General features: G+C 42.5%; 20 protein-coding genes, 2 long non-coding RNA genes and 1 other non-coding gene across 82 annotated transcripts in view; 12 read left to right on the plus strand and 11 right to left on the minus strand.

Annotated features, from left to right (window-relative positions):
- Window positions 1-2,580: 2,580 nt before the first annotated feature.
- CLDN5 (claudin 5) lies at window positions 2,581-3,257 on the minus strand. Its single transcript, XM_075167111.1, has one exon. It carries the CDS (start codon window positions 3,255-3,257, stop codon window positions 2,607-2,609), a length of 651 nt encoding a protein of 216 aa, XP_075023212.1. The 3' UTR covers window positions 2,581-2,606.
- A 10,147-nt stretch (window positions 3,258-13,404) lies between these two features.
- On the plus strand, window positions 13,405-54,362 carry LOC142090321 (septin-2). Of its 7 annotated transcripts, none has more exons than XM_075167994.1 (13): window positions 13,405-13,513; window positions 19,103-19,154; window positions 20,223-20,322; window positions 21,837-21,923; window positions 22,549-22,672; window positions 27,490-27,624; window positions 28,139-28,256; window positions 34,370-34,471; window positions 35,287-35,432; window positions 36,486-36,569; window positions 37,558-37,615; window positions 44,724-44,817; window positions 53,572-54,362. In XM_075167994.1, exons 2-12 carry the CDS (start codon window positions 19,128-19,130, stop codon window positions 44,790-44,792), a joined length of 1,050 nt encoding a protein of 349 aa, XP_075024095.1. In that variant the 5' UTR covers window positions 13,405-13,513; window positions 19,103-19,127; the 3' UTR covers window positions 44,793-44,817; window positions 53,572-54,362. The 7 variants fall into 7 exon arrangements, 6 of the variants coding, with proteins under 6 accessions (XP_075024095.1, XP_075024094.1, XP_075024097.1 ...); XM_075167993.1 differs by having other exon boundaries at window positions 13,500-13,626; XR_012676497.1 differs by lacking the exon at window positions 13,405-13,513 and adding an exon at window positions 13,522-13,626 and having other exon boundaries at window positions 36,449-36,569.
- Window positions 54,363-57,207: 2,845 nt separating this feature from the next.
- SEPTIN5 (septin 5) lies at window positions 57,208-104,785 on the plus strand. 4 transcript variants are annotated; one of them, XM_075167991.1, is made up of 12 exons: window positions 57,486-57,496; window positions 60,683-60,981; window positions 93,474-93,570; window positions 94,099-94,185; window positions 94,760-94,883; window positions 95,056-95,190; window positions 95,844-95,961; window positions 96,300-96,401; window positions 97,314-97,410; window positions 98,720-98,855; window positions 100,777-100,879; window positions 101,205-104,785. In XM_075167991.1, exons 3-12 carry the CDS (start codon window positions 93,561-93,563, stop codon window positions 101,259-101,261), a joined length of 969 nt encoding a protein of 322 aa, XP_075024092.1. In that variant the 5' UTR covers window positions 57,486-57,496; window positions 60,683-60,981; window positions 93,474-93,560; the 3' UTR covers window positions 101,262-104,785. The 4 variants fall into 4 exon arrangements, with proteins under 4 accessions (XP_075024091.1, XP_075024092.1, XP_075024089.1 ...); XM_075167989.1 differs by lacking the exons at window positions 57,486-57,496; window positions 60,683-60,981 and adding an exon at window positions 88,541-88,637 and having other exon boundaries at window positions 101,205-101,268; window positions 102,040-104,785; XM_075167990.1 differs by lacking the exons at window positions 57,486-57,496; window positions 60,683-60,981 and adding an exon at window positions 57,208-57,366.
- A 1,254-nt stretch (window positions 104,786-106,039) lies between these two features.
- GP1BB (glycoprotein Ib platelet subunit beta) lies at window positions 106,040-108,935 on the plus strand. The gene is made up of 2 exons (XM_075167999.1): window positions 106,040-106,534; window positions 107,254-108,935. The coding sequence occupies exon 2, from the start codon at window positions 107,424-107,426 to the stop codon at window positions 108,036-108,038; it is 615 nt and encodes a 204-aa protein (XP_075024100.1). The 5' UTR covers window positions 106,040-106,534; window positions 107,254-107,423; the 3' UTR covers window positions 108,039-108,935.
- Window positions 108,936-274,317: 165,382 nt separating this feature from the next.
- TBX1 (T-box transcription factor 1) lies at window positions 274,318-284,437 on the plus strand. 2 transcript variants are annotated; one of them, XM_075168001.1, is made up of 9 exons: window positions 274,318-274,351; window positions 275,577-275,746; window positions 275,795-275,982; window positions 279,377-279,478; window positions 280,886-281,057; window positions 281,297-281,452; window positions 282,829-282,896; window positions 283,096-283,196; window positions 283,989-284,437. In XM_075168001.1, the coding sequence occupies exons 1-9, from the start codon at window positions 274,318-274,320 to the stop codon at window positions 284,435-284,437; spliced, it is 1,440 nt and encodes a 479-aa protein (XP_075024102.1). The 2 variants fall into 2 exon arrangements, with proteins under 2 accessions (XP_075024102.1, XP_075024101.1); XM_075168000.1 differs by lacking the exon at window positions 274,318-274,351 and having other exon boundaries at window positions 274,943-275,746.
- Window positions 284,438-292,426: 7,989 nt separating this feature from the next.
- On the minus strand, window positions 292,427-341,332 carry GNB1L (G protein subunit beta 1 like). 5 transcript variants are annotated; one of them, XM_075168028.1, is made up of 7 exons: window positions 341,194-341,332; window positions 314,821-314,947; window positions 314,447-314,572; window positions 312,270-312,432; window positions 308,452-308,550; window positions 303,443-303,658; window positions 292,427-298,500 (listed from the first exon to the last, which is right to left on the minus strand). In XM_075168028.1, exons 2-7 carry the CDS (start codon window positions 314,934-314,936, stop codon window positions 298,234-298,236), a joined length of 987 nt encoding a protein of 328 aa, XP_075024129.1. In that variant the 5' UTR covers window positions 314,937-314,947; window positions 341,194-341,332; the 3' UTR covers window positions 292,427-298,233. The 5 variants fall into 5 exon arrangements, with proteins under 5 accessions (XP_075024129.1, XP_075024128.1, XP_075024130.1 ...); XM_075168027.1 differs by lacking the exon at window positions 341,194-341,332 and adding an exon at window positions 340,336-340,407; XM_075168029.1 differs by lacking the exon at window positions 341,194-341,332 and adding an exon at window positions 326,999-330,656.
- A 5,256-nt stretch (window positions 341,333-346,588) lies between these two features.
- LOC142090336 (uncharacterized) lies at window positions 346,589-356,889 on the minus strand. Its single transcript, XR_012676501.1, has 5 exons — window positions 356,473-356,889; window positions 355,978-356,182; window positions 353,981-354,182; window positions 351,882-353,872; window positions 346,589-349,995 (listed from the first exon to the last, which is right to left on the minus strand). It is a non-coding gene; the product is annotated as an uncharacterized LOC142090336 (long non-coding RNA).
- A 6,443-nt stretch (window positions 356,890-363,332) lies between these two features.
- On the minus strand, window positions 363,333-400,654 carry TXNRD2 (thioredoxin reductase 2). Of its 6 annotated transcripts, none has more exons than XM_075168021.1 (17): window positions 400,324-400,654; window positions 399,127-399,192; window positions 398,356-398,412; window positions 397,640-397,784; window positions 397,249-397,323; window positions 396,290-396,368; window positions 395,199-395,261; window positions 394,614-394,684; window positions 389,909-389,928; window positions 389,436-389,527; window positions 386,716-386,890; window positions 377,873-378,009; window positions 372,430-372,525; window positions 372,104-372,196; window positions 370,701-370,772; window positions 368,767-368,864; window positions 363,333-366,496 (listed from the first exon to the last, which is right to left on the minus strand). In XM_075168021.1, the coding sequence occupies exons 1-17, from the start codon at window positions 400,394-400,396 to the stop codon at window positions 366,373-366,375; spliced, it is 1,536 nt and encodes a 511-aa protein (XP_075024122.1). In that variant the 5' UTR covers window positions 400,397-400,654; the 3' UTR covers window positions 363,333-366,372. The 6 variants fall into 6 exon arrangements, 4 of the variants coding, with proteins under 4 accessions (XP_075024122.1, XP_075024121.1, XP_075024125.1 ...); XM_075168020.1 differs by having other exon boundaries at window positions 372,104-372,199; XM_075168024.1 differs by lacking the exon at window positions 400,324-400,654 and adding an exon at window positions 399,585-399,606 and having other exon boundaries at window positions 372,104-372,199.
- COMT (catechol-O-methyltransferase) lies at window positions 399,823-432,085 on the plus strand. Of its 9 annotated transcripts, none has more exons than XM_075168033.1 (6): window positions 406,637-406,828; window positions 416,119-416,427; window positions 418,556-418,838; window positions 420,604-420,797; window positions 422,781-422,912; window positions 425,470-426,765. In XM_075168033.1, the coding sequence occupies exons 2-6, from the start codon at window positions 416,365-416,367 to the stop codon at window positions 425,647-425,649; spliced, it is 852 nt and encodes a 283-aa protein (XP_075024134.1). In that variant the 5' UTR covers window positions 406,637-406,828; window positions 416,119-416,364; the 3' UTR covers window positions 425,650-426,765. The 9 variants fall into 9 exon arrangements, with proteins under 9 accessions (XP_075024139.1, XP_075024137.1, XP_075024136.1 ...); XM_075168031.1 differs by lacking the exon at window positions 406,637-406,828 and adding an exon at window positions 407,507-408,208; XM_075168038.1 differs by lacking the exons at window positions 406,637-406,828; window positions 416,119-416,427 and adding an exon at window positions 399,823-400,193.
- Window positions 432,086-433,333: 1,248 nt separating this feature from the next.
- Window positions 433,334-727,328, minus strand: ARVCF (ARVCF delta catenin family member). Of its 5 annotated transcripts, none has more exons than XM_075168019.1 (18): window positions 726,801-727,328; window positions 726,269-726,327; window positions 616,617-616,682; window positions 529,148-529,306; window positions 519,657-520,264; window positions 510,342-510,841; window positions 501,395-501,578; window positions 486,634-486,751; window positions 485,191-485,362; window positions 478,388-478,459; window positions 450,709-450,836; window positions 449,606-449,756; window positions 448,069-448,261; window positions 446,765-446,876; window positions 446,085-446,175; window positions 444,756-444,809; window positions 439,444-439,535; window positions 433,334-435,830 (listed from the first exon to the last, which is right to left on the minus strand). In XM_075168019.1, exons 4-18 carry the CDS (start codon window positions 529,271-529,273, stop codon window positions 435,825-435,827), a joined length of 2,607 nt encoding a protein of 868 aa, XP_075024120.1. In that variant the 5' UTR covers window positions 529,274-529,306; window positions 616,617-616,682; window positions 726,269-726,327; window positions 726,801-727,328; the 3' UTR covers window positions 433,334-435,824. The 5 variants fall into 5 exon arrangements, with proteins under 5 accessions (XP_075024120.1, XP_075024119.1, XP_075024116.1 ...); XM_075168018.1 differs by lacking the exon at window positions 726,801-727,328 and adding an exon at window positions 705,947-706,015 and having other exon boundaries at window positions 726,269-726,713; XM_075168015.1 differs by lacking the exons at window positions 616,617-616,682; window positions 726,269-726,327; window positions 726,801-727,328 and adding exons at window positions 482,889-482,906; window positions 603,280-603,524; window positions 608,061-608,119.
- A 2,909-nt stretch (window positions 727,329-730,237) lies between these two features.
- Window positions 730,238-768,906, plus strand: TANGO2 (transport and golgi organization 2 homolog). Of its 3 annotated transcripts, none has more exons than XM_075168003.1 (9): window positions 730,238-730,347; window positions 740,054-740,175; window positions 746,352-746,440; window positions 748,392-748,511; window positions 749,524-749,638; window positions 759,647-759,717; window positions 763,317-763,470; window positions 766,102-766,206; window positions 768,022-768,906. In XM_075168003.1, exons 2-9 carry the CDS (start codon window positions 740,120-740,122, stop codon window positions 768,140-768,142), a joined length of 831 nt encoding a protein of 276 aa, XP_075024104.1. In that variant the 5' UTR covers window positions 730,238-730,347; window positions 740,054-740,119; the 3' UTR covers window positions 768,143-768,906. The 3 variants fall into 3 exon arrangements, with proteins under 3 accessions (XP_075024104.1, XP_075024103.1, XP_075024105.1); XM_075168002.1 differs by lacking the exon at window positions 730,238-730,347 and adding an exon at window positions 730,859-730,936; XM_075168004.1 differs by lacking the exons at window positions 730,238-730,347; window positions 748,392-748,511 and adding an exon at window positions 730,859-730,936.
- Window positions 768,907-781,464: 12,558 nt separating this feature from the next.
- Window positions 781,465-802,305, plus strand: DGCR8 (DGCR8 microprocessor complex subunit). 4 transcript variants are annotated; one of them, XM_075168006.1, is made up of 16 exons: window positions 781,472-781,624; window positions 782,256-782,353; window positions 783,665-783,779; window positions 787,272-788,271; window positions 788,711-788,873; window positions 790,306-790,448; window positions 791,177-791,459; window positions 793,137-793,334; window positions 794,749-794,850; window positions 796,669-796,767; window positions 798,006-798,088; window positions 799,285-799,385; window positions 799,849-799,955; window positions 800,168-800,295; window positions 800,727-800,840; window positions 801,173-802,305. In XM_075168006.1, the coding sequence occupies exons 4-16, from the start codon at window positions 787,549-787,551 to the stop codon at window positions 801,254-801,256; spliced, it is 2,328 nt and encodes a 775-aa protein (XP_075024107.1). In that variant the 5' UTR covers window positions 781,472-781,624; window positions 782,256-782,353; window positions 783,665-783,779; window positions 787,272-787,548; the 3' UTR covers window positions 801,257-802,305. The 4 variants fall into 4 exon arrangements, with proteins under 4 accessions (XP_075024106.1, XP_075024107.1, XP_075024109.1 ...); XM_075168008.1 differs by lacking the exon at window positions 783,665-783,779 and having other exon boundaries at window positions 781,484-781,624; XM_075168007.1 differs by lacking the exon at window positions 782,256-782,353 and having other exon boundaries at window positions 781,484-781,624.
- Window positions 802,306-806,816: 4,511 nt separating this feature from the next.
- On the minus strand, window positions 806,817-814,932 carry TRMT2A (tRNA methyltransferase 2A). 3 transcript variants are annotated; one of them, XM_075168010.1, is made up of 11 exons: window positions 814,009-814,932; window positions 813,176-813,284; window positions 812,499-812,680; window positions 811,501-811,615; window positions 811,125-811,240; window positions 810,379-810,490; window positions 809,187-809,309; window positions 808,491-808,566; window positions 807,858-807,974; window positions 807,532-807,628; window positions 806,817-807,202 (listed from the first exon to the last, which is right to left on the minus strand). In XM_075168010.1, the coding sequence occupies exons 1-11, from the start codon at window positions 814,617-814,619 to the stop codon at window positions 806,914-806,916; spliced, it is 1,947 nt and encodes a 648-aa protein (XP_075024111.1). In that variant the 5' UTR covers window positions 814,620-814,932; the 3' UTR covers window positions 806,817-806,913. The 3 variants fall into 3 exon arrangements, with proteins under 3 accessions (XP_075024111.1, XP_075024112.1, XP_075024113.1); XM_075168011.1 differs by having other exon boundaries at window positions 806,817-807,236; XM_075168012.1 differs by having other exon boundaries at window positions 807,121-807,202; window positions 807,494-807,628.
- Window positions 814,933-815,157: 225 nt separating this feature from the next.
- Window positions 815,158-825,032, plus strand: RANBP1 (RAN binding protein 1). The gene is made up of 6 exons (XM_075168013.1): window positions 815,158-815,286; window positions 817,309-817,445; window positions 819,302-819,459; window positions 821,450-821,578; window positions 823,562-823,627; window positions 824,614-825,032. Exons 1-6 carry the CDS (start codon window positions 815,272-815,274, stop codon window positions 824,736-824,738), a joined length of 630 nt encoding a protein of 209 aa, XP_075024114.1. The 5' UTR covers window positions 815,158-815,271; the 3' UTR covers window positions 824,739-825,032.
- LOC142090391 (small nucleolar RNA SNORA77) lies at window positions 823,715-823,846 on the plus strand. The gene has a single exon (XR_012676516.1). It is a non-coding gene; the product is annotated as a small nucleolar RNA SNORA77 (small nucleolar RNA).
- Window positions 825,033-835,777: 10,745 nt separating the features above from the next.
- ZDHHC8 (zDHHC palmitoyltransferase 8) lies at window positions 835,778-956,203 on the plus strand. The gene is made up of 11 exons (XM_075168014.1): window positions 835,778-835,881; window positions 931,663-931,784; window positions 936,030-936,187; window positions 939,338-939,510; window positions 940,201-940,303; window positions 943,650-943,741; window positions 945,440-945,572; window positions 946,487-946,604; window positions 947,338-947,447; window positions 950,415-951,451; window positions 954,417-956,203. The coding sequence occupies exons 1-11, from the start codon at window positions 835,778-835,780 to the stop codon at window positions 954,586-954,588; spliced, it is 2,322 nt and encodes a 773-aa protein (XP_075024115.1). The 3' UTR covers window positions 954,589-956,203.
- Window positions 956,204-974,985: 18,782 nt separating this feature from the next.
- On the plus strand, window positions 974,986-986,628 carry PGAM5 (PGAM family member 5, mitochondrial serine/threonine protein phosphatase). 2 transcript variants are annotated; one of them, XM_075168043.1, is made up of 6 exons: window positions 974,986-975,298; window positions 979,484-979,662; window positions 981,063-981,188; window positions 982,404-982,492; window positions 982,818-982,951; window positions 984,846-986,628. In XM_075168043.1, exons 1-6 carry the CDS (start codon window positions 975,021-975,023, stop codon window positions 984,994-984,996), a joined length of 957 nt encoding a protein of 318 aa, XP_075024144.1. In that variant the 5' UTR covers window positions 974,986-975,020; the 3' UTR covers window positions 984,997-986,628. The 2 variants fall into 2 exon arrangements, with proteins under 2 accessions (XP_075024144.1, XP_075024145.1); XM_075168044.1 differs by having other exon boundaries at window positions 982,821-982,951; window positions 984,846-985,614.
- Window positions 986,629-989,103: 2,475 nt separating this feature from the next.
- Window positions 989,104-1,008,771, minus strand: ANKLE2 (ankyrin repeat and LEM domain containing 2). Of its 2 annotated transcripts, none has more exons than XM_075168041.1 (13): window positions 1,008,731-1,008,771; window positions 1,003,768-1,004,256; window positions 1,002,492-1,002,683; window positions 1,001,039-1,001,232; window positions 999,975-1,000,163; window positions 999,555-999,677; window positions 999,096-999,162; window positions 998,239-998,420; window positions 996,621-996,727; window positions 995,539-995,732; window positions 993,884-994,610; window positions 993,175-993,306; window positions 989,104-990,574 (listed from the first exon to the last, which is right to left on the minus strand). In XM_075168041.1, exons 2-13 carry the CDS (start codon window positions 1,004,243-1,004,245, stop codon window positions 990,337-990,339), a joined length of 2,823 nt encoding a protein of 940 aa, XP_075024142.1. In that variant the 5' UTR covers window positions 1,004,246-1,004,256; window positions 1,008,731-1,008,771; the 3' UTR covers window positions 989,104-990,336. The 2 variants fall into 2 exon arrangements, with proteins under 2 accessions (XP_075024142.1, XP_075024141.1); XM_075168040.1 differs by lacking the exon at window positions 1,008,731-1,008,771 and adding an exon at window positions 1,008,424-1,008,711.
- Window positions 1,008,772-1,010,157: 1,386 nt separating this feature from the next.
- On the minus strand, window positions 1,010,158-1,040,818 carry GOLGA3 (golgin A3). 3 transcript variants are annotated; one of them, XM_075168046.1, is made up of 25 exons: window positions 1,040,729-1,040,818; window positions 1,038,429-1,038,786; window positions 1,034,722-1,035,003; window positions 1,033,760-1,033,872; window positions 1,032,577-1,033,268; window positions 1,031,244-1,031,355; window positions 1,029,181-1,029,487; window positions 1,028,353-1,028,555; window positions 1,027,848-1,027,985; window positions 1,026,701-1,026,862; window positions 1,025,519-1,025,887; window positions 1,024,245-1,024,322; window positions 1,023,009-1,023,272; window positions 1,022,415-1,022,509; window positions 1,021,493-1,021,709; window positions 1,020,614-1,020,757; window positions 1,019,787-1,019,984; window positions 1,019,113-1,019,229; window positions 1,018,476-1,018,615; window positions 1,017,531-1,017,663; window positions 1,017,198-1,017,320; window positions 1,016,618-1,016,782; window positions 1,015,478-1,015,641; window positions 1,014,242-1,014,485; window positions 1,013,446-1,013,534 (listed from the first exon to the last, which is right to left on the minus strand). In XM_075168046.1, exons 2-24 carry the CDS (start codon window positions 1,038,559-1,038,561, stop codon window positions 1,014,278-1,014,280), a joined length of 4,557 nt encoding a protein of 1,518 aa, XP_075024147.1. In that variant the 5' UTR covers window positions 1,038,562-1,038,786; window positions 1,040,729-1,040,818; the 3' UTR covers window positions 1,013,446-1,013,534; window positions 1,014,242-1,014,277. The 3 variants fall into 3 exon arrangements, with proteins under 3 accessions (XP_075024148.1, XP_075024146.1, XP_075024147.1); XM_075168047.1 differs by having other exon boundaries at window positions 1,010,158-1,014,485; window positions 1,034,845-1,035,003; XM_075168045.1 differs by having other exon boundaries at window positions 1,010,158-1,014,485.
- Window positions 1,040,819-1,059,897: 19,079 nt separating this feature from the next.
- Window positions 1,059,898-1,067,772, minus strand: LOC142090340 (uncharacterized). 2 transcript variants are annotated; one of them, XR_012676502.1, is made up of 3 exons: window positions 1,067,277-1,067,772; window positions 1,064,346-1,064,472; window positions 1,059,898-1,059,970 (listed from the first exon to the last, which is right to left on the minus strand). It is a non-coding gene; the product is annotated as an uncharacterized LOC142090340 (long non-coding RNA). The 2 variants fall into 2 exon arrangements; XR_012676503.1 differs by lacking the exon at window positions 1,067,277-1,067,772 and adding an exon at window positions 1,065,894-1,065,967.
- A 5,879-nt stretch (window positions 1,067,773-1,073,651) lies between these two features.
- On the plus strand, window positions 1,073,652-1,085,469 carry LOC142090385 (uncharacterized). The gene is made up of 5 exons (XM_075168167.1): window positions 1,073,652-1,073,735; window positions 1,074,186-1,074,288; window positions 1,075,507-1,075,670; window positions 1,079,513-1,079,758; window positions 1,080,387-1,085,469. The coding sequence occupies exons 1-5, from the start codon at window positions 1,073,652-1,073,654 to the stop codon at window positions 1,081,122-1,081,124; spliced, it is 1,335 nt and encodes a 444-aa protein (XP_075024268.1). The 3' UTR covers window positions 1,081,125-1,085,469.
- Window positions 1,085,470-1,086,913: 1,444 nt separating this feature from the next.
- On the minus strand, window positions 1,086,914-1,113,650 carry CHFR (checkpoint with forkhead and ring finger domains). Of its 2 annotated transcripts, none has more exons than XM_075168067.1 (18): window positions 1,113,555-1,113,650; window positions 1,112,795-1,112,942; window positions 1,110,606-1,110,705; window positions 1,103,330-1,103,439; window positions 1,100,847-1,100,906; window positions 1,100,479-1,100,691; window positions 1,099,278-1,099,493; window positions 1,098,518-1,098,674; window positions 1,098,115-1,098,269; window positions 1,097,364-1,097,526; window positions 1,096,310-1,096,452; window positions 1,095,784-1,095,903; window positions 1,095,375-1,095,458; window positions 1,094,575-1,094,645; window positions 1,093,502-1,093,589; window positions 1,093,220-1,093,327; window positions 1,092,033-1,092,105; window positions 1,086,914-1,089,736 (listed from the first exon to the last, which is right to left on the minus strand). In XM_075168067.1, the coding sequence occupies exons 2-18, from the start codon at window positions 1,112,928-1,112,930 to the stop codon at window positions 1,089,694-1,089,696; spliced, it is 2,040 nt and encodes a 679-aa protein (XP_075024168.1). In that variant the 5' UTR covers window positions 1,112,931-1,112,942; window positions 1,113,555-1,113,650; the 3' UTR covers window positions 1,086,914-1,089,693. The 2 variants fall into 2 exon arrangements, with proteins under 2 accessions (XP_075024168.1, XP_075024167.1); XM_075168066.1 differs by lacking the exon at window positions 1,113,555-1,113,650 and adding an exon at window positions 1,113,436-1,113,542.
- A 39,083-nt stretch (window positions 1,113,651-1,152,733) lies between these two features.
- The window catches only part of FBRSL1 (fibrosin like 1), a 552,901-nt gene continuing 552,201 nt past the window's right edge, over window positions 1,152,734-1,153,433 (minus strand). For all 16 annotated transcript variants that reach the window (XM_075168048.1, XM_075168057.1, XM_075168060.1 and 13 more), the window contains one exon: window positions 1,152,734-1,153,433. This exon is cut by the window's right edge and continues 1,490 nt beyond it. The gene's annotated coding sequence lies outside the window, so the exon portion shown is untranslated.

Consider the following 1,153,433-nt stretch of genomic DNA (forward strand, 5'->3'; position numbering starts at 1 on the left):
GAGTGGATCCAGCCCTGCCGTGACACAAAGCTATCTATCGAGAAGTTTGGCTTGTTAAAAAAATTTCCCTTCTAAGGCGTGGGTTTCCCTCCCTCTCCCCCAGACACCAGTTTTGATTTGATTTTAAACACTAGCGATGAACTGCCCCGTCAGAGCCCAAATCCTGCAGCCCTTCTGAAGGCTCTGCAGTACAGATACGTGCAGGCATGTCTGCCGGTGGGGGTTGTTTTTTAGTTCTTCAGTTTGAGACAAAAGAGAGTGAGGTCCAGGATTTGGGCTAATACCTGTTGACTCGTTTGCTAGACACAAGAGGGCTGAGTGAGGGTGTAGCATGTCTATGGGCTGGGTGACAAATACAATTGGACATTATCATTTAAAATAAAAATAAAGTAACCATGAAACAAATAAAGGCACCAAACCACATAACAAGCCAACTTTGGTAGATTTCTTGCAAAATATATGCATTTAAATACATTTACAGTTTACAAGGTTACACTGTTTAAAAAAAGTTGCAATGATGAAATACGGAATATTTCATTCTTGTACCAAAACTACATATCACATCATAACAACAATATTATAGCTTTTATTTAAATGGAGATGGTATAAGAGCTGCACCTCTTTATAGAACAAAACTAGTTCTAGACATACTGCTCTGCTTTTGTATTGTCTGATGGGCTCAGACCCTGCAACATATGTGTTTAAAAAATCAAAGCAGTTATATTTAAAAGGGTAAATCATGTGCTCAATATTCAACATCAGTATTTGCAGGGGCAAGGCTTTAGTCTCTCGTTCAGATCTGTGTACGCATTGATACCGCCGGGGTTTTAAATTTGCTAAGCAAAGAACACAGTCGATGTACATCTGTCACAAACCCACAGTTACGGTTAGTCCATAAGTCTCGGCGTTATCAGAAACTTTTAAGGGTTAATGCTCAGGTTAGGTGTACACACAGTTGTGAGGGACCCACGAGGTCATAGCGTTGGACTCCGAGGAATACAAACACCATGTTTCCTCACTAACTCTTGGCAGAAATCTCCTTATGGCGATACAGATGCTGCCACAGACTGTAGCAGAATTCTGTGTTGATTTAAAAGTACAAGTAATTTGCATGGAAGAGTATCGCACCACCCCTTAACCCCTCCTTTTAAAAAAGTTTGTCTCTGCAGTGTAAAATGGAAAGCTAATATTCCAGGCTGTGGCGAAGTTTAACAGGTGTTGAGCTCAGAAAATGAGAGTTATGTTGCCCAGAGCATCTTCCTTCCAGTCTGCACATTGTTACCAGGGCAATAAGGAGGAGCCATGACTTCACATCTCTTGATTAGCCCACATAAAGTCTCAGTCAAGATATTTGGTAAAATTCTTCTTGCAATTTCTTTGCCTGATTTGGTAAATGACGGAAAGCACGTGTTAACAAAATTATGGTGGGGAGCCAACCAAGTGCAACGTCCAACTGAACACACAATTCAAAATCGGCAGCAAGCGGGGCTTGGCAAGGCGGCCATGAAAGCCGTCCATACCCCAGCCACCAACACCCGGGGCAATTCTTATGTTTCCAGTGTCCTGTAGTGCAGATGAGAGGATGCAGAGGGATGCTGCGCTGGAGCCAGGACATACAAAGATCTCCTGGGTCTCTAAATCTAGTTCTCCAATAATTCTGGCAATGAGTTCATATTCAAGTAAAACAGAACAGAAGCTGGTGAAGGAGAAGGGATGAAGAACCTCAAGGGACAACCTCGTATAATCTGGTTTGTACTCCGCTAAACGACAGCAACTACCTGAAATCTCTTTTAAAGGTCTCAAAGACACACAGACCAATGCACTTCTCTGAGGGACTGAAACAGCTGAAGAAAATCAAATACCCTTCTCCAGTTATTTGCCTGCGGGATTAAGGACCAAGGTTAGTGTCACACTTTAGACAGAATCCCTAGTTTAGTTGCCCAAATAGAAGAAGAACAAAACCCCCTAACCAGTGAAAGTCCCAGCGGGAACAGCCAGATGCAGGTTTTCAGGAGACACAACGAAGAAGGGAAGCTTGTCCTCGGCGACAGGGCACCCCCGACGGCCCGGTCCCACCGGCCAGGCGCTGCCCCAGAGGCACCCGCAGCAAGGGCGGGCGGTGAAGCACTCACAACCCTCTCACGGTAACGCCGGGGAAGGGCCGGGAGCTGCGGCGGGAGCCGGGCGGGCGGGCGGCGGCGGAGCCCGGGCGGGGCGTCCCGGCAGACGCCGCCGCGGCTCCTCCGGGCTCCTCGGTGCCCCCAGCCGCCCCGGGCGGGGAGACGCTGGCTCGGCTGCGCTGTGCGGCCGGGGAGGGCTTTGCTCGCCCCGGCACCGCGGGCGGGCGGTCAGTACCGGGTCCCCGGCGGCGCCCAGCGCGGCGCTGCCCGCAGCGGAGCGGCCAGACCCGCCGGGGAGCCGGGCTGGCGGGCAGCGGGGCGCTGCCCTGCCTAGGGCTGCCGCTTTACGGGGGTCCCCGTTAAGAAGAGACTCTAGGCAGGGGAGCGCTGGAGCTCACCGCAGAGGCTCCGGCGCGGTCCCCGTGCCGGCCGGCTCGCAGCCGTCTGCCCGCGTCCCCGCAGGGCCGGGGGAGCGGGGCACCCCGCTCAGACGTAGTTCTTCTTGTCGTACTCGCCGTTGGAGGTGGGCCGCCGCGGCGCCGAGTACTTGACGGGGAAGGAGGTCTCGTCGCGCTGGGAGCAGGAGCAGCAGCAGATGAGGCAGCCCCCGAAGAGCAGCAGGGCCGTGGCCGCCCAGCCGATGTAGAGCGCGGACCCCATCTCCCGCTTCTGGGAGGGCGGCACGGTGGGGTCGTAGAAGTCGCTGATGACGATGTTGGCGAACCAGCAGAGCGGGACGAGGACCAGGACCCCGCAGAGGATGTAGATGGCCCCGCCGGCGATCACGATGCGGGACTTCATCTTGCCGGGCCGGATGCAGTTGGTGCACTGCGCGCCCACCACGGTCACCATCAGCGCCACCAGCCCCAGCAGCGCCACGATGACGGTGAGCGCCCGGCCCGCCTGCACCTCGGGCGGCAGCGCCAGGATGGAGTCGTACACCTTGCACTGCATCTGCCCCGTGCTCTGCACCACGCAGTTCATCCACAGCCCTTCCCAGATGGTCTGCGCCACCACGATGTTCACGTCGATGAAGGCCGACACCTGCCACATGGGCAGCCCGCAGGCCAGGATCACCCCCACCCAGCCCAGGATGCCCAGCCCCAGCCCCAAAATCTCCAGCGCCGCCGAAGTCATCCTGCCGCCGCTGCCCAACAAAGCCTCCGGAGAAAGCACGGCGCGGCGGGTCTGCACCTCTCGCCCCCGGGCGGCTGCCGAGCCGGCTCTGAGGGCCGCGGCCGCCGGGCAGCGCTATATGAGGAGCCGCAGGGCGCCCTCCCACCGCCCTCCCTGACGCCTGGCCCGGCCCTTTCCCGCGGAGGGGGGCTCGCACGGCCGCTGGTGGGCGGCAGCACCGCCCGCGCCCCGGGGAGTGCCGCGGGGCCGGGGCCGGGGGCTCGGCGCTCCCCCGCTGCTCGCCGCCGGCTGCCGGGGGGGCTCCCGCCGCAGCCGGGGAAATGTCCCGCTGCTCGCCCCGGCACCCTGCTCCGGGAGGAGCTCGCAGGGACGCTGCCCGCTCCCGGGAAAGCGTGGGGCCGAGGAGTCTCCTAGCGGAGTCCAGACACCCAGACTTCGTCCTTTTAGTGCCGTTATCTCTGTATTTCCAATTTACTGATAAAGTCCACAGCCAGACACCCAGCAGCAAGGACGTCCTGATTACCAGAGCCTAATTGATCATTTCCCGAAAGGCTGAGCATACTGACTGACCTGCGCATCTCTCTCTTGCACATTGTGACAGGCAAAAGTTTAAGCAAGCACCACCAAACGCCTTGGGAACCACCCTGAAAATGGAAGAGCTTTGAATATGGGATCTGCACATCATCTGTCAGTACCAATAGACAGATTCTTAATTCGGTCCAGGAAGAATAATTTTTATTAGCTTACACCAGGCATGAAACTCTTTTTGTTTTGATACTGGAGCCAAGAGCGAGACATTCTATTTAAATATGTTGCCACAAAGATTTCAAACTTCACTTTATTGTTTTAATTGCTCAAGTACATTTTGAATCTTTATGGTGTGTCAATGAGTTAAGTGCCTGTATCCCGAAGAGTGTATTTGCAAGAGTTTTCATCATCAGGCTGTGCAGACATTGTAATTGCTACAGTCTCTTCATGGACCACTGGCGTCTTGGATTGTTCTTGCAAAGAAACCTTGGTTCAACCCCTGCACGCCAACAGCAGCTCACAGCCCCTCCAGACTGGCAGATGCAGGGAGTGTTGGTGGGCGAATGCTGCAGCAGAAAGAGAACAGACCTCACCAGCTGCCTCACGGCACTCACGAGGAGCTGCGGTCCAGCAGCATTCCACTGGGTGCCCTGAGAAAGGCTTGTTTTGATTTAAACCGGGATTGGTTTGGTTTATCTTAAATAAGTTTAAATGTTTTAGACGAAATTGAAAGTTATGTTCACACTGATTTTTGACCTGGCTTGGCTAGGTTTGGTTTCAGTTAGCCCAAAGTATCCTTCTAGTGTAGTGGAGATCACAGAGTTGAAAATAACACATTTCCTGCCCCTATGGAAGTGGTTTTCTCTGTTGTACAGAAATTGCAGCATGTGTTACAGCATACAGAGATTTGTGATGGAAATATTAAGACTGATGTGGATGCAGCATGAATGGAAGAGTCCATGTGTGAAGCAGAAGCAGCAGAAGAAATGATAAGCAAGGGTTAAAGGAATCACATGCATCGACAGCTGAGGATGTGACTGATGGGTTAACACTGAGCAATGCCCTGCTTACATCCTGACAGCAGCGGCACTGATGACTCTTCTGCAACAAGGTCACAGTACACTGGATGTGGCCTTTCACTTCTTTTTTTCCAACTAGAAGATAAACTTTAGCCACAAGACACACAAAAAAGAAACAGAAGAACATAAGCAGTTGGTGGACCATCATGGTGTGGACATGCTGACACATGATGACCGCAGCCTCCCATTGATTATCTCTGCTTGAGGAGCTGTAAACATTTCTAGCATGGAAAATGTCTTCCTAACAGGGGCTGCCTGGTAAACGGAGTTAAGAGGAGTTATCTCCTCTTCCAGCTGTATATGAAATACATACAGTTTACTTCAATTATTTAAAACTGTAAATTCCAGTGTGCAAGTCCAGGAGGAATGTGTGACTGGGGCTGTGCAGCCTGTCAAACTGAGGCTGCTTACAATCACGCAGAAAAGTCCCTGGTGTCAGGGAGAGGAGAATGTGCAAAAGAACCAGCCACAGAGACAGAGATATCTCAGAGGTGAACAGGAAGAAACCCAGAACACAGGCTGAAACTGAATAACATCTGTATTTATGATGATAATAATGATTATATAGAAAACAGCACAGAAGAACAATTAAAAAAGGGGGGAGAAATGCCAGTTATCTTAGCCCGTAAGCACAGGAAAGCCCCACCCTTGCCACTTGCCCGGGAGCACGGAACTCTGAATTTCCTCCGCTAAATGGCCTGTGTGTGCTCCTGTGCCGACCGGGAGGCACTCATGGGGCTGGGAAGGAAAACCAGTGCATGGCTTGTGTTACCTCTGCAGCCCTCACCCCACCTTCCCTTGCTACCTGTTACCGAGCAACTGATTCCTACAAATCACTTAATCCAAGACAATTATTTCTCTGGGGAAATATATGCTTAATAATCACAGGGTAAACCAACCTTTCTGCTCAGAGGCATTTCCATTCCTGGTATTTCACCTTTGTCTGTTTGTTTCTTTTCCTTTCCCCAGATACTAGCTTTTATCCTGGCTACTGGCAACAACCTCCATTTTTAATTACTCTATTCCCTGATCCTGAAAGTGACACTCGTTGCACAGGCTACCCTTAATGAGCCCATCGGTGCAAGGTGCTCACTGGTCTGCTTACTTGACTTACTGGTAACTTGACTGACACAGCTGCTGGGGGCCTGAGGACCCTGTCAGCTTCAGCGCATTGTGGCTTCTGATGGTGTTCATGTCACAACACCGGGAATTAATTTAAACTCCCAGAAATGGAAAGGTTCTAATTTCTTAAAAGGAAAAACAAATCAGCATGATGTTTTTCTTGGGATGTTAAGCAAAGAAATCACTACTTAATAAATTAAATCCTTGCTGGTAAAGTCTGGATTCCTTTCAATTCAAAGGCATGATGTTCTTGCAGCAAAGTAACTCATTAACAAATGGCCATTAATGTCATTGCATCTCTTACTGCTCCAGCTATGTATTTATTAAATTATTCTAGGGGGGATACATAGGGGGGCTTTGCAGCCTGTAAAAATGGGCGGAAGTGGTATTCAAGCTGAGAACAATTGCACAGAAACCATACTATAGCAAGAGGGGCTTTGGGATTAGAGGTGATTGTGTTTTCACTCTTTTCCTGACATAATCAGGACAAATACCAGGCGCAGAGTTACTGGGAGGGCTGCTAAGGGGGGTCCAGGCTCGCACCAGCATTGCTTGTCCTGGAGTATGAGCCCTGTACCACGGCAGAGAAGAACGGCTGTGCCCAGCCCTCCGGTCTTGCTAGGGCTTTGCTCAGCCCAGAAGCATCCCACCAGCAATGTTTAGATAGATTTGCCTTTTGGGACCTGAAATGCAGTCTGCAGAGCACGCTTGGCTTATACCTTGTGGAGCGTCCCTTACCTACATGCTTCTGCTCCTTCTCATCCCTAAAACGTTAAGCATCTGGAAGACAGAGAAGAAAATGACATTTGGTATCAAGCTTATGCACAAACCTAGTATTGTTTGTGTGAATAAGACAGAGTACGAGTCAAAAGATGAATTAAAAGCCCAGTGATCTTAAGACAGCTTACCATAACTTTTGGATCAGACATAAGCAAAGGTGAAGAATCAGGAATCCTATTAGAATTAGATTTTGTGCCATATTTTGTCTTCTAATTAGTGCTGACATAAAGGCAAGGATGTTTACAAATACAGAGGTGTTAGGCAGGGGCTGTTCTTTATTTAGAAAGCTTGAGTTTTCTCCATGAAGATTACTCCTTTCTGAATTATCCTTTAAAACGCAACTGTTTTTCCCAAGAGAAGAGATTTAGTTGGAGCTTGAGTGCGCATACCATCTTCCACGGTAAGATAGGCCTCCATGAAGTTCCTGCATGTCAGCAGTGCCAACACGTCTTCAGACCAGTGTGACACATCAGAAGACTGGCATGTAGGAATGAGTCCTTGTCAAATGAGCAGGTGATTACAAAATGAAAGTGCACAATTTCACCATCGGATTTATCTCAAGATCATTTATTTTGGAAACAAGCTGAAGCGGTTAACATGACGTTGTGACTTCCTCTCTTAGTTCATCTTTTGAACAAAGAGAAGCGATGATTTAAAAGCCACGCCAGGATTTTGCAAGAGTAATGCTCTATGACTGGTGCTAATGATGTAGGATCCAACACCTTTTTTAGTACAAGTGTGGCTGCTGCTCTTCAGGATTGAGAAATGGATACCCACGCTACTCTTCCCCCTCCGTGGTGATGTGACAAGACTCGTGTAAAACAGATTTATGTAGTTGGAAAAAACAGTGAAAGAGGTTACAAACCTGCTTCCAACCTTCATGTATTTGCTGCTGTATATCCCCTTCCAAACAAAGCTGCCCTAGCCCTGCATCAGTCTCTGCACTTCACACACACCCTCTGCCTGGGCTTTTTTTTGTGAACTGCCCACTGGCACTGCCAGGGAGCCGGGAGCGGGGGGCTCTGGCTGGCCTACACACGCTGGGAATACTGAGACAGTGTTATGAGCCGTTCCTCACATAATGAGGAAAATAATTGCGCTAACCCATCATTAGAACTGAGTTCCACGCCTCCCTGCTCGAATTCCTCTACACACAAACCTCTGGTTTGAAACTTCCCCTTGGTTGGAATTGATCTTCATGTCTTTACGTCTTATTAAAGCACCCCCTGACGGGAATATTTCCAGTCACTGCTGTCAGGACCAGCTGGGCTGCACTGGTGAGCTGCTGTGCACCTGACTCTTCAGCACCTTGTTTTCTGAATTTGGCTTTCGAGAGGATACTGCGGTGTCGCTGGACAGCCATAACCCTGTGTTAATGGCATTTCAGGGCAGTTAGTATGGTGAATGATGGCCCTTTCCCAAAGCTTAGAACCTCCCGTCTGTAGATGAGCAGCTAAACAGCCTGATCACCCCACTCGCCAAGAGAGCACGCTGAATATACACTTAGGTCATGTCACTTCAAATACTTCCCTTTAATGCTATGGACAGCTCTTGAGAACGTGTTAAAGCTTGGACAGGCAGAGGGGGGAAGGCTATAGGAAATATACATTGTTTCTTGCCTCAGGGTCCATTCTATGTCATGTTTCCGATCAGGAGAAGTGTAGTTTAATTTTGTCTTTTTCCAAAGTCAGCCTCCTTCCACAGATTGTGGTGTACCAGGACCCTGGTAGATCTCTTTCCCATGTAATTGTTGGGAAATTACAGAGCAGCGTCAGCAAGGACAAATGCCATTGTTTTAAATATACATTGCAGATGTTGAAAGTAATTAATAAAGACATGACTATGAAGTTACTGAAAACTGTTCAGGGCTAGTGATGGGAAACATACTGTGTTTCTCTAGTGTCCCAGGAAATCTGTGTTCCTGAGAACATGTGAGAGGTTTGGGACATCTCCTCTGATTATGAAAGTGATGAATTCTCAGCAGTGCTGTCCCTGTTCTTAATGAGATACATCTGAGGCGAGCCCTGTCTTTGGGAATAGCATGCATCTGTTTTGTCAATCCTGATTCCCTTCTTAAAAGTGAAGCTGGTTTCCAGTAAGAGGAAAGGATGGCTGTTATTGGTGAAAAGATGCAAAATCTCTCTTATTCCAGAGAAAATTTTTAAGTTCTTCTTATTGCTTCTTCATTACCATAATTAGCATCTTGAAAAGGTGGGCTTGTGTGTGCTTGTAAATGCAAAAGAAACACTTCTGTTCCTCCGAGACTGCTGTAATTCAAACACAACCTTAATTTCCTGTAGTGCGTCACTAAAAATGCGTTTATCTTTTTTGCAGCAAGGGAAAATACTTATCTGTGGCAGATTTTCTTATGGATTACTAAATAACTTGTAAAGTAGCTTGTGTCAATAAATCCTGGTGCATCCACAGATGCTGGCTTACTGTTTGTGTCCTACCAGAGCTCCAGCTCTGAGCCGCACACTTTAAAAGGGCTCAGCGGTGAGTCCAGCTTTCAGTGGACCTGACATTTCCGATTCCCGACGCAGCATGTCTGCAAAAACACAGCAGATTTGAGATGTTAGAATGGTTCACCCCATTAGTGATTCCATGGATAAAGCAATACAGAAGGGTATTTTGATCAAGTCACCAGTTTACCAAATACTAACAGAGAATGGGAAGTTCGCCCTTAAATTTCTATCACCACACCCAAATACTAAAAATTAGCCCAGGGAATATCTAAATTATGATATCCAACATTCACACTAGTTATGTTCAAAGTAGTTTTTTCTCTAGTAATCCTTTAAAAGAGGATGTCACCCACAGTGTGCAGCTCTTACGTATTTATTTCTAAAAGGTTTGGTCCTGGAGCCATGTACTGTTATTTAGCAAAGCATATTCCGAATCAAACACAAACTTAAATCTTATAGAAATGAAAATGATTTATGCATATGCTTAAGAATAAATTGTTTAATCAGGACTTGAGTAATTTTATTTCCAGGGAAGATTGGGAGAGTTCAAGATGCTCAGTGTCTTACAGTGGTGGGCCAATATCTCCATGAATTGCTCTTATGGCACAGCCATTACAGCAATCACACATGATTTTAGGCTCAAATTCCAAATAGTCAGCTATGTGAGGAACAGACTCAATTGAAAGAAAATCAAGTTAAAAGGGATCTCATGACTGAAAAGAGACAGTTTTATTTTGTCTAAGCAGCATATCTTCTTTTTTTTTTTTTTAATTTAATAGCAGTAATGCCAAGGAACATGGGGTTGTTTTATCTATCAAAGCTCAATTTAGTTTTCAGTTATATAGTGGTATTTATTTTATTATAAACAGTATCATATCATTTTCTCTGTTAAGGAGCAGAATAAAAGATATATAATGTCTTTTGCTGAATGGATGAAGTATTTCTAACTTGCTAAGGTGTGACTCCACACAAAGTTAAGATTTTAATTCAAGGAAGGATTCTAATTTTGCTTTTGATAATGTAAACATAGATGTATCAGGAAGTTTTATTAAAGGCATTTGAGCTTCCAAGGGAGGAATAAAACAAAATTCTTTCAGATGTAATAAATATAGGAACGAGTGATTCACAGTCAGACTGCCATTCACTGCATTAACATTTCTAGACTATTTAACCGTTTAGGAGGAAGAGCGTTCTTCAACACAACGATTTCTTCTGTTTGCACCTTTGCTAATACCAGTGTGAGAATAACAAATACGCAGTACTGCAGTCTCTTGTGGGCGTGCATTCTCTGTAGGTTTCCGAGTGCAGCATTTCTCAGTTACATGCAGCAAATTGTTCCAGTTCTGCTGCTCGGTGATCCTGATACTGTGGTTTCATAACAAGTCTCATAACAGGTTTCAAAAGTAACAAAAGTACATTTTCACCAAGTGCGTAATGCACTGTAAAACTCATTGTCACAGGATGCTCTTTAATGCCAAAAGTTGAGATGGGTTCAAAAAGCAACAAGAAAAATTCATGGAAGAGAAAACTATCAAGATAAAGCTTCTGGCTCAGGAAGCTGCTGAGCTCCAGACTGGCGGAAGCTGGGAGGATACACAGACACGGTGCTGCTTTTATCTTTTGCTAAGCATCTGCTGCTGGGCGCTGCAGAGGTAGGGCACTGGCTAGATCTGGCCTTTGCTCTTACCCGAAGTGCCCTTCCGTATCTTACTTTCTGGCATAATGGGACTGTTTTGGGAGGATTGTGACTTCCCTGAACATCTTGTGTGACAGTTGGTCAGCCGTCTGATTCAGCCATGTCTTGGGAAAATTATTTGTATGCCTCAGTAATGAAACATTTGGAATTTCTGGAGAACGTTTCACCCATTGCACTAAATCCTGCCAAAGGAAAGGAGTGACAATCATGGGGAAGCACTAACTTCCACTGGACTCGGTGTTGATGCAAGTCCATAGTCTGGCATTGTCCATGCTAATCTCTTGTAATTTCTTCAAGTGCTAAATAGTTTTTTGTAATATCAGTTTATGTGTGTAAAACACTGTGTGCATCACAATGTTCTTATTTAGGGAAAGAAAGAAAAATTGCCACTGTTGTTCCTTTGGTGACGGTGCAAAACACCTATATGGAGATCCACGGAATAATTTAAAATAAGACAATTTCTAAAGAAGATTGAAATGCCATCTTTTGACTCCTCCAAGAAGGCGGCGTATAACGGTACTTTGTGTTATAACATTACACTTTGTCCTAGGAAACGGAACTTGGTTGCGCTTTCATTGGCTTTTCTCTTGTTCTTACTCAGATCACATCAATGCTTGGTTGATAATACGAGCACAATGTGAGTTAGCAAATAATGCCAGTCTGCCTTCAGCAGCATTTGTTTCACTTCCACATTTTCCTGTTGTGAGCTGCAACCTTGTTTCCTTAATGGATGGAAATACAGACAAAACAGAAATGTGCTTCTTGGTATTCAAAACAGCAAGTCAAAAGATTTGCTGCTAGGTCGCACATACAAACTGCCCTCTGCAAAATGTTGGGATGGTTTTTCCTGAACCCAGTCCTTGCAGCTGGAATGTTGGAAGAGCACTTCCCTGAACTTCTGCTGACACTGTTTTAATCTTGTCAGCGTTGTATTGAGCACTTGAGCTATGTGACACTGTTTCACCACGAGATAGTGATCGGGTTCTGTAATCTGACTGCAGGTATCATTTGTGCTCTGTGTCTGCTGGAGTCCCTGGTGCCTCAGAGAACTTGCGGGCGAGAATCCCACTCACCCCTTCAGCGATGGCACTGACCAAGGCGGAATGGCTCTTGCTTAACCAGAGGGAATGCCATAATGAAAGAGAAGATAGCAAGTGTAGGTAAAACGAGTACATTGGTTTTTTTGCACAACATTTGAGAGAGAAATTTGCTTCATGTGTGGATGAGCAGCTGAAAACCAAACTTATATTACGTACTCCGTTACAGTTAAAGAGCACAATGTTTAAGCTAGATTTCCCTCTGGCTGCCACACCTACTGTACCAAAAGCTTTTCCACTGTGAGGACTATGGCTAAAGCCTGCTGTAGTGGAGGCAATCTGAAAGCTCAACAGTATTTGGGTAGGAAATAGGAATCAAACAATTTGAGACGGGGATATTTTAAGCAGAATGGGCTCCGATCGTGTTTCATTCTTGAAGGTTAACTCGTGTGCGTCGCTCTGGACCGAGACTGTTTGTATAAGACAGATGCCCGAGCGCGCTGCTGGTGGGGCGTGAAGCTGGGGGATCGGACAGCTTGGGTCATTTCGAAGTCGTTACATGTAGTGTAGTCGGAGCGCGGTGACCTCCGCAAGGGGTGGCTCTGTCAGACGAGCCTTTTTCCCACGTGTTTTTCCTTCGGGAAGTCAGCAGAATCAGGAGATGCTCCGTACTTAGAGATGTGCTCTACAACTACCTGAAAGGAGGTTGTAGCGAGGTGGGTGTTGGTCTCTTCTCCCAAGTAACCAGCAATAGGACGAGAGGAAATGGCCTCAAGTTGCGCCAAGGGAGGTTTAGATTGGACATTGGGAGAAATTTCTTTACTGAAAGAGTGGTCAGGCCTTGGAACAGGCTGCCCAGGGAAGTGGTGGAGTCCCCATCCCTGGAGGTATTTAAAAGACGTGTAGATGAGGCGCTTAGGGACATGGTTTAGAGGCCATGGTGGTGTTGGGTTGGCGGTTGGACTTGATGATCTTAGAGGTCTTTTCCAACCTTAACGATTCTATGATTTTGGCGCTCGGGCCAAGGCAGGAGGAGACCGGCTCCGGGTGCGGGTGCAGAACTCCCGGGGACAGCAGCAGGGGGACGGAGGGGCCGGCGAGCGTGAAGCGTTTTAGGAAACCGCGGGGCGGCTGCTGGGGACCCGGGATCCCGGCGGGGGGAGCCGCTCGCCCGTCCCCGCAGGGCGGGTTTCAAACCCGTCCCACCGGGACCCGGCTGGCGGGCAGTGACGCGGCTACGGGACGGCCCGGGAGAAAAGCACCGCCGCTGAGCCGTCCCCGCGCCCGACGGCGCTGTGCCGGACCCCCGCGGGCGGTCACGGCTCCGCACCGCGCCACCCCGCCCGGCACGGCGGCCCCTGCGGGGGGGGGGGAGGTCGCCATGGCAACGCCCCGCCGCCCGCCCGCGCGGCACGGGCCGGCTCCCCGCGCTGCCACTCAGGCAAGAGGGCGGGGTCGGGGTGAGACGCTCTATCCCGTCTCGCTCGTCCCGCAGCCGCGCCTCGTTGCTATCCTGGGAAGCGGCCTAGACCATAGAGTCGTGCGGAAGGTAGATAAGCGCTCGGCCGCGGTGGCGTGTGGGATGCGGGAGGGCTCTGCGGCGGGAGGTGGCGGATCGAGGCCTGGCAGCCTGGGCACCGGCGGAAGCGGCCGCAGGCTCAGGTAAGCGCCGGGCCGCGTCCTCCGGCGGGCGGGTGGACGCCTCCGCCCCGCACACTGCTCCGCCTGGCCAGTGCCCGCGTCCCGCGGCTGGGCCTGCAGCCGCCAGCGGGGCGGCGGTACGGGCTCGGCCCTGGCCCGGCCCCTGGAGCTCGCCCGCGGCGGCGTGCGCCCCATGCACGGGCCCAGGGCCCTGCCTCCGGCCTGCCTGCTCTGCCCGGGGCGAGGTTTGCGAAGCTGAGGACGAGGAGGGGAGAAGCGTGTGCGGGCAGAACCCACGCAGCCCCGCGGCCGGGTCGTGGGCCGTTTTCCGCACGGGTTTATTTGTTTTTAAAGCGAGGCGTGCGTTACTTCTGAGATGTGGAGGGGGCCTGGGGTCTGCCCGGCATAAGGCAGCCGGAGATGCGGGGCGAGGACGGAAGGGGAAGTTCCGTCTCCATCGGGCATTCCTCAGATGTCTCCAAAATCGCACCGCTGAGCCTGGCCCGCTGCCGGGAGCCGGGGGTGCTGCGGGGGAAGGCAGAGCCCGCCGCACACGGGACGCCGCGCGCCTGATTTGGCAACAGGCGGAACAAATGCTTTACACGTCTTTTTGTCTTTTTTTTAGGTCTTAAATTATTGTTCCCATGCGGGTTAGAGAGTGCATGGTATCATGGGACTTAAGCATGATTTGGTGGTGATTTAGAATACTAACTTACCACTGTTTGCTATGCGTTGCCAGTATGTGCACAATTATAGTTAAGCTTTGTGGGTGTGAGGCAGAGCTGCCTATTTCCTGATAAGTGATCATGGCTAATATGTTTAGCTTTTTAATTTAAAAAAAGTGCCTGCTTTTCACGTTTATAGGTTTGTTTTGCAGTATTTTTCTCTGATACAGTAACTTTGGGAAAATACTGTCAAAAGCTGCTTGCATAGGAAGCACATAATCACTAAAATTGATCATTAATGTGAACGGTGTCATTGCCTCCTTTGTGCTTTTTAAGTGACTGTATTCATTGAAATAACAGTAAGAAAGGAAGTTGTCTAGAGTAATATGTTAACACTGAAATGGAACTTCAAATAAAATAGTTAGGATTAGGGTTCTAGATTCATGCATTACTTTTTCTAGACCTTTTCCTTTTAAGAACGGTGCTCATACATGGTTCTTCTCTCTCACTTGCTTACTCCTTGCCTCCCTTTGCTGTGCATGTGTGCTGTTAAGTCACACAATTGTTACAAGTTTTGATGAACAGCAATGCATTCCCAGCAATAATCTATATGGTGTGTCATTGGTTCAAATACATTATCAAAATGAAGTCTGTAAGACTTACGAACACCGAATACTAATTCAAAGACAAAGCAGTGGCGTACACTTATCTTGGTCTACCTGCAACCATAGCTGGGTTTTTTGTTGTTGTTGCATTTGCTGTTAAATTCTGTATTTGGTGAAGGTGATACATTAAGAGTAATGAATAAAAGTAATGAAGAAATGTATGCAATTGTTAATGTGTAAGAGAGGATTCCTTCAGTTGGTAACATCTGTTTCTAATGAGGAAAATGGAATTGCCTGGGATTGTTGATACAGAGGGAGTGGTGCTTCTCCCTGGGAGCTTCTGGGAGGGGGTTTCCAACTAGAGATGAGGACGTGCTACGAACAAAGCATGACACAGAGAACAGGCTCTGCTGGACCTGCTGTTGTTTGATAGAATTGGGTGATTCATACAACTTTAATAGCGTAAGCTAACAAAAAAACCTGCTTTGTGTTTGAATACCCCTATATCCAGTTTGGAATACAGTGAGGAAATTTTTAATTTTCACATAACTTCCTTGTTTCTCTGTATGCAAGACACTCGGAGAAGTTATAAATTTTTTTTAATTATTTATTTTTTATTATTTATTTATGTGCTTGACTCTGACATTTCTTTGTGGGTTTTTGTAGTTCTTTTTGTAAGAAACCACAAATACTGGTATTTTACTGAGATATTCTTGGTGTTTCTCTGTCTGTTTTAAGCCTGAAAATGTGACTTCAGAATGCTAATGTTGTTGAGCCCATTTCCAGCATTTCCTAGTCTTTACTGCTTTCTGTGGTTCCTTATTAGGTTATTAAATACTTTTTTAGAAGTATCAGAGTTATATAATCTCAGATAGAAAGGAAGAGGCCTCATTTGATAAATCAGGAGGGCTGTTCTGCTTGTAGAGATGGTTGTTAAGGTCACTCTAAAGTGATTATTTTAAAATGTTGTTTAATATCCTTATATGGAAACACTCCCTGTACATTTTTCATAGCATTTTCTTTGTGCTAGTTTCTATTAAGAAGCTCCCAGTCTGCCTGTTCCTAACAGTTTACTTCTTGCATCCTGGCAGGAACAAAGGAAATGACCCATTTTCCTTCCCCTCTCTTTCTCTCTCACTGGAATACTTTTCTTAGCAGAAGGCGTTAGGATGGCACGTTCCAAGCCTCTGTATTTGTAGAGGAGGCAACGGTAACCAAACTTAGTGGTAATCTGCTCCCTTCAATTGCCTAACAGCACATTCTTTAGGTTAAGAATTTGTTGGGATCTGAAATAATACTTTGTTACGTTATCCACTGCTCAAAAACCGATCTGAACATTCCTAGACTGTAGCATAGTGTCCCTTTTCTCTGCTAGACTTGATAAATGGGGCCCACAATTATTTACAAACAAGGTTTCACTGCTTTTTGCAAGTTAATGCAGTTGTATATTTCTTTTGAAGTATTTTGCATGTGCTGCTTTGCTCATCTCATAATGATTGAAATAGTCCTTTGAAAATCTAAAGAAAACAGAACAACTATGGCTTGCTTTGTTTTGCCTTAGGTTTGTTTTTTTTTTTTTAATTTTATTATGGAAAATTGATGAAAAATGAAACATTACAATTTCCAGATGTGGAACTATCCAGGGTGTTGTCAGATACTCAATTTCACATTATTTTAATGTTTGATTAGGTTGTATGCAGACAAACTTCAGGATTTCAGCAGTTATTGATGCATAGTGTAGCCTGGTCCATTGACAAGTTATCACTTGTAAGCAATACTGTAAGCTCTGTGGTTATTTGGTGCTGTAAGAAGATGTAACATACGGTATTTTGCTAATTCCAAGGTTTTGATTTGTAGTGATATGGTAAAGCTTCAGGAAGACAGCTCACGGTTGTCTGGGGAAGTCGGTTGCTTGAATAATTTTCCAGGCAACCTCATGAGGGCAGTATTATGAGTTGCAAAATGTGTTGAGGCTGAATAACGGAGGATTCATTTGAACCTCCGTGCCTTATTTAGGTGTTGTGGAACAGCAGTTTTATCTTTTTTCTTTTTTCAGTTAACTTTTAGTTAGAATATTTCTATTCTAACAGTGGGGAAATAACTAACTGGATGCGCTGCAGTCATGATGTGATCAGAGCAGCTGTCCTGCAGCTTTGGCTACAGCAACTTTTTGGTCGGAGTAAGATACAAGGTGAATGTGGTTTGCCCAGTAGGAAACAGGCGTTGTAAGTTATATTTGTAGAATGATTTATTGTAAATTTAGCTTTTTATGAGATGACAGACTAATTTTTGAAGTCAGATGTGTCATAATCACTTGACAACAATTTTGACTCTTCTGCTTGTTAATCAAGAAGCTTGGGTAACGCTACAATGGATGCGACTATACTGTCAGTTTAAAGCAGAAGTAATTAGAGAATTTGCCATACATATTTAAATCTGAATTGTTCCCCCTTCTCACCTTTAATTATAGGCAGCTGCTCTGGGTGGCTTCTCATCTGGCATTACTGTGAGAAATGGGCCAGAAGATTTATCTGTGTTAGCACTCAGACAGTGACTATTTATGAACTTTTCTCAACTCTTGAATTACATCACTGATTTTATAGACAAGGTGACAATAGAGGTTTCCAAACATAGAAACAAGGTGTGGACAGAGCAACGAGTTACATCTGTCAGTCAGGCTGTGACTGACTTTAAGGATCTGTAACACTGGTTGGCTGGAGGCTGGAATGAGCCCTTGCATATTGGTCAAAGAAGAATAAGCTCTGTTTTTTCAAAACCGTTCTTAAGGGATGTTTCCCAGGCTGTTTTGAGGAATACCTGATTAGAGGCTGTCAGAAGATGATTAGGATCAGGACCTCCCTATTTTCCAGGCAATGGATGTATTAGGCTTTCATTAGCAAGCAAACGAACTGAGCATGGGGGAAAAGTAGTTGGAGGAGAAGAAAAAACTTTGCTTGCTTACAGGGTGGCTGGTGTCTGCACAACTGCTAGGAACTGAAATGCCCCGCTTCAGGACAAACAAAATGCCATGTGAGCTGAAGACATGTTTTCTTTGAAACTCCAAGTTGCAATTATGCTAACTTCGACTTTTCCTTTAGTCCAAAGCTTAGTATGTCCCTGCTAGGGTTTGACTGTCGAACTGCGGGTGTCAGAAGCTGGACTGTATCCTGCTAGAACGACTCCCGCTGCCCGGCAGGAAAGGATTCTGTCTGAACACACAGGTGCCTGCACAGGGGTCACTTCCCGCTTTCCCAGGCCAAGAGCCGCGTTGTCAACAAACCAAGCTGTGAAGTGCTCCTGCCACTTCGGCGTTTCCTGTCAGTGCTCTGTGGCCGCCCTAAATAAAAGGGCCTCGCTATTGCCGTGATAACTAATCTATAGCACAACTAACGTCCTTGAGTAAAAAGATAAGGGCTTGCCAAAACCCAGCTGTTCTGGGCGTCTGAAGCTGAAGAACAAATCTTTTTGATAGTCCCTCAGATCAGGGTTGAATTTTCATGTCCAGCATGGGTTAGCAAGTGCCAAGGTTCTGCAATGTTTGGTGTAGTGTTCACACTCAGCGATAGTACTTTGAAGTGACTGAAAATAATGTTATAACCTTTACCTGGAAATCCCATAGGTGTCCTGTTCTCGGGAGAATTGTTGTATGCGGTCATATTTCTCAAATACAATTTTTTGGACAACAGTTTGATTACATTCACCTATTTGTAAACCATCTTTAAAAACCGTATAATTCATAAGTGTAAAGGGTAAAAATGGAAGGAAAAAGGACCTCCTTATGCTGTATAGGGTGTGGGGAACAGAAAATATTTGAATTTTAGGTTTTATTAGCTAATTACAGAATCAGAGAACTTAAAAGAAAAATTACATCAGGAGTACCATGCATACTCAGCATTAGCTTTCAGTAGATATTTTTCCTTCTTTAAAGACAGGATGGATGAAAGATCTTTAAGGATACTGAATTTTAGTATTTTGAGTTTTAAAGGCATCTTTCTATTTTAAGTATTCAAATGAAGTATTCTGGTTTTAATAATCCTGTGTAATTTCTTTCCTGTGGATAGCTTCACAGAAGCAGCTATTTTGATTATGGCTTGTTTATTCTGGTAATCTTTGAGTATGTGACATTTCATTCTATTAGAATATTATTATATGCAATTGTTCAGTTCAAAATTAAAATGAATGTAATCTTCAAGTCAGCTAACATGCACTATGGATTTTATTTTCCAGTGTCTGGAACTTGGAGTGACGAAACATGTCTCAGTCAGGTGAAAAAGTAAAGGTAAAGAGATGGCTGCATAGCAAAAATTTTGTTTAGAATCTGTTCAACTGCTGAAAATACTTGTAGTCTTACTGAAGTGGTAAAATAGTGAATAAATGATACCTCATTTCTTCAGATGCGTTTCTTAAAAGGAACTGTTTAGTAGAAACAGAGCATGCATGTGATTCTAGTAATAGGCTTTCGGATGTTTGCCAGACGTTCAGGTTTGCTTACACATTTACCTAAGGAAATTTAATTTGACAAATCTTCATTTCTAATGTTTTGCCTGTCTGGGTGGGTTTTAAAAAGATTGTTAGCAAATAACTAATTGCCTTTTAAGTGATTTCCCCTGTATCACCCCCTGCCCCACTGAAAGCATGGCATTGTATAAAAAGTGTTCTGATCATAAACTCATCTGTGAAGAAAATATTTGGTTCCAGCTAGTTCATAGGTCCCTAAATCAAGTGGCTGCCGTTCTTGTTTAGGCTCCTATTCGGTTTTCAGTCAATTGATAACAGATGGTGAAGCAGACTGCCCTTTTTATAGCCCAAATCTCTTTGATAAGTTTTTCAGGCACATTTCTTCTTCCTGCCTTTGTGTTAGAAGCTAAACATAGTGAAGATAGGTGAACAGCTTAACAAGCAGAAGGTAGATCTCTGTGTGATTGTATCTTGGTAATCTCTGCATTGCTATACAAGGTTCTTGTTTTTATACATGTGAGTGTATGCATTATTTATTTTTATAGAAGACAGTAGCAGCGGATACCAAATTTGAACAGATATTTTTGACCTCTACAGCTTAAGACTAATAAAAGTGTGTTCTTGCAAGTTTGCAGATTTTTTTTTTCCAAGGAGAGACTTTATGTGTAGGCCAAGGTACTTATCAGATTTCTATTTATATCAGACTGCGTGGTAAATGGGCCTGTTTCAAGGTCTACCTTGCTATAGCAGCAAAAAATTGTTTCATTCTCTATTTTTCCATGTGCTTTATATACCTCTGCACTTTATTGTATAGAGTCAGCTGAACTCTGTTTCAACTTTTTAGGGGGAAGGGGATCTCATTTATACTCAACTTTTGTTTTCTTGTCAGTTTTCCGACTCAGCAGGCTATGTGGGATTCGCTAATCTGCCCAACCAGGTTCACAGGAAATCTGTGAAGAAGGGATTTGAATTCACACTGATGGTGGTTGGTAAGTGACTTGTTTAAGTATTTTTGACTGCTATACAACAACAAAAAAATTTCTTTCACATAGACATATGTTTCCTACTTAGCAATACAGAAGAAAAAGCTTTGAACCTCTATACACTCTTCAATTAAATCTCTTACTATTTTGTCATGTTTGGTAGGAGGGAGTATTTGTAGTGATTAAAGATGATGACTTTGAGCCAACAGGACATTCTTGTATTCCTGACTCATCATCAGATGGTAGGGATAGTTGCTTAATCTTTTTTTGACTCCCGTTTCCCCAACTGAAGGCATGAATGCGCATGGTGAATAACTTTCTGTTGAAATGGTGATGCTATTCTTGTGTTTTCTGCTGTTCTATACTGACTCACTCCAGTTTTATAACTAAACTTTTAATTTGCCTGTTCTGTGAATGAGCACCTGTAGGAGTCTTTGACAGAAAGTCCTTTAGGCACAAAGCTGTTCTAAGGGACATGTTGGATTATACTTGCATTGAATCAGTTTAATGTTATACAAGTGCCAAGGGAGCCCACAGTACTATCACCTTTTTGTAGTAGTTTCCTTGGAATTACATGTTATTGAAAAATGAAAATGAGAAGAGATGCATAACACTTCCTTCTTATTCTCTGTGCTCTGTAGTACCATTTGGGATTATTTGGTGACGGAGCATTCAGCAATGTCTGTAAAATAAATAGGTAATTTGTGATAAGTGTAGAGTTTTTATTTCCTGTAGTTTGTGATGATAAATACAGGTAGCTTCTCCATCTCTAAGATTAGGTTAGTGACATCTAAAATAACACGGCCAATTGTTCTAAATGCTGACTCCTTTTATTTCTTGGGTTAGGAAAAAAAATGACTTTTTGAAATTCAGGTTTAGTAAATGCATTTACAGGTTTAACTTTGTTACTTTGAAGTAGGACAAAATTTGTATGACCTGAAGTTCTAGAATTATAGAACTTCTCAGGTGAATTTTGCATAATTTTCTTACGATTTTCTGTTTCACGTTTCATAGGACGTATGTAGCCTAACTATAAGGGTGCAAAGCTCAACTGTTAAGTTTGGGATTGCTTTATTCATTCTCTCTCCCTAACAGTGTTCCAGGTTCAATTTCTAGCTTAGGAAATACCTTAAAGCTCTCAGAAGTTTTCAACAAGAGAGTTACAGCTCCTGATTTTGTAAGTTTAAATGGAAAAAAAGCTTCTATTTCCCTGAAGTAACCTAACTATCTCTAGATCTATAGTCAAAGTGCTGTATGACCTTTGAGCTTTTATTATGAAATCTATTACAGTAAACTTAGCATTTTCATGTAACATTTATAAAAACACTGGAGGCTTGTTTTTCCTGTGTTTTTTTAAAGTGCTTAGCTGAACCTTTGATGTTTTTTATCTCAAAAACGAGGGTGGATCCTATGAACAAACTATTTTTCCTCCATAATGTGGGCTTGGGGAAAGAGGAGGTGCTTTAAAAAGCCGGGAATAAAAGGTGTATATGCTTAATAACCTGAATTATTTTTTGTAGGTGAGTCTGGCTTGGGAAAATCCACTTTAATTAACAGTCTGTTCCTGACTGATCTTTATCCAGAACGTTATATTCCTGGAGCTGCAGGTAAATGTGGTTTTGCAATTCCTGCAACACATACCCTGTGTAATTTCATGTTCTTTCAGTTAGCATTGCTTCATTCTGATGATAACTTCACCCACAAGATCCTTTCTTCATGCTGTCTAGGTGTATTTTAATTCTCCAAATTATATTTTTTTGAGCTGTCACTTTCTTATTTATATTTCCTTTCAAAGACTCAGCTTTTGTTGTTTTGTCATCATTATTAAAAAAAAACAACCCCCAAACCTTTTAGGTCTCAATATACCTAAATGTGGTTTTGCTCTAATCCCCATTTTCTCTAATGTTTTTTGCCTGTAATGCCTTAAATCCTGGTTAAAGGTGTAAATACCATTTAACAAAGAATCTAATATGCTTCTGAGTATTATAATTTTATTTTTGCATATTCTCATGACTAAATCCTCTTTTTTTTTTAGTTCATTGTTTCTTGCCTATTTACAAAAATGAGGTGTTAAGTTTTGACTAGCTAGCGTGGTTTTTTCTTTTAAATATTTTATGTCGTGTAGGCTACAATACACTTCAGATTGCATTTCCTCCTCTGTTGTTCTCTCCTGCAGGGGTTTCTGCAGCAATTGATAGGCATAATAACAATCAAAATGTTCCTTTATTTTAGAGAAAATAGAGAGAACAGTTCAAATCGAAGCTTCTACAGTAGAGATAGAGGAACGAGGGGTGAAACTGCGTTTAACAGTAGTTGACACACCAGGATATGGAGATGCCATTAACAGCCAGGACTGGTATGTGTGTAAATACTGTTTTGCTTGGTAGAGTTTGTATCTTACACAAACACTCCTCTAGTGTGTCTGTCTCTCTGAACTTAAGTGATTCAGCTGGTGATCTTTGGATAACTTTGATTAAAAGGAAGCAACAGGTTCATTATTCTTAACATTAATGGAGTGTTATCTTGAATTCATGATAGAGGGTCGTTTCTGAGTCCTTGCAGTTAAGCACAATTTTCTAAGCACTTCTGTGTTCTGGGTGCTCGTCTTCATATCATCAGTGACATGATCATTTAGTTTGTGTGAGCTTTCTCTTACAAGTTGCTCTTATAATTTTTGTTGCCTAAAATACAGATCTCTAGTAAAACTGTATTACTTTGTACAACTTTCTGTTTCAATTTTCTAACCACTTTTTAATGTTTTTAAAAGGTTTGGTTAGTGTTCACTAGGCTGTCTGTGATTCTCCCTCAAAATTAATGGCCTTTCCTCCAGTAAGGTTCTCTGTGACAACTTCAGTCAACTTTTTGTCTCCATAGCTGCTCTGATAGGGCAGAATTCTGGTGAAGGGAAACTTTGCTTGTCTTTCTGTGTCTCTGGCCCATTGAGTTTCCATGTTTTTAAGACAGTACTTTTCATTCCCTGTCCTTTACATGTACTATTTGGATAGAACTGCATTTTTTTTACGATGGAATTACTACTTAGCTCTCTCTGGCCTAGATATCGCCGATAATCTTTAACGGAAATAATTGTATCTGCAGATATGCTGGACAACAAACGTAATTGCTTTAACATAAAGATCATGAAGAAAGTAAAGGGTAAAACAGCTATGAAGGAACTGGGCAGTTTGTAAACAATAAGTTTGTTCATAAATGTAACTTCAAATCATCATCATCGTGTATTTTTCTTTAACTGTGGACTGATCTGCTGATAACATTTTTCAAATAAAGATGAGATGTATTAATGTGATTACTAGGATGCCTGAATTATTCCAGTGCAACTAGAAGCTAAACTTTGAATTTCCACATGGTTGTCTTTTAAGAAGTGCTAACAGTATTTATTTTGCTTAGCCATTAATTTTTGTTGACACTTTTTTGTGTTGGTGGTGATAATCCTAAGGCAAACCAAGTGTCACTGTGCAGAGAAAGGGAGCATAAAAATAATACTGGTTGATTTGCATTCTTCAGTATAAGTTAAAGATCAGGAAGGAGGCAAATAGCTGATAAAATAAACATCTCTAATGCTAATAGACTGTTTTGTAATCTTTTCTTGACAGAATGCTGTGTTATCTGGAGCATTCTGAAGAACATTGTTATCAGATGTAGTTTTAATTTTCTTTCTATGGTGTACTGTAGAAACACAGCAAAACTGAAGGCAGTGAAGTTACACACTAAATGAAAGTTTGAAAGTGAAGCTGTAGCGGGATTTTTATTTTTATTTTCCTCCCACTTTTCCTACTTTATTAAGCTGAAAAAAATTGAACTTTTAGAATAACACTAAGGCATCTTTCTGGATTGCGGCATGGTCTTGCTTATTTTTTGCACTGTTGACTAGAGCTTCCTTCCGCTGGAGCTAAGAGCTCTGCAGCCTGTGTATTGTGTTACATAGAGCTCTTCCTGTTGATTGTGTTCTAATGCCCTTTGTTTATTCTGCTAAGATGTTTCTTAAAGACCTACGTGTTCAGATTTTTCCCCTTTCTTTTTGGAGGCTTGCTAAATAGAGTCATTCCATGATGATTCAGACCAGTAGAACAATTTACTGGTTTATACCTAGTTTTCTGTGACAAATCTTAAACATCAAAATACATTACGGGAGTAAATAGTGCTTACATACTACAAAATAAAAAGATGCAATTAATTTTAATTGTCTCTCTCTAGTCCCATTTTCTTATGTCACATGAGAAGACTTTGAGCCATGACGAGTGTCATTTTGACAAAGCCTGATGGTCTTTACAGGATGTCATAGGGAGTTGGATGGATAGACTCTTTGTTTCAAACTATAGTCGAGACTAACCCAGCGCAACTACCTTCCTTCCTTGTTAGTTCAGAGGAAGCGGCCAGTTCGTGTTCTTGAACTTATGTTTGTGTTTAGGAGCATTTACTCAATTATGGTTAACCGGTAGATGGTGCTGATCTCGATCCAAGTTTTATAAAGCATTTATTTTGGGAAAGCTGCAATTTGTGCAGACTACCTGTTTTTCAGGGTGTGGATTTTACTAAGGTTATTTTTGAACAGAGGTAAATCAAACTGGCTCGATGTCCCTAGGAGGCAGCGATCGCTGATCCTTTTTCAAATATCTTTCTCCTGAGTAGGTTTCCTAATGACTTTTGGTTTCTGTCTGTGCATTGATGAAAGGGCTTAATTTTAGAGTTTGACTTTCAAGGATGGGAGCTGGGGTCAATTTTTATGTATTTTTCCATCACAGAAGAAGCGCTAGTAAGGATTATGTGTTATCAGGAGTTTGTCCAGGGGGTCTCCGGGATTGGAGGAATAATAATGTTGGATTGGGAAATGAGTTACTATAGATTTAATACAACACATTCCCTAAAGTAGACTATTTTTTGTTTTCCAAATGCTATGGTACTTAAAACATCCTGTAAGAAAAGGGGGATGCTAACCACAGTTAACCAGAGTGATAATTTTTTAGATTCTGTGTGAAGCTTTAGTGCTAGCTGGAGTTCTGTATTCAAAAATCAGACTACACCTAAGAATGCTCTTGGCATCAGTTTAGGCGTGTGTTTGGAGAATAGCAAAATTCTTTATGGCGGGAGGTTTGAAGCATAGGACGGCTCTTCCATGCATAAGGACATTGGGATCGTGAGGGAAGCGTGTCCTTAAAGTAACATCTTTCATTGGGCCGAAGAGAAAGGGTCTAAGGAGAGGAGGAAAAAAAAATTGCACCGTGCACAGATTTGGGATCAAATCTGGTCTCAAAAGGATGGTTGACAAAAAACAGTTTACAGATTAACTTGTTAGATGTTGCTGATCGTACACCTCGTTTCATCTTGGTTGCAGTGTCGCAGGTCATTCTTTGATAACTGCCTTCTGGCTGCTGCTAACTTTCTTTTTTTACTGGCTTATGTTAAGTTGTATTTTGTGTTTTTTGGCAGCTTGGTAATATTGTTCATTTTCCCCCAATGGGCTTAAATGCAACGGTTGTGTTGTTTGCTGTTAAAATACAGGATGTGCTATCTCCTAAGTAATGATAGCACAACAGTATAAGCCAGGTGTTTCCCGGAAGTCAGGAGGTACAGGACACTAACGCCATATTTATAGGGAAAATTATAGCTGTTAGAGCTAGAAAACTGCACGTAAACTAATTACGTTGCCAGAGAAATGTGTGATAGTTGCTTTCCCATTGTTTGTGCTTGGTTTCTGTCCTAATAGTTGTACGTCTTCAGTCTCGTTACCTTTCACCAACTAAGAGGAGAGTATCTAAGATCAACAGGAACATAAACCATGTTGTCCTTTTTCAACACGTTTAGGTATTAAGGTGCTAGTTCTTAAAGACTTGAGCAGCACTAAGGTCAAAACCCAATAAATTCCATGTTTTGCTGTGTCGTCTTCATATGTATGTCATAGTGTGACTTAGAATGGTGCAAATCTTGCAAAGATATAAACGTGTGTATATATTATTCTACTGTGGATTTATTTCTCCTAGATCCAAAAGCTTACTCAACTTTGGAAAATCAAATTCCTTCTAGGATCTCTTCCATCATTCTTGTTACTTTCTTTCACTGTCTTCATTATGGTCGCGCAGCCCAGGGTTGAACTTCCCTGCCTGTCACAGTATTTGCCATCATTCTCTGTGTTCATTTTCCAGATTATTAATTCTTTTTTTGTGTTCTCTTGTCTGTTTCCTCCTTAAATTTCTCTAGTCAAATTTGCACTTTCTCAACAGCAGAAATACTATTTTTCAAGTTAAGCTTTCTGCTGAGTTTTTCCCCAAGTAGTTTAAGGTATGTTCATGACACACAATCATCTGCCTAATCTCACCTTCATCAGCGTGTTCATTTCCTGTCCCCTGTGGTACTTAATATAAAGTGTCCTTTTATATTAATATTGTTTGCAGGTGTCTACGTGCTCTAGAATATCTTGAGACAATCTTCTTCCTAATGCGTTGTATTTTCTTTTCTCTCTCTTGTCACTGCTCTTTGTATCTGATTAATCTACATGATCAAATTTTGTGTTCCTTTACTTATTTGCAGGGCATATTTTAAATTGCCTTGAACTAAGTAGGAATTATTTTCTTTGCCAATAGAAAAGGATCCTGTAAGGTAACAAAAATAGCTTAATAAATCATGTGATGCTTTAGTGCATGACTTGCAAATGTATTTGTACTTAATTGAAACAGACCAGAATACCAGAATTTTCATAGGTAACTATAGAAACCTAGCTCTAGAGTCAGGGTTGTAAATCAAGAGGATATCCAGGATATGTCATTTGTCAGCTGGTTTAAAAACAAGTCCTCATGCCCTACCCTCAGAAAAAAAAGCAGAAAAATCCTCAATCGTCTGTTCCTGTTTGTGTTGTCTCAGCACTGAGTGCTTTTTTCCTGAGCTTGCACTTGAACTTTTTATCCAGTGGACAGAGTAACACTTGAAAGTAGCTCTAGGCATAAATAGATGCTTGGGGGTTGCTATGAAAATATCTTTTTGCATTATCAAAATATTTCTCCTCATTAGTACATACAATGCTAGGAAGTTGACTTTTTGTAACAGAAATGTTCTTAATGAAATTGTGATTCTCCTCCTTCTCTTCTTGTCTTTTCATAAGTCTTTTCTTCATTATTTTAAAGCTGATCTAAGATGCCTCTCTTTCTTCCCCCCATACCACAGCTTCAAAACAATTATCCAGTACATTGACAACCAGTTTGAAAGATACCTTCATGATGAGAGTGGTCTAAACAGGCGCCACATTATAGACAACAGAGTCCATTGCTGTTTTTACTTCATCTCTCCCTTTGGGCACGGGTAAGGAAAAGCTCTTGAGCTCTTGTATTTTAGGGTGTTACATTGTGTTCATAAGTCTGTTCATTACTTGAACTGGAAACTTAACTTTAATGTTAATTGAGTTACTTCCTACACTGTCAGTTAGCCAGTGCAATTAAAATGGCCTTTGGGGATTAATGCTGTCCTCTGCTTTGTCCCCTTTTTGGCATTTAATATTGTTTTGAAGCAGTCAGTATTATGTTGTTTATCACCAAGAAACATAAGAGCTTATAATATCTGATTTATCTTGTAGTGACAATTTTAATTGCAATTCAACCTTCACACAACCAAGCTGATAAGCAAGTACTCTGACTTAATTTATTCTGGAAATACTATTTATGTAGATACTTGAAATAAATAATTTTTAATACATTTGGTCTGTTAAAAAAACAAAACAAAACACCCCCCCAAAAAACCAAAACCAAACAAAAACCAAAAAAAGCAAACCAAAAAACCACCCCTTTTTTTTCTTCTTTTATTTTCCCCTTGTTGGCAGGCTGAAACCATTAGATGTAGAATTCATGAAGGCTCTTCATGGTAAAGTCAACATTGTCCCTGTGATTGCCAAGGCTGACACACTGACGCTGAAGGAGAGAGAGAGGCTGAAGAGAAGAGTAGGTCTAACACTTGATCATGAGAACAATTCAACCCATACAATGTTAAAGCCAAATATAAAGTAAATTCAAACTGAAGAGGGGTGAATGATATTGGCCAAGGACCTAATCTTCAGGAAGTGTGAGGTGGGAAATCTTCACTGAAGTCTGATGCGCTTTACGAGTTACACTTGCTGAGAATGTGGCCGTTCTTGGCTTCATCTGTCTTAGCAAGCAGTGCACCCCAATAGTGCACCCCAATAGGTTTTGAGCAAAACGGTTTGTAACGAGGGCTCAAATCATCCTGAAATGGATGTAGTATAGATGTTTCAGACTAGCTCTCATTTAGTCCAGTGGACTGAATGCCCATTAGTGGTGGGAGCACATTAGGTATGTTCTGAGAGTGTATCTTCAGGTTTAGTTTTATCCAAAAGAAACTTGGTTTGTGTACTTTTAACTGTGCTGAGTGGTTTGTAGCAAAATGTGGTTAAGTCGGGGTGATTGGAAAGTTGCTTAATAAGTGCACCCATGATACAAACTAAAACACTAATATAGAGGCAGGACAGTTGGGCTGATTTATTAGCAGGATGCTCTTCGTAGCTCCGTTGTTATGGAAAAATGTATGTCGTCTTGTATACATGTTTTCCTACTAGGTTATCTGTTCATGTGAAATACCAGGACATACTCAGGACGGCACTGGAGAAAGGCTTTCCAGACAGTGGTACTAAAATAAATCTTTTTGCCTTGGGAGATTTACTTGCTGTCTTGAACTTTCTTTTTTTTTGCCAAACCTTTCCAAGACAGGCCAGCCTCTGCCAAATACGGCATTGTACAGAATTCTACATATTTGTGGCTGTACAAGTCTTTCACTTTAAATCTAATTTCCATTTAATCTCATCATGGAATAATCTGGCCAATGAATGTAAATATTTAATCTTTCCTGGTTTATTCGCTTTGATTCAGAATGACTTCATGCACCTCTTTAAAGAAAGAAATGGGTAGGTGGTGAGATTGTATTATGCTGAGAGGTGGCTCAGTAAAATTTATTGAGATCACAAGTTTTTTTCGGGTTCTATTGACTCAAAACCAGTACGTTCAGTTGTAAAGTCTAACAGATCCGAACCCTACAAAGCCTGTGAATTTTTACAAGTTTAATAACTTATGCCTCGAGTCGTATAGAGATAATTAGTACTTCTAAAATGCAGTCTATACTTTGCACCAGAGTATGCAAACTTTTTTCATGGTAAGATTATATCTTAATCTTTTATATCATAATATAATTTTATACTATCCCTTTTTGATTTTCATGGAGGGCATGACAGTTGTTTTGATTGTGATCCTTTGGCTTCCAGTAGTCCTTTAGAATGGTTATTGGATCTTTATTCCAAGGGCTTTTGTGTGAGGGTATTTTTCTTTTTCTTGAAGAGGGAGTACAGCTTTATTTAACTGGGAAAATAGTATAGTTAAAATCATGCTTACAAAACAGCACATTAGCTGAACTCAACCTAAATTCAGAGGATTTGTTTGGGGTTTTTTTGGGTGGACCACTGCCACAATCAAAGGTGTGCCCGTGGTTTGTGTAGGCATGTAAGCAACTACAATTTGGCAAGGTGAGGTACTGCTGGCATTGCTGTTGTGTTTGTGTAAAGCTCAGTGGCGTAAGAAAACTTGCCCAAGAAATGGAATAAGTCCTCTGTATCTGAGGAAGTTTAAAGAGGGGACAGCGACGGTTGCGACTCTATGAACCTTGTCTGCAATGTAGACAAACATTCACTGAAGGCAGGGGGAGGTATTTATACAAGTGATCAGTTTTATGATGAACTAGGTGAAAGGGGGAAGGAAATTAAAAAAAAAAAAGGTCATTCATTGAGTTAAAAAGGACTTATGGATCTTGCTGGGAGAAATTCTGTGCAGACTCTTGAGCTTTTGTTTTGTTCCTCCACAAATGCTATGAGGAGATGACGGGTACTGTGGGCAAACTGAAGGAACTCACAGGGAAATAACAAAGCAGAGATGTGGCTGCTTATGCTGGTCTTACCGCTTCTCTTTTTCTGTGGCTGCACTGACTTGGTGGAAGGTTTTTGTCTGATAGTAATATTGTTTGTGGAGCTGCTACATTTTATAAAGAAACTGTATTTGATCTTTTAGCAGTGTACTTCAGGCTCAGTTTTCATAGGTACTTATTTTTGGTTCAGCATTTGGTAGCAGAATGGTGTCGAAAGATTTGAAGCAGGCATTTAAATGGAACCTTAATTATTTGACAATATAATTCACTCGAAATCTGAATGTTCTGCTTTGTCAGTTCAAATACATAAAATAAACTGATATAAAATAGGTTCTAGCTACAGTCATCTTTCACAAAAGCAGTTCTTAGGTGAAATGAGGAGGAACATACTCTTACCGGGTTTCAATACTTGCTGTAATTGTTTTGGGACTCTTTCTACTATGCTCCCTTTATCTGCTGCTTAGCGGCCTCTCTTAGGGTCAAGCGTAGCATAGTGCACATGCTGTTTGACATTTGCCTCTGTGTATCGTTAACACCAGATTTTAGCTGAAACATGGCAGTAGTGCACGCAAACGTGTTTCCTAATGTGAATTTGGAATTGCTTATTTTTCAGTACAATTCTATAAGTGATGTTAGATTGAGGGTTTATGATGTACGTTTATTGTGGAAGATGGAGGTGAATCCCAGTTTACATATCCTGTGATGAACAGATTAATTTAAAGGCAACCTCTCTTGACCATATTCAATGCTAATTCATGTCTAGTTCTTTCTAGTTTGAGTGAAGTTACTTTAAACTAACTAGTCTTTAAAACAGTCTTGACTTACGTATATGGACACCACATTTATGCATTGGCTAAATATAACGAGATGAATGGCACTTATGCTGGAGGCTGAGGGAGTGGTTAGGAAACAGGTAAACAAGTCTTCATTATTTTTGTACTGCTGGCAAAGGTCATTCTACAAACGGAGTTTATACTAAGTCAACTGTATAATGTGGTTCCAAAGCTTTGAAAGTCTAGCTACTGTATATTGTTCTAACTCAAAGCATCGTGGCTAACAGAATCTCTAATCAAGACTAAGAATCAAAATCCTGCTTTGCTGACGCAGCTTGAAGTCTTATTTTTTTTAGATGTTTCTGCCATTTGGCCGTCAATCTAAAGTAAAATGTCTTTGTTTTGCCGCTTTGGACTAAGCAGCAAGATCAGTTTGTGGCGCTTGCAAAGGAAACCCAGCTTGGAGTAATTCCTGTTTGGTCTTTCTGGAATTCAAAGTTATTTTTTAAAACTCTTGAGTGGGAAGAAATGCAAGGCAGTTTCACAAGCTGTGCCATGCAAGGCTGCTAAGGAAACTTGCTCAAAAGAATGACTTCATGAGAGGAGAACTAATATTTTGACTTTTTTTTTAATTTCCCATGGGAAGGCTAATCTTTAGGAACACAGAATCCTCTGAGGCCAATAAAATTCAGATTTGAAGAAGCAAAATGCTGTTTCATTGTTAGGACCATAAAATACAGCTTGTTTTTATTGCAATTCTTTTTCCTTTCAGGAAAGCACTAGGTTTAACAGCTGTAATATATTATTCTAGCACCCCTTGTTGTTGGCTTTCCCGTTATTGTTTCACTTGCGTTTTATCTTTAAGATCTCAGCCAGGTTAAATGTGCTTTCTTGGTTTATGCAGCTACTTAAAGGCATCGCGCAGCAGCACTGCCCCACCTATCCCAGCTGTGCATCTTTTATTACCATTTGGTGATAATTTAGTTATCTTCCATTTTGCAAACCAGTAACAACATGCATTGATTTAAATGTAACTGTGCAAATGTAACTGTTAATTGCCTGTTGGCAACACTTACTCCCAAACTTCTTTTTCCTTTTAAAAATACTTCTCTCTGTGTTGGTCGGGGCTCATAATATTTTATTCAGTGTACGCGTGTGTGGGTGCGGGGGATGTTTATATACCTGGCAGGAAAACATTGTCTTGGGAATAACTGTGGTTCATACATGGTCATTCCTCTTCTAATGGTGTGAGGGATTGTTTTATTTTAAACAGCTGTTTAATAAACAAGCTCTAGTTGGACAAGTTTTATTTATACCGTAGCTATCGGTTGCCATCACCACAGAGGATCAAGGAACCCAACAATACTATGGGAAGGTTCATTAAGACCTCTTGTCCATTTAAAGTCTGGTTGTGTTTGTGTTGTCAAGCTAATGTCCAGTTATATATGTAGTAATGACAGCACAAGTCCTTCCATAGGCTCTTCTGAATGTTTTTATGATTAACCCCCCCTGATTTTACCCAAACTTTGTCTACTGTAAGAGTTCATTACTGCAGTAGTGCTGCTGCTTGGTTCAGCTGCTGGTTGTGGGGTTACAGTTGCGACTCGTTAGGGAATACTGATCTAGACAGTTTGCACGGTTAACCTTCTTCTGCTGAGACATCCAAGATCCCTTTGAAGAGAGTTATTGTGGAATCTCAGCATTCTTCATGCTCTCCTCATACGACCACACTTTCTTTAGTGAAAGAAAATCTTGTCAGTGCATTTGATGGGATTTCTGACTTACATATTTTTAATAGTACGGCAGTAGAAGCATTCTCTTCAGGTTAGAAGAAAGGATTGACTTGTACCACCTTTTGAAACTGCCAAAGGCCTGGAATTATGCTGGCTGCTTACCCCTGCAGTGATTTCGTTAGGAAAAGAATGTATACAGGAATACAGATAGTGTATTTTTTTATGTTAATCTCAGACATTAGTGACAATAAAGAAAACTGGTTTTGGATGGTTTTTCTCGTAGTGGATTTTGAATAACTCTCCAGCTTAAGTGGATAATAAGCTTTTGTCTTTGATTCAGGAAACAATAGGCACTGTCCTCTAAATTTTTGTACATATCAAATACACGAAAATATACTTTGACATGAGCTGCATGGTTTTGATGCTGTAACTAATAAATCCCTTCTACAAATTCATTGCTTTTACTTATTTTTTCATATTAACTTCACTTTGGTTTTATCTGCTTCTGTATTATGCTCCATGTAAATCTTCTGTTTTTTTTAATGATTTACTTGCTATGTTTTCTAAAAATGCATTTATCTTTTGTGCCTTTTTACATCTTTAAGCCTGTGTAATTTGGCACTTTGGACATTGAGTCAAGTGCATATTTGTTAGTCTTCAAAAAGTGCTGTGCAAGAGTGCATTGTATTACAAATATTTTATTAGTTATGCAGCTAACATTCATAGCAAATAGTGTTCTAATTCTGATCTTTGTTTCCTGAGTACAGCTACAGATTGTTGTCTGAGGGCCTTGATTGCATCTTGTCATGTTTATTTTAAATCTTTATTTCTGTATCACTGCACAAAAATATGCTAGTTAAGCTCATATGCAAAGAAACATAATTAGGAATGTCACAAAATGCATTTAGTCAGTGAGTCTGTTTCTCTTTGAGTGGGCAGACAGGTGAGCTGCTGTTCGTGTTTAGCCATATCTGATTTTGCAGATTGTATGACAGGTAGATTACCTCTGAACTAAACTGTTTGTAATGTCGGCAAATGTTTTGGCTTTTTAAAATGCCTGTTAGCAAGCTCTTTTGAAAGAGAACCTCTGTAGTTAGCAAATCTCAGCAATGTTTTTAAGATGCTTTTTTTGCAATAGTAAAGTAAAATCTTTAAAATCCAACCAGGTCTAGCGTAGGCTTCCTTTCTTCATTTTAAGGAGGTGGTTGATTTCCCACTTAGTATTCCTTTCTTACATCTCAAACATGTAGGTTGCTTTCTGAGTGCTCTTATACCTTGAGCTGTTCTTTCCAGGATATTTATGGACTTGAGGTTCAAGTCTCTGTTGAATGAAGAAAAAAAGAAAAATGCTGTTGTTTTTTTTTCTTCATAGTACAATGAAATTAATGCCGTGTAAGATAGTCTTGTAGGACATAAACTAATTTGGTAGTACATAAACTCAAAGCATAAGTAATGGCAATTTCTGCTAATGATTTTTTCTAAGCATTGTCAAATACTTAAAGCAGAAAAACATGCGGAGTTTTCTAGGTGTGTCAGACTAGTAAATCAATTGTATATATTTTTAACTTAATACCTCTTCAATGAAATAAGAATTTATTATACTTCCTTTATCGTAAACTTCAGGTTCTGGATGAGATTTCTGAACATGGTATTAGGATTTATCAGCTCCCTGATGCAGATTCTGATGAAGATGAGGAGTTTAAAGAACAAACCAGAGTTTTAAAGGCAAGTTTCACTCCTAATTTATTATTTTGCTGCAGTAGTTCTTCAAGCCTACAGTATGCTTAAAGGTACTTCATTCCTTTATAATGTGTTGAAAATTCAAGTTTTCTTTGGATGTTGATTCTGAATTATAATCCTCTTTATTCCAGTCTGTGCTTCATCAGAATTCCAAATGTACTGTGTCGTGAATTTCTTTTCTTTTAAATGTAGGCAACTCTTCACCAAGAATTGTGATGTGCAGTCTGTTTTCTCATTCAAACGTTTAACGTGCAAGCAAAAAGAGAGAATGTGTGCGTGTTACTGTACTAATTAACAACTTTCCTCTCGTTAGAGCTGATAATAAAGGTTTTACTGAAATCACTTCCTCTTTGTGCTGTGATACTTACAAAGGTGCTTGAAGAATGTATCTGAAATTCTTCTCTAGCTACTTTAATCTGTTTCTGAAGTATGTTTCTGTTGGCCATTTTCCATGCATGATGTTATGTCAGATGACACATTATGCCCAAACTCTACTTCAACAACAGTCAAGTGTTCCTAAAGCAAAGCGTCATTTCCTTTTCTGCCCCTGTTAAGACAAACGGGTCCTAACAAAACTGCAGCTGTTAATAACGAGAGGTTGCATTGCCTAGAATAAGATTTGTTGGTTTTCTGATGTGGAAGGATTTCAGCAGAATGTATTTGTCAACATTTCTTTTCCCTCTCTCCTGTCTGTTGCTTAAAAGTCTTTGTGCTTTCTTTAAAAGAAAAACAAAACAAACCACAAAAAAGTAACCAGTCAAAAATCAAAACAGTAACTTGTTTTGCTCTGTCTCAACTAGGCTAGCATTCCCTTTGCTGTTATCGGGTCCAATCAACTTATTGAGGTGAAAGGGAAAAAAATCAGAGGCCGTCTGTATCCCTGGGGAGTTGTTGAAGTTGAAAATCCAGAGCACAATGATTTCCTTAAACTGCGCACAATGCTGGTGTGAGTAATGGTAAAATTATCCCATCTCCTGTGGTGACGTAACTGATACAATGACTAGAGAGTTATAAGAACATGAACTCCTTAATTCAAAACTAGCTGTGATGGCAGTGTAGAGTGATTTTTTTTTTTTATTGTGTGTCCACCCCCGGAGCTTGTTTTGCTGCTGTAATCCTCTGATCTCTATTTTTCTATGTTTTCTATATTTTATCTTGTTGGATATATGTGACAGTTTTTATGCCGTATGTGAACTGATTTGATGGCTTTGCATATAAATAGAAGTTTTCTTATAGTGCAGTGGGTGGGGCAGAGAGGCTTTTAAAATATTACTCAAAGTGATTGATTAAACTATGGAGAGTGTTCTAAAGGCAAAGCTCAGTTTTCTTGGCAGTATAGGAAATCCTATGTTAAATATGATGCCCTACACCTTTATGATTTTAGCCAATACGGATATTCTGCTTGTGTAGTTAGTTTTAAGTGACCTTTTTTTTTTTAATGACATCTCACTATGGTTGGAAATGGAATTCCGTTGTGTATTTCTGATTTCAGTCTCTACCGGGCAGGGATTGCCCTCTGCTGGTCATCGGTAGCAAACATTATTTTCCTTTTTTTTTAACAATTGAAAATTATTAGGCAATGTCAGCTGTTATGTGAGCCAAGGAGCTCCACCTAGTTCTCAGTTTCAAATTATACTTAATAGCACTTAAGAGTCAAAAAATAGTTTAGGAATTAAAGTACCTTTCTGAATAACTGACTTCGCAAGGTTCTTAACACTGCAAATACTGGTATAAACAACTCCTATAAAGTAATTAGTGAACAGGAGGACAGCATACTTTGGGTCTTTGAAGAATATTGGTGGGAGGGCATTTAACTATGAATTGAAGACCAGTAAACATGAAAGCAGTATTTGGATAGCTTTATGGCAGGCTTGGTCTGTAAGGCTTATTTTTCCAGTAAATACATCCATTATATAAAACAAAAATAGAAGATAAAAGACTGTTTTTCTTCCCTTTGACAAGAAGAACAAAGTGTTCAATAGCCCTTTGCATGTTCTAGAACGCACATGCAGGACCTGCAGGAGGTGACCCAAGATTTGCACTACGAGAACTTCCGTTCGGAGAGGCTAAAACGAACTGGCAAGTAAGTATGTGCGTTCCTTTGGGCTCTGCTGCTTGTGAGTCTCTTCTTTTGCCACTGTGACATTGAACTTGCTCTTCCTCCTAACTAATCCCACCTGTAACTAGTTATTTCTCATGAGATTTCAACCTATGGAGTTACTGAAATTTGTGTGAAACTCTGTCCTTGAAGAGGAGTAGTATCTAGCGAAGTGCTGTGCTTCCAAACAGTTGGTTTTTTGTATCCATTCCTTCTTCTCTATGCTTCTAATAGGAATGTGCATAAAAAAGTAGTAGACTATAAGCAAGATAGGCTTTTGTTTAATGATGTCTACCTGGCAAAAATAAACTCCAGTGGGCACATTTAAATAGGCCCCAGCCTATCCGATTAAGTAGGATGTTGCTTCTCCAGTTACTGCAGGACTGCCATGGTGGCTGTTCTCTTGCTTCTTCATATATAGCTAGAGAGAGAAGTTTAGACCAAACAATCTTTTTTTGGTAATGTGTGTATTTTTTGTGGCGGTTTTTTTTTTCCTTGGTAAGGTTTCAGTCCTTGGCAACTTAATGCAAAAAATCCGCACCTACGTGTGCTGCATCTTTTTTGACAGCAACTTATTCTTGTCCCCACTTTACTTGTTCTTTAAGTATTCAGCCAAGCATTTTGATCTTAAAGAAGAAAGGAAATAGCCCACACAGCTTTTTAATGGTTGATTTTTGTACCATGTATAGTTAGTGGAGGGAATCTCTTGATTAAAGTAAATGGCAAAAAATCCCTGTAGCAGTGAAGAAATTGAATTTTTAAGAAATGGAGAGAGAATAACAGGAGTCTATGAGATAAAGATGGCGTTTTACAAAAGGGAAGCATGGGTTTAAGAATGTCCAAATTTCCCCTGTGTGGAAGCATGTAGACTTTTTTGTTATTGTTATATTAGCTGAAATATGAGCCTTGAATCTGTTCTTGGAGATTTTTACTTCTGTATCTTATACCATCAATGCATTCTTTTGTTCAATAGGCCTGTTGAAGAGGAAGTGGTGGACAAGGATAGAATCCTCCAGCAGAAAGAGGCTGAGGTAAGAGGGAACTTCTAAAACTCTTGCTCTTTAACATAACATGCTATGTTCCAATTTCAGTATTCTGCATCAACTACCGCCTACGGAGTGTAAGATTGGAGTTGTGAAAAATGACAGACCTAATCTGAACATACAAGTTGCCCATACAAAGTGTTTTGTTCATAGTCACTTGCATACTGTGGATGGTAGGTAGCATGTGGACTCTTAGTTGTAGGCAGGGTATTTGTCACTTCCAGTTTGTATGCTAATTTTCAAGTATTGAAATCAATGTCAGCTACATATGCTGCTTTAAATATAGTATGTTGGGGTAGACTGATAGTCTAATGTCATTTCAGATGTGCATGGCTTGCTTACAAGCATGTTACCAGTAAATTTCTTCTTACGTCCTGCGGCTATGGAGTAGAAAAAGGTTCCTGAGTCTTAAAAATCCCATGATATAATTAATGTGTATGTTTTTTCATCTTAATCTTGACTTGCAGCAAAATTCATAGTATTTCTGTTGTACCAGTCAACCTATGGATTTGGTGTTTTCAACCTCTGATTTCTTACTCTGGTTTCAAGTTATTACTAGGCCTTTCAACTTAACATTTTTATGCTAAAGTTCTAAAGATTCAGGGATTTTTAGCCTAGTATTTAAATTCAAGTAGTACACTGCCAATGCTTATGACTGCTTGCATTGTGAAAACTTAAGACTTGCTGCCAGTCAGAAGATAGTGTTTTTTCTGTTTATCCTTCTTTTATCCAATTCAGCTTGGATCCAAGTCCATAAATGCAGGAATGCATGATTTAAAAGATCCATGCATATCTGCAGTGATTTGGAGTAAGAAATAGAAAACTACAAGCAATTTTATGCATTTCTGAGGTGAAAGATTCAGACTCCCATACATGGAAACTTTTGAAATATAGTTACTTCGGTCTGTGCATTTTCTTTTTCCTTTATAGCATCTGTATTTAAAAATAGCTAACCCTGGTTAGCTATTGGCTGACCCTGGCATGTTGACATAAATAGCAAAAAACTTTCCTAAAAGGAAATGCAGAAGCAGCTGATTATCACCATAACTAGTAGTTAGTAATATGAATTACTGGAGATTAAATGAGCTGCATCTTTATCGCTGTATAACTTCATTTCAGCAACATAAGCACACCTGATGGCCATGCGCTTATGAGAGTGGAACTTCTGCAAGTGTTCTGTACAGAAATTGACTGCCTCCCATTTACTGATGTGTGTGCGAAACAACAGCAGACCATCAGCTGATGGCCAGGAATACTAGATGCTTTGAGAATGTCAAGAGCACTGTTTGGAAATGTTTTGTGTTTTTTTTCTTCTTTTTTTTTCTTAATGCTTCCAAGATTCAGGCAATACACTTAGAGAATTTAAGTCATAACCGTTTCTCCTGTTATTTGAACTATATAAATTGTACAGGTCTAGTAGTTAAGTAGAAACTTGGGTATCCTTGTAGAATTATTTGTCTTAAGGCTTACGTCTGAAAAAATTCTCCTAGAACTGTTTCCCCTGGAAACTGTTGATATGGCAGGCATGTTGTTATATGCTGGTCTATTCTGACCAGTATATACACACTATTCTGTGTGAATGTATAGATAGTATTTTTTAATATATACGTATGTAATGTATTTTTTTTATATAATATGGCTAAAGGGATGAAGTCTCGAATTTCTTGGAGGACAGTCTCTGAAAGTTTCCTCTGGGACTAATCAGCTATGAATAACTGCTGCTGAAGTTGCAGAGGATTAGGTTAGAACTTGAAAAAACAAAGAGATTTTTAACTTCTGCGTTCTATTGTCCTAAAGAGATCAAGAGGCTTTGCTGAATCTTCTGTAGATAAGCCGGTATGAAATCCCTTCATCTCCGCATCATTCCTAAGGTTCATACTGGGAAAAGTCTGGGGAGGAAAGAGGCACAGAGGAAATGGGCTTGCATTCTATGGCCTTCGCAGAGAAAACAAATACCCATTTCCCCTCCTGTTTTGCATTCCCATCAGTAACGGTGCTTGAAGTTCTATTTACAGTTTTGTGAGGTTTATATAACCTTGGAAGGAATGAATGCTTGGGCTAGTGCCGGGATCGTCTTTATCAAGACATCACTTTTGCTAAATGATCTTTTATTGTGCCAAAGGATGTGGTCCCCAGTTCAGCAATTTGGAATTGCTAATCTGTCATTTTGGATTTATTGCTCAGTCTGGTTGCGCTTTTTGCTCATTTGCAAGTGATGACCCGTTTTTCTGAGCTGGGAAGTGAAAATAAGAATAAAGGTATCCATGTTCTTTACTATAAATATGCTGCAGTTCAGATTGTTTTGATGTTGTAGTGTAAATGGGCACAAACTTCAGGAAGTTAATAGTGTTGTGCCATATTCTTCCTACTCTGAAAATATCTTGTAATAAAAACCTTTCAAATTTCGAGAGGCAATATTTCCAGAAAAACGTTAAGGCCACGATTACATGAAAACAGCAAGGAACAAGCTTCCTCCGATTTTTCCAGTGAGCTACCCTGAGGCTTTGGGCAAATCCCTTTGCTCCGCTGTCTTCAGCGGAGTTGGTCAGCAGTAGGCTGAACATAGTAGCATTACCCGCAGTGTTGAAATGGCTTTTTCTCTGTCCTTCCACTTTCTGAATGCGTTTAACCCTTTGGCAGGTTTAGTATGGGGGTCAGCAGGGGGACAGCCCGCCGCGGCGGGGCTGCCAGCGGGGTCTAGCAGCAGCCCTGCCGGTAGGTGAGGTGTGATGGATGTGTGCGGGTAACTGCCTGGTATTGCAGGTATTTGCGTAAGTCTTTTCTTGAAAGATAAGAAGAAAACTTTTATGTGGAGCGACAGAATGACTGCTGATGAAGGCCTGCAGACCTGAAGGAAATAAAAACAGCTCTAAGGTTTAATTTGTGTTGTGGAATGCTATTGCCTAGTGCGGGGGGAGGGAGGCATGCTTTATGCAGAATGCTTCAGCCTTCCTCTGTGAAGTGATGTAGACTCAATCCTGGGAGAACATCATGAGAAGAAAACCCATAGTAAGCAATTAGCAATGGGAATCCCTTGGGAGCTGGAATGAAGAACAGCTTTTTTTTTTTTTGGAGTACTTGCTTTTTTTTATCCTTTTGAGTTGTTCTTTGAAGGAACAATGCTTGCTGCCCATGTAGTGCGATGGCTGTGGCCATAGTGACTTCTGCTATTTATAATATCAATGTGTCCTATGAAGGACATTTATCTCGATGGTAGCCCCTTTTCCAATATAGTAACTTTGTCAGGAGTATTTTTCTTGTCTTCAGTTAACAAGATTAGTTGTACTCTTTGGTATATTGGAAGTATTTTTAACCAACAGCAGCTGTCATGGGAATATCCTGGTGTACTAGAAAATCCACTGTCTACAATTTTCCATCTTGCCCTATTCTTGCAGCCTCTTTCCTTATGAACTTTCTTATGTAAAGGCAAGGACAGAAATAATCATATTTGGTGCGGGGAGGGGAAGCGTGTCAGTGGGAAGTAGATATTGTTCGGTTTTGGACATTGCTTTTCCTGTGATATCTGTAGGGTTGTCACTAAAAAGCCACTCACCTTGTTAGACAGGAGGAGTAGTTGTTGGTATTCTGGGCAAAACATACTGCAGGTGAAATCTTGTAGGCGAAACAAAACTGCGTATATGTGGTTTCTGTTAATGGTGTGGAAGCCATTAGGAAGCTGCATGGTTCACTTTTAACTCTGTAACCTCAACTCTCACTTTAAATGTTTGTTTCCTTTCTATGTTGCTCCAGTAGTTATGTGTAGTCACTACCCAGTAGTTACATGATAGCTTGAAGTAAATTTTAGTCCTGACATGATAAGTAAACTAAGTGGAGTTTAGACCAAGGTTAAGTTTACTTTTTTATTTTTGTTAACTGGGAATTTGCAGGAGGAGTTTGTTTTAATAGATTTCCAAATATTGTTACGTTGTTTCCTAGCTTCCTTTTCATCATGTGCATTGACCCTGTGCTATCATGCTGTAGTATCCTTTCTTTAGGGGATGAATGCAAGTTCCCTGCAGAATACATTAATGCTGCTCTTACAAGTGAGGGTTTACTGCTGAGGAAGATCAGAGTCACGCTGTGCCCTTGATGCTTGCAATCCCCAACAGGGAGGGGAACACAGATGTTGATATGACATCAATTTCAGTCTTTTGTGTCACCTTTTACATTCACCTTTATTAAGAAGAAAGATTGTTTCTGTCTATGCAGTGGGTCTAGTAAGGTGAAGACACACGAGTTGTTTTTAGCTTGTATTGTAATGTGTAGGAATGGTTCTTATGTCCTGTCTACTTGAAGAGGAATCGTGGAAGAGACGGACATGGTTACGGCGTTGAGTACAATACAGCTTGATCCTTCTTTTTTTAGTTTTAATTTTAATTTTACACTTGAGCTGACAGGATTCTTACTGTGCAAATGATTTTCTCTCAAAGATATTTGTGTGCATTCTCCCTAAGTTCCGTTATTACCTCTAACTATAGCCCTGTAGTTAGTTATGCAGCCAGGTTTTAATGTGTGATATTTATCATTACTTATAGGTTGTCTGCTAAGAATACTGTTACGAAACTGATAGTTGTGAGTTTGCTTAGAGCTCTTGAGAAGCCACAGTTTTACAGCAGAAAGCTACCATTCGGGATTGTTTGCATATCAAATGCTCAACAAAAACAAAATGCTGATGCAGCCCAGGATGCAGTGAAAAAGATATGTGTGCTTGCTACCTTTTTATTTTTATTTTCTTTACTCTTTTTTTTTTGTCAACCTTGCTTATGCAAAGGAAACTTCAATGGCGACTTACCTACTAATGGCCATAGGAGACGACGTGCCTAGTTTTTTTTAACAGGCTTTGTGCCTGAAAGTTTTTCTACTGAATTATGCGAAAATAGCTTCAGAAACTTGCTGTTATTTAGCTAATGGATGAGACTAACAGTCCACCAGTTAGATCTCAAAAACACCGCATGAAAATGGAAAAGGAAGATCTTACAATCTTAATGTTAGAGCAGAGTAGGTCTCCTAGTGCTTTTGTCCTACCTTACATTTGAGTCATATGCAGCATCTGATTTCTTTCATGGTGTGAGCATATTTTTATCAATTAAGGTTAAGAAAATGTGAGACTCGATGCTGTATTTAAGTTTTGAAATATGATGTTGGCTATTAGCAGAATGCTGCATTTGAGCAATCACCATAATACATGTGCAGCAGTATCTTCCCCTGTGATTACTGAATGGTTTCTATTTTGGGAATGTTTCATGGCTCAGCTTGGAGTGCTCTTGGGAAAGCTCAAGTAGGCGAGCTTCCAAAAAGCTAGTTTTATTCTGATGGTAAATCTGCAGAGAGGCAGTTCAAAAGACCAGGTGTCTTATATTTTTACAAGTTGATCTTTGAAGCTTTTCTCTCTTCTTGGACCGTGGAATCAATGCAACACTCATTTCTGAGACTTTCTGCCTTTTTTTCTTTCTTCCTGCAGCATTATGTTGTCTTTTTGATCAGAAGCTTTTTGGTTTAGGTGTTTAGCAGAAAGATGTAAATGGGTATATAATAATCATTACAGACTTAGCTGTATCTCACACTGTTCCTGTGTGAATCTCCTTTTGTCAGAGTGTATCTATGCTGCAGTCAGAGGAACCTGAATTAGCCTCTGCTGAACCCTGTGGTGCTGCAGTAAGAGGGTAGGTACCAGTATATAAGCCAGCTAGTTTTAGGCAAGCTCTGTTATCTCTGGCTGTGCTGGAAGCTCTGCATTTCGTTTCTTACTCTTCCCCAAACCTGTATCTGAAGCCAGGCGAGAAAAAGTGATACAGCCATCTGCAGTTAATTTTCCTCTGTTCTGTGATGTTTATTTCAGCTTTTTTTTTGAAAAAAAAAAACCCAACAAACACCTAAACAGCTCAACACCACATACATGTAGTCAAACATTTATCACAGATTCTTTTGTATTTCATCTGATGGAGTAACCAGTATCGCAATAGCTAATGTGGTTGACTGGATGAAAATACAGTATACTTGTTTAAACATAGCAGTGCTTCTTGAGTTGAAAAGTTTCTCTCCCCAGGCACCTCCCCACCCCCCCCCAAAAAAAAAAAAAGAAAGCAATTCTCTAACTACTTTTTCCTAAAGCGGGAAAAAAGCTGGATATGTTAAAAACTACACAATTATTCTTAGAATAATGAAAACTTGCTGTACAAGCCTCAGATTATTACATGATCTCCAGTTTGAGATGGACTCGTGTTTTATACAATGTGCATGGAAATTGCAACCTATTTCTTTTCCAGTTTGTAAATGGGGCACTTGCAATTATGTATGTGGAGCTTCCCCACCTGCATCTGGAATGAAATAACTAGTCATGTGTAAACCAAATCAGAGATATTTGCATACACATTTTGAAAGTCTGTATTAGTGTTTCTTATTCTTTCTTAGGAATGTTTATTTAAATTAATGTGGGGTTTTTTTGGAAAAAAACCCCATTATATATAACTGGCCTTTTATGAGATGGAAATTAACTTAAAGGCATTTTCTTGTGACACTTATAAGAAAACAGTTATTGCCAGGAAAGATCATTGTTTAAATGTAAAAATATTGGTGCTTAATATGTTTAGTCTGTTTTTCCAAATTTGTAAACATCTTTCTATTTTGCTTTTGAAGTGTTTGGCTGTTAACTCTGCAAATTTTCAGCAACAGTATCTGGCTAGCCACAAGATGAGTATTCATACATGATGTTATGCTTTGAGCACTTATATCAGCACAAAGCTGCTTCAGCTCACTCAAGCAGTGTATCTCTGTACACACATAAAGGGCCTGTTTTCTTTATTGTAGATTAAATGTTAATTCTCAGATCTGCAAGCTTCAAAAGATTTGGATTTTATTGCTTAATTTTCATTGTAAGTATTCTTACAAATCTTTTGTGAAAGTTAAATCTACTGCATTAAAGAATCTGAGATGGGAAAAACAAAGTATTCAATCATGTGAATTAATCTAACATTTCCAATTTATAAAGAGGCAAATCAGGTCTGTGTTCTACCATAGAAGAAAAAGATTTAAAGTTTCCTGGATTTTGGATTCCTCATGAAGTTGTTTTAAACATGTGGGTGTCTTTCTCTTACAGCTGCGCCGCATGCAGGAGATGATTGCACAGATGCAAGCCCAAATGAGGATGAAGCCTGGTGATGATTAAGATGCTTAACATCTGGATGCATCAGGTATGACTTTTTTTTCTGACTTGTTTACTCCTCTTACATAAGATTTTCACGATGATTATTGTTATTTTTGCACTTTGGACTTGCTTTTACAGTACTTACAGAAAAAATTGAGTGATGTTCTGGGTAGACTAGAGAAAAAGATCTATTTAAGACCTGTAAATGCTTATCTTCAGTCCCTTATTTTTGGATCATCTGGCTTTGTTTCTGTTAGCAAAAGCTGCTCAGAAAATTAATTTGACTATATATAAACAAAAGTTAGGGTGTTTTGGGGTATGTAGGCTGCTGAATTTATAGCCGTTTTTTCAAAGAACCAAACAAAATTTTAGACAAACTAGTTACGTGTACTGAAAACAGACTCCCTCGATGTCATATATGATATATTAGGTGGGATCAGAGTGAGCGAAGAAAAAAAATTCTTGTAGCAATTATTCATGCTTTCTTCAGAATGCAGCTCTTCTGGATAATTTTTCTTTTAAATGCAAGGATTAAAAAAAAGAAGGATATGAGGAGTCTTGTTGCTTAATACTTCAGTTTAATACTCTAGTTGTGATTGCTAGTCTTCTGGAATGTAAAGCTTGAATAAAATGGATTATATTATCCCTTATGACCTTGTGGCAGCTGCCAACATTCCAAGCCTAAAATAAGGAGATTTTTTGTTGCCTTTATTTGAACCTTCAGTCTTCCTGTTTATATTTTTAAAAAAAGGTCTCCTAAGGAATAAACTTATTCACTGGATTTGTATTTAAGCAGATGTTGGTGATTTTAATGTTATGTGCACTGTGATCTTTGAGTGAAGTAGTTAAGGGGAAAAGAGTAATTCAAACTCAGGTTTCTTACTGTCACAATTCCAAGTCTTGCAGATAGAGGAGTCTTAATACCATGTCTTCCAACTCCCATGCTAAGATACATTTTCCCAGAGCTGGAAATCTAAACACTGAGGATAATTTTGTGGCTGACTATGTGGCTATCGCAGTGTATGCGGTAGCAGTGTCTGACATAAAGCTCTCACTTCCCCAGACAGGAGCTGGTAATTAGGCAGCCTGTTAAATATTTTAGTCTGACCTGAAGATCCCAAGTTTTCATGGTGACTTTGTTATCATATGGCCAAACTCTGACCGCTTGTGAAAATGGCTATTTGATGCAGGAAACCTTATGTAGTGTGAATTATTATTACTGTTTTTTGTAAAGGAGCTCAATTCTTTCTGGAACTTACAAATCACATTTAATCACATGGCATCCTTTAAACTAATACTCAGTAAGAAAAAAACCACCCTAAATCTAACAGGCTTGTCTGTAGTTGGTGCTTGCAGAGCACAGGGTGGCAAATGATACAAATATATTCAAAGCTCTTTCTTCAGTTCCTACATACTGGATTTGCTGTAAAATCAGTATCTGAGGGCTAATAGGATGCAGTATTCCCACTAACGGTTAGCCAGTGATGGCACCAGCATTCCCTGTGTTTCACAGCTCTTGGCAATACTGGATATGGTATTTATAAAAACAAATAGGAGCATGGTTTGTCCCAGGCTGAATTTGCAGCCATGGATACATAAATAAACAGAGTTCTGAGCATGCTCATGTGTGTCAAGGAAAATGTTATTTTGTAGATACTTTACATTGTAATACATTTTGGACCACTAAATGTGTTAAGCAGGACGGCTTTGCAGACTTAACTAAGCGTCCATGGGATCTTGTTGTGATTTGTTTTGAACTAAATCTTAAGAAAGTTAGTTGGTCTGAAATATTGAATTGAACAAGTTTGAGAAGGATTTGAACGAGATCTTCATATGTGGAGGTCCTGCTGTTTCTTTGGAATCTGCTAAACTACGTTTCTGCAGCTGCTATGGAAATCATAGTGGGAGTGTTGATCTGCTGGAGGGTAGGAAGGCTCTGCAGGGGGACCTGGACAGGCTGGATCGATGGGCCGAGGCCAACTGCATGAGGTTCAACAAGGCCAAGTGCCGGGTCCTGCACTTCGGCCACAACAACCCCAGGCAACGCTACAGGCTCGGGGAAGAGTGGCTGGGAAGCTGCCCAGAGGAAAAGGACCTGGGGGTGCTGGTTGGCAGCCAGCTGAACATGAGCCGGCAGTGTGCCCAGGTGGCCAAGAAGGCCAACGGCATCCTGGCCTGTATCAGAAATAGTGTGGCCAGCAGGAGCAGAGAGGTGATCGTGCCCCTGTACTCGGCACTGGTGAGGCCGCACCTCGAATCCTGTGTTCAGTTTTGGGCCCCTCACTACAAGAAGGACATGGAGGTGCTGGAGCGTGTCCAGAGGAGGGCAACGAAGCTGGTGCAGGGCCTGGAGCACAAGTCTGATGGGGAGCGGCTGAGGGAACTGGGACTGTTTAGTCTGGAGAAGAGGAGGCTGAGTGGAGACCTCATCGCGCTCTACAACTACCTGAAAGGAGGTTGTAGTGAGGTGGGTGTTGGTCTCTTCTCCCAAGTAACAAGCGATAGGACGAGAGGAAATGGCTTAAAGTTGCACCAGGGGAGGTTTAGACATCAGGAGAAATTTCTTTACTGAAAGAGTGGTCAGGCCTTGGAACAGGCTGCCCAGGGAAGTGGTGGAGTCACCATCCCTGGAGGTATTTAAAAGACGTGTAGATGAGGCGCTTAGGGACATGGTGTAGTGGGCATGGTGGTGTTGGGTTGGCGGTTGGACTTGATGATCTTAGAGGTCTTTTCCAACCTTAACGATTCTATGATTCTATTCTATGATTCTACATTGTTTTACAGATTGCTTTCAGGAAAGAATTTTGAACTTCTTTTTTGTTACCCTTAAGATGTTGATTGATAGACTTCTGGCGTAATTTGTTGGCTAATATGCACAGTCAGAACTGCAATTGCAGTCCTGCTAAACCAGAGTGTTGCTGTATGATCCTGTCGACAGGTTGAAGTGAATCCTCACCTAGAACTTAGCCTTAGGGAAGTTTCTCTCATGCATGTTAACTGACTTCGCAGTTTAGGAGGAATGATGATTTCAACCTCCAGCATTCCCATCAGATGTATTTGCTGTATTTTATTGAACTCACTATTTCCAGAGAGTCCAGGAAACTTGTAATTAACACAGCAGTTAGCAGAACCAAACTGCCAACCAATTTAAATATACTTGATTTCAATCTTTATGTTCTGTCACAGCTTATCTTGAGCATCTCTCAGGTTCTAGTTTTACAAGAACTTTAAAGGATCAGCTCTGCTACTGAAAGCACAGTCTCTCCTCCAATTGCTCTTTTGCACCCTTATCTTTGTGCTGAGAAAAATATGTAACTTTATAGATAATTTCTGTAAAAAGTAACATTTTCACTCTTTTTACTTTGGAAAAGTACGTGTTTATTAATTTTCTTCAAAAGTCCCTTAAAAATATTTTCCCCTTCATAAAGCACAGACATAAAGAAGTTTCCAGATATTTTGGGAAAAGAGAAGTATGGTGTAAATACCTTCATAGATAAGAGCTGGAAAGTAAACAGTAGGATAATGAAATGTGGTAATATCCAAATATGTGAAATACCCACTTCTGATTTCAGATGTATTTCAGGGTGGGGAGAAGATTGCTGAACGCTTTGGGGTTTTCTGGAAAGAGTCTGGCATTGCATAATGATTAAGAAGTGCGAGACTCAAATCCTTGCCAAAAAGACGGACGAGTCTGTATTATCATAAAGTGCTGCACAGATGGGATGACTGGAAGGTCTGGTTTGCCTGATCCCTTTTGAATGGGGGCATCTTTATGGAAATGATTTTATGGAAAGAGCAAAGGGAGAATTTACTTCAAGCAGTTTCCTTTACTTCCAAGGCTAGAGTAAGAGAAGCATAAGGGGAGTGACAAAGGCAAAGATCATACGCAGGGAATATGTTCAAAGTTTCCAAAGAGGACAGACGGATTTCTTGCTGTGGAGAAGTAGAAACCTGAAGGGGAATGAAGGACACTGGTGGAGGCTGGGTTAGAAGTAGGAAAGGAAGATGATTTTGGAAACGGTAGTGACCAGTGGGCCAACTGCAGTTTTTGACAAAACAGTACAGACTTGCTCTACATGGTGGTGGTGATTAAGAGCTTTTGAGAGCAGCCCTACCAAAGGTGTGTTGATCTACACTTCTGTCTGTTTCCTCTAAACATTTCATAGCTTCTATGTACAAACAGTGCATGTGGAGGTGTTTGTAGAAGTCCATTTGAAGTGTGTTAAAGACTTCAAGACAAGCTTGGTTTTTCAGAGTTTACTTTTAAAATGCAAGACAGTGCTGTGAAGTGTAGGAGCTTATTGCTTCTTATATTTGACAGTTCAAATGAAGGATTGGGGAAGAAGGAGATAGAGGGGTAGAATAAGTAAAAAGTAAAAAAGATGTATTTTTATTTGGATACTCCAATAGAAATGCTTTTGAAATAAGCCTGCAGTAATTCCAATAGCATATTTACTAGGCTCTCAACTTGTCCATCTCAGATGAGCAACTGTTATGAAAAGCTGGAATTATTTTTTCAAATGAAATGGTTACTGATGGGCGTTTCTTCCCTTTCCTTCTCTATTTCTGAAAGCGTAACTCTTTGCAATCTGTCTTCCTCTTGTTATTCTTACAAATCTGGATTGTCTGTCTTCCACTCAGCTTCAAGATCATACTGGGACAAACCAGTAACAGAAGCCAGGCTATGGAAAACAAATATAGCCAGCTGGAAACGTAGTTATGGTTAGGGAAATGTGTTCAGAAAAAAAATGCAAGCATCTTGCACTTAAAATGTCTGAAGGATTGAAAATTCTTTTAGTATAGCTCATGATTTCCACAAGTATTTTAAAGCCTCCTGAGTTCACTAACACTGTTCTGATTCTTGATAAGAACAGTACTAAAGGAACCAAACAGCTAGTTCTTTCTAGCAGTGAATTGACACCATTTAGCAGAACACCACAAAGCATTGTCATAGCAACCAACCTTCTGAAACGATGCTGCTGAATACTGAATTGATCTGATGAGAAATGTCATTTGAGGAAGTAAAGATCTTGTTGTAGTTTTTGGCAGCTGAAATTGAGAGCCTGGAGAATGTGAAGCTTGGGCAAATTTCTAGCATTTGGAACAACTGCCTGGCACTGCCAGTAGATGTTTCTCTGGCTAGAAACTAGACTGGAAGGGCGCTATCGTTCTCCAGCTCTTCTCAGCTCTTCTAACTGTGGAGTTGTTCAGCAAACCCTGCACTCATGGGCTAGCACAAGTTTTTGTTTCCCTTAGAGAGTAGGCTTCTGATAGAAATTGTCATTTTTTCCTCTGCTACTGTACAACTGAAGTGCTGAACTTGTGTGGCTCCATAGGACCTTGAAGTTAACTTGTACAGAAAGATCTTAGCAGGGTCCTCAAAGCCCCCTTGTAGCTGGTGCACACCTGCCCTTGTGTATAATGTGCAGAGAGCTAGATGATAGAGTTGTGGTATGGCTTTTAATCTTTGATGTATAGAACAAAAACGCTTTCATTTGAGTTTGTTCATCTAAAAATAATATCTTACATCTCCCTGTTAGTCTATACTGCTCTCAGTTGGTGAAACAGTCATGTTCCTGGATTGTAAGTAGAACATAATAAAAGATGATGTTGTACTTGGATTGTGACCTTGGCTGTTCCACAGCATCTCTGTCTGTAGCCTTTGACAGAAAGTTGTGCGACTCTTCCCAATAGGAAAAAGGTAGCACTTTGTTAAAATTGTCATCTTCGAAGTGTTGTACAGAAAAAAAATCTATCATTAATATGATACTTAAGTCTGAAATATTAGTCAAATCTGTAAACCTCCTGTACCTAAATATTGTCTGTCTTCAGGCTTTTAAAGATTCTGGCCTGGATTTTTATTTGCCTGCCTGTATCATTTCTACACTGTAGAATTTATGCTTCTTGAAAAGCACATTCCCATTGAAACCAATTTCCAGAACTGCTATGCTTATAGAGGAGAGGAGCAAGAAATGATCCCCCACCTCCCAAAAACTAAAACACTCTCTACTTTGTAGACTTAAAAGCTTTCCAAGGAATGACACAATGTTTGCAAAACATAAAATGGAAAAGATTGAAACACCCAATAGCAGGTTTTTCTGATATTTTTCACATAATTGCCCAAACTGTATCTCAATAAATGTTGTCAGTAAATGGATTAATGCAAATTGGTTCAATTTTTGCCAAGTGATCCCAGAGAATATAAAATAGAGAGAATATAAAATTCCTAATGGGTCACCGCAGAAATCTTGTTTTGTGGGGAAATGTCAGGGGTGAGTGGAAATATATTTATTTGCTTTTCAGTAATGTGTCGATGCCTTGGGAAAGATGAAGTCCACCATGCCGTGGCTACAGTGACATTCTCAATTCTTGTGAACACATGCAGTGGCACCTCGCACTCTGCCTCTGAGAGGCTTGATTACCCAGGAATGACACAACTGACATATTTCACCTCTTCCAGTACCTCAGTGACACACTGCTGCAGCCAACACAGCTGTCACGGGGAACTAAATGCTTCAGGCCACCTTTTGCTAATTAAATGTTTTCAGAGGAACATTTCTTGTAGTTCTAGACCTTGGAGCCTGGTATGTATATGTGACTCAGTGGATATTAATCCTATTAGCATATTAAAATAACTGATAAACATTGGAAAGCAGTTCAAAGGCCAGTTTTGTAACTTAGTATATAGTTGGCTGATGACGTTTGCTATGGGGAAGTATAAGGTGTTGCTACAGACCAGCAAACGGAAAGGGAACAAACTCGAAGCAGTGAAGTCAACAGAGGATGACTGAAATATCAGAAACCCAAAATATTAGGGGCGTGATTGACAAAATGAGTCAAAACTAGCTAACAACAGGGGACACAACAGGTGTGTCACCCAGTACTCATTCTTTTCGGAAAGATGCCATTTCTCAAAGTTCTTGCTGATGATTGGACACTCAAAGGGCTGTAGCTACAACATAAAATGGGTGCTATTTGAAGAAAAAGAATTTAGGTCAGTGACAAAATGTAACTGCTTGTAAAACAAATTTCTCTTATTAGGAATTCAGAAGTGCGCATGGAGAGATGTCAAGTTGCCCTGCATTGTGGTGGTGGTCTTGGAAGCAGCTGAGGGGGAGGCAAACCCATTCCTTCCCAAGGCTCTTGAAACCTTTACAAGTACAGCACTCCGAGCTGTCTGACCATATGCATCAGGGTGCAGGTGTAGGTAGTGCTAGTTATGCCACTTACTGAGCAAGTTTTGTTTTAATGGCATACCGGAGAAATGTATAGTCTTAAATAATGGTGTGACTTCACATTGCAGATGGGGAGGCATTTATTAAAGCTATGTTGGTGAAAGGAGTATGGGGGACTGTAGGGTTATAGTCTAATAAAACTGGAGATCAGGTTTGTAAAGAGTGATATCAATCTAATGTGTCATAAAATATTGTCTCATGAGGAGATTAGGAAGAAAGAGCAGTGAAATGAATCCACACTAAAAATGTACAAACATACTTTGCCCAAGTATGTTCTACGAGCATATAAAATGTGGATATCGTGTTGCTAATGCTGGTAACATCAGTGCACAGCTGTGCTCATAACTCGAGCCTTCATGTTTATTGGAAATTCCAGTCTTTTTGTGAGTCTGAAACATCACTTACGGTTTCTTCTTGAGGTATCTTCTGGAACAGATTAGAGTTAGGCAGGCAATGGCAGAAATTTAGTTTCTCTTTCATACTTGAAGTAGCAGTGTAGCACAACAGGGTTAATTTTGAATTTGAGTATTGAGTTTGGTTAGCAATATATGGACTCTTTAAGGCTTTAAAGCCTTAATGCTGGCTCGCTTGTTCTGGTTGTTATGGGAAGTGGTGGCCTCCTTAAAATGTTAAGTAATTGTGTATTGAACAGAATTCCCACTGTGAGAATGGCAAAGAGCAAAGGACCCTGTTGTCAGCTTTCCTTATCCTCACTGTAGTCAGGAAGTGTAGTCTGGATGAGTGTTGCACTGTACTTTAAAAGTAAGTTGACACAACAATGTTTTCTAGGATATTTCTTTTTTCCATCCAGATGAATGTTTGGATTAAGCTATTTTTTCCTGTTGGGAATGAGTATTTTTGGAACTGGAGAATTTGAGGTGTCTCCCAAGTTCCAAATCTGACACAGCGTCTTAAGCAGGGCCCAATTTTCAGTGAAAGCTGGAATTCTGCTTTCTTTGTAGCAGCCTTTTCGATTGGCAAGTAGCTATAGAGACATCCAAAACTGGTAGTTGTTTTTGAAATTACAAACCGGTATCCCTTCTTTCAGCCATATGAATACTGCTGTATGAATGCTTGAAAAAAATCTGTTTGCTTTCCTGTTTTACCTAAGCAGCGTCATAAGAGTTGTTTGTGCGTGACATCAAACTTGCTGCTTACTTTTAGCGCTGTTTAGATAAGGGGTTTTCGTTTTCCTCACCAGAAGTAACACTTCATGTGACAGGCTGACTGAGGTTGGTTTCTTGGGTGCATTACTGCTGAGATAAGCTGTAACGCAGTTCTTGTATTCTTGCAGACAGAGGGGGGTGTGGGTGCTTAAAGTATGTAACTAAAAATATTCTCATTTATGTGCTCTTACTAGCCATTTGTGATAAATATTTGGGGCCAAACTGCATCTGACTCAGCTGATCTAGTTCTAATGCAGGTCCCTGTGATGCAGTAACTGAAACGCCCTGCTCCCCGGCTTACGCTGCTTTGCTCAGAGGGGCTCAGGCTGCCCCAAACACCCTGACGGTGCTGAGAGTTTGTCCTTTCTAATGCTCTTTGTTTTCCACTTTTGTTCACAGCAGTATACAGTTCTCTCAGTGGATGGGTGCTCTGTTTTCTTTGACCGCATGGTAACGTTCAAATGCAAAAGCTGGATGCCGCAGATCAAGACCTGCGTTAAAACAAACACAAAGTCTGAAGATCGTGTTGTAAAACGGCTTGTTTTATATATTCAATGTTAATCATGTCACATGTATCTTTTTTGATTCTTTTGGTAACACTGTCTTCATACTTACAAATGTGGTTTTATTATCCTTCCTATACACTTTCATACCGAAACTGATAGAGTACACTGTTTGGACTAGTCATTGTGATGGGTTTAAGGAGTTAATCGTGTATCTGCTAGGTTATTCTGAACAGTTTCGTGACTAATACTAAAAGACTTTGTGGCCTGTTTACAGTAAACGTATGTGTGTTTGCACAGTATCATAACTTTCACTTGCCATTTTAAGTCATTGTGTATCGTATCAGTTTTTCATAACTTTGTGCTTTGGTTACTTTTGAAGCTTCATCTCTGGTGATTTATATTTGTGTGATGTATGAGAAAATGTACAAAACACTGATGATTCACCAGTGATGCAAAGAAGCTGATTTTTCTAAATCATCGTGCCTTAACATACCATAAACACGACGCATGCCAACAACTTCTGGATTGCCTCTGAAGATTCGTCTTCAGGTCTCAAGTATTGATTGCAAGAATTTCTGTCACAGGCATTTTTGTCAGCTGAGTAATGGCATGTACTGAACTTTTTATATACCATAACACTAATTTTCATTGAAGTTTTGTAATAAATTGTACGAATGTGGAAAATGTTGAAATTCAGGGTGTTGTTTGTTCTTTGGATTTTGGCTTTTTTAAGCTAATCTGTGAAATGTTGTAATGGTGTCATGCACAGTGCATATTCAAAGGAATCATGATATTTACCCTGGGGAATGAAGGCGTTTTCTAGAATTTGTGTACATACAAACTTCTTTGATTTCATTTCAAAACAACTTTAAAAGTGTTTTAACTGGAAATTAGGTGGCAAGACTTTGCATCCACTTTTTTTTTTCTCCAAAGTTCATTAGGGACATTCTGACATCTTTTAAGTATGTAAATACCTTGGAAAATGTGATCGCACACCTTGGTTTATAAATTCATGAATGTTGCTGTTTCCTTTATGTCATTACTGAGTGTATAGCTCTCTTCTGCATGCTTTTGTAGTCTTGTGTGTATTATATATGCAGAAGCGTAAGTTATTTTGCAAATATGGGATTGAGACACTTTGTCTTCTGTGCTAAATTGGGGCATCTTTCATGTAATGATTAGCCCTAATTTTGCTGTCTAGCAATGAGCGTTTAATCAGGGTAGGATTAACAAATGATTTGCATCACAGGGATGCATGTTTGGCTTGTGTTTGGAGTTGAACTGCATACAATGGCGTATCTCAGTGGCTGCTATAATGAATTTGAAAGAAGAAATGGACTGACAGATTTGTGTTCATACAAAGTCTCCTCAGGTTTTATGAAGATTTGAATTGTAAGCATGTCTGTCAAGAGGGCCAAGGTGAGAGATTTAATGGTAAACTCTTGCTCATGAATTGTGTGCCATTATTGCACCTTTCTTCTTGTTTTTCTTCCAGAATTTTGCATCATACTTTGCAACCTTCTTAAAATGATATGCTGTCCATTTGTGCTTGTGAAAGTCAGGACAGCCACACCCCTCCTGAGAAACCAAGACTGTAGTTACATACAGTAGTTACATACTGGATTAACTCTCTGAACAAAGGTAACATGAAAGGTTCATCTTTCAAAGCAAACTAGGACAATGGGGAAGCAGGCTTTCAAAAGCATCTAGTCTTTAATTTTATTAAAAACGGAGCCTTCTTCCCCCCTCTTTTCAAAGCAAGGCACCTAAAGTCACTGTCTCAATTCTTGTGTGTGAAGCCTCAGTGAGCAGACTTTCACTAGTGGATACCGATTATTGATCGATAGACTCTGCCTCCTTCTGGCTTGTGAACTCCAGCTGGAGTGTTTTGGGTCAAAACCTAAGATCTATTTGAATAATTGTCCAGGAAGGGCTCGCAGTACTGCTGATACCATACCTGAGTGCTTTCCTTTCAATGTAGGCTTAATTTTTATGCCTTCTACCACTTTGATGTTGTCTGATGTTAATCTTCAGCTACTTTTGAACTTGGTTTTGTTAAAATATTTCACAGCTTAATGGGGGAAACATGTATTTGTTAAGCCAAATCTTTGCTACTGTGAAGATCTCTGGAGGGAAGACTCTGGCTAGAGCCTAAATTCTGACCTTGCATTTCCACTCCCGTCTGTGTCAGCAGTGCCAGGGCCATGGAAGACAAGTCCCTTTATCTGAATTCCACCCCGGCCTTCTCTGGGCTGACACTTTCCAGTGCTGGGACAATGTGCCCACATGTAACTATTTTAATGACTGTTCAGCAGGATCAAGGAGCAGGTGGCTGCAGTCCCTTCGCTCTTCACTAGATTTAAAACACTGTGGCAGATGATAAAACAACTCATGAAAGGTTGATTGGCTTGTTGGTGCCTTAATTGTGGTGTAGAGTCTGTAATGGTCTGTGGTGCTCTAGCATTTAAAAACAAGCAAATATGCTGACAATTACCTGATTTTTTTTTTTTCTGATGCTTTGAATCAATGGCTAAAAGTGAACTCAGGATGAGTTAATGGGTTTTTAAAACATGCATGCCTGGGATTGCCAACCTCTGGTCTTGGAAGGGTCTCCTTGTTTTGATATGAGGGATGTTTTGAATGAGAAGGTGGAAGAAATGGCAAGATGCTGTGATGACTACAAGGATTTGAAAAGTTAGTGCTATGGCAGCAGTGTCAGTTTTTTTGTTCCCAAGTAGGGGAGTGTCCTTGCACTTGTGCAGCCATCACCATGCCAAGCTTATCCTGTCCTGTGTTCAGGAGAGTTTCAAGTCTGATTATTTACATGTCCTTGAAATGTGGAAGACATGACCCCTCCCTGCAGCTGTGGAAGTCGAGGGAAGGACCTGGGTGTCCTGAGGCTTCCCGTCCTCCTCTCCTTGCCCCTTTACTGGTGAGTTGAGGTTCCTATGAGCTGTTCTTAAATTGCGAGCTACTACTGCCTTTGGAGTGTTTAAAATTCATTTGAGTTCTTTCCTGCCTTTCCTTAAAAAGTTATACTGTCAGCTTTTACCTAAAATAACTTTCCATATCACCTCTTTAAAATGTTTTAATGGAAACAGAGCACACATTCCTACTTTGCACAGTACGGTTGCAGTATGATTCAGGACTTCCCACTGTATTTTGAGATGCTAAATCTGGAAACACACTTCCTATTTATTCCGTTTGTGTTTGTTTTTTTTAAATGGTGTATTCCGTCTTTCTCTTCGAGAGTCGGGAGCGCTTCCTCTCACAGCGTTTAAGCCTTCAGAGGGGTGTACACAGGCGCGGGTCTGGGTGGTCTCCGGGAGTCACTCGTGTACGCGTTTGCCAGCCCTGACAGCGGCGGGCGGGCGACGCTGCCGAGGTGCCTCAGCCGGGGGCGATGCGCTGGCGCGGGGTCGCCCTTTCGGCCCCGGGCCCGCCTGTCACAGGGAGGGCGGCGGGGCCGGGGCCGGGGCGGGCGCGGGGCGGGGCGGGCTCCCGGGATTGGCGGCCCCGGCCCGGCCCCGGCCCCTCCGCGGCGGCGCTGGGGCGGCCCCCGCCGCGCACACACACTCACACACACGCTCCCGGCGCTGTCGTCGGCTCCCGGGAAGGCAGGGCCGCCGGCGGCACCATGAGCACCGGCATGCGGTACAAGAGCAAGCTGGTCAACCCAGGTGAGGCGGCGGGGACGCGCGGCCGCTCCGCCCCGCGGCCCGGCGCATCCCTCACGCCTCACTCTCTCTTCTTTTCTCTCCCCGCCGCCGGCTCCCGCCGCGGGCATCCCGCCGATCTGCCCCGCAGAGGAGAAGCAGGTAGGTGGGCTCCCCCGCCGCCCTCGGTTCGGTATGGCCGGCTGCAGTCCCGGCCCTGCTCGGTCGGAGCTCTCCCGCGCTGATGCGGCAGCGGGGTGGTGTCCTGCTACCTGGGCACAGCGGCGTTTCAGGCCGGGGCTTGGCAGGCTGGCCCTTTTTTAGCCGGATTCATCCGGGAAATAGGCGTTTTGCCTGCTTCGTCTCCCCGGGTTTTGGGTTGGGTTTCTTTTTCTTCGGTGCCTTTGGGTGTGTCGAGTAGGTTCGGATGGAGAAAGGCAGCGCAGGGGCTGGCAAAGGCATTTCAGTATTAGGAGCACGTCTCCCCATCGTGCTCTCTTCCCTCCGCAGCACAGATGCGCAGGCACAGACCCAGTCCTGCCACTCGCCGCTCCTTGTTGGTGTAGCAGATCACCACCTCGCAGGCGGCCAGGGTTTGGGCGTTAGGGAACATCTGTTTTGCTTTGCAAAGCAAATAGCTATTTGGAGACATGCCTTTGAGTCCTGGAGAGAGAGGGGGGTGATGCAATCAGATGACATGGACAGGGTTTTTTTGTTCACTGTTTGGTATTTGAAGGGGTTTAGGGTGTTTCACAGGAAGAGGAATCCTTCTTTGCCAAGCTTGAATGTCTAGGTAAAGGGATATCAGCAGAGTCCCATGTGTTCCTTAGCACCCATCATCATGATGTAGGCAATGTCTGCAGTATATGGAAGAGCTTTTCTGTCTCACAAAGGTAGGGATGGAGGCGATGGTTAACACAGCAGGGCAGTGCAATAAGTCCCTGCAGCAGGAAGAAGTCCACCCATTCCCAGCTTGGCTTGCACTTGCCTTTGGGTCCAGTCTTCCTTTGTTTGGGGCTCTAATTCCTTATGCAGCAAACACCTTCCCTGCCGAGACAGTGGTACTGCACAGCCTTTCTGGACCACAGAAAACCAAACTAGTTTTGTCACAGCTTGGGCATTCACCTGGCCGCTGCAGGAGATGGTCATGCATAATGCGGAGTTGGGCACTGTGAAAAGACACCTGTGCATTTTTGTGAGCTGCTGATGGCAGTGATGAGAGGAACAAAGTAAATCCAGGGGTAATAGGATAATGGGGTCATCAGGTGCATTCTTCCCAAGCTACTTAGAGTTTTGCTAGCATTTTGTAGTTATTTGTGAGTATTGCTGTTAATTCTTGTTTTATTTCTGGAGGCAAACAATCCAGAACGTATTCTGAACTTGTAAAAAAAGCAGTGTAAGCTGTGAACTGGAGAGGAGCTTCATGCCCCCCGCAAAAACGTGCTGTTCATTTGTTTTTAAATAAAGAGGAAAGCAGATTATGTATAAGGCTCCTTTCTGCTCATTCCCCAGGGGAAGAAGCAAGGTAGAAATCAGGGTACTCTGTTGTAGATATTATCATAATTCCTGAAGGCCCTTGTCACACTGCATAGGCAAGAGTGGGCTGGAGCCCGTACCCCAAAGAGTTCTGCAGGAGAGCGCAGTGTTCTGCTGGGGCAAAGGAGGTCTCTCCTCACATGCGTAGGTGTGTGCGTGTGTATCCGCGTATCTTATGCCGAGGGTGTAGAGTGGGTCTTGCATGACAGAGCACAGTTCATTATGAATTTGTGCCAGCCATGTTACTTGTGGATGGTGGAGGGAAACCAAGCTGTGAATACAAAGCAATCTGTTAAAATTAAAGTGAACGTACAGAAACACAAATGATCTTTATTTAGCATCCTTTAAGAGCAGGAATTTTCTTCCTGTGCTGCCTTGTTCCAATCCAATCACATCTGGCAGCAGGTAACAATGTAAAAGGTTTACTAAGGCTGTGATTCTTGCCTGAACCAATTTTTCCAAATTTATTATATAAAAGCTATTTTTTATAAATAGTTGGGAAATGAAGTGAGCTTCTGGGAGGGCAGTACAGTAGATTGTGTGTAAGTAGGGTAGCCTTCAGTAAAATCTTAATAATATTGATGACTTACTGAGTCCAAAAAATGGAACAATGTGGCATCAAAGAATACGTGTTCATCTTCCCTCATAGCGTAGTCAGGGCTGATGCATTGTCTGGGCCCAGAGGACTCTGATTTGCAGGTTGGACTCCTAACTGCTACCATTTATGAAGAAAAAATAACGGTAGATTCTCCACCTCTCTGATTTCCAAGGAATGACCTCTTAATTGGTGTATTTGGCACTGAATTCACGTGCCACTGAAGTCAGTGGAGGTTTGATACTGGTCTCAGTGTGCAGAGCATCCAGCTGTCCAAGGGGAAGGGTTGTGGTTTCAGGCCCTGGACTGGGGGGAACCAGTTTCTGCCCTGAAGCTCTACGGCAGGTTGCCTGATGAGACCAAGCTCCTCAGCCTCATTATACCTTGGTTCAGCACTTCTCAAAGAGGGGTGGTGTCTCTCCTAGCAATTTATATACCGCTGGAGCGCTAAGAGGGATTCTCGTGGTGAAGCTGGGTAGGCAAATGAAGCAAGGGCTAATGTCCCATGTGCAGAAGAGTAGGCCCTGTGTAAGGGAAACCTAGCAATTTGTCGAAAGAGTATTGACTTGAGAACCAAACAGGGCAAGTGCAGCGGTTGGACGCTCTGCCAAAGCCCGAGGTGTTGCTGTGGGAGGAGTACAGGTGAAACCTCCCAAATACCTAGTTAAACTGGAGTCTCCTGGCACACTCCTGCAGAACATGCCTCCTAGCTCGTGTTGTTGGCGTGTGTTTGTTTGGGGTGTTACCTTGCTGTGTCTCTGAAGCTGGCTCCTGCTCATTCAAGCCCATGTCTCTAATGTTCTTTGAAGTCATTGTTTCTTTTTAAATCAGGAGGATGGGAACCTCTCCTTCCCAAGTTGATCTCTCCCCGCCCCATCAACTTGCAAAGCTGTTTGGGTGTGGGAGCAGAGACTATCTGGTGGATCCAGTTCTTTCAGTGGGTTTGAAATTACAGGGCTGTGCGTTTTGCATTCAGCTTGGTCCTTTTTTCTACTTCAGCATATTTTGAAGTGGTCTGCTTGTCAGTAAAAATATATACGGGGGGTACTGTGTATAGAGAAGATGCTGTGCAAAAGGTAGTTTGGCTGGAGGAATGGTTTCAGTGCCATTCTAGGCATTGAGAACTCCTGCATTCATTGCATTTGTGTCTCGGTTTTAAAGAATCTGGATTTTGTATCTTAAAAATTTATATTCAAACTCCTTTGCTTTCTTCTTAGAAAAAAAAGAAAGAAGCAGAGATTTCCATCGTTCCTGGAACAGTAGATATTACAAGAGCAGAGATGTCTTCCATCTAAAATGGCAACCGTGCCAACATAGAGCATCATTTTAAGGTCAACCTTCAACCCTAGCCTCGCCTACCAGAGGACATTGGCTGATGGAAATCCCCCAGTTCCTTGTTAATGTGTGCTGAACCGCCTTCTCCTTTTCTCTACTGTGCATATGGAGAGATAAGCCCAGATGGACTTACAAGGAACGCGTAACCCCCTGAAAAGGCTGTGCTCTGCATAGTGCAGAGGTACCCGAGGTATTTCTAGATGCTGCCCTTGACACACTGATGACCACTCCAGTGCAGGCAGCTGCTGATGACAAAGAGCAGATTAAGAGGAGGAAGGAGTGGAGATTCCTGTGTCTCCAGCTGGTTGAGGATGACCTTAATGTGACTCTTGATTTCTGTGTAGATACCTATGTGGTGAAAATTGATTAGCTGAGTTTTGTGAAATATGTGATGAAAAGTGTCATGTGAGTGACAGGTTCCCTTGTACAATTGTACAATGAAGACCAGGTCTTTACAGAATCCCCTCAAAGTCTGTGCTGGAGCAGCTTGGAGGATTTGTACCTGCATTATATGTTTACAGCATTGCCATCTTTCATCTAACCGTTTTCCTTAAATTAACTGTTCTTCTAATCTTGTGACTAGGGGAGAGTTCTTTCTTGTGCCTATGCTTGTGCAGAAAAGCATGGAACCTGGAAGGCAAACAGCATACCACTTTCTTTTTTAATTTTCTCAGACCTAAACCAGTTATTTTATAGTCGTGATTCTTTGAGTCATTGGGAGTGGCAATATGGATCTGTGTTCCTGTGCTGTCTGTCATGCTCTGTATCAATTCAGACAGGGTGGTTGTCGTGAGGGTTTTTTCGCTAGGAGAAAGCATAATTACGTTTGCAGCTGGCGAATGGGATATTTCACCACAGCTGGATAGTCTCTCACTGTGACATAGATCACCCTGGGTGAGGCTGTTTCTCTTTGACTCCCCATGTTAATGTTTCTTCCAACCTCTGTGTTTTCCAACCCTGGTCTTGCATCCTGGCTACCAAGATGCGCCTGCCAGAAAGGGAGTAGCAAATTAGTCACAGAATCTGGAGGTAAATACTGGAAACACTCTTAAAGCAGCACATCTCTGCTTGTTTTTCTGATGTCCCAGTGTATCTTGGCCAGACGTAGCATAGGAGTGGAAGCTTTTACTTCTCTCTAAAAAGCCTTGTGTTGTTCGTTAATTTTTTTTGGCTCATTTCAAAAGACAATGTTGGTCCCTTGCCCTCCAAACTGGGCAAGGGCTCAGTGCTCAGAACTGTGTGTCAGGAGCTGGGTGGGACTGCAGCAGGTCAAGAGGCTCAGCCCTGCCTGTCCTTCTGCTGTGCATCTGTCTAAACAGTTTTACTGCAGGAGGCCCCTGTGTCGCACAGATGGGCTATTCTGGGCTGGGGAGGGAAGTCCATCCTGGGCACTTTGACTTTTGGGATTGGGTTTTTTTTTTTTCCTTCTTTGTCTGCTTGGCTTCTTGGAAAAGGGCTGTAAAAGGAGGTCAGCACATGGACTGCATGGTGAAACAGAACTGCTGGAGAGCTGGGCACAGAATCTGCCTCCTGCTGCTGCTGCTGTCTCTCTTTAATTATTTATGCTCCAAATGGATAAAATGGTCATTAGGGGGAGAGGTTCAGCCCCCTCTCTGTAGCAATCTGCAGTTTATGAAAAGGAGAAGTAACCGTTTCCTGCACAGGGATTTTTGTCCCTTGAATTTCCACGAACTCCTCAGCTACTTGTGTGCAAGTCCAAAATTCTGCTGCTCTCGTGTGAATTGTGCAGGGCTGTCTCGGGCACGTTAGCCAAATGTGTAAGTGTGACAGCTGTTGTGGCCCGATCCTGGCTGATGTTAACGAAGTAGGAGCAACCTTCATTTAACCCCGAGAGATGCTTGTGACACTTGCTCAGCTGCTGGGTTGCAGCCTGCTGGGGCATTATAAAAGGCAGCTCACAATTGCAGAGGTGAAAATGTTGCTGTCATCGGAATGAAGGAGAAACCCAGTCCCTGGATACTTTTAGTCTCCAAAGTCAAGGAGTCTCTTACAACTTCTTAACACTCTCAGAAATGATACCGGCTTCACACTGATGCCATTCTTCATTTGATTGTTCTAGAAATAAATGTAAGAGGGTTGTGCCAGTACTTGCAAAAGTTGAGGAAAGGCAAGTCTAGAGAGAGAAACAGCTGGTGGAGTTCAGTGTCTTCTAGAGCCCATATTGCCCACCCTCACTTTCAGACTAAGTTGCTCTTCATTAAATACCCAATACAATGGACACCTTGGAAATCCAGGGGAGATTCCACGTTCAGCCAGCTGGTTGCTCGCCGTGCCAGGCCAGGCTGGGTCCCTGCTGTGTATCTTCAGAGCTTTGCCAAATTAGTTTTGAATGTTCAGTCCAAGGGGTTTCCCTAGCAGTTTTGGGACACTCCGCTGCCCACAGTGGTGGCTCCTATAACCATGCTGCAGGTAGTGCCCACGTGTGCTGAAACCATGCCTGGAGAGCTCTGCTCCATCTTTAGTACTTCAAGCACTTCTTTATCTCTTGGCTAAGCCAAGAGGGTTTCTCTCCTGTTGTTTCTCTTTCAGTTCAAGTGGCTTCTGTGTTACTTTTTTCCCGGATAGGGGAGCATGAACTGGAGGGCACCTTCGTTGCTTACCTGCCCAGCTTTCTTGCCTGACCAATACTAAGACTTTGTCCCCTTCTTGCCCAAGGCAGAGATTTCCCTGAGACAGTGAAATCACACAGAATAATCCTCTAATACTCATGAAAAAAACATGTGGCATCTCTAATACATTGTGTGACTTCAGATTTTTGTGAAGCGTATGCAAGTTGTTTCATAGCATACTGGAATAATTCCCATACGGGCTGGATTTTGTCTGTGTGTGCGTGTGTATGTCTGCAGTGTGGTTAGCCTCGAAGTGCAGGAAAAAATGTTTGTCTGCTGTTACACATTCCTTTTCTCCCAGAGAATTGTCCCTGGAGCTGTGAAGAGGTTTGCAGTCATCTTGTTCCCACAAGAGTGTTCAGGAGCTGGATTTGTGTGTGGTGCATCAGAAAAGCTGGGATCAGATCCCAGAACATGTGCTCCTCATCAGCCTGCGTGCTGCTGTTCATCCGCAACTTGGAATCCCAGAAACGTTTACAATGAATAGCGGAAGGTGGCACTGAGTGTGCGGAGAGGAAGCGTTTGTATGTGCGGTGCTGCCTGTAGGCGCTGGGCTGCAGAAAGTGAGACTTTCTGTCCCTCCTGACTCCAGTAAGAGTCCTTTCTGTTCTGAGGGCTGAATGGGTTAATATTCTTAATTCCTTCTCTCTTGGGTGAGTGTATTTCCCGTGCATTAATTGAGATCTATTATGGGCTGCTAACATTCAGCTCTAGACTGTGGTGCCATGGGCTGGTACACCCAGCAGCGTCACAGTAGCCACGTGCTGGAAGGAGAAGAGCACACTGGAGGCTGCAGGGACTGGTTTGCTGAGGAGCAAAGCTTGGCGAAGTGTTGGCCAAGAGCTGAAGAGGAAGCGAAACCTTGCACAAGCATCTGCAAGGGTGTAATGCCAAGAGGGAGAGAAGAATTTAGTTTCAGGCTTTAGTACAACTGTCCACTCCTGAAGTCAAAAGGAAAAAAAAAAAAAAAGAGAAGTTGAGGCTGAAGTTCAGCTCTAGAAGAGGGATGTAGCCGTGCTGTGCAGGGCAGCACAGTGCAGGGATGCTTGAGACGGCAGAAACCTCTCTGGATGCAGCTGTGCAGCCTTCGGGTTGCATCAGCCTGGTGCCGTGCCACGGGAGGCTCCGGGCTAACGCTCCGAAGTGCAGCGTGCTGGAGGATCTTGGGCTGTGGTTCACCTGTGGGATGTGAGCCAATGGAGCTGTAAGTCAGGCGGAGGTGACTTAGCAGAAGCTAACTCCGGTTCTTCTCTCACCTCTTAAATTTGGGCTGGTTTTCTGCACAGTGGCACTAGCTGACAGCAGTAACAGCCGGTGCCAAGACCGAAGTGCTCACCCTGAAGTGAGCTGATGGGGAGGGGGGAGCAGCGCGGTGGCTGGCCCGTCCCTGTGTGCCACCGCGTTGGCTGTACTGCGACTGCTCGAGCCAAGGAGCAGGAGGGCTGAGGTCCTTCGCTCGCCAGCTTTCTTCAGCTCAGCTCTTTGCTCTTCCTGGGAACTTTGGGAGTGCCCTGTTTGTTTTGAAGCTTGTTATCAAGTGTGTCAGGGTGTGTGTATGGAGCTGGGATGGCCTGTCTCTGCCTGACCCCGCCCGGGGCAGCCGGTGCCGTTCTCCCAGAATGACTCCTGGCAGGGGGAACCGGGAGCTGGGAGCGCAGGCTGAGCAAATAAACCGCAGGATCATGAGCGCTAGCTCCTGGAGACGGGCCATGGGGAGCGAGCCCGTCCCACTGACCTCTGGACATTCTCCGTGCAGAAGCAAGGGAGGGGAAAAAAAGATCCACTCAGTTAGCTTGTGGGAAAAGAGACTCCAAGGGCTTAACGTCTTCCTTCTGCTTTCTGTGAGGCAGAGGCCAGGGTGGTACAGATGTGGTCTGGGCTCCAGTGACTGTGTTTCATTTTTCCTTGCAGACCCCTGGTGCTCGGAGCTGTGTGAACACACATGAGAGCGCAGGCCAGGCCTTTTACTACTTCAGTTTGTATTGCACTTATTTTTAAGACCACTTCCCAGGCAAGTCACTTTGCTTTCAGCCTTTTGTAATGTCTCCTGGCTATTTCCTCAGTGTGGGAACTATTCTAATCCTGCCTGCTGCACTGAGCTCATTCTTGCCATGATAGGTACACACATGAAGTCTCTTTAGATCCTGCAGTCTTACATCCACTTTTATCTTCAAATAAATTACATACTACATTAATTATATATTCAGGTGAAATATGAGTCACAAAGACATCTGCTATCTGCCTGTCCTGCCTACATTGTCCCCTTGGCTGTGCTTTCTTTTTAGTTTAAAGCTCTCCCGAGTCTCTGCATTGGGTATTAAGTGATGTGAAGTCCTGGAAATGTAGATAAGCAGTATTGGAAATGCCCATCTGGGCCAATCTCCCTCTGCCCGAGGCCTGCCTAAAAAATGTCAGGGAGATTTATGGTTTTTAGGATCCTATGGATTCTCAGAGGTTCCTGCTGCTCGGAGGAGCTGCCAATAGCTGGGATCAGACAGTAACGGAAGAATCATCACAGCCTTCAGGAGCTGGTATTTGCCCTGTTTTGTAGGCAGTGGGCTGGATCAAGGCAGCGGGGGTTAAACTCCCAGTGATGCAGCTGGCCTGCAGCAAGGCCTTGCTGCTGTGATTGCACGGTGCTGCGATGAGCAGGAGTGTGTCGTCACGACAGCAAGAGGGATGCTGTCTGAGATGATCTCTCGTCTCCCGGCAGCTGCGCTTACAGTCCCGACTCTGCGTGGATGGTTTCTGCGACGCAGCCAGAGCAGTGCTCGGGAGCCCTTAGCTGGAGCGTGCAGAAGGGAGGCTGCTCGTGTCTCGCTCCCGAGATTAAAACCTTTGCTGTTCGTCTGCTTACTTTAAAGAGCTCTCCTCCCATTGCAAGGAGCCCTTGGCAGAGCCTGTATTTATGAGGGAAGTGGGTATCAGAGAGGACGGTTATTTAACAAGACTTGGTGCGTTTTCTGGGCGGTTAATCCAGGCGCATGCTTGGGAAGGACTCCAGGTCCGCTGAACGCTCCGGATCTGCTCTAGTCTGCCGGCGGCCCTGGGGCTGACACTTCAGAAGCTCAGACCAGGCCCACAGAGGCGAGCACCCCAGTACTGTTGCATTGATCTGTTTGGGATCCTGCTAACCATCACTGTGCAGCAGGAGCGTGTCCTCTTGTCACTTGGATAAGCCTCATCTGCCCTGCCCCACCACACTCGGCTCACACCAGGTTCACAGCGTTTGACTTCACAGCGATTTAAATAAACCAGAAGTGACTGGATGGAGCCCAGTGTTCCTCTTCCTCAGTGCCTGCTCTGTTCAGCCTGCTGCTCCTCAAACAGAAAGGCTGCATGCCATCTCATAGCTGTGCGGTGGCATTATTTTCAGCAGCTCTCATTAATGTCAGTGAAAGCCTTTCTGTTTGAGGTGGTAGTGCCGATCCTCAGCAGCTGCTTGGAGGCTCTGGCCAGTGCCAGGCGTTTTGCTGCCTAGTTTGAATGGCCAGTGTCATCTGAACATTTCCCTGCTCCTCCCGTGGTCACACTGTCATGGGCAGGTGTCAGTCAATAGCAGAATTGTTCTCTGGGTAAACAAGTGATGGTGCTATTGGAGCTGCCCTTCGTGTAGCAGCGGTGCAGTGTGCGCATGGGGTTGCTAACGAGGGCTATCATGGGGCTTGTTAGTCTGAAAGCTTAATGAACCATCTTATGTTTCTTTGCAAAGGGTGTGGATGCTGCTTCACGTGTGCTGTTCCTGTGCTGCGTCTTGCACTCGGGCGCGTTTGATACTGAAATGTGTCCCTGCGAGGTAGAGCTCACAGCACAGATGTGGGCGTTTTGAAGGACTCAGATCCCGTCTATCGTGACATTAATGACAGTGGACGTCCAGGAAATGTCTGGGTGAGACCCCTGCTCTTGCTTCCTCAGGCACGTTGCGTACGCCCAAGGGCTGAGCTAATTTGTAGCTCCAGTGAATCCGTGTGTATTGGGCACCCAGAGCATGTCCCTTAGGCATTTAGGGCTTTCCCTTAATGACAAATAACTATTTTTCTTTCTTATTTTTAAAAAAATAAAATAATTAGGGCATCCACCCACCTCTTGGCTGGCATCCTGCAGTAATAGGCCAGCATGTGTTTTCTCCAGTGGAGGAAAGCAGGTCTTGTTTCGTATTCGTAAGGCAATGGTTTATAAATGAGCCTGAAAAGAAAACTGATTTCCCCGCTTACGGCAAAATTACATCAGGAAAGAGTCACATCAGAATTTCTTAAAGCTGGGCCATGAATTTGGCCTATGCTGTTGATTTGATCATGTACAGTGGGAATAGTCTATCCCAGAGGTGTGCAGGTGAGGGAACATGTTCCCTTTGTGCACATAAAACCAGACCCTCCTCCATCCTCGCCCTGAGCCTCGGCTCTGGGGGTTAGAAATCCTCATGTGACAGAGGTTTTTTTTTCCCTTCTTATCCCCCTGAGGCTGGAGATAAGAAGGGAAAGAACTTGACTTTGGGTAGTCTGAGGCCACGTGAGGCTACTGGAGCCATGGGGACAGCCACGTTGGGGGCAGAACTGTGTCTCTGGGTTAAGCTGGTTTTGTTTGGGCTGGGGACTTGGGGGAGAGCTGCCCAGTCTGGCCAGTACAGTGTGACATTTAACATGGCTGTGAGGGGATGGCACGTTTCTGACAGGCCTGTGAGGGGCAGTGGGTGAGATCCCACAGCAAAACATGACTAGAGAATAAATCCCGGAAAATAAATCCCAGGAGATCGCTGTTTGGCCTGGCGAGTCAGGCTGGGAGCCCAAAAAAATCCCTCCCCGTTCTGCATGTGACATTGGGATTTGCTTGGAGATGGTTAGCCGTGGATTCTTAAAAAATATAAAGGTTTGACTTTGTGCCGTGCTGCAGGTCCCAAGAGCTATTCATGGGTATCTAATCTGGTTTTGCACCCCTTTTTGGTAAAGGGCTGTGACAAGTTACTCTTGGCCTGCTGTGGCTGTCACTTGAGCTGACACTGCATAGGGACGCTGGCTCTCCGCTAACCTACCGACTGAGCTGAGTGCTCCTCGTCCTGCCCCGCTCTTCCGTCTTACCTCTGTGGCTGTTTCCGTTTCCTTTGGGTTGCCTGGTAGGAAAGCACAATCTAGCAAATGCAATTTTTCCACTCCATTGCTTCCAAGTTCTTTCTAACATTGGGTATTGCTGCGCCTTGCGTGTCCAACAACCACAGCGTTTACAGTCAAATGACTTTGTCTTGTCTAATATCTTCTTCAGTCCAGTTTCATTTCTCTTACCTCCAGAAATCCATTAGAATCGTTTCAAAGGTGACACTTCCATGAACTCTGTTCTTCCAGCACCTGCTGTGTTAACATTTCCCATCTTATATCTCGTGCACTTTACCATTCTTGTTATTTCAGGTGGAGCCCAGAAAGAAATCGATGAAATCAGCAATACCACTAAAAAATCCACAAGAGCGAGTAGTTTACAATTAGCTGTTCCTTCAGATCAGGACTCTATTAATGACTCACCGTTAACAGTTTTGCTACAGGGCAAGTCGAGATGGTATTGATAACTCTGGATAAACTTTGTAGTGGAAATCAAGACTGAAATAGCAGCAGGACCAGTGTCACAGCAATGTTATCTGCAAAGAACAGATGTTATCGAGAGCCCAGTTTGTTCAGTGTGATTGGGCTGTGTCCCTGCTGCAGTGACATTAGTTATTCAGCTTGGGGCACTAACCTTTTGTCATTGCTTTCTCACTCAATTTTGGAGGGGAGAGAAATAGTTACCTTAAGGTGGAAAGGTTTTTAGGAGGAGTGGGGCAATATGATTCAGAGTGTGTGTCCTTTAATGACCCTCTGCAAGATTTAGGGCTTCGCTCATTGTCTCCTGCAATCCAGTTGTGTGCTAAAGTTTGTTCCTAAGGCCTTGATTTTTGCTGAGGAGAGCTGAAAAATGCCTCTCAAACCTGATAGAGAATACCCTCCCTGAGACTTTGTCAGGACAATACCAGTATTCCAGCTCTGTCCTGGTCAAACTGGGTTGCCTAGTCTGGCCGCAGTACTTTATACTGAATTATCACTGGTGAAATTTGCCAAAATGGCAGAGTTGGGTTGTAAAGCCCATGCCTTTTTAGGTAGATCATAACAGCAGCTCTGATATTCTTGTTCCTATTGCTAAGCTCAATGGGGCCTTGTGGCACGACAGCAGGGTTATTGCGTGTTTGCATGGTGATGGTATCTGTGAAACCCCCTCCTGAGCCACAGCCCTGCAGTTTCACGTTGTGCCAGCCCAGAACTGTGGGCTGTCCCTGCCCCACATTGAGCGATCCTGCTTGCAGGAGATTGTCGGCATATTCTGGATTAACCAAGGAGCTGTCACGTTCCTCTGGTCTGGGCTGGTGCTGTAGAGATGAAAGACAACAGGATGAAACATCAGCTTTTCCACAAAATCCGTTGTGCAATATAGTTACTTTAAAGGCAAATCTTTTAGGCAGTTTGCAATAATACAAACCAAGGGCCAACTTTCTTTAAATAGGGATAAAAGTGCCCAAGTCCTGTGAAACTGAGAGGAGCTAGGCACCTCCAATGTTTTTGTAAATTTGGCCTGCCTTGCTCTCCCCCCAGCACTGCTGTAGCTGATTTTGGTTGCTGCGTAGCAAGAGCTCTCGCCATCTCCCATGAGCAGGCTGCTGCTGCGGAATTTACACACCTGGTGCCAGGCTTACAGCTGCCTTTCATGTGCTGTGGTCCACGGATTAGCTCCAGGAAAGGGGCTGGCGAAGGAAAATAACTGGGAAAATACTGCAGGAGGTAGGTTCCAGGCTGCTCTGAATGGCCCTTTCATCTTTGTCTCAAAAAATCAGTAAGAGGTGCAGCTCTGTGAAAATGGCTTTGAAAGGATCACGGCCGTGCTCGGGAATGATAGAGCCATCTAACATTTTGGTTTCTTTATTGGAACGGAAACTTTTACAACCCTGTTTCTTTTTTAGGGACTTTGTTTGGCCGAGATGCTCCCTTGTGGGTTAGTGTTTTTAACATCTCATCTCACCTTGTTTCTTTTGGAAATTGTCCTCTTTATCCTCCTCCAAACTCTTCCTTAAACCCCTCCTGTGTGTACTGGGCAGCAGCTAGCTCGTGGGTAGTCACTGTTTATCACACCGGCTGTGCTGCTTTCTGACTGATCCGTGCGCCTGTTAGTTTTCGGGTGTGCTTTTGATTGCAAGCCCTTCGGGGCTGGGATTGCCTTTGTGCTGCGATTCAGCACCTTGCACGCGGGGATGCGCTCTCTGGGAGCGGGTAGCTGATTGCAATCCGCTCCCTGGCTGACAAATCTGGGGCTGAAGAGCTAGGCAGTGCTCTGCCCTGAGGCTGGATGCTTCTGCGTCCCATGTGCCTGTCTCCGCTTCATCTGGACTCGGCACAGCATGAAAAACTCATGCGGGCTTTGCTGTTGCAGATCTCTTCTTACCTTTTGCAGTGTTGATAATTGAGGCCATTCTTGCCTGGTTGAACAACTCCTGTGCCCTGCTCTTTCTGGATGTGCCAATGACAGCAAGGGTGGCTGGGCAAAGAATTTGAGAACTGCAATGAAGCAGCTGTTTGCTGTGGCAAGAATATTTGTATCGTCTGGGCTCCCTGCAGTTTGGGGGTGGGTGCTTTCACCTTTTAAAATCTTCACCTTAAGGCTTTTGCGTAAACAGTGAAATAGGATCTGCTCCCAGGGGAACAGTTTATATAGTTAAATCTAAGTATTACTGGAAAAGGAAAAGGAAAATACAACCTCCGCCAGGGCACCGATGTCCTTACGTCTGTGGAATTCCTTTGCATAGAGGAAGCCTGGTTTGCCTGGGAAGAGAGTTTTTTCTTGAATTAGGTTACTTTCTGTTGCTCTTAATATACTAATGATTTCACATGATCCCTTCCATATCCTCAGATCTTACTGTCCAGAATATTCAACAGTCCCTCAGCAGATCTTTCCAGCCTATGGTTCTGGAAAATATAGGGTGTGGTTTTGTATGTTTACCTGTATCTTATCTGTGAGTTCCTCAAATACAGTACAGTCTGATTCTTATTAAGCTGCCCTGAATGAAGCCTTTGCTTTCAGTCTGAATGGCTTTTACCTGTATATTGAGCAATTTAAAAATAAAAAAAAAAAACAGAAAAACAACAACATATATGAAAACTCTGTGGGAGCGTTAGTGCACGCCTGCTCTCACTTGCAGGATTATTCATGTACAGTTGTTTGCGGACAAAATGCCTGTCCATTCCTGCACACAAGGAGCAGCTGAGTACTGGAAAAGTGTGAAGCTTAGAGCCAGCAGGAGTCTCCTACAAACGGTGTTTGTGGTTTTTTTTTTCTGGGGACAGAGAAGGTGGCTCAGAGCTCTCCAGGGTGTCTGGGTGCAGGGTGAAGAGCACAACCCTTCCTGGATGCCTTCCAGCCCAGGATCCTCAAGGGCTCGGCAGGCATCGCTGGCCCAGCCAGGGCAGGTGTGGGTGCTGTTTTAGAGGTGGCAGAACTGAAGCCCGGGACATAACACCTCTGTCTGGAGGCACTTCTGTCTGGAGGCCATGATTTTTAGGGATAGCAGCTACTTTGATGAAGGAGTGGCTCTGCTCCTCTGTGAGTCAATCACACCACAACTGAAGCTTCCCAGAGGCGTTTGAGCCTCAGGAATTCCCTTAGCCCAAACGTTCAACTTCAGAGCTGTTCCTTCCAGGTAGCGGTTGGTGTTTCTCAGGGCGGTGGGGGGCGAAGCACACCCTGCTCCGCTCACTGCTGTTGGAGCTCTCCTCTTGGGAGCCAGCAGGCGCTGCCCTGTCAGAGGGCTGTGGCTTCTCTTCTCAACAAGACAACCTGTCTGTGGGACATTTGCTTCCCCACCGGGTCCTCGCTATGTTAATGACTTCTGCTGGCATCTTACCAAGTTACAGGTGTGAAGCCAGAACTGGCAGAAAGAAGCTGGTGGGAACGCAGCCAGGTGGGAACAGCCAGCTGCTTCCTCTTACTGAAACGCGTCCCTCCCGCAGGATATTTATTCCTAGTCTGTGCTGAAGGGGAACCACCTGCACAGCCCAGGTCTGTGCCTGGTGCCAGGACTGAAGAGAGATTCCTTTCTCTGGCGCCCACTGCTTCTAGAAGGGCTGAAGCCCACAAGGGAAGAAGCTCTTGCTTTCATTGTGTTTTTGGCTGGTTGGTGTCCAGGGCTGGCCTCTGGAAAGAGGCCGGGCAGCGAAGTGCTCGCTGGGAGAAGCAGTCATGCCGTACTTCTGAAGTGTCGTGTGATCCAGAGAAACTAGCCTGGGTTTGGCAGCGCACATGGTCCTGAGTTCCAGTCCTCCATCTGCTTGAAGGAAGTCCTAGGAATATGCGGCACGTGATCCACAGCTGTGCATACAAGCCTGCTCTGCCCCTTGCTCCTCTATCTACCTGTTGCATTTGCAATAGCTCCCGTTCCCCCGTGGTAATGGAGTAAGAAGGTATCACACCCAGCGTTGCTTTGGCCAGTTGCTGCTGTGGCACACGTGAGGCCAAGGCCGTGTGCATGGGCTGCAGTTGGATTGGGTCCAAACAGCGTATGGATCGCAGCAGCTGTATTTCCTGACAAAATGGCCCCATCCAATGGCTGCCGTTGCAATGAGACTGGGAATTCTGGAAGAGACACACAAAATCTCAGTGCCTTCCTGTGTAGAGCAAAATCGGGGGTGCGGGGAAAAAACCATGACCGTGTAGGAGGGAGCTGTGTGACAGTGATGTGTGTTGGCTGTTACTGCTTGCGGCACTGTTGGATGCTGCGGTCAGTTTAGTGCTTCCAAGAATGAGACACTGATTCATCTGTGGTCAATGAATTTTTAAAATGATGCCACTAAACTGTCAGTCTGGTTTCTCTTGGCCAAGTGCGGCCATTGCAAGGCTCTTTTCCTTAGGACTCCGCTCTGCTGGTGACCTGAATTTCCGTCCTCCTTGCTCAGCCTGGTTCCTCGGGTGTTGGGTTAAGTACCGCCTGATCCAGGTGGGAGAATCCTGCTGCCACCTTGGCCAGTGTGGCCACCTGGACAGTGGAGAATGGGGCTGTGCTGGAGAGGCCACAGGGTTGTGGTGTTGGTGCTCAGCGCTGTCTGGATAGGATCAGTCGCCAGTAGAAACCATTTCCAACACTGTGTGCATGGGGAGAAAGGGTTGGGCTGCTGCAGTGCAGGCTTTTGAAGGCCAGCAGTTGGAGCTGGGCACAAGGTGGAGCAGCGTGGCTGAGCTAGTCTGACAGCACCAAGCTGTGATTTCTCCCCACTGCTCAGGTTGGGTTGGATTTGGGGAGCTGGGGGTCAAGCGTAGTCCTGTGCAGCTTGTGCCATACCCTGCTGTTAACTCCAAGCAGTTTCTGCCAGGTTTGTTCTTGCAGGGGAAGGAGGGAGGGTGGAGGGTTCAGCTGGCAGCTGACGGGGAGGCAGAGATTAATGAAGTGTTGAGCTCTTAATGGGGAACATGCTCTGTTGATTTGGGTTTCCCTCCCCACCCATCCCGCTCTTTTTAATCTGTGGCACAGTCTTGAGAGCAGCTTGAGAACGGAAGTGATTTCAGACTGGAGGTGACCTCATCCGTCTCCAGCTCCGAGGTGGAGCAGCGTTTGGAGCCGCAGCCGCAGCTTACGCTGCTCTTTGAACAAGGCAGGCACGAGGGGCTGAGGCTCCGGGGAGAGCCCTGTGCTTCCTACCCAGCGGAGTGCTCTTGGCATGTGTGGGGTAGGGTCTTGCCTCGAGGCCTCCTGCAGTCTGCCAGCCCCCTGAGTGCGGGCGTTGGTAGGACGCAGCTCCAGCCCTGCGAGGTCCTGGCATCTCACCCCGATTGCCGGCATTTAGGGCTGCTTGGTGATGCCCGAGCTGTTGTGCTGCTCTCTCCGATGGTTGCGACCTCTGTGGGGAGGGGACAGGGGGTGCAATGTGGCCCCTTTTGTGCTGGTGGAGGGAACGGCCCCGTGGAGGAGCAGCACCAGTGTTGGGAACCGGCCCCGTGGGTCTGCTGGAGGAAGGGGGTGTGCTGGGGGCTGGGCTGTGGCACGGTGCTCCCCAGCCCCACGCCTGAGGGGCAGCGCCCCGCTGCCAGGTGGTATGGCTGTGCAAGTGGGGGTGGCCGTGGGGTTTTTTATCTTTCTGTTCTCATCTTTCTACATGCTAGAGCCGGGGAGGAAGTAGGAAGGAGAAGAAGACAGAGCAGAGTCCAAAAAACACAGCTGGACAAGAGGCCTTTCTGGAAATGGCACATCTGAAAGGAGGTTGTAGCGAGGTGGGTGTTGGTCTCTTCTCCCAAGTAACAGCGATAGGACGAGAGGAAATGGCCTCAAGTTGCGCCGAGGGAGGTTTAGATTGGACATTGGGAGAAATTTCTTTACTGAAAGAGTGGTCAGGCCTTGGAACAGGCTGCCCAGGGAAGTGGTGGAGTCACCATCCCTGGAGGTATTTAAAAGACGTGTAGATGAGGCGCTTAGGGACATGGTGTAGTGGGCATGGTGGTGTTGGGTTGACGGTTGGACTCGATGATCTTGGAGGTCTTTTCCAACCTTAATGATTCTATGATTCTGTATCAGAGCAGTTGCCTGATGAAAAGTTCAGGCCTGTCCTGCAGGGTGCTGAGCCATGCCCAGCTGGAAGACATGCTCAGTGCCATCGTGTGTTGGTGCAGGAAGGTGCTGAAGGTACGTGCATGGATGGAAGAGTCCATGCTGGGATCTTTGTATCTGAGGGGCCTGTGGATCAGTGGAAAAAGGGGATCGGAGCCCTCTCGGAGGCTTTGCTTTCTAGGAGCGGAGATGTCAGTGGGAGCACTGAGCATCTGGAACGTGGGGTGGGAGCCAGCTGGGGTGTCAGCTCCAGGTCCCAGGCAGTGGCGGGGAGCTCAGGAGACCACAAGCAGACGCTGCTTGCAGAAACTACCAGAGAATTCTCCTTCCTGAGATGGCAAAGGGCCCTTCTTCCTCCTGCCTTGATGTCTGCTACTCTGAGATGGCCAAGATTTTCTCTTGCACAGTTGGAGTCTGGAGTCCTTGGACTCTGCCAGTATCCAACAGGTCCAGCTCTACCCTGGCTGCTGGAGCTGCTCTGCTTGCGCAGCTTTGGACTTCAGTAAATGACCGTGTGCTCCAGTAAGGACAGCTTCCAAGCGCTGTCTCGCAAGCTGTGTGGGGGAGTCCAGCCACTTCCCCTTAAGCCTAGTTGTCTTCTGGCTCGAGCTCAAGCTGAAGAGATGCTGGGCTGTGGCGGGCTATGGGTGGGAAAATAAAAGCAGTCTTTTCTCATGTCCCTGTGGCTGTGTGGCTGCAGAGGAAACTCCCTGTAGCTGGGTAGGCAGTATTGGAGGGGGATAAGTTCACTGGAGGAATTTGCTTTTCTCTTGGCCTCATCCCAGGTAGTATCAAGACTCTTGCTTGGAGATAAATCCCCTCCCACCACTGCTAAACAGGGAGAGTTTAACCATTTGTGGGATCTAGCAAGAGGCTTCCCCCAGCCCTCCTGCCCCTCTTCCCTGTTGCACTAGGAGCAGGGACTCAAACAGATCCCGTCATGACTGTGTCACGGTGAGGACGAGGGTTCACAGTCCCGTTTTCCTCCTTCCTGCCTCAGAGTTGTCTCCGTGCCTGTATGTGATGGAACAATCTGAAAGTGCATGGAGAAGCAGGGATTTTGCACAAAAATGTCCCGTTTGTCCCCTCTGCTCAGCATCCCACAGCTGGGCCCACGACACTGGAGTGCAGGTGACTGTGCCCGGCTGGGTGACAGAGGAGCTCTGCCACGTCTGTGAGAGGGGGTTTGGGTCAGCGGAGCCCCAAGGGAGGCTTGTGCTGCTGTCAGTGGTGAAGGACACGCGGTGCCAGCGCTCGCCGCTTGGCAGGGCTCAGGACCTTGGCAGTCCCCTGCCATCTGCAGCCTCCTGTGTGTGAGCCCCAGCAGCATCCCAGAAAGGGGCCATTGAGCCCCGAGCCCTGCCTGCTGCCGGAGTCAGGAGGGCACAATAAAGAAGATGTGTCCACGCAGCAGCCTGGAATGGGCTCGTGTATCGGGAACAAACGAGCCTTTGTACCGGGCGCTGCCTTCAGCGGGAGGTTTGTCAGCTCTGGAGCTGGGATGCTAATGCGGGGCGCTCTGCCCAGCCCCGCTGCGCTGCTCGGGCTTCCCCCTGGTTCGGGGGGGGTGGCAGGGTCACCGGTTTTTCCTTCGCTGTGGGAGGTCTTTGGAGCGGGTCCTGCTTGCCCGAGCACGGCTTTACCCGGTGGGCTGAGTAGCTGCAGGAGACAGGACTCTCCTGGCCTCTCAAGTCCCGGTGTTCAGCAACCTGGCTGCTGTGCCACGTGTGTGGCCCGAAGCTGTGCGTGTACGGGCTGTGTGTCTTCCCTGCAATGCATAAAGTCCCCAGGAGCGGCCTTAGGGTGACTGGGACAGGGCTGTCATGGATCGGGAATGTCACCTGGGGCTTTGAGGGGAAGTGTGTCTTGGGAGGAGTTGAGCAGAGCAGGCTGAGTGGGACTGCTTGACAATATGTGACAGCAAAGCAAAGTCAGATTGGAGAAGTAGTGAGGGAAGCTCCTACGCTTGGGCTCTTGCACTAGACACACTCATTACAGGAGGATGCTTGAGAGAAAGCTGGCTTTTCTGGCTTTTCTCTCATATATTGAGAATGGGCTTGAGGTCTGTCCCCTGGGGTTCCTCTCCCCTGGCTGCTCTCCCATTTCTGGTTGCAGCATCGGTGCCGCAGTGGTGCTGAGCGTGGCTGTGCCTGCAGGAGGTGCCTGCTGGGTGGTTCAGAGGTGCCCTCTCCAGAGCGGTGTGGTTGGTGGTGGGGTATGCGAAACCACAGATGGGCTGAGAAGCTGGTGATGGGATTGGGGCAGTGGGACAAGATCATGTTGGGCAGGATCCCCTCCGTGAAGCTGTGGAGGATGCTCTAGGCTTTTGATTTTGTGGCAGTTTTGTCCAGCTGGTTGCTGCTACTGCAGTATTGCAGTGTGCTACTATTGCTGCATTTTGTTCATGGTATGTCCTGATATTTCACCCTTTCTCACCTAAGAGCACTGTTCTCCAGGAGAACTCAGTTCAGCTCTCTCCAAGCAAGACTATGGAAGATTTTGTTGGGAAGGAAAGGAGAACTTCGTGCATGTTCTGCCGCTCTCTGCCATGGTTGCGAATCCACCACAGGCACCAGTTCTTCCAAAGTGAGGAATCGCTGAGGGGAATTGCAGAGCCCGAGGGCAGGCTGAGAGGAGCGTAATGCCTCTTCTGGCTCTGAAAAACACTGTGTGCGCTCAGAGAGGAAGCAGCAACCACAGGAAGAGGGTAGCTGCCGAACTCAAATTGCCAAGAATTAAGCAATCTGTTTCAAAGCATGAAACCTCCTGTTGAGCAAGAGGACTGTTTTCCCTCCCAAGGCAGGTGTGACTGGTAAAACGAGGCAGCAGAGTCCTCCTGCAGTTCAGCTGCCAGACAGGGCCGATACTTCCTTAGCCCTCCCCACGCAGGGTGTCCCCTGTTTTTATCCCTTTCTTCCTCCTGATACTGTTTTCAGAAGCTGCCTGGACACTCCCATGCTACACACTGCCGTTTTTCTCCACCGTCTGCTCTGTGCTTTTGTGCTGGCTAGGACTGTGCAGGCACCGCTGGGACGTCTTGCCCCTTTTTGGGGCAGGTGGGTACGTGGTTGCCCCAAGCAGCACGTACATAAAGACGAATACATGAAAAAGGTGTCTAGGTAAAGATTCCTCTGCGCTGTGTGATCCCTGCAGGACCCCCATATAGAAAGAAAGAGGGCCTGGTAGCTGTTAATTTTGGGATCCTGGCTTATCAGTGGCAGATCCTTTTTGGCTTTGTAGAGGGCAGACCAAGAGATGTGGGAACAGCTTCGTCAACCCCTCCTCTGCTGCGGTGCCATGCAGAGCAGTGTGTAAGGCAGTGCAGTTGTGCTGTCTGCCGGGAGTAAGTTCTCTGTGCCCGCAGGGAAGTGGCCTGTGGGTGGGTGTATGACGGAGCTTGATAGCAAAACCAAAGTGAGAGGGCTGCCCTGCCTCCCAGGTGTGTATTTTGCACAGAAGGGAGGTACTAGGTTGCTCTGGGGAGGGCGAATTCAGACTGTGTCTGTCCCAGCTGGCTGGCTGTTCGGTCCCTGTGTGCTCAGGAGAGCAAAGTCTCTCCGGAGTCCTGTCCTCTGTAGCCGCTCCTGTGAGCCAGCACCTAAGCGGAAGCAGATGGTGTCATCTCGGCGGTTAGTAGGAGTCTCTCACTGCTGCAAAACTGCTGATGACGTTTGGGGTTGGACCGAAGCAGAGAGGGGCTGCTGCGCTGATGGGGCGTGCTTGCTCACGGCTCTGTGCTGGGGTGCCTGTTATCGCCTCTCTGTTGCAAGAGCACTGCGATTGCTGAGCTGACCTCCCAGCCCGGCGAGCTGCGGTGCTTCCTGTAGCAGCCTCAGACCGGGTGTTCATCTGGGTACCACAGAGCCATCAGGACCTGTCAGTGTCCATCAATTTTGGTAAATAATCCGTATGATCGTCCTTAGGGTGAATTCCAGACCTTGCATATCACACCGGCATTATGGAAGGGCATGGGTAGCTCTCTGGTATCCAGCACAACCTCTGTTAAGATTCTGAGCCAGATACTTCTCCATCCAAGAAGATCTTTTGCTCTGTTTCACTACAAACTCAGACTAACTACTCTCATTTTTTCCCTACTGGTCAGCATCTCTGATAAGGAGAAGCAACACTCAGCAGTGACTGACTATTACTCTTAAGCGTGGAAGAAACTTTGTTTAAATTCCCTTTGACAGCACAATTTGATTTAGATATTCAGTGACTTGAAGTTTCCTCCCATCATCACAGCATTTAACAAAATGTGAATCTCTAGTCACGCCGCAGGGCCCAGAGAAGCAGTAAGTTGTGCAGGAGAGGTGTAACCAGGCTTGGTGTTTGCTGGAGCAAATAGATGGGGGAGAAGGGGAGAGAAAGGTGTTGGAGAGCATCTCTTGATTCCCTTTTTGATTATTCTGATGGCATCCTCCCCAGCCACGGCCTCGGTGTCTGCGCTGGCAGGGTACGCGGAGCCAGCGACGGCCGCACAGCCGCAGGGAACTGGGGAACAATCCTCGTCCCCAGCCTCTCTCATTGGCCTGAGCTGCACAAGCCTTGGGCTGTAGAAAATTTTGACAGTCTTTGAAGTGTGGGATGAGCACAGCCGTTTGCTGCCTTGCAGGCCTTACCTTTTCTTCTTCTTTCATGCAGCAAACTGCCAGGCTTTGTATCTGCCTGGTTGGTCCCACAGCTGTGTCGGTGGCCCACAACACAGCTGTGCTGGGGACATCTTCGGGTCAGCCGGGGCTGTGATGCCCTTCGGGAACACCACGCCACGCTGCCGCCATGCAGTGGCAGCGCTGATCCGGTGCGGTCACTGGTGTGCGCGGTGTGCCAAGCCCCGGGAAGCTCGGCCAGGCCGCAAATGGTGGAAGAAGCACCGACTGCTCAATGGCTGCAGTGTCTCGGGCCTCGTGGCCTGCGAGCCTGCCAGCGGTGCAGCTGGGTAACGCTCCATCCAGCACTTGGTGGGCAGCCAGCAACGGGCTGGCACGGATATGGGGGGAGGGAGTCAGCAGCAAGCTCCTGAAATCTTCCAAAAGTCTTTTCAAAGCCCCCTCCGTGGGGCAGGCAGCAGTTTGGTTTTTGCAGCCAGGTGGAGAGTAGAAACTACCCAGCCCAGGCAGCGATGCGGAGCTGCTGGAGGCCTCGATGGTTTGCACTGGAGGGCTGTGAGACCCGCGGTGCTCTGCACGGGCTCAGGACATTGCCCGTGGAGAACACAGTATGTTACAGGGTACGAGAAGTCAGGACTGACAGATCATCTCTGAAAACGTCAGTCTGTACATCTCCTGCAAGGGGGGATCCGCAAATCCCAGCAGCATAAACTCCTCCTCTGCTGACCTCTGTCAGGTGGAGATGATGTGGCTGGGCATCTCTGCAGGTCCTGGGGACGCTTTTGCAACAATCAGGCCTTCAGGTACCAGTACTGCTTCCCAGAAAGCCTCTGCTTAGTGGCAGGGGACTTGTACACTCAGTGAGGATCTCTGTGGATACTTCATCTGGGCACACACTCCTTCCCTTCTCTGGGAGCTCTGAGAGACAGCTCTGTGTTGATTTACCCCAATTCCGTCCAACTCCATCTCTTCCTCAGGTTTCCTGCAGGAGACTGTTACGATCTTTTCCTGAGAGCATCTCACACCACTGCTGATAATCAGGTGTGCTTTTTTAGGCCCTACCTGAAAGGAGTGTTTTGCACCACTGCTCGTAAATTGAGGTGTGCTGCAACCCCAGTGCAGCTGATTGCTTATTCCTGCTGATTAGCTAATTGCTTCCAATTGCCAACAACATCACACTCATTTTAATCACATGCATTTTCTGGGTCACTTGGGGAGAAGGGGCAGGGTGCAGGTGTGGGAGGGAAAGCCGTGTTTGCTGGACTGAAAAGGACAAATGCTTCTGCAACGAAGTACTCAGATTGTTGCGCAGTTCGCTCTGCTGTTTGTACTGAACCAAGAGCAACATCAAGGGGAGGAAGGGAGCAGAAATTCCCTCTGACTAATGCTGCTGGATTGTGCAGGGCTGCGGGGGAACTGCCAGCCAGAGAAACCATCAGGAGGAAAAAGGAAATGGAAGGGGAATCTAATTATCCATCTGCAAAGACAGACACTAGTCCTGACGCGGGGCCCAGCCCTGGGCAGGCTGATGTGGGCAGTGAGGTTTGCACAGCCTGGTCGTATGGCAGGGCTGGGAAATGGGCTGGGAAATGGGCTCCCGAGGGTCCCCTCTGGGGTGGCAGATGGTTGAGCGCACATCATGGGGAGCTGGGTGAGACCGGAATCCACACAGCTGCGTTCGCCGGGGACACTGCCCCATGCTAAGCTCCAAGGGGTGACACTTCGCAGTCGTGTCTCGGTGGAGGCGGAGCGTGGGCAGAGCTGTGCAGGTGGAAAAGGAGGAAGGAAAATGCTTGGCACCCTCTCAGCAGGCTCATCTCAGTCAAGTGGGCTGGTGGTGCAAGCCCAAGGGTGAGGGAAGGAAGGTGGAGGTCCCCGAGCGCCTCTGCCATCTCAGCGAGCGTGCGCAAGGACCGTGCTTCGCGTTACTGCAGTGTGACTGCGCGGGGGCAGCTGAAGGCGGGGAGGGAGGGTGGGAGACTGGAGCCTGGGGGTCTGAGCACTGGATGGAGACCTGCGGGAGACCCCCTAGGAAGGAGGAGGTGCCTCTGCCTCCTTGTCATGGAAAGCAGCAGTCTGTCTGGCCTTGAAGGGTGCAGTCTGCAGAGCTTTTCAGGCTGGCTGAGGCTGGCTTTGCTCTCCTTGGGTGCCTCCCAGGACTGAAGGTTGCTTTAGAGAGCTGCCTTTTTCCCCTTAACTAATGGAATTAAAAATCATCTGGTGAGCTAAGAGTGGGCTTATTCTCCTCTCTTGTGGGCATCAGTTACTCCTAAAGTTATGTTAATTGTAGCTGGGAGACCCAGACAGAGGTTGGGAGCTGTCCCAAGACAGTTGGCTTTCGTTCTCTCAATATTGTTTTCAGGAGCCTGCTGGGAGGACAGCAGGGTTAAGAAAGACCTCCTTGCAGGGCTGGGAGTATCTATGAGACGGGTGTACTGGAGATGAACCAGGAGCATCCCTGCTTGGGTGGAGCATCCCTTTTCCAGCCTTGTTTGTCCGCTGCCTTGCTCTCCATGGTCCGTGCTCGGTGTGCTGTTTGCAGGTGTGGTGCCCCAGCCTGGACTGTCTTCCCCGGCGATGCCCTTGGACTAGCGCCCGCTGGACCAGGCGTGAGTGTCTCACGATGCTCAGAGGCCGTGATGTCCTCTCCAGTTCAGGATTCAGCCTCTTTGGTAGACAGGCCTGATCCTGCATCCCTTACTCACGTGAGCAGTCGTCTCTATTTCAAAGGGACTACTCGGTGAGTAAGGATCGCAGGATTGGGACCACTACCTATAACTTTAAAGTGGACCTTCTGTAGGATCCTGTCCCCAACCTTTTTCTGTTCATGTATGTTAATATGCATCAAGAGCTTCCAAAACTGCTGATGCTCTTGTCATTTGGATGGAGAACCTGAAAGCTGGAGAAGCAGTGCCCTTCCATTTTGAAGGATAAATCACCATTATTTTCCACCCTCTTCCACCAAACGGCTCCCAGCCCAGCCAGCGCCTGTGCCATGGAACAGTGTGTACGTTTGTCTCCCAAGTGTTCCTGTTCCCGGCTTCCCGGGCTTGGCAGGGCTCTGCTCTGCCTCTCTCTGGTTTTCCCAACTGTGGCTTTGAGATGAGGGGCAGGGAATCTATTTAAGCCTGATTTGTGCTGCAGAGCTGGAGGATGAAGCAGAGGGAAAGATGAGCAGCGGTAGCGCTGAGAGACTGCTGCAGACCTTCCTGCGCCGCCTGGTTTCTCCTCCTGTCTGAACAGGCTAAATTTGGAAACCTCTGTCCTTTGCTAAGGTTTTGAATGTGCTCGCAATCGGAGGTGCCAGTGCCTGCGAGCCTGCGTGAGGCGGAAGCAACGAGGGTTGCAGGTTTGATCTGCAAATTGATTTCTGTCTGGCCCCGGTCGGGGGAAGCCGCCGTGGGAGCTCCCTGTTCGGACACCGAGCGCAGCCCTGTCCCCCCGCGGGACCCGCTCTTCCGCGGGCCGGCTTCTCCCTCGCGTGGAACGTGTCGGTACCGCACCAGGGAAGGTCTGGCTGGAAGTGGCTCCTCCTGTGCTTCTGCGGAGAGGAGAGCAACCGAGCGTTTTGTGGAAGAGTTCCAGCCAGCTCCACATCTGCCCAGTTTGTTACGTTTTGCAGATTATCCTAAATGATGAGCGGAGGAGCCGGGTGTGACGAGAGCTGTGAACTTGCTCCGGGAGAGAGTCACGAGTTTATGCAAGCGGGAGGCAATTTACAGTCGTTGGTCCTTTTTCGGAGCTGAATGTGGAGGCATTGCGTGAGTCACACAGTGCCTCTTGGGAAGGGTAAGGTACTTCAACTGGAAGCAGGGAGCACAAATACCTTTAAAATGGAATTTGACAGATTTCTGGAGGGATTATGTGACAAAGCAGCAGTGATCCTTGAGCGGAAATTAAAGCTTGACCTGTGGGGTAGGTAAAAGAAAAGACAGGAGATCTGTGTTGATGGTGCTTGTGGCACTGTATGTACAGGAGATTAATCCAGTGCTTTGGGATTTCTGCAGTGCTGATCTGGTTTCTTGCTTTTCCCTGAGCATCAAAGGATGAAGCCTTTGTGTCAGGGCTAAAAGTGTCAGGGCTCTGATGCTCCCAGTAACCACTTACATAGAGCCTTGCTTGCAAATTCAAGGTTAAATTAATCATCAGAGTTTGGATCAGCAAGGCATCTTCTCTTGGGTCAGGTCAGCAGGAACATCAAGGTAGAGTGTGCAGCTCTGCTGGTGACGGAGGAGCGGAGTCCAAACCTTGTGACACCCGTGAGATTCACAAGTCTGGAGGCAGCACCGACGTTCCACGCGGTGGGAGAGGAGGCAGCAGGAGGAGAAGGTGGGAACCGAGCCGTGGAGGTTCCCAGCTGTGCACCCACAGGGAAGGCATCTGCAGCTCCTCAGCCTCCATTGCCCTGCTCCAAGCTGGGAATGGGTTTACTGCCTGCTGCTGCTCTCGTTCGACTTGAACAAACAGCTCCTCTGGAAGCGCCCTTCCCGTCCTGGTAGAAGGTAGCCAGGAACCGAATTTCCCTTCTGTGGGGAATTCTGAAAATAGCTTTGTCTGCTTCAGAGGAAAAAACATAAATGCTGTCATGACGTGCTGCTCAAGAGTGTCCGTCTGGACCATGCTGAAGATTTTCCTTCCATGACACGCTGCTGGTTGTTCACCAAGGATGGAGCCTGGGCACTGCAGTCCTTAGGCCATAGCATCTCTGCCAGAAACCAGCTCTCCTGCGGGTGGGGGACCTCTCTTCGAGCTGGCTGGGGCCCTGTCTCCCTGCACCATGCTGCTTCCCCTCCCTCCCCTTCCCCTGGGTGCTCTGGTTGATGTCAGGGCAGAGCCCTTCACACCTGGACCTCTGGATCTAGCTCCCGTTTGTATTATCTTTGCTGCTCCGAGCTGAGCCTCTTGGCTAAGCCCATGCAAAAGGCCGAGCCTGGAGGCTGCCGAGGAGGAAACCTCGCTTTGATGGGAGCCGGGGGCTGCCGGGAGGAAGGTGTGTGGGGCTGTGGTTGTGGTGGCTGGAACCTGGCCAGGATGGTGTAAATTTAACCGGGGATGGAATTTCCTCTCCCTGTCCCCATCCCTGTCTCTGATCTGTGCTGGTCTCTCCTCGCTCATCCTCCCGTCGTTTCTGCTCCTTGCTTTGTCGTGTTCGCAGCCGCCTCTGCCCACCGCACTGAGCTCCGTGTGGCTGATCTCTGCCTGTCACCGCTGCCGGGTCCTGAGCGCTGAGTGTTGTTCTTAAATGGGTGTATCGCTTCCAGCTCCGACGACTGTGTGATAGCACAGCCCTGCGCCTGCCTTCAATTAGGGCCGTTGGTGAAGCCTGGCTCCTTGTCCTTTGTTCCCCGGGCTGGCGCTGTGGAGTGCAGCCTGGGGGTTCGCCCCCCCTGCCCTCGCAAGGCTGATAGGCTGCTCTTGGCGAGCGTTTCTACGCTCCAGCCAGCTGCCCAGGGGTGAATTTCACCTTCTGTGAGTTCACATCTAAATACATGAAATAATGTGTTTTCCCTCCTCTCCTTAAAGCCCATCTTCAGCACTGCAGGCTAGAAATCCCCTCTAACAAAGGGAGAAGTAGGACACTGCTCCATCGACATTCCCACACGTGCTGTGTCCCCTGCCCAGAGCAGCCCTCGAGGCTGTGCTTGCCCCGAGCCGGCTTTTACAAGCCAAAGGAGAGGGATGTTGCAGAAGGATGGGCGCGCGGTTTGGCTCTGCCCTGGCTCCATTCTTAGTAAGCAAGTGCTCAACGCAGCAGCAACGTGGAGGGGCTGGGCTGTGCCAGGCAGCGCTCACTGATTATTTTTTTGTCTTTCTCTTTTGCTTGTCACAGTTTGACAAAGAAGGGCTGGTCCGTGAGGTGGGGTCAGCTTGGTGCACCCCAAGCCTGCCTTTCCCTTGCTGAGTGATTGGCGGGTTGGGGCCGAGCTGAGCTCTGCTCTGACAGTCGGAGACCTGGATTCTGCTGCCAGCTTCACCCCTGAGCTGCTGCTGCTGCTACCACGTGCCTGGAGGGGAGGTTAGAGGGACCTGTGGCCCACAAGCCAGCGGAAGAAAACACTTTGGTTTTGCTCTAGATCTTGAAAGGGCCAAGGTGTGCATTTCCCTGCTGAGCTCTGCTGCACACCGCCTGTGAGATGTCCTGTGTGCTATTTTTCCTCTTTTAAGGGTGCTGTACATGAGATTTCATGTTGGAGGAGCAGGACAGGGTTTACGCTGGGCATTTCCAGGGCCTGCGTGGAAAGGGAGGGGGCAATTAGGAAGGACAGGGGCAAAATAAGGTTGGCTTGGCTGTCTTTGGGAAGTTTGGACACGGACCAACCTGAGCCAATGGCTCCGGGTGTGTCACATGGCACATCTGAGGGACACAAATGTGTCCTCTCCGTGGCCGTCGTTTCTGGTTTGGTGACTCTGGGTAGGAGAGGAGCCAAGATGAGTGTCTGTAGGAGAGGCAGAGGAGGCTCAGTATAGGACCAGTTGACCCTCCTTCAGCATTTTGAAAGTCATAGCGCTGGCCACGCAGTCTTAAGATGCTCTCTGTAGCCAAGACCTGCCCTTCTGGGTTTCTTTTCCTAATCTGCTCTCTGCGTTCCCAGGCGTGGCCTCCTGGCTGGAGTTCCTCCCTGGCTGCCGGTCCTGAGAGCGAGTGTGATGTGTGAGAGCTCAAGGAGCTCGGGAGACAGTAGCTCCTTGTTCCTCTCTGCGCTGTCAGCACGGCTCCTGGGGCCATGAACAACACTGTGGTTTTGTTGCAAGCAAATCATTGTTGACTTCGTCTGTGATCCCAGCTGAGAAGAATGCTCTGATTTGGTGCAGTGGGCTTGTGGGGACACAGCATGTCTCCATGTACCCGTGGAAGATCCTTGTGGTTGGTGGCCATGTGGCCTGTGGTCCCCAGACAAGGGTTTACCAAGCCATGAGAATTCATGGGGGTTGGAGAGGGTTTGCTTGCAGCTATTGTGGTTTATGGTATGGAAGGACTGGTGAAACCTCTGTGTTCTCAAGAAAGTTTGGATGCATCTTTGGTCTGCCCAGTGCAGACAGTATGGTACCTTCGTTGCTCCTCAGTCATGCGCAACCTGCAGACCTTGGTGGTGGAGTCCTCCAGTCAGGAAAGCAGGGATTAGGTATTGTGAATCTGGGAGGAAAAAAACCAGTGTCATGAGCGTGGCCTGACCTACCACTGGGCTGGGAGGACGTTGTAGGATTATCGTCTACTTGAGGAGTGGAGCAACGTTCAGAGCCGCTGAATGGGGACGTGTTCTGAGAGGTGGCAATTCTTGTCACACCTGGATCTCAGTCCAGGCCTTCTGCTTGACTGTTACATGCAGAAACAATTGGGAACAAAACCCAGTGGGTGTAATTTAAGGATGCTGCTGGCAGAGCAGGGTCGTTTGGAGAAGGGCTTCATGCAAGCGATATGACAGCTGCCGTCTGGCAGGAGTTTTTCTGCTCTGGGAGTGTTTCCCAGTTCTCCTCCATTTATTTTTCTCAGCGTTTGAGACCTCGTGCCTGCACCTTCTGAGGTCGCCTTTCCCTCAGCTTGCAGGATGGCAGCATAGGTAAAACACTGTTCTTCTTTTTCCTTCTTTCCTTTTTTTTTCCAGCATGTGGTGTGTTTCTAAGACCTTTCCGCTCCCACAACTGCCCCCAGACTTCAGGCCACTGGAGACCTTGCAGTAACTTGGTACCTTATAGCAGAACCTGGTGTCAGCCACGCTTGGGGTGCACAGTAGAGGCCCCGGGTTGTGGCCTGAGGTGACCAGGGCAGACCCCACTGATCAGGTGCTCTCTGGAGCTGCTGCCAGAGACCTGCGGTTCCCAGAGAAGCAGCGGGAGCTCTGGCTGGGAGCGAGGCAGGAGCGTGGCAGCAGCCTGCGTCCTTCCCCGTTTGCGAGCAGAAAGCTGCTCAGGAACCCGTGTGGCAAGTGGCAGGTTCCTCCAGCACCACCAGTGTTGCCATCTCCTGTGACTTTATTATACGTGCTGTGATATTAAACCCCAGTTTCTGGAATTGTGATTATATGAGATTATCAGCTTTTCTCTGTTTCAAATAAATTCCTGTTCAGTTTCTATGGCTGCGTAGAAAAGCTGGAAAGCAGGTCTTATACGCAGGTTCAGAATCCAAACGAGGTTTGAATGATTTTTCTGTGTGTGGTAGGCAGTTGCTGGGCTGGGTACTTGTGCTTAACAAATACACGGATACTTCTTTATTTTGAAATGTCTTCAAAGCTTAAATGGTTGCTGTAAGGTCCAGAATACATCAGCTGCTATTCCAATTGGATTCAGAGATGACGCTGCAATATAGCCTGGACTAGACAACAGATGGACCTGCACCACGTCAACCAGGACTAGGATCTGGGGGTTAAGTTTGGACCCAGCTTTTTCGGGGCTTTCCGGACCTTTTAGACCTTCGCACACACAACCAGAAGCAGCACGTTTTCACCAAGAGCAGGTTTCCTTGCAGCAAACCTTTGTCTCGGCTGCATCAGTCAGGATATCTAAGAAATCCTCCAGCTGAATAAGCCCATCTGACAAAAGGAGTCAGACTCATGGCTGGGACAGCATCCGGTACGTGCACAACCGCTCCGCGGGACGCTGGCAGAGCGAGAGACGTTGCCTCTGGCCTGCGGCCGTGGTGGCTTTTGTCCTGTCCTTGCTGGCAGGCTCCTCCCGCAGCACAGGCGGAGGGAGGAAATCCCGGGCAGCTGCCGTGGGAGCCCGCTCGCCTCTTCTCTCCTCGCCTCGCCTCGCCGGGCCGCCGCGCCGAGGCGAGCTGAGCCAGCCCTGCGTGTGTGTGCATGCGTGGGCGGGGGGGCTGCCGCATGGATTTAGCGAAGGCTGGGAGGGAACACATGGGTTGGGTTTTTTTTTTCTTGGCCCGCGGTGGCTGTCCGTCCTGCCGGCCGCGGTTATGGATTCGATCATTATTCAGGAGCGGTTAGTGGAGCGGCTGCTTTCTCCCCGGACGCAGGCACAGCGAAGCCACCCGGCCAAGCTGAAGGTACGGGGATGTATTTATAGCACCGTGCGAGCCGGGGAGCAGCAGGGACAGGAGGGGGGAGGATGGTGCCCGAGCAGACGTGTGCAGCACGAGATGAGACCTCTGAGGAGCAGAGGAGCGGAAAGACGCTGGTAAGGGAGAGATGGCGGGGACAGAAGGGAGGGGAGCAGCCCCCGCAGGAGCGGGGCTGAGGGACGCGCTGGACAGCTGGGAGATACGCGACATATTTTTGTGTGGTTGGTTGGTGCAGTGATTCCCTCTCTGAATGGCGTGTGTGTGCTCGGGGGTGCTCGGGGCAGGAGTTGGCGCTGTGCGTGTGCCCAAACGCAGTCTGGTTTGTGTTACCGTGTTATCGCTGTGCTTTGCTAGCCGGTTTTCTTTCTGCTGCAGCAAATGCTGGTGGGCGAGTGGTTTTGCTGGTACTCCCATGCTCAGCCCCAGGCCCGAGGCAGCAGATGTACACGGGAGGTGCCCCGGGGGCTGTTTGCGCTACGAATTTACGCAGTTTTCTGGCAATGAAAGGAAGCGAAGGGTCTGCTTCTCCTCTGGGGCTGGGCTGTGCTGGTTCGTGCAGACGCGGATGTGGCGGCCGTGCCTGGCCAGAGGGGAACGGCTGGAGGAAGGGCTGCCTGGGAGGGAGCTGGACGGCTTGCACTGGAGGCTGTAACACCGAGAGGACCCCCCCTGAAGAAGTGGAGGCAGGGGCACCAGGATCCCAGCACAAGCTCCATCATTTCTGGGATTTGCTCCAGACCTGGGGTAGGGGCTGTTCTTCAAATTTTCTGTGGTTCCATGGTGTTTAATTTTAGCCCTTTTGAATATACCCAGCAAGGCTTCGTTTATCACCAGGCTGAATGGTGAAGTCACACGAGATCTGGATTGGTTTAAACAGCACGTCCACCAGGGAGGTGGGGAGGGGATCGGGAATGGCAGGAGCGATGGAGACCATGCTGCGTACCCTGTCTTGGAGGTACAGACAGCCCTGTGGACACCTTGGTACCGGGGATGGCTTTTCCTCTTATGCAACAGATCCCAAATGTCTCTACCCCCGACAGGAACAGGTCTTGAAGGCACCAGTGCTTTGTTCCTTGGCTTGAACTCCCAGGGAGAGCACTGTCTGCCAGGGAGCCTTGGCCACCTCGGCCAGGTGGTGGAGGATGTGAGGATGCAGCTTGTTGCTGTGATGTCTGGTGAACCAGCCAGCATGTGCTAAGGGAGAGTACAGACATGTTTTGCTTGGCTTGGGGAGCTTTGGTTTGTAACAGGGCCCCAAAGGTCAGCCACATCTCTCGGTGGCCTCCGCTGCGGTGTGTGGGGCACGTTCCCAGCCGCGTGGGAGCAGGATGCCAGTGGGAACAAAGGCAGCACGTGGAGGAGGCGGTGGGGAGAGGGGCTCCTCGTGCCAGAGTGCCGCTGGCTCCGCTGGCCGGGGCCCTCTCCCGACAGCTGGGGCTGGCGAGGGAAGCGCGGCGCAGTGACCGGCTGTCCCAGCCTGCGTCAGCTTGACAGGAGTTGGCTCGCGAGGGTCAGGAGCATGTGGAGGGGCCTGTGATGCCTCCAGGAACTCCCTCAGTCCAAGTCGCTCTCCATCTAATTAATGGATTTCAGCTTTTCACATCCCAGAAAGCCGCCTGCCTCCTTCAGTAGCCCTCCCAGCCCTCTACACCCGCTTCAGCGCCCTCCATCCCGAGCGTGGTTGCTCTGCAGATAGAGTCCGTGTTGGGTCCTAACGAAGATGGTGAGTGGTGTAGGGCTTTGAGTGAGGCAGACACCAGGCTCAGGAGGCTACTTGGGCTCCTTAAATGCGGTGTTGATCTTGGCACACTAGCAGAGATGGTGGCACGTGCCTGTCGCAGTGTCCCAACGCGGCTGGGATGGGAACACACATTGGTTGTCTTAAAGCTGAGATGAGGAACTGTGGGTCTAGGCTGGCCGTGGTGCAGGGACCATGCTGTTGTCCTGAGAGAAAGCTGTTAGAAGAAGGGGATCCTTTTCCACAATTTCCCCTACGTCTCCTGGCTTCCCCTTTACAGATGCATTGGCTCTGGCTCCCGGCAGGGCTCTGCATTGCGTCCGTGGCTGGTCAGAGGGGGGCATGACGGGGGACAGGGCTTTTCTCCTTCTGACTCTGGCTGCCTCCCGCTGCGAGGGAAGCTCTTCTCTTGGCCTTGTGCTTAGCCCTGACCTTCCTTAATGCGAGGGAAATGACCACCTGAGTCAAGGACAGTGTCCTGCGCCAGCTGGGGTTTGCTCATTTCAAGTGTCCTGATTCCACCGAGCTGTGGGGAGGTAACCAGAGGTACAGTAAATCCACGCTTTCCTGGTTGGGCTGAACAGAAACAAGAGATCAGGTTCAGCCAGTTACACTTGGCTGAAGTAAGCGGAGTTGCACCAGAGCTCAGCTCCCCGGTATCTCTATTGTCAGCCCTTAGTCATCTAGGTTAAAAAACAAAGGAAATAAGAGAAGCACACCCCAAACTTCAGCTATGATTTTATTAGTGCGTTACTAGTGCTATTTCACGTGGCGAGTCACTGGAGAGAGCAGGTGATTGTTTTCTTTCCAAAGATCTTGCCATTATCGCATTTCTCACCCTGCTTTGCACACCTCGTGTTTACCCTTTACTGAGCCTTTTGGGTGGCCGTTCGCAGTCTCCCCCAGGCAGGCGTTGCTTTGCCGCATACAGCTCGTCAGAGCCGCCACCGTTTTTCACCCTGGGGTCTCGCCGCTGCTTTGGGATGCCAACGCCTTTTAGCTCAGCCATTAGAGTTGCCAGTGCAGCGCTTCAGGCACTCTCTAATTCTCACCACTTCTCTCTAATTTCATTTGCTCTGTCCCTTCCTGCCTTTCTGGACTGTGGGGTGGTGGAGCAGCATTACTTCAGCTACGTTAGTAAGGGGGTGAGGTGAGGGAGTCCGGAGCCCATAGTCACTCTGTCAGGGCTAAAGTGACAAAGTCACCAAACCAAACCTAAATTTCTAGAAGGCAGTGACCGTGCTAAAGAACAGAGTCCTTGGGCCACAATGTCCTGTCTGAGTGGGCAGCTCCAGAGCAGCCATAAATTGGGAGGAGGAGACTCCATGTCCTCCCTGCTGTCTGTCCTCACCACGACTTCCCAGTCTGCCCAGCTGAGGACGCCTGAGGATGCTCACACGCATGGACGGGCGGCCAGGGGCTGTAGGGGACTTGCATTGCCCACTTGCAGTATGGAAATAGGTGTGAGTCAGCATTGCCCTAAGCTCGACACACCAGACCGTAATTTGTGTTTCTTTGAGTGTGTGTCCCAGGAATGGAGATAGTTAAACTTAAGAACAGAGGTCTTCCCTGCTGTGCCTGGAGAACCAGTGCCAGAGAGCTGCGGGGTGAGGAGAGCCGTATGCTTGAAGGCATCCATGGCCGGGTGGGAGCTGGAGCTGGTTTTGAGGAACTCTGGCTCTGTGGATTTGCCTGTGGTGTGAATCCCAGGGGTATGTTTATTTTAAGTGATGTTGAAATGCAGAGTCTATGATGTCTCTAGCTCAGGCATTTGTGAACGGCTGCTTCCCCTTGGGTCTAGCTTGGAAAGTATGTGAGAAGGAAGGTGTTTGCCAGGGTCTGTGCCCACTCTCCCTCCGCAATGAGGCCTGGGGAGGGGGACGCACCGCTGTGGGGTGCGGGCTGTGAAGGCCCAGGGGTGCTCAGGAGGCTGGGTGGATGGAGCGGCCGGGCTGCCTGGCCCACAGTTACCTGCAGCCGCCTGAGCTGCGAGCGCCAGACCGTGTGCTGAGCCCAGCCTGAGGGCAGTAGCTGGAGCAGGTCTGTGAAACCCGTAGATGAGCCGTGTTCGCCTTTCAGGACATACCCTGCATGAGCAGGATGTGTGCCCCTGGGATGCAGCGCAGGCTGCGTGTTTGCTCCTGGCTGCGGGATGCGTGCTGTGCGTGTGAAACACAGCATTGGTCACGTCACTCCTTGCGTGTACTTGGTGCTCTGGTACAGAGCGTGTGCCACGCTTGTGGGGTGGCTGCGGCTTTTACGTGGTAAGAGAGCACTCAGTGATGGGGGTCTGCATCTGGGGGGTGGTTAGGCAGTAGGTAACGCTCCAGTAATACCCTCACCAAAAGCATCCCACCCGTGTTCTCAATGCTTTTGCATCTTCCCACTTCCCGTGCTCCTTGAACTTCTGTCTCTTCAGAAATAACACTAGAGATTATTCAGGATTTCCTCTTACTGAGCCAGGAGTAGCTGTGACACAGCAAGAAATAATCCCCTCTCAGGTCAAGCAGAAGCCAAGCCACCGCACCTTCCTCTAGACGTGGCTCAGGACACCACAAGCCCTGGGGTGCTAATTACAGAGAGCTCTCCATCGTGTACCCCACATGCCTCTGGGGGGAGAGATGCAGAAATGGCTCTGAAAGACCTGGGGAGAGGTGACACTTGGTGACCCTGCTGTGAAGGGAGCCTGTGACTGTGTAGGAGAAGCAAAGAGTTAGGCACATTGTGTGTCAGTAGCAGCCCCAGATGTGCTTTCTGGTGGGAACGGCGGGATGTGCCTTTTCCCTTGTGCTCTCCGTGCTGGAGGCTGCTGTGACCTGCCATGTCTGCTGGTGAGAGCAGCTGAGCAGGGCTGCAGTGAGGGGAGGTGGCCCTCTGTGCCCACCTGCAGGAGGGCAGAAGTCCCTGAGCCCAGGGGAGGTGCGTACCCTGCCCGACACCACTGCCAGGGCAGGGACCGACCTCTCCTCAACCCCCTGGATCTGCCCCAGGGGCTTTTTGGGTCCAACTCCCTGTTGCTGTGCGAGGCTCGAGCAGGAGGGGTGGCACACCCTGACCCGCTCCCATCCTCCTCTGCCCTGCAGGACCACGAGAAGCAGTACGTGGGCTTTGCCACTCTGCCGAACCAGGTCCACCGGAAATCCGTGAAGAAGGGTTTCGACTTCACCCTGATGGTTGCAGGTGAGACTACCCATGGATGGAAGGTGGCTGGGCCACATGGTGGGTGCGTGGAGGGGACCAGCTCTCTTCACTTCCCTTAGGTGCTCCTTTAGCGTCTGGATCCTTCCGTCGCTCTGTTCTGGTCCTTGTCTCAGACCTTGCTTTGCTCCCTGGCTTTGTTCCCCGAGGAGGAACGGGCCCCTCCTGACCACCCGTAGCCCGCTCGAGCGAGCACTGAGCGTAGCTTCTCCTCCAACAGAGTGGCTGGTCTGGGTGGTGAAGGCAGGGCCAGCCAGGGACCGAGGGAAGGGAAGGGGAGGGAGGACGGAGGAGCTGGGAGATTACATTTGAACAAAGATCGAGACGTCTTGCAGCAAAAGTCCTCCCACTGCTGGAAAAATGTAATGGCCATAAACAGCTTCTGACAGCTCATCTCTCTCACTTCCTCTGGCTCAGGATTCAAAGCCTTGTTCAGAGTTTCATTTGTAAGTCAATTAGTGGGTCATATTACTTGCTTTTCCCTCCTCCCCTTTGCACTCTGTCAATTAGGAGAGTCGGGTCTGGGCAAATCCACGCTGGTGAATAGCCTGTTCCTGACAGACCTCTACAAAGACAGAAAGCTCCTCAACGCAGAGGGTAAGTTGGGGACAAAGGGGGCAAATAGTTCTCGTGCCCACAGATCTAGACTGTCCTAAGGACCAGCACTTTGGTTCCTTGCTTCAGCAGCAGCTACAGGCTTGGCTGGAGCCCAGCCCTGTTGTTTGTTGCCCTGCTCTCCTTTGCTGGCTGCAGAGGCACTGCAGTATTCAAGCAAGAAGGGTTTGGCCGTGGGGCTCTTCTGTCCTGTGAAGAGAAGACGAGGCTGCAGAGCAGCGCTGGCCCTTTGGGTTGAGATGTTGAGATTTGTCTTTTGTTCTTGGGTGCTGGAGTGTGGTAGGGATTCTGCTTACCGAATGAGTGGACAAAATGTTCAGAACAGCTGGGCTACAAGCACTTCGGAGGTTTGTGTGTCTTCTCAGAGTCCGTCTGCCTGCTGCTGGCCTCCCACAGTAGCACTCCCTTGAGGCTCCTTAGAGGATGATCAGGGTTTTTTGAAACCCTCCCTGGTTACTCCCTGTGCTCAGTGATAAGGAGGGAGCCGGCTTGTCGTGGGTGTGCGCGGGGATCCCCAGTTACTGCCTGGCTTTAACTCACATATTCCTGTTCAAAGAGAGAATCAACCAGACAGTGGAGATCGTCAAGCACACGGTGGACATTGAGGAGAAGGGTGTCAAGCTGAAGCTGACCATAGTGGACACACCAGGCTTTGGAGATGCTGTTAACAACACTGAGTGGTGAGCAGGCCACTGCTGCCTTCCTCCTAGCCCTTGGCCACGTCTGTTTTCTGTGGGTGCTTCACAGGAAGGGGGTCTGGCAGCGGGAAGGGGGTGATACCGCCTCACGGTCCCTAGGAGACAGTGTCCTGTTAAACACACGACTTTGTTTTGATTAAATTGCCCTTCCCAGCTGGAAGCCCATCACTGACTACATCGACCAGCAGTTTGAGCAGTATTTCCGCGATGAGAGCGGCCTGAACCGGAAGAACATCCAGGACAACCGAGTGCACTGCTGCCTCTACTTCATCTCGCCCTTCGGGCACGGGTGAGAGCCCCACCGCGGGCCGGGCTGTGACTCAGTCCAGGGGGAAGACCCTTGTGCCCCAGGATTGCCCTGCAGCGGCTTGTACGTTGGCACGGGAGAAGAGCTGTCCGGGTGCTCTCCCTCGGCTGAGCATGACGCCCCCTCCCTCCCCCTCGCTGGCGTGACAGGCTGCCTGTCATCAGGCAGAGCCGCTCTCCCTCGGCCTGCAGCCCTTTTGGAAGTCAGGAGAAATAGTGCCATGCAGACTTGTATCTTCCTATCTAGCTAAGCCTGACCGATGGGTAGGAAAGGGAGTTTTAAGCTGCCTTCAGTCCCTGCCCCTTGCTGGCTCCTGTGCCAGCCAAGCCTGGAGCAGCCGGAGGGGCCGTGTTGGCTGCCTGCGGCACAGGGCAGCTGGAGGGAAGCCCCAGGCTGTGACCTGGGCGGTATTTGGCCTTAAAGGGAGCAAATGTGTCTGTGTGAGACATTCAGCAGCTAAAATCCGAGACAGCTTTCCGGAAGATACAGCCCCAGCTGAGGGCTGTCCCGGTGCTGCCCCAGGCTCTCGTGACAGTGCTGTCCTTCTCCCTTTGTGCTGGGCGGGCGGCAGAGGCTGGAGGGGGAGCTGCCCAGTGTGTCGTTGCTAACTGCGTCCCTCTGCGTCCCTGCTGCAGGCTGAGGCCTGTGGATGTTGAGTTCATGAAGGCTCTGCATGAGAAGGTCAACATTGTGCCCCTGATTGCCAAAGCCGACTGCCTGATCCCCTCCGAGATCCGAAAGCTGAAAGAGAGGGTGAGATGCTCTTTCTCTACAGAGGTATACCTGATGTGGGGGCAGGGATGGGCGGGGGGAGGACGGGGCGGGGAGGGAAAGAGAAAGAGGGATGTATATAGCGTGCACGTGTGTGTGTTTTTCTGCATATATATATAAACACACACACACAGAGTACCTGCAAATCTAATTGCAGCAGTGCTCTGGTGTGAGAAGGGAAGTGGTGTCTGCAGAGAGACCAGCTCTAGAAGAAACATCCAATCTTTTCGCCATCCATGGTAGCACAAACAGGGAATAAACCCAGCATTTCTGTATTGTTCAGTGTTGCGTCCTTTTGTTTTTGTCTTGCATGGACACAGATCCGGGAAGAGATTGACAAATTTGGCATTAAAGTGTACCAGTTTCCTGAGTGTGACTCTGATGAAGATGAGGAGTTCAAGCAGCAAGACAGAGAGCTGAAGGTAAGGAGCCTGCTCAGCAGGGGACTGGGAAGTCTGGCTCATGGGTATGTCGGTTGCTCCAGAAGGAGCCAGGGCTGCCCTGTGTGTGCCAAAGGCCTCTGCTACTGATACCCAGGGGACAGCCTACGTTGGCTCACATGGTAGATGGCCTGGAGAAGGCGCTAATGTCCTTGCCGGTGCCATGAAGTCAAGTGTGGCATGAAGACATGGCACTTCTGCTCTGCCACCAGGCAGTGTCAGTCTTTCCTCAGTCTACCCCAGCCTGGATGTTTAAGATGGAGATTGTGTTATACAGCATTTGTAAGCACCTATTTCTGAGCGATGCCATCGGCAAGGAGGAGAATTTATGAGTGATGAGGCACCACTGTGACACATTAGTTGTATGGGGGGAGACAACATGATCGTACAGGCCTGTCTGGAGGCCCCAGCAGCCCAGGCCTGACCCTCTCCCAAGCTGAGCTGTGTGTGCATGCAGTATGGCCTTGTTTCTCCTGAGGTGCAATGGGCTTTGACTCCCTTCTGAGCAGAGAGGAGCACAGCCTGTACCTCCATGCCTGGACAAGCTCTTGGCCTACATTGTCCCACTTGCTTGGTGTCCAAGCCTCTCTGCTCTAGCTTCCTTGTAGAGTTTTCCCTCAAAGAAGGGGTGCAGGCACCTGCAGAGACACAACTTCCCTCAGGACAGCTGAGAAGGTCAGGCTGGGAATCAGGCTACCTGCAGATCCCAGTGCCTTAGGCTTTTCTCTGCAACTGGGTTGCGGTGTCCTGTCCTGTGGCACGTGTGGATATCCCTGTGCCTTTCCTACCAGCACTTCCCTCCTCCTCTTCATCTTCGCTTGAGCTTGGCCCTTGGAGGAGGGATCCGCGGGCAGCCCCGGGCTGAGCTGGGCTCAGCGACGCCTCTCATTCCAGGAGAGTGCTCCCTTTGCCGTCATCGGCAGTAACACAGTGGTGGAGGCGAAAGGCCAGCGAGTCCGTGGTCGGCTCTACCCCTGGGGCATCGTGGAAGGTAAGCGCGGTGCCTGGGAGCTGGCACTGTGAGCGGGCGGTGGGCAGGGGTGGGGGGAAGCACAGGTGGGCGCATGCAACAGGGACGGGAGCTCACCTCTGCGCAGCCCGGACTGGCTGTGCCACCTTTGGCACGTGGCAGGGGACAAGGTAGGGTAGAGACAGAGGCACTGGGACCTGCTTGGGAAGTCTGTTACTGGGAGTGTGGTAATCACCCTGCCTCTGAAGCCAGGACAGAGCGAAGAAGAGAGGCTCCAGTGTGAATGGAAGAACGCCTGGGCTTTAATGCACTAGGATGCGGCTTCTTATTAAGGGGGGAGGCTGGGCATTGCCGGTTTAGTTTCTGGGAGGAAGCCATTGCCCTCAGCCAAAATGAATTGTAAACCCTCCTGCACTCCCTCCTCTGCTGCCGCTCCTGTATGTGCTGGAGTTGCCGGGCTGAGGTGTGCTGATGCACAATGTGTTTGTCTCTAACTTTCTTCCTTTTTAAAGGGAGAAAATTCATAAAGCCCATAAGCAGAATAACCCTGGAATGGCTTTTGCTGCTGTTGCTGATTCCCCCGTGCTGGTGCATTGCTTTAAGGTCTTGCGGCTTTCCGTCCCAAAAGCTTGTGTGCGCGCTCGTGGGCTGGTGCAGGCTGCTTGGGCTGCCCAGCTGCTGGCTCTGCTCTCTCGCTGGCTCTGGAGGGGGCTCTGCCTGTCGGGGTGCTGGCATTCGGCAGTGGGATCAACTTTGTGAAACCCTGGGCCTGACACAGCCAGCTTCCCCCAGCCCTGCAGAGAGGTAAATGGAGATCGCCATGGCAAGCACACTGCTACTGAGCACAAGGCTTCCCTGCAGAGTCTTTCAGCTCTCCAGACCACTGCCTGCTCGTGGCTTTGCCCCTCAGGGGCTGATTTTGCCTACAGGGGCCTTTCAATAAGTCCTAAATTCTGAGGAGGAGCAGTTTGCCTCCAGCACTGGCTGTGCTCACTGTGGTTATAACAATGACATCCCATGTACCTGGGAGCAGCGTCCTCTTGCAGGGCTCTGCTGTACATGCCTAATTAATCCTCTTACCCAGTCCTGGGAACACAGTGACATCAGCAGCCTGGACTCGGCATCAAGAAGCGCAGAAGAGCATCATCGAGGCCTGCGCCATGGCCAGGGGAGGAGCCCCAGGCAGTGGCGTGGGAGAGTGGGGGGAGGATGAGAAAGGGGCCCTGGGGGAGTTTTAGTCCAACCTGGGTGCCAGGAGGTGAGAAGGGGCTCCCTGGAGAGGGCTGGTGAGGTGTGACATCCAAGCACTCTCCTGTTGTTGCTTCTGCAGTGGAAAACCAGGCACACTGCGACTTTGTGAAGCTGCGGAACATGCTGATCCGGACACACATGCATGACCTGAAGGATGTCACTTGCGATGTCCACTATGAGAACTACCGAGCTCAGTGCATCCAGCAAATGACCAGGTGGGTCCCCACCGCTTCCACCGGAGGTGGCAGGGGTGTCTTACTCTCTGCGGAGCTGGGGTTGCTCTCAGAATGGCTCGTTGATCAGGAGGCTGTGGGTCTGCTGGGGACATGCTGGGCTGCAGCCTAGGGAATGGCACTGGGAAGTTAAATAGCAAATCCAAGCCTGTCTCCCACAGCCTGAACCCATGGTGGGGATGCTTCTGAGAATCCATGTTCCTGTCCGAGGATTCCCCATGCAGATCTTGGGAAATAGGCCTGGAGATTCTTTTGAAGAGCTGTTCCTAGCACTGGGTGAAATACATCCAGCCTAAAGAAATGGGATAAACCATCTCTCTGGTGGGTGATAGCTGTGCGCATTGCCAAAGAGGAAGGCATTCTGCAGTCTGCAGTTCTGCCCAAATGACAGCATGACCCTTGGGATGCTGCTGTTTCTCAGACAACAGAGCCCAGGCAATTAGCAAGACTCTTAACACATCTCCAAAGATTTCTCTGCATTGTCTTCCCGTTGCATTTGATTCTCTGTGGTTTTAGTCACAATGATCAGAAAATAGAAGAGGGAACATTCATGGGCTTCTCATCTGAAACCTCTTTTTTTCCTTCTCCCTTCCATGACTGAAATGCTGGTGACAAATTTTAGGTTTAAGTAGGTCTTGGCTCATCTGTCGTAAACCATCCCCTTCACTTCCTGCCTGAACTGGCCGGGTAGCTCTGCGCTGCCACGTTGCAGAGCAGAAATGGCTGTGCTTCACCGAGGAACGGTCCTGCATGTGTGCAAATGTAGAGATTGGCACGTTCTGTTCGCACACAGTTTATCTCAGTACTTTTGCATAGCAGACGAGCCTGTTTTTCAACAGTGAGAATACGGAGTCCCAAAATAACTGTGTTGAACGCTAGAAATCTGTGAGAAGTGTCACAGCTGCTATTTAGGTAGGCTATGTATCTATTAAAAGAAGAGCACGATGAAAAAGCAATTGCTCATCTTAAGAAAAGCTTAAGTTTGGTACCGTTTCTCACGCCATGGCTAGTTCCTTGCCAGTGAACAAGTCTCGTAAAACTGGAGCGTGGCCATTTCTAGCAGTGGGATAAGGGTCCTTCTCTAGAGAGACGTTTTGGGAGGAGATCCCAAGCTCCAGGGCTGGAATTGCCTCAATAATGAGCCAGCGGTGACTCCAAGTGGTGAACGCCTGCAAGTGGCATCTTGAATTCCCAGTTTCAGCCCAGGCGTTTTTGGCCACTACCACCCCCTCCTCACCTACAGAGAGCTCCTCTGACTTTTGGAAGAAAGTCGCCTCCTTCCTCTGTCCCCTGCCTGCACTCGTGTGCCCCCCCAGCCCTCATCGCACTGCTGCGGTGCCATGCCTGCGGTGTCTCATGTCTCCCACCTCCGGAATGTGAGGGCAGGCTTTGTTATCAGACTTGCAGCGATTAAACTGCTCCTCTGGTTTTATCTTCCTGGAATAAAAAGGACCATGGTGAGCATGTGGTGCCTTAGGGATGCTGATAGTTTGTGTTGATGCTGTGTATATGTGTAGGCACATGCACAGAAGAGCCAAAGGAGACCAGAAAAATCGGCTGTAAATCTCTGCTTAAATTGCCAGTGCAGTCACAAAAGGTGGTCAGAAACATCAGCCCTTTCTGTGTGTTTGCTCTCAATGTAAGCCTGGTTTGGATTTTCTCTGTTAGCTACTCACAAGCTTCTATTTTGAAAACTTTTATTGATTTTGGTCTCATTCTGCATCCAAGTGCATCCCACATCTCTGGGCTAGATTGCCCCACAGCCCCTCCACCTGCCTGGGTGCATGCTGCCGCATTGCTGGCAGGTCTGCCATCGCGAGTGACCACCGTCATGTGGTGACACCAAAGCCAGCCAGCCTGAACCACGACTGACTGCGTTTCTTCCCTCTCTCCATCTCTCTAGCAAGCTGACTCAGGACAACAGGATAGAAAGCCCGATTCCTATCCTGCCTCTCCCAACACCGGACACTGAGACAGAGAAGCTGATCAAAATGAAGGATGAGGAGGTAAGACCCATTTCTGCCTGGGCCTCCTTGGTGTTGGAGCTGGAATCTGAGGAGTTTCTCCAGGATTGCCCCATAGAGGCTGTCCTGGGGCTTCCCACTCCTGCCTTCCACCATCATGGGCTTCTGGTGTGGAGGACAGGGTGTGAAAGCTGTCAGGGAAATGTGGCTCCCTTCCACCCCAGACACAGATGCCTCTTGCTCAGGCAGGAGATAATATTCTCCGAGGAATCCCTTTGTCAGCTCCAAGGAACTGCCCCCAGTGCAGATCACCAGCTCTCGGCCACAACAGATCCCTTTTTGACTATCTCTTCTCTGTCTCATGCAGTTACGGCGGATGCAAGAGATGCTGCAGAAGATGCAGCAGCAGATGCAGGATCAGTGAGAGGCAGGTACTCGGAGGGCAGGGGGAATCCCCCAGTGACCATCTGAGGCCTGGCAAGAGCTGTGGACGTTTAGAAAAGGTTTCCTGTTGTATAGAGACTTGTGGGCAAGAGCTGCACCCGCACCCTCTAATTTATTAGCAGCAGTGCTGGCTTTGCGGTCAGCTGAATTGTGGAGGAGGCTGTTCACTTAACAGTTTACTGATGTGTATTTCTTTTTTAATAATTATTCTTTCTTTTCTTTTTTCTTTTTGTTTTTTTTTTTAAAGAAAATAGCCTGGGAAGTCTCTAAGGCATCCTAAAAAAGAAAAAGAAAAGAAAAAGATCTCCCTTTCCCATGTACTAATCTCTTGTTTGGGAATGCTCTGGTATTTAAAGTCCTGGTTTCTCTGGTGTACGAACTTGAAGACTATCTGTGTCAATGCACGTAAATGTTTACTCCCAACTGAGGTGCTGTGCCCCCCTCCCCGTTGCCGTTGTCTGGGGCCAGCACAAGCATTGTAAAGGCAGCCGTACCCTCCTGTGAGTTTGACCTGCGGTACTCAGGCCCAGAGAGCTGGGGCTGGGGGTTTCTCTGTGCACTGACCTGCTCAGGGATCCTGATGGTTGCCTGATTTCCTGCCCGGGTTTTTCTGGTTTTTTTGTTTAGTCGTTTGGTTTTGTTTTTCCTATCAAGAAACTCCAGGATCTTTGCACTGAGCAGCAAGGGACGGAGTCTCTGGAGGTCAGTTAGAAGAAAATGGCTTCTACTACTCTGAGTTATGTCTTTTTGGCAGAGAGGATGAGTTCTTGACTATTGCCTGCAAGGAGGAGATGATGGGAGTGAGCACCTTCCACGGCAGGCCGGAGGTGTTGGTAGAGGAACCCCAGGACGCTGCAGTAGCTGGGTGAGGGTGTCTCATGGTTTAGCGCTGGTCATCCAGCTGCGCTGTGTCTCCAGCGTCTGCTCTGAAAAGCACCATGGCAGCAGACTGCTTGGCCGGGACTGCTTTGGAGGGGGTAGAAACCCCAGGGCTGAAATCCAACCCCAAATGCAGAGCTGTGCCCTACCCCCAGGCTTTGCGGTCCCACAAGCGCGTTGCTGGCTGTGAGCTTCTCCTGGGGAAAGGGGCAGTTTTTGTAGGCTGGTACCAGAGATCTGCAAGCCGCCTGTCCAGGCAGGCGTTGGGTCACCGTGGCGGGTGCGGGAGTGTCACTGCGTGGGGCTGAGCACCGCCCGGCAGACTTGGCACTTGCTCCCCTGCCTTTCCCCTGGGACTTGGCCCTTGTCCCCCTCCCCGGTCCGAGGCTTTTCCTGTCTCAGGGCTGGGAAGGCTGGTGGATCTGCTGGGCAGAGATAAGAGCATCTTCGGGCAGCAGCTTCTGGCCTGTTCTTGCTTCCTGCAGTATTTTTAACTTTAGTCCCGCCAGAGCAGAGCCCCGGAGTGTGATGTGCCTGACAGGGCGGGCCGCACCAGCAACACTGCCGCGCTCGCAGGGAATCAGGGCTGTTGGAGGGAGAGACACTTGGCTCTTCCCTCTGGCTCCAGGGAGTGCTGCCATGGGCTGGGCCCTTCTGCTCCTCTGGCTCCCGGACCGATTCCTCTGTCCCCTTTCCCCCTTTGTATCTGCTCCATCTCCGCCTCTCCCCAGTAGATCTCCCTGGGTAGGAAGCACAGTGTTGGCCAGGAATAGCCGGGCCCTAAATTCTGTTATTAGGTGCTGCGTTTGTCTGATTCCCCCTGTGGGGCTTTAGAGTCCCGACCAGGGCTTGTCCAGGTGGTGAGTAGGTTGGCTGGTTCCAGTTATTCACTGTACAGAGCCTCTGCTTAGCCAGAGCATGGGCTGTAGGGGCAGGGGAGAGACCCTGGCACAGTGTGGAAGGACAAAGCGAGGGTGGAAGCCCCTTGGCAGGAATGTGCAAGCTGGGCAAGAGCAGTGTCCAACAATGTTGTTGTTTTTTTTTCTTTCATTCTCCCCTGTATTGGGCTCATAAGTGACAGTGCCAGCTTAGGAGAGGGGAAGGGTTCAGCTTGTCTTCAGTAACGTGCGGGACCAAGGTGCTCAAGGAGGAAATACAACTTTTCTTGGTGCGATGTGCTTACTTGAGCAGTGGAGTAGCCTGAAACGGGAGCTTCCTCCAGGTTTTCTGGAGCTGGTTTGCTGCTGTCCAAAGCAGGAGGACTGCTGAGTTCTCAGCTTTGTCTGTGCTAGCATAACGGGAGACACCTTGCATTACCTGTCCCCTCTTCTCTTACACTAGTCTTGTCTGTGAGGAGGGTGTTCTGTTGCAAATGAGCCCTGTCCAGCTGGAGATGTTCCTCTTTCAAACAGATTCATTCCAAGAAGGTAAAGGAGACCTTTACCCCTTAGCACGGACATAGGGGAGCTGACAGCTTTTATCCTGGGCTGTGTGCGGAAGTCCTGTGTGCTGGTGAGAGCACAGGGTGCACTGGTCACAGGCAGGCAGGATTGCTGAGGGTGAATCTGCCCCTGTCCCTCTGGGTGAGGAAGTCTCCATCAGCGCATGGCTCCTACGTCAAGTCGATAGCCACAAGTCTGTCCTCTACAGAGAGCTGAAGCCTTCGGCTACCAGCTGGTGAAGATGGTTCAGGTTGCACCTAGAAAAAAATGCACAGGAGTGAGGCACCAGAGGTGGCTTCTACCGAGGGGCAGTGGTACTGCTGAAATCGTGTCTCCGTGTGGGAGGTTCCCTGCCCAGAGTTTGGGGGCTGCCTGGAAAGGGATTAGAGGCTGACTTTTGGGGGGCACCAGGGATTCAGACTCTGGCCTGGAAGGTGGCATCTGTTTATTAAAGGAGGAGCGTTTTGTAGTGCTGCATTAAGCTGCACAGTAAGGAGAGAAGAGACTCCTGAACAAATGTAGCTTGGCCATTTGGCTCTGGCAGTGAGAAGTACGGATAGGAAAGTAATTTAACACCTCCCTCACGCAACCCTCCACAGCCTAATATGCGACCCCTGCGCCCCCAGGCACATTCCTGTGCCCCTGCCAAGCTTTGCCCTGCTGAGTGAGTCGCTGCAGGGGTGGTGGCCCCCTCCGCAGAGCTGTCCCAGGCTGCAGCTGGGGCTGTCGGTACATCTTGGACCTTGTGCCTGACTGGGGAGGGAGCCGTGGCGTGAACCCCTTATCTGCCGCTGCTGTGCTGGTCCTGCCCATGCAGTCCTTGCTGCCTCCCTGCATGCATCCCCCCCCCAGAGAAGGAGGGGGTCCCACTCTTCGTGCTCTGCGATAGCATTCCCTGCTCCTCCTCACAAACCCCGCTGTGCTTTAGTGCTGGCTTGCTCCTGCCATGTGACTCCCTCACCCCCTGCTCCATTCCTAGGCTCTTTGTTTCCTGTCCATCTGTTGGGTTATTATAATATATATTTTTTTGTAAATTTCTGTTTGAACATTTTGTCATTGTGAACAAAGAAAAATGAAACCTTTTAAAACATATCCATTTTATTAAATGATTATTGTTATTATTATTATTAATAATGTTTACTACCTGAATTGATCAGTGAAATAAATACATTCAAAAAACCAACCTCTTTCTGTTTGATTTTCGGTCCCCTTGGGCAGCACTGGTGATACATTATAGGCAGGAGAGAGCAAAACTGCCGCTGTTTCTCCTTTTATCCAATTCTGTTGGAGCAGGCTCCAGGCAGGGCTTTCTGCATGGGATTTCTGGCCTGTTTTTATGTCAGAAGCTAGACAAGATGATCCTGAAGTTCTTCTATCGTTAAGCTTCCCCTAGGAGCGGTGTCTAAATTAGCCATGGGCAGCTGGGCAGGATCCAGTCCCAGGAAATCCATATTGTAAGTAGCCAAAAGAGCATTGCTGAGCGAGCCAGGATGGGTCCGGCTCTGGATCAGCTCCGTGCCACACCTGGCCTGAGCACCTGCCTGTGAATAAACGTGGCACCAAATGCACGAGATGAGGCCATTGCTGAGCAAACCTACCCTGTGGCAGTCAAGCTGCTCCCGAGTGGAAAGCAGGCCCTGCAGGAAAAACTGGCTTCGTTTGTTAGCCTAAGATTTCTTTCCCACTCTGCCTGCCTGCCACAGTGAAACAATTGGAATGATCTGCTCCAACTTACTAGAAATCTAAAGCTTAATTGTTTTGTTTGGAGCATCAGAGATTTTCCCTTGGCTAGGGCCAAATTCTGCTGTTGTTTACACCCTAAATTCTCTTTAACATCAGCACATTCAGGGCGTTCATCATTTCTGCTCTGTACAATGTGCACGGTACAAGGTAATGGAGAGTTGGGCCCAATGGGGCAACACTTCCGCAGTGTAATTCTGGTGGCCTTGTCCTAAGGAGCATAGCCAATGCCTAGAGTCAGGCTGATGGCAGACACATGTCTGTGAAGGTGCGATGGCCTTGAGAAGACAAGGTTCTACCTAAATGTAGTTTTGACCCTTGGACTTATCTGTTCAAGCAACTTCTGAACAAAGGATGTGGTCAGTCTTTCTCGGTAACTGCAAGCTGCAGTTGTGGAGAGCTGCTGACTCACTTGGCTATCAAAGGAGCAGTTCCTCGGAGCATTATCTTTCCCAGTCTGTCGTCCTTCCTCCGAATCTAACTATTTTGATGTAGACAGTGGAATGCCAAGAGTTGTATTTTACCCCTATTACAATCATGAGGGGGTGCAAGTGCCTGGAGGATCTTTCTCCTTGGCTCAACTATGGACACCAGTGTGGTCACTGGAAGTCCCTTTCTTTCAGCAGATCTTCCACTGCTAATTAGGAGTAGATTTGTGTCACTGCTTCGAGGGAAACCTCAGGGTCAGCACACGGCAAAGTGCTAGGTCTCACCGCTCTGCCAAATACAGGCTTCCTGATGAGGTGGGAAACCAAAGGCCACGGTGCTCGGGGAGCGCAGTACAAACCAGTAACGTCACCTTCCGGATTGAAATGCATTTTGAGTTACTCCTTTGCAATTGAGGCTTTGCGATGTTTCTGTTGGACTGAGAGCGGGCCCAGAATCACGGTTATCAGTACTGTCACCATCTCTCCCAGCAAACATGTTCTTGCGAGCAGTGTCAGCTCCCGTTTCTTGGAAGGCTTGCTCAATGAAGCCTCAGCTTCTGGAGACATGCAGCAAATTTGCAGGAAGGCCTCATGTGGGAGGTGTCCCTGGGATGAGCCCGACCCTTATCTTGCCAGCCAGCTGCAAGGGGATTATCCGGGAGCTCAGCTATGCAGCTGCAAACACTTTTGCACTGGCTGGACTGCCTTAAAACCTTCCTCTTGTGTTGTAAAGCCAGCAAGAAAGCAAGGATTGAACTACGCTGGTAAGTCAACAAAGCTACCTTCTGTTCTTTTTTTTTTTTTCTTTTTATTTGGTTGACGGATCGCACAGAAAAGCACTGCCTTGTTGCAGGTATGTGTAGTTGTTGTAAAGAATTTATAGCAGCTCATGTGTTCAGCAGTGGCATGAGACTGCAATACAAAGACAGCTCATTGACCCATGTCTCCCAGCACGGTCACAGCTCCAGAAGGAGATTATTCACCTGCTGATTATTCACCTTCTGGAGCAACGTCTAGCGTGGAAAACTCCACTGACCTCCGCCCTTGGTTGTCAGTACCCTCTCTGCTGGCCAAGGACTGTTACCCCTTCTTTTCAAAACTGGAAAAGCTATTTTTTGCTTGTGGTAACAGTAAATTTATTTCTGAATCTCCTCTTGCAGTTTGCATGAACAAAGCTTTGCTTACAGACGTAATTCAGAGCTACGATAAGGCATGAGCAGTTTCATATTCTAATTTTTGATTCCCTGACATAAATTTTCTTGGCTACCCTAGTGATGCGCCTCCAGTAATGCTGAAAATACAAGCAGCTGTTGTACACTTCTGAGAACTAGTGAAAATGAATTTGGTGGCTGCAGCTAAGCTTCCCAGTAGTCATCTGTTCATATCCCTCCTCAAATCCAGGGTTGGAAGACCAGGAATATTCCCTCTCCTGTAATGAGAGACCAAAAATTTGCATACCTCTTTTTAACTCTGTTCTTTTCAGAGCTCTCGCATCTCCTGTGAAGGACACCAAATTCACGCAACTTTAGAAACTCATCCTCAGAACAAACGAACAAAAGACCTGGGCTGTGGTGTCAGTCCTAGAGTGAGTGGTGTCTACTTGCCTGGTCTCCACCTCACCCAGTCTCACCAGGGGAGTGTTTGCAGGTGAAGATGAACAGTGGAATTCTCTTCTTGGCCCTCCTTGGCTTCCTCCCACTCGTGATACCCATATGCCCTGTGCCATGCAAGTGTGCCACCAACATTATCGACTGCACGTCAAAAGGCCTGACTGTAGCCAAACTACCGGTTGCTTTCCGCCCTTCGGCTGAAATTATCCACCTTGGTTACAACAGGCTCACCTCTATTCCCAATGGGCTCTTTGACAACCTAAAGAGCCTCCAGGTAGCCTACCTGCAGGGCAACCCTTGGGAATGCAACTGTGACATCCTCTACTTGCGCTCCTGGCTCCAGTGGCAGCAGAACCGGACCTTATACAGGGATGTAAGATGCACCTCCCCAGCTCACCTGCGGGACCGAATCATTGCCTATCTGACAGAAGACGAGGTCATCTCCACATGCCAGTACTGGTACTGCAGCCTGGCTCTCCTCTCTCAGATCTGTCTCTTCCTCCTTCTTTTCCTCCAGGGTATCTTGGTTATCTTCATCGTTGTCTACCTGCAGAAATTTCGGAGAATGACTGCTGAAGCCCGGAGCACCACCCAAGATCTACACCAGCATGTAGACACCTGGGTATCTTCTTCAAGAAGCCCCTACAACAGTGATTAACATCACAGGACTGAAGACCCTCCTCCCCCCTGAGTGATGCTGAGCCAAGGCCATGTGGTTTGTGATATCCAGAGGGGACAATTCCGTGCAGCATCTGATCCTGACTGCAGTCTGAAGCAGAACTTGAACTATCAGACACTTGCTATATTTCCAAAGACCTGATCTTGTGGTTTTTAATGCTTTGAACTCTTTAGCGTGATCTTGATTGCTTTGCTGAGCTGGGAGTGGTTCTGGTTTGGTAGACTAAGGAAATCATAAACTACAGCAAGCAGAACTGGCTCAAACTGCTCATAAGCTCGTAGGGGCTACGGTGCTCGATCCCTCCTATGCTAGAGTATTTCAGCCATACTTTCCACGATGCTTCTGGTTGCATTGGGTCAGGTGAGGACAGAGGCGGACAGTTAAGGTACTGGACTAGGACAATGGAGAAATACAGTTTCCTTGGTGCTACCACAGGTTGCCTTAGTAAGTTTGGACAAGTGACTTGGTCTTCTCCTGCCTCAGTTTCCCATCAGTAAAAGGGAAAGGATGTTTCTTCTTGCTTGATGCATCTTTTCCAATGTTCTTCTGGGGGAGGGCGGGAGGGAATGTTTAGAAGCCCACCCATTTAGCCTATCTTCATTCCTTTTAATCTACTTATAGTTTTAATACTGACTTCAACATGTACTGAGTCAGACTGGGGCCCTGAATGTTTATGAGAAATTCACCCTGAAGCCAAGAGTTGCCGAGACCAGAAGCTCTTTCTGACTGTGCTTGTACAGCACCTGGCACAAGAGATCTGGTCCTCTTTAGAGACTCAAACTGCAAAACCCACTGATGTGCCTACTGCTGGTTATGATGTCCCTTAATTATTTTTGGAATGAAGCAAAACTGAAATAAAATAATGATGCATGATGATGTAAATGGCTTTTTTTTTCCATTCTACACTAGGTATCTTGCACTCTCGTGCTCCCTGGCAGTTTCTGACGCTCCCTTACGCTCAAACTTTGTGCCAAGCAGAACGCATACCGAAGGCAGGTGGAGATGTTACCAGAAGTGCACCATAGGGTTAGACTTTGACAGCTACTGGCTTCCACCATGGGCCAGTCTAAATGTGGAGTTCCTTCTCGTTCCCTTAAGTTGCTGCTTATTTTCATATGATGTGGGCTGGAAGGGGGAGGGTGTTTCTTGGTGCAAACACACCTGTGGGGCGTGGGTGAATGGTCCCTGTGCCCTCAGTCCCCAACCCCAGTTCAAGCGCGTTCAAGTTCTCCTCCAGGGCCCTCACATCACATAAAAACGGAGCTCAACCACGAGAAGAACCCTTCGCCTGGTGACAGCCGGCGGTGGCGACTGGCAGGGGGACGGTGGCAGGTGATGGGACAGCCGGGAGGTGGCGGTGCCTTGCACTGGCTCTAATGGTTGCTAATGGCTGCCAAATGGTCCTGATTGTCCCTGACCACTCTCACCTGGAGCCTGCCCACACCTTCAGGGTGCTGAGGGACACCTGTGAGGAGGAGGAGGAAGGAGTTGATTTAGGTGCTCTGGGGGCTGCCTGAGGAGAAGAGGAGGGTCCTGGGGCTTCTCTGCCTCAGGTTGCTTTACCTCAGCTCAGCTCAGCTCATCTCGGGGGTCCGCGCTAGCCCAAAAAGTATCAAGTATTGCAGTGGAATAAGCCCCCGGTGCTTGGGTGGAGGCTGTGCAGATGGAGGCTGAGGCGGGAAGATGGGGTCCTCTGTGCAATATGGATCCCCCTTGCCGTGCCGAGGGAGGGCTGGCTGCAGCGTGGCAGAGGGCCTTGAAGGCTGAGGAGGATGTTGACCGTGCTGGCTGGGCCAGCCTGACCTGAGGTAAGTGGCACACGGCTCTGCCTCGGGGGGCCTCTTTCCTCGCTCTGCCCCACGTCCCTCCAGCACTAAGCCTCTGCGGCGTCAGGCTGACTGGGTGTTGCAGTGTAGCACCCAAGGAGATGGAGTTCCAGCTCAGATTTGGTTTTTTTCTTCTGGGGATTGGACCTTGTTGGACTTTGTAGCCAATGCACCTCTTGCTGGGGGCTGCAATATCCCCTGCAGTATCACCGGCCGCCAAGGGGGACCCAGCTCCGCCGAGGAGCCTGCTCTGTGGAGGTGCCCAAATTGATGCTCCGTGAGGCCCCCGACACTTTCAAATCTCTGATTTTTAAGTACTGTTGTATTATTACTTCCCCTCCCGCCCCGAGGAGCAAACCTTCCACAGGAGTAGAACGCCTGTTTCCCGCTTGTTCTTCCCAGTGTCCTTCTCCCAGAACCAAGACGCAGATGTGTAAGGCGGTAGCTCAACCCACCGTCTTCCCTTCACCCCTTCCTTCTCCTTCCTTCAGGTCAATTTTACTGTTATTTTAGCTGGTTTATGCCTGTTGTTGAAGTCCTTTTCCTTACTGATACCTGCAAGGGATGTAAAAGGCATCGTTCCCAATACTATTGCGAGGTGCGCTGGTGTGGCAGAACGAATCCCTGGTTTTGCCTGCAGATTTTCAGGTGAATTTACCTGGGTTAGAGGATGTTGATGGTGCACGTGGGCAGGTACTGACAGCGCTCCAGGCACGGGCTCAGTTGCTGGGAGAAGCTGGACTGGGAGCAGGCACGATCCCAGCCCTGTGACTGCTTAGCTGCCTGCCCGCCAGCGCTGCCGTGGGGTGCTGGAAAACCTTCGGGACTGCCCGCAGAGACAGAACAACCGCTGACTTCGGTTTCACTTCCCCGGGGAGGCAGGAGGGGTGCTGGCTTTGCATCATTAAGTCTTGGCACATGAAAGGTAAAAAGCCTTTTTGGCATTATTTGCACCTGTGAAGAATGTGACCAGCCATAGCAACGTGATAATGAATTGCACTGGGCGCGGAGTGATTTGTATGCCGTGGCAGCATGTCTAATCCATAAATCTAGAGCCTGCATGTCTTGGCTTCTCCTGGCTCGGAAAGCTGCACGTCACAGATGCTTTCTTGCTCCGCTGGCCTGTGGAGGATCTGCGCTGCTGCTGAAGGGAGAAGTGGCTTTCCACTGTCCAAGGCTGCACAGTGGCTTCAAAGGGGAAGCAGTGGTGAAATACGGTGAAGATAAATGCAAGCTATTAAGCTGCTTTGCAAATCGCTTCCTAGTATCAAGGCCGATCCAACACCTGGGCGTGCAGGATTGGGCTGCCAGGCCTGCTGGACAGGCTGTTGCGTTGCCGAAGGTCCAGGGTGCTTCCAAGCAGCTCCTTTCTCTGAAAGATACCAGTTTAAAAAAACCCTGGGAAACCAAACCAAAGTGTGTTTGCAGCCTCCGTGATGCCAAGCTGCAAACCTGAGGTGCCTAAAAAGCAGGTCAGCACTTCCGAAGTGAAGACCTAAATGGTTGGTAGATGGCACTGGGGAAGGCGCGCTGGTTCTTCCTTCTTTCAAATGCCCTGTTTTTCAGCTATCTGCATGGTGACTCTTGCGTGCTTTGCAGAGTAAAAGAAGTCTTGAAAGCAAAGCAAGCAGAATAGAGAATTTTAGCCCAAAATCCCACAGAGAACCATTTTTTCAGTCCCTGTACCTTATGGTGATAGTGGTTATGTTTTGCTTCGAGATCGCTGCAGGTGCTTGTTTGCAGATTGTCTGGGTTCATGTGGCACCTGGGAACCTCGCCCTGTTGTTCTAAATAGACTTTCATAGTTTCTGCACCGTTGTATGTGGGATGAAAATCTCACAACTCTATACATAAAGAACAACTTGTTATCACTCACGGCAGGGCCTGGGCACTGAGACAGGCCAATTCTGTGCATCAGCTGGAGATTAAGCAGTGACTGGAGATGGTACTGAGGAAGGTCCTGCAGAAGATGGCATATCCCAGTCTCAGGTAGTCACAGCTGTATGCTGTGTGTGTGCCCACGGGAGAACGTTCAATGAATGCCTTGGTGGCAGCCTGAGCTGGGATTTGTGGCATTGCTTGCAAATTGAAAAAGACATTTTTCATGGTCATTAATATAAGGCTTCCTGGTTGTCTTCAAACCCTTCATTTCCCTTCAGGATTGAAGTATGCAGGGCATCCCAGAGCGAGTGCCAAGAAAAGCAGTGTTGATTCCACATCGTGGGGCATCCTGTCTGTCTTAGGGTACATGGGAGAAGGACTATTTTAGAAATGTTCAGAAATGGCTTTTACTTTATTTGTGCATTTGCATATGAAAACTGAGGATCCCTCAGCCTCAGAAGCCTGATTTTAGAAGGCTTTAATGGAGAGCACGCGGTCTAATTTAACAGGTTTCCGTGAATGATTAGTTATCTTGGATAAATGCCTTGAAAGCAGCAGGTTGCGGTGTTAAGGTTTGTTCTGAAGATAGTATGTGCGTACATGCTGTATGTCTAGATAAAGATATATGTTCCCTGGGAGGACAGGCTAGAGCACTGCTGGAGGACATAAAAGATTTAAGTGGTTTTAGTAAAAAAACAAACAAACAAAAAAACCCAGCCTCTTAAATCTACAGGTGATTTTTTTCCTATTTCTTTACATGTCTCATGGTCTGCTTCTGCTCCGAAATGTTTGTGACTATTGAGAACAGAATATGCTGGGAGGTATTTCTTTATATTTCCACACAGGAGGATTAATCTGAGGGTTATGAAACCAAAATGCCAGGAATGCCCTCTATGGATACCGAATGGTTTAGGCTGCATAGCACTGATCTGCCGTCCCGGTCTGTGATAGCTGATGATGACGTCTAACCTGCCCTGTCACAGCTGTTTGATGCCATACCATTCATTTTGCATGGAAATAGAGCTCTGCTCATTGAATGACAGACTCTCTCCAGAGCCGTTACCCACACTGACATGTAATTTGGGTTTGCTCGGAAGAGGGCAGCAAATGGCTTTTAATCTCCTGGTCGCTTTTACCAGTAAAATCAGTGTGAGATGTGGGCCTTGGGAGAGGGCGAAGGCGAGCGTGATGTGCGTCTGCCCACGGAGACTGACAATGATGCTCCAAACTTAGTTGCCCAAGCAGCAGACATTGCTTTTTGAACCCGTAACTACTAGTTTAAACAGTCTTTTTCTTGTTGGCGTTCCAAAACATCAGACTGAAATGGGGGAGGGGGGGGGGGGGGGGGGGAAGGTGGGCATCGTGTTGCAATGGCCATGATGGAATAGTGTTGGCTCTCTGTGGGGTGTTTGATGAGCTTTGGAGGGCTGAAATCCACCCCTTGGTAGATGGGGGGGGAAAAACTTGCCCATCATCACTGAGTGGTGAGAGTATTGGGTTTCTGCTGGTGTGTCTGTTGGAGATGGGAAGGTGCCTGAGGGTGGGAGGTAGGTGCCCTGAGAATACCCCAGGGCCAGCTATGACGGAGGTGCAGAACAGCTCAAAGTTATTGGGGGTGGTTCTGTGCATCCGTGGGACAGAAAATGCAGAGGCTGAACAGGCAAACGTGTCAGCACCCAGGGAATTCAAATGCCCCTGCACTGGGCAGGAGCTGTGGGGAGCTGAAGTCAGGATTGAAGAACTGTGCAACACCGACATCTCCTGTTACGAATCATAGCCCTTAACTTGTCTGTCTCTCATGGGGTACGACAAGGGCTGTGCCCGTGTTTGGGGAGCTTTTTCCACCCGGGGCTTTTACCTCCGGCATTCTCAAGCTCGCCAAGAGATGGTGCGGGTGCCCACACTTGCTCTGCATCTCCATTACCTGATCTTTCAACACAGTGTTAGCAAGCTCATTTTTTTCCCAGGATGAGACTTTAATTCCCTCCCATTGATCATGGCCAAAGAAGAGAGCTCAAACGGAGATTTTATTCCAGAAACAATGGCCCCCTTATGTGCTGTGTTGTGCTCTCTGTGAATGAACCTGCTGGTGAAACGAAGGCTTTTCCCCAGGCTGTTTTGTACCTTTCTCAGGTGAATCTTCATATTAGATCAGCTGCCTGGATTCCTGCAGGGAGAGAGAAGGGAGGTAAAGCACGAAATCTTTGTGCCACGGGGACGTGAGACAAAATGACAGTCAGTGGGACTTGGGCTTCACATTTCGTTTCCATAAATCCCCATGCGCTGCAGCGAGATTGTCCACATTAAAACCCACAAAGCGGAGGGCAGTTTCCCTGTGCAGCTGTACGTGTTTTTCTTCCTCGTAACGCTTCTCCCCGGGTCCAGTCCAAAGCCTCCGCCCTGGGCTGGCTGTTCACTTCAAACCAAAGCTGGCGTCACCCTTCTTGCCTCATCCGCGGCTCTGCTGTGAGCTGCTGCCTATTCTGTTGGTACCTGCTCTTCCCCACCCTTCCCAGTGCTGTCAGCATTTCTCAAGCTGTACATAAAATATAGCTTGCTACTTTCCCATGTTTGGTCCTTTGCTGGCTGAGCTGCACCAAAACCATCAAACTGATTAATCTGGTGATCTAGTGCAGAAGGCTTTGAAAGCAAGACGTTGGTGTTCTTCATCACTTCCTCTCCTCTCGGCCCCTCTGCCGCTATCTGTCAAGAATGGCGTTTTAATGATCCTTTTGCTGCTTTTCCTCTTTGCCTGACACTTGCAAAAGCGCAAGAAGCAACGTTGTCATCTCTGTGCTGCCTACCCCTAAATGAAGGGAAACTCCCTCCCAGTGCTGTGCCTGAATTTCAGTGGGCAAATTCCCCTGCAGTTTCCTACAGGGCTTCAGGCAGGGTGGTTTATATCTACCCGGCTTCTTGGCCTGAGCAAAAAAAGGACTGTAATGTTTTCTATTTCTGTGTTGAGTGAGTGAGGCACACGGAGAGGAGGAAAAGAGATATGCTTACATAGGGTAGGGGTGGAGAGAGAGGGAATTGCATCGCCTGTAATTTGAAAAATCTATCCTGAGATATATTTTCATGTGCGGATCTGAGAGAAGGCTCCGCATTAAGTGCAGTGCGGTTTGAACTACGTGGTGGTGTTCACGCTCCGGGAGAAGTCACGCTTTGGGGAGGTCGCTGCGCGTCGCAATAAACCAGCGCCCCGGTTGCTGTTCTAGACGTGGGGGGGGGGGAAACGATGTGGAGATGCAACTGCTGAAAGCGTGCGTAACTTGAAGGCAGTGAAATCCTAGCCCTGCGCTGTTCTGCCGTTGACTTCGGTAAAGCCAGGGGTCACTGAAGGAGCCTTTGGAGTGCGTGCTAGGCCGTGCGCACAAACTGCCAAGATGAATCTCTCATTTAATGAGATCCAGCGCAGGAAGGCACGGCTGTGGGGCAAGGGCCCTTGGTTCTGCGTGTCTCGGTACTGGAACATGAGTTACGTACAGTAAGGCAAGGATTTCTAAAAGCACCGAAAGCATCTGAGTCCTGTCAAAATGAGAGGAAATTGGGATGAAAGTCGGGCACTGTATCCCCTAAACTTGTTTCAGTGGTTAATTAGCTGTGGAAAAATTAGCAGGTAATTTCAATCCCTGTTTGTCTGTGAGTTTCCAGCATTCCTACCTTGCCTTGCCTTTATCTGTAGATGTCTGCGGGGCCCCGTGCGCTAGGCACTCTGTGTTCCCAGGGATGGGAAGTTGTGAAATCCATGTGGGATGGGAAATTATCTCAGACGTTTCCCACCTTAGATAGGGGAAAAAGAGTCTTTCTTGGAAATGATTCAGCTGAAATCCAGGGCATACAACTGGTGCATTCATCTTCATGTTCACCCTCTTGCCTACTAGCAATCCACTTGACTTTCTAAATGAAAAATTACTCTAATCCAAAAATTGGAGCTTCAGTATTTGTGAACTGGAAAACAGACATCTAAACAAGTCCACTGATTTTTTTTTTTTTTTAATCCATGTTTTAAAAATAGATACTTATACCAACTGTTCCTTGGTCTTACCAAGTTGGGGATTTCATATTAAAATAATAATTCACTGAATGGTTTCCACCAGCTTTGTTTCTTGCACAGTGAAAAGGATCTGTTTGCTGAAGTGTCTTTTGTTGCATGTGGTGAGACAGCAGAGGAACAGAAAGAGGAGGATGGGGTGAATGATCTTTGTTAGTAGGACTATCACTGACCTCATGGCCTAGTGGGCTGCCGCTGTTGAAGAGACTCGGCTTAAGGTCCCATCTGGAGCCAAGCTTCTGTGGCATAAATCTTCCTGCGAGAGGCTGGATCCCACCTAAGTTACAGCTTTATTTTTGCTTTGCTGTGCAAGTGGACCCACCTGATGGAAGCGGTGCAGGACTGACAGCATTTGGGGTTTCTCCCCGGGAAAGCAGAAGACTTTTGTTGCTCAGAGGCTGAGCGTTTATTACCCGCAGCACTTGGAAGGACTCCCAGGACCCCTGGAGGTGCTGAGCTGCACGTGTTGACACACTGGGAGTCCAGCGCCTGCTGTGTTGCTCTTATTTCAAAGGAAATGTCAGTCAGAGAGGGAACCTCTCCTCTACCGGGAAGCAGCTGGAGTGCATATCAAACGGGGGCTTTTGCTGGGGTAGGAGGGCAGGGCAGGAGGCAGCCTCCTGCGTGGAAGGGAAGGGAGCAGGCGGGGATCCCGATGGCTGATCCAGCATGGGTTTGTCCTGGCATTGGTGCAGTCAAGGGCCCTGGGCTCCCCACTGTGGGCAGGCTGCAGCCCCAGAGGTGCTGGGGCGACGTCTCCCTGGGCTCTGCTGTGGCGGCTGGCGGGGGAAGCGGGTGGGATGCGATGCTGAGCTCAGGTGCTGCACAGTTAACAGCTGCACCCCCCTGCATTGACACCAGCAGCGCTGAAGCAGGCTGGTACGGAGATGGACAAGGACAAGAAGCAAAGCTGAGAGGTTGTGTGGAACTGCTCTCCTTCCCGCTGTTAGAGCCAGCAGGAGCCTTGTGTAAACTCTGCCATGGCTTTAATGACCACCCGTTAGAAGAGAGAACTTACTACGTTATGGGGCACTATCTTGTACCCTTCTCTGGAGCACTTCTGAATCCTTGGGCCATGAGTGGATTCACTAGTGTTCCCCGCACGGAATGAGACAGGCTGTTCTCCACCTGGCAGTTGCCGGGTTGGAGTGGGGCCACAAGGAGTTCACCAGGCGTTGCTGGAGGGCGTCGTGGCTGGGGTGTCCTCACTAGCTGCCCGGGGTGGCCAACGCTAACCCATCCTTACAGGGGTTTCCCCTTGGCTTCCCTGAGCCGGGAAGGTCTGAGCTGAGCGGCACAAAGATGAAGAGGTCCCCGGCAGGCAGGTGGGAGCATTCACTGCTGGCTGTTCGTTTGCTGTTGTGAGCTGCCTGGAAAAGGTTTCTGCGCTCAGCTAGGGAGGAAGAACCTGCCTGCAGACTTTAGCATCAGCGCTGCTGATGCTCCAAGCAAGCTGACAGCAAAGAGCCCTGAGGATGAAGTCTGCGCAGATGGCCAGGAAAATGACCCAGAGTGAGCAGAAAAAAGGGCCGGACCTGATGGGCACTTTCCTGGCAACAAGGAGCTTGAGCTGGGCCGATTACCGAGTGTTTGCAAATGCTGAAGCAGTCGTTGCCTACCGAGCTGGCCTGGTTGCATCCTCAGCAATTCCTACAGCTGGAGAATGAGTGGCAAGAATAACAGAGCGGGGAGGATCTGGTTACAGGCTCAGAGAGGAATGCCAGGATTTCCTTGCCTGTCTTGACGCTGGCTTTCTGCTCCTCCTGCCCTGCCCTCCTACCTTAGGGGCTAATCCAGCCCTGGTTCGGGGTCCAGCACGGCAGGAAAGGGAGGCTCTTCTGTTGGAGTTGCTGCACCCAAGTCAGTGCATGCCAAGCTGTAGATAAAATGAAACACACTGGAACTGCTGCATCTAAGCTTGCAATGGAGAGGAAAGCGGTAGAACTTGTGGGTTGCCATGAGGCACCCTGTAGCTTCACAGCAAAGCAGCTTTTGCAGGGACTTTGTGAGCAGAAGGAAAAAGCTGAAGTCTGTTTTATTGAGTAGAGTTATCAAGAAACTTAATCGAGAAAGTTAATCTCGGAAGTATGCTAAGTTTGAACATCTGTAAGTGCTTTGAGATTGGTGAGTGAAAAATGCCGGGCAGGAGGAGAGGGTGTATCTGTGGTTCAAAGCAGGGGCAAGGATATACCTCTTGGCTAACTTCTGAAAATAACTTCTGAATAACTTCTGAAAAACTATTTCTTTGCTTTTGAAATACATTTGACTGCACTAAGTGGCATGGCGTTCTCAAAATGTTTTCCTTGGCTTCTCCAATGCCTCCTGGCCTCTATTCCTTCTCTTTTCCTTCCCTGTTCTTTGCAAACAATTCAGTTTGAACCTTACTTTACTTAGTTTAGGTTTAGTATTTTCCTCAAATATTTAACGCCATGATGCTTATCTTGAGCAGCAAGCCAAGGAATCACAGAAATTCTGTGTTAATGTCTCACCCTTCTTTTGCTACACAGAGGCTTCCCTGAGCAGATTTGTCAGCTCCCCAGCTGCTGCTTATTCCACCCTACCAGAGCATAGGGGATTTGGTCTGTTCCCTTTCGGATGGTGGGACACTTTAAAATAGCGGCAGTCACCGTTCATCCTTTTACCTACCTTGTGATGAACCTGCTGTTTTAGGAAGTGTGGGGAACATAGTAAAATAAAAACATCTGCCTCATAGATACTTCTCATCAGATCTCAGAGGGCTTTGCCAAGCTGGACACCAGTTGTTACACCTATTGCAAAGATGGAGGAACTGAAGCAGGGAAAGTTTTGGCATGTGCCTGCTCTCACAGGGACTGAACACCCCTGCATCTCGCGCCAGCTTCCCGGGAAGTGGGAGGGAAGGACGCGCCTCCCAGGGTGGCTATCCGGCACGCAGCTCTTCCTCGCTTTCCCCTCGATAATTTGCACACTGCAGAAGAGGGACTGTGTTCCCCTGCTCTTCATGGTGAAGTTAATCGTCAGGTTCCCTCTAGGTTTCAGTAACTCTGAGGCTGGAAGAGTGTTGCTGACACCAGGGTCTTGGGGCCATGCTGTCTCCAGGCCCTGTGCTTAGATGGGCAGCTGCTGCCACCTCACAGAACTCTCCTAAAATGCTGCCATGAGTCTTCTCAAAATACTCAAATCCTGGGTGTCCCAGGAATGACAGGGAGCAAGGGCATTTTTTCATGTGTGGAGCAGTTGGGAGTTGCTGCATGGGAAGAGATCTCTCTAACTTTGGTCTTGTTGAGCATAAAAGGTACCCTGCAGCCTGGCAAGGTGCAGACCTAGCGGTGGGAACAGAGGTCTCCAGTCCCAAACACACCTCATTCAGGTGTGCACAGAGGTACGGGACAGTGTCCTCTTTCAGCGTGCAAGGGAAGCCAAATCCTGCTTTCATCAGGTCTGCGCGGCCCCGGTGTGACTTCATTTCTCTCTCTAGGCCGCAGTGACGCTCTCGGCTCCCCTACTTGTGAACCAGAACCACAACACCCACCGAGATGTGTCTTCAAGCCCCCAGCCGTTTTTCCTGGAGGCTGAGGTACAGAGGCACTTGTGATGCTCAGAGAAGGGAGGGCAGAGTGCATGCCTGCCCCGTAAGATAACGCGTCTCCACCTACGCCTGGCATGGCTGTGTTTTTCTAGCTCTTTTGTGGTTTTGTTGTTCTCCCCTTGCACCCGCAAGGCCCTGCTCTGGCTATAGCAATTGGCTAAATCTTTCTTGTGTTCCTCCCGCAGGACCCAGGCACGAGCCCAGCCAAGCTTTTCATACATATCTGCTGATGGACCTTTGCCCCTATGGTTTGCCTGGCCCCCTCTTCACCCGTGGACAGGCACTCCAGTGCATGAAGTGGACATTTTCCAGCCCTGAGCTGCCAGAGTTAATTAACCTTCTGCTAAGGCCAGGCCAGTCTTTCTGGGAAACTAGATCCATTGGGCTGTGCATTCCACAAGCCTCTTCTTGCCTGGCGTCTCGTGTATCTGTACAGGAAAAATCCGTTTCTTCCTCCATATATTTGTGTTTTGGGGGTAGAGGGGGCAGAAGCCTGGGGAAGAGAGAAGGGATCGAGTTCCCCAAGTCTCCTCACTGTCAGCAGCTGCCAGGAACTCGCCATGGGAGAAGACCAACCCAACGCTGCTGGAGATGCCTTGGCTCTTCCTGGGCAGAGGATGCACGCATGCAGTTTTCCCCATCTCCTCTGAGAAAAAGCCAAGTCTCTCCTTCCCTGCAGCAGAGCTGTCTTTGTAGAAGGCAGCTGCCAAGTTTCCTAGGAACTGCTTGGCATGACTGGTCGTAACGTTGTCCTCTCTCTTCCAGCAGGCTTGCGCCACTTTCGGAGGAAAGCACGAGGTTTTCCTCTGGGCTCTGTTTAATTTATGTGGTACTACTGGTCAAACCTCTGCAGAATAACGTTCTCAACGCCATTACCCTTTCGGGCCACGGGGCCCAATTCCCTTCTGTGCCTTGAGGTTTCAGAGGTCCTTGAGATACTGTTCTCCAAACAGCCTGTGGAGACAGAGGTCAGGGACTGACTGGACTCTCACTGGAACATGCTGGACTCCAGTGGCTGAGTTCTTGGGGCAATCTGTAGAGATGAGTGTTGAATTCTTCCCTGGCTGATCTTTATCTTAAAACAAAATACCCCTTTTGCACTGGGCCCAGTGCATCTGTGTGTTTTCAGGCTCGTAGCACCTGCGTCACTGCGCGTCGTCTCGTGATGGGTTAGTGCTGGTGCCAGCGGGAACAAACGCTGGGTTGTTCGGTCTCCCGACACGTACGTGCCCGACTCCAGTCGGTATCGGGCTGTATAAGGCCATTTATCTCCTCCTCTGTGGGGCAAACTGCTCCCTTCCAAAAGGCCCTAATCAAGCAGAACGCTGGCCAGACCTATTCCCGTTAACTGAGCCTGTCTTTCCTTGTAAGAGAAAGAAGTCTAATCGTGCTGTCTTCCAAAAATAATAATTAAAAAGTATAAGCTTGCATGAAAGCGCGTTATGCTCCGGAGAAAGAAAGATAGGGACCTTTTTGACTGGTGCTGGGGGCAGGATACAGAGAGTTGTTTGCTTAATGTGAAAAAAGCCAGAATTTACCTGTATGGTCCACTCCTGTTTGGATAGAGGCTGCAAATCCCCCCTCTCCCATCTAGGACTGTGAGTGAGTTGCAATAAATCAGGACAAGCCGAGAGGCTTTTTTTTTTTTTTTAAAGGGCCTTGATTGTCCAGCTATTTTTCTCCCTTGGTGCCGCTTCACGCCACTTCTGACTTTGATTAATAGGTCTCTGAATAAAATGTTAATCTAACTAGGGGTCCTTGGCCCAGCCCCCCCGCCCTCCATGCCGTGCTCCAGAAATATCAGAGAAAACACACAGAGGTTTTGTCTCCCTGCAGAGCACTTGTAGCTTTTGATTAATGGGTGGAAGGGCCCAGCTCCAGGTTTGTGGCATCTCTCCCGACTGCAGAAAAATAAGCAAAAAGTCACCAAACATGACACAGAGAAGGAAAGTCCCAGGAGCTGCAATGAGAAGAAAGAAAGGAGAGAGCGAGCAGCTTAGGATTCAAGACGTACCCCACTGTAAGCCTTGGTGTTTGTGAGGCTGAGTTCAGACCCTCATCTCCAGTTTAACCTTTCTTCATAATGAGCTCAGACCACATTGCTGGATTGAGCAGTTTCCAAGCTCTGGGATGTCTTAACTTCTAATATCTGCACCATGAGCTACTCTGCACGTTGCCCTGGGCTGACGCTTCACGTGCATGTGTGAAGAGTGGCTAAGATGGCTTGATAAAAAAATGAGACCTTACACTTCAAACAGGACACGTGTTTCCCCTCTTCCCCTTCGAACTCTTGCCCATTCTCTGAATCAAACTTCTTTTGGAGCTTCCGAAATGATCAGAAACATGTGTTTCATTCCTGTTTTCTGGCCAGCACTGAACTCAGAAAGGCTATTCTTGTATACTTTCATGTGGAAGCCAAACCTGCTGGAAATTTGCTTGTTCCCTCAAGGTGGATGGTTTGATGGAACTACATATGTAAGAAGCTACTCATGCGAGGGCTTGTCTACACGGCGCAATTAGGCTGCAGTGGGTCGGGAAGTCAAACCGAGCTACTACGTTAGTCTGAAATAAGAGTATCCGCCCAAGGGGCTCATCAGAAAAACTATTCCTGAGGCAAGCCTTAAGTAACGGCGAGGGATGCGCATAAAGTGTGAAGGAGAGGGAAGACTGACACGTGTACCACCTCACAGCTCCCTTCCCTTGCAACCCTTCTGTCACACAGCCAGTGCCCCGCTATCTTCTTCCGTTTTGTAACGGAGTAGCTGGAGCAGAGCCGGTATCGCTTAGCAGCCGGTCACGGAGCTGGAAGAGGCAGGCTGGGCTGTAAGGCAGGAGGTGTTTCTTCTGCGTGTGCTCGGTGTTACAACACTCTAACTAGGGAAAGGCTCAGATCATTGAGAAAAGAGAAAGAAAAAAATCCCTGAATGTTTTGAGCCTGGATTTTTTGATCAGAATATGTAAAGAGCTTTAATTTGTGCTGTTGCAATACTCCCTCGTGCCAAGGAAAAGTCCTGCATCCTCAGCCACTGGAGAAAAACTTCAATTAAGAAAGATCAACCCTGATACCAGGAGAGATTTTTGCTTTCTTCACCTGGAAGGAATCTGCGTGGCCTTTCCTGGCACCGGTGTGGAATCACGACAGCCGCTGTATGGCCTTTCTTCTCCTCTTGGCATCTCCCTGGAGGCCTCCTCAGTCCTTGAGGACCTGTCATCCAACTCACTGACAACTGACATGCCTGGAGGATGCGGCCGTCCCTGCTGACAACAGCTTTGTCTCCCGGGTGATGGATGGCTTTGTGGCCCAAGCCTCGCCATTGTCCCCTCGCCTGTGGCCTTGCTTCAGTGATTCCTATCTCTGCCCGGGCACCCCCCCTTGCAGCCAAGGCGAGCCATTGCCAGTGCTGCGCCTGCTCCCTGGGTGCCTCTCCGGGACCGGGTGGGGGGAAGGACAACGGGCATCCCCCCCCCCAGCTTGAGTGAAGCCAAGCTGCGCTGTTTACCCCCGCCTGTGTGGCATTCTGCTCTTATCGGCCGGGGGAAGGCGGATAGGAGGGGTTCTTTTCCATAGTCAAACAGCCAGTTGTATAGGCCGTGTGGAAGCGCTGGTGTAATGGCCATTCTCTGGCTCTCACACTCCTATCTTGTAAATCTCCAATCCATCACAGCCCTCCTCCTCGCATTGTTCTGTAATTAACTGGACAAACCACAGGAGCATTGTCGTAGCTCCCCATTTACAGAGGAGAGACAAAGACTCGAAGGAAGATTTCGGTCCCCTTCAGTTTTTTTCTTCCTCTCTTGAACTCTTTTTTTCCCTGTATCTTCTGATCCATCTCATGACTCTAAAGATGTCTCACCTGCTTCTCTGAATGAGCACTTATTTGCAAACCTACAATCAACACAGAAGGAGTGGCCACAAAAGGACAGACCCAAGTGTTTTAACCCTTCTTGTTCCACTACAGATGTGTGTACGCTCCTCCCTAGGGCGAGGAGCAGCTCGGTTCTTCTGAACAAGCTTTGGACCCTCTGCTAATGAAAACGGGCCTCATCCATTCCTTCATGATAATATGCTGAGGATTTAGCTCCTAGCGAACAGTCTGCTTACGAGTTAGACACTCCCTGGGGCGGGATTATGAGCTACAAGGGAGATGGAAGATTTCCAAAGGGTGTGGTAGTGCAAAGATTTGGGGAGTTACTGATACTTTGGTGTTACTGACCCAGGAAGGTCGATAATATATTTCAAGGTTCCATATGGCTCTGAAGGCTATAAAAAAGTTTGATGTGGGCTCTGGAGCGTGGAGGGAACTGGCAGTGATTTGTGGTAGTAAAGCTGGTTTCTTTTCTGTAGACGAGATGAGTGAGGCTGCTGGGCAGCGTGGAGAGTTGGTTGAACTTTCCCTGAGTTGGGTCATCTTACTTTGAAGGACTGTTCCCGACCGCCTTTGGAGGGGCTATCCTGCTCCATCGACCAGTGAGAGAATACAGGGCCCCGGGTGGATCAGGAGAACTGGGCTAAAGCTCTGCTCTTCTTGCTCTATCTTCTTTGCCCCCTCTTGCCTACAGGGGTTTCTCTACTTCAGAGCAGGGTGTTTCTCTCACTTTGGCTTACAGCACCTGGCATGCTGTGGCCCTGTTTTCAGCTGGAAGCTTTAGACAGCACTACAAATAACAATGGTTTATAAACCCTTTGTTCTCTTCCTCTGTAAATTTTTAGAAAAGGTCACAGTTCTCACGGCTGCTGCTTTGACAGCAGAATTTAGTCCTTTGTGTTGATAGTGTCACGCAGCCAACTTTGCTGACCCCGTGGGCATCCCTGGGAGCAGATTTTGGCTCAGAGGCTGAAGACCTACTTTTCTTCCTTATTCGAGGTGTCAGGTAGGTCTGTTGGATGAAATTTATGCCTTTATATTCTGGTAGGCCAGACCTTATAATAAAAAACAACAACACTGCTTATTTAACCTCCATCTCTCAAATCTTCATTTCCAGCTCTTGTGAGCTGTAAATTAGACCTGTCCACCCCATGGAAACTCTGGAGAAGTGACCTGAGGCTGACCTCCAAGCCATGGGGCATTTCTTAGTGCTACCTGCATCCCAGTGACCAGGTCACCTGTATTAATATCTGAGCACTTTGATTCCCTCTTGTGAGGCCGGTGAAGCACAGGGTGTCTAAGCTCTGCTTGGAAAAAGGCTTTGCCACTTCAGTACGTTTGAATGGAAAGGGGAAGACCTGCTCCTGTTTATTTTACAGCCCCTTTTATTGACTTGATTTATAGCCTGAGGCTGTGAGTTAATTGAGGTCTAGTCCAGGAGAGGGCACCTGGGAAGGGGAGGTGCTGCAGTGCTACCAAAGGGAAAACACGCGGGAAAGTGCTTTTATAAAGCACAATTTGTTGCAAGCTCTGGCCCTTGCTCTGTGACAGCAAGCCAAGCTCTTGCCACCAGAACTGGTTGTTCTGGCTCAGGGAACATCCTTAGCTCACCGTGGGTGGCAAGGACCAGGGGGGCAGAGGTTAACCAAGAAAAGGTGCTTTTTCTTGGTGCGCCCTTCATTAAAGCATCCTCCTGCCTGTCTCTTATGGATGAAACCTAGTCACCTGTATAAGTGCGACTGTCATCGCCTTCTCTAATGGAGACCTGATAGGGCTGTTCCCATCGCCTGAAAGCAGTTGCCTTTCAGTGCGCACCTCCTGGGCCTGCAGAGCAGGTGCCAAGGCCAGCTCTCTTCTTTGGCACCTGAAGTGTGGGATGCAGTGAGTGATACACCTTTACATACAGAGTGTGTACACCGAGGCAGGCAAGAAAGCAGGGCTCTTACCCAGGTCAGCTGGCTCCAAGACAGGTCTGGGAATGGACTTCTTCAGCCCAGCGCCACCCTAACAAACAAAGAGGGAATAATATTGCTGTGGGTGGCCAAGGGCTAAGCCTGTCATAAGCGGAAGGGTGGCAGATAGACCTGGAGGGGCTGGTTCACCCTTTTTTGTGTGGGAAACGGTATTTTGTGGCTGTGGGGTTTTGCACAAGCCCCTAGTGCAGGTGCTCTGAGCCTGCTCTGGCTGCTCCTGAGCTGTTGGGTGCGGGGACAGGCTGGAGCTGAAGGGATGCCAGCATCTCGGATTGTTCTTCTGAGCTGGTGGGGCATGAAATCCGTGTGCTGTCCCTGCTGAAGCTGTGGTAAGAAAGCAGTGTTTCTATCCTATAAAAACCCCTGATAGGCCAGGGGCAAAGTTACAGCGACTTCTCTTGCTAGGCTGGCTCTGCCACATATACATATGCCACTCTTTCTTTTCAGCTATTACAGCATGCGTGTATCATAAATAGTACCCTCAGCCACTATGGCCTTCACAGGGAGACCCTTCCTTGCTCTGGGAAGTCCTTTTCAGCCTGGTTTGTGCCAGGCAAAGGGAGTAACGATGCTGTCAGATGAACCGCAAGGTTTCCTTCCCTTCCCAGGCTTGCGTGGAGCAGGTACGATGTCTTCATTCCTAGCACCCGGTCACTCCTTGGATGGCTGGTTCAGTAAGTTCCAGCTGCACGGGATGGAGCAGCCATGTGCTGCAGGTATGGAAATCAAAAGGTGAGCTTATTGTATGACGAATATCCCCATGTCCTTGCATCTCAATGTTACTAAAAGGGATTACCTAGCCCGCCTCTCTCCTTCCACATAATGCTATCCTAAAGCTTGGCAAGGAAGGCTGGGTTTCTAGGGAAAGGCAATATCCGTTTTCAGATAAACTGATACAGCCAGGAGAAGCAGAAAAGCTTTGGATGCATGAACCCTTCTTAAAATCTGAGTACAATCTCGGTAAGCTTTTCCGTCTGTACAAGTGTGATCTCATTTCTGGGCCTCAGAGGAATAGTTTGGGGATTACTCTCTTTGTCTTGCACAAGCTTGGTACTAAGCACTGTAGATCAAACCTCCTTCGCTTCAGGAAGCCCTGTCCTGAAGGAAGGCACATTTGCAAGTGCCCCACATCTTCTGGGCCCTAGTTGTATTTGCAACAGCCCTGTGATAAAGTTATGCCTTGGTTGTTTGTTTGTTTGTTTGTTTTAAACTACTTTACATTGTTTTTCTGAGGAGCCCCTTTAGAAAAAGGCCTTGCTGGAAACGAGAACCAATTTCGTAACTTAGATTTTGTCTGAATGGTGGAAAGAAATGTTGAGCTCAGCCAGGCCAGAGCGAGCAGAGCATATTGATCTTGGTGTATTGCTGCACCGGCCCTTTCCCTACCCCAGAGGAAAGGTCCAGGGTTCAAAGGCTGGCACACCTTTAGCGAAGAGCCCCTCTTCTTCTCTCCTCATCCCCTTCATCAGCCTCCTGGGGGAAGCTGCCCTGCCGGTCCTAGCAGCAGTTCCCAGGCAGCTCCTGCTTCTTCACCCGACCTGCAGTGCAATCCCGAGCTGCAGGCAGCGGCAGCAGGGTGCTGCTGGGCAAGGCAGCCCCGCAGAGCTGGACCTCCCAAATTCTCAGCCTGCCAGTCGGCTCACTGGAGCTCTTCGGCAGGGATCCGTGTTCCTAATTCATCACCAGCTGACATGAGCAGGAAATAAAAAGAGCAATTTACCCTTCATTTCTCCTGGGCATGAGCCCTTTTCTTTAAGCCATCAGCCCCTTTATCTTATGCCATCAGAGTGGCCGCAGCATAGCTTGTTTTCATCTGTCTCTGGACTTATTTAGCCCCAGTCAGATAATCCCCTCTTTCACAAATAGAGTGCTCCTGGGCTGCGTTGCTCTTCCCCTGCCCCACTGTAGAGCAGCAAGAGAGGGGCTGATGCACGTCAGAATGTGCTGAGGGGGCTGTTCATTGAAGATGAACCCACAGATGCTGGTGATTTTTTAAATACCTTCGGCTCAGCCCTGCCCTTGCTGACTGGAGCGGGGCTGGGAGGGACAGGGATGCTGAGGTTCAGAATGGCGCTCGCAGTCATCCCGCGTCATGATTTTACAGCGACCACGTCGTCCCTTTGCAGATGTGTGGCCGCATGGGGTACCCGGTCCGACTGGGGAGAGGGAAGGAATTTCCTACTCCCACGGGTGGGCTGTACATCGTGTTTGAGGCCTCGCAACACAGGCTGGCAGAGGCCTGGGGTCTGTCTTCCCCTCGCTGCTCCCACCAGGCTCGTCCTCCTGCCGCTGGTCGGCAGAGGGCACCAGTAACCTGGAGAGAGTCCTCGGGACCCACTTGCCTGCTGCTCCCACTGGCGAGCAGGCGAGGAAAAAGGGACCTGCTGCTTGCTCTGCCTTTGGGACAGAAAGCGCTCCCAGCTGGATCTTCCCTCCGGTTGCTCACTCCAGCCATCCGGGCTGGGGGAATGGCTCCAGGAGCTGTTCCCGCAAAAGCAGTCCCTGAATCCCATCGCTTGCCCACCGGGCTCGTACACAGGGAGACGACTGTCCCCCGCTCATCTCTGCTGCTGGCGGCCGAAGCAAATGTTGTTGACAGGGTCAGTGGCTGGATCAGATCCTTCTGCTTTTCCTTTGCTTCATCCTTCGGGTGGGCTGGAGATGCTTTTCAGGGAGCACATCCCCAGATCAGGGTGCAGCTCTTCTGCATTTCCCTGTGTGAATTCCCATTAGATCAAGAGACAGGCAATTTAAGAGTTAGCACTGGCTGTATGAGCGCTTCCTACTTAACCTTCACTTGGCTTTTTCAAACTCCACCCCAAATCTGCCCATCACAGCTCTGCTAGAACTGTTTACTGCTCTTTTCTACAGGCACAGATGAAAAAAACCACATGGAGTGCTGCAAGGGCAGCTTCGAAGCCAGACGTGCTGCACTGACTGGCACTAATGGCATTCCTTATAGCCTTCTTGCCCTGGTTTTAAAAGCATGTGGTATCTAAAAAGACATTCCTTTTTCCTCGTTTTTGTTACCTCTCAAACTCTTACTTTCCTCATGGCCTGCTAAACTCCTTGTTGTATGATCTTTTTAATGTAGGAGCTGGCTCCACGTTACACATAATTAAGCTGCTTCTGCAAAGACAACCTTATTTCCCTTTTCCCTGGTCCCTCCTTTGCTCTAGATCTAAACCACGTGTAATTGCAGGGGAAGTTGATAGAAAGCTAAAAAGAAATATGTTTTCTTTTTTTTCCTGCCAATTATTTTCCCAGCCGATGAACAGTGGAGAGTGAAGCCAGATTCCCTTTTCATTTCAAACTGCTCGGCAGGCCTTGTGTAGACAACCTTGCCAGCGTGTGATCCAAATGAAGCAGTCCAACCTTCGGAGTCCAAACCAGTTCTGACTGTCAGGCTTCAGTTGTTTATAGCCTCTCCCTGTCGGAGAGGCATGTGTTTCAGTACACCAGCTGCAGTGAAACTAGTGATGATATCGCACGCCTTCTGATTTATTGTCAGAACTACCTTCTAATCTCTGTTTCATGTATGTAAGTCTGGAAGAATGGCACTGATTTTAGCAGGCTTGTTCCAGGTTCACGAGCAGTAACTGAGGTTGGGGTCAGGCTGACTGATGTCTCAGCTTTTGTTCCTTCGGGGTTTTCTGTCCCATTTTAATTCTATCTGTTGCTTTCCTCATTGTAGTTGATCAAGGATGAGCAATGAGTCATACAGGAAAGTCTCATGCATCTGCTCATACACGTCGCCTAAATCCCAAACCAAATCTGTCGGGTGCTTGATTTTTTTTTCATTCATTTCTATGGACTGTGGCATTTTCTAGCTTGAACTAGAAAAGCAACAGAGGCTGGAGGGCTGCAATAGGGCCATTCCTTGGAGGTTTCATTTTCCACATGGAAATGTGGGAAAGGATGTCTATTAGAGGCTATTTCTTTCTAGTCTTCTGGAGTGTTCTTCCTCAAACAGTGCAAGCATAATGTAACAGACTGTGAGTTATGTTGGCTGACTAAAACAAGGAAGATTTGGCTCAGTGTTGGAAATGAAGATGAATTTGTAACTGTATTTAATGGCTATTGATATTGGCACGCTATTTAATTTGTGTAAGTAAGGAATCTTTGTATCAGCCAGTACAGAAGTGTTTATCTCAAATTTGTTGGTTGGATATAAATGCTGGGCATCTCTAGATGTGCTTTTTCAGAATTGAATTAAAGATGCTTCTCTAAACTCCAGAGGACAACGGTGCTTCTGGAAATATATAGAGCCGGTGGGTTGGGAGCAGTGAGCTTTGTCGTGTGGTCTGCATAGATCTACTGGATATGGATCAAACCAGGAAGGTGTTTGTGGATGGAGGGATGCGGCACAGAGAACCAATTGCAGGTGATTTAGGTTAAGGTAAGTTTCTCTGGCCATGATTTAATTTCATATAAGTTCCTCAGAAGAGCCTTGTTTGATAAGGAGAGCAGGTCTTACTTATTCATCTCTTCAATACATCACCAGCAAAGTCTGTCTATACATCTCTTCAACTCTTCGCTCTCTGGTTTTGTTTCTGGAGCCGATTGTCCCAGAATAGTGTAGTTCTTCATTACCGCTCTGATTTCTTTCATCTCCACACGGTTGTCACTGACTTGATCGCCTGTACTGTGGAAAGTTAAATAATAACCTAGCTTCATGCTTTGGATTTGGCCGGTGAAGAACATGTGAGCTCAGAGCTGATGTTTTCTGTTGGCACCTGCTGTTCGTCCACATCTGGCTATTGCTAAAACTCTGACACAGGAAAATGGTTTCAGTCTTCTGGGCTGGAGTCAATGTTTAGATTGTACTGTTTCTTCTTCATGGAAAATCTTGGTGCAGGAAAATATTTCCAGGAAACTGTATTACTTCTAGTGCAACCTGGAAAGAAACACTAGCATATTACCTTTGTGAAAATTGTGTTTCGCTCCTACGTGAGAGTGGGATTCTGCTAGAGAAAGTCCCTTTTACAAGGTAAATACTTCCCAGGACACGATGCTGTTAAGGCAGATTGTCCTTTGGACAATTGCTGTGGAAGAGACTTCATGGATTCACTAATACATGGTTTAACGCTCTACGTCGGGATCCTGTGAGTGAATTTTTTTAATCACAGTTTAAAGCAAGAGCATATAGAAAAGTCAGAGGATGCTTTTGTTTAACCATCATCATTTTAAATGCTGAAGGTTGTCTTGATTTTATTACAGTTGCAAAAGCTTTTTGGTTTAGGTGTTTTAATTTGGCCGGCTCAAGTGCCAAGGGGAGGTACTGAAAATGCTCTTTTGATGTTGTCATGCCATCCTGTTTGCACAAGTGGCTGTGCTAGGGGTTGGATTTGTTACACAGGAATGAGAGCAAGAGCTAAGATATTACATGTTCTGCAGAAAGAAGAAACCAACAAGGATGAATTCTCATCTCCTTCACACTTGGTAGTGTTTCTTAGCAGTAATCCCAGTTGGTGTGTGTCGTCCAGTGTTAGAGTGGTTATTGCAAAATCGGAGTCAAAGCCATGTAAGGATTATGCTTTTTCTCCTGGTTCTGTGACTCCCTGGAGCTGTGGTCTGCCAGGTACCACAGACCCTGGGTTTCAGAGAGATTTTGAATCACATGCTGTGAACCCTGTGGCTTTCTTGGGAGAAATGTCTTCTCTGGTGGCCCAGGGTTGATGGGTGTTGGGGTGGTTTTATCCCTAAGAGTTCCACGCGCAGCTTTGCCCAGTTTAAAATAAGCCACATTTGTTTAAAGTGGTGCTGCTGATAAAAAAGAGGGTAAGGGACACAGAACGCTGGTACAAAGAGAAACCTGCCACGAGGGCACTGCCCCAGAGGGACTGTGGGGAGCGAGGGCAGAGAGGGAACCAGCCCACACAGCTAATTGAAAGCGCATCTTCCCGTCAGTCACGGGGCTTGCCCATCAATCATTCTGGCACCAACAGGATCTGACATCAGTAGGGAATTAAATAAACTCCTCTCTCTTTAGGGACCTGCTGATGGAAACCCGTAGGGGGGAAGTGAGCAGAGAAGAGCAGGAAGCGTGTGCGTGGGGGGAGGAACAGGCTCAGTGGTCCCCTGGGATGGTGCAAGTCTGTGTCCTTCCTCTTTCTCACACCGGCATGTGCAGCTGACGGGATTTTTCAATGAGTCCCCAAAAAGGTGAATTTGAAGCTGGTAACAGGCCAAGCTCACCTCAGTTTAAATAAACAAACTGCAATAACAGTATCCGACGGGGAGCGCCCTGAAAGCTGAGTGATGCTCTGTGCAGCTGAAAAGTAGTTTTCACCCTTGGGTGTTATCGGACTGAGAGGTGAATCTGGACCAAAGTGTCAGAGCAGAACACTGGGAAGAGAAAGTGGACTAGAGCAGAGGGTTGGAAGCCGAGACCCTGTGTCCTGTCCTGCTGTGAGTCTGTCTCTGCGGTGAATCAGGGCGCGAGGTGAATTAGGGTGTTACAGATTGGGCCTCGCTGCAATCCAGGGTTCAGCGCAGATGAAGTGACTCGGACCCCCGTCGCAGGGCTGTCACCAGTCCGTCGGCTGAAGCGGGCCGGTGTCCGCGTGCGTGCACGTCTGCTTGTGCGGAGGGCCACGGAGCAGCTGGAAACCATTCGGGCAGTGACAAGTCCCCTGATGGACCTCGACTGACATGGAGCGGCTTTGGTTTCAGGAAAGCCAAAGGGAACCTGTCACTAATTAGACACACAGCTAATTAACGAGAAGCAAACAAAGAGCAGCAGCTTGTGTTTTGGGAAAGCTCAGCTTTAGTAGCCAAGGACGTCTGCTCCTCCCTTTCAAACCATTTCAAAAACAAACAAAGCAGGGGAGACTTGCATTTCAAAGCAATGCAAACACTGCCAACCTCAGAAAGCCTTCCAGAAGGGACGCCCGAGAGTGGGATTTAGCAGTGAAAGGAAAAAGGGCTCTCCAGGTGTAATGAGACCCTCCCTGTCCCTAGACCGGGGCCCTCTGGATCCCCAGTGTGCACCTCTTATCCATTAGCTTTTAATTTTTCTTTCTCCAAATAAACACTCCTGTTAAAATTTTGGGTGGGTGGATGGGGAAGAAAGGCAGGTGTGGAAACAGGAGCTGCCATTTTGTGCTTTGCGACGTCCCATGTCTTACAGAGGTGTGTGGCATTTCAATTTAAAAACCTTTTTTGGGCGTTGTTTTTATTGATGTTGTATGCTGCTTTATTATTGCAGGGCTGGCTAGAAGGGTAGGTCAGAAACATAAATAAGTAAAAATTACCTAGGCTGTGTAAACAGATGCTCTCAAGTGAATGAGGCTCTGTTTGAGTGCTAATATCTTTACTAAGAGAAGTGTGCTTTCAGGACAGGAGGAATCCAAAGCTGTAATCCCCGTTATGAGTCCTCCAATGACCCTGAGACAGCTTGCTTAGGGCCTGATCCTCCAACGAGCCTTGTCAGGGTCCCAAGTCCTGCGCAGAGCAATGATTTTTGACTGCTTCCAAATACACCAGTGCTTGCAGGATTCATTAACTGAGGTTTGCAAAGTGCTTTGAACATGAAACACGGTAAGAATGCCAAGTTATGTGATATTTGGTGTATTTCCTAGAGCCATGCATGTAATTAAGGGAGAATATCAGCTTTCAAAAACCAAGGCAGTTTCTAGCCCTCCTTGTCATAGGAAAAAAAACAACCTGGAAAACAGGACTCAAGGCCCAGAAATTAAGAGGCAAATTTAAAAGAAAACGACAACCCACAAAGTTATGCTATCTTAATACTAATCTCATGGGTTTGGGGACTAAATCATAAAATTAAGTGCTTGGGTTTGACACTACATGACTATGCTTTAAATATTTATTAAAAGAAAATGCATTATTCATCTTCTTGTGCATTCAGCATAGAAATTGTTAAGTCTTTATCACCACTGTCTAATGTGGAAATCCAGCACAGCATTTGTTGTCGGATTAGCATATCTTTGTCTATTTTCTTCCTTCATCTTGGGGGAAGGACTGTGTTCCTGGTTAGGGAAAAGGCTGGGAGCTGCGGGCTGAGTCCCAGTGCTGTCAATGGCTTCCTGGATGAGCGCCCTGTGGTCCTGCTGGGATCAGAGTCCCCAGCCCCGCAGGGGTGGGAGCCGGCATCGGCTCTCTACCAGACTGCAGAGCGGAGTGAAGGATACCTCCCTGCTTCCATGGGATGCTGCAGTGTTTAGCTCATGAGTGTTTTTAAAGCACTCTAACTTTGACCAGGAGGAGTTCTCGGAGCCCCTGGTGTTACACTGCTGTAGTAGATCACCGCATGCACTTACATTAGGTATTTTTTTCAGCACTCGTCTGGTTTTGCTGCTTTATGGCCTGATTTGAAATTGCCTTATACTCTGCTATCAGCACGGGTGTTCATTGCTGTCAAAGGACCCGTTCAAAGAATCAGCAAAGCCACAGCAGGATTCCTTCTAATATCGTTTTGGCTCAGGTCTCAAATATGTACCAGTAATTAAAAAAAAAAAAAAAAAAAAAAAAAGGAAAAGAAATGGGAGAAAAAAGAAGGCAATGGCTTCAGGTTACAACAAGTAAGGAGCATATCAACTTTTCCAGACAGATTGATTTCACTGTGCCTCTCCCCGTGAATATCCTTAGCTTCTGTGAAAAAGCTATTGGAGGCTCATACATGAAGCATTTCATAAAGAAAACATCGTGTGGCACTTCAGTTTCTCTTTCTGGGATGCTACTTAGCTTTTTTATTATTGAGACACTGCAAAAACCCAGCAAGGTACAAAGCAGGATAAGAAGATAATGACAATTTTCTAAGCAGCCAGCACACAGAGGGCTGTTTCAGATGGCATCAGGTTTCTTTAGCCTACTCAGAGATCGAAAATGTGCCCTTGATTTCAGCCCACAGGAACGTGGGCTTGTGCTGCTTTATTGTCTAATGGATCTTTCACTTGATCTCCTCGTACAAACACGTTGAGCATGTGCTTGGGTCACTTAGAGAAAACTGAACCCCACTCATGTTCTTAGAGTGTAATCCCTTAATATTGATTACTGTGTTGCACAGGGGCAACAGGTAACAAAATCCATGTGGATTCGGACCGGCAGCTGATCGTCCCACACACGCACAGTTCAGCTGGTGAAGCTCTTCGCAGCGTTGGGGCTGCTTTGCCTAATCGCTAACCACTGATGTATGAAACGCATAAATATGTTGGAACAGAAATACCAGATTGCAGCAGTTGTTCATATGAAGGGAACAGATGCGATGGAGGATTGTACTATGGAGTGTGTTCCTCTCCGGTTTTATCTCGTAGGCAGCTCATGTTTATCTTTTGCCAGCTCACGTTGGACCAGAGCAGGGTAACCTTTAAGCCAGTGCGTGAGAAAAGTATTTTGTGAAATAAAGGCAAGCAACTAATTATAAAATGTAGAGAGGGCAATCTAATTATTTGTAGAAACAGCTTTCCACTGGCCAGAACGACTCTTTGATTGGATTTTACATGCAGTTAGGGCCATGTCTTCCATTTCCTGACTTTTTTTTTGGCTCAGTGGAAGCCCCATTCTTCTCTGTGGCTTTTGGCGACTATGCAATATTAATCTGTAATTGAAGTGATTTGTGGGGGATACATTATATACTTGGGTCTGAAGGGAGCTAGGAATCTCAAGAACTGTTGTAGCCTGAGGCTGATTTCTAAATATAAAGTATCCTGAGATGATCTGTAACGTTTGAATGTCTCCTTGGTTCAGTTTAATGGGAGCTCAAATGCTGGAGGTGTGAAACACAGGAAAATGGACTAACGGGAACCCTTACAAACACTTGAGTCAAGATGAGTGACTGGTTAAAGGTATGGTCTAATACTTGGTGACTGCTGGGCTATAAAGGGGCATCTTGTGGGGAGAAGGAGGGGAGATGCCAACTGGCTTTCTACTCTGCCTCCAAATATAGCAAGTGCAGATTTTGCACCCGGATGGGTAGAGCTGCACATACAATACTGCTCATGCAATAACCATGCACTAGAGTATGAAGGTGCAATCCAGGATACTTACGGGAAATGTGTCCCTTAAGACCACTGTATCATGTTACTCCCAACAAAAAAAAATTGGAGATGCACTCTCAGGTTCATCTTACATGAAGCATTTGCCAGTTCTGTTTGATAATTAAGAGTGTTTCTGTTAAGAGTCCCACATGCACCCCTTAAATGAGCCTGCAAGTTCTAAAAGCTGTGTTCCCAGCAGAATAACTCAAATGATTTTGGCACTCTCGTTTCCCAACTAGACACCCTGCGACTGGATTTTTTCACGGCATTTTTATTTGGGGTTGTTTTGGCATGAATTTCAAACCTGAATGCATCAGTATCCCCAGGCTATCTTGAGGATCTGATCTAAGAGGCATCTTCACACTTACCCTAAAAGGTTGGAGACGATATGTGCTGTTAGCTCATTTAAGACCTACAGGTTTGTAATAGGCTTGCACTTACAGGTCACTAAGGATCCCTTACTAGCTAGTGAAAAAATGACCTTGGCTGTAATGCCAGATGCTGCTGAGAATCGTTATATCCATCAGGATATTCATGACTTGCAATTTAAAATTGTGGTTTCCTTTGGGACAAGATAGTCTCAGGGACAACTGTGTTTGAACGTGACGGTAAGTGAAGAAATCAAAATCTAACACGCTGAAGGGGTTTGTATATAGGGCATTTAAGACTGACGTTGCTGGCAGATGACATGTTGTTGCTTAGGGTATGACAGATTTGTTATTAATTATTAGTTCTTTATTAGCTTTATCTAGTTCTTTGCTCAGTTCTGTTGTATTACACTCAGTATGTAATACTTGGATCTTCATCCAGAGTTAAACTTTCCCTCTCTTCTCACTCCCCTCCGATTCGGAGAGATTATGAATTGAGACAAGGTTCATCAACTTATTAACCTAGAGCTGTGTAAAAGCCCGTTTGTCGAGATGCCTAGGGAGGGGAGCGGGAAGCCACCAGCCAGCTGCCCGTCTTGGCTGCCCCCAACATATAAAAGGGCACCAGATTTCATCAAATGATTCTTGCATCAGCCCCCCATCTTCTAGCTGACCAATTACTATTAGAAACCAGCATTTACAGAGCAGGGAAACCTCCATTTTCCTGGGGCAAAAGCCTTGTTAGCCTGGATTTATAGAGAGAAATTGTGCCACTTTTTACCATTTCCTGAGCAGAGCAGACACAGGAGGGCATTCCATGAGATTTTCTCCCGCTTGAGACATATTCAAGATGAATGTACACTGGCAGTGTTGCAAATGGAGGCTTTGCATAGCTCTCCATGTTCCCCTTCTCCCCACCCCTTTCAAGCTTCAACAGATGTGATCAGATCAGGAGATTTGGTGTCTAAGTGACCTGGTTTATATGAGAGCAGCCCAATCTCTGGACATTTGCAAACTCTCATTTCTGAAGCTGCAGTCATATTTAAAGGCTGTTTTTTCAAAGTTTGGCTCCCCTGTCCCCAAATATTGTTTTTCACACTGTATTCTAATAGCCATAGTTGGGGCCACGGATTACAGGGATTTAAGCTGCCACCTTATAAAATGTTAGAAGAATCCAGTGGGACATTCAGAACGTGAGTGAATTGGAGCCAGCTGGAAACAGAATACAGGAGGTGGATTTTCTCCTGGAGGGGTGCTAATAATTCCTGGTAAATATCAAAATGAAGGACAGTTGGGTTGGTTTTGGATGGCACATGGCTTCGCGCAAAGAGAATCTCTCTTCGGTCACAGCTTGCCATCAGGAGATTTTTTTGCTTCCTCGTGGAGGTCCATTTTCCTGTTCTGTTTGCCGCCTGGGGAGTGGATTTGCAGGTGCGTGCTCTCCCTGGGCATGCCACCCGCACACAGAGAGACCTGCACGTGATGCCCAGAGACATCAGTTCAAATCCCAGACTTGCTTAGGCTCACAGGGCAAGCAGAGCTCTGGAGGGGTCCCAGGGGTGGTTGGTGCATGAGTGACCCTCTTCTGTGCTGGGGTAACCACCCCCCCAGGAGTCCAACACTGCCTCCAAACTGCACTCCACTGCGCCTTTGTGCTAAGTCAGCTTGCCTGCGTGGCAGCAGGACAACCTGGACATGAGGGTTAGAAGAGCCCTGGACCAGTTGTTCCCTGCTGGCACCACTTCCAGTCTTGCTTCCGAGCTCAGGGATCGCAGCCCTGCTCCCAGGCCATCAGCACTTTCTTTCCTCACTTTCTTGATATTTAGGAGCTTTTTAAACATTTCAAGTTAGCTCTGATATCTCTTGCTACCTACATCTTCTCCTACGACTTGAATCTCGCTGAGTTTTGTCCCTAAATACTCTTTTCTGCTCATCACCACTGCTCTGTGGTGCCTACGTCCTGTGTCCTGCCCCTGCCTCCCGGCAGGGATGCGCCAGCCCGCGGGGTTACCAAGAGATGAAAGCTGCAGCAGTCACCAAACTCCGAGGCAGATTTTGCCCATCGGTGCGGGAGGTCAAGATCCTCATTCAAAGCCTGACAGCTAAAAAGTCTTGATTCGCCGGTGCAGCCAGCTCAGCAGTGTGCTCGGGCATGTGCTTGGCTTTGGCATTGTCCTCAGAGGGCCTTAATCGCACGCTGAAACGCTTTTCTGAACGGATGCCGAAGGACAGCAGAAATGGTTGTACCCCTCACACCAGTGCATTAGACAAATGGTTTTACTAGATGGGGAAGGATGGGAAGTCTGTGAAGCTTGTCATAACCTTTAATCAGTAGCAGGGTGGGGAAAGGAAGAACTTTTATTAGCTTAAATAAAAATATGTGAATTGATTAGAGCCCTTCTAACAGAATGGTAGCTGGGTTTGCTGCTGGATCTCTCATGTTTGCCAAGCAACCTCTATGGCAGCAAATACAGCAGAACTGCTGTCAGGTGTGAGCATGCACACAGCCTGGGTAAGAACAGTTCAGGTATGCAGGATTTGCTACGCAAATATTCACCGTGAACAATGTCAAGGAGATCAGAACGCTGAGGATTCTTCTGCTTTCCTTGAAATGTTGTAGAAACCCATTTCTTACAGAAATGAGAATGACCAAGCACTTAGGGGTCTACTGCTGCTCACTTAGGTGCTTTAAACATGAAAAACACCCCCAGTTGTAGCTCGTTTAATCTTCCTGGCCCAGGTTGTGCCTTTTCTGATGAATAAATAACCGAAGCTCTCTGGGTTACTTATGAGTAAGGGAGGAAGAGACTCTTTTTATCCTCACACGGGGTGCAAAGACGAGGAAGCTATTCTCCAGCGACTGCATCGCTTTGGGTTCAATCATTTTTCTTCCCTATTCCCCCGATTGCTGGTGCACGTCTACGGGACAGAAGAACCACCTCTTCCTTGCGTGCGGGGTGCCTCCAGGAGGCTGCAGACCACGCAGGTGCTTTTCCTGTGTTTTATGTGCAGGGCTTGAGTACACGGTGCAGGAAGAGTCATTTCTCTCTGTTTCTTTTTCTTTTCCTGCAGCGAGCCCACTCTGTACCCGTGACGCCTCAGGAGGGTAATAACTTTAGGGTTTTTGTTTGATACGCTGAAATTCGCTTTCCTCCTCCTCTCGCTGCCGGTTGGCTCTGAGCTGGCTGCGGCAGACACTAGCCAAAGAGCTCCAGGTAACATTGCAAGTCCTTTTATCCTGTGCTGTTCCATAACGTCCCTGTATATTGTTAAACAGCTGCTATGGTCTTCTCCGCAGCAAAACAGTAATTTAAAAAAGAGCTTGCTGGAACTCACGTTTTTCGTTCTGAAGTCTGATGAATGTCAGGCTACCACCTAGTGTTTCCATCCAGAACGTCAGGGCACGCGGGATGCTAGGGACGTGTTTCTTCTCCCTCAGTATCTTCTGCGTAGCAGATACTGCTTCAAAGAGCTTCACAGAAGAAGTAAACCTCCTTTCTTACACTTCAGCCACTTTCCTTCAAAGAATTTAAAGCTGCAGCCAGACATGATTCAAAGTAGCTCCTCATTTTGATCAGCCCACCTGAGCTTCATGTGCATTCAGGTATATTTAGATGACTGGTTAGGTTGGTTAATGTAAGGTAAATGCCAAACATTTGTGTGTTTATTGTGATGTCCTGGTTATTTCTAAACCTTCAAAATATCTGATGATCCTTTGGGTTGCATTAGCACCTAGAAGCCCCAGAATCTCATTGTCCTGCAGCTAAACAAACATATCACAACCTACCTGCCAAGTTCAGCACATGCTTCATCGCTGTATAGTGTCTAAGTACTTACAGAAATCATCTGTTTGCTCTTTACTCTGAGAAGATACTCTGAGAAGTTTTGCTCGGTGTTGTCCCATTCTAAAGCTAAAGGGAGAGTGGTCACTTGCCTTTACCAGAAAAGAATCTCATTTTAAGCACGTAAGTTTTTCTGAGTTACCAATATCTGTATGAACTTTTTGAGGCAGTGTGATGATATGCGACAAGGAGGATTTCCATATTTGTTGCAGAAGGCTTTTTGCCAATTTTTTAAAGCCTTAAGAGAAAATTTTTTGCAGGGGCTTGGTGAGAAAATGTTCTTTATTGTTTCAACATGTCTTGGGACAAATAGAAACTGATCCTGAGGCAAGACAGTATTCAGAATTAAATTAATTCTCTTAAATATGTTATTCCAAGATACTGTTGATATTGATGTGTTTCCCAAAGCGTGCATGGTACTGTTGGCTGTGTGTCCCCTCCTTTAATTGATATTGCCTTATTCAGTTGATTGGAAATGAGAGTAGATTAATTTCTCCTTAATTTTATTCCCTTCAGACAGTAACCTGGAGATAATATATCCTACAGACTTGATACTTATTCTGCTGAGTATGTTTTGCAAGCTTGGATTCACCCTGACCCATACACCAATACATTATTATTTATTGAGTGCAGCGCGTTACTGTAAGGTGACAGGGCACGGTGGGTGCTTGGTTTTAGCAGCATGTGGGAAGAGACAGACCCTGCCCTCTGTAGCTTCTACGCTGGGAACGGGCATCTTTGCAGAAACTTTGGGGCTGCCTCCCCCTGCTCCCACTGTGGTGTCACGACACCGCGTGCTCTTCCATGCAGAAGGTGGAATTGCCACCTCCAGGTTGGGACACAAGTTCACAAAGGCTGTGACTTGGCCATAATCTCAAAGGAAATCTGAAAAGCAGAGCTGAGACATAAGCTTGGAGCTTGAGCCTTAACCGTGCTGTTTCAGACAGTTCGATAGCCAAGGTGCAGGACAGGATCCTGAGAGATGAGTGACTTGCCAAAAGCCCAGAGGTCAGGGGCAGGAGGAGATTACAAGGCTCCCCTTGGTTCGGAGTGCCCTGTTCTCCGTGCTACGTCCTCCTGGGAAGCAGCGCCTGTGGTACGGAAAAGCACCTGGGGCTTAGCACCACTTGCCGGTTAATCTCTGCCCTGTGTGTGCAGCTGGGATTCCTCAAAAGCACAAAGCACGGAGGAACCCAGGGCTCTGCCAGCGTACGGGAGAGAAAAACACAGAGGTACCTGGGAAGGGAGAAAAGGTGTCTGTCTGGAGAAGCAAGAAGAGAGGCTGGGAAGTTTCCAGGAGGCAGCTCCAGGCTTGCTAACGTGTATTCTCCAGTGTGCCAAATAGCTCTGTAGAAGTCTATGGTTGCAGCAAGGGCTGCTAACAGATATGGCTTATGGCTCTATTCACCTGCGATGCACAAATGCGGTACGAGGTGCTGCTTTGTAAATTGGATTACAGGATTGGGAAGATTTGTTTGTTGTGGGTTGCCAAGTCCCAGCTGTTCCCTCTCATTGCCTACAGCAGGGAAACTGCTCTGTGGGGACAGTGCAAGTCAACTACGGGGGTGCTCGCCACCATAAAGCGCCGAATGCCGACCCAGCTGCGGGTGCCAGTCTGGCAGGATGAAGCGATGGGCAGGAGGGGGTTAGCTGCGTGAGCCTGGCACACTGTCCAGGGGGACGCAGCTCTCTGGATGGGCATTTGCAGATTTATGGAGCTAGATAAGCATCAGTGAAGATGAGTAACGATGCCACACAAGGTGAAGGAAAACTGCTTCCAGGAGTATGAGTTGTAAGGAAAACACTGAAAATAATGTCAGAAATAGTGTCTCTTCCAGCCCTGTAGGTATCTGGCAATAAAAATGTATTGATTAGCTGACATTCTTGCTAACAGATGCTAACAAAGAGAGCCTGTACTAGGCTGATTTTTATAGTGAATCATGGCTTGTGTGTTGGAAACTACTGGAAAGAAATTCCTAAAGTCCTATATTCATGTGGGCCCTGCTCCCGTTTTTGCAGCTGAGCCTCCCTTACCTGGAAGGGACATGGGGGTGGTACTTCCCTCTTCTGCCACTCGGAAATAGTGATCTACTTTCTTCTCGGCAAATCTCTGGCTCTGCACTTCCCATTCTTGCTCTTCTATCTTTTGTAACCTTTGTGGGTTATATATGCCTTGCCTCCTAAAGCTTGTGTGTTAGAGGAGCGTCTTTTCCTGGCTCTTCCTCTGTTTGACCTGTTCACGCTCACTTGCACCCAGGGATAATAAAGCAGAGTGACCTGATGCCTGGTTGCATCACGCAGCAGAACGGAGAGCAAACAGCAGTGAAGGCTGGAGTGAGCACATAACTTCAGGGGCTGGTGGAGCAACTGTAAGAGCTGTGCCATCACGGTGGGCGAGAGGTATGCCAGAGTGCTGCAGCTTTTTGTTATCTGTACCCAGTAGCTTAAGTATGAGGTTTTGGTTCCTGACTTCTTATCAAAGTGTACGCATATCTCAGAACACCCAAGTTATCAGCCCAGAGAGACAGCACAGCAATTGCAGCGATTGCATGTTGTGCTTTGGCTTAAGCTCCCTGCAGACAAGAACCGTGTCGCTGCTCGTTGCTGTGCGCCTCGCTCACCTCCAGCATCAGGAGCTGCAGGCCTACTTCTCCGGGCACAGCTGGGGCTTTAGGGAGGGATCGGAGGGGAAAAGTGAAGACAAGAGGATTGCAGCTTCCCTCCTGCCCCGTGGCTCGCTGCAGCATGGTAGCTCTGTCATGCAGGAGTGACCATGCAGCTCCTTTTATTCAGATTTTGGCTGTATTCATTTCTAGGTGAGATAAAAAGCTCCAGTACAGATGTTCTGTCTTTAGAGGTTCGGGGACTTCTTTCATAGAAAATGAGGAACTTGCTATTGAGACATCCCTGTCCAAATTCTGAATTTTGCAGCCAAATTCTGCAGCGGTTCTTCAAACTAAATCCCCACTGCAGTAAATTTTTATTCAAACAAGGGGTGGAGAAATGGTTCACTCTGATTCATGGCAGCAGAACTCCTTAATCCTGGCTGCTCAGCTGATATTAATGCCAGTCTTTCAGTTGCATTCAATAACATTTTGACTTTAATTCCTCTGAGGGATCTGTCTCTTAGACGCCTGGAGTACAAGCCTGATCCCTGTGTCAGGTGGGCTTCTGCTGTTTTGTGGGCTTGCTGAGAAAAGCAGTTCTTTATGGGGAGACAAATCAAAGCTGCTTTCTTGCCAGGTGTAGATGAATTGGATGGGTAGAGAAAAGTGGCTTTTTAATGCAGGGGCGTGTGTTAGCTTAAACAAACAAACAAGAAAAAGAACAACTAAATCTGGGCATGAATTATAGCCTGCTTCAGATTTCAGTGTGTCACGTTTTGAATTGAGCCGGAGTACCTATGGCTTTTTTTAAATTGCATTTGAACAAAAGTCAATACAAAGAGAAAGAAACCAGGACAGCACAAGCCTGCAGGAAATTCCTCTACTGTAAACAAAGTCACCTTATGATTGATGTGAATGTACAGCCCCTTGTAAACATGTCTGTTTACTTGCAGGAAACCAGAAAGAACCCGCATTGGGCGCTGCTGATTTTATCTAGCTTTGCTTAAATGCTTTTGGCTTCCAGTAGTCACTCCAGAGGGAGCACAGGAGCGATGGCTGCTCCCTGGAAAACTCGAGTTTACTGTACTTTAAAATCTGTGCCAAATGCTGCAGATGGGCAGAGCTGCACAGGAAAGATGGATAATAGCATACCGCGGCTATCCTGAACCTCAGCAGTGAAAGCTTATTAATAGTGGATGTGAAGCATTAATCCTTTGCGAAGGAGCTCTAGTTTTCAGCGCACCTAATGAGGGAATTTTGTACCTCTAAAAAGGTAGTAATAACCCGGATCCTCCACCCTGAGGTTCCTGTAGGCTCCCACTGAAAAGTCATTGTTCTAACAAAGGTTGTCAGTGCTGCTGAGGTTGATGAATTTTGTGTTGATGTAAAATGCTCTAATTGTTTGTGGGACACGTTGTTTTTATTTAAAGGTTTAGTCATATCTGAGAGTGAAATCCTGGCCGTGCTGAAGTCCATGGGAAACTGGTCATAGCCTTCAGGGGGCTGCAAGTCACGGCAAGCAAATCTGCATTTTTTGTAATGGATATATCAGAAATGATGGGGAGCTATGAATTGTCTCCTGCTGAAGATGTGACATGTGGCTACTACAGAGAAGCCTTGCATTATAGACACAAAGCTAATTACTTGGGTGATGGTTTGGTTTTGATCTGCGTTATCGTTTTCTGAGCTGAGTAAAACTCAAAAGATGAAGGTGGGAAAGGAGGATTGAGATAACAACAGGCAGAGCTTGAGCCTTGCTTGAGCCACATACTTAAGCACACGTTTAATTTAAGCTTGAGAATGGTCCCCCAACTTCGCCTGGTCAACTAGTAAATCACATTTGCCAATTCATGACAGACCTCTACTATATCCCCCCGTACTTGTCTCCTTTCCAGCTGAAAAGTCCTATCTCTTTAGTCTTGCCTTACACGGAAGCTATTTTCTGTTCATCCTTATTGCCATTTGCTGCATGTTTCCTGGGTCTCTTGTACCCTTTTAGAGGGAACGAACAGCACAGCGGGCGGTGGTCAAGGCCACATCCAGGCATAAGGAAGTTTTCTGTTCTGTTCTCTGTTCGTTTCCTAACAATTTTTAACATTATAGGGTTTTTGTGGCCAAGGACAAGTCCTGAGTTGAGGTCTTCAGGGCACTATACCCGGGGATTTCTAAATCTCTTTTTGTCCGTGGTAATACCTAACCCCGACATGTCAAAGGGTTTATGGAGTTTGGGTTTCTCCACATGTGCATTACTTCGTAGTTATTGAAATGTAATTCAATCTGGCGCTTCCAAACCCTGTCAGTCAGTTTGTTGAGATCTCGCTACACCTCATCACCCTCAGTTTCAGGTTTGACAATCTTGAATGATTTGGGAATCAATTGCAAATGTCATTTTCCTAATCACCCCTTTCCCTGTTGTTATGGATGAGTTGCACAGGAGAGATGCCAGGACAGGCCTTTGGAACAGTGTCTTAGCAACCCTGTTCTGCTGTAAAAAATGGGTTTCCTTTCTTTTAACCAGTTACTAAACTACAAGAGGTTGTTCCTTCTCGCACCATGACATTAGGAATCTTTGGTAAGGGACCTTCTTAAAGTTTTTCTTTAAAAAAAAAAAAAACATTTAAACAATATCAGCTAGATCACCCTTACCCACACAGACAGTGAATCCTTCAGAGAGCTCTAAGGGATCAGTGGTACCATTCTCACATATTTAGCCATGCAATTAAGTCTGTTCCTTAGCATAGTTTCCACTAATTTCCTCAGTACAAAGACCAAGTCTAAGTACTCAAATTCCAGGATCATCCATAACTATGTGTTTCAGTAAGCAGACATTTATGATGCCCCAAAATTTAGTTCTACATCTTGATTAAATATGACATTTACCCACTCTTCGTGAAGACGATGAGTCTCCCCCTACAATTATGCTTTCTATTTTTGCACTTTGTGAAAGTCTCTGAACATGTTATAATCAGAGTCGTCATCTTGATGGGACAGTTGAGATAACAATCCTAGTGGTTCCTGTGTAGAAGTAGTAACGTTTATAGGCTGAGTTTAGAGAAGAACAAAATTGGCTTCGAAGTTGCAGCTGTATAAGGAAAGTCCAAAGCCTGAATATTGGCTCTGAGACATCTGCCGGGCACAGGAGCCAAAACAGCCATCTCTGGTTCCCTCCGGGGTAATGCCAGGCGTGAAATCCTTGCACTGCTGAAGTCAGAGATGTCAGTGAGAGTAATGAGCTGGAAGTAAAAGGGGAATTTGGGCTAAATACAGGGAAAATGATGCATGTCACAATTAATATAGACAGATAGACATATTAGCTGAATAAATAGTTGTCTAGAGGCTGATAGAGATTTCCCTACTTAGAAGGGAACTGAAGTCAAGGTCCGCAGGCGCAGGGTAAGTTTGCTTTCTGCGCCGAGGCAGAACCGGGTCCTCCGAGCAGCAGCACTTCGGTTCTGCCGCGATGCTCTTTCAGAGGCAGCGTTCTCGCTTAGTCACAAGTATGCCGTTTTCTGACTACCAGCGCTGCTGACCAACCTTTTGCATCTTTAATCATGTGGTCTTTTGGTTTGTTAAGATGGAGAGGACAGAACAAGAGGAGAATTTATGCCAGACTGAGAACAAACATTGCCTCATGTGGGTGGTTTTATACCTTGGAGGCCAATCCCTCAACTTTCTGACTTGTTTGCCCCCTTCTTTATTTCTGATGGGAAAACAACCCAGAAGGATGTAAATCACGATGCAAGTCTCCCCACCCCATGCAAAAGTGAGAAACTGGAGGAAAAAGGGCTGCCACATACATGCAAAAAGAGAGAAAGGGACAGACGGCAGAATGAATTTCTTCTTAATAAATTTGACACAGAGACTGGGAGCGTGTTTATAAAACCCCAGCTGAAAGTAGAGGAGGGTTTGTATCTTTGTTTTTTTAAAGTGCAAAATCAGGGCTGGTTTATTGGACCCATGGGATTGGACAGTGTGTAGAAGGCCACCCATCTGGAAACCAGCTGATTGCTGCTGAAACTTTCTTCCCAGGCTCCGTCCCTTCTCTGACAGGGTGCTGGGGTTTTATGAGAGGCCGACAGCAAGCCTTTTACAGACCGTAACTCCTTGTCTCAACAAAAATTGCTATAAATTAGCTGGAGAAAGGACCCGAGGGGATTGTCCCAATCTGGCTTGGGGTCCGAAGACCAAAGTCAGCAATTTTAACAGAATAATCTGAGTTTTCAAATCAATTGTGTCTGGAAACAACCTTTATGGGAAATGGGTGAGTGGGAGGTAGAAGGAGGCAGCGAAAGGGAGGCAGGGAGCGAGAGGAGGTTATTTCTAGACAGTGAAAGTGTAGACCATGTAAGTCTCTTTTCCCCAAAGACTTTTCAGGGTTTATAAAGGAAATCAGCTAGTCTTTGGTTCCCCAGGAGTCCTTATTTCCTTCAGACGGAAGGCAGCTTCTCTATAGAACTTGGACTTGTGCTCTGAGCCTGAGTATTCAAAATTTTATAAGCATTCAGAAACTAAGCTTGTATATGACCTTCACAGTGGATCCCATTTTCACAATAACCTAAATCTAATACATCTTGGAACACTCCATTCCCATCTGAAAGATGTGGCAAAAAAAACCCTTTCTTATTCAAATAACCAATCCGATGCTAGACTTGTATCCCAGAGCGGTTCCACAGTAAACAGATAGTTTCAGAATGGAAAGAGATTATCTTGAATTATACACTGAATTCAGCTGAGCATTGTGTCTGGTCCTGTCAGCTCTGCACGGAGTGTGGAATCAGTGGGGTGATGCTACAGGAGGGAAAGCAAGGGAGGTTCTGCTTTTCAAAACGAGGAAGTTAAGTACAAGCTAAAACTTTAATAAGTACTAAAAATCTTTGTTCAGGAAATTAAGTATTTTGATACACCGTAGAGAAGTAGTTACCCTATTAAATACCCAAGCAGTGTTTCCAGGTAAGTAGACTGGATACTTTCTAATGAAAATTCTTTATGCCTAGGTTTGTTTTGGAACTTCTGAAAATATCAAATAAATAAAAGAAAAAAATTTGCCATCAAAAAGGATCAGAAGGCAATTTGCTTGGGTTGAACATAAAAATTGCCATAGCAAACTTTTGCAGTGTACTTTCACGTGTTATGGTAAACTGGTTGGCTGTTCTGTTGCACAGAAGTCTCATGGTCTTGATTTTTGCTTTCCAGAGTGGCTGAGTGACTGAGCCAAGTGGTTGAGGAAGAGGATGGAAGCCACATGGACTTCTCGTCTTGGAGGGAGGAGGACATCTCTGAGCAAATCGGGAGAATACTACTTGTAACCAGGGATAGCTGCAAGAAGCACTTCTAAGACGGAGGACAGAAGGAGAGGACACCTAGCATCTTGCCTGGATGTTAACAGCACTTAATGGCCATGTCCTGCCTGGAAGAGAGAGCAGATCAGCCAAATGCAATGAGCAAGAAAGCCCTTTCGGATCCCTCTCTACCTGAAGACGGCACCAGGTAGGCTGGAGAGGGCTTTGGCTGGGGGCACCGACAGCATGTGACTGCAAAGATGCTCTGTGAGCTGTGGGGTTTTCTCAGTCGTTTCACATTGTCTGAACTTAGTCTGGTTTGTGGAGTGGTGAGGTCAGTCTGTTGTAAGCTGCGGCATTTGGATGTGCTGATGCTGGGCTTTGCCATGGTGCGAACCAGTAGTAACTAGGACCTGTTGTGGTTTTAAGATGCTTCTTTCCCCAGTCATAGCAGTATTGTCCGTTCTGCTTTTAGCTGGAACGTGTTTCACTTGTGGATCCAAACACTGCTTGAACTGCAATAACTAATTATTACCGAGTTTAAAATCAAGCCTGGCTTACATGGGGATGTTGACAAAGACCCGTGCCCCAGCTAGAGCATAAACCAGAAGGGCAATATCTCCAGTTGGTACTAACCTCCTATGACCTTGTGGGTGTTAGTAGGTGTATGTGCTTTTGTGTGTGTTACTGCACAGGACTGCGTGACTGTGCTCTCTCTTCCACAAGATACAGCTGGGGAAAAGGCACGGAGAGCAACTCGGTGCAGAATTTTGGATATGCAGAAATTGCGGCAATTTGAGTTTGGAATAAATTTGTTAAACTATTTGCAGGAACACTTGGAGGCTCTCAAAATGTCAGAAAAAATACACACTTCCAGTGTGTGAAATGTCCTGGCAGAAAGCTTAGCACAAAATTCCAGAAAACAAAACAAAACTTTCACCAACTTCCACCAGCTGGAGCTGTTACCGTAGCTGCCAGTCTGCCTTGGTTCAGAAATTGCCTACTGCTGGTTGATCGGCAGCGCTGCTGTGGTTGAAAGATACAGTGAAAGGGAGCTCTTTAAGTTCTCAAAATGTATTATGTGTGAAAACATTCAAAATATACACCTAATTTAAAACAAAACTGTTGAGAATCAGGTTTTTTGCTGTTTGCAGGCATGCCAAGAACTCTGCTTTCTCCTGCAATTGCTAATTCTATAACTTAGTCTGGCTGGGGCTGGTCCAACTCCTATTAAAAGCAGTGGAAAACTGCTGGTGGAAGCTGGATTGAGCTCATCTGGTGCCCTGTTGAAATTTGTGGTGATATACCAAAGCAGAACAAAGATAACAGCCTCAGACTGTAAATTCGTTGGGGCAGGGACTCTCTGTTTGTATGCGTTGTACAGTGTTGAAGACATTTGTCGACACTTCAGAAGTAATGAATAATGCCAGGGTGAGGAGGAAATCTCTCCACTCAACCCTAGGTGTTTCTGCTGCTAAGTGTTGAAAGAGAAACACAGAGCCCTGAACTTTGAAGACTTGGCAGGTGAGGAGAAGGAAAAATCTTTTCACTTCCCGTTTAAATTTAAGCTTAATCTGCGTTTGTTGGGTCTGGTTGAAATATTTGAGCTTTTAATTTAATGTTGTTGTTTTTGGGAAAACTTCTTGGGATGCATGGCATGAAAACACCTTAGATACGTGGCAAGGTTTTGATTTAATTTCTACTTTCATCTGTTTTCCATTACAAACCAGACTAATTGCAGTAAGATTCTCTGTGGCAAAAAATACCAGGGGAAGTGTGAATTTGGAAGTTTTCTCACTTTACAGTAACTGTAAAAATAGTCAGCAAACAGGTTTTAAAATGATTTAGTATGGGAGGGAGCAAAGCCTGGTTGTCTTCATAGTAGCAGGATTTCACTGGCACTATCAAGTTTTCAAAGCTCTCAAATTCAACCTATTCATATTTATAGAAAAGCTACTTTGCACACTTGAATTGCAGTTACTCCTATTTTAGAGACTTAAAATTCTAGCACGAGCTGACATGCCCGTGGTGTTTGAAGTGCCCACCTTAACTGTCCACGTTTTGCTGTTAAACAGCTGATGGATGGGTATGCTTATGAAAGAAAACTGCTGGTTTAAAAAAAGATAAAAAAGGAAGGAGGGGAGGCTTTAAGCAGTGCTTATGGGGGAGGACTGTAGAGTCCCTGGGCATGGTTTTTTCCACACATTGTGTCCGATAGGGATTTCCCCAGGGTGGTGTTGGCTGGATTCCCTTGCCCGGGCACTGGCGTGGTGGCTTGGTGTTAGGCAAGGTGCGTATTCCCCTCTCCCAAAGTGCTGGTGCTATAAACCTGGTCATTGAATGATCCTGATTTTAAAACAACACTCCTATAACAGCGCTCCGGGAACAGGATGAAGCAGGGAAAGGCAAGGATATCTCCACTGCCAAAGACAGCGTGCCATGAGTTTATTGCCTTGGTGATACTTTTCTTTGGGTACAGACTTGTCGCAATTTTTATTTTATTTCAGATAGCATCTTAATGGGCAGTCCCAGGATTTTGAGCTGCCGTAATATGAAACCGGCATTAAATGTCTCCACTACAAAAAATAACATTGGGTTTGTCTTTGTGCTTTATTTTGCTATTCGTTTTTTTTGTTAGAGAAATGTTTGAATCCACTTTTGCACTGAGGAAGATAAAGAAACTGAAAACCAAGAAATCTCTTAAGAACATGATATTTTGCTGTGATTTATCCTACGATAGATTTGTGGGGAAAGTCTTATAGGACTGAGATAAGCTATCATTACGCACAGAATTGGAAGTGTATGCGCATATGAAATTCAGGCTTGGAGTGTAAATGTCGCGTAATGTGTGTGTGTATTTGGTGTGGTGAGCTGGGCTGCGGTCCTGCTCCTTCTTCAGGCGTAGCAGAAGGTAAAACCCCTGGTGACGGTGACAACTGAGACACAGCCGTGGGACGGCTCAATTTTCTCTTTTAGAAAGCTCGGGTCTACCTAGCTTAGCTTTCTGTTTTGCAAGATACATCTGCATCATTTCTAACCACTGATCCCAGCAACATCCAGGATCTACAACACAAAAGAACAGAGCAATAAATTCTGGCTCCCTTATTTCTGTGAGAATTATTGATTCTACACATTTTTTAATGCATGCAAGTCTCTTTTTGGGAATCACCCCGCGGACATAGGCTCCTGTGCGTTTTGTGCTTATCAACTCAGATACGCTATTGTTCCGTACGTGTTGACATCATTTGTGTAGCTGTGGAGAGAAGCAGGAAGGAAGCTGAAATGCCAAGTGAATTTCAAAGTCGTTGTCACCACGTGGAAGAGGGACAGCTGTCAAGTGAAAAGTGACAGAATTGGCCGGACTGGATCTTGTGACTTGGTACTTCTGAAACGCCAAGTAAACAGCAAACAAGCAGTTAAACAGAGATGCGGAGAAATGGGGTGTCACACTTGCTGTGTTCAGGCTGACTTGGGAATCCAAGCTCCCAGGCTCGCAATGGATGCTGCTGATTCTTTTAAAAAATCTTTTCGGTATTGCACGTAGAGAAGCGTGCTGCTCTTTCTGCAGTCTCTGCGTTTGTGTGGTTGGTTGAGCTTAATGTTTGCATGTTAAAAAAACAATTACTGATCCTTATGTAGTGGAAAATTGGGTCTGAACTGTGAAGTGTGAATACATCTGTGAACATTTCCAAGATTTGGGATTCTGTAATTTTGAGGTTTTGGTCTGGGCCTGTCTCTAACTGTAGCTGAACAAAAACCTCTCTACTGTAAACTTCCTTTCACAATAGAATACAAAACCCCCAAAGCGCATAAGCCACAAAAAACCTCTCCGGGTGACCTAGCGAGTTGTCACCAGGAGGTGATTCTGCACCCTTGGCCCTGGTTCTTGTATGGCTTGGACTTAAGCTCCAGTAGAAAAAAGTATTCTTTCTGGTAGTATTTCCTGTATCTGAAGGACAGAGCCTCTCCTTTTGCTGGATGTTACACCCCTTCTTTCCCCAAAGAGTTAGTCCTCATACAATAGAGAATAATGCTAGTTTGGCAGTGAACTAGATCAGCTGATCGAGAAGGTCCTTCCTGTAGTGAATCTGTGATGCTGCCGTACTGGAATGTGTAGAAGCAGCCAAGAAACAGTTATGGGAGAGTAAAATTGCACTGTTTGTTCTGGAGACGGGCAGAAGTAAAAAACACATACAAAGTAATCTATGTATACGTGTATATGATCAAGCAGAATACTTTCTAGGCACACGATGCATTTGATTACATTAAAAATCCTTGTGTTGCCTTTTCTTCCCTTGCTTCTTGTGTTGGGTGGTTGTTGTGGTTTAACCCGGCAGGCAGCCAAACACCACACAGCCGCTCGCTCACTCCCCGCCCCCCTCCCCCCCCCAGTGGGATGGGGGAGAGAATCGAAAAAAAAGTAAAATTTGTGGATTGAGATAAAGACAGTTAGAATAGAATAATAGAATAATAGAATAATAGAATAATAGAATAATAGAACAGAAAAGGAAGGGAAAATAATAATAATGATAGAATACACAAAATAAGTGATGCACAATACAATTGCTCACCACCTGCTGACCGATGCCCAGCCAGTTCCCGAGCAGCGATCGCTGCCCCCAGGCCAACTCCCCCAGTTTATATGCTGAGCATGACGTCATATGGTATGGAATACCCCATTGGCCAGTTGGGTCAGCTGTCCTGGCTGTGCCCCCTCCCAGCTTCTTGTGCACCTGGCAGAGCGTGGGAAGCTGAAAAGTCCTTGACTAGAGTAAATACTACTGAGCAACAACTAAACCGTCAGTGTGTTATCAACATTATTCTCCACTAAATCCAAACCACAGCACTATACCAGCTAGGAAGAAAATTAACTCTATCCCAGCCGAAGCCACGACAGTGGTGTTCTTGCTCCTGGGATGAGGGATGTAGATGGGATGTTGGATCTTCAAGCCTTCTCCAGAGCTGAGCAGGCTGATTAGCTTCTTTTTCATTTGCTTCTAGGACAGCAGAAATTCTTTTTCTTTTTTTTTTTTCCTCTGTATGAGATGTAAGATTATCGTTGGGATAGGGAGCCCCTGTGACCTGACTGAGCCAGGCTTTCTGAGAAAGAGATGAAGACTAGAACTGTGTAGGAGATAAATGGGGAAGGAAAGGATATTGCCACCTTTGCTTTTTTGTTCTTCGGGGTCCTCTTGCCCTGATGGTAAGGGGTGAGTTTTGCGTCCCAAGTTCTCATTGGCAGATCTTCATCCTCTCCCCTTCTTTGCTTGTCCAGAGCAGGGAAGTACCTGGTCCCATCCCAATGCTCTTTGGGCATCCCCAAGAGCTGCTTATTACTGGTCTTGAAATCCCCTGCTGATTGCAGGACCTGCAGAGACGGGAGCTCTGCTCGGTCACACGCTGTCCCCGCTCTGTGCCCTCTTCTGGGGCTCCACTTGTCGGCACAGAGGATGTGGCAAATTTTCTTGTTTCCACCCTCATGGGGAGAACTGCTTGTGGTTAAGATGATTTGCAAGTGTGGTGTTTTGTGGTTATGTTATTGCTTCCTCCTATAATCCCACACGCTGTGGCGCACAGGGTGTTTAATAGCATCCTCAGGTTGACTCCACGATGACTAATTTGCTCAGACCGCACAGACTGTTCATATCCTCTGGTAAGAAGCTGAGTGGTAAGGCTTGATTATTGACCTTAGTGCCGGCTCCTGAAATACAGCCTTCACGTTATGATAGAGCTGCTGTGCGAGACCAGATATCCTTCAGATGAAAGCAGTAAAAGTTTGTGTGTGCTGAGCAGTGGCCTGCGTATACATCTCCAGGGTGGGCTAGCGGCTGACCCAAGCTGGCTTACGAGACGTGCAGATTGTCTCCACTCCTTGATTCTCCAAATGGACCTTCTGTCTAGGAGAGTCATCACATTGGCCGTTCTCACCACCACAGACTGCTTCTCAGGTGGCATCCTGAAAACCACTTGTAACTGCAGCCTGAACAAGCCCTCAGCCCTCGTCATCCATGCTGTGAGTCCAGCAGCTTCTGTAGCTCTCTTCAGACTGGTGCAGTGGGGCCGGCACTGGTGAAATGTAAATCAAAAGCAGAGGAACACGTGCTGGTGCCAGCTGAGCTGCGTTTGATGTAGCCCGTGTTTGCACTGGTTGACTACAGAAGTCAACCTGTGCGCGCAGGACCCGCCTTGTGAAGTGCGCGGTTGTGACTTCTCCTGCCGGCCAAGGCTGAACGAGAAACGCAGCCAGGCTTGCCGCCCTCCGGCTTCGCCCTAACTGCCCTTGGTGGCAAAGCGCAGATACAAAGGCCGCTGCTGTCTGCAGAGTTTTCCGAGCAGCCGAGAGCGCCTTACCCTTCCAGAGTCCTTCCTCTCCCGCTGGCAGATGGATGAGGAGGGACTTTCTTCCTCCAGAACTAAGTGCTGCTCTGATTTACTGCAGCTCTTCCTTAAGCGCTTCCGGAGGTCAGAGGGCTGCAGACATTAGCCCATAATGGAAGACCCGAGGTCATTTGTAACCAACACCAATGAACCTGGGTGCCGTGCAGCGCAGCTGGGCGTAAATAAACCTTTCCCCTGACTTGCTTTGTAAAACCTCTCACTAATGTGACACGGAGAGGAGGATGGAAGAGTAATGGATGGTTCTCGTCAGAAGAAATATAGTGCCCGGTGGCTTGTGAAGCGTGCGTGTTTATCTGTTATTCTTGCGGGACGCTACCCTGCCATGCAGCCGTGCTCCCTGAGGAGGCTCTGGTGGCCACAGTGGAGGCTGAGGGCTGCATTGCTCGTGCCCAGGCAGCCTTTCCTCAGCCTACCTTGCTTCAGCCTTGTTATTTACCATTTATAACGGAAACTTAGAACGTTTCTAATGAAAATAGCACTTTTTAGTTCAAAGAGCATTAAAAAAAATCCTGTACTGCAGTTACACAAGTCTCTATCGGAAGACCTGGGATCATTCATAATCAGTAGAAAGTAACCCAAGTTGGGTTAGCTGTGATAAAATTGCTGATGGTCTTTGCTCCAGTAGCGGTTGGAAACTGCCCAGCTGCAGTGACTGCAGATAGAAGGAATTAAAATTGCGGGTGTCCTGCAGGCAGAAGTCCTGGTGGAGGTAACTGAAGGACTGAGCACCACGCGCAGGGCAGCAGACCCAGACAGCGTGCACTGCTGTATGTGCAAATGAAGGGACTAATCCTAAAGGCAACGAAATGTTCTGCATTTCAGTGCAGTAAATCCCACTAAAACCCATGGCAGGGCTCTCAGAGGCTGGCTCTGGGGGTCGGCAGCTGCACGCCGCTCTCCCTGAGCGGCATGGCTGAGCAGCTGTGGTCTAGGCTGGCCGCAGGGCCTGAGGACCAGCCGCTCCTGTGCTGCATCCAAGAGCAGAAAGGGGAAAGTGCCTAAGGCAGAGGGGAGAAGAGCTCGAATGGTGATGGAGGTACCGTTAAGGATAGGAGCGCTGGAAGCCGGTACTTGGTGGTGCAGCTGTCTCTGTTGATTATGAGATGACCTCTCCTGGGATGACCCACCCTGTCCATGATACGGTCTCTTGAGCTGAGCTGCTGCAGCGGTCACAAAGCCGGGAGCAGTCTGAGTCACTCATGGTGTGAAAACCACCAGTGCAAGTGTCACCATGAGATGGGCAATTGTTATTCCTGGGTGCATCTGGGAAGCAATTCCCAGCGGAGCTAGGGAAGTGTCAACGCCATCTAGAAGCCCTGGGAAATCCCATCTTTAATACTGTGCTCAATATTGGTTGACCCACACCCAGAAGAGGTAGATTCAGGGTGGAGGAGGTACGGAGGAGGCCTTCTAAAACGATCGGGAAAATGTACTCTTTGTCTTATATACAAAATTTGGCTTATTTTGTCTAGCAGAATAAATAAGAGGCTGTGGCTGTGCGCTGCCAGTACACTGGGAGTAAATACCAGGGAAGCAGATGATATCTTCACACTAAAAGATGATGCTTTGTATTCTTGTTAAAGCCTTCTTAAGGACACATAAGCGAGTGGTACAGTCCCTTGGATGTTTTGTTTTCACCTTCCTGGGCACTTCTGTGAAAATCTGGCACATCCACACACCCCATTCTGCAGAAAATTTACAAACCGGAGTTAGGCAGCATGCCTTCCCCTGTCCATCGGCCTCTGTGCTGTGTATGTAATAGGGACAGCGGTCCAAAAATCCCATGAAAATGTATTTGGCTCAGCTGGGCAGGATTTTTACATCTGAAAATGAGAGCTCAAAAGATGGAAACAGTCTTTTTGAAACTTACGCTTGAAAACAATGGCCATGCTTAACACCTCCGTTCATCCAATAATCCCACAACAGGACCTGTCATCAAGTGGTACTCAGACCTGCTCGTGTCTACTCCAGCTTCATTACTGGAAATTAGGTCTATTTATACTGCTTTGACGGCTCCACGCAATTCAAGTCCCGAGCAGAAAGACAAGCTCAATAGCTCGAGCCGTGTTTGTTTGCCTGGCTTTATCCCTATCAGCAAAGGAAGCAATTTTCATAAACAGCGGGGAGCAGGGGTGGCTGTTGATCGCTGCGGTGGCTGTACCTTCAGCGCCCCGTGGACCGCTCCGCACCTGAAGCCTGCCCTGACGGCACGGAGGTGATGACAATAGGCCTCTAAGATAAACAAAATAACCGAATAAAAAGTGCTGAAAGCCAGCAGCAGGTGAACTGCTAAGAACAAACCCCGCACGCCCATCACCCCGCCTGCCAGGCCGGCTGAGCTGTGGCTGGACAAAGCTTATCACGTAGGTTAACACGCGGTCCTTTCCCCCCCTCCTGCCCCCACGCCTCCCTTCCCAACTTTCCACAATTGTTTGATTACTTGTGTGATACAGCTCGAGAAAGAAAATTATTAGCTGGCCCCCTTCCTCTTCCACAACAAAACGGAGAGGAAGCAGCTCCACCGGGGCTTTGTACGGCAGCCAGGTGCTGCTGGGTGGCTGGTCCCTGCTCTCTTCAGGAAGGTAAATATTGGGCTAGAGACGATTACAGCTGTGTTCAGAGGAGCACCGCATGGGCGGCAACCTTCACGCCGTCACGGGAACCCCGTGCTTCAGCATGCATTTGCATGTCTCCCGCTGAACCAGCTCTCGTTGGTGCATCTTCAGCAGTAATTGGCTCCAGCCTCGAGTAAACATTTGGCTCTGTTAGTTGGAGGGGTGGTGCGCATATGGAGGTACTCTTTGCGGGGGTTGAAGTGGTGTTTGTCTTTTGCTCCAGCCTGGTGAAAGGCAGCTGTGTTAGGAAGCGAATAGACAACCCAGCTGAGGTGGCCCAAAGGCCACTGGTGTCCCCAGGACTCTGTGCACTCCAGCAGTCTCTGGAGCGTATCCCTCTCCTGCCACGCGCTGCCAATTGCTTGCTTTACTTCACTTACAATTTCTAGGAAGAGAAACAGAATGAGAGAAACTCTGGAAGTTTTCCCTGTGCCAATACACTTCCTAAAGCACCTCTCGTCCAAGAGGCCAACAGCAGCCGGCTGCAGAGCAGAAGACCTTCCCTGAGGTGGAAGCAGTGACTCTTAGAGATAAGACGACAGCAGTTGGCAGGATTTGTGTGCCGTGCAGTCTGGGGGCACGGGTGGTGGCAGCGTCTGTACTTGCTCTTACCACTGTCTGCTCTGGAAAGACAATCCCTCGCTCCATTGTGAAGAGTTGTGCAAAAACTGGCTAGCAAATGTGAATATTATGACGAGAGGTATCAGCCCCTGCCGGCGTCATCTGTGCTAGGCTCTAGCAGACATACCCGGCACAAGGAGCTGACAGGGTAAAGAGGGAGGCCAGATAAAGTAGTGCGAAGGGAGCAAAGGCACAAAGAGGTGAAGTAACGTGGTCAGGGTCACGCGGCAGGTCAGAGTTGGGCCAGCGTCGGGGTCTCGCGAGTCCCAGGCCAAGGCACTGCCCAGTGCAGCAGGCAGCCTCGCACGCTCTCTTCTGCACCAGATACAGGCACCCTCTGCGAAATAGTTTGCTGTTTTAACAGCTGCAAACTTTGCGCAGCGTAGATTCAGATTATGTGACGCTTTCTTCCAGCTTCTTACGAGGAAAATTAAGGTACCACAATGGAAACTCGGGATCTTTTTGGAACAGCTTAGCATGGTGTTAAATCAGCTTTCTACTTGAGCAGCAGTGTTCACGCAATCTAGAATTTCATGAAAGCCCAGCGGGGCCACTTCATTGCAACCCCCATAGCTGCAGGAAGGGGAGAGTAAATCCGGGATACGCAGAGATTTTTAGGGCTTCTGTCAATCCAAATGGAGCTCGGGGCAAGGCAGGGAAATCTTTTTATATTTTGTCCCTGCCAGATACCTGGGTGGTATTGCCAAAGATGAAGGGAATAGAAGGGGACCCATTTATCACCTCTTCTATTTTCTCTTTGTATTTATTTTTCTTTTAACAACAAGTTAAAAAAATTAATTTAGTGCTGAGGAAAGGTGACAGATTAACAACCCCAGAGATTTCAGCCCTATGTTTATCCTCTGAACAGAGAGCTGTAAGCACATTCCGGGTGCTGCTCCGGCACTGTGCCCCAGCCCTGACCTCAGGGACCAGCTCCCGAGAGAGCAGCTACCCCATCCCTTCAGCCCCTCCGACCCGCTGGAGCTGCATCCCCTCGGACGGAGCAAGGAGCGCTGCTCGGGGTGTGAGTCTGTGCCAGGGACTCCTGCAAGTGAGGAAATGGATGATGATCCACCCCATGACTCTGCATCGTGTTGCACGGTCTCACAGCCGTGGTGAGACTGCTCAGCAGCAAGCCGCGTCTGTGCAGGGCAGATGTTGCTCCAAGTCCTCCGGGCCAGGCAACTCCCTCTGAGGTCTCGCTCCACTTTTCTTTCCAATCTTCAGTCCTCTCCCTGAAAAAAGCCAATCCTGTGAGAGCACAATAGAAAAGGGCTTTGGGATGCCCAGGTGTCTGTGGATGGTGCTTTCCACCTCACTGAAGTGCAGAGTAGACGATGTTTTCATACCAGCATGTGGAGTAAGACAACCACGTAGCTATGGTGTGATTCTGGCAGAGTCTGTGCATTTGCAGCTCCTGCCAGCTTCTGGAGAATTTTTAGATGCTCTATAATCATATGGCTTTATTTAGGGAATAAACATGCTACATGGATCCTAGCACTAGGTCGCCAACTTTGAAAAGGTAAAATTCATCCCCCGTCCCTCCAGCCTTTCTCACTGACATACTTGGTTGGATTTTGTTTGATAATTCTCACTATGGGTCATTGCAGATTCCCACCATAAAGGCCTTCTGGAGTTACCTTTTCATCAGCTCTGGTGTTTGGAATAACTCTTTGCAAACTAGGTATTTCCCTCTGCCATAAAGCTGGAGTGTTTGGGAGAAGAGAGGAGAGCATCCTTCACAAAGTAGTCGGCGCGGGTCGGGATGGGGGTGGCACTGTGGGGGGTAGGGCTTCCCGACGCACGCGAGCGATACCTCCTTGCAATTAGTAATGCCGCCACTGCCCCCTCCCCTCACTCAAGAAGTGACATTCCAAGACGCGTCTTTTGGCGTTTGAACTACCCTGTCTCCCGGACCTAAGGGACAGGGGCTGGGACAGCTCTGTGGGAGGCCCCAGTGTTGAATCCATTTGGCTGGTGTGCCCAAGGGGCCTTCCATCATCACCTGCCTCTGTCGGAGCGAAGGCGGCCGCTGCACCAGGTGGTACTCAGGAATTTTACCCAGTGTGAGTTACTCAGGAAAAAAACCCTCCTTTGCTGTTTCTGCCTGTGGTATTGGAGGGTTGACCCCATCCCCCCTCTTTGCTGAAGGGGCAGAAATTTGATAATGGCCATAATTACGTCTGAACATTAAACGAATGCTCTGGATCATCACTGCTGTATCCACTTGTCCATAATTACCAGCAATGGACATGGTGGCTTCAAAGGCCACCCAGTTATCATTTATGTTTACTATAAACACAGCAGCTGTTTTGGGTTACGAGGGTGGCCATTTTGCTGGAATTTGATGAGGCAGACCCTGGAATCCTCACCTGACACCAGCTCCCTCCCTCCTTCGGGAAGAAAATTCAGTATAGGGGTGCTCTATGCCCCCTAAAGAGGGAGGATGGACGGGCTGTGCCTCGTACACCCCTGGGATTTGCAGTTTCCCCCAGCCCCCTCTGAATCCCAGGGGGCTGGTCTGTGTTGATGGGGCTGTTCCATGTTTGCCAATGCTGTCTCCCCAAAACACCACTACCGTCAGCGCCAGGACTCCAGGAGTGCAAAATGGTGATGCCAGGGACAGCAAGAAAGCTCAACGTGTTAACCAGGGCCTCTGCCTGGGCGAGCTGCAAGCAGGGGTAGCTCCGATGGGGAGGGTGTAACAAGCTACGCAGAGTTTTAACTTTACAGGCTGCATCGCAGAATGGAGAGGTATCTGGGGGTAAAGGGGTGAGGTGAGCGCTGGTTTGGGGTACAGCTCTCTGCTCCTGTAGGGCCGGGCAACACCCCCCTGCGGGGAGGGACAGCAGGCGCAGGGTGGAGGTGGGGGGTTCCGGACCCTCAGCAGTCGTAACCAAAGGCTAAGCCCAGCAGCTGTTGCACTGTCTGGCAGGAGAGGATTCATTTCTCCTTCCATGGGCTCCACAGACCCTCTCAGCGCAGAGCCTATTTATCACGCTGTGCACTGGGCCAGGGTTCGGGCCTCTGCCAAAGTCATCAAAAAGCAGATCCCTCCCTTACAGACCCCTATGGCCACGTAGGAGCGTGACACCGCAGGGCCGAGAAGGCTGTAGTCTCCGAGATGGAGTGCGACCTTGTGAAACCTTGGCTACCCGATTCAGGGGGACCATGGACGCTTGTTTCTGTAGAAGCAGGGATCTCCGCCTTCCAGTGGAAGCTGGATCCCTTGGGAGGGATCCAGACAAGACCAGGCTGTGTGTAGAAAAGCCAGAAAAGGGAAAATGCAGAGGCAAATCATATGGGGGCAGGCAACCGGGAAGCGCTGGAAGAAGATCTTTTAATTGCATTAAAGTCAAATCATTGCATCAGTTGGTGAACATTTGCATAAACTATATTTGCCTGTCAAAGCAGGTTGGAGCAGAACAGTTGCCTAAATTCCTACATCGAGGACTAGGTCTTTAATCAAGTGACTAGTCACCAAATACTCAAAAAAAGAAGGTTTTGGATTTGGTGAATCTTTACTAAAGTGTTAAAAACTTCTGCTAGCTTTTTTGATTCACTTTGCAAAATAGGTGAAAATCCACCTTGCAATGATAAGAACTGATCTTACAATGTGTAGCTCACACACCTCACGCTGCTGTGTGAAAAGCGGAGCTCTGGAATTCGGAGTGTGGCTGGTGTTGCTCTGGGCTACGCGTCCTCAAAAGGGGACCTGCATTACAGCTTTCCTGTGCCACTAGGAATGACACTGTCCTGTCATAACTCAATGCAAAGGGCATTCAAAAAAATGTTCTGTGCGCTGTTAGCGCAATCTGAAGCAAAAGGCAAAGCCTGCTGCAAGGTGAGGAAGACAGAAGAAAGCTCAGACATATAAAGCTTTGAGATTTTGAGGGCTCAGGACAGGGTGATGTTGCCCATGGCTTTGGCGTAATCTTTACAAAATTACAAGTTGGTAACTCATGCCTGATGGCAGCAGAGTGTAATTTATGAACTGCATCTTACTGCCTTTCATCTTGGTGGGATGGAACTTAGTCACTCACAGTCATTCGGCCAAAAGAGATGGGAGTTTTCCAAGTTTTTCTCTTAGTTGAAAGTCTTCCATCTGGCAGAGCGTTTAAGAAATACCATCAGAGTGGGTTTCTAAACTAGTTTTCTGCTGGTGTGTAATCCTTCCTGATTTTTGTTCTTACTGCTTTTTTACCGGAGGAAACTAAAGTTCAGTGATTATAGCATGGACTGTAAACTCTGATGGACTGAAAGGGAATGAGATGAAGGCAACATATTTTGTTGCTATGATAGCACCACTTTATGAGAACTGAGTTACAACATGGGGAAATATCACACCACTGCTGGGGAATGAAACTGTGCCCACGCATCGGCTTTGAGGCCAAACACAGACTCCTCCTTCGGGAAGAGAAGGCACAAAGGAGTCACCGCGGTGCAAGGCTGGTGCTTTCAAGGAGGGGAAATACTGCCTTCAGCCTCACCCACAGCTTCCTTGGAAGTGCCTGGGAGCAGTTCAGCAGAAAGGCTACCCGCAGCGGCAGGGGGACGCGGGCTAGAGATGTGCGGCAGGTAGGCACCCGCAGCCCGACTCCGGGTAACGTGGTCTGGCTCGGTTATTCATCTTCACTGAAAAAAAGGTGCTTCATCTTATCTCTACAGGAAAGAGCAAATTGGCTGGTGTTTGCAGCAGATAACACGCATCGGGGGTGATGTATTTATAAGGGGAGGAAAGAACAACACAGTCAGTGCCTGTTTATTTATTGTTTCATGAATTACAAAGGCTAAATAGTCTAAACGCTCCTTCAGTCTGGAAAGGAAAGCAGTGCCAGCACGTGTGATTGCGAAATTAGCCCTCCAATGAGGTTCAGACTGTTATCATGTTCTCCTCCCAGTCAATAACTGAGATATATCATAGCCTCAAACTATAATATTCACGGAAAAGCCCTGGAGACAGAGTGCTACAAAGCCGGCCTTGTGATAGAAAACCCTTCTCTAAGACTTACTTAATAGATACATCAGCTGACATTGTCACGCTATGGCACGTGTATATGTTCTGTAATGCGTGGCATGTAGATTGTCAGCAGTTTGTGGGTTGTCAATATTCGCAAGTGAACGTTTCATGTAAATTGAGAAAGATGGGTTACACATCCGGAACGCTGCACGAGGTCTCCTGCACCCTCGAAGGCTTTTTGGCTGTGCGCTAGAGCCAGTGACAGTAAATATTTTCATGTTCTCAAGGTGAAAATTTCAGCAGAGTCCCCAGAGGACTAGAGAGGGCTAAACAATGCAGTGCTCTCCTGCGCAGATACAAGTTCAAGGAGTATAAGGAATAGGGAGCTGAAAGTATTGATTTGTAAGATAAAATGTTAAAAAAAGGCAAAAGAAAAAAGTGTCTAACAGTACTGTACTGAGAAATGAACTTACAGTAGGAGGGAAACCTCAGAGGAGAATAGGTTGCATAGCACGACACAGGAGGAGTCATGGGGGGAATTCTCAAGGAGGAAATTTTAGCCTGCACAGCAGGACGTGATCAATAAAGCAAGGTACATGAGACTGGAAATGGGGAAAGCAAAAACTAGCTTGGGTGATGTGCTAGAAAATGTATCAGAGGCGTATTCTGCCTTGGCAGCAGGAGAGAATGGTGGCCCAAATATTCGGGTTTTTTTCATTTTCAGCTTTCGCAACAGCAAAGAGCCAGATCAGACACATGAAATGTTAGGCTTGTTCTCAGGACCTGGCCCACCTCCTCTTTAGCCGTCAGCCCTCCAGCCCTGTCAAATTGGGAAGGACCAGCTGGAGCAGGTGTCAGCAGAGATGTATCAGCGCCCAGTTTTGCTGGGGTTTCTCAGAGCAAGTGGCAGGATCTCTTTTATCACGCTGAGCCTCCTCCTGTCAGCAAAGCAGCCGGATGAAATTTCCTTCTCTGGAGACCCCCTCTCTGTTGCTGTGTAGCCAAAGGATTTTGTAGGCTCCTTTACTGTCTTAATTCTCATCAGATTTGCATCATTATTCAGGCCTGGAAAAAAAACCATAAAGCCAACTTTAAACCAAAAATCTCTCCACAAAGGCCTCACCGAGGACTTCTGACTTTGACGTGTTCGAAAATATTTTGGGATGTTTTGCTTCTGAGCATGTGGAAAGTCTGGACTGAGCTGTTCTGTACTAACTTTTACAAATGTTAAACATCTGGCTCTGCTGACATTACTTCAGGTATTAATTCTGAGTCATTTAGTGTAGAGTGTGTCTGAACTCATAAAGAGCGAAGGTGTTTTCTGTATTTCAGCAGACGTGCTTAAAATGCAGAACGGTGCCGTGGGTCCAGATTTGGGATGCACCAGGGAAAAGCTGGAACTAGAATTTCATTTCAGCTCTCTATAAAAAGCAGACTGTTCGGCAGTTCTGAACCATGTTTGAGTTTGACTTTTTGAGTGGTTTAATTTGGGGGCTTTTTAGTCTGGATTGCCTTCTTTTCCTACCCTTTGAGACTAGGTGAAAGATTGCCCAAGCGTCAAAATGCATTGAACACTAGATTTAAATCCTCGCCCATGATCTTTGTTCTTTCTCTCAGGTGATTTGCAGTTTCAGAATTTACATGACAACAAAAGTCAAGAAATGGGAGGAATAAGGAATTCCAAAAAAGATTTGGCAGAGAGCTTTAGAGGGGGAATGAAGAAGACACAGAAGATGCAGCAATGGTACTTCTCAGGTGCTGCTTTTTCCTAGGGGTGCTTTTCTGTAGTTGTCGTCATCAAAAAGCAAAGTAGACGGTTTTGGTTTATACTTCTTTATAGACATAGTTACACACTAATGAAAGGCAAGAAAAAGATCACGTCAATCAGAAAGCGAAGCACCCTTGATGCCCTGCGGTGCTTAGCTAGCAGGACCGCTCTGTTTCAAGGCTGTAACAATAATTATAAGAGCAGGAGGACTGAGCTACTGTTTCATGGATTCAGCCCTGCCATACTTTTTTTGGGATGCTGAATTGCACGCTCGTGTTGCAATCATTGCTAAAACTTGCAACAAAGCATATCAGCTACTTGACAGGACATTAGGCCTGGACGAAAAGAGTCTTGAAATGAGGAGCTCCCCTTACGAGACTTGGTAGGCCTGGCATACGTGGAGGAACATATACAATGCAAGTCCAGCTATACATTGCTGGTTGCTGCCCACACAGTCGTGCTCTAGCACCACCAACACAGGGTGTTTGTCTTGCTTGTAGAGCCGTTGCAGGGCAGGAACCCCAGAGCTGTTGTATCTGGAACCCATCTGGGCTGCAGCCTCTCAACAACCTTTGGTTCACGGAGGCCCAATGGATCCTGCAAGGAGAGGAGAACTAGGAGGAAGGCTGGGAGCTCCAGCTGACAGCTCCTACCAGGAGGCAGGAGTTGGCTTGCATTCATTTGATTTATTGTCTTCTCTTCCATGAATGTAAGTTAGGAAATTCTTGCATTGATTTAAAACAAATAAACTTTCCCTACTGAGTGGGAAATTCAGACTAGCCGAATCTCTGTCCAGAGCTGTTATTCCAGGCAAAGGAATTGGTATTTGCTATACAGAGGTGTTTATTAAACACTTCTGATTGTAAGAAGGAAATTATCAACAATCGCTGTCTGTAAAAAAGAGATGTTCCACCATGGAAGTGGTGAAACGTCACGTAAAGGAACAGTCCCACAGCCCAGCTACAAGTACCTTCACAACCAAATGCCAGTGCAGACCTTTGAAATGCCAGGGTTAATAATACATGGATTTAATTTTTAAATTTTTATTTATAACTTTAAAAAAAAAATCTCAGGTTACAGTAGAGACAATAAGGGTGGAGGAAAGAAAGCGGTTAAAAAGAAAAAAAAAAAAAGGTTTAACTGAAGCATAGGATTGAGGTATGTTTATTGGGCTGTATGAGACCTGTCCAGCTGGAATCGGCATCAGCAGTCACATTGACGGGTGCTATTCAAGTGATGTCTCTATTCATACGGGATTAGACGGCTGTCTGGCTGCTGGCTGAAAAATCATTATTTTTAGTGCCGTGTCCCTCTAGTCGGTTTTCGTTCTCCGCCTGACAACGTGCAGTTGGGATACATTTTATCTTCCCCCTCCCCTTGTACCAGGTTTTGAACAAATAGAATTCTCTCTGGTTGTTAAGCAGTTTTCTCTGGCCCTTTTTTCTCTTTTCCTTCCAGAGAATGATGGATTTGGTCATTTCTAAAGACCTTCCCAGCTGTTTTGGACACGGAGACAAAAACAAGCTTGGAGAGATTCATCGATATCATGGAAGATTAACCTGGGGGTTTAAGGATTTCTTTCAAAAAGAAAACTTTTTTTCCCAGTTTGACTCTTCCCTGGTGTGCATGACTAAAACACCCGTGATACAGAATCAGTGCAAAGGCTGAGGGATCTAATCCTCAGCTGCTGTAAACCAGCATTGCCCGGTAACGTTCAGCGCACACTACCCAGGTTTGCACCTGCTGGCAAACCACCCGAGAGGGAGCCTGGGAGCTGGGGGTCCATTTGGGGCGAGGTGATGCACAACATGGCATTCCCTCTCTTGATTTTACATCAAGAGCCAGCAGCCGGCACGAAGGCAATGTATTTTCTTCGAGCCGGGGGTCTGCCTGTGGCAGCTAATTGGCGGCATTTGTGTTTTCCTCTGTCCCCCCCCTCCCCTGCTCCTCGCAGAGCCGGGCAAACTCTCCCAGCAGCGCTCGGTCTATGGTTGGAGGGCATAGCTGTCATTCCATTAGGCTTGGCTAGGCCTGCGTTAAAGCGTGTCATACAAATTGAGGGGATCCAGCATATTGACAGACAGATATTTAGCATGTAATTGCACTGAAAGTGCAGCACAAAAGCTCTGGGAGGTAGGAGGGTGGAGGGTTTGGTTTGCATGAGATCTAGTTGGAGTGAGGTTTGGACTTTTTTTCCCAAAGCGGATTTGAGCTCCATAACAACAGGTGGGACGGTGAGGCACAAATACATCATCCCGCAGCCACTGGGGCACGGTGTTAGTCCTCCTCCAGCCTGCCTCGTCCCCCTGAAGAAATCCTGTTTGAGGCAGTATCTGTTACAGAGCAAGCAAAACCATCCCATGGGCTGGTGTGCAGCTCCCGCACGCTCATACACGGATTCGTTTCTCAAAGCGAGCCGAGCTACACGTCTCTGGCTCTGTCAAAACGTGGCCTCCTGCCCCACCCATGCAGCAATGAATCCCGAACACCTCGTGCACCACAGGTTTTATATCGTAAAGATGGAACATAAATGTAATATATATTTGGCGGTATAGGAAAAGGATCATTTTAGTTGCTGGGCTTTAGCATTGGTCATTAAGGACCAGTTCCATTTCTGCTGAAACTCCAGCTCCTGCCTCCAAATGCAATAGGGTTGTTTGTGGCTTCATGCTCCTGGGGTCAGTCTGCACCCATCTGCTCTAGTACGGCTTTTAGGAGCCAAGGCTTCAGGGAAAGTCCAAAATTCGTCAGTGACTTTTGTAAAGACAGCTCATGCTCCCAAGTCACGTTATCTTTAAAGACTTTGCACTGAGTGGCTTCTTACCATAACGCTGTCAGCCAGGGGTAGAGCTGGGACATGGGTCCCGGGTCTTCTGCTGGCCCAGGTGCTGCTTTCCCCTCCTACAGGTGTTCTGAAGGATTGAGCACCGGTGTCTGCAGACATTATGCATTATCTCAGGCTATAGTAGAGCCACTAAAGTAATAGTCACAGTGTGACTTCAGAAAAAGCGTCTGAACTGGAACAAACCCAAGTAATCCCTCAAACACCCAGTGGTCTGAGAGGGGGAGAGCTGTTCAGACGTATTTGTTGGGCATGGTCATGTGAAGTGATTGAAAAGAGAAGGAATCACTGGCTGTTAAGTCTTTGTAATAGGACATAGAATCATAGAATCATACAAGTTGGAAAAGACCTCTAAGATCATCGTGTCCAACCGTCAACCCAACACACCATGTCCACTAAACCATGTCCCTAAGTGCCTCATCTACACGTCTTTTAAATACCTCCAGGGATGGTGACTCCACCACTTCCCTGGGCAGCCTGTTGCAGATTAAACTGCTTATGTCAACTAATGGGGAAATAGGTGTAAACCAGTCGCTGGTTCTGCGCTGGACCAGCAGTGGGAAAACTTCCAGTGCTTTTGGGCTGCTGCTTTGCACCATATCTCTGCTTAGATGCTGTCGCGAGTGAGTGGTTTAGAGGCCACTTAAAGATCAACAAGTGGCCCAGGGAAGAAGGGCGGTATGAATGCACCACCACAGATGCTTAAGTGAACTTTATCCAACCATCCCTCAGCTGGAGTTTGGTAAAGGTAAACTTACAAGAGGAAGCTTTTAAAACAGGCTACTGGATCTGATTCTGAGTTTATTTTGAGCATTCCTGATGTTTAGAAGTTTAAAATCTATGGTTTTGAACCCAGTCAGAAAGCAGCAGGAGAGAGGTGTAACAGTGGTGGAAGGACTTTAGTTAACATTTAAATTAGCCATTAGTAAATTAACACTGTAAATGAACATTTAACAGAGCCCTCAGTGACACTCAGGAGATCCAAGTTCTGCAGTTTCCAAGTTCTGCTAAAGACCTTGTGGGGTGTTTGGCCACCCTTCTTGCCTTTGTCTTTTGCTGAAGACAAAGTATTCCTAACTTCAGGGACATGGTGTTCACTAAGGCTTTGGAGACTTTGGGGACAATGACCAGGCCATGGAAATCCTAACTGAATTTATTAACTTGCATGAAGAGGTTCCTTTCCTTAGCTCCTACAAGCAGCTGAGCAGAGGCAGCATTCCCCAGTGGTCAGACCCCAGGACTGGGTCTGGAGGTGTGCGTTAGGTGTTGTACACACATGTAAGAGGGGAATGTTCCTGTCACTGCGCAGCCTACGTGGATGATATAATATTGTAAGGAGCTGGGTGGAATGTAGCAACAAGCAGTGTGATTGATCATTGATGATAAGCTCTTGTCATGTTCACTTGATTTAGATTGTTTTAAGTGTATCATTTACCGATGTACCATTTACTGTCTCTGAGAGAGAGACAGTAGATTCCACAACCAAGGTTTTGTATAAAAAATGGTGTTGTTTAGTGCCTCCATTTTTGAATGCCCAAACAGAGAAAGTTTAAAGGGATCTAATTTCTACAGGTACGAAGTTGTCCAAAATAGGAAGACATATTTGAGGATCTAGGTCCGCAGATCTCTTCCTTGTTAAAGCATAGCTTTTCTAAAAACTGTGGAAGAACTGTAAGTGAAATAAGAAGTGCAGATAGCGCGTGTCCATATGGGACAGGGACAGGTCCCAGGGAATAGGGAAAGTGTAAGCAATGATGGGACACACCTCGGTCCCGGCTTATGCCAGGTGAGTTTGCAGCAACTCCATTGACTGGGATGGCAGGACTCGTTTTATTCTGGTTTAATTGAGGTCAGAGGGGAACTCAAGGATTTCTGTGGTGTTTTGAGATCATCCAGAAGGAAAAGTGCCTAGCAAGTGTAACACGCACATTACTGATCGGGGGCTGTTGCTCTGCTGTTCACAGCCACACCTTCTGTATGCTTCCTCTTTGTACAGCCCAGGTCCAGGTCGCTGTCAGGGAACATGATAAAGGAATAAAGCTGCAAGTGGGATCATGTTTCCCTTCGCTCCTTGTGTGTATGTGTGTGTGTCTTTGTTTTTTCTGTGCTGTAGCTCAGGGGGGCTCGTAAATCTTGGAGACGACTGTGGTTTTTTTCCTCTCCCCCTGTATGACTGATGGTGCGAATTTATGTGTGGTATTTCTCTCCCCCAACCTTGTTCTGTTAAAACGAGACAGGAGGCCAGTAAATTTGCAGTGGGAGCTGTGCAGGGTTGTGGGTCCCTCACCCCCTCCTCTTTGCAGCCCGAGGGCCGGCTGTTCCTAAGAGATAATGATTTTGGGTTTTCAGCTGGGGGTGTGATGCTGTTTGCGTCGTTTCATTTTGCTGGATGAGCATGCTTTGACCCTCTGCTTCAGCACCAGGTGGTGTTGAAGGGAAAAGATATAATTCCAGCGTGGGGAAGGGGAAAATCTTGAGGTGTGAGTTAGAACAAGGTATCCCAGAGCAGAGACCCTGCTGGAGCGCTCTTCCTGCTGCATTTCACCTTCACTCTAGCGATGCGCTGAGATGTGTCCGAGGACACAGCCCATCACCTCTTGCCTCTTCTAACTGCGGCGACCGAGCTAAGAAAAAGAGTTTCAGCGTTTCAAAAGTCTGCTGCGGTACAGGAGGGAGCAGGAGGTTTAAAAACTCTTCTAAAATGATGTCATTAAAATATTTGTGTCTGCTTCTAATTCCTGAAATATTGCAGAAAGGGGCCCTGCCTGTGCCCCGTTCCCTGAGGTGCAGGGATGCCCTGCACCCCGGCAGTGTTCCCTGCCTTTCCTCCGGCTGACTTCAGCTCTCTTAATCCCACGTCGCTCAAGCTGTGACTGGGAAATCCAGCCCGACGTCTGAATGCCACCTTGAACTCCAGCAGGAGTATTTCTCTTGAAAAATAAGTTGTTCTTTTCAACACCCATTCCAGGTTTATTTCAGTGATATTGCTTTAGCAGCAGCAGCAAGACCTGGAAGTTTTGATTCCTGGACAGATTTGGTCAGGAATTTTAAACAAAGATGAGATTTTTTTAGAAAAATATCTGGTTTTTTCCCGAAACAGAGGGATGCCCAGGTTCAGAGTGGAGTTTGCAGTCAAGACAAGCAGGTCCGAGCTGCACTGAGCAGCTCAGCAGTTACAGACCTTGAACAGAAAGGGGAGGAAGAGATTGAAATCTCTGCTCTCCATCAGGGACTTGAACCTCGGCTCCCCTCACCTCCACGAAGTGCCCAGGTCACTGGTCTGTGGCAGTTTTGCCGTCTGTCTTTTCGTAAGCTCCCAGCGTGACTGCTGGATCTCAGGACATGGAAGGACCTGGCTATTCCCAACCTGCGGTTTCCTCTATACTTTACCTACCTATGAAACATTTCCGCCTACTTCTTCCCAGGGGATACTTGCTGTCGTTTGTAAGTGCTCCAAGGTTCCCTGACAAAAGCCGTAATGTGAAATGAAGAGTTTTCTAGGGGGGGGTTGCTGCATGGCCCAAACCCTGGGAGCGTCGCAGCTCACACAGGTGGTGGAATTTGCATCTCCTGCTGCTAAAGCAAAGGCCCCGCTCCTGCCGCGGGGGGGGAGCTGGAGGGGTCAGTCCCGCGGGGGCACATCCAGCAAAGGGAGAGGGGAATATAGCTGACACGCAGCAAATGGAGGTATGGGCAAAGTTCTGGAGACCTGTCAGACCATCACTTGCGAAACAGCGTTTCACTTACTCTGAGTTTTAACTGAAAGGGTATTAAAGGTTCCCCTTACAGTGGCGGCTGGAGCTCGGTGTACTCTCTGTTGTAGTGTCTGAGCAAGTAATCTCAGATACTTATTCCTTCCATGAACCATTTAGTGCCAGTAATGCAATACTTTTTTCCACACATGGCCTGGCTGTTTTATGCCTCTTCAGCTGCCTGGCATTAGTCTCCTCCCATGCAAAGAGGGTCGCCTGCACCCTCCCCCATACAGAGGTTCGAACCTCAGCTTTAGGGAACCATCAGTATTAAGATTCACAGACATGCCTCTAATTTGTATTTAATTACAAGAAAATGAAATACATTCCATTAGACTATTTAGACAGTGCTTAGATTAAAAGATTTGGATGATTATGGGAATTATTTATAATTCTCATACATCTGCACCTATCTGTGACCTAGCCATTAAACTTGGAAATATGTTTTTAACAATCAATTTGTCTTTTGTTAATATGCAATAAATATTTTCTTAAAACTAAGAACGCTGTAGAGCCTTAGCTTACAGGTTTCTCAGTTTCATGCTTAGTGCTTTCCCATGTATAAAGACGGATTATTAAAGACAAAAGAATTCAGGGACCTGACTCACAGAGGAACTTCAATTTTTATTGTGTAGTTTTCCCCACAGAGCATGATTTTTTACATCTTTATCAGCTTGAGTTGACTTTCCCCTGCTCTCTGAGTATAAGCAGCAATACAAAATGAGCAGGGTTAGACATGTTTGCTATAAGGCTGCTGGCACTATAGAGATATAGTGACAGAATGGCCTAACGCACCACCTCCCAGAAGCTCTTCCACTGATGTAGGAGGATGATCCCTCAGAGACCAGAGCTTTGTGTCTCCATCGCTGCAAAGTGCCACCTAATCCCTGGGGTGGTTGTTGCTGGGATTACAGCAGCAGGGGCTGGCGGCAGAGACCCCAGAGGTTGTGCTGTGGTCCCAGCCAGGGTTCATCAAGCCAGGAGGTCTCAGCCTGCCTTTTGCACAGGCTCGTGTGTCTGCTGTCATTAAAAGCTCTTCAGGCCCCCTTCACAGTCTTGTTCCTCACTTTCCGTTAACTGAGGAAGCTATATATGTTTATAAACCCCGCACATCCCAGCTCCTACATTGAACCCGAGAAAAATGTCATAGAATCAGAGTCGGCCTGTGGCGTGTGCCTGCTTCTGCGCACCAGAGGTGCTGGGGTTCAGGTACTTGACTCTGTCCTGCTGACGGACTGCCTGACGCCGACTTCCCTGGCATCCCGAAAGCCTGGCATCAGAGCCGGCTGGTTTCCCAGAGCACCATAGAGTTGCTGAAAAGCAATGGTGCCACCAGGTTCTGCACTGGCCCCCCTCCACGGCCCTGCTCTCTGAAGGGACCTGCCTGGCCAGGTTCTTCTCGGGGGGATCAGCCTCCTGCCTCTCCTCTGCCCCAGGTGCCCCAGACGGTGTACCCAGGCCCGGAGTCAGCTGAACCCGTGTTCAGCACCGTCCTCCGGCCCTCGGTAGCGCGTAAGGCCTTTTCACATCGGTGCTTTCTAGGTTCCCGGAGGAGTTTGGCCACCACAGCTTGGGGACTTAGCCTTTCCCACCTAAGTTGAGAGGAAAAATAGTCATTTAAGGTCTCCTGTCCACCTGAAGGCATAACCGTGTCACATGGCCCAGTTTAATCAGTTTAAAGTGTCTTAAAACCAATCTGGTTTTAGCTAAGCTCATTAAATGCGCTCGATGAACTTCATCTGCGGCGCAGCAGAGTTGTTCTGAGTTCTGCGGAGTTGAGGTGAGCACCTACAGCGTTCCCTCGGGTGACAGCGCACCTCTGGCAGGCAGGCTTGAGCTGTTTGTATCATCTGAGCCGGTGCCAAGCCTGTGCGGGAGCAAAACCAAACTCCTCTGCTGCTGCCCAAAGCTCCAGGTAGAGCGTCCGGGCTGGGGTCCCCCTGGGCAGCGAGGAGCTGGGTGTGCAGGGGAGACAGGCGAGTGCCGGCGAGGGTGGGCTGGGGCACCGGTAGCTGCCAGGATTTATAAGGAGGTCAAATAAGGCTGCGCTGGTTTTGTCTTTGGAAATAACAGGGGTTCAGGGCCAAAATCCAGGACTTCTATCCTGCCTTGTTCCTTCCATCAGGACACGCATCAAAACTGATTAAACAATCGTTATGTTTTATATCAAAACACCAGCGCGGATCAGAAATGTGGACGATAGCCTTTCACAGCCGTGTCTCTGCGTGGGCCCGGCGTGTTGTGTCTGTAACGTCCGCAGGTCAGATTCTTGTCTTGGCTCTGCCCGGGGCCTGTTATCAGGCTGTGGGCTGTCCCTTAACCCTCTGGCTGACATTTTAAAAGGTACTTAATGGCCAACTGCACCTAAACATCCAGGGAGAAGTGGCTCCCCAGGGCAGCTTTCAGCTCCAGGGCCTTAGCTGCCGCCTTGAAAGTATGCGGATAGCACTGCTCTCCGGCCAGGCCAGGCTGAGTGAACGCGTCTGAGCTCTGTTATCCTTCCGAGCGTGAGGCTCACCTACCCTGAGCAGTATTTGGTTGCTGGAAGGACCATCCCAGACACCCATAAATCTTTGGCGTAACTCTGAAGCGGCTTTGCTGACAAATTGGCACCCACCTCCCCCCGCCGCCGCCCTCGCAACGTGACTCTCGCACTCGGGGCTGCTAAGAGCTATTTCAGGCCCCGGAACAAATGAAATATTCGTCTCCCCTTTGCCCTGGCAGTTGCCTCCACACCACCCTTTCCCCTTCCCCCCGAGCCGAGTGCTTTAGCGCAGAAACCCTAAGCCGGCAGTGGCAGCTGCGAAGGACGGGAGCAGGATGACGAGTGCCCCTCTCCAGCCCCTCAACGTCGCTGAGCCCTGGCCGGGCACCCTTCTTCTCCACGGCCCCTCCGCTGCTCCGCAGCCCACCTACTGCTGCTTCAACCCTGGCTAAGAAGTTGGCCCCAGCTTTCCTCTCTCCTTGCCATCGTTCCCCATTAACAAACCATTCCTTTTGTACGGCACATGATCCAGAAATGTCTTGACTGCTCTTTGGGTCTCTTCCCATCCGCGTTCCCCAAGAGCTGGGGCACCAGGGACTCTCCTGTGACAGGGAGGGTGTATGTTGGTAAAGGGGACCTCAGAGCTGCTGAGTGTAAGGTGTGAGGGGGGGCTGCATGTAATAGATGCACGGAAAAAGAAGCGATTATATGCGGTCGTTGTGCTCCATGCCATTGCGAAACACCCACTGCTGTATAGCATGCAGAATAAAGCCAGCAGAGACTGACTTTCTTTGAAGCCTTTGCTTTGGCTATATTTTTTTTTTTCCTTTTACTGTGCCAAAATGCTCTTAGACACACATCTGCCTTAAAAACAACAATCTCCCCTTCCATTAGCTCAGCTATAGCTTTTCTGCAAGCTTTTCATTTTGAAAAGACAAGGAAAACCAGAGAAAGAGAATGAGCCCAGGACAATCAGACATGTGGTTCTTGTGACAAAAAAGTAAATTGAATTTTAGTCAAGAAATGTGAGAGATTTAGAACAATACAGTCAGTACTTAGTGGAATAGCTGCCTGACAAGCAGGTAAGACCAGGGTAATCCTCCATCAGTACGTAAAGCAGACACAGAACAAGAGGAAAGAAAATACAGAGCAGACTCTTTGCTTGACAGTTTAAATCCTAAGGCTACAATAGCTGTATAGACCAGAACCAAACACACGGCCGTAGCCATGAGTGACTGTAAATACCTTTTGCCGTGGGATGTGGACATAACCTATCTAACGCTGGCCGGTGCCAATGTGGATGTGGCCATAAAATAGACGTCTCTTGCCAGTGCACCTGTGCACGTCTCGTTGCTGTGTGGCATCAGCTAAAGCTTTGGCAGACCTGGGACAAATGAAGCTTTGCAGAGAAGCGCAGGGGCAGGCAGCCTTGCAAGAAGCTAGGAGTGTTAGTTACGGTATTCACAATTTCTTCCTTTCCTCCAGAAGCAAGTGATGGTTTGGAAAAACTAAAGAGGCTGCAGCCCTCCATACAGCTCCATGTGCTGGAAACCTCTGGTGCAAAACTCCTCTGAAGTTTTGTTTTCAGAAGTCACCTGGGAAGAACATATTTGTTCTCACAAGAAACTGTGTGTCAGGTAGACGGCAGTATTACTACAGCCCTATGCAAAAAACCTAGCTCCTTTAAAGCCAAAAGTATTAAAGAATTTCAAGCTCAAAGAATTCATGATACAGCCAGGCCGGCAGAGGTATATTTAGCAAAATGTTTGGGTTTTTTTTTTGCAAAAGAAGCACTGCATGTCTGCAATGCTTCTGAAGGCCAGGTTCTCAAAAGGGGAACCCCAAGCTAACTCACAGACTAGCACATAATTGTCTCAGGCTGGATGATTTTCTGCACTTGCCAGTCAGTTTAAACCTCACATAGGGCTGGCTGCCTCTGTCTTCCAAGTGCCTGCTTGTACAATGAGAATTACCTGTTGTGTTATGACAGAAAAGTGATTAACATGAGAAAGACAGGTTGGATCTGGTGCTGAGCTTCCTGCGTACCTCCCTTGCGTGCCCTCACAGACGTTTCCTCAGAAGCAAAAGGAACTGTCTGTGCTCCTGGTTGCTCAGAGAAAAACATTTGTGATGGACTTTGACTCTTCCTGTGTTGCTACAACTCTCTTGCCGAAGGATGGAGATTTCCATGAGGGCCACTGCAATACAAACAGTGACAGTGCATTGATCAGCCGCTGCCTCCACTCTGTGGCGCGTTTACAACTAGAAAAAAGAGCCTGGATTTGTGCACAGTGTGAATTATGTGCTTTGGTCCTGTACCTTCTTCCACAGAGCTCCTGTTCCTGAAGACCTTGCGTTATCCCATCTGGCAACGGTTCTCAGTTCAGGCCCAAACGAATATCCAGGATGGCTACAACCCGATGAGCGAAGGAGCTCATCTGTCTCCAGCACTGTAGTGAACTGTAACTGATAATACTTTTTTCCTATGAGTGAAACGTAATTAACGAGTCAGAAGATTGTTTAAGTATACGCTTAGCTTTTTTATACAAGCATTTAGGCTTCTTTATTGGGTAAGCATGCTTCGCTGAATTGGGCATTAAATTGGACTTCTCCATGATTTTCCTATTCAGATTATTTCTACAAAGACACGTGCTTTGATGAGTCCTCCAATTTTCAAATTCTTCATCTAGATCCATTGGTACATTCCATCTTTATGACTTGCTCAAACTTTTTTCTTTTTGTAATCATGGTACTTTACACCTTTTATCCAAGAATGTCCAGTGACATTCACTTAACTATTGAATAAGCCAGAAATCAGCCCTGATGTACACAACACCTTGTGTCATCTCTTTTTTAAGAGGCTAGGAAGCAAAGGAAAATAAATTAATAAATCAGGTACCGAGCAAAACAGTCTTGGGGTAAGACCAGAGGGCTGACGTCCCATCCCTGCAGGCACGCGCTGCCCATCGCAGCGTTGCCCGAACCCCTGCAGAGCGGCAGCTGTGGTGGCACCTGCGCCGCTCGCCAGCCCGCGGTCCCGGCGCAGCCCACGTCTCTGCTCCCTGGGACCTGTTGATGAAGTGATGGAGTTGCCATTTACCATTAAAAACAAACAACAGGCTGTGGGAATAGGAGCAGCTTCCTTTTCCCTCCAGCCTTGTCAGGCCATTTTGGTGCCGGCTGCGCTGAGCGGTTGCGCTGCGAGGAAGCCCGGAGCGGCCCAGGGCTCCCAGGCGCAGCGCTGGCAGCCGGGGAGGATCAGGAAGTCGGGCAGGGGCAAGGTCACCTCTTGACCTCCCATTCGGCAAAGAATGCAAGTTGCTGTCAGGCACTAGGGAAGGCTTTTTTTTCTTTCTGCAGCTTAAGATCCCCGTGGTTTCTGATGGGAAGAAGCTTACAGCACGATTTTTATTTTATTTTCTCAAGTGTTTTTTGAAAGGGTAGATGCCAATGAAATGGTGTAATCACCAGAGAGCTTTGGAGGGCGGCTGTTCACTCAATGGGTATGCAAGGACAAAGTGCTATGATTAGAATTTCATTATGCCATATGAAGCGCTGAAGTTCGTTACTGATCTCGGCATAATGTGACCATAAGCTTTCAAAATAAAATGTTGTAACAAAGAGGGAAATCTCTAAAACACTTTTAAGTACCATTAATCTCTCAAAAAATAAAAATTGTGCTCCACTTCTTCCTTAAAATGATGTGATTCCATTGCCACGTGGGTTTTGTACCCATATGAGCGAGAGCAAAATCAGGTCCCGGTGGGTGAGTCTTGGTTCAGCTCCGGCGGTTGGTTTGTGCCACCTTGTCTCTTGCCCTCTGGGTTGTCAAACCTGGCTGGTTTAAGGGGAAAGGAGGGAGCAGCTCAGCTCTCTCTGATCATATTTTTAATATTATTGCAAATCTGTCCATTGCAAATCTATCTTAATAGACATGCCAAACTATCCCCACGCCTTTTTCAGAGATGGGGAAACTGAGGCTGAGATGTTTGTCATGACCTGTCTGGGATCACAGAACTGCTCAGCCAGGGATACAGTCCTGGTCCCCATCATTCTCCTCCCGTCTCCCCAGCTGGAGACAGTTTTGCTGCCATTGTAGGACGAAAACAGGGCTGTGTGCTTTGGAAACTGCTGTTTGCTTTTCCTTAGTGAACCCACTGCCAGTCTCAGCTGGAGGAAAGCTCTGTGGTGAAGCCATTCTTCCCCAGTGTCCCTCTATATCCCACTTCTTCACCTTTTACTGTCAAGAAGCCGTGACATCAGTAAAAGGATCTATTTCTAACTCCTTTTTCAGCAGAAAAACCTTCCCTCTGGGTCAGTATCTGATACTGTGTCACGGCTACAGAACAGCATGGTCAGACTTGTCCCTCTAAGCACTTTGGAAATGTCAGCCCATCTGAAAGTTGTTCTTTCCAGAAATATCTATGGCCAAGAGGCAAACAACCTGATTTGAATGGAAACCTGCTGAAGAGCAAAGAGACAGACAGAGCAGGAGTCCCGTTTGTGAGCTGGATGCATAGCAGAGATAAACTGGAAAGTTTCTTACTAATAGTCATCAGCTCCCTGAAAAGAAAGCTGTCTGACCATTTTTGGTATTGGCTGTTTTCCTGTGGAAAGTCAAGATCTAAATAAAAGGGCTCAGAAGTATATTCTTCCTTATGCTGGTGTAAACCTAGAGCGTATCTAACAGGTTCATGGATTTGCTCTGGATTAAATCCAGTGTAACTCTGAAGAAGCTTTGGCCCCGGTCTAATTTAATTAGAGAGATTTTAGGGACAGAAGAGACCTGCTTTGTAACTGGAGACCAAAGGACTTCAGCTCTGGCAAGAACTCCAACAATATCTATGGACCTGTAACAGATGCTCTGCTCTAGTGCAGAAAGATCTCCACTTACAATTTAACAGTGCGAGGGATGGAGAAGCCACCTCTGGTCCAGTTGTGAATACCACTCACGGTTAGAAATGAATGACTTATTTCTCGTATTAATCGATCTACTTTGAATTTAAATATCCTGAATTTCAGGATGCTTTCTCCTGCAAGAGTGAAAACTAATCCAACTCGCTGCCAGTGTTTTCTGAAATTTTTTCCAATGCCAGTATTATATTTTCTCCCAGACTGTTGAAAAAGAGTAGTAAAAAGCTTGTTGAACCAAAACCACAAGAATACATCTTTCCAGGATACTTTCAAAACCACCCCAAATCCCTCCCTCTTAAAAATTCTTTTTGTATTCAGTTTTTGAAGTGGTTTCAGGCTATTTAATGCATCCAGCACAGATTTTTGTTAGCGTTATTGTAGCTCACAACATCATGAAGAACTGACTGTAATCCTTCACAGAAATAGAGATGCCGATAAGGGCTACATTGCTAGAGCTGTCTGTTGCCCCGCTGTTGTCTGCTCCATGCCCGAAAGTGGTGTGTGACGTCTGCTAAGGGGTCCGAGTCTCCCTTTGCCCAGCGCTGCCCGATACCAGTGCTCACGCCATTCCTACCTCAGCTGCAGAAGCTTAAAGGGGCACGTCAGCAATTCTGATTTATTTAGGTTTGCTACCTCCAGGAACGTGGAGTGGTTCCACATTAAACATTGAGCTAGCCTAAAATTAGAATATATTTAATTTGCATCAAAAAGAGTTCAGCGCTTGATTACAAAGTTGGAAGCACAGTTACAAAAGAAAAGCTTAACTAAGAAAACTCATTCTTAAAACATACCTGAATCCTAACAGTGGCACAGTGAGGCCTCATGTACCCATCACAGGTGAAGCCAACATCAGTGGAGCTCCACCTCCAGGGTACTGCACCCTAGAGCAGGCGGAGGTTTCGGACTCTCCCATGCTCTTCTCATACCAAGGGATTACCAGTAGTCTTGTGTCTCAACGACCCTTCATAGCAGCCCACAGCCATTCATTTTTACTGGTCAATTTAATGACAAATTGCTAAACTAGCAGTTTGGTGAGTGCTGCTTGTTTGTGAGGATGTACAGGAAACTTTGCTCACGTCTGCTTGGCATTCAGAAATAACTTTGCCCACCCTAAGCTTGTCCTTGTTTCATTTAATCTCCTTTAGAGATTAATTCTGTGTTCTCCCCAGACAGCATGACGGAATATGAACCATCTCACAATATTTTTCACTTTAGTTTTATTGAAGCTTTAAAGTAATAGGAGCAGCTGCAGACATCTCTTTGCTAAAGTTTTGGGAGACGGCTGAGAACTGGTTTTCCAGGGTGACCAAGGCTGGTGGGAGACCTGCTGGCTGTAAGGATGTCTGTAATGCTGTGGGGGTTGTGTTGTGCAAGTTAAAGATAATTTAGGAGACTTAGGCCCAAATCTTCAAACACATGTGGGAATGCACATCTCCACTCAGCTGGCATGTGAACATCTACAGCTACATCTGCTCTGAAACAATATATTGTACAAAGCAGAGCAGCTCCCGCAAGAGATATGACATCCCCATGTCTGGTGAGAATCATGGGTCTTTTAAGAGGTGGGATGGGGAGGGAAAGAGGTCTCACACTCACAGGAGGCATTTGCCATCTGCACTGCTTCCTGCTGGGGAGAGGGTCCCAAGCAGGAGGAGGGACCTGCATCTTTCTCTTTGATGACTAAGCCCTTTGATGACTAAGGGCTATTGCCTCTTCATTTCATGAGTGCTCACCCGGGCTGTAAGTGCACTGGGGCTTTACGGCTGGTGGAAGTTGTTGGGGACCAGTTCAATGTCCCAGCGCTGCTGTAGCACATCCCTTCTGGCTTCTCACGTGTCCGGGCTCTCTTCTCCCTTCTGCCTGCAGCAGCCATGACTATATTTTTTGTGCTATTTTGTGATATTCAAAATGTCAAATTGCTTTTAACAAAGATAGCTCTGAAACCAAACAGCCTCCCAGTGCCCCTCACCTTGCTCTGGGCAGTCACTAAGAACAGGACAGTCCTTGTCCCCAGGGAGGTAGGCCCAGAAGATCTGCCCCATCTTTAAACATACAACAGAGATGGCTGAGTCAGGAACTCTGTCCCTCATGGAAAGGGAGAGCTTCTTCAGATGCAGCCTCTTGAAGTCCTCAGTTACCCTTTGAATGTCTCAATTTCCCTCTCTGGACTAGTAAGGATGATGGGAATGGTTGGGCTGGGTGGGTCTGCAGCTTTGATCCTCCGCTGGAGATTAGGAAGCATTGTCCCTCCGCCGGGCTGGGTGAGACGCACAGGTAGGCACAGCCCTGAACTTTGGGAAAGTTCATACCTGAACTTCGCATCCATAGCCAACCTGTCCTGTCCAGACGTGCTCCGGGAGAGAGTTTGGTCAGCGCCTGTAGGGCTTGGGTGGGGGTGGGGGTGAGGAGCTCTTGAATAAAATGATGATGATTAATTGTTATTTCATAATGAGGGATTATCACAGGCTTTGCAGCTAAATAGCACAGTACTTAGCATTTCTGTGCTGTGGCACTGTGCACGTTCAAAGTGCTGTGCAAACAGCAACTAAATTACTAAAATGAAGAGATTATTTAATAGCCCGTGTCTTTGCATTTCTCAGGGAAGGGTGGGAAGTGTTCAGAAACTTGCTCTCAACATTACCATGCAGTCACATTCCAAGATTGTGGCTCATGTTGCCAGGCCTGTGATGTGCTTGTTTGGCTTTTATATTTGGGAGACTAGTTATGAAAATAAAACTAAGAGGCTTACCACGTACAAGTGCTTCGCAGTCTTCCCCCTAACGCCCTGCCATGGACGACTGGGTGCAGATCTCACAGGGCGAGCTCTTTGGCCCCAGCGACACAAGATGTCAGCCTGGCCTTAAAGTCTGTGACCCTCCAAACGTATTTTGACCCAGCACACCCAGCTCACTCTGTCCTGCAGAAACACACCGTGCTGCCACGTGGTATCGGATTATCTCCAGTGATAACGTTTGGATCCCAACTCAGTGTCCCATTGCCTCTTCTGCAGCAGAGTTCTCCACAACTCGCAGGGTGTTCGTTTTCACAGACTACGCTATTTATTATTCCTGGTTTTGTCCTATGTTGTATTTCTGGTCTTCTTAGAGGGAAGAGTACTATGGCTTTTTTTTTTTCCTTAACCACAACCCTGCTTGTTATAGCAGCATCATCTTCCCTTTTTAAATATGAAAACCTTAGTGGAGAAGAAGAGGTTTAGGGTATTCCATGAAATAGCTATTTGGCCCATCGGTGGGTACATATGTGGTACATATGACCACAATGTACATTTGTGCACCCTTTTTCTCAGCCATGCTGGTCTACAGAACTATTAATGGAAAAGAGACTTCCAAATCTGCAGCTCATTTGTTTCTAAGTCTATGAGCCACCAGGAAAGTTTATTCCACCTCAGTGTTTGTTTTTCCTATCTTTGAAGTGTTTGGGACAACTCATACAATCAGTATTTAACCCCAAGTTATGTGGATAACTTATGGAGTCCGAGCATATTGGAATTTCGTTTATGACGTTTCTTCCACATCAGCTGACTGGGGATGAGTTACTGCCAGCAGAGAGAGCGGGAAGGCAGAGAACAAGCTCTCCAGAGACCTTTGGTCAGGAGGAGACAAGGCATGAGTGTCCTGGGCTTACTCAGAACAGACTTCCGTAAGAGGAAGCTATTCATGGATTCATTGCTAACATGTCACCCCTTTGCTCCTCTCCTCCCAAACGTCGCGTCATCAAAAATCTAGCAGACGCTAAAACCTTCAGGCCATCACAGAGCACATTACCTTCTTCAGCGCCTTCTCATGTAGCAACTCACCCTCTTACATGATTAGCCATGGATACTTTCAGAGGGCTTGGTTTTCTCCTCAGTACTTCTCTTGGATAGACACTGAGTATAAATAAGATTTTAGGGTCTGCCAGAGGGACCAAACTGTGATAGCTGCAGACCAGATGAGTAGGAGAGCATACTGCAGGGAAACCTCAAGTGGTTGAATGTAAACCAGCTTGGATTTGGATGCGATAAATCTCAGGATTTACTAGCTTGTATGCAGTGCTTAGCTCACCCAAACAGCAGATCATGGCATTGGAGGTGCTGGTCTGTGCTGAACCTGAACTTACAGCTTTGTCTCTGTGGTCTCCAGCATTTGTACCATGCTCCATCTCACAGGGCAAACACGCCAGAGGATCCCAACCACAGCTTCGATGTGTGCTCTTTCTCTCTGTAACAATTTTAACTCTCTGGAAATAGCATAGAGAAGTCTCTTGTGGACAAGGTGAGCTTCAGTTTCAAGTTGGAGATCACCGGTGTATCAATATCTTTAGAAAAATCTGGTTCTTGCTCTTGTGTAGACTGGATAATCTACGAAAAGTAAGAAGAAAATATGAGAAACATAAATGTGGTCCTGTGGCTGGTGATAAATCCCCGATGCCTTGAATTATCTTTTGTTAACTGGATTGCCACACATTAATTACTTTGGCTGGTGTGGGGAGTGAGGTTCATCCTTACGCAGCGCCTGCGGTAACTGCTCATGCCATGGTGCGTCTGGCTGGGCTTGTACCTTTTTCCTATTGCATCAGTTTGTAATGAGGATTTTGTTTGACACTAGCATAGCTAATGTATTGACACAAAAGTTGAGGTATTAACATAAAAGCATTGCCATCATTTCCTACTTAATCCTGACAGTAAGAGCTCATCAAAAAATGATTGTTTCAATGCCCCTTTTCAGGGGATTTGGTTAGCAATTACAAGTGTTTCTTTCTTTTTTTTTTTTTTAATACAGCAAAAGATGCAGTTAAGTTCCAGAAATGCTGCAATCCAGCAGAAGTGTAGGATCATGGTATTTTTTCCTATGGGGGAACGTATTTGCAAACTAATTTGAAAAAATCTTCTGAACTTGGCTGATGAGTAAAAATATTAATTGCTCTCTAATGCGCCTAATTGCTGTTGTAAGAGCACACCAAGGCACAACTCCTGTTGCCTGTTGGAGTGGGAATAAGCTGATAGGTGCTGGTGCAAAGGCTGGATGGTTGCTTGAGCTCCTGTGTTAGGAAAAGTCCCATATCCGCTTGTTTTGGTGGGGTTTCATACATGAATTCCATCTGCTCTTGGGCTTTTCGGAGGATTTGGCTCTGTTCAAGCTCCAAGGCTGCTGGGGAGAGAAAGGTGAGGTTACACCTTAACTCTGGGTGCTGATTGCCACAGCTCCAAATTGTTTCAGCTACTGTGAGCCATTAGTACTCTGCAAAGCTGGAAAAAACAGTAGAGTATTGCTTTTCCTTCTCTTTCCTAGACTGAACCATGCTGATTCCTTCAACATTTCCTTAGTGAACGTTTCCTTCTAAACCTCTCCACTCTGTCCAGTTGGTCCATGTCGCGCTGAAGCCCAGCATCGAAAACTGGGCAGCGCCTGGCAAGCGAGGAGGAAAGGTGGTCTCGCTGGCCCTTCTCCTCTTCATACAGCCCAACCCGCTCTGCAGGAGCAGGAAACCCCTCTCTCAGACCCACTCGTGTTCCCCAACTCCAGCATGGCTGGAGAACACCTCTGTGCCGGGCACTGTTCCTGCGGGGGTGGAGGCTCAGTGGTCCCAGGGGAAAATGTCCCTGAGCCTGGTCTGGATTTGCTGTGCCAGCGCTGCTCCGTGGAGGACCATACATCTGCTGGGGGAGATCAGGCATCTGGGAGGGTGATGCCTCCGCCCAGCCATACTGTGAATTTGGGCAAGTCCCTTGTGCCTCAGTTCCCCAACCAAAAAGTATGTGCCTAGGTGTCAATGCCTTTGAGAGTCTAAGGAGAAAAATCACTTTATAAGTACTCATTATTTATTAAATGCAAGTTAGAAGGTAGCACAGGGACTGTGGAAGATTTATGTAGCCATAGGAAAAAACAAGGCATCTTGTTTCCAGGACAGAAATGTACCATTTCTAATTCTAGAGAAAAATTTTAACTCTCTGTAAATAGCGTAGGGAAGTCTCTTGTGGACAAAGTGAGCTTCAGTTTCAAGTTGGAGATCACCGGTGTATCAATATCTTTAGGAAAATCTGGTTCTTGCTCTTGTGTAGACTTGATAATCTACGAAAAGTAAGAGGAAAATATGAGAAACATAAATGTGGTCCTGTGGCTGGTGATAATTATTATTTTGTTTTGATTTATCGTTCACAGGAATTTTTTTATGAGAGCCTCACAGGCATAATTCTTTCTCGTGCATAGTTTATTTTTTGCCAAAACGACAAGAGGACAGGATATTTAGCAGAATATGTCTGATGGGTGGGTGGAGAACAGAGAGGATTTGGACTTGTGCCAAACATCGGGAAAGCGAAAGAATGAAAAGAACCCAGCTCATTGCAATAGTGTATTGCTCTTTATCTTGGAAAGGGGGTGTTTGCTTGAAGTGGCACTCCTAATTCATCACGGGATTTTATTACAGATACCGGTCTGTGCTCCAGCTCAGCCGCAGCTTCAGAGGGCTCTTCAGCCATTTGTGTAATTGCAAAACCCCCAGTGATCAAAATGTATTCAGCAGGCCAAAAAAATCAAGAGTTGAAAAATATAATCTTCCTTTTGGCGTCTGAGCCTTTAGGATACCTTTGTTTTGCATTTTTAGGTATTTCCCAGTAACCATGGAAGGCAGCAAGGAGCTCTGCTGTTCGGGGTCTTCGATCCGGCAGCTGAACCTTGGGATAGAAACGAGCAAATACCGCGATAGCTGCAAAAAAGTCCCAAGGGTTGTTACCCGGCAGCTGGGCATGACAGAAAGTTGCCAGACGTTATAAAAAAAGCACAGAAGTGACTATGGAGGTTTTCAAAGGGGCACTGCTAGGCGCCAAGTGTTTTGGAAGGGCTGTTTCTTATTTTGGATATTAAAATAGAAGCTTTAACTTTGGGGAGTGCTTTTGAAAATATTCCACTTGCATTTTAGCGGAGCGCAGTGCCAGCTGTCAAGAGCAGGAACTCGTGAATAAGTTGTCCCAATGCCAGGTGAAGACTCAGCTTTCCAACCACAGCGTTCTGGCTACAACTTCTCACCTTGAACAGGTTTTAATCCCGCGTATGAGGTGCATAGGCAGTTATGGGATTTATGTATGCAAGAGAATTGTGAGGCCTGCCCTTACTTGCAAAATGAGAAGAAAAACCGTATGTTCAGCTCACCTGCTCCCTGATACCACTGTGACCTCAAATCACTGGAAAATGAACATGTTCATTAGAAACTACTGAGCCATCCTTTCCCCTAAAGTGAAATCACTTTGTGAGTGGGTTTAGGGAAAAATCAAGTAAATTAGAACAAGATAAGGAAACAAAGCATTGACTAAGTGGTTTTATTCCATTTCTGGTTATGTTATTATCCTTAAAGTTTTAGTATAAAGAATTTTTGCACTTGATTTCTATATGTAGTCCTGAAAACGAAGCTGAAAAGGGCGCAAAGAAAGCATAGCTCATATTTTCTGAAGTTTTAGCAGCAATCACCATAGGAACCTCCTGTCATCGGTATGCCAGCAAATCCTTCCCAGGGTTTCCATCTCCAAGCCCGAAGTTAGTGCATTTAGGGAGGCTGCAAGAAGGGTTTCCCTCCCAGAGAGCCAACAGGAGCTTCGCGGAGAGCGTGCATTGCCCAGACACATTAGAAGTGGGATCAGCTTGCTGCCAGGAGCAGGCGCGCTGAACACATCACCTCCGCACGCACATGCCGCCTCCGGGCACGGCCCGTCGCACGTTTAGCTTCAGGAGGGATTTTCGCTCTGACTGACAGCTAAGGGCCACAGCCTCGGAGGTGCTGAGCACCTCAGCGCCCGGTGCCTCAAGGAGACGTGAAGGCGTTCAGCACCCTCCAGACTGAGCCCTGGGGCCAGGTTTTCAGGGGTTTGCACCTGGGGGAACTGCACCTTTCTGAGAATGTGGCGGTTCAAGGGATAATAATAAAATACTCTGCAGGAAATGAATTACATTTTGAGGCTGTTATAGCTGCTGTAGAATTTCCTCTATTGCTCCCATCGGAGACCAAGGCCAGAGTCTCCAGAGCTCTTGTATACGTGACCCCAAAGCGAGTTTTTGCCTTCACAAGAACAGTTTTGGAGAGGAACTGTGTCCGGGGATGGCCTTAGGGCTCCCCTCGGGCTCGGAAAAGGGATGGAACAGTAAGAAGGGGATTCTGGCACTGGTAGGACTGATGCTAGGACCTGCTAGGCCCATCGTTGGGGTTAGCTCCATGCTTTTAACGATGGAGGTAGGGGGAAGGGCAGGGTACAAGGAAGATTACAAAAATTTTTCCAAGCCGAACAGCGTGAAATATTTAAACAGCTCAGTCCATCTGGTTTACCAAAACGACGTCTGAGAGGTGGCTTGGTTACAGTAGATGAGCACCTTTTCAGAAGGAAAATACCAGGTACTAAAGGCTGTTTAATCTAGAGTGGAAAGGCAGAACAAGAATTAACGGCTGAAAGCTGAAGCCAAATAAATATAAAATTAGGCACCTTTTTTTTTTCTTTTCACCAGTGAGAATAATTAATCATCAGAACAAGGTTATGTGTACACTTTTGCATTTCTTGCTTCTTCAAATCAAGAGGAGGTGCTTTTCTGGAAGACAAGCAGCGAGTGGCCAACTGAACACTGCAGAAACACCTAGGTGAAATGCTGGGGTGGGGAAGGGTTCCGACTGGAGCCTCTGAGTCTCTCAACTCATTCTCTCTGACTCCATAAAATTGCCTCTTCTGAAACATCTCAGTGCTCCACAGCTATATTTCAAAGCCAGTGCATGGATTTAAGGTGGAGAGAAATGCTGCTCAGCACCACGTGAGAGCTTGGAGCACCGAAATGAAAGCGGGCACGGCTCTGCCTCGCAGAGATGGGAAGGCACTTGCACAGCTGTACGGCCTCAGAAATTCCTGGTGATTCTGCAGAGGTCAGTCCTTCACTCAAAAATGTGTTTCTGATTACATTCTGCCCCCTTGCAGATAACAATGCAGTCAGTGACAAATCTAGGGGAAGAGAGGCTTTCGGAGCAGCTACCATGCCTTTGCCTTCCACTGGGCTGACACAGCTCATCTGGTTTAACTTCTGCATGGCAGCCGGGTGCCAATCAAGCCTGTCGCGGCTTTCCTTGGAGAGTGGAGTTTTCCCCAAAACCAGTATGGCTGCTCCGCCGGTGAAAGGATCCGCTCTTCTCTCAGTAACACGACAATTACTTATAGTGACTGATGTCTAGGTCAGACAGATAGGAGAACTCTCTTGCAAATAAGCAATGCTTTTCCTCTGCAGCCAAAGCACGTACTGTACTGAGTAGTACAAAACGAAATGGCTTTATCTCAAAGATCTCCATCTGATATTTTATAAAGCATGCCTGGGCCCTCTTAAATGGGGCAGAAAAGCTTGGCAAAGACACTTATGAAATGCAGCTGGGCGCAGTGAGTCTTTTACCCTCTTTTCTGGGAGAAAACTCCTGTCCTGGACAGCTGTGGATGGAGGAATGGATGATCCAGCAATTAAGACCCTGGTTGAGGAACTGCGTGACCTGGATTCAATAGGTCAGATCTTCTGTCTGGCCCTGGGCCGGCTGCTGTGATTTGTTATGCCCCTGTTTTCCTGTTGAAAAATGGGGACGGCAGGATTAATTTGTCTGGCAGAGGTACGGGGCGATAGGTGACCAAGGGTACTGGCTTATAAAATAGAAAAACCGAAGAGTTCTCAGAAAAGCAAAGCTGCAGCCTCTGCTCCAGAAGGCTTTTGAGAGTCCAAAATCCAGCTGACACAGGGAACCACCCCGTGACGAGGGAGCCTGGAAGGTCCCGGGTGGGGATCTCCGCAGAGCCCTGCCAGCGAGCCCCTTGCTCCTTGCCGGCGCGCTTGGGTGACGATACCAAGCTGAGAAGGTGGGCTCAGGTGCCAGGTTTGTACCTGAGCCGCCGGCCTCGCAGAGTCAGTAGGTCCAGGACGGGCGCAGTGCCCTAGGGTTTCTCCACGGCTTGTGGCTGCGGCACAGTTCGGCAAGCAGACTGGCTGCCAAGATCCAGAGCCGCACTCCCTTCCTGCCTATGTTTCAAAATGTTTTGGGTTTGCACTCAATCCAAAACATAATATCCAAATCCTCCACGGAGGAGCATTAGCATTCCCGTGCCGCTCTTCTAGATCCTGATCAGCTCTCAGATATATCATTTCCACTTTATAGCACTCGCTCTCTTTTATTTTTTCATTCACAACCAATTTTATCTGGAGTTTAGCCTCAGAAAGTTGCCAGTTTTCTTCTAATTACGGGTGACTCTGAGCCAAAACCTCAGATATTATCGTGCGTGAGCGGGTGGGAAAGGCAGCAGGGAGAGCGGCACGCAGGCTCCCTGGCCGCAGCCGCTCACCCCGGGGCTGGCAGTCGGGGGCTGGGCTCTAACCCGTCCCCTGCCCTCAGCACGGTGCTGCAGAGCCAGGCTCCCCGCTGGGTTTTGGGCCATGGTACCACTGTATTTTCATGCCTGTCGCTTGCACCCCAGGAAGAAAGTTCTTTGAAAGGAAGCCCGTAGACAACCCAGTATCAGGTGCAGAGAGAAATTAAAGGCAGGGAGGTACGGTGCTGAGGAAGAGAGGGAGAGGGTCTCTTACAGAAAGAGTAAACTGGGACCTGCAGGCCACGTGGGATCAGGTCTCCCAAGCTTTCCGTGTCGATCAGCCTGGACTCCCTATGGGTATTCTCTGTCCATTCCCAGCTGCCTCATTTCCTGGTGGATCTTAGTTGGAGTTTTTAAATCTTTTTTTATCTGCTGTACTCCTCTGCTTGAAGTTCCTTCCCCGCCTTTGGTCAGGGATGCTGACAAAGCTCCCTGAGCCATCAGTTCCCCAGCCTCTTCCCTGCAAGATGACAAAAGGTGGTTGAAAGCACCAGGGTGGTTGATGCTGTTTTAATTTCAGCCTTCATCAGGGAAAAAAAAGAGCATGAAGAAGTGCATGGAGCGTGTCTGCGGTGGTGACTAATGACTATTAGACCCTTATTGCTGTCAGGTGAACTAGTAGCCGAGCCTCAGACATGTGGTCATTGTCAAGAGGAATTTTTGACTCCCCTCTTAGGAGCACCTCCGCCTCCCCTTCCCAGCCATTAATTACTTCCACCATCCTTCCAAACTGCCAAGGAGTGAGGAGCAGCAGAGCTGGAGATGAAAGGAAGCAGCGGCTGCCCCGGTTTCCAGGTCTTTCAAATAACCAGTCTGTAATAACTTCCACAGCCGAGGGAAATGGGCGAGCTGTGGGAGGAAGGTCAGCGCTGAGGGGAGGAAGGCTCTCGCATAGCAATGATGTAGTGGCTCCTAATGGAAGAAACCTGTGGAATTAATCAAGCGCTGTGCCTCATTTGTTAATGACAGCATGCCTGAAACGTGCACCAGCCTCTCGTGTTGGTGGGTAGCTGGGACCCTGGAAGCCCGGCCGGGGACTGGGGTCTCAGCGCGATGGACAAGCCCGGTGGCAGTGGATGCTGAGAGTGACGGGGTGCTGGGGTGGGACACGGCTGTCCGTGTGCCTCGTCTCTCCAAGCTGGCTGCGAGGGAGCTCGGAGCGAGGCTGGTGCTGACCTCCCATGCTTGGCTTCCAGGCTGTCATGCGTGAAGTCGGTCACGCTCAGTTTCCCCCAGATTAGCGCGGGGTATTGAGATGACATTGTTCTGGCTTGCTCGCTGCAGAAAGCAGCAGCTCTGTGGAACCAGTTAAGGCAGTTTCGGCCCAGCTCCCATCTCCTCACCCCCCCACACACACGCTCCAGAGTTTGGCCTTGATTTCATGGGCCAGAGATGAGCAAGAATCAAAGTGGAATAATTACTGCTAGCGCACGGGGCAAGTCCCTCACCCCCAGGCTGCCTCCACGCAGACTCAGCAAGCGAGGTGTGCTAGGAGAGCGGTTCTCCTCACATCCCGGCAAGGGGTGCTGGCAGGCAGAACCCACCACAGCTTCTTGATTTATGGGAGAAATTTATAACATGGTTTTGGGAAACATTTGGTGTTTGCACCCCGCAAACACTGCCTCTACTTTGCACATGGGTACGCACATCCTGGGGGTAGCAAAGTCACCCAGAACTCCTGAAGGTTCCTGGGCGTTGGTGTCCCTGTAGGAAACCAGCCCAGGGGATGTGTCTGGGCTACCTGAACCCTCGCGCCCTGCCCCGCTGCTCCCAGCCGCGCTCTCACCTCTGGCAGTGAGTAATTGCCGAAAGCGTTGCCGAGGTTGCTGGGGGACTTGCTCTGCTCCTGAGGAAGGCGGGCAGAGAAACAGAGACCGGTCTCGGCATCCTGACCTGCCGGTCCTGCCGCGCTGCGCTGGCTCTCTGACGGACAGAGATGAAGCTTTGGCCCTCCGTGTGTCTGATGTAGTTAACGTATTAGGTCTATGCGACTCCATAGAGAATTGCAGATATGAATGGATAGCAAGTAATGAGTCTTCTCAGATATTATAGTCTTCCTATGTATATAAAAAATAATGTACAGTCTCGTTATAGGAAACATATGTGTCCTTTCTCCATAGGCTGGGCAGATTTCTGTTTGAAGAAATGACAGTCTGACCAAAATGCCAAGCCCCGAACAGTATCACGTTACACCCAGGAGAGGGGCTGCGTTTTCTGAACCTAAGGCTCTTTTTAAGCTCCAATCCCCTTCAAAGGAGTGCAGCTGCACGCTGCCTGGTGGGGAAGGGTCTTCAAAATATCTGTGAGGTCACTGTCTGATCTTGGATTAGGCATTTACTGCCCCATCCATACCTCAACTTCTCCACTGGTAAAATTGCAATAATACCTATTGACCTTTCATAAGATTTTCAAGATCGATTGCCGAAAATACTACAGGGCAAAACCACAATGTGAAGAAATGTAAAAGGGTAGATTTTCTTGTGCTTGTCAATAGTCCTGATTCCTTTTTAGGTAACTATATTAATTGATGCAGTGGATTACGAGCTTTGAAAAGTCACATGATTGGAAATGATTCCTCTGGAAGATCGGTGCACGTGGGGACTCTTGCAGAAGCTGTAGTCAGAAGCGCCTTAAAGCTCACTTATTTGTGGCACAAACATCACTGTGCAATGCTAGCACACATGAAAAGCTGAAAGTGGGATTCAGTGGCTTGGGTTCGTATTTCCCAGCCACAAGAAATACCAAGAAGTAGACAAACATCCCGTCTGAGGAAGATGGGAGGTGCTGAGCTCTGAGCCCCGTGAAAACTTGGCCTATAAAAGCCAGCCAAATGCCTTGCAGCGTTCCTGTCGCCGCAATAACGCTGGGCAGGGCTGGCCGGTCCTCTGGGAGCTGTGGGCCACCTGCCAGCGATGGGGCATCTTCAGTCACACACCGCCCCGAAACGGCAGCTCGCGGGCTCAGAGCCTGGGCGTTTGTAGGTGCACCAGGACATCTCCAGACCCATCCCGGGGCTGACGCTACAGCGTGAGTTGGACAGCCCAGAAACAGGGCTTCATCCACTCCGAAAAACCTCCTCGGAAAGAGGCGAAGGTACCACGTACCTTTTAATGCGATGATCTCAAGCTGTGCTTACGCTTTAGGCAGGTAACACGGAAATGTGAACAACCGCAGGTTCCCCCTTGTGCGCAGCGCGCTTTGACTGACAAACCTGACACCCCGGGATTCTTTCATAATTGGCTGGTGTGCCTATGTGTGTCTCAGAGTGAGCCCTCCTGCTTTTTTCTTTTTCAGCCCAGTGATAAATTAAAGTCTTTAGTCTCATTAAAGTATTAAATTTTAGCTAAGTCCTTAATTAAGCCCTCCTTGCTTTAATTAAGGCATTAAGATTTAATTAAAAGTTAACACATTGGCAAAATCTCCTTTCTCTGCTGCCTTAACTCCACTGGAGCAGGTTGTGGCCCCAGATGTCAGCTGATGCTATAAAAATCAGGAGAACCTTTCTGAACGTTTTCCCCCGTGTGCGTGAGCAGGCTGAAGTGCACGCCAGCGCTCGTCAGCAGAGCCCCGCGACCGACTGGCGCATCCAGCGTAGCTTTTCACGGCGCATCGGGGACGGGCGCAGTGCACCGGCCTCTCCTCCCCGCTCCTTTCCTCTGGTCCATGGGGCAGAGCCCATCGGAGCCCCCGCTCTGGGCAGCGTTCCCCAAGACACCGCAGGGAAAATCTCCGTGTGCAGCTTTCCCCGCAGCTCGTCCAGGGCAGTCATTAAACGCACGTTCACATTGCTGGGTCTTGTCTTTAGGTGTAGATTCTGGTCCCTAGACTGGCCAGGCAGAGAAGTTTCCAAGAAAAAGATTTTCAAACCAAAAACCTTGTCCCCTTCAAAAACAGGTTGTTGCTATTTACCTGGGCACATCTTGGGCAAGATCTTACCTGGCAAGATCTTGGTTTTGCTTCAAGCCCCAGAATTATTGGACACAATTTTTTATTTTAAATGGCGTATTGTAAACCAGGTTTTTGGCTGTGACAAAGACCTACATTTGGAGCAGGGAAGGATCATCTTTCAGCTGGCCTTGGTGGCTTTGTGCAGCTCCCACAGAGGTGTGTGAGGGGGAATCAAAGTTGCAGGAAAATCCCACCCTCGGTGTAAAATTAAAATAAAAGCAGCAGAATTTTCAGCAGCAAAAAAAATAATTCTGGAAAGTTGGCAAGTAGGTGTGAGAATCTGCCTTGTAATACGTCTACTACCTGAAAACTACAGCGAGTTACAAGAGCTGAGGATATCAGCCAGGACATGGTTGGCTCAGATCCAGGCTGGTCCAGCAAGAAGCTGGATTATTTATCTGAGCAAACATATTCCACGTGCTCTCCTGGACTTGCTGGTGCCTTGCTGAAGTCCAGCATGGGTTTCTTGACACTTCAGTGCACCCTGCCTCGGTTGTTCCAAAGGGAGGTGAAGCACCTGGGCATGGAAGGCAAAAGAACTGTACTCCATCTTAGTCTTTTTGTCATGTTTCACTTAAATCTTCCATCAAAATCTGCATACTCTGACTTGTCAAAACCAGCTCATCCCAGCTGTCATGGCAAAAGCCCCTTTCCTTGAAGCAGAATAGAATTGGCAAGCAGAAAACTGCATTTTTAATAGGTTGCATTTCTCCAGCAGTTCTCTTCCAGGGACCTCAAAGATCTCTGCAATGCTAATGACACCCTTGCAGGTCATATATTACTACCTTGCTTTCAAGTCAAGGAAACGAAGGTGCTCGCGTAGAGCAAGCTCTTAACAGCTCCTCAGCATCAGAAGTCTCGGCTCCCAGCATCTTGTTTTCACGGGGACCCTGGCTGCTCCGCTGCAGGGGTGTACATACAGCCGGCAAGCACGCTCTCTCCCCGGCCACACAGTGGGTGTTCACCTCGCCCCGTTTGGGAAAGAAATTGCACGTCCCGGGGCGTCCTGGCCAGATGCATGCTGATGAAGTACAAACCTGCGTGGCCTCTTCGCCACACGAAAACTCCTCAGCTCTGATGCAGTGTCCGGCATCACCCCTTTTCTCAAACATTAAGAAGGAGAACAACTTTTACACCCTTTCTGCGTAGAACAGAAGGCTGTCCCAGGGTCATCTCTGTTTTGGGCTCCTACAGCAATGACAGCTTCTTGAACACCGACTCTACAGCATCTGCTTTGGCCAGCAGACTTGTGCATCTTCCTGCCCTTGGCCTTCTGCCTGGCTTGCTGTGCTGCGGCTGGGCTTCGGGTGCTCCTGCGGGCGACGCGCACGCTCGCATACCCGCTGCATTGCTCAGGTTAACAGCTTTGGCCTTTTGAACTTTAAGATGCTGGGTCCAGCACTGCTGGCATTTGTGCTTGGACAGTGGCTCTTGGGGCCAGTGGGGCTGGATGGGGAGAGGGGATCTGGCACTCTCTGTGGTCACAGCTGCCAAGTTCTTCCTCAGCAGAGATACTGTGAAAATTGTAATGCTTTTTACATTATTTTCCTATATAATTGCTTTAAAACTCTGACAGAAGTAATTAAAGGTTGTGTTTGAACCAGTACAAGACGGCAAGGGACCTGAAACCAGATCTGCAACGGAGATTTTTCAGTGAAAATGGGAAAAACCCCATTATTGGCAGCAGCTCCGCAAAAACAACCCTCCTGGCCTCCCAGCGCCCAGAAGGACGGAGGCAGAGACCAGCCCGTGCGTCCCGTGAGCCGGACAGCGCGCTGTTACCCGGGCTGTGTGTGCCCACGGTAGAGCCCTGGGCACGGGGGGACGCGAGGGGGCCCCGCGGGGCGCTGCGCTGCGGGGTTTCCCCACTAGATGTCTCCGCGCGCTGCGCAACGCGGGTCAACGGTGGGGACAAGGCTGGAGCTGGAGCGGTGCCGGGGGCTGCTGCTGGGACCTGCGGCACCCCTGGGTTTAACACGCGGGGTGACTTCGTGTAAAACAGGGGGTGCAAGGCGGTGCCGTCTGACATGCTCCCTGTCGATTTAGGTTGGTAGGATAGGAGTTAAGCAGAGCCCACCTTCCCTCTTAACACCAGGCCTCTCGGCAATGGGAAGTGAGTTTATTTCCTAAATAAACTGGAATTCATATAGACATCTGTGTAAGTGCTGGCAGCAGCCTTGGGAGCCCAGTGATGGAAAGCAAATGAGAAAACAAGTAGCTAATAGCATTTGGAGACAGAAATTAAACCACACAGCCAATTAAACCTGATGACCTGTAATAAAGAGTTTGCGTTTAGCTTGTATCCTCCTCTGTGCATCCCGCGTTGGTAAAAATGCCTGAAAAAACTCCTGTTCTTTGCAGGCTGTTTCTGGCTTATAAAAAGAGTGGTGGCTAGAGGCACAACAGGAGGGGATTTCACAGGTCTCAGCTCCCTGGGGAGAGGAGAGGGGCTGCGTGAGTGGGAAGGCTGGCAGCCTGATCCTGGGCGGTGGGGGAGAGCCGGTCAGTCTGTGTTGGAGGCTCCGCACTGGTTCCTGCTGTGAGATCCCAGGAGGACTGGAGGAGATGATGAAGTGCAAAGTGCTGCTGTTCTGGACGGTGCGTATATGCACCGAGGTAGAAGGCAACACAACACGCAGGGTGGTGAATTCAGCCCAGATACGTCTTGGCAGCTGTTCCTGGAGAAAAGCTTAATGGTCAGACGCTCTCACCTGAGCTTGGTCTAGAAAGGCACTTAGAGACTGTGACATCCTTGTGTAGCAGCAGAGCTCATGCGTGTGAGGCTGCCTTACACTTCACCAGCTTTCTCAGCACTGGTAACTGCTGGGGATCTGGTCCCTGCCATAAACCTGGGAGCACCTCTCAGGAATCCGTTGAGTTTAATGTGTCACTTCTGAAAGGCTCTTCCCTGTGTTTTGTCATGCCTTGGGCAGAATTTGCCCCAAGGCCCCTAGGCACCCTCCAGCAGTGTCCCAGGTCGGAGCAGGGGACCGCACACTCTGGAAGCACCTGCTCGTCATCCTGAGGTGCCTGGGCACTCACAACAACCAAGAAGAAACCCACGCTTCTCTGCTCCCTCTTTGCACGGGATCCGTGTGATGATAGGAAGTGGGAAGCTTGCCAGGGTATGAAAACATCTCATCCTTAAGGAAATAAGTCCCTGCGGGGAGCCATTCCTGAGGAGTGGGCAAGACAGCTTGGGAAGTGAGTCCAGGAATGTGGGACGCCTGCTTGCCAAGGAAGCGCCGCGTCTGCCGGCTCAAAAGGGAGGAATTACTGGAATGTTTGGGGGATCCAAGCTATGTCATTGTGAGATAGGAACCGACAGGATTAGGAATAAACCCTTAATGGAGAAAGGTTACAAACTACCCCCCGTTCAGTGATCATGGGAACTTGGCAGGCTCTGGAGGAGAAGAGCCAAGATTTACAAGTGATCTGGGGTGGTTCAGTAAGTTGGGCACTCAGCAGCCAGGCTGTTTTAAAGGCCTGGGTTGTGTGATGGCACTCAGGAAATCACACATTTTTATAGCGTCTGATGTTAACCTCTCTGCCCTGGCTCTGGAGCAGCTCTCCCGGGTAGAGGGGCTGTCATGCCTAGGCGGAGGTGCTGGATGATGGGCAGCACAGAGGCGAAAGAGCCTTTTTCTGATTTAAATTAAGTCTACATTTAAATTAAGTCTTTTGCCAGCATGTGACCTGAATTTTTTTTCCACATCCAAAACCAGTTTCTTGGTGCCAGGGCGATGTCCCAGGGTAGGCAAAGTCTGGGACACCACATCACAGCAGCTTTGGGAAACATTTCCAGCTCCATAGCCAGAAGACCTCAGTGTCTGTGTTAACATCCCCGCTGCCTGCCCCACTCTTTCAGCACTGGCTGTTCAGCAGTTCCTGGCCTTGAGACAATACCGGTGCCAATGGATTCAGAAAAGAATCAGAGATATGTGTGACTCCCCCAAATACCCAGAACCCCAGTATTAACTTAAAAAAAAAAAAGTTTTAAAGCCCTTCTGCTCCAGATCATACGTGCAGCTTTCAGGGAACAGGGAAGGAGACTTGTGTGCATTTCAGCCCCCAGCTGTCTGCTGCAGAGCGTGTGGGTAGGTTGTTGGGCTGTAACAGCTGAATTTCCACGTGCCATTTCTTGATTCCGGTTATCCAGAACTTCAAACCCTGTAAGATGTGCTGGAGCTGGACACTGAACAGAGCAAGCTGAGACCCCCTCGGCTTTGCAGCCTTGTCCTAACAGCCCCTAAGACCAGCAGGAAGATATGATGCAAAAGCACATTTGCAGCATCATGCCACTTCTGGGAAGATCTGACTCCTAAAGATTCCCATGAGCTCTGCAAGTGGGAGAGGCACAAACACGACTATGCTGCTGGGAGCACCGGACTGTGCTCTCATGGAGCAGTTGTGTAGCAAGACTGGTATTTTGCTTTGAAAGTACACCTTGAACCTTGGTTCAAAGAGTGCGAAAAGGAAGGAAAAGGATTAACAGGAGGAGGAGGAAGAGCTTTTCAATTAGTAGGAGTGGGAGTTTGCTGGGTCAGAGCGTTGGATGTCAGTTCTGAGACAGAAGCAGAGAGCAGGTCCCACCTAGTTGCTAGATAGGAGTGTGTTTAGCAAAGGTGATTTTGTGCCTTTATTCCTGTAGAATTAGGTGGGTTTTCTAAGGAGGTTGAGCTCGGATTTCCCACCAGGGTAAGATCTGTTTCAGGTAATACTCTTGAGTATATCCCAAGAGAGAGCCAGCAGCATGATGGTGGGGGTGGCTAAGAGGCTCTGTTGCTTGTATTAGGAGTTTGAGGATACCTTCATAAATGGTAGTTCAGCTGCAGAACGGTGGGGATTTCCTTTGTTATGAATTAATATATCTGTCCTGGCTTCTCCCACCTAGACACTTTGGATGTAGTCATTGACTCACAGAAGAAATTCCAAAGGTCTATGGGGATTAGCATGATGCTAACAACCTAAAACCGATATTGAGGTGAAGGGTTGGTTTCAAAGAACCAAAAAACCAAATGTTTTGATGTGTTTAATATTGACCAAATACTAGGACAGCTGGATGGTGAATTTCTTGGATTTGGGGTTCAGTTCCTAGAACCTGTTTTTCGTGGAGTTGTGGTGTCTGCCTAATAAGCAACCTGTTGCACAGGTGGAATTTGAGCCAGAAGGCTTCACAAGACTTCGGATTACAGGGCACCAGATGTTAGGGAACCACAGATACCAGCTTATAACACGCTCGCGTGTCCATAGAAATTCTTGCTCTTTGGCTTTTGAACTTATTTCTACTCCGTTCAAAGACTGCGCATGGAAATTGAGAGGGACAGTACCCTGGGAGCAGAGAGGGAGAGAGGGGTTAAGAAGGATGGGCTCTGGGAGCAGAGAAGAGAGACAGAGACTCTCTTCTGCCCCGAGAGCTAGGAGCAGGAGAGAGTCTGGGAGGCATTTGGAGCACGAGGAGGCAGTCGTGTTCCTGGAGTGCAGGATGATGCTGGGTGGAGGCAAAGGGAAAGCTGGGCATGGAAGAGTTGGAGGGGAAAATGGATGGGTTTCAGTGGGCTGTGAGTGCCAGGCTGCAAATATCTGGGGGAAAACAATCGTAGGAAATTAACTTTCAATGGCCAGCTTAATACTGTAAATTCTTTGCTACAAGGTCTGTAATTGCCTTGGTTTTCATAACACACCTAACTTCTCCACTACTTGACGTCATCCTAGAGCACTTTACCAAGGAGACAGCAAAATTCCCAGACCTAAAGCAAACAGAGAAATAAAGTGACTCATTTATGTTTCATCAGTGATTCTCCAGCAGGTGATGTGGGATGTGAATTCAGATTCACAAATACAGAGATTTTATTACATGTATTAATTCTGTGTATTAGCATAATTCTACATAGTGATTCTATGCACTGATGACTGTAAAGATATACCCAAAATTATTTATTTTCTTGAGTTTTTCAAAGACGACTGTCTAGCAAAACTAAAGTTTAGGCAGAAGGATGTGACCTCTACTTAGGAAAGGTTCACCCAATGACTAAAATTCTTCAAGTCATGGCCATCTTGAAGCTTGTAGGGAAGGGATAAGAGAATGGAGTTTGAAAGAAAAAAAAGCCCCTGTTTGTTAGTTTTATTAGGAAGGCATTTTAATGATAATTTTCCCCTCTGTTCTTTCACAGAGTGATAAGAATCTCTTTTCTTCTTGTTTCTTGGAGGGCACTGGAAGGCATCATGGGTCAGCTAGACTGCCCTTTATCCTCTCCCATCCATCACGGTTCTGGCTGGTGATGGGTTCAAGGTGTTGCAGGTTTGAGATCCTAAGCAGTTCCTAATGCCTCCTCCACACTCTGAAGCCTGCCTTGTTTTTTCAGTAATCCAACCTTTCCCCTTCACCCACGAGACAGTTTAAAGCATCTGCTACCACAGCTTTCTGAAGAGAACGGGGAGACTGATAAAGAGTTTTCGTTGCGCTTTGATTTCCAGGAGAAAATTTCATCCAAGTAATAGTGGCACACTGATACATTTTTCTTAAAGGCTAAAAAGGAAGCATGAAAAATCCCAGGAAAATTACTTATAGCTGGCTTCAGTGCTATTATACTGTTATAAAGGACAAATAGGACAAATACTGTTATAAAGGACAATCATAAATGTGCCCAAAGGTTTTATTTTTCAGGGTCATGGATGAGACGTGGAAGCTAAATTCTACCTTGTGCAGCCCAACAACTTCAATGACTTCTGAGTTGTCATGTCTTGATATAAACCAGGACTGCCTGTATATTTAGCTCAAGGTGCTTAGCTCAGTCCAAAGGGCCTGAGAAGCAACTGAGAATGACATTGTCAGCACGTTAGCACCAAAGTTGTGAAGCAAACCCCAAGGCTTCCAAATGCTACGTCAAGACAATTTTTTACTTCCCAACCATGCGTTGCTGTAACAGCACACACAGACTGATGTAGTAATAGTACAAGGTGAGGGAGAGCTACCACAGGGGCACCTGGGAACGTTAGGGAGAGAATATCATCCCTAATTTGTTCAGTGTTCAGCATCACACCCTTGCCATTATTTAACTTTACCTGATCTTCAACGGGATAATTGGTGTTTAACATCTGTATTATACATCCTTGTTGAGAATGGTGTTGACAGTGCAGCCTCTGACACAGCCTGAATGGTAAATACGCTGTGGGGTGCCCTGCCCAAGATAGAAATCTCTGATCTTTCCTCCAGCCAGACTTGCCTGTTTCCTCTGCGACTGAGATGTAACTTCTGAGTGAGCTGTGAAACTATGGGGTTGCTGCCGTAAATGTGAACAGACAGAAACACGTGTAGATGTTAAGCAGGGAGAGCTTGCCAAATAGATCTTTATGCCACTGCCTTGAACTTAATGACAGTGAGATTACAAACCTAAGCACCCCAGACTGCACCGTAATTCTTTTGGGACCAAGCGTGCTACGTCTGGATCAACGTGGTCCCAGGTCTCAGTGGATTTTTGTGGCAGTATGGTTGAAGATTTTAAATGCAAACCATCGTAGGTACAATGATGTCAAAACTCCTCCCTGTTCCTTGAAACAATCCCTAGACACGAGGTTGCCGACGGCCGGATCTGGCAGGGTCTGAGCCATGTGCTTGGAAAGGCTCCATAAATCTCGCTCGCACCTTTGGAGCGCTCCTCCCGGTCTCGGCTGCAAAGGGAGCTTTCTGCAGGATCCCTTTGTACAGAGTGCGCAGACAATGACATTTTTGTCTTGGTTTGCATTTCATATTATTGCACCAGTTGTCCTGGATAAGATCATAAACTTGTCCTCACTGGTAATGTGCTTTCGCAATGTCTGGAGGAGGCGGGAGGAGTTTAAAATTAATGCACCTCCTAGCATGAAATTATTCATGGCTCAACACTTGTAATTACCAGGGCCACTTTTAGGAAGCCCATAGTTATGAGGAATTTGATATTTTAAGACTTAAACCAAATGTTTTACAAGCTTTATCCTTTGCCCACTGCAGAATACATTATGGTCTGGTAAAATTGCAGTGCCTGGGTACCATCCCCAGCCATTCCCATCAGCTGATCACACCTGTCAGTCATTCATCACCGAACCATTGCCCGTTAGATAGTAAAATCCAGTGGGGCAGGGGGGAGGTCAGCCCAGCCATTGTGCTAATTCCCCACCAGAGCAGCGGCTCCTGCAGGCCCAAGGCATCCTGTGCAAAGTTCAAAGCTTTTGGAAAAAGTAATCAGCTCAGACCAATTAGGGCCTGTCTGCCTACACTGACAACTGTGGCAGGAGACCCATTCACCCCATTCCCTCCTGGGCATGCCCTGACCGCATTGCTGCCCTGGCTTCAGGCTCCTCTCGCCATCCCAGGCTTCTTCTGACATAACTCCGTGGCAATTTCTCCTCATTCCCATTAATGCAGGAGCAGAATTTGGCCCCCGCTGCCATTTTATAGCAAAGAAGGGACTGGCCGTAGGCTGAATGGGGAGTAGGGCTTAATTCAATATTTAATCCACGTTCTTAAATCGTGTATCGTATTACCACCTTTTAATTCCCTTTGTTACTCCATGATTTGTTACGTGTGCTGGGGGACTCCCACACAACTCCTAAGTGCTTCTGCAGCTGAGTCAAAGCGATTCTGCTTTCACCGGAGACCGAAATACCACGGACCCGCAGGGTTTGTGTGGGCGCGTTTTCACACCGAGACTTGCAGCTTCTTTGCCCCGTAGAGCAGGCAGCTGGCCTGGCTGGTGCCCGAGCACCCATTCCTGCTGCGTTCTTCTTCCACCAAGCAGTGCCGCTCTGCTTCCCTCTCCCACCGTTTTGTTCGGTGGAAAGGGATTTGGAGTTCAGTTTGTATTAAGAAATTGTGATGTTGCATCGCTATCGGGTAAATAAATACTTTTGACGTTATTTAACAGCTCAAGGACTTGCATTTCACTTCAGATGTCCCCTTCACATCCTTCTTATGCTTTCAAACCAGGAAACGTATGAATGTCTCAGAGCTGTCTGTAAATGTTAGTAAGTCAATTTTGAACTACGTGTTCCAGGTTACCTGGACTTTTGGCAGTGGCTGAAAAAGGCTCCCAAACTGCTTGGTGCATTGGAGTTCATTTGCTTCATGGTTGTGATTTGGACTGTGAAAGGGAAACGGATCAGAGCTGCTGTTCCTACTTATGTGTCTTGGGGTCTTTGAGGGGAGCACGTTAGAATAGAGGATTCCTCAGACTGCAATGTTATCACCGTGTTGTGGTTTAACCCAGCCGGAACCAGGACACACCAAAAAGAAAATCTGGTTGTATTTTGTATTTGCCACTTATACGTACAGTGTAAGTTGCTACTAAATGACAAATAGGGCAGCTGATCGTTAGTGATTGCTATAGCGTCCAAGAGGTCCTCCAAAATATTCTGTGACATCTTCTCATCTGGTCGTAACCATTCATAATATACCATATTTATATGTATAATAAAATACCTTGCTCTGCATTTTTCAGTTAATGCTCGGTTTGCCACAAGTATAGGACTCACACATGCTATCTGATGTATCTGGATATCGCAGAAAAAAATCATTAAAGCATATAGTGATGAAAATTCAGGAAAATACAACAACGTACCAAGCCGCTAGTTCCCTAACGAGCACAATAACGCAGCCTCTTGCCAGGCTGTAGGCCAGAGGCCAGTCTGCCAGAGCAGCGTACACAAGGCATTATACACCACGGAAGGGAAGGAATTAAAAATGATTTAAGACAACATGTCCTACTCGGGCTGAGGTACTCTGAGGGCAGCCAAACAGCATCACTCAGAGATTTATGTTATTCTAGGAAGGACAACTCCTGGAAACAGTGCATATGAGAACCACGCCGGCAGACAAACACAGTCCCATCCAGACATTTTGAATTAATGCCATGGCCAAGTGTTTGGATTTTAAAATGCCTGTCCCAGTTTCAGGCTACCAGATGCCAACTCCCATCTTTCCAGGAGCAGGACTTGACCCTTCGTAGGAGGACCTGTCAAGATCTCTGCTTTAATCATCCCAAATGGCCAAAAGAAAAATCAATCTATCATACTGAGAAAAAACTTTTGAGATCACCCCTCGAGGAGGATTGCAAGTAATCCCTGTGCAAAGGCCCTGTAAAGTGATCTCTTTCAAAATCATATGTATGAAATTAGTTATAATCTGCATGGTAACGACCCAAATTTTCAGCTTGACGTGCATGGCACGATAAGGAGAATACAGATGGTTCTAAAAGGGGGGTTTCTACATACCGTTTAATTTGGCCATATCGAGACCTTTGCTGCATCTCAAAGGCTGTCCCATGAAAACGTGCACAATAAATCGAGGGTGACTGTGTTTTTCTGGTAGAGCCTGACCCTATGCCCTTTGGAACTAGTGAATAATCTCTCACTAATTTTAGTGGTACAGGATCAGCACTTCATAATTTAGGGCCTAATTTTTGTTTGCATGAAGGTGCTTCTACGTTCTCAGTGTCATGAACCCTAATGCCAAAAAAAAAAGAGCCTGCGGCAGGGACTGTTCAAGGAGCTTGCCTTTGCAAGCAGGTCACCAGGGAGCTCTTTGATGCTTGCTGATTCTTTTAATTTTATGTAATTTAATAAAAGCAAACTTTTAATTAACATTCAGAGTACTGCAGAGGGACGAAGTGCAGTGTGATGGGGGGGTCTGGCTTAAATAGGGGACCTTGCGTGGAGGAATCATATGGCACAGGCAGCACAGCTCTGAGCTGGGACCGGGGACGTTCGCAGAAGAAAACATGAGGGCGTTCAAGAACAGAGATCCTAATGAAAAAGAAGGAATTTGGGGGACTATTGCACATGCACAAGGCATGTGGATCTCTGGACACGGAAGAGATGGTGGTCAGGCTGCCTAGCAGCTGGGTTTGCACCGTCCTCGCCTCCAGGCCCAGCTCTCTGCCAGCTCCCGTCGCATCGCAGGCAGAAATGTCGCGGAAGGGAGAGCTCTGTCTAAGGGGGTACCTGCAGAGCGGGAGCAATCATCCGGTGGAAATGCACAGAAGCTATATCATGAAGTTGCTCTTTCCCAAGTACACAAAAGGACTATATGACCCGTGTTAAATAAATGCTTATCAGATAAAGAATGGAGTTTTGGATGAAGTGCAAATTGTCCCATTTGCTGCTGTCGCTGTCAAAAACCTATCCCCTAGACCAGCACCTCTGTTGAAAGAGAGACAACAGAAGGTAAAGGACTGTAAAAAAAAAATGCAATCAAACCAACCTGAAACTGGGATGAAGTGGATCTAAAAGAGAGAAAAACAGAGCAGACAAGCTGAGGACTTCAGAGGGGAAAAACCACTTACTGCAAGAGGAAAAAAGACAATCTGTTAAGAAAAGGACAAGTGAAAAGAACCTGTCCAGTAAAAATAAAATGCTATCAATTCGGTATATAATATTATCAGAAAGTTATAGTAACAGTGAGGGACCCTTCATAAAAGAGCTGATAAGATAAGAGGTCTATCTTCTCCGCTATCTGACTGGAGCACCAGCGTTATGTTTTTGCTAATAACCTTATCTCTTGTGGTCTAACGTCTCTGATAAGAGACAAAGCAAACGCCGTGTTTTCTCCTGTTATGTTTGCAGTAGGCAAGCAGCTTGCTAAGCTTGTTCCCTGTTCTTCCACAGATCTCAAAAGTGGGCATCTCCCCAAGAGGAATGGGGAGAGGTGGACGGCCAGCTGAGGATGGTTAGGTCATGTGAGTAGGTCTTGGGGCATCTGAGGTCCTGTCCCTGGTTCTGTCCCAGACCTGCTGGGTGACTTCAGCCAAGTCTGCCCATCTCCTTGCATCTGTATTTCCCTTCCATAGCAGAGGCAGTTTCTGCGGTACCTGACAGAGCAGGACTGGGGTCTTGCAAATAATACATCAGAGGAACACTTGGATGTCAGAGGAGATCTTGTCCCACCAACTTGAGGGCCATGGGATAGTCAGGCAAGACTACTACAGTCTCTACCATGACCTGTTCAGCAACTGGAAAGAGAACCCAGGAGCGCTGCTCCCAAGTTCCTCACTCTTACAACACTGGAAATATTTTGCGTACAACCCCGTTAATTAAAACTTTGCTAGTAGACACTTGAAGTAATGAAAACTAATACACACCTGCCAGGTCTAAAGACATTTTCTTCAGAGAAACTATTAGATCAACATACACTAAAACCTGGCCTGTAAATGTTTTGGCCCCAGGGCTTTTCTCATAGTACATTAAAAAAAATGTCAACCCAAGTTAATCCTCCTTCTAACAGTTGGTAGATATGGTTTATCTGATCGAAACGACAGGACAAAGGGATTTTACTGACTTTATTTTCATTATCATTAAAGTAAATGTTTTCGCATCTCTGAAAAAAAAAGTTATTGGAAAGTTATCTTGTGCTGCGGAATAGAAATTGTCCCATGCAAATCTTGATTCAATATTATTATACACTACTGTAAATAGCATGGTGTTGATTCAGAGAGATCGGGGGAAGGTATATTTCAGTTAGTCTGTTCATTTGTTTCCAGTTCCTGCTGGGGCAGCTGAATTCCAGCTGCTGGTTCTGCTGGTTACGCTCCCCTTTCCCTAAGCCTGAGCCTCTAAGGTCAAGCAGCACTGCTAAGGACATTCCATGTTCCATGGCTGTTTTCCTCTGCCCCATGGTTTGTAATCCCACCTTGTCCCACAGGAAAATACAGATAATGAGACAGTGAAACTCATCTACCTTATTTGCAGTGGACTGATCATTGAGTTGGTACTAAGCAGAAATTTAAATAGGTACATTCAACCCTGTGCAGGAGGGAAAATATTGCAGGTAGATGAAGTAAATCACTCAAATAAACCTGTTCTCAAGGGCTCTAGTAGGTAAGGAAAGTCCTGCACAGCACTGACCTTGCTAAACAGTTAAGCCTCCACACTTTGCCCTCATTAGCATAAAAGTATGTCACTAATGAATGAGGCAAAATCCCATTCATTCCCAAAATGGGAAAACAGGGCAATGGGCAGCTCTCTCAGGAGCAGCCTGTTCAAACTAGCCTTGTATTTGATTCCACCTTGATCTTCCACCAATGCCTTGTCTTTGCTAGGACGTCACTGCTGGCACAGCTACACCCAGGGATGAAGATGTTCGTCCTCTCTTCCCATTAGCGCTGGCCAGCGTTGAACGTACCTTCCAAGACCTGACACATGGCTGTGCGGTACATCCCAGAGCAAGAGCCTAGCTTGCTTTCCTAGTGGACACAGCACAGCTAGGTAAAACATGAAAAATGTTTGCATAAATCTCTGCAAAGCACAGGCACGGAGGGGAGAAATGGCCCCAGACCTCCTTTTCATAGCACTGCTTCTTGGCCCCATAAAAAGAGATCATTAACTAAAATCCCTTGGCCTCCCAGGCTTATCTCTCTCTATAGGGCTGTATTTAGGAATAGAAATGGGATCTGGCAATTTTTAAAGATTCAGATTCCTTAATCATTCATGGTGGGAGAATGTCACTGAATGGGGATCCGCACATAAGCCCCCAAGATGGGAAAATACAGGGAGCTTTCGGTTGCTAAGGAATAAATGAGGTTAAATAGTGCACATATCCTTTCCTCATGCAGTGCCTGTCTGGTGGGAATGAGAAGCCCTGGGTTTGGTATGCACTGGTTTGGTGTCTCTAGAAACATCTGGATGGCAAGACAGGACTGTGACTTTGAATATTGTTCTGCACATTTCTTGCTGCAAAGCCCTGTTTCCTCCCATCCTCTCATTCCTCTCCCCGTGAAAATACCTCTCCCCGTGACATGATGGGGGAATCCACCTTCCAGTGGGTTAAGAGATTTATTTCACAGCAGCTGTGACAGGGGTGTAGGTAGAACGTACACGTGCCATTACGGGGCAACAGAGCCCAAAGAGCAGCTGCTCTGTACACACCTGCCATGGGGACATGAGGGAGGGCAGTGATTTATCTGCCATCATCAGTGGAAAAAAAACACGTACCAACCAGGCACAGCCTGCCTCTCTTATTTTCCAGCTCTTCTATGAAGGCTAGTCCCTTCTCCCAGTCTCCCCCTTGCTTTTAGCCCATTGTAGTTGGGTTGCGCAGGATGTGAAGCCACGGGCAGGTCTCCATGACAAAGGCCGAGATGTTTAAATCCACTAGAGGTATTCAGATCCCCTGCTGTGGAGGGCAGCTTCCTTCCCATGCAGATCTGGATACCGAACACATGCAGTGCTCTAGCAGGAACTTGGCCTGTTTTGAACCCAAATGTGCAGATCAGATTTCTGCTTAGAAATAATTAGACGCAGAGGAGCAAGCCAAAAATGGTGGTGTGGAAACAGGAGAAGCAATACTACAGCACAGCCATCCTTGGGGCCTTCTCTTCAGTTTTCTCTAGTAGGTTTGTCTCTCTTGTTGTTCTCTGTGTAATCTACAGCTGTCTGAGTCTAATGAGCTAAATGAGTGTACGAGCCTCAGTTGGGTGCCCGTTGGCTTAGCAGCTACAGCTGCACACAGGGGAGCAGCAACGCATCCCGGGATGGCTGGGCTCTGTGTAAAGGGTGGCACCAGCTGCAGCTCTTTAACTGTGGGAAAGATGTGAGGGGAGGGTGAGGCTGTTCAGGCTTGTGGCAGCGCGGAGAGGGACTCTTAGGACTAGCAGCTATGTATTGTTAGTCTTCTTGAGAGCCTTCATATCCCCCCATGCACAGCTAAATGAGGTTTAGACTTCTTTGATATAACATTAATTGATATCAAGCTGTTGAGTGAATTTTAGCTGTTTGCCAGGCTGCGGAAGAAGCTGGGTGAAGTGAATGTGGAATCCAAATGCAGAGTGAAATGAAAGGCAGTTTCTGGGAAATCGCTTGAGGCTACGGCAAATACTCATCCAGGCTTTCACAGATTGGGATTTACTCTTCAGCAGGGAAATGTTTTGCAGCATTGCATGCATCTCTCTGAATACAGAATGTTCTGTACGCAGACTGAGGATGAAGAAGTAGCTTTAGTCAACACAACCTAGTACACACAGGGGGCTTACGCAGTAGAAGGAGTCAGATGGGAAAATGGAAGGTAAGTTTTATTATAGACCGAATGAAATGAGGTAGAACTAAGCTTTCCAGGGAGAGCAGGATCTGGTCTCCTCTCTTACAAGGCACGGGTGCACCCAAGAACAAGATGAAAAAACAGATCGGCACGTGCTTGTAGGTGGATAGCAACATTAGACAAAAAATACATCAGCAATGCTCAAAATATATGAAACAAAAAAAAAAATCAAATAACAATAGTCTTTTAGTGATTGTAGAAGGGCTACATCAGGAACCCTGTCATTTAAAATGCTACAAAAAGTAATCAGACGGGGGCAAAAAGGCTCGTTAAAAAACTGATTCTGTTTCCACATGCTTTAAAGGTCTGTTGTCATTTGTAAAACTCAGATAATAGCATTTTCAAATGTTTATGAGAATGGGATTTATATCAAGAGCAAAGGGATTTTTCCATGTGCCCACCATTTACAGGATCTTGAAAATAACCAGAACCGAAGAGATCCTAATATTCCAGATAAGTTTTCGTATCAATGATCACTTTGCCTTAGTGAGGCCACATTTATAAGAACATGTAGGATTATCTTGTAACCTAAGAATATAGTGTATATGGAAAGGTTACGGTTGGAGTTTTTTAGTCCCGCCTCCCCGCTGCTGCAGTTCAGCTGACAGACACTCAGGCAGCTAAGAGAGGAGAGCGGTGCGTTCAGGAATATGAATTGCAACAAAAGACAAAAGGCTGGATGTTGAAGTATTTATTTTAGTGACTTTAAGGCTTTAGACATTATGTATAACCATTGGTACATGTAATGGTGCATATGGATGAGGTTCTACATCCTCTGATAAAGTTTTCTCCCAGATTATAATTTTCAGCCTGGGGTCTTCCCCAGGACACAGGAAAGGTAGCTAGGAAAATCCGACGACAAGCTCGCTGGCTTCAGTTCACTGTGCTGTCGGGTGTACAGTCCCACAGAGAGAACTGCGGGGGCTGCCAGGCAAAAATGGATGAAAAGCACTAGGTGGGATTGATAAATACCCTGCATCGGCTGCATCATCGAAACTTGACCCTCTTGGGGTAGCGTGTGTTCAGCAGTGTGTGCGCATCAATAAGAGCAATTCAAGAATAGATATAGGGAAACAAATTAGCCACTGTAAACTCCAGTGGGAGGCAGAGTTACACTAGGTTTGAGCAGATGGGTGAAACTGGTGTTTCACCGGGAAGGAAGGAACCACGGTAAATGACCCAAATGGCAGTGCTAGTTTAAGGTTAAGCGGGTGGATGTCTATCCTAAGAAAAGTTATAAGGAGCATGAAAGTCAGCTAATCGTCACAAAATCTTTACTATTTAACTGTAACTCAGTTTAAAATTAGCTACCTGCCAAATGAGAACTAGAGATTGCTCACTATGCTTAGTAAAGAGAAGTTAAGATGGGAGGGTGGCAGAAAGTCGCCCCATCTGTCCTTGAAAACAGGCTAAAGCCAATTCAGAAGTCCGCCCAGAGATGGCTCTTCCACAAGCACCATTACCCGAGCTCCAGAGAGGCTGGCGCCGGAGTGATTTCATGGGAAGTGTTTTGGATGCTGAGTCAGCACTGCCACTTCTGGTAGCCCTGGGTTTTCCGTGGATGGTTCCTGTGGGCTGAACAGGACTTGTTTATCTGCTACAGCCCAGCCCAGTACGGCAGGATCGCAGGCAACGTGAAAAATAAACAGGGGATTCTCGCAGCATGATGTCACGCAGGCCAGCCCAAACGCTGTGGAGTCGCTGCCAAGTTGGGTCGCTTAAGCGAATACTTTGAATGGGTTTAAGAGACAGCTAGACATTTTTATGAGGAGAAAGGAGATTTGCAGATGCAAAGACAAAGCAAGGAGGTGCGTTTGAGATAAACTTAAAGGACCAGGCTCATTGGGCCAAGTGGCCGTTTCCTGCCTTGCAATTCTTTGCTTCCTCACATCTATTTACAGACGAGAGCGTGCCGTGGTCCAGCGCACAGGCAGTGCTCTGACATACACCTCTTGCAGAGCACAGAGGGATTATTATCAAGAAACACACTTTTCATGGAAGAGATGGCTGCAAATGGTCGGTAGGACAGTCCAGATTCAGTCAAGGTTGCTCCTCAGATTAGATTTGACTATCTCGTAAGTCATTTAAAAATTCCTCACTCTCTGCACTAGAGTAAATAAGGACAAGACGGTGGGTAGGAACAAGTCGCCGAACTAGTGAGCCCCTGAAGGAATCGTTCCTCCTGGGACGAACCCAAATGGCACTAGAGTGACAGCGTTTCCTGGCACGCTGGAGGAAGAAATGATGGCACTAGCTGTCTGGGACCGTGTAGCTCCATCAGGACCACCACAGAGTATCTGGTAATGGTGTTTTCTTTACTTCATGAAGTATTCTTAACTTTATGAAATTAAATGTGTAATCAACCATCAAGTGCGGAAGCTTCCGAAGACCTTCTCTATGAAATCTGGTAGAAAACCAGGTCCCGGCAGGAAGGAAGGAACATTCTTGCTATATACATTTGATGAAAGGAAGGAAATTACTTGCAGAACTCAATTTCTTGGAACAGATTCTGGACCTCCACTGCGTCTAGCCTTGCATATATCACTAGAAGTCTGAAATAGAAGATTGTCAGCCCTCTGAGACCTGTCTCCTTCTCATTCCTCTTCACTTTCTGGATCCTCTCAGAAACATCTACTGCGCTGAGGCAATGAACTCTTACAAATCATACCTTTTTTGTAAGATTCACAGCCTGCTTTCTAGACAAATGTGGTTCTTCTCCAAACATAATTTCTTAAATAAGCCATAATAATAATCAGAGCACTTTACATCAAAGAAATTCAAATCGCTTACAATATCAGTTGAGCCTTACACCCCCCTGCCATGACTGCTCACGTAATTACATCAGTGTCATTTTTAAAGCTAGCAGTGGAAAGAAGGCATACCATGGGGATGTCTCAATTTGTTTTTCATTGCTGCTGCCCTTTATGTCTGGCAGAGCCATCCAGGCCCAGCCCAGAGTGAAGCCTCCCAGGCCTTCAGCTTCTTCCTCTTTTTGTCTGCTAGGAGCGATTTTGTTCCTGTTCCTGACCAACAGGTCTTCCACAGTGAAAAGTGAGGAGAAAGAAATGATGCAGTATGATGGCACAGAAAATAAGGGATACACTAATTTTTTAATTTCTGTCCCATGTTCATGTCATTGTCTACTGACTTTATAACATACGACTCCGTGGCTTTGGAACAAGGAGCTATGACCTTGTATTTTGATAGAGAACCATCTGTACATTGGTGACATTCTTAAATAATAATTTTCTTTTAGTAAAGCCAGAGCTTTTCCTCTTCACTTGAGCTACAGGGACATAACAACATCAGTCGTGTTGCTAATACTCTCCCTTGGCAAGGACACATCCAATAGCTTCTGCAGGAACAACCATGATGGGCCAGGGATTTGTGTCAGCCTCCCTGCTGGCCCAAACCAAAGGAGAAGGAACCAAACCTGCCTTTGAGTTTGAAAAAAAAAAAAAAGTTTTCTGCCCATCTTCTTCCAACTCTTGTTCACTGTGGTAGGACTTGAAGCAGAAGTCTCAAGAGGTTCTTTCATGGTCCCTCTGTCCTGAACAGAGGAACAGCATGAAAATACTGGAGACTCCTGGCAGAATCTGTTTCCAAAGGAATTTCTGGCCCAGCCTTGCAGGCATAGGCAGCTCAGTGTTTCAGAGTTTTATGTCTCCTGTTCTCCAAATCTCTTGTGGATTGTCCCATCAGTAGTTTGCTGTGTGGGAAAAATTCAAAGCCATTTTCCCCCGTGAGCTGACCCAGCTAGGTGGTCGGTCTGTACTGACACCGTTACAGGTTCTGTTGTCCATTTTTAAGAAAAATTGTTTCTTTTGCTCTTTGAAAATAATGAAAAATTTGTCTCGTGTCAGAGTGGAGGTCACGTCTTGGAGCAGTTCCTCCAGCTCCAACAGAAAAGGACACGCGTACACACACAGGCACAAGACTCAGATGAAAACAATTCATTATACAGCTTCCATGAACTTTCTAACTTTAAGCTCCTTTATCTTCTGAGCATGTGTCTCCAAGGCAACCACTTAACTACCACAGCTTTTCCAACATGCTACATTTCACATAATCTATCTCTTTTTCCAAAGTTTGAGTTTAGATCCTTGCCTAAATACCTCAGAACTATTTAAAGAAAAGAGAGTAAAGAAAAAGAAAATAACTGTGCTATATTTTTAGCAAACAAGCAGTACTGACTTAGATGTCTACTGAGATATGCTAGAATTCTCTAACTGTAATCACTTGGGTAGAGGTAAATTATTATTGATACAGAGCAAAAGCCTGGAAATAATTGAAATAAATGCTAAACTTATCTGGCCCACCCCCTTTCTCTGTGTCTCCTGGGTCTTCAAACTGGGTTAGAAGTTCCAGGAGGACTGTAGATTTCTGTTACCCCTCGCTTCTGATTGAGCTACAAATTCCTCAAGATGAAGTGTGTTGCTCTGTTCATTTTTGTTCGTGTTCTGTTGAAAAACAGAAATGTGCTTAGAAATAAAAAGGGGAAGGAGAGAGCTGCCTGGCCTTTTCTGGGTTAACAGCAGAGTTTAGTTCATGTTGATCGGAGCTCAGAGCATGGGAGGGTTTGACTGCAATCATTATTATGTTAGAAATATTTATAGAACGAATATTGCAGAAGTTAGAAAGTATGGAGCCCTGCTACCCTGTCCTGTTGTCAGCTAGCAGGTCTATTAGCTTTCTCTCAACCCAGAGCTGATCTTTATCCCCTCTTCCTAATTGAGGCTGTAGATAAAGCATCATATATTTACTCTTGTGCTCAGTCAGTTCCTTTAAGGCAAAGGTTCAGAGATCTGGTAGCTTAAAGAGGGAGTTCAATGCTGAAGGGTGCTCGGGAGATCTATGTGCTTCCTTGGCTAATGAAGGTCATGACGACATATTCAGTCCTCTGTTGAGAACAATAGAGCAAGTAGAGTTTTCTAGGATGAAAGTTCTTTGCGCTACTTCTGGTCTGTTGTCCAGCTTTGTACCAATCCGCGAGATGAACCTAATGCACCTTGCAGCATTGCACCTTGCAACAGAAAATCCTGGGATACCTGACCTTAGATTTTGAGAGTGACACATTAATTATTCCAAATTTGAGGTTCAACAAGGCCAAGTGCTGGGTCCTGCACTTCGGCCACAACAACCCCAGGCAACGCTACAGGCTTGGGGAAGAGTGGCTGGAAAGCTGCCTGTCAGAAAAGGACCTGGGGGTGCTGGTTGACAGCCGGCTGAACATGAGCCGGCAGTGTGCTCAGGTGGCCAAGAAGGCCAACGGCATCCTGGCCTGTATCAGAAATAGTGTGGCCAGCAGGAGCAGGGAGGTGATCGTGCCCCTGTACTCGGCACTGGTGAGGCCGCACCTCGAATACTGTGTTCAGTTTTGGGCCCCTCACTACAAGAAGGACGCTGAGGTGCTGGAGCGTGTCCAGAAGAGGGCAACGAAGCTGGTGAAGGGCCTGGAGCACAAGTCTTATGAGGAGCGGCTGAGGGAACTGGGGTTGTTTAGTCTGGAGAAGAGGAGGCTGAGGGGAGACCTCATCGCTCTCTACAACTACCTGAAAGGAGGTTGTAGTGAGGTGGGTGTTGGTCTCTTCTCCCAAGTAACAAGCGATAGGACGAGAGGAAATGGCCTCAAGTTGCGCCAAGGGAGGTTTAGATTGGACATTAGGAGAAATTTCTTTACTGAAAGAGTGGTCAGGCCTTGGAACAGGCTGCCCAAGGAAGTGGTGGAGTCCCCATCCCTGGAAGTATTTAAAAGACGTATGGATGAGGTGCTTAGGGACATGGTGTAGTGGGCATGGTGGTGTTGGGTTGATGGTTGGACTCAATGATCTTAGAGGTCTTTTCCAACCTTAATGATTCTATGATTCTATAATTCTATAAATGTACAAAGACAAGGTCCGTTTTGAAACGCGGTTCACTTTGTAATGAACGTTCACTCCTTTTGAAGTTATAGTTCTACAGGTTGATTCCATTAGGGATAAAATATGAAAAAAAATGCAGTGAGGAATTTTCAAACAGTGAATATAGGGAAGAAAATTGTGATCTAGTTCTGATATTCATAACAACAACAAAAAAACCCACTAGCAAATTATTCTGTGAGTAGCAGAACTAAGGAACCAGACTTGCTTCAGATTTGTCGTTTTGTCCTCTAACTCTCGCACAAATACTCTGCAATAACTGCAGCTCTCCCCGTGTCCTCCATGAGCCTCGGTGGGACAAGCAGCGGCACGCGCTGCGGCCAGCCTGGGAGACCGTGGACGTGGCTGCCGGGCGCTGCACAACAGGCGGGTACTGCCTGCCCTTCCCTTGCGGGGCAGTGGTTGAGCCTCTTACCCCAAATCCCTACTTTCACAGAAGTCGTGGAAGCTCTGTTACCTTTGCGTCGTTCACCGTGTTTTTAGAATTTTGCATCTGATGAACCAGAAAATAAAATCATGTTCTAATGCCAGCTAATAATCATTTTAATCAAGTGTTCAAATTCCGTAATGTAATGAATATTATCAATTAGGGAAGCTGCGTTTAAGAAAACCCTAATTTGGAATCAGTCTATAAGGAAAGCAGTTAGGGCAGTGGCAGCGTGTTTGACCAAACAGATAGCCGAGACACAGGCGCCGAGTCTCCCTTGCGTGCTGAGCAGCATCTCTCACTGCTACAGAAGTGAAGTGCAGGTGTTTGCCTGTAAAGTAGGAAGGATTTTGCATGTTATTACCATTAAACTAGGATTGTATTGTAAAGGCGGGATGTGACTGCAGTCATCTTTCTCTTCTTTGTAAAGAGAAAAAAAGGCACTTAAAACAAGGGAAAAGCTTCATCTAGGCAGAGTGGATGTAAACTTTATGTACTGTAACTAGCTATTTAACCTCTGCAACCTTATCTATCTGGAGACCCGTTCACACAGCATCCGTGAAATGAAGGCCTCAGGCGAATGGTTTGTTGAGTGTCTGTGCAGACTCTCAGATGTACACAAAACATCATGAGACACACAAAGGCATAGAAAGCAGAAATGGGTTTGTAGAGAAAGGGACAGATCTGCCAAGCCCCCGTCCTGGGACGATAGGACCTCTTGTAAGCATAATTTCCTTTTGTAAGAATAGAGACCTTTTTTACTACACTTACCCACAAATGTTCCATAATGACTGCGTCCAGAGGGGTCTGATAGGGAGGTGAAGGCAGACGTTTGAATTTTCACCGTTTTTCATTCTCCCATATGTTCTTACTTGGGCTTTTTCAACCGTCACAAATCCTTCTTTGCAGATCTGATGAAGCCGGGGCACCCATTAGCCGAAATCCAAAGAGGATTTTTGATCACAGAGACTGGTTTTTGTTCCTTGCAGAAGAAAAGTGATGGCTGATTGTCTGCATCTCTTGTTCACATTTCAGTAATGTGAACAACTGAAACAAAATCCCCTCTTTCACCTGACTTTGCAAGCCACCGTGTGCTGGTGGTGGTGGTTTCACAGGGTAACAACTCCCAGGGAAGGAAGAAGTTACTGGTGTTATTGGGAAAGACGTCAAAAGGGAAATCTACTGCAAACTGGGATCAGGTTTAATGGTGGTGTACAATGCTTCTGCTGCCAAGCTGGGTGCGGAGGCACCCTTACAGAAAGGGACGGCAGCAAGAGAGCCCTTTGCTGCCGTTTGAAGCCACGTAGTCTCCACTGTTGGTCGCGCCTGTAAAGGAGAAGCTGTAGCCAGGTGTAGCTGGGGGAAGCGCATCCCTCAGTAGTCGCTGTTTGTGCTCTCAGGGAGACTGTTTGGGGCTCAGCCTTTGGGGTTTTATCTTAGAGCCGTGAGCAGAGCTGCTGGCCTGGCCAGCCTGGCTGCCCTCTGGGTTGCAGAAGGGCATTTGCTCGGAGACGTCTCTTCAACTCTCCCGGACTCCACTGCCGGGGACACTGCAGTGGGTGGCAGGTCATACGCCAACAGGCTGGCGGGATTTTTGGCACATGCTGGCAGCGTGCTCATCTCTGCTCTTTGCTTTCATTCAGACTGATTTTTGCTACGTGTGGGGCAGGTGTTTTTGAAAAGGTCTGTATTTGGCCCAGATTTGTCCTACAGACACCGAGTTAGCTGGAATGCAGGAGGCAGATTCCTTCCAGTTGCCAGCAAGCCTCTCTCAGGGAATAACATTTAATGGGCTGCCATTATTGGTGGCCACTTCCCCGATCAGTGACTGGGAGCCACCAGCAGCAGCTTTTGCAGCAGTGAGAACGTCAGCGCTGTGTGCGGAGAAGCATGGCAGAAACCCCAGCAAGCTGAGCCTGACGAGCATTTAAACCAGATCCCTTTACAAATGGGAAGAAGTCATAAAACCTGCTGTGAAACCTTAGTCCTAGCTTCAGCTGTTAGTGACTTTAATGGCAAAAGTGCCATGTCTTCGTTATAGGAGCCCTTTACTCCATTGTCTAATTCCGAAGGGGACTGGGAGCAGATTGATCCCACAGTAGCACTTCAACTAGTAGCAGAGCAATAAAAAAGGGGGAAGGAATAAGAAAAAAAAGCCCATGTGCTAAACAGCAGCCATTCTGCTTCTGCCTTTCAGCACAGGCAGGTGCTTATGGGGTTTTCAAATCCCCTTTACGGGAGCACCGCAGTAATGCTCCTCTCGGGATGTGCAGAGCCCTCAGCCAAAGGAGGACCTGCCTCTACCTGTAGAGAGGAAAATAATTCCTACTCCTCAGTGACAAGCCAAAATTCTTCACAAGTATGCGCTAGGAATTAAAGGCCCAGCCCTATTAAGAGCAATAAATTTGTACCAGGGATGTTCTTTGGCCCAATAGTGAGAGTAAATTGACACTTTCTGGCACTGCAGCCTCCTGCCAAAGGGTGGGAAGAAGTAACCCAGGTAATAGTAAAGTGATCTCAAAGGGGTTTTTTCTGCAGGCTGGCTTTCGGAATGAAAGCCAAATTCTAGCTTTGCGTGAGTCTCTCCAAAGTTTCTTGGAGCTAAAATACTGTGCTTCATTTATTACAAGCTGATCAGAAGCGTTTCTTGATCCAACGTCAACACCCTCAGAAGGGAAAAGACAGAAGCGGGGAGCAAAGAGCTGGAAGGGAGACAGAGCGGCCACAGACGGGCGCGCAGCCCACAGCGCTCTGCACGGGCCGCCGTGGGGATTGCACGGAGCGGCCGGGCGGGGAGAGCCCTTCCCTCACCTACTGGGGTCGGATCCCGCCTGAACCTATAAAGACAGTGTCAAGCTCACAGGCTGGGGACAGGTCCAACCCAGCTGATATAATTGTGCAACGTTAAGATCTCCTGAGTGGCAGCTGGGAGATATGCCCTGGCCATAGCTGCTTGGAAAAATAAAGAGGTATCTACTGGTAGTGTGGGACTTGCTGCACCTTCCTCATCTCCTTGTGCTAGGAGAGATGTCTCCGCAGTGCTGCACGTGCCTCATATTAATCTCCTGGTGTTTTGAGAAGGAGCTGTTCAAATATTTTGCTAGGAGCAGTTTTGGGGTGTGAAAACACACAGCTTGAGGAAGGTGGCAGGGCGCTGAAGGCTGAGTGATGGACCAACCTGCTGACAAGGGGCTGGAGGAGGACCGGCACGTCCTGCACGGGGCTGGCAGACAGCGCAAGGGAGCAAGCATCGGCATCCTCCTTTTGAGTAGGGGCTGGGGAAGAGGTGCTCCTCCAGCCTGTGCCTTCTCCAAATGGGCAGTATTTAGACTCCTTTTTCCAGAGGGGTGAAGACTCCTGGAGCCCCAGCAGCTGAAAAGCAGACCCTGGCTCTGCCGTGAGAGCTTTGCAGCTCCAGGGTACTGCAAAGGGGCCTTTGGCTCTGCAAAGGAGACAGCTGGAAGGGATGGAGAGAAGCTTTGAGCCTGGGCCAGCTCCCTCTGCCCCAGGTTGTGTCCCACACTGCCAGTCCCCAGCCAAAGGGGACATGCAGGGGGCTCGGAGCCCGGTGCCAGGTGCACCCCAAGGAGGAGACGGGCTCTCACCCTGCGGCTGGGTGTGCTCCCTCCTCGGGGGGCTCACCCAAAAGTGCTGGTGAAGGGAAGGTAAGTGAGGGGCTCCTGTTGGGGGAAACAAACTGCTGCTCTCAGGAGCTGCTGCTCCTCGGACTCAGTGTCAGCCAGAGCTGGGAACCATAAGTGATGGTGACCCCGAATCCTGCCATTGAGGTTGGTGTTTCTAGCATCTCCCTTGAGGGTACCACGGAGCTGGTGGCTTTGTTCTTGCTCCCTTTTTTCTGTCTGGAGCCAGGTGTAGTGTCAACTTTGCTCAGCCATCCTCAGTGGGTTCCTTTGCTCAGAGCTGAGAGCACTACGAACCCTTTCCATGTACGGAAAATCATTTCATGGCTCATGAAAAAACAGAATTTTAATGAGATAAGAGTGCTCTGTGAAAATCCCATGGACAGGAGCCAGCAGTTCCCGAGGGATAGAGATGCCTTTTCTACTTCTCTGCCTGCCCATATGCTTGCTTTTAAAATTATTTATAAACAAGTTCCTGAACTGATGGAACCACTTCTCGTGTGTAGCACACAATATTATGGATAGTTACCGAGACCTTAATAGGATCAAGCTATCTCCTGTGCAGGTGGAGATGGAAGGCGAGGTTCATTTCAAAGGGAGCTGTTTATGTAGGCTTGAGCAGTTCAGACCTCATGCACAGAGCCGGGACAAACAGAGCACGGGGAATTTGGTGCTCTGGGCAAAGGAGGATGGTTAAAGCACGGCAGCCTTTCTGTGCTCGAGCAGGGCCCACTCTGTGCCTGAAATCGGTGCCGTGTGTCTTGCGATGACGTTGCCTGACCCAAATGCATCAGATTTGAGACCCATATTTAGTTTTTCCCCACTCCCAGTGACATGGGCACTGCTGCACAAGCTTCAAAGTGGTATAAATGAGGAAAGTTCCCTGCCCAGCTTTCATATACATCTGTGTCATCTTCATGCTGAATTCCGTTCAGTGGCTTTCCTTTTGCCCTGGGAGAAGGAGAACAGGCTCGTTAGGACCTGCCCAGTAGCCTGCTGCACACTGGAGTCTGTGAAACAAGTCAGTTTGATAGCCGAGGGTCTGGCTCTTCACCTATGGATCTCAGAGCAAACCTACCTGGGAAACACGGTGATATTCCAAGTTCGGGGGCTGATTCCCTCAGTCTCCCCACACCTCGACCCACGTCCCTTTGTGTAGAAGGCAAAGCCGTGGTATCAGTTACACCCTGGGATGAGTTAGTCAGGAAACAGCTGCTCTGAGGGTATCTCGCTGGGGTTTGGCATTCAGTGGGGGTGCGAAGCTCTCCCACACCCGTGGAGATGCCGCGTACTACAGGAAGAGCACTAACCAAGAGTATATAAAGTGTGGCATCACCCCCCCAGCCCTCCACCTCCACCTGCAGCCATCTCTGCGCCCTCCCGGGGCTCCGGCGGAATCCCGGCTGGGGTCAGTTACACACTGCGTGTCTGCCACTCGCCAAATCACAGCGCTTTGCCACTTACACCTGTTCTCTGACCAACATGCACCCAACGTGTAACTCACACCGGGGTTTACGTCACCTCTGAGTTTTCTCTATGGTGTCAAATGTATTCAATTTATCACCTACTGTCTGTGGAGCAGACAGGAGCGAAGCGGGGAATCCACAACTCGCTTCCCAGTGGCAGAAGAGTCTCCGTCACAGGAGCAGCAGGAATGAAAAGCATTCCTGATCCTGCCGAAGTGCTCTGCAGAGCCCCGCCAGCCTTTGGTCAGCTCCCCCTTGCAGGCGCAGAAGCTCCCACCTTTCCCAGGAGGTCAGCACCATCCATCTCCCTCCGAAGGGAGGGACTCCCGGCTCTGGTGTGCTGTGCATAGGTTTGCACGCCTCTTCCAGGGTGGACAAGAACGTCCTGTCCTCCTGGCTCCACAAGAGGAACCTATATGACCAAGAGATCACGTCTTACACTGTGGGCTGAGACCAGGCTTCCCTGGGAGGCTCTCTTTGTTAAAATGGTCGCTTTCCTCAGCCCCGCGTAACTTGATGTATGGGAGAGAGGGAGAGAGGTGGCGTGACCGTATCCGACAGCCTCCATTCTCCTGTGCTGACTGGGACCTTAATCTTCACTGCTTTGTGTGACTCCCTTCTCCTTTCTTGTTTGCTTCGCTGGTGTGACTTTACCTCTGTCTGAGCAAATATCACCGAGAAATCTCTTGTAAACAGGGAGACATGACATTTTTACAAGCTGAGTTGAAGATGCATGCTTAGTTATTTGCTTTGGAGTCCATAGACAAACTAGACAAGCTAGACAAACAGCGTATTACCCCAGCCTTTGCCCCTGGAGGGAGCCGTGCTCTGTAGAGCCTGACCCCGGGTGTCCAGGTTCAGCACTGGTGTTACATTGGCCCAGACCTTTCAGCTTCCCAGTAAGGGCGATGCAGAAGAAATCACCCTGAGCTCTCCACGCTTTGTTTCTAGAAGCTACACAGCTCTTCATCTGTGTGCAGGCAAACCAGCCCGTCTGCCTTCGCTCCCTGCTGCAGTTTTTCCACCCAGATGGATTCCTCATTCTGGTTGCAGACCCCTTGTGCGGATGCGTCTCTGATGCCACGCAGCACTGCGTGGGCATCTTGTTACTTGATTGAGGTAGGAGGCTAATTTATCAAGTAGCAATTATGCCTGGCAACCTGTTCCTTTCCCTGGCCAGTCAACGGGTGACAAGTTATTGCTGTCTCAACGCTTTCCTCTTGGAAGTACTGTGGGGCTGCCGTGAAAAATTATGCTTGTTAGGTGTCGTTGCTGAAAGTGTACTCGGAGCTCAGGTAACGTTGTCCAGCCAAGCACCAGCCTCGCAGCTCCTCCGTTAACTCATTTGCAAGAGGGGCTGTTTCTACCAGCCATAGATTTTCAGGACACTGGTCCTGGCTTCCCCGTGTCTCACTCTTCCTGTCTCTGCTCCATCATGGGATTTAATGATCAAATAATATTTAAGAGGCTTCAAAACCAGATACTTCCATAGTGTCAATAATGATAGAGGGGTTAGTGAGGAGCAGTGAGTAACACACTGAACCAGGACTGCTGAACCAACAAGCTGCTGTGTGACCTTGAACAGCTTTCCACTGCTCTCTGCCCTGCCTCCCTTACTCTCCATCCATCTTCCCGGTGTAGGAGCGAACCAGTTCCTATTAGGAGGCTGTATAACCCTAGGGTAGTGACGTACAGACTGCCAGTGGGGCCTCCAAGTGTTACCAAAGTAATGAATTTTTCAGTGTTGTTGATGCTCTTTATTAGGCTTGTATGTAAACCATCGGCAGCAGCACTGGTTGTTTCTAGAGTGCAAATAGGACAAATAAACACCCTTTGCTCCGCTGCGGGGCCCGCCAGCCCAGCCCCTACAGTGCCTTCAAAGACCAAGCACCTTCCAGGGCTTGCTGGAGGAGAAACCATTCCTTTGTCACCAATGTCATAACTCAGCACGGTTGATTTATTGCTTCCTGAGTCCCTCTCTCCAGTTCCACAGTGTTATCGTCGGCTGGTTGTAGTGTGCGCGCTCCGGCAGGGTGACTTAAACCAGGACCGGTTCTTGTCGTCTGTGTCAGAAGGAACGAGATCAGGTTTTATTAGAAACAGCATGTGGACAGTCTGAGCGAAACCAGCATTATGAGCATGCCGCTGCCGGCCGGGAGGACGAGGCGTGCAGCCGTGCCTGGCACACTCTCACAGGCTCGGCTGAGCCGGGCAGGACACGGCTTCAGAGCCAGGCCAGTTCAGGGCACAGAGTGGGATTACAAGATGCTCAGCATCGTGAGTGAGTGGAGAGGGAGAGACAACCAAACACGGAATGGATCAAACATTTTACCTTCCTGTTCTTTTAGTGGAAAATAGACTTTTCTCCCTCTACCTGGAAATCCCCAGAGCCAACGTCTTTTTTTTTTTACCATTACAATTTCCCTTAAAAAGCGTCTGCCCCTCTCCCATCACTAAAAAGAAATTAATTTTTTTTAAAAAATCAAAGAAAGATTTTAAAGAAAACAGAAAAGTATTTTTTCGTGGTATATTCTCTGCTTCAGAAGAAGAATAAAAGTATATTCTCTTCTTCAGAATACATAACACACACTTGTGCAAGAGCACCAGTGTCTTTTTATGTGTGGGGGTGACATTCAGTGCAAACGCAAGTAGAAGGCTCATCTCCAGCAGAAGAGCTGACAGCTTACTGATACGTATTGATCTCATTCTCACTAGGGTTTGTCTTTATATTTCTTTTCTCGGAGCAGACGGGTTTTGCTGATTGGGTGTGGAATGTGTATTTATTGGTCCCACTGCCCTAGGGACTTTCATTTTGGCAAGGAAAGCAAAGGAGACGCCAGCAGACAAGAGAGGGTCTAAAAACACTCCTGGTAGGTTTGAAGGGATGAGCAGCATAGTTAGCAAAGTTAAATGGTTTTATATGACACGGTTGTCTGCGATTGCAGAGGACTAGACTCAACATGCAGACGATCTTTCCAGGCCTGGTTGCCAACTTGGGCATGCCATTTGGGTTCGGTTGTAAACGCAGCCTGGAGAGCCCCTCTCCACGCTAGTGTCTGCCACCAGCCTGCTTGGGCAAGTCACTGCCCTGCTCAGAGATGCTCGAAGAGGAAGTTGTATTGGCTTCGGTTGAACTTTCTTTTTATAAACTAGCCGTGTTGACAGCTCTGTTTCAGCGTGTTTCAGTGTGACCTGTCTCCCAGGGACATCCACACGAGGGACTGAGCCACTTTGATCTCAAGTGTAGAGTGGTACCTTAGGTTAAAGTGGTGATGGTGGAGACAAACGCTTCCAAGCCAAATCTTCTCCACCTAGATGCCGTCCGCTGAGCTGAGCCGTTGTGTGTGGGGCAACTCCCAGTGAGGCTTTGCCAGGCTTAGGCTTTCTCTAAACAGCTATTTTTAGGGTTGATACTATAAATCCCAGTCTCTCCCTCTTGCTGCTGCATCTTATCTCCTTAAATCATGCATAGTAGCAGCTGCTTGGCTCTACCTCTGACTTCTCCCTTCAAAGGGAAGGGAAACTATTTTGAAATGTAATCCTTTTCCTCTTTTTTTGGCTGGGAAAGACCTGACCTGCAAAATGTGGGCCACTGAGTAACAGCACCTTTCTGGTACCTCAAAACTCCAGCCTTGCCGTGGGGTCAGGGGGAGGATGGGGAGTTGTGCCGCTCCCGGTAGGTCCCCGCAGAGTGCAGCCGAGGCAGCGCTCGTCTGGGCGCTCAGCGCCTGTGCTGCCTGCCCTGCACGGCCCCGAGCACACGGTGCCAGGAGCAGTGGCAGGAGGCAGCTAGTCACCAGCTCTTCGCATTTGCTGAATGCAAGCAGGTTCCTTAGCCGGGACGTGCTGTCCCAACACCGTGCAGGTAGCTAGTCGGCTGCACCACAAGCATGCACAGAGGATCCTCACTGTGCTGTCCAGCCTTGAGCTCCTCACCTCTGCCCCGGTCTGTCCCAGAGGCCCAAGGGCAGTGCAAGCTCTCAGGCCAGGCTGGGAAGGTCTGGTTTGGATTGTTGAGATTTGGAGGAGTTCTGGGGTTTTGGAGGATTCACAACACACGTCAGAGCTTGGCCTGCTGCGTCAAGCCCACTGCGTCACTCCGGATGTCGACATGGGTGCTCAGGTGTTGGGCCACCGTGGCTTGTTCCTTTTGGTGTCAAATTATTTACGATTCATGTGTTGCTATGACATCACTTCCCACTGGGCTGGTGACCCAGCTTGTCTTCCGCCAAAGCACCTGGCAAAACGCCCGGCCGCCTGTCTCCCTTTCGCCAGCAACCTGCGTGCTGACAGTGCAACTTGCCATCAGCCCCTTCCTCTCCGTCCGGGGCTCCGACTCAGGGGCTAGTGGCTTGTGAGGGTGGCTCGCGTGGCTTACAGTGCCTGGTAGACTGGGAGAAGAGACCACGGCGGGGCGGCTCTCACAGCATGCTTGGGAAGAGGTTTTTGTTCCTCATGAACGCGAGTACAGGGGTGGCGTACGGACTCGCCAGGGTACGGCTGTGGGTGGAACTATAGGTGCATTTTTGCAGCTCCCTCTGCTACTGTTTGTTCAGCTTTCATTCAAGAGCTAAATCACAAGGGGATAATTTGCAAATAGCAACTGTATGTTAAATACTAATTTGTATGTACATGTTTGGGTTGCTTTCCAAAGTCCATTTATCATCTCAGTCCCCTGCATCTGTTGCTACGAGGCTTTCTGCCAACTCAGCAGAATGGGAACTCCAGCTAACCCTGCTCGCACTTGTCTTGCTCCCAGCACCTCCGGATGAGAACTGAACGTGGCTGGGTCTGCCATGTGATGAGCCATACCAGTGCTCGGAGCATGTTAGGGTTTCTATCCAACAGAAAATGCTAAACATGTCAAGTTTATCTGGGCTTGCTGGAGTCTGTACCCATCTCCTGTTGTCACTTTTCTAAACTTGGAAAAACAGCCCAGAAAGTTTAGCCGGTAGAAACCATGAATTTCTCAGGACCCCTAAACTTGGTACAAATTCTGGATGTAGAGGGAAGGCTGGTGTGAGACCCTCAGCCTGTGCCAGTGCGTCAGCTTGGGGATTTGCAGTTCTGCTTCTTTCCACTGGAGCTCCCATGCACGACTCCATGTCTCGCGCAGCACAAGCCCAGAGCCAGCCACTTGCCCGGAGAGCTTAGGTGCTAAGTTATATCTAGACCAATATCTAATCTGGGCAGGTCTAAAACTAACCATGAGAAACAACAGCCCTGCTATAAAACAGACGGAGGCGAATTTACTACTATTTCCTACAAACCCTTTAGGATGAAATCAAAACAGTCCCTGCTGCCTGTGGGCGTGCAGGTGGTGAAATCGCCGGCACCACCAGTTGCACAAAGCAGATCGACACAGCTGAGCCCAGAGCCCGTTTTCTGGGGAGACTGGCATTGTATGTGAACTGGAATTTCCTGTAAACCAAGTGCCCCTCCAATAGAAAGAAATGTCCAGGAAACAGCTGCGCACATGCAAAGCACTTTTACTACTTGCCTGATGTTTTCCTCAGCATCACGTTTTCGTAAATTTTTTTTTAAATGCTTAAATCCTGTGCAAACAACCTTTTTCTCACCAGCTTCCTGTATGACAGTAGCCAAGAGAAACAGCTTCATTTGGGGTGATCCGTTTAAGCCACACACCGTATTGTCTGGGAATATGGGGACCAAGGATTATTCAGTGGAGGTTGAAAAATGTTAATATTTTATCAGCCACAGAGTAAACAGATAAAGCGGAAACCACTTTATATTTTTCTGAAATGTTAATAATGGGCTGATAATCTCCAAAGCCTACATGCTTCCTGTGATTCAAAAGGGACTGCATGTACTCAACATTCACAGTGCAGACCTGGTACAAGTTACACACCCTCTCCAAGAAAGGATATCGTTGGTCTGGATGGGAACATGGCACAGAAATCAAAAAGCCGCTTTCTACAGTTTCTTAATGGAAATTGGAGAGCCACAGGGAAGAGCAGACAAGGTGACTGGCAACCTTAGATACCTGCCTGGAGCTTGACCCACACATCTCCTTAGACCTGGGACCCAGCAGCGCTACTCTGAATCTCAGAAAGACCTGGAAGTGGCTTGGCACCTGTGTAAAGGTTATCTTTAATTATCGTTAATTATTGAATTTTGGAAGGACTTGAAGATTTGGGTCAACCCTGAGTTATTAGAATGAGATTCACAATGAGGCCCATGTAAAGGGCGTCCCACCACACATCTGCTGCAGGACAGTTTTGTGTCTTCCTCCTTGGCGCTAGGCCACTCCAGGACCTTGCATCAAAGGCCCCGTGCGCCGCTGGGCGGGAGCCAACAGGCCAGCTTTGATGATGACTGGGGTTTGCATCCCACACTTAGCCCAAACAGGGAGGCTAGTCCCTGCCCACGTGAGAAGGCAGAAAATGCACAACTACCATCCCATGCACCTGGAGAGCACTTGCACGGGGAGGACAAAACTGCAGGTCACCTTTGCCTTGTGCTTAATGACGCTTGGTCTCCAGTTCCAACATTCTAGCTCCTGAGAGATCAAATTAGACTTTTCCCAAACATCAGTGATTATAAGTCAATGTAGCTTTTAGATATAGCTCCTAAAGAGGCTTATGTTGGTGCTTATACTCTACAGCCTGATCTGAGTACAGAAATGTAAGATGTGACTCTCCATACCAAGAATTATTTCCATTTTAGATTATATCAAGTCTCTGCAAACTTGTTCAGCTCTTATATCCAGAGTGACTGTATTGAAATCAAACTCAAATTCTTGTATTTGGTCTAGATATATCATTTCTCTGGCTTTGTATCTGGGAACCCTGATGCTTTTCTGGCAGAAGTTGAAAGTTTCTGCCATTTACAGACCCGTGCAAAAACTGACAGGTATAAAATTCCTTTCTTGTGCCAACTTAATGCCATTTTTCTTTTGCAATCAAGGATCTAAACACACACACACACACTTTCTATAACTATTGCCAAAGCCTGGGGGGGTGTTGCAGTCTCCCCTTTCTCCAGGGTTTCACTGAGACTCGGCATTTTTTGACAAAGGGTAATGTCATACCGAAAGACTAGAGCCTGAGCAGAACAAACCCTGCAGCCCTAACTGGCAGCACAAGCTGACCTTTCTTTCAGGTTAGACACTTTTCCTCAGGTCTCTGCATGCACATCCTTGTATCTTTATTCAGGATGTACCCTTTGCCAAGTGCAACAGATAATAACTACTCTTCGCTGTATTGATGGCTCTTCCTCCAACTCACAGCTAGATATCCCTCTTCCACTTTCAACAACAGAAACAAAGGAGACTTCTCCTAATTTGTTGGTATATATGAAGCAAATAACATTCCCTGGAGATCACAGTCACCCCGTTTTCTTTTTTTTTTTTCAAACTGAATATAACTCAACTATAAAACTTACGGAGTTTTCCTATGTCCTTTCTTGTAATTAAAATCCAGTATTTTCCCAACGTCATTTAGGTTTTATTACGCAGCAGGTACATATTAACAGCAGCAATTTAAATGAAGTTTAAAAAATGCTGGGCAATTTTTTATATCACTCACTGAAACTTCATTTGTAACCAGTGTCTCGTGGGCCTTATCAGCAGAAGTCTTTTGAGTATTATCTTTTTGTTGTCGCTGCTTTTTCAATGCAAGTTGCATATGAACGGGAAGGTCAGGAGCCCCAGAGCTCCATTGCATCTTTACTGCTGATGGATGGAGAGATCCCTCCAGCACCACTCAGAGTTAATAGCTTTGATCGGAAACACTCTCAGGAGACGCACAGCCCGCAAGCATCATGTAGATTGAAGCAGGGCAGGGCAGATACATAAGCTGATGTTAATGGTCACAGCTCCTCTGTATTGGCCTCCAGCATCTAATGTAGGAAGCCTTTGCATTACACCAGCTATCACCCACCCGAAAGCAGAGGATAGGAGAGGAGCTGTATCTATGAGTGAGAGGTGCTATATTCCTCCACGTCCAACCCAGTGAGCCCCAGATTCCTACACGTGTCTCTGGTCCTCGCTGCCCACCCTCAGCTCCGATCCAGCCTGCCCAAGGCCCTAGCGTCAGGAAGGGAACTCCTCCGAGAGGAGGTCAGGCTACCCCATAAGCTCTGGAGAGAAGGGGAGGTGGTTGAAAACACAACAGCTCTGTTGCAGCGTCGGCCCCAGGCAGCTCTTCCAGGGAGCTGTGCACGCACAGAGGATGCCTGATGGGATTCCCAGACGTTCTGGCTCCCACTCTTGCCCACAGTTTCAAGTAAACAGTTTGGTACCACTTCCCCTTTCAATTCCTGTTTCCCTTTGCAGGCACACGGGCAAAACGAACTCACATTCCTGAGTCAAATGGGCAAACACAGCCAGATTGGTTGTGCCTTAAAATACTGTTTTCTGTTCTTTCCCTCCTCTTTTTTTTTTCCTTTCCCTTCGCATGTGTGTTGCTGTTTCCACAGCAATGACTAAATATTGACATGCAACATTCACCAAACAAGAAAAACGAGCGCATGAATAAATATGAACTGAAACAGAGGGCTCTCCAGTGGCAGGGCTCGCTGCTCTGCTCCAAACCAGATGATAGCAAGAGAGCACCCACCACCCGCCACCCCTACCTGGGGCAGTGGGACTGCCCAGGCTGTCAATCCACAAAATTCAAGTCTGGCTGCTGGCAGCACTGTGTGTGCTGTCACTGTGAATGTGGTGCTCGGGATGCTACCGAGATAAACTGATCATCAGGGGAAAACCTCTCCTCCTTTATCCCTAAGAATCCATGTGGATAGTGTGAATTTACAGTATTTGCAACAGGCTCCATCCATCCACTTGCCTGCATTCCCCAGCAGGTGTTTTCACTGAGTTACTTTTTAGAAATGTAAAGCTCAGCTGAGATGCAACATCTGTTTTTCAGCGAGATCTTGATTTTTGCAGAGTTCTACAGCTGGACTGGAGGCTGAGGGGGTTAAATGACTTGCTCAGGTTCAAAATGTTGGGCAGGGGCTTAGGTGGGATTAGAGCCCAGGATGCTCACAGCTTAGTCCTCGCCTTCTCTAACCACTTCTCAGCCACATGGCCTCTTTGGGTGCAAGGAGAAATTGCTCATGACATCAGGGTGTGTAATTCTGTAGCTGCACGCACCAGCAAATGATTTGCCTGGAAAGAAATGTAATCAATCTCCAGTTAAAATTCAGCTTCATGTTACCCTTGGCATAGGATTCATTAGAGTTTAGGATCACTGTGATGAGAACAGCTCAGAGAGCAGGAGATCCATTTCATGAAAGATGTCAGGTTTTAAAATTTGGTTTCACTCCAAGCGAAAATGAACACAGAAAATGTTGCAGCTTTCCTCAAAGTCTGTTCTCAGCCTCTTCTCAATGAACTACAGAGATTACGTTCCATAAGCCTTTTATTATCTGGCGTAGTTTCCAAACCTTGTCTCATTTAGATATACATTTTTGAGTGCATCCCAATTTTTTTCACATCCTTTTGAAGGGTAGGTCCAAGAGCAGGACAGAATATTCTTGCAGTGGTCTCACTAATTCCTCAGGCAAAGATAACATCATTTTCATCTCCCCCTGATAGTCTCTTCTTTTTGAGTTCAAATGCTCTTAGCCATGGTTTTGTGCTGATGTTTTTGTGCTCCCCAGGTCCCTTCTAATGTTTTTAGGGCTTCAGATCTTAGAAATGGGACCTCCAGTTTCCACGCTGGCTGTTTGTTTTTTTCCATTTGGTCAAATTCAAGCGCATATTGATCAAACTGCTCTTCATCCTTGTTACCAACTTCCACATTCACTTGTTGGGCCAGTTCTAGGTGTTATCGTTACTTAAATTTGCGTTTGGTTCAATATCCATAAGAAAGAAACCGGCTAGTATTTGGTCAAGAGCAGTGCCTGCTACGATGCCACCAGAAACAGCCCCATTTCATCACAGTTCCTCGTTTATATCTACTTTGTGTTCTCTCAGTTCCCTAATTGTAATCAACTTAAGAAGTGCTACGCTGCTTTGTAGAGTGCTTGCTATTTTTATCAGTAGGTCTTGCAGACAAACCTTACGCCTTACAGGAAACTCTCTGTATTATATCAACACAAGCATTTTTATTAATGAAGCTTGTAATTCCATCAAAAAACAATATAGCGTTAGTTTGGCAAAACCTATTTTCCACAAAACTATGCTGACTGGCATGAAATATGCTACCTTTAAATTCCTCAATGCTTGTATCCTGTATCAGTCTTTCCACAACTGAACCCGGAATCAATATCAATTAACTGACTTAATACCACCTGGGGCTTCCCATCTACCCCTGTTCAAATCTTGGCACAATTTGCAATTCTCTTCAGTCTTGTGGAATTTCCCTCACATTCCAAAATTCCCTTAAAACCAACAGTAGCAGGTCATACAGCTCCCACTTCTGCTGATCTTAAAGCACTTGACTGCTTCCTGTTGAAAGTTCTCCCTTGGTTTCTGATGGACCAGAGAGGATGTCATTATCACTGAAAGATATAAATATGCCACTTTTCTTTCTTTTCAAATTCAGAAATAGGTATTTATGAGTGCTTCCTGACTGAGGGACTGGTCATACTTGGATATAATGGGATTCATTACTTCTGGATGTGTTTCTTAGTTTTCCACTGCTATTTTTACTTTGAAAGGCAGTTTGTAGTTTCCCTTTCACCCAGGGTAAGAGTGGTTATGTTAATAACCCCAGTTAACTGCACTCTTAAGCACCATTAAACTGGAGGGGCTTAGTTTCCATTGCAGTTTGTCCTTGAATAGTTTTGATTAAACATATGTTTAAGTACTTAATTAAGATCTGAATGATCTCTTAACTCCAAAGCGGGACACCAGCAAATGTTGAACTCTCATGCAGAATGAGTTGGTCCTTTCTGCAGAACTTAATATTCAGTGTCTGTTCACAGCGTGACGTTGTATTATCTGATCTCCACTGTGCAAACTCCAGCCATGGGCTTCGGGAGGGCCAGGACTCCATGCTTCAATTGTCTTTAATGAAATAGATCTTACTTTATATAGTAAATACTTACTTTATAGATGCCACTTTGAGCTCTTCATTTCAGGTACAGATGCTTGTGAGTAAACATTTTGTCTCACTGCCAGATCTGTGGGTTTAGACAAGTATGGAGGGCTGTAAGTAGGATCTGGCTGACTCACAGAAACATTTATTTTCATCCGATAACCAACATGGAAGCCCAGTATTCAAAATTGGGTCCTGTTGAGTACAGAGGGTAGTTTTCTGTAACAGGAAGTTTTAGGTTTGCCAAGCCAAGGAAGCTATCTCAAGCTTATCTCATCTGTCTGATCATGAAAAAGGCGTGATTCTCCTTCGTCAGCTCATGCCATGGCATAGACATCCACAGAGACTCTGAACGGTGCTCATCAAAGCGAATGGAGAGAGTTATGGCTCGATGCAGCTTTGCGTTTGTGTTGAACACTGCTATAGTGGTGCCTGTTGAGAACTTACCCAGCCTTTGCAGAAGTGTAAGCCCTTTTCTTAATCTGTTCCTAAGCAGAACCTTTGCTCCTCGCTGATGTTACCCAGACAAACCTCTGACTATGGGTTATTTGCAAATGATAGCGTGTGATTTGCCACCTTAGGCCCACATAGATGTTTTGCTCTGCTTGGCCAGTGGCATTGTTTCAAAAGGGAGGATATCCAGAATTGTTTGCTAATAAAAGTCGTCGATAATCACATGTGTAAAGTTCATGAATTTCCTGACACTTGCCAGTGTTTTCACATTAAGCCAGGGGCTGTCCAAATTCTTGTAAGTAATAAATCACATGCCTCACCCTCCACACAACAGCAGAGCCAAGTTTATTGAATAAAATATTCACACGGTGCCTATTCATCTCCCTGTGGTTAGGGCCCATTCAGGTGAGCACAGGCATCCAGTTAGTAGCTGGTGTGCTCTTTGCTGGCTCAGGTGAAGGCAGCCTGGGGTTCCCACTTTCCATACCCTCCGGTGCCCAAGTGGCGATGGTTTCCTTGATGCCTTTGAGCATGGGTTATGCACAGGGCAGAAAGAAGCCAACAACCAACCTAAAGCTGCTTTCTGCACCTGACAGAGGTGGATTTAGGCCATTCCTCCGCTTGCAAAGCTGCTGTCACCAGACCGTTCATCTCGGGCTGGAAGTCCTCTAGTCCTTTGTGCGACTCTGTATGCAAACAAAGCAAACTGCCTGCTGCATCCCATAAAGCAGACTGTCACAATAAAGATTTAACAAGAATATTAATGTCATTGGCTAGAAAGAAAGATGCTGTCTAAATGATTATTTTCCTTGAGTATTTTAACAGAAGTTTTAGTTCAGCGTGAAGAGCAGCTTTGCCTCCTTTTATAAGAATTGGCAGGAAGAGGTAATATTTTAGCTGACGCGTAATCTATCTTGACTCTATTGCTTTTTTATTGTTTGTCAGAAAGGCCCTGGGGGTAAACATTATTTCTTTGTCTGTTTGGGCCCTGGCTTTGTGCCAAGGACACATTTCTCACACCAAGCATGTTTCTGCATACCGGTGGGGGATAGACTGGGTGAGGACAAATTACCAGCTCTGCACACAGGCCTCTCAGGTGCCATTTACACATCTGTGGAGAAGTCATGGGAGTCAGAGAGTGTGAGAGGGAACAGGCTGCAGGGAGCTTCCCAAGCTCCCCTGGAAGTTGTCAGCTGGCGATTTCAGTACAGCACCTCGCACCTTGCTCCCCACACTTGTGGCTGAAGAGCTGCAAACCCCTCAGTCAGCACTTAGGGAGCCCAGCGAGCCAGACAGATACTCTTGCTGCATGTATAGATGAGCCCAGGCAATGACTTAGCAATGATTTGCTGATTCAGGTGAAACAAATTCTCTCACTTGATCTCCTGCAGCATTCGATGAAGAGCTGACTTACATTCTCAGCAAAGCTCTTGAGCTTTGCAGTTTGGAGAGCTCATTTCCCTAGGTGCCAGCTCTGGAGTCAGTTTTCCTGGGACGCCAAACGCACAATTGCCTAGCGCGTTTGTTATCATCCACACCTAATAAAAGCTTATAATTTTATGCCCTCCTCCGTCCCGCCATCTCTCTATCACCTCCTCTGTGAGTTGTTGAGATGTTAAGTCTGTGCTTTTCTGGTCTCTTCAGTGCTTGGGGCTTGTATGGGCAATCCTCTCTCTTAAACTGAATGCGAACATCCCCAAGGCACAAGGTTTCCCGCTCAGGAGATTACCATAGCTCTACTGCTGAAATCCAGCCCAGTTCTCATCTTTCCCTGCTCCTACCGCTGAGGTAGGGATTGTTTGGCCTGATTTGACCAATGTAAATACTTCTCCTCTATGTGGCAAAAACAGTTGTTCTCACTCTTGCCTTCAAGACGGTTTCTAGACCGGGTTTGGTTTATACCTGTTGCCAAAATCAGGTTAGTTCCTGATATCATCCACTGGACTCATTGGTATTAAAGCTTTTATGCTTGGTCTCAGCATCTGCTGTGCACAGCACAGTATCGTGCAGGTGTGGGCAGAAATCCCAGAGAACAAGTCCCCAAGAAGGTGTCAACTGCCCAACCTTCTCTGTAGACACTGGATCTCTGTATAGCAGAAGACCTAGAGCAGAGGTCTGATCTTACCGAACTGTGGGATATTAACTGTTGATAGTTGTAGCCCTGGGCTCTGCTTTTCAAGAGAACTGAGCATGAAGGAAGCAATGAACAGCCCGGGGTTGTCAGTGAAATCCTGGGCTTTCAGCAGGGTCAAAGTCTTTCAACCCGATGAGAGGCCCCAGGTATCCACAGCCTTTCTAGGTTTCTTCGCCAAGCAGTGAGAGCCTTTTTGTTCAATGAGCTCAACAGAATTTGAAGCAGAGCCAGCCAAGCTATAGGAAAACCTAGCTAGCAACACACTCTTGAAAAGGAAAGGAAAAGGAAAAGGAGGATTAAGGAGAAGGAAAGGAACACAGGAGAAAATGGAAACACTTCCAGGTGCTGAGATGCTCACCCAGCAGGGAGTTGTCAGGATCTGAACCGCCTGTCTCCATGGGATGTTTTTTTGGATGGTTTCATCTCCCATCACCTAGAGCGCAGCAGCCCAGCCAGCTGCCCCCTCGTCTCTGCTGCTTTAGAAAGGCTTTCTCTCTTGTCTGGCACCTTTCTGTCTTTCCTCTCACCAACAGGACTGGAGGTCTCATCTGGCTATATCCAACTTTCCAATTTGGCTCTCAAAGTTCATCTAGGCTGACAATATGGAGACATCCTAGAATGCTCCTTCTGCTCAGCAAAGGGATCATCGGATCCTGGGTCCTGCTGGGTGGGTAGGCAAGAGAAGGATGCTGTCTACCCCTGCTGGCCTTCTTCTGAGATGAGCAAGCTCTGTGTGTTCAAACAGCTGAAAGAGTATTCCCTAAGAAAACCAGAGGAGAAAAGAGCCCATCTGTCTGTGTACGATTGGTATCTCTTCACCAAACAAACCGCTGTTTCAAAACTGACTGCTGACTGTGGATTGCTAGAAGCACCGGACACCTAACCTGGGATACTCTGCCAGCAGCTACTATGAACTTCTTGGTCCTAAGGGGGGGATAGTGTTAGCTGGCTTGCTTGGATGTAGAATTAAATTGCTTTTTCATATCAAATCCCACTACTTAAGATTGCTGAGGGGCAAAGTGTAGAAGAGAACACCAAGCTCCTTTGGAAATGACTCAATCTTGTTTTCAGCATAAGAGTTGATGGCTCCTGTGGATGGCATATAAGTTGAACCTTCTCTCCAAACATGAGGAGAGAAGGCTCTGGGATATATTCCATAAAACGTCATCACCTGAAAACCCTACATAAACTCACAAGAGTCTCAGTCAAATAAGACATTTCCAGCATCCTTCTGAGTATCTATTTAGTACCAAGAAGTGTTAGGGGATAAAGAAATTCTTCAGTTATTATGAAGCTCACTCCCTAGCCATGAATATTCTTCATGATTTCTGTTCACTCAGATTTTTTTCAAGGTCATTTAGGGAAGTCCCTCTCTTTTCACAATAGAGATGGCAACAGGCATTTTATTAGACTGAAGGTGAAGAAACAGGCATGTCTACTGTGCAGAACAGTCACCCTTCAGACCTGGGTTCAGTTCCTGGCTGTGCCACAGACCTCCTGGGTGAGTCACAAACTAACCCTGCCCTGTCCTTGTGTGTGTGTGTGTGGTGGCTATTGAGTCCAGCAGGTCATTAAGGAAGCCACACAGCCAGCGTATATGTAATATCTGCTTAGATCCAGCTGTAATCTGGTGAGGTCTCTATCTCAGGGGCACCCTGTGCCTACACCTTGTAGCAGTAAGCTAGCCTCAGAGCAGTCCCACTTCACAAGCTAGCAGTCGAACAAGAGATTTCGCATTCCTCACTGAAAGCAGGCAGTGATGAGAGTCAGCAGGAAATGGCCCTTTAGATCAGGGGGTTTCCTTACATTTCTTTTACTACATCCATTAAGCTTGCTTCCCCCACATCTGGCATGTTGGGGCCTTCTAATCCTTAAATCAGCTATAATAGAAAGAATGGAAAAGGAATTGAAATTACAAAGGAGAATATGCTCAGAGCTCCTCCTTTTGTAGGGGTAAAAGGAAGGAGAGTGAAGCGGGAACAGACTTTAATATATTTGCTCTTTTAGGGATGGGTGCAAGTACTGGGCTGTTGTTTTTGTTGAAAGCTCTGGGGGCAAAGGGGTTTTTGTCAATGTTTTACAAGTCTTCGGATGACGGTTTGAAACTGCAACAAGAAATGTGATTCCTGGCTTAGCAGACAGGTTCTGCAAGTCAAGCTTTCTGTTTATTTTAATATTTCAGGGATCCTTCAGTGTGTGTCACACGGACAAAAAGTAAGGGGGAAACTCCTCCTCCTGCCTGAACACAGCCACAGAATTGTCTTAAAGGTGCTGAGTTCCTGCGAGCCGCATGCCAACATACACTGTCCACTCCCCAGTCAGACCATCTCAGCAGGGAATTCCTTCTGGGCCAGCTCAGATCCATGTATACACCTGGCTGTGGACTTGTACTAACACCAAGAGTACGCTCAAGCTAAATAATAAGCTAAAACTAAAGGACATCCAGCTGATGGGTTCTAATCATTTTCCAAGAGAAGTGAGGGAAACCCCTTGTCCAAGACATTTAAAACTCTGCTGGCGCCAATGGCACTGTACTGGGGGACTTGGGGGGACACACAGGGAGTCTTCTCCATCTCTAATGTAGGTGATCTCCTGAATCAACTACATAAAGGCCCCAGAGCCAACTGTAAGAATGTAAAAATATATAACTTCTAGCTCTAAATGCTTCTATCTGTTTCTAATGGCTATAACTTGTAATTGCTGCAAGGACCACAGAGGGTTTGCTCCGGTGACGGAGGCTGCAGTATAGAAGAGTGTGTTATCCTAGGGATGTGGTACATATCTGTCGTCAGCCCATCTTCGCAGTTAATGTTCTCACATGCATGTTCTAGAGATGCTCATGAAGGCTGTGATCAGACAGCTGCTACCTGGTGGGCCGCATAAGCTAAATTGGCCAAGCTTTTGCTGTCCAGATCCTTGAACTGTTTTGACAACTGGGAAGGCTTTTGCTAGGTATGCCACCATTTTGGTTGTGATTTCTCCATATTTATGGCTGGGTGATTAAATTAATCGACTGATGAGCTGCTTCTGAAATTCCTCTGACTTTAAAATGGCTTTCAGAATTATAAGTGACAACTGGGCAGTCAGCTGTTGAGTCTGTATTGCTACCAGAAACAGGAGAGTATTTTCTGAGGAACTAGTTGATTTTTTTCCCCAGCACTAAACTAAAGTGGCTTCTTGGGTTTATGCATTTTCCTGCAGAGCTCCGTGTCTCTTTTGCATCCCTTCTTTCCTTCCATGTCATGATATCCAGTACGCTTTATGCTTTACCACTGAATTTTGAGCATATTCCTGCCAAAGTGGAGCTGTCTGCTGGGATAGGCTATGGACTCTTTCCAAACAAAAGGAAAGGATGTGGTGGCAGCCCACGTGCTATAGCTGATGCTGTCTGAAATACAAAGATAAAGGAAGGATAGGAAAGTCATGCATCATTCTCAGAGAAGAAGGGCAAAAATGAGGCACAGACCTCTTAGAGAGGAAAGATGAGCCAGTGAAATTATAATCTAGATTCCTTCACCTTGCCAAGTACATTTGTCAACTCTGACCATCTCATTGCATCCCTGTGGAGGAGGTTTTACCTTTGGGCTCTGAGCAATGGAAGGTGCTACAGTGACTTTAAAGGGAAGGAAGGTAGATCTGAGTCAAAGGAACATGAGCATTGTCCCTGTCCCCCAGCCAAGCCCATTCCGCTATGGCAGTGAGTGATTGAACACCACTGTGATAAGGACAAAGAGGAGTTGCGATATTTTGAATAGCAAGCGGAAATGCCTTTAGCCTTGATTAATCTGACTGAGTTCCCAGTTTCGAAGGGAACTGGAGGGCAGACCTGGGAATTCTAGTCAAACGAGGGAAAAAGGAATCCTTGTTCCCAACAGGTAATTAATTTAATTTTACAGGAATGTTGATACTTCGCACCTATAAGTGCTCCTTCATAGCCCATAAAATCTTCCCCAGTGCACAGATGGTTTGCTCTCAGATAGACAAGTAAAAACATGGTCCATTTGGTTAAAATAAGCCTCCCTACTGAGGGGAATTATAGGACAATAGAGTGGAAATCTGCTAAGCACGTAATCCGTAATCACTGAAGAGCAAGAAGCTAACAGAGCTCTTTGTCCAGTAATCTCGTTTTCATTGTGTGTCACACCTTCATGTCTGAACATCCTTCCTAGAGGGAGCCCACTGCCTTCCCTGGGTTTCCAGGTTTGGGGACAGTTTTGACATGAAGTCAATAGACATATCAGTGTTTCCTGGGCTTCGCAGGGAATTTGGGTGGATTGACGCAATACTGAACAGGTGGGATTCAGCCCTAATTTTTGAACATAAGACACGTCTGGGTGGGTCCTGGGTTCCCCCCGACTGAGGAGTGTGCCGCTCATCTAAAGCCTGGTGCAAACAGTGAAAGACTGTTCTTTACTGACTATGCCTCCTGGCTGATTTATGGAAGGACAAAGAGAATTTAACAAAATTACTGCTGCAAGCTCCCCTCCAGAGATAAAATGGTACAGTGGCAGCCGGGAAGATCACTAGGAGAGCTGGCACAAAGCAGTCACCCCATGCCCAGACCATTAAGACCACGACAGATACAAATGAAGTCCTGAGAGAGGCTTGAGGTGTTTTCTAGATTAAAACACAGTCTTCTCAGTCATAAATGGACTGAAAACTTGAGAAAAGTCCCAGCAGACACAGCACTTTTTGAAAATGAAAATACGAGCCTCCCACGTGGGAGGGATGTATTTGGGATGTGGCCGGAGTGCCCAGAGCATCGGGGTGTGAGCCAGACAGAGATAGGCCTGGTAGAACCAACACCTGACAGATCCCAGAAAACAGCCGGGTTGAAAAAGGACAAATGAGATGATCCCCTCTCACACCAACGTGGCAACAACTCAAGTTCCCCAGCACGACCCCAACCCAAGCACCCGCCAGAGCAGAGTCTGGCGCGAGCCTCCAGCCATAGCCAGTCTGCAGCATCCCCTCTCCTCTACACGTGAAAACAAGCCTGATCAGCAGCCCGTGCTCATGGGGTCTCTGGCTCTGGAAATTTAAAGGTCTTTTCAAGGTAAGGAGCAAATCCTCAAATAGTCAATGATGTCACCTCAGGACGTGGACGCTCAGCCAACAAAAACCCAGGCACCTGCAGATGGGTCACAAATCAGGGAATGTTTTTTTGAGAAAAATAGGGTCCGGGCTGGAAACAAGAAGGTGTTTTAAGCACTGGAGCAAATGCCAAGTAGCTGTTCAAACGGCTCTTCAGCCCTTCCTACCTGCAGTAAGGAGCACCCGCTCCCCCTCCTCTTTTCTGCGTCAGAAAAATACCCAGCAGCGCCGAGTCAGGAGCTAGGAAATTGCAAGAATAATTCCCAAACCAATGGGAAATACGTGAGACCTTTTAAGGATGTGAGAGGTTAGTTATTTCCATTGGCAAAAGGAAGGAGGACATGATAAGAAGAAATCTTTTTCTGTTGTGGCAATTAGATCACAGAAATAATTCCTGAAAGATCCACTGGAGACCAGAGTGCTACAGGATGGCATTTTATATCAAGATGGCCATTTATATCAAAATGGCCATTTATATCAAGATGGCCATTTATATCAAAATGGCCATTTTATATCAAGAACATGAACATTTTCATGTATGAGAAAGATAGTTACATTTATTGAGTTAGGGCAGAGAGAAGTAGACAGGATGGATGGATGGATGCTAGAAACACTTACGCCTCAAAGCATAAAATCTAACTGCTAATTGCCAGTGTTAGGAAAAACATCTTCCTTTCTATATGAACTATTCAGTTCTTTATTTTTTAATCCTAGAAAAGGATTCTTGCTTCTTCCTTGATGTACAGGTCCTAGTCTGCATCAGAAATAAAATACTTGATTAGAGAATAAATGGTCTAATTCATACTGTCTAAATAAGTGCTGACTTGGTTGAAATATCCAGGTTTGGGGTTTTTTTCTTGCTAATGCTTTGGGCATTAGTAACCTAAATGTAAATTATTTCTGTGTTTGCAAGCTTTCAGTTAAAAGGGAAAAGCAGAGGAAAATCCAAATGTACTGAGGAGTCTAGAGCTTAAGACCATATTCTCTTCCCTCAAAGCTATATATCCCTTCTCTCACCTTGCTTGTGTAAGCAAGTGCAATCAGAAGACAAATGCAACACAAAATGAGGGAATAATAGAAAAATCATGGTGAAAACTCCTCAAAAGAGGAAGACAATGAAGTCACTGGAGTCTTATCTGCAGCTGTTTCGGGAACATCGGGGCAACTGGGGCAAGCCAGAAAACCTCATTCATCTGGAACAAGCAAGGAGAAAGATCTGACAGCTCCCCAAAACAAGGGGCAGGTTAGTCCGGTGTTGCCCACCTCTCTCACACTGAGTCCCCACAAGTTCATATGGAGGGTGCTGAGATCCAGCAAATTGTTTGCAGACTTCAAAGAAAATAGTTTTGCACATCAACCCGTGGAAGAGGCTGCCAAGAACAACACTCTAGCTCTGGGATTTACATACGTATCAAACCATTTATAACACACCCCTGCACAGATTAATGGTCTGTGTATGAGTGAATGGGTGACAGGAGAGCAGGTACCACATCTGGTTCTCATGCCGAGGTTCTTCTGATGGGACTATGAAGAATGGGAGGTGTTTGGAGCAAAACTTGGATATCCAAATAAGATCAAGAGAGGATATTTAATGTCAGGAGAGAGCATGGGCCCACCTATGATACTAGATCAAGCTCAGGGGCTTGGGTTAGATCAGCCCAAAGGTGGCTCCAGTCTGTGTCAGAATCTGAGCAGTCTTTGCATCCTTCGAGGGCCAGGAGTACACAAAAACGACCCAGCCGCTTTGTGCTCCAGCTGCCCCGGCTTTGCCGAGCCAGGGGCTCTGAGCTGCAGGACCGAGACACAGGCTGTCTAGACTGCACGTGCAGGATCACAGGCTCTGATCTGGGAGTTGGATGACAACATTTCATAGAGGCAATATTATATTTTCTCTGTTGCCCAATAGCAACTGCTCCATGTCGGGAGGACCCTTGTGGGGGCAGCTGAATTCCTGCGGGGAAAGCTGCCGAGCTGCTTCGGGGGATTTCCCGCGGCGTGTGGGAGCTCAGCAGGCTGCCCAGAGCCCGGGATTCTGCAACCACAGCCCATCCGTCAGCACATCGCCCCATGTGTGATTACAATGGTTTTCACCACCCTCACCCCTCTCCGTCATGTGTTTATAATCACCGCCGTTATTCTAGAGTTACAGAGCAGAAGCATCCTATGCAAATCAGGGATGCCGGGGGTCAGCTAATGAATTGGTTACACCCTTTCCTTCCAAAAAAACCCGAGCCTTTGGAGGGATACTCACCGTGTGCCATAGGAAACGCAAATGCAGTGGAACCCGTAAAGAGCTGAGTCACTATTTTTTTCATAGCACAGCTTTGCCATAAACAGCTGAGCTTCAGGAACATGCAGGAGCATGCTGGGTTGCAGTGAAATAATTTCAGGAAGTTTTCCTTGGTCTCACAGTTATGTCCCTCAAGTCTCACCCAAGAGATACAGGCTGGGCTCCTGCTTCTGCACACGCTGGCAGCACACCCACTGTATCATCTCACTTTGCCTTAGTTTTCCCCATCTATAATCCCGAGTAACAGTAAAAAATCCTTTTCTCAGGGATAGGCAGGCCATCCTAAACGCAGATATAACATCTAGTGCCAGAACAGTCCCAGCAATGCTATTGCAATTAAAATGGAGGAAATTTTTGTTTCTTGAAGTTTTAGGAAAGTCAGTGCTTAAGAAACAAAATAGCAGGACACCATTCCCATCTCCCTTCCCTCTTACTTGTATAGGAGAAGGGTAATTAAACATGACGTGGCCCCTGGGATGGCATCGAGACATATTACCCATGTCAACCTCATCACATGTGTCACCACACAGTCCCCAGCTGAGAAGAAGAGGGTGCTGAGCCTCAGCAGTTTCCTGGCTTCCCCTTAGGGCTGGGCTTTGTAAGCTTGTCCCCATTAGCAGAACTTGCTGCTAAAGTTGTGCGTGTTCTTTCTGTTGAGCTTTGCCATCACCCTCTTGTTCCTGCAGCCCTGGGTGAGTGAGCTCCTGTCCCAGCTAGTGTGGTGAGGACTGGCTCATCCTCTTGGAGGCTGGTGAGAGCTGGGAGGAAGGGGAGCCCTCCGGCAAACAGGGCCTGGCTACCAATAGTGACACGCAAGCCACTTGCTAAAGTGGCACACAAATACCACCTGGGCATCTGAAGCCTTTCTGTGGCATCTGCCCCTTGCCATGGACCTCAAACACATTGCTCTGGGGTCCCAGCAGTGACGGGGCCCTGGACCCACCAGTGCATGTCCCAGCGTGGACAGTCACTCAGCAGTGCCCTTCCCCGTGCCTTGGTCGTGTCCCTCAGCACCTGGACATCTCCGTGGTTAGGGTGCCCAGCCAAACCCCAGTGTGACAGCGGAGGCAAAAGTCACCCCCAGGGTAGCACGAGAGAGTCTGTGGTCCTGCTGCTGATGCAGATAAAGCAAGTTCCTGTACGACATATTGTCTTACCAGAAAAGGTAGGAGACACTGCTCAGGACACGTTAAACACATGCTTCAGTTAATTTATGTGACCTGGCACTCTGAAAACTAATAAAACCAGTTTATACTTTCACTTGCACATGATTAATGGCAAAGCTCTCCATCATATATCACAGACCATGCCCTAGCTGGGACAAAAATATACAGATTATGGAGAAATTAGGAATTAACAAAACAGCTGTTAACTGAGCTAGAAATACTCTACCACAGTCCCGTTGTAAATCAGAAAATCGCCCTGTGACAGTTTTCCCTGGCTCTTTATGCTCTGGGCTGTTTGGAGCAGGACAAGCAGACAAGAGCACGAGGGTTCCTCTCTCCTAGGTCTCAGGCTGGTGCCTGCTCAGTGCAAGATGCTGGTTGGCCCCATGGTATCCATATTGCTGTCCTCAAAGAGCTTGTGACCACAGCAGGGAAAGACAACGGCACCCTGTATTCACTGGGCAGGCTGGTTCTCCCCTGGCTAGCAGTTTGGTGTATAACTCCCAGAGGGCAATTAACTTGCAGTAATATTTAATATATTTCCAAAGATGCAAAGAAAGGGAGCTTCCCCGCTCAGGATAGGCAGGATGCAAAGTGCAAAAGTTAAATGAAAAATGTTGCGGTAAAAGTCACTCCAGGCAGATGCGGGTTTCCAAGAGGGAAGGGGTCAGCTGCTAGGAGTCAGCGACCTGGCGTCACTCTGGATCACAACAGCCAGACTTGTGTGAACTCATATTCTCACAGCGCTTGTCCTGGCTGACGCGCGGTGCCCATCTTGCTGTGGACATTCAACACAGGCAGCTTAATAAAAACCTGCCTTCCTGCCACTTTCCAAAAAGGTTTATTTCCTGACCCAGGCAACATCACAGCAAGAAAAAACACTGGCAAACAGGCACATCCTTTGCCTGATTCTCAGAGGGACAGAAGCAGACCTTGCCCAGCAGGATGTGGGGAGCCAGGGCACTGCGATTGGTCACCTGCCGCCAGCAGAAACAAAAACAAAAAAGATGCTTCACAATGGTGAAAAATAAAATAGAGAGAAACGAGGGTATTTGTGTCATTTCCTGATGGGCCATCATAGAGCATGATAACAGGATGGGGTCCCACTGTCAGTTCCTGGATAGCTCAGGCTATTTCCCAGAACCCCCGTGACTAAATAGTGCTGCGAGGGGAGCTTGGAGCCGTGATGCATCCTGCTTCCCCATACAGATTTCCCCAGGCACCGCAGCCGACACCTGGCTCATGCAGGAAGCGAGGAACCATCCCAGAGGGGTCGGATGCGCCCTGGGAACCACAAAGAGACTCTCTTTGAAAGAGAGTCAAGAGCAAGTAAAAACATCCAGCTTTGGGAGTATTTGCCCTGCAAAGCGGCCTGGAGACCCTGGTTCCCACCCGCTGCCCTTGCTAAGCAGGGAGATGGCACTGGGTCCAACCACAGCTCCACCAAAGCCCATCTCTTGCCTCCAATGGTGGCCAATGCCTGGGGAAGAACAGGGCAAGCTTGCACCAGGAACACCCCTATCGCTCAGCAATCTGTGGCTCAGATCACCCTAAATTCCCGACCCAGAGGTTATCTTTGCGTAAACTGCAGGTTTTCCACTTGAATTATCTGAAGGGCTGCTTAGGCTTTTGGGGATTGCTGTGCCCTGGGTAAGGCTTGCAGAAGGGAGCCCCACTTGCTGATCATGGGCAAAGGCAATTTTTTTTGCCTGTGGACAATGAAGATGGCCACAGAGAAAGCTGGTCCTTCACGTCCACATCATTTTAGGAGCAAATGACAAGATTGTTGCCGCAGTCCTGGCCAGAGATGGTCCAAGCACCATCATTCAGGTGACAGGCAAGGCTTCAAATACCTGCCCATACCCAGCAGGGAATTTACAAGCTCTTATTTTCCAGTCCTATTACCCTTGGTTTTTTCCTGTAGTTTGATGGCAGGGAATTGCAGGTCCGTTCTCTTCAGCCACACTCAGCTGTCTGACAGCAGCAGGAGCCCTGCGCAGGGCAAGAACACGTGGAGCAGTTGAAGGGCTGCACTGGGACCAGCTGCCTGTGGCAGAGTCCTTGCTCTCGCAGCAGGGTTGCTTGATGGATCATCTAGAAAGACAAATCCCCTTAAAGCTTTCTAAGGTTTCAGATAAACCTCTTATGGCCCATAAGGACATCTCCGCTTGACATGTTCCTCTTGGATCATATGTTTAAGTCATTTTCTATCCCCACTTTCCAATTCTGTGACTTCCTGCTGGTGCACCATCCATCCTTAGACAAACCTGCCTGTTTGCTCCACTGAGACCCCTCAGTTTCCTTTCCCAAGTGCCCATGATGAGCCCTTCCCCTGCTCCTGGAGAGCCTTAGCCTGCTTAGAGGGCTTTTGCTAAAGTTGTCCTGGAACCCGGTCACTGCCCAAGACAAGCTTGTTGCCAGTTCCCAGCAGAGTTATTAAAAAAAAAAAAAATCTAATTTCAGGTGAAGGTAGCAGACCTTGACAGCATTTTTGCAGGGACTTTATGGTGTCCAAAATGGGAATTTCCTTTTGTTAAGACATGCCAGTCAAGGTTTTAAAAGGTCTGAAGTTATAATCTGGCACTTTAACCATATGATAATGCTTTTCTTCAGTTTTGACATGGATTTTTTTTTTTTTGTGGTATTAAGGGGAATTAGGTGCTATTTCAGTCACACAAAAATGATCTGCTTCAGAAATGTGTACATATCCCTTTTGCTCCCAAATCACATAGTTCAATATACTCATAAAAATTCACAACCAGCTGTACAGCCTCTTACCAGTAACAGAAGCCCTTTACTAGCGACTTTGACATTTTAATAGGTGCAGAGATACTAGTAAAAAAGTTAGAGAGAATTTTTTTAAAGTTGGATTTTGTTATTCTCTTAAACACTGTTCTCCTGAGGCGCAAGTACTAGAGGACCAATGAGGTGGTACTAGTTATGCCATTAATGTTATGCAGCACTGTAAGATTGATCTCTTTATGGATTAACACCTATGTCTGCACGGCACAAGGAATTGCTGACTCCAGACCAAACCTCCCCGCTCGTGGAGGAGTGACAGAAAGGACCCTGGGCTGCGCTGCACTGGAGATCCCACCACTTCGGCCTCCCCTCTGCTCTGAGGCCATTTCTTTCCAAACCTGCTTAAAGCAGAGACCCTTGGTACAGACAGGCAGGTCCTGCCAGCATTGTCATTAGAGCCCCGTCCTAGACGTGCAGCAAAGACAACGCGATCATCCCTGATGGGAATGATGTCCCTTGTTGGTGATGATGAAGAGAGAGGAGATGAGTCCTTCCTTCCTCCCTTGTCCCCTACTTTTGCCACTACAGACAAAAACAGCTGGACCAAAGCAGCCTGGTTCTTGGTCAAAAAGAGGCAAGAAATTTGAGAGAGAAGAGAAGAGAAGAGAAGAGAAGAGAAGAGAAGAGAAGAGAAGAGAAGAGAAGAGAAGAGAAGAGAAGAGAAGAGAAGAGAAGAGAAGAGAAGAGAAGAGAAGAGAAGAGTTTATTTCTCCCTCAAACTAAAGCCAGACTATCGGATACAGATTTTTTCTGTGCCATACGCTGCAGACCAGCCACTGTGCAGAGAAGATGCTCCATTAGCCTGACCCCACCAGCAGCCCTGAGCTTGGCTCCGTTGGCAGCTCTGGCCCTGCAAAAGGATTTCCATCCCTTTGAGAGACAGACATTTTTTGCCTCGTATATGATGTAAAATCAGTTTCATAATACAAGCAAAATCTATCATAATCTCTTCATGCTCGGTGCTTATTTCAGAGCCAGCTGCAGCTGTCACAGCCTAATACTCTCTGCTTAGGGTCCGTGTGTGCACAGCTGGCTCCGGCCCCAGCACCTGCCCTCGGCCCTCAGAAGCGAGCCGGGATCCCCCCGTTGGGTCTGGGCTCTGGTACTTGACTGCTGGTTTTATTTTGAAACCCCCCATTAAAAACGTGCCGAGGGGAGGGTGCCCTATTCAGAGACGGCCTGGTTGGATTATTTGGGCTTAGAGAGCAAAGTGTCAGGTTTGTGTTTAATGAATATCTCCATCAATCATCCCGGCTGCCTGTGGAATAATTACCTTGCAGAACCCACAGTGGCAGGTAGAGCACTTGGCTCAGGACACAGAGCAGGCTTTATTAGAAGCCCCGCTGTAATACTCGCTGTTATTATCATTTGCCTTCAATTACGTTCATGGTTGGTGCTTTGCAATAGATGGCTATTGATTCCTTCTGGGGGGCTGCTTCAGCAGACACCTTACATTCCTGCGGTGTCGCAGTCCGGGGGTGCTCACCCCAACCTTTGAGGCATATAAACCACACTTGCCAGAGGTATAAGTTGTCTCCCCATATATATCTCACCATATTTGGTGAAGCACAAACCAAAAGCACTTCATTTGGGTCCTTTCAGTGTCTCAGCTGCGCTGACTTGGAGTCTTTCGTGCTCATGTATCCACGCGAGGATATAACTAGCTCTGAGAGACTCAAGAGCTGCAAGGGAGACAATGTAGGCTAATTTTGTAAAGCTAATGGTTAAGCAAAAACAAATTCCTTCCCTGTGTAAGCTCCAGTGCCTGCAGTCATCTCAGCAATGAATTTGGCCCTTTTCACCTCTGCCCTTGCTGGCCTTTATCCCTAAGCATCAGTAGGATGAAATGCCCAAGCTATGGGCTTTAAAGGACTTTACAAGTTCAGTTTACAAGCTCCATAAAATTACAAATTCTCCCTCCCCACTGCAGAAGTACCTTGTAAAACATGTCCTGTATTGTTTCAGTCTGACGGGTCAGGCAGCAAAAGCAAGGCAGCATCTGAGTGGCAGCAAGCAGTGGAGGGAGTGCATCTGGTACCGAGCGGGGTCTCTGGCTGGGAGAGGAGAAAGCGGGAGGTGGACAGCAAGTAAAAATAATTCTCTGCCCCTGCCTCATGCTATAAGAAAGCCCAAGGGCTAGTTCCATCTTCTGTTTCTCCTCTCTTCTTGTACAATTATTTGCAACATACATTTTGGTCGGTTTGCTTCAGGGTATGACATCTGTATCAGAACTAGTGTGGCCAGCAGGAGCAGAGAGGTGATCGTGCCCCTGTACTCGGCACTGGTGAGGCCGCACCTCGAATACTGTGTTCAGTTTTGGGCCCCTCACTACAAGAAGGACATGGAGGTGCTGGAGCATGTCCAGAGAAGGGCAACGAAGCTGGTGCAGGGCCTGGAGCACAAGTCTGATGAGGAGCAGCTGAGGGAACTGGGGTTCTTTAGTCTGGAGAAGAGGAGGCTGAGGGGAGACCTCATCGCGCTCTACAACTACCTGAAAGGAGGTTGTAGCGAGGTGGGTGTTGGTCTCTTCTCCCAAGTAACCAGCAATAGGACTAGAGGAAATGGCCTCAAGTTGCACCAAGGGAGGTTTAGATTGGACATTAGGAGAAATTTCTTTACTGAAAGAGTGGTCAGGCCTTGGAACAGGCTGCCCAGGGAAGTGGTGGAGTCACCATCCCTGGAGGTATTTAAAAGACGTGTAGATGAGGCGCTTTGGGACATGGTGTAGTGGGCATGGTGGTGTTGGGTTGGCGGTTGGACTTGATGATCTTATAGGTCTTTTCCAACCTTAATGATTCTATGATTCTATGATTCTATGATCCATAAGCATCTCTGCACGTGCTTACGTCCTAACCTAGCCTCAGCATCCAGGGCTGTACCAGGGCTGTACCAGGGCTGTACCAGGGCTGTTCCTGGGACCATGCGGCTCGTTCGTTAGTTAAGCACCTGGAACTCTGGAGAAAACTGCAGTGACCCTCCACGGCAAATGCCTGGCGCTAACCTGGCACCAGGGCAGTAATCCACAAAGCCCCTTGCCTCCTCTCAGGTAGTTCCTGCTGCCGGTTGTATGCCAGAGGTCTGCAGAGGTCATGTACTTCATCTTTCTGTGTTTCGGTTTGGGCTGCCTTGAACAGCATCAGAAAACGAGCAGCAGCCCCAGCAGATGCACGCAAAACACTTTCACATCTTACACACGTCTACACCCAGAATTATTTGGTGTCAGGCTGAACACAATGAATCATAACTCACCTTTTCACTGGAGCTGGAAAAAATACTCTGGACTTGTTGCCAGTGTCAGCACCATTGCCGATATTTTTAACGCCAAGGGAAAGTGTTAGTTGAAGAAGAAAGCAAATAATGTTCTCCCAACATCAGCTGAAAGACTGCCAGCAAAGGATGGAAAGAAAAATTCTGGGTTGTGCTGATGGCCTGTGCCAATCCATCACGTCCAGAAAAACACTCAAGGACCTGTCAGGATGGCTGGGCTGTGCCAGCACACAGTGCCGGTCAGTCAGGGCCGGCAGGGAGGAGGTGGAGGCATTGTGCCGCCTGCGACAGCGGGAGAAGTCGGGCAGCTGAGGCATCTCCAGCGGGAAAAGCCTGAGGGAGCAAACACTGCTCCTGGAAAAAGCTGCGGTTCGATTTACTCAAATGCACTCCGGGCAATGTACGAACGGGAGCCTGTCGCTGGACGCAGTTTTAAAGATGTCTCTTAAAATACACTTGTTCCCAGAAATGATGACGGGTAACACAAGCTCAGGGGCACCCTGAGAAGAAAAAGAGATAGGAAAAGCTGTGCCAACACCGATGGCCTGCAGATGCCCCCCAGCCCTGTTGTGCCTGGTGCTGTGGCCCCTGCGGCTCTTCCTAAGGGTGACAAGCTCTGGCTGTCCTAGATTTGAGGTCTCGTGTCAGGGCCACACAGTCTCGCAGAGCCCCCCTTTTACACCAGCTCAGGTGTCTCCAGGGATGACCGTTGCAACAGCTTCACGCAACAGGATTGAGCTCTCACAGGGGCCAGACCGTTTCAGGCTATATAGGAAAGCAAAAACCTTTACGCGGTAATGACAAGATTTTATCCTTCCCCCCATCATGGTGCAGGATGTTTATGGCATTTTTTTTGCAAGTTTTCTCTTTTCAGCACAAAACTTAGATGGCTCTGAGCCATGGTGGAAAGGAGGACAGCGAGGGACCCAGGCTCTGTATCTTATTTTCAAGGCGGGATACTGCGAGGGGCTCAGGAGCGTGGGGAGGGGGGGTCAGGATTTGGGTTCAAGCCCAGCTTTATGCCACCCCGCAGCCATCCAAGCCTTTCGCAAGGGGCCACCAGGTTTTCCAAAGTGCTGGTCACTCTCAGCCTCCTCAGCACTCCTGCAGCTTCTTGGCTCCGACCGCTCCTATCAGCCTCTGCCTCCTTCCTTCCCCAGAAAACCTCCTTCTGCTGGTCTCTGCCTGGCCGCAGGCTCTGAGATGAACGTCCACCCGAGCAGGCAGGCACCCTGCAGGGCTGCATCCCCCCGTCCCGCTCCAGCCTGGTTGTGTGTCCGCAGGCAGAGGCAGGCATGGGTGGCTGCCTGATGGCTAGCGGCCTTTTCGGCTGACTTCTTAAATCTGCAATGGCAGTGCCAATGTAGCTGCAACATTTTTTAGATGTTCAAGAGGACAAAGTTGATACGTGATTCCCCTGCTCACCCCTCTGCTAACTTTGGATGCAAACTGTTTACAAACAGCTGTTGTAACATCCCTGAGGTCCAAAGGAAAATACTCTGCTAGAGAGAAAAAGATCTTAGCATGGACTATGTCCAGGAATTTCACGAACAGAGCCAGGAGCTTGTTCAGATGTTTCCCTTCTAGCCTCTGGGTTAACAGGGTCTGTGGAGATGAGAGGGTTTATCATTCGTAACAGCTGTGACTGGAGCGGGGCTGCGTTATGGCCTGGCGTGGAGGACAGCCTTGAGGGAGGGTGGCCATCAGGGACGACAGCCATCGGAGGTCCAGCCCGGCTGCAGGGACTCCCATGGCAGCAGCAGCCACCACTGTCCAGCTGATTGCTGCTTGGCCAAGACCCCGCGGGCTGCAGTGGCATCTCTGCTCCCACCATCAAACCCCGGGGCAGGGGCGAGCGTGGCCCACGGTCCCCAGGGTGCCACCAGGAGTTCTACGACCAGCTCTGCTGGCAGCAAAATCTGGCTGGCCATGCTGTGCTGCACCAAGCTGCGGCTCCTTGGCCATCAACGGTGCTGCGCAGCCATTGACCATGCCGGTGCCAGCCCTGCCAAGGGGAAGGGTGTTGTCCCCATGCTCCCAACACCCAGACCCCTGGGGAAGGGAAAAGACAGGTTTTCTCTCCCCGTGGAGGACAGAGCAGTGCAAAGACAATGTGATCTGCGACCATCAGCACTACCTCTGCCCAGCTGAGCCCCCGCTGCCTCCACTGCCAGGGCTGGAGGGGCCATGCACCGATCCCGCTCACGGCTGGTGGCTGGGGTGCTGGGCGCGGGGTCGGTGTGGGTGCTGGGACCCAGCCTGCTGCCTCCCTCCTCACACATTTGCTCCTCAGGCTGCCACACCGTAAGGGTGTCATTTCCACTGTATTTAAGAGAAACCCTCTTGGCTTCTGTCCCTTCATTCCATGAATCTCCCCTCTCCTTGCTCCGCTGCGTTCGCTTTCCGTCAGCAGGATCGGCGCAAGGAGCCGCTTTCTCGCCCTGGAGAAAACCGGTGCTCAGCCACACAACAGGGGGAAAAAACAGCTTGTGAAAAAGAGGCAATCGGATCCCTTGAGCTAAAGTTAAATTTTCTTTTAAAGAGTCTCCCTTTCTGGAAGCAGTTTCCTACTTTTCTAATTGGTGTTTCTGACGGGAGAGAAAGAGGTCCCTGTTCCAGGGGTTTTAAGCCCTTTAAAGATGCTTTAACTAACAAAGCAAAGATTAGAGAACACGGATCAGATGTTTTTCCTATCAAAGCCTTTTCTTTTCTTTCTTTCCTTTTTTTTTTCCCCACTGTGGATGTTTTGAGTCTCCTCTGGGCCGGGCTTCATTAAGGCTGTTAACTTCGTAGCGCTGATGTCTCTTTGCCCAGCTCACAGTTTGGGTGGCCTGAACTAAAATCTCCCAAAGGGCTCATTACAGGTGGTAGGCAGACAGGGCTGGAGCCTGGGCCACACCACATATCCCTGAGAGAAATGTGTTTCCCTGACCAAAAAAGCACAATATTATATTCTTAAAACATTCCAGCCCCGTCTGGGTGTTCTCTGCATGCATTCCTGTACGTGGGATTATTATTGTAGAGAATTTATAAAGTCATTCATTTCTCTGGAAGTGTATGACATGGGTTTTGGTTGAATGGGCCCAGTGCAAACTTCGAGCCATGTGGTGCTATAAAAACACAACAGTAAATAAATCAGCAGGGAGAATTTACACTTCAGCCTTCTGATTGTTTTTACATTCGGAGGCTCAGACTCAGAGCCAGAGTGTAAAATAAATACCTGTAGCACCGAAAATGCAGCGTCACACTCTCGCCTGCTAGCAATCAAACCGGCGAAGCCGAGGTACGTGCAAAGCAAGGGTGTTTACAGCGAGCTTGCGGTGACCTTTTTTTGCTTTGGCTGCTTCCTATTTTTCTTGGTGATACTTCAGATCTTTATTATGGTATTGTCGGTCCTAGTGCTCCTGTGAGTGAAGGTTGCGTCAGGCCTTCGAGGGTTTGAGTGCTTGATTTTTTTTTCCCGGGGGTTATTTTTATCATAGCTCTTTAGAGAAAAAAAAAAAAAAAAGAAATCACTCCAGGCTGAAACTTGCCAGCTCCTGGGTGTTACCAGGAGGAAACCACGCTTTTCATCTGTGAAAAACAGGAATGAAAGGAGCCGGGAGATGGACATCCGGGCTCTGGGCTTTCATGGTCCTGCCATTGCGCGGGAGCTCAGGGTGGGAGAGCCGAGTCCCGGGGAGGAGCTGCATGGGTCGAGACCCCTCTCAAACCTGCCCGCGGTGGGAGCCAAACGGGGATCTCCTCGCCACGCTGACAAGGTGACCCTGCAATTTTATGCTCCTCAATCGGAGGAATTTCTGTTGCGCTTGTCCCTGCATAACGTGAGAATGTCACTCAGCTGCAATTTCACCCGCGAAGAGGCAAAGGGTGAAATCATCTTTGATGACATCAAATTGTTTTCGGAAAACCAAAGCTATTCTGAGACGGGTGGAACTTTCCTATACTGAAGTAAACCTTTTCCGGGCACAAAAACAGATCAAAAATCCTGCGAGGCAGTAAAACAACCCCTGGATTAACCTTCTCCCTGGGAGCCCCCTTGCATGCTCCAGGTTGCTCCGGTTGAGTTCTCCTCTGCTGACCATTGCACAAAAACAGATTTTTGCTTTACTGCCAAAAAAGCACTAGGGTTATTTAGCACCTCAGAGCTGGGGCCATTGCCAGTTCCGATGGACCATTTCTCATTAGCAATTAGCATCTATCTCGCCACCGATGTCTCCTCCAGGACCGATCTGTAAGAACGCCTGATTTTACCTGTCAGGCTGAAATCACCTCTTCCCACACAAAACGGATGCGGGGGATGTGTGCCCGCGTTGAGGTGACTCTAGGTGACCTGTGGCAGCGCAGATGCTTTTGTAACCCTCTGGCTGCCTCTGTCCCACAGCGGGGGACTCCGGGGCAGCCCCCCTCGGGGACGGTAGCAGTGGCTCTGCCGAGCTTTCTTGCTCTAAGAGCCTGCTGTGCTTTTCGCACACTAGGCAAAATAATGCTGCTGGTGAAGGTATCTGAGAGCGTAAGGGAATGTGGAATTTGGCTCAGTTAAAGGAACATATTACTGGCATTTGCATTTTCCATATTTTCTTAGTAAAACAAATCTCTGGTCTAATAAAAGGATGAGAATTAAGATAGCGTGGCTCCGTGCCTTCGGTAAGAGTTTGTTACACACACGCACCCCTCGACTCCCGGTGCGTGCAAGGCTGAATGGGCCACCTCTTCAGGCAGGTTAAGACCTTGACAACTCTATTTTGGTGGCTGAGATCCGATTTGAGTCTGCAATTCAAATGCACACGCAAAAACGTCAACCCAAACTCTGTCTGCAAAAGAGCTTGTCCCCACCATCATGCCGATATTGTGGCTTTTAGTCTCCCTGAAGGTACAGAAACTCTGAAAACTGGAAGCACATCAATCTCTATGAATGCATTATACAAGCCAGATTCCTGTTATCTTTAATAAGGGATTATTTTTGTTAGCCAGGCAGTAGAGTTATCGGATAGAAAAATGGAAGTATTTTCCTCTGGTGGGTCCCAGAACGCCGCCCTCCAGGAACAGCCCCCCCTCCTCCAAGCCCCATCCCCAAGGTCGTCCTCCGCTGTGCATACACTTTTCATGGGTGAGGAAGATTTTGTTGAGTTTTTGGGTAATGGATCCTCTATGCTCACTTGCTCTCTGTTTGGATTGTGAAGGAGCCTTTCTAGCAAAGCAGTATTCAGTGGTGGTCTCCAGGAAAAGGCATTTCTTGCATTAAAAACAATAAAAGGCCCAATGTTTTACAGACAGATGTCCATCAACAGCTGGCGCTGGAGTGAGAAGAGAACACCGGATCTTCTCCATCGTCACAGTGCTGGGGCTCTGCGTAGCCACTTGTTTATTTAACAAGCTACATTATTAAACTGGGCCTTGGGTTGTGAGTGGAAGCGCAACCCCCTGAAAAGCCACACAGATGCTTTGATCGTTTATAAAGACCTACTTGAGAGTCCGTGCGCTTCACCAGGGCTGCGGGGAAGGAAAAGGGCAGAGTCTGTATTTCACCAGCTTTCACTAAGTCGGGCCATTGACTCAGCTTGTCTTTGACTCAGATGTCTTCGGACTCGGTCTCATTCGCAAACTTAGCCGTATCAAAATCCTGCAGTCGGGGCAGCGTGCTCAGCGAGGGGCACAGCACCCCGATGCGCCGAGGCCTCTGTCCCTGTCCCAAACCAAGCCCCCCGCTGCAGGCAGTGCTTCGGGCAACGATGGCCCCGTACCCAGCCTGGCAAATCCCACTCACCCTTGGCTTTGAGCCCTTCTCTCTCCCGCCGCTCCCTCCCCAGCCGGGCACTGGTTCAAGCTATACCAAAGCCCAGAACGGCTCTCGGGGCTCCCAGGGCGCTCCGGGCCCTCGGCAGCGCTGCCTCCTGCCGCCGGGTACCTGGGCGCGGGCGGCCGCCTGCCACGAATACGTCAGTCCTCTCCACGCGGCAGCTGCCCCCTAACTTTGTCACAGCAGCTGTTTGCCAGGACACGGCGACACTTCCAGCAAGGAAGGGAACATTTTATCCAGCTGAGACTGGCCGGCAGTTTAAATGGGGAAATGTAATTACCCACACTTAAATTTGGCCTTGAGATGGCATCTGATGTCTCTGTTTGCGGTGAGCACCGGTCGTGCTCCGCGGCAGCCCTCCCTCGCCGGGACACCTCGTTGGAGGCAGCGCAAGCACTTGAGATGAAGAGTCCCGTGTCCAAAGATGCCCTGATAATTCAAGGCAGAAGAAGTTAAACGAAGGCTTTCAGAAATACACTGAAAATCTGTCATTGCCCCAGGTTGTACCTATTCTCCCATCCTCTGCAGGGAGGGACTCGTGGGGGAAGCACCAGGGGGGCTGCGGTGGGATCTGTCCTGGAGCGGTACCGCTCCCCACAAAACCACCACGAGGCCCCTCAGTTTGGGCCCCAAATTACTCCCAAAAAGTCTTGTTCTCTTCAGTCCCAGCCACCATTGCCTTTGCTTGGGCATTTGTCCCCTGGATTTCCCTTGATTAAAAAGGTCTCTAGGTAAAGCTGAGCAGCTCCTTGCCGTCCCCTCCCTGCCAGACCCCTGCTTGCAGGGGCACAGCGCATTGCTCCGGGGGCTTCCCAGAACTACTAAGCTTTTCCTACTGGATATGGCAGTAAAAGCAAGGCGCTTCCCTGATGCTTTCTACATGCTGGAGGTCAAATTTATCTGGATTAGCCCCCCCACAGACACGGCAAATACCTGCCGGATGCCTGCCAAAGTCACTAAGCCAAAAACCCGTCTCAGCCACAGCAGCACCCGGCCCAGCCTGCCCCCCTCGCCAGGCCGGGCTGTTCCCCCCCCGGAATTTGACGCTTGGACTTGATAGCATCAGTTTGGCCACCTGCTAAACCCCACCTCGCTCCACAAATTGGGCAAGGCAGGCTGATGCGATGGCTGCTGCGGGGACCCGGAGGCGCTTTGTGGCGACCATGTGCCTCGGACAAAAGATTTTGCAAGAAGGCAGATTTTCAGTAAAGGAGCCCAAAGCTGCTTCAGTTGCCAGGCCAAAGGGGAGGTGCGTGCAAGCCTTTGGGCACGGAATAACCGTACAGAAAAGCTGTCCTGCGCCGCGATCTCCCTCTGCGCGCGCTGAGAGCGAGCGCTGCACTTAACGCTGAGCGTGTTTTCCTGCCTCCGCTCGCCCTCGGAGCTGCTCGCCTCTGCTGGCACAGCACAGCGCTTCGCCTCGGACCCGGCAAAACCCTCGTAGGTTTGTTCAGAGCATGAAATAAGGTGGAAATCGCTAAAACCTGGCGTTGAAATGGAAGTGCTCTCAGCACAGCAACACCAAGAAAAGCACAGTTTCTGCGGATTATTTTGCAACGGCTGCATACTTTGATTGTTTCAAAGAGATTTTACGTTTAATTTTTTTCTACTTAGCCGATTTGTTCTTTGTCCTTGTTTTCAAGAAATCTAAAATCACTACAGCACAACCCAGCCACTGGGCTGAAAATGTGATATTCCCAAAGCTGTTATGTAGTCCTAGGTATTTTGGACTCTACTCCTGACACAAGTAACAAAAACAAACACTTGGAAGAGATATGTAGTTTTAACTAGAAGCCAATCTAAGTTTTAGGATCATAAACAGCATAATCATTATTTATACTTGACTAACTTGTGTTTCAGTGAAACCTAAAAGTTTCTGTTGTGTGTTCACGAAGGTTGTCATTTCAGGTTGGGCACAATATGTTTCTGCTAAAGAAAGCAAATGGAAAATAAGAAATTCAGACTCTGATAGTGCACCGAGGCAGAATAATTCAGCATTGGATACAAAGGTTGTGTTTACTCGCTCTGAGCCCGAAGTTAATCCTATTCCATATATTGGCTGCGGTACTGGAAAGGTTGCACTGGACAATTCACTTTATTGGATTAACTTCATGCGTGAAGAGCCACCAGCGAGCCCCATTCTTGGGAATTTCCATTATTCAGCGCTAGATCTGTGCTGCAATTTTTTACAGTCCCATATTTCTCTTTCTGTAGTTTCATTCTTGATGAACAACCCTCAGAATACATTTGGTCTGTCGAGCAGCAGGCGCTCGGTGCTGTTTCACTCCCCCATAGGTTCCTTCTGCCGGCGGCAGGGACTTGGAGAGCTGCTCGGAAGCGATGGGACCGTTAACAAGACGAGCTGCAGCACCAAGCAGGACAACCTCGCGGGGAAAGGAGCTTCCCAGTAGCAAAAAGGCTAAGAATAGACATGGGATCTGGTACCATCAACACACAAATTACCTCCCATCAGCTGAGCTGCAGGAGCTGCTTTTCACACTTCTACCGGCACCTGGAGGTAATGCACTTCAGCCGGACCCTGAAGAAATGCACGCTTCTTGGCTGGTGTTTCCAGAACTGACTTAACAGTATAAATCCCACCGAGAGTCAGTGAGACTCAGGATGGTATTTTCAAGAGAGGGCAAGCACTTTGGCAGCCTGCATCACATCTGCAGAAGTGTATAAGGGTTCCTATTTAATGTAGATAGTGCCCAGTGAAACTAATAAACCACTCAAGAGGTCAGGACCAGTGTTGCTCTGATTTGTTCATCTTTACTGGTCTTTGTTCTTTCTCTCCATCACTGACTAGTGTCTGGATACCTTCAGATGGCAAACCTGTGGGTACTCAGCAAACATGCACTTAAGTACTTTCTCACCTTTGAAAATGGGGCTCCACCTCCTAAATCACCTCGGTCCTCTTGGGAAGCAACCCATCGTGTATAACAAGCGGAGCCCCTGCGTCTGCGTGGAAATCAAGGCAGCCTCACTGACTCTTGACAGCTTCAGCAACCTCCATGGGCTGTCCCACATCATAAGCGATTTAATTATCGTCATTTCTGCTGTAAAGCATTTAATGTCACAGCCAGACACATGGATCTATGTGAGTTTATCACTGCATGCTCTCTACACAGTTTTCTCTCCTGTTTCAAGAGACCTTGCTGTACCTCTAAGAAACTCCACCCCAGGGAGCCCTGCGGTGTCCGTCCCCACCGTGAGGTGGGTTTGCGGCTTTCCCCGGAGGCTGAGCTGTTAACAGGGAAATCGCTTGGGCTCGGCCTCCCGGCAGACTCACGTTTCCATCAGCAGACACAGGCTGCTGCGGACTCCCCGAAGCTTCAGGCAGATTTTCCGTGCGCTGCTCAGCTCTCACATAGCAGAGTGATGCCACACAGGGGTGCTAAAACTTCTTCTATAAAACATCTTCTTGCAAACCCCATTGTTCGGCTGTGGGAACCTGCCCCTCTCTCTGGAGGGCAGATCCAGCAAAGCCAGTCCGGGGAGACTGCCCCTGACCACCCAGGGGCTTGCCTTAGCCCCCGCTCTGCAAAATGATCTGATACCTCTTAGACCACAAAAGTAGAAATAAGATGATTAGAGGGGAGGAGTGGGGTGAAGCAGGCTTAAAAGGAATGAAAGGGAATTTTCTGTTTATAGAGAAATACAATATTTTTTTTAAAGAAATGCACGCTGTCTCCGACTTGCTTTTCTCATGAATCCGCAGTTACCTGATGGGTAAGAGATCTCTTTGAATAAAAGAAAACTTAAAGTCAGTCAATCTACTTGCTGAATAAATGCAGATCTTCTGCAGCTATTTCAGAGGACAAACTCAAGCCAGACAGAGGATTTTCCTGTCTTAGAGCATTAATAATCCAACAGCAAGTGCTGTCTGGTTGTGAATAAGCCAGTATACAATACCGCATATACAATACGTAGAATTAATTTCACTATAATATGTCTGAGGCATATTTTATCCGGATCCCTTACTGTGTAGGGCTGTATACTTCATTATCTTAAAGAGTGAATTCATCTCCTCGCAGCCGTCACCAGGTTGGGGACCATGTCACCCAGAGTGATGCTTGCTGCCAGGAAAGGACCAATGTGTTTTCCCAGCAGCAAGGAGCGACGCCGCGGCCACCCCAGCCCCAGGATCCCAGCGTCCGGCCTTGCTGGGAGACGGACTGGCCCTGGAGGCTACTCGGCAGCTGACCACCGCCCGAGCAGTAACGCGAGCCCTGGTGATGGCTACAATCGTAGACAAATAGTAATAAATAAGCAGCAAAGCACTGTGACTTGACAAGCCTTGGGCATCTCCGGGGATTTGTAATGGGATATGGAGGTTTTCACCTCCTGGTCTCTGGTTCACATTTCAAATCCAGCCCCGCTCCGAAGTGACCAAAGGTCATTGCCAGGCTCAGTCGCCCATGTGAAGACATAAATGGCCTCATTTCTCTAATTCCTCAAGCGAGGCTGGGGGGAGGACTGGATTTGTTTGGTTTTTATGATGCTGGTGGAACAGCCCGACAGCAAGGCTATCTGTCCGCCTCTCCGTGCAGTCCCCGTCCTGGTTCTCTGGTGCCCGGACACCTGCCTGGCAGCCCCCGGGCACTGCGCCTGGCCCCAGCCCGTAGAGCACAGAGGGACTGGCTTTGCTCTAACTGAATCCTGCACCTCACTTTGCTTTTTCCATCTATAAAGCTAAGCAAGGGTGTGCATTTTTGGTGCGTCTTCTGTACAGGGCCTGGGAGATTTGCAGAGCTTGCTGCAAGTGTGAAACTCTGCTATTTAATCGCAGATCCTCAGCCTGTCCCCAGAGCTTGGTCCTGGTCCCTGTGGCCCAGATGTCACGGGAGGGCAGCAAATGGGTCCTTCTAACCAAACTCTGCATGAAAGGCGATGGCACCAGCGCAGCCTCCCTCACCAGCTGCACCCTGGCCCCGTGGGCAGTCCTGGGGAGCCTGGGCATGGTTGGGCTGCCATGGACCATGCCAGCTTTGATTTCTTTAGTGGCATTTCTCTTTCCCCCAAGCACCAGGCTGCAGCTGGGACCAGGGGTAGAGCATTTATGACCCCCACTCTTCCCCTGTTCTGCTCTGCTCCGGCAGGGAGGTGGCCGGGGCTGGGGTGTCCCTGCCCCTGCGCCCTTGCAGGACCACATCTTGCACGCAGCGGCCCCTCCAGCCTCTGCATTTCTCATACCGTTCATTGGGGTATAGGGTTCATCTTCCCTTCGTGGCGATCACCAGAGCGGCTCGGGGCTGACAGACGGACCTGCATAGGTTTGCAGATTGCTCTGGATTCCCAGGCATGGAGGTGTTTTATAAATATCCCCTATTATTACGGTGCTCTATTAATAACTGCCTTGGGGAACAATGGGAGCACGCAACAGCTTTGGTCATCCGATGCCAACCAGCCGAGCCTCCGCGGGGCCATGGGACATTCCCAGAAAAGCATCTATTTGGGGAAGCATAGCATTTACACACAAGCCCAGGGGATGCACGAGGCCCTGGAGGAGGCTGGGCAGTGGTGCCTGCTCCTGGGCCATGCTGCCTGGGAGCACGGATGCTCCTCACCATCACCATGCCCTCCTGGCACCCAACACGAGGATGTGGTGGGGCTCGGCTTGTCCGCAGACCTCCCCTCACCCCACTGTCAGGGATGCACCAGGGCTGTGACCCCGGGAATCAGGTCCTGCCTTTCCTCTTCCCCCAGCTGTGCCGGATGGGCTGGGCAGGCAGGGAAGGAACGTGGCTTGTGGTAAATTCGGTTCTGCCCAGGCACTTTTGTGGTTGCAGCTCTTGCAAAATTTGATGAACGCTCCCGGGGACATGTCCTGCACATTGTCACAGCCATAATGTCTGCATCGACATGAGCGGTTCAGGATGAGACAGCTTCTGGGCAGCCTTGATGCTCAATCAAAAGGCATTTTGGGGGTGAGACTGGAAGTTAAAGAGGCTGATGGAGTGATCTAGCGTGTGTCCTTCTGCAAGCCGCTGCTTCCCGCTTGGGTCAGAGACAGGGAGCTCATTGGGGACCCCCTGCCTGCACGTGTCCCCAGCGTGCCCAGGCAGGGTGAGACATCCCTCCTCGTCGTGCTGGGGACATGGCAGCAGGGCTCAGCAAAGGAAGAGGAGGAAAATGAAAGGAGGGAGCCCAGCCCTCGTTTCCCCATGAGGGGCACGAGGGAGCCCAGCTCCTGCCGGGCATAACGGTCCCTGCTTGGGATCCCGCCAGGTTCACCAGGGAAAATGGTACCGGGTTTTTTTCACATTGTTCCTGATGGCTGGGCACTTCCTGAGCCTTTCCAGCATCGTGGGGAAGGGGAGCGAGAGGAAAACGGAACCTTTTTTTATTTTCCTTCCTTTCGCAATTTCTCTGCGATCACAAAAAGCCATATTGCAGCTAATTTTCCTGCCTCCATTCACACGGGCATTTTGCAAGGGCACAGGAATTCCTCTATGAGGGACGTGGGCTCTTCTGATGCCCCGTGGCCAGCACCGTGCCTCCCCGTGCTCCCCGAGCTGCCAACTTATCAGCTTCCTGCACTCAAGAGCTTGGGGTGCAGCGTCGGGCCCCGCATCCCACCCGCTGCCCCGGCCGGTGGTGGCAGAGGCGGGCAGCGGAAGCAGAGGCGAGCGCAGAGCCTGCAGCCCCGGGACCTTTGCAGGGGCAGAGGTGGGAGTGCAGAGAGGCAGCGGAGAGGCTACATCGTAGGGCCGTGACTCGCCAGCCCCAGAGCATCAGGAAGGGCTGCCGACCCTGCAGGCTCAGGGAACGGGAGAGCGCTGAGAACTAACATAACTCACCAGACGCCACTTGCAGATCTGCTATAACTGCAGATCTACTGATCTCACTGCCCCTGCACTGATTTACCCGGCTAAGGAGAGAGGTCTAAAAATGTGAAAGGAAATAAAGGTTCTGCCGAGTTTTGTGCTCTCTATTCATGACCGGGTCACTCAGCAGCCATATAAAGAAGTTGCAGAGCTCAGCGGGTACCCAAGGGGACTTTCTGTGTGATACGAAGATGAAAAATCTTTCAGTTCGTCACTTCTGGAAAAACAGAGCTTTTGCTTAACCTGAATGTTTCCAGGGCCCCAGCGGGAGTGCAGCCCTACCCTCGCTGCAGGCAGGATGCAGCACGGATGCTCTTGCTCACAGGAGAGTGTGTGTGGCCACGTTGGTTCCCTCTCGCCGTGTTGCAGTTTGCCAGCGAGGGGAAGCCAGTGCCCCCAGGGTGTCTCAGCAGGGTCTGGGCTGGGAACCCCAGCCCCAAATGTGATCAGAGCCCTGAGCCAAGCAACGGGACCCTGCTTCGAGCATCCACCACCCCCTAATTCCTCCCCGGTTCAGCTTTCACTTGCTTTCCCTTAGTAAGGACATTCTTTTTCTCTTTACCAACTGCAAAGCTGGGGAAACCTAATGCCAGTATTAAGAAAAATACTTTTCAAATTATCCTTTAGTTCCAACAGCTTAATGTCCTTACACATGCTTAGTGTGGAGTTTCAGCCTCATCTGTCTGCAGCGGGACAGCCCGCCTCGATTGGGAGCAGCAGGACCCCTTTCATGTCGATGTGCTGGTCCCCCGGCCAGCTGCGGGGAGGAGAGGCCACGTGGAGCATCGGGCCCTCCCAGGAGGAGACCCCCGAGAAGGGTTGAGCATGCGTAGCTGGTTACGTTTTAAGGTTGTATCCACCCGTGCTGGAAAAGATGCAACGGGTGGAGTGGTCCTTCTTTCACCGTGGGTGGTGCTGAGGGTTTCTGCAGCCCCTGTGCTCTCATGTTGGCTCTGAGAGCGGGACCTGGTGCCCGTGACTTCAGCGTGGGCACGGCCGTGCTTCGTGCTCTGTGTGTGCAGAGCACCGAGCGCAGGGAAGGACTAACCCATGGCACGAGCCTGGGGATTTCATCTTTGCCTGGCTGGAGGCTCTGCCATCGTCCCCTCGAGGGGGGAATGTGAGTTATGTGCCAGATGAGCCCGTGGAGTGCGGAGCAGTCGAGGCGATGACATCCGGGGGGTCTGTGCGGGCACAGATGGTCCTTTCGGAGAGTAACAGGACAGGCAGGAGCAAGGCTGCAAAGTGGTCTGCTGCTGAGCCCTTCCTACCTCCCCGCGCCACTGGAGTCCAGACGAAAGCAGCCGTAAGCTGGTGGGGGTGGCTGGCAGCTTGTCAGGTGCTTTTCCAGTTGCAGTGGTTGGAGCCTGCACCCTTGCGCCCGCGCCGCCCCGCCTGTGCTGCTCCTCCGCATCGCACGGCCGTCCCGCCTGCCTTACCCGGCGTTTTCTGGGTGAGGGAACACGTCACCCCAAAGCGGGGCTGCCCTCCGCCCCCTCTCTGCTCCCCCTCCTGCCCCTTCCTGCTCCACAAATAAACAGGGAGGTGCTGACAGCTGCCAGGTTTGGCCAGAAGACTTTTGACAGAAAATTGAAGCCCCCGCTGCGAGGAGGGCGAGCTGGGGGGGCTGCATGCTTGCAGAGCAGCCGGGAGCGCGGCCGGGCTGAGGAGGCTGCATTTTTAAAGCAAATTCAAATAGCAGCCTGATGCTCACCTGAGCAGAGCGAGCTGTGAAAGCCCAGCCCAACATTTAATTTCCTTTCCTCTCCTTTTTTTTTTTCCTGAAGTAACTCATACGTAACATCTGGCATTCATCTTTTTTTTTCCTTCACATGCACGGCAGAAACCCTGGTGTGAGTCATGTCCATTTAAATATGGAAGCACATCATAAAACCTAATGGAGAGTCCAAGAGGTGAGCTTTTATGTGGTTAAAACTCATAGAGAGGTCAAGATTGTTTGGTTTAAACATGGGGGGTCATTCTGCGCATGAAGGTGGTCCTCTAAACCTTTAGAAAGGCTTGTTTGCTCAGCGCGAGAGCTCAGCTCAGCGCCCCGCGGTTTTACTGTCTGGCTCCCGACGGCGCTGTGACTGCTGCAGGGAAAGGCTGCGTCACCGCAGCGCTCCCCGTCGCCAGCGGAGGGGAAACACGGGGCATGGGCCACATCCCGCAGCCATGGGGAGCCCACGGCCTCGTGGAGGGGTCCCCAGCCAGCAGCAGAAGTGGGAATTGGGGCTGTGCTGTCGATGGGGTTTTGGGGTTGTCACCTGCCTGTCCTGCAAGGCCAGGGGAGTTTTGCATTTGCCTGTCACCTGTAAAACCCGACATGTTTTATAGGACAGGGAAGAGGAGGAGTGTTAACAATTCATTTCTCCTTGTTAAACTCCAGTTTTGTTTTATTGACTCTGAAATAATTTTTGGTGACCATTTATTACTACTTTATTGGCTAGTTTATTGTGACTTAAGCGCACGATAAAGCAAACCTTCTGGTCGGGGCTGGCGTAAAGATGCTGTTTGATCTCCGAATTCTTTTGCCTGATGTACATTAGCTTGAGCCAAAACCAGGCATCTGCAGCCCGTCTGGGATCAGACGGTCCCTGCCTGTCCCTGGGACAGAGTCTCGTCCCAGTGACTATCCCAGCCATGGGCATGAGTGAGTCCCAGCCTGGGGAAGCAAGGGCAGGATCTGCTCCTCTGCTCCTGGAATAGACCAGCTCAAAGCTTCAGGCTCCTCCTTGCTGATCCCCAGGACAGGGATGATTTTTGACCGTAAGCAAACAAGTCAGTCGGGGTTATTAACCCTGGATTATATCAGTGTGGATGATCGGTGTAGCCAAGATCACGTCCGACTCTCGCTTCAGTGCAGTCTTGGCTGTGGCAGGCACCAGACCCGACCCATCCCATGTCCTCAGACACCTGCTCTGACCAGAGGCTGCAGATTTAGGATGCAATTAAAATAATGACAGCCAGGGGCAAAGTCCCAGCACTTAGGGTCTGCTCTGTGGTCCTCCCTCCCTCTGGCCTTGTTTCCATTACCATAACAACATCTCTATTTACTGCTGGTGTCCCTGGTCACCTAACGCTAGCGTGCCGAGTGTCTTGACTAATATAAGCCCCTTCCTCAGCTGTCTTTTGGATTTTCCACTATTTAATCCCCAGTTGTCAAGTTGGCCCTGGATTGGATGATGGTAGCCTGCACAGTCACCTCTGAGAGTGAAGGAGGAGGTGACGGTCCCTGCTCGAGACTCTCCTCTGCCCCTGGGCTCTGTCCCAGTATCATAGGGCTGCGGGGATCGGTGCAGTCGGGTTTTGCTGTGGGACCAGCCTTTGAACAGAATCAAGGGGCAATGGCTGGTCCCCGTGGTGGTGAGGAACCTCCCAGGTAACCGATCGGCACATCCTGCTCCTGACCCCAAAGTTTGGGGTCTGCTCGGCAGAGATTGGACACCTCCCCTTGCCCCAGGGATCCTGGGGATGCTCTTCATGCCTCCTGCTCCCTTCCTGCAAATCCAAGGGACAAACGATACCCTCATCTCGCGCCGACCTGCTCTGTATCCGCTGCGCTCGTGTTTATCCATCACTCGCCAGGCTGCTCGTGAAGAGAGCAAAACCAAGCTGGGTTTGTGCACTCTGGCTAATCTGTGGTTTCTCCTCTGCTGAAGACATTTAAGTGCTTGGGAGAAGGTGCAATTTCATTTAACGTCGCTCTGTCCTGTCTCTCGCTGCTTCCTGCCAAGAAACTGTCAGTTCCAGCCGAGCTTCCCGTTTGCTTGTTCTTTGCCATACCATGAAGTCTGGGCTCAGTTTGTGGCTCCTATAACTGCAGAAAAACAAATCCATCCTGCCCTTGCAGCCCAGGGCCGTGCCTGAACTTCCCTGGGCCCTGAGTTTGCTCCTCCACTATTCCTTCTCTGCCAGCCTTGCCCCTGCTTGCTGCCAAAAGGCAGAGAAAATGGAATCTCATGCTAATAAGCAATCCAGGTCGAGGTCTTGTTTGAACACAGTCAAAAATGGCCCCTGTCCAGCCTGACTTGCAGCCTTTTGCCTTGCCAAAGCTGAGAGAAGTGGGGAAGAGGCTGTCAAACCAGGCTGCTTTTAGACCCAGACTTGTGCAGAAGAGAGACAGGCAGGAGGACGCTGACACCGAACCCCCGTTGCTCTAGCTTCTCAGCAGGGCACGATGACGGGATTTATCTTGTTCCCTCAGCCCCGTTCCCCTGTCACCATCTCCCCTATTCTTTTTTCATTTTCAGGTACAAGGTTTGCTAGTCCTTCCAAGGGATTTCCATGCAGGTCTGGCAGAGACGCTGCCATATGTTTTTCATTTTGATAACTCCCCTATGGTGTCTGTTATCACCCAAGTCTCTATTAAGATTTATTCCTGTTATTGTAGCAGTCATTTTCCCCAGTACATGTGCATTGTATTTGGAGAGAGTCATAACCACTCTCCACATCCAACAGATGCTGTAGTCAGAGCGACTCCTGCTTCCATTTACCAAACCTTTCTGCTAATATGGGATTTCACCAATAACCACAAGTGCTGTTCGCTCCCCAAGATTTCTACATTGTCATTGCTTGAGTGTGTTAGCGGCAAAACACCGATCAGAGCTCCAGTCCCTCGCGAAGGGAAAGTTTTGCTTGGCTTTGCTTTTCAGCCACTTTCCCTTTCAAAGCAGTGAGAGATTCCTGCTCCCGATGGCTGGAGCCAGGAGCCCGATGCCTGGAGCAAGGACAGGGGCACACAGCCGATGTGAGATGGGCAAAAGGCTGGTTCCCCTCGCGCGTAGGATTTGATGAGGGTGGGTTGGGGAGGGGGATGGGACCTGCTGGACCTGGTATATGGATTTAAGAAGAGCCCAAGATGCCTTGCATGGAGCTGGATGGGTCAGGCTTTGATGGCGTCTGTTTGGTGGTGCCCCCCCAACAGCTCTGCCTCTTGGCAGGAGGGTATGAAAGAGATGTCCCTCATCCCCAGGGGCTGGCAGTGACCCTGGCCCCGTGGCTGCTTTGCTCTGGTCCCTATCGCAGGCAGCAGCGCAACTTGGGCTCCCTAAGGGAGGCAGCCTGCCCGCAGCATCCACAGACCCTTCCAATTTGCCCCTCTTTCATCCCGAAGCTGTTTGGTCAGCTCATACGGAAGAAAGGAGCTCCAAATGCTTTCCGGGCCTAATAATATCCATCAAAGCATTTCCAGGGCTGAGGCGAGGATATACACTGCAGCACGCAGAGCAGGAAATGGGCTCGGGTTTTCCAAAGCTGTCTCTTCCAGCCAGAGCAAACCACAAGATCACGGGAGGACAAGAGCGCTGCGCTCGTGGTTTTGTTTGCCCCAGAAGGAATTGATTTGATGAGAAAGGAAATTGGCTTTCTTTAATCTGTCCTTGTGCTAATTCCGCAGAGGAAGGCGTGAGCACCAGCAGTTCCCGAAACTGAACCACCCCTCAGTGCCAGTCGGTCCGTGCTATTTGCGGGGATGGCGGTGTTTCCCAGGCCACGGCCCACGGGAAGCACCCGCGGACCGCGCTGAGCCGTGCGTGGCGGAGGCGGAGAGCCCTCGCCTCCAGGGCCAGCGGCAGCCGGGGTCCCCACAGAGCCAGTGGCCAGCACAGCTCGGGCGCCGGGTGTGTTACGGGTCCCCTGACACATGTGCCTTCCTCAGATGACGGGGGTCTCGCCACTGGCTTCGGCAGGGACAGGTTTTCTCCAGCAAAAGCCATGAGGAAGGAAACAGCTGTGCTGCTTCTCATCTCTGGGGAGTCTGACGGTGCACCTTCACATCTCTTTTCCAAATCCTGTCTCTGAGCCCAGTAGGACAAGAAGGAGGATGTTCCTCATGCATCAGCCACGTGTGTGAGAACAGGTTAGATTCCAACACACTTTTCCATTAAAAATATTCATTGAGAGAATCACAAGAAATGTAAAAAATCCATGGGAACGTGGATTCCTGACTGGTTCCAGGCTGGCATTTCAATGAAAAGGGGGAAATGGTATTAATGAGTAGGAAGAACAAGAGCTAAGTAAGATGTCGTCAGAGAAGAGCTAGAAATGGTGCAGTGTTATTTTATACAACAAAACCTAAAAATACAATAAATAAATTATACAGAAACCTAAGCCAAAATTATCCTGGATCCCTTTCAATGCCAAACAGCTTTCCCAAGGTGACTAAACATCATCACTGCTGCTTGCACAGAAGGACATTGAGATGCAACTAGCAAAGGGATTTAAATGTGCCGAGCAACCCTGGACACCCCGTGTTGAACTTGTTTGAGGCATCGCAGAGGCAGGAGTGGGAGCACCGAGCCTTGCTCCGCTCCGCTCTGCTTCATTATGCTTAGTTAGTTCAGTAACACACCATTGCTCTTAGCAGGGCTTGTGCAGGGATTACAAAGCCTATTGTAAGGGCTTCCTGGCGTTTGGTGAAGTCCCTGCCCCTTCCTTTCCGTGAGATGCCTGTTAAGGGGTGCCAGGTCTCTGGCCAGGACTCTGCAGGCAGGAGCACGCAGGGTGCAGGGCACATCGTGCCTGTGGGCAGGGCTGGCAACCTGGCCAGCTGGTCTCAGTGCCTGGCAGGCCCTGACCGCAGTGGCTACCCGCTCCAGCAGCCTGGAGTTCCAGCAGAGACAATCTGCCTGTCCCCAGCACGCGCAGCAAGATATCTGCCTGGGTTGGTGGGGTGGTGGAAGCAGGATCCAGAGCAATGGCCTGAAATCCTCAAATTCCGCGTGCCCAGGGAGAGGCATGTGCTGTCAGTAATATTGGTGCGGGTCTGCAGGCAGGCAGAAGGGATCACCACCACTCCTGCCTCACCTGCTCCACCGCAACGCTCCGAAAAGGGGCGAGGTGTCCCCCAGGGTACAGGGAAATAGCAAATGGAGCTGAGAACAGCCCACAGGTCACAAAATCCCCTGAGAACAGGCACATCCACAAGTGGGTAAAGTGAGAAGGAGAAGGAGAAGGAGAAAGAAGGAGAAGGAGAAGGGAGAAGGGAGAAGAGAAAGGGGTGGAGCAGGCTGGCAGAAGCAGCACTGCTTTTTTTGCAGACAAACATGGGCTCCAGGAAGGGTCCTGGGCTCGTCTTCAGCTCTGGTCTCTGCTCCCAGCAACTGCGCTCTCCCATATGACTTTAACATGTGTGAGCTGCCCTCGGTGACGGTGCAGAGCCCGCTGCTCTCAGCTGGACATGTTCCAGAGGGTACAGCTCCAGCACTGACACAAAAAGAAAAATCTCTGGGATGGAGTTAGTCAGTTTTTATGCTGGATTGGATTTGAAGAAGCAGCTGATATTGGCTGAAGCATCCGATCCTTATGGTGCTTGGGTTAAGTTTGCAACGTGTCCGATGAAATACCTGGCAATGCAGGGAGAGGATTTATCCCAGTGGGAGCCCTGTAGATTGTGCAGCCTCCTGTTAGCATGCTGAGCCCTGCGGTTTATTGTTGTGTTAATTTGTTTGTGCTAACATACTGTGTTGTGTTAGTGATTAATATATAACATCATCTGTCACACCAAAACCCCATGAAAACATATGAGCTCCAGAACAAGTGATGTTGATCTGTTCTTTGCTGTGACAGGGGACAAGGTGGAATAACAAGGAACCTCAGGGGTATTTTACCAGTCTAACAGAAAAGGGAAAAAGTCCTCTCAAGGAAAAAATCCTTACAGGACAGTCTACAGCAACTGCAGGCAGGACACCTCATCTCCTGACAGTGACTGAGCTGCGTAATGCCCCTCCATGCGAGGACTGCGCCCGTCTAACTGCAGCCCCACGCGGGGTGGCACCATCTGGGCTCCCCTGCGTGGAAGCGAACTCCCCCCCAGCCAACCTGCATGGCCGCAGCGGCTCCACCGGTGCACGGCGCCTGTGTGGGTCAGGCGTCAGTGACTGCATCCGAACGAGAACCAGGCTGCCTTTAGCCAAAATAAATGTCTGCAGAGGATTCTACATATAAACCTTCAGTGCCACAACCACAACCGAGTCATGGAGAAATGCCTCCCCTTCCCTCTAGCGACTCGGTTGCAAGTGGGTGGCTTGAAAACGACTCTCGCTCCTCAGAAAGGATCTAGCAAGAAGCGGCGAGGCGGCTGCTTTCCCTTCGGGTGCAGTGCAGCGGCAGTGTCCTCCTGCGCTCTGCAGGGCTCCTCACCGCTCTTCCCCAAACTTGTGCTGCGATAAGGAAACACGCTTCAACTGGGCCATTTTTGGCACCTCAGTGCTGAGTGGGGGACATCCTTCCTTCAAACTAAAAGCACTTCATTCCCCCAGAGCTGCAGCCCCGTTTCCCTGCGCGCTCAGGGAGCGCAGGCAGCTGGGCAAGAGCTTCCCCCTCCTCGCCGGAGCTGGGGTGCGAGTGAGGAAAGGGCCAGGCTAGAGGGGACGGGCACAAATTCCCCCACACATATTAAGTGGCAGCCGTGTGTGTCAGCCCCAGGCAGCAGAGCAGCACCCCTGTACAGACCTTTTTGACAGCATTAATGAACATTAATGAGGACAGGAGTGACAGAGAGTGACTGGTGCACTCAAAACCAGATGAGCTGGGGTGGAGTCCTGGGGGAGCCCCAAGGCAATGACCCCAACTGCCATGTCCCCTTGCCCAGGCCACCCTGGAGCTCCCAAGGGAGCTCTGAGCTCCGGGACTAGGCAGGGGTCCCAAAAACTTCACAGTCACAAACCAGGGGCCACACAGGGCAGCTGCACTGCAGGAGAGCATGGATAACTCACTGGAGAAGCACGAGCAGTTGTCGGGGGGTTGGGGGGGAAGGAAAAGGAAAAGGAAAAAAGGGGGGGAAAGGAAGAAACCCCGCCGGCTGTGTGCTGGGGGAGAGTGGCTGACAGTTTTATTTCTGAGAATTTCCCCGTGCGTGATTTCTACATTGGGATCTGCAGGCAAGTGACCCCATAAAACCAGCCCAAAATCCCCATGGCAAATAACGTGGAGCCAAGGCTGGCAAGCAGGAGCCAGTGGGGAGTGGGGGGGGTGCGGGAGCCCAGCCCCACTCCCCTGGGCCCTATGGAGCCCCACGTACAGCCACGGGCTCCCTGCCGTGCCCATCTCTGGGGTCAGGCAGCCCAGGGAGCCCCACGAGCCCCAGTTTTCCCAGGCACGTCACTGCCTATTAGCAAGAAAACAACTGTTGTTCATGAGGATTGTGCTGGTTATAACAATAATTGTTTAGTATTGGATGCTTTCTTCCTCAGGGTGTTTATCACTCTTCTTTTTCTTTCATTCGTTCATTCTTTCTTTCTCTGTCTTTTGTTCTTTTTCTCCCTCTCTCTTTTGCTCTTTCTTTCTTTCTTTCCCTCTGTTTTCCTTTCCTTTCCTTTCCTTTCCTTTCCTTTCCTTTCCTTTCCTTTCCTTTCCTTTCCTTTCCTTTCCTTTCCTTTCCTTTCCTTTCCTTTCCTTTCATCTTTCCTTTCCTTTCCTTTCCTTTCCTTTCCTTTCCTTTCATCTTTCCTTTCCTTTCCTTTCCTTTCCTTTCTCTCTTCTCTTCTCTTCTCTTCTCTTCTCTTCTCTTCTCTTCTCTTCTCTTCTCTTCTCTTCCCTTCCCTTCCCTTCCCTTCCCTTCCCTTCGCTTCCCTCTCTCATTTCTCTCTCTTCCCTCTCCTTTCATTCCCTCCTTCCCCAGCCCCGAGTCCCAAACGCGCCCACCGGAGGAGCACAGCGCGGCTGCCGTGCGGAGCCGCGGACCCCGGTGGCGGCGGCCCGGGCAGGAGCCGCTCCCGGCGCGGCCTCAGGTGCCCGGTCCCCGCCGCCCCCGCCGCCGGCGGGGGACGAGCCGCGCTCCGCGGGGCCGCGCACCTGCCGCGCTGCGGCCGGACGGGACGGGACGGGACGGGGCGGCTCAAACCCCCGCTCAGCTCCAGCTGCGGGGCCGGGCCGGGCCGGGGCAGTGCCGCCCGCTGCCGCCGCTCGGGCGTCCCGGCGGCCGGCGGGGAGTAGCTCGGGCCGGCCGCGGGGGCCGCGCAACGGGGGCGAGCAGGATCGGGACGCCCCGGGAAAGCAGGACCTGCAGCGGGGGAGTGAGCCCCGGGACGGCACAGTTATAACCCCCAGCCCAAACCACTCCGGGTGCGGGAAAGCGGGTGGGCAAAGCGGCTCCGGCGGAGCGCGGCCGCCCCCCGCGCTGGCTCGCCTTGCCCTGCTTTTCGTTCGTCTGTCCTTGTCGCTCTGGCCGTCTCTCCGATGTCTTTTTCTGTCTCTCTTTTTCTTTTTGCTTTCTCTTTCTGCCTTTGTCTTCCTTCTTTCTTTCTTCTTTCTTTCTTTCTTTGTCTTTCCATCCTTTTCTTTCTTTTTCTTTCTATTTTTTCTAATCTTTCTTCTCTTTTCCTTCTTTCTTCCTTTCTTTCTTTTTCTGTCTTTCTGTCTGTTTCTTTCTTTTTTCTTTCTTTCATTCTTCTTTCTTTCTGTCTGTCTTGCCCTATTTTCTGTCTTTCTGTCTGTCTTTCTCGGTGAGACCTGGTTAACACATTTGATTTTTGGATTTGTTAGATACATTCGTTAATTTCGGTTCCTATAGTTCAAACGTCAGTTGCAAAATAATACTAATAGTCGCCGTAGTCGGAGTAATAACGAGGATGACTGTAATTATAACAAGAGTACTCATCGATAACGGTCTCAGATTAAACGCCAGAAAATCCCCGTTTTTCCCGGGACCCGCGGGAACTGCAGGCTTTTTTCACCTGCCGAGATCTCCCCGGTCTCCTCTTTATCTCCCCCCTTGAAACGAATCCGTAAATGTCCGCGGCTCCCGTTAGCCGAACCTCTACGAATTATTATTGTTTCGCCGGCAGCACCGTTACCGGCAGCCGTAGCCTTTCCCGTGCTGTTCTTTTCCATCGCTCGCAGCGCTCGGGTGCTGCTGCCACGGCGGGCGGGGAAGCGCGGGGGCCGCGGGCTTCACCCTCCCCGGGCCCGGCCGTGGGGCGGCCCGCTGCAGGGCTGTTCCTCTGCGATATGTGCGGAGAAATAAGCATGTGCGGACGTGTGCGCGGAGTGCGGTGCCGCGCCCCGCAGCCCTGCGTGACCGCAGCCCCGGCTCGCTGCCGCTGTGCCCCCCGCTAGTTATTTGCTGCCCCACGGCTCCGCGGGGAGTGGGGCTGCCGTGCCAAGCCCGAGCCGGGCCGTGCGGGGCCGCCCCCAGCTGCCCTGCAGAGCCCGCGCCCCCCCCCCGCAGCCTGGGCTCGTCGGGGGCCCGTCGGGGCGCAGGGGTTGGGGGGCGGGAGGGACGGCGGGGCCGGGCAAGGGCCGGGGGAGCGGGCAGAAAGGAGGGATCGCGGGAGGGACGAGAGGAGAGATGCGGGTGGAGGGGTGAGTGCGAAGGGCGGACGGAGGAAAGGCGGTGGGGCTGTGTCCCAGCCGGGCCCCGGGGGCGCGGGGAGAGACCGTCGGGGCCGCGGCGCACCTGCAGCACAGCCTGGGCTCAGGGTGCGCGGCGGGACCCGGTCTGGGGGACCCGGGCACCTCCGCAGCAAAAGGGCCGTGGCTCCGTGTGAGCACGGCCCCGGCGCTGGAGCGGAGCGGGGGTGTCCGCGCCCGGGGGCATCTGGCCCGGCCCGTGGGGAGCGGTGCCGGGGGGGAAACCCCTGCGAGGGAGGACGAAGGCAGCAGCCCGCGGTGTCCGCCCCCGCCTCGCCTGAAAGGTCTGGGGGATTGCGGGGTCCAAATGCGGGGGGCGAGGGGGGCGGCAGCGGATACCTGCTGCGGGGAGAAGCCTCGCCGGGGCCGGGGAAGGTGGTGGGGCAGCGGGGAGGCGGCGATGCTTGGGGTCCGAAGGCCGCCCGGGGCTGGCGACTGCCGTCGGGGGGACGCGGGTATCGTTGCAAGGCATTGCTTTCCTCGGTGCCGCCACGGGCTTTTGCACCGCCGCGGCCCGAGCGTTTCGGGGAGAAGTGTGTCCGCGGCGGGCGGGGGGGGTAGGGAGGTTGGGGGTCCTGCCCTCCTTCCCCGTCGACCCCTCGGCGTTTCCGCAGCGCGGAGCCGTTCCCGGCGGAGAGGCACCGGGACAACCCCGACCTCCCCTCCCACCTGCACGGGCGAGGTGTGAGCTGGGGGCAGCAGAGAAACCCCCCTCGCCCTCCCCCCGACGCAGGGACGACTGCGGAGCCGGGGGTAGAGCAGTATCGCTATCGGCGGGGTTAACAACCCCTCGTCGAGGCTGGATGCGCTTTCCAGCGCTCCGGCGATGCGGAGCGGCCGGGGAGCGGGACAACGCCCGCGGGGCTAGGCGGGATGCCTGGCAAACGCGGCCTCTGGGTTTAGGCCTTTTGGGGGTGCAGGAGAGGGGACGACCCCGTTTGCAGCACAGCGCCGTGCCACCCGCTCCCTCGGGTTCGCTCTGCCGCTGCGGGTTTCCCCGCAGGGTTCCGGGGCTGGTTTCACCCTCTCGTCGTCTCAGCTCCGCCCGATGCCGCTCACGCGTGTGGCAGCCCCGGGCGGCCTGCGAGACCGGGCACGGGGTGTGGGGGCGGCAGGGTCTCCTCTCAGGGATTTGGAGTTTCTGGGCTGCAGCCCCGCGGCTCGGCGAGGACCAACTCCGCTGCCGCCCGGGGGCCGGCTGGCAACTATTCCCGGCGGGTCCCGTACGCCCGGCAGAGACCGCGCAGCCTCGACCCCGCCGAGCGGGTGGACAGGCCGAGGGGCCCGTCCGCGCCCGGGCCGTCCCCGACCTGGCGCTGCTTCCAGCTACGGCTTTACCTAAGGAGCGGGGAGGGAGGAAGGGATAAACCTAGGAAACGGTGCGGGCAAGCAAGGCTCGGGCAGCAACCCCGAGCTCCCCGACTCTGCTGGGGCGCTGGATTCGGGGCTTTTCTTAATTTCCAGGGGGGAATATTTTCTTCTGCCCAGAGGCTGGCACACCTTGGGGAAGGGGCCGGCGCCCCGCGTCCCGCTCGCATCAGCCCTCGAGCAGCTCCCACCCGCGGCTCCCCGCTTTCCCCCGGCACCCCGGCGATATTGCTCCGAGGTGCCCTAACGAAATCCCCTCCCCTCCTCCCTGCATTGCCGCCAGATAAGCAGCGCGGGTCAGCACCGGGACACTCTTCTCCGTGGCGTGTCCCTGAGCTCGGGGTAGGAACTGCCCCGGCCGGGAACCGTGCTGCCAGCAGCAGCAAAGAAACGAAACACCGATCGTGTCACGCTCTGCCCGTATGCCGTTAGCTGCAGGAACATATGCTCAAATATGTACGAGTAGTCTAGATTTTTCTCTGCAAATATTTTTACCACATCCAAAGATAATATTTCAACAGAAGAATCAAGCCCCGCAGGCTACAGACGGGGCAGCTATATATAACCCGCTTGCTCACTCCGGCTCTCCGCGCATCGCTCGGGTTATGCAACCCCCATCGCGGCGGTAGCCACCGGCGCGCCCCACGGCTCCGCCCGCCCCGTCGGGGCATTTCCCCCGGGACCTCGGTGCGGCCGCCCGCCCGGAGGGACTGGCACCGGGGCTGGGACCGGGACTGGGACCGGGGCTGGGCCGGGCCCGGCGGGGCGGGCGCGCCGCCTCGCCCCGCGCCGATGCGGAGGAAGGGCCCGGGGGACTCCGCGGCGCTCCGAGGGGCCGGTGCCGGGCGGTGAGTAGCGCCTCACCCTTGCCGGGGCAGAGAAGGGAACCGGGCGGCCCTCCCCGGCGGCCGGGGCAGAGCGGCCCCCGGCCCAGGCGGGCCGTGCAGGTGCTGCCGACGGAGCGGGCTCTCACGCCGGCCCGGGCAAAGGCTCGCTGGCCGCCGCGCCGGTGGCTTTCCGTTTCCTCCGCTTTTTTCGGCGAAGGAAATGCTCGAACGCCGGCGGGAGCTTTGGGGGTTTGGTGGCCCGGGGTTGGGGGGGTCCCATCCCGCTCCGGCGAGGCGGCCGGCGGTACCTGCGCCCGCAGCGCACCCCGACGTGCTCGGCCCCCGCCTGCTGCTGCGGCTCGGGCTGCGAGTCCCCGCGGCCGCCGAGCCCTCGCGGCCGGGCCGGGCCAGCCCGCAGCCCCGCGGTGGATGCGGGCTGGAGGAAGGTAACAATCCCCCCTCGCGGTGCCGGACATCCGCAGCGTGACGCCGGGCTCGGCTCGGCTGGGCTCGGCTCGGCTCTTCCCTTCCCGTCGGCCGGCTCCCGGGGCCGTGATTGACACCGCCGGCCCCTCCGCCCGCCCCGCAGCACATCCCATCCCTCCCCGCCGGCCGCTCGCCGTGCCCGGGAGGCGGGGAAGGGCCTCCCCAGCCCTTTGACACCGTCTCGGCAGGAGTTTCACTTCGCTTTCGCCGCCGCCGCCGCCGCTTCTGCAGGCAAACACCCCCGGCTTCCATGTGACGCCTCCCAGCCACTGAATGGGGGAAAGCGCCTATAAGGGAGCCACTTTCCCTACGTGCAGGAGAAAAGGAGGGGACGGGGGGGCAGAAGCAGGAGGTGGTGGTTGGGGGGAAGGGAAGAGAGAAAATAAATTAATAAATCGTAGGGAACGAAGTTGGGGGGAGAGAAACTGAGACCCCAGGGAAGAAATTCTGGGGTTATTTATTTATTCCCCCTCCCCCCCTCGGCCCCTCTCGCTGACAGGGCTCGATCCGGCCGTTGCGGTGCTCGGCGCTGCCTGCAAAGGGCCCCGGGGAAGTTTCTTGCTCCCCAACGCCCTTCCCGGGGGGGCGGGGGGGACGGCGGGTTTGGGTTGTTTTCTGTTGTGGTTTTTTTTTTAAGCTTCCCTCCCCCCCGTCTGGAAGGAGGGGGGTCTCGCTCGCACCTCCCTGGATGGTGCGGTAGAAAGGAGGGGAGTGAGGGGGTGGGAGGGGGGGCTCGTGGTGGGAGGCTGCCGCGGCTGCTGCTCCTGCATTGGTGTCTCCCCTATGGACGAAAACAGCCCTCTGTCTCCCAAGGCAAATGCTTTCAGTATCGCCTCTCTGATTTCAGTCGCCGCCGCCGCCGAGCAAGCAGGGAAGGGAGCGCTGGAGGAGCGCCGCAGCGCGCCCGCCCGCCCCGGCTGCCGCCCGCAGAAGATGCACTTCAGCACCGTCACCAGGGACATGGAAGGTGAGCGCCGCGCTCGGCCCCGCAGGGCTGCGGGGACGGGACCCCCCGGCCACCGCGTCTCCGAGTGTTTTCACGCGTCCCGGCCCGGCGGCAGGGCCGGGGGGAGCGCACGGAGCGGGGCCTGCCCGCGGGGCCGCTCGGAGGGGGCTTTGCGCTGCCCCCCGGCACGCCCGGGCCCCCGCAGCCCTCCCTTGGAGAACAAGGCTCTGCCCGTGCCCCGGTGGCGGCTTCCGAAGGCTCCGCCGCTTGGACCCGCGTCTCCTCGGACGTGCTGGAGCATCCTCCGGCAGCGCCGGCCGTGCCCAGGGCAGCGGCGGGCCGGGGTTCGGTTCCCGCCGGCTCTGCAGCCCCTCTCCGGCCTGGGGGCCGTGGCGGAATTAACTCAAGAGGCCCCCAGGACCTCGAGGAGCCTTTCAGCACCGGAGGAGATCCGAAGGAGCCGTCTGTTCCCCGGGGCGGCCTGTCATGCGCCGCAGGGCCCGCTCGGGCCGGCGGCCGAGGGCTGCGCGGCCGGGGCCGTCCCGGCGCTCCTCGGCGCGGACCCGGAGCTTTGCTCTGGTCCCCCTCTGTTCCCCCTCTCTCGCCGGAGATGGAAAGAAGGGGGGATTGCCAAACCAGATCCGTCTTCCCCTGTCAGGCACGGCCCCGCGGCCCCAGAGCGAGGGACGTTACCTGCAGCACCGTAGCTACACGGAAATAAGAACCGGTTTCTTTCTCTGAGTTCCCCCCTCCTCCTCCTCTTTTTTTTTTTTTTGGGGGGGGGAGTGGGGGGAGAGTTTGCTTTGTCCCAAATCGTGTGCGGCGAGGAAGGCCTTCTGCAGAGATATCACGGGCTCTGCACCGCCGCGGCTCTTGGCAGATATCTCGGGTTTGCAAAGGAAAAAAAAAAAAAGAAAGAAGGAGAAAAAAAAGGAAAAAAAAAAAGAGCCGAGGCAGGCAGGCAGCGGGAGCAGCGAGCTCCCCGCCTGCCCCGGGGGGAGCGGGGCTGGGGCCAAGCAAAGCGGAAAGGGGGAGGCGCCCCGCTGGGCTGGGCGCGGGGCAGGAGAGAAGGCGGAGGGCACCCCGCGGAGCCGGCGCGGCGCGGAGGCGGGGGCCGCGCGGAGCGGCGCGGAGCTGGGGGGGAAAGCGGGAGCCGGAGCGGAGCCCTGACCGCCTGTTTTTGGAATGATTTCAGCTATCTCCAGCCCCTGGCTCACCCAGCTGTCCCATTTTTGCGATGTTGCAGCTTTCACGGCCAACAGCCTGAGCAGCCTGAACGCCTCCGGGGGGTACCACCTCTCCCCCTCCCCGGGGGACCCGTACGGACAGCATGAGCCGCCGCACTACGAGCCCTGCACGGCTCAGCAGCACCCGCACCCGCCTCCCCAGCCCCAGCACGGCTACCCCTTCGGCGGGGCTGCGGCCGGGGCCAACCCGCCGCCCCCAGGCCCCGAACCGCCCGAGGGCGCCGGGGGAGCCGCCGCGGGGCCGGCCGCCGTCTCGGGCTGCTCCGCGGGGGCGGCCGCCGCGGCAAAAGCGCCGGTGAAGAAGAACCCGAAGGTGGCCAACGTGAGCGTCCAGCTGGAGATGAAGGCGCTGTGGGACGAGTTCAACCAGCTGGGCACCGAGATGATCGTCACCAAGGCCGGCAGGTCAGTGCGGAACCCCCGGGCGGCCCCGGCTCTCCAGCCGCTCCCCCCGGCCGCGGGCACCCCAGCCAGCCGGGGCGGGAGAGCCCGGCCGCGGGCCCGGCCGGCGGCGGTTGATTCGCGGTTTGGGGGAAACACCGAGGCTGACTAAGGGCGAGCTGCGGGGCAGCCCGGCCCGGCCCGGCCCAGCGGCTGCCGTCATTTGATCCTGGCGCTTCTCCCGGGGCGAAATCTGCGAGCTCCTGCGGCCTCGGGTGCTGCGGGGAAGAACGCGCGGCTCCTGCGGGCTGGAGGCAAAGGCGTGCGGGGGGCGGCGGGCAGGGCGGCCTGGCCCGGCCCGGGGGAGCCGCGCCGTGCGCTCCGCCGGCGGGTTTCGCTCCCACTGGAAAGGGCATTGCGCTCCGCCGGGCGCCTTCGGCTTTCGGTTACCCCGCACGGGAATTAAATCCGTGTTTGAGGAGGACAGTGTGCTCCCGGGGCGGACAGCAGCGGCACAGGGAGAAAGAAAAAGCTAATAAACAAACCCGTGCAATACCTGTAACTAAATAAATTTTTAGCACAGGCAGATCTTTTCCTTCCGGCGGGGACGCAAACAGACCCTAGTTCTGCACCTTGAAACGTCCTCCAGGACTGTTGCATTTCCCGACTATCGAGTAACGAGCCCGGCTGAGCCCGGCTCCCTTCGGCCCTGCTCCGGCCGCCGCGGCGAGGTTCCGCCGGCGGCTCGGCGGGCCGGGGCCCGGACCCTGCTCCCGTCCAGGGAACAAAGGAAGCGGCTGATGCGACCGCGTTAGAAACGAGCAAAACATGGGGGGGGGGGGGGGGGGAAGAGGAGCCCCAATTACGGTTGTTAATTACTGCATTTAATTGCGATCGCCGGGAAGCGCCGTGGCCGCGGCGGCTCGGGCAGAGCTGCGGAGCTTTCCCCGCGCAGGCTCCGGGCAAACGCTGCCTTCGCGGGGGGGCGAGCGCATTGCTCGGGCTCTGGGCTCTTCCCTTGATTTAAAGCGATCCGGTGGGGGGGGGGAGAAAAACAAACAAATTAACACATCCCCCGGTGCTTGCTCTCAGTTAGCCCCGGGGAAGGCTGCAGCGGCGGCAGCTGGAGCCCCGGGCAGTGCAGCAGCCCCCGTCGCCGGGGGAGAAGAGCTCTGCTCCGAAAGGGCCCAGCACGAGTGGTGACCGCGGCCGTGCGCTGCCGCTCTCCCTCCAGCGCTTTTGAGGGTCCCAAAGGTGCAAAAAAAATGAAATATATTTATATATACGCATTTGCATGTTGTTTTAAATTAGCAATTTACTAAAATTAAAAAATCACGGCCGTGCCCGATGGAAGAGCAGCCGGCGGAGGGGCTGCTGCGGGACCCCGGGCGTGATTTCCCGCAGACGGTGCCTGCCCCGGCGCCGGGTCGCGCAGCCCGCTGTCTCCGGCCGTGGCTCCCGAGCCCGGCGCCGGGCTCGGCGCTGCTTTCCTTAGCGGAAAAGGTCGTTCAGGCTCCAGGCGGAGGCTCTCTGCAAACAGGAGCTCTTCGATCTGGCTTTCTTTGCTCTCCCAGGACAGCGAAAGGATTGCAAATACCCCACTCCAAAAAGGCTCGAAAATGAACAAACTCCATTTGAATCAGGGGCTTTTTCCCCCTCCTCTGCGTTTATTTTACGACACCGACAAATGTCCAGGGCGGGTAAAAACAGGAGAAAACGGGGTAAAACTAGCAGGAAAAGGCTGAGGGAAGGCGCTGCGAAGCCTGTTCTCTCCCAGCGCCTCTGGGCTGGCCCTGCTGTTTGTCTAGGTGGGTCTTATCATCTCGGGTTGTTTGTTTTAAAACTAAGTTTTTAAAACAAGAAACACCGGAACTGGAGCTAATGGGGGCTTTTACACCTTTAAAAATAATAATAACAGAGGGAGCGATTGGAAACGTCCTCCAGAGTTTGCTAAAGCGTTACAGAGAGGGAGACGCAGCCACCCGATCCTGATGCTGCCCGGCAGTGCCGGGCCCGGACTGGAAGGAGCTGCGGGGCCAGAGCCCCGCTGCCCCATCGCCCTGGCCGCGGTGAAGGCAGGCAGCCTCTCCTCGGCGGAAACACAACCAAAAAAGCCCCGGGAAGACGCACGGCAGGTCCGGCCGTGCGCCCCGAGAATGAGCCGGGGGGGCTCTCGCTGTCCGGGTTTGATCGGATTGGTTTTTTCAGGGTGTGTTGGGAGTTTGGTTTTTCAACGGCTGCAAAGCCCCTTCCCGAAATGCGGCCCGCTGTCTCTCGCTTGGTTTCCTACTCGGGAAAAAAAATGTATCAAATAAAACCGAAGCCGTAACGCGAGGGCGCATCTTCGGCGTGTCCCGCCGGGGAGCCGCGGGCCGGGCCCTGTCCCCGGTGTGTGCAGAGGGAGGGAGGAACGAGGGGGCCGCCCCGACTCCTTCCCTTAGCCCCCCCCATCGCATTTGCCCCGCAGCCCCTCGAAGGAATCGTGCTCTCCCTGAGGTGGGACCCGCGCCCCCGGCTTAGCCTGGGGTCCCCGGGGGTCTGCGCGGAGCAGAGCAGTAGGGACAGCCCCGGGGGCCGACCTGCCCTGCCCGGGAGCCCCGGCTCCTTCCCGCTCTCCTTTCGCCTCGCAAAGGTGCGGGAACCGGGAGCCCGACCGGGCTCCGGCAACGAAGCGGATCCGGGAAGGGGCTCGCTGGGAGATCCCCGTTGCCCTCTAGCCCTTGCCCGCCGCGGGGGTGCATTTGCCCCCCCGAGCTGCGGGAGGTCTCCCGCTGGCCCCAGGGACCACACGGCTGCTGTAACCGCTGTTTTAAAACGGGTGCAAATTTGGGGGGGCGCAGAAGCTGCAGAAATGGGACCTCGGTTCCCTTGGGTCGCCCTCAGGAGGGCCCAGGTGTGCCCCCCCGGACTGCCCAAGCCTGCCGGGGCTCTGCCCCCGGCTCGGGTGTGGGTCTAGGGAGGGGGTAACGCCTCGCATCTGCCTCAAATGAGATCAGCTGAAAAGATGGGGAAACCGCGGGGAGGAAATCCTTTCCGCTTGTGTCTCCCCATGGCAAGGGGAGAGGTGGCGGCGCTTGTTCCCCCCCAGTCTCTGCGTCCCGCCGCGGCGGGGCATTTCGGGTGTCCGACACAGACGGTCCCGAGCCGGCAGGAGAGGCAGGGCCGCCCAGCGCTGCCCCGGCTCGTCCTTCGGGATGCTGCCGGGGGACGCGGCAGCTCCTGTCCGTCCCTCTCCCCACGCTGCCCAGCCGCGTTTTCCTCCCGTTTCGGCCGGCGGTTCCTGCGAGGGGACCTGACACCGCAGGTCGGGCGGGCACCGGGGCGGCTGGAGGGCAAGGGCCGCGGGTACCCGCGCCGGCCCCTCGGGGCTCCCCGCTGCCCCCCAACTCAGCTCTCCTCTCTCTCCTCTCTGTGCCAGGCGCATGTTCCCCACCTTCCAGGTGAAGATATTCGGGATGGATCCCATGGCTGACTACATGCTCCTCATGGATTTCGTCCCCGTGGACGACAAGCGATACCGGCAAGTAACACCCTGCCCGCCCCGCGGTGCTCGGCACTGTAGGGACTGGCAGGTCGCTGCCCGCGCCCTGCCCCTGCCCTCCCGGGGCTCGGGGATGCGCCCCTGGGCCCGACAGGTGTCGGTGCGAGACGAGGAGGAGATGTGGGATGCGGCTGCCCCGGGGCCCGTTTCACACCATTGCAACGAGTTTGTGGCCGGGAGTGACGTGGCTGCACAGGGACCCCCTCGGCTTTCGCACAACGCCCGCAGCGGCTGGGGCCAGGCCAGCGCGGGGCGGGTAGAAGCACAGGTTTCCAAGGGATGGCAGGGCGGGAGCCACCTTCTCCTGCCCAGGAAAGCTCTCCCCGTCCCACTGCTCCCCGTCTCCACCCGCCAAACGCCCGTTCCCCCCTAACAATAATGCCCCCGGTGCTCTTCTAGTGCCGTAGCCCCTCGGCTGGGGCAGGTGGCCCGGCGGTGCCGGCCCCGCGGGCGTCCCGGGGCTGCGCCGTGCCCGCCGGCGAACCCGCTGGGTGCTTGGGTGAAGAGAGCGGGTTTTGTGCTCTGGAAAGGCACCGGCCGTCCGAGCCACAAAACCCTGCCCTTGTTCCCAGCGGCACTGTAGGAAGGCCTTGGAAACCGGCGACTCGCAAGGCAGCGATGCGGTCTGGTTTGCAACCCCTTTAATTTAAAGACAGTGAAAGGCGCATTATGTATTTAGCTTCAGATCAGGACGCCGAGCAGGCAGCCCGCGTAGGAATCGCAGGGTCCGATATATAAATATTTAGACAGATATCCAAATTCTCAGGGCGTCCTAGAAATGTTTGCTTGTCAAGGGAAGTGGGATATATAACATCCAATTGAGTATATCTTTAAAAAGTAATGTTTCTGCTCGAGTCCAATGGTGTCTAATTCCCCCTGTGCAAACACTGGCTTTTAAAGTAAACACGTGTGTAGAAGATTGGTTTCTCTGTTTTAAATGTTACTGTTGAATATGTACTTTGAAAGAATGAAACAAGGCTGCTAAACTCTGGACCTGCTATTAATCCACACATAAATTTCCACTCTTCACTTAAAGCCAGAACGTTACTGTATAGAGGGCTCCCTTTCACCTTTTTCTTTTTTTAGAGGAAGGGAGAGCTTTTATGGCTTCTCTCCCAAATCTGCGCAGGTAGCTATAAATTTCCTCCGTCCTGCAGATTTCTCTCCCGCCAGTTCCATCAGCGACCTAATAAAATATTATTTCCCCCTCCGCAACGAGCCTGGCTGCGGAGAAGAGCCCGTTCCTCTCTGTGCCGTAGGAAGCGGGAGTGATGGGGGAGGCGGCGCTTCCCCCTCGCCGCGCCGGGGGGACCCTCCCGGGCCGGATCGTGCGGGGACACAGGAGCCCCCCGGGCTGCGGCTGAGGGTGCCTTCCCCTCCCGGCAGGTACGCCTTCCACAGCTCCTCCTGGCTGGTGGCCGGCAAAGCCGACCCCGCCACTCCCGGGAGGGTGCATTACCACCCGGACTCCCCGGCGAAAGGGGCGCAGTGGATGAAGCAGATCGTTTCCTTCGATAAGCTCAAACTGACCAACAATTTGCTGGATGACAACGGGCATGTAAGTGTTCCCGGGGGAAGGTGTCAAACGCGGGGCTGCACCTGGGGGAACTCCCCGCGCCGTGATTCCCGTGGGGTACCCCCTGCCCGCGCCCCTCCCCAGGGGCTCCGCGCCCCCGTCCTGCCCCAGCCCCGCGGCTGCCCCCCGGCAGGGAGGCTGGCAGGGCCGGGGGCTGCGCTCTCCTCTCTCGATGCTCCGCCTGGATCAGTTATTGTCTCCTTGCTCGTTTTATCATTCAGATCATTTTGAACTCCATGCACAGATACCAGCCGCGTTTTCACGTGGTCTACGTGGACCCCCGGAAAGACAGCGAGAAATACGCGGAGGAGAACTTCAAAACCTTCGTCTTCGAGGAGACGCGCTTCACGGCCGTGACCGCCTACCAGAACCACAGGGTGAGGCGGCAGCGGGGCCCGGGGAGACGAAGAAGGGGGGTTGGGGTCGCCGGGGAGGTACCACGGGAGCGGGCGCGCCCGGCGCTGGCTCAGCCCCTCCGCCCGGCTCCCGGGCTGACGGCCGGCCTGCGGGTGTCCGGCGGCGGCGGGGGTGCCTGGGGGTATTCCCGCCTCCTCCTCCCCATCTGCTAAACCCATTCCGGGGCAGCGCAAGGAACCCGATAGCTGGGGAGCTGCGCAGAGCTGCATCGTTGCACGCCGGGGAAGCGACGTGAGCTCCAGCCCCATGGCCAGCTTCCCAAGGCGCGGGGGGACTTCATTACCTACGTAAACCCGAGACTGGGGCTAGTTGGGAAACTACAGGCTTCCCGCTGCGAAATGTCACTCACAATTTGTTTGGATAAATCTGCGATTTTACTTCTCTAAGCTCGCGGCCGTCTGTTCCTTCCCAGAATACAATTATATGTTAGAAAAAGAAACAAAACGAAACGAAACAACCCACCCCCCCTAATCTGATGCGGATTTCTGGGCAGCAGTTAATCCAATTGCTTCTTTAAATCGCATCAGTGTAATGTAAAGAACAGGCATCCCAGCCGCGAGTGCAAATACGATTTCATAACGGGGGCTTTTCAGCGCTGCTCCAGACCGCCTCGCTCCGCGCTGGCGCCGCAGCCCTCGCCGGGGCTGGGTCGCGGGGCTGTCCCCGAGCAGCCGGCGGCGGTGCCACCCGCTGCCGTGGCTCCGAGCGAATCGTCCCAGGGTCCCCCCGGGATGCTGCGGCCGGGCCGGAGCAAGGCTGCGCCTTTAAGGGGCTGCGGAGTCCCTCCCCGGCTGGCATTTGCCTGATGGCTCCGGACAGCTGCTCTTTCTCTCCTGCTTTCTATCAGTTTGACCTCTAAGGCTGGAACTGTCACTGAGGGGCTTAAAGTTTGTTTTTCAACCCATTCCGGAAACTCACAATCACATACTTTATCCGTGGATTTGCTTAAATATAGAAAATGTCCTGCCTTCTCCCCGGCGAATTAAATAAATACATAAGAATGATTTATCCAGTGATTTGTCTTAGCTGCTCCGGTGGTGACCCATATAATGTGGCATTTTCTTGCAAGTGCATTTACACAGTGTTTGCAGCCGACTTGGGCTGCCTCTCCCTTCGCCTTGAACTCGTATTAGATAGCGTACTAGCCCGCATTTTCTAACAGAAGGAAAGCACATGTTTGTGCTCTGTGGCAGAGCGCGCCCCGGCTCCCCCAGCCGCCTGGGCCCTCTCCGTTACACCAGGCTGGCTCCCAAAGCCTGCTCAGGGACACGCTTGCTGTCTGACCGGGGAGCCCCGTGTGTGCCGCTTTGAGACATTTCTCCGCTTCTCCTTACAGATCACGCAGCTGAAGATCGCCAGCAACCCTTTTGCCAAGGGATTCAGAGACTGCGACCCTGAGGACTGGTAAGGCGGCATCTTTATTGACTACCACGACACCCACTCTCGCCCCGTTTAGCATGCACCTGCCCAGCTTACATTTGCACAAGGCTTGCACGGAGTTCAGGGTACACTGGGTCGGGCCCAATTTGCCAGCTGCAGCTCACAGCAGCAATGCTCCAAGTGCTCATTTTGTTGAACATCACTTCTCCCCTTCTTCTTCCAGGCCCAGGAATCACAGGCCAGGGGCCCTTCCTCTAATGAGCGCTTTTGCCAGATCCCGGAATCCGGTCTCTTCCCCGGCCCACCAGAACGGGACAGAGAAAGGTGAGAGTCCCCAACGGCCGGGCCAGCCTGTCTCCCTGGACCTGCTGGCCTGCACGGCCAGCCTCAGCGCATGCATGCTTGGGCCAGCCTTGCTCAGCATGCTGGTGCACAGCCGCCTGCAGCAGGCACGGCTCCACTGCTAATGAGCTTTGCACTACTACCTATTTTTAAACAAAAATAGCCACCTTCATAGCCTAATTAATTTTTCTTGGGTCTAAACCACTCACTGTTGTTGTACTTAAGCAACTTTGCTGCTTTAAAAACACCACCCTTTTCCTTTAGTGTCCCATTTTCGACTTTTCGGCAGCAAGTTGAGCTTTTCAGGCAGGGATGCAGCGAGGGCCGCTGGCTCCTCCTCGCATTGCCCTTTTAACGCACCTCGGCAGCGCCTTCAGCGCCGACCCACTCCCATTCAGGAGCCGCAGTCAGGTCGAACAGCACCTCTGCCCATTGACTCCTTTCCCATTACGCAGAGCAAACAACTGCAAAGACAACCGAGGGCCTTTCTTCCAACACACTCCGGGCCTGCAAAATAAAGGGAAGTCTCTATTTGTTTAGTGTTACACAATTGCAAAAATTTCAGGCGTGTACCAGCTTGTCAGTCAATTCAGCTCCATTTATCACAGTCGGAAGGCCCTGTCCCACAAGCCCCGGTTCCTGCTGCATGCTGCTGCGCACTTCGTTTGCAAGCCTCGCTTTTCCCTTCGCGCACCGCTTTTTTAGTTATTTAAATTTATTACTTAAAGCCTGGCCCGGCGGGGGCGGCGGTGCTGACGCTGTGTGCCCCCGCAGATGCTGCCGAGAGCCGGCGGGAGTACGAGCGGGAGGCGGCCGGCGGGACGCCGCTGCACGCCGAGGCCGCGCACCAGCAGCTCATGTCCCGCGTGCTCAGCCCCGCGCTGCCGGGCGGCGGCGGCGGCGGCGGGCTGGTGCCGTTGGGCGGCGCGGGCGGCGGGCGGCCCAGCCCGCCCCACCACGAACTGCGCCTGGAGCCCGCCGCCTCGGAGCCCCTCCACCACCACCCCTACAAGTATCCGCCGGCGGCGGCCGCCGCCTACGACCACTACCTGGGGGCGAAGAGCCGGCCCGCCCCGTACCCCCTCCCCAGCATCCGCGGGCACAGCTACCACCACCACCACCATCACCACCACATGAACGCGGCGGCCGCGGCGGCGGCGGCGGCCGCCAACATGTACTCGTCGGCCGGCGCGCCCGGCAGCTACGACTACGGGCCCAGATAACAGCGCCGCCCGCGCCCCACCGAGCCGCCGCCCGCGCGAGAGACTGGCGGCGACCGCGCGTGCCGCGACCGTTACCGTCCTCCCCCCTTCCCGCCTTTCCCTCTCTTCCCGCCTTACGAGTGAGCTGATAGGCCAGCTTGACCTGATTGACAATCGGAGAGCCCAATCGCAGGAGGCCTGCCCCCCCCGTTCCGCTCCCCACCCGTCGGCGGGCCGTGAGGGCGGGCGGCGGCGGCGTGCGGCGAGGGAGCGGGGGTGCCGGAGGCTGGCCGGGGCGCGCCGGGTGCTCCCCATCGCGGTGTGACCCGCAGCTGCACTTTGATAAATGAAGCCATATGTCGTTATCTCCCTACCCCCGCGCCTCCGTTCTTGCGGATGCCCCACGAGTGCGCCGGGCACTGAGGACCGTAGGGCCGCTGGGAAGCGGTGGGAGGACGGGGAAGCGGCAGCGGTGAAGGTGACTTGCCCCCTTCTCACTCGCCCGCCGGGTCTTCTGATGGGGATTTGGTGTTGCCATCAGTTTTGGCGGTGCCACGGGTGTTTCCCAGCCCAGCGGGACGTGTAACGGTAGCACCGAGCAGGGAGAGCTGCGGGGCTGGCCATGAGCACGCCAGCCCAGGCAGCGGTGGGCCCCGGGGATGGAGTGTAATTCTGCACATGTCGATGTAAGTCTCTGAGCTCGGGGACGCTTGGCCTCGTTCATAGTTGGCTCAGGTGGTTCTTCGAGGAGACTGCCAAAGGAAGCAGAGTTTAGCTTAAGGGAACACTTTGAATCTTCACTGTCAGAACTAATTGTCCACTTCTCCCCCAGTCCTGACCTGGTTGTGAGTTTTGGGGTTCATTGGGGCAGCTTAACCACAACAGCGTTTTCTGGAGCTGTTGAGAGGAGCCCGTGGCCAAGAGCACAGCCATGTACAGCTTCTTGTTTTCACAACAATGGATGCTAAGGTTTAAAAACCAGCCTAGGGCTGGGAGGAATATTCAGAGTTTAGGCTGTGTATTCTCAGCAATAGTTTGTAGACTGGCTGCTTCCCAGGCAGCCTCAAAGTACTGCCTTCCTACATCCTTTCCCGAGCTCTTGATGCTCTCCCGTTGAGAGGTGCCTTTTAGAGGAACTTCAGGGTTTTTTCCCCAGAATGCCTCACCCCTTATATTTGGCTGACCCAAACTGCAGTAGTCCCAAAGCACCTATTCTGCACCTACCTGCTTGCTGCATCTTCCCTCTTAAAGCTGGTAAGTACTTTTTTCTTTTTTCCTTTAATATCTTCCTTCAGTAGTCTTTCCTTCTTGTTGAAAAGATGGGCCTGTTCATCACAGTTTCTCCAGTGATGTGTTTTGAATAGTTGACTTGTGGTTTTTGTCAGATGCTCACCGAATGGCAGTCCCTTTGTGTTCAGAGAAGGTATTGAACAGCTCCTCAGCTGTGTTGGTATACAGTATTATGAACACTTCTCTGATTTTTCTATGTGAGTCTATGAAAAGAAGGGTTTTGTTTCTTTTTTTTTTAAGTCCTCTATTCATCCATGTTTGTGCATTTTCACTACAAACCTTTTAAAACATAATCTTTCCCTTGTGCAGGCGGCAGTGTTAATAGCAATGTTTATTCTCTCTCTAGCAGTGGGCTTTGGGCTTCCAAAACTTTTTGGAAGGTTTTAAGAAGGGATACAGGCTAACATGAATATTTTATGTAATTTTTTTTTCTGTTATAAAAAAAATATATCTGGATCCATGAAAAAGACTTGTGCAAGAAATATGTATTTTATTTGACATTTGCAGTGAATTGTGAGATTCTTAGTGTCTGACTAAACCATAATTAATGTTCTCAGAAAGGTTGATGTAAAATAGCCTTGTGCTTATTATTAGCCAGTGGGAAATGGCTCTCGGATGTGCTCTGTTGCTTTGCCGCTGTTATTTCAGAGTTTTCAGTATGATTTCCTATCTGTAAACTGATTAGTGCCAAAGCTTTGGTCAAACGTTTAATGAAGTTGTTATATTTATTATTTCTTTCAAAGATTATACAAACACTTTTTTTTTCTTAATAGTTGCAGTGTAGGAAAAAAGTGAAGACAACCAAAGAATCATATCTGCAAACAGTGTAGATACATGTAGATATTTGTAGATATATGTAGATAATCTTATTTCATTTAAATTGAAAAGACATTGGACAGTGACATTTATAAATGTTTTTCCTCTTCTTTCTTTCTTTCATTTCTTGTTTGATTACTTGTGTGTATTTGTCAGTTTGTCTGCTCTGAAGTCTAAATCTCCCCTACAAAATGAGGTCACTTAAATAAGGAGGGATACTAAACTGGAGTTGTTTAGTCTGAGCAAATAGTGAATCTCCATAGGCGATTGCTCCCTCCCTTCTCGCTCCCTGGTTGCCGGAGCTGCCCATGGTTGTAGTGATCTATTGTTATGCAGCAACATACACAGAGTGCTGCAAGAAGTGCCACCGGCTCCCAGTGCAGACTGGCCACACACCTTTTCAAACATACTTTACTGCACAAGAGCTGAGAGGACTGCATGACCCAAGACACTGGGACTATACTGTGCTCTTACAGAAAGTGGCTCAAGGTCCTGGCCTTGACTGTAGGAATTTTAGTTTATCTCCATTAGAAGAAGAGAAAATCACAGAACTTCAACCTACGGCTGTGGGCAGCAGGCCCCCAGGATCATTAGTCTATCTCCTGTGCTAGAAGAACCACTACAGGTGTCTGAATGGGAAGGAGAGACCATGCAGCTGTACCAAGACTACAGTTTTAACTATGAAAATTGGTATTTATGAAAAAAGGTATTTCTTACCTTGCTTTTAGGCCCTCAACATGAAAGGTGCTTATATATGTTAGTATTAAGCATGTTAGCAGTCCATTTCATGTTATGTTTTAGTCCTTAAATCAAGCTTCCTTGGGGCTTTGACTAGTGTTTCCTCCTTGTATAGCTATGGCTATCTCACTGGATGGGAGTGTTCAGATATGGAAAGCAAGCACAGTTATTCTTCTATCATAACAAAAAATCTGCTTCAAACAAACAAAAAAACCCATAACACTGCACATAAGTAGTGCCTTTTGAAAATCACAGAAAAGCTGTAACACTTTAACTTCATGTTACCTGTCAGCCAGTTAGTCAAAGTATATCATGTACAGGCCATGCCTTATCTATTTGTATTGCAGTTTTATTTGAAAAATGACTTTGAATGATTTGATTACATGTATGTTTAAACTTCACTCAGTACATGCCCTCACCAAGGTCCATGGCACATACTCGGAAAGAAGGCTGCAGCATTTCCAGACAATACTTCCACTTACTGTTGCCTCAAGTCACACATAACACTGTGTATTTAAAAGCTGCTGGTAAAACAGGCCCAAGCACAGAGGTTACAAGCACCCTTTGTCTCTTCCAAACAGGGCTAGAGAATAAATTAGCCATGTGGCTCCATTTTCCAGAGGTACAGGCTGAATTTACTGATTGCTCCAAAGGTCTGAAAACCGCATCACTTACCCCAGTGGATAAATATGGGATTAGGCACCCATAGGTGAAACAAGGGAGGTCTTTGCTTGCTCACTTACCCAAACACTGGGGATAGCTTAGATTTTTAGGAATGTTTTTTTGTTTTATTTTTTTCCTTGCTGATGGCTCTGACTAAATTCAGTGTAAGATAGGAGCATGGGGATGAGACTTCTGTGTGCTTGCAGTGTTCATGCACACGATTTACACACTTCACGGATGTTCTTTTTAATCTCTCCTCCTCTTTAGCGAGACCCTAGAACTGCTTTGGGTGGAACTGTGAAGGTGGTCCCCAGTAGATGCCTTTCAGCATCCTGGGACCTTGGCATCTCTTCAGTCAATCTCAAGCATGCATATGCATAGCCATTGCCAGGGCAGCAAGTACTCTGGTTTCCTTCATGCTGCGGTTTGTGTAGCAGTAGGTTGCGGTGCGGAGAATGACCAAGGGCTGCAGTAAGCATAAAAAGGCATTTTGCAGCCACCAGGCCACTGGGGGACAGTGTGGGTCTCCCATGAGCTAGGGGCTTCCTAGTGCATCCCTACAAGGAGCCATGGCCAGTGAGGCTGCATGGCTCAGGGCTGCCTCAGCTGGCATGTTGTCCTCCGTCCCAAAGAGACCTTGCCCTCTCCAGCAAGTGGATTTCAGCTTGTGATCCCTGGATCCCTGACCAAGGGGCAGCCACACCTTGATCTGGTCCGAAAGGAATAAGCAAGGCAGGTTCACTTGTGCTGTGCAACGTTCAGCCTACGTAAAAGGATCCCTATAGCCGTTGGAAACAAGTTAGGCACCCACAGGTTAGGTTTGGGGGGTGGCAGCTGAGCCCTGCTGCCCGGAGGAGTGCTGGAAGAGCTAACGCCGCCGTACTTGCAAAGCAAGTTTTAGCACCCTCATCCAAGGAGCTCAAAAAGTTGCTGTGAGCCTGTTGAACACGGCTGGGGTGGAGGAAGAGTGTGTGGTGTGCACGCACATACGTGTTCTGGTTCTTGTCGCTTCTCCTTCTGTTGCTCAGTTTCATGATGGGTTGAAAACAAACGTGTTTTTGCTGGCAGAGCGTTGAGACAGTGGGTGCAATGGTCTGACCCGCCGTTTATGTTAAACTGCCTGTGTAGCCAGGAGGTGCTGTGCCGCCCCGGGGGTGAGCTTTGGGCTTTGGGGGGTACCTGTGGGAACCGCTGCGCCGGTGGAGGAGGACGCTGCAGACGCGCAACCCCGCCCGGCCGTGCCTGAAGAGCAGGCTCCCTCCAGAGGGAAGAGCTGGGCATCACACACACGGAACAGGAACCCTTAGAGTACTTTTACCCAAGCTTGCAAACATGCAATCGGAGAGAAAAATACAGATTTGTTTTATAAAGCAAAGATTTGATCTTTGAAGGACACAGACATAAATAAGGAAGGGCAGTAATCTGTAAGTTAGAATTTGAGGATAATCAGCCAGCAATAATTCAGCCATTGCTATAAACTGGTATTATGAAGAGTCCAGTCTACTAGTGTAGAGGCTAGTATGTGTGTATGTATGTAACTTTTTTCTAAATGTATGCAGTTTTTAATTTCATTTAATTATTCTAATTCAATTGATCAGTAAGATACTTAATTTACATGAGTGTTTGACACAACTAGATGAAAGCGACCGTACCCAAAGACTTCTGTTACTGGCCATTATCATGAGCACAGTGTGTGCTTATAAAATGTGCTCTCTATTAAAGCAAGAGATACCCATTGTCTGTGGGAATCTGGTTAGTGTATCAGAGATTTGCTAATCTCCAAGAATAGTATTTAATACTTTTTTTCTGCCCAGTATGTTGTACACACAATCAATGCAAAAAGCAAGAGCTGGTTTTGAAGATAGACATTAATTTTGAAAAATATTGACATGTCCCAATTAGACTATGTATGTGCATGTACAAGTCTGCTTTTCAAAGATCCACCTCCCTTCAGGAAGTCTATGTAAAGTACTGTATGTGTTGCATATGCCAGAAAAATGCACTCATTCCTCCCCATTAATAGAAATGACCTATTATAAATTTACCAAAGATACCATAGTTTTATAAATTGGCCACATATGTCTGTGTAATATATTTATTATATCACATTTCATAGCATTTCTGTTTTATGAAATTCAGCCTTGAATATGTCACATATGTTTTGCATATATGTGCAATAGTCAGCCAAGTATATCCGAGTAAAGTATGATAAATGTGTTCTTTCCATATGGGAAATTAAATGTTTTTCCAGATTTTTTAAAAAAGTTTATGAAGAGCAGCCTATATAAAATAATTACAATAAATCACTCTTATTTAGGTTAAAATTATAAAATTGAACTAGTAACAAAGTGATTAAGAAGAAAAGCAAGAAAAGTCACATCTAGGACCTAATTCTATAAGGAGATGGAGCAGCATAAAGGGAAAGAGAGCATATGCATTTTCAAGGCTAGCTGCTACGTGGTGTAAAATCATGCAAACTTGTATAGCAACTTCCATTTTATGCTCCCAGAGTGATTCTGTAGCTGATAAAGGATAGCCCCTCATCACCTCCGTGAGAGGACGAACATTTCATACAGCGTGCCTCATTGAGAAAGCAAGTGCCCTTCTATGTCTGTTCTAGCCTGAGTTCTAGTTACAGAATTTTGTAGTTCCTGTATGAACAGCTCTTAGTGGTCATTGGTAGCTGGAGAAGGAAAGGATATGTTTTCCTGCAGCCAAATACGCTCTCACTGAAGCTAGTTCTGGTAACTAACCTACCGGTTGTTTCAGCGGGCCGGGCAGGACACTTCTGGTGCTATTGCTGTGTTCTGTACCTGCCTGTAATAAGGGTAATCGCGCAAGTGCCCAGTTACTCAGACTGAAGTCCTTCGGCTGCATCTGTAAATTGCAAAAGGAAATTAAAACCAGAATAAACAACATGTAAAACTTATTGAAGCACCTTCGTGTGAGGTGTTTGCACTATTAGTCTTTCAGTGGCTATAGCTTGGCTGATGGACAAGGGCTCTGCGTTTCTGTTTGCTTTTTTACTCTGCTTGCTTAGCGCTTCCATTGTCCCTCGCTCCGGGGGGCAGACGGTTCTCCTTCTCCCCCGGTACTCCAGCCTGCTTCACCTGCCTTTTGGCTGGGCTGTGAGCTCCAACAGTGGGCAGCCAGAGCTAGCACTGAGAGTGGAGGGGTTGCAGGCAAAGCCGTCCTGTCCCAATCATCTTAAAAGGGCAGAGGAGGGGTGGTGAGAGGGGAGAGCAGTGGCCCTCCTTCCAGGCAGATTTTATTTGAGCACCGCCTTACACATTTCTTTTATTTCAGCAAACATGAAGTGAGTCTTTCATTCTATTCCCTTTCCTGCTTGTTGTCAACTACTTCAAACCAGATGGGCTCAAGAGATAAAACTATAAAGACTCAATGTCTCTATTTAGCGTGATGCCAAGTCTGCATGCCATCAAAATATCTGAGGCAAAAAAATCTGAGAAGACAGTACTTACCATAAGTATTATGTTAAAAGCAGCCTAGATGCTTTTTTGTGAACACAGACAATGTATCCATGAATCACTGAGATTTCGTATCAGCAATTTTTTTAATTACCATCAAGACAAATGCCATGTCCACATTCTGTGCCATGTTTAAAGTTATTATGTAGGCCCAATGCACCAACCTTCCTCCTACCTATGTCAGAACATGTTTGTAGCAAGCAGTGTCATGGGTGCCTGGAAAATGTACCTTTGCATGCATGAGATGCCAGAGCTATGGAGCAGAATAATGGCTCAGCATTTTAACATCCTCCCTAGATTCCCTGATCTAGACATGATCAGGTTTAATCAACCCTGCAGCTGGTAGGAAAGGGAGATCATTGCTGTCCAGAAAGTGCCAAAGGATTTCTAAATTTTTTTCTGCTCTTAATTTACATATACTGTGAATAAAAACTAGGAGGAAACAGCATCCAGCTGTAATCTCAATCTAATGTTAACAGCTTTTTTTTTTTTTAATTAGAATTTAAAATTGTAATAGACAATTGTTAGAATTGTTTTTCACTGCCCTGTCACTCTCCTGTATGGAGATAGTCAGTACTGCTCTGGAATGGTTCTTCTGCAGTACATGTGGCTGCTTCAAGACCTCAGTCCCTCCCACTGCTATCTCCAGTGGCACTGTAACATTTGGCATTATGACTGTCCATAGTAGAGAAATAAATATATGCTCCTCTGGGTGAGCACAGGCTTATTTAGAGGTGTAGGCTGCGGTTTACAGGATTTCCTAGTGTTTCAACACCTTTAAAAAAGGATGGTGGGGAGGTAAAAGCAAGTACTTCTGAAACTGAAAAGCGCTGGCGTACAAGTTTAAAAAGACAGACCTATCTTGCTTGCTTTAGGTACTTTTCCTCCCTGCCATCCTTGTCCTTTTCCCACAAGGAATCTGGCACCTTGCTGGAGGTGGTTTGCTTCAAGGGCTACTGAACTGCAAATCAAATGCCTCTGAGATAAGTCAGAATAAAGCAGTACACAGTAACGCTGCTAGAACATACAGATATATTTCATATCATTAATCAGATGAGCAAAACATTCACAACTGAGAGATTATGTTGCTATGGTCCCAACTATGTGTTTTAATAATACATTATAGTGTCAAATTTTTTGTGATGGATTGTATTGAAGGGGAATAAACCACTAATAGTTAAAATTTACCTCCTCAGACATGAGCATTAAATGTTTTTGGGGGTGTGTATCACTACTAAATGTATTCGGGAGGGGGTGTCCCTACTCTGGAACAAAATTCTTAATAGGGTGAGTAAATGAGCTGATAGCTTTAAAAATGCATAGGGGAGCAGATGGCTGAAGCCAAACAGACCTGATATTTCATGGTGTTTGATAAGGGATGGTGGTAGATAAAACCATACACAAGGAAGGCTGTGTGACTAACCAGCCCAAATGCTGGCTGCTGGTCTTGCCTTGACCAAAAGGGACGAGAGTATGTGGTAAGCTCAGGGGACAAAGAATTTGATATCCAGAATATGGCTCCTTGCCCCACGCTTACTTTGATGTTGTTGGCAAATTTCACGACTGGTATGCTTCAGTTTAAGTCAAAAGTTACATTTTCATCTGCTGTATCTGATAGTGCAGCCATGAGGTTTTTTGCGTTTAATTTCATGTTGTGAGATCCTGAAATGAATTGCCAAAAAAACCCCAGTATGAGCTTAATTCTGGATAGTTTCCTCCACGTTATAGAGGAAACCTCCAGCCTGTCCCAGAAGAGTAGGGTATGGATTAAACACAGCCAGGTTTACTTGGAAAAATTACTGTAGTAGGGGGACCTAGGCTGGAATTTCAGAATACTATGAACAACAGAAAAACCATGCCTTCTTCCTTAGTCATTGCCATCACTTTCTTGGTAGCACACTGGTTGTGCTTAAACATCAAACTTTGTGTCTCAGCATTGCTGTAACATTGTCTAGTATTAATCCAGGCAGTCATGTGCCATGTTTTATGTAATGATCCATACTTTCACACCACAGACACACAGCCAGAAAAGGAAACACATTGATTTAGCACTCGGTAATCCTTGTTTAATCCCCAGTCCTTTGGTTTACATCACTAACATGGCTCCTGCAGTAGTCAGTGTTCTATCTTTGTTCTTGGCAGACTGAATTAAAGGAAAGATTTATTAATTTGTAAGTTGGCTTTGTAGATGCATCTTAAATGTACTAAAACCTGAAACAGTCCAGAAGCCAGTATTGACTTAAGTATAAAAATCTGCTCTTTAAAACTCAAACCTTTGCAACAGTCCAAATCAAGCTGCAGAGAGTAATTTATTGTCTTACTAATGCAATTGCATTGTATAGGGCTAAATTTAACAACTGTCTCATTGCAGGCCCTCAGCCTTACTTCCCTTTTCACTCATTACTACAAATACAATTAATCTCCTCTTTCCTTGCTCATCTAGACCTAGGACTGCAATGCTCTATGGTTCATGTACTGATAAGAGAAAAGGGTTGGAACTAATGGATTCATTTGCAAAAAATGTTAGAGGGTCAGAGATCACCATTCATTCTAGTGGTGATAAATATTCCGTGTAATTGCTGCACAAATGCTAGTGTTTGGGATTTATTTCTATTAGTTTACGAATGCTTGTTGCTTTCTTCCCTCTCACAGTGCCAAAGACAACGATTCTTGGGAGGAAGCCTTTTGTAATAATTTAGCTGTCATCACCTTCACTCCTGAATCCTTTAGGCCAGGTACAGGCTAGCCCTGTTCCTTTCTGGCAGGTGAGATTCCACAGCTAACTCCAGCAGCTTAAGGTGGCTCTTTACTCACAGCCTTCCTGCTAGCTGAAATCTCGAGTGATAGCCATGCTCATGTTACAACTATAAAGAGCTTTAAATTTTTTTCAGGAAAAATAATTGTTAATTTCCTAGATGCAATCAGACAACTGTATTTTACATTCCATAGCAATATAGACTGTCCTTCCTGCTGGAAATCATTCTACTTTGCGGAAGTCCAGGTCAGTTCCTTAAGCAAATAAACTTTTAGAAGACTGTAATTCACTTTCTAACTATGGCATTTAGGCTCAACTCTAAATCAAACTAATATAGTCTGGTTGCTTATTTCAAGGAAACTATAATGTGAAGGAAAAAAAAAATTCCCTTTACTGAGTGTTTAAATAAAATCAGTAGTGATGTAAAGTGTTAATGAATTAATTGTTGTAACGTGCAAAAGTATCACATGGCTAGTGCTTTGGCAATGGGAAATAAATAAGTATAAGATGGATCTGTTCTTGCAAGCAGATCTGCAACATGTGTCCTTCCTCTTGAAGCTGATGAAACTATTTACCTTTCTGTCTGTCTGCTATTAAGATTACAGATGCAGTTCATGCCCTTGTTTTCAATTTGTGCTTGCATGACTGAGTTTATTTTTAAATCTACCTAGTCAGACAAACATAAATATTTAACCCCCAGCAAAGGGTGGTAAGTTAGATGTGAAGGCACATAGTAGTCTTTAGAGTATCTTCCAAAAGACCTATTAGTAAATCTAAACATCCCTTGTGAGTCTCCATAATTACTTTAGACACCAATGTTGATAGTAAATGGCATTTTTCAGAGAAAAGAATATACTCAAAGGTTCCTAACTTTCAGGCTCTGATCTAATAGCGCTTATTAAGGCATGGGGTATTAATCCATGCTTCCTAGGGGGCTACCACTGTGCCAGTATCATAGTACTTGCATCAAAAGTTTTTCCTACAGCGGATGTAAGCTGCACAGGCCTTCATTAAAGATGCATTTTGCATACGGCTTTGGGACCTGAGGTCTAGAACACGGGAGGGAAATGCTGCGGGGGGGGGGAGGGGGGGGGCCCACCAGCCAGCTGTGCCAGGAGCAGAAGCCAGGCTGCATCAATGCCTTGGAGCCTCACAACGGCCCTGGAGCATCAGGTGCTCATAACTGGCATTCTGAACAAAGGGTGTGCTGAGCATGGAGCTGCCCTGAAATGCTGGAGAGGTTTGCGTCTTAGACCCCGCTCCAGTCTTGAAACTGGCTTCTCACCACCTACAATACTCTCGGGTGGCACAACTGCCTTTTCCCATCAAAAGGATGAGAGGAGAGAGTGATTACTTCTTCTCTACCGGGACCAGGCTTGGCCCTGCTCATTTCCTACAGTAACCATTCACCCGAGATGGGCAAGCCCTGGATTTCCTTTCCTTTTCTGCTGGATTTCAGGGACTGACTATGTGTCTTGAGGTTTGGGGTTGGGGCTTTTTTGTTTTGTTTTTTTGTTGTTGTTGTTTTTTGAGTGATAAGCTGTGGAAACTTGAATTTTGGTCAGAAGCTTTTTCAGATACTCTAAAAGCATGTTGGGTTCCAGCACTGAGCCTGTTGTACCAGGAGTCCCAAGAAGGTATTCCCGGCCTTGATCCATGCAAAATGATGGTAGCAGTTGTGCCTCTAACCCTGCACCTTGGGGTTGGGGGGGATAAAGTGCTAATTTTTGACACAGGACACCTAGAACCATGCTTGGGGAGATGCAGAGCTGTTTTTTCACCTTCCAGGACAGTGCCCAAACACCAGCTTGACAGTGTTTTGTCAGGGCATGCGCCTTCATCAGCTCTCACTTCAAGGTTGTTGATTAAAAAGGTGCAGTGATTACACAGGTTAAAGCACAGGGCAGGGCATTCTCCTGAGCAGATGGAGACTTATTTAATTTAATATTAAACTTACTTGTTTATAAGCTAAGTGGAGAGGAGGCTAAAACCCAAGCGTGTATCCGCTGGGTTATGTCCTTTAAAAAATTAAGCGATTGTGAAATTGTTCTTGTACAGCAGAATTTCGCTAAGTTCTGTTTGCAGAGCACCACTCAAATGGGAGACCCCAATCTCAAGGCTGCCTGGCAGGCTTCATGTGTGGTGTAGTATGAGACAGGAGAGCCAAAAGGAAATCTCTTCGCAAACTCCCTATGACGGGTCCCTGGACCATGTATTCTGTATTTATTTGTTTGTTTGTTTGTTTATCTATGTCAATTCTGATCTACTTTAAGAAAGCGGAAAAAGAAGAAAAGGTTTCTTCCAGCAGCAGGTTTGTGGAGAAAGGCCCTGTCTCATTCCATAAGGCTGCTGGCTGGAGCCTCTTGTACAGTGTAGGTAGCTCCTCCTCTGTGTGGGAGGTGGATGATGGGTGGAGATGGAGCACTTACCATCTACGCAACTCTGTCTGGTAGATGTAATGAACACCAGCACCTCCCCTTGACTCAGGATCACTCAAAATTAGGCTTTAACTGTCAACTGCAATGTGATCCTCCATGCAGCTACCGCATAGTAAAGAAATAATCAAAGAAATGCATTATTTAAAGTGTCATCACACTCCAAAATGTGTAAGGCCAAGTTTTATTTAGAAAAGCCTGGCAACATTATCCTGTTTCTGTGTTTTAATGGAAAGAACATCGGGCTTAGTGCTTAAGGCTTTTAGTCCAACAGTATTCTCTGCCTGTAAAGCACAGCTAGATAGCAGACCTAGACCTTAATTTGTTTGTGTCTTTTCCCTGAAATAACTTCTAAAGTCTTTTGATGTTGCTGTTCACTACAGTTCTGGTGACTTTTTCTTTGATGTCCAGCTCTGTACAGAGGCAGAAACAAGTATTTCCAATGAAGTATCAACAGTGCATAGCCTGGACACAAAACACTTCAGTTTGTAAAGCTGAGTTCTAGTTTCCAGGCCACCTCCTTTTTAACAAACTGGCCTTTGCTAATTGCTTCAGTGGGACAGTTGTAACTGCAACTTAGTGACTGAATACAACAGTAAGATGTCTATGAACAGACTGTTGTATGTCTAATATGCTTTAAAAGAATGCAAATGCTGCTTCACGGTTCAAACAAAAAGCCTTCATGAATGAATTTCAGCTTCCATGACCGTAGAGATGACAAGTTAATGGAGCCATTCGCACTGTGTGGATAAGGATTTATCCATGCAATGCCCCTAAATGTTAATGGGAGTTAGTTGTGTAGCTGAATCCCAGACTTGCCATGCTGAAACTTACCCCTAACTCTCCAAGGAGAAGGGCGCTAATTGGATTGCTGAGTTTAAATCCTTCAGCTAGTCAGTCTATGGAAAGGATTTAGCACTGGCTCTGTAAAAGGCTTTACATAGCTTTGCAGTGCAGTGCAGGGGAAGGTTTTTTCCCTTTCTTTCTTGTGATTAATTGTGAGGCTTGAGGTGACAGGAGACATAATGAAATTCATAAATGCCAAAGGCCGTCCCTAGTCACATTCCTGGCTGTTGGTTTAAGTTAGAAACTGACAGAAGTGTGAACAAATCAAGGTTGTTCTGATAGCCTTTCAGTTAGGGGGAAGAAAAAGTAACTGACAATGAGAAACCACTGGAGGTGGTTTAATGGGTATAAATTTTCAAGGAAGAGTGATATTTTACACTAATTCAGATTCTTGGATACATAAATGACTTACAAACAGACGTATTCTGCCCCCACTGCAGTCTGAGGGATTCTAGTCCTTTTTCACAAAAGAAGATATTGGCACAAGTTATTTAGGCAACCTGCCAAAGAAAAGCTGTTGCAAAACCTGTAGCAGAACTCAAAGTGACTTGTTCTGTGTCTTCGTTCGTGACTGCCCTTGCTCTGCTTGTTATGAATTTTAAAAATCCACTTCCCTCTCTGGAAAACAAAACTCGCAGCTTGAACAAGGAGCATAAAAATTAACCTAGGACTCTCGCTTCAGCCTGGAAATACATTCTGCTACTTCCCCACATCCAGGTTTGAATTACAGTGGAAAGAATTGCTTCACCAATCCTGTTTTCCTAGTCTATGACAGTGCAGAACATGTCATGTCTGAGTATATATTGACCAGATACTGATGCGGTGATCTTTTGAGCCAGCTGCCAGCAGTCTCTCACTGGGGTTTTTGTGATCTGAGAAGGACACACAATGGACAGTTGCTGTGTGGTAGTCCAGCACTGCTAAGGGTTTCAGTTTTTTCCAGCCAAAGATCCTGATGCGATGATCCCACCCTGCTGTTGCTAAAATCTTCTTGTCTGGACGGATGGTGATATCAGATATGCCAGCGTTGACAAGTTTGTGTGTTTTGTAAACCTGTGTGAGAAAGTTATAGATGAGCTCTAATTGTTTAAAACAAACAGAAGAAAAAGGAACCTTTTGGGATTTTAGAAGGTATGGTGCCCACCCGTATACACTGGTATCACGCAGGTAGCATGGAGCTTTCACCACATGGTGGATGATGCCTTAGAGAGAACAATTACAGAGAGAGATGGAAAAGACCTTAACTTGAGCCTGTCTACCTCTAGCGCCATTCTCTAAAAACAAAAGCAGCCCTTGTATGTTTTTAGTTTATATTGTATTTAGAGCTATTTATATTCTGTCACAAGTGAAGCTCTGAGTCAACGTTTTGAGAAACAGACTACAGAGCTTTGCTCTTTTCTTCCAGCTATTCTTGCATGAGCGGCAATGTTCAGAGCTATGGCCGTATATTATTTTCCCTGCTTCTGCAATATTCCCATGCTGAGATTCTGAGCTGATTGTTTAAACTACCTGCTACTTATTTCTACTACTGTGGCCCCTCACAAAAACCCCAATAAGCTGTGGTAGCATTTACCACAGTCTTGAGAAAGGAATGCTTCCAGGAATTATGTTACGCTGTCAGGAAATCTGTATTTCTAGTACTCCTTCTCAAGAGACTTTTATTTACACCAAATTCCAAGAAGGGGATTATGAAGAAGTTATTGATTTCAATCTTGGAAGCCTTTCGTTACTGTTTGGAGACTACTGGGGCACACGTTTCTGAGGGGCACAATTAAATTGGAAGGCATTTAGCTTCCTTCAGGAGGCACTCGGGCTGCGCAGGACTTAGCCCTTGGAAAGAAAAGTTTTCACTTCACTGACATGAGCTTCCCCTGAAGCACAGAGGAAAAGCTCAATACAATACACTTTTGCTGTTCTCACCTCAGGTAACTTGTATTAGTCAGCAGTCTACCTCTGAAACACATGCAGTATACGCACCAGAGTGTGTGTGTGTGTGTGTGCACGCGCGTGTACGTGTATGTTGAAATAGCCTATCTTTTGTCACAATGTGGAAAACACCTTTTGAGTGTATGCTGACCTTGAAGTGCTGTTATTTATAAGCACAATTGGAAGTAACGTGTTAATGCCACCATCTACTTAAGCCTGAACGTGTAACTATCTTGTACCAAAGCTTAATATAATTCAGTGTATGTATGTTTTAATATGCTGTATGTTGTTTGCTGTTTTTCTGAGGTGGGAAGGGACTGAAAAGCATATTACATCTAAGTAGCTTTCCTCCTCAAAGGACATTCCCTGATGCATAGTTAGTACAAGATTATAAAGAATATATTAATTGCAGATAATTTTATCTATAATACTGGATGTAGAAAACTAAAACTCCAGAAATGCTGGTCAAAATTTGTTTCAGAGGCAGTTTAACACATCTTGGAATCTTAGAGGCACAAAGCTATAAGCAATTATTTTTCAACTATATAACAACTGCTTAGCTACTTACTCAAACAGCAAGAGATGTGCAACTTGATGAGAAAAAAGGCTAAATGAAACTTGACATGCTTCTTGCATGCTCCCTGTATTCCTCTTTTAAACAGGACCTGATGCATGTGTCTACAACCAATTCAGAACAGAGGACAGCAAGTTTTGCTCAAGCCTGATGAACAGTAGGAGGCTGTATGTGGGCCTCTTTGTGGGGCTGCTACTGTAAAACCTGTGCTTTTTGCTAATATGTATGTTCTTCCAAACTCCCCAGTTACGCTAATATAGCATGGCTTCAGTGGGATTTTTGTTGGCGTATGTGTACTGGCAAGGAAGGGATTTATTACTTACATCACCAGCCTGGCAAATGTAAGATGGGCCTTTCTCTGTAACTGAGATTATTAGCTAATGGCTATAACCAATCCCGGGCGTGGTGCTTCCCATCATTACTGTCAATTATGTGGGCAAGATCCATACAGCAAAATCAGGATGACTGGGAGAAATTGCGTGTCATCAGCAAGCTACAACTTGAAAATGAAGCCTATAATGGTGATGCCTTTTGGCTATGGAACATGAGGGAACAGTGGGCATTTGTGCATGATCTGCAAATACAAGAGGTGAGAGAGAAAAACAAAACAAAGTAGAACAACTTGCTCAAGGTATATGCAGCCAGGTGAAATCCTAGTGCCAGGATTTGTGCCATCCAGTCACTTACGGGTGACTACTGTAGTCAAATGCATACCAACATCGTTTCCTAACCAGAAAACCAGCTTGTAATTAAGAAAACAAAGAGGTAAAAACAGGTGAGCTGCTTTCAGCCTGTCATGACCAAGGACACTTGTATCTACTAGCAGATGCATTAAGAAATTTTGACATGCTGAGGCCAACAGATAGGCACCTCTCCTTCCCTCCTTAACACATGCTATCTATGATTTTTTTTTTTTAATCTCCCTCTCCTACACCCAAATCATGTCTTTAAGCTCTATTCTTAGTAGAAAAATAGCCAAGATAGCGGCAGCCTTAGCTTCAGCATTTGAGGGAAAAGCCTCAGCAACCCAACCAAGAAAACTTGTGCGCTTACTTACATTACAGCTTCTAGAATTTTTTTCTTGTCATATATAAAGGAGCTTCTGTGATTATCAGATTTCTTAGTTCTGCTTTGTTTATTCACCTGCAGAAGCTGTTTACCTCCTACATTCTACCACAAACATCATCACATAATTACACTATATCTCGTCCAAATCAGAAGGCTTATAACCAATCCACTCATTTGCTGACAGTGATGATTTCAGCAACTTTCTTGTAGAAGACAATACACCAAACTTTCCCCATAGCAATAAACTATGAAGTTACCTTCATCATCTATTCATTGACACACTGGAACATTGCCACTTAAAACAGAGCTGAAGTACCATCATTGCGTCATTATTTCTCCAACGGCAGATAGCTATGCACCACGTTTACTTATTAAAACCTTTTAGAATAAAAATAATGTGCCACTGAGTGGCTTTCCAACATCTACCATTACCTCAGGTACCTGGAATGTTAGGAAAAAAAAAAACCCATCTGGTTTATATTATTAATGCAATAGTGGAAAAAAACTTAATCTATGCCTTTGACAATCTCTAGTGCTCATATGAAAGATGCATTTTATTAGGGCATTCACACTATGCATGAAGCACAGAAACATTACTTACAGTTTATAAGACTTGGCATTTAAATTTCTTCTGAGAAAAGCTACTATCTCTCAGTGTGATGTGCTGAAGATGTAACTGATCCTACACCTCCTGGGAATGTGAATACCCTGTGGAAAACAATACCTGGAATATTTCAGGTGAACAACTGTTTATTTTTTCCATGAGTCATATCTGTACCCCTGCATTACGGTTAACTCATAACTGAAATGTGCTGTGGAGAACAATATTTTCTTTGAATTTAGGAAAAAGCTATGCTATAATTAATATGAAGGAACAGCTTCCTCTCCAACACCAGAGTATTTGAAGCTTTAAGAAGCCTGTCACGATGTCAGATTTCTGACACCTTAGCCTTAGAAAACTAGTCTCAATACCAAGTTTCTTAATGGGACTTACCTGCTCACCTTCCTTCTGCTTCCCTGAGCTAAAGACACCAGGTGCAGATGTGTGCCAATAATGATAGAAAGGCCGGGGCAGGGGGAGGGCAAACATGACAAAAAAAACCAAACCATGACAATTGTGTATATCAGCCTTGTTAAAACTCTTCTTTATCACATTGGCTTAGAACACCTTTGCTACTTATTCAAAGTCTAGAGTGCCTCTTTTACTTCATGTCATATTGCTTATTAAAGTTCAGACGTTCTCGTCGGTAAGCACTGTGTCCTCCAAACTTCATCTCAGTTGGATGCATTTACACTACATGCGCTGGGGTCTTAGTGCCCTACCACTCCATAAATGGTAGCTCTGTGGTGATGCCTAACAGATTATATACCTTCACATGTCCCCTGGGTGGACCGTTGGACGTCCAAGCACTTGCTTTTCTTCCTGTAGCACCATTCAGAAAACAGCATTAACTTTCCACACCACCTAAAAAATCTCCGCAAAAGCTGCAGGCTGGAAGAGTGGTTATTGTTCTTCCATGAATTGGTGTATCCAGCAGCTCTCTTCTCAAGGATGATATGGAGACACACAGGGGCTGGTTCAGGTCCTCTTCATTGTGTGTTCAGGGGACAACTGCCAGTTTAGAAAAAGTTAAAGCACTCGGCAGTGGAGAGGCTATGCATGAGCCATTTTAATTTTCATGAGCCTTTATTTATGCACTTCATTTCCACACCTAGTTAAAACCTACTTAACCCCTTGGCACTGTTGGAACACTTGCTAAAGTTGTCTAGATAAAGCAATATTTATTGCCATTCACTAGCATCGCTTGAACTGGTGATTATGAGACCTCCTTCTAACCCAGCCATTCCAGATACGCGTAGCTCAGACACAAACTGATATATCCGATTAACTTATTTCCTCTGTCTCCGGCTAGGGCTCTAAAGGTGCCAAAGGAAGCTGGTTGCCTAAACCTCATGTCCTCTTGGTGTTAGCTAGGCTACTCTCTTTGTGAAGTATTTAATGGAATATTTCTGTCTTTCCCACAGTGGAAAGAAAGCTCTATCCATTCAAGCAGAACCTTTGGAAAAGCAATCCTTTGTTTCTCATTTTTATAACTCATTTATAATGTTTAGGACATTCCGAGAGCTGGATACTACTAACGTGATAAATGAAGATACAGAGGCAATGGCTTGAGTAATGCTAGGCTTGTGTGCCTGTTGCAACTTTGGTAAAACCAGAAACATGTGAGAGAGGGTTTTTTCCTTTTTTTTTTAAATCCTCACCATCTTTTGCTAAGTCTAGTCACATAGCACAGACATTCTAACCAGTCTGTGATTAATTAGCTAGAGATCTGCAACAACTCCTCTTCATGACTAAATATTTTTTTAGTCTATCAAACTGTTAGTGCAAAGTGGGATAAATGACACTAGAGGGCCAGTGATCCTGACCTGGAGGTTCTGTTGCTCATTGAGGCTCCAGATGCTAAGCACCTTTTCAGATGAGCCCGAGATCCCCTTGGCCTTCTCCGAGTCAAAGTCAAGGCTCATCACTGGCTCCTGGTGGCAAACAAGTTGGCTCAACGCTTTTCCCATTGACAAATTCCAAAGGACCACTGATCCATCTTCATAGCCAGCCAGAAGCAAAGGTTGTGAACCACAGTTGAGCTGATCAAGGGAAAAGTAAAATTGTTTGAGAAGTAAATAGTCTGTTCGGAAAATTATCATCCCCAGGTTGGTTTCAGTCCAAGCACCGAGAAAATAAGTGATAATGCTGACTGGCATAGCAGTGAAAAGTTCAGAAGTCTGAATGTCAAATCTTGATAGTCCATCCACTTACAAAAAGCGTTACTAGGTAATGCTGACATGCATTTCGGTTTTTATATCTACACATAAGAGTCTATGATATATATATATGTAACATGTACCTAACATATACATATATACAGGCACATATAGCAAATTTCTCTCTGAAAATGCAAATTATTGCCCTCTACAACACCTGAAAAAAGGCTGCCTCAAGTTTTCAGAATTTTTACTTCATGGCCTGAACTTTGCTTGCGCTCCTTAAAAAAAATTACTCAGAGCAGCTGAGTTATTATCAAGCTATACAAACCCATATAGACATTGAAAGAAGTGCCATGCTTAAAGATTTCAGTTTCACATTGCCAAGTATAAGGTTACACATATGGATCGTTTACCCAAGTGCACCACAGTGCTTAAAGGTAAACACTGAACCTCTCGTCAGGAATCTCTGGGTGAGTCACCAAGGGGTTAACGGGCGCCTGAGTCCCACTGTAACCAATTGAAAGCTATTTTGATTGATTAATGATGTCACAGGCCAAAGGGCATGGCACCCTGGGCAGACACCTAATTTATTTAAGCCTCTGAAATAACTCAAAGAAGGGAACATTACTGGATTACATGTCACACTTAAGGAAAATATTCATCATTGCTTCAGCAAAAAGACTAATGACCCCGTGAGCAGTAACTGGTTATGTGAGTGAAGATGCAAATCCCTAATGGAAAGCAACTAAAAAACAGGCATCTGTTAATGCCAGTTATTTCTTTAACAGGAGAAGAAACACCAAAATAGACATTGGGATTATGACCACCTCATGGAGGGACACCTTACCCTAAGAAATGTATCCAATAGCTTATTCAGCTCTTTCCAAATACCGTCTGATCCTACAGGATTTTTTTGCTTGGTATTCAGTTCAAAATAAAGGTCAAGGACATTTATAAAGAATTAATTTTTACTGGCATCACATTGTTGAATGAGGTTCTTCAAACTTGCTGGCTGTCAGTGTCATGATACAAACTGCAGTGGCCCAAGGCTCACTGCCTCTATTAATGGTCCAGACTATTCTCCCACTGGTTATTATTTGTTCTACAGAGAGTTAAACTAACAAGAGATGGGTGGTCTAGGTAATAAGACTGCTGAGCAAAAGCCTCATGTTCTTTCTCATATTTATTCAGCCTGAAGAAGTGTTTCAGTGAGGAACGGATCTCACAGAGCAGGGAAGAAAATTGCCCCTTAAAAGAAGGAAACCAAGGGGAAATCCCCTACATCATCTTTCTGAACAAGTCTGCCCACACCTGGGATCCTGCTGGAGCCTCATTCCTTGCTTTAAGATCCCTTTTCTTTTGAAGGGGTAGGGAGCACGCTCTGGCTAAAAAGGCCCACAAAGAAGGTGTCCTATAATGCCCAGAACTGTGCACGATTTTTCTGTTAAATTTTTGATTTGCTTAAAGAATGTAACATCAGCACAATGAATATGTGTCAAATATACGTGAATTAATGTTAACTCATCAGGTATTTTGGATGAAGAGTACCTGGCTTTTAATACCAGGGGAAAACTTAAAAAAAAAAATCTGAAAGAAATGAACATTGCATATTCTATTTATATTTAATAAAGGGTAAAACCTTCAAAGCAAAACAAAGTATTTCATCAGTACTTCAGTTAAGTTTTTAAGAAGCCCCCCGTTTGGGCATCAAAACCCTCCCACAATTATTTGTACTGCTCTTCTATGAGCACATGACTCCTCCGGAGCCCTGGGGCTCTACAGAAGGTATAGCTTTCATTAGCCAATGAAACAAGATTTGGATGGGCAGGGTCGGCTCCTCTGCCTTACTCAAAACAGGATGGCTCATAACCCTCATTAAGATAAGAGAGACAGGTGAGTGCTCAGCATTATGGGAAACGCCAAGCAAAACCTTTTTTTTTTTTTTTTTAAATGCTGTGGGTATCTTAGCTTAGATTTGAAAATCAGTAATTTGCAGGTGAGATCTAAGACTGGTCTATTTTAAAAACAAAGTATTGTTTTCTATGAAATGAAGTCTCCCACGCTACTTCTTCCTGACTTTCCCTAACCATATGAAGCGTAATATTTCAATGAGTATGTATACTTGAACTTAAACAATAAAAGCTATTGAAGGATCAGGGGAGCTCTTAGCCTGATGCCTGGACTCACCAAGCAGTGGTTCACAACAGCCTATTTATTTCAGTTCCTAATAATGGACACTTCTGGTGAAAAGTCTTCACCATTCATGTTCTGTTTAATTTTTCTGGAGAAATTAAATTAGAAATCATTGTTCTTCCTAAGCAGAACATTTTGTTGTTGCATTTGGATAACTGTCAAGGAAGGAAGAAAAGGTGATGTGCTGTCAACTCAACAGGAATAATTGCTATAGTTTATATAAAGTAATAACTCTGCGTTTCCAGTTTCTACATGTATTGTTCCTGTTGAATTATTTTGTTTGCACCATTACGCAACATGATGCCTTCCCCAAGAAGTGCAAAAAATTTAAGGGAAGACTATCCTTACGCCTGCAAATCCTACCCCACCCAATTAGTAATAGCAGGAAGGTGTGAAGCTGAAGGGACAATGTATTTACGAATATGAACCTTCACAAGGAAAAAAACCATTAAATGAACTAACACATTTAAGGACAGACCTAGTGAAATGAGGGGGGGAAAAGTTTCAAACTAACAAAATAAACAGCTGCCAGCTTTTTAACTGCTTAGGAGAAGCCCGTGAGGCTTAATCTACAAGCCTAACCTAAGCCTCAATTTCCTTCTGCTCTATAGTGAAGTTTCTAATTCATGCTGCTGCTGGTAAGGTGCGTTGTTTCCCTGACACATGGATCTTTTTTTATTGGCATGCAGAAAAATACGAAGATATGTGGCTGCAGCCCCTAAACTCTTGTTGGACAACAATGCCGAGCATACTTCCTTCAGACCATTATGTGGCTCTCTCCATGTCAGCTTCTGTTTCAACTTGTTAATTTACTGTGCCATAAGCAACATCAAATAGTCTCTTAGGCAACACGTTGCCCATAAGCGATGGGTTGGGGAGTGCTCATCTCCTGGGTATGTCTATATTGCCCAATGCAGTAACGTACAAAGAAATCCTGGACGGCCTCTATTCAGGAAGGGGTGCAGCTGGGTTAGCTCCTGTTCTTCTGCTTTTATGGTTACAGGGTTACTCAGCAAGCCACTTCCAGCGAAACCACAAAACAGAACGCAGAGCATCACTTTGGTACACCACATATAATTATTTGCCCTTAAGAGTATCCTCCTCCCCCATGCTTTTAAACCCAGTTGCACACATTTGTAAAAGAGCAAATACAGCTGTGAGACTGTAAGGGATTATCTATCCTTGCCTGTTGCAGTCTAGGAAGTTATGGTGGCTTCCCAAAGCCAGAATTTGCGTGGAATAATTTACCTCTCCCAGTTCCCAGTCCTCCGCTTTATCCCCACTGGCAGCAAAATTAAAAACTACATAAAATTAAGACTCTGCACCTGCTCTGCTTCCTAGAGGAATAGCAATATTAATGCATGTAGAAAATATGGCAAGACAGAGGACTTTTTATACAGGCAACAAAATTTTCAACACTGAACATTTCCTCAGTTATCTTCAACTTATTAAAATATGTCCAGGAGACAGAGAGCCCCATTCATTTCATTGAGTACTGAACACTGATTGGATTCTTAGGAGAAGCTTTCTGTTTAATAAAAGCCTAATCAGTCTATTTAATTTTCCTTCTATTTTTTTTTTCTAGTTTTTAATTACACCATGGAACTTGAACTGTGGCCTCTCCTACTTTTGTCTGAAGTCAGCAACTGAATTCCTCTAGACTTCCGTCGGTTCAGGACCTTGAGTGAAGACACTAAGGCTATCAATCACTGATTGATAATTTTTTCAACAGAAACCAATACAAATGTTCAGATGAACCTGCAGGAATAACATACTTTAAATCAGCTCGGATGGTACTGCAGAGCTACAACCGTACGTGGTCAGGGGGTTAAACTGGGAATCTGCTTTGCCATCAATTCTTTGGAGATTTAGAGCCAATCACCTAAATTCCTTCCTCCCTCTACTGCCACCTTTTTGTATTACTTGTCTTTCACTGGTGGCACCCCATAAACATTATTTGCTGAATGCTCTGCAAATGTGGGTTTTTTCATTAACTGCTTTTATTTACCTTTTTGTCCAAAGTCAATACAACCATAAATATTTTGTTCCTATTGTATGTCTGGAATAGAAATGTTCATAGAGTGCTTCCTTGTCCTGAGGGCATTGAAGTGAATGTAACCTGCCATTAAAATCACTGTTTTTAAGTAACCCAATCGTTTCTCATCATTCTTAATGCAGCGAGAAACCATATCAAACAACTGGCTTTGGTAAGTCACTCATTTTCCTCTTGATTGATGCAAAAACCGTATCTATCCTAAGGATACAAAGCTTTCCCTGAGCGTTTGCAAATCTTCCATTAAAGCTTGGAAAGCTCTGAAAGTTACATTAAGGATGTTCACAAATCTTTCCCCCCTTTAATAGTATAATTACTTGATTGGTTTGATAATAAATCAAAATCCAAGTGAAGAAAGATTCATGTGCTTCATATAAAATGAATCACAGGGAAAACATTTCACAATTAGCAGGCGCTCTTGCCTTACCTGCCATAACTTCAGACACATGGGCATGCCCAGCTTGGCACCCACCTCTGGCTTCAAGGTACAGACTGACGTCTTGGATGGCAGCTCCAAAACCTGAACCTGACATCAGGAAAACAAGAGTATTTGGTCAGGCTCCAAGTCAAAATTCTGCTATTAAAAACACAAGTCTTTTAAGGTGATTAAGGCTAGTATAAGCTCTTCCAGTAAAAACTGTCTGGAGGAAACTGAGGAATGCATGTTAAGTTGGAGCTGTAGGAGAATCTACAGCTATCTAAATAAATGCATTGTTTTAGGAAAGACCAGACAAAACTGCTAGAATGAACACATCCTCTTCTTCCACTCTTCTATTTAATCTGCATTATAGTCTTCTTTCCACATAGCAGATGATACTGTGCATACACCAGATAATATTGCAGACTGCTTAATTTGAAAACACTTCCCTGCTTCCTCTCCCTTTGGCCCTTTTCCACCTCTGTTGCTAATTTTTTGGTTATATTCACTTGTGGACACTTGCATTGTCTTCCCTGTTCTGTCATGGTAACACAGAGCTTGCGTGGAAATACAGGCAATATATATATCTAAGGTGGATTTTTTATTTACTGGCTGACTGCACTAACAAAATGTAAACCCAGAATTACCTGCTAATGCAGGCAGGAGCAGTGATGGCATACAGGTATTTTTAACACAACATTGTCTGACCCTATTCAAAGCAGGGTCAGACTATATTGTGTTAAACACCTGCTCTCTGTCTACATAGCAGCTTCCACTGTTGCTTGCACTGATGGTAATGAATTATGGATCTGATTTTTTTTTTTTTCTTTTAGCATTGGGCAAGTCTTTCCTCTGCCAAGGAAGCAGCTCATTTCCACCTCAGGATGATGGCAGGCAAGATCAGGAGAGCCTGCCTTTGCGATTTGGCACTGGAAGGTTTTGATTGACATGGAAGCGCCTCACTCTGGGCTGATCCTCAAGCCTGGAACTATGGAGAAATAGAAGTTCTTAGGTATCGAAAACTCGCTGCCAGGAACATCACTGTTTCTCAGATGCATACTTAATCCCTAAGGTGATCTTTTATTTTAAATAAATAAACAATGGTCTGCATTATCTCGTAAAATTAAAGGACTTCATTTTGATAAATCCAGCGTCACCAGCCATTCTAGGCTCTTTCAGAATGTGCAAAAGCCCAGCAGTGCTGTTGGACAGCCCCCGTCATGTGAATTTCCTTAAGCATCTGAGATGAGGTATTACACAAATATGGCTCCTCTGGGAGCCATCAATCAAGGCCACGGCAGCTGCGATGGCTTTCCAATCCCATACCTTTAGTTCAAAGCTTGCCAGAACATCTTCCTATTTCTAGAGGTTGTCAGCTAGCCTGCCAAAAGCCAGCTGCACTCTAGGACCGCAAGTCGACAATGTACTAAACACAATATACAGAACACTTTCTAAAGCCACTTAGCAATGGAACAGGAAAATGGAGACTACAGCAAAGAGCCATCCAGTACGTAGACCAAACCTATGAACAGACCAAAGTTTGATCATCTGGGAATTCTGGTTCTTTGGAGCGACACTCTTAACAAAAGATGTTTTTCTCTTGGCAACTTTCTTGCTATCAGCATAATGACCAAGTTAGCTATTGCAGGAAACGGGCTATAACTATGAAGATGACCTGCTCTCATCTTGTGTCTTTCATCACTGGCTCTCCAAAGGGCACTGCCTCCTAGACAAGACTGAAACTGCAACTTTTACGTAATAAGGAAGGATAAGTGCGCTGTGATAAAGACACTTTTGCAGGTTAAAAGAAAAAAACCAACTCCGCTTTACCTTGATTAAAAACGGATGAACTGGTACAAGGGTTACAGTTGGGCTGGCAAAGGACAAAGAAAAACACAAAGATGAGAAAAGCTTTTTGCAGAAGGCAGGCAGGCATGAGCTGCCTGTGCTAGATTGACAGTTCCAGAGACTGTCTGCATTAGAGGCAACTGAGCCTTAGAAATAAATACTATTTCATATATTTTGACAACTGTAACCTAAAACTTGAAGTTCTGTGTTTATATTGGTTTTGCTTAATAGGAGAAAGATTTGCCTTTGCCTGAGGTTAATAGTGTTCCTGGGTGGCTAAAACTGGCCACAAGGAAACACACCCTTTTTCTTTTTCACATTAATAAAGCTTTTAACATGTTTCTGGCAAATTGGCAAGAAAAGTACGTGTAACTCATAATTGGTGATTTAAATGCAATCATGAACAAATAAATGCCTGTTCAGATCTCATTATTTATGGACTGAACCTGCTTTAAGACAAAATTACTCTTTTTCTGGGCACCAGCCAAGCATAAACACTTATTAAGTCTTAATTTTAATCATAAGCTGCAAATGTACTGTGTCTCACACAGTGCTGCCTATTTGGAAGCATATATATTATGGGAGCTTATGTGAATTTATTGAAACCTGACGCAGTTCTAATGTAAAGGTTCATACACAGAGTGGAACTCTTTTACCTCAGGAGACAGCAAATCATTATCAGTTCGCAGGGCCCAAGCAAACAAATGAAAACAAACCAGAGAAGAGTTGTTAAGAGACATTGGGGTAAACGTCTTCCTTTGGATCAGACAATTATTTAGTTCTTCATTACCAAAATGTGTGTGTACTCTTTGCCTGACACAAAAACTCTTCTCCGGCTGACACAAGAATGCACTTGTCAATTTTGTTTAACTTAAATATTATTGAGCACTGCTGTAAAATGGAGAGAGTTCTTTGTTTGATCAGAACAACGTATGGGACTTAGAGTGGTTGTATTTACTGGTACAGTGGTTGTGTCTACAGGCTTACTCAGTTCTGTAAAAGGCTGAACATTCTGGTTGTGAGCCAACAAAGTACTGAAATATGTCCTTAACTTCTGAATAATAAAAAGTTCACATTTTCTTGCAATACAGGCACCATTCCCACTTATTACTTTGTATACAAAATATCCAACTTTCAGTTTCAAGATACACATCCTATAGTCCAGAAAAGCATGTGACCTTTTACGCTCATGAACGATTTGCAATTAGCTACAATATTTCTTTTCATATTTATGCCACTTTTTTCATATTTTTGGTATTTTGGTGTCAAGTATTTGAAATAATTTATTTCTGTGTGATGTCCTCAAATAGTCCTTCAAAGAAAACAAAAATACAATTTCTACAAAGCAGAAGTGGAAACTGCCAACACAGCTGTCAGTCAGTGATTGCTGTGATAATGGGTATTAGATGTGGACTTACCCAGTAGGAACTGAAACGGACCCTACAATTATTTCACACTGAGCAAACCTCTGGCCGCTAACAGCAATTCAACTATTTCCAGCCAAAGTACCAGTTAAAGAATTAGCCCGGGGTGGGAGACCACATATCGCATTACAAATCACCTGCACCTCCCCTTCTCTCACCAAACACGACTTTCAGCTTCAGATGGAAGATGAGTACCTCCGTCTGATGACAGACTTTCTGACCATTAGCTCCCCAGAAGGACTCCTGTTGCCCTTCAACAGTATTCAGCAGCACCAGAGGAGTTTTCCAAACTCCTGCACATGAAAGACCAGCAGCAGCTGCAAATACTTAAATGTCAGACAAATCTTGGGGTGGTATCCTTGTTATTAGAGCATGAGTTATATAATTCAGTCATCTTTCTGGCAGGTAAAATTAGCGATTAGGACCCCCAAAGGCTTCTTGTGCTGCCCTCTCTTGAGCAGAGAATTTGAGAGCAATGATGTTTCCCCTTCTGAACTATCTCATTTCAAAACCAAAAGCAATCTCCCGAGCACCAGAAAAAGAGAGACTTCCTACCTCCTCCAGGGCTTTGGCTGCCATGGCCATTAGCCAGCGTCCCTCTGCCAGCTTTAACAGAGAGCATCTGCAGAATCCCACATTCTCCGTGACGACAGAATCGGTCACTGCAGTCCGTCCCTCCGCTAAATCCCACAAGCAGATCCTCTGGTCACGACCCTGACTGGTACAGGAAAACAAGTTGCCCGTGAGCAGCAGGTCTGAGGGAGCTGGCTTCCTGCAGGTTCGTGTCTCGAAGTTGGGTCTTTAACGTGCAGTAAAGGAATGAGCTTAGTACAGCTTCCGAGGGGGTGTTAATTGGCTTTTTCATGAAACGTGTGGGAACTCAGTATCACCGAGACCACCACCCTTCTGCTGACTGCAACACTGGCCAATGGGTTCAAAAGCTACCGGGAGGAGGGAGGACCTGAGCGTCGGTCAGACACGCTGCAGTCACAGTTAGCCATGTTTCCTTGTGAAGAGAGACTCGATCACACACAGTTATGCTATTTGTGTGTGCGTATATATTTATGAAGTCTCATGAGTATTTGAACATTTTCATAATAAAAATACTTACATTTTACCATTGTTTAGATTTAATTTAAAAGGAAACAAAAGTATCCAGAGAGTAACACATGTAATGCTCTTTCACCCTAGCAATGAAATAGAAATGTCAGGCGTGTTGACAGCTGAAAGACAAATAGCAAGACCAAAGACCACATCGAAGATAAATAGAAAGCTACAGTTATTCAGTGGTCAGCTTCCCACAGCCGTAGGGAGGGCACGGAAGACTGTTATGACTGTGTACATGGAGACTCAACAGGAGAGGGACTGGCAGTGCAGTGAGTAGCAGGAATTAAACAATGAAACGCTGTGGTTAAAACATCCAAAACCAGAGAACCAGCGGCTGCATCGCCGATGTACTAGCGCGGCTCACGCATGGACTCCTCTGCACACCTCTCCGTCCCACAGAAAAGTCTGTGTGTTGGTCCCAACAGCAAGACCAAGGAGGCCAGACAAAGGGCACGGCTACGTATTTACGTGATCCCACTGGCTCTGGAACAAAGTACCACTGTGGAGAAGCTTCCAATCCACAAACTACAGTAGCACAGGATATGTGTCCTCATGTTATCACCTGGGACATCATCAAAAATCCCTTATCCGTTTCTTATTTTAATTAGCAGTATCACCTGATGGAAGTATGAAACCAAAACAGAGGCAGATGCAAATCTACAGACTTGGGACTTCTTCAACATCAATACAGAAACTCCCATCTGCTGTTCAGCTGAGTGACAAACTGTCAAAACGTTTATAGCACTGGGCATACAAACAATGTGGCACTGCAAGAAATGGTTGTGATTTACCTTTAGAACAGAGAAACACAAAATACACATAACTGCTGTCCTAAAATTGCACTGCTATGTGAACTGTTATAAATATACAGCAAAAATAGAGGTATGGAAAAACTCTATAATTATACAAACAATGCTCATTCAATATGATTTTATGGGGGAGAGTGTTGATAATTGTACTTAAGCAGATAACAAATATAAATGCTAATGAGTTCCACTGTATATTATGAGAGATGTCTTCTCTAGATAAACATGTCAGAACACCTCCTAGTCATACAGACACTTTGGCATCTACTCTAGATCACCTGTCTAATCCAAAGTACACAAATCTTCCCAACCTTCCCTTGCTAAACGAGAACAGAAGATATTTTGCAACAAAGCAAAGGTGTGCAACTCAGCCTTCTTGCTCATTTTCAGCCTTCCGTTCTCCATCTCTGATTCGTCTCTTCTTTCCTTACCTTTTCTCCCTCTCCCCTCTATTTATAAACTTCATATCAATTTTGATCTTCCCTGAGAACCAGTTGTGAAGCATTTCTCAACTTCAAATCCAAGTGTATTTCCTTTACCCAAAGACCTCACCTGATCTCAGTGCAATAATAGATGCTATGGACCCCAAGTTGTTGTGATGTCGTCACATATATATCATAAAGAAATTAATCATGTAATTTTTTCTACTTTTTGTTCTACAGTTTTTCTGTATTTTTGTACTTCTGTACATTTCCATATGTGTTGGAGAGACTTTCAGTGACTCCAGAAATAAGAGATTCCTTTTTTTTTCCTTCTTCTTCAATCCTGTACATCACAGAAACAAGAATAATTTCACTGTTTTTTGCTTGCTTTGCTAACCTGAGGAGCCTGTCTTTACCGCCCATTGTCTCCAAACAGTAGACAGATTTTCTTCCATGGCCATCCAGTGCTGTGTCCACTCTGTGTGTTTTCAGGTTCCAGACATGGATAAACCCATTCTCAGACCTGGCAGTAAGAACAGATGCTTTCAATGTGACCACTGATAAGACAATCTGATAAGACAGTCTGATACTTTTCCTTTTTTTTTTTCCTCCCAAACCTGAAGCTGTATGTACAAAGATAACACACCCATCATTCACCAACCATGCATTTTGTTGTTTTCTCCAGATACAATTTATCTAAATAATACACTTTGTTTTAAAAGGAAATGTCCATCTGATGCTCAACTCAGCCAGAAATCCTGGTTGACTTACCCAGAAAAAAGAATGGGGACATCAGGTTCTTGGCTGCCACAGGAAAAACGCAGAGCGTGGACCGCAGCACTGGTACCTCTGAGAACAAACTGTGGATCCGGAGGCGGCAGAGCCATCGAGCAATGAGCTGGGGCAGTGAGAAGAAGACACAGATATCATAGAGTGTAAGGCAGCCCAAACTGAAACGACAACTTTAAATATATTCTGATCAGGACATTTGCTTTTCTTAGCCACTTTTCTCTTTGAATTCTCGTTACTGGATGTTATTTCTATTTGCCGTACAGTTCAGTGTAAAGTATTTCCTCTTAACACCGACTGATCAAGCAGCTGTCAAATCTGCTTTTTGCTCCATTTCTTTTCAAGCAAGGTAAGTGCTGAGCTGGCCATGTGTATGCACCTCTTGCGCACTTGTAAATACAAAATTGTTCAGCTGTTCTCCCTGCTGCAAAAAGGAAGAGCTACAAAATGCAAGAAACTGGATACCCATCATTTCAGTGGGCAAGCAATTTATCATTCCACTTAGCCCCTTGGCAAGTCTTTCCCCTTCCTCCCCATAAAAATACTATTTCTGTGCTTTCCACTCACCACCATTTACAGAAAAGCATTGCAGTGAACATGTCAACTGAAAAGAATTTCAGATGAGATTAGAGTTATGATCATTTTTACACAAGAATCCCATTCCTTCCAAGTGTTTGAATTTTTGGTTCCAAGCACAGTTACTTGAAAAAAGAAATGCAGTATTTCACACTAACTTAGTGACTCCTGTGTTAAACACTCTGTTCCAAGGGGGTTGTATTCCCCAAAGGATCAACAGAGAGAGACGGATGCTTTCAGCTTTATGTCATTGGTTCCAACGTGGTCCCAGTCAGCAAAGAACAGGACAAGCATATGGGGAAGCATGTTGCCCTGTCTAACATGGGAAACGTGAAGGACAATTTATCATGAACTCACAGGGACAGTTTGTGTGATCTGATTAGGCACACTTTTACTGACCTGGCACCTTCACCAAGTATTTCCATTCACATTAACCCCTTTGCAGGCAGTGGTGCACAACCACCAAAGAAGGACAAGGATGACTTTTCTGTGTTCTGACTTGCTGCAAATGACCCTCCAGACCTGGGCTGGGACAAGGTAACCAGCAGCTGCTTTGACTGTAGGTACAATTGGCAATTCATTGGAAAATGCTTACAACATGCATTACAAGAAACGTTTTCACCACGGAAAGTTTTTACTACTTTATCTGTGACATTACTAGCCATGCTTGTACTCCTGCTTCTTCCTTTTTGACCTGACCTCATACAGACAAGGACAGCTTTTGTCAACTCTCTTTCCCATTCATGCATATATTAGACCGGATTAAACAAGAAGTTTTCTAAATTCAGTACGGGAAGATCAGCAGGTGTTTTTCTGCCTGCTGGTTCACAGCAGAGGAATTGCAGAGAGTCAGAACAGAGCGCTACAGCTACAAGTTACATGGTAAATTAAAACAGCTCAACTTTTAATTGTCATCTCACCTCAGTATCAGCTTTTGAATTGTGTTTAATGAATGCACTTGCTATTGCACCTCATTTGCAGGTCTACCTTGAGTATTTATAGATCAGTAATCACCATGGTATCTATAAGTCCTAATTAAACAAAATTATCTTTTAGGACTAGTAATGAAACAGGATTCTTCAGCATAATGTGCAGTTCTCCCTCAATAGCACTGTGTAATTAGTATGAAAATAATGAGCTCAGTGGATAACCTCCATGTTTTAGTGCCCTGACTCATCTGTTTTATGATGTTGTCTGATGATCTAGACTCATGACAGGCTGGAGTAAATTTTCAGATGATTACATGATGTACAGGTTCGCCCCCATGGTGAGATCCAGCTCCCAAGTGCCCGTCTGTAACGTGCTTCACCTGTGTTATAAACCTGTTAGACTAAGGGTTTTGTCACCTCTTTGGGACACTACAGCTGTATGCTGTTGCTCTCAAAATGACACTTTGTAGAACCACATAAATAAAATGCTAGCTAGGCGGCTTGTCAGAGGAGCGGGGTCCCTCTTCACGGTGGAACGATCCTGGGTTACTGCACTGAGCAAGGAAGACGAAATAGAACTGAGTCAACCCAGAGGCTATCTGGGATTACAAGGCAGGTTTTTAATAGCATTTTTCTAATTACTGACACAGAAGTTTTTGCTGACAGACAGTGAGTGGCTGTGGGAAGGGTTTTACCTGGCATGAAACAGACGCTACTAATGCATGTCTTTACAAGGACAATATTCCAGAAAAACCCTCAGACTGGCTACAGGAAAAAAAAGACCAACAACTGAAAACATACTTTCAAGCTGTAAGCAAATGAAGTGACTTTTTGCTCCTTGGAGCCTGGTTCGCTTGCTTTTTTTGCTTTGCTTTGCTTGTTGGAAATTTGGCTTAATATTAAACCTATGTCATTTTTTATTGGGCATATGAGACGACTCCTTATTACTTCCTTTCATGACTCAGCAGACGAATGGCAGTGTGACAGTATTAAGCATCTCATTTTACTTCCAGCAAGTGCTGAACTATAAAATTGCATCTGTGCTGTCTTCTTCATCCATAAGCTTGGACAAGTCACTTAAGACCAAGATTTAATTAAAAGTTCTTAGGTACCTAAATAAACAGAAAGTCCCATGAGGTCGCAAATAGATGGAAATTTGGTGTACCGATGCCTTAAACTCCAAGAAGCATCCATCTGTTCCTGTTGACACATAAGCATCCTCAAAAAAATGACATTTAGCCTACCTTCAACTCACCAGGTAGCTCAATATCTCTACTTTACTTACAGGGATAATGAAATACATTGTGGTATACTAATAGATAATGGTTATACCCTGCTTTGCTAAGCAGACAGCTACAAATATGCTAAATACGATGATTGTGCTATGGTTAAAGCCCCTGGGTAAATTTTTCAAAAGTGCCTAAGTGATTTAGAAGCCTAAGACTCATTTTCAAATGAATTTTCAATCCTAAGTCTCTAGGACTTTTTAAAGTTTCACCCCAGGTGTCTGAAAATGAGTTCTCTAATTAGCACAACATTTATTTTCTTGTTAACTCCATCTAGCCTCAGGGAGACCAATCTGTTCTTGTTAACTGGGGATATCTGCAGCAAATTTAATTAAATGAATTTGCTTAGTATTTAGGCTGGTCTGAGAGCAAAATCTGGCTCAAGGGCTTGAAGAAGCAAAGTGCAACGTACAGAAGAAAGTTCATTTAAAAAAGGGCTAGACTATATGTTTGTCCCTGAGATATCCTCATGCTATGAGAAAGGACGTTAAAAGATATGAATCATCTTGCTTATGGCATTATTTGTTTGCAAGAGGGTATCACCAGTAAGAGATGCAACACCTCATCATCACGCTCGTGTTTTTTAAAAGATGTTCCACTTTTTATTTCTTCCAGCCTTCCCTGTGCTGGTACCAGCATCCTCCCTCAGGGGCTGAGCTACACTCCGACAACCAGAAGTATTCTTCACAAGGTGCACTGCGAACTCTTGGGCTCCTGCATAGATTATATTTGCTACGCAAGTGAGGAATGGAAACCCCAACTGTTCAAATTAGGGTTTCAATTAGCAAACAGCTATGTGCGCCACACATTGGGTACTAAAAAGGGTTTTGTCTAAAAAAATGCTTCTACTAAATGCCAGAACAATTGAATTTCCTTCAAAATTACGTTATTTTAAAGAACAATTCACTATTAATATCCCTCACAAAATTTACTTTGTTTACAAAGTTACAATTAGAATAATCTTCAAACTGTTTGAATGTCTACGCAGTGGTATTCCAGTATCATCACTTCAGCATTTGATATAAAAAAGTTAAGCTTTTATTTAATAAGAGTCATTTAAAATATGTAAATGTCAAAAGGATTACCTTAGAAAAATCTCTCAGAGAATTAAAAACATTAACAGATTCCCACAGGAAAAATTCCAGCAGAATTCAGCAACTCTCCTGTTCCCACTCCTGTCACTTGTATTTCTATCACACATTGAAGCAAAAACAAATTGCTATTAAAATATCATCCAAACACCCTCCTCCCCCTACAAACTCCACAGTTCAGTTTGAGATACCAATGGCTCAAGCAAAGACAAGAAAAAATCCTCTTCTTTTTTTCTTTAGGCTTATTTAGAGTAGTAAAAACTCAGTGGTAAAAGAGTTTTTTCAGGTATAGGAGAAATAAATCTCTCTAGGCATGTCTGGCAAACTGATTTGGGACTGAAACCAGCAGGTGTGCAGACATAATTACTACTGCAAAATATTCAACACATCCAGGTGTGCTCACAAACAGATACATGAAATCCTGTTATTTTTTGAAAATTCCTAGTCTACCAGGTGCCACCCTCCCAAAGGAAAAATCAGAGCAAAGAATGACTTGAGAAAGATGTGAATAAATTGTTCTTCCCCCTTTCCAGGCTGTTTCTTTTTCACTCATACAAAAGCCCTTTTTTGGCCCGCACTTCTGTGCCTACCTGCGCTCGCTCAAAAGTTTTGTGACACTCTGCCACGCTGCATAGCGGAGCGCTAGTGCATGAGCGTGTTTTCCAAGTGGGTCACTAGCTGTAACTGCAGAGGAAGTCGGTGGAAATGAGAGACTCCCTCAAATTAATAGTGCAATGCAAACAATTTTGCTTATTCCATCACATTTACAATCTCCAACGTTAAAATACAGCAGGCAGCCCTTGCAGTATGAGCTTTCCAAACACGATACTCCCATGTTTCCAGCCTGTAACCCGCTGGGTTTCATGGTGGTGAAACTATGAACTACCCCCTACCCAAGAAACACCCTTATAACACGGCTGCCTGTGAATACCGTGGCCCTTCCTCGTGCAGCCAGCTACCGCCTTGCTGCTGTGTGCGGTACCTGAGTAGCAAAGACAGATCAGGAGAGTCCCAACAGCACCTGATTCACCTCGCTGAATTATGCCAGACCACAGCGGGACTGGGAAAGAGCTTAGATATCCCTGGTTGACGCAAAACGCTGCCTGGTTATATGGCACTTCTAGGAAGCAGAGAACAAGAGTTTAGGGCTTCAAGAACCCGCTTAAGGAGTAGCATTTCCATACATAATTAAAAGAGATGCCAGACAAATCTGCACAAGTTGAATGAGTTCAACTCATCTGACTGCAAAAGTGAATTTTTAGAGGTTATTGACTACAAAAGGTCTGAAAGCAGGTATATGGTGTGGTAAACAAATAATTCTTCAGAGGTGTTGTGACAGATTTTTAAGCCCAGCTTTTCATTTTGCAGGTACAAATCAAAAAATGACAGAACACACTGAAACAGGGAAGTCAGCAACAGAAAGGGATGTTGCAAGACAATCATCTGAAGAAATCTCTTTGCACCTGAGGTGAAAAGTATCTGACTGTACAAAGAAATACCTTTTTGTGTCCTCTAACAAGCTAACACATACAAAACACTTAGGGAAGAATGAAACAGCCACTTAGGTTAAAATCCAAAATTAAAAGGCAGGCAGCCTGCTTTTCACATTCTTGCCCCAGTCCCCTGAAACACATGATATGTCTGTTGTGTGCGAAGACAGAAACATGCACTAGTAAAAGTAAAATCAGTAGAAGCTTGTATAGGAACTGCCCGCACAGATCAAGAGACGTGGGAGTGCTACAGAAATAGTTGCAAAGGTCAGAGCCCCAGAATATATGAAAATTCACTCATCAGTCAACGAACACCACAGCTTTCAGTTTAAAGCTCCCTTTGCTATCTTTGGTGCTAAATTAAGATATAAACTGTATTATACTTCTAGGATTTCTTTAAAGCTAATTTTAAAAATAATTTATTTCAAGCGGAAATTAGAAATCAGTAGAAATCTTTAAATCAATAAATTGATTTCAAGCAGAAATTAGAATTAGTAGAAATTTCTGATTTAACCAGTAAAATGTACTAATAAAACACTCTTAATTTGCAGAAGTAAGGATAACCAAATTATTTCTCTTAAATTGGTTACTTTTCATATTACTACCTACCTATGACTACCAAAGTAGAGACAAACACAGTGATGTACATTTGTATTTCGTATGTGACTTCAAAACCTAAAAAAAAAATTTAAAAAAATAGAAAAAATCACAACGGTGGACTGGAAGCATTCATTAGTGTGCTTGTACTGGAAAATACAGTATCATTTCTAGATAGAATTCTCTCGCCTGCAAAACTTGCTAGTTAGAGACACATCAGTGTCAAAGAGAATGCAATGATTTATATGACCTAGCTACACAATCCTTTATTAACTGGTATCATAAACCTGTTGCCACACAGCCAACATTACCGCTGACAAGAGCCCTTCCTTTTACAGGTTGGGAACACTAAATGCTGCCAGAGCTTTCATTCTAAATAGTCACCAAATCATTTCTAATGACTAACAATGACTGCCTGCTCAGAAAAACACTTCAAAAGTCTCATTTTGAGAAGTGCTGAGAACCTCCATTTCCCGTTGACTTTAAGGGAAGTTAGGAGTTCATCCTCTCCCAGGAGCTCCCCAAAATTACCTTCTCTCCTGACATTTAGACAATGAATGATGCAGTTTCCACATTTTAATTGTAATAGTCAATGGACAGATAGCAAACAAAACTGCTTATCAGCAATTGGTGATATGCCAAGAAATCTTATGGGAGCAGAAAAGAAAATGACTAATAACCATCATGCAATGCAACAGGTTTTTAATGATTTCCACTCAGATAATGGCTCCTCACAGTATTAGCACCTTTTTTGTCTCTAGGCATCCCCTAACTGAATGAGGCTAAACCACAATATATTACGATTTTAAGTAATGAAGTTTGCAAGAAAAATGTATATAAAAGTCAAGTGTGTAACCTTCAGGAATACTGAAACCCAGGCTTGTGTCTTGAGGTTCACTTTCAAATACTTCCATCTGCAATTTTTAAAAAAGTCACTGTACAATAATTATTTTCCATATGAAAACATAGATTCAGCATGGGAACAAACTAAGAATGATTGTAATTATTTGAAAGACACTGAGTTAGCATATGGATCTCATTGCCACTTACACATTTTGGTCACTGAAACAAAAAGCCATTAATCAATATGTAAAAGCCATAAATTAACATAAACATTAATCATTGTAATACTCCCACTGTGTTGGACTGATAATTTTTTTTCAGTCTTTCATTCTGACATATTCGCCTTCAGCTATCAGCTGGTTGACCTTTTTTTACACAGTTAAACATTTTGGGCATTGCAAATCTTACTGAAGTAAACATTTTGGAGACAGCCAAATATCATGGATATGTTTATGCCAAAAATATGGGGTCTGAAAACATAAGAGTCCCTGCCTCACATATCACTGCAATAGCTTTTAATAAGGGAATCTAAAATATGGTATGAAATACAGCTGAAACAGATGAAATTCTAGTGTTTCATAAACAGGTTCATTTTGCAGATGAGGGAAAAGACACCCATCCGTTTTACTTTCTGAAACCCATTAATTGCTTGGTAAAGTGCGATAATCTAACTACAGACAGCCTTGTTTGGAGAAATAAAACAGGCATAAAAGCCCATAGTAGTTCAGCTCTGCAACACACTCCCCATAACATTAATTAAAAAAAAAAAAAGACAACAAATGCCTAATCATTTTGAAAAATTGAATATGAAAATGCACAATATAAGTGAAAAGAAGTATTAATACAACTGTCTCTCTATACCATACCATCAGACCTAAAGTGAATTTAAGTTTGTACACTTGATAAATCATTGTAATCTAGCAGAAAATTGATAAACCAAGGACCATCAAAAGATTGTTTTGAGTAGCCTCTAGTTCAGCCACGCATAGCAATCTGTCAGCCACAGGGCTCTGTCTACCCATCCTCCTTAATTAGGGGTGCTGCATAGTGCAGCATCAGCTACAAATCTTTTGGTTCCAAGAGCTAATAATGTCCTCAGATAGCATGGGCTTAATTAAACATCTTCCAGACATTTTAGCAGACATTTCCTGCAATAATCTTGTTTAGTAACAAACTATTAAAAAGAATTGACAGAGAAGAATTATATCAAGTTGTTACAGCAACTGAAGTTATTTGGGCCAGAATTATATGTCTGCAATTAAGGATTCTGTAACTCTGAGCAATTAAAATATCACTTTATTTGAAAACTAATTAATTCTAAACACATATTTTTCCCATGACAAACTTTTATGATTATTTAATTTATTCCATTCTAATTACACTTTAATTAATCTACTCTTGTATGATATTATACTGTTATTCTGGCATTTGACCAATGAAGACAATAAATTGATTGCAGTTCCGTTGCGCAAGAGCAGAAACTGTCATGCCAGTTTCAACACCACGTTTATTTATTTGTCTGTTCTATTACTTTTCTTTTCCTCCCACAGGGCATAGGAACATGAAACACAGCACAAATCGGATGACATTTTGTCTCCTATACTTTTTGTTTTCCAAAGTGTAAAATAGAACTTGAGAGTTTTTAGTATTAAGGAAATGTATATGTAACATATATTACATAATAAAAATATAACCTATAGGAAATTAACTTAGACTTCTAAAATACATCACACAATGACTTATCAATTGATTCCTGATGTACAGGACCGTGTCCAGAGCTGCTAGAAACAGATTTGTTTCCATTGACATTGAGCTCTGCTGGCCTGGTACAGTCAACAATAAGGGATAAAGAGGCCAAAAACCATTTTTATACTTACCTTAAAATTACATTCATTTTAGTACCTCAGTAAGTTTTACAAGACACTGCATTTTAATTTTGCATCAACTTACCTTAGATTCAATTAAAACAAAAATATATACATTCTTTTCTTACTCTATAATATTATATTTTGATTAAACTCTGATAAAAGAAATACGTACAAATATTTTATTACACACAGAATTAGTAGTGTTGTATTTATTTTGCTTTGGCCATACTTGAAGTAAAAATGACTGTCATTTACAGTCAGAAGTCCTCAAGTTTATTTGAATATGAACGTCCCTGAAATTCACATTTGGTGGGAGGAGATACTGAGTAGTGACTCTTATGAAGACACAATGAAGCAATCTACTTTTCATGTACTTTTAAAACTTCTGCTCGTGTTCCTGGCTATACGCTTTCTTCTGCTTATGAAATAAGCCCTTATTGTATACACCTTACCAAAAGTGAGACGCCTTGCAGAGGTAAGCAATTAAATTAAAACGCACTGCAAGTTGAGCTCTGACAGTGCTTTCCAAAATATTTCCTTTTACTTTAATCACACAGTTTATATTTCACAGAATTAAAAAGAAAAGTACAAAATACATTCACAAAATACATATACGTTAAGAGAGGAAAAAAAGATTCTGCACTTAATTGAACAGGTTAAGTACTTTACCGGTATTGCCATAATGGAAGATCCATTTACAGCAGAATATTGTACCTGTTTCCTATCCCCCATGATTATATTATCAACAGTTAAAAAATATACTTTGAAATTGCAGATAGCAAATGGGATAAACTGATGTAAACACAGAAGGAATATTAAATAACCAAGGTAATTCCTATTTGTGTCCAGCTCACGTTTCGAATTCCAAATTTTGGATCTGATCTACATCCATCCAAAGTGCTAGATGATATTGGTGAGACTGCTCAAACGAGGAAGGGTTTGCCGGATTCATTCATTACAGCAGTATTTCATAAAGCATTTTCTTTTTAGAAGGTTTGTGCTTCTGTGTAAACTACAGCACGTCTCCGAGACCAGCATTATTATGGGTCATTCTTTGTAGATGGAGAAACTGAGGCAGGGACAGTAAGTGACCTCCCAAGGTGGCACAGCCACTACAACTGGGGTTAGGACTCCGCTCGCTGACTCCTGGCAGTCCCTTCCCACGGCCAGTGAGATTCACACACCACATGGTATTTTAAGAAACAAAGCAATGTGGACATTAATTTAATCTACATCAATTCATTAGGCTAAAACTTTAAATCCTTATTCAGGTGAACGCTTAAGGTCAGAAGCAACTGCGTTTCAGTAAAGACCATACCATTTGGTACATACATTTTACTTTCTCCAAGAACCCCTTCAGTATTTAAAAAAAGTGAAGACTTAGTGTTATCTATATCACTTTTAAATATACGAGTCAGTTACAGATTACAAAGTATTTTTATGCTATGAATTCAAGCTTAATTACTAATAGTATGTCTCATTTGTCTGTTAGGATTCCCATCCAATACAGCATAAGTACTTGGATAAGCCAGTTATTGGAGAGCAAATTAGTCCAAGAAATCTAATAAGGATCACTATAATTCCAGTGCAAACAGGAATGACATCTACAAGGCAAATATTATCTGAATATCAAATTTTTAAAAAAAATGTTTATTTTAACAGTTTAGGCTAAGCTTATACTTTAGATACAAACCCACAATTGTTCTTTCATGCCAGTTTGATCACATAAGTCTATATCCATTTTGCAGAAGCACATAGGATGCATTTGTTAAATATGCTAATCTCCAAGGCTCCGAGACAAGAGTAATCACATGTTAAACAGTTAAATTGTTAAAATGTGAGGGATGTTAATAAAAAAGCTGGTCCTGCATTTAACAGCGGTTGAATACTGATGACGCTTAATTCCCAGTTTCTAGTACTGACTGTTTCCTATGTCTACATGATCAGTTAGTTTCTCTAGGTTTTAAGGAGCAACGCTAACTGTTTAGCAAATGGAGAGAAATAAAACCAAAGTTACAGAATAGAGTTACATAGTTTACACATGTAACTTCAAGCTTCACTCCTCTCATCCACGATAAACTACTCCTGACCAAAAGTGTAGTGAAAAATGCAAAACTGTTTCACCGCCTTAATTTGAAACTTTGAACAATTCTGCAGTACCTGAACTTGAACTCGCAGCCTTTGAATGTGTGCTGAACAGCCCCCTATTGTACTGCACTTTTATGCTGGCAGGAACTGAAGTGTCAATCTTTCATCAGATAATCAGATTATGTCATGTTCTGACCAAATTCATTAGGAAAACTTTTACCAACCCTATTATCTCAAACCAGAAAATCTAGATCAAAGTATAACCGATTTTACAGCACAATAAAACTGTTATAAATATTTAAACACTAATTAAAAGGCCTCTTTTGTTAAAAGTAAATAAATAATTGAAAGCTACCTCTTCTTATAAATGCTATTCAATGCAACCATATTTATCTCATGCTTCTCAGAAAAACAGGACCTATATATGGTGGAGAGTGGGAAGAAATGCACTTAAAAGCAGTCATTTGAGAAGATGGAGGGTTGCTACACTTTTAAATCATTTGCCTAAAGTAAGTCACACTGACTGCTCATTCTAGTCACAAAGCATTAACCCCTGAATGTCTTTGCTAACTCCATTCATACTGGACAATCGTATCTGCTTACTTCATGCACATATATTGGATGGACACTACATCCAAAAGGAGAGAAGAAATACTTTTTAAGGAAGTCCTACAACAATGAGTAATTTCTCAGTAAATGCAATTATATTGTAATTTGTTTTCTTCCTAAAGTATGCATGATCTTGTCTCCTAAAAAGGTAAATAACTGTAATTAAGTTTGGCAGATGTACTTTCTGCTTTTTGAGCGGGTATGACATCTGCATAAAACAAACAGTGAATGTGAGAGTGGTAAATATTTCCCCTTGTCTCCATTTCAGGTGGATAGCAAGCATGGCATAAGAAGGAATCAAAGCATTCATATTAATATAATTAACTGAAAGAAACTGAGTTTAGACTAATCCATGAGCAGGAGCAGCGACAACAAATAACAACAGGACAGTCATCAATATTGATTTCACGTATTTTTCAGTACTACAATCAGATTCTCCATCTGTAATTCAAACTTTAAAAGTATGATAATTTACGGAAAGGAGATTAATTTAGCCATTTTGAGTCAAAGACGTATTTCATAGCTTCATCCCAAATCCTGTATATTGTTAGGCTCCCTTTCCCCTTTGAAGACTTAGTGAATGATTGAAGCTTCTACTTTCTGAGAAACAGATAACGCAAGACTAGTAATCTGACTCTAAGCCACTGGATAAAGGCAGTTTGTTTCCTCTTAGCCTATCTGTCAACACCTCTTCAGTAATTAGTCCTAATTATTACAAAGGGCTAGCCTCCCATTCGCATTATTAAATCAGAAATAGTATCATAGCCAGGTATCTTTCAACGCCTACCAGACTGGCGACCTTCGATTTCATTGAATCTTCTATCAGTATCCGCCTTTGGAAGAGCCTCGGCAGTAATTTTAGCATCAGCTTCAAAGATGCAGATCCCACAGTGGAATTCCAGGGATGCATTCATATACACACCCACATCATGTGACAGGAGAGCAAGCAACACAATTGACCTTTGCATTGTTCTCTAAACTCCCGTGATATAAAACACACATCTCTGTTTTATACAATAGAACTGTTTTTCTGTCTGCGTGCTTAGAAGTGCTCCTTTGAACTAAATGCTGATAGGAAAAATAGTGATACTGTGTCTATAAAGATGAGAGTCAAATCTTTGTTAAGAAAACGATACATCTGAAGATTTTTTCAGATCAAGATTGATTTGCAAGTAGTAAATAGTAACTAAAATATGCATAAATGTATTTAAGTGGGAAGAAGATTTAAAAGGTTTCTTCTGTTTATTTTTGCCCTATAGCTGAAGTACTTCCCCAGGAAACTGGAAAACAAAAAGGACGATGACATCAAAACTCTCACAGAACCAAAGCTCAATTAGCTGAGGCTTTAGTCAGACGGTTTTAAGCTCTTCATTTGTGTTAACATTTATTTAACTGAAACAAGAGAAAAAAAGATACTCTGAAGAACCAAACACTCCATTTCTTTTGATTAAAAGCCAAACATGTTTCCCAATAGCACATCTGGGACCACTAGTGAGGATTTGTTTACACTGGATTTCTCATCAACAGCAGAGCACTACCAGTTTCCTCAGACACAATGAACCAGCCTGAGCTGCACCGGTACCGTTTATGGCTTGCGTAAGTATCTCTAGTAAAACCTTGTGCCCAGAGCAGAGGAGCTACACAAATATTCAAAAGTCTCCATGTGAACAAAGCCCACATCCTTGAATGAAAACAGAAAATGTTTTTGTTGATATGCTTAGTGTTTCAAAAAATAAAGCATACAAAAGACTCTTTTTTTTTACAAAAAAACATTTTAAAGAACTTTTCTGTGTCCTATATTAAAGTGAATTATTTCCTCTTTGCGGGTCTCCTCTAAATGCTACAGTTGTTGATAATAAACAATACTAAATAAATTAAAGAAAAATATATAAATAATAAAAGAGCTAGCCACTATATAAGAAGTAGTAGCCTAAATATTTAGGGTTTGACTGAGCGATCAGGAGTTGGGCAGGCACTAAACAGGGTGCACGGGGAGGATGCCCCAACCTGCAGGGATGTCACTGCAGCTCTGTGGTGTCACTAAAGCCCAGTGCCTGGAACAGGGACCACGTCCCAAGTTCTGGGCCCCTGATCCGTAGATGTGGTCAGCCCGAAGTCCCTCTTCTGTCTCATTCTCTCAACTTGGCCTACTTGGAACTAGCACAAAGACATCTCAGTAGCACCCAATATTGGCGCATGAAGAAACTACTCTGATTCAGCTTCCTGCATATTTGTCCTGCATACCTTCCTGCTGGAGTACTCATGGCACCATACAGCTTCACTGCACCTGGATGGCTTTTCACTTCAGAGATAACTAAAACTTACTGCCAAGAAAAACAAACACACAAACTTAAAATTCATTTTCCAAGTTGTACATTTTCCAAATAAATGCCATGTTAGTAACATTGCACAGTAACAGGCAGGCATTTGACTATCAATGGATCAGACTTTAAAACACACTAATATTTCAGGTATCAACAATGCAGTATTAACACACTTGCTACCAATTTTTTCTTGATTATCCTTATGAGAATTCAGCGTACTAACAATAAGAACCTTTCAAAGGAAAACATCGTATGATTGTAGTACTGCAGAAAAAAATGCCCTGCAGGGCCAGACGACTGGTCCATCCAGCCTAGTATCCTGTTTCCAACAGTGGCATGCTATTTAGAGATGCTATTTAGGGAAAAGACAGAAGCCTGACTGCTTTTGCAATCCATTCCCCCCCATACTCCTCCGTGCACAATCGCTGTATTAATGATGTTACAGGGCATGTAATTTCACTGTCCATTTGTGGTCCTGCTGTCTATGAAATTGTCTAATCCCTTTTGAACCTGCTGATACCATTGCCTTTACTACCTCCTGTGGCAAAAAAATTCACTATCTGAAGTTTCAGAAAATGAAAGAGTATTTTCTTTTATTTGTTTTAAACCTAATCTCCTATTAGCTTCACTGAGTGCCCTCTAGTTCTTGCATTGCAGGATTTGGAGGGCAACGGTTTCACATTCAGCTTGTTCATCACTTTCATGATTTTGTAAATCTCAGTGATAAATATCTTTCTCTAAACTAGGAGTACCAGCCTGTTCAATCTCTCATACGACAGTTGTTCCGTTTCTCCCGATTGTTTCAGTTGCCATTTTCTGCACCATCTCTAACTCCACTAAATCCACCTGGAAAAGCAGAACTGAACATGGTTCTTCAGATATGAGCCCAGTGAGGTTTTCCGTAGTACCAAAATGACATCCCTGACAAGCTAAATCTTCACTGACCTCAAAAATCACGTTACTTTCGAGAGAGAAGTTACTTCTTTCTGCAACAGATTTAATTCAGCCAATACACCTGGCAAAGGAAGTTATTTCTGCTCTCAATAGCTTAGGATTTCTGCTGCAGGGCACGCCAACAGAGAAAAGGCTAAGTGTAAGTGTAAGTGTAAGTGTACTGCCCAAGGATCTACATCCGGAAGAAATAGCATAGTATTTTAAGAGCACTTCCTGAAACACCTAGACTTCCTGGAATTACTAGTTAAAATCCCAGAGGAACTGATAACGTTCTCTGTCCATCCAAGCCTAGCAGACTGCTTCCCTACACCACTGTGTATCTTCGGGGAAGAATTTTAAAGGTCCTATCCACTCTACACCAATGCTTGAGAGCTTTGGCCCATTTTTATAGCAATAAGCCTCGTAGCTTCTCTTGCTGACTTGGGCCAAAATCCCGCTAACACATCAAGCTAGCAGCTGTTTCTCTCCATTTCCAGCTACGTTCATTTAAGTGGCATATTTTACAGCAAACCAGATTCTTCCCTATTTTAAGGTTACTTTGTACTACACGAAAATGTTGGAGTGGCAAAGGGTTGCTTTTTTCCCTTGATTTTCATTTCATGTCATTAACTTTCATGGAAGTAAAAGTGTTTGGGTCAAAAAGAGGCAACAATTATAAAAGCATATGTGCACAATGTAATCTCAAAAGAAAAAAGCAATCAGACCCCAGCCGGACGAACAAAAGGAAATATATCTTTGTTCCAGCTGCGTGAGCCGCCCAAGCACCAAGAAGACAGCGCTGAAATCTCCCCAAGGCTGCGGACAGCATCGTTGCAATGTAACCACAGCCCTGCCTTGGCCTCGCTTCTGCCACCACATGCCCAATCTCCCAGCAAGAATCTACCAGGACAGAGGAGCCACATCTCCCTGTGGTCACCCAGAAATGCCCGTGTCTCAAAATGGCAATGAGATGGATGGATCCCATGGCCTTTATCTGGCAGTTTTGCCCAAGTGCAGAGAGGAAGGTGAGGCCCCATGCTCCCAGTGCAGTCCTTGCAGGAGGAAATGAGATCTGGATTTCATGACATTGCTAGCAAACTACCTCTACAAAGCAGAATATTCATTTTTGGATACTACACATTAGAATGTTTTATATGAATGTACTTCTGCAATTTCCTCAGTTCCCACTAAGGTCCAAAATACTTAGATACATCAATAATTACACAAAGGTAGCACCACTAAACTAATACTGATTTTAAAGAGACTACTCACATAGTGAAGATGTTCACACACATCTGCAACAACCATGGAACATTAACTTAGCAACTGGCTTTAGCTCTCTCAAAACCAAGTCTTCATAATAATGTGTTTTGTATAAAACCAGATTACAGTTTAACCTGCAAGGTCTTTGGTATGTTCCTTTTTCAAGACTGTAAGTACTAGTTTCAGGGAAGAAGTCTGTGCCAAAGTATATTATACCTACTGTGGCAATAAATTCTTCATGGATGAGGTTTTATACATAAATTACCTTCATTTGCAGTCTCTGAATGCTCTTCTAAATTTTATGGGATAATATGAATTATGAGCACCCATGTATTTCTTGTAGGTATAATGGGAGACAGATTTTTTTCTACTATATGCAAAAGATTATGCAAGTGAGTTGTACTCTACACCTCCCTCCCCGCACCCGTGTTGAACAAATGCGATAACACAGACCAGTCAACTGCTTATGAGAAGTGTACAGCCTGCTATAAAGATATGTATGTATGAATTAGGTCTAACTAGGATTAAATATGAATCACATATTTAAACAAAAGCATTAAAAATATCTGAAAGGTTTTTTCTAAACCTTATAAACTTAGATTTCTTAATCTGTTATTTCTTGGTTTAGTTATTGATACATTTATGGTTTGGCAAAATAACTCCTTTTAAATAAATTGTACATTTAAAGTGCACAATTTATATTTAATTGAAGCTACCATTGTAATCTTTACAAAACTTGGCTGGATTTCAGTGGCTGGGCTTTAGGTATTTTGCTGGTTCTGCTGGATTTTTAAAACCCTAGAGATCTGGGAATGGAATGAGTGTGTTCACTGTTATTATTAGTCTCTAGTAAATACTGCCGGTGACCCACTGGAACCTAAATCCTAGCCATTCTTCATATATCGTTGAACACTGGGTGCTTTGGACTCGGTTCATACACAACATTTGCCTCAGATGCAAAGTTCCAGGTTTCCACAGGAGCTCTAATTGCAGGAATCACTAGGAATGTGAACTGGCAAACAGTACCTGGACCCCAATTCTGCAAACTGCTCTACTCCCACTATCTGAATCAGCTTAGTAGTTTCAAAGGCTTCACAAGAACAGGTCCACGATCAGCCATTTTTCTGCAAGGACACACTCTTGGTCCGCTGTATTAAACAGCAACAATGCTTCAAAATGCACCTACTCACAGCCACTGAAATCAAGAGGTGAAACACCGCAGGAATGGTACAGATGGTGTGGGAATGCTTGCCCTGCTCCCACGACAGCGGGGGAAGGATCAGGCATGAAGGCTCATCAACAAGATCAGACAAAAGAGAAAACACTGAATCATATTAAAGTAATTACCAGAAAATAAGACTTCTGTAAAATATTTGCAATCAGCTAGTTCAAGCCTTCAGGCTCAGTCTTGTGTTGGGCTGCATGTAGCGGCACCACCCCAGGAGGCGCTCCAGGAAGAACGGGTGACTCAGAGTCACAGTTCCTCCCTGGCTCCTTTCCTCTCCCATGGGAGAACAAATAATTTCCACCACCACCACCCCCCCGTCCTGAGTGCAATGTACTCCCACGTTACTCCTAACTAGCTTGATAGCACAAAAAGCGTGGCCCTGCTCCCCCTCTGCTTGCCCTACTTATATGGCAGTGAGGGAAGGATCAGGCACGAAGACCCCATTGTCTCTCTGTCCCATTGTCTCTCCTTTCCCATCTCCTCACACCCAAAACTGCTGTCTAAAGTGGCCATATGGGACATATTTACTTCCCAGTCCTGCCCCGAGGTGCTACTAGGGACAGGAATAATCTAGCATGGAGATAGTATCAGCATGAAAGGGAAGAGAATCCTAGTTAGGAAGAACACACGTCGTCACTAGATAATGATAACCACATTTAATGGGCACAAGCATGAAGGCACGAATTTCAGAGATTTTGCCCTTATTTTAAAAAATAGGGGGTTATTATAAAAATGCCCAATTACATCATCAGGCACTATACAATATTTATGGTATAAAATCACTATAATTAAATGCTAAGTGCTGATTCCAATTATTTAGCAGTGGAGCAATAAAATAAGCAAGTGCCTTTAAAATGTTATTTTCACAGAGTAATCACAGAACACAAAAGGAGCTAAAAACCGACCTGTCAGGACCTTAGGCGTCCCATGGTGAGACATGAGATTTAAGGTGCAAGGATTCTCAGGCCGAGTGTCGCAGTTAAGCTCTGTGTCCCTCAGATCCACTTTTTTGCTGCAAGATTACAGTGGAGCTAGCATATGGGAAAAGAGAAGAGTAAATTCCGTCCCTGACTGGGTTAGAGTTACCATGTCACCTTAAAACTAGTCACTTGGGAAAAACAAAGGCTTATATAGAGACTAAAAATATTAAAGATCTGAAGCAGGGAGGTAGTTCAGTCCACAGTGGCCATGTCTGCACATGCCTCTCCACTGAAGGACCGGGGCTGTGTTCATTAGTGTTGGAAAATCTTGCAAGATTATATTAAAAAAATCATTTAAATTGGAAAATTAGTTCCAAAACATAACCATTATTGAGAAATATCATACAAAACATAGGAAATAAAGGATATTCCCAGCAGATACTCTCAATAAGCTATCTGTCATAGAGGGAGCAAAAAGACTGCAATATTAAATATTACTAATTCTATTTTGGGGCTACATAACATTCCTGGACAAATGGTGATAAAAACATCCAGCAAGCAGGAGTAAAGCCAAGTAAACCAGATGCTGTACCGTCCTTAAGCAGGACGCAGTGCATGCTGTCCTGAACAGGGATACCTCTGTCATCCAATGAAGGGGAAGTGGCCATGCCACCTTCCTTCCTTCTTGGTGTAACTGATGTTGCTTAAAGGAAAGGCCTCCAGCACAGCTCCAAATTTGCAAGGTTCAAGTGCTGTCAGCGTGCCGGACTCATCCATACAGGGCAAAATAACGTGTGGATGTGGAGCTTCTAGACTGCCTTCACCTCAGCTGTGATCCTTGCAGAAGTTGGGATGGATGACACCAAAAAATTCTTCACATTTAGCATTACATTAAGAATTTTTTTGTCGAAAAATAGAATGCAGCCCACTTCCAGTCATGTTTCTGACAACTTTTGTTCTTCTAGGTAGATTTTCAGCCAAACAAAAACTGAGCTGGAAATGTCCAGTTCAAACTAAATGTCCTGTCAACTAAATGCGGCTGATTATTCTTTGCTTCCTTACATGCTTCTCCTTTACCAAGAACAAAACACAACTTGTCGAAGAACACATTTCAAAGCAGGAATAATTCCCAACACCACAGCTCCATTTTTATTATAAATAAAAAACCCCAAAGGTCTTCCATTAGCTTCAGTGATTGGGAGGGGGGAGAATGATGTGTTAAGCTGCAATGGAGGAAGTACATACGCCAACTGGAAAAATGGACTATAAAAAGCTTTTCTTACACAAACACAGGAGGAAGTAACCAACACCCTCAATTGTTGAAGTGAAAGGAAAAAAAACCCCAAAAAAGTAAAAATTTAAAAAGTCCTGAATGTTTCACATGTTCCCAATTACTCTCAAATTTGAGAGCCTTGTTCGATAAGATCAAACTGTTACCAACAGCAGACCTGGCAAATCTTATGCAAAGAACATAAACGCTGTATAACAGTACCAGGCGAGAGACCTTTCTGCAGTTAAGGCTGTGTATCACCTGTTTATGCGGCACAGCGCTACGGACTCGCCCTCTCTGCAGCCTGCTGCACGTTGGGTGGAGAGCCCTCTGCACCTGAAACAAGGGACCGGAGTGCAAAAGAAAGGCCACGGTGCTGCGCTGCAGGAAAAGTGTGTGCCACCACAGCAAGCCACTTCTGCCCCAAGGACCTCTACTAACCAGCAGCGTCCCCAGCCGCACGCCAGGAACGCATCCCCTCCAGTCACACAGTAACTTGTTCGCCCAGCTGGGAACCAACGTGGCATCATCTCATATGTCAGAGGACAAAAGAATGAAAGGGTCTAACACAGGTGCAAGAATTCAAAGTACAGCTTCAGAAGGTCAAACAGGCCCATCACAGGAGACAGAATTTATTAAAGCAAATAGCTAAATATTGGCAGGCCAGAGATGCAAATTCTAACAAGGCAAATTGAGGAAAAAGGAGGCAGACAGTGAAGTTGGCTGCACTGGTTACACCTCCTCTGGAGAGACTGCTACATGGGCCTTTGCACTGGGCAACACCCCATCGGAACCAGCCGTCACTGATACAGGCTCATACACTTCCATGTCCCAAGCAACAGCCCCATACACCAAGTATTCTGGTCCCTAGCAGACATGAAGTCTCTAAGAGAGATACAACCAAAAGCGAGCTCCCACGATGATCTACTGCCACTTCAGTAGTCTCATATTTTTCCATTAAGGTAATTTTCCTTATCTGTGAAAATATATTGGCTCACGGCATTTAGCAAAGTTATAACCTTCTAGTTACAGAGCTTGAACTTGTCAACAATTATTTAGTGAGTGCAATGGAGCTAGGTCAGGACATAGGTACATAGTACATAGATTCTACTAATTTTTACAAGATCATTCCTTCCCCAGCCAGCCACTGCATAAAAGGACATAAAAGTGACCTTAAATTAGGTAGAGGTTTGGCTTTGTAATGAACCTGTAGCTTCAAGGTCATTTCACTTAAAAATTTCTTACATGGTTTTGAACATCTACCATTTATAAATGACTACAAATTAAAAGCAGAGAAGACAACACACAATATTCAAGTGGAAGCAGTTAGCCCACATACTCTCCTGCCTGCAGAACATGTCAAGTTGTTTTGGAATTTTTGAAAATAACAATTAGAAACACACAAAACACTTGGACAACACAGTCCTACCAATCTGGGATAAAACTGCATTCTTCTTCCTCTGCTGCTTACTTAGCGAAGGTGTTAGCATTGCTTTGCCCAGGACAACAAAGATAGCAAGCTTTGGCATGGCTTAGCACTTTAAACATCAGGAGAGTCAATACAGAAGAAACCAATTTGCTTTGTCCCTGGTATTAATGGTCAATGCAAAACAGACCAGGATACTGGGTTCTTGAATATGTTTTCTTTATTCGGCAGAAGGCACAACAAGAAGTTTTGTGATAGGCGATTCTCCCTCCTGATTTCAAATTGAGAATCCGTGGCTTTATAGAGGTCTGCACAGACATGGCTGTGAGCAACCTCAGTCCTAGATCACTCCTATTCTCCCACATTTATGTCTGTGCTCACTTTATCATTTTGTCTGATTGTTTTGGGTGGGTTTGTGTTTGGTTTTTTTTTCACATTAAGTGTGTCCATGGGTCTTCTCCACAGCTTACCCTGTGTACACTTAAAATCCTTGATATATTTTGTTTGCCTCTCCCACCTCCTGACACTAACTAGGACCTTTTTCCCTCTCATGGCAAAATTGGCACTATAGACTGCCAACTGATTCCTGACAATTTATTTATATGCGTAGAGCATCATGCAATTCTACAACGTGAATTAAAAAAAAAAAAATCCTCAAATGCTCACACAATTCTCCTGCTTCTACTTCTCAAGAAGTTACTTTCTTGATACTCAAACTCAAATCCTGATGATAGAAACTTGCATTTTAAGGAGAGGCAAGTAGAAATTTCTCGTCAACTGAACAAGTTGAACTATGCTTCTGGGTATGTATTACAATATCTTTTCCGCATCACACCTACTCTACTAAATATACAAAACACTGAGCAAGTGATAGTTTTGTCAGCCACCAGCTAATCAAATGAAAAATTATTAGGCTTAGAAAAATAATAAAAGCAGAAGCCAGCTGTGCATTTGTTGGATGAAAATCCCAGTGTCTCCCATGTTAGCTCATGTGCATTTCAATTTCTGGGAAGAAAATAAGGGGAGTTTCTCCACCCTTTCTCATGTGAGCCATAAAACAGATTTATTACGTAGGATATATTCTGTGTTTTCTCCTGAGGAAAAAAGAAAGTGGTGGAACAAGTTCATTTTTTTCCCTTCTACAACTAGGATTTTCTTTATAATAAACACAGAGCTTAATTTTGGTATCATGTGGCCCTTCTATTTAATGCTCTGGTCACACTTTTTACCTTTCTAAATCTTGAATTGTAGCATTTTCATTTCAGTGGGGAATCTACAGCTGCTCCAGCTGTCTGAGTGTGAAAAGTCTGTCCTAAGATTCCTATCTGGTATGTTTTAAGGCAGAATGCTTCCCTCCTCTAAACCAAAGAAATTTAGCTTCTACTGAAAAATTATGGAATAACTAAAAAAAAAAGCAAAACATTAGTCTATGTTTCTTTCCAAATACTTCTTTCTCAGCTTTACCTTACGCCCAACAGTCACCCAGGAGCTCTGGGAAACTTAGGCTGCAAACTCAGAGGTTTAGGACAGGGTTGCCTCTCATCTGGGAAGGTTTTCCTGTACAAATTACTATTTTTTGACTGTAACAGTCACCTTCTGACCTTTAAAAATAAATCATGAAAGAGACAATTTGCTGACTAAATGATTTTTTTTGCTCCTAAGACTCCTAATTTGCTTACAGTATGATGTTACAATTCTAAAGACCTGTGCTGGTAAATCCATTTATAGAAAAGGTGGTTTCCCCTATAACTTTCACTTTTGAGACGCAGAAGAGACTGATTCATATTTTAAATGCTTCTGAATCATGACATAGCCTGGATTCTCCAGTTTAGTGGTCTGGAAACTTTCAAAGCTAATATATGCCTTTTTAAATGACATCCAGTAATACCTCTTTTTTTAAGTAAATCTGTTGACTCTAGTATTTGTAGCCTAAATGTGCTCTACAATCTACTCCTGATAACTAGCACCTATCGTTTAATGAGTCACTTTTCTCAACACGGCAAACCTGACATCTCTCAAAGTTCCAGTTCTTTCAAATAATCCTATGACATATGAGCGTTTACACCAAGTCATAAATGCCATTGAAACGATTTTTGAAATGACGAGCTATGCTATTATTAACTAAATATCATTAAAATGTACCATAGGAGATGCATTCATTACAGTTGTGAAATTTTTATTGCTTATGAACAGCAAAAAATCCACTTTTTATCATATAACTGTGCCAGCACAGAGCTCAAAAGGAAGCTGATTTGCTTGGGCAAAAATTGTGCAGGTTTCTTTGTAGATTTATTTCTTTCTCATTGCTTTGTGATCACTTTTACTGCTCCACAGAGACCAGTAATTTGGAAAAAAAAAAAAACAAACAGTAGCTAAAGTAGTTTTCAAGCTATTACTAATTTGAAACCCTTCATTTGTACTACCAAGTATATTCTAGTGCAGTCAAACTGCATTCTTACAAAGAAAGCATAAATCTACTCACACAGATTTTTTTGGAATCAAAACACTATTACTGCTACTAAACTTACCTTTTTTCTTTATAAAGACATACACACAAACATGTAACATTGTGCTGAGGTTTCAAGTCTGTACAAAAGTAATATATCAGCATTACAACTCAGAAGACGTGTCCAAAAAGGAAAGTTCAACCTTTTTTTTTTTATCATTACTAAGTTTGTCTTCACAATCCCAGAAATCTCACTGACATACCTCTATAACCCAACATAGCTACAACAAAACAATTTATGACAGAAAAGTAGTCATAGTAGCTATTTTCCCCAGTGAAGACAGTGCTTCATAGAACATCATTTTGGAAAACCAGAATCTTCGGCATTAAATCTCCCATACTAGCTAATTAGCGACAACTGACTGGTTTACAGTTCTTACCGTTCCAATGAAACATTATGTCGTTATGGCTGAACTTGCAGAGAATCAGTACTCAAATTAAAAAATAAAAGGTATGCAAACACAAAACAATATAGCCCAATGTACTACGTGATAGAGAGCCAAAAAAAAGGTCTCTTTTAGAATGTAAGAACATATACGGGCCAGTAGTTAAGTGGTTTTTTGCAAAAAGAAATTCACAGTATTCAAAAATGGTCAACAGGGTCAGAAAAGGCGTAACGTACTTAGTCAACAGATCTGCTCCTTAATATGTTGTGATTCTACTATTGTAATCCTAATGCTTAAAAATAAGTCTTTACACCAATTAACCAAAACCAGACTATTTATCTGATATTAGAAACTGGCGTCTATTCTAGTGCATGCACCAACATAATTTCCATCTGCAGAATCTTTATAACTGATAATGACACATTCGAGCCAGAACAAACAGAGTTAGATTTCCTGATCACAGGATATTTTTACAACAAGAAAAAATTAGTTTACCTGTAAATCAATAGAAATGTTAACAGGAATCATTAAAAAACAAGAAGTTACTCCAGTAGTTTCTTTAAAATGTAGTAATTTAGTTAAAAATAAATAAAATGTCCTCCATACTCCATATAACTTATACAGACAGGACAAATTATTAATGAAACGCTTCCCAGTCATGGAGCCCTCTCTAAAAGCCTCACAGAAATGCTACTAAATTGGGGGTTGATGGAATGAGTTTTGGAAGAATGACAGGTCACAAAGAGACTCTGCTAAAAAGCGTGGAGAAGTGCTCTTCAAAACGATTCCCAGTGAAAGAGTAAAAGTTACACACAGATTTCTATCTCCCATGTCCTCTAATTTTTCCAGAGCACACACCATGCCTGCTTTTTACCTTGTTCATTTCAAAATGAAGCTATTTAATCTGGACATTAGATTATTTTCTACTGTAAAGTGGCATATAAAGGAGTTGTACAGGCATTTTCTTCATTTCAAACAACCAGTACTATTGAGAAGAAAAATACACAATAAAAGAATCCAAATGTCAGATATCAGTATGCAGATGTCAGCCAAACACGGCAAGATCACATTCAGAATCCCAGCTAGGTCCGTAAAATGCTACATAGCAAACAAAGTGCCCATGCTGAAAATATCTGTAACACACTGATGTCTCGCACACTTGCTAACCGTGCAATGCTTCTCTGCAGAATCAGACTGCCAGTAGAGGGAGCAAAAGCCAGTAAACCCCGCTACCGAAAACACCAGTGCTGCCGCTGCGGGAACGAGCACACCCCAGTTATGCACTACGTGAGGACAAATGAGCGGTGTGGATCTTTTTCTTTCCCCTTCAATGAAACAATCTGTGAAAAATCCATTAAGGCAAGATTTTGTCCATTTTCTGATAGTAATCAAAGTAAAAACCTAGGGACTCTAGTCAATCTGTTGAAATGAGGCTAGCTTTGTAGAGTTCCGTAGGCTATATCTGAATAGAAGTTTGCCTTATGAAATTACGGTGTATTAATTATACAGTCACAGAATCACTCTGGATGGAAGGGACCTCAGGAGGTCTGCAGTCTGATCTCCAGCTCAAAGCAGGGTCAGCTATGAGACCAGACCAGGTCGGTCAGAGCTCTATCCAGCTGATAAATACGATTTTTTCTTTTCGTATTACTATATTAGAGGTATTGTTAAGAATACTATGTTTGTAAATGCAACTGAAGGGTATCAAAGCGTTTAAAATATTACTCATCAATAAGTCTTCCCAAGGAGTGCCATTACAATTTTGCAGATGGCGGGGGAGAGGCACAGCGCGAGCACCGACCCCCCCAGGCTGTGCTTTTCACAGACAGAACCGAAATTCAGTAGACGCATTTCCCAGCCTCACCTTGATCTGCAGTGTTTACGTAAGCTTGTTCACTATCGCTTACTTTTAAATACCTTAAAAACACTCATTTCTGTTGGTCCTAAAAGAAAAACACTGGCATTATTAGGGAAGAGTTGTAAAATTCGATACATTAGAATTGTAAGCTCCATTACAACTAGGTTTGGTTCTTATGGCTCACTGATATTAAATATTGGAACGAGTGGATTCTGAACGCAAAGCAGAAGGCATCAGCGTTACAGAAGAGACCTTGCACAGACTCTCCCAGAGCAGCTGAAGCTGATGATGAAGCAGATGCGGACTCTAACCAAAATACTACCGCTGCCTAGCAGGGGCCGCCCGCCAGCCACAGACGCTACATCTCGCCCAAGCATTCGTCCCGCCTTGGCCGTCCTCCCAACCCCACTCGCTCCTCTGGCCGGGACACACTCCGCGTACCCCCTCCAGTGCCGGTAACCGGCACGGGGACCGGGACAAGCCAAGCGCACCGCCCGCACCGCGCGGCCCCGCCCGCCGCTGCCCGTGAGGGGAGGCGCCAGGCGGGCGGGGGATAACGGTCCCCGCGGCGCGCGCCCCGCGCGGGCTCTGCCGCCGGCCCCGCACGCGGCGGCTCGAGGCGCACCGCCGCTCCGCCGTTGCCGTGGCGACGCCCCCGCGCAGGCGCGCACACCCCCCCCCCTCGCCCCCGCAGCGCCGCGCGGCCTCGGGGGCGGCGCAGCGCCAGTGGCAGGCGCGTGCTCCCCGCTCCGCCGCCGCCTCCAGGCGTTGTTCGCGCCGCCCCAGCGGCCCAGCCGGGAGCCCCCCGCGGCGGCGGGGGAGCAGGGCCGTCCCCCTACCCCCCTCCTCCCCGCCGTCTCTCACCGAGCGCCGCTCCGCCTGGCGGGGGAGGAAGCGTGGCAGCGATGATTCGGTGATCCTCCGCTGTTCCTAGGGCTGCCTCCCGGGGACCAGGCAGGCACAGAGGAGCGCCGAGCGCCAGAGGACCGTGCGTGACGTCTCGGGGGAAGCAGGGAGGCGCGCATGCGCTGTCCGCGCCCGCCGGGCCCGCGGTGCCTCACGGTGCGTTGCGGCCCGCCCGGCCCGGCCGCCCGTGGGCCCTCGCCGGCCGCCGCGTAGGCACGGGGGCACCTGGCCGGTAAGGGAGGCCCGTGGTGCCGGCAGCGGCACCCCAGGGCGGCGGAGCCCGCGCGGCCGCCGGGAGGCAGCCCCGCTCTGCGGGCCCCACGGCGGCGAGGGGCTTTGCGCCCGTCCGCTCTCGCCCCCACCCGCTCCCGTAAGGCGGGAGGAGCTTGCCTTCACCGGGAAGCAGGGCCAGGCTGAGCTTGAAACGTGTCACCGCTTTGTAGAGCCAGACACGAGCACCAGGACGTGCGAAGGACAGCACCTGACGGAGCAGAGCGGCGGCACTGGCGAGGAGTGCTGGGACCAGCGGGGAAGGCCGCGGCTGGGGCGCTGGTGTCAGGCTGTTACTGCCATCGAGCATACATCGAGTCAGTTTGTGACTTGGGTGATTCACCGTAGTTCTCGTTAGGAAGTTTGATCGGTGGGGTGCGCGCTAGGCAATGTTGTAGGCTCTCCACTCTCTGCTTGCACAGCATTCGTTTGCCAGAAGCTCTGCTGAGCGTGGGGTTATCGTGTTCCTGAATTCATTTGCCTCTTCTGGCAACTGCTGTCAATCTGGGTTTGTTCTGGGACAAACAGACCCAAGTCTTCCAGTGCAACATAGCCACACTTAGTTTTCCAGATGCTGTCTTGCAGGAGAGCCTCTTTAGAGAAGAAAGTTGCCTGCTGAAATGGTTCCAAATGGAAGTTAAGGGTTAGGTGTCATAATTGGACTAAATCAGACAACGGTGAAATAACTCATGTATTGTTACTACTAGAACAAAAACGCTGCTATGTGGGATTGGAACATACCCTGCCAACGTGCCCATCCACCCTCCTCAGACAGGTGATGGCAAGCTCAGTGCAGGCATGTACACATGACAGGACTGCAGAAAGGCATAGTCTTCCCCCTTAAGTGTCCCCTGCGCTTTCCAGCTACACCAAGGAAAGCAAATCATCATTTGCTTGTGTCACCTGGCTAGGAGATAAAAGCTTTGTCATTTATGTAGCATCTCACAAGGCTATACTGCTATAATTCCAGCTAGAAAGATTGGTACCTCATAAAACTAATGCTTTTCAGTTCTCCTGCCATTTTTGCCTATGGAGCCAGAGTCTTTCAAAGCTAAATTACACCTAGAGTACCACAGTGCTGTTAAGTAAGTGCTATTCTGTTCCACTTCTATTGATGCAAACAAAGGCATGGAGATTTTTTGTGAGTTTGTGAAGGTGAATCTGGGGCCTGCTTTTCTACTCAAATTATATCAAACCTCTCATCAGAAGGATTCCTAAATCCTTGCTCTAAAGGGCTCTTAAACGGCATTCAGTGGTTATGAAAACAGTACGCTGAGGAGGCTATGCCTCTCATTATTAGGAATGTCCTAAGCACAGATAAATACCTTCAGTATTGTATAATGCACAAATATAGCCCTGTATTTCCCTACATGTTTTGCTGAAATGATTTGAATTAGGAGATTGAGAGCAGCAGATCATTGCTATAAAATGCTATGCATAATGAAACCACATGTGCAGTATACTTTCAGGTCTTTAATTTGTTAGGAGCTAAATGTTTATTAGAATATGGTACAGTTAATATTCCTTACAGTTGCCTTGAAAATGAAATACCCCTTTCACAACACAAAGATAATGAGTTATATGTCAAGATAAGGTGGTTACTAGAATTCAGGAATGACAGAATCCAATTAATTTAACATGAATTAATGCAAGATCAAATTTATTACAGCTGGATGCAATTTGTAATTGAAAGTTCCATCACAGTGCACGTTTTTACATGTTATCTCCCATCAGTAAGATCTCAAAAGAGCAGATTCTCCATTTTGAACAGCAGCGATGTATTTATTGTATCACCGATAACTCTTTCCTTACGTGTTTGCTGCGAGGAACTTCAGGGACCAGCAGTCCGGCTGTGCACCAGGGGCTGTGCTCTTGCTCTTTCTCACAGAGAGCCATGACTGAGGCTTAAACAGAAACCTGGGCTTCATTTTCTTTGGCTGCTTTGTTGGGCTGCCCCTGCCTTGTTACTTGTTCATCCCTTTTCCCATTTTCCACTCTTCTAGGGGATCACCCCTCTTCTTTTTTTGGGTGGGAGGGGTGAAATCAGCCCTCTAGTCAAATAAACCTTTCAACCTCCTATCTTCAAAATAAACACTTTCATTGTGGACAGTCCAAGCTCCTTAGGAAAAGCTTTGGGTCTCAAATCCAAAAGATACACTGTGTCCTTTTAATAATTTCATAGTGGAAACCCTTTATTTGCCCATTCCTTTGGTGTTATGGAGGTTTTCAGTGATTCTGGTTTAGGTTTCGGGATTAGGTGAAACCAGAGTGCCTTAAACCTCTTTAGAGGTTTGGGATTAGGTCTGCATCAGGCCTAATATAGCCTTTCTGTGCAAGGCTAAATTAAATGGCAGGAGTATTTGTTGTGCACTGATTCACAGGTGTTTGGCAAAATACCAGAAAACATAAAGGAACCACTGGAAGAATCATGAAGGCAAAGCCATCGAAACATGAGTATTAGCTAAGTACTGCAGTATCACTTGCAACTGTGGGGTCTTTCAGACTGCTGCTAAGTGATTTTAAGCATGGATATCATTTTTATGTGTCTCTTTCACATGAATGTGAGTAAATTGAAGATCTGTCGTGCAAATGGATCGTGGATTTTTATTTGGGTATCACATTCTGGTAATTGCTGCCTGTTTTATAGCAAATGTATATTAAAGTTTGTCAAACAGCTGATATCACTGAAGCTCTATTGTTTTATTGTGCACATAAATTCTACTCCTTCTCTGGGGTATGCATTGTCCTGACAGAATGTGCTAGGTCACGAGGAGAAAAGCACAATAGATTTATGCCTATTATTAAAACACCACCCTGTCTGGCTCAGGAGGCAGAGACATTTACCTCACTGATGACCATGGGCTAATTGGAGGGGATAGTTTCGTTGTGTAGGCTGTCTACTGTGAGGCTTTTCAGCACTTTTCACTAGCTTTGTCTCTAGTAGGGATATTTTTCCTCCATGTGCTCAGCCCCACAGTTGGTAATGCTGGCAAGGCCTGACTAACGGGCCATACCCCTGGGGTACTGTCTGAGGAGAGCAGATTTCATCAAGCAGAATGAAGAGCAGCTCAGCGCTATAGTCTCAGGATCTCTGCAAACTGCGGCAGCTGGTTTCGCTGCATTTGTAGGGAAAAGCTGAGCTTCAGGTGCCCGGCTCTGTGGTGCCTGGCCCTGGTATCAAAAGGAGCTGGATACGTAGCTATGGGGAGGCGATGCACAGAGCCCAATGGGTTAGTTCCTGCGGCTGCCCAAAATCAGTTACTACCTGAGCATAACTATCTCCTCACACCAAAGCATTCCCTTCACTGATGATGTACCTGTCAGCCCTCTCCAAAAGTGTATTTTGAATGCATTTCTCTCCCCAGATAGACAGATTTCAATTAAATTGTAGACTTGGCTGTATTTAGAAAGTCGACTACATGTCGGAATTACAGGGCTTCTCTGGAGGTTTTTTCCATGCCAACAAGCAGTTCTCTTGCAGGCAAGCTTTTCTGCATTCTTACGGCAAGTTTTCCGATCAGCAATGCGTACAGCCAGATCCTATCTTCTCAGGTCTGCTTGCAAAAGCGAAACAGAAATAGTTAAGACAAGTTCCAAAAGGATCTGTCCCCTCTAATCAGATGAGCTGTAAAAGTAGGAGGGAGGCTAGAAGGATTTAATAATCTTAGAAATCTGTATGAAACATTATTTATGGCTTAAGAGCCACACAAGGCTTGAGCTTTAAATGTAAGTTCTTTCCCTCTGTAATAGCGCATGTAAGGAAGAACAAGAGAGAAATGTTCCAGTCAAGGACAAAACCATAAAATAATGAGCAGAAGAAGAATGAAATGAAAGTATTAGGGCCGAGGGAGGCTGAGTGGGAGTTTGTCTTCATACATGATTGATCTAAACTTGAAAAGATAAAAAAAAGACTCCTCATCCTTAAATGAGATGGTTATTTGAGCATAAATAACAGTCTCATGTCAAATATGCTGGTATTTCCAATGGAGTCTTTTCACTGCAAAACCACAGCATTCTCAGCCCTAATCTCCTCCGATAAAACAATACGGCTGGTGGCTGTGAATCAGCGCTTTGAAACCGACCTTTGAAAATAGCAACACGTCCAGGGCGAAGAGGAACGGAGGAGACAAAGAGCTCCTGTTTATAGAGCTTTGCACAGGGAGGCCCCACCTTGCTGGCTTGGAAACACGCTCTAACACCCGAGAATTGTTCTTCTCTCTGGGTGGGAAGTCCGGCTCCACGCAGCCCCCTCGAGGGACTGGGGCTACTGATGTGTCTGTGTGTTCAGTCCCACACCAGGCCTCGCTGTCACTGACATCAGGAGCAGTGAAACACCAAAATCCTCCTGGATGCTTGAGCCTTGGGTTATTTTACCTTTCAAAACAACAAAGGGCTCTGACCAGAAATCTGAAGGGTTCTTGCATTTTCGGAGCTCATGGAAGGTGGTGGGTGATCCCCAAGCAGAGAGAGGGGGAAAAGGGCCATGACAACATCCAAGGGGGACTTGCTCAGCTCCAGCCTGGGGAGGAAGGCTGCGGTGAGAAGGAACGGCTGGGCTCTCCGTGCCAAAATGAGCGCTCCTCCTTTCCCCACCCATTCACAGCCACGTGGCCGTGTCCCCTCCCTTGTGCTGACCCTAGCGCTCATCTGAGGAGCGTCAGGACTGGTGCAAGGCAGGAGCATGGCGCCAGGAAAGGAGAGGGCCTGGGAGGGAGAGCGACCGCATTGGAAGAGACCTGCCCTGAGCGGTGGCACCCAAAGGAGCAGGCCAGCCGGGACACAAAGGTTTCCATCCAGCAAATGACACCTCACCTTAAGCAGGAAGCTCATTTCCCTCCACAGCCAGCGAGGAAAAACAGGCTCTTAACTACATGGGAACATCCCCTCCACCTTTTTTTTCCGATTCCACCGTTTCCTAGCGTAACACACTTACAACAACAAGCTTTGAAATCCAGAGATGCCATCCCATGGGCAGAGGAAGACGACTTTGGTCTCAGCACAGACCGCAGTACTGCTGTGCTCTGACTAGGAGGACCTTGCACTGGTGGTGCGGGGCGTCCCACGGCAGCGAGACCTGGAGCAGGACCAAATGGAGAAACACTGGGGCATTCGCATTTTCATGTGGGTTTTAGGGGCACTGTCTATAACTCAGGGAAATCCCTGATGGTCTGTTTGAGCCCTTCTCAAAAAAAGAGAAATGAACTGGGCATTGCCCTTCTCAAAGGGATCGTTGGGAAATGGCCTTCGGACATGGTCTGGAGGCATCAGCTGCACAACCACCCCACCAGTACTACCCTTGCAGCAAAGCTCCTGAGGCAGAGCCCAGATGAGAGATGCTGACAGGATGCCAAATCCAACCCCCCTGGAACTAGGCAGAAAAGAGGGCCAAGGGGCAAACCTGTATCTGAGTCTAGCCGCAAAAGCCCACGCTTTTTTTTAAGTCTGAACGAAAACCTTTGATCCAAACATCCCCACTTTTTAGGGATTCCAAACTCCAGGCAAAACCACAGCGGTTTCACCCTAGGTTGAAACACAGCCTCGCACCTTTGATTTCTGAGGACAGATCGTTTTTCTTGGGGTGGGGCACAGGGACAGCAACAGATACCTCATGTCTGGTTCGGACAGACCAACCGAAAGGTTTAAGTGGACACACACACTACCAGCAGCATGTGATAGGATTTAGTGCGAGGAAATCAAACTCTCTGCCCCACCTCCTGAGCTTATCCTTTAAAGACCAGTCCTGCGCTCACAGCTGGAGTTTACGTGAGTCCTGCCTTATTAATTATGTGTAGCCAGTGCCTTTTTCCCCTGAATTCCAACAGAAGCAATTAGAAAGCAGATACTTCACACATAACAGCTGGTTCATTTAATGCCCTCCCCATGCTATTTGCTCCCCTCCCCCAGCCAACTCATGTCCCCCTTTTCCATCCTTTCATGTAATGGAGAAGGAGAGTAAAATCAAGGTGGCAAACCCGGGGGCAGCAGATAACCATATTCTTATTAAAAATCATCTAGTGTAACGCTGGGAGTGGAAGAGTGTTGTTGAGAGCATGCTTCTGGGCTGGGAATCGTAACATTCACCTAACAGATGGGAAAAAGAGCCTTGGCTGTCTACTGTGTCCTCCTTAAAAGGGGATCTGTATCAAAGTAGCAGCATATTTTCTTCACCGCAGGCTGTTGATGTCATTAGAGCAAGTCTCGTTTTTATTTAACGCCAGAGTTAAGAGTCACATAAAATTGGCACAGGTGAAGGCACCAGGCCCATTAAGTTGTGCAACGTGACTCTCTGGGAATTTTTTAAATGTTTGTGCACCTCCAATTTATTTATGCTTGGGCAAGCCAGTCCCAGAGCCTCTCCTCTTCCCAGTACGAATACAGCCTCAATCCTGCCATTAGACCTGTAAAAAACCCACTCAACCCACGAAATTTCCCCCACTCCCAGGGAAGATCCAGTTACAGGAAGGGCAGCCTGCCCCTCTGTTACATGCATCACTGGGAGATGCTATGGACGTCAAATTAAACCTATAGCCAAAAACACCCACCATAACACTGAAAGTGAAATCTGCCCTTGCCAAACAACGTTAAGTGCACGTTCTGCTCCCAAACAGGCACGCTAGAGGCCAGCTCTTCATGTAAGGCAGGTAGAGCTTTTCAGAGTTAAGAGGAATGGAGATTAATTTGCCTCTGCAAAACACTTCTGAAGCAGGGAAGTAATTCCAGTGTATTTGAGGCAAAGGGGTGCTCAAGAGTCACAACATTTCTTTTCCTAGCATGGTTGGCATTTTTTTAATGTAGAATTTATAGGTAAAGTAGAGATCTGGTCCCACACAGGGCATCTGCTCATGATATCAACAGGAATAATAATGAAAGAGTAGACAGCCAAAGTACCCCAGTGCTGTGAGATTTTTCTGCTAGATGGTTCATCACTGATCCTGAAATCAGGCAGCATCGTGAGGACAATTTCTGTTATAATACGGGCAAGATTTAGGTCCAGCCATAAACTTCCCATTTGCTTCCTCAAAGAGCTAGCAGAGAGGCTGCTATTGCAGCTATCCATCCAGATGTTTGCCATCTTTATATCAAATTTTCAGGAATCTTACAACACTTACATACTCTGCAGCCGCCTGATGAGGCAGCTACCTAATACCTATGTTACAGACAGGGAGAACAAGTTAGGAGGGATTAAATGATTTGCCCAGCTTCCCACAAGACAATGCAGGTGTAGCTAGAAATCAAAACTCCCAACTTTCAATCTTTGCTGCGTTATACTAATCTGCTTATATGCTTTGCTGTAAAAAAAAAAAAATCATTTTAGTAACACATTTGTTGGTAACTAGTATGGGTGCTCCTAATCAAACAGAAAGATCAGCATAATCTAGAAACTGTTACAGCTGATTAGTCAGCTGAACCCTCCTTTTTTTTCCCCTGGATCTTTCTAGAAGAAGAAAAATAAAAGAGAAGGGCATCCTTTATCACTGCAAAGACTTCAGCTAATGAGAGCAGAAATCACATTTTATATTTTGGCAGTTAGTAGTAAACACTATTATTAAAGCTATAATAAGATCAGCTAATGTTGTATGAAATATTAGTGATGTCTGAGCACAAAGTAGAGCCCCCATCTCTTTAGTTAAAATTACAAAATGATTAACAGCCCAATTAAAAACATTTTTGTTTTTGACATGATAAATTATACTTTATCTACCTATCTGTAGATATAATTGATTATTTTATCCGTTTGCTGTTGGCTGTCATTAAAAAAGACAGATACCATGGCTTTCTGGCCTCTCTCCCGCTGAGAGAAAGAACAAATCCTGCTATTAACGACAGACAGCATCATTATGAAAAAATTCCATTTGCCACTAGGCAACATAGCCGAGTTCCAGTAATTATTGTATTAGTCAAGCTGTTGAGAAGTTCCATAAAATTGAGAGAGTTTTTAAGGAACATTCAACACTATTTGGCAACTTTTGTGATGTAACAATTAAAACCATGCTCCAGGCCCCAAAATGTGCAGGAGATTGCCAAAATCAGATAAAACCCTGAAGGGCCCCTGACTCGCAAAGGAAAAAAAAAAAAATCAAACTGTTTACTTTTAAGATCAGACATTCATCAACATTTGGCTTTTGTTTCAGCCAGTGTCAGATAATAACAGCACCACGTTTTCAGTCGGCTTCTAACAAAACCCTACACAGTTTGATGTCCGGGCTCTAGAGTTAGCTGGGGCTGACAGCAGCCTCTCCTCAGGAGAGGGAAATCTTATGGGAGCTGATGCTACCAACCTTGCTTGGCAGATCAGACACCTGGGAGCACTCAGCGGTACCTTCTGGCGTGAATCATGTCTGTTTTCCACCAGTTAGCATCAGGAAATCACCGGGGAGAAGTGCAAGTTATTCCTTCCTCTCACATCTAGGAGCTGAGCCAGGCAACACCTCAAATTGTCAGGGCTCCAGGGGATAAAGCAGAAGTCTCCTGTCCATGTACCCCATTAACCTGTCAAGGAAGTGTTAAAAAAAAAAAAAAATTTAAAAAATCACACTTTAAAACTGCTAAGGGAAATTGCTACTGAACCAACTTATGGCCAAGTTTGTCATCCACCTACTTCTCTACTGAGTGGTGTTAAGGAATTACGATTTACAGTCCCAGAAATGAAGGCACAGTATCAAGCTTCTGCAGTGGAAGGTGAAGTTGGTTACAAAACGCAGACCTGGTTTAGCCTAATACAGACTACAGGAACCACTTCGAGAGCACATCTCTTTGTAAAGGGGATTGATCTCCCTTCCCAGAATAACGTGCCCAAGTCAGGAAGTCTCCGCGTAGCAGAGAACCGCGATGGGAGCGGTAGTTTCCCGGGCAGGCAAAGGGAGCTGAGATCTGAACACGGGATGAGGAGCCAGGATACTGCTGCTGTCACTAGGGAACGGCAGTCGGGCAGGGTTTAGCCCCAGCATCCTGCCAGTCTCCACCTGGAACATGCCGTACCAAGTAGGGCAGATAAAAAGATACACTGGAGCCTGCCATAATACGGCCTTTCATCACGCAGCTCCCGGATTGGAGATGGCTGCCAGCTGTTAGGGCCCGCTGACCTATTTAATAAAAAACCCCAAACCCACCACCCTTAGCAATCGTGGCTTCTGTCTCAGTTAAACGGGAACAGGGGCACAGCGCTACAGCCAAGGGCCAGCCACCTGTGGCGCACGGGCAGCTCTTGAACCATGCGTTGCATTGCCAAGGCAAAGGCAGGAGCTCAGACTTGTGAAAGAGAGGGTGTGTGAAAGAAAAACTGCTCCTTTCTCCCAGTCCTGAGACTTTATCTTGCCGCTGTGCAAGGCAGGCACGCCTGAGTCCCGCTAAGCTCGGGAATCAGCAAATGCTGGAAGCCACTGCCGTATTTTCCAGCACATTTAACCTCTCGTTTGGGTCTGGCAATTGCTAGGGTGTGGTGAGATGCGTTGCTATAGAAGTATAAAACCCTCAATAACTAACTAGCTGTTTTTTGGGAAACAGCATCGCCTTGCAGTTTTCTTCAGCAGAGCTAAAGTATATATTGTGGTAGTAGTCAATTTTTTTGCATTTGGAGCTGTCATCTAAAGTGAAGCATCCTAGGTCAGCTCAAGAACTTAGGTCAATGTCTGTCAGTGTGGAGAATGAATAATTTCAGCTCTTATTCTTGAATTATATGAGTAAATTGTGCCAAATCTTCCACATATTAGACTAGTGCCAGATGAAGGCTTAGGAAGTTTTTTTAATATATGTTCTTTATTAGCATTAAAACTTTTATTATTAAAAGAATTATGTTACAACATACATGCGCAAGATCCATCTAAACTTAAAAAAAATCATCTCAAAAAACTACATTCCTAATATTTTTTTGTTAGTCCCTTTGGCTTACAGCTCATCTGAGCCATGAGTGAGGAAAATGCAAACCCCAGCGCACAGCAAAGGGAACTCAGTGACGAAAGAGAGAGTGTGGAGCGGATTGACAGTGCCTGGTTTGTGGGTATTGCTGAGAACAAGATGAACTCATTGGAAAAAATGATAACTTTGTAGTGAAATTGTGGGGACTTTGGATCAAGGGCTACAAAGAAGGCTAAACTTCTTTGATCAGCCAACTCCCCTCAGACCACTCCTATAGTTTCCCTGTGGACTGCAGGAAGAAGCCTGCACAATTCAACCAATTTCCACCCCAGCCTGGCTGTTCAGGCTCCAGTTTGTAGGTGCTTGCATCTCCCCCCAGTTGTGTCAGCTGGCTGGTGTTGCTGTTCAGAAGGATGCCAGATGGCTAGTACTTTAGCCAACCTGATTTCCAGATGACTGATTTTTGTGGCTGCCACTTTAATTAAAATAAAAAATATATGTAAAAGACACGAGTTTATCACCTGCTAACACATGCCACGGTCGTCTCTCGGTCAATTGGCATGCAGCAGACAGAGCCGCAGACTTCTCTTCCACACCACCAGTATCCAGAGGAAAAAAAGGTTTGTCCATCTGCTAAAGCTATCAGGCCCTTTGTGCTCCGCTGTATCAATTCCTATTTATAGGATCCAGTGCCCTCTACTGAGCAGAACCAAAAAAAGCATTAACGTGTCCCGGGCCCCGCAAAGTTACTGTTAAGGTACAGCAATATTAGAGCTGAACAGTTGGAAGCCTACCTCTCCCCTTCATGCCCACACATGCACCCGTTGCTCCATCTGCAACCGGTGTTTCCAGGTTATTGTAAAGCAACACATGGAAAGTATCGAGGAACTTGCAATGGCTGCAGAGCTGTCAGAAGAGTAACATGTCACTTTCTGGAAGGGGAAATCCATGTGGACATATGGTAGTCGTGAAAGGAGCTGGACTAGCAACCTTGGCAGGCTTGAGCTGAACAGAAATGTTGCTGCTTTGCCTTGATCTTTATTTACAATAAACGCCTCGGCTCCAGCTCAGCGTTTTATCTGGGAACAGCCGCCGGCGTTTCTGCGACCGTGTTCCGTCTCATTGGAGCACTGACATATTTACACGCGGGCCGGGGCCCGGGCAGCTGTGAATAAGGGGCCATATATCAAGAGAGGAAAAAGGGATGCAAAGATGAATTTTATGAAATATTTTCCATTTTTCTTTGACTTGGTTGTGCATTTTGCTACGGCCCATTGGGCACTCACTCAGCACTTGGACACTTTGCTCCATGCAGTCTCGCCTATATTTCTAATTGTGTCTACATGCCAAGCCTAGCCCAGTACCTGAGGCAGCCCACAGGGAAACGGAGATTCAAAAAAAGAAAAAGGTGAGTGGGAGGGAAATTTCCTGCCATTCAGAGGCATGTACCATGGGAAAGAGAATGATGTCTTGTAAGTCACCAGTCTTTTCTGATTCCTGCAAGACACAGGCTGTTGCATTTTACATCTGAGTGCCAAAGTGAGAGGAATTATTTCCACTACTTTGTGAGAGAAAACAATCAAGTCCCTTTTGCAATTTAAGAAGGTCATATCATCTTTAATTTCTTCTCTGGGCAATGGAAAGGGTTAATTCCTTACAATGTTGACTTAATCCTTTCCTTTTTCCCTGTGGCTGACTAATAGGTTAGACGTGTTGACTCTGTTTAAAAAGACAAGCTCTGGACATAATATTAATGATATTGTATGTGCAATAACATTAGAAAACAAACACAGAGGCACCTGGGGAGTCTGAAGGCATCTTCTGGCCTTTCTGGGTTGACAGCACAGAGTGGCCCTCCAACATTTCCATGTGGAAAAACACTATCTAGCACGAGAGAGTTTACTTTGAATGACCCTCTTGCCTTTCAAACAATGAGAAGTCAGGACCATTGTGAAGCTGAAAACTTGTTTCATAAGAACAGGCCGTCGCTCAACCAGCTGAAGAGGGGGAAAAAATAAAAAAGGAGCCCAGAGAAACAATCGGAAAGAAAAACTGGACGTTTGTATGGAATAACTGCTGGTGTCGTTCCTCTGGCATTGACATCCTAACAAAGGGTGTGAGAGTTTTTTCCCTTATGTTTTTGCAAGGCGAAGATGAGAAGAGAGCACTGTTTATTTATTCATTTGTCTTAGAGCCCCACTAGCACAAAAAAGTCACTGCAAATACTTATCCAAGGTTCAGGTTCATCCCGCTGGGATGCAAGAACTGCGTGCTCCCTTGATAGCCTATGTGAGATCCAAACCAGCATGTGGAAGTGCTTATTTCCCTCTATTGTCTATTTAGGAGGTCTAGGGGTGAGAAGCACAATTCCAGTTGCGTCACCTTGGTATGGTCTGAAAGCTAGGTAGGACGAACGGATCGTTATAGATACTACTTACCACAGATGTGTACAAGGCCTTGGTACAACAAGTCCCACTTCAAAGACTGCTCAGGCTTGCGCAGGTGTCCCATCCTAAGTGTCATAGCACAGGCAAAATAAACTAGATGCCCTACTGCTGCTGAACTATAGATTTTTCTGGTACAGCTGTGCTTAAATGGAGCTGAATCAAGGCAATCTCACCTTGGGTAAAGGGCCAGCTGTTCCCAGGAAGAGATCTTCTCCACTGAGTAAAACATCTGTCAGCACTGTTGGAAGAATCTTCTCAGATGGTTCTTTGGAACTCTCTTCTCTGGACGGTTTCATTACCTGCACTGGAGCAGTTGAAATGGCACTGGAAAGGAGCACTGGAGGTCCTCAAGCATGCCCAGAGCTCAGCAGGAGACTGGCAGGGGAAAAAAGACAGTCACCACTTTAAGCTAAGACATGGGCATCATTTAGTGACGCACCCAAGATCACACAGATGGTGCCTACATCAGGAATTGGACCCACCAAGCCATCCAACACCTCTGGATCGTTCATTGGGGATTAGAGTGCATTTAGGAGTCCATTTTAATATATAAATGTAGGGTTTGGAGCTATGATGGAATGGTAAATTAAATACTGAGCAGTTTGTCACATCTCTGTTCAAAGCAGGCTAACATTTCATGTAAGGAATTACATGCTTCAGACAGTTGCAATCATCTTCTGCACAAATAATTTAAGCTTACTTCGTCTGTTGTATTCCGATTTAAATTTTTATTGGAAATATAAATACCTATGTCGGTCACCAAACCAAATAAAACAAACATATTGAGTAGGGTCTATTATAGACTAATATGGAAACAAATAATCTGCAAGTCTGGTTTTATTTATAAGCTTATTTGAGTTTTTACTCTAGGCTCATATTAATCGGGTTTGTGGTTTCCACATCTGTACTGCTGATGCCCAGTGCAGACAGCATGCCAAGTCAGACCTGGGCATCCTCCAAGCTCTAAATGGAAAACATATGCTTCAACTCTAGCTACCTCAAGACGAGCAGGGCAAGTAACCTACCAAGTAACCACAGCGGGTGCAGCAGGCAGAGCAAAACTCTGGGGAGCTTTCTGAGGTGCCTGCTTGCAAGCTTCTTGCTTCTGACTTGCTCCAGGGGCAGCCAGGCTGCCGCCTGTATTATATTTGCTCTCTCTGATGATCAAGAGATACCAATTCCCTTCGCAGCCTCCCTTTTCCTCTAGCTGTAGCTAGAAATTCCCAGACTGGACCAGTTAGTTCACAGTGTCAGCTAGAAATACATATTCTAGAGAAAGATGGAAGAACTCCTGCAGATGATGGCAGTACCGTATGAATTCTTTCCAGAACCCTTGATTATTTCTAATATTTATAAAAAGCATTCTGAATGTTCACGAGAGCCATAAATATATATAAAAAAATGCCCATGCCCCTTGTCAAGCCAAAATGGATCCAGCTGTTCTGCGGTGCTGGTCTCTGATTGCGGAGAATCCCTGTATTAATGAAAGATGTATAAAGGGAATCCCAAACTAGAAATATGATCTCCGCTAAAGACTGTTCAAATCAACTATTAGAGAATATTTCAGGGAAGTACGTGAATACAAAGCTGATTCTCAATACAGCTGAGATCCAGTCCTGAGAACTCATCTCCGTGAGGACACCTGTACTGCTTGCAGACACTTTTCAGAGCAAGCTGCTTCCAGACAAACTTTGCTTTGTGCTGGTACAACATCTCCAGAGTTTTGTGCCAATATAACTGCATCACTGCAAACCCATCCCCTAGAGCCCAACAGAACCTCGGCACGGTATGAGTGCCAGACCTGCTTCTTCCTTGAGCACAGGAGGGAGGCCAGTACGCAAGCTGTAGCAAAGTTACATATATGACAGTAGTGAGAGAAGAGGAAGCAGTATCGCTGGCATAAACATTAGAGATTTGGCAGAGGCAGTCGAATTTATTCCCTATGTACCTTCTGATGGTCATCCGGCAGCCTCTGCCACCTGTAGCAATTATCTCTTTCCTGACAATTTTGACAAAAGTGACGCATAGCAGTGCCATAAAAATATGGGTTTTTTCAAGTTACTATAGCATCATCTGTGTGTGTTGTTCATACAGCAATGCCACGATTCATTTTAAGAATTCAGAGCAGGGAAAGGGGGAATATGGGGGGGGGATAAAAAATGAACACAACCTCGGTGCCCCAGCCACGTCGACGGGAATCACCCCGTCATCCATCATTCTCCTCCTCAGAGAAATGCTTTGCCCAACACGGCTGCTCCACTGGCTCCCAGGCAGAGGCAACTGTTACGAAACTGAGATGGCAAAAGAGCAGTGTCTGATAACAGAGGGGCAGATCTGTCATCAGCACAGAAGGCAGTCATTCCTTGGGGCAGTGGCTAGAGAAAAGAAGATGCAATTAACAATTAGCTTTGGTAAAAGAAGACAAAACCCTTAAAACAGAGTTTCTACTGCAGCAAATCAAGCCACAGACTTAGGAATTAATGGTTCAAAGTCTTGGGTCTTGCCTTCCTAGATACACTGTAAGATGAAAGAGAGAGTGAAATTCTCCTGCCACTTCATTCTGGCTAGCTAAGAACTGGGGCTTAGCCATGGAAAAAGGCCAACCTCGCAATAGTTACAGGAAATGAGAATAGCTTTGCAGCATTTCCAAGCAAATCCAGCACACCTTCAGCTTTGTATTTTAGGCACAAAATTCAGGCTTCTCACTTCAGAAACAAAATGGAAGCTTTTCAGTGGGTGTTGCACTATCTTCCCTTCCCATCCTGCCCTCGCAGCTCCCCAGTTTCTGAAGGTAGAACCAAATTCACACAGAGCTCTTGGTGTGTCAGGCAGGCTTTGCTTTCATAGGTTTGGCCTCTGAGTTGCATCTTCCTTCTCCCAAACTTGGTTAATGGTTCTGGAAAAACACGGTCATGCCAGTTACACTGTTTATACACATAAACTGAAGGTTTATCTACATTGCTTTCTTCTAATCACTCTCTTAAATACTGCTGTGAGTGCAGCCCTGGCAACAACTGACCCAAGCAGCTGTGTCCTCAAGCAGCGAGGAATGCTTAGGAAACCATGGAAGCTTTTCCGAGCTAGGAAAAGGCGTGATTCAGAGGACATCATTCCTAGACATAGGTCATACGTGTATTGTCAAGTGCTGCCTCAGAAGAATGGACTGGATTTTTAGCTTAGAAATTCCAGCTATAATTTAGATCTTCATTTCCAGCAGAGACTAGATCCATGTAATTCAGATTAGCAATTCAGATTATATCTTCCACAAGCCAGTACTTGGAAAAAAGAAACAAAATTGCTCCCAGTTTTTTACTAAACTTACAAAAAATAAGTGTTTGTATTTTTTTATATATATATAATTTTTATAGATAGAAGTATATCTAACTACACTATCAGTGTTGCCCACTTGACAGATGCAGTTTAGGCACAGCTTGGTCTGCACCAATGGCCATAGCTGCAGACTTTCCTAGAGCAACTAGCTACTACAAGCCCCATGAGCGTGCTTCTGGTGGGGCCACATTCTAGAGACGTGCAAGGAATATCATCAGCTAACCATTGTATAAAAGCACTATTTCTGGTGCAAAGTCAGGTATCTTCCTCTCCCTAAGACACCTTGGGTGTGGATTAATTAGGACTCTCAAATGACGTTAAAGAACTACCTTGTTCTATGATTTCAGAGTCCACAGGTGCAGGAGACCAAATCCAGCACAGCCTACAGGCTTAGCTCAACATCCTGCACAGCACTGCCAGCCATTCCCTCCTTCCCGATCACTTTAGTTCTTTGTGCCCTACAACAATTTCCCTTTCTATTCTCCAGCCTCTTTTTTTCCTTTGTCCATAGCACACTACAAATTATTTGTGGTTGCAATGATTAATTTCACAACTCACATCTAATTTGACCCTAATAACTTTGGCTGCAAAGTGGCAAAAGGGACAATTCCTTGTTGATCCAGACAACTTATCACCCCGTGAACACAATAAAAAGGCAGAGCTGGTTATCAACAGGGAGATGCCCATTAGTATTTTTACAGGCAGAATGTCGGGAGGTCCCTTATCGAGCGGGGAGAGAGTTGGCATGTACTCCAGGCACGCAGGGGGAGGCAGACTGCTTTCAGCCTGCAAGGCCACACAATATGGGAAGTGGTCGCTTGAAAGAGGAGTGGGAAGAATGACAGATGGTTTGTGCCTGTGCGTTTTTTTAGAGGACACCGGGTTCCTGCCATGGGAACAGGGTGGACAGTAAAGGCAGCGACTAGACGTGAAGAGTGACAAAGCAAGTCAGCCACGGACGGCCCGTGGGAGGCCAGAGGAAATGCACCATTAGTCAAAGTTGGAGGAAAAATAAAATGCGATGACAACTGGGCCATTCATGTGCTTCCCCTTCAAGGACTGGCCAGACCCTTCGCAACTCAAAAGACTCAAGTATCAGCTTCTTTTTCTCTTCAGCCAGGCTAATGTGCACCAGCACAGTCTGAGAAACTCCCTTGTCACTTATATTAATTCTTATCTTGTTGTTCTTGGCTACACTTCACTGAAGTACAGTGAGGGAGAGTGCTTCAATCAATAATGTAGATCCAAGTGAGCACCCCCCTCTGCTGTTCTTAGGATCAACTCAATAGCTTAAAGCAAATGTTCAGCCAACTTGTGAACTCGGGAAATATTAGGACTTCCAGAACTAGAGCGTAAGACAATGAGGTGGCCTCACAAGGATGTTTAAGCCCCACACATGGACAATCTCATCACTCCAGGGTAGCTTTCTGCACTTTGAGAATTTGCTACTCCATACAAAAAATGCAAGACCTTAGAGCTCTCAGTAACCACAGTGACAGAGAAGCCGGCCTTGCATTTCACAAGCAGATTTCATCAGATGTTCCACTTTGCCACTGTCATGGAATCCTGAGGCGCTGTTGTCACAGCTTGTGAATCTGATGCATTTTGTCATTAAGGAAAGACGATGCCCTTCAGAAGGTCCAACTGTAAACACTCACAAATGGTTGGTTTCTTATTCTTCAACGGGGACTATACCACAGCTAAGGTCTTATTTAGAACAGGACTTATTTAGAACTGCCTCCTCTGGAGCTGTGGCATTTCCAGATTTTGAAAGTGCAAGGGAGATAAAGGAAGATGCAAGCAGAAAATCCTGAAATGCTCTCTTATGATTACATTGGACTCTTACCCCATCAAAAGGGAATTAACTTATTAACACTTAAATAGGGCTAAAAGTAACTAAGTAAAATAGAATGAACACCTCGCAAAAAAGCGGAACAAGAAAAATTTGAGGAGCAAGGAAGAATATAATTAAATCCCTAATTAAGGACAAGAACCAAAGTCCTGACCTGAAACTTCAAGGTATCCTGGATATATGTAGAATGAACAAGGCCAGAAATCAATGCAAGCAAAGTCTGAAGTGTCAAGAGAATTCTCCTTATTTTGCCTGTGTTTGAAATACGTCTAAGAAATAAACTCAATGAGAATTAAAGAGGCAAAAACCAAAAGCGCTCTCATGATTTAATTAGATCCCAGTCTGGTGTAAATTAAACGAGTCAAAAAAAAAAAAAAAAAGAAGAAATCCTTTGACAATCTGAGAGCCATTTCTTAAGTCTTCAAAGCAGCCTGTATGCTTTAAATTGCTTCCTGTTATATGGTTAATAATCTCTGCTTTCTACATTACGGGAATCATTCATCCAAGCTAGCCAAACTGAACAGTGCTATCAGAGTCTGAACACTCTGCTGCCCAAACTACTGTGCCTAACAACATCTTCCCAATTATTCAGGAGTCTCTTGCCAGCAGAACATTAATTAACTCCATTTCTCTAAGGAAAATGCCTGGGTTTCCTGATGTTTTCAGCTGTGTTTGTACAACTTGCCTTCGTGTGAAGTTGAAAATTAATGCACTTCCTCTTGATCCTTTGAGAGAGAGACAAAAAGGAAGATTATCAAGATTAAATACAAATGCCAAAACTCAATCCTTTGTCCCTGTTGAACAAAGGTGTTTAAATAAAGATTGCTGTGCATCTCTAATTGCGTTACAAACTAAGGCCTCATGTACGACAGCTCAACCTCCTACGTAAAGCTAAAGGCTGCTACGTAACCTGTTGCTCTGACACAGTGTGAATAGAATATTGGTTGGCTGCATTATGGTTCATTCACACATTAGTGAGAGATAAAAATAAAACAAGCTTTCAATTCTGACTGTTTTCTTAGGAGTCCGCAATGGAATAATATATTTGGGCCTTGTCTCACAGGGAGCCTGCAAAGAAGGGAACATTTATTTATTTTCTTGAATTTTTGTTTGAAGCCTAAAAGCTGTCTTTTTTCACTGTTTTCTTTCCCTTGGCATTTTATTTTACTGGAGTTACATAATATTCTAATAGACAAAGACTGAACAGGTATCTATAGTCCTTTTGTTTTAGATTTGTTTATGTTACCACCTAGCTAATTCTAACTCCTCACACAGCGTTGGGAAAAAGAAGTCTCCTCGTGAAAGATTTAAGAAGAGGGATCTTGCTGTTCGGTTTTATGCCAAAACGAGGAAGAACAAGCCTGATTCCCATGTTGCTTTAAGGTAAAAGAAAGAAGGATGGAAAAAACCCAGCAGTCCTTCTGGTCTTCATATGGCCTGAAGGAAAACGGGGGAGGAGGCACAGAAAGGGAGAGTATCTTTACAGTTCATCTTTCATGGAGTATAAAGGGTTTCCTTAAATTATTGTATTAGTATATTGGACATACTCTACCACAAACTGCTGAGACTTTTACCTGGAAAAATTTTCCCCCACCCCCTCCTTGAAGATGCTGGTTCTGACAGGCTGCAACTCCCAATACCTCTACCTAGCTAACAATGCAAAGCACCTTGTTCAAACAAGACTGGTCTCCATTTCACACTACCCCCCGGGGAATATCCACTTTTCTCTTCATACTATATCTTTCTGACTGATGCAATCAGATTCTGGAAACCTGCCTTATTAGTTTATATTCCAGCTTCTTAGGGATGATGTTAATTTTCCATTGTAGGACCAGGAGATTTAAGATGTGCTAGATCTTGTCTATAAGAAACAACAAAAAAATGGCACGCAGAGTACCATGCTTAGAAATGGACTTCAGTGCAAAGAAAGTCTAGGGGTTACAAAAAAAGACTTCTAACTCCCAACAGTGCTTGAAACGAGGTCTTTTACAATTACATGATGAATAAATAAATATGCATTTCCTTACTTACTCACATGAGATATTCTGCTTCATTTCTGCACCAGTTCACCATTCTAATTGTTTTCTTCCTAGATCAGTGGTTTAGTACTAAGCCTTTATACTGCAATGGCCAAAGCGTTCCATTATATCTATTAAAGATTAGATCATTTTCTTTGTTTCCCACAGCAAATAGGATCCCATTCATGTCCCAAACAGAACGTCAGTAGTTGGAATGGTGTTTTCTTAAGGTGCATATAAGATTAAAGACTGAAATCAGATGCAGTGTTGCCAAAGCCTTTGTAATACGCATGTTTTTCATGGCAAGATGATTGACAAGAATTGCAGTAAGGTGCTGAAGGGGATATTTCACCTGTCCCGTCAAAACTCAATGTAGAGGATTAGAACTAAGAAGAGCTGACAATATTGACTTTGAGTGCCACAACGGAAACATAATTAGCTCTTTGACATGTAGTGGACAGAAATACTCCGTTTTTAAAAAATCAGTTAGAGTAATTACACCATATCTGTTGCATGCTGCCCTGGGAAAAAAAAAAGTCTGCTCTGTTGTTTCCTCTTTTCCCAGTAAAATTCAAGTTTGGCACTAGAATAAATGCATGCAAACCAGCCTTTTTGCTGGAAGAACATCAGGAAAACTTTGTGCATAAAACTAAAAAACCTCTCTTAAAAGAGAGCACACAGATCTGAAAGAATGAAAAAGTCAATGAATTTTATACAAGTTTACTTATTGCAAAACAAACTGTCTGCACTATGCTTATTAAAGGCATATTTCATTGCCTAATCATAGATGTCTATTGTACCTTTTATGTTTTGAATCATAATTGCAGTCTGTTCCCCAACTGTAATAATGAAAGACATTTTGGCATATGCTTATATTGATTCCCCTTTAACAAAGCACTTAAGACACATACTTGCATCCCACTGAAATTAATGGCCAACATTGATTTTGAGCACATTGATTTCACTGGGATTTAGACAAATGGCAATTTATATGGGCACAAAATTGCCTACTTTGTTGGATAGGCATGAGCCTCTGAAGAGAAGCCTTCAAACTCAAAAGTCTGTACAATGTGCAACTGTTTTGATTAGAAACATTGCACTATGGCATCTATGTTTTTATTATAGAAAAAAAAAAAAAGTGTATCTGCTGTACTGAAATATCTATCCAGCTCCTGGCCTGGAATAATCTAAACTGTAGAAACATTTTCCAGTAGGTATAACGACATACAGTGCATGCATAAATGGGAAAAGGCAAAACTTAATTGTACACAATACCTTTAGCGTTGAGAACAAGCTATCATTAGGTATAATATAAATAATGCAGTATATTCAATTCCTAATTTATAAAGATTATTGTCTATATGCTTGTCCATTATTCTAGTTTGCTTCAGGATTAAGTGGTATATGAAAATAAGGAGAAAAAAAACATCAAGAATTATGCTTACCTTATTCCCTTTTTTAGCCACTGTTCCTAGCTATCTAATTAGTTAGGACCTGCAATGAAATATTCCAGGAAATTAAAACAAATTAAAAATGCAGAAGTAAAAACGCCTTTAAATACAATAAAGTCAATATTCCTTCTCAGCATCAGACCCAGGGCATATACTGAGGTAATATTAAACTAGCCTGTTTCAGAAGCTCAGCATCACCTGACTTAATGGGAACTTCTCATCAAAATAAGTTGATTTAAAGAAGTAAAAGAAAATTGAGATAAATTCAAACAATGTAGTCCCTTTCTTTTCTGACAGAAAAGTTTCTCAGAGTTTTTAAATATATTTTGCTAGTCATTTCCCAATTCATCTTCCAACATTTTTACCTAGGAGTACCCATAGCTACTAATTGGCTTTGCTGCAATGCATTTTTTCCACTACATGTTCTAGTTTAAAAGCCAACGTGAATAGCTAATGCAGAATAGTTTAGCCCTGTATAATACTCTGACTGTATTTCAAGGGAGTTTCCTCTTTACGAGTCTTCAGGAAGCATGTCAACACACATGGACTGTGAAAATACCTGTTAGACCTCATTAGCTGGAATAAACAGGAGATTATTTGAAACCATACTTACCAAGTCTAGAGATTCTCTTAATTTAAATTTAAAATAAGAAGGTCATCCAGCCTGGAATAATCTCCATGGCTATTCAGTTTACACATCAGAGACAGAGAGGTATCAACATTTCCTTACTAAAAGGTCTGAATCCGCCTACTTCTTCATTTCCTTAACACATTCCTCAACTACGAGAAACAGCATTAAGATCAAAAAAGAAATCTTTTGTAAGCAGAAGTCATATGTAGAAAATTAAACAAATACAATCAAACATTTACTAGAAAAAAAAAATCTTTATTAATTCATTAATTCACAACACAGTAAATATTGGGATCATACATATGAGGGACCCAGCAATGCTCAGACGTGTCTGCACCACGGTGTGGTTTTACAAACAAGCCCTCATCAGCTGGCATCCTGAGAAGAAGCCTGACTAAATTTTTTTTTTTTTTTTTTTACATTTTCACATATAATCAGTAATTTGCAGTGTACATCAGTCATTTCAATTGACATTAGTCAGGCTTTTAAAAACAATTCTTAAGGACCATCCCTGGTGAATCCTTCAGGAAAAAAGCACAATCACAGTAATTGTCATTATTCTGTCTTGCTGTTGATTCTGACATTAGGGTTATGTAGATGTGAATGTATGTTTAGTTTTACTTCAGGGGGGCAACAACATTTTCGACTAAATGAGGAACAGAACTAGACTGCTGTTCAAGATACAGGATCAATTTTCATGCAGTCCATTCAGCAATTCTAAAACCAAGAGAGTTCTATTACTTCTGAGAACAATGACATGCCTTAGTTTCACACCCCATCTACACTGAGGACACGTTTCCTTGAGATCTCTTTACTTGTTGTCCCAATCATTATTTTGAACTTTATGATGAATGAAATTAACTCATTTTTCCATTGATTTGTCTGTAGGGGCAGACAACTCCGTCTGCTGGATGCATTGGTAGGACAGAGAAGAGAAGCAACTTTCACATGGCTAACCACCAATGTTTTCATTTATGGGTACAAAAGGAACTATAATAGGTAATCACTAGGAAAAAAGAAATCTTGCATGCATACTCATTACAGTTTAGTCAGAGGTGGGATGTTTCTCACAGCAAAATCTCTGTAGACTGAGATGCTCAGTATCTCAATGTTTTGAAATATTAAATAAAACATTTTAAAAACCCCTAATTTACTATGAACTTTTTTTTTGTAAACAGCTGGGAAAATCTAGTAGGGTTTTTGACTGTATCATACTCATAAGACCTTTATTAAAGGAAACAGGAACTTCTGAAAGTGCAGGTATGCACACATTTATATACAGATATAAAGTTTTCATCATTTCTTCTAAAGGCAGTGGCAATATTCAGGCAGTGTTTCAACTACACTTCAACTCAAAGTATTTCTTTTCAACTACAACCTTATGGATGACTTCATAGATGAAAAATGGCATCAGCAGATCTGATAGGGAATGCCATTTGCAGTCAAACTGTATCACTCCTTCCTCTTTTACAGATCAGAAATACGGACCAAAAATCAGGAAACTTTGTAAAGAAAGCATTTAAGATTTCTTTTGTTGTTGTTTAAGTCAGAACAAATCTTTGAAAATGGAGTATTCTAGTATCAATGAGAGTGCGATAAATACTATTACATCATATTTTAGAAGGAAGGTCTGATCACTTGTTGTCTAATAGTTTCTCTGACACGTACGATTCTCATGGTAAAAAACATTTCACACTTGAAATAAATCAACCCTTCGTCTGTGTTGCATACTGCAGCAGCGAAATAGCAGTCAAAGAAAAAATAGCAAAGATATGCACAATCATCAGACTATTCTTCCAAACTGTGCAACAAGCAGAAGGACAGCTATGAAAATATCAAATTCCACACACAAAAACACTGATACATTTTGTTTCACCTCAAGTTGATCTCTTCCTACATGCACTATTCTCCTGTAAAGGGTGCAAGAAACTATATGACTATGCATATCAAAATGTTGGCAACTGCAACTTGTATTGAAAATCAGTGCTGTTTGTTTTGTGTTTGCCTTTGTCAGGCTACCTATTTAACAGGGTTCTGCAAAAGAAGCTTCACGATCAGATTTGTTTCTTTATTGCCACAAATTAGCTAGCATCTCCCCCTTCTGGAGAGCAGGAAAATAAGCAGAAAGTTGCAACAGATTAATGCTTTCTTACTCTGGCCAATACTCAAAAAAAAAAAAGTTTGCAGATAATTATTTTCTATCTTTGTTCTGAGCAGGACCATTTCTTTTCTAGATCACTGTTTAAGATAGTTCCCTTCAGTAACATGTTTTATTAAAGCCAGACCTAAATCCATTCAGATGTAGTATCCAGCTCATCAGTGAGAAAATCTTAAAAACAAACCAACAAAATATATCACTGTGTCAGCCAGATTTCCGCATTCTATAAAACAGAAAATGCTGCATGAGTTGGATTATTAGTGGTTTTGATCCTACTTGTCAGCGTTGCTTAATATATGGTGTTCAAGCAGTAATTTGTGAGATGTGTCAATTTAATTTGAACTGCACTGAATTAGAAATTTCAAGAGTAGGCAGAGAAGTCACCATAAAATTCAACTCTTTCTTTGGCACCTCTGAGCTCATTCATTCTCAACCATCACCATAATGTTATGACCAGGCTGCCACTGATTTATCCATTGGGATTCATCCAGTAGCAGCACAGCTTCAGTGATAAGTGATTTTCTATTAAATTCCTGTACATAGTACATTTTAAAGAAAAAACCCAAAGATGACTGCTTACCCATTGTTACACACTCTGGGAACTTGTTTCTACTAGTGAGTACAGAGTCTCAGTGTTCAAGATTAGGATCAGTAACGAGCTATCCAAGTACTTAGGAGAAAGTTTCACCACCAAAATTCCAAGGAAGGCCCTGTCCAATTCCTAGCATCTGTATGAACATTATGTGACAGACTGTTGTTGGCAGTCAGTCATGCCAACAGAGAAACTCAAATGGCAACTGTTTAATTTGTAGATGGCCTCAGATGTCACTGGCTTCAATTATATTACATATACAAAAATGTGATTATTCCCTAGCTCCCAGCAAAAGAAGAGTTACAGGCACTTTGAAAGAGAGAGATTTGTTACAGCAGGACTGCATTGGTTTTAGAATTGTGATGGTGCGAGGACAATTTCTTTGTCTGGCTGTGAGAAAAAGCTGTCTACAGGGAGAATGAGAAAGATTCCTGGGACTCGAACCATTAAAGCTGTTTCAACTCTAAATGCCCCTTTTCTTTACAAATATATTTTGTGCTTTTTTTCCTTCTTTCCAGGGATGGTATTTAACCTCAGCAGCCTGTGACTGTTGCATCCAAGCCAGAACGCTTTGTAATGTGCAACTTGGTAATTTCTTCAGCACAGGTAGGGTGAATGCCAATTGTCTTCATTAGTTGAGGATACGTAGCACCACATCTACAAAAAAAAAAAAAAAAAAAGACAACCCACAAAGTCAAACACTATTCACCTGAAGCAGAATGTCCTAAAATATCAAAGTCATTTTGTTCTTGTCCATTTTATCAGGTAGAGGAGTTGCATTTATTCTTCAAACAATGCCGTCTATTATTTCTCAGGCACTTACACAACAAGATTTAAATGCCCAGCTTCACAACACTGTTAGGTAGAGAAGAATTGTCATAAGAGTTGAGACAGAGAGAATTAAGCAATTTACCCCAAGTCACAACTGAGCCTATGGCAAAAACATATGACAAAACTGCAGCCTTCAGCTTTTCTTGTACATACATGCGTGTTTCACTAACTCTGACTCCAGATGGAAAAACACACACACACACACACACACACACAGAGGAAGAAAATCTTAATTAGAACTGCTGGCAAGAATCTGCTGAAGGAAGTCGTACCAGAATATTCTTCCATGATCTTAGAGAAAGTCTGGTGCTTACACTGAAATTATCAATGTTATAAGCAGGAGAAAAAAGTCTCTCATTTGAAAAAACAAAACAAAACAAAAACCACCAAAAAACCCTTGAGCTAAAATCCCACTTGCTTAATTCCTTTACTTGTCCAATAACATTCTTAGACTTGATGACTTTGATTTGAGCTGCTATTCCTGGCAGGTCATGCTGTAAGAATAGCTGAAATGGCCCTAAATTTAAGAATTGTTTCAAGCTCTCTATGGAATAATGTTCTCTCCCTCTACAAAATACAGGGAAGAGAGCCATAGATGTCTTCTGGTGTCTCCACCTACACCCAAAAAAGCACCAACAAGCAAAAACTCATTGCTGAGCACAGACGGAGTGCTAAGTGGGGAGGGAAGATAGAAAATCATCCTTTGGAGAGACTGAAGTAAGACCTAATATTTGACAAAGGAGAACAGCAGCTCTTACAGCGGGTGTTCCACATTGAAAGCTCTGGATTTGTGAAATACAATAGAAACCAATACAAGAATCTGACCTGCTGAAAACCTCTTACTGTGGCTAAAGTTTTAATTTCCCTCAGGCAAGGCAGAAAAGCACTCCAGTTTCATGTGCTTCCTTTTCACTGGTTATTTTGGATAAAACTTCAAAACAATGACATCCTAAAAAATGTAGTTCTAGAATCTATACCACTGGCAATTAATGGACTACAAACACATGTTGAAAATGTGTACTGAGGGTACACTGCAATCAGCGATTTCCAAGATATTCCTCACATGATACTTGCGGTCCTGCCTTCTTAATCCTTTCTGCTTTTCATTTATGCTAGTCACTCACAACTATAAGACTAAAACTGCAATAAAATGGTGTTGATATTTAGGAAAATTAACTAACACCACAATTGGGGGTGATTTCTTGTGTCCCAGCCTACTTTCTTCAAAGAGGAGTTAAAACTGATAATTTAGTAATGTAAATATACGAATCAACATTTCTGAAGATGTGAATCAGCAATAAGAAGGGAAATGAAAAAAACAAATAATTGTAGCATACAAGAGGCATAGCAGGAATTCTCCATTTAACCAGAGAGGACCCAGAATAACTTCTTATTCCTTCAAAGGGAGGACTCCTATATTAATACTTGAGCAAAATCTTAAACAAGATCAGATCACAAAGGTTCACCTACTTGGGTAAGTTTGTTATTGCGATTATCAGATAGCTCCAGACAAAAGTACCTCTCCTCTTCTATCATCCTACAGAGGTTTCTTTCTTACCTTATTGTATTATGGTTAGCTTATATCCCAGAAATATAAAAATTCATGCAAGTCCTTGCTGAGCTTTTGAGGAGCAATGGCTGTGCACATTTAAAGATAAGATTAGGAAAGAAAATGCTTGGCAGGTGTAAAGAAAGGTTTTTATGAAAAGCACAAATAATACCCTTTTAAAAAAGTGACTTGCAAAACTATATGGTGATTTCCTGTCCTGCGCATAGAATGCAAAAGAAGCTACACTCTGAGGAAACTAACATTAGTAAGTTAACGCACAATTTTATTTTTTGCTTTAACTATATCAAGCCAACAATATATTTTCCTCAGTTGTTCTTTAACTATATCCAGTATTACAGTAACTAAGCCCAGTACATCTTAATGAAGAACTGCAGTATTTTTAGTGAAAATATGTGCAATACTACATAAAAGTAACAAAAAGCATGGATTCTTTATAGTGTTGCCAAAACTAGGCAGCTATCTTTTATAATCTTACAATAACTTAAAAAGCAGGCTTTAGAAGCTAGAGACATTCTTTTGTACTTACTTGATTCCAAGAGCAAATCCTTGAGTAACTTCGCCTGCATTTGGTCCAATGAAATGAAGGCCAAGTATTCGTTGCTCTCTCTCTCGTAAGCACACCATCTGAAAACAATACATTACATAGAGATCTTTTCTTAGAACTATTAAAGATAAGGCATGAAGTTGAATTAAATGAAACTGAAGTGCCCTGAGATCCTAGTTCAGCTGTTTATTCCCAGTGTGCCAGGAACTTATGCACTTGCTTAAGTCTTACTGACTTCAATAGGTCTTACGCTTGTCCTTAAGCACTTTCCTGAATCAAAGCTTTATTAGCGTATTTCTTTCAGACTTCAGGGAGCCACTGACAATGATAATTTGTGGTAAATTGAATACTTTGTTGTTTGTCATTTGTATGAAATCCTCAAAATACCTTCTGTAGTCTAGTAACCAGACTAGTGTTATTTTGACACCGAATGGCCGCCTTAGCAATTCTCCAAGCCTGTGCAGTTATCCTCAGCAGCTAATCAGCTGTATTTCCAAAGATGACCACTACCAATTATGGGATATTTTATGCCTTTGTGATTCAGTCAGTAAACACGGCAGCATGTTTGGTGAGATACATTTACCACATCAGCCACATAATCTAAAAAGGAGTCAAGCCTTGGAAGCAGCCAAAGATGAAGGTGAGTTAATAAGTATCTGGGAGAGCCTGAGTCACTGCACACTTAACTTTTATTAGAGAACTTAATGAAAACTTTTTAGTTCCTTTAAGGACACCATCTTTATAACTATGAAAAGAAAGTCAGTCTCTCCCTGTGTCCTCCCATCAAGCATTAAATCATCACTAATCTAATAAGTTCTGCTACGCAGTAAAGGCTTGGATTCTTTCATTAGGAATCCCAGGAACAGCAGCAATCCTGATGTGTTACTTTAAATATTGAGGAGTTTTAAAGAAAAAACCCTCTCGCAATAGAGTTTGAAACTCCCAAGTTTAATGTTTGTTCATGTGTTTTGGGAGTTTAGTAAGGACTATATTCAAATCATCCAACAACTATTATGCTATTACTACTTCACCCTCAAATATTTACTCTCATTGACGTAATTTAAAGGCAATAGCTAAAAAGAAGTAGCATCACCTTAGTTGCACTGATATGTGGGACAGTTAAGGCAAGCTACTAAGGCACTTACACAAATCAGATGTGACAAAATATAGTTAGAAAAACTGGTTGCAACTATTGACAATGGATATTCCTTACATAACACAACAATAACAACATAATAATTTGTGATGGACCTACAGAAGTTACTACATTTATTCAAAAAAGGATGTTCCCTGATATTGAGGAGAAGAGAAAGAAAAGGAAAACTATGATATATTCTACCATCACTACACTTCATCTTATCTAAGATTCTCTACTATGGGCAAGTGCATCAAAAACCTGTTCAACACTGAAGCAACTGGATTGCTCTGGGAGAAGACACATTTCAAGTCCAACACTTTGGTCTAAACCAGGAGGTTTTTGTTTTCATGACTAAAACTGAACAGTTAGTCTAGTTTTGTAAGCCTTATGCTTAATTTTTTTGAAGGTAGCATACTTTCCCCAAGAGATGGCAACTCAAATATTACATATAACTAGTTAAGAACTTTGTGGAAGGAAGCAGAGATTAATCTCTATAGAATTTGGAATATTTCTTAGGACCTTAAGAGCAGTTCAAAGATGGTACCAATCAGCAGAACGTCAGCTCTGAAAAATGCTAATATCTGTAAAGCAATTTCAGGATGCAGTGGGACATGTAATGAATATTAAACATTTGAAGTTACACTAGAGAAACGGGCTGCCACCAAGAAAATATCTCATCCATCTCGAGAGTTTTTTTGCCAAACAGTCCTCCTTAAAGCTGGCTGTACCATTTCTCTTGTTTTAAGTTAAAAGCAAGTTAAAAGCTCACAACACTCACTTTCATGTAGCATTGAGTTGCGTCCCTTTCAGCCACTGTAAACTCTAAAGGTTTATAATATGCATGGTATACCTGGTAGGGAAAACAATAACATTTTGTGTTAGAGAGTACTATTGTGTCAAAAACTGCTATTTAGTATTATAATGACTACTATTACTACATATTTATAATGTTGCAGAAAAAATTGACTTATTTATAACCTGTTCATTATTTTAAAGAAAAATATGGAAAGCACAGTAAGAGTTTAACACAAGCCTTTCCTAGAGAACCATTAAAAACAAAACTGAAAAAAACATCACAAATAATCATGTTACTCAAACAAGTGCCCCAAATTAAAAATGTTAGTTTTGTTCCTTTAAGCTTCTCCCAGAAGTTTAATGCCTTGGTTACTGAAAATAGTGAAATCCAAGAAGCTTTCCATATCTATAATAATGTATACCACAAGACAACCCAAACTGTAATTTTTGCATTCTTAATAGTGGATGCTTATCTTTTCATTAATGATTTTTCCTGGGGCTCCAAGCTAAATCCATCAGCTGAACTTGCTCTCCAATACGTACATAACATCAGCATCTTATGACACACACACACACACATCAATTGCCTGCCTTAAACAGATCAGAGCAATTGTTTTACAGTAATATATATCATTCTAGATGGCACTAGCATCCAGAAACCCAGGTAAGTGTTCTGGGACAGATTTCTGAAGTATAAACTATATTTCAGAATCATAAAAGACAAAACGAATAACTGACTGGACATGAAGTAAAAAGTATTGCATTTTGTATTTCCATAGCTTACCGAGTCATATGCTGACAGTCTTTCTGATGAGTGAATAAAGGTAACACATCTTTTCAAGGGTAACTTGTTTGACTTTTGTCTTATTATATAGTGATTGTGAATTTCTTCATCATGAGTACCTTAATCTCATTCCTCATATCACAGGGCTGGGTGTGAATATATGCCATAACAGATTTCTTCCTCAATATGCAATGCTCAGGCATATTATATCAAGACATTTTAGCCACAAAGACACTTAGCAGCTTGTATGAATATTTCTGGGGACATCCCAAAAATTTAAACTGCAGAACTTGACCAGCAATTCTGACAGTTAAAAGGAACATAACCGTTATTTAATGATGCTGCACAATATAACTTACTAAAATGGCAGCTAGTTTAAAGCTGTCACACCCTATCAATAATTTTAAGCCCACTAGGTAACAGTTTCCATTGTGATCTGCTGCAATACTTTTAAAGTCCTGAGCTTTTCTGAAGACACCAACTCCCTAACTGCAAACATAGTATTTCGGTGACCAAAATTTTTGCCTGATACAACAGTGAAACTTTTGTCTTTTCATAGTGCAACTCTGACACCAACTATAAAACTAAAAATGTTTCCATACCTCAATATTATCTGATCCATAACATTGCACAGCCGCTTCTTCCGACAGTCCAACACAACCATATTCCAAGGGAGTGAAAACTGTAGTAGGTACCTGCTTGCGAGGAATCAGAAAGTGTTACTGTTGAACCATATAAAGCAGCTGCATGGCAGATACAGGGGAGACTTCTGCATGACTGAGAAGTGTAGCTCTGTCACACACACCTACTTTGGCTACTGTCAAAGCTGAATTCCAGATGACAAAATGCAATTCCTTTAGAAATTCTTAAGAAAACAAAAAAGCGTAAGATTTGGGTTTTATTATTGAAAAAAGAAATTTCAACTCACATTGTCATAGTCCATCAATTCTAAAGACTGGCCAAAAAGACGCTGAGCCAGCAGTTTTCCTGCAGCTATCGCTGTGGGTGTTAATTCAGGACGGCCCTAAGAAGAGAGCACAAAGCTTTGTTTTAACTAAGAGAGAAGTAGCATCCAAGAATTTCTCCTGGGACAATGGTCAGAGGAAGGCCAAATCTTTGGAATTCCAGCCTAGTAGCCGGGGCTCCAAACAGAGAAGGCAGTAATAATTTCTGTTCAAACATGCTTTTAAGTCTCCGAGTTTAGTATCTGTCTTAATAGAGGGGAACAAATGCCATGAATGTGTCAAAACCTTATATCTTATCATGTCACCTCTTGAAAAGCAGAGGAGATTCACATGCTAACCATTCACCTCCCCCTTTCTTTCCATAGTAAGTCATCAAGAAATTTTTCAGATGGTCTTTTTAAAGCAGGAAAAGCCTAATATAAAGCAACAGTGTTTTTATAACATCAGACCTTTTAAAAAAAGTTGTCTGTCACATTTTTACAGAACACAGGCACAAAACTTAGCTATTTGTAGGCACTATTACTGACTTCTTATGTTGGTCCTGGATCGGAGAAGCGGAACACTATTTTGCTAGCACTGCAATCTATCGGTTGAGTTGGTCTAGTCTCAGGCTCTGGTATTAGAGAGGGGCTTGAAAAGGTTTGCTATTGGCAAATGCTAACTTCCTGCAAGTGAGAAATGGAATGACAGCAGGATATGACCAAGACATGCTCCAGGTCAAGCCATGAGTCCTGGCTACTTTTGATATCCATACAGGACTATGCAGTGTGCCAGAACCCTGATTTTGAGTGCTGGCACAATACCACTGGAGCATCAGACCTCCAGTGCTAGTTTTAAGGAAGCTGGAAGTTTCTGCAAATTGAAGTAAGGCATTTTCAAAGGAATTTTTTGAAGTCCGAGGAAGAACAGTCCATGTAAGTTAATAAGATCTAACAAACTTCATAAATCTAGTAAAAACGTTATTTAAGAGTTCATCCAAGACATATCATCAAGATGCTTGTCTGAGATGAGGAAAGAGGTCACAAATCTAGAAGGAATGATGTGGAGACATATGAAAGCCATAACTGAAAAACACGTTTGTGGGACAACATGGAATGCTTTACAAAAATTGTGAAGTTTTGATTCATACAGGTCCTATCTAGATACAACACTTGTCACACTTCTGCAAAGCCCCACTTGGAGGTAGTCATCCAATAAGCCCTCAAAAACAGTCTTCAGCAGAAAATAAAATAAGGATTCCCCACCATACACACTCAAGTTTTTCAAACTTTTTTTTCATTATCCTAAGGTTTTTTAGCATTTACTGGAATCCATTCCTCTTTCCCAGCTTCTTTTCTGTATGTTGCTAGGTAGATTCTTTACATCGTATTAGCTACCATTTACTTTAGTACACAGACCATATCAATTATCTGCATATTAATATGCATTTATGCTTTTATCTGTACTAATAACCACTTAAGTTAAAACTTCCATTGCAAAAAACCAAACTGAAACATTATGTCTAACTACATAATTCTAATTGTTAATGAAGACTAACCTATTTTTCCCCACAGCTCATGACAAATCACAAAACTATCTATCCCTTTTTCCCCCCCTAAGATCCATCAAGTCATGGTTTTTCAAATCCAGCATTTTGACTTTCAAGTCTGTAAATGTCATTTACCAGATGAAAATTGCCATTTGTTTTTTCTTATACACATTTGCCTGAAACATGGCTGCCAATCATTTCTGTAGCAGGAAATACAGATGTTGTTTCGGCATTCCAGAAATGAATAGAAGATTGGAACGAGAGATAAAATTGTGAAAGCAGTGCCATGCATTCCATAAAACCCAACTAATTACTAAAACATCCATGCAGATAAAGCCCAATTTCTCATAAACAATGACTTAAAGACCTTCCTTGGTAAATATTTGAAATGAACATTCACTTTGCAGTCATGTGTAGAACTACTCTGCTGATTATTATGGATACGAATTGTTCATAAGAATCCTCCAATGTATTATACATTTAAACGAGATGGCTCCTAAGAGAGTTTAAAAAGCTTTGAAGTAATGTGTATTTGTTCTAACACAACTCTTTTGGTCTTATTTCTATTCAAAGCAGCATACTGTACATTCCACCTTCTCTACACATCTTTGTTATAACACCCTTTGAAATATGACAGATGTATAGCGGCATGACCATATGATAAACCTCCATCTGAGAGAACTTCTTTATAGTGTGTGCCATGCTTTTCAACAAGAATACTACTGGAGGAAGAATTTTAACACAGAGAGTTTATATCAACACTGAAAAAAAATTCAAACTAAAATTCCAGCTTGATCTTCCTCGTCCTGATTACAGAAGATGAAAATGCCTAAATGCAATTTCACCTGTCAGTTGAAAATAATATTTTGCCAAACCTTGAAAAACTTTTTTTGAGGGTAGACAAACTGACTAACCTCTGGAAGGGTTTTTTCCCCCTTTTTTTTCAAATGAACAGCTTGGGTAACATTAGGATTCCATTTGCCATACAAGGATGCAACAAGACACCCATGCATACATACTTTCCCATTTGTGCTGGCTGGGTACGACTCCCAAATGAAAACAGTCATTCTGAGCATAGCAGGAAACTCGCCTTTCCCCTCTCTCACTCCCCTTCCAGCCAGGGCACTGAATTAAAATAAAAAAGTAGTTCTTGCTATTTAATAGCAATTTAGTGTCTATTCAGTGTGAGGTAAAGGAGGGAGGAGGACTTGAGAACTGCTTGCAAAGGTAAGAGCAATAGCACCTTATGGTAGCAAAGAAACTCTGACAGAGAGAGAGCAGAGCAAAGAGAAATCCTGAGCATGAACACTGGAGAAAAAAAATCTTATTCTTATAAGCAATATTAGGGATCATTGATGCTTATTCACAGGAAACAAGATTCCCCTTCCTGTGCTCTTTTGGTAGGTCTCACCCAGAAAGTATCACGCACCAAGCTCTACAGCTTTGTGGTTCTTAGCAGGATGCACTTGATTCTTCTGTGTGTATTCTTTGAGATGTGCACCAACACAGAACTTTCTTTCACTGCTGGTTCCCATGCCAATGAAATTTATTATTTAAATTAATTCTGTTTTAAAAGAGACAAAATGAATTTAAGTATTCAAATAAAATAAACTTTATTGCTTAGCAAGTGGAATTACATGGCTCACATTGTACTGGAGTCAGATAAGATAATGGCAATAATTCCTTTTATCTTTAAACTCTATAAATTCACGAGTACTATACTGTGATTTCTTTAATTCCCTATATTGAGCCCATATGCAGATAAAAGCTTAAGAGAATATTTCTACAGAGCACTGATGTAACTCTTTAGTTTTTCCCCAATTGTACACTGGACACAGTATAAAACTGTGTTGCTGTTTTTAACACTAACATTTAGAAGTCCTATTGAACAACTCAAGTTCAAAAACCTGCACTAATAAGGACAAAAGCAGGAAAAGGAAATCCAACTTTTAACAACAAAATTAAAATGACAAATAAATGCAGATCTGATTTTTTAGATCCAGAGTAGGAAAGAGAGCATCCTGCCTCCAACTTTATATTTCTTACTTAACTAAATCCTCAAAGGGCAGAAGACAAAAAGCACCCAAAAGGAAATGACTTGCCCAAAATAACACTGCAGATTGGCAGCAAAACGAGCAACAGAATCTGAGGCCCTCCCAGCATTACCTCTAACAACTGCTTCTTGGATGAAATTAAAAAGAAAAGTTTGGAAAGCAGGAGGCCCAACCAAGGCATATATCAGGGACAAGCAGGTGTAGGAGGTCACTGTGAGCAGAAAGAGGAATTCAGGAAAAATCCTAGAGCAAGAAGAAGCGATAAGTACAGAGGGAACCTGTATGTGAAGTGCGAAGAAAGGAGAGGAACTGTACATAATCCCAAAGCTCTGAGTGACTGGAGAAGACAGAGAAGCTGTGGAGAGTAAGGAAAAAAAGGAGAAATAGCTGAGCGGGAAAGAGTTTTAACACAGTTTAAAAGGAAATGGCAAGTCATTTGCATGAAGATGGAGACAGACAGGAAGAAACACATATCTACATAGAGGGGAAGAGGTCAGGAATGGTCAGCAGATTTATGAGACTTAAGTGTCTCTGGCAGTTCCAGAGTCCAGTCAGAAATTTGCAGAACTATTCCCAAGACATTATGTAACCTGTTACATCTCTTCAAAAACTCAGAGCACCTGTAGGGTTTATAAATTTGAGAGATCTTTAAAAGATTTTAAACATAGCAGAATGAGAAATCTTTTAAAGGTCTCTCAAATTATACTATATATGGTGTTTGGATATTGCTACAGTATTTAGATTTATCAGACTTTTAAAACCGATGCCTTCAGGGTATCAAAAACAATCTGGATAGGAAGGCATGTGCTCAATTCCGTTAAGTTCAACAACAGGTGAGAGAATTTGGTATCTTGCAATGCCCAGCCTCTATATTCTACACATTGCCCAAATTTTTCAGGAACAGCAGGCAGCTGATGAAAACATCCTCCTGTAACTGTACAGTTCAGAATCCAGACAAACATTATTTTTTATGAAGTCAACATATTTGAAGATGCCCAACTTATAGCAGATATTCTGAGTTCTTCTGTAAACTGAAAATTGCGGGATTGAAAGTATTTGAGTGCACTTTGATCAGGACAAGACATTCTTGTCATAGACAACTGTAGATTATCAATAGCACTAGATTAAGGCCACAGAATTCTGTTTTTGCATCTATAATAAGTAAATTATTTTGCTTAAGTTATAATGTCCCCTCCTTTAAAAAAAAAAACAACCACCCCACAAAAAACACACACCTCACGTTTACTTGGCATAATCATTCACAAATCATGAACAGAAGTCAAATGCATTTAGTATTTGCAGCAATTACTTTTTCTTATTCTAGAGGAAGATACTTTTGTCAGAAGCATTTTGTGTCAGGGAGCAGAAATGATGTCTTGTGACTAGTCTCAATTAAGCCCCAAAATACTAAAAATGGAATTACAGAACTTGTCACGGTCATTCCCAGTAAGCATATTCAACTCCAAAAGGTAAGAACTGCTTTCACTCAGCGTTCACAGGCACTATGAAGTCATATGTCTGAAGTGATAAAAACATTATTAGAAAGATAATTTAAGTGATAAAGACATTATTATTAGCCTCTGACCAATGATGCATTCCCTGATAAACATCAGTAATAATCTCTAATGCTGAGATACTTCACAAGATCCATGTGAAGGAAATTACTGACCCAGGTGGCTGGCATAAACACTACAGCTCTGCAAAATGAAAAAGAACAAAACACTAAGATATATGCTAGAGCATGACGACATCTGGGGACTAGTTATTAGTCAGGAACCAAGTTGGCTTCCTGTTATTGTAAAATAGTTTATGTAGACTCAGTACCTCTGTTATGTCTCCAACTGCATAAATGTGAGGAACAGAAGTAGCTTCACTGGCATCAACAATGATCTTTCCAGTTTCAGAATTAGTTTTCACTCCAACTGTCTCCAAATTGAGAGTTTCGGTGTCAGGGGCTCGGCCTTAAGGAAAAAAAAGAAATTAAAGTAATAACTATTGGAAAACTTCAGCAGTGTTAATCTAAAAAGCTGGCATCCTCCACTGTAGGTTTCAAAGAAAACCTAGGTTTGTGCTATTTGATAGTCCAAGCAGAAACATGAAAAAACTTATCTCATACTGAAAAAGTTGTAAGGGTGGAAAGTATGGATATGAATTTCTTTGTGAAAGGAGCTCTATTACTATTGCCTTTGCTCAGACTATTTCAGAGAAACTTATCCTTTAAAGATGTGCAGAACAACATCCTCTGCAAAAAGTGCAAAACCCACATGGTTTAGTATTTATTGCACATTCTAAATTCAGTTTCCTAATGTAGCATGAATATACATATAATAACTTCTACACTGAAAATTTCCAGTAAACATTAACCGAATGGCACTCAATACTAACAGCCTGTTGTGCACACTTGTGGATAAAAATTATTAATAATGCTGTTCAACATTAAACACTCCTGAAGTCCTCTTTTCTTGTTATCTGATACACTTATCTTAAAGTTTTTGTAGTTCCCTCAGCTTGGATGAAAAAGTTTACCAACTTTGTTCTCAAGTCCTTAATGCTGAGTTATTTAGCTCAAACTCTGTATTTGAGCTATTTCTGTAGAGTTTAGAAACACTATTTTAAATGAATTTAAAAACAAATAAGGCAAAATCTACCAAGCCTAGATTTTATTACCGCTTCCTCTTCCAACGATTTTAAATTATCTCATTTTAAAAAAATATTTTTGTAGTGTTTTTTGCATAGAGTTACCACTTAGACCATCGAAGTCTTGATAACATTACACTGAGCTTTCTATAGATTATCTAACAAAGCAATTCCTGACCCAGAAATTGGAATCTTAAATCCTATCCAATTTTTCAAATTTATTTGAAGGTTAATAAGCATAGTGAAATTATCAGGTACTCCCAAAATTTGTAAGGACACACAGGATCACATAGAAAAGATTACCTGAATATATCCAAATGAAGGAAATTTTACAACATTGCATCCGTTTTTAGAGGCTATCAATGAATATGGATATATCTACATCTACATATAAGTGAGTCACGATTTTGTGTTTGATCTTAATACAGCGCTACTGCAAAGCAAAACAAAAAGGGAAATGTGTTTTCATTATAAAAACAAGCTCTTTGATGTTAATGTAGGAAATTATTAAACAAAAGGAAAACCTGGCTTGTCAATACAGACCTAATTATATGTAAACATATGATTCACTGCTTTATACATCTGCCATATAGCCAGGCCCCCCAAACAATGTCACATCTGAATGCCTCTGTAAAGACTTCTGTGTATTAATTTCATCTGGTGAAACCAACACTTCCTCTGGGAGTACTGACTGAAGCTGTCGGCACTTGGCTATCTGTCTGTCTTCCCTTCTGTTGTCCCCATGGGACGTTGATCTGCTGTTCCTTCTCTGCCCCCTGCTCCCCAGTCCTGATGCTATCAGGCAACAAAAATAATAAACCTCCAGGACCTTATCTTGGCTCGGATGTGAAACAACTTCCTACCGTTGTATTTCTTTGTGTATTGAGAGTAAAGCCTGGATATTCTGCAAATGGACAACTAATGGGGTTTTCTAGTTTCCCCTTTTTCCTGCCAGGCAGAGCCAAGAGAAAGCTTAGCACGCAATGGCAGGCACTGAAAGAGGAAAAAAAGAATAACTGTCAATAGAGTCATTTAAAGACCTGTGACAACAACAGCTGAGTTTATCAAATCTGCAGGATAACACTTAACCTTTCGATTCCAGTCTATTTTAACATGTGTACAGCTTGGTATTAATAGCTAAGAGTTACAAAAAATGTGTGGCTACTCATAGTGAAATTTCTCTCAACTTTACTGCCTAAATATTATCTCTGAAAGCAAAAACAAAACTTAAAAAAAAATGAACAGAAGCTTTATTGGCCTTTAGCCCCATGCTGGCTCACCTCCATAAGCCAGAATTACACTTACTGATCTTGCTTCACCTCAAATTCAGTAGCTTAGGTTCATGATTACCCAATGTGTCTTTTAATGTCAAATTATCCATGATTATACAATGTATCTTTTAATGTCAAATTCAGGAAATTCTGATATTTCCTAACATTCACTTACTTGTATCATAGAATCAGTTCTCACCATTTCTCAGTAGTATTGGATCAGAAGGACATTTGTTTCATACCCGTAACTCCTAAGTTTTTTACATTTACAGCTTCAAGAAAGCATGAGTTTACAGCTTATTTCTAAGATCCACAGGGCAATACAAAACTATACCAAATCCTACCAGGCACACAACACAAAGATGCCCCCCCGCCCCCCTCCTCCTAAAGCCAGCACATGTGCTTTTAGTTTGAAGATGTCCACTGCCCTGAAACTGCCACAGAACAAGGAGTGTATGATTGTAGAAGACACAAGACTAGATTAGCTTTTATTTAAAACAGCAAAAATAATAATATTATAATAATGCCAGCATCTAGAAGAAAGGTGCCAATTCAAATCTGACCCTTAAAAAGGTTACCTGCCTCCTGCACTTTTAATACCACATCATAATCTCATCTTTATAGACCCATACAATAACCACACAGCTGTGAAAACCACACAGATCCCTGCTTTCAGGGCCTGCCCCCATTCGCTTTTAACTTTAAAAGAAAAAACAGCTTTTTGATCTGTTTTTGTAAAATTTAAAAACATGGCTTCCTAAGGGAGCTGCCAGCCAGCTTAGCTACTGAGAGTGACAAGAGACTGGTTAAAGCACCCAGCTTGGATACGTGCTAGGCTGGTTATATGGTGATGTGGCACTTCTGTCCCATCATCTGCTGAGGGGCTCTGGTAATCACACTTGCACACAGAGTAAGGTGAAGGCAATATCAGGCTGCTGTGACCTTTAGGTGCAGGACCTTCAACAGTGGAGACTGAAGCAGCTAAACTGAGAAGAAACCACAGGAATAGGCATAGTCAAGTAAGCAGCAGCAGTAAACGAGCGATAGCATACTCTTGCATACAGTAAGATTTCCCAGGGTGATAAAGGTGCAGCTGACAGCAGAATTTTATAATGGGTCTTCTCCAGTTTCTTAATCACGGAAGCTAGAATGTCTGTTTGCCTCCCAGCATTTGAAAAATTCAAACTAGAGCCAACCAAGCATTTTAATATCAGGCACAATACTGCAGATGGCCACTGTGAGGATACTGCAGGGTGACAGGGTGGTGCTTCTGGCATAAAACTTAAGCCCCATAGTCTTCTCCACTTCTTCCCTATACTTTGGCATTTTGACACATCACTTCATAACTTTACCCAATCCAACCTCAGGTTGACCTTAATCAAAATCTCATCTGTGTTCCCAGTCTTGGTACTTTCTGTCATCTTGTTCTGGGTGCCTGACATACTCCCCAAATTAGTTTCAAGACCACTACCCTTTACTCCTTCAAATCCCTCCTCAAAACCCACAAGGTGTTCACTAAAACATAGCCAGCTGATAATGACTAATAAAGACCAATTCAGTGCAACTAATGTTCAGATTAAAAGAAAATATTGACTACAGTAAGATTAACTAAGGTAAAAAAAAGTTCAGAACCCTTACCACATTGATAGCAGCATGCACCAATTTTACAAGGATGCTTTTGAACATTTCATTCATTACTGATAAACTTTTAGCATGCCTGCCACAATTTGAAAAAAATCTTACCCTTAGTCAGTGCTAGGGCAGTAACTGGTTCTTTGCCAAGCCTGCTAAGCTGTACTGTCTCTTGTAGCATTGACTAGTAATACTTATTACACAGAGGAGACATCTCAGCAGGAAGCTTGTGGCAGCCATGGTGCAATCAGTAAACACCTGGCTATCACCATCCACTGTATATCTGAAGTTACTTGTGTCTGGAGACTTGTTGCTTTGGTCCTACCCAAACAACAACAACAACAAAAAGCAACTGCAAGTGACATGCAACCAAATGAAAATGTTACTGCATGGGACAGGCTTCTAACAATTCTATTTGTTTTGTTCTCAAGGTCCTATACACGGTAAACTGGGCTGGAAACATTTTCTAAGAAAGCTACAGTTCACCTTTACATTAATTCTCCCACACTAAGTTTGCTTTAACCAAAGGTTTTGTACACCCTTAAAGGATGGCTCTGCAGTCTCAAAAACCAGTACCCAACCACCATTCCCAAGTGAGGCCATTGGCTTCAATCTCCTGTTCACCCATAAGTCTAGAACCTGTGTTCTGTAGAAAATGTCATAGTAATTATACTGGTTTCATGAAATTACTTTGCAGCATTTTCCACCATTTTTGTGTTTATTTATACCACCATTCAGGTAAAGGCTAGCCATCACCTATCAACTCAAATAGCACCTTATAGTTCTGAATCCAAAACGTTCTCTCACACACAGATTAGAGGCATAGCCTAGCATCTAACTTTTCCTCAACATGAAGAAGTGATTTTTGTAGTTACAAGTTGGTAAAATAAGTAGCATAAAATAAGACTTACACTCAAATTTTATGGGTGGGTTAAACAAAAGAAAGAAGAAGTACCATCCAGGCCTCTTTCAATGCAAAGAAGTTACTAGCACATTAAAAATAGCCCTGTTGAATAAAGTCTGACTGAATGTCATTAAAACTAGATATTGGGAAAAAACCTAAAAGCACTGGCTGACGTAATGGGAATGACAATTTTCATTAGGACTGCAGAAACCACATCTTACCAAGACAGTAATGAATTAAAATTAATGAGAAAGAGACATGGAACGTTCAGAACAAAGAACCAGAGCCTCAGCAAACCACATCACATTAGCGCTAACAGTTGCCTGAGATCAGCCAAGGTGCATTATTTTTCACTGAATCGTTCAAAGGTTAAAAATGGGATGGCAAGATTTTATTTGCAAAGATGAATCTAAAGCCCATCCCCTTTTCTATAGGGGCCGGCAGAAATATGCTCACAGGACATCACAGCAATATTTTACCAAATGGGACTTTTCAAAGAAAATCTCCAAACAAAATTTCTGTTTTCTTGATTAATCCAAACTGATTTGGTTGTAAGACTTGAACAAACTACTATTAAAAAAAAAAATGTTATGTACCTTACCCTTTCTTGATATTGAACAGCGAGGCTCTTACTTTACTGCACTACAAAATAAATCTGCCAAGCATCCAGTCTGACAAAAAGGACAATATGCTTGATAGTACATGATATGCAACACCTGATACCTGTTCAGCTTTATATTGAACTAAAGTTATAATTCCTTTTCATAGCAAAGATGATATTATTTCAAAGACACAGTGGCTTTCCTCTAAGCTTATGAATGCAAAGGAACTTGAGAGTGGTTGTTCCACTGCTCTCATCAGGGAGAAAACCCTTTTTGTAAAGCTAAACTTAAAATCTGCTGCTGGTCGTTGCTCTTTCTGTTAACAATTTACTAGCACACTACCTCACTTTCTCTGTCAAACTAATTCTGGGATATTTTGCAAACACCTGCTTAGTTTAATCAATTCAGCGTTGCTCCTCTACACAGTAAGACCCTATTAGATATGTGATAACTCAGTATTTTTTCTAAGGACTTTGTGAATAATCAAATTCCAGTTACAGCAGTGATCTTTTGCCATCTATTGCAAATTCAAATGAAAACACTACTCGCCAATTCCTTTTACATATTAGTTGCATTGCAACTGCAGCATTCAATCCACAGGTTTCAGTCCTCCAATAGCTGAAGCAAAACCACTCTACAAAGCTTGATCTCCCACAACTTTGTCCTGCAGCTCAGCAGTTGCATCTGTTTATAAAGGTGTCAGTCTCTACCCTTTTCTTTGGATGAAGGCCCTATGTTCAATCTGTACATGCACGCACTTACCATTGCTTTGTAGCTCAGGTGTATTAGGCACCTAACATACAAATTTTTTTTGTGTCCGTAAGCGCAGGGAGAATACTATATAAGATTAAAAGTTTATTGGTTTCATATTGAATGAAAAAAAAATCTCAAAAGCTTGTCATTTCAGGAGAATTCTCACAAAAGCAGAAAACAGAGCACTAGTAAAAGAAGGACATTATAGGATTAGACAGGCAGAATCAAAAAAAGGTCAAGAAAGAGCTGTTTCACTGATCTGGAATATAACAGTATAGTCACTCAGCAAGGTAACACAGGTCCATAACAGTTACCTACAAAAGCTTTGGATTGAAACCTTTAAATTACATTAAAGGGTATCAAAAGGAGATTTTTTTTTTTGCCTCAAATATTTTGACTGGTTAAAAAACGCTGCTAGAAAAGCAAAGAGAGCATTGTGCCTGCTTTTATTGGCTTATCCATACAAGCAGAAAATTACACATTCCAAAAGATAAACAAAACTCTTCATAGAAAAACAAAGTAATTTTTTTACAAAGGGCCTACCTTAAGAGATAATACTGTAGCTTACCAAACTCAAACTGTGTCCCACTGCCAGTAAGTATTTTTAACATTATTCATAAAATCCAACTAAAATTTCATTATGCGCTTACAAAAATGAAGGAAATATCTACTATAATTCAGGCTGCAATTAGTTAACAATAGCAGCTGCTTTTCAACTAACTCTACAAGCTGACTTTCTTCAATCAGTATTGTAACTGGCACATCTGCAGACAGGAAATCCTCAACACTACCAAGTTTCCCAGCCTATTATCTGAGACACCTGGTGTGGGTGTGTTGATACAGAGCAAAACAATGAATCATACCGACTGCACATCAATTAACCAGCTTTAACTGTTAATGTGTTTAATCCTTAAGGGTGGAGTGCCAATTTGAACACTGAAGGGGGGAAAAAAAAAGTCAACACAAAAAACCCAAACCCTCAAACTGTTCATTTTGCAGTTTCTAAACATGGATTGTAACTCAAATCTATGACAAAAATTATAATACATGCAGTTCCTTTGTATCAAAATAGTGAGTGCAGTCACATTACAACTGAGCTGCAATATCATATCATGCAACCTTATTCCGTTACAACTCACACTAAACCAAGATTTTTTTTCTCATTATTTCAATTTAATAGCTCTTTTTTCTATCTTTGACAAAAGTAAACAAATTGACTTGACATTTCACAGGTGTGACTCCACCTCAGTGTACTTTTAACAGAAAGCTTGAGAAAAATCAAATACAGCATTCAGAAACTTGCTTTTTGGAAACATTTTCATCTCACCTCATGAATATTACTCTACAGTTTTCAGGATTGTCACATCTCCAGATAGCATAACCTTTTTTGCTCTTGGCAAGCACTAGTGTCTTTGACTGGTTCTGGTGAGCATAATCCATTATTATAGGCTGTTTCCACAATTTATAGAAGCCCATTGCACTTCTAAGAGAACAGTAATCACAGTAAGCGAAAGAAAAAGTTTGTCACAACACACAACCTGCTCTCTGGGGTATTAGGAAGGTATAAAGCTGACTTAACCAGGGGAAAGGAACAACAGAACAACAGATTTAGTCCACTGGGCAAAATACAAAATGCTGTAAATGATCTGTTCCTGTTTCCTGTAATGGATCTATTCTATGACCACAAGAATTTAACTTTATCTGTTATCAACAAATGAAAGAATAACGTTTCCCCACTACCCTAAAACAGTAGTGTCAGATAAAAAGAATAGCATAAAAATGAAGTAGTTAAAGGAATTGCTAAAGCTGCTAGTAAAACCGACCGTTCCTCTGCGTCAAAACATATTTCTTGGGCAGTAAGTTTAAGCGTATTTACTTTGTTTGCCAGATATCATCTGCTTGCGAAATATCACTACTACCTTTAGCCATCCATTATTTATCTACAATTCCAGATATTCACAAAGCTTTATAAACACAGAAGACAAGAGGTCTCCTATTCTGGTGGGCATGCAGTCCTCCTGAACCAATATAGCAACTGAGGGCCAACTCATTAACAGCAACAAATGAGCAGCTTGGGGAGGCAATGCAGAAAGAGTATTTTCATTCCTGGGGGCTGGAGCCTTGTACCATACATCAATTAGTGTGTTAATCCTTACAAAAAGTAGCATTTGACTCAAAGGAGGCAAAAAACAGATTTAATTCCCATTTCTGGTGATTATGCTCATAGCCATTTGTCACAAAATTCTTTTAAACTGATTTACTCTGACTTAGGCATCATACGTCAGTTCCGAGGGGTCTGAGATATGTGAAAGTTCCTCAACAGATTTCAAAAGGTCTGAAGTTCCAAGGTTCCCTGTAATAAGCCTGGATTTTTAGGGACAATTACTTCTCTTTCTCCAAATTGGATGATGGCTGCAGTAACAAACTTAAGAGCACAGTTTAGAAAAATTCATAGAAAAAATGGTAGCCTCTTGAACAGGATAAATAGGAACTTGTAGTGAATAGCTTTATGAATAAGTCAAGAGTAAGGACTTGGAGAACACTACCTGCACCACAGAGATTGCTGGAATTCATGCCCTCATCCTCTAGTAAATGTGAGGAAGACTAAATGGTCTCCCATTTATTGCAGCTCATGCAAAAGCAGTTACCATGGATTTCTTCCATTCACTGTAACTTTCATGTGTTTTTAGACTGTAAGTGAACAAGTCAGAATTTAAAAACTATCAATACTTAGGTTACTAAATATTTAATATTAAAAAAAAAAAAAAAAAAAAGGAGGCGGCTATTTGGCCCCTTACAACATGACAAGGGGACTTCATTTTCAGAATGGAAAGCATTGCAAATAAATGTTAAGATAATCAAGTTTACCTACTGCCCACATCACTGTGTCAAAGGAATCGGTTTCTTCTGTGCCCAGGTCAGTATTTTTCCAGGTGACTTGCAATCTGTTGCTCTCCAATTTTTCAACTTTGGTTGGGAAACACCTCTTTAAAAATTTTGTGCCGTAAGATTCCATGTGCTCAGTTACTAAAGATGCCATTTGCTGTTGAGTAGGCGAAAAAAATTGTTTATTCTTAGATGTATGGCCTTTTTAATGTAAAACCCTCCTTCAGCTGTCTCCATGAAAATTCAGTAAATACACTGTGCATTTCAAACATTCTTTATCACTTAGTTACTATGCATTGTCAACACGATAATTTATTGAGCCACTATGACCTGCAACTCCATTCCAAGAGGCATCTACATCTGAACATTCAAATTATTTTCAAAAAAGTAAAATAGTATATGAATAAAGTGGTTGCTTTTAAATCATTTGATGCTTATACAAAAATAGCATCTAGAGCATATTCAATTTAACATTACCATAATTACCATTTTCTGGCAGCATGATGAGAATTAAATACTTTCACAAAGCTAAGGAAGAAAAATATTTCCCTTTGCCATGACACCTGTCATTTGTCTGCAATGACTATGAGTCACTAAGGTTTCCTGGAAAGTTCTACTACAAAAAGGAAATAATGCTTTTGTCCTAAGAGCCTGTTTGAAACAATGCCACACCACAGTCAAGTAGTGAAGTGTCGCATTGACAGGTTTATCCAAAGATGTCATTGCTCTTGACTGCGGTAATTCTGGTTGCACTTTGTCAAAGAATGTATTTATTACTTAAAGGATATTATCACAAAACCACTTACACAGAACAACTACATGCAAGGTCTTGGCTTACAAAACTTTATTTTCGAAGCTGATATTAACTAATATGAAGGCAACAGCAGGGTTATATCTCTTCAGAAACAGGATAGCTCACTAACCAATTTCCATCAGACTCAGTGTGGCTACAGAGTGAACATAATTATTTTATCTCTATTAATACCTTCTTAACTTTGAAATGTCCATTGTGCTCTTCCTGCCTACAAAGGATCAAGTTCTCAGCAAAAGCCCTACTGTAAGTGTTTTATGAAGTGCCACACACACACTCTTGCTCAGATCTCATGCTGTTACAGGTGTAGATTTCTTCAATGATGAGTGCAAATCCCAAGACACATTCTTATACAATGTTTTGCAAACTCTGGTACACATACCACTAGTTTTAAGAAAGCCACTTCAAAGTGGGAGTGGCTGGCATGCAACCAGCAGCTGTCACTACCTGCAGTGGTACTTGTCACTGCTGCTTCTAACAGCAATACTCCCTCCTCAGAAACTGTGCTGTTAGACATGAAAATAATTTTCCTACACACTGTGTATGCAAAGAAGTTCTTATAAACAAGTCCATAGTTCTACCACTCTTTCATCAACTTTGGCCTGTAAATGTTTTGCACTATTGCAATTAAGCATTAAAAAAAATCCCAATTCATGATACTAGGAATAATTAAGTTAACATGCATTCATTCCCATTCTGAAAACACTATTTTCAAGTGATTAACACAACAGTCTTCATTCTTAAGGCTGACATTTTCCAAAGTTATTTGCCTGAGAAAAAATTTGTTGGAAATGTCAAAGAAAAAGTTCACTGCACATGTGAGTGAAAACCCAGAACTCTCTCACTGCTTTAAGAACGCTACAGAAACCTTTCCTTCAAAGTAGTGTTAGCATCAAATCTTGCAGGGACAGAAGATTCACAATCACCTTTAACATACTCTGCCTACAGATCTAGGGACCAAAAAGACTATCAGCCCATCAAAGAGATCATCTAACCTGTAGAACAGAGGCTACAAATTCACATCCAAGTAACACCTTTACAAGATCCAGTAACTTGTCTTTAACCTAAACCTGCTATACTACCTTCTATTGCTTCTTTAAGCAGTTATACTTTTTACACAAATCCTATTTTAAACCTTTTTTCGTTGTTGTTGTTGTCTTTTCTCGTTGTTATTTCTAATTGCTTTTATTGTCTTTACACAGGAACAGGTTTTTGGCCAAAACTGTTTTCTGTTTTGTCAGCACAATCATGACCACTTATACTTTTAAATAAAACTCTCCAAAATCTTCCCCAATTTTGAAACACAGATTCTTCTCTTTACATTTCCCTGCCTGAAAGTTTTTGCTTTTAATTTTCTCCAGCTTAGGGTTGATAGTTCCACTGAAATCACTATATTTTTTTTTACCTAGTTATAACGGCCACTGTTTTGAAAGTGGTAAGGTCAAGATTTCCAATTCCTATGTAATTACAAACTTTCAGCTTAGTGATATATTTATATTCATCATAATAAGCTCCTCATTGAACTACTTCACGTTAAGTCCAATAATTTATTTTAAAAATCATTATCTGTAACTCCTAGAAATTCAGGATTATTTTAAAGAGATTGTCCAAAGTTTTTAGCAGTGGCATAAATCCCTCCCCTGCCCCCCAACCTTTTCAATCTTGTTTTCAATTAAGCAAGAGGAAAAAAAAGATTTACTTTTCTGAGTACAGTATCGAGCGATATGATAGGAAAACAAGAGCTAATATTTATTTAGTTTCTCTTCAGAAAGCATGTACTAGGAAATGTCTGGAGAAGCCAACGACACATTTTCTTTAGGAGACAAACATAATTAAATATACTTTTTAATATATTTGATATATAAGGAGATGTAAGATATTCTGTACTCACCTGATCAAACCCACGAAGTGGGATACTTCTCATCATGACTGTAGTGTCCAATCCAATGCCTGTTAGAAAACCAGCACACTCAAGTGAAACATCTGGTGAAGCATCAGTTAAGGAAATATAAACAATAATTTCCTATAAATGCAATATAAAAGGGTAGTTACAAGTGGGCTTTTTACCTAGAGATATCAAGTTCTCCTCACACAGACAACATCTTTAGCTTGCTTTTTTTTTGCATAGAATAAAACTCCAAAGCCTTTTAATATTTTCCTCATAGATTTTTGTTTTTAAGATCCTGAGAATTTATCCTCAGCTGACCTTAATTCCCATGATGCTACTGCATAGAAAACTATTACTATTCTATTACCAATTCAATTACAGAGCATGAGCAAACGAATTCTGAAAATTGAGCTTTCATAGGAAAGACAGCTTTGCTGCTTATAATCATAAATCATCGCAGCTTTTTCAAAGGATACAGCTGGCTCCAACAACCAACCTGTTACATAAAAAGAAAAGAAGAATAAAGCAGTGGAATGAGCTTGTGCATATTTCTGCACAACCAAAAAATTATTTTCTGAAATATGTATAGCTACAAAATTACAGGTTTGAGGAGTGGGTCTGATGTTGTTAGATAGGAGGAAAGAGTGTGGCTTGTCAACTCCAACAAAGACAACGCTATAACATGTGGGCTTATTTTATTAACAGAATAAAAAAAGAACAGGCTTATAAGACATAAGGAATTGTTTTTATATTGTAAAGAGACATTTAAAAACATATTCTGAAAGACAAAGTGAAGAAAGCCATGAAAAACTCAGAGAAACTAGCAAGGTTAAGAGGTATCACAAATATTTCTATTGTGTTCTATGATGTACCTCCGTTGGAAACATCTGGAGTGGACACTGACAGGTTTTTCCCCCAGTGCGTATTGCTACTGATGCCTCATCTTTACAGGGCCTCTCAGCACCATTGCTTCCGAGACAGCAGGTAACACATAAACATACAGACATGCAGCAGTCTTTTGGGAACTCAAGTACATCTCAAAATTTCTATCTTAATTACTAAATATATATCTTTAATTATTTTTAAGTAAACTTAACACAATCAGAAGTTAAGCCCATTTGAAATTCATCATCTTCCTATCAAGTAGATTACAGTTCCCAGTATAAGATTTTATTCATTGCTAAATTTCATTTTGTTTTATAACTATCTGCTTTTTCATCATCTTATTTATCCAAATGCCAAATATTTGCCCCTCCTGTCTTTAAGTTTGTATACAGTTATAGAAAATCCGTTTAATAGATTTACATTTACCTAGACTAGTATTTACCAAACACATCCATTTTAGATCTTAAATAAAACTCCAGCTCCCATCTCTCCCCATATTTCACATCCTTTCAACCAAGAATATCACTGAAGTTGTCCATCAACGCTTTTAATTTATGAGGTGTATCAGCTCTCCAGCACAGCAGTTTCCATGCCTGTCCCCAGATGCCCTATACACTGCAGCAGTCCTCTCTCTTCTGACCATATCCTCAGTCCCCTACGTCTGCTGGGTACACAAGAGGCAGAATGCTCAGTCTCTGTCCGGAGGCAAAAGTGGGTCCAGCCAGCCAGTCACTGATACTCAGCTGCTGGACAGGCTGCACTCACATTCCTTTGCTGTTCATGCGTTACGCAGACTTGTTAAAATCTCACAGTTTGGAGATGCATTCCACATAATATTTCCACTTACAACAAAGTCTTTTTTAAGTTTTTGAATTAGGGAAAAAAAGCGTCATTAGGGATCAAAATTTCTAGTTACTATGAGAACAGTGTAGAATGTTAGGCTCTATCTGACTATGATTTTCATCTACGGAAATACATGCTTTATAAAGAACTTTCATCCCCATGCTTTGTAAAGAACTTTTCATCAAAAAACAAGACACAAAACCACAACACTGAGAATCCACCTGAATATTTAGCACATTTTTTCTGTTTCTTTTGGGCATTTTTTTAAAGCAGATCTCTCTCATACTGTCATATTCAAAAGTTAAAAAAGTAACTTTGGATTTTTGGTATGGAAGAAGTAGTTTGCTAATTGCATTTTGGAAAGCTAGAAATTTACTTTAAAAACTCAAAATACAAACTCACATAATCACAGAGTTTAAATAGGTTATTTAAAGTTAGGAGGATAAGCAAGGAAGCATAAGCATTATAAGTCACAGGACCTTACCATATTCTTTTACCGATATCCAACCTTGTTTGACTGTTTTGAGGAAGATAAGTTTTAGCAACACAAATGACAATGCCAGCAGAGAGAACAGTTGCATGGAAATAATCCGTTAAGTAAAGACCTTTTCCCTCAGCAGCTGTGCCTCCATTAATTCAAAAACTCTAAGCAGCAAAGCAAAACTATTTTGACAAAACATGCTCCAAACAGGTAAAAATTCAAAGTAGTCAGATCACAGAAAGGAACACATTTGAAATATCAACTCATGGCCTACGCATCCCACGCTGTTTTGTATTCTACATTTTGCTTGATTCCTGGCCGAAGTAGTATACACTAGTATGGTACTTCAAAAAATAAATATAAACCCTTAAATCCATGGAAAAAACCACACACGAACTGAAGGCTAACACAAAGTGCTGCACGCATTGCAGTCTCTTTGTAAGGACGTATCATTCATCAATTCTAACTAAAATTTACAAAGCAATGATCCTCCCTCCACCCTGTTACCAGGAAAACTACCGGCATACACGGTTACAAAGAGAGAAACATGTTTCATAGAAGGACATCAAGAACCTTAGAAAATTAAAATATTTTACATGTGAACATGTATGGCAACTAAAAACAAATGTTAGAGGCACGATGGAGCTCTGCAGACAGCAAATTTGGCTTCTCTTTTTGGCCCTGCCACTGACTAGCCACATATCTCTAGGAAAGTTATTCTTCCACCATATTACAAGACAAAAACAAGTCCAATACTTGGAACGCTCTTCATACAGTCTATCCTATGCTAAGAGAGCAGACCAAAACAGGAGGTGAAACACTAGCTTGTGGCCTATACCTTACCCTAAACCAAACAGAGATACTTTTAAACTTCCAAAAAGTGCAGACACAGGGGCTGCTGCTCGGTGAGCTCCAGAGATTGCAGAGTCAGTACAACACATGTTTTCTCACAGAAGACCCTAGATACCATCTATCTATCCTATAATAAAAACACAACTTCCGAAGGTGTACAGAGAACAGGTTGAGGTAAAGAGATTAAAATCTGCCAGTCTGGGTTTTATGTTTGACAAACAATTTAACACAGTGGGAAATAATTTTTTCCAGCATTAGGGCATCTGATTCATCTGTGAATGGATGATCAGCCCCTCTTTTAGCATGCAGCTCCCAGGAAGTCCTGCAAAAAGCCATATGCTGCCCATAAAGAAATATTTACTGGAGATTCACAAGGAACAGAATGAGAATATCTGTAATTTGGGCATATGTTTGCTCTTCTTTTTCATTAGATGAAAAATAGATGCCAGCTGGCACTAATTCATAGTATCAGCAGCACATTATCCACAATTTCTTCTACAAAGTAGAGGGTTCCTGGGCATTGTCAGTGTCTAATAGAAAAGGTAAGAAAGCAGAACCTAACCTTCACACCTGCTCAATCTCTCACTCATTTTGAACATATTTCAAGGCATCTTTTCTAATTCGCTCTGCCAAAACCCTTCAAACTCAGTAGCGAGAATTTCTTCACATGTTTGTATATCTAAGGGACTTTTAAGTTGGTTAACGGTTTGCTTTTTTTTTTTTTTTTTTTTTTAATATGAACAACTGCAGGACTGACAGTTCTATAACCCCCAGGCATGTAATTTGTAGCTGAGATATGTACATTTGGAGAGGGAGGAAAGAAAGAATAAGTACAACGCAGCTCAGACTAAAAACAAAAGGTGTTAAACTGAACCTTGGGAATATTTATAATAGAAACAAATCCGACAGAAACAAACCTTTAACAACTCCCTCCTTCATTTGCTAGGACACAGCCTGATAAAGCACAGAAATGCTACTGTAGCCCCTGCAGGCTTATTTTGACTAAATCTCAGGAATGCAACATATAAACATTAGACTCCCACATTACACTGTTACAACTTGCATTAGCAGCAACTGGACAAAAGCCACATTTCCACAGAAAAATCTTACAGGGATAAATCTTATGTTTAGTTTTTGTGGGGGGTTTTGGTGTTTTGGTTTTTTTTTTAGAAAACAATTCCTTCGCATAAATCATGCTCTCAAAATTCAAGAGGTGACTGATATATTACAAACAACAGCAAATTTACTTTTCTTTTTAAAGTGTACCACGGAGCCTTATTTATCTATTTGATGTTTAGCTTAACATAGCGTATTTTATGTTAGAAAGTCACAGCCATGAATGGCAGCTCTGTTTTTTTTCAAAACACAAGTATTATAGTTTCAAGTTTCTTCTTCTTATATATACTTTGCTTTTTCTAGAATTGCTCAATAGAGAAAAGAAAAAAATAGTATTATTTGACTTTCATGCTAGCAGATGTGCATTGCAAATCACAATTATTTGCATCAGGAAATTGTTCTGTAGTGCAGCATTGACTCAGAATCTTACTGTGCTATATGTGCTGTAAAAAAAAAAGGCTATTTTAGGCATTTTAGTATTTCCATTAAAAACAACTTTTTAGTATTTCAGTTAAACAATAGTTCCCAAAGCATAAGAAAAGGCAAAAGTAACCCAATGGCCTCATCATATTTTCTTTTGTTATCAGAACTGCCACCACTTAACAGAACACAAAATTACGCTGGAGTTTCTGTCCTAATTGAAAAGCAATTTCACATATACCCGTAGCAAAGAATAGGGACAATACAGCCTTTGTTTAAGTTTATGCTGCCCTCTTGTGACTTCTATGTGTAATTGCTACAGCAAACACGTCACCTTAACCTAAGATGGTGAAAATTCATATTTAATTTTATTTTAGAAGGGAATTTCATAAAGGGGGAAAATCTGTTAGTTATTAATGAAAGTTGGTAGTGTGATATTGACGCATAGCAAAACAAATTCTCAGAAGGAAAACAGAAGGACAGAAAAATTGGTATATAAAGGGCAATTTTGAACATTTTTCACCTTGCCATAAAGAAAAAGTACAAATGCCAGCATCTGGTAAAGCCATGGTGAGGTAACTTACGTTTTTCCAGGAGATTCTTTTAACCAGAATAGATCATCACTTGTAATTCCATACTCCAGTGCACCTGCAATCTATGAACACACAGGTAAGATCTTGAATCTACAATGCAAGTCGTGTCAGCAAAGAAAGCTAACAGCAACTTGAGCTGTATTAGGTGAAGTATAGCCATTAGACCAAGGGGAATATATCTGGGGTTGCCCAGATATGTTATCCAGACTCTACCTTTGGAGATTTTCAAAACCTGACTGCAAAAAGCCCTGAGCAACATGATCTGACCTCACAGCTGACTCAATAGCTGACCCCAATCTCCTTGAGCAGGATGACCTCTAGAGATCTCTTCCAACCTGAAGTATCCTACAGCTTTAAGCAACATCAACATACTAAATTGATGCAAATTGCTTTGTATGGAAATGTTTTTCTGAAAAGCCTGTGCTTTATATAAAAGATAATTTTTCACACGACACAAGTACAAAGATCTTTTATGTGTTACTTTATATTTACATTGTTTATCCTCCAAACATTCATTATATCCTGCAACAAAACTAGTAAAGCCATTGGAGTTGTCAGATGGCAAGTGTAACTTACGTGCGTAGGATATTTTGGTCTGCCTCCAGTAGCAATGACAATATTTTCTGCAGTAACAACAGTCTACAAACAAAAATACAAAATCAAAATCAAGCATTTGAAATCCTTTTATCTGTCTTTAGATTTTATCTATGTACAAATGAGTGATAAATGAGAAAGCTGGCACTACGATCTGCTATTTATATGACATAATAATCATCAATGCATTAAAAAAAGGATGGAGATAAAATAAACTAATACATGCAGGAGTTTCTCCTACACATTCTCTATCAGTTTTTATTTTAATACTAAGCTTACAATTGTTCCTATACTGGACAAGATTCTGATGACTACTTGGAAGCAACAGTTGTGCACAAATGGCAGCTTTTTAAAATCCATTTTTGCTTAGGACAAAACACACACAGATCACAGCAAATGAATTCTGTCTCTAAGGCCTGGAGTTAAGCTATCTCAAAAGTGGCATGTTTTTAGAAAATGCTAGGCATCTATCCCCAAAAACTTTTGCTCTCTCAAGCTGATATTAACCAGTAACATTATATAATTATCCTCAAAAAGGTGTTAAAAATGCACGTTCAGTCTCTTGTTAAATATGCAGAAATGGCCACCATTCTATTACGTGACCCAGTTGCTTGAAGCTGTGCATTCAGTATAATTGCCTCCCACACACAATTTTGCATTAGAAAGCTAAGCACCCTTGCAATTCATCTGAAGGAGGAAAACATCTCAGACTGATCTAACGCCCGGAGCAATAAGGAGATGTTGGTCCTCTTTACATCTCTGTAAGCATCTATCAAAGCAGTATGACTCTGACCAAAAACAACAACAAAAAAATCTCAGCATTATCCATCTGCAAAGAAAAAGTAATGGCATCTGACTAACAGGTTAGGGGCTAGGGACTCAGTAGGCAACAATCAAGTTCATCAACATCTTCCCTAGGTGGAAAATGCAAATCTCCCTCACCAAAACAATACTGAATACCTAAAGCAATTTGCAAAAATACAGGCTAGCTCCCAGTTGACCTGACAACCAACACATGAAGACCTGAAATGTTTGAAGTGAATGATACTGCAGAAATCAGCACAGCAGCTCACCTCTTTACCTGCTTTTGTTAAACCACGGATTGTATGTGGATCAGAAAAACTCCCTTTCATGTTGAAATATTTCACCTTCCTGTTTGGAAGGAAACAGCAACACAAATGCACACTTAATGAAGAATAAGAATGAAATATGATCAGCTACTTTTTCTGTACCTGAAGTGCTAAAAAGGATAGCAAACAGACATAGAAATGCAAAAGGAAGAAAGTATCTCATTTCATAGGATTGTTTGCAGCTCTGTCACATAATTTAAGTCACTTAATTCTTGTGTCACAGTTAACTCCTCTATAGCTATATAGGTATACCTATATAGGTACAGCAGAGTACCTTGTAACATGCTTTGGGATCAGGTTATTGATCTCTTCAAATGATACATTTTCCACGAGCCATAGCATTACTATCACTATCTATAACATTACTAATACTACACTCATTTGAGAGCATACAAAAATGACTCAACAGGAGTCACAAGACTAGTACCTGTTAAATTATCTATTAATATAATTTCTCTATAAAAGGAACTGCATGCTGAAAAACTTGGAACCATTTCTTCACTGAAAGCAAAAAAATTAGCTGCTCTAGTACAGTGTTATCTGTGGGCTCGTATGGCATACAAATTTTGGTGGACAAGCTTGAAATTTTCTTGAGAAACCCTAACTACTTCATATTAATGCAAAATCTCTCCAGATTAATGAGAGCATTCCTGATCACTACACCGTTAGAAAGCTTTCACGTATGGTCATTTTCAAACACTATTTCCCAGAAAAGAAAAGGAAGGGGGGGGGGGGGAAATCACTTACATTGGCATGGGCACATAAGGCCCTGAGCAGAAAGGACTTACAAACTCAAAATACTAGCTCAAATGAGAAACTCCAAAGTCAATTCAGCAATTCTACAAGGAGAAGAGCAGCTCCTTGACTACGGGAAGAAAGATGAACTTCAAAGTCTTATTTACTTGTCTTGTAGTTGCACTCTGTGTCCCCAGTTCAAGGATTTCACATAATTCTGAACAGCTTGTGCCATCACAGACCTATCGCAAAACAAGAAACTGAACATGAAGTCATCACATTACAAATTCAGATTATGCAACTCAAAGATACAAGCAATTGCTAGAAATTAGGAATGTTCTACAGTACTTTTTATTATAAAAGGAAATCATCAAGTCCAAATCAAAATAATATATGCCCTGATAAACCAGTAAATACAGTTTTGTGTTTTAAACAAGGAACAGTCTAAAAGGCTTCATGCAAAATTAACTTCCCTAACTGTCCCTAAATAAACACCAACTGGGAAAAGTTGTTACGCATTTGCAACACAAATGAGTGCATATGGGCAATAATCTTTACCAGGTATGATGAACAGGTTGGGCTATATTCCAGCCATAGTGTTGGGCATCTTTAAGGGCACTCCCTAAAAGAGCTGCTTGATGCATAAGCTTTTTAGGAATGCAGCCAACATTCACACAAGTTCCACCAAGTCCCCATTTGGTTCCTTGGGAGAAGAAAAAAAAAAGAAAGAAAGAAAAAGTAAATTCATCAGGTTAGTGTAACTTCATGCAATTGGGTTACTTAAATTAGGTTGCTCATGCAATTAGTTAAAAATTTCTGAAACAACACACAATTTACTGTCTCCTACAGATCAGTTTCTAACTCTGCTTATGTTCATTTGTTTTGATAAAAACCATCTCTATATATTTTTTCTTCTAAAATTCAAACCATCTCAAGATGTTTCTCAGAGCTCTGAAGATCCAGTTACTACACATAGTACGCATAATACTATCTTATTTACTTATTGTACATGAAGAGCCTCAACATGATGCAATTCATAATTTTTAGAAATTGTAAATGACATTTTGACAGAGACAATATTCTCACATATTTAAGTCAAAAGTCTACTACAAATGGTAGCATCGAACACCACTAACAAATTTAATGTGCAGGGGAAGCAGGTAGAACTGGGACAGAGTGGGCTTTGGCCACTTTGCTGCCTGGAGCAATCTGCTCACATAGGCAACCGTTTTATACACATGTCCAAATATTACCCTAGTATTTCTCTTCCATACCTTGTGGAGAAGGTTCCACATAATCCAAAACGGCCACTTTCTTTCCAAACTGAGCAGCTTTAAACAAAAAGCAAGACAAGGTATTTAGAGGTGGGAGAAACACACAAACTTAAATATTTTTAGTAGCACAGGTACAGATTAAGAGTACAAGAGATGACGGCTGGTGGTTTATACTGTCTAACTCAAGAGGCCAGACTGGGGACCCAGGCTGCCTATGTAGTCAGCAGATTCTCCAGAAGGCACTTAATAACCCAGACTAGAGCCTCCAGCTTCCACCAACCCTAAAAAGGCAACTTGACCCCAAATGAGATGTTTAAGAACCTGATGCGTTGTTGAGCACGTTACACTGAGTTACAAAGGGGCAAGGTTCTCTACAGCAGTTAAACAGTTCTTGGAAACAGTCTGAAGACACTGTTGTTTTAACACATAAATAAGAAACAGTATAATTAAAAAACTACAGTATCTATGGAGGCACTGAGAGTATTTTACAATAACAGTGAAATAAAAGCTTATTAGATTTTCCCATGACAAAAGAAGAAATATTTTTTAAAAAGTTAATAGGAAAGCCAAACAAGATTGCCTCACCTGAGGGTGTGAATTAATTTGCAGATTAACTATATGGAGCCGAGTTAATGATTAATGTGCAGGGACTGTGATTAATGTGCAAAGTTTCTTAAAAAGCTTTAGCATTATCAGTAACACTTCTCTTATTTTCCATAAACACCACTCAAGCTAGAACAAAACTTTTGTTAGATATTTATACATACAAACCTTCTTTTGCACAAGCAAGGCCTCCAGACCCTCCACCAATTATCAGAAGATCATACTCATTCTTTCCTGTGAAGAGGATGTGAAAAAAGAAGGAAAAGAAACAGGCAAGGAAGACGGAAGAGGTATGCAAGAAGGTAAATATCAAAGAGTACTCTATTTTTTACAATTTATTATTGCTGATTTGGGTTTTCTTTACTTTACTAGAGCACTGTGTTTTTTCAATGTCCCAAAGCATTCTACAAAAATTGTTAAACTATCTAGTCTGGTTTCATGAACGAAATACAGAAGATAAAGCAATCCAAAAGAAGTGAGGAAATAGATTAGATTTTTACACACTATGTCCCAAGAAGCTCTTTCTGCATGATTAAGCAGTTGCAACTGGGATCCAGTACAGGACTTCTGTCTCTGCATTACAGCAGCAAGTTCCACACACAGATTTTTCAGCAGGGTCACCTTATCGGACTCGCAAAGCTTCAGCTGCAAAGTAGGCCTTCCAGGGGTGTGGTGGGGTGGTTAGAGGGAAGCTGGCCCCTTCTGCCACCCCAGCCTCTCCACAGATCGGCCCAGAGCAGCTTTGAAGCGGCAGAAGCCCACAGGTGAGCAGTAACTCGTTTCTTAGCAAGGGCATCAGGGCAACCCCTGCTTTCAGAGAGCTGCCGGCGGTTTGGGGAGGACAGCCGAGGCCTGCAGCATCCGCACACCAGCTGTGCCACCACAGGATGGGGGGCTTTTCTCGGGAGTTCAGGGTGGGCAGTCAGACTGGAAATACCCCACGGTCGTTGGGGTTAAGCCTAGAGGAAAGGTTTGGCTGCCTCTCGGGCTGAGCCGGTACCTCTCCCTGCACCGCAGGGGTGCAGGAGGCCTTGCCCACTTCACAGCCACCTGCGGCCCGGGCACTCCCTCAGCAACTCAGGGGCCGAGGGACGGGCTCCGAGAGAGGCACCGGGACGGGGGTGGCTCCGAAAGCCGTCACGGATGGAGGCAGCCCGCCACCCCGGTCGCTGAGGGAGGAGAGTGGCGCCTCCGGGTTGGGGGCGGCGGTCTCCGGTCCCCACAGGGTCGCTTAGGTAAGGCGCCCGCGGGCGCGGGGGGTGGGAAGGGCGCTCTCGGCGTCAGGAGGAGAGGGCAGCCCGCTTCCCTCGGAGAGAGGCGGAGGTGCGGCCTCTGCCAGCCCTGAGCCCAGCGGGCACCCCGTACCTGAGAGGGCTCGTACCGTACGGCACAGCCCCGACACTCCCAGGAGACGCCGCCTCCGCCACAGCGCCGCCATGCTGTACGGCAAAGGGCCTCCGCGCCGAGCCAGGACCCCTGCGAGGTGGCCGGGCAGCGCCTGAGCGGAGGGCGGAGGCGCCGGGCCGGTGAGGGCGGCGGAGCCCCGTGCGGGCGGTGGGGTGGAGGGGCGCGAGGATCGCCGCGCAGGCCGCCGCGTCGCGGGTGCGAGCACAACGCCTGCCCTGAGGGGAGGCGGCCGCTTCCCTCCCGGAGAGGGCGGTCGCCCTGCGTCCGGAGCTCCGGCTTCTGGAGCCGCTGCGAGAGGCCTTTTTAGAAGGCGGGCACAGACTCTGGCGTTAGCGAAGCGCGTTTGCGTTAGAATCGGACGCATTGGAAGGGAAAAAAAAACTCCACTTGATTGACTGGCTTCTCCCCGAGATCCTGCTGCAAAGGGGTTCAGGGAAGGCGTTTTGGGAAAGAAGAGGAACACGACGGCTGCCCAGAACCTTCACCGATATTCAGAGCTCTGTTTTATCCCCTCTGAAACCGCACATCCCTTTGTAACAGACGCGGCGAGAGGTGGGCTGTCGCAGCCCCTTCCTCAGCGCGCAGACTGGGAGTTAAAAACCTCTGAGAAGGTGGTTTGAATACCTCTCCCTCCCACAGGTATTACAGGCAACACGTCACGTTGTGTCGGATTCCTGTGGCTAAGCTATGGTCAGCGTGGAGAGCAGGCGCTAGGGGCTCGGGTCCGAGAGGAGGGGGCTTCCTCAACCGAAATGGCGGGGCGGGCCCGTGCTACACAGCTCAGTGAACTAGACCAGCACAGACAGCTTTAGGACGTGGTTTAACTGTGGTGGTACAGCTGCCTGCCCAGGACAACCTGTTGGAGCCCTTCCGATGCTTCACAGCCTTCGGCAGTGTTTTCTGTCCCTGTGCCCCATGCCAGCTGTTGGTTAAACCAGGGCGATGCTGCTGACCTGCTTCGGATGGGAGTTGTGAGAGTTATTAATGCTTGTAATGTATTCTGGCAGCCTAAGGTAAAAGGCCTCAGAGTAGGGATTGATCAAAACAGTAGCACAGGGAACAAGGTCTTGGCCTTTACTGAAGCACAGTAGTGACCCTGCCTGCTGCTGTACGTAGTGAGCCGTATGTGATAAACACCACCACAGCCGAATCAGTTTGGGCCAAAGAATCAGCCGCTTTTTCTTGGAGAGAAGGAGCTGGCGACAGAAAACAGTTTTAGGCAGTCATGGTTCAGCTGTCTCCGGAGCAAGGGTCTGGCTCACAAGGGGGCAGCATCCGACCATTTTGTTTCGAAACCATCAATCATCTGGTCCACAGTTGAGGAGAAACGGCAGGAAATTAAAATACTCAGAAGAAAGTTTTGTAGAACTAACGTCACCTCCAGTGTAGGTCTGATTAATTTTTTTCACTCTGTTAATGTTTGAAAATACCCGAAACAGGAATTACTATCACTTTAGTAAATGGATTGACGACTTGTCCAGAATCAGTGCTGTTTTAAAAAAACAAAAAAGGCAAAACCCTTCTCTGTTGCCTCCTGCAGCAATAATCAATAAATCACTAGAAACACTCTTACCCACTGCAGCAGCAGTAGAAAGACATGATTAGAGCGTACTGAGAGGCCTTTGAATTAAAGAAACCTCAAGCATATTCAGATACTAACTTTCATGCTCTTCAGGTATATGCATGCAAAGTTGTTTTAGCTGTTCGTTTTAGCCACTATTCTGAATTGAATCAGGCAGTGTTGAGCATATGCTCTTCACACAGCATTTAGTTCAGATGCGTAGGATCAAGGGTAGGATTAAATCTCCCCAAACACAAAACAAGTTTATGTGAATAAATATTCCAGCAGCATTATGGTATTTTGCTAATAAGGAAAGGCCTTAAATGTAGCAAAAATGTTGATAGAAAACATTACCTTTAAACAGCACCTACAGTGGCAATTTAGGAAAGAACTGATGATAAATTTGGAGTAATGCTTCTAATCTCTTTTAAGGATAGGATCTTGGCCGAGTGCCCATTGTTACAGCCATGTAGTACACTAGCATTACTGGTTGCTTTCATTATTTTAGAGCTCAGAGTCTAAGTGAACCACAGCCTACGCAGCAGTGGTGAGATTGTAGCTTCTTTTAGATGTTTGTGTGTTCCTAACACATCAGCACACACCCTCTCTTTTCTAGCTTGGAAGCAAGTCAGTTGCTTTCACTTGGCATCCTCCTTAAGTCATCTGGGAACCAGAACAATCCCTAGCTGCTGCTGTGCCACTGGCAGGCCGTGTGAAGCTGGGGTGTCACCAGCCCTCTGGCTGTGTCTCACAGCTAACGATAAAGCCCTGTGCAGTTCCACAGGCTAAGGCTTTCCCATCAGGACCACCATCTTCAGAAGAAAATACAAAGTCTGTGTAATGCCACTCTGCTCGTTCTTGCACATTCTCACAAGCTTGATCATTGAGACCGATAGAGGCAAATATCATCAATGAGGACTAGGTTTTGCCCATGGTCACGGTATCAGTAAGAGGAGTAGCCACTGATACTTGCTGCAGTCAGCACTGAGCAGATGTGACTGCGCTACACTTCAAAAATCTTTCTCAGGGACCAGAGACAAATTCTGGTTATCAGGTGTGGTTTCTAATGTGTGTTTTGGCTCATCTCCTATAGCTTTCTACTCGCTTATTTTATTCTTTTGTGGTTAGCATTAAGCTGATCAGACTAATTAGTGATACATTTTTTTTACATATATATAATATATATATTAATTTCTTTTAAGAAAGCAAGCATTAAGTCCTTTAATGGCAAATACATTCTAGTATCAGGACTTACGTGAAGTACTGTGTTTCTGCAGTGAAAGCATATTTTTTCAAAACTTGGGATTGAAAAAAAACTTCTTACAAGATAGTTATCAGACTTATCATCATATTTCCACAGAATTTTGTCAGTTGTAGCTAGTCATATTTAAAGTCATAAATTAACTTAATACATTAGATGTGGTTTGGTTTATTTCCAGGGGGAGATGTTTATTCAATGTACTGTAAACAGAGTGGTATTAAAAGGGCAAAGGAAACACCACTGTAATATGTTTCAGAAATGTATATACATCCATTCAACAAAAATACGGGTTTTGTAAGGCATTAATTGGTTCTGTTAATGGGCAGACTTTCTCCTTTTGAATTTATTATAGGGACAGCTTGGAATGCTGTACTGTTTTCCTTCATATGCAATATCTTTTGTCACATGTATCAGTGGCTTATTTAAATTCTTCCTCGTGAAGACAACCAGGACCAAATACCTCTTCTACCTAACATCTTAGAAATTTTGATTTTTCAAACACATCTTCGTGTCTTTCCTGTTTTTCTGGCATGGTTTGCTTTATGTCTTATGTTCCCAGGTTAGCGACCTGGCAGGGTGGGAGAAAGAAGAGAGGTGTCAGGTAGATACCATCTTTGGAAGTCATCACATTGTTTCTTTTTTAGTGGGTGGGGCGGGAAGTGGATTATATCAGAGGTTGCATTTTGTGGCATGACCTAATTAATAATTTACAGGGGTGTCAGTGAACTGTACTGGATCAGTAGTTAAACTAAGAAGTCTCTCCATGAGGTAGGACTTTTTGGGTTCTTACCATCTCTCTTGTGATTGATTGTACTCTTATTTTTTTTCTTGTTGTTCCTCTGCTAGTGTGTAGCATGGTGTCCTTTAGCATTGAGGAGGAAGGAGGTGGGAAAGAAAAACCGTGTGGAAGAAAGGCATGTCAAATGGTGAATACAAAAGTGGAAATAGTGACATAGTCCCTAGCAATTGAGAGAACCGTATCCCAGAGCTACAAAAAGGACAGAATAAATGGTAGCATGGTAGGGGTGGTTACCAGTCCTTAGACTTTTTTCAAAGCAAGCTAAAACCTTCTCATGATTCAAATTGCTAACTATATGGATAGTATTCTAACATGGGGGTTATGCTGACAAGTGAGGACCCTTGTTTGAAGACACAGGTCCTGGGTAAACCAAAGAAGTATTTTTACCACTTTTATTTGAGGCTTCTTAACTGACTTATGTAGTAGGAATTTTCCAATATTACTTTTTGTTGGGTATTGCTTTACATTGGTGTGAAGGAATCTGTGGCTGTTCGCTTACAATCCAACTCTGCTGTATTTTTCTGCATTTTTGATATCTGCTTTTAAGAGCTTTGACAAATCAATCTTTAGAAGAGTCAAAAGTCAAACTGATAAGGGAAGAAAATGACTAATTTTGATTTATGAGATCGAGGTGGTGATCAGATTTCCGTGTGAAGTCTACAAAGTTTACAACATTTTGTTAAGATGGGACAAATATATCCCATTAGCTGATAATTTTTTATGTAGGGTCTGTAAATGTATCTCAACCAACTACATTGAGAAAGCTAAGAATTACTCTAAATCAGGTCATAATTTAAATGCCATTTAAAAATGTAATTCTAAAAGAAAACCAACCACTCTAATATTTGCTAAGTGCCCCAAAAGGACATCTTGTTACAAAGAATACATCCTTCAGCTAACAGTGTTTTCTCTGCTGGAAACATTTGTGCATAGGTTCATAAACCAACAAAAATGGTTTAACATTTCATCTTTGTTGCTATTTCTTCCTTTGTTTGCTTTTTTTTTTATTTTCACAAATTTATCTGAGAGTAGGACTCGTTGTTGTTCAGAATTTAATCTATGCCATTTTATTCCTTCTTTCCTTACCATAGAATCTTCTGTTCATAGCTTGTCCTACACAAATAATTAATTGCAAGTGAGGGAAAAAACCCAACAAAAACAGATGAAGCTTCAAGCGGCATAGGTTCTTGACTTTAGTTCCAATGCTTCAACATATATTACCAAAAAAGGGAGGGAGAAAAGACAGAAATATGGTAGATTTAACTAAGCTTCAAAGTTTTCATGAGGAGGTATAAAGTCTTTGAAAGCAGGAAGTTTTTTTCAGTCTACATGATAACCTTCTAAGATGCATAGTAAACACAAAATAGTCTAACTGCTTGTATAATCTGTTAAATTTTAGAGTACAACTTTGCTGGCCATCTTTTTTCTCTTTTAGCTGTTTCCTATTTTAGATATCTCCAAGCAGTTTCCTGATTCATACATGAGTGGTGCTTCCTTTCTCAAAATTCCTCTTTTGCGTGTTTCTCAGCAAGAGAAACTAATTTGACTGTTGAAAACAGCAAACTCGCATAAAAGAAAATCCCTCCTGCTATTCTGACAATGCAAGCTCAAAAGAATTTTCTTCTACTCAGTGTTTCACATGATCTGTGGGGTTTATGATAATGTGCTAGCTCTCCTGTCTCCCTTTGTTTAGGCTTTTAAAAACTAGTCTTTGGCCAGGATTATTAGAAGAAGGGAATGTCATTTGTTGTTATGCCAGACATGGATTTACTGGGAAAGCTTTGGCTCTGTGCTATGCACAGCAAGTGGGGATAGCACTGCCACATTGCATCATATGATTGCAGCTGTATAGCCTCCATTTGAGACGGGGAGCTCCGTATGTGAGCAAGTCTACTCAAGTTTGTGCAGACAGAGCTGAGCTTAACTCTGTCAACTGCCAGAGTGAGTCAGTCTGAACTAGCCAGTTATTCTGACCTGTTGCCGTTCATGTGGTGTTGCTCCGAAGCTAAGATATCCTGGGTCTACATTTTCCCATGGATGTGCCCTGTGAATGCAGTATCCTCATGTTCTGCAATAGCAACGCCATCTTTTAAGATCTTGTCCCTACATAAAAATTGTATTACACCAATACATTTATTGCTCTCCACAGTTCTCTAACCTGGATGTATTAATATCAGGGTAAATTTTTAGTATCTAGGCAAGGATAAGTTGTAAATAGTACATAAATGTATGCACTCCGGAGTTTGTAGCATTGTTATTATGTTAGTAAAAACTTACAAAAATATCCATACCTATATAGACCCTGTCTTGGGCAAAAAGGTAAATTAAAGAAAGGCATAAGCCAATGTCTAACAGCCTACCAAAGAAACTTCTCTTGGAGAAAAAATTATCCCATAATAATGTATTACAAGAGTTCAACTTTCTAATAACTTGGAAGCAACTTATGGACATTGTCACACAGTTTGGGTGGTTTAACTAACTGAACCTCTGGCTTTATCTAGTTTGCAGTTATTGCCATTTACCATTTTTACTTATGTAATGAAATATCGAGACAACAGAAAGGGTTACTTTGCAGGCATAGCCTTTATCATACAAGTAAACAGTTGTGGGCAGGCAGAAGCAAGTTTGCTCCTCCCATGGTTCTAGCCTGAAGAATATGATTCAGCTCAAAGTTACAAGTCCTTTAGAAGTGTTGTCATGGGACACTTCTCAATCTGGTAGGTCTAGGCACTAATTTATACTGCTAAGCAGAAGCTGAGCTGATACCACCCACCAGTTCACAACTAGCTATAGTTAACTGCAAGGACGTCTCCAAAGAATAGCTGTATGCTTACAGAACCAGGTCAGTGCATAGAGTAAGTTTTACTGTTTTAAGCTTTTTTCTCCACAGCCCAGCAGTAAAAGAAATTATCAGTTAATTTTAACTGTGGGTGGCATCAGGGATTGTGCAGACACAGCCTGTCATGGTTTCACAACTAGCTTTCGCCCAGTCAGGAAATTACAGTCAGTAAAGCTGGAGTGCGGCATTGCTTATATCGTTCTTTGTTCTGCTTGATGTCTGGATTATAAGAAAATATTTTTTGAGCTAAAGCTCTGTTATACATGGAAGGGATACTTCAAAGTTATTCTGTATTGACATTGGGCACTGCTATATTGCAGGGTCTTAGTTATGTTTTGTTTAGAATTACTAAAAACACTTTGATCTTCACCTACCTCTTTTTCCCACAATTCTTTATTCAATTCATCCACTTAACATTTTTTATTTTTCTCTTGTCATGCTCTCAGGTAGTCCCTAATTCTTTCAAGGACCTCCTCCCTCATGTGACAAAGCCTGTTTTCAGTCCTTCAGCTCCTGTTTCTGCCACATTTGATACAAACCCTTTGAATCTTTGAAAAGTTTCTAGGCTAGAACTTCAAACACTCGCTGACTAGGTCTGAGTTTTGTAGTGAGAATACAGCAGAGAACTACTACCACATTGTGTGTGGTTTTTGTTTTTTCTTATTATTTTCAATTTAATTGCAGCTTGATTATCTTGTTTCCACCTCGAAACAATATAGACAGTCAAGCCAAAACCAAGGTTGATTAGAATAAGCCTCTTCTTTATCTTAGAGCTGTTTGTAGAAGAATATTTTTCCAACTAGAAGCTATAGAAATTTATTTATTTATAATGTATTGATTGCACCTCCTTCTGTAGTTGCTGTTGAGCAGTTCGCTATACTTACCTCTCCTCCCTCCAGCAGCACTCTATATTTAACTCACATGCCTAGGTCTTGTTTCTACGACTTCTGCACTGGCTGTAGCATGCCACGTCTGAGCTGAAAAAAGAACTAAATCCCTTGGGCCAAATTCATTCCTGAAGTTGCTTGATTGAACACAGTGCATTTACACTGAGCACAGAGTTGGCTCATACCTGACTCTGTCAGCATTCACTGTGCTGTAACTAAGTAACAAGAACACTGTCATTAGGGGACAGATGAACAGCTTTCTGTAAGGTTATTAGAGCACTGAGCACCTTTAAGGAGTGAAGAAATCTGTGAAAGGAGGAGTTGGAGAAAAGGACACCGCTCCTTTTAGAGTCTGTAACAGAACTGATAAGCTATTCCTGTGATGTGATCGAATGTGACTGAATACTGCAGGGTCTTGGACTCTTATTCTATAAAATCCACATCAGAGCAGCACAGGAAAAGATCGGAGGGAACAGCTTCTGCTGTACTGAGAAAGGTACATATTTATATTTTCTTATTTCTCAGACTTGACATGATTTGTTAGCTTAGATAATGCCACTATTTTAAACAGTGGTGAAAATGAAAGAAGCAGTGTTTTCCACATTCTGACTGGTACTCATTGTCAGGAAGTCAGTCCGTGGGCAGCAACAGCTTTCACAGAGAAAGAGTAGGACATATTTGTGTGTAATGCCTTTGTACTGTATTGTAAACCTTGACAGTTGAAAGAAGTGAGATGAGAGAACCCCGACTAAATTGGAAATGTAATTTATGGCTATAAGTATGCTGGAATTTGGTACTCATTTGTATTCAAGAAAAAGCTGAATGCAAGGCAAGTTTCAGTCATATTTGAATAGCTGCTTTTATAAATGTGTTGCTGCAGCTGTATTTTATGGGGGTTTTCATTCTCACAAGGGAGTTCGGCTACAGCAAAATGTCTGTGAAGAACAGACAAAAAGCTAGTACTTTTGCTTGCTAGCCCTGTTGCTGCTTACAGAGTATCTATCTTTCTGACGCCCTTTACGACATTCTTTACCTTCTGTCCTTTAAAAACAAACTTATGTTTACCAATACTCTCAACCACGTGTCATACTGGTGATCTCCATAAACAACCTTTACTTCATCTCTGCACTTAAGCTTACTTTTTTCTGTTTTCTCAGCCACGGACTCCTCTAACAAAGCCCTCAGGTTCAGAATCTCATGCATTTGCACAGCACTGCAGTATTTAAATGCAAAAGAAAAATTCCTGATTTACAGCTTTAGTTTGCATCAGTGGAAAAAGAGTTTAACCACATTAACACTGCACATAATTTACTTGTCACTCAAGTTTAGCAATATCTCTTAACAGCCTGCAATTGGTATCAGGTTTATCTCTGCCAGTCCCACACTGTTGTCTTTCAGCATTCCTTCAGGATCACTGGAAATAGAACTGACTGGGAATTTTCTGAAAAAACATAATTTTGGCAGCAGTTGTTGAAACCAGATCTTAATGTGTGAGGCCATCCATACCAGTTTTGCTAAAACTCTCTCAGGAGAGATTTCTCAGAAAGCAATTTCTAGCTAGAGACTCTCTATGCCCACTCCAACTACTTTTCTGGGGAGGGCATTCACTTAGGATTTAAGACCAAGGTCTCATGCCCTGCTTGGCCTCAGTTAGGCTGCCTCTTCCCATGCAGTGCTTTGGTTACCTGCTGTGCTGTGGTGATCCCACCTTGCCTGGCCTGTTAGAGCTGTTCATTTCCATAGAAATAAGCCATCATTTCAGCAGCGATTTCCCTCCTACTCTTTCAGATCCCTCAGTGGGTGTCCTCACTACCAAGTTTCAGTCGTGCACTTGCCCGGCCTGAAGAGCAGCTTGTGGAGAGCAGAAAGCTGTGCTGGGAGAGAGACAGATTTACACTAGATTAGCTGGTAGCCTTGGAAGCAGGGCAGGAGCACACAGCAGGGATTTGGGACACTGAGGATTCAGCCCTTGATCTTTGTGTTACAAAGAGAGAATGTGAAATAGGTCTGTCACAGGTGATTATGCTGAGGACAACTAGCCATTTTGGTCTTTCCTCTTCCAGCCCTCTTTTACCTCCATTTGGGGCAAAATCATTCAATAGGAGCTTGTTTTGCCACCCTGGGGAACATGAAAATCTCAGCTGAGAAAACTTTACAGACCAGCTCCTAGTGTGCTGACAAGGCGGAACACTTTCTACTTTTAGCAGTCCACTGTCTCCCAGGTGGGATTTGTACAATTCAGCTGAGCTACACCGACCACTGGCCTCAAACACTAGTACAAATAGTACTAACGCATCTGGAGTTCTGGAATGGGAATAAGGACTATGAGAAACAAATGCTTCCTAGGGGTACCTGAAAGAATCTTATTCCTGAAAAGCTGTCTTTGCTCAAGGCCTGGTAAAGTGCATTTCTTATCCTTGAAGAATTCTCTCAGCCCAAACTCTGGCTTTAATCATGCAGTGTCTTCACTAGGCCGATCTGGATCGGAACGCTAATGGAGATGAGGCCTGTCTGTGTGGCCAGTTTATTCTAAACCCCGTTCATCTTTATGGGGCACATAGCCATTATATAAACCTTTTCCTTTGGGTGATAGCATCGAATACCACTTAGACAATGGCTACTGTGAAGGGAGTTTTAAGTAGGTACAATTATCCTAATTGAAATCTATATGGGGAGAATGGATTTGTTTAAATCAGGGTGTTTACCCTTATGAAGCTTAGTTGATGGGGCTCCCTAGTATGCAAAGGCACTTTTCTGTTCTTTTCCTTTCGTTCAGTAAGAATAAACCTGTATTTGTTTCCTTTCAACCTGAGAAGAGGGAAAAAGAAAAGACAAAAGGCCGGGGCGGGGGGGGGGGGGGGGAGTCATCAGAATTTTGCATGTATAGAAGTCTGAATTTTTGTAGTCATGGTAGTGAAGCTAAAGTGTAGCAATTTGAAAAAAACTAGGAAGAGGGAAATTTAGATTTCATGCAAGAAATACTTAGTGAAAAATTATATAAAGTCTGTTCAGCTTGTTTTCATTATGTCAGTGGAAAATCTGAATGTCAAACTCCCAGATTAAGATTCCATTGAAATACAAGCTATTCACATTTGGCAATATGCTGATTATTCTTCACAGTGTTGCACTCATTTGAAAACACATAAACAATAACAAGAGAATAGGCGGTAAAAAGTTTTTTTTTTAATCTTTAAAAGTACTAAAATATGAAGCTGTTGAATTGTGTTGCCTACAGCAACAGGATACGATATGTTTGGCAGAAGTTAGTTTAGACTTTCTGACCAAAATACTCTGCCTTTCTTGCTCTGATCAAGAAAAGCAAAATGCCACAAAACAGAGATTGCCTCATTCAAGACAGCATAGGACAAATAGTCAGGAACTCCAGTCCCAGTCATGGCACAGCACAGATCTCCTCTGGCCTAATGCAGAGCAACAGACATTGTTAAAATATGTGTAGAAATGTGCTGACTCTTCTGCGTTGTTGTCACAATGCTTCTTAAACAGCTAATATATCCTTACTAATATGCAAATCCTCTGCATATGTTAGTGCAGGAGATACTTAAAGGCATAATTTCAGCAGAAGCTTTTGAAGAGTTTGAACTTAAACCTTTTTAACCCTTTTCTAAAAATAGGGGGTACACTTACTTCCTTCACACAGGTACGTGTACAGGAGGGTTTAATCTGTTAATTTGTATGGCCTCTGTAAAAAACCTCTAGAAAATTGTTTGCATTATAACATTCTTCTCTCTGCAAACTTAGCAGCGGTGTCTCTGCAATGAGTTAGGCCCCGTTGTCTCCAGGCACTCTACTGTAGACCATTTCTATTATCCTCAATACCATCAGGCCGATGGAGAGATTCTTTTGTGAAAAAAGGTTGAATGGTATAAATTTATGAAGCACTCCCCATTCACCAGGTTATGTGAGCTAATAAAGTCTAAATTAGATTCTAAACCCTTTAGGATCAGAATGCTAAAGTACTGTCTGGATGCTTGGAGACTTGTAATAAACTCTTAAACAACCAACCAGTACTTGGCAGTTAGATTAAATGCATGAAAAATTATAGCACAATTGGATGTAACATCATCTTTCCTCAAAGGCCTGATTTGTCAGCAGGCTGAAATCACTTAAGGAAAGTGTTTGAAGCACTGTTTGTCTCCACATTTTCCTGGTTGTTCAGAAACTCAAGAATAATAGTGTCACATAGGCGTTTGCTGTCTTGGTATCCCAAAATGGATCTCTTTAGTTAATGCAGATAAAATCACTTGCCTTTCCTCAGGTGTTACCCATATATCCATAGCAGCGACTTTTCTGACAAAGATTAATTCAGCTTTACAATACCTTGAAAGTTACAGAAGTAGTAGTAACTTTAACTTATTCTTGTGGCAACAAAGATGTACGTAAGACAGCTCACTCCAGATCAGAAAAATATTGCCAAAATGAGACTCAAACCCAAGTCCCCTGACTCAGGATCACAAAGTTTACTCTCATTCCAGTCCTGGAGAATAGCATTCTAATGTACATGGTGTCTTTGTAGAAGAGATTTTTTGTGATTATGTTTAGGACTTCATTTTCAATACAAGGAAAGCAATATCTGTTTATTCAAGCTAAAATTGTAATGAGATGTTCTGTAATTAGGCTTATACGGATTCACCTTTTTTAGAAAAATGTTCTATCCAACAGTTGTCAACCTCCCGAGTATTTTAATACCTGTCAGCTCTTATTTTTGCATCTGTAGGAAATGAGGTCTTGTTAATTACTAAGCTTCAGAACAGTTAAATAATCAAATTTGATACTTTTTTAACCCACTGAGTGTGAAGCTCACTAAGGCATATGTCCTTATTAAAACTCAGAGCATTTAAAGGTGCTTTCTTTCAACGTGTTTATTTTTCTTCTCAGTAAATATCAGTTTTTAGCAGAGGGAGATTGTTTTCTACTCTGAGAGAGAAACAGCAGCAATCAGGATTTTAGATCAAATCTCCGTACACCTTCCTTTGACAGTGTTATGAAAACTTCATACAGTTTTTATGAAATACGGAGAAAAAAATCTCAATTTGAATTCATCTGGTTACTCGGAGTCACCTTAAAAATTGATGTTACCAATTGTTCTAATCCTTATTTTTTCACTTCAGGGAATTCTAAGACCAATTATTTTTTAACAGTTCTTGGAAAAATTTACCAGAAGGACTGATAAATAGCGTTACTGAAAGATCATTATTGTAACCTTTGGTGAAATGGCTGGGGTCATCTGTATAAGAATAAAGAACAGGATGTGTTGTTTTGTGCTCCATCACATGGACATTTTTATGTTTTTAGAAAAATTGGAGATCATGTAATAGTAAGGGGGTAGTGAATCCCCTAACTTAACAACTACTGCCATAATAATAGATCCCTAAGTCTGAGCCAGTCTCTTGAGGCTTCTGTTACAACCATTGGAATGACTTAGGTATTTTATCTTCAAGGGCAGGTAAGTTGGGGCAGCAGATTCCCACAATTTGTGTTTGCTTCTCTCTTTAAAAGTGTCTTTTTAAATCTCTCTAAGCTGAATCAGAGGTACTCCCATTTGAATGCTGATTGTTTGATTATGGTTTGCATCAGGGGAAAACTGCTGAACTGCATTAGCAAGTTATGATTTGGTCTTATGAAACCTGCCAAAATGAGTAAGATTAGACACTTAAGAAAATAACCCAGTGGTTTAGGAAGGCTCATCAGTAGTTTGACAGGTTTGGGCATGAAATTTTAATATGTTTTCTTTTAAACTCTGTCTTCTCAAAAACAGATTTAGTGATGTGTTACTCATTCCTTTCCATAATGTTATCCCTCCAGTTTTCTGTTTATTCCCTTGCTCAATTTTTCATTTTGCCTACTATTTTCCACTTCAAATTTTAGCTTTCAAAGAGAAGGCTTACTTTATCATGGTGTTTCTAACGCACAGAAAGGTTGCAGTGCTAACCTGTGTATTTGGAACCTCTGTACAAGCATTAAATAATAAGAGCGACTGCCTTGTAATGAGTGGTTATGGGAGACTTGACTATGTGCAAGTTCAGTTTTATTACATATTTAATGAATCTCATGAATCCACATTAAAGCTAAAATTACAGTTGCATTTTCTAAAGTTGTCATAACATGACTGTCTCTTAGGTAGCAGTAGTTTTAAATTGGCTGAATTACGCACTTAATTTTCATATCAAATATTTTCCACCTAAGAATATGAAAGCAATTACCTATTTTGGTACACATTTTTTTTCCCCTCTGGGTGCATGACCATGCATCTTGCTCTTGGCAGGCTGCTTGTACAGTCTACTGCTATCCCTAAATTTATTTTCACATCTAAGAAGACAGAAATTAAAAGGGAGACAAACTTTGAAAAAGAAACTGTGTTTAAAAAAAAGGAAAAGAAAAGAAACAAGATATGTCTGACTTGCTCCTTTTAAAAGTTACCTTCTCTGGAAAGTGTTTTTTCAGGATAATTGCCTCCTAAAGGAGCTCTGCTATGAACAACCCATACTGCCAGTTTATGAAGGTGCTGTGGTGTTATACAGCAATAATAATAATTAAAAAAAAAAAACCAATAGTTGAAAAACATTCCTTGATACAGCAAAAACAAGTGAACTTGTCTAGGAATGGAAAAAAGCAGCATGTACTATATACGTTGTTGCTACCTGTAAGCAACCTCTGTGGAGGCAGGTGGGCTTTGCTCTTACGTATGGTAGCATTTATGTGGGACTCAGAAATGCAAAGATCTAACTGAGGCACTGTAAGAAATGGATCCCTCTGAGCACTTGATCACAGGAATGGCCAAGCTGAATGGCTTCCTTGCTTAAGTTTTAGATCTAAGACCATCCCCAAATCACACACATTTGAGTTTAAATTTATAGGGTTTTTTGCCTTCTTGACAAACATGTTACACAAAATGTGTAAACAAACCAGTGCTAACAGCCACTCACCAGTCTAGATCCAAAGAGACACGAAGAGAAATGCAGGTCAGTGTTTTGCCTTCAGAGGGGATTCTTGGGTAAACGTGAAGCGGTAAGATTTCATAGCTGAAGATCGAAGATTTGTTTCCCAGGTGGTCCAGCAGAACCATCAGTTGTTGCCCTTCCAGACAAGCTGAAGGGCTGTCAGCCTGCTCATGCTTTTGCATAAGGAATGGCTAGAAAAGATAGAAGGCTATGGCTACCTGCGGGGTTCAGAAGCATACCCCACTTTACACCTTTTTGTCAAGTTAGTTGCAAGTATCAGGATGTCACACTGCAGTACCTGCTGTGGGTGGCAGCAGCCTAAATGCAATCTATGCCTTTGACAAGATAGGGCATGTATATCTCAAACAAGGAGTCTTTCTCTGCACAAAGTGCACTTTTTTAAAACAAGAAAATCTTTAAAAGGACACTGCTGTCCAAGTAAGGATGAGGGTGAAGTATTTGTTTGTTCGAGATCAGCTGAAGTTACTAAAAATCAGCAGGTCTAATCCGAGTTGAGTACTTTGCTCTGCTCTGGCTAACAGAGACATGTTAAGAAACAGCATTTCACAGGCTGCAGACAATGAAGAAGCTGTCCTCCTTTAACACATGGACTTTTGAGCATGTAATGTCTTGTAATTTTGATGTATAAAGCCTGTAGCAGCGTGAGAAAATAAGACAATGGAAATCTGGTTTGCTGACTTACCCTTCCATGCCTGGGAAGCAATGTGAAAACGGAGGGGCTGGATTTTACTGTCAAGCAGGTCCTTTTTGTTACGGTATAAAAAGAAGTCTTCACAGTCTGTTCCCTGTCCGAAAAAAGAAGTCTCAGCATTCCTGCAGGACAGGGAGTAGGGCTGAGTTAGCCTACAAACGCTCTCTCTCCCTATTTTGAGAAATCTCTCCAAATGGCCTCATATCTATAGTAAGCAATAAAGGAGGAAAGCTGTTCCTGAAAAAATACACCCCCTAGTTTATCCTGCAGCTATCATCCATTCTTGCTGTCCGACAAATCTTTGAAGGGCAGCCCCAAACATGCTGGCAGAATCTCGTAGTGCCAAAGCAATAGCCTGTAGGCAAGTTGTACTCAGAGGTTACCAAAGTATCCATTTTAACCAGAGGATTACGTCTGGCAGTAGTCTGAGATAATTCTGAATGCCAACAGTCTTCAGTTCTAGAGGGACCTGAATACGGTTGGACTGCCACCAGGTGAGTCACTGGTATGCAGGGCTCACGCGGTTTCCCTTGTCCAGAGGCAGGAAGGTTAGATACCTGCTGGCATCAGTAAATGGTTTCTGGGCTCCATCCATTCATTGCAGTTCAGAATAATTATTTCTCAACTATGTCAGTAATCCAAATCCATCAACAATGACCATACAATCAACTAAGCCATGAAAGCCAAGTGAAGCTAGAGACATATTTTTCTGTTAAACCAATGACATTTTCATAGCTCAATCCAAGTTCTTAGTGGACAAATAATGTGGAACATCTTCATGTAGAACAACTAGAAAGAGCAGAAGTCCCATCTGGAAGGTGCAGGACAATTGGGACTGATCAGTAGAACTACTAGTGCATAGAAGGGAAGAAGAAAAATTGACATCCAGGCCTTCATGATCCTGTGGAGGTAAAGAAGCAGGTTCTTATTAACTAGGAAACAAAATTCAGAAAGCTCAAGAAGCAAGCTTCTCATGTGCTAATGATGCTGGCAAGTCCTGAAAGGAAATGTCTCAGGTCAGACTTTGCAAGAAAAGCACTAAAGGTAAGTATTATCATTGGTGACTACTTAAGAGAAATAGACTTTTAACTGCTCCAAACAAATCATACTTATTGTGCAACTAAGATAAGTGGATGGGTGAACAAACATCGGCTGTACTGTAGGTTGAGCATATCTCCATGGAAACTCAGTCATCTTCTGAACTCAAATTGTGTTCTGCATGATGATTCAAAATTCAAAGCAGTAGGATAGATTTTTCCCATATGTAATGTGTATGTGCCAAGTCCCACTACAGAATGGAGGTCTGATCACCCATAAAATTTAGGATTTCCCTGGGACGATTTTGGGGGAAACAAACAAAAAAGGGAAGCAAGAACCGGTAGGAAGGGATCTGGGGGAATATTTGGCTAATCATATAGCCCCTTTACCTCTGGTCTTGGACAACTTAGGCAAAATTTTTGAGGATGTTGTAGCTCCTGTTGGAGCAATGGTTTTGCTGAACTCGAGGTAGGTGGAATATTAATACAAGTGCAAGTGGAATATATTCACCATTTTTAGCAAGCTGGAAGAGAAAGAGGCTTAATAGAAAGAATCAGAGACTAGAACAAGTTGAGTGTCATGTTTTTTAAAAATAACAGTTTAAAAAACAGTGCAACCCAAGCCAGCCTGCTGAGGTTAAGAAATTAGTTCTGAATCCTTTAGGCCTGTGTTCAAATGCCTAATTAGACTTGAAGAACAAATGAACTTGGCATTCATTCATCCCAATACTAACTGGCATACATTCCGACCTGTGCTCTCCTCCCAGTGTGCAGCTGCCAGCCCCCACTTGTGAGAAGCAGAGGTAGAAAAGTGGAGGTGTTATAAGCTACATCATCAGAATGATGCGTGTTTTGGGTTGTATGAGAGGAACTTCACATGCAGAGAATCCTCAGGCAAATCACAACCCTTAGCTTGGCACCCTCTCAAAGGCTAAATCAATTCCTTAATTTTAAGAACCCTTTCTTTATCAGATCTTTTGTGCCGTGACTCCTGCATGGAAGTAAATGCACTTTCCTGTATACTGGCTTGTCTGAAATCCATCAGAGTAAATGGCTTTGATGGGATTTATTGCTCGAGCTGTACAGGGTGACATGCATCTCATCTGCTAAGCTTTATGTTCAGATGCCCTAAACTCTAAAACAGAAATACACACCACCCATGCTGCACACACATAGGCACCTGCAGCTATGACGCTGAATTTCAGGGGAAGAACAGGCACAATCCCATCAGATAATTTGAGTTGGCCCATCAGAGAAGTACAATGTGCCCTTTTGTTACATCTCTTCAATTTCATGAGCCTGAGCTCCTCTCTGATTCAAGGATTCAGTTTTATGTTTTTATAACCAGTGAGAAAACATCCCTACTTTATAAAAGGAAATGTATCTCTTGTTCTCAAAAGTATCAGATTGATGGCTCATGTCAAAGGTTTTATAAGCAGGAAAAAGGCTACCATCTTCTGTAAACCATTCCACCTGGGTACCTCTGCTGCAGGCTCTGAAAGGAAGCAGGTAGGTCGAGTCCTACTGAAACATCAAGCTCAGCTTCTCTGCAGAGCATGCAAGAAGGGCAGGTGCTAGCAAAGAGGTCTGCGTGCAAGGTAGTAACTTAGGACCTGCAGACTGATTTGAAACAGAATGTTACCTACCAGTGCCCAGTTTCTGCTGATACTGTGCTCAAAATCAAAGGGTGAGACCTTCCATATTTTCTTACCAAGGCCAGCTTAGAAATTTCTGCGTGCTCAAAAATTAGGAGAGTGGGATCACATGCAGGCTGTAATTAAAGATTTTAATTCCTTTGAAAAATGGTTAGAACAGCTTTGATGCTGAGAGGCTCCTTGTGCAGTGGCATGCTTGGAGCCCGGACTGAGCAGCTGTGTGGGGGAAGGGACCAGAGCATTAAATAAAGCTACTTGTTGACTGCCTGTAAAATTGGCCTCTAAAGGGAGTGCCACAGAGCACCATCCATTACCAAGTGACAGAGAGTCATTTCAGCTACTCTGGACAATACTATAATTAAACTCTGTGTGTTCCTGTTCAATATGGTTCGTTGTGGGTTATTCAGCTTAATATTTACAAAAAGGATAGCTCGCTCCCGTGCCACCTTAACCCTGGGCTGTTTTTCTCTTTCCTTCCAGATGCTGGAGAGCTCTTCACTCCTTTTGTTCATTGTCTTCGTCCTGCTTTTCATTTTACTGCTCTTTGTGGTGCTCATCAGGAAAAACGGCACTGCTGCCCTTATCTGGAATGAAATAATCCGGGAGAAAATAACCAATTTCATCATGAACCAGAGCAAAGAACAGAGGATTTTAAATTTCGTGCTGCAGAATGCAGTCCGAGGAGACCCCTGTAGTGTGCTGGACACCATAGATAAGTACTGCTCCCAGAAAGAGTGGGCCATGAATGTGGGCGATGAGAAAGGTAATTGCAGCAGGGATCAGCACTTGAAAAGTCCTTCAAGACTAGTACAGGACATCTTATTGTATTCGCATGGTAACTTCCATCTGCTGCAAAAATAAAAAAATCCACAACAGCCTTGTGGTCAGCAGAGTAGTTCTGTAAACAGTAATGCATGCTTGTGCAGATGTCTTTGAGAAGGGGTATCCAGTGAGTAACCCAGGAAGTCATAGGACCAAATCTGCGTTTGTGTGTTGTGTACGATGCAAGCGTGTAAGCAGAGGGTGACAATTGATGGGAAAAATGTAGGGTTGCATTATACCTCAGTTCCTATACAGGGTGGCCTTAAGGCATAATTCATTAAGTACTTTCAGATTCTTAACCGAAAGATAGTAAATTGAAAACAGAGGTATTTTGAACTATATGAATTTTGTATATGCAAGCATAAGTTAAAAGTTACTGTTGAGGGGAGAAATCCTACCCATGTAATACACAAAAGCAGCTATCAGAAATTGTTGCTACTTAGCAAGTAAATCATCTTGTTCTTGCCTCCTAAAGGAAAATATGTGGACAAAACATTTTTTTTTTAGCTGCAGGAAAGTGACAGTCTTTTCAAAAAACTGTAATGGCAAAATGTTAACATGTTCCCTTATGAATTAGACACAAAAGTACCTCTTGCTGGGAAATTGCAGGGGAAATTTGCTTAGTCTGGGATTAATATAGATAATGAAATACAAATGTAAGCATTGCAATAAAAATGCTTCTCTGTCATGGGTACATTTTTGAAACTAGCTCCTCTGCATGCCATTCTTAGGGCAACAGAACAGTAGGTGGTGGCTGAGTAGGAATTCTTAAAGCTCTAAACTTTGATCATTTGGGATTATATTTTTAAAAATTTCACTCTAGTTTTGCTCTGACAAGATGACCGTTCCTCAGATAAAAGCCATCAAAGTTAATGCATCTTTAATTTAGAGAGTGACCACGTGATCTCAAGATGCAAGCATCTTCATCACACTATTCATAAACAAATGACACCCAGGAAAATATCACGTAATGAAATGTATATGTGCATTGAAAAATTCCAAGGCTCAGAGTAAAATTCCTTCAAATACTTTTTGAGATGAGTTATCTAGTTTCTAGCCATACAAGAGGAGACAGTTTTCTCACAAATAAATCCTTTTCTTCGGAAGGACTGAGTACAGTACACTCTCACTTCTTTTTGGGAATATTTTTTTGTTGTTAACAATTGACTAACGTTTTCCATCCCACAAATTCATCTAGTGAATAAAAAAATTTTGGAATTTTATAACTAGACTTTTCTTTTTCCCTTTAAAAACAAGTATTTAGCATGAGAAATCTTATATCAGACTACTGCATGTAACATTTGCAACGAATCTGAGCACTCAAAATTCAGGAGATATATTCACAAATATGGCCAGTTTCCGCAATAAGTTCTTGGAAAAAAACACTGCATTTTCCCCTTGTAACGCTATAAATATTTTAGTTAATTCAGGCATTTCCTTACTCAGAAATGTTTATATTGTGAAACTAAGTAAGATTTTTTTTAGTTGAAAGTTTGCATTTTGAAACTTAGAATGTCCATGATCAACTTGATTGCAGATAAGCCAATTTGCAAAGGAAATACTATATAATTTGACACCAACCCTTAATTTTTGAATGTCTTGAGCAACTGAGTACAGACTTTGTAAGTTTCTTGTCACTAACTTGCTCTTCTGTATGTGGACCAGTTTGATTTTGTCAAAAGTTAACCTATTTCCATTTTATTCAGGTTTAATTCTAGACAAGACAGTGGAAGAGGTCAATCCATCAGTTGCACTGGAGCTGGGAACATACTGCGGCTACTCGGCAGTTAGAATTGCTCGGCTACTGAAGGCAGGAGCTCACCTTCTCTCTGTGGAGTTCAACCCAGAATTTGCTGCTATAGCTAAACAGATGATTGAGTTTGCTGGAGTACAAGATAAGGTAAATATCATTTTTCTCTGGTTGGTATGAGGAAGCAATACATGGAGAGTGGGACTTTATCCATAGAAACAACAATAATAGGTTTAAATTTGTTTTTTACTTGTCAAGAAAATACGACACCCTAAGGGGGAACATGCAGAGTTTAACCATCAGGCCTGATAGCAGGGAAAAGCTACCAGTATCCATGCAGAGGACCCTGGTCGTCTGCTTTTTGTATATACTGCGCAAGTGAGCTAAATTTGTTAGCATCAGTCAGGGGTCCAAGTACAATGCAGACCCAGCTGAGAGTCAGCGTAGAGTTTGAGGCTTGTCAATATGTGTGTCTGTGTATGACCAAAACAATCAGGGCTGTTCTCCAAAGTTCTTTGCTATGTGAGTCAGGATGAAAATTCGAAGGGGCAAGACCAGAAACAATCATATACATCCGTATCTCCTTAACATTTTGAAAGCATTTAGATTTCATCTTCCAGTTTGGCCTCTTCACTATTCACTGGTTAGTACAGCAGACAGGCCATTTGCTGAGAGCTGTTTTCAAAACCCATAGTGACTGCAAGAATAATACAGGCCCGGAGGGAGGCTCCAGAGTCAGTTTTTTCACTTACTACAGTCACAGGACAGCACACACAGTCCTTTTCATAAAATTAGTAACGACTATTGCAAAACTGGTTAGATTTACTGCCATTATTGAACTGCAAGACTGCCCCACAGATTCCTCCTCCTGATAATCAAGAAGCCTTTCTATGATTTCCATCTGACATTTATTCATAGACATTTTGTATTCTTTTTTTTCTTGCACCCACAGTCCTTATTAATTTAACTAGCTCCATGCCTAGTTACAGTCCCTGACTTCTCACAGCAGTACAGCTGAGGATTTCACTATGTTACCTCCCAAAAGCTAGACTAGAATATTGGTTTTCTCTATATAAACTAAAAGGTTCAAATTAGTGTCAAGACTGAGTGCAACAGAAAGCTGAACCATAGTCTAATTTGTTACAAAAGCTCACAAGAAGCAGTTGCATTATGTGCAATGGACTTCAGAGAGGTACTTACCCAAATCTAGTTGGTCACAAAAGATATATACCTAAATTTTGTGCAATCTGAGGCGTCTTGACTCTCTGTACAGTTGGTTGAGATGTAGGTATTTCCAGTCTATAATCCATCTCAGCCCAAGGCAGACATCTACAGCAGGTCAGGGGATTCATGCCTGAGAAGTGCCTGTCTATTCAACTAGACAACTCACTTCAAAGTAGATGATAAAACTAGAGGAAATAAATCCCACCATGAGATCTTCTAATGCGTTTCTTAACTTCTTGAAGAGAACCTGAAGTACTAGTGACATCTGAAATTGCATTTTCCCCATCTGATTTAATTTCCTGATCAGCTATGAGTCATAAACCAGACAGATTTCCTTACCACTTTTTTCCTCCACTCACGGTATATGGTGCTTGCTTAACAAACCAATGTGCAGCAGCTTCTTTCAGTTTAACAGTACTTATGCCAATAAACCTGTGAGGAAGATGTAATAGCCTCCGTCTTGCCTCCTCCCTCTACTGGCCATATCGATTTTACATACGTAGCCTCCAGCTTTATTCTAAACTAACCTGTTCTCTGTATTTTTTGCTTCCCTTGGACTAAAAGATTCAACTAAGATGTAACTAAAAAAATAATTAAAAGTACTGTTTTCAACAGGAGATTCCCATGTTTCCAGTAAAGAATCACATTATCCAACAGAAACAACAGGTCACTTTTTCTGCTATTATTAAAAAAAAAACCCAAACCACCCAAACCCGTATTTTGGAACATAACTGAGTTGATTTGTCAAAAAGAAAAAAGTACACTTGATCTAACTCTATGAAATAATTCAACTGAGGCAATATTGAGCTATAAACTGGATTGCTGATGTCTGGCCACAATTTAAAATGAGCTAGAGGCATGTGCTTTTTCTTAATGGTTCACAATTCATCCGATGGATTTGCATTTCAGGTAAAACTCCTAGAAGGCCCTTCAGAGGAAATTATCCCCCAGCTGAAGAAAAAATATGAAGTGGATACTCTGGATTTTGTCTTCCTGGATCACTGGAAAGACAGATACACACCAGACACCATCCTGCTTCAGGTCAGTTTGCACAATTCCAGTCTTACAAGTAAAGTAGCAAATGCCTTGATGTCTGTGAGGCCTATATTCTTTATGAAGGACCTCATCCTCTGTAAAATGAAGAATGGCAGCCAAAATAGCAACCTTACAAGAAAAGAGGATTTGGGGGACAGGATCCAAAACTTTTATCAGGGATAACTGTTGACACTACATAGCTCAAGACTTGGCAAATACTGTTGAACCATTTTGTTTCCTGAACAAACGGGTCTGCAGTAGAAATCCCAGGAGGGATCCCTGGAGGAGTGCATGGTCTGGGTCTTACGCTCCCTAGAAGGAGTGTCTGCATGGTCACTAACCGGAACACTTGACCCAAAAACATCCTGATCCTGGGAGCAGGTGAGACTTAGGACCTGCATATCCCAACTCCACCTCTCTAATTTCCTCAGTACCCCTTTTTTTGCCTGGGTCTGCGGTGCCAGCAGAGCCTTTTGATGAAATACTATTTTGGTAGCACAGCTGGGTATCATCTTTCTGGGAGTCTTTATGCCACCTAATTAACTGGCTGCAAAGCAACCTTTGGAGCGCAGACTGCCCCTGTCAGACACTTGCTAGGGAAGTGCTGTCCGACTCCATCTCCAGCCCCGAATGTGGAAAAACTATGCTCGTTTCTTCCTGACCCGCCTTACCCATTACTGTTAGCATTACAAAACAAGTTGGCTGTTACAGCAGTAGGCAATGATAGGTGAGGTAACTACTAGAGGACTTCTGGATACGAAAGTATTTCCAAGTGTTAAATAACAGATTCACAACATCTCTATCTATCAACACAGCACATACAGATACTCTCCTAGCTTTGGAGCCGCAGGCTGATAAAATTTTCTACAACTGCCTAACTATTTGTATGGAAGTATCATTTTTCAATTATTTTCTTCACAAATAAATCCACTTTTTTTGAGGCTGCCTCTTACATTGAAAACCTGCCAACTACTTCCTGACCCCTGCTTAAGGACTACAACATTATTTTCTCATCCAGGCTCTCCTGTTTTTTAATTTCAGCCCTGTCCTCCAGATAGCCGTTTGAAAAGGAAATTTGTTTGGGGTTATGAACAGCCGGTATTGAATTTACACAGCAGTAGCTGAAGAAAACGTTCCCTCCCTACAGTTATTTTGTACCCAGAGAATGTTTTCTTTTAAACTGGCTGTGTAAGGATGACTGAGCTCTTTCCACTGCAAAGAGCTAGCGCATCCTTATCAGAGCTTAACCTTCACAACACAGACAAAACAGGTAGTTCATTCGTAGTGGTCAATTTGATGCTACTGTCACACCAAGCTGCTTTGCTTAAAAAAAAAAAAAGTATGAAATTAAGAGAAGAAAGATGTTACAAACCTTCTAAAATGCAATTTTGGCATGTAATATGAATATGCAAATTGCAATATGAATAGTGAATATGAAATATGAATAGAAAATACTCAGATGAAATATATATTTGAAAGTGGCCCAGACAGCATTCCTTTTCATGTACTTCTAGAAAAGCCTGACACAAAGAGCATCTGAAATCCTGATGACCAGTGGAAAATACAGCATGTTGTCACTTTGTAGGCTTCTATAAGCTGCGCAACAGACCAGACAGTATTTGCCATGTCTCTAAAATTGCTTCTACTGTGCTGACTGGTGTTCAGTCACCAGAGGCAAGAGCAGTAAGCTGAACAGCCTCCGCAGCACACTCATCCACAGGACTTCTCCAATATGCTGGGAGTGACAAAAACCACCCCATGTTTTGGCTACAGCTGCTGCCTGTAAACACAGGATAACAACCAGCCTGATTAACTACAGACTCTTTTAAAACAGCTGGTAAGCTCAGATAAGCAACTTCTACTAGACAAAAATACCAGTAGAAATTAGGTTTGTAGGTTTACTGAGGATAAACATTGCACTTGAAGTGAATATTGCAAGTTAATTATGCCTTGTGGAAATTTGTCAGTGATCTTCATTGTGCACAAACACTGTTTCATGCCCAGCTCCTGAACAAAGTGGCAGAAAATTGTACAAGATGAAAGGAAAACAAGCACAGAAAAATCTCTTTTATTCATTTAGTGGTTTTGGAGTTTGACTGAGACTGGCCAAAGCAGACTGGTACATGCCAGTCTCTCAGGTGACCTTAAGAGCTACTGCATTTTAATGCAGTATTAAAAACATTAGGCATGAGAGCCAAAACAAAACCATTTTACTGATCATGTAGACATAGTTGGAAACAATCTGAGCAGTAAACCGAGCGGCAAACTGCATGCCTCCACTGCACCTGATTTGCTGTTTCAGAACCTGAATGACCCAACATGTTATCAGCATCTCTAATGTTCTACCGATTGTGTTAACAGAAAAAATCAGCATATTAAACATGACCACAAAGGACCAGAGAGATACTCAGCTTCTCGCACGTCTTTTCTTCCCTTCAAACCCGTAGTACAATGGGTTTTTGGATGCAGGCCCTTGAGTATGACATGGTTAACACGAAAGCACATTATATTCAAGCCAATGTCTGCTTAACAGCCACCATGAAGCAATTTCTCTTCTTTCCAGGAATGCAACTTGCTGAGGAAGGGCTCAGTTCTTCTGGCTGACAATATCATCGTCCCAGGAGCTCCAGAATTCCTTAACTATATCCGCAACAACCCCCGTTTCCAATGCACTAACTACCCATCTCATCTGGAATATATGAAAGTGGAGGATGCTATGGAAAAGGCTGTGTTTTTGGGATAAAGGGAACCATTAATACTCAACCTTTGTTTCAAATGACGTAAATGCAGCTGCACAGGTTAACTTGTCTATGCTTTAAATTTTGGGTTTTTTTTTGTATTTTAGAGCCTGTAATTAAAGCAAGCGCTAGTGGAGATCATTTTAGACCAGGTGGAAACCAAGATCGGGAGTAAGTAGGGTAACTGCTCAAAGGTCTGTTCCGTTGTTTCACATAATCCAGCCATCCCGAAGTGATGCACATTGCCTTGACCAACACAGTCTCTTATTTTGAGCTCAAACCCGAGCCACCACAGTTTAGGCTTGGGGAGAGTGGAGAAAGTCAGTGCAACTTCTGAAGACTTTTGTCCCCAAGCTAAACTGATTAATCGTTATCAAGAGTGGGAAAAAAGCATGCATGTTGCAGGAAAAGACCATTTCAGGAGCCCCGATTTTGCTAAATTACTAGCATGCCACTTAATGCAGCGAAGGCTCCTATCATGATATCAGATACATTTTTGCATAGTTACTGCAAAAGTTAATCATGTCTATGCTAGAGAAAAGGGCATGCACTCAAAGAAGACGGACCCAAGCAGTGATGAGAAAATGAAACAGAATTTTGCAGAAGACAAACAAATAAAATTATTAATCTGCCCATGCAGAGGTAGGGAAAACTGAAGTAGTAAATAGATTAAAATAAACACAGTAACAGATAGGTAACAAAAGGAGCAGGCTTTTTCCAAAAGAACACCAAAACTGCGTAATATCAGAGACCTTGAGAAAATGCTGTTTATCCCCTCATATTTACTTATCCCCTTATTATATTGTAGATACATAGCATGTGCTTTTTAGGGGCAGGGCAAGCTGCTTACTCTGAAGTGCTGTGTAAGTTTAAGATGCTGTCTGAAAATAAAGACCAGAGAGAATGGGTTTTACCAGGTGAGTCCTGCACACCCTGGTTAACCTCAGTGTTGTTAACACTACGTGAATAGCGAGGGTCGTCACTGAGAAGATACAAAGCCAAATTTGAAGTCTCTAACTCACCTGAACAATGCAAAAATCCACTGGCATTTCCTGGCATGTCCTGCTGTGATTATATAATGAGGCAATGGTCGCATTTATAAATAAAAACCTAAAAAACAATAGCAGGCACGTGACTTCCTTTGTTTCCCATGAATTCTGCACTGCACTTGGGATTTCCAGTCTTCGAACAGCCACAGAAAGATCCAACAGCTGAAAATCAGAGTGAAAATCAGGGATCTCATCTTTCCCATTATGGATTCTTTCAGACCTGTTACCAGCTTCTTCCTTTTACAGCCCACCTCTCTGAAGTGGTATCTACCCTGGCCTGTGTGCCACAGAAAATCCACCTCCAGGACACCAATAATGAGCACAGCAGAGAACTGCCCCACAGTATAAAAGAAAACTAGAACAGGCTGAGGTGACAGAGTCAGTTTAGAAATGGACCAAGCAAACCATGGTGACCCAGCCAGCTTGTAATGTGTGCATGTCGCAGGGATATGAGAAGGCAACGTTATCAGTTTCTTTAACAATTTGAACTGTCACACTGAGAAAGACGCAAGATTTACCATACTGGATTAAGATTGTGCAGAAGCAGCCCCTTGTGACTCTGTTGTGCTGTCCTGTGTAGTAGCAGACCCCGAATTCTAACACCTCCATCTCACACTGTGAATAAGCCAATGATTTATTCTGTAAGCTTGCTTAGCAGCCCGTCCTCTTGGTATTCAGGCTCAACTCAAAGTCACTGGGCCAGAGCCCCTCAGGTGATTCCGAGCAACTTTTGCAAAATTTGCAGAAGAAAATAATCTTCGAGCCCATTTACTGGCATACAGAAGTTTCTAGAGCACATCTGGATACATACAGTTGACGCGAAATTTCTTCTGTACGCCTAGGGTCATGACTCCAAAGAATCCTCTTTTGTTGCTGGCCTTGAACACCTCTGCACCTAAACAGACGCTCCTGCCATAGCAGGCACTTAATGCATAGTGATAAACAAACCAAAGTCTCAGATACATTCCTACTGCTAGTTAATGGCCAAAATTACCGTCTGAGAGACACTCAAGAAAATTAGGCAAGGAGGGAACCTGTAGAGTTAGCATGGGTATTTCAAAAGATGCATTAGTGAATAATGCATGTGTAATATATGTGCAAATATGACAGCCACCTTTTAATATAAAAAAGGTATTTTAATTCATTAGAAAGGATCTCCCACATGGCAAATTGTAAAAACAAACACAGTGTATGTATCATCAGATTATTTACAGAATTCCATACGCAAGAAAATTTTTTCCACTTGACCACACTTCTGAAATGCTCTTAATTATTGGTGGCAAGGGATGAAAAGGAAAAAGCCTGACTCAGTTTGCATGACTGATAATTGGAAAAAAGGCTTTTGGTCAGTTGAGCAAATATGATCTGGAGTCACTGACGCATAAATGTGAAATCTCCCAGGGAGAAGAGTTACTTTTAAAAATAAAGTTATGCTTTGAATTCTGGGAGAAGCAAGAGGTAGACAATGGATCTTCTAATTCAAATATATTCTAAAAACCTCCTCAGTGTTACTGCAACACCAGCCTATTGCAATTAGAAGACATAACCTATTCTCGCACAAAACAGGTATGGAACTGTGCATCTGGAAACGTGTTTAAAGACTGCCCACGGAGAGTGTACCACTGATAGAAAGCTCCCAACGGAAAGAACTCCCCTAAAACAACACACAGCTCTCAGCAAATTCTCACAACTCACGTCACAAACGGTTCATCCCACCAAATACTGTTAATTGAGATCTGTTCTCCAAATGACTGCTACTCTCCAGGTTGTCTTGGTGATTCAGGCAACACGTGAAAGTGAGGTCTGGTTTCTGCCAGAGCCTCTCTGTTACCCCAAAGGGACATGATGTTGCCTTTCAAAATATTGAACTGATTCTTTAAATCAGTGTACAAGAGAGGAGGAGGATTTATGAGGAAGTCAAACCCAGCACTAGTCCCTTTAGCTTCCTAATTTAATACCAAATTGAGCATAACAGCACCCATGTAGCAATCCTTACAGCAGAAATTACTTCATCAGAGCAAACAGCAGTCATCGTACTAATGCTTCCTCCCACTGGTATGAGGAAGCGAAAAGCACCCCACTAAAGAATTTTGAGCAATGAGTCAAACATCAGATGCAGTGAAGAGAACACACAAAAATCCCTACACGAGCAGCAAGAGAGAGACCACTGAGATCCCAACTCTCCCACCAAACGTGACACCACCAGGGCAGTGATACATGCTTATTTGCTTGAGTAGTCAATCAATTAGGAATCCATTGTAAGGTATCTAGCTAGCTATGTTTGCTGTGCATGCACACTAAACGTGGTAAAAGAGTTTTAGTCTTTGTCTCTACAGCTCAGTTAATGGTCCCATTATAAAATAACCTCCCATTGTAAAAAATCCCCTCTGTCAGTTCGTACCAGAATGAGATTCTGCCGTTGCTGAGCTTCAGCTGCAGAGACCTTCACAGTGAGACACTGGGGAAGAGACCCGTGAGGACAGAATCCTCCCCCAAGACGCTGCTGAAACCTGAAACAGATGAGGGCTGTGACATTCCTTGCCCGTTGTTACCAGGTTAACCTTTCCCCTGCAGGACTCAGTCTTCCTTTTGCCCAACCTGTGATAAGCTGGAAATGAAATCGCTTTGACAGCTATAAAAGGTCAGTTGTAGAAACAACGTATTTGTTTTAGCTCAGTACCTTACCTACAGCATCTGCTATTCATTGCCGTATTAGTGCATCCACAAAGGAAAATCAGATTCCTCATTGCAGTGGAATGCCGACGATACCTAGCCCAGGAGCCCGCATCTTACCACGGCATTTGTGAAACTACATCCTCCAGCTGCAAGAACAGAATCTGGAGATGATTTTACAAAACTCCTGGGGATGCATTCAGGACATCTGAAGTAAGGAGGGGAGGCAAGCTGAAGACGACCTTCCAAGTGCCATACGCAAGCACGCGCAAGTAAACGGAACCTTACAGGGCTGTGAATGGTGCAATCAGGCATTCAGACATGGCGAACTGTTACTGGCAATGATCCATCAGCCTTTCACTCACAGAAAACCTGACCTCCGCTCTATCTGTGAGACGTTGCAGAACACTCATGTCAAGATTTACTGGGTTTTGTCATGCTTCATGAAGGCACGGCGGCAAGTATGGTGTGTTCAGGTGCATCAGTCCCTACCGATCTTATCAACACAGATGAACGTGCCAGGGAGAGGCAGTCCTCAAGAGAATTAAGATCTGTCGGTAACTGGCTGTTACTTGAAATACACGGCTGACTTTTCAGTATTGGGATTTTTCTCCCCCACACAGCAACAAATGTAAATTATGTGGCACATCACCAAAAAAACCATTTCTCATCTCAACCAAACCTGATATATCGCTATGATAAACTTAAAGATTTTCTGTTATTCTTACACACTTATATTTACGAGAATACTTGCACACATTTCAGAAAAGAGAAATCTTTGTAAAGTTATATGGATTTTATGACTAAATTGGGAAAGGTTAATAATTTCCCAAATGGAAAAGCCATCAGCAAGTTAGGCTCTTGGTCCCAAAAGTGCAGGCCTTTGAGCAGTGACGCAGATGTCTTTCCCACAGAAATATGCTTGTATATTAAAAAGGAAAAAAAAAAACTGATCTACAGTCCGGGGTCCTTACAGGACTTTGTGCTACACCACCAGCATACGGCAATGAATCACAAATTTTCAGCTATACTAGTTTAAAGGATATTCCAATTGCTCTCATTACCACTGACCTTTTACTAACACGCAGAGCGCTGACCTGAGCTAGGGTTGAGTAATCCCCTGCCACAGAAAACTGCTGTCGCAAAGCCAAAGAATATTTGAGATACCTGACGTAACAAAAAGATAACCAATGGCACATGTATTCTTTCCAGGCATGGTTTATTGAAAACACACCAAATTGTTATCCTACATACCTGGTTTCTAACAAGCATTCTACTTGTCTGCATTATGGAAAGATCCTATAATAATAATACATTCTGTCACGGTAACATTTGTTCTATGAAAAGCATAATCCACCTTTTTTTTCCTCTCCATACTTGTAAAATCAAACCATTCTAAGTGTTTCAGTTTATAGTACAGTGTAAATACAATGCAAAATCCCACCAGTCTAAACTACAGAGAGAATGTCGAGCAGTATTACAGAAAACACATTGTTGATTTTTTTTTATTCTCCTACCATGAAAATTTTAAGGCACATGATAGTTACAAACACATTAGCTACTAATTACCAGTAAGCTTCTTAGTCTAGTTATTTTGTTTTTCTGAACAGTAAGAACCAGATTGGCAGGCCTCGTAGTATCTGCGCTATTTTCCTCCTCACCTTGGACTTCAGAACATCCTACCCTGATGTAAAACTTAAGACAGAAAAAAAAGGTTCATAATACCTTCCCCTTAAATGCACTAGATTAGTTACTGTACCAATAAATCAGAGAATTTCTCTGTCAAAAGATAAGGAAATGCCAGATTTTAGGGGCGTCAAAACAAAGAAATTTTGCAAGAAACTATGCCTATATAAACACCTTGAAAAAGTGTGAGAGCACGACTCCACCCCAACAGCACAGAAGTGCTGGCTGAAGTCGTTGGCACGCCGTGGCTTGCACTGAGCGGGCAGTCGGACAGCAGAAGAGGCAATAACCACTCCAATGTGCCCGTTTGGCTTCTGAAGCTTTGCTTAGTCGAGGGGTTTAACATGTGCGCCTCTCCCACAGGTAGCTGAGCCTATACGCTCAACTTTAAGGCAAGTAACAGAAGGAAACTCACCACCTTCAATCTCATGGAACTGCCTTAGGAGTGAAAACTGCTTTGCCTAGCACAAGCCTTGCATGCTAGAAAGCGTTACTGAGAACTGCTCCTCAGAGCTGGCAAGAACTTACTAATCTGCTGTAACGAACAGGCCACCCCCTGCCTTCTTGATGTGCCAGTTCCTAGTCCCCAGGTCAGTCCCTTTTGTGACGTCTTGGCAACAGAGACAAGATTTGCTTTCCTGATACAGACGCATTCAGAATCGGCATCTCTGAGCGCACAAGAGCAGAACTAGGATAGGCCGGTGTTTTCCCAGGAGACGCTGAAGATCGGGACCTGTGGCTGCCCAAGCTGTTCTCTGGGGAGCGCTTCAAGCTGGCAACACATCTTGAGTTGTCGTTACACTTATGGCTAAATTGCTACTTAACTCCAAGACAGAAACAAAATGTCCTAAAGCCTTGCCTTCCACTCTCCTCCTCGGGTTCTGCAGACAGACAGACCAGCCTGGGAAGCCGTAAGCACAAGTACAATTGCTCACACACTCAACAACCAAACTGATGCTTCTCCAGGGGAGTCTTGACACACAATGGTTTTTGGTTTTGTTTTGTTTTTTTTTTGTTTTGTTTTTTAAATCTCCACAGCTTAGAGAAGATGCCTGGGAGATGTGCAAGCCACCTCCCTGGGAAGAAAGTTCTGCAGTAATGACATGCCACCTCCCTCTCCCCTATGTTATCTCAGCCCTCGCTGGGCCATCAAATTTCCTCCTCCTCTGTAGCAGGAGTCTTGCAACACCATCGCTTCCTTCCACAGCCATCCCTCCCACTAGAATTTCTGCAGGTAGAAATCTCTTCTACCCCAGCCCTCTGCAGGCAGATTCCCTCCAGTTTTCACAGCGGAGCCAACAGGAAAAGAGGAGGCCACGTACCCGAGCCCTAAAAAGCACTGCCTGCCTTTTAGCAGGAGACTCTACTGCAGCTCTAGTCACACACACTGCCGCTTTCCCTTCTTTACATACAGTCCCTGCTGCCAAAATACAACAATTACGGGTTCATCCACCCACATCCCAGAACAGCTCAAACAGCCAGTCACACTTGCGCCAACAAGAGGAGAGGTAAGGGCAGGCGTGGGCATACATCCCACCAGCGAGCTTGTGGCCATAGATAAAAAGGACGTTAAATCACCAGACCTGGTTCAAAGTATCTTGCTTTGGACTTCAGCCGGTGGGCTGATAATACAAGGCGACAGTCTCACATGCAAGTCACCCCCCAGTCCATCTTCCTTCCTCAATATCCAAACGTTTGGCGAGAAGAAAAAAAATCACAGTAATGTAAACGATGGGTTATTGCTACATACTTGGGAATTCATCGTTGGGAAGGGCAGGGGTAAGCATGCGATTCCCAGGGGAAGTCTTGGCCCATGGACTTGGTATTTGACTTCTTGATACACCATCCTTTGCTTTTCTGCAGCAATAAACCGCGTGGTCAGCTCACAACTACGCTGGCTGCCATGAACACTTACCCCCAGGAAAGCAAAGAACAGTTTGCTACCATGGCCCTGGGCAGCCAATGCCACCCGACCTGCCAGGGATATCACGGGATGCAGTGTAAATACAAAAAGGATTTTTGGGGGAAAGTGGGATAGGGTCTGAATTTGCTCCTCGGTGTGTTTAGCCCACTAATGACAGAGACCAAAGTAGATTCCAATGCAGATTCTGAGTGTCCCTGTAGTGCCCCACTGCGAGCCATGGGATATCTGGGATAGGAGGTCATGGGCATAATTGGCCCCTCGTCACTTCACTTCCCCCTTCCTGCAGTTTTCTCTGTTAACCTCTTGCTGGCTTTGAAGTATCTGTACAATAACTAAATCACAAAGTCTTCGCAGAGACTCCTTTCAACAGTCAGGTCTTTATTTTAAGTGAACTTTTGCTCAGACTCCTTTGGTAAATATATGGTTTGAAGTAGATCAGGGACAGACTGACAGCACGGCCCTTTTCTTACACTGTTCTAATCAGCTACAAAGCAGGTTCCATTGCTAATTACTGAACGTTTTTAAAAAAATCCTTTCATATACAAAAAGAATACACCAAGTACATAACCAAAAGTGATATAAAACTCTTCTGTGTAGCTTGGTTAAAAGGGTCTCCGCGTATTGGCAGAACAAGTATGAAAAGAGCACCATTGATATAATATACAGTCAGACTATGTATCTGGTTTCGTTGCCACACTTTATGTCTACACACAGAGAGACACTGCCCCCACACAATGCAGATAACCACAGATGTATCTCTCTGCTTCCCTCCATCCACTGAGCATCTTTGGCCCAACAGGACTCTCATGCAGGTGAAAACACAAATCTTTGCTATCTTAATTTGCTCCAAGCAACTTCACCTTCCCCAGGATCCAGAAGTGACCGCTGCAACATATGTGGAAGATGATGGTCAAAAAGGGAGGGTGTGAAGGAGCACATGTATCATCCAAATCACTGACAGCTTCTGGCACCGGTCTTTTTCCCTGAATCAACAAATGCTTCCCTCTCCTGCAAACTACTTTACATGGTTTTGTTAACCTATCCTCTGCACAACAATATATATATATATAGATATATAGATTTTTTTATTTATATATATGTATTCATGTCAAATTTTTAATATACTCAAGAAGATACAAAGCTCTTGGTACTTGCTTTTTTTTTTAAAGTTTTTAAATTTTTTTTACAAAAATTTTAGATGTTTACTATTACAGTAATATTTTGGGGGAGGTGAGGTTGTTGGATATTTCCCCTTTTTAATTACAAAGGAAACGGCAGGCACTGAAAACCGCAAATGATGTTTGCTAGATTCAAAAATGTGCTTTCCAGTCACACCGTTTTTAGGAGCTTGTTTAAAACTAAATGTGGCAATCAAAGAACAGTGGCAACCAAATAAAATCAGCAAAAGCCCTCCGATGCTACTAGTGTGACATTTGCTTCCTATTCTCACCTGCTGCCCTCCCTTGACCAATGCCTGGAGGAAATCATGATCTGAAGTCATTGAGTTCACGGCATTGCCAGACACCATACATGCAGGGTACGTTCTTGTACTTACACAAAGCAGGCCTTGGCATCTTAGAGGAGAACATGGGTGATTCTCACACCAAATGAAATATGTAATCTCAAAACAAAACCAAAGGAACGCAGAAATCATGATGATGATTTAAAAAATGCCAAACCAGTTCCCTTTGTGGCATTTTTCATCAGGATCTATAGCCCAAAGCAAACATGGATCCAACAGTGATACATTTACCATCAAATATAAGTGACAGACCCATCTAGAATTTATAGCGTGTTCAAAATAAGACATCCTATAAAAAAGCTCTTGTTTTCTTCCAATGTGTTATAACAGCTATGGCAAAAGAAATTGTTAAATCATCACCAATGCAACACTGGTACATTTAAAATGTAAAAGCTCCTTATTGCAATCTTTGAGAACAAGAAAATAAAAAGCCAGCCAACTCCATTTCTCAGCATAGATTTCTGAACCAGGGACACTGAAACCTTCAATAAACTGCTCTTCAGTGTGTGGAAATAAAAACGGCCATTACAGAATTCAAAAGGCAGAAGTATTGTACACCAGATTATAATGATAACATAGCACTGTGATTGATATAGCTTACTCTAAAAGCAGATTATACAGCTTGCATCAACTCTGTCATCCACTCTCCAGTTCATTTGACCAGCGTTTAATAGTTTTTGTTCTGCATTTTCTCCCTTCATGGAAATCCAGTAAACCCACTCAAAATTCCTGCACTTTCTGTGGAAATAATAAAGAAACCTAAACATTTTTCAACAAGCCTTTAAAAATGTTAGATTCACAGTTCAAAAGAAATCCCCCAAAACAAAAAACAAAACAATGAGCCCCAAACCAGAAAAGTGCTATTATCTTCACGGCTACACCTACGATATTATTTCAAATATTCTGCAGTTTCTCTTTCACTGTGAAGCTGTCGTCTTCGCTGCCGCGTGACCTTCGCTTCTCATACTTGGCACCATCCACACGTGAGAGTCGCCTCTGAACGCAGCCAGCTAAGACAGAAGCTTGGATTCTCTTTTCTTGTTTTCTTTCTTTCTTCTTGCAGGAGTGGGAGGGAGGGGGAGGGGGTGGCTATTTCTGGTGGGAATGTAACTGAGTTAAAAAGCAAATTGTCTCGCTGTAAGGCATGGTGCTCCGGGGTTGGCGATGGCAGTCAGTTGTGTTTTCTCCCCACATCCTCCTAGAACCTGCAGCCTGGTCAGTGATGCAGCGCCCTCCAAATCTGAATGGCAGTGGTGACTGATGAGATCCTCTGTGTCGATTCAATGTTTGTTTCTCCCCCTCAATTAAAAAAAATGTGGTTGGACTCTAGCCCTGCAAAATAAAGTCAAAACTGATTAACACCAGTGAGTAACATGACCTTGGTGGTCTCCATCACCCAGTGGTAGGACAGTGACTGGAAATGCCAACTCTCCCCAACATATGGGTTCCTGGAAGGGTATGACTGGGAGAAAACAAGCACAGACTTCGTTTTTCAAAATCCATACCCCACCTGCAAGCCTTCACTGCTCAGAGGAAGGGTGCAGGAGTGAAGCGTACAGGCACTACGCACACATTTATCTCTGCCCTTTGGCTAAGCCAACAAGGCTGACCATGCAGTCCTGACCAGCTGTGGGAAGCCAACGGTGCCAGGGTCTGCTCCGTGGCTACATGAGAGTACCTGGCAATGTTGAAAGGCTGCTCTGGGCGTGTGCTTCCAGCCCAGGAACAGGAACAATCTGTAAACACTTAGCACTTATACTAGACTCTTAAAAGAAGAAGGCGAGGGGAAGAAAAAAAAAAAAATCCAACACCACCACCCAAAAACATACAGGAGTTTTCTCTCCCACTAATGCCAGTGATTTCCATGTAGAAATATGAGGGTGGATGATGATGCTCCATGCTTTGGAATTTGGGCCTTTACAGGCCTATTGTCCACTCTGATGGGAAAGTTGCCCAGAGCCTTCACAAGAATCACTAAGATTTTCCTTTAGTCATAGCCAGGGGCACAAAACCTGCTGTTCCAAACATAGCATCACACCCGATGGAGTGCCAGAAGGTGCAACTGGGACAGAGGGCTGTCTAGCAAGACAGCAGGAGACAGATCAGCAGTGGCAGGAGTGAAGAAAGGCCAGCGACATTACTGAGGAACTTGGCACGTGGCAAAGGCAGAGAACTAGAAAGTGACAAAAAAGCACCTGTCTTCAGCAACAGGAAAAAAAAAAAGGAATTGAGAAGAGGGAGTTGTGGGTCAATGTTTATTGTGTAACCAAAATCATCTCTCCTTGCAAAGTAACTTGTGTACAGCCAGCAGCTTTCCTGCAGATGGGCAGGGCTGTGTAATTCACGGGAACCTCGGGGGACATCCATAAATAGTCAAGGATATGCTTTTCCTTAAGTCCCAGGCTAATCCTTATAATGAGCAGGGAAAAAAATGGTTGGAAGCAGGAACACGCTATTCAAATTCATTCCCATGGCCTAACAGCAGAAATCTTTCACATTTCAGCTGACAACCAATCATTCATGATATTAATTTTCTGCCTGGTTATTTGACAGGTTATTTTTTAATCAAACAGTGGTGTTTGATTGCGTTTCATTAAAGATACACTGATTAATATAAACACCACTTTTTTTTCAAACGCATTTTCATTTGTCTGAAAGGACCCAGTTAGCAGTTAGCCTTGAAGAGATTCCACAGCGATACAGATCATGCACGAGACAAGTTAATCACTAGCACCAATTACCATTAAAAGGACCTACCATGCATGCAAATTAGACCCAGGAGTCAACAGGCTGGGGTTTAATGTCACGGGCATCCACGAGATTCACCGAAGCCCTGTTACTCCTGTTAATGTTTTTCCTATTTGTGTCATTCTGCAGCACAGGGTGAGGAGTTAAAGGCAAAACAGAGCAGATTAATCAAACAAAACCACCGAACAAGTCAGCTTAAAGGAGCACAAGGGAAAATTAGTGGTAGAGAAAGAAAAAAGATCAGCAAAGCCACAATACTGACAAAAGCATCTGCAACAGCCAAAAGGCTGCACTTCCCTGCCATCGTTATTCACAGTTCTCGGCCACTCTTGAGCCTCAGAGCCATGGTTATCAAAGAGTTCACAAGCCAGAAGACCCCACAGATACATTTCTGTTTCACAGCACAGGGAGAAGGACGAGCAGCAGCTACTCAGCTCTGCCCAACTGAGGGCACGGCAGTGCGTCCCTTTAACGTGTACAACAGGCTACATTCAGGTTACCCTCTGTCCTTAAACCAAGAGGCAGCCCAGACTATGGGAGACACATTGTCGAGGTGAAATGTTTTTTCTCCTTTTCTCATGAAAGCAAAGCAGCTACTCACTGACCTCTGGGTTGTGCTTCACTTCAGACATACACTGGAGTTTGGGCTGCTTGGTGTGATTTTGAGGGTTGTATCAGCCCACTTTAATGAATTTTGAGTGGCAAAAATAACAAGTATTTGTTAATTTCCCTGCCTTAGCCTATTTTCCTTAGACATTTTCTGTCAAGCTCCTATTGATCAACATTCTTATGTCACTTAGCGCATCCATTCCCAGTGCATCCTTGCAAAACGTATTAGAACAGCGATGAGGGAACTAGGAGGTTTATTTCCTTGGCACTGGTTCAGGCAGGGCCGTCTCTTGCCACATGGGAGCAGGGGAGCACACTGCACGACTTGAGTAATCAGCTCAGTTTTATCAGTTCCAAAAGCAAATGAAGGAGCACAACTACCTCTACCAAAAAGTCCACCTGGGCAGCCTTCAACAGGGTGCAGCTACACCCAGAACTGGCAGATTGAAGAGAGTGATCTGTCCAGCTGGACTGAAGCCGTTCTCCGGGGCACACCTTCACGGGAAGGCAGGAGGCAGCAGGAAATGCATGACCAGGCAAGTTAATATGGGCAGACTGATGCAGCAGGACATCTTCCTAATTCGTGATCTATGGGAATATTTTTCTCCAAATCACATTTTTATTTCCCTTGTTCAATAATAGTGGGTTTTCCTTTCAGTTGACTGAAGTTTAATTGTTTCCACTGAACATGAATCACCTGGATTTTCTGATATTATCAGCAACGTGCTGAAGGTTATTAAGGACAGCCTTCTGCAGACTAACAATAGTGTTTCCTACCATGACTCTTGTTTCACTAAATCCTCCTCTTCCTCCCCTTCCTCCTCAAAATTTCTTCCCCAGGGGAAAACACAAGTTTTTTTTGAGGCCAGGGAGAACTGACGGCCACTGCATTAAGCGACTTTTAAAAAGTTGTCTGCTGAAAAGGCGTAGCAATGCAACAGAACAGAGCCTACTAAGCCACATTTGCACACAACCCACAATACAAACAGCTTTGTGAAGTAAGATTTTTTTTTTTTTAAATTATAAAGTTGTCTAAATGTGTTTTTAGAAGGCACACACATAACTATGCATGTCTCTCCCTCCCTCTCCATCTCCTTGGCCCATGCCCATAGTCAGGACTGTGAACGAGTGTCGGGGAAACGAATACTGCTCACCACACTGCTGTACACAGACACACAAGCTGACACCTACTGCTCATGCTGGGAACAATAAAGCAGTGTGACAGTCACAGTCTGAAGTGACTATTCTCGTAAGAAAGTCTGAGCACACTTACACACTTTAGGGCTAGGGAATGCTGCCTGGACGAGGGTGACAGAACAAACACTTCCTATTTTTACAACCTCATCCATTTACAAGAACGCAGTGATTACTTGCATTTGCTCCTGCACTGGAAAGCAGCATTTTGTTTTTATTTCTAGTTAGCCTAGTGCCAAGTTACAAAATGGTGCCTTTATCTAAAAAAAAAAAAAAAAAAAAAAGCCCTTTACAGCCCCCTGGTGAGTAACTACCCTATATTTCTTGCTGAGGACACCAGGCTTCCTTTCCTTTAAAGGCACTAACGAGCATTCAGCAGTAAGAGGAAGCTCACTTTTAAAGGTTCTTTCTCCGAGGCATCCCCTGTGTTATCACTGGTCTTGTATTTGCGCTCCTTGTCCCGGTGATCGATGGTGGAGTACCCATCTGAGGAGAAATGACATGACAGTCAGGCATGAAGCACAAATAAGAGCAAAACCAGAGCTGATGCTAGCAGAATTCTCCAGCAAAGAAACAGGAAAATAAACCGTCACAACCCAAAGATGCTGGCAGCCTGCTCTTCACATGTGCTCCAGCTCTGAAATTTCATTTTTACCAGCTTAAAACAAAACAGAAAAGCCCTCTTTTTATATCACTGCCAGATGCTGGCGCTCATTAGCAAGCAGCACTGTTTTCATCCCAGCCTGCTGCAGTTCTTAGTGTGCCCAAGGAAAGCAGCAAGTTGTCATCTCGCGCCCTGTGGCTAATGAGCTCCAAATTCAGCCCAAATCTTGTGTTCCTTGCTTAGCAGCCTGATTAATTGGCTGTGTTCATTCTCTGAAAGCTCTGCAGCATGTTCCCACTCTTCCTGAGCCTGACTACTAGCAGGACATGACAATAATTTGGAAGAGTCCCTTTCAGAGCACTGAGAAAAAGGACCTGTCGAGTTGGAAGAAATCTTGATGCAAACCCTGCTGTGCTTGGACTGTCTTTCATTACAAAGTAGCACCTGTTGGTGCTTTTTCTCCTGACAACGAAGAAACAATATGAAAGCGTGGTGAACACAAGGAAGAAAAGTGTGAGAGGGTTTATAAAGAAATGGCTCTAATTATTTCAGAACCTTTGCTTTGAATCATTGTCAGCCAATGCAAATCTTAATTTATTTTCCTGATGCAGCAGATTTCCCTCATTATCAGTGACAGATAGATCCTCTCCTGCTCTGCTTTGTAATCTGGAGTAAATGACACTCAAATTTATAGCTCCCTCTAGGCTTTTGTCTTCCCCTATGTAATTGAGGGATCATTAATGTTTTCGTGTTCTTAGAACCACAAAAAGGTTTTACATAAACTACCAAAATGCTCCTCTCTCGGTTTATTACTTGCCCACAACAGGTCATTAAGAAAAAGTAAGTCATGTTTTTGGTGGGGTTCCCATGGCATCAAGAGGCACTATTTGCCCACACGACAAAAGCACACGCAGCTGGAGTGACTTGTACCCAGCAGTCACAGGGCAGGGCCCTAAACGATGTTTGTGCTGGCCACAGCCAGGTTGAGTTTTAAAAGAGCTGTAGTTTTCCTACGCATCTTATGAATCAAAGTGCACACAGACCTGCAACAAGCACCTGAAGTACCATATATTTGTGACATCGTGGATAGTAACAGATTATTTAACCACGCCACTTAAAAATAACTAGAGAATTTTGGAGTTATACATGTAGTACACAGACCTTAAAGCATGCAAATAATTCCTACACAGAGCTTAACTTACAATTATTTGTTGATAATGAAGACGCGTAACATTCTTGGCTATTTCTTTCGAACAAAAAAGAAAAAACCTAAAGCCTACCAGTTGCATCCAGCTACCCAGCCAGCATTTGTGGACCAATAATTCTCTTTCAAATGACAGGCATGAATACTGCTAGTAAGTCCTAAAGATTCATCATTTATTTAGGAGTAAATAGTTCACACAGGTATGTATTTAAATGATGGAAACATGCTGACTCCCAAAAAAATCAAACTCACAACAACTGAGCGGTAGCTTTTTACAATCTGATATTAACGATACTCACAATGATGTAACGGATCACTCTGCATTTTTGTAGTGCCATCATCATGGGTGATCCACACACATTTTTTAAATGGATTGCCAAAGATAAAAAGGAAACCTTTAACCTCCCCCCAGAAAGCAACAGCTACTAACTGAAGTATGGCAGCTGTGAGCAAGGTCGGAAGTAAGGACTGTAATCACAAAAAATTAAAAGCACAACAGATCTTTAATACTACTAAAAAATTAAAAAACACGCTTAGCCAGGACAGCAGCAACAGGAAGATCAAGCTTTTGCACAGTGGCAGTAATCTAACAACAAAGAACAGCCAAGAACTTTGTTCTTCCTATCTAAGTTCCAACATACTTTGCAATTCATACTGTCAGCCCACTGTTGTGTGGTCTGCATGCTAATGGTGCCACACACATCAGCGCTAATGGATTATGTGTTTCTAAAAACCACAGAGTGTGCTATGACTCTGTCAAGATAAGCAGCAGCAGAGATAGGAAGTTCATGATTTGAGCTAATAAAATGAGAAATATCTTGAAGGAGGCTGCATCAGAGAAGTAATACTTCAGTGCCCATGTTTCAGATCCGTTCTAAAAAGTGACCAGAATTAACTGTTTCTATGGCATAAAGGAGACCTATACAGATCTTACTGCTCCAAGGTTTAAGTGCATTATTCTGAGTTAATACAATCGAATGTACAGGCAAAAGTTATATTCAATAGAAGCATTAAGAATCCCATTCTTAGCTTGTTTATTCCTCTCTCTCAACTTTCTGCTTGTTGTCTTCTGTGTTGCTTCACTATCTCCCATTGACGCTGCAGCAACATCTTAATGTCATCACACATTACAGGACCAAATGCCTGCTGAGTGTCAGTCCATCCGTGCCCTCACACAGCTCTCAACTTACTAAGATCAAACCTCTGGACCCATCAAAAAGGAGGAGGAGGAGAAAGGAAAAGTTACGGGTATGTAGGACAGGGGCATCTGAACTGTGTGTCTCTGGTCGGAACAATTCCCAGATGCTCTTGTCTGACTGACTGTAGGTTAATTGAGGCACAGATACGGTTTTAGAGAACTCACAAATTCGGCATACAGCCCTGAGATCACAGTTCTGCTGCTTCTCCAGACAGCTCAGGGTCACAGCCACCCTCAGGCAGCACTGTGACAATAAGCATTGATGATCTTCAGATTGCTCGGTGCAGAGCCACTTGTCTGGAGCTGATGAAGCCTGACAGACCTGAGCTATCTCTGCACTGGGCTGCCTAGTGCATCCCACGGTAACTCATAATACGTGTTTTCTTCCATCTCTCAGGACATCCACGCTCTGCACAGGCCCTCCCATTGCTCCAGACAGCAGGAATCTGACTGGTCTAGTTCTGCCAGCTGATGGGGAACATCTCTTTCTACCTCCCTAGCCACAGTGATAGCCAATTAATTTCCTTTATAGAGAAGAATGACCCCCATAGCATTAGCAAACAAGCTGAGATACCCATAGCAATTTTCTTTTTGCAATCTTGAAAAAGAGTCAACATGGGTTAACAGTAAAGGCCCAGGCACCAAGACAGCTGAACCCTGATGAAAAGGGGCAGCAGAGGAGCGGCAGACAGGCGGTGGTGTTCCAGAACAAGCAGTCTCGTACACCGCAGGGAACAGGATGAACGCTCTGGGCTGGAAGGACCTGGCTAAACGGATGGGTACCTCTAACATATGTGTGGCATGGAAATCCACTGAATTCTGCACTGACACACTGTGATGTGTTGGAGGCAATTACGGTTCAGTACCAAAGTGGTACACCAGATAATTATGCAACATAGAAGCATCTGAATTAAATGAAATGAACAACAAAAAGCTGGAGGCAGATGAGAATTCTCTAAAACGGTGAATATAAAGTAGAAAGATCTTAGGGCAAGTGAAGTCAGAAAGAGAGGAAGGCAAGGGAAAAACACACGACTGAAACCAGGGCACAGGACTTTCTGCAATAAAAAGAAACAAAAAGATAAGCTGGGATGCCAAACTACTTTCTCTGGTACTCTGTCATGCATTTTCTTTGCAAACATAAGTGAGAGCAGTCTCTCCTGGAGGCTCAACGTAGACTGGTGTGGAGTATGTGGGGATACAACCAAACTGTGCTTACTGGAGGTACAAACCCAGAGGACTGCATGTTGAAGTTCTGCTCCTTATATCTGCCAGTTCACTCCAGAGTGGAAAAAGAACAAAACCTCCAGAATACAACAGTCCGCAATGAAGTTAAAATCATAAAATAAAGTCTAGAGCAGCTCCTCATGTAAGTACGCCCATAAGACAAAAAACATATGGCATTTGGAAGAGCCTGAAGGAAAGAGGTGAAGTACTAAGTTGTTATTCCAGTTCCTTGGAATTAAGGATAGTAAACTGGATAAATTAATTTAGTCCCTTCTCAGCTGACCTCTGAAACAGCACGAAGTTATAGTCATATTGGAGTTAAAAAGCACTCAAGAGTTGGGGTCAGGAAAACTTGACAGCTTTTATCTTCTAATAATGATGAACAGCCCAGAGAATGTGCCTGATGTTGTACATACGCTGTTAATTTGCATTTCATTTTGTACTCAGAGCTGTACCCGTAACTCCTGAAAGCATAAGGTGACAATTAATATTGAGACTATAAAAAATCAGCACTGCCCATACTGCAGCACCTGCTAGCACACAGCTATCCCGCCAGGCAGTCTTCTCTGAAGTTATTTTCTTCCGTTGTGAGAACAAATGTTTCAGTGTTCCCTTAGGCAAAATACATATGGACAGTTGATTAATGGCAGGTGGCATCTCATTTTTCTAAGAATACGAAAGGTAATATACACCTGTTATTTTAACTTCTGAACATGCTTGGCTTTCAGCTTGGTTCTAACTTGCTATTTTTTCAGCTACAATCACAAATAGCAGTATATCAAACTGTTTGATTTGGAGGCATTAATATAGATATTTAAATAAAAATAACGTCAACTGGAAGAAATAAAGCAAATTCCTGAGAGACCACACAGCACCTTTATCTTCCTCAGTAAAGAAAAAAACCCTCTACAAGTCTTAAACTACAAGCTGATCAATCTCAAAGCACTGCACTGACAGTAGGTGGCCGTTCTCAGTCTATAGGAAGCGCCAGGCCTGGCTAGATGCAGGTAAATGAAAGGTGGAGCCAGGAATATCATCTATACTAACTTTTTTTTGGTGTTACCTACAGAAAACAAACACAGAACGGATTTAAACACAAGCGTTACACTGAAGTAAATTTTCAACTCTTTCTTTCCTTCTGAATCCTCAGACTTCCAGATCTGTAATAGGGAATGCAGCTGCCTCAGGGGCCAGAGCCTAAATTGAAAGCTAGGTCAGTATATCTCCAATATATGCTTCAAGTAGTGGAGATATTGGTGTGTACACTCTACATGTGTTTAAAAGAAAAAAAAGATAGGGAAAAAGAGATAGGAAAAAAAGGACGACCAGTCTTTTGTAAGGTAATGTTCTGTTTTTAAATGTCAGCTTTATCCGTCTGAAAGAGTATCACCTAGAGAAATAGCTGAACTTTCCCGTGAGTGACACTGTGCTCTATTGAAACAGACAGAGGGTTTGATCTGTGACGGAATTTACCTGGGCCAAGTTCATCCATAGGTATCATATCACGACTCCCGGTCTTCTCATTATCTATAAAACAGAACCATTGAAACGACTTGAGTTACATTTGCTTTCCTCAACACCTGCTATTTTTAAATTAGTCACAGGACCAGAGAGGTCCATAAAGTACTGAACGCAGACACTATTGTTAAAAAAAAAAAAAAAAAAACCAAACAAACAAAAAACCACAAAAAACCAAAACAACAACAGAAACCCCAAATACTTCACTGTTATCCTTTCAGAAAGGGAAGTTTGGTTTAAGCTCTCCAGAGAGCACATGTAATCCTTACACTTTTTGCTTTGGCACTGTAATATAGAAGTCCTCCTCTCCAAGTGATAACAGAAACCGCAGTTCTGCTTTGGACTACCTACTGCTATTAACAAGCGTCTCTCTGGTCTCTCCGGAATAGAAGAGAAAGAAAATAAGTAAGGGTGCAGCTTCACATGGCACACAATCCAATCTAGCAGCCTGCTGAGCCAACAGAAAGCTAACCCACAAAGAAAACAAGAAGTTTATTGTCAGCTCAGCAAACTGACCCAAGTCATCCTCTGTCGGCATCATCTGCCAGACTGGATCACAGACAGGGAAGGTGGGAACAGGCAGGGCAGCGTGGGGCTGTCTTGTCTGCAGTAATCTGCAGTTAGACCTGGTAAAGAGCAACATGGCAAACTCTGCCGTAGGAGACTAAAGATCTCTGAAAAGAAATTTTGACATCTGAGCGTTAGAAACTAGAACCAGATTCAGAGACAAAGCAATCATAATGAAATTAAAGCTGGAGCTACACCAGTGTCGGTACGGCTGCATCGGGCCTCCTGAAAAAGCACAGACGGGTTTAGCTAGTGTTTGGATAAACCATCTCCAATGAAAAAACTGCACAGCAGAGAAAGCAGCACTGCCCAAACAGGCACATTTATTTAGAAAGAAAAAGACTCCAGTATTGAGGAGGGGTAAGGCCAAGCCCCCTGCCTGGCTGAAGGCTGGATTTATTAATACATAACACTGTCGAACAAGGCTGTCCTCCTCTTTCGAAGTTCCAACTCACGTCTATCCCAAATTCTCCCAGGAAGATTTAACTGATTATGTTGCATGCAAGTTAAGAAAACATCATCGCTGGCATACATTTCACAAGGGAAGGAATATCATCCGTATCCAACTAACAGGACTGATCATTTTGGGACTGTGGGGTAAAAAATCACCGCACAAATAATACATTTTTACCCCCTCACGCCATAACGCAGATGTGGCAAATCCAGAAAATAAGCAAGTAAAGCACAATAGAAAAAGTGATAAAGAGCAGAACTGACCTTGACTTTTGTCCACCAGAGGCAAAGTGCTGTCGTCATAGCCCGACCTGCCAGCAGTACCTTTGGAACCCTTCGGAGCTGCAGAAACAGACTACGAGACAAAAATCACATAAATACGAAATTGCTGCTCAGGGAAATTGAACAAGAAAAATAAACAAACCAACAGTATGGAGAGAGATTATGGAATGCTGCTAAGCCCCCCTTCTGTTGATAATTTGGCACTGGAGTATTTTTTTTTTTCATATAGATTTGCTGGTGAATTTTTTTTCCTGTTCTCTAAATGGCAGCATTGTTGGTCAGTAAAAGGAGCAAAACCTTTTCGCAAGGAAAGATGAGGAGGCTGCATGTCAAGAACAGGCGGCTGCCCTACGCTGCTAGATGGAATGTTTCAAATGAGGGACAACTAAGAAGAGACATGCTAATTCTTCCTCCAGTAACGCATGAGCATTTGGCCTATACCAGGTGGCATACTTCCAAAACCTAAAAAGATGCATTTCACAGACCACTGAAAAACATTCCCAGCAAGTATATGCGTGACGCTGTGACTGAATAGATTACAATACGTTGTTCTATCACCTAGAAGAACAGAACCAAAACCCACAGACAGTAATATTAGACGAAGTTAGGACATCTTTCACTTAGGCATTTCCATAACTACATCTAAGACCCAGCATCTTTACCTGGAAGTGTGATTTGTTCCACCCATCCTTCTGCAGGGCATTTCGTAGTTCTTTATAGCTCCAGATCATCTGAAGAACGTGAGATGCTGCTTTTGTTTCTCTGGGAGACTGGCTGATTTGCAAGATAAAATTAGAGCTTAAGTATCAAGCAATGTAAGACTATTCGTATGCTGACCTCTTTGCACCAAAACAATATATCCAGGAGATCACCTAGTACTTCATACAGCTATTCTTTGAACCTATAAGCTATAGGATATATGTGAAATCATTTAATGACTTCTTCATACCTATAGGTATTTGCTGACAAAAAAAAATCCAAACAAAAGTTGTAAATTGTGCAGATTTCTGGGTTTTCACGTGTATTGCTCGGCAAGCACTGAGGCCAGGGTGACCCTTTTGTCTTGTAGCTGTCATTAACAAAAGCCAGATGGATTCCATCCTGCCTGGATTTATTCAGGAAAAAACCCAACAAAACACGTTCTAAACCACTTGTCAAACCTTCACCCCAACTTACAAATATTCCTCACAATTCAATGAAGTTGCTTCATGGTTTAAATACCTTAACAAAGTAATTTGGGTCAGCAAAAAATAAGCTATTTTTAAACAGAAAATGAAATTTTATCCATTACTTACTAAGTCGGTACACAAGCACCCTCTATAAAATAACACAGGGCTAGATTCTTGGTTGTCTCTCATATTTCATAACAATGCAACCCAACCAAGTCTTCAGCTATTCTCCCAAAAGTTTGCTGAAAACACACCTATTATGTCTACCTGGCTGAACTATATGAAACAAACTTTTCTCTAAAGCAGTCAGAACACAGTTTTCAACAGAACTGCAGAGTGAAAATTTGTCTCTTCAAATTACCACCACCAGCCCTTCGGCCAGAATGATTACTGCACATCATTAACCATTTTACTTAAAAGGAACAGATTTCATCACTGGCATTCCAGGAATGGAACGCTGCCACAGGAAAAAGGCCTCCCACACTAAAAATAAAGATCATGGTTTCGCTGCAAATGATGTCTGCTAAATGCATACATGGTGCTAAAATGTATCTGACAAGGAGAGAGCATGTCTTAACATGACTGAAGTGACTACTCAATTAACTTTTTTTTTTAATCAAGGAAACCTATTAAAGGTGCTGACTGTTTTTACTGCGCATATATTAATTGCTCTGAAATTAAAGGCTCTGAAAGATTAGGATGCTTGAATACTCTCACAAAGCAAAAGCTGCTGTTCACAGTGACATTTTCATGTTTGTGGCGAGTTCTTATGCATTTTGCTTTCAGCTGTCACTTACCTTGACTTGCTGATAGCTACCAGCTTCTGAATGCCCTGTGTCTGGATCAGAGACCTTGCATTTTCTGAGCTGTCAGTAATGATTTCATGGATAGTATTCAACACCGCAACCACTGTATCCTCTTCCAGGTTCTTTGCAGATCTCTGTTGCCTGCTGGGCAAATTTCTTACCAGCTCACCCATGGCATAACTACCTAGATAAGGGGAAGAGATATCATTAGTCAGCGCTAATAAGCATTTCAGCTTCCCATCCTGATTGATGAAACTCAAGGGTGTTTGCGAGGTCAAAAAACTTTATAATGCACATGTTTTGAACCTCAAGACTGTAACCTAACAGTGTATTTATCATTCATCATTTCAAGGTGATTGAGAGTTGATACCCAAGACAAACTCCTTCATCATGAACGCTAAAATGTATTGAGGGGGGAAAAAAAAAAGCCATCTTTATTGAGAATTTTACAGCCAGCATCTATCATACTTTGCAATGCCTGAGGCAAAAAGCATCCAGTAGCGGCTGCTAATGCCACATATTCATGCTAATACACGCACATGGCTTACTCAACTTAGCCTGTAATAGGCCTTCTGGGGCAAGGTGTGCAGCCATGCATTTATTAACCTTCCCCCAGCAAAGGTAAGAGTATTTCCTCCTGGGTGCAGTTAGCCTTCTCAGTATATAGTACTGGAGAAAAAACAAGGAGTCGGAGTTTATCACTCCCAGGTGTCCGTCTGTACCATTTGCCTAGCTACACCTCTGAACTATTAAAAAAAGAACCTGATGTATTAAGGCAGAATCCCACCTTGCTATTTGTTAGTATCAACTTGGATGATGGCCCTAAACGTGTGACCAATATTTCCTGGCCTGACAAGGTTATAGTTTAAACAAATGCATCAGTTAAATACAGAGGCATCCAGAGAAAAACTCAACTCACAGCTGAACCTTTCAGATTCCTGCTTATGGGCAGGTGAATTCTTATTTATCCCCTTGGAGAGGAGCTAGCGAGCACTGCTGAAGAACTAACTTGAAGAAGAGTAAGTTGTTTGGTGTCCAGCTTCTACAAGCAACTACCACGCAAAAGAACGAGAAGGGAAGAAGGAAGTGAGAGAAAAGGGACAACTTTAGAGCCCACAGCATGCCAAGGGCAAGATTCCCACTCTAATCTAAATAGCAGCCCTGAGGAGCAACGTCTCTGTAACCACCATGTGCGATTAGGAGCACAAGTGCCATGTCAGCCAGAGCTAAGGAAGAGACAAGAAACCTCTTAACCCACCCACTCCTCTGCACACACTCCCCTCTCCTGCAAAAATCTACATCTGTTTTTACTCCCAAGTTAGAGATTTCCCCTCAAACCATGGCTTGTTAGAATGGGCTGGAAATACACTCTGAGATGACAGCCCTCCACTCGGCGGCTACAGAGCGATCTTAGATAGCGCGGATGGAAACTGCATACAAAATGAATCCTCAGCACAAATGACAGAAAATGTGAGGTCTCTCAAGGGTATCCAAGATCCCAGTCTGGTTAGAAAAGTTCAGAAGATACCTATAAGGTCTTTATTGCGACGATCCATGGAAAGGTTTCTCAGGGCAATTGACACAGCCCTCACAACCTTGTCGGAGTCGGACTGGAGCAGCTCCACAAGGACTGGTAAGCCTCTCTCCTTCCGCACTGTTGCACGGATGTACGTGGACCACTGATCAGAACACACAAGGGAAAAGAAACAACACAAAGTACTGTGAGTTCATATACCTGCCCTTTCCTTGCCCCTGGCATTTCTTTCAGTGCTGTAATTCATTTTTTTCCCTGCAAAGACTAGTTAGGTTGTGTGTGCTGATGCATCTATAACTTAACCCAACATTAAAGTTCATCAAGCACCAAGAAAGAAAGGGTGTAGAAGTTCATCCTACAGCTTAGCAAGCTGCTGGGGAAAGAGGACAGAAACAGAAGGAAGGAGCATCATCTGCCAGCATCTGTTCTGTACACACCTCAGTGTGGAAACACATCCCTCTGGATTAGGAAAAAAGAGGTCATTTGGAGGGAACAGCAAAGCATCCAAAGCATCTGTTATCTTCCCTCACCTCCAATTTCATGCTTTTATTCTGTTTCATGATTGATTTTAAAATAAACTATATTCAAGACAGCTGTGAAACACCACCCTGCTGATCCTCAGGCTGCTGCTCAGTCCCACTTTGCCATGTGGTTCTAGAAGTGATCAGGCATACCTTTGAGAGAACTGCCTGATTAGTGCTGGGGATGCTTTGATATCAGAGGACACTTTGGAGTGCAGTTTCCTGAGCAATCTGACAATCCAATGAATTAAGTATTCGGGACACTTAATTATCTAACAACAGGCTTTTCTGAATGGATGAAGCAATGGTTAAGTGGTTTAAGTAGTAAAACCTGCTCATGGTTAAATAGTCACGAGCTCAGGGACACTTCCACTACATAAACACCATCTGTCTAGAAGATGCAAAACATCTTAAGTGGGCAAATAAGATGGAAATAATTTATTTGGAGTTCCCACCTCCTTCCTTTTTAAAGGAAATGTAAATGCACAAAGTAACAGCGAACTTATAATGGGACATAGCTTTGTTCTTTACTTGCACAAAGGAAACAAAAGAGACTAAAGAGAAGACCGCACTCACCGTCCAGTTGCCAGCACTGAGATTCTGCAAAGCCCCTGCTGCAGCTTCCAGAGTGTTGAAGTTCTGACTTTCAGTGAGGATGGAGAGGTACAGTCGGACCACATCTGGCTGGTACAGTAATTCAAAGCCTGCAGGCGAGGGAAGAGGAGAACAAAAGCCAGAGAAGTAGAGAAGACAACGTATGAATAAACACATAACATACCTTCATTTAATCACATATGAGAACAGCCAAGAGAAAGCGACACCACAGAAGGAAGGGCTTCTACCATGTCCAGAACATTTTATCCACAGCTGTTGAAAATGGTGCACACGGGAACTTGTGCACAGGACATTCACCTGGGCTGAAGGTTCCTTTGCTTGTCTTAATGTTGACAATTCTTTCTGAAATCTGTGCTATGCTATATACTGCCTAGTAGGCTGAGTATATGCGTGTAATAACAAGGTGACGAGAGACATTTTTTTGTCTGCAACAATTCTTAGTTTGCATCTCTAGATTGGGTTGCAAATCCACCTTGCACTCCTGTTTTCATTCAAATCTATCTCAGAACCTTCACAGACACAAACAACGGGGCCAAAGAGAGCAAGCTGCACAATCGTATCAGCCACCCCCTTCTCACACCTAGGTGACAAAAGAAAGATGCAAGATGTCAAAGTGACTAGAATCCGCAATTGGTAGGGGCAGGAAGAAATGCTGTCTCCAGTTCAAATATTAGGTAGAGAAATACACCAGCACCGTACCACACTGGGAGACTGCGACAGACACACACGTTAACTAAACATCCCCAGAGTCACTGGATCAGCTTTGCCGTTCAAGCACGACAGGAATGAGAACTATGCCCAGCTCTGCCACAGATTTCCTTTTGTGATGCTGAGTAACTGACAGTAGCATCCGTGTCTTGACTTCTTCATCCAAAGGATTAGGATTTATCCATCCACCCATTTTAAAAAGGGGATCTTAGGCAAGAACTTCATCATTCCAAGTTGTTGCATATTTTACCTATCTCTCTTCACTATGGCATGACACATTGCATCGATGAGGGAAGACTACGCAAGCATCCAGTTAAAGGACTTGCCAGACAAACACCATCTCAAAGATCATGGTGCTGTTCAGATTATGTGAACAGAAAACTAAATCCCCTGAAGTGTTTTGGTGAGTGCAGGAAGACACAAGCAACCTATGGTCAACACAGACTCATCTGCAGTCACTGTAGCTGGAAGATATTTCTGGATTGGTGGCTTTTGGGGTGTTTGCAATAAATAAAGTTCAGCAGGCATTACCTAGGTAAGGATTTTTGGAAAAAACATGACATGAAAGAAAGCATAAAGGTGTGAATAAGCTTGGGCAAAGAGGAAATTTGAGGCTTGTTTTGAGGAGAAGAAATTTTTTTTATTTGTACACGTGAAAAGAATGTTTTTCAGATAACAAGAAGCTGTCCTAGAAGTGTAGCATAATTCAAAGCAGGTTTTCCACTAGCAAGACAGGAAACCTACAAACACAAATCACTCCCTCTCTCCAGTACTTTCTCTTCAAAATCACCCATCTCTCATATACATATTTTTCAGCACATATCACAGATTATCTTATTTCAGACATCTCAGATCAAACCTAGAAGCAAGAAACCTAAACAATGCTATCCTATCAAGGGGATATCCTATTAATTTTTTTATTTTTAAAATTCTCTGTTGCTAAAGGCTTTCTGAAATTAAAGCCTTATATTTCAAATCTAACTTTTTCTCCATATTTTTCATACTAGTTATTGCTGTGGGACTATGTGAGTCAGTATCTCAGCACTCAATACTTTAAACCTTGTATAACACTACCCATAAACACAGGCCATGCTAACCCCCTGGATACACAGGGCTTACTTATCCTATTGAAAGCAAGAAAACACGCTTCATCAGCCAAGGGTTTCTTTGCTCCATACCAAAAAACTGACGGATGCACGAGGATCCATGAGCTCCCATGTGCCGGCTCATGCTTTCCCTGCTCAGCTTCTCACATGCATCCCAGCACGCCTGCATTCTTCTCAAACGACTGGGTAGTTAACCTGCTCCATGTCTGTGACTGGTTTTAATGCCACCACTTGCTTGCTACATGACACCCTACAGGTATGTGCAAGCCGCAACAGATGGCAATCCCCAAAGGCATCCTGCCAATCCATACCACTTACTTTCCTCTTCTCCGATGTCCTCTCCTTGCGTTGGGATCACTGCCCTCTATATTGAATGCTGAGAAAAACCATAGTTACTTAATACATGAAGCATGAACAGTTGTATAGCTTTTCTCCATTCCTCGAATAAGTTTGTGATTATCTGACTCCAATATGACCTTCACATCACCTTTTCCCTCTGCCACTTCACAAGGTGAATTGGCAATCTAAGAACTCCTCAAAAAAACCCACCGCTGCCTGATAAGTGTGCAGTATTCCTTTCCTGAACACTAAATACTTTAAAAATCTCTTGGGATAGCTTACTGGAATTTTGACGCTTATCTTCTATGGAAGCTTTGCCGAAATGTAAATCAGATCAGCAAAAGAGGTGAAGGCAGGTTCATTAACAGATAATATTCATATAGAACATTTACCGCTTCTGTATGAGAGCTCAGACTTGCCTGTGGTTGATAGTATGCAATTGTTCAGCCACTCTCCTCTGACGGCTTTGTTTTAAAGTGGCTAGTTATAATTTCGGCATACTTGGAAACAGCCCCCCACACATTCACCCTCTCCTGTTATGTAAGTGCAGTCTATAACGTGCCCTTTCTGTCAGTCTGCACGTTCCTTTTTGGCTGGACACCCTTCCTCCTTTGCAGCACCTCGCTGTGTATGAACACTAAGATGCAACAACCCTCTCACCTCTGCTCACCTCCTGCGGACAGAGCCGCATTCCAGTCACACACCTCCCACCCCCCTTCTGTCATTACTTCTCTTCATGCATGAAAGCCTCTCCTTCTTCCTACTTACTAATGTAAAAGCATCTCAGAAATGTCTTCACCTTCTCTGTTCAGTAATTCACAGCATTTCCTCTACCAATTACCAGTACATTTCTGCTTCGGGGCATAACCCCTTCACCAGTTTGGTGGATGATTCTCACCTCGCTCCACACATCCCCACTTTCCAACTACATTTTTGCCTCTGCCCCACTAGCAACTGTTTTAAACAGAGTTAGCAAGTGCTACGCACCGTACATGAAACTCTGTCCTCCCCCATGTCTTCCCCCCGTTCCCCTCAACTGCTGCAGCACTTCTGTGTCAGCCTGGCTATGCCAGAAAAAGGCAGGCAGGAGTTGCTAAAACAAAGTATTACGAATGCCCCTCATGGATGGCTGCTCATTAGCAGAGACAAGAACCTAATAGTGAGAAAGTTACTGCTGCACCGGAGGGTTTTTCCCTCGTTGACAGCAAGCTGACACTTTTCATAAGCATTATAGTCCCTTAAAAAGAAACAAACAAGTTTTATATTTTCTCCATCTGCCTCCTGTCCTAATGAATCCAGCTCTGCTATTTATAGGATGCAGTTTGTCTGAATTATTATGAATTTCCTTCCAGTGTTGTGTGGAGGCCTTGCACATTTTTCCATGAAGCACTTCAAGCACGTTCCTGGGAAGCACAGCTGGTCTCACCTCCATTAAGCACCTGCTTCTCTTCAAAACTGATTTCCTTAATTTCAAGATCATCTTAATTATTTTTTCAGGTAATGCTACTTTTGTGCAATATACAGCTAATTACTTATATCCATTTTTTAAATGGAAATGAGAAAAGAGGGTCATTAGTGATAGGTAATACATCAAGCGAGAAAAACATCCACTGTTTTTCTTTTTCTTTAAGAAGCTGTTTTAATTATAGCCCAGATTCAGCACTGCCCTTAAAAAGATAATTTCTCCCAGAACAAATGAGACTTTTCCATCGGTTACGGATTTGTGCTGAGTTGCAATCTACACTGTTTCCTCCTGGAAAAGCATGAGGGTAAGTCATTTATTGCTTTTTTTCATTGCAGAAAGCAAAGTAAACAAGTTCACTATATTAGCTTTTGCCTTGTAGAGAAATGGAAAATGCCTTGGACACTGATGTCATTGTGAGTGTCAGACATTTTAAAGCATCTAACCATTCCCCCCAGCTAATGGCATGGATGTGTATACAAAGGAAGATCTTCCACATCATCTTCACCAACATGCTGTAGTCTCATCTTTCTGCAAAGAGGAAGATGAGCGTCCTTGCAGCAGAGTTGCTGAGAATTGGCAAATGGATTCGTTCTGTGTGAAGTTCACGCTACCAGGAGGTGCCAAGTGGATTATCCTCCATTTGCCCACAGAACAGTGATAGCACAGACAGCAGTTTCAATCCTGAACAGAACAACACCTGAGGAATTAACTAGGGGTGATTAGCCATCTCAATCCATTCAACCCTCAATCCCTGTGCTGAGAATGATGCAGCAGTTCCTGGATTATCTCCTCCACAAACCTATTTGCTTTCATTTTGGCAATGCTGATCCTGTGCCTATACTTAGCTACATTCTGGCAATAACATAAAATACTGCACCAGGTGCCTATCTCTGATACGCCAGCTTAATCCCAAATTCGAACAACTCTTTGGAGCAAGGTTGCCAAAGCTATTTCCCTTCACCACCTATCCCATTTAGGATTTATTCTCCCCCTACAGGCACGGGAAATTATACACATGTGGATACTGGTCAGATGAGAGTTCTCCTACTGCTGTAGCAGAAACGTGCTGCTTCATTTTCTACAAAAAACTCTGGGTTGCCGTTTAAAGAGAGAGGCAATTTCATACAAAGCTGGAAGGATACTGGCAACACTGCAGGAAAAATGAAAAAAACCCTAGCCCTAGGGGAAAAAAAAAAGATCACTAAAACGAACTCTCATAGCTACTCATTCTTGCAGTGTCCATAGGCATGGTTTGGACCAGTTTTGAGGCGAATTTCCCACTTACTGCGCTTTGGTTCCCAACACAGAGAAGCGGCAGCACCACCTGGACTCCTTTTGGAATGAAACTAAACCAAGAGAAGCACTCCAGGACCAACCGAGGGTGTGCTGACCGGGAATGGAAGTTCAAGGGCTGATCTGCCCGTACTGAGCCACTCCGCCGTGCCGGCCAACGCCGCGCGCAAGATGTGACAGCTACCGGCAGATGGAGCGAGAGGAGCCCAGACCGCAACTTCTCCGCAAGGTCATATACTAACAGACTGTAGAGTAAGAAAGCAGCTCCCTAAGCAACTAGGAAGCTATGAGCCAGAAGAAAGGAAAAAAAAAAAAGAAAAAAGAAAAAAAGTAGAGAGTCATGTCAGTAAAAGAAAGGAACAATGTGATTCTGCAAGAAAGAAAAGCTCCACAGATCTTGGACTCCTGCCCTCTGCCGACAACAGGCTGGTAACTTCATTAGGGCCCGTGTAGTTCATTGTTTGCAAGTTAAACAGTTGTAAACCAGAGTTCAGAATTATTTGCTACAGAAGTGTTTTCAGAACATGTAAGCAGCGAATCAGTCCAGCAGTTCAGCCCTCCCCTTCCAGGAATGCCTCACCCTGCAGTATGGTTTTATAATAGATGACATGAAAAACCCCATAGAAGGCGGGGGGAGGCAGCTGGTTACTTTTATAAAAACAGTAATCAGATCCTTAAAAAAACCCATCCATCAGCTCGATTCCATCTGTATGCTGTGCTTCAGCACCCGGTGCACAAAGCAGCTTGAATGCCAACATAAACTTGCAAGATTCTTCTAATTGAAAGGCTTAACAGTAGCAAAAACGCAGCCAGCTCCAGCAGAGCCAAACGCTTGGCATAATCGATGGAGAATACAGCTCGATGGAGATACACGTAGAATATTGAGTCATACAACAGAGGCATAGCAAACTTCTGCAATGAATGAAGAAGAAATAATAGGTGGAAAGTTCTGAATAGTCCCTATAGCTTTCACTTCAAGGTACAGTACAAGTCAGGACAGGTATTATGCTTACTGCAGAGATTCAATCAAGAATGCAGCATCCACCACTGAGCAGGACCTCTGAACAGACAAACAGAACAGCCTTGGAATAGTACTGAAAAGAACAACCAGAATAGTACGGGACACACGAGACTCAAATCAGGCTTGTGGGAATATTTAAGAGGAGTTTTTCTATTTACAAAATGAACATCATAGTGTGTGACCTTTCCAACTAATCTACAAAGTCACACACAAGTTCTAAAATTACGTAAACTCTTCCCAGATTACCACGTACTCCCACAATGAAAGAAGCAACGGCACGCTAGTTAAAAAGGGAAGCAAGCAATCCCCCACCCCAAAGGATGTAACAGGAACGTTACCAGCACGACCAAGTGTGGAGGTATGCAAAAAAACAACACAAGGAGCTAGGCTGATGGCAGGGAAGACCGAAAGGCAGCAAGGAAAGGAAACGGGAGGGCAAGGCAGTGCAGGAGAAATAAGGATGCCTGGGAAAGCAAACCGTCTTTTACTATTTCTATTATTCTTTACATTTCCCAAGCTCCACAAGCCGTCATCAAAGTAACTTCTCTTAGGGAGTGTGCTTTCTAAGAGGTTGGTTATATTCCACTTCATATCCAAAGAATATGCAACTCAACAAAGAGATGGCTCAATTAAACACAACCCATTCTGACCTTGTGTGAGTTCCAGCACTTCTGTTTTCTGTGAGCAGACATTTTAAAGCTAATACAGTTTTCCCTTTCCAAAGGCCCTGCAAGCAGCGTTTCTCCCAACAGCGTTCCACACGTTGTCCAATAACAAAGGCTTTTTTCAAGCATACGCAGATAAGTCTCTTGGCAACTGGAGATGTTCCGTTAACAACCTTCCCTCCTCTGTTCACTAATCAGTAGCGAAGGCTCTGGAGGACCGATACTTAATAAGGATCTGAACGTTGCTGCAGATAACTAGAGCACTACCCAAGCTACTAGTTCAAAAGGGGAACGTGCTGTCCCCGCAGGCTGCTGCTGAAGGGCAGGAAATACCGGGCAGCCAGGCTGAGGCGGAGGAGGGAGAGCTGCTAAAGGTCCCACTGAAAGGGAGAGGAGGCGTGCGGGTGGATTGCAGCACGCTTAAGCATTTGTAGGTCACCTTTGGCAGTGGTTTTTGTTTGTTTTTGAGAAACACCATTGTTACAAGCAACAATGCTTTAGACCCAAAGTTAACATTAAGCCCTTTGGCTGAATGATTAAAATGGATGGTTCATGTAAATAGCTTCCTTTACCCCAGTCCCAGAAGACTCGCATCTGACCTTGGAGACTTTAAGTACAGCACATGAAATGTTAACACTTGCTCTCTTGCCAGTTTCTCTGATCCAAAGTTATTTTTATTTACTTCACAGTGATAACTGAATGCATTTTCTTTTAAAGGATAATCATGTTATTCCTAAAGCAAATCTGTTTTGAAATGCAATTTGTATCTAAAAATCAAACATTAAATAACGTTCTCTCCCTCTCTCCCAGACACAGGACTCATTGGAGTCTCTGCTTTGAGAGCTACATATCAAACACAATCTGTTTGGAAGTACAGGTTCCCCTTTTCCCATAACAGCTTACCATGGTGTTTGCAAGCCCCCAGAACGCGCTCCAGGCCCTGCATCACCACTGCAAAAGCTCAAAACGGGACCGGGTTCAAAATCCTGGCTCATATACACAAGCGAATAGGAAACTAATTGGCAGCAAAGGTCTGCCAGCTCTGCAGAGTTTCACAGCGTGACATTGCTAGCTGTGCAAGGGTACTGTATCCTGGTAGCTCACGAGCTAGGGGTGAACACTCTCTTGCCTAGAGAAATTCTGTGTCTGTGGTAGTCTTACCGGTTGTCACTCACTCTTGTCTCAACCACTCCAGTATTTTAAGACAAAGGACAGATTAGGCTTATCAGGCTGGTGATCTCACTGACAGTGGATCAATATGCCGGGAGAGCAGCAAGGCAAATGCTCCTAGGTGTGGGCAATCTTGCCTGCTGCCTCCAGGGAAGCTGCTTCCCGAAGCTTTCAGGTTGGACGCACGCTTCTACAGCTGATACCAAAAGGACACTGGGCACAGGGATGATGTGCGTTGCACTGGGGACTTCTTAAACAGACAGCAATTTGGCCCGTGCATACAAGATCAATACCAAGCGTGTCATCGATCATGTTATGTTTCCCTGGGAGGGAAAACTTGAATTTCCAGATGCTGTCTGCTACATAACAAGAATATTAGAACAACAGTGGACAAGGTCAAATGTCCATGCTTATTCTTTTAGACCGCAGTGGTGCCGCTACTATTGACCACGGGTGCTTCTGACACGTCTGTTCCTGTCTCTGCGAGGGTCCAGAATTACACGACTTGTTTTCTTTCCCTCTCTGAAGGGACCCAGATGGTAGTAGATGAAAGGACCCTTGGTGATCGCTCACACGCCCTGAGGGGTCTCTCCATTTTGTCACCCCTCCTTTGCAGCCACAGATAGCAATTGCAAGGACTGCACAATCCACGCTAGAAATAAGAACATTGCCCAGACCGTCTGGCTTGCCTGGCTTCCAGCGTTTGGGCCAGTTACACCAGTGGAAAATGCAGAAGCTCAGAGAGGTGTCAACTCACTGTCCTCAGAGCTGCAAGCACAAGCCAAGAACATGTGGGGACACCACAATAATCCAAATCCATAGCACTGCCAAAGATCATTCCCATTTGCAACTCTGGAAAGACACAGTGACGAGATGACACTACTGAAAGCCTCATTTGATACAAGCAGGTGCGAAAATGGACCCCTCTTCTTCATGGGGAAAGCTTTTAAATGGAGGGATCTCTATGTTGGAACTTGCTTACTCTCTGCCTTGGTAGGGCTTGAATTCACTGCTTTTTGGAGCATATTGCAAGTCTTTTCCAGTTAGCTAAGCCTTCCCAAAGGAACAAAAGGAACAGAGAGATGGTCTGGCAAAGCTAATGAGGACTGGGAACTTGAGGAAAATTATTACTTTTCACATTATATAAACAAATGTGGTTTTACAACTGTACATTCATGTATACATGCCAGAACATGTGTGTTTTCCTTAAACTGAAAAAACCAAAGCCAGTTAAAAGCGTTTTCCTTACAAAACCCACATCCAGCTCAGTAAGGCATGCTACTGCTTTCCTGATCATCGCTGCCACATGATGCAGCTGAACAGAGCTGAGATCTAAGACACTCTTTTCACTGCCATTACTAGTGCAGATGCCTAATTGTCCAGCCTTCTGTCCATCAGAAGGTTTGAGCTTACTGTATAAAAATGTGTTTATTAAAGGGAGAGATAGTCAGTGATTCCCTGAAGGAAAGCCCATTTTAAAAAAAAAAAAATCAAATCACACTGCAGCTATGTCCAGTAATAAAATACAATGTATTGCTGTTAGTATCTTATCAACAAGTCCAAGAGCCTCATAACACAAAAATGTCTCAGAACTAGAGTCATCACTGAAAATCAACAGCATCGTTAAGGGACTCCTTCCTTCCACTCCTGGCTGCCTGGACCTAAGCATTTTCTCTCCTCTCATCTTTTGTGTGTGTTTAACTAAGGATCATGTGTTCCAAATTGCCCTTTTTTGGCCTCAAGCCCCTGTAAAACTCAGCTTTGCAGTTCCAGATGCCAATCAGCTGCTTTGACTCCAGGAAGCTAACGAGCTTTTAGCTTCCTCCCAGCTCAGTAGTAGAAACCTGTCTGCAGAGAAAAGCTTACTGCAAAAGGAATCACGCATTAGTCCTTGGCTCCAAATGCCACTTAAGTAAATTTATTTTATTAAAAAGATTCTGACATTACTCAGAACTGTTGAGATGCTGAACAGCTTTATAAACTTACTGTCAGAAAACCCCAGCAGGTAGGGAAGCACAGAAAAGGGGAAGAAACACTACAGAAGACAGCTGCAAGGCAAAATAAAAAAACCTACGTGGTAATACTTATTTAGTTAAAATATCCACACACCCTCAGACGTTAAGTACTGAGTTACGCAAGCAAGCTGGAAAGAGCATAGAAAACTCTTCCTCACCTCTGCAGACCTCTTAAGCATCTTCTTTCCTATCTCCAAGAGAGACTGTAGGAAATGCACGGATCATGAGGCTGGGTATGGTCCCACTGAGTGCCCTCCCCTGCTATATGACTTACACAGGGCACAGCAGGCCAGTAAACGAAGGCTCACATGGGGCTGTGGAGTGGCAGAGAGGCCGCGGTGCTATGCAGTGCAGAGCTGTAAGATCCACCCTCAGGTGGGAACCAGCTGTCAGGCTGGAGAGCTCTGCGCTTACCCACCGCGAGGTGGGACTGCAGAGCTGGCAGCTAAGGAAAGGCAGCAGCCAGCCATTTTGGCAGCCTGGCTGGCGTCGGGGCCGGGGGGAGGATCGCAGCGAGTGGCCACTTCTTTGCCTGGACGCAGCGGCCACACTCCTCCAGACCTCCATGGATGCTGTTTCTCCCCACCAGGCCTGTGGTGAGTCAAGGTGTGGGGGGACCCATCAGCCCTTCTCTGTTCCGGGTGCTGGCACTGAATCTTAACCAGCAAGGCAAAACCAAAACCTCCATCACTCGGGAATTTACAGAAACGGGATTGCTTTGTCAGGTATGGGACTATGGGGGTTTCCACTGACTGCGCTTCAAAACACCGTCCTGCTGCTGAGGGACTTTCTGCGCTGGTTTGAAAGCCCGCACACTCCTGACAAGCGTCTGGATGTATCAGCAATGGGCGCTGCTTAGAGCTGCGACAGACAAGGATCGACAGACTGTATTTCCACTTGGGCTGGCACCTGTCAGGTTCTCCCCTTTGCAGCCTGTCTGAGTTTCATCTTCAGTGCCAAGGGAGAAACAACTTCCAGAAAAAACCCCAAATCTTTCAGAGCTCACACACACTGAACTACGCTTGGAAGCCAATTTGAAAGCTTCTTTCTGGGTTACTCATGCTTCACCGAGTCTACTTATACTTCCACTTCTCGTCGTGATTTTTATAAAGTCTCACAAATGGTCATAAGCCATTACACAAGTATTTGGTTATTCATATCAATTCAGTTGCTTGTTAGAGGCCAGTCTGCTTAAGGCAGTGAAGGGCAGCAGAACTCCACAGCTTGAATTCCTCAAATAGGAAGGAAGAATAAAGCTGTCTATTCTCCAGTGGATCTACCCTCATGGAAACATCAAACACTTCAAAATACTTCCCAGTAGGAAGGAAATATTTGGATATAAACAACTAACCTGTTTTGGGGAAAGGTTATCAGAATCCAAGCTGAGAAGAAGCTAACGGGCCCAGTCTCAGCCTAGAGAAACGAAAGGTCAGCAATTCCTAATCACCAGGACTGATATCGGAAGCCTGTTTGGTTCATGGCAGGCAGAGTCCTGCAATCTCGCCTTTATAAGCATTTTATAAGCAAGTGCCATATGGAAAGATTCCCTCACGTTATTAAATAATTTATTATACGCCAACCCAAACACTTCCTCCAATCCTGTTTGTGTCCTGAAATTGCTAATTAGTTCCTGCTACAGCTTCCAAAGTCAAAAGCGTGTTTCAATTCCTCTCTCCATTTCATGAAAGCTGCCACACGCACCCAAAGGCAGCCCAGTGCCTCTAATCTGTCTCAATTACAGTCACTATGCTGCTGTCAGGCAATTCAAGTATCTCCCAAGCATCCAAGAAAAAGAATTTGATGTTTTCAATGTCAAATAAATGTCAAGCCAGAGTGGAAGCAGCATGAACTGAAGGTTTTCTTCAACTTCTCTAACAAAAAATGGGCCTTGCAGCCCAGGTTTTCAAGGTACATTATTTGGGTACTTAATTCTCATGGATTTCAGTATAAGCTAGAACAGAGATTTTCCAACCCATCCTCAAAGCACCGTATCCAGGCAGGGGCTACAGATGGTGAGAGGCAAGAGAAGATGCTGCTGCTCCTCCCTCATTTGAATTGGGATGCACTGGGACATATCCCATTGAAGGCGTGGAGTGAAGGGGTACTCTCCTCCTTTCTGCCAACCATTCTCTGCAGCTTTTTAGAAAAACAGGAGAGTTCCTATTAAATGTAAATGTCTGCTGCTCGATGCACTGAGTGAATATCTGATAATTACAGGCAGAACTAACGCAAAACCAGCTTTGCCCATAGAATTATAGGTTTCCTGGAAACATGGATCTTGCTATAAAACTTAAATTTGGACCAAAATGTGAGATAAGACAACATGATCTAGAAAGAAATAGCTCTCTAAAGTCTTAGCTGTCTAAACACACACACATATTTTACAACCACAAATAAATCTATTTGCAAGTTCAAAAAAAAAGAAAAGAAGAAGTAAAAAGATTGGGGCCCCAGCTTGTAGCAATGAATGAGATGCTTAGTTGAAATTAATAGAGGAAGCACATAGACATTTTTCAAGAGGCAACAGGGGAACATTACACAACATCCAACTGCAGCCTGGCCCCATCTTAACCATCCTACAGGCATGGCCCGCATTCACAAGCCACCAGAAAGTCATATGAGAAATTTTACAACAAAGCCACAGCAGACACTACCTCAAAGCAACTCTGACAGCTTCTTTGAAACCACTTCATCGCCGTTAAAATAATGAAAAGATCCCTAACCCAACAGCCACTTTGTTTAGGACAGTTTTCAATTTCAATGCAGCTTTCTTATGGTAATATTGCGCAATTAAAAGTGGAGCTTAAAACTACCCATGTAAAAGATTCTAAGCAGAAGCTGACATTTACTGTGGAGGTTGTTCATGCCTATAGAAAACTCTGAAAAGGTCAGTATAAGTGTAAATAAGGAGAGATACTTCCTCAAGAGTATCGAAATTTCCATCATGTTACAACCTATACCCATTTCTAATCGTTCACATATGCAAGGCAGTGTTATGAATGCCCTGATGGCTTCTCATGGGCCATCCGAGTCTGTACCTGGATCTAGAAATAGGCCTCCAGACTGCAGTGAGGGGAGTGGCACCAAATTTTAAGTGTTTCAGGAAAGCTGGGATCCAGCCACACAGAAAACTGCCAATACAGTTGAATTTCAATGGGTTTAATCTCAGCACTGCTTTCAGCAAGCAGGTATGTAGGATTTGGAGAGGACTTGCTTTTTAGGATTTAACTATTAAGCCAAACCTTGTAGAACTGCCCAACTCTAAGTCACGCATGCCTTTACCAAGTCTTAAGTTTCAGACGCTAGCACTAACCCGAAGGGAAGTACTCCCCTGGAAGCAGCGCTCATGTAATGGAATAAATGGGATTAGGTCTCATGCTCCTAACACCCACACTTTCTCATTCCTTGAGAAATCCCAAACGCACTGCAATGCAACCAACACCTCAGTCATCCTTGACACTTCTCATCTCTCCTCTTACACATCTGCAAGTTGTCTTTTGTGCTCTGCAGTGATCACTAGCACGTTTTATGATTCAATGTGCAAAGTATCCCCAAAAAGGGGAGTGGGAAACCTGCATTTGCAAGGAATGCAGACTTCCAGTTTCCTAAGTGTTTAAAGGTCATTGGGGACACTCCAGTCAAGGCAGATCCTTTCTCTAGATCTTATTCTTGTCCCCTCACATCTTGAATGAGTCTTTGGAGATGCTTTTCTTGCTCATTCTTTTTAAGCTCTCAGCAGGACAAGATGCAATTACATGTTCAATCATGATTATAGATTTGCTGGTTGTGATTTTAGAGTTTCAAAAAAAAACTCATTAGATTAAATATTCTTCCTGGCTTTGTATGAGAGGGACAAGAAGAGCTGATGTTTCCAAATGGAGTGGGCTTGCTACCTGGCTTGTTAGCATGAGCCAGCAAGAAAGATATCGCTTTAGGAATCAGGAAACCTCGTCTTATTCCCAGCTCTGCCACTGAACTGCCATGTAACTGCACAACTCACTTCAGCAGTCCGTGTCCCCCTTTCCCCTTCCACTCCGTTTCTGACTTGCCTATCTAGACTTGGCCTGTTCAAGTAGGCTGTCACAGCCTACACTTTACTGAGGCTACTGGTAAAAAAGAATACGAAGTTGCTCTAAATGTCTCCTACAAAAGCAACAATATATTTAGTAAAGCAAGGAGAACTGGACATGAGGTGGAAGGATTGCTCTTCACATATCCTCCTTCCAGATAAGCCTGAATTGTGGTTTATTCCTAAACAGACAAATAACGTTTCATGCTATTACAGACTTCCAATTTTCCCTATGACCAAGACACAGAAAATTCCGGGCTGAAACTAATGGTCTGAGAGGCAGAAATAAAAATGCTCTCCTTTCTACCGCATACTGACCAACGCTCACACTGATCACCTGGAAATGCCTGGGTCAGCAATCAAGCTCTCAGTGGGTTCAGAGCAATGAACAGTTGGATTGACGTTGCTTTATAAACCATGCAGAGGTAAGATTCCCTCCCCTCCAGCTGACAGGTAAATTTAAGTGTCTGCTTTACTATGTAAAATGCCTGCCTCTCAGTTCAAGGTCATTTTTCTTCAATCGACAGTTAGAGGTATAAGGCATATTAAGTCATATCATTCCCCTGTCATGTTGGAGAAGGGGGGAGCTTTTAACCCTGTGCACAGCACTCAGGGTTATAGAAACAAATACAGCTTTATATTGCAGCTTTCACATTCAAGATGTTTCCAAGTGGTTTACAAAGTAATGAGTCAGATAATAGAACCGCAGCAGCTGTGCAGATAAATGCACTAGCAATTAATGCTGAGAAAACAGAAGTCTTAATTTTTTGATTCTCTTTATTTGCCTTTCTGCAACAACTGCAGCTTCAGTCTGACTAATGAGCATCAGTGACTTCTGCAATTTAGAATGCACAGGTTATTTGACATTCTAGTTTATTTTAATTTTCAGATTAACTCCATGATTAAAGCTCTCCATTAACTCCAATAAATACTGTTCAACCAAAAGCAGAAAAAATGCTAGACACCTTACTGCACATACCTCCTCTGTCTTGGCTGCATTATAAGGAAGGCCTCCTTGCCTGATCTCTAGTACCTCAATTTGCAATTAGTTCAGAAACACAGAATTATTTCATTTTTATTCCTCTTTCTCGCCCCCATCATTTGTGGTTACAAGCACACCCTCAAAGATTGATTAACATAGTGTTGTGAGGACTCCACGGTTTACTGTGCTGACACCAGAGAAAGTACGTATTATAAGTAAAAATATATTTGTCTTTTAAAAAAGTCATACCTTGGGGAAGGGGGCGGGGAATAAACAAATTAAAAAAATAAATAAATCAATCAACCTGAGATCCAACAATTAAGATGCATTTTGCATACATTCTCCTTTCCCATGTTCCATGGGCAAATGGGCTCTCTCGTTCTTCTTCCCATCTGAGTCACCTAGCTAGGTGTCATGGATTAAGATGTGTTTGAAAAACCTTGTCCCTAAAAAAAAATGTGCTGGTTTTCTGCAGACAGACTGTTTTTGGCTGACTTTGTGATCAGTTAACGAGAGACTCACACAGAACAATTAGGTTGAAAAAGAGTGTGGGAGGTCACTTGGGCCAGATTCCTGCTCAAAGCAGGCTCAATGCTGAATTTAGACCAAGTTGCTTAAGGTTTTGTCCCATCAGGTCTTGAAACCCTTCAATGATAGACAACCCTTCAAAACATCTCTGGGGAACCTGTTCCAATGCTTAATTACGAGGCATTAGCCTGCATTTTTGTGAGCAAAAGAATACCAGGCAGGACAGCCAGAGTATCCCAGACAGATGCTTTAAATAAGACTCAAGAGATGTCTGTCTAGCGTTGAGTTTTGAAAGCATCTGAGTCACGTAGGCCTCCGAGAAAGCTATCCACATTCCTATTACTCCTAAAGGCACAGTCTTCCTAACGCTCACCCACAGCTATAACTACTTCCTTTACTTATGCACACACTATTTCTGGAAATCTGGCAAGGGACTTAAATCAACATTACATCATTCTTCTGCCTCAGCTGCTCTGAAACTTTCTGCTGTTCTCTTAACTTGTCAAGTAGCTTTGTCAGCAGAATTTTGCTGTGGTACTTTTGATGGACAGTAGAGACAACCGTAACTTTGTGCAACAAGGTTTTTGTAATTGATTTTGACATGAAATTTCATCTCTAAATTCCGACAGAAGCCAAATTCCCCTTTCTTGCACTTCACGACAATACTGACTAGTCAATCAGGACAACTTTCCAATTCACACCCCTCTTCAAAGTATCATCTTATTTTATCCTAAAAGGGGGGGAAAACGCTCTGAGCTTTCATTGTTGTTGTTTCTTAACCAAAACTGAGTAAGTGGCATGGCAGAAATCTGACATAATATAATGCAACAGTGATGGATGGATGGATGGATGGAGTTTTTCACTGCAGTGACTAAGTCCCAAGACTGAGGCAGTTACAGTTATGTGGGATAAGCACCCCCCCACCAACTCCTGCTTTTATTCCTGGCAGACTTTCGTGGCACATTCTCATTTTATATACAGTCCTTGAGCAGCATCTGTAAAACGAGCTATGCTCTGTAATAACAGGCATTCTATTTTAAAGTAACAATTAGAATTGCTTGTAGAATAGAAATGCTAAATGAGACATGCAAAAACATGTACACAAACCAAAGGGTGAAGAAAAAGGAGCATTAACCATTCTTATCTGGGGCAAACAGTATAGGGAAGGCTGTGACAAGAAAAAAAATTACTGACAACTATCACTTTCATCAGAAATGGTAGCCAAGTATAAAGGTTATGAAAATCCAATCAGTGGTTGAAGGGTTAAGGTCCTGCGTTGCCAGAGAGCACGCACTGCTATAACTAAAGTAAATGTTGTAGCTGGGCTGTAAAACTTGCCAAGGTCTTGAGTTATGTATTGGTTTCTGCATATACCTATCTATACAGAGCATCATAAATAATACAGTTGAACTTCTCTATGAAAATACACAGGAAGTGTAGCAGAACTCTTGCATAGCAAGACTACAAAGCAATTCATAGTATCACATATTCTTAAAATACTCTCTGCAACATGAACTCCTCAGTCCATTCACACAATATCCCACTGGGGCAAGCCACTACTATCCACCTTTAACAGAAACTACGTTTTTATTTAATTTTTCTATCACTGTGGTGCTAGCAGCAGTTGTGATACACAATAATTTGGCAGAATTTTGCTGTTTTTACAAACATATCAAGTACACTCCGTCTGCACTGGTTATCACAGCAGCAATGAAAATACCAGTGATGCTCCAGTGAAGGCAGTGGAAGTAGCAGACACTTCATGAGTTCACTATAGCCCTGGCATCTGAATGCAATTAACTTGCCTAAGGCCACTCAGCAAGTCAGTAGCAAAGCTGGAATGTGAAAATGAGACTTCCTTACTTCCAGCTCTGTCTTTTCCTGAAGCTCCAGATCACTCCATCTCTTTAGTAGCTGCTGTAATTACCATGTGCTTGAGTGGAGTTCCTGCTGTTTAGTTTTTCATAGGCTACTTTATTATGCAAGTATATATAGGCTGTTCTAGTTTAAGATGTTATAACCACATGCATAAGTCTCATTTTCTGTGCATTTATAACTCGGCCACAAATTCACATCAAGATGGAAAGGGAATTTACCACCTGGGATTCTTGTCTTTTGAAGATACTGCTAGTTACTATAATAGATCTATATGCTTGGGTGTCAGCCCCAGGCAAGGAGCTGGGAGCTGACTACTGCAGTTATTTTGTAGTGCCATGAGAGTCACAGGTGAAAGGACCTAAAGGTGGAGAGGGAGAATCTTGCCTCCAACTGCCAGCTTTTCCCTTCCATGCGCTGGGGAAGACTAAACATCCAAGAACACAAGAGAAGGGTAAAGAGGAGGAATAGTTGTGGATGTTCATTCACTATTTCCAGGATAACCAAAGTACCTTAGAGGTGAGTCAGATTTTTCTCATTCAGAAGGAAGAGTTTGAAACAATTCAGAAAGCAAGCTGTCTTCCTAACTCATCTTGCATGTGACCTCTAGCTGTTAAGACAGAGGTAGAAAACAAAGGGAAAAGGAGGAGCTCTACAGGCAAACAAATTATAGCAAGCCAAGAAGTTATGGACAAGGAGAACAACCTTATGACTTCACGAAGGCTTCACAGTCTCAACCCTGTATAAATATAGAGCTGAATGAAATTCTCGTATCGCTACAATCGCTCCTCCTCCCTCCCTGTCCCAGCAGTTGTTTTCCACTGCTCCCTCAGCTTAAACTTCAAAGCTACATAACCTAAAACTGAAAAAGACATTCACACTATGAGGTGTCCCATATTGGGGGTGGGAGGCGTTAGAGGCATATAACTATCCCAGTTAAAATTTCTTCAGTTCACATTGGTTATATATCCCCTCCATGTAGCAGAACTCTTCAAGTTCCCAACTCAAATTTTCCTGACACAAAAGTAAATCTCCCTTAAACTGGGCAATTTATAGGATAGTCTAGTCACACAAACACTGTACTTCCCCTTATTGCAGCTGCAAGGGCTTTTCTGTTCCACAGATGCCATTTCACCTCTGGCAGGAATCTAGCCTGTCTCATCTGGAAATACAGTTCCTGCCTGGATGTCCCCACGGACGAAGCAAGGGACCGGAAAGCGCGGCTCAGAGCTGCAATGTCGAGGCATTCTCAGAAGCGAGAAAGCAACAATTTGACAAACATGGTAGCAACTAACAGAACGTAAAGCCAAAACTATTCTTCACATTCCTGAGCAGACAGATAACACCAGAGTAAGAGCTGGTCTTGTAACAGTCTCAAATTCCTCTCACACGATTTGGTGGCATAACTAAACCCCACACAGCAGAACCGCGAGAGTCTCAGCAGCATTACTGTACACAGTTATTGTGTGGGGTTTCAGTCATATCATTAGTATTTTTCCCAGAAAAATATTTGTTTCCTCACGGTCTCCAAAGTGAGAATGTTGTAGGATAGAATCGTATTAACCAGTGAAAAAAATCAGCAGCAGAATTCAGAAAGGTCATACACACTTGAGAAAAGCAAGATTGAACTGCGAGTCCTTACCGATATTTGAATATTCCTGCAAAAATAACTACTACAAATATACAATATTAAATGCCTACCTGAATGCAGGTGATCACACCCACCAATGATGACAGTAAAACTACAGGTAAGGCAGACATGCACCTTCCACCTCAAGGTGGATCCTAAGACAACGCATGCATATGTCAGCAGATTTAAAAAAAAAAAATCTAATGGTTGACAACACTGCCATAACTAGCTAACTACTGAACTACAAACATCACTTAAGTCACTTGTATATCAGGAGAGAGTTAAAAGGATATAGCACTTGAAAATCACATTTGGTTTACAAATCATAGAACCATAGAATCATTTAGGTTGCAAAAGACCCTTAAGATCATGGAGTACAACCATAAACCTAGCACTGCCAAGTCCACCACTAAACCATGTCCCTAAGGGCCTCATCTACACGTCTTTTAAATACCTCCAGGGATGGTGACTCAACCACTTCCCTGGGCAGCCTGTTCCAATGCTTGATAACCCTTTCCGTGAAGAAATTTTCCCTAATATCCAACCTAACCCTCCCCTGGCGCAACTTGAGGCCATTTGCTCTCGTCCTATCAAATGAATAGTAACATAAAAACCAAGCAGACCATAAGAGAACCTTGGACACTCAGTGATGTTCAGTGATATAGCTTACCTCCCTCTACAAAGGTTTGCTGACTCCAACACAACAGAGCACTTTGGTTTTATTAAATCCACATTCTAGCGATATAATGCAATACAAAAGCATAACTGTGCCCTTTATGTGTTTGCCAAAGTCCTGTTGCAGCTGCATGCACCAGGATAAAAGCCCAAAAGATTTTGTCTAGTTGCTGGTGTTTAATGCATTCCATGACAATTTCTCACCACGGGTACCTGTGGGTAAAACACGCTACCTGGGGAAAATCTGCTGCTTTAACTGCTCAGCTAGTTCAATACCTGTTAAAAATAGGCAGAGGTTGTTTTGGTTTTTTAAACCATATGCCACTGAGTGATGTAGAAGGAAACAGAGGTCGTTCCATGGACAACATCCTTCAAAGACCAAGCTGTTCAAGGCTTACTACCTGCACAAAAGCAACAAGGAAGGAACAATCCTTAAGAATTGCGCTAATGATTTATTTTATGCAACATCTGTGCAGCAAGGTGATCTTATCACAAGACAAGACTGTGAATCACTAACTATTAGGATTGCTTTAGCAATGAAGTCCAGCAGCTCTGCGTGAGTATGACACAAACCTACCATAAAGAACTGACGGATCCTGGCAACAGGCAGCAAGAACTGAGAACAGCTAGTGACAGGGAACATCACGACAATGAAGCAGCGTTTATTCAACACGTTTCAAAGTAAGCTGTCCCTGAAAAGTGAGACAGACCCTTCTACTTGCTCCTTCTCCTGTCTTGTTGGCCTACATAAAACTTCTCAAGCCAGATCTGCAGAACATTTCTAATCATGCACAATCCTATAGCAAGTTTCCTTTTAGGTACCCTGGAGTATGTATGGGGACTAGGACTGAGACAGAAATCAAGGAAAAACACCTTCTCATCTCTGCAGATGAGTCACCACCACCCATCGCTGCTCACCTCATCTAGAGTTTACAGAGAACTTGTGTTGTCTGTAAACTCTGTTAAAAAAAACTCTGTAAAAAGAACAACACTCCTACTGGAACGATTTTCTGTTTTAAGGAAGTTTTATCAAGTTAACTATTGCTGATAGAATTTTGCACTCCATTTAAAATCCATGCTAAGTGAGTAACCGTTAAACCCTCTCCGTATCTGACTCACGCAAGAAATGCACACGTCATTAAAACACAGAAGGTGTCAAAGTGTGTCAATACAGGCTACAACTCTTAAAGGCTTAGGCTAGTCTACTTGAAATGAAAATAATCATTGTTCTATAATATACTTGGTATTAGTTCAAATTGCTTGATTTGTCATGTTAAGAACAACAAGAACCTATTTCAGACTCGTTCTTTTCATTGGAAGAAGATACGTTAGGGCAGAAACAAGACCAAAGACATAATAGTACTCCCAGACCTCCAATTCACATTCCAGCTGCGTCTCCCCGTATGATTTTTCAAACCCTTCAAGTTTCAGCCCTAAACTTACAATTTATGTTCTACATAATGAAATTTAACAGATCCATAAAGATCACAAATAAGAGTTTCCACCTGCAGAGCACAGCTCAGCAGGCCAGGAAGCAACCCAGTGCCATGTTTCAACCCAGCTTTGAACAAACGCATGGCTCAACACAAGAATTGAAGAAGATTATGACAATGAAAGCAGAGTATTCCAGAACAAGTAGCAGTCAGCTACGGAAAGTGTGTGTACGCAAGAAAGCTAAAATCCACAGGTGCCTCTTCCGAACTACTCGCAGATGTTAAGAAAAAGAATGAGAATTTACAGGTACCGGGCTGGAGGAAGTTTGGCAAGGGCAGGCTCCATATGGGAATTTCCCTATTCATGGTAATAAATTTTCTCTGACTCAAAGCTTTGGAAGACAGATGAGAAATCTTTCACTGCTTTGTAAGTTATGAAAAACACACGGGACCAAAATGAACATTCTACTTAGTAAAGTAAGAGAAATATGAGACACTTAATAATTCTGATAGGAATTGCACATGAAATACTTCGAAGATGTTAATACAAGAACATGTTACTTGCTCTCACAGAGGAGATCTTCCCAGTCCTTCAATCTCCACTAGCAGGCACAGGAGGGGTGTGGATGGTACCATTAATCAATCAGTTCCACTCACTTATTCACAATACGACAATCAAAATTAATGATTGAAGGGCGCTGGAAGGGGCAGGTGAGTGCTTGAGTCAACTTGTAAAGATTTAAAGAAAGCAAATTAAAACGGCAGTGAAATGAGAACAGCAGCTAATCGTAATTACAAACCTAGTCAGAGTAAAGCTTCAGTGAAGTTTCTCTCTCCCCCCACTACATGTTGCCTTTAGCTGAAGACAAATTGCTGGCATTTTTGTAATCTAAGTTAAAGTCATTACCCTGACAGTGCCAGGAAGTCTAATTTCCTGGAGCAGTAACACAAAGATTTATAAGTGAATTTAAACACTCACCTTCTGGAATAGAAAATCTATCATCAGCATCAGGCTACATGGAAAGCGAGTGAGGATTTCAGATAATGGAGACAGAAGAAATTCACCTATTGACACGTTCACCCAAAATCTCATTCCCTACCTACACAGGCTGCTGACCAGGTTAAGTGTACACACAAAGCTGAGCTTTCAAATAAATTCAGCTTTTCTATGAGGTCCCTGCTGCAACAAAATAGACTTGTTCAACTATAAGCAGCTTTAGCACTAGTTCAATATTTCTGCTCGACTCTCTCCTAAACTTATGGTCCCATTAAAATGGAAGTAAGCTTAAATAATCAAAATGGAGAAGATAAATTAATAACCACTTTAATAACGGATTTAAAGGAGGGAATGAGTTAGCTCATCCACCAGGCTGAAAGGTACCTGCACGTCTCCTTATGGCTGAAAACTTTCAACTCCCTAATGAGATAAACTGAAACCATAGCTGAACTTCAACACCCAAAGCACCTTAGAGCATCTACTTTTATGCCATTGGATGTATGTGCAAATAAACAAGAAGCCATGAGATTTGCTTAAACCAAATCAGCGTAGAGGTCTGGATTTAATTAGGAATAACCTGCTGATTCCATATAAAAAGCTGTTTTGCTCTTCTGGACTTACTCCTCCCATGTCCCAGGACTGATGAACAGGGGCGGACAATCCAACACCTTCACATCAGGAGGATTAAATGTTACAACCTTTATAACATCTTCGGAGCGCTGACACATATCAATGCTAATTCTTTTCAGAAAACCTTATCACACAGTCTGCCATCTGAGACACTGCCTTCCTCTGCACAGATATGATTAATCCTGATCTTCCCCCCCAATGCGTGAGCCTCCTGTCGCTATTCCTGCTCAGAAATAAGGACTCTGTGAACAAAGCAAAGGAATTTGTACTATGCTACGTGTTTAATGTGCACACAGGAGAAATCAGCATTTGCGCTGTGATAGTGCAGAAGAGAACACGCTGCAGAGGAGACAGCCAACACCACTATCAGTGACCTACTTTATATCGGGGAAGGGATTTCAGCAAGACTTTTTTTTTTCCTCCCCTCACAGAAGCAGGAATTTTTGAAAGTACTAAATTTAGCAAGGTCCCGAGGACAGCATTCTTAATTTCTTGTCAGTGCTGTCCCCTTCTCATATGGCTCTACGCAAGCTCTTATCGCTACCCAAGAAAAGTATCCTCTCTCTCTCCCACTGTCAGAAAAAAATTTTCTCCTTTCAACAAAGAGGAAACAAGAAGCTTCTCTTCCACAACCTTTCCTCCTGGGGACTGCACTACTCTGGACACTGCCAGAGCATATATATTTATTTTTTAATATCAGATGAGACAGCTTCTGAAAGCACTGCAAGTTCTCCCATCTGACGTTATCCAGTTTACCACAGATAAAACCCTGAACTGGAAGCTTTCCCCTGCCAGAATGCCTAGCACATAAAATTATTAAAGGCTTAGAAATGGTTTCAGGGCTGCTCAAATGCTGTGCTGCAGCAAAATCTGATTTCCATTAAAAAACCAAGAGCAATCAGAAGAAAAGGAGACTCTAGTTCATCATTTTGAAAAAAAGAATTGCCTTCATTCATTCATTCATTCCTCTCCAGAGCAAACAAATTCCAGGAAAAAAAAAATTACTAGCATTTAAACTAGGTAATAACTCACAAGACCCTTTGGACTGTTCAGGATATGAACGTGTTCCTAAGCTGCGAAACTACGAAAGTTTCTGGTTTTATGATGTTTGGCTACAGGATAGGCAGAGATTCCTGCAGTTAAAGTAATCTGGAGACCAAATGAAGTTTCCAGAACGATAGAAAATAGGTCTGAACTAATTCACTGCTTCGAGTTCGCGTTTTTTCGAGCGATCATAAGCATACTATCAATTAAGCTCAGTGATCATACTTAAGAACATTTTATAGGGAAATCATGATGTCAAGTTCATGAAACCTCATCTTTGGATCCACCAGATAAGCACTATGGATGTTGACTATAAGATTACAGGAAACTTAACAACACCGCATCCCAATATTTGTTAACTACCCACAACGTTAATTTGCTGCATTGCATGAACAAATCTTACTACTGCAGTTTCATTTGCCCACAAAGATTCCAGCTGAAAACTCACTTTAATATGGCTTTAATATTACATGAAAGAGATTAATCTATAATTGTTGATTTTTGAAATAGCACTTCATTGTGTCACTCAAACTGAGTGCTTTTGATCATTAAAACTTGCATGATTTTTCAATCTCGGTAACAAGATTCTGCTTCAGCTGAGAGCTGATCTCATCAGAGCCAATTATACTCCACGGTATAGATCTGACCGGAGCTTTTAAGGGTTTTAAAACTGCAATTTTATTTGTCTTATCTTACCGAACAATTCAAAGTCCTAGCAATCTTGTTAGAACCTTTAATATCCAGGAACTCTCATGTAAACTAGATGCTTAGCAGGAAACTTCCAGTAAAAAAGTGAACAAAAATGTATCACTGAATTTATTTTTTACTCTTAGCACACAAATGAATAGTTCGTCATGCCTTTTTCCATGCCAAAGGGCTTCTTTCAAAATGCTGTGGGATTAATCTCCTGACCTAATCTAGCATGAGATATGTAGTCAGATGTGGTGGGTTGACCTTGGCTGGACACCAGGTGCCCACCAAGCCACTCTATCACTCCCCTCAGCAGGACACGGGGGGAGAAAATAAGATGGAAAAAACCCTAGTGGGTCAAGATAAAGGCAGTTTAATAAAGCAAAAGCAAAGGCTGCACATGGAAGCAAAGGAAAACCAAAGATTTATTCTCTGCTTCCCATCAGCAGGTGATGTCCAGCCACTTCCCGGGAAGTAGGGCTTCAGTAGGCGTAACAGTTGCTCCAGAAGACAAACATCGTAATAACGAATGCCCATCCCCTCCTCCTTTCTCTTAGCTTTTATCGCTAAGCAGACATCATATGCTATGGAATATTCCTTTGGTCAGTTTGGGTCAGCCGTCCTGGCTATGTCCCCTCCCAAGATCTTGCCCAGACTACTGGGTGAGGTGGCAGAATGTTGGAGAGACAACTCTGCAGACACCAAGGTTGGTGAAGGAGGAGGAGGCAGCGCTCCAGGCGCCGGAGCAGAGATTCCCCTGCAGCCCATAGTGAAGACCATGGTGAGGCAGGCTGTCCCCCTGCAGCCCATGGAGGTTAACGGTGGAGCAGATATCCACCTGCAGCCCCTGAAGGACCCCACACCAGAGCAGGTGGATGCCCGAAGGAGGCTGGGACCCCGTGGGAAGCCCGCACTGGAGCGGGCTCCTGGCAGGACCCGTGGACCCGTGGAGAGAGGAGCCCAGGCTGGAGCAGGTTTGCTGGCAGGACTTGTGACCCTGCGGGGGACCCATGCCTGCTCCTGAAGGACTGCACCCCGTGGAAGGGACCCATGCTGGAGCAGTTCGTGAAGAACTGCAGCCCGTGGGAAGGACCCACGTTGGAGAAGTTCGTGGAGGGCTGTCTCCTATGGCAGGGATCCCACGCTGGAGCAGGGGAAGAGTGTGAGGAGTCCTCCCCCTGAGGAGGAAGCAGCGGCAAAGACAACGAGTGATGAACTGACCACAACCCCCATTCTCCATCCCCCTGCGCCACTGGTGGGGAGGAGGTAGAGAAAATCGGGAGTGAAGTTGAGCCTGGGAAGAAGGGCAGGGTGGGGGGAAGGTGTTTTAAGATTTGGTTTTATTTCTTACTATCCTACTCTGATTTGATTGGTAATAAGTTAAATTAATTTTCCCCAAGTGGAGTCTGTTTTGCCCGTGATGGTAATTGGTGAGTGATCTCCCTGTCCTTACATCGACCCACGAGCCTTTCGTTATATTTTCTCTCCCTTGTCCAGTTGAGGAGGGGGAGTGATAGAGCAGCTTTGGTGGGCATCTGGCATCCAGCCAGGGTCAACCCACCACATCAGACTAAAATCTATTCTGCTTAGATTAAATGAGGGTATCTCAAAATTATCAAACAAAACCTCTTCAAGAGTGTGTGACTCCTAGCAATTGAATATGGTAATGAGACAGATACGTCTCCCATCAGATGTGCCACAACACTTCTACCATTAGCAGAGCCACATGAAAGATTTTTATCTTATTTTAAAGAAAGTTATGCAAGATCCATTTCTTTGCAGAAATCCCTGATCTCCATCTTTTCCCTTTAGTGGCACCTACATTCCAATCACATTTGGAAAGGAATGCAAGTGCTGAAGCCCTTGCTATATTTTGAGTTCCTTTCTTTGTCTGCATCCTTAAGAAGTCTCCTTGCTCTGCAATGTAACCAACGCCCAGCCCTGAACTGATGGCATTAACGTGGAGGTTGGTTAGGAGAGGTTTCCAGCAGCTCTCTGAACAGGATGGCATTGCACCTTCTAAGAGGTGCATTAGTATCTTGTGCAATAATGCACCAAATGAAAATTAGTGTTTAGACGTTAGCCTAGAAACTGTACCTGTTGTAAAGGGTGTCTGTAAATAGATTACATCCATCTATATATTAGGATTAGTTTGCATATCGCCAATCAGAGCTTCACTGCGCACAAATTCAAGTGAGAGTGCGGCACTTTACATGTGTAATTACTATACCGTTACTGACTATCAGTACACCTCTACGGATGGTAGATACGGCCTCTGTTGCTGCCCTCAGTTTACAGTAAGGAAGCACAAATTAGTTGATTTGATCAAGGTCACTAAAGTAGCATAATTCAGGTATCTCAAGTCCAAGGGTCTCTCCTTTGAGTCACACTGTCTCTTTATACTCTCTGAAATTGTACAAGTGATGCAGGAAGAGTTTAAGATTTTCCTTCTGAAGAATACTCGATAGTTCTGGGTATTCACAGATCATTAAGGTGAGGGTGCTATGGGAGAGCTTTTCCTGCAAGGCTGGGTTGACAGGGTGGCACCGCAGCAGTTGCCATGACAATGGCTGAATCTTTGCAATGACATTGCACACACTTCAAATGAAAACCTGTGCAAGTCTCAAAACACCGTCCAATGCTGTAGAAGCCTGACGAGATCCCAAATCATCTCCTAATCTCCAATTAAAGAGAGCACCATGCATGCAGGAAGGGAACGCAGATTGTTTGTGAAAGATTTCACCTCTGCCAGAGCCGAAACACAAAAGCGCAATGCAGAAGAATTTTTCTGTGAACCTCCCGATTTTGGAAAACTACAACTACTACTCACTACAGACAGGGAGGAATACTGTATTCAGGGGAAGAATGACTGTCAGTAAAGACAAAAAATTGAACTCATCCCCTGCCCTCACTCTCCGATTCGTCGGAACACTGAAGAAATACAGAGATTCCAGGGAAGGGAAAAGGTTAGCGATAAGTACACTCAACTAACGCATTTCGTAACTCCTTACATTCACGTCTCGTGCAGGCAATTTGCAAATAGAGTTGTAAAGGAAGAGAACTCACCCCTCTATGGAGTTACAATCACCTAACACCAGATCAGATGGGTTTCTGCAAGATTCCACCCATTTAGCAGCTTTATATAAAAGCTGGTTATATCCAGTATTGAATATTAGATAACAAGCAGCACTGACACATCTATTATTTCTTTTATTTTCTATTATATGCTCATGCCTCAAGTTCCTTTAAGAGCCTCCAGCTCCCAGGCTACTTGTTATTTCCAAAAGCACAAACATTAGCATTACCTTTTGCTGCTTCAGTCCGCTTAGGCAAATCAAGTGTATCAAAATTCCTGTCCAAATCTCCATTCTTCTTTCCTGTGCAAAAAAATAAGACAACAGATGGAAAAGACTGTCAGCATATTGACAGGTAAGTTACTGTCATGTGCATCTACAAGATGAGAGAAGATATAGACTCAGAATATAAATCACAGACTATTACCCGTGTTTGTACATATCTTGCAATCCAGCTGCGTAGCTGTGGCTTTAGCACGAGCAACTTAGGGACAAAAATCCAAGCTACTTTCAGGTTGATCTGCAAACATGCTTAGCACTAGCATTTCAGTGGGTCCTAAGAGTGCTTAAAAATTTGGAAAATTGTGTCATCTCCCTTCTTGGCAAAGCGACGCCCCTCCCTCAGAAGCCCAGTTTCTTGTTATTTTCACAGAGGGATTTTGATCTGAAGCTTAGCTGAAGCAGAAACTGAGCAGCAGAGCAATATAAACCAGGCTTGCTTTGCAGCCTCTATTCTCATTGTGACTATCAGGCAGGAAGGCCTAGATTTAATACATTGTACAGACAGCAGCCAACAACTTAACCTTGAATTGCCCTTCAATCAATAAAGTGCCATTTTGACTATTTATCAGAAACTAATGGAAACAATACCATACTTTTGCTAAGGGACAGTTTCAAACCATTACATCAGCTTTAATTTATACAATCCTTCATAGAAAGCAGAACAAAACCTTAACTGTAGTTTTAGTTAGGTTGGGAATTCAAGGTTATGTAAACAGCTGGGGAGGGAAGGGTTAATCTCCATCCCCTCCTCTCCCCCCAAGGAGACCCACTGCCCTGGGTAAGCCTGCATGGATGCTGTGGGATAAGCAGGCACCTTGCCGTCAGAGAAGTACTGACAGCAGAGAGAGATTTTGAAGTGCAGGAATCTGCACGGCTTCCGAGGACAGCAGTGTACAATTTAGCTTTCCCAAATTATTTTGATGGGGAAAATCAAGTTATTTAGTCCCTCTCCCTCAAGAACAGGGGAGGCAGGTGCGATGGGATGAATTCGGAACAACACAATTTAAGCTGCCAGAAGAGGCTTCTGAACAGGGACTCTACCAAGCTGCTAACGGAGGTTTACAGGAAGGGCTGAAAGCTCCACCAGTCAGGATGCTTAAAAGCAAACAGGAAAATGGTCCTTGAAAATGTAATGTGGAGATTAGTCTGACTCTTGACTGGGAATAGGTCACGACATGGGAAAGGCCAATCCCTGCCCTGTTACAGCAGGGAGCCGGTACAGCTTTTGCACAGACAATTCAATGGGCCACTCTACATTTCCTCTTGACAAAACGATAAACATATGCAGTACTATATAGAGAAGAAATAGAGCTTTTAAATACCAATATGAATATTTAGAAATAACATCAAGAGGGGAAAAAAAAAAAAAACCTCAAGATAGTATTCCATCCCCTCCCTTTCTTTGGAAATATCACACATTTTTGTTTTGAAATGCCAACACAGAATACCAGCCAACTTTAACTACTGTGCAAAACAAAACATGCATCTAGAAATTCTGTTCATCTGAAGTACTTTGCTTAATTATAGAGTATGAAAAAGCCCATCTAAGCTACCATAAGGTAATGCAGCCAGGTACCATGCCACTCCTTTGTAAGGTATCCTTTCTAAAGGAAGGGACAGGAATTAGCAGCACTTCGCAGCCCTCCATCACGTTTTCGCTCTATAAAACCACCAAAAACTCATTGCTTAGGGAACCAAATACCAGAAAGGAAAAATGCTGTGCATCACCAAAGGACATTACATTTCATAACAGCAGCTGAACCCAGTTACTGGCTGTAAACCCTTGTTGAACCTGAGAACATTGACAGGAAAAAGCAGGGCAGAGGGAGGGAAAAAAAAAGCATTGAAGGAAGGAAGTCAGTGTTTAGGAAAGATTACAGACTTAAGGCAGCCCAATAAATGTGACTCCATCTTATCTACAAGTAGGACAAACTGTTTTTTCACATGACCCCAAATTTCATGTCTCTGGGATCAGCTAGTTTAAACCTCAGAACATTTACTCGGAGAGCCAGACCTTATTCAACACAACTACTCATTTCAGAAGTTCTCTCTGTAATTTAAAGGTTGGGGTTTGGTACTTCGATTAGCCCTGCAGAACTGAGATGGCATAGCAAGAGTTCCCTTCTTTTAGTGCACTGTTCAGTAAGCAGTATGTATTTGTGCACAACTTTTTAAGGAAGAGATTGTCCAGGAGAGCAGTGTTGGCTGCTACATCTTTTGAGCTAGGAACGCAGAAGCAGCTGCCTATTTACTAAACCATCTTTCATTAAGACAGCACACTCCACCTCTGCTCTGTGATCTTCAGTTGCTGTCTCGCAATTTCTGAGCCAGGCTGCAAATGCTGGCTGTCTTCTATGAAGCCTTTTGCTAGTTTGTGTCTCAGCCCTCTGAGAAACTAACCCACCTCGCAGGCAAACCCACGTCTGTTCAAACCAGAAGCTGCCAGCTGTTTACCAATGGAAGCAATTCAGAACATAGAGCTCTGACCAAGGGGATTTCAACTCTACAAATTACTAGCTTAATATAATTGAGCAAGGGCCGGGTTCAGAAATACCCAAAGCACCTACATTTTTCAAGGCTTTCCTACAGAGAGGAGGTGACCAAGCTGTAAGACGACTCCAAAAGAAATCCATCTAAAAGGCAAAGGTTTCAATCTGCGGCCCAGCTGGTATTTTTCCCATTTGATTTTCACAGGACCCACAAATATTGGTTTGGAGTTTCTAAAAAGGTGACCAAATTTAGCAAGTTCAAGAGCCTACCAACCACAGAGCTCCCAGCCATCCCCTGGCCTGACCGATACCATGAGGAAAGCAGCTTCACTGCCCGCTTCTGTAGCTCCGAACACCCCCTCTGTCACTCAAGCCTGTCAGTAATGCTCGTGCACAGGGACGCTGAAATGACCACACTAGCACTAGAAAAGAAGTTTAAGATCCTGTTTTTATACATTTCCATTTCTGCCCTCCTATGCATCTCCCGGCTCTCCAAGTTTTCCAGTCCGAGGTATGCCAGAGAAAAGACGATGCTGTTGTGTCAGAAGCATAGCTCCAAACTTTGCCAAAAGACAGACAGCTTTGAACATGCCTGCTGACAGGTCTGTTTTATGAGACCTGGCTGTAGGAATTGGCACAGCACTCCGGTTTGGGAAAACTGCCTGACGTGAGACTTGCTTGTGCAAGATGCAATTTACAGTCTCTGAAACAGTGGGATTAAAATTCTTTCCCTCTCCCCCCCCAGTACTTTTCATTATGTAAGAAACAACCAAAACACGACCTTCGGCATTTTCAATCTGTCAGAAACTCAGTACAGACTTTGAAGTGTGACCCAGTGTTATTAACCACTAATGTTGTTGTTGATCTTCCTCAAATGTCGTTTTGCTTTACCGGATAATCAAAACAGCTATTCAGCTAGACCATTTTTGCTGAAGAATTAATTCCCAAACGCTTTCTTTCTGGTTAAAAAAAAGGTTGAAGGGAAAGAGATTCTTCATAACAACCCCCCCACACACCCCCCAACAGTCAATACTGTGCTTGTTAATACACCCACTGAACCGGACTGCAGCGGAGCGACAGAAAGCAAGGGCTGAGCTCTGTCTGGCCAGCGTGCCCATCCTCCACAGGCCCACCAGTCGGGGTCTGAAAGCAGCGTCTCGCAGAATGCTACTGAGCACCATTTGTTGGGTTGAGCAATTAGGGGTTCCCCCCGCCTCCCCCCCAACATTTCTCTTTTGGCTCAACCCTCCAGAACGCATTGATCTGAAGCAAGCGTCACAAACTGAAGATGGCCCTGCCTTTACCCCCGAATCAGACTCAGTAACAGAGTGGAAGTCTCCAGGGCACTCACAGCCTAACAACTTCCCAGGCAAACTTCAGCCTCAGCCTCGTGTATTCCAATTGCAATTTTACTTACTGTGCTGGGATGAGAAACTAAAGGGCATATCCCCCGAGGCACTTACTGGGGGTAACTTCATCTAGCTAGTCCGAGTGCCAGTAATAAAGATGCAGCAGCCCAGGCACGCGTGCCCAAGCAGACAAAATACCAAGGAACCCTGAGAATACACATCCAAGCTGCTAAGTCTTCCTGGCTACTGCCACCCAGACCAGCTAGCAAAGCCGTGCTTTGGTGTGACAGGGTCGGTGGGGCAACTGGCACACTTAGGTGTTCCCTCCCTCGTGGGGTTATCAGGCCAGTTGCAAATCAATTCCCTTACTGCACTTACACCAGGAATGAATAAAACCTTGTATTTTCTATTCTCGGTGTGGGAAGACCAAACTGCAAACGCTCACTCAATTAGAGGATTTCCATGCCTACTGAAATGAACAGGAGGATGCGCTGGGGGAGCAGAGGAGAAGGTGAATGAACAAGACCTTGATCTCAGCTCTTAGCCTTGCATGTAAAAGCTGAACAAAGCATATTATGGTGATGATGAAAAGAAAGTATTGCAAAGACTCACCTTGATTGAACCACTCCTCTAATTACCAGAAAAGCAGCAAAAGAAAAACAAAAATTTACAGGAAGGAAGAAAATACAAAGGAACAGTCACAAAAAGGCAGAATTTCACAGAATAGGTTCAAAACCTGAGTATTACAAGAATACTACAGAACTTTCATCAATTAAAAAAACAAACCAAAACAAGATATTCCACTTTCTCCCTTTTGTTCCTGCTGAAAAAACCCAATCTTTCTCTGCACAGTTTTTTTTTCCTTCCTCTTTTCATTAAATAAAAAGGTGCTCACAGAACTGAGGGGACAGAAGGATGACTAGCCCTTTGCAGAGGTGTTTGAAACGCTATGATCAATGACCATGAAATAAAATAAAATAAACATGGAAACACTGCAAGATTAAGTGAACAAGAGGGGGAGAGAATTGATCTATTTTTAAGTCCTAAACTGAGAAAATTACAGCAGGTTCAGACAAGGTATTGGCATAAATTTAATAGCGAGAAAAGGAAGCGTCTCTTTACGATTTTAAAAGCACATTTATTGATGGATTTTAATTTTTATTTTTTAAACACAACATTTGCCTGTCCCCCTCTATCCTTCTGATCTACATACTACCAGCTGCGAGCTCAGCATTATTACCAGTTGATTTCCCTCTAGAGAACAGCACACTTTAAAAAGAGCACTGCAAAAAGGGGGAAAAATATGTTAAAATATACTTTGGAAATTGTCATTTCCTGCTGAACACACAGAGCGAAACCCAAGCTGTCACTGAGCGCCTGCATTGCTCACTGAAATCCACGGGTTTATCCTCAGTGTCAGATGATTTTGAGACCAATTTGTCCAAACAGACATGATCAGATGCTTTGGCTGATAAACAGAAACTATCGGGGCGTGCAGACACAGTCGGGTACGTACAGGTCAGCCCCAGAGGAAACAGGCAGACACTTGACAAAGGACAGCCACCTGAGAGCGCTCTCTTTTCACTGTCACCGAGAGGAGGATGACAGTTCTCAATCAGCACGCTCCCCTCCTCCCACAGCACACATAGCTTTTATGTCTAAAATTGTTTTCACTGACTGTGCTGCTCTCAGGCAGCAAAACAACAGGGACTGTAAGTGGCAGGGAACAGGCTCGAGTCAGCACGTGTTCAGGGTTTCCAAAGGATATCGCACTGAAGTTTTAGCCATTCACTGTGAGAACAGGCTGGCCAGCCAGGTAAAATTCTTTCTTCAGTTTTTCCCCCCAGTCATTAAAAGATTCCCATCATTTTTTTTTTTTTTCCCCCCCTTAACACAGTTTAAATCTAGTTGATGACAGACTAGTCTGCAAAAGCAAGTTCACACTGTGATGACCTCCCTAACACATATGGAAACACATAACATTTTAATAACATGTACAGGTCAGATCAAAGGAAGAGTAACGGGCAGCACACAATCTGTCAAGTTCAAACAATTCCATATTGGCTCTTCAGGACTAAAACTCTCCTTAGACCTGGCTATAAATAGTAAGCCAGGATGTGAGTACACATGAATGAGGAGAATGGAGCCTAGACAGAAAATGGAGTTAATTATCTCTGAATTCAGTCTAGAATTGTAATTTCTCTAAAACAACAAAGAAAAAGGATATAATTTGAGTGTCTCTTTCTAAAGGAAAGATGGAAGGGGGTTACTGAGACTATTAATCCTCTCTTGTAATGAAACTCATTTGCAACACTCATGCCCCAGAGGAGAGAACAGGTCTAAAAGTGACTGACAATTAAAAGCTACAAAATCACGTTCGCAATTTAAATTACTGAAAGAGTGACAGAACTGGGAGGTTGTATGTTTTGGTTGTGAGTGGGAGGGTAGGCTTTTCGTTTGTTTTCAAATGCGAGAGACTGGAGGCACGGAAGACGTACAGACAGGACTACCATGCGCGGGGATGAGGGCATGCTGGCCTGGCTCCCAGAGGCCGTGACACATGCTATGCAGCCAAGCAAGTGGACTAAGCATAGATTTGACAGATGCGAGAACACAGCAACGCAGAGGAGAGGCAGAGCACATCCACCTTTGTCCAACAGCAGTGTCATCTGTCAGCATGCACCACTCCTATTTAAAGCCAAACAAAACTAGAGCAATCGTGGAAAAAAAGGTCTATTAATATCTATCAGCAATGCAACAAGGGAAGGAACACATGCCACGACACTACAAACGCGTACCTCCACAAACTGCATCATTCTAAACTAGCATGGTGAACGTGCTTGCAAGAGCAGGCCTACACAGCAAAATTTACCCCCAAATCCATTTCCAGTTCTGAGCTCTCTGCAACACATACCTTTAGCTTTTTTTCCACCAAAACAACCAGCATCGTCTTTCTTCTTCTTCTGAGAGCCTCCCATGCTTGCAGTCTGACTGGCATCTAGTTCTTGGTACTTATCAGCTCCAGGGACCTCTTTGTGGACGTGATAGGAAAGGTTCCGCATGATGCACACACAGTTCTCCACAGACTGTTACAGAGAAATTTATGTTATAATAAGTAGTGCACCCTCTTATTTGCAAACGATTATATTATACAATGGAGGATTTGGGGGAATTTAAAAAAAGCCCACCTGCTCAGGAAAAGAATGTAGTTTTCAAGGAAGATTTAGTCAAGACCCCTTAAATTAAGGTTCGTTCTTGTTCTAAAACCAATTTTATTCTTCCGAAAGTGAGGCGCTTCATAAATAGTACCCATTCAAAATGAAAACCCTCTAATCAAAAATACCACCTGATCTTACATAAAGAATACAATTCACTGAAAGATCAAACACACAGTGGAAAATGATCATATAAGGATCTTATTTTAATACAAGCCTCTCATTCTTCCAATCTTTACAATCCCCAAGGGGCCCATTTCATTAAATTTTCTCTGGGTCAAAACTGAGGCCTTGTGAGGATTTCAATGAGAACACACGTTGTCCCGTAGTAATAGCTAACCCACAGCACACCAGGTTCTGACTGGAGCAATGCTCTGTAGATTGCAGTGGAAAGCACCAGGTGGTTACAGAATCCACTTCCAAAATTATCTGATTAAGTGACAGGGCTTTATAATTCCCTTGTACAGTCCATCCCATGGTGGGACTCAAAAAGAATAAAATAACAATGCTTTCCAAGCCTTATTGGTGTTATAAAGAAATAATATGCTCTTTTTTAAGCAGGTTAAACTGATGATATTCCTTATGCATATAAATATGCTTTTAAGCACCACAGGATGACATGATGATAAAAACAGATTAATCAAAATCTGCATCTAAAAAAAAAAAGCCACAATGAAAGTGCTGCAGGTCTGAAGACATATCTTAACGTCTAAGCACTACAGTCGTTAGAGATGGTGCTGAATAGTCCTTAAATTGGGAACTGACTCCTTTGCTGGTATTGTGCAAAGCACAAAATGCGACTCAATTCTGATTTGGAGACTGCACTTACAAATGCCAATTAAGTAATGCAGAACAATCGCAATAGTGTCACTGACAATAACGAAGGACTACTCTCCCGACCTATCACAACCACTCGCCTTTGCTCACCTCATCAGCCACGCAAGGTAACACAGCAGCATCACGCTGATACCCCACCAGTAGTACCATGGATATCATGACAGAGATGAGAGGAAGATAATTACTATATTTTCTGAGGCAAGTATAATCCCCTTCTGATACTAGCAAACAGAAGTCAAATCCCAGTGCAACACTTCAGACTAAATTAATGGAAACATCCATTAAGTTTTAACACTCAAGTTCACCTTATTGTCTGTATCCTTCTTGCCAACTGCAGACTGTAGAGCATGAAGGAGGGCATCCACCAAGCCATCACACTCTCTTAGTCTTCTGCGTGCTTCTGCTCCATCTGAACTTACATTCCTAACAGGAGAGATTTAAAAGAAAATTTAGGCCTCTAACCTTCACCATAAAGTTGAAGGTGTGTCGATTTATACTATGATTATTAAGAACTCATTACCTCGGATGAACAATTTGGAGGCAAAGTAGTCTGACAAACCTGTTAAATCTCAGTAAAATATGGGCAATGCGCACCTGCAACTCTCTGAATCTGAACGAAAAGGGGAGCACAGTCCCAGAGGTGCCTACAACCACATTTACCTGAGCTGCTGGCGAGTCCAGTGATATACCTTAAACTGTACAGCAGTTTTCAGAGCAAACAATACACAAACTAAAAATTTAATTTCAAAGCCAGAACTTTTAATCTGAAAAATATTTTCACCACCTTAAGGAAAAACATGCAAAATCACAAGACTGCTCAGCAGTATTCATGGCCACAGAAATTGAAAAATGAAAAAGATTAAAAACAGGTGTACAATAAGCTATATTTTATTTAATCAATCTGTACCTATAATTGTTCTTCACTTTCTTTGGCCCCCATCTGCTCCAGAGAAGTCAGACGGGAGTCACCATGTACAACTGCTGTCTCCTTGACTGCTCAAAGGTTCTCCAAAGCTGTTCTGTATCCCCAGCTTTCTGACTGCAAGTTACTGCCACCCAGTTTAAATCCCACGTTTTGACATTTAAAGCCCACCTTTCACACTGTGTACAGCAGATTCAGCACAAAGCCTGGATCTGTCACATTTAGAAAGTAAAAGACAACAGTCAGTATGTTTATATGGCTTTAAACTTCTCAACACGTTGCACAAGAGAACGGCACAGGTAGAAGATGCGAGACAGAGCAGTGAAAGGCTACTCGGAGTTGTTAAAGTCGCACATATCAGTGACTGCAGAAATTTTTAGAGGGGAGCTATGAACTTAGCCTCACTTGTCAGCGAGCGTGCACACTGAAGCCCCAGCCTTGCATAAGCACCAACCTACCATTACCCAATAAATAAATAAAATCCAAGTCAATTTTCCAAATGCTGCCTTTTTTTTTCCTTCTTTTTTTTTTTTAATTTTTATTTTTCTTTTTTGGGGGGGAAAGAAGTGACAAAATGATTCTTAATTGTGCTTGCTGGCAAAACCTACATGGAAAGTTTTCTCAAAGCTGAAATGCACTAATTTTGACAACACCACAGCCAACCTTTCAGCTTTCAGGGTCTTTGAATTCCACAAAACCATGTAAGGTTAGCTCTCAAAAGCTCAGGACACAACCATTACCTTCTGCTGTCAGAATCGTGCAGCCAATTTTTCTTTTTAACTAACTCGAGGAATTGCCAATCTCCAAGTAATTAACAAATCAATCATGGTCCCTTCCCATGTCCCCCCATCACCTAGGCAGGCTGGTATGTTAATTGGATGACGAGGAAAAAAACCACATTTTCTCAGAGACCTCTCAAAATTTGAAGACACTTAATTGTGAGCTGGTTGCTGTAACAGCACATTAACTTTCAATTAAGAACACAAATGAAATGCACAGATAAATGAATCCTTTCCCCAAATCCTAACACACAGCCTCACCTCTAGCAATGGTTGATACCAGGCAGGTAAAGTGGATATTAAAATACGATTCCACAGGATATATGGAAGAGAGAATTCTACATGCTGTTTTTCCATCTCCAGTTGTACTAATCCTTTCGTATCAAAAGCCCAAATGTGAATTTTAATGTAAAGTCTTTATGAAACTGAAATTAGAATTCAAATGCTCTGTGATACCTTTCAGGAGTTATAACAATAAACGATAGCAGCTCCACCTCCAAGCACATCTATTAAAGTGAACATTACTTACTAAGCTTGAGGGTGACAGAAATGCACTAAAAATGGTCTTATCTGGAGCTTTCTTATTCCCTCATTACGTCTTAGAAATAGAGAGCTAAAATACATAAAGAACACTTGCAGATGTCCAAAAAAAAAAAAAAATCAAATTTAAAAAAAAAAAATCCTTCACACCTTTCTTGCCCATTTGTAAGAGATTTTTCTACGGTCCATTTGTGCTAACACACTTGTAGCACGTTCGTTTTACTGCTTTGGTTATCAACAGCATCACAGTATTTTGTATTCTGCTTTCTTATTTCTTGATACGTATGAGAATTAAGGTAGACATTGATAAGGTTATAATTGAAAAAGATACTATAAAAGCGCATCAGTAAGAGTGTGGCTTGCTGGTATCACTGGCTGTATCTTCAACTATAGAAAAATTTACTGAAAATTAATGCCTCAAGAAAAAATTCCCACATATATCACACATAAATAAGCATGAAAACTCTGCAGGATCAAATTAATAGCTAATTAATGCTACGAATAAGTTATCCAGACATCAAACTTTGCAGTTTTAATGTTGTAACTAACACATCAGAAAATGTATCCTTATGAGTAACTCATGCAGAAACATCTCCTCTATAAATACCCAACGCTCTTGAGATTCTGCTAGTCCTCCCTCCTTGGGTAACGAGATTCCTGCAGCCCATGGGATTTATCTAACATGGAACAACAAACCCCATTTCCTTGTTTGTAACTCTAACCCAGACCTACTGGAGAGCTCAGCTCACATTCTTCTCTACAGAAGTCTAGGCAACACAGATCTCAAAGACGAAGCCTAGGGAGATCAACACGTGCTTCACAGTCTGCTCTTTCTGCTGCTCCAACACTGCAAAACGCAGCAAAGATCTCCCAGTTCCCAGGGAATATTTGCATTTCAGATACATGCACAAGTACGGCAAACGTCCCCAAGCGCTAAGCAAAGGCGGGCACGGTGAAAATGAAGACAGTATGCTTTGAGTAAGTTCTTATCCAGCAGTCCCAGGAGAAGTGTTCCCAAGATTGGTTTCCACGATCCAGAGCAATCTTCAAAAGCTCCTGCAACCCAGGAAGGTGCCAGGTTGCATTTCTGCCTGGGGGTGTTAAGACTCTAAACTATCTACCTCCTTGAAAAACATCACCTGGTAGTTATCAGTCAAATTCACATCCCGGGTCTTCAGGAGGAACTGCAGTGTGGAGACAAAGTGATTACATGGACAAGAGAGCTAGTGCTAGCATGGGTCATTAAAAAGGACAGAAACGGCAACGGAATAGCCAACTTGATACCGCACTCCGCTGACCGGAGTCAGGAAAACTCTCTTCCAATTTCACATCTGCACTGGAATTGCTCTTGATGCATCTTACAGATCTATTACACGTTATGGAATGAAAGACGTAACTAAATGACGTTCAAAAAGAAACTTTCAAAGCAAATTTTCTAAACAATCTTCTTCAAGATGATGAAAATCAACAAACAGGCGACAGATTCCAGCAGAGGTTAACAGAGGATTTGCAGTCGCCTTACACAGGGCGGCACTCCACAGAGCGGAATGCAAAGCCTCGCCCAGGGCAGAAACTTCCTGAAACTCACGCAACAGAGAGATATGCAACATATGGCACCCAGACTTGGATAAAGTAGAGTGTTTTCTTTTTCACTGAACTTTTCCACACATTAGACAAGCATCGTTTTATATCAGAAGAAAATTACTTCTTCAGCCGATGGAGTGTTTGATACAAGACACCAAATAGACAAGGAAGGCAAAACCCTGCTGAGGTGTTGTTAACTCTGCTACTCAGGAGCTAGGTGCCATGCAACAACTGGAACGGCCCGAAGATTTTTGGAATTAAATACATTACCTCAGTGACTTGCTTGCTGGGGCAGTTTAATATCAAGAACCTCTATAGATGAAGTCAAAGATACTTTTTAAGTTTGAACAACTTGAAACAGGAACTCTGCAGGGCTTTTGAGGCACTGACGAAGGGCAAAATCCTGTTATAAATGAAAATAAAGTTGACTGCCTGTTCAAATCGGTGGGAATGGGGAGGAGGAACTACCCGACCTACTTTTACACAAAACAGTGACGAATTATACTTGTCATTCATCTCTGGTGTTCTGTACCGTCTGCTTCCCTTGCCTTGTCTCTTCACCCCCAGAGAGGCCTCTGCTGCTTTCCCTGACCTTCCCTGCTTTTCAATACTTTTCCAAGAGTCCATTAAATGAAAAATGTATTTAAAAAACAACAATAGTATCTTTCTTACATCACACTGCTAAGGGTAATAGAAAGCTTCACAGTATGCTTACCGTAAATATATACAACACACTCAAAAGAGCAATTCTAGGAGCAAGACGTGGAATTACTGTCCGTGTTACTCAAAGTACATAGGAAGGAAACCAACTGTATGATCGATTTTATGTAAAACAGTAAAACACAAATCTCATTCCAGAGATTTTAAATCCCCAGCCTTTAGCTGGAAAAAGCGACCTGGATTCTTCCTCAAATTCTTGGAGTCCAGACTGTAGACAGGACTAGTGAAAGAGGATTTGTAAGGATGTTCAAATATATGCTTTCCCTGGGAAAACAAAACAGAGGAGCACTAAGTAAATGTTAAAGAAAAGTAAATACCTACCAGCATAGAAACACATCAGGCTAGGAATCCAGTCTGCTGGTATTAAAGACTTCAGAAAATGGCGGGGAATGTGCTGAGAAATCTGTTCACGCTTTAGATAAGGTTATCATTATCACCAAATAGTCGTCTTAATAATATGCAAGTTTGAATGTAACATTTACATCTGCAGAACAGAGTTGGTATTCATCACCTCTAGGATAGGTGAGCTGTTACTACTATCTGTGCCACACACCAAAATTATCCTCACGAGAAAAGATTTAAAAGTAATTAAATGCATGGCACTTAATTTGCACTATTTAAATGCAAATCATGTAGCGATGCCCCCACTGTGCTCTCCCTAACAATCTGAAAGATAGAGTGGAGATGTGGAGAGCTTTTGGGGTCGTGGTTTTTTTTTAATGATAAAGAAAAACTTGAAAATGCAAGCACAAAGAGACACATTTTTTCTCTGAACATTAAAACTAGTATTTCCAAGACTATTGCTGTGTCTGCCACCTGGCTGGAAAGGGCCATCAGTTGTTATCCCACAGTGCTGCAGATGAAGCCGAAAGCCAGAGGTTAGAGTATTACTGAACACTTACCATCCCGCTTCAGTTCAGCGGGTGTAAAAAGCACTTTGTTTAGAGACCCAGCTGGGGACGAAGACAACAGGTTGGGGACTTTGTTTTTTATATAAATAGAAAGCTGAACTGGAAATGTTTAAGATATCCTCCTAGTAACGTTTCCACCTTTCTCTGGAAGAAGCATGGACAAGACCTGAAGCTGAGACAGCGATGAGCTCTTTTCAACAGCCAATTTGTGCACACTGCAGGGTCTCAGATTGCCCAAATGAATCCTACTTTTTACTATTGTAAACAACCTTTACTATTGTAAACAACCTTCTAATAGCTATTTTTGTATTGCCAGGCTAAAAAGTAACATTGGCTCCTGCATAGTCTGTCTCAGCACTGTTGAAAAAGATAAGGATACCTGTGACCATTACAAGCCAGAGAGCTACAAACAACCCGAGTTTCCTGGTGGGAGCGAGCGGCACTTCACAAGCGGGCTGAGTTACGGCAATGCTGCGGCGGGGCTGACAGGCAGTGCGTACACCTCGCTGGACCCTGACTAACACCATCACTGCGGCTTCGCCGTCCAGACACTGAGTTTTTTATACTTTAGCTGATAAAAAACCACAAGGTTCTCGCAAGTCTAATTTAAATATATTGTTCTATCCACCTACTCTGACAGTCAGAACCCTTGGTATAAAAACACCCTTCCACACCCACACTTTGCTTCACTATTAAGAAATTTTTATTTGGATGTCAGCCAAAGGAGACTGATAAATAATAGTTGTAGCAAATATACTCGATTTCCGAGCATACTTCTAGGTACTGAATGTCCCAAAGGAGGAATATACTCCTTTATTATATACACTTATACATATAATACTCCTGTATTATATACATTTTAAAATCATTCCATCATTTCATGCAGAAATGGAATGAATTCCATACTTCAGTTCACATGAAATACCAGAAAGTTTAATTGGTATTAAGTTCATTGTTCTGAAAACAAGAGAGAAAGAAGGAAGCTGCCTGTGACACAAAGATAGCCTGATCCAGGCAGCACTGGTCAGAGCCCTGCACAACACAATGGAGTTTGGCAGCACATCGCTGACTTGGAAATCAAGCAGAGAATATGGTGAGGAAATTAGGAAGAAGCCAAAGTCCAAATGAAATGAACAGAAAGACAGGGGAGCTCTTCTCATGGCAACGTTAGGTAGGGAGCAGCTGTTCAACCGAGAAAAGGTGTATCAGATCTGGGCAGGAGATCCCACTGGAGATTTCTGCTCCACTTAAGTATCCACTTACCAGCTAGACCCAAGAGAGAAGCAGCTGGGCAGCCCCGGTTGCCTTGCATGTAAAACCCTTCCAGCTATTTGAACAAAGGGATTGGTTTTGTTTAGTTGGTCAAATGCTCAAAAGAGGACATACCAAAAGCCACCCCTGAAAAAGGACTTCCCAAGCTTAGCCTGTGCTCCAGCCACACTGGCATACGGCAAGAGATGGACAGAGCACACTGTCACGTCTCATTCGTGTCAGCGCTGTCTGTAAGAGCTCCCCGCAATAAGCAGGGGCTCAACAGCCAGCAGTACAGTTTAACAAGGCACAGATGCCAAGTCTATTCTTTCTCATCTGTGGCTTTCTACATCCAAAACATCATGTAATGCCTTTTCAGTAAAAAGCTGTCTGGTTACCTCCTGCTTGACCTACTTGGAGGGCCTTAGCTTGCTCTCCTGTAATGCAAAACGATGCAGAAATGCACTACACAAGAATTCCACGATGCCCAGCAGCTACTTAGCTTCCAAATTATTCCAGTCTCTGCTTGGAGGAAAAGCTAAGGGGCTCTGCTTGCTTTATCACACATGCTTACTGCAATATGAAAAAAATCTCAAAAAAAACCAAAAATGAGGCAGTATTTATCTAATAAAGGATCATGGCTCAGATGCCTTCTGAAGCAAACTATGTCCATTACGGTGACTGCTGAGCTTTGTTTCAGTCTTGCTCTTCATCCCACCACAATGACAGACGTTTTTGTAGATTCCCTTCACTGACAGCCAAGGGAGAAAGGACCTAGATTCATTCCTAAGTAATAGCAGACAGCAATAAGCAAGTGCACAACTTTAAATTTATACTTCAGATTTGATTGTAAAGCATTAAGGTTGCATGTAACTAGGTTATGTCTCTGCTGCTAAAATCTATGCATAATTTATTTATATTACAAGCTAAACATCAGGAACTGTCAGGAGGAACCCTAACAGCTCCTTACCAGCACGAATTAAACGCTCTGCTCATCATATAAGCCCCAGGACAGCCATATGCTGCGATCCTGCACAGTATCAGTAAGCTAATTAAGAAACTGCCTTCACTCACTCCTCTCCATGGTGTGGGTTTTCAATTTGTTTTTTTTTTCCAGTCTGGGTTGGGCAGATAAGCTTTTCCCTTTTCTGTGCTGCTTGCTGCCTCCAAAGTGAAGATTCACAGGCAAATTTCTGTTCAGTTTTTATCTCTTTCTAAAACTATTCCTTGCTGAAAGTCCAGTTCAAAAGTACCTGTTGCACAACAAAACACTAACAGTGTGGTTAGCTCCAGTTTCTGGAGCAGCAATCTCCCAAAGGCTGAACCCAGTATGAAAACAAGACGAGTGCACCAGCCTCCAAGCACAGTGGGTGGGTGGACAGGACATGGCAGCACCCACCTCATCTCCTCTGGGTGGGCAGGGAAGCGCTAAGCTTTGAAAGAAGTCCCATCCAGGCCTTCTTGCTTAAACAACTGCCTTACAAAAGCATACAAAAGGACTACTTGAACTATGACAGGGGAGCACACCAGTTGAGAGGAAAAGTCAACCAAATGACTTTGTCAAAGAATCCTTTTTGGAGTTGGGGAGAAATGTAGCTGCTGCAAGGAGGGCTCTGTACTAATGCTAGACTCGTGAAGCTCAATTACTAATTTGCTGCTGATGAAAAAGAGAAAATAAAAGCCAGCACAGTATCTTCTCTGTCCTGCCATGCTTCAATGAGCAAAGTTCCCTGGACACCCAGGGCAGCTCGGCAGGCAGCTTGGCTGGCAGCACTGTAACAGCATCACCTGAGCTTCGCCTCCAGTGCCCTGCTCTTCACTAGACAGCGCTTCCAGGTCAAAGATTTGCACTTAAGTGCCTTCTTACTTCAGTCAGTTGGAGATGAAGGCTGCCTCAAGTATATGAGAGTGCAGGTAGGACAACTATTATGTGACTGTCACCACACACTATGATCATGCCTTCAGGAATTAAAGACGGATAGAGCTTGAAGGTAATTCACTTCGAAAGCTCTAATTCCCAAGCACTTTTCTTCAGAGAAAAGCCATACATTAATCATTAATAAGAAAGGAGGGCATAAGCACCTGGCTGTGACAGCCTTTCTTCCTTTCCTCAAATTCAGCATGCAGAGATGGGAAGAAAAAATGGACACACCAGTAGCACCGAGACACTCATACAGTCGTTTCCAGGCTGCAAAGAGAGAAAACTTTTCTGCCAAAACAAGACCACAGATTCTGTTTGACAAACCTTCGTTACCTCCATGTGCCTCACAGACGCACACACTCCTGCTACAAACAATGTGTGCTGTAGGTGTTTGCATGCATAGATAAATTCACAAGTGTATAAAAGACATTAGGACTCGAGGAACGAGTCCATTACCATTAAACAGTGTTACATGTGACTGAAGCAGTGTAAGCTACATTAAGGTACATTCATGTACCTTAATGCTCTCTGTCCTCCTCAGAAAAAGGCTTAAAACATTCTTATACAGAAAGTCTATTTGGCACATCCTAAGTATTAATGATTTACCATCAAGCTCCTCCAGTTCTCTTTCCTCTGAAATACATAAAAGTAACAGAAGCCTGCAGATACTTATACATCATTTCTCACCCTTGTGGAGTATGTTTTTGGCTCTGAATCTACCGAGTCCTTATCTCATGTCCTCAAACATCCTATCTCACACTTTCCTAATTCTTAGGTTTTGATTCCGTGGGACCGAACTCTTAATTTATACCTACAGGAGGTGCTTATTCCCAGTTGTTGTCTCTAGGACCAACCACTTCACAATCCTTGGACTACTGGTATTACCAACTTCACGGGAAGGTAAGGACAGAGGTGCCAATCCCACGTTAAAGACAGGAAAGTGAAGATCAGTGACTGAAGTCCAGATCCACTCAGGCACTTAGGAGCCTGAATCTCACCAAAAACAGGAGGAGATCGGGCTATTAAAAATTATGACCACAAAAAGGTTTATACCATTAATCTTGCCTGTAATTATGTCAGAATAGTAGCAGAATAGCAGTTAAATCCATACTTCTCAAGTCTCTTGTTACAGCTCTAGCCATCAGGTTGTCCCTTCTCTTCTCAGGAGCCGATGCTGGACAAGCTGTTATGTGCAATTTTGATCTGAAGAATGCATGTTTTTAGTGGAAGTCAAGTGGGTGCAGTTTGTTTGTGTTTGTACACCCACGGCCAGGTCTCTGAACCCTGAGGCTATTCGTGAATGCGAATTTCTGTGTACTTGGAGAATTGACAAGAAATGCTGCAACTACAGATGGTACCCTGGAAAAAGGAGCACTTTGCATCTGTTTGCTATGCAAATTAATTCATTTAACATTTGTTGACAGCAGGTCAGTTTAGCACAGGAATGAGGCTAGAAAGTTGGCAATTTAGGAACGAAGTTCTACTCTGTCCTCTTAGAAGTGAAAAAATCCAAGGGAGAATTAAAAGTAATTAGGCAGAAAACAGCAATTAAGCCCAGAATGAATGTCATTTTTAAACCATTAAAATCCTTGCTGCTTCCAAAGAACTGGGAATCATAGTGGACATCTACACAGAAACCAAAAAAGATAATGTGACTGCAGCAGTGCTCTCTGACCCACAGATGTGGCACTTCCCCCCTAAAGCAGAGAAGCACCTTAGGAGAAACCTGGAGACACAGCGAAGGTCTCCGGCACTGCCTGGGTGCGTGTGAGCTAGCCTTAGCCCCGTCAATCCCGCAAGCGATTCAACTTGTACTCTTCTCCTAAAGCACCTTAATGTCTAGGTCAAAGTTGTAGGAAGGATCACGAAATGGCCTTGTTAAGATGCACCAAATCATTACATTATTTAAACTGGAGGAGAGTACTATTTAAAAATGAATGCTTTTGGATTGCAAATCCCAGAAGGGATTTAGGGGCTTAAAGAAAGACAGTAACTAGAAGAGACATTCTCCACATACCTAAAAGAATAAAATACAATACGAAGACATGAAACTTGTACTCCAAATGAAATAAAGGAACATCTGTACATATTTAATGATTCTCCTAGCAAATGTCTTCCTTACTTCTTCCCCTGTCCTACTTTTCCACAACCAAAAATCCACTTAATTTCAATAAATCAATCTTTGCCTTGTTTTTTACTGTTCCTTTCCAGATTTCCACCATACCTATTTCTCTCAACAGGTTCAACAGAATATAAGAATACCTTTATTTTATAAAATCACACCCAAGGTAGCATCTATCACAAGACTCATGACCATTTTAAGTAGTAAAATTATTAAGGACCTTGCAGATCCATCCATCCATCATATTGGGTCTGCCCCTATTAACAAAACACGGCAACAGAAGAGGAAACATCTTTTTCCTGATCTCAGGACAAGAATAGAGACAAAATTATCATCACCTGCACTAGTTTCTGAAAACTTCAGTCTTTCTTGGTAAAGATTACAGAAAAAGCATGCAATAAATTTCATTACCAGATCATAGTTTGCAAATTGGCTGTGCTGCCAAGTCTTTGTTTTGCAAAGGGGAATAAAAGATTCCCTAAACATTTGTTTGAAGAGAGTTTTTGGCAAGTCAAGGACAGAGTGGGATGGCATACAGAACCCACATTTCATGTTCCAGATGATATCAGGATTCAAAAAATCCCCTACAATAGCCATAGTCATGGGAGAAGGCTTGACTTTAGAAGGACACCTTAAAAAAACACTGGTCTCCAAAGTCAATATTAACCTTAAGCAGTTGCTTTTTCTTCCCTTGATTCTTACTGGCTATGTATACATTGTCAGTTAGCTATGGTAGTTTGGTATGGACATCACTAAGTATCACAGGTAATCCCAGAGTTATTTAACTTATGGCAAAACAGATAATATTTGAATGGCATTCTTGATGACAGCAAACTTTGCACCGTTTCTCTGATTTCCAGCTTATAAATGACCAGGTCCAACGTTACTCAGTATCATGCACAAGACTTTCTCAAATAGCAGCTCAGACAGATCCATTCCTCAGCCCAAGTCCCTCGGCCATACAGACCAAAATCAACATCAAGCAACACATATGGCTTTTCGTTACTTTAGAAAGTGGGCAGAAATCAGGGCTACAGAAAGCCAGTAAGCTGCCTTAGCTTTGGGTAAGAGGCAAAAGAGTGCATGGACCATGGCTCTTACCCTGCAAAGTTAATTCCCAAGTAAAGCAACTCTGGTGCGGGCACAAATGTCTGGTAAGATATTGGCCCCAATTACTGACCCCTCTGCTAAAGCATCCTTCCATCCCACATGTACCTGCAGCACTACACTATCTCTGCTGCTACCACCAGATGTTAATCTACCCTTGGGCACAAGCAGTCCAAGTTGACTACTTAGGACACAATTCACCCTGCCCGACTCAGACCTGGACATACACCAGCACCTGAACACCCCAAGTGAGGAGGGAGAGATACTAACGAATTACACAAGAAAAAAAAAAGTATTGTAGACAGAATAGAACTGGAAAGGAAAATGGGATGGATCGGGATTTTACGAAGAGGTAAAGGCAAGTAAGTGTTGGTGGTTTGTTTTTTTTTAAATTACTTGTTTTCAATTATTTTGAAATAAGTGTTTCCAAGGCTCCACATTATCAAAAGAGAGACCTAGATTAAGAAGAAAGTAATGATCAGAAAGCAGTGTTAAGAAAAAAAAGCACAAATAATTAACTGACAGTTCATGCTGTGAACCACTGAGCTTGAAACAAACTCGCCCACATCTGTTGATGTTCATTAACTGAAAAAATGATACTGAATGAATGCCGTCCTGCATGCATAATGCCTATCTTCTGCTTGGATATCTAAACTGCAAGGACATCTGAAACCTCAGAAGTTCAAAGATTCTTTTAGTGGTTTTGGAAGACAACACAGCACACACCTGAGGCTCACTTCCAAAGGGGACAAAGGAGGCTGGCACACCATCAAGAGGACTAACCTCCCAATTAATTATCAAATTGGTAAACAGTTTGTAGTCTGCAATAAGCTCCATTCATGGAAAATGGAATTTCTAGGACCAGCTACTGTATCAACAAGAGAAGAGTAGGCGAAAGGGTTTTTAAACACTGACGTCTGTCAGATGGATGGCTGCAACAATTTATTCTCTGCTGCTGTTAACTATCTTGTCTTCCTGGTGCTTTTCAGGATGAGCCACAGAGGGTTTAAAAAAACAATGCAAAATTACTTCCAACAGTAGCAATGATAATTACTTTTGATATGTCCATTTTTATCCCTAGATCTGGACGTGCTCTACAAAAGGTATGTAATATCACCAACATTGTAACAAGAAGCATGATCAACTGAAAGACAGCTCGTATCTCACCTATGCCTCCATCTTTATTCTCCTGAACTCACGTTATCTCACTGCAAGAAGTAAGGATACAGCAACACGGTTCTCCCCCTCCCTGTGCAAGAGGTTGCTCTCTCCACGGCACAGCAGAGACACGGACAAGTTACCCTTTTCAGATTACCCTTCCCTGCTAACCTGCCATCACGTCTCCATTTACCTTAAGCAACTACTTTCAAGCATGACATCACCTTGCCCCACATCTGACTGAAGCTTCAAATTTTCCACAAGGAAGCACGTAGTCCCACGCGACTATGACAGCAGAGACTATAGATGAAAGGATTGAAATGCATTTCTCCCCTTCAACAACAGAAGGGGTCACCATTCACTGGCTGCTGTCCTGATGCATTTGAAGCGCATCAGGGCCACTTTTAATTTCCAAAAGTTCAAATTCTTTAACATATCTCAGTACTGCTATGCTCCACACCTCTCTTCATTAGCCTTTAAGAATATGGAATGTCCAAAGTGGCACAAGCTTTTGCATGTCCTGTAAAACCAGTACCTTACTCTAAAATTAAAAACAAAACAAAAACTAAACCCCAAACAAACAACAAACCCCCAAAGCTATCCTGGAATGTAGAAGTTCAAGTGGAACACGGCACTGCACATACTAATAAAAATTTATGATGTGGATTAGGTTAGGCTACTAATGATCAATTTATTGTCTACACTTACTGGAGAATCTCATGTTCATTCAGATAATCCTTTTATCCCCCACCATGACTAATTTCCTCTTGCAGAACACCATTAGAAAATGAGACACTAGTAGGTAAAAACCTATGATGTCTGGAGCCTACTTAAAGGACCTTAGTTTCCAGTGGGACTGCAAATAATTTCAGTAATGGGCCCTTTCAGAACACTTTTCATTACTTTCTTCATTTGTGAAGTTACTCAGGGGAATAGTTATTTCAATTTAGAGACCACAAGCCCAAGAAACAGAAATGAACCAACTTCTGAAGATGCATTAATCAGTAGAAATCCGACAGAAGTATACTTCAGAGCAACAGATGGTACAGTGCCAAATCTTTATTAGTTTTGTTCAAACTAATTGACTTCATCATAAAGCTGAAGATTCTAACAGGGTATTTCCACTACTTTATCTCAAAGAAAAGCAAAATGAAAGACTCTGTGTTTAGGGAACATTGGTTCTTTAGGTTTTTCAGACTGCATTAGGACTCCTCCTGACCCCAGCTTCTAGCATGTACCATCCTACTCTCAAGGTGCTCTCAGAAATGCAAATGCAATTTCTAACCAGAAAAGGCTCCTTTGCAAGGAATATTAGAAATAGGTTCCTAAATGGTCAGTAGTTCAGGTTCTTAACTAATTTCCCATAGGTCATTAGTCACTTCAGCTTAAAATAGGAGTGTGTCCACAAAAGCGTTTGTGGCTAAAACTGGATCCATGTTTCATGCTCAGCATAATTCCATGAAACCAGTTCCCCAGCATCTACAAAAAAAATGCCTTTTGATAGGGGAAAGCCTAAAATCAAGAAGTGAGTCACTCGAAAACACACTTTTCAAATAAATAAAACCAGCCCCATCAAGGGAAGCAGAGAAGATACTCAAAATTTGTAGAAAAAGTCCACTGATCACAGTACAACCGACAAATGAACGTGTGATTCTCAGTACATACAGCACAATTTGTATTGCAAAATGCCTGTTGTGTGTTGTTTTTTTTTTTTTTGTTTTTTTTTTTTTACTTAGCTTGGCAGTTAACCTTACCCTGGGTCACTCCCCATTGTATTCTACACCTCCCTGTACAGATCCACTCCCCCCAACCTGGATAAATGACCTACTCTTCACACCGACCCCACCTGACAGACCTACACTGACAAGCCTGCAACAAGAGAGTCCGTGGCAGGCAAATACCTCCAAGCATTGCTATTGTGGCCACCGAAATAGGGGTAAGTCTGCAAAAATGAAAGATATATGATACTTTATTTCAAATCAAAATAATTTTAACAATATCCTAAACACAGGACATGGTGACCAGATTAATACTCCACAGTTCTGCCTTACCGTAAGCAACCAGAAGTGTTCTTGAAGACAGTTGTCCACTCAGCATCGCGAGGCTTAGAGTCCTCATTCGGCTCACTCTCCCAACCTGAATGGGGTATAATCACCTCATTGGTAAGTGTCTGCAGACCATGGTTGATGATGACCATCTTCAGGGGCTCATAAGAGGACAAGTTCCACAGGGTGCCTGCAGGAGAAACAGTGATTATTAAATAGCAAGAGAATAATAACTACTTAAAATTTCTAGATTAAATAGAATTACTAGATTCACAGAGAATCGCTAGAAGGTTAAATCATAAAACTACATGAAAAGGCGAAACCACTTGATGAGATGCCAGACTAGCACATAGCTTAGGGAAAATTCCACAGTCGCTGCAACAGAAGCATTTCCAAAAGCATGGAAGCACTTTCATCAAGACATGGATATTGTTGAAGTCATCAAGTCCCACAACAGAGTACATAAATGTGATGTGCTATTGAAGATAAATAGGATTTTTCTGCTATATACAAATTTTGTTACGCTTTTAAGTCTAGCTATGCCTCAAAAAGTAAAACTTCATCCAGACAAGTATATTAAGCAAGTCTTAAAAACCGGGATGAATTTTTTCGAGGATCATTGATCTTATGCTTATCCTCTGCACAAGACAGTATTTCATTCAAGACTCCTCTCTATTATTTACTTTCACATTTTCCTGTCACAGGCAATATCTGTGTTCAAATTACCTGGTGCCACAAGCATATGATTCCTTGAAGAAGCTGAGAACCAAAACTCCTCTGTCTTTCCATTTTTACCTCAATTATGAGCCAAACTAGACAGCAGTCGAACATCAAAACAACATAACAGAAGAACAGCCTTACAACTGTGAAAATATCCAGTCTTAGATAAACAATACAACTTCCCAGCAGACCTGTATCAGTGTTCTGATAGTTATTACTGCTCATTAGGTCAGGACTAAAACAGGACATTCACTTCAGAGGCCATTTCTGCATAGGCTCAGCCTGGCAACATTTGAGAACTATCAGTAACAATGCTTGGAGGGAGCCAGATGCACACTTTTGATCTCCAAGGAAAAGTGTGAAGCCTAGCAAAATCTCAGAGAGACCAAACGGAAAAGCTAGATTGCTCAGAACACACAGGAAATCTTTCCTCAGTGGATACAATATTAACCTGCGGCTCCCTGTGTTACTACAACTGTGAACTTGCGCATATTACAGTGCAAGCTGTAGATACTCACCTCTTAGTATACACGTCTGAAGCAAAACAGAAGAACAACAAAGGTGCAAGGACCTTTTGTTTTGGTCCCTTTCAATCACTCCGAGTTTTAAAACCTACAATTTTCAAACTTTAAAAACCACTGGAAAAAGATTTTGGATCCATTACTTTTGTCGCACAGCCTAAGCAACACGTGGACTCGCTGGACCCTGCCAGTCAGCGGCAGGGAGGGCGCCCGCAGCCACGCCATGATGCCAGGCGCCGGAGAGCCGCCATGGCCACCACACCTCCTCCCACGAGCGAAGGCAGCGATCTCGCGGGAGCTCTCCCTTCACGGCTACAGGTTAGAAGTGTCAAATGCCAAAAGTCCGGTTTTAATATCCGAGTATTATCCATATAGGGTCGTGACAGGCACCAGGTCAGGACGGGAATTTTATCTCCGTTTGAGTAGTGGCTGGCACTTACACAATAACCTCAAAGGCTGATGATTAGCAGAGCCTCGGAAGTCAAATGCCTCCGTGTCTCCTGCTCAAAGTGATCTTTGCAAAATCCAGGCATCTGTTCAGACTTAGGAGACCATATTAATTAATAAAGAAACTCTGAGGCAGACAACAGAATGAACACCATGATGTTCCTTTCAGTCTTTTTCTAAAACCATACAAAAATACTGCTTTTTTGGCCTAATTCCCTTGCCATTCATAGACAACACACTGTATGAGATTTTCATAACCTACATTTTTAGCTTTCAAACAAGACTGTATAGGTGAAACAGGAATTTATTTTCTCTTTGTACCCAATACAATAAATCACCCTTTGTCACTGCAAAACACAACGGACAATAAGAAAAAAACCAAACCCAAGCAGAAAATGCTAATTGGACCCATTTTGTTGTGGAAGAAAGCCTTTACTTTTCATAACGAATTGCCTCAAAAATATATATCATACAAGAAACAAACGCAAGTCAATATTTATAAAAAAACTAAAAACTGACATACAAGCTACCCAAATAATTTGAAATAGATGTTTTTTCTTTAGTTATTGTACACCAATTCCTTAAGCACATCAGACTTTCTGATATGAAAACAATAATTACAATTAAATCCCCAAATACATTGCCGGCTCAGTACTTCAAAATGCAAATACAAAATCACAACATCCAGCACTGAACTAGATGGATAAATCCCAGGAAATTACACAGGATAATCATCTCTGGAGCAAACCTAGATTCAAACTGAGAACAGTGGGTGCAGAATACCCTGGTTCTGGAGGGTTATGTCAGGGTTCCCTCACAAGAACATAAATGGAGCATTTGGTATTTGCAGTGCTCAAAAAAACAGTATTAGGAGAAGATGGCATCAACTGAGGAACGCAGTACAGCATTCGTAAGGATCCTGCATTTCTGTTCTTTTGAAACTGCAAAATATTGCAACTGGAAACAACGTAGAGATTTAAAATCATCTGTACCTGGAAGAGCTAAGTTTTAATATCTGACAACCCTTCATATTTAAGAGCTCTTTCCTTAAATGCACATACTTCTTTTGCACCTGAAATGAGATTCTGCCTTTTCCTCTTTCCTGGAGGAGTGACATAATGTGTTATCCGTAGTGTGAAACTACAAAGGCAAATTTCACTGCTTAAGAAGAATCTGGCAGACATATACTTAAAAAGCCAAAAATACCTATAAAATTTCCAAAAGCTCTAATATTACAGGATTGTACAAAAGTTTTCCAGTGCTCAAATCTTTTGCTTGTTTTAAGACTGAGAGATTTGCGTCTAGATTTCCATACCTTCAACCCCAATGTGTGAAATAAAATCATCACCTCCGAACTCCCTCTTCCCCTATATTCTCATTCACCAGTAGTTATTTCAAGAGACTAAATGCAACTGGGATTCAATAGTATTCTAACTGGATTGCAACACCGAAAACGGCACAAACCTGCCAATCTACCACACACAAGACAGCTTTGCTGATGCTAGTAACCCCAGCCAGACCAAGAGGAGTACCGGCCCCTACAAAAGGATCTCTTGTAAATATTCATCCAGAGTTTTAAATATTCATCCAGAGTTTTAATTAAGTGGCTGACTGCAATTTATGCAATAAACCATTTAGGGCAAACACATTTTGACTGCCCCTCTCATTGAGCGGCTCCCAGACAACGGGGATTGAAGTTACACAGAATGCCTTTCCTCCACCCCCTTTGAAGAAAAAAAACCCCAACAGTTCACAAGCTTTTCAATTTCTCATCTGCCTCCCATCTCTCAAACGTTTCATAGAAAACACCGACAAACTGTGAAGAAGAATAAAAGACAATCTTACTATTAACCAAAAAAAAAAGTACAAAGCTCTTCAAATTATTCAAAAATGTCAAACCACTTAAATTTATAATGTTCCCCCTGATGGCCGCATGAGGAAAACCAGAAGAATTCCTCTGTTGAACAGCATTCAGCGAAGGAAAATGCGCAGCACTTAACAGAAGGGTAGCCCAAGATAAACAGTGTTGCGGGAATCTTGTGGTTCGAAAGGCAGAGGAAAAATTCAGCTTCGAGGTTGACTTCATTGGGAAGATATTCCACAAGAAGGGATACAGAAAATAAACAGTGACAATACATTTTTCTTATCCAAAATTGTGAAACAAAGAGGTCTAAATCCCAGCATCCTTTCAGCTCTTGAGAAAACAAATTCCATGGAAAAGACACTGATAGTGGCAGCCACAGAAACTTTAAAAAAAAAAGTGAACAAATTCAGATAAGAATGTAGGTTTTAGCAGTGTGAGAGAAAATCTGCGTTAAAAAAAAATCCCTGTAAATTTGACATCCATCTTTAAAAATCATTCCCTGTCTCTATTAGCATAACACGGTACTGATCTAGCAAGCTGGAAACACTGTTTTTAAAACTCCAAGTTTAATCAATTCAAATGAATAGCACTTAAGAGAAATCAAGTCACTAACACAACAGCATAAGGGAAACGAAGTTATCTAAATTTTCTATGCACTTTCACTACAAGTATTGGCCTTTTTGACTGCAGTGCATGAATTTTAGGACTAGGGAAAGAAGATGAACTATTGCTTTTCAGAAGATGATCACAATCATGATCTATCTTTATTTCATTCATAAATACTATTTGTATATATTATATATTTCCAACTACAACCATTACCTCTACTCTTTCAGCATGTTAAGCAGGGACAATAGCTACAAGTTTTTATTTCAAAAGTACTAATTATTGTAAAAATATATTAACAATTACTATAAGCTGTAAACATAGCTATATGATTTACATATTAAAAGTGATTAGGGCCACAGCCGTAATTTCCTAAATCTCTGCCTCCTTGGAGCTGTGGAAAGATTTCTAAAGAAATTGTGGCAGAATACATACATGCTATTATTTTCTGAAATCCAAGGGAATCTCTTCCTGCTGTGCTTGCTTACTTGCAAAAAATCCAATGTCACCAAGAAATTAGAAGCAGCAGCTGTTTAATTCTGTATCTATGGTCCATACTAAATCATTTAGCATTTGGGAAAATAAAGCGTTCTGCATTACGTTCACTGAGGACTTCTTGTTGCATGTCGGTCCTGTATGCATTTGTTTGTCCGACTTGTTTGTACCATTCTAAGTCCTGAAGATGGGAGCTGTGCTTCTTCAAGTTAAGTAGTGGTCAAGTTTAGAACCTCAACATGAGCTACTGTGTCATGACAAGAGACCTATTTCTGACAAGTTTTCTAATAGAAAACGGAAGGCGTAAGCTCATGTGTAATCAGAAAGTTCAGGACAGCATGGTACTTCAAAGAGATGCTAGTGTCTGATCAGCTGACTGGATCTTAGCACACATAAATGCCCAGAAGGTGTGAATTCTGAGCAAGCTGATCGATCTGCAAGTTTCTATTAGAGTATTAGATCAAAATATTTCCTCTGCAGAGCATTTTCAAGGTCAATCATTTTTCAATTAAAACCAGTTTGGCAACATTCAGCACGTTCTGCACCACTTAAAATCAGTGCAATGTCGTTAAAACACAAAATTACTTTCGGTGTTCTCGCAAAGAACAAAATTATTCATTAAAGCTACCAACTTCTGATTGCTTTTCAAAGAATGTAATAGAATTTTGGTCTTGCATATCTGATGGGAACATTTGCTCCACAAAAAAGCCTTATCACTCAAGATAAAACTTTTGCCGCTTTCCCAACAGATTTAATTCCTTATCAGCTTAATCCTCATTTCTCTCCGTTTCTCAAGAAAATGAGCCACTGAAAGTTCAGTAGTACAGTTCCAGACTAAAAAGGGATGCAAGGAAGAATTTTGTGAAATATTTCTCATCATAACTCCATCATGATTTACTTATGGACACTCTAAACAATTAAATAAAGCTTTTCTCAGTGCAATAGATGGGAGACATTTTGTAACTCCACACTTTAAAAAGAAAGAAAAGTGAGATCTGTGGTATTTTATGATTGTATCTTGAGTTTTGAAGGTATTTTTACATGCCTTGCATATCTTGAGGGACATCATGTTTTAGTGCTGTATGTAGATATATCAAGAACGTCTGGCAAAACAGACACGGCATTAACCCAGAGAAGGTTTTCAAATTCTGCAAAAACCAGTGCTGTCTGAAAGAAAGAAGCTACAGACTTGCTTAATCTGGCAGTAGGGTTGTATCAGCACACTCAGCCTGCTTCCAAAATTGCGTGTCAATACGTTTGTCTAACTTTGCATTCTCCAAAACCTATATTCTGGGAAGTAGTCAAGTGAACACACTTGTGACACATCAAGTCTCGCTCATTCAGCACTGAGCATCGCACATCTGATTCCTCCCTCATGCTCCCCTGCCACTGCATCTACCTCTTACGTGTTTTTAACATATTGGCATGGCTTTTTCCCCACTCCATTAACCCACTGACCAGACCCAGCTGGCGGGCCTGATTCATACTGTCCTGCACAGCTGTAGCTGCTGTGTCAGATCACCAAGTTAATGAGAGGCCACAGAGCTGTACTAAAGCCAAGGACTGACTGTCAAACTAAATGAGAACAATGCCCTTTTTTGCCAGAAAGCACCCTCTCCAGCTGCAAATAATGTGTCTCGTTGTGTGCTCCCAAGTACCTCCTGTCCTGCAGGCAGGCAGCGTCCCACACCCGGAGAAGCAAAACTTCAGGACTGGAAGTGCTCTTGAATTCGGACATCTGAATTATTTAAATTTCTTTAAATCACGTAAATCTCTTTGGAAAGCAGGATTATTTTATCATTCGTCCACATCTGGGATGACCAGCTGATGATTACTATTCAGCTTTCAAAAAGCAGCCAGTATTGAGTTAAAGAAATATTAAACCACAGAAAAGTCGAAGTGTTTATACCAAACTTGAATTTGCAGCCTGTCAAAAGAAATAAACAAGCAAACCCTGTATGCTGTTGTATTTTCTTTTTTTTTTGTTTGTTTACATTGCTGCAGAAGTCCCCAGAGATTTCACTCCAGACAGAATGAAAACCTTTCACGGCAAAGGTAGACTTTGGTTTATCACTAGGGAAAAGTACCCGGATAGGAAGTCAAGATTTCTACCACGATCACAGAATCGTGATCTGAACTTCTGAGGCTGCAAAACACGGTCCTTTTCTAGCAGCCCTGGCTGAATGCTCCCTTTGCACCTCCAGTTGGCTCTTGTTTCTCTCGGCTGACTTTTGGAGCTCATGTTTTTGAATAGACAATTCCACATTATCAGCCGAGGCTTTGAACAGTGACTGCAAGTACACCAGCATCAGTCACAGAGGCATTGCTGGAATACTCTTCTCTTCTGTATTGATGCTTGAATGTCTCACACAGGATCTGGTGATATCATTTTAGAAGTGGAATGAAATGATTCCTGGTTAGGTGGAGATTAAACGCACATCACCTGTTGCTGGACATCTGTTTAGGTTAATGCCCTCACTATTCCTGGTGTTTCTCAATAAGGGGAAATAAAGACCTTTAAATAGCAAAACCCAAAGTGGAATAAAGCCACTACATTTAATTAGCAGGAGCTACTGTCAAATAAAATGCATTTGAACTGTAAAACTAATTAATCAACTGGAAATCAAAACAATCGCCATTTAGAGTGAAAAAGGAAAACATCCAGTTTGGTTTTGCCATCTCAAAAGTGACTGATTACCACTTAGCATTATAATGATATTCCTTCAGAGTAAATTATAGACAGGCTTCTCCTTTCTTGAATCTAAAAAAATAAGTTTATTCCTTCTCAGCACTCCAGAAATGAGTTTTGAGTAAACTAAAACAGTAGATAAACGGATATTCTTTATTAAAAAAAAAAAAAAAAAATTTAAGTCAGCCATCACACTAAATGAATGCAACAAATGGAATATATATACTACCTACAGAGTTTCCATGTTAAGAGACAAAGCACAGACAGCAATCAAGCACAACCAACACGTGCTACTTAGAGGTTCTCCGACAAAACAGACAGCTCTCCTTTACCAGCTCACTGGAAAAGGACTGGAAAAATATCCCTGCTAGTTTCTACACTGTATATTTAGACCTAGTTTGCTAAATATCCTATAATGGCTGGGGAAGAATAGTTGGAACATCCAAGGCCACTGTTCATCTTAGAGAATTATGATTACCAGTAAAAACTTGGAGAGCTGCTGTAATTTTTTTGAGGCGATTATAGAATTATGATGTTTACTCCTAATGGCTTAATCTGTGTTTGCAATAGGGTCTGCCCGGAGAATCGAACACTGATAAGGTAGCTAAACAGTTTCAGCCCTGGACTCATTTTCGCACTCACAAAGCTTTCTGAAAAATTCTTTTCTGGCACTGAAATTCATTGCAACTGCCCTGATCTCCATCCAAACATCCCCTGCTGCTTCTGAGAAGAGAAAGGGAAATCCATTTCACTCCTCTTGAGTTATGGGAGACTGAAGAACAATATATTTCTCTTTAGTTTAAGAGCTGACATACTTTCCCACCCTCTTCCACTTAATGGCTGAACTTTGAAACTTGGCATATACTTTATTACTCTTTTTGGATGATGCCCAAGACTAAGTTCAAATAAAAAACAGGTTGACTATTGGAGTTATAAGTGAAAACTCCCTACAAAGTGTGCATGAACTCTGTAACTTCAAAACGTAATTCCCCCTTTTCCGATTATTGCAATAAGCAAACCCCGTGCCCAGAGCATCTCAACAGCAGACCCTACGCTCCTTAAAAATCTAAGTTCTCCAGCCCAGAACTGCTGCAACTTTATACACAGCCCCCGGAGTCCCCGGCACCAGGGGCTGGAAGTGTTCCTGAGGAGACTGACTGTTCTATCAGTATGAAGTAGTGGGGACATGGCAGCAGGATTGTTTTATAAGAGATTAACAAGCAAAATTTTAGATTAGCATATCTTACCTCATGATTATAACACGCGGAGGGAAAGCGCACTACAAATTACTTGTCAATGAAGTTGCTATAACTCATTTAAGCTTCAGTAACTCAACCACATGCAGTTGCATGCTACATCCAAGAAGTGTCATTCACCTCTCAGCAGCCAGGGAAACCTGCATGCGCTACATACGCAGACGATCTCCGTTTCCTCCTGAAGGGCATGTTTGCCTTAGCCTTTCTCCCACCACAAAAGTGGTGCAGCTAAAGAAACAGCTGCAGCCAGCGATCTAAGTTCTCCTTCCATGCTCTCATCTCCAGAAATTCTTGTTCCTGAGGCTGAAAGGACTCCTCTAAAGAATAATTCATTAAAGAAACTACAGACACTGACCTGTAATTAGCTCTCTGACTTCCATGTCGTTTGTTTTTCGCAATAGTCTGATCAATGCAGGGATCCCATCACAGTTCTTTATAGCCACCTTGTTTTCGTTATCCTTCCCATAGGAGATGTTTCTGAGAGCCCCACAGGCTTTACGATGGACCTCTGGCTTTGGATGATCAAGTAGGCCCACCAAGATAGGTATCCCTTTGAGATGCCTCACGTCCTTTTTGATTTTATCATTCTCGTAGCACAAGTGCTGCAAGTAGGCTGCGGCGTTAGACTTGACTGGATCAATAGGGTGGCTGAGCATGGCAATTACTTCAGGGAGGTCAGGGTCCCTCCACCTGGGGTCTTTACGAATGCTGTCAATAGAGGGGGAGCGCTTCCCCAGACGGTCAATACTAGCCATGCTTCCTCTCTCTGGCTGTGCCAGCGGTGCTGCGTAGCCACCATGAAGGTAGGGTATCCTCTCTTCAACCATCTCTGTCTCAATGGGGTCATCGTAGCCCCTGTAAGAAGCAACAGTCCCAAGAGAAAGAAAGGGGAAGGGGAGGGAAAAAAAAGGCACATTTAAACACTCTGTACCTCCGAGTCAGTATGGAGATTTCAGCTATAAGCAAATCTTTTAATATCATAAACATCATTAGGGGCAGCATATTTACACTTTCAAATAATTTATTTGTAGTAACTTGAAAATTAACCATAGCTGAGTACTCAGCACCTCCTCAATTACAGCACAGTATTTGTTTGGCTAGCAATAAAACAATGACAGGAACTGCAAGTCATCAAACAGATTGCTTTCATTTTGGTCACTTAGCAAAACAATTATGACAGAGCTGGATTGCATTTAGTAGGAAACACTGAGCTTTATTAATGCCACTACTTCTGCAACAAACCAAAACTCTAATTAAAGGCATTCAAGGCCTGAGCAGAGACCACAGACACTTTTCAGCAAGTCTGAGAAGTTCCACTACATTTCCATGTTGATGCTTACACAAGAATACTGAACTCATCAATATACCTAACAATGTCAAAGATGATGGAAAACCTAAGTCCTGAATCCAAGCATGCTGTAAAAGTCTACCTTGTACAGAATCATTTGGAATACACTAAGAGGCTGACGGTCAAGAGACCTGGGTCCAACTTTTAACACCAGAGTAGTTTGCTGGACATCCAAAGCAAGTCCAGTACTCTGAGCTTTCCTCCCCACATCAGCAACTCACCTGATGTTAGACGCTCTTAAGATCATTTACAGCCTTAGAATGAACGCCATAATATCGTTGTGCCATAGTTCACTATATGTAACTGAACTAAGGTCAGTCACAACCAGCTAACATGCCTATTTAGATATCACTGTCCTAGTTCACACAAAGGGCAAAGTTACAATCAACACAGTTGAAAATATTCTAACACAGTACCTTCTCACATCACAGATGTCCATATTCTTTAAAAAAAAGATAATCGGTATTTGACAAATATTTCTTTTTCTTTAACAACCACTGCTGCAACTATAATCTCTAACCTTCAGGAAAAAGTCCCGTCCCCCCAATAACTTCCTACAACTAGCTGCTAGAGACGGAACACTTCCGCAAGAGATTTGTAAGGAAAGGCATTTACAAGCTCAGAATTTGTTTTTGAGATTCGCTGATAGACTTCATCCTTTATTCAAAGTGACACCTTTCATCCTCCAGAAGACGCATAGTTCGTGCAGGGCAGCTTCAGCGCGTGTGCGGCAGGCACCCGTCTGTGAGATAACACTTAAGTCCTTAGGTGAAGTACAATGGGAAATCTGAAGCTTGCACACAGTGACCCACTGGTCACAAATTCTTCAATGTTGTATGTGAATAAGCTCACAGGGCAATAAGGCGACTTGCACCTAACAGTTACGAACTGCCACAAACACTTTCAGCTCTGCAATCTGTCCTCTCTCAGGCTTTGCCCCAAAGGCTCTCACCAGCTCGCTGACCTGGCTCGAAGGATGAAGAGCTGAGGTGACCCACTGGGGAGCCGAACCAAAATTCCAGCTAAACCCATGGTTTTAAACCTCAAGTCTAGAAGATTTTTCTTCTTCATCCTCCCTTCCCTCTAATACTACTCTTAATAGATGTTAATATAAACTGACTTTTTTTTTTTTTTTTTTTTTTAACCAGCAGCAGCTTTTTGCCTTATTGTTTTTTCCTGGACAGATTAGCCACTATCTCAGTATTGTAGTTATCTCAGTCAAGCAAGTAGTTTTAATTGCTACAAAGTTATTCTTAAAAACTTTCATTTTAAGCACTGACTGATGTTACTGAACAATTTCGCATGTCATGCTGAAGGAAGTATAGACCATTAGAACTCAAAGAAAATGAAGCTTGCTGTTATCCTAAAGGGACTGCTAATTAAACTAGACTCTAGGGAGAAGAGCAACCGGAGGTGGAGACTGAACTTAGTCTTGTACAATTAACGCTTTCAACGTTAAAAGCACCTTTACTGACTTTAAGTTACTTTAATTGCTGTTCTAAATCATAAACTGAATGAAAGGATAAAAATGGGCCAGTATCCAAAACTCAGAATGAATCTGAAGAAATCCTTTTATTGATGCAGTTATTTGTGTATGTATAATTCAGTACTTGCTCTACATGGTAATTCACAATGTCTGGACAGCCGTTGTATTTTCTGTTACAGAACAAAGCTGTTGCCATCATTCCAAGAAGAAAGTAACAACATTGAAAAGATTTACTTTTGTGCATATACACAGGGCAGAAGTAATAACAAAACCCCTTAACTACTCCTCAAAATTCTGTTTTTACGTAGGCAATTTTGAGACAACCAGCATTAAAACTACAACAAAAACTCATTCGTCAAACTCATCCTCATGTTAAATTCTTATTGACTGCATAAAAAAAAAGCAGCAGAAGGTTAATTTTAATAATTGACCTCTGCACAGCTGTTACTTGCTTGACTTGGTAACTCGCAATTCAGCACGCCTCAGTCCTCTGAGCTGCCCACCAGGTAACTGTACACCACCTCAATTACACCTGCACAATTCAGTTTCTTGTTCCTTCTCGTCCATGCAAATACACAAAGATAATTATTGTCTTGGGATGCAGTTTGTTTGCATTATTTCCATGAAGCCTTCCAAATAGAACCACACGGATGGGCCCATCTTCCTCATGCTGTATCCTCTCCCCTGTGCCACACAAAGCTCCTTGTTTTTATTACATTTGCCCAAAACAAAGCTTCAGAGTTAGGACTTAAAATTGCAACACTGTCATGACAAGAGAGAGCACCACATAACTCTTGTACCAACAGCACTAACTTTTAAAAAATTGTCAATCACTATTTATTAAATATGAATACCTGAAATAAAGAATCAGTCATTAAAAAAAAAAGATCACATCCCAACTTGCTACTTATTCTAACAAAGTTTTTTTAAAAAAAGGGCTTTTTCTTCCATTGTTCCAATACAAAGCTACTGATGCACCAAAGACAGCCAACAGGCTTTGATGATCCTTGCTTTTGATGATCCCTCTCTGATGAAATCCCCAGGACACAGAGCTGGGGTAGAACAGGATACGGGAAGATGCCGAGTGTTTCATGCTGCAGGGAGGAGGTTGCATTCCTGAGCGCCGTGGGTACGGAGAGCTGCGGGTGGTTTAGGATGAATCACGCAGGTGGTGGTGGGGAGGGCAGCATTGCTTAGAACCCACCAGCTACTGCTCCGTGGTGAAGTGACCACAGTATATAGTGCTGGCCCCATCCCCACGGCAGAAGCAAAGCACCCTCAAGAAACAGACCCTGAACCCTAAGTGACTTTTAACAACTGTTGACATTTTCACCTAGTCCCATTCTGACATGGATCATTCACTTACAACTCTGTTCCTGCCAATCTCAACCTGATTCTGCTGGACCATCTCCTTAGTGAAAAAATAGGATTGCACGTCTAACACGACCATTTTAATACATAAAGACAGCTACTTTGAAACAAGAGAGTGTCTCTCAAGTATTTGTAGAGAAAGGATGAACACAAGAAACACTATTGCTGAAATAAGCCCACGCAGGTCAGATCCAACATACCTCCACAGGATGAAACAGTGTCAAGAGCCACTGGTTAATGCACCAGTAACAAAACCCAATGACTTTATCTGGTAGTAAAGATAACACCTGGACACTTGACCCTTCAAGACTCTGAATAATCATCTAGAAACTCTGAGATCCTGGTGTGAACTTAAGAGCTGTACAAGAAAGGTCAGCAAAGGCAAGCGTCCCACAATTCAGATTCACATGACTAAATACGGTGATCAAGTCTGGAGAAGGTAAAAAACCAACCAAACAAACCAACCTAAACAACCCACACTGCAATTAAAGGAAAAGAATCCTGAAATATTTTACAAGGGAAGCTCTAAATATCAGCTCTGCCATTGCTTGACAGCAGTGAAGAGAAGCAGTTTACGAAAACGGATCATCTGCAAAGGAGCAAAATAACTGATCAGGCAGCATGAAGCAGAACTACCACGAGCCTTCGACTGCCTTGGGAGACGGAGATCCCCACGCTCTGTGCAATGAGGATGGTCTGGCCCAGGTCAAGTCCCATCTCCCCTCCTTTAACAGGGGGCTTGGGGGTCAGAGAAGTGCAGACTAGGCAAAGAGTGAAGAAGTCAAAGGCAAGTATCTATGAGGGAGTTAAACACAGCCAGTTCCTGAAGACAAATGAGTAAAATCAGCAACACGTTTACAGAGAGAGAGAGTAAAGAAGTCATATTTCTGACTGGGACTGGTGGGGTCCAAATGCAATGTTTCACTTTCACACCAGCGGAGCAGCTACGTTGACACAGGAGGAGGACTAATGCGAGCTTCAGCAGATACAGTCATCTGTGCTCAGGAGGCCAAGAGCTCTTTACTCTCGGGTCTGAAGAGATCTGGTAGTATGCCAGAGTTGCTGACTACAAGCATCTTGCCTTCCATCTGTTTGTAGCAAGGCAGCTGAGTTTTTTGGATGCCATGGGTCCCACTAATCACCTGTCTCAGGGAATTGATCAAAACGCATTCTAGCATAGATAAAAACTGGGAGTGAGCTTGTGGATTTATCATCTTCCGTGTGGCTTCAACATAGGCACATTTGAGTAAACAGGTGAAGGATTTACACATTTAATCCTCAACAATTTATACAAGTGTTACATTCATCACAGTTTGCAGCTGGTGTCTGCTTAGGATAAAAGACCAGAGAGGCTTGGGATTTCAGTAGCGAACTTAGTGCCAAACGTTGAAGAGGAAACCTAAAGACTTTACAGAATGAGGTCCTACTTTTGCCAGCCTCTGTTCTCTGACAGGAGGACGCACAAGAGGATTCAAAACTGGACTGAATCCTCTGCTGAGTCAAGCCTGAGTTATGGGCCATATGGTTAAAACACCCAAATCGCCTTGACTGGAACCACCTAAAAGCCACTAATGGATGAGCTGACTCAGGTTGCCGCCTGCCACATAAAACTCAGCCATACATCAGTCTTCTGCTACCAGAAGATCAACAAACTGAGATCAAATTCACTCTAAGGAGGAGCCTCAGAAAAACAAAAATCTTTTCCAAACTGACTGCATTTTTTGCTTCACCCTGTTCTGCCCAGGCATGCCCATACAGTCCCAATGTTGCCTACCTCCTGGTATTACGCTTATGGTTGGTCATTACACCAAAGAGGCCGATCTACAGTGACAGATACCTCCCCAGCCTTAAGGATGCCCGCACGGGTGCTGCTGTGAGACCAAACCTGAAATGGATGAAGTTTATTTACAAATATAAGCCTTTATATTCTAGACTGAAAAAAGACACCAAAAGTAGAATGGGACTAACATATATGTGATACCAATATTCTCCCACTGTCTATACATAACAGAAGCAAGAGAGATCTCGTGTTACAGCAATTTAATCTAAAATCTGGTTCATTTCCTGGTAATAATAATTTGGACCATGAAGTGACCACCAAATATAGTCTCAGTCTCTTAGGTCAGGCTTCTGCCATAGAAAATTTAACAGCAGAAAAGTGTTTTGTTATTGATTTAGTCAACATTAAAAATTCATATCCTGTCTAGTCTGGAATAGTAACACTGGCAATAGCTGCTCCGGAGTTTTTAGGGAAAAAGAAGTCCTGTGAATGCTAGTACAAGTGCGAACTGTAGTGATCCACTCTGGAAAGAAATTACCACAGAGGCAAGAAATGAGAAGTTGAACAGAAGATAATTTAAAAAAATAAGATTAATTACGACTTGCCATTTTTTCCTGCTCATTTGTGTTAACTTCAATTTAATGATTAAAAAATATTCTAATAATAGTAGGGATGTTTTTGTGAATGAAAAATACCCAGTACTTCCTGCTTCTCTTTCGAAAAGGACTGTATATAAAACACCTAGCAACACCATAAGACTACATGTTTTTAAAGACTATAATAAAAAACCTCCTAATTTAATAAAGGTAACCTAAAAATGAAGGAAAAAAGGGCATAAAACCAATTAAAGATGTGTAAATACCTTCAGAAGTAAATTTGAGTAATATTAAATCAGTATTATACACCTCAAACACCTTTCTCTCCCCCCAGTTTATTATGCAATCTGACTTAAACCAAACCAAAGCACATGCTGAGGAAAAGAACATTAAGTGCCAGGTATTCTTCTTGCAGAAAATAATATATCTTACAGCAGAGACTCAGTATAAAAGAAAACAAGAAACAAACCCAGCCACAAGCACTAAAGAGCTGACAGAGGGAATATTTGCCTTTGTGCACTTATCTGGATTTGTAGATGTTTGTGAGGAGGCACATTTTTCCCCAATTTAAAATGAAATATAAGTAGCTTAAAATGAGGCTGGTGATGACAGAAGGAAAGCACAATAGATATTTATCTCTGTGATCAAATGGAGCAGACGAGGGATGGAAAGAACAATCTGTACTTGTAATCCCCTTGACGAGGATCCCCTCCAGACACAGCTGGTTGCCTCCTTATCACATAGCAGGTAAGACTCTCTACCACAGACTGAGATGAGAAACCTCCATTCAGTCCTCTCAGACAGAACAGCATCAAAACTAGGAACCGACAGTAAGGATCCTTATTCTACCTTTAAACTATTAACAAATGAGGGCAGTACTTACTGGGAAGAAAATGAGAAAATAACTTAAGTTTCCACAGCGAGTTAGACAACAGAAGAATTCCGTTTGCGACACGATGAAGATGCCCAAGCTGAAAGTTGGTGCGATGTAGAAAGGCTTCTAATAGTGTTGTTGTTATACCTACTCTACACATACAAACTTTTTGAAATCAAAAGTGCCATCAATTTATCACATTCACTTAATCATTTTCACAAGGAATAACTTACTATAAAAAAAACCTACAGAGGAATAATCAAGTAATTACCCTCATCTAGTACAAAGCACTATTTGTAGTCTTTAGCTTCTTCCAGATCAGTAGCATATCTGAAATGCAGGTTTATTGAATTGTTCAAGTATTTCTTTGAAACGTCAAAAAGTAACTACTTATGAAGAGGCCCTCATACAATATTATGTTCTCACCAGCTAAAGTTTGCTGCCACAGTCAGGCTAATTACTTGTCAAAGCCTCTTGATCATATTAAATACAGAAAAAAAACCTCACAACAAAAGAAATGTAAAACAAAAATTGTGAATTGGTCCTATCCGAACTGCAAGGAACAATAAATCAAAGGGATGTTTAAAAGAAAAAAAAAAACACCAACAAACAAACCTTTAAAAATGCAAATGAGTAGGTTCTAAGAATACATTTAATTATTCATCATGCATACAGTTTGAAAAATGTTAGTAAAAATTTAAAAGCACTGCTGCCTGACTGTTTTTAACGAGAACTGTAAACTTGCTTAGATGCAGGGGAGCACCAATTCAAGTTTGATAGATTGATCACTATTTTGGGACCCCCTGGCTGCAGGTATTCCCATCAGCCCTGTAAAACACTGATGTGGTTACACTGGTTGGTAAGCTTGCAAGATCAAAGATGTCACAAAGGCCTTAAAGGGGGTTCTCGGAGATATGCCTCGATACCTTTTCTCTCTTTTTTTTTTAAATATAGATGACAATTTGCAGGTGCTTGATTCCATTTAGCTTTCAAATGGACTTCCAGAGACGTGAAGGAAGATAGAGCTATGAAAGTATGAATGAAACCACGAATGACATAACATCTCCAAGTAGGAGTGCTCCAAGACAAGAGAGCGAAAAGGCCTACCCAAATCCACCGACAGCTACTGCTGCTGAAGGGAAGCCTTCGGTTAGAAGTATTAAGTCTAAAGACCATCTACACACACACAGAGGCAAGTGGCTTCCAGACTCTCTTTACAGCTCTGGAAACGACTCTAAATTAAAAGGAAAATAATGAGAACTAAATCCATATCAAAACATGAATCACGAGGATACGACTTCATGCAGGCACACGCAAAAGTTTGTATACTGCTTGGAAAACAAAGTATACAAGTTTTGCAGGTTCGTGCTCAGAAGATGACTTTCAGCTGAGTAATAAGACTTTCTTCCCAAGCTTGGTGGTTTTTTTTCCTCCAAATGCAAGAGCTGATAGCTGCGAGCCCAGCATGAACGACTAATGTCAGAAAATATGGCATAAAATAGAACATCCCTTGGAAAGGGGCCTGAACCAGAGGTAATTTGTGACTGGTCACTTTAGTTACATTAAGTGCAATACAAATGCTCTTACCTCCCCTTTATATGGGCACAGGACACAATAATGTTCTGGTCTTACAAAATGTTCAAGTACTTCAGTGAGGTTCAGCACAACCTGGTCATGCAGCCGAGGGAGTGCGGTTAGCGCAGGATCGGGAGCTGAGGCTGTCAAACACCTCACAAGACGGCTTTTATATAACAAGGCATCCCTCCACCACCAGGAATCGGCCCCAACCAGCTCTTCAAAATTTTTGTCTGGCAGATGTGCGCATAACCAGACCTGTCAGAGGTCTCACAGATTACAAATCCCCCTTCTCACCTTGCTAGTGTGGGATGGCTCTGGGACAAGACAATGCAGTCACAACTCCTTTTTAGGAAGAGGGGAAAAAAGTAACTTAGCCTTCTTCTACAAGATCATCTCTTTCTTTCTAAATTCAACCGAAACTAAGCAGCTCAGAAACACAGTGAGAGGGTTCTTGAGCACTACCCTCACTCCCTTCTGTATTTCATGTGCGTTTCGCAGTCATTTATGGGCTAATGAAATGATGGGTTCTACCTGTTTTTCTGTCAAGAACTTGCCAGACTATTAAGAGTTCAAATGTACATGTTCAACTAAGCAAAACAGCTGCAGATTAGCATTGTAAAAAACAAATGGGATTTACCTTCCTTTGTGAGGTCTTCCTCTCTCTGGCACACCTGCAGAAGTCCTCCGGTTCACAGTGGAGTAATCAGGATCCAGTTCATACCCTTCATCATCTACTCCAAGGCTGCGGTTATCATCTTCCAGTCCATAGGGCTCTGGCTGGAAGCGTTCTGGCTGGGAGCGGTTCAAGTCAACGTTGCTACCCACTGGCACCTGAGGCTGAGCAACAGGACCGTAGTTATCCCTTCTGCTTGGCAAAGTGAAGCTACCATCATCTGGCCTGTAACTGTTTCCGGGCACGTAGGCATAGCGAGGACGGTAGTTGACACCACGAGACAAGCTACCATAGTTATCAGACAGATCTCCGTAACCATCACGACCGATATAAGGGCGATACTGGCCTTCGTGGCTTTCAGGGTAAGAATCATTGTAGCTGTTGTAAGATCTGGTTAACGTGGAAGATGCTTGTGGTGTGATGTACCGCTCCCCATTCTTCATGTACCTTCTGTCAATTGAATCTGTGTAGCTGCCCATGGGAGACGAGCCATCCATTGATGGCAGACCGTCAGGCCCAAGTGGCACCTGACGCACTGTTCTGGTGGTGACTGTTTTGACCATTTTGGTAACCTGTGAAGAAGTAGTGAATAAATATGTTAATCTTCTCCTTGCTGCACAATGTGGGGAGACATACGGGGAGCTAGAACAGCAAAACAGGGAGAGAGCATCACAAAGCGTACTAGAGTGACATGCCTGTTGAATGGAAGCACTGGTGTGCTCATGAGTTCACCTATTAGGTTTAGGATTTAATAGTGGGAAAATATTTCTATAAAAAGCTGAAGAGACAGGTCACAGAGCCAGAGTTAAGTGCACTCTGGGGCTCCTACTATCAAATAAAAACCACTGCAGCCATGTGACAGTGCGTGGAAGCAGTGCAAGGTCATTACACCACAGTTCAAATTTGCCCAAAATGTTTTCAGGAGGCATCTTTCCTAGAGCAGATTTATGATATTGAGGAGCCACCGCCTCTCCTCCCACAATACCCCATCACATTCTCTAGTTTGACAGAAATATAGTTATATGCTCCTGCCTGATCTGTACCACTGTGTAACTTGATGGAGCTCAAATTTGGCAGTAATATTTAGGAAACCACGATCTCAAACAGAGAGTTTTGGGCTTCTAGCTTTTAGACAGCACAACTGCTCTATCTTTTAAGATATGCTTACATCCAACCATCACCATACAAGCCCAATAGATGCTTGGTGTCATTCCATTATTTTGATGACATTATTTGGCAATAATGAACATTAATGCCACACAGCTTTTGCAGCTGCAACTACCCTAAACATATGGGGCTCGACAAGCTTGTTTAAAACATTGAAGAAAAATCTGTACACAAATACATCTTTATCTTTTAGTCCTATAAATCACATCTCATTTCAACACACATAGAATTAGACTATTTCACATAACTGACAAAAACTGGAAACGGTAAGTGTCCAGAGGGCACTTGTGTCCAGGGTTTCTCGCTAAAGGGTAAGAACAAAGACTCCTCAAGAGTTTCCAAGAACGTTCTGCCTTCATGGGAAAGGTCTGGTAATCTGTGTAAGACAGTGCCAGACAAAAGCCACTACTATTTACAAACTAGCAAAGGACCTTTTGTTTTGTTTGGTGTCTGGGGTCCATCAACTTCTGTACCGTCTTCCACAGTGACCAGCAAAAGCTGTTTTGGGGAAAACACAAAGTCCAGCAGAAGCTAATCTATCCTTACCCTAACCCTAATAAAGTTACTTTAACCTATAAAAAGTTACCCTAACCCTAGTAAATGCTGACTTTCAGCCCTTTGTAAAAAAACCCAACCAAACAACAAAAAACACACCCACAAAGATGAGAGGGAGGATCAATCCACTGAGAGTATTACACACAGGGAGAGGAGGAACACAAAACAAAATTGTTAAGAGATATTTTGGATGTATTACAGAGGTAAATAAGCATCAGTAAATGACACTCTTCTTCATGTAAGCCACAGAATGAAATGTGTACATCAAGAGAAACAGTAACTATAACATGTATTCCTGGATTGCTCAGTGGCTCTAAAGTCCAAATAGATATTTTGACCTATAGCCTCTGATTTAAATATTTAGATTGGCATCAGATTAGCCAAGCTGCTGCTAAAACAAAATAATTAAGAGTACATCTCTTGAAGTGGCTCCAGACATGTCCTCTAGCCAGATGTTTTCACACAGAAACCCCAAAGAGAAAAAATTCACCCAAACAGCATTTCTCTTCCTAAAGACATCTGTGAGCAAATGATACTTCAGCCTAATGAAGTAATGAAATCCTGCAAGACTGAAAGCAGTAATGGCTCTCCACCAACAGCATTAAACAGCATCACAATGCTGAATAAAGCATAGCCAGGTACCAACATAACCTTAATATCTAATCTGGGCCAGAGCTGAAAGAATTTTCCTCCTCAACCCAAAGAGGAAGAGCTTCCATGCCTCCAAATCTTCTTTTTTCCCTTTTTTAAAAAGCACACATTTTAATAACTAAAAGAAAGGAAACTAGAAACTAAACATTTATTTCATGACATAGAATCCAACCGCGGTTTTTGCTTATTACCTGCGCACAATACTTCCACTTTCCACTCAGTTATCAGCATGACTACTGTCATGGCCTTTATACAACTAGACAGCATTTAGAGAAGAAAAAGAGCTGGCGTAGCTTACAGTAGCTCTTTGTAAACTGGGTATACACAAGGCAACACAGCTCAGTATTCTCCTACTGAAGTCTGAAACAAAAGTTTTATTCAAAGTAATATGTTCATAAGCGATCTTCTTAGAGTAGAAAAAGCAACAGTTCTCAGGCCTGAAATAGGCGAGTTTTGCAAAGCAATGACAAAACTGGATGCAAAGTTCTTGAATTTGGGAACCAGTAACGGGAGTAACAGGAAGGAAGGTAGCATTTCAACAATTTGATGAATCAGAAATTGATACTTTTGCCCAGGAAGGAACAAAGAAGCAGCTTTCTAGATGCCAGGAAGAGCACTTGCATAACCTCACAAAGCCCTTTCTTTCAGCACTATTCAACAGGAGCCAGATATTTTAAATCTAATCCCAAGTTTCTCTTTTCAGGACATATGTTGCCATGCATGCATAGTTTGTCATGTGTAACTTTTCATAAAATTGTCAAGATCAGACAATGCAAGATCTCTGGTTGCAGCAATAGCACGAAAGAAAGAACAAGCTTTGACCTGCAGGACCCTTGGACAAAGGCTTTGCAGCAGAGGCATCGCTGCTGTTTGTCTTCACCCAGCATTCCTACTGCCAATTCTGGACTCTTGCTCATTTTTGACTGTCTAATGGAGAATCACTGTTATTGTCAAACAGAATGAGGTAACACAATGCAGAAATGTTATGGCAAGGACAATCGTCTACAACTATTCAGTACGTGTACACAAAAAAGACAAAGCAGAATTTCAGAACACTTCGCAAATCAATTCCTAAACAATTTGTGACTTACCAGTTACACTTAATGAGTTTTTCACCATGCTCTGGTACTCTACAGAGTATTTACAGAGATTTTTTTTTTTTTAATATGACCAACACAGAATGCAGGAGATTCATTTGCAATTTCTTCCCGTCTTCAAGACTAGCACAGACAAGTTTTCAATGGCGGTAGCTAGTCAAAAAGACACACTTAGTGTCAGCCAGCGCATGTAAGAACAAGTTTACAACGTTAGCACAGCTTCACCTCTCATTTTCTGAATGCTGACCCTGTTAACGAGTGGAAAGACTCAGGACAATCAAAACCCCCTTGTCAGACACATAAAAAGGAACATTTCACTCAAGCATTAAAGTACGCATTTCTCATAGCATAAAAGCATTTAATAATGCTAAAGGTGTTATGTTGGGGCCATCAAACCGAGTCTTTTTATATTTTGAGAGAGAAGGAGTATTTGCACTCATGCCTCATTTGTCAGGGGTAGGCACTGAGATAGAAGATTTACCATGTGATAAACAGACTTCGTTGCCTACAGGACAATAAAGGGAAGCTTTTTGGAAGCAATTAGCCAGCACACAAAGGAAGGTCCATTTATTAGGTTTCCAAGCAAAAAAGAAAAAACACCACCCAACAAAGCAAACATCTTTATTTCAGGAAATCCAGCTCAAGGGAATGTTTCATTTATATTTCTTAAAAGAACACAGGCAGCCTTGAGCAGCTGACAGCACAGTAATCTCTCCCAACATTTTTGTGGTTTCCTTAATATTGATGCATTAGCCAGAGAAAACGAAGCTATTCCAAACGAGAGTCCCAGCAGACTGTCTTATCTGAGAGACACCTGATCCTTCAGATGCACCCAATCTTGAAAAAGATTTATTAGCATGAACTCCTCACTACAGATATGCTCTAATGAAAAATTTAGAGATACAAGTTACTTTGAGAAAGTGTAATTTGACTTCCTCTGTTTACTTTCCATCTCTAAAGAAAACCCGTTTAAAGAGGTTTTTTAGCCCGATCACAAATCAAAAGGTGCTCAATTGTTTCAGTGCTACAATCTCCTAGAGTACCAGATAAAAACTTCAGATTACTTCCCTGTGAAGAGGTTGTCCGAGTATGCTTAAAATATATTTGCAATTCTTTATTTCCTGTAAAATATATTAAGGTTTCAACCACAGTAAAAAAAAAGAAAAAGTTCTAATATACCAACTTATTCAAGCCCTCCGGAACCAAAATCCTATGAGACTGCAAGTGGGTGCTTTCATTGGTGCTGCCCCCACCCCAGAATATAACTACACGTCAGGTTTACTGACCTTACCCTTGTTCTCCCCCCCAAATAGCAATTTTTTTGTTAAATAATTCCCCTACAGGCCCCATGCCAGTGTTTTCACTAATTCTGTTTCTGGAGATACATCTGCCAACAGAACATAAAAGAAATATTCACACATTTGAAGCAGCTTCCGCGTTCTTCTGTCCCTCATCCTTCTATTTGTCTTGAAGGATGGGAGAACAACATGAAAATATCCAACAGTTGGACTTACTGGATGCATGTGCAGATGGTACAAGTGGATCCCTCAAAGTGCACAGTGCTCAGACACAAGAGGAGGAAAGACTGTACTGAAATTTGAAGTGGGCTATCACGGTCAAATGCAGTCATCTTCACAAGAACCTGTAATTTTGCCTTCCATTTTGTTACTGAAGTTGGTTTTGTTTTGCCCCTTTTTTTTTTTGATAAATTAAGTACATTATAAAAGCTGACAGGGCTAAAATTTTTGTTGAAACTATGTAATAAAACAAAAAACAGATGAGAAGGAATGCGCAAGGATAAAAGCATTCTGACATTTCTGAGAGCTTATTTTTGAACTACGGACTGTAAAAATTAATCAGCCCAAGCAGGTTGAAGCTATTACCTTTCTATTAAATGCTGTGTAAGAACTCGCCCCGTAGGTTTTCAAAACAACAGCTCAAATTTCTCCCCTTCAATTTTAAGCTCAACATTTCACATTTTCAAAGGGCCCTCAACTTCGGCTGAAATCCATTCCCGTTCTATTACCTAATTCCCTTGAATTTTCTGCAAAGTTTCGAAGAACTGCATCTCAGGGTACCCGGCACCGCCACAACCGAAGAGTTTCAGTCGCAAGCACTTTCCCATCACTGGTGCTAGGAAGCTGGAAGCTCTGTCACTGTTGGGAAGGATCTGGCCTTGCTGAGTATTAGAAAGCACAAGGCAAATGGATGGACTGGAAATAAAACAACTTTGTATACAGATTGATTCCACAGTTTGTTAAACGTCATTTTCAATGAATAAAAGTGACCTAAATCTCTTCAATCTTTTAGCATTTCAAAGATAAAAATAAAAGGTGCCTGAAGAAAGAAAAAAGCAAACATTAACGCAAGCACACGCAAATCTAGTTTGCTTTACTGGGTTCTCTTCAGCCACGTACGAACAGGCTCCCTTTAACACTGGGCAGTGTTCCAGCCGACAGGCAAGAAGTGGTAGTCTTCTCCCCAAGGTGACTTTCACTGTTTTAGCGTGATAGGTATTTGGCTTCCAGAGAGATTATAAAGTTGAAATGAAGTATTATCTGCTACATCTTTTGTGCAGTGAATGTTATGTAGGGACTTAGTCAGTATAGTACTAAGAGAAGAACAGCTTGGGGAAAATTACTGAGAGATATCTCATTTTGAAAAGGCAGATGTTCTTTATTTAAAATATGTAAAATATTAAATTCTATTATGCCTTCTTCCTGCTTCACTGCTACAGGCATCTTCAAGAATGTGGGGAAAAGCATAGCGAAACTGTCAATGCTTCTGGATTAAGGTTGTTTACTTAATACACTATTGAAGATAATAACCTCTATAAATTATGGTTCTGAAACAACAGGGGGGCAAAATAAAGGAACAGCAGCATACAGGAGCACTCCCATTTACAGCTTTTGCTATGCTTCCGTTCAAGAGGAGGAATTTCAGAGGCATCACTCTCCCGCAACCTAAAGAGTATACAATTTAGCAAAAATAAACGACAATTATCTTTTAAAGATCCAAAAATACATACTCAATGGCATTAGGTTGACTAATCCCCACATAAGCTATCCAGCAAAGAAAGCATACATTTAGAAAACCTCTCTGGACTCTTTGGCTCTTGAAGAAACACGACCTGTGTTACTTCCTCTGATGGAGGAAGCATCTTGTGCTGCCACTTCCTTTGCAAGACAAATACACTGGAGATCGAGACTGGCACTGTCCAGAAGAGCCTTCTGGTTACAGAGGTAATAAAAATAGGTTCTAAACCCTTCCTCAAAGAAGCCTAGAGCAAGCACAGCCATGTAGAGCATAAAAATCTTTATTTGCATGTTGTGCTAACTACTTTGACTTAACAGATGACTCGGGGGGAACAGATTAGATATTACTGAAAATAGATGTGAGGATTCCCACCATAAGAAATGCATCCTTGTAAAGGAGTACCAGCACACTAAAAGCAAGGCCAGATTCATGGGGGGAGGTTTGTTAGGTTTTGGGTTTGTTTTTTTTTTTTTCTTTCGCATTTTTTCTTTTCCTTCCCCCTCCCCACCCCTTTCTTTTTTTTAAATCTGGGAGGGAACAGGCAGAGATACAGAACAGCAGTTCTGGCTTCAACAAAGATCCTGCCACTGCACACTCATGCCCAGCAGACACGTGTTTGCATCTCTCATCCCAGAGAAATGCTTTCCTTCACCATCCTCATCTGAGCAGCAAGGTCAGAATTTTGCCACTGCACAGAGGCACCAGGAAACTTCATTTTCTCTGTAAGGCTCTCACGTATAATAATATGACCTGTAAAAGCACTATGATGATACCTATTAGAAGTGATAGGAAGTCAATGCCAATTGATCCAGGACACTTAACTGGTACTACAAAACCCCAGTGACAACAGTTTTCATTTTCACATTCCCTATCAAAACAAAAAGCAAGTTGAAGACCAACGTGATTAAAAAAAAAATTTTAAAACATCTGACCTCAGATTCCTATCTAAGAGCTGTTAAATCTATGCCATATTATCACAGCAAGGAAAAGTCAAAACAAAACCATTTCAGAGGCAACAACCGCCTCAGCAAAGTCACAGAACCTCTTCTGACAGCGTCAGGGCTAAGCCAACCCCATCTGTGTTTTGACATTTCACAATCACTTTTCTCAACAACTGGATTTTTTTTTTTTTTTTAAGAGCTGGTCTTTTTAGCAGTGAAATAATAGGAAACACCTCCAGATAGTTAAGTTGAAGTCAGTGAAATTATTTGAAACAACATAAATGCAGAGCAAGTCAGCTATGCACCCTCCTCGCATTCTGAAGACACTTCAGTGCCTGGAAGGAACTACAGTAACAGAAGAAAGCCTTGCTCTTAGAAATGGAACAATAGCTCTAGGGTCACTGTTTTTTCAATTTTCTTTCCCATATGCAGATACAATGCCTGCCACTGTCCCTTTCTGTGGGAAGATGGAAAAATAGCAGGTACACCACACACAGGAGAAAATTGCACCTTTTACGCTATGACAAACATGCAGCTTTATCAGGGGCATGACTATTTCAGACAAACTATTTCATTCCATGTGGTCCCGTTATCTAAAGACCACTGCATGGCCTCTCCTCTATTTTTACAGTTGTAGCTATCATTTTATTCCCTTGCATAGCTGCACTTACAGTCTCCTAAAACTATGCACTACTATTAGTACATATAAAAAGGTGTCCATCACCACCGTAATTTTATCACTTCCTTCCTGTAAATAACAGTTGTTGTTGCTGCCACTAGAAAGAATACAGCATTTCTTTCAAATAAGTCACAGACTAAATACATTAGATTATTTGAAGAGCTAATAAAAATTTGGGGTTTTTTGTTTGTTTTATTTTTATTTTAAGACCTTCATCTCCTTCCAACAATGAGAAAATAGGCCAGTTATATTTATCTTCTAACATTAAACCAGACACTCAGTTTACAGCAATGTGTGCAGGCCCACTGACCTCAGGAAATCAACGTTCATTTACTCCAACCTGAGGATCTGATATTCTGAATAGGTATCTTAGAGGACTGTAATTCTGGAACACCAGTAAAAATAAACATTGATTTATGCAGTGACCTCTGTTCAACTCCTTTTAACACAGAAAACCATTGGACAGTCTCTTTTTTTCTTTAATCAGTGCTGTTCAGAAGTTTTTTAAAAGGGAATCACCCTTAATCTTTCACATGACCGAAACCTAACAAAGACGCCAGCTCAACTTCCAAGACCCCGACGTCAAGGTGTATTAGTGTTCCAGTGGTACCCAAAAGCAGGTGAGGCAGCCATGAATATACAGCAAAATTACCTTACACAAGGGAACAAAAAGACATCAGGAAAATTAGAACACATGGAACACCTGTAATCCAGCTGAACCTGAGGTACAGGTCACTTGAGAACACACCCAGCTTTCCCTATACAACAGGAGTAAAATTCCATTCGCAAGATTGTTGCAGAATTTAAATGCTGTGGCATTATTTAAATAGGATGTTTCTTTTTCTAAAGGACAAACGCATAATTGCATATCGTTATTACAGATTGTAACTACTTTGAAGACATATTTCCAAGCACATTTTCCTCAGCTGCAAAAGCAATTTACTCCAAGCCCTACCGACTCATCTAATTCTCATATCACCGTATGTGTTTGCAGGGCAATGCTGTGAACTGTTTCAGTAAAATAAAGTGAATCTTAAAAGAATAAACAGTCTGGGAAGGGGTTCTAGTGTTTTTGTTTGGTTAACCTGGATAATTTCTACTGTTCAGTTCACAGCTCCATGAACAGCTGTATCAGCACAGCTGATCGCAAACTAGACACAGAGGCGAAACTGAAAAACCCCTGAACTCAGCTTTGCTGGCAAGCAGAACATTCAAAATCACTGAGGATCACAACAGCATGATTATCATCACTCATGCTCCTCGCTGCTATTTTGATTTTGTGATTAGGTGTTATTTTGCCATTTTCCTCGTTGGTTATTAACCTCTCACCTTGGTTTCAGTTCTCCTTGTGGTTCCATCTTCAGAAGTGACAATAGACACATGGGAAGTGGGAGTGCCTGGGTCTTCCTCCACAGTAACTGTCTCTTCCACCATTTCTTGAGGCTCTTGCATCATTGCTATTGATGTCTGGTTACTGGGGCTTTGTTCCTAAAGAAGCAGGTAAAAAAATTAACTTCACTTCTACCATCATGGTATAACTATTCTATTGATTTCAGCTTTCTCAATTGAAAAACACATTTTACTTGCTAGCAGATATTCAGAGAAAGAAATATTTACTGTCTCAAAAAAGCGTGCTGCAACTATGCTGGTATGACTGGGCTCAGCTCAGTAAATGGAAATCATGTGAAGCATCTATCAAGGACTTCATATCTATAGGCAACCTACTACAGACTAACAGATTACTACCTTATATTTAAACGTGCTTTAAGCTCTCTCTTCAATGCCCAGCGTAGGAAGAGTGGAATTTTTGTCTGTAAAAACATTCATTCAGTTCTGCAGTGAACAGGACCATTGGCTTTCAGAGCAGTTAATCTTACACACCATTAAAAGTTTATTTCCATTTGATAAAATACACTCAGTTGCAGACTACAGAAGGCTATAAAACATCAAGACCTACTATTAAACTGACACCGTTCTCAAACTGTCCAAAGCAATGATAATTTAAAAAAAATTGATAGCTAGAGATTAATAGTGGAATTATGTGAAATGCTACCCTTCTGACATCTTCCCTTCCCTAAGTCCGTAAGATCTAACTGGCTATAGCTTATTTAAAATTTATAACAGGCAGACAACATAAAGAAATACTAAACAGAAAGAAAGTAGATCAAAGGCCAGTTGTTGCAGGGATACTGCCCAAAGAGAACGCTTCTGCTTCTCGCCAGCCCTAACGTCTGAACTTTCCTTTTTCTTACACAATTGTGTGTCTCAGCACAAAAATCAGAGAAGCTCCCCTTTGGTAGATGAATGTATTTCAGAAGTTTCACAGCAAGCGGCCAATAAAGAACCTGCTTACATACAGAGAAGTAAGACTTTTCCCCAGCGTTATGAATCCTCAACTACATAAAATAAAGCGACAGACTGTTCATTTCATTATAAGCCCTGAAGGTATGAGGCTACAGGCCTCAAAACCAAAGCAGGGCTTCTGTTTGTACATCTTGTCAAACAGGCACACAAAAAACATCCTTTATTAAGGAATACATATATACACACAGACACAAATGTACACGCACAGACACACTTTTTTTCTATTAAAAAAAAAAAAGGAAAGGAATGACACAGAGCCCTAAATTGCAAAGTGAACACACTTTCCCTAAAGAAAACACTGTGGGCAAATTCAGCATACCTTTTCACATCACAGGAAAACAAAATGATTGGGACAAAACTGTTGCCATGCAGGTGCTGAGTCTAATTACATAAAGGTTTAAATATTCTCTACCTGCGAGCAGCTTCATCACCAGGGAAGTACATTTTATTTTGTAACATTTTACTTAGAAAAATTGCATTTCATCCCAACGATGAACTCTGGATTGCCCCTTTTGCTGTGCCATGTTTTGTGCAAGCCCTGAAGGACAGTATCCTTCCCAGTGACCCTATGCTGCTGAGCAGGAGCAGGGTACCGAGGTCTCATTAAGCTCCACAGTGAAAAGCATCATCTAATCCTTACGTGAGCTATACTTTCCTTTGAAACAAGCGGAGATGCCCCTGTTCAGTTGCCTTTACTTACAGCTGTATTCTGACATTCTGGAACTTGGACTTCAGTAAGGAAGCCGCTTTTGTAAGCGCCAATATTAACCAAGACCATGACAATAAGTTTCAGGCAATCATCTCAGTCAAAATGCAACATGGACAGTCTTCAAAGATAACACATGCTGGACCAACAGAGGTGATATAAGCAGGCACTACTTCCATTTCTATTGAAACCACAGAATAACTCAGGCTACAGAATCAATCAATGAGAATAAGGCTTCTGAAATCCTAAAGAAAATCACTCCTTCCAGTCTGCAGTACTTAATCATTATGGCCAATAACTTATGATACACACTGAATCCCTTATGGTAGGGTTCAGATGCCAGATTGTGTCTTCTGCCCACAGCTTCAGAAGGGAAACTCGCTCCTGGGACAAATATATTAATCCCTTCACATTTTTCTTGAAGATACTGTATTCTAACTGCAACTCCCTTTTCCCCACCCCACAGTAAAGCTTTCCTCTAAACACAAGAATTTACACAATATCGCAATACAGTAAAGACTCAGAACTTCTGTTCACCTTCATGCAACCCCAGCCTTGCCTACAGTAAAGAAACCAGTTACAAGTAGAGATTTTTTCCATGACACCTTGTCCCTGTAAACCTCTTCGTCATCTCCAAGGCATCGAATGCCAAAACTGCTTCAAGGTGGGACCTTCTCACTCCTCTCACACATGTATGTACATACATACATCTCCATTCATCATCCTCGTTTCTAGCTGCATCTTGAGGTGACTGCATGAATTTACACCTCTTCGTTCCCCTCTAGATTCAGAGGCAAAATCTGCTTTGTGATAATAAACCTGAGGAGATGGAAGGTGGAAAGAAATATTTTGCTCTTTGAGCTTTTGCAAAACTTTTTCTTTATGAAAAAAATAAAGTCTCCCTTTGTATTCAGGCTGCCTGTGGGAAATGAAACCTTTAAAGCTGGGCACTTAAACGAGCAAATTGCAAACTAGAGCATATTGACTTTAAATGAGCACTGTACTAGTTTTTATCCTCTGGCTGCTTCTGAAATGAAGATTCAAGGAAGATATGGTACAGATCTGCATTCCTACAAGAGAAAACTATTGTTAGCAAGAGACTGTCCTAAGCATCAGAAAGAATAAAAGCTTGCAAAGTTCAAGGTAGATATCCCAACACAGACGACTAACCAGACTGCATCTTATTGTGTCTTCCTTCTTATTATGTGAGCTACTGAGGAATGCAGTGAGCAAAGAGCACAGCATATCATCCAGCTTACTCCCTGAATTAGCTTAAGGAGGTGGTTCTTTGATCTCCAAAACCAGTACTTTCTCCACATCGCTAACCTGGAGCTGTCACGAGCTAACATTAATGTAGAAAAGATGCTTAGATTTTGTTATCTGTTTTTAGTTTCCATCATTAAGGATTATAGGTCATCAGAAATTGCAGAAACTGGGACACCTTACTCCTTTCAACCACCTTCCTCTGTGCTCAGCTTCTAAGTCAGTATTTAGGACGCTTTTTTGCTAAATACATCTCAGATTCCAAACATTTGGCAGGTAAGTCTAATTATTCAAAGTAAAACACAAGTTGCTAGATAGAGCTAGAACATGACACCCCTAATGAATAATCCTACCAGTAGTTCCCTGCCTGCTAGAGGTAGATAATTCCAGTTTAGAACAACACACACTCATTCGTTTACCTTGCTGGGGGCTTTCAAAGCAAAAGCAACCAGACAATTCCTCTTTTCCTATCACACTGGCCAAGACCCTTTGGTCCTTCCCCTACTGTCGAGCAAGAAGGTATTTCCCAGCACAAGAGGGATCTGCCATGCCACAGCGATCACTGTCATCAGCTGTGCATCTGGGAAGATCAAATCCAAAGGGAGCTTCTTTCCAGTCCTCTTCAATGGGAGACCATAGGATCCTTGACAGCTCCTGCAGGTTGGCTCCCTCCTCCTCCAGGGACCCTGCCTTTGAAACACTCGAGGCACAAACTACAGAAATCGTGTCACAGCAGCTCCCCGAGGGACATGGTGCTGAGGGGGATCCTTTGGATGGCTGGGCAGGAGCCTCGCTGGCTGGGGCCCACTTCCACAGCACCCAAGCGAGGCAAGCAGGACAGACCTGAGATGGGAGCCAGGTCCAATCAAGAGGCAATACCACGGTGATGAGGGAGGCTCAATGTCAACCCGGGAAGCAAATCTGCAGGTCTGGGCTAGGATTAGGTCCATGACAGCCAGGCAGGTCCACAGTGATAAGGCAGGTCTGAGGTCAGGCTGGGAAGTCGGTCTGCAGGTCAGGGTCTGGATCGATGGGGTCCATGGCCAGGCACAGGCATGGCTGCAGCTCACAGCTGGAGACCAGTACTCCTCCAGCATAGACCAAGCATGGACTGAGGGCTCAGGGCTGAGCTTAAATAGAGCTCTCAGGTCTCTGGGTAGAACCCCTCAGGGGCCTGAGTGATCCCACAGCCCCTGTAAAACGGCAGCAGGAGTTCTCTTGCAATAAACACACACATATCAAGGTGATATTCCCCCACAAAATTGCTGAGCATTACTCATGAGGTGCCTTTCAAATAATCATCTTTGTCTCCTTCCGACAAGATTACAAAAACACCACCAAGTTATGAGAACAGATTCCAATCCAGTTACTGCATAGCGTGTCAGTAGTCATGGCTTTTCTCCCTGCTTTTTTGAGTACCAAATTAATCCTACCCTGTTGATCTGTGCTTGCATCTCTAGCATGCTTTAAAAAAGCCAAGCTATTTAAAAAGCAAAACAATAATCAATTTATCCCCAGCCTGTAAAAGTTAAGTGCAGATGAAACAGCTAAAGACCTTGTAAAATAAGCAAGAATCATAAAATAACAGTAATTCTTGTTTTGTTAAAAAACAGAGAGATTTACCATTTAGGGCACATATCTCCTAGGGCTTATTTTGCATTAGAATACTATAGCTTCTATAATCATCACCATTTCAATTCCTAGAGTTATATTTCCACCCAAACAGCTATTTTATATTTTTTTTAATAAAAGAATAACCTCCCCCAGGAGGATCAGACATCCTACTGTAAAACAGTAAACAAAGTTCCTTATTCTCTGCCTATGAAACAATTTAAAACAGTCTGGAAATAATACAAAATTGCAGGAGATTATTACTTCCACTAAAACAGTCCCTCTTCAAAAACACTGAAAACATGTACATGAAATCATCATTCTCCCAGAGATACCCTTTGTTCAGTAGACTGCAATGCAGGCTATTCAGGCTACCGCTTACTCCAGGCTACTATCAAGATACCAAATTTGAAGGTTTTTGCAAAGCACAAAGGCTGGATTCTACACCAGTGGACATACTTGTCCTCAGTCAACCCCAGCACAGACAAAGTTCAATATCAACTCCTGTGAAACACATTACAAGTCTGGGCATAATTAATAGCATCGGACAACAATGCTAATTGAATTAAATGTGGATTCTTTCTCCTCCTACTACTCTTTGTTTAAATTACTTATTAAGGCTTCAATCACTGCGAAGCATGAGATTATTCCTAAGTGCAAAGCAGGCAAACATCGGTTTTGCCAGAGTCAAGCCTCGCTGACATTCTGTCCTGCTGGTCTCCTTCCAACTTAGGTCTGCACTTCCAGCTCAGTCGTGTCCTCAAGCTTGTATTTGCTGAAGGCACGTGGAGGATAAAGGAAGACGAGAAAGGCAAGTCTGCAGGAACACATCAATCCAACAAGTCTATCTCGAGATCTGCATCAGGTTGGTATCCCAATGGGACATCAGAGGAAGAAAATCACCGGCAGAGTTTGTTGAACTTCGTGTATTTGTGGCAGATCTTTCTCCAATAAAAGATCCAGCTCCCCAGCAGTTGAAGGCTCTCAGATCTGGTTACCATCATATTCTCCCACCTTGTCAGAGCTCCCTTTCTTTCACCACAGCCTGAAGATCCCTGCTGTGTTCTCTGCCCTGGATTTGCCCAGAGAGCGTTTTCTGTATCTCAGTAGTGCAACAGCTGGAATCCAAGCTAACCGGCACATGCACATCACCCAGCCTGTATCATCTAAAAGGCAGCTGTAGAGAAGACTGTCTTACTCTTTTTAGATCTCCTCAGGAAGAGAGAAACAGGTAAGCCCTCACGTACAGCAGTGCTTGCACTACTGCGGGGCAGGGCACCTTCTGGAAGAACATGGAGGCCTCATGTTCAAGGACTGCCACATGCTGCACTCCTCCAGTTCAAAAAACACAGCAAGGTCCAGGTCTTCAGCACCAAGCACAGGTGCTCAGTCACACCTATCCAAACTCTTCAGAATCGGGGGAAACACTGCTGCAACGATGACACATCATTCAGGCAAAACAGCTCTGGGACAACGAAAAGCACACGGACTAGCCCGTACTGAAACCTAGGCAGTGTATGACACCGGAAAGAGATAGACAATGATTTTACGATGGGAATATATAAATATCTACTTTGCTGCAGATAAACCACTTTGTAAGCCTACTTCTCTGGTTCAGTGTCACGTGAAACAAAATGTGGTTTTTATATATATAAATATATATGTATGTATATATACAATGGATGCAGCTCACTTCAGCGTGAACCCAAACACATTAACCTACGACAAGCTCCAAGCTCTCTGTTAGAGCTCTCGCGCCAGCTCTACCCTAAGGCTGGTCAGCTCAGAACATAAGGAAAATGTTAGCCCTAAATGAAAGCAGGCTGTCCTGGCATGGGCTACCAGAATGAACTCAGCCACACACCACAATGCACTAACTGTTTCCTGAACACTTACACACTTCCTTTATCCTTTAGAAACACACACGACAAGCGACTAACAAATAACGCCAAGAGCTTTTAAAGCACCAAGGTTAAAAAGGAACATTTCAGCAACCAAAAAAAACCCCTCAACTACAGAAGTTTTGAAAAGCCACAAAGAGCAGCTTTTTTTGCAAGCAGGCCTGGTAATTCACCATCTGAAGGCATCACACCTTTCAGGGAAAGCAAGAGGCGGAGGTGAAGGAGAAGGAATCAAAACCCAGACAAGGCCCGCAGTAGTAATATTCATCCCTCAAGGACTGCGAGACACACTGGGGTTCTGTTCAGCCACGCGGTAACTGCCCATCAACAGGGAAATCTACAGTGCTTGCCCAACGGTCAACAAAGAGGGCTTTTATGCTATTTTAAACAATCTGAAGTGTCTCAGTTAATGGAAGACCGGGCAATTGGCCCTCAACTATTTCTAATTGACTGGAATGATGGATGAAGCTAAAGGGAAAGCTGACCCACTGAACTTTTCCATACAAAGCTAGAAAACTGAAGGAGATTGTAAACAGTTTATAAGAACGAGAAGTGGGAGAGGCAGAATCCTAGAGGCTTTGCTCCTCTCAACCTGCTGTTAAATTGTTTCAGACGAAGGAAAACAAAGAGCTTCAACTCAGAGCAACAAACAACAAAAAAAAATACAGGGGAAGGCCTAAACAAATAGCGTATTTTTCCCATGCTCTCCTCCCCTTTCTCCAGTAGCTACTTAGCTCTGCCATGCAAGCTGGTCCTTTGAATCCGAAAGGGCAATTTGTCACTTTGACAAGTAAGACGTCTCTCAGGGCTCTGTACTGCCTTGCCCTGCTTTTCAGATTGACTGGGTGTTAACCAAAGATGTCAAGACATTACATCTCAGTCAACTTCAACAGATGTGATAATATATACTTAAAACTTAGGCGTTAATCAGTCCCACTACACTAAAGGTAATGCTCAGCAAATCACGCATGCCCATTGATTTTCAGAACAAAACAATCACTAGGAGCTTTTGTACTGCAAAAGGGCAATACTGCTGCGATGTGGTAGAGCTGTCTGCTGACCTAGAGAGCTCCTAGGAGGGAAGAGTGAGGACACACATCTTCCAGGTAGTGAAATGGATGCATAATAAGTTCAAATTCACAGCACCTATCTTCAGGTGCAGCTTAGCGAGGTATCTAAATGCACAATAACTTAATTCTTCCTCTTTAGTCAAAAAGAAGAATAGGAGCTTCAGCGAACAGTTCAGATCTGGCAGACTGAATCACCCCCCTGGACACATCCAGCTCTTGCCACCAACTTGCCATGAAATGACACCAAGCACTTCAAGAAAGCATTAAAGCTGGGGGACGAATCCAGGCCCCAGAGCCCCGATGTAAGACGTCTACAGTAGAACCCAGAACTGGAGGAGGGTATCACAATTCATCATTCAGTCCCTTAGTCACAAGCCTGTTTTCTCCCCCAGTGGTTCAGCAAGATCAAGTAGTAACATAGAAGCATAAGCTGTTATTTTTAATACGAAAATTATAAAGGCAAAAAAAGAAAAAGAACGCCTGGCACACACAGTGTTAGGGCTAGCCCTACTTCTCTTAGCTGTCAACAGCATGGCGAGTGTTTATCTGGAAAGTTTGCCCACTAGGAAACCATGCTAAATGAGCAGGAAATGACTGTTTCTCACCAAGATTTGTACAGAGTTCACTGTGATTTGCCAAACTACCTCCCAAAGACAAACACAATGCAAATCTGCATGCCTAATCTTTGACCAAACCCAGAACAGATCCGACTTGCTTCCTCTCTGGAGTCTTTCAGATGAACTAACCAAGGCTAAATTAGGGAGATTTTTAGTGGGATGAGGTTACATCATGGATTACAATTTTCCAGCAAGTTTTTTCCTTCATCTCCACCTGCTGCCTCTACAATGCTGGCATTAAGGGTGGTGTGGAATGACTCATTTGTACATTCCTTTCTGCAAGACAGGCATTCAGCTTTCCTTTCTTCTTGGCCCCACAGAGTTTGGGTCATAAATTAAACTGATGCATGTATTGCTAAATATCAAGTCCACAAACTTACATGCACATAGGAGTCAGAAGTACAAGCTACGTCCTTCATCTAAAACAAAAAAAACAACCGTCAGTTTGGCAGAGTACAGCAGCAAGTTTCTTTATGCAGTCCGTGTGTCCCAGACTCTACCCCAGCCACTTAAACACATCACTACTGCGTTAAACCAAAACCTGCCAGACCCAGCCTGTCAGTTCTAGGCTAACACATGCACGCCTACTTGCACTGCTACGAAACTACCTTAGAGAATTGCTTTTTAACTTCAAGGCAGATGTAAACCATCTCTGCATTCTTTGCATTATGACCAAGACTGGAACATTATTTGAGTGTCCTAGCAGCCGTATCAGATCAGTGTAAAATTTAACTAATCCCCTCACCCACCCATAATCTTGCCTGTAGAGCTGAACTACGCAACAAAAACGCTTTTTACAGCAAAACACACCGCCACAACACAAAAAGCAAAAAAAAAAGCTTTTATAATCTTGAAGGAGACAGAACAAACAGATCACTGATGAATTTTTAAGCCTGCATTCCAAGAAAGCCATTTCTTAAATAAATTATTTCTCATTCTAGGGAATACAAAGTGATTGACAATAAATCTAATCATCCGTCTCACACGGAATGTGCTTGCCAATGTCTCCCACTATTAAGCACCAAAGCAGGTTTGCTTGGCACCAAGACAGCAGGACTGCTTCAGTCCAAACAGCTCCCCAAGAGACTACCCATGTTAAATCACATTCTACTTCTTCCCTCCGCACCTCGCCCCCTTCCCTCCCAGCCCCACACCAAAAGCCACCACCTAAACACAACATAGCAGGGAACGTGCAAACGGCCTCTAACAGGGGCCCGGCTCTCGATGTGGTGTAACCCCAGAGAGCAAAAACGTGACAGCAGGAAAGAAACTGTGCGGGAGGTCTCTGGATGACTACAAGTCCCTTTGAACACCAAAAGACACAAACAAGCCAACAAAGCCAGAGGCCACTCCATCTGCTGTAAATCTTCCAAATGGAAGCGATTCCAGCAGAAAGACAGTTTTCCCAAGCGCGATGCAGTTACTATGCTATTTCAACTACCCAAGAGAACTCACCAATGGCTTTTTTTTCCAGTAGTCCGTTTACTTCACGCATTCTCTGTTTATTTTATAAGACTGAGCTTACAACCCCTGCTTGGACCTGGACAGTCCTCACACAGACTGGAAAGACAGCAGGTAGACTTGCTAAGCCAGCGTTAAACTAGCAATAAACAGTAGAAAGAGAAGAAAAGAAAAAGATGAAAGAGAGCACTTGGATATTAGGGAAAATGCTGAGTAAGAACATTTCATCATCTCTATTTGGCATCTGCACAGTCACTACTGGGACAACCTGTTCAGCTCTCGTATCCACAGCTGTGGAAGGATGTGGATACACTGCAGTGGGCTCTGCTAGCAGAAGAGCCGAAGAGAAGGATCAGAAAGGTCTCTCATCCAGCCCTAAGGTCCAAGCTATTCACTTCAAAGAGAAGGTCAAGGGGCGATTTGATTACAGTTCAAGTGCCTAAAGGTGTAATGGAAAGGTGATAGAGAACCCTTCAGCCTCACATATAAAGGTTTAACAGTCCCAGTGTCAGGAAGCTGAGGGCTGACAAGACACACACACATTCTGTTTTAATTTTTAAACAGCAAGTGTGAGCGGTGCAAGTAAGAAAAACTTACATGCTAAAATTTTGCTAACCACTTAACAGGTTGGACCTATTTATTTTTAGGAAACATGTTCCTATTTAATCAGAAACCTGATAATGGAAAGGTGCTCATGTGCATGCACACAACTACTCCTATTTGACTGTTACACCGCTCTGAAGATTTTTCAGTCTAAGAACAAATTCTTTAAAGCTTGTGACAGACTCTCCCCAGCTCACCCCCAGCAAATTATACTTAAATGCAATAAAGAGATTTTTGTCAGCCAGGGAAGGGGCTAATGAAGGTTCCCTGTTCAGCAACGGTTTTGGCTTACGGAGTTCCCTCTCCTCCCACCACCAAGTGATGGTGAAGCCCCTTCTCAGCTGGGCCAGCAGTACTTCAAGTAAGGCCAAGTTGCAAACCAGAGCATTGTGTCAACTCAACTGAGAAACCACCATCACCAAGGAATGACTGTCTGTCCCATCCCCCAACCTTTGCTATCTACAGCACAGCTCCCAAAACCTGTTGTGCCAGCAAAACTGAGATGGCTGCATAATAGTAGGAACCAGGGACTGAAGGAAGGGGGGAAAAAAAGAAGAGATGAGGACCATTTATCCAGGTACTGTCACCTAGAAAATTCATGGGAAACCACTGGGTCCTTTCAGTGTATAATAAGAATGCTAAATATTGACCGTCAGGCCATTTAGCAAGGACTGCTATTACTGCATGATGAGCATGAATCTCAGAAAGGAAAAGTAATTTAAGCTAAGGTGGAAGTCACTTGCCCAGAGGTAAATATCTTTACTAGTAAAGTAAAACAGCTCTCAATTTCTTTGTTAAACGTGTTTGGCTTTTTTCATTTTACATCAGCTCTGGCTAAGTGTTCCACACACTTGCAGGAAATATGTGTCTTTCTGTGACCACTCCTATTGGCACTGTGTATACAGTCAGCACTTCTGGATTAAAGCATTTGAATTGTAAAATCCAATCACATCTGCCAACCACCCAATTATTTACATAGTATCTTTTTTATTAGTATTTCTGATGTGCTTTTGTTTGGCACTTCACAATGGAATTCAAATATGATAAGGATTAAGACAAGACGCAGCCCTAGAGCCAGCAATTTAAGTCACTTTCAAACAGGTTCTCAGAGGGCTTTTCAGAGAGCCATTTCTCAATTAAACACACACAGATAACAAGAGATCATATAGGATGAAATTAAGGATTTACTATTAACGAGCATCAGTCAGAAAACTAGATTCATGCTCTGAATACTGTACTTCCCTACAGCTGGCAAGACAAGCTGCAAGACTGCCGTTTCAACCCGGGGATGGGACAGCTGTGTTTCACTCCCACTCCTTGTTGTGGTTTTGTGCCAGGAAAGGGAATCTTTAATTTTTCCAGAGGAGCCCTGCCAAGCTGAGGCTGCAAATAGGATATCGTGTGTTAGTAAACTTCTAGCCAGCTTGCTCACACCCTGGCCAGAACTCTCCAAAGTGCCTAATTCCCTACATCCACACTGGCAGCAGCGACTACCTCGTTTTCATGCAAACCAGCCTCCTGTGCGAGACTCCCTTTGGCATTCAGGATTGTGCAGGATATGCCATTTTCATCTGTTCTGGCAGAATATGTGGCACCCAGGCACCCAGCCTTGCCTTCCCTCCTTTATATAGAAGGAACTACTTCCATAAGACCCACCTCCACTACTAAAATTTTGGCAGAAATTGGTTCTTACAGTGAAATGCCTGTAAGTAAAGCATTAGCAGTCCTTGTATCGTCTACACACACAGCTGTCTTTCTCAGAGTTCAAATGAAGTTGTTTTATTTTTCTTCCAACTATTCACAAAGAATCAAAGAATAAACAGCCAGTCATCCCACCCACCTTTTTTTAAACAGTTGGACAGACTCAATCCGTACAAATCTAGCAGCAGCAAGCCCACCACCAGCGATGAACACCCTGCCATAAACACTGCTCCTGCCTCCAGGACTCACCCCGAGCACAGCACTGGAAACGTCCTTAGAAATACACACTAGCAGGGTTCATTCTCCTTTGGTTTTCAGCTTTTGGGTCTATCCTGTTTCTAAGAGAAGGGTGCCTTTTAATCCCTTCCCAGAGTTCCCAGCAGCAGAAAAATATCTCCAAAAAGGGGCTGGTGAACCCATGAGTCAGGTTTGCTGATCTGGACTAACCCATCATTCATAATATTCTTAACAAATGAAGACGTCCTCCAGAACAGTCTAACAGAAATCCATAATATTCCACAGCTCGACTTGTTAAATCAGGGAGTGCAATAGTTATCAACAGATAAAACATAAGCACGGAACAGGGTAAGTTTGGCAGAAAGTTGCAAAAGCAATGCTGGGAGCCAGAAGCACCCCAGGAAAAGAGGAGAAAAGCATTACAAAATGCACGAGTCTACCCAGGGAGGGGCAAAACAAAACAATAAAGCATGGCAGGGAAAGGGGAGGGGAGAACAGGAAAAAATTAGAAGACAGAATCCATAAATGGGAAGAGTAAGTGTGAAAAAAAAGTGGTAAGAAAAGGTGAGGAGGGGAGAAGTATGAGAGAAATATTTCAGTCTTTAATTTCATCATGTTAACACTGCTTTAGTTCTCCATATAAATCTTTTGACGAATAGCAGCTCTCTCCACACACGGCAGTATATTAAGATTCTTTTTTAAGGCTTTCCAAACAACACAATGTCATTCTTTGGCTTTTTATGTGGTTTGCCTAGACTATGTTTTTGTTGCTAAGCTCTCATTAGATGCGTATCTTGTACTGGTACTTACTGACAGGGAAGAGGTTATAAAACACAAGAAACCTGAACGCAAGCCCAGTGTTCAATTTTACACAAGCGAACGCTCACAAGCAACAGTACAATGCCTTGCCTGTGACTTAGTGATACTGCTATGTACATTCAGGATGAACTGATTGTGCCTGAACTGTTCCATACTGGTGTGTGAGCAATTCATTTAGGAAAGGACAGAAAGGGTCTTTTTGAGACACCCCCGGAGCGCGCAACTCCAGATGTATCACGACCCATCTCCCACACCAAAAGCTCATGTGCCAGCCGCGGCATTTTCTGCCTCCCAGCAGGCTGGCTCACTGCATCCGAGACATGAGCTCAGGACCGGGGAGGAGTACTGCCCTGAGCACAAATACCAGGGAAGTGCAAGAACGCCACACAAAGACAGAGCCATATTAATAAATCTTGCTGACAAGGGATCACATCAGGAAGAGCAAATGTAACCATCTAGCTATCTGGGTGGAAGACACAGATATCCATCCTGAACAGCAAATTCTGTCAAACACCAATGAACACTTCACACACCACAGGCAGAAAACTACATTCTACACTTAATTCAATTATCCGTGTCACCAGTGACCAAACACATCAGTATTTACAGCTTCCCACCATTTATCAGTTCACACGTGCAGAAATTAAGTCAAGTTCTGAATAAGGAATCATCAGCAACTCTGATCACAGAAAAGCAGCCAGAAAAACATTTTTGCCAAGAAGTTTAAACTGAGCACAGCTCCATTTAGAAAATTAAATGAAACCTAAGAATAACTGTATCATTCACTTAACAAAAGCCACCCAACATATTATAACAGGCTCTTCCTATACATCTAAAATGTGTTTGGAAACCCAGAAAATATACCGGATAACGTGCTCTGTATACCCTCAGCAGTAGATGTTACAGCTACACTTAATCCTAGCTTTGTAAACCTTGTGGACATAATTCATTGTGCTTTTGGTTCCATAATATTTTTCAAAGCACTGCAGTTTGCTGGCTTATAAACATGCCCCGCCAGCTCACTGGGTAGAAAAATTTCTGCTGACTTCATGTATCATTTCAGTTGCACTCATCAGGGATTAATAATTTTCCCTGCTAAGGATACAGGCTGCAAGTACTAAGTAGAAAAGGTTATGCATGTGTCTGAAAAAGACTGGTGACATTTTGATAGGTGATATTTGACTATACCAATAAAGACATTAAATATAAATTGTGCTAATGAAAACCAGGGTCCTTCACTAAAAAATGAAAAGCACATAAACAACCCAGGAGTGACTGAATACTGCACAGCACTGCTTAGAGCACTGAATCATGTTCTGAAATAACCAAATTATTTCTTATTTATTTACTATTCACTATTTATAGGTGTATTCAGAGAGTTTTTCCTTGAGAAAGGGAAACAGGGCATGTGGCAGCTGTTCTATCATACTAATTTATACATGACCGCAGATATTCAAATATTAATAAAAGATGCTTTATTCTCAACTAATTAATTTAAAAAATCTCAAACTTTTTGACAAGCTGCTGAAGTAAGTCCTTCTCTAACCCAGAAACCTGCTGCTTTTTAGAACATGAGATATTTAAACTTGGAGCTCTCTACTTTCTCTGACCCATCGTGAGCAGCCGTGATTGCATCGAAGCGGCACAACTTCGGAAGGTACGCTGGGGAAGGCACAATACAAGGCTGCTACTGGGAAATATACCTCTTCATATAGGATTTGTGTCCAGCCCTGCTGCCTCCGTTCATTCTGCCAGTCATTCACAATATAGGAAAACAGTCAGATTCACAATTAATTTTATCTGCAAGAGAAGGTCAAGTTGTCCCATACTAATGATCCCCAAAGAAAAGCTGACAGCAAAAGCCATATAAACACATACAGCGAACGAGCACTGAAGAGGCACTTCACTATGTCTTCCGTGAAGTTCAAATAGGATATTTAAATTTCAGATCTTTTGGAAATTTTACTGCTTTTTAAAAGACATAATTGATAAAATAGCTTTGTATCATAAATGCATTTTATACCCATAACTTCTCCAAGAGGAAGCAAGATCATCAGATAAGCCTTTGTATTCTTTGTAGACTTTCATGAAGAAATTTCTCCTCTTTTTCACAGTTGCCCACATACCACAAGAAATAAGACTATTTTTTAATGGAAAGTATTTCACATAATGAGAAGAACCCAAGAAACCATAAAGGGAGACTAACTTAAGCATTTCTGGTTCAATTCTCTACCAGTAAGGTCACATCTCGGCACACTGCCAATTCTGAAGCACTGCCATGTTGTGCAATGAAGGTGCTTTTCCATCATAGGGTATTTGCATTCCAATAATAGCTTTCTATCTTTATACTCAGCAGGAAGTAAGCAAATATCAATACAAATCCACATAATTAGTCTAATGGAATTTTACACAGTTAAAACAAAACTTCAGAACAAATCACTGAGCGAATTGCTTCAAGAACGTTACTTTCACACCTGCAGCAACACCACAGCAGAAGAAATCATCAGTGAAATCCATTGCTTATAGCATTAAGCAGCATTTTGCAGCTTCAGCAGTCAAGCAAGTTCAAATGGTCAGTAGCAAATAGCTTTTGTAAACCATTTATATCTTGTTACCACTAAAAAAGTTTCACAAGAGAACTAACTCGTCGTCAGGACCAGGTGGAGAGATTTTAAAATCTTCGCTGCCAATTACCATACTACAACACAAGCGTTAGTTTACTATTCTCTCTCTTGGAGCTATATAATTTTGATGACAGACCAATGGACTTTTTTCTAAAAGAAGATAAATTAAATGGAGGCTTGTAATTCAGCTGAATTGCCCCGCGGTGTCTATTAACTATTCAGTCTACAAGGCTCCAGTCAGTGCAGCACCACATACAGATGCAAACAAAGCTGTTTCATATTAAGAGGAAGGCACTGACAATACACTACCCATTCAGGCAGCAGCTCTTTTTTGCAAGTGTACGTATATGCTTCAATATATAAAATAGCTATATTCAGAGCTGATAATTCCACATGCACACCACCGATGGAAGTGTGCTTCTCAAAACAAAGAGCCCACAGACTGCCGGGAGCTGGCAGACTCAGCTAAGCAGTCCACAGGGCAACGGTGAAAACCGGCATGTGTTGACATCGGTTATATGTGAGAACGCTGGTGGCTGAGAGACAGCTTAAGCATTAAGTGCAGTCTGCTTTTCTAAAAGCCTGGCAGCAGTAGTCCAGAGGAGGCAGTCCCCAGCCTATCAAGGGAAATAACAAGTGACAATTCAGGAAAGCATGTTCAGTATCCATTCATGCATGCATGCAATCTTGGGCCAAACAGCGGATGTGCTAAAAGGTTTTCCCCAGAGGAAAAGTATTTATTAATTAGTATCTGCTGAATTAACTGGTTCCCCATATGCTCTGCTGTGCTTCTAGGACTGCACACGTATCAGTATTACTGAAAGGTGTCAGGTGTGGTGACCAACCAGAAAGTTCATCAGGACACTTCAGTCGATCCAAAAAACTAATTTATGTTTTTCTTTTCACAAATTCAAAGTGTGTCCAGTTACGTAGAAGCCATGGAAAATGCATTTAAAATCTCCAACCCATAATCACTTAAAAAAAAAAAGCCAACGCATGCTCTTACTTCAGACACAAGTGTGGCACGCAGCAGAAAAACAGAAGGAAGATGCTGATCTGAGGCCATCGGCTCATCTACTGGCCCATTACCTGCAGTAACCCTGGTGTTCCTTTCACACACTTGCCGTTACACTCCCTACACCAACCTATTCCTAGCAGCTAGTGCCACTACTACCAAACTCATCTTTACATCCACTATATCCTTTCCTCCTACTCCCTTTCACCAGGGGAGGAGAGGTATTTTTGGATTCTGACTACATCTGGCACAACTCTGTACAATGACATCATTTTTCCAATGTTATCAATCTCATTGAGAGACTTTATTTATCACACATTAGTGTCAGCTGGCAGGGTCCACAACTCTGGTCATCCCTGGTATAGCAGCCATCCTTCACCAGCCTGTCCGTGTAGGCTCAGGCTGTAGCAGCAGAGGAGAGCGAGCAGTCCTACAACCTCTTGTAAACATGCGCTAGCACAGGTTGTGCATTCTCATCCATGAGGACAAATTACTCACCAAGACGTTCCTCCTCCACAGCAATGCCACCTCTCCCAAACGCCCTGGATGCGCCTACACAGCGCACAGGCCAGCAAAACCCTGTCAGATTAAGGGAGGACGAGTGCCCGTTACGGCAGGCTCTGCAGCAGATTCAAAGGCCTTTGACATTTATTTAGTCCAGGACTCCAATTTCAGCATTCCCTCACGTACGCAGTACCCACTTAGTTCGATTCAGAAACTTGAACACCAACAACTGTAATTACCACACCCAGTGGTCAACTCAACTGCAGCAACAGCATCCGTGACGCGGACGAAGTTAGCTGCTCCAGCCCCCTTTCAGAAACATTCTAAAGTCAGCATCTATAGTAGAAAAGCACTGTCCCAGTTAAATTAAAATACTGCGTGCCAAAATTTTACTGCTGTACCACCAGTACAACGGCACGCTGTCTACTGCAAGCTGAACAGGATATTTGACCAGATATTTGACCATTGTTTAGACAGAAACTGCTCTTGCAACATCAGAAAGGTCTTGGGTGCAGCCGTCATACCATACTTAAGACTTCAAGACAATGAAGCTGGAAACAGCCTAGCTGTAGAACTTCCACAAGACAATTCTGCTGCAGAAAATGATTAAAGCACGTCACAAAAGAAACATTTATCAATATACACAGGTGTGATTGTAATGTGTTCAAAACTAGCTTCCTACAGAGGAAGATGCCACCAGGTCATGCTGGTAAGAAACAGAAGGGGCTGTAGAGGGGCTTAAAAATCACATTCCTAAATCAGAGGCCTTGCTAATAATAATTTCTTTACAAGTACATAATAACTAGAACAAAAATTAAAACTACCTTCAGAGAATAACATTTGCTGTGAAACAGGCTGCACATGAGAGTCAGCAGGATCTATGCTACCTGTCTGGCAAACATATTTTCATTTTATACTGGGCATATGACAAGCAAGACTTCTGAAGTGATCCGTATAAAACATTAGCGCACAATGCAGTGGTTAGGAATGCAGCAAATGGAAAAGGTGGGAAGACTCCTCCTGTCTGGGAGAGCTGTTTCTGAAAGATTTGCAACGTGCCACATGGAACTAGGTACAGCACTTCATCTTTCTGAGAGATGGCAAATCTCTCTTAAGGCTATGAACCGCTCCTCTTTAATTCAGAATATCTGCCCCATCCAATGATTAAATCCTTTGACATTTCATTTAGGAGGAAGCATTTCTCTTCCAGATGCTAGTAAAAAGCATATGACAACAAAAATGATGAATGTTCAGTTTCCAGCCACTCTGATACAGCATAAGCCTACACAAAGGATTTGAAGAAGCGGTAACCACAGTACCCACAACATCACGTCAATATAACCTCAGTAACTCCCTTGCGTACAGACTGAGCTGTTCCTAGAGGCACCTATTTGCTCTTCAAGGATTCAAGCTTGAGGGGATCTTTTCCATGCACTTCACTTTGTTTTGGTTCACTAACCCACATGCAGATATGGAAGACTTCATAACACATTTGCTGTCCACCTGGAAGACATGAATGATTAATTTCCAAGCAAATCAAATATAGACAACTCTTGGGCTTTCCTCTGTTTTTTCATTGCTTTCTTTGAAGAAAAAGAACAGAAACGTCATGCAAAAGCCAGCTAGAAATATTAAAAAATTGCAGTATTTTTCAGTCTCAGCACAATAGCTGGGGTGTCAAAGGTTTTAATCAAAAACCATGGATTAGGAGAAGTTCTCAAGTACATGAAGTGCATGCCAGATCAAATCTTGTCTTCTGTCATACGAAGTAACCACTATACAGTGGATTAATTTGCAAACATTATTTTAACTGGATTTTATATACATCAGACTAGGTGAAAAGATATGAAGATGTGATTTGTACTGCCAGCTTCACTCCTAGGAGCACAGACACCGAGGAGCGAGTGAGGACTTTTATGAGGTCCACGCTGAAGGAGGCTCTGCATGCAGAGACCATTCAGCTGGTGGTGAAAGATTGCATTCACCATGACTCCCCGCCCAGTCCTTTGAAAGATGTCATATTCGTTCTTTCATGTCTGCAGTGCAGCTCTGGGGAATGGCTAAACATAGCCCAAAAGTCAACCGACAACAGAAGCAACGCAGACTCACTTCATTAAGCGCCAGCTCAGTCCCTTACAGGCAGCTCTTGCTCTCAAGGTATTTCAGAGGAGCTAACTCGAGCAGGCCACGAGAAGCTAACGCATCTCAACTGCCAAAACATGAAAGCATCTGACAAAGGGAGGGGGGAAATACCAATTAGGGATTGGTGAAAAGCAGAAAAGCCACAGCTACATTTTCATTTATCTATAAATCCACGGTTTGTGCAGTCACTGGAACCAAGCCATTTGATTTAGATTTACCTCACCTATCGGTCTCTCTGCTCTTGAAAAGGAAGATATTGTTCATGTTTTTCAAGACAGAGTTAAAAGGAACTTCCTGCAAAGATCTCCCCAGAAAAAAAGTGCTAGTGACTTCTTGCAAGATATAAATATACCAAAAACTCTCAAGAAGTTTCTGACTCTAACTTTTGCTTTCACAGTACAGGTTGTCAGATGAGTTCTTGACGTCTTTTGTAGTTGTACGTTACCTGGAGGCTGACTGTAGGAAAGATACAGCTACAGCTTCTCAGAGTAACTCCTGATGCAAATACTCTATCCTGAAGGAAAAGCAATGCTCTTTTGAAATAAAATTAAACCACTGGTAAAGCAGAGCAATTACTCTGGAGTGAAGCCACTTTTAACAATAATAAAATCCATGCAAGAACAACTGTAATGTATAAAATTTACACTGGAATAGACTACACAGACCAGCACAACTATCCTAACACTTCTTTGTCCAAATTTACAGGATTTTTTCCTTAGTATAAAGGCTTGCAATAGGAATTCAGGAGAATATATGGGAAAATCTTTGACAATTTCATATATAGAACACACAAAATATCAAAGTACAAAGAAAAAAAAAAAAGCAAGAAGCAGCGTTATGGAGTGTGCTTAAATGCTTTTTTCCCTGCCTGAAATTTGCCTCCTGATGGAGCAATCCATGATGACAAACGACAAAAGTGTTTTTCCCATCTAGTTACCATTCCAGATCTCCAAGATGTTCTGGGAACAGTGGGAGATAACAGTTTTAGCAAAAAATAGCTGGATTATTAGGGAATGCAAAGTACCAAATGGCTGGACTGTTTTAGTAAGGAAAGGCCAGATGAACACACACACAGCATGCAAAAGAAGCCAGGGAAATAAAATTGCCTTGATTGACCTGATTTAATGTTGCTGAAGAACAATTCCCAGCTAGGTATTTACTAATAACGTTTTCCCAAGATAGGCTTCGCATGACAGCTGCATTTTGTCTCTCTGGTAAGACCTTTAGAAAGAAAACCAAACCACACAGAGTACATAGAGCAGCATCCACTCCCAGTACTGGGTCTGCGCAGTCACAGTCAACTTCTTAAGTCTTTTCCCCTTTGTTCTTTAAAGAAAGAAAAGAAGAAGGGAAAAGATCACATCTATGACATACCTTAAGGTATCAGAAACTCAGTCAGCTTTTGCAGTAATCTGAATCTCTCCTCTGAATCCCCTTGCATTTTCTCACAAAATACATCAGTCTTGCACAGATAGGATGCTGTATTGCAACAGATAAAGAGAAAACCTGCAGAACTGAGGTCAGGGTTTTACACCATTGGCAACTGCTATTCTTTTTCATTGGGAGAGGCAGTGGGCTACACATGGTGTGTGTAAAAGAATGAAAGCTAAAGCAAACAGCTTGCAAGTCTTGTTAAATTATCTGTACTGAGTAAGAATCATAAAAGCCACGCAACATATAAAGAGACTATTAGGTTCACTGATCAGGAAAAGACATTAGAATACTGCCAGAAGTCCCAGCATGAAAGATCTCCAGTTTAGGAGCCAGTCACCAGGTGTGAAGTATTTGAGTCCTACAGCTGACCAGGGCTTACATGAAGAATTCATGAGCATTCTAGTGTAAGCAACTCTGCTGACTGATGGCTCAGGCCTAAAAACTAGTTGAAGGAAAAGAAATAGCAGCTCAGAGAATGGCAAAAATGTAGACCGACATGTACATGTACTCTAACAGTACTGGAAAACTGTGTTATAGACATAATGTAATTAGACAGTAAGTCATATATCAACATTTGATGAACTGATGATCTCTACTACTGTATCATAGAACCTGAGAATTTTTTGCCATTTAAGAAAACCAAGAAAGTATTTTCAGAAGTTGCATGTGAGTCACTTAAAATCTCTGACGTTCCCCCTCTAAAGGAAGCAGACCATTATGATGTCTTTCCAGTGAAAGCCACACTGCATTTTCTGTTTGTGGTGTTTATTCATTAAAAAGAAAGGGGAAAAAAAATTCTTTTAGTTAGGGCACAGCTAATGGTAAATGAACTACCTCATTCATCTAAAAGTCAGCTCTAAAACTTGCAATAACCATTTAAGTGCCTACTTTGTAAATTATTTCACTGTTTGTTTAATTCATTATGAGCATCAAAATAATAAGCTCATTCAGCATAAGCTGAGATCAGAGACATCGAAGACACTCGTTCAAGCTATCTAACCTTCTGCTCATTGTGGGGCTGTCCCCTGCAGCCTCACCCAGCAGCTTTATTGGGCTTCTAACCCCCTTGAGACTGTTCAATCGTTCCACAGCTCAATACAGCACAGCTTTATGAAAGCTTCCTCCGTCTCTTCTAACACCAGTTCCTCTATGGCCTTTGTGTGGACTTTTGGGATGGCTACTCCAATCGTCCAATTTTACTTTGGGAAAAAAGTTCACCTTCCAGCATGAACAAGGACAACATTCCCCAAGGGAGAGAACATGTGAATTGCTATATTATTAATCCACTTTCCTTTTCCTCACCTGTTGCTTTTGAATTCATTATTTTGCATACAGCTGCAACAACAACTGTTCCTCTGAAAATCAGGATTTCTATAAATATATAGCAGCACTCCCTTGGGAAACAGGTGCGACACACCTTCGAGAGGGCATGAGGAATTGCAACTGCACCTCCCACATGCCCTCCGTTATATCCTCCATCCACCCCCTTTCAGAAAGGCATAGCACTTGTGATTTCCTTAAGAAAAAGACAAAATGCATTTCACCTTTCTATGCTTTTTTTCAGTTTGGCATTTATATAGCTCAGAAGATAACTATACCTTTTCTGTTGATTTTAACATATGATTAAGTGCGTCTCAAATAGGGGCACTTCCATTTTTCCTGGCGATGGTAATTGAAGTCAGCACACGTACTGGCCTGAGAGGTTGTATTAGCAGTTCGAACACACTTCTCTTCCACTCCTGAGGAGTGATCTAATCTTCAGGTAGAGTGCAATAGCTGGAGTCCCGGAGAAAAATAAAAACGGGGAAGCAACTGCGAGCCTTTTACATGGTGGACAGGCCCACGACAACTTCACTCCAAGTGGCAAAACACAACTGGAACAAATCAAAACAAAGCCCCAGCCACACTTGAGTTCCTACTAAGGGAGTGGTGTTCTCCTCAAGTATTTCCAAACAGCGGTCAGTGTGGGTGGGTGGGGGGAGTCAAAGTCTTCAGTACAAACTGTTTATTTAAATAAAAACTCCTTTTAATTGTCCTTCCTCACGTAGCAGATTTGAGCCATGGAATCACTTGTGCTCCGAGAAGGGGTGAGTATGTACCATTGTGACTGCAATTATAGCACAGTTACTAACACCAATCTCTCCATTTCTGAAATAAAAGCTTCTCAGGCTAATAATGAATTAAAGCATTAAAAAGCTGTGAAACTGATTTTCCATTTAGCAAGAGTAGAGGAACTGCCAAACAGTTTACTCTTGACTGTTTACTGAGCACCTGAAATGATGCCGATCATTACTTCCAGCAGGCACCAGGGATGTTAACCTCAAGAATTACACAGGAGGCAAAAAATGACACTGTAATATAGCCACAAAAATGCAACTGTACAAATGTATGCAAGCTTTATATAAAACAATACGCTCTTCGGAGAAATTACAGTAATTTGGGTGTGAGAGAGCGAACAGACTTAAATCTGGCCAAATATTGTTAGGACAGCCAGGGAGAAATTACACAGCACACCAAATGCCAATTAAAAATATTAAACAAAAGCCAACCATCTTGGTCTGTAAATTTTTGCCTCCCAACTGCTGTGTAGGCACATTACGTAGAGCAGATGTGTTATTAAAAAAAAGCTTTTATGCACACACACAATTCTGTGCAGACCTTTGACCTTGCAGTGAAGGACTTAGTGTACGTTTAGGCCAGCAGAACCTACTTTACTAGTGTCCCAGATTTAGCACTGAGAGGAAAATTAATCTACAGCAAACTCTATTAAATGAATGTGGCTTCATTTAAGTTAAGAGCCAAGTCTGGCTCATGCAGCCAATGCACAATTAAGTATCAGGCGAGCAAAATCGTGGAAGGAAGAGAAATTTCTCAATTGAATGTTATAAACTGGGATAAATAAACCACAGTGACAAGGGGCATCTTTGAATTACAACTCCATCACAGTTAAGCCGTAGATTCTCAGCCACATCACAAAACTGAGAAAAAACGCGATCGCTTCCCATTTTGCAGATGGGCAGCTGCACGCCGAATGCTACGTCAGCAGCAGAGTCGAGCTCTTCCCTTTTGACTTATTCCTGTACCCCAGGAACCATTCTTACCTTTCCAAAAACTAATTTTTCACCAACTCATGGGATTTACTTTCAGTCCATTTCTTATCATCTCATTTAAAAGGTCTTTTAGCAATTTCAAACAGCCTAACTCAGGGCAATACCACAGCAGCTACCCTAAAATGAAAAGCCCAACCTGAGCAGAAAGCTTAGTGATGCAGGACACCTTTCATCAGGAATTCTCATTTAACTATCACCTATATTGGCACGTCTCAGGCACAGCTCTGCTAAATCCATGTCATCCAAATGAAGGAACACATTGCCTCTGCCAGGATAAAGCCATCAGAAGAAAACAAAAGCCAGAGGAAAAAAAAAAAATCCAACTGGAAGCTTTTATAATTTTTTCTTGAGTGTTATACTACTCTCCCCCACCTCTAAAATGGTTCAGGAACTCACACAAACACATTCAAAAAAACATATTTGAAAAGACAGAAGCATATAACAGAGTTTGTCCTGGAGGCACAGAACAGAACTGGGTCAGAAAATTGGGTAACATTTGACTTGCTCAGGCCAACACAATCAGGCAAAAAATGAACTTTTGATTGGATTATGGCCATACTGGCTTGAAGCAGTTATCTCCTACACTGACTTCAGTACTAAATGCCTTGAGCAACGACACTATCACGTTCCACATTTTGAAGAGGATGTGCTTGGTTTCAAGCCTTCACGTTTGCACATGCAGTGTCCCTTCTTCACCCACCAGCAAAGAGGAAACACCTTTCATAACCTTTTCCTGAGCTTAACTAAAAATCACCTGGTACTTGTTGACAGACGCAAGAGCAGAGCAGACAGATGCCACCTTAGAGCAGGCACTTGAACCTCCTTCTCTTGCAAGGCCCCAGTGTGCCTGTGCAGGTATTGCCATTCCTGTTACACCATGCAGTGAATGTGAATGGAGCCCCGAGCTTCCTGCTTCTCGCCATTTCAATCAATCCGTTTTGAATACCACAAGTATCTTAACGTGAGATGATTTCCAGCATGGTTAACCCTGCACTGTTTCACCTGCCAAAATTTACACTGCTTCTCTGCTGCTAGAAAGAGTCCCGGGGTAGAAATTTTCAGGTCTGTTCCTATCCACTGTTTCTCTGTAATGGGCTTTCAAGTCCCTCCTTTTTTGTTTTTTATTTTTCTCTCCCATACGAGGAAAGGAGGCAAGATTTATTCCCCCAAAATTCTTGAATCAAGACAGCTGAATAGAGAAAAAAATAGACAGCAGTGGGAGGGTAGCAAAAGTGGATAAACAGGGAGGTGAAAGCACAAGGGTGGGCCCCCGCTGGGAGCCAGTGTAAGAGCTATTAACACCACGCAGTGAAAACCATGTTTAGAGAAACCCTGAGGATACACATCTGGATGGTATTGACAGAAGTGACCTTGCTACAAAGTAGGGACAGCAACAGCTCTCCAATACTGCAGGAGATATCCCAAGCAAACAAAGTCCCTGTTTTCATTCGTATTGTGTAACTTGAAATAATTCAACCACCTTCCAATAATATTTTACAGTTCACAATCACCACCTTCCCTACCTCCTGGGAAGTTCAAAATCAGCATTCATTTTAAAGGCTACTTATTTCATAGAAGAGGAAACTGAGGCACAGACTATCAACAGATTATCCCCCCGTGTTCCAGCACCTCCAGTTATGCTGAGCTTACGTGACATGTTAGTTGTCAGCAACAGCAAGTCAGTCTCAAGTGCACCAGTGTCTGACAAACAGACTCCTGTCTCTCCCATCCTCCAAGGAGGAGACTCCAGTTCTTTAACTTTTCAGGCCACTGAAGAGTTATGCTGATAAAGTTGATTCTTTTTGTGCGGCAGATTTTGTGAAATGTCCCACAAATGGAAGGTTGCCTCTGGAACTCATTTGTCAGGAATTTCAGCAATGCTCTACACAGATGTTGCCTATCACTTTAGGCTCCTGCTAAAATGCAAAATGTTTTTGGACTTAAATATGAAGGATTAACTCCACAGGACTTTAAACTGCAGAACTCCCATGAACATTGACAGCAATTCCCTCTCATGGCAATGAGAATATACCAGCATTAAACAGTGAAACAAAGCAAAAAACTCCACAGCCCCCTGATGTTCACTGGCATGATGCTCCTGGCTGGGGCCCTGAAGCCTTTCCTCATCTTGTCCTCTTCCCCTCATACTTTTTTCCTTCCATTTAGATACAATTCAGATGATTTTTTTGCTAAACTTTTCCTAACCGTTCCCCATGCCAAAAGCACTCGCTGCCCTCAGTATTTAGTCAATTTTCTTAAATTCTCAACATCAGCTACCGTTTCTACAGCACAGTGGTTCTAATCTCCTTCAATATTTTCAAATAGCGTTCTCCCTCTGCTTCTTTATTGCCCAACCTACCTTAGCATCTGATGGCCAACGTCCATCTCTTTCAATACGTGTCTGAAGCACTCAGCCTCCCATTTAGTAACTCTCAAAAGCCAGCTCTTCAACCAATACATCAGCAGGAGCCATTTCTTCCTCCCCTTTCACAACAACCTTTTACAACCATCAAATAAAATTCACAGGTGCTCTGCCTCAGAGTTTTTATTACCAGCCCCTTTCAATCAAAGGCATTGGGCCAAAATAAACCATCTCACTTATTAGTCCTACCACCTACTGTCCATCACAGCCGTTCTTAGCATACTTTGCACTGTGTTCTAGGGATTGCTGATTTTAAGAGAGGTATAGGGAACAGGACGCTGAAGTGGGACACCTGACTCCACCAGTGGCGTAATGGAGAGCCTGGGGAACAGGGATGTATAGCGACTAACCCAATGACATCCATCTATAGAGGCAAATAGGTATGTTTATCTTCTTTACAAGAAGCTTTATGACCTGTTCAAGTTCAGGTTATTTGTAGAGTCTCATTTCCAATCCCACGAGCCTAACCTCAATTTTTGCCCAAAGTTGCTCTATTAGTAGCAGCTTCTTTCCTCCTGGGAAGTATCAATACAATCATCTCTCAGATTCTTTAATATGGGCTAACAACAAAGTAAGGCAAAAAGCAAACAACAAAGGAGACAACAAACCAGCTTAGAGAAGTTCCTACCTTTTAGTTGGCAAGCAAGTGAAAACTCCGTATCTACAAAGGCAGATCAAGTATTTCAGAAACACTCCCTGTCCCACATTTCTTATTCCTACATACTGAGAGAAGCCTTTTCTGTTGGATTAAAGTCCTGCAGTTCAATCTCAACACTAATACTAACTTTTCAAGTATTTGCTCCTCTTGCAGATCATCTATATGCTTTTTAAAAACCTTTTTCTCAGATAAATAAAAAAGTTCTCCTCTAGTCTCCAAACTGAAGCCAGTTCTACATACATCTATAGGTCAAATCTCAAACCCTGCACTTCCTTTACATTTAGAAAAGCACGGCTGTCGTAACAAGTACAAAGCCTAGAGAATTCTCCCAGTCATGTGAGCATGAATCCTGCTTAGACGAACAGTTGGAAAACACATCATTATTCTGTAGATTTTCTAGTCTTACAGCCAAGTTTGACTGTCTGTTGTACACGCACTTACACGCTTCTCTTACAAAGTCTCTTCTAGTTCTTTTTGTAGCTCACCAGCTCACTCCTGCCTTTACTTTACAGTGCTTCTTCCAGGGAAAACTATTTTTTCTTCTTGGCATCCTTGCTGCTGATTTGTGTGTTAATTAATCAATAGATGTGGTTCACTATAAGCAACCATTCCTTGTTACTACGCAGCTCACCACGGCACTGGTCTCGCCATCTGCTGCACTGGTGAGCCTGGCTTGTGCAACAGGATCTGCTGGCAGGCTGCAAGGCAGGCAGCCAAATAGCTGCTGGCCTAACAACATCATCATCCTTCTCCGTTAAAAATACCACATCCTTCTCCCACAAAAACAGAGCAACGGCTCTCTAACTGAGCCATCCAAGTCACTCTACTACCTTAGCAAGAAGATATATCCCAAGCTTTGAAACCAAATGGTTTTGCGTTTGAAGGATTTCAGGGGTTGCATACAGAAATCTACCCAAATATTTCCCTGTGTTGTCAGAAGGCCAAGTACAGAACAGCAGTCAGTCAGACAGACTAACAGGCCGGTACCAGTTGTCTACAGCAAAGAGCCATTTTGTTGGTCAAAAGGGTGGCTTTACAATTAAGTCATTTATGTAGTGGTTGAATGATACCCATAAAACTTCTTTGGTTTGATGCTAATTTGATGCAGATGAAATAAGTCACTAGGTAGCCCCAGTTTTAATGGCTTGATGTTTTTCAAGCTTAAAATTTTTCTTTCTAGTTTATTGGGCAACATTTTCAAAAGCACCTGAGTTCTGCTGACACCCAGTATTTCTCCCACCACTGTTAGCAGATACGCATCTGGAAAGAATACAATCCTTTACAGTACAAAAGCATTACTTTTCTTGTAATAAACAAACAAAGAAACCTTAAAGTAACAAGAGATTTCATCTCCTATGTACAGGAAAGCATTGAATAGGACAACCATGGTGATAAAAGGAGGTGATAAAAGATGGAGCAAAGTGGTTTAGAACCAGCTTCCACAACAGCAGCCTATAGTGACTTGTATGCACAAGCAAACGCGTGGCTGGCACCCAGCAGCGTGAGCGTAAGGATGGCTTGTGCTTCAGCCAGCTTCTGTATGAACACATCCAACAGCAAAGCACTTACTAAAACACATAATCATCTTTTGATGCTCTTAACCCCGTAGGGACCAGATTCCTCAATAGTACAGAGGACAATTACCGTAACACGGTTGCATCAAGATGATACAGTATGAAAATCCTACACCCTGGATGTTTGGTCCTATAGTAACACAAGGTACTTTCCATCAGGACAAGACAGTCTTTCAGCAGTAGAGTAAGATTTCAAGGGGGGGGGGGGAAATGCTTTTCAGTTTCTGAATAGAAAAAAAAAAGGCATTTACAGATATTATTTTCAAAAGGGACAGTTGAGACCAATTCTGTTGTCTGCTTCAGAGACCTTGAAAGGACTTTTTGTAATTTCAAGCCAAAGCATCAGTCTATCATGGGGAGGGAAGAGGAAGGAAAAGGGAAAACAGTTCAATTTCCCCTGCTCGTATGAACGTGCATCAAGTGAGCCTTTCAATAACCTCAAAAATGGGCAAGGCAGACAAAAAATAATTTAGTATGCATTTAGAATTTATTGACTTGACCTGGTCATACATTTGATAAAATATCTTGCTGTTTGTATGGCAAGTGGGGAAAATAAAATTAAAGCTGATCTGTGGAAATTGGCAGGTTTACTTTTAAATGGAGCTTAAAACCAAACTAAAACAAAACCCCTGACTTCTCTTTGGAAAATACACTCTTAAACACCTCCAAATTAGCCATATTTCCTCTAAAGTAGTTTCTTAAACAAGAAATGGGCTCCAAACCACTCCTGAAGGTAGACATGATATTGAGCACTTGAAGGCTAGTCACTTCCTCCTATAGTTCAACGTGGCCAGTGAAGCTTCATTTACAGGAGGAGGAGCACTCAGAACTACTAACTGAAAGAAGCCTAGTATTTCATGTCCTTCCTATGTCAGTTTGACTCTGCCTTATTTATTACCTCCCTCCCGAACAAGTCTCAGTATTTTGTTCAGGGGTGAAGAGGGAGATATTATTAATCGACCAGGGGAGGTGGGGGTGGTTGAAGCCAAGAAGAGTCTGTAAAGCATGGATGTGTGATCTCTGGCTTTCTATTATGCAACAATTCACCCCTTCCCCATCACACAGCCAAGATGCTGACAACTTTCCCACCATGACTTTTGCAATGATGGCTTTGCATGGCAGGGGACCATGCCACCAGCTTCCACTGAAAAGTTATGCGCACCTCTTAAGGAAGCTCAGTACTCGCTTGAATTACTTGTATCTCTGGTGGTTCTACAGAAGAGCTTCAAAACCAAAAACTTAAGTTCTCTCAAGGCTCAAGTGCAGAAAGTATACTAAGAGATATGAGATGGTTCAATTTCTCTGTGCTTTTTTAACCCTTCAAACTTAGGTCAACTTCTCTTCTGGATCTGGGTCATTTCTGAACCCCCAGGTTGCCGACACAGCACACCAACCAGCACACACAAGCAGATCCCAACCTGGAGAGAAGATACGGGTACAAGAAAATCCAGACGCACTGTTCAGTCTCTCTAGCTTATGTCTGGAGTATGCCATCTGAATTTGATTGTGTTTCAAGAGAAACACACTAGAACACCCAGTGGCTTTTTTTTTTTTTATTTAATTTTGAATACACTTGTGAGAAGGGGCTGGGGAAGAAGCCTCATGTTGCAACGGGAAGCTTTCTGCCTTACAGCTAGAGAGAAAGCAACCATTTACAAAAAAATAAACACAGCAGAAACCAAAAATAGCTAAAAGCTCTTGAAAACGATCAAGCATGGTGTTTGGGATGCTTCAAAGGGTACAAAATTTTATTGAAAAAGCCACCACCTCAGCATTGACAACAACAGAACAGCAAAGCCTGCTCCGGGTTCAGTGCTGGAAGGTGCCAACCTCAACAGCCTGTCCCCAGAGGATTATCTTTGTAGCCTCCTATTCAATGCTGTTTAACACATCACAGCACACATTTTAGCTGCTAATTCAACTCTCCAGCCAAAACAGGCAAGAGAAACAAATGGATCATTTCTCCCCGGACCTTGATTTTAAACCTACAATCATTTATTTATACACAGCAGTGTTCACACATTCATCCCCAGCGGCCTCTGAAACACAAAGCTCAGTAACCTAATATGGTTAGCATGAGCCTAGATACATAGACTGAAATAGGGCCCATTAAAAAAAAAAAAAAAAAAAAGGTAAGCAATAAACTACAGGGAAGATGCTGATGTTTCAAGGCACGTAGCAAGCCTCTCCAACTGATCACTACACCACTTTTTCAACTGAGCCACAACCGAAAAGCCAATTTAATAGATACCTCTCATTTCAACAGGCAGGACACAAGTAGGCACCAAGAAATGTTGCAACTCAGCAGAAAGATAATGCAGTGATCACTGGGTGGGTATAATAGAGGGATTATTTTACAATTACAGCAACAATGAAAAAGCAATTTATACAGTTACACACTGATGTACTGGCAAGCGCCTGTCCAAAGGGATTAAATAAAAGTCTGACACAGACTACAGACAGAAGAATGTCTTTAGCAAAAGGTTTATGAACTTCCCTAGACAGTCATATTTCTGTGCAATGTCCCTTAAAGACAGTATTTTGCATTTAGATCCGTTTTAGATAACAGAGGCACAATGCACAAATAAGAAATAAAGAGCACTTAGAGAATTCTTATTTATTTAAAGAAAAGCTAAAGCATGCATGAAAAGGATAGGTCACCTTTCATTGCTTCAGAAGGCATACTTCAGTAGCCCCCAAAGTATCTTTATTTCTTGGGTTAAAAATGGTCAAGAAACCCCAGAGGCGACACTGGTAGTTCTTGGGAAGTTCCTGCTGCAGCAGTGGCTTCAACAGAATATCTCAGAAGCCCTTAGCAGGGAATACCAAGAAGTGTCTATGAGAGAGGACAATCAGCCAGGAACACCGTGTAGATGGAGAGAATGGTTCACAACATCCCAGTATTCTTTAAAAAAGGTCTGCTTAACAGAAACAACTTGCAAGAATAACCTGTAGGTAGTTCAGACACCCTTCCAGAGCAGGGAAAATCCAACTGGAGGGCAGGGGGGGAATGTGTTTCAGAAGAGAAATTCACGTAGTTCAAAGGGAGGGCAGATGAACATTTTTACAAACTACAGAGCTTTTAGCTCTGGTTGATTTATTAAACGGGTCGTCCTCTCTTCACTATCACTTCAGGCAACAGTTGAATTATTCAGTGAGCTCCAGTTGACTATGTTGTTTCTAAAACACTTGGGCCATCTCTGGGGGAGCAAGACAGAAGGCGAGGGGGAATAAGAACATGTTTAAAAGTTAAAGAATTTAACAGAAGTGGGTCCTATCCATTTACGAGAAGTCTCAGAAGCAGGGAGGGAGTAAGTATTTCTGTAAGCCTTCTGCTAAGAGAAGTTGTACCACATAGGCACTGCCACGAACTGGAGATGCGCAGCTCAGCTGTAAAGCTAGCAAAACGACGAGAGCCTTGTCTCTCTAATACTAGTACAAGGGTGATCACACTTCTGCTGCTCCAACAAAATAGGATGCGTGGCTTCAACCTTAGGGATACCAACCATGTGTTTCCACACATGCTTTTCCCCTGGAAGTTTCCCCTCCCTAACAGAAATGTCAGAAGAATTTCTCCGCAGTCCAGTGGAGCAAAAAGCTGGTTTTGGACAGTCCTTCGGAGCTTAGAAAATGCAGCACTTTTTTGCCAGCCCAAAACAGAGTGACTCTAACTGGACAGGGAGAACAAGAACGAAGCCAGTCTGTAAGTGAGGCAAATACCAAACTATCAGGCTAATAAAAATAACTTTCCCCTGAATACACAATTTTTGATGGATCACCAATTCCAGGATTCAACTTCATAGTGGCTCATAGTGGCATTTAATTAATGAAAACACTGTGTGATGCTCATGTGATCAGTGGCTAGTTTCCAGATTTCAGCAGTAGCAGACGTGGTTGGTCATGAAGTAGCCGAACAGGTCTTGCCAAACTCTTCCTGACCTAGCGAAGAAGAGGCATTTGCTCCAGAAAAAAGCAGCTTGCTAGAAGAAAGCCTGTTGACAGCAGGGAATCCTGCTATCATTTGTGCCTACTCAGATATCAGAGCTGGTTGCAGGAAAACACAGGAATCAATCAGCTTGTCAAGACAAAACCAAATTAAGCCACACACAAAAAAATTAATATAATTAGAAATGTAAAGGGCCTGGCAGCAACTCGCTGAAGCCAAACACACGCTCAGTTCTTCACTACACTAAGAAAAAAAACTAAACAAACCAACCCCAAAACCTGTTGATAATTTACTCCCTTATGATGTATTTTACTACGGCTCCCAAAGAGCAGGTCCCTTGCAAACTAGGTATGGATACTTAAAAATAAAACTCGAGTTATTTATGCTTCTTTCCTCTTTAAAGATTATAAGAAATTTACAGGCACGTAATATATAAAGACACAATCAGGGCATTTTGACCCAAGTAAATGACAGGATTCTACATACCAACTAATTCTCAAATATAAAGATTAAAACCAGAATGCAGCATTGACAGCTAATAAGCACTTTGGACCTTTATAAGGATGTAATGTTTTCTTCTTAGCATCTGTGAGAAACTATTATACACAAAGATCCTTCCAGATTTCTCCCAATTCTCAACATCACTGCTGCTGGAGTGGTTGTTTGTATCTACTCAAAGTGATCCTAAAGAGTTATAAATCCTACAGCTAACTATGTAAATACTGATACCTACCTTCCTGAGATGTAAACAGATGTAAGGCAATAGCAAAGCCTGCTCAAAGACAGACAAGGTTCACATGTTTGTCACTTACCTTCTCTGGCCTGGCTTTCTGCTCACTGTTAGTCTGCAGAGCAGCGAGGACTGGCATTGTCACGCCATCTCACTGAATGACAAAAATTCAGTCCAGAAATTCAAAGGCTACGTAAGGCTACCTCTCAACTACAAGTCTGGGGTTGGTTGGTTGTTTTTGGGTTTTTTTTTTTTTTTTTTCTTTTTTTACATACAGAAATCATAGACATATGGAAACCATGTGACAAAAGCATGCTGAGTTTTCTAAATAGCTGATAATCTTGATGAATGAGAAAGCTTCCCAGTTTCCTTTTAAAGTCATCGAGTCTTTCTGGGAATCATGACTTTACATCTTTAGTCTTAAACTAAATATGTGAGTTATTTAAAGTCTGCAAATAACTATAACGCCAGAGAAAGAAATCTAAAAGTCAATGAAGGAAGCAAATATTTCTCAACAACGTGTAAAAATGGTAAAAGCCAGCAAAACTAAGAGTCAGAGACAATTAACAGGGGCCCAGACCTGGAGCTATAATCTGCTAGCCCTACCAAGCACCATGGACCAAGTACCAGAGACTGGTTATCGAGTTACCGCTCTTTACCCTCGGGTAAGATGGAGAAGTAATAGTGTATACTCACTGGATTTATCTCCCATGAAGAATTCCCAGTTCTTTCAATTTTTGTCTTGAACCAAAACGCGCCATCCCAACTGTTGCATTCTCTTGGGAACCTGATTTGCTTCTTCCTGCTGTATCCTAAATGTTTTTTATTACAAAACAGGCAAGATCCTTTTCCAGAAATCTTTTCATTATTTCTTCCTGTGTCTTGACCTTATTAAAAGTTCTTCCTAGCTTTTACTTTGGTAGCCATTTACCCTTTTGTACAGATGAAGTCTGTCAATCCCAGCAAATCCAGGCTTTCTCATTACTGCAGAAATAGCATTGATGCAGGAATTTTAAAAATGTGGGTTTAGTTTGTGCATGCTCATTGGGATAACTATTAATGCCATGTAAGAATTAGTCATTACAATGATTTCAAAAGGATACTTTAATAGCCTTTATGTAAAAACAGTTCAAGTTTCTGAATCACCTATGTGAAACAACCAAATCTGCCTTTTTTTTTCTTTTTTTTTTTTAAACTAAGAACATAGTCTTTTTGTTGTATTCCAGTAAAGCTGCTTCATTGTAACCTCGCATATTGCACAATGCGAATTTTCAGGCTCTAGTGTCATTGGGAAACTCTCACTCGAGTAACTTCCATTCAGTCCTAGCCAAGAGCATTAGAATATGTATTAAGCTGACATGCCATTACCCAGAGAACAGCACCCTAACCAATCTATTTCAAACAATCAATGAAGTCCATTATACAGACCCAAAGATGAATTCACATCTTTGAAGTAATCTAGAATATCACTGGGAGAAAATTATTCACTAAAGCCACCTTCATTTCCAGTTAAGTTATTTTTGCCCCTTTTTTTTTTTTTAACATAAGCAAAAATTATGACACAAATTATGCAACAGACAGAAAAGGCGCTTATATAAAGTAAATACTGCCTTCTGTTTGCAACAAGCTGAGAGCATTTGGTAAGCATTTCTCTCTCCTCCCCTCCCCCTCTTTTTTTTAAGAGCAACTCTTCCAGTTGACAAATGAACTTTTAGAAGAGATTTGCAGGTGAGTAATGACTCCCTTCTCAGTGTGGCCGCACTCATGGCGCCACTGAGCAGGAAAATTGATAGGACGTGGTGCAAATTTAACAGTGAGCAGTTCAGACACCAAATGCTGCCTAAACTTGCACGCGTTTATTTATTTTTACTTTTTGGAACGCCAGGTACATAGACAAGAGCAATGCAAGCTTGAGATGCACCAATCAGTAAGTTTGATGCAACTTAAGAAGATTTATAGAGTTTCTATTCAAATAACTCTCTCTTTCTCAGACTTTCAGAAACATCACTCCATCACACAACCTTGAGACAGCCCCCCAAAAGATGTCTTGCATTAATCCATTCAGCACCACCATATTATCCTCTGTCCTAAGGGGCTGCTAACAGGTTTTTAGTGATGAAGAGCTTAGGGGCCAGAGTCTGTTCCAGACGAGTAACCTCTCCGTCAATACCCTCTCTACAGACCAGTTCCCTCAACAAGTCAAAGGCGGTCACATTTTCTCCTGACGGTCAGCAGAGGAAGAAGGCCGAGACCCATGACAGACCCTGACGAGGGAAGTAATTGCTCCAGGGAGAAGGTGCCTCACACCAGCCTGGGAACAGAGAAGTCGCCTGCAAAAGCTCCCCGACAACCAAAGAGGAACAAACTGTCAGGATCCGCTTGCAGGGTCAGCTGCGTACCTACAGGGGATCTAACACGGCTGCATTTATTGTGCTAACAAAGCTACATGCATTAGCACTCTGATGTATGCATACTACCAAATAAACTAGTAAAACGGAGAGGACAGAGGTGCCATGGTATTCAAATGAGATCTTTCAAACAAAAAACCTAACCAGCAGCAGTCAGGACAGCAATCTGACACCATCTCCAACAAGCTACTTTAAAACACTGTACAGGAATCGTTCATGAGAGCAAACTCCCAAGTTTTCACCAGCATTCGGGTGATAAAACAGCAGCTTACAAAGGCGGTTTGCTCTCAAGACTTTCATACAGGACCTGCTGCCCCGCTGGGAGGGACTGGAACCTCCTTCTAAGGCCAGTCCAACCTCCAGCTTTTGAGCGTGCCCCCTCTCCCCACTTCCCACTAAGTCTCCAGGCTTTTTGATGATTACCAATGTGATTGGTAGCAGTAAACAAGATTCACCCTCTTCTCACTCCAGTGAGGAACCATGGAGCCTTCTTACGCCCAGGGAGGAAGACGGGGAAGGCCAGGCACCGGGTGGGACCGGCCACAGGCACAGCAACGCTCGCAGGCCAGGCCCCAGGCCAGCTTGCGCAAGGGCAACCTGGGGAAGAAGCAGAAGTCTGGGGAAGAACAGATGAAGGAGGAGCAGAATAAGGAGCGGCCAAAAGACAGAGGAAGAAGAATTCTGAGGGGAATGAGGGAAGTCTGATGGTTGGGAGAGAATGAGTAGAGGATTTTTTTTTTTTTTTTTAATCTGCCAGGGAGAGATGGATTTGGAGAAAGCAGGTAGGAGGCCTTGCTGCACAGAAGCATCACACATTTATCTACAAATTTCTCTCATGTATTTTTTTTTTTTACTATCCAGCAGAAACAGGTCAGACATCTTATGTATATGCAAAAACTTCTTACATCTGTACTTTGTGGACAACGTTCTCTACATATGTTTCACTTGCCATGTCTCTTACCACCTAGCGAATACAGAGGGATGAGCATCTGGAAGCATCACTGTTGCTGGCAACACAGACACAGCTAAAGGTCCAATCTGCAGCCCTAGAGCCATGCATGTTTCCTGGCACATTGCCTGCTTTCATCTAAGCCCACATAGGGCAGGTATTATTTACTTTACCAAAATGTTCAGAGACATTTAACCTGCCCAAGGACTGTCCACTTGCCTCCCTACAGGGAGGGGACCAAAATTAATCATTATAAAGAAAGAACAAGAAACTCCTGTAGCTCCTTTTCCTCTCTGCTCTTTGAGGAATGTGCCCAGCTGTAGAGATTCCAGCAGAAGCAAATACCCTGAGCCCTTAGAGATAACAAGAAGGGGGAGTGAATAGGGGGCACGCCTCTCCTGGTCTAGACCCTTGAACGGGGCAAGACATTACAGGATACCCGAATATACCTTTTCTCTTTATACTGCTACTTTACGTTATCCAAGAATTATAGAATGTTACCTAGGATTCAAATCGGCAGACTTAGTACTTGTATCATCTCAGATTTTGCACATAAAAGTCCTGAAAAACATGTCACTCACTGGGAAAGAGAGAGCAATTTTTGGTTAATTTATCCCAAACTTCAGAGAGTAACTTTTTCCTCATATTCTCTTCTCAGAGAGGTAGTCAACAAACACACAGGATACCAAATTAGTTCCCCGCAGCTGTGCTAACACACTTTTCTATAAGTAACCCACCTGAACAGGGCTCCCCAAGACAAGAGCCAGTACCAGACCCTTCTTCAGCCTGACGACGGGCTCTCAGAGCTTGCACTGACTCTTGGCAGCAAGAGGAGCACTATACCCTTAAGCATAGGTGAACTTTTTTACTCATTTTTTCAATCTAATAAAGACAAGCCATGCAACATGGAAGGTGGAGGGAGGGAGAACAAATCAGACAGCCCAGGATCCTTTTTTCAGATTCTTTCTCTAGAAAAATAAATAAAACCAGGGAGCCTTATGGCACAGGAGGTTCTAAATGTTCTCTGTAGACCTTCCAAACGCAAGAAAGAAAAATAAAGACATTAACCCGGGCGGTAACAATGCCAGTGACCACATTCCAAAAGCCATGGTGCAGTTAAGGTACCTCACTGTTACATCAACATCACGCTACATCCTCCTTCACAGCCGATGAGAAACGTGGAGTCGGAATAATTCAAAACCACTGGAATGGAAATCTCACATCAATTCCAGGAACAAGCGAAAAAAAGCCTTAACATTTCTCCACTTGATCAGCATCTGTCACATTTAAAGGAAGACAAAAAACCCCTTTCTGTTTCCTTGAAGTCTGGAAATTTCACAGGGAGCATTTCCCCAGCAATGATCCTCCTACACTTGGCTAACTAGTTTGCTGCCATTCCAAATGCCTCTGGAAACATCAGCAGGATCCACATACCACAATTAAAAGCTGGCGTGTTCTCAACCACACTGCTGAACTACCAAATGTTTGTCCTCCAATTACCGTACAACAACTCCCTCTGCAAAAATGCCCCTCCAGCACTGCATTCTCTGATTGGCAATAGTCAGTTTTGGAAGTTTGCAATAGTTGTAACTAAATGTATCACTTTCCGAACCAAAACAGTTTCTAGACATAGTATAATCAATTTAGCTGTCTTACTCACAAAAGCTTTTTAAACCCATCTTCAAGGCTCTTCTATCACTCCAGCTGTCTTTTATTGGACAAAAGTAGATCCTAGAAACTTAATTTATGTCCTTCTGATACAACTGCCCCTCCTGTCTTCATCTCCCACACTCTGACCCGCGAGAGCAGACATTACCATTAACCCAGGCCTCATCTTCAATAAAATCCACAGCATAAAAATGCAGAAATAGGTAACTCAGAAGAGGGGGATCACAACCACACACAAAATTTGCATCCAACACATAGATCACGTATGGCAAAATAACAGTACACAAATATGCTCAGCCTTCCCTGCAGTGCTCTACATTGCTCCGACTCACGGTTCACGAGGCTCACGCAGAACTGGAAAGAGCACAGAGTCGGACTTTGGAGAGGCAGGCAAAGGAAAAGAGTCAACTATTTCTAGATATTAAGCTATGCAGCTAGCACAGACAGTGCACCCACTACAGAAGAAGAGCTGTCTTCCATTTTCCTGCTGTTACCGAACCCTTGTATTTTAGCATTATCACAATTCTAGGTTATTTCAAAAGATCCTGCTGCTATTCCCTTCCACAGTAATCTCTAAATAAAAAAAAAAAAATAATACTAATGACAGGAGAGCTGCATCCTGCCTCTGTAAGCTACAGCAATTCTGATCCAATTTCAGCTTTACATTTCTGAACAGAAAGGAAGATTGATCATTCACACAGAGTTAAGGGCTTCCAGCCTGAACCCGAGCTGACCCCACGGCTAAAGCACCCACGCTGGCCCGACAGTGAGAACCCATTAAAGCCTGCTAAGGAGACGGGCCGTGGAACAGTCTGGTGGGGACAAAATAGGCTCAACATGATAGATGCCCAAATCCATTAAAGACACAATGAAAAACGTGACTTGGGTACTTTTTGGTTAAAACAACCACCATCCTTTTCTCACTCAAAAAGTCTAACAGATATCCTACCAGACAGGTACAGTGCAATGTTTTATCCTATGATGAGGATACACTGTCATTGTACAAGAACAAAAAACCCAACGGCCTTAAATCATCACTCTCATGGGTTTAAATCAAACTCCTAATGTCAGTAACACCACTTCAGAGCTGAAAACTCAAGACTAATCTCCTCTTAATTCTCACTGTCACTAAAAATAAAAGTAAGACTTAGCTTGAATTTTCTGTCTTTGCTTCCAACTACACCTCACAACTCTGTTTTCCAGTCTGCTTTGGTAGAAGTGAATCCAGATTTAAAATTCTTTTTATCATTCTCTAGAAGAGTATGTAAAACATTCAATTTTAATTTGGGAGGGAGGGAATCCTGACATGGGCACATACTGGTTATCCAAGTTCAAGGAAAAAAATAAAATTCCACATTAGACTTTAAGGCACTGATGACATCCACCTTCACAGAAGAGAAGTCACTCAATGATTAAACTTACTGATCAAGAGTGAAGCATAAACCTTATCAAGTATGCAGTTTCATTTTATTTGCCACCTAGATGAAAGGAAGTGAAATCTGGGAAGGATGTCTGTATTTCACACCTTTTCCCTGGAAGTCCAAAGTGTTAAAAACATCCGTTTCTTATTCTGCTGGACTAGAAGGAAATTTCAATGTCCTACAAGAAATTATAATTAAAATCTATTTCCTGCAGTTTTTCCAATTTAGTAATTTAGTCTTCCTACCTTGCAGCTTTTCCACACACCTACAAACAGTTATTGAGCTTTCACTTCCCCCTGAATTAGTCACATTCTCTCCCCATTTGTACCATGCGGGGAAGAAAAAGAGAAGCAACACCAGGGCTATTTTGCCTCGTGGGGCTGCACGAGATGAGCAGCTCAGGAGCGCAGCCAGGCACGCCCCTTCCAGCAACAGCAAGCCTTCGCGGTGCACGGAGCCTCAGAAGAGAGAGATGAATTAGCCCCTGGAGGTGCTTATTCCTTTCTGCTAAGTAAGAAGCCCCTCAAGGCCTCCCAACAGACAGAACACCTACCCCATCATTCAGAAGTTCTGAGTTCAGTGATTCGAGCCCCACTCATCCACATTTCTTTTTATACATAGTCTTCAAAATTGTGGTCCTTTTCTCTAACTGAAGAAGTTCCGTAGTGCAGAAATGAAGGCCTTTTTATGATTCTCAAAGTGGATGCACTAAAAGTAAGGCTGTCTGCAGTTTCTCTAGGAGATCCTTGTAACTGCATCAAGAGAATTACGGAACAAAAACCTAACCACATTTCACAATCAATTTATTTACATTAGATTTCCCTGAATAAACAACATTCAAATGGAAACCATAAGCAATCTACTTGAAAAGACAACAAGCAGCAGTGAACTGTAACATCTCCTAAAAGCTAAAGTGGATATATGCCTTGCAACCTTTCTCCTTTGAGCTGGTCACTTGAACAGAGGAGTTCTGGAAATAAAAAACATACTATCAAAATCAGTATTCTGTTTGCTCTAAGCCGCGTAAAATAATCATGCATCCTTCTAAATTAGCAGATCGGTTTTAACAGTGTCATCTGAGCTTAAGGTATGCATACCAGATTTTTAGATTTTTTTTTTAAATAGGCTATGCAGCGAATTTTTCAGCGTTTTGGCATGCTCACAGCATTGTTTTCCAATGTTTCAGACAAAAACAGTATGTAAAGATATGCCAAAGTGTTTTCACTTCAACAAGTTTCACTTTCAGTTCAACAAGGGGACGTGCAAAGTCCTGCACCTGAGGGGGAACAACCCCGGGCACCAATACATGCTGGGGGCCACCCAGCTGGAAAGCAGTTTGGCAGAAAAGGATGGGGGGTCCTGGTGGACACCAAGTGGAATGTGAGCCAGCCTAGAGAAGGATCGGGGGGATCTTGTCAATGTAAATAAATACCTGAAGCGAGGGTGCAGAGACAGTGGAGCCAGGCTCCTTCCAATGGAGCCCAGTGACAGGACAAGAGGCAATGGGCACAAACTGAAAGACAGGAGGTTCTGTCTGAACATCAGCAAACACTACTTCACCGCGAGGGTGACTGAGTACTGGCACAGATTGCCCAGGGAGGTTGCAGAGTCTCCATCCTTGGAGATACTCAAAAGCCGTCTGGACATGGTCCTGGGCAACCGGCTCTAGGTGGCTCTGCTTGAGCAGGTGGGTTGGACCAGATGACCTCCAGAGGTCCCTTCCAACCTCAACCATTTGGCGATTCTGGTGTTCCATTTTAGCCACTAAAATATATCCTACTGTTTCTGAAATTATAAATTTGCATTCCAGTTCCTCTCTAGACACTCCCCACCTAAAGCAAGCCAACAGGAAAAAAAAAACAACAACCTCAAAGCCTTTCTGAATTGCCTCCCCCACATTCAAATCTGCAGCAGCTATAAATGCACGCATAGTAATTATCATCTTTACTTGGGGCTAAATAAACAGACTTCAGTCAGCACTGCTTTCTTACTGTGACACAGAAGACCATGAGTTTCCTTTTCCTCATCAGACAGGCAAATACAGATATAAAAATAAGACTGGAACACTTCAGAACAGTTTGTCTTCCAGATACCTATTCAATCCACAACATGTCTGTCCAAATAATTAAGTTAATATGCCATAATCTGAAGTGATACAGATTAAAACAAGAAATTCACTTGAATACCTGTTCCACACAGTTTAAAGCATATCTCTACTTTTTCCATATACTTTCAAGTGTGGTCTGAAAGTTAGATTTCTCAAACGCCAGAAGTACTGAGGTTTTCCCTCAGATAACCCCAAAGTTACATTCCCTTATTTCCTCATTGCAGAGCACAGCATCCAGGAGCTGTACCGCGCTTACCTTTACCTCAATAACAAAGTGTTGACAATCCCTCCAGAATTCATTCCCTTGGGTGAAACAGCAAAAGGATCTTTCAAAGTTGTCTTTAGCAGTTGACCAGAAAAGTGATGTCCTTAAAGCCTGCCCATTCTTTCTCATCTCCACTCTCCCCAGCTGTACCGGACGGCCTAGCAAAGCTGTCTCTGCACACAGACTACTGTGATCCTGCTAACATGATTGCTTTAAACCAAAGCATGCAAACATACACTCCACAATCTCTCTTTTTTAAAAAACTCTTTAAAATCTAGCTCTTCATCAATCATCATTATAAGCCCTCTCCGCTCTCTGCCTATGTGACCTGACTTATTTAGAGAACAGGTTTCTGAGGTTCCCATCCGGCAAATGAACCCCCTTAAATCAGGCACCTTTAAACCCACAGTTGGGACCGTGTGATAAGAGGCATGTTCTCATGTATGTTCTTTATATCTGCAATATATTCTTAATACTACAATAAATACCTGCTCTCTGTCACACTCCTGTGCTTGCTTAACCTTTACATCATTGTTTTCTAGAATTAATTCCATATAATTTCTAACAGGCTGTCTTCAAGGTATTGACACATTGCCCCATATTATTATATGTTGACATTCACAGCTACTTCACCTCGATTAGATTCTAAATCAGTAGCCACAGTATGCTCTAACATGCTTCTCACTAAATTGATCCTTGCTATTGTCAGACACAAAAGTGCAACTGATGCATTGCACACAATCTTCATTCATCGCATTTCAATTAAACTTTTCTAACAAGGAAAGACTGAATTCAAGAGTGACAGCATTATCACCAGATGGCTGAAAGTTCAAGTCGGCACCAGCAAAAATAACTTGCTGTGCCATCAACACCCTCCTCTCAACAGTCTCCTGCTCTTATTTGATAGCAACTCACTGGCCCCCAAAGCAAAAAACTGCAAAGACAATGCAGAGCCTGGATCTAGTCTGACAGTTTGTAGCATTTAAGCCACCTACAAGGCCTTTTGGAATGTAAAGATAATGCAACATCAAGCAAAAAGAATTTCCTCAAAACATCTCATTCCTCAAAACACCCTAAACAGCATTACCGTGTTCCTAGCATGCTTCTGACATCACCTTTTCCACTCAGTAGTGATTTCACAAAACATACCAAATGGTGGTGGTTACCACCGGGTATCTATTGCAAAGTCCAGAAGAAAACTGAGGAAATGCTTCTTCATATGCTTCATCATTCTATTTTCCCCCTTCAGAGAGAGCCCAGTGCTACCGATCCGTTTGCTTTCCAAAGCCAGCTCAGCAGGAGGTGTAGCTGGCTCTCCTGAAGGGCCACACCACTCCCATGGTCATTCCTGAGACCTCCTCACTGAATCTGAGCAACAGCAGAGCCTCCAGGCCCCCGTGCTGTGAAGTACTTATGTACTCATGTGGATGACTTCCAGTTCTGGAAAACTATAAAGCAAGCTGAATTTTTCAAAAGCATATTACAACAAGCCAGGCATTCAGTAGCTCCCAAACTTTCTTGATAGCTGACAGCTAGCTTTCTGCACTTATGAAAGTCCAATGAGTTAAAGGAAGAAATATTTGGCTTTGTATTGTATTGTCCCTCCAAAATAAGGAGTATATAAGGCTACAGAGGTTTATCTTCTCTACATCTCACATTGCTTCAACCGACAGCTAAATATAGTAAAATGGTGATTATTTAGCAGATCTTTAAAGCAACAATTTCCCTCCCAATTAATTTCCAGTTCCTCAGATTAATTATCTACTCAAATTTTCTTGACACACACACTGCAAGAAGCTGAATGCATTTCCTGTAAATTAAATTGCCTTCAGAGATAATGATGCTCCTAAAAGAACTTTGACTAAGCAAAGAATCAAAAATCCATTCCACTGAATCTGCCTGGATGGGTAGAAGGCAGAAACCAATGTCTCCGGACAGTGAAACTCTGGAGCTTGAACCCGAACAATAAGCTGCTTTCACTTGTCCTCAGGGTAATGACCCTAACATAATAACAAGAAGCAGTTTTTCACCGGCCCAAATAAGAACGAAACTCAACCAAAAAAACAATCAGGGATAATCACTATTGCTCGCAACTTCAGCCACTGCGGACCTGTACTCAAGAGTCTTAATGTCTACTGAGCCTCAGATGGTCCAGACCTGCTTCTGTCAAGTTTAGTGACAAAGCTCCTCTAAGTTTCTGTAATACCTGACTGGAAGCTTCAGGAGAAAAGTGTAAAGCAGACCCTGTGCAGAGATCAACTACTTCCTTCTCTGTGTCAGATCAGAAGTACCAAAAGAGCAGTTGCAACTGTACACTGGTGCACTCAGGAACAGGAAGAAGAAAGCATGTAGACCTTTCTCCACCCAGAGCCCAAAAAAGATTCATTCCAACAGCTCCTTATTTTTTCTTGGCATTTCTTTATTTTCCTACTCTGTGGCCTGATCCTAGAAGGGCAGTGCTCCGAACCCCTATGAACAAAGCAAGAAAGTTGTTCCAGCCCAGTACCTGTCAAAATCCCTTTGCAAAGAACAACAGTTGTATTAAAACCATTTAGTGGAATAGAAACCACTGTCTTTACAGGGAGATGAACAGCACCAGAGCCACTTCTCCATCCCTGTGCAGAGCAAAGGGAACAAAGCTCCCCCGTACGGTGGAGCACCCACCTGTGTGGCATTACAAAGGTGCCCACGGCTCACCACTGGACTCTGCCCTATTCGAACAGCAAGTGCAGTCAAAGCTCAGTTCCCCTATCTAGTTTCTTACCACGTTTCTTTTGGATTGTTTTGTTATTGTGGAATGTTGGAGGCTAGTTCTGTGGTCATATGCCCGAAACATTACTACCGTACACCGATCGCTGTGCAGAGACTTTCCTTTCACAAGACGTACTCCTCACCCAGTTGCAACAGGACTCACGTTGAAGCAGTGTCTAAAACCTGCCTTCATATTTTATCCTGCTGGCATGAGCCCGCACGGCTTTTGCCTCATGCTGGAGGCATGAGGGGACAGGAGACACCCTTCTTCACAGATACAAGATTACTTCAGCATTGTACAGTCAGAACACGAGGGAAAAAGAAGTTTCTTACTACTCAAAGCTCTGTCATTTGAGCACAGCAAAGGGGAACTTTCAGAACAAAGCACGTCTGAAATCAAATATCTGCTCAAAGCTTACACATTTCAGGCCCGTCAGGATTACTAACTAGGTATAAGTGGAAATGCACAATCAGACAACAGAAAGAAGGCAGGGTTAGCATATTATACACTGATCTTATAAAATATTTAAGCAAAGCATGTGACCATTGATAATATGTACTTTGACTGAACAACAGGCTGCACGTAAACAACGTGTTTTTTTTCCCCAGATCTTTAGCATATGGGGGGAGGAGGGAGGAAAGAAAGAAAGAAAGTTTAAGAAAGAAAAAACAAACCATATACACAGGGACACATTCCAAATTTTTATGGTACAGCCCCTGTAAAATGTATTTGTAATTTTATGCACATTCTAGTTTAGAAACAGACACATGTATACACTAACAGATTCTGAAACCTTTAGGTTTTTAAGGTAACATACACAAGAGGAACGATTCTGCTGAGAACAAAGCTCTCATACTCACCTCCAGACAACAACTTCAGCAGCTGTGTCCTGCACTGAAGCTGGACAAAACCAAACAAGTCCATGCTTTAATAATTGATAAAGCCCCCACTCCAGCTAAGGCAGTCAGTGAGCTGTACAAGTGTGTAAACACACTGAATTACAGTATTTTTAATTCACCTGCTTAAAATTCAAAGATACGTTTTTCAAAAGAAAGTAGAATACCAAAAGAGGCCCAGGTAACAGAACTAAATTTAGCTTCTCTTCTTCTGAATCACACACTTTGTCAGATCACAGGAGCTATTCATGAAATGACCCGCGGACAAAGCCTAGGTAGGCTCCCCTCCCGCTCCAAACCCCAGACCAGAAAACCCCCAGGAGAACCAAGCCAGCAGTGACAACTTCTACTAAGAAGATGATCATTATTTGCATGCCTTGCTAGTACGCTAAACAGACTGAAATCAGGCAAAAGCAAGTTCTACAGGACCACATACAGCACAGCAGAAGTAAAATTCACTTGCTTACCAACCAGATAGCAGTGGAAAGCTTGCATCCAGGAAATATTCCAGGTATAGGTATGTGACAGATCAAGATTCATAGAAAGATGTGATGGAGACTATAGGCTCTAGCTACGAGTTTATGAAATTAATGTCAGCCTGGGGACAGGCATTTCCTAAGTGGGAAGCAGGAAAAGCGGCCATGAACCATGCTCTCAGTTCCAGCCATCCCTTGGAACACTGTATGGAACAGCACCGTTTCTACATTACAGCTGAGCCATCAGTTGCAAAGATAAAAACAGGGCGCTTTGCCTCTTTTTATCTAGAGGCATTCAAATCTTATTAGAAAACAGCCATAAATCAGACTACTTTTTTTTTTGTGGTAAGTGAGGAACTCTACACGAGGAGCAACACTTAGGCTTACTAGTAAGGGTAAGTCACACACAACCGCTTACTACAACTTTGATAAAGTAGTAACAACAATACAAAACCACTTACTTCCTATGTTAAAATACAACACATCCTATTTATGCTCAGAGGGAAAAATAAACACTTAATTAAGAATGCACCATATCATGCCTCTTTCCCTACTTAGTCTACCTACATTCCCACTGATCAATTTTTCTGGAAAAGGTGAACAGTGGGTATTATCTAAAAAAGCCAAAGCCCTGAGAGGACTTCAGTTATTCTCTTTAAGACTGAGAGTGACCCTTCGTAAACTGAAACATTCTTGTACAGATGCAGTAAGTCTGATCATCATCAGCACCATCCAAACACTACATAGTTTCTGTGATGGAGTTGATGTTATGCAAAAATCCAAGAGATAATGAAGACTCTGTTCTCCAAAATCACAGCTACTCCACCTTGTACGCTAGCAAAATACTGTACCAGCTAAAACAGCTATGAAGACAAAGAAGATAAATAACAGAAAATATAAAAATATAAAAATATAACTTTGCAAAGAGCTTCTTTAAACAGATGCCCATCAGATACAAAACAGAGACAAAAGCTGTAAGAAAGTTAATTAAGTTCTGGGATAATCCCAGTACTGGACAATCATACTGTTTATTTGGAAAATGCAATCAATATGGGAGACATAAAATAGTATAAAAATATTTTAGGCAGATCTCTCTACTCCTCAGAACTACTACAGGATGGAGCTGCACAGTTCTGTCGCTATTGCTGGGTTTATAAATAACTGGATTTGAATTAAACCCAGAAGAGGAATGAAAAATTGATGTTACAGAAGAACAAGTTTTTCCTTGAGGTTTTTTTCCCCCCTAATAAAGTTGAAACATTGATGCCATTTTTACAACAATAAAATAATTACTTTTCTGTTACTGAAGTTGCACAGGATACCCCTGTCACCAAGGCAAGGGGCTAATGCTTCCATGAAAGCATCACTTCTACCTGTTCAACAGGCATCCGCGGGGGGGTGGGAAAGGGGCAGGGGGGAGAGAGAAGAAAAAAGGAGCAGGGTCAGGTCATTAAGCTGAAATCCCAGGAGGTGACCAACGTCTTAGTTAGGGAAAGATTCATTCAAATTTCATAAACTTACTGAGTGAATAAAGTAAGCAGAAAGGATGCTGGTATCAAAAGGGAAATTAATGATGACCCGAATTTAAAAGGCAGAAATGGCCCACACAGAGGCACACTGACTCACACACATCTCTGCACTGTAAGGATTCGTAAGAGAAGGTTGCATTCTGGGACATGTCAATTAAAATTAAGAATGAAATAACTCTGTGCAACGGTGCTGAATGGCATTTTCTCTGAAGAGCCCACAAGTTCAAATTGAGATTTCAGCTGTGCAATCCATTCTTAACTCTTTCCTTTCCAATGCAGTTGATCAGCTCCTGACACTCTTCCCTTTCCTTCAATTCTCAACCAAATCCAAAGACATTTTAGAGAGACCTGTACCTGCCTGAAGCCCGAAGTCCAGACTGTGACAGTACTTCTACCAGAATCAAGGAGACATGAGTTCTGCCAGAAAGCCTGCTCTACATTACTACGAGTGCTATCAGAGTCAAACCTCGAATTTCAGGGACCAGCAAAAAAATTGAAAAGTGGCATTGTAACAGCAGACTGACGTGCACTGCTCAACGAGTCAAACTGTGCAACAATTTTGAGAAACTTGTCCTTAACAGTTGCCAGGACCAATAATGAGTTTATTTTGTCCAATGGAGAAGTCAGCCTTCACCACCCCACATTACCTCCCACACGCTAACCGTGTGTGCAGTCCGATCCCAAGCGTGCTTCACAGCAAAGCTCGCAGCCTGCGTCCCTTCTGGATGAATCCAGGAGCCCACACGATCCTACGGGCATTCACACTGCATTCCCACCACCATTATGGGAAACACAATACAGCAGAACCACAGAACAGTATTTCTACTTGAGCTATACTGCGTGAAGTGCCAAACAAAGCCATCTCGACATTTTTCCTCAGGAGAACATGGAGCTGAATTTTAAGAGGGAGGAAAAGTACCTTTTCCCAATTTGTTAGCCACCCAAAAATATAGTCTTTGTAATCTACAGGAAACATTAAAAAACAACATAGTTTACGTGGTGTGTTTCCATTATTACCTTAAATTTTAAAGGCATCTTTAAAAAGCATTTATCTATCATTTACACCCAGGAGAAAGCTAATTCTCCCTGTCCCTTTAAAAGAAAACTGTGGATTTTTTAGAAGAATAAAACAAAACACTTATGGGAATTTTAAATACAGGAAGGAGGGATAAGAGCATGGGGGAAGAACCCAACAGTCTTCGTAAATATTTTTGTGACTCCAGTTGCCAAAACAGTATCCCATAAGGTACCTCGGCCAAGTTTCTTTGAACACAAGAAAATTCAAAAGAGCAACAATTCATGAAACACACCCACACATTTGCAGTATATTTATACAAACATACACAGCACTTCAGCTGCTGTGGACACGACTCTTCCTTTACTATCTTGATGTACACGGCAGATGCTGATTTTACTAGTGTCTCTTTTTCTGGGAAGTCTCTGGAATCCAGCCAGCTTGGGATGGGTGTTACACAATATTTGCTATGCCTCTTGGTAGAGGCAGCAAAGGAGGAAAATTACATTTTATTTAAGTATTGAAAAGTTTGCGTCAGCATTGTTAAGCTGAAATTTTAGAGTGTCAGCTTTGTGGGGAAAAAAAAAAGGAAAATAAACTGATCCCATGTAACTGAAACACAAAGATGATTTTGACTGGAGTCTCAAAAACCAAGAAGCAGAAAAACTTACTGGATTAACAATGCGTCACACTAGATTTAAAGCAACTTGCAGGCAGATGTTTCAGTTCCTATTTACACACCAAAACCAGCAGCCAGATTTTCAAAATTGTTCAGCCAATTGACGCAACGCTCTAATTGATTTCTAATCATATTTGGAATTGGTGTATACTTGAAAGGTTTCAAAGTCTCCATCATTTTTGGTTGCCTATATAGCAGTTTTCTCTTTGAAGATTTGGCCCTTGAAGAAATAGAGGAAAGAATACATCTTTAAATCCAACACATTAGAAAGGGCCATAACAACTTCAACAATGGAACTGAACAACGTTCTCCCTCTCACTTCACATTCTCATAGAGTTGATGGAAAATACTTATTTTTTTATGTTAAAATAGAAGCTGCAACTGCAAATACAAAGGTCTGACTGTCACTATTACACAAATAACTAATTAGAACTTCTTTGCATCTCCTTGTACTGTTGCAGCCAAGAGAGAAGAGTGTAGTGTCACCTTCTGTTTGCTTCATATTTACTGAATGTTATCCAAGGAAACCTTTTTTGCTATCTCTTACATCTAAAATGATTGATGGCTGCTGTTTTTGATGTAATTACATATGGCTCTTCCCTCCAGAAATAACCTGCTAAAAAGAATATTGTACCTCAGAAGCAAAGTATTAGCCTTAAAAATTGCCAACGGTATGCATTAATACATAGCCCGGGTATTACTATGCTACTAGCTGGTGTCATGACTGTCACTGACAGATGAAAAGCTGAATAGGAAAGAGAAAAGAAATGGGATGTGATAAGATCACATCATAAAACACAAGATAAATGTGTTGCCGTGACCAAGATGCATTCTAACCTCAGGTAATAAAACAACATGTCATGGTAGAAAGAGCAAGAATGACCCAGATGAGATGAAATTGGTAAGGACAACTGCAAAATGTTCCTCGTCTAGCATACATTTACATACATTTACTCACATATGCTAATGTGAGAAATACATTTTTTAAAAACTCTTGTAAACATACCATAGTCCATTCCTTTTGGGCAAAGAGGAGAATGAAGAACCAGAAAGTACAATAAGCTTATTAAAAAGCGGGGGTGGGGGGTGGGGGGGTGGGGCGGGGAGGGGGTAGGAGAGAAAAAGAAAAAAAAAAAAAACAGGAGCTGGGGCATCAGGTTCCGACACTCGTATTGCTAGGACACAATCATCCCGCAGAAGTGAATTAATGCCGTAACTAGCAGACTTAAGAAAGTTTCCATATATTGTATTAAATATCCATTAACTTGCCTGCCAGTGCTAGAAGGCAAGGACAGGCTTTCCACATAACTGATGCATTGAAATTTCATCCAGAAAACTGCGTGCTTAACTTCACCCAACCACCAGTGTTAGTTGGCTTCCACTCCCATCGTCCAAGCTTGTTGCCTCCCTTCCTGGGGAGGAAGCAGAACCTTGTTTCCCCTCCTATTTGCAAACCAGCCATAGGGTTCATCTGTAACAGCACACAAACTACGCAAAGCGCTTTTGAAGCCCTTATCATGGCAATGTAGGTTTCAATGCATGTGTGAACCAAGGCATTATCATGTCTTGAGTTCTTAAGTTTTGGGAATGTTTTAAGTATTGCCATTCTGATGCCCCAGTAAGGTGAGCAGGTTACAATCTCACACTGGTCAGGAACAGGGTAGTAAACTGCTGCTTTAGGAGGGGCTTTCACTTGCTCACTTTCTTTACCCAAATGAGCAACAACTGAGAACACTCGGAGGGAAATCTCTCACCCAGGAAGTCCAATCACCTCCTTCATGAGCATTCAACAATCACATAACTCTCATATGATATGAAGACCACTTCTCAAATATCAAGGTACAACTGTATTTATAAGATCTACTAGCAAAAAAAGGAAAAAGCAACTAGACGGTAAAGAATTTCTTTTGCAGCACACCAGCTAATTTCAAAATATTACCAACTCAACAGAAAACAACTAAGGCATGATAATGCACAAGCCAAGCAGTGTTTAGGGGAAGTAATGAAAACATAGAGCTTTTGAAGTAACAGCACAGAAATAACCATTCCCTTTTCATTAACAGCAACTCTTAATATCATTAGTTACTCTTAAAAAAAAAAGTCTGTCAGCAATCCAGGAGTTCAAGGGGACATCTCATGGCCAGATGCTGTGAAAGCAGCAAGAGTTAGATTTTACAATAGTAAGCAGCATCAACACGTACTTTATAAATAAAATCTACAATTTACAAAGTCACTCTTTACTTTCACAGCATCTGGCATTTAAGTTGAAATCTTTTACAACCCAGGAAAAGAGTATTTATAACTGTTCCCTTATAGATCATTTTTTATGATGCTCTAATAAAGACTTGCACTCTTAAGCTAGTGAAAGCCATGTCTAGGATTCATCAGGGACTTAAAATGGCAGAGAGATCACCAAGACAGCCCAGCTGGGCAACACCAGTCTCCCAAAACATATTGCTGGTTTTACAGATGAGCTGATAACCAACGTAATTGAGGCCAGTAACATAAAGCATCTGCTGGATTAAGTTTAAATGGCAATACATTCCTCCTAATTTAATGTATATGAACAATAGGAGAATTATTTTGGTAACCATTGCTACCATTAGGAAGAAGGTTTAAGAAGGACAAAACACTAACAGAAGTCAGCAAGGTGACTGGGAGTAAACGATGTACTTGGGAGAACATCAGCGTGAACTGATGCAGAACCAGAGCAGTTGCTCTACAGAATTTATGCCAATATGAGACAGTGGTGCCATGGAAGAGCTTCTAGCCACCATTTCCATTTAAAGAATTAGGGTCTGCCTTAGCAGTGATTAACAAGGATTCAGAAGATGTTGATAGAGAAACCCAGCCACCTGCATAATCTGTTTTACAAATAAGTCATTTTGTCCATTCAAAACAAAATAACTTGGTTTGCATTATTGTAACACAGTACTGTGTGAAGTACAATATATAGTCTTATATACTGGTTTCCTTATCAAACCTTTCTCCACAGCTATGTGGAATGTAACATACTTTCGACAGCCTGTATTAAACTCCATCTCATTCAAATTCGGAAAGCTCTCATCTCTGCATAACATTCTGGTATAAACACTGGGTTATGTCTTTGTTAAATGCATCTCAAAACCAACCAGCTAAGGCCCACATGCTGCCATGCCCAGAAGCCAAAAGGGCCTTTATTCCCGTAACACTGAATTCGCCTGAGAATCATATCATCAAAAGAGAGGGATGCAAATAGCTTCAGATGCAAAACCTGCTAAAATAATTTGAAAGACTTTACAATTCAAACAGCAGAATAATCCCGATCACACACAGGAACTGTTTATATCTCACGGCTCGACCATCCATAAACAAATTGTGTTGCATATCTTTTATCAGCTCCTTAATGAATTACAAGTTTGTAAGTTGAAAAGTCTTCCGAACGTTCTGGATTATTCTGATCAGTGTTACACCACACACATCCAGAGTAACGCTACTTAAATTAAATCATCTTCTCATCTCCTCCATATATATATTTTTATACACACCCACATATATACACACACAAACACACATGAAAATACATTCTCTACAATATAAAAATAAGCCCTCACATTCTGGTTTAATTTCAGGCTTTCAGGAACATCTCTTTTTCTGAACATTACAATAGTCTGGCTGCGAAAGTTTTACTAAAAATAAAAGTTCAGAGCTGTGCCAAGTGATTTAGCTTGTGGAGGCAGAAACTCCCAAGCTCAAAAATTCTCCACGTTTACTTAGAACAGTTTTCACTTTATTTTTTGAATGCCAAAGAGAAGCATTGTGATGCTAAGGATAGATGTGTGGGATTAGCCAAAAGGGAAAACTCAGGCATTTCAATTTCCTGCTGTAAGCAGGTGTGGGCTTGACTCATCAAAGAGGCAGAGAACACCACTGAAAGTAATGAATTTTCACATTACTGCAGTATACAGGGAGCACCGAGTCCATGGAATCACCATCCCTTAGTAAGACAGAAGAGATCTTGCCCGCCCATTTGTAGATACAAAAGATTACGATTCCCCAGGGAAAGTGAAATTTTAGCCTGTGCGTGCTCATCAAGCTTCTCTCAGGTACAGTTACAGTTGTTCACTGCTTAGGCATGCAGACAAATGAAAAAAAAAAAAAAAAAATCCCAAAGCCTGCCTGCAACCTATTAAGATATGCGAGACACAAAGGACACTGTGAAATTTAAAACTATCAAAGTTTGAGTTTAAGTTTTCCTTTTACCCAAGAATTTGAAATAGGCTCTCTTTAGTCTCAGGATTTATTTCAGGGACTCCATTCACTCTTAAACCTCTCCTCTTGCTCTTTATTCCATGGTTGGGACACAGGGAGGAATCATCAGGTCCCCCTCACCCTTAAAAGGAAAAACAAAACTGAAGGAAAAACTACTAGCAAAATCCTATGTTCCATTTCTCACTAGAAACAAAACCTTTGAACATAAACTAAGCAGCACCTCTGCTACCCTAACCTTACGACTATTAAAGCTACTGCAATATTAATTTCCTTTTCTATCCTCCTACAGTATAAACAAGCCTGTGCAATGCTATGAAAAATACAGAGGCTAATATGAAATTATGAGGAAGACTCCTATTGACAAAAATACCTTGGAAGGCAGAGTTAAACATAAGAAAGTTCCCATCCACTATGAACCCGCATATGCATCCTTTTCTGCCATTTTTCCACAAAGTCATCGTTGGGCACAGCTGAGCTTTGCTGGCCAACATCAGTCACACAGAAGATGCTACTGAAACAACAGTAGTTTTCAAAAATACGAAGAACAGGGTCTTTTTAATGCTCCGCTCTGTCCTCGGAAAGACCTGACCAAACCAAACATATACAGAGCTCCCAGGCAAAGTCATTTGAGATAGGAAACCCCCGTACTGCCGCCTTGTTTCACCAGCAAGAGTAGTTACACGAGATCCTATGCACACGCTTCTGTTCATTCCTTGCCCTTTCCTTTCTCCCGCTAACCTACTTAATACAGAGCCGCTTCTCCTCCCTGTTTCACCCCCAGGAGGAAGGTACAGCTTTTCCAAGGGCCGCAAACAGTCTGGGTCAAGATGTCATTCCTCTTTTCCTAGAGCGTGCAGGGTTTGCTTCAGTTTTTAAGCTGGATGAATTCACTGGTCTTTTCTACAGAATGGTTCTGAAAACACGTGTTTGCATAACCGAGAGGGCAACCTGTTGCGTAATTCGGGAAACCAACAGCCAGCAGCAGCAAAGGAAAGGATCTTCTTATCCCAGTGAAGTTGAAGCTCCCATCTCACACAGCCCACAAATATTTCCAGAAACGAGAACAAGCAGTGGTGGAGTCTGAAATTTTAGTTTCCTTAATTAAATCCACGTTATCTTAGAAGTATTAATTCTGTGTCTCAGAGTGGTATCTTGGGGGGTGAGGGGAGGGAGTAACACCTCCTTAAACTAGCATAGGCATTTCAGAAGTTTTGGGCTGGGAAGAAACAGTAAGTGAAATATGTTATGGTATGTTCCCTACACCTTTATGGCATACTTCAAATGAAACAGGAGCTGTTTAGAAGTTTCCCTGCATATAGTTCCACAGTTTTGCTATCACAGAGGAAATTAACTTAGAGCAACTGAGGAACAGATGCAGGAACAGATAAAGACACATTGAGAACATGCCAAAATCCTCATATGCAGAGAAATGTCTTTTTATTTAACACCCAAATATAGAGACATTTTATACATGTCACAACTATTTGCAACCAGTGACCCTGACTCTACTCCTACTGAAGTCAGTATCAAAACCTTAATTTAGTGGCAGAAGTGAACTCCTCAGAGAAGAGCGTTTGAGATTACATGTTTGAGAACAGCCTTGTTAGAAACATCCAACCCGTGCAGTTTCAAATGCGACTGTTCAACGTGCTTTTTCTCCCTGCTTTGATCTTCCATAATGAGTATTTCTACATTATGGAAGATGTTGAGTGTACATACTTTTTTTTTTTTTTTAAAAAAAAACCACCTTATTTTTAGTAACTGCAGTGTAACTTAAGCAAAAAATGCAGACAGCCCGATTCTCCCTGTACACCAGCTCACCTCATGACCTTCGGGACAGGTGGTTAAGCAACACGGCCTCGGGAAGTGCAATCGCTGGAATGCTTTGCTTGGTATGTCTATTGCTGTTACAAAGCTGTGTACTCACAGGCAGACACACAAATTGGGCATTATAAACCCTCATATCACAACAGCTCCAACAGCACACAACAGCACTTTTAGAAGAACACAGCGCTTGCAAGAGCATTTTCAGAAACAGAGCACTTCCATTCTCACAACCTACACATTGTGTCTTGCTGCAGCTCCAGAGCATCCCAGTCATGGTGCAGGACCCCACTGTGCAAGTCCCTGTATCAAGGGGTAAAGGCACTTCTCCACACCTGAGTTGCAAAGTTCCACACCTGAGTTAGGTGGTAACTGCCTGAAGAGTTACAACGCCCACCCTCCTGCAGGGAATTGCTGCTGCAGCAGAGCTAGCAGAAGGGAACGTGTGCCTCCACTCAGTTGCTCCAGTACACAATTCAACATCTCAGTAACCGCCACAGAGGTCACAACTGCTGGCAAAGGGTTTACTTCAGGGACCAGGGAGAAGTCAACATCGTAGACTGCTGCATCTCTTTACTCCAAGGTAGTAGAGCACATTAGAGCTGTTTCAGGCCTGTACCCACACTGGGCAGCCCATTCTATGGGAGAATCCATGTGTGAACGCATATAGAGATCCATGTTAAAAATTAAGCTCCCTTCTTGGTTTTTCTAGTACAACTTGCCTAAACTGTTTGGAAAATGATGATGCTATTGCATGCTTTACCTCCATGACCATTTCTTCCACAAGATTTCCATCACTAGTACAGACCTCATAGCAGGTATATCACTAATGCATTAACCACTTTTTCATCTTGCCAGATCTCAGATTTCATACTGTCTCACATCAGTATCATCCTCTAGCAAAATGCTTCAGGGACAGAGTGCTGAGGAAGGGCAGCCTTACTGAATTCGACGGCTGAATTAGGAATGTTAGCGAAGTATTTTCTGAAGCAGGAGTAACACAGAACTGAAGAGTTTTTGGCAAAAGTCACTTAAAGTGACTCCTTTCCAACTTCATGGCCCTGAGATAAGCCAGCACTTAAGGTTTCAGGTCCAGATCAAAGCTGTATGTCATAGAGTGATCAAACATATTTTAACAGTTCCAGACTTCAAGATCCTTCTGAATTTCATGAACTCTATACTTACAGTCAGGCCACTGCAGAAAGGCAGACTGCAGATACTCAGCACAAACTTCAGCAGTCTTCACCCCTCATCAGCAGGAAGGGGAACAGCCAAGGGAGAGCACCAAGAAGGTGACACCTGCCCTGCACACTCATGGCCACAAGAATAGTTTTTCAGCATTTGTTTCTTCCACCAGTGCTCCCAGCTACAATGCTGCTTTCGTGGCCCAGAACTTCAGGAAGCATGACTATTCCCAGTAGAAGCCAAAAGGATAGTTAGGTGTTACTCTTGGTTCTTTTTAATTATGATTTCATAACTGCCTTTACTCAGATTTTAATGTCTAAATACATTAGGTCTTTAGTTAAGGTGGCAGAAGTCCCTTCTAGTATCTCTCCCGTTTCTGTTCATACGGATGGTGTAGACTTGCCATTCACCTCAAAGTCATTTATCCATTTGGCGTAGTTTTACTTAATTGTGATCATTAAAGCTAAAAGATTACTTTCTAGAGGCCCTGTAACTGCACAATAAATTTCTCTGACAACTCACAGTTTAAAACTACTGCCTTTCATTAAGCAAAGGATTCTCTAATACACTGTTGCGGTATCAGACTGATGAGTTATATGGCAAAAAGACCTCAGAATGAATCAAGAATCCTTGCTCCATCAGAAAGATAAAACAACATCTCTGTCTGATCCTCAACTATGTCAGGCAGCATGAAAATTAAAACCATGAGATTTTTTTCTTTTGATATGGAAGAAAAATTTACAAGTTAACTGAAACGCATGACTTAAAGTGATCTTCCACTCTCACTCAAGCTTTTCTTCCTATCAAAATAGGAAACCCAGAAGACAAGAACACAGCTCTACTGCACAGGTCAGAAGGCATTAAACACACCGTTTTTACAGCTGGCATTCTGCTCCTTACCTCCAGTTTTTTTCTTCATGTATTGAAAACAAAACCAAAATCCCAAAAAGCTGCTAACTATATCTATCTATTTAAAAATCAAAAACCCACGGCATGTAATTTGACAGTAACTTCAGGTCAGGCAGTATGAACAGGACCACATACAGAAATAAAATCCCTTCCTCCCTAAGAAGTCCACAGGTAGCTCACACACAAACAAGCACCCAAGCAAAATCAGGATTTGGGCACCTCTAGCAGGCAGGGCAGCGGTTACAGGGACTGCCTACAGACAAAGAAATGATCACTCAGGGGCCCAGCTGAAAGGGCTACTTTCCCCTCAAGACAACCAACATCCTATTTGCATTGAGAAATGATTCAGCCTTCTGTTACCGAGACGGACAAGTTGAACACAGCATGATTAAACCAAATCAAAGCACCTCTAACAATTCCAGTGCACTGAACCTAAACAAATTCATAGACATTATTATCAGTGATGTATTATCGTTGCATTTTCTTATCCTAAAATACTCTGTTTTAAATTAAAAAGGCAGAGAAGAAAAAGGAGATTTAAGAAAAAGGTAACACCTCAGCCTAGTTTGAGGAGCAGCTCAACCCTGCCGCCACCTGAATTTATAGGGTTTCCTGAGGCTTACAAGGTAGGTGAAGGAGGTTAACAAGGTAAGCACCTATAAATTACAGGAGTCTACATAATCTCTATTTATTTAAATCTAGCCTGCAACAGCTTTACTCTGCAATGCTCTGTGACACTCCAAGGTAAAGAATAATATTTGAAATCTTTTTGCACAGAGCTATAAGTCCATTATAATTATTGAGATGACAGCCAAGAAGGCTTTTCGTTTAAGATAACATTTAGAGTGAAAAACTGAAGTTACTTGCCTGATATGTTCAACAACAAAAAGAAAGCAACAGAACACTGTATGGGAAAAGCAAACATTTAACAAAAGCAAACAATAGCAAAGCCTTCTTTTTTAAAAGCACCATTTCTAGCTGTTCATGTCAAAGAGTTCCCTAGATTTATTGAGGAGGACGAGAAGGTCAAAGAAAACAATAGCTGGCTTTTTTGGGTGTTTCGCCAGTTAACACAACAGAGACAAAAGCAAAATCTCTCTCGAATGCTCTGTTAGAAAGAGCAGCTCAGCTTTTGCTCTTAGTTCTCGGCTAAAAAAATGAAAACACAAGTAAACAAACCCCTCCAGCCCCTGACAGCTTTCTCCTTTCCACACAACCAGGACCACTGCACACGCGGACGCACAGAACTGCCAGAGCCCGAAAGGAAGGACACAAGTTTAGCACTAACCTGTTTGAGTTCCGCGGGCATTTATGCAAGGTGCCAGTTTTACAGTCCCTAGCAGAGAATGCCTCCAGCTTCCTGCAAACCCTCTGCTCTGACAGTCTCCAGAGTCTCTTTCGCTCCTTTTGTAACCGGACCAGCAGCCTCGCCGCTTGAGAGCCCCTCCGCAGCCTCCCTACAGACAGAGCCCATCCAGGGAGAAGAGGCCACCAACCAACGCCGCTCCGACGGGAGAAAACACACCGCCGGCGGCTCCCGCAAGGGACGCGTCCCTTTCACATGGCTCTTCCCTCCGCTGCCCCGGCGCCCGGCAGGCTCCGTCCCGGGGGCGGCACTGACGGGCAGCCGCAGCCGGAGCGGGCTGGGGCGCGGCCACGCCCGGCGCGCCGGGGGAGCGGGGAGCGCCCGGCGGCTTCGGCTGCTCGGCTGGAAGCGCAGGCGGCTGCTCGGGGGGAGCCAGCCGGCGCTCAGCAGGCGCGGGCGGAGGCGCTGCAGCGGAGCAGCCTCTCTCCGCGCCGGCCGGGCGCGGGAGGGCGGCGGCCGGCGGGCGAGGGGGGCACCGGCCGGCTGCGCGCCCGAGCCCCCGGGCTTCCCACGCTTCCCGGCCCGCCCCGCTGGATCTCTCCCGCTGGGTTATAAAGACAAAGAGGGAGAATGTCACCAAGCAAAACGAGTGTTGCTAGCGTCTCTGAAAACGCTGACCTGCTGGCTACGGCGGCAGAAAGCCCTTCAGACACCGTCTGCACTGAAAGCGCAGTTGCCTCGTGAATTCCAGGGAGGTCGAACAAGAAAGCACAAGAAAGGAAATCCTCTTGCTTGCTTACTTTTTGCACTTCACTTCGAGATTAACGCCATCCTTAATGCACCAACACCAGAGAAAGACGATCTTCCATCACAGCCTCCTCCCTTTTTCCATCTTACACAGATGCAGTGAGGCTTACAGCTCGAAGTACAACCAGCCTCATTTTTTAAAACCATTCACCTGCCCACAAACCTGTCCCACATCATTAAAAGATTGTCTTGATAAATTAGTCATTACCAAAATGAATGCTAGATGTGCTATACCTTGCATCCACCACATTCTGCAACAAAAACTGGGACTTCGCAGCATGATACAGCATGGTTTTCACGTCCATTTATTGCTAGTACATTGGAAGTACCCTGCTTGTAACGTTCAGTCTTTGAACAGGCAGCCAAGCTGCGAACCTCCATGAAATCCCTGGGAAGGAGAGCTTCCCATACTTCTTATTCTAAGATCTGATCCTTCTTTCCGTCTTTTCCAAGAAATTGCAGAAAGGGTATGTATTAATAAATACATTAAGACATCAAGCCTTATAAGAAAGAGACCTAGGTAGGTAGGTAAACCAACCTTAACTAAACCTGAAGACTTTTTCCCCCCTGGACGCACCACAGGGGCAGGAGGGCACGCTTACCCAGCACTGGGACTAAAGCCTTGCCCTTCAGATGTAAGCAGTTAACCAGGTCTGAGGCAGCCAGCTAAGTCCTCCCCCCAGTGCTAAATAACCAGCACTGCTTGCAGTCACCAGCCAAGGGGTAGTGGTTGTTTTTCCTCTTCTGTACTAGGTTCCTGCAGCAAACCAAAGCAATAAATAAATCCACCACTGTAACAGCTGGTGGCTGAACAATGGTAATTAGGGACTGAAAGCTATTGGAATCAAATTAGAGACTACCCCTGGAAAACAGGGATAGTCAGAGACAGCAAGACCAGCTATAAAGCAGAAAGGAAGGTACATTACAATTCAATCTTCTTTAATTATCAGAATAGGCACCTTTGCACAAAAGTGTCTTTTCATCCCAGCTTCAGGTTCCCTGAAAATTCTAAAACATGCTTCCAGTGTCAACGTAATTAACATGTTAATTAATATCAATCTTACCAGATCAACATGAAAACATGGCATCTCCTGTACTGACCGGAAAGAATATTTCAGACCTATTTAATCCTAATTTCAACCTTCCTGTTACTGCCAATGTCAGCATTCCAGCTGAATATCAGAGCTAAGGCTTTGTATTTTAGGGGCAGAGAACAGGGCAGAACTACATTACCCAACTCTGACCCTAATTTGTTTAAAAATAAATGCCATCGAGGTTGACAAGGGCAATGGTAGATGTTCCACAAGGTTTAGCCGAAACAAAGTATTTGCTTTACTGGAGGGAAAAAATATGCTCTGAGCCTACCTACAGTGGGATAATTCAGCGGCAACTGGTAGTGGCCGTTAATAAAATACTTAAAGGCCAAAGCAAAACAAAAGGAACGCATTTTGTATGAGTCTCCTGTACTTTTGTACAGCACTCCCCACCGCCCCCTTGTCCAACTTTTCTTCAGTTAACAAACTAAAATAGCTCAACTTTTGTTGAGGCCATGCTGGCATAGAAAAGCACCATTCAATTTAGGCATGCACATGGATATGTGCCAGACCTTTATACACTGTCAAAGAAAAAAACGTTATAAAGTCTATATCCATAGGGCACTGAAGTAGCTACTCTTGCATGCAAAACGACGAAACTGAAAACCTTCCTGGACGGACTTGCCAATTCTCACTCACATACGAAGTCTCCCATGTTGTAAACCCACAGGTATTTGTGCAAGCCATGCAAGATTAGTGTGGCTGAATTTTAAAGTCCCACCTTCTGGAGTGAGGTTTTTATTTAAAAACATAATTTTCTTTTCAAAAATATAATAGATGCTTGTAGGCCTTCTGGTTGTAAAGTAAATTTTGAAAGTGTTTTGACTCAAAGCCAAAGATTTAAAAAAAAAAAAAAAAGGGGGGGGGAAATACATCTCAAGTTCCCTTATTTCTTAGCCACTTGCAATATTTTACCAGCTCACATAATTCTGAATGCTGGGATTTGGCAATGCTGAAGTAAAAGAACTAATTACCTAAATAAGAGTTATGGATTATATCCCTAAGGTTATACTGAACTTCCAAATTCTGGCAACAAACACTCTATCCATTAGTATCAGACTGCTGACTACATCGCAACCTCTCCCCCTCCTTTTTTTTAAATGAACCTTAATTTCTTAATCTGTCACATTTTTCCCAGCTGCAAAAGTAGGGTGAAAACCTTCTTTATTCTTTCTGAGAAATTAAAAATTTATAAATAGGAAGAGGTTTAATTCTCTGGAAGATGGAGTACTATAGTATCTGGGCCAAGCTCTCTTTTTTTATTTTCTCCCATTACCCTTAAAAAATTCTCCATCACTAGTGCTGCGCTATAGATTGATCTGCTCTCAGGGGCAGTAAAAATGAAATGGTTTACAGCTCTGCCTGGAAACATAACATATGGCTTCAGTGATATGTAACTTCCATAAACCCAACAGAGCAAGAAGGCACAAGATGAATCAAGAATCCCAGCTAACCATATAGGCAAAAGTACCACGATCATCCATGGCAACCCGCAGAATTAGACAGCCTATATTCATATAGGTGCTTCCATGCTGAGGGTATTTTATTGTTGTTCTGTGAATTTCATGCAGCAAATAGACAAGTGGGAGAACTAAAGAACAGTACACCCTGATGTATCAGGGTGCCCTACTGTAATGATTTTAATACAGACAAATGAAAACAGAACCTCGTATCTCCAAGATACATTTTGAAATCTTTTCCTGCTAGCATTTCCATCATTTTAAAATATATCTGAAAAACTACAGGAGCAAATTACCTTTCAAAGCATCTGTACTTGCTCCAAAATGGTTGCATGACTCTAGTACGACAAATCCACCAAGATATTTCTAACATTTCCATCAACATGGTTTTGACAATATTTCTGCTTTCATACTGCAAGGTTAGAAATGGAGATGAAGCCAGATTGCCTCCATCGGGGAGTAGTTTGTTTATAAACGGAGGATAATTTTATGTGTCATCCTTATTTAAGAATCCAGTATTAAAGAAGAGGTCTAAAGGATCACAAGGCAGAGGAAGCAGACACTTTCTGTAGAGGGACACCATTAGGCATTTCAGCAAGTTCAGGGGATTTTCATTTGTATACAAACACAGTTTCCATCTTGCTACATCTCATATCAGCCAACTCCATTTCATCCAAGTTGTCATATGACAGGATGAGAACGAGGACAGTCTGGTGACAGCACTGCTTACATTAGAAATAAAGGACGGAGGAAGCTACATGTCAGTGCATGTAGGTCGCAGTTGAATGAATGACCTATGTTTCTTCCCAGCAGCTTCATTTAGATAAGAATCAACTACATTTTACAGGGATAAAAATAGAATAATCTCCTCCAGTTTAAGAAAAAAAAACCAGCATTACATTTATAACAACAGCAAGGAAAACAAATCAAATTTAAGGTTGGTACTGTGACCATAATTTCATGCTGTAGTTATTGGAAAGGAAAACAAAGACACTCAAATGCAGGAAAGAAAGACCCAGTATTAACCATTTTTCATTTCTTAGATTTTGTTTTGGTTTTTGGATTTTCCAGATGATTTGTGCTGGATTTCAAGCTGCACATTACAATCACTTGCTCAAAAGATACCAGGTTAACATGCCATTCTCTCATTCAGAGGGCAAAAATGTGGTTTGCTATTATGTGCTGGATTGATAGCTGTCGGTACTATCAACCGATTTTTATGGTAATTACTATCCTCCTCAAACCAAAATCTGAAGCTGTTTTGGGTTTTCTTCTGAAGAGAGAATTAAGGTCTCTGTGTATGAAATTTTATTCCAGAGCAAGTTTCTTATATTTGAAATACTTCTATATGAAAATAAGACTGCAAAAAGGAAGAAGAGCTAATCGAGATGGGTTAGAGACACGGAGACTATAGTTCTTTTCAATCTTTAACTACAGTATTCTAAAAATGCCACTCTGCCAGCAGCTAAAGGTACATTTTAGATTAAGTCCCTAAAATGAACTCAGACAGTGTTCTACAGCATTTTCCAGTCATTGCAACTATGGTTAAAAAATATTCTCTTCAGCTAGTAATTTGGTAGCTTAAAAAGGGAAGCAGTTTTGTTTTTTGCTTTTTGGGTTTTTTTAAATATACGTATCAAGAGTAAACTCTGACATTTATTTAAATCAAAGGCTTTAATTACAGTTGGCACACAGTCTCAGGCTGCCCAGGGCCATCTTTGGCCATTCTGTTCTCAGTCACACCGATGACTTCAGTGAATTACTCCACATTTGTGACAAAGCAAGCGAGAGCATAATTTGAACCATTGACAAGATGGCCTAAACTAGCGAAAGGCTCAGTAATTTATCAATGTCATCATAACCCAACATTCATTTTGGGCTCTTTCAGCATTAGTTCACAAGAGCTTATAGATACTGGAGACAGCTGAAATGGAATTGTAGAAAATTTTTGGTTTTAAAAGCCAATTTGAACCCTTCAGGTCCAAAGCTCAAAGGGCTCAGGGGAAGAGGAAATTGCCTGTTCGCCTGCTTGTTGGTTTTAAAGTTTCTGCAAAACATTCTTTCGGCTACATGTCGATCTGCAAGGGTAGAGGCTTACGAAGACCGACCGACTCCTGTGCAATGCCTTGTAGGGATAAAGGTCTGCCTCACTTGTACGCATACGGATCAAGGCCTGTATTAGTAACAAAATCTTTTCATAAAATTGAGAGATATAGCGCAAAAAGGTTTTGTGAAGGTTTAGGATCTTTCTTCCTGAACATCCCAGCTGAACTAGTACAGTAGTAAGCTTGAGAACTACATTGTAGCAGAACTAAAAATCTTAAAAAGCCAATACAATTAATCATGTTCTGCTGTCTGAGCTGAGAAATAAACAAGCAGCAGAACATGAAAAATAAATCACAACTTTAAAATGTAAGATATTTTCATGTTAATTATCAAGAAGCAAATGTGGTAAATGTGACTACAAAGTTGTTTTTTAAAAAAATCCTGTTAAACCTGATATTGCTCTTTAATGTTTTAACGTTTACATTTGAATGTTCCTGTTTTTAGACATTTTTAATAATTACTTGCAGTCATACTTACTGGTCTTGCAACACTCAGAGACACCATGCAAAGAACAACCTAGATGCCTGTTTACATAATAAGGTACACACAGCAAGCAGAATTTATTTTTAATGTGTTTCTCTTATACCTTCTTTAGAAGAAAACATAGTTCTACTAGTAAAGCAATGTAAAATCATGGAAAATTATTATGAAACTGTGAATTTGTCATTCAAACTAAATAATTTTAATTTAAACCTGGCACAGTTCCAGGCCAGAAAGGTTAACGGTTGTGGAAAATTACTCTTTCACAAATCTTGGCAAACAAAATAAGAAAATCCTTGCCTTTCAGTTGCTTCCAAAACCTCATTCAATAAAAATTCACACAAAACAAAAGAAGTTGGGACTTTTCAAGGCAAATGAAACTGCAAAAATATTTCTGAGATGCTTAGGGTAAATGTGGTCATTGCTTTGCACTATTATAATCATTAGCATAAACCAGTTGCTGTCCTGCTGACAAACATTAGATGGCACTTTGGAATTTAGCAGTTACCATATAAAGTTGCAGAGCACATACTTAAGAGATGAAGTGTGAGACATGAAAGTGAGGTACTGTTGATGATAGAGAGAAAAGTGAGATTTCTGCAAAGGCATGCATCTTTGAGCTCAAAGATACATTTTCAACCTGCACATGTAAAACTATAAAATAGTATGTAATTAAATTTTGAAAAAACAAATCATTGTGTGGGAAGGATAAAATAATTCTCTCCTTACCAGACAGAGGGTCAGTTTCTCAGTTGCTGGGTTCCCTTTTCTTAATTTTTTAATGAATCCTTTGGAATCTACTTTTTAAACTAGATTTGCTGACAAAGTTTTATACAAACACCTCTCAGATAACCCATCAGATTTTGAGTGGATTCTGCTGCATGCCAGCAGATCTGAGCCCCAAGTAACTCTAATAAGTGGGGTTTAGGTAGTTCGCTTATCGAACAAATCCCTTCTGGAAAGCACTTCACAGCTTCTGATGCAGCGGGTCAAATCTTCTTAGTTGTTGCTGAAATTGATGCTAATATTCCCATTCACTTTTGTATCCATGTTTTTACCATCTAAGGCCTTAAATGAAGACTGAAGAATAATCATAGGGGAGAAGCTATACCAAGAAATAGAAGAACCAGGAAATGTAAATTCTCGCAGGAATACTACTTGAGTCCATCTTTCAGAGGCTCTCCTATGATATATACCATCATGCCTGTTGCACAAACTCCCTTTTTTTGTTAGCCTTGTGCTATTGCATTCCTCCTGCGATACAGGAAGCAGGTTCTATGATTTCTTTTGAAATGTGGGTAATCCCAGCAGAAGGGCAAACAGCAGGAGCTCCTTGAGCTCACAGTAGTGCAACATGCCATACTGCCACTTTGGAAAGTCTCTATTTGAAACACCTGCAGTAATTCCATGAGAGCTACTGCTCTGGCTGCAATCCTGTGAGGTGCTGCCTGGCTTAGCAATACTGTCTTACGCAACCTGCCCTCAGAAACATCAGTTCCTTGCTTCCAGTTTCCACTGTTGCTGAGCTATCAGCAAAAGATACTCTCACTGCAAACCAGGAGTTGATGCTTTCACAGAGATGGGACAACGTCCATAAAAAAGGCGGCAAAAGCTCCAACCGCCAAGCTAAACTCAACTATTATCATCTCCAACACAGCAGAAGCCGGTGATGGGATCATACCTCATACATGGGGAACACGTCTCCCTGAAAAGTAGCTGAGTAACGGCTTCTGGTCCAGTTCCTAACTGTGCTGGGATTCATAGGTACTGCAAATATCTCTCAGCTCACACTGAATTCTGATCTAAGAACTCATTCTCCCATGGGAATCATATTCCCAAATCCCCCCCTCCTACCCGCCCGGAACCTTTGAATAGTTGCACATATGCAGAAGCTGAAACCTGACCCAGGTCATTCCTAGAAATTCAGTAAGACTACTCATACGTACTGAATTTACAGGGTCAGGCTGATGGCATAGCTAGTGCGCGTGTAGGCCAAAAGAACACAAGAGCTGAATTACAGAGAGCGGGCAGCTGAGAGCAGGGGCAGCAGCAGCTGGCTGGAGAGCAGGCATGATACGACTCTGACACCGAACCATACTGTACCCCTGCACCAGGACTTACATTTCTATGGTTTCAACTGGTTTTATAAAGGAATTAGGACTATCCCTACAAATTCTTGCAACATTTTGCAATCTGCTCAGTACTAGCAGAAGTAGGACATGCATGGGTTAACTACCGATGAGTTTTCTTCTGAGTATTTGGCATTGTAACAGGAAATAGTACTGTAATACTGGGAAGCTGTCATGAACCGACAGCATTGTTGTCTGTACCTGACCTTACCTGTAAGGCAAAAAAAAAAAAGTCATTTTCCATGCTGTCAGTCCCTTAATATGAGCACAAATACGTTATATAACAAAGGAAGCCAAGAGGCACTACAAACTAGAACTAATGACATAAAACTTTACATGCAAAGATGGAACTGCATTCTGTCTTAAGATGGAGAGGAGAAAAAAAGGTAAGCCGATGACTCAGTGCAGCTCAGAACCCATTTTTGCTTCTTCTCTGCATATGTTCAAACATATATAAAATATTAATGCACCCAAGTTCTTACTATCAAAGCACTGGAAACAGTCTCTATATTCTAATAATCTGCACTATGTCAGTGTGGAGCAGAGAATCTTAAATAAAGGTAATGAAATACAGACAGAAGAGTTATTGTTGCCCAAACTGTAACTCAGAAAGGTTAACTTGATGGTATTTTCTTAGAAAAGCAATTTGAGCTAATCTTCTTGTATTTTTTTAAATTCTCACCATGTGTTCTGGTGTGCTTTAAAGTTCACCTTTTACTTGAAACTGACCCTCAATTCACAAAATGTCATTTTTGGCAAAAGTCACAGGTACCTCAGATTAACATAAAGACTGAAGAATATTGGTGCTTAACTATGGCTACAAAATACCTGCCTAAAAAATAAAAAAAAAAGGAAAATGTGTTTGTTAATCAGGTGTTATGTCTCTGGAACATAAGTTGAAATATAAATGATCCAAATCGTAACTATAAAAACATTCTGTACCTTTTTTCCACAAGCTGATTTTCCTTGAACAGCTATAATCACATTTGCAAAGTGAAGAAAAAACAAATTTTATTAACTTGGTTGATTACTGACATTTCAAGATGGTCTTTGGGGTATTATTTGTTGGGAGGGTGTTTGCAGGTCTTTTTTGACAACGGTGTTAATAGGGAAAAAAAAAAAACAACCACCAGTATGCGATTTCTTTTAAGCTTCTTCATTCCCACTTACCTCTCTGCCTTCCTTTCAACTCTATTTTGTTAATACCTTGGTTAAACACAAAGTTAGTGAACATTTGCACCAAAACTATATATCAATTTATGAAAAAGCATGGTCAAACATGCTGGAGAAACATATGAAAAAAGCTCTTACCAGTTATAGAGGTAAACATGATTAATTAAACATGATAGAGAATTTTGAGCCTGTGTTTATTACCATACCTCTTAACAAATGAATAATCACGGTAGCAATAAAAAAGACTGTCTCAAAAACCTCATCACTTAAATAATTTAAGTTGGTTTTTCCTGATTTGTATTTAAACAATTTATTATTGTGTGTATTTCCTTAGTTCAGAAGCAACAGCTTTTGCATTGCTTTAACTCCACCACTTTCAGGATGGCCATGTATAAAGGGGAACAACCCACTAATAGGACTTACACAAGATATATTTGTAACAGTGTAACTCATCATACCTGGCATCACACTAATTATATTCTTTCAGTTTAAAGAACAACACAGAGAAAAAAAAATCCAAATCTCTAGTAAAATAGTTAAGCTAGTACAAAATGACTGTAGAGCAGGCTTCAGTGAATCGTTAATAAGCCTTTATAAATGGCGTAATCACAAGCCCTATTTCAGAGGAGTCTGTCTCAGTCATGTCTAAGGGACCAAATTATTGTGCACGGTATTACAAAAGGTACAAACAGGCTCTGTTCTGCCTCCAACACCACATTCACGCCATGTTAACTACTGCAATTGCACAATCATGCACAGGGCTGGCTTTACAAGTGACAAGTGAGATGCTTCTATAATAATGTATATTACTAGGTGTAACAGCTACATAAATATGAGATGTTAAGGTATATTCATCGGTATCACATCATGCTGATTCGGCTTGGTTTGATTATTAGAAGTTTCAGCTCATACAACGCACTTGCACACTTTACCATTAAGAATCTCCGCAAGCCTGATTCTTACACAGTGTGAAGAAGCACAACAGATTGACAGGATGAAGCCTTTGAAGCTGCTGGTCTAACGCTGAGTCAAAAATTTATCAGTGAAGCTTGCTGGATTGAAGTTTAGAGTCAAAACAGGGTCCAAAATTTGTATTTTGCTTTTGAAAACAAAATAAATTATTTAATCACTCCTTTTAGGGGAAGAAACTAATCACAAAAACTGATTTAACTTAGAGTTGCAGTCGTAGGTCTCTTGGCACGTTGTTGACTGACAGACCTCTAGAAAGCATACCAGAAACTCTATAGCCATTGTTCAGTCGCTACTTACTCCTCGGCAGCCTTTACCAATTCTGTGGCGTCAGGACTGTAACGGAGCTTCCTTCTTATAGGAACTACTGTTTATGGAATACTTCTTACACATCAAAGTACAGCAGAACTCTATAAAACTTGCAACAAGACTACCAATTTAATACCACAAGGTTTTAAACAAAAATATCATTCTAAGAAAAAAATGTACACCAGAATGAATTTATGCTGATAGGCTTTTTTAATAACAGGCTTTGTAAAAAGCGTGTGGGAATATCTATATTATACTAACATACATGCACACACAATCTCCATTTTGGGTTTAATCTATTCCAGTACCTCCTTAGCCAAGTGTACCACGATACATCTAAAAAAACAAACATCATAACACCCCAACAAACCCACCACAGGGAACCTAAAAGAATGGAAATAACAGTCAAATGAAATACATTTTTAATTATTGGATAATTTTGTCAATGCAAAGACTTCTCAGATCAACTTATATTACTTCTTTCAGGCACAAGAGTCAATCTGATAAGTAAGACTCTGCACCAGCATGCAAAGGGCTGATTTCTGTTATTTATACCATGTGAGATTTGGCAACTCCCACAGCTTTCCTACCTGTAAGAAGGGGGATAATACCTACCTTTTTTATAATGGGAACCCCTCCCAAATCCTTATAGGTTACTGCAAAATCACTGAAGTCAAAGTATTGTTACAGTGTATTTGTTGGCAAAATAGGTTTATTGAATGCTGTACTTTATTTTGATTATGAAACATTAACAGGAATGAAAATTGTCAGCGTGTACCAATGGGGAAACAATCTTTGAATGCAAACATTGTTGTTCAGCTCCCCAGCTGATCAGACTTGGCAGAGCTTCTCTGAAACCCATGGAGCCATGCCAATTTAAACCAGCTCAGGATATAGCCTTGTGTTTAATAAGTTTCACATGTCTGATGTTTTAATAAAAGTAAAAAAAAAAAAAAAAAAAAAAAAGAAAAAAGAGAGAATATTCTTTATTATTAAAAAGTTATGCTCTGAATGGTTAGCTATCCAGTGATAATATTGCAGCTTTGTGCATTCAGCCCACTATAGTACATCCCTACACATCCACTTTCATATCTTCTCCCTGTCCAACTTTAGTTCCCGCTGTGAAGAGCAGAAGCCTGATTTGAAAAGAAGTGAAGGTAGATTAAACTAAATACCTCACACATGAAGAGTATTAAGATTCATCAAGCTTGTAAAAAACATTATCAAGCAGATACTTTAACATGTAGAAGACACATGACAGGTGCTACTCACTAGTGACTTAGAAGCTTGTTGGACTGTGCCTGCATTGGTAAACAGATAGAAAGGCAAAGACTGCCAAGACTCCCACAGCTTGGGATACTATAACAACCCAAAAAATATTTTTTTTACATGCTTTACTGCAAAAATTAGAGAAGCAAACAAAATACACATTAACAGACAGCTCTGCTGGTTTTAGTACCACCAGATTTTCACTTTCACAAATAGCAATGGCCAGCCATGTGGCTCCCACCACTCAGAGCCAGAATAGGGAACAGAATCAAGAACATCTTTAAAAACTGGAAGGATTTTTAGGAGATTTTTATCAACCAGATAAAAGCTCTATGATTAAAATTTCATTAAATGTTACATTTTTCAGAGTAATGCAAAGGTTTTCATTGAGTAACTAAAGACCTTTTGTCCAGAGGGTTCTTAGTCTGGAAGAGCACTTTATCTGACCACTTCAAAAACACACATACAACGTTGCACATCTTCCAAAAGATCTAGAGTTGAAACACCCTAATTCATGTCACTGGCTGTACACTCAGCAACAAACTCTAACTGAAGCCAGCCTTTAAGACTGGGGAAGCTTCATAGGGCAGAAGTTACATTTACCCACTTGTTCAACAGCATTAACCACACGCAGCACTTTTGTCCCCATTCACAGAAACTGTGCTGGTTAAAGCTGGTGCCCGTAGCTGATTATTGCCTCTTGCAGGAGGGAGAGATGGGTACAAAACCTCTGTGCAGCCTGAAGGTTTGGCAGGCACTGCCTTCTACAATGGGCTATGAGAACACGAATGCTTTGGCCACTACCTCAATAAAAAACTCTCACTAATATTTAGGACTTCTTATTGTGAGGACAGTATCTCCCAGAAACCCCTCTTCTGGGAAAAATTCCCATTGAAGAATAATCTCAGCTATTTCGAATTAATATCCGAACAAACCATTAATGATTTGGTTAGATTGTCTAAGTAATCAACTTCTCCCATTAAAAACAACTTTAAGATACTTTTTAGAAAAACCCCCCACACTTCCTTAATGTAAAATTAAGAAGTCTATGCACATGTTTTTTGGCAATTACAGCACATCCCTGACCTCATTTGATATTTCTTGTCAGGAGCCAAAAGACACAACACCATATACGCTCCCAACAAATGTCAACAAGTGCACCACAGTTCGCATGTTCCATTTGAGTATTCTAAATTCACACTGAACAGGCAGAACTCACCGGTAAGTGAAGTGAAAGAAGTGGCTAAATGGGCTGCCTAGGATAAGGAGCTATTGTTATGGAATGAGTTTAAAGCTGTTTTTTTTTTTTTTTAAAAAAAAAAAAAGAGTTGCCAGCAAAAAAATCCAGAATTAATTAATTAGAATCAATATTTGCATAAGACCTTGATTTTGTCTTTTGCGGACTTCAGAAAACGTCATACTTCTGGCACATTGCCTATATAATATTTTTCCTTTTCTAAAATTAAAAAAAAAAAAAAAAAGCACTTACTTTTCTTTCCTAAGAAGGGAGTAAGTTTGGGACCGTGTATTACAAAAAAGTACTGAGAGAGACTCTGTTAACAAAGCCCTGACTATACAAACTTCCCTAACAAATCCCTTCGACAGATTTCATTTTGACAATCAAACAACATGGAAAACAGATGCCTGGTTGTGGAGATCATTAAAGATTATTTGTCATTCTCATAAAATGGAATTAACCCTCATTTTTTGCTCAAATTCTACTCAGAATAACTAGATTACCTATAATCACCTATGCAACTTCCAAACGGAAAAGCGACTACTTGAGCTATGTTGTAATATTACTTACAACAAAAGGTTGAATAGGCTGATAAAACGAAATCAGTCAGTCCTCTGACTCAGAGATAGCTGCATTTCACTATAGTGCGTGAGCAATCCTTACAGACAGCAGAGTATAGAGTGCCTTTTGCTTTGTGTACTCTTAACAATGAAATACAATATATAATAGTAAAGATTAAATCATTATATATTCTGCATAAGACAATGGACAGCTTTCATCCTTCATTTAAACACTATTTAATTAATTCTGGTAAGTCAGGGAGGAATTTGGCCCTCATTTAATGAAAGGCACATTTAATGAAAACTCACACAAATAACCTTACATTAATTCTTAACTGTGCACATTTAGCTATTCAACCATTTTATTTCATATACAAGCTACTCTAAAAAACCTCAACACTAATTATTTATGAACTAAAGCTCCCCTTGCCCAACGGCAATGAGCTGACTGTACACACATTCAGTCTGGGATCAGTTACAGGGGCTGTTCCTCCATAAGAGTCACGTAAGACCCCAGTAACTTGAAGTCTTTTATTAAGTTTTCTTGGAAGCAGTTAGACCTTAAGCCATAACACTGCAGAAAACTCATGCTTCATCAGTTTTGTGGATAAGGAATTTCATTCTGGAGCTATTAATCAGGCACTTTGCACAAAGTCATTCAGAAAAAGCGAAGGTGAACTTGTCCTTTTTCTATTTAAAAATATGCAAGCACATCTCCCCTCTCCCCAGCCCAGCTGCTAATCAAGAGGATAACAACCTACAGCTCCTACCAGCTACTGTCAGACTTTTTGCCTAACCAGTGCAGGCTGCTCCTTTCACATGAAGTCCCATATTCAAGCATCTACACGTACAGAAACATGGCAGCTGTTAACAGAAAAGCTGTGCTAACATAATATAATGTAAAGTCTGCCTGAATACAGCTCAATGCAAGTATAATTGTAAAACAGTCTGGTATAATTGGGAAACAACTTTTAGAATCCCCATAGCCTGGAGTTTCTCTCTGAATTGAACAATGTTTTCTTAGGAAACAGACCTTCACAAACGGTACTATTGCTTCTGCATGACTTACCTTGCATGTCAGAGTGATTTGCGAGCTTAAGTAATTTAGAGATTTAAGTAGTTTATCATTGCACATTTAAACAGTTAAAGAACACATACCAAGCAAAACAATATTTGGAAATCTAAGGCTACCACAAAGCCAGTTTGCATCATTAAAATAAAGTCTATCAATTCAATAAACATGAGAAACAAATTATGAAGTCCTCCCTACACAAACAATAAGACTTCACAGGAGGGAAATCCCTGCTTTTCATGCAGTTCCCTCTATTCAAAGTCCAACTATTTCTAATGGAAATTTTGTTTGCTATGGAGATTATGATGCAGCCTTCTTTTTCAATCACCAGCACATCACCATACTTACAGCAAGTGCATAGATTTAGAGGAGCGTGTGAAGATCTCTCTTTAGGGTTTAATACTCAAGGATGCATATGTTTTTAAAAGTATCCCATGAGCTAAGAGGAAGTAAGAGCAACTTCTAAGCCAAGGCTCTGAAGCCTGAGCTACCAAATTAATCGATGAAGCATACCAGCTCTGGGGTATCGGAAGACAAGCTACGGAATGAAATGCTGACGACAAACAAGATGCACCTGACTTTCTGGAATGGGAAATTCTGGTATAGGTGAACTCTAGCAACAGGTAAAATGAGCAGGCTGTTACCTGCAGTACAAGCTGCTGCCAGGCGGTTGCCAGTGGCTGACCATTGCCAATGTTGCAAATGCTCATTCGGTCTGCTGGCTGATTGGCACGCTCAAGTTGCAAGGAGACATTGCGCCGCTCTTCCTCAAGTGCACGGGTAAGCCGCTCGAAACGAGCTTCTTGCTCTTTAACAGATGCTAAAATGCTGGCAGCAGACCTGATATCATAGTCATCCATGATTGTTTTCAAATGCTCCTGCCTGTTAACTGACCAGGGCAAATGGAAAGGGTTAGGTAAAGGGGTGGGGAGGGCACAGGTCAGAGATTAAAAATAAAAATGCACATTGTTAGTCACCCTACTAAAATACTGTTCACTCTAAGAAGCAAACTGCAGTGCTCTTTGAAAAGACTTCCTTTCCATCCATTGATTTGATTTTAAATTAAAAGTAATTAATCCAAGGCTTCCCTGTTCAAAAAAGAAAAAAAAACACATGCTCACCTTGGAGAGAATTTATATTTAATTCCTTTGATCTTTTTCCTAAAATTGCTCTGACAAGGGTTTTCATCCCTCTTGCAAAGCTAATTTCACTGTGCAAATAATAATGTACTTAAAAGAAATATATAAAAAAAGATATGGCTTTGGAGGGAATAAAGAACACAATCATCTTTCTCACTATAGACACCTGGAATTTTTGTCCTTAACAGCATAAGTGAGAAGTTTAACATTTTTAAAGAGAGAAACTTCATAGTACAAGAAAACAGTTGTGTCCATTTTTTCCAAGTGAATGGACAGTCCCCCCCCCCCCCAAATTTAGCAGACAGTAGCTGAAAATAGTTTTCATTTTTAAATTATAGGAGTACACTCTAATATGGAAAATATTTTTAAATGCAGGCAGTGCAATTGCAGTTGAAATGTGCTTGATGATTTCAGCATGGTAGCCAATGAAACAGTCCTTCATGCAGCTGTTTCCTAATAATGCAAATGAAAAAGCCAAAATCAAACATCTTCCATGGAAAACACACAGGACTGCTTGTCTCTCAATGCAGGAAAAGGAAGAACTTGGAAACCAGCTAGATGGGATATATCTTCTCTGCCTTATGTCTTCTCTAGCAGGCTCATGAAGTATTCGATTTAAAACTCTATCTCCATCTGTATCGTGCATGCAGCAAAACTCCCCACTGATTCCACAGATCTATAATATGAATATCATTTAAAATAACATAATATAAGCTTAAATGGTGGCTTCAACAAAACCCTTTCACTAAAGCTAAACAAGTAACTGGTTTACTACCATTTTACTACTAAACTACTTAAGAGCCCCTCTGAGATGAGCACAGAGGCAGAATTTTCTCCAGCTCCTGTAATTCAAGAACAGTTCATATTGAGAGTGAAGTCCCTAGAAATTATCTCTTGATATGCAAATTGGGAGTGATTCTTCCTGCTGCCAGAGATTCTTTGTTTGCCATCTATCAACAAGGATTTCCATGAGCACTGATAGTACCAACTCTGGTTTCCTGAAGCTTTGCATTTCATCGTTCAGTGCCTTTAGATGATGCACGCTCTTGACTGATGCGTTTTCCATGACTGTTACATTTATCAGGTCTCTCTCCTGTGCTGATTCTTTGGTAGCTAATGATAACGTGGTCATATACTGTCGTGTTCCCAAAAGAGGGATACTAGTAGATATTAAGCTGTGTGTTTTCATACAGTTTGTTGGAAACTCGTAAGTAGGCCCGAGGTCTCCCTTCTTTTTTCATACGTGGTTGGAATCATCCAACAGGCCCAAAAGACACTGAGGCAGAAGTAACAGACCCAAAACCAATGACATACACCTTGATTTCATGGGAAATAACCTGCCAGTAGCTCTGTGGTTCATTGTTAACTCCTAGGGAGCTGCTGTTGAAAGGAATCGGGGTGATATGAAATCATGTTGGAAACAGTGTAAGGGTTACCATGTATTAATCTCATAATGTTTACATATAACCATGATTTGAGCCTTTCGTGTTTTCAGACCAGTAAGCAGAAGTGACTTTTCTCATTTGTGCATTGATTTAACTTCTATCGATATTCTGAAAGAAAACCAAAAACCACCAAAGGGTTTTCCAGAAGTCGCAAACTAGTCAAATATAGACCAAGCTGTCAACTTGAGACCTTCCACTCTGAACCTTGTTTTGCTAGATTATTAAAAGTCTATAAAACCTTCAGAGAGTACATTGGCTTCTGCAAAGGAGAATCACAACCATCTAAAAGGATAGCGTGACTCACGGGAAGTCTGTACAACGCAGGACAGGACTGCGTGACTCACCTGCTAGATCTCGGCGTGATTTAGCCCTGGCACAGCCACACATAAACACAGCCAGACTCTCTGGACCTAAGCTGGCTCATGGGCAGCCAACTTGCATGTTTCTGCTTTCGTGCTTCCCTGCTTTGCACAGATGGAGACTGCTCTGTTTGTTGTCTTTCCTCCCAGTAGTGCAGACGTGCTCACAGACTCCTTAGAGGGAGTGTGAAAGAAGCGGGACTTCACAGACCCAGGCACTAGTCGTATTTTGGGAAAAACATACATGGGGGTTGGGGTGGGGTGCATTTCTAACTATATATTCTTAAAGATAGCTACCTGGTTACTAATTATCACTGCCCTTATGCTCGAGCAGAAGAACAGCCTGACTGACACACAGATCCAAATACACCTCAGATGAGGGGATGTTCCACGCCCAAGAAAAAAAAAGAAGAGTCCGGATGGGTCAGGGATTAATGAATGGAGACAGGCTCTTAGAGGTGCTGCAGAGCAGAACTCGAGTTTCCTCAATCACTCCCCTCAGGGGTCCATCTTTCAGGCCATTCATTGTCTGCAGCTAAACCAGCTCTTTCTCACATGTGACTATGATATGACATAGCCGTTATCTTTTGGGGGCCCAAGAAGGTGGATACTTCTACGGACTAATTTCAAAAAGTGAATCAAGTAGGGATGTAGGAAGAAGATGACAAGATGTAAACTACAGTAACTAAATTTAAAAAAAAACAGGTTCCCTTCAGAATATATAATGCAAGATTCTGTTCTAAGGAAAAGTATTACCAATAGCAGCATGAAAAACCAAGAAGCATCTCCTTTAATACAGATTCTGCAGCAGTAACAGCTTTAATAATAAAAGTCACAGTTGATGACTGAGCTGGTATATAACTTTCAAGTCACATTCTGAGAATGTGACAAAGATCCCATTCAGAAAATCCTTAATGAGCTATAAGCCCTTGATGCCACACATGAGAGAACCTGGAAAATTTGGATTCTATAAATGGTACAAACCTCTAGAGAGCTACAGAGATCTCCATGAAGAAAATATAATGCTAACCTCCTTACAACCATAAATATTGTACTTCTTTTCTCTGTGCAAGGAAAAACACAGGCAGAAAATAAATTGTGTAAATTTTCAGATGTACAATTAGTGACCATAAAAATCCTAATTGCTATGCAGAAACAACAGCAGGACCAATAACTGCCTTTTAAGAACTGCTGGACAAAGACAGACTTCTGCATTTCAAATGTTTTATTAGCAGATAAATACTTGCTTGCTGTTGATTGCACTCCCAATTATTTACCCAACATTCAACAATTTACATTATCAGCAGTCTAGACTAGAGGAGAAAAATAAAAGTACTGACTCATGAGTTAGTTACTCAGGCTGCCACTTGCAATTTGCTACCATTTGTAAATAAATTAAAGTGCACATTGAAAACAGTATAAATAAATGAAAATATTCGACCTGTAGCAGCCAGGTAAAGATTATTCCTCAGCCTGCACTTCTAAACACAGCAAACACTTGCCTACAGAGTGTCAAAGGCTACGCTGACAGCAGCAAATCTCTCTCCTGCCTACGTGACTCTAAATATATTAGTGTTGCATTAGAGTTAGAGCAAAGTAAGAGGATCTGTTTTTTCTGACTGTTTGTATGAAGAACTAATGCATCAAATGGCCTCCTGTAAGTCAATACAGCTTAAGTGCTCAACAGGGATGAAAATCACGCCCCAAAAAGGGGGTCCTACGCACTACTAGTACCCCAGCTCACGCCCAAGTTTGAAGGCTCTTGGAAACATTGACACACCTAGGGTCACTTGGTACTCTGTGAGTTAACTCTGCACACTAATTTTGCTAATAAAGGATGTAGCTGATAGTCAAGAGTTTTTAAAGAGCCCTTGAGATTAAGGGGGGTCAAGTTCTGTGAGATTTAGGCACCTAAATCCTAACAGTCCTGGAGAACCTCAAATCCCCTGCACTTTTCAAAGTATTCTGCCTGCCTAAGGCCATCAGGTACTTGGGCGAGCTGCGTTTGAAGAGAGCAGTGTCCACCAGTCAGCTACAGAACATCGCAGAGGCATCTCTCAGCGGGAGGGGAAGTGGCTCTCGGGGCACACAGGAGATTTCTCGGGTCCAATAGTTTGAATACCGAGCATAGCTGTCCCACTAGTGCTCTCTCCCAGCCCAATTCAAGTCCACTAGGTCCTGCTGACAAGAGATGGTACTATGATGAGCAACAAGCAGCTTGTACATACAGCAAATCAGCAGCTGTAGGAGCAAACACGAAGGCCTGTGAGCATGCATGGAAACAGTAGCTATGTGCTTCTACAGGAAAGAAAACCATCAGAATAAAAGCAAAAGTAGGGCTTAAATAATCTATGGAACTGAAGCGTAACGCATGCTAATTATATTTTCACCCTGAAGTGCCACAAGAGATGAGTAGCGTAAAATGACTGTTATCCCCCATGCAATATCGGAAAGCATGCAGAGAAAACCAAGCGATACACACCGAGTGGATTACTGGGGTCTGAATGTTAGAGCTGCTGTGACATCACCCACTAAGACTAGAAAAGTATAGACAAAGCAGGAGAGCAGCCTCAAGCAGAACCAGCTACAAGAGAGAGGAAAGAGAAGACAGAGTTAGTTAGTAAGGTATTACAGCCTCTTCTGTACACAGTCATCTCCCAGGTTCTCCTCACTATGTATAAATTATTTATTATATTGTTTTCCTCCCAACTGGGAGGAAAAAGAAACAACATTGAGAGAAGCCAATCCTGAGACTCTTAAGGAAAAAAAAAACCTGGTTAATCTGATTTATTATTAGTGATCAATACTTGCATGTTCCTGTGAGACTTACTGTTAATGTCCTAAATCAGGGGAAACTCTGGACTGGAATGAGGATGTTGAATGCTACAAAACTGGGTATTGTAGCCAAACATTTTAAAACACAGAAACCTAACATGACACTCTCAGAAATGAGAATAATTATTTAGGCATGCAACTTTAGGCCCCATGTTTGATCTATGAGCCCCCAAATGGCTCAAGATCATTTCATAGATATCTGTCAGAGAGGCTACATTCATTTCTAAAAGACGCACACTGCACAATAGCTTACCTGCCTGTAATCTAATCCTATACAAAACCCAAGCGAAAGTAGGTTTTGGGATATTAGGTCGTCTGTATAGCTCTGTAAATCTCTGATCTGTTTTGTCTTAAAACATTTAGCACCAAAACTTCTCTGGGTCAGCAACTGCAAATTTAGTACCTGTTTTTGCTGGAGGATGTACAGAACAGAATCCATTTCGCAAAGGCATGGTTCTGTGAAGCAGTATATCCAGTTTTAAGCTACTGCCACATCAAAAACGCTGCAACCACATGGCATGAAATGCAGAGCCAGTACAAACTCACTTTGCTGGTTCAAATGTTTTAGAACATTTTCAGAGAGTAATTTTGCCCCAGCAGATTTTATGCTTGACCAGGTACTGTCTGCCTTCCCGAAGCCAGCATAAACACAATTTCTTGTGTGTCAGCCAAATTACCAGAAATATGATCCTTTCTTTGCACGGATCCAATCTCAAAGAGCATGGAATCATCACGCCAAAAAACTCATTTTTCTTAAACTAACAGGAGTAATTTCTATGCTCAGAACTTACTGGATATAAGAAAACCGTGCAAAGAAATGCCCAAAGATGAAAGTCAGGAGGCAGAGTGAGAGAAAGACTAATTCTCGAGTAAATGACCAGAGGGAATAAATTAATCATAATTCAGTTTCTACAGACAAAAGAGCAACACTTTGGAAAGTAAAATAGAATATATATATATTACACGTAACAAATTCCAAATAAACTGCTTCTCAGACCTTATGGCGAAATCTGTCTTGAGCCTGGCTCCTCTTGTTGCTGCTCTGGTTGACTGAGTTCTAATTTGACCCTTACGTGACAATCTCCACCAATGAATAGCAATGAGGAATTCACAAAGAAAGCTGTTTCAATATAGTTCTCTCATAGGCACAGACAGACATACTGTGTTGGTGTCAAAAGAAACAAAAAAAAGCTGGTCAGGGTTTTTTTGTTCCTTTGGACAGAAGCGGTCTGTGAAACAAGACTTAAACTAGGGAAGGAACAAGGGCAGAGGAAATGCTAACAGGAAAACTCCTTGAGAAGGAGCTTTGGATCTTAAGGACATAGCAATGAACAGTGCAGCTCACCAGTTCTCTTATTGCAGAAAAAATGTCAATGCGTAATATTTGAGGCTTTACATCAGTAGGAAATTTCATCCGATCACCCAGCAGGAATCACTTTGCAGAAATAAATGAATTCTGCAAATAAATTTGCAGAATATCATACTACGATCTGGGTTTGGCAACACCAACAAAAGAATCCAGACACACATACATCTTTGTACGCGCAATACAGTTCCAACCCTTCACTCGCTACAGAACTGGCTCTGGTCAGTAGCACCATAGCATCTCCAATCTTACCATAATGGTTCCCAGTCCATTTAAAAATTAATACTTTAATTAACCTCTTAATTAAAAGCACTGAAATCATATTGTATTAACTTACAAAAGATACAGTTCTCAGTAAAAAAGAATAAAGAATTTTCTTATATCTAATACAATCTCTCTTGTGGATTAATCAGTGCATGTTTAAATGACACCAGTCGTCATTCAACAGCTTCCCTTCGGTAACGATTCCTCACTTCAGCAGTTTGCTACTAGGAATTTTTTGGGTTTTCCTTCCAAAATTTCATGCAGTGTTTTCAGGGCTTGGTGATACAGTATGTCTACATAGCTGTAATTACACTGTAGCTCTATTTCCCTAATAAGATTTCATTTGCTATACTGTACGCCCAAATGGAAAGGAAAATAAATTAGAGCAATACAGAACACCTTTATAACAACTGCATACATATAATAGCATAAATAATTCAGTAATGCATTAAACTTCAAATCGAAATATTTTTACAAGAGCAATTTTTAAAGTAAATGTTTTAGCCTATGATTAGTTTTATCCAACGTAAAAAATTTCCATTGCTCCTTGAAATTTATTATTTATGGACCAGAACAGTGTAACAGCACCTTTCTGAAGCAGAGCTCTTTCTCTCCAGGACCTAAGAACTGTCTACGCTGAGTAAGCAGAAGTCTTCCGTCACAGAGCACTCGTTATGCCTTCAAAGATCAGTGTTTGTGTTAATTAAGCATAAAACAGCACAGCAAAGTGGCATCACGTTACCTCACACCTACTAAGTGTCCACACTAAGGTTTAATGGGGTATGCGATAGTCTATAAATTCACGCTGTGCACTGTAAATTCTCTGTGTAAACAAACACTCCCCATATATTTTCATATGAGTGTCTAGGTAGAACAGGTTTTTTTAAAATCTTGTACATATCAAAAGACTGAACAACGTAGAGCTGGCTGAATTCTGACTTTGGTACACATCTGCTGAATTTGAATGTGACAGTTAAAATCCCTTGTTATTGTTCTATCTCAATAAGTGTTAATTCTGTCAACTCAGCCATGAAAATATTAGCATCATTAATATTTCATTCCCTACATAAAGAGAATCACTGTTTTGCACAACTTAATTTCTATTTATCTGCTTTAGCTGGGTAGCATTTGGGAGACAGCGCTCCCCTCCCCGCCATCTCAAGAAGCCAAGTCTGAAGTAACCAGCTGAGCTGAATGGTGTGCACAAACCTCATGGCAAAATTCAGAATATTTTGAAGATTTCAACAATTCCATTTGCCTAATACTGTACATTATAAGGAACAGACCTATGTTTACATATCCCCAGACACTTTTATATTTTTCTTTATATTTTTTGTTTTTCTATAGAAATAAAATGCAACTTGGAAGTTAAAGCTATAATGAACAAGATCATACTTTGCTATCTCTTTTGGAATACGAATGGTAAATTTGCTGCTTCTCAAACATCTTATACCTTTTCTTCTGTCTTGGAACTTTCCAAACGTGATTGCTACCAGCTTGATTAGTTCACAGGCCGATCACTTTAACACCCTAGAACACATGTCGTTGCATCCTAAAGCTGCTGCACGTCATTGATTTTTCAAAGGTCTCCCCCACTGAAATCAATAAGGAGTTCTACTTAAAAATGGACTGCACTTTGTGGCCCTTTCTGATTCATGTATATTCAGGTTTCCGAGTATTCTCACAGCTGCTTTTAGCGGAAGCTCTATGCACCAAGCTTCGCCACTTCCTCTGACCCCAGTTGGATTCTCACTGACATCAATAGATGCTTTAGCCGCTGTGCTTCCGCCGCGAGCAGAAACAGACAATCCGTGCAAACTTTTATCGAGTAGAAAATTCTGCTACAACCATTTTACTACAATACTGTCTTCCAAGCAGCTAGGAAAAAAAAACCCTCAAGCAGTGCAGCTTATGTGAATGCTAGATAGCATCAGGCATTAAATTAACTATCAATGCATTGTTGCCTGCATAAGGTTGTATGGATGGACCAGGTCTCATCTCATTTTCAGGAGAAATACCTCCTTACTGTGGAGGCTACCTTGCAAGCAGAGCCACCAAAAATCAATATGTCTATTCTTAGAACAGGGCTATTTCAATGAGAAAGAGAAAAAGATAAAGATCAAAAGCAGCATAGTTCATCACCTCACTCCCTAGTTCTTCCCCTAGTATTTTAAAGCTTGGCTTCATGAATACACAATCCAATTTGGCCATAAGCAAGCCAATCACATGAACAAACTGTTATAACCTTGTGCAGTTACTTCCACAGAATATTTAAAAGATTTCACTAAACAATATACAAGTATCCTCATTTTTCTTGGCTTCTAGATGTTTTGAGTTTTGGTAAAAGGGCTTCCATTTTAAGAGAAAAGCTACTGACAGGAATGCAGTCTGAAACTCTCTGTACGTGGGGAACTACAGCCGAGAACAGCCATATATTTACAAGCATTAAATCTCCATTTCACAAAACGCAGGAACAAGAGAGTCAGTGGGTAGGCAGCAATTTCCAGCCAGACCAGTTTCTCATTGGCAAAATGGAATAACTGAAATATTCCAACAAGGCTGGAAAATCCTGCAGATGGTCATAATCATCCTTTCATAAAAGATATTATTGTGCTGTCTTCTAACAGATAAAATAAATAACAAAATGGCAAGCAACAAAGATCAGGTTAGCTATGCAGTTAGGCAGACCAACAGCCTGCTTCATCTATTCCAAATGCTACAATAACGGTGTCAGCAGACAGTGTATTTACACTAACTGCCATTAGACAGAAAATGGTCATTTCACTACACAGTTTGAGAGGAGAGGAAAAAAATCCAACTGTGACCCCACAGAACAGTGAGTGTTTAAGCTCAGCAACAGATGTGTCAAATGAGTTATCCCAACCATGAGGAGTTAATTGATGCTATAAATAGTACTCTGCAGACAAAAAAAAAAAAAATCCACTTAATTCTTGTATCCAAAGCACACAGTCTAGCTTTGCTTATCAGTAAAACTATTTTCCTTTAAAGAAGTGGGCTTGGGTGTTCTACGTGTAGATTAACACAGAGAGATAATTTGATTTCAGGCTATTGAGAGATTTCCTTCCTTTTATGTTTCAGAAGAACAGGGTTGCATGCAGCTAAATGAGATCTGTAGATTACAGTAGAAGAAAGGCTAATAAAACTGCATAGCTACATTCCTAGGTAATAACGAATGTTTTTTAATTCTAGGGCTCCGATTTCAGGGTTTATGAGGGCATTTCCAATTACTACTTTTAAGATTAATGCAAATAAATACATCAAAAGGAAATAAATCTTTTAACCCATCTGAATCAAATACTTAATATCTTCCATAGCATTTTACGCCAATAAACAAACCGGCATTGCTAGCAAAAAAAAAATCACAGTGCTAAAGTGTTCAGAGAAAGCATCTTCCCTGTGGTTTTTTTACTGCTTTCAGGAGAAAATACAAAACAAAAACCCCTCCCCTGTTTTTCTAAACGTGTATCTTGTTTAACTCTCACAGTCATATCTAGTGGGTTGTGTCGCTGCTCTATTGCTCCACCAGGGAACTGAAAACATTAGTATAAACAGGAAAGAAAAAATGTCAATATTCATGTTTAATTCTTGAAGCTACTAAATCAAATGAATTTTATTAGCTGCTTACCACCCAATCCTACTGCATTACTCTCCCATATTTCAACCTTTCTCATTAAAAACAACCAGATTTCGACCTTACATTGCTTTAAATCAGGAACAATATCAATGAAGAGAAGATTAAAGCAATACAAGAAGAGGGAAGAAACAGAATGAGGCCCATTAGCTCTAATTCTCTCCAGTAACACCTGACACATTCTAAATCAAGTATTTTTTTCACCAAGCTAAATTTCGAAGCCTGAGGCATTAAGTAAACCTACTCCAAAACTATAGATCTGCTTTCTGAAATTGTATGTGCAGATTCAAAGATGCAGTGATAGACCCTTCACTGTTTCAGCATCTGTAAATTTAAAATGCAATCCAAGTTCATTTTACCCTTGTAAGTTTAGGATGCAATCCAAGTCTGTGCTGATTAACACCACAGCTTTTTAGTGTTACAAGGCAAACATGCATTTGAGTACTAATAAATAATATCTGAGCAAAATAAAAGTATTTAGCTCATCTGATGTCTTGAATAATCATTCCGTTCATGCATAAACATATAAAGGCTGGAAAAACAGATACATTTTAATGACAGTCGCAGAGAGACTCATCATTCCATATGATGGATTTTGGCACGTAACATCTCTCAACAGAACAATCTTTGTTACACATTGCAAAAACGTCCTGCTCCAGAGCGGTGCTGCCTGTTTGAGGGGCAGAAACAATGTCACAAGAACTGCCGATTTAACTTCTCTGTTTTCGGGTGCAAGACATTACTGAATCTTCAAAGCAGAAATCTTTATCACTAGAAGCATCTTCTATTCTATTAGCCAAGCATATTGGCTTTTTGGGGATTAAACCGACAGTCAAAACAGCCTTCAGAGAATAATGTTCAGGACATGTCTCATTCATATCATTGGGTAAATCAAGATGCCACACTAACCCCGTTGATTAGTCCAGGCTCAAGCATTCTTTACTCATTTAGATCTTCACTTGCATGAAACAGAAATGCTGTGCTTAGTCTGCGAAGTGTTACATTCATACATCTATCAAAAATTATTTTTATTACATCACTGCAAGTAGCAATTTTCACAACTAAGATTCATATCTTTATTATAAGAGCTTTTTATTCATTGGCTTGTAGCTCTATCAAAATTTAAACATTTGGGCTGAAGTTTTCCCTGGTAGATCTTTCCTTCAGGCTGAATTTCTCTTTTAGGAAAACTTCAGCTAGAATAATTTGACTGTTTCTCATATCAGTTAGGGAAATTTTTGTGCAAGCTTCTTCCATTAGTGGCTCCCAAGACATGGTCAAGCAGCCAGCACAGCACTGGGATACGGTGTCTCCCTTCTGCTCTGTACGCAGCTGAAAGGGTGGCAGAGGTCACCGCAACCTCGGGACTGGTCCCATGCCGGACCTCCAGGGATTCCCTCTGTTCCCCATCCCTCTTTTCCTGCCTATGAAACCTGTTCTGAATTTGACCTTATCATAAGCCTCCATTTCGACTGGACAACTACCACATTTAAACTATGTCTTCTGTGCTGAGGTTGACCCTGATCTGAAAATCAGTAGGAATCGGTGGAAGTACTGGATTTAGGGGCTCACTATCCATTGTCTTTTGGACAGATCATTTTCTTCCAGACAGCCATAGTTAGACACTGACCTCATCCCTTCCAAGGCTATCCTATTTTTCTATCTTTGACTAAATCTTAATGCTTTTTGTAGCTTATATCGCCCATTAACAATATTTCTTCTTTCCAGGAATGCACTTATCACTAGTGCCTAATTACAGTTATTTGGAAGCAGAAATATTTCTTCCGGTTCACTGAAGATCTGCTCCAAGAAACAACTTTCTATTCAAACATCCTTTCTTAATAACCATTCTGCTGATAACTGTACTGAGTAGGAAAAATAGTAATTTTGCTTTAACTGTCTAGCCACTTCAAATGTTTAAAACAAATTCCCTCTATTATATCAAAATGAAAATCCTGCACTGTATAAATAGGAATGTATTCCAGCTATAATAAAAACTTTTAACTCATTTCTTTAAGATTATGTAAGTAGCAAACAATTCAGACTACACTGAGAAAAATAAAGCAGTACACAGAAGGGAGTAATAGTTCAGGAAAACAAACAACAGACTACTTCAATATTTAATCCCATTACTGACCACCAAGCCCCCATATTTAAAACAGACACACCAAAGTACTGAAGTGAATTCACAGCAGCTGAACGTGCTTGTGGTCACCCTCTAAGCAACCAGAGGACTGGCCTTCTGATCTCAAGAAAGGCTAAGACATCGTTGGCAGGGAGGGAATGGAGAGAGGAAGACACATCTCAAGAGTACGACCCTTACTGCAGAAAGAGGTGGGATGCAAGATGTAACCATAACCTTTAACCTAGCTTGTTCAGGTACAGAAAAACCTTAGGAAAGCATGAGCACAAGCTGAGAACAGGATAGGAAGTGAATGTTAGAATCCACCTGCTGAAACAGTGGCCGTAGGAAGAAGTCACACGGTAAGAGACATTCCCTGCTCTGTCAGGGGTAGAATGAAACTAAATGAGGATTTCTATGGTAGAAGGGAGACATGGATCGGAGATGGTATGAAGTCACAAAAGAGAAAATTGTCATCCTTGTTTTCCTCAGCTAGCACTTGAATTTTACCCTCGCCAGTGCCTCAGCTCTTGACACAATATAGAATTACAGAGGTTCCTGTCCTAGTTCCACAGTTTTAAGATTTATCATGGGTACTTCCTTCTTTCTGCCCCTCAAGAATTCTACCACTATTTTAAAACAAATTTTAGTAGGCCTTCAATAGCATGCAAACTAATGAATTTCTGAGAGGTGTAAAGATAATCTAAAAAAATAAAAGGACAATGATTTAAGAACATATATAATGACAAAGTAGCAAAATACTCAAGAGACTTGGTGAGCAACTGCAAAAACACAATACCTTTTATAGTGTTCCTTTCTTGTAGTGGCTTTAAGATAGAAATTCTCCCTTGGTTCGATGATAACTCTGTCAGAGAAACAAAGAAACATAACAAAAAAGACATTTTTATTCCATCTATGGGAAGTAGAAAGAGGGGATTATTTTTAAATAATTGATAACATTTACATAATACAGTGGAAATCTATTAGTTGTATTGGAACCAATACCTTGGTCCCCTTCCCGAGTCATGCTGGTGTACAAAAAAGTGTTACTTCTGACATCTATTCCACCATCACCTGAAACCCCAAGAAAATCCCACAGAACTGGAATATAGAAAGTAAACTCCATAGGAGGAGCTTGTTTGGCTAACTAGCTATTCTAATCCTCTTGATTTCTGTCCCAGTGCCACCCATACGTGCATATATCATACATTTCCAAATGTAGAATTTAATCCAATATATATTTAATTCCCCATTGATTCATAGATTTAAAAGCCAAAAATGTTTCCCTCATAAGCATACACCATAGCATTTTCTGTCATCCAGGTCTAAATACCATCTAGTGACTCTAAAAATGTCAACTGTGGCTACATAAATACACCTCATCCCATTTGACATTTTTTCTTCTAGCAGCAGGAAATAAGAGAAATTAAGGCAGGAAGACATTCACCTTTGAAATTCACCAGAAAGAACATTTTTTGAGATCTCATTTTTTGTTTGAGCTTCAGGTAGTATTCCCATTACAGCATTTCGTATCCTAGAAATTTCTCATGCAAATAACAGGATCCTTTGTCTCGGATTCCCAGTCTCCTCCTCTCTTTCTGAGACCAAGAACATTTCAAGTAGATGATTCCTGCAGATCATCCTTCCTTAGTTCCACTCAGGCTAAAATTTACCCATAAAACAGACATGCCACTCCTCTTCCACTTCCAGCCTGCAACGTGGCTTCATCATTAGACCATTCCCCTCCGCTCCTCCTTTGGCTGGAAGGTACGGTAAGGCCAAATAAATATATCAGTAAGGAAAAGCACTTCAACCCTGCAGACTCACTGTAACCAAACAGGTGCTAAAACAAAATTATACATCTCTCATGTAAAATGGGGGGCTTCTTTGAAACCTGATTTCTTTTAGCTTTTGTCTCATAACAAGAATATGCCTACCTCCTCTAAGTAGGCTAATTTTATGTGGTTTATTACAATTTTCTCCATTTTTAAGCCAGAAACAATTCATGATTTATGTTTAGTGTCACCTGGAGCAGTCAAAAACTACTGAAAAAATATTTTGTTTGATTTTTCCTTCCTCCTTTTCCACCTGTATTTTTTCTTTTAGTTAATTCAGAGTCAAGAAGACAAGCAGCCTAAGGCATTTGTCTTGACTTGGGGCATCCTGGGTAAGACCCAGATCCACTATAGCCTTCATGTATGGCTGGGCTATTTAATGTTTTTTTATCATATAATCTGGGAAAAAACTGCATTTTCCTACTTCACAAGATCTTATAAAAATTTATTTATAAAATATCATGAGGTATGAGGTACTTCAGAAAAGAAACACCCACACTATCACTGGTTGTCTTCTAATGATAATCACATTTGTATAGTCTGAAATTTTATCAAGAAAAACTTACTTGCCTTTTCAATACAAATCTAATTGTCTCATTTTAATCTTTGAACAGATTTTTTTGTTAAAACGTTCAATACCTTGTGCAACCAGAAAGGTTAGCAATAAGATAAGATAAGAATAGCTGATCAAGGCAAGTCTGGAGGAGGCTGCATTGCCAATACAACACATCCACGCTGTGGATAAAACGAAGAGATGGGTCAGCAGGAGTTGTGACAGAAATTCAAAACCACAGCGGCTACCTCCTCTTGCAAGAGGGCACTATTCTACCTTGTCTTTGACAGGCCCTGGTGTGCTGCCTGGGTTATGGCGAACAACTGGATCAGTTAATGCTGCCAGACCGTGCCGTTCTCATCATATTCACATGGCTGCAGTCTAACTGACATTGGGAAACCAAGTGTTGGATTATATTGGCTGATGCCAGCCGAGAGCTTGAGCCCAAAATCCTGGGAAGGCTGGAGCTTGCTGAGGCTCATGGCTATATTGCAAAGTCCCTTTTTCAGCCCTTGGTTGCTGTCCATTTGATAACACGACCTGTACTGCAGGGGAGAGGGAGGAGGGAAAAAAAAAACCCAGCTTGGACCACATGACATTTAATAAAACACCTGTACTTCATTACAAAAATGCTGCTTCATTCCTGTGATAGACTTTTATCACTGATTTTAATCAAGTATCTTACAGCTCTCAAATGAGAAAGGTGGAGAAAAAACCTGTAATGCCTTTTCAAATTGCTTGTTATCTCTCACTTGTAACTAATTACCCCAGTCACAGAGAGACTCTCTCTGTTAGAGACTCTGAGCAGTTTTATGTTCGCTCGCCAACAAACGACTAAAAAAATGAAATTAGACAATTAGTCTCTAGCGATAGTAACTAATTAAGATAAACATTTTCAGAATAAGGAACTTAACAGAACATCAAGACACTGGCACTGCAAAATGCATGGGAAAGTAAAGCACCTATCAGCAAACAATTTCTTGCCATTCAGCGAGTTCCCCAATTGCATCCCAAACACCACTTTGTTCTTTTCCTACTCCAGTGAACATAATTAGTTATGAAAACTTCTTTCTAACGTGGTGAGAATGTGAGCGGCTTACTGGATTATAGGAAAGCTTAGGGACAAATTCTGATGCTGCACCATCGCAAGTGTATGCAGCAGTGACAGATCAGTATTTTTACACAAACAGCATGATGGAAAGTACTGCAGCAATCTGTCCTACCGTTCATTTTTCCTAACGTCTTATTTTGCATCATCCGCTAAGCCTGGACTGTGCTGGCAATCCACTCATCATACCTTCTTGGCCCCTTACTCAAAAAGCTTCTGGAGATGCACCCAGTTCTTGAAAATGATTACTGCGCAGTCAGTTGTGTGAGAAGCAGTCTTCATATAGGTAAAGCATGGGTAAATCCACTGAATTCAGTGGACTTGTTTGGCCTTTGGTTCACACTGCACTACCCTGCTTATTAGTGACGTGGAGACAGCGTTACACAAAACCACTAATGAAATGCATTCTGTGGCACTGAGCGGATTCCTCACCTGTGCATAGAAATAAAACTGCCAAGTATGTGGCAAGTAGTAAAGTCCAGAATAAGTGAGAAAGACAATAAAATGGTGTGGATAGACAAGCAGACTACTTTTCAATTCAGCTGCAATACTACTATAAGCACATATTGCAAAATCTTGCCAAGGGCCTGAATGGAAAGCCTGTATCTTTGGCTCCTTCTGTCACTCAAATGAGCTTCTCTGGCACTAAAATAACTAATAAAGAATTTGGATGATGTAATTTATTTGGTAACAGAAAAATTACCTGCAGATTCATACCCACAGCCCTCACCACACACTTAACAACCCAAAATCAGCCTTAAGGAACTAATGTTTCTCTCGCTTACAGCAGTGTATTGCGGACAGCACAACAAGAGCTACACCAATGGAAAAGAGACCAGTGGAAAAGAGCTCACTTGGTCCCAAGTTAAATTTGTCTGTCCATGTTTTGTTCGTATTGATTGCAAGAAGCTCATACCCTCCAATTGTATGTTTTCCTCGGCAGGGGCTTTGTCACAGATAAATCACCAGAAGTATAGGCAGAGCTGAATAGCATTCTTTCATCTGTATTTTGCATCTGCTGTGATTTACTTTTTTTAACCAAGAGACAAGGAGGTGAGGAGAAGGAGGTTTTTTTTCCCCTAAGCTCCTTCTTCCTTCACTTTATATCCTTATTTGCTAAACTGCTATTTTATTTCACAAAGAAATGTAGGATATTCTGACTGACAAGATAGTTCTGCTTTTATATAAGATATCAGATGGCAAACATGAGGCATCTACATTATACAACTCAGTACGTGGGTATATACTCTGTCACAACTTGCCTCAAAACATATGAAACAGTCATGGGAAGCGAGGTCTTTCCACTTGAAGATGTGATACAAACACAGCTACCACACAACACACTTAACAACAGCAACACTGTACACTCACCACAAGGCTTTCCATCAAAAGGCGGCTTTCCACCTCAAAAGAGGCAGACTACAAGCTGTTTGATATTCTAATATTTACACTCAATTATTTTTAGAAATTTATTTAAAACAGCATTATTTTTGTGTTACTTATGAGCTTTGAGTTCCCTTATAAACTCCTGGTCATTCTTAATTATAACGTAAATCAGGATGTTAACATCAAGCAAGCACCGTGAACTAAACCAGCTGACACAAACGCGGACAAAGTTTGGACAGAAGCAGTGGCAAAACACCCAGAAAGTTCCAAAACCCCTCTGAACAGCTCAGTCAATGTGGATAGATACCCAGACCTTTCAAAATAGATGCTCTGGGTAACAGCAGTTACTGCCGATAAATTTTATATAAATATTACAAAAGCGGTAAAGAGCCCATGCATCAGTACACAGACATGTCACAGATAAGAACTGTGGCTTTTTAAAATGTCAGGACTGAAAATGTACAACAGCCTATAAATGTTGCTCAAGTCATTACATGCTAACAGTGATGTAAATCATTTATTAAGGAAACTCGATTCACCTATTTCCTCGACTACGTTAGTGTGTTGATAAAGACATGGCATATTAAAAGAAGATTTATGAAAAACAGAACTACAAAAGCCAACGTGAGTGATTCACTTCAATGTGCTATGATATAAGCAAGTAAAATTAAAGCTAATCCTTTCTACTGAAGGAAATGTCACAGACTTTTGTGCGTTTGGTAAATTAATATTTATAAGAATTCCAGACAGTTTAGTGTTTTTAATATAGGACTAGGATTTTCTCCTAAACATCAAACAGAGAAGTTGCATTAAAACTGCAGTTTCTTGATTGCCACAAACCTAAATGACAGTGTTTCCAAGATTTGTTTTCCATCATGTCATACAGATTAGCAACTGTACACAACTGGGAGATTTGCAAAATCCACCAAATAGCCATGAATTATACATTCCTAACTCTTTAAAGCTAATGCATAACAACCTTCCTATCAAGAGCCTGTTGACAGCTGCTAGTACTATTTTCCTAATATTTCTCATTAAAAACATAGACACCTAGGAACGGAAAAACAAGCAGGTATACGCAGGATCTAATACCACACAGGTGCACTTATATATTACACGTATATGTAATAAGTGAGACTTTGCCAACAACATTGTTTCAAGAATTTATGTAGCAATAAAACTGTAGCTGAACATCTTTTATAAAAAATGTAATTTAAAATTTTACAGCCTAATATGCATAAGAATTCATCACACCCAATTAAATTAAAAAGCAGCACTTGATGACCCTTTATGCAACTTCTGAAAACGAATTTTGTTATATTATATGCTAATATGGATTTTCATTTAATTCAGATGATGAATTACCTAATTTTGTTTTCCAGTATACTAAGGATATCCCAATCAAATGTGACAGCTTTTCATAGGGTAACAAAAGTCACCTTATAGGTATTACAGACACAGGATAAATTTATTCATTCTAAGTGGGAGGCAAAGGTGATCTTCCAAAAATTTATAATGAAATTTAGTCTTGAAAAAAGAAGAAAAAAATTAAATCCTGGTTTTAGTGATAATACAACATTAGTGCCAGTAAAGTTCACAACAATTGCGCGAAACTCTGGTTGCAGCTGGTTATATTCTCCAGGGCAAAAACTCCTCTCATAAAGCAAGCCAGACCCAGTTCCGAAGTCGCTTCCATGACTGTTTAGCCTGGATAGAAATTGCCCAGTTAGGCCTGTAACTGCTGCTTACAAACCCCAAGACAACAGCACCGAAGTTACTGACTGAACACCAAGAGCCTCTTAATACGCTTTTGCTTCTTGTTCTTAGAAGTTGTGTGTGCGTGAGTATATGATTACCCAAAAATCAAATCTTTATCCTCTTCCTTTCATAGCTCTGAAGGGCCGCTGCAGGATGCCGTGGTTTCAGCTGAATTACTGCTAGGTTCATACACCTCAGCTCAGTTCCTGCTAGGCAAGAATGAGAGATGCTGGCCCACAACATGCTTACAGTGCGAGTAGGGCCTTCCAGAGTGCCAAGCAAACCCAAGCAATAATGGACAACACGAGAAGAACGGCAAGTGCTGGTGACAGAGTTATGCTGAAGATAAAGCTTTAAATTGTAAAAAAAATTCCAGATTATTTTTGTTAATCTAGGTTGAATCACCCACCGTATACAAATTTCAGTAAGTAACAACTCCCAGACCAACATTTTTACTGTGCAAGGACTGGCAGTGAAAAATCATTCCTCTTTCAAATACATTTGCTGAAGAATATTGCACTTAATACAGATTTTGACACAAAGAGTCAATCAGGAAGATTGATTTACCATTATGTAAGATCTGAGTATAGGTTTAATTTCTTTTCTTACAGCTTACACTTTTTTTCCCCCAACATTACATTATACACCAACTTGTTCAACTCCAAATGTAAGCTTAATATTAAACTAATAAACTTGAATTTGTGCAAGAACTATTTTAGATTTGAAAAATGTGCTTCGCAGAAGAGCCGTTTTCTAAATAAAGCAGCAGTTTCTAGTTACTAGTACTAGTAATAGTATTCCTGTTAATTAATAACTATATTATAGAGTGAATTTACATGATGAAATTTAATTTTAACATTCCCAAGTAATATAAATACCATTAAAGTGGTTTTAAAAATATGAATGTTCAGTGCAGCCATCCCCAACCATAAAAATCATGAAAAGCCAAATGATCTTTGCTTATTGAAGACTTTTAACTTCAGCATTACATAGCTTCCTAACCAATCAAAAAGTCCAATTAACAGTCCGGAGGGTAAGAAATGGCTTCTGAGCTTGATTTCCTAATTCAATTCCCCCCTGCGCAGGGGACCAGCAGGCTCCAGCCTGAACAGAGTAGAAGGACAGAAGACACCAAAAGAGACCAGGAGAGAAAATAAGAAAGGAGGAATCTCAAAAGTAAGGGAGAGAAGAGGAAAGAAGCAAGTTGTTTAATTTGTGGGTGATTAGCCAACTTCAACACCGACCGCAAGACACAAAATACAGCAGACTCCAGCTGTGAATTTAGCCAAGGGTTTGTATTTGAATTTCCTGAGGCGACCTATTCAATTCACTGTCATATTTAATTGAAATAGTAGACGAAAAGAACTGAGAAATTAAGCTCTCCCATTTGGCCCCTATTTGAAAATGTTTTGATGAAGAGGAGAAAGGTCTTGCCTAAAAAAAAAGGGAAGTTTAATACACGTGTGTCATGGCTACTCTACTGGGTTTTAAACTTATTTACTGTACAGTCAAACTATAAAGTTAAGAGTGTCAGCACGGACTTCCCAAAGCAAACTGGAATTTTTAGAAGTAAACTATAAAAAGAAAATCTTTGTTGACAATTTCAATGCAAAAAAGAAAGCTGCAATTTACAATTAATATCTTACTGTACTCATACAACATAGATTAGCTGCTATAAAACAGCACAATGCTGTAACCGTTTCATTATGATTACAATAACCAGAAGCACTCTGCAGTCAACACTGTCAGATGTTTCTGTGTTGATCTGACATCATTCTAGCATGTTAATTAAGCTGCGCTGACTGCCAGTGGCTAACATCTACTGGCTTGGCAATTAAGCTGGCAACATCTCAATTCTGAACACAAGGCAGCTACCAGATATTTTGTCAAGCTAGGAAATTTCTTACCTAAAATCTGTACTTGAAAAATGTCCAGTTCTTTCTGAGCACACTCTCTGTGCCCAAATGGAAGAAGAAAACCAGCCTGAAAGAAAGCTTAACACCTAGCAACATTTTGTGAATAAAATTACAGGGTAGCCTAGCTTAACTTAAGAACTGTATTTTCTTCATAAATCTGCATTCGTACTGAACAGTCTTACTAGTCTATGCTGACAACTAGAACACTTAGTCACTATTACAATGGTACCTAACCCCTGTAACTAGCATAAGACCTTCTACCATAGATATAGATTACCATTGCATGCCAACAAAGTTAAAAGAAAGGAATGTAAAATACAGATAAGATTGGAGAAATCACATAGAGAACGACAGTTTGCTGAAAGTCAGAGCCAAGAGTGAGAAGCCAATCTCCTGAATCTCAGAACTAATCCTTAACACGAGTGATGCCTTCCTCTTGTCCTTAGGAAAAACAGACGATTGAATGAGGCCTCAGTCACGTCTCCAACTCTTAGAGTTATTTACATGAAGCAGGATTTTTAATTTTTTTTTTAAACAAGAACACAGAAAACTAGCTTGAAACAACTGGAAGTCTCGTAGCAAACCTGCAGAATCCACAGTACTCTCGTGGATGGTAGGAGATGCACACATCTTCCAGAAAAGTGATCAAGTGGATGCATGTGTATGTAAACATCATGAGCATTCCCAAACTAAGAAACTACATACAAATGGTTAGGAAATCAAGAGGTACAAGTAGTCAGATTATTTCAGATGTGCTGGCATTTTTTTACATTTTATTTTATGTTCCACTAAGGTTACTAATGAGGTTTTGGCTAGAAATTGCAAGGAGGTAAAATCTGTCACCTGGGTGACAGTGAAATAGTGTAGCACATCTGTTTGACTTACACTAAAATTATGGATATTCTTTTTAATTGCATAACAATGTTTCCATTTGTCTTTGTTGAAAAATAATTTAGTAAGTTCTATTTATTAATGATGACCTGAAGGGAGAAGTTCACATGAAGAGAAAAAGTAGGATCTCTACTCAGTCATGCACACAGAACAGTGTTACATTAGCACAGATTAAGATCACTAATATAAATTGCTTTGATAAAGCAAGGTGAAAATTAAAGGTGAAGTACTATGGCAATCTAAAATGAAAAACAATTACCAGGGAAAGATATAAATAGCACCCAAACTCGTTGCTCTTTGAATGTAAAAGAGATGGCTAGGAAGAATATCTAAGGGTAGAAGAAATCAATCATTTGTAGTTATTATAGATCAGAGCCTAGTAACCTTTCTGGCAAACTGGGAATTCGCACACCAAGCAGAGATAGCTTAGTGAAGAAGGAAATACGGCGACTGTTTGTATTCCAAGTCCCAGAACTCTTACAAACTGTATGCTTCCTTTCTAATACACTCAGGCTACCAGGCAGTCATACTACTTAGGCTATTTATAGATACACCAACTTATTCAAATACTTGGCTATAGTTTTTTCAATTCCGAGGACAAACAAGAGCAGCTAAAATGTGCAATATTAGCTTCCAGAAGTATGTGTTACCACATTAGCAAAAAGGCTATGTAAGTACCTATAATCTTACGTTAATTGAAGCATGGTAAATACATATATTTATTAACGTAGCTTGTTTCCTAGTGCTTTCAATTCATAAGTTTAAGGACCGTAGAATCATAACCATTTGTCAGGTTTAATCTGGTCTTTAGACACTAAAAAGGAGTTCAGCCTCTTCTTTTAAAAGGATTAAAATGTGAAAGCAGTAGGAATTTGGTTATCCAGACACTTCTGAAGCAAAATTATTTGCTTTGCCATACTGTTTCCTTTTTTATGGTGACTGCTCTCATCTCTTTTTCATGTACTACTGTAGCTCTTCTGATATAGAAGTTATTACAATCCTACTGTAGAGAAGTTGAAACAATTTCTTAGACCCACGTGGTTTTATATTTATCTTTAAGGCCAATGAAGGGAGATTAAATTAAATCATATTCCTAAAACTCTGACATCTTGCTAATTTCAAGCAACTTCTTGTTACTTTTTCTGAGAAATATTGGGGGGGATGCGCTAAAGAAAACCTAAACAAGAAAGTGTGTTAGGATTCTGAGAGTACAACAAGCCAGTATTAACAAAAAAAAAGGGGGCAAAAAAAAGAGTAGATTTCTTTCAATAGTTGCTTGTTTTTTAAAACCTGCAGACTCGAATCACTAGAAATTTGGCAATTACAATAAACTGGCTAATCTAGTTCAGTGACAGCTTGACCTCAAAGAGTCCCAAAGACTGCATTTTGTTACTAGTGGAGACACAAACAAGAGACCAAAGATGTCTTTGAAAGGCCAAATTAAACAACTAAATACAGCAGTGGTAGTATTGAAGAGTACAGCACATGCTAGCAAGCCCCGCAATGAAACATGCTGACACCAAAATAAATTCGTGCGTGGGAAGAACACAGAAACACTGGCAAGGAAAGGCGCTCAAGAGACCCACATTTCCACTGTAAACAGAAGCAGCAGTGCCAAGTGTGAACTGGCAATGGAAGCGTGTGCCAAAGTGCATTTGGAGCTAAAACCAGAGAATTGTCAGTATGCCCGAATCACTGCATTTATCCCTCTCAGTATATGCATTTCATGTGGCTGCTGTGATAACTTGCCTAGATAAGTATTAGAAGGTATGAAGTAGCAATGGACTAATTAATATTAGTTACTATTTTGATACCTGATTTAGTGACTGCAGAGAACTTTCTTGGTGGCTAGGCAGAGGAAAAACAAGGACAAAAAAATACATGCAAGCAGGGAAACAAGGAAAATAAGGTTAACAGTGAAGAAAGCACACACTGAGTCTGTCCTACAGAGCTATCCCTTGGTCAGGAAAAGGACTAGGTAATTAACAGAAGAGAAATAAACAGGTAAACAATTCACATACATTTGCACTATGCTATATTTCCTGCCATTCATGTTGACAGTAGGATTAATACGCATTCCTGGTAAGATTAGTAAGTGTGGAACCGCATTGCTTTTAAAATTTATATATTTATCAGTATACATTTGATATACCTGTTGAATCAGTTTTTCAGTACCACATAACCTTTCTTCTTTCGTTCCCACAAGAAAGAGAAATAAAATGAGAACAAAAGAGAAACTAACAGTGGCACAGCATTTGAAAGTGTGGATACACCGTGCTGCACTCTTGGTATCTCTGGTCTCAGATGTAATTGAGACATCGTGCCTTACAGAACCTTTTTCTCGAAGCACACTGCTCATTACAGTTCAAGCTCCATTACAGGAATGGAGCAGGCAGAATGGCTTGTAAGAAGACATGGGAAACCACAAAGCAGTAAAAAAGCTGGCAGATCTAATTTTAGTTCTGCCAGCCTGGACAGTGTCCTCTTAACAAGCACCAAGTGTGATAAGACTGATGAACGAGCCCAACCATCAAAAATACAGAAGCAATAACCATCCCGCAGTCTTATTTGCATCTTAAATATTTATAATCTTCAGATTTAAGAGACAGAATATGGCTGCACATCTGTTCTTTTAATCTGAACGCATGCCTTTTAATGTAAGCAGCTAAGCAACTGCAAATACTACAGTCACGACACTTCTGTGGGACTTTGCAAGCCAGCTTCCAGTCTGACTCCATCATTAGAAGGCTGTGGCAGACCATGAATGTTCAGATGCTAGTTTTCTCCTCTCTCATTATATTATTCCTCCTGAATGATTCAGTGATGTCTCTGGTTTCTGTGGCGTTGAAAATGCAGCAAAAGATTGATGAAGCCAAAAATACTGGACTCAAAAAACCTCAGCTTGACTAGTTATTTATTAGAAAAAGAAAATATATTTCATACAAGTACCTTGGAAACCAGCAGGATATTTTGATTTCCAGTCACAACAGTGTCACAGGCTGTAGGTGCTTCTCAGATCTCAAAACATACAGAAATGAAATGGATCCTATGAATACAGTATCAGATATAATGACACCATATCAGCCTTGCAAAATTGCACAAAAAATTGTCTGCAACTTGCTAGAATAATTGTAATGAATGAACAAATAATATTTTACTTGATGTCAAAAAAATGTAATCAACCCGAGTAGGCTGAAAAAAAATGTGCAAAGCTTCTATATATTAAGCTGCTCATATAATGCTAATACATCTCCACGATAAAATAAAACAAGCTGCTATTCCCTCTAGGCTTTATCTAAGTCTTACGTTTTTGGTCCCTTAGAAAGGGAGGTGAACTTTTCCGTGTGTCTAGAGGCCACTCAGACAATATAAGAAAGAAAGCACAGAAGCAAATATACTCTCCGCTGAAACCCTGCTATTAACATACTTTGATAGTACCAGAGTTTTAATAACATAAAATGAATTTTATGTTATTAAATAAAATATCACTGTCCACAGAAATGTCCATAATTTTTTGTAAATTTTGGTAAAGCTATAGCATATATTTTCTTACAGTTGGTATATGTATAACCTTATTATTAAAAAAACTAATAGTCTCTCCAACTGTTAACCATGCACAGCTCTAGATGAAGGCAACAGGAAATTAGATTGTCCAATAACTACATAATTTCACTCTAGATGTTAATTAAAAGAAATCACCAAACCCACAGAGGTTTAAATCAATAAGAGAATAAAAGTTCACATTTAGGTGCGATCAAAATCTAAGGCTAAGGCGACAATAAATCTTAATATTACTCTGCTGTGTTCCCTGGTGTTGAGACCCACAAATTGCAATACCTTTTCTAGTGGAAGTCACAATCTAACATTCTTTTCATGAAAAGTTGTTTAAGAATATGACTGAGCTTTCACTAGGTCTCTGGAATTTACAGTTTTGAAGGGCAGATTTTAATTGTATGTGTGTCAATCATAAACCCATCCAATTGTCATGGAAACACACAGTCATTCCAATGAAGAGTCAAATGATTAACTTGGCTGCTGGAACAAAAGTTTTATTGCTGCAATTTACTGAAACTGTCTGGTTTGCATATATTAAGCTGAATAGAATCACAGTAATGGCCATGCTGCTGGACACAGTGCTCTGCCAAGACTTTAAATGGATTTGATACTTAAATTCTTTGTCGAAAACATGCATTATTCTGATTGTATTTAAGCTAGCAGAATGTTACAGGGTAGACTTCAATTCTGTAAGACTCCCATGTTTTTGTCCACCCTCAAACATGACTAATTAGGTTAAGTGGGTCAATGAAGAATTTAAGGCATAAGCAAAGCAGATCAGGCTTAATGTACTGCTTTGACAAGTAAGTATTGCGATTCTTATAATAGCAATTAATGTGGTATCCCTGTATCTTTGACAGGCGATTTTCAAAGCAGTCACACTAGTGAGGTCATAATTGCTTTTCCAAATCAAGAAACCCACTTACTTGGCTACCATTCCTCAAAAAACTGCCTGTGATCTGTGATTACGGCTATCCTCACAACAGGATGCGCGTTGCCTCTGAGGCGGTGCAGTGCTACTAGCATTGTTTTGCAGACTGGGAGATGAAACAAAGAGAAACTCGGACCCAAGTTCACCAAGTTCTTTAGGTACCTAAATCCCCACTGATTGGTGAGGAGTTAGGACTAACTCAGCTAAAGTAAAACAGAAAACCAAGAAATGTAGAAAACTTAGAGGAAGCCTATAAGCTTCCTTATAGGTCTTCTCAGATCTTCCTATATTCTTCCCTTTTTCTAGGTCTTTCGGTTCTTAAATTACTGCCTTGAACTCCAGCCATTCTTCGCCTTCTTACAAACCTATGTCTCTTGTTTTGCTATCCATGTTTTGACTGGGTTATCCATTTTTTCATTAGTATTGTGAATAAATTACAGAAGGAGCACGTACTGTTTAAAAACAGTACATACTAGTCAGCAACTGAAATTAAAAAAGCCGTGTTCCTTATTTACACACATTCACCACGCAGCACATACAAAAAAGCAGGCATGCCCCTCGCTGCACATGGATTGTACAGAGTATGTGTCTGTCAGCTGCCACATGAACCTTCAAATCCTAAACAAATGTTTTAGCCCCTGAAAAAGAGATCTGTAAAAGCAGTGGTCTGCTATCAAAAGCCCACCCTTTTAATAGGCTGCAGTTATTGACACTTTTCAAAGTAATTCGAAGCACAAATGTCAGGAGGATGCTTGGTCCTTAATATCTCTAGTGCCATAATCATGCAAATATTTAAACTCACTCAGACTGTTAGCCAACTTAGGAGCTGGCTGTTGTAATTAAATACATTAATTTATATGCATATGTAATCCGAATACAACGAAAACACCACAAACACAGAATTCTAGCATTTCTTTTTACATCTTCATTTCTCAGCTGCACCTAAGTCCATACTTGTGAAAGATTAAGAAAAGGAATTTGAAGAATGTGCAGTAACATTTATTCATACATGTCAAAAGGGTGGCATCCATCCCTCTCCCAAAATGTTAAGGAAAAGAAGAAAGAAAACTGTATTATAAAGAAGACTGTATACAGTGGCAAACAGCATCTCCAGATTCCAGCGCTATTGAACTGAAAGCATGAAATATATTAACCCCTTTTAACCTCTTTCTGAAATCTATCAGTCAGTTATGCCAGAAGCAAAAAGACCAAGTAAAGTGATCTGACATCTTGCTACATTCCAAATTGACAATTTGGAAAGATAATTAATTTACAGAATTTTTTGTCACAGTCCTCTTCACAACCTGCACAGGCTGCCGTCAGCTAAGTCAGCTCTAAAGTTTCAAATCCCTAAGAAAACTCAAAATACTGTCTGGTGTCGAAAAAACTAGCAAGCTGAATACACAAAAAGCAGAAGAAATTTTGATAATTCCATTCATCAGTAAGAACTTAATGAAACACCACCATTAACATCATAATGCAAATATTTTACATTTATAGAGCTTTTTCAACTTGAGACTTCAATGCATTTTCCAAGGGAAAAGTAAAGTTATCACCAGTAATTGCTATTGGAGACACACCATAATGTATCCAAGGTAAAATGCACATCAAAACCTGGGATTAGAAAAAATTTTTTACTTTCATATTCATATTCCTATTCTTTGATCACCATGCTGACTCCTAAGAACGGGATAGCTCAAAAGGGAACCGACAAAATGCCATTAAAATTCAAACCTGTAGATAACAGTACATATTTCCATGTGCATTTATGATTTCCTGCACACACAAATTGGTGTGTTCAAACATCTTTGAAGTAATTTTCAGAGCTTTTGTGAAAATTTAGTAACTATAGTCCTCATTAACTGTAGTTTCAATGCATGTGAGTGCCAAGAGACTGAAGCGGTAACCAGGCCTGCTGCATGCACTGGCTGAGCAGTGAGACTGAATCTGAAGATTTTAACTTCTTCATTTTTAGCGTAACTATGGCAGATAAACATACAGGCTTACACACATTAATGAGTATGCTTCAAATTACAATGGTACTGCTGAAATCTCATGTAATTTTAGAAGAGGAACAGGTTTTTTCATGCAGTTTCTACTTATCTTTTACTCAGCTATTTTACTTCAATGTATATAGTATTCTTTTTAATTTATACACTAACTCCAATTATTTTTCATATCATGGAAATTAAAAAGATCACATCAGCTTATTCTGCTGTAAAATCAGACAACCTTAATTGGCTATAAAAGAATTAAGACTGCAGAAACTATCCAGGTTAAATCTGGAAAACTGGGAATAGAAGGAAAGGATGAAGATTTTGTTTATTGGAACGATGTAACACAGCAGCATATAATTAGATCAAATACTTAATCCAGTACAGAAACAGGCACAGTTTGGGTTGTGGGGGCTTGTTTGTTGGGGTTTGTTTTGGGATGGGGAGCAGGAAGGCAGCATTCCTTCAGGATTTTTTGGTCTGAGGGTTGACTGTTTTTTAAAAAAAGTGACAGAGCAGTTTCATTCCTATCTTGAAAGCACACTGAAGCAATAATAAAACTCACCATGGAGTAAAGGTATGAAGAATAATCTGGTGTGTTGCTCCTCACAATTAAGTCAGCCACAGTATTTCCCCTCTTTTGATATACCACCAGTACTTCATGTTATAAAACTATTTTGCAGTAAGTCTCAATAAAAATGACCCTTTTTTTGTGCGTGTGTGTCCAATGTACACATAAGGGTTTGATGGAAAGAACAGCAGTGACAAACAGCTACCCACGTACAGCATCAAGACAGCTGTTACTAAAGGTGGGATCAGATACAGTCACTCTCTCAGTGACGGAAGTGGAACACTGGGGTAAAACAAAAGCAACCAAAACTGTCAAGTTGTATCTGAAACTGTGGGACTGTTTAAAATCACAGTTAAATGGAAATAATTAAACTAATTTTAGGGGGTAGAGGAATACTTTTTCACGATTTAGTGAAAAATGTCCCCAAGTGAATATCTGATCATTTTATGTTTCCATTTCATTAAAGAGGATGCAGCTAAATCAAATGAGGTCAAACTGGGTACAGTGTTCATCTTGAATCATATCTAGTAATATAAGTTACCCAGTTATAACCCTGAAATTTCATTTCCCTGCCATAGCTCTACTAAGTTTTTACATCTACTGTAAAATTGTGTAACCTTCACATTATTTCTTCTCTATGTAAAACTTCTCTTCTGAGTCCAATTGAGAAAGAAATCAGATCATTAAAAAAATCCTCTTTATCCAGAAATACATGAACAAAGCTAAAAATGTCATTCTAAGTGCTGTGTTTTCCTTTCAGTTTATTATACCAATTTACTCAGAAACGCTCACCATCAGCAGCCCTTGGACTTAAATTTCTCCACTCTTTATTAATACACATACTGCCAGGATGACGGGTACTAGTGAAGATTCTCATTACACAGAGAACTGTACTTGAAATTTATAAATAAATGTATAGACACATTTTATTAAATAATGAGAAAAGAATGGATGCAGAATTGCACCCTGTACTCACGCCATCAGTCCTACTGGAGCTGGGAAAACTGGCCACATGAGTGCTACTGCCCTGAAGCCATGGTTTGGGGGGTGTGAAATTTCATGCTACTAGATCTAAAAATATGTAGAAGCTGGAACAAATTCAACATCAGCGCAAGTCTACTGAAGTATAAGACTGGCCTTAGATATTTCAGCTATTCCAGTACTCTGGAGTCCTACTCTCCAACAGTGGCCAATAGCTGATGCCAAGGAAATTACAGAGACAAACTTACAGTAGTACTTTCTCAGGATAATGTTACACACAGAAAGCATGTAGGCTGCTATCCTGCATAATGAATCTAGATGTTCTACTACAGCAGAAGCATCTATAGTACAGCCCAAACACTACAGAACTGCATAGGAACAGCTTTGTGAACTCCTTGCAACGTGGTGCAATACAGTGGTTTGCCGACAGATCCCTGAACGTGGAATCTTTCAGTCAAAAGATCTCTTTTGCAAGGAAAGGCAGGGAATTAGACAATCCACAATGGATTGCAAATTACAAATTTGGGGGATGCTTCTGAACACTTGAGTACGGAAGTTATTAGTTTTCTGCATATTTCCTCTCCTGCATTATAGTAGTTTTCTCATGGAGAAATTGGCAAAGTGACTTCGGATTTATCCTTCCTCCATTCCACCACAACAACGTTGAGCCCAGAGCTCCCTCTTTTTTTCTTCTTAATCTTCTTCTCAGTATTGTGCCATAAGCTCCCATGACAACCTGAGAAGCAGAGTTTTCGAAGAGAAACTTGAGGCACATTTTGGAGTATACTGTATTTTTAGTAAGCTAAACAGAGCTAAGCCATATGGTCCTACATTTTAATGTGATGTAATCTAAAACTACTTTTTATTTTTATTTATTTTTTACAAGCTAAGACAGTCCTAGTCTTTACCGTATTTTGCACTTCAGATGGGTCTTCTAAAGCTGTCTGTTTTGCCTGCAACCAACTTTTGATAATTTGTTCTGGATGTTCTCCAGTACAAGAAAGAAATTGGTGCACTGCAATCTCAGGCATCACCTGGGACTTTCATAAGGCAATAGAAACAAAGTTCTAAACATATCCCCTAACTGTTGCACACTTCACCATGGATGAAACTAATCTAAGGTGCTCCCCTGTAATATGTCTCTATATTGAACTGAGTCCTTCTGCTTCTGTAAATACAGAAGAACCAAGTTCAATTAAGCTGATACAGAGAGATTAAGTTTGGATCTCAACTCCTAGCCTTCATGGTAACTTCAAAATATTAAACAGATGGTTATAAATCCCTGTCTCTAAGACCTAAATTCAATACTGGTCCATGACTAGGTGGTGCTACAGAGGTGCTACAAAAAAACAAACAACAAAAAAACCGCATAAAATTGACTTAGCACTTTTAGGGCATTCAATAACAATTTCAAATCTTCATACCTATTTTTAAAAACAAAATGAATGAAGGGAGATTAAAAAAAAAAATCACATTGTGATTTTGTGTGCTAAATCACCTGTTTTTTCAATATATGCAATATATATCCATTTTAGGCAGTGTCCAAGATACAGTGGTCCAAGCAGGTAAATGTTTGAAAACTATGAACTTCTCTTCCATTTTTGCCTGTCATTTAAAACTTTGCTTGCTAACTGTTTATTCTGACTCTCTAACATTGGGATAATACAGAAATTTAATGCAACAGTCCTTCTGAAACCTTGTTTGATAGACAGTACTTTGAAGATACAAAAAACACCAAATACTATTTAACCACTAGTCTAGTAGTGAATAAGCTACTGCTATAGAAACAGGCAGCAAAGCCTAAAGCAGAATTTCACTTGTTTGGATTGTTTACTAGAGAGATTTAATTGACACACCAGCAGGTTATTTTGCAGATCTCACTGCCTGTACGCTGGTTCTGCTCATAGATGAATCAATGATGTTCAAATCTTGTTACCTGCCTCTGTGGCTTCAAAGCATCTGGCTGTGCAAATTATTATTTTATCCCTTTTCATTTGGTAGGCTAGCTGTGTTATGCACAATATTGTCATAAAGAGATATTATCTCCTCTTTTAGCAAGTCAATACACCTTATAATTAAGAATTATTTATTAATATCCCTGTACCTGTCAAGCCATTAACCCCACACAACACAAATGAAATTAGGTCTGCCAGGAATCCTGTTAAGATAGGGTAGGATCAAGATTAAAACCTCTTGCAGCTCATCTTAAGGCTTCTCCTTTATGGTGGTCACTTAACATCTTTTGGGCAAACTGCCATGAGGAATGTCAGCCCATAAGAGAAAGCCACCCACCTCAGAAACTGGAAAAATGTCAAGCCTTTCTTTGGGCTAGTGCCTGAAATTGCTCCAGCTCTGGAGTTACCCAGTGGTATATGGCAGCGGGCAGGACATTGCCTGCTCTGATTAACATGTGCCCTCTCCTGGCAGATCCAAACACTATTCTAGGATGGCTGCTGCCTGCCTGGATAAAGAAAAACTAGTCCCTCTGCTAGTAATATCAATGCACATTATTAGAGGATTTTTATTACTACTTTTCTATTAAACAATCATGTACGATGAACTGTTCTTGATGCTGTAGAAAATACACTGAACGTGTATACTCCAAATAACCTGACGTTTTCAAATAGGCCTGGCCTTAGATTACATATGGGAAAATCATAGGACAGCTAGGAGATACTAGTCTTAGTCACCAAAATGTCCATTAGAGGATCAAGATAGAGGAAAAACAACAGAATATAAAAACCATGTCTTGGTTTTAATATTTTTAGTTCATGATGGGCATTATTCCATAGGGTATCCCCACCCCGCTGAAGAAACAAAGTAACATTTTCTATTATTTAATTCAATATCCATTTAGCTCAACTGAAGGACTGTCTGCATAAAATTCATATCACTCTCTTTCTCTATAAAATTCTGCCACTCATGAGCAGACAGAAAAGCAAAAGCAGGTTAGGACAGAAGGGATAGGTTTAAACAGCATAGGTTTAATCGATTAGTGCCTTGAAGTAGGTTCCACTGAGCAGCCCAGTAAATCTGGGTAGAGGTGCTTTGAAACTACCCTCCTTTGAGAAATGGACTTACAGAGTGTCAGCAGAACTTGTATTGTGCTTTTTAACCTTATAATTACAGCAGGTTTAGAGTAATTGCCTCAAAATATTTTATGAGATTCTTTATTTATGCAATTTAATTGTTCTTAGTAGTTTTCATGCTATTTCCACTTCCTTAAGTATTCAGACAAACAAATTTTCCAAAAGAATGTTTACAGAAATGCTAACACTGAGTAAAAATTAAAAATGTATTTGGAAAGGCAAGTTTTGAGTCATTAACAAATTACATATGATGCATGAATCTTACAGCTCACATACCTCATCAAGTCCAGACCAGCTTGAATTCTGAATATTAAAAGTAGGTTGTGATTACAGAATAGAAATAGACAGATGCTAAGAAAAGAGAAATTGATGCAGGTAAATAAGCGCTACCTGATATAAAAAGTAAATGTCCTGTCACTGCTAAGAAAAATCTAATGCAAAGAGATCAAACTGGCTTGTGAAATATTGGACTTTGAGACAGTAATATGAAGACACCTCCTAGAAGAAATAAAGGAATTAAAGTCCTCAGACAAAGGACAGACACATTTGTGTCTTCTTCTGATCATACCGCTGGATAAAATGCTTTTCAGTGCCAAAAATGGTGCAAGTCCACTCTAATCCAATAATGAAGTCTTAATACCCAGAACTGATAACTTTGCTTGAGTCAGGAAGTAAGACATCGGCAGAACAACCAGTGTCTGGACTAACCAGGAAGGAGTGGCTTTGAGATTTCTAAGATTCCTCTGAAGATTAAAGTAAAGAGATCCAAGCAAAGATTTTTAAAGAACTCTACAACTGGAAGTACAAGGGAAATGGGCAAAATATGAAACATACATTGTAAGTATAACAGAAAAATTTATCTATTTATTGGTTGAACCGCTCTGCAGTATTTTAAGACTATGTTTTCTTCCTTCAGGTGCAGGAACTGTAAACAGGCATGACTTCTACTTATCACAGTTCCTTAATGGATCTTACACAATCTCAAGCGTACTGTAGTCCCTCTATTTCCCCTCTCCTGCATCCTTTCTGCGTTTTCCCAAGGACAATGCCCATGTTTGCACATTTCTCCATATGGAATTACAGCAAGTAAACGTAAATGGGAAATTAATCCACTCCTGCAGAGGGACATGTTGCTCTCAGATCAGTAGGACAAGAACTGGTTCCTGGTGGATGCTGGAACACTGTTCACTCGACACACTGCAAGTACCACTGTTAACACACAATAATGCTTCATTATGAGTTTTTGAAGTATTACTGCTTTTTCCAACCAGCACAATTTTTGTTCTGTGTCCCTTTTTTCCTCCCTTTACTTTCCATAGAGCACCAGAACTAACTCAGTAACATTTTGGTTAGAGGAGATTTCTTGTTCCAGACTGTTTTCAAGTTCGGTACCACCCATCGATTTCACCAAATCACTGAAGGCTTACAATCCTTTCCCCAGCTTATTTTCCCCAAGGAAAAATGAAAATGACAAAATGTTTCTGGCCTCATCTGTTCCCCATTGGTGCAGAGCTCTACAGCTAAAATGCTCATCAGAGCCAAAAGCTTGGGCATGATTGAACTTTAAACAAGCTAAACGTCAATTGTTTTGATTTATAGCCCCAGGAGACCAAGTCAATCACAAAAGACTAAAGTAAAACTAATTTGCCATTCAGAGCTGTCTATAAGACATGCCTAGCCTGAAAAATATAAAAAATTAGTATTAAGTAGATTGCATAATTGCTTCCGTTGGACAAAATGGCTTAAAATTCCATCTTCATAGTGGTCATATATCCAGAACATCCCTTGCTCCATCCAGGCATTAAATCTAGGATTTTTCCTCCCCCATGCCATGCCATTGAGTACTACTGACTTAGACGAACACTGAATATACAGCATCTCAAGCTGTACCAGATTTATGATACCTCTATAACTGGACTAACTGACTATCTCTGGCATCTGTTTGGGAGGCACAGCATAAGGCAAGTTCATCAGTTCAAACCTCACTTATAAATAGATGCTGCAGATGCATTTCAGAGTAGGTATTGTAAACTCTTTATTTTCCATTTGAGAACTTTGCATCTTTTAGGTAATGCACATACATAAATACAGAGCATTAACATAACAGCTTAAGAGATGCAATCTGGTATATTTTAAGCTACACAAGAATTTGCAGTTTTATGATAGCATCAAAATGGTTGTTAGATTCAGCTGCAGGTTAACACACAGTGCCCGATATTCATTTCTATGATATGTTGGATGTTAAGTTCGTGTGGCATGTAGATCAAAGATAAACTGTGAAGAATGAGTAACCGTTGTCAGACAACATGCAGTGCATCACAACTGGCAATCTTCCCATTAGCAAAGTCGCTTGAGAAGGGTTGTCTATCATTCATGCCACGGGTATCTAGCTTTCAGCCACTCAGACAGGTCCCTACATCACAAACAACAAATTCACTTCCCAAAAATAAATTGTCTCACAACTTCCAGTCATTCAATATTGTAATTGTGTTTCTGTGGCTTAGATTGTGGCAACAAGGAATGAAGCAAGCAGGAAGAGAAGGCTAATTGTAAAAGGTAAAGTTCTCTTTTATACTGAAATTTTTTTGTTATGAATAATGGACCCAGAAAGGAAGAACAACTATTGATGAATCAGTGACAGAACAAAAACTTAATCATTTGCTGAGGTCATTTAGTCTCATGATGATTTGAAAGCTTCTAATTTAGTTCTTCACAAAAGAAGCTCCCTGCTGTTAACAACTTCACAATGAATTTTCAGCATTTAACTTCAATTCAAAATCAGTACTGTAGCTTAATACTTCTTTCTCAGGTCCTCAGTCAAACACAAAGCTCCAATTCTGGACAGAAAGCATCACCAGCTATTTACAGTTTAGGCAATTTCTTTGTACAGATAATAAATCAGAGTACATATCTCAATCCAGCAACTGAAGTCTGATTACAAAAATATCTTAAATATTAGTTTATGCACTTAGTGGAGTTCTGCTCCAAACAATGTCTACATCAATCTAAATCAAGTATCCAGTTTATAGATATTATTTTAGGTGCCTTTTGCTTCTGTTTTAGTAGGTGTAATGAGAACAGTGGTCACAATGATATTTAAAAAGAAAAAAAAATACAGCTAGGTTTCTGCAATGACACAGAATGCAATCAATCTGCTAACACCTGACACCTGATAAGTTCACAGTGTCCATAAAATGTATTATTATGTGTATGTGTTAGAAACATCCATATTCTTGGCTCCTTACTCTCCTATAAAACAGGAGAGTGGAATCGCTCTCCTGAGATTCATAAACAGATTTTGATTTCATCCAGGAAAACCTCTATCTTTCTCTTTGCAACAGAAAGTTCTCCCACCTCAACCTGTTCTTCTTTGCAGCTTCAATGTAACAGTATGATTCGTGGCTTTGTGGATAGTGCAGTAAGTTTACATCACTAAACACACAAAAAACCTCAAACCCAGAGCAAATAAGATTTTCTGAGAGCTATTTACAGCTTGTAAGACAGAAGAAATTAAGATGCATTTCTATTAAACAAGTGTATCTTTTCCTCCTTTCTTATGGGTTCCATAAAAGATACTTTATTTCACTCCTTATATTCTATGCTTATGTATAATGCCGGTTCCATAGGCCCTGACTCAAAAAGAGTAACTTCTACTAGCCAAAGAAATCAGCCCTGCCTATGCTCTGGGAGATTTGCCAAAGAAAAACAAGCTCCGTGGTAAAGGTCATTAGGAATAAGAGACATTCTTTACACTGTGCTGAGTACAGAGACTAATCCACTTCTTTTGGTAGGAGGTATGCAGGTAGGGGACGAGCAAGCGTTAGTTCCAGACTCTTCCACTCCTGCTTTTCTAAATATATTCAGGGAATGATCCATTTTGACCTGCTTTGCTTTTGTTTTTGATGTCATGCGCTAGAAACCCCAGCATTATGCTTACTAGGACAAATCTATTGTACTAGGCTGGAAATCCTCTCTAATAGTGTGGGGGATGCTAGCAGTAAGGGCAGTAAGTCAGTTGGCTGCTGTTATCATCAATCAAGCATGAAGGCTCTGCTATTCTGCAGCCTGAATTCTTTATCTAACTGATTAGTCATACAGGCCAACTGTATTACAGTATTGCTTCCCAACTCCCATTACAGAACTCCTCCATTTGGAGTATTAAAAAACCCAGCTGATGAGCTCAATGTTGCATGAAACATGCTTCGGAGAGGAAGGAAAGGAAGCAAGGCAGCCGAGGACAGAGAGGAAGAGATACAATCCCCTTATCCCCACAGATCTTCATGCAAAAAGGAAGGGAGTGAAAGCTTGCAAATCAATTCAAAAGCAAATAAAGCAACAAGAGGCCACCAAGACAAACACCAGAAAGCCACTTTATGGTTCAGAGTGAATTAAGTATGCAAAGAAATACAGCATAGCAAGGAAAATCTTACTGGCAGAATTAGCATTTCTTTTCCTGTTTGTTAAACAACTGAGAAAGGCGTTTCAGAAGAAGAGTATCAGTAACATAACTAGGTTGAATTTGCTTTTTGCTATGCTCAGGGAGGTTTTCTATTTCAATAGCCCTCCTAAGAAAAAGAAACAGACCCCTTAAAAAACATTCCCCTGTTATTTTCTCTATCACGTTCTGTACTGTTCCCCATAGAGACCTTATGTCAAAGGTGGCCTCTTTTGACTGCATGGAAAAGTTACTACTCAGCTATTTCTCCCATCCAAGAAAAAGAAAAACACCTTGCCCAAGAATCCGATTTCTGGACTGTAATCTATTTCACTCTTTTCCCATACACCCCTACACATGCACGCATGCCTGCTTGCCAATAAAGCATTAATTCAGGGACTTGACAAGAAGCTATCATATTTTAGCCCAGAATCACCCTTCTTTCTGCTTCCTTGACCTACATAAACCTATTTGATATGCTCATGCAGTTTCTACTGCATTTTTCTTTTTCCACTGAAAGTCAGACTTTGTTACAAAAACCTTTGAACATAACAAAGTCCGAGAGTATCACAGCCAACAACTTAATCTAAAAGGATGAGCATTTACCATAATGATCTCCACATTGTACAGCTGACAGGCACTAAAATAAGATGCTTTACCCATAAATGTCTACCTTTGGATAAATGTCTCTCATCTTACACCCTTGCCAAGCAAAATTTTTTGATTTAGAATTACATCTATCTTGTCTTAAAAGCAGAGTTACCAATCCAGAGATGTCTTTCAGTTTCCTTTTTTCCCAGCACCTAGCACCACTCTCCTGCTTTAGAGCTTTCGCACACCCTGGAAGTCCTAGTCTCTTCTCCATAAACGGTTGTACCCTAAGCGACTCTCAAAGAGCTTTTCTCTCCAGTGCAACATATAGAGAGCCAGATATTACACACTATACCAAGTGCCTCTTCTGCTGTTTAAAATATTCCATTCTCACCATACCTGCTGGTTTCAATATTCAGAAGTTAAAGCACTGCTGAGCAGGCACCCAGTGGGATTTCAGAGCAGAATGTAAAGAGGAATTACTTAGAAAAAAGAGCCTGTAATGATGGAGTCCTGCAGTCAGAAAATGCTCCAGCTGCAAAGCCGTTTCCCACCAAATGCTGAGGATATGAGAGAAACAAGAAAAAACACAGGTGGGCCTGCCCTTCCGTCCTGGTCAGATAAACCTACAAAATACACGTCACAGAATTGATTGTAGTATGTGCCAGATAAATAAAAACAAATCCAAGTATAATCACTATCAATATGCAAGACAAATAAAACAAGTAAGTCAATATTCTGTAGTAGATTGCTCTGCTGTCTTCTATCATACATTAATACAGATAAAGATAATTGCAAAACAGAAATAGGAATATTTTGTACTTTCTATTCTTTATAACAGGAGCTGACTTTTTTCAGTTTAATATGCATCCACAGAGACCTAACCACAACTGTCATCACAGCTAGATTCTTCTCTAGTGAGTTTCTTGGGAAAGGACTGACTTAATTTTCCTCATTTGTACTGTGCCAAGCACAGTATGGTCTTAGTCCCAACTGAGGCCTCCAGGCACTGTCACAATGTAGTCACCAGACAAGCAAGTTGATGTGCTCAATGCAAAATTCCTCAGTTTTAGCAGGCAGCTTGAATGATGCGAGGATAAAGCACCGTAACAGTGGCAAACATGACTGGACTGTACTTTTAAAATAAAGCTGCTTACTCCTGCTTTTTACTGCTTACTCCTCCATTCTCTCTCCTGCTTCTGTTACTACCTCTATCTGGGGATATAGTTTACCTTTATTATTTGTTCCAAAAGGTGCTTAGCTTATCCCAGGAATAGCATAAAATAAGAACTACGTACAGTGGGACAGACGGTTAAAATGACCCTTTTTCTTTCTCTCTTTTTTTTTTTTTTTTTTTTGCTAGCATTGCTGAATAAAAAGGCTGAAACATTTATTTTTCTGCCAGTAATGACAGGATAAGTGTCAGACGTAACCCAAAAAAGTTCCACTAGAGCTCTTTGCAGCTTAAATCCCTGTTAAATTTATTCATATTTGATTCCACCCTCAGAAAGCCAGTCCTCTTCTGTCTTTTATTGTTTATATTAGATATAGTGAGTCATGGAAATAAAGTGACATGAAACCACATTTACACTAAAGAAATCATCCCACATCTTTTCAGATTCTCTTTCCTGCTATTTCCGTAGCATGCCTCCTATTGAGTCTGAGAGATTGATTACCCAAGCAAGGGCTAAATGCTTATTCTTGACTCCAGTTATTTAGCTGCTCACATGCTCATCTTGGCACGCCAATTTAGAGGAAACAGATGCATTATCCATCAGTTACAGAATCTGAATAAGTGTATACAGGACAATCTATCTGACTTGTGCCTATAAACAACAAAGTGACAGTAATGCTAAGCAAAGATAATCATCTAAAAACGTGATTAGTTCCCTTTTCTACGTTTGCATAAGTTATGAATACCCTTGAAGAGATGGCTATCTCTTTGCATATAAGAGGTCAAGGGCAATCAAATGCCTAACTTAAGCACCTCAGGCACTACGAATGCAGAGCAAAACATCTTCCGAAAACTGAAATTGGTGTGTTTAAGGTATCCAGTTGGCCATAGACTATAGGAAGGAACACCTCCTATAAGAAGGAACGCATCCTGCTTTGCGGTTTTGTGATCACTACTTTTTTCAATCAAACACAATTTCTAATCTAGTCTCCCCACTATGGCAAAAGAGAAAGGTGCCTAACACTTTTGGTCACTAAATGAACGAATTGGGTGACTACGCAGTTGACAGAGGAAATGATCTTTTGCAAGTAAGATCCTTCTGCAATACTCCAGATTTGGAAATCAGTATTAAGTATTCTATTTATATTCTTTTCTTCATTACAAAATGGTTCAACTACATGAGATGCAGACCCAAATATTCTACACATTTAAAAGAATGCTAGATTTAGCATAGCAACTTGCATGCAACAGATTACATGCTTTCATTTGGCCACACAGCCAAAAACTCTGGCATGTGAAAACACATTAGAATCACAGAATCATTTAGATTGGAAAAGACCCTTAAGATCATCTAGTCCAACCATAAACCTAACACTGCCAAGTCCACCACTAACCTTGTCCCTAAGCACCACATCTACACGTCTTTTCAATACCTCCAGGGATGGGGACTCAACCACTTCCCTGGGCAGCCTATTCCAAAGCTTGATAACCCTTTCCGTGAAGAAATTTTTCCTAATGCCCAATCTAAACCTCCCTTGGTGGAACTTGAGGCCATTTCCTCTCGTCCTATCGCTTGTTACTTGGGAGAAGAGACCAACACCCACCTCGCTACAACCTCCTTTCAGGTAGTTGTAGAGGGCGATGAGGTCTCCTCTCAGCCTCCTTTTCTCCAAACTAAACAATCCCAGTTCCCTCAGATGCTCCTCATAGGACTTGTGCTCTAGACCCTTCCGGCCCTTCTTGTAGATGGGCGTCACATTTGCTAACCCCCAGTCAGGTTAGATAAACCCTGACGAATGAGAAAAACAAGACAGGAATTACTCGGTGGAGGTGTGTTTAACCCATGAAGAGCTCAAATCAAGAAAATGTCTTTGCTAGCTAACACTGTATCCTCAGCCAGTATTTGAAAGTTACACTGCAAGGCCAGTGAAAAATGCAGGTAAGTTCCCTTCCGTTGTTCGTCCAGCTGCCCCAAGTGGTATCAAAAAAAACTGTGGACCCCACCTTTGATATGCTTCAAACTATTTATAGTATTGATATCAAGCAAATATCGAGTCACAGCTGTCCAACATTTGCCATTCTTAATTTCCTATAACCATAAGGTCACCATGGATTTACTGTATCTTCACCAGCAAAAGACCAGAGTTGCCTCATAATGTTCTACGCACTTAAACATTAAAATTTACAGCTTTCAGAAAACTTATGCCCAGCTAGTAAACTTCAGCTCTTTTCATCCTATGCAGCAGAAATGATTGCTGTGCATATCTTCCATCAAAAATATTAATGATGTGATTAGGAATAAAGAGACCACTTCAATTTTTGCCGTAGATACAACTTCAAACGCAGGCAGGTGTTTCTGCATGAAGTCTATCTACAGTAATCTTCCAAACTGCAAATTTCATCCTGCTCCATGCATTCTGCATGTATCAGCTTTAATAGCACCTGATCTTAATTCTTTCCTTTAAATTTGACTAGCATCTCCATCTATCATTATTCAAATTAATTTTTACTTTATTGTTAGAGTGACTCCACTTCTCACACTTTTGCATGTTGTTTCTAATGACTCTAACATAAAGATTTTTAAATTAAGAGTAAAAAAAATGGCCTACTTAACATGTATAATACTTTTTAGCTATCATGCCATGAAAAAGTCCTAATTGTTTTAGCATACCAGTTTGCAATGATTTTACTTGCTATTTATCTCTTTGTGTGTGTGTGATCTGAAATCTTTCCACTGGAAATTCTGTTCCCAAAAGCCACAGCCCCCCGCTTGGTCAATCTGCAGTGGTAAGAATCATGACTTACATCCATAGTAACCATCATACTGACTATTACTGTTGTATTTCAAGACTAAACATATTTAAGTTAGCACTGTATGTTAGCCATGGAGAGTGTGAGTGCTCAGTATTTGAAGGTGGGTTTTTTCTCACTGTTTAGCTCAAGCTAAAAGGGTTACAGTTTATGGTTTATGACTGAGTCAAATCTAACAAAACTTCAAACTACTCACATATGCCCAGTCTTACAAGGATGTCATAAAAGGTTTAAAGACACTGCTTTGAGCAGGGTTTGGACCAGATGACCTCCAAAAGTCCCTTCCAACATAAATTATTCAGTGATTCTAAGACAAAACACACTCTGGTTTCCAAAGCCTTCAAAAAGGACCCATACCTTTAGGCTTTATTCCTCTGAATTTTCAAGAGGTCAAATGCTGACAGAAATCAGGCATTAGCAATTCCTTTGAAGTCAATGGAAATTAGAACCCCTCATCCCTTCAGTGGGTTTTGGCTCAGAGACTTTAGTTTGACTACTAACGTGAAGATTGACTTTGGTGTAAAAATTCTGGTGTAACTTCTTTTGCTCTATCACTCCCATCCCAGCATGCATTCACATGTACCGTCTCCGTCACCAAACCAGACATGCTTTTTCACCTTATTGATCTGCCTTACAAACAATTCCTTTTACTACTAACCAGCAGAATCAGAGCACAGGAACATGACAAGCACTCTTAAAGGCTGACTGGCTTACCTCGACATCACCCCACATTCCTATCCACCTACAAAGCCAAGGGTTACTCATCACAGGATAATCTCAAAGCTATATACCTTCATGGAAAAGAGCTAGTACACCCTACTAATTACAGTTTTATCAGAAGACTGTAAAAATTTTCACTCAGAACTAGCACACTCATCTCTTTAAATGTAAAAGACAGAAAGAGCTCCCCCTGCTTTTCATTATACAACATTTGCTGTTGTGCAGCTTTATTTTAGAGCCAGATATGTAAAAGCAAAATGAGATAACAAGCAGTTTCAGCATTGTTAATTCCATGCCTAGGCTGCATTAAGTCCGAGCTGATTATTCCAAATTAACTTACCTTACTGCAACAGCAGCGTATGATAGCTAATAGAGCACATCAAGCAGGAGGAGTCCTTCCTGATACCTTTTAACTGATATGCCAATATGTAATAAACTTAAATGACATCTGTTTGCAAATCTTAATGCACAGTATATTTCCAAAGTATTTTTGCAATTACAGCACACAAATAACACATTCTACTTCAATTTCCACTGCCATCCTTTCATCAGATTTCTGTATGGAAATTCCATCCAGAGTAAATACTGCTCCATGCTGGCCACAGCACAACACCCTCACGGTTACTACTGCCTGTAGTTGCAAGGGATGGAGATCAAGACCAACAGAGAGATGGGCGATGTCTATTCAAAATAATTCTAGCATTAATAGAGGCAACAAAGGATCCTCTCTCTCTGGACTCGCTAGGATCTACATCACTGAGACAAAGAGTGTGTTGCCAACTTCTTAGACAAATTGCTCCCATGAAAGACGTTGCTGCTTTGGAAACTCCACAGGAGAATGTAGTTAATTTCTGGCTCTCACTTAGGGGTTGTTTATTTGCTCAGAACAGGACTTAATGTGGCAAGTGTGAGCAAGCTTGCACTTTAGGAGGAGCTGGGAATTGTTAACAGGTTCCCTCTTATTTCTTTGAAACATTTTGTTCTTTATTTGTCACAAAACACCTAAGAGAACAACTTCCTTTATACAAAGAAATAAAATTTGAAAATGAATTGAGAAGTTCCATTCTGCTGCTGCTTCTGTAAGTACTCCAAGGCTATGCAGAAAAAATATAGTGTAGCTTCTTGCAGATAAATTCCTCTGAATCGCGGAAGGAGGACCGACTTTGTATCAGAAGATGCGAGTTTTTATCACTGGCTCTGTTACTGATTGCCTTTATGATTTCATTTTTATTTCTGTACCTTAGTTCTCTTATTTATAAAATGAGAATACCACCCTTAGAGGTCTAGCTCAACTGTGTAAAAGTAGTTAGAAACCAAATTTACTTTGATTTCTACTGCAACTAATTATTTTTTGAAATATGGTACTTTCCGCTTTCCTGAAAGAATTAAGAGTAAAGAAGCTAACAAGCCATGAATGGTGCTAAAGCTCTGTGTATGCACCAGACCCCAAACATAATTTGCTCCTGAGTGTACTACAAAATCAAATAGTCTTCTGACCATATTGTGAAATGGTAATGTTCTAACATCATGTTTGATTTACTTATTTAATAATAATGCAATCAATGGACAAACAAAATGTTACTGTTTGTGTTGTTTCCAGGAAAGGAAGCACAGGAAGTAATTGCCCGTGATCTCATTAGTCATGTTTAGTTACAGTCCTTCAGATATAATGCTAAACAATCTTCAGGGACAGTAAATGACCATTTTTTTTGTCATTATCTATGAGTGGGCAAAATCCTATACACCTAAAGCAAGTTCTGGAACAAATTTTCAAACCCTAGTTTTTTAATCAATAAAGGTAATGCAAAAAGTAAACCACCACAATATGGATCTGGGAAAAATGTCAAGTGCTTTCTTTGTATTTTCAGTGCATAATTAATGCTATGCAGAACTTCCTCTGCAGCTGGGATACACTGTGACATCTCTGAAGGGGTAATCATGGGAATTGAGGTTTTTATTAAGTCTGTTTAAGAAGTATTGTAATGAAACAAGAAAATTTAAAGGTTGAAGGACCTGAACATGAATTAAACATTACCCTTAACTCTGATGTTAAAGTATGTTTGTTCTTGCTGTTGATTTCACCTACTACTGCATGAAAGGTGAAGGCTGAACACATATTGCTCGTTTTTATTTGGCTTTAAGTCTTGATGCAATAGATATACCTACCCAAATGTACAATATTCATTTATTAAGCTCCAGTATCAATTCACAGTGCTTTCATGGGGACAGCTTATACTAAAGGATGGAGGAAACTGTTCTTACAGTACCTCACTGCAGAATGTCCCCGTGAATGCTTCTCTGTTTCACAATCTTCAAGCACCCTCGTAGTGATTTCATGCTTTCAAATAAGCAATTCTTTAATCCTCCCAAACACAACCACTTCCATTTCCACTTGTCTATTTCAGACCTACACAAACAGGGAATTACAGTTTGTGACCTCCTGACCAGTAGATAATGCAACACGGTCCATGATTAGGGAATCTTCTGTGAGGCCAAGTGCCAGGTCTTGCTCTTGGGTCACAACAACCCCATGCAACGCTACAGGCTGGGGAAGTGTGGCTGGAAAGCTGCCCAGAGGAAAAGGACCTGTGGGTATCGGTCGACAGCCGGCGGGATATGAGCCAGCAGTGTGCCCAGGTGGCCAAGAAGGCCAACGGCATCCTGGCCTGTATCAGAAATAGTCTGGCCAGCAGGACTAGGGAAGTGATCGTGCCCCTGTACTTTGCACTGGTAAGGCCCCACGTCAAATACTGTGTTCAGTTTTGGGCCCCTCACCACAAGAAAGACATTGAGTTGCTGGAGCGTGTCCAGAGAAGGGCATCGAAGCTGTTGAAGGGTCTAGAGCACAAGTCCTATGAGGAGCGTCTGAGGGAACTGGAGTTGTTTAATTTGGAGAAGAGGAGGCTGAGGGGAGACCTCATCGCCCTCTACAACTACCTGAAAGGAGGTTGTAGCGAGGTGGGTGTTGGTCTCTTCTCCCAAGTAACAAGCGATAGGACAAGAGGAAATGGCCTCAAGTTGCACCAGGGGAGGTTTAGACTGGATATTAGGAAGTATTTCTTCACGGAAAGGGTTATCAAGCTTTGGAATAGGCTGCCCAGGGAAGTGGTTGAGTCCCCATCCCTGGAGGTATTTAAAAGACGTGTAGATGTGGTGCTTAGGGACATGGTTTAGTGGTGGACTTGGCAGTGTTAGGTTTATGGTTGGACTAGATGATCTTAAGGGTCTTTTCCAATCTAAATGATTCTATGATTCTAGGGTTTCTGTTACACCACAATACAGATGGAATTACCAGCACTAACAATGTTAGTTATTCCACAGCATTTGTGTTTGAGTGTACATTAGCTACAGCATCTTTTTGTCTGATTTATTCTTTTACAGTTATATAATTTTCTATTAAAATCAGATTTTCTTTCAGGCGTGAATAAAGTTATGTTCTCAGGTAGTTGGGCTCAACTGAGAGGCACCTCAAGCTTCAGATACGCTAGGACAGGTGAAATAGCAGTACATCAAATGGAGCTGAAATTCCTTTTTAAACTACCCCAGAGGAAACCAATGAAGGCAAACAGAGATCCCATGAGATCTGAATGGTCAGTAGACCCAGTCAAAAAGACCAGTTCAACAACCTATGCGAGAGATCAATTCATCAAGAAAAAGTGTGGTATTTCTAAGCCACGGCATCATGTTGGAGCCCTTACAACCATTTGCCTTTAAGACTGCAGAATCATGAAAACTCATGAAGGAGGAAAGGCAAGGACACCTACAGAGTCTGTAAATGACAATAGAAGGAAGCAGCCAATTAGCGTATTGGTACAGTGATCTAAATTACAGCTAAGCCTGCAGAGGCTATAAAGGCTGCTATATCATAAGTCACTAACAACTTACAGCGATAGGAAGAAGATAGCCTGGTAAAAATCCTGAGAGGCAATAGCCAGGATGTACTGAGATGATAATGAAAAACACAAGACAAACTGCATCCACGTCTTGCTTCAATAGCCTGCTTCTCAGGAGAAGAGACTCCTTTTGCCCTTCCTTTCTCTCTCCTCGACACTTCTAAATGGCCTACAGCTCTGTAACCCCTTGGGAGCCCTGTGTTACACAGCTCCCTCTACCATCCCTAAGGCAGATATTCCCTTCATACATCCATCAAAACTATGCCTGCAGGGAAATGCTTCTGAGGGACATGCAGCACTTTTCAGCTTTTCTTGGAGCTAGCAACTGGCTCTGCAGCAAGAATATATTCTTTTGATTAAAAGAAAAACTCTGGTACTGAGCTGACCAGGTTTTGATTTGTTCCTCTGGTGTACCATTATAGCTGGAGATAGGCAACTATTTCAAAGAGGCATAGAAACAATTATGTGCTTGGTATGCGAGTCCCAGAAGCATCTATTGCTATAATTTTCTTTGTCACACATCAGCTTTTACTGTAACGAGACCTCGAGTTAGAGGAAGGGAAAAAAAAAAAGAAAAAAAAAAATCAATAAGGGTCATTGAAACTCTGCTATGGCCAGATGAAGTACCAGATTTCACTGTCATACCAATTAAACAATAAAACACTACCTATTAAACCCAATCTGTAGTCAACTCAATGGTCACTGTTCTGCTTACACTTAATCCTATGAAATCACTCATTTTCATGTGTGACTTTCAGAATATATATTTTACCTGAAACACAGTGAAGGTGGCTGTGCACACAGGTACGACTCTGCAATCAGTAGCAGTGAATCACTAGGTACTTGAAGAGAGAGAATTATGGTCAAAAGTGGAAAATAAAGACCACAGGTTAGAAGGGACTATTTTATTCTTGCTAAGCCCCCTCCATCTTTCAGTACATCCACTTGAATTTCCCCTGACTTCTAGATCTTCAATCCAAAAAAAAATCACTGTGGAACCCCTACAACTCTCCAGCGGATGATCCCTTCAAAGTATGATACACTTATTGCCCAGTCACTAAATGCAACCATCCTATTCATGCAAGCACTAATACATGCAATTGCCATATGGATAAACCTCTCTCACCTGTTATATTGTAACATTGAGGCACCGAGACAATATGAAGAATTTCAATTACATTTCTAGGGTACATTCAGTGACAATGAAAGCATTGGCATAATATTCCAATTATTCACAAGTAGGATCTAGCACTTCTGATGGTAAAGGCTGACAACTGTTGTTGGTATCGGGAAGAGTGAAGGAAGGAGTCAACTATAGGTTGATTCCAGCAATAAAAAAGCAGGGACTTGTATTTCATTCCATTTTTAAAAAGACGTTAGCAGGAAATTCTGATCAAAAGCTCCAAATTTTACCTTCTTGCAAACATTTTCTTCTCATAAAACCCACGTCTACATTTACCACTGAGAAATTAATAAAAAGCAATTCTAAAGAACATAGATACATATATATGAAGCCCCTGCATTCCCCCTGCGCTCACATCAATGCTGTTTTCTGGAGGGCAGTCTCTGCCCATGCTCAAGCCACACAGCTATAACTATGAATCCACACTAAAGCTTGGGTTCAGCTGCACTCAGGAAGTTCCATGAGCAAGGCTCAGTGCCACGCTAAACATGTCTGCAAAGATTCCAGATAGGAACCGGTGCCACCCAGCTGGCTTTGCCATGATAACAACATCTAGGCTTGCCTTAAGAAGCCTGTGCAGCAAGCAGTATGCTACTAATGTTATAGATTATGACCATGCACAAAACAAGCTACAAATAAAAGCCATGTTAATTTTGAGTCCCATGCTTGTTTCAGAGGAACATCAGTATATGACTAATTTCAAGCTCTACTGGAAATGCAGGAAAATCACAAGCTCTGCTGACAAGCAGAACAAAGCTGTGCCTTGGCCCTTCAAAGAGGTCTGAATATGCATGTTTCAAGGGACTCTACAAGGAAATAAGGTGTCAACACATGGAGAATCCTTCTCAAAAATTATGTCCAAAATGGTATGGAGGAAAAGTTTGAGAGTTAAAAAATAATGGGAAGTAAGATAACTTAAGTGAATGATGATGTTCTTACACTTACAAGATATTTTCATCCCAGAGGATCCAAATATAAACAACTTGAGATCTACAAAAAGCAAGAATGTAGGCACTGTCTTGTTAAAGTGATTGCAGCAAGCTAATACTTCAGGCAGCATTATCTGATCTGGAGATGAAGTAAAGCTATAGGTTTCCACTACTGATACCAGCTTCACTCTATGCAAAACCATCACCAATAGTATCAGGAAGACAACTGAATACGAGATTTCCCACCCCTGTAAAAAAAATCAGAGTTACTGGCAGAGTAACTCTGTGAGGATTATTTGCAGAATTCATATCTGTCTCTCATTTCAATACTGTAAGTCTAAAACCAACTGTAAGTTTATGTATGTCTGCATAAAATATATACAGAGGAAGAGATCACATATTGGAAAGATAACAATGCTTTTTTTTATTGAGGAACTGCCTGTTTATTTCTGTTAGTACAGTAACAGAGGTGCATTATATACCATTTATCTACTTTCTAACCACAGTATTCAACCACTTAAAAAAAAAAAGAGCAGGTAAGCCAAGTAAGCACAATTTTTAATATTCAAATAAGTATATTAACTGAGTGAAATCATTCTTATCTCCCTGTATGAATAAGGTGAATAAGACCCGGAAAATTTACCTTGTACTAGAAAAGTATCTCCTCATTCTGTGAAATAGCTTCTTCCAAATGCAAGTGAAGGTTAAGGCAATAATCAGCAATTCATCTGAAATGCTATCTTACAGTCAGTGATCCTACGGCAGATTTTGAAACAGAAGACATATCAAGCCTAACGTCACAAACAAATCCCAACATAGATAATTGTATAGCAACTACGTCATCTACTCAATGGTAGCCAACCCCCAATGACTGCCAGTGCGCACCAAACCTTAATCTTTAGCATCAAAGCACCAACACTGGTTCACTTGAGTTAAATGAGTAATCCTTTTCGCTGGAACTGGTAGCAGTCTCTTCTTTGCTAGTCAGATCAGCCAACTGAGAAATCACAAGACAGGTCTCACCAGCATGTTACACCTCTAGTAGTTCCAACTGGAAAGAGCATCCTTGTTTCCTGCCCTAAGCTACAGAGCAGTCTTGCTGTTAAACAGCTTCTGTGTTTCACCCAAAGGTGGTTGCACTTCAGCTGCAAATCAATGATTGCTCTGCGTGTTTTCTATATTACAGGGATTAAAAAAAAAAAAGAACAAAAGAAAAAAAGAAGTTAAAAACTACAGAAATTTTGTCAATAAAAAGTTGTGTTTCCCCATTTAATTCTGCTTACTATGAAACAACCAGTTTCCTGCAATGCTACTAATGTAACCTACCAGCAGCACTCCAGGAAATTCTACACCACCTGGATGGCTGGTTTTAAAGTAAGTTTTTAAACATTTCTGTATTTTATATGCTGATTAAACTCTAATTACAATTATTTTTTACACTAGTCATTAAAGGTTGGATTTTTATAAGCCAAGAATTCTCACGACATAGGTCACAGTAACTCAGTAAATTATAAGATAAGCACCTTAACTGATTATGCATACATGCAAATGTCCATATTATTTTTAAAGATATTGGTGCAATTAATCAGACTAATATAATTTGAATCCCTTTAAAATGTAGTGACTGAAATACTTTAGATTTTGAGACAGGAATTTGTCTGTGTAACTGAATTTAATGTATGCATACATTTAGACACAATATAGACACTACATATTTCTCATATTCATAAACAGTTCAGTGAGACAATCTTAAATGATGGTATTTTTTACTAAATGATTGACAATCAGGTATTTACATGAAACCAAGATTAGGATATAAACCTTTAAAAATTTTGCCTGATTACTCATTTTAGATCAAATGCTGCAGTCAGAAATCAGATAGGTGACTGTTTACCAGAAAAAATATTTTCATAATTATAATTTATCAAATATCTCTTAGGTCACTAGGATTGGCATTTATTTGTTCATTTCCCACATTACATGCATAATTATTTCTTAGCTCTTTCCTAAAAAGATATTTTAGATCATATGAGTAGAAGAAATGAAGACTACTCTGCCACAAAAAAGGAACTGTAGGAAAGCAAGAACAAAAAATTGAAGGAAATACGCAGGTAATCCAAACCCTTAAGGGGATGATCACTGCTTACCTTAAGAGCTGTCTGCCAATGATAATGTCCTAACAGGTCACCTCCATGTACCTGCGTACAGAATTGGTGGGAGTTCCCTAAAAATGGAGTTGCTATTTCAGTAACAGAAATAGAGGGCACCAAACTTACAAGCCATACATCCAGCTCAGCACTTTGCAGGCAGAGGTCCCAAGCCACCAGACCTATACCTCATCCACTTCACAGATGACTGGTAACACCCTGGCCTTATGTAAACAGAGACTGTCTAAGAGGGAAGGGCTTTCATGGTCAAGGGATCTTCCTGAAGCAGGGATTTTTCTTCACAACAACGAGAGGATTGATTATGCTAAAAATGTAACACCAGTTTATGTATGTAACACATATATAGATCATTCACTGAAAGTTATGAGCCCCAAATAAATTATTCTATAACAGAATTAGCTATTGCAGCCTAAATAGGACACTAATCTTAATTGAATAAAACCTGTGTAAAGAATAAATTTACACTGTCCAAAGTGGCTCAAAAGCACTGCATCCCAGACACTCAGGTTCGGCAAGTAGCCACTAAATCCACCACTGCCACTGAAAAATTTGTCAGGCGTTCACAAGGTACAACAGTAATAAAGCACCTAAAGATACAAATACGCAGGTTCTGGAATTTACTAAAAGACCCAATACAGAGCTGCCCCCTATTCTCTAAGTCCATGAGCATTAGACTCCTAATTTACATCAGTGGCTTGAAAAATCTCACTGGATACCTACCTGTATCTCTTGATGCCTAAATATCCTTGCAAATCCAACTCATCCTTTTATATCCTGGCTTTCTCGTAATGGTGCTACTTTACAGGGTGTTTTCCCTCCACCCCATATTACTGCTGCCTGACAAAAAGCCATTAACATCTAATATCCACTACCCTGCCCTCACTGCAATAGCTTTGTAGTAAGGCTTTCGCTTCTGCAGATGGACTTCACCAATGTCCATACTCCAGGATGCCTTACAGCGTGTAGTCGCTCAGCCATCAACCCTGTCATAAGGATCATACAGGACTTTGGCCTCTAGTGGACTTCGGATGAAAAAAAGAAAAAGCCCAAAACGATACCCACTCATGACAAATCCAATACTACATTTTCAGTAATGTTGCCTGATATTAGTAAAGACAGTATAACAATTGGACCACAATGGTAGGGAACACAGAATTCATCAATTGCTGTAGGCAGGTTCAAGAATGGGTAGCAGCCTTTACAAATTAGAGGACAAGCTAAACCTTGTCTAGAAGGGCTCTTTACACATGTTAAAAACCTGTACCTAATATCCGCAATATATTGTTAGCAGTAGTTCTTTTACTAGTGCATCTGTTTTAGATGTAGTACACCCGAAAGAAAAAATAATTTCCAAGAATGGAGTTCCAGCATATGGTTCGCACAGCTGTCATGTTCAGCAGCACCTCATACCGTAGTACGGTGAACTGGAGACCAGAAGTCCACACCCAACCACAAGGTGAAGAAGAGGAATACAAGAGCTTTCTGAAACAAATACTGGTTTAGAAAACCTGCACGTTCATTTTTTCATTTGTCATCTCTACATATTTACACAAAATGGTATAAACATGTTTCCATGTACCTGTTAGAATTAAATAAAGAAATTAAAGGAAAAAAAAGAAAAAAAAATCTTCAGTGGAATCGACACCAGAATGTCACAGGCCTTATACCAGCCTTATTTAACAAATACATTTAGAAATTGATGAAAAAACCTCACCAGAGCCACAAGCTCAGTAGCTATAGCAACGTGCTTAGCTTCTCAGAAGAATCAAATAAGATAACCTGCCCTAAAATAGATGCAAAATAGCTGTCATTGCACATGTGTAGTTTCAGAGACAGAACATAACAAAAAAAAAACTTTTTTTGCATGCACAATGCTCCCTTTTACAGAAGTCAAAAAGCCACCCTACAGGCAGTGGGTGAGAACTGAGTTTAATTCCTTCACTCTCAGTGTTTTAAAAGCCAAATCGTTTATCTCAAAGCTTAAGTGTGCCTTTTAACAAATTAGACTTCACTGGAAATCATTATCTGTTTTCCCACCTTCTTGTTACAATTCAAAGGCAGCATCTGCTAAAGAGCAAAAATGAACAATTTTCCCATCATTACACAAAGAGTAAAAAGTCATCCCAAGTTCACATTACTTCAGAAGGTAATTTCTGTTCATCAGAATAATTTGGTACGTGTTCATTCCTTTGCATCCAGTTTTGCAGGCTAATTTCCTCAAATATTTAGACTTAATTTGGTTTGTAACCATTAACTATGATCACGTTACAGAAATGGCATATTTCTTTAACTTAGTATTCCACGTCACTACTGCTAAAAATATTCTCTGGGTTATATCTTTGTTATACAGTGTGATCATACATTCCTCGTAAAGCATTACACCAAGAAAAACAAAACCCAGCAGTTCCCAGAACCCGTTGATCTGGTCCGTATTCTGGACTCCAGGAGAAGCCATCTTGCTCAGGCATTCCCCTTCTGCAGCAGAAAAGAAGGTAGCTTGTCTCTGCCCTCCATCGCAAGGGTGTTTCAGAGCAGCAGCCAAAGCTCCATAGGAAGGCTACCAACGGCGGCTCCATCCTAAATCTTTAGATGAGTGACAACTGACCTAAGCTGCATCACTGGGCCTCCTTGCTGCAAATAGCCTGGCTTATGTCAACTGCTCTTTTTGCAACATGAAGCGACTACTTCAGAATTATTTAAGTACAATACATAGGGAGAAGAACAGCTAACGGTACATCATCAGAAACCAGCTCTGCAGCACAGCTGTTCTTTATGAACCAGAACAAAAGCTATCCTGCCTCTTCCAAAGGACCCTTCTCTCCTTCCGCACACCGGTTAGCAGTGCGCTTCACAGAATCCCACTCTGGAAAGACTTTCTCCAGTAGCTTTCTGGGAACAACGCTGCTCCCGTTTGTTTCTCTGGAATTTTTTTTTTTTTTTAAACCTCCCTGTGCTACAATTAAGACTGCAAAAAAGAGATGGCACAAACATTGATTTTGCACTGCAAGGGACGAAGTCAAGTCAGTTAACAAGAAAGTATTAATACTGCAAGCCAGTGTTTAATTTGTGGCCTTATTCACAGAAGAAAAAAGAGTTATACAAAACAAGTCAACTAGCAACAAAAATGTCAGTGCTAACTTGGAATTTGAGCTTAACAAAAAACCTCACATAACAGCAAAACAACGGATTTTAGGAGAACTAAAATGAACAGAAGCATTCTATTTTTTAAACAAAAAGTTTTTAAAGTGTAAACAGTGGCTTCCCTTACTCTGCTTATCCTTCTGTTCATAGACGAGTAGAATACAGATTCTGCAGACGTAGCTTTCTCCTGAATTATAAGTATGATAATCCTTATCTACAACTACCTTTGTAAAAGCTTATAGATACTATCACGCAAGAAGAAAAACAATTAATAAGTGAGTATAGGTTACACAGAATGCTCCACCCATTCTGGTAAGCGCATAGATTCATTTTTTGTTTTCAGAGTGGCACATCTCTCATTTTCTCTGACACAAAGTAGAAGTTTATCTGAAAAAGAACATTTGTTGTTTCTTTAAATCTGACTGTAGGTAAGAGCAGAGCAGACATCAATTCAAGCTCAAAATAAAAATTCTCTAACTGGAAATAGAGGGATGGTAATTATTTTTTCCTGAATAGCTTTTCCTTCAGCTATTGTTCCATTGCTGTAAAGTAATAGACTTACACATGTCAAGCAATAATTTACACTGGCATTATGAAGTCCAGAACAGGCATATCATGGAGCATGCTTACAGCATGACACTCAGAAATTTAAATCTGAAATTTCCATGCCTTTAATAGAAGCAATGTAGCTCACTCCACAAATTTAACTTATCGCTCCGAATTTCAAGATTAGCAGTATTTAGTTTAAAAACCATAAATTTTAAAAGTTCTTAATTTATCTTCCATATGAACTTAGACTTGCTCAATTCTCAACGTTCAGGGTACAATCCTGTAATATGGAAATACAAATAATGTAGCGAAGACTGTTTCATTCCTTTGGAAACAAAAAGCAGAGAACAGTCAAGCAAAGACTGGAAGTAAATAGCACTATAATAGGTCATTTCACTCCACTGGTAGGAATTTGGGCTTAATTACTCAGCAGTTCGGATTCCAGTGTGTAGTTTTCCTTTCAGTAAAGCAGCGTACATCACTACACTTCAATCTCTGGTAGCTAGAAAAGAAGGGACACTTCAGTCGCTGCTGCAATATAATCCACACACATACTTTGTAACTTACATCCAAGAGTCCTCATCCCATCTTGGATTTGATTAAAAGCTTTCATTTGGTTCATCCAGTTTAAAGAATCACATGAAAGTTTATTGTTCATTCGGACAGCTCATTTTATAATGTTAGACAAACACTAGGAAAGGGATGCAAATCTATTTATCAGCAAGGAGGAAACTATGTTCAATTACTTGCAACTTCTGCTCTCCATGCCCAAATTTGTTTAACCCAACTATTCCAGTTAGGTCAGCTGGCTGTTAAAAGAAATGTTTAATAGTGCAGATTGGCAGTATTGCCACAATAAAATTGTGCCACAATAAAATTAATGCTAACCATTAATTAGGCAAAGGCCTTTTTGATTTTTAATTACAAAATTAATTTATCTGGACTGAAGGTACCAATAAAGTTCCCATTGTTGGCAGTACAGTTCTGGAACTAGCCTGGTCTTAGTACACAAATAGTCCCAACCCTTGCAGAATTCCAGTAGAAGCAAACAGGTTTGGATTTAATGTTGAATAACTTTCTGTCAGCAAGAGTTTATAATGGACCATTATCTTCCGAGGATGTATTACTGCTATAATCTGTCTGCTAGCATCAGCCATGAACATGGTCTCTTTTTTGATAGAAATCCAGTACTCTCAAAAGAGGCCTTTTCCTGCTTGGCTCTGTTATGTCTTTAACAGAGAAATATATTGAAACTCTCAGGGAGTTGCTTGGCCCATGATTTGCCTAACAGAAGTAGGGGCCCGTGCACTTCGAACGACACATACAGCAGATCTAACGTTTCCATCAGCATCAGTGTCTGCTTATTTGCTGCACATACACTGCTCATATCAATGCCATCGGGTATTGGGAAAGAAGATGAAGCACATATGTAAGAACAGTAGACATATTTAGGATTTCCAAATGTCAGAAGTCCACAAATACAGATGCAAAATCCTCTTTAAGAAAGACTTACCACGATTTTAATTAGATATTTGTTGAAAGTGAATAATGCTGATAACTGCAGTATTTGAGCATTTTCATGCAACAGTCAGCAAAATCTGTCCTATTTTCATAATGCACAAAAAAAAAAGTCAATTTTATTATCAAGGTTAATATGCACTTTCTGCTATATGCAACAATAACATTGAGATCAAAAGACAAAAAGGTGGGATATGATTAAAAAGATTTTTTTTTTTTTTTCCAGGAGTTGGAGGTGGTACATGTTATCCGAGATTTCCATAAGTAGTCTCATGTGACTCCTTGGCTGTTGCAGAAAAACCCTGCAACCAAATCTGCTTTTGGATAACTTCAAACATTAGCACTGTATTTAAAAGTTCTCGACTACACATCAAATACAACAGATTTAATTTCATCAGCACCGAGTGAACGCAGGAAGTAACTTCATTTCCCACTCAGATTCCAAACCATATCTTTGAAGCTCCCTTCTCTTTAAAAGAAGCATTAGGTTTCAATGACCTGTGCTTTGGGAAAATTGTGGGCGGGTTTCCAGTTAAAAACATGAATCATTTCAAAGCATTTACAAATTTACTTTCCACTTCAGTTTTCCCAGGGGGATGAGAAAAGTGGATTTTTAACACAAAGCGATGCATCCATAATACTAAATGGTTTCAGCATCTTAAACTGTAGTGATGTTTCAGCTGAATTAAGGATGCACAGCTATAAAGTTTTAAAGATCTTCAAAGACCTTTGTGTTCAGAATTCCTATGGACTTCAAGTCATGATTTGGCTCTTCAGTTTTCTGTAAGCAGCTTTATAGGAAACAAATTATTTATATGAGTCTCAGGAGCATTGGTGAAAAAAGTATCAATCTTGATCAAGTATGTTTTTTCCATCCCTCACTTAACACCTCTCAATCAATGTCAGCAGTATTGCAATTGATCTAATTTCGTGTCAGTCACTCCAACTATTATTCAAAGATTTTTCTCAGGCATACCTCCTCAAGTGGGAATCTGGGCAAGGAAGTCTTTGGAATTTTTTTTTTTTTGTCAAAAATCAAAGAATGACAAGAACTCACGCTCATGATCAATTTTAATACCCCTAATACGCAGGTGAGAAAAAATATATACATCTATTCTTGACCCCCCTCAAATAGCTTTTTTTCTTCCCTGGTATATTTGGTATATATAACATTTAAAAGGGAAATAGAATCAACTGTTTAAAAGAGAACAGAATCAACTATTAGAATGAAAAGAGACTATCATGTAGTCTATTAGCTCCCACTATTTCATAAACTGCTAAGCTCAGCTCCCAGCACTGGAGAAGTTTTTATGAAAAAGGAAGGGGGAAGAAGCAGCGGGTGAGAACTCTAATCACTCTCTCTTTCTAGGAGCGCATTGAATTTGTCAGCTGAGGGAAACGGTTCTTTAACTGTAAACAAGTAAAACTAAACAAGTCTGATGAAAAATAACAAAGCCAGGCTTAATAACTCAGAAGTTGCTCATCCTGTGTATTCTTCAGTATAAGTTTAAGCAAAAGACAAATTCAAACACTGTACTGACCCCTATCACTTATTCTCTCTCCAGTGCAAGATCCAATGAAGGCATCAAATCATATATGATCACTAGCAAATGCTAAGAAAATGAGACATAACAAATAAAGACAATTACGTTAGCAGAACTGTAATCTGAATTTTTAAAATTAGTTATCACATGGGGACAGGCATGGACCCTGCAGAAGGCTCTATAGAAACTTACACCACGCAGGACCCCTCTTTCAAGTAAGCTCTTTTGTTTATGGTGTTTTGGGGGCAGTGAAACAAGGAACACAACAAACTGACAACCAACTCAAGGTGTCAAAACATTTTTATGGCCTGTGTGGGGTCAAGTTCCAAAACATCAGGGAAACTGCACTGGATCAGGTCTGTGTAGGTAGAACTTCACAGGTTAGCATGACCCCAGTTACAGCACATTCACATTGTCTTTCCTCCTATTCTTTATTGCTCCATGAATCAGATACAGTACGTCAAAAGGACACAGGCCTAGCTGGTTATCTCCACCAGCACACAAGGAATGGTCAGTAGGCAGTTGCATTGCATCAGAAATGTGTAAGATACAGACCCAATTGCTGCACAGTCATGAGGAGTGAGGAAAGAAATTAAATGATCTCTTGTGTAACACTTAACAAGCCCGACTGTAGTTACTAGATCATGCTATAGTTTAAACTGTCATATCCAAAGGGCAAACAACATGCACTTGTTATTTTAACACTCACAAGAAGGTGTGTAGCTGGAATATCACTGCTGCAGTAGCTAATAGCAGAAGGATGAAGATGTGTATGATACAGCCATTCCCTTCTACTTAACTCGGCTGATTAACCTAAGAGATGCCTCTTGAAGTAGAGCTTCCCCACAAACCTCTTCTGTGTCAACTAAGAGTTTTTGTCTTTTTCATTTTTTTTCCTAACCACAGATAGGTCTAACAATCTAGTGCAGCCCCTGCCATACAGCCCAGGTCACAGTGGCATGGGACAAAGACCAGGAATGAGCTTCATCTTCAAGAAAAACTTGATATACACCTGCTGCACTAAAAATATGTTAAGAGAAACATTGAGACTGATTTAAATAAAGTGTCTTAACAGTTCTCTTTATGAAAGCATAAGAATCTTCAATACTGAAGAACGCTCATGGATTTCTTCCTCAAAACCACTTTTGGTAACCTCTGCATCTCACTGTTTAGCCCTTCTCTAAGCTACTGTTGGGATATATGTCAAAAACAGTATGCTAGATGAGCTGCCAAATGATACAGCATAGCTACATTCATCAGTTCTAGTTTGCCTAATTCAGTCTAAATGCAGTCTGAGGTCGTGACACACTTTCAGCTGGGAAAAAAAAGACCAACCTGGAATTCCAGAAAGACTGATGAACCTTCCAAGAGTCTGGCCCCAACTAAGTATAAATCAATAGAGGTTTAAAAAAGAAATATGAACCTGTAAAATGAAATCAATGGGTCTTTGGAAGAGTACTGTTGAAAGAAAGTTTAAATTTTCTAAGTAAATGTACTGTTCCCGTGGATCCGATAATGTTGAATTTCCCATTTCCTTTAGAGTTAACAGGTTTATGACAAAAACCTCAATTACATGAGCAAAAACATAGCTTCTTTTGCAGATCTAGCATATATATTCAAAAAGATACTAATGACAGCAATACAGAAATGACTGGCTGTCCTTACCTAGGTACATTTGACATGATATATTTTTACAAGTTAGGAAAAATTTAAGACCATTCTTCCTAAATATAAAGCACAGACAACCAGGTACAAGGACAGTTAATTTTTAATGTATTTTTCATATAGAGTACTTAGTCTGATTGAAATCTTCACAATTAAACGAGGAGGCTATTTTCTGTGAAACTTAATCTGTTTATCAGTTAAATATGATGCTTCTTGTTAGAAACTTGACAGATAACCAGGCCCTGTAATTTTACAATCTTTACTGACATATTCTACAGCAAGTTAAAGATAGATTATCTTACGCTTCATGTTAAAAATAGATTTGTATGATATTAATCTTTCAGTTGTGCTACACCACAGATCTCGCTGCTGACCTTGCCATTATTACAATAACATGTCAGTCCTCTGACTTTCTCCCTGCTGAGAGTCCAACTGTGTAAACTGTTTTGTTCAAACATATTGCTGAGAGCAAAAAGGCACACGTTTCCCTCCACAAGCTAATAGGCAAATGGACTCCAGAGCAGTTACTCAAATGTCTAAACAGTATTTCTTCTAGGGACACATCATATAGAATTAAATTTTCAGCAAATTAACATCAGGCACTGGTTGTACCTTCAACAATTCCTACATAGTTTTTATCCCCACAGCAGGTAAGGACTTGGCATAGTCTTCTCTTCCTGTTCAATACAGCCCTCTCTCTTAGCCAAGCAGATGCATCTTCATAATAAATCAGTTTATGTTGTTAAACATATCAGTTTCGTTTTAACCAGACTACAATTTTTTCCACCAAAATGAATAGTGTAATCTTAAAGTTTAGATCAAAAGACCAACTGCAAATTCTCCAGTCTCTTGCAGAATACTGTCCATCTTCATAAAACTTTTTATTTAAAATGCTATTGAAAGCATTTTAAAATGGTTTCACAGTTCATTTACCTTGGTTTCATCGACAAGGAGCAAGCAGTTTGCAAGATTCTGTCCAGAAACCAGTGCTCTCAGATCAGTACCCATCAAAATTTGAAAGTTTAAGAAACTAGTTTTTCAAGAAAATTATTCCAGGGTCTGCTAAAACTAAACAGGGCTGATTTGGGTCTAGATTTAAAGTGAAATCTTCTATTACAGATTTTAAAAGCCTATGTATGATCTGGCTTAATCAAGTCCTGTCCTTAACGATATGAAAACACACAAAAAAGGTGTTTACACCTAGCACATAGTGCTTTCTCATTTGAGTTGCTTAGAGGAAGGAATTAATACATGATTTTTATGACTCTGCAGGTTTCTTAAGAGAAGTATGAGCTTGTATTTTCAATTAATTTATTGAATATGCACTATTACTATGTAAAAGTAATTCTTCTCTGTAATGACCGACCAAATAAATCTTAACAGCTGAATTTGCAAATCAGTTTCTTTATGTCAACAGCTTTGTCATGTCAATAAATACAGCACTAAGCTAGGAGCAAGAATTATTAACCATCCCCTGCTGTCACTTACCCGAGTATAGCTACATAACTTGCCTGAAACCATCAGGCAAGATTTACACTCAGCCGTCAAGAACAAAAAGGACCTAATATATCATAGCTGTCATCAGGTAAATGAGAAGAATTTATCATGTATTGAAGAAAAGAAAAAAAAAAAAAAAAAAAAAGAAAAATTCCCTTTTGAATTACAGGAATATAATCTGTAATCTTAAAAGTTTACAGTAAAGTAGCCAGCAAACCTTGAGAAAGTAACTTTGAATTCTGAATTAATGAGGTGATTTCATCAAAGCTTACTATCCTTCTGCAAATTGACATAGTTAAACATAATTGCTGGCTCTCAGCTGTGCTTAAATGGATGGGTAAATGGATGGGTTCCAACAGAGTGCTGTCATCCTACCAGTGAAATTAAAGCATCTCGCCTCTGGCAATGTAGACCATTGTGATACTCATGACAAGATGTGAACTGTTTCCTCAACATCATGTAAACAGGTTTTAGCAGGGATGTGTCAAAGTCTCACACTGAAACTTAGCATCAGAAAAAACTTTCGTATTTCAGTCTCCTGTGGCAAATTAGGAGTTAATGCTATTCTGGAAAAAAGCCACAAAACTGAAAAGTACTTCATTTAAAATAGCCTTAATCTGTCAGTAGTAGACAAAGTCAAAATTCATTTTCATCTAAAAATGTCTTTCAGATTCTGTAAGTACCATACTATGTACATAAGCTATCGTACCTGTCATATCAAGAGCTGGTATTTTAATATTAATGATTCCTCACTTTTACGTTCCAATGGTATTGCCTTGAAGGCAGATGAAGTAAAACACATCGGTATCTTGAACAAAACCTTCTCCACAGGCAGAAGGTAGCACCATTACTTAATATGTGATGCTAAAGCAACATGCTACGTCCTACAGAGAAGATAAAGATGTTGAGCCAATACCGTAGATCTCATGGTTTATGGGTAGAAAGAAAAGCTCAGCACAGCGCTTACTACTGTGAGTAGTTCTTTTGAATTCAATGAAATCCTTTGGAAGAGTAAGCAGCGCACTCACTGTAAGTACAGAGCATTACTTTAGACACCTGATATAATGAAACACTGAAATGGAAAGATGAAAAGAATAGAGGCATACATAGCATGCTAGGAAACAAGTTGTTTTCCCAAGTTGCATATTATAAATATAAGTGTATTTCCAAAGTTATATAATCATAGTTATAATTCATTAATAAATGCATCCTTACAAGGACTTGCAAGAGGGGTACAAATCAAGTAAAAAAGATGGACACTCAATATAAGTAGTTAAAGGCTTTGGGCATTTGTATCTGAAACTGAAGAAAAGGAAAGAAGTATCCCAAGCTTATTCCCTTTTTAGTACTTTAGTACAGCAAACCAACAGCTGTAATAAAGCAAATTTAACTTAAATTTTTTTTACCATTATAAAGCTATACTTCAGATAGGGAAGCTTCAAGCAGAGTTACACAGAAGAAAGAACAACAAGCTGTAAAGCATGTCTGCTACGGAATGGAAAATGCTTTTGAAAAAACCAACTGGAGTTTCTGGGTTCTGTCTCAGATAATTCACTTTCAGAGTAATGTGTGCCAGAAAAGATGGAGCTGCAGCAAGACACCTAAGGGACTCTTCCAGGATACAATCAAATTTAGACTTGCTTATGAATACACAGAAAGTAAGCTTATCGTATCTACAACCCACACGCATTACTGAAGAATTCTAATAATTTTATGGTTGTTTAGCCCTCTCCAGAATCCTAGTTGTGAGTGTTAAGGAGAAAAAGCCCTAACTTTGACTTCTGGATGGATATGACATGCCTCACTGGTACCCTGAGTGCTTCTGACAAGCTGCCTGTACTCTCTACCTGCTTCTTAACAGCTATTTTCTCGAAGTCAAATGCAACCAGGTATTTAAGATCAGCTCTCTATTTCAAAAAAGATAACTGTCCATCTGCTCAAGCAGCTGAGTAACTTGACTGCTACATATACTGTTTTATTGTTAAAATATCAAAGAAAGAAAGAGAGAGGTGTCAAAAGATCTTTGTTAATGCTATTCAAACAATGCATCTGAGCAACGATGTTTACTTTCAGAATAATAATTTGAGACTGGAGAATCAGTGTCCCACTGATATCACGAAAACTCAAACATAATGTTCTTTAAAAAAAAAAAAAAAGAGAGAGGCTAAATATTTAATTTGTCATAAAATAAGTTAATTTTATTTGCAATCTTTATTTTTGGTCAAAAGTGATTATCAGTTCAGAAGATCTGAAATGTAAATTAAGTTTATTCAACATGCTAAAGCATTGCTCGAAAGGAAAGCAGCACTGCTATCATTACCCTGTGGCTGACCACCCACAAATCCATGCAATTTGCAGCAATGCCATATTGAATTTTGCTATCAGATCGTTGTGTGCGTTTTCAGGTTAGAAGTGGCCAATTTACTTTTCTAGGATCAGAAGACACAGATAAGTGAACAGTTTTTAACACAGGGGACCAGAGCTCCTTATAACATTTACTTACACTTGCTCCCTCTATACAAATCAAAATGAAGCCATGTCAGTACAACACTGACATACATTGTTCAGCAGCAGCATTGTTTAATGATTCCACTTCAATGTTGGCTGTCAGCCATCAAGTCAAAATGGAAAACATGCTAAACATTTTTATTCTAGTAATACTGTTGTGTACTTTTCTCTTCCTGGTGCACAAACATCTAACGAATTATGGCTATAGTACACAACAACAGTGAAAGACAATTTACAGAGTTGTTTTATTTACCCTTGAATTCCTCAGTTTATTTGGAAAGGAAATTGGAATTGATATCTTCAGTTACATTTTCAAAAAATAGTACATTGTATCAAGTATGTTCTGTACATTAAATAAAAACATGTTCAATTTATTTTAAATTAATTCATTGTTCAGTGGCTGAAGGCCTCCTTCCAGAAAGTAGAATTGTATACATAAAATGCACAACAGAAAGATTATTCTATTTATTAAGTTAAAGGTTGGGGTAACTTTTGAACAGTTATTATAAAAAAGTGTGTACCTTATAGCTGTTTTCCACTATGCACTAGAAAAGTCAAGTACTTTGGTAAAATTGGAACTCTTTGTTTTCCTATCACCTATCCTACAAAAAACATAATCTAAAATAAATACTTCGTATCCTGCCTTTTTTCGAGCTAAAAAGAATAAAAAGTAGTGCCAAAAAGTTAGTTGCATGTAACATTAAAGTATTTTATGATAATAAATAATAAATACATAAGTAACAGCAATGTGCAGTTTTAAACTGAGAAATTAGGTGATCTGGTGCAGTTTCAGTGGGATACTTAATTGTGTACCTAAATCCCATCTAGTGTTAGCAGAACTAGAGTACATGCCTGAAATTAGACACATAGTTTAACTGAAAAAGGGTATTCAAACACAAGTACAAGAATGTCAAACCCGAAATATTTACCTATACCCTAGATACACCCTCCTGTGATAGGGTCTCTTCCAGTATCTGTATCGAGTAAATTGGCATAGAACTATAAAACGACACCTGAAATTTTTCATACAACTTCTCATGCTTACACAAGCACAAATCTGAAAGCAGAACTTGGTTGTTAGATCTTTCCAAGTCATGAAAACTACTCACCAAAGACTTCTTGCAGCCTATGGCTGGATGACTTCTCTGGCAAAACATCTTCACGCCGCTACTGTAACTTCCAGCAGAGATTTCACTCCCTTGACTAGGACACACAACCAAGGCACATGAGCGTCCTTCCTGCTCATTCAATAAAGCAATTCCTTTGCATAGCTTAGTCCTTACCACATTAACTGTTACCAGTTGTGCTGGTTTTGGCTGGGATAGAGTTAATTTTCTTCATAGTAGCTAGGACGGGGCTATGTTTTGGATTTGTGCTGGAAACAGTGTTGATAACACAGGGATGTATTAGTTGCTGCTGAGCAGTGCTTACACACAGTCAAGGCCTTTTCTGCTCTCACCCCACCCCACCAGCGAGCAGGCTGGGGGGGCACAAGGAGTTGGGAGGGGACACGGCTGGGACAGCCGACCCCAACTGACCACAGGGATATCCCATACCATATGACGTCATGCTCAGCGTATAAAGCTGGGGGAAGAAGGAGGAAGGGGGGAACGTTCAGAGTGATGGCGTTTGTCTTCCCAAGTAACCGTTATGCGTGATGGAGCCCTGCTTTCCTGGAGATGGCTGAACACCTGCCTGCCCATGGGAAGTGATGAATGAATTCCTTGTTTTGCTTTGCTTGCACACGCAGCTTTTGCTTTACCTATTAAACTGTCTTTATCTCAATCCACGAGTTTTCTCAATTTTACCAATTCTCTCCCCCATCCCAGCAGGCGGGAGTGAGCGAGTGGCTGTGTGGGCCTTAGTTGCTGGCTGGGGTTAAACCACAACACCAGTAATCCTAGAGTTGGGGTCACAGCAGTAGAATGAAGAACAACTACACAAACACTAAGTGCAAACGCAGGTATCTGTGCATTGCACAACTCGCCCTACCCTTAGACCAGCAAGCATACCAGGCAACTTCTGTTGCCCAGTTAGGACAGAGACAGGCACATGTCAGTTAGGAGACTGAATAATTTCTAATTGCTACCTTCCAACACATCATCACTGAATTTTAAACTGGAAGAGAAGACAGGATGAAAGATTGACCAGTCACTATTCTCGACCGGCAAGCACCAGCATAGCCTCCCAGCAACACCATGGCCCAGATCAGTGTTCCTTCCCAGCTCTCTAGGACCTGGAGAATAACCTGCTTAACCTTCTGCAATTACAGAGCAGAAACATAGTATCACAGCAGCACCACCTCCCAGCTACTAACTGGCACACAGGAAGGACACGCTCCCGTAGAGGCTGGCTCTTCCAACATCTTGCTCCCATAGACTTTCCCAGCACAGTCAGAATGGACGGTAGAGAAGTGCTGCCAATGTGAAATTATTTGCATGGCTTGGTTCGTGTTGAGAGGGGAGAGAAGGCCTAATTGCTGGTGCAAACATACCCTAAGGCTTTGTTCCTATCACCTTGCCGTGAGCAAGAGCAAGTCCTGTCTTGCAAGTAATTAATACCCTAAGGGAAACTGCAATGGACTCCATCACAGTCCTGCACTGTATTTCCCTCATTAATACCAACTTCCTCTGACTTTCAGGGAGTAGATAAGTAGTTCCAATATTCCCATATTTGTTTGAGACAAAGAACCAATAGAAAATTCTCACTTATGCCTGGCTAGACATAATTAAGAATTGCCCAGATTAACTACGACTCAGATCACCTAGACAAGATAAGATGCTTTTGGATTCCACCATTATGAAGCTTTCTACCTCAAATAGTTATAGAAAAGGCAAATGGGATTTATTTTATTTCAACTAAGTTTCACAGAAAACAACTCACACACTCATATCTGCACTGGATTACAGCTGCTTCAAAAACTGAGGAGCAGTTTGACATGTGCAATTGTATCAAACCACTAACAATGAATTTGGACACCGTGCAGGGTGGGAGTCTTAAAAAAGGCCAAACCCTGATCTTCACTGGCTCAAGAAATTTTCTGAGAATCCTAAACCCCGTTGAGAACAACCCAAGACCTTTTATGTAGCTTTACATCTTCAACATAATACATAAAATAAGACTAGCCCTAGACGTTAACTTGCTCCATGAGACAACAAATACAACAGTGTTAATTAGACAGTTTACACACCTGTGGGTTGACACAGGCATTCTTGGGTTAGGTCTGGTCCAGTGATAGCAGACAAAGGATTAAATCATAAACAGATAACAGACTCGTACTAAAGGCAAACCACGTCCAGTGGGTTTCTGAACAACTTCTCCTTATAACCTGCTTCTTCATCTAAGCATAATATGTAGTTATATAATTTCAGGCTAAACTGTAAATTAAATTTATTTGCCATAAAATCATATATGGATATTTCCAACCAAAGTAAGTTGTAAACTGAAATATGTGAAGTTAGTCTTTATAAGAAGTTTTACACTACTCAGCTTCCTTGCTAGTTAGCAATTTTGTTTGGGAAAGATCAACACACAGAAAAAAAAGCCTGCAATGTGTCTTATTTAAAGATGTCACCTCCATTGCAAGTGTGAGCACATCCAAAGCATTTATTACATAACAAAACCCTGAGTTCTCTTACATAACAAATCCCTGAATCCCAATCACATTACCTACGTACTATGCATATTTTTTCCACATAACTGCACACCTGACATTTGCAAAATGTGACTGAACATTTTTCATCTCATATCCCTGTTTATTTAAAAATATATACTGCTTTTCAATATTCACATTATCATTAATTTTAAAAAATACACTTCTCTGTTTCCTCACTCCCTATTTTTTTATGTCTAATTTAAATTAGTTTCTAAATCTGCTGTGTAGATCATCTCATTTATGACATTCATACATACATGCTCACACCTATATGTGATTAATGCATTCTAGAGAAAATTAAAAAAAATCTGAGCATAAAATTACTTACGAATCTCCTGAAACACTATAAGCCAATTACATTTATTTTTACATATTATATATTCATGTGTATGTACACACACACTTTCATCATGGCAAAGATATCATTATAAATGAACAGCACAAAGAAACCCATCCTTTTACGCTGTTCACCTAAAACATATTGCTGTCTGCCAAATACTTGGTCATTGAACACCAATTAATTTAATGTCATTGAATTTGATTGCAGGTTGTGCAGACTGCAAGTAAGCACATGTTCATAAAAATATCACATTTACAAATAAGAAAGTTCCAGAAAATATATACATATATATTAATTATACACCAGATTTGCTGAGTGCCCTGGTTTCGGCTGGGATAGAGTTAATTTTCTTCCTAGTAGCTGGTATAGTGCTGTGTTTTGGATTTAGTGGAGAATAATGTTGATAACATACTGATGTTTTAGTTGTCGCTAAGTAGTGTTTACGCTAGTCAAGGACTTTTCAGCTCCCCGTGCTCTGCCAGGTTCACAAGAAGCTGGGAGGGAGCACAGCCAGGACAGCTGACCCAAACTGGCCAACGGGGTATTCTATACCATATGACGTCATGCTCAGCATATAAACTGGGGGAGTTGTCCTGGGGGCAGCGATCGCTGCTCGGGAACTGGCTGCACATCAGTTGGCAGGTGGTGAGCAATTGCATCACTTGCTTTGTATATTCTATTATTATCATCATCATCATCATTATTATTATTATCATTATCATTATTACTATTTTACCTTATTTCAATTATTAAACTGTTATTATCTCAACCCACGAGTTTTCCTATTTTTACTCCCCTGATTCTCTCCCCCATCCCACCAGAGGTGGGGGGAGTGAGGGAGTGGCTGTGTGGTGTTTAATTGCTGGCTAAACCACGACACTGAGGAAAATGGTTTGTGGTTTATATTTAAGTTGCATAGCCATAGCTGCTAGAACAGGAAAGAATTGCCAAACTGCTCTCATTCATTTCACCTCTAACTCTTCCCCATATGTGTATCTGTCACACATACTAAACAAGGCAAGATGCAAAGTCTTCTTTGGTGGCATTTTCACTGCATTACGTGATCACATACTATCATACGTATCGCGGGTAGCAACGCAATTCTCAGCTTTATAGCAAGTATGCATTTTTTAAGCTTTCACTATTCACAACATAAATCTAAACTGAAAAAAAAGTTGCACATAATTCTTGTGCATTTTTTTTCCAAAAGAAAAGTGCTAAATGAATATTAAGAGCAACTATAATAACAGACACATCATGAACCAGTAGAGTTGTACCGTGAGGCTTCACTAGAACTCTGCAGCAATGAGCCACACAAACTAGGTAGACTCATAGAATCATTTAAGTTGGAAAAGACCTTTAAGATCATCGAGTCCAACCATTAACCTAATACTGCGAAGTCCACCACTAAATCATGTCCCTAAGTGCAACATCTATGTGTCTTTTGAATACCTCCAGGGATGTATAAATCTATTTCCTAGACAGGAAAGAGATTTGCATATCATCCAGAGCAGGACAACATGTGGTCATTTTCCTCTGGCAACATCTGTTTTAAGACAGTCCAGCTGTTTTGTTCCCCGCCCTCCCACCTTTAAGGTGGGCATGTACTTTAATTCATATTACATGTAGTGGCAGACAACTACAAAACAGAAGTGAAATTGGTCTTTGGTCCAAAAGGTATACAGAATAAAGACAGACAGATGTATAACAGAGCCATACAATTAACCAAATTCAAGAATAATAACTCCTACTAATAATCTGGCATTCTTACCACACTTCTCAGCATAGATTTAATGATTGAGCTGTAGAAAGGTCTCATATTATGAAGACTTCATTACTTTTATGGTATACCACAGCATAAAAGAAGAATCATAAATAATTAAAATTAAATTACATTTGTGAAAATAAATAGACCATAGAATATTTTGTGATGGCATGTTCTTGATTATTTATGGTGTTAGTTCACTTACTTTCTGGGAGTCTTACTAGTATGAAACATCCATGTATCAAAACCTTGTGCAATTTATCCAACAAGGGGTTTGTACTCAACATGAGCTGGCAGTATCATTTTGCATCTTATCACTTCTCTTTTCAGAATCTAATACTCTGACCCCAAAATGTAAACTTTAATGTCAATTTAAGGGCACAACTATATCCTCAATATCAGCTGGGATAAGGATATACATTGGCAATATTTTAAGAGGAAGAAAAATTGGTTTTGGAAATAATGTCATAACACAAAGTCATAATCATATCACCAGCTTCAATAACATCACAGGCAGTACAAAATTGGATCTCATGAATCACATTGTAGCTTACTGCATAATCATATCGTCACGCATCAAAATCATGTAATATAAACTTAGGCCATAACTTAAGTACTGCAGCAGGTCCTCTCTACCAGCAGACAGTATGATCTTCGTAACAGGGTTAGAAAATGACCAGCCAGACACACAAAACAATTTTTCAAGCAGGTAACTATGAACAGAACATTGTAAATCTAGATAGTAAGTTATGCACAAACACTTTATCCTTAAAACATCATTAGGTTGACATTTTTTATTCAATAAGAGAAATTAATGTTTTGATTTGCCTTTCTTTCCTGTGAAACGTAATAAGCACACACATACATTCTTAAAGAAAACTATAAAGCAGGTAGAGGAAAAAGCAACACGTCGATAGACTCTATATACAACTACAAAATTTCAGAAATTAAGCTGAGCATTGCTATATGGAAGAGTCAATCCTGTTCTCAAACAAAGTTATGTTCCACGTACTGTTACACTAATGGCTATAGTCTCGATAGCAGAAGCTTTCATCTCTCCATTGTTGACACTGTGATATATATAAACATCCACCTTTTCAAAGCAGCTACCACATATGGAGGGTTCAAATGAGGAAGCTACTGAGCACCTCTTTGAAGTCAGTAAAAATTCTTCATTAGCAATATTCTATAGTTTATTGTATCATGCCTGAGCATTCAGAGATTGGTTCTTTGCTTCTCTTCCCTTATCCTCACCCAAGAAATACAGCATGTTCAACTGAGGCATAAAATAAAGCTGAAAATTCCTGCAATTCACTGAAGGAGTAGAAATAGATACAGCACAATTTGGCTGCTGCCCGACTCACAAACAAAAGACATGCTTGACTTAAAATACCCAATTCAAACCCTGTTAAACTTCAGAAAAGTTTCAGTCCTATCACAACTTTAACATAGTCAGCGGCCTTATGATTTAATTCAAAGATCTGCTTAACTGCAGACAGCTTCACAGTAGTGGAAAATCAGTAATTTAACACTACTTGACGAAAAAAAAAAACAGACAGACAAGTCTTCTCTGGCAAAAGACTTTTAAGTCATTGCGTAATACAGCATTCAAAAAAGAAGACGACGACCATGCTTCTGTTACATAATTAAAACAACACTATAGGCAAATTTCTCTGCAATTTTAATGAGACAATAGTAAAGGACCTAAGGAGCAGACGTTCAGGAACATGACATTCCTAGCATAGTCCTTTCTCAAGGCCTTCAGAGTTTATTTTTATGTAAATTTGCAAAGAAAACTAAGCTCTAGAGTACACATGGGAAAAAAAGGCAAAGACTAAACTAAATCTGGAAAACTTAGAATGCATGTAATAGAGAATTGATTACAAGTTTTAGTTGGTAGCAAGTACAACAAGCAAAATAATAAAGCAATTGGATGTTAATCTTAAATTTGCACTGATTATAGGAGGTGTGTTTTTCTAAATACCTCGGTGGCTAAATATAAATTGTACTTATTCAAATAAATGTCTTACATTTTAGGACGTGAGGATCCTGTTAATTGTCCTATTCTCTCTAAAGGCAGCATTATAAGCCAAGTTAAGTTAGAGGAAGATTGGTACACTGCAAGATAATTTTAACACCATCCTGTAGCTAAATTTGTCTCTTATACATGAGTGTAAATCACAAGCTCTTGGAAGCAAATGGACAGCACAGTACAGAAAAAAGTGGCCTTCCAAACGAATGCTAACAGAAAGCAGTTTAAACTACCTAAGGCAAAAACATGATATACATTTATATATTGTATGTTATTACCAAGAAAAAAACACACTTACCAATTTAAATTGATAACACAAGGTACTAAATTTAAGAATATTCATCCACTTTTGAAAAGCAGCCTTTCAGAGCTAGTTATAAGGGAAGACAGGCATATAATTGCTGCTAAACAATAGTAAAAAGGAACTATAGCTTTAGGACAGAATACAGAGACTATATTTTGAATTCAAACTCAGAAAATGTAAGCTGCAGTTCAAACCTGGTCAGTGTCAACAGGCTGAACACCACTGTTGTTGTATCAAGTTCCAACAGAGAATTATAATAAAAATATATTTATCATATACCACTTCCACAGACAAGGATTGCCAGTATTCTACAACCTTAAATACATAAAATCTTTTAAATGTTATTAAAGGAGCCATTTAGCCATCACTGCCATCCCTCTCCATATTTTTCTCCTGTTTAAAAAAAGTGTCATTAAAGGCTCATACAGCATAAATGAAATGTGTAATGCCGCAGCAAATCAATAGAACAACTAGGGACAGAATATAGACCTCCTGGCTCTAAATCATTTCTCTCACTCACTAGACCATGTCTCTGATTTCAGCAAGTTACATTGTATAATCCTAGCTAGTCACTAAGCTTTAAATGAAAATCCCAAACATTTGTAAATTCCTTGGGCAGTCAGGTTCCTCCACGGCTGCCAGGAGCAGTCTGACAAGCGCACTCTAGGAACAGAAGTTTAACAGGGTGGATGCACACTGTGGCAGTTAAAGGGTGGACTGAACACAGGAAAACTCAAAAACTCAAAATGCCTGGATAGCGGCTCAATCATGGCAAGTGAATGCACATCAGTACAATGCAGCCAGACACCGCCCCCTCCCTCACCACCAGAGATCCAGGCTAATATTTACAAAGATATCAAGCCAGTCTTATCCAGCCCAGCCCCCATTTCCTAAATACACCATCTCAAACCTTCCCACTCACTCCCTCTGCCTCCGGGAGCTCCCCATACCAACAGCCCCAGCAGTTTCTGGGGCACAAGATTCTTAGCCAGAGTCTGCAATTGTTCTCAGTCACTGCTAAGTCCTATGCTAGGCTCTAGCCACAAGCTAGCAACCCTTCACAAAGCTAAGCAGTCTGTAACAGGCTGGTTAAGAAGGCATGTTCAAAAGACTTTAGTTTGCTCCTCAATAAAAACTCCACCTTTGCAAAGTCTTTAGTTATCACCAGTGCAAAGAAAGCATTTAAATGCTCTTAAATCAGATTTTCATCAGAGGCATTTAATGCAATAGTTGCAGTAATTCCTCCTGAATCGCTTCTTCATTGAGACAGACAAATTAAAGTTTATCTAGTTCTAGAAGTTCTTCTGTAACTTTGGTGGCTTACAAGTGCCTGAGGTTCTACATTTTAATTGGGTAACCAGTGGACATCATCCAGAAGACTCAGTTTAAAACACCTGGAACATATAGCATTAAGTGGACATTACAAGGAAGCTGGACTAGCAGCTGCTTCTCTTCTCCCTAGTCTACTACAGGATGGAAGTACAAGGCCTGAGTTACACACTACCATTATAAGATCTAAATGTCTGCTCCAATAAAGCCTTTTCTGTAAGAGGATTTTAGCTACCCACATAAGGTGGCAAAAAAATTGTAGGAAGTATAGCTTGTCCTTGCTTGAAACTAGATAAAACTCTCCCATGCTACAAACCAGTTTACACTCATGTAAGCTGGAATCTCAAGGTAGATGCAGCTTGATTATATCTTCAAACAATTTAAATTAACAAATTCCATATCTTATCCCATCTTGTGCATTTGTGATAATCTTGTAGATCCAGCTTTCCTATTAGGTACCATTTACACATACAAAGGGTTGTTTACAATGAATCTTCAGTACAAAGTCTCTGCTCAATTACTTCTGGCTTCTCTGGCTTCTCTTTTCTCGATAACAACATGAGAGAAAGGCTGGGACCAAACATTAGAGTACTGTTTTTGTTTGTTTGTTTCTTTTGTAAGAGTAAGTCAATTTACTTTAAGAACATGCAAAAAATGAATGGTGCATCAGTAATAGTATTTTGCTTTTCCATGTGCCTAACCCTGTTTATCTTTCTTTGGGTAATAGATTGCATTACCCACAAAAATCAGGACCTTCAAACTCAAGATAGACATTGTATTACTGTCACTTCTCCGGAAAATCTATGCTAGCATCAGAAAAGGGCTACTGTTTTCTGAGATGGGGGAAGAGAAGAAAAGCAAGAGGAGGACTGATCAAACAGCAAAAAGCATTCAAGCACAAAAACATTCTCTGAGAAAAATTAAGTACACACAGACTTGGTACCATATTGGGTTGGGAGAGGGATATTGTTGTGGTTGAAAACTAAAGAATTTCCTTAAGTTTTAGAGCACGAAAGACTGATTATTCCCTGAAATTCAAGGATTATTCTCCCTAAGAAACTGTCAATTAGCATAACTTTGAACCCAGCAAAACTCTTTCTGACTACCAGATGTAACTATGGCAACAAGATCCAGGAACCTACAATAAATATGATACAGTGTCAATAACCCAGTCTTTTTCATGTAAATAGATAAAGCACGAGGAAGACAGAAGACCATTTCCAGTGTTTTAGATTCAATTTTTAGATCTCTTCAATGCTAGGAATGTTAGCACATTCCAATGACTAGCAAAATAGAGAGTAAGAGAAAATCAAAGGGAAAGAAAACAACACATCTCTCATGGAAAAACTATTTAGGATTTAAGAAAGAATAAGACCACATTTGTGGGCTTTTTCCATTAAATCTGTGAAATTCTATAAACAGATATAATCTCTATTAAGTTCTGTAAATAGGTTTGAAATTGTTTCAGAACACCTATTCAGTTTAATGAATAATTGAGATCTTTCTAGTGGAATTTCTAAGTCAATCCCAAAAATAAAATAAACAGAACAGAAAGCTTTCTAATTCTCTTATTTGGCTACATCTCCCACTTGCATCTGTAAAGGAATGGTATTTTCATATATGGGAATGTTAAGTCAGAGCTTTATACAAAAGCATTTACAGTCGTGAATCATTGGCTAAACATAAAATTAAGTTCCCTCCCCCATTCAGCATAGTATGGGAACTTCATGGAAAAGCATAACACTCTTCCTTCCCCACAACTTAGAAATGGCTGATAGCTGGCACAACAAATGCATCATCTTCTAGAGAGTATTTGGATCTTGGAAAATTTAAAAAGCAATGGATTCCTATCACCTAAAGCCTCCCTTCTCTGAAAAATAAAATAACACAATACAGAAAAAAAACCTGTGTCCTCTGACTAGGAATATAATGTACACATAAGAGCACAAGGCATGCAAAGTGTTGTCAAAAAGTTAAGCCCTAGACCAAAAAAACACAGAATGATGCTGTGAGATTGAACACAGGGACAGGCAGAAAGCTAGAAACTAATGAGGAAGCTGTAGTGAAACAGGCGGGGAAAAGATTCTTAGAGAAAAGTAAAAATGGACCACGAAATTCAGGAAGAAAAGGGACTGATGATGGAATGACAAATCCTAGACAAGATGCAGAAATGACACCAGGGAAATGAAGGTTCATTACAAACACGAGTGTTCCGAGCTGAAAAGCTATAAAGTCACTGCCTACCAAAAGGATCCTAATCCAAATGCCATTTCTGCCTCCCTATATCTCTCTCCAGTTGTGCCCAGCTATGAATAGCTGACTCCCTCCTATCCTAATATAAATAGCTTGAAGCCACAGTACTAAATCGCAGCAAGAGCTTGAGACACATGCTGGCCTGGGGTAACCGAATGAAGACAATAAAGACATTCCATCTCTATGTACATGGGTCTTCAGGAGGACAGACAGTCACTTGTCACCCTCTTGCTGATTGCAAAGATTTGCTAAAGCATCTTTGCATCCACTAACACCCTAAAAGGGACCATCAGAGTTGTATATTGCTGCACTATTTTTCCCTTAGGCCAAATATTCCTTTAGGGTATGGATTGCCTGATACGAGTCAAAGCATGCAGAATATACTGTCTTAATATTAACCACCCATTCATGATGCATATTTTCAGAGATAGTATAAAAGGATAGGAGCTAAAAAAAAAAAATAAAAACTTCACAGCACTACATCAAAAGAGCCTAAGATTAGATCTGAAAAAGCCTCATTTGTTGAAATATATATAGTTTAACATTTTTACATTTCTTGCTATTCAATGACCTATTTTTTTATAGTGAAACAGATTATCAATAACCGAAGCACATTTGTACTTACGTTCTGCTCATGTGCGTCGGCTCTGCAGCCACTACATGACCTCATCAGAACTGAGTCTAAGTGGTTCCAGCTTCACACCATACTTGGATAGACGTGAAGTAAGTTGCCTTGAGAATTCAGGTGTCTTTCTCCCCATCTAGTCAATAGCGGCCATCCATCCTAGACAGTGTATTCTCCATACATTCTAATTGACAAAGATCTCACTTCACAAACAACAAACAAACAAAAAACCCCACCCAAAACAACAACACACAACAAAAACAAAAAACACCACCAACACCCAACCCCCCTCCCTCCCCCCGCCAATGTCTAAGCTCAAGTATCCTGCTCAAAACTACAGACAGAAAAGTTAACTGGAGATAATATACTATTTCATTTTATGTCCTAACTCGGGCTGTGTGAATAATTGGTTTCTCGGTTCGGCAGATCAAACTGAATTTGAAATAGCTCCTTCTCTTGCTCAAACCCTCTCAAAATTTCATTTTGACATGACATGTTCCATTTCAGTCTTGTAACAAAAGCTGTGAAATGAAGGCCAGACTCACAAAATGGAGAGGACAAAGAGGAGTTCCCTTTTATAGAAAAGCTCAGTGTGCCTCCACCCTCCCTTGTCCCTGTGACTCTACAAGATAGCTAAGCCAATGCAACAGCTACCTAGCGGTGAAAGGAGCCGTCTTGACCTCCCTTCTGTGCTCCCACTGCAATACACAAGTAGCAGTGAAGGACGTGGGAGAGACCTTTTTGGCAGCACTGCCTATTGGGTTAGCTTAGATCTATCACAAAACTGATCTCTCCATAATCAAGTACTGCATTCAAAGTGAACCTTCTCCAATGAAGAGACCAAAGGAGACTTAGAAGCAAGCAGTTAAGACATCTTTCTGAAATCAAGTGCCCTACCACTCAAATCTAGTCTTCAGTTAATTCAAACAGAAGACCTGAAGCAAGCTGGGAGATTTTAATTATCTTGGAACAACAGCAACAGAAGAAACTGAGAGTGCCTGGGCCAGGAAAGCCTGCAGTAAGCATTTGCCCGAGATGGAAGAGGTATGATTTACAGTCTCAGCGCTGAATCAGGTTTCCCACATCCTGGGCAGTGCTCTAATCTACTTTTGGATAAAAGGGAAAGGATGTATCATTTTCTCTGGTTTGCAAATCTAAACTCAGTATTTTTCTTAGCTGAAACTATTCTTTTTTTGCAAATAGTTTCAGAACCTATGAAATTTCATTTTTTAAGAAATCTTCCTATTTGCCAGAAACATTCCCTGAATTGTTTCGTAGTAGTAACATCCTGCATATTAAGTATCATTCCTGCCCAGCATTTCACTTGTGGATGAAATGTCCACATCTATAGGAATGAGAGAGCTAGAAACTGAGATCTTGTGTTTTCAGGACATGTCGCACTTTCCAGTAAGAAATGACAAAGCAGGTAAAGTCAGTTTTCATGTGGAGGAGGAAGGAGGAACCACGATAAAACTGGAATACCAGAACAGGAGTTGAAAACTTCCTGCTTTTGCCCAGATGCTATGCCAGGTGACAGTGCTCAGAGCTGCAAGGGCAGCTGACAAACACCAAGTCTAGATCAACACGAGAGTTCTTTTTTCAAACTTGTTCATGGGGCTTTCGAATTCCCCCACAACTTCTTGAATCATAGAATCATTAAGGTTGGAAAAGAACTCCAAGATCATTGAGTCCAACCATCAACCCAACACCACCATGCCCACTAAACCATCCCTCAGCCGCTCCTCATCAGACTTGTGCTCCAGGCCCTTCACCAGCTTCGTTGCCCTTCTCTGGACACGCTCCAGCACCTCAGCGTCCTTCTTATAGTGAGGGGCCCAAAACTGAACACAGTATTCGAGGTGCGGCCTCACCAGTGCTGAGTACAGGGGCACGATCACCTCCCTGCTCCTGCTGGCCACACTATTTCTGATACAGGCCAGGATGCCGTTGGCCTTCTCGGCCACCTGGGCACACTGCCGGCTCATGTTCAGCCGGCTGTCAACCAGCACCCCCAGGTCCTTTTCCTCTGGGCAGCTTTCCAGCCACTCTTCCCCAAGCCTGTAGCGTTGCATGGGGTTGTTGTGGCCGAAGTGCAGGACCTGGCGCTTGGCCTTGTTGAACCTCATACAATTGGCCTCAGCCCACCGATCCAGCCTGTCCAGGTGCCTCTGCAGAGCCTTCCTACCCTCCAGCAGATCAACACTCCCGCCCAACTTGGTGTCGTCTGCAGACTGACTGAGGGAGCACTCGATCCCCTCGTCCAGATCGTTGATAAAGATATTGAACAGGACCGGCCCCAGTACTGAGCCCTGGGGAACACCGCTCGTGACCGGCCGCCAACCGGATTTAACTCCCATCACCACACACTCTGGGCTCGGCCGTCCAGCCAGTTTTTTACCCAGCGAAGAGTGTACCTGTCTAAGCCGTGAGCCGCCAGCTTCTCTAGGAGAATGCTGTGGGAGACAGTGTCAAAGGCTTTACTAAGTCCAGGTAGACCACATCCACTGCCTTTCCCTCATCCACTAGGTGGGTCACCTGGTCATAGAAGGAGATCAGGTTGGTCAAGCAGGACCTGCCTTCCATGAACCCGTGCTGGCTGGGCCTGATCCCCTGGTTGTCCCGGACATGGCTTGTGAGAGCCCTCAAGATGAACTGCTCCACAATCTTCCTCGCACCAAGGTCAGGCTGACCGGCCTGTAGTTCCCCGGATCCTCCTTCCGGCCCTTCTTGTAGATGGGTGTCACATTGGCAAGCCTCCAGTCTGGGACCTCCCCTGTTAACCGGAACTGCTGGTAAATGATGGAGAGTGGCTTGGCAAGCTCCTCCGCCAGCTCCCTCAGTACCCTCGGGTGGATCCCACCTGGCCCCATAGACTTGTGAGCATCCAGGTGGCATAGCAGGTCATTAACTGCTTCCTCTTGGATTATTTTTGTCATTAAATGAATAAAAATATTAAAAGGAAGAAAGAGAAAGCACATTCCATGAAAGGATTGCTGAATACCATATGAATGGAACACCCACTGGATTCTGTAAAAATACTTAAATCCTCATATACCTCATACTCCTGAACTGACTTGTTAAGTTTAAAAAAAAAAATTGTGTTCCTAACTTTCTGAGGTAATAACTTCATTACTGAAATAATATCTCTCTTCCTCATAAGACCAGGTGATTCATCCAAGGTCACAAACAGTCTATGTCTCTTGACATCAGATTACACTTTAATTGTGACAGTTAGCACGTCTAAATTTAAAGGTGAACCATGCCAGTAGAAGCTCAGAACTAGGCATTGTAGCGTTACCAAGAGACAAGATACAGATTGTAGCTCACTGATGGTCTCTGGCTCCAGGAGTCAGAAGCATTTTACACATCCTTCTCTCAGGGTGCCATGAATACCATATCCCAGCCCTGCCACATTTCATTCAAAATCTGCCTGCCTGTCATGAGATCTAACCTCTGTAGTATATTACATGTCCATTAAACACAATTAAGTTATGAAGAATTCGCAATTAATACAGATCCTTTTTTCCAGTACAGCATATGGAAACAAACAGGCCATTTCTGATGAGCAATAACAACTACAAAGTTAAAACTAAAAACTGTTCCACACTTATTTCAGGTTTTTATTCATAATGCTCAAGTTGATTATCTACACCCTAACAGCAGTGTTCAGGACAACAAAGAATGCAGTGTTCCTCTATAAATTGCTACTTCTGCTTAGTTTTTAAAGAAACTTTTTCAGCAGCCTACTATGTAGCTTATGAACAGTTAAGGTTTTGCCAAATTAGATATTGAATGTATTAATAATTTACTGTAACTTTTAGTACCATGGTTAAAAATAGCTCTCCCGTGAGCTTTTAGTCCGTATCAGATACTGTGGTAATTATCCTCAGAATCTAAAACATCACAATAAAAACAAAATAACCAGACTGAGCAGAACCAAAGCCAAATTTTAATCTTCATGAGTAACATTTCTCACTTTCATGCAAATCCCTGCATAGATATTGAAGGCCTTTGAAATAGAGCTGGTTAATTAGAAATGCTAGTAAAATTAAGAAAAGTATCCATGCAAAAAGTGAGGAAAAAGAGCCATCTCTTAGCCTCTCTTTCCACATGAAGGATTTTAAATCACCTCCCTTGCTTTTTTTATAATCCCTCCTGTTTTTTTTTTTTCTCTCTACGCTGCCCCCACCTACATACAATCACTATGGAAAATGAACTCATAGTGCAGCATGGGTAAGCAACTGCAGTCAGAAATTAATCAATTGATCCAAAGCTTCATATTAGTGGCTGCCATTTGCATCACAAGGGAAGTGTGATGGCATGCCCTACCCTGAGAAGAGATCCAGATTTGTCTTGATGAGTTTATGCTACCAGAACAAATGTTGTTTTTCCCCCCATCTTCCAGGTCATCTTGCCAGGATTCCCTGCTACGGACACGTTAATCTCAATTACTATGGTTAATATTATACTAGATTCTTTTATTTCTACATTAAATCTACTTTCATGAGGAGTATGGTTGAGGACTTTCTAATCATAGATTCAAACTCATCAATATCTATACACCTGTCTTCTCTCCAGGAAGTGTTAGCACATTTACCCCCTATTTTAAGTTATTTTAGCTTTGCCTATATAGACATAACTGACAAGCAGCCTCTTTGCATTTCTTCATATTTAATTTTGTCAAAGAATCTGGACATGACTCAGCTGAAGTCAATAGAAGGACACAATTAATATGATTTTGTCTCAAGTTTGTCATATGAGATTTATGTTGCCATAACAGAGATTTATACAGTAATAAAATTATACTAGTATTAAACTTTCTACAGCATATCAGTAACAGGGATTACACAAATCATCTCATATGGGGGAAAAGCAAAAACCACTATACAAACATTTCTAGATGGTAAGTATTTTAATAAAATTTGTAGTTCTTTTAAATAAACAAAGCCTACCTCATTTATTGTGTTTCCAAGCAGCATTCTGTGTAAATCAAGAAAAATCTGGACTTTCACTTCTTAAGATATGATAAATACATTCAATTTTTTATGTAACAAGTATCCGGAAAGAGGGAAAAAATATTTATCTATGAGTGGCACTGAAAATTAACATGAATCATTTCTATCTATTAAAACTACTTTTTTGTAGCTTTTAAAATGCTCTACTAGATATTCTGTATTTATACTTATATCCCAAAGAACTCCAAAGAGTTTCACAAATTATGTTTTCAGTACACCTTTGCAGATCTCCTCCCATTTAAAATATATGCTATTTCAGACCTTGGCAAAGTCAAATGATAGAAATATAAGGAGAAGGTGTCAGACCATTTAAAAAAAAAAAAAAAAGCCTTTCAGGTAAGTTTAACGGTATCTTTAGCGCTCTTAAAAATCACCCGTGTATATACCCTCATCTCACAATAAACTCATGTAATTCATTGGACTTGTGTCCAACAAAATCCAGCCCAAAGTTATTATAAAAGCTCACATTTGACCAAAATTTGTCTGAGGCATATTCTATTCCCAACAACATGATTATATGGAAAATTTACTTGTTCGTCCTCTTCCTCACTTATGCCGCTGTTATCGTGCCGGTTATCGCAGAAAACAACAGTCCTGTCCCATAACTAACCTTATCAGACTGTACAAACAAAAGAGAAACACATACTTTAGTAAGGAAACAGATCATGATATATTTCTTCCATAAATTTATTGCAGAGATACAGGAAAATAATTCAAATGATTGCCTCGAGCATCCTCTGATCCCAAGCTTAGACAGTGATTTTTGTGACAGGGTTAACCATTATGATCAAAGCATATTTTGCAATCTAGCATACCTGCTATCTAGAATTAGCAAAAAGGAGACTGCAATCCAGAAAGAGACAAATGTAAGGGGAAAGGGAGATCATACTTAAAATTCCTTCCATTCCACTGGAATGGTTACCCAGCCTTTAGAAATTGTTGAACCTCTGGAAGATAGTTCACACCAAGATTCCCAAAGGGGTTAAGAGAAATGGGAGGGGAGCCAGTACACTGAAGACAAGTTTTACGTACCAAACATTCTCTTCAATAATTCACAAGGCATGAAATTGCCTCACATATTATTTGGCTTTGCTCCAAAGCAAGTCTAATTTGCCAATTCCAGAGAAAAGCAAATCAGTGTATACAGAAGTGACACATGTAATGCATATATTTCATAGACTTCAGGATTAAAATACGTAATTACCTTCTTAGGAAAACACATTAAGCACCATGTTAGTGAGCCTTTTATTTTCAGGAAGGTATGTAATTTGCTTCCTTCCCAGAGCCCTATATAAGACTATACTATCCTTCTCACTTCATGTTTCAAGTCACATGCACAATCCTGCATGTCCTCTAATTTCTCTAAAAATTCCATATACAGAAAGCACAAAGTAACAGACACTAAAGGAATAAAGTATCTTCATTGCAATGATTTTGGCCGATCATAGTGCAGCACCACTACTACAGTACATCAATTCAACTAATATATAAACCAACACCAGTATTTAGACTAAACTTCTTTCCTGTGCATGCTTAGTTTCTCAACACGAGTACTCTACTTTTAGGAATTGATTCAACCATATCAGGGAGGAAATAACATCAGGGAAAGCACTGAAGAGAAAATATGCTACTTAGTGAAAGCACTGAAAAGAAGATATGCTACTTGGTGAGCCAACTGTGATATGTGGAAACAAGCAATGCCATCTTTGCAGCATTTCCCAAAGATGCTATTATTAACTATTCTAAACACAGTCCTATACCATGTTAAAATGGTTTCCTACTCTGAAAAGTGTCTAAAAATTGCATAGGATTTCATATTTACTGCTTCAAATTGCCAAAGCAAATTTTGCTTATTTTGCAAACCGAAAGATTGGTTCTTACAGCTAACGTAACAAATTCCATCTAGAGTTATGGCAAAGCCATTTCTGATTCATGTACTATCACAATAAATTTTTCATACATATATATTATCTATATCCATAAAATATCCATGTAAAATAAATATCTAGCGAAAATATGCTTCCTTAAAAGAAACATCATTGACAGTTTAGAAGACAAGTATCAAGTTATTACTACTGGAAAAAGATCTGACAGTTCTTCTCTTTCAAAGATATTTTTATCCTTAACTTAAAAGTTAAGATCTTGAATCATTCACAAAACAATCATCATGCTCCCCTTGCATTTTGCTTAGTGTGCAGGCTGTGCTTGCAATTATTTGCAGAACAGACATTCATGTTATTCCAAGCATAAGGTATTATTATCAATGCAAACAGACTTTAATACCCCCCTCAAATTACATTCGCTATAGCATAAAAATCAAAATAGTCAATGTACGGTGAAGCACATTAGTTCAACCAGGGAGGACAGATGCACCAAACCAGTCTGCAATATTTTGGCTAAACAGGTAAAATTAGCAGACTAAGATATATGCTATATTGCTGGATAGCTGCAAGGACAAAGGTAGGGCTGAGAAAAGCATTTTATACACCGTAGCTAGTTTTCCTAATATACCAGTCAGCATGCAAAGCAATTCCAGAGAACAGGAGTATCTAAGTGGTCTGCTAGCAGCATGCAGTCTACTGAATAATTGCTGTGGATCTAAGGCTCTCCCACTCACCAATTCCTAACCTAAGGGCTCATCAGATGTATACTGCAAGCTTGAATAGCAATAGGCCGTGCCCTGAAAAATACGCTACTGTAAAAGACGTTAGTGAAAAGAATGAATCCACTTTCAATCCACTTCCTTCATGCTCTGAAGGGGCCTTCAGCAACACCGGTGGCCAAAAGCAGGATGAAATCTGGCCAGCAAATACATATTGTTGGTCTGCAACACACAAATTAAACCAAAAGCAATACTGCAGTCACAAATATTTCATTTATAAAGAATCACAACCAAGGATCATCTACTTTTTCTTTTTTATTTAACACTGCTTGTCTTTTTTTTTTTTTTTTAACACCAAGTTACAGCATTACAAGGTTAGAATATCAAGGGTATGTCAAGACACAGGGGCTTGCAAAAGTGAATCTCTTGTGATTGCTGCATGAAAAAAGTTTCCCCAAACATAAAGGTCCTTTATACTATCTATTTAAGAAAACACCCCACAAGGTACCAGAAGAAAACTAAAGGCCATTGCTATTGTAAAACTAATCAGGATATATTTTCTCATTTGCTACCAGGTAAGGGAATTCTTCTCTTTGTAATGATTATCTTGAGTGCCTCGAATTTCCTTTTCAAAGTTTTTTGGCAGAAATCCTTACAGATGCAAGACACAGAGAACACATAAAAGACAGAAAAACATGCATTTCAAAGCACAACCACGTATCTTTAAACAATCTATCTGCCAATTTTACATTAAATACATGAAGACCTTATGAAAGGAATAAAAATCAAGTGGAAATCGGATTTCATTCATCGGTCCAAAACAGTTCTATTCTAGCCTTGTTTCGACTTGTTTCACTCTGTAGTATTTGAAGATATAAAATGCACCTGCATGTTGAACATATCCTGTGACAATACTATAAAGAATAATCACAACCTACTGACTTTAACTTGACTCATCTGTTTGGAATTAAGTTGCATTAACGGCATTCTGCTGAGGAATATCTGCATGACCAATAGAATTTAATGGCAGTTTAATGAGTTATCGGTCTCTAACAGTCTTTTGAGCAGTGACAACCAACTGAACAGATTCATGAACTTCCAGCTAGGGCCCAGATAAAGATTATGATTTTGGGTTGCTTGATCACATTCTCTCCACAGTATAATCAGGGTGAAGGGAGGTGTTGTCAAAACAAAGGGGAAAAAAGAAATTTAATCTCTTTTTACCTGTTGCTTAAAATCTAAGGGAATAAATTACTGAGATTTAGGAGGATTAGGGCTGTGACACTGGAAGCAGTTGGTGATAGTGGTGCAATTGGAGCTTGGAGAAAGACTAAAAATATTCATGAAAATGTAGCAAAATGAAAATAAAAAGCTACTACCTAGAGTTGTAACTGTCAGAAAGAAGTGTGACAATGTGGCTTGATAATTCCCAGATTACTGGATTCTTTATCTCCTGGGTTCTGTATCTTTCTCCTTCAACTGCCAGCCCTTCCCAGCAGTTCTTCTTCTTGACTTCATAATCCATGAATAAAACACAATTTCAGTCTTGCACCCTGTCATCCATTCATCACTCTGCTAAGTCCCTTTGCTGGCTCTGTTTCCCAATTTATGCATCGTAAAATTCTGTACACGTGTAACAGAGCAGCAATTTATAAATAGCTTTTATTACACAAGGCAGGCTTGATGTTCAAACAGGAGGTCAGAGATGCTGGCACTTAATTCTTAAACTTTTCCATTCTGCTGTTCCTCCCAACTTCTCACAACTAGGTATCCTCAAAGAGGAATGTTAATGTTGATTTGTAGTTATCTTTTATCTTTGATGAGCCCACTTCTTTAATAGTGGGCAATATCTCCTTTTCATATGTGAAGTATTAGAAAAATGAAGAGACCAGGCAGTTATCCCCACACTGAATCATAAATCAGCCACAGTTCTACTACTTAATAAGTCCGAGGCACAGATTCCCACAGCAACATATGGATCCTCTGTTATACTATCATTTTGCTCAGATATATATTCTGGAGATGGGAGAACCAGCTGTAAAAAACAAAGCAAATATGCTTCGGTGGTAGACTGAACTGAAGCAGGGCCACTGAAATAGCAGGTGAAGCAAAGGATCAGGGTATGGATTTCACATCTAGAAACTGCTACTCTGTACTAGTAGATGACAGCCTTCTTGCATCCATCTATTACGGCTTCTTGCCACAGTCAATTTAAGCCTACCACATTCTACACACCTGAGAGGAACGAAGAAAATGCTTAAAGAGCTATGGGGCTGTCATTGAGGAGAATGGCAAACGCTGCAGTATGCTGGAACCGATGGCTCCAAAAGAGGTGAAGTGTACGTACTTGTATGGGAAGAGAGGCTGCACAGCCTCAAGGAGCTACAGGGTAGTGTCCACAAGCTAGTAACTCCCTTTCCCTTGATTAGTGTTATGCATTGATGCAATACCCTAAAATAGTTGAATAACGGTGGAAACAAAGAGACCTCAGGGGGAGAGAAGTTGTATGCTAAAAAGATCTTCTCAAGGAGAGACATTAACAGTCCTTAACAATAACAACGTCTTCCTCTCCTGGCTTGGCTCATTCTCTGGCTTACCAGTTCTTTGTGCAGGTATTGCTATACTAGATACAAGTATTCCCCCCAGCACAACAACCTGTCAACTATGCTTTATAAAATTATTCCAAAACTGAGGTTCTATAGTGAAATTATCACATAAGTAAATTGTAGGGAAAGCTGATGAAGAAATATAAGAACTCAACACACTTGATACTTAATTACCACTTTCAATGCTACCTAAAAATATTAAAGAAAATTATTATTGCTGAGCACTCTGAGACCAGTTTGTTAAGACACCCACTGATACAAATACTTGACCCTGCACTTAAGTATTTAAATCTTTTTAAGGTTCATAGCCCACCCATCCCCCCCTGAGGTATAATCTGACACACAGCCAAGAGGAAAGGCTGTTCAGAGCTCTAATAGCACAGAAACCCATTTGCAATTGCTCTTTTCATTTGTCCTCTACAAATCAGTCAAGGACCCAAGCTCTTGAAGAAATACTGCTAAATTGGACTCTGGTATTACTACAGTTGCTCAGTAGCAAGGCTGCAGATGGGAATAATTCCCCAGTAAAAAGACTGATAAAGGGATGAGGAGAAAAATGTGAAGAGACCCTCAAAGTGGTTTGTGCTCAGCATGTGCTGAGTCTGTCTTCTCCCTGGGCTAGCTAGTGAGGAGAGCTGGTAAAGCTCCACAAACGTCTCGGGCCCCATCCTCTGTTGCACTGCCTTTGATTTGCACGTTCTTCTCTTCAGTGTGTGCAGCAAGAATGTCACTGCAGAGCAAAGCAGAGGGCACCAGAGATGGCTCACCAGCATCAAAGGAGTGTTCTCAACCCTGCAGGCCATATGGGGAAGTGGCAAGAGAGAAGGCTATTGTGAGCAAGTTCTCCCAAAAATCAGTTTCTCTTCTTCAACAGAGACTAGGAAAAGAGAAAGGTGGCAGGGACATCAAGGTCAAGCCTCATCAGGTTCCATTAAAGTTCTCACTAATGTTCTTATTTAACAGTCATTAGTCTATTGCTTTGAAAAGAGGAGCTATTTGTGCTATTAGTTTTGGTAGAAATCAGGATGATTCTACCCTTCAGAGGAACAACATCCTGAAAGCATCTCCAAATCAAATAAAGAGGGACAAAACACAAACACTAATTATTTTTTAGGAGGAAGCTTGATACATTTAAATATATAAAGCATCATGGTTGTGACAGAAAAGGACTGGGCTTAGCAACTCTTTTCTAATCAATTCCAAATTGAGGATATCTACTTTAGAGTGCAGATGTGCAACTCTTTCCCATCAAGAGGTCACACATTCAAAAAAGGCACACAGACTAATACTGTTCCATAGTCCTTCCTTACTTCAAAGCTTCACCCCAATTTCAGTGTGATTGGCAGTACACAGAGAACATGCTAATGCATCTGTAGTTTACTGCACTTATCAGGCTTTTGAAAATGCTTCGTAAGGTCTTCACCTACCAGGAGCACAAGTCTCAAACATTCCAATTTCTTCTGTTGAGAGTTTTAATTCTTTTAGGACATGTTAAAGATGCATGCGTTTATTACTGGTCTGTTCTACTCAGTGATATTGCATGCAGCAGAATAAATATTTGTAACTACCCAGCAACACCTTCTGTAAAGCAAAGCATCTCAAACACTTGACAAGTATCAATTAAGTCTTGTTATGTAGAGCTAGTATTTATCTCATTTTGTAGATCACGCCATTTAATTTCTTAAAGAGGTGGAATAATTTAGGAGAATTTGTCTACAACAGGATTAACATAGAGATGTTGCAGTTGCTGTATCCAGAAATCTCTGTGCATCTGATAAGGGTAAGCCTCATAACCATGTACCTGGTATTTGTTTATTATTTTGTAAATGTCTTTCCATTTTAGAGTAATACTCTACACATACAAGACAGCCTCATTAGAAACATTACACTATAACTGATAAAACCCAAAGGAGAAGGGTCCAAAATGCAGGTTCCAGTAGGCAAGAAAAGCAATAGCTGACATTAATTCCTTATTTAAGTCCCACAACTTGAAGAGAAGGCAAAGTGCAGCAATTATATTCAAATACAATGAATGCCATAATTATGACTTCAGAGATGAGTGGAAATATTTTGAGAAGCAGTAGTTCAACTAAAGCCATATTTAAAATAGGAAGTGCTAGACTTTACCTACTATAAAACAGTCTTAAAGGATTAACAATACTTGTATTTTTAATTGTTTATGACTAACATATGCTGTTTTGGAATTAAAGAAATAAAAACTCCTGTCTAACACAATACCATTAATAACTGCAACTATAAAGACATGAAACTCTTCTCTCTGAATCAAGGACGAACTAGTGCCCAAGTGTTTTAAGGGACAGTTCATTTTTCCCCAAAGACCTGTAAAGCTGAGGTCTTCAACACTTGCAGTGAATATGAGGGTGGTGAGGCACTGAAACAGGTTGCCCAGAGAAGTTGTGGATGCCTCACCCCTGGAAGTGTTCAAGGCCAGCCTGGATGGGGCTTTGAGCAACCTGGTCTAGTGGAAGGTGTCCCTGACCATGGCAGGAGGTTTGGAACAAGATAATCTTTAAGGTCCCTTTCCACCTAAACCATTTTATGATTTTATGAATATCAATGATTAATACTGACTTTAAAAATAACAAAGGACAAGCAATGAATCCTTTCCAGGTAATAAAATTTCTTCTGGGGCTATTGGAGGAAGGAATTTAAACATTTATTCCACAAGTTTAAAAACAATCGGGAAAAAAGAAATGCAGTTATTACAGACAAAGTTTGATGGGAAGACTGGTCATCTATAAATGAAAGGCCTTCCTTATACAATTTTCTTAAGATACAGAAAACGATGGCAGAAGAATGATACTTTATCTTCACAAGTTACAAGTGCAGAAAATCACAAGAGGCCAAAGTGATTTTCAGCTAATGTGGTATTTCTGAATGTGAGATTAACAACAGGTATTTCTGATTTAATTTGCTTTGTTTTAAAATCACTTCACTGCACGCTAATACAGAACTTCATGACAGCCATAATTCGAAGGCTATTCATAAGTACTATGTTCATAATCAATATAATCTGCCACTTTGAGCACAGGGAGGTCAGTATCCTTCAGTAATCTTTACCAAGTATTTCTACAAAAAAAAAAAGATAGGAAACCTCATTCCAAAAAGTTTAGGATCTAGTAGCCAGCTTGGAATTCTATGTGTTTGGAACTGGCAGAGATTGTAATTCTTCTGTTTAAGCCAAAGCAAAAACTAATCACATACACCTTTCCACCAGTATGCAGACTTTGATTTCAAATGATGCCCTATAAGGAGTATACTGAAATTTGTGACAGAACAAAGCTTAGAAAGACGGAGTAGAAGATGGAATGAATGTGAAGAGAGAAAACGGATGCACAGATTTGTTGTGCAGCTCTTTGAAGGAGAGAATAAACAAAAGTTTGAGAGAAACACTGAAGGAAAGGAAAGTCAGCAGTTGGACAAGAAAATCATGTAAACATTATGTTGCATAGACCAAGCGAAGAAGTGTCAAGGACTTTACAAGAGATCAGGGAGAGAAAGGTATGAAGTATAGGCACAACAAATTATGCTTTTGCAATCGAGAGGACAGTTTGCATTACAGAAATAAAAATGAAGCACTATCAGAAAGCAAAGAGCACCTGGGTGTTAGAAGAAAAGACAAAAGCACAATGTTATACAACTACAGCAACAAAAAAACCCAAACGTATAAGCCCACACAAAACCCCAAGGATCCTAATTAGAGAGAACAGGGCTGACCCATAGTCCTATCTTCTTTCATATATTCGGCCAACAAAATGCAGAGAATTCCAGCAGTTAGAATTGACAGTGACATTTTAAGTCAATGAGAATCTATTTTACTCTTCCTCCCACAACACAAATGAATAGTAGTGCTAATGAAATTCCACTCCTATTATAAATTGACAAACACAATCCTGCATTTATCCCTTCCAGCAAAATTTGCCTTTTAACAAACTCAAACTATTCTGAAATACCCTGTGGTCACAATAGAACAAAACAAAATGCCACTCTCTCCTGCACTGCCCTTCTTCCAATTAACTTGACTTCAGTGGGCCAAAATAAAAATTTTTCTACTGTATTTTACACCTACAGTTTTGGATTGTATATTACAGTCCAAAATTTACAATTCTAGTCACAGACTTTAATACAGTCTTGTTATTTATCTCACATTTGATCAAATGTTTCTGACTGAGGATGGGCTTCTAATTCACTACACCAAAATAACTCGCTTTAAAAAAAAAAAAAAAAAAAAAAATCCATGTGCACTGGTTTCCAGTGCTGGCTTCTCCAAAATGCCAAGGAATTACATTATATGCAGAAATTAGGAAAAGTTTACAGAGTAAAAGGAATTGATTGGATTTTGGACCAAGATGCAAAATGTAATCTGTGCATATTATTATCCAGAAAAATGAGAGAAAATATTCTTACTCCTTTTAAAATGAGTTTCCTCAGAAAGGCTAAATAGCCTTTCCCTATTTAATTGTGGTATACTAGGAAAGAAGTCCAAATGTATCTCTAGATCAGAAGTGTACAAAGAAATAATTCTGTGTTTCTTTCAGGCAAAAAAGGAATAGCTATAGTATTTACCAAGCAGGAAAGGAAAGAGAAAAAAAAAAAAAAAAAAAAAGAATAGTGTTATACTGTGAGCTCTCTGTTCTCACAAGTTAAGCAGAGTGTGATCAGCTCTTGACATAAGACACCAAATGCACCAGGTGATGCAGTAGTGCCCTCCTCTCCTCTAGTTGTGTTATACAGAGAAAAGGAAGGCAAGAGCTTTCATGTTTAAGCTGAGCTATAAGGTGGTCGATTAGCCATTAGCAAGTGCGAACAACTCCATGGCACGTGTGTGTCTGCTTGACAAATTCCATTGTGAGTAAAGACTTTTTCCCCCTAGTCTCTAGTTTGTATGTAACTCTTTCCTTCCACCCCTGAAAAATTATGCACCCCGTTGAGTAGAGTCAGTAATTTGCTCAGCCTGAAATGGCTAACATGACACATCTACTAGCAAGCTCTCCCAAATTTGAGAATTCGCATTGGTATCTGACTGGATTAAAGACAATACATAAATGCAGCATGTCAGCTTCAAAATCCAACGTGTTTTCTGTATTTAGCTTCTTTCAACATGGCTTTACTACAAACTGAATGGAATAAGTATTACAAGTGTCATCAATCTTTATAAACAGCTTTTCTAGCCATTTTGTGAATGAAGTCCAGACCTGTGCTGTTCCAACCCTTGCTTCCACCATCATCCAGACACACACTTCAAAGAATAGTCTTCCAAATTCCTTTCTAGAGTTTACCTTCATCTGAACATCAAGTATCGATGCCCCTAAGATGTCTTCTCCTGCTCTTGACTTAAATAGTGTCTTCCTCAGGAACCAACCAAGCTTTTAGTACTTATGAACTGGATCCAAGGTATCTCACCTATTGCCTTGTCAAGCTGATTATCCCACAACTCTCCGTTGGACCTGAAAACCTGACTTCCCATCATACCACAATAAATAATAGCAACCCTTTACTATATAATAGTTATACAGTAATGGAAATAGCACGAAAACTTCAACCTCAAACACAAAGCTAGGATCCAATTCTGATCTTATGTAAGCTCTAACCAGTAAAAATTGCTTCCAAAACCAAAGTTATTTTCAATTAAATGTGTCCTACTCTGCCAAGATGGCATGACTAGTTCTGAATTCCAAATAGCTAAAATTGCCATGAAAAAGCTAGAGAGGCTTTGTGTTAACTCATTGGCAAAGATCATCTTTATATGTGATTAGTACTATAACACAGGTATATTTACCGCAATACAACAGTTCCAAGGCCAAATGGAAACATACAATAGACATCTTAGCCATAGTTCACAACTTTTAATTACCTGTAGTGGGTATTATAGCACATTACTCTGATACTCCTGTCTTTCAGAAAGTCTGGACTCTCCAGTTTCTGTTAAAGAGTTCACATGTAACTACTACTAGCCCATGCATTTTCTAAAAACGGTTTCTGAAGATAATAGCAAAAGAACAAAAGCCGTCAATTCAGGATCTATAGATCAAAACAAGTTATGTTTTGTGGTAATGTTATTATAGATAGCTTTGCATATAGTCATCTTTGTAAAAGCTCCTTATTTCTTCTAAATCATTGCTAGAAGAGTCAAATTTCAGTGGAGAGAGGAAGGATTAACAACAAGTGAGCGTAACGCCACTCCTCCCATCAAGTTTCTAAGAACTAAAGGATTCCCAGAACACTCACCACTCTGTTTTTTCCTTTCTTTATCTTGACTGTATGCACTTGCATGATAGCTTCACTGAAAAGGCAGGTGTTTTGGTCAAATATTATCCAGTCCACTGCTATCACATACACCAAATAAAACAGAACCTGACAACCAGACAGCAGTAATTCTGCTCACTTGAACTAATTGAAAAACTTAGAAATTAAAGTCTTTGGTCCCTGAAAATTAAGGAAGTATTGGCATGGAGAGAGATGAAAACTTACAGGAAAAAATTATTTCATCATTTGTTAAACAGTAGCAACTTTTTGTTCCCCAAAAGTACCCATATACTTTTTCCACTATTAGGGCTACAACTAACATGAATTGTGGACTATGCCTTCTCACAAAAACACTATACAAATACCTACAATCTTCTCTACATAGAGAAGGCAGTGAGTGCTTCCCCCTATGACATTCTTAACCCCCCAAAAAAGTGCAGGCTGACCTTCTCAATTTTCAAAACTGTCCTTATCTTTACCTCTCACAGAAGAATGGAAAGTCCAGGGAACAGCAAAAGAATGTAAATTCACATCCTAGCTTATACCATGGTAACTTTCCCATATAGACAGTTATACATATTTCTTTCCCTTTATCATTGTTGTCTTTACTTAGTAAAAGATGCTCTGTCCTCATGCTGTTTGGAGAAGAGTTATGCATGACTATAGAACTACCTAGGAACAGTTTATTAGTTTCAGGTTTTGGCACTACCTCCTTCAGGATCTACTTTCCATTCACAGGTAAGTCCTAGGATGGTAACTGCATTGACAATAGAAGGGAAAACAAGAAGGAATATATGCAGCTATGAGTCTTACCTTTTCAAAGTAAGCTCCTTTCCTAATCTGCCTCGATATACAGTTCAAATTTACTAACATCAGACAGATGAAAAATCATCCCTCCGTGATCATCTGCTCCTCTGGTTCTAGACTGCACAATTCCCTTTTCCATTTTATTCCTTTGATTCAGTTGACGACCATTATTGCTAGTAAGTATTTTGGACAGGAAAATATCAGCCCCTAACACTTAAAAAATAATTACCTCTTTCCTATCCACTTTTATTTCTATGGAAGGTATTGCTCATGTTCATTTGAAACAATTAATATTGTTAATATTCAAGGATCACCTCCTCCAACCTCAGGAACGATGCATCCCAACAAAGAGGAAATTGGGCAAAAACACCAGGAGGCCTGCATGGATGAACAAGGAGCTCCTGGACACACTCAAACACAAAAAGGAAGCCTACAGAGGGTGGAAGCAAGGACAGGTAGCCTGGGAGGCATACAGAGAAATTTTCAGAGCAGCCAGGGATCAGGTTAGGAAAGCTGATAGAATTAAATCTGGCCAGGGACATCAAGGGCTATAAGAAAAGCTTCCATCTATGTCAGGGATAAAAGCAAGACTAGGGAAAACGTGGGCCCCCTCCGGAACGAAACAGGAGACTTGGTTACCCGGGATGTGGAGAAGGCGGAGGTACTCAATGACTTTTTTGCCTCGGTCTTCACCAGCAACTGCTCAAGCCTCACTGCCCAAGCCACAGAAGGAAAAGGCAGGGACTGGGAGAATGAAGAACCACCCACTGCAGGAGAAGATCAGGTTCGAGACCATCTAAGGAATCTGAAGGTGCACAAGTCCATGGGATCTGATGAGAGGCATCTGCAGGTCCTGAGGGAACTGGCAGATGAAGTTGCTAAGCCACTATCCATCATATTTGAGAAGTCATGGCAGTCCGATGAAGTTCCTACTGACTGAAAAAGGGGGAACATAACCCCCATTTTTAAAAAGGGAAAAAAGGAAGACCCAGGGAACTACAGTCTCACCTCTATGCCCAGCAAGATCATGGAACAGATCCTCCTAGAAATTATGCTAAGGCACATGGAAAACAACGAGGTGACTGGTGACAGCCAACATGGCATCATTAAGGGCAAATCAGGCCTGACAAATTTGGTGGCCTTCTATGACAGGGTTACAGCGTTGGTGAGTAAGGGAAGAGAACTGATGTCATCTACCTGGGCTTGTGCAAAGCATTTAACACTGTCCCGCATGACATCCTTGTCTCTAAATTGGAAAGACATGGATTTGACGGATGAACCACTCGGTGGATAAGGAATTGGCTGGACAGTTGCACTCAAAGACTTGCAGTCAATGGTTTGATGTCCAAGTGGAGACCAGTGACAAGTGGCGTTCCGCAGGGGTCGGTATCGGGGCCGGCGCTGTTTAACATCTTTGTTGGCAACATAGACAGTGGGATTGAGTGCACCCTCAGCAAGTTTGCCGACAACACCAAGCTGTGTGGCACGGTCGACACACTGCAGGGAAGAATGCCATCCAGAGGGACCCTGACAGGCTTGAGAGGTGGGCCCGTGCAAACCTCATGAAGTTCAACAAGGCCAAGTGCAAGGTCCTGCACATAGGTCGGGGTAATGCCAAGCACAAATACAGGAGAATGGATTGAGAGCAGCCCTGAGGAGAAGGACTTGGGGGTGTTGGTTGATGAGAAGCTCAGCATGACCCGGCTATGTGCGCTTGCAGCCCAGAAAGCCAACTGCATCAAAAGAAGCATGGCCAGCAGGTGGAGGGAGGCGATTCTCCCCCTCTACTCCACTGTCGTGAGACTCCATCTGGAGTACTGTGTTCAGTTCTGGGGCCCCCAACAAAAGAAGGACATGAACCTGTTGGAGCAAGTCCAGAGGAGGGCCATGAAGATGATCAGATGGCAGGAGCACCTCTCCTATGAAGAAAGGCTGAGAGAGTTGGGGTTGTTCAGCCTGGAGAAGAGAAGGCGCCGGGAAGACCTTATAGCAGCCTTCCAGTATCTGAAGGGGGCCTACAAGGAAGCTGGAGAGGGACTTTTTACAAGGACATGTAGTGATAGGCCAATGGGTAATGGCTTTAAACTGAAAGAGAGTAGAGTTAGATTAGATATAAGGAAGAAATTCTTCACTATGAGGGTGGTGAGGCACTGGAACAGGTTGCCCAGAGCAGTTGTGGATGCCCCAGTTGTGGAAGTGTTCAAGGTCAGATTGGATGGGGCTTTCAGTAACTTGGTCTAGTGGAAGGTGTCCCTGACCATGGCAGGAGCTTTGGAACAAGATCATCTTTAAGGTCCCTTCCAACCCAAACCATTCTATGATTCTATGACTTATTGCTTTTTATTTAATACATGACTATGTAAGAAGGTTTGGTGATAATGCTACAGCACAGAGAGAAAACACCTGACAGGTCCAAGAGCAGTTAGGCATCCATAAAAGAACTGAACGTGCAAATTTTGGCACAGCAAGATCCATTATGTTGCAAATCTTAAATAGGATTTTCACAAACCTTCAGCTTCAGTTATTGGGAAAGAGACATTAGCCAGCCAAAGACAGAAATAAGTTGATGGATGAGTTGTATATATATTTCCACCTGCTGGCAGAAAGTGTTTACACAGCAGTAGTATGCTTTTACAGTGGTTTAAGTCTGGAATAAATCCAACAAATCAGTGGAGTTTTTCTTGGTTAAAAAATGAACACAAAGCAGCATTTATCCTACAATAATGTGTGTCACCGGCACACAAGATTATTATAGAAAGTCTGCTTTTGATAAGGCTGTATACCTCCAGATCTGGGGCCCTAGTATTAGTCTAACTGATGTATAATACATTTTTTTTTAATTAACAACTGAGTGCTACCAACACACACGGCAGTTTCCCAAAACTGTAAGTAATGAGCTTAAATTACTAAACACAGAAATGTGTTATGATGGTGTTAATCAGGTCCAATGCTCAGCAAAATAAGTATTTTTCAGTAGATGTTTATTTGAAATTAAAAGGTGTTCTAAGCCAGGACTCAAAGGAATGAGCTGGTATTCACCACATACCAGTGAATTGCTCTAACATGAAACCAACTGTCATCGTTTCTTCAGAACTGATTGTAGCAAAGCATGATAAAGTCAGTACCACAGCTGGAAGAGGCCCTTTCCAAAGCACTACCTCTATGTCAAAAAAGCCTCCATTGTCTATAAACAGAGAGTGTGAATTAACCTGTGTCCTCCATTACATCAACAAGTAGAATATTTCCAAGTACAGACACCACACTCTGAACCTCACTTGGGGATCTTTCCGCACTGTGCACTCCCGGCTTTCATCTGATACCACTTTTAACACTTCAGATTAATAATCCATCATCAGTGGGTTTTATCAAGTATATTCCCTGTGAGTTCAATGTTCAAGTCCCAAACAGCAATTTGAGCTAAACATTTCATGGAACAGGAGAAACTGAGTCATCTCTACTGCAGGACTGTTCAAGAGGCATGAAGAGACTAGTTTACTAGTTAGCAAACACTAACATTCTACACTCCTTTCACAAAACCTGAGTTGAAATGTTGAAGTGTCTGCTTTCTCTCCCTTCTGACCTTGATGACATGTGTGACAAGGCTGTTTTCAAACATATTTCCAAACTCAGCTCTATAAAAAAACTTCTTGAAAGACACACTATTGCACTAACACATGCTGGAAAGCTGCCCCCTGTATCTATAAATACCCAGAGAGCAACGTGCAACTACCAAACTCAATCCAAACTTCCTTCAAGAATGCTGAAAATTTTATCTTTGTCACCAAATAAAGTGTTACATCTTTGTGCCAAAATAACATCCCATACGTGTATACAGTAAAACTTGAAAAAAATACCAGCAGATATTTTCACAAATACCCAGTGCCAAGAGATTCTCAAAACAAGAAGTGTTATGATCCATTACAGCATTATGAATTCAATCTTCTGTCACGCAGCTCATTGAGGTAGCTATCAATTCTGATTCTCTACAGCTATCTTAAGAAGAAGAAACACTTCAGGAAAGCAAAAGAATTACCATACAATAGGCTACAATTTAATTAGAAGAAGGAACATGCTGAAGATAATGTCAATGGAAGAATATGCTAATGATCATTTTAATGAGATAAATATGCCCTCATATCCCCAATCAAAAATGCCTGAGATCCATCTTTGCAATGGTAGGTAGCAGTTGCAAGAAAGAGAAGTTTCCCTTTCTACTGACGTGGGTGATGCTAAAGCTGCAACAATTACTGGAATTCCAGTCAGGAAGAAGAGGAGGAACAAGCGATGCTTTTAGCTTCCGAGACACATCAAGGCATACTTCCCTTCTGTTTCTGAATGCACTGTTTCAGGGAAACAATCCCAGACAGAATTTATGTATTTTAAGAGCCTATTTCAAAATTTAACAAAGTCATCAGGTTTTTAACAGGAAGACCCTTCATTTAAGTTGTACAAGGAAAAAAAGGTCCAGCAAAATTCTTACTGATGATTTTCAACAAGTTTCTATGGCAAAGTTGGCAAGTTCCATGAACATCCCCGTTGAAGCCAACAGCACCAATTTATAAACCATATATAGCTTTAAGGGAAGGGAAAAAAAAAAAAATCAATGCTCACCATAAAGCTTTTTCTAAAGCATAATTTGAAAGTTTACAATGGAAGAATAATACTGGAATTACAAGAAATCAAGAAAGTAGCAAAAGCCAAATAAAATTGCCTGTCCTCTTTTATCAAGTATATTTTTTAATAGCTGAAAAAAGAAACAACAATTAAAAACAGTCACCATGGCAGGGTGCAGCAGCTGAAAATGGCTGCATTTCAATTGCACCTATATCAGTTCTGCAATTTAAAGTTAATTGAAGAGGATATGTTTCAGAGAGGGGGCATACTAAGGAGCAGGTATTGTAAGGTATTTCTAAGATAATGCTTTATATTTATTGTTTAATTCTTTTCATCATCTAAGTTTCCTTTATCTGCTTGGAAGGGACTTTAATGGATCTAAATAAAAGGAGAAAATTTGTCTAACATTTATGCCTTGCCGATTCTATTAGATGTTGCTGTGAGAAATGTAAATCAAGAGATTGGGTCTTAAAGTTTTATTTAGTGTAGTTTTAATAGACCATGCCAATATTACTCCAGTATTGCCAGAGATGTCTCCAAGAACACTGAATGAATACTAAGAAGGCCTACCATGACTCTTGCTATGGAAGTACAGATTAAATCCTAAACTTTTATTGTCCCAATTGGATCCACATGGGGAAACTCAGTATGGCTTCAGGGAATATGACAGCAAAGATATCCCAGAGGAGTTACGCTGTATGTTTAACCAGAATGGAAACACTCACAGTTAGCTCTTAAGGATCAGAAGTTACATGTTTGTTTTCAATACTAATGTGTGCAAAGATGTACGACTCTTTTTGATAGGTGTACGTTAGCATGTTTCCACATGCACATACTGTCTACAGATTATCAGTCTTTTGGGTCTTTTTTACAGAAAAGCATACAAATTTTGAGCACTAATGCATTTTAGATAAAGCAAGTTTTCTCTGAGCCATGAAGTAGAAAGCAAGAAGGTGCATAATGAAGTATCATATAGGCTTCAGCCACATGAGAGTCCACTTTTAAGGCCAACCTTATCCACGCAATTCAATGAAATTCTACTTCAGACAGGTAAGTACTTTTGCAAGACATTTTGCTAATAAGCAGGTTATATGTGCCACGTCAAGAAATCAGTTAACTACACGCTACTAAAAAAACCCTGCCTGTTCTGACAATCAGTATTCCAGTAGTTCTGATGCTCACCAAAGCGAATTATAATTTATTAAACCCTATCTGATCAAACCATAAAATATTATTGGTAGTAATATAAGCTATCTTCTGTTAGTGCATAGGCAGCTGCACAAACAGTGAACTGGAGGAAACAAAATAGCCACAGCCTGCTGCCTGCTGTGCCACTGCTGCAGAGTACCAGGCTTGCTCTTGCTACTGTCGTCATTGTTAGGAGGAGACCTAAGCACGTAGGGCAGCAACTCCCAACGTCCAGGCCTCAAACAGGTTAGCAGGAGGAGTTCAACTCTTCAGCTGCCTGGGCCACATGATGATCAATAAACCATGCCAGGTCATAAGCAGCACCAAGGCAAATTCTGCACACTTTCAAAAAAGTAACCATTTTTAATTAGGAATTACAAAGCGATTCCAACTGAGACTGTCAGAAATAGAAGAAATTAAATCCATGCATATTGTATGTAAGAATCCAACATTCCTTTTTAAATCTATTCAACAACACCAAAGGCACTAGAATTGTGTGGATAATAATGAAGGCAAAATTAGGACTCATCAGCAATTCTGGAAGGCTTGTATGATCATTAACTAAAGATAATCACGTAGAGGTAAATTCTCAGGCACACAACACGGAGTAAGTCATCAGACTTAGTTTGTAAACTAAGGTCATTCAGAGGCTTCAAATTCAAGATAAATAAACTTGGTGCCAGATAAACCAGATCAAAATAATTTCCAAGAGCTACATACGAAAAAATCACTAATTAACGTCTACATATAATATACACTACATGGAGGGGAAATTCCTTTCTGAAATTACTTAGCTGAGACTTGTTTATGCTGCAAATGTTTATAAACCAAATGCTATCTTTGGGTCATTTGAGTATTTGGGTCCTATCTTGCACTTCCCGGGTGTGACAAAGAATCTGACATGCCCAAGACTTAATTTTATTATAAACTTAACTACTGATGATTTTTAAAAAAACAGCTTACTTGCGAGAAATATCAAGCACATTAAGTAGGAGTTTGATTAATCTATAGCAATCCATCGTTCTTGACTGTTCCAGAAAAGACGGTAGAAACCCAAAATATGCAGGCATTAATCTACGAGCAATGAATTAGGGAAAAAAATTAATTACAAGGGAAAAAATGTTTGTAACAGATAAAAAACATGTTCTGGATGGCTCTGATCTGAAACCTGGCAGCCTGGAATATGTTTCAAATCAAGTCAACTCTGTCTTGCTCATTACAATCAAAACTGACCATTTAAATCACACAACCACAGTTCTGGAAATATCCATTTATATTAATTTCTGAAAAGGCAGTTATTTTTAATGTTTCACAAATCATTTCTGGGCAACCATTGGCTAGAAGCTTTTATGCCAAATTCACTAGCATCTTCCTAGAGAGCGTAGAGGGGAAGAAAAGAAAAGAGAGAAAAAAAAAAATAGACGACAGACGTTGTTAATGAAAGTTATTGCATAGTGAATACAGTATCTCACTTTTTGAAATGTTCACCTTTGAAAAAAAGTTAGTCTTTTTCTTAAATGACATTGATGAAAATGCCACTAATAATATTATATTAAGCTTTTATTAAGAGTTGAGAACTAATACACAGTTTTGAAAACTTAACATCTATTCACAAAATTGCATGCTTTCTCTCTAGTCTGGATTTCCTGTTTAGATGACCAGTAATATCTGTGATTGTAGAATTTAGGCCATGTCTACCATTACTCCAAAAAGTATTCATCCTGCAATTCTCCTTCTTGCCTCGTGTGAAGGCACTCTGTCTGTTTAGACCTACTCCTGCATACAATATAATAAAACACACTGGATGATATAAGCAAAATAATTTTAGATAACCAATTTTTATAGTGCAATGATTTTCAGAGCTGTAGGTGTTAAAAAAAAAAAATGTTGACATAACAGAAATGGTTAAAACTTCTTTCTCCTACTTAGGAAATATCTTTTTTTCACAATCAAGTAGTACAATAGTTACTTAGTTTTCATGTAACCCTAGCTATAGCAGACTATTATGAGCGTTTTTTGAAAGGAGAGGAAAAGCCTTCACATTCAGAGAGTATAACACTACTCCCACTGAAAGCCACAGAAATTCTACTGCTGACCTCAGTGGGAGTAAGAGCAGTTCCAAATGGCTCCAACTTTTCAGATTTTCCACGAAGACGTCTATTGCAAAAGAATGCAATTCTATTTTATCATTAAAAGCCACAAACCAATAACCAATCAAAATAAACTTAAAATTGTTTTATAAGTGAACAGTCTCAGCCAATGAGTTGCACTTGTAAAGGAACTAACCAGCATTCTTCAAGGCTGACAAGCAATAAATTGAAAGCACCATCCTTCTGAAAATGTATGGCACTCCTGATTAAGGGTGACATACTCTTTAAAATGAGTACAGAGCATACCTCGCTTCTGAAACAAGCAAATCAGTCTTAGTCATGAACTCTGTAAAAAATATCTTTGGTAATGATAGCACAATTACTACTGTTTCTTCAGTGTAGAAGGAGCAGGAACATTTTCAAAGTTGTACATTCCGTTACTTCACAAAATGCTGCAGAATAATAATAAGTTGCTCATGTATCCACAAACAGCATCTCATTTCATTGCCTGCTACTTTTTTCCTAATTTTGAACAAGTTTGGTAAGAGAGAACTCCTAGTTCCTGTCACTTTACTCCCTTCCACCCCTACAATTATTTTCCTTTGCTCTAAATACTACAAATTTCACCTCAGGATGACTGTTACAGTGAAAAAAATCTAAGAAATCTCCCACCACTTCTATATAGTTTAGGATATTAAGAAGCAGTAACTTTCGGTTTTGCTTGTACGATGTAAACTGTATTCCTACCCTTCACACAAAATTCTACTTTCCCAAATCAAAGTTAGAAAGAGACTATTAAAATAAATTAAATTAGAAAATTAAAGCTTTTAAAAGTTTGAATCATTGAATCAATTTTATTCATTTAGCAAGTACAGCTGTCTTCTGGTTTTAGTCATTTAAGAGTACCAACTTTTTAAAATTATGTTCCTTTATCCCAACGTAGATGGCTTTTCCTTGTGTAAGAAAACTTCTGTCTGGCTAGTTATCTTCTATCTGACTAGTTCCCAAGTCATCGCAAGTCATACAAATTAATAAATTGTTTCACCTTTGACTATGCTGACTATACTGTTCTGACAGGGGCCCTTCACTTAAAACCAGTAAGTTAGCAAAGGGTCAAATGCTGCAGAAAGCCACACATCCCATCACACAAGTAGATAACCACCAAATTTATACCTGTGTTACATTCATGTGCCACAGATTCCTGCACAGAGAGCTCAGAGAACAACCTCAAATGAAGTCTGATGGTACAACTGAACACAAAACTGAGAGTGGCTGAGAGCAGGCAGTTAGGAGGTGGGAAGTGAGTTCATCTCTTGTGTAAAAGCAGGACAGCAGCGGAACAAAACATTTTGAAAAGGTTGATTTACAAAGTTTTGGAAGCTTTATTATTAGTTACATTATATGCAGTTAATTATGCTACATTTTGATTATACACTTTTTTTTTCATGGTAGTTTGCTATTCCAAGCAGACTAATTCAAACTCTTGCATATTTTAGCCATACTCAGTTCAATAGTCCTACTGTTAGAGAAAAAGGCCACTAAAGACTATTACTATGAAATTAATTTAGCCTTTTATCACTTTATTGTTGGCTAAAGAATGACAATTGTGACACTGTCTGGAACAGTAAATAGCAAGAAGGATTAAATTAGTAACAATTTTGCCTTCTAGATTTCATGAACATGAACATGTGTAGTTAATAAAAGAAATAAAAATATATGTAAGGAAATTTTGACAACTCTTACCACCCTTTCAGGCAAGTTGTTAGGCCCCTTTGTTTGTTCATAACGCACAATTCAAAGTTATGGATATCCCTGAAAAACATAAGAGACAGATCAAACTCTGAATAGAAACTCTGTAACTAATGTGACTAATGGCTTGTTGACCTGAGTGATGGCACAACTCTATATACCGCTTCACAGCGCAAACACTTGCCAAAACTGCACCGCTATCCCTAGTTCAAAACACCTAAGTCAAGACTTTCATCAGCCTCTAGAGTTCTACTTGCTGAAATCAAAGTTCATGGTAGAAATTTCTTATCTGGTTTGAATGCTCTAGTATGCGGACAAGTTTCTCCTGAAATCTCTGCATCACAAAATCCAAAAATGATTTGTTTTAAGTGTACAGTAACAAGATGCAAACCAGCCAAGATGTCTCTCCTTACTATCTCTTCGTTTAAATATATTTTTTCTGGATCATACGCTTGATTTCAATGACCTAACACTTGTTACATACATACAAGAATATTTTCCACAGAAGACATACATACTTGAAGTTACAAGGAAACTGGAAAATTTTTCAAGTCAAGCTAACAATAACACAAAATGTTAATTCCCAGGGAACACAAACACTGTTTTGGGCTACACTTTACCAGGTCTTGATCAACTGTTCTTTGCGTTTGCTTACTTTAACTCAAAAAATCATAAATTTCCAACTGTTTTACCTGCCTTGGTTTCCAAGCTAGAAATACATCTGACTCCACACATACACTGCAAGTTGGAAGTCGCACCTTCATCTAATGTGGAACACTAAGAGCTAGCAGCATTAGAGTTACAAGGGAGGAGGAGAAATTTTACTCTGACCTTAAAATCTAAAAAACTTTAGATCCCCAATTCTAAAGTTAAAAAAAAGGAAGCAAGATACTTGAATGGTAGTACCATAGAATTCTTGATTATCACTACATATTGGGCAAGAGACAGAGGAATATATATATGCCCAAGCGTAGCTATACCACTACAATGCCAAGGCACCACTGGCCATTGGTCCTTCTACTGCTGGCTAGACTGGATTTGTAGGACAGTCATACTGACATATGGGGTATCCCCTAACAGCAGTGATTTAAGTAATCAATATCACAAATAACTAGGGTTTGGTGTTTCTTTTTGTGTGGTTTTTTTGTTTTGTTTTGGTTTTTTCCCCTTATAGTCCTCAATGAAGAGTGTTCACACACATGGGCCAACCTGAACCCACTAATAAAAAATTACTAACACACCGACCCAAAAAAGATGTATGTGCATTCAACGGGAAAAATAGCTTTTTATATCAGAGAAATAGATTTTTTTTTTTTTCCAGAGATCAAAAAAAATATGAACAAAGCTATCTGCAGACTACTTTTGCGAAGGAAGACTTTGGTTTTTTTCCCATTCTTGTAAGCCAGTCAGCATTTGGCTGCCTTAAAAAAAAAAACACACATATATCCTCCCTGTATGCCTTCACCTTCCACAGTAAATTTTATGCTTCATTTCATAATTTACAAGTTATAAGGCAACACCATGTCTTAATACAGTAATTCCAGTGACTTTAGGATGACACTTGATGAAAACTTATCTAATTAGTAAACAGGATGCTTTATTTATTTTCAACTCTGATAAGTGAATGCTTTTAAGTACTGCAGAACAAAGGAGAAATCGCATCACAAACATGAAACATACTAGCCAGTAGAGCACCTACACGGAAATTCAGTTTGTAACAAAGTAAAATTTTCATTACGAGGATCAAGTTCCAGAAGCAGCACTGAGGGAGATGATAGAATCATAAGAAATGTGTTGAACGAGTACAGATCCAACCTCAGGCAAGAATTTTCCTCAAAAATTTCATTTTTATTAGCAATTCAGACTTTGCCTGCTGAGCAATTCAATCCAGAGGTCAGAAGCAAAATGTTGCCATTGCTTGCCCTTTTAAAAATTTTTTCCAAAAAATAAAATGAAAACACAATTTCCCCTAACCAAAAAGAAATGCAAACAGTGATAACAAGCAGAAATAGTATTAAACAGACATCAGTGAGGTAATATTACAAATTTTAAAATGCCACTAGTAGTTTGATTAAGTTTTAAAACATTGCAACAAACCGTAAACTGACCCTTCTAAAATTATTTTTAATTAAGTACGGCAATTCTCTATGAGCCATTTTCAAAGCTTCTACTCTTTTAAAAAAGTGGAAAATTATGACCTCTTTAAAAAAAAAAAAAGTCAGCATTAAGAATCTCACTGATTAAGAAAAACAAAAGCTGAATGGCAAGCCATTTTAATTCATGTTTTCAACACAAATCAAGATGTCACTTGAGTTACAAATCTGGGCACTCTGCTACCTATACATGCCTGTAGCACCTAGAAAGATTTCAGGAAGAAATTGCAATTATCTCTAACTTACATTTATGCATGTTATAACTTTTTCTCTTTTTTGAGAAACATAGCTCAAAAAGTATGTTCCACATTCTGGTAATTTTCACTTGATTAAAAATTAATCACTATTCAGCATCTGAAGATGCTCATGGGAAGAGAAATTCACGTGTATGATACATGCACTGTAAAAAGATCAGACTGGTGCAAATCTAGATGAGAACAGTCACCTGCTATTAAAACATATCCCTAACTTCTTGCAATAACATACTCTTAAAATTGCCAGGGGCATGGATGTCATGTGATTTTGGGTATTCTTGTACAGTACAGCTGAGCAAAACACTAGGTAACTCAAGCAGCAAAGCAACAGTATTTCCAGTCTTCACTTATAACCTTGTATAAAAAGTTTAGTCTGCCAAACTCCAAGTCCCAGAAGATCTGAATTGCTCAGGAACCAAGCCCACATTGAAACTACAGAAGTAGTACAAGTGGAGCTGAATTTTGAACTTGCCAAATAAGTATCATGGCTTACCACACAACACTAAGGAAAGAAGAAAGATGGAAAAAGAGCACTTAATCTAGAGGTCTATCATGAGCTTGAACAAACTTCTTTCTGCCAGACCAGTTACTGAGAACTAATGAGTATATACTCCGAATAAATGCAGTAAGGACTATCTTAATAAGTCTCTTTTGAATATTCAAAAGACCCACCCTATTAGCAGTTCCAAACATAGTAAAGGGTGAAGGTCTCTTAAAGAGCAGCTCTAAGCATAATGCAGCCAATTCCGACTGGAACCTTATGTTGAACCAATGCTGGCTGACAAGGGCATGACCTTCTATTGATGCTGAAAATGATGACTTGGTTCAAAAATTGTTTCTTTTTGCTGCCACAGATTTAACAGCTCAGGCTTTGTCCCCATGAGGTGAGTAAAACATGCTCATTAGGTAACCTAGTTCCACAGAGACAGGATTTTAACCAAAGGCTAAGCACCTTTATTTTAATATTACAAGTACGTCCTCAAGGTACTTTAATGCAGACTGGTTGTAGAGGTGAAAACCAAGCACAGATCTCCAGTCCCACGGCTGTGCCACAGTACCACATTCTCAACAGGAGGATTGCACTGACGAAACTTACAGGAAACATTAAATATGTCAACAAAAAGCAGTGAGCACTGAGCAGAAATACAACTCAATACAACATCACAGCAATTCTGAGGCTCTTCAAAAATGTGCATAAATAAAAGGAAATTATTTTCACTTTGTTTATCCAGTCTAACAGGCAAGACAATTATGAATTATTTTAGCAACTTCTTTCAGCTTGTCCAAAATATTTACTGCCCATTGTTTTCATCTTCCTAGTTACAGACACACCAATGTCAGACAATATCTGTTACAATCAACTTGGATTTACTATTCCTACCACCTGTCTTAAGCCTAACCAATAAAGTAATACTGAACAAGAAAAGGGGATGAGAGGAAGAAGGGAATCAAAATACCACAAAGATAAGCACGCAGTTATTTCTTACTCTGAATGCAATAACAAGAACTGTAGAGGCCAGAATGTTCCAGCTGAGCTAACTATGGCTTCCTGCTGCTGTTACTAACATGGTATTGTAGAAAAGTAATTGCAAATATTCCTCACAAAGTACAAAATGCCAAATAGAAACAAACAAGATAATGGAAGTAACATGTATCTACTGGCAAAGCCAAAACTCATTAGAAGATTATATTCAATATGCTTTGAAGCCAGCTGTATAAAGTGACAGTGGAAGCCTTTAAATTTAAATAAACATTTTAAAATTCTTTATTTCACTAAAGGCAGAAGTTTGACCTTAAGTGTAATTTAAACGGATACAATTAAGTTGGTTAAAAAAACCAAACAAACTGGAGTTTCATGAATGCAGCTGCTAATGGTACCCTCAGAACTGCAGCCACATCCCAGCCTGACCCATAGCTCTGTCCATCCAGCTCTCCCTTCACACTCCTTGCCTGTGCTGGGAGATTCACTGATGGGTTATACTCACTGGTGAGAAACGTAAAGGGAGATTGTCTTGCATCCCTGAAACTCCCTTCTGGACTTCCTGCCCTTTGCACCATCAGGATCCTTGCAACTTTGCTGCTTCTTGTAGAAGAGAGAATAATTTGAAGGATATTCAATTATTAACCATCTTATTTTCACAGAATCACAAACGGTTGAGGTTGGAAAGGACTGCTGGAGATCATCTGGCACAATTCCCCTGCTCAAAGCAGAGTCAATTATGAGCAAGTTGCTCAGGATCTTTTCCAGGCAGGTTTTGAAAGTCTCCAGGAATTTAGTCTCCACAACCTCTCTGGGCAACTTGCTCCAGTGTTCAGTTCACCCTTACAGTAAATTTTTTCCCTCAGTTTTTGATCAAAACGAGGCTTCTCCACTTTGTACCTATCAGAATATTAGGCTGTGCTGCCTGTTGTAGTATTCTTGATCAGTGGCAGCTGCTTAAATCAATGAGCTCTGAAAATGACAATGAGATGTATCACCATGAAATTTATTGAACATGCCTGCATGCATTAGTAATGACACAGTATGGCCTCTGGGTCCAACAATGCAGAGAGCTGGATTCCTTCATCTTCCAATGACTGCTCTAAATTCCCTAGTCACAAGGACATACAGAACAGGCATACATTTTTTACTCCGGGATATTACACCTACTTTAAACCAGTTGGGTTTGTCTTGTTATTGTACATACCCGATAAGTTTCTTTCAATTTCATAGTGTCAAAGATATTTTAAATAATCAGTTTCTCACAAGAATCTACTATTAACACTCCTTGCCTCCAAAAACACATGCAGGCAGTTATTCTGAGGTGGAACTGGGAAAAACCTGTATAAACTCAATGCTCTTGAGATTTCTATCAGAAATCAGTCACTTGATTTCATGTGAAATGACAAGGACGCACAAGCATTTTTTTTTATTCTTTATTACAAACGTCTTAAGTGACTTTTGCTGTAAGAAAGACAATGTTAACAGGCAATGAAATGTCAAAGGTTTCCTGAGGAGAAGTCAATTCTGTTCATGATTCTCTTCTTAAAACACGTAAGTAATTCAGGTGTATTCAGTCAAACTACACCTGTGTGAAGATGAGAGAAATGAATATCAGGCAGTTAATCACTAATACGAAAACTGTGTAGTTGTTATATTTGTGCATAATTCCTTTCTCATTTTATATTCTCTAGAAGAAAATGCCTTGAGATTTCTTTTCCCCGTCAGAATTCTCCAACTTGCTGTAAATATTTTATATCTGTGCAGCTACTATAGTCACTAAATTATCAATCTTGTACTCTAAAATAAGTCAGCCTATTTCAGGGTCTTCCCTCCCACTCCTTCTTCATTACAGCTATTTTCATTCTGGACTTTCCACACACTGTGTGCACCTGTAATCCATACATTGTATTAGTAGGATCCTCCTAATTAGACTTAATTTCTTCAAGTGAGAAAAAAGTGACATGCTAAGTCTGCCAGTTCTTTGAAGAATGTCCTAGAAGGTCAAATGGTGTATATATAAGGGCTTTGTGATCTGTTTGACACAAGTAAGGTAAGGTTGGTCAACATTTCAGATGCCTTCAGTAATGAAAAGCAAAGTAACTGGTATTGATTCCATTCACACCAATCTCAAAATGGTAAACAAAATAATTATATTCTCTGTATAGCAGTCTCATGGGTACATGCAGATATACTTAATAGATCTACAGACAGTAGAAAGCTCATTTAAATCAGCCACTATGTGAAATTCTAGTTTTCTCAATTGAGCTACTATGCAGACAGTAAAGCTTCTGAGATCTCTACATCACTTATCTTTTGGATTTAAACAAAGTCAGAAACTCTCCGAAGATCAGGACTTTTCCTATAGATTACAGCTCCAAAGTTTGTCTACTTCTGAAACAACAGCTCTGTCCTTTAACAGCTGTATTACTGTTTTTGAAGCTTACCAAAATATGTTTGTTTACTGCTTAAAAAAAAAAAAACATTAAAAAAAAATTTAAAAATAGCACTCTCTCCTTTGCAAGACCAGCTGCTTTCCCCTAGACTTCAACCTCTTTTCACAGGAAATATTTGTGTTTATTCTGTAATTCTTATTAGTCTTTCCCTTCTTTTGTGGTATCATGACAAACTACAGCCTAGATTTTTTTCTAGGCCTCTCAAGGGTTAAAAGGCTTCTCTCACAGGCCTTGCTGCCTCCATCATAGGTGGAACCACACAGCACAATCACATATACACTGATTCTCTAGCCTACAGCCTCCTTTCCGCAACTGCATTACTGCAACAGACACATCCGCATTTGGCACCTGTAAGTTCTTTCATCACAGGGATAGGTAACCAATTTTTTTAATAGAGTAAAACACAGCGCTTTCAAAATGCAGCAGTATTTATTCATTATCGCACAGGTAGCAAGCCTATAGCACAAAAGATAAAACCAGTAAAAAGCCAATACATAGTCTTATTTATGCTTAAAATGTCTATTGCCAATTGTTACAGTTCTCTCAGTCCAACTAATGCCCATCTCCTGATGGAGAAAACAATCTCAGTCTCTCTGTTCCCTGGCTAGTACACCAGCATTCTCTAACACTCCCTGTGTAGTCTCTTAGTTCGTAGAATCATAGAATCATTAAGATTGGAAAAGACCTCTAAGATCATCCAGTCCAACCATCAACCCAACACCACCATGTCCTTCTTGTAGTGAGGGGCCCAAAAGTTCACATAAATCCCTCCTCCTTTTCTAGACATAGGGTCCTGAAATGGTTACTGTTACTAGAATCCTCTCTCAAACTGACCACAGTAAAAGAGAAATGCCACAGTACTGAGAAAAGGAGCAGAGCAGTATACTCCCCATTAGATAAAGCTTAGCTATTTTATTTGAGTGTTAGTTGTGGATATTCCCTGTTTATCCAAGCTGTTGTTTAATCTCTAGTGCCTGGTTCCTTATACCAGCCCCTTCATCAAGTCTGATGGAAAAAGCAACAAAACACACTATATTAGATTATATCTGAGAACCAAAAATATCTCTTTAGTAAGATGCATACATTTTCAGTAAGCTTAGAAATGGTAGACCTAGCCTGGATTTCTTCAGGAGGGAAGGAAAAAAAGTAGAGTCAACTACATAAGAACTGGGAGAGCTGTATGTGAGAAAGGACAATGTAACACTAAGATCTAACAGTGAACTACTTTCAGTAGAAGGCAGGAATTGCTAATACCACTGTATGTGACAACCTAAGAACTGCATCTGGAATTCAGTACGATGTTCTAGAGATCCATATTAGAGAAAGATTGACTCAGCATAAATATGGACTACTGAAACTACTTGGGAACGGACTAGCCATTTTATGAGCAGAGAATAAGAGTGTGGTTTATTTAGCCCAGCAAAACAAAGGCTGAAAGGACGTAGAACTGTCCTCACTAAACATGCAATTCTCAAAGAGAGAAAAACAGAAAGAGAGGAGCCATTGAAGCACAAAACCAAACCAGTACAAACTGACTAAAAAAACCTCAAACAAATAAGCTGAAGTATGGAGAAATGTTTAACCAACAGAATGATCAGTTCTTGGGAAGCTGACATTATGTAGAAGATGCTTAAAAGGCAGAAGAACAGCAGAGCTGTCCAGGCTCAAAGGAAAGCCCACACAAGTTAAACTTCAGTGGAAGTTCCAATGTGAAATCATTTGCTTAGACTACCGCTCAGGTTTCTGTGATGACAAAGGAATGATATACACTCTGGCAGCTCAGAGAATATTCTTTTAGACGTAACTACTATATATTACTTCATTCTCCAAAAATATCAAAGCGAGGCACTTAGCTGTAGGACTGCAGATGAAGGTTATGGTATCTATACAAATTCATATTCGAAAGAAAAGGAAATAGTATTTTCCTTAAGTATAAGAAAGGGAAGGAAGTGCTGAACTCAGACTACTGTCCCAGACCTACAAGGTTCAGAGGTGCAGCTGACACAGGAAACATGATATATTCTATGGTAAGTATTATATTACCAAAATGAGTACTATGCAGTTTATTATAATCTGATGTCCCAAGAGCAGTACCTCTGCCCTTAAACACTGAAATCTTGAGAAATAGGGTACTTGGAAGTAAAACCAGCAAAGAGGCCAGTGAAATAACTTATTCTAAAATTAGCAGAAGGGGAACTGGAGGAAAGTCTCCTCCCTGAATTTCTATACAACATTACAGTTTGAAGCAAAGATTTTGTATGCTGTATGGATAAATCTTGCAAAAATGGACCATATGATCCTACAGGCCTTTATGATTTAAATTGCTTTGACTTGTTTTCTGTCCCTCTAGTTCCAAAGCTTTTCCACTCAGTGCTCTATTTCTTTAAGATTCATTGCAACATAAGCTTTTGCATCTTATTTTGACATTTCCTGAACAATGTGGTGAGTTCAACAACTAAAGATTATTCTCTATAAATTAATGTTAAACAACTTGTTTCCTGATGAAAACACTGAAGGAAAGAAATTAATTTAATGAAAACCTCTGTCTAGTCTTGTTCTGGCCTCAAGTGGATGGGAGTTTGGAATACTTTTATTTCTCAATTAAAAAAAGGGGGAGGGGGGGAGGGAAGACAATTCACACCAGTTACTTTCCAAATCTAACAATTACAAGGTCTCCCTACTGAAACACAACACCTCCATGTAGCAAGCATGAGATTAAACAGTTGTTCCTGCTTTCTTAAATTGAAGTTATTAATTTATTTATCATGCAGATTATACTGTGAATCAGACTGCATCTTTCAAGCCTGCCAGCTACAGCATCAACTTTAATACGTATCTGGACAACATGGAAGTTTAAGAAAGGAAAACGCAAATATCAGTTAAGAAAACTAGACAAACTGTGAATTCAGTATTTTCTAAAGGGAATGTTACATAGAAAGCTGCTGCATTTTAACAAGAAGCATTGTAGTCCTTCAAATATCAATACACAAAATGAGGTAAAAAGTTACAGAATATATAGCTTAGGTTTCCATAAAAAGAAGATATCTTTGTATCGCCCCCCTGACTTAAGTTATATCTTTCATAAATTTCAGAACATTAACTTGTTTTCAAGTTATTTTTCAAGAAATTTTCAAGTTCTTCCTATTCCTTTGCTTTTACTTCTTTCTTGCTTTTACTTATTTCTGTATTCAGATGGAGAATGTGAAGCAAATTTCTCATTTAGGACATAAAAAGACTTAATCCAAAAGAAAGGGAGAGAATACAAGGTCAAAATAATAGGGAAAGGAAAACATCTTGTAGGACAGGACTTAAGAGACAGTTCTGTTGGCCAATATTAAGGTTACCAACATCACTACCCTCCTACAGAGAGAGAAATGAGAAGAATTTGCTAAATATAGATAGAACTGTTTGGAAGGATGCCTATCCTTATTTGTGCATTCATCTGTTTAATTGTGGGCAATATAGTCCACTAGACAGCCCGAGGCAAGCGTGGATGTTCAATATTCTCTGAATTATACAATCTCAACTGGAGACTGGACTTAATTACACAGTTTACGATAGTATAAATGGAAACTTTGTATTTTGAAACTCTTGACAACTGTAAGTACCTCTGAGCTTTTTTTACTCAGGTTGGGGAACGAACTAAATGCCTGTGTGCAGTTTTAAACAAGCATGGTGAAAAAGGAATTCTCGTGTTTACTGTATGACCTCAAGTCTTCCAATTCCCATGAATCTCAGTAGCTAATGAGATAATATACATACAAATGTATACAAATACACATTTCTATTTGAACATTTAAAATCCCCTAGAGGAAGCAAAGTAAAAAAATCAAGTTTTATGCTAAAAGCTCCTCTTAGTTTAGTAGTCTGAGGAAATTGACATTTTTCTCAAATTGATCTGCAAGTGCATTTTTAAAATAATTGCAATAATTTAATTCTTTAAACATACTTGTGAATACATCTTACCAAATTAATCCGTCTTTATTTGAAAATAAAGCTGAAACAACCACATAAACCTAAAAGAAACAAGTCAAGGGAATTTTATACCTATGATGCAAACCTTCAAAAGGATTCCTAAACCTAATTCCCTTGACCAGTTGTCCCTTCAGTGACAACATTGTAAAGAAAAATAATGGAATTTAACAGGAACTGGGTGCCTAAATCCCTTTAAGAATTTGGGCCTAAATTCCTAAGGGATCACTGAAAGTCTCAGCCAAGGTATCAACTTATTTATAAATCACAGAGAGGTTCTCACATATTCCTTTTACTCAGGATTCAATCACCACTGATCTTCCTTCAAAGGAAATCTGAGCAAACCAGGCTGCAAACCTCATCAGAGCTCCGCTACTTGTTAGCAGAAGGTCCACCAGTTCAAGAAATTCCTTAGTGAATTTTCCATTCCCTCAGCAAGGCTTAGAGAAAGTACAATGATAACTGTCCAGAAAAATCAAAATTTTGCATTGAGAAGAGAGTGAGTGTGTTCAAACAGTCAGGAAGGAAAAATCCCTTGGAAAACAGAATCCTGTATTATCTCCTGATCTAAAAGCAAATACTTGCCTAGCACTGTGAAGAGATTAACCTTTATACAATTAATAATATTTAAAGTTTATGTTAATTTTCAATTTAAAAACAACTGCTAACAATACAAAAGAAGAATTTTGTTATTGGGCTGCATGTCGCTACACAAGTTACATTAGATCTTCCTGGAAAGCTAAATGAATATAACAAGCTTCAGTTCTGTTTAATGTTAGTTCTTCAGTCCCTTAAAAACTAAAGTTCCTGAAATTCAGAGTTATACTGCTTCTCTGCTTCAAAAAAGTGAGAAGTGGTTTGTGGTGTAATAAATGAAACGAGGTGGTTATTTCCTTGAACAGATAGATGAGCATGGGTTGGGATGCAGAAACCCCACCATCAATGCAGTAAGTAGTCTATAAAAGCTGAAGACCCTTTATCACCTACAGGAACATACCATCACGAAACATTGGTAAAAAAGATAAGGTAGCAAATACTCTTCCAAGAAAATATCCTCATTCTTATAGGGCAAAATATCAGCACAAAACATGTTCTCAAGAACTAGTGGGTTAACTCATGAATAGTATCCTAAGAGAATTGTCTGGGGAACACTGTTCTATCTGGATTCTTATCTGTCATACTTTGGGAGTTTTATCTCAGCATTAAGCAACAAAACAACATGTAATATACTATTACATAAAAAAAAATATAATATCCTACTTGAATTTGATTAGATTTAGTTCAAGCTTGGTATGGAAGGGTTTCTCTAAACAGTCCTGATGCTGAGCTTCTTAATACAGAGTCTTGAACATTTAAAATTTAAAGCACAAACCTTTTAAAGCACCATCCTTTTATGCTGTAGTTGTTCCTACAGCAGAGAGAGTTTTAGTATAATGCCACTAAACAGAAGACAGGCAACAAATAAGATCTAGAAGTTAACCAAGAACTAGAATTTTATTTAATAATCTGAAGAACAGTAAATTTGAAGACATGCCTATTTCTCTGGACTACACTGAGATTACTCCTGTTGGCAAATTGTAGGCACATTTGGATACAAAGATGGTAACACCATCAGAAACAAAAGGCTGTATATCTAGGAAGCTAGTGTGTGCAATACTTGCAAATTTGAGTTTTCTGTTTGACATTCAAATAAGAATTAAATGAAGCATACATGAATCTGGATGAACAGCTGAATTTGAAGCTTTGTATAGACTTCACACACTAAGATTATTTGTGATACATCGTTTAAGTTTTCTTATCACGCTTAAAACCCACCAAGAGATTTTGTTCTATTCAGTAATTTTCCATTGGACTTGTGGCTAACCATCTCATCAACAAAACAAACAGAGAGATAGCAAGTAAGAGAACAAACACGTATCTCCGGGAAACTAGGTATTACTTTCAAGGAACATCGGTATTCCCAAATTCCTGGTCATTATCTGTACCTTCTGTTCAATTCTACTGACTTTAGGCTTGAAAAAGAAAAATCAGAGGATGGTATCAATTTTTTAGAACGTGTTCCTCTATTAGAGAGAGACATATAAAAATGTATCAGTGTTAAGAGAAAATTAAATTCCAGTTTAAGGACAGAACTGGCATAAGGGTTACTGCTACTGATAAAGAAATTCTACCAAGGTTCCAAACTTATGGATTATGCAATTCAATAAGCTTCCATCGCCACATCACATTAAAAACAGCGTCTTATCCTCCACCTCTAAAATACTGCCTCAGGAGAGGGAACACGTTTTTTTACTTCCATTATCTTTCAGCCTGCAGTAAGGAAGTGCTTTGGTCCTGAATCAGAACCCACAGGAATTTAGCAAGTGCTATTTCTGCTTGTAGTAATATCTTCAATATGCAATTTACATCTTGATATGTCATCATTTCTTAGTATTTAACTTAGTAACAGCTTCTCTAAAGTAGAGATTTTATTACATAAATTATGGAAGCAGCAGACTGGGTGTAGTGGAGACAGCATAAATTCCTGAATCAATACAAAATATGTCCCTGGTAGTAGTTGTTATTCTATGCAGGTGTGTTATTGATTACAGTCATAATGATCTCGCTTTAGCTGCCGTCAATAAGTCACTATTTGTATTGTCACACTGAATTAAAGAAGAACCAGTCTAAAAATATGTGGAGAAGTTATACCAGCATGGCATGACCCAGCCTGTGGTGCAAAGAAGCAGAACACTGCCAGTTTAACTTAGGATTCACATTTGAGACGTCACTTGACATTACATTGATAAAATAAAGTCAAATGTGATATTTATTCAGGCAGAAGAGATTAAGTCTTAAAGATACTGGAAAACTCTTAAATTTATAGCTACTGCATACAATAAAACTATGCTTTTAATACCTTGGGACCACTATTGGCATGCACTTACTGATATGCAAAACTGAATCAAAGTTTTATGGATGGTTATTGTCATTTTACTGATCAACATGACTGAAGCTTCCTTGCATCGGATGAAGAATTGCAGACGGAATGTTAGAGTATTTCACTTTTTTAAAAAGAGTTAATTTCTAAATCAAAACTTGACAGCAATATACAACAGCAGAATACTAACCATAAGCCAAAGATTTGTGAAGTATTGAAAATGTTATTAGATAATGTTATTATCACAATTGTATGAAACACTTCATTAATGTTAGCATATATAAGCATTTTTCTTTTAAATACTTCAGAGTAGACATATAGCAAAACTCATTGTCACTAGCCTATCAAAATGGAGAAACAGATCCAGACATGAGAGACAAAAGGCTTCCTACTTTCAGCAATCTGATCTTTATGCCATTTTAACCCATTGTAGATTAACAAAATATTAGGATTATATCTCAAAGGAAAGAGCAGAATATTGTTAAAAATGTCTATACCAATAATTACAGCGTTCTGTACACATTCTAGAGAAGCAGTGCAACATTTAATAAAACTTGCATTTCCTTAAAAAAACCCACACCATTTTAAAAGAACACTGTTTTTATGAGATACTTTAAGTGCATTTCCCATGTATCTCCTGTTGATACTAGAGGGATTCTCCTGTACAAACCCCAATATAACACCATAATATAACACCATAACACCATCATGCCCACCTTTCTCTCCATAGGCAGTCTTGTCTAAGGCTTCCTTCTCTTTCCCAGGAACAGCAAAACAGAAACAGAAACTCTGCAGTAGCAAGCTTATGGATTGTACTAGACTGCTACGAGTGATGTTACATCAATACACATCACAAGAAACTCAACCAACCATTAACAGAATTCTTTCAAAGTTCTGAAAACTGCACAAAATGACCAAAACTATTTTGTTCCCTTCAACCTTGTACAATTAACCTCATAGGCGAGGTGTATGAGCAGTTGTCTAAAGAAAATTCAACCCATCAATGAGCAATTAAAGTACCCACCACATGAAAAGTTCTTCAAAGTTTTGATGTATACATAACAAGAATAATATTCATGCTGTCTCACTTTCAGCACCGGACATACATGCTTAATTTAGGAAGCTAGTCTCCATATACTATCCATATTTGCTACTTAGCAGAGAGACAGAGGCTCCTTCAAAGTGCCAGTTAAAACACTTGATTCAGACTCATAGACTGAATCAACCTCCAGAGACGTCTGCTGTCTCCATCCACAGTTTTCATTTGCAGCCAGAAGTGGCTGCCCTTTCTAACTTAGTCATCTAATTGACACGGCTGAAGTTATTGTAACTACCCCAACTTAAGTGTCACATCTCAGATTCTCCTTCCCCAAGACAGTCTGTGCCTTATGAACCATATTTGAAGTCACTCTGCCATTCACCTTCCTCTGGGGAATCTCTGCAACCTTTGCTACTCTGCATACTGTCAAAAAGATTATTATTTTTTCTTTTAAAACCTGCAAAAATAAGTCTACCCAATATCACTACATACATTCAGCTCTCATCAAGCTGTGAATCCAGTAGACATGGAGACTGTTGATTAGTTAAACATTGCAATACAGTTTCTTAGCCATAGGAACAATTCAGTAAAAGTCTGTGCAATCACTTCTGTTCTGAACAGCAGTTACTTAAAATTTTATCACTACATAACCCAAATTAAATAGAGAATGTTTACTGTAATGAGAAGGTCCCATGGAGGAATTGTGCTGATATACTTCCAACTCATGGGTAGAAATTACACCGCCAGAGCAGATGAAGAACAGGCAATTAAATTACTGGAAACAGTAGCTCTAGTTTCACTAACTTTACATTGCAATGAATGTATATCAATTAAGAAAAGACTTTCCTACAGCAACAAGTTAAGGTAGCATTTTTCTACACAAAAAACCCAAGATCATTCCTTTTATGATAGCAGAAATAAGAGGGGGGAAAATTTAAGCTTATAAGAGAAAAAAGGCACATGCAATACAAAGCCCAGATCCTGTAAAGATATTTTTTCCTGGCCAATACTCCAAATGAAGCTACTGCTCGTCACCTCAAAGTCAGTCAATATCACTGCATCTATAAGAATTTTTACAGGGATTACTTCATTAGATAATTCAAATTATATCCAATTAAGAATGCAGGTCTTGATACCAATGACCTGGAAAGTCCACTCTCAAGGATGACTGATGCCTAATTCTATACTCCCAAATTATTAAATTCTGAAAGAACTAAGGAAAAGAAGTATTTTGAGTTTACCATAACTACACAATGTCAGGACTGGCCGCAAACTGATTTACTCACTTCTTCCCTCTCACTTGCTTGCAATGTTTAAGCTGTAACTCTTCAGTAATGTATTTCAGAAGACAGTAAATGCTTCACAACTCTTAAATAAACCATAAGCAGCTAAACATTAACTGTTCTGGAGGACAAAGGCCTGTTGGCAAGGCACTAGACTTCAAGCTTCCAATGGCTTATGACAGCAATAATAAGGCAAACAAAATAAATAATAAAAATGAAATTGTGAAAGATACCTTGACAGTGTCCTTTTAATCTTCAGCCAACTTGAGATGTCATGTAAGCACTGAAGCAGCAAAGAGATGATACTGCTTAGATAGCAAAATACCTCAATTTCTCCCTGACCTACAAATCATAAGCTAACAGATTAGTGGTGCGCTGGCATATAACTCCACAGTAGCTCACGGAAACCCTGTTGCAGCTTCTGAAACAAAATGCATGTGCCCCGAGATGCAGGAAAACCATAATTATAAACAACATCCACTGAAGCATGCACAGAAGATTTTGACATTGCAGTCAAGGACCTTATGGAACAAAGATCCTAAGCTGTCCAAGAAAGCTGTCATATCAGTAGAGATAAAGCATACTTCACGTAGTTCAGAAACAGAAAGGTCTTCCCAGGGCAATATAAACTGGAGAGTGAAGCAGAGAAGCACAATCCTGCCCATGTGTTCTTAATGGATCTTAGTATCTTGTAATACTGCCACCAGCAGTATCACCATTAGACAAGTGTTGGATGAAAATTACTTTCTTGGGCTACTCAGCCTGGACTCTGTGACCTAAATATTACCATTCTGCTCTTTCTAAATACACTCTATATTCAAAATCACTCAACTTGTCTCGTGATAATTAATATCAGCTGATTACAGAGGATTACGACTTGCAGAATCAGACCAAGAGATCCTTCACAAAGAGGTATCTGGAGAGATGCAGCACTGCACATGCTCAGGCTCACAGGTTCTTTCCTCAGTGTACTGTTGCTAGTAAACACTATCTATCTTGTGCAAAAAGTTTACACTTGAGAAAACACAGATTTCGATATCTACAGAAATACCCGCTGATTTTGTTTTTCTAGGTTAACTCCTCAGAGGGCCTGATTTTGAAACATACGATTAAGCAGATCCCTTGACTTCATTGTGGCCAGCCTCTTAGAACCAACTTTAGATGTCTCTTACTTGAAACCAGTGACATTTCTATCAATTTTTATCTAGATTGAACAACAAAAATATAACTACATAGCAAAATATGAGGGTATAAATAGAGTATCAACTTTCACAGAATTTGATAAAGTAATCAGTTAAAAAAATACAATAAAGCCAGTCATTTCAGGGTTAAAATGGTGCCTTACTTAGTTAAGATTCATTACTTTCACAAAGAGGCCATTTATTTCAATAGCAGTATGCTCCCAGTAATGACAACTATTGTAAGAAAATATATTCAGTCATGTCCTTTGTAGGAATGAGTAGTGACTAGATATGAGCTTCATTAACTAAATTGAAGTGTTCTCTACAAGAGATTAAAATATTTAAAAATGCCACCCATATATACATTCCTACGTGGTCTCTTGTACATTTTTTATCCCAAAAATTAACTGATATTCCAGGAAAGGCATGTATTTTGGTGGGTTAAAATGTCAAACTATCCTGAAACACAGTGGCAATCTCATCAGGACTCTAAAACGATATTTTGTTTGATGCAGTTTGTATAAATTAATGACAAATCAGAGATGCTGTCCGCTTAGTATTAAATGATTAGCCATTTACACACCACGCACCAAAAATGCTACTTCTTGAAAATGTGACTGGTAGAGGGTTGACTGCCAGCCTTTCAAAAGATTGGATATTACTAAATTGAGCTGCCTGTTCTTACAACGTTGCAGAAAAGCAGACACATAAAAAGAATTAGATTCACTAGAATTAGTTATTTGTCTTATATACTACTTAAAATGAATGCTACCTAAGCTAACGCAGAAGATCTAGACCTCTAGAACCTCAGCATATGGAACCAGAAGTAGCTTTACAGCTTGTTTTGGGTTGCCTGTGAAATGCAAGGGTAGGAGTGAAAAGAACAAACAAGGAAGAAAAAACTTGCGCCACAGTTTTTTGGGTTTGGCTTTGTTTTACACAAGTTAGCTAGGGGAAATAAAAAACATTTAATTACATGAGACGGTTGCTACTTTTTTTCAGATGTTGAAGTGGCTAACCTTCTTGCTTCAGCACACACATAGACCACATCCTACCTGGAATTTAAGAGAATACTTCAAGATCTCCTTATTCTTATTTCAATGCTTAAACCCATGATATTGCTAATGCCCTTTTCTGAAGAAAATGTTTGCCAAGTTACATGTATACTCTAAATGTTTTGCATTATGAACAGAACACTTTTTCTAAAAATATGTGGATTTTAATCTTAACAGAAATCTCAATGCTAATTTCCAGGCGACTCATATGAAGTCTGAACAAGGTAACTGCATGCAACACATCTGATAAATTCTTTCCCTATCCATGCTGGTGAAACCCTAGAGTTGGCCTTTTTCCTCTTTTTTCTGTAAAGACAGGCAATAAAGTAAAAAATTTGACCTAACCTTTCTGCTTTGAAGATTACTATGACAGCTATTAGGAATCGAATGCACTCACACTAGACAAGATACTGTCATACTCTGGTTAAACTGTAAAGACATAAGCTAAATGTAATCTCACACTTAGCTGCTACAGCATTTGTTTACAATGTTTGTGTCAATGATTTATACCCACACAATAAAATATTAAGAGCAACAAATTATAAACCTGGTAGCACAAGAATTCTAACAGGTTTTCCTCACTGTATCAATTTTGACACTAACCAAGATCCACCAAAAGCACTGCAGAAATAATGTGTTGCATTACATAAAATCAAATACAGAAGCTTAGTTTTATGTAACTGTAATATGCATGCAGATGGTCTTCAGGATAAGATATCTTCTCTAAACTGCAGTTTGTACACAATTTGAAGTATAAGCAAAAGGCAGGAAATTTGCCATTTCTAGTGCAGTGTCCTAACTCAATATAATGGGAATCTCTCTCTATTTGTAACTCCTACCAGTTCTTCCAATATTAAAGAATTATTGAGACTGAAATCCATTGCAGAGATTTTGAATTAATAGATGAAAACCAAAGGAGGGAACTATTTTTCATCCATTTTAGCTAAATAGTAGGTCAAATCTATGGTTATATTAATTGAAATTCAGTTATTTATGTTGACAGCAACCATGGCATAAAATCAGCAAAGTCAACTTTATAAAGATCACCAATGTCAAATAAAATACGTTCTATGCATCTCTGAACAATACATGAGGATAAACTATGCAGTGAAACTATGCGGTCAAACTGTATTGTTCTTCTAAGCCTTGCCCTCCTAATACATTCCTTTAGCCAAGCAATGGGAAGATAAACCCATTTGCCTAATGAAGCATATAATTTAAATATTTCAGACAAGCATTTACAGAGATGTTGCTCAACATAAATTTAACAGCCATCCATCCAAATATCTTGCATAATGAAGATCACAGCATAGTTCACAACTTATTTTTTTCTGTAGAAGCTCCAAACTATCCAGCCTTTTCAGTTAGTCACCATATATATCCTGTATTACTTTATTATAACAAATCTTTTTTTTTTTCCACAGCAGATTTAATATGAAGCTGCAATTTTTCTCTTTTGCAGTGCCTTGCAACATTTCTAAAGCCACTAAAATTTCAGATTTTACTACTGCACCATGCAGCCCCGCACAATTTTGTAAACAAAATATGTTTAAATTTATGGAAGCTTAAAGGGCTAAGGTACTTAATACAGACTGCAGCACTTCATCCACAGAAAGATACAATCAGCCAATGTCAATATTCTGTCATTTAGAATCATGATTTTTACCATAAAGCATTCCCATTAACACAAAACAGCAGTTTTTTTCCCCACAAACTTGTATCTAGTGTAACATATTATTAGTATAAAAACAGGTCCTCACTTGATATAAAAAAAAAATCTGCTCAGGGTTGTTTTTTTTTAACATGCCAAGAATCACATTTGTGCTGTGACCTACCTAAGACACAACAGTACACTGTAAAAAGCAAAGTACATGTTATAAGAATTCCCCTTTCCAGATACACAAACAAGTGACTACATTTAAAAAAAAAAAAAGAGAAAGGGAGAAAGACAGTCTTTACTATTTGCATGCTAAACGTGAACGTTTTAAAGAGTTGATCAAGTTTTGCAAACATTAGATTTTAATCTTTTGCAAACATTGGATTTTAATCATGTACAGCAATACTACAGAGAAAATTAAAAGAAAAAAAAACAACTAACTTTGGCTTTTAGGTCTAATGGATTTCACGTTTGTGAAGAAATAGGTTAGTTTTGTTTGGTCTTTGCTATAAAGAGACTCATCTCCTATGCATGCCACAAATAACCTGAGCAATGACTTCCCTCCATGACAAGAGCTGCCCATCATATTGCAGGATTAATACAATGTTGGTTTGTTTAGGGGTTGCTTGTGTGTGTGGCTTGCGTATGTAATTTTAGCCATTCATATACATCAACTCCTCGTTCCGTATCTCACAATAAACTGATGAACGCTGTTAAACCTTGAACAGCAATCTTTAGCAGACAAAGGCGGCTAGTCTGCAATCGTGATGCAAAATCATCCCAAACGTACTATACCCTGCAAGAACCTCTCACAAAAAATAGCCCGGCAACCTCATTCATTCCCCCCAACCCAATGATCTGCTCACCATCTCCTCCGTCTTCTCTTATTTCTCTGTCCCCAGCTTATTTTCCTTGCTTCTGCTGGCTTCAAGGAGGCGGGTGTACCAAAAAAAAAAAAAAAAAAAAAAAAAAAGAGAGAGAGAGAAGGAAAAAAAACCCAACTCTTCAACAGAATACTCAGCAACCGCTGCGCAGCATATCAACGAAAGCCCCTTGTCTTCCTCTCTCGCTTCCCGTCCCCTGGGAGCAGGAGCCCCCTCCGCGGTGCTCCCCGCCCGCCGCTCACGCCCCCCCCACCCCAGCGCAGCCCCGCGGGTGCCCGGCTCCCGCGGAAGGCGCGTCCGTGCCCCCGCGCATTCTCCCGGGAGAGCACCCGGGCTGCATCAGCCGCTCTATCGCCTTCTTACCCACCAAGACAACGCAGTAGACGGAGTCGGGCTGATTCTCCCCTCCCACCTCCACATTCCTATTTACAAAGGGTATCCAAGACCATCTTTATCCAACGGGGGGGAGGAGGGGGAAGGTGGAAGCAATCATTAACCCTTTTCTTGCATTTACCTTTTCTACTATGATTTTTGGCTGCGTTTTTAAAGCACACGGGATTTCTCCTCTCTACAGAGCACACAAACTCGCTGCCATCAGGCCTCCGGGTGCCCGCTCCCGCACCCCAGCTCAGCCGCTCGCCACCTCTGGAGGAGCACGGTCCTCCCGACGGCCCCCAAGGCCGCTCCAAAAAAAGGTCCAAGGCCAATGCTGAAAAATGCGTGCGCTTCTGAAACTACGTTTAGAAAAAACAACTGCCCGCGGAGCCGCCCCGGTCGAGCGTCCCTCAGGAGAGGCCCACCGGGAGAGAGGAACGCATTTCCCAGTCAGCCCCTGCTGGCACCGTCTTTCCAACTCTTTTTTTTAAGCGGGGCGTTATCGTTCCTCAGCATTCACACCTGGGGGAAGTACTAGCAGAAGGAAAGAGGCTCCCTCGTCCGCCCCATCGCCACAGCGGCCGGCGGGCCGGGGAGCGCAGCGAGGCCGCGACCCACACCCGCCAGCGGTCCCGCCGCCGACCCCTGCCTCGCGCTGCCTGTCTGCGGCCGGCACACAAACTGGCGCGCTGCTCCCGCGCCGCGAATTTTACTATTGGGTAGTTCCTCTGCCATCGAGCCCAGCAACCAAAGCCTCATTGGTGGATTTCCGCCTCGCTCCGCTCAGTGGCTGGCCGCTTCGCGTGGCATTGGCCGGCGGGACTGCCCGTCCGAGCGTGGCGGCCCGGCCCCTCAGCGAGCGCGCGGGGCAGCAGCGCGCCAGGCGGCCGGCGGGGCCGCGGGCGGCGAGCAGCGGGAGCTGCCGGAGGAGCCGCCGCAGCCCGGCGGGAGGCCCTGCCGGTGCGAGGGCAGGGACGGGGCTGCCCGCACGGCAAAGAGCGGTGCGCGGGGCACGGCACTGCCGCCCGTTGCCTGCGGGAGCAGCGCACTGGCGATGTGCTTTCGGCAGGAGCAGCAGGACCAGTATGTCTCCTCGCGGGGTGGGTACGCGAAACCGCACCAACCGGCGGGCGGCACTAGGGCCACCGACTTGCAGGACAGCTGAAGGTTCTCTGTTCTTGGGGAAGCTAAATGGTACTTTGACAGCTGTGGACTGGGAGATTCTGGGTCCAGGTTAAATGCGTGCTGTGACGGAGGGCTTGTCCGGTGCCATGCAGCCAGGTAATGCTGGCACGTGATCCCTACGGATTTGTCTAACTTGACCTTTTCGCCTTTTGCAGTGGTCTATGCGCAGTGATTGAGTTACCTCTCGGCCTTCTCTTCGATAAGTTGAATAGCTTCCTAAGCCCCATATTTTATGTCTCGTTATCTACCCGCTTCATTATTTTTATGTTCCTCGTTTGAATTATTTCTAGTGGTTTTCCCCTCCTCCCTAGCCGTGGATGCCAGAAATGGTGCAGTGTTCCAATGGTGCTAGTGCTGTGGACAAAGGCAGTATCACTCCCCTGTCTCCCCTATATATTCTGTATTTTATACATTAAAGGATTACATTAGTCCAGTTTACCACAGTATTACCCTGAGAGGTCATGTTGAAACATTTAGTAACAGCTAAATTCTTTTCTGAAGTACTACTTGCCAAGTTAGTCCCCATCCCAGCATTCTTTATTTCCAGATGCGTTTGCTCACATTTTCTGACCCTAAAAATGCATTTATTGGACTGGGATGATTTAATTGGGCACATCAGATGATTGTGTAACTAATCAGTCATGTGAATTATCCACTCGTCTCCTAAGCTCCATATTTTACTAGGAAAGATCTTACATCATCTAGACAATTGATAGAGATACTTAATAGGATCAGAGCAAGAACTGGTCTCTAGAAAACTGCCTGGGTCACTGATGTCTCCTCTTTAGCAAATACTTTATGAGAGCTCTCAGGGAAGAGATATTTAAGCCATTTAAGGTGTGCTTTACGCATTCCATACAATGTGCATTCCAGCACTTAGAAGAGAGAACAAAGTTTTGAAACAAATGTCAGGACTAATTGTCTTTTAGTTTTTGAGACTAACTCAGGACAATTCTACAAGCTTTTCACTAAGCTGCTGCTTGTTTTTCAGCTTTCTCCAGTAGAGGTTCTGCGCTGATCGCCAGTACCACTCTCTTCACTGAAGATACTTAAAGTGGGTACAGAATCACTACCTATTTGGGATCAGGCTACTCGAGTTTGACAAACAATGGGAGCTATAGGTAGATCCCCTAGGACAGGGTCTAGGACAACAATAACCAAGCTGTTTTAGGCAAAACAAAAAGTAAACACAGGAAATAGAAGGGAGAATCTGAATGGCCACCAAATCCAGTATTCACAAATCCTTGCAGCAGGCTGTTTTTGTGAAGCCTCCTAAAAATGTTTTTAAATGAGTTTGAAGTTATTCTAACTTCCCATATGTATTAAAAATAATGAAAAAAATTAAAAATCAGTAAAAATTAACACCATTAAGTTTTAAGCCTATGGACAGTTTTTCTTTTCTTCTTCCCACGGACATAACTCCTACTGAAGGTATGCAGACCTATCATCTGAAGATTTTTAATGGGTATGAAGCATAGAAGCTAAATAATCTTTGGTCACAGTGATGAGTCTATACTTTGAGAAACAGAGTGACAGCAAAGAACAATAAATTACATTTAATGTGCACGCATTTTACCAATTTTAACATAATGGAGATTAAGAGATTTGTATAATTTGTCTACTTATTCATCAGATAACTTTTAAATAACAACTCTGTACCTGAAAACATAAATATATTTTAGCTTTATATGTATCAAGGTTGATACATGTAGGTAATAACTACAATCTATTGTTGTGTTTCAAAAGCAATAGTACAAATAATGATGATAATATACTCACCCAGCAATATTCATCAGTAGATCTCAAAAGACCTTGTGAAGGTCAATGCTATCATCCCATTGTTGACGATGGAGAAAGAAAGTATTGAGATGAACTTGCTCAATGTCATCTGACAGACCAGTGGTAAAGCTAACAACTGACTTCAGGTTTTCTGCATCCAGGATAAAAGGTTTTGCCTTGTAAGCCACGTTATACACTCATATACCTCTGGGAGTTCTTTTCATTAGTGTTCCGTATCTTGTGTGTACTGTTTTTATCAGTGTTAGAACCTAGAAGAGCAGTCAAGGCTTTTCTGGTCTTCCCTTAGAGACTTCACCATAAAACATTTTTAATCTGCAGGCTCCACTGAAACCCTCTATTGCCACCCGTGAAAAAAAGTCAGAAATAAAGTTTGAAATCTTGTTCGAAAAAACCATGAGTAAGTTAACATTTCAGTATGAAAGGACAAAAAGGTGGCACAGATCCAATCCCAGCCTAAATCTGCAGATCTAAGTAAAATTACTAAATGCTTTATTATCAGTTCTGATCATGCTGTGCTTAATAACTGAAAGCAAATCTGACCTTGTTACCTGTGTTTTCCTCGATCCTCAGGAAAGCTGCCCTGAATTCATACCATTGCAAGCTCAGGGCTCGATGACTTTGGGGCCTTTCTGGTAGCGGAGGGTCTCCTGAAGGTCGTCGCGCTAACGCGCATCCCACGCAGCGACCTTATTCTAGGAATGGTAAGTAGGAACATCCAAACTCACTAAGATTGTCAACAACCCAGTCCTGGGTGTGTCAATCCGCAGAGGTATGAGCCCCTTGAAGCTCAGACCAGGCCTTTGATGTTATTATTTCATACCTTGAAAGAAAATATACTGGAAACAGGCTGAGGCGGCCAAGCAGCAGCCCAGGTACTACAATACCAGAGATGACTTCTCCAGTCCACTGTGGCGGACATGGGTGTAGGGCTGTGTTGAAGGTGACGTGCCTCTAGCACCCAGTACCGCCTCCTCCCGAGGCCCCAGGCCCAGGTCCTCCTCACGCAGCGGCGGCAGGCCTCAAGGCCGGGCGGGGAGCGGGAGGCCACGACTCCTCTCATGGCGCCCCGCGACGCGCAGGCCAGTGGGGGAAAGGGAGAGGGCGGTGCTCACCGGGCACCTGTGTGCGAGCCAGCCAATGACAGCTTGAAGAGGAGAGGCGGGGATCCGTCCCCCAATAGCGTGTGGGGGGGCGGGGCGCCCGGAAGCCAATAGGGGCGGGCGTTGTTTTGAACTGGCTGCGCTGGCGGAAGCCGGGCTGTGGGGATGTGGTGTCCGCGGCGTGCGCTGGGTGAGTGCGGAGCGCTCGCGGTTTGTCCCGGGGGGCTCTTCCCGCGGTGGGAGCCGCGGCCCTGAGGGGAACGGTGGGGTCGTGCGGCCCGGGCCCCTTCTCGCGCGCGGCCCTGGGGGAGTCACCTCGGGCCGGCGCCTCTCCTGGTTGGCGCTTGGGGGGGGGGGCCGGGCTCGGAAATACCCTTGAGTCGCTTCGCCTGTCTCGAGTGGGGAGCCCGAGCCTGCGGCGCTGCCTGGCTGGGAGCTCACGGGCTCTGTGTTGGGGGGGTGCGTCAGGCGGCGGCGGGCCGGCCGGCCCCTCCCGGCCCAGCGCCACAGCCCCAGCGCTCGGCGGCCGGGGTGGCTGCCGCCCCTCGGAGCGAGCGGCGCGAAGGGAAACGCCGCTCCAGAGCCGCTTCTGTGCGGGACGCTCTTGTCCTAAATCTATGCAGCAGCAGCGACTGGAGCGTTTTAAAGCCTTGAACCAACACTTGTTTTCTGTGGTTATGCGGTGGCATTTAATGCCTGCGCTGGTGGTGGCTGGTTGGTACTTGTGTCAGGTGCAAGAGTTTGATGAAGTGATCATTTTAACATACAGTGACCCTTTGACGGCAGCATGTCAAGAAATGGTCACAGAAGGACACTGGAAATTATTGATGTTTCAGTTCATAGGTATTGAAAACACCGGGTTTTATTGTGAGGCTTCTTTTGTGATTATGTGAGGCCAACAGGGCACAGGCTGCTCCGAGGCACACTTGATGACTGGCGCTCCCTCCACTGTGTATCGTGGTCTTTAACATTCAAAATATGTAACAGAAACTTGGCTTTTTGTCAGTTAAATTCAATAACTTTTTTTAGTTGAGTTGTTTTCAGGCTTCCCATAGTTCTTATCAGCAGCTTGACTTAATTGATCCAGGCTATACAGAGATTCAAGTATCTCAGCTCTAGCTGAAGCCAACTTGCTTTCTATTTTAATTATAAATAATCAGTTAATATTTTAAAGGAAGTGGCTAAAGGGTGGGCTAGTATTCTGTTCTGTAATTGTTTTGGTATGTTTGGCAATGCTTCGGTGCAGTTATGCACCTCTCTTGTTAACTACTTACACTTGTTCCAGACTCAGTAATAGGATGTCTACCATCACAGCAACTGTATTCTTGAAAGCGGAAACAACCAGACTTATAACATACCTGCAGTAAAGTAGGTAGGCCTAGACGCTGGTGTTACTCTTGTAAGAACAATTCCAAGTGAATTGTTGAATGCTGATAGTGAGCAGCAAATTATGCACATGCTTTTTTAAAGAGCACATTAAAATTGCAATTAAATAAATAACTTTGTTACCAGCAGAACTAACAAAATTCTGTTGTCCTTGCCTTATGTCTCCTAGAAGGATTATTTGAACTCAAAGCAATAAGCTTTGATTGTAGCTCTTCTTGTGTTGCAATGTTCATTTTGTGTCTTGAAAGAAATGAATGTGTTTTTTCTTAAGTAAGCATACTTGCACAAGTTCTTTCATCTACTTAACTGCTGCGGGTTTGTGTTTTTTCTTGGTCCCTTCTTCCCCCCGCCAAATTTGTAGGATGTCTATCACCCCATGGCCCCTCTAAGTTTCGTTCAGGGTAGGTAGTAAGCTCAGTTACTGTAGATGAGGTGGGAAGGGTGGGAATAAAAACATACAAGTGATGATTACAGCCCTTCTGTCACAGGAAGTTAAGCTTAAGAATATAAACCAGACATACTGGGTCAGGTCAAAGGTCCATATCGACTGCTATTCTTTCTCTGGGACGGTCTAGAGGAACATCTCTAGGGGAGAACATAAGAACAGAGCAAGTATATATGATTCCTCTAGTAAGTCTTTCCTCCAGCTACTTGTAACATAGACTTTCTACGAATAAGAAATGGAAAATGGATTTTCTTGCCCAAAAAAAGGCTTCTTAGCTGCTTCCTCACTGAAGGAAACCTAAGAATTGTGAAAGCTAAAAATAACAGTCTTTGCCTAAAAGGAGGAAGAAGTCTAGCAAAAGGCTCTGGGTCTGTAGAACTGTGGCAGAGAACAATTGCTAGCACTCTTGAGAAACTGGGAGAAAGGCTGTCTTACTCCATTTCTTGCAAATGTTTTTAAAACATGATGTGCTGAAAGGTGATATTTATTGGTCTTTGTTTCTCTTGGGAGCTGTACAATGGACTTAATATAGTAAGATGCCAGACAGAGAAACTGGGGAGCTGAAAATAAAATTAGCTTATTAAACTTGGGAATGGCATGCACCTTACATGTTATTTTCTGTGTTTTCAGAAGTGTTCCACTTTGCATTGCTGTCTCTTGCAATGAAGACTGACTCTTCACCTTGGTAGGGTTACAAACCCTTGGTTAGTTAGAAATTGTCTTTATATGGCACAATCTGAAAGGCAGCAGGTTATGGATCCATCTATTCCCTCTCATCTTTATCTTTAATGATTAATATTACTACACAGGAGCATGTGCTCCACAAGGGAAGTGCAAAAGCAAATCAGTAAAATGCTTTTAAAAATGCAGCTGTGAGACACTTTTCTGTGGGAAAGAAAAAGTAGGTTAGTTTTAAAAACTAATCGAGCATCTCTTATTTTCCATGATTTTAAAACTCAGTATAAAAAAAAAAAAATCTCATTCCACTACTGAAAGAAAATGCATCCAATTTTATTCTTTTATGGGCATTTGAGGAGTGTAGTGCTCAGTTTCCTTTGGACAAATTCAAAAGAACCAGTAAAACAGTTTTAGACTCTGCTGACCATGAGTTATTGTTGTGGTACATAAAACTACCAGAATCCAGTGACTGATGATCTTTAGCTGTCTCTTAGACTGCACCTAAACAACAGTTTTGGATCAGTTGAGAAGCAATTGAGATCGCTGTGGTAACTGACAGATGTTATTTATGATGCTTCGTTTGCGAAAACAAAATACTTAACAAATGGCTTCATTTTTCAAAGGCTGCTACTGGGAGTTCTTAAGGGTAAAATGGTTTTATGCCAAATTGTGAACTGATTGCTTCTAATCAACCAAATGATGGTAGAACCCTATGAAAAGAACATACACAATCTATCATGTTTTGGTCTCTTGATAGTCCCTCTAAACGCTACCTTATGCTGGCATGTATCCACTCAGGCTTTTAACAGATCATTGAAACGAGCAAAACAACGCGCTGTACTGTCTAACAGAGCACAGTAGCACAGAATAAGAATGTTAGTTACTTTAATGTCATTTCCAAATCAGCAGTGCCATTTGGAGCAGAACGCTTAATTACAGGATGTTTGTAATTCTTGTCAAGCTGGTTTGTGTGTATTAGGCGTAAGTTAGACAGCAAACTAGAAACATATTACAGAAATTGGATATTGTTGCTACCATTTCATCCTTGATAACTGTTGTCTTATTGACTAGGAATAATCAAACTGTATTTTATAAAAACTCATTATCCAGAGAGCAGTTAAGTCTTCACTGTCTCCACCTTATAGTAAGTTTTTTTCCCCCCATGCTGCAGACCTTGTCATATTGCACAGTATGCATGTTCTGGCTTGTATTGTCTTCAGGAAAGAAAAACAGAAGGCATGTGTTGTGCTACAACTTAGCCTTTTTTATTTGAACTTTTTTTTTTTTAATTAACCCACCTCCTGTGTCTCTAAGGATAGTTCTGAAGTCACATTCTGTGCTGAAACGGGGCTAGAAAGTCAGCTTTTGGTCAAGCTTTGGACTTGCTGTAGGATCAAGTTGCAAGTGTGGAAGCCAGTGCTGACCTATCTTTTTTCATCTTCCCTTCTCCCTGATCTGATGGGAAGGCTGTGAGTTGAGCACATCGGCTTTGTAATGGCAGCTCTGTGCAATATGCTTGTCTCATCCCCATAGTTGCAGCACCCTCTTTTATGTGAATTTGAGCTTGAAAGAATGACAGCTGTGTGAAGATTCTTCGATTAAATGTTTATGTACTTATCATGTCTATGACAGCCTGTCTTCAGTTTTTTTTCCTCTTAATGTTTGTTAATTGTCTCAAATTTCAGAATATCCAAATTTGAGTCTGACTTAAAATTATTAAATAAAAATATATTGTAAGGCTAACATCCAGCCCTGGGTATAAAAATACAACACGTGTTGCAAATGCAATGTCAGCTTTGATCGAGGAAGGTACTAAAATACATTGGTTGCCTCCTTTGCCAATTAAGTATCACTGTTATTTTAAGGGATAGCTCTGTTTTAGCTGGCTTAAACACTTCTGTCTGAATAACAAAAAAGGTTGGACTGTTTATGTAGGACCTGTAAACACTTATGCTTGTTTCAAGGCCGGCAGGTGGAGCCCAAGATAAATAATACTGTTTTGATATTTGGAGTTACTAAAAGCACAAATGTAACTTAAAGAACTGTAATAACATCAAGCAGAGTTGATGGGGTTACAAAAAGATACTGCTGTCAAATTAGCAGTAACGAATAATAATGAATATGGATTCCCGAAAAGCATCAAAGTGTTGAAAATATTTGTCCCTCTAGATAATTATGGCGGGTGTTACAAACTTATTCTGCTATTTTCTGACTGGCAGTTTTTGTGTAAGCTTTATGTTGACCTTTGCACAAACAACTGGACTGAATTGTTTATTTGAAGGGAACTCAATAAATCAGCTAATGGAGCCTGAAACCTGTTTATTAAAATAGTAGTCTTATGAGTGATCAGTTGTCAACAGTTTTTTACTGAGTAATCCATTTAATTATCTGGCAGGACACCTAATGAATACTGGGAACCATACCTCCATAGTCAGCAAGAGTAGTCAGTGACAGTTCCCCATTAAAATTGTATTTTATATCCCTGCTTTCACCAAGTGTGCTTCTTTGTACTTTGTCCAAAAAAAAAAGTTTTAAAAATCACCTACCATATTTATGCTGATGCTGTAAATGGATACTTTTCAACCTGTAGTTTTGAAGGGAATCTCTTCTGAGCTGTGAGTGTTGTTTCTGAAATAGTCTGGTATGGCTTAATATTTATAAATGTCAATCTTCATGCTCCGACTGAGGAAAAGGCGAAAAGAATGAAGCTATCACATTTCTGTCTACGTGAGGTAGGGACCAGTGAACAATAGTGTACAGTGTTATTCTAGTGTATTGCTTGATCCATGAGCCACTTTGTTAATGAATTTTATTTAATGTGTTTTATGGACATTTCTGATGGGCATTTAGGTTCATTTCTGATGGGCAGCCAGTAATATATCCTTGATAGTAGAAGCTGTAGCCTTTTACCTTCCGAAGGGCACATGAAGTTGTAATTACAATGGAACTGCTTATTAAACTCATTTGTAAGTTTTTGTAACAAGTTGCTCAACAAACAGGCAAGTAATCACTCAATCTAGATTTATTTTTTTACATAGCTTTTTGGTACACTTCCTAAAGACAAACTAAAGCTCTTTGAGATTATCTGTCTTTTATTTTAACAAACATAATCTGTCCATTTTTTTTCTGGGCTTCCAAGGAATGTTTTGCAACATGAATTCGCAGAGCCATGGTTAGGATCAGTCTTGTGCTGCTGCTTCTTTTGCGAAGACTTTTCCATTACTAATTCAGATCTTTTTGGCATCATCAATGTGTCACGTGAGTCACTGGCTAAGCTTGGCTCTGGTGGCTTTCTGGTTCAGAGACAAAAAGTTCACTTCCCCTGTAGGCTGCAGATTGGGGAGAAAAGGAAAAGATAAGATAAAACAATTGAACTCTAAAATTGAAATCTGCATAATTGAAATCACTAGTGTGTGATAAACTTGCTTTTTTTTGGTGGAAGCGCAACTAGCAGTAGATCTGATAATGTACGTTAGAGTTTGCATGTTCAAAAATGTGACTAACATGAAAGAGTGCTGCTTTAAAATGCTCTTACCAGGTTTAGCTTTCCTAACTGCTAGTATTAAATATGTTTGTTAACAGAAAATGTGTTGCTTTTCCTTTTTGGTGCAGCAACTTATTTGCATCTGTACAGTGTGGCTTATAAACACAGCTGGCAACTCTTGTTTTTGAGATATTGAGGGCCAGGGAGGAGGGGGGAGCGTTGTCTACAGAACTCCCCACCTACAGAACTTGGAAGAGGAAGGAGGACGTCTTGCCCAGCGTTGAGCCTGGTGCAGCAGAGTTGTTCACTGACGTTCCTCCTGCCCCCAATTTGATGTTCAGTCAAGTTGTTGTTAAGGACGGAGTGCTGTTTCCATCTACTTGTGGAGCTGTCTGTGAGAAGATTGCTTGAGGAACAGAACAGCAGCAATCAGTCAGCTAAAATAAACCTTTGTTCTTAGTTTGACATTTATTGCAATGTTCTAACTGAAATGTTGAGAGGGGTTTGAAAGGTCTTGTCTATCCTAATCTGAGTCTCTCATCAGTAATGACTTCAGCAAAAAAATTCACTTTTTGAAGGGGGGCGGAGGGGAACCACTCCTCCTTGGTTTCTGTGTAGCCTGTGCACTAAGTTACACAAACAATCACTGCTCTGAGATTTGCATCATTCGGGAAAGAGGGGTAACTGTTATTTGCCCCAACCTTTATGGAGGCTTATGTTATATAGGATTGTGCATCCTTGAGAGGATTATTTAGGAGCCCAGTCTTTCAACGGGGAAAATCTGCCAGACTTGTTGATACCCCAAGCTCCTACAGACGTTAACCAACGTGTAGTTCATCTGCTAGACTGGTTCGATTGCCAAGTGTATATACGGACCTGTTTGGAAGGTGCAGTAGAATGAATGGAAGTAAATAATCTTCATGACTATGTTCTGGCTGTACAGTAAGCGTGCTGAAGAACCTGAGTCATGAAGAAACCCATCTTCCATGTTCTGCTGGGGACAGAAAAATTACCAAACAGAAAAATAAATGTCTAATGACTAAGCATCTAGAGGCAAAGTATGTTTGGAGGCAAGAGAAGGACATAAAGCAAGGCAAGGACATTCTGAACTGAGACAAGACAAGGTTAAAAGAAAGGTAGCTGGTGCAGAATAAAGAACAACATAATGTTCCAGAGGAGAAAACATGAATAGGAAGCTCTGCAATTTAAATCCCTTCTGGTAGAAGAAATGGTATCCTGAATAAAGAAACTGAGGTAGGGTGTGGCATATAGATACTGCCTGGATATCTGGACAGCATCAGAAATTTAAAGTAAAAAAATAAGTGTAAAAGGTTTCAGAAGTACCTACAGTTGTGTTATGTTTTAATTATATTATCTGGGAATGGCACTGTGCTCTAGTTCATAAGCTGTCTGTTGCTCTAGGAAATATGTGCTCTGTGATTTGAACCATGACTGTAATTTTGTTTTGCTTCAGTTTCTTTTTAAGAGTTGGAGTGGAAGGCGTGAACAGCTCAGTGTTATTTATGCTTAGTGACATAAAGCAGCTGGGATACAAGATCCCAAGTTTTGTGAAAAGCTAACAAGTTCTGTATGTAGAAGATCCAAGTCTTCCAGAACTGGTAGATCGGTTGTACAAGTCCAGTATGGTTGCAGTCTATTGAAAATTCAGCAATAGGAGTCTGAGGAGGGTAATAACACCTTCTTGAGACTAATTAGATTTTCTAAATGCAGCGGGCTATGGATCTTTTTAAACACCTGGCTAGTAAATCAGTTATCCAAAATTCAAGTCTGCATCTTCAATTTATGATTAATTTCTAAACCAGTTATTTTGGGATTGACTTGTCAGAGGCAAAGAAAGCCTACAGTGTGATTTAATTCTGTTTTTTTCTGGTGCCTTATTGTGTAATCTGTTAAACAGAAAATGGTTTGGATGGCAAGGCTATTGCTGCTCTTAGCTAAGAGACTATGAAGTTGTCTTGGGAGGGAAATTCCTTTTGTCACAGAACAGAATTTAAAATACTTTGTGAGACAGAGATATATACATAGACACACACTCTCTTGCACTAGTTTTCTTTTGCCTTGGCAAGCGTGTCAGGAGTGTTGCACCTCATTTTGAGTTATTTCATTTTCTGCAACAGAAGAGTCTTTTTGCAGAATATTAGATTGCAAGACTGAACTTGTGCCATGACAGCGACAGCACGCTAGTTGTAGTGCTGAACTGTGGCTTAACAGGAGCCAGCAGCTACTGGCAAGCTGTTAATTAAAAAAATCTGTATAAATGCTGCACTTGTAGCACTATTTCTGGTAATATGAAATGTGGTCAAGATTATCCATTTCCTGATATCTCTTAAGGTAAATGATGTGGAAATTAAAGAGCAAGAGAGACACTTTTTAGATATCTGGAAGTATGGTTAAAAATCCTACTTTTTGTACAGAAGTTGATTCAGTCACTGGGTTGCTCGGATAGTCTTGGAGTTGTGGTATTCTGCCTGTCCCTTTCCCCTCTTCACCTACCTTAAAAAGATATGCATGGAAGAAACTCTCAGTAGCAGTAAAACATGGTTATGTGTGGTTGGTTGGTAACATTCTGCTAATTGTTTTAACAGCCACAAAAAGTAAGGATCAGGCTGCGGTTTTATGAAAAATTTTCATTGGGGCAACACAAAATATTTGAAAGCTGTTATGTGGTTTTGAAATAAAAAGCACGTTTGTCATGCCATCTGAGCATGGCCAGAATTTTAAACATACCACAAGTGCTGGAAACTATTCATCAAAATGTACACTCTGGTCCAGTGTATTTTTGTTTATACCTGATGTTTTTCCTGATGATAAACAATAATACTTTCTCCTGGACTTTAATAATAGCTTGGTCTAAAGTATACTTTATTTACAGGTTTGGGAGTGTCTTTGATCAGGCTTTTTCCAGCTTCTGCAACAGTTTGAGTCTTATTTTCTCATTTATTCTAACAGAAGCATTTTGCCTTACTTAAGGCAGGGGTACTGTATTGTAATGAGCAGAAAAATACATAATAGTCTTTCTTTCATGTATTGCTAGCGCTCTAGACTTTGTCAGTATTTTTCTGATGCTTGTTTCTTTTCTAAAAATGTGAATTAGCCAAGCATAACTTTGAAACAACCACTATAGGAATTTTGGTAGTAAACCATTCATTGAAACAAATTATTTTGTGCTGTTTCTTTTTTTTTTTTATTGAGAGCTATTAGTGAGAACATTGCAATCTTTAAGCTTCAGCGTAGAAGCAAGGTTATCTTTTTATAATTTGCAGTATAATAGATAATCTTTATTTACTTTGTAGGCTCTTACAGAATGACCTTGCACTGAGCCTTTGTGGAAGAAGCAAGATTTAAACATCAATTCTTCAATGTGCATCCTTCTATTCAAATTTGACCCCCGACCAGTTTCAAAAAATGCATACAGGTAAAGATGGTTCTAGTTAAAACACACTTGTTTCTATAGTTTCTTATACAATTTCTTTTTGTAGCCGATGTTTTGAATTAGAAACTTATGTCAGTATTAGGTGTTCAATTATGCTTTTGTAATGTTTACCTTTGTGACTTTCCCCACTGAAGGACTTACTGTAACCTTTTGAGAACCCTTGGGTTTTAGACTATGTCAGAAGACTTGGGCTTTGTAATCATGGACCTTTTGCTGGTGGTCTTATCGTGTAGTGTAGGATAAATCCTTTTAAGTATTGTAATCCAGAGTTTGAAAGTCCTTCCTTCTACTTTATCATTTAAAGGGGAATGGTGGTGTTGGGGCATCAGAGCTGTAGCAATGAGGTTCAGGAAAAGATGCAATTTCTTTCAGTAGGGGTAGATATGTTTAGGGCTTTCAGTTTGAAACCAACAATTTGAATTTAGCCTGGAAAGTAATGGGCAGACAGTAGAGCAGAAGTATTGCAGTTACTTGACCGTTCTGTGTATTAATTTCTTGTCTGTTAATATGTGCTGGTCCAGTCTTGTAAGCCAAGACAGTAATACACTATGAGTACAAGAGGTACTAATACTGAAATTTAACTGCTTAGGTAGCTTCTCGTTAACTTTGAATTGCCACTTTGTCCTGTTTCCTCCCAATAACAGTACCTTCTTGTTCATTGTGTAGTTCATGGCTCTGTTCCATCTAACATCATGGCTACCACTGCTCACTCTTCCACTGTGTTTTCGACAGAACTGGCTAGCTTGTGAATAGGTGCAGTTGCTTTTTAAAATATGGATAGATGAGGTCAAGGTTATTTATGCCTATCAGTTTGCTTTTGGGACGAGGAATTAAAGATCTTCAGTTGCTGTTTGTCCTAAAATTAAGTACTTACAATTTCAGAAAACGCTGGAAATCAAATCTCACTGCTTTCAAACTGATTATACTCCTGTATCAATGTAAAACAAGTAGTCCTTTTAACTGGAAAATAAGGAACTTTTAGTAAGTGTCCTAGCCTTACTCCTCCCCCAAATCTGCTTGCAATTAAAATTTTAGGTAATAAACTAACAGTCATGTTAAAATTTTATGTAATGAAAATTAATTAAAATTTAAAATTAATTAAAATTTTAGGTAATAAACTAATAATAATGTGTATTAGATGTTTAGCCAAAAACTTAAGACAAAACAAGCATCCATGCTTCTACATAAGTTTTACTGGATGTGTTGATGTCATACACTGAGTTTCCCAAACACTAAACTTCCTGTAATAATTTCCTCTCTCATTACAGCCCTTAATTTTAAAAGTTCATATCCAACATCAGTATTTTTGAGTACATTCAGTATGTAACAGAAAGATAGCACTTCAGGCCAGTAAGAAGACTGTAGAGTTCTATTGCTTTCTGTATTTATACATACTGTATACGTTCTATATTACTTTGTGGGGTACAAGTATTGGTATTCATCCAGAAACTGTCAGTCAGTATGCTCAGTAAATCATTGTGCCTTTCATTGACTTGTTTTTCTGCCCTTTTGTATTGAGAAGCAGATGCCATTCTATAGAAAGAAAGGAAATGAGAACCGAAACTTCGATTGTCCATAGAGTGCATTCCTTTCTGCATCTGGAAGCTGCCTAAAAAGGGTTTTTGTTTATGATGTGGCTGGTGTTGAATTAATATATACATTTATTTGGTCTGACTTTCTTTGTGTTGCTAGTTAGCAAAAGACATATTCATCAATTTGATGCCTCTTGGGAGAACCCTTTGGATGTGAACTGTAGTTGTTTGCCAAGTGAACTTTCTGCTGTGATCAATATTTAAAAGTAAAACTTAGAGTACTTTGCTTGCTATAAAAAATTGCATCAAGATTGAAATTATTGATTTATAGCAGAAAACAACTTGCTATCAATGTCAAAATAGGAAAACACTTTTGAGATGTTTTGGCCCAAATTCAGGAATATTTAATTGTGTTTAACTTTCTTGGTACCTTTTGTTAAGGGATGTCTTGCTCTATACCTCTGAGATAAATTATTCTGAGCCATCTGTTTCGGTGATAAGTGCTAGGCCATACTGTTCTTGGTGTCAGATTTTAACATCAGAGACATAACTTTAGTCCCCTGTTTTTTCCTTAACACGCTATAACTAAATCTTTTTGCTTGTCTTTATTTGGAAGAATGTTGAAGTTCGTTCTTCTTAAATTGTTCCTAATTGTTTTTTCACCTTTGCCTCAGCTTTCTGAAGGTCATAGGTCTGAGTATCAGTTGGGAATGCTACCCAGCCCTCCTAATTCTATGAACAGTATTATAGCCATTAGACCAAGTTAGACTTCTGTACTAGTCTCTTGCTAAGCATAGTTTTTCCTGACAACTCACGTGTGTTACACTGTGCTATAGCTCTTTTTATTTCACGGTGAGGTCTTGGAATGGTTTTCCCAACCAAAAGGGGATTCCTGTACCTGCAGATACACTGATTTGTCTGTTGGTGTGAAAACAGGCATCTACAATTACTTTTCTTGCTATCCTCTACTTTGCCTCTCTAACTAAAAGAAAGTGTCTAAAATAGGCATTAAAAGTTGAAAAGACAAACTGCATATCGTTGGCTAATAAACTTTCTCAAACTAAAACATGTTCTCCATAACACTTAGGAGAATTTTCTATCCAGGTAGACTTTGGTTTCTAGAGCGGTACATTGGCCAATTTTCATGAGCACCTAATTAAGCAAAAAGCTTACAGTTCGCCTTTGTGATACACTAACGAATCTCTATCTTCCTGTACCCTTGCAACTTGCTGTTCTATCCTTTTTCCTCTGTGTTCTCTCTACAGGTCTATTTGTAGTAAAGTTTAGTGCATTGTAACAAACGCTTTACTGTAGTCCATTATTATTGTCAAAGGCAACATGCTGCCTTTACATCTTTCTGAACTATACTGTGTGCGTCTTACAAATAAATACATGTTGCAAGCTTCAAAGCTATAATCACAGAGTCTTTTTATGGAACTGAATTGCATTGTAGGAAATTGCTTTAATGGAATGATTTCTCATGTTTTCATCCCTCTGCCTCAACATTAAAATAAATCTTAATACGTAAATCCTAATACAGTTGAATTATGTCAGCTATAAAAATAGCTGAACAGGCTTTTTGCAATTTATTAGAAGATGAGGGTCACTTAATATTGCTCCGTTTCAGTATGTTTATGTTTCATAAAAGACAAAATGAAGATGTTTTGATTATAGAGATCCTGTATACTAGCCTTATGCTAAATTTAGGAGTCTAGGAGTCTGCAAGTGTACTAAACTTGAGATAGGGAATATTCAATCACACCAAAAAGACTTTGCTTATTTTTAGTATTTAAATACTATAAACAAACCGTGGTTTCGTGTCAAGAATTATTGAAGGCAAAATATAATTGGAGCTTCAGCAAATGAGAAATGCACTTCAGCCAAACTATTTTTTAACAGTAGAGATATTTATTTAAATAAAAATCTGTAAAAGGAGGATGCATGTTGTAGATGATATTCAAGCAAGATGACAGAAATCTGGTAAACCAGCTGAAAGCCTATAGGTCAAAGACTAGAATCAGCTAGAAAAAGAGAAATAATGCAAGTCTGAAAGGAGTGATATTATGATTATTTGGCATTGGAAAGATATGCTGTGCTTTCCAACAGATGCTATCTTTGTTGGGCAAAATACTAAGCATCTTCCTTACGGAAAGGCTGCCATTGAAGTGTTAGCCTTTTTTATTTTCTCTACAGCGGATTATAATTCATTATCTGTAGTATTTCTAATGTGTAACTGGCACCTCATGATCATGTTTTAAAACATTTAACATTGTGTTAATGAAGAGATGAATTTGCAGGAAAGGTCTGGAAACGTGCAGAAAATGTCAGTACATTTGAATGCTGAGTAAAGTAATGAGATTTCATTGGAATTGATTCTTGTGTATTGTAGCTTAAAAATTAGAATGAAAATTGTATGGTCTAACTTCAGTTTACAGTAGCAACCTTGGCTTCTGCTGTGTAAATGTAATTGATGTGCAGCTGGTAGGAGGAACTGACAGTGAAGGAGATACTAAGGTTATAGGAAACTGGTTAAAAAAATCTGCAGGTTTCTGAAAGATGGCATTTAAATTTAGTATTTAAATTTAAATACTAAGCAACCTAGCTGGAGAGAATGGGAAACACTCACAATCTCGCAATTGAAATAAAGGCAAGTCATGTTATGGGTAATAATGAGCAGGACTCTGGAAGCTCTAGCTGTCAGATCACAGCATGGTGTGGTGGAGTTGTGTGCAAGCATGTCTGCAGCCCTGAGTCTCCAGCGTATGGCTTGCCTAGGGTTACAGTCTTCTGCTCTTTACTTGGATCAGCCAAATCCATTACCTGCTCTTCAGGTGAGCATGTTCTATCAATGAAAAAAACTTTTTTTTTTTTAATTGGAAAATAATGATTGAAAAAAGACTGATGGAAGAGCAGCATTAAGTGAAAGCTCATCTATAGGTTTGAAAATGGTGGTGTCTGAATGCTGATTCTCAGCATAGAAACCCAGTAATGCTTCTAATTCAAGCTTTTTTTTATAGATCTATTTGATGTTGCAGTAAGTCATTAAATTTAGTTTCTGATGCTGTCTTCCATTGCTTTTGAATAACAGAAAATGTTAACTTCCTCACTTTCAAAACATGGATGTGCACAGTCAGATTAGCCTAGACTTTTCTTTCTAGTGTTACAGTACTAACGCTGCTAATGAAGTGACTGTGGCATGCATTCAGTAAGGTATCTGTATGATCTGTAAGGGCGTACACCGAACAACTTGCTTTGTTTTAATAACTTCTGCTGGATGAAATGGACGGAGAAACAGTTTTTGCTTTTCAAAGGCCAAGAACTGAGACCGTTCTAAATTCCTCTGAAGCTATCTGGCTTACCTGCTTTACATTCACAGTCTCACTGGCTTGAACTGGTGTTACCATTGAATTTGACTGATCTGCATTGCTGCCAAGCCTGGAACTTTTGAGGAAGACCTGTCCTATTTTGTATGTCCACTGCTTCTTAAATATCATGTTGAACTTGGTCTTTCAAGTCTGCAGGTGCCATTTATGATAATTATCAAAGTACAGAGCAGAGGGAACCAGGTATCGCTAGCAGAATTTTGTCACTGCCGTTTCCTGATAATGTCTGCTGTTTTTTAGTATCTCTTTGTTTTCTAAAATTATCAAATTTTAGATGGCATGTGAAGAGCTGCAGCATGCTTTTTGTCAGGACAGCACTTGGTCTTGTGGAGTGATGTGTTTATTTCTAAATCTAAATAATGGATTTCATCCAGCAGCATTTTTCAATTGCATATTATTTTTCATAACTTCTTCCTACATCCTGATTGTGTAGCCTCCAGGGCTGCTTGTAGTTGCTCTGCTGCAAAGGCTGACTCTGATTAACAATTCAACTATTTTGTCTTACTGTTCTGGTAGAACTCAGATTATGCAAGCAACTACAGACGCAAAAAAAACCCCACAAAACAACAAAAAACAGAGGGGGAAAAAGCCCCACCAAAATACCTCTTGATTGTTACAAAACCCCACGCCTTTTCCCTTTACTTCTCTGCCTCCTTGAGCATGCTGTCATTTCTTCAAATGAATTTCAGTGGGTCTGGACTTTTGAGACTATCACATATTTAGCTCTGTTCTGGGTACTTACAGGCAAAAGCATCTGACTTGTGTCTTTGAACCACATAAATAGAGCTTTAGATGTTGAAGTTAGATTAAAAAATACTGTGAATACATGATCCTAAGTAATGATCCAGTAAAAACATACTTCCATGCTTCAAATTTCTTTGATAAGTTACCTATAAATTTTCTTTAATTAAGCTGTAACTTCACATGCTGAGGAATCTTAAGATTGCTTATGCCATCTTAATTCAATCTCTTGTGTTGTAAGTATTATTCTTTGAAAATAATAGCTGCCTCGTTCACACAACAAGATAAGACTTGCTAAATGTCTCAAGACAATGAGAGAGAAGTCTGCTGTCAGGTGTCATTCGACCTTTACACTGAGCGATAAAGGTGAGATGAGAGGATAAAGGACGGTTTCATACTTAAAATGAGCTAACGCTGTGGCAAGAATAGGATTCTTTTCCTGCCTGTCCTGTGAAGTTCCTATTTATAAGTAATAGTATCTTTTTCCTCTTGTGTTCTACAGGCTTATTTTAGCAGCTAATAGAGATGAATTTTACCACAGACCATCCAAATCGGCAGATTTTTGGGACAACAGCAATGAGATCCTTAGTGGTGTGTATGTCGTCTTGTTTTGAGTGGTTTTCAGACAATTTATAAGGGAATTATGGCCTGGATTTTTTGTTATTGGGGTGGTGGTGTTCCATTTCTAATAAGAAATATGCTTCTTCCCTTTACTTCTGGGGAAAACATGTCATAAGTTTGAAAGGTGAGTTGTGCTACTGTTTTCTTATTTGTGTTTTAATATCTTGTGGGTTTTTTCCCAGTTTTTTGTTCTGTAACTGATTTCAGTCTAAGCAGTGCAATGGAAATATATAAGATTAATTTGTCCATCATAAATGATTACTTTAGCTTTGTCAGATACATTTAAATACTTCTCAAAATAGGTGGAATTAGTTATGCCACAGACTCATTGTCTGTAATAGTGACTTGAAATCATTAAACCAAGCCTCAAGAAAGTGAAAACTTTCTCATTTCGTATTGGTTAATAATTTATAGGCTACAGAATAATTTTAGTTATTGATCCATCAGTTTATTAGCTTTCATGTCTACATTTTGCTAAACTGATAGTACAGTCACTCAGCTGTCTGGTTCTCCTTTGTAGGGAATCTATCTGTAGTCATTTTTAAGTATAATCAATAATTCTGCCTTTTCTCAGAAACAGAAATGAAGCTCTGGAAGACAAAGCGTTGTTTAAATGCAAGATTTTGACTTTGCAAATACTCTTTGTTGATGCTGTGTGTTATTGTCATTGGCAGGGAGGCCTGTGAGGGTAAATTACTCCCGCTGCACTGCAACTCCTTTGCTTCTGAAGTTCTGGCTGACGTTTCTGTTTCGTGCCAGACATTCTGGATGCTGCTTCCCCTGCTATGTAGCAGTTTAAAACAAAAAAAAACACTATCCTGAAAACAGAAGGGCCCTCAATTTTTGTCTTTTATGCCTTTGTTAGCTCTGTCCATATTTGGCATAAGAAACTGGTATATTCTCCATCCAGGGGGTGTATCTGTGGAGATCCCATGAATCTATGCCTCTGAGTTAGTAATGTTATCTCAAATGAAAGCAGCAAGTTGAACCAAAATAAATCAAATTTATTCTTTGTGTGACTTAAAAATGAAAAAATATTTTGCACTTACAGCAATTTTGGAAAACAGGAATTGCTATATGTTAATCACTGGGCATTGGTCAGCAAAGCTGTATGTTTTTCTTCTGCGTGCCTTTCAGTTAAGGTAGAGAACAGTGGTAAAAGTATTGTGTAAAGATGTGATATAGCTAAACTTGATATTGAAGTTTTGGATACTGACGAAAGAAAGGAGTTTCTGAATAAGGATCCAAAACCTGTTCTTTTGATCCTCTAATGAAAGTTATCTTATGACATGATGATTCAGAATTAAAAGCTTTCTAAGAGTATACATGTTATATTGAACTAGTTTTTGTTTTTCCATTAAGCGCTTGCTGGTTAACATGAGCTCATTACAAATAAGGAGTGGTTGTGGTTTTTTTTTTTAACTTGTACTCTCTTTTAAGAGGTTTGGTTGTGGGCTTCACTTTTGTGGCTCCCCCTCCTCAGTGTAAATTACTGTTACCGGAGTCCAAGATTTTTATCAGTTACCTAGCTTACTCTAAATTTTTCTGGTTACTTGTAAATTTAAACTTGCAAATAACATTAATCTTCTGAGATTTGCTTTTGAGCTAACATGTATTCTGAGCCTACTTAAAGTTTTATATGAATTCTAGCATATAGGCAAAGCTTATAATTTTGCTTTTACATTTAATTTTCTCATTATCTCTCATCTATTATTGCAGTAGCTTGGAAGATATTGATAGTGCGGAATTGGAAGGCGGGTAATTTAAGTGGGCTTACCTCACTTGTCCAGAGAAACAGTCTTGTGCCTACTGCATTTTATCCAGCCTGATCAAGACTCAGGATTTGCATTAAGAAATTCTGATTTAAGCTTGAGATTTTTTAAAATGAATGTAATAGCCTAACTCTTACTTATTCCATTAGGTCTGGATATGGAGGAAGGAAAAGAAGGTGGGACATGGCTGGGCATCAGTAAGAAAGGCAAGATGGCAGCCCTGACAAACTATATGCAGCCAAAGATTGATAAAAATGCAAAAGGAAGAGGTATGAAGGAGTAGAAATAGAAAAAGAAGAAACTGGACAAACAAGCCCTGGTGTCCCAGTAAAATAGTGATGATTACAGTATTTAATCAACACATGCAGCTAAAATTTTTTTTAACACCGCTTTATGGACAAATAAAATGGTTATGTGCTGTAAACAGAATTTGTGAACTGATGAGTTTGAGTACCTCTATGTGGAACTTGACTTGGATAATGATATTCTAATCAAGCAGGCAAAAGTAAAACGATGTAATTCCTAGAGCCTGAAGTTACATTCAGACAAGAAATGCAGCATCAACCGTCTTGTCTTGACAGTAATTCTAATTAACAGTCAGAACAACTAGACAAGCATTGAGCTAGATTTAGATTACAGTAGACTTTTTAAAAATGTGTATGTTCTTGTTCAAACACCTAAGTCAGGGAAACAATGCAAGTTGGATTATGCTGGAGGTTAGCCTAAAAGATTATTGTAGTCCCTTCTCCCCTACACATTGATAATCAGAGGAGCAGAAATGATAAGAAAAAAAACTCTTCTGAAAGAGTGCATCTGTGGGGGTTTTTTTAAGTAAATATAGGTCTGTTTGTAACTGTCATATGGTACTGCATTGGGAATATATGTTATACAGAGAAAAAAATGAACCATGTCACTTGTATTTCATTTTAGGGTCATAGATCAGGGAAATGAAGCAAGACAAGAAAGAGTTTGGCAAGGTGGGAGGAGAAGAAAGGCACGTCCAGTATAGAATAGTTAGTAAATATGAATTCTGTAGAAATTTTGACCGAGAGCTTTTGACTGAGTTCTTCAAAGTAAAAGTCAAGCTCTTAATGTGAACATGATACAATGCTGTAAGACTTCTAAAGGCTGGTTGGTTGTTTGGTTTGGGTTGGTTTCGTTTATTTTCAGTGTTATACCCTGTTGGTAACAGGAATCTTGTGTCTTACTGTTTGTTTTACCAAGCCTGTCAGAATAGTGAGTTCACACATACAAGTTGCTCTATGTACTTTTCTTTCTTAGGTGCTCTTGTTACAAACTTCTTGACTGGAGATCTGGACAGCTACTCTTACTTGAAGAAAGTTTCAGTAGAAGGACATCTTTACAATGGATTTAATTTATTAGCAGCTGACTTGAAGTAAGTCTACAAAACATCACAGTTCAAATGTCAAAGGGAGAAGGATAATAGCAGTGACGTACATATACTTCTTAGCACAGAAGTGTAACAATACAGAAGCCTGTCACAAACTAAAGCTAGAGTGCTTTTTTGATAATCAGCATGTAAGATCCTAATGTTACTCTAGTCATAATTTCCTTTGTTATTTTTTCATCTTTCAAACATTGGAGGGCTATCTTGTATTCTAGTCATTGCTTCCTGCAAAACTTCTTGTGACTCTTTCCCTAATAGGCCATAGTCAATCTTTACCCTGAAGGCTGTGTGGCTTGTGTTTTGGAGAAAACAAAACCTTGGCTCCATAATTTCTCAGAATTTTTTTTTCTCTGAGAGGTGGCATGATGTGGCAGGATTAGAACAGCTGAAAGTGTTCAAGCTATTATTCCTGTCAGAGTGGCTGTATCATTAATATTTGCTGAAACGTTAAAAAAAATTAGCATGTAACAAATACTTCTCAAGTTTCTGTAGCTGAAGAAAGGACCTTGGATACTTGATTATAGTCAATGTGGTTGGCACAATCCTTTCCACTGCACATGCATGTGTGTGCGCATGAGTATATATGCTGATTTTTCTTTGCATTGCGCCTGATTCAGAAGAATGGAAATCCAGGGCTAAGTCATCTCCAGGCTATGTATCAATTCTCAGTTAGACTCATACTTCATGACCATAAACAGGTATAAATTGCCAAGAGCATGCTACTCTTTTGGCACGCTTTCTGCAGAAGCATGAATCTTATTAGGCCCTGCACCATCAGGTTGTCTTCTCCCAGTCAGCTTTTCTGCGTGCTTCTGGGAAACGACATACACTTAAAGCAGAAGGTCATAGTGTTTACTGTTTTCAGTGAAAATAATTTCTAGCACCCTATCACTAACTGGCCTTGTGTTTACATTTTTCACTTTCTGTATTCTGCATCAGCTGGTGGTTCAGACTTACCAAGCATTTCTTCCCTACTCTCCCACTTCCCTGCAAGTGTTTTTTTGTCTTTTTTTTTTTTAAGAAAGGCCTTTATTTCGAATTCTGCCAGGCTATTAGTTTTCATTTTTTAATTTGTTGTGGTATGATGGGAAAGTGAAATGAAACTCATAGGTGATTGAAGTCTAAAAGGATGAATACAGAAAGGCAGACACGTGCCACCTGTGAAGATTGTATTTCTGCTTGGTGTGCCTGCTTAAAAATAAGTGTATAGGATATGTTTCCAGAAGTTTAATCCAGAAGCAGGTTAGGCAATTAGAGGGTTTTGCTGCTTTTCTGTTATTTTTGCTCTCTACGTTACAAAGTTCATTATCCCACCAGAGATATCCCAAAATTTTTCTGTTGCTTAAATTAATTTTTACCATGGTCAGAGGATTTGACTTTTTGTGCTTTCTGCTGCATGTTGCTGCCTGGCTAGCCTTCATAAATTGGAAGGCTATCTGTAACTGAAAAGGTAACAGAAGAAGTAGTCTTACTATGTTTTTAAGCAAACATGATATTCAGGGTGTGACCTAGCAAGCAGTAAGTATGTTTGAGTTTCTTTTTTTCTAATTTAGGTAAATAGAATAGTCGTAATGGCTGCTAGTATAATGGTATTAAAGTAGATTCGATTTACATTATTTGTTAAGGCAATCATTCATGTCTTGGTTTTGTTTGCTTATTCCTCCATGCTAGGCTGATAGGGAATTGTGTGCTCAATTGAATAGTCTTTCTGTGGTGATACAGGTCATAATTCCTTGCTGAGTATCACTCTGAAAGCTGCATATGTTGATTAACTTCTCCATTCTGACATGTCCTTAGCCTTGGATACTCTGACGAAATGAAATTCTTGGCAAGTTAATGATGCAGAGCAATTTCTATAAGATATGTAAACTTGTCATTTTGGGAAGTTAGAAGTACTCCTGAGAGAAATGTAGTATATAAATGGAAGCTACTTTTATATGTAAATAGAAAATGTTATTGTAGTTGATGCTATTTTGTTGGGCCATGTTGCTGTTCAAAGAAAAGATTGAAGAGTATTCTTAACATGTTCTTCTGTTGTGTAATAAATAGTGATTGGCTTTCTGTTAGAGTGGTGTGAAATGGAGAGGAAACTCAAATTGAAAGTGTAAATGAAGCAATTTTGGGGAGGGGTGTATCTGAGCACATGATACTGCTGACTGTAAGCAGCACACGTAGGGAGAGATTTACAATGTTTGAGTTTTCAGGTACACATTTCAGGAAAATAAATTTTTATCTTCTCTCTGTATTATTATGATGGAAGTATGCTAGATGATACAGGTCCAATGATGTGAGAGCTGGAAACCACAATACGGGTTGTAAAATCTCGTTGTTGATTTCCACAGCTTTGTGTGACTTATTTTAAACGTGCATGGGTTTTGACACTTGTAGTGTAATCTATTTGCTCTGTGGCATCTCCTGATGTCAATTTAAACTCTATTCATTTCTTTTTTTAATAAGAATACTGTGTTGGAAAAAATACTTAGTACTTCCAGTTTTCTAATCCCTTCAGTTTATCATCTTGCTATACCTGCTGAGTATGAGAGTCATTAATACTTATCCCATTATGCTAAATCTACTTTTATGTTGAATGTATGGCATATGGCAAACAGTGTCTATTTGGAGTCTTGTGTCACTGCAAAATTAGCTTCTAAGAAGACAGTGTTGCTACTCCTCCAGTTTTGAGTATGAGTAGGTCAGATTAGAGAGGAACAAGGTTATCGGAGGCTGGACTGGTTTCTAAGAAAATGTCTGCTTAAGATTCTAAGCAGTTTTCCTTCTTTCTCCTGTTGTGGTAATACCTGAAGTAATAGCGAACTGCTTTTGTTTATGATTGGGACAGCATTTCTGTCTTGGGGAAACCTGTGTTTATGTCCAACAAATCTAGTTGCTACAGTTGCTCAGACTTTCGTGGGTATCTCAAACTTGTGTTAGGGCTGTTGTGGCAGCACCTCACTTGTGTTCCATACTGCCAACGGCCCTGAAGGACAGACTGAAAGAACAGCTTCTTGTTGCTTTCCCAGCAAGTTTAGAGTCTCTGACAGGTTGTCAGTTAGAGCCCAGACTGTTTATGTGCAGTAAGATCCCTGTGTAATAGGAGTGAATCACTTTCTCCATGAGGAACAGATGAATTGTCCCTTGCAAAACAAGTCAACTGGAGGGGGCTGCAGAAAAGGGCCTTTCATGTAAGCTTTTCTGCTCTCCCCTGTGACAGAATTTTCAGTCCCTCCAGGGGAAATGTAGTAAACGATACCATCACCTGCATTGACTAATTTGGTAATGTATTGAAAATAGAGATTATGTACTAGAATGCATTCTTCATGTTCTGATCTGGAGAGTGGTTTGGTTAATAATGGGTTTTATCCTTGATATGATGATGGATAGAACTGAGTTCCAGTTGAAACTGCAGATCTCCAAAACAATGGGCTTGGAATGTGTGTGTGTGCGTGCATGGGGGGGAATAGATATACAAATATATTATATAAAATACAGGTTTAAAAGTGTTATTATATATAAATATATAAAGACTGTATATTTTTTTTTCTTTTTTAATATGGTAATCTACAGTTGGTTAGTTATGTAGCAACATCATTGATGAGATTAAAAAAGCAAACTGAAGAAAAGGTGTTTGGGAGAATAGTTAACTGAATTGTTGATAGTGCAGGGCTGCATAAGATGAACACACCTGAACAGTGTGACCAGGTTTTAGAAACATGGGTTGTCTCGTTCAGTATGGTTATCAAGACAGGGCTACATGGGAGGGATTTGATTGCTCTCCAGAGATTAGATTTAGGAGCCTTTCCAGTGAAAAGTGAGATAGGGTCAGACTGCTGGTGTGGAAAGAATGTAGATGGGGAAGTTGTCATGATTGCTCTGTAAACTCACTTACATTTCTTCTCATGCGTTGTCTGTCCTTCTGCGAGTGCATCTGCCTTACTCCTTGTGACTTCCTCATGAAAATGAGGTGTCCAGGTACTTCTCTAATGTGTTCTGTACTACCAGCTTTGAAATATTTCTGTGTAGATCCTCAGTCATTTGCAAGTCTAATGAGATGGACAGTCTAATGTCAAGAGAGGGAAAAAAGCTTCTGAAAAACTTTTAAATTTTCTCTTCCCTCTGGTGTCAGCTTCTGCCTGGCTCAAAAAATTAGGGCAACACCAAAGAAATGTTTAGACACTGACAATAAAATCAGAGTAGTGCTTTAAAGCAGACTTTGTATGCTGTAAGTATCCAGCAGTATTCTTTTCACCATTTTATTTGATGGTAGGTGGTATACATACAAAAATGTTTGGTCTTTATAGTTGGTGGTTTGATGTTTGCTTGTTTGTTTTTAGCTTCAGAACAGAAAGAGTTTTCTGTTAGCTCATGAACGTTGAAGGAAAGAAAATTAATCTGTGAACCATACTACTCAGTTGAAACTACTGTTCAGCATTTCAAGCTGCCAATTTCATCTTTTCTCCTTGCACAAAAAATACACGCACATGTTATTCATAAAACAATCCAATGTCCTGGTTTGTAAAATATTCACCCTCTTAGAAGATGAGAGCTCAGTGCCCAGGGGAGTGATCACCTGGTGATGACCACACCCTGTGGAGCTTTACTGCCTCATTACTTTTCTTTTCCTTTCTGTCTATGTTTTTGTGGAACATGACTTGGAGCCACCTTGAAGTTGAAGCAGAGCAGGGGTGCAGAAGGACATTGCTTGTATTTCATCAGCATTAAGAAGTAATTCTGGCAAACTCTACATGGCTTTCATGTTGCTGTGAAGCATCTATTACTACTGAGATTTATGCTGCCTAGAATATTTCCTAGAAAATTTATTATTGCTTACTTTTTTGACATAATGATGTATCTAAGAGCATAATTTTTATGTAGTTTTAGTTTCTTCTCTTTCTGCTGTCAGCTATGGCTGGGATTTTGAAAAAAAATCTACTGGGTCCTATTGTCATCACTTTAATTATGCCTTTATTACTTCTCCAGTGAAGTTGGTATCTATACTTTAAAGCTGGAGGGGGAGAGAATCTGAGTGCAGGCCAGGATTTTGAGGCTATTGCTGTGATCAAGCTTACAGTGATTTTTTTTCATCTTGGCTTCTGCCTTGACGTTCAGTATTTGTACACAATAGGAAGAGAAGAAGCAGAGCTAAATGATAAAAGAAAGAGTAGCTGACTGGCACATTGAACTAAATTTTGGAAGTATCCTCATTTCAGAAGTCTCTTGGAAGGCTTCTGTATTCTGACAGAAGACAGCAGCAGTGTTGCAGTGGAGGTAGGTGTAATAGAAAACACATATCTGGGGGAATGTGGAACATAGAAACGATAAGATACAAATGGCCTGAATTAGTGACCCTGCAGTTTGTATGTATTCCCCATCTTTTTGTTAAACTCCAGGGGATCTTGTTACTGAATTTCTCAGTCAAAAGAATCTCGGAACAGATGCTAGATGATAATATTCTTTCACTTAAAAAGCCATTGCTAAAGGAAGTCAGTAGTGCCTACTTATTCAGCATGGGGTCTCATTTATGACACAACTTGTCTTACAGCTGTGTTCAAGGGCTTGCTTGGGCCATTTGTCTACCTTTCCACCTAAAACTGTCTTTTGAGACCTCAGGTGATAACAATTGCTCTGATCTTTTCTCTTCATAGACCTTCTCCAGTAGACACAGATTCGACAATTTGAAAAGAGAGTATTTAATGCACCGGTAAAATAGTTTGCATAATTGCTGGTGTCTTAACTGAAAAAAAAACCCTGTAATGACCTTAATGATTTTGCTTTATTTGCTTAATACATAAAATGCTTGTAGTATACTTAAGATTGCTACTGTAGTTTTAATTTTTTTTATGACCCAAGTGTTAATGTTAAAGTAGGCCATTAGCAGCCGACTTTTTTTCCTGTTTTTCAACTTTATTTGTTTATTTGTTCTCCCTGTGCTTAGTCATTGTCTGTATTGTATTAATTCCAACTGGATTTTATTTATGGATTATATTTTTCAAAGTGCTACTTCTTGCTTTTGAGATACAATATGAATAGTTTGCTCCATGAAACACACCAATTTAGCAGCTTGAGGTGACCTAAAATACTTTACTCACACATTGCTTTTTCTATGCCCCTGTTCATGGAAAATGCAGTGTGCCAGTGTACTCTTATGAGTATGTAACTTCTTGTATCCTAGCATGTGACTGGGACCAAGAAGTCAGACTGGTCTATTAATGACAGCTCAGCTCAATGCTCTCCTTTTTTAGCTGCCAAGGGATTCTTTCTAGTATTAGTACTAACTGTGTGCCAACTCTAAATGTACCCATCAGAACCATCAGAAGATGTCTAACCCCAGCTGAGATAGACGTGCATCATACACCTTAACATCACTTTATGCTAACCATTAACTGGCCATAAACATAATATAAAGAATGCTGAGGAGAGGAAAGAACCTGACATCACTAAAATGGCCAGCTGGTCCGAACCAAACATTAATAAACGAGGACTTGAGAACATTAAGTATAACTTCCATTCAGTTTTCAGCCTGGGTCTAGACTTTGTTTATGTAAGGCTTTGCAAGGGCCACAACATGCTTTGAGCAAGATGATTAACATCATTCTGTTTTCAAAGGTTTCAGTTTTTGAATAACTGAACTCATAAACCCAGATCTCCTCATAGAAGGTCTGTTGATCCTTTGAACTCCATTCCTTTTTTTACTCCTGTAAGGTCCTAGACATCTCAGATATGTAGCTTAGTATTTTCAACCAAATAAAGTATGGCTCAACTTCTCTGGCTATCTGAAGTTTTTCCTGTCTCGTTGAAGACTTGGCAGAATTCGGTTAAGGGAAGAATGTATGGCAGTCTTATATTTGAAATTTTAGAAAATTTGTAATAGCGTCCATCTAGCTTAAAAGCAAAATACTTGGTAATTTAACTGAAGGAGCTAGTAATAGGAAAAAGAGTCAAAGACTTCTTATTGTATATGACACGACTGCAAAAATAGTTTCAGGAACTATAATATCTTTTGCTCGTTTTTCTTATACAAACATTTCTGCAGCCAAGTATACTGGCAAAAAAGTTTGCTGAACCAGTATAATAGGTGAATATTTAATTAGATATTTATTTCTAATACTTAAGCTTACTTAACAAAGAAAATGTTGTGTGTCCGGTGAAAACAGCTGTTGTTTCGATTGTTATGTTTACCTGCTCACGAACAAACTATACCTTTTTTCTGTGTAACTTTTAATTTGGAACTTGTTTGTACCTGAAGGACTCTCAAGAAATAGAAGGGAAGCTCAGGTTGTTGCTATTAATTTTTTTTTTTTCTTCCATTTGTACTTTTCAGCAGCACTTTCTCATATTCATTGAAAATCATAGAATCATAGAATCATTAAGGTTGGAAAAGACCTCTAAGATCATCGAGTCCAACCATCAACCCAACACCACCATGCCCGCTAAACCATGTCCCTAAGCGCCTCATCTACACGTCTTTTAAATACCTCCAGGGATGGTGACTCAATCACTTCCCTGGGCAGCCTGTTCCAAGGCCTGACCACTCTTTCAGTAAAGAAATTTCTAGTGTCCCGTCTAAACCTCCCTTGGTGCAACTTGAGGCCAATGCTATATTTCTCTGCCTTAATCTGTTTAAAAATAATAATTTAAAAACCCCTTTTGTCTCTGATGAAGAAAATACAAATCTTTTAACAGATTCCATAAATGGGTCACGTACACAAGTTAATCTGTGGTAGTGGAACAGATATTTGCATCTCAAGAAATTAAGGAAAGAAAATTCTAGTCATATCTTGTGTTTTCCTTCTACTTTGTTTCAGCTGCTTTTGTTATGGACTGTCTAGGTATTCCCAATGCAAATACTCCCAAGGGGGTAAAGAAACAAATGGCCTTTTCACTAACGTAATTTTTTTTTTTCCATTGATGACTAAGAATATTTTTAGTGAATCACAGGTAATACATTCACATGAGAACTAGAACTCTAGCAGAGACTAGTAAAAATCTTCAGTGCGTAAGAATTCAGGCCAGAACAGGAAAGGAATGATTGATACTCGGTGCCCTGCTGAAACTAAAGCATTCTAGTTGTCATGATTCTGATGTGACCAGTTGTCTGTGGGGAATTGGGGTGGTCAGTAAGGAGTCTTGAGGTCAGCATAAGGTAAATTTGAACAAGGATCTTAATGTTGAAAAGAAAAACAAAGATAAGGAAAATTTCTTCTAAGCCACTAGAGGAAAGCTTAGAAAATGCCACATTTTTTTTAACAGTAGATAAATAGTAAATTGAATAACTGAGAGCTTCTTATATGATATTTAACAATAACAGCAACAACACATAAATACCACCTGCTATAATTACTGTCTTCTAACGATGCCGAAAAACTTGGACATCTCTCTGTAAGGCACCAGAAAAGTCTCGTGGTTTTGGGAGGAGGAAGAGTAGTGCACAAAGGAGGAAAGGCAGTTTTATTTTTGCTTTATGTGGTTTGTTTTGTTTTGTTTTTAATTCCTCCTCTTGCCTCTTCTGACTTGTATAATTAGTGAGTTAATATTTCCCTCTTCATTTGGCTGTCTTGCAAAGGATGCTGTAGAACGTCTTTCAGAATGGCTTTTTAAGAAGAATATAAATAGCTAAATCAAGACTGTTTTGCTTGTTATTAAGGTTTGAGTAGCGGATGCTAACTTATGCAGAGCAATTTAACTTCCAGTACATCATTAATGAAATTGCATTCTATATACTCTTATTTGCATCAGGGCATAGGTACGTCTTTTTATCTTAGGAAAAAATGAGAAGCTAGAAATGGCTTCTTTACTGTATTAGGTTTTATGCTACTCAGTCCAAATTCAATCATAACTGCAAGTTTTGGGTGTGTTTGGTTTTTTTAATTCAAAAAGTCTATCTGCTGTCTGAGGATCTAGAGCTTGTCTAAGCTGAACTAGTCAGAATGTATTTTTTGGTAACTGGGATAATACTCTGTTCCACTGTGAACAAGTAAATCACTAGAGTGAAATACAGAATTATATGATCTCATGGCTGTGTCCTGGCAAATCTTAAAAAAACCCAATCAAACAAAAAAAAAAAACCAAAACCCACCAACTGGTAGCAATCTGAGGAATCGCTGTCATGCCATCTGATGGGATTGAGGGATGTTGAGAGTGAGCCATCTAATGGCAATCCATTCGCCACCCTCCTTTTCCTACGAGACACACAACGCTTATTTATGACTTTCTTGTTGGTTTTTTTTTTTCTTATCAGTTGATTTGGTATTTGTGTTGTCGATATCAGTATGACTACTTAAAAATCTATGCTATTTGGATATGCTGATACCATCTCTGCCAAGTGAGAGTTATTTGCAATGTTGGAAGCTGTCTTTGAATGTTTTCTGAGATCCCCCTGCTAAACTGTGTACAAGAGAGAGCAAGTGCTGAAGCCAGTACCTACAATTAGAGAGAGAGCTTACAAACAGTAACTAATTATCTGAAAACAGCCTGAAAATGCGTATCTGTCACTTAAAGGACCCAGCTATGCCCTTCGACATTGCCATAAGTGGGCCTAAAAATTTACTTCTGCCAGATAAAACTGCCCACAGTAGTCAGCCTCTTAGAATGCAGTAGCAATTCAAAAGAGATGATGGGAAAACCTTACTTGCTGTGATGGACTGTCCTTTTGTTTTAACGTGCCCCCTTCCCCCGAGTAACTAAATCTCCACTTACTCAAAACCATACAGATTTTTGTCATTAAGCCGGACTACTTTCCATGGAGCAGTTCTGGGTTTTTACTGAATTTTATTACAGTTATGTTTAAAAATTATAATGGTGCTATTTGACAGTGGTACAGCTACTACAGTATTTGAGAGGAGGGGAGTAATAGAATCAATTAATTTCTGGGCTGTGGTATCACAGTAGTAACAGTGGGAGAAACATCTTGCTGTGTTTAAAGATTGCATGAAATTAGAGCTTAATCAAATATAGAAGCTGATGGTTTTTCAAGGAGAAATTCTTATTTGTATTTTTCAGTACCACCAAAGGAGATGTAATTTGCTACTATGGAAACAAAGGAGAACCAGAACCTGTTTTCCTAAATCCTGGTAGGTTTTCTTCAGAAAGGTCTGAATATTACTCTTTGTTATTTTAAAAGAGTCAGAATGTAGCTATATTGCTCTAGTAATTTAGCTATTTAGGCATTGTCTTCACTAACTTTTTCTTTGTGTTCTTAAAAAAAAAAAAAAAATTAAAAATCCTTCAATTCATTTAAGTATTTACTAATAAATTTCAGTAAAGAATCAATAGTTCATTAAAAGCTTATATCCATGTCAGTGTACCCACCTGCAGTGTAATTGGTGGGATGCTCCTTAGGCAGCTATGACTGAAGGCTGTCTTGAGGATTGGAATTTTCAGGGGTTCATGGACTTGACCCTAACTCTCCTTACCCAGCAGTGTTAAGGGCATAGTGTGACTATGCTCCCCTAGGGACAGAGTTGGCTTTTTTAAGAAAACAAACAAACAAAAAACCAAACCCCCAAAAAAGCCTGTCTTATCAGGTGGATTGATTTAAAATATTTAAAATCTAGCCAGCTACATAGAACAATACTCCAGCATTCATCACCAAAAACCAATTTAAATGGACAAGGACTCACAGAAGGCTGTGAGCAGTGTAGGTGGTTGATAACAGTTAATGACAGTGGCTTATTTTGCCTGCTTAGGTTAATGGTCAGAATGTTGCCAATACGCAAATAGTTACTGTAGCAATTACAGCATAAATACTTGGAAACAGCCGTTAGATTTTGCACACATACAAGCACAAAACAGGTTTTAATGCACACATTAAAAAAAAAAAAAAAAAATTAAAATCTGGCCGCTTGTTGTAATGAGAAACTGAATCACAAATTTTAAGTTATCTGCAGACTGTAGCAAAGGTAGTTCTGGTCTCCATGCTTCAACAACAAATTCCTTTTATATGTATGTGGCTGCCTTTAGGGAGAGCCGAGGTTTCGTAATCTTTGTGCTTATTTATTTGGATTGTGGTGAGAAATATAGGGTACCTCTAAAAAGAAAGCTTCTTGTCATCAATTGTTGCCTTGCTGTGTTTTTTCAAGAGTAAAATCAGAGGTGCAAATAAATTATGATTAATACGGCTAAACTGGAAAAGACTACACTGCAAAAATGGTATAATTCTGTTGTACCTTTTCCATAATTTAGCAAACTAGAGGTTACAAGTAACTGCTGCAAATATGGATTAGAGTAAAACTGTGAAACAGAGTACTGAATATTAGCCCAGAGGAGTGCTTAAGCGCAGCCTAATGTAAAATGTATGCCTGTTGTAGTCTCCTGTTTAGGAACGGGGCATGTGTTTTATAGCATACCTGCAGATAAAGGTTAGAATTATAGAATAGAATCATGGAATCGTTAAGGTTGGAAAAGACCTCTAAGATCATCGAGTCCAACCGTCAACCCAACACCACCATGTCCACTAAACCATGTCCCTAAGCGCCTCATCTACACGTCTTTTAAATACCTCCAGGGATGGTGACTCAACCACTTCCCTGGGCAGCCTGTTCCAAGGCCTGACCACTCTTTCAGTAAAGAAATTTCTCCTAATGTCCAGTCTAAACCTCCCTTGGTGCAACTTGAGGCCATTTCCTCTCGTCCTATCGCTTGTTACTTGGGAGAAGAGACCAACACCCACCTCGCTACAACCTCCTTTCAGGTAGTTGTAGAGCAATGAGGTCTTCCCTCAGCCTCCTCTTTTCCAGACTAAACAACCCCAGTTCCCTCAGCCGCTCCCCATCAGACTTGTGCTCCAGGCCCTTCACCAGTTTCGTTGCCCTTCTCTGGACACGCTCCAGCACCTCAGCGTCCTTCTTGTAGTGAGAGGCCCAAAACTGAACACAGTATTCGAGGTGCGGCCTCACCAGGGCCGAGTACAGGGGCACGATCACCTCCCTGCTCCTGCTGGCCACACTATTCCTGATACAGGCCAGGATGCCGTTGGCCTTCTTGGCCACCTGGGCACACTGCCGGCTCATGTTCAGCCGGCTGTCAACCAGCACCCCCAGGTCCTTTTCCTCTGGGCAGCTTTTCAGCCACTCTTCCCCAAGCCTGTAGCGTTGCATGGGGTTGTTGTGGCCGAAGTGCAGGACCCGGCGCTTGGCCTTGTTGAACCTCATACAATTGGCCTCAGCCCATCGATCCAGCCTGTCCAGGTGCCTCTGCAGAGCCTTCCTACCCTCCAGCAGATCAACACTCCTGCCCAACTTGGTGTCGTCTGCAAACTGACTGAGGGAGCACTCGATCCCCTTGTCCAGATCGTTGATAAAGATATTGAACAAGACCGGCCCCAAAACTAAGCCCTGGGGAACACCACTCGTGACCAGCCGCCAACTGGATTTAACTCTGTTGAACACAACTGGGCCCGGCCGTCCAGCCAGTTTTTTACCCAGCGAAGAGTGTACCTGTCTAGGCCGTGAGCCGCCAGCTTCTCTAGGAGAATGCTGTGGGAGACGGTGTCAAAGGCTTTACTGAAGTCCAGGTAGACCACATGCACAGCCTTTCCCTCATCCACGAGGCGGGTCACCTGGTCATAGAAGGAGATCAGGTTGGTCAAGCAGGACCTGCCTTCCATGAACCCGTGGTGGCTGGGCCTGATCCCCTGGTTGTCCCGGACATGGCTTGTGAGAGCCCTCAAGATGAACCGCTCCATAATCTTCCCCGGCACTGAGGTCAGGCTGACCGGCCTGTAGTTCCCCGGATCCTCCTTCCGGCCCTTCTTGTAGATGGGCGTCACATTGGCAAGCCTAGCCAGGTTAGCTTGGGAATCACTTAAATTGTATTAAAATTTGTGAGATCTGTAATGTCAACTACGAATCACCAGAATACCCTTTCCAATTAAATTGATTCCCCACCCTGCCCCCCCAAACATTATTTAGTAAATATGTAGATACTATGCACTAGAAGTGGTCCACAGGGACTGGTGGACTTGATTGTTACTGCATTTAAATCTTAAACTTATTGCATAACCTCCTTATTACAGATTTCATTAATTTCATGACATGTAAAGCTTGAAGGATTGAAGTTGCTTTACAGAAACAAACTCAACAATATCATCATTGAGTTATTTTGTGCTTAGGTTATGTAATACCCTGATGTTTCTATTAGTGTTGTGTTTTGGAGGAAGAAAAGGCTTTGGTATTTCACCTGATTTCACACCAGAGTGTACATTGTGTTAATAACAATGCTGAAAATCTCAAATTCATCTAATTTTAGTAAACTTAAAGCAATGATGCTCTCAAGTGGGTGTTTTGTGGTTTTTTTTTCCCCCTAATAAAGCAGTCAGAAGTAGTGGTCCAGAAGAATTGTTGAGAAATGGTTAGGTTATTTTATTATGAGTTGCACACCTAGGAGACTTACTATCTGAAGGGGTGTTGTATTTATTTTATCACATTATATACATCTTTGATACATAGTTTAATGACCTCACTTGTTTTTGAAGCAAAATGAAAGCTGGCAATAGGAAGAACAAGCAAATATCATGAGAGATTCATGATGAATTTGCTGATAGCATTTGTTTCAGTCCCTCAGACTGTGTGGAATAAGATAATTATGAAGTTATTTTTTGCATAGTACGTAAGTTCATTTTCTTTGCTCCAGAGCTTAATAAGATGTTTGGGGGGTTTTTTTGTATGTATAGGAATATACGGATTGAGTAATTCTTTGTTGGATACACCATGGAAGAAACTTCAATATGGAAAGCAGCTTTTCACAGAAGTGGTCAAGAGAAGTCAAGACCTTACCAAAGAAGACTTGGTGCAGGAGCTTCTTACAGTGATGAATAATCAAGAGCCGTAAGAACATGATAGCCAGAGTTTCCTCAAAATGTGATATGACCAGTTTAAAAATTGCATGTAGAAACTATTTTGACAGAAAATAAATTTTTGCCTTATTTCAGTTGTGTAAAGCTGGGTAATGAAGGGCAAAAGTAGTGTTCTTTCTCTCCACAGAGACTGACGTTCAACAATATTGATTTTTAAGCAGCAGACACAGTAAACATTATTACTGCTGTCTTAGTACTCATAGACTGTACACCGATTTCTCTGTGCCCTTTTCTTTTAAAGATTGCACTTCGCTTAGTAAGGGTAATGAATGCAAGACAAGGGATGTGTAAGTTGCTTGCTGTAAGCTTTGTGGAGGCTCACTGTAGGGTAAGGTTCAGTTTCTTACCGCACACAGAGTAAGCACTCGTTTACCTGAGCAGGTTTGTGTTAGCGGCTGCTAGCTGTTCTGTATTGCTACCCAGAGTAGACACAGAGAGTGGAAAAGCAAGCTATTTTTGAAGTAGAACCAGCTGCCTTCCTCAAAAGTGCAATTATTTTTAGGCTAAATGGGGGAAGGAGATAAGGGAGTATTTGCACGGTTAAGTTGTAGGCCTCTGGTCAAGGAAGTTTCCAAGAGATTAGTTTGAGTATCTAAGTAAGGTTCCTGCAGTCACTACTGGCTACACAGTGAACCTGAGCCCATAAGCTAGATTTTTGGAAGTAAAGGAAATTGATACCCTGCTCCATATCTGGACATTTAAATGGTATAGAAGGTGCTGTGGTCTAAATGCATATCATTGCTCACCATCCAGTAACTTTCATGTTTAGCCTGACTTTTACCTGTCTAGGGGTTGATTTGTGTTGAAGCAAAGCTGTTTCTGGTGTATAGATCCAGTTTCCTAACTTTATCAGTCAATTTTAATGCCAACATTCATGTTTGGCATTTTTCAGTGGTTCAAAATAAATGTTTACATAAGAACTCAGACATCTGAGCACTGAGTAGAAATCGGGAAGTCTGCTAAGCCATCTTAATTACTTTTTTCATCTGATACCAGATCAAGTGATTTTTCAAAAAATTGTTATACCTTATCTTTTACTAGTAAAAAGACAAAGGTGTAAGATACAATACAGTCAAATGATCTTCCCTTAATGTTCCGTAATTCAGTATGATCTCATCTGAAATCATCTGACTATAAAATGGAAATACTTAGTTAGAAAAAGCAATATTTAAAACTAAGACTGTAATCTTTCCAAAGCACACTTCAAGATGAAATTATCTTTTCATAATAAATACGAACACATGGATATGCACTAGCTTTGAACTTTCTTGAAATATCTTATCGCATATTACTTTATGATCACTTTGTCTGTGTTACAGGAATTAAGTGGGTACAGTGGTTGGTGGTGGAGTATGAGATAGAAGCTGATAGTTCTCACGGGCTGAAGTGCCCTGCTCTGTGCCTTCTCTGTTACATCCTGGTATGCTCCAGCCACGTGCCCCATACAGGAGTGAGAGGAGCTTAGTTGCTCTATTCACACTAGAATTGCACCTCTTCTCCCTGAAACACCCACAGGTCCTCTTCTCCACCACAACAGCAAAGAAAATGATCCCAGTTAGATGTAAAGGTCAGTTACAGTATAACAAATTGCACAGTCTCTTCTACAGATCAGGATGAGCTCTGAAAATGGGGTTGAATTGATCAGTCTGTTTTGTTCTGCCCTCTTCCCCAACATTCACTGTACAGCTGATAGGCTGCTGAATTATTATTATTTTATAGGTGCAACTTGGTCTGTGCTAGGAGGTAGAAATGGGATTATTTCTTGAAGATGGAAGAAGCTGAAAAATCAAACACAAAAACCTGTTATAATAATAGTTAAATTAGACTTCGATAAATACAATTGGCATCTTTAATTATTGAAATAGGAAGCTGTACTTATGGCTAGCATTTGAGAATATGTTCTGGTGACGTGAATGGAAAGCCAGGGATGTAGGGTTGCTGCAGTAACCTTTGTGACCTTAGCATCACTTCTGTGGGATGCTGATACTTGTTTAATTACAATAAATGAAGCTTGATATGCTTTATAATAAAATTATGTTTCTAAATACCTTTCAAGCTTTGATAGGAATATATGTCAAGAAATTTGGGCGCAAGCTCACCTTGTCCTCTGCTGCATCTTCACAAATTTTATTTTAAGGATTGTCCTAGGTATTTTCCAAGTATTCCAAACAAGATTGAAGGAAGCAGAGAGGTCTGTCTTTGATGCAAAAAGTACTCCTGGAGTCTTAACTGGAAGAATGCTTGTTTATGTGATGTGCCTCAAATTACCTAATCATTAATGTTTTAATTGAAACTAAAATACAGAAAGACAGACAAAGAATAACAAGGAAAGTGAAAAACTTGTCAAGATATGAAAAAATTTATTAAAGTGAGACAAAAGTTCAAGACCTTGAAAGAATCTCTATGGGAAAGAGCTTACAAGCTGTTTTATCTTTTGTTTTCCTCATACTTCAGTTTTGAACACAGTTCACACTTTTGTACGTTCTGAAAAGTGATTGTTATTTATCAAGCACTCATTCAACACAGCTTGGTTCAAGAGGGACGAATGTGTTAATATTGGAGAATTAATTTTTTATTATTATTATTTTATTGCTTTTTTCAGTCAATTACCAGACCCTGCGATTGAAGACCAGGGGAAGGATTATATACGTCCTATATTGAACAAGTATGCAGCTGTATGTGTTCGTTGCCCAGGTTATGGAACAAGGTAAAAAAATCATAGTCAGAAATAAATGTGTGCTGGATCAAAGCATATCTCAAATCAAAATTATGCTTCTATAAGTTTTAACTCTATAGTGACTGCTTTAAATTTCTTCAGATATTAAGCAAGTATAATTCAGTAAAGTATCTCCTTGCTCAGCATTTCCTTGCTCAATATTCTGGTGTCTTAGATTGGCTACTGATGAGCATCATCTTTGGTGAGGAGCGTGACATAGCTTCAGTTCATCCAAGACAAGATAATACAGTTCTCCTAGTTCCCCAGTATAGTAGCAGATCTGACCACCTCTAGTTTTGATATTATCAAAACATGAAAAGCTTTGAAATCGTGTTTTTAGCAGAAAAACACAATTATCTTGTATATCTGAGGAACTGCGGAACACATTTCTCTTCCAAGAGCAAGAATAGCTTCATCTGCATAGCTAAGTTAGAGGTTTCTTTAGGCATGTCATTGTAATATGTAGCTGCCATTTTCATACATTAAAAAACCTATTACTCTTGTTCAAAAGAACACGTATTTCCACTTTTCCCCTAACTGATGCTGCTGTTTTTACTGAGATGTTCTCACTTTCTGCTCAGACTGTTCTACCAAAGATGCAAGGAGAATAGAATAATGCAATGCATCTTGCATTTAATCCTCGATGGGACAAAATTATAGGTGAACCCTGTTGCTGCTGGTAGGGAATTCCTACTCTAAAAGACTACCAACAATATTGTCGCATTGGCCCCTCTGGCGTAGTCAGCCATAGCATTTCCACTGTAGAGAGGTAAATTGATAAGCGGAAAGCACTCACTTCTGTAAGTATTTTCAGTTGGTATTCTGAGAAAGAAACCACTGCAAAAACTGAGTATCCCTCTGAAACATGTTCAAATAACACTTTAAATATGGGATAATGAAGACTTAAAATGGTAAGGAAGCATCTCCTTCCCCTTGCTTCACAGGTTGCAGTCTAGCTACTTCAAAGGAAACAGGGATAACTCGATAGAAATACTGACCTCTTACTGGTGAATTAACACTATATTTGAAGTCTTCCCTGCTACTATAATTGTACGCTCGCACTTATCTTTCCCTTAGCAACATGGCTCAGTGAATAGAGATTGCTAATTAGGCCTCACGATATTCTTCTGAGGAGATTAAGCACTTCTGTATATGAGTGAACAACTGTGAAATGACTTGGGGAAGGCCACCAGATCAGGATGCTGGAAAACTCCTGTCAGTCATCTCTCTGGCAGGGTACTGCAGTGTCCGTAGAGAAATGACAGCTTACACATGGCAAAGTGGCATAGATGCATGAACGGAATCTTCTTTTCATGAAAACAAATTTCTTCTTTGGAAGGTTCCTAGAGAGAGAAAAGTTCTTCTGTGATTGTGTATCAGTGTCATAATAATTAATGATGTTTAAATCTTAATGGACAATTGATTTGAAAGGAAAATGAAAAGAGTACTATTGATATGAATAACTCATCAGGGTACGTGTAGGCTGTGAAGAAAAACTTGGGTTTATGCTACTTCTGAACGGAACACTTGGCACTAAAAAACTTTAACCTTTTATTATACTTTCTGTAAATGAGCAGCTTTGCGTGTCAGCTGCTGCAAGTGCAACAGGGAATCAGAGCAGTGGAGTGATGGAAAAAGGGACTGAAAAAGCCCATTTGAACTTGCCAGGACAATTTCTGCCTTGCTAGTGTGGTGATGATGTGGTCAAGGAAAAAAAAGAGCTAAAACCTTTGGGGATGAGGGACGGGACCCTGCAAGTTTATGTAACGGACACAAGGCTTAACTTCTACCCTTATGTTGTTTCAGGACTAACACGGTCATTCTCATTGATTCAGAAGGACGGGTTACTTTCACAGAGCGCAACTTGATCAATGCAGATGTCAACAAGTGGACAACAAGCACCTATGAATTCAAACTGCACACTTAACAACTTTCCGTTTGAATGGTTTGTAATAAAAGCAATGAGAGAACAAGCCATTAAGCTCTATAAATGTTTTGTGCCAGCCTCCACAAGCTAAAAATAGTAAGGAAAGCAAAAGTTTAAATAAACTGATAGCATACCCTATCAGGCTTACAGATCCTTTGGATAAAACCAAAAGAAGAAACTGTTCTTACGTTAAGTAGCAACTCACAATCAGAAATAAATTTTTAAACATCACCTTGCCTCCAGGGCAAGGCCATCTTTGCCCAAGACAAAGTCATTGCTTTTTTTGTGGGTTTTGTGGTTTTTTCTTTTTTTTTTTTTAAAAGATGTTTTAAATAGACTCTTAAACATGTTTTCAGTTCAGAGGAGGGGAAACATTTGCTGCTTTTATTGTTCTACCTGAAGGTTTTACCACACTTTGCTTTCCCTTCAAATATGCTTTTAAGGTTGTATAGCTGATGCCAGTGTGCATTAAACGAATGTATGTTATCTTTGTAATATTAACCACTCTAGTAACATTTAAACTTTTCAGCAGTGCCATGGTGCAATGTTCTGACTGGGGAGGGCAGAGCAGGGGGGATTCTTTGCATTTGCTTTCCTACAGATAGTACAGCAATATATCTTATTTCTAAACTTGATTTGAGAGTAGATAGAAAATTAAGTTCAGTCTTTGTTCAGCTTTACTCAGTAGAAACTAAAAAAATCATGGGAGCAGACTTGCTTATCTTTGACGGGAATAAAATTATGTGTATTGTGACATCTTGTTTCCTGATAGTCGAATTATGTTTTTCTTCCTTTCTTCCCCAGCAGGCAGGTAAGGAATAGGTACCTGTTTGCAAACAAAAGCTGAATACGAAGTTTACATGTATCAGCTGTTTTCTACGTGTGCAATTTTAGCTTCATTTCTTTATTGGTATAATATGTCAAAACCTGGGGTGACTGCTCATAGATTTTTAGTAAAAAAAAATTTCAGTATTTGTTTGCAGTCTTTATATTGCTGAAAAAGTTTGGTATTAAGATGCACTTCATATGTTCTAACATCTGTGAATTAAAAAGCTATTTAAATGCATGCTTTTTTTCCAATTATTCAGTGCCAGTGTAGGTGATAGAAGATTCTAGCTAATATCAATATATTTTAAAACCCTAAGTTATTTTGCTGCTACTGGCATTATGTTTTGACTTATTTTGAGTGCTGAATATTAAGTTAGTAATGGATCACTGCTATTTTTATATATATATATATATATATATATATATATATACTTAATGTATTCTTTTTACAAGCCTCTGATTATTAATTATTACAAAGTGGCAAGATTTCTGATACTATCTACAAAGATGTGCAATTATTCTTCTGTACTCAAGCTTGCGTGGTCGAGCATTCTCACTAGTGTGTGTATTTGTGTCTGTACCTAATGGAGGAAAGGCCATTCCCAGACTTCTAATTGCCAGGAGATGCTAAAGCAGCATTTGGTAAGATATTTCCTTTGTATTTGTGTATTTAAATAGCTTCTAGATACCAGGACTGCTTGCATGACTAGTCACAGGTTGTTCATTCAGTACTGTATAAACAACTTTTTGACCTCCTTGATTGCAAGACGATCAGTACAGCATTGTCAGGTTGTACGTGGCTTCAAACTCAGAGCCTTCCAGACTGTCTTTCTGAGCTGTAGGGAATGGTTAGCCCTTTTTTATTTTTTGATGGCTGTTTAAACCATGTATTTGTATGAATAAAAATGTTATTGTTATTTTTAGATGCGAAGAAATAACCATGTCTGTCTTAAATTTGAATTTGACAAGTACATATTTAAAAACAAAACTTGGCTTCGATGGCTTGCTCTTACTGAGAGTTTGCTTATCAAACCTTTTCGTGTCTTCAGAAAAATATTGCCAGCATATATTTGAACAAGACATTATCTTTGAAGACATTACCTAAATGGCAAGCAAAATGCTTGCATGCCATTTCTTGCTAAAAGCATTTATAAACCTTAGTTTTTATAGTAGTTCTGTAATAACAAAAATTTATTTTTATTTTTTATGTATAGGCAAAAGAAAAGCAAGTCGGAGCTTAGATGTAAGAACAGATGATAGTAGTGTACTTTGCTTTGCTTAAATCAAAATTCTAAATCTGGGATTTGCTTTGTCTGACAACTAAAATAAAACAGTAAAAAAACCAAAACCTCTAATTTTTTTTTTTTTTAGTATGCCAGAATAGTTAATAAAGTGAGCTTTTTTAACTTCTTTTGAAGCTTATGAGAGTTTTGCCATTGGCTTCAGTGGAGACAGGAACAGGACTGCAGTGCAGATATCAGCAAATGGTGCTTGTCCCTAGAAATGATCAGGTATTCATGAAGTGCATAATTTACTGTGTGCTAATTTTATTTGCAATGAATCCGTTGGAAAAAGTAAACTGTAGTTAAAGTTAACAAAGAAAGTATTTTATTTTTATAAAAGTTTTTCTAAAAATAAAATGGGGTTTTAAATATCAGTTTTAAAGGATATGAAGGAAAAAAGTGTATATAGGAAACTGTTGCATGGCATTTTACTAAGTTTGCTTGTATATAACATCTTTTCAAAGTCATAAATTTGCAAGAGATTTTTGTTTGCTGTCTTTTTTTCTTTTAAAATGGTAGTGGAAGAAATTTTGAAGTATCTGTTAGAACTCAATTATATCTTTTTGCTTAAAATTTTCATAATTGTTTTTTACATGTGTGTTCAAAACTAGAATCAGAATAAAGTCAATCTGGTTACCAGTCTTTGTCAACATTAATAGATTGTGCGGTTTTGCACATATGTTTATGTTAATTTGTCTGTAACTTTGTGTGATAAGATGAAGTAAAATCTTTCATGAGGTATTAGAAATGAAAGACCTTTAAGTTAAGTCCGTTTCTGGTACTTATTTCCCTTCTAAAAATGCTGTATTTTTCTGGGGGCTTTGTTTAGTTTTTGTTGTATTGTGTGTGTGTTTGTTTTTTTAATTCTATGCTGTTTCATGCTTATACTTGTCTTATCCAGGTAAAGAAATTGGAAAATATTTTGTTAAAGCTAATAATCCAGGTTTGAGGCATTTTGCTTTGTTTTTCAGGTTAGTAAACAGAATGTATTGACTGGAATGTTCCCAGACCAAGTGTCACAGTAATCAGTTCTCTGAAATACCCTTCAACTTCTGACAACAAATATGTGCCCACCACCTCCCCTCCCAAAAGCAAATGTCCTCTTGTTCCTAGCCCTGGCTGGGTTCCACTCCAAGCATAGCAAGATTGGATAGAAAACACAAAGGTTCTCAAACACTGAATGTCTGAAACAATGTCTGGAGCATCCCTCTTCCTGCCATGACCTCAGGGTACTTGGAATCTGCGTTCTCCCTTGTAGACGGGAGTGGATCCTTCAAATCTTAATACCAGAATGTGCCGAGCAAGCCCTTAAAGGAAGAGGAACTGGCATAGTCTTGCCTATAAAATGGTGGAGCTATCTCAGAGCTAGTTTTAGCTTTACTAGCAATGACCTTTTTCAAACCAACAGTCGCTTTGAGAAGACAAGCAACTGGTATTGTCATTGTTAAGGCGGCAACCCAAATGAAATCTAGGGGAATTTCCAAAATCTGCAAAAAGAAAAGCTTTATTAACTCACGAGCCTCTAAGTTGCCACTGCCAATTCTTGTCTATGCAACAAGATAAATTTGGTCTGGATTACTGGTCTTGAAATTAGGTGGTTCCATCAAATGTTTGTGGCAAGAGAAGTTACTAATTAGCAGGGACCTTGAAAATTAGTATAATGATAAATATATGTTAAAAGTACTTTGACGGGCTCAGGTTCCCCCCCCCCCCCCCCCCCAAAATGGAAATAGTTGCAGCAGAGGTACAGTACAGATAATGCGAAGGAAAGAGCAAAACCAATGCTTCCTTAGTGAAAAGCCAGAGCCACACAAAATGCTACTGAAGGGCAAGAATCCAGCTTCACTGCGGAAAAACTCTGGATCTTTGGCAGACCTGAGACTCTTGTTACACTAAGTTGAGACTACCTTAATGTTCTGCCATACCTGGACATTGCGGTGGAGATGTCATTATCTCATTCCCTGTTATCGGTAGCTTTAATTAAATACACTCTTAACAGACCAGAGAATGAATTAGGCCTTTAGAGGTCCTCAGTACATTCAAAGCTTAACTGATATTTATTGTTACAACTGAAATATACCAATCTAAATAGTAAGACAAAATATTGATAAGACTTGGAATACTGTTTTCATATCATCATAAGGAAATAAGTAATTTCAAAATGAATTGATGAAATACTAAGCAGTAATAAGGCAATAATTAAAGCATCTTACATTTCAAATTTAGCTTGAAGAACTGAAATAATGCACATTTATGGGTTAGCAAGCATCCCTATTTATATAGAATATTAGGTTCTAAGAATTAGTTTTATATCATTCAGATTCATGTAATAGAACATTGCTAATGTTCATCTGATTAATTTTCTGCAGAGAAGTCTTGTTGACTTCTGAGGTTGAGCTATTGAGGATTTAGGAAATGGTCTTGACTTGGTGAAAATAGAATCTGTATTGTCATCAACTGGAAAGGCAATAGAATAAACTGTGAGAATTACATAACCCATCAGTATGACTCATGCTGTGAGACGTAAGTTAAGGTGAACAGAGTGAAGAAAATGTTGAATATATAAAATGAACATATAAAGTAACTATCTCTGGAACATCCTGTACCCAGAACTTAGAAACTGCATGAAAAAGCAGTATCAGATTGAAGTACTTGAATTTACCATATCTTTTAAAACAGAAGACATAAGGACTGAACTTAGGATCATAGATGAGGGCAGAAAAATCATAATTAATGTAAACTTTTATATTAAGTAGGGTAGGCAAGAATTACAATCTATTTAAGTCATATGCAAAATGAATGAGAAGAAAGCAGTTTCTCTGCTGATTCATATTAAATTTTTGTGACTTCGTACTAGAAAGATTAATGGTGAAAAACAAATGTAAACTAAACACAAATCAGAAGTTGGAGAAATGAAGTGGAAGGCCATACTTAATTTAGCAGAGGACAAATATAATGAAGAAAACCTGTTACGTTGAAAGATGTTCTGAAGATTATCTGCAAAAGCTTGAATGAAAAAGGAGTGGCTATTTTACAAGTAGACAAAGATGGACAGTGTAGATTTAAGACGTCCAGGCTACATCAGGAATATTTACTGGCACTCTATTGAGACCTTTATTCTAAACATGAAGTTTTGTGTGGCCTGATTAAGCTACTGTTTTAGATGTAGAGATATAAATATATAATAGCTTTATAAATTGTATATAAAATATATATATTTACAAAGAATTTGGTGGAGAATTCAGATTCATCATCAGAATGGAGTATCTGTTCTAATATAACTTGCATTCAACCATGCCAAAAAGGTCACTCTAACATAGAGAAATCTGTAATGTATTGCTAGAGAGCGGGTTTTAAAAGTGGTTATGACACAAAGGTAAAACAAACAGCAAGTGGGACTGCAAAGTTGGAGAATACTTGTTAGTGATTTCAGTGGAGGCATTTGGTTTAACAGGTGAGTAAAACAAAATAACCTCCATATTTTGAATATCTGTGCTAAAATGGCACCTTTTTCAGCATGCATTTCATTTCCATCTCATTCTGTGATTTGTCTTATTTTCTTTGTGTCTCTACTAAATACCAGTTTGAATGATCACATTACTTACTAAAACTGTAGTATTTGCATTATTAAATATTTGTCTCAACAGGCAAAACCTTGATTTTTCCTAAAACATCATAAAAATGCACATGAAGTCCTGATCTCTCTCCTAAAGAGTTTGAGCTGGAAATGGCATTCAGTGATGTATTCTTCTGATAAATAAAAAAAAAAACCAAACACCAAAAAAACCACCAATAAACCCAAAACCCCAAACCAGAACCACCCTGTGCACAGATTATAAAGCTTCCACTGAAGCTATGATTGTTACATAGGTATGTGATTTGAAATTCTTTAAATTATTTTTAATAGCATAACAATTTTAATTGTTATGAAAATATTTTGTGCAGAATATACTTTTATTACACTTTTATCTATGAAAAGTAATACGAAATGTAACAATGGAACTTGCTTGGTCTCTGCAATTATGATTATGTAATAGTAAATTAAGAAAGAATTTAAACAAATGTATAAACTGGCCTTTACGTGAGCACTTAAAAGCATATTTAGTCCTTATTTAACTTGCTCTGAATTAATGAGACTTCAGCGCATTCTTGATAATTACTATATGCTTACATATTCTCAGTAAAATGTTCTGGAACTGAGCTGGTTTTATGAAACTTTATTTTATGAGCTTGTTCTCTTTGTGGCCTGTGAGAAGCGACAGTGCTTACTAATGCAGTCAAGTGCCTTACAACTCGCCTCTGGTAACAGAGGAAGTGTTTTCAGTGGATATCTCATCTGACACGCCAGCTCTCACCGGCACAGAGCCAACCTTGGTCAGTAACTTACTAGATTGTGTAAACACATTGATTGCTTCTGTTCAGTGGAGGAAACCACATCACTTTTCAGACATTAATTAAGATAGATTAAATAATAAACTGGAGAATATGTGGAGCCAGTAGTGTCTCTTCTTGTGGTACAACATTATAATTAGTATTCAATAATGGAGGCTTTTGCCTCTCCTTAAAAGAATGTGTTCTTCCAAGAAAAAGGTGAATGAGAAAGCTAGGTTCTTTTCTCTCCCTGTGCTAGCTCTGCTGTGAATAGCTACTGGAAATAACCGTAGAGCCAAGGTCTTAGTCAAATGCGTTTATCCAGCTCATGTTTGTCATGTCTCACTTGAATGGCTGGCATTTAGGGAGGAATTAACTGTCCTTTCAATTACAGATGGGTCTACATTAGTACCTTAGTTTGATTAGTAATGCCCTTACATGATTTTTCTGATAGTGCCTACTCACTGTGCTTTGGCTCACGTTTCAGGGCAGTCTCAGATCACAGGGACTAGACTGTTTGCAGGTGGAACAGAACTGGTAGATGTGCTTCAGGAATGCACTAAGTGTGCTCCAGCAGGTTATAGGTTTAGCCTGAAGCAAAACTGTCTGAAATGCACATAGCATGGAGATTAAGTACTCGGCACCCATTGTTTTGCTGCATAAATCTGCTTATGTTGGTCTGCTTTACTTATAGGTGTAGCATGTGATAGATGTGTGTCGTATTGGTATCCTTGCAATATGGCAGTTGCAAATTTTTCTGTTTTCTTTAGCAATATATTGTGCCAGTCAAGTCTGAGTACTCTCTTGGTATAATATGCATGTGTTTAGACTGGCAAAGCAGTCCCGGAATGGCAGTTACATAAAAAACAGCTATACCAGCACAATTGTGCTTTCAGAAGCATAACTTATTTTGCCTCTGTTGGGGAAAACAAAGGTACTGACATTTATGGTTTTGCTCATAAAAGTGCAACGACACCTGAATTTTTGGCAGCCAAAGATTATGCTCCTGATTCATGTCTGCGTGCCACCAGCAGTATATATAGTAGACCAAGCTAAGGAATTGGAGAAGTTTCTTAGCTGTAGTTCACAGCAGTCCTATGGAACAACAAAGTATGCTTTGTTATGATAGGTTTGAATTTAAAACATCATGATGTATAATGACTCTCAAGAAAAATTGCCCCTCAACAGAAGTCACTGGCTGGAGAAGTTTAGGAGAAGCCAGAACATCTAAAGTAGTAGTTGTCAATGGAGTACTACTATAGCTCTTGAAAAGTAACCAAGATTGACTTGCAGGGTTAGTTTAACAACCGAACGGTAGCATATGGTAGAGATGTGTGATGTGAAAGCAGCCACAAGGCTGGCTCAGAGATTTTGTTTTCTTTTATGCTTAAGTTTATCTTTACAAATAGCAGATAAATATTATCTATTCTAGAAAAGTGCTCTGAACTACTTGGATGAAAGGGCCCATAGAAAGCAAAGTATGAAGACTGGTATTCTGTCCCACATGGACATTATTTAATTTTTTTCTCTAATATTCCCATAGATAAATTGAGTGTATTTAAGAACGCAGGATTTTCAGCCCTAGGAACAAGTTTGTTCTAAGTGTCAAGAAACAAGCAAGGGTCACTGTACAGTAGCACCAACCCAGGTCCAACTGGCAATTGCAGAGAATGTTACTTATGAGTGATATGTGCAGTCCAGTTTCTAATGTGAAGGTCTCCTCGTTACTTAAAAATCGGCATCTTTTTTTCATCCAAATTTGGAAATCTTAAAAAAAAAAAAAAAAAAGAAAAAAAGAAAAAAAAGGTTAATTAACTCAAATTGGTCAAAGGCAGATTATTGAATGCAGAGCTAAGTGCTCTCCTGCCAGTTGAAATTGCATGGAACAGTATGCATATTCCAGGATAGATGAGAGGGAAAGAGCCTTGCCATTGCACATGTCCCATATTTAAACGGCAGCTGCATCCGCCTTGTAAATTTTCTACCAAAGTGGTAGTGGATTTGATTGTTGGAGTGACTTGGCAGGGTCACTCAAAGTATATAGCAGGCAGGAATTCAGATCTGCAGTGTTGTGCCCAGATGCATTTATCACAAGAACATTCCATATATGAAACCTTTGAATCTAATGATAGAGTAATTTAGGTGGGAAGAAAACCTGGAACATAAGATGACTTGTGGGCTGCAACAGGGAGGAATTGTTACTTTTTACTTGACCTCTTAGTCATCATATCCCACTTTTAAGTAATATTGTCGTTAGAAAAATGCCAGCTTTATTGGACAAAATGCTAACAGCAATCTGAAACTTTAGCGAAGTAACCAATTGGCTGAAGTTTCTCCAACAGAAAAGTCCTAAGTTAGATGTGCTTCTGTAGACGACACAGTTTAGTTTGCCTTAAATCTGCATGGATGCCAAAGTGCAAGATTAGTAATTCTCTGGTACCATTGAGTCAAAGGATGCATCTGCTTTATCTTCCGTAGCAATCAACCACCTCTTTTGACATTAGTGGGCTGATCTGAGCTTGCTCATGGGTCCCTTGGAAGTCTTTCCGTGGCTGTCAGATGATGACTAACAGAGGTTAGGTTGAGGAGAGCAGATTTCAGCAAAAAGTGAGATGCAAAAATACACAATGCAAGCAGATACGGGTTTGCTTTCTTCCTCCCCCCTCTAATTCTGCCTTAGTCAATGTGCAGCGGCAGTGCCCATTTTTCTGTATGACACCTGCTGTCTCCACTTAAAGCTCTAATGGATTTATTGTTCTCTAGCAAATGAGACAATGTATCTCAAAACTTGGAGAAAATCCCAACACTACTGATGTATAACTTGGGTATCTACATGAGGAATCTGAATTCTCTTAGTGTAATCAGTGGGGAGGTTTAACTGCTTCTCTGAACACTTAAGAATCTGCTTCTCATTTTTTGGGCAAGCTCAATTAGACGCCTGAAGTTAGACGTCATGAACCTTCTGAGGATATTTTTTTAATAAAGTCTGCATTATGTTTCCTTAGGGGGCTGGACACTTGGTTTGATATGGACTGTACTCAGACCAGGTTCAAATTAGAAATAAGTTATCTTTGTTAGTTTAGATGCCTCCATGTGACATAAATTACTCTCAGATTCATCCTTGGGGCGTGAGAGAAATCTCACTGAACTCAATGGAAAAAATCCTGTTGGATGCTGATGTAATATGAATTGTGTCCTTAATACAACTAAATTTAGTAAATCTTAAACAATTTGCACCACTTCTTACTCCTACAAAAATAATTTTCCCATTAATTAATTTGTTTGGTTTGTCGATTATATTTTTTAAATTGCATTTTACTTGATTTTTCCATGGTTGAGAGCTTTCCCAGGCTTCCAATTTACATAGCTGTATTTGGAGTGCCACTGGGAAGTACAGAAGGCTTGGTCATTTCTACTCTGGTGCAGTATGATCAGGTACCAGGGAAACAATCTACACAGAAGCATTTCCCTGCTGGAGTTCAAAGGTTGGGCTTTGCAGAGCTGCAAGAATCTGTACATAGTCTGGAACCAGCTTGCCTCCCCCTTGCTGTTCAAGGTGGCTGAAATGTGGCTACTCTATACAAACTGTCCCCTGAATAGCACTTACATTAAAAATTTTTCTGTTTTAATAACATTACTAAGGAAGTCTTTTTTTTTTTTTTTAATATAGTTCCAGATCTTTGCGTGCAAACCGGCACATTGTAGGCTGTAGCTAGAATGATTCAGCTTCGTTAGTCTGGTCATTATTGTTTCCATCAGGTTAATAATACATATTGTAAAGTACATGCAAATCTGTTCCGTACCAGAAATCTATTTTATGCCTTCACGATTAGTGTTTAAAGTGTCTTTGGAAAGGTAAGTCATATTAATTTTTTTTCACATCTTCAGAAAGTAAAATACCTTTTTTGCAAAACAACTTATTTTACTGAAATAAAAGTAATGTGGGCTGAGCAAAATTTGTCTTCCAGTAGATTTCAGTGTTGGAACAGCACAGAACGTGCTGCAGTTCCTGACATTGCAACTAAGAATGTGAAAAAGGCACTGGCTCCACCTAATTTTCATTCCGATGAATGCAGCCTTCCTATATCTTGCGTATGAAAAACTCCTTGTCATTAGGAACTGGTTTTTTGCTGATGATAACGATAGTTCATGATACTACTGGAAATCCTGATTGCACTAGGCAGGTGGACCTGCACACTTCTAATTCAAAAGTCTGGATGGAAGATAAGGTTTTTGTGCACGTTTGGCAAGTCTTTTGTCAGAAGTCCAGGTGATCAAAATTTCCAGATGAATTTGCAGCTTGTCGGACGTGGCAGATCAGATCTAATTCTCCAGAGGTCACATAGGCCTTCTGGGGCAGAAATTTAACCGTGATTTTAAGTTTTGATGAAACCATTGTTTTGCTACTGGATTGTTATTGTGTTGTTTTTGAAAAGTTAGAAGTGTATTTCCCTGTAGTGTCAGTGTCTCCAAGAATTAGCTGTTGCATCATTGCTTTAAGTGATAGTATTATGGTTCTCTGAAAACAAATGCACAATGGAAAAACTAACATACTGGTTATTTTTTCACTTTCAAAGCACTGCAGGCATTTCAGTTCTTCCAACTCTATACAAAAATCTGTGATTGTGCCTCTTCTGATCCTAACTGAAATGTGGCTGTTTCTATATGTGTAAAAAGTTTAACCTATTTTCTGCAGTGTGCAATACTCTCAGTGCAATACTTCAGTTACACAGTCACATAAATTGGATGCAAATGAGTCATGATACTTGCATTTTCATATATCCTTTGAAAGGGACAATCTTCTGTCACAATGTTAGCAATGTATGAGGTGACGTGACACAGTTAGTTTACAGCAAATGCCAACATCAACTCAAATTCTGTACTTAATGAGGCTTTTTTCCCTCAGCTTTGAAGGTTGAAGCGTGATGTAAATGGCTGTTTTGCAAACCATGGATATTTATTAAATATGCATTCTGAAGTGATTTGTTTTAAAATTAATAAAAGCAGTCATAATTTAAAAACCACTCTAAAATAATGGCTTGAATGCAGAAGCCTGTTATGAGAAATTAAAAATTAGAAACTGCTTCCAGTTTTTGAGGGCAGCTTGCAAAGATTCAAACCAATTTCAGTAACCTTATCATTATGTGTTGGTACAGTACCATGACATTATGTCCATACAAATTACCACCATATCATTAGATACGTTGGTCCAGTCAAACACAAAGATGAAAGGCCTAACAGAGGCCTTAAAAATATTATTTTAAAATATTGAAATATTACTGTTATCTGTCATAACAGTATTTGGGGACTGCAAAGATGTGAAATGAGTGAAATATTAGAAAAAGATTCTTATGTCCTGAAATTGTATATGGAAACAAACAAAAACATTTATCATAGTTAAATGCTATTACACTGTAGGTGATTAAACCACTGATGTATTATATTTTGTGTCTGATGTTGATTTCAAATTAGTACGATAGTGAAGGACAAGAGAGGCAACCCTATACTTTAAGTGTATCAATAGAAGCTACTATAGTTCTCTATTTCAGGGGGGGAGGAAATTATAAAGTATCAGAGTGAATTAGAACAGCGAATGTTCATTAACCCTTTAGAAGTAACTTTACATAAATTGTGTAAGATGTTTTCTATAATTATTTAGGAATTGTGTCTAAACACTACAGTCAGATTTAGGGCTTATACTGTGAACTGCTTGGTAGCTATGGCATGAAATACAGACCTACTTTGATTTCTCCTTTTTAAGTAAATCAGTTTTGAAGGGGTAATGCTGTAGTTGTGCTGCTTAAAGAGATAAAGCAGTGTTTGTAGGAAAAAGTGGCATCTTTTCTTCAGCTACCTAGTGATACATGTAGGGGCAAAAGCCTTGAGCAGTCCTTCCATGAAGTCTGATAGAAGGCATTAACTTCCTACACCCCTTGCTTCTGCTGTATTTTTTCTAATTTAAAAGAGGAGCAGCTGAAGTGAAAGGACAAAAAGCATTAAGAATCAGCTGGACCCATAGGTGATCGAATCTCAGACTATTACCACAGATTGCATGGTATGGACACTTCTCTTCATTGCCCTGCGAGTGCAAGTGAGGCACAGCCGGTACGTGCCGTACCGCACGCATGCCGCCCGCCGCTGCGTTTCGTCCCGTAGCGCCGCTCGCAGGGGTGGTTCCCGCAGCCCGCAGCAGGAAGGGTCTGGTTCAGAGGTTGGGCACCGCGTTAGCCTCTCGCAGCAAAGGCCGGGCGCGCCGGCACCTGCGGGGTGAGGAGCCCCGGTGGATTTATTTTGGATGCGATGAAACCAGAGGCGCGCCCCAAAGGCCAGGCGGGTCTCGGGCCGGTGTGCGCCGGGGAAAACGCGCTGCCGCTCCCTCAGCGACACCGGGGGTGCCCTGCCCGCTCGCCTCAGCCTCTGTGTCCGCCCGTCTCCCCTCAGTGGCCGCCTTTAACGACCTCCTTCGGCACAGCTCCTTGCTGCCGAGGACGCCTGCCTCGGCTGGGTTGCCCCGGAGACAGCGCGCTGGCAGCGGCACTTGACCGGCTCGGGGCCTCCCCGGGGCTGCGCGCCCGCGGCGACGGCTCCCCGGGCACCAGACAAAGGAGCCCGCCCTCCGCCGGGCGCAGCTCCCCCCATCGTGGCCGGCCGCGCCCTCCCGCCGCCTCGGTCCCGCCCCCGCCTCCCTCTCATTGGCCTGATACTGTGAGGACGTATGCCTTTCGTGTGTCTATTGGCAGAGCGGGTTAACATGCTCGGGAGTCCACCAATGGCTACCGAGATTTTAAATTCCTGACAAAAGAGGCTGGGAACGCAATTGGCTTGGCGAGCGCGGAGTCCCGCCTGCGGAGACTGGAGCGGCTCGGAGCAGGCGTTTAAAGATGGCGGCAGCGGCACGGAGTCGGGGACGGTTTTCGTGAAGCGGCCGAGCTCGCCCTCCGCTCCCCCCTTCCCCCCCAACTGTCGCGGAGGTGCGGCAGGGACACCGGGGATGGCTCAGGTGGGTGCTGGCGCCGTGGGGCGCCGGGGAGGGCGTGCACGAGTGGGCCTCTGTGGCCCAATCGCAGCCGTGCGGGCAGTAACCCCTCCGTCCCCACAGGCCGCGGCGCCTGCGGGGGCCGTCCGGCCCGCCGCGCTCCTCGCCGGCCCCCCTCCTCCGGGCTGGCGCCGCGGGTAGGGAGCTGTGAGGAGCCTTTCACCGAGCAGCGGAGGCGAATACACCGGCATCCTGTCGCTCGAGCGGGCGAGGGGCTACCCTACCCGGCGGGTGTTGCCGTGAGGGGCTTCCCCAGCTCCCGGCTGGAGCGTCCTTCCCTCAGAGCTGGTGTTTTGTTTGTTTAGGGTTTGTTTTTTGTTTTGTTTTTTTTTTTGGGGGGGGGGAGGGGGATCCTGCCCGCCCCCGGCCACCTCCCTACTCGCTCCCGCCGTGAAATTCCATTCAGGGTAGTAGAAGGAAAGGAAACGCCATGTCTTTCTACCCACCCGCACACCTCCTTGTCAGCGGGGTGATGGGGAGTATCAACTCTGGCAAGAGTTTCTACACTGCATCGTGTCTCACAGTACGTGTGTGTGTCTTAAGGTAGAGAGAGGGTGAGAGGGAGGATCTCCACTAGACACATCTGTTTATACAGGGGAGAAGAACGTGTCTCTCCTCCTCTGCAAAGTTAAGAAGAAAAGGCAGCCTTTCACCAGCGCGTGTGCGGACACCCATTCACTTTTTTTAGTTCAGGTACGTTGGGACGATGAAGATGAGGTGGTGTGCCTGTCCCTAACTTTCAGGATTCTCCTTCGTGTGTTCCTTTTATTAATAGTGAAGTACAGTTATATTTTCCTCTAAATTATCTCATTCAGTCTCTAAAAGATGTATTGTCCTAACTTTCTTCACCTTTTTTGGCTGGAAAAATAAGTCTCTCTTTTGCACCTCTTTTCTTTAGGCTTCAGGTTTATCTATAAAGTTTGTTTGCCTGCTGAGGGGGTGGGTCCCCTATCATCCAGGCATCGCTCCCTCATGAGCTGGGATTAAGGGCTTGCTGGGTGAACCCATTCAACTTCTTTACTCCCGTAGGTTGTGAGTTACGGACATTGGAGTTAGATCTTTAATTTTTCTTTTGTGAACGTACGTCTTCTCACTTCTGTTTAGGTAACTAAACTTAAAGGTTCCTATTTTTAATTCTGGATGAGGAGTTAGGTCCTTAGTTCTTTTGGGCAGCTCCTTTTGATTACTAGGATTATTTTGCTTTTTTAGAGACTGAGAGGGGAATTTGGTTCCTTATGTCTGCTGATTTTCTTTACATTTGTGATGTGAATGGAAGAATTTTTTTTTCTCCTTCCTAGGCTCTGATTTGCAGATTTCTTTTAAAAACGGTTTCGTGTTTTACACAAATAATTGAAACCATCTAAGCCCTGCTAGAAAATTGGTCAAGCTATAAAAGCAGCAATTGCTTTGCCATTTCTGAGGGTGCCTTTCCAAAATTATGTACTCTGCTCGTTCTGAAATGGAATGAAGTCTTATGAACTAGAGTTCTTTAGCCTTGTCTGTATTTGCCGCTGATAATGTTATGGTTGGGCCCTGACTGCCTTTTCTTAAACTGCCTTGATAATTTACACAAAGTGGTTGTTTTCTTCAGAATCTTTCTATTCCAAAGCTGATAACGGGGAGAGAAATGAGTTCCTATATGTAGTAGTTAACTTACAGAATATTTTTCTTTTGAGACTTCCTGTTCTGGTTTAAAGAAAAATTCAGTCTCCTTGGTTTTGGGGTTTTTTTAGCGGTTGACAATAAATAGGATTAACCTACTTTTAGGACTATATGTATCAAAAAGATACAATAGATATATAGGTATAATAAAAAGAAGGTAGATGATTGTGAATGAGGAATTACTTTGACAAAGGTTAAAGCTGAGTGGATCTTTAAGCATGATCAATGCCTCATAAATTCTGCTCTGCAGAGTTGCCATTTGGAGCCGGAGGGGGAGGAAGAGGACTTTGTATTTGGGTAGCAAATAAGGAGAGTTTGCTCTGAGCCACTCTTCCTTTTCAGGTCCACTGAATGTGAAGTAAGCAGTTTCTGACAAGGAATCCAGTTCCTTTTTAAAAGTGATTTTTGAAGAGAGAATTTGTGGTATGCTGTTCCTTGTTCCTGATTGCAGCTACAGGTATTCATGAAGAAAATATTTATTGAACTCACTTGTAAGACTGCCGACATGCTATATAGTGAAGAGAGTTCCTCTTTGAGTTTGGGCAGTGCTGGTTACAAATTTTAAGATTCTGATTTTTTCCTGTCTTGAAAAGAGATATCCTTTTCTCTGTGTACTTTCACACCCTCCCTCCACCCTGTTCTGATTGCAGGAATAGGCAGTGGTACTTACTAAACAAAGCATGTTTTTTTTTTTCTTTCTGCCTTCAAAGAACATTTATAAGACAACCAAGCCAAGACGCTGCGTTTGTTGGGACCTGTGCAGTTTGCTACATTACATTTAGATTTCCACCATGTATCTTTGAGTTTACTTTGTAACATGAAACTTTTTCAAATGATCTGCTAAAATAAGAGCAAGCAATTAAAAATCTGAAACTTCCACATACTGGTGATCTGCAGAACATGAGCTGTGCATTCATGTTTCCAGCAGTTCATCCAGAGTTCCTTCACTGTCTTGTACTGGCTGTTGCAACTGTCAGCGGTGTTCCATATCTTTTTAAGGAGCCCTTACGGAAACTGTCATGGAACTTGGTGGAGCCTTGGAGAATAAAATCTGTTCTTTCAGGGCAAGTTAATTAAGGATGACAATAGGCAGACTAACGTATGTTGTATTCTAATGTTACATAACCTAGTATGCTAAGTCTGTTTTTAAACATGGTGGTTGGGTTCCTTTGATCTAAGGTTCGTTTGGCTGCTTTTAACTTACAGGCTCATCTAACTCATCCTTTTAAGTTTCTTCCCTTCTGTCTTTCTTTTAAAATACCTCTTATCTAAGGGAAAATCCTTATTGGTTTTGTTGTGGTTTTTTTTTCCAGCCCCTGATATAAAGGGCATATTGTAATGTCAGTTGGCAAGAAAGTAGATGGGGATTGGACTTGTGTTACTCTGCTTCTCCCTGGCTTTTTGTAGCTTGTAGGAAGTTATTGTAGCCCACTGTAACTGTAGAGCTGCCAGACTCCGTTACCTTACCCTAGGGATGTGGCAGGTTTACGGCCAGAAATGCAAAAGCTAGTTTAAACTCATCTTGGTCTAGCACTTTTTCTGGCCACAGTACGTGTACCGAGTAGTAGACAATCCCTGGTAGTGATTTGGTATGCTATTCGTTATTTCAAGGCTGACAAGAAGGGGAAGACAACAAGAATTTCATTGTTGATAGTGCTTGAATATAATAACAAGACATATTTTCCACAAAGAGCAGAGGTGTAGTATCAACGAACTGCCAAAGCTAGGCAGGTAAAGATTAATTTCTTGTGTTTTGACATTGGTGTTGTTAAAACACTCTTTAGCGTAGGAGCAGGATGTGTATCAGGGATGTGGAAACTGCATTCACGATCATATCTTATGACTTGTCAAAAATAGTCTTCCTAGTTGGATCAGGTAGCTCCTTGATCATATGGGAAGGTAGTGCTCTTTAAAATTCTAGAATACCAATTTTAATATTTCGTTTCTTTGCAAATTACTTCTGTTTGCGCTTTTCAAGAGTCTTCTAAAGACTCTAAGGTGGAAAAAATAGATTACTTAGGCATTTAGTTTCCAGGAGTTACTAAGCTTGTGTTGCGACTTTTGATTCTTTTGTTCAGAATTAACAATTAAGACACTAATGATTTATTGTGAAGAACTTAATAATTTGTCATTCACCTTTTTTTTTTTTCTTTTTTAATCTGAAGATGAGGAAGGGGGAAGGTTATTAGGCAAATATATTTCTAGAAGTGTTCTATATAACATGAGGTGTTTCAGAACCTGTTGAAAGAAGAAGGAATTGATCACTGCTCAGGTGATTTTATGATCATCTTGTAGGATGGAATGGATTTAAATATATGGAACTGCTTGTCTTACTGGTGAATGAGCTGTTTTTCATTCTGGAAGGTAATATCAGAGAAGATGGGATTATTTCAGAGCTTTTATCAAAATGGAGTCTTTTTCCTTAGTAATTCTACAGTGCATACCAAGCTCAGTGTCTTGAATGTGTCACAGTTTTGAGTATATTTAAAAAAAAACAAACCTCAAAAAAAAAACCCAACGAAAAAAAACAAAACACCACAAAATATGAACTATTCTGCTACCCTAGCAAAACTTTCTTTATTGCCAAGTCAATAAAATAAGAGTTTGCTCTGTTGTATATTTTGCTTTCTTCCAGCTTCCAGGTAGGTAGTTTCTCTATGCTGTTGAATTTTAATTAATCCCCATTATAATTCCCGATTCCCAGCTTCCTGCCTTGCCCCAGTTGGTGTTTGGATATTGCATTGGTTTGTTCTGTCTGGGCTGGCATAGAGATACATTAGAGAATTATATTTGGCTTCTCTAAGTCCCTCATGACAACCCAGACGTTCTGCCCTGTTGCCTTCAAATGTTATACAGCGATGCTAAGGACTCGGAGCTTATCTTTCTAGAATACTTGGGTAGGCTTTCTCTACTACCTGGAAATACTTTGAACAGAGAAGATTCAGTCAGCTAGCTGTCTTGGGCAGAGTAAAACTGCTTTATTTCTAGCTGGTAGGAAGATTTAAGCCCAGTTTGGGGTGGTACGGAGGGACTTGGAGAAACCAAAATAGCAGGTAAGAAATTGTGCTTCCTTTCCCCAGGTGGTTATAATCCTGCACAGATGACAAAAGTATAATTGAAGAAGCCATCATAGACATGGTAGAAAGAACCCACTTAATGTAAAAAACAAACAAACCAACCCAAAACACACACACACCCCACGCCCCGTAAAATTTCCTAGAGCAATTGAATATTTTTGCCAGGTTAAATTACCTAAAACATTGGCTTCTAAATGCCTTCCAGAATTAATTTGAGCTTTAACGCTATGTATCTGGACCTGAATTTCTCAGACATAGAAATATATAGTCCCATAATAGTATGGAATATAAGATCAGATGTGTAATATCTGGTTTTCTAGAGAGTCATTTTGTGTGATTTTTTTTTTTTTAGTAAATTATGGGATTTGCTGTTAAAACTTCCAGTGAGATTTCAAAAATATCTAATAACTTAAACTTTCAAAAAGCTATGTGTCTTATAAGACCATAGTTGTTAAAATCTTGTTGGTTTTGCAGATTGTCTTTAATTGTAAGCTTATTATCCTTTCTGCTCTGTGGGTAAGTACGGCTCGAATGCCAGGTTATTTTAAATAACGGGAGAATCCCCCTCCAAATGCACAGTTTTTAGTCTGGTCCCCACAAATGCCATGCTTAATGCCCTGCCTGCTAACCAAGCAGAGATAGTCAACAAATTATCCACTGCTGGTGTACAGATCAAGCAGTAAAAAGAATCTAACTTCAGCCTCATTCAAAATGATATCAAGATACCCTGCTTTTTTCTCTGTAAAAATGTCACTCTTACTTCTACTTTAAATTTATGCTGGAAGGAGTGACATTTTTTCTTTTTGCCTGGGATACTAGTTCCATTTTTTTTTTCTGACAAATATCTTTTTTTTTTTTTTTTCTTCTTGTAGGTTGAAAGAAGAAAGGGAGACCTGCTTGTCCATTGAAGATGCAGTCTTAGTCTTCAGCTATTTAAGCTGAATGCATTGTGATTTCCAATAATTGAGACAGTGATTCTGAAAGCTGTCTACATTAATGAAAAGAACAATGTAGTCAGCTTAACTGAATCATCAGTGTTGCATATTGAATAGAACATGATAAACCAATCTTGATGGACTTATGCATGTTAGGAATATAGATATAAACATTTATTAAAGCGTTGTTTTTTAAAAACCAGTAGTTTTAAAAATGGAGAAATATGAAAATGTACCACCCCTCCCTAAAGAACCTGCAAGAGAAATGAATGTGGAGAATCATACTTGTCCCCCACCTCTGCCGCCTAATGAACAGCCTCCACCACCTCCCCTGCAAACGTCCAGTGACGCAGAGGTAATGGACGTTGGCTCTGGTGGTGATGGACAGTCAGATACCCCTGCTGGGGACACGCACAGTATCTGCAGAACACAGCTTCTCACAAAGGGATCTGCCTGCTACAAAAGTCGTCTTATAATAGACCCTAACAGTAGTGACCAAAGCCCAAGAACTGCTCGTCATGCACCTTCAGTTCGAAAATTCACCCCAGATCTTAAGTTACTTAAAGATGTAAAGATTAGTGTTAGCTTTACAGAAAGCTGCAAAAGCAAAGATAGGAAAGTTCTGTACACTGGAGTTGAGCAGGATTATAAGGCAGATACAGATTTTGGTATTAATAATGTCAATGGGGATTTGCATGTTTGTCCTTTTGGTGGTAATAATGGTAAAGCTGTAGGAATAGGGGGTGAAAATGATGACAAGAAGGATGATGAAAATGATGTTGATCAGGAAAAGAGAGTGGAATATGCAGTTCTGGATGAGCTAGAAGATTTTACCGACAATTTGATGGAAATAGATGAAGAAGGAGGAGGGTTCACATCTAAAGCAATCGTTCAAAGAGATAAAGTGGATGAAGAAACCTTGAATTACTCATATGAGGTAAGTAAATCCACAGGTTTTTGGTGGGTAAGAGGTTTCCAAGTGGCTAGGAAAAAGTAGGTGAAGATGTTCACTGAAAGAGTCTCTTCTACAAATGTGCAGTACTTGAGTCAAAAATGCAGAATTTTCAGAGACAGAACTTTGGCTGAAAACTTTTGTAAATTATGTTGGTCAAACTTCTGAATTGTGTGGCAACTTCTATAGTCTTGTTTAAAAATAAGGCTTCTTACACAATTACAGCTCATTATGTCATAAAAAATACCAGTTCTCACTTACGAAAACTTATTTTCTTGTTTTTCAGTCTTTTTACTGGGATCACTGGAAATTTCTAGTTTCTCTCTGTATGGAAGTACATAGAGAAAATGTATACTTTTTCTTTGCAAGGGGAAAGGGAGGTTAGTAGACTCAGAAGGATGGTGTCTGATGAAGTCTCTTTCAGGATGACTTTGATAATGATGTGGATGCTCTGCTGGAAGAGGGTCTTCGAGCACCCAAAACAAGGAGACTAGAAAATGAGAAATACGGTGGTGAAAGTGATCACCAGTCTGATGGAGAAACAAGTGTGCAGCCAATGATGACCAAAATTAAAACTGTACTTAAAAGTAAGTTAATGTTCATTAAATATGCTTATGGCTTATGTCTGTAGAACAAAAGTATATCAGCAAGCAAAGTTTAGGATAGCAATTCTTGTGAAGTAGTTAATATGTTACAGAATTCTATTGTTTGAAGGCTTCTTACTATAGGATATGATTTTTCACGTTCTGGAACAGTGAAGTTAATTTTTGGGGATGCTTTTGATCTTCATCTGTTGTATGTAGTGAAAATGTACTTTAGCGTGTGGATTTGTGAAAAATTATAAAGAATGTTACCTCAGTGGTAGGGAGGTGAACAAGGATGTTCTTTTGTCTCCAATACTATGAAACTGCTGAAGCCTGTTTGTGGTCATTGTGAACTTCTTCCTACTTCTGTTGTTGAAATTGCTCTATGTGAAGTCTCTATGCATGCAATATTAGGTAAAAAAAAAAAATCATTAGGAAAGTCAGTGGCTTACATTTATCAAGCTTCATCATGTAGATGTTACAAACTACTAATAAAGAAGAGCTGAGAATGTGAACCAATACAGAAGAATGTAACTGAAAATAGTCTGAATTAGAATTAAAATTTGAACCTGCCCTAGAGGACTATTTTACAGCTTCACTATATTCTGAAATAAGAAGCCAAACAGTTTTTTCCTCCAAAATTTTATACTGACACAGGATTGCCAAGAAGCTCCTAGGTAAGATGAGTCTGGTCTCTGATTTCTGATGTAGAGAGGAGTGAGACCATTCTCTGATTTCTGGAATAGAAAGGAGTGTGAGCATAAGCATTTTATTGCAATATTGTTTCTGTTGCTATGCGATTCCTTATATTGGCTTATTGTACTCTAATTTCAGTCTTGGTTTCTGGAAGAAGTGGTATTCTTGATGGCTAAAATATTTAAGTGTAAAGGCTCGTAGACTTGATCCTGGTTTGTATTGTGCTTATGCTGAAAAATATAATAGGAAAGCCTTAGCTTACAGCCTAACTCACTGCTGGCTGTTTGGGTCTGTGGATCTAGCAGTGTCTCAAAGCAAATTTATCCCTGAGTGTCAAGTGCAAAAATTTTTAATAGAAAAGTACTTGCTTTTGAAGCAACTGAGGACTTCTCCATTAAATTTAGTGGTGCTTGTGATGATATAAGTACATAAAGAAGACTAAAGAGAAGAGAAAATTCACTGGTGAAATGAACAAATCAGTCTGTATAAAAATGAGTGCTATTATTGCTTTTCCGTTGAAAACATAATGGAATCTGTAATTTTGCAGGATTTAATGTGGATTAGAAGCATATGCCTTTTTATTAAAGCAAAACAAAATCTTTCCACAAAACTTTAAAAATTGTGTTTCAATGTCATTTTATCTTTTGAGACAGAAAAAGCAATAAAAATAAAAACCTTGATTCTTTTTCTGTTCTTCTAAGCAGTCTATCCAAGTTTAAAGCGATTCTTTGCTTTAAAGGTCGTGGCCGCCCTCCTACAGAACCGTTGCCAGATGGATGGATCATGACATTCCATAACTCGGGCATTCCTGTATATCTGCACAGAGAATCTAGGGTTGTTACCTGGTCTAGACCTTACTTCTTGGGAACAGGAAGCATAAGGGTGAGAGCTGTTAATTACTTAAATACTTACTGAGATTAAAAATTAGATATGTTCCTGCAAATAGTTGAATATTTTTCTACTTTAGCAGGCTTCTTTCCAGTGCTATAATTAAGGTACTTGAAAAATAAACTCCTCTGTTTCTGAAAATACGATATGATTTTTCTTATGGTGTTTTGGTTTTCCATTTTTGCAATGAGTTTGGGCAGTTAAAGTGAATGAGATGGTCTTGTTTGGTGCCTTCGCTGTTCTAGCATATGGCTGCAAAATGTTGGTTTTATTCCACCATGAAATATATTTAGATCATTTATTTGTAGCTATAAACTAGCCTGAGCTGTGGTTTATGGTCCACATTTACAGAAGTAAGCATGTAACATTCACGCACCCAAGGAATCTGCAGAAATTGGATTTAATGTCATGGTCTTAAATCCCAAGAGAGCTCAGTGGATTTCATGAAAGCATGTAGTATTTGCATGTAATTGAACAGACTATAATTTGGATCTAAAACAGCAAACACACTTTGAAGGTTAGTATCAGTGTTACACAGTGCCAAGATACCACAGGAGTGGACATACTCAGATCTTGAGTAGAATAAGATTGCTGACCAAAAAAAAGCTTGAGCCTAGACTAAATAAAAGTAAATTCCATCTTGATTACATTGTTTGTTTTTTGAGTTTTGCTTTTGGTGACCTTGAGGTGCTGAAACCTTCTGTATTATTTTATATTTGCAGAAACATGATCCTCCCCTTAGTAGCATTCCCTGCCTGCATTACAAAAAAATGAAGGAAAACGAGGAAAGGGAACAAAACAATGACATAACCCCAAATGGGGAAGTATCACCTGTAAAGCACCTAGATAAATCTTCAGAACTGGACTGCCAAACAGAAGAACCGGATTCTACTGCTGCTGATTCTGGGCCTTTAGATGACAAAGACCCCTCAGGGGGAGATGCAGCACAAGGAGCCTTAGGACAAGTTAAGGCCAAAGTTGAAGTATGTAAAGATGAATCTGTAGGTATGTATGGAAAGTGGAGTCTTTTCTTGGCTGGAGTTGGGGTAATGGCATTTGGGATACATATGCTTTATTCCAGACTTGGCAACTGAATAATATCTTGCCTGAGATCAAGTGGTCCTTTATCTTTCTGCATGGTTTTTCGTATGCAGGTATCTGGAGAAATAGATCCAGTATTAGAAATCAATTTTGATTTTAACACAAAGAGAAATGTACAGTGGAGATTTTTGCTGAAGACTTGAGAGTCCACATGCAAAAGTTTTACACACAAAAATGTGAAAATTTTGGAAGTTTAGTTCTGTAGACTATCTCAGTTTAAGAATCAATTAAGTCAATGTATACATATGAATTGCTGTTGTCAAGTGTGTTTGTGTGACTTCTTTAAAGAGGCTTTTCTGTGCAGTCTCTATATTGGCTGAATGAATCTATTTTCGGTATGAACTCTTAAATGGTGTCGTTAAACTAGATTTGCTTATTTGCACAAGTCTAGCAGAATAAATTATGCAAATATAATTGCCCCCTCATGACAAGGGGTATGGTGCTTCATTATTTTATTTATGCAAGTCTCATACTTTTATACAAAAAGCTGCCTAAAGAAGTCATGCCAAAATCACTGCCAAACTTAGAGGAACTTAGAAAGCTCATGTGCCACTTACCACAGCTACCACAGTACCTGAGAGTATCATCCATGTAAATTACTGCTGCTCCGAATACTGATATGGATTGTAGGCTACCATTTATCTTTGTAGCATTCAAACATAAAACTTGTCCTTGTCATTACACGTGTCCTATTCAGTCCGAAAACCATGCCAAAAGATTTAAAAAAAAAAAAAATCATCAATATTTAGCAGCAAAACTAAAACCAGTAAGTACTTATTTTCTACGTGAAGTTCACCTGTCTATCTCTCTCTTTAAATAGGATCTGTTCGGTATTACTGAAAAAATACTGAATGATCAAGTATAAGCGTGACTTGCATTTGGAATTCCTTGTGGAAGGAAACAATGCCAGCAGCTTGCTTTTGTTTGTTTACATCTTGGGATGCTACTTTTTATTTTTGCTGATTATATCTGCAGAAATGTCCTGTAAAAGGGAAGCAGCTGTACTTTAAGGGGGGCAGTCTTTTAGTACTCTCTATGTGAAAATGAATATGATAAACTCTGTTCAGAGACCAGCAGATATTCATGGAGTTCATGGAGCATCGTTATATAGTGTTTCATGATACACTGTTTAATAAACAGGCAGTGATAGTCAGTTTTGGCTTCAGGAAACTGAGGCTAATAGCATAACTATTGTTACTCCCTGTATATACCTTGCTTCAGGTAATAAGAAGGTGAATATGTGATTTAAGTAGAACAATTACTAGTGTTTGGTTACAAATTGTGTTGGGTATTATGCTGGTTAGGGCTTAGTAAAATCTTCAAGTGACAGAATAAAACGTTCTTTTGTTTTGTTTTCCAGTTTGCACAAATGTTTTGCATTTGACCCAGTAACAGGAAAACTTATAATTAGTTCTGTTAGTATAAAATAGCATCTTAACCTTGAGTATGTGAACTAAAGCCACTACTTTTGCTCCTAGTCTAAAAAAATAATTATAACATACTGTTTAGAACAGTAGAAATAGTGAACTTAATGTTTGCTCAGTTGTAAAGTAGAGAGAGTAACTTGCTTGTGTTTCTTAGATCTGGAAGATTTTAGACGCTATCTGGAAAAGCGTTTTGACTTTGAACAAGTTACCGTAAAAAAATTCAGAACCTGGGCTGAGAGACGGCAATTCAATCGTGAAATGAAGCGGAAGCAGGCAGAATCTGAGCGGCCTATTCTGCCTGCCAATCAGAAACTCATTACCTTGTCTGTGCAAGATGCACCTACAAAGAAAGGTTAGTTTGTCTACCTGGAGTTCAAATATTCTGTATGAAAGACTAATTACAGTTCTAAGCTTGACTGAAAAAAGGAAAAAATCCTGTAATAAGTCCACTTTCTTCTTGTTCTAGAATTCTGTGTTCTTGGATCCATCATATTACATAGTAAAGGAAAAATACTATCAAAATATACTTCCTATTAAAAAAGAATAATTCCTGAATGAAAGGATTTTTATTTAAGGTTGCAGTCCTGGTAACTGGTTACTACCTTCAGCTACTTGTTACTGTTGGTTGTTACTGAAAACCCTCCTGCCTAGTCACTGAATGCTACTGCCTTCTCAGTTCTATACCAGTTCTGATTGGTCCTGAATTAGAGACAGGTTACAAATGCCAGATTGATCCAGATTAAAACCTGCAATTAAAAATACAAATTTAAAGCAGTTTGGCGGAAACGGTTAAGAATGAACTGTGTGTGCAATTGTGTCCTGTGGTGTGAGGGGTGGTGGGTATCATGTCTGATGAGAAGCTGGGCGAATTAGCTCTTATCTGTATTGGCTGTGTAGCCATAGTAGTATGTTTAACTGCAGTCTGATATTTAAAATGTCCACAGACCTGTGATTTGGGTTTTGTTCTTGTTTTATACATTGTCATGTTTCTGGGTTTCTTCTCTTTAGCAGAATTAAAGCTTATGAATTGCATATTGACCGTTCCCTGTTACAGGGAAGTGCAGTTGAATTTTTAGTTAATACACTTTATCCTAAATTCTAGGTTTAGAGCCACATGGAAACCATCTAAATTAAGGACTTACTTGTACTTTACCTATCTAAATCTTAACTTTCTCTCCCATGCTGCCATAGTGCCTGCTGAGGCAGGGTTTGTGCCCTTGACTAACAATACTGTTGCGGCGGGGTGGGGGGGGGAAGGACTTTCAAATAAAAAGAGCATGTTCAGGGCAAGGGGACAGTGACCTGATCTATGGCTTGCTAAACAGGATTTCGTGGGGAAAAAAACCCAGAGTGATTCTGGTTTGTGGATTTGAAGTCTACGTGCCTGTTGTTAGAAGGGAGATACAATATGTGTTTAGTAGCAAATTAGAGGATTTCTAATTGATGTTAGCTGCCAAAAATGCTGTGTGTAGAGGTCCAGAGACCATGGGACTGCAAATACTGAACAGAGGATATTTGACTTAGCTCATAATTAGTGCACTTCCAGTTGTTGATAGAAATTTCTCAGACATTTCTCAATACTTTTTCAGAGAAAATGGGCTTTGAGGTCATAATTATCCATGTCTGATTCAACAGCATTGCATTTAATTTGAGCAGGCACTTATCCCTTGTAGCTTGTCACTTATTTATTTATTTGTAGTAGAAATTGTCTTCCAAAGACTGGAACTACTTACCTGTTTTCCCCTCCCCCCCCTCTTTTTTTGTAGAATTTGTCATTAATCCCAATGGGAAATCCGAAGTTTGCATACTGCATGAATATATGCAACGAGTCCTAAAGGTTCGCCCTGTTTACAATTTCTTTGAATGTGGTAAGTCTGTTAAGTTTTTTAATCGACCACATGCTGTTTTGAAGGGCTTATCGCATGCTTGGATATCGAAAAAAAAAAAAATCAAACTATGGATATTTTTCCTAGGGGATGTCTTGAAAGTCTGTTGTGAATCAAATTCTAGCTAGGAAACGTTTTCTGTATCTTAAACACGGCTTTTGAGGATAAGAGCGGTCTTATATTTAAAATAATAATATGGCTTTTTAGTTGGAAAACTATGCCTAAGTGAAAATAGATTTGAGTAACTCATTTGCATCTAGAAGGACACATCAGTGAAATAAGGGCAATTACAGTTTTGCTGACTGTGCACAATAATATTTGCTTAATTTTCTTGTCATTGATGTCCAGAAAATCCGATTGTAAGGCACGCATTGTTTTAGTGAATCATCAGAATCCTGAAAAGTTAAATACTAAACCCAAATAGTTTCTGAAGAGAAATATGTAGACCTTCAATTATGAAGCTATTAAGAATTTGAAGGATTTCTGCAGACACATATGTACCCTTTCTAAAGCTGCAATAATTTGAGATATTTTTGTGGTTTTGTTCTGTTCTGGTTTTCTTCCAATTAACAAAAAATACAGTAGTTTTTTTAGATATGTAGAGTTTTAAAATCCTTTAACTGTTCAAGCTATTGTATGTTATGATTGTTGTTATGTCATAGACGTTCATATTTAAATACAGTCATGCTAAGAGAATTGTGTATGTATAAATTGATGTTACTAGTTAGCTGCAGGTTGCAAAAAGTTCATATGCTGTTGGTAGGAATTCATTTGGTATAAATGTTGACTAATTTTGCTCATAGTATTAGAGGAATAGAAATAGAAGTGTCATTCTACTGGACTAAAAATAACTTAAGGAGTTACTGAGACTATGTTGTTCCATGATTAGTGTGGGATTTATGTGAAATGCTGGGTGGATACATGTGTGTGTTTTTGAACAGCTTTTAATTTTATTCTGTGTCCGTGGTGTGAGAGATTGTTCGGTAGTTCCTGACTTAGGTTGTACAGAGACTGTGTAAGTGATGCTAGCACTTAGAAAAACAAAAACTCAGGGAGAATTTTATTTTAGATAAATAGCATGGGAATGCACTTGATGCTTAATCAAGAATCTAAAAACGTTACATATATGGCAAATGTAACTGGAATCAAATTAATGTTGGATTTTTTTTTTCCTGTAAATTCCAGCTAGATTGTCTTATCTAGCTGCATTTGAGATTGCTTTACAAAGTGGTATAGCATATGTTCCTTGCATTTTTGCTTTTGCCAGGGTTTTTTTGGGGTACCTTATGGAGGAGAAAGAAATTACACCTTTTTCAGCAGCAGGCTTGGAAGGATTAAGTCCTGCAGTCAGCATCCAAGGAATTACAAGTCGGGCATATTAGTGTGGAGTCTATAATTATTCAGAATTATGTTATTCCTATATATGCATTACGTAATGTAACTGAGTTTTCAATATCAGAATGTGTAGCTCTTGTATTTACACTGTGTTACTGATGCAAAAACTTCGGAATTAACATTTGAATTCTGGCAGATTACAAGTGATCTCTTAAAATGTAAAAGTTCTTTATTTGGAATAATGAAGTACATGGTGGTAAGTCTCTGTTAATGGAAAGCTCCGTTTTTCATGTGCTGGAGTAAGCAATTCTTCAGTCTTCTGAAGAGTAAACAATTTCCATCCCTCTTGAAGTTGAAAAGAAGAAGAAAACGAGTCTTGATAGTGGTGGTATTTCGTGTTCATGACGAGTATTTTACATTGGGAGTTCTGAAAAGCTTTCTTTTTCTTTCCTCCTCTATTTCCAGAGAACCCAAGTGAACCTTTTGGAGCCTCAGTGATTATTGATGGAGTAACTTATGGGGCAGGAACTGCCAGCAGCAAAAAACTTGCCAAGAATAAAGCTGGTAACATTTTTTTCTTTCTTAATACCAACTGCTGAATTGTTTATCTGTTTTCATTTCTGCTTTGAAGATGACATATTTACAATAGTAAGTAGGAATCATTTTGTTAGTAGTCAACAGAGGTACACTCATGTCTTTTTGGTAAAAGTGATAAATACTGTTGTAGAGACTTTTCCGACAATCCTAAGTTCAACAGTATGCTGGGATAGAAAACCATGAAGAAACTTCAGATGTTAACTGATGTGTAAACTATTGATGTATACTGAGTAGCTGTAAGAGCATCTGTCTCTAACGATCAGACCAGTAAGAGAGTGTTGGGGGTTTTATATTTGTACTGTCACCTGCTATATAAACACCTGGTGTATGGATTTTAGCAAAATGTCAGTCTTTGCCCTTCTTTAAAAGAAAAAAAAAAAAAACACCCTCAAGATTTTGGTTGTTTTGATTCTCTTTCTGGTAATAAAACAATTGCACTGAACGATGTGATTATTGATTTTCAAGTTCTTGTCTTCATTAATTAGTTCTAATTGTGTAAGTCTGTAATAAATATGCAAGTAATTAGGATCTAGATGAGAATGTGTCTGACACATTAGAACTTCTTACCGATCTCCAGATTTAAATGTCTTTAGCACAAGGATCAAGAGAAAAAAACTTCTCAAAATGTAAAGATGTATAATGTACCCATGGTACTTTCTGCACTTGTGAAATATGTCAGTGTAGCTAAATCACCAAAAGCCAGCCCATAATTGTTTGTGCATGAAAAAAAGGTATTTTGCTGTGAAAATTCAGGCAAATACTGGGTGTTCTTTTTGTACAATACCACGGTTCTGAGTGCCCTAGTGATACTATACTAGGGCTCGGCTGTAATAAGTAAGGAGTGATAACAACTCTTTATTTTTAGGTCCTAAGGGCTCTATGTCACTTTTAAAAAGAAAATTGATTATCTTTTTTTTTCCTTTCATAGGCATTTTCAAAAAGCAGTGGCTTCTTAGTTTAATTAGTTGAGACTTTCATTATCGACTTGAACAAGTAGAATTTTTCTTTTTTCCTTAAAAAGTGCAAGCGAATGTACTACTTACAAAAAGAAGATGCTCGTCTTACCTGTAAAGTTGTTCTCTAATATGAGTGGATATTTCTAGGGAAGATGTGAGGCTTGCTTAAAGAGTGCTTCATTCTGCTGTTTTTCTTTACAATCATTGTTTAAAATAAACGTAATCAAGATGTTTAATCATTTTCTGCAGCTCGAGCTACACTGGAAATCCTTATTCCTGACTTTGTTAAACAGACCTCTGAGGAGAAGCCCAAAGACAGTGAAGAACTTGAGGTACTGAACTCTTGCTTGCTGGCTGTCATTGTTGGAGTCTGTTTTTAAAAACATTACACCTTCAATGTCAGAAATATTAATGAAAATTCGTACCGTTGTTTTCTCAGTCAGATGGAAATGTGAAATTCTTCATTTACAGCAAGATCTAGGGCAATGAAAATACTTTTTTTTCTTTTTTCTTCTTCTGTTGGAACTGATCAGAAAATGTACTGTGATGCAGAGAACTAGTCCCTTATTGAAATATCAGGTCACTTACTGAAGACCTGAAATGTTCCAAGACACTAGACTGCCTGCACTATCCTGGCTTCCAGAATCCTCTGGTTGATGCCTTGAAAAGTTCAGAGCTAGATGCTGTCTGGTTTTGTGTGATCATCTTAGAAGACCAAATAAGAACTAAAAGTGCCCAGGCTTCTGAGACATTTTCACTTAGCTGTGAAAGCTACTTATTGGCAGATCAGACAGCTAAAATTTCAGACTTTAAGCAGTGACATCTGAGAAAATCAAAGGAAAAGTTTCTTTAAGTGGAGAGCGTGTGCTATATTGTCAGGTATTGGAAATATTAAATAGCTAATTCATCAGTGATATGTTCACTTCCGATTCAGCATGTAACAGACCATCAGTAAGGAGTAAAGGAAAAATCGGTGATCAGCCTGAAAGGAATGTGTTCATTTTAAAAAGTGTGATATACAGAATGAGTTGTTTGTACATTTGCTTTAACTTAAAACTGTATTGTGTGCCCTACACTATTGAAATGGTCATTAAGAAAATGCAGAGAATTTTTTCCATTGTTTTAAAATAAAATACAAAACGTTCCAATAGCTGTTACGTTTTCTTTTATTAAACCGCATTTTGGTAAGTGGAATTTTGTAATTAGTTAAAACAACTAAAATAACCTTGTCCTGAGGGAGAAAGGGTGATAAAGAATTTGTAAGACTGTCATTTTTATGTCCATCTTGTATAATGTAAAATCGGAGTTAAAAGAATTATTTAAATTTCTGTCTGCAAATACATGATTAGGTGTGGCAGTCTTAATGATGTTGGTAAATACCTCCATTATAGATTTAAAAATACTTTTTTAAGTGTTAAGCACAGAGTAACAGAATTTGTTTAATGTTGCAAAGGAGAAATGAGGGTTAAGAACAGTATTAAAGTCTTATTTGCACAAAGCTCAATAAGCCTTTTCAATTCCTTTGTAGTATTTTAACCATATCAGTATTGAGGACTCACGGGTATATGAACTCACCAGTAAAGCTGGACTCTTGTCTCCATATCAGATTCTCCATGAGTGCCTTAAAAGGTAACGCTGCAGAATAAGGAGCAAATTCTGTTGTGTACAGGTGTTTGGGTCGGAGCACATTGTTTGCTTGGTTGCTGGTCCCCACGGAGTTTGTCAATAGCTTGGTCATTTGTGGGCTGGCCAACCTTACTGCACTCACTGTGGCTATAAGAGGCGTCGTGCGGGCTGAACTGGTTGATGCTGTATCTGCCTTTAATTCATATTTGCTGTTTATGCCTCTTGTCTTCTGAGATTAGAATTTAGTTATGAGACATATAAATATACTTGGATTTTGTTTATACAGGCTTGCCTTTCCATTCAAGTCAAGTTACTGATCTAAAAAAGAACTCTTTGTTAATTAATGTCTTAAAATTTATTATTGATGTATCTAATTCCATTGCAATGACTGCCAAAGATAACTGCAACCATTTCAGTTGTTTGTAATTTTACTTAGTATATGATACTGATTTTGTTTGTGCTTAAGAAACCATGGAATGGGTGATACATCCATAAAGTTTGAAGTGATTCCTGGTAAAAATCAGAAGAGCGAATATGTCATGACTTGTGGCAAGCACACGGTGCGAGGCTGGTGTAAGTACAGTACTTAGTGTGACCTCTGATAATATCTTCCTTTTTTCCTGTTCTCGTTTGTTGTCCGTTTTGAAGGTTCAGCTGTCTAGCTTGTTACATGCTTATTCTACTCTTCTCTGGTATCTCAATTTTGAATAATACAAGTAAATATGGGTGTTCATCTGATTACGTAATGTGCCAGTATTGATACGCTTTCATGATTATTTTTACAGGCAAAAATAAAAGAGTGGGGAAACAATTAGCTTCTCAGAAAATCCTACAGCTACTGCATCCACATGTGAAAAATTGGGGCTCTCTTTTGCGTATGTATGGTAGAGAGAGTAGCAAGATGGTTAAACAGGTGAACATGATTTTGTTTGATTGTAACCTACCTTGTGATTGTATTTTTGCTTTTGTATTTTTCTGGGTTTTTAAATTTAGTTACAACAAAGCTTTAATGGTATCTATTTTGGCATAATAGTGTTGTTCCCTGTCACGGTAGAGGCAGTATGCATTTGATGGGCAGTTCTCAATTCTTCTGAATTGATTCTCATACCTTGCTATTACCAGAAGATGAGATGAGTGCTTTCATTGACAATAATAATTCTGTTAATCTCGCATCTTCCAGGTCAAATTTATATACCTTATTTAATATTTAACTAACTCATGGAAATACATGTTATTACTTAAGAAAGTACAACTATCACAGATTAAACTTCTGCTCCATGTATTTTCTTTTTTTTTTTTCATCAAAAAAGCTCATCTCTTGTTTCTTATGGTTCTGTTGAATAGGAAACCTCTGATAAAAGTGTGATAGAACTTCAGCAGTATGCCAAAAAGAACAAGCCAAATCTGCACATCCTGAACAAGTTGCAGGAAGAAATGAAAAAACTGGCACAAGAAAGAGTGAGTATATGCTCTTTTGTATTTACAAGCAGGAAGAATGCCATGGGTCAGACTTAGATTAGAATTTTTGCTTGTTTTATACAGTATCTCACATAAAGAGAGCTGTTCAAAACTTGATTTTGGGAGGAGGCTACTTTTAGAGAGATTTTTCTCTCTTAAACTGGCTTATAACTTAATTGTACCTACTTCAGTTAATTTATTTTTAACATTAGAACAAGTTAGCCTTTCACAAAGATTGATACAAGTTTGGCTAAAGTTGTTCAAAATTTTAAAACAGTGTTATTCTGTTCTCTTTATGACTGTGTCATGGGGTTTGTTTCATATTCTTTTAGGAGGAAACACGAAAGAAACCCAAGATGACAATAGTGGAATCGGCTCAACCTGGTAGTGAACCTCTGTGTACTGTTGATGTGTAATGAGAAAATTTACAAGTGGGGAGCAATAACACAAATGGAGGAACTAGATTTTCAACAATTATTTAAAAATTGTTTGCTGCAGAATGCAAGATAACTTCTAAAATCCAAGCTGCTTCAGTTATGCATTGTTCTTTTTGCATCATCAGGGCAATATTACTTTTTCCTATTTTCTTTTTCTTTTTTTTTTCCTTTTTTTTTTTTTTTAATACCTCTGAGATATGTACGTTTAAAGGATTGATCATAAAGATCTCTACTTGGGCAAATGCACAGAGGACAGGCATGTTCACACAGGATAAAATCAATCAAGCACTTTTTCCTGGAAAGCCATCCATGTTGTTTGAAATGGATGTGTTTTAAGAATGAAATTCAGAATATCTATGTACAGGTTGAAGCTGATACTATAGATATATATACACATTCATATATATGTATATATAAAAGAAATATATGTACATCTTCTTGTATGAACATGCCTAAAACTATTTTTGTGAAAAGTTTTGTTGCATTTCAGCACATATAATAATATGCACTGATAAGACACTTTGGTGACAAATACATGAAAGTGATTGAGCAATGTTCCTAATGCCATAGGATCAGGCCAGTAATGCTGTTTCTTTTTGTTTTGTTTTTTTTTGTCTCCTGCCAGGCTTAGTTATTCAAGATCACAGTATGCAGATTTTTTTATTACTTGAAAAGAACAAGTATACCTGGTAGTGTTAAGAGCAATAGGCTGGATATCCAAAATTATTGGGTTTTATTTTATTTGAAGAGAGCCTATGTTAGTTTACAGACCAGTTGAAAGGGGAAAATATGGCCCTATTTATTTGATTAAAATAAAAATTGTAATTTGAAAGGCTGTTTTCAAAGCTTGGAGACAAAACGCCGCTGACGATGGTTGATGGTCTGAAAACATTTTGCCAATGACAAGTTTAAAGACCTTCCACTCCCTTTCCCAGCAATAAAACAATTTCTCATTTGTTTGGAGTCAGAATATATCTGACTTGATCGATTAAGTCTTAATTAATTTGCACCATAAAAGCAAAGAATTTAAAAAAAAAAAAAAACACACCACAACCCTGAGAAATCTGAAACAACAGCAGCAATTTAGTTTTTTTAAGAAGTTTTTGTTTTTACTTTTTTAATTACGTTTTTAGTTTTTAAAGAAAAAGTGTAACTTCTACAATGAAAATTAGAATGTAGATTTGGAATATGACATAGAGTAATGAATAGAATGAGACCATAGCAGGTTATACTGGTAAATACGAAAATCACAAATATGCAACTATTATAAAATACAGTCTTAGAAAACAGGCAGTACTCACTATGTCATCTGAGGCTTTATTACATTAAGCACAGAAGAAATAATTTTGGCTGTAGTGAAAGCACTGCTTTGTGGGTTTCATTCTTCATACGGGGGTTCTTTACTGGGTGATTGCAGTAAGTCTTCTCTTAGAACCATTTTTGTGGGTTCTTTAGTTTGTTCTTAAAGAGACTGAAAACCAAGCTGGTGGTAGGGCTTCAATGATTTATCCGAGAGTTGTACTGCTATATTTTACACTCCTACTCCTGTAGGAGGGAAAGAGGTCAGTTCCTTATAGTTGCTGCAGCTCCTGGTACTTACCTGGACAGTGATCTGAGGGCTTGAGGGGGGGGGTGATTGGTTTTTTTACCATGTTACATATAGAGTGCTGCAGTATAATGAATTTAGTGCCTACTGGATTTTAACAATATTGGCATCAGTATTGTAAGACCTCCTTTTAATATCACCCATTATTTTGGAAATATGTGGATTTTAATTTAGATCTCAAACTAATGTTCTCTAATATGTTGCATATAATGTTTGAGGTTAAGCAGGGAGTCTTGGAGTCTTACCTGTTTCTGTGTTTGAGTGATATGCTCAGAGGTCTCTGCAAATATGAATTCACCCATTTTTTTTATTATTATATTTAGCTTTTCAGTTCCACGAGTTGCAATCCTGTTGTAACAGGATACGGGTAGTTGGAAAACTATACATAAACTATTATTTAAAGAAGTGGCCTATCTAAAAAAACAAAAACAAAAAACACTGCCTCTGCTTTTTTTTGTATAGCTTTAATAATCTCCATCGTTTGAAGGGTATATAATATTGGTGCAGTAGTGACAAGCAGTGATTACTGTTTGTCTCTCTTTTTGTTGTTTTTTTGTTTTGTTTTCATAAAGACAGGGCTTATATCTTCTATGCCTAAATGTATTACTCTTTTAGGTAGGTTTTACTTCAGCTTATGTGTTTTCAGCAGGAAAATCTGTACTTGGATGGCACTGTAAAAGACAAATCACCCGTGTAGATCTTTTTATTTTTCTGAAATCAGAATGTCAATACATTTGCAGGTCACTTGCAGAATATCCATAGATGCCTCGCTTACAAATTTGTTTCCATTATTTTTAAGAGGATTGCTGTATTACCTCAGTCTGCCACTATCAGAATCACAAGGTGACCATTGCCCTTAATTAAAACATCCAGAGATTTCATTGTGAACCAAAGCCTAGAACGTATATTATGCATTCTAAACAAAAACAAACAAAAAAAGATGGTATTAGACCTTGCTGCAGCCTTTAACTGGAGAGATGTCCAGAAAATAGCGCAATAACTGCTGGAACAAACAACTTAACTGCTGTTTATGTCATTGTGAAGTATTCTTGTGTTTTAATGTTTACTATTGTTTGGAGTGTAACAGTCTTGCATTTGCACATAAGCACGAGCTGCTGTGATAGAGGATAGATCATTGCATTAACTTCAGCTTCTGCATGAACACTTACAGTGTGATTCAAGATGTATCCTAAACTTGTCTTGTAACTCTTCTGTGTTTTCTAGGTAATCGGCTGTAAAGGTTTAGATCTTGATTGTATGAATGCATAAAACAACTGCTGCTTTTGTCACTGATATTTGTTATTTATCCCTTCTGTATCCAGAGGAGGATGGGTATTTTTATAGGGATGGAGTGTATTTTGAAGAACTGTTCCATCCTTTGGGAATTAGACAGTTTCTGCTTTGCATATTATGTGCTTCTCGACAAAAGTGTGGTATATTGACTTTAAGGATTAAAATAGTGTGCATTCAAATCTTTATGGTACTGATGGAAAACTTACTGTGACTTCCAGTGACTAGTCAGATGCTACCTATTTAAACACCAGTCATCCAGCTTTTTCTTACGTATTTATTAAACAAATGAAGTAGTTGGGTACTCAGAAGTTTGGAAAGACTATTATGGATAAACTTAACTGTTGTATGTAAACTTCCACTTTCCTGTGATGCTGTTAGCTTTATACAAATATATTTGTAACATCCAAGTATTTAAAAGCATCATGATTATCTTATTAATTCTCTAGACTGTACTTTGGTTCTGGAGTAAAATTCAGGAAGTGACAGCCTCCTAACTTTCCGTGGGAAGAAACGCAAAGTGCAAGAAGCCATGCTGTTGTTAACCAAATAAAATTATCAGTTACAGTGTTCTGATGTGTATCTGAGAAAGGAAAGTGAAAAAAGAAAACAAAATTCATTCGTATTGCCCAAGTAGGTTACAATGGTTTCTGTATGAGTTGTATTGGGTGCAGTAGCTTGATGCCAGTGCTAAATTGGTACAACTATAAAGCCTCATTTTCACTGAGCCTCTGCTTGCTTTTTTTCTGCACAATCATATAATCCTATGTGTTTGGTCTTTGAGTACTACATGTGTATTTTTCAGACAATTAGTTTTGAGCAATAAAGTTTGATATTATAAAATGTTCCAGTGTGATCAGTATGATGATAGCTTAAGCATATTTAGGAAAAGGAACTTTTATTCCTTGATTCTTGTAGGTATTTTTAAATAGAAATTACATCAGTACAGGCTCATTGGTTATGGAAGTACTTATTTTTATCACTTTTTTGGTACGGAATTGGATGTTTACATGGTTAGACATCACTTGGAATGAAATTGAATTAAAACTTTTTCTTGAATTGAAATTTGTATTTTTACTTAAATGATGTCACAATTGGAAATGACACAACCCAAAGTTGCTGGTTTTGGTACCTAACTGGAAAGGAAACGGGTATCGGCAAGTCCATGTGCTATAATAGTAGATTTTTTTTGTTCAGTCTGTATTAAATGTGCTTAGAAATATGTTCAGTAACTTGAGATTTAAAATGGTTATTCCTTCTAACAGTCAGTATTATTGTCTATTCTGTAGCATGGATCACAGTCCGTTAAATTAATGCTAGATGCTGAGCATCTGTATGGAAGTATGAATCCTGACTGGAGAGCAACTTTATGCAAGGGTAGGAGTCTCAACCAGGTTTGTCTTCACCCCCAATAACGTACATTGGAAGTGCAGCTTAAGGTGCTGGGCCTTGTAGTTAAGTAGCGTTACTGTCGTGACCTGGGTCTCCGCAATACGTGCTTACTGTGTTAAGGTTTCGCATTAAATACAACTGCCTTTTTCTCTTACTGTACGGGGCTCTGAGTAAAACAGTTGGGAAGATACCTGAGATAAGATCCTTTTGAGTCTAGGGCCAAGGTTTGGTAGAAGGAAACACTGTGTCCAAAAGTACTCAGTTATAACCTCGAACACTGAGTAGTCCTGTTGCTCTTCTCATTCACTGAATTAGACATCGCTCTTCCATAAATATATTTTCCATGAGGCTGAGGTTAGTCTTTTTAAAGCTACTACAGGATCAAAAACTCTTAGTGGGGCTACAGAACGTCCTGAAGATCATTGTGGTACAGGAGGTAGTTGACTGAAGGTATCCACTGAGCAGACTTACTAACAGTCCGAACAGAGAGGAAAATGAGCCTCTTTATCGAAAATTAAAAATGTCTTACTTCTTTCTGCCAAGATGGATGGCCCTGACTGGTTAATTTCTGGCTGCAATTTTGCACTGGTGAGGGTATGCCTAGAGTGAAATCATCTCAGCTTTACTTGTACATTGTAGGAAATGATCTAAGGTGGCCTTTATTGTCTTGTCAGTGACACTACAGTCTCAGAATAAAACTGATTTCAACTGTGGAAATTGTAGAAATTTTTATTAGAATGAGAGTTGGTTGCGTTCTAGTGAAGATTTAGGAAATGAATGATTTACTGAAGGTTTAAGATTGCTAAATCTTTACGAGCTCATTCAAAAGACACGGCACAGTTTTGACAGGCTAGCAGAGCTGAAAAAAGTTCCTACTGGCAGTTATAGGTCCCTGTAACAAGACTACCTGCTTTGGGAATTAGATCCTGCGTTCAGTCAGTCTGCAGGGTCCTGCGTAGCTGTTGTTGATAAATAGCAGTTATTCACGAACACTTCAAGTGTGGTGTAGGGATGGTGTTGCATTAAAAATCAGCCCAGGTTTCAAATAGTTGCATCTGAATATAGTTGTGGAATACTTTATTTAAAGCTATGTTTCAACTGTTTAAAGAGTGAGACCACCATATATATTACTTCACTCGCCTAAATTTCCCCCTGAGGGCGGGAGGAGAGAAGCAGGATTTGGCCTAATAGTACATAACGAAATTTAACTCAAATTAGTATGATGAAATAACTTGGAAGCCTTGCAACTACTCTGTTGTACAGAGATTTATTACCTGGATGTTACAGAAACAATGTTATTGAAGCAGTTAACAAGCAAAAGTAGTTTCTGGAAAGTGTCTCTCGGGAGTTAAGTTGACTCCCTCTCTTCAAAAGCAGTATCTACATGTACAGAAGTTGCCTGGCTCACATCAATGTTAGATGGGTTGGTGCCATCCAAGCACTCCGAGTCGGATCCTGCTGGTGTGACTTGAGTAGCGTCAGGCGTTGCTCCAGCAGAGCTCCCGTTTGCATAGTCCACCCTTTCAAACAATACCAGCAACTCACAGTGCCTGGTCTGAGGGAAGAGATCCACAGCCATCGCTTTAATGGGACGGAAGGATGCTCCTTTGACTCTGTTGGAAGGGGCCCGGCAAAGGCTTGATGGGACAGGGAAAGAAAAGGGAGGAAGAACTGTATTAACATTGTAGTATACTGTTTATCACTGCTACTCTTCCAAGAAAGGTTTTTCTTCCCCAAGCCTCAATTCCGTGATAGGGTTATTCACCACCCCTAATATTTCCATTATTACTCATATATTGGCAATACAGTTCCAAGCTTGCTGTGTAGCAGCTGTCAACTGTTTCTGGTGAAAGGTAGTCCTCAACGAATATGGCTTAAAAATCCAACGACAGCCCCCCTCCCCAGGAAGCACATATTTTTGTTCTTACCAAATTTACTTAGTCATCTTAATGCAAGAAATACTCACTCCACAAAGTTATTCATTGCGGCTCTGGGATTGCAGGATACATAGATAAGCTTCTTCAGATGTTCAGCTCTTCTAATGGCAAGAATTACCTTGGAATCTAGATGATCAAAACCAAGAGAGCCGTTTACCAGTTCTCTGTGCATCAACAGACTCACACAACAACCCCAGGTTGTACTCCAGCATGAACAGAACTGCTGCAATACCCAGTTGCTTCAAGCTATACCTGAAGCCTCCTGCTTAATTTGTTCCATTGGTGTTTTCCTTAGTTTCACCACCAAACCCCAATTAGGAGAATAGACTTAAAACTTAAGAGGAGGTAAACTTACGCAGCCCTGCTCGTGGCGGATCTACAATAGTAATCAGGTTCTGAGGAGCTAATACGTTAATTAGGGAAGGAACAATATCTTCAGCCTTCCCACAATGAAATTCAATATTATTCAGTTCTATAAAAAAAAAGAAAAGATGTTATCAGAGTACTTATCTAGTCAAAGCATCTTTCAGTACACTCAAAACTGGATATTAAGTTCGGATGCTTTAGAAACTACAAATTGTTTAGTCTACCCTGAAATCAGTTAATTTCAACAATCACTGGTACTTCAGATCATTTAAACAACAGCAACTTGAGCATCTTCCATTACCTGGACTAAAGCAAAACCCCACAAAAAAATAGCTACTATTTAATGTTTTATTTATGAAGGTAACTGTGGCTTCATCTCACTTTTACACTGAAATGTTTTATTTTTGGAGAAAAAAAAGAAGCTAGCTGTTAGTCAACAGGAAAACTGATCTCACAGATTAACGTGGTATTTGTTTTCAAGAGAGATTAAATGTTTAAAATGGACAAGATTACTATCAACAACATGTAATTCCAAGCTGCTTAGATAACATAAAGAGAAACTAGCTATACAACTACTATACTTCCTAACAAAGAAAGATCTTAGCGTTTGAGCTTAACTAACCATTAATTTGGGCGTTCACTCTGGCATCCTGCACAGCTTCTTGGCAGAGTTCAATTCCAATCACTTTCTTTACTTTCTATAGGATCAAGGGAAAAAGATCTGTCTGTGGTATGTAAATGTAAATTTAACCATTATTCATAGCATCAGCAGTTAACTACTATACATGAATGCTGCCTAGTACCTGGTCAGAGAATTACTGCCTTGCAGCCAGAAAAAGGGCTGAGAAGGGACCTGTGTAAATAGAGAGGGACTTTTTGGACTGAAATTGTGGGATGAACACTATTTTATCCCAGCCTGTATGTGACAGACTCCAGTTATGCTGGCGTCTTTCTTTTTTTGGGGGCCAGACTTCCTTACACAGTCTAGCAAGCCCCGCTCTAAAAGTGATATAAAAAACGTCGGTTATTCGTTATTTAAGTGTATAGCTTCTAGTAAATTTTGGCTATCCTATAGAACTACTGCCTCTTTTGACTGAATTAGTTTCAAAATAATGTAGGCTGCTCGACACAAGGGTGAGCTTTCATAATGATTTGGTAAAACAGCTGCAGGCAGTTTAATTAGAAATTAATTGAAAAAATTAAGATATCATGTGTTTCGTTTCGAGTATTTAAAGTATTTTCTTTCATTGTAAGCACAACTAAAGATCTGCACCTGTTAAAAGTAGATTATATCCAGGAAGAGAAGTTACTCACTCACCTTTGCCAAGGAAATCCCAATAGTTCCTGTACCACAGCAAATGTCAAGTACCGTGCTCTCTTGGCTCAGCTGGGCCCACTCCCTAATGGCGGTATACAAAACTTCTGCAGCTTGTGTGTTTACCTGTGAAATTACGTGTCAAATAGGTCTACTTCTTCATAAATAGTAAATGTGTTTTAATGAGTCTTAAGAAAGCATGTTTTCTTTTTCTTGTTTCTAAGAAACAAGTCAACTTCACATGTAGGTTAAAATCACATGTTACTGACCTAGACCAGCACATATTAAAAGATCACCATTCCATTGTTAAAGTCTCACTCAATTCTCTCTGAGAAGTTACGTTTTGTTATCTATGTTCTAGGAAAAACATGACTTGTTCTACAGTACCTACAAAGTAAGTCTGGAAGCTAGAGGAAGCAACAAATAAAATCATTAAGCAAAACACTAAGCAATAAAGTGAAGTCCAGACTTAAAAAATACTTCCTCTCCTTGAATAGGAAGGAGTAAAGATTCAAAATCAGGAGAATATAACCATGACAATGCACTCAGCAAGCTTTATTTTAACCTTGTTTGTAATACTGCTTTAAAGTAAATGCTGTAATTGCACATTATGGTTAAGGAAGTAGTGTATAATAAGCTATCTAAACTGGTGCCTCTAGAGCAAGCATATTCTTTGTCTTGAAGAGCAAGCAAAGCACACTGTGGGGGAAAAAAAGTAGCCTATAATCTATGGCAAATAATAGAAAATACAGTTTAGCTTCAACATATTCACAATGCCAAGTGATAATATACTTCCTTCCTATTACAATACTTTCCATTTCAACGATACAGGCTCCCTGCTTTAAAGTGTTGGAAGGGCAGAAATAAGTTTTGGAAAAACAAACAAAAATTAGTAGTACAAGCACTCCTGAACTACATATTGCATGTTCTGTATGTATAAAGGCTGCCCTTCAACAGGAGGCAAATGATACTGAACTAGTAAAAAGAAAAAAAAAGTTGTCTTCAACATGCCCCCATCAAGTTTACACTCATTCCCTGTTTTTACAGCTGAACGTAATACTCAAAGGTATTTAATCACATCAAATATACAAAAGATTAAATCTCTAGATATATATTATCTTGTTACACAGCATTAGCCAAGCTTAAAGTCATTAATGCAAATCCAGTTAAATTAGCAACTTTGTATCACCCTTACTTGAAAAAATGCATGAGGAGAAATTCTAAATTTTAGGCCAAGAAGTTCTTCATATATGTACTTATCACCAGCCACGTGCTCCAAAGGCAAGTCTTCCAGATTGGGAGATTTCCTGGGGGACGAGGGGCAAGGCATGGGGAGACAAAATAAAGAGGAAAAAAAAAGAAAGATGACAGACATGTTTATTACAATTTTTACCAAAGCTGTAGTCATTTTAAAAATTGTAGTACTACATAATAAGCAGTAATTTATAGTGGGCCAACATTTATCATATCCTTTTAGAGACTGTCTTCTTGGCCACTCTTTTTTTACGGTGTACAATTGTTCCACTGATGCAAACCTACGTTGTCCCTAGATGAAGATAGTGTGAGCCTTGTGCTCTGTGGAAGAGGATGGGGAGATTAAAAAAAATCACATAAAATAGGGAAGAAAGGAGGCAGAAGTTACTTGTTGATAATAATAAATATCCATCTACTGCAGTAAACACTGCTACAGCTTGACAGCCAGCAACTAATAGCGGGTTCATCCACTGAAACTCTACCTGCCTTTATCCAGTGAACACTACAGGAGAAAGGGACATTTCAGGAGTCTCTTGTGGAAAAGGTAAATAACTGCTCAACAAATTAGTAACATTGCTGCTACTTTTATGAAATGGACAAAATAATGGTGTGGAAGTGCCACCTACTTTTCTGTTGCAAAAATCCAGCCACCACCAAAACCCCCCAAAGCAAAGTCAACTCCCTCACCTTTGTCCTTCCTCCACAAAGTACAGAGAAGTAACACCGCTGCTTTTTCCCATCCCTTCTGTGAAGTATTTTGCCAGAGAGATTTTCAGGTCAGCTAGCTCTTCTTTACTTAATTTCTAAAGGTTTCATTTGGAAGAAGGAAGAATAATCATCTTAGTGACTGAAAGATATGATTTAGTGTATGCGTTCTATAAGCATATTAATTACTTGTTCATTTGCATGTATCAGGCTAATCTAAATAGAAGAGTAGTAATGTGAGGTAAACTACACCAAGTAATTATTCTATTTCTCTTTTGCATGCACTATTCATAAAATCAAATTTATGTAATTTTAAAGCTGCATGTCTAAGCTGCACATTATATATCAACTTAAATACCTGAGGATTAAAATAAACAATTGCCATAATGTGGCCATTCCTGCTGGTACGGACTGTGAGCTGTTTCCAGTGGCCTTCATAGGTTTCTGGGCTGTAAACCGAGTAAGGAGTTGACCTGCAATTTTCAGAAGCTCAGTTACTTAACAGAACTATTTTTTTGCGTAACATTCAATAGTTTATTGAAACAAAAGCAGCTCATCATGCAAAGTGATGAAAAATGTTAAGTACAAACGGAGGCTACATTGATTTGCCAAGAAAAGAATGACTTCCACATCTTAATTAAGAAAAAAGAAGAGACTGATGAATAGATCCTATCTCCTAGTGCAAAATAATCTGTCCCTACTTCCCACAATCCTCTTACCCGTTTTAACCCATCCAAAATTATAGATAAGATATAGGCAGCTTCTCACCGCATTCACAGAATTTTTTATAATGCCTTCATTGGCTCCTCTGCTTCATACCAAGTTCAAACTTCCCATCTTCATGATTCTTCTGAGGTTTCCATTTCTGAGTATTTAATTGCTTTTTAAAGAAATCACTCCTTTTTCTAAAAAGTATTGTTGCTTAAATTTACAACTTTTGTTTTATTCCTTGTAGGATGATTCTTATCATCATCCAAGGAAGCAATTGACCTTTGCTATTCAAATTCCTCTTTTAAAAAGCCTTTTTCTGAGTATTTTTTTACAGTTAGTGGAAGCAGCTCTCAAATAACAGACACTTCTTATTGTAGACTTATACATCTCATTGCTTGCGATAAAGCTGTGTTCGGCTGACATCTGTCCTTCCATCTCAGAACAGCTGAGCAAGAGCAAGGGAAAGACAGCCAGTGATCTAGGTACAAGATGTAAACATCAAAGAACTGCTGAAAATTGAGACTGATGTATCTTAGGTCTTAAAGCTCAGAACAAACACTAAGCTTTTCATAATATTTAATTTTATAAATATTTTTGAGTACGATATCAAAACCTTTACGGATAACTCATTTTACTTGTGCTCACCTTATGTAGTCTTGGAAAGCTTTTACTACTTTTTTGGCAATAGCAGGAATGTGAATAGTGTCAAATGGCTCCACTACAGCACATGTACCACCCTTATATTTGCCAAGACGACAACCCACAGTTTTGTCTTCTTGATTTACACCAATCCCAATCAAGAACTCACATTTGTTGCGATATTCAGTCTAGATTTAAAATAAAGTTATGTAAGATATTTACATAGTACTTATTTGTACATGCCAAGTTCCTCCTGAAACAACCCTCATATGGCTAAATGTATTTGCAAATGGACACAGGACATTTAGTTCACGTGGAAGATATTAATGGATTTTGATGTATGAGAACTAATGGCAACAATGAAAAAGTATTAGTAAGTCTTGTTATTTAAAGAGCAAAATATTGCCTCTGTTGAAGAATGTTTGTATTAGCCTACAACACAAGCTTGTAGGGATAGTATATTCATTTTAAAAGTAGAATATCCAGTTAATTGTAGCTATTCTTCTGCTTCCTGTAAATACTTCCACACAATATTTACATGAAAGGCAACAAGGTCTAAAATTTATCATCCATTACAAGAAGAAATCAAATACTCAGTTTGTCCACTGTTTCTTAAGACCAAATAACTAATTTAACCCTAAGCTCATTAACCCCATTCCATACTTTACCTAGGATTACATTACCTGTAATGGTGATGCTTTCACTCCCTCTACCGGGCAACACAATTTATTATACTTCTGCTTCTGCAGGAACAACCAAGGTAATAAAGCTCTGTTGTTATTTCCTATTTCCCTGCCCAAATCAGAAACAAAAATTGTAAAGTATACATTTAGAAAAACTGAGGCTAACAGTTGCACAAGACATTTTTTTTCTTTTTTTGTATAGGGCATAAAAAAGTATCAGATTATCAGATGAAGAATATTTCTTCCAGAAGGATTTTTTAACAGGCAAACCCCTTCCAACTTTGTAAAAGCTGTAACCTGAAAAAAATAAAGAGTTAAACGTAGTTATAAAGGTATGTACTAGATTTATCAATGTATCCATGCATGAAAAGGCGGCCAATTTTATCTACGTAAGAGATAGAAGTGATACTTTGATCTACAAAGACCAGGCATAAAAATTTGAGGGGATTTTTAAAGAGAAAATCATAATAGTAATTTACCATCTCTACAGATTGATTAACTCTTACACCACTTGACAGTGCCAATTTTTTTTGAACTTTAAGGGCACAAACATCCTTCTGCTTAGGCCTACGGAACAACAGATCTTAAAACAATGCCCCTTCTTTAAGCAATCTTTCGATTGCAATACAGCAATAGCAAGTTTTGTCAGCTGGAACAGTTTTTAGGTCCTAGCATCACAGATTATCTTTTATTTACTTTGTCAGGGGATTTGGTTTTTGACCTACCTCTAACTTACTTTATTTTAAGAGATAGCAATTTGTGCAAATTTAGCTATATCCCAACATAAGGTCAAGCCTTGTAAACATTACAGTAGCTTTACAAACAGGAATTACTTTGTCAGCTTCTGCAGCACTTGTTCACATTCCTGCTTCTTTTTGGCCAGCTGCTCTTCGTAGGGCACGTTCCACAGCGGGGTCACGACATCCGCTATTTGCTTGCTCAGAGGCTCCTCTCCGCTGGCTTTGGAGGGAGCCGGCCGCTTCGCCTCTCCCTGCTCCGTCTCCTCTTCTTTCTTCCTTTTTTTTGCAATGGGGTCAGCTTTCGGCTTGGCAAGCCTAACGCTCAGGTGCCGGCTCTTCCACAAAACCCCGTGGAGGACTTTCATGGCCTTGTCCCTCTCCTCCTCACTCTTAAACGTCACGAACGCGAACGTCTGCTTCCCGAAAAGTTTTATCTTATGAGGATTGAGTCCGTATTTGGCAAGGAACTTTTTCACATCATTAAACCCGATGTATTTGGGAAGGTTTTGTATTTCTACTTTATAGATCTCGGAGGTAAACAAGTCTCCCTTAATGTATCTGTACACGTCGGGGCAGGCTGCGGGGCTCTCCGCGGGGTCACCCCCGCCTCCACCGGCCTTGCTATCCACTTCAGCCGCATCTCCAGCCTCCGGCACAGGAGCCGCGACGCGGTCGGGGTCGCACCGATCGCTCTCCTCCTCCATGCTCCCGCCAGCCCCGCGGAAGCGGCCGCACACACCGGCGCCAGCCTCCCCTCGGCCCGGACACCAGGTCAACCCCGGCCCCGCGTGGCCCGCGCAGACCTCACGCTTCCTCGTGCCGGGCGCCTGGGGGCGGGGCTGCGGCGTCACCGACAGACCGTCGCAAAAGGATGGGGGGGGAGAGAAACGATCTGGTTTTTTTTAAATGTCTGCCCCTCACCGGTACCGTTCCTCGCGTGGGGGGTCAGCTGCGTCGCTTAAAAATAATAATAACAGCGACTGAAATATCGCCCCCCTCCGTCACGCACGTGGGCGCCATCTTGGGTCGGGACGCGAGGTGGCCGCCGCCATGCCGCGAGGGCCGATGGGAAGCGCCTCGGGAACGGGACCAAAAAAAAAGCTTCGCCGGGGGCAGGGCGCGCCCGCGACGGGGACCGGCGCCGCAGGCCGCGGCCAGTGCTCTCTGCGCGCCGGGCCCCCGCCAGCCGCGGCACGCCGGGGGCGGGGCGGGGGCTGAGGGAAAGTGGGTGTTTCCCATCGGGCCTTGCGGCACAGCGGCGCGGGCTGCGGGAATGAGGTAAAGGCGGGAGGGGCGGGGGCAGGAAGCTCGGCGGCCAGGCGGCAACGGCGAGCGGAGCGGAGCGAGCCCAGCCCCATGGCGGACACCAAGGTGAGGGGAGCGGGGCGCCGATGCGGGAAGGCCTGGCGCTGACGGGGGAGGCGGGACGGACGGACGGGGGGGGCTGGGGGCGGGAGAGTAACGGAAACAGGTGGGGCCTGGCCGGGGGGAGAGGGCCTGAGGGCCTGCCGGGGTGGGGGAGGCGGAGCGGCCCGCAGGAGCCGAAGGGCTTCGGCGGCGGGGGACCCGAGGTCAAGCAAGGCCCGGGGCCGGGAAGGACGCGCGCTCTGGGCCTTGTGGGAGGGTAGGGAGCGGCAGCGCCGCCTCGTCCCCGCCCGGCTCCTCGCGGCGCGGCTGGGGCTGCCCGGCCGTTTCAGGCGGCTCGGGCACGTGTGCCTCCTGGGGCCTGTCCTTTGGCGGAGCCCAACGCGGGAGGCCGAGGCGTCCGCTCCCGCTCCGCCCGGCCTGCGCCGGCGGCGTCCCTTCCCGAGCGTGAGGAAGCCGGAGCCTCTCGTAGGCGCCACGATCTCCTCTGCGACTCGGGCGGTTTTGAGTGATCCCTCTCCCCGTTTCCCTCCTTTCTTCTCCTTCTCCTCCCTCTTTTCCGCCCCTCCCCCCAGCCCGGCTGACTGAACCCTTCGTGCCGCGGCCCGGCCAGAGGAGTAGCCCCACGTGCTTTATATCGCGGCAGGGCTGGATCTTATCGTGATAATGGGATCTGCTTTCTCTCACATGTGGCTGTTGTGAATTATGCATTTCTCATGGCTTCTGTAATTAATTGGTCAGGCGCAGAACGGATGGTGAAGTACAATACGGGATGTGCTACTACTGCTGAAGAAGACAATATGTAAAAGTTTGGCCAATGTTTCTTTTCCTGTTTCTTGAAAACAGATGTGACTTAATTTCTCTCTCACTCTTTTTCTTATGTACTGGAACACTGGGGACATAAAACTAATGATGGCTGGTGTGATGTTGTTGACATAACCAGAATTTATTTTGCAACATTTCTTACCTAATTCCCCCTTGCCCCTTTTTCTTTCTTTTTTTTTTTCCTTCCCTCCCACCATTTAGGAAAAATAGACTGCTTCATTTCAGTTGCTTTATGCCTCTGGGGTGTATACCTGCTCTGTAAAGGATACTCTAAATAGAGCCTGTAGGAGTGGACTCTTTCATCTGTAAAGTGAAAATAAGATTTAGGTGTCTTCGATGCATAGACTGTCTTTCCTTTCTCTATTATTCAAACAACAACTAAAAGCCCCAAATCAGTTCCCTCGACCTGAGATAGCTGTTTGTGGCCTCATTAAACTTGCAGATGAATCTCCCTTCTAGGCTTCTCTACTGAATGCTTCTTAGCAGTGCATGTGTATGAAGTATTAGAGATGTTTATCATTTACTTACTAGTCACATACTAAAAATAATTTTTAAGGCTAATGAATGCTCTGACAAATTCCTAAATAACTAAATAGGAAGTAGTATTTTGGCCATTTACCTATAACCTAAAGTTCCCCAAAGAGTCTTAGAGCAAAAAAACTTAAATTATTTCATGAGTGTGCTTCAAAAATACCTTTGATTGTGGGTGATTCTCATGCATAAGACTAGAATAATGAACTTCTGGATGTAATGTGTCCCTTAAGCTGGGGTAGGTGGTTGCTTTGGTGTTGTGTTTTTCTTCTTTTTTCCCATTAAGGATAGGTCATTAGCCACTAAGAAATAGTAGTGCTTTAGTAGCATAAAACACATTATATAGGAAAAATGGTTGAAGAAATTATTTTTCCATAACCGAGAGCTATTGCTCCAAGGCTGAGCCTCGGCACAACTAATAAGTGTGGTAGGACTAAAACATCTAGCACTGCAAGAGCACTTTTTTTTTTTCTTGGTATAACTGTATGCTGACTTTAAAGCCATTTGTTTTCAGCTATAATAATTTTTCTTTATTGTTACAGGGTATTTCAGTTACTAAGATCTAATTGCTGAATAGTTCATAAATGTTTTCATTTTAAACACAGATATGAATACTTCACATTTTAAGTACACAGCAAGTTTTGTGTTTTTTCTATTTTTTTTTCTCTCCAGGAAACACATGAGGAGCACGATACTTCTACTGAAAATGCAGATGATTCTAACCATGATCCTCAGTTTGAGCCCATAGTTTCCCTTCCTGAGCAAGAAATAAAAACTCTGGAAGAGGATGAGGAAGAACTCTTTAAGATGTAAGTAGAATATTTCTAAATGTTTAGAGTAGTATATTGTTAAAAGTAGTATATTATCTAAATGTTTATTAGGCTTAAACTTGAATGTGTTTATAAAAAGCTAGGTAAGTTGTTAGGAATCTCTATGTATGAAGTGGTAATCAAAGTTGGTTGGTATTTACTGTGGTGGCAGAGATTGAGTGGGGGCATGATTGATAATAATTCCCCAAGAAACTCTGACGTCTGGAACAATAGAAGGGAGCTGATATTATGAATCTGGCATTAGTATTGTTTAGCCTAAAAGAAAACATTAACTTGGATAATAATTAGAGGTTTGAAATTGTGTGATCACAATTTCTTGGGGGGAAAAAATGAGATGTATATAGTGTTGCTGCTGTGCATCCCCAGTTGTAAAGGGTGATGTATGATATACTGAAACAAGAAAAGGAATAGATGCAGTACAATATTGGGGCATTTGTGGCAGTACTTTCTGTTGTCTTAAACCTAGTTTTATCCTTAGATTGGGCTTACTGTCAAATCAGGATAGCTTGCTTAAGATGTATGATATGCCTGAAGAAAAACATATGCTAAAGGCTTAAGAAGTGTTTTGAATTTGATCCATGATGTGTTTGCTTTAAAAAGGTTTAAAAGATACTGCTCTCTCTTAATCACAGAAAGGTATTGTTCATCTGGAAGAGAGATTTGAGTTCTCCTTATACAGATTCTGCTGAAAACTAAAGCAATGGTCAGTTTCTGACAAGTAGCACGGTGAGATCTCTGACCATTAGGCCTCTCTGTACATCTGATGTGCAGAATCAGATGGAAGAAGAAATTTTTTTATTTAAAAAGGAGGAGGGGAAACAATAGTGTAAGTTCCAGTGCTCTGTAGGTTCATTTTTATGTCTACAAAGGGATGAAGGAGGAAAGGAATCCTTTTTTTGAATGCTGGTTGTTCTGATAGCTACTGAATGCCAGCTGGACTTGGAAGGAAGGGTTTGCTTTGGAACAAAGTAGTTCATCTGCATCAGAGCATCTGTTAGAGTAGCTTGCTCCAACATCTGACACCTTCTCTTGAAGGACCTGGCTTATTACAAGTCCCTATCCCTTGCTCTTTTATAGAAAAGTGTATTTTTGTATATATCCTGTAGTGTGAGCAGGTGCTTCCTTTCCTATAGCAGTGTCCTAAACTCCTCACTAGCAGAGCTCAGGCTGTCTCTTGGGTCAGTTTTGACTAATGTCCCAAACTACTCCTGTTTCTCTTTTGGCACACTGGCATCCTGGAAGATTAAACAGTGATGTTCTGAAGCAGGTATGTTGCACTGCAGTGCAGCACTAAGCTTCCTTTATTCCTGATGTAAGACTAGCAACAACTAGGTTTTTGGAGTTAAAAGGAAGGGAGTGACTCTAGAGGGTGAGGCACTTTGTTAACAGTTGATCAAACATTGGGCTTGGAATTATACAAGAGTCTTTACTTAGCCTCAAGCTGCTCAATTTCTTGAATTAATAAATACTGATGGTTAGATGGAGCAGTTGTATTCATAATACACCTAAGATGTAGCAAAACCTGTTGATTAGCTACCTTAATTTAAAAGGTTGCCTACACCAAATATGTTTATCATCCCCCAAAAGTGTATCCAGAACCTGTTGAATTTTAGTACAGCTATTACATAATTCCTAATAGTTTGTTATTAAATTTGAATTTATCATATCTGTTTCTAAATTTGTATCCTGAAGTTGAACAAGTAACCTTACAAAAGGAATTGTTTTCTTTCTTGTGTGTGGCTTTTGAAAAAACAACTGTACTGTTCAGTCGAGAATGCTGTTTTGATAAATGTTTCTACATGCAGGCTAACTTCTTAAATTCTCTCTTCTTCAAGGCGAGCAAAGTTATTCCGATTTGCATCTGAGAATGACCTTCCAGAATGGAAAGAACGAGGAACTGGTGATGTAAAACTCCTGAAACACAAGGAGAAGGGAACAATTCGCCTCCTCATGAGGAGGGATAAAACCTTAAAAATCTGTGCAAACCATTATAGTATGTTATACATTGCTATACTTCCTATTTTTGTTTTAAAAAATAAGCTTGTAGAATTGTACATTGTAGATTAAGAGTTCAGTGGCTTTTTAGTGGCAGCTAGAGAATTGCTGTATGTCTTTAAACAGGCGTCAAATTTATATTAAACTGTAAATATAGTTGTCTCTTGCTCTGTACAAAAGGCTACAAGCATCAATACCAATGAGTGCTTATTTTTATTAATGGAAAGAAGCTGTAGCTGGTTTTGGTGATTGCCTGCGAGGCTGAGTCTTAAAGTTGTTCTATTCTTCAGACCGACAGTGTTCTAAAGAGACTTCTAAAATTTAGCTGGGATAGACAGACATTATGTGATTGCTTCCAATGTGTGTCTGTGTGGTTTTTTAATGATTAATAGAGTGTAGAAAATGTAGGCCTTAATACTGTTTAGGATAAGAAATTAATGTAAGCTGGCTTGTTTTCATAAAAGAATGAGAAATAAGCAGTCATGTAATAACTTACTACTTTGAGGTAAATGGTTGAATTGGTAGAAGCAGTTGCTTAACCATCCGAAAACAGATGCTGAGGTGCTAAACTAAGCTGAGGCTGCCTTTCTCTGCTTGTGAAATAAACTGAAATGAATGTGGTATATTCAGTTCACTCATTCAAAAAGAATGTGTGTTGAGAGCTGATGGAGCAGGAGAGGTTTGTTCCTTTGATCCTCTTTGAATAAAAATAAACATGAAAGGGCAGGACAGACTTGAAAGTCAATATAACTAGCAACAAGTAGACTAATTTGGTAATATTTTGTTACTTGCTTGCTTTGGTAATACTGAGGGTGTTACATGAAGAGTATATAGTATTCTGTGGAGTTAAACTACATTTAGATAACTTGAAATAACTTGTTTGAAGTAGCTTAATACAAATCTGAAGTCGGAAGCAATAGTGCTTATTTTCTTTGGGTAGATCTCTTCAGAAAGACTATTCAGAGGACACAGGTGTTTCTGTTTAGTAAAAGAAATGGCAAATATGAAAGCAACCAATAAGAATAAACCTTTTGATTAGGAAAATAAATGTACATATGCAAAACAGAATTTATAAATATATAGTGTTCATGTCAAAAGTTTTTTTTCCTGGAAAAACTTCTTTCAGTAGAGATTTCTTTATTGAATTTATGCTGACTCACAGGCAGACAAAAGGACTCAATTTTTGCAAAACATTAAATGAAACAAAATGTAATTTGATCTCTAAATTTAAAAAAATGCAAAAAAGTGAGTAGACTCTTCGGATTTCTCCCAAACTAAACAAAGGACCCAGGGGTCGGGGAGAAAAAAAGCCCTGCTTAAACTTTGCATGTGTGTAATGCAAAAAGTCTTGGAGTAGTGTGAGAAGTAACATTCCAACTTCTCCAGTCAGTCAGGTGAAGTAATTATAGTGTCTTGGAGGGGGAGGGCTCCATGTACTGGGAAGGATCAAATGGACTGAATATGCTGTGCGCATCTTGCAGCACTGCAGAATTCTGTAATACCTTGTAATAGAGCTTTAAACTGATGGGAAAGAAATGAACCTGATTTGATGACTAATTGTAGGAATAATGCTTTTTAAAAATAATTTTTATGTAGTATTTTTGGTGTGCAAAAGAAGAATGAATGCTGTTTGTCTGTCTGGATGCCTTTTCCTCGTAAACCATTTGACTGTTCTTCAGAGGTGTGTTTAGTGACTGCATCTCCCTTAGTATTAGTCATCTGTTTTAAATGAGAATTGAATCAAACTCTCAGTTTCTTAACAATAGGGAATCTAGCATTCTTTTATACAGTAATGGTCTTGCATCATTTTATTTGAGGACATAAAGAAAAATATATATGGGCATCATTATCTTGTATTTATCCAAAAGTAATCCTATGGAAAGTGCTTTACATAACCATCGCAGCCAGTTGTCAGTAAGATTTATGGAGGCTGGCGTGGAAAACATTTACTGTTGTGCTGTCTACATCTTCTAATGCTTTCTTTTCAGTCACACCCTTAATGGAGCTGAAGCCTAATGCTGGGAGCGACAGGGCATGGGTCTGGAACACACATGCTGACTTTGCAGATGAAAGCCCCAAGCCTGAACTTCTGGCAATCCGGTTTTTAAATGCAGAGAGTGAGTGGACTGGCACTGAACTTTCATTGACTGTATACTGTTATACTATAGACATGTCTAAACACTACTGTAAACCACTGTTGCAGATACGCTGTATCTTACCGCTGCATGATAGTGTTAGCTAATTACTGCTTTAACTGAGACAAGTCACTTAATCACTTAACCATATGTGTTGACAAACAGTGTAATAATTAAGTTTCCAGTAATATTTATAGAGCTTTCTGCCCTAGGCACTTTTTTAACTTAAGCCATTTCATGCAAGTGTAATGCCAATTAGAATAAAACTAAAAGCAGTAATACTGTGGGGGAAAGATTAATACATGCAGCTTGCTTTCATTTATCTCACGTGCTCAATTGTAGTTAAGATTACATTTTTTGCATTAGAGGCAAGGAAATGCTGACCTGAGATTTCTGGTCCATCTGCATTAGCAGAACATCTGATTTTTTTTTCTTTTCCCCTTTAATGAAGTATGTAGTATCATCTTTGTTATGATTAAATGGAACACTCGGTGAAAAGTGCTAGTCAAACCCAACTATCATACTAGTTGGTGGGTTTTTCTGGAGTGATTGCATTGACTGTTGGAACAGAAAGTAGGTCTGTAATTACATATGGATCAGCTAGTAAGGCTGAATGACAGTGTAGCTTTCCCAACTCCTTAGGATTGAATCAAAGTAGTGGGTTTTTTTCTTGAAAAAAGAAGCAAAATGAAAGAGGAAAAATGTTGCATTTCCTGCTTTACAATTTGCCACACAAGTTTAGTGTGTTAGCCACTTCTTCTCCCTACATGCTAGATGGCTAATAAAGTGGCTGTGTATTTTAAAACTAGATGGATTTGCCTACATCTAGGAAGAACTTAGTATATCTTGCTTGCTTCCTTTTCCTCAAGTCTCCAACATCATATTGTTTAGCCAAATAAATGTTTCTGATCCACCAGCTTAGTGCTTGCTTCTTTCTTAATCAAATATGAAATTAAAGGGTTTTGGTAACTATTTGCTCATCTTTGAAAAGTCTTTCCCTCTTTCTGGTAGAGGTTGTTCAGCTTATTGAGTGTTTTGTCTTGAGGGAGTAGTCCTCTCTGCCCGTTTACCCTTTGCAGTACTGACTAAGCAGATGACAGGTGAACAGACATAAGTATGCCCTTCAAGTATCTTTCCTTTTTGAGATGCTTGAAAAGGAATCAATACAAATACTTCCTGGACTAGTTTCATAGTGGCTTCTGAATTCCTGTGGGGCAACAGTGACCTCATGTGGTCTGTAAGACCAAGTTGGCATACCAAATTACTTTTTTTATAGTTCTGATGTTAGAAAGTACCTTGCCTGATCCGCTTTTGTGTCTTGTTGCTTGTAGTACTTGTGTAGAAACATTACTGTAACTCGATCAACTGCTTGGAGTGACTGTTAAATCAAGTGGTGGCTTAGACCAAAACATCATGGTTATGCTTCCTTAGCTACTGTAGCTTGAGTCCAGGCCTTTGGGTATTGAATCTGAATGCTGTATACTAATGAAACAGGCTTTATCTTCCATTCTTGATGCAAAGATCTCTAAATTATGGTAAGGATGTGGCAGTCTTTTAGGGTATAATGTAGCTGACAAGGATAGTAATTCAAAGCTAATCTTCAGTCTTTTGCACACAGATAGTCGTATTAGCAGTCTCTGACATCGTATTCCTATTCCTGTAGGCTAGGGACAGCTGGGAGTTGCAATAACTACAAAACAGCTCCTTCTGGCTTTATGTTTTAAATATTTTGCAAAATAAGCTGCTTTAATAGACTTGCTAAAGAAAATAAACTGCATCTGCACAAAGATGTGATTCAAGAATTTTGCATGGCACCTTGTATGATTTTAAACTAGGTTACTTCATAAGTGCCTACAAGTTTTGTTTACACAAAACTTCTCGGGTATCTTTCCTCAAGATTGGAAGTATTCAATGTTTCAAGGAGGTAAAACTAATGAAAAAAATATTCTATCTTTACTGAAACAGATGCACAGAAATTCAAGGCAAAATTTGAAGAATGCAGGAATGAAGTAGACAAGAGAGCAAAGAAAGGTAAGGTTAAAAGTCTAAGCGTAGTACCACGCCACTTTTTCTAGCTGTTTGAGTGGTTATAGCCCCCTGGAGTATCATTGTGTTTTAGCAGACTCACTCTGTACTGAACTGCAGTCTTCAGTTCAGGTGCTTTTTCTGTCTGCGAGAGTAATAGTTCACAGGAGTGACAATTGCCTTCTTTCTTGTAGAAGGCTGTTACAGTTCTGTTGGGACATTGCTTTTTTGGAAAGGCTACTAAGGAAGCATTTCTGGTTTACTGTACACAAATGAACTGCAACCATAGTGATATTTCCTCCTTCCAGTTCCCCTTTCCAAATTCCAGAAATATATAATCATGCAAGTAGAATACTTAATTTTTATAGTTGTTAACGTGTATGAAGTTGTAGCATTTCTTCACAGGTCTCTCTTTATTTAATAGATTAATGCACTGCCTTGTAGAATTGCCTATGTGACAAGATATCTCACCATGTAAAATAAACACTTCCATCTTTCTAAAGTACAGATTACTAGTGGTCTGCAGTCAACGCTCTTCAAGATATTTAGATCAGAATTTTTCAGTCTTAAGAACTTTCTATTCCCCAGTTTCAAACTGGGGAACTTGACTTTTGTTTTTTTGGTTAGGGTAGGCAAGAAGCTAGGGACTTGAGACATTTACTTGACTGGACACTGTATGGAGTCTGTTACTGGTAGCAGCAAAGCTGACCAAATGTTACATGTTTCTCAGTTACTATGATTAGGCCCTCATTAAGTGATTAAAATATGCAAGTGGTATTTCTTGAATTCTGACATCTGAGGTAATTACCAACGGAAAATAAATGGAACTAATCACTCCAGTGCTCGGTGGAGAATTTCTTTACTTTTGTTCTTATTCTAAATACCAGCTGTCTCTCCCCACGCCCCTCACCCTCCACGTCTCTACTCTTTCCCCTGTAACAGGAAAATCTGTTACTGCCTGTATGTAACTTTTTTCCTAATCAATCTCTTAGCAGGCACAGACAAAAATGATAGCGCTGATAAAGTTGCTGAAAAACTAGAAGAGCTTTCTGTAAAGGAAGACAGCAAAGAATCTGAGAAGAAAGAGACCAAGGAAAAAACTGAAGAAAAGCAATAAATCATCCTGGGCCTTGCAGTTTTTCCTTTACTTTTTTCTTTTTTTTTCTTTTTCTTTTTTTTGTTTTTTTTTTTTTCTTTTTTTAATTTTTACAAGGGACTTTATAAGGAACTGAATTCAACGTTCAGGTTGTTTTTTCTAAGCTTTTGCCCTTTTGAAGATGTCTTCAGAAAATCCATTCCCCAGTCATGAAAATGTACTGTGCTAACTTTCTTTTCCATAGTGGAAACACTTATTTATAGTCATCCAAAAGAGTGAATAAAACAAACTTGAAAACAGCATCAGAGGACAGAACTGAGTTTTCTATATAATTTAAAGGTTTATGAATACACTTGTTTCATTGGGTGTTGAGATACATATCATCATACCTGTGGATTAACTAGCTTAACAGACTTTACCAACAGGGAAGATTAAGATTGCATACATGTTTCTTGTATGGCTTCTAAAACTAATATAACAGACCTTGCACGCTTTTTCTGCTGCATGTTCCTGAGCAGGGCATGTGCCTGTGGTTCTTGAAATGCAGCAGACTCCTGGAATCAGGGGATAGAGCACTCCTGGCACATTATTAATGATGTTCCATCAGACAGTGAAAATAATAGTGGGGGAGAAAATGTATTACGTGAGAAGTATTTTCCTCTTGCAAACAAAATCTCTGCTCTCCCCCTTCCCTCCCCCCCCCCCCCTCCCCGAATTTGTTAATATTACAAATGCTTGACTCCAGCACAAAGTTGTTGCTGTGGTCCCAGATCTTCCATGATGTGCTGCTTGCTGACTGAAGGCAGCAGCAGCAGCCTGTTGTACTAAGGTGCATACAAAGGAATCCTAACTGTTTGAGTACCTTACTATGAGATTCCCCTTGTCAGCATATCATAAAAGTTGTACTCTAAAATTTATAAGCTTTTTTCAGGGCTTTGGAGCTTGCATTGCTTTTACAAATTGGAGGGGTTCTGAACTTTTAAGATGCATGGTGGGAGGCTGTGCCTTTTGGAGAGTGGCGGTCTGACATTCGCTTTGGAACAGTTAATTATGTTGTACACACTTGAGGGGCTCTCTCCTTGCCAAAATGGGCAAACTGATCGAATCTCTTCCCTGCAAATGTTTTCTGTTTATCCGGTTTCAAGTTAGTGCTAGAGAGTAGGAAAATAAAGCAATAAAATCAACACAATTTTTAAGTCTGATAGATTAATTGAATTTCATTATTAACCACTAATGCAAGGATAGTGTTAGGATAGTGTTAGGATAGCGATGGAATTCTGTAATACAGTTTCCAAAATAATTATGAAAACTGGACAAAACTTGCTAAACTTTAAGACTGTATGGTGTTACCATTGGATAGCAAGACCTTTTTATCTTCATAAAGAGGCTTTCCAAGTAGGTCAGCTCTGCAGTCTACCTGAGGAAAATATATTTTTAAAAAAATCTTGTCTTTCTACTTAGCACTGCCTTTTGATGCTACAATGAACTAGTCTTAAATCTGGAACTGTAATTAAGGTACTCACTTCATTCAAACAAAGCAATTCCTTTGGTGTTGTGCATGTTCCCCTTCAAGTACAGCAGATATCAAAAGTCTGTTAATTAACAAAGATGGTTGAAAGGCAAAATAAAACGCTCTTTAGTGTTTCTGGTTTGGAAATAACAAGACAAAGCTATTCTGAAGTACTTAACATTTGAATGTAAAAGCCAATTCTTTATCCATGAGTCACTGTAAATTCTCTGATCTGATAATGTCAAACAGTGTTGTCTAAATTGATAGAAATTACATTTAAAATTTTCAAAATAAATTTAAATTTTCATTTAAAGGATTTGCTTTTTATTTAAAGAACTCTTACTGGGAATGCATTTTTAGCCTGCAGGGGCAAAATGATGAAGGCAGCAAAATGGGTGAGTTTGATTTAATTGTCAAACATTGTACAGAAAAGGGGAGGAAACAGTTGAATGACTTAATTTGTCTTAATCTTAGATATTGACGACTCCTGCTTCATTTTATTACCCTCTCTTATTCCCCTCTTTACTTACTCATGCATGCTTAAATAATTTCAAGACATTTCTGTTCCTGTTTAGGTTAACTGATCCATGTTTACAGTTCATGGATTACAACCATCCTTAATGCAAGTCTGCAATCTCAAAGAGCCAAGTTATGAGGGACCACTAAGTAAAATAATTTCTCTGGGTAGCATTTGGCTGAAGAATGTCTTAGTCTTCTGAACTAAAGGATGGTTAGTCAATGTTCTGGTCACTTTAGAAGCCATAGGTGTGCCGTTCTACAAATTAAAAAGCAGTAAGTATTTTTAAAATTGATCTTGATGAAATAAGGCTTATTTTGTGTAAGTCATTCTAATGATAAACTTTCCTATATGTAACATAGACTACCAAGAGATGTCCTTGAGATGTTTTGTAGCTGACTGTATACTGAGTATTCTAGAGTTCTAGCTGATGTAGTGTCGTCGTGTCCCCTCGCCCATATTTGGGTATTCGTACTTTCCCACCATCTTCACTGTCAACAGGGTTATTGAGATGATAGAACCTGGCCTGTCTTGTCAGGCAATAGAGAGCCTTAAAATAACAACTTGGCTGAAAAATGGAAATAGTCCTTTGACAAAAAGGTAGGCTTGTCATGCAACAGTTCCTTCCTGAATTTGTGGGCAACTACTAAAATATGTCTGTTGCCTTATACTTGTTTCTGAAATGGCAATAACTTCAGTGTGATTTAAATGTCTGAACCTGTTTGAAGGTATCGTGTCATAGTAAAAATGGATCATGCAAAAACTTTTCTAATTCATTGTTCAGACACAGTACAGAAATTCACTGAATCTTTGATTTCTGCACTTTATAGGGGTGTGTTGAGACTTAATTTGTCTCTAGGATTCTAGAGACAAATTGGATTCTAGGCTCTTTTAACACCTGCGGTTGAATAGTGGCTACTTTCTTTTTACTCCCAGTGAGGCAAGGAAACTCCTAGCATGTTTAAATGTAGACTAAAGTAATGGGGAATAGAGTTTTGTTAATGCAGCTGGCTAGAGAATAAAGTCTTTTTAAGCACTTCTAACTTCAGTAACAGTGTTACTGAGAATATGGCGGAATCGTACAGAACATATACGTGAAGATTTCCAAGAGGTTTTAATCCATTTTTGGTAAAAATGGAAACTACAATAGGATTAGTAAAGCATTGTCAGGTGCTGAAGTCTGCAATTTGTACAAATTCTGCTTGCTTCAAGTGCAGAACGATGCTATATAGCTGGGCTTGATAACCCAGCCTTTGGGTACTAATGGTTTTGTGTGCATAAAACTGGATGGATGAGTGTCTGAGGATACCTGAATAATCAATTTAACTTAGAAATAGTTAAATTCTTATGAGCATCAAAATAGTATCTTCTTAACAGGTAGCTAAGGTCTTAAAAAAAAAAAAAAAGACTTAAGTTTTTTATTATAAAAATGAATTCAAAATTGTTCTCTCTAAATCCCGTGTTAATTATTTTGAAGACTACACTAATAGTGTTTTTTTTTTCCTCCAGGAATTAGCTTGTATTAGTTATACTAAATGTCTCATTTACAAATTGCAAACATCCCAATTTGCTGTATTATAATACTGTAAATGATGATTTTTTCCTGTGTAATAACGTAGCTTGTATCAAACACAAGTTCTCTGTGATACCAAAAACTCAGAAAATTAAAATTCTTCTCAACACTATGCAGACATGAGAATGTTGTGAATCTTTATTATTTTTGATGCAACATGCTCAAGAAATACCTGTATGTAAAGGGCAAAAGTATGAGTCTGAATAGTTCTTTCAATTTTGTTACTAAACATCCTGGAACTTGTTTAATTTAAAAATTTGAAGGATTTAACTGAAAAATGAGGGATTAATTTGTACATATGCCTTCACCATGGGAAGAACTGCGATAGGGCTGTGGACAGGAGGAGGAGGAGGGGTGAGGCTTGCAGGTATACAATCTCTCTTCTCACTTGGTGTTCTGTGTAGGTGTGTGGGGAGGTGTTTGGTTCCGAAAGCCCCTGCAGCCTGAGCAGTCCTTCGCTGCCTGTGAAGGAGCACCTGCAGCCCCGGCCAACTGTACCAGTTAGGAGTAAGGATTTCCCAGTCTGAGAATCTGTCAGGTCCGGAAGGTGGGTGCGGTGCTCTGTGGCTAAGGACGAGCCGTGCTGAACTCCGCCTTCCCACAACAGAAACGCTATGTCTTATGCTGCTGCATCTCTCAATGCATTCCCTCGGATAACCTAATGAAAAAGTTTAATGTTACTAGAAACTTTTCTCTAACGAAAAGACTGACCTAATCCAGAGTTCAGAAAACTCAGCTTGATACCTTATTAATATTGAATTGCAACTATTTGTGTAGAAATGGAGATTGTGGGGGAGATAACATTATAAACTGCCTTTTTTTTTTTTTTTAATCTCCTGTACAGATTGCCATCAGCTGTCAATGCTGAGTACTTAAACAGTGATGTGGTTATTAAAAAAACCACAAACTCTCTCTAATTAAGTCTCTGTAGCTGTCTTCATTTATGCCCTTCTGTCCCCAGTACACCTATCTGTTCTGGCTGGTCCAGTTTGTTTCTAGCAAGCTGTATTTTCTAAGCTGTCTATGGCAAGTGTCTTAATTTTGATTAGCCAAACTAATTTCAAAGCGTTCTTAAATTGCTGAGGTCTTGTCTATGTGTAAACTTGCATTAGTGTGTATAAAGCTTTCTTTTTTTTTTAAATTTTTGCTTTTACGATGGTTTATTTAGGATTTACTTTAAAGGCCTTCCTAATTAGATATAGGTAGAATTACTCTTTAAAATAGAAGTAAGAGGAGTTACCAGTCTTTCACTAACCTTAACTACATCTTTGACAATGCATCATTTTCAGAGTCAGAAGATAATGAAAACTAACTGCAGCAGATCAGAATTATTTTGCTTGATGAAGAAAAGTTTGAAGTAATCAGTTGTAGAGTGGATTGTTGTTGTGGTTTAACCCCAGCCGGCAACTAAGCCCCATGCAGCCACTCGCTCACTCCCCCCCGCTGGGATCGGGGAGAGAATCGGTAAAATTGAGAAAACTCGTGGGTTGAGATAGAGACAGTTTAATAGGTGAAGCAAAAGCTGCGTGTGCAAGCAAAGCAAAACAAGGAATTCATTCATCACTTCCCGTGGGCAGGCAGGTGTTCAGCCATCTCCAGGAAAGCAGGGCTCCATCACGCGTAACGGTTACTTGGGAAGACAAACGCCATCACTCTGAACGTTCCCCCCTTCCTCCTTCTTCCCCCAGCTTTATATGCTGAGCATGACGTCATATGGTATGGGATATCCCTGTGGTCAGTTGGGGTCGGCTGTCCCAGCCGTGTCCCCTCCCAGCTCCTTGTGCCCCCCCAGCCTGCTCACTGGTGGGTGGGGTGAGGAGCAGAAAAGGCCTTGACTCCATGTCAGCACTGCTCAGCAGGAACTAAAACACCCCTGTGTTATCAACTCTGTTCTCAGCACAAATCCAAAACACAGCCCCGTACTGGCTTCTGTGAAGAAAATTAACTCTACCCCAGCCAACACCAGCACAATTGTACATGTAAGTGACTTCTGAAACTGTAGTTCATGTGAAAACAAGTTGCTCTCTGAAGGAAGCAGCTTGTGCAATTATATAATAAGGAAATAATTCTTGAAGTTGTGAAAACTGACAAGCACAGGAGCAAAAAAACCTCTTTCTATTTAAGAGTTGCATAGTTATTAGTATCTACAGTTAGGCATCTGATTTATGACCACTGGTCTGTTTTTCCAATATGCAAATGTAAGTATGGAATATCTTTGTCCATTTCTATCACATTAGCTATTAACCACTGACTTAAAACCTGTTCATATTTGAAAGACTTGTGTAACTGGTTTGCTACAGTCTCCTAGTGAAAATGCAACCTACATTAGATGCTTAAATAAATTACATTTGTAGAAACACTTTTTTTTAAGTGTTAATGGTGAAGCTAGGGTTTGTGGAGTATAGTTTGTCTGTTATGCTTTTAACCAATATAATGAAAAATGTTTTAAGTACAAACCAGGTGCTAGCACAATTCTGGGTTAGATGTTATATCCAGCAAACTTTTTATTTTGTGGAAGGTATCTGACTACTGCACGTATATTTAATGAACTTTATAGTCTTAAACTTATTTTCAACTTTCAAGCTGAAGAAGTTCAGCTTTTTGTAGTTGTTCATCAGTCTTGACTCTACAAATTTACATCAGCTGAGTCATTGTATTGTAGATATTAACAGTTGTATCAAGATGTGCAATTTACTTGAGTTAACAGAGAAGCTAACGGTGTCACAAGTTCTTGCCTATTCATGTTGCGCTGGCTGTCCTCATTGCAAGTGGCTAAAAGTATATGGTTTTCTAATGCTGTTTTTCCATAAAAGCAATTATAGCTATGTAAACATCAACAAAGATGGATTGGACATTAAAATGACTGAATATTTTGCATTCTTTGGAGGATATTTCTCAAAGGTATTCTACTAGGTATAATTAAAGTAACATTGCTTCATATAAATTGCGCTTATCAGTTTTAATATCTTAATTTGTTTGCTGGTACATGAATCACTGTTGGCTTTCTGAGTTTCAGCAGCATCATTTAGAGTGATATTCCATCCTAGTGGAGAATTACACTTTATTAATGGTTTTAAACAGGGTGGTTGGTGAATCTTCAAAACTATTCAGAGGCCTACATTATTCTAATGTAAGCAGTTCCTTGTGGCGGGATGGTTTAGGAATCGGTCTGTAAATAAAGTAATCAAAGTCTCATAATAAATGCAACTTGACATGCCCCATCACTGCAGTTAGGAAATACATGTTACATGAGTTCTGCTCTAAGCAAATGCTATTCCATGGAAAACATCTTTTGGAAGAATCTAGAAAATTACGTGGGATATCTGTTTAGGCTACTGAAAAGTCATTATTAGGCAAAAATTTCTTGATATATCTAGTAACTAATAACCTTGAACAACTAAATGAAAATTGCCATATTAAAGTTCCAACGGGTAACTTGGTAGGCCTGGCTTGTACCCAGAACTGTCTAGCCTTGCTTGGACTTTCTGCAGCACCACGCTGCGCGTGATGATCCAGATGTCCTCTGAGCACTGCGAGCTTGAGGGAGAAACAGCTTTTATAAACACCTAATTACTGATCCTTCAGGGTCCTGCCAGTGACCCCAAACAGTTCGCAGGTCACCAGTACTACATGGACTGGCAAATGCATCTATTGTAGTAAGCAAATCCAGTAAGAAAAGTAGATTTATTTATTCTGGTCATTGTTTAATGACAACAGGTCATATGAGCTAGGAGCTAAATTCCCCAGTGACCAATAAAAGATTCCAGCGATTTTCAATACTTCCGAGTGTACAAAGTAAAAGAATTTTCTTAACCATGTAGCTAAGAATTCCAGCTAACATTAGTGCCATGATTTGATATGAAAATTGCATGGCAATCAAGATTTCTTGATGCTTGCTCTGCATGAGTTTCCTTTCATCTTACCAGCTTTGAGAATGGTACCCTGGCACGTGGCTCCAACACAGCTTCTGTGGTTGGCCCTTTCTCTTTTGAGGTCAAACCTCAGAATAAAATCTTGCAAAAAGACATGCAATTACTAGCCATGCTCTGCCAGATTATTTTTAGATTGTTCTTTGTAGCTGTATCAGTTCTTTGGGTAGTCATTAAATCTTTTCCTAACTCATGCTGCCATTGCTGTTTACCTCAGTGCTGCCAAAATTTTCTGGCACCCTAATCGGGTAGTGTGAATCCAGAAACTACAGTCCTTGAAATAAAGGTGTTCCAGGAGAGCGACTCTGAGACATTGCCTATTCTGCTTTAGTTAAGTCCTCCTCAGACATCCTTACTGTTTGAATGGTGAAGTCATCTTACGGCTTTAAATATACTTGCCTTTTAATAGTGAGATTGAATGTTGCTCAGCAGTGCTTTATGCTGTCTTGAAAACAGACCATTTTCAAGAACTGGAACATTAGTGGGAAGGAAATGAGGTGAACTGTGGGAATTGTTGGGCACCAAATTACAGAAATCTATTGCTTTCTGATAGGTAATCTACAGCAGAAAAAAATACCTCAAAACAATTCTGTACAACACTGTAGCCTTGTAACATGGAATGTCTCAGCCCTCTTTTGGAAATGTCAGTTCTGCATGACTGCACTGTTGCACAGCAGAAGTGTTTTGATCTACAGGATGAGTGTACAGCGCAGACCAGGCTTGCACAGAGATCAACAAGATCAGTTGAGGTTTGGAGATGCGCCTTTTTTGTTGCTATGAAAGCTGCAATTCTTTGTGCCCTGATACCACATACTCACACTGTTATCTTCAGTGTCCCTCTCTCCGAGTGTTGCATGACTGGGAGATGATTAAAAAAAAAAAAGCAAAGTTCCTTGCTGCTGAGTACCTCCCTTCAGAACAGGAGCGGCTTGAAAGATCGGTCCTCTCAGTGGGGCTGTCACAGCGCGACTGTGGAGGAGCATCAGCGTGTCAGAGCGATACAGGGAGAACCATTCTGAAGGGTGGAAGGAGCAGGAGCACTGAATCCTCCCCACTTGCAAAGCTGCCTTTGAGAACCAGACTTTCTAGAGAGGTGAGAATCCTTACAGGAAAGTACAACTGGAAGTAATGAGGTGCAGAGAACAGAGTGGGAATAGCCTCCTTAAGAATAACTCCTGTGTTCACATCAAGGAATGTTGCTGTCCCAGAAAGGCTTTGTCCTTAAAAAGAATGAAATTTAAGTAAATCGCCAACCTCCAAATATGTATCTTAAAATGAACTTGAGCTTATTGCTCCCTAACTCCTGCTAGAAACTTGACAGCATGTTCTGTTGCTCACCTAGAAAGGAAACTTGCATGTCCATGCTAAAAACGCAGATCTGACTGTCACTGGGGACATAACTTCTTCACTACTTTTCAAGCCTTAAGAAATGTATTTGTGTAAGTCCCTTACTGTCCATTACAGGATGCTAACCAAACTTCTTATGGTCACATTTTCCAGTTTAAAATACAAATATCAGTGGAAAAATAATCAGGGTTCTGTTTGCACCTGAAATTCTTCACCAAGAATGCTGCTTGAGTGGGGAAGAGGAAAGGGCTTGAACTGATGAAAGTGGTGAAGTCTCTGCCGTGGTCATGCAAGTGGTGCTAAGCTAGCTCATGCCCTGAGTGTGCCAGGTGTGCTCCTGAAATGTATCTTCTGGCTTAGTTTTGTTGAAAAGGAATCCAGTTACGTACTTTGAGACCACTCAGCAATATGCATCGAAGTGTGGGAAGTGATGGTGATCGAGAGATTTGCTTCCAAAGTACACTTTTGATCCAACTTAATATGCTAGCTTAGATGCGCCTGAAGGCTTTCAGATTAGTATGCAGAGTTTGGTTCTGTGTAAAGTTGTTGACCTTTTGATTAGTTACAAGGATTTTAAGAATCATTTATTTCAATAAGCTGGCATGACAAGGAGTAGTAAAGCACAGGAAACATTCAATGTCCCCCAAGCATGTCCCTCCCTTTCCTCAAAAAAACTAAGTCTGGGGTTCATTTGAAGTGGCCTTCTGGCTTTAGTCCTTTTTGGATAAAACCTGACATTTTTAAAGTTGTTCTTAGAGGGCTAGAGAATACTTTTTTTTTTTGACGGGGAGCCGTTGTTAGCAAAAGCTGCGATTTCACATAACCATGTACCTTCAGGCTGGAACTTGCTGGATTTGCTTATATCAAAGCTGATGCTCACAATTTGGTTGCGAACTGCAAAGCTGAGGACCCCTACTTGCTTTTTTGTTGGGTTTTACTTGTTCTGTTCCTATCTCTAGGACTATGGATCTCACCTCGTCTCTTAAAATGGGGAACGATAATGTTTTTTCAGAACAGAACTGGAGTATACGCCTTCTAGGGCAAGTTTACATTTAAGAACACCCAACAGAAGCTGCAAATGTGGCTTTTGTTGTCTTATGCAGTGGTTATTTCATCTGCACGTTGGCAGCTGCAAATGGGGGATTAGCTGAGGAAAAAAGCAGGAGTGAGGAAGCAAGCTGCAGCTCCTGGTCTTGATTTCTAAACTTCCAAGTGGCCTTGAACCCTTCCTGCCGCCTGAGGATTTAGTTCTGACTAAGGAGAGCTTCTGGGTGGTGCCCCTGAATGGAGCCATTCACGCAGCGCTCTTCAGAAAGCTGATTTGGTGATCTTTCCGATGTTACCTTAAATTACCTCTTATTCCTGCCTCCTCATGCTAATACATAGATTTAAAAAGAACAGAGTGTAGTGTAATTTCAGTTATGTTTGCAGTCATTTATTCATCTTAGTTAAATGTGGCAGAGAGCAGTTCTCTTAACACTGTGAATCTAGGTTTAGCTGAATAAAATGTAGGGGTTTATTCACGGAGCTAGCAATGCGCAATTTGTGTCCAACTCGACTAGTTCCAAATTCGCTGCAGGCCCTGATCCTGCAATTCGCTTCTCCTGGAAGGACCCCCTCCTCGCGGAGTTCGGCGGGGTGCTGCAGCCGTGCAGAACCCAGGCGTTTTGCAACCAACCTCTAGAGCACTGCTGAAGAGTCAGCTGTGAAAACAGCTTTAATGTCCCACAAAGAGCCTCGTAAAGCCCAATAAATAGCTTTTTTGTTGTTGTTGCAAGAGGGAGAGCATTGGATCCGCCCTGCCCGCGCGGGCTGCTGCGGCGGATCGGTCCCTGCTGCAGGGGCGGCTCAGCACCGGCGGCTCAGCCCGCCCCGAGCACCGGCGCTCCCCGCCCGGCCCGGCCCGGCCCGGCCGTGCCGCCCGCAGCTCTGCGGGACGCCGCGGGGCCGCGCTCGCTGCGCGCCCGCTCTCCCCGCAGCGCTACCTTAAGGGGCTGGTTGACATCAGCCGAGCGGGGCGGGCGGTGTGGGTGGGATTTCCTGTGCTGGAGGTCAGCTGCTCCCCGTCCCTCTCCCGTCCCTCCCCGCCGCCCGGGTCCCGCTCTCCCCGCGCCGGAGGGTCCCCGCATCCCCCCGGCTCCCTCCTCTCGGGTTGGATTTACATAGTGATGTGTAAGCTACAGGATGCCCAGCAGCACTGGAAAGAGGTTTAAACCGACTAAATACATCCCTGTCTCCACAGCAGCTGCCTTATTAGTGGGTTCGACTACTTTATTTTTTGTTTTCACGTAAGTACCGCTCCGGCGGAGGGGGGCCCGGGCTGGGGCCGCCCGGCCCGGTGGGGAGGGGGGACGGCTGGGCTTGACAGCTGCTCCAGGCCCCGTCGCTGCTGGTCCTGCTCCCTGCCCGCCTCCTGCTATCCCTCCCCGGCTTCGCTTTGCAGAGCCTGCTCATCTCTCCGTATGATAAAATGCGCCTGGCAGTCAGATCCACCATTTCGTGGCACATGAACCCCGTCAGACTCCTGCAGCTGCCGGCTGTGTGCACCAACGATGCCAATTAACGGCAGCCCCCCTCGCCCCCGCCTGCCCAGGCAGGGCTGGCGGTGTGGGAGAAGCGCATCCCCCGGCACAGCCGCCCCGGTGCCGCCCGCTGAGCCCCGCCTGTGTTTTATCCGGCCGGGGTCTCTGCTGCAGGAGGGAGAGCTGGCCTTTTCCGTGATAAACTCTCTGCTTCGGGGTTTATCCGGCAGAGCCTTCTGAAGTGGAAGGAATCCTATTCTAAGCGTTACGGATTCTACATGTTTTTATGTAACTGTCCCTAAAAGCCTGAGGATCTAATGAACAAATGTAGATTTGCTGGAAGGAGGGAGGGAGGGGGAAACTTTTTTTTCCCTCCCTGTTTCCTCTTCTCTCATTCCCTTCTCCCTTAAATGCAAAATTGAGCTCTGGCGGTCGGCTTGCAGATCTCCTGTAGTTACATGAATACGTGAGTGGTGTAGTGCTTTCGCTTGCTGTTTCCTCTCCCTTTACATGAACTTGAGTTCCGTGGATCGCCAGCCCGTCCTGTGCGGGGCTGACGGCAGCTTCCCTGCAGAGGCGTCGTTGGGATTTCGAGGGATGCTACAGAACTGCTCTGAAATGAGCTTTGACTGAGCTGCTTTTTGGGAGGTGAAAAGATCGCTGTTGGATATTTAGATTTATTGTTTCACTTATTTTGAAACTCTGTTTTCCTTGTTTTGCCATTGCTGATTTCTAACTGAGCTCAGTGAAGCTGTTGGGAGCAGAACACTGTGTAACAGAGGGAGTATGTGTCTATGTCTTTATCCCTCTTGGTTTGGCTGTGATACGATTCTCGATGTTTCAAAATGCTCATTACTGGTATGGTAATCTTAATGTAGGATTTCAGAATAAAATGCGAATGTTGTTTTGTCTAACAGTTTCTTAAATTGGAACAGATTTTGACACTGAGTTATGCTCTTGACTTGATGTGGCTTGATTTGTCGTTGCTTGTTTTTAATGCATTTGATATTAAGTCCTGGTAAATCCTTTCAGGATATTATAGTGTTTCAAGAACTGGTACAAGCCCCAAGAACTGGTACAAGTATAAGCCCATCATTCATCATTTGAGCGTCTAATTATAGTTTGGCACTCGCGGGCCAACACAAGACAGATTTTGGCTTCTGTGATGAACTTGGTTGACACTGGTGTCATGAATATTTTTTAAATGGTTTCATAGTCAAAAAAAGGGGTCTTAATGCCAGCATTTATTTTTCCTGCATCTTGAGAAATGGATGTATGCTAAGGTTGTTTTGGAAGCTGTATGTTTGTTTTCACATGATACTTCCAATGTAGAGCTACAAATTGCTTAGTGATGTAAGACTTCCCTGGTAACACAGTTGTTGTTGAAACATCCTTTTGGCAGCAGGACATCAACTGAGATGTTCGTTTTAGAATTTGTTACTGTACGGAAGAAGCAATTGGCTTTAGTCTATTACCGAATCTCAAACTTAACTCTGCTCCCTCTGTTATCAGTGAATAATTACATGCAAAGTGAAGTATTTTTAGGATCTCTCCATATTGTAACTTGGCCTGTGCATCTTGAAGTGTTAGTAAATTTTTTGAGGACTGTCCCAGACATACGTTCTCTGCTGCTGCCAAGTCTTGTGTGTAATAAAAGTAACACATAGTTGAGCAACTGTTGTCAGGCAGTATCTGAAGTCCTGTCCATTCAAAAATACTCAGATAAATTTGTATGGCATTGCTGTTGGTTTTTCGTGAGCAGTTTTAGTAAAAGCTATCTTTGTCTTGGAATCAAAGCAAGTAGTATGCATGAGATTAGTGTCTTTTGTGTGGTGGTGGGTTTTTTTCCCCTTCCCTGAGCATCTCCATTTTTTATCTTTTTCTACAGGCAGTGTTTTGTGTCCTGAAGATCTTTTTGTTGTGAAATGTTATTCAAGGCTGAAATAGACCTGAATTTTCAGGGGTGTTGATTTGCACGACTCTGTTGATGTTAGGTAGATCTTCGATATGCAACACTTGAGGCACTGGCCTAAAATTGGTTTAAGCAGTGTTATTGATACAATCCATGCTTGCCTGTCATAGCACGAGAACTTTATCAGATGAAGATTTACAGGTGTGTTTATTAATTCCTTATTTGTGTCATTAAGCTCTAAGGCAGCTATGTCTGTTAGTGAACTTACCTGTGCATAAATACACGAAACTGATAATGGATGGGACTCAGATCCCAAACTTTGGGTGCAGATCAGCTCAGTGGGATATCAGAGACTTGCGCAACTTCAGTGCTGTGGAACTGAATAATGGAGGTTAATATATGTGGAAAAATTGAATAACAACTTTTTAAAACCAGTTACTGAACAGAAAAAGTGGTCCTTTTAGGGCACTGCAAACATTTCTGAGTAACATGTATGAAAAACAGAGGCTCTGAACTCGGCTTTCTCCCTAGCTGTGTTTGTGGGCTCAAGCCACATGTTACGAGTGTCTTCTGCTAGATGAAAAGCTCTTTGAACTTGAAGGCCAGGGTTAGCTTTTTAGCAACGTAGTCTTTATTTTTTAGCGTTTGTCCAAACAACTTTGCTAAACAACAGCACATGAAGAGTGTTTGAAATACACGGTATCCGCTATTAGTTGATGGTGGTGTTGATCAGTGGTACTCTTGTACTTTAATTTGGGAAAATCCCATGATAGATTCTGCTTTATTCTTTTTCCTAAGCTAACTATTTAGGATTCACTGTATCGCTGTTGTATTCCTTCTGGTTTTATGAGGGGGAACTAAACTATTTAGCTATCAAAATTATTGCCTGGAAAGGCAACTAAGTATTGCAGTTGTATTATCGCAGACTTTTAGCTCTCCCTGTGTGTTCCTTTAGTAATAAATACAAGAGTGTGAGTAGGTGGTCTAATTTGTCACAGTAGGAGAGTAAACAATCATTAACTCTAAGCATTACGAAGGAACGTATCAATAATGTTATATATAATGATTAGGTTATTTACTTATATGAACAAATCAAATGGCATAATGAAGAAAGAACCAATTCTTCTTAATATTGCAAGAATCCACAGTGATTCAGTTGTAGCAGACCTGAACTTATTTCTACCAAAACTTTTTTTCTTCATATTTCTCGTAAGGCTTTTTGTTAAAGATAACAATTTAACCCATTTCAGTGAAGTCTGGGCTCTTGTGCCTTGGACCACCGACTGCTATGATGTAAACCTCAGGGTGTTCATACAAAGAACCTGAGTCTTGTGAACTTCCCATGTTATTTTAGGTTGCGTAACTTCCATATTAGTAGAGACTGCAGCTTAATTGTCAGTAAGCATAATGCTGTAAAGCATAACGTCACCCAATGAACTATTATTCTGGAGTTAATAGTTCTCTTTACCTGTTTAAATTGTGCTACTTACTGGAGTTTTTAGTGCTGAGAACCTCTGACTTAGTTTAGCAGCTGTAGTGCCTGTATCCGTAGATTACACAGCAAGCTAAAAGCATAAGGCTTTAAGGAAAAACCGTGGCTCATTTTAGTAAGGAGAAAAAAAGCTCTTCATTCTCTCGCTGAATATTGTAGACTAGAAATTTCTAATGAAATACCCATTTTCAGACTGTATTTTTCTGTAGCATGCAGTCACTTGAGCATCTTTGAAGTACAGCAGAAACACGTAACTCGTAACAAAGGTCTAGGTGCCACTACTTCTTTGATATAATGGTAGTAATGCTGCTGTATATTGTTCCCTTAAATGTGATAATAAAATGGGTAATTTTCTGGGTGAAGTGAAAGCACAAGGGAGGTGGAAACTCATTCAGTCAATACTGAAAATGAGACTACAACTTTGTTCTTAGAAGTCATAATGGGAGGTAATCATTAGGTATACGCCACAGACATATGCAATTGGCACTCTAATGCAGTCTGTGACACAGGGGAATTTAATATCAATAACCCTCAGGAAACAACTGAGGAGTGATAAATTGGTATAAAAGAACAACTGAAGTTGAAGTCACAGTAGGGGTGGAAAGAAAATAGAGAAATAGCCTAAACCCTTGCTATTCAGGTGTAGAGGGAGGAAGAATGGCTGGTAGACTGTACTCAATAGGAGGGCTTGTGGATTTACCTGAGCAAGAAGGAAAGCTCAGCTTCATTCATGAATGTTTAAAAAGTTTTTGGTATTCCCCCCCACATTTGTACATCATGTTACTGTATTTCATGAACTAGAAAGGCTCAGCATTTCTGCAATTGCTTAAACATACAGGTTAGCTGTATATGAACTCAGATACACTTATAATGATAAATGCACTTCTTAAATCATAAGCACTTCCCCCCTTCCCCCCCCAGTTATATGATCCTGCACTGGAATAGCCCTAAAGTAAATATGTAATAGCATTTTAAAGTTCAAAACTATAGTAACCATTCTGGCTGGTAGTTCATGGAAGTATAATTATATGTGTACCTAAAATTACTGAACTATCTATTAGATCTCCTCCTCCCATGACTTGTCCATGTTCATAGATCAAAAAAGGGGAAAGCATCGTCTGCTTTTTTGACTTGGGTTTATTTAGTCACTAGCAAAGGTCAAGCTAATAGAAGATCATCTTAGCTTTAGTGAATTCGATGTTTTTCTTACCTAAAGTATTTTAAGGACTTCAGTGTACTCTAGTTCCAGATGTTCAGATGTTCACTTCTGCCAGTTCAGTGTTCTGATTTCAGTTAGAATAAATGACAAAATGTGATTTAAAATACATATTACAGATGTTATGGAGCTTCATCTGTAACGCAGGTAGATTTTATACCAGCCTAGAGGAAATAGAACTGGATGCTGATAAGTAGATGCACAAAAAAGGAAATAAAGATCATAGCTCAGATTGTTTAATCTTGAGATGCTGCTGGACAGCATGAATTCTGCCTTGGAGCGTGGTCTTACATCCCTCTTACGGTTTGGCCTCTGCCTAGTAACTTGCTGAAGGCTGCCTGTGGATTTGGGTGTAGCTCTGGGGGTTGTTGCTTGTGACTTACGATGCTAGAAGTTCAAGGCTTGCTGTGGTGTGTGTGAAAGCATGTGGAAACACTACCGCTCTGCTTATCCACTTGCCCGTTGTACTAACTGAACGGTCATACCAGATATCTTTGTAATTTTGAAGCTTTTGCAACACAAAGCTCATCTGCCTTGTCTGGTTCTAGCCATCCTAGGGATTCATTTGCTATTGGTAATGCCAACTGTGAAAAAGAACAAATCCCCCCTTCTTGAACTTTCTTTCCAAACCATACTTCACTACTTGGAGCATTAACCTATTTCTGGGTTGGGGGGGTGTTGGTTTTGTTCCTCCCACCCCCACCCCTCTCCATATGCCAAAGGAAGAAATTGCTGGAACTGATGGGGAGCAGCTTCAGAAAGTATACATTCACTGACAGCCATGCAGATGACGCTATGTAGAGGAAAAAGGGTGTGCAAAAAAAGCGTCTATCAGTTTAATTAGGTGAATTTCAAAACTGACTTCACAAACACTGATTTCAGGTAGTGCAGTTTAGCCTCCTGAGATATTTTAACATTTTCCATCTTAAATGCATCTTTAATGGCAGGTTTTCCCTGTCCACTCTCCTTGCGATCCAGAAAAGGTAAAGCTTGCCAGGTTGACCTGAGTCATCTCTGTTGTCATGTCTGTCAGCCTCTGAAAAATATTTATTCTTGTTATGACAAAGAAATGTCCTTTTAAGCTGTGGCAATTTCATCTTGGTATATAATTTTTGTAAAGAGAATCTAGACAAACTTGTCATGCAAGATAAAAAGACAGGCAATCTCAACAGGAAAATCCTTTTAACTGAAGTGTGAAAAGTCTTTTTTTTTTTATGCTGGAAGAGAGCTCAGTTTTACTGCTTTTAACTAGTTTATTCTATCATCTTTGCTTCTAAGGGGACCAGCAAAGTTGGCAATACAGGACACTTCTGAATGCTATTAAAATTCATTCCTTTAGAAAAAACCACAATGTTTATTATCAACAGGAATATTTTTTCTTCCTGTAGTTTGGGAGAGGGGAAAAGGAATCATCTTTGTTGGATGGTAGTAAATAGCTAGACATCTTCAGCTGTGGGATGCAGAGTTATCTGCGTGCAGCCATCACAGTGGCATTTCAATGCTCACTGTAGATCTAGCTTTAAAGGCAGAAGAGCCAATGCAATGGAAGTTATTCCTGTACGTGGGCCATCCACAGCTGTAGTCAGTGTGTGATTTATGGCAGTAGCGACCTCCTTTCTATTTTTCCTAATGAGCAGAGATTAAGGATGTGGATGTATGGAAATGGGACTGAGAGTGTCAATTAGATCAGGATGGGCCTCTCAGCCTTTGTACAAACAATTTTTCTATTTTTGTTTAAGGTCCCTTTCAAGATGCCAATTTAAATATTGTCCATGTTTGTCCAAGTATGCCACACGTGTATCCTTTTTATAAATAGAAGCAATCCCTACAAAATTGTTCAAAAGACATGGGAACTCAGCTGGTTTGTTAGTAATGTAAACTAAGGGATGCTACTGTTCAAAACACAAATAAAACTGAAATTGAGCGGCAGATACATTTGATGACCTTAGAGGTCTGATTTTTGAGGTTCGTTACCCGGGACATTTGCTAATTACACACTTATATTTTTGTATAAACAACTAATTCTGTTACTAGGTGCTTCTTAGCTGAAATCAGCTGTAGGACCCTGTGGCATGGGGATCTATGTGGGACCTCTGAACGATGACCGGGAACAGGTTTCCTCTTCTTACTTTACTTAGTGTATAAGCTACAAGGAGACTTTTCAAGGCCTACAAAGGGCCTTGAGTTTTGCTTAACTTGCATTGGAAGATGTCTGGAATACAGTAATAAGGTGGCATAAGCCAATTTAGAGCATGAAATAGATGCATACTGGAGTGGGGAGAAGCATCTTAAAAGCTGACTCAGTGCTACACTTGTGTAACCAGTGCAAAAGTGGAACATTGATTTACTGTGCTTTGATTCGAGCCAGTAGATACAAGACTTTTCTCACTAATCCAAGAGTAATGTTCAATTTGGCCGCACTGTTACAGAGCTACTATTAGTTGATCATTTGTCCGTGGGAGCTGTTAATGAAATTGAAAGGAAGAGGCATGGGGTTGAAACAGTAATGCTGCAGTTTTTAATGGAAATTCTGTATTATTCTTTTGCAAAGAATATCCTAAATTGGAAAACCGTAGTCAGCCTAGATCTTATTTTACTGTACGAGAGGTGGTTTTGGGGATCCTTGCTTGGTGATTGCAATAATTAATTCATATGAGTACACCACAGCATAGTGTATACTGCATAAAGGTTCAGCCAGTAATCTGTATCCAGAAAGAGGATTTAATTAGTCACTGATTATTCTTCTGCAATTACTAATGCAATTTCAAAGACTTGCTTCAAAGCTGTCCGAAGTGCCTAAAACTCTGAACTCTAAACCTATTATGCAGACATTAGTGGGTACTTGAATCTCTGATTTTCTCAGGATGGAGTTGATGGAATAAACTGTGCAGTAACCCATACTTAGATATTGCAGTGGTTACCATGGTTTTCTGTTTGTGAAAGTGTAAACGCAGAATTTGTGGACTTCAAATGTGAAATTCTTATGAAATATCTGTACCCTACTGCTGTGTGGTGAGATCATCCAGTAACAAAGGACAGTGGAATCAGGTGCAGAAAAAAAGACCTCTTGAATTTTAGATCTAAACACCAAAGCAGCTGTTTCCAGTGTACCTGTGCACCATTTGTTGTGTACTTTAATGTTGTGTGAAGTCACATAATTAGGAAATGCTGCCCTTTGTGCAAGAGGACAAGGAGCTCTGTGGAGCAAGGCAGGCAATATGAAGATGGGATACATGAAATACAGATTTTTGTCAAGCCGCATATAAAATGATGTCATTATTTTTTGATGAAGGGAGGCGTTCATAGAGGCTGACTACTCAGCAATTCCCATGGAAGTAAGGTTTGTATATGCCACTTTGAAATGACTACTCTCCAGAAAACCCCTGTACGCACTCAGACGAAACTAATCGTAGAATATTCTTAAATGAACAAATTACTTTTTAAGTTGGAGCCTAACAAAGCGAACTTGAAACTTCTTAAATATATAAGGACTTTCATAAATAAAGTCAGACAAAGCCTTACTCCCCCAGGATTCTTAAAACTAAATTGGCATTTACATTAGCTCTCTTTCATGTCTTCAGGGAAATAATCCAATGTAATATCTATATCAACACAACTTAAATACAGTGCTGGGAATAAGGAAAGCTTGGACATTTCTATAAACAAGCATAATTTTAATTTAAACTCAGGTCAATCACAGAAATGCTTCAAAACGGGAAGGGTTCAGCTTAAAACTTTTCTGCCTACTCTGATCGCAGTCGGCTGAGAGAGGCAGGTGTTTTCTTATGGAAAAACACTTCCTCTCCTCCTTTTCAGCCACTTCAGTTTCAAAAGTTATTTGGGATTATTTTCATTGTGTATAACTTCCCTTTCAATTTTTTCTCATGAGTGCGATCTCATTTTGCATGTTTAGCTTTCTCTGAAGATTAATGTTTGCCCTAGCAGTAAGACTCTCCAGATGTGTTATGATCTAATAACGCTGAGCAGCAGTGGTTAACCCTTGTCTGCTGTCAGCAGCTTGCTGAACCACCTCCCCAAACCCAGCATTTGATTACGTCGTTTCTTGGCTCCAAGTGGCATGAGCCATTAGTTGTGTAGGTGGGTGTGCTCTCCCTCCACTGGGTTTGTGTCCGACTTTGGGCTCAGGAACCACTGCCCAGAGACTTCCCCCTGGAACCACACTGTTAACTTGGCTTCTCCTCCAACACCTCAGGGCACAACAGTGGAACAGGGACTTGGGGATGTCTGTATGATCATCTTCATGTGGTCAAACCTGTGACTTTGACCAGTAACTCTAGGTTCTTTTTTCTTTTTCTTTTTTTTTTTTTTTAATTATTGTCTCATTTCTCCCTTGTATGGTGTGTAAGTCGCACATCTATCTTTCCTCTTTGAAGATCTTGCTGCACCACTAGCCCTATTACCTGGCCGCATGGAAGCAAATTACTTTTCTAACGAGTTGCTCCTTGAATGTAGATTGAGGTTTGTGGTTTGAGTTGGCAATCTAGGTTCATTTTTAGGGGTTCATTTTGTACAGACATTAGCTCTATCTTTGTGCTTTACAACTGTGGCTCACGAAGGTCTCTAGGATGGTGTTAGGATTTGGTCTGGCAGGACTCATTTTCTTTGGATATTACACGGCATGTAGCCTTGATGTTGTCTGAGCTAAAAATTATTAGCAAGACCCCAAAGGCATCAACTCTTCCCTGTATATGTGCATTTCTGATTAAAGAAGCTTGTCTCCTTTCTTAACTGCTATTTAGGTGACAACTGGAATTCCCCATTCTCACAAATTTATTGGATGCGAAATGTTATTCTGGTCCATACCTCCAAATCAATACTGTTTCTTGCCTGCCTTCAGTTGTAACTTCTGCAGCTGGCCTTGAACCAGGTTAAATGCTTAAAACTGTTTGAGAAGTGTGCAGAAGCTAGCGAAAACTGCTACAGGTAGAGCCATAACAGTGAACAGAACATGCATGCTAACCCTGCTATAATATAGCTATATATCAGTTATATAATAAAGTTAAAATTTAGCATCCTAATTCACAGGGTCATTACTTCTCATCATATTCTTTAACTCTGTTTACACTGTATGCTAATTACTCTGCAAAGAACCAAGTACGAGCTTGTGTATTAATGCAGCTCTAAAGAGAGATTTCATACTATGTGCGTTTTAAAATAACATTGTACAAAGCGACAGCCTCTGTCTATAGTTTTTAACTTGATCAGTGCACAAGTAGGCTGGCTTTGCACGTGTCGCATTTTGTGTAAATGGCTAACAAGTCTTTATGGCAAAAACAATGAAAGCATCAACAGGCATTGGAATCTTCTTTCAAATGACCAAGTTTTGATAATTCTATAGGAAGAGTTATATAAAATGGCTGCTTCTTGATACATAGTATGAGTCAAACAGAAGGAGATATGAAGCCACAGAATCTGATGAGGTAACTTCTAATTCATGTACGGCAGTTGTAGCATCTGCAGCAGCAAAGGGGATTAATATTTGCCACAGAAATTTCAAAGCGCAAAGACAATGCAAGATTAAAATAACAGGACTTGCTGGGTGTGGCCATTAAATCAATGTGATTTTTTTTAAATTTTTTTTTTTTTAATTGTGGAAGAAAACTTCCAATCCATGTCGAGATGCAGAACTGTATCAGAAAATAAACTGCAAGGACCACCTCAGCTCCTCTCGGCAGAACTCTGCTAAGAATGTACCCTCATCTTACATAGTATATCCATTTTGAAACTTAAATTTTGAAATAAAAGCCAATCTATATGAGCAATGCTCGCAAGAGGCTGGGGAAGAGTGGAGGAGGACAGGCGGACACGGTTTTGTTTGTATTAGTGAGAGGGTTGGTTCCTTGAAACGGGATGGTTCTGGTCGTGTCGTCTTCGTGTATTTTCAGAAAATGGCATTTGGCAGATAGATTGCAATAATAATGAGATACAAGGTCTTACATGTGACAGTGAATTTGGCCCTGCTGCTGCTGATAAACAGTGTTTTCAACAGGTTGGGAAACATCTGCTTTCCTTCTCTAATGGTTGAGCTGAAGAAGACTAGATAGAACATAGCACAGTGATCTTTTGTTTCACATTTGGGTCCTTCCTGGTAAGAAGCTTTGAGTGTGGCCGTAAGCCTTCATGGGACCCTTCCTGACGTACGCAGGACTACGTGTGATTCCCCTTTGGGAGTTGCCCAGGAGACACCATTACTCAGTCAGAGGGCAAGGCCGTAAAAGACGCAGACCTGGGAAAATGCTCAGGTGTGTTTATGTATGTATATGTATTTTAAAATGATTTTGTGGTTAGGACTATTATTAGGGCTGCCTAGTGCCTGGGGTCAGGTCTTAATCCCGCAAAAAGCTTTCTGTACTGTCTCTGGCAAGTCGCTTAATCCTTCTTCTGCATTAAGTGCAAAATTTTATCTGTGGCTGTTTCTTATACTGGTAGTTGGCTGGGGCAAAACTGTGCCACTCTCTATGTTGATGTCTCTGTCCCTTCTGGTCTCAAGCAGCATAACTTGTGAATTAGGTCTTCAGTGCTATCATCCCTGTTCCTCAAAGAGGGAAACTGAGGCAGAGGGGCACTGTACAACTGGAGTATTGGTGTTTAGAAGTTTTGCACATAGGTGCCAACTCCAGGCTAATGCCCTGTTAGCCCAGGACTCAATGGAGATCATTCTTTCAGGGAGGGCTTCTGAAGATACGTGGTTTATTTTACAGTTTCTACTCCATCTAATGTCAGTTTGGGCCATCCTCAAATGCAAAGGAATGTCATGCAGCAAGACTGTTTTGGTTTTTTAACACTTAAATCTGCATGAATGTATGAATATGGAGATACATGTGCTAAAGCTTCATTGTCTGTCTTTAAAAGTTTAATGGTAAAATTGTAGTCTTTAAACTTTCATTTGTATGTCATTCCACAATGGCTAATTACTTGTGCCAAATAATTTTTCTTGCATTGTATTACAAAGGCTAGCGGGATAGAGCTAAACATGGTATCTGTGGTTCGAGAACTGAAAAATTAATGATTCCTTCTCTAGCCTGCTGTGTTTGATTTATAATTCATATCGGATAAAATAGAAATGCACTTCGGAGCCAGCTATCGTCTCTCCATTTACTATCTAGGTGGTTTTTTTCAATTCTTCCCTTGGTGGATGTTGGGGGCTTGTGAATTTTAGGCCCTAGGGTGCTCCTGAAGAAGGTGGTTGCCAGACCCATATTTTCTTCACCTGTCATTTTCTTCAGACTCTATGCTTTTTAGTATCTGGCCCCAGGACTTGTGTTGACCCCAAACTGCATAGCTGCTGTAGGAGACCGCTGCCATGTCCCTTGACTTTTAGCATAACGTAAGTGCGTCGTTTACCCTTTCAGAGGCACTTGACAGCAGAAGGAAATCATAGAATCATAAAGGTTGGAAAAGACCTCTAAGATCATCGAGTCCAAAAATGGAGAAGTACAGGGTTTTTTAAGTGCCATAAACAACTACTTACAGCCACTCTCCATCTCAGGGAGAGACACGGGTCTGGACTAAACGCTAACCCCTTTACACAATACATCCCTTGCTTCCTATGTAACTTCTGAGTGGTCTTTACAGTCATCCTGGGTCTTCCTGGGCTATCTGGCTGCCTCTTGTCTGGCTCTAATGCTGGGTTTTTTTGCTGTTCTCAGTCTCTCTCTTGACAGGTGACCTCCAGATCAGTCTGTCAAGGTGGATAAGGCCTTTTGCCCACACACAGGGTGATCCACTGCTTGTTTACCTTCTTCTGAAATGCCAGAGTAGAGAAAAGGGATTCAGGGTTATGAGGTGCCATTCAAAATCTAATCCCATCTGTTGAGCTGGGATGGCTTTTATGGGTCGATGCAAGAATTTTTCCATATCGAAACTGTAAGTGCTCTCAGTGGGTCACTGTCTTTATTGTGACTCACACACATTCCGTATCCTCTCCAAAGAGGCTGACCAACATTTATATCTTCTTCCCCACTAAGAAGTTCTGTATTCTTAGTCTGAATTTACTTAATCCAGATAAGTAAGCAGAGTTGGGTCTTGCCAACAGGGAAAGAGATGTCTAGCATTTTGCCAGTTACATTGACCCCTTCTGAACACAAGAGAGCCCTGTTTAGTGGAGTGATGCACTGGATCCTGCTTTTTTGTGATGAATATTCTTTATGCTTTTGTTTGCATCTTTGAGTGGCGTTATTTATTTTTGTTGCTTTAACTGCTTTGGAAATGAGGAAAAGCTATTTTGAGTGTAGTATCCACTTGGCATTAAAAAAGTGTCTCTTCCTGCCAGTTTTCTTCTTAGTTCCCCTAGAAATACTTTTCTGTTGGGCTGCTTCTGCCATTGTGTATGTTGTGATATGTCTCCAAAACAGCATACTATGCATGCACGGATGGGTGGATGCCTGCATGTCTGATGAGGGATTGACTCCCTTGGGCATGCGAGTCCTGCCAACTCTTCAGTTAGAAAACTTAAGGTTTTAATATACATTCTGTCTTTTAGTCCCAGTTTGGCCTCTTCTTTTGGAAGACGTTTCTTTGGAGCAAGGAATGATGTACTGTGGTTTGGGTTTGGTTTTTTTTTTTAAATAAAAAAGAGTATACTGTTATATTGAGATAGTTAATTAAACAGTCTGCATCTAATTCAGACTTCTCCCCTTAGGTCCCGTCTCACTCTTTCTTACCATGCCTGCTTAAATAACTTGACGAAGCTGTATAAGAATTACACAGATGGGATGAAGTCCATCTAAAGCTAGAACCTGATTCTGATCTCCTGACATGCCAATTAAAATCTTGCTGCAAAGTAATTATTCCTAGGTACTCACGTGACCACACTCTTGGTTTAAATCCCTTGGAGGGCTGTTGGTCCTCCTGGCTGATTGTGTTACTTCAGCTGTCTCTATCATCCTGCACGTCCTGGGCCATATCCTTCTGAAAGAGGACTGTCTGCTGCCCAAGGAGAAGATCCTGTTCCGTAACTTAGAAGTGATGAGCTTTTCAAGAGAAAAAAGAATAACATTCTTCAACTTCCTCTTGGAAATGACTGAATCATTTTGGTTAAAGCCTTAAAGTGGGACAAACATTTTGCTTGAAGGGGAGAGCTAGCAGAAAGACTGCAGTCTAACAGTCAATTTGGCAAAGTGATTTAGGATGGAAAATATCATGCAACATTGCTATATACCTGTGCACTTTCAGTGCCATCAACAGATATCTGAACACATGCCCGTCAACTTTTCCAGCAGCTGCTAGTCTTTACATGCTTCTCTTCACTCCTCAGTTTTCAAGTTGGGCTTTCTAATTTTCAAGAAGTACTGAGCCTACCCTCTGAAAGTCAGTCCTCTTAAATCTGCTTCTTCCATAGGGTGACAGTCTTAAAAAGGTCTTGTTTGCTCTTTGTTTTTTGAGTTCAGAAGACAGTGATTCAAACTAAATTATCTCTTTTAGAAGACACTTCAGACAATTTACCAGTCTGCCCACATTTAATTGGTAGGGGACAGAATGGAAAGACAGGAGAATATAAGATACTCCTATTGTGAATTAATCTTGCAACAGGCAAGGATTTCTTTCATTTTAATGTTTAGTCAAAGGAAATGTGTCTCTCTAAGGAAGAAGTTGCAAAGCTGTAAGGGATGTTGTGATTTCCCATGGCAGTAACACAGAAGGGATTTTATTTTTTCTCCAAGAATATAAAAACACTTGACTATCACTTCCCTGACTTTACCTGTGATATTTTGAAGGCTGTTGGAGGGAAGGTACATCAAGGGAGGCCTAGACTAACTCATTGCTGATTTTTACTCTGTGCTGCAGTAGCCTTGTCTGGGTCCACGTTCAGAAAGCAGAAACCTGTCAAAAGTCAGTAGAACTACACTGAATTTCCAAACTGTTACTCGTATTCTACATGCAGATTAGCTTTCTTTTTGTGCTTATTTATATTGGAAATAGCTTTCTAAAAATATAATCAATAAATGAACATAGAATGGCTGCTGCACAAGGCACGCTTAAAATGCAGTCATGTATTTGAAATCTAAATTCTTTATTTCAAACTAAACAAAATAGAAAGAAAAAATAATCAGAATTCCTGAGGGGAAAGTTCTGCATGTTCAGGTCTCTTGTCATAGCCTATTTTATTTATAAATATAAAAAACGTTAAAACTGTTTGTGTTCTAGAGCTATGGCTAGTCCAGTGTTCTTTGTCATTCTCCCACAATGTGACAATAATCCAAAAAGCATACTTCCATGTGGATACTACAAGGTTTTAGGTGCATTATATTATAAATGTGTATCTGGAAATAAACTGCCAATCTCCATTTTTGGATGAGCCTTAAAGGAAGATTTGGGCACAATAAAACAGACTTGTTTAGTGACAGTTCAGCATCACTTCACTTGCCATGTATGATCACCCTATCAAGAACTGCATCCTGCTGCGATGACAGTTTGCTGGAAACTCTCCACAGATTCATTGGAAGTTGGCTGAGCCCCAGCTCCACAAATTAGTGGTCAGAAGAGACTGTTTGTAGGGCACAACTCTATCCAATTTGTACTGTTGATTTGATTCTTTTTTTAATTAACACTTTAAAAAGTGTGTCAGCAGAGTGCCCAAAAGCCAAAAAATAATCGGCTAAAACATTTTATTGCAGCATATGATGCTGTTCCATATTATCATGGGAACATGGCACTTAGATATGGCAACATTTTTTTCTGTTACTTTTGTTCATTTTGTGGTCAACAGCAATTTAAAATACTCTAAATAGTCTTCAAAACAAATTCTGGGGTTTTGCCCTTTTTTCTTTTTTTTCCTCCTTAAATCCTTATCTCTTTTCCCTGAATTCCCTTAAAGTGCAGTATCTTAATGAATTTAAAGCCAACAAGTTAAATTTTTCTTCCCTTTTTTAAAAAAATCTTTCTCGGTAAGACCACTTTCTGTGCAGTGTCTCTAGCTTAAAGAGGTGATTGGTAACAATTATGTAAGGAAATACAATACTCCGTAGTCCTTTGTAGATCCTGTGAGTACAGTCAGGATTAATAAAATCTGGCTGGCTGATTTTTGGTAAAATCATCTTTCTCCTTTTTTCTTGTTTTTAAGCATCATCTTTTCTTTTTTTTAAACTGCTGCTTCCTCAGTGCTTTGTGTGAGACCTGTCACAACTCCATCCATTCCTTCAGTATTGCATCGCAAGGGTAGTGAATGTCAGGATGAAAGCTTAAAAGATTAGAGCTAGTGATGACAGCAGTTTTAAATGCACCCGTGCTTATGTTTCATGTTGTAACATTTCCTATAGTGTTCCTAGTTTATGGCTTCAGATTTTGGAAATTTTCCATGCAGGTAGATTGTGCCAGGTGCTAGAGCCATCAATATAAAGCAGGCTTGCTGTGTTAGGACCTCATACTGTTTACAGCCCTGCGTAGAGCAGGTTGGGTGAATTCCCATTCAAGGCTTTCCCTTTACCCTGCCCTACTGGGTTGACGTTGGCTGGCTGCCAGACGCCCACCCAGCCACTCTCTCACTCCTCCTCCTCAACAGGATGGGGGAGAAAATAAGGTGAAAAAGCTCGTGGGTTGAGATAAAGACAGGGAGATCACTTACTGATCACCATCACAGACAAAACAGAGTCAACTTGGGGAAAATTAATTTAATTTATTGCCAATTAAAATAGATTTGGATGGTGAGAGACAGACAAAAACTAAACACCTTCCCCCCAATACTCCTTTTTTTTGCAGGCTCAGCTTCATTCCTTTATTCAGAACTCCTCTACCTCTTCCCGCCCCGCTGAGCGGCGCAGGGGGGATGGGGAATGGGGGGTTGTGGTCAATCCATAGCAGTACCTCTCTGTCACTCCTTCCTCCTCACATGTTTACTCCAGCATGGGCTCTCCACGGGCTGCAGTTCCCGTCAGGAGACCTGCTCCGCGTGGGCTTCTCTCCACCGACCGCAATTCCTTCAGGAAATATCCACCTGCTCCAGCATGGGGTCCTCCTCAGGCTGCAGGGTGGGTATCTGCTCCAGCGTAGCCCTCTCCTCAGGCTGCAGGGTGGGTATCTGCTCCAGCGTAGCCCTCTCCTCAGGCTGCAGGGTGGGTATCTGCTCCAGCGTAGCCCTCTCCTCAGGCTGCAGGGTGGGTATCTGCTCCAGCGTAGCCCTCTCCTCAGGCTGCAGGGTGGGTATCTGCTCCAGCGTAGCCCTCTCCTCAGGCTGCAGGGTGGGTATCTGCTCCAGCGTAGCCCTCTCCTCAGGCTGCAGGGTGGGTATCTGCTCCAGCGTAGCCCTCTCCTCAGGCTGCAGGGTGGGTATCTGCTCCAGCGTAGCCCTCTCCTCAGGCTGCAGGGTGGGTATCTGCTCCAGCGTAGCCCTCTCCTCAGGCTGCAGGGTGGGTATCTGCTCCAGCGTAGCCCTCTCCTCAGGCTGCAGGGGAATCTCTGCTCTGGCACCTGCAGCAGCTCCTCTCCCTGCTCAGACCTGGGTGCTGGCAGGGCTGTTTCTCACACTTTTCTCCTCAGGCCGTGCAGCGTTTTGCCCTTTCTTAACTGTGTTTTCCCAGAGGCCGCACCAGCCTCGCTGAGGGGCTCAGCTCTGCTCTGCGGTGGGGCCATTGTGGAACCGGCTGGAACCGGCTGTGTCCAGCGCAGGGCAGCCCCGGCCTCTCCTCACAGAGTCAGCCCCTGCAGCCCCACTGCCAGCAGCGGGGGTAAACTGAACCCCCACCAAAATAATAATTTCTACGTAGATGTTCCAACAGTTCTACATCTATATGAATCTTTACACACAGGAGAAGGAGACCGTGACAAAGCAATGATAGTGACAACAACAACAAAAGCCCTTTGGACCTTCATCATCCCCAGCTGCACCACCAAGGTCAGTCAAACAAGTTGGGAGGAAAATGGATTTAGTTAATTTTTTTTCTGCATTTGAACTACTTGGTTTTTTAGTAGCTCTTAACAAACACTCTTCAGGAAAATTATCTAATGTGAGAGTGCAGCGATGGCTCACTCTGACTTATGAAATTCCTCAGAATTTCCATTGTGATTCTGTGAGTCATGTTAATGTGGCTTCTTCAGATGTGACTCAAGTATCTTCCATTTGCATGGCTTCCTTAATAGCTTCTCTGTCATGGTCTGGGGGTTGTTGGAGTCCGAGTTTCATTCATGGGAGTTTCATTCAAGCGCAAGGCACAAACGTACATCAGTTCTCGTGCGTCTGCAAGCTGCTGGTGAAGACAAGATTGCTGGTGGAAAGGCTGCCGCTGCACCGGCTGTAAACTGTCCCCCCGTAAGAGCTGGCTGCAGATATTACTACTTAACCTCAACTGCATTAATTCTGACTGGCTGTTAAAAGCCTTGTTACTCTTGCTAACCTCACAGAAAACTCGATGTTTTCTTTTGGTTTTAACGCCCGTTGAATGCTGGTTTTTGGTTACAGGGCTGAGATTTTTTAGAACAAACTTTCCAGAGAATATCTGCCTCTCCTCTGGGGGCAAGAAAAGGTTTAAAGATGTGGAGACCGCATACACGATCATCCGTGTAGTAGAGGGACAAAATATGAAACATTTACCACAGTTTTCCAGGGATATGTTTGGGTAACTTTGGCAGCTGTAGCCTATCATTGGAGAGGAGAGTACACAGGAAGGGACAAGCAGGAATAATAATCTTCTGTCAATGTCAATAAAAGCAACTAGGTCAAAAGCTCTGTGAAAAATGGAGTTTCCAGACCAGAAATACTAAAGCTTCAGCCTAGTTCACAGTTTTTTCAAAATTTCCTACCCCGAAGCACTCCATCATAATTGCCTTTGTTCATACTACACCTGTCAAGAGATGACACCATTACGCACTAAACTCGGTAGGTGTGACAGCAACGGAGGTGGCATGTATCCATCTTCCAGTACTTGCCCTGGTCTGCTAGCTTTTTTTTTTTTTCCTAATCTAGAGATAATGCCAAACAGTAATTTTTTAACTGTTTCCCCTTTGACTAATCTTCCCGATAAACACGGTTGTAAATGATTTCTGTGTTCCTTGTACAGACGTACGAGCACGTCTTCTTGGCACTGTTTTTGCCTGGTGCCAAGAGATCTGGTGGGGCTGCCTGGAGCCATCTGATCCGAGTGCCCTGGGCAGGGTTAGGTACCAGTAGAGAAACTTGGCTGTAAAACCTATGGTATGCACGTACGCACAGGCTGAATGTTCACTGTGAACAGCTGATCCTTGCTTGTGGTGAGCTCACTGTGATATCAAGAAAGACCAACCATTGGACAGAGAAAGGAGTTACCAAGCTTGTTCTGAACATCTGTTTGGTGATAATTATTCAGCTGTTTTTCAGGGCCAAAGGTATGCAGAGGTAAGCACGTATTACCTATTGCTCCTGAGCCCTGCAGGGTTTACCTTCACTCACTAGTATGTTTTTAAACCTGACTAGTGCCTATAGCCAGATTCACCTTGTGTGCATAAATACCTGCTGAAAATACCTACTTCTTCACAAACACTGCATCATTCAGGAAACTAGAAGTCGTCTGTTATGGCATTCTGGATTTTTTGCAACACTTTTAGTTGTTTTTAGCCTGGCTTCCTAAAGAAATGAGGCGTTATTACGTTCATTCATCTGCCCATTACTTCCATTCTGAATTTTTAAATCCATTACCCATTTCTATCAAGTTCAATAAGGGCACTGAAACCTTTAAGATGATAAAAAAAAATTGGTGCCTGAGCATGGGAAAGAAACCATGAATTATAACCCTGTTGAGGAGTAGCCTTCATGAGAACTCAACAGTTATATCTGGACAGATCTCCAAGTTTGCCATTCTCATTGGAAAACTGTTCAGCCAGGTCTCAGGTATGATTTCCCTTGTTTGCCTGCTAGGAGGACATGAAGGGAAACTGGAAGGAGAGTTTCTTCAGGGTTATAAGATAATATTCTGAAAGAAGAGACTTTGATATATATTTATATAGAGACAACATACAAAGGAAAAAATTGTAAAGAGTGTGAGCTGCGATTGCTGGGGTGGGGTTGATGTTACACAAGGATGCAGGATGCATATCCATGGGAAGCATTTGTTCATCTGCTCATGAAATCTGTTGTTTCATCTTAATATAGAGGAGTTCTCAGATCACCTCCTTGTATAATTAGAAAAAACACATTGGGTGTAAACTCAATTGGCTGTCCTTCCTGGGCCCCTTTAAAAATACAGGAGAACTGCTTTTAATGCCTCTGTTTATTTTGGTACAGTATCCAGACTGCTGGAAATATGTTTATAGCACAGGCTAATGAGCTGAGGCTCCTCTAAGATTCCAATGCCTCATGGCTGGATAGAAAAAGCTGATGCTCTCTAAATATGTATTTATGTCAGACTCTGGCTTGCACTAACAGTTAATGCTATGAGAAACTGCCTGTTTAATGCCACCTAAGCTAAGCTTGAGCAGCAATTGTTCCTCAGCATATGACACAGAGTGATCCTAGTTACTGTGGCATTCATTTACTTCTGCAGTAGTCAGATTTATCAACACCTGGTCTGTGTTGTGAACATCACCAATTATATTAGGTCATCTGTATTTAAGCTTGATGACTTAATGGGAATGGGAAATTTTAATTTGCTGTCTACCTGTGAAGCACTAATTCCAGGTCAACTTTGAAATCTGGTTAATGTTTTAGATGCAGGAAACCCAAGTATATGAAAATATTGTTATTTACATTGGATTGGAGTTATAACTCTGCAGTGAGTGCCAGGAGCAAATTTCAGTGAGGTATAAGCTGCTCTTTAGCATGCTGACAGGCTTTCTACCCACTTTAATGCAGTGGTTTTAATCTCTTATTCTTCACACTTCTCCTTTTCCAAAAGGAAGTGCATTTTGCCTGATGCTCAATGACTTATTCATTAACTGGAAGACAGTTTTGGAAGCTGCACTTTTTGGTAGAAATATCAGCAGGGAGAAAGATACTGAAGCCTAAAATAAAACAGAAGTTTGTTCTGAAACACAAAAATTATGCTGAACATTGAATCTTGATAGTGCAAGATTGGAGTTGTTTGGGTCAAACTTGCTGCTTGAAGTCACAGTTGGTTCCCAAATGGTTTAAAAAACCACTTTGCGCATCTGCTCTCCCTGCCCATGTGAATATCCTGTTGCCCCAGTTATTCATGGCTTGCAAGGGGTTGGTGCTCATGCTCCCTCTTCTCTCTCAGACCATTGGCTTGTCAGCTCTTTCTCCCTGAAATCGGATGATACTGAAAAGTTGGCATTCTCTTCCCTTGCTCTCCCAAATCTAAAAACCCACTGCAAACGCTTTACTGCAATTGACAGTTTGCATGTGGTGCAGCTAGTGTAGATAGAGTATGGAGAATTTTGCTTCAGTGCATGTTGGAAGGAACCGAATGGCAATGTTTTCCAGTGTGCCTCTGAAAAGCGCCTATCTTATGTTCACTTTTAAATCTTATGCAGTCAAAAAGCTAATATTAGTAATGAACTCTTAAGCCTGGCTGGAGAAGAGAATTGATTTGGGGTATAGAATAACTTTTCTGTCAGTGTTTTGGCCAGCCCTGCTTAATATGAGTAGTAGTTAAATCCTTCTGAATTTCAACAGAATGTAGGCATTTTAAATGATTTACAGGTTTTTGAAAACACCATTATCATACCATGACAGCGTTTTAATGAACTACTTTTTTGAATTACAACTGAAACTAATATCTGCTGGAGTAGTAGCTCTTTCGGTACATAGGAGAATTGTTGCCAGGAATATATTGAATATTTGAAGCCCAAACTGGATGTAGTGAGTCTAGTTGGCTCATTCAATAACTTGTTAGCAAAGCATAAAAATCCTACTGGAGCAAACTCATCCTTTGCTTTCGAAGAACATTCCTGTTCTTTATTAACAGGTTGAAGATTGTTTAAGCAGTTTTGGTTTTTTTGAGGAGGGAATGTCCTTGTGTGTGCATGCTAGCTGCCTTTAATGGACCACTGTCTGGTTGGGGCTTTACAGTGATTAGCTGTATGGTGCAAAGGGCTTGTCTTCCTTGCTATACTCCTTACTTCCCTTTTTACATGCTGAAATTACTTAGAGAGCAGCAGCTTCTCCGAGGCATAGCCAGATGGCTGGGCACCCTGCATCACTTGCTGAAAGGGAGGGTAGTGTTGCGTAGAGATGACTCATAGGCACCTTAAACTTATCTATTATAAGCAGAAATTGCAGCTCCCTGAAACAGCCAAACATGACCCTTGTGTACCAAGTTCCACTTCAGGCTTCTGGCCTTTTCTGAGCACCTGGCAATGCACAAGGCTGTTGTCTCATTCTGGGGAGCACTGGACTATCCCTGCTGTTCACTTAAGTGGTTTTTGCTTAAGCAGATGAGGCCCAAGTGAACACTTTTTTGGGAAAAGTGATTGGGAAGCACTGCGTATTTAATCTGTGCTCTTTTAATGAACTAACAAGCAGTGCTATTCCTCACACCAGTTGTTTTTGCTGGCTTAGAGGACAAACCTACATAGGAGAGAGGAGGCGCGAGAGGTAAGGTGAATCTGAATGCTTTGGTCACTGTTCTGGGTCTTCATTTGGCATTGGCAGTTTCAGAAATGGGCTCAGGGGGCTGGCAGGGAGATTTTGCTCCCCAGGAATGATGCTTGAGAGGCCTTTCTTTGAAGTCCTTGGGCAGCAAGAGAGAGAACCTATCCTGTTGCATCCTGTTTTGTTTCTGGGGAGAAACACGATCCAGAGTGACCAGAGACAGGTGGACTGTGTCAGAGGTCCAAAAGAAGAGGCTAATCAAAATTCAGATCCTAAGGCTTAAACATTTTTTACACATGCCAAGCTATATAAAAAGCCTGTCCTGTATTAGCTATTTTAAAACACATTAGAAAAATTAAGTGACTCTCATGCATCTGTTGCTGACTTCAGTTCTTTCTCCATACAAGCAATTTGATTTAAGGTAGTGCAAAGGAGTATTTGGAATTTTAGTGGAACTGATGTGTTTCTTTGTATCATCCTGAAAGAATTATGGAGTCTTGAATAAGCAAATAATGCAAACGACTGAAGTTGTCATGATATTTAATACAAAGAAGAGATCTAATTACAATATGGGGTTTTTTGCATGCCTGGTCCATCACTGAACAGCAAATGTGTACAGAACAAATTAATTTTTTTTTTTAAATATTTGGCCCATTTTCTTGCATCTGTAGTACAACAAAGGAAACTTAAGTGATAAACTGCACTATAGTGATTACCAGTCTCATTGCTCTGGCTGTGTGAACAACTAATCTTCTTAAGTGGGTGCTAGTATGGATGCAGACAAGGACTGGGGATTTCTGTGTTGTAAATTGCAGCTTCTTCAATCACTAGCATGTACTGCGTGATTTTTATATTCTAGTTACAAAATTTGAAAATGCACATCCTCAAAAAGTTATGTTCTTAATGAAAAATGCAATTTACTTGGCTGGAAGTTTGTCTGTTCTTGTATCTGCTTTGTGGTGAAAGGGAGTAAGTACTTAGCCTTGATAAACTCTTGTGCCAAGCGTTCTTTTGAAAACGACAGAAAAAATATTATGGCCCATAGCTATTTTCAGCAGGGCCTTGTTTGGAAAGCAAATAGGACTTCAAATTAAATAATTGCTCTCTATGGATGGAAAACATGGTTTTTCTTCTCCCATGTATACTGTCTTGCTTCCTCAGTGCTTCAGTGTTACACTAAAATCCTAAGAGCCAGGATGCTGTTGGGTTAATCAGTGAAAATGGTTTTCATTGATCGCTGTGGAAAGAAAAGAACCAACTGGTTTAATTAAGCCAATGCCATGTATATCTGGAAGAGTGACTATTGATCTGCATGTTTTTAATTAAAATAAAGAGCTTGCAATTTTTGTAAAACCTTGGCTCCTCACTCGCTGGTTTGGGTAGGGCCTCACCAGTTGCCAGCGTGCCCTACAAAGCAGCTTCGTTTGGCAGGCCCTCAAACTGCGACGCCTGGGACTGGCACACGGGCACAGGGGAGCACAATACAGAGCTCCAGCTGGGGCTCAGGGAACAACAATGGCATGAAGTGACACTTTAATTTTCTGCTGTTCATTCCTCCATTTGAGTAGCAGCTTGTCTGGAAATCAGATAACTAAAGCTGTAGGAAGCCACTATTTGTTCTGCATAATACTTTTTAAACAGATACTTTCAGAGGGGGAACCCTTCCCTCTGACATTCATAACTCATGAGAAGCCTGGGAGACAGGAGCTCCAAGGTATGATTTAACGTCTCTTTTTACTGTTTTTAACTTCTCTATTTATTTTGCTCTGTCAAAGTAGAGCAGCTCACCTGTCCAAATTGGAGCTTCCTATGTTGACACCAAGACTTGCATTAGAAGTAGAAAGCTGCCCAGCTGGACTGCTGGAATAAAAAAATAGTTGTAATGTAGTCCTGTTAAAAGCAAGTACTTTCAGATGCTTCTCAAGCCCTCAGTTAGTCTTTCCTGTCTCTTAAACTTGCTTTCCTCGCTTCCATGTGAAAAGCTTCCAAAAGTAGGAAATTGAACAAATAAAATATTCTTCTAATCTTTCCTGGCCACTTTGGATGCTATGTGAATAGGAGGAAAAACATGGCAAAGCAAGACCTAAAGCAGTAAAATGGGTAACAACCTGAGCATGTTGAAGACAGAAGCAAGGACTGACATTACTGAAAACTGTAACAGTTGTCAAATGTTGTTTAATGATTGGCAGAAGCTGGCTTACCCTGTGCTGCTTCTGAAAAACGTACCATACCTTCTCCCCTATTGTAGCCCTTTACTCCTTTTGTGTGCCAGCACGAGTCTTCCTGTGGCAAAGTGGTGCTGGTTTTCATCCAGATGCGTTTCCCTGATTCAGTTTGCTATGTAACCAGTAGCAAAGAGGGCTGGACTGCTCCCTCTGCAGTTGCCACTGGTGTTGGCATAAAGTTTTTGTGAAACTATGCCCTGAGCCCCCCTTGTGCATGAAATCACTGTTTTGTCATTTAAATTACAGGTTGCAGTGGCAAGCTACCTTAATCATAATTATCCCCAACACTTCCATTGTAAGACCTTAGTTTTAATTCTGTGAAACTAGCCATTTGGGTCAAGAAATATGCTTCACGCTGAGGGATTTTGTGTGTGCTTAGGCTAAACCAGAATGATGTTAAGAAAAAACGTTTTGCCTATTGGAACTATTGGAAATTTCAAGTTCAGGAGAGTAAACCTTAGGGAGTTGAAATGGGACAACAGGTTGGCTTTTGTGCTAGGCTTTTTTCTGTCATCATTAAGATCTTCCTAAACTTGACCAAGTTTTTAAATCTCTACAAAGAGCAGTGGGGTTTATGTTCAGTGGCTGATCGCCACAGTCTCTTAATGCTTCACCCTCACGGAGCATGGTCTGCTGCCAGGGGAACGCTGCTACCCACAGCGGGACTGGCCTGTCCCGAGGAGGCAACTCTGCGCACTGTGGAGGAGACGTGAGGCAGGGAGGGCACTTCTCATATGTGGCTCTTCACTCAGGCTTTGGATCTTGCTACCATCAGAAATGAGCAGAAACATTTCCTCATGTGTTTTCTCAATGCTTCTATGGTGGGCAGTCAAGGAGCAAGGCCGGGGGGGGAAGGCGAAGAGCCTGAAAGTAGCTGGGTGAGCTGTTTTCAGATCAACTTGGAGTGATTGCAGTCTTGGTTTTTTGAAGAGCAATGTAATATACTTGGGACTGTTTGTATTGCAGACTGCAAAATGCCAAGATCCCTGAAAAGTCAGGTTCTGGGGGACACACAACATTGTGGGTTCCCATCTGCAAAATCAGAATAAGATGGAGAGATTATAACAACTCCTAGGGTGTTATAATGATAAATGCTAATGTTAGCAAAACATTCATATGAAGTTAATTATAACAGAACATCCCAGAAGGAGAACAATTCTATACTGAGTACAGAATGTGCATAGCATGCAGCAAATATGGCCTGAGGCCACACGTTGACTGGATACAATGAAAAGAAAGACTTAACAGCTACCTGCTCAGCGAGCATGCTTAAAGTGGCAGCAGCCCTTTAGGGAATACAGGCAATAAAGAGATTAAATTTGGCCCTCTTGTTACATGCAAGTGACTTTAAAGATTCATGGACAGTTTTATTCCAGCAGTTCAATTTTCTGAGCACTTGCCTTTATGCCAGGGTTGTCACTTTAATATATTTTAAAAATATGATGATGAATATGAACTTTCAGTGTCAAGTTGCAAAAACAAGAGCTAGGCTTGGGGCTGTTTTTTTCTCAGTCAACTATTAGTTTGAGGAAGGTGAGAAATCCAATATTGTATCTATAAAGTGGAAAAACTTAAAGGTTATTAAGCAATTTGGGTTGCCTTGCATTGATCTGGGTTGTTTCAATGCATTTTTCCTCTTTATTGTCGAAATCACAGCTGATGTCAGAGCAAGAGATGTTACTGCATGCAGAAATATTACGAAAAAGGCTTGCTTCCCCAGGATAATATGTCTATTAATCTTAGCACACAGCCTATTTTTACAAGTAGAATTATGGGTTTCAGTTTGTTGTGGTTACATTTATGCAAGACTAACTTGGATGGTTCCATCTCTTACTTCTAAAAAAGGGGATCGTATGATGTATTAAGTAGTAAGCAATATCATAAATTTAAGTCTTATATTTTAAGAACAAAACCGTAGGCTTTCTTGCATTCTCCATGAATGCTTAATATTTCACAAGTTGGACTCTTTTGCAATCCTTTATGACTTTATAAGTTGTGGTTTTATGGATTTGAGTTCAAAAATTGATTTTTCTTTTTTTAATAACTTCAAATAGATTGTGTGAAAGTAATTATTATTCTTTGAAATAATTACAAGCATAGCAACTATTTGAGACAGAAATAGCTGGGATTTCAAATTCTTGCATGCAAAGCTATTAATCAACTAAATAAATCAGTCCCTGATGGAAAAGGGGGAAGGAATAATCACTATGCTTTTGTGGCACAATAAAACAAGGAGGATATTGTGTCTTAAAAGTCTTACTGCACAGATTTAAGACATCTTTTTTTTCCCTCTAGTATTTTTAACTAAGGATTAGCAAAAAAAAAAAAAAAAGCCAAAACTGTATGTGTCTCAGGCTGTGAGATAAGGATAAATAATTTCTTGCCTAAATGTAATAATCCACGTTTTATAAAGAACTTCAGAAAGCTTTTTAGAATAAAAAATGTAGTGTGTGTGAGAAGGCTAAATGGGTTAAAAATTTGGTAAAATTTTGGGTTTGATAAAATTCTGATTTTTAAAAATGACTAAGAAAGGTACTTTCTTCCTGCAGGAATCAAATGGGGGTTGGTGGCAGCAGTGGGAAGGGTGGACAGGAGTAGAATGAGAGGACATGCTGCTGGGAAAGTGGTTACTGTTCCAGTCTGGAATAGTATAATCAAAATTTCTTTATTCTATTGCAAGAAAGAGCTTGGGAAGACAAGAAATTAAATTGTTTGATATTTAGACTTCTGTATGTCCTAACATTTGTTGGTTTGCATTATGAGAATTGTGGGTTTCTGTCTATATTGACGGTTGTCGCCTCTATGTCTCCTAGTTGCATGAGCAATGGACCATGTGCTTAAGGCTTGGTCTTTAGCTTTAAGCTAAAGGACAGAAGGAAATGTTTGGAGCATGCATTTTGAGAGATAATTATTGCTCTAAGCAACCCTCAAAGTTGACACTTAGATTGACACTATTACATTGATCCGAGCGTAAACATATGAAAAATGTTATGATATTGAAAAAGAACATTTAGACTAAGAATGGCTGTTGTGAAACAGTCAGGAGTTTTAAATCATGCTTGCTCTTGTAGGAGTCCTGTTTCTTTTCTCTGTATAAATATGGGTAAAGGGTTCAAATTTTGATTGTTTGAACTCTAGCTAGATGAACAGTCAGGGAAGGATAGTTCTACCACGGGTCAACTTTGAAGGTTTCAAATTTGCTTTTGTTTCCTTGGAAAGAAAACTTTCAGAATGAAGCACAATATTGGGTAAGATGCCAAGCCACACTTTTGATAGTGGTGGGATTTTTCAATTAGACTCCTGCATGTCTGGAGCTTGGTCTTAATATAAATTTCATACAAACTTAAACCCTCTTTTTGCTTCAGCAAAAAAAGCAGAACTAGATTTGGTCAATGTCACGATGATCTCCAATACCAAACTGAACTAAACTAAGCATTGCCTTGACTTCAGGAGGGTTTATAATAGTTTCTCTTGTTTCTTGCTTGCTCCCTTCCCTCTAATGTAATTTACTTGTTGAAATGTAAAAGCCCAGTAAATGTTGAATCATCTCATCAAAGAAAAGTTATTCTAATCTCTTTTGACAGGGGAAGAGGTGGAAAAGGGAAGAAAAAGTCTGCATATTCTACACTTAGGAAGGGATTTTTTGACAAACTTTTTACATTCTCAAGCGAATGCAAGCATGCAGATGGATCCTTCTGTCTGCTTCCTTGTCTTTCCATGTTGTGTACTGTACATGTAGAGTTGTTTTAAAGTTCAGCACTGCTTAACCCTCCCCACCACCTTTTATGCTTTTTTTTATTAAGTAATAATTCACAACAGGATATGATGATGTTGTCCAATCTGGCCACACCTAATCTGTGCTGGGACACACTGACTTCATTCATTGGTAGGTGTGGTGATTATTAGACAGTTTGTCACCGCACCCTGGAGTGTTTTATTGCAATCATAAAGTGGTTCAGCTAAAGGAAACATCCCTTTTCTATAGGAAAAAATGGTAACTTTCTACTTCTAAAATAACTAATTCCAGGAATATGTAGCATAAAAAATTTACAGCCAGGAATAATCATTGAGCTTGTACCAAATATACAAAGAATTGGATGGCTTTTTCCATTGAGTAATAGTGTATCTCAATATTTTAAAATAATTATTTTTGGTTTGTATGATTCTGAATTTTCATCAAACCTTGTGTAGAACAGCTGAAGGGAGGGTTCACATCTCTCTTCTTCCTCTGGCATACAGAAAGGCTCATTTTATTGTGTGAACTTCTTTGTGGGAAGTCCAGAAGGGAAACTGCCAAGCTTTAGAAGTGGAAATATTTTACTTTTTGGCTGGGAGGTTCTTCGTGGCACAGAGTACCATTGGAGGGTAAGAATAAATAGAGTTCATGTGTATTTCTGCTGAATATTGATGTTAATTGGGTCTTGAACATCAGTTCAATTTACAAAACTTTTTTGCCTGACATTAAAAGAAGCCTCTAACTTAATCAGAAATGATAAAAAAGGCTGTTGTGCCTTGCAGAGCACCAGAAATGCAGCTGATGAATGACCAGACTGAGGTATTTTTAAATTCAGGCTTGCTGAAGGGAGCTGGACTTAGAGTCATTTCCAAGTAATTAAGTTAGGAGGAAAGACCTTTTTAGAATAGTATAAGGGATGAATCATATTAAGACGTGCTAGTTTCTTATTGTGAATGCAGCTACGCTACTGAAATGATTTCCCTTGCTTATAACTAGGGAAATTGGTTAATAGTAACCAGCTGGAGGTGTGTATTTCCTGTATAAGTAGGAAAAGACATGAAATTCAGTTTAAATCTGCTTGTGAACTTGAGGAAAACAAGATGAGACAAATCATAGAATTTCAAGAAGCGAAGAGATGCTCAGGTCAATCATGTGCCCACCCACAAAGCATATGCCTCTATAGGCAGATAGGAGCAGCCTCACATTCACAAGCCCTGGTCCTCACGGAGGACTTCAACCACCCCGATATCTGTTGGAGGACAACACGGCAGGGCATAAGCAATCCGGGAGGTTCCTGGAATCTGTCAATGATAACTTCCTTCTCCAAGTGGTAGAGGAGCCAATGAGGAGAGGTGCTATGCTGGACCTTGTTCTCACCAACAAGGAGGGGCTGGTGGAGAATGTGAAGCTCAAGGGTAGCCTTGGCTGCAGTGACCACAAAATGGTGGAGTTTAAGATCCTTAGGGCACCGAGGAGGGCACACAGCAAGCTCACTACTGTGGACTTCAGGAGAGCAGACTTTGGCCTCTTCAGGGATCTGCTTGGTAGAGTGCCATGGGGCAAAGCCCTGGAGGGAAGAGGAGCCCAAGAAAGCTGGTTAATGTTCAAGGATCACCTCCTGCAAGCTCAGGAGCGATGCATCCCAACAAAAAGGAAATCAGGCAAAAATGGCAGGAGGCCTGCATGGATGAACAAGGAGCTCCTGGACACGCTCAAACACAAAAAGGAAGCCTACAGAGGGTGGAAGCAAGGACAGGTAGCCTGGGAGGAATACAGAGAAATTGTCTGAGAGGCCAGGGATCAGGTTAGGAAAGCTAAAGCCCTGATAGAATTAAATCTGGCAAGGGATGTCAAGGGCAACAAGAAAAGCTTCCATAGGTACGTCGGGGATAAAAGGAAGACTAGGGAAAACATGGGCCCCCTCCGGAACGAAACGGGAGACCTGGTTACCTAGGATACGGAGAAGGTGGAGGTACTCAATGACTTTTTTGCCTCGATCTTCACTGGCAAGTGTTTGAGCCTCACCGCTCACGCCACAGAAGGCAAAGGTGGGAACTGGGAGAATGAAGAGCCATCTGCTGTAGGAGAAGATCAAGTTCGAGACCATCTAAGGAACCTGAAGGTGCACAAGTCCATGGGACCCGATCAGATCCATCCGTGGGTCCTGAAGGAGCTGGCGGATGAAGTTGCTAAGCCACTATCCATCATATTTGAGAAGTCATGGCAGTCTGATGAAGTTCCCACTGACTGGAAAAAGGGAAACATAACCCCCATTTTTAAAAAGGGAAAAAAGGAATTCCCGGGGAACTACAGGCAGTCAGTCTCACCTCTGTGCCTGGGAAGATCATGGAACAGATCCTCCTGGAAGCTATGCTAAGGCACATGGAGGACAGGGAGGTGATTCGAGACAGCCAGCATGGCTTCACCAAGGGCAAATCCTGCCTGACCAACCTAGTGGCCTTCTGTGATGGAGTGACTACATCACATGGGAAGGGCTACAGATGTCGTCTATCTGGACCTCTGTAAGGCCTTTGACACAGTCCCCCACAACATCCTTCTGTCTAAACTGGAGAGGTATGGATTTGATGGGTGGACTGTCCAGTGGGTGAGGAATTGGTTGGATGGACGCATCCAGAGGGTAGTGTTCAACGGCTCAATGTCCACATGGAGGTCGGTGACAAGTGGTGTCCTGCAGGGGTCCATATTGGGACCGGTACTGTTTAGTATCTTCATCAATGACATAGACAGTGGGATCGAGTGCACGCTCAGCAAATTTGCAGATGACACCAAGCTGAGTGGTGCGGTCAACATGCCTGGGGGACGGGATGCCATCCAGAGGGACCTGGACAAGCTCGAGAAGTGGGCCCATGTGAACTTCAGGAAGTTCAACAAGGCCAAGTGCAAGGTCCTGCACCTGGGTCAGGGCAACCCCCAGTATCAATACAGGCTGGGGGATGAAGGGACTGAGAGCAGGCCTGCCAAGAAGGACTTGGGGGTACTGGTGGATGAAAAGCTGGACATGAGCCGGCAATGTGCGCTTGCAGCCCAGAAGGCCAACCATATCCTGGGCTGCATCAAAAGCAGCGTGGCCAGCAGGTCGAGGGAGGTGATTCTGCCCCTCTGCTCTGGTGAGACCCCACCTGGAGTGCTGTGTCCAGCTCTGGAGCCCTCAGCACAAGAAAGAACCTGTTGGAGCAGGTTCAGAGGAGGGCTACAAAAATGATCAGGGCGGTGGAACACCTCTCCTATGAAGAAAGGCTGAGAGAGTTGGGGTTATGCAGCCTGGAGAAGAGAAGGCTCCGGGGAGACCTTATTGCGGCCTATCCGTACTTAAAGGAGGCTTATGAGAAAGATGGCGGCAAACTTTTTAGCAGGGCCTGTTGCGACAGGACAAGGGGGAATGGTTTTATAAAAGGGGGTAGATTTAGACTAGGTATAAGGAAAAAATTTTTTACGATGAGGGTGGGGAAGCACTGGAACAGGTTGCCCAGAGAGGTGATAGATGCCCCGTTCCTGGAAACATTCAAGGTTAGGTCGGACAGGGCTCTGAGTTGAAGATGTCCCTGCCCATGGCAGGGGGGTTGGACTAGATGACCTTTAAAGGTCCCTTCCAACCTAAACTATTGTATGATTCTATGATATTTTCTTATATCTTTTACTCTGGGTTTCATCGCATCTTGCTGATAAGCCAATGCTGAGATTTCACAAGAGTGCAGGGTAGCTGGGCAACAGGAAGCTGAATCTCCCTAAAAAAAAATACTACATCTCTACCTTAACTGAGTTTAAAAGTGTGGTAGTCAGGTAGTCGGGGATCTAACAGAATTCAATCAACTTGATAATCCTGTGTTTGTAGAAGAGGAATGAGAAGGAATACTGTCTCACAAAGCTGAGCTGTGATGCTGGTCTTCCTGTGAAATTTTCTCTATCTTTGTAATAATTTTCTTTTCCAGAAGGGGCTGATAGCTTTGATGATGGGGAGATCTTCCATTTCAGTTATTGCTGTTGTTAAAAATCTGCTTCTGTTGACACTATGCTGAATATCCTTTCCCAAGTCCTTACATCTATAGTGTCCTTTCCTGAAAAAATTTACACAGGAGAGAGAGCATGCTAACATGGACTGTCTTGCCGTTTGTGTGTCCCATTTCCTCATTTTTTGCTTAGAAAATGAAATGTAGAAGCCAAATATGTTTGCCATGCACATTTGGCGTATTTAAATGGCTATTTTTGTTATGAGTGGAGGAGCATTAAGAAATCATGGTTGAAAAGGTAGGGAGGCAGCAACAGTGGAACTACTTTGGGGCCAAGTAGTAGCATTTATACGGTGTTGATTTCTCTGCATTTAAAGTGTATCTACATCATATATCTTTTACTCTGGGTTTCATCCCATCTTGCTGATAAGCCAATGCTGAGATTCCACAAGAGTGCAGGGTAGCTGGATCAAGGGAGTGGTCTCCACCCCTGTAGAGTCTCCCTTTTCCTTGCAGTCAGTTGTTCCCAGCTGCCAGGCTGTTTCATGCGTCCCTATCCATGAGAAATCCCTTTTCCTATGAAGCACCACTCAGCTTGGTGTCATCTGCAAATTTGCTGAGCGTGCACTCGATCCCACTGTCTATGTCATTGATGAAGATACTAAACAGTACCGGTCCCAATATGGACCCCTGCAGGACACCACTTGTCACCGACCTCCATGTGGACATTGAGCCGTTGAACACTACCCTCTGGATGCGTCCATCCAACCAATTCCTCACCCACTGGACAGTCCACCCATCAAATCCATACCTCTCCAGTTTAGACAGAAGGATGTTGTGGGGGACTGTGTCAAAGGCCTTACAGAGGTCCAGATAGACGACATCTGTAGCCCTTCCCATGTGATGTAGTCACTCCATCACAGAATGTAAAAGAAGCCAAGATCTCCTCCCCTTTCTTCCGGTCATAAGGCGATGTCCCGCTCCTTTGCTGCACTTCTTCCATCAGAAGAAGGAAGGCTCTTTCTCTGTCTGTGAGTCTGACAGTGGGAGTCTGCCGTGGAGTGCAGCGAAGGATCCTGACCGGTGTTCCCCTGGCCAATTTTCTTTTCAGGAATCTTTAGTGGCTGGAGGAATTAAGCAAAAGATGCTTGCATACCTCTGGAAGATAAGATCTGTTGGGTGCTGTGTAGTATTTTGGATGACTGCCACTTTTTTAATGCTGCAGGTCCTGTAATGCCTAAGCTTCAGGCAGTTTGATTATAAAATTAACTCTTAGCAAAAATGGCTCTGTTCACATTAAGTGTTTGTGCTACCAACTGTAAATCATAGGCATTTCCTGAACCACCGGCATTTAGGATAATTTATAACTTTCAGTTCTCTTTTTTCTTTTCTTTTCTTTTTTTAATCATTTTGTACATCTTATTTCTCAGTGTAAAAATATTGTATGGAGAGCAATAAAATAATCAGGAGCCTCACCGTGCTTGTATACAGTAAGGCAGGAAATGGACCTCCTAAATGTGCGTGCAGGTGTGACCATAAAAATGCTAGAATGCTATTCTTCACTTGAAATGAGTTATTCTAGTGAAAACCCTGGAGTTCTGGAATATTTTGGAACCGAGAAAAAGCTAAACTTGGCAGGGTTATGCTTTACAGTCCCCTGTCCCTTCTCTAGCTTGTTTCTGCTCTGTGGGTTAACTGATGCAACCTTTTTTCCCCTTAAGTTACTGAAAGTGTTGTGGACCAAAGAGAGCTCATCTTTTCTCTCCACTTGTGAATTTGCCTTATTAGGAGGCAATCGGACAATTTTATACAAGCGCGTGACAACTTTGGACCCTTTTTTGTAACCCTTTTGTCTAGAGAAACAACAAAAGAATTCCTTAGTCACAAAAAAAAGGAATATCATGCTGTTGTCTTTACTTCTTTCCAGTGTATCCCTAATAAAGGGCTTGATCAAAGGCCAGGGAACGATCTGTCTTATTTTGCACTGCTATTCAACAGCCTAAGTGTGGAAAGGGTTTGATTCTAGTTTTAGTGAAATGATCACCCTCAAAAGCTGGCAAAAGCAGGCTGGCACAATCTCCCATTAGGGCTTGAGGATCCTTTTGAAGATATTTTATTCTACTGGGCATGCTTCATGTAGATGACAAATGAAGATGCCAGGCTGTTTCACCTTGCATCTGTCTATGGGAGAGCTTTGAACTGGTTTTACAGCTGCACAAATTGTGCAGGTAAGAAGCTCTCCCTCTTTTTGAGGCTAAGTCTGAATATTTTGTCCATGGGAACAAGAGCTCCATAGCAAGAGCTGTTTCTCTTGCAGAGCTGTAGAAATAAGACAGCTTAACAGCACATTTTTTAAAAAAGTATACTTAAAAAAAACATTTTCTGGAGGGAAACTTCACATCAACATTTATTTATCTTCCCCTAGGGGAAGGACTAGAGGTGGTGCAATACCTCGATGTTTAATATCCAATGGAAGAAATAGCTTCACTTTCATACTAAAGATGTTGTGTTAGTATCACTGAGACCATACACCTCTGTGCCAGCCAGTCCGCTGTGCAGAGTTCACTGTGCGTTCTTATGGAAGCTGAACAGTATTTTCTTTTTTGGGAGGATATTTTGTCTAGTCTTTGGCACTTCACTTTGTGTTGGAAATGTAACAGTTTCTTCCTAGGGCATGCATGATTTACAGTAATACCCTATTATTTAGATATGGGAGCACAAAGAATGTGTTTGCAGAAAAAGGCCCTGCTTTAGTAGGACTGTAAATTGAGTGTATAGGTGCATTACGGGGAGACTGTTTTTTCAAGATCTCTAACAGACCATAGATATAAAGCTTTCTAAACAAATAAAAAGAAAACCACTATATATAAATGGAGCCTTTTGTCCAAGTTACTACTTGGAGAAATGTTTCATTGGGATAATCCAAATATGTTACTAATTAAAAAGGATTTTTACAATTTCAGGTTTTCAGAAATTTTATTTGTATTAATGCGTTCTTATTTATTGGTTCAATTTAATGACAACGGTACAATAAATACCCTTAAATAAAAGACACACAAAGATTTTTTGTGTGTGTGTTCTCAAGCTATAGTTAGGGGACACCGGTGAATCAGCCAACATATGCTTTGGTTGTTGCTTTCTCAGTAGGAACTCCGAAGAGATTTAGAAATTGTCTGTCCTTACCAAGAAAAGTACGTATTTTGAAAACTCTTGTTGAGCTTTGGTTTTGATCAACAAATGGTGAGCTTGCTTTTGGCCCAATTAAAGATCTGATCCAAAGCCTATTGAATTTAATTGGAATGATTCCAGTAATTTTAAGAGTTCTGGATCTGGCCCATATTTTTAGCAATTAGATGATGAAGGGTGGTAGTTAAGCATTTTCTTGTCCTTTCTTTCTAGCAAGGCCACATCTGGATTCTCTTGTAGTTTGCTTCTCCTTTATTTTAGACTTCAGTCCCGCTCCTTGTGGGCCAGGCTTCTATTGTTTTTCATACTCCCATCCTTCCCCTCTTCTTGAACAACCATCGTTAAGCAAGCATGACAAAGTACTGGTGAATAAAACCGAAGATCTGCCAGACTTTGCATGTTTTGGATTTCTTTGTTTTTCTTAGATTTGTTTTTGCCAACATCATCCTCCTGTGTCTCTCACATATTTGCCGTTTTCTGACATACCGGAGGAGCGTTTCTAACAAAGAACACCACAGATGTATCTACAAAACTGGCAATTTACTCCCTTGCTGGAAAAAAGCTTTGAAACAGTCTGCCCAGTTAGGACATTAAGGGAATGATTTATCCTTTTCCTTCATATCAGATTGTTTTGCAAGTATGTTGTAAATGGGAGTATGTTTTTAGGACACGCTTTAGGAAAATGTTTTCTTATCTGCCTAGGCCTGATTAACCAGGCCAATTTCATACACCTAGTCCTTTCTTTGCAATCAAGTAAGTTTGGGTCTGAATGAGTGCATGTCTTCAAAGTGCATCTGAAAATTAGAATTTCATAAGGTTTGAGTTGTATCAGAGGCAGTGCTGGAACACTAGTGTATGTTGTCACATGTGTCATAACCCTTGATTTAAACAGTCTCGGGTGTAAAATCAGCTTATAGATGTGTTGGATTGGAGAGTCGAGCTGCTGATGCCTCACTCTTCTGACAGGCACTGAATGCAGAGGGCTTGTGAACACTTTGTTTATATAATGCTTTTAGAGGGGGAAACTGTTTTATAAACACCACTACCTTACATTGCTGAAGATTATTGCTTTTGAGCCACTCGCCATTCTTAGTAACTTGCACGAGAGTCTATTAGGTAGGTTTAAGATGAACGTGGCTTTGATACACTTGCTGTTCAGCTGCTGGGGGAGGAGGCGAGGCAGGTGGGAAGGAAGGGGAAGGAATGCAGAAAATATCAGAAAATACTGCAGGGAAAAATTACTGCAAAATTCGTAACTGTCAAAACCTTTAAATAGCTTGCTGTGCCAATAGAACATCAGTTGAAATACATTGCTGCAGAGCTCAATTCCAGGCGGCCTCAATATTACTAAGAAACAAAGAGTGATGCTGTCTTTCATTGTGGCACTTGTCACTTAAAAAAGATTGCTAGATCCATTGGTTGAGGTTTAAATGGGCTATGAGTGGGACCCAGTTTCTTAGCATTTCTGGAATCAGAACACTTAAGAAAATGTTATTTTGGGTGCTTCCAGTTTTCTGGGGCTTGTAAGACACTTCAGTAAGGGTTTAAGGTGGCTGGGTAGGGGAAGCAGGAAAATCAACTTCTCTCTATAGTGTTTTCAATGGTTTATGCAGCACTAACATACATATATATACACACACACCCCATAAACATACATACAAATATATGTATGTGTGTATGTATACATACATACACCCAGGAAACCCATAACAGAAGTAGGAGAGTTATACTTTGTTCAGATGAGTCAACAGTTTAATTTTTTCCTCGTCTCATGTGCAGTTATAAACCCATCAAGCACGGACCTGCATTTCTCTTTACTTTCTTTTGTTTCTCCGTTACTGTAATTGACCCAGCACAGCTTATTGTTCCCTCCTCCTGCTGCACCTAAGTGGTCTTTTAAATAATTTGCATATGAGGGATGTGTGAGTGAAAGCCATGTCCACGCAGGAGATGATAGTGTTTTGAACTTTTCAAGAGTTTGACTAGAATATTGAAACTACTCCAGAATTTTGTTTGAGTTGGAAAAGGAAACTGTTTTTTCCTCTTAGTAATAAAATCTCTAGGGTGAATTTTGATGGCTGAGGTCTGTTTTTGTGAATTTAAGCATCAAGCATGTGTATTTATGCCAAGGCAACTGGAACTACTGTGACTGATCCTATGGAAAATCTTTTAAGTGAGGCCATGCCAGAGTGTTACAGGTGTGTTCAGGGGCTCATGCTTTGTAGCGTACACCATTTGACTTTGGTGCAAAGGACTACATGAAAATGTGGATGTCTGAACAATATGCAGGATAGGAAGCTCAGGTAAGAAAGCTCGAACAGGGTCATGATGTTACTAGACATAGCCAGTAATTGTTTTTAATATTTTTATTTTGGGTCATGCTGCATATTACTCATTCTTTAAGAGCTGAGCTAATTGGATCATAGAATGAAAAGGATATAGGGAGGAAGGAGGAATAATTAACAATACACAAGTTGGCATGTGCTGTGAACTTGCTATCTGGCTGAGGAAGGGATCAAGGGATGTATGTGCACAAAGCTGTCTATCAGTGGCTGGGAGCTGGTTAACTGCTAATCCAGGAGCTGCACACTGCTGGCTCTGAAGCTGCAGGCTTTACTTGGCAACAGGATTTTGAAGCATTTGGAAAAGAATGGGACTTGCTCTTCTTGTGTCCTTGAGGAGTGACACATGCTGTTTATCATGGCTGTGCTGTAAAAAGACTGAGAAATCACTTCTGAAGGAGGAGAAAGAAATTTTAGCAGACATGAACATGTGGTGGAAGTGTAGGAACTCTTTATATATGTAAAAGAAAGAGTAGAGGAAAGTGTGCACCTGAAACACATCTTAGTGGTATTCTTTGTCAGGTAACTCTTAATACTCTCTAATCTACCAGCATGTGCAATGGCCTTGTGATTTAATTGTGCATTACTTGGTGAAAAGACAGGGCTTTGGCCAAACATTCAGCAGAAGCATAGGAGGAGGCAATGGTCTGGGCTGTGCTGCTAGGGGAAATCCTCTCCTGCTGCACTGAAGAATTTGCCCAGCTCTACTCTCAAATGGGAGGGCTTGTTTTTGGGCTGCTAGTAGGTGTGGAGGGAATATTTCATAGTGAGATGGGAGTCTGGGAACAAGACGGTGTAAACTCCTAAGCGATTCTTGCCCTATCCATGAGAAAGTGATATTCAAGCTTCTGCAAGAATTGAAATTACCTATAAATAATGGGATAGGGTGGCTTAAATCAGAACATGTATTTTTGTGCTGACAATGTACGGCATCTGCTTCTGCTTTAAGCAGGGACTGAAGAGACTTGGCAAAAAAACAGCCTTTGGCATCACATACACGGGGAGCTAATAAAAGGCTGTAAATCGAGCAAATGTAAGGGCCTCTTCACATTGACATTTCCCTTTGAGAAAGTAGTTAAGGATGGGGATGAAATTTTAAAGAAAACACATGCATTGGGAGACTTTGAGTGGATCTCAAACAACAGAAGAGCAAAGAATGTATCAGTGCTTTCTTGTGGAGTATAGAGATTGAGCTGGAAGTCAGAAATTTTGCCCCAGACTCTGCTGCCTACTTGACAAATGGTTTAGCCTATGGTATGTCTTCCATTTCTGATGACCCTTTGAAGTGTACTGTGTTGCTGGATGAAACACATGGTATTTATGTTTTGACAGCAAAACAAATACCATGTATTCGTATGCTTGGACACTAATCTTTTGAAGAGTAAAACAAAACCCAAACTCAGCCATGATAAAATCTTGGCAGCAAAGTAGACCCAGATGAACTGCATTTTGTATGCAGTACAAAAAAGCTTCAGTTTCTTCTTCCCCTTCTCTGGCTAACTAGCCTTAACACTTTCCAGTGGATGGTTTGCTGTTGCTTTCAGGCTATTTCACAGGCTGTAGTTGGCTTTGTGCTTACATTCAATATTCTGTTGGTGATAAAATTCCCCTGATGGTTTTAAGGAGAGTCCATGCATGCAAGATGCTACAGGACAAGTAAGCAATGGAATTTTTAAAAGAATCACTGTTGGCTATGATTCAAGTTGTTTGCAATGAGTCCTAAAACACTTCAAGACTGTATATGCTTGTACAGTGGCTTTCTCAAAAGGGTATTGCTTCACAAGTGGTAATTTTAGGTGGGACTACAATGAAAATGGTTACACTGGGCAAAGTTATAGCTAGAGAAAAATCTTCTGCAAGATTGATTTATCCTTTCTGCTGTGGCAAGAGTGTTTTTCTTCAAGCAATATCTGAAACAGTATTGAGCAAATTTGAACTTCTCAGGATCTGTTGGGAGAAGAGGCAGATAGAGTGGGAAATGGCTCAAAAACTCCATGTATTCTTTCCTGTATCTCCCTGATGTAGTCAAGGCTTTGAACTGAAGTCATGATTTCTAGAGGTGGGAGTTGTTCTAAAGGTCTTGTTCTGTAGCAGCTTTTTAGATTGCCCCGGAAGGCTGATGAGATCCTGAGAAAAAACTGCATTAAAGGAAGGCCTTTGCAATACTTGTGCTTCTTGTAAACTCTGGCTTCAGTTTGCTTAACTCTTTGGAGTGCATTAGACCTATTAATTTTAGTGGGATTTAAGCAGGCTCTTCACTGTAACAGAGCAGGCTTGCTGGCCTTTGGTTAGCAAAAAAGCAGGGGTTGAATTAATACCTTTTCTGACAGTGTGCAAAGTACCCAGAGGGTTTGTATAAGCATTAGCAGTAAATGACTGGTAATTATTCTAGCTTCCTAACCTAGCAGAGACCCTGCATGCTATATTAATCTTCTGATTATGGAATGAATCAGAGGAGGGTGTTAGGCTGTGGAGGCTGCAGTGTGCGAAGCTTGAAGCAAATCTCAGTCAATAGATCATCATAACCAGCTGCTGCCTTTTGATCAGGAGAAACACAAGACTTAATTGACTCAATAGCAGGAAATACATGTTCTGACTGGGTACCAAGTAATGTTATTTCTTCAACGGATTTCTGCAGAATTTTGCAGTTTGCACTGCATAGTACTGAAGGACTAGCTGAAGGGAGAGATAGGACTCCTGTATTTTCAGACAGCTCTATCCTGGGGGCTAGCACTCCAGAGGATATGTTTAAAAAGGAGCTGTTTTGGAAGTGTGTCTTCCTTCTGGTGACAAAGTTCTGCAGAAGAGCACAGGAAGGTGTATTAATGGGGAGGGTTTGGTTTAGGACTGCCGGTCAGCTTTCTAATGTTTCAGACCTTAGCGTTCGGGAAATCAAATGCATGCTTTATGATTTAGCATAGTAGAATTGTATATTCATTTTATAATATACCATGAAATAGAGGAATGGGCGTTTTTATCTATAGGGAGTGCTATACTTAAAATAAGGGCTTTTAGTGAAATTTAGTACTTTGAAACATACCTGTGGATACTTTTTAAATCTGCAAGCTTCATGCTAGCATCCAATTTTACTATGCAGATTACTTGCTGGCCAGGGGTTTTTTAGCTAACGCATTCAAGATGGTTATTTGGCAATGTTCAGTTTTAACTGCCTGGATGGCTGAAAAGCCGAGTGTTTTATTATACATTTCATACTGGGACTGGTCTCAATGCTACCAGAGGCGTGTCAGTTTTTCTGCTGTTAAAGTTGCTAGTAAAAGTCTTGGAGCGTGTTTTGGCCAACTAGAAAGCATTTGAAAATCTCATCCAAGAAACAGAATAGTGCAATCTGTTAGTTTTGTGGGATAGTGGGTGGATTTACAATGCAGTTCAACAAAATAAGATTTTGCATAGGCTTCTGAGTTTCTGTAGTAATTCTGCTTCCTTGAGAGCTCAGCTATTGTTTCGTCTTTTTGTAAACCATCTCAAACTGTTGAGATTTAAAGCTATTTCTTGAATGGAAATTATCAATTTAGATCTGGGAAAAGCTGATCAGACAGTAAATTGCTATCAGCCACAGCCAATGTATTCAGATCAAAGGCTCCGACTTTGCTGTTTGACTGCAGAGAGAAAGGCTGTAGAGCAAGGGATCCCAGGTGAATGGGTGATACATTTGGAGTCGTAACTCCAAAATTATCACTTATTTAGCTAGCTGTATATGTAAATAAAGAGATTTAAACTTTGAAAGCAGATCAGAGTGAATTTTTAGGCCATTTTCCAGTGATATTTATCAGGATGGCTGGGCAAGATTCTAAAGAATATTGTATGTGCATTTGGGTGAAGATGACAAATGAAAAACTTGTGTTTTCTTACTTTCTCCCCCTCTCTCCCTACTCACTGGACTTGAAATCTGGAAAAGGGCTAAATAAATCCTCTTTAACATCTTAGATGCTCTGAAACTTAGTCCCAAACGCCGTGCTTCAGTCTTGTGGAGTACTCAGAGCATTCATCTGTTTCTCCAGAGAGGATCTGTATCTCTGTACTTCATTCCTGTAAATCTGTTTCTAAAACCGACAGAATACCCGACGGGCTTTCTTTGACGCTAAATATCGATCATACGCATAATTGAATATTCTACTTTTGGAGCTTATACCTGAACAAATATAGAACAGAGTGCCTTAATTTAGCAGTCAAGTATTGAAAACTTGGCCTACATTTTGAAACTGCAGGCCTTACTTTCCTAAACACAAAATAATGCAATAATTTGGGTTTTTAAAGAACGTCCACTTTTAAGCTGTGATCAGATTCAGTCTGCTTAGCTTCTGCTTACCCCAGCTGTTTCCTTTCAGGGACAGCATGGTGAGGACAATGGTGGACCTAATTCCTCATCTCTCTTCCCAAGAAGTATGCCTGCAAAGTACAAAACTTTCAGCTTTATGTGATCTGTACCAAGTCTCTTCCCATAACAGCAATGTCTAAATGTAAAGGTAAAAATTGGAAATATAGTGAGTCTTTAGAAATGAAGGTTCTAAAAATAATAATTCCTTTGCTTACTAGCTGAAAGCTAAAGTTCGTAGTTCTATTAATAAAGTAGGTTATGCTCAACATAAAATTAGCTGTTACTGAGCCTGCCACTTCTGAAGGAAACGCTTCTGGTAATTCACTGTTGATGTTCTGAAACATTCTTCTGCTTTTACCCCTGTTAAAGCACAGGAGTGAAAGGTCCGGAAAGGGAGGCAGTGTTCAGTCAGGTGGACAGAATTTACAGGATAGATACTGTAAATTGAGGCACACATGAGAGGCAAACACCTGAAAGCGCTTCAGATGATTTACGTCAGGCCAGTAGGTGCTAGCAAATTGTCATACTAAGCACAGGTAAGTAGTAAGAACAGTTCTTACAACTTGCCACCTGTTTTTTGGTTTTTTTCATGCCTTCCTCCCTCTACTACAGAAAACCCCCCAACCCTTTATTAGTGAAAGTATAGCAAGTAGGAAGCACTATTACCCTGGTTTTCCAGGAGGTGATTTACTCATGAGCAAAAAACACGAAAACTGTCTGGACAGAAGATTTACCCAGATCCCAGGGTTCAGTTCAGTCCTCATTTTGATTCGTAAAGAAAAGCAGTCTCTCGTGGTTTGGGAGACATCCTGCCTTGCATGGTCTTTCATAAGAATTGAGATGCATTTTAAATACAAAACATTCTCTCTTCAAAGTATCTTTTCAACTATGGATAAAAGTCAGACCTGCCAGGGGTGGATTAGCTTTATCTAGGATGAGATTCACTCTTCAGCTTAAATACTACTGTTGCTCTCCTCTGGATTTCCTGGGCTTCAAACTGATCTCGGAAGCAGGAGGATTCTGTATAGGTGGCTGGTGATTTATTTTACCTCCTCTTTAGAGCAAAGTGGTGCCCTGCAAATTTAACGGGACAGGAAGTGCATGGTGAATTGATTGTAACGGGGTGTTTTTCTGCTCTGCAGTCTTTCCTTTATGCCCATGCAATGTAACCAGGCATGTGAATGGTTCATAGCATGTAATTCCTAGATGGCATAGGGCAGCCAAGTAAACAGTGCTTAAATCTACCACTGTTTTGTGTCCCTGCTTAAACTGAAATTCTCAGTGTCAAGCCTTTTAGCCAGAGGGTGATCAGAACGCCTTTATTTTAGTGTCAAGTTACAGTTTCAGTCTCACAGAACTAAGCATTTTCCCCCCTAAAATGCAGGTGCTATATATATTGACTTATATTCGAATTAATGACTTTTATTTGTCATTTATTGGCTATATAAAAAAGCCAATCAAAAAAGTTAAAAGGACCTGTCCGAAATCTTTAGAGAGCTTATTTAATGTCTCACATAAATATTGACTTACAGAAAGGCTTGTCTTCTACATTAAAGGAAGACTATAAAATAACTAATAAACAGACTTCTAGGTTTGGGATCCAGTGGCTAGCTAAAAGAATGTAAGATTTTCAAAGAGCTTGATTTGCTGCATCACAGAGCTAGAGATCCCAGTGGATGGTTTACAGGAGAGAGTGTTTAATGTGTGAGAGTATGCTTGATGCAGTTGGATATTGAGAGGGTAAAACAGTGAAAGGATGCAAAAGAAATATCAGTAGCCCATGAAAATTTAAAAACGGACTAAACTTTTGGGGGCCTGAATTCTTCCATGTCCCTTTTCAATTGTAAGCATTATTTATCCTGTACTTTACAAGAGGTAGAACATGCTAAGCATATTTTAATACATAATCCTTGCCCTGAAGAATTTTCCAGTGCTCAATGGATGTAAAGCATCAAAGAGTACCATGAGAATATCATTATTGATATAATATGTGGAATAGGTGGGTTTTGAAGATGTTCAAAGCACTGTAGATATCATGAAAAAGCCATCTGCATAAGAAGCAATGCAATGAAAGTAGTTTGCATCATAAGATGTTGATGGTCAGAATCTGAATCTCCCTGAAAATGCTTGTTTAGAGGCTCCAGGGTAGTGGTGACACTGACACAGAGACTACCAATATTTCAAGGTTCAGGATACAAGAGGAATTGAAAAAAGAAACCCCCTTCATTGTAGGAAGAGTAAAAGTATCTTAATAAACAGAACAGCTGCCAAAACAAAATTCGTGATCGTCTCCTGCATGCTTGACTGCAGGTAAAAGGCAGCTCTCAGATTGTTTCAGAGAACAGTAAGATCTTTGTATATTTTTAGCTGCCATAAATGGTCTTCAAGTGTGGTAGAACTGAAGGGGAAGGAGCTGAAATGAAGGGATGTTACAGATGATTTTGAGCAATATGTAGATAGTTAAGACTGTGGGAAAGACACTTAGAGAGGCTGTAAGGAGCGAAGAGTTTTTAGTGGCTTGGGTGCTTTAAAACCTAGGGGGGAAAGAAGCAGTTGTGTAGATCTTGTAATTGTTTAAGTAGAAACTGGCTGTTTGCAATTATTAGTACCCCTCAATTGTACTCTGCTTCCCAAAGACCTAAAAACCATGTACCTTAGAGCACGTGTCCTTCAGGGAGTTGGGAGCATCAGAGAGCAGTTGGAAGAGAGTTTTGTCTGGGAGCCTGGGCAGAAGAAGGAGGTCAGACTTCTCTTAGTCCCTCTGAATGTGATACAGATGCAATTGCTGTCTCTGCCGCACTATTCAAATGGATCCCATCTCTGGGCTGTGTGGCCCAGGGTTGTGCACACAGTGCTTCTCCATTTGTGATTCCGGTGACAGCACTCTTTTTAAAGCTGAAGGCAGAGATGAGTGAATGCTGCTCCAGATGGGAACTGACAAGTTTGAAAACATGTCAGCATGTGTGTATTTTTAATTTCAAAGGCGTCACGCTAGCTTTAGAGAGTTGCTTTAATTCTAGAAGCAGCTCTGTAGAACTAGACAATCCCTGAATATCTCTACCGTAGCACAAGCACATTCGCAAAAACACAAGCCCCTTTTGGCCACTTAATTTGTAATCAAGGTAAAATATTCTTATTCCTGTCTTTTGATCAACTGATCAACTACTTAATGAGGATGTTGTTCTTTGGACTAATTCTGACATTACATATACCAATTGCAGAATGCTAAGGAAGAAAAATCTGTTATGGATAGCTGTATAATACTGGCTTTTGAAGTTCAGTCCGTAGAGTTCGGTGAGGTTGAAACTGAAGATTATTCTAAATGGATTCTATTAATAGTGATGCTGCTAGGAGACTGAGCCTGAATTCTCTGTACAACAGCTGATGTGTGTTCTGAAATATGTTTGGTGTTCGTGCTTGAGATGTAGATTTGGAGGTGGGAAAGATTCTTAATGCAAAGTTTCATCACATGGTGATTATTTTATTTCCTAGCTGACTCTACAAAATGAGAGGCCGTTGTTTGTCAATAGGGATGCTCAAAGGGGATGGCGGGTATGCTTCCACTTTTGATAATGGGAGTCAAAATCGGGAACTATTTACAGCTGCTTCTCACTTCCACTATGCAAAACTGATATGATAAACAGCAGCTTTGGAGGTCACATCTGGTGTGCCTTGTCTGTTGGCAGGAAGGCAGTGAAAGGCAAGATTGAGTGCTCAGCGTCTGTGGGTATTTGAGACCACTGAGAATTCTTTAAGATTGCCAAAATGTAGATTACAATGAGGTATCTAAACAAACATCTGGGTTCAAACTTCCCTCCATTCCTATACCCAACTTGCTGAGCTGTAAGTTAAAGTAGAATCTGAGTGCCTGATTCCTTCCTACATTGCTTCTCTCCTGAGCATGCATCTTTGTGAAATAAAAAGGTGGAAATATTCGGAGTTGTTAAACAGTATCCTAATTCATGGCAAAAACCAAGCTTTATTTTTTTAATTGGCATTCCTAGACAAGTGATTGGCGCTGCTTCATCACAGGCTTCACTAAGAAAGATTTTTGTTTCTTGGATATAACTTGTCAATGTATCTGTATTGTTGCTTTTGTGCAATCTTAGAACGACAACCTGGGGTAGTAGCTGTGCAGTACAAAATGTTTCTAGTCTTAATCAGTGACTCCATCAATTGCCTTCATCTCAGTGAAAAGAACAGAAATAGCATCTGCTGAAGTGATAAACCGAGGTCCTGCAGCAGCCATTAGTTTGTGAACTCCTTGCAGAGTTTCCTTCATGAGGAGGGCCATTTCCGGAGAACGCTGTGCATTTTCAGGAGAGCAGCTGAGGTGCTTGGTTAGTGGCCTCTAACAATTGACACTGGAGGGCTTTGCCTTGTCTGCTACGATCTTTTTATTGCCTTCCTGCCTGAGAATAATGAGCTTTTAGTTCTGACGCTTAGTGAGATTAGACCTTATATAAATGGCCCTTACATAAAATGCAATAGAATTATAAAGTTGCCTAATTAGTAACATACAAAGCAGACTACATAACTGCATAAGAAGTGAAAACTACAGATGTGAATACCTGGGCATGCTGTGTGGTGTTATTTTAGAAAGCCTAGTTTTGGTTTATATTTTTTCATGTGCTTTATGTATAATGTGAATAAGCCTAAGAAATCTGCAAAATGTTTCTTGAGCAAGTTCTAATTATCTAGCTTTGCAGGAGAGATTGAAACAAAGTTCATCTTAAAAGAAGAACAAAACTGGTATTATATTAGCCTGGGTTTGAAATAGCTTACTAGGTTAGGGCAAGCTGTGTCCAGTAAGATACCATTTGATGATAAGGACTAGCCTGCCAGAGGTCTAACGGTGAAAAACACTAAATGTTATGGTTAGAGCTTGGATGCTGCTTGAATGATTCAGATGTTAGTATTTCCCAACTTCCCAGATATCTGCAAATGTTAAACTCCTAGTTGTTGCTTTTTAAAAGACATTTATATTGGGCAACTTCTTATCTGTTTTTACTATTTTCGGTATTCAAACCAAAGATTGAATCTGAATACTATATAAGGCTACTTACTCTTTTTAGACTGCTTCCTAAGGAAATGCCAGGCTTCTGCAATTGCCCTGTCAGCTAAATAACTTCTGAATTCATTGGTCAGCTTTAACCACATTTGAAAAGAGAACTAGAAGCCTGGAAAAGCATTGCTCTCTCTGAAATAGAAGGGTGGCACGAGTTAATGTCTCTGCTCAGGAGAAAGCACCGTGCAGGCAGCATTCAGCTGTTGCACATCATTTGACAGCAGCTGACCAGTGAATTGCCCAGCATGGACCAAGGGTCAGTCTGCATCCACGGAGCTCCTGACAGCTTATGGCATATACTGTCTTCTGCCTGCTGGAATACTGTAGGGATGTGTGGGGTTATTGGAAGGAAGGAGTGAATTGGTGAGAGGATAAAGGATGCAAATAGGAAATTAAGCTTCTTCACTTCTGTGCCTGAGAAGTAATCTGTGGGTTTTGTTTTGTTTTCCCTATTACTTGAGTAAATAATTCAGTTTTGTTCTGTGCAATCTAATAGAGTGTGATTATGAAATGATGTTGCTAACAGAACCCACTTATTTTCCCTTCTCATGCATGTGGAAAGATTTTTCATTTTTTCATCTACATGTAATTTTTGAGTCAGAAGTTGTTTCACAGTTCTTTCAACACTAGCTTTTAGGAAACTTGCTTCTATCCACCCATGAATAGACTAATCTCTACAAGCGTGATTGATTATTAGTTCATTAGCAGTATCTTTTTCTAGTTCATACAGGCTTAGCACACTATAGGGCATATAGTATCTTTTCCCTTTAATGCTTGGCCTTTACTTATATTTTCTCTTTATGCATGAACTATATACACATATATTTCTAAAACAATGTATGGGAAGAGCTGTAAGAAGTACCTGAGAATGTCAGATTGGACTAAATGACAGAAAGACTACCTCAAACCTGAAACAAATTTCCTCTGAAAAACAGCTATGATCCTTGGGTTGTTTTTCTTCGGGGCTCATCTGACTGCTTGAAGTCAAAGAAAACGAAGTGCTGTGTGATTTGATATTATTGCGGGGAAGAACTTTCATGGGTCATCAAATCCAGGCCTATGAAGAAAGCGCATTCAACCAAAAGCACAGTAGAGAGAGGTACATGCCCTTCATCTTGTGTCTTGAACTGCTTCAAATTTCTGATAGTTTAGATGTATTGCTTTGAATGCAAATGGAAGATTTTATTGTTGGTGCTAAATTATGATCTTGCTAGCTCTGTCTGCCCTGAGCTTTACCATCAGTGACGCAAGAACGCTAGAATAGATAAGAGGTGATGAATGAGTAGTTCTTACTTTTTTTTTTCCTAAGCATCTGCTGTTGACCACTGTCAGAGACAGGAGGCTGAGCCTGCTGAACTTGTGCTCTGATACGATACAGAAGTTATTTTCTTAAGAATTCTGAAAATCCTCTCCCGTGGAAGAGGAGAGGAAGAAGGGGAGTCCTGCATGACTGGACTGCTGTAATGCATCCTACATGGGCCAAGGAGGAGGACTGCAATTTCTAAGCAAAGCATTCATGCTGCCTCCCTTTATCAAAGGACTGATGGTTGCACATCGTTCTTGTCTGCCACACACCACTTACCCTTGTACTTGTCCAGGCAAGCAGCTTTGGCAAATGTTTTCTTTGTCTATTACGCTCACATATCAAAGAATATCTGTGGAAGTGAGAGGCTAATCAATCACACCCGTATTTTGAATGAGAACTGGAAACTGTGCAGAGAAATGGATTGGAGGTTCATAACACGCCACCTTTGAAACAAAATGTTTGTTCCTACCTTTAACTTCGCAAAACAATCTGTGCCTTAGCCAGAGATTCTGGGTTTTATTTGAAAGGCATGACTGGATGTGAAGAAGGCTAGATCAGGACTTCTGTATACAAAGTTTAGGATTGTAAATCATTAAATCTACCATGTATCTAATATCTAATTTTCTAAGGGAGTCTCTAGATTTCACTTGTGCAAATGTGACCATTTTGAATATCTGAAATTGCAAATAAAGAAGTTAAGCTTGGTGCTATGAATAATAAAGTTCTCACCAGTAAATTGTTTCTGAGTTTGCTGTTTTATTGGTTCACTGCCCCTCCTCCTCCTTGATTAATTTGAATTTCTAAAGTTTCCTGACTTTAACATCTATGAATTTAAAAAAACTTGATCCTACAAATGCTTGCACAGACATACATACAGGGTCACTTCAGCTTTTGACATTAAAGCTTTGTGAGCAGTAAAAAAATTGAAATAATTTTAGTGCATCTGTTTTTAACTGGATGATGAGTCCACTTCTGATTTAATAAGGAAATGGAGGGAAGCACTGTTTTGCATCTGAATATCCAGGGCAGATATGAGTGGAATAATCTCAATTAAACTTTTAATTTTTTTTCCTTTGTAAATATTCCAATTTAGTAGGCTTGAGCCTTAAACTTTTCCATTACTCCTTAAGGGATCATATTGGATGGGCCTTGCCAAGGAACGTGTGATGATCTCTGATAGTGACAGGTCTTGAAAGCTCCTGAATAGAATAAATGTCCTTTTGCCCTTCTTAGAGATGGCCTTTTTGCCCTTTTTAGAGTTTGGATCTAATCCAAGAAAAAGCTCATCCGCAAACAAAACCTGACTACTTGCGTTGGCTCCTGAATTATGAATTGAAACTTTATAATGGAAATTTGAGGCCAAGTAGTCTAAACATAAAAGTTGCCTTGCTGTGTTTTTTGAATGAGTGCAGGTAGTTCTGCTGTTTTTCTTCTGTGTGGATTTTGCTTCCCTTCCTGTTTCATTCTTATTTGTTTTAGTACCTAATTGTAGGCGTGCGATGAATAGAGCAAAATCATAATTAAGAGGCTATGGTACAGGAAGCTTTCCAAATGCATATAAAATTTGGAAAACATGTAGCTATTTAACTTCATGCTTAAATGTTCAGTGTGATAAGAGTTTAAGGGAATGACTACAAGATTATGCAAATATGTACATAATACCAAAGCCTTTATCCATTTTTTTCCTATAATGTTCAGGGGAGATTGTAATATTGATTCAGTGATTCCCAAGTGTTAATTTTGGCTAGAAAATGTCAATATTGATTTAATACTTAATGTTTCTCCTGTCCATCTCATCATCTTAGCCTTGATTGACTTCATTTTTTCTCTCCACTCTCAACTTTTAATATTAAGTAATTCAACTTAATGTTTTCTCCATACCCTTAGTAGAATGATAGAGGCCTGCATGCCCATAAGTATACCTGAAAGTATTTGTAGGATCGGGCTCAGATGCAAAAAAGTTACAGCTGGAAGGAACCAGTAATCATCTTGTCTCACCATCTGTAACCTGTGGGCATTACCCTTATCCTTACAAGTAACTCAGTATCTTGTTGATTAAAGTACATTTTTCTGAAAAGCTTATAGTTTTGATCTAATGACCAAGTGAAGGATTTGCTGTCTCACTTCTTCACTTTTGTTCCAGTAACTAGTTGGCCTCACCACTAAACTTGTACCATATTTTTAATTTGTCTTGCTTAAACTGTGCAACAGCTTCTGGGATTGAGCCCCATTATGCCTTCCCTACTAGGTAAAGAATCCTTTAGGATCTTTGTAGGAATTACTTTTTGGTGTTTATAATTGTCTCTTCTCAACAGATAAGAGTGTTTAAGATCTCTCACAGAAACTTTTTTTAACCCTCAAATTCTTTTAATGGTGGCTTCGTTTCTGCCACCTTCAATTTTCCAATACAAATTTAAAAATTTGGATACCCAGATTTGAATTTAATGCAGCAGTGGTGCCACGGAATCACTTGCTGACTTCCTGCTCCCTTGTTTCAGATAGCTGAAGGCTGTGTTAGTCGTTTATTCATTTTGTTGTGGCAGTGACAAAGCAAGCGACTCTTGAGTCACTTACCTGCCGGGATGCTGAAGTTGTTCAGGACTCGTCCTCTATTCTGTAGCTATTGCCTGCACTCTGTGTTATCAGAGGTGTAGCTCTGCCTCTGACTTCTACTTTTAACTGATGTCGACTGAATATATGCACAGTTTTGGTCGTCTTTGTCTTTTTATTTTTTATATCATTCTGCCAATCTATGTGTTAGCAGAACATTTTTTTCAAGGAATTTATTGTATCTAGGTTTCAGCATTTTTATGGGCCTGGATGAGCATCTGGCTAGCTCTGATTAATGCAAAACCAAACTAAAGCAATTCCATTCCCCAGTGACTTTATGCTGTCAACTACTTTGAGATCTGTCAGTTGGCCAACCCTTAATTCATTTAACATGTGCTTTATTGACACAAGAGCCAAATTTGTAGTCAGAATATCATGTGGTATAAGTCATATGTCGTGAAAATCTTAATTACTCAACTAATTCTATCACCCAAATCAGTGATTTCAAATGCTGAAATAAGGTTTGGTTGAATATCAGTATCATAAACCCCTTGAGATTGCCATTAGTTGCATTCCTGTCCTTTAATAGAAACCTATGCAAATTTTTCAGTTTCAGTCCGGCATTGATCTTGGACAAACAAGGCCACAGTTGCCAAGGCTGTTCGACTTTAAGTGCTAGTGTGAGGTTAGCAGTCATTTCTTCTGGGTACCATTGGAGGGTTGCATGCAGTTTATCCTGCACTGTGAGATTTACATTTAAAAATGAATTCATTACAGGCTGAATATCTGTTGATGCTGTTAAAAACTGTAAACAGAGTAGAAAATATGGAGACGATACAGTAAGTGTTGTGTGAGGAAAGTGTTTCAAATAGATCACAGACTGCTGGCTTCCATCAAGACATTGGTGACTCGTAATGCGCTTCTGTCTTCCAAGTGCTGGTCAGAGGTCAGCATCTCTGGTAAAGACAGAGTTTGTACTTGATGTCATTGTTTATACTTTGATTCACAACTCTAGTTTCTTCTTGTGTTTTCTTTAGTGGAAAGAGATGTTAATAAATGTTTCCAGATAGGAATGCTCATCACAGCTTAGCTAAAGTTAATATGCATTTCTTAAATCTTTGAACTCCTTGACAAGTAGAGAAACTAGCCTGGCCTCCTAGTCAAAAATTAAACTGGGGCTACTGCAGATTTCAGCTTAATCTCTTGCTTTAGATTCTCAAGTTTAGCAGCTGTTGCAGCAGCTTCCTGGGACCCAGTATCTTGGGAAGGGGACCTCACTGTTAACTTCACACACTTTGAGGGTTTGGGAGGAGAAGCAGAACTGATTAGATGAGATGGCTTTTTCTGCTTGGAACATAATACTGAAGAGGCTCCAGAATATTCAAGGGCTTGCCTCTTTGCAAATTTGTATCACTGAATTGTGATTTCAAAAGAAGAATCTGTTACACTGAGGGAATATCTGCGTGGAGGTTAAAATCAGGTCTATTTTAGTTTTGCATAAATCCATCCTTACTAAGCTTAATCTGTCTTCACTAATCTTGCTAGCCTTCAGCGGAATTGGAAAAGGCTGTTCTGAAATTAAAATAGTGCAAACTCATGCTGAAAATCACTTCCTGAAGCCAGCTGGTATGCAATCAACACCCTTTACATGCTTCTGATGGAGGTTCTGGTAACTTGGATTATCCATTACTGATGTCTTTATCAAAGTAGCCATGCTCTAAGGGTGAGGAAGAGCCATCTGCTCACAGGATTAATACAATTGATAGCCCATGAGCATGCTGCTTCTTCGTGTATCTGCCTCTGTGAGTGATGGGAGAGGCAGTTGCTGTCATGTCAGTGTAGAGATAGGCATGTGGCCCACTGCACTTGAAAAAATTCCCCCAGAATGCCCAAGCTTTTATTTTCTACACCACAAAATAAACACTTGTTCAGGGTGTTTTCACCTACAGCTTGTACTGCTAGAAAAGGAGGATGGAACTAAAATCCATAGTATGCTCAATATTATGTCAAAATTGAATCATAGATTAAATTTCCTTTTGTTTAAGGAGTGTAATAAATATTTATTTTGGGGAAATGGGAATGTCAGCAGAACAGATAAATAAAAAAAATAGTTTGAGATTTCTTTTTCTTCCTTTTAGTTCCTTTGAGGTTTTCCTTTAGGGTTTCATTATTAACAATGAAATAGCAAACTTGCTCAAGGGCAGAATTGTGCTCTGAGAATCATAAGCGTAGTTATAAAACCAATTTTTTTCTCCATGGTACGCCAGATAGCTTAAATTTTAACCCTGTAAAGCAGGTTCCATGAATTGGGCCATATGAATTTTTGCTGATAAGGTTTTGAATTAATCCCATTTTGTACCGACCTGTGCTTGCAGAAGCTTAAGGAAATTCATCACAGTTGCAGATTGTTTTCCAAGTAATATCCTCATGGACTATGAAGCCTATCCTTTTATGATAAATGCATAAAGGTTTTGCTTAACTTCATTTTTGAGCCACTCCATCTCTAATCTCCGTTGCTCAGTTTTTAAGTAGGCTTTGGCAGAATCTGGCTGAACTACAATAGTGCTGACATTGAAATCACACAGCACGGGGGGGGGGAGGTGGATGTTAGAGGAGGTTCACTGTAGACACAGCTTGGATTTTTCCTCCCCTTTGATACAGCTGAAACTCTTACTTCCTGCACAGACAAGCAGTCAGTGTGATTTTTTTATATTTGGGTGGAGGATAATATACAGCAAAGTAATTCAACTGTAATCCCTAAGGATGGGATAACAAATAACATCCCTGCTGTACAGGCAGCTGGAATTATTTAGAAGGTGTAAAGGGGCTTAATGTTCTGAGGAGCTGTCTTTATAGCGTGCTTGTGAGTAGGCACATCTGTAACTTTGCAAATGAAATCACTTGCAGGCAGAGATGTGGCTGCTGGTTTGTTTGCTCTGTTGAGGAGGTGACTAAGCATCTGCAGCCCACTGGCAGGTGTGCCGAGAGCCGCAGGTGTGGCTTCCAAGGCCGCCTTTGGAAAACAGTCATTCGCTCGCAGTGATGAATGCATTGTCATTACTTGTCTTTCCAGAACAATCATTGTTGAGAAGATTATAGCATTAAGTAAATATTTTTCTTTATATCAGTGTTATTATTTTTTAATCTGCCTGGGTAAGGAGGAACAACAGTAGCTCTAGGAGGAGCTTGAGTAGAGAACTTTCTTTTGTGCGTTCGGCACGCAGCCATTCTGCTCTGTGCGGGTGTACCAGGGCTCACGGTCCAGGGCTGAAATGGGGGCAGCGGCGGGAATTTGGCCCAGCATTTATCCTGCCCCTCCCAAAATCTGGGCCAAAGCATAAATGGTTTTGAAAATCAACATTTCCATTTCAGATATGGTTCCCTCTTACTTACTATAGCAGCAGATATTAAAGTTTTAATTTCTCCAGATTCAACAACTATCTAGGGATAACTGCAAAGGGGGAGGATTGTGTGAAGAGATGCTGATAGGCTGTTCTTGTTTGTGAGTACACCTGAATAGAGAACTATCCAAATATTTTTTGTTACGTATCTGTCTCTGAGGCTGTTGTATCCAGATGACAAGCTTTTACTTAAAAAAAACAACTTAAAACTCACCTATGTAGCTGCATCCAAGCTAATGTTTGTTAAAAGCAACTGTTTGTTGTAAAGGAGTGTGTTGGCCTGTTCCTTGTTTCATAGTTTGGATTTTACAACCTGTGATGTGGTGTTAACCCATGGCAGAAGGGGAGCTGTGGGAGCGTGGGAAGCATGCACGCAGATGGCATGTTGGCAGGTAGCGGCCGCAGGCGTGAGCTCAGTTTCCAATCCATTCAGAATCAGATGGCCCAAACCCACCCCAAGTTTAGTCATATTTCTTCAGGTTTCTGTTTAATTCCTTACTTCTTGCTGTCATCTAAGTTAATGTGATCACAGAATGGAGGCTTATATGCCAAATAGCAATGAAATGAAGTCATACACAAGTGGGTGCTGTTAATTTCAGTTATATTCATTGAAAGGCTTTGGAGAAATTAAAACATTTGGGGTTTGTTTTGATTTTTTTTTTCCTAAGAAGGTATAAATGAAAAGTGCACCTTCTAAACAGATGGATGTGTGAATGGTGAGGAGGTAATCTGATCTATAAATATAAATGGAACTTTGTCTACTTATGGCTTCAAGCCAAAAAGCATTAGGTTTAAAAATAACTTTCAATTAAAAAACCCTACTTTAACTTGAAAATAGTTTTACTTCTGAACAGAATATTTCATACTGAATGACCAGAGAGAAACCTGTAGCCTCATGAGGCTCTTGATGAGGATTCCTTTTTAACTGAGCAGCTCTGTCAGGCATGCAGATCTGAAAGTCGCAGCATGCTCAGCCTCTACCCTTGTTGCCAAAGTTCTGCAGGCCGAATTACTCCCAGTGTGACACCTAAAATAATTGATCTGTGTTGATTTGTACTTCCTCTTGCAGTGCTTTTCTTGCAACTATTACTTCAGCTGTACTGGGTCCATCTAGCCCTCTATCCTGTCTCTGACTGTAGCCAGTAGCAGTTGCCTGAAGAGGAGTGTAGGAACAAGCCAGATGAGATGCTTGGCCAAAATATTCTCCCTGCTTCCTATGACTGCAGTCCAGAGTGCTCCTAAATCAGCAGCAGTGTCTTTTTTTGCACAATGTCAAGCAAGGATCATGGAGCATGTTGCAGAGAGTGCCCCGGCAGCATGGCTGGGCCTGCCAGTATTTGGCTTCTTGTGCAGAGGAGCCAGGAGATCCAGCCCCAGATGTCTCCATGGAGAAGCTGTGCTGGTTACCAGGTTGGGAGGGATAGTCTGCTCCTTTGTGTGGCTCCTTTGTCATCAGCAGGTCCAGGGCAGCAGTCCCAGCCAGAGCTGGCTACTCAGAGCAGGTCTGGGAAGAGAATTTGCTTTTCTGAGCTCAAGCAATGATATGTTTTGGGCATAATTGAAGGACAATGGACTCTAATATAAATAATTATTGTAATAAGGCTAAATAAGTTAACAGCACCTTCTGCAACCAAGAACTGTTCAGCTGAAGTGGAGAGTTGAAATATGCAGAAGAGAAGCCTCCTCAAATAAAGCAAAGGGGTACCAGATGCTATTAGGAGCTGTTTTGCTATCACGGGAGTGCTGATCCTCACTCTCCATTGCATTTTTAGGCTGTTGCTTTTCTTCCCGAAGATCATTATTCCTGGGGGGGGTGGGGGGGGTGATGTCATACGAACTTCCTGCTAACAGCCCCACTGCTGGAAACTTAGAGAGCTTTTCAGTTTGCGAGACTCCTGGTGAAAGTCTCTGATCTGTGTTACACAATCGAGCCTCAGTTCACACTTGTCATGGAGGCTGGTAGCTGGTAACGTGTGGGCAGGCTTCAGTCTGCCTCTGAAAAGGTTTTGTTCAGTGTATGCCTCTGCTCAGCTTGTCGGGCCCTTGCATTTTGCAAAATGTTAAGTATTCAGCTCTGCTCCACTACATTATCTCACAAATCTTCTATTGTTTGGCCCTTTTCTGAAGAGCACGTTATGTGTTATTTGCGGTGGCGTGAATGGTGGCCAAGCTGTATCTGCAGTGCACGCAAAGGTGCTCTACTCTTGAGCTGGTGCCACCCATCGTTGGGTGGTGTAGGATGGCCTGGGTGCTCTGGACTTGTTCTTCCTGGCTTAAACGTGCAAATGAAAGCATAAACGTAGTGCGGCTTTCATTCAATGGGGACAGGCAGTGATAGGTACATAATGCTTCTATTCTTGGAGTTGTCAGACAAAAGGGAGCTAATATGATAACCCATACTACTTTGTCTTCTGTGATCTTGAGAGATAACTATGCTTAAGCATCTAATTTCCAATGGAGAGGGTTAGAGGGAAAAAAAAATCCCTGTTAACGCTCAAATCCAGTCTAGCCAAGCTGCTGAGTTTTCATCAAAAGCAGGAAACAGATGGACGGGCACAGCTGCAGAAGGTGCTGCGACTTCTCTGGAAAAACTACCCAGGCGTGTGCTGCAAGCAGGGACATCAGCACAACACTGCTGTTCTTCATGGGGCCACCACTTGGTGCCAGTGGATGGATGGTCTCGCAGCCCATGCTGCTCGCGGAGATGCCATTTCGGAGAGGAACCTGCCTGGCATTACTCCCAGCTCCCAGTAATGTATGCTTGCCTGTTCCCAGGATCTGCTTGCTGTAGTAGAAGAAGAAAAATTTATCAAAGACTCATTATATATGTCTTACATTTCTGAAGTATTCTGTGGGCCCTGTCCTGGTGAGCTTACCCTTACTCCTTTCCAGAAGCACCTCATTGCTCTGTCTCGCTGCTGAATTCTCCGTTTCAGACTGGACAGTTGCATGATGAAGAGGTCTTGTGACTTGGTGAGGAGGCAGCCAGGGAAACCTCTGGGATGCCCTGAGGGGGTGCTTCTTATGTTCTTGAGATAGAAAAGAAAAGAGGGTCCAGCAGCCAAGCAGTGTCCCAGGTCTCTGCCCAACCACTCATGCAGAGCCAGTCTGATGTTCAGTCATTGCTCAAGTGCTACACTTCAAAAATTAGTCAGTGCATGTTGTTTATCTGGCACCTACAGTCCTTGACTCCTCCTATTTACTTGAAAGATGCAAATATTTAGATCTCTTCCAGAACAGGTTATTGTGTTATTGTTATTTAGGAGGCTTCTGTTCTTAAGCAGTTTAGTAATTTTTCTTCTTTTGCGTAGTTTTTGCAGAAATGAAAGATTTTCCAAGCCAGAAGCCTATGTAAGCACAACTGTGTAGTGGGGAGAACGTGTTTCTCTGCTTGCTTTCCCTTTTCTAAAAACAAAAGAGCCTTATTGAAATGTGCTTCCTTTCTGACTACTAATGGGTTTTCCTTCCTTCCTCCTTGCAATAAGCTTAACATTCTCCCATCCTGTTGGGTATAAATTTCAGCCTCAACTGTTTTCCCTGTTGAGGTGTTGAGTCACTGACCTTGAATGGGAACCTGTAATGAGACAGGGAGAAGTCAGGGCTTGGGAAGGAAGAGGGTTTCCAGCAGTTTGGCGGTACACGGGATGAATTTTAAAAAACAAGGATAATGCGCTATTCATTTTTGCCTGGGGCTGCTCATATTCTCTTTTCCTAGTTTTATTTCTGGATGCTTTCTTATGTTGGATCTGGATAAATTCCAGGACATTATACACAAAATACCTGGAGGAAGAGCTGGTTCCTGCTCACTAACAATGTTCCATTTTAAACTGTCTTAGGTTAAAGGGAAAAAAAAAATACGATGCCATGTCACTGGAATTCGTTTGTCTCCTGGAGGAAAGATGCTGAAAGTGTTGCTTCAAAGGCTCTGTGTGGGAATTATGTCCTGAAGTCTGGATATTCTCCAGGGCTTAATTGTGCTTATTCATAGAAACACTGAACTTTATGAACTGGACAGCAGACCTCTAAATTTGGCTCTAACTGCAGAGAGGGTGTTGTTTTTTGCACACTCTGATTAGCAACACTGAGCACAGACGTACACTTTGGAATAATTAGTAAAATGGAAAGGAATTAAAGCAAGCTTTGCTCTGAACACAAACCAGATGAGCTAAACAAGTCTTCTTTCTATCAGAATTTCCCACTTAAGTAAGGTTTCATTTTGTGTGGCGTTGGGTTGTGTTGTATGGGGTATATCTTGTCTCTCTCTCCCCCACAGAACTTCTTTCTGGTCTAAAGTCTACGGTAGCAGACTGTGGGATAAAAATCTGCATCTCCTCCCATATCGTCTTGCTCTGCAAGATGAAGAAAACAAGACTGAGCAATGTAGTTAAATCAGCAAGAGTGAGATTAGGTTACTGCCTCGCATACACTTTTGCCAATCTCAGAGAAATCTGAATCCAAGTATCTTTGTTACTAATATTATCTACGTTTTGGAGGTTTCTTTTGCCTTTTTTTTTCCCCCGAACAATAGGGATGAGAAATTAACTTTTAAAAATAAAGCTTAAATTAACATTATGCTAAGCTATCCGAGCTTGTGTGAAAACAAACTATTATTTAATTGGCTTAAGCAGAAAAGGGTGCTTTTTTGTTTGGTAGAAGAGCAGTTAAGACTTCAAAGCTAGTTGAAACCAATGCGTACTGCTGCGTTCATGGACTTCCTTAGTTTGCAGTCCTACCTGTGGAGAACCAGCAGTGCAAGAGGGTCACAGAAGTGTTTTAGGGTGCTTTTTTGTTGGTTTTTTTAATTGTTCTGCTTTAATTGCAGATAAATTTGTAAAGGATAAGATTCTTTACTAATATTTCCTTTTTAGAAAGTTCCTGTATGAGTGAAACTAAAAGGGTTTGTGTCGTGGTTTAACCCCAGCCAGCAAATAAACCCCACGCAGCCGCTCACTCACTCCCCCACTTTGGTGGGATGGGGGAGAGAGTCAGGAGGGCACAAGTAGGAAAACTCCCGGGTTGAGATAAAAACAGTTTAATAATTGAAATAAAACCAAGTAGAACAGTAATAGTAACAATGAGAACAACAACAATAACAGAATATACAAAGCAGGTGATGCACAATACAACTGCTCACTGACCACCGACCACGTGTCACGAACGGGGGGCGAGCCTCCCCCCCTCACCCCTTTTTATACTGAGCATGACGTCACATGGTATAGAATACCCCATTGGCCAGCTGGGTCAACCACCCCGGCTGTGCTCCCCCCCACCCCAGCATCCCCTGCACGTGGCAGGGCATGGGAGGCAGAAAAGAGAAACCAAAAGCCTCCCGGTGCAGGCATCACCCAGCAACAACCAAAGCATCAATGGGCCATCAAGGCCCCTCTCTTACCAAACCCAAAAGCCAGCACATCCCGCAAGCTACTGCGAAGAAAGTTAACTCTGTCCCAGCCGGAACCAGGACAGTTTGTTTGGGTTTTTTTTTTAAGAGCTCTATCTTGAAGGAGTATTTTCTTGTTTCTGGTATTACTTAGGATTTATGTATTAGGAGATTTTTTTTCTATACAGGTTCCCTCATGGCATCTTAAATAAGTATGCAAAAAAGCTGAAAAGAAGGATCATTTGGACAAAGCAAGTAGCATGCTTTGCTGTTGTCACAGTTTTGTCACTGTTGGGGCAAATTGGGAAATGTCTTCAGAATTTTATCCACCCAGAATTGCACTGCAAATTAATTTTGAAATTTGCTGCTGGAGGGAAATTAACAAAAAATATCCAATGTGAAAATTAAAATTTTTTTTGGGTAATGTTAACAGATAAAAATTTTGAGTGACTTTTTTTTTTAATGGAAGTAATAACATTTAGACATGTAAGAATATAACTGGCTTTTAAAATGTAAAATAGCTCCATGAGACTACTTAACTATCTGTACATGACATCCTCTAGGCTCCTTAACTAACGTTTGCTTTGAAACAAGGATTTGAAAATGAAAGACAGTCATGGTTTGGAAGAGCAATTGTTATCAGTGAACTTTGTTTCTTGGAAAACTAAGACCACAGAGCTGGTAACTTTTGCTTTGAAGTATTGAAGCCTATGTTTCAGGCAGGTGTGCAGGTCTTATTTTGGAGGATTTTGATGATCAAGGGTCACTATGTATTTCAGTGAGCTATTTCAATTTCCATCCTACTTGAAAGTGTGCACTTTTCTGCTGTCTGTGCTTGAAAAATCATGAAAGAACCACAGGCTGGAAAGTTGCTAAACTAATCCAGATTAAAGAGGCTGCAGTCCGGGATAGCTGAGGGTCTCCTTACTATGGCAATTGCTTACCCAAGCATAGAGGCTGAGTCAAGTGTCATTAGAGTATTCACAAGTCTTGTGGTTGCTGACCCAATATTGGAAAATTTTAATCTGACATAGAACAAATATCATCATCATCTTTCACATCTCTGAAAGCAGCAATGTGCTCAGTATCTTTGATGTTTGATTCTTGCAGGCACTTTGAATGCATATCTTATACCTTGTATCCTGCTTTTGAATTTGCAGTGCAATATCGTAACACTTCATCTTTCAGTGGAAGACCCAACTTTAGGATGAAGCCTAGTAAAAACCTCAGGGTTACACTCTGTATCTGAACTGCTTTAGGGATCAACTCAGCTGAATTCTAATTTATGGAAGAAAGCTCCCCATAATGCATTTGCACTATACACATTTAGGGAGATTTGAGAGTTGATCCTGAAGTGTCATTTACGCTGATTGTTCTGTTTTCATGAAAGTTTTGCCTGTAAAAGCCCTTTAACACACACTAAGAGGAAAGAGGTGAATAGAAGTAGACCACAGAATTCTGAATCCACATTGTATCATATATCAGAAGACTAAACTTTGTAGTTAAATATACTGAACAACTCTATCCAAGCCTCTGCACAGCTCAAATTTGAAGTTCAATATTGTGGTGCTAGCCCATCTTGAATCATGTGTCCATCAAAAAATTCAGGGTCAAGAGGGCCCAAAACTACCAATCACTTCCTTTTCTGTTGGGAATGCTTCTAAGATGGCTTTTATTTTTAGTATCTGACATTGGAGATGGGAACTGGAGTGGGTGGAGGGATGGAGGTCCTTGCAAAAAATATCAGACCAAGTGACAGTGTTGTTCCACCCCTGAATCAGGACATAATGGTATATAGCTGCCGCAGAGTTCTGTACAGCTGCTAGATGGGCAGTGCCTGAGTCAAGATCAATGCTGTGGTATTCCCCCTCTGTACCTTTTTATTAAGCACAATTCTTTGGACAGAAGTAATCTTAGCAAATCTAGGAGGATTTGGGAACTTTGCCCTTCCCTGCCCCTTGGCTTAAGGCTGTAGTTCATCCGAAAACTGAAAATGCCATTTAAAAAAAAGAAAATCACAAGCCTCTGTGACAGGTCACTAATCTGTCCTTAAGGAAACGGCAGTGAGTGAGAGGGGCAAGTCTGTCATCGGGGCAGGCAGTGGGGAGAGGACCGTGAAGTCTCATCAACTGCTTGGTTAATGGCAACATACTGAACTGTCAGGCAGGCTCATTAGGGACACACTGTTAATTTGGTCAGGCAAGCGCTGCCAGGCTGCATTGTGTAGAGTTAAGCAGTGTGAATAGAGCCCGTAAGCAAAGCTGCTGGAATCTGCTTTTGTGTTCCCTTTGGGCGGCTGTCCTCTGTTTTTGGCTTCTTTTCCAGTTCCAAGTGGCCACGTGGAGTTTTGGCACTGTTAGTGTGGCCCAAAGATTAGTTATAGATTGCAGAAGAAATCTAATTTGTGCTGAGATGCTTCTCTTCTCAGCTGTTTTTGCATACATACATTTAGTCAGAGTGTCAGAGCCGGAGTGTCAATTCACTACTTCTAGTGACTTAATTAGAAATGGATTAAACCCTTTGTCTTTAAAACCCGATTTGAAATGCTATAGGTATTTTCCTTATCTTCACTGCTCACATCTGCTAGGTACTAGCTATATGGCAATTAAAGTTTGCATTTCTTTTCTACTGTCAAAAGATAACCTTTTTCCCCTCCACTTCCCACAAGTCACAGAGTCCTGCAGGTGGTTTTGGAGGTATGACAGTATGTGCCTTATAAATCCACTGCAGTCCCTAGAAGAGCTTGGTAGTGAGCTGTAATGTTATGGACTGACCCTTTTGGGCGGAGAAGAGGGAGACCGGTGGTAGGGAAAAGCTGCCACGTGCAACCTAGCTGAGTGGGTGTCCTGACTCCTTGTGCGACGGGCTGGAGTGATTCCTCATGTGGTGATTATTGTAAAAGGTTGAGCAAGGGTAAGAGATTGTTTCCATCTCATAAAGGGAACAACCAGACTGTCTCAGTGCTGTCTCTCCCCAGTGTGCGTCAGAATATACTGTTAATTTAGGAGTTGGAACCCAACAGAGGATTTTCTGACTCTCTACCATGTGTTTGCCTTTATGACTCCAGTTCCTCTCTCATCCTTTGGGGATGTTTTTCCCTGACATCTTCAGTCTTATTAAAACTTATTTTTGTTTCTGCCTAGTCTTCTGCCAGAAAAAAGGCTGAAATTAATAAGTTTCTGGTAACCATTTTCTACGTTTTCACCTGATTTATCTGATTACGTTAAGGCTGGGTCAAATACTCCATTAAGAGTTTCAGATGCTATCAGAACCGAAGCAGAAAAGGGTTCCCAGGAGATCAACTGAGTGAGCTTGCGTGGAACAGACTTATCGGGGAATGGGCCTGCACAATTACCTTGCAGAGTGCTGCACAGCTCTAGCACTTCTGTCACTAAATACCTGGGGTAATCATTAGTTGTGAATAGACGACGTTCTCCACCTGCTGTGTCAGCCTCTGTTAGCACACTAGGAGGCTGCCCTCCTCCCCAGAAACAAGAGGAATTCATGCCTCTGCCTATTCAGATAGAGGGATATCTATTTAATGCAGTGCCCCATTTAGGGAAGTAAAATAGTGTTTTTCCACCCTTGGAAAATGTTATGGACTGACCCTTTTGGGCAGAGAAGAGGGAGACCGGTGGTGGGGAAAAGCTGCCACGTGCAACTTAGCTGCCAACGTGTGGGAGGGAAAACTTCTTACAAACAAGCACTGAGTTTCCTCATTTTGCTCTACCAGGGGTTTCTATTAGAATAAGGCTGGAGGAGGAAATTTGGAATGATTCTGGGAAGCTTTGACTCAGGAAGGGGAGAATGATTCATAGATTTTTATTATTGTTATTTATTAAGGAGAACAGACCATTGGACCTAATCTTTTACTTATCTTTCTCTTTGAAAACTTAAAGCACTTATGCAATGACCCCAAAAGAGTTTGTGGGTTTGAACCAAGGTCTTTCAGCATAAAAGCGTAAATCCCAGCTATGGGAGCTAGCCTACAACCACTTTAAGGTAGATTTATTCCTATTACCTTCATACTTGATAAATATTTTTATAATGAATCCTCAGTGCATCCCTTTCCTGTTTGTGAAGTGGGGTGGTAAATAAGTTGTTCATGGGAAATGGGGGCAGCAGAGGCACTTTACAAAACTGAGGTCTGACAGGTGTTGAGACTTGCCACTTTCTGTGTTGTGACAATGGGCAGTTTATCTGGTTATTGCTGGAGTCTCAATGTAAGAGTTTGTTCATTTGAGAGTCGTTCTTTAGTTTTGATGGGGAAAATTTGATTACTGAGAAGAGCGGCTTGTTTAGTAGCAACCTTTTTCTTCTCTTTAATTTGGAAGTGAGCATTTACTTCTCCAAAAATAACTTTGCTGTTAATAACCAAAATACAAGATCAGTCACAAGGTGTACATTAGAAAGAAGTTTTTAAGCTCCAGCCTAACATCATTTTAAGGACTATCTGGTTATTTACATTTATTTTTGTATTCTGCTACTATGAAAAAAAGATTAGTGCAACCTAAACTATGTTTTAATTAAAATTTGGCAAGAGAATTTAAATGACGGAAAAATCAAAACTTGACGCAGTCTGTGTCACAACTATAATTGTATTCTTGTACTTCAGAAGGTAATTAACTAGATGGGATAAAGCAAATATAACTTAGTCTTTTAGCTAATTCCTTAGATCAATAATTTAAAGAATCAATCAGATTAGATTCTGTCCAGTTTATGAAAATGGGAAGGCCCTGGACTGTGACCACATAGTCTTATCTTTTCCACTTATGGTATCATATTGTAAAGGCACATAGACCCCTAATAATTTTGGGTATACTATGTCAGTGGCTGAGAGTCAGGGAAGCTTCCCAGCTTTTAACTTACTCTTAATTGGTGGAGACTGGAACAAGCATCTTCACTATCCTCTTGAAAAATCTTGTTAGCAAGGCAGTCTCATCATATCTATGCTACTGGCTTGAATTTTGCTTGTATTGTTGTCTGTTAAACTAGATGGCAGCTTAATCTCAGCAGAGATAGAGAATGCATGCAAAGACTCTTCCAGCAAGAAAAATTATGTGGAAAGGACAACCAACCATTGTCACAGCAAGTATAGAAATTTGAACTTAGATCTGTATTTTAGTGCACTGGGAAAAACAGAAGTCCTCAGCTTCCAGGACTGCGAAGCAAACACTTCTGAGCAACTCAACACCTGTTCCAGAAGGATTTCCTTATGTGAAATAGGCTCAGGAAAACTGATTTATGTCAGTAGCCGTAATAAACACATTGTGCAAAGTTAAGAAGTCTCCAGGACTTTGGATAATCAACAGAAATCTTAATTAAGTTCAACCCCTGGTAAGAATTTATCAGCAGTTATGGACATTTAGTTGACATGTAAGCAATCCTCTAAGGCCACCAAAAATAATTTCTTGGTTCATACTTACTAATGCAGTTGAAAGTTTTTTTTGCATTTCCAAAGTAATGTCAGCCACATGGCAGTGGATGAGATGGGATAAGGCGTCAGAAATCCATCGACAGTTTCTTAGCAAAGCTGCAGAATGAAATCTTTGAATTTTACTGTAGTCAGTGTTTATGCCTGGAATGAACTTGTCCTGTGTCCTGTCAGAGAATCTGGATAACTGTTTTGATAGAAATGAGATATCTTCTGTCAGGATTGTTAGTACCTTCCAAAACTGAACTCAAAAGGTGAGCCATACAGTCAAACACAGGATTGTATGGTTAAACTTACAAGGAGGGGCTGCGTAGGACAAACATGTGTCAAACATAGGGTATTGGCTTCCTCCTAATGGCCTTGGACTTCGTAGCCCACTTAAGTTGCCAGAATTGAACACGATATACAGTTTGTGGCTTTTGTGTCTTATTTCTTAATGCAACATATGGTGTATAAATCATATAGTACAGCAAAATATGGGGATCTGTAGTTACCCTACCAAGTGGCCTGTCTCCTGTCCTTGATTTGACCCCCTGGTGTTCTTCTGGGCTATTCTGATCTCCTTCTCCAAATTAGCAATCTCTGCATAAAGAAAATGAGCATCAACATCAATCCCAGCAAGAAGGATCCCCATAATGAGACTAAAGGCTCAATTTCATGGAAAGATTTTGTCAGTCAGCAACATGCTAACATCCACAGTCCAGTCAGTACATCCCAGAGATCATTATTAAGGAGTGTGGTTAAAAACTATTTCCCTGGGAGTGATTTTGCTACTTGGGCAAATCTCTCACAGGTGCAATCTATTAGGAAGGCCAGACCGCTTCTTATAAACAAACAAGCAAGAACAATCCAAAGAATAGGCAACAATGTGTGCCTTGCCAGCAGGGAAAGTCCAAGAGAAGACTGCAAATTTTAGTGGAAGTAAAATTTTGGGGGAAAAATCCATAGTCTATAATGGGATTTTTGAAAGGAACTGTTTATTCTGTACAAAATTTTCCAGTCTACAGAACTGGTAGTTTAAGAAACAAACAGAAATACCCAAAGAAAAACTCAAGCAACCTAATCTGATTATTGAATGAATGTTGCCCTCTTTTTGTGTAATATAGGTGGGACCGACAACAGATTTAAGTCATCTGCTATGCAACATGATTTGCTTTGCCATAGCCAATTTCAACTGCAGCAGCCAACATGGGTTGTTCAAGTTGGGTGACACCAGCATTTGTGATCTGAGGTGCAGCCTCCTCCTTTTTTTGTTTTTTTTTCTTTCTTTTTGAAGATGATTGAAAGAATCAAAATTATAGGGACCTTCCTCATCTGAGAGGCACACAGTTAGGTAAGTAGATATTTTTGCAAATTCTCTTAATAGCACCGCCCAGCTTCAGCCTGACAATACAACACTGATATGTTCCTCTTCTCTGCTAGGAATGAGAATTCAAGATGCAGCAAGAAGGTAAGCTACATAGTTAGTTGTAACAAATTCCACATCCATTCCAAAAAGATTTTTCCTAGAGATCCTTTCAATCTGAAATTCAGATATTCTTTGAAGTCAGTTCTCTTGCAAAATTTTCTGGTCCAGCTTTTTTTTTCTGTAATACCTTAAAGTACATGTAGAATGTGATAGTTTATTCTTTTGTTTCCTTGGCTAAGGAGAATTCAGTATGTATTTTTGCTTTACCCCACTATTTTGAGTGATTCATCTTGCCTTCCAAAATTATTACATTTTGGAATCCAACCGCAAACCCTTTTTGAGAACTCCTTGCCACTGTTATATATTCTGAATAAATCAAAGACAAACTATCTCAAATATATGTTTCTGTGACACAATAAAATGATTACTAGATTATAACTGTCTGTAGCTGGAACTGAGAGCTATTTCAGCACTAGGCAAATAAATCAACCAAGCTTCCCGTTCCTCACCCCCCTCACTAAAACCACTGAAAAGTGTGTGTAGCCGCTATTTGATCTTTTTCTGCAGCATCCAGAGGAGCCTGCGGAAGCAACCACCTGAAACAGTCCTCTAAGTACTTTCCACCTGTAGCCTCATGTGCCTTATCTCCAAATCACTGCGTTTGGGCTTTCTCCTGGCACTGCTTGTTCTTAAACATCTTCCCATCTGTTTTTGGCTCCACACTGGATTTCTCCTGGACCCTGAAAGCGGTGAATAGTTTTGAAGGAAAATGACCCGACTGAAGCAGAATACAATTTGAAGAGCCCTCCATATGTTATTGCTAAATCCTGGAAGCCTCCCTTCAGGATTAGTGGTTCCTTTGTTGCGTCAATGGCCAGGGCCAGCAGCGCTCTGGTAGACAGAGCAGCTCTCAAGTGGCCTCCTTCGCTCTGGTTTTGCCTCAGGTTGTTTTCACTCTTCTTTCCTCAGAGCTGTCTTTCCTTCGCAGCTACTCTTCTTCCTCTCTTACTTATGTGGCGTTGCTCTTCTGTGCAAATACACATAACTTAAATTCCACCTTCTGCTCTTTGTATTTGAGTACTAAATTTCACTTTATTTTTAATCAAACGACATCACATTTCTTTTTGGGGTCACAGAAGCATGTTTGGCATATTTAAGTTGCCACTGTGAGGTTCTTCTCCAAACAGAATTCAAACCATTATGTTACAATCTGTACCAGACCCTTCCTAGCAGCTGTGTTTATACAGCTTCTAGTAAAATGGGTCCCTGATTAGGATTTTTTAATAGCTCATTCACGGAAAAAATGGTGTTTTGAACCAGCTAAAGCTATTTTAAAAATTGGGGTAATATATGATTAAAAGTTTTGGTTTGAAGAAATGTCAGTGGCAACACCCTGCCAAATTTTAGACCCAAAACATCATCACCATTAGTATCACAAAGATTAAGTTACCGGAATATAATTGGGCAAGAAGTGGTTTTCTGTTTAAAAAAAATAGCTGAACAATTAATTTGGCAGAGATTGAAAATTGTATGTTCAGAGTAGTCACCCAAAATGGTTGAAGTTTGGTAAATTATATGTAACTGAAGACAGGTTCTTTATCTTGGAATTGTCAAGCAGCAGTAATTTGGGGGCAACTTGATCCAGAATAAGAAACTAAACATTAGAGCAGTTCTGGGGTTGCATCACACACCAGCCAAAACCCATCCTCTGTTCTGAGTGACACTGATACAGATTACAGACCCTGCGTGTCAGGCAGGTGGGTTGTAAATAGCCATTCTGTTCCTGCCATGCCAGGCAATCTCTTTATGAGGTTGGAGAAGCGATAGTTGGTGTGCCAGCAGCAATGCCTTCTGGTGTGCAGGGAACCCTCCAGGCTTGAAAAGTGTTAAGGCTGTGAGGAAAAGGTACCTCATCTGGGCTATTCCCCACTGTGGAGTTAGCAGCTGCATTTCCAATATTCTGCAAGCTTGGTTACATGCTTTCTTGCTGCGGATAGTGGCATTGAACAAAAACAGTAAGCGTACATTAAGGCAGGGAAACATAAGTGCTGCTTCTGCTCCATTAAACTGGAACACATGATTGAAGGACCAAAAGCTACTTCGGCTGACAAACTCCATACTTAAATGTTTTTTAAATTGTAAACCAAGAGCAAAGATTTATAAGTTTGTGTCACGATCCATAAATCTAGATCTCCTCTTGTCCTTTTACTTTAGACAAATGGCTTGTAGAGGAAATTGTAGTGGTTTGGATAAGTCTAGGTTTCAGCAGTCAGCCCTCTTAGGTCAGACATGTAAGAAACATCTGTTATTGTTTGAGGAATTTGGCAGACGATCTTGTACTTAAATCACATTTTCCCCTTTGAAAGTTGGAAATGTCAATGTATAAATTAGACACACAAGCCACATACCTCTGCACTTGTGGAATTAGACAAGGTATCAACTTGCTGTTACATTGCAAATCCTACGGCAAGGTAAGAGCAAGTTGATACCTTGCTATAGTAAAACAGACCAGCTTAAGGTTCTTTAAAACTGTGTACCTTTTTTGTGCCTCAGAATAAAATCTAATAGTTTTAAGGGGAGTTGCCGTTAAGTGGCAGGCTGCTTCAGTGTTCAGAATTTGCCACTTGGTTTGGATTTTGACTAAGACTAAAATCAAAAGGTTCTTTGAGTAAAATTATACAAACCCTCCTTTCCATGCAGAATTGCAAAGTTATGTGCATAATTGTCACATACTGGGCCTCTGAGTACATTTAGCATGCAGTTGTGCATAGTCTATCTAGAATCATCTCATCCTGTAATGAGATCATGTGAATTCAAAGCATATTAAATTTAATCCTGGTTTTCAGGATTATACCCTGCAAATTTAAAATTGCAGAGTATAAGAAAAGCATAATGTTCCTGACTGCTCATTATAAAAAATGAGGCCCAGCTCATTGTGAAGTAAGTCTTTGGTTCTGCCACTGAAAGCAGAATTCGGTAAATGGACTTCAGTGGGAGATTCAAGCTGATGTCTGGTGACCTTTGTCAAGCAGAACAAATGATTGCTATGTTTGCTAGAATTGTATTAGTGCTGGATGCTTCTGGTACAGCCTGAGCAAATGAAGGTTAAAAGTCTGGCTGTCTATCAGCAAACTTTGCCTTTTGATGGAGTCTACAAATGCTGTAGCATAGATCCTCCAGGCAGGCATTTGAGGCTCTGCTTTATTTGATGCCAGGTCCTTTAATAGTTTCAGACAGTGATTTTGCTTGTAATAGAAAAGCATGATGAGAACACGCAAAATCTTGAATAATGTGTTAAAATCAATTACCGTGTGTCAGATTCCTGCATAGCATGTCCTTTGGTGGACACAGTAGTTGTCTGAACAACCTGAGGAAGAGGCTGTCACACAGATGCTGCATACAGGCTGTATGTCTGTGTGTTCCAGCTCATAGGAATGACAAAGAATAACTATCAACTATTTAGGCTCTTAGGGGACAAAGAGCCAAAACCAGGCAAGAAAACTCCCTCAAAAAAGAAAAGCCAAAATTTGCAACTACTTATTATCTTTTTTTGTATGAATAACCTGTAAGAGCTAAAGACTCTATATTGATGATTTGGAGACTCATCTGTGATTCTGGCCTTGACCACTGAAATGCTGGTGAGTTTACTGTGGAAGTGCCCTTGGTAGCTTTGAGCTCGAGGATGTACTAAATTTCTTCCTAGCAGCATTCAGTGACCAATCTTGTGTGATGCCAAGCCTTTCCGTGTTCAGCGCCCTGCTTTATTCTAAGGACAAGCTTAGTTGATTGTCAATAGTCCTTCTGAGGTGGGGATTTTTACTGTGGACTGATTGAGTGAGAATCAGACTAGAGGGAATGAAGGTGGAAGAATTGTCTCCGTGAAGCATTCCTGGAATAAAAAATACCCCTACTATCTTCAGTATGTCACTACTGTAGCACCATGGAAAACAGACTTACTGTTTTCTTGCAACACTTTCTACCACCTCCTTTACTCTTGTTTTCCTTTCTGTCCTCTGTCCTCCTGTACTTTTTCCTTGCTGCTCTCTTCTACGTTCAGTATCTCCCTCTGTTTTCACTTATTATTCCTTTACACACTTAATCCAAGGCAGTCAGTTCTAACTGCCTTTTTTTGCCCTCACTCCCTGAGAAAAATCCACATCCTTTCTGTTCCCTTCCCAGGGCTTTTTTTATATGCCAGCGCTGGCACATCTTGGGCAGCTTCAAGCCTCCCTGCTCCTCCATTCAAGCAAGTAGTTGATAGCAACAGACTGGGCTGAATATCTCCCCTTTGGGATGTTCTTGGTGGCTACTGCCATGCTCGGTCCAGCATGGCCCAGTTTCTCTGTGTGTGGTGGGTGTGGCAGGAGGGGTTGGCATAGAAAGTGCAAAGCAATCTGGCATCTTCCACAAATGCAATTTTTTTTCCCTATGAAGAATATAGGTTGCCTTTGTAGGAAGATTAACCTGTTTGGAAGATATTTTTCACATCTTCAGGGGAATACAGTGTAGTATTTCTCTTGCAAGCCTATCTGAACCACTTCAAGAAGTTGCAGTGAGTATGTTAGAGCTGATTGGCAGTTGTCAGTCACTGGTTATACATCTTCAATGTTTTTCATAGGCAGGCTGAATTGCCTGATATAGCTCTCTGGAAGGTAGCAGGAGGCAGTGCAGCATTTTCATTTAATTGCTTGTGGAGATAGCTGCAGGATTATGGTGTCAGAAGATATTGCTAAATCTCAGGGGATTTCTTGGCATTTTGTTGCCACAATAAGGTCATAGTTGTCACCGTGGCTTAGTACAGCCACAGAATATACGTACAATTATTTATGCAGCCTGAAAATGTAGTGCAATAATAAAATACTGTATTTACGTATCTGCGACTGCATTCATTTGAGTCTTCTAATGCTACTTTTGTCCTTTGCTGTGTTGTTTAAATGTGTATTTCTCATATTTGAGATTTATAAAGATGTTAAGGAGAGTTGTATGCTGTCAGTCAGGTCACATTTTGCAAGCAGTCTTAAATATGATCCTACTTGTGGGTTTGTGTCTTTCAGCTGTCTTTATTACCTGGGCATTTCAGTTTTCTAAATCCATATTTATAAGGAATTTGTTCCACAGTAGAACTGCCATTGCATTGTTAATACCAAGATGATAAGTGGCCTGAAAATGACGTGTCGAGCAAACGTAGGCAGTTTCCGCTTGAGTTTTTTCAACTGTCCTGAAGCCCAGCCAGTCCCTGTTGTGGAGCATTTGCAAAGTAAGATTAATGCAGTGCAGAGCTGCTGATAAATTACAGGAAAGCAGTCACTTGAGACAAAAATGAGGTTGCTGTGTCTCCACTCCATGCCCCCAGCAGGTCAAAAGCTAGTTTTGTTTGAGAATGTAAAGGTATCTGTTTTTCTGTGTGTCATAGTTGAGATCTCCTTGTTCAGGGTTATGTTCACTGTATGCAAAATATTACCCTGCAGCAGGAGTGGATTTTTCCAGTAGAAATCACCTTGATTGCACAAGTGTGAAAAATGCTTTCTCTGTATTGTGTTTTTGAAGATCCTTTTCTCACACTATAATCTTTGTGTCTATTCTTCTTGTCTCCTGTGAGATGTTTCAGTTCAAGCATTATGATTAAGTCAGAAGAGCATTCACCCTGTGAACAGTATGAAGAATGCTCCAATTACCCTCTTACCTGTATCTGTGGGATTAGACCATGAACTCTTTAGCTGAAAACATCCCTGGCAGGTTGCTCATATGCAGAGTCATTCTGGCCCAAGCAGAATTGCTTACATAAGTAAAAAAACTCAATGTGATCTTGCAATGCTACTTAGCAAAGTCATAGGCACGTTGGTCATGGTAAAATATTACTGGAGGAGCTTTCCTGATGCTTCTTTGTGCTTTTACTATTTCCGTTTGTCACGGCCTTGGTGCCTCACTTCTGGGTTTGTTTTTAGTAGCAGTTTTGTTTCTCTGTTATGATACATTTGTGACATCACTGCTTTTTCTCCCAGAACTTAAACTGGAGAGAGATTTTTAGTATGTCTCGCAGAACAGACCTGAAATCCGAGCTAATCAGACTAATCTGATAAAACAGGTTTTAGAATTAATCTAACATCAATCTGCTGCTCTGTAAAAAGCATATATAAGCAGTATTTATTGTCTGTAGCCACAAGAGGGGGGAAAAAAAAAGCCCACATGGAGGATGGCTGCATTCAGCTACTGCAGGAGCAAAGAATTTCCTGAGAACACTGAACGTGATAATCACAGTCCAGCGTGTTAGCCTAAACTTGCTAATAAATGTTTGTGCACAAACCCAGCCTCTCTGAGAAAAGGGAGATTGGGCTGAAAATCATCCCTGGGAACATGGAGGATTTTTAAGGTGAATGGGGAGAAGAGGAGGAAAAATATGATTTTCAGAATGAAAGATGGCTTTGGAGGACGCATGCATGTGCAAGGAGCCTGAGGAAGGAAGTGGAAGATAGAAAATTCAACGTCTTTGAGCGCTGACAAATCACCTGGCTATGCTTAATGATCTGACAGCATCTTCTCACTGGCTGCATCAACGTTAGGGCTATTCATCACTTTTATAGATTCACAGCATTAGGTAACACAACTTTTCTATCAACACATGGTTTTTCCTGCCTGGTGAGCTGAAGAACAGCTGCTTACGGTTACTTCAGCAGGGGAAGCACACAAACGAGCAGGTTGTACTCCATTTCAGATTATGTGATTTATGTCTCAGAAGCATTTTTGTCTGCACAACCATTTGAAGCTTGAGACGTTGATTCCAGAAATTGTTATTTTGCTATTCATCATCAAAGGTTTGGTCAAAGGTTTCTTCTGATCAAAATGTTTTTGCCTTCACAGCCCTCTGAGTGAGACTTCCCAGTGTCCCTGTTGATGCAGTTTAGGAATGGCTGAAAGCAATAAAACATACAAATGGAGAGATGTTCATAAAGATAGCATTTGTTTTGGGAAGCAGTGGTTTCTTTACCATTTATTACTGGGAAGCAGCTATGCCATCACACTTGTTGGGAGACAGCCATATACGGCTGCTGGACGGAACTGATTTTTAGAAAGCTATTTTATAAGAAGCATCATTCATTGCACTGATCCAGTGAGAGACCTTGATGCTGCTAGTACTAATGGGTATACTGTAACATCAGCAACCATATTAAAATAAGAAATTGGAGTCTTTTGGGTTTGGATTTCTTCATATTTAAAATGTTTTTGTGTGAAGGTCTTGTTGATGGTTTTGGTGGTGATGGTAGTTATGTTGGTCATTCACATGATTTGCCATAGATGATAGCTTTTTGGACCAGGAAGGACTGTCCACTGCTTATGCTGTAAAACTTCAAGAAAATACTTCATGTATAAAGTGATGAGATTTTGTGGTTGACTAAAGAATGTGTAGAAAGAGGGAGAGCATGACTGAAAGAGGAGGGATTCCATTTGCAAATAACATAGAGACCAGACCCTGCTGTTTACGGTGTGGAGTTTCTGTCATATTCTTCTAACACAATGACGGTGAGAAGTCATTCAGAAGTGTGTTCTGACCATGCTTATGAGCTTTCTTGTTTTCACTAGGTATATTTGCATATCTGAATTTCCCTAAGGGAGACTTTCTAAGCAGAGTTTAACATTTGCTAGAATAAAAATGAACATTGTATAACTGATCACAAAAGCTACAGTTTATGCTCAAGTATCAAAGAGGACTTTGGCATAACTAACACAGTATCCTATGCAAATATTCATAGTTGAAAAGGAATTAATCCCTTTCCAAAGGACCAGCACAAATCTTTCAATGGCACATAAGCCTGCTTTTGAGGGAGCAGGTGCTTAGCAAGCCCTGAGGATTCAGATTTCAAAACAATCTGTACTCTGCATTGACACATGCAGATATCTTAAAAACAAATTTTCAAACTCTTATTCTCTTATAAATTTGCTATAAATTCTATATATTGTGAATTTAGCTGTAACTTACATGGCATGCAGAAATTCTGTAAGAACCGGTCTTTGATCATCTCAGTCTGGAACTGGACAATATCAGCTTTAAGTTGGGATAGGACAAAGCTGTAATTGATGGTTGGCCAGGTCTCTTTGCCAAGCTGCTCATTTTGATCATTCATAGCAAGAGACCCTTATTTTGTAAAAATCCTTTTGTTGGTGAAGACAGCAGACAGGTTCTATTCTGTCCTCGGAGAGGGTGGCACAGTGCCAGTGTCAGCATCCAGCAATCCAAAGTGTTGTGTTTAATCACAAGATTAATTTTTCCTTTTATTGGCTTTTCCTTTCAATATCACCAAGCATGACATGTTGTAAAACAGTAACACTAGTTGAACAAGGGTTGGCTAGCATCTCTAAGCCCCTTGGCTATGTTGATAGCAAAATGAACATTTGGCTTGATGTGCAGCCAATATAGACTCCCAGGAAACTAAACCAGGAAAACACACTTGTCAATGAATGGGCCATGTGCCTGGTGAAGAATTAGGGAAGAGGAAGCAAGATGCACCTGGGTATGAGAGCTATATTGGGGTTCATGGTTTTTTTGGTTTGTTTTTTTTTTTTTTTTTTTTACACATTTCAAGCATCCGCAGTTTCAATAACATGTCAAATACCTGAGTTTTCAAGCTATAGATCCAATCCATTAATGGTCTGTTGTAACATTAAGATGTATTTATTTTAGCCATAGACTGGCCATATGCAAGTTAGCTTCTAAGAGGAGACAGTAGTAAATCCAGATCAAGTTAAAGATTTGTACTCATCCTGCTGAACACAATGACTGCAAGAGTTTGTGCTTTGCGTTGAATCGTATAAAAAAAAAATGACTTCTTTTTTTCAGAGGGATGATGCTACATTCAAAACTTTTTTATCCTCAGAGTCTGCAGCTATGACTAGGTGAGCATCCCTAGTGTGTTATGCCATCATGCAGAAATCTGATCATAGGTAGGAGTGCTCATGGTGGAGAAAAAGGCAGGCTTAGTCTGTCAGCTCCTATATCTGCAAACAACGATGTTTGTTCATTCAACGGACTTCTGTGGTCTTGGAAGGGAAAGTTTAGCAGAGTTTGATGTGAGTGCATGAACGGATAACTCTCTGCTAGGATATGTGAGCTTCCAGAAGCCTGCATTTATTTATTTTAAAACTTAAATGAATATACTTCCATCTTTCTACAGTCTATATTGTAACCTATGAATATTATGGTCCTAATGGTCTGTGCTGCCAAAGACAGATGATGGAACTTTACTATACATATAGGAAGATGAGCGTACCTTCAGGGTAATGTCCCTTTAAATTAAGATTTCTGTTTGTGGATGTGACTTGTTTTACTGATATCTTCAGTGTAAAGGCACAGATTTGCATGTACCGTTTTCAGCCAAAGTTGCATTTTATTAGCTTTTCACAATCAATAGGTAGGGCAAACAATAATCAGTTAATCTGCTGTATGAATAACATAGCTGCTAAAAGATCAAGGACCATTGCATGGTACAGTCAGATGCTGCTGCTAGTTTGTCAAGGCTGGGTTCCATTGAAAGCAAAGGTTTCCGATTGCTGCCTTGACTTGCGGTTGTTCTTAATGCCCATTTTACAGGAGCTGCTTCTGTCAATTCTTTCTTTTGCTAGAGATCCTTCTGCAATGAAACTGTTCTATGAATGATAATCTTGTGAAAAGATTTCAGTAACTCAAAAGTAAAAATCCACAAATGGATCTCGTGTGTTACGATGCCCCTAGTGAATGCCACTTTTTTCAAATAGACACCATGTTGCAGCTCTCAAGGAAGTGGCCTAATTTTTTATTTCAAGGATTAAACTTTTAAGCCCCCATTTCCAACCCCATGCCCACTCTCTCAAGGAGCTGAGACCCGAGGGTGGGGGGATTAGATATAGTTATGCATTTATGTAAATATGAAGTATTGACTGGAAATTGCAGGAGGAGACTGCAACCACACAGCTGTCTTTGCAAATTTAGTATTTATTGCAGAGTTAAACAAAATGCCTTATTGTTTAGAGCATTATTTGCCTTGGGCATTGGCTTAGACAGTCGCGTTGGCTGAAAAGAATTTCCTAACTCCCTTTTCCACACAACAGAAGATTAAGTAGATAACAGCAACAATTGGCTGTTTTGATCTGGCCTTGACATATGTTCCAAGCATCTACTTTATGATCCAACTAAATTATTTTTCTCTTTCATGGCTGCAGCACTCTACTCCTACTTTTATCATCACTGCCACTTACGCTCCATCAGGGGCTTCTTTCTGAGCTTTCTTTCTGGTCAAAAGTGAACAATCTTAAAAGATTCCTGCTGCATAGCATGTAAATTCTTTATGCGCAGGGAGCGTTCCTGATACGTTAACAGTATGCAAAGTCTTTTGGAGTTAAAAAAACTCCATTGAAGGAAACAAGTTCAAAGCAAAAGTTAGAGGAATTGCATGAGAAAGCCTTAGTATTCTTGGTAGACAGGAGCCCGAAAAAGTTGTGATGCTACATGGTGACGTTGATGAAAGTTGGAGACACTGAAAGTTGGAGAGCTTTCGCCTGAAATTTCACTGGCTGTTCTCATGCACCGTCCCACTGTCTGCTGGGAAAAGGCTTCTGATCAGCAATATAAGTGGGTCACATAAGTTTCCTGCATCTTTCCAGGCCCCCCAGGCAGCTCTAATCAAACCTTTTTCAAAATGCTTACTTGGTTTCTGAATAGAATTTATCAAGCTGGCATGGAGCAGTGATTTAACTAGTTCAGTCCTTGATGTAATTGGATGTTGTAGGAAAAGCTGTAAAAGTCCTGCTCTCCTTTTCACGCGCTGCTCTGTAGAAGGGGCTGTCTGGTACAGCAAGGTGTTGGTGACAGTGTTGCTGGCCATCTTCTCTAGAAGGCAAAGATGAGGCTGCTGTCTTCCCTTTTGACCAGGGTCGAGGCTGGCTCCAGCTGGTGCTCAATTCCAGCTGTGCTGGCAGGTTGTTTTTTGATTCCCTGCACTTGGTACTACAGTCCTGTTCATGTCAGATCTTTGCTCAGAAGGCAGGAATGCACTAATACGCTAAAATCTGTCTTCCTGTGTGCTTAGGTAGAGGTGTTGCTCTATTAGGCTGTGTTATATTAGTCTATTAGTCTGTGTTATAAGTTCTGTGGTTTGGCTTAAATGTAAATATGGAATGGACTTGGAGCCTGACACAGTGGAGTTGCAACTATCGGTTGCAAAAGCTTTGATGGGCCGGAGTTCGCAGCCACATTAAGATAGAGCATAACTGGGAGTATCTGGAAGCTGAGCGTGTATCTTCATTTGAACCATTTTCCTCTCACACAGCTGCAATGGTAGGAGATGAGGTAGCACTAAATGATTATAATACCGCCAGTGCTGTGTTTCTTTATGCTTCTTTAGCTCCTGTGTTGTGAGTATCTCAGCAGTCTGCAAACACTGCAGGCACGACCGCTTTCATTGTTTCAAACAACGGTGTTTCAACACGCAGACACAACTCTGGTGGCCAAGAGTTATGGTAGATTACGAAGAACCTTCTGCAGTGCAGAAGGTGCTGAGCAGCTAACTAGCAGAGTTGCTTCAGTTATTGAACTTAAAATACTGAAGTGAACTGGCTAAATAGGCTTCTGCATCTGCATTGCAGATTTGTACTGACCTAGTAGATCGATGTTAGGCTTGGCTATGTTAATGCAATTTTTCTACTGGACTGCAGTTAATTACCCCGTACTGGCTGACAGCATCCACCTGTAAGGTTGTATCCACTCTGGAGAAAGGGGATACTTAAGGAGCAAAACATCTCAAGGTGACTCTCACAGTCTAGCCTCCACTTGTGAGCAGTATGATACAGGAAAGTTCATATAGCACTGCAGACAGCTTAGCAACAACTGATTGACTAAAATGTGACAGTGTGGAAACTGAAAATTGAGAGGAAGGTCAAGTAACACATTATTATGGTGCTGTATGGTTGCCTTTCACTGAATATACACAAAACACTGTCATAAGAGACAAACGTAAAACATGCCTTTACTACTTACGAGAAAAGGGACTTTGTGCCTACTGAAAAATCCAGAAATTCCGAAATTCAGAAGTAGCCAGAGAAATAATACGCAAATGAATGTGTCCTTTCTGAAAACCTTTTTTGATCCAGGGGATCAAACAGGATCTGCCTGTTTGCCTTCACTAACTTTTGTGGAGTCACGCTGCAGTTAGTCTAGATGTCAGGCCTATTGTAATATTGTTTGCACACAAAGCAAGGTGTGGTGTAAGAAGTAGCTTTCAACACAAAAGCAAATGACAAATGATAGATTTCACTAATAGAAAAAAAATGTTGTGTTGGTTTGTTCAGCCAACAACTTTCCTAGTTAAAAAAAAACATAATGCCTGAACACACCATGTCCTTTTCCATAGAGATTATTGAACAAATCTTTCACATTTTTATCAGTCTGCAAATCAATTTGACACAGTCATTGATTCCTAAAATTTTAGATCAGGGGATAACTGCTGGACTCAAACCCATTTCGGACCCACTAGCACAGCCACATGGGATTGGCACTTTCACCATTTAACATGGCTCTGTGAGGCAGCTGCAGATCATTTACTCTGTCTCCTGAGTCACAGTTTAGGAACCCTTAATCCAAAACAAATGCTGTAAATCGTCCCCTGTGGACCTGGCGAAGTCATCCGAGCTGAAGACGGATGGGAAATTACAACAATTTGCAAGAGAGATGTTTCAGAGAGGTTCTGCTTTTCATGATTTGTACTCCTAACTCGGGGAGGGGGAGCTGGAGATTTAACTCTCTTGCAGACAACTGCTTAGAGCCTGTGCGCAGAGTTTCGCTGGAGTTTCCCAAACTCAGTGTGGTATGTGTGCATCATGGAGTGGTGGAAAAACAAGTCACGCATTATCTAGCCTGTCACCACAGGCTTTCTTCCCGTTTAGAAGGGAGCTGAGCACTTGAAGTTCTTTTCTTTGTTGCTGGTTGTGCTGTCGTAAATGAGCAACCCAAGGTTATATGTAACTTGAACAATTCAATGCCTGCATGTTCGTGAAGGCGAGCATTCGGAGTAGACTCAAACATGTAGGAAACAAAATCCTGGTAGAAAGTAAATCTGTTTCTCCTTGCCTGCACCTCCCCTCTGCTGCCCAGGCAGCCTTTCTGCCAGAAGTGCACACCCAGATTGACTTTTAAGAAGGGCGCAGCTTTCTTGAAATGGTTTAACTACACAGATGCCGCACTGTCCCTCACCCTGTAGGCAGGGATGGTACAGAGGCTCCATGGGAGCACACTCTCTGGACAGACTCTTTGCTTTTTCTAGGTCTATTAAGGTGTTCTGGATTCACTTTAACCCCTTCCTTGTCTTGCTGGCACAAATTGTGAAGAATTTAAAACATTTCCAGTTCAGGGCTGGGTTCTGCTGTCTTGGCATTTGTTACTATTCAGAATGAGGATACTTGCATTTTTTTGCTGGCTGTGTTCACTGTATCTTTAGCATAACCATATCATTATCTCTAGCCTTTTTTTTCCCCCAACATTCACAAAAAGTTGCTGGGAAACTAAAGCCATGGTTATGTGAATTCAAGAGAAGCAAGGAATAGTAAAGGAGCTGCTGCGTATCAATTACTAAAGACACAAGGCAGATGCATTTTCTCATCTTGCACAGTTAAGACAACTAACATGGAGCTTTTGCTTTTATTTTTAATAACCTTTTGAAGGAGGGCTGTTTTCTGTATTGCCTTTGCAAGCACGGAGTTTAGCAATTCAGAAATACTAACAAGTCTTAAGTATTTATTAATTCAGCAAAGATGATTTTTTTTGTTCATGGCTGGAAGGGATTCATTCAAACCACAACGTCCAGATGTCCCAGGGACTGTGGTTTGCCTTGAGCTGTCATGGGGAGGGAGAGGAGAGAATATGATGCTTTAGAAAGTAAATACAGAGTTAAAGTGCCTATATGGACAGCGCGCCATTTTGAGGGACAAGGCAGGTTCCAAACAGTCTTTTGTTTAATTACAAAAAATCATGAAAAGCAGACAGATTTGTTAACTCATCAATTGCTTGATTGATCTGGTATTGTAAAAAAAGTAAAACCCTGCCGATATCTATGTTTAATGTTGAACAGCAAATGTTGAAGGGTGGATAAAATGAGTGTGTCCCGCATGCCTGAGGAACAAACAATGTAAAAGGCTCCTTTCCTAACTGTAGCGTATGGAAACAGGCCTGTAAGTGTGCCAGAAAATTAAGTATAAACAGCACAAGTGAGAAGCTTTGGGAGGGCTGCTGTGATAGAAGATGAGGAAGAGGATGGGCCCCACTCCACATCTGCATCTCCATGCCCGACCTGCAGCAGTGTAAATCTCTTGATTTAAGGACTTACTAGTCTGTTGCTGATAATAACTGATTTCAGCCATTCTTTCAATGGCTAAATCTGTGTCTATCCTTAGCTGATGAACTTCTCTTGAGACTGGCTATAACACTTTCCAATTAATTTTTATTGACATATCTTTGTATTCTTTTAAAAGGAAAACTTCCCAACACTGCAGTGTTGGGGGAGGGCAGTTAGTGTTAAAGGTGAGGTGTTCCCAGAATAAAAAAATATGCTGACTTGTGGAATATATAGGCAAACTGGTGAATAAAATAACCCTTGACAAGGTCACTTACTCTAGTTACTTGAGTATAGTTTCTCAGGTAAATAAAAAAGAGCCTTTTTTTAGTCCAGTGAAAAAATGTTTTTTGTAGGGTTCAAATGTGCATCCTGGAATTAAGACATGAAAAAGGGACTTTTTTGGCTCTGAAAAAGAAATTGCTTTTCATATTCACCAAAGGGTACTTCAGGGATTTAGCTTCCCAGAACACGGTTCATTTTTACCGTGTTACTGCCCTTTGGAGTCAAGTACAGTGTACTACATTTTGAGAAGTTACGAGTTTCCTTCAAAGTTTTCTTCAGGATATGAATTGTAGCTCTGTGCTTGGATTTTCCAGTAGTCATGTTAAAAAAAAAAAAAATCCCTACCAAAAATTTTGACAGTGACATATGAGACCAGGAAGATTGGAGGTGTTTGTGTTATGTAATAAATTTATAAAAGAGCTTCAGAAAAGGACTGTAGTGACTGGGATAATCTGATTTTTTTTTTTTTAAATTTATTTCCCCCCCCTCAAATCAAAGGAGGCTAAAGCACAGTTCTAACTTTGCAAGCTTTGCTTATGTCTCTGTGGCTTTTCTTCTGTGATGTGCAGTTCCACGCTTCCCCTAACCATTATGGTAGACTCTGTCTGCTGTTGAAGAGGAATGAAAAGGAAAGTGAGGTACCCCAGAGTTTAAGATGTTTTCTAGTAAAAGCCAAAATTAGTTTGCTTGTGGCATATGATTTTCAGGAAATATTCGAGGGAGGAAGGGCAGGAGGGATAAGGGGTTCATTCAGAAAAACTGAACAGTAAATTATTTTCATTACACTGTGACAGCTGTTCAGCAAGAAGTAAATGTTCATATTTTTCTGAAAAGCAAAATGATGGTCCCTACTCTTTAAATTAAATCAAGGGGAAAAAAGCATGAATTATGAACTTCAGCAAAGTTCAGGAGCAACTGGGCATTTAAAAAGTATGCATACTAATGCTAACTATTGCTATTGGAAGCAATGGTAGAACTCCACAGACAAAACATCCCACAGTTCAGATCTGTATCCAAACCTCTTGCTTGAAAGTTTGGCCTGGAAATTTCTCAGCAGTTAAATCATAAGATGCTTGACGCTTCTCATTCTGGTCCCAGCTGGGAATCTGGAAAGTGTAATGCTTAAACTGAATATTTGCTTTGATTCTTGGAAATGGGAACAAGTTTCATGAAGAAACTGTTTCTTTTTTATTTTTCTTTTTTTTTTTTTTCCTGAATTGGTTTGCCTATTGCATATCGTTAGCAGATGGTGACACATATGCCATTTCCATAGTCTTCTATTTTGGTACAGGAGCTGCAAATTGTCCCATTTTGAACTTGGGACTATATTAAGCTTTGTTAATGCACCTCAGGTAATTGTAATCCTGGTTTATGTCCCTGAATTATGGCAACAGAGTTGGAAGATTTTTAGTTCATCAGGCCCAGAGCATAATTGTACCTTTTCTGGTAACTTTGTCATTCTTCCAAAAAAACACCTCCCAAACTCACAAACCTGTAGGCTTTTAGTGAATACTGAGATATTAGTAGGGAATGTGACAAAACAGCTACCCTATGTCCACTGCAGTATGTGAGCAAGCTACTCCTCTGTCTTTAAAAGTGATGGGTTTTGGGGTAGAGCAAATAATACACAAGTGAAGCAATGACACTTCCCCCTGCCATCATGGCTGCCGGTGAGATCCCCGCCTTGTTCCCCTTTAGAGTGGAATTGGCAGGAAACAAATCTATATACCAGGTTGAATCCCATTTCCCTGTCTCTGTAATTAGGATGCTATTGTCTCTTAGGATGTTTTATAAGCAAAGTAATTTTGTTTTCTGTCAACCTGAATTGAATACCTGTGCACCAAAACAAATATTGGAAGACTCCCTTTATATTTTGTCCAAGCTGACACAAACATTTAGATCTAAGATGGTGATGCTATGTTTCATCATTTAAATAAAAAAATATGACTGTTAATATGACAGTCGCTATGGATTGTTTTAGGTTTTTATTGCTCCCCAAAAGCATTTTTGGTTTTGGTAAGTCCTGTAATAAGATTTTACCTGCAGGAGAAGCTGCCTCCCGAAGCCTGCCCTAATCCTGTTAGATGGCGAGCAGAGATGTTGCAGTTGTTGATGTGCGGGCAGGGGAGAATTGGGACTTGTGCTTGGTTTGTGCTGTTAAAATTAGAAACGTTTAATCTAATCCAGGGGGTCACAGTCACTTAATAGTTTGAGAAGACTGTGGCTGTGCTTCTACCTTAGTGGCTCTTTTTGGTATCTGTTGAGAGAGTGCATGGGAACAGCCGTGAATCTCCTGCATGTGTCACCTTTGCCTGTGAGCCTGCGACATCTATCTGCAGATCTGCCCGAGACCCGCGGAGGCACTGGAGTTGCCACGCACCCAAATTAAAGCAGCCATAGCAGCATGTTCCTCTGCTGCATGAGGACATGTATGTTACTGCTTGGTCATTTAATTTAGCAACAGGATAGTGGGAGGGAGAAAAGAGGAAGCAAGAGCCTGAAAGTTATTCAGTGATTTCTCTGGGAGACTCAAGGAAAGGAGAATAGCTCCATAGAGCGAAAGAGAAGATGGATTTCTAGTAGAGGTGTTCAGAAAAAGGCTGTTCTGACCCTGCTGCTGCCTGGGAGTGTCCCTTCCCAAAACTAGTAAGGGGAATGAAGCTGATGATGTTACTGAGGAAGGGTGGAGATAATGAGAACAAGGTAAAGTTTGATGCGTTTCTTCCTATGATGAATGCAAATGGAGGAATGCATTTAGTTTTGTAACATTGCCACTGGACTAAGCCATGTCGTTTTATTATTGCACCCTTGGTTTTGTTTTGAACTGCATACATCTCTTGCTTGCAGTATAATCTTACACATTTGCTTACTGGGTTGTGTGTCCCACTACCCTCTGCTGGAAGAAATGAGGATTTTTCAGCTGTGTCCTTGTGCCCCAAAACAGCTCCAGTCCTCCAGCAGAAACGGGCTGTGAACTGGTTTGGGATGACCCCAATTCTGCCCTGCTGTTGCTGGCATCCATCCCGCAGAGAAAAGACCTGGTGTATAAAATGTTGCTTGGTTTCAGAACAGTGCATGGCTGGACAAGGTGGTACGCATGGGGTCTGTGATATCAGGGTGCTGAATTAGATGACGTGACCTATTCTGTTTTGTTACCCTGGCCATAGTTGTTAGGTCTGTTCCAGTTTATAATTAAAGGTGTTGCCAAAATAGACTAAATCACTGATGATTCTCCTCTGATGTCCTGTCGTGAGAGGTGGCTGGTACCAGCTGGTGGCTTGGGAAGGAGTAAAATGTCCCAAAGCAGGTGGCCATAGGGGCACGTTCTTCCCAAATGCAAAGTTTGTTTTATAGGTTGAAACATGAAGGTCTCTTGCATTTTTCTTTTCTTAAATCTCAGCTAAAGTAATTTTGACCCCCCCTCCCGCTTAAAATCTTAATATATTAAGGCCCTCTTATACCACCTATGCAAATGTCCTTTTTCAGTGTAGTGAGAATAAGGTATATAAATGTCATGCTCCCAGTTCAGGTTTCCATAAAACCCCTTTGGGAGGATATTCCAGAAGGAAATTAAAGATGGGATTCTAAGAGAGGCTTTCATTTTATTATTGTATATTTGCTCCAGTACTTGATATATGAGAATGTTTACACTTTCTACACTATCTTGTGTATCTATTTGCAATAGAGGTACCTCTATCTCTTTGTTTCGTTCATCTCTTCTGTAAAATATAAAATCCCTAATCTTTCTGGTTCATACAGGGAAACCTTTCAATAACTGCAGTAATTTTGCTGCATGTGTGTCTAGAAATCTTCAAACGAGAGAGTTCAAATTAGGACTGGCTTCCTTTCCCTGCATAAGCAAGCTATTGCATAGATAAAAGAACTTGTGTAGCAGCTCTGAAGCATGTTATTCAGGCCATGGACAGGTATTGTTTCCAGATTTCAAAGGCAATACATGATCCAGACAAGACTGCAAGAACCTCTGGTCTTAATTAGTTGTAAATTTCCTGAACAGCTCTCTCAAGTCGTGGAAGAAATTTAACTGCTATTACCAGCTTCACAGGATTTTCCTTCCCCTCCTTTCTACAAGTCTCTCTAGCTGCCCCAGCACTGCAAAGAGCAGCTGGCAGATTTGTCAGAGCCAGCTGGATATCGGGGTGCGTGCCCTACCCAAACACCTGAATTGTGGCGGCAGTGTCAGACTTTGCCAGCAGCTGGATGGTCCTTCATGTCCGTCCAGCTCAGGCCATGCAACATCCCTGACAGGGCCGGATGGCATCTCACTGCCGGTTCGTGGAGCAAGTGGCACACGTGGTAGAGAGATGAGATCCTCCAATAAGATATTCCCTACTAGCATCCACTACCCCAAGCAGCCGCTGCAGCTCTTTTCAATGCAGAGTTTTAACAAGGCGATGCAGACCCATGACAGGCACCCTGACACCCAGCCTGTCCAGGATTAAGCTCAGACACCTGGGCTGTCTCTGCTGGTGTCCTCTGCTTTTCTTCTCTTTCGCTGCATATTGGAAAGCACATTATATTACCTGATTCTCTGCTAATCCACTGAGGATGTGATCACAAAGTTCAGAGCTCATACTGAAAGCTTCTTAGGCATATTGGCTCATTGTTAATTTAAATGGCACATACTTTAGTCTAATAGATGCTGTCTTTTAGTTAAGTAATTTCTCCAGTAGCTGTAAAGGGATGGTATCTTGTGAAATTTCATTTCCTTCTACTGAAGCTCATGTGGAAAAGGAACATCTAAAAAGTCAAATTAACTTTTCAACAAGGGTAATATAGACTGTATCTTTTCACTGATGTCACCATCCGCCTCCTTACCTCATAATATTTCTTTACCTGTTTCTCTCTCTCATCACAGCGTACTTACAATGAGCTATCTTGCTTCCGCTACACCACTATCTCATGAATTCAAACACTGAATATGTACTAGATGTGTTCTGCCAGTATGTCGTTGGGGAATACAGTGAGCTAAGTCTGTACAAATCCTTCTGTGCCAGTAGCTGGGATCACCTGAAGTGTGTCTGAATTAGGCTGCTGATCATTTCAACTTATTTTAAAAAGCAACTCTGTAGGAGCAGCCCACCTCACCTTTCTGCATTGCTGGTGGATTCATGCATATATTGACAAGGATGAGGACAATAGGGAAAACGCTGGAGAACAGCCTTAGAATCATAGAATCATTAAGGTTGGAAAAGACCTCTAAGATCATCGAGTCCAACCATCAACCCAACACCACCATGCCCACTACACCATGTCCCTAAGCGCCTCATCTATACGTCTTTTAAATACCTCCAGGGATGGTTACTCAACCACTTCCCTGGGCAGCCTGTTCCAAGGCCTGACCACTCTTTCATTCCTAATGTCCAATCTAAACCTCCCCTGGTGCAACTTGAGGCCATTTCCTCTTGTCCTATCGCTTGTTATTTGGGAGAAGAGACCAACACCCACCTCACTACAACCTCCTTTCAGGTAGTAGTAGAGCGGAATAAAGTCTCCCCTGAGCCTCTCCTGAGCCTTCAGTCAGGGAAGAGCTATCCTGTGCATTTTTTCCATCAGAGAGGCATGGGATCTGGCAAGTGCAATTCCATCTATCCAACAAAAACTTGGGTTACAGATTGCTGGGAGGTCTGGAAGATCATGAGGGTCATTAGTGGTATAAAACCCAAATAAACTGTGTTCTTCACTACTCAAGGAAATGGGACTCTGGTGAACTCAAGATGAGGGGCAGTCTCTTTTTAGCACTGCTATAGTAGATACGGCATTAATTTAATAATTCTGATGTTTACAAATTAGAAGCACAAGTTTGCATTCGATATGGCATCTTTGAAAATGCTCAGAAAAACCCAGCTTATGTAGCATGTGTATCCCTTTCAGACACTGTGAAGTATCTTTCGACCTGCCTGGACATCATGCTGGGCAGCTGGACAGTGATTTTTGCTGGAAATGGTGCACACGGGAGCACAGACTGAGGGCAGTGCAGCCACATGCATTGAGAACTCGGCTGTGTTATGAGTTATTGGTTCATATAGCATCTTTTGGAGGTAATTCTCTGATTTCCCATTTAGCAAGGTTTCTGCAGCTTGATAATTCCCTTATGTGAATTTTGGAACGGGCTGGAAGTCCTTCAGCTGTTGCAGTACAGAGATGCTGGTGGCCAGCCATATGCAGACAGAACTGCAAAGGAATGTTACTGGGCAGCAGTTCCTTCTTTTTCTAACTAAATGGATTTAAAACTTTCAGTGTGACAGGGCAACTAGTGTCTCTCCTGCTGTAGTTATTTTGCAGTGACTTCTTACTGACCTCCTCTTCTGTTGTGACCCAAAGATCACTCATACACTCAGCTCTCCATTAGCTGCTGGAAAAAGTGGGGTTTGGTTCCAGCTGCTCAGCATGGTACTGATAAAAGGTCGGTGCATGTTTAAGAAGCCCTGCATTACAATCATCCTTGTCTCTTCCAGCTTGTGTGGCATTTTAGGCTTTGCAAAGTCCAGGGCTGAGAAAGCAAACCCAGGAGCTTCACATAAGGGGGTTTGTCTCTGAACTGTGCGCTCAATCTGTAACCTGCGCTCAGAGTCCGCTCTGATTTGCCCATGCACTGACAATTGGCTCCTGTCCATGAGGCACCGAGGGTTTACCGCTGCTCAGGGTGACTCTGCTTGCGGCCCATTAGATGCTTGAAGTGCCATGAAGACCTACTGTCTCACTTTTGATGTGAGCATTATCCTTCTAATAGAAAAATGTTATTGTGTACTCTGAAATCCAGCCTATATATACCCTAGAATCAATGTGCAATGGATGCCTTCAATTTGAGGTGCAAATAAAAAGCTGGGCATTTCAAGTGATGCTACACTATTATACCATATTCCTTTACAAGTACATCAAAACAAAAACTCTGCCCTGAGCTTTCATATATGTCAGTCAGTAAGTGCTAACCGGCTCTGTGTAGGTCCTTAATTCACTGCAGGACAACGCAAATTTCAAAGCACTGCGTAGAGAAGGATTTTGCTGTTTTGATCTGTATTTGCAAACAAGCCCAGCCTCTGCCTGCCCAAGCCCTGCTGCTATGAGCAACTGAGTGCAGTTGCCAGCAGTAACCTGTCTTTGCTACTTTTATGGATGCTCTACCAGGTTTCTGGGCTCCCAGCAGCTGCTGAGTGTGCAGAGAGCATCTCTACAAAGCATGTGCATTGCGTCCAGCACAATCCAGTCCTGTCTGCTCACCGTGCACATGACATAAAGTCACATTGTGTATGTAGCTCATAAGAGTATGTCCTGCCCGTTGGCTACAGGGTCAGTCTGTGCCTGTGCAATAGGTCTGGGATGGCTGGATGGCTTCTGAACCTGAGTATGATGATGGATATGTTTACCCCTGTGGCTGTCTCACTCAGAATTGGTTGTTGGTGTTCTTATTCCTTCTCTATATTTCTCCCACATCGGTTCACATGACAATAGTGTCTTTTCTCAGTCTTGGAGACTGTTTAAAAAGAGAGAAAGGGAACATGCTCCAGAGCTTTCAAGCAGCTTTCTGAAAAGGGTAGAGTGTATTTTACGTTGGGGATGATGTATAGCCCAGATAAGACTTTTCACCAAGGACCATTATATCTCAAGTTGACTTTTTAATTGATTTAGCTCCTCTGATCTGTAGATTGCCAGACATGAACCACTAGCCTTTGGACAGAGTCCAGGGTGTAATGGAAAGTTCACTGAAGCCCCATCAGCTCTTGTTAAACCTGAGTGAATTTCAGCCCAGCACATTTCTTGTGAATAATTAAACACAGTTAGCAGGTGATGAATTTGAACCTCTGTCTCTAGTGTTCAGCTATATTTCAATTAGGAAGGGGCTCATGAAATTCTTGGGGGTTTTGGTGATGGGTTTGGGGCGGAATTTTTGCCTCTTGTGATGGATAACTGCACCTGGAAACCCAGGGTAGATGTTTTGATATTTCCCACTTATCACCAGCATGAGCTGCTCCGTATGGCACTCAGCTCTCATCAGTTTCTGTTTTTCAGTAATAAATTCTCCGGTATTTACTTCTCCCTTTCCCATTTTTATGCAACATTCGGAGTTGTTATCCTTTACTTTGATATCACGTTCTATCAGTACAACTGCTGTACTCACAGTGAGGGTGTAGTGCTATGGCAACAATATATTATCTGCAGTCTTGCCAATGAGTAAGATATGGTGCAGAAATTAGTTCATTTATCAAAATCTGATGTGGCAGAGCTGAGCAAAGGACCTGGCTATCCTGAACCTCCTGCTAGTTTCAGAAGACCTGCCGTTCTGTTTCAAGTTGATTATGACACTCAGGTACTTTGTCTCCTGACTGTTTCCAGTGATGCCTTGTTAAACCTACAGATGTCTTGGCACCTTGGAAAATATTTTTAGATGTACAATAATCTCCAAGCTATCTTTGGTAGTGACAAAAAATGGAAAATGAGCTTTTTTTCCCCTTCTGTTACTATTCCAGAAAGGTACTTTTCTGTCATTTCAGGGTAGGAAAGAGCATATAAATGGAAAAATCTCACCCAGACTGGGACATGTGAGAAATGTGTTAGATTTTCACTGCTAAAGACTAAGAGAGCCCTGCCCTTCTCTGCTCTGTGGTGCAGACTGGGCGGTGAACAGCCTTCAGGGTGCTGTCTTGCACCTTCTCTGTCCTACGTACACACTGGTGGAAGGGGCTTTGAGGTACAATGTTTACATCTAATTTCAAATTCTTCTAAAATGTGGGTGTTCAGAATCAATCAGTTGATAGCCCTTTCATTTATGGTCCAGCTGGTACAGTGCTGGATTAGGAGGACTTTCACCTCTATGTACCTGTCTCTCCTCTGACATATCATTTCAGCCATCCAGACTGTTCTGCCTTTTGGGGTAGGGCAACTTTTAGGCAGCCCAAGATTGTGGGTCCAGCTCCCAGGGTTGCTGGATATCGGGGTAATGTTAGAAATGTTAAATCTTTGGTCAGATCTGGTGATCATTAGAAATTGTTTACATGGATTTTACAGTACACAAATTGGTACATGTTCTTAACAGTTCTAAACAGGGTTTGGCTAGAAACTCTTGGAGAGGAATCAAACCAGGACAGGCTGCTACAGACTTATGGACACGGTTTGAAAGTTTTCAGTGAAATTAGTACCAGTGCTTAGTCAAATTATGTTTGCTTCTTGACCCCTCTTATCTAATTAGTCCCTACTTCAATGAGCTGCTTCTACTTGCATGCACTGAATCAGCTATTTCATATTACTGTTTTACCACTCTAATGGTGGAAGAAGTTGACTCAAGTTAAGAGATGCTTTGTTTTCCGTGTTATAAACCTATGCCTTGTGATTTGTGCAGAAATAAATTGTTTTGTGGCATATCAGCCATCCGTTTGAGACTGAGGGGAAGGATGCGCAGTAATCTCAGTTCAAATATTCAGTGCAGCTGAGCAGCCAAACAGACAATCCCTGTCTTCTTATTAGGTGTGGGTAAGTATCCAAAGTTTGGGTGCCTGCCTGTACTCTCGAGGTTCCCACATCTTCTTTGTGCACTACAGAAGCAGATTTCACTGTCTTTCTGTTAGAAAGAGAAGGGTTGTAGCCTCCTGCTCCATGTTCTGCTCCTCGTCTCTAGCCTCCAGGCACCCAGCACCCTGAGGGAGCCTGTGTGCACACATGCTTGTTCTGCTTCAAGCAGAGTGTAAAATGACCCACTGGCCTTGTTTACTAGGTAAATCACAGACACATCCTCACACAACAGCCCGTCAGCAGGAGCAGTGTGCCTCACCCCTGCCCAGTTCTGGAGAGGGTGGCGAGTGCCTGGTGCTGGGCTCCTGGGAAGCAAACAGCAGAGCCACCAGCCTGGCCCTAACAGAGACGCTTTGAGATTTGCAAAATCAAAGGTGATCCCTCCTCTGTCCTGCAGTGGGGAGGATGGTCTGTCAGTAGTTTGTGTCTCATTTGCAAAAGGCCTAACCGGGGCAGAGGGGAGAGGCAGATGGCTTTCAGTCACTCTGCAAGCCAATGTCATAGCCAACACTAAAACCTGCTTCTTGAAATCCCAGGCTCCATCCTCTGTGGCCTACTGCCTCTCTAAGCATGTGTAGGGTTTTAATAAAAAACTCAAATCTTAATTTAGAACAGGATTCAAGAAAAACGTCCTATTCAATAACTTAATTATAGGTGAACTATAATTATAAGACACAAACACGTCTTGCTACAAAGCACTAAGCAAAAAAGCAGAAAGGATTATTTAGTGTTTAATTTAGCAGAGGAAGGCAGCTGATCATGCATAAGTCTATCTGACACCTAGCAAGTTGTGTGATCCTATTTGTGAATCTTTTTAACTTTCCGTTTTATTAGGATAGGGTTTCAAGAGCAAATAGAATAAATGAGATTAAATCTGTCACCCTGAATTACTCTCCTCTGAGTTATGAGCAGAATCACTCTATGTCAGAGAAGTATAATTATGAAGAAAATGCTGCCTGTGTAATTGTGTGCTTCATTCAGAAGAATTTGAGATCCATAATTATCTCTAGTATGCCACGGTGGCGTGTGCTGGCTCTTAATTTCTACAGTAAATAAAACCATTGAAGGTTTCTCTCCTGAGCAGTTCTTGGTGTAGCATGGCTGGTACCCGCAACAGTAGCAGTATTATCCTTCAAGTCTCCTAGTTCAAGTGAGGGATCCAAACTAACTTGGAATAGAGCAGCTATCGTACATTTATTTTCACATCTGCCTTGAACTTACATGTTGATTGTGCAGTGAGGAATAATGGCCATGGAGAACAGGGAGTTTTCTGGGTTGTAGATACGTAGATGTAGATATGCAGCATGTCTAGCTCCTTATGCAAAAAGCAAGTCATAGCACATCTGGTGCTGTGTTCCATCACTTTTAACCTTTTGGTGGTCCGAGGGTATTGCTTTTAACCTCTGCAATGACTGTGATTCTGCAGGTGCTCCTGCAAACACAATAATTAAGCTGTAATAGAAAAGCTCTGGGTTAGGACTTGGTATTTTTGCTCCTAGATGTTAATGCACATCAGAAATCTTGGGGTTTAGTTTTTCTCTCAGAAAAATCTGGTGTTGGTGCTCCATTAGGGGACTGTGCACTGCTCTTGGCTCTACTTAATTTATATGGCCCTATAAAATTTGTGGTAACCTTCATGCTATATAATTCCACTGTGAGATGAGTTAAAGACACAAAGACTGTAGCCTCTTGAAATTTTGGGTTCACCAACCAAAGAAAGCTTTGAATCCATGTGTTCTTTATCTAGATTCATAACAGCTTCTGTTAGAAAAAGCAGGTGAAAAGTTCAGCTAGATTTGTCCCATAGATTGCCGTTATGGCTGCTGGAAACCGATCTCCTGGAGGGAGGATATGCACAAAGTAAAGAGAAACGCACTACAGGTCCTGCGCAAACATTTCTGCAGCTTCCTTCTCTAGGCAGAGAGCGCTGAGGGTCAGAAACCAGACTTTTGCATAATGGATTAGTGATAAAACAACCTACCATCCAAACAACTTGGATTAGAGTTTCTGTTACTTTGCCTAAAATTATGTGTGCATTGGGGGAGAGGGCCAGGGAGAATGCATAATTTTTTGAGAATCCTACTAGCAATTTTATTTTCTTTTTCAGACCTTTTTACAGTTATGAGCCAGGACTTGATCGCCACATCTGTTTTTATCGGTTAGTCTAGTTTACAAATGAGGCCCCTTCTGTCCCATCTAATTTTATGTAATCTGTGATGCTGCATAAATATTCTGGGAAGAAAAAATAGAAGGATTGTGAACAGACCTTCTGGCTAATATGTACAATGACTCACTCTATCCTTTATTTCAACTTCCGTGAAGTATTTTCAGATACACTATTTACCCATTAAATGAGCTGTTTAGTTTAGCTTATGGCTAAAGCTTTTCCTAGTATTTTGATGTATTCGTTGGGAACATGACAAAGTAGATCACAAATGAGAATGTTAACAAATGCTTACATTAATCATCTGAGACAGTCTCTCTCATTATAATCTTGTTCTGAGTAACTAGTTATCTGTAAGAAAGAGTTTCCTGTCCCTTGATTTGCCAACTTACTTGACTTTACTGCCAGGGAAATCTCTCCTCCACGCTTGACAAGCAATGGGTAACTTCATAATCTTTCTCTGTGTAGGCAATTACTTCATGAGAAGAAATGAAGTCAAGTCATGCCCATTGCCGAATCTAATTTTACTATAATTTAGAAGGAAGAACCCTTCCCTGGGTAGAATTCATTCTATAACTGCTTATTTCAGGATTTCTTTCGCTTTCCTCCAAAGGATCTGGCAGAAACTGTTGTTAGTGACAGGCCTGCAGCTTGCTTGGCAAGGTCACTGCGGCACATTTCATGGCAAGTGAGAAACCCTCTGCCTTGCCTTGGTTTTCAGTCATCAGCAGCTGCTTTGAGGAAAACTGAGCATGGCAGCAAGTCAGTATGACCTCGCTGCATGTTGAAATTCCATCTCTTGGGGAACAGAAGGGTTTTAGGGTACCTCATGGAGTCAAGCTGTCTTCAGCTGGGTCTGTCTGAACTAGTTCATCTCCATCAGCTTTCTCTTCTACAAGACCTGCTCCTTTACCCAAGCTTCACAACCTCCTGGATGAGATCCTGAATGCAAGAGAAACACAGGGAAATTCATCTCTCCTCCACTGAGCTCTCAGCCCTTTCCTGTTCTCTTAATAGGTGTTAATTTCCTGGGCCTTTCCCTGCTTAAGACCAGTCCCAGGAGAAACCCCATGCTTCTGCTCCCCCTCTGTGGGCTGTAGCAAAGCATCCCTACTCAAGTGAGATTTATTTTTCCCTTCTCCCCTATTCAGCCTGGAGATTTGGCCCCGGCCACAGACATCTCTTGCTCTCGGCTTTACAGTTCATTCAGCCTGGGTAGGATTTGTCCATCTTTTATTTGGCCAGGCTGATTGAAGCACACACAAGGAAAGGTCCTTTTAAAAGCAGTTTGCAGCAGTGCAATGTTAAAAGCCTGGCTGTGAAGAGGAGGGGAGCGCAAAACAATCTCTTCCTGCCTGCTCACAAAGAAATGGGAGGAGAAATCGTGGTGCCCTTCTAATGCTGCCCACAAGAGCGTGTTTAACAGTGTCTCTTCAAGGTCAATAACACCATTCTCAGCTGTTCAAAACAGCATATTGGTAGCAAAACCAGTGCAAATTAGATTTCGGAGAAGGCTGGCTGGTTGTTGTTTTTTCTTTCTCTCCGCAGGCTTCAGCCTGGCAGACAATCAGATTCAACCGTAGGTGTAATTCAGGCAAAATACAATCCAGAATATGTGGCCGATGTATGATTTATGCTAATGGTGGCAAGGTGTTGCTGCTGAATGGCTGGCTGCTCAGCAGCTTTGGAGGAGTCCCTGGCTGTCAAGGAAGGTGGAAATCTAAGGAGCCACTCAGTCAGAGGTCTTACTTTTTTCAAAGAGATTCTTTGTCCCACATTTTTCCTTATTTATATTTGCAAGATTCATGAGATTGATCAGATTTTTCCCCTCAGCAACCCTATAACACCAAACCTCTTTATGCAGAACAGAGAAGTAGATTTGGTCTAGTGTTTAGAGATAAGCTTTAGAGAGGTTGTAAATAGTTGAGTGAATAAACACTGGTTTTCATTGGGAAAAGTTGCCTGTAAGACAGGCTGTTTTCTGCCTTGGTCCTGCCCTCCTCTGCTGGTGGGAAGTGTTCTTCTTTGCAGCTAGAACAATTTTCCTATAACTAACAGGCATTTCTCCATCCTCTTTCCAAAGTCTCCTACTTTTTCTCATTACCCTTTATCTTCAGTTCCTCTCAGTTACGTTTGCCAGGTAGGCAGCAAGCCTTTCTGGTGTTTCTGAAAAGTGCTCATGTGGCAATGCACTTTCTTTTCGATACTGCATTCTTACATTCTGCTGACACCTGCAGAGCCCATGCTCGTCTGACTAAACTTTCCCCCAAGGAGAGGTTTTGTAGTGTTGGTTCTGAGTGTTATCTGGAGTTGAAAACCACTCAGAGAAGCGTAGTGAGTGCTTCTCTTTGTACCTGCTGTGGAGATCAGTGGTTTAAAAATCCTATTCTGCTTTACACCAGTGAAAATTGAAAGTAACACCAACTGTGACAAGGCTATGTAGAAGGTAAACAGAAATGCAACAATGGGATGAAGGTTTTACGGAGAGAAGGAAAATGCCAGGTTGCAAATAAGGCAATAGGGTTGCAAAGCCCTATGAGCCATGTGAACAATTGGTGCTTTCTGTGCTATGGAACAAAGCAGCTTTACAAAGGGTGTCTGCAGTGTATTTTAGATCACTGGAACTGGTTCTATGGAAATTTCTATTGTTAAATTGCAAATTCAGCCTTGCTGCATGGCTGGTGGGGAGGGGACGAGGCTACTTTCTGTGTGATGATGGTGAATGGGAAGAAACTATGTGTTACAGCCGAAAGAGCCCTTATCTATAACTTTCTTTTCCACAGGTGCCCCTGGTTGACAAAAGCCATCTCGCCAGCCATCCCAGTGTACAATGGGCTCGTGTTCTTGTTTGTACTGGCAAACTTCAGCATGGCAACTTTCATGGACCCTGGAGTTTTCCCACGAGGTAACAGAGAATGGGACTGTTGGGGGGGGGATTTGAAAACCCAAGCCAAAGGAGGTGTCAGGTATCCAAATACACTGTTTGCTGACTAATCACCTTTTTTCTGGTATTCTTTCTTGTAGGCTTTATTTATTTATTTATTTATTTATTATAATCAGCTGGCAGTAGAGGTGGATGGTAGTGAAATGCTGGATACCCTCCATCTCTTTCCTGAGCTAGGAGGTGTCAGTTGTCCTTGCACTTGCTCACACTGGCAGTCAAGGGCACAGGGTTGCTACTCCTTGAGTAGCTCTCCTGACGGATGTGATTGCGATTGCCATCCCCTTTGTGTCATGCTGGCACATTGGATTTAAGTCACTATCTTCACAATAGGTAGCAAAGCATGGTGGAGGGGAGAGGCTAAACTTTATGAAACAGCTTCATCAAAGCAGACATTCCAAAAAGCCTTAAAACAAATGCAAAAAGCATTGAACGCTAAAAAAGATAATGATTAAGGCTTGCCTTAGAGGGTCTAAAAATGTATACATTTAGAAAGATATGCCTGCTTAAATTAGTACTGATTCACAGCTGATTAAATACGATAAAGATCGCTCAGCTTTTGTAATGGGAAGGACAGTGCAGCTATTTCTTTTAACACATCCTAATGAGAGAATTATCACCTCATTTTATCCTTCTTCCAATAATTGTTCACATGCAGTTTGCAGCAGAGACTGCTCTAGGCAGTATGCTAAACCAATGGATCTGTGCTCTCTGCAAGCTGTGCTTTCTCACCTCTATTCACGGAATTCAATATCTATTTTGAATCGCTACCTGACAAGAACAAGGTGCCTGTCCTGCTGGCTTTCCTGAATAGCAAGTGCCAGGTTTCTCCAGGTAGCAGGGTCTAATGATGAGCATCTGTCTGCCATTCCTTTCAGCTGAAGCTTTTGAATCCCTGATTAAGTGTTGCAGCACTCCAGTTAAGGAAATAATTGTGTGCAAAGGCAAACTAAGGCAAAGGCAAGATTCAGTCATTTGTGCAAGATTAAGTGATGCAGTATTTAGGTGCTTAAATGTACAAATAGGTGCTAGTGAGATTTTCAAAAGAGCTTAAGCACTTAGAGCTTTTGATGAGCTTCCTGGACTTTTTAGTTCTTCCATCTCAGCAGAGATAGCAGTGGTTAAACGTGGTTTGGGTGTGAAGTTATCAAAAGCATCCATGCTCTTTGCCTTCGGTGGGAGGAGAGCTGGAATAAAGTTGTTCAGTTTTGAAAATCTCAGTCTGGGAATCTCTGTGCAACATAGTTCCCTCAGACTGGAGTCTGCAGCCGGGCACTCACCATGCCCTGTGAGTGATCAGTACTGAGTGTATTGGAAATTCATACCTTCCTTTGCACTTCTCTAACTTCCCTTTGCCAACAAGTTCTTTATTTTGGACTTTGCATTTAAAGGGGAGATGAAATAGAAACTTTGAAACTTTCTCAGCACCTTCCCTCCCTTCCCATCTCCCTTAACACAAGGGAGTCAGGAGCAAAACAGGAAGAGGAGTTTCCTACAGCTCACCTTTCTTCTGTCTCTTCATTTATGGCCTTGGCCTTATATCTCTATGCTGTGCATGTGTTTAGTCTGGAAGAGGCTGGGAGCAAGGGGAGTGGGGAAAGGATAAGAAAAGGGATGGAAGTCATCCTGGAAGAAAGTGGTGGAGTAGGAATTTAGATGTGTGAAGGAAGCAAACTGCTAAGGAAAAGATGGAAAAGACTATAAATACCAGTGCTGGGAGGAAAGAGGAGCAGATGTTATTTTAGATCACAAGCGTGCACGTGAAAAAAGCTATCGCCACCCCATGGCACCTGCAGAGCTGCCAGCGCAAGGAGTTCAAAAATTGCAGGAGTGATTTAAAATGAATATACAATAGATCTATTTGCTTTCTGTTATTGAAATTAGGTTTGGTTTTCAAGCTTCTTAGTTACAAATTTACTTCAAAACCAAAACAACAAATAAGCAATACAAAAGTTGAGATTCTAATGAAATCACATGATTCCTTTAAGGAAGCCACCAAAAATCGTAAGATATGTTATAAAAACACGAGACTTGGCTGCCCTGTGTCTGTGGATCAGAGTATGAGAATCTCTGTAGTAAGATACATTCCTCTGCCAATGTATTCTTCTGCTCAGATTACCGAAAGCTGGAAATAAACACATTTCTAGGTATATCGTATGACCTTACAGGTTCTCTGACAGCTAGAACTTGGGCTATGGGGGAAGTAAACCCAGCTCACTCCTGTGTTGTTGAAGAGTGCCTGAATCAAACTCCCAGATCCATTACTCGTTTTTGAATAATTTTTTAATTTGTTGGCTCTCTGGACGTTTCTGGTATGAATCAGGATTGGCTCTGTGCGAAGTGAGTTCCCAGTAATACACCAAAATGAATGAGAAGGAAAGGAAGTATTAAGTCACTGAAATTGGGGCTACCCTGACAAATCTGATTTACAGACTGGGTTGAGACTGGCAATGTTCATTGCTGGCTAATTATAGATACCAACTACAAACTGGCTTCCAGTATTTTTGATGTGAATCTATTTTATACAAGCTCTTCAAGTGTGTGTCAATTCTGCAAGACTAATGTGTTTATACATATGTAGGTATATACAGTGTACAGACTTTTTATCTGCATAGTCAGTTTTTTTACAAGAGCTTAAATGGTTTGACTGTTTTAGTGTCTTGCTTTCATATGCCCACATGTATTATACAGCATGGGCTAGTTTATAATAGTATCGAAGAACCTACAGATTGTATTTATAGAAGCGCCTAAGGGATTTAGAGTCTAGCTCTCACTGGGAGTCCCACTGACTAGTTATGAAGGAAAATTACAGAGAATATTGCCAGTACAGCACTCTGTTTCCACGCACAAATGTTAATCCAGAGAATACTCTTGCAAGGTAAATATTGTAGCTGAGCCAGATCCCAAGCTCATCTAAGTGAAGGGAGAAACTCCCTCTGAAGTCAATGGAAATTGGATCATGATAACACATTTAGAGAAGATTTAATATAGAACTAAATGACAGTGATTGATGCCCCGCTGGGACAATATTATCAAATTCCACCTAATTTGGAGCCAGTCAACCAATGCCAGCTGCACTATAATGTTTAATCAGGTGTTAAATAGATGTGAACTTCTTAGATTTTCTCTGTCAAAAGGAAACAAATAAAGATGACAGGAATCTAGAATAAAAGATGAAATTCTGGGAACGTCATTCTCATTTTTTTCCTTTTCTTCCCAATATATATTTGTCTATCATGGACCGGCTTTTATTTTGTGCATTGATTTTTAAATGGCCTCTTCTCTTAAACAGGGCAGCGCTTAGCTGAGATGATAAAACAGCTGCCCTCCGCATTGTCCCTAATAAGATGACTGCAATATTGTCATCCTCATCTTACTAATGGCAAAGAGAGGCTAAATGAGTAGCTCAAGGCCACAGAGTGAGAAAATTAGAATACAGGACTTCCTGACTCCCAGTCCTGTGCTCAGATCAGTAGATCATGCTGCCTTTGAGAGAGGTGAGATCTTCCCAGTTATGTACCGTTACTAAAGGAAGAGCATTCTGGGTATGCTATGAAGAGGTAAGCACGGGATATGCTATAAAGAAGTAAGCGCTGATGCAACGACTTTTCACAGGCACGCAAATTGCTTCAGAATGGTATATCTCCCTGTGGCATCAGACTCCCTGAAGCAACAGGTCTTTGGGATGATTGTGGACTGACACTAGAGTGCTGAACAAATCATCGTCACTTAGGGTCATCTGGGTTGATTTTTGGGGTTTGAGGTAGCACAACCTTCTAATATTTGTCAGTATAATTTCTTTCATTTTATGTGCTGGTAGGCTAGCATTGAATTAATCCCAAATGCATGCAGCGGAACTTCTCACAACAAGGGCTTGGGTGATTTCCATCCTTTCTTTGACTCTAGTCTGCAGCTCATCTTATTCATTCGGGTTGTAAATGCTGGCTAAGACAAGACTCAAACACCTCTCTTTGTCCAGGGGCTGGTGAGTAAGGCTGCACAGCACTCTATGGGAGGTGCTAAAATGAGCCCTGATCACTGAAGTGTTCTGCAGCCCAGACAACCTGTTCTGACAGTCCATCACTTCCACTGTTATTTTCTCTGACAAGCCCAAGAGCAGTGCCCCTGTATCCAAGGCACTGACTGGATTAGCTCTTTTTATCTTTACCCTCTGTTATTTCCACTAACTTTTACTTTTGCATTGAGCAGCAGATGAAGATGAAGACAAAGACGACGACTTCCGAGCTCCACTCTACAAGAATGTGGAGATTAAAGGAATCCAAGTACGGATGAAATGGTGTGCCACCTGCCACTTCTACCGTCCTCCACGCTGCTCTCACTGCAGCGTCTGTGACAACTGTGTTGAGGTAACAGTTCTGTTGATTACATGATCTGTTGGCTTTGCCTCAGTGATGCGGTTGCACATACTATTGGAAACATGCAGTTGGGTGCTTCCCCCAATATTTCAGTTCTTGGAAGTTCCCATCTGTTCCATTTGAAACATAACCCTCAGTTATATTACATATGCAATAACATTTGATGTCAGCTTTGTTGCCAGAGATAATTAGAATAAAAATTTATAATGCTGGCTATGTCTTCCTTGAAGTAGCTAAGGGACTGTGAATGTAAAAAAGGGGTGAATGGAAGAGTTGGTGCAGAGGCAGAGTTCAGGAGAGCAGGAAATTCAGGGTGAACCACTGTAGCTTGTCACGTGTGAGCTTAGGGCTCATCATTTAATTTGGAACAAACTGGCGCCTACATTAGTGAACAAGCGGAGAAGCTAGAATGGTGTGTGAGCTTTAGGAAAACCAAACTCAGAATTCAGCGAGTGGTTCTCCAGTCAATGGAAGGACCCCATGTTTGTTTCAACACCCCAGCTCAGAGCAAGAACTCCTTCATGTTTCTAATGTTGGTCGCTCTGAATTATGGGACTTTCATGTTTCTTGATAGCCTTATGGTCTTGGTGAGGCACACAAGATTTTTAAAAAATAACTCCCAAACAGTAAGATGTGCTTTTGGGCTATAAACATCTCCCAAACTTGTGAGTACAGAGTGCTGTATCCACAGCAGTGTATTGCCAGGGGGGATTTTTTATTGCTCAGCTAAAAATTCCACTTCTTAAGGATCATTTCTGCTGCAAGGTCTATTTTTTTTCCAATAGAAAAATGAAATCTGTAATATGTCTAAAATATATTCAGCTGTGCTATTAAAATGAAAGGAATTACTAATCAGAAAGGGAAGAAATACCAGAGTCAGCTGGAATGCTGTATACACCATCTTTGTCCTAATCCTCTTTACCATAAGCAAGGGAATAGTCCCAAAGAAAGCAGCACAGTTACGTGTGAGAGAAAGGCTGCCTGGCTTTATCTTGTGTCAGTCATTTGCTCCTTCAGGGCAATATATATCTAAGTTATAATTATCTGGAAGCAGTGCTGTGCCTAGTAACCATCGATAAATAGGACAAGGCTGTCCTGTTGTGGAAGGCCTTAGAAGGCTGCGGGATTTGAGAAGATGGAGAGTCAGGAGCTGCCAGGGTCCCTGGGTAGAGAGGAATAGCCACAGCTATTCATAAGTTGTGTCATACAATTTCTTTAGACTGCTGTGAATTGTTGAATAGAGCAGTATTTTTTGTAGAAAACCTGAGTCGTATATTCCTAGTTGTAAAACATAAATGTTTTCACTAATTCTAGATCCTGAGGATTATTTAGATGATGGTAAATTCTCAGTTGTCCCATGGAATTTCTTTCTTCTGCCCTCCCCAGTGGCTCAGCATGAAAATTCATTTTCAACAAATGAAGTTTTCTCAGAAAAAGTTTGCTCAAAACTCATTGGTATAAACACTTGCAATTCAATGTGCCATAAGGCCTCCATGGGAGGCAGTTCTGCAGCAGAAATGAAAATGGGAGAGAATCCAAAAGTAACCTAAATAAAATAGCAGAACGCAAGGTGACTCTGCTTAGCTCACCAGAAGTTTTATTGATGGTCAGAGCAGTTGACTGTTCCTTGCTATTGTGGTGGGCAAGTAAGAAGCTCTGCTTGTATAATTAAATTATGACTGCTGTGAATATAGGCAAAAGGCATTAATGACTTCTGAATCAATAAATCATGGTCTTAAACAGCATGCTTTATTGATTCTTGTGATGCTTATTCCCCACTCACCTGTCTATTCTAGAAGAGCTTCGAGGCAATGATAGGAGCGACCCTACTGGCTTTTCCATGTGGAACCCATTCAGGGTTGTAATTCACATCTTTTCACTTCCAGTCTAGGTTGTGCAATAAAAATTCTTTTCCCAAATATAAAACTTTTGAGCTAATTTGATAAAAATGAACAAACAACAAAAGCTGACAACACTTGCAGAAATAAAATCAGTTAAAACCTAAAGCCTGCTGTGACCAGAGGGATCCAAAAATGAATCTGTGACAAAAGTAGTCAGATTTTTGTTTTCTTTACTGAAGTGTTTGCAGCGGGTACTTATATAGTTATTTTGGGCTGCGTACAACCAGATTTGCATAATAGACATATGCTATGTCAGCATTTCAGATATAGCCTGAAATGATCTTTAACAAATTGCCCCTGTCATTTTCTAATGTGCTTTGAGAATGCTCTAATCCATTTTCTTGTATTTTGTAAATTTTTGGTAAATACATTGTGCAAAACTTAAAAATACAAACCCCTGTTTCTCATCATTGAGGAATGTTTTTAGAAATAGCATTACCACAAAACAAAGAATAAACAATTCATTTATTGATGTAATGAGCGTGTAATACCTGTTCTGAAGAACACAGAAATAAGAAGGGTTTATTTCTTGCACCTGATCTTGTCTTCTCCTCAAGAATAACCCCCTTGAAGACAGTGGATTTACATGCTTATAAAATTGTGTAAAGGCACGAAAGGTGTCTGTGGCTTGCCCTCATTATTAAATCTCCTGTTAAAGGGATCTGACTTTATCAGGGACTTAGAACTTTTGACTGAGACAAATAGTTAGGTTTGGGTTCATAACTATTAATGAACTTGTGCAGAACTTTGCCTGTGTTGCTGTTGCTTTTCTTTGGGGACCTGCTTGGTAAAAAAGTATCTTTCATGATGTCCATTGTTTAAAGTGGATTCATGCAGCTACGTATAAATACAGAAATGTGGGGCAGAGAATTCTGCAGCAGTATTGCATCTTCAAAACATATAACCTATAACATAGGTTATAACAACTTCATTGTAATTGACTCCTCATGCTAAGGATGATAAAAAATCAGTGCTTCTGCTGCTAGCAGATAAATAGCTTGTCTTTTATTTTTTTATGTCCTCTCTTCAAACCCTGTAAACACTCAAGTATCTCTCCATCCCTAGATACAGAAACCACTTGGTCCTAAGAAGAGCCTTATAAAGAGAGTCTAGCTTGTGGTAAAGCTGCAGAACTAGCCTGATGCACTTTTACATGACGATGGTTCAGATTTATCTCTAAGACAATGTATTTCCTTTCACCGTTTGGATATTGCTCCCTATCTCTCCCTTTCTTTACAAGGATTTTGACCACCACTGCCCATGGGTCAACAATTGCATAGGACGGAGGAACTACCGCTATTTTTTTCTCTTCTTGCTGTCCTTAAGTACGCACATGGTTGGAGTATTCACCTTTGGGCTCATCTTTGTACTAAACCATATGGAAAAGCTGGGAGCAGCTCATACTACCATTACGTATCCTTCTTTCTGGTCTGTCAAGACTCAAGGTGGCCTTGAGGAAAATGTGAAAGAATGAATCTGAAGATTTGGCTTCCTGGAACTGGTGGAGATCTACTCCTCTCCTGACTCCCCATTGCTCTTCCCCTGTAAATGCTTAGCGCAGGTTTGCCTCTGTACCCATCTTACCTGTGTAACCATTGATTACCCCCAAAACTATAGCTGATCTTTTGTGTATCTCAATTTTCGCCATGACAACCCAGCAGAAGGATGTGCTGCCTCCCCAAATTTTTCTTCCAATTGGGTGTGACTCTAAACTGCTGGGTACTATTTACTGTATTTAAGACCCTGTTACTGTATTTTAAAGCAGAGTTTGCCCTGGAAGCAGTCCCCCTGCATGCTAGCGTAATACATGAACCGCTGGCTCTGAGGGGTGCTACCCCTGTTGATAGATTAGTGCAGAACAGTCTTTACAAGATGGTTAGAGCCAGAATCAATGATTTCATGTTATTTTTTAACCTTCTCAAGGATGAGGACCCAGGCTAGGAGCAGATGGACTTAACTTTGAGATAAAATTTAGTTAAACCTAATTAAGGTGATGGACACCCTCCCTATTTCCAAGATTTTTTTTTCTCCTTTTCCTCTCCCTCTCCTTCATAGCCTCTTTTTCCCTTCACTCATCCCAGTTTCTTTAACTCCTGGCTACAGAATGGCTGTCATGTGTGTGGCTGGGTTATTCTTTATTCCAGTCATTGGTCTCACTGGCTTCCATATCGTTCTAGTGGCCCGAGGGCGCACAACGAATGAACAGGTAAGAAGCAATCCTTTCTCTGTGTTTGTGGCTAAGATGTTGAGTTGGGAAGGAAAGTCAGCAAGTCAGCTTGAGTAAAGCAAAAAATGATCCAAATCTTACCAGTAACACTCTTACTGGAGTTTTTGTGAAGATCTAGGAAGATTGCCTAGTTTTTTATTTTCAGACTTTTTTCTTGAATGCGCTACAGGCAAAGATTTCCCCCTTCTAACCACAAAGGATCATCCCAGGCTTATTTATCATTTAAAATCTACTCATGGCCCTGAAATAGGTTTTATGTGGTGAGTACTGTCAACTCCAGAAGTTCAAACTCTATGAGTCAGACTGAACAAACCATGAGATTGAATGAAAGAAAGAAAGGAAAAGATTAAATCATGCTTTTGCCCTGTCTCCTGATATTTTGAACTCCCCCAGCTAACCCACACTGCACATAATAAGGTCTGAACTAGCTCTTTGTCTCGCTCTTTGTCTCTCTCTTGTTCTCATGCGTATGTGCACACGCACACAGAAAGGCTATTGAATCTAACTTGTTTTGCTTCTCCAAACCAAGTGCCAACATGACATCTTGTGCCAAAAAGCCTGTAAAACTTTAGTTCCCCTGCAGTTACTCAAATGTATATAATCCACAGCCCCTATGTGTGTGATCCAGACCTGCGTGTCAATAGCATGATATGAGTGATAGAGAGTGATAGAGTCATGGGATCGATAGCATGCCCCTGCCATTTGTAAGGGGTAGCTCAGTCAGAAAGCTTGACGCTGGGTCACGCAGCGTGCCAGTCAGCTGCACACAGCATTTTCTTGCCAAGCTTTCTTCCCAAGGCTAATTAATTGTGTGCATTACAGTGCTTTACCCTTCCATAGCTCCAGCTCCAAAGCGCCCCTCACACGTCTGGGTTTTTTTCACTTTTTTTTCCACATCACACATCTTTTTCACTTTTTTTTTTCAAATGCATTTTTACTGCTCTTGCGTCTATGGGCGCTCTCTAGCTCACGCTGAGCAGTGTGCTGTTCTGGCTGTCCAGCAGGCTGATGGCTTCATGCTTATGTAGCTTGTATGGCTGCTGTGCAGACTGTAAGAGTTGAAGACATCTGTCTGAGGCCAGGCCGTCGTAAACTGGGATGAGATTGTCTCCTATCCCACAAGAGACAATAAAAACTTTTATCCAGAATAGTGTGGGAGGTTTACATAAGCAAAGAATCTGAAGTCATCCTGAATTGTTGCCTAACATGGCCTTTGAACAAAGCAGGCTTACCATAGCTGTAGATCTTTAAATGCTTTTCTCTGTCCTGCTTGGAATCAGCTGCTCTTCATTTTAAAATTGATTTTGGCCAAGTTTTAGGTTTGATAGTGCTAACAATTGTAGCATGAAACCCAGGGCATTTAGGTCTCATAGCACAAATCATGCTCTGCCTGAGGCTTGTCTTTGTGCAGTGATGAAAACTGTCCATGAAAATTTTAGGCTGAGGAGGAAGGAAAATTTTAAATTAAAAAGAAAAGTAAAATTTAACTACTTGTGTTTGTGGCTACACTAACATTTAGGAAGGCTGAGAATTTTGCATTTAACTTGATTGAAATAACTATTGGAAAATGCATCCTTGCTTGGTTTGGTTTCCTGAGCTACCAAGCCACATGACATTAATTAATCTTCCCATGCCATTTTCTGAAAATTACATATAATCTGGTCTTAATTTCTGTTTAGTCATATGTACTGCCTATCTGTAACTGGAGGATGGATGTTCCCAGCCTACAGGTCCCTTTCAAAGGAAGCATGTCTAAGTAACTAAGCACCTGACCAGGAATGATGATATGAGATCTGCTCCTGGCTTTGCCACTGTTTTAAAACATTCACTTTTCTCCTGCAGTCTCAGTGTTGATTCTCTTTTCTCACACTGTTAGTTATCTGCTGTCAGCTTTCCAGTTACAATATGTTTAGCTACTCTTGCCCTCTTTTCCCAGTACATTTTATAGGCCAGTGGTACAGACATTTGTGGTGTTTTACTGTAAATTTTTGTTATTTGTTCATTCCGGGGTTCATAGGTTTTGAGCATTCATAATAGGCAGACTGTGATTTAGGAGTGCATAGTGGCTGAGTTTAGATGTTTGTGAGCTTTCTGAATGCCTCTGAAAGTCTTCTATGGAATCAAAATAACCTATAACCCAACATCTGCTCATATCCTGGTATTTTTAGTTTCTGAATAGAGTAAATAAATATCCTTCCTTCTAAGACTGCTTTCTATCAGTGGATTTCAAACTACTTTAGAAACCAAATTGATATAATTAGTAATGTAATCTGTGAGTTAGAGAAATTTTATTTTCATACTGTGTTTGAGAAAATGGGCACAGAGATATGAAGTGCTTTGCCAGCATCTGGCACAAGTCAGCTTAAGCCCAGGATTGAATGCAGATGTCCCAGGCCCATGTTTTAGTCATCAGGTTACTCTTCCAACACTCAGAAGTTCCAACATTTCTCTCTTGGCCTTTTAAAGAGTTTTATGTTATATCAAAGAGGCCAGCATAATATATTGCAAAATCATCTAATCGTCATTATTTTATGCAAGCAATTAAAGTATTTCTGGTACTCTGTAAACTTGTTGCTAGATCAGAACTATGAGTTAATTAAAATGCATTACTTGCAAACAGCAACAGTAATGCTTTTAATGGCAACCACTATTAATCTCTCTGGCTTTATTGGTATTTATCCCCATATGGTTACTTTCAAGTATCTGCCTGTAGCGTACCAACCCTTTATAATGCTTATGAAGTTCTGAATGGGTCCCGCCAGTCTAATGAGGCTTGGCTTTTATTAAACTAGCTCATTTCCAAGCAAACATCGTAATCACCAGGGAGTTCCTGGCACCCTCCCGCATAAGGCAGTGGTTTGTACTGATTGCCGCTAGGGATGGGATGCTGATAGAGAGGAAACATTGCTCTCATCCAACATTACGAATGTTGAATTGACATTCCTGTTTGTTTGGAGGGGACTTGCCAAGGCAGAGGAGTGGAAGTGACAGGGGAATGAAAGGGACCAAAACAGGATGTCTGGCTGACGAATCTAATGCAGGAGCAGCATGGAGAGGTGAACCTGGCCACTTTGAAACCCAGCCACATTGAGCTCACTGCCCTTTTGGGAAGGGATCTTTCGTTGGTGTGACTCCTAGCTAGAAGTAGCTGATGGAGGTGGTGTGTTAGAGCAGGAGAGAGGAAGTGCAACATTCAAAGGAAAACAATCTGTTTGGGAAGGACAGTAGGGTCAGAGCAAGGCATACTTGTTCTTGGCTTTCCGAGGATTGGATGGTGACTTTTATATAACCAGAAGTTTGAGCACTGTTCTGAATATGTTTCCAGGTGACAGGTAAATTCCGTGGGGGAGTAAATCCTTTTACCCGAGGATGCTGCGGAAACGTGGAACATGTGCTCTGCAGCCCCTTGGCTCCCAGGTAAGAGAAATGCTCTAAATGGGAATGAGGGAGGTAGAGTAGTTGTTGGGACAGAGGAAGAAAATGTGCTTGGTTGGGCTCACAAGTGAAAGACCATTGATGAAATAACAGGGAAGTAAAGCAAAACACTCTTGAAGGCAGAGCTCTGTGATAGCTGCTTCACTGTTGCATGGCTGTAACCTGTCCAAGCGGTTGCTTCCTTCATGCAATTCGTAACCCTCATCCCAGAAATATTTATTTGGAATGAGCATGTCAAATTATATCAAGAGCTGATACCCTGGCCTTCACCAACTGGTTTATCCAGTGGATTTCAGTAACAAGGTAAGTTTCTGTATGTTATCATATTCCCAACACGACTTTTTGCACTGTACAGTCAATGTCCAGGTATTCTAGTCTGCTGGAGAAAAGGAAGGAATCTAAAATCAGCCTTTGTCCTTAAGACTTAAATCTAATTTAAGGCTGCTGTGGTTTTCAATCTCACTGGCACTTTCATTACCATAAAACAGATTTTCAATGAGGTCTACATCATGAAACTTGGGATTTTATTTATGGCTTTCTATTTTGGGGGAAATGGATTTATCGTTTCACATTTTGAAATCAGGATTTTAATGCAGTGGATCAGATGGAGTATAAATATCCTAGGTGCTGAGCTGTCCAGCCTGCAAACATGTTAATAATCGTACTACAAGAAGACTTATTTGAGCCTTTTCAGGGTGTTGAGCAATTCCACACCCTGACAGAAATTATCTGCCTTTTTTTTTTCCCCTTTGCTGTACAACAAATAAGTCCTAAAAGACTGTTACATGTATTAAAGTGAAGACACTGGAATAGCTGCTTCTCAAACTTACCAAATGTGAAAATCAGGTCAACATAGTTTTAAGAGAGCCGGATATTAGAAGTTGGGAGACACTCCTGTTAAGAGAGGGCTGTGAGTACTATCGTCATGGCTATTCTCCGACTTTCAGCAAGCAGAATGTTTGTGTTTTGTGAAGACCTGTTCAAATTGTCCTGTATATTGAAAGTCACTGAGCCATCACTACTAGAATGTCCTATTCACCTGACAAAACAGAGAAAGCTTGTGTATGTATTGATATTTATGCATTGTACAGCCACTGCCCAGTTGCACTTACAGAATTCTAGTCCATTGGAAAGAAATTAGATATCTAAAGTCAGCCATTTCCCTTTAGATTTGTTACTTCCTATAGACCTGTCTGTTTCTTTTACCTCCGTTTATTTGAACACTCTAAACATGCTACAGAAACAAGTCACCGTGGTAAGCTAGAACTGACAGCACATCATCTTCTCCATGTTAACTCCCCATGTGCTGGGTCTTATTCCCCCAGTCACCGTCTTCCACTTCAGGGAAGCTGTTTCATGTTAACTAGGTAAGATCTAGTAAATCACTTCCATTGGTGGTAGGCCTCTCTTTCTCTCTTCATGTGTACTGTGCTCTTGTCCATCAGTGCTTCAAAAATTGCTTGGGTTTTTTAATGCATCCTCTCTTTTTGCTCACTAAAAAAGTCATTGATCTTTTTATTGCTTTTTAATTATTACATCCATTTAAATAAATGGAGTTTGCATACCCAGATTCTGACACATTCTTAAATCATACCCTGGAAGCAGGAAGATTTTCTTGTCTTTATACCTTGTTCTTAGGTTATTGTTTATTTTAATTATGACTGTTGAACAATTAATCAGGTACGTAGTTGAGCCGAAGAAAAAGCAAGCTGTGAGTGTGAAGCCTCCTTTCCTCAGACCTGATTTATCTGAGCGACAGATCACAGTGAAGATCAGTGACAATGGGATCCAAGCCAACCTCAACCGGAGCAAGGTAAGGCAGCCTTCAGGCGCTGCTTTTGAAGAGCAGGGATTGAGCATTATCAAGCCTGGGAATGAGTTTGTCATTGAAAATCTCTTTGAGGTGATGCATTTTTTGGAGAAAATTGTAGAGGTTGAGTCTTTGTCATATACTTCATCCTCTGAAAGTAACCCAGGTTCAGTAACAGCAGCTCTTGATCCACTAACAGCCCTTTTTGCAGCTCTATAATAGAATGCCTCTGGGCATCTTTTGGAAGAGGTGGCTGTTCTTTGCAGTAGTTACTTTCTGTCCCAAGCATTGCCACCTCTTGGTGTTCAAATTAATTTTAACGAACCTAACGCTATGCGGGAACCCTTGTACCCTGTACCACCAGCAGGACAGCTGTTCTACTTCAAAGAAGGTTTTGAGCTTCCAGACTGCAGGAAGGCTTGTGGTCCAGTGAAAGGAATATTGGCTCAGAAGCTGAGTTCTCTTCTCTCCTCTTCTTTTTTCAGTTTTTCCTGGCATGAGATAGAGAGAAAGATTTGTTTAGTCATATAAAAAGCAGTGGATTCAAAAGAAGCCACCTTGCAGGATTTTTGTGAATAGTTACTTGTTACACTCTTTGGATAGTTATTTGCTGAGAGCTGCCTGGAAAGTTGCTGAAAAATGCTAGAAAACACCATTGTCTTCTACCACATACTAACTAGCGTGATAATAATGTTATTTAGCATGCCAAGTAGACTAGGATAGTGCATTTAAAATTATATTGGCTTGTTATGACAATGCTAATTTTACACATGACAGTCCTTGTCTGCAGTGGATGCTAAATCATGTTTGTCATTATAGGTATAGGTAGTTCTTGTTCTGTGGTACATCCAGCACTCTGACACATGCTGTTATTTAACGAAGTTGCAGGTAATGATTGATTCTTTGGTCGTTTTCAGTCTAAAATTAGCCTGGAAGGTCTGGAGGATAAAAGTATGGATGTGCAACCACCTCTCCCACCCAAAGGAGATCCCAGCAAGTATTCTGAGCTAAAAGGGCAGCTGGGGACCAGTGAAGGTATAGTTGCATGATCAGTGTTTTATTTTTATTAATAAGAAAATATTTCAGCCTCTTTGAAAGGCTTCTGGTACTCTTTCAAAACAGTAATGGGATCTGGGTGAAGGGTTTTTTCTATTTATAGGAGTTCTGAGCTAGGGGAATAAACAGCAGGAAAGGGAGGGAAAAGTCAGCTTGAAGTGGTTCATTCAAGCCTAGGTTGGATATTTCATATCAGTTTTGCAGAGTTTTCAAACCCTTTTAAACTCCTCCTTAAATTTTTCATCAATTTTAAAACGAAAAATGTCATTTTGAACTAAGGAGTCAGAAATACTAGCATGAAATGCTTAGGCATTACAAACTGAATTATTCCACTTACAAAAATGTGAAATTAAAGCTTTGATACTATTAAAAAAACACTTTTTTTCTCCGACAAAACTAGTAGCTGAATTCAACCCAAATATGTAGTATTTCAAATTATGGCAAAATTACTACTCACCGAAATAATGTCACCCCACTTAATATATTATGCCTTGTTTCTTCTTCTCTTTAGATTGCTGATCTGGCAGCAATGTACTGTTATTTCCACAGGGGCCGCATTGATTTTGGTGGAATTCTACACTGTAGTACTGCAAGTTTTATTCTTTCCAGAACAGATCTGTTTGCAGAGGACCATCGATAGCAAGGAATTAGGGATGATAGCTTTCTGTCCAGACATTTTAACAGAAAGTCCTTATTTTTTTTTCTTTTACAGAAGGGGGCCTTTCACCCAAACTTATCAGCCCTCCTACACCTGCCATGTACAAGTATCGACCGGCTTTCAGCAACAATCCTAAAGTCCACTACCATGCTACGGCTGAGCAGGTGAGCGAGCCTGGGAGAATCTGTTCCCAGCTAACACTGGGCAACATGAAGCTGAGGATAAATTCACCGCAGGGCTGTAGTGAATGTCAGAGTGTAAAAGTAAATAACAACACTTGGCATTGTTGTGCGATAGTGTATATTTTCACTATGCTCCCTATGAAAACATGTCTGCTTTCGCAGCTTTCCTCTGTTGAGTTTGACACGTCTGTCCTGCTGACAGGTGGGCACTGCTGCTTTACCAGTGTCTCGGCCTGATCCTGAGATGCTGAGAAGTGTCACCTCCCATTGGCTTCTCCTGACATAGGTGCCAACTCACATTCACTTCAGAGGGAGCTGGGCATGCTTAGCGCTTTTCTGGATCAGACCCTTATACAAGACAACATGCTCAGCGATTCCTTAAGATGTCAGCTTGCAAAACAGAAAGAACTTTTAAAGCATCCCAAGAGATATTTTAGTTAAAATTAATGGAAGATTCCTCATGTTTGACCTTCCTTAGCACCTTCTCAGCGCATTTGGGTTATATGGAAAAAAAAACTTCCTAACACTTGGCATTATTTCCTTCTATCAAGAAAACTGAGGTCCAAACAATTAGAGAAACTGGCTCTGGAATTTTGACTGTTTTCTCTTTTGCTTAGGAGTTTAGAAACAGTTTACACTGTTTCCTTTGGAAGCAGAGTGCAAAACTAAGCCCACTGCTAATAGGCTTGTTTTTCTCACTTATTTCTCATGGATTTGTTGCAAATATTACTTGGCTCCCCCAGGACCTGAGAACAGCCGTTTGAAAATCTCTGGTCTAACTTGTATATTTGCAATATGCATCCAAGTCTTCACACACACATACCATACACAATGAAGTTTTCTTACAATTAATTTCATCAGGTCCTCCAATGTCACCCCTGCGATAACAAGAAGGGGGTGATATAAGTAAGGAAAGGAAAATATGGTAGAGGTATATAGCTGACTGCAGCAACACTGGAATAAGACAGAATGTTCCTTAAATGGTGAAGAAAACTTTTCTAGTATCCTTCTCGTTTTGAAAAGAAAGATGGTGATAGATGGTGGAATTCCAGTTTGGAAACTGGGTTTTAGTCTTAAAATTTGGGTTTTAGTCGTACTGCAATAATTGTAAATCTTATTCTCTGGATTTGTCCACTTAATGAAGAAAAGATTGGCTTATGAAAGGGAACATAAGAATACAAGTGTGTTCACTGTATCCATATGTTTAATATCCTACCAACTTTACTTTTTGTTACATGAAAAATGGCTTGACATCCAATTCAGAATATTCTGTTTACAGGCATCAGCTAGTAATTTTGAGCTGTGTAAGCACAGTATTTTGGGTCATGATGCCAAAAGTCAGACAGCCATGGAAGGCAAGCTTGTTTTATTAATTCAGTGCATAGCCGTAGATGCAATATAGATACAGGATAGGTTCTGATTAGGCCAGGAGACTGGGCAGTGCTATGAAATGATAACAGGGTACAGCATCTTCACTCTGAGGGTGGTTGTTTCAATCCTAACCTAAAAAGATTACTATAGGCTGACTGGTGTGCCTACAGTCAGCTTTGCGGACTTGTTCAATTTTATAGTAGTCACAACTTTCTAGTAGTCAAATGGGAATATTATAAAAATGAGTTCACTTGGCAAGCTGATAGGATGGCATATATTTGTCTGCCAAGCCATATCTAAGTATAAGGTACAGAGGGAAAGAGACTGGCTGGTGTGAGGAATATCATGTTGTCTCTTCTGTATTGGTTCCTCAGCCTGTCAATGTAATTCTGCTTTTGAGCAGTGAAAGCTGTTAGGAAAGGGGGATCGGGGCAGAAGGATAAGTAGCACAAATATACTCATAAGCTACGTCATTGCTCTCTCCTCCTCCTTAAAAGGCTGTCACTTGGTCTCCTTTTTCCAGAGAAGGCCAGATTTAGTACCATGCTCTAGAAGATAGTGAGCTGTTTTGCATATTTCCCTATCTTCTAGCTCAAAGAAAAAAACTTGAAGAAAAATTCAGAATAAACCAGATTTTTGCCAGTTAGGCTTTTTTGGATGATTTTCCTTTAAAAGAAATTAGATAAAGAACAAACTGCATTGATTGCATTTCTGATTAAATACGTGACTAATAATAATTCTTTGTTTGCAGAGCCAATGTAGCCAATTTATTGTGCATTACGGCAAACTCTTCCTTAAAAAAAACAGCAAAAATTATTTGCTTAGCACAGAATGGAATTTTAAGTGAACAGAACTGTAAGCAATCTTTCATAGAGTAAAACAAAGTGAAGTCCTATCTGTTTTCAATGCACATAAATAAATTATGGCCTACGTTTCCTTCTCTGATATGGCCACTCTCTCCTACACAGGCAATAAAAAAGAAAATTGCTTCATTTTGTTGTCTAAATGGTGGGAAGGAGCCTCTCTGCTTTAATTAAGCTTAGGTGCTTAATTTTGAGGACCTATGACCAGAAATTCAGAATTACTGAATATTCACAGCTCTGAATAAAGTAGATAAGAGTGTGCTGGTCCCAAGTGTGTTGAAATGAAGCCTAAGGTATTTCTGACGCAGCACGCAAAACCAGACATCCCTCGACTCAAGAGCTGTTTGTAGAAAACTTGAAGTGAAGTGCTTTTTTCAAGGGCAGTATTATCAGATTACAATCTGATTTACCTTGACTGAGACTTGAGTCTCAGTTCAGGTCTCTCATTCTGTGTTTTCAGTGTCCATGTATTGACATATCTATTACTGTCAATATTATTTAGCACTTATTATGAATAACTCCTCCTTGCTTCTAAGGTGCTTATCCATACGTTGAACAGGAGTTATGAGATTCCTTACAATGAACCCGTGTCATAGCTGGGGTGAGAGCCTGAGAGAAGACCTCCAGCTCTTTTCTTCCTGTGCACTCACCATGGAGAGCAAACCTGTACTTACATATCATTGACTTCTGTTTCTCATATTCACCTCTGTTTTAGATCACCATGCAGGAGGGACACAGTCAAGGGGCTCTGATAGAAGAGGATGGCAGGAGCCTTGATTACCAGTCCGAACCCAGCTTGGACATCCCCAGCTACCGGAAGAGCTCCCTCCACAAGACCTATCAGTCTTCCCCGCTCCAGATAGATTCCTTTGCCATCAATTCACGATCCCTGAGCCTGAAATCTGCTGGCAGGAGAGGGACAGACAAAGTGCCCCTTCATCCAATAAAGTCTGAAGGGGCGGCTTCTACCCCTTACAAAAGCATCTTTTCTCCCAATTCTCTGTCAAACAGAAATGGGAGTCTTTCATATGACAGTTTGCTAAACCCCATGTCGCCCTCGGGGAGGAAGTGCATCGCCCATTCTGCGGTCAGCTCCATTGGGTACCACTCCCCGTATTTATCAGCCAAAATGTGCCATCTACGGGGGAGCGAGCTGCAACGCCAGCCACCGCAGAGCTTCAGCCCAGTGCTGGGGGGTCCAGCTCCACATCAGCGAGACCCCTCCCCAGTTCGCTATGATAACCTTTCCAAAACCATTATGGCATCCATCCAGGAGAGGAAAGAGATGGAAGAGAGGGAGAAGCTCCTCCACTCACACCCTGATTCAGTGTTTGCAGACTCCGGTGTCTATGACACCCCTAGCTCTTACAGCCTTCAGCAAGTCAGCACACTCTCTGAAGACCCACGCAGCATGGCAATGAGATACGGATCTAGGGACAATCTGATGGCTGCTACCAGCTTTAGCACAAGGAACCCTATACTGCAGTCCTCAGTGTCTTCACTCTCAAGTGCAATGACAAGAGCACCAAGGACTTCCACAACCTCTCTGCAAGCTGATTTAGCTAATAATAATGTCCAGTCCCATCAAGCACTACAGGGCAGGGTGAGCAACGGCTCCTACAAATCCCCAGGCCACCAGGTCCCGTCATCCCCCACAGGGATGCCTAGGTCACCCTCTTACGGAGGCCCAAAGGCTGTCTCGTTTGTAAACACTGTGGAAATTACAGAGGTGCAATCAGTGGGAGCACAAAGGTATGTACCGCTTTAGGTGCTGCTTAGCAATGTGAATCTGTTTGCAAGCAAGTGCAGAGCGCGTTGCTGGAGGCACGACCCAGATTACATGTTTGCTGTAGGCCAGTGAGGGTGGGAGGTTTGTGGGTGCTCTTCAATTCTGCGACACCCTCATAGCAACCTCATCGTGACAAAACGTTTGCACATTTGCTGTAACTTGAACCGCAGGTGGTCAATTAAGATGTAAAAGTCATACTGATTTCGAGTCTTAGCTGAATTGGGCAATGATTTGCAAGATACGAGGCAGATTATCCCTCCCGTTATGCACAAAAGGGTGGAGCTGTTTTAGTTTGCAGCCTGAAGGGAGGCTGGACCCAGCCGTCGCTTGGACACAGAGGCAAAGCTGGGATCGCAGCACGTGCAGGCATACCCTGCAGTAAGGGAAACGGGCTGAGACCAGTCCTGGAAATTGTGCTTGGCATAGAGAGCTGTGTATTTAGCTGTGTTGGGTGTCCCATAGTACAGAACTGGTGATAAAAGCACAGATCATCTTGGCATTACCTTAGGGCCTTGCTGCCTTTTTCGTTTCTGTGAGAAAGCGTGGGAAGAGAGAGGATTTGCTGTGCTGAGAGCCTGAGTGAGTGGTATCTGAGCAAGATCCTCAGCTGCAGCTTCTGCATGCGCTTATCTTTTTTTTTCTTCCTTCTGGAGACTATAGGTCTTGGAAAGTCTGAAAAGAGCTACATGATCCTGCCGAGGATGCAGTATTTCAGCCAAGTTGGGGCCTGGAGGGCTCATCAGAAATATCTAGGTTTTCTTTGCATCTGGTACTTACTGCATTATGCTGTCCTCTGGTTAAGGTCCCAGATTTCTCACTCCAGTATTATCCAATATTTTGGGGAAAGTTATTGAAATGTGGGAGAACCATTATTGTAGGTTTAGTGCCAGCAAGTTTTTCCTCAATGTTTTCAAGTGAATTGTAGTTGTTAAGATGATTTGTGGAAGACCTAACTTTCAGGAGGTAGACAGCCATTTTTTCCTCTTCATATGTATTAAAGAAACGAGTCTGTTTCAGTGAAGGACGACCTGTGGACTTTCTTTTGCCTCTCTGCCCTCTGAGACCTGGATGTGTCAGCTGCTGCTGTAGGAAAGATGCTAATACGAAAAGCTGTTTGCCTTTTCTTAGTCTCTGGTTCTTGGTTGTGCTGTCAGCCTGTTGGTCCCACTGCTTTTACATTGTGCTTGTTTAAAATGTAGAGCCTGTAAATTCACTTCAGTTCAGCTCTTTGAAGTAATGAGAAATACAGTGTTTGGCAAAAGTGGCCTAGCTATTAAAATAGCTACAGATCCCATCAGATATTAAAGAATGTTGCAGACATACGACACCATTGCAGAGGATCTTTTTTACTGAAGTTCCTAAAGTCAAGTCAAGTGCCTAGATTAATAAATAAATAGCTTAATAAACTTGAAGTTTTTTACCTAGTGAAGTAAACCTCCCACAGGCACTCTGTGCTTTGTAAACCTAGCACGTTTTCTCTGTCAGTAACACTACAAATGACTTTCCCTTCTCTCCTTTCCCCTAACACTCCCCGCTCCTTTCTGCCTTGTTTCAGGAGGCAGACTGAGTTCTTCAGGAGAATTTCAGCACTGAATTAGGGCTTTTGTAATACTTTGGTAAGCCAAATGTAGATTTTGGTCCCTGTGTATTTCGGCTGTTTGGGGATACAGCAGTGTTTTATGAAACCACACAATATTTATTTTTGTATTTACGTATGTGTGTTTTGCTGGTTCAGATACCCACGACTCCATTCTCCAGTGCAAGCACAGCTTAAACGCGTAGTAGAAGCTGGGCTGATGTGAGCTGATGGACCTGCTGCTCCAGCTCCGGGGTACAGCTGTCAGACCAGGTTGCCAAATAAAAAGTGCTTTTAGGTTTGGAACTATTCTGAGCCTATCAAAAGCTGTGTAAGCTTTTGCGTAAGGGGGGTAGTTTGCTTTGTTTTGCAGACACATGTAAAGAAAGAAATCGCCTTTGGAATACAGTTAATCCATCAAACCCTCTGGCCTCCAGAAAAAGTCAGGGTGGTCTGAAATAGCTCAGGCTGCCTCGGTTTGCAGGCAGACAGAAAGCGTTCCCTTCTGGAAGGTATTTCAGCCCCTGGTCACTGCTGCTGGCATGAGCCAGTCTTAAACTTCAGACTGAGGCAAACCCAGGCAGACATCCACTGTGCAGGAGTAAGATGTGAGAATACAGCAGACCCCGGTTGTGCTGGCACTTCCAGAACATACACAAGTTCTTTGGTAGACTTTTAGCTAATTACTTTGTGAGTCCTGAGGATGAGACGCATTAAGCTTTAGTGTGTCGTGGCCTAGATTTAAAAGAACTTTTGAGGAAAGCCTGTTGTCCATGCTCCCTGGCAGTAGGTCATAAGAAAGGAAATTACTTTAAAGAGTTCATCCGGAATATGGTCTTTAATTACAGGCATCCTAGAGTGTTTCCTGACTTGATTCAGTTTGTGTCTTCTGTCATAAAGAAGTCTTACACTTCACCTCTCTTATGTCTTTCAGAGATGAGCAACATAATTTTGTTTAACTGGATATTTAACTGGGAAGTGTTTTTTCTGAATATTTTATTTCTGATTGTAAGACATAGTTTGGCTTAAGGTCAACAGTGGTGACAGTTGAGCCCTCCTGTGTCCTATAAATGCTTATGCAATTAGTTTGGTTCAACAAAGCATGTAAGAAAGTAATTAAATAAACAAATATTACTGGGGTCTGATCTGCTAACCTAATGGCCAAATGAATTCTCTCATTTCAGTGGTTTTTCATCAAGTGTATTGGCTTCAACCAGGTTGCTCCCATGCTTGAATATTTTGCAGCACTGGGACTCAGGGTAACACGGATAATTGTTTATCCTGAATGAAGCCATTCTGCTAGCACACTTTGGTCACTAACATTGCATCTTTTGATACCTCTTTTGATGCAGGGATGACATGCAGTTGAAGACACCTCACAGTAAAATAAATGGACAGCCAAAAGGAATATCCAGGTTGGGTTCAACATCGAGTTCCCAGGGGACGCCTGTCAGCCCTGCTAGACACTCAAACGTTAAGAAGGTGTCTGGAGTTGGTGGAACAACCTATGAAATTTCAGTGTAAAATAAAATTAATTAAAAATAAAGAGCCATCCACTCAGCCAGCCATGAAGCTAGGAGCACTGTGAAGACTCAAAATAACAACAAAGAAGGAGCAGCAGCAGCCGGCCACTCTCCTTTTCTTGTTTTGGGTTTGTTTTGTTTTCTTCTTTCTCTTTTGGCCAAAAACCAGCTGCAGCCTTATTCTTGAGGGAATAAAATTGTACAGTCCATCAGATTCTTCCTGAACCGACAGGCGGGAACTGACTACGACCTAACACCACAACCACAGAGCGGATTTCTTTCATGCAAGAGAGCGCTAAAGCCATGTGCGTGTGTCTGTCCAACAAACCTCTTGTGTACCAGTTGTGCTGTGAAAAAGTATGGTCAGTCCGGGATCATTCAGTTTTTCCCATGCCCCTTCCCAGTTCTTCTGGCCAGCGATGTGTCCGGCGGGAGTCAGAGGCCCAACTGCTGTTTTCCTACCGACATGGAAAGCAGGCTTCTTGTGCTGGGCAGTCTGCGTGTGCGAGAACTGCTCTGCGTCCCCAAGGCGTTGCAGGTCTAGTTCCTCCTCGTGGGAAGGAACAAGGCAAGGGCACTTGCCACGAACGCTGTGTCGTCTTTAAAAGCCTCCCTACTCCCTGGTCCTGGATGGGAGCAGGAGAAAGAATAGCAACAGCTTCTCACTGTCTGCCATTTGCCTCCCTGTGTGTGAAATCGTGTGTGTGTGTGCGTGCGCGCGCGCGTGTGTTCGTCTCTCATGGAAAACAACCGCACCACCAGTAAGGATCTTCCACTCTGACCTCTTGCTCCCTCTGGTTTTTAAAGGCTTCTCTGACTCGGAAACAAAACCAAGCAGCTAAGAAAGGAAATGTTTGGATGGGAACATATTTTAAACAGCCGTCAGCTGCTTTCCCTGCACCCTCCTTATTACCTGTTGGATTTAGGCAATAACATGGTTTGCTGCCTTGCCCTGGTGCCGTCTGTGTAATCCTGCAGCAAGGTTATCATGATCTGTTGAATTTACAGTGTGTGTAACTGAGCCAAGCGTACATCTAAAGGATATAAATTTTCTGTCTGCCTAATTACTAGCACATTCCCTCTGGTCTTCAATACTGTTAGACAAAGGGTTTTCCGTTTGGTTTTTTTTCCCCTGGGGAACAACTTTTTAAAATGATATCAATCAAATCTATTTAACATTCTGAGGTTTCCTTTTCCTGTCTCCAGAAAATTACATTTACTTTGTTGGATTTAAAGACAACTTCACTATAAAAAAACAAGAAAGGGGTGCATTACTTTTGTCACAAATATGAGAACTCTGGCAAAGCTAATTTTGGGACAAGTGGAATTTTTTTTTCTTTTCTCCATTCCTTATCTCCTTTTCCTTCCCATTCAGTTACCACCTCAGAAGTCAAAAGTACTGAGATCTGGACCAACGCTAACTAGCCAGATCATGTGTGCAATTAAGAATATCGTGAGCGACTGTTGCCAAAGTAACTAAAAATGATTATTTATCACTGAGCCAGTCAGCATACAAAACCTCGACTTCCCACCTGGTTGTCCTGGTGAATAGTTTTATCTAGAGAGCTAAATTCTTCATTTTTCAGGATATTTGTTTCAAGGGGTTGAATCCTTTTCAGTCCTTGACTATAATGGAGAGCTCTCCAGGTATTTGGTAGCAATTCAGAATGTGTTGATAACATCTTACTTGTTTTCATGTATGTTGAGATTAATTATTCCAGAAGGCAAATATTGACCTCAGTTTTGCCTGGTTAAAATTTATCTTTTGATTTGATAAATCTTGACATCTGCTGCAATACATGCTGCTTATGTCCCTTGTATATCACATCATTTTTTGGAGAGGAAGGCTGAAGAGAACATAAGAGAGTTAATCATCTCTCTGTGTAATGCTCTATGTTGCCTGAAGGGAGAAACCGGGAAAGCAATGCAGCTGCAATAGGCCAAGTTACGAGAAAGTGAACTAGAAATCAGTGTGCATTTTATTGCCTTGGTGATATTTTAAATGCCTACTGTAGGGACATTGCAGAGCAGAGAAGGAATAGTCTTTCTATGCAGATTTGCTCGCTGGCATGTAGAATATTGTCTTTAGTTGGAGGCACCACGGTACCAGAAAGATGCTGGCAAGCTGGATCAGGTACAGATGGAGCAATATATATGAAAAGACTGGATGGGCTGGCTGATGAGAAGATTTAAAGGGCTAAAAACATGCCACTGGCTAAGCAATGAAGGGGAAATTGAGTATCATGATTTTACAAATACACTAGTTAAAAGATGTAAAACCAAAGGTAAATCAAAGGGTTGTCGCTGGTAACCAATGGTCTACATTTAGAAGGGGGCAGAAAAGATGGAGGGGAAGGGGCAGTGGAGTAGTCTTCCAAGGCAGAGTAAAGGAGACTAACAAGGACAGTATTTAGGACAGTCAAACTATATTTGGACAAGTCTGTAAGAGGTGAGCCTGCAGGGGCAAGGGGCTAGACCAGATAGCCTTATAGGTTTCTTCCATCTTTAACTGTTATTAATCTGCAATTCTACCCTGATGTTAGCTCCTCAGGAAGATGCAGTACTTTCTCAAGGACTGGAATTCACTCTGGTGCATAGAGTATCACAAGACTTACTTGTTTTTAAAGTATCATGTATGCCATATGTAAGCCCTGAAAAAGAGGGGATATGTGACACACTGAATTTGGGCTAGGGAGCTAGACAAGGGCACATTTTATCATGTATCTTTGAATACGTACATGAAATTCATGCAAGCACGGCTGAAAATTTGCACCAATGTAATATTTGAGATTTGCATCCCAGTGATGCTCCACTTTGATCGTTCTTTCTCCTGCATTTATAAATGAAAAAGCTACTGAGGAACTTGAGGGGCCAAAGAGCCTTTGAAGTTAACTACATTAGTTCATGAGAGAATTTCTCAGTAAGACTAAACACAGTATTGTGTGTATAAAGCACTAATATCCAGGGTTATTTTGACATAGTTCACAAGGGGTAAGGGAGGAAAGAACGAATGCACTGTGTCATTACAGGTTCAGATGTAGGGATTATATATTTTGTGAGTAGTTTCGCCCACAGTTGAGAGACATTCGACTTGTTAATAGGTTTACAATGGTACCAAAGTTTTGTTTGTTTTTTTTTTTTCCTTTTGAGGTTTGCATGTAATTCAGTCACATAGCCTGGAGTAAATTATTCAAATCTTCTGAAAGAATAATCTAAGCAGAACTGTTAACAGGAGATTGCATGCAGCAAGTCCAGCATCATTTCCATCCAAGGCACTGAACCTGCAGCTATTTTCTCGTAAATATAAGTGTCTGTTTCCATAGCTCCTGTTGCGGGACTGGGGACCTATTTATTAAGCCTAATTTTGGAGCAGAATCCAGCCCATGTTACAGTATAGTTCTTCAAGCAGTTTACAGATTAGCGGTAAGGTTCTTCTGCCCAGATGATAGTCTCCGTTTTTACAGACACTGCAGGCCAAATCTTCAGCTGGTGTAAATTGGTGTGGCTCCCTCAAAGCTCATTTAAGTGATGCTAATTTACAGTAGGTGGGGATCAGCCATGAAAATCCAGCACAAGTTAACACATCTTGTAAAGTAGCTTCTTTATTTTTGTCATGTTTATTTCATGTTTCAGAAGTCTTAAATCTTTTCAACATGTTTTTATTTTTAGCTATGGATTGTATTACTTATTTAAAAAACAGCAATAGTTTTTGTTTATTTTATGCATCAATTTTCATTGCATATTGCATTTTATTAGCCGTTCGTTCCCTGTTCATACACTCCCATTTAGCCTCCAGGTTTTCATTGTAGTACAATCTGCCTTGAAAAGTTGGATCTCTGTATCTTTAACTGTATAATATATTGAGTATTATGAAATTAAATGTACCTTACTACATGGGTGGGAGAGAGAGGAAATATTTTTACTTGAAGCCTTAATATTTTCTTTTTTTACTACTTTGTTTGTTGACCTCATAGGAAAGTCTGAATAGCAAAGACTTCGAAACTCTGGGCCAAATACTGCACTGATATACAGCCAGCATTTGGCCCCCTATGTCAAAACTGGATGCAGACATAAGCTGAAGTGAACAAGGGAAAAAAGCCTCAGGGTGGCATATTTTCCTGAAGATCATTAATACAGTCTCAAAATGTGTCTGTAAGCAAGTATGTTAAAGTAGTCTTCAAGTCTTGAATTTTTAAGAAAGGTGATAGTAGGACCTGCCCTAAAGTCTTACATTTGCATTTTCTTTTTAAATTAAACAAAACAAAACAAATGTAATTACTCAGTTTCGTTAAAGTCAGCTCTAAGGGTTGCACAGAGCTATGTGTGAGTAGCCATGTGCAGCAAGTGAACTGTGTTGTGTTGCTGTTTTAAAACTGCTAACCAAGCATAATGTTACGTCAACTTGGCCTAAGATAATCACCTCATGGGCGTTATAATGGACGTTCCTCAGATGATGCCTATTCTCCTATAAGCCTAATGTGGAAATTGCAATGTGGTTTTCTTTGGACTATATCTGTGGTCCAGGCTAGAGATATAGATATAGATATATATATATATTCAATATTTTTTTTTGTGTGGGAAAGATGGGGTCAAGGTTGCTGTCTCTGACAGTCTGGAAAGTTAATGTCGAACCGTTTTTATGGTCTGTATTTCACCTGTTCTGCCACCTTGAATTGTTGGAATGTATCCGTGCAGGCTTTGTGGAGCTCTGTCTGTAACCTTTTTTGTGGCTCTCGTAATACATATATATTTTTTAAACCTTTGAGTCACTTCAGTATTTTAAAGTGTCTGGTTTTCCCAATGAGTTACACCTCAGATGCATGCGTTTGCCGAGATGGTTCACGGTGCGCTGCCCTTTTTCACTTCCACTGTGCAAAACGTGAACTGAAACAGTAGAACTGGAAAGGCCAGTTCCAGTGCAAAATCTGCAGGTGACAAGATATTAAAAGAAGTGATTGCAGGTTAAGTCTCATTTTCAAGGTGCTTATGGTAGAGTAGAAAATATGCTGAGTCTTTAAAAGAGTGTCTCCTACTTGTGACCAATGGATCATGCTGTGAGGCCGGTAAATGGTCCATGAAACAACACTAAATGCAGTTTTCTATACTGTTTTTTATTAAAATTGCGGGGTTGATAGGGATCCTGTGGTCCGGCACAATTGTGAATCATTGCTACAGAGCAACTGTGGAAAACATATTATATTGGTATTTGTTGAAATGTTCTATCCAGGATATCTGGATTTATACATTCCAAAGATGTACAATTTTTAATCCATCTTCATCATTCTATCTGTTTCTAGTCTTTGAAAATATGTCCATTTGATCTGTAAGACTGGCTTATAACACACACAGTTGCCAAGCCCTCCTAACAGCAGCTGCTGCAGGATTTCTGATGCCATAATTTGCATATATAGGCTAATTACATTAAGCAAGGATCCATTCAAGCGTGTTCATTATAAATGCCAGTCATATTTGTGTGCTGTCGTGTCTTCGCGTGACAGAGATTATCTTATATATAAAATGGCCAAAAACGTAATCACCAGGCTCCATTGATGTTGGCTACATCAAACAGAATTATATAAGCTTATGAACTGTTTTAGTACATTTTATTTAAAGACATCTTGTCTTACAGTGATCTTGGCCTTCCTCTCTCTAAGTAATGGATAAATTATCCAAGTTTGTATTCATTTCTCCATTATTGTTATTTTTTATTCTGCAGGACAAGTTTCAGATCGCATTTTGGAACTTAATAAGGAGAGACAAAGGAAACGATTTATACAGGTGAATATATCTTTTAAGAGAGGAGCAGTTATATAATAAATAGATTAGAATTACTGTCAAAATAGGTTTTGTTCATCTTGTCACAACAACTTGATTTTAAAGTAAGGCTTATTTCACAGCTGATGTCTCTGTAACCCTGAAACATTTTAAAAATGTCTTGGTTAGACATTTTGAATTATATTGAGAAATATGATCTACTTTTACAGATTAAAAACAGTCCTAGAGAAGTGATGGTACATTTTACAGTGCCTTATATATATGTGTATATATATATATGTATATATATAATGCCTATATGTATATAATGTATACATAACAGTGTACATATATTCAAGTAAAACTAGTTACAGGTGTCCCTATCTGATGTATGTTAAATGGAACTGATCTGTGTTGACAGAAAAAAAAAAATGGTTGTATCAGCAGCAAAATACGAAACCAAAAATACTTACTAAAACGTAAGCAAATAAAATAGACTGGAAACGGTGTTTCTGCTAGTGGTTATGTTCCAGGCCACGGAAGGCTGGTAGGTAGACCCACCATTTTAAGGAATATTCAGAGAGAAGGGAAAGCAGAAATGGAAGCTTGGAGAAAGCGGAGAATATATAAAAGCATGAGGGATGCACCCCAGTGCTCAGACCTATAAAGGAGAGGTGCAGGAGAAGGGGACGGGCTGTCTTTCAGGGGAAGCTGAGACCTTAGACGAACCATCAAAAATTGCCTCAAGCAAGTGGCCTTGAGAAAACTGGCTCTTGGCTGTGAATAAGAATCCTTCAGCCCCACTGGCATTGACGGTATTTCACCAATTCTTTCAAACAGGCAAACTGATTCCTTCCCCCCAATTGTTTTTTTTTTTCCTGCCAATAGGGATGCAACACTCATGACTCCAGAGTAGATATGGAACAGGGACTTTTGCAAATCTTACCTAGAGAGAGAAGTGGCTTCCATGGAAGACACTCTCATCTCCTGACTGTAAGGAAGATTATTCATGTTTCCTTTCTCTTACAAATTATTTCATGCTGTGTTGCCGTCCTCTTCACCTTTTACACATGCATCCCTTGTGTGGATTTTTCAGACAGTAATTTTGCCATTTATTTGCAAGGAATATAAAGCACTGACATAGCCTATCCGTATGGTATTAGATCTAGAATATATCTGTCCTGAGGTGGACAGCATACGAGGCTATGTGAGCACTGTGGGCAATGCTGAGGTTTACCAATATTTCTAGACTGTGTTAAGATACTCTGTCTATCCACTCCTCATTAATCAAAGTAATTTCTGCATTTGTGGGCATAGGCCAGTTTGATCAGTCTATATGGCAGAAGTGCACAACATAACTTACGCAGCAGATTCTGCCAGTTCATGAGCTTTTCTAGGAGTTTAGTTGCATTTTAGAATAATAGAGGCACCACAGGCAAGTCTTGTATTTAAAAAAAAATCCCCTTTCTGAAATAAACCAGTAAGTAATTAAAAACCCTTCCTTTCAGCAGACTTTGTGAAGTATTTGCCATGTAAAAACCATGAGGGCCATATACTACCTCCGAAAGTTTATTTCACGCCTTTAAACTCCTAGCTTCCACATGGGGCTTGTACTATCCATCTATTTCTTCAATATGGGGTAAGAACAGGATTTTCAAGGATGTAGTTGAGCACACACTGTGTGTGTGAAACCCTCCCACTGAACTCAGTGGTAACTGAAAGAAATGATGGGGAGGGTATGTCTGATTAGCTGGAGAAAGGGTAATGCCTGGAAAAAGTAGCCTTCCATACAAATGAAGAACCATCGTTTAGTTAGCACTGTTGTTTTGGAATCAAAGCATGCCCATGAGTTTGGGTTCAATAAAACATGTCATTACACACAGTCACCAATGAGGACTCAATGTAGGGCTTTCGACACCAAAATCACAAGCCTTAAATACTTGAGATGAACACCTAAAATGAGAATTCCTGTTTTTAGAGTGGCACAATAACACATTAAGCTCATGAATGCCATGCCTAGCTCACACTGAAATCTTAGCTCCCCTGAAATCAATGGTAGTTTTTCCTTTAATATCAATGACGCCTCGTTATACTTGACATGCCATTGGGAGTGGCACTTGCAGGAATTAGCTCACTGCTATAGTTCATTGACATTAGGACTTCTTCAAGCCTCTAACTTGGAGCTTTTTTCCCACAACGGGACAAAGGGGAAAGTGGAATTTCATAAACACATCCCATTTTTGGACCAACTCTATTTTTAATGGAGCTTCTGTCCCTACTACAGAGAACTTAGATGAATAGTCTTCATGTAGGCATTTTTGAGTGGCAGGCAGCAAGGAGGAATTTGGGTTTACTAGTGAAGCAGCAACGCGGTGCTCTTCTGCCTTCTGGCTTGTCCTTTCATGTGGTGTGCAGGTAAGTGGCTCCTGGGCAGTGGTTTCTTCCTGCATTCACTGCTTCGGTGGATATGAGATGGACGGCTCCTGTGCCAGTTGCAAAGCACACCTCCCTGCCATGGAGCATAGATGCTGAAAGCCTCTTTCAGTTATGTAGGTACAGAGCACATGGGGATCTTTGGATCACAGGTGACTGTGGAAGCTCATAGAATGGCATGATAATCTGGTTCTAGTCCTGGGCACGGGTGGTTTAGCGGAATACAGCGTTGTACAGTCATTTGAACAGATGGTGAAAGGGGTTTTGTTGGTTTTTTTTATAAATACAAACCAATGCTATTTTTTCTTAGGAAAAACTCACCTTGTAGAAACTGCAGTGTCTGAGTAAATTCAGTGAGTAACAGCATGATCCTATTTTTGCAGCCTGAATATTATGAATCCATCTGGCCTTGGAATCAGCCATTATTGTCTCATTGACAGATATCTAAAATAACAGACTTAAAAACAGAGAAGTAAGTAGTCATAAATAGGTGGTACTTGGTTATGACTAATTTTTCAGACACACTGTGACATAATGCAGTCAAACTGCTCTGTTATTGGCCACAATCTTTTATATCAAAATGCACGTGCTTTGCACTGCTATCTTGTTGGCGGTCTCCCAGTGTTAAGCTATGGTTCGCAGTAAGAAATGTACCGGTTAGATGTTCAGCTGGAAACACAGTCTGCACTTAAGGCACAGGAGTGGGCTTCAGGCATTCTGGCTCCGGTTCCTGGCTCCACTACAAATTACTGCTGACTCGTATGTCTTTCCGTGCCTCTTCGCCCCATGTCAGATGGGGATGCAACTTCCTGACCTCACAAATATGTTGTGTTTGTGAGAGGCTCAAACCCTATCATTCTGCGATCAACTGTGTAGCTGGAGCCAAGCACGTGCATCCCAGAGCTATCCAAGAGCAATAGGGCAGATTTGGGGCATATTTAACCTCAAATGAAAGCATCACTCCAGGTTGTGTTCTTGGGGAGGAATTTTTTGGGTGTTTGTGTGATGGGTGTTGCTGACAGGAGTCTTGGTCTTTCACACTGACTTTGGAAAGACATTTCTGCCTTGATCCTTCCCTTGACCTCCTGCATATTTCCTTATAATCCAAACCCTCTGCATAATACCCGCACAGCACAATCCTCATTCCAAGAGACCATATGCTTCATTGCCTTAAGCAATTCCACTCTTCCCTGCCTGCTTATTGGAGTAGTTGTACGTATATATATAATAATAACTAAAATTACTGAGCAGAAATACAGTAAAAGAAATAGCTGTAGGTTGGGAGTGACCTCAAAAAGGGGGACACTGCAATGTGCTGTTGCGGCACAGAAGACAGTGAGAGCTGAGTTTCGCAGCCATGACATGTTGTGGGCTGCTGAGGAAATACAGCCCTTTGCTTTTTTTTCTTGAGAGCAAGGACTAAGCTGCTATGTTGCCATGAGAAAACTGTTGTTAATTCCTGTCTTTTTTGTGTCTGCTTTAATGTTGTACAGAAATACCTATCTATTTATCTACAATACCGTATTCATAGCACATGAAGGTTATCAGAGAAGGAATAACAGTGTCTATTAGCGCACAAAATAATTCCTTTGCTAGTATGGTCTTTTACTCAATACTCCCTTTCTAATAAAGGGGCAGGAAAGAGAAATTATTAATCACTGGGATTTTTAACACAGGAAAGCACATCCTGCTTTAAGGGATAGGAAGGTTAGGTGTGTGCATGTGTAAACAGAAGTTGCATGAGTTTATTTAACTGTAAAGACAAAATAAATATATTTATTTCCACTTATATTGAAGCACAGAATAGCTACATTTTTTCAAAACCTGTAAAACCTTCATAAGAAAATATACCATAGTAATTTACTGTATTTCTCCCTCATTTTTACAGAATGTATAATGTAAGTCTTTATGAGTATTTTCATTTATTTTTGAAAATAAATTTTTTCTTGAATTATATCTACACTAATTCTAGACATATCTATACAGACTCTCTTCATATATATATCTAAAGCCCTGGGTGCTGCAGAATTGCTTTCAGCACTGGGTCACAAATGATGGAGAGAGTCCTTTGTGGGTAGAAGAGACTTGGGGTGTGCTATGCTTGGTTTTGGTTTATTGATATATATACCCACAGAGATTGATCACCAGAAGGAATCTGAGCATCCTGCTGTTGGATGGAGTCGTTACACAACCCGTGCACCCAGAAATGCTTTGCCTGCCTGAAGCAGAGACCTGTGAAGTATCTTTCTAAGTACAGCGTGTCTGTGCTCCCTCCTAGGTCAAACACTGGGCAGTTTTAAGCAGTGAGCTCTTCTGTGGTCTTTTTCTTTAGCGATTAGGATGTGTTACCTGCCACCCAGTGGGGGTGAGGCACAGACCTGGGAAACGGTGACACAGTTTTTGTTTGCAGCTGTGTCACTGGCTTAGTCTGTGACCTTGGGAAAGTCACGTCACTTGGCAGCTGTTATTCCAGTATGACACAGAAGTTGAGATCCTCTGGATTTAAATTGCTAAGTGACTTGCAGTGTTGGGTCGTGTGGCCATTCCTTGGGGCCAGATCTGAAATCTGTTGGCAATAGGGCATTGGTTGGTAGAGGCTATATGATGACAATATGGGCACTATGCCTTGTGGCAGAGGTGTGGGAGTTCAGAAGGTATTCTTACAGTCCCTAGCTCAGGTCAAAGAGAAAACAGAGGTAACGAAAAAGGGAAAAGAAAGCTGACATGAAAGGGAATAGACAGTGTCAAAAGAGAGCAAAGGGCAGTTGGGTTTATTGTTAGCAAGAAAAATTCCCTCCAGTTTCTATCAGCATGAAGGATTGATTGGCTGGGTCAGGCAGCACGCTGGTAAGTACATAGAAGATCTCTTCTTTCTGCTCCAGATGTATTTCCATCATTATTTTGCAGAAAGACAGAATCTTATAATGTAGGCAGGGCCTTGACAAGGGCAGGGGTATAAAGCAGAGTAATAAAATAAATCTTCAGAGCCTTATGACAGGTTTGGCTGGGGACTGAAAGCAGGCTAGCAGGGAGAAGTTCAAATGGAGCTCTGTCCTCACAGGATAGCCATTAGTTTTTGGCAATTCCACATTCGTCTGCACTTATCTTTGAGGGACACCTTTAGTATAAAATGTATTTTTTAATTTTAAGCAGCAACCAGTCTTTCAATGCCATGTGTCTGTCAAATGCACTGTAAAAAAGCTAGAGTGAAGCACTGTAAAAGTAATTCCGCTCTCCAAATTGTTGAAGTTGGCAAGAGGAAAACATTTGTAATTTTTTTCCAAGCCAGTTTACAGTTCAAAGTTATGTTTTATATGACATATTAAATTCATTACAAAACATAAATTCAATCTGGAGCAACAGAAAATTGCTTATTACTCTTCATTTTGCAGATATAAAATGTTATAGAAGATCTAAAAGGCAGATTCAAAAAGCTTAATAAAATGTGTACTGTGTATTTCAGCTATTGCTACAGCAATGGCTGCTGAATGTGTATTTTGCTAATATTTTAAAAAGAATTCTGCATAAATTCATACTAATAGCAACAATTATTTTAGCTAATGAACCTGTAGTTCATTTCAGCTAAGTAATTTTCATACATTCCTTCTTTTTGAAGCAAAGTCACTGGTAAATCACACCAGGGTATAACAATAAAGTGCTAGTGGCAAATCAGTTGGGATAGAAAAATAATTCTCTTCAAAGAGTTTCTCTCTGGAGCATCTCCCATCAAGAACTCTCTCTTGAACCCAGTTGGTTTAAAGCTAATAAATTACATAATTAATGCCCCGGAGGAAGCAAACAAGGCATGAGTATCTCTGTTTACCACAGTACAAGAAACAGCTAGCACTAAATGAAATTACCAAAAAGCAGAATGAAAACACAGGGCAGAACTTTTTCAAGAAAGCAGATTAAATTGCCACAGGATGTTGTGAAAACCGTGTCACAGGACGAGGAGGAAGCAAGAAAGGTATCCTTTAGCACAGCATCAACTCTGCTACTGTTACTAGCAATCCCCTGCACGGGGATGTGAAAGCAACGCTCTCCGTAGTCCAGGTTGACGTTAGCTGGTTTTTGAAGCCTGGTTACTTGCATGCTCCGTGACTGCCTAATTCTATCTTAGAATGAATGAATGAATGAATAAATAAATAAATAAAAGAATAAATTCATCACTTAAGTCCTACAACTGGTGACTTTGATAACTTACACTAATGTGGTGGTCAGACTAGCTCAATGCAGAGGGATGATTTTCACCTGAGGGTTCTTAAAATTTCCCTAGGAAATGCATGAATACATTAGCAGAAATTTGACTGAATGAGCCCAGTAACATCATTTGGAAGAAAGAAGAAGCCACCGTGCCATTTTGCCTGATCTATATGTATAGCAATTTCCAAGTTGCTATACTCACACACACACACATATATATATACACACACACATTTACATATATATGCATGTGTGCAGATATTTATAAAAGCAACCACAGCCTTTCAGTTGTGTGTGCTGTGATTCATCAGCAGCAATAGTTTTTGGCATGGACATAATTTCAAATCTTCTGCTGAGGATGCCTGCCAAAACATTGTTGGACAGAGATAGCATGGAGAAAGTTATTTATAAATGGGGATAATTAGGTCCTGTGCTTATTAGTGTTGGGAATGAGACAGAAAGACGACGTGTAGTAATGAGTATTGTAATATGAGAAGATGCTTTCCATGATTTTCTACTAGTTGACTGAAAAAAAAAAAAAGTAGTTCTTAGGTGAAATAACATCATTATGTGCTGCTCCCAGCTAGGAGATTCAGATTGCGGGGAATGGGGGGGTGGTGTTATGCTGCAGGATATACTAATGCAAGATTATATAAAGCTCAGATATACTAATGCAAGTTTGGAACTTCCACAGGATCCAGGTGGTGATTGTTGTAACTGAGATTAGACTCTGTTTCCTCAGTCCTGAACTTTGCGTTTTCTGTTCAGGCAAAAATAAACCCTGAACAAACATAGAAACTGTACTAACTCCTCTTATTTGGAAGCAATGGCACTCGACCACGCTGTCAGGAGACAGCACTGCTCAGTCTGATGCTATGCTCATCATTTCTGGCAGCAGAGGCAAGGCTATTTCTGTGTCTTATCAGTCATGTAGATGTACATCACATCCCTTTTTTCTTGAGAAATACTGTCAGTGGGACAAATTCATCTTTCCACTGGTATTTTCCCTAGAAGTATAAACCCGGTGAACACAGTGTGAAATTCATCCACACAGGGCCTGAAAGGAGCTTGTGCTCACACAGTCTCTGTAGAGCACCCAGGACAATGCTCTCAGGCCATTTCTTACTGAAGTGTCTGTCACACAGTAAGTCAAGAGAATAGCAATTAGAATTCAAGAATTCTTAGCTCCTGGCTTTATACCAAGCTTAGTAGATAGTGCAACTGATGTGTAATAAGTCACTTAGCACACATTTGTGTTTAAACAGTTGAATATCCCATTAACTTTTCTTACTTCTCAAGCTATTTGGACTGATCTCATAATGCTTGGGAATTTTAAGGCCCCAAGCTCCTGAAGTCTGGAGAACAAGTCGTATGAGGAGCATCTGAGGGAACTGGGACTGTTTAGTCTGGAGAAGAGGAGGCTGAGGAGGGACCTCATCGCGCTCTACAACTACCTGAAAGGAGGTTGTAGTGAGGTGGGTGTTGGTCTCTTCTCCCAAGTAACAAGTGATAGGACGAGAGGAAATGGCCTCAAGTTGCGCCAAGGGAGGTTTAGACTGGACATTAGGAGAAATTTCTTTACTGAAAGAGTGGTCAGGCCTTGGAACAGGCTGCCCAGGGAAGTGGTGGAGTCACCATCCCTGGAGGTATTTAAAAGACGTGTAGACGAGGCCCTTAGGGACATGGTTTAGTGGGCATGGTGGTGTTGGGTTGATGGTTGAACTCGATGATCTTACAGGTCTTTTCCAATCTTAATGATTCTATGATTCTATAAGTCTCAAGTAAATACTTGCTTATGGGGGTTTCTGAGTTTTCACTAGATGTGAGGTAAAAAAATGTCTTTGGCATTGCAGAGGAAAGCTTGAAATACAAAAATTCTACCTCTCCAAAACCCCTCAAACCTGAGAAAAATAAGTGTCAAGCTCATTATTTCTCCTGAAAAGTGTGGGGTTTTTAAACACTGGCACAATACTGACAGGGTCCACTGACTGCAGAAAGATTATTCATGTATTTATAGGTAGGTGCAGTCTAAGCAAGTGCTTTGCTTGGTCCGGGCCTTAGTCTCTCTGAAACGAAGGCGGTGTTCTGAAAGCTCGTCTAGCTAAATCTGAGCTGCAGCTGCTATTTCTGCCGTGTCACCAGCAGAGAATGTCACGTATGTGGCTGACTACCTTGCAGGTTCTCCAGACCTGTAGTTAGCGCCCCAAAAACTATTCCATCCCAGGTTTTGCCTACACAGCCTCAATGCAAGCTTGTATGTGAAAACACTGCATTTAAATGCTTGTTTCCAAAAAAATGAACAGCACAATTTAGACAGTGTATGCCAAGCTCATCCCGAGGGTGATTTTTCTGAAGTAAAGCAGGGAATATCTGAAACAGCTCCTGACAGAGGTAGGAAAGAATATGCATTTTGGGGGAGTTATAATTTTGCCTTTATATTTCTTGTAAAGAATTAAATGGATTGTTAAAACTAGAAATCTCCTAAATTGTGTAATTATGTACGTCATAGTACCTCAAATGATTTTGCAAGCAGAGTGCTCTCTTTCCTGCTAAGTGAATTTTGCAGATCATGTCTTTTCAAGGTTTGCCAGTGCACCTAAAAGCAGAGCTGGGTTTAGGGCCTAGACTCCGGTGCCTAAATTAATATTTAATAACTATCAAATGCAACAGAAGCCAACACTGTCAAGTCCGTAACAACTACAAACTTATTTTCTTTTCTAAAACAAAAAAAAAAAAAAGAAAATGGTGAAGGAGAAATCAGTTGAACTTTGCAAAAGCAGCAAATGCTGTTGCAAAAGCAAATTCTCACTCGCTGATCAGGATTAGGAAAAACGCCCGAATTCTGTTTCATTGTTGTGAGCTATCAGCAGCACCTGTGCTTCGTTAGCAACATAAAAGTTTTCTGTTATCTAAGACAAAAACGTTGTGGCGGGGGAAGGCGGTCCTTGAGGCGATAGTATCAAATCCCCTTTTGTTTCCTGGGTAGTGATTACAGTAAAATAGTTTGCTTATGTTTCCATTCCTTAGGCCATCTGTTTCAATTTAAACCCTTCTGGCATGATACATCATTATTTATTGGAGTGCTACATTAGATAATACAGTGTTAGTATTGCTGTTATAAACCCTTAGTTTCATGAGTATGACTTCAGGGGCAGAACTGGGTGTTGTTTACTTAATGAAAGGGCTAGAGATTGCGTTAATAAAACTAGTTTACCAGTTCAGAAATTACTTTTTTTTTAGGTCTTTCCTTTCACAAATACATTTTTGGTGTGTCTTTTGATTTGTAACTCTGAATGTTTGTGTTTGGTAGAGTGAAACCTCCTGGTTTTAAATGACTGAAAGCTAAGATACTGAGAAGGACTCGTTGATAATAAACTGTTAGACACCTAAAGCTGAAAACGCAATACCCTATACGTGATGGGGTGACATCCATTTTCATAAATCTGCAATGCCCTGTAGCATTCAAGGCACGCGCCCATGTGATCCTAGAGCAACTGAAGTTCTGGCAGGTAACACCCCCCACCCCTGAAGGAGTTTTCTGAGAGTTTTTCTTCTTGCCCTCTCTAGCGACTCTTTTCTCATGCTTTCCGTCAGAGGCAGGGCTTCGCAATGTCAACGCGCAGAAGACAGACTTTTATCCTAGAGCTATCTCGTCATTGCAGTCTCAACCATTTTGGGACGACTTAAGAAGTACAAGGCCTTGCAAGGAGATTCTTTAAAAATTCTCAGTGTTAATAAGACTTTAAGTCACAGTGTACTAAAGAGGCTTAGTCCTTACTAAAGGAGTAAGGAAAGAGATTCAGTCACAGGAAAGAAGAGCAGTTCCTTACAGCTGTATTTGAGATACCTCAGTGTTACTAAAGAAATCTCTTTCAATCTACTTCAGTTAGAAAGATGGTGACTGTGAGTGAAAAAATAAGAAATGGATTAATCTTTTGTGATGTAAAGACTTTCTATGCTCTAGATAAGGTGAAGCCTAGTTTTAAATATTATAGTGTCTGGGGAAGAGGACAAGTCTTTCATCCTAAATGAGCTTCTCTCTCATTTTTTTCTGGTCAAAAGAGATCTGAAGGATCCTCTAGTGGGTGGTTCACAACACCTAGATTACATTCAAGATCTGAATCACTGCTAACATATATATATGTAGACTTTCTTTCATGCCAAGATCTCCCTAAATTTTGTGCTGTATTTAACCAGCACGGTACTTGCGTGGTTGTGCTTACTCTTCAGTGATGCAGTCAGATATCGTCAGGAAGCCAGTATCTGCTTCAAAATATTTTTTTTTTTAACTGGTCAAGTCATACAAACCAAAGTTGCTTAAAAGCAGTATTCTCTCTTGCTCTGTAAAAAAATGTATTAAGTGAGCTTAAGTAGCATCATTTTATAACCCAAAAGTTTAAACTAGTATATCATTTAAATTTTGCTGGATCTGAAGCAGGCCAGGATGACATCAATATTTCCTTTAAGAAGGCCAGCAGTAAGTCCATAGTATATGCCTGAATACATTTGGATCAAATGACATAATGTTTCCTTTTTCTCTCTCTCTCTGTCTCTTTTCAGAATAAATTTACAGAATTTTTTTTTACATTGGGAAGGTGATACATGGTGAGTAAATGTGCTTGGGGTCATGGAAAAGGCTTTTCAAATCCACATTTTCCTCGTTTCAAATGTCCTTTTATTACTCTGATTGTTTTGTTTAAAAAAAATGCCTGAAAGTTCATAAATTTTGCTTGCCAATTGTAGGCTAGAGACCTGCCCTTGCTCTCCCTGTAGCTAATGGTAAAATATCCAAACACTGACTCATGCCTGTAGTGATCCAGGTCCCAGAAAACAGAAGTTCTTCATATTCCTCGTGTAGTGAAGTTAACCCCGAGGGCCGCTGTTGCTCCTGCTGTTGCCACAAGGTTTTTCTGCCTGGCAGGGAAAAGCAACACTGTTTGTCGGGCCACATCTGTACTGACTTTTCTGCCAACTGTACTGGCTTTCTGACTTCTGTTTTGCTTTGTTCTGGTCACAACATAGTTAAGAGGCCACCCTAACCTCGGGCACCTTGCTTGAAGGTATCTCTGTATCCAGCCACAGAAATGGGATAACCCCTTGGGAATCATCCCTGAGTGTTGGACCTATGGCATCAGTAGCACAAGCGTCTACTGTTTTAGCTAACAGAATTATTCCATTAGCGGCTTCCGTCAATAGGTTGTTATCCTCTTAGATGGATTTTCTGCTCACAGATGAAATACAACACAACAAAACTGGATTAGAATAGTAGCAATATGAATATATATAAAAAAACAAAGACCAAGAAATTAAGTAGTTATTAATGTAATGCAGGACCGTATATTCAAGCTAGTGGTATCAACAAAGTATTTTTAGAGACTTTTTTAACCTAATTGAATTGCAAGTTTTACAAAATGGTAAACATAATCTAATTAAAAATAACATTTTTGGACTTACTGAATAAAATCTAAGATAATCTCAAAAGACTTTTGCACATAAATTGTGTAAGTGCATTAGTACCTAAACCAAGCAAAAATAAACTGCAGCATGTGAGCATATGCGCAGGAAATTTCTGATGGTGAAGTGTTATCGCAGAAGAAAGACATCCAAAATGCAGCACTGAGGCAAACGATCAATATTATCCATTTTCATTTTCTAGCACAATGAGATTGCCCAGATGTTCAGCAATACATTTTTGCTGAGGAAACAGTTTTGATTGTTGCTTAACAACAGTCTCAAACTTTTCTGGTGGTGAGCTGAGTTCAGCCCTGGTGTAACTTGGTGCCACTGTCATGCGCTTGGAAAACTTCGCTTTGTCTATACCGGGATTTTGACCTCAAGTGTCAGATTATTTGGGCAATCGATGCACCTTTAATAGCACTAAAATTCAAACTGAACCATATGATTTTAGAATTCAGTTTGAGCAACTGAGAGATTTATCAGGAATTGTAGTTTTTGTCCCATCCAGCTTCAGCCTGTCCCTGTCCCCAAGTCAGTGATGGTATCTGGTGCAGTTTTTTCCTTCTTTTGTGAGTTGTTGGAGGTCAAATACAGCAACTGGGATTCAGGTTAGAGGGCAGGCTGCAGGGGGGAAGGTAGGATACAAATGGGACGATTAATGGAGAATGAGCGTTATGAGGGATAAAAGAGAAAAGGCATTATGGGGGGAAAAGATTTAGAAATCATTTGCAGGAAGCTAGGAGACTGAGAACTGGGGAAAAAGAACGGTGCTATTTATGAGGAATTGGATGTGAAGTTTTGAAAATAAACTTCTTCCTTCTGGACTCTTAATAAGCAAGAATATACACAGTATAAATACAGTATAAATACACACGCCCGTCTCTAGGACTTCCAAGACAAACTAAAGAAAAAGAATCAAATTAAAATTTTAAAGCTATACCAGAAGAAACAGAAAGGTGAGTACCTTAAATATAGAGAATGAGGCAGGCAAGAAGGATAAAGGAGGAGAAAAAACCATCCAGTCTGTAGGAAATTTTCATCAGGGTCTCCGATTCACTTGTCTGACCCCTGGGGGCCACTGTTGATCTGCACAATGTCCTCAGGACCTGTAACACGGTCAGATCTACTTCTCTGCCTGCACCATGTATGTGTGAGACAGAGACACAAAGCGGTGGACAGGGGAAAGACACTCAGCTGGAACGTGGTTTAACTTCTTTAGCAGGAAGACCTTTTTCTTTTGGGCAGGCACAGTGTCCTTGTAGTTCTGCTGTAAGTCCCGCAGAACGAGGGAGTCTGTTAGCACCACGGCCAAGCAGAACAGATCTCTGCGCTTGGGCGAGGGAACAGACCCTGGTTTCGGTTGTTCTGGAGTCACTCACACCGACTGAAATCTGGAAACCCTGTACCCTGCTGGCACGTTTGTGGAATAACGCGAATAGTGCAATTTGTAGCGTGGGGAATGTGGGTAGGGAGGCGAAGCTTGAACAGGTGGATGGGAATGATAAGAATGCATAATTAAATATGCAAAGGCTGAATAATGGAATCTGTAAAATCTGCCGGCATCCCGAGACTCAGATTCAGTATCATTTCTGTCACCATTTGCAAACTGCTGAATTTAACAGGTAGAAATCAGTGCTGAATTTCGGATGTCAGCTCAGGAAAAAGGTGCTCTGTTCTGCTTCTCTTTCCCCAAGACTTCTGTGGTGAAGTTATTAAGACAGTACCATTGCTGATCTACAGGTAATTAACGTTCCAGTTTGACCACATAGTTTCTTCAGCACAACGCAATGCTGGTGGAGCTCAAGCGAGCTCTTGCCTCCGAAAGGAGTCTCCTTGAGAAGCGAGGAGCAGTGTTCGGGCAAGAGCTCCTTTGTACGAGGTGGGGACGGGAATGCCCGGCCCTGCCGTAAGCCAGCCCAGCTCTGCTGAGGCCACTTCTATTTCCCGAAACCCTGGTTCACGGTTTGCAATGCCAGGCACCCAACGCTGACTGTAGGAGCTGGATTCCTATGTAAGTCAGCTCAGGGCTCGTAACTAAACGGGATGGACGCTTCACCCGTGGGAGCTGCAGCCCCCCGTTGGCGCAGTGGAGCGCTCCCCGGCACCTGCATTAGGCGGTTAAAAGCAGGCAGGGCTAGAGGTCGTCTCCCCGCCCAGCCCCACCGGGCTCCCGGTGACCCGGCTGGGGCAGAAACCGGTTCTCGACCGGCCAGGCGGGCTCGGCCCCTTCAGCCTGCTGCCCGGGCCTGCGGCGTGACCCCGCAGCAGCCCGGCTGAGGGAGGCTGAGCTGGGGCTGCCCAGAGGACAGGCCCCGTCCCGAGGGGGCCTCAGGTCCCCGAGCGGCTCAGACCCCGCGGCGGAGCGAGAGGCGCTCGCCCTCTCCGCGACGAGGAGGGGCTGAGCGGGGCGGGCCGCGCCGGGCTTTGCGCAGCGCCGGACGCCCCGTCCTCCCCCGCCCCACGCCAGGAGCCTTCGCGGAGGAATCTTGCCCCACGCCGCGCTCCGTCCGGGGCGGGGCGGCGCGGCGCGGCGCGCTCGGCGGGCGGCGCCGGGGCTGAAGGGGCACGCGGCCCGCCGCCCGCGCCATGTCGTTCCGCCGCGCCTTGGCGCTGGCCGCCTGCGGGCTGGCCGGCGGCTCCGTCCTCTTCTCCGCCGTTGCCGTGGGCAAGCAGCCGGCCCGTGGCGGCGACGCCGAACCGCGGCCAGGGGGCTCCGCCGCCGCCGCCGTTCCCCCCGCCTCCGCGGCGCCGCCGGGTTTGCTGCTGCTGCCGCCCGCAGCCGCCGCCGCCTCCTGCCCGCCGGCCCCCGGCTGGATCGAGAGACCCGCCGGTACCGGCGGCTACTGGGACAGCAACTGGGACAGGTAGGCGCGGCGGGGCTGCGGTGGCGGGGGCTCCCTCCCTCCCCCGCCTGGGCGGCGACGCCGCTCCCGGGCGGCGGCTGAGGTGAGGGGCCCGGGGCGACCCCCCGCCTGGGGAGGCGGCGGGAGCTGCCCTTAAGCGCCCCCCACCAGAGCCGTGCGTGGAGGAGCGGGTGTGCGAAGGCTCGGGGTCGGGGTGGGCGCCCCTCTGACGGGCAGGGGGGAAGGGGAGGCCCCGGGCTGCCCCGCGGGAGCTGCCTCAGCGCGGCCGTGGAGCCCCCGGGCCGGCCGCTTCTCGCCGGCCCGGACCCCCTCCGCCCGCGGCGGAGACGCGCCGTGGCGAGCGCCCGGCGCCGGGCCCCGGAGCAGCCCCGGAGCAGCCCGGTGCTCCAGCGTCGGGTCGAGTCCGCGGGACTCGTTTCCTGGTGACATTTTAGGTGGTAAACGGTTCAAAGCAGACTGTAGTGGAAATCCTTGAATATTCCTGAAAATTCTTGAAACGCTGCGGCACCCCAGCGCTGTGAAGGGGTGCCTTCGCTGCCTTCTCTTTTAGACAGTCCAGAGGCTTTCCCCTGAAGATGTGCCGATCCCTTCATTCTAATGCTTTCACCCAGTGCGATTGCAAAGCCTTGGGTTGGGGATAAATGTGAACGCCGGGTAGAAGAGGTGCCCGTTCTTTTTAACCTGGTGTTGACCATATCTGAGTGCGGCTTCACCTCTGCGCCAAGATTTTTCTGTTAAATAACAGCGCCCTTGTGGGTGAAAAACGTTAGCACGTGCTAGGCATGTGCGAGGCCTGCTGCTTATGTTGGCCATGGAACTGCAAGTTAGTGCTCTTAAATCCGTGTAAAGGTAACGGGGCTTTGAACCTAACTCAGTTGTGTTCTTCGCAGTGTTGAAATACATGCACCCAAGGGTTAGCTACACTTTTCCTGATTCTTTAATTAGAATGTGCAAATATCTGTATTGAGCCTTGGCTCATTTAGCTTCTGTCTGGTAGAATTATCTCCCCGGGGAGACTTATGTCAGGCTCCAATTTAATCATAGTAAATCCAAACTTAAGCAGTAACAGATTTTTATTGTATAACGCATCCTGTTTTGATTTTTGAGAAGCTACAGAATCAAATGCTCATATAAATAGGGCTATGTTCATCCTAATTATAAAAATAAAACTTACATTAAATAAGGTTATACCTGGCTACACAATTACATTGAGGGAGGTACTGAAGCTACTTGTTTAACTGCAGATCAGGCTTCTCTGGTTCTGCTAAATGGTTGATTTCCTTCAGGGATTCTAAAGTACTTTCAAACTTGTGTGACTTTTTTTTTTTTTTTTCTTTTTACCAGTTCAGGACGTAGAGATTGTGCTATAACTGATGTAGCTGTCACAGTTGCCTGAACAAATATAGTTAGATAACGCTTAATAGCAGTTAAGGATAGTGTACTGTATCATCACTCATCGTAGTGTGCAAACAGTGGAAGTATATTATGTAAATATATTATCACAGATAAATTTTAGTTTTCTACTGCTTGGTGTCTACCAATTGGTGTGGTGTGGCTTTGGCTATACCTGGTTGGAGTCTTAACTTTGATTTTTGGATGACGTTGGCAGAAACACTTAACATGTAAAATTGTTAAGTGGCTTATAAATACACAGAGCATCTGACCACTTCTCTTTGAGGGCGGGGAATGATTTACAAAGCCAGATCGTGAGCAAATAACCAGATATTACAATATTCTTAACAATTGATGGCTTTTCAAGTTTGAAACAAAAGAATGCAAGTATCTTGGTTTTGAACTTCCTATTGATCTGATCTGATGCTACACCTGGGATGTTGCATTGGCCTATGCCACTTGCACAGGAATTGTACAGCTCAGTTCTTGGAGGAGACCAGATAGAGTTTCATTCATGTAAAATACTTTATCTGAAAGCTGTTCTAATTAAGCTTCTGTTAACTGGAAACCTTGGTATGGAAGGGGGAAAAAAAAGCTTTGAATTATTGTCTAAATTTCTGGGCTTCAGGTACCTTCCTATATTTTCGCAAGAGTGGTTCTTGCGAATAGTTTTATTTGAAATAAAACTAAAAATTTCTGGATTTTGAAGTGTGTTACAAGAACTAGAACATTTGTCAGGCTGACTAATACGTTTCGGTGACATGCAGGGCTTCCTGGAAGAATGGTGAAAAGGGCGCTGTCATGGATTAAATGATACTTTTGTTTTAGTTAGGTTTAAAGATGCTCCCTGGCATTGCCATTGCTTTTTAGCAAAGTTCTGTCCAGCTACGACCCTGGGCGACTTTTTTTAATAAGGGAATGCAGAAAACTGCATTTGTCAGCTTCTGAGTGTCAGCGGCCTAAAAGAACCTACTTAAGTCTTAGCAGTATTAAAAGTTTTCTTCCTCATAAACTTTCTAAAACTAGCTTATGCTAAAAATATTGTTAAGCTTGGTTATCTTCTCATGACTTGTTAAAGCATCTGTTGCTTTTCAAAGCGCATGTTACCATCGAGTAATTTCAGAGGTGCTGGGGGGGAGAGGGCAGGACTTTCACTGAGGCATGTCTTGTTGTGTTTCTGCCATAGGATGAATTAATCTCTACATTACTTTACAAACGTGCTTGAATTTTTCAGACATTTTTTCTATTTTTCAAAGGTATCTTTCCAGCAATGTAGCCTCTACTGAATCAAAAGAAGTATCCTATGAAATAGCAATGGCACTTCTTGTTGGACTATTGTTCCATTTTTAATGCCTCGCTGAACTTTGTTAACAGCTTAAGGAGAGTGTTGAGCCTCATTGTTTAATGGAAATCATGTCTTTACTAAAGCAAAATGGATGCAGGGCTTGTTAAAGCCAATCTTGCTGTGAATTGTGGAAATAGGTATGTGAAGCGGCACTTTTCTATGACCAAATTGCTTTGTCTCAAACTGAATAAAAATTATATTCTTGATTAAAAATCTATAAACAAATAAAGAAACAAGTTAAATTATAATAATGGAAGAAGTGAGGTCTGGTATGAATTAAATAAATTGATCGCTCTTTAGGTATGAGATCAAGGGAAAGGATTTACTCTCCGAGGTGGAGAGACACAGCAAAAGGGTTTGTGTTAATGGGGTAGAGGATCAGTGCAGAGAGGGGACCAGAAGACTAATTTGTGGAGGATTTGGAGAGGGTTGACGATGATAGTGCAGCGTTGGTGACAGCAGCGGGAAATCGGTGGCACTAATCAGTGACGCTGGGGGAGGGAGGGGAAGATCCTCTGTGCGCCGCGTCCTCTCGAGGAACCGGATCAACTGGGTGATGTGCAGGCGGGAAGGTTATGGTACGCAGAGAGGGAGACTCGTGTGCGGTGTGATGAAATGGAAGAAAGATTGAAGTGGCACGAGGGGAGAGAGTGATGAAAAAGGTGAAAGGATAAATAAACACTCCAGGCTGGAAAACGAAAAAGTGTTACTGGAGAGGCCTGATCTGAGCTAGTTTAAAGCACAAAGTAATTCTCAATGTGCACTGCAGAAAGTTGGAGTCTTTCTAGGAGATTGTTGGGTTTTTTTTTTTTTAAGTCATTTGACGTAAATGTGATTGATAAAGTGCAAATTTTGTAGGTGTTACACAGGGCCTTGTCGATATGGAACATTTTCTTTCCTTTATGATCAGTCGACACCTCTTCCTCTTTTCCTGGCTATCATTCATGGTTAGTTTTTCTGGTCAAAAAACCTACCATTATACCTGTGGCTGAAAATCAGTGAAAATCCCAAGAATAGCTATTGAATTGACAGGAATTCAAATATAAAGTCTCTGCTAGTGTTTATAATCATCTTGTCCAGACAGACTGTAGCTTTCTTATGTTTTAGTGTACACCATCTGTTTGCGTTAGGATTTAACTTTCTGTTGCGTTTGTTGCTTTTTTTCCCCCCCCAAGAATTAATTGAGAGGTGGCTATCGCTAAACAGCAAATTTATCTGTGTCAGTTACTCCTTTCAACCTACGGCATTAACTTTTGTTTTTTTAATGCAGGCTTTTATTTATAGCGCTCACACAATGGTTTGAATCAGTTTTGCGGTATAAATGGCTAAATAGTCAATGTTAGTACTTCAGCTATATCTAGAACTAAAGCAAGACTACCCACCTGTAAAATTCCTGTGACTTTTAATCTCCCCTAGCTAAAAATGGCATTTTAAATGTGTTTGTTTAGACGTGAACCACTGGCTCTTATCAACCTCAAAAAGAAAAATGAAGAAACTGGGGAAGAAGAACTTGCCTCACGCTTAGATCACTGCAAAGCAAAAGCTACCAGGCACATATTCCTTATCCGTCATTCTCAATATAATTTGGATGGCCGGGCTGATAAAGACAGAACTCTGACCCCGCTTGGTATGTATTACTAGAAGCATCGCACTTTGCATTTTGAGAAAATTGTTTTTTACGTGCTGCTGTCTTGATGAGTACAGGTCAGTAACTCGGCTCTGTTCTGGGTCTCACTGCCAAACCTTAATCCACTTTCTGGATCCTCTGTGGCAGAAAGATGTCACGAATAAGTTTGGTTTGTCCGTTTTTGATCCTCTAAATCCAAATATTAAAACGTGCTTTACAGAGTTCTAAACGCACTCAGTTGTAAAGAAACTTCACAAAGGAAACTTCCAATTATCTTAAGGTTGCTTGAGCAAATTTTCATGCTAGCTGACACAATTCCCCAAAGCTAAGCTTTTAAACTTAGCTCCATGGCTAACTTTGGGATAGATTTCTCTTAAAAGGTGGCTGTGTTTCTATTCGTTGATTTGCTGATTTATAAAAAAAAAAAAGAAAAAAAAAATTACCCCTGACTTTCCTTTCAGTTGGTGTGTTTATAATTAAATACGTTTCACTTTTGCTACTAAGCACTGTTTGTGGGAATACTGCTGATCAGTTACATGAAATGAGGATAACTTCTGTCTGTGGTAATCTTAATTCATTGATCCTGTGACTAGGTCTCAAATGTTAATTAGTATTGTTTTAATAGTGTACTTAAAAAGCAGTGGACACTTTCTTGATTGCCAACACTGTTTTGAGGGGGGGAGAATTACTGTTGTGCAGTGCTGCTTGAGGTTTTGGAAGCCTGGTGCCAAATGTTTAGTATAAACACAGTTTTTTTGCCCCCAAGTCTTAATCGCCAGTCTGAAATGCTAATTTCAGGACTAAGGTGCTATCTTAAATTGGTAGCAAAGTATAATCTTAGTCGTGTCTCATTCTGTGCCTTGGGTAAGTTACTTAAACTGTTGTCTTTTCACCTACCTGCCTGAAAGATGGAATAAAGCCTTCCCTAGGATATCCAAGTGCTGTGGTTCTTAACTGTTGATGTTGCCTTTATGAAAAATGCGCTGTCAGGTCTGAGTGAATCTGTTTGACACAGTCTCCTCTTCCATGCTCCCCGAACATAGAGATGGCAGCACTATCTTCTATTGGAAGTGGCTCCCTTGGGACGGGGCTAGCAGGGATATTGAATACCTTAGTGGAAGTCTCTGAATAAGTTTTGATATATATTTTTTTTTAATTTAAAAAAAAAAACCTCAACTAATTTTTCCTGCCAGTGGAAATACGACTTGAAATTGTCAAGCCAATAAGCTTGATTTGAATAAGTAGTGACTCTGGTAAAAATGTTTTCCAATTACTTTTTGAAAGGAGAAAAACTGATGTGGATGGAGACCTTTTATGTCTACTGAACAACTTTTTTTGGTAGTTTGTGTGAGGCGCTTACACGAGTGTCACCAATTTACATAATGAATATCATTTTTAAGGTCGAGAGCAGGCTGAACTGACTGGACACAGGCTGGCAAGCTTGGGATTAAAATTTGATCAGATTATCCACTCCTCCATGACCAGAGCAACTGAAACAACTGAAATTATAAGCAAACATCTCCCAGGTAAGTGACTTCCCTTAGTTTTTCGTTGTCTTCTGATCCTTAAAACTGCTTCCATTAGGATTCTAAGGTTGAGATGTTATTTAACCAACTTCCAGCCCTGTGTGAATATGTCTATATTTATAAAGAAACTAACAACCCTAATTCTGCTTGTTTCCATTTCATCTTTAAAAACACAAGAGGGATCTGCCCTTCTGAGTGACTAGCTGCTACCTGTATGTACTGCTGTGTGGGAGGACTCTGCTGGTTGCTCTTCACTTGCCTGTTTTTGTAAAGCAAAGACTGTCACAGGTCACTAGGATTGTCTCAGTCCTCGGTCTCAGGGGGAAATAGCGCAGGAGAGAAGAGGATCATAAACTCCAGTTCTTGTGGTGATGCCTGCTGGGCTAGTTCACAGGCCCTTCTTGCATGCTGTGCTATCCTATCTGCAGGGGAAGATGTGGCACACTCACAAAGGTGTAGGGATGTTTTAATGTGGGTGCTTTGTTTATGCGGGTTTTTGAGTTGTTGTGTTTTATTGGTGTTATTGGGGTTTTTTGTTTTGGGTGTTGTTTTTTTTTTGCTGCTGTTCAGACATACCAGAATCTAAACTAGAGATATTTGACTATATAAAATTCTGTCTAGTATTTTAGCAGATATTCAGGCATGACTAGCTGAAGGTCAGTTTTCTTAACCGTTCTGTGTTTGTTTTCTTAAATGTGCTGCTTCAAAAAAAAAACCCCAAACCAACAAAACAAAAAACTCCAAACAACCCCCCAAGCCCCAAACCAAACAAAAAACCCTCCCCCCAACCATCTTTCCTTCTTCAGAGTAAGAGATTAAAATAGTAATATAAATATTAAATATCAAAAGTGTAGCATTAACATTAATTAGCATTAATTAGCAGCAAGCATTAACTGACATACAGCTTTAGGTTAACATCCTTGCAAGTGCATTTCTTCCAAGTTCAGTAGACTGGGAAGACTCAACTTGCTGTGCCAAGCTGGTCTGGCTGTTCTCAGCTGGAATAAACTTTGTCTTGCTGATGACGAAACAGTTGTGTTGGAGAGATGCACACCCCGTGATAGGAAGTATGTAGATTAAAATGGTCTTCAGGAACGGGAGGAAGACTTCCTTGAAGAAAGAATATGAAAAATGTATTGATTGTAGAGTTGTGGGCCTGTTTGCAGTAGCAGGTGAAGCAACAACTCCTTTCTGAATGTGTATTTAATATTTCAGGAGTCAAAAAAATTAGTACTGATCTGCTGAGAGAGGGAGCACCTATAGAACCAGACCCTCCGGTCTCTCACTGGAAACCAGAAGCTGTGGTAACTTTTTACTTAAAGTTTTTTTTTTTTCTGTATTTGTTTTGTTTTGTTTTTTTTTTTTAATATACTTTATATTGACTGTAGTGATAACTTGCAGTGTCTGAGCTAATGCTTTTCATCATAGACCTTAGATAATGGCATACTTTCTCCTCCCCAATAAGTGTACAGAACAGTTAAAATTACTTACAATCCTTTAGTACTAGTTCAGCCTCAAGTGTCCATCCCTGTAAAGAAGAACTCCTTAGAAGACGCGGCCCATCTGCAAATGCAGACAATGGCACGTGCTGCCCTGAGCTGTGTTTAATTCCGAACTCTGTGCCTTTAGCAGTATTACGAAGATGGAGCTCGAATTGAGGCTGCTTTTCGAAACTTCATTCATAGAGCTGATGCAAAGCAGGAGGAAGACAGCTACGAGATCTTTGTCTGCCACGCCAACGTGATCCGCTATATTGTGTGCAGGTATGTGTTGGATTGCATGTTCGTCTGTGTTCTTTAAAAGGTCATAGTTTTACTGAAGTAGTGTCGGTGTATGGCACCGCTGAGCAAGGAGATGGGTTGATTTGGCTTGTTTGAAGTGGTTGGAGATCAGTGCCTGCATTGTGAGCAGCTGCTTCTGCAACTTTATCACAGGATTAATTTGCAGATAGAGGACAAATTTGAAAATCGGAACACTTTCATTCTAATTCTAAAGTGAAAATGGCTAAATCGGTGAGACTTGAAACATTTTGTACATCTGAACAACAGTCTCTTTAATACCATATGCTTCTGCTTCCCATAAACCTGGGGACAATGCCTGTGTGGACTGTTGGAAAAGACAACAAATAGAGCATCTGACTGGATGCATCTTTTTGAGGTGACGTGAATTTGATCTTACATAATGAAAGATTAATTTAGTTTTGGGAATTCTTTACTAATGGAACTTTTCGTATTGTGTTCAAGTTGTATTAATGTGTTTTTGCAGTAACATCCAGTATTGGATTAGAGGGGAGAGTGGATCTTTCCGCTAACATCAAGGTTGTTTATGAAGGAGAAAACAGTCCTGGATCTTTGCCTTCTCTGTATCCAGTCAGCTGAGTCTGTTTTATTCCTCTTCCCTATCAACAAAGCACTGTCTGCAAGATAATTTGTCTTGAGCAGGACAGATGTGATTAAACTTTAATCTGATCAATACCTACAACAATTTCAGTTAGCTTTATTTAGCTGAGCTAGTTAAATGCTAGCCTGTCTGCTCTATGGACTGCTTTAGAGCTCTTCAAAATTGCTATACTTAAAATTATTGATCAGGTAAACAGAATATTCTTTCCCATGCCAAAAGAGATCATCTTGCTGCTACCTAGGCTTTTTCTGAAATAGCCGTATACTTTTTCTCTTTGCTGTTTCTTCCCTCTTCTTTTTAACTTCTCTTCTGTGCCTTCCATTCCAGGCTGATACCACAACTGAACACAATCCATGTAGCGTTCCCTTTGAATCTAGCTTGACTGTAGCTGTTACTTAATTTCTTAACCTTTCTAAAAGACCGTCATAGAGCCAAAACCAAGTTACTCCTCAGTATCTGAGGCAAAGATGTTTGAGACAGCTTTGTATTTTCTCCAGCTGTTTACTACAATTGATTGAACTCCTGAGGCTATTCAGTTAAGAATTTTAGAATAGCTGGAGACTAGCTGTGATCCTGTGTTTCTACAAAAAGCACAAGGTACTTTTTCTTGCCATTCTGGTGAACAATACAGCTGATGGAAAGTAGTTCTGGGGAATTTCTTCCATAGGCACATGCTGGCGAGTAGAATGAATCCTCTCTCACTACCTCTTCTCTGCTGTCATTACGTACCCACCCGTGTTGATAAGGCTAAAATAGTGCATGGAAGTGTGCTGTTTGCCACTTACGCCTTTGGTCTGCGGAGGAGGCCCCTTGGGGCAGCGAGCCGTCTTCTCCACTTGTCCTGAACTGCGCAGGGTTTTGCGGCACCGCAGTTGGCTCAGTGACCACCTTGAACCTATGCCGTCTATCGTCCTGTTTGTTATGAGGTTGCTCAGAGCGCTCCCAGCAACCTGACTACGTTAGAGCTTCTGCCTTCTGTCGATTTGAATTAATCCTGTCTACAATAATCATACCCATCTGCTGCACTCTGCTTATGCCTGTGCATTGTTGGCACTGGTCCAGTTATCAACGCTGCATTTTCATATCAATTGCGCAAGAAAAATTTTTTTTTCCAAGGCTGGGAGCATTTGCATGCAAGCTGCAGAATGACCAACAATTTTCTTTTTTTTTTTTTTCTTTATCTGGAACAGAAGGTGATGCTGTGAGTAGCATGTTAATGTGTTTATGAATGAATAATTTTTTTTTTTTTTTTAATAGAGCATTGCAGTTCCCCCCAGAAGGCTGGCTGCGAATGTCTCTCAACAATGGCAGTATAACTCACTTGGTGATACGTCCAAATGGAAGAGTGGCTCTTCGAACGCTGGGTGACACAGGTTTCATGCCTCCAGATAAAATCACACGCACCTGAATGAGCGAAACTGATGGCCAGGAGCTGCCTCTAGTCTCTTTGCACTAGTACATTCAGCTGCAGTACCACTAGATTATCTGTTATGTTGGGTTGGGGTGTGATGCTGTCTTAAAAATGTCCTTTAGCCCCTCGCCACCTTCATACGTATTCATATCTGCCTTTCAGTCCAGAAAAGAAGAAACCTTTGTAAGCCTGAAGCTGTCCGGTCCTCCAGTATTCCCTAAAACTCAAAAGCTGAGCTGTGGAATACGAAGAGGTTGAATGTCTGTGTGCTCAGCAGCTGCAAGAGCGCTGACTTCCCCCCGCCCCGTGAAGGTCGATAACCAAAGCTTGCTCCTGTGGATATTTTTCTTGTGCGGCAAAGCCATTGGCGTGGGCACTGGAAGGAAGAGCCTTGTGTCACGCTGCAGCTAAAACTGAAGATGAGCCAGCTTGTTTCAGCTCTTGCAGAAGAAGTGACAAACAGGGTATTCTGCTGTTCAAAGGACAAAGGGATAAGGCTTCAGTATTTGTAAGCTTGTTGAGGATGTATGTTTACGTTGTGTCACTGTTCCGCTCTGCCCCCAAAAAGCTCATGTAAACTGTGCCTGGAGGTTGTAAGCATAAAGCAAAGAGGGTAAAAAAAAAAAAAAAAAAAATTGCCTCAGAGCTGTGGTGCTAGAATTAACCGCTGCTTTTTTAAATGTTCCTCCATCCTCAGGAAGTACTTTAAGCTATTCTGAACAATGTTTTTCAGTCTCGTAAAGCCTTTAACTAAAGCGTGGTCTGTAGAAGGATGTAGGGATGAGTTCGTAGCAGTAAGATGGAAGGAAGGCAGCAATCTTCCGCAAGTGCTTCCAGTTACTGACTCTTGCATTTTTGAGGAGCGGTGTTGTTCATTTCTGCTTTCTCCCATTTGTTTTTCTATGTCGATACCTTACTTTCAGAGTAGAGAAATACCGCCACTGAGTTCAAGGTAGTGATACTTCAGGTCAGAGGTTCTGCAGTACTGGGGCAAACTGCTGCTTAAAACTGCTGCTGCCTGAACGGTGAAAAAGTATCTGTGGGGTGGCTTTTCTAGGCCAAGTGCGTAGTAGAGACGTCAGGCAGCATACTTTACTTTAAGTGGCTCCTTTGTACAGCTCCAACACTGCTGGACTTGTTCTAGGAAAAATGCGGGTGGACGAGAACTAGGTTTCATTTTTGAGGGAGGGCTCAGAAGCATTTATCTTAAGGATGTTTGCTAGGCGCCCGAACCGGTGTAGTAACTTAGCTCACTTAATACCTGGAATGTTGAAAAATGTCACCATATGCAGTCTGCCAAACAGAAATAACCTGTTTGACTGCTTCTCTTATCACCAAGGATGTTGATGAGACCCTGAACTCGCTCCCGTCAGCTCTGTGAAGCATAATCATGGCACGCAACCTAGCGAGACAAGGTTTAATGGCTTGTTTGCTACAGGACTGCTGCACCAGGATGATTTCAAGGAAAATGGGGCTAGTAGGGAACAAAACATGATCGTTGTGTAGTGCAGTTGTGGGGTAGGAGGAAACCATCATGATGTGCTTCTCATTGATGCAATGAGAATAATTTATCGGGTTTTGTCTATTAACTTTTTAAAAGTTTGGAATAAAATAACTGGTCTGTCTTTCTTCCTTGCCTCTTCAGTTGAACAGTTGTATGACGGCTGCTGTAGAACGTATGGCTGAAGTGCTGTGCAGTGACTTGTGTGTGTTTCTGCCAGCTGAGCAGCCTTTGTATCCCGCGTTGCCTGGGGCAGCAATTCATTTACCAACTTTGTCCTCTTAACTCCACATATCTGAAATGGGAACTTGAGGTAGTGGCTAGCTCAGAGTTAATTGTCCTAATCTACAGAAACACGTGTGCGAGCACTGTAGCAGACAGGAGGGGACGGCCGTGCTCTAGTCACAGCCCTCTGGATCTTGGCGTTTTGGGAGTTGAAGGGCTGTCGCTTACCACCACGTGGAACAGGAGCACCAAAGCTGGTAAGATGAAAATTCTGTGCATTTTTATTTGCGTGTGTGTGTGCGTACACATCCCCTCTCACATACATACCCTTCTACACCCCCTGCCCATAAACAGGTTCGTGGTGGGCAGCCAGAGGACGCACAACCCCTCTTTGCACATGTACAGAAATTAACAACGTTTTCAGTGGCACTTAAGTTGGGGGGGGGGGGGGAGTATGACATTTAAAATTATGTATGTAACTAACTTTTACAGTATTCAGACCTCCTGTCTCTTAAACATTTTGAAACTGTTCTTCAAGTCTTCAGTGGCATAATCCAAAGTCATGGTGCACGCACACACAAAAAGATGCATGTAGTTGTGTTAGTGCCGCCTGGACAAATTAGTAATTTGCCACGTCATGGTTATCAACCCAGCTACTTACCCCATAAACTAAACACAGTGTGACACTTGTAGCTACTCATTTATTTTTTAATAGAAAGCGGGGTAACTCTGTGTTTTTAACATGACACTTGGCTAATCAAAAAAAAACCCCACAAACTAATCATCTTTTGCACCTTTAAAAGTGAACTTGTGGCCAAGAAAACACAATTCAAGCAATATCAATCTGATTTAGAGTGTCTCCACAGGCTCAGTGTGGAAGAGCTTTCTTCACAAGCACGACTGATCAAATCGCTACATAAATTGCAATTTTTTTTAATAGCTGAAGTAAATATATTGTTAGAAAAATGACACTTTAAGATGCAGTGCAACTGGACTAATGCACGTTGTATTAAACACAGTTAAACAAAATTATTCTCTTGACCGAACAAGAACAAAATTACAAAGTGAAAAGCAAGGGTTTGGGGGTGGAGGTGGGGGGGTGGCGGTCTGAGGGGGGGTGTGGTGGGGGGTGTGTGTGTCTGTCTACATGTACATACCAGTAATATACATTTAAATATTAAAAAAAGAAAGCAAAGCATAATAAAGGGAAAAAGAACTAAAAGGAAAAACGTACTAGACTGTTAGCATCAGTCTCCCAGCTCTGTAACAACTCCTATCAAAAGGGCAACATCACCCTGTGACAGCTCAAGAAGGACCAGGGTGGAGAACAGCAGCTGCACGCACAGCAACTCACCACATGAATTTGGCTTTAACATGGTATTAGGCAATTACTCATCCTCTGAGTAATTTCTCCAGAATGACAAAGACATCATTTACATTAAATTATTTAAAAAAACAAAACTAGACAAAAAAAAAAAACAACCAAAACCAAACAAAAAACCCCAAACCCTTTAAAGTAAAACTAGGAATTTGGGATCTAAAAAAGTTGTTTGAGACCACGGAGACTGCTGCATCAAAAGCCAGACTGAAGAAAAAAAACAAACCTGATGAAAAAGTCAGTTACTGTACTTGGTAACAGCAAGGTATGTTTGGGTTTTTTTTAAATGTCTCTTAAAGAATGATACCCCCCCAGCTAGTTGTCTGGAATATCACTGAATGACAGTCATTTGTGTAAAGTAGCTCTTAGTAATGTCCAGCTCATTGGAAGTAGGCTTAATTATAAAGAGCGAGCTAAATAAGCCTTTTTAAAAAACAATCTCTAAAATAGGAATGCTCTCCCACAGCAGAGAGCTATCCCACCAAATAATCAAACTTAGAAAGAGAGACAGACATTAAAATACGTTCCGTTCAGAGAGCTCAGAAGAAAAACTGTATTTTATGTGCCCATAGTAAGTGGATGCCACTTTTTTTTAAACTTCTAAAAGAACAAGAATTTAATTAAAAAAAATATGTTACAAAAGGCACTATTAAGCTTGCAAAAGCATTAAGTGCAGGTTTTTAGGTTTGTACCAAATCATGAGCCTACTGAAGGGTGTACAGTTTGTGTACGGAACAGTCACTCTGCAGCGCAACAGCCGTCAAACCTATCAAGCTCTGGATTCTCAAATCCAGCCTCTGCAGCGGTGAGACCCACAGGTGGTCACTGGGCCGCTCCCGCACCACACCAACCCTAAGGAGGTTCCATGCTTTCCCACCTACTGTGCGGCACCAGTGAAGCCAAATCCACCCCTTTTCGCCAGCACAGCCTCGGCAGATGTTAATTTTCTGAACAGATCTATGCTGTAACAATAGATAGGGTTTGCCTTTTTTTTTTTTTTAACTAGGGAGCTATCAACACTAGAGCACTCTGTTTCTGGAAGCCTTCTCTCAAGCAACAATACAACCATTAAGCTGATACGGAAAACTGTCTTGAGTTTTGAAAAGCATTCTTCAATCTCAGCGTTGTACTGTCGAAACAAGTCATTCTTACAGAAGGCTAAAGAATAAAATTATTGATTGCTGTAACAAAAACTCATTACCACATCAAGACTGGAGACATAGTAAAAGCTTAGATTTCAATAAAAATATTTTTAGTCCTTATTCCTCTCTCTTTACAGTTGGGAAATAAGGAGCCACATCATGGGTCACTGGCTACCACTCTAATATATTATTACAAACTAGACCATTAAGGTATCTTGCTGGTAGATTTGCTGAAATTATTGCTGATGTGCTTTTGTGTAATAGCTATTAAAATCTGCTAATGTTAAAAGCTTCTGTGGGAAAAAAAACAGCTAATTTTTATTTTTTTTTTTAATCTTCAAACTAACATTTAAAGGAATACCAGTAATTTCTATAGTGCCCCTTTACTAAAACACTCGGTATATCACGGTGTTTTTAACAGCCTCAGAACAAGCAAAGACTCAAGGTTTTCTGTGTGAATAGGTGCATACATACACACATATATATAAGTGAGTGTGTGTGTGTGTGTATTCAACTGTCTAGACCGAACTGCTGGCTATAAACACTTACTTTCTGTTTATGCTCAGGGTTTCACATTCATACTCAGAACTGCAAAGCTGTCGTTACCCAGGCTTTGTTTTAGGCTTTTCGCTTTGAGCATTCCCCCTGCAAGTGGAAGAACATTTTACTGCTTGCCACCAACTTCCTCTGGTAAGATTCCTGTTTACGGATGACGTGCTTCCTCCAGACTACCCAAGCAAAAGAAATGCAGCTGAGGGCTAACGGGTTCAGTTCAGCAATGACAACTGGTGACAATAACACCACCGTTTCTAAGTAAAGGTTCAGCTCACTGCTTTACTGGCAACAAGGGTTAATTCATCGCTACTGGACAACTGCACTGACTGTCACTAACTTCTTGCGTATCACCAGTAAATCTTATCTCCTATATGGCATAAAGACATATATTCAATTTTCTTTAACATACAGTTGTCCTCCATTGAGGAAAAATAAATAGCCAAGTACAAACCTCATGTCACTTCAGTAACATTGTAGTTTTTTCCTCCACTCTAACATGAAAATATAATTGAAGTCCCAGGAAGATGAATCATATTTTAGTGGGCAGGAGGCTCTGAAAAATAACGCAGTTTTAACAGAGCATGGTTGACACAAGCTGGACTGTAGCGCCCAGGACTCCCGGGGTCTGGAGAGAACGAGGCGGCATTGCCGTATTTTCCTGGACTTCCTGGTACGGGACTACTTCTTCCTGAATTAGAATACGCTGAAGCGCTTGGAACGCCGGCAGCGATGGTTTGGGACTTGAATCTCGCCTTCAGCGCTGGACTTGGCCAGCTGAAAGAAACAAAAAGTCATTTTGCATTTTGTTAAGAAAACTGCAATAAGGAGAGCAGTACTTTTACTCAGTATCGCTTGTAGATCTTAGAAATGATGCACCAGCAGAGAAGAATCAGAACTGGTAAGAGACAGGTCTGACAAGCAACAGGGACAGCACAATATATTCTATGTAGACATGTTGCCTCATCAGCGAGATGTCATTTGCTCCAAAACGGCCATTAAGAAAAGAAACGTGTGCTTGTGAAGCACCTGGAAGATTTTAGTCCACTGCCCCCATTAGAAAAGGGCATCAAGATGAGAGCTGACCTGATCTCACTTAGTGCCGCAGCTATTCTGTATCTGAACGTGATCCCCTGCTCCTTTTTGAAAATAATCTTGGTGTTGCCACAGAAGCAGTATAATTTTTCTATATAGTGTCAGATTTTCTCTTAAATCAATGAGAACTAGGATCAAAAATTTCTTTGAAAGCACACCAAAATATTTCCTTCGTTAAATTAAAAACCCTTTTCTGTAAAAACCTTTCCTTTTTCTCTAGATTTTATCTTAAGCAAGGCAGAATGACCAAAGGTTGATTCTAGCGTACGAGAATCATTCCTGTTCGTTCTTTTACATGTGAGGCAATTTCTTAAGATGAGCCACTATGGAAAATATGCTATAAACTAACGATATTTTATAAGGTTTTTAAAAATAAATAAATACCACCCCTCCCCAAACTATGAAAGCCATGCACACACACAGCTTACTTAAAACCTTTTGAAAATAATTTTCTTCTGATGGACCCACTGTATCATTAGGTCTGCTTTTTTGCAGTCAAAATCCCACATACCTAGACACAAAGTGATCTAGCGTGTCACTTCTTCGCTTTTGGCAGAGGTAGCACTGCAAAATTAAGAAGGCTGACAGCGCAAGCTTTGGCATTGTCAAGTCATTAGAGTAATCGGTTTTACTTATGTGATAGAACAGTGATTACACCTAAAAATCCTGTGTTAAATTTTAGCACTTTAGAAGAACACTTTGGACCTTTCAGACAGTGGAATAAGAATGAAAAAAGCCTAATAATTAGCCTATTTCTTTCAAAAAATTAATGACAAAAATCAGGAGATGAGAGAATTTGACTTTGAAAAGCGAAGCGGTACAAGGACACCGTATCAACCAGGTATATGAAAATATTTCCCTATTTCTACTCCACTTAAATCACAGAAAAATCTTAGTGAGCTTCATGTTTTTTCTAAAACTATACTTGACGGCCCTACTTCAGTGCACTGTTTGAAATACAGAGACAAAAGAAAGCTGCTTTCTAACCCAGCGCTTGGCACTGGGCAGCATTTCTCCTTCCACTTACCATCTGCACTTCTTTCAGCCCTGTCACATGTTGTTTCAACTCCTTCCACAACATTCCTCCTGCTCCAATCTCTGCTAACTTAACACAGTTGCACTTCTCGGCTGCCTGGTTCCCAACTCCTACTCTGAATTTTGTGGCCAATAAAGCCAGTCAATTATATTTCTAAAATTCTCACCAGCTCTGACAGAGCTTTGAAGGTTCTGTCTTTAAAGCATGTTTTGAAAAATTAATGTTTAATATCTATATTGAGAACTTCTTAGTGGAAATAGTTCTCATGGTAAGTGGATTTTCATGCGTTTAAGAAAGCTAGAAGAAACAAGAAAAAAATAGAAGTCAGTACAGGTCATTTGATGGCTTTCTGTTCCTGCTGCCTTTCCAAACTGCTGTGTGGCACTGGGTCATGTTTCTTTTCTGAGAACTTTAGCATGACTATACATAAATTCTAGGCTGTCTAAGCAAGGGACTCTTCAGCGTTCTGACCAATGTCTGTCACGATGGAAATAAATCTTCATGTTAATACAATTGCCAGAAGAAGCCACTTGTATGAAAACTGTCGCTTTGGGTCCCCAAAAGCAACAGCATTCAAAGTAAAACATAAACGGCATAACATGTATTCAGGCGTCCCAACAAACGCAGCCTGCTTCCATTATTTGTGTAGCAAAACACAACATTCTCTCTAAAAACTTAACACACACCATCGTTCACGCTACCAATTCCTTTGGACTGGGGTAATAAAGGGTAAAAATAAAAACAGTAATAAAAAGAAGCCTGAAGATATTAAATTCACTTTAACATCACTCTGCACAACCTAAGTACCTCAAAGCAATGCAACATTCTTGCACTGCATCCACAACAGGGATGAATTACCAACTGACATCACGTTAAGACCAATGAAGGATCCAAGTACTAAGTAATACATCAGCAAACTGAGACATCTGCCAACTGGAAAACACTTACGCTCTCGAGACCTTCATTTTCGGTCTGGTTTGTCTGTGGGGATACGCTGAAGTTCTCTGGAACTGCACTGTAATGGAATGTGACTGCAGCACCAGTAAACCTTCCTTATTATTAACAAACACCAGCCAAAAAGGCTTGGTGATTAATTTCAGAAACACACCAAGAGTTAATACAGTTGAATATTTAAAACAAGGTTTTTGGGAGCAACAAGGCCTGAAATTCTAGCTATTCAAGTTGTTCTGCCGCTGACCCGCTAAAAATTTGATTTCGACTCATTTGATTGAATTTGCAGAAATACCTTTGCCTGTCAGATGAAGAGTACGACTGCACCGCATGCTTCCACTTGTAAATAATTGGGTATTTCTGTGGATCAATCTCTACTGCTTCTATAGCTGCTAAGACATCACTATCCAGCTTCGAGGGCTGCTCCCTAGAATATAAACAGAACTGGATGAAAAGAGAACTATGTATTTGTTCAGGCAATAACACATCCCAATTCCAAAACATTTATTTCTGATAACAAGCAAACAAATTGCCCATGCTCCTCTATAAACATAGTTTCTCTATGAACTTTTTCCAGCAGGCCCACACACAAATGACTGTCCAGTATTACACAGTAGTCTCATAAAATAAAAGCTTTGAAAATTTAATCTGAGGACATCCCAAGAGCGTAGTAAACACTTTGTTAATCTAAGTCAGGCTCATCATGATGTCACAAACCTGTCGGATGAATGGGAAACAGCGAAGTTAACTGAAACGGATTTGGAAACAAAGACAACTTCTTCCTTCTGCTTTAGATACGGTATTCAGGTAATTAGTTGCAAGAGAACTGTACGGCTACTGTACAGCATTGAAGCACATTGAAGATGATCACTCAAGGCTGACTGCAACTAGTGTTGCTTAGTATCACATAATCTCAACCTTGCTGTCAGTGATATTGTAAAAAGCATCTTGCTTGGTATACATAAACCAAAGGACAAGTAAATGTTAAAAAAGACAATTCTTACCCAAGCAGGAATAACTTCTTAGAATTGTCATTTGTGGGTGAAGCCTTCAAAAGAAATTTCTGGGAAGAAAGTTCTTGATGTTGTTGTGCCTCATTAGTCTGAATTCCAGATTCCATGGACAGTCTCTCCTTTTCTGATGGTATTTTGTGTTCTGTCCTTAACTTGGTCTCTCCAGGTCTACCGGTAGCACTTGGCTCAGAAGAACTTGCCAGTGAAACCGCGTAGCAGGTCTTATCCAGACGGTCCTTGGATGTTCTCACCTGACTTGTTCCTTCAGCCAGAATTCTCTCATTCTCAGGTTTTTCAGTGGTTTTAGTTGATTCTCCTGCAACGTCTTGTTCTTGGAATGACAGGCTTTCAAATTCTGACATTAAATTGGAAACGGGCGATACAAGGCATTCTTCGCTATCATGCAAATGCTTTCTGTCACTAATTATCCTTTCACTGGACACAGGATTACAAAATCCATTTTTGCTGGAAGAAACCGCCTTTTCATAGTGCCTGGGGTGATCTGATGTTTCTATAATGTTTGCTGTATGCTCCATTGACAAGATATCACACTCAGCATCTCCAATAGCATCAATGCTAGGTTCTTTGGACACAATAGGCTGGCTGATATTCCGTGCTGCATTTTGTCTGTTTTTAATTTCTTCTAAGCTCATGTCATCATCATCCTCATCCAAAAATGCTCCAACAGAAATAGAATTGCAGCACTTTTTACTCTTGCCTGTAAACAATTTTAATAAGAGCAACACATGAAAAGACTTTCAACAGAACGCCAATCAAATAAACTAGGAACAAATACACAGTCTTTATGCCTTATTCTATTTATGGAAGCCCTCTCTAATTTTATTTATGCAACAGCATGAACTATCCTAACTGAAGCTACAAATGCAAAATGACAACATTACTGCTGTATCTTCTTTTGCGAATAACCATTTATATCCTAGTCATTTGAGAACTCTATTTCCTACACTCCTCACTTCAATCATTAACCAGCATTAACAAAGGAGAAGAGGGTAGGAAAACGTTACTAATATAGAATAGCTTAAGTTTTCATCTCTTCCAAAGCACAAAGGCTTACGACTACTCCCACGACTATCCTTCAGGGTCTTGTCAGCCCAGGTTTATCCCAGAGCCCCTTCAGATCTATAATCACACAGGAAAGGAGGAGGAAGGAGCACTAAGATTTGGGACTAGTGTGGGCCTTCCATAAACGCGTGGCAAGCGGTGGTCTAAGAAGGTATAAAAGCTTTCCTGGGTTTTGTTCAGTCTGTCTTTCACCCTCGCCTGCAAAGTATGATTCCTTTATTTTAAGAAGTTATTTATTCTGTATCTGTGGATTATAAAATTCTATACTCTTAAGACAAATTCCCAAATGCTGCGAGTAAAAACATACTGAAGATAGGCGTTTTCTTATGGGAATTGCATTTGGGGGCTACAATCAAATAAAGTACTTCATATGAAAGATAACGAACATCTAATGAGGTCTGTTCGTTAGCTACTTTTTCAATACTATAATCAGACTGTTTGGATAACAGATTAATAATAGCAACCACAACAGGTGAATACTACTTCCCCTGGGCACCAAGCTTTATCTCTCCCTCTTCTCCCTAGGTACAACCTGTTGTTTGTAGCACTTGCCCTTTTCTTACCAGAAGGATGTGGAGTTTTATATCTATTGCAGGTTTCATTTTCCCCTGTTTCTGGCTGAGCCTTTTCGCTCATTTCCCGATGACTCAGGTACTCTTCTAATTTTCGCAACCCCTCCTGGGAAGACAGATCAACAAAACAGCCCAGAAATTCCCAGTATTCAACCCACGGGAACCCCAGTTCATGAGCTAACTCCCTGCAATAAATAAAATAAAACGAATCATTTGTGAAGACATAAATATTAGTTTGACAATAACTTTTCTGAAAACATTTTATCAGCTATTAATAGGAGTATAAACGTGCAACTAGGCAACACAATTCCGCAACAATCAACAGTCTGCAAAAGCGATACACACATCCTTAGCAAACATAGTATCATCTAATTTTTTCTAGAATATTTTTCAAATTTAATCTACTATTCTTAAAGTTAGCACCATAAATATTGCTATTTTTAAGCTGACTGTATCTAGACATCAGATAGAGATGAATCCCCGCTGATGCAGGCATAATTCGAATGATACTCCAATTCAATAGCTTTTTCTATTTGGGAATGGGAGAAGGTACGAGGAAGTGAGGGGTTCTTTTAAAGAAAGAAATCTAATCAGCTTTTAACAAAGTATGCTTCTTCCATATATTGCTGATACAAGGTATTTTAACAGCAAGGAGACATACCACACACACAGCTTTTATAAAGCAGAACGTTTATAATACAAATTTCATTCTGGTACCTTTTAACAATCCCTCAATTTTACAGAAAAAGTAGGGTATGGATAATTTTAGATCTTCTGACAAATCAGGCAAGTAAATGTTTGAGAAAAGCATTCTATACATACCATCAATAATAGTTAAAATATCTTTTTCTTTATTTCCAAAGCTAGAAAGCTAGCTCTCACATTTTTAGCTATTTTCTTTACACAATAATACAGTAAAAATCCAACTACAATATACTTCATAAATATTTCTGCCAGTAACTTTTGCCCTAAGGCATTGTTCCGTAAGTAATAACCGAACTCTCAGCACAAGTCTTTTGCTTTTAATTGCTCTGTCTATTGCCAATTTTTTATACTGATACTCTTTTAGATACCTTCCAACTCTTTCAACACCTCTCTCCAGATCAGATTTCCTGACATTGTGAAAGAAGCCAGCTCTCTCTCGAGGTGGAGTCTTCCAAAGCCTGCGAAATTCTTCAGCCTTTAAAAAACAGAAATAATTAAAAAAACCTACCCCCCACAATATGAAGCTAACTCAGTGCTGGCTAGATGTCTGCCTATAGGTCTAGAAGACATTTAGCTGTTTGTTGTCTACATGTAAACAACTCAAGTCTGGCACCAGTATTGCTCAACTCTAGCTATGAAGAATCTCATATTGGATCTAAAGTTACTCCTCCCAGTACTACTGGTTACTTTGATCTCATAACTGCTTATTAAAAGAGTAAGGACCATAACGTATAACCACCTTAAAGTAAACTGTATAGATACTAAGTCTGCCTGGTTAGCATTTGTGTGCAGCAACAAACAGGTACGTCTTACAATCTTCCCATGCCATTATAATTTCATTTAATGATAAATGCTCTCTTGGTCACTGGTTTCTAGGATGCAAAGGTGGTATTTTTATATGTATATATTTAATTCCACAGACTTGCTACAATTACTAGAATGTATTCTTGCTGTTTATTTTGAAGTTTGAATTTGAACTGCTAAAGGGAATAAACTAATGGATTTTTGTAAAATCCCAAACTTTATGCCTTTACATGACAAAAATCAGCAACAATGACTAAGAATCACATTCAGACATTAAAAGTATCTGTCAGTAATCAAAATAATGCATTGTTTACACTCCAGGTAAAATTTTTCACAGTACAAAATATATTTACATTTCTGTCAAGCGAACAGAAAACTGACCAATGAGCATATTTAGAAGAAAAAGCATTTTGGTAAAACTCAGTCCTGGAAGAATTCAAGCATTAGATGACAGAAAGTCCTCAATTATATTTATTCACTGTTTCTAAAGCCGTCATACTTCCCGCGTGTTTATATTAAACAGATGAGTCAAAGAAATGCCTATAAATTTATAATATATTTAACTGGTATCTAAGTATACCTCCTGAAAACTAAAGACTTTGCTTTTCTACTATACAATCAATACTTTTGCAAAACTATCCCAACACCTACTACTTGGTCGTCAGTTTTTCCATTTAGAAACAGATATTTCCATTTAGAAAAAATAATGTTAATTTGACAAGCAGAGGTGATAAATTGCTTCTAACATCCAGTGTCAATTTCTAGAAATGAGATAAAGATATAGTTAAGATTTTTTTAAACCGACTCATAGCCACATTGAAAGGCTTTGTTTCAGATTAGAACGTTTGAGCAATTATCTGTAAGACAATGAAAGGTTTGTCAAAGAGCGCTCTTTGAATAGATTCCAACAGGAAAAAGAGAAGAACAACTTTCTTTTGACTGAACTTCCATTCTTCTTATTTACACCACGTTTCTATGTTTTCAGCAATAAAAAACATTTAGAAGTTTCTGTGCTTTTCCTTCTCTACAGAGGATCATCATCTCTTCAAGAAAAAGAGCGCCACAAACTGTAACAGCAGCAAGCTACACCATACAATGACCCATGGGTGGATCTTCTAATGGTGCTTTATTAAAAAAAAGGAAAAAAATAGGCATTAGAGTCATATGAAATTCTCTCCTTACCTTTGAGGGGCTCATGGGGCCTGCAAAAGCTCTTATCGACAATACTGGATCTTTGGGGCTGCCAGTGTATTTAGATAAAGTTCTTTGGGGGCTATCGTCTGTCTGATCGGGTGACCATGGTGCACCAATTACAGGAGCTGAGGAATTGTCTTCTGCTCTCAAGAGTGGTACATAATATCGACCTAAAATAAATAATACAAAGCTTTCTTAAGAGGTTTATGTTACATTATCCTGCTGCTTCTTCCTAGAATATCAATACGCCCGTACACTTCACCATCTGACTTTATTTCGTTAGTAAAACTACTTGTAATTCAAACTCACGGTTTCAATATTTACTGCCTGCTTACAGGTTGTATTTTGGTACAGGCTCCCTTCTCTCTCAAATACAAAAATACCTGCATTGATACATATATCCCTTCCCTAAGGATCTGCAACAAATTTCAAACCCTCCTTTTGCAAATGCCTGAACCCACAGGTGACAAAACAATGAAAATTTCTGTGTCAAAGAAATTAACACGACTCCCCAGCGTGACAAATAAATCTCTCGCTCTGTAAAGATCTTTTGTTTGCTTTTAGATTAAACTTTCTGCTTCAGGCTCGCTGAATAAAATAAGGAGCATGCCTACGTTAGAGCTGTGAGGATAACTTTGTGATCCATACAGCAAGAGTTCTGACCACGTAATTTAAAAGACAAAAAGTTTTCTGTTCCTTGTCAGTTTTAGAGTTTCTCTTTGGTTTTCACAGCACTGTACAGTAGCATCATTTATGAACAGGAATGCTACAGAAAGCAAACAGAATAGAAGACAGCAAAGAGCCAAAATACATGCCTGATATAGTATAAAACTCTGAATACAGACCTTTCAAGTACTCTCTCAGTTTTTCTTTCAATTCTGCAGATTTATTCTTGCTTCTTTCACAAACTACCTGTTAACATAATTTTAGTTGTTTGTTAGTAAAGCGTAAGACATCAATCTCAAATCAATTGCAACGTGTGTTCTTTTTGAAGAGTCACATTATTGGCCTCTACCCATCTCATCCAGTACTTTTGATTCATACTAGAACAAACCACTAAAATACATCCACATCTATAAAATGGATACTGTAAAGAAAAAGCAGTGAATCACAAAATCTAGAACTTTTCCCCAGATACAATCAACATAAAATATTTTTAATGTTATCAAAGATTTACACGCTAATCACGACACTAGTCTCTTACGACAAGCCTTCTGTCTACAGTAGTTAGTACATGCTTGAACTTGAAAAATATTGATTAAGCATAACATTTTTGGTTTTGTTGTGGACATGGAGAGACTTACTTCTGCTGGAGTTTGATCATATTTGTTTCTCGGATTTTTTACAATAGCTGGGTGTGAGGTAAGCACATTAACAATGTCCAAATTCCCAAACTTGCAGGCAAAATGCAATGGAGTATCAAATCCCTGCAGTGGGAAAAAGGGAAAATTCACATGCATTTGGAAACATGATAAAGTCCATCCCACGTATTTTATTTTGAGACTGGGAAAAGTATATAAATGTCATGACTAATGATCAGGGCTCTTAGTAGATCTTTTCCCACCATACTGTAGAATAATGATTATTAAAACCCACAAAACTCACGAATAGCTCATTTTGCTAGAAGTGTCCCCTTCTATTCTCTTTCCTTCTCCCTTACACATCCTTAACACCTTCCAGTTGTTTCCATAAGAATAAGAAACTGGCAAACATTAAAATCTTACCATTTTATCTGGTGTATTAAGGTAAAGGTCAACAATATATTGGATGCGATTCTTCAACATTGTATCATTATCATCTGGATACATAAGCCGCATAAATTCAGGATTTTCCAAAGTGTCCAGTAACAACTGGCAGATACCAGGTTGATTCTCCTTGGCAGCAACATGCATGACATTGTACCTACACCCTTCCTGAAAAAAAAAGACAAACATTAGAATGAAATCTAAACAGCTTTCTTACGCCCACACGCTTAACTGATTTAACTGTGAAAATACAAAGGTGCCCACACTGAGTCTTGTATTTAGATTTTTGTTTCTTAATATTTTATTACGAAAAGATGTTTACAAAACAGTACATAAACATTCAGATCTGCAGTAAATTATATGATCTTGGAAAAACTTAGGCATTTTTATACCCGCATTATTCTTACAATTAACAAAATTATTCTTATACTCACCTATAGTCTTTTTTTACATCTAGGGCAAAAATGTGGCAAAGAAGGTGTATCAAGATACCACATAATAGAAGGAGATAGGATGTTCAGTGTATAAAAAGAGCAGGAAAATGGATGTGTATATAGATAAAATTCAGTTTGCTGTAATATATTACATGCAAAATTTCAACAACTTCACAAAGCTGGTCTGATAGAAGTCATTTGTTAAGATTGTCAGCATCTGCTAAACGGTACTTTATACATGGATTTTAGATGCAGAGCACGTTTTGCAATTTAGTGGTGGTGCCTAGGTAAGCAGTGCTTAGGAACACCTAGCTACAGCCTAGGCACTACCCCACTCCTTAAAATCATTCTATTTAAAAAAGATTGGGGTTATTTAGAGGAGATTAATACTACATGAAGACAAGACTATTCTTTCACTACTGGAACTGCATACTCAGTGTCTTTAGCTCTTCTGGAGCAAAGCGAACTCTCAGTTATGATGGGTGACTTATGCAAACAAGATATCTTGAAGGAAGAGTAGGAAACAACATTCCTTCCAGTTCTGCTTATCAGGCCTCAAAGATAAATGACTAAACCAGAACTTGGATTTTTTTATTTCATTTTTTTTACCTGTACAACTGTTGGATTGTCTCCTGACCCAATCAGATAGCGAGGGTTACTCCAAATAAGTTCTGAAAATGTTGCTATATCTCCTTTCTCGACAGCTTTCCGAAGCTTAGCAGTAAGATCTTGAGTCCGTGGACTTTTATAACTGTTGGCTCTCTCCTTATTAGCAGTTTCGTTCTCAGGGGAGCATAAGCCATCTATCAAAACAAAAGTAACATGTTGCTAGATACATTCTTTTCAGTGATCACTATTTTCATACCCAGACTGTGAAAATAAGTTTTTAATCTACAACATGTATTAACTTTGCATCTTAAATGTACAGGAGTAAAAAAACTGAGGTCAATGACAAGCCATTTAAAAATACTGGTAGTTAGTAAGAGGGAGGGAGGAGAATATGACTTAATCATCTTGTAAAACTGTTTCAGACTTTAATAGGGACTGGTAAATTTTGTAATTACCAATCTGCTTCCATCCAACTTTAAAAGCAAAATTCAACAAGAAATAAGAATTTTCTGAGTATTAAAATTGCCTTTCCAGTTCCGTCACTACCTGAGTCCCTTTAATCTAGCAATTGGCAACACTGTGAACTATGATCAGTGTTTACCATTTTATTTCTGAACTTAGGAACTTACTTAACAATTAAGTACAGTTTTAATATACTGTGCAATTTTATCAGCGTCTTACTAAACCTGAAAATCCTGAAGTCCATGAGTAAAATCAAATCCTACCAAATATAAGCATAGACTACTAAGCAACCTATCTATGCAGGCCATTACCAACATCTCAGCTTTAGAAGAAAAGCAACATTTTTTAGTGTAAAATTCATGCGAACCGCAACGACAATTACTTTTAAAAGTAACCAGTTTATCGTAACATAGACCATAGAAACCATATATTGAAGGCCGAACCTTATGCTTTAGAACACAAAAAGCAGTCTTTCCATAGATTCCTGGGGCTCTAATTTACTTCTGTGGTAGTTCTTTACAAAAGAAATGGCAGGATTCCAACATACTCTACTTCTTTTTTTATTTCTGTACATGAACTTTGGTGCTCCTTTCCTGGAAAAGCATCAATTAACTTTAAGGATGACTTCTCCAGTGACAGTATAATTTTATACAGAAGTAAAACCAGATTTGAATTAAAAAATTAAAATAGGCTTTTTATTGCCTGTTTCTAATTTATTTCACAGAAAAAATGTAATTAAATACTGGTTATCATATCTATTTATACAGTAATTTTATCTGGTGATTAAGCTCTGGAGCTGTCATCTAACATTTGTTTACAGCTTATCCTAAACACCACCACCACTCTAAAGGGACTTCAATTTATTAAGATGCTTCACCCTTTGAATTTTTTTCTGTTATTAGAATATTACGAAGTTGTTGCTTCTTCTCTCATAAAAAATTAACAGACTGTATATTGCATCTACTGTACACAGATGAACACCTTCACTTACCTCTGTTAAATGATCCCATTTTCACTGGAGACAAACATAAAGAGGACTTGCTTGGAGATGGGAAATAATCACAGATTCCTTTAGCAAATTTCTCAGCATCCTCTCTGTTTGAAAAAGCTTTAAAACGGGAACCCTTAATCATCTTAACAGCTTGGAGAGCTTCCTTTTTATCTTCATAAACATGTATTCTCTCTGCAACGAAGTACAATCAAAGTTAAGTTATTTCAATAATCTCAGATTTGTTCCTAGAAACAGATTACAAAATTCTCAGACTATCCTTCCAGCTTTGGTCTCCAACTGTTTCTCTACCAAACATGGCACAAGAATCAAAAGTCCTTTTAAATTTTCTCTCTTGGAAACCGAGTAGAAGAATTTTACACGCTCCAGCTAACATCAGGTGATATGTGTACAGTGTTGGCCTGTACAGTATAGTCATATCAATCAATATCTGAACATCTTTTTTAATAGATAGGCCAGCTTCAACAAGCAAGTATTTCACATCCAGATTGAAAAGCAAACTCAGAGCTTATTCACCCTGCATTACTTTTACATGTTCTCTTGTTCAGAAAGATGAACTCTGTAAGTGATCCACTGTCACAACTTTAAGACCTCTACATAGAACCTCAGCCACTAATCAAATCCTTCCCCTTCCTCTCCTTTTGCTTTAACATTAATTTGTTCAAATTAAGATATCTGAATATCCTTTTTAGCAGAAAGAATACTTACTACTGTCTCAGAGTAAATGGTCATTTATGCACTACTGTAATCCTGCCACTAGGTAATTCAATAATTCCTTATTTCAGTATTCATCAGTAAAATGTGAAGAATGACTGATGCTTCTAGATACCATTTGGCATTAAGGTAGAAAGGAAAATATGAAATCTGTTAGAAGAGATCGTTTAAGCTTCAACTGATGACAGTATAAATAGTTTCTTGACTGTTTATTTGTAGGATTACTTTTTATTCTTGGGAGGGATTACAGGCACAGGATGGGTATGAGAGTAGCAGTAGGAAATAATTTTCTTCATCTGAGCTACGTCAAGTAGGGGATCCTCATGTGTATCAACTATTATGGCAGAACACCTGGGATGACTTAGAACTGTTTCTATGCCTCAGAAGATCCAATAAATACTACTTACAGAAACAAAAAAATACTTCAAGCAATGCTTAAAATACTAATACAGTCGTGTTCATATCGCCTACTATATAGAAAAAGGTCTATTTAGACATGATTGTAAAATGCTTATTATTGGAAATAAAGGACATGAATATTTACCATTCCTTGCCAATACATCATCGTAAACTGGACAAACACCATAGAACAGTGGAGGGTCTCTGGACAGTGTCTGAGTACTCGTTTGTGAATCACCACATCCTGCTGCACAGACTGGAGCTGAACAGTTCATGTGCATCACAGCATCTTCTTCTGGAGGGTTCAGACCTACACAGTACCCAAAGTCTACCTCTTCGGAAACACTTCCATGACTGTTGTGATTCACTGCTGTAGTTTTCAAAGCCTTTTGTGCTCCTGCCCGGCTGCTATCAGACGGGACGTTTCCAGCAGCCTCCTCTGACAGAGCAGATCCTTTTTCCTCCAACGCTCCTTGCTGCTCCAACAACGCCTGAGCCAACTTTTTTTCAAAAATAAACCTAGTAGTCGAGGTAATAGGCCCACATTTCAGTCCTGCTCTTACAATTTCTTCTCTAAGCTCATCAGGGGTGAGCTGCTTCAATTGGGATAATATTGCATCCATTGTTATTTTACCTATAGCGAAGGCGAAAGAGAGAGGAGAGAAACTGTAAAGAACAACACAACCTTTTTTCTACTATTTAAATGCTGTATTAAAACCAAGGGAAAAAGTATCTCGTAACAATTTCTCTGATTCTAAAGGAATTATTGCAGGTACAGAGAAGACAAAATATTTTTCAACTCAACACAGTAAAAACATTTTTAAGCTACCAGACTCATACCAAGAGTTTATTTCCTTTCCTCTCACAACTACTTGAAAGAGTGTTTACAGCTTACATTTTATTCTTGTTTGTCCTTTTCTTTTGGAGTGAAAATTCAATCCAGAATATTTATGCATGAAAATTTATGACAGGCTGAGAAATATTTGATTCCTGCCAAGAACGGTACAATCTGTATGTGATGGAATACAAGAACATGCTGACTAGTTAGCTCCAGTAAGAGATTCTGGTTAGGCAGCACCTACAGCTAGAAGCACAGCACTATTTCTATTATTTCCATAAGAATTTCTAGCTGACAGAAGTATAAGGCATAAGTATGATGCAGCAACCAGGGAGCCTCTCTGGCCACGACACAAGGCTGGAACTATTTACACAACATGTTGTTTCCCAGCCCCCATTTTTGAGAGCAAAGAGCCAGAAGCCTAGAATAGCTGATCTTTTCAGATTTCCTCCTCCAACAAACAGCAGGAGCTGGAAGAATTTCTCCATTTCCAAAGGAAAATCCCTCTCTCTGGTATGATAGCAGAAGCCCCTGAGCTCACTTCCGTCCATGTAATCCACACACTTACAGATCCACCATCTTCTGCATGGTCAGCGAGAAGATACTGGAAACAACATGATGCCAATACAAATTTCTTGCTGTGAAAAACACAACTGAAAAATACAGGATTTGGGCAGCTCAAGAACGTAAGAAACTTTAAAATTATTTCATCAGATACTGTATCCACGTATCTCCACAAAGGCTGTGACTTTTTCCTGCTGTACACTAGTTAGAAAGGACAGCTTCAGGATAGAAGTGATTAGGCTGTCATATTCCTTCAGCTTGCTTTCACTCCCTCCTTAAATTGACCCTTCCTTCAGCACCTAGCCATTTTACAGTTATACTGATTTGCATAGGTGTGTACGGCATTATTAACACCAATTCAAGCACATTATTGCTAAGCAAAAGGAAAAAGTAGTAAAAAAGTTATTTGAAAGGTTGTATTTGCATACCAAGACTAGAATCAGAAACTCAGCTAGGACTATTCCTCTTTATTTAAAGCAAAGGGGTTTTTTTATGGTGGGGTTTTTTTTACCTCCTCTGTAGGATGTGCTACTTTCTGTTGTTTAAACATTAGGTTTAAGTTAAATCTCTTCAAAAGAGCATTTGTGGACACACGTGGCAGTATGAGAAATATCCACAATTTACGAGCTCTCCTGCTTTATGAACAGGATGCACAAGCAGCCCTTAACATGAGTCAGAGCATCCACTCTGATGGGCAAGAACCTTTGTCTGGAAAACTAATGTGAGACTTGAACGGCTGCACCCTAACACAGCAGGGATGCAGGGCTCTAAATACTGGATCCTAAGAAGTTAATTATTCATTTTGTCAGTGTATAAACTCAGAAGTAATTCCAAAATTGCATCTCCATCATAGACCTTCAGTATAGTCAAACTCGCTTATTTTTCCACGTGTATTGCCAATAGTAGTATCACAAAATACACCAACAAGATAGATATGACAATTTTGTTTTTTAAATTAAGGATTAAGCTGGTAAAGAACCAAACTTTTCATCCCAAACGCACACAGCTGTTTTCATAACTTTCAGCAATAGCCAACATAGCCAAGCAAAACTTTTACTGGAATCTGACTTCAAAACTATTACATTTCTAATAATAGGAAATACTATGGGAAAAGATGTTAATGCCAAACCTTAAGTAGGTTTTCAAATATTATTACAACTTTACAGTTACGTGAGTTTGAGGGTTGTTTTCTTTGAGGATCATTTCCTTTTACAGTTGTTTCTTTTTTTTTGAACGTCCGATTTTAAACATCTTGTGGTTAGAGAACATACCTCAGTCCCAGAATATTTCATTAACTAGAACCTCACTGAAACTACGGGAAATGACAGTATTTCAGCTTAAAAAAAAAATCCAAACTGTGGCAAAGCCACAGCAGCTCAGATGCTGCTGAGCTACCTCCCCAAAGTATTCCAGTTCCCTGATGATTCCTAAACCTCCAAGCAACCTCATTGTTATGATTATCTGACTTGCCCACAAGACTGCAAAGACAGATGTGAAAGATCTTCTCACTTTTTTTTGATTCTTAATCACCTATTACTTTTTTAATAAATTTGATGCCATTATGTTTTAATCAAGGGATAAAATGTGGCCCTGAGGTCAATTATAAGAATATCAAAACTTGATATTCTAAGGATTTTCTTTTCGAGACTGTGTAACTGAAAAAACACAATAAAGATGAAAACTCAGAAGCATGAAAGTTTATTGCAGAAACAACTTTTTTAAAAGAGTCAACACAATATAATGCCTTAAAGAATTAACTCAGGAAATGCTCCTTTTTTTAGGGTTCAGAACCAGCACAATCATTCCGCAGAAGAGCAGACCCTTACATATGTATAATTCGTGTACACGGAGTATGCAGACACACGCGAAAATCTTTCTTCTTGGCTTGTGGTTAAGTAAAAAATGTTAGGAAGGAGTGATGATATCTCATGTTTTGATAGAACTTGGCTCCTAAAATTTTCTTCCTCAACTATGTAAGAAAAAGTATTTATTTCATGCATCCATTAAAATTCAGGCACAACTAAATCAGAGAGCGAAATGACAAAGCAGACCAACAGTGAAGAAATCAATCTTTGGTTTAAGATTGACTGTTAGCACAAAGAGTTTTCTACAATAAGCTTGCTGTGAAAACAGGAAAAACATTGTTGGAATGACAACACAGAACTTTCACGAATTATGTTTGTAATCGGACATTAAGCTTTCAGCTAACATGGATAAGCATTTATTCAGTTTTAACCCCATCACCTATTTTGATCTGTCCAAAACAAAAGGTGCAACTCGCAAACCTGAGAAATAGCAACTGCCCATTTTAAGATAATCCTTCAATCATTTGCTACAAGCAGGTGTAAAAGGTGATTATTTGAACCTTAAAATGCATTTCATGTAATTTCAAATGATCCAGACTACAGCCAGCTGTAGCTACCTTTTCTAGTTTAGCCACCTTTAGTGGCTTTACAAATATGAATAACTGCTTTAACAACAAATGCACGTTCGAGGCTTCTTCCAAATCAACCAAAATCTGGAAGAATGAGCAAGAGATGTATTTTCCCTTGTCTTACTGCATCAGTATGAAACAGCAGAATCTGTTTCAAAAAAAAAAATTAAGACTAGTACCAAGAGAGAATGAATGACTGACTTTTGAGGATGGCAATATTGCTTTATTCCACTACTCATTAAATCCTTCGGTAAATGAGCAATATAAGAAAACAGACTTTTTCTTTTTTTTTTGGGAGGCAGGAATTAAGTGAGACATACCCTGTCTTTGGCTATATTTTGACTGCTAGGATTTGCACGTGGCAGAACAATCGTGGCTATTCAATCAGGTATTTCGTTTATACTGCCTGTTGCCAAATTAGCTAACAGTTATGAACTACGTGGCAGAAAGAGAACTGCAAAACAAACTTGGAATAAGCTACGGGAAAGCCAGGATTAAAAGAAGGGGAGGAAGGAGTAAGACGACTTCTCAGGAACGAGAAACGGGCATGTATTTCTAGAGCCAGTAAGGGAAGGCCGGCTCGGCGTGGGGGGGCATTCAGCGAGCAAGAGCAGGGACGCGTGAGAAGGGTGGAGCAGGCAGCAGCCGACCCTGCCGCCCTACGCAGGGCAGAGGCGTGCGACGGGAACGCCGGGCAGCGCCGGGGACCGCCCGTGACAAAGAGGGAACGGGGTGGCGGGGCCGGGCCACCACCCGACGCGGGGCCGGGCCCGGCGGCCAGGCGGGGCCCGCGGGTGGGCGGCCCCGAGCTCCGTCCGTGGGAGAAGACCCCTGGGCCGCGCAGGCAGGAAGGGCGAGCGGCCGAGCGGCCGCAGGCCTCCCCGGGCGGTGCCCGCTGCCCAGCCGGCTCTCCCGCGGCGCGGGAGGCAGCGCCACCCCCCGCCGACCTCCCCCGAGTCTCTCACCTGGGCGGCTCCCGCTGCAGCGCCGGCTCCCCGCGGAGAGCGGCGCCGGGGAGGAGGGGGGTGCCGGGGACGAGATGGCCGCCGCCGGCGCCCCGCGGCCGCCCGGCCTCCTCTCCAGCAGCCGCAGCAGCCAGCCCACGGCGCCGATGACCGCGCAGGCGGCCAAGAGCTCCCAGCCCGGCCAGCGGCCCCAGCCGGCTCCCCACAGGGAGCCCCAGCCCCCGGCGGCCCCGACCCACCGCTCCATGCCCCGGCCCGCGTCCCGCCCGCCCGCAGACACTTCCCGCACGCCCTCCGGGGACGGTACCTCAGCGGCCTCCCGGCTTCCGCCTCTCCTCCTCCTCCCCCGCCCAGCCCCGCCCCGCCAGGCCCCCTCCCCGCGAGACGCCGGGCCTGCCCGACCCGCTGCCTGACGGAAAAACACGGCAACGCCGCCCCGCCCCGGTGCCTGACGGGACGGCTCAGCTGCCCGCCCCGCCACTCCCGCCGGGCAGCGCCGCCGCGGGGACGCTTTCCCCCGGCCGGCTCCAGCGGGCGTTTCGCGGCGCCTGGCGGGAAGGCGGCGCCTCTGCCGGAGCCCGCGGCCCGGGCGGAGAGCGATGGCCGGTCGCCCCCCCCCCGCCGCGGGGAGGGGGTCTCCGCCCCCAGAGAGACAGGCGGCCCGCGGCACCGCCGTCGCCCGCGGCCTCCTAGGGACTTGCTGTTACAACGGCCACGTTTTGTTCCCCGTTATCGTCCCGGTCAGGTAACGGACCGGGCGGGGGAAAGGCTGCCGTCAGGCTGCAAGGGCAGGGAGGAAGAAGCCTCGGGAACCCGAGGTCACCAAACCGTTGGCCGCTTCACCAAAACACAAGAGGGAGCTCTGTCTGTCGCCAGTGTGGGGTTTGTCCTTCCCTGCTTCAGAAATGGGCCATGAGGGTGGTTTTCAAGACGCCGGGACCAGGCAGGATCTGGAACTACACTTAGTCGTCCTCCCTCAGACAGGCACCCGGCTTGCTACCAGCAGCGGCCTTGCTGCTCGAGAAGACGCACAAGCACTTTGAAAGTACCCTTTAAAAAGAAAGGTTCAGTCTAAGCATGAATCTCAAAATACTGCAGCAGCCTCGGATAAGCCGTCAGAGATGGAAAACCATGAAGAAGGAAGCCCCTTATGCATTAGAAGGAAACAAGTCTGTTCACACACCTAAACTAGTCAACCCATTAAGTATAACATCACTACCTTACCGGTACAGGTACTTGTACTATAAGCAAACCTGTCAGAGTTGCAGGTTGAAATGATGAGACAAAACAGCAGGCCTTCAAGAAGTTGACAACATCCCTTTAACTCTCACTGTTTAATATTACAAGCAAGGTACAGTAATTTCTCTCCTCATCATTGCCATTGGCTAAATTAGAATGAAGATGACATTTCTGCATTGTTCCATTTTGTAGACTCAAACTTCAGATGTTGGCAAATTCAGGCCAAGGGAGATACACTCATTACGTTTCCTTCCTGACATGGTCAGCAAACTGAGAAAAAGTAAATGTAATGGAAATACAAGCACAATCAATTTTAGATGTGTGAAAAATCAGTGAACAATCAATACGCAATAACGTAGTCTTTCAAAATAAGGTGGGGTTTTTTTTCCCTTAAAGGTGGCTATACATGTTCAGAATCCTAAACATAACAATTACTGTCCAAAACCAAAGAGAAGATAATAACAATTTCTCTTTGAAAGTATAAACAACATGGAGCCCGTTACCAAAAATAGTTTATTGCACAAAACTTTTGAAGGAATTCCTATGCACATTATTTTTATAATCAACATGCTTTGTATGATCATAAACGTTAATTGTACATAGTGTAACTCCTCCATCCCCTGGGTTATCCACTCAAGAACATGAAATGGTTAACTTCTATTTTTACAAATACAGCCTAAGCAGACGTTACTGAATGTCATGTATAAAACATAAAAATATTTCATTTACAATATCCAGAACATCTCCCCCTCCCCCAGAAATCTGTGCATCTGTATTGGAAATTAGGCTGCCCTACTGCCCAAGACTGAAGTGTTACACATGAGTAGGAGACAAGAGGGATCAGATGACAGCTGATGAGCATTAGTAATTACTTTGGACTGTAATTGCTTTCACATGAAAATATTTAAAGGCTCTGGTCACAGCAAGTCACATGCAACTATTCACATTTCCTGGCAAAGTTTATAAAACATACATCACAAGCTTTTGCATCACCAGCAGTGAATTTGTCATCTTTAAGTTAAATTTATATTGATAGTATCTGTCCCCAGTGCACCGTTAATGTTGTCATAGCTAACATTAAAACACCATGCCACTGCAGTTCACTCCCCTAAGGAGGAGTAAGTTATCCATGAAAATACGAGCACTAGAACTTCCATTCTGGATAATACTCTACTCTTGACATACGTGAAATTCTCATAGATTTCAGCTAGAATATTGCCTGAATAAATGGTATGGGATCAGATCCTCCCATTGCATGAGTGGATAAGGGGCTCAGCTGATCCCAATACAGTGCACAAATATTTCCAAGAAATCTGGAAGACAATAGAATGGAGCATTATGCAATGTTCAGCAACACCAGAGACTCGGTAACTAACGTTTTTTCCCATTGTAGGGTTTGCTGGTTTTTTGTTGTGTTTTTTGTTTGTTTTTTTTAAACGCACAGTTATTCAAGAGTCCTCAAAAACCCAACGGCATCTGAAAAAGTAATGCTGTAGCATTTACCAACTTTCATCACTTGGGAAACATTCTCACATTACAGTGACATTTCTCCTTCATCGACAAGACTTGGTTTAGTAAGTAGCAACCACTGAAGAAACAGACATGGAAAATACATTCCATTGCAGTGCTTGAAAAAGGAAAAGAAAAAAAAAATCTTGAAGAGCTTATTCTTCAGATTTTCCTCTGATGTATTTGGCAGTGCTGCGACAGGCAGAAGGGAGGCAGTTTTCATTCCTACAACTAGTTTGTTTTACTGCCTAGACAGCAGAGACCTGAAGCTTTGTAGAGCGAGCATGCTCAGCCTCAGGGTGAGGCTTTTTAATAAAACAGCAACTGTTTCTCTGGATAATTAAGAAACATAGCTGATGAGCTTTAAAGAAAAGGCCTTGCTTTTATCACATGCTGCGTGCTCCTTCTAGAAGGCTTGCCAGGGACTTCTGTAACTTAATTGACTTAGTACCTCATCAGAAATAGACCCTCAAGTCTCACCGTCTGTCCTTCATTTAAGTAAATGGCATGGTGCTTCTGTTTATAGAAAAAACACCTGGTGAATATAAAATGAAAATACCTAGTGTCCAGGTACCTTCAGGGAGAGACAGATGGGTCAATGTGGAAATCTAATCTGAGCACTTCACCACAGCTCCCTCATCTTTAAAAGGAAAAACATGCATCTAAGACTACTTGATTGTATAAGCTGAGATGTCTTTATAAGGAGCTAGTGAGAAAATGCAGCACTACACTGGAAACAGAATGCAGTACAATTATTGATACAAAAAGAAGAGGAGAGCAGACATTCTGACTAACTATGAAGGTTTCTAACAATTCTGGCTTCTTTGATACCAGATGAAACCTTTATCCATACAACTGTTGCGAAACTTAAGAGATTAAAAGATAATGGATTCTTAACTGTAGGCAATGTATTTACTAAAATGAACAGCAACATTAACACTGCAGAAGTGTTATTTTATTTAAAATCCTGAACATTTGATAACTTTTTTGTACTGAATATATTATTCATTATGTAGCTTTACTTTTCTTCTTTAACAATACTGCATTTTTTTTTCTTCTTTGAGCTTTTATAGAGGCAACTTCAAGAACATGACAGCAGCAAGACAATCGGTACCATTTACTCCGCAAAGTAGACTGCAGCGTTATGCAGACATTAACATATTTAAGCTAGTCTGTAAAGCTTTTGACTTTTCTTTGAATTGTTTGGTAATTCTGTATGATGGGCACCTAATGCCACACTAATGCATTCTTTCCTTCACCAATTACAAAACCTTGACTTTTAGCATCACTTGATGCTAAAATAAAATGTAAGTTAAAATCCAGTAGCTGAGGGGCATGAAATCAGTCAGTATAGACTCTTTAAGCGCAAAGTGTTCAACTGGACTAAAGCTTGAATTGGTAATTATGAGAAATCAGACTTTGGATAAATATGTGTGGGTTTGGGTTTTTTGTTTGTTTGTTTGCTTATTTTTTGCCTTACTGCTAATCAAACTGCAATAATTTCCCCCTCCCCAAATAACCAAACGCATCAAAAGCAGCAACACTCTCCTTGGAAAAATACATGAACTAGAATTTTTGGGTTTCCCCCCAGCCACTTAATCTACTTGTACTTATTAGATTTTTTTTTTTTAAACATCAAATTATAGTGGATTAATTGACCTGTTTTCTTTATGTTTTAAAGACAAAAACATGCTAGTACATGAGTTGCCACTAAATCTTCCAAATAATCTGTCACGTATATCGATTTGTGCTTTAGCACTTAGCACATTAGGCGAAGAGTACCTGCACACTAAGTTTTTGAATGAGGAGAGGGTGGGCTTATCACTGCACTGCGAGCCAATGGAGCAACGGGACCAAAGATGAAGGAATCTAAAGTGGGCTGCTTTAATAATAAAGGTGCTCTGCAGAGGGGCTGCCACAGTACCAACATTTCCATTCACGGTGGACAATTTGTAGTAGAGGGTGCAAAAAGTAGGGGAAGTGTGTAGAAGATAAAGCTAATAAAAATAATAATTTTATAGGCATTATAATTTTGTCTTTTAAAGTAAAAATAATTACATTTCTAAAAGCTCTGGCTTTAGGAGCTAATTTCCCTAAGCCATTTGTACAGTATGTCAAAAAACAGTGAACTTAAATGTAACATTAAAACAATGACAGTAACAAAAAACCCTCGTGTCAGCCTTAACTTACAGTATAAAGCATATTAAAACAGATATTCAAAGTGAGAAAATTAGGATTTTTTCTTTTATATATATATATATATTACACGCATACCTTTTTCAAGGGTGTCTACTTCAAAAGTTGAACTAAAAAGGTGCAAGAAGTGTTTGTGCAGCGAAGCAAAGCTCCCTACTGGCCTGCAACTGTAAGAGAAAAACTGATCCTTCAGAAAACATCCCAGGCAAATCTGCCAAAGATACATACCAATCTGCATTGCTTGTCTTTACAGTCTTGTTTCTTTTGCTATAAGTCAGAGGTCATCTTCATAACTAGAAATGGCTTCAACTGATTTTTTTTTCTTTAAATACAGATACCTGTATTTGAATCTGAATTTCAAGAATAAGAGCTTATAGGAGGGAGGAGAGAAGATGCTCAGAATATCCAGTTCTCAACCACTAATAGCTGAACATGAGCAGAACTTATTTTTCCCTGTGATTTGGATACAGCCGAAGATGGGGGAAAACAACACTCCCCTACCCTCCCCCAAATGAAAAAAAACCACACCAAAACCCAGATGTTACATAATTAACAGTCATTCCTTAACAAACTCACCCAGATGGAACAAATACAGACCTGGAACCAGATGCTCCTTTGGACCTCATTTTAAACCTTCATCTGAATCTCTTACTAAACCCCAAAATGAGCTAGATTTACCACTTGGCAGTCCCCAACGTGAAGAATTATTACGGTAAGGTTTCAGACAAACCCTTGGAATAGCATGTTCTGCATTTAATATTACACCAGTTTCTCAAAACCATGCCCTTTGCTTCTACAGGCAAAAGCACAACTCTGAACACCATTTTTAAAAATGAAATAAATAAATAATTTTCATAAAGATTTGTTTACATACTTAAAGCAACAGGAAGAAAGACAACAGATAAGGAGATTATAGCATCAAAGCTTCCTTGTCACTAACACTACAATTCTGTTTCTTTCCATCTACAGCAGGAATCTCTTGCTGCTCTGATGCAGTTGCAGGACTGGTAGAGGTAAGGTCCGTTAGCTGCCCCTCAATCTGAGTCCACGAAGACATTGATTCATGTACTGTAATGGTGTGTTCCTCCATCTGACGCTGAAGGCTGTCCATTTCTTGCCTTTTGAAAGTATTGAGAACAAAAAAGCAAAAATTAACAAGCAGAAAGCTAACTGCTAAATGCAAGATCAGAAAATGACTTTTCTGATTCTTGATACCTACTCGAAGACTATCTAAGCTATAGCTGGTACAAGAGCAAGAAGTCTGCAGGAAGCTTAGGAATTGTCTTTAATTTAAGAGCAAATACAATATGCTTAACTCAAAAATAAGGGCCCACAATGCAGCAGCTCCTTTGCTGCACATACTCATTGCCAGGGATGATGCAGCTCTGTTTCCTCAGTAAAGGCACTTAGTGACTGCAACCTGATGAATGTAGTACTCTTGCAGGTATAAAAGGCAACATGGGAGGTAGAGGTGAGGAAAGCAGCACAGAAAAATAACTAAATAAACCCATTATGACTTTAGTCAGACACCAACTTAGCATAGCGACTAGTTTGGTAGTACAGAATCACAGAACATTATCACAGGCTCACTCCCCTCAAACATGAACTGAGGTGATAATAGCAGCTCAGTTCTCCTAATAACCTGAACTGCCCGTCTTCCTGAAGTTGTAGCTTTCCTGCTCAGAATCTCATGCGCAATCTTGTAAAGGAAGATCTGAAAACATTTTTGGCAGAATGAACTTCCTCTGTAGAGATTTCTTATTAATACACTGCCTGGGCTCCTATCAGAAGCAGCCCTTCTGATGCTGTGAAGGAAGAGAACTGCCAGCTTTTCCACCAGCAAGAACAATTAGAAATAGCTGCTTCTGGTTTGTTCTGCTGTGTACGATTTAGCATGGACGTTTTGTCTAGTTTATTGTAAAGGCTTCTTTCCCTGTATCATTACCATATAAGCAAGCACTTACAATGACAGAAATCTTAGTGTCCTAAATATAGTCCCAATAAGAGGAAAAGAATTCATTTTACAAATCCTTTTTTCCTTAGGAAGGCAGCTGGTTTCTTGGAAACATTTTTAAGAGTATTTAATATGGTTGAAAATAACAGGTCATACTTTAATTGCCGGAGGCAGCTGTTCAGATTTTTTAAAGGCTCCTTGCTCACAGCTGTCGATGGTTTCAACAGTTCTTCTAGCAAGGCAGCAGGCACTGGACAATCGGGAATCTTGACTGGAGTCACAGGATTTGAAGAGTTATTCTCTCCTTTCAGTTCCTTCCTCTGGTTAAAGAAAAAAAGAAAAGCCAGAAATTACCATTAAATTATGTCATTTTTACCACATAGAAAGAGTCTCACATCACACTATTGGTACATATCTGCATTATAGAGCAGGATTCAGAAGCACATTCGTGTAAAGTCTCAAGCAAAAGTTCCTAACCTAATGTCATCTGCTAGCCATCTAGAGGGACCTACTCAAGAACTCACCCTTCTAAAGCAATAAAACAGGAAGGATTTAAAGCAAATGACTTGGATCTTCACAACTAATTTTAATAACATTCTTTCAGTACAGTTAAGAGAACAATTCAGAAAAAAAAAATCAGTTAAGTACAGTCAAAGAAATCCTTTTGGAAATTCTGGAACCTGCAGGATGAGGTATCAGGATCAATGTCTAAAAGAATGAAATGGAGGCTTCCATACAAAATTCTGTCTCACTAAGTGAGAGAATTCCCTCCCACTTCAGGGAGGGAAAGAGCAAGAGATCGACTATTACTGCATTTTCTGTGTACTAGTAGAAAATCAGAAAACTCAAAGAAACCACTAATAGTTACCTTTTGAAATTGTAGAAGGATGAAAAACTAGGCAGTATGGAGAGGACAGACACATGAACATTAAGAAGGTATTAACTCTAAGAAGGTATTAACTCCATATCTGCCCATGATTCATTATTTAAGTGCTACCTTTTTTGCTTTATTATTATAAGTCAAAATGTAAATGTAAGATAATACACTAAACACAAAAAGATTTCTGAAGTAAAAGGTGGGAAGTCAAGATCAGTAGAGTTACTTTTGCCTGCAAATCTTCCTGTATTTATCATTTAAGTATCAGAACATCAGTAAGTCTGTATCACAGGCAGGCATTTCAGTTCAGAGTTTTCACCAGGTTTCCTGCAGTGGAGTATTTTCCAGTACTTTAATTAAAGAGCATTAGCGGAGTATTTTCGGGTAGCCTACAACATGTATTCTTCCTGTTTAAATACCTTCTTCGTCTTGCCATGCTTCAGGTCCAACTTCAGTTGCTGGTTCTGCTGCAGCAGCGACTTCATGCTGTTCTTCAGTTCAGTCACTTTAGCCTGCAGCATAAACTTATCTTTCTGAGTCACCGACAGGTCTTCCCTCACCATTTCCAACTCAGTTTTGATATTCTAAATGGGAAAAAGAGAATCAATGTGATGCAGGGAAACGGTATAAAAATTCTAGCTACCTAATGTTTTTATCTTTTTTTTCAGTTTCCAGGAGAAACTAGAAAGAGAAACAACACATAACGCTGCTATTTGAAATCAATTTGCCCTGGCAGAAAACCAGAAATTAGATTAAAAAAGTCAGTAGCCTATTTTAATGGTGTAAGGTCAAGGAAATAGCTAACACCACAGTCAAAGTAAAACTCAGAAAAGTAAAGACACTGCAAAACATATAGTAAGTTTTTATGAATAAAAATTTATAAAAAAAAGTATCAGAGAAGTACCGGTATAAGTATGCTTTTAAACAATAAAAATATTAATTATCCCCCTACAGCAATACCAGTTATCCACCAGAATCTCCACCGGCTAGATTAAATACCTGCAAGACAACTTGTATCCCTTCTAACTCCTTGTGGCTGCGCTGTTCACTCATATCCAGCTGCTGCTTAAGTGTTTCAATTTCTCTTTCTTTTCGTTCTACTTCCCACTTGAGGTCTTCCACCTACCGGGGGCAGGGAGGGAAAAGTATCTTTAGAATTATCTATAGGTGCAATCAACAACAAAATCTGATATACATTATTATGTCTCATGAACCCTTTCTGGTTCTAAGAAAACCTAGCAAAACTTGATTAAAAAATGCTGAATTAAAAACAAATGAAGTCATACAATGCATCATAAATAACAATAAACACAGTAAATGTGCAGTTTTTACCTCTTGGCTTACTACAGGCTGTTCACTAAGCTTGTCATCCAGCTTTTTCTGCAGAAGTTGGAGCTGAGACCTGGCTTCTGCCAGCTCTTGCTGAAACTGTGATACCTCCTGGGAATGTTTTTCATCCTCTACCCTGCACAGCAGAATTAACAGACACAGCAGTTATTCAGTCTGATCTTTAAATCAAGTACTTCACTGGGTTAGCTATGTAACCATAAATGACATGACAGCGCGTGGAACCTGGTTAGTTATAGCCTTGACTGAAGGCTTTGCCAACACATTCACAGCAAGAGTTAAATCACAAAAAGATTTGATATGAGACAGATGCATGAATACATCATTAAATACTGGGGAAAAAAAAATTCCCTGAGCACTAGTAATAGTCCAGTTACAAACAATAGATTATGCAGTAAAAAACCAAACAAACAAAACAAAAAACCTGTCAGCAATTTTGCTTTTGTTTTAGGAGGAATAGGGTTAACCTTATATCCATGCTCATGTAGATCTGACAATTTCTTATAATTTAAGAAACTATTGTCTATACAAGAAAACAAATTGAATTTGAATATATTGTGGAATATATTCAACAAATTCATCCTCTATGTAGTTCCTCAGGGATGTGAAAGACAGAAAAATAATAGGATATATATGAAGTGTTAATCCTTCCTAGTAACATGAAATAGTAGAAATCTGTGTTGAAACTGTAAAAAAAGCAGATGGTAAAGCCTAAATACAGCACATTTCAGGTCTAACGGAATTATGAAGAGACAGAAAAATGCAAGTATTCGCCTAGAGTCCAAACATGCATCTTATGGTCAGGCTCAGCTGGGGTACATTTCAACATAATCCACTCCAGAGTGGCAAAACCAAAAATTCACTAATGTATGGCTTTTTCAGAGGATTTGATTTTTTTACTATTCTCTAAGAACTTGGACTTTTACTTACTGCAGTTTGTCCACTTCAACCTGAAGGGCTTGGACAAGCAGTTCTTTGGCATGTAGCTCTTTCTTGATTTCACTGAGCTCAAGCGCAGCAGCTCTGTAATGACGGCGGTTATGCGCTGCATCCGCTTTGGCTGCTGCTTCCTACAAGAAAAAAAAGATGCAATTTTTCTTTGTTTTATCACTGTAGGTTAATCATAAAGAGAGCTAGACTAAAGGGGTACAAAACTAATCCAGAAGGAAGTTGCGCAGCTGTTAACACTTCTCTTTTTGTCTAAAAAAGTTATTATTAGTGTTGTTATCCTTATTAATGCTAATTGCGGTTAATCACTATATATAATGGAAGAAGCACGTTTGCCAGACTGCTTCTCCATTGTGAATTTTTGGATGAAGTATCATCACTTCAGGATATGTCCCGTGCATTACAAGTCATAATGGAACCTTCCTGGTAGTCAGTGAGTATGCTTAACACAGGGCACAACAGAAAAGACGTCAACGGATCTTTCAGCTACTGGCCATCATGACAGAGACCCTGCAGGAAGCAGTATGTTACGAAGCATAGATTTTGTTTCAAGCTACTTTTCAAATACTTTACATTTAAATCACCTTTTAAGTAAATAAAACAAAAGATGAGCCATTACCTGCTTTTTAAGGTCTTTAACTTTTGACTTTTCTTTCTCTAAGGAAGCCTGTAAAGCTTGAATGAGTTGTTGCATTTGCTGATCCTCTTCCTCTTTCCGCTTTAGGACTGCCTGAACCTGTATCACATCACAAAAACAAACGCACATTTTGTGTGGGCTCACTGGAAGACCAGAAATGCCAGTAGAGGAAATATAAACACAAGCCAATGCAGGGATCGCAAAACTTCTCTCTGCTGCTCACTGATAACTGTCTCCTCATGGTACCCTTCAACCGTAAGAGTAGCTATGGTTAAATGGTAGCTCATTGCCTATATTCTCATTTGCTTATACCCCACGAATATACTACTATTGGCATAAAAATAATTCATCTCAATAAATCCATATGTAACACACTTTGTATGTTCCAACCAATTTAAGTGAGCCACACTTTCACTACTGCAAATATTTTAGTGTGATTTGTTTTTTTCCAAAAGAAACAGCTCCGTTTAGTGCAAAGTATCATTTCTGATCTCTTGTTTAGCCCCCTATATTACTGCTGTTACGCAACACACGGGAGACCCAGATCTGGAGAAAATGCACCAACTTTGTATGATATCTGTGAAGATGTCTACATCTTATCTTCAGAAATATAAGCTAATTCCTTTCTGAAGATATTATATCAAAAGGTCAAATACCTGCAGATTCAGCTGTACCAAGTCTGCCTCTCTTTTTGCTAACGCTGTTTCTAGGATATTGTTGTGCTCCCGCAAAGCGGCGTTGGACTGACTAAGACCTGTAAGTTTTCCACGTTCATGCTCCAGTTCAAGGGCCAACTTCTTATTAATTTCTTCTAAACGTTTTATCTTCCTCCTGAAGCCTCTAGATTCCTGAAGCTACAGCCAAAGAAAAAAATAAATCAAACAAACAAACCCAAACAACTCCAGATTATTACCACAACAAAATTGTGAGCTAAACTCATTAAACGTCTTGCTTTCCCAGAGTGGGATTTCTTTTTTTTTCTTTTTCAAATGAACACTTCAAAGTAAGTTCAGTTAGGTATTTTTTCCTTTTGGAACACTAAAATGCTTGCTATAAAGCAGAATCCAGGAGTACTATTAGGTGTAGATCAGGAGCAGTTGACATATATAATTTTTTTGTGCGACTCTACAACTGAACACCACCACCCTGCCCTCAAAATCACTGAGCATCCATGACTCCAAATAGTTTCAAAAGATAATGACTCATCATCCTCATCGTCTCATGACCAGACACAGCTGGTATCTAATACAGGAACTACTTTTCTCTCTCATCTTCTTTTCCCCTATACGACAGTGATTCATGAAACAATGAAGAACCAGCACAGGGCAGCAAAATTAGCAAGTGTCACTGACATGATGTTTCCTATGTAAGATTCTGATTTCCTGCACTGTTGGAATAAAATTATGGTACTAAAATTTCTCCCTGCCTCTCAGGCACTTTATACTGTCACCTTCTCATCTACCATGCAAATTCAAGCAATCACCTCATCTTCAAGTTCCAGCACTTTCTCTCTGTATTCTTCTAGCTCCTGGCTGGTAAGTGAAATTACTTCTTGCAGCTCTTTTTCCAGCATCAACTTACTGCTGCTAACAGCTTGCAATTCTGTCTCCAGAGCTTGAATCCTTTCCTAAAGACAAAGATCACAAGCATGATTAATATATCACCAATCTACAGGAGTAATTCTGTTTTTTGTTAAAAAGCCTACTTCTCTAGCAAATATTAAATGAGGTGCTAGTGCTTAATGTAAAGTCTTGCCCAGAGCTTTCGACCCTTGCATCCAGCTACTGCTATTAGTGTATTTGGTATCTTGCTCCATTGGTCCAAGGAATTAGAGGTTTCCCCAGTAAATTAATTTTCTTATCACAGGCATAACATATATGACTAAGTTATGGCTACCCTGAAGAACTTTTAAATGTCAGTGAGAAAAAAGCAGCAAGAGTTAGAATTTTGGAAAATCTTTAGATGCTAAGCCTTTCAAAAAAAAAAAAACCACACAAAAAAAACCCCACCAAAAACACGAAAAAACAAACCAACAATAAAAATTAATCAGGAAATTTAGCACTAAGCCTGATCATCCTCTTGAGCTTGGATTACAATGGGTAACCTGAAAGATACAATTAAAAAAAAAAAAAAACCACAACCAAAAACCACCACCAACAACCAAACCAAAGCTTGCCAAATCACCTCTCTCAAATGTAGTTAAGGAAATTCTCCGTGCTCAGAACACTGATACCATGTTCTTATCTAGCTTTATATTCCAAATATTTTCATCACTTCAGTGTAAAATAATATTTCAAGACTTATATTTAATAACAAGATAGAGCTATCTTTGTACTAACAATATTAAAAGACATCTGCATACTTGAGCAATCTGGTTGTTTCCACCATCAGTGATTTGTGCTTTTAGTTTGCTCAACTCTGCTTCAGCAGATTCCTTTGCAGCAAGAGATTCCTGTAGCCGACGACTAAGAATGCCGACTGCATTCTCATAGGCTTTATGTTTTGCTTTCATCTCTTTCTGAGCACTTGTCAGATCTGACCCTAGACGCTTCATCTTCTGTTTCTGCTCAGTAATGGCCCTGGAGTGAAAGGAAAAACAAAACATCAGGTAAAACCAAAAACTGCCTGAAAACAGTACTAAAAGATTAATTTTTCACATGGCCCAACAAAAACCAACATCCACTTCTCTCCCCTTGCTCCAGAGTCACCCACCTCATCAGAGAAAGCCATCAGGTTGGTAAGGTACAATTTGGCCCTCTGCAAGACAATACCTTGAAGACTCTTGATAACGTTCTAAGAAAATACTTACGGTAATTAAGAGGTCTCTGTCAGAATTATTAAAACTCCAATATGAAAGAATATATGCTACTGTGTCTAAAAATAACACAGAATTTAGAGTAAGAATCCAATCTAATCTGAGATCCTTGGTGGATATGTCAGGTATCATAAAAACCCTGTAATCACCAGTGGGGAAAAAAAAAAGTGGTTCTCATTAATGCCAACATTCTAGCCAGTCAAGGCTAAAATTCAGTGAATGGTAATTAGGATTAGCTCCAGTATGTGCGTTGTATGGCAGAGACTGGTGGTTAAACGCATAAGTGAATCAGAGGAGAAGCTGCAACTCCTGTGTAGCATGCAATCAACACTTTGCCATGGATATGACTCTATGACTATTTAAATTTCCCAAAGGAAAGACTAGGGAATAGGAAAAAAGTGATTGCTAAAAAGGTGAATACAAAAAACAAATGCTGTAGTTCTTTTGCCTGTGCTAAAAGAACACTTACTTTTTTGCTTCTTCTTGCATTTGTTCTACTTGTTGTTTTAATGCCTGATTTGCCTCAGCAAGAGATGCCATTTGTTCCTTATCGAACTGCAAAGACTTAATAGGAAGGAAAAAAAGCACTCGTGAGAGTAAGAACAAAAGCATGTTTGCTGTATGTTAGATTATAAAAGAATAAGCATGAAATTTCAAAATTACTTCCATCTCTAAGTATAAACTGTTCCAAGGTTCTCCATCTCCTTTCTCTTTCCCTTTTATTTCTTCCCTCTGTGGCCACCAACATAATATGTATGAACAGAGTTCTAGTTTGGTGTTTGCCCTCGGAGTTCACTTTGGGACCAAGGAAACTGCTTCCACATCACACCTCTACCACTCCTGTAGCCTGCTTCTCCACACTTACTTACAGGAGATGTTAATAAGCAGTCATGTATTTACAGAATGTTGGCAGGTATATGCTCAAATGTATAGACAATATTAAATATGTAACCAAGAACCTTAACTTGCAGGTGGTCATTCTGTTTATTTCCAAAGTTAATAGAAATAGCAACGAATCCTGGATGTGACACTCTCGAAGTCCAAAGCTTAACACCTTCCATACCTGTAGGCGTGTTTCCATATCGTCTCGTTCTTTCTGCACTGACTGAAGATGATTTTCTATTTCCACCATCTGCTGGTGGACCTGAGATACTTCCTTCTGTAGTTTTGAATGTTCAGATTCAAGTGACTGTTTTTCAACTTGAATTTTCAGTAGCTCTCGTTTTAAGTCTTTCACTTCTGAGTCCAGCCGCTTCTTTGTAGCTTTCAGTTCGCTAATCAGCTGGTCCTTAGAACTTGCATCTCTTCGATAAGCTTCCACCATTACCTTGGACACAAGAGTTTCAAGAGGACAATGTCACCTCTGTTACAGCTTTACAAATTTAAGAGCAATTTGCTATAAAGTATTTACTGATATTCTTTTAATTTGGGGGGAGGGGTGTGTGTCAAAAACTACAAACCAGCATCATCATCTGTAACATATTTACTCTGGGTCAAAAACTTTTATGTAAGCTCAGATATCAAAATACCACTATATATCAGCAGTTCATAAAAAAAACTCTGAGTAAGAGCATTTATAGCAATATGGGATACTCTTCACGTACTTTATGGAACTGCACTAATTATGTGCCTTTTTTTTTTTAAACTAATTGTAAAAAATTAACCATCCCATGCACACAATTAATAACTTTTGCCACGAGAAGAGGGCTTAACTGTGACTGACAGTTTAAACAGCCTTCCCAAACTTAAACCTAACAAGTTAAAACAACCTTTGGCATTAGGTTAATAAGCAATCAAGCAGTAAATTAATAGTGCCACCCTATACATAAGACACATACATGTGCAACACTAATGACATATCAATTTCAAATTCATGTTTCAAAACTGTGTAAATTCAGAATAAAATTTGCAATAAAGCACTTATTTTCAATGTAATTACCGAAGCCACTATTGTTTTTCCAAAGCCACAGGAAAACGGAAACACTTGAAGATTTTCTTGAGCACTTTTGCAAAAGCAAACCCAGTATCAACAAACCAGAGAGAGATTTTATATGGTGGATCATTTGGCAAGCTCCCTGAAGTCCAATGAAAGCATGAATTGGTTGGTGGATCTGCTTTTACGTTACAGATAAAAATTTAACTGTATGAAATACAGAAACTGTGTAATTATGTCACAAAGTTCTTTGATACAGAAAATTGATTCAAATGTCCTCACAAACCCCTGAGAAGTACATGCCTTCACTGTAAAAAAAGTATATTCCTTGGTTTTATTTCTTTGAAACAGTTTGCTTTTGCTTACCTTCTGCTGCAGGAACTGTTCCTTCACTTTTTGAACCTGTTTTTTAAGGCTGGCATTTTCTTGTTGCAGATTTTCTACCTGCCAGAGGGAAAAAAAGGAAACACATTGCTTCACATGGCAAATGTCATATTCTTTGTTATTTCAAGCAGTAACAGTATCTTTTGCTATGCTTGCACCATTAGATTGCCTGATCTAATGAAGATGCTGTTTCTGAGTAGGCATCTCAATGGCACTGTTAGATAACGTAATGTTTTATACAGGAATACCTTCACAAAGGTCATCACATAGTGAGCCCTGTCAACCCTCAGGAATGCATGAAGTCCCCTTATCCTGCCATTAAAGTTTTAGTATGCGTCATTAGTGTACATATGTCGTATCCGGATGGCACCTGTTCACACATACATGATCAAATGAAACCAGTTCTTTGAAGGAAAAAAAACAATCCTTATGTTAAATATATTTCCATAGTTCTTCAATACTTCTATTGGTAATACTATCAAGTCCCATTATTATTTTCAAAAGAAATCTCTAAAGATTACCAGGAACTCATCATTACCAGGATTCAATAAGAAAGCTCTTCCTATGGAGCTTGGATGCTCTAAAAGATACAGAACATACATGACTATCAAACTGACGTGTGAAAGGAAGAGTCACAATTTAAAGCAGTTGCAAAAAGAATAAGGATATGCATTAGGCCTGATCTTGTAAAATAGTTCACTGCCTAGAAAAAAGCCTCAGTTGGTATATAGCAATACGCAAAAGCAAACCCTGGTATACTGTTTCAAGAGAAAAGGCACAATTAAACATGACCAAATTACTGCATAAGGAAGACATTTGGCCCACAGTGCCACAGAAAAGGAGCACACCAAAAAATTACTTCCAAAAATGTGATCTGTACTCAAAATCATTGCGTTTTAAAACTGGTAGGTTTTAGAAAGATGGTGGCTCTTGGAAACAGACAGAACAAGATCAATTAACCTCAGCCTCCCATCCCATACCACACAAATGCATAAACGCATATAGATAGGGATATTAAACTGTAAGCTCACCAATGATGTAACAGGATGTAAGGTGTCAGACAGTCTACCAGCAGGGAAAAATGACAGAACTGATTAAAAATATTCCCACTAGCTGAATCTCGCAACTACTCACGTATACAAACTCGCGGGTACCAATCTCCTCTCATGTAATTGGCTCTATCATGTGCCTGTGGCAATACTTCCCTGCAACAGCTAAAGTTATCTTTAAATAAGATACTTTTAGGGATTCGTTACCTGGCTTGACTTGATTGCCATTTCTTGCCTCAGTTGTTCCAAGATCTGTGATGCTACTTCAGTATTTTCTCCAAGGCGCATTGCTCCTTCGTCAAGTTGCTCTTTGCTTGCTTTTGCTGCCTGCAGAGCTACTTCCAAGACAATCTTCTCATTCTGCAAATACTGGATCATGTCATCTTTAGAAGTAGCGTCACTTTGGAACTCTTCTAATGTGGCCTTCAGTTCATCATACTGTGTTTGCAGGTCATCCAGGGACTGCTCTTTGGTGTGCAGTGTCTCTTGGGTCAGAGTGAATTGCTTCATTAGGTCTAGGTGTTCTTGCTGTAAAGATTCAAGCTGCAGATCTCGCTGATGCAAAGTCAACTTGACCTGAGAAGACGTATTTTAAGGTTAAATTCATACAAAATTAGTGTTATCTTTGCAAATGCACTCCAATCAAAATAAAATATTTTAACTAATATTTTAGCTTCTAGGAGAAATCAGCAGAAGGTGAAAATATTTTTTAACTTTCCTAGGCCACTTCTTCTATTTGCTCTATTAATTGCATTGATTGCCTTCTGCAGCATCTGTAATCTTACAGGCTAAGCAATGACCAGAATGACAAATCTAAAATATTCCTAAGTAAGATTCACAGTATTCTAAATTTTTATTTGAAAAATGTGTTCACAGTAGATATACCAGGTAAATTCAGTGTTATTAATGATAATGCCATATAATTACATGGAATATAAGACTGAGCTATCAGATACTTCATTTCATTCCAGACCTTGACGTGCTGCCTTCGTAATGTTACAAGGTTAAAGCAGGACTCTGTAGCGAAGTGCAGATTTATTACGCTGTAAGTGTATATAATGATATCCTGACTGCCTAACAACTTTGAACATAGATCTATGCTTCTTGTCTATACTTAGAATAATCACATACTATATTCACTAAAAAAAACCCCCAACATCTACAAGACAGTAGTTCTGAAATTTCAAAAAAGTACTGTTACTAAGATGGTTAAAAAAAAAAAGGGAACTTTTTCACCTGGGACAAAGTGACTTTGATATGGACTTCATTTTTCCAGCAACCTTTCAGGTTTTAAAAAAGTTTAGAGCTCAGGATTTATTTACTATTGCCTTTTCAGCCAAATAAGCATTTCCCTTGAAACCCTTGGGAAGTCACCTAACAGGAGTCTACCTGTTCCAATTCTTGCTCCAACGTTGCTGCAGAATCAGCCATTTTCTGAAGATGTTCTTTCTCATCCTCAAACTCCTCTAGTTTTCTCTGCAAGTCTTCTTCCACCATGGTTTTAGCCTCCTGGATCTGCATGAAGGCAGCTTCTTGATCTAACATGTCAGCCTGCACAGAAAAAGCAAGGAATCAGCTTTTACAATTTCCATGGAGGAGGAGGGGCAGGGAGGAAAATTTAAAAAAAAAAAAAAAAAAAAAAAAGAGGAAAAGAAAAATGTAAGTTATCAAGGAAATTTCTAGAGAAAAGATACAAGCAAAAATAATTCTGATGTCTGCCTTACACACCTGTATGTCTTTACTGAAGTCACCCATTCATATGCTTAAGACATCTTAGAATAACAGTGAATGTCTTGTATACTTGTGATAATCAGAATTCCTCTTATCACCATATCCTTTCTAAATTGATGAAATTGACGTAAAGAAAAAGAATCTTTATTAAAATTAAGCTGTTTGGAAAAATTCTGAAACAAAAGAGATGCCTTGGATGCTGTAGCTCCGTGAAATAGCAATTCCTGTCATTTACACAACCGCTATTAGTATCACTGGAGACGGGGTGCTTCCACTGACCTGCTGCTTTACTGCCCTTGGGAACTTAGAAGCAGGAACGTCACTGAAATTCACTGGGATTTAAGGTTCTAAGTACTTTGAAAGTGAGCGTACTGCACTTCAGATTTTACCCATCTTTTCTTACTGGAGGGCAGAAAGGACAAACCTGAGTACTGAGCAATTTCACCCACTTAAGCAGCACTTTACTGACTTGGTTTAACTTCCAATTAAGTTTTCTCTTGAAAAAGTTCATGAATGGGCAAAGGAGAACATTTACATCCACCTTTAAAATTCAATTAAAAACAAATACCAGAGCTGAAAATGCAAGTATCATCCTGGAATGGGAAACATACGGCTTTGCTCCCTCTTACTGTTCATAACGTCATGCGAATTTATTCGCTCTGAAATATTTACTGTTTTTATAATGCAGCGTTTGAATCAATTCATAAGAATTCTATGTTACTTTGCTGGAATAGCCTTGAGTTTGCAGAACCTAAATACACAACCTAGGCAGAATATAATTCATGAAGAACACCCACAACCTTACCTCAATATTTTGCAGCTGTGCTGCAATACGTTCCTTTTCCTTAATGGATCTGTGCTGGGTTTCAGTCAGCTGCTGAGACAGTGCCACATTCTCTAGTTTGAGATGTTCCAACACACCTGCTTGGGTCATCTGCCCAGCCTAAAGGAAGGAAAAAATAATCACAGATTAATACAGTCAAAATTTGGCCAACAAATTTGAGAGTTTCAGGAAAAAAAAAAAAATCACATTGAATCTATCCGTGCCTTGTCTCAGCTACTACTTTCATGGCACTACAGATCTTCATCCACAGAAGGCAAGTGCTTTGGTTAAATTTATGCCTCAGCATTAACTTGAACGAACACCTCATGATGAAAAACAAAACACCATCCCTGCCTACTCTCCACCTGAAGAATACGCAAGTGAGACCGGCTCCCTTGTCGGAGCTCATAAACAATGTCCTCTGGATAAAACTGACATAAAAAAGAACAGATTCTCAGTCCTCCCAGATGCAAGTAAATCATAATACCTGTATATTGGCCATCTCACTCTGCAGCCTGACACGGGCCTCCTGTGCTAGTACAAGCTGCTGCTGGTACCACTGCCGCACATTTTGGAGCGATGTGATTTCTGTCTCAGACGCCTTGAGCTTATTGGTCAGCGTGGTCCGTTCCAACTGCACCTTCTGAAGCTGGTTCTGTAAGGAAGCCAACTGCTGTCGCAGATCATGAACTAGAAAAAGAAAAATAAAGAACTTAGACTAGCGCACTCCATTGTTCTATTTTTATGCACACATTTTCAAGGATTATTGCTATATTCATAGCTTTTTCTTTTTTTTTCTTTTTTTTTTCTTTCTTTTTGAACAAAAAAATATATGCCTAATTACATAAAGATTGGCTTTTCCTGCAAAAGTGAGGGGAAGTGCTAGAATCCAAAGTATCAGGTCATAAGCAGAATAAAAATAAAACAAATGAATCACTTCTATAAGCATTCATAGTTCCTTAGAGACAGAAAATATGAACTAATTAAAAATCAGGAAGCAGGTATCCTGACACATAGAGTCATCATTACAAACTAATATTTGTACAATTTTCTAAAAACCATTAGTCCACTATCAAACAGTTACTAGACTAAATATTTATGCCTCCCTCTCCAAGCTGGCAGTGGCAGCTTGCAAACTGTGGCACTTCCGTGACACAAAATAAAAACCAATCATCTTAAAATTCAGACCGTTTTATTAATATGACATCAATGAAACACAGATTAAAATTCCTTCTTCCGGGACTTCAGAATTATGTTGAAATAAAATGATATATGGAATAACAAATTTTAAAGATTGACATTTACATCATCCCACCTGTGCTGTCTCTGGTGAGAACATTTTTTTGCATGTCTTCAACCTTCAGCAGGAGTCTTTGGTACTGCTCCTCTGCTAACTGCAAATCATTATTTGAAGAAGCCAAACTAGCATTCTTTGCTTCCAAGGTATTTTGCAGGTCAGCCATTGCTCGTTCCAGATCCCAGCAAGACTGCTTTAATGTGGCCACTTCTGAGCTCAGAGATTCCTGCTTCTGCTGGCTGTTTTGGCTGTGCTCCATCTGTGCCTGAAGCTTCATGTTCAAAGCTGCAAGTTGGGCTTGTAGCTCAGTCTTCTCTTTGAGAGCCTGAATGTGTCCAGAAAATAAAAATACAGAAATCTTAAGAGAAAATACATTAATGTATTAATGTATTAAATGTATTAATGTATTAAAGAAGATGCCCAGCAAAATGGCTTTGCTAAGGCAAAGACCACTTGCTTGTAAAAAATTATTTTTTAAAGTGACACCTCACCTAGCAGATATTTCAAATAGTCAAAGAAAATACAGAGGAAAGCACAGACAAAACATGTAGCGTTATATGTCAGTAACCATGTCAGGATTTTTAATAAGACACAGGTTTCCACACTTTAAGGAAGAATGCTTTCTATTGTATGTGTTATACCATCAGTCAATACAAAGAGAAAATAGAGCTATATAGACATTGCTAGCATTACTCTGGATTTATCGTCTCTCTTTTAATTTGACTTTTAAAAAAAAAACACAGAACTTTTTTTTTTAAAGCCTTTGAAGACTTCACTAACTTTGTATTTATCCTCTTAAGCATCTGTATTGGGTTTGCATGGCAAGGTTTTGGTAGCGGGGGGCTACAGGGGTGGCTTCTGTGAGAAGCTGCTAGAAGCTTCCCCTATGTCCGATAGAGCCAGTGCCAGCCGGCTCCAAGACGGACCTGCCACTGGCTAAAGCTGAGCCCATCAGCGATGGTGGTAGTGCCTCTGTGATAACATATTTAAGAAGGGGGAAAAAAAAACCTGTGGAAGAAAAACAGTGGGGAGAGGAGTGAGAATATGTGAGAGAAACAGCCCTGGAGACACCAAGGTTGGTGAAGGAGGAGGAGGCAGCGCTCCAGGCGCCGGAGCAGAGATTCCCCTGCAGCCCATAGTGAAGACCATGGTGAGGCAGGCTGTCCCCCTGCAGCCCATGGAGGTTAACGGTGGAGCAGATATCCACCTGCAGCCCCTGAAGGACCCCACACCAGAGCAGGTGGATGCCCAAAGGAGGCTGGGACCCTGTGGGAAGCCCACGCTGGAGCAGGCTCCTGCCAGGACCTGTGGACCCGTGGAGAGAGGAGCCCACGCTGGAGCAGGTTTGCTGGCAGGACTTGTGACCCCGCGGGGGACCCATGCCGGAGCAGTCTGCTCCTGAAGGACTGCACCCCGTGGAAGGGACCCATGCTGGAGCAGTTCGTGAAGAACTGCAGCCGTGGGAAGGACCCATGTTGGAGAAGTTCGTGGAGGACTGTCTCCCATGGGAGGGACCCCACGCTGGAGCAGGGGAAGAGTGTGAGGAGTCCTCCCCCTGAGGAGGAAGCAGCGGCAAAGACAACGAGTGATGAACTGACCACAACCCCCATTCTCCATCCCCCTGCGCCACTGGTGGGGAGGAGGTAGAGAAAATCAGGAGTGAAGTTGAGCCTGGGAAGAAGGGCAGGGTGGGGGGAAGGTGTTTTAAGATTTGGTTTTATTTCTTATTATCCTACTCTGATTTGATTAGTAATAAATTAAACTAATTTTCCCAAGTGGAGTCTGTTTTGCCCGTGATGGTAATTGGTGAGTGATCTCCCTGTCCTTATCTCGACCCACGAGCCTTTCGTTGTATTTTTTTCTCTCCCTTGTCCAGTTGAGGAGGGGGAGTGATAGAGCAGCTTTGGTGGGCATCTGGCATCCAGCCAGAGTCAACCCACCACAGCATCCTTATAAAGTACTTTATTCAACAACGTTTTTACAAAACACAATTCCCACAAGTAATGAGTAGGAGGCTCCTGAAAATTAATTAATATATTAACGTAATTTGCTAAATACAGAAATTCAAATTCATTTTCTACCTGATTAGCTTCTAGTGAGAGTGCTTCTAGTTGCCCTTCAAGTCTCATCTTCTCCTTCAGAACCTGCAACATTTCGTCATGAGTTCCTGCGATTGAGCTTTCCATAGAAACACTGGAGACAGAGACAGCACGTACACAGTTAAAGGGTTAGAATACAACGCTCATCTAGTTGAAGAAAAGTGAAGCTGAAATTAAGAGGTACTCAGACTCCACGTGTGACCTAGAATTTAGGACATTTTTTCTGGCTTTCTGATGAATGCAGAACACAGTGAATCAACCTTTGTTACCATCCAGACATAAAGAAATTATATTCACGCTAAGGTTTTATAAATTAGTTTCCTATATTTGCAGCAACTAGAATCTAGTGTGGCGCTCATATATTTGTTATTTTACAGAAGTGCAGTGGTTGACTTCATTATATTCTGTATCTGCATATGCCATTATAAGCAGAGAAATGGACATAATGGGAGCACAAAACCTCCACAACTATTGTCCGCAATTGTCTGCTTTAATGTGAAAGTGCCTGAGAAATACCAACAGCTGCTGCAAAAGAGGAAGAACAGGTATTTGGCATAAGGGATTCCTTATGCTCCTTCCCTGATGTACAGCCAAGGAGTCTAGAGAAAAAGACCTTTCCCTCTCATTACTGTAAGAATTAAGTCTAAGCTGGAATAATTGTTGGCAACTGATTTTACCTTAACAAAAAAAGGTAATTTCAAAATTAGCATGTATAAAACATGCACCTGCAGACAAATGATAAAAAACACAACTGCATTGTTAAGGGCTTCACCAGTCATCCACTTGCTTGCTGAAACTCAGTTTAATACCTACCATATGCACATAAGCTTGTGAGACTAAGTAGATATCATTCTAAAGGGCTGAAGAGCATAAGAGTATCTAGGACAAGACTCTTGGCATTTTGTAACTATTTAAGGTCTGAAAGGTACGTGCGTAGATGAGGAAAAAGATGATAATAATCTCACTGAGTCAGTTAAGTCTACACTTTCAGACTTTAAAGACCAATGCCACATCAGTGACTCAGTGAACGAATGCCTGCTTCACAAGTAAATACAGATAGCAGCAACTGCTAGGAGTACGTTTAAAACACAGTCAGTGGCAAAAATATCTTTCTCTAAAGATATTCTTAGTAAATAGGTACTCAAGTGAAGTGACCTTTCAGTTTCTTTTAGAATCTGTAAGTTAGTAACAGATTTGATCACAATGAATGTAAGTTAAAACTGGAGCCACAGTTAGAAGGAAAGAGTAATGGACTGCCTATTCCAAGAAAGCATAATGCCTAATAATGGCCTCACTGTACGGTGATCTTTCTTACCTGCTAGAAATACTGTCTCTCCGACTCCGTACTTCCCCATTAACTTCTTGCTCTTGGGCTTGGCGCTCCACTGCCGCAGCCTGTAGCACCTCACTGATGGAAGGAAATTGCCCCATTGCATCAGGATGTATCTTCTGACCGTTTATTGTATACGGAATACCCTGTTTGCCTTCTGCATTCTGTAAACTGTTATACAGCCCTATTCCTGACACGCTGCTGTAGGTAGAGCTGTCACTCTCATTTCCATCCAGCCTCATTCCCACTTCACTCCCATCAATCTCTGAAATGCTATCTCCTGCCAAGGAGGAATTCTCTATCCGATCATCCGTGTCAGAGGGTAGGCTAATTTCAGAAACAACTGATGTTGGACCGCTTCTGCTTTGCTTCAGAGTCCCACCAGATAAATCAGTAGTCACAAAATTCCCAGTAGTGTTTCTGGAGCCTGAATCTTCAGTTCTGTAATCAGCCAAGGACCGGATCTTACTGGGCTTAGATTTTGAACTTCTTCTCTCTTTTGAGGATGCTGGAAGTCCCAAGCTACCCAGTTTTGGCCCCCTGGGGACACTGGTCCGCAAAAAGGAGTATTCTTTTGTCATTGCTACAGTGCTAGCTCTTGGCAAGATTTCTGGATTTAACATCAGTTCAGGATCTAGGGTGCTGGAGGGTCGGTTTTTGGACGTAGACTGATTCGACTAAAAGAAGCAAAGAGTCAACGATAAATTCCAGAATGTTACATTTGAACTAGCATCAAAGACTTATTTTGCTGTAGAACTTAATACGTAAAGCTCTACACTTTTACATTAGTCTTTAAATATATGAATCATTTCATAAACAAGGTGAATTACATCAGCAATCAACCCTATCAAGGTTCAGTATATGCCTGTTGAAAATGATCAAGGTAGACTTCAAAAGCTAACTGAAAAATATAGGAAAAATTGAACATTTAGGTTACTTAAGTTTCGGGCTTGGTTTTTCCCCCCCTATTTTAAGTGGCACAAAATGGTACGTTACCGATGAGGTAACAATGAGCCAAATTTTGCATGTCCAGAAGAAAAAAAATGCTTTCTCACATTTGAGAAAACTACTGAACGTTTAAAGCAGAGAAAACGGTAATTTAGAGCACAGAAAAGATAAAGTTTTCAACAACATACTGAATCTAAAAGATCCGTTGTGTGGTACTCACTCTTTCCTGATGTCTCTTCACTCTGTATTGTTTGAGCTGTTCTTCTAGCCGTCTTCTTGCTTGAAGTCTTATTTGTTCTTCTTTCTCCAATGGGAGTGAAGACTCTACTGAGCCTGTAAGTGAAAGGTAACTTTACAGTCAAACAGAAAACTCCAACACAGGCAAATTTGACGCAAAAGGAAAAAGCCCCTTCTACCATCAGCAACATGCTTCATGCTTAAGCAAGGAATGCAAGGAAAGCCCATTGGCATGCACCTCAGAAAACCCTCTTCTAACATATCCTTGTGTAAGCATTGATAAAGCCTGCGTGTTTCCGTTGCTTGGTTTGCAAATGCTGTAGTTCCTCCACGTATATATGACAAGAGATTATACAGCAAGAACAAAACTATTGCTATCTCACCTGTCCTGCACTTCTGACAGTACTAAAATTATAAAACTAAGCAAGACCTATGCAGTCCACTCATTCCCTACAGGTCAGAGAAAGATGTTCCCTAGATTTAATGTTAATGCGTTAACTCACATTAAATCTTCCCCATAGTAAGGCTTTTTAAAAACATTATTTCAGAAAAATCCTGCAGCATTAGACACCTTAATATAAAGGCTTCCCCTTTCTCTCCTCTTTATTGCTCTTCCCTTTATTCCCCGCTTTTATTACTTAGCTTAGAATCACCTGGTTCTGCTGATTTTTTTTTAATGTCACCTGTTACTCCTAATAATCAAGAAGATTAGAATAGCTTCAGCCCCAGAAAGCAAAAATTTTTAAACGGTAAGGCACGTTCCTTAGCTGCAGCAGAGGGTGGTTTACTGAAAGAAAAGGAATCATAGTTCAAAGTAAAAGCTTACTGCAAAAACAAAGTTTAGTCCAAGCTTAAATGATGTTATAGGATTGTAGAGCCAGGCTCAGAGTAAAAAGCTTTATGCAGCAAGAGAAAGCAGGGGCACCACTGTAAACAGATGCTTACACAATTCAGTTTCTTGCATGGGAAGACTTAGTTTGAGAGACTGCAAAGCTTCTTTTCTAAGAACTATGCCCTCAGCACTAGTTCCCTGAGACTTCCTTAGGCTGTCATGGAAACCAGTCACACCTGGGGATGACTCTTGACCCTGCGCACTGCTGGTGGGGTCAAAAGATACAGGAGAGTCGGGGAAGAGCGACTCTGGCCCATTCTCGCAGGCATCCGCTGTGCTGTTTATCTCCAGACTTCCCTCTGCATTTGGCACTTCGTTGATATTAATACTGGTAGCTGGAAAAGAAAGTTTCACTGAGCTACGCTGTAAGCCACCCCATTTATCTTCACACCTCCACCCAAATACAATGCTCCACTATTGCCTTTAGACTGTAAGAATATGGAAATTGCTAATGACAGCACCTGCAGGAGGAATTTTATAAAGGACTTTTGATTCTTCATTTAAAAAGACCAGAACAAGTACCTTTCATTTGCTTTGCTACATCGCCTTCAAGCAGGACCTCAAAAGCGATCATAAAACATCTTCAAAACCTCACACGGGTTTTTAAATCTGGTTAGGTTTAGAAGCATGAAACACTGTAAGTAACGTGATCTGTGTCACACCGAGTGGCAACCTACTACAAATAAGACCCAGCAACTGCGGGCCTGTGCCGAGTGATTCAGCTCTTTGGTATGCTGCTGGGCACTGGGGAGAAGGCATCCACCATCCCGGCTTCCAGACTGGGCCAAGCAAAGTTTAAATTTTTTCAAATAGGACGTCTTCATCAGAAGTACAGTAGCAAAGCTCACATGTATCAAAATAATAAATCTACCAAATAAAAGGCAATTCAAGAACCACTGTAATACCAATTTTATCCCCACTTACTAATATTGGATTTTTCTTTTCCGTCAGGAAACATGCATCTTCAAAACCAGTTCAACACTTCACAGGTTCCTACTTTGGATTTCTCACACATTTCTACTTCACTCGGCTGGGGACTACCTACATTTATGAAACTGCTGTTGCAACAAAACTGTGTATCAACCTTTAAATGTATTATTATAGATCTCAAATGAGCAGGGTACTGAAATGAAATATGAAATAGTCACTGTCTTTGTGCTCATTCCCACACCATATATCACTGGAGTAACTGGAACTCACTGGAATAATATGGAAGATTTCATTATTTTTTCATAAAGATGTTTGAAAATATTTAACATTTATGGTCACAAAGTATTTGCAAGTGGAAAAATCAAGTCTCCTCTTTCTATTTTTTCCTCCTCTCAGAGCTACAGACTTGAATAAGCAGTTTGGTTTTCTTAAAGTCTGCTCAAAGAAGATGTGGTGGGAAAGAAAAAAACAAACAAACCAGAACTGAGAAACAGATCCTCCGAAAACTAAGTGTTTCTAAGATTCATATGCAGAAATATTCTGTAGCCAGGAAGTTGATTACAACAATTCAATAAAACTTCAAATATTGATTTAGACCAGCCCATTAACATATTGCTATTAAACTTTTTCCCCCCCATATAATGAATCACTACAAACTTCTGAAAGCAAAACAATTCAAAAATAAAGCTATTATTATTCATGTATGTGGACAACATTAAAGTGCACCCTGAAATTAAATAATCCACATGGGGAAAAATTTACAGATAGGAAGGTAGGACTTTTTAATTGTTTTCCCTTTTGCTATTGAAGAAAGCAAGAGATTTCCTTTTAAGTGCAGTCAAATCTCGCTCCAGAGTAATTTAAAGAAGAAAAGATAAATTTCCACCCCTAACTGTTTGTTCCCACCTCTGCGGTGCATCCTCCTTTAAGTCAGCACAGATGTTTGTACAGTGAACCAGCTCAGAGGAAACCGAATGAGGAAACTGAATGTGGGTAAAAATAGTAAGTTTTCAGCCTTAGGTTACCAAAACCCACCGGCTCTCTAAGATTTGAATCAAAACACTTTCGAGTATCTTATTTGTCACACAGAGAACATTTTCAGGCCATGTTAGCCTGAATCAGTTCTCCGAGTTCACCATGTGGTCACAAAAAACACTTGCAGGCACCATGAAAGGAATGGGTGCAACAAGGACGCAAAGGAGGACAGAGGACAGGACTGCCTTTTTAATGACTAGCCAAAGTCAGAGTTTAAGGCATTTTAAAACTAAAAGATTGTCAAAACCAAATTTAAAATAGATGTCAGTGCTAAGAATAGCCACAAGAAGCCAAAAATAAGAAGATACCTTGCACATTCAGAAATATTGTTTCTGCCCATCTTTCAGAAACTGCAGCTATTACTGCATCAGGTTTCTACTTTATTTACATTTTTATCTTCACAACTGTGAGTGGTATACATATACAAAAGAGATGCTGGAGCAAAATTCTGGAGGAATGGTTTCCTGGCAACTTCCTGAGGCCATCAGACACTCAGAATCTAAATGCTGCCTTTAACTAAAGTAATTTAATTGAAGTAATGTCAATACAACTGCAGTCTTTTTAGAACAGTGGGGGAGGAGATGCAATTAGGTTGAAAACAGTAGAAAGACACACTACCTATTTGTAAGCCACAATTCAATTGTTTGGATGATATCCAACACAGGAGAAGACAGGAACGTGTGATCTCCAACTTCATAAAAGATGAATGAATCATCATATAACTACACTCTGCCAGTCTGATAAGGGGCAGCATAAGAATTACAAATAAAGTCTCAGGCCTCCACTTTCTTGCCCGTGACAAATCTGCGGTACGAGAGGAGGGTGGAAGGCTAACAACTTCATCACATGATCACCTCCTTTTACGTAAGGAACCTCTATACTTTTGTGCATCTACACAGCCACAACATACACACCCCCTCCACCCATCTACCACCATATCCTTATATACCAACATATCCTCGGATACCTGTAAGGGAAACACGGAGATTTCAATTCAATACAAGGGAAAGATTTTCACAGTGAAAGCATTTTAATACTGGAATGGGTAGAGAGGCTGTTGAACCTCCCTTTCCGGAGATTTTCAGAATTCAACAGGACAAGGCCCTGAGCAACCTGATCTAGCTTCAAAACTAGGTCTGCTCTGTGCATGAGGTTGGACTAGGCAACCCACAGAGGTCCCTTCCAACCTCAGTTTGATTCTACAATCTACTCAGACCAGCGCTCTCTTAGGTTTCTTGTAAACAGCTGCATGATTATTTTATTATAGCGCTCGTCTACACAGAAAAGTAATTTTGAGATAATTTGGGGAGTACATGCCAGCATCTCTCTTCCATAAATGGAAGTTTAGAGAGACTTTTAAAGTACATTTTGGGTTTTGGATAATCAATTTAATTTATTAGAAAAATTTCTTTTGCCAGAATAAAGTACTCCAGTCATGAGCTTACTCCGTAACAATCATTTCAGAACTGTTAGTTCTAGAGAATTTCAGGTATACACTCTTAGAAACACTATCAGAAGAAAGAGTAACACCCTGAACAACACATACTCAACTGATAGCCAATAGTTCTTAAGTTAATAGTTTGGTTTTGTTTTGAAAGAGTAAGTTTTAAAACAAAAGACAGTTTTCCCATACACAGAGCCATAGCCTTCACCAAACTTGCTTAAAACTGCTGTACAAGAAATTCCTGACCTCAAGGAAAAAAGTCCTTCAGCATCACCTGAACAACAAAAGAGAGAGTTGTAGAGAAGCCTGGGTAAGACTAGGAAATGCTTTGGTGCGTATGAAGTAACTTACTGTTAATTTCATCTGCTGTAACTGGCAAATCTGACTTGGCTTTACAATCCAAAAGTTCTTCAGAGCTGCTAGGGGCCCCATTACTGCTTCTGTTCTCCAAGTGAACGTCCTGCTGGACAGACGAGGAGTCCATGGTAAAAACGATCCAGATCCCTGGAAAGTTTTTCTCCTGAATAATTTGCCACCAAGTGAGCTACCAAGTCCTGTTTCTCTCCATCAGCAACAACAGCATCAAGATGTGCACAGGAGCACAGTTCTGAGCTTTACAGCTGTTGGTGTGCAGCAGGCAGTCAATAATTCCAGGAGATCATGAAGACAGCTCGCAGCCAAAGTTGTAATCACCACGGAGCTGCATCCTCTAGAAATGAAACGTAGTAAATTTACAAACATTTCTTAGAGCTTTGAAAATATGAGTTAGAAAGAAAGTAGTGCTCACAGATTACCCTCCAGCCCAACTTCAACACACAGAACCAGGACATAGGGTAATAACAGAGACAATGAAATACAACCAAGTATCCAGCTTTTGTGAATAAGAAGTGATCTGTTTTACAGCTTTTTTATTATCACTTTTTTTTTTAGTAGCATTGATACACCAGAGTAATGATGAAACAAGATAATATTCAGCGAGCAACTGATTTAAGTTCGCTGTCCCTTTTAATGGAAATGCCTCTCTGGCCTCTGCTTTAATAAGTGAGCCAGTATTCAGAGCAGCATTTTGCTCTATAAATTACAGTCTGGACTTTTATATTATATATTTCATTTCAAGGACCTCCTCCCATTTAAGTTTCAATAACTGTAGTTAGAATGCAGTATGGAATTCAGATGTAATTTTTTTAAGTTAAATGACATCATTACTGTTTACTTGTCTGCAGAGCAACGAGTGTGTATTACTGTACAGAGCCTGAACTACTAATTACAGCATGCGCTGGCAGTCAGAATGTGGCCTGGGCTGCAGTTCAACGCTGCCTTCTCCTATGGCGAGTCAAGAGGAGGATTTCCAAACAGAGTTTATAGAATTTGCAAATGATTCTCCAGGCATTCAGATCTTACCTTTGGGTATAGCCAACGAATACAATGTGACAGAAGCTGTTGTACATAGTCACTTCAAGTATTTAAATTTTGTTCAAATAGTTACTGACAGCTGAATTCAGATTACAAAACGTTATGGTTACTATTTACTAAAGAAACACAAGAAATCCCCAGTTAAAAAAAAAAAAGAGGGGGGTTATGGGGAGAATGTCAAGTCAGGAATATTTTAATTGCATTTTTACATGAACACAAACATTTTGAGCAACATTCCTTCCGTATCTCCAGAGAGTACTTGTGTAACTGCTACTGTACCAAACTGCCCTGGTCACCCAGCAACACCACCAGTCATCTCCAAAACGTTCCTGAAGCTGCTAACGGCTCAGGATACACAGGACTAGACCATTATGTAGGTGACCCTTATGTAGGTGAGCCGCGAAGGAGCCAGAAACCTGGAGCCCATTTCTAAAAGAGAAACCTCCACCAAACAGAAAGATAAATACCTTCACTGTGATTTGTTATTGATTTTAAAGCTTTTCTGTATAATACAGCTTACAATAAAACTTCTGGAAGAACAGCCGTTGTTCGGCAAAGAGATACGACATGACAGGTCACAAAGAAGAATTACAGACAAAAGACAAGTACAATTTAGACTGCTTACACCTTGGCAAAATCCAGCCAACATTACATGGTTTGTTATCCTTGTCATAAAACATCTTCTAATAATCAGGGTCATGAAGAATGGCTTTCTCCTGTACAACCCATTCCCAAATATTAAAGATGAGAGCATTTTGGCTTCAAAGCCCTTTTGTATCTCTCTGTTGAGCAGAGGCAGACACACACCCCCACCCCGATGTACGCACGCCACGGGAACCCAGCAGTAACCTCACAGGGGAAGGAGCTGTACGGAAACAACCGGTTTTGTTTAAAACACCAGTAACCGAGAGGGCAACGGAGCCCTGTCCCAGACGGGGGGCGAGACACGCCCGAGAGGTCCCTGGCAGGGGCCGGGGCACTTCTCCAGGGCGCCGGCAGCGGCACCCGGAGGCCCGGAGCCGCAGTCCACGGAGCCGAGCCGAGCCGAGCCGAGCCGGGCCGAGCCGGGCAGGGCGGCTCCCCGCACCCCGGCAGGCCGCGGGGAGGGAGGGCAGTCCCGGGCGCGACCCCCCGGCCTGAAGCAGCGCCCGGCCGCCCCCAGCCGCCTCCCGGCGGGCGCCGCGCCTCAGCCGCCCCCGCGCCCCGCCACCACCCTTCCCGGCGAGACCCCCGCAGACCTGGGGCCGCCCGCCTGGCGCCCGGCTCCGGCCCGAGACGTGGCGCTGCCTCCGCCGGGAAGGGGAGGGCGCGGCGGTGCAACGCGGTTCTCCCTCCCCCGCCAGTCGGGCGCCGCCGCCGCTGAGGGCCGGGCCGGGCCGGACCCGGCGCGGCCCCCTCCGCCCCGCGGCCGCGCCGCCCCCGCACAGCCGGGCCCCGCGCCCCTCGGCAGGGAGCCGCGGCGGCCTGGCGCAGCCGGGGAGGCAGCCGATGCCGTCGGGCCCGCTGGCGAGGCGGCGGCTTTTCCAGACGGACTCTTCCGGGAGGGGAGGGAGGGGGAGCGGCTTTCCTCGCCGGGGCCCCCGCCGTCCCGGCCGGGCTTCCCTCAGCGCCGGCCCGGGGCCCTGCCGCGGGGGCCGGCAGGAGCGGCGCGGCCTTGTCTGCCCGGAGGGGAGCCCGCGGCGGCGGCAGGGCCAGACCGGCCGAGGGGGACTTGCCGGCTCCCTCCGGCCTCCGTGCAGCACCCCGAGGCCGGCAGCTGACTTGCATAAATTAAAATTAAATCTGTGCATAAACTAAAAATTAAACCTGTGTATAAAAGCGATGCAGCCCTCGCAGCTTCATTATCTGTGTCGTTCACGTTCCCATTTACTGGATTAGAGTCAGGGGAGTTCAATGACGTGTCCTGTCAATGTCATGTTTCCAGCATTCCATGGCCCTTTCCTCATAAATCCATCCTTAAAGTTTTCCATTGGGCACCCCGGAAGTCCTCTGGGATACTGGGAACTGGTGCATCGGGGCGGGATGTCACACAACTGTTTCCTCCCACACTTACATTGGTGGTTTTTGCTTTTCTAGATTTTTTCCATTCGTATAGCAGCTTATCTCGTTACACTGGGATTATTTGGGGGTTGCTGGAGAGTTTATTGGTTGGGTAGATTTTACTCCTAACCTTGCTGGAGTCTCCGTATGGACCAGAATGTTGTTTAGTAAATGGGTATGGAAAACCAGACGTCTCTCTGAAAGGTCACATCACTGTCCCGCCATTCAGAAAACTGAACATGTTTATCTTCATAATGGAAAGGCCTTCTACCATCATATTGTCACCCTAAATATAATTGCCAGGTAAACATACCTAGTCCGCTTTTCCAGGTATTCCGCTTTTTTTTTATCAACCTATCCTTAATATGAGCACGAACCCACTGAGCCGTTTCTCCAGGAAGACGTGAGGCTGTTGGACAAGTCAGGAAGATAGTTAAACCCAAACCATCAGCAAGTCTAAATTGTTTAAATTGCAAACCTGTTAACCGAGCTCCTGGCACATTGCTAATGACAGTAACTGGGTGTTCTCCTGCGTGCATTACGCAGAGGTAGCCCTCGGGGCACGATTTGGAAGAGAACATTACAAACTAATTCAGGAACAGGACGATTTTCAAGTGCAAATGCACGGATCTGAGAGAGGGATGATCAGAGATAGGGACTAAATGAGCTTGATCAAGAAGGATTGCGTAGCGTGCGCCTCAGCGCGATCTTCTTAGAGACTCTACCGAATGAAACACCTTTTACTGTTCACAAATTCACAAACACAGCCTCGGTAAGGGATCTGCACAAGCATCTGGAGAAGGGGTATGTGGATTGAGAGAAGAGCAGCCTCCCGCTGTTCCGCTCCCTGAGCCAGGTGCCTGTACAAGTGCAGAGCAATCCCAGGCTGTGGCTCAGTACCGATGTGAACTGAAGTTTGACCTTCTTGGCTGGATGCACATGTTCGGCATTGAGCTTGTAAACCATATGTGGGGTTTGTACGGGCGACGGAGAGCTGAGCGAGAGGGACGTTAACAGAACGAGCCTCTGCTGAGATTTGAGAGGAATCCCTGAGAACTCGTGTGTATGAATGCGTGTTTCAAATTCTTTAGTAGGGACCTTTGCTGGATACTCTTCCACAGAAGACGTCAAGGACAATATGGTGAGGAAGACTTGAATGCCTCACCTTCGTTCAATCTGTGGCTTTGACTTTCTTTTAAAAACGTAAAAAGTTGGAGTTTAGCCTCCCGCAGAGAACTCAAATTAAGAACTGTTGAGTCACAAATGTAGCTGTTCAGTTGGAGTATTTGTCTATGCTTGCTTCTTGACTTTGATCCCATCTCTCTAGGACAATTTATTGCTTGGGTAAAGCTCCAAAGTATCTCTTTTTTAGTTGTTAGTCTGCCACATGGCACCAAGCCCCCCAGCTACAGGAATAACCACTTGTTTAGAGGCTACCGCCCAAGCATGGCGCAAAGCTGCAGCAGGCTTAAACAGGCTGCCTGGGTGAGAGAGAGAGTCCTTATACTGAAAGATGTCTATCATCAGTAACGTAAGCTTTAGCACGACAGGGAGGTGTCATGGTAGTTTTTTAAAAAGCCAGAAAAATTGTCAGGCACTGACAGAAATGAGGCCTTTAAGTGCAGGGATTGCTGTAACTTTGCAGGAGACTTGTTTGTGTAAACTGCAGTCTCTGTCTCCAGCAGAGAAAGAGCCCAAAGGCTTATCCCAAAGTCTATTCAAGTTCCTCTTGCAGAGCACTCTTATATTCTTCAAATAGAAAAATCAGAAGGTACCACAACGAGGTCGTTAACCACAGCCAGCTGCAGCATTCTTTTGCCCTGCAACTAGGCTGCGTGCAGGAGCTGTGATGCCGCCTTCTCTCCAAGGAAGTTCTCTCAGACCTTAATAGGAATTGTCTTTTTCGGGAACCCACAGGGCCTTACCCCTAAAAGGGGAAGGCAAATTTATTCATCTTTGCTCTGACCAAAATAAAAAGGCATATAATGCCAAATTAAAGAGCTGAGCTAACAATTAAGATTAACAGGGAATGACAAACCATTTGCAGAGTTACCTACCCAGCAGGGTATTTTTGTAACTTGCTGTGTGCGGGGGAGAATTGCACTAGAGAAAGCAGAGGTAGGAGAGAAAGGCTCCATACTCTGCAGAAGCAGAGGGTGGCACTCTCTGCACAGCACAAAGCCCGTGCGTGGTGCTATTATAGCTACAAACATGTTTTTCTAAATATTTCCTTAGCAGAGATCTGGTTCTCTAACCACTGACAACACCATGTTCCAATTCCCCGTGCTTATTCCTTTTTCTGCTTACATATTTCTCTTATTTGGTGTCACACAGTCTGCAAAAACTTCATTAGAAAAGAAACCTGTGCTAACCACAGATAAATAGCTCTATTACTGGCAGACGGCAATCAGTCTCAGGCATCCAGCTCTCCTCTCACAGCCACTGAGGAAAAAAACAATTTTGTATTAAATACAGACTATGGAACTAGAATTCAGGTCTTCAGAAATATGCTTTATTAAAGACTGCCTTAATATTTTGTTTATATATTTTATTTACTTATAAATTTTATTTATATATGTGAAACATTTATACAGCAATTTTTAGCGTGTCTGTTCTAGCATGGGTAAGTATTTAAAGTGTTACTTTCCTGACTCATTTCTATAAACAGGGGAGATGTAACTGTGGCATCTCTGATACAACAACGTAACTCAGAACGGATTTAATCAACCTCTACTCTACATAAGAGAAGGCTGGGAAAGCATAAAAAGCCGTGTTGTGTAACCAGAAGGTTTGCAGATGAGAACTCTTGCGTACAGAGAATAAACTAAGATTTAAGACCTTGTTACTGGAAGTACCTTGCCAATGCCCTCCTCTTGTTTAAAGCTGGATTCAGTTTGGTCACACCAGCTGTTTCGAAAAACAGAAAAACCTCTAAGAGCTGCATTCATTTCTGTGGGATGTTCCACTACAGTCTCCCTGGGCGAGGAGGGTTACTTTTGGTATCAGGATGCCTTACATATTTAAGGAAATTAATTCAGAAATTTCTCTTTCCATGTATCTCTGTGTGTGTGAGAGAGAGTGGATGGAAATTACTGGGTTTTAGTGGTTTTAAGCTTAGCTTTCCCACAATAAATGTTTTTTGCTGCCAGCCTGGAAGCAGTAAGTTTCTACTTCTTTTTTTTTTTCCTGGAAATGACTTTCCCAGCCTGGGGCTACTGGTTAAGAAAGTGCTGCCATTACACACACAAGTCCTATCCACTAACTTCATAAATGTCACTGTTCCACTGAAATGTAGTGCTTGCTTCAGCATTTCAAGAGCTCTCAAAATGGTACAGTAGGTAACATTGGCCAGTCCTCAGAAGGACTTGCTAAAAAAGCATGGAAACCTTGAATTTTTCAGCAGGGAGCCCAACACAGAGAGCAGGACATTTACTTTCTTAAAGATGTCTCAACGACTGTGGAAGAGGGTTGGCCTTGTCTGTTCAGGGATGTGCACAGTTGCACCTGCATCTCCCCTTCCCGACGCACGGTGGGAATGGGGTACAACTCTGATCCGGGCTGTGTGGCAGCTACGTGAGAGGTGGAGCTGTAGAGAGTGTAAGATAGGAAGTAAAGAGTAGGCAGGAAACCCCTTTTACCCTTCTGTCCTTTCTTGACCCTTCCAATAAATCTATCGCCCGTCTACCTCCAGCTGCCTTGCATGGCTGTCTAATGGGCAGCTGGGCCAGACACTGTGGGAAGCCAGCTCACCAAGATGTTCCCTGGAAGGGGCGTTAGAAGCCCTGCTTGCAGGCTCAGGGCGTCACCTGCAAGCCTGGCTTCACGGCTGTTACCTTCAGTGGGTGATTAGACCTAGTTTTCCATGCTGCCTGGTGCGGGAAGTTGTCCGTGCCCGTTCAAAGTCCCACTGCCTGCTCACAGAGGGAACTCATAAATATAAAATATAATCTTCATAAAAACTATGGCTTGAAAGGGTCGCCAATCTCAGCTGAAAATACGTACAAGCAGACTGCTATAAGTTTGATCCTTAATTCTAGACGCTAAGTCATTGCTAAGCCATAGTGATGAAGTGGTGTGTGGACAGGTCCTGCTAGCAGAGGGATGCTGAGATCAGGGAACAAAGACGTGTTGACAGAATTTGCTAGGCCAAGAACAGAGTAAACACAAACATGAGAAATCAGCATGCATTTGTGTCTGGGCTACACGCTCAAGGTCTACAGCTTGGAACAGCAGCATAGCCCACACAGCAGCCTCTTTGCCTCGAAAGGATTACGGGTGCCTGCACTCAGATGACCCCTGGAAAGGAATCCAAATAACAGAGATGTAAGATCCTTAAAAAGAGAGCTGCATTGCTAGACTTGGGCATGTTCTCTCTCTTTCATTTAGATATTTTTATATTATTATTCCAGCCCTGTCCAAGTGAAGAAAAAAATCACTTTTTGAATACCCTTTTCTGCCAGCTAGTCCTTGACTTACGTCCTCAACAACTGTGCATTAATATAAGGAAACAGCAGATGGAATCTCTGTATTTACTTCTGTCACACTGAGCCTTGTGGAAAAAAAGTAGATTTCTTGTTTCACGGATTTTTCAAAGCTTAACATACATTTTTGGTGACATCGCCATGAGATTTAACTGTGAGTGTTAAGAAAAGCAATGCACCACGGCGCTATGCTACAGAGACCAGACTGCCCTTCAGGCAGAAGTGTTCTGCTTGGAAAAATCACTTCCCTCTCAAAAAACCCTCCTGCCAGAGACGCCAAGTGTCCTGGGTTATGTGTTTATTCAGAATAGATATAATGTAGTTATATATGCTTTTTCAGTTGACAGGTATCTCAAATAAATATTACTCAGGAAGAGCAAAATGTAAATTTGAACATGAGCAATCATAGCAAATAACTGACAAGGTCATAGCCTGGGAACACCTTTACACAGAATTTGCCCTGAAAAGAAAAGGGTGAAATAAGAGTTGGCCACACAAAGAATTTTTTACATCTTCTGCCTTCAGTGCAAGAAGGAAAAACAACCCAATTAAGCTATCAAGCTGTTCCTTATGTGCCCTTCCAAAGAAGGGCTACTTCTACATTAGCAAATGCAAATTTCCCAGGGAGGCAGTGTGGTCCAGGGGGGCAGCGAGCAATCGGAGTCCTGTCCCCGATTCCCTCTCAGCCTTGGGCTAATCATGTTGTTACTTTTTCTAGGCATCCCCGGTTTGTACAATAAAGGATAACAGGCAGCTTCATCTCACAAGCACTGCAAGGATTACGTGGATAGCTGTTTCACCTCTTTGGGAGTCGATTTCTATAGACAGGACATCAAACCCACAGAGTAGGTGAATAGCCCTGGATTACACATCAGCTCAGTGTCAGTGTGCTTTCAACACGAGACTGCTGCCTCGGTGCCTGTGCCCAGCCTCTCCCGCTTTCATTACAAAGTATAAATTCAAGACATGACTTCCGATTTACACAATGAAATGACAATATGGAAAGTCAAATAAAAAGTACACTCATGCATTTATGGAAAAAAAATGGTTTTCTTCAACACCAGTCCTCCAACTTCGTGCTTATTATATGCACCCTCTTGGACACCAACGGAAGATATTACCCAGTTTTTTTTCCATTGATAACATTGTCCTCTGAAAATCAGGTTAATCTCTGCTCTTTGGGAAAGAGGAATTCAGGAACTGGGATGCCAGCGCAGCCCAACAGGCTGGCTAGTCCATTACCCCTTTTCTGGTAGTGGCCGGCAGAAGAATTTTTTGGGAAAGGTATAAGAAACCCCATAACAACCTGCCACTTGGCAGATTCCCCCCCCATGCCAGACAGTTAGAGCTGGATCTGTGAGGATTCCTTGTGCTGCTTACTGGGGGGGGGTGGGGGGGTGGAACCAAGCTACAAAAAAGCAGCTCCAAGTGTAAAACCACAGTATTTTGTCAAATACTTTTAAAATAGATTATTGCAACTCTTCCTACAGAATAGAAGAATTAACCGCAGCTAGCAATGTATGTTTGCTGCCACTTGCAAGGACAGAATAATTTTTGGTTGCTGGGGACTGTGGGCTGCCTGACACTCATTGCAGCACGTGGCATTACTGAATGGGGTATAGGAGAGGGTCTCATTTGGAATGCCAGAAAACTGCCTCAGAAACGAGGAGTGTCCCCTGCCCTCCCATGGTGAAGTTTAAGGGGCTGCTGTACCCTGAGCGCTAGTTTTTGTGCAGCTCCTTCTCTTCGGGCTCCCCAGGATGCCCAGCAGTGTTCCTTCCCTGTCCTTTGCTTCGTGCTCAGATGAAGCTGGGGTGATTTTTCCTCCTTGGAAAGACCTGAGCCTTTTCCTATTTCCCATTCCTCTGATAATTCACTCCCCTGACTGGGCTCCAGGGTCTGGCAGGCGGCCGGAGCACCGGCCGGGTACGCTGCCCAGGGCAGCTGCCCTCGCTACTGCCAGGACACCAGCCCCTCCATCTCCCCCCCGCACAGCAGGAGAAACTTTTTCCGCAGGAGCCCGCTCAGGCAGGCTGCTCGGAGCGGTTGGGCTGCCTCCATCCCCGGCGGTTCCCAAGCCCGGAGAGGGTACACCCCGCTCTGCCCCTGCTTGCGGCGGGGGGCTCGGACCAGGCACCTCCGCTCCCCTCCAGACCGCGTTGCCCCGCGGCTGCCCGACCCCCTCCGCTCCCGCGGCGCCTCGCCCGCTCCCCGCCGAGCCCCGCGCCGCAGGTGACCCCCCGGGGGAGGGCAGGGGCCGGGAGCGGCCGGGGGAGGGGGCGAGGGGCGGGGAGGCCGGGCTCGGGGGGTCGCTGTCAGCGGCGCCCGCTCGGGGCACGGCTCGGCGCGGCGCGGCTCGGCTCGGCAGCGCGAAGCTCGGCTCGGCGCAGCACGGCTCGGCACGGCGCAGCGCCCCGCGCCATGGTCCGGAGCCGCCCCGGCGCGGGGCTCGTCCTGGCGGCGGCCGCGGCGCTCTGCCTCGGCGGGGCGGGAGGCAAGGTAACCCCTGCGGCACCGGGCGGCCCCTGCCCGCCCCCGCCGGCACCGGGCGCCCGGCGGCGGGCAGGGCGGCAGCGGGCTCCCAGCGCGGCGCGGACAGCGGCCAACCCGACGGGGAGGGGGTGCCCCGGGGCTCGGCGTGCATCGGGGAGGGAGATCCGCCGGGACGAGGGGAGGTACCGGGAGTCCCGGGACGAGGGATGCGGCAGAGCTGCCGGGAGTCCCGGGAAGAGGGGTGCGGTGGTGCTCCCGGGACGAAGGATGCGCCGCGGCTCCCGGGAGGAGGGATGCAGCGGGGCTGCCGGGGCGGGGGCGGCTGCGCTGCCCCTTTGCCTGTGACCGGGGCTCCCTTCGGCCCCGGCCCACTCGGCGGCGGGGTTCGGGTGCGCCTCTTTAGGGCTGGCTGGTGACTCCCCTCGGAGACCAAAAGGCACCGATGCTGCGGGGGTCCGTCTCTGGATCACCCTCTCCGCTTCGATACAGTCAGACCCGAAATCCGGTGCAAGCCCCGTGGAAACCGATAGAACAGCATTTCCAGCAGAAATCAGAGCACTTGCCCCAAGGCATCCCTAACAAGGGGTAGCCTGGCATAAGGAGCCCAAAGAAACCACCTCGTGCTGTATTATTGTCCCCATGCTCTCCGGTCTTGTGCACCTCGTCTGTAGGACGGAGAGCAGGTAAGCAGTGCAAATGACAGCTACAGCTCTCAGGGCAGGGATCGTGGCATAGGTTGGGAGCCACTGGGTGAGCACTGGGGGAACCAGAGCGGTGATGGAAAGGCAGACGAGAAAGCACAGAATACCCTACAACTAGGAGCAGCTGCAAAGCAAACAGTCGCTCTGTACTTTGGGAAGGGTAAGCAGTCCTGGTCCTGCTGAAGTGAGTGGGACTTTTCCTGTGGACCCTCACAGGAGCAAGATTTGACACTTCTTTTAGAGATTCTCAGATATATAAAACATGAGCCACTACACTATAAGAAAATAATATTCCATACATTTATGTCTTTTGTTATGCGTATATATATATATATAAAGAAAAATGGTGGGGGCTTGCTTTCCCTGGTGGAAAACAGCATTTGTAATTCTGCCTGATACACCAACTCCCTGCCACAGCACATATGAACACAGCAATGACTTTGCGGTTGAAACGAAGATGTTTTATCTCACTCTGGTATCCTAGTGAAGATAACTACAGTGAGAACTTCTTAATTAAGCCACATTTCTGGCACTGAAGTACTAAGTATTAACTTTACAAAGGTGCACAGTTAAATCTATTGAATTGTATGGTTGTGGAGTTTTGTCTTTTGTTTGTCTTTTAACTCAGAGTTGCATTGCATAACCTGCAAGCTTACCCTCTCCTGTTGGGTTTGTTACTAGAGATGAACAACTCTCTCATCCAGCTGCATACTTCTCTTATTAAACTACATAACTTGCTTGCTGCCCTAAGTTATTACATCCTTCCTGTGCTAGTTTTGTTCTAACTTTGCCTACAGGGTCATGAGGTGGACCAGGTACTATCTGTGAGGTGTGCCTTTGGGTGTGAGTGGCAATGGTGGGACACCGAATGCATCAGCAAGCTGTATAATTTTTGCTTGATTTTTCTTTTTTCTGTGTTTCCTGGCCAACTTCTGTTGTTCTCTAACTCTGAAATCAGGACTGTTTGATTTCCCATCAGGCAGTATCTGAACTAAAATCTTGACCAACAGCACTATAGAAAAGAAACTGCCTCCTTAATGAAGAAGCAGCAGCCTCCCGCATACTTTCCCAGACTTGACTTCTTGCTGTGTCAATTATTCTTTTGATCACATGCTGTCTATAGTCTCTTAACATACTGGACAATTTCTTTTGCAGAATGAAACTTAGGCATTTTCTATTGTTTTCTTCCTAAATGTGACAGTGAAATCTGTGTGTGCAAACAGACACGTGCACAGTACATCTCTTGCTCCCTGTTTTTGTTATTTTTTTGAGTAAGTTGCACTTGCTCTTCACTCGTCAAGGACTGCACTATGCTGCGTAGGCTTCATTATTTTTATCTCTTTTGGCTACACTCTGATAGTGTTGCTATGCTAGTAAAAAAATACACATCCCACTCTAAGTTGGTGGTTCAAATGTAGTTCAATTTAGCAGTTGAAAAAAGGTATTCAAAGATTTATGAGAAATGAATTATCTTCTGGATTAGAGTTAACAATATAAAAACATAACAGAAACTCCCCTGGAAAGGGCAAATCTGCATGAGGTGTGGGAAACTGAATTGTTCTTTTCATCCAGGACGGTGGTCTCTGCCAGTCAGAGTTGAGGAACTTTGGGATGCTGTGGGGTAGCGTGGATGTTTGAAACATGTTTTGTGGCAAAGTAGAGCTCTCTCTGGAATCCTTCACTGAGTACTACAGCAATATAAAAATAGGAGTTAGATCAAATGAAAGAAAATTTGAAGATAAGGTGTGTGATGTTTCCTCCTGCGTGTCTGTATCAGATGGAACAAGATGTGCAGATAAGCGGCTTGTTTATCCTGAAGGAAGAATGTAAGCCTGATGAAAGAGTCAAAATTATGTCTCTCTATGTCCATAAAATATTATCTGTTTAATCAAATCCTTACGGAGGAGGTCTGTATGCCAGTGCCATCCTTCATCTGGTATTCTTCTGTTCACTTACTGGCTTAGAGAAAAAATCAAGCCTTTCTTGTTCCTTTTAAGAGAAGAAATCTTAGCGATCCTAGACCCTCTAGTGAAAGTCTTAGTCCTGCTCCCAATGAGGACTATGGCAAAATTCCCGCTGGTTTCAGCGGGAGCAGGATCCTTCCCGAGATCAGTGAAGGATTAAAAAAAAAAATCAACTACTAAAATATGCACCTCAATTAGCAAAGAATGTGGCCTGATTAGTAAAGTGTATGAAATTTCAGCTATTAAATTCTACGGCCCTGATCAACAAAGCACGCTGCACAATTGGCAATGTATCCAGAATCTCAACTACTGTACTAGTCTCCTGCCAGATCAACCAAGCATGCCGCTGAATCAGTAAATTATGCAACTGGAGCAGCAAAATATGCACTTCTGATTGGGGGGGAAGGATACGGAAATTCTCAAATGTTTTCAATTGACACACAATAGGTCTGTTACTGGTCAACCTCTGCCTTAAGAAAAGTGGAGGCAAAATCGATAACTTTTATCACGTCTCTCCAGGCAAATGCCGGACTGGAAAAGCACGCCCCTCAAACGGCTCAGCGTCTGCTAGCAGCAGCCCCGTTCTTTACCAGATGTACTGCACATCTGGTTCCAATCCCAGCTGCTGCCAGGTGTGGGAGTTATTTTAGTAACGCTTTAATGGGATTTTTAGGTCCAGGTAGCTTTTGCTTTACAGGTCACTGTAAAGCACTGTATATGCACACCAGGCTGTCTTTCTGTCTCAAGAAACTAAGCCAATCGAGACAAATAAGAATCTGAAAGTTTTGTTGGCAATGAGCTTAATATCTATTAATCTCTTCACTGTTTGTGAAAGTACTCTGTGCTTTAGGAGTAGGAAAATGATAGGTCTTTCCTATTTTCTTTATATCTTGATTAATTGCCATAGCTGCTTCCTATTGTGTTTACAGTGTACCTTGGCAGATATTTACTGTGCGGAGAGTTTGGATGTTCGGGCAGTTTGGGGAGCAGCTATATTCATATATCCTGAAGCAGTAGAGCTGTTTCTCCCTCGCTTGTGTGTATGTGCTTTAAAAATCCAGCCAGAGTAGCTGGTTCTGATCTTCAGAAGTTGTTTTTGCTTTAAATTATTATTTTTGTTTTATACAGAAGACCTGCAGGTTGTCCCATTTTAATAAAGATGCAGTTTCAGGATTTCTATAAACTGCTTTTTTTTATGTCTGGAAGTAAACTGTGGAACACTGCCTGTGCTCAAGGAAGTCATAAGAATTGCTTTGTTGTATTGCACTGTTCACTTTAGTACCCAGAAGTCTGAAACATTATTTGAGTCGAAGAAATATCTGGGCTTGGTTGTTTTTTTGTTTTTTAATCCACTACAGTTGGTACATAAAACTGGCTTGCATTGAACTTCGTATTTACCAAATTTCTGTCTCATTTCCAGGTCAGTTCAATGAATGATCCTATTTAGTTCTTTTTCCTGTTTAAAATATTTCCTACTGAGTCCAGAGCAGTGCTCTTAAAACATAATTGATTTGGGTCATTGAACCTTTATTTTTCATGCATGTTAGTTTGCATCCCGCCACTGGTCTGACTGGTATTTCAGTTAGAAAAATGCAGGCGGATTTCTCCTAGAGGCTAAAGTTCACGTGGAGTCTCTGGTGAAATAAGATCCTGGAGTACGTATCCCTGGAACTGGGCAATGATTTGTAACTTTTTTTTAATTCTCTGTCTGGCCAGAATGTTGTAAATCTGGCGCTCTCTTGTTAGCTTCACACTAAGCAGCAATAATGTCCACAGTGTTTTAGTCCTGATAATTCTAATTACTGAAGCACTGAAGAAGCTGAAAGCTGAGAAGATGGACGAGGCTGGCCTCAAGTCCTGCAGAGCACATGGGACTCTCTCTTTGTAGAGCTGAACCATAATTCTCTCGTTTGCCAAGGCCAGCGATGGAGGCAGCAGCCAAGGTAAGAGAAGTAAGCCAGTGGCAGAAGATTCCTGGAACGACGTGAGTAATCTGTATGCGGAAGGAGCTAAAAGAGTGAAGTACCACTCGAGATGCCAACCATCCTCGGGATGAAAACGCTGAAGTCATTTTTGTTTCTTTACTATCTAAGTAGGTTGAAGCAAACAATCCTGTTGCACTGGTTTAAAAAGACCCAGCAAACAAACTTTCCTGTGGTAACCAATAAACAATTACTATTCTCCCCATCTGCTTCTTTGCATGACAGACCAGGAATGGTGGTAAAATCTTCCAGTCTCTTTCTTCCTGCCTCCCTTTCTTAAAAAAAAAGAACTCGTGGCATATTTGGTACCAGAGAGTGGCTACCCAGCGATAGAGTAGCTAGACCTGGTCTGGTAGAGCAACTCTTCCCATTACACACTATTATTATTACCTGGTCACTCTATGCACTGATATCTCAGGTCTACAAATAATAAAAATAATAAATATTCAACTTGGTATTTAGATACTTCCTTCAGTATGGGAAGTACTAAATAGAAAAATAATCTTTTTCTACTTGTTCAAAGCCGTGGCAGGAGGAAGGTGGAGTAGGGACAGGGCACTATAGGGTCTTGTGTTAATATGTGGAACAATTATACAGCAGTAGGGAAAAGCCTTACTGGCAGCCTTAGCTCTCGAACTCAATGTAAAAACATAATTCCTCTTACAAGCTCTCAGCAGCAAATGGCCTTATGGCTCATTTTGAATATCCTTGCTCATGTCATTGCCGATCAAAAGGAGGTTCCAATTTTGAGAGGAGAAAAGGCTAATTTGCCTATATTTCCTCTCTAGAATTCTTGGGGCCCTACTGGAGCTCACAGAAGTCATCTGGGACTTCAGAAGGATTTAAATCAGGCCGTAAGTACTGCTGGCTTGGATTAGTAATGATGTACATTGAGGACAACATCTGTATTTGGGTTTGGGTGGAGTCCTTTTATGGTACAAGAGTCGGTAACACTTTTACAGCACCTTTCATCAGAGGATTTCAGGGTTTCACAAATATCTAATTACAGAAACTATTAAATTATGTGAAATCCTTGGTCCTGGGGGAGTACAGGCAGCACCATTACACTTCAATATAAAGCAGGGGTGGGTGGTGTTCAAAGTGGCAAAACAAAAGCAAATTTGCCACATGCAAGCCATAACCTGCTGCACTATCTCATTTTCATCCAGTATTTTATTCTTCTCATTTCTTTATATTAGCAGCCAGGTTGCAACATCAAACCGCCTAAACAAAATGGGCTGGTACAAGCTTCCATTCAGAACTACCGTCAGCTCTGAAGAAGGGACTTTTGGAAGTTAACTGATCTCTTACAGATCCATTTCCGTAGTGTTTGTGTTTCATTATTCTGTTAAGGAGCAGCAGGACTGTAGCAAGGGTTGAGTGCCAAGCGTGCCAGTAAGGACAGCTTCCTGAATACAGGAGATCTGGGATGAAATGCCTCTGAAAGTCCAACCTGGTCCAAATTCCAGAAAGTTGGTTGCTCAGCCTTTCCAAGGAGGGTGTGCCTGCTCTGTACCGTACTTACTTTGGGATTAGCAACCGGAGATCTAATCCACTTGTTCTACCTATATCCAGCCCTCTCCCGGTCTTCGTTAGTAAATATTCCACAGTTTTGAATGACTGTTTAAGTTTTTATTAAAGGGACTTTTTTTCTGGATTTGACTGAAAATGTGGAGCCTTTCCTGTTAGAACTGAGGCTTGAAGCCCAGGTTGCCCATCCCCTTGTCTTCCTGCCCATATTATAGATCTGCATGGGTGGGCAGCGCAGGTGAATCCGAGACCTCACTATTTGAATACAAGGGCCCCAAGGAGTCGCTCATCAAGACTAACATTAAATGCAAGCATAGCAGGCTGAACACTTTGATTTGCCTCTAAAATCAACAGTAACTTATTCCAGGTTTCCTGGTTGAAACTTGAATGGGGAAGAAGAAAGGATGTCTGCAAAGCAGATTTATTTGGAAAAATAAACTGCTCACTGGTTGGGACCCTGTAACAACAAACCCAGTGCTTAGTTTTTCCTCTGGCTGCAGTATCTGTGATACTTTTTTCTGCGTTCTCCCACACCCTCCCTGCTGTGCCCTCATGGTCTCTCCGTATGTGTAGGCAGTAAAGTAAAATTTACAAGCATCCTGCTCTCTGAAATCCTGGCAAAGGCGGAGTCTTGGAAATTTCCCTTTGCAGAGTGCACAAGAGGAGACTAATCCTGGAAGCACGAGGTGGGGAAAAGTGCTGCTGTTTGTATACCATCCAAAAGTAAGGATGTAACAGACCTCTGAACGGCCAGCCTCAGCTGTAGCGATGGCTCTTTTAGAAGCCTGGTTAAAAACCTTGCCTGAAAGGGAGAGGGTTTTTCTTTGTTTGCGTGGATCACTACCCATGTCTTCTGCATAAGCCTTCTCACCTGCTAGCGACATTTAGTGAAACGACGACCCGGTTCCCAAAGAGTTGCAGTAACAACTGCAGCATGCTAGTGGCGATACAGAATATTTGCAGGTTTGGGCTTTGACATGTGGAATGCTTCCTTCCCCGTATGTTTATACAGTAGACTTCCAAGATGTGAAACATCTGAAGTGTCTGGATGAAACAATAGGGTCATGCAGCTGGAAATCCAAGCACAAACAGCTCTCTTTTTTTGCAAAGCCAGTTTACACGTGTATGTGTGTGTTTTGTTTGCTTTTAGAGATCCAAATTTATTTCCTGGGAAGTGGCCAGCAAAATTTGCATGGGATTGCCTTTCAGTTCCCCTTTCTCCTGTTTCTGGTACTTTCAAAACAAAAAAAAACATTTTTGGGCACCTAAGCTACATATGGATTTCATTATTTAAATCTCCCCCACGAATTTGGGAGGTTATATATATACAGTTAATTTGGGAACACTAGTTTGACAGATTCCTATGAACATACATAACTTGCTCAATGGACTTTTATACTGAACTCTACAAGCAAACTTTTACTGCAGCACTATAGCTTTTGTTTTGTTATGTATTTCATCTGGTTACCAAGCAGTTCAAACAATCTGACCATGTTTTCTACTCTTTAATTTGAGCTGTTTTGGCCTGTTCAATTTATAGAAAATGAAAACCAGATTGATCATCTGGAAACTCCCTCCTCACCCCTGTCAGTTCCCACCAACCCTATCGTTTACTGTTAATTTTTTCTATGGTGTGTTGTATACACTTTTGTTAATGAGAACTTGCTGTAGTAGAAAAAAGACCTATGCTGACCTATTAAAACCCTGAAGCAAATGACCATGGCATCTTGAACTCTTCATTACACTGCCTTACTTTTATTTACGATGGTCCCATCATATTCATGATTATTTGCCTGAGGAGACACTCTAAATGATGCCTTTGTTTCTCTTTCTAAAGCTTTACATTTTTTTGTATGTTTGAATGAGGGTATTTTCTGCAAAAAAAAAAAAAACTAGAACAGGGTTAGCAGCTTTGTATAGATGTAGGATCTTATTTGATATGGCATCTTGCATCCGTATTGGAGCATCGCTATTTGTCTTTTGAGTGTCCAGTCACAAGAGTTAGCTCTTTTTTTTATCCCCCGCAAGGATTAGTCTGAAAAGTCCACGAGAAAAAGCTGGTTGTTGGTGTGAATTCTAGCACTCCCTGGTGGATGCTATCTTAGATATGTTGTATGCTTCCTTAGCCATAAAAGCTAACGTTGGGATGAAAGGGGAAAACCAAGGTTCAGACGGCTCTCGTAATGACATGTCTCACTTGCATTTGTTGCGTGAACGTAGCACGATAAATTTATGAGATACTAATGACAGGTTTCTGCTTAAAATAGTTCTGCTTTAGGAGTGTAATAGTTACAGTCCCCAAGGGAACACTGCCTAGTCAAGTGGGTCTTTCCAAGCACTGGACTTGCATATTTTAAACAGATTTTTCAAATAATTTCATAGAAAAACAATCTGGCTTTTGTCCCTTTCAGACCGAGATGAGAAGAAGGAAATTAATATTGCAATGTGGGGCTGCAGTCAGGGATGAAGAAGAGTTCAGAATAAGACCTGGCACTTAGTTTCTAGTAAAAGAACCTGGATGTAAGAATATCAATGAAATTAAAGAAAAAAATTAGAAATGTCCTATGCCTTGGCCTAGGTCTCTTCCAGACCATTTCTATCTGCATTTCACACTCCTGCCAAAATTTTATCTACTTCATCGGCATGTCTACACCTTGGTATACAACAATTACTGAGTAATCAGTGAATGCCAGGGTTACTCCTGTGGTGGTAACTTCAACCTGGGAAACTGTCAGGTAGCAAAAGTACCCATAAACTGCCAGGATCCTGCCAAGCCCAGAGAAAAACTATTCATCCTAAGAATTTGTAGCCTTAAAAGTGTAAACCAAAGAAAGAACTGGATAAGGAGGGAGAACTCTGCTTAGCCAGACTTACACTTGTAACTTGCAAGACTTCTTGTAGGTGAATCCAACTCAATCTTAATTAAAGAACTGAAAGGGGAGAACTAAAACTTCTGCCTATTTATGATAATAAATAGGAAAAATAAATAAATAGGAAAAATAAATAGGGAAAAAGCACAAGAATGGTCTTATCATCTTTTCAATATCCTGAGATTTCACCTATGATGCTTTAGGTAGCTGAGTTAGCCAGTAAGCCTCCTGAAGTCCCACCTTTGCTGAGAGGGGGAGATATTCTTTCAGGGGGCTGTTAAGATCAGCTCTAACTCCTGCTCTGAATTTCCCTCTGCAGGAAACAGCTCTGGCTTTTGTCTGTAGAGGGAGGCAAGCCAAATTAGCCAGCAAAGCCCCGCACCCAGAGCTGGGTGATCTTCATTCATGGCCTTACATAGGAATCTTGCATCAGGTACTCAAAAAATCCGCGGCTACTGCAGGAAATTCTGCCCATTGCTCGTGACTGTAGTGTAGGTTGGCATCTCGGGCCCAATAAGGATAAACTGGTTTTGCTTCTCACCTTAGCCTCCCAAAAGCAGCAGAGCGTTAGGCTGCCTTTCCTCCGGTTGCTCCGAAGGCAAGTACAAAATGCCAAGTTACAATGTATGCAAAACTGCATATACTGCTGATCATGCCACGGAAAGCTGCGCTGTTCCATGGGTGATTGTTCGGAAAACAGCCCCTGTTTGTGTCTCTGGGAACAAGCATTTTTTTGTAAGGAGAAAAAGGCATTGCATCTCTGGAGTTAAATGAGGAGGTCTGTTGTTCTCCGCAGAAACTGCGTCGCTGTGCCTGGTGGTTGTCCCAGTGCCCATGTTTGGGTTTTTGTGATTTTCCTTTTCTCCACCTCCAGTTCTCAGAGGGGATGAAGGAGGAGGGATGGTGACCTCATGGCGCAATTATGCGATCTGCTTGAGGCCAGGTATCAAAATACACTGCAGCTGTGAAGCTGGGTCCTCGCCGTGGCTGGGGGCCCCGGGGCCTCCTGGCTCTAATGAGATCGCTGACCTTCTCCTGCCACTTCTTCTGCAGCTGCTTTGATTCACAGAGATTTCTTGTGGCAATGGCCTTTGGCAAGCTGCTGTCGGAAATGCTGCATCTACAGGCAGGGGCAAGGAGCTGGCCTCGGAGACCCAGAGCAGGTGAGGACATCCTGAGCCCTGCCAACCTCCTTCCATCCTGACAGAGCCTACTTGCCTTTGTCCAAGGGTATGCAAACATTACCATCCTCCCTGATTTTTTTTTTTCCCCCAAGAAGTAAGGAGAAGGTTATCTGTTCTCCAATGAAATAAAGCAGCGCCTTCCAAGCAATCTTGTTGTGAAGCTTGAGCTCAGGGCTCTGCTGCAGCAAAGTCACATATGGGAAGAATAAGAGAAAATAGCATGCCTACAGTCTGAGGCATATTTGGGCTTCCAAGTCCTGAAGTCTCGTTCAGACTTTGCATTCTTTGCTCTAATTGCTGCACTGCATTCCTGCTTCCCTCCTCTACTCTTCTAACAATATTTTTATTTTCCTTGTCTCCTGCAGCAACAGCCTTTCATAGTCCCCTTCCCTTCCTACCTGCCTATTTGTTCTCTTCAAATGTCCTGTAAACCATTAAAAACAATAGAAAACATGGTGATAGGTGTGAAATCAGGGCCCTGTGAAGCCGTCTGATGTGTGCCAAGAAGGAATATAAGACGAGTCGGGTTCTTTCCTGAAAATGGGATTTGGAGAGTGGAAATGTCACATCCGTAATCACTTTCATGTGGTGGAACTGCTGCTACCCACCAGTGAAATAACAGAGCATCTGTTAAAAAATGCAGTTTGGGTTTTGCTTAAATGCAGCAGGTTGCACTCACTTCAAGAAATATTAGACCCTTGTTTCAAAACATGAGTGCAAGTGCTCTGATACCATAAATGTATTAAAAGCAAATGTACGCTCGGCCCAGCTTCAGAGTCCCACGGCTGAACCCTGTTCAGTGCTTGTTTATGTGAATTTGCTCAGGGAGCAGGGCGAGAGTACACAGTGTGCCTGCAGGTATATGGGTTTGTGTTGGGACAGGGTTAGCGGGAGGGAGAGGGAGACCCCTTAGGCAAGCTCTCATAATTGGTGAGAACTCTTTTGGAGATCAATCTGAAAAAAAATCACAGTTAAGGACTGGAAAAAGGAGACGGAAACAACTCTCTCCTAATAACTAAGCAAAGTGTCGGCAATTTTTGTTATACTCTGTCAATGCCACGTCCTGATTTACTTCTGCCAGGTCTGCTACTTTTGAGCATCCAGAGATAGTTGAAGAGTTGCCCCAACGCAGGGTGAAAGAGTCTCCTTTTGCTGTTGTCTCATGCTTTAAACAGCAAAGGCAACTTGGCAGAAGGGGAAATGGTGATTCCAAGGCACTTCCAGGAATTCTTGTACTGCCAGGTGGAAAAATAGGTTAGAGGTGCTGCTGCTGTATCTGGTTCATGCTAATGAAAGAAAATAAACCTTGCATGCAAAGATGAGCTGAAAATGCAAAATTAAGTAGAGCGCTAATTTTATAAAGTCTCCAATTAACTTTGTCCTCCACTTGGAAAAAGTCCTACCAGCTTTGATCTCTAGATCAGTCAGCTAGTGAAGTAAATGTGGTCACTTCTTAAACTAACAGACCGGAGTTTTATATCTTACTCTTGGGATAGTCTTTCCTCCGATCCTGTATTTGACGAGCATCCAAAAAGCTCAGACTTCCCTAACTTGGAAATGCTGTGAGAGGAGAACTTGGGGCTTTCGCTGGGAACCACAAGAATTGTATTTCTGGTAGCTTTGCAGCTAGTTCCAGCCACGTCAGCAAGTAAAGACTTGTCTATATTTTGTTTTTTCCCCTTAAGTTGGGAGTGTGGAATGACCACTTTCCCTTTTTCCTTCTTCTTTTCTTTTTAAAACCCTAAGTTTAGCATTTTCTTTCTGCTCTGGCTGAAAGTTTGGGCCACTTCATATTTCATCCCAGGTGGTTGGCTCTGTTCAAATGTCCTAGTGAGTCCGAGTGATCTTTAACTTAGAATGAACCTCCTATGTTTGGAGGGGAGAAGGGGGAAGTAACCGAGATACCATACCTCACCCTGCATGTTTTGAGCAATTGCAAAGATGTTGGTGGAGCCAGAGTTGTAAAGAGGTCCCTGGGGCAGAATAAAATGTGAGGGAGCTGGTGAGGTAGTCTCAAAGCGTTGCCAACTCTTTGAAACACACATGTGCGTGCATGTGTGCACGTAAGATGTTTTTAATTTTGGAGGGATGAGGGATCTTAAGTAAAGCTGGCTGGATTTTCACCCCATTGATACTACAGTCAGCTCAGATGGCTAAATTTAGTCATTCAGGCTGAACAACCTTGGATCCATCTCTGTCCAGAAACTAATTGTATATCTCTATGGTTGCTGTTGAATCAGCTCTAAGCTGACGAGATAAGGCTACTATAGAACTGCCATATACTGCCTGCAGTCCTGTTCTGGCACCAGGCAGCTGCAGTGGATTTTGTTTTTTAAATTAAGCAAAAAATCTACCTAGGGAGGGGGTCTCTGCTTCCTACTCTAGAAAAAAAACAAAACCAAAAAACCCAGTAAAGGATCATTTATGTAATGGGGCTATTTTACAGGAAGGGACAAAACATAAAAGAATCTTTCAGTCAAAAGCACAGGATCATAACCAAGTATTCTGACTTCAGAGTGATTTTTTTTAAGGGTCCAAGGTCTGCATAAATAGCTTCTATCTTCACCTTCACTCATTACTCTAGTATTAAATCTTTCTAGTGCAGTCTTCAAGCAAAGACCAAAAAGCCCTTTAACTTGGATAAGGAGATAATACATGTCTGTTCCTGAAAAGACTAATAAATGCAGCACTTAAATGTTCAGTCAGTTTGAGATATAGTGGATTATTCCTTCTCTGTCATTTCTAAAAAGAAGTGGAAGTGACATTTTTAAGTCTGCCTGAAACTGGAAATACATGTGAGAAATGCACAGAAGCTGAGATGTGCATAAGGCATTAATGAGGGCAAAGTGGGTTATGATCTTTTCACATCGTTTCCTTGCAAGCCTTCAACTGGGTATCTCTATTAAGTGTGTGGCTTGGCCCCTGAGGGTGTCTTGGAGATTTAGTGGCTCCACTGTGTGTCTCCAGTTTCCTCTGCTGAGGCTTTCACTCTAACTCTGGGTACGCACCAAGAGAACTTGATGTTTCTTGGGTGAGTATGTTATAAAAGAAAACAAACTACATTGGACAGGTCCCAAGCCAGAGAATCTGAGATTGTGCTCACAGAGGAATGACAAACATCAAGACAGGACATCCTCCTTCCTCTTCTTTGAAATAAATACACTTCAAAAATAAAAAGTCTTTGGGATTGTGCATGGGACGCAAGCAGGATGGTGTCCTCCAGGATGCTGCAAACAGCAGCTACTTGCAACCAGCATTAACATGAATGAAGAAAATGTATCACTACTTCACTTTTTGGGCTTCAGCAAAAACTATGAGCACGAATAGGCTTGAGGCTTTCCCTAGCCAGGACCTTGCATCACTTTGTTTCCACTGCTCTTCAGCAGGGCTTATGTACCACATGGCCATGTCACCTTCTCTTACCAGCGACATGTCACAGCATCCTGCCCACATTCCCTCTGGGCTCCCAGCATCACCTCATGCCAGAAGCATTTCTGTCTTGGAGGCAGGGCAGAGGAGCTTGAGCAACTGAGCCCTGCCTGCTTCTAGTGGTTCAGGCAGAGGCTGGTACCCATCACTGAAGAGCTCTCGTGGGCCAGCTAGAAGCTGCCACAACTTGCCATTCATGGCTTTTTGCAAGACTTTCCTGCAGGTTTTGAGCACGGCTTCACTCCGGTGGAAGCAGCCAGGAGGGTCTCCTGGCTTTGATGTAAAGTGCCGCAAGAACTTGTCCTCTCCTGGCAAAATGAAGAGCTTGCTTCTGTGCGTGCCTCTGCTCTAGCTCTAGTCTGGTGACTTCTTTGGCAGTAATTGTGATTAAAGAAAGGCTGCTAATTAGATTCTTCTCGTAGCAGGATTCCCTTAGAATGTGTTGATTCCCTGACAATGTTTCTACTGGAATAATGCAGAGGCTCCAGGGTTACATTTGTAGGAGTTGTGCAAGTGGAGAGAGAGTTGAGGGTTATATTACTCAGATGATGATAACTACTCTTTCCTGAGGGTTATATTACTCAGATGATGATAACTACTCTTTCCTTACTCCCATCTGGCCAAAACAATTATTTTCCCCTTTTCCTGCATGGGAATTCTGCTTTTTGTCAGTGCCACCTGCTTCTCAAGAGCAATTTGGTGTATAGTGTCCAGTTCGAAGAAATCACGTACTGGCTTTATGCTGCACCCTACGTATCAAGGGTTTGCTCTTTGTTTGAGAGAGATGGTGCTCCTCAGGAAGCAGACACTGGTGTCTGCGGTGAGATTCCTGAACAATGGCTTGCAGTCACTTGTGGCCGTGTCTGTTCCAACACAGCATAGCTCTCTGCTTAAGAAAAATTCTCAGGCTCTCTACAACTGCGTCGCACATGGGTTTGTTGCAAACCTGCACTTCAGAGAGCAGCAGAGCATTCGTCCCACCATGGGGACACCACCGCCAGAATCACCCCAAGGGACTAGCACGAGGTCCTGCCTTGCACTCCTTACTCCTATGTTTCCTGGTGCAGAGGCCTTATAAATCCTTACATGTGTGTATCTTAAGTAGCTCGAAGCTGCCAGTATTAACTACTCATTTCTAGAGAGTCCAAATGTCAGCACAGGAGGAGGTAAGTGCGTGCATGACAATGGGGCAGTTTTAGTAGCGGGTGTAGATTTAAACTTCTGAGTGGGTTGTGTAGTGTGAAAAGGGGAAATGCAACGTCTTGGTGTGTTGGGAAATACTCAACCATTGTATTTCTGCCCAAGAAGCAATAGCTGAGATTTGAGTTGCTCCTCTGCAATCTACTAAATGCTCTTCCCCAGGTAGCCTAATGCAGGCGGCAGGTAGGGTTTGTCTGACCGCAGCGGGCTGGAGGTTCAGTTCAACACAACTGTTTTAAACATCTGGGACTCCTAGCCAGAGTGGGAAGTCCTGAAAAGAAGATGGACAGGACTGGTAATCTGGTTCTCCCTGCTCATATAATTGACCTAATTGGTGTGGCCATATATCAAGTGTTGTTTTTAAAAAAACAACAAGTGATCATTTGCAAAGATTAAAAATGTGCCAGTTTTTTTGCATGCTTCTGTCAAAAGCCCATGAGTCTATAACTTGCTGCAGAAGGGAACATCTGTGTCTAATTGATGAAACTCAGCCTTCATAATGGATGAATCAAATGAACTAAGCAGTTTTGTCAGTCGTTCAGTTATGGATTATAAATTAATCAGAGATCTTTCCCTCGGATCTGATTTGCATTTCCTGTCCCTCGTGGGTTTTTTTTCCTGGTCTCAGAACAAGTCTTGAATCTTTTCGGTCTCCCAAGCCATAATAAATGAACAATTCCCTCACTGCCATGACCTTTCAGCCATATTTCTGGAATGCACACATTGCACAAATCCCGCCCTGCCCGGGTTTGGGGATGCAGGGTACCTGTTGGGATTCAGCTAGATATTGCAGCCAACTGGTGGCCACGTGGCTTGTAGAGGAACAAGAGGCATTTGAGTTTGAATCCAAAAATCCTCAGATGTGCACAGAGTCTGCGAGATATTTCTCTCCAAATGATGCCAGATTCAAGGGAAAATGCAGGCAGGAAAGGGAGCCTATCCCGAGAGCGGGGGCGAGGGATTTATGGGGCATGCACTTACCCATTCAGCACTTTGGTGATTAATCCCCCAAGATCCACTGAGCTGATGGCTGCTGCTTTTGGGTGTTAACAAAGTCTTCTGGTAGTAGAGGTGGGGCTGTGAACGCCTCCAAGCGCCTTCTCAGTGTCTGAAAAAAGGCAACTAGATCAGTTCACATATTCCTCAAAATAAAATCTCAGCCCTGGATCATTGCTAATTTAAGGAGGTTTGGGCCGATCTGTAATCCTCCCACATCCAGGAGTACCACCCTGCAATAGCAACAGTTCTGGTGCACATTCTGGCTCTAAAACTGGGTACATATTTCAGTTGAAAAGTTAGGCATTATTTACTGTTTCTTGCTATGCAAGGGTCTTATTTAAAAGTGAGCTCAAATGACTAGCATGGGGCAAAGGCAAGTCTGCACTGATATTCTGGGACGGAGAGAAGGAATATGAGGGAAGTCACAGAAAAGCCCCCTTTGCTCCTTCCAAGTGTAGGAGCAATCCTCTCCCTAAGGAGAGAGGAGCGTATTCCCTGGAAAGCAGCTAGTTTTCTGTGAAATCCAAGTGACAACAAATTGTGTCTGTAATTCTGATGTGAATTAGCAAACGGATCTAAATGTTAGGATCTATATAACATAAATTGGCATAAAGTTTTGCTGTTTTCACCTGGCTTTTTACCATGAATTAGCTAATTGAGACTAAACCCCAAAATTTTACCTCCTAGAGAAAAGATCAGTAAATTTCTATTAATTTATTTTGGCATTACATGCGGTGGGACTCCTAAGGCATCAGACAGAGAATAGTATGTTTTCGGCACATGGATGTGGTTTCTTTTCCACTTGAGACTTCAAGCCATAGTCCAGCCCAGGTGCCTTAAATGAGAAGCCTGTAGTTTATTCCACTATAATTAACATAAACTTCGATTTAAACAACTTTTAAAAGTCAAAGATTGGATTTCAGGTTGAATACAGAATACAATTTCCACCCACGTTGCCTTTTTGGTCCTTTTCTATTGCCATCCTGCCATCCACCCTGAAATCACTCAGAATATGAAAAGCACCTGCTGGAAAACAAAGTTCATGCCTTGCAGAACAGTTCTGGCTTTTTGTTTTTATTTAAGGGTTTCTAACATTTGGCATTGCATTTTTTTTCTTTCCATTTCAATATGAGCCAAGGGGAGGGACTAGGAGGAAAAAAAATCTGGAGTATTTTGATCTTTGTGGCTTTATATGGACTTCATAAGCTTTGTTTGTTCTACTGCCAAGCTTCCTTTGTGTTTAAATAGATAACAGACCAAGACAACTAATCATTTCCAATAAAAAAACCCACCAAACCCAAAGCATTCCCTTTCTTTTCCAATTAATTCTTGTAAACCCATGCTCCTAGACAGGGCTTGTGACCTAAGTACTTCTGACTTATTTTTTCCCCTTTTCAAAAACAATTGCCCAAGGCGCAGAGCAGGGCTTGGTGCTCTCCAAATTTATGAAAGAATCTTGAAAAAAGGCTCTGAGAGTGTCTTTGGGAGAAGGTAGTTGTAAATACGATGTGTGAAAACAGCCTCATGTACCTTTAGAGAAGAAGCAGCGTGGCAGTTAGCGCCGCCACTTACGGACTTCCTTCCTCTTTGGATTCTGCAGGCTATTTATGGAGAAAGAAGAAATAGCAAATTTCTCATGTCGCCAAGTTATGTAAAATGCATGTTGATTGCTAGTTTACTAGTGGGAGCTGGTATCTGCTATCACTATTTTGAGAGGCTTTGCATTTGAAGAAGAGATGATTTACCCAATCAAACCCATCTAGATTTTGCTGCCTATTAAAGTAAATAAGGCAGAATGTCTTTGAAACAGAAGATGAGTTGGATGGATGAATCATGGGTAGTCATCAATGCAAGGTTGGGGTTTTTTTTTACATTAAAAAACGTTTTTGTAATGAAAATAACACAGAGTTCAAGATGCTGTGGTGACACAGTTTTTCTTTAGCTTCTTAAGATTTTTATCACACAACCAGCTGTTTAGGACAACACATTTGTGTGGTCAAAAAGTTGTATGTTAGCCAACAGCACAAATGGATGCTACTATGATCAGTAGTGGAAAGTGAGAATTATATGAATTACTTATCTGGGTTATATTTCTGTGGAGGTTGATCATTCAATATACACTTCCATAGTCTCTAAGACTGTCCGTATTAGACAAATTAATGCTCCAAATGGGAAAGTAGAAGATAGACTTGAACAAGCTTAATAAGTTCCCCTTTCTTGAGGCTATCTTATACCAGTCCCTGAAGGGAAAGTAAAGAGTAGGACCTTCAGTAGGGCTAGCAGACTGCATCACCATCATCTCTGGCAAGATGTAAGCTTGTTTGTTTTATTTCCCAGGTATATTATTCCTGTGGTGCAGTGGTGGAATCGATGGAAAGAGGCCTGATTTTATCACCAGGTTTTCCAAACAACTACTACCCAGGGACGCACTGCGTTTGGCAATTTTTCATTCCCATGAGAACCCATCTTATCTTGGAAATTTTTGACTTTGACATTTTTGAGAGCTCTAGTGAAACTCCAACCCCCTGGGATGGCTTTTCAGCCCCTGCTAAAACAGGAAATAAGGACATGCCTTCTCTTGAGGAAAACCTGGACTTTGCTCTTCGTACTACAAAACCCTCTCTCCAGACCTGGATGTCGAAGGTGGCTCAGAATCTGAGCAGCACAGGAGATCAGTCAAAGGACCTTGCTAGTCACCTGGATGAACTTCCAGGAGCCACCTCAAAAAAAGATGAAGCCAAACAAGCATCTGAAGAAAACCAGTCGAAGCAGATGAAGGAACCCAAAGCAATTATCAAGGCTCAACCAGAAGAACTGCCATTCCCTGTGGCTGGTAGTGCCACAATGCAGAGGCAAAATACCAGTGGCCTGGAAACAGAAGAAGATTTGAAAGGGAAAATTTTGCTTGCCCACCTAGCTGCTGGTGAGAGAGATGAAGTTACGGTAGAGAGCTGGACTCTTCCCACAACGGTATTGCCCGTGGAAATCTCCTCCAGCCCACAGTCAGCAGTGGACGTCTGTCCCCATGACGTATTATATGTTTCCGATCTCATCACGTTTTCCTCTCGCTTCTGTGGACCAAATTCACCTTTAAACAAGACCATGGTCTTTGGTTCACCTCTGGAAATGGTTGAGGTTATCATGGAACTGATCACCACCACAGACCGGGGCCGAGGCTTTGCAATGCTCTTCGAATACAAGAACATCACCGACCCTAACACTGTAGAAGCTGTCAGGCAGGAGAGAAAGGAAAACATGATGATGCTGGCAATTATAACAGGGATCGTCTTCTTCGCACTTGCTTTGCTCTCTGCCCTCTGCGTAGCTTGCAGGTAAGATGATACATATCCGAGCCTTTGAAGCACGTGATATTATCCATACAGGAAAAAGACCAGAAAACAGAGTTACATTTCCTTTCCTCTGCTAATGTTGCTGTCCTTTAAACGTAGTAAAGTGTGTGGATACAGAGGAGATCAATGCCAGTCGCTACTCCTGCCCTAGGCTCCTCAGTTTTCTTTCCTAGTTCTACAGCTCCCGTGCCTCCGATTTATTTTCTTTTTCCTGCAGAAGTACCTGAAGAGTGAGGAATTTCTTGGGCATTGTTTTGTTTCAATGGTAGCAGTGCCTTTGAACCTCAGTTTTGGGACACTAACTGGCCAATGGACAAATGCAGAACAGAAAGATCATCCTTCCCCGAGTCTCCGGAGCAGGCTGAGCTGACAGCCACTGCGTCTTTTCACAGCGATTCCACAGTTTGACTCTAACCATCACTAACGCTCTGCAGAAAAGTAGATAATAACAAAAATATTACCACTTAGAATTAAGATTAAATAATATTTTCCAGTCTGTAGCATGTTTTATCCGAGAGACTGTGCAGACATGTTAATTCCAATGCACTTCATGCGTTAAGCAGTCATCTGCACATCCCTTTGCTAGGGAAGAGCCGAGAGCCATGCTGCAGTACCTGTGATTGTCCCCAAATGTCATCCAAAACGAGACGGTCAAGTGAGCTGATGGTCAGGCTGGGTTGCAGATCCTGATGCTAACTAGTTAAATGGCTAAAACCAGCCAGTGACAAAAGCATACCTCTCCAGCCAATTGCTTTTATTTTATATATTTCTTTTCTCTATATCTATCAGGAGAAAGCTTCTCCACCCCCCAGCATATGTTTGCATTTTTCTTACTAACTCCCTAGTGAAAACGTTTTTGTAGAAACAGTGATTTTTTTTTTTTTTCCTTCCAACAAATTCAAAACAGACCCCAAGCTCCCCAGGTTTTTGTCGAAACAAACAGTATTTTTCAAATGTTTTGACTTCAATAAAAACATCAGGTAAACTGAAACAAATACTGTCCCTTGCAGGGCTCCACTGTGGTGACTGGGTATTAGTAATAGCATTAATTTCCCAGTGGCAGCATGCAACTGGTCCGTCTTCTCTCTTCTTACAACCCCTGCCTCATCTATTGTACATCCTCCAACCCAAAAGGTCTCGGCATTGCCCAGCCACTCCTAGTCATTGAGGTTGGTTTGATAGAGGAACTTTGTTTTCCTTGTCCTTTCGGAGGCTGCATTTCTAGCTCTTGCTGAATAAATACAAAATATAGGCCATCATACTGGGTATAGGAGAACGTGGGCAAGGTGCTGAAGCTTAAATATAATCTCTCTTGCTGTATATAGACACTCCTGCTTTCAGGGTCTGAGCTTTTCGTAGTTGTAAGAGTTAAACTTGCATGTGTTACATCTAACTAACCTTTTTCCTTTTTAAAGAGCTTGCAGAACACTAATTTAGACCACAATTTTTTGCTAGCTCTAAAGGAAAACGTCTGGTGGAAAATGTCTTCCAGATACCAAATACTTTATTTTTATACCCTTGCCAATCCTCAAAAGAGACAGAAACATGCTCCCTTCACCATGGCAGCAATCTGGGCTGATACACATGTCGAGTAGGCTGTTCTTGCTCCGTTACCCCTATTTAATTTCACTCTAACTACCCATGAAGCAGAATATTATTCAAACCAAAAAGTACACCGGCAATCTGAGATTTCACTGGCTGAAGTTTACTCCGCGTAGCCTGTTCAGAAAGTCAGGCCATGCTGCTCACATGCACAATTTGGCTTTTTGCTTATCAGATGTTTTCAAAATAAAGTAATATTCTGCTCTTGCCGACCAACAGAGAAAAAACGGATGCATTTTCCCCTCCCACACACAAATGTTTGTATGTTCTGGTCACTGCAAACACATTCTGCCGGGGGTCCTGTGGCGCAGGACCAGGATTAGACTCACTTCTTTTAACACCGGCATTTATGCCTTTTCATTGCCCTGCGACTCTTTTTTTAAAGGAAGATGTACCTCAGTCAGACTGTATATAAATAGAGACAATCCCTAGTCCTTTAGCCTCCTGAAAGCCCATTTACTATCCCAGCTGCCTATATTCCTTGCATGCTATTCCAGGGAGGCCTTGATTACAGTACCTTATTTCTTGTCAGTCTCAAGGCATTTAAGCGAGATCTGACACATGTGGAAGTGATGCCATGACCTGTGCTGAGTAACCTCACTTGTATTGCACTGGAAGAGTCTTTTTTCCCTCTTTACTGCAGTAGCGGCTTCGAGGATGTTGGTCTCTGGTCCCAGAACCGCTGGTTGGAGCTCGCCTACACTTCCCAGCTGTGGGGTTTTTAATGCAGCTCAGAATAAGCCTGCAGAGGCCATTAAGCACATCTAAACTTCTTGTAGTTTGAGCCCACAAAACTCTATTTTATGCTTTTCGCCTTAAATAAGGGCTTGAAATCAGGTGTCAAATGTGTATTAGCCACAGCCTGTCCTCGCTGCAGAAAATGTCAGGACTGCAAGGGATGGGCTGAGGGGAGAAATGAAGATGCTTTAGCAACGCAGCATGCTCAGAAATGGGACCAGCTCTCTGAGGCATGATAATACTCGCCCTGGCTGGAGCGTGCCATTGCAAAGGACGTTAATAGTAACCTTCAAGCTCTTGGCCTCGTAAACTTGCCTTCCACTTCCTTTTCTCTTCGTGCTTTACTTGTTCCTCTGGTACCAGGTTTAACCGTATTTTTTTTTCCATTTCTATCTGCTGCTTTTGCTCAGCTAAAAGTAGCAGGCTCTGCCTTGCCAGGGGTAGAAATGGTCCGGGATGGGCTTGGCACCTACTGCCGCTCCAATGCACCAAGTCGTCAGCAGTGTCTGCTGGGGCTCATTGCATTCAGCCAGGGCAAAGCTCTCTGGGGAAACTCCAAGTCTCTGCCACACTGCAGCTTTTGTTTGCTGTTTGGCGAAGGAATGAAAGCTTCAGTTGTTAGTTGGCCAATAATTCTAATTACTTTTGGCCATGAGGCCTGGCTCGAGTAATGGGGTATTTTTTATTTTCTTTCCCAAGCCCCAAGAACAACAGATATGTCCACCTTATTTAATTTTAATCCTGTCCAATGCAGTCAGACTTTTGCTCGATGGTTGCAACCCATGGATTGCAACTGCATTTTACATCTGCATAGCCTGCCAACGACCTGTTTCCAATTACAACCCCCTATGTGTACAGCTATTTCATCAAGTCATCCTGTGCTGCCATCTCTTTCCATGCAAGCTGCCCTGCCAGTCACTGCCTGCAGCCTGGGGGAGAAACTTGTCCTTCGTCATATAATGCCTTCCTAGAGAATCCTAGTCACTTCTGGGCTAAAAACAGACCTTTCCTCTGCCATCCTTGTGCTAGGCACAACCCAGAAATCCCTCCCTGCCTGTCGTAGCCGTGTCCTCCATTTCTGTCCCTCTACGCATCAGGCTGGTTTAGTTAGAGAGCTAAGACAGCTAGACCTAGCCGGAGCTGCCTGCACAGGACAATTTTCACAAAGCTTCCAACAGACTTGAATTTTTTGGTTTACTTGAGAAATTTGAAGCAACTTTTTTAAAAAAAAAATTACAACTTCTTTTAAATGATGGAAACCGGTGTATTTGCACGTTGGCTGTTTTATATCCATGAGCTGCGCACTGATCTAAATCGCTGGTCTTCTTGATGGCGAGGTACCGCAGCGTGCCGAGGGAGATGTGGTCCAACTGGAGAATGAGCTAAAGAAAGACTAAGATCCCCAGTCCTGCACACTAGCGCATCTCTCCAGGCACCGTGGCAGCAGCTCTGAATAGAAGGAAAAAAAAATCTCCAGTTTCCACCAAAATTGTTGGCGGAATCTAGAAACTCTTACCCTTGCTGTGTGTTGGTTTTTAACAGTAAATCAAATTGAAATCGGACACTCAATACCCAAAGCGCGATGAGGGAAGAAAAAGTTAAAATGGGGACATTTCAACCAGTTACCATTTTTTAATCCTAATTTAAACTTTGGGAAGAACAGGACTCTTCCTTCTCTTATTCCCCCTTACTCTACCATACTTGTACAGAAAAGTTGTCTTTGCCGAGGGCACCTGGCTCTCCCTTTGGTTCATTTTGCCAAACTGCAGTGTGGATTTCAAGGTAGTTACGGTGCCTGCTAAATATTGTAGAGCACAACATTTATAAAGAATGGCAAGGAAAGGAGCCAAATGGATGTAAGGTATTTCAGTTTCTTAATGCAGAACTTGCTCTGTCTATCCTAGTTTATCACAGCTGTCAGTTGCTGAGACTTTTAAAATGGATATTTCATCTTTTCAGCTTTGTCCCAGAGAATATGAATATCTTATAAGCGGGACAGCTGTATACAAGAATCCGAGGAACACATTTTTATTTGCGTTTCTGAGAACTCCAACATTTTATTTGTTAAGTCATGCTAAAAGTTCAAATAACAAACCCCAAAATGAAACCATCCAGATAACTAACAAGTCTGGGTTGCCAATGCCTGATGTTCAGTGTGGAAGAAATATGTGCTAACTTGCGTTTTCTTAGAGGAGAACATTTCCTTTGTGCTCTTTAATCCCTGGGTGGGAATATTTTAACAAATTTGCTTCTAACATGCCAGTTATTTGAAACAAGAATATTTCATAGGAATATATCAGATTTGATTAAATTTTTGTCATGGGTTTTGGCAGGAAAGAGCTGGGGGGAGGGAAGAGATTAAAAAAATGAATGCAATGTGGAGAAAGCAGGGAATTACACATAGTTCTCTCACCATCTACCTGGATGCCTTGACCCCTGCGCTAATTCATTATTTTGGGGCATGTTTTGCCAGGTCACTCCTGCTGAAATGGTTCTGGTGCCCAATAAGAGCTTCTGGTGTGTGTGGGAGAAATATTTACATACACATTTTCCACTCTGAACTATTTCCTACTTGGTTTGATCTTGCTTGATAGGCAACACCATTCCTACTTGGAAGCCCTTCCCTGCTCCCGCTTCCTGAATCAGTGCATTAAGGAAGAGCCTTCCCTGCTTTAGCCCCGCGTTCCCCCGAGAAGCCCAAGCGGTGGCCGATGCCGTTGTGCCTCCTGGAGTAAGAGCTATCCATCTGTACCTCTTCTGGATTAAATTCTCAAGTGCCAACTCACTCTCCTCTTTTTCTGTAGTCTTCTCTGTATTCACTGGGAATAGCGCTGGGGCGCGTCATGGGTTTTTTTCTCCCTCAATTCACTTGTCAGTCAAGAAGCATTTTTTAAGAGATCCAATGATACGGTGAAGGAATGAAACCCACCGTGCCCGAGTCAGAGCAGACACCGGCTCCCGGCCAGCCTCATCAGGTGGCCTCTGAGTCCCCATTCTTAAAAACAAACAGTAATGAAATGGTGACTGACAACTTGAAATCTTGGCTTCGACACATCACTACCAAAAAAAAACTTGTATGGAGGAGATTAAATGCCTTAAAGCAAACCAACCCCTCCAACAAGCAGAGGAAAACCGCCAGCCAACAGCACAGATAGTAGGGAAAACAGTAACCTGGGTCCCATGCTACCTGGTCGGTGCCTTAGTGCTCCCGTGTGTCTCTGCACTGTCCCGTGGAGAACTGCTCTACACAAAGACAAAATACACTCGCTTCAGTCATTATCGCGTTCGTTACTGCCAGCCTTTCTCTGTGACATCTTCACGTCTTGTTCATCCAAAAGTAAATGACTTTTGTTATTTGTTATTAGTTGTTTCATAATCTCAGTTTCAGTAAAAATGTGAAAAAAAAATGGTTAAGAACGTGCTTTTGGCTCCCTTCAGCCAAGAGGCATGTTTACCCAGTAATCATCTGCCATAGCGCTGTCTTTTAATAAAACGTTCATACAAATGAACCACATCTATGCTCTCTGCTTGCTAAATGCGATCCAGCACGCAATTCTGGCTATGCAGATGATACACTCTGGCTAACAGGATAAGAACGATGTCGCTGCCCAGACCAAAGGCAGGATTTCAGTCCCGCTATTTAGTTACTGACGTGAAAGAGCGGCCGGCGGGGGGGAGCCTGGTGGGACTTGGCAGAGGTCTGAACTCTGTTCCTGCTTTTGCAGTGATCATGGGAAGAAGACAACAGGTCCTTCCCTTCTTCAGCTGACTTTCCACTACATGAACCTATCATTTTCTCCCCTGGCCTACAGGCCTTGTTGCCCTAAGTCTTGGCAAGTATTTTGGATGCTCCTGTAGGCAGGAGAGCTCATAACCTGCCGGGTCCTCCTCGCAGGATGAGCACAGCTGGGACCTTCCCTTCTGTGGATCTTTAACTCACTCGTGGGCTTGTTGTTGTTGTTGCTGTCTCTCCTTTTCAGGCAGAGAACGTGCCCCAAAAGGAGCTCATCCAACGCATGCAGTGACCAGGAGGTTAGTGCTAATGGCTTCAGCAATTTCTGTTTCTCTCTTTCATATTGGCTGTTGCACTGTTTATCTGACGATGTTTACTGGGGCATGTTCTGAGTTGTAGAACGGGATCCAGAACTCCGCCGTCGATATCAATGAGCTCCAGCTGGTGGTGCCAAGTCGGGAGAATGAAAACAACAACCACTCTGTCAGCCGGGAGCAGGCGGGTAAGCGCGGGGCAGCGGCGGGAGCAGGTCAGGGCACCCCGTAGCCCCTGGCCAGTTAATCAGATCGTTTCTTCTTGCAGTCCTCGCTGTCTCGCCCGTGCACAGCTGGAGAGCCACTTCATAGCAGAAAGCCTTTGTTGTGGGAACTGTTCCTTGCTGCTCTCCCCCCTCGCTGGTAGGGTAATTCCCCTGGCAAGGAGCACGCGCAAGCACAGCTCCAGGACGCTGCCAACAAAAGCTGTCATAGCACATGGCATTGCAGAGACACTGGGTTAGCAGAGCAAACGTGTCAGGTTCAGGCTGCTACAAACAACTTATAAAGATCCATAAATTGTGGAAGAGTTTCACCTGCCCTGTGCTTAACCTTGTCTGGAAAGGATGGGTTTTACAATGCTTGCATTGGCTTTGGACAACTTTGACTCCTGGAGCTAACTTTTTCTGAAGGGCTTTATGGATGACACTGCTTTAGATGACATTTACTTCACAGTGTGTTTCGAGAACAAAAGACTCCCAGCCGAGCTGCAGATAATGTCACTTGCTGCAATTTTGAGTCACAACACATGAATTGTATCAGTGCCCCTTTTGGGTGGTGAAGGCCAACAGGGAGCCACTTCATGTTGTGTTGCTACACGCCATCAGTTTCCCACTAAACCGTCAGCCATTACACACAGCTCTCACTAGGGTATCTTCCTAAAAAGCTAATTCTGTGCTCCCAACCATGACAGTTTCCCATCTCCTTCTTTAGAAAAGTCATCAAGGAGGTTGTGGCCAGAGCTCTCCTGGCCTGGACCGGATGGACAGGCCTTGGGGACACACGGACGCACAGACCCCTGTAGCAGTCCCCGCAGCATAAGGCTGCCTGTAGGAGCAGCATCACTAGGGTTTAAGCAAAAAGCACAGCTCCCAATATTAACAGGGATGAGTAAATACAAATAAAGAATGAGTTGAGCAAATCTGCAAATTTCTGATCTGCAGCCCAACCTTGTGTGTTTAGTAGGAGGGATTTCAGTTTGGGTCTGCCTTTATTAGAAAGCTGACCCAAGGGTGTTCCTCTCCTCCCCTTTTGTTTTGTTTTTAAAAGCTCGCAGTTTCAGGAGAGCAAACTCTTGGCTTAAATTTTGTCTGGGGAGAGAGGGAGGAGGGTTTGTCATGGAGGAGTTGGGAACAGATGTTTTGGACTCTCGCAAGCGGTCTTTATTGATTTTCTTCTTTTCTCAGTCACTTCCTGCGGAGGCAGCACAGAACGGTCTCCTCAGGACACTGACCCCGATGTGCCCTCCTCCACATCCGCAGTGACCACCGAGACTGGGAGCGATGAAGTGTTTATTATTTCTGCTGGACCTGGGGCCAGTGGGCTGAGCTTTACCACTTACAGAATACAGGTAGAAATGCTCTCCGGCATCTCTAGCAAGCCACGGGATGTCCCTCTCGGACAGCACTTGTCCTATCTGTCCATTTATGCTTACTGCCCACTTTGCAAGAAAGGTAGTGACGGAGCCAGGCAGGTCTCCTAACCCTGGAGCTGAGCTGCCATCAAATGTGGACTGTGATCCCCCGAGCCAGTATCTTCCCAGCTTTGAGAAGAGCAAGTGCAGAAGTCTACCTGGGATCCTATAGGCGATACTGCAGAGGTCTGCCAGCAGGCGGTAGGACCAGGCCTCAGAAATAGGTCAACTGGCAAAGATGATGTTCCATTAAAAACATCACTTGTAGCAACTGAAGGAGTTGGGAGTCAGACCTGCTCCTGCCCACCACTACCAAGCGGTCAGGAAAGTTACTCAGCTCCTCAGCTTGTCAGAAAGCTATTTAACTGTCTCCCCGGGCTGATGTGAAAATTAACAGTGCGTGCTCCAAAAACCCAAGTGCTTCAAGTGAAAGCACTGGGGTCCTTTCAAATATACACACAGAAACCTGAATCAGTTCAGGAAGTTCTCTCTTATTTTAGCTCTTTCCCCTGCACTCCTGCTCAATTATTTGTTTAGAAACAGATGAGAGCTCAGAAGTCTGGGGTCTGGCTGCCACAACCTTGAGCGTAGTGCCTGCAGAGCACATCCATTTCAGCTCTGTCTTAAAGCCTTTCCCAGGTCAAGACTCTCCTCTCTCTTTTCCCCACAAGAGGAGAAACAACCAGTGCGAGGGACTCGCGCACCCCAGGACAGTCTGGGTAATACTTCTGTCACAGTTTACGAAAAAACCGCATTCCGTATCCCTGCACTTGATGAGGAAATTAGCCAGGAGGCCAGGCTGGTCAGGATTTTCTGACGCTAGTGTAAGACACGTGCTAAGCTTTTCCTCCAGTCGGCCACACTGATTAACAAAAAGAAGGAAAAAAAGGGAAAACAGCTCTTGCCCAAACACGTTACCTTCTGCGGAGCAGAGCACTGTGAGCTGTACCCCTGCCTGGACTGGGCACCCTTGAACACCTGCACTCCTTGGTTCTTTCCAGTGGAGAGAGCTTCACCTGGTGGCAGTCACATACAAATACAGCTTCTAGACAGGGGGGAAACCCATTTTCCTTCCTCTTTTCCCCACTCTCGTCAGAATGAACAAATAGAGTTAAAGAAAAACATTTCTGTTCTTCCACTCTTTCTGCAAGCAATCTATCAGAGGAGATTTTTATATATATATATATAAAAAACCAACTTAGTGTTAAAACAGTTCTAAGTGAAGGTAACCCAAAGGATTAAAGTGATTTACCGTATTATAAACTCAGAAGGCATCTCCTTCTTGGTGACTTCCACACTGCACACGAGTGAGTCAGTGCTCTCAACCAAACCCCTTAAGGAACAGAAAACCTACCCAGGAAGGGTGAAAGGGCCTCTTTAAAAGCACTGGGTTGTTCCCCACAGCTGAAGACTGTCCTCTCCGAGGGGGTGGAGATGGAGCACAGCAGGCTAATTACAAACCTGCGCTCAAACGGGGCCTCTTCAGGCTGCTTGAGTTACTCAGGGTTACTGGATGTTAGAAAGAAACGTGTTTACAGTTTAATTTCTATATGTGTATTTTTAGAGTGTAAAATGCAGCTGGCCAGCCAGTCCTGACCTGAGCCTCCGAGCCCGGCGGGGGGGTTTGGTGGGTAGCTTTGTGGCCCAGCACTAGGCAAGTAGGACGAGTTACCCGCTGGAGCGCAGCCGCTTTCTTGGCAGGAGGGATGAAGTTACCCTCCTGTGAAAAGACGTGTGAAATCCTGAGCCTTTACGGTACAGTAAATAACACCGTCAGACTCGCCTCACCCAGACTAGACAAAGCAAGCTATAAGAAGCTTTCATTAAAAAAATCATCCTGATCTTTTTACTGAGAAATGGTGGCTGGCCACTTGGTCTTGTGCCCCCCAGTAAGTGTGAGCCTCAGCTCTGCTGGGCAGGAGCCAGTGACAAACTGGCTTTTGCTTTTGAGCTTTTAAAAGCCCTTTGAAGAAATCAATCTGAGGAGACGGAGGGCAGGGTGGCTTTCAGATGCCTTCTGAGGTGTCCTCCAGGAGGGTCAGGGCTTTTAAGTCCCATTTGATTTAAGTCATCATTCAGCCTTTGGCTAACTTCTTATAACTATGACCTGACTTCTATTCAGACATTACAAGTTTCAGATGCTAAGGTTTGAGTGAAGAGTATTATCATGGAGGTGTAAGAAACATTTTTTGCTAAAACGTTTTCAAAAATCTAGAAAATACATTATTCATCTTCATAGTTACTTCCAGTATATCTATCTCAAAACCAGTGGCTAGCTTTTACACCGGTTTGGAGGTACTTATTATAATATTAGAATAATAAATCCTAAGACAGCCTGAAGAGGCTTCTGAGGAGAAGACAGCTGGCTTATAAATTTATAAATAAAGATTGTTACTTTAATCAAATCTGAGACTAAGAGCTTAATATTGAAACAAACTTATCCAGAGCCTGAAGCCTCTCCCAGCTTCCTACCAAGATTTTTTTTTCTGCTGTAGTAGCTAATTTCTTGCCTCTCTGCCCATCCATTTCCAATATGACATTTTAACTAAATAGTTTCTTTGATTTGCAGAAACTTGAGAGATTTGGTTTCTCAGAAATAACAAATGACAAGTTTCTGGTTTCTCAGGACTTGTAAATCCAGGACACCGTGGGATTTATTTCAGACCCTCTTTAAGGACTATGTAAACTCTGGGAATGTGGATTTTGCATTCCTCTCATGACAACCATATCCGCACAGCTGAAAATTAAAAATACATATAGAGTTGTGGAACAGGAGGCTTATATAAATAACAGGTGAAGTATTAGTAAGAATGAAAGGAGATTCATAGGACAGTCAGGGATTCTTTAACTTTTCTGGCTCTAAACCTACATCAATATTAAGGACAAAAATTGTGATTTCAAATGCAACATCAGAACGTACAAAGTAAATATGGAAGAGATCTTTAGAAGTCGTCTATAGTTCATTCCCATGTCAGATCAACTCTGCTTATACACAGAGCTGGCGACAATGGTTTAATGTGGTCTCACCTTCTGATGATGCCAATTTTACACCTCTCTGGACGTCTTGTTCTACTGCTAAAGCACATTTTCCACCTGAAAAGCATTTCTTACGTGAAATGAAAATCTCCTTGGCTCCAATCTGGGTCTCGTGCTTCTTGTTCTATTCACCATAGACACTGAGAACAGATTATTCCCTTTCTCTTTGTTTTTAATTCTTTTTATTTTCTTAATTCTTCCCTAACATAGGATAAAGAGCACCAATTACTTCAGTCCTCCTCCTGAATCATCATTTTTGAGACTTCTGATTCTCTCGTTGCTTGCTTCTGGATTTCTTTCAGCGGGCCCCATCCCCCTTGAAGATTTGTTTCCCCAGACGGACACATCTGGAGCCTTCCGAGAGCCAAGCAGAGTGGAAGAATTGTTTTACACAGTGAAGTTTACTACTCTGATCTGTCGGATAACTCCAGTAAAATAAAGCTGTAGATACTTCATGTTAGTTGGTTAGTGAGAGGGGTAGGACTTTATGTCGTACGTAACTGAGATTTCCCAATTCAGTGTTAAACTGAAACTGGGGAAGCGAGGTAAAACCTTCATCCCGGGAAGCCAGCGAAGCTCGGGCAGCAGGCTGGAAGAGCAAGGAGAAGTTGCGTTCCTGTGTCTTGTCCTGAGAAGAGAACCACTGAAGAAATCAGTCTCTTGCACTAGCAGCGTATTTTCCAAGTGTTTTAAAAACCTTTTGATGAAAGATGCTGTAAACGATCTTTATTTACTCTTTTCAGGACAAAAACCTCAAAAGAAGTGTCACAAGCCCAGCCTCTGTGTCTGACTGGCTGACTTCTAATCACACGGCTGCCGGAGCAGACGCTGTTGAGAAGGGGAACGTCCAGCTGGAAAATCCCTGTCCCAGACAACGCACATGGAGTGCCCGCACTTTCCACGACTTGCTGGCTCCGATACCACAGCTACAGAAAAAATGGTGTAGCTGGACCACCAACAGTCCCTTCACAAAGCTGGTTGACAACAGTGTAAGTCTTGCAAGGAGGGGGGGGACGTGGTGGTGGGGGGTCTGTGCCCCAGTATCCCCAGCTGCTCGTTGGTGGGAGACGTTTTCCCTTGGCCGGCTGCTTTGCCTTTCCAACCTGCAACGCGATACATATTTCCGTCCATCTTGCTTGGTGTATGGGATAGTCTTTTGCCTAACTATATTGTAATTTATTCAGGCTTCCCTGAAGTGCTGAGATGCTGTATTTCCCAGCAGTTAGCACCTGGTTAAGAAATGATCCCCAGTCCAGAAAAGCATTAAAAAATGCCCTCAGACTGGATTATCTCATTGAATGTTCTGACGTACCTTTTTTCCCCTGGATATGCCTTCAATTTATTTTAATTGATGTATTATTATTGCCTTGCGAGGAATCCGTAGGTGTGGGAGGGATATCTAGGTCTCACTGACTGTAATCATCAAACCAACAGCTTGTTACAAAGCTAATGGAGGATGTTTCTTCTTTTTTAAGGTAATAACATAGGTTTTTGCTAGAGAATCATCTAACCTCTAACACAACCAGGAGTTTTAACTTTTAGTTCCCTTGGGATCAAAGTTAGCTTTGATAGCTGCTTTTCATGGCATGTCTACTAATTTATTATTATTTTGTGCAGGGTTTTCCTACAGCTGCAAGATCCCAAGGTGTCCCAACCAGAAAGGTAATCTCAGCCACTGAGATAGAGGGAGCATCAGAGACGGTTTACTCTGATTCATCTGTCAGTAATGCCTCATACCCCCTCACTCTGTCTGCACAAAGGCAGCGGAAGCTGAGCTCCTGCAATTTGAAGAAATCCAGGTTTGGGAACCCTTATTTTGGATTTTTAGCCAGTTCCCCTGACAGCAAACATGTGAGGTCCTTGGATCCCTCAAGACATCTAGGGACAGCATCTCCAGTTAACAGCCAAAGCCCCAAAAATCTTCTAGAGAGCTCCAACCCACTGAAAATCAACTTGGTCAATGGTTCGAAAACAAAGGAGCTTATGGTTGAAACAGATAAAAACAAACCGGTTTTTGTTATTTCTGAAGAAGGGGATGATCAGCAGCCTCTGGTCCTAGCAGAACATCTTAGTCAATGTGGAGATCATCTGTCGGAGCAAAATGCTGTGTATGCTCCAGCTGTGCCAGATACACAGCCGGTGGTTCTGACTGGTGAGGGGAACAGTTCTGCCAGCTTCACGTCAAATCTTCCCCTTTGGGCAAAATCCCCTGGTTTATACAAAGGTCACGTGAGGGCCCCTAGCTCTTCCAGGGACCAGCAGAGCTTGTCAGTTGTAGATGCTAATACTACTGAGACCTCACAGAACTGTGATACCCTAGCTGCTCCTACGCTATGCCAAGCTTCAGTCCAGTGATGCCCTCAGACAGACTGAAATACCAGTTCACAAGAACAGAGGCAACAGGGACGTGATCAGAGTGGACGCTGTGCCAAGTAGTTGAGCGTGGCAGTCATAGATGGATGCAACTTTGTTGAGCGGTTTTTGCTTCCCACCCGTTGGGATTGAGATTACGAGGATACATACCATAGCACAGCACAGATGCCATCTTCCCTTATGCTCACTAACCCCATCTCTCTTCTTCTGCGTGAAATTTTGATGTGGTTTATACAAGAAAGCATCCTCTGGAAAAGCACTTCAGACTGCAGAACGCCTTTTCTGGAATGAGAAATGAAAGTCATCTGAGATGGTTACCTCGTGGTTTATATCTGAAACGTCAGTCAGGCCTCTGTCACTGTGGTATCGCTTGAGTCTTTCTGTTGAGTGTTCATAGCTATGCCTGTACAATCCGAGCCTTGCCAAGCCAAGGGTAAGAATTCAATCGTGCATGTTTGCGTACAGTTTTGTAAACTTAATTTTAAGCATTTCATAACTTCTGCACTCTTAGCACAAAGTTTACCGAGCATTAGCCTCTCTAATATTAAAGACCATGATTATCTCATATCCTAACTCTTTAGAAAAGTGTACAGACAAGCCGAGCAACCCAATACTGGACGCTAGTTCTATAAAAGTCTGATGTAGCTTTAGCTTTGTTAGGTCTACATAGGCTTAAAACACCTCAGGCCACTACATTTTTAAGTGACTCCTCATGGCAACAGGAGCATGTGTACAAAACACTGAAATACTAGGAACAGTCTTCAGCATCCAACACTGGGATATTTGCAGCTGCTCTGATCCTATATCCACCAGCTATTTATTGCTGGTAACGCACATTGACTAGAGAACTATTTCCCTTCCTTTAGCAGGCAAGACTTAAAAGATAAAATTAAGTGGGGCAAACGTTGAGTGCTGCCTTTCTTTCGAAATGAACTAAGTGGCTGTGCCTCCCCGATTACAAATCCAGGGCATTCAATGGAACACTGAACCAAAGGGAAGCCTGCTAGTCCTATTGCCTTTAATAACCCCATCAGTATTTTAATTGCCCCCTGGTGATATTTTCCTATCTTCGCAAGAGACGCCTGCATGTTCAGCCCATAACTTCGAATTATTTTGCTTTCTTAAATGTAAGAAATTCCCTAAGAAGCTGTATTTTGCAGCTGACACAGCACATTGTTTCAAAGCAATAGTATGTCATGAAACAGGTGTCAGAAAGAAAGCTTCCGTACAAGTCTTCCCCTATATTAGCTACAGCGTGCATCGTTATCTTAATCCTTCTATGTGAAGGCATTTAAGTCTGATTCCTGAAATATTTAACTGAATTATTTATGATTTCACCTGCTATTACAGCTTCCATTTGCCACCTATTAATGTCTGAGATATGCAACACAAGATTGTAGGGTTTGCCTTATATTTTGTGTGTGTGTTTACGTGTCTACGTAGGCATAGAAGCCTTGCATCTGGTAGCAGTGGAGGCAAAAACATATATGCCCTTTAGCAGTTGACTCAAACATGAACAGCAAACAAGTCTCCGCATTTGTTCTTACCAGACTGCGTTGAGCAGTTTTGAAGCACAAAAGTCTGGCTCCAAGCTGCGGGTTTTTTTGTTGTTGGTTTTTTTGTCGTTGCTGTTGTTTCTTTTTTTTTTAAATTAATGCTACACGATTCAAAGGGAAGAGTTAATATATTTATGATTTAAGAAAATATTTAGAAGTCTTCAGTACTCTAATAATAATACTTCCACTGCATTAAATTCATATCCATTGTAATTCAGAGTTAATGTTCTATTACTTATTACATTTCTAAAGATCGAAGTACTAAAATCTACTTTTGAAAAGTACTTGTGTTCAGTTATTGACAATAGCTACATTTGAAGAGCTGGAAAAAGTGGCTTTTTCAATAAAAGCGTGTTTAACTCCTCATTTCTACAATGTCATGACGCTTATTTTGCTGAAAGAATAAGTTGTACGGGCATTGCCTCAGAGCACCAGTACGTGGCGTGGTGCGCACCAGTACAGCAACCTCCCTAGCAGCTGCTGCAACGGGAAGAGCACAAAAGCTGCTGCATCCTTCAGTCAGCAAACACCCCGGGATTAGGTCCTGTCTGATTTCTCTCAGTAACCTCGCGAGATAAGGAGGTGGTTGTTTCCACGTCCTCTACTACCTGTCTGTGTCCCCAAGAACAGATTTTTCTAAACCTGTGAAACTGGTGCCAGAGGCTGGTTTCTGTGGCCGTTTGGATTTCCTTTCCTACACTGCTTATCTTAACACCGTGTACCTCTTCCATCATTGCCTGCTGTAGCAGCATATGGCCAATTATACATGGACACTAAATCAGATATCACGTGTTCAGCATGGACTACATACACATATACGTCGAGAGAGGCCCTCCTCTTGAAGGATATGCAATATTGAACGATGCTGCTTATTCTCGGCACAGATGTGGCTCATATACCAAATTCAAAGGTGACGTCTTCCGCCGCTGGAAGATACTGAAGCCTGAGGCCTAGCTGGTGCATGCCGCCGGTACACAAAGACCATCCCCTCGCTCTTGGTCAGCCCCGAAGAGCCAGGAGTACAACATGTGGGAGACTTAAGCTTAAGTTCCTGACTTGCCTTTTGAAGTTCCTATTTTTTTTTTTAGGCAGATCACTAAAATGAACTGCTAAAGAGGTATTTGTGTTTTATTTTGTACCTTCGAAGAATCTATAAAATATTTTCTTCCTCTTTCAGCTAAAGGAAATGTTTTGAAATTCTCCTCCTCTTTCCCCCTCCCCCAGGAACAGAAACAGCTTCCACCCATACTCTTCAAAAAAGTCATAGCGCAAATTTAAGAAATTCTGAAAGTTGCGGGTGGAATAAAGTGCTCTAATACTCTCAGCTGTAAATATTGACTAGGTCTGGTTTTTAAATAGTATCACTTACGGCGTTTATTTTGTTCCTAACAAATAGCTATATTACTTCGGAGAGCTATGCTGCCGCTTTTTAATGACAGAAGACCTCACAGCTCATGCATGGGCTCGGGCTTCAGTTTTACCTTTGTGGTAATGCAGTTTACTCTGCTAGTTTGCATACTGTAACTAAGCAGCAAATGAGATAAGCATGCTAAACACTTGCTGAAGAGGAGGAAAATAATTTCAATCACAATCGCATGGGAAAAAATGTCCAAATATGTTATGGAGCTAACAAGCAGAAGGAGTATTCTTTTCAGTAAAACTGGATTTGAATAATGTTCACTTTTTTTTTAATAATTATTCTGGAAGATACTAGGCAATCCCTCTAGCCAATGTGTTAGGTAGATGAATAGGACAAAAATACGTGGGCATTCCCTATTTTTTCATTGTTGAAACAGAGCTTCAAAAGGAAAGCTTGAAGCTATACAAGCTGACAAGCATCCTGTGTGCTAGGTTTCTTACTGTCAGGTAGTTAAAATGGTTGAGAACGGGAAAACAATCCAAAAGATTTAACATGCAGCTAATGCATCCTAGCTGAGGATTCAGAGTAGCATTCAGCAAGAAAAATCCATTTACAACTTTTCTTAGCAGAAACATGAACTGAGGTTTCCTTTCAGAAATCTAACTTTTCTTTAAGAGCAGTTGGGTACAGAGCATCCTACATATAACTGTTTGGGTTGGGTTTGGGTTTTTTTTTTTCCCCAAGAGAAAGGCACATGAGCCACAACAAAACACATTTGACTCAAATAGTCCACTCAGTTACTAGATTTTATTCTAAACAATTAAAGATTAATTTGGCTTGCAAGGAAAAAAAAAGGTAAGTCCTAAGCCAACACTTACCTAACGAAAGCAAGCAACTGAAACTCAGCAGCACTGAAAAGAATACCCAACAGAGACCAAATATAGCTTCAACATATATTCATGGTCTGTCTAGAAATGTCTTTGATGTTAAACCTCATATGGCACACTTAGCATTTTTTATAATTCATTTCCTATGGAAACTAATGAGCTTAAGGGTGAAATTACCTCATTGAAAGTCAAAATGGTGAAGTGTGAAGAAAAGAAGGATGACCTGAAAAGCAGATTTAGAAGCAATCTTTGCATATTAAGCATTGCTGTGGGAAATAGTATAATTAGTTTTCTTCAGAAGTTATTCCTTGGAATTGTGTAAGTGGTATTTCAGCTCCCAAACATCATGCAGAAAGAATTTTAGATAAAATAGGTGGAAAAAATGCAAAATGCCCACACATTCTTTTTAAAATCAAGAGATCTTTTTCCTAACTTCCAGTAACACAGTGACTGTTGGTTTATTTTTAGAGGGCAGACTGTACAAAAAAAGGCCCCCTTCCAGCAGAAATTTCTAAGAGGCCATAAGAAACCAGATTTTCAAAGCATAATTTAGAATTGAGCGTTCTCCTCTCAACGCCTAACTCCTTTTACTTGAATTAACTTACTTCCCTAAGCTCTTGCTGTAGGCTAAGCCATCTGCACTACACAGTTCTACTGAAGACTAGAAATTGATACAAAATGGATGAATTTTGTTTGCAGAATGAATGAGCTAATGATTGATCTTTGAATGTCAAACACCAAGATTTTTCTATTAAATTCAAGGAAAACAGTGTCAGAGCTTAAACACAAATTTACACAGTTGTTGATTCAAATACTTGAGAGACACTGCGGGCTCTCAGATTAACAGGCTGTTGAGATTAGTATGTTGTCAGCTATCGCAGCTGCAAAGGGCCATATATCGTATTCTCTTTCTCACAATCATGCTACCATTATTCTTTAGGGAGGAAGTGCTCGGAAGAGCTTATGCTGTGCCAGAACTGATCACTTGATGGGGCATAAATCCAAAATCAGCAGCTTCCTCAAACTAAGTTAGTTACAAGTCATTTGTTGACATAATGGAGTATAAAACACTTAAATCCACCAATGCAACCGCAGGGCAAGCCAAAACCATTGCAAGTTTTAAGGTCTATCAGCTTGTCTTTACGGTCTACAGAACAACACAGCATTTTCACTTTTACATTACTTAACCTGAGTTTGAATTTCTCTTAAATTTAGTCTGAAGAACAAATGACAGCTGGTTTAAGGACAGCAACATAGATTAGCTACAACATTAAAGGATATCCAGCTTCAAGTATGGGAATGGCAGCAGCGCAAAAATCCTAGGATGCTAAACTGCAATTTGAAGCTTAACAACCCTGGCATCATTGTCTGCCACTTCAGACAGTACGGGGCACAGATAAGTCCTCCTATTTACTCATAAAGGGAAAAGTTCTATTCAGAAAAAGTTCTATTAATAGTAGCCGTTTGAAATCTTATCTTTTATACAAATTAGATCATTGTAAAGATGAACACAATACAGCAATCATTTTCTCTAGCCTGCTGTTAAATCAATAGTGGTATAATGCTTGTCACTTCAGTGCTTATGGTGTTGCAAGAAATTAGAATAGTACCCACTTATTTAAAAGTAGTAAACTTTTTTATTTACTGGCATCTTGAAGTCATCTTGTTGACAAAAATGAATTCTATTTAATAGTTTTTCGCTTGTATCATTTGTTATAAATCCTGTAGAGATATTAATGATCCTTTGTGACATCATCTGACACTTTTAAGAAAGTTTGAAAGAATTTCTTGGAACAACACAAAAACTCGTGTCATTTTCAGTTACTACAAGTTCAAGGATAATATTTAGTTGTAAAATCTCAACATTAAAATAACTAATAGCTTGGCCAAGCATTAGCAAGTGTTGCATCCATCCATTTCTGTGGTGAGAGAATATGCCACAGAAGAAACAGAAACAGACAACTTCAGTGAATATCTTTTTTTTTTTTTTTAATTAATAACTTCTTAGTTCAGGAAAAAAATAAATCACAAAAGAGAACTGGAAGAACTACTCTCCACCTTCTTTATAAAAGAACTTTCTCAAAGAGAGAGACTATATACCTTGTTCACCACTATGTCAAACCCTATCATAATCACCTCGGTTTTCACATCATCTATTCTACCACATTTCACGCTCAGCTTCCAAATATCTCTTATAAAGGAGGTGGGGGTGTGCTTTAGACAGGTTAAAAATATGCTGCACCTTTACAGTATTTAAACAATTACACCAAGCATAGTTCATACATTTATCACATTAACTATCACCTGGTAACCATACATTTTAAAAGGTCTAATGTTTAGAGTATGTAATACCCATGACAGATACTCTTACTTACTTAAGAGCATATAAAGATCAGGATTTATTCACCCTCCCCATCTGCAAGGTAATTTTTCATCTCTTCCTGGTATAATATAAATGACAAAAAAATCCCTTCATTCCATTGCACTACCGCAACCCTATATGCATAGAAAGGCAGATTAATTATCTGTAACAGGGAAAAGGAGGAGGGGTTTATAAAAGGAATTTGAAGAACCTCTACTGCACAGGTAGTTTAGATGTTAAGTACATGAGTTTTGTTGTTTGCTTCCCCCCGCCCCCTCCATTTTTTTTTCTTAAAGTCACATAATACATCCCTATACAAACATAACTTGAGTAAGTGCAAGCGAGGTTGTACATAGTACTGTAGACACATTATTCTTGACCAACAAAAAAAATTCAGCACAAGAGTCTTGAACACTAGCACAGTGACAAGTCTGTGCTGAAAGCCCATCTGGGGTGTGGGAAGTAGTGAATGAGAATGCAAAGCACATTTCCGCATATAATGTGCAAAGGCTTGATCTCCACAACTGCACTCAATTTGCTACATGCACAGCCAGAGATGAAAATGAGATCAAAAACAGCTGGGAATGGTTGTCCTGAGAAGATACAATAACCATTAAAAAAAATCTAAACATAAAATACAAATACAGAAGCAACAGAACATTGTTAATAGTACTAAAAGACAGAAACACACTGTTGTTGTTAAAAGAAGTTTCAAGTATTATTCCAGATCCAATTTCAATCCTACTCACAGGAGAAAATGCCCAGAGATTAGGAAGAGAAGTCCACACCAAAGTGTATTTTTAATAGCATATGGGCATGGTCAACAGACCCATCCTTGCGACAGCTATTTTAAAAAATAAAAATCTAAACAGAAATGCATCATTCTAATTAGCATTCATATTAAGATGTGCATTACTGGAAATAGTTGTTTAATTCACTGACACCAGTAGACACGATGTGCTGCATCATTTGTGCTCCATTATATCACAAGATATTGTGTGTACACTTTTTAACATCAAAGTATATCATCCTGCTCATAAAATAAGGCATACTTAAAAACAACATGGTATCTACAGAGGTAACTTTGTATGCTTTCTTCTCATTCTGTTTCACTCTTCTAGGTATGATGAAAAAGAAAAATTGGTCCCAGTTGAGGTTTGTCAACATTAGCTACCAGACGATGATGAAACAGATCAGATCGTATCAATTTAGGAGAGGGGGTGGGTTGTGTTGGGATAATTTTTTTTTTTTTTAAATTATGCTTGGGACATTTCCTGAATGAGCTCTGCAGAAGGCATGGAAGTAAAATCTACATTTTTTATGTCAGTGACACCAGTGTTCCCCTTCATCATCCCTATCCCTATCCAGAAATGCCTCCATATTGCTACAATTTGTCCAAACTGAATTATTTTCTGTAAGATTGTTCTTTCCAGTAAAGCTGCTATATTCTGTTTTAAATTATAGCTTTTTCTACATTTTCACCAGTGTATGCATGCTAGAGAACAGCTGCATGGCAGAGGTACATATTTAGCATACGGTATCAAACCAAAAAAGAAATACAAAAAATGAACCAGTGTGTCCTACTGGCTGCTCTATGTCAAAAGCACTGTTTGGTCTTCTGATATAAAACACTACAGAAGTAATATTAGCAGAAGTCTGTTCTGCTTCAAGTATTACCCCAACTTTAAATGTGATTTTCAAATTTTTGTGCAATTATTTTTGTAATTTAATGTGAATAAAAACATCAACACGACTAAACTAAGGAAAGAAACTGTACTACTTCCACTATAACACTGCACATATGGTAGAAGCTTTAAGTTGAAACAGCTGTTTAATGGACGGAATTTTTTTTTTTTTAAAGTGAATATTAACGTGGTTTCTAGCCCAAATACAATGGGTAGTGACAAAATATCAGACTACCGCAAAATGCAGTTACAAATATACACTGACAATTTCCTTCTTAAATATTAATGGCTCTTGAAATATCCATCAGATACTTTTACAAAACATTTCTATTTTAAGTCTAAGGATTTTTCTTAGTTTCTTCACAAGTAGTGCAAATACACTCCTTATTCTTAGGTCTTCCCAAGATATGGCTGGTTTTTGTGTGTGTGATTTCTGTTTGTGTTCTTCACCGACGTGATACAGGGACACTGTAGTCATGAGGATGGAATGCAATGCTTGCTGGACTTTCTTGGAAAAAAACAAAAATCTACCTTATTCATGTACAGCTGTAAAATTCTACAGATGAAAAAGTTCACATCAGATTACCTGATGCAAAAGTTATTGATTCCCTGCTATGGGGGAACTGAGAAGATCCCCTGAAACCTTAAACTGTACAAGCAGTGTAACAGGTTTTTGTCCCCTCTCTACAGACTACAAGTATTCAGTTCTTGAATCGTGTTTGTTCACAAATGTGATTGAATTTCCTGAAATTAAAAAAAAAAAAATTAAAATGTAACAAAGTTCTCAGAAGTCAGGCAACAAAAATGTCAGCATCTTTCACAGGGTATTTTAAATGTTAAACAGTTTAAAGCAGAACATTTACACGCTAACATATCTGTTTTTCAGAACCTGTTTAGGTCGTACTTTACTACCAGGTTATCTGTAACAGGATTTTCAACATCTCTCCTGCCTAACCCTTGTTGGTTTTATTATGCACACAGAAAACCTGTTATTAAAAGCACTCCTCTATACTTCTGCATACTTCAAACCCAGAAGGCAATTAAAACAGGAATCAGTGAATTATTTTTGCCCTATGAGACATTAGTAATTTTTAGTAAAGAGCATTACACAAGTCACTAGGAACTAGAATTAACCAGGCTAAGAATACATTTTGACATAAACATGTTCCTTCACTGGCTTAGAATCTTCTTCTGGAAAGAAAAAGAAGTTTTTCTCATTCTGTATTATTTAGGTTTTATGACAATGGCGAGCCTGTCTTCATGGATTAAATAGATAACACAATTTTGTACGAGGCACTTCTTTCCAATTCTCAAAAACATCTCACTATTCACTCTTTGTTTTTCTCTTACTTGGGTTATGTGTCCCCTCATACATAACTGAAACAGGAGTTGGGGTGTTGAGTGTGTATATACGTATACATGTGGAAGAGATGATGCAAAAGAGACCATGAATTTTCTCCGCCTTGCTGAATTAGATCAAAGATTAGAAAGAAACCTTGCTTACATAACCAAACTACTTAGCAAAACAGTTTAGCTCAACACAAAAAATGTAACTGGATATCTAGGAGTGGTATGACAGGATTGTTTGCTTTTATGGATTTCAGAAACTAAGAGCAGCAGCCAGCAAAGTTCTAGGAACAGCTAATGCTTGGCGGGGGGGGGAAGGAAAAAAGAAAAAGGAGAAGAAAAAAAAAGGGAAAAAACCCTGAGTCAGTTCTATTTTACATGGAATTAACCACCACAATATGAACAGAGACGACTGGTGAGTACTTTGATACTGAATTAACTCTCTAACATTTCAAAACAAAATCTCCTCTGGGAACATAGACAGTCCTGTAATGTGAAGTTACAGATAGCAGTGGTACTTTGAATTACACCTGCAACTTAAATCCCAAATTATTTTTGAAAGTTTTTTGGTAAAACCCTCTGAATTTGTAAGAGTCTGGGGATGAATATTTTACAAGTCTTTCTTATTAGCTGCTTGCCTGAGCTGTACAGACTGGTTATTTTCAACCCATAGTACCCGAAATACTACAGGAATTATGCTAAGTGTGCATGTTCACTGCAGCATTAGAAAGATAATGCAGGATCTACTATTCATTAAAGCAATTTCTCAATAAGGGCTAACAGCTCCTTGATCTTAAATTGCACTGAGAATTTAGAGAATTATTCATAAAGCAAGAAGGATTTTTCTACCCTCCCTGGAACCAGTTAGCTCTTAGGTAGATAATTTTTGTTTTGTTTTACAAGTCTTTGTCTTACCACATGTGCATCTTTTCGTAAGAATGAAATTGCATTGGTTATCGGTGGCCTTGATTTTTTTTTAATCAAGGATCTTGATTGATTTTGGATGGACATTTCTCATGAATGACCAGATACCAGGAGTCCACGTCCCCTAGATGTATTAAAACACTTGAGAAGTAGAGGATTAATCTCTTTTCAGGCTCAGTATTTCATTTTCACCATATGCCAGATTGCTTGGGTCAGAGGCGTAGGACCCAGAAACTTCTCCAAAACCAGGAACTGCTAAGCCACACCAGGTTCCTAATGTTACATGTTCCAAACTTCGCTTGCTTCTCTTGTTGCAAATTATTCCCACCAATTTATCGCTTCAAAGTATGTTGCACTTAACTGGAAGTCTCTCTCATAGTTTCAAATGGAAATCGCACAGGGCTAATTATTGTATATATGGTATTTTTAAGCAGCACCCAGACATGAGCAAATGAGAAGCTGCTTCAGTGGAAGAATAAGAATGAAGGGGGAGTTGTGGGTGGAAAACAAGACTCAAGAAGTGTCAGCAATGGGTTACATCAACTTACAAGTGCTAGCGGTGCCCTTCTGACACGCATGAAGGGCTCATTTCAAAGTTGTGTTAAAAACAAAAATGACAAAAAACCCCCAAAGCTCACCCAATTTTGCTTATGCTGCAACAGTGTTACTCATGCAATTTCTGGCACTTCAAAGCTTGGGTTTTTTGTCTTTTTTTTTTAAAAAAAAAAGAAACAAAAACCAAAACCGCTTTCTAAATTGTATAACTTACATGGCATGATGTGCTTTGACCTGAGTTCGACAGTTGCGCCCCCAGTAGCAATCAGGACGTGATGTGACAGTCACTACAAAAAGAGCAAACGAAATGCTACATTTATTACAGAAGTCATTAAATAGGGTCATGCCAATTATTAAGCCACTGCTAATGGTGGTTACTCATCAGAGCAGGCTTTGTAGAGAAACAAGACATGACTGGCAAGAAACGACTGTAAACTATATTGGTTCACCTTTCTAGAAACAAAGCAAACACGTACTGAAGGGCAAAAAATTCATTCTGAATATTAGGCTCACGCAGACTTATGATGAAAGGATTTGGTTCTCAGTGCTGTCAACTGAAATTTTACCATTTAGTTTAATAGAGATGGAAACTTTACAGTTTAAGACACTGGGCATATTTCTAGATACATTTCCATATGAAAAAAAAATTTATTAATTTGGGTCAAGTTTGTTGTTTTTCCCCTTCTTTTACATACATTATAACTCAGCTGTCCAGCAGGCCGTTACACCAAAATGAAAAGCAATACTAAGGAGAAACAAGCTAGACTGACGGTCTCTCTTCATGCAGAGCAGCAGAAGCAGAGTTCTCAACAGTTAAAGAAAGGGAAGCTGTTGCTAACAACAGGAAGTAGATGGACAGAAGTAACATTTAAAAGTAGACTGTTGGAAGAGCTTCTGTTCCCCACAGATTTAGGATTGAAGGAGGCACAGTTATATGCTATTTTATACTAAAACTGTAAAAGCAAACAGATTTAGAATTGATTTATGAAAACATTCCTGTTCCTAGTTGAGAGCTGGTAAAATGTGAAATTGTGCAGGAGGTGCATCATTTTATGTATTGAAATGGGAAAAAAACTAAATTACAGCAACTAGTTCCTCTTGACTATATTCTGGATTTTACTGAATTCCTCTTTTCACTATGCAGATATATTTATTCTACAGGTAAGAAATCATACTGAAAGAAAAGATTCCATTAGGGAGTCAATAACTATATGCAATAGAGACAATAACTATATGCAAACTTAGCAGCTGACAAGTAAAGCAATCAGCATAAGATATTAGCCCTGCAAAGAGATTTGCACTGGGCTACATGAAGGTGCTGAAAAAGCAAGGATACAAGGATAAAACTGACTTTAACTCTTTAAATGACTTTTCCCCTTTATTGTGCAAAGCAATCCCCACCTGGCAATTCAGCAACAGGAATATTCTGCCTGTACTGGTAGGCAAGTTCTCGAAAGCTGCGAAGGCCACAACAGTAGCAAAGCACTGTGTTCCCAGTAATTCTGTAATCTGGGGAGAAAACCAGTTTTACATAATGCGAGTGTAAGGCTTGAGAAATCAGATTAAACAAAAATGTCATGATGGCACTGGTTATGTACACAGAACTTCAAACCTCTTGATAATATTACTGAGTTATATATAGACTAAGAGTTATACATGTACAAAAATGAACATAACACATACCTGATAACATAAAAACTCCTCTTTGAAGAGCTAAGAGACTTTCGTTTAACATATTTTTCCATGTCAAACCCCTGGATGCCAGGTAATCCTGAAAAGAGCAATATAAGTGTTTAATCTAGAAAAATCTCCAACATTTGTGACCAAGCCATTTACCCTCAAATATTTTGAAATCTAGATCTAACTAGGTTTTCAAAATGGGTTGATGCTGATTACAAGTAAAAATTAAATATCTTACTTAATTAGCATGATACTTTCAGATCACCCAAAAAGTCTTCCACTCAGTATCTTTTTCTCCCAGAAGATGCTCACTTTTGCCAAAAGATTTGCAAATAGATTCATTTCAGTCACACTCTCATTTACCTTAAATCAAGATTTCATCCAGTTTACCTAACTTAGATAACTCCATTATGGTATGGGCAAAATATTTTCCATGCAACCTAGTGTGAAATTTAACTTGTCTGGGAAAAATATTTAACAAGCCTTGTTTTCCTGGTATAGTTTTAGTGAATTATTTTTCTCTTAATTAATATTTTGGATGTTACACTTTAGACTGTAGAAACTGGCTACCCTAACAAATACTTCATACAAGTAAAATTCTTTTATGATTTAACAACCGAACATATCTGAATTCTACAGTGTGTCTATCAGTCATTTAAACTCAAATTCAGAAGTTATGTCTAGAATTTTGGCCTTCTTGGCACTTGTCAGACATACACGTTGGAGAAATTAAACATCAGGATTGCATGAAAGTGATTTTTTTGTTGTTGTTGTTAATTTGGGTGGTACAGGAAGAACTGATGCTAAATGGAATGCATCTCTAGAATACGATGCCTTCTTACACGGAGACTGAAAGAGCCAAATTATCACCCCAATCCAGACACAGTCACTATAACTTTGGTCCAGCTGAATGTTCGGGGCTCATTAAATTTGCCTTTCAGAATCAGGTGCTGCAAGTGACACAATGCTGCCACTGTAACTGCTAGGCAGCACATCACTATCATTTCATGAGTAAGGTCATCTTAAACTTTGTACATTTATTATTATGCACCATACATAATGATTTTTAAACATACCTTTAGGATATCTGACTCGTAGTGGTTGTTATTTAGGACTCCATCTAAACACTTATCACCAAGATTTATTTCTAATCAGAACAAGAAGAAGAAAAGTTACTATTTCTTCCCCCAACCCTATGGCCCTCACACATTTTCTGAAGGTTCTTCTGTTTCCTGAAATAACGTGCACAGACCTATGTGAGCACCAAGTAAATGACTGCATTCAACATATGCTAAAGCATGTGATATATCACTTCCAGTGGCAAAGACAAGACACTGAGATTTTACAATTTCACCTTTAGTCCACAAACACTGCTAATCTGCACAAATTAACAGTGCTACTGAAGTATATGCCATTAGCTTCAAACTGCAGCCAAGTCATTTCAACTGTTCTAATTTATTTAAAAAAAAAAAAGTCTAAAACCTTGAGTTTCAGAAGTCTGCATGTTTAAGAGGGTAAGGTTGTTTTCTAATCAGTTAACATCAGATGTTCAGTGCTCTTGCATTGATTTGTGTGATTCTCTTACTAGGCTGAAATACACCATAATTCTTTTTATACAGGAAAGCATTGTGCTCAACAAGTGTAGTTTTCAAGCCCAATAGGGTGTGAAGACAAGAAGTGAAATCCTCTCCAAGTTAAGACACATACCACTCAAGAATTTTTTAAGTTTGTGATACGAGGACACAGCCTTTGTTTCCTTTTGCATGACTGTGCTACAAACTAATCTATTATATTTCTTAAATTACCTAAAGTTCAAGACAGACAGACATTATTGCAAAGTGAGCAGGCTCATAAGAAACAGATTATTCCACAATACCACAGAATGGTGCCAAACAGCCAAAACACGCCATCCGAGTGCAGCCCCAGTATAAGTGACAGAAGGGTTGCAGACAAACTGTACCTGCAAAAATAACAAAAAAAAAACCTGTAAGGACCTGCACACAACAAAACTCAACAGTTATTGTTCTTATAAATCAATAACAATATTGTTCAATAACAATAGAGCCCTGATAAACTTGGTTAAAAAAGGTACAACTTTCTCATTTAAAATACATTCTATAGAGGAATAATCAACTTTATAAAGGAAGATTCTTTCATGCTGTCACTACAAGAGTCCAGGTACAGAATATTCAAATAAAGAACATTCTTCAAAGTAAACTTAATTAAAAATAAGGAAAGATTCAGTTCTGTAGCCAAGATTAAAAAAAAAAAAAAAAAGTACACACATTGCTGAGGAGCAACATGAGGATTCTGTTCACGCTCTGCTCTTCGGTCAGGCATTGGCTGAAAGCAGCAGGTGCATATTACATGACTTCCTTGAGCAGGACACACATATTCCTGGACAGCTAGATGAGTTAAAAACAGAAAAAAAGGATAGACTGAACACAATTGCAATCTGGACTAGGAATCTTAGTGAATATTAGCAACATAAAAATCTGAAAGTAACAAGCAAGCAGTATAATTTTTACAAAGATTCTATAAAAGAGCAGAATAATGGCATTCAGTCTTCTAAACTACGTAGGTGTGTAAAATATTTCAATACGTAGAACAGTTTAAGAACTACCAACCATCAGCAATCTATTTTGGACAATCACAGAAAAACCATGGTCAAATCTCATGATATTTGCAAAGACACCTAGGTGAAGTGGCGTTACTCTCGCAGTACTATGAGTGAGCTTGCTTAGTTCATAACGGGTGTATGAGTTGTAGTATTTTAGTACCACACTACTGAGAAGATTTCACGACACTGACCTGCAGGGAAGTTGGCAGATGTAGATGGCGCATCTCCCAGCGCTTGCATTCCTCCTGCTTCTGTCTCTTGGCCTGTGCCAGGCAGAGTTGGAACAGAGTGTCTTCGATACCCTGGGCACTGCCTGCATACTATATATGGTTGACTGAAAGAATAAAATAAGGTCATAGGAAATCACACCCAACAAACGCAAATATAACTCATATCCCTATTCTAGACAGGGTTGGTCATACTTTCAATGTTTAAATTTGGAATTTCTTCACCCAGTAACATATGGAAGTTTACATAACTCAGTACCTGACAGCTGTGAAGACTGCTGTAGTTGTAACAGATAAAAACTTTGTATTTTGTGGTATTCTCCAAGTAGTTTTTAAAAAAAAAAAAAAAAAGAAAAAAAAAGAAAAAAAGAGCAGTGTGACTGGAAGCGAGATAAACAAGAAAGAAAGGAACAAAGCTGGAATAATTATCTACACGAAGACTTCTTCTGTTCCCCTCTAGACACACAGCAAAAAATGTTTGCTGTTGCAAATAAAAGGGAGATATTTCCTGGGAATCCCTAGGTCAAGCATCAGCTGCTTCAGTACCATACACCTGGTGAAAGCAGCATTCCAGACACATAAGAAAGCACAATCATTGCAGCTGCACTCACAGGGTCATGGACTGCTTTATCTCCTGACAAGATCTTAGCCAGAAACCTATTTTCTCTAAAGCAACAGCCAATCCGTAAATGGAAAAGGTAATTTCATATATCTCACATGAAGCTGTTGCACAATTCAGGCTAAAACTGTTGGTCATAAATCTTGCTGGACTTCTAGGAAGTTCTAATTTTAGTTATTTTTTGTTGACTGCTCAAGGTTCGGTAGGATGGCCAGTAGAATTGCCAAGATAATTACTGGTAAGAATGAACTTACCTGAAACCAAAAATAAGATTCATTCTGGCAATAATCGTGGAAACATTATCAGCCATAACAGCATTTGTGAAACTAGCCCAGTTTGTGGGTTTGTGCATTCAAACATAAGTAAATGTAATTCAGCACGCAACTTAAATAGACATACCTGATATCTGAAGATTCACTATCTACATCTGACAACTCCAATAAATCTTCAGAACTTCCCTCCTCGTCCGAAAAAGATCTCCGCACCTTAGGTTGCAACATGTCTTGAGTAATTTTGTTTCTAGCATCCATGCTACGTACATCATCTTCATTACGACATTTATCTGGCATGAGAACCAAATTCAAATTTCAAGAGAAAAGAACACTTCACATCCCTTATCCCCACCCTACTTTATTAACACAGCTACGATTATTGTGTTTTCACTTCCGCTTTCACTTATTTTTGGATAACAGAGTTCTAGAAAATCTTAGTTATATTCCCCTCTCTGTTAATGGAAGTGTAGTATCAGGCAACTTAAGTTTTTTTTTCAAGAGGCCATGATCAAAGTTAATTAAATCCATATTCAAGTATATTTTTCAGAAGTATCTGAGTTTAGGTGGCCTAATCAGTCAGTGTGCCCTACTTGATAAAACTGATATCCTTCTTATGATTAAGTAGCAAAATAAAATTAAGAATTCTTAGCATACTCAGTTATAGTATTAAATCGCCTTCAATTCTCACCCAGTATTTGAAATACTAGAAGTTATTATGTCATAGTAAATGCACTTGTTTTCTTACAGCCATGTCAGAGAAAACAGCAGAGTAATAAAACATATATAGAAATTTAATAGACAACAGTTTGTGCATACATCAATCACGCAGCGAATGTGTGAAATACATCAGATTCTATTCCACACGCTGTTCAACTTACCTGGATGCTGAATCAGATAAGCTTCAACCAAGTTGTTCAATATGTGATTTTTACAAATACGTTCTACTGGACAACGACAAGTTGGACATAGAGAAGATCTTTCCATCCATCCTGAGTAGCAGGCAGCACAAAAAGTATGCATACAAGGCTGCAAGCTGAAAAACACAAACATGAAAACAATGAAAGAAATGGAGTCAAAATGCAAATCTTTCATTTTTCAGATACATTCATAACACTCAAACAACTGTTTAGCATTGATTTGACTATATAGCTTGGGGCGGGGGGGGGGAGGGGACTCAGAAGGGCTTGTGAAAACCCTAAATATCCTGGCCTCTTCAAACAGTTGTCACTGAACTTCTTATATTATTACCACATGATTACAGCTTTTGTCAATCATACATACCTTACACAGTCATGCAGCAGTTCTTGGCAGATAATGCAAGTTAACGTTTCTTCCATCTTATCCGGTTTCACATTTGATGTTTTTGCATCTTCAGAGCCAATTTTAATTATACATTCACTTGGAGCTGCTGGTGAAAGATTTGGACAAGCATCTTCATCTACAAAGACAGAAGATTCCGCAGTATGTAGTTTTTGAAGCTTTTTAAAATTTATTTTTATTTAAGTGTTTAAAAAAAAAAGACCTGAAAGATATAGACTGATTCATTGTTCACTGGCAATGGTCCCACTAAAGGTTCTTGCTTTACACATAACAGCTTCTGCTACCGAAGCCATTATTTTCACTGAACCAGAAACCAAGTCAGTAAGAAGCAAGAAACAAACTGAAGAAAGGACTGATGACAGCTGACCTGACTCAATTCAGGGGGAGGCAGGGAGCAGAGTGAGAGGGGAGTTTTGCTTTTCTTATTTAATACGATACTAAAACATAAAATAACATTGTGAGGAGGAAAAAAAAGTTACCTATCCCATACTAACATAACCTTTCAAGACCTTCCAGGTTTGATATGCATGCGTTTTGAATTTATTTCATGTTAATAAAGAAAAATAAGCACAGATCCTTATGCTTCTGTTAATCTCACTGGGCTTCTATGAAAAATGGACATAGCTTTAAGTTTCTAATTAAGTTTTTTGCACTAACTTTCAGCAATAACATTAAAATAAAAGAGTGCAGGGTAGGTTGCGCAATACTGTAGTATACTAGCCTCCTTTTAGTTTCTTCTTAGCAGGTTCCAAACCTTCCTCCTCCCCTGTCTTTTGAGAATCTGATTCCGCTTTTTCTTTGTCAGTGATTTCTGAAGTGATTGCAGAAGTTTCAGTATTCATATCCAGCTTTTCATGTTCGTCATGCAGTGCTCTTAGACACACAGATTCTAAGATGGGGAAAGCAGGCACAGGGGTGAAAACTGAGGATTGTGATCCTGCAAAATAAAGACAGAAACATGAACATAGCTGCATACAAATATGGGACATGTGAAAACAAAAGGTACTCAAACACTGATGATGCACACACATCAATCCTAACTCCTGAACAGGAAAAAGTGGAGCAAAAAAGCAATGTCTGCATAACTACACTAAATGCATTCTGAGCCAATTTGACTAATTGGAAGACCTGGGGGGAAAACAAGCTATTAGTTGTGCAATCTTACTTAAAGTCCCCATTCCTCTTTAAAATGTAGAGTATTTCATTCATAAGACTATTATCCACGCCAGGTCTTCCTGACAAAGATGCGAGGCAGAGGATTTATGGAATAGTGATCATACATAACAGGTCAGGATCAGAGCGGAAGGCAAAGCTTTGTTTTCATAGAAGCATGTTTAAAAAACCCCAATGAACTGTTGTTTCTAGATAGCCGTTCTTGCTCCAGTTCTATTTTAAGAGTTACGCAGCACTGTGGTATTACACTTGGCAATATAACGCAAGATACTAGACTAGGGATCCATGTGGTATATTTTGGCCTTAGAGCTCTAAGCTAGGGAAAGGGGACTGGTGATTAGCAGCAGTGACAGTGACAATTAGAGTAGTTTCTTGGAGTGACTGCATGAGCACGAGCACTCATATCTACTTACTTTGTTATATGAGCCACATAGATTTGCTAAGTTTTCACCAGTGCTCCACTACAAAACCATACTGTAAAAAGAGAACAGTTTGGGATTTACATGCATTTTCTGCCCCTGTGAGCATTCTCACAATTCTCACAATTGCCCTACTCATCCACCAGGATTTACCCTGCCTACTCATAGAGAGAAAGTTAAAATGCACATATCCAGCTGGTATTTTCACTAGAACTTCACAAAGCAAATGCTAAAGACCCAGATAGGGGTAAGAGATTAATCTGTTAAAATTCAAAACCGGAGTAACAGTTGATGGGATATCAAACTTTAAATACTTGACACAATTCTTACCAGATGTAGAAGGATTATCCTGCTGAACAGATGCAGACTCAATAAGAGAGGTAGAAGAAGCATTAAAGAGGTTAGATGTAGAAGTAGATGGCTGTGGTTCCTCATAGCAAGACTGAGTAGCTGACGGTGATGAGGTAATTTGGGTCTCATCGTTACTTCTTCCTGTACTTGAGGTATCTTTGGTCACATGGCATTGGTTTTCTACATTAACTTCTACAGTTGGAAGGGGGGAAAGGAAAGAAAAAGATCTGTGTGACAGTCACCACATCATGGCTTCAAAATTCCAAGGAATCAAAAACTCTCTCAGGAGGGTTGCATTAGTCATTGGAGCTTAGCTCCTCTTCATGGATCTTGTATTACTTCCTTACCTACTGGTTCTTGAGTTGCATCATGTTTTGTGTTTAAGGATTCATAAAGATAAGCAACATCTGAAAGAGATTAAAAAATATTGATCAGAATCTTTAAACAAAAATTCACTAATCTTAATCTCACAGAAACAACTTCTATTCACAAGTGGCTGCTTCCTCAAAGTGTCTGACAATGGAAGAGGCAAAAGAGGGGTCACCTCTATAGTACAGTGTTAACACTCCTACTCAGGAGGCAATTAGGAACAGCACAGCAAGATCTTTTCTTCTCAGGAAACCAGGCAGAGCAGCTTTTGTGTGACGTTTAACTTGTGCCAGCCATGGAACCAGAGGCTTAATCATTTTTTAAACCTAAACTCTGCTTTGTGTCAGAACAAACTGTATTTTTACTGATACTTGAACGAAAGTTCTTCGAAGAAGCTTATTATTTCTGAGCTCACTTCTCAACTTCTTCAATCAATTTTATTTCATTTCTTTGTGAGATACATGAACTCTCAAAAATACAAATTAACACATGCCGTAAGTTTCATCCAGAAACTAATTTAGTATCTATTAATAAAACTACCTGGATAATATCCCTTTCTTCTCCATCTTACTTCAATCTAATACAGTTCCAAAGATTCCTCTAACTTACTATGTTTTTTCATCTCCAGCCACCTACAAGCAAATAAGACTCTCTTAGTTTGTAGCAACCCTTTTTCTGATCAAAATTTAGAGTATTGTCTCCTTCAGAACTACTCAGAACGGCCAAATAGGCATGCCAAATCTAAATTCTCTCTCTGTCTTTGAAGATGGAGAAGCTGAAAAAGCAAAACTGGGGGCTTGGTAATTCAAATACTTGTAACGCAAACAGAAATCAGTGATTCAGTTCACTACAAAGTACCTGGAAAATTCATGTAAGTGAGTTCTTCCAAGTAGCATCAACTGCAATAGTGCCACCTTAGAAAGGATTTGTGAGATAAACAAGCCATACAGACAGACAAATATAGCTTATCACTGCTTGTTGTAACATTTACATCAGACAGCATAAATCCGACTGATCTGTCTGTATATAAATTAACAGCAGCTTCATAAAGGAAGTATTTCAGTAGCGAGTATATATGTATCTAGAATTTTTTAGATTAACAGTTCATATGTCTATTACTGTATGAAAATTGTAAATACAGTCCCGTGTTTTACATTAAATATCATGCTGTAAATGTATCTAATACTATACCCTCCCATCTCCCAGTACATCCAATTATCTTCACAATAATAGGGGAGCTTATGACCATACAAAGTCTGTCTGTTCACCTTAAAGTTCCACTTCAGAGCTATCAAATACAGTAATGAGAATTAACATTTAAAATGCCTCTTTCATCTAAAGTCTTTTCCAGAAAGTAAGTCCTCTCTACTAAAATTTAAATATTACATACTTCACACTTAAAAGAAGAATTGTGTGCTAATGGACAGAGCAAGTCAGCTGGGGCACAACAATATGTATATAGAAACAGAGCTTGCCCATTCCCTCTTCCTCCCATTTATCAGAGTTGAACCCCATCTGTTATTTTGTAATAATGAGCAATTAAATTCTTTCTGCCAATCTTTTCAGTCAGTCTTGGATTTAATGATCCTGTATAACTGAATGAAATAAAATGGTATGAAATGAAAATTCTGCTGCATCAATAATTATCATTTCCCAAATAATTTATGAACATCTTTAAGACAGATAACAACACAGATCATTCATGAAATCTTTTATTAATTTCGTTCCATTGCAAAAACTGAGCATTTACACCTAACCCTTGGTCCCCGACTTCTACCCAGTTAACACATGAAAGAACATTACTTCCTGCCCAACAATAGCTTGGCTTATTTAAAAAGCTTTGAGGAAGGACGACCATTAATTTTTTTTTTTTTAAAAAACCTAACTACGTTATTTCAATTGCATCATCCTGAAAAGAATTCCTGAAAAGAATTATAGGCATGTGAGGCATGAGTTTCTTTAAGACCACACAAATATTTTTCCAGGTTTACTAATTCTACTTTCACTATAGGGCTTCCCTCACCTCCACCCCCATTTTGCCTCTTCCCTCTTTAAAACAAAAAAAAAAACAACACAAAAAAAACCAAAATGCTTTTGCAGCCTTTCCTTCTGGTGCCAAAAATTGCTTCAATGTGATATATAAAGTATCACCAGCTACCCCACTACTTTGATTTCTAGACGAAGCATTGGGCATGTGATCTGGACCGCACGAGTTACCATTCCATGCATTAGTTCTTTCAAAACTACTACTAGGCACATTTCAATTTCAGGCAGTTGCTCAGACTTGTCCCTGTAAAAATTGGCACATCCACGACCTCTTCTGTAGACACTGGTTTCTAAACATTAGCAAATTATTTGTCTTAAAATTCAGTAATTCTGTTTTAATTGTACTAATATTTCTTCTCTCTCATGACTCAAAAAAATGACTAAGCATGCCATTTAAAAAATATCATTTACTTACTGTTCTCTGGCTCATTTTTTCTGTAAACAACATAGATCACATCCCCAGTCTGTAAAGGGTATGTCTGCTTCTTAACCACTTTCAGTTTATTAATTACTGTTCCATTAGTACTGTAAAGAGAAAGAAAAGATAATTTAGCATAATTTTTTTCATAATTACATAGGAGAAAGAAGGGAAAACACAAGACACTTTTAATGAAGAAAAACTATTGGGTGTCAAAAAAAATGTAAGCCTGGATAAAAAAAAAAAAAGTAGTCCAGAAACAAATAAAAAATTTCTCCTAAAGGCAGGAGTGCAGAGCTACTAGGACTTCAAAGCTCATTTGCAGCTACTGGTAAAGAGATGGTAGCTGACAAACAGATAGACAGATAAAAGATTCCTGATATTTCGCCAATGTCTCAAAATAATTAGATGATTGTTTCTGTACAATAATCTCCACCCTCTAAGTATAAAACAGGAAAGGACAATATGAATTCTATTCAAAAAATTCTAGGTTATGTTTTCCAATTAACACTGGAAATCTCCTAAGACATTCTGTGACAATGGAACTTTTCCTGTACAGGCAGGGATGCCATGCAGCATTAATTTTTCTCCCCTCTTGCTTCAAATAGTAAAAACCCTACAATTCCGAGGTTACTTAGACTGTTTGCAACTCAAAAGCGAGAAGTTAGTAAGGTGGGAAAACAGTTATGCATAATTAAAAGATGAGTTGGAATGAATTATTTTGATATTGATAAAATTATTTTGATATTGATAATTTCTTCTCATGAAAGAAATTAAATTGGGGAAGAGGAAAATGCAGAGCATTGCTGATTAATGGAAGTATCTCCTTCACTATGGGGGATGTTTTATACACAGGCTATTAGTGTTTTATAACCAAGTCAAGTTATTCATGTACTGAATAATTCCAGCTCGGTTGCAATAAGCCTCTTTCAGGGCTGCAGCATTCTAGAATTTCAGACTGCTGCCATTCAAAATCTCAGCAATTAGTACCAAATATAAACGAACAGAAAATCTGCCTTTTCCCCATAGCAGAGCAAGTTGCTGCATGAAATAACAGCAAACCTCTGCTGCCACCTCCTGGAGGCCACCACTTGTGCCCAGGACACAACACAGCCTTCCTCAAACATACCAGTTTCTCTCTAGAGGGGAGGGATGGTTATTTAGAAATAAGCACCTTCCCTTCGCATTATTTTTCTTTTAAAAAGCAACCTGGAAAAATCTCTTGTCATTTAGTAACATGAACAGAGAAAGAAAACTGGAACTTCGTACTATTGACTTTTTTTGGACACAAAGTCAAAAGCATTACATGAAAAAGTCAAAAGGAAAAGCAAGCCCTTCTGAATCACTACAGCAAGTCTTGATCAAGGTATCAGTTCTTGCTCTTACCTCTGCAACTGCTTTCACTATCTACATGATTGAATCAACTACTCCAACATAAATAACAAGATACAAAAAAAAAAATGCTACTTTAAACATCAAGAAACAAACAAAAATCTTTGGGTCACACTGATACGTGCTCTATGAAAGAATCTTCCAGCTTCTCCTATAAGCAAGGAAACTATTTTAAGCTTGCCTTTTTACCTCAGGCATACAGATGTTGGCTAGCCTGAAAGACATAAGCACCAAAGAACCAGCACAACAGAACGACATCACTAAAAGAATGCCAAAGTTTAGCAATTAAGAGGAAAAAAGAATTTTAGTCAGTCTGTTAGAAACTATACTCATTTTTAACTTAACATTGATACTATTGATAATATATTAAAAAGATTATGTTGAAGCAAAAATTGCACCTCCTTCAATTGTCAAAGAAAGAGTAAAGCTTACATCAATCCCTGAGTCAGAGTTCCTTTAACAAAACTAGGAAACATCAAATTTGACCTCCTTAGTTTTCCAGAAGGCAAAACAAAGCATGCATCTCCCATCTGCCATAAATGTTTTAGACCTTCTTTTGTAATAAAACAGCTAAACTCCAGTGACAAGAATTGTCTCTTTCTGAGGTTTAGCTTCTACAGGCAGTTCCTAGTCCCAATATTTCTTAATAAACATAGGGAAAAAATGTCACAACAACATATTTTATGAAGTTGCTCTGTCATGACTGCTAAGTTCCAAGATGGTTATGAGGGACAATAACTCAAGTGAGGTATTACTGGAAAAAGAAAGAAAAAAAAAATCATCACACATGTAGTAACCACTTGTGCTATGTCTCACAAGGCAAGCTGCAGAAATAGCTACCCAAGACCCTAATTGTCAAATTGACTACAAATAGCCAAATCTTTTCAGTTCTGCACAGTTATACAGACTTCAGTGAGAGCTGACTAATGAAGTAGGAATAAACTGATATCACTTAACACAGAAAACCATAAACTTTTTAAAAATACGTTAGCAAACTGAAGTAGTTGTATTTATATCTCGGCCAATAATCAAAGGGAAAAAAAATATCCAACCACCCCAGATAACTGTATTAGTCTTTCATTTCCAGTTTCAGGCTTTAGCATGAGGCATTTAACAGATACGGTGACATATCAGATTAATGTTGTGGGTATTTTTTAACCAGACACACATGATAAATGATGACATTTGTACATTCCTCTGATGTTTCAAATTAAAGTAAGGTCCCCATAAAATAAGTAGAAAGTACAATGAGAATCCCAAATATGAAGGCCATTCATTAGGACTTAATATTGAATTGATACCAACTGGCCGTATAATTTTTGAGGTGGAGAAGAAAAACGGTACTATCAGATACAAATTGTCTGTGTTGTGAAACAATGTCACAAAAGGTCCCAATGTCACTTTTCTAAAGAGTGGAAGAAAAAAAAGTCAGGCCTTGACTCAATTCCAATGTGGTTGATGATGCTACAGTTTGATTAATGAACCATACATTACCTTTACTTCCCAATCCCAACTGTTGTGCAGAATTGATGTGAACAGCTACAATTCACGCAGAACAGGCTTACTTTTGAAGTAGGCGAATGATCTATGTGTTGTAAGACACTTTGGTATCCTTCCGAGAAAAATGCCAGTCTGTTACTTTTAGTCATTACTAGCATCCATCCAGGGGAAGAATGTAATTTATAGTAAAGCTTCTAGATTAATAGTTTTAATAGTTACCTGCTATTTAAATGCATATTATCCTGAACACACTGTAAGCTGAAATGAGTTTTGAATTCTATTAAGTTACAGAATCCCTTCTGTACTGTCTCATTCTCCATTCTTTTAATGTTCACAGAGATAGTTTTGACTGGTAGGGTGAGGAGAATTTAGTAACAGAAAGGACAGGAGCGCCAACTGAAGATCAACCTCTGATTTACGCACAGAAAGGGAATATCTGCTTGCCTGTCACATAAGTATCAGCCTTGTGTAAATAGTTTCCTGCTCTGAAACATCACTTAGAATCCTTAAAAAAAAATTTCCTGGAAGACAACAAGAGGAGGTCTTTAAAAAAACTTACCTTCGTTGCCTTTAAAATTTCATTTTCAAAATGGAGACTCTTACAATTGCTTTTACTTAGGGCAAGCCAAATACTGCCTTCACTGTGTTAGGTCAGCTTGTATAATTTGTTTTCTTTCAAGCAGTATAAAGCAACTAGTGCATGGTTTGGAAAATAAAGCAGAAACATACCCCAAAAAAGGGCGAGTCTGTGAATATTTTATTGTACTATTTGCTAACTCTTGGCTTTTGTTACTTCCAAACTTCTATTTACTCAGTAATTTTGAGTTCTCTACACATTTTCTTTCACCTGCAAATTTATGGTAATTCTTTCCAAAGTAGATCCAAGAACTTATTATGCTACCAAGGAGATAAAAACCAATGTTGGCTGTCTACATATATTTGATGATATTCTTTGATTTAGCTACAATACAGAAACAAAGTCCACTCAGTTCAACTGTCCCACACTAGCAGCCTCCTTCAATGCATTCCTCTTCACCAGAAAAATCTGAGCTTGACCACAGCAATGTTTCCAAACTATTTTCCACTTCAGAGAAGAAAAAGCTGACATTGCAGTATTTTTCTGGGACTCTGGGCATCTGTATTGCCAACTCAAACATTCAGAGATCTTCTTCTTTCAGCCTGCTTGATTTTTTGGAGCTCACCTGATATTTGGCACAAACATTAGAAGACCCAGAAGAACAGATAAATCTTCTGTTAGTAGTCATATCAACCCGTTTAGTCTCTTGATTCAGCAAATGGTAGCCACACTTCATACCAACTCACAGGCAAGCAGAACACATAAAGGATCTTATTCTTTTTTGTTAGATACATAGAAGTGTAACACGCATAAGCAGCTAATTGGCAGTACTCCATAGGTGCAATCTTTCTATTATACTACCATTGTAACAAGCCCCACCTTTTCATGAATATATTATATAGAAAATTAACTTTAATTTGGCTTTGCTAGTTTTCTGCTGGCTGCACCTTCTGCCTCAGGGCAGGCGGGGTGTGTGTAGGGAAAAAAAAAAAAGAAAAGGCAGGAATGTTTCTGCATCATTCACAATTTCTTTACTTTGTATTACCATGACATTGGTCTAAACGAATTCTACCAGCTACATGCAACTGACCCTAGGGACGGTTTCTCAAGCTTAGATTTACAGCCATGCTCTAAGACTGCCACGATAGGCAAACATAGCATGATTTGTTCTTTGAAATGTCTTGAAATTTGGGATAACATTGGAGGATGACAATTATAAGCCATTTCCTAGACATCCTAGCTAGGCCTGATATTTTTCGCTAAAAATTTAGCATTCCATCCCACAGTTTCTGGGAGCATAAGTCCTCCAGGGATCTACCCTGGTTATTTTCTCTAGTTACAACCTATAAGTGGAGAGGAAATACACCCTCATCAAGCTTGCAGATGGCACCAAAGCAGGGGCAGAGCTCGGCTGCCATTCAGAGGCAGCTAGGCAGGCTACAGGAATGGGCTAATGGGAATGTCATGACATTCAACAAGGATAAACCCTAAGTCCTGCACCTGGGACGGAATAACCACTTGCAACAGTACAGACTAGAGACCAATAAGCGAGGGTTCTTGGGGGATCTTATGATTAAGCATAAGGTCATACACCTTGGACTTATGCCTAGGCTTAAGTCAGCAGCATGCCCTGGCACTGATGAAGGCTTACAGCACACTTGGCTGTATTAACAGGGGTGTAGTCAGAAACTCAACCAAAGTTATTGCTATTCCCCTTTACTTGGAACTCATTAGTCCACATCTAGTTTTGGGTCACCTAGTACAAGGAAGGTCTTGATAAACTCGAGCAGGTCCAGCAGATAGCTGCCGACATGGCCAGAGGGCTGGAGCACAAGACCTATGAGCTAAGGGGCTAGGGGAACTGGGCTTGTTTTGCCTGGGAAAAGGCAGCGTGGTGAGCAGGGGACCTAATAGCAGCCTTTCGGGACCTATGAGGAAGTTACCAAGAAGTCAGAGACAGGTTCTTTACTGAGGTGACAAAGGTCATAAATTGAAACAAGGAAGATGCAAACAGATGCAAGGAAAAAAAAAAAAAGATCACTGTGAGGATAATTAAGGTCTGGAATAAGGGCCCCAAGAGGCTACAGAATCTCTGTCATTGGAGTTTTTCAAGACCTGACTTGAGAAAGCCTAAGCAACTTAGTCCAAATCCAGTGGCGGCCCATCTTTGACAGAGTTTGAACTAAGTCACCTCCTGAGGTCTCTTCCAATCTGAATAATTCTGTATGTTCTGTTTTACTTGAGGAAATAAAATAAAGGCATAGCCCATGTAAATATCTGGAAGTGAGTGCCTCACACTGAAAAAGACTCCTTTTAATATCAACATAGCTACTGATTGATCAAGAGACAGAAAAGAAACAGAGATGCAAAAATTCTGCTGAAAGAAAAACATCAACTAAAGCTCATACATTCTGCCAGTGCCACCCAAAAATGTGCATGCCATTCAATTAGAGTTCAAAGGTTTTTCAGCATATTCTTGGAGGAATTTTTGTCAAAAGCTCAGCAGGTATTTGATACTAACCCTGCGCTACCAGAATAATATATTTAATTGCATTCTGGTATGTTGGAACAGGGATTCAGCGTGATACCCTTCAAAACCTCAAACGTCAAAATTCCTCCTTATGTATGTACATCAATATATTTTGAAATGTCTTCTCCGTCTTTGGGTAAAATGCCTTCCAGACAAGAAAAATGGGGGGAGCTGGCAGAAAAGTATTATTTGTTTCTTTACTGACTGCAATAACCTGGCAGAAAAAGAATGTGGTTTACAGAAGCATTTTAAAATGTCACAGAGCTCTTGCAATGTAATAAACCAGAAGCTTTCGGCAATCTTAGACAAAAAATCCTGTCAAAAATGAAGCAGATGAAAATTTGAAGAGGGTTACAATCTCCTCCTAAGAAATACCCTTCCATTCAAATTCCTATCCCAAATTTTATAAAGGAAACTAGAAAACAAACTAAAATCCATTGGAAACCACCCATAACCCCTGCAGTGCTATTTGTACTCCCACAGTAGCCTTAGAACTCTACAGGAAATAGCCTCACCAGTATAGCAAGTTCACTGGCCTTCAGTATGTGAAGTAGTATGTAATTAACGTTATATACTAAAAGTAGTTCCACTCAATTAGTTTAGCTTTTTAACAGTAGTTCCAATGAAGTATGTGCTTATATCTTTCTACATTAAGGGCTTTAGTTCTCACACCCGTAACTTAACACAGAAACACCCAGAAAATAAAATAATCATTCTGGTTAAACAAAAGAAACAAAACTGAAACATCAATAGTAGAAATCTAACAAACGTCTTTTATTATTAAATTAGATTGAATAGGCTCTAATCCCCATCTGACATGCCCACCACAACTGGTAGACTACTACAATACTTACGCTATATAGACTACGGATATTTTCAATACCAGAAAGATGTATAACAAGTACAAATTTTTATTCCACATCTATTTTATGCTTTGAGATCATCACTGCAGGTATTTTCTTCCCTGTGCCTGAAATGAGGCACACTCATGCTTAGAACTTTTAAGAATGCTGGCATCACCTTTTTCACAAGACCAAAGAAATATGCTACAGAACTATTACATCAACAGTATTTTTCATCCAGTAAACTATGAATTCCTTTACAGAGAAAAAAATATTTAGAAAGAGACAAAAACCCCCAAACATAGATGTAAAAGCAGGAGAAAAAAGAAACAAAAAAGAGAAGGGTTTACTATTGATACCTCGAGCAATACACAAGATTTTACTTCACAGACTAAAAAGAAGATAAGAGTAGAAGTTCACAGAAGAACCAACCTTGTATCTTCCAATGACACTTGACCAGATTCTTCATCCACTATGATTTTACAGTGATCTCCAGACACCAACTTGTTGCCAGGGAAAGATAAGTCACAACCTTAAAAAGAAAGCAGATTTTCCAGTGTGCTTAAAAATACACATTACACAGACAGATCAGCATTCTACATGGCTATAAATGCACAACAAACTGACTCATGTACATCTGCAATAGTTCAAAACTTCTACTGGCATATAGGCAGCAACACAGTCTAGTATGCGATACATAAATACAAGCGGTGAGATAGCCCCGTGTGCTGATATAAGCTTATTTCAACCACTTCAAGATGTTTTAGTTCCCTTTTTTCCCCTCAATCCTAGCCCTTACAGATGGAAATCAAATCACAATTACTCTGTTCTAGAGTGGTAGAGAGATAAATTCACACATATTTGAAGTGTTCAATCTAAATTCTAGATGCATACACCACAGAGCACCCAGCTCTTTTTCCACATCATTGTAACACTGTTTCATTGCATTTAATTTCTGCTTCATTCTGGTGTATTGGGGGGAAGTAGTAGGAACCAACAGCTGATAAATAAAGGAGTATCACTGTTCTATGTTAAAGACTTTTTCTTTTTTTTGTTTTTAAATAGGAAAATTTTCCTCATCTCTCTTGACAGCACTATTACATTAATAAAGCTGAAGGGAGATTAAAAATCCAGGACTAAGATTTAGGGATATGCAGAAGTGTAATGACAATGTTGACATGATAGAAACGTTCCTCCTTATGAGTCCAGGGCTCTGAGCAGATCTAGTATTTTTACTTCACTTTAACACTGAATGTTCGAGGCAATGCTCAAGGTTCCCCACTAATCTCTCTCACAAATGACTCAAAGTACTTGCTTACACAAAATTATAATTAACAAACATGATTCACTTCCACCTATTCACACTGTGGGTGCACGGCATCTCAGCCTGCAAAAACAACTTATCAATAAGGAAAGTAGTAGCCACTACACATGCTGGTGAGAGTTTATTGCTAGTCTACTCCTAATATTCAAGGAACAATCAACAGCTACAGAGTTAACTGTTGCCACACAACTTGTGATGCTAGGAAGCCCACTGAAAGTGAGTAAGACTAAAATTTATTCAGGAGCATGCCAACATTTCCATTCTATTCTACGGAGTTAGACTTTCATATGGCAGCAGGAAGGACAAAATGCTCTAAACAAGCCTTTCTAATGCTCCTGAAGATTTTCTAAGTAATACTCATAATCCAAAGCTTGGTATTCTTGTAACCACTCATTTTATTAATCCATTAGCAAAGTTATGGAAGCAACAGAACACGCAAAAATTCATCTTTTTTCTGCAAGATAACCCTCAGCTAGACCTCAATTTGAAGAATTTACCTACGGCTTAGATAACGATAAGCATTCTAAATGTATATTACCAAATGTAAATAGGCAAAACATTTTTCCAATACATTATCTGAATTTGTCATAGAGCTACAGCATCTGATGTTTGTTCAAGACTATTTACAGAATGTGACTGGCCAGTCAAATAGCTTGAACTGATGAACAGGAAACTAAAAACTACTGCTGTCAGGGTAGAGTAAAAAAATTAAAACACTGTGATGATTGTTTTAAATACAGTAAGCATTAAATCCTTTAAAATAAAGGCAAGTAGTTAAAGCCCTAGACTCTGGGAATAAAGCTTTCAAATCCACTCTCAGAGAAACTTTCAGTACTTGTTGGCAATCTTCATATGGCCAGAAGAATTAAGGGCTTTTATGTGGGCGTTTTCTTTTCTCTGAAGCACAAGCATTTCGCATTGCAGTTCCAACTTATTTTAACCACAGAAACGAAATAAGAACGTAAACAGGACTGATACACAGAAACTCTTCTGAATCAACAATCGTTTTTTCTTATTTGTACAAACTGTCACAGACAACCTAAAAGGCATATTCACTTTTAAACGTGCACGTGTCACAAGTTGCTAAAAAAGAAAAGGTCAGTGTAAAACTTCCTCTTCACACAGAGCCAAGAGGTAAATTAGGAATAAGGAACCGCCTGGCAAGCACCTCCAAGAGCTGAAAGCACCAAACCCAACTAGTTTCAGTCCACCTTCCAATGTTTTAAAGGCCGGGAGGGGGGATCGCAGCTGTCCCCCGAACACCGCCCTACGCCAGCGCAGCGTGTCCCTGTCCCACCTTTCTTCCGACCAATTGTCCATTCCCTTTTCAGCAGCAAGACGTGCGGCTCTGCCTCATCAGCACCCAGCCGGATCAGCTTCCCCCAGGGCTGCTGCTGCTGCTGGCTCTGCTCGCCTCCTTCCGAGTGCTCCATTTGGATTCACATCTGACAAACACAAACAAAGCGAACCCAAACCCCACCATCACACAGCACCCGGGGGGGGGAGAGGGCTCGCTCGGGGCCGGCAGCCGCGCCGGCAGCCCCCTCCCCCTCCCGGGGGCCGGGCCCTCCGCGCCGCCGCCCGCAGCCCCTCACAGCCCCGGGGGCTCCCCCGGCCCCTGCCCTGCCCGCTTCCTTTTGTGTGGAGTTGGAAAGCCCTCCCCCTAGGCCACTCGCCCCCCCGCAGCCAGCCCACCGCCTTCCCTTCGCCCCCACCCCACAGGGCCGCTCCCCGCCTGAGGGGGAGCGGGCTGGGGCGGCCTCCCTCCCTCCCTCCGCTCACTTCTCTCCCCAACTTTCCGCCCCCAGCGGGCCCCGCTCCCCCGGCGGAGAGGGGCGGCGAGGGGAGGGCAGGGGGTGCCGCGCCCCCCACTCCCCCCCGGCCGCCTCCGCCCGCCCCTCCGGCCCGGCGCCCCCTCCCCGCGGCGCCAGCCCTTACACCCAGTCCCGCGGCCGAGGCGGCTCCTGTCAACAGACATTGCCACCATCAGCTGATCAGGGCTGGGCAGGGCCAGGCCTGCCATTGGAGGCGGCGCACGGCGGCCATAGAGAACGCACCGGGGGGAGAGGCGGACCTTCCGGCGCCCACCACCGAGCCGCGCGAGCTAGAGCGTCGCATTTTCCGGCGAGGCCGCGGCGCGCTGCCGTACATAGGGAGAAGAAGGGCGATAGCGAGGCTTGGGCACCGGAGACGCCTCCGCGGACATCTTGGGTGTGGGCCGGCTCGCAGGCGGGACAAGGCGGTCGCCGCCATCTTTGTTGCGGGCGGAGCGAGTGCCTCACAGCGACTTGTGTGTGCCGGCAGCCGGCTGCGCTCGTTTAGTCGGTAACATACAGTGAAAAATAATGGTAATTTAACTCTTCGATGTTGAAGAGTTATTAGTTTGCCAGCAGCGGCTAAATAAAAAACATACTTGCTGTTCCAGGGACATGCTTTAGAAGGAAAGTTCACACTGGGGCAGGATCAGTGCCCGCTGATGGGGGTTCATGCCCAGAGGGAGCAGCCCCGGTTTTAATCAGGAGGCTCTTACAAACCAAAACCTGCAGTTACCAGGGATAAGAGCAAGCAGCGGAGCTTTCTGCACCTTAAGAATCGCACTTCGCTCTTTGTTGCCCCACCAACCACCTCATTTCAATGTCGTCTTCTACAGTAGTTGGAAACTAGCTAGAAAAAAGACCCAAAACAGCAACAAAACCCCCCAAACAAAACAGCAAGTGGAAGATCTCATCAGTTCCCCAATGGCAGCCCCGTCTCCTGTGGCCCTGCACCGGCGGCGCCTGCAGGGCCTGTGCTCCCAGCCCCACCGCGCTAACCCAGCCTCTGCGGGGCCATCACGCTCATCCTCGTTTCCCCAGGTCCCTGCTTTGTCTTCCCGCCTTCTCCATCCCGCTGGGAGCCACCTCAGAGAGCTAAAATGACCGAAAACGAATCACCCCCTCGCTCACTTACATCCTCCTCCTGCCTTAGGCCGGTCTGAAGTCCCGCGGCGCGGCACCGTCTCTCCCCATCGCGCGCCCCATGCTGCCGTCACCCGCCGGCCTCACAGCCGGGTTACCTCAGGCAGTCGCCCCTCGTGCCCGCCCGCTCGGCTGGGCCCGGCGGGTTTCCAGCCGGCAGCTGCCTTTCCTCTGCCAGATGCGTCCAGGTAGTTGGAGCTTCTTCCTCAAGGCCTGCTGAAAGACTTCTTGTGCATCGGCCTTTGGTCTGACCCTTGAAGGATTCCACAACCTAACCCCAATCAGCTAACATAACCGGGCCCCCCAAAGGCTATCGAGAAAGCCAGTGCCTGAAATTTGGTGGTCCTTTCCCTCTTTGTGTAAAACATTATCACTATTACCCCGTGTTGATCTGCTTGTTTCTCTATATTAGTTTAGGTTTTTTCCCTGGGACATATGGGCTTGTACCATAATCTTTTTAGGCCAATTAGCACCCCATATAAAGTGGCTTCTTAGGCAAACGAATTGTAGTCCTTTTTCGCAACATCAGTAGCAACCTTCTAGTTGTGAATTCCTTTATCACATTCATCTGAAGGACTCAAACAGTTTTGTGTTCATCAAAACAGAGCAGGAAGAAGCTGAGCTATCCTGGATCTCCCTGCTGGTTGCTGGTTAGCTTCTTAAATTAGTCATATAACATGTACAGAGACATTCCCTTCACTCAAATGGTGTTGAAGTTTGCATTAAATCAGAAGGCATGAAAACAGAAACAAAACACTGAAAACAAACCCATTTGCAATTCTTTGCTTTAATACTCCTACTTGGTTCACAGGCTTGAGCTCTCAGATTTTGCTTTTATCTTAACCTTTCCTGGAAACCCTGTAGATCCCCTTGGCCACATGAATCTCACAGCAATACCAGCCTGTGCAAGAGAACTACACAGGACTACTGAAACAAGCAACATTATTCAAATACAAAAGTGTTTTGGATCTGCAGTTTTAACTGATACCTAATGCACAGTATTGCTTCACAGTTCTCTATCGCATGGGCCCCATTTCAGGAGAAAATGTAAGCACACATGCAAGTCAAAATTGGTGCACATACTTAAGAGCCTTGCGTTATTGACCTTAGTCTATAACTCTTCCCTTAGTAATAATACTACCAAAAAATGGTTCTTTGAGGCCTGACTGTCTGCATGCCTCCAAAAGGATTTGTCTGTAAAATACCCTGCTTACTTTCAACTTTGTCCTCACTGAGGACTAGTGCCTTTTATACAGTTGAAAAGAGGCATATCAGCGGAAGTTACAATCACTCAAAAGCATTGTCATGGTGTTTCATTTTTATTACTGCTCACAGTGACTGGTAATTGTTATCTCTGAGTGGCAGAGGAAAATACCAGCGCATGGGAGATGCACCTAAAAGCCCAACAACCAAATCTTTTGTGTAAACCGTAGCATTAGCTGAGGGAGGAAGTTGTTTTGTTACATTGTGGCATTGAGAAAACATATTTTCCAAATATTCCTGCCAAGAGATCCCTCTGCAATCACACCAAAGGAATTACTGCACCTCGGTGATAGCACAGTGCAAGCAAACGATTGGTTCGGCTCTTGCAACTCTCCCATAGTATCCATGTAAAAAGACAGCAAGTGAAACATACAGCTAGCTTAACGAGTCCTGTGTGGATTGGAGACTCAATTAAAATTAAATTATACAACAAATTAGGTTTTAAATGCTGTGCTGCTTAGCCAGGCAGACAAATAATAATTAGAGATGTACTATCTGCTGCTATGTGCAGTTGAACAGCAGACTGCTGTAACTGCTTTCAGCGTACACTGACAACACTTCCCTCCCAGCTCAGGGTACTTTTATATGACATTCCAAGTAAGCTGTCCCTCAACAGGCCCGTTTTGTAATTGTCACCCTCTTGAGCTGGGCAGAATGGACAGAATCTTTTTCTAGAGTCCGTCTTTTCCATCTGTTCTATCAGTTAATGTTCCTTTATCAATATACCTCCCCCTCTTCTTTCTTTCTGGAATCCAGGTCATTCTAAATGGAATTAGTTTTCAGGCTCTGAATTGTGTAGGTATACATATATTAGATTCAGGAGAAAAAGAAGCTACAAGTATTATTTCTTCTTTCCCCTACCAATAGCAGTACACATACCAGCAGTTTCAAAATACTCCACGATGCATAGATGGATACAAGCGAGAAACTGCCACCTCTGATACTGGTTCTAGCAAAAGAATTTTAGGAGTTCCTGATAAAGAATGACATAGAAATCAGCCCAATTGAAAAGGACCTGAAGGCAGCTACTCAAATCCTACTGTAAAATTTCAAATGTATTTGTATTGCATTAATGTCTGGAGCTCTCTATCACTCTGTGATAGACAACATTCAGAAAGACTGATGCTGTTCAATTTTCTCTGCAATTTTTTTCACCTCTGGTGAAAATAATATTAAATTCTTCGCATCAGGACTGGCAAACGCAACATGGAAAACATGTTTCATGATTAAACTAACAATTATGTGTTCTGCATGGAAAATAAAGTATTTAAAGATCATCCTAAACCAGCAAGATTACCATAGAGTCATCTTCAGTTGTGGTTTCCTACCGCTGGCTGCTTGTCTGTGGGTAAGGAAAAACAACTTTGTAGTACAAAAGAAAACATGCCAAGGACAGCCTTTTAGTCAAGCATTTTTCCAAATACTGATAGCCCAGTCCTGCAGCTAATCTATGTTCCTGCCATGCTGTAAATGAGAATGCACTATTAACATGAAGGGTTTCCCGAGTCAGGCAGCCAGCCCCCGATCTCTTCATTATTATGTGGTAGAGAAAGGAAGACAGCCAGAGACGTCATAAGAGAAGGGAACAGGAAAAGGATCATTTATGTCCTTTTTCTTATGCTGTTTATCCAGACATCCATTACTGACCACTGCTAGTGTTTGGGAAACTTTTAATCTAGGGGGAACTAGCATGGCAGTTCCTGTGTTGTGACTCTCTCTCCTTATTAGTCCACTGCAAAGCCTTTGAATTACCCACGAGTTACAAGGTTAAGCAGCAATAAGTTTAAGTATGTCAAAAGGAAGGACTCCCTGGGAAATTCAGAGGACCTTCCTGGAAAACAAACAAAACCAACACACCAAAATCATGCACGCAGGAGCTAGTGAAACAATGCAGTTCCCAGGAAGAAGTTTCTTTCAGCAGGGACCACGAATGAGCTTTGTTGCTGGGGCAGAAGGAGCAATGAAGAGACTGCTCCGTGCCCAGCTGACAAACATAGATAAAAAATAATGCTATTATTGTTCACACTTCACAGGTTAGCTTCACTGGATGCAGCACTGGTAGACAACATTCCCAGTTCTCTCTGAAACCCCTTTGTAAATGCAGCCAGGTATTTCCCGAAGACAGCTAAAAAGCAGTAATAATTAAAAAACCTTGTTGACATTTCTTTTTAGAAATCACTAACATCCAATTATTTTGTTACATTCAAATAGAATTTTAAAGCTGTGTAAATACGCATTTTGGCGTATTTATTTACATCCTTCTTTTCTTGCAGCCTGGAGGGGCAAAGCAGTTTAAACTTTTGCCTTTGGCATTTTTTTTGTTTCTGAGCATCAAACTCTGTAGCTAGCTTGCAAGCCCAGCACATGGTCATTTCTGTCTAACAAAGAAAGCAATTCCATTTGATTAGCAAAATGGAAGTATTTCTAATAGCCTTAGGTTTTCTAAGACATGGGTTTGTTTTGTTTAGTTTTGTTTTGTAAATCCAGGCACAGTCCTACAGTAAGGTCTTCCCCCATTTTACCTGGCATGAGCCCACCCTAGCCATGAGAGTAAGGATATGTACTGATTCTTACGTATCTTGGACCAGATTCAAATGGAACCCTTTAATGGTTCTTCTTGTCATTTATAGGTGACATTCCAAGTTTTCTTTTTGATCATTTAATTCATGATGTTATAGAAATTCTCCAGCACTTCCCCAGTCACAGTCTTAGATTGACATGTTTAGTCTGAGGAAGAAAAAAAATTGCATGTATTATCTCAGATGAAAAACTGCCTACAGAAAAATTATATGAATATTTCTGCAAAGACTCCCTCTCCATAGATAATTGGGAAAATTTACAGTCTAGTTAAAGAATCGATTGCATCAAAGGGGATTTTTAAAATATTTCCTTCCTTTAAGTTTTTCAAACATATTTCCTCCAGGGGGTGCCAAATTAACACCATTGGAAAGTAAAAATGTATAAATTATCCACACCAAGAACATAATAACTGTCCATACTGTACATTTCACTGTACCTTGTGAGTGATTCACCCCTCCAGCCTGAGCCAAAGGCACCAGTGTTTAGAGTGAAATTTCTCAGCTGTTCACTCCTGAGTCTCTCTTGAAGTCAGAAACAGTGCTGACTGGTCCCAGAATTAATGTCACACACATTCTCTGCCAAGTTCAGGTAGGACACATTCCTTGGAAAAGAGCTTTAAGAGTGGCTGAGTGGAGAAATACATCCATCTCAGCCTTTGAAAGAAAGAGACGTTGGGGAGGGAAGAAGTTACAAATGCAGTGACAGCTGTACGTAGCTTCAACCAGCTTATGAATAAGGGCAGAAACCTGGACACAAGAACTAAAATGATGCAGAAAAGCTGAAGAAAAGATGGTCAGGAGTGTCACCAGGTTTTCTACAGGTCTGCAGGGAATGTCAGCCCCAAGTAGGATGTCTGTAAATGTCATTATAGCAGAGGAGAAGTTTCACTGGCTCAGAAAATAGAGATCTATCACTGAAAACAGAAACGTTGCTTTGAACAAGAAACCACTTTACTCTTAGGGAAGTCTATTTACTACATGAGAAAAATCAATCTAATCACTGTTTCCAGTCAAAGGAGCAAGAGAAAAAGAGAATTGTTGAGAAGTAATATAATAATATCTATACTTTTTCCACATTTCACTGCTCACGTTTTTCTTTTATCTACACAGCAGTTAAAATAATCACACAGTCCAGCTATTCTGGATCCTTCACCCACCGCATTAGAAATATTACTGAAAGAGGGCCTGGTCATCTTCTACTTGACAGTAAAATCTCTGCTGGATAATTATTTAAGTAGAAAACTTCTATAAGACTCCAATAGTAAAAGGCAAAATCCCTTATATATACTTACTTTGTCCTCTCATTTCAAAATGCAAGTTTGCTTTTCTTACTTTGAGATTAGCAACAAAAGCCAATGCTAGCAGTGAAAACCAACATAATTAATCTGTAACATCATATAAACGTGGTCATTGTCAGAATGAAAAAAAACCCGAGTATTATGTTAATCCATTACTAGGGCGATCTCAAGTCCAGGTCTGTCAGTTAACACTGTACTGACATGCAGAAGAGATGCTCGTTATTCCAAAAAATCACCTCACTGAATTCTCAGCTGCACATACCAGTGGAGTACCACTGCAGTCACTGATAAGCAACTCTGCATCAGCTGAAAATATGATCACTTGTTTAGACCAGGCAAAACTTTGAATTGCTATGGAAGCACAATGAACTAATGAACCGAAACCTTGAATGCTGGGAGTGATTTCTGTGACCATGTAGGGAGCTGTAGCAGTGGGCTCCAAAGGGAAGGCTTTCCTAGTCTTCCTCCTGGAGAGTAGGTGCTGAAAGTTTTCAGCTCTTTTGAGGGAAGGAGAGCACACTTTGGTGGGGTTCAGGGGGAAGCAGCTCACCCATCCACGTACTCTGCCTTGCAGATCCCCTCTCAGCTGAACATCTTTGTAATGGGTTGTATGCTTGCTATACAACCACCCCAGCAAATACTGTCCCTGGTACAAGGGGGACAAATCCCTTTTCAAGCTGGAAAGGGAATGTAGAGGCAAAAAAGGTAACTGAAGGAAATGGGAACGACGGGCTGAGTACAATTCCTCCTCCCAAGCTGTTGAGGTAGGTCTTTAATCAGAGTCTGATAGAGCAGCAAGGTAAGCAACATACAGTCAAGATGTGTAATGAGATTTATTTTTATTTTACATATTGTACAGTGTAATGATCTGTAAATTGACTGGTGTAGGCACTGAACCAGAGACAAGTAGATAAGAATTAGGTATCACCTGCAGTACATACCTGGAAGTCTAGTCATTGTTTTTGTAAATGATAGCATGCCCTAAATTGCATCATCTTCAGACTAGATACTGGGATTAATGGAACATTTTATCTTGTTCCTTGCTTTCTTTCAATGCCATATTCTAGAGACACATTTTTATTTTGCATTACCTTTGGAGGTGCAGGCTTGCACACTAACCTGGTTTACACTGAATTGCCTCCTGAGAAAGGGAAAAGTCTGTCTTCTACATCCTGTACAAAAAAAAAAGGTACCATAACATCTTGTCTGGCTTGTTATTGGCAGGGAGTCAGATCCATCAACCCTGGGGGATGGGGCAGCATTTCTTATTTTTTATTTGATTTATTAAAAATCCCTGCTGTGGATATTAAGAGGAAATCAGCCATAATTCAGGAGCACTAGTTCTGATGGACAGTGAGACGGAAGGTTTCATATTAAAGCCTTAGGAGGCCAAAAAGAAAATTGAAAATCTGGAAGTATCAGCTGATGGGCACTATACTTTCATTATAAAGAACACCAAGCTCTATAAACCTCTTGGCGGGAGGGATAAGAGTAAAATCAAAACAATGACCTTGAGATCAGTCTCAGGCTAGGGAACAGTAGGTTTACGACAGATGCCAAGAAAAGGAGAGGAAGAAGAAATGCAAGTCAGATGTCATCTTCAACTTGGACCTCATTCTAGGCTCTCCTGGTCAAAAAATTTATAGTTTCTTCCTGTATAACAAAACAGATATATAATCTTTTCTCTCCATCCATGCAGCTGGAACTCTTAACTAGGTTGTCTTCGCTTTGCATCTCCACTGCTGCATTATTCTCTCCTCTGTTTTTGTCATTTGATGTCTTGCCCCATTCTTTTTCCTAGCTAGTGCCCTGCTTTGACCAGATCACTTTCTGTTTACATCCCTCCTTTGATTCACCATTCTCTATTGCAGCAAAGAAAAAGCTATTATTTAATTCATTTCCAAGCCTTTTTTGACCTATGCCCATCCAGCCTATCATCTTAAATTCACTTTTAGGAGTCAGAGCTCAACTCTGATTAGCCACATTGCCAGTCTGTATTACCTCTTTGTTGCATTTTCCAGCAACTACCATATGTAGTTTTTTCTCCCCAAACTGCCATTCCTCCATTAGAGGAATGTTTTGTAACAGCTATGGAAAGAAGTTAATCATCATCCTGCAAAGCTTTTTTTTTTCCTGTGATACCTACAAAAGCACCTATCACCAGGTGACTAGATGGCATGCCAAGACCATAGGCTAAGACACTAACTTTATCTTATCTTATTGTTTGCTTGTACTGTTCCATCTGCCTATCCCTGACACACTTGTTATCTCCTGTCGCGTGCTTGGCTTGCGTGATCTTTGGCATGTAGACCCTCTTCCTGTTTCACACATGAACCTCATATAGTAGAGACCTGGTCAATACTTACAGCATGCAGGGACTATAGCAGTGCAAATAATTAACACCAGTCTTTTGTCACTTCTAAGCTGATGGATGTTGTTCTGCTCCAGTTCACCAACAGCAAAGTGATGAGTGGGGGAAGATGCAGTGCTCTGCTGTTGTATAAATAGTGGGGCTAGAAAGGCTAAGGAGCTCAGCCTACTGCGGGAAGGGTGGTGTTGCTTACTAATAGCAGGCTTTCAGCCAGGAGAGAGGGTTTGATGGGTTCTAGAGAAGTACCAGTTCTCATGGTGTGGTGCATAAAGCAATGCAGGGAGAAAGTTGATTGATGCATGGACTTTATCCCACATTTCCTCCTAAGCCTGATCTCAGTCTAAAGAAATCATGTTGTAGATCCTTATTTGGGCTAGGCTTAGAGAAGCCAAAAAGCATATGTCATTTGATAGCTAAAGCTCTGGAGGCAACCGGTTATGATTTATGAGGGTGTTGGAACACCCACAGCTCAGCATCCAAAGCCATTGAGACAGCGGGACAACGTGCGTGTTGGTACACCATCATCATGTATTTTTTCATATGTGAACACCGGCTGCTTAAACACCCTGCATTCAGGTTTGACAGACTGTAAAGTACTGAAAGTTACAATATCCCCAAAACATTGGCCTTGATGTTACTCATTTTATGGCATTCTCATCTTTTACAACAGTGTATACGTGGAGGAGTAATGGTTCAAGAGCTCACCTAAATCATTGGTTTCCAGCTTACGGTCTGCAGAGCCTGGCAAGCCCATAGAAAACTTCTAAAGAGTCTGCAAAAAGTGATTGAGAAAAAGCAAATTCATATGTGCCAGACAGCAATCTACATATGTGAAATTCCTAAAGGAGTCCGCATTACTGCTGGAAAATTTTTTAGGGGTCCACAAATCAAAAAAGGTTAAAAAAACCAGGGACCTAAATCTTCTCCTGCAACAGCAAATGGCCTAGAACTGCAGCAATATGAGAACTTGGCACTAAGAAATAGCATGACAGCTAAGCGGCACAAAGTCTCTGCAGCTTCTCACAGATGTAAATGGAAGCAAGTAGGACAGACACATATCTGTTTAGCTTTTGTAAGTATTTGTTCAGGGATTAGTGTTAAAACAGACTCAGAGAATAAAAAGGGCACCCCATCTCAATGCTAACTAAAGTAATCTTGACTACAGATTACTGCCTGCAACAAATCTGGAGATGGATGTGTTCCTTATACAGATTGGTCATTTCAAAGCCTGGACTTTCACTAAGTTAAAAAAAAAAATCAGGCAAGGACAATCCCTATTAAGGCATCATGTAGTTATTTCAGTAGATTCTCTGGAAATAAGCTTGTTTCTGTGCTAATTTTTCTTCTGGCAGAACCAATTCATTCTTGGCCTTTACAAGCTGGTCTTTTACATTTGATTCAAAATTGGATTTGGGCCTCTGGGGATATCTGATGTCAGCCTTCCTAATGTAGTGTCAACATGAAGACACAAAGAGATAAAAAGTCAGTTTCACTTAGAGTTTCCTTTTTCCAGGGTCTAATCTGGATTTCTCACTCTCTTTCACTTCTGCACTCTGGATCACTGCATCTTCTTGTCTTGAGTCACATTAAGCGGGAGGGCAAGAGTGTGCTTCGCCAACCTCCTTGGTTTATAGGCAGGGTCACTAACACAGCTGGAACACATACTTATACTTCATGCTATCACCTCATAAAACAATCACATAGCAGACAAATTTTAAGTGCATATTTGAAAAGCAGAAACTCTGGGGTCACGGTGGCGAAGACTGGAGGAAGGGTAAATGTAGGCTACAATGAGAAATAATGAGACTCACTTTGCTGGAGGAAATGGTCAAACATTAGCATTTCAATAGGAGAGGTCAAAGCATTTCATCCAATACAGGATGTAGTTCCCTGCAGACCAAGCTAATAGAACCCATAACATCTGTACTCTGTACCGCACTTTTAAAATATGACGTCCAAACTGTAGGTTACTCCTCACAAAGACTTATATTATCCCTCCTCCTCCCTCCCTGGCCCGTCGTGCAGTCTGTGCTCATCTGGAACGTATGAAGTAACCGACTAAAAATGGGATGCAAAGGAAAAAGAGCAAGAACACAGAATCTCTCAAAGGTATTAGGAAAAACAGTATATAGGCAGACAGCTCAGGACTTTCGTAACACACACAGAGGAAGACTGATTTACGATTCCTTGGACAACCTTAGTTCTGGACTTTCGTGACACATATATGACTTTGCAACAATCAAGATTGTGTCATTCCTTAGAGCAATAATATACATTATTTATTAGACTACAAGTTGATCATTCTCTCAACCAAAACAAGCGCTAACAAAGTATTTTCTGCTTTTGCCTGTGAGAGACTTTAAGTTTATATTCTTTTGCAGAGGATGACTGGGAAGCAAAGTGCTTATCTTTTCTTCTTCTTAACTGACACAGCCTGTGTGTAGAGCGAACTTAGACAGGACATAGCGCCTATGCAAATAACATGACAGTGAGTAAATGCAGTGGCTTACTCCTGTCTTGCTTAGCACGTTAGATTTCACAAAGGCAGTAGAGAAGGTATTTTGTTCCAGGTCTCATACATGGTAATTCAGACAGGATTTTATGCCACAGGTAGAGCATAACCTTTCTGCCATATTGCCTGTCTTCTTAAAAAGATAAGGAAAATCCTCACGTTCAGATGAGCTGTACAGTTGCTCAGTTTTGCAGAAGACTTGTGAATTTTCCTTGATGCGGTTTTCTCCTTTGCTTACACCTATGTCTAATTTAACACCTTCTGTTCCACTATTTTCTCAGCAGTCGCCGCCCAACAGCACATCCTCCCATCAGCTTAGCAGCCTACACCAGCCAAGATCATGTTAAATAGTTGATTGGATTCAGCTGGGTCTTTTTGCATTGTAGGAAGAGCAGGCAGGCATTTGAATACAGTTTCTGGGTGTTGGTCTGGATATCCAGATCAATCCCTTGCCAGAAAAAGAAAAAGCAGCATCACATTTTTCATAGTGCTTTTCTTTAATGACATTTCCTTCCTTCCATTAAGCAATGTCCAGGGGAGATAAATGAATTGCTTTGTATATCTAGGGGATCTTTGAAATCCTTGATCCAGGCTAAGTGTGCAAGAATGAGAAAAATAGCAGGGAGCTGAATGGAGGAAGGAGGTTTAAACACACAAACTCTTAGACTGCAAAAAAATAATAAAGAGCTAGAAAATGGAGGCATGGCACAAGAAAATAACTGAGACACCGAGATAGTCCAAAAATAATGCAGCTGCTAGAGGAGAAGAAAAACCAGCAAAAAACAACCTCATGCAGTAAAGGGAGAGTTGATGTTCGGCAATGTTCAGAAATTTTAATACTGATGTGTAAAATTAAACCATGACAGCAGAACAGGCTTATCTGCAAGCATTACTTCCCCTGGGATCGCTACCTTCCCACTGATGCTTCTGTCATCTTCTCCTTCCCCCAAAAATCTCACTTGACCTGAATTCTCATGATTTGACTCCATAATCCTCTGGTTTCCACTGTACGCACACAAAAGATTATTGTACAAAAGCGAATTCCCAGGGCCTTGGGCTTTGCTTTCCATTTAGTTAAAGAATTATCCTACAGTAGTTTAGGTGCTGGGAAACTTGTCCTGTAGATTATTGCCTACAGGGCAAATGCTGAGGAGGCTGCTAACGAGAGAACAGATGTTCAGTGGCTTATGAGCCTTGCTGAATGTAAATATCTTCAGCACACTGCTTGTCAATAAGCCTCTGCCTGAGAATCACAAACCTTATGGACAAAATTCACCCCCAGTGTGAAGGCAAAATTACACTGAGGAAGAAGCCGGTCCTTCATCTGCACCAGAGAGACAGCATTTAAAAGCCTGTATAGAAATTGAGACTAAATGTCATGAAAAGTTAACATTTTAAAATAAAACCTTGCTTCTTTCCAAGAGAAAATGCAGCTTTTGGATCTGTTATGACACAGCAGGCCTAAAATAAATAGATGTCACCGAGATATTGGTATTAGGGGGGAAAAGATCTTACAGTGACTGGGGGTCTCAAATTTTGCTTGCCTCCATAAAAAGATGTTCTGCTTACAGGGCCTCAGTTTCATCCAGTGGATGTTGTCTTGCCAGGCAGCAGCAATTTAAGGGGCTGTAGGTGAAGTGCTCTTCCAGCCCTCTGAACACATGCAAACTTTCAGCTACCAAAGCAGCACATTTTCTCCCCATTGCCTGATGAGTGACCTTCAGAGCATGTACGCTTGAGCGAGGGCTGAGGAGCTGATCACAACCGGTTGGTGCTTCTGAGTAGCTTTTTCTTTATAGGGTCTCTTGACAGAAGACCAAGATATGCAAGGAGGACCGTCGGCCTCAAGCTTTACCCCTTCCAGCCACCCTTCCTGCAGCAAGGGCAGGCTGACCTTGCTCTGCAGATCTTCTGTGCCACGGCAAAGCTCAGTTGTTTCTACACTGCTGGAAAGCCACGAGCTCTTGCTGATCATAGATTGCCACTTCACTGTTGAAGTTTAATAAACTGCACTCTGTCATCAAGTTGCTTGGTATAGTTTTCAGGATCCACTAATGAATCCTTCCAGCTGAGTGTGCCAGCTCTCTGTGTCTTTGCCAAGTGGTGCTCAAAGTTCCCACTTACGGCATGAGAAGGGAAGGCAAGTGAGCAGGGTCTCTCTTCTATCAATGAGCCCATGAAACCATGAAGGGGCTGTTTTTTCTGGGAGTCCTTTGTTACAAGGGCATAACCACAGTCTGAAAAATAAACAAACTCCACCATGTACATTTAATTGAAAAGACTGGCTGGCAAGCTGAAACTTGGGAGACCTGGGTCAGCTACTGAACTGCTTTATGATGTGGAGAAAATCACTTTGCTTGCTCACTCCTCTGTCCCATCCCAATCAGATTGCCAGCTCTGCACAGACAAGACTGAGTTTTATTAAACCTGTATACTCTATTGAGCACAGTGAAGCCTTTGTCTCACCTGAGGCTTCTAAGTATTCTTGTAGCACTCATAATAATAACTTAACAGTTCAATCTCTTATGGTGGGAAGTCCCATGAAAAATACTTAGTACCTGCATGCCTTTGTGTATATAAAAGTGCTGGGCATGAAAAGATGCCACAGAAAATACTGTAATTACAATCTATTCTTTTGGAGGTAGACATTTACTACTGTAATGTGATCACCTCTGGGTGGAAAGCAACAGCTGTTCCAGACCGCACAGGAAGAGCAGCACGCCGCCAGGACCGACATGCAGCGTCTGCAGCAGGAACATGGGCAGGACCCAACCTGCTCAGCCTTGCTCCTTCCCCTTGCCCTCTCCCTGCAGGCCAACCACAGCTGGCAGAGCGGAGCTACCCCAGCTGGATCCTGGCCAGGACAAGAAGATTAACACCCCGATTCTCACCCGAACTGTCACAGTTTATTAATACCTAAGCAAAGCCCTCTGCAGCATATCGATGCTCCCGCGGGCACTAAGCCTGCACCCCACCCAGCCCTGCTTAGCATCTGGGGCAGAGCAGGGCCACGGCAGCCAGGCTGAAGGTTAAGTGGGTAGGAGGTATATCAGCGTGTAAACCTCTATGGAAATATATAAATATTAGATACTTCAATCACTGCTGAACCTCACTTTAGTTGCACCGTTTTTAGGATGGGATCATTAGTAGCTATAATGTTTTGAGCTTAAGCAAAGCTATGTGCATGTTCTTAAGCCCTTTAGCATCTGTGGGGCAAAGCAGGGTCTATGGCAGGGTTGCACATGACTTGCTGGGTTTTGGCAGAGCAGCATAAGATTTACTTCCCCACCTTAAGCTTCCGCAGTGAAAGGAGTTACCGGTTCCAGAGCGAGCAGGGGCCCCGCGACCTACATGGGGGCGACCCCGGCTCAGCCCCGGGCCCGGCACTGTCCGGGCAAGCGGCACCGGAGCGGGGCGGCCGCGGCGGGGAGGCGATGCCTCCCGGCTGTCCTTGTGCTCCTCTGGCACTAGATGGCAATGTGGGTCTTCAGCAGCTGTGGGAAGGCGGCCTTGGAGGAGCCCGGGGGAGGGGTGGGTACCCCTGGGCACCCCTGAGCATCATCACTCCGCATCCCTGCGCGCCCCTCTGCATCCCTCCCTGTAAGCCCCATGAGACCTCAGGCGGTCTCCTAGACAAAATGTGGAAAGAAATGCTCCTCGGTGGCTGTCATTGCCCTGTGCCTGCAGCAATTGCCTCTCTTCCCAAATTGGATTGTATCCACCTCTGGAAATAAAAGCTGCAGCTAGCAGCAGGACTGGTTAGTGCTGGCTGCAACATGTATTCCTGTGGATGGGGAGCAGCACATCGCTACTCGTTGCTGGGACCCACAGTGTCCATGGGAGACAATATGGGACAGGAAACCTCATCTGCGGGCAGCAAAATGTGCCAGCGTTGCATTTGTGCCCAAGCTGTTGTCATGCCACACAGCCCTGCAGTTCTGCATGCAGTACTGGCAGGAAAGCACCAGCCTTGTCACCACCAGGAACTGCTGACCTTGGCTGTCTTCTGCAGCCTTTCTGCCCAGAAAAGTTTAACACTTCCTTTTCTGAGTATAGAATAACATTTTCTGAGAGTTTGTATCTGGACATTGTATTAATTACCCTTAATCCAGTGACTTTTTCTTAAGAAGAGAGTGTTTTTCTTAAGAAAAGGTCACAGATAGAATCTTTTCTGTTGTTGCCTTTGGATGGAGTTTTGTCTGTCAGTCAAGGGCAGGTTTTTAAGAGGATGTTTTAAGATGAATGATGAAGGACACCCTGAACTTTGCAACACAGATATGATCTGCCGCTAGGTTTCTAGTTTTCTGTTTAGTTTTTAAGTCTGCCATGCAATGGAACATTTAATATTTCAGTTTCTGTATTAACGGGCTTATCTCCTATCTTACACCTTACCCCAGTGGTGATGTGTGTTATATGAGTTGTTTCCTCCAAGCTTGTCATAATTCTGTTGTACTTCTGAGAGTTGCCTCCACTTTGTGTTATCTCTTTGCTGATCACACTGCTAGAATTAGCATTTCAGGAGCAAGAGATCACGGCGGCGCTCCGCAGGAGTGAGCAGTGGCTAACAGTGGGCTGTCAGTGCACGCAGGCAAACTCCCCATCCTGATTTGTGCTGCCTGTTGCACCGGGGACTTACCATTAACTCTGTTGTCATTCCTTGTCTGCTTTAACATGATTGCTTTCAAGATTTCTCTCTCCAGGAGAACATCTGTGTTTTGGATTAGTTTTCCCTAGACAGATTTACTTACAGTTTTTCCACATTAAATCTCGGCTTTTTGTTGCTTTCTAGTCTATCTAGGTCCTTTTTTTGGTATTATTCCTCCAGGTGCATTCAAAATCTCCCCATTTAGTGGAGTCAGCAAAGTGCTCTGGTATCCCAATTTACTCTTTGTATTAGACTATGAATGAATTACACATTCCTGGATGTCCTTCTGTAACGCAGTGCATTCACTTCTTGCAGTCCTTTGTTTACAGTTCATGCTTTTGCCATCTGCATGATTGTGCCAATATCCAAAAGGATTTAAATTACTGTTTCCATCAGACACATATGAAAAAGCTATAAAAACCAAAATAACTCCCCCAATTGTTCTGCTTATCAGTCATAGTTACATTAACTGCTGAATGTTACGAGACTTTCCTCTTAGTATCTGTTTTGTTTTAGTAAATATAAGCTTACAGTAACTTCCAGACCACTATTGATTCCTGTTTGAAAATTGTTTGGATATTTAATTTTCACTCTATTTTCTGCCTGTATAATATCAGTTTTCCATTGCTTTGTTGTAACTGGCAGAAAATGTTTCTTGACCTTTGATTCGTGGACATAACACTATAAATATGCCCGTAAAAGGAATAAAAAATTTTGAATGGCAACAATCATGTCTGACAACAGAATGAAGTGAGTTAGTGAATAAATTTAAAGAGTTTACGTTTTTGCCTTTTGTTTTATCCATGTATTGAATTCAGGGTGAAAGCATATGTAGACTGCATCCCCAAAACATACATCCCCTTGTCAGCATTCCTGTATTTCATCCAGATATGCTGCTTTTTTTTTTTTTTTTGTCCCTAATGCTGTGAGGTCAAATACTACACAACCTGTCTTGAAAAAATAGTGGAGCTGGAGGCTGTGGCTGTGCCAGCAGCTGGGGCTACCACAGCCCTGAAGCTCACCTTCTTTAAAGCATGTGAGAAAGCTTACACTGAAGGACATACAGATGGCAAAACGCCCAGAGTGCCTAGCCAGTGCGTCCCAGTGACTGCTGGAGAAGCCGTGTTTCTGGTCTGTACAGCCTCACTTGGCCAAGAGGAGAGGAAGGAGGCTTAGCGCTAACTTGCTGTGCTCCCTGCTGGTAAAGCAATGAGAGCTACACAGCACATTTGCATTATTTTCTACTTCATGTCCCAGCATTGCTTTCAGTGAGAGCTACTTCCATTCCCCTCTGCTCTTCTCTTTTCTTAATAGAGAGCCAGATCCTACATCTTACCGTTCACTCTTATTCCTGGTAGGTTTGCAATTTGAGCACTGCAGTGTGATTTACTCCAAGGTCTTGTTCTCTCAAGGCATTTCATCGCCTTTTTCTTTTGAATGCACTTGAGAACCAGGACCCAGTGTATCCTTCTGATGAGTCACAGTAAGAGGATTTTTAGCTCTACAACTAGCCTATTGACCGATTAAGTCCTCACAACAATCACAACAAAGATCATCCAGTTTCTCCCCAAACTCAAGCACTCCATTGCTTTACTGTCACCGTGACATGACTCACTTCCCCCCCCCCCCCTTTTCCCCCCATTCTGTGGTCGAAAAGACATTTAAATGTTCCTAAGATTCCTTTGTCCATTATTATTTTAAAGCTGAGCGTGGGATCAAGCAGCTCAGTTCCCAGTGTGCTTTTTGGATGAGGTGGCTGAGGCAGCGGTCACACTAGTGCCTTGCCCTGGCTGCCATGGACTTTGAATACACCCTTCACGTGGGGGCGGATGGAAATGTGTATCTAAAGACCTCGCTTAGCCTGATACTGATCTTTGAGGCCATTATGCTTTGGCTTACGCCCATTCTCTAGATCTTCCCACCCTTGCCCCCTTTATCTTTACTGAGGATGATAGCAAAGTGTGGGCACAGTGGGAGCTGAAGATTCACTGTGATTATTTGCAATAGCAATTAGCAAATGCCTGTGCTCACCTGAAGCCTCTCTGGTGTTACAGAGCACATGTCCTTCAAATCCCATCTCTGCTCCAGGCTGTGTAAAAGTCCTGCGGGATCGGGGCTCCCAGCTTAGCGTTGCTGACAGGCAGACAAAGGCAGAGATAGGCAGCTCTCCTCTCTCACCCTTATTCAGCTGTCCCTCCTCCTCCTCCTCCTCCTCCTCCTCCTCTTCCTCCCACCTGTGAGGCTTTTGCTGTGTTAGAGCTTAGTGCATTCAGCTGTCTTCCACCTCCATCATTGCTTTGATAACTGATAGCAGGGAAGGTATTACTTAAAGAATCTGGGTGACTGTTAGCAAAATAAACAGGAGATGAAAGATAAGGCAGTCTCCTTGGTGCGTAATTACCTTAAATGAAGGTCTGTTTGCTAATACTGCTGTTTTGATGTGCTAAATAGCTTGGTCTTAACACCCCAGCAGATACTAAAACTAACGTAATTCCCGATGATGTCACGCCAAGATGACAGAGACCGTCGGGAGGCAAGAGGAAGAGGAGGAATATCCGCGAAGCAGTTGTGTGTGGGGAGTGCTCCCAAATCACCTGGTGTGGCAGGCGGCAGGCCCGTCTTCAGGGACAGCTCTGCTGTCAGCAGGGGTTTGCAAAGCCCCATGAAGTGATGCTTCCAGACAGGCGAATGGCTCTCGCAAAGTCACCTACTCCCTCCCCACCAGCCTGATCTTGAGGAGATGCTCTCGGGTGTGCGGCCAGGAGAGCTCTTTGCATTCGCGCTGCGGTGCTCTGCATGGCAGCGCTTGCTCCCCACTTCTTCCCGTGAAAGGGGAGACTCCCTCTTTGCTCTGGGTTGGGCTGAAAAAAGCTGCAGCCTGCTTGTAGGCAGCTGGGTTACCTGCATGTGTACATAATCTGAGCTGCGTGTGATTGCAGGGTTCCTCTCTTTTATTTAATTGTCTGCCTGGAAGCATCTCCTGACCTAATTATGCCTGCAGTTGTGTCACTTAGCTTGTCCTGCGTGCCGAGTGGCATAGCATGAGCAGGGAGCTCTGCGCACACACTCTCACACAACTGAGCTAATAGAGACTGACAGGGGGTATCGGGTTTTTTAAGACTAAGAACTCTCCTGGGGTGTTACTAATCCCCTAGAGGTGCCATTAGCTTATGATAACCACACCTTTGAAATTGTTTTATTGCTTTAATAATGTGGTGGTGATGGAAAATGGGGAACATGCCACATTTATTATTTATGCTGGTAAAAGATGAAAGTTAGCAATTAGAAGCTTTAAACCACAAGTTCAGCAGAACTACATGACTTACATTTATTCATTTTTGGACTATCCACCCCAGCACTGGAATGCCCTTACTGTCCAGGTTTGTTAAGTTGAGCCGCCTACATAAACCACAGCAAAGTGGCAGGCCAGCACAATTAACACTGCAAGACAGATACACATCTTAACTGCAGGGATGGGTGGAGATTTCCTGGTGGGGAGCTGTTGGAAGTGGAACAGTGCTTTATGATATCTGAACTAATCTTGTGCTATGATAATTCTGTCTTGCTTAAGTGCTTGCAGCCTCTCTGTGCTGCGTAGTCATGCTGTGGCAGCTGCTGTGTGCATCTGATCCAAGCTCGCTGCTTCCCCACACACTTAATTGGTAAAATTGCCACCTATTGTTTATAAAAAAGCGTGGAAAGAGTAAGCAGAGTCTTGGTCCCCAGGACTGTAGAGCAGTGGCTCTGCTGCCACACGGCTGGGAATCACACTCTGTCAGCTCAAGGCAACACCGAGAGGATGCACGTTGTAGCGTATGTATCGTGACATCTACATCTGGATGGAGCAGCTCTACTGAAATAAAAGAAGCTGGTGCAGCTCATGGACATCAGGCCTTTCCAGGCTGCCATGCTTCCAACGCGTGGGGTTTTATCCTGAGCACCTAGAGAAAGGGACATTGACACCACAGCAAAACTGAAGAAAAGTTAGGCTTGTAAAAGAAACTTGCCAAGACAGTGTATGCCCGTGCTTGGAGCTGTAATGGAAGCGATTTCACTAATCTGCCTTGCAGCCCACTTTCTCATTCTGTGTGATCCTTCAGTGAGGTTGCAAGCTTGTTTGATCGCTTCACCTTAGGATCAAATAAGCAAAGGGCTGACTGGGTGTTTTATCTGCAGTTGGCAGAAAATGGAGGTGAGAGAGAGTAAGCAACTGAGTTTCTATTAAGAAAAGAGAGATTAATGCACCCAAATTTAATTGGAATTGCACAAGCAGGCAAGAGGTGTCAAGCTCTGAGTTCATGCATAGATTATGTGGCTGTCCTATCTACTACATTTTGAACATCTGGAGCGTGACTATCGCAGCCTTGTACTTTGGTCCTTGCTGTGAGCTTTCACATTGGTTACCAGTATTGTACATCCTTATTTCTATTGTACATCCTTCTGCCCTTTGCCTCATTGCACTGCACCCCTCCCGTTGAAAGGCTGTGTGCAGACAGAAGTGACGCAGAGACCTTGTCCGTGACTTGCTTTCCCCTCGGCTCCACCGTACTCAATGTTATCAGTGTCACACCCGTGCCCTTACCACAGCCTGGAGAGAAGCCCCTTCCCTGAAGCAAACCCTGAAGCAAATTTAGGCCAGGTCGTGCCCAAAGCCTGGTGTTTTTGTGGGTGAGCAATGCGGGAGCGCAGCAGCTGGCCGCGCAGGGCAAAGCGGGACCCCTGAGGTCGTTAGCATGCTTCTAACAAGCTTGGGCACTCTTACGTCAGTGTGTTGTTAATTGGGATTCATGTTGTTCCTCTGGAAGGCTGATTCAATGGCTTAACACAGGAAGATTACATTAACATCAGTCACTGGCATCCGCGTTATTCAGGCAAGAAGAAACCACGCATGCAGCCTGGATTCGCAGCCTGCATCCCACGCCTGACAAGCTCTCACTTCGCAGGACCTGATTCACTTTCTGGGCGTCTCTTTTTCTCCAAGCGAAGGCCTTAGGGCTGCACGTCCCTTCCTGAAGAAATCACACGATTCCAGCCAGGCTGCTGAAGGGCTGAAGCTGGTGGAGTCAGCACTGCAAGTGTGGGCTGCTACCACTTAAAGATGGTAATGGGTTTTAAGACCGTTCGTTACCTTCTCACATGAAGATCGCCCTTTGACAAAACCCCGTGCCTTTGGTTCAGGTTATTCCTGTAAGGCTGGAGTTTAGCGATGGCCGTGGGCAAAGCTCGGCCTGGAGACGGGTTTTGTTTCTTTTCCTCGAGGCTGGTGTCAGCCTTGGCCACGCTCAGGGACCTTCCCCAGCGGCACCGGCGGGCCGAGGAGCCCACCCTCGCTCAGAGGATTGTGCTGTGCTAGGAAAAATGCTTCTGGCTCTTCTCATGTGTATTTGGGGCAGAAAGAAGGTGTAGTTTAGATTAGAGCACTGCGGCTTTATCAGTGTTTATCAGTGTAGGAGTTCTGCTCCGTGTAGCATAACAGCCTCAAGTCCTTTTAAACCCTGACATCAATATGTGGTGATAAGATAACACTGGTTATCCTGTACCGGTTGCTCTAGATAAGATAAACCCTTTTATGCTTTAAAACAGGACTCAAAGTTTCTGCTATGTTTTCTTTTCCTTTTAATGTAGCAAACTCCAGAAACATTTTATTTCTAAGGGACTGGTATTTATAAGAGCAGATAAAAATAGTACATATCATAAATAAGACTTTCCAAACTTGCCCAAGGAGCATTAAACATTTTCTTTCAAAGACTAAATAGAAATGAGCTAGTAGGAGGTAGATTTCAATGTCTTAGAAAAATTGTTGGATTAATTAGAAGCTAAAATTATTCCAAGTAAGTGGTCATGCCTACATTTATTTTGTCAAAGAGTGTCCACACAGTGATATTTCAGCAGCAGTGGATGTTAATTTTAAGGTGGTTACTTTTAATTAACATGAAATAACTTTTGTAGAAGTATTGCTTGAGACACCGGTATGAGGCATTTCCATTTTGCATTTAAAACTGGGACTGAATCTCTCTGTACAAGCCAGTATATCCATAAATTTACAGCACTGGCTCTTCAAGTAGACACTACATCTTCGGAGAATTCAGAGACACATCCATTCATTAGTGAGTTAAAATTAATAACTAGGTCCTTTATGAAATTTAGCACTTTAGTCTTGTTTGTCCCAAATGATTTTAACAATGGAGTAACAGACTCTTCACATTTTCCGTATAATTAAAATTAATTGAAATGATGTGCATTAGTTGTAATTAAGCTATGCAGCTAAGAGTGGTTGTATCTAATTGCTATGATTATATAGGCTACAAACAAGCTCAAGTAACGAAAGTGGAGTTATTGTGACACGAGAACTCAGCCGCCCGCCACCTTCCCGTGACTGACGGTCTGGGCGGGGGGAAGGCTGTGCTCGGGGACGAGGCAGGGCTACAGCAGCAGGAGATGCTTCGGTAGCCGGGCTGGCTAGCTGCCCCTGTCTTTAAGTCCACACTTGTGCCCAAACCCTGAACATTAAAGGTTGCCATTGCACCTGTAAAGCACAGAAGCCTTTGGTGCAGGGTCTGGCACAGCCTATAAATCGCTCAATTAACTGCAAATTTAGCTCCATATTCACCAGTGCATCCCAGTTACATCAGGCACCCCCTTACCCCAGTACCAGATGCACTGCAGGAGCTGCGCAGCATGCAGAAGGTGACCCTGTGATGGTGGTAGTGAACTCCTGCTTTTGGCTCCGACGATCTCTGTGTCCCCGTGGAAATTTTCTGCAGCTGCAAAGCACCTCCAGGCCACTTTGTCCAGCCGCTTCACGCCAAAACTGCCCACAGCAGTGCCGCAAAGGGACGCGGGAGCAAAACAAAAAATCCCCTCACCGCTCCATTAGCTCTTTAAAGCTCAGTTTGAAGTAATCAAGCCTAAATTGCAAATTTGTGGTCATTATGTAGGTCACTACAGGGTCAGGTTGAGGTTGCTTTGGATGTCATACCCATGCAATCCCCTTTTTTTTGTGTGTGCTCTGCTTAGGCTTTTCTGAGCAGTGTCTTGAAAGTGCCACCCCAGTGGTGGGCTTCCTATGTTTACAATGCATGGTTTAGGGAATAACAAGTCCCTTACATCTTTTTTTTTTTTTTTTTTTTTTTTTTTTAGTTTTTTGCTTTTCACTGCTTTGTGAATATTGAGCTTCATTTCGTGGAAAACCCAGGGGAGAATTTTTTGTAGGCTTTTTGGTATGGGATTAAAAACAAAGATTTGAACTGATGCTGTTGTAATCTGCCCTCTCGCCACCTGCAGCTGGCTTGTGCGTGACGGGCCCCAGAACGCAGGGCTGTGTCGTGTCTTGCAGGATGTTAGAAAAATGAGCATTTCAGCAAGGTTTCAGCCTCTGCAGCACATGGGAGCAGGAGGGATATGGCTTAGCTTGGCCAGCTGTTCACGTGCCCCCGTCACAAAGCAAAACAGCCCCGCTAAATCATTCGCCTGGTACACTAGCAGCAGGGCAGATGCAAAAGTCTGTGCTCAATACGCAGCAGGCAACGAAGAATTATAAACTGCCCAAATTTCCCTTCTTAGAGTGCATTGGGAATGATCGACAGGGCTGCCAAGCAAAACCTCTTGGAATGTACAGCACATGGAAGCCTTCCTGTTAATTAATGGGGGATTGTGCTTTGGGCAAGTGACTCCTGAAGCATTTCTCCCACCCTGTGTCTGTCCCTAACTCAGGGCTGGTGTCTGCCAAGGAAGCTCTGGTTATTCCCATACTCCAAACACTCCAGATGAGGATGTAACCTTCAGGCATCCACCTTGCAGCAAACCTCTTGGCATGCCTCAGCCTGCTCCCCCATAAAATCCCAGGAATCCATTTCTTGCAGTACCGTTCTGTAGCCCAACGTTGCAATACCAATTTTCTCCTTGAAAGACTCAGCTATCCACCTTCAGGCTTAGCAACGTGATTGCAAGAAAATATTTATTCTTTACACACAGGTGTGAATTAGTGACTCTCTCACACAAGTGTGGCAATCTGGCTGACTTCCATCTCAAAATTTATTTGATGATCTGCATACTGTGAAATTTAGGGTACAGATTTAGACAGCCCAGGGTAACCACAGGGCCTATGTGTGCTACAACTAATGGAGCTGCACTAATATTATTACAGTGGGGAAGCAGAGCCTTAAAAAAACAAAACAAAACACAACACTCAGGATGGACAGACCATGATATTGGTTGGGGGGTGGGTGGGAGAGTGCAGGGAAGTGAGAGAAACCATTAACATTTTGCAACATTAGTCAGGAGCCTGGGGACCTGCTATAGCAAATAAAAAACCCACATAATTTAGTCAAGGGAATTCAGCCAAAAAAATTAGAAGTTTCATTTTTTTCAATGTAATAACTTTTTACTCCATTTAATCTCCAGTTTAACCATCTGGACAGATAATAGAAAAGTACTGTGAGATAGGGAATAATGGGAACTGAAGTAAAGGAGAGAAATAATGCTCAGAAACATGCAGGCGTGTTCACAAGCAACAGTCATCCGAGATACCAGAGAAACCAGAAGGCAAGTAAATCAGGACAAAACCAGATCTTCCTACCCTATCCCAGGAAACACGAGGAACCGGCTGTGCATTTCCATCTGGCAGCAATGCAGAGCAGCCCAGGGTCTGTGTACACAAGATCCCATCAATAACCCCCGGGCTTGCAGACTCGGTAACCTCCAGTCTCCAGCTATTGCTGGAGTTCACGTCACAAACTCAGCAACGAGACCTTGGACTGTGACAAAGGTGCAGCTCTTGCCGTTGCCCCTTCTGACTTAAAAGGAAAACTTCAGTTGGGGATTTTGTGTCACTGAAGCCAAGGGCCTTAGCAGGAGCAGGGTCAGACTTTGACATCCCTTTTATTCTGTTTATAAGTTAGTATTTTAACTTTTGTACAACTTGTGGCTGTACTTACCTGTCATCTTTGCTAATAAATATCTCGGACTGGATAAGGGGAGAAAAAAAAAACAAACCAGCTGAGGTTTAATTCCTCCCCCGCTGCCCCCCACCCCACCCCAGTCAGGTTGTGGCTTTGTTCTGTATTTTTAGAAATTTCAAGCTAAAATTGTGGAAACTTAGGGCTGAAATATGTTCAGGTGTACATGGTAGTGTGCATCTCATCACTGCCCTGCTTGGGTGGTAGGGCACATGCATACTTAAAGCCACGCTTTTGCTCCTGTTAAAATCAAAGCCACAAATGAAGATGCCAGTTAAGGCCCAATATTTCAAACAGAAAATTTCCATCATGCGTTTCTAAAGCTCTGAGTCGCTACAATGTAGAGTTTGCGGTCAAAAGAATATGAAGGTGAGGAGATGGGGAGCTTTGGTTTTGCCCCTAGTAAAACTGATGTGCGTTGGCCTGGGGACAGCAGGCACGTGCCAGCCCAAGCCGCTCCGCAGAAGCAGAACTTGCCTCCTCCAGTTGCATGAAGTGGTGCAGGTGCCCAGCCATTGGGATTGCCTCCCTGTCCTCTGCCCAAAATAAAACTTCATTAAAAGGAGAGGCAGATGGTACATGAGGTCTGCATGGAGCTGTGCGTGCCTCTGATGGGCACAGAGCCACCACACCGATGGATTCATGAGGAATGGTACAAATGAGGTTGAGCCTTCAACCATTTTAGGAGGAGAAGTGAAGAAAAACGTCGTATCAAAGCATTCAGGGGGGATTCGGGTTGGCTGAACATGAGACACGCTGCTGGAGCCCGGCCAGGGAGGGGAGTTTAGCACAGGAGGGCTGCAGAGGGACGGGCAGGGGCTGGCAGGAGCCCAGCAGCTATCCTGCGGCACCGCCGCAAGGAGAACGAAGCCGCCAGCGATCCCACTGCTAGTCTAAACAGAGAGGCGTTTTAGAAGGGTATTGGAATGACCTCGTGAGCAAGCCAGAGAGACCAGGACAAGTAGCCGGTCTGCTTGTGACAGCCAGCACTCCTCCCGCTGCCCGAGGAACCCTGCCCGCCTGTGCCGCGGGAAGGGCTGCGCAGGAGGCAAATGGACCAAAGCAACCAAAGCCAAGCCAGACCTGTCTTGGAAGAGCCAAACCTGCCGGCCAGCTCTGCAGGCTGAGGTCAGCCGCCCCGCTGCTCGGCAGGCAGGCTTGGAAGGATCTGCGGCGGCGAGGGCGTTTTCCCCAGGCTTTGCAGGATATTTAAAAAAACAAACCTCTGAGGTTCGCGTGTGCAGGCAAGCAGGATTACCTTCCGAACTGAAGAGACAGCGCAGAAATTTTTAATATCTGTCCTGGTGTGAGCTGAAGAAAACACATTTTTGGACATTTCCCTATCAAAATTAAGTAAAGAAGGTGGCTCATGTCTGAAAAACAGCGACTTAAATAAAGATGGTATCTTTAGATATTAAAAGATCTGGATTCCTTAAGTATACATGCCTCCCAATTGATCCTATTTTTGCTCATTTAGTATTTGATAGCCAGTTTTTCAAAAAGTCATCTTTGTTTAATGCTCTTTAAAGGCTGTATTATGTTCTTTCCCCTTGAAGAATTTCACCTGAACTCTGTAGTTTTTAAACATATCCTAGTTAAGATGTTTGGGCCTTTGGTATCTAGGCTTTCTACAAACAAATATTTCCTCTCTTCCTCATGATACTCCCTTATCCTCCCCAAAACATCGAATACATCTTAAGAGTAATCGAGAAGCCACAGCAACTGCTCCTGGCAGGAAGCTGCTGAGCTGTTATCCAGAAGCCTGACCAGCATTATTTGGAACAGATGCTCTTTCAGCTCTGTAATTTTCAGCCAAAAACAATGGCAGTAAGTAAAAGTAAAGCTGTAGGTCAACGGAAGGCTAATGTGAAAATATTCTTGATTTCACACATCCTCTCATTTACAGCACATGCTTTTCTGAAATGGTCTGTGAACCCTAACGTGCAGCTGCAGGTTTGGCCTCCGCGACCGTGACCTGGATTTGTCACCAGTCGAGACTCACTGGGAGAAGCCAAGCGCAGGGTCCCCATCCCGCCGGAGGAAACCCACCTGCCTCCCCGGGCCGGGGAGATGGGCAGACCTGAGGATCTGTGGCTACCGGTACCTGTAACCCCCGTCAGCCATGGGCAGGGCACTCGATGACATTCCTGGCCAAGCGGGGGGACATTTTTGCAGCCAGCCAGTGCCTGGCTGTGTAAAATCTTTTGGTTTACCTGTGAGCCAAGGGCAGTCACCGATGTAGAAAATGAGGTGGCAGCCAGCTCACCTGCACGGCCGCCAGCACCCAGGAGCTCGCCTGGCTGCGGGGAGGCAGGTCCCGTCCTCAGGGGACCCCAGGGCTGCCCGGGACACAGGGGACAGGGCATAGGACAAGGGCTGCAAAGCAGAACGAAGCTTTCAGTTATGAGGGCCAGGCAGGCAAGTTTTGGTCTCCCCAGCTGGGTGAAGAGTCCGCCGGGCTCATGCCGTCCCTTGCCTTTGCTAGGCATGCTCAGTTTAACAGAGCTCAAGAAACGAGCAAGTCTCAGGAAATAAATGTTTTCAGTCTCTCTTTTTTATTGCCTGTAAAATAGCAGGAGGCTTTCAAAGCAACAGCAAATCCTGTTAAAAAAAGTAGAGAAAATTAAAGAAATGTTTCTTGTCTCAGATCCAGCCCTTTTCACCTTAACTTTCCATCATGGTACATAAAACTTCTGTATATTTTGGCAGAGCAGAGAAATAGCTTTTCCCCCTTCTCTTCCTTGCACAGCCCAGGAGCTCCGAGTGAGCTTTAAAACAGAGTTTTGCACAAACACAGAATGGCCAAATAATAGAGCAAGAAAACAGCATTAAACTTTGTAGACAATCAACTTTATTCTGTGCACAGCAGCTAGTTTCTCCTGCTCTCAGCAGAAATAAAAATTTACAAGTGTTCTGGGAAAGCATTAAAAGCCAAACACGTCCAGACAAAGTCTAGTGCAAACTACTTGGAAATAGATCTGTGCATCACCTTCTGAAAGGCTCATTCCAGCTGTGCTGGTGTAGCCAAGCTGACGGCATCCAAAACAAATACACCCTGAGAGTCCAGGATGGGATTTGAGGGTTGAGATTCCGATACCAGCCATCCGTGTGTCCCAGAGGGGCCGTCACAGTTCTCTGCTCTTGCGAATCTTCTGATCAAAGACCTTTTCTGCATCATTGCTTGCACACTGCCACAGAGGAAGGATGCCTACGTACTTAGGAGAAAAGTGGAACCTCCCAGTACCGGGAGGAAAAACCCAGCTACTAAAGAGAAGGGATCAAAGATAAGAGGGTAGGATGCATTCACAGGCGCACACCCCAGCCCCTTCCACAGGGAGCATATTAGGTTTGCTGTACACTCTTATTGCACTGAATGTCATCTTCCAAGCATAGCAAATAACATTTTCATAAAGCACTGCTTTTAATCAAGCACAACCTTCACATCCCCAAAGGAGCTATCTGGAGTCTATCCCTTTTCTCTACTGTTCTTTTTTGCCCCCTTTTAACTCCCTCCCTTAGAGGCCTGTGCCTCCAGCAAGGAGGGCTCCATGTGGTTCCCTTCGGAGCTCATTAACACGGGTCCATCCATCAGGCCACGAGGCTGAGAGCGAGATGCACGGTGCCCGCGGTCCCCCGGGACCGAGCACGCAGCCTGTGCGCAGGGCTTGGCTGTCGCATAGCAATGCCTTAGTCACCGTGGGGCTTACCTGAAAACTCGGTCTGGTACCTGATCGTACAGCCCCGTGCATGCTGGGCCACTTAAGCAGGATGCCAGTCTTGATGGAGCAGTGGGATCCAGCAAGCCTTGTACTTATGCAGTATATTAAAACCACTAATTATACTTCAGTGTCATCCCAACGCAGAGTGGGTTATTTGCATACCCAGTCACTGTTGCAGCCGGGGTCAGAAGCTGGGCTGTCTGGATTGAAACCGCCTAAAACGCATTTCAGGATATCAATCCAAAACAATACTCTCATTACTGCAGTGATGGAGACCGGTTCCTTTCCAAGCACCAACTCGGCCACCTCCCTCATGATCACCAGTGAGCCTGCTGACGGGCGAGCAGCTGGTGTGGGTGAGAGCGAGACCAGCTTCCCAAAGAGTCAGACGGTTATTTCCTGCATGGCAGATGCTTTTCACCCAACACAAAGAGAAAAGCCTTCCAAATATGTTTGTTTCTTTAGCAAGTGCTAATGCTTGGGGCAAGCATCCCTCTTCCATGCCCAGTTTGCGGTCGGTAGGTGCTCCTGACTAGAAAGGCAGAGCCACCATCAGCTGTGCAGAGGATAGGGCTGATGTCTAATGAGAGTGGCCAAGGAGCACTGATATAAGCACACTCTTTGCTACACACGTAGCGCTGCTGGTCGGATACCAGTCCTCATGGCTGGCTCTGGGCAGAACCCATCACGTCTGAATGTCAGAGCAGGAGGACTGATCAGGAAGGCAGTAGACTGAAGGCTTTTGTTCTCAGGTGCAAATGGTTCATTATGGCCTTTCTCAGACTGTGCTGATGAGAGGAATCATTCTTCACTGATGAGAAATCCTGCATTTTCTTCTCTGGGAGAACACAGCTTTGTTCCCTTCCCCCATTTAATAATGCACAATTTATCAGGCTAAATTGGTGAGCCTGGTAGCAAGTGATTCAAATCAACTTCAGCAGCTATGAGCAATCACATATACTTGAAGAAACCCACTTATACCACTTTCTGCAAAACCTGAGGAAAGCTGGCTATGAATGCACTACCGTAGCCTATTAATGCTCAAGAAAACCCATTTAAATGAACCTCTAATGGCTGATTGAGACTTCTATAGCGAAACTCCATAAAGAGTCAGCTCCTTCCTTCAGGCTGGGCAGGCCAAGTGCCTCCCTGGCTCTCTTGCTAGCTGTGGTCGGAAAAGCAAATGGATGGAAGGGCAACAGTGCTGTGGGGAGAAAGGAGGGAAGCCTCCTGGTTTTTTCAAGGGTTGACACTGTCAGATAGCCTCACAAGGTCACAAAGTGCTAAGTCTCACCTGTGTCTCCTGATACTACAGGAAACAGTTTATTGGACTGCAGTGACCACCGAGCACAGAAGAGCTGTCTCACACCTTCCTCCTACACAAAGCACAAAGGTGTTTGAAGATTAGAGAAGAAAGGCTGAAGCCTCATGCAATTTTGCAGGCTAAGCTGTGTCCTCCTTTCCACAGGAGACCTGCCAGGCCACACTGGCAGCTCAGCTGATGGAGCCCTTCCCCGAATTTGCCACCGAGTCAGTGACCCAGCAAAGGGCACTGAACCCCTGAGGGTGTCCCAGTCCTGGCGATGAGCAGAAAAGCCTCCAGCACACAGTTACTGGGAGCACGGAGGGCACTTAACCCTTGGTGACTGGTCTACATTTCACCTTGGGGACAAGACTGCCCTACCCAGCTCATTTATGCTTCTCCCTTCCAGTGAGGGCCAAGGATTTTCTTAGCTCAAAAAACCCCCTTGTTAACAACACAACTATGCTTCCCTGCAAGGCAACACGCATTGTCTTCCGGGCCCATCCAAGGTATATTCAGCATTAGATCAACCGGGCTTTCTGGTTAGCCTAAAAAAGTTACCCTTCTTCAGACTTCAAACCCAAACATTTCTCTACTGGCAAACCAAGCATATATGTCCCCCTATAGCCCACATTAGCCCAACGTTTTAAGTCTGCCCAAAATTGGAGAGGCTGCATAGACTGAAGGTATGGAAGGAGAGGGGAAGAGAGTCCCTGCCAAGCCCAACTGCTTAGCTCACCTCTTCTTGCCTGTCCTTGGGTGCATCCGGGCAGCGATGTGGTCAGCAGGGAGCTGCCTTGCCCCAACAGCCTGTTTCAGGGTGTAACAGGCCCCCACACTCAGCAAAACCTAAAAAATAAATGGCTACAAACCTTTCAAAAGCATTTACGTGCCACCCACCCACCTCCCCTTCAAAGCAGCAGGACCCCAGCTGGGAAACACCCCTTTGCTCTCGGAAGAAGAGGTTCCCTCCCCATCCCTACAAACCCTCCAGGCTCCTGATGCCTCCCAGGTGCCTCTGTTTGGGGCAGATCGGCCCTTGCCAGCAGCTGGGGGGGGTTTGCCGGGCACTGTGTCCGCGGGCAGCTGGCAAAGGGATCCTGACAGCCTGGGCTGTGGCGTGAGCCTCCTCCCCAGCCCGGCCTCCCTCTGCCCTCCCTGAGCGACAGCCACCGGCCCGGTGGTCCCCGAGGACTCGCATCGCCCGGCTCGAGACGTGGGTGGTCGTCAGGACGGAGATGGGGCACTGCGATCAGCTCGCCTGGGCCCTCCAGCCCGGAAAGAAAACGAGGACTGTCCTCCTGTCGCTGCTTTTGTAGTAGCAACTGCTGCACCGAGATAAAAGCTTTGTTTGCCTTTTCTCTCCTACATTCCTAATCTCCCTCCGTGCTGGTCTCCCCTATAGTCCATCAAGCACTTTTAATCTCTAATTGCATATGACTGATGAGCCTGAACTCCATACACGGCGTTGCCAAGAACCACTTTTTTTCAGAGCCTGCTTTAGCTCTTTAGGCCAGTCATAACACACTGCAGGACCATTAAGAGTTTATAGTTTGTATACATAACACCCTCGGAGTACCAGAGGGTGGTTTATCCAAACAGAAAAGAATTGAGATGAATGAATGCAGAAATGACTTTTGGCCAGGAAATACTTTAATTTTAATTAGGGGGGAAGGGGGCGAGAAAGGAATGAAGAGGCTTTCTTCTCTCACAAAAGACAAGACTAATGAGTTTACAGCTGCAGGCGCTGACCTTGGAGCATCCCGTATAATGCTAGTGCTGAAATGTTTGGATGTGATGTTAGACCCGATAACCTTGCTTCTAAAAGGAAGAAATAAAGGGAAATGGCTGAATGGGGAGGGATTCATTTCATGGGGATGTACGGACGTATTTATTTATTTTTCCCCCTCTCGCATTCCCGTTCAGCTGCCTTTGGCGACACAGCCGTTCGCCCAGCTGCTGAGCTTCCTATGGGCCTCATCTATTTTGCAGCAAAAATAGGCAGCTACGGCAGTTTTCTCATATTTAGGACCCTCCCTCGTCCCAAAGCCCCTCTCGCAAGCCCCCACCTCTCTGGAGCCCGTGCCTGGAGGGAAAATGGGGTGCCAGAGCCCGGGGGAGCCCCAGGCGCTGGGCAGCCCGTGCACGAGGGAAGATGCAGCCGGGGCTTCTGATGCAGCGGCTTGAAATGGGCTGAAAGCCTGAAATTATCCGCGCTCGGCACAGGCATCGCCACCCGCTTCGCTTGTCACCGGCTTGTGGTATTTGAGCCCGTGCCAGCACCCGCAGCGCTGGGCTCACAGTCGTCCCCAGCCCGGGAGGCTCTTTCTCCTGCCCTGGCAGCGTCACGGCACGGGGACCCCTGTCCAGGCGCGGTGCAGGATCGGAGCCCGCGGGCCGTGAGGTGACACGAGCGGTCAGCGGGGTCTTCCTGGGGCGTGTGCCGGAGCCACAGCGACGCGGCCCTGCGCAGCCCTGGACCTGCCGGGCTCTCCCTCCTCCTCGGGGGCACGGCCGCTGGTGAGGGCTGTGGCTGATCCTGCGCCTCCATCCCTTGGCACCGTGCTGACTTCACCAAGGGTGCAGCTTGCGCCGCTTCCAAAAACTGCAGAGCTGCTGCCCCCACCTCCCTCCCCAGCCCGTCCCCTCCGGGCTGGGGACATCGGCCATAAAGTCTCCCCGCATCTTGGCACCCTGGCATCTCCCTCCTCCCCTGGAGCTCTTTCCACAGCCCCGTAAAGCATCATCTGGCCCCCCAGATCCTCCCACGGATGCTGCCATGCTGCAGCCATGGCGATTATTAAACTCTCGCGCCACAGCGGGAGGCTGCTGTGAGCTGTTGTGGCTGTGGAGCCAGTTTCGCCTCGGGGGAATCAACACCCCCTGTCCTGCTGAGTCGGCAGCCAGACGGGCTGAAACAATAGTGCAAGTTAATGGAGCAAAACAACCATCGGTGTTTCCTATTAAAAGTATTTTTATGATGATGATTATTATTAATATTATATAGGGGCTGTAATTTTCTCCCGACTCACTCCAACATCTCACAAAATAAACAGTTGCTGTATTATCCCCTTGTAAATGAGACCACAGGATTGTAAACTTTAATTTGTTACTTTTGGCTGCTCTCAGGTTTGGCAGACAATTAAACCAATTCATTAGTTCACAGAGGCACATTTTTGGCCATGTCTGGCTGCGTGAAGTCATCCAGTGAACACGTTGGAGGCAGGGTACAATGTCTTTGCCACAGGATCCGTCAGTAATGGTCCAAACAGGCCGGTGTGGATTTTGCGGACCGAGGTCTGGTTCCTCCTGTTGCTCTGCCGTGCCCTGGGCACGTGCCATTGGTAGCCCAGTGCCCCGACTTGTTGGCCAGAGCTGCAGTATCGATCCTGTACCTGAGCGGAAGGTAGAGGGGTCGTGCCTGAGGCTTAACCTTTAAATTCTACAGAGTTTGATCAGTGAAACTCCATAGGACATGGTAGAAAATGCTGAGCTCTTGGAAAGGCTCCTCTGGCTGTGCGTGACCTCCAGAGCCATCCCCACCCGCTGAATTAATTCCTTGAATAGCTGGACTGCTTTCGATCTCCGCTGCAGACACATGGTTAGCCTGTACAGCCCCAGGACAGCAGTGCATGGCTTTTAGCCTTTTCAGGGCTACCAGCCATATGTGCTGAGAGTTAAGGTGTGTTTTTTTAAATGGAAGCCGTAACAGTATATTTTATGGTACTATCACCTCCCCTGTCCAAAGCGGCTTAGTGCAAACCACCGATCTGATGAGCTTCCTTTGCCAGACATTTATCACATGCTGGAGTTTCCTAGATGTCCATTAACAAACCAAAAATCCTGAGCCATCTTAGTTTTGAAAGAAAACCCCCATAAAATCCCTCGCTTTTCCTTTGTTCACTCCAGAGCAGGTGTAGAAGTGCCTGTGACCAAATACCCATCAACATTACCAGGCAGGTGGAAAGGCAGCTGATCTTCACAGTGGCTTTGATGTTGGTGTGTGTTGCTATTTGCTACTGAGATACGGCAGGAAATTTGCTGCCTTATTTTCTCTCTTTCTGCTAGCCCTTTGTTGGCTGATAGACAAGGTATGGCTGCCTGCATCCTAATGGGTTTTCTGGGAATCTACACACAAGTGGCTGAATGCATCCTTAAAAGCAGGCAGGAGGTTTTCAGCTTGCAGCTCATATTGGTGAAATGCAAAGAATAATACAGATTCCAGAAGGGAACCAAAAATGCTTTAGGTCAGTTTTCTTCCAGCTTTTTCATTCAACAAGCCATTAAGGAGACACTCTTAAAGCCTTTCATCCTCCTTCCAAGGCGTTGCATTGGCCCCGTCTCTGTGACAGTAATTCAGCAAGCCCCCAGCAAGGATTTCACAGTGGTGGCGGTTCCTGCATTTCTGTTTAAGAGCCATTGACCTGGATGAAAGGACTTTCCAAGCCATAGAGGGACATGGGGCAGAAGAGGATCTTTGCCTTATGGTACAATTAAAAAAAAGGAATTTCCAGCATCTCCGCTCTCCTGTATCATTAAGCCAATGTGGAAAAGATCCCGACCCCCCGAGGCTTGGTCTCACCCGGCACAAGGCTCTGATGTGGTGCTCAGCTGGGCTCATTCCCTCTCAGGTTAAAATTATTCGTTCTTTTCTTGTTTCAACAAACTGCCTTTCTCTCAAAAATCACTCTCGTCTCAGGGTTTTTGGAGTCAAATTTTTCTGGAGTGCTATTTTATAGCACTCAAAATGAAAAGAAAGATTTTTGAATAATGAAACCGAAAAGCAAAACCTTCCCCAAACTAGTTCCCCACCACCGCGTTTCTCACTGGCCAGCACTTGGAATTTGGATTTCCACAGAGTCCTCCTGTTTTGCAATTTTCTCTGAGCGATGCCACCACTGCCGGCGCGGCCGGGGAGCGTCGCTGGGCACTGGCTCTCCGCTGGCTGGAAGTGCTGGAGAGAAGGAGAGGCTGCGGCAGGGAGCGCAGCGTTGATGTAAAGCTGGTCGCTTCCTTCAGCGTTTAACTGGGTTTTACTTTTCCTGAAATAATAATATTTATTAACAAATGTGTTTTGATAAAACAGTGAGCAAACGCTGCAGAAGAGCTAATTACGACTTCTTATGTTGCGATATTCTGCAAAACAGCAGCAGAAACCTGCCTGCCCGGCTGAGCTGCAGCTCTTTCCTCGCGCGGTTTCTCCGGCCGCTGGCAAGGACGGCCGGTGTGTGGCCGAGGCCGATGCGGGTGGGAGCTGGGCCCCGGTCTCCTTTGGGTGCCTAATACACCCTCCGCTCCTCAAACTGCTGTTGGGGAGCGATGAAGGGCTTCGCCCCGCTGCGGGCAGCCACAGTTCGCTGTGTGAATTCCTATCAGGAGTTGGAAGAGTCGGATGAAGCTGGTTGGGTTTTGAGTCAAAAAATAAGCCCTCTATTTTTCTCCTTTCAGCTATTTATCAAGGCTCAGTGCAAAGGGCCTGACACCCGGCCAGCGCGGCCCGGCTGCTGTGATCTGTGACACAAGGGCCGCCGTCGAGCCGGTAATGAGGGACCTTCTGCTGAACGGCCCATTGAGCAGCCGGTGCCGACGAACAGCCTCATCGGCGGGAGGGACGGCCGGGTATATCTCTATTTTGACACTTCCTCGCTGAATGAGGAAGAGAACAAGCAGAAAATGGCTGATGATAAATGCAGCAATTAGGAAAGCTTAATGGAGCAGAAGGTTTTTTGTGAGAAGACAAAGAAATTGCCGTGCCGACACCTGCGAGGAGGTCCCAGCCGCTGCCGTAGGAGGCCTCCAGCTGCGCCGCAGCAGCAGGGGCTGGGGCGAGGGGAGACGACCCTTCTCCTTCTCCCACACAGCCCTCAAAGGCCTCGAAAAAATATTTTCCAAGTTAAACTTCAAAACACCATTTGATTTTTCTTTTTCCCTATTACGTTCAGAAATGGTAGCCTGTAATTTAGGCCCGTTGCAGCCCTCCCCTGCTCCCTGCCTTTTATTCGGTTTCACATAATACCATGCGCTACTGGGAAAGGCGTTTTCCTGACAAAATATCGATCTCGATGGTATGAAAGAGCCGCGGCCTCAGCGGGGGGATGCTGTTGTGCCGGACGTGGACGGACATGAGGGGGCTCCCCCGGCTGCCGCTGCTGCGCCCGCAGTGACGCCCTGCTCAGGGCCAAGTCCACGACCCCCCGTGCTCTTCCCCCAAAGCACCGTGTTTCCGAGCTCAGCCCTGGGCTACCGGCTCCCCAGGATTTGAATAAAAGTGCTATATTTTTTTGCCAAAGCCCCATTTCTCTTTATTTCCTTGGTTAGACTCTTCCCAAAGCAAACGGCTCGTGCAAAGGGACACCAGGAAGCACGGGGGGAAGCTCTGGAAGGGGCTGCGCAGGGGAAGACCCAGCAGCCCCCGGCGCGGGGAAGCCCAGGTTTCAGTGACGGGCAATGCCATTTTGGTCTGTCACAAGACCATTACCAACCCCCCCCCCCCAAAACTGCAACACAACTATTTTCTAAGACTTTGGCAAAAAGGAATTTCCTGAAGGAGGTAAAGGTTTCCTTTTTTTTTTCTTGGGGCGAGCCAACGAAAACACAAACCCTGTTTTCCCCACTGCCGAGGGCTCCTCGGCTCAAGCCCGAGCTGCGCACAGCGACTTCTCGTTCCGGCAGTCCCAGCCTGCCCGAGGCAAAGCTGGTGCGTCTCGCTCTTGCCTAAGCTCTCAGGATATTGCATCTCTCCCTAGCTGGCTGCTTCTGCTTTCTGGACCCGGGCGACGTCGGTGTTGCAGATCTGGCGGTGACAGCTCAGGCTGCTGCGGAGTCCTTGGGTTCCCCCGCATCAAGCCTTTGTTTGTCTAACTTGGGGTCACCAACAACTAACTCTAAATATTTATGGTATCTATGAGGGCTGGAATGGACAATTCCCATATGCTTATTTTAGGCAATGAAGCTTGCTTTTTAGAGAAGTGCTAGAACTTTATGTCAAAAACCAGTTAATATTTTTGACAAGTAATCTGAGGATTCATTACAGCTTTACAGATCGGCTTTTTCCTGCACTCCACGCTCTCCTGGTTATTTACCTATTTTATTGACCAGTCCAAGACCGGCCCCTGTTAACTGGCGAGGGTGCACACCAAACCTCATTCCACCGAGCCGCGGTGGCACGTGGCATCACGTTTCGGACAAAAGGTAACCCAAGAGCAAGAGCTGGTCTCCCTCCTAATGCTTTCCTGAGCATCTTCTTAAAAATAGGCTGCCTGAGGCAAGCAATGAACCTTACGCATCCCATCCTCTTCCTCCCACCGTCATTTGTTTGCTAAATCCCACCCTTTGTCAGTGACTGAGGGAAGTCTCTAGGGAGACGGACGAAAGGAGAATAAAAATGGTTAAAACCGGCACAAAATGAAAGCTCAACAGTGGTAGAAATGCATAAAACCCAGAAAGTCCTGCTGTAACAGTTCTTTTTAGCAGAAGAAGGCTCAGCTGGCATGGCTTAAAGGAATAAGGCTGAATTAATTAGTTTCTCTGTTTAGGTAATAATACCATTAATCATGATGAACCGTTTCGTGAGAAGGCTGATATTCGGCACTGCGTAATTCCGTGGGAATCCCATTGTAGCACAGCATTATTGATGGGTCGTCCTCCGAAAGCGTAAGAGCAATGCCTCCTAATACAGTAAATGGCAAACTGCTGATTTTTCTTTTAATATTCAGACTGCCACAACATAAGTCATGATGAATTCTTCTGGCACCGGTGTGGCTGCAATAAGCAATCCTTCAGGAACGCCAGGGGAGCATGGCACTGATTTAATGCCCACTTTTAAAATCATACACGGACCAAATGCTTCCAAAGGGTACGGTCCATTTTTGGCTTTTTTTTTGAAGTGTACACTAAAAACCCCCTTGCTCGCACTTACCTGCCTCGGGAAGATGCAGCTATGGACTCTTTCTAAGAGAGGTTAGGGAGGTTCATTTACGCGGGTGTGTGTTAGTGGTGCTGTCAAGCGAGATGCCATGTTGGACAATGGCACCAGGAGAGAATTACAACCCCCTCGAGCCAGCATTACGAATATCTTTATGCCGAGTCCAACACACTTTCACTTCCACCATGTGTTATACGTTCCTCCGATTTCAGCTGGGAGAGCAGGTGCTGATTTTTAATGCCTATTTTGTTTTAAGCCTCCTTTCATCAGATTAAGGACCCTGCTATTTTATTTCATTTTATTTTTCTATGCTCGGTAATTTAGTCACATGCAAACTTAAAACCAGAAGCTGTAACATGCTGTTAAAGCACAGTCGCCCACTGTTAAATCAGTTACTGAGAGCGAGGGGGCTTGGAGCACTTTTCCATCCCCCTGCAGATGTCTGCTCTCAGCCTACGGGAAAAGCTGGGGAAGCAAATGAAAACGCACGTGGAGAACAGCGCTTGAGGCGATAACCTTCCTGTAGCGATGCCGGCAGCACGATCCCATCAAACAAGCTGTTGCGCAGAGGCTGTGCTTCCTTTTCCGTCCTTCTTTCCCCCCAGCAAAAGACTCGGATGAGCGCGCGCGGCGCAGAGCCTGCAGTGCCTCCTGTGCCGGGGCCACGGGGTGGGAGCAAGCCCGGGGAGCAGCGCTCTCCTCCCCGAGTCCTGCCCGCCGCAGCTACTGCCTCCGAAGCATTTTACGGGCCGTGTTCCTTCTGCCGGGAAAGATTCACGAACAAAATCAAATCCCTCTCCCAGCACCAACCCCTTCCGCCAGCTGCCTCCTCCCCGCCGCCGAAGCGCCGTCGATAAACCATTAGCCTCCGAGTCAACAGCGCTGGCTACGACAGACAAACACTCAACTGCCTTTTTCATCCAAAATCAATGTTGTATTTATCTTCATTGATCTACAAGGAAACTGAATGTTTAAAATTACAGGGGGTGCAGGGGGGAGGAGGGGGGGGGAACAAGAGTTACAGAGCCAAGAAAATAGTAGCGGATGGCTGAATTAACTAGAGAGAAAAAGCCCAGGATATATAAAACATGGACACTGAAAAATAAAATAAGGGAGGGGGGATGGTACAGCAAGTAAAACATGGCAAAATTTACATATGGATGAAAAGTAAAATTGGAAATAAAAAATAAATCATGCCAAAAAGCAGTTCAAGGCAGAACCACACTGAAACAAACATTTGCTTATGGTCTTCATGTACTATAGATAATATATCAGAATTTCTTTTTTTTTAATCAACCATTAGACTTTTTTTTTGCACTCCTAAAATTCTACTTTGTCTTGTATACAGAATCCAATAAGAACACTGCACAATTAGCACAAGGGGTCCACGGAAAATTGTCCTTGCTTGCCAGCGATCCTGCCCACAACACAAAAAAAGAGAAAAAAAAAAGGAAAAAAAAAATAAGGAAAGGGTCTGCCGCATGGTACTGTGCCAGTTCCATCTGCTTTTGCCAGCTTGAAAAGTAGGAAACCAAAATTCCCTTCCAGGAGCGTGTGTCTCTCTCTTTCCTTGACGAACTGTCCCTTGTGTTTGTACAAAAAAATTCAAGTCTCTCTTTATTTTTTTTTGTTAAACACAAGCATCCTTCTTCCTGTTCACATGCCGTTTCCATTCTGTCTCCATAGTTGCGAGTTGGTTGTTTTTGGGTTGTTTTTTTTTTTTTTAAACCTTCCTCCCCCCAACATCCACTAAGACCTGCCTCCAAGTTCTTGCATAGTTGAAGTATATATGCCGTACTTAGCTTTCTGAGTGTGAATTTCTGACTGTGACAAGAGTATGAGTTGTAACCATGTTAACAAATAACCAGAGTGGTTCTAGAAACCATTTTTATAAAGTCTACCTATGTTAAGAATTTAATATTGGTGTACATTTATATTAACAGAATATTTACAGTTTGTTTTCTTTGTTTTTTTTGTTTGTTTAAAACAAGAAGTCAAAAAAAATTCCTCTTAAATTTCTGCATAATATAATAAGGCAAAAAACAAACAGTTTTGTACATTATTATTATTATTAATATTTTAATATATATCTGTAACTTCGGTTCCAAAGTACCAAGGTAAGTGATCAATTGGCCTCAGAAGGGAACCTCACAGTGGACTGTAAAACTACAGTATTTCCATAAATAATACTTTTAAGAAACCCTGGGTATTTTTTTCTTAAGGATCTGAGGCCTTTAAAATGCAAATTTAACTAAAAACAAAAGCAAAATTTCTTCTTTTTTTAAGTGAATAAAGAGCACAAAATTAAAAAAAATACAAATCCATTAAAAATGTTTCTCACATTTGGGAAAAAATGTACAAACTTGATATTTTTAACTCATTTTTTTTTAGCACAGAAACAAAAAACA

Source organism: Calonectris borealis, chromosome 18 (genome assembly GCF_964195595.1).
Source record: "Calonectris borealis chromosome 18, bCalBor7.hap1.2, whole genome shotgun sequence".
NCBI classification, from domain to species: Eukaryota; Metazoa; Chordata; class Aves; order Procellariiformes; family Procellariidae; genus Calonectris; species Calonectris borealis.

Bases quoted from the DNA above. Each gene is read 5' to 3' on its own strand.
- ARVCF (XM_075168015.1), bottom strand. From the start codon at position 603,495: ATGGATGACTATGATATCAGGTCTGCTGCCAGCATTTTAGCATCTGTT. The intron at 520,265-529,147 runs GTGAGAGGTTAA...ACTTCTTCACAG, and splicing joins CAAGGAGAACTGAAACCAAG to GTTACCAAAATGGTCAAAAC. The intron at 444,810-446,084 runs GTCAGTTCTGCT...TCTGTTTTATAG, and splicing joins TCTGGTGGACAAAAGTCAAG to ATAATGAGAAGACCGGGAGT.
- ANKLE2 (XM_075168040.1), bottom strand. From the start codon at position 1,008,670: ATGGAGCGGTGGGTCGGGGCCGCCGGGGGCTGGGGCTCCCTGTGGGGA. The intron at 1,000,164-1,001,038 runs GTAAAAAAAATG...TTTTTTTTTCAG, and splicing joins ACAATCCAACAGTTGTACAG to GAAGGGTGTAGGTACAATGT. The intron at 990,575-993,174 runs GTATTTCTGCAA...TGTTTCTTTCAG, and splicing joins TCTTCATCTGACAGGCAAAG to CTGGCCAAGTCCAGCGCTGA.
- COMT (XM_075168033.1), top strand. From the start codon at position 416,365: ATGATGCTGGCAAGTCCTGAAAGGAAATGTCTCAGGTCAGACTTTGCA. The intron at 418,839-420,603 runs GTAATTGCAGCA...CATTTTATTCAG, and splicing joins GAATGTGGGCGATGAGAAAG to GTTTAATTCTAGACAAGACA. The intron at 422,913-425,469 runs GTCAGTTTGCAC...TCTTCTTTCCAG, and splicing joins CAGACACCATCCTGCTTCAG to GAATGCAACTTGCTGAGGAA.
- CLDN5 (XM_075167111.1), bottom strand. From the start codon at position 3,257: ATGACTTCGGCGGCGCTGGAGATTTTGGGGCTGGGGCTGGGCATCCTG.
- ZDHHC8 (XM_075168014.1), top strand. From the start codon at position 835,778: ATGCCCAGCAGCACTGGAAAGAGGTTTAAACCGACTAAATACATCCCT. The intron at 835,882-931,662 runs GTAAGTACCGCT...TCTTTTCCACAG, and splicing joins ACTTTATTTTTTGTTTTCAC to GTGCCCCTGGTTGACAAAAG. The intron at 945,573-946,486 runs GTAAGGCAGCCT...GGTCGTTTTCAG, and splicing joins CCAACCTCAACCGGAGCAAG to TCTAAAATTAGCCTGGAAGG.
- TBX1 (XM_075168000.1), top strand. From the start codon at position 275,516: ATGATTTCAGCTATCTCCAGCCCCTGGCTCACCCAGCTGTCCCATTTT. The intron at 275,747-275,794 runs GCTGCGGCCGGG...GAACCGCCCGAG, and splicing joins ACGGCTACCCCTTCGGCGGG to GGCGCCGGGGGAGCCGCCGC. The intron at 279,479-280,885 runs GCAAGTAACACC...CCCTCCCGGCAG, and splicing joins GTGGACGACAAGCGATACCG to GTACGCCTTCCACAGCTCCT.
- RANBP1 (XM_075168013.1), top strand. The intron at 819,460-821,449 runs GTATGTTATACA...CTTTCTTTTCAG, and splicing joins AATCTGTGCAAACCATTATA to TCACACCCTTAATGGAGCTG. The intron at 823,628-824,613 runs GTAAGGTTAAAA...TCAATCTCTTAG, and splicing joins AGACAAGAGAGCAAAGAAAG to CAGGCACAGACAAAAATGAT.
- TRMT2A (XM_075168010.1), bottom strand. From the start codon at position 814,619: ATGGAGGAGGAGAGCGATCGGTGCGACCCCGACCGCGTCGCGGCTCCT. The intron at 811,616-812,498 runs GTGAGCACAAGT...TGAAAATTGCAG, and splicing joins GCTTTCCAAGACTACATAAG to GTCAACTCCTTACTCGGTTT. The intron at 807,203-807,531 runs GTGAGTATTTCT...TGTCCCATCAAG, and splicing joins GCAATGAATAACTTTGTGGA to CCTTTGCCGGGCCCCTTCCA.
- GNB1L (XM_075168029.1), bottom strand. From the start codon at position 327,125: ATGCATCCCTGGAATTCCACTGTGGGATCTGCATCTTTGAAGCTGATG. The intron at 314,948-326,998 runs GCGTTGAAAGAT...TCACTGCCCCAG, and splicing joins GAAGGTCGCCAGTCTGGTAG to CTCATTGCTCGATGGCTCTG. The intron at 308,551-312,269 runs GTAGGAAGTCTC...TCCTGATGTCAG, and splicing joins CAGCCAAAGCCCTGGAGGAG to GTTCAGGTTTTGGAGCTGCC.
- TXNRD2 (XM_075168020.1), bottom strand. From the start codon at position 400,396: ATGGCGGCGCTGTGGCGGAGGCGGCGTCTCCTGGGAGTGTCGGGGCTG. The intron at 394,685-395,198 runs GTAAGTTACACT...GTGTGTTCATAG, and splicing joins GACCAAAATATCCTACGCAC to ATTGCAGGTGCACTGGAGTA. The intron at 389,929-394,613 runs GTAAGTTACCTC...TTTATGTAACAG, and splicing joins AAAGAATCTCCTGGAAAAAC to GTTGGTTGTTGGAGCCAGCT.
- PGAM5 (XM_075168043.1), top strand. From the start codon at position 975,021: ATGTCGTTCCGCCGCGCCTTGGCGCTGGCCGCCTGCGGGCTGGCCGGC. The intron at 975,299-979,483 runs GTAGGCGCGGCG...GTGTTTGTTTAG, and splicing joins TGGGACAGCAACTGGGACAG to ACGTGAACCACTGGCTCTTA. The intron at 982,493-982,817 runs GTAACTTTTTAC...CTGTGCCTTTAG, and splicing joins ACTGGAAACCAGAAGCTGTG to CAGTATTACGAAGATGGAGC.
- TANGO2 (XM_075168003.1), top strand. From the start codon at position 740,120: ATGTGCATCCTTCTATTCAAATTTGACCCCCGACCAGTTTCAAAAAAT. The intron at 748,512-749,523 runs GTATGAAGGAGT...TTTCTTTCTTAG, and splicing joins TAAAAATGCAAAAGGAAGAG to GTGCTCTTGTTACAAACTTC. The intron at 759,718-763,316 runs GTAGGTTTTCTT...TTGTATGTATAG, and splicing joins ACCTGTTTTCCTAAATCCTG to GAATATACGGATTGAGTAAT.
- GOLGA3 (XM_075168045.1), bottom strand. From the start codon at position 1,038,561: ATGGACTCCTCGTCTGTCCAGCAGGACGTTCACTTGGAGAACAGAAGC. The intron at 1,018,616-1,019,112 runs GTAATGGCTCAT...TTTTTCTTGTAG, and splicing joins TTAAAGACCTTAAAAAGCAG to GAAGCAGCAGCCAAAGCGGA. The intron at 1,014,486-1,015,477 runs GTATGACCTGTT...TACTTTCAAAAG, and splicing joins AGCTGCCTCCGGCAATTAAA to GCAAGAAATGGACAGCCTTC.
- LOC142090385 (XM_075168167.1), top strand. From the start codon at position 1,073,652: ATGTCGCTGCCCAGACCAAAGGCAGGATTTCAGTCCCGCTATTTAGTT. The intron at 1,073,736-1,074,185 runs GTGGGACTTGGC...TCTGAGTTGTAG, and splicing joins GGCCGGCGGGGGGGAGCCTG to AACGGGATCCAGAACTCCGC. The intron at 1,079,759-1,080,386 runs GTAAGTCTTGCA...TATTTTGTGCAG, and splicing joins CAAAGCTGGTTGACAACAGT to GGTTTTCCTACAGCTGCAAG.
- GP1BB (XM_075167999.1), top strand. From the start codon at position 107,424: ATGAACAGTGGAATTCTCTTCTTGGCCCTCCTTGGCTTCCTCCCACTC.
- DGCR8 (XM_075168005.1), top strand. From the start codon at position 787,549: ATGGAGAAATATGAAAATGTACCACCCCTCCCTAAAGAACCTGCAAGA. The intron at 799,956-800,167 runs GTAAGTACAGTA...TTATTTTTACAG, and splicing joins GCACACGGTGCGAGGCTGGT to GCAAAAATAAAAGAGTGGGG. The intron at 800,841-801,172 runs GTGAGTATATGC...ATATTCTTTTAG, and splicing joins AAAAACTGGCACAAGAAAGA to GAGGAAACACGAAAGAAACC.
- LOC142090321 (XM_075167994.1), top strand. From the start codon at position 19,128: ATGTCTCAGTCAGGTGAAAAAGTAAAG. The intron at 21,924-22,548 runs GTAAATGTGGTT...CCTTTATTTTAG, and splicing joins TTATATTCCTGGAGCTGCAG to AGAAAATAGAGAGAACAGTT. The intron at 37,616-44,723 runs GTAAGAGGGAAC...TTTCTCTTACAG, and splicing joins TCCAGCAGAAAGAGGCTGAG to CTGCGCCGCATGCAGGAGAT.
- CHFR (XM_075168067.1), bottom strand. From the start codon at position 1,112,930: ATGGAGCACTCGGAAGGAGGCGAGCAGAGCCAGCAGCAGCAGCAGCCC. The intron at 1,098,675-1,099,277 runs GCTAGTATACTA...CTGTCTTTGTAG, and splicing joins TAAGAAGAAACTAAAAGGAG to ATGAAGATGCTTGTCCAAAT. The intron at 1,093,328-1,093,501 runs GTATGTGTTATG...TTTTCTCCCCAG, and splicing joins AGGAGTTTTTATGTTATCAG to ATTACAGAATTACTGGGAAC.
- SEPTIN5 (XM_075167988.1), top strand. From the start codon at position 88,548: ATGGATTCGATCATTATTCAGGAGCGGTTAGTGGAGCGGCTGCTTTCT. The intron at 93,571-94,098 runs GTGAGACTACCC...TCTGTCAATTAG, and splicing joins CTTCACCCTGATGGTTGCAG to GAGAGTCGGGTCTGGGCAAA. The intron at 95,191-95,843 runs GTGAGAGCCCCA...TCCCTGCTGCAG, and splicing joins ATCTCGCCCTTCGGGCACGG to GCTGAGGCCTGTGGATGTTG.